The sequence below is a fragment of the Meles meles genome, chromosome 16 (genome assembly GCF_922984935.1).
Source record: "Meles meles chromosome 16, mMelMel3.1 paternal haplotype, whole genome shotgun sequence".
NCBI classification, from domain to species: domain Eukaryota; kingdom Metazoa; phylum Chordata; class Mammalia; order Carnivora; family Mustelidae; genus Meles; species Meles meles.
The window spans coordinates 80340581-81413293 of record NC_060081.1 but is presented as its reverse complement, the minus strand read 5'-3'; the positions used below and the strand labels follow the sequence as shown (position 1 = coordinate 81413293).

General features: G+C 57.4%; 7 protein-coding genes across 15 annotated transcripts; 3 read left to right on the top strand and 4 right to left on the bottom strand.

Annotated features, from left to right (window-relative positions):
• The first annotated feature begins 12227 nt into the window (after positions 1-12227).
• On the top strand, positions 12228-17150 carry HRH3 (histamine receptor H3). Of its 2 annotated transcripts, XM_045981148.1 has the most exons (4): positions 12228-12784; positions 13825-13991; positions 15080-15996; positions 16648-17150. In XM_045981148.1, exons 1-4 carry the CDS (start codon positions 12535-12537, stop codon positions 16673-16675), a joined length of 1362 nt encoding a protein of 453 aa, XP_045837104.1. In that variant the 5' UTR covers positions 12228-12534; the 3' UTR covers positions 16676-17150. The 2 variants fall into 2 exon arrangements, with proteins under 2 accessions (XP_045837104.1, XP_045837102.1); XM_045981146.1 differs by having other exon boundaries at positions 12230-12784; positions 15080-17150.
• Positions 17151-27345: 10195 nt separating this feature from the next.
• MTG2 (mitochondrial ribosome associated GTPase 2) lies at positions 27346-40090 on the bottom strand. Of its 4 annotated transcripts, none has more exons than XM_045980879.1 (7): positions 40026-40090; positions 32950-33129; positions 31302-31449; positions 30584-30699; positions 29847-30065; positions 29470-29608; positions 27346-28845 (listed from the first exon to the last, which is right to left on the bottom strand). In XM_045980879.1, the coding sequence occupies exons 2-7, from the start codon at positions 33121-33123 to the stop codon at positions 28472-28474; spliced, it is 1170 nt and encodes a 389-aa protein (XP_045836835.1). In that variant the 5' UTR covers positions 33124-33129; positions 40026-40090; the 3' UTR covers positions 27346-28471. The 4 variants fall into 4 exon arrangements, with proteins under 4 accessions (XP_045836835.1, XP_045836834.1, XP_045836833.1 ...); XM_045980878.1 differs by lacking the exon at positions 40026-40090 and adding an exon at positions 37847-38386 and having other exon boundaries at positions 32950-33419; XM_045980877.1 differs by lacking the exon at positions 40026-40090 and adding an exon at positions 33282-35541.
• Positions 40091-41166: 1076 nt separating this feature from the next.
• Positions 41167-67581, bottom strand: SS18L1 (SS18L1 subunit of BAF chromatin remodeling complex). Of its 4 annotated transcripts, none has more exons than XM_045981486.1 (11): positions 67397-67580; positions 58582-58658; positions 57872-57956; positions 56425-56569; positions 55674-55871; positions 54759-54923; positions 54325-54429; positions 53417-53509; positions 46768-46887; positions 44405-44567; positions 41167-43945 (listed from the first exon to the last, which is right to left on the bottom strand). In XM_045981486.1, exons 1-10 carry the CDS (start codon positions 67463-67465, stop codon positions 44410-44412), a joined length of 1215 nt encoding a protein of 404 aa, XP_045837442.1. In that variant the 5' UTR covers positions 67466-67580; the 3' UTR covers positions 41167-43945; positions 44405-44409. The 4 variants fall into 4 exon arrangements, 2 of the variants coding, with proteins under 2 accessions (XP_045837442.1, XP_045837443.1); XM_045981487.1 differs by having other exon boundaries at positions 44440-44567; positions 67397-67579; XR_006815348.1 differs by lacking the exon at positions 41167-43945 and adding an exon at positions 44655-44841 and having other exon boundaries at positions 44440-44567.
• A 299-nt stretch (positions 67582-67880) lies between these two features.
• PSMA7 (proteasome 20S subunit alpha 7) lies at positions 67881-73810 on the top strand. The gene is made up of 7 exons (XM_045981488.1): positions 67881-68062; positions 70024-70150; positions 70692-70816; positions 71456-71578; positions 72249-72368; positions 73205-73267; positions 73598-73810. Exons 1-7 carry the CDS (start codon positions 67967-67969, stop codon positions 73688-73690), a joined length of 747 nt encoding a protein of 248 aa, XP_045837444.1. The 5' UTR covers positions 67881-67966; the 3' UTR covers positions 73691-73810.
• Positions 73811-75411: 1601 nt separating this feature from the next.
• On the bottom strand, positions 75412-86758 carry LSM14B (LSM family member 14B). Of its 2 annotated transcripts, XM_045981483.1 has the most exons (10): positions 86491-86758; positions 84816-84979; positions 83428-83563; positions 82529-82645; positions 80419-80586; positions 80078-80155; positions 79698-79859; positions 79152-79302; positions 77277-77462; positions 75412-76617 (listed from the first exon to the last, which is right to left on the bottom strand). In XM_045981483.1, the coding sequence occupies exons 1-9, from the start codon at positions 86615-86617 to the stop codon at positions 77291-77293; spliced, it is 1275 nt and encodes a 424-aa protein (XP_045837439.1). In that variant the 5' UTR covers positions 86618-86758; the 3' UTR covers positions 75412-76617; positions 77277-77290. The 2 variants fall into 2 exon arrangements, with proteins under 2 accessions (XP_045837439.1, XP_045837440.1); XM_045981484.1 differs by lacking the exon at positions 82529-82645.
• Positions 86759-110607: 23849 nt separating this feature from the next.
• TAF4 (TATA-box binding protein associated factor 4) lies at positions 110608-175664 on the top strand. Its single transcript, XM_045981482.1, has 15 exons — positions 110608-112015; positions 147488-147654; positions 148791-148910; positions 151261-151383; positions 152098-152220; positions 154069-154158; positions 154526-154771; positions 156836-156983; positions 157292-157406; positions 159458-159627; positions 159913-160043; positions 160728-160853; positions 161318-161374; positions 161750-161869; positions 174202-175664. Exons 1-15 carry the CDS (start codon positions 110692-110694, stop codon positions 174367-174369), a joined length of 3228 nt encoding a protein of 1075 aa, XP_045837438.1. The 5' UTR covers positions 110608-110691; the 3' UTR covers positions 174370-175664.
• A 14151-nt stretch (positions 175665-189815) lies between these two features.
• Positions 189816-680644, bottom strand: CDH4 (cadherin 4). The gene is made up of 16 exons (XM_045981757.1): positions 680500-680644; positions 677919-678030; positions 317671-317897; positions 296011-296181; positions 243394-243549; positions 237339-237483; positions 227304-227476; positions 213063-213200; positions 202276-202461; positions 196272-196525; positions 195599-195741; positions 192982-193215; positions 192026-192259; positions 191804-191943; positions 191181-191345; positions 189816-190029 (listed from the first exon to the last, which is right to left on the bottom strand). The coding sequence occupies exons 1-16, from the start codon at positions 680554-680556 to the stop codon at positions 189823-189825; spliced, it is 2742 nt and encodes a 913-aa protein (XP_045837713.1). The 5' UTR covers positions 680557-680644; the 3' UTR covers positions 189816-189822.
• Between the last annotated feature and the right edge of the window lie 392069 nt (positions 680645-1072713).

The window sequence follows — 1072713 nt, the reverse complement described above, 5'->3', positions numbered from 1 at the left end:
TCAGAAGGGGAAACTGAGGCTGAGGGACCCGAGCACCGTGCCCACCGCAGAGCAAGTCTGCGGCCAGAGCTGCCCGGGAGCCCAACAGGGCTGGGTGTTCAGTGGGTGTTCAGGAGTGCCCGGCGCCCGGCATTGCTGGCCTCGCCTTTCCCCAGGGGGGCGCAGCCCGAACTCACTCCTTTTCCTGCCACCCCCAGGCCTCTGGAGAGGACGTCTTCCGCTCCCTTCTGGGGATGCCGGGGAGTCTTCCCTCCGGATGCCGCTTGGGCAGCCAGAGAGCGCTGGCCACCGAGGCCTGGCCCCGGCCCTCACGTGGCCCGAGCAGATCCCTCCCTACGCAACTCTGTCGTCTGCAACGTGACAGCACCCGGCTTCCCCATCGTCGCAGGAGAGTATTTTTAGTTTTGAACCCACCACGTGAAGAGAGACAAGTTATCAATAGCAGCGGCAAAGGGCTTTTTCTTTTTTTTCCCCATGGCTTTGGGACCTGAGCAATCTGCACCGTTGAATTCTGCCAAAAGAAAAAGAAATGCATTCCTCTTACCGACTTTTTACCCCGCGGCTTCCTCACCGCTGTGCTCTGCCAACCAGCTCTTCCCAGCTCGACCCCAGCTGATTCAGCAGCGCCCCCGGCTCTGGGGGAGGAAGGCGGCCCCAAGGTCAGTCTGCCCCAGGGAGGAATGGGCAGGAGTGAGCGGACCCCCAGAGGCCAGGATGAAGGGCAAGGCAGAGGCCAAAGCCCTAGAACAGGCAAGCACGAGGGGGCTGGGGGACCCTGACTTCCACGCTCATGGGGACGAAATGGGCCCCATTTCGAGCTTCAGGAGCAGCCCTAGCCTTTATTGAGCTCCTACTATGTACCCAACGGCAGCCTAGCATCCGTGAGTGCACCTTCCCAAACCAGGTGCTATGGAACCCCAAGGCCTTTCTGGCTGTTATTAGGTGTTTCTGGAGGAAAGGATTCCACGGTCAAGATTTGGGGAAAGCTATTAAGATAAAGCCAACAAATGTCCCCCTCCAATGCAGGGTGTCCCAAGGCCCTTCTCATGCTGGTGTACGTGGGAGCCTCCTGGAGACAGAAGGCCTAGCTGCAGATCCAGGATTCATTGGAACTAGGAAACTTTTTTCCATGGAGTGTTTTGCACGATCCTGGAGTGGCCTCCTACCTTGATGGGGGAACATTTGGACCAGCTCAGCTGCCTGTCCTTTAGGCCTAGCTGGAGCTACATATATAGGAAACTCAGAATAACACACAGAAGTGTACTTCTGTCTCACAAGACACAACCCCAGGCTCTCCAGGGCTGGCAAAGGACCATGTATCACCAAGGACCCACTTCCTGCCGTGCCACTTTTCTAGAGCTAGGTTCCATCCTCACATTCACCTCATGGCCCAAGACGGCTGCTGGCACTCCAGCCATCTCATGCATATTCGACCAAGAAGAGGGAGACAGAGAGAGAAGAAGCACAATAGTGCTGCCCCATCAGGGGAGTCAGCTCCCTTTCAGGGTCTGTCCCTGACAGCACCAGGCACTTCCGCTCACATCTCACTGGCCAGAGCTGCATCCTGTCTCATTGTTGGAGAGACAGCAGCGTTTTAAGCTGAGTGCACTGCCAGCCTGAACAAATCAGAGGACCGGGTGGAGAAGGTTATGGGTGGGTGCTGGTCAGAGGACCTGCCTGCTGGCCTCTCTGAACAGAGGTCCCTGAACTGGCCCAGGGTCCTGTGGCTCCCAGGTCTATGCCAGCTCTGGCCATGGCAGGGCCGGAGACAAGATGGGCTCTGGGAGGAGGACGCACCGGATCCAAGGGCGAGCTCTGGGCTCCAGGGCCCGAATCCCTCGTTCCACATGGCTCAGGCCCCATGCCCAGATATGCTCAGCGCTGTCCCTGAGCACTGAAGTACTCACCGGGCACCCATAGGTTCCCCCTTCCTGGCTGTGCCCTGACTTCAGGCAGAGGGGTCCTTCTGGCGGTGGAGTGCCGACTGTGCATGCCCCGGGCTGCCACCATGGCAGGCGTGGGCCCAGGAGACCACAGAGGAAACCAGGCAAGGGGAGGGGGAGGGCAGGCTCTGCTCCTTCTCTCTCCACCCTTCCTAGGGGCCCACATGGGACGGGAGGGGTGTGGGTGCCTCTGAATGTGGGAAACCGGTAGGGCAGGCCGAAGCGGGAGGAAGGACAACTTGGGCTCGTTCAATTTAACTTGCCACGGGAGCTGCCAGGCTGGGGAGTCAGAGGCGGCGCAATTTAACCAGCCTGGGGTCCAGGGAGGAGCTGGTCACCAGGGCACCCCCTGCCCCAAGCAGCCACACTCTTCCGCCAGCAAATGGGGTTGGGGGTGTTGGGTCGGAAACACTGGGGCCTTTGCAGTTCTTTTGGGGGTCGGTGTGCTCCCTCCGGGCCATCCCTAGGAGGTGAAGGCAGGGCAGGGGAGAGGCATGGACGGCAACCATGTGCCAGGCCTGCCCTAGGCCTGCCTCTGTGGCTCGGAGTGGAGGGGCAGGATGCTGCCCCAGCCAGCTGGACTGGGTCCCCTGTGGGAGGCGTCTGGCTCAAAGGCACAGAATCCGGCCAGTCCGGTGAGGCTCCGCGCCGGAGTCGCAGCTCTGCGGCCGCCGCCTTGACGTTCTTAATTTCTGGGGTGGGGACCGCATTGTCATTTTTCCTGGGCCCCACACATTCTGCCGGGGGCCCGGGCATCAGGGTGCACGGGGCGAGGCCTCACGGGTTCCTGGCTGCGGGAGCTGCGCACAGCCTGCTCTGTCCCCTCCGGGCAGGGTGCAGGCTGGGTGAGCAGGTCGGGTTTGTTCTGGGGAAGAGGCCTTAAGCTGGGAACTTTGCCAGAACTGCCCCAGCTCAGGGCAGGTGGCCTGCCTGGGAGTCACACAGCCCAGGGCACACCAGGGCCAAAGGCACCCGGGCACGTCCACCCACTCACCAGCCTCGGGAGTGACACGGCTTCCCGGGCTCCTGGCAGAGCGACACGGATTAGGTGATCTGGGAACGCCCCCAACTGCTGGCAGGAGGCGGGTGCGGGCAGTCTGGGCAGGTAGCCGGGGTGCCGGGGTGGGGCCCATGCCAGTCCGGGCCCAGCCGCTTGCGAACAGGGGGTGTCTCCAAGCCTGTTTCTCCAGGACTTGGTGGTGCCCAGAGCAGACCGAGACTTTCGGGACACCTGTGGAGTCCGGGAGGGCACAGGTGTGGGCGAGCCGAGCCGCTGACGCGCTCCCCAGCGTCCATCCCGGTGTCCAGGAGCAGCCTGGATTCTCCTGCGGGCCCTCTGCCCACACCCTGACCCCATCTTCCGTGCCAGGCAGGGCACGTGACCGGGACCCGGGATGCCGCCGCAGCGCTGGGGAAAATCAGGCAGACCAGGGGCTCTGTCACGAGGCCGTCCTCCGTGCCCCACGGAGGGTCTCACGGCTCAGCCTCGGCCGGGAACATGGGCTCCAGGGAAAGGAGTCTCGGGGCCCAACTTCCTCACACGCGGGGAGAGATCTCTGGAGCCCTTGTCTCCCCAGCGGGGGCTCCCGGGCCGGGGCCACCCTTCCGGATGGTGCATGGGTGAGTCACTCAGGGACGGGTTCCAAGGGGCTTCCAGGAGGCTTTAGCCACCGGTTCATGCGGTCTGCACCGTCGCACAGATGGGAAAAATAGAGCCCAGGGAAGGGCTCATTGCTCACGGGCTTCCAGCTCTGCATTAATCCACAGGGCAGCTTTAGAAAATGCGGGGAGCGTTATTCAGTGCCAGGAAAAGGTAGACGCAGGCTGAGTCTGACAGGGATGAGGAGGGGTTGGGGAGAGGGCAGGGGCATGGGGGAGAGGTCAGGGGCTGGGGGAGAGGGCTCCGGGAGAGGGCAAAGGGGAGAGGGGAGAGGGCAGTGGGGAGAGGGCCGGGGTAGGGGGTGTGGTGAGAGGGCAGGGGGGCTGGGGTGAGGGCAGGGGGAGGAAGAGGGCAGGGGGTTGTGGTGAGAGGGCAGGGGTGGAGGCAGGGGGCAATGAGCAGGGCTCTCCCTGTAACAAGTTCCCCCTTCCCCCAGGGCCCCGGGGAGAACGCCAGTGGGCCCGCTGCACCCCTAGAGAAGGCAAGTCTCTGGTCCGGGTCTGGGCGCTGGGACTCCACTGTCCCCTTTCTACTGGTGGCCCTGGCAGAGCCTTGTTGGAACCGGTCCCCCTCAAGGACTTGGGGGACCCCTTCCCGAGCTGGGTCCCGCAACCCCAGCCCTAAACCGTCGGCTCATTCGGCATTTTCCTGACCCGCATAGGCCCCCTGGGGAGCCACCCCGAGCCCTGGGCGACTCAGGGAGTCGGCAGAGGTGGCTGGCCGGGGCCAGGCTGTAGGCACGTGGGCTCCCCTGAATGCTGCGTCTGGAGGGGAGCAGGGCGCAGGGCTCCACGGGCTTGGGGGCATCGGGGGTGCCCATCCACTGGAGGCCAGACTGCACAGCCACCCTCTGGGCCCAGCTTCGTGCTTCCAAGAACAGCGCAGGCGAGACGGGGAAGAACTGGGCGGACCTTGAGGCTTCTGGGGTGGGGAGGGCGGCATGGGGACCCGTGGGGCGGGAACAGAAGTTTGGCCAGACTTCAGGTTCCAGGGCCAGACCTGGGCCTTGGGGGACCCTGACAAGGTCCAAGATGGGGACTGTCGGCCTCTCCGCGTCCCCCGCCCAGAGCGGAGCCGGGCAGCAGCCTGTTGGGGGAATGGCCTGCGGCAGCCAGAGCCCCAGGGCGGCCCCCAGCATGGCCCAGCCCGAAGGTGACCCTGTCCCCTGCCCCAGACAGACTCCCATAGTGGTGCAGCACATGGTGCCCGCTCCACCTGCCTGGCCTCGACCCCCAGGGCTGGGGTCTGCGGACCGACTGCGGTCACCAGACGCGCCCGCCTGGCCATCAGAGGAGAGGGCCGGTGGGGGCCAGGAGGTGGAAGGGTGGGGGCGGGCAGCCCCGGATGGCACGCCAGGGCTCTAACGGGCTGCGGTGGCGCTGCTGCCCGGTAGAGGGCACGAAACAGCAGAAACACGCTCGGGTCAGGGCAGGACCTCCAAGGACAGGCAGATGGCAGCTGGCCACAGACCAGCTGCCGGCCTGGCGTCCAGACAAAGGGAGCTCAGGGCAGGGAGGGGCCGAGGCCCCAGCAGGTAGCTCTGGGCCTGGGGTGCCGCTGCCGTCAGCCTGGGTCACGGCCGCGGAGGCCTCACCCAACACTCTTCCTGATGTGACAGAGGCTCCCAGAACGGGCCAGGCTCCGAGCCCTCCAGACCCTCCCGAGGCCCCACACCAGCCCACGCGCAGCCCGACCCCGGGAAGCAGTGGGCAGGATCTGAGCTCTCTTTCCTGCTTTCTCCCTCATGGAGTCATGTTTTGCCCATGGAGGGTACCCGCACAGATGAAACGTGTTTCATTCATTCTGCAAATCCTTAGCCAACCCCGGGGACAGGGGGCACATCCCGAGGGACAGCCCGGATCGAGGAACTTTCTGGCAGGTGCCAGTGTCTCTTTCCTCAGAGAAGGGCATTTGTTATCCCTCTGGTCCCTCAGCTGTCCGCATGTCCCTCAGACCAGACCTCTTCCGGACTGCGCCTCTTCCAGGAAGCCCTCCTGACATTACCTTTCTTTCGTGTCTGCTCTCTCCACCCAGGCACCATCCTGGGGACGAAAGAGCACAAAGGGAGGACGTTTCAGAGCCTGCTCCCGTTAGCCGTCCACACTTGCGGTGCTCTCTGCGGCTTCTGAACCCCCGCGAGGGCTCGTCTCCCTGCCCTCAGCCACTCTGCTCCCTCAGTGGAGACCAAGGCCCTGGAGGGGGTCCCCCCCGGGGAGAGTGAGGCAGGAGAGGCTGCAGCGGGGCTTGAAGGCCGCTGACGAGGCTGGACTGGGTAGCCCAGCTCTGAGCTGGCAGCCCCGGCTCCCGGCAAGCAAGAAGTAGGCCGGGCAGGGCTGCGGGCTTCCTCCCCGCAGACCAAGGGGATGCGCCTCCAGAGCAGCCTTGCCCGGGCTCTGCACAGTCTGCCGGGTCTGCTGGGGACCAGAGCCACCCCACCCCTCACGCCCTGTGCACTCTCTCACTCTGCGCCCGTGCACACAGCGGAGGCCCGCGGAGAAGGCTCTCTGCTGCCTTCAAGGACCTCTCCCCGGGGGCTTTCTCTCAGGGGCCCTCCCACTGAGCTCTCTGTGCCCAGGATGGAGCCTGGGGCTCCTTGGGCACTGCCAACAAAGGCCCTATTGGGGAAAGGGCCAGAGGCACCCCCCAGACTCCCAGGGTAGCTGCAGGAGGCGACTTTGTTTCCCTGCCCACCACCCTCCCCCCCCCCACCATTCCTCCTCTGCCCTCCACAGGGGTGGGGCTCTAATGGTGTCAGCCGAAGCTGCTGCGGGCTCAGGCAGTGGTGCCTGACTGCCTGAGCCAGGCCAGTGGGGCTCATTCTGCGTGTCTGTTGGCACCCCTCCTTCATCCTACAGAGTGGAAGAGAGCAGAGGAGGGCAGCCTGCATCTGTAGAGAGAGATCTTAGGGAAACATTGCCTGCTAAGAATAGTGAATACGGGGAAAAAACAGATGGAAAGAAGCAGGTGTTCTTCGAGTTCCTGGATACAGCTGTGTCTGAAACCCACCCCCTGGACTTTTCAGTCACACACAACAATAAACACCCCTTTCCTTTAGTGCTTTTTAGTTGTTTTTGTCATTTAAGCCAAACAATAGCAACTATATCCTTGGTTCTCCTGTCCGCTCTCTCCTTCCTGCCACCTCGGTCCTGGGTCCAGCACAGCTCTGTCCCTAAAGGCAGGGAAATCAGACTCAGCATTTATTCCAAATTGGTGGCCTCCAGAGCCATTCTGATTACACCCGGGCCCTGAACTCATCAGGACGCGCTGGGAGCTGGCTCAGACTGTCACCAGGAAAAAAAAAAGAGAGAGAGAGACAAGGAACAAAAAAAGAAAAGTCTGCATTCCCATATTCAAATGAGCTCCTGCAGAAAGAGAAAGCAAACAGCAGTGGCTTCTCTGAGGATGGTCACAGTGCCGGACCCAGCGCCCTGACAAGCTCCGGCAAATGCGCCTGGCCAGAACTAGCGGGACGATCGCCCTGCTGGCCCTTGGTGGCCTCACTCCCTCATTGTTCCTCATTAGTGGGCCATGTCCCGCGCGGCAGGGGCCCTGCTCTGCGGGAACAGCACGGGCACGCAGTCGGTTGAAGGAGAAGGGCTTTTCTAGCACAGTGAGGGTGGCTAATGGCAGAGCCCGCTGCCCCGCAACAGCACAGGACACAAGGGACGGCGTCCTGCTGGTCTGACGTGGGCAACAACAACTTTGTTCCTCCAGCTCGGAGCTCCTCTGACCCGAGACTCGAGGCTGGGAAAGAGGTGGGCGGGCTGCTGCTGGGCCAGGCTGCAGATTCCGGGGCTGGAGCTGGGTCCCGGGGGGACCTGGTGACCTCTCCTCCAGGATGGCCGGTGGGCAACTGAGTCTCAGAGCACCCCACTGTCCCCCAACCTGCTTTTCCTGCAACAGTGCGGGCTCGCGGGTGCAGCACCCTCCTCTGAGGCACCAGAACCCAAACCCTCCAGTCAGCCTTGACCTCCGTCCTTCAGTCACACACGTCATGGCTCAGCTTCAAAGACACCCAGAATCGGGCCAGGCCTGCCACCTCCACGGCCACGCCCCTGCCTGGCCGGCCTCGCCCTCAAGGGAGCACCCTGCCCCTTGGCCCCTGCCCCCCCGGCCACTCCTCGCCGAGCAGGGGTGCTGTCACCGCGTCTCCCCGAGCCGTCCTGGGGCTCCCCCTCAGCGTCCTCACTGCGGCCAGAGCCCGCACCCGCACGGGAGCTCTCCCTGCACCCTCCCCCTCCTCCATGCTGCACCCACAGACACACACTCCCGCTCCTCCCGAGCTCCCCTCTGCCCCCCCCCCGTTCCCCTCCCTCCTGTGCTCAAGGGTCCCCTTCGCAGGGGACACGCACTGACCGGCCTTTCCACGTTGGAACCTGGCCCGTGTCGGCGTCTGTCCTCCAGGGGGCGGACGCCGAGATGGGGTTCAGGGTCGTGAGATGATTGAGAGCACCTGCAGGAGATAAAGGAGCAGGGAAGATCTCCCAGCCCGCGGTGCAGGTCTGACGCCCGTGCAGGGGGAGGCGCAGGAGGGCGTGTGGGTAGGAAAGGGGGCAGACACGAGGCACCTCTGACAGTCTCAACCCGTCCCACGGGAGCCCAGAGCGCAGACCACCCTCGGTCCCCCCTGCTCCTGGCAGCCAGGGCCGTGACGCCAGCCTCCTCATTCTCTCCGAGCGAGCAGCGCCTGTCCTCGGGCTGCAGCCGGGCTCCCCTGCACGTGGGACTCCTCCGGGGTGCCCCAGCCGCTCTTCTTGGGGGAGATCGCCGACGGGGGCTCTCGGGGCTCAGCTGCTGCTTCTTCCTTCCTGCCTCTGCCGCCCAGCCCGCCTGTCCGGCCACACCCCGCCTCTGCTGTCGCCTCTGCGGGTCTTTGGGGCCTCCTGGGGGTGTGACCCCCAGCCCCACTCCTGAGGGAACGAGCCCCCAGTCACCGCGCCTCCTCAGGCTGGGCCAGCCGTGCTGTCCGCGCACGTAACGGTCACGTGGTGGGCACCGCGGTGCCGGGAGGTCCCTGAAGGCCACACGTGTCCCCCACCCCCACCCTGGGCCACCGGAAGTACCAGCAGCCCCGCCTGCTCCTGCTGGCTTGGCTGGGACCCCCGCTGTCTGCTCCTCACTGGTTCAGGATGCTCGTTCTCTTCCCGTTGGAAGCGTAGTGCCAGGTAAAACTCTCTGATTCACGACAGCGCGTCATGGGGGACGGCACCATCCTCGCGGGCACTGCCCCGCCGCTGTGCTTGGGAAGCCTGTCCAAAATGGCTGTCATGCCATTTCTGGGGATCCGAAACCCTTCACACCGGTGCCCATGGTCCCTTGTCCATCCACAGGGCTTCAGCCCAGAGCCCTTGTCTCCACTTCCAACCCTGATGGGTCAGGCCCCTGCCCGGGCCCCCCAGACTTTGGGCAGTGGCAGGGAATCTGTAGATGTTCCATCGGGGCCACATTCTGACTCACGCCGCGCGTCCCGCCAGGCGCTGGAAGCCCCACGCACTGGGGAGGCATCTGCCTCACCTCAGCTTCAACTCAGCAGCAGATCCAAACAGTCCTGCCCCTGCGCCCCACAGCGAACTCAGCCCTGTGACCTGGCATTCTCTGTCCCCTTCTTGCTTCATTTCTTATAACCAGTGGAACCATGTCTGGCTTCTTTACTGCCTGGTGTTTGCCTTCCTCCGTTGACAACTTGGTGTAGTGCCGGAGACGTAATTAAACACGTCGCACAGATGAATGAACAGATTAGTCAGTGGGTGAACCGTCTCCTCCGGGAGGCTTGTGGGGGTCTGGTTCTGCTAACCTGGCTAGAGAGTGTGTGAACGGGGCATTTGCTCAGTGGTCTCTCTGCTGGACTGGACATTTGGTGCACCGAATGCCAGCTATTTCAACAAATGGAGAAACTGGGGTCCCAGGCCACTGTCTCTGTGAGGTCTTGGTGAGCCCAGTACAGGAGGTTGTCCTTGTCCCCCAGCCCTCAGCACTCCTTTCCAGGGTCTTGGAGGGTTCTCTGCCATCCAGGTACCTGGAAACTCACGCTTGGAACAGAGGCCCCACGGCAAGATATCCTGTGCATGGTCATAGGAGGACCTGCTTCATTCACCCCAAATTTCCTTGGCCACATTGGGCACAGCCCAGAGGACATCAGGCTTCTGTCCAGCCAGGGTCAAGGTGGGCCTCAGGGACCCTGACCTTAGAGCTGGGCCAAGAGTGTGGTCATTAAGTGAGGGGCCACTGGCCTCATTTGACCTCGGGTAGGTGGCTTCCTCGCTCTACAAAGGGACCTCCAATCCTACCCACCTTTGAGAGCAAATGGGAATTAACAAGGTCATGCATGTAAATGAAGATAGGAGGCGCTCACTAGCCTTGGCCATGGTCATCCTCAAACTTGTGGGTCTCTTCCTCTCTCTCCCTCTCCTTATGGCCTCAATGTATGGAGGAAGATCCCCACATTCAGAAAAAAACACATGACTCCTTTTCATCAGGCAGCTGGTCCCCTGGTGCCTGGATCCGAAGTGAGTCCATGCCCCCTCCAGCTGCTGTGGGGCCAAAGACTGTCAGGGAAGGCTCCAGAATATTGATAGCCACAAGGATAACCATGGGCAGCTTCACTGAGATTTCAGAGGGGATGCCCTCTGCACAGACTTCCCCTTGACTTGGCCCATCCATCCTGTATGGTAAACAACATAGTCCCCCTTTCAAGATGGGGATACTGAGGCTGGAAAGGAGGCTCCCAACTAGTGAGAGAGAGCCTGAGCCCCCTTCAATCCCCTCCGAACTCCAGCTCCCAAGTCCAGGGGTGAAGGGCATCCAATCCACACAGTACTGTCTGGCCAAAGCCAGCCTTAAGTGCGTGGGGAAGACCAGAGCCACTGCGGGGGTGGCGCTCAACGGGGAGCTACAGGTTGAGCATGGGGGACAGTGAGTCCTGACCCAGGACTGAAGGTGTAGGCGAATTTGGGTGATGGGAGCGATGGGGTCCCGCAGCACCCTGCTGCTCCAGAGACTCCCCACATGGCTTGTTTTCTCACCACCAGACAGCTGCCCGGTCCCAGCACCGCCCTGCCCACCAGGCACACTGGGGTGTGGCAGAGGGAAGCTGGGGAGCCTGTAGGGGGGACAGGGCTTGCTTCTGGAGGGGAGGAGTAGACCCAGTCACTCAGAGAGGGCTTCTGGGAGGATGAGCTGGATCCCCACGCTCCCCCTCCAGCAAAGGCTGCCGCCATGAGCCAAGGAAGAGTGGGTCCGCTAGGGCAAAGGTCTGGGGTCTCCAGCTGCAACCAGCCCTGAGGAAGGGTTAGAGGGAGTCTAGTCTCCCCCACTTCCCAAAGTTTCTGAAGTACCTCTTGGGACTAGGGAAGGGGGTGGGTCCTTGCACAATCAGGAAGCTACTGTACGCATGGGGGTGCCTCGTGCACCGACAGCAGCCCCTTCCCCCAGCCTCCTGGCCCCCCCATGCAGACGCCCCCACTTCTGTCCTCCTTGAGGCTTCCACAGATGTGCGCCGCTGGAGACAGAGCCGAGTAGCTGCCTTTCTCTCCCTCGGGCGCTGTTCCCTGGCTGGCTGCTCTCTGATGTGTGTGTGTCTAACTGCCGCTGGTGGGTCCCCAGCCTGACGCTGGGTGGCTGTTTCCCTGGTCTGTGGGTGTCTGTGTGTCTGAGTGTGGGCGCATCTGTCTGTCTCACTGTGTCTCCTGCTGACTCTGTCCTTGACCCTGTCTATCTGAGCCTGTGGGGGGGAGGGGGTGCTCCCTCCGGCTGCCTCTCCTCCCCCATCCCCTCCTGCAGGCGCTAACGCAGCAGCTGCCTTGGCTGCGCCCTAAGCGCAGTGACCTCGTCTGTCCCCGCGGCGGTGACCGCCCCACTGCGCTGTCAGCCGGGGGGGGGGGGGGACCCATGGCCGGGCTCTGAACCTCCGGCCTCTCCCCCCCTCAACCTGGGTCCGCCTGAGCCCCAAGTGGGTGTGCTCCCTTCCCGGTCGGGTCCACTGGCTCCAGATCTTCCCTTATGTAACTCCACAACTGTCTGCTCCTTGCAGGTCGCCCTAGACCCTGCGTCGGGCCCTGCCCGTGGGGAGACTGAGACCCCGAGTCCCACGCATATGGGGGCTGGAGCAGACCCCTGGCCAGGGCTCCCGCTCTCAGAGACCCCTCCCATCCTTTCTCTTGGACGTTCCTTCCCCTGAAACCCGCTTGCCTGAAGCATGACAGGAGGAGGGGTCTCCCGGGACAAGTACCCCCGAGCGCAGGTGCAGGCGTACCCCCCTCATTCCAGGTCCCCACAGTCCCCCGGACCCCGACGAGGGCCGGCCAGGGTCAGCGGGGCTGAGGGCACGGGGCAGGCTCTAGCGGCGCAGGTACCGGCTCCTGGGTGCGCGGGCCGGGCTGGCAGCAGGCGCGCCCCCCGCCCCGGCGCCCGCCCGCTCGGGCCGGGCTCTCCGCCAGCCGCCGTGCGCTCCCGGCTGGGGCTCCAGCGGCCCGGCGGGCACGCGGCGCTGTCCGTGGTGCTGCCGGCGCCGGGCGGGGCGGGGGCGGGGCGGGGGCGGGGCGCGGGCGGCAGCCAATGGCGGGGGCGCTGCGCGGGGCGCGGGGGGCGGCGGGCTGGGCGCGGGGCGCACTCGGCTGCGCGCAGCACTCGGGGCGCACCGGCGCTCTGGCGGCGGCTCGGGCTCCCGCTCCGCTCCAGGTCCGCTCGGGCTGTAGCGGTGGTGCCGCTGGCCCCGTTCGGCCCGGATTCCGGCCCGGGCCCCCTCGGCGCCGCCCGCCCCGGCCCCGTCCCGGGCCTCCGCGCCCGCGGACCATGCGCCGGGCACCCCCCGGCGAAGCCGGCCGGGCCGAGAGCCCGCAAACACCAGGCTCCGGGGCCGGGGCCCCTCCCGGCCGCGCGGCCGGCGATCCGCGCCCTGCCCCGCGCCCCGGCGCCGCCTGAGCCGGCGGGGCCATGGAGCGCACGCCGTCCGACGGGCCGCTGAACGCGTCGGGGGCGCTGGCGGGCGAGGCGGCGGCTGCAGGCGGGGCGCGCGGCTTCTCCGCCGCCTGGACCGCGGTGCTGGCCGCGCTCATGGCGCTGCTTATCGTGGCCACGGTGCTCGGCAACGCGCTGGTCATGCTCGCCTTCGTGGCCGACTCGAGCCTCCGCACCCAGAACAACTTCTTTCTGCTCAACCTCGCCATCTCCGACTTCCTCGTGGGTAAAGCCCCCAGCCCCCGCCCGAGCCCAGGAGTGCCCAGCCCGGCCCGGCCAGCAGGGATCGGAGCGTGGACTAGGGTGCCTTTTTTGCTCGGGCACACACCCCGCCGGGGAGCCCTGCTTGGGGAGGGGGCGTCCGGGACCCGTGGGGCGGTGGGCGCGGACGAAGTTCCTTGCCTCCCCCACCAAGGGGCGGGGAGGGAGGCGGGCGGGATGTTCCTCGGGAAGGGGTCCCGGCGCGCCGGCGCTTGGCAAGGCGCTAGGCGCAGCAGCCCCGGGTGCAGCGCCGGCTCCTGCGCTGTAGCCAAACAAAGGCTGCTGGCGGACTCAGGACGTGCGGAGGGCGCTGGGAGAGGTTTGGGGGAGGGGACAGAGAAGGGAGTTTTTAGAGCAGTGTTGGGGGAGGGGGCCGTGGGGGAAGCGGGGTGGGGGTGGGGGAGATGCTCGGAGGAGCGCGCTCTCACGTGTCCGCGCGCTGCTGCCGGCTTGGGGGCGGGGCGCGCGGAGGGGGCCGGAGCGCCAGACACCTGTTGGGGCTGCTAGGTGCGTCTGCCAGACATTGGTGGCAGTGGGAGCGGCTGGCGCGGCGGCAGCCAAATGCCCTTTGAGCCAGGAGAACGGCTCTCTCGTTCTCTGAGCTGATGAGGAAGGGCTGGGGTCTGGAAGGCGGCGGGAAAGGGAGGAAATTCTCCCCCTCCCTCTGGGGCTTGGGAAGACTGGTCAGAAGTCCGGAAGTCCTAAACCAAGGCTCAGGGTCTCATGGTGCCCAGAGGTCCCCACCCCGGGATCTCCCCTCCTGACTGACCCCAAGTCCAAGGGACGCCAGTGGGGCTGGAGACTTGGCAAGAGTTGAAGGCCAGGGGCAGGGTAGATAGAAGTTGTGCCTGAGAGACAGGGTGGAGGGGAGGGCAAGGTAACGCTTACTGGTCCCAGGAAAGTGGCCGCCGTGCACCCCCAAGTACTGCCTGTCTCTCCACTGTGGTGGGGCTCACGCCAGACATCTGTCCAGCGGTCGCCCACCCTGGCCCTCTTCTCCCACAGGGGCCTTCTGCATCCCACTCTATGTGCCCTACGTGCTGACTGGCCGCTGGCCCTTTAGCCGGGGTCTCTGCAAACTGTGGCTGGTGGTGGACTATCTGCTCTGCACGTCCTCTGTCTTCAACATCGTGCTCATCAGCTATGACCGCTTCCTGTCGGTCACCCGCGCGGTGAGTCTGGGATGCGCTGCCTGTGTTCGGTCCCGGGAGGAGGGGTGGGCCAGAGGGGGCCACGGCAGAGCGGGGCCATTCCAGGTGGTGGGCAGTACCAGGTGAGCCCGGCCCCCGCTGGCCTCACAGCTGACATACGGGGTACTCAGGAGCCAGTTGCTGCCGGTAGGATGGGCCCTGGGCCAGGCAGGAGGCACTATCTGGACCTGGCGTCAGGGGCTCCTGAAGGAAGAGGGACAATTCAGCCTCTACCCTGGAGCAGGCCCAGCATTCTGAGAGCTGAGGGAGGTTCTGGGCCAGAGGCTCTTGGTGGTACCCTCCCCCCATTCACACACACACACACACGTGTGTGTGTGTGTGTGCATGGGTGTGCACGAGCATACCCCAGGAAGCCAGGCATCAGCTTCTGTCTCCACCAGCTTCCCTTGGTGTGAGTGGCCACCCTCAGGGACGCTGGACTGCCTGGCCTTCCTGCGTCACTACCCTGTGGGCACAGAGGAAGCCGCTGGAGCACGGGTCTCTCCTTTGCCCTCTCATCTCCTCCTTGGTGGTTGTACCAGTCACTCTGAGCGCCCTCTGCTGGGGGCCTCATGTGTCCTCATCTAGAGAGGCCATGAGACAGAGGGCACAGCATGGGTTTGGGGTCAAGGCCCAGCTCTGTCCCCTTGAGCCAATCCAACTGTGGCCTCCGCCTCCCTCCCCAAGCCACTAGGAGAGCGAGGACAGTAACGGAGATGCCAAGACATCCAAAAGGTGCTGAGCACCGAGCCTGGTGCCCAGTGCGTGCTCAGTGGACAGGGCACAATGGCAAGATAGCCTCAGGACCCTCACTGCCGGGGGGCAGGGGCATGGCAGGCAGGGGGCCTGGCCCAGGGGGAGCGCTCGTGGTTGGTCTGAGGGAGGCTCTCTGACGGTAGCGGGGCGGGCCAGGGCATCCGCCAGCCTGGGATCCATGCGGGGAGGGGAGGGAGGCCACGCACAGAGGCCCAGAGGCTGCTGGCGGGCGGTGGCGGGATGCTCCCAGCACCACAGTGGCTGCCCCCCGGGCCCGGCGCCCTCCCCTCCTGACCCAGTGTCTCCCACGGCAGGTGTCCTACCGGGCCCAGCAGGGCGACACGCGGCGGGCGGTGCAGAAGATGGTGCTGGTGTGGGTCCTGGCCTTCCTGCTGTACGGGCCTGCCATCCTGAGCTGGGAGTACCTGTCGGGGGGCAGCTCCATCCCGGAGGGCCACTGCTATGCCGAGTTCTTCTATAACTGGTACTTCCTCATCACGGCCTCCACACTCGAGTTCTTCACGCCCTTCCTCAGCGTCACCTTCTTCAACCTGAGCATCTACCTGAACATCCAGAGGCGCACCCGCGTCCGGCTGGATGGGGTGCGGGACCCCGAGCCCGCCCCTGATGCCCAGTCCTCGCCCCCAGCGGCTGCGCCCGGCTGCTGGGGCTGCTGGCACAAGGGGCGAGGGGAGGCCATGCCGCTGCACAGGTACGGGGTCGGGGTGGGCGAGGCAGCCCCTGGCACTGAGGCCGGGGAGGCGGCCCTCGGGGGCGGCAGCGGTGGGGGCGCCGCGGCCTCGCCCACCTCCAGCTCCGGCAGCTCCTCCCGGGGCACGGAGCGGCCGCGCTCGCTGAAGCGGGGCTCCAAGCCCTCGGCGTCCTCCGCGTCCCTGGAGAAGCGCATGAAGATGGTGTCCCAGAGCATCACCCAGCGCTTCCGGCTGTCGCGGGACAAGAAGGTGGCCAAGTCGCTGGCCGTCATCGTGAGCATCTTCGGGCTCTGCTGGGCCCCGTACACACTCCTGATGATTATCCGGGCCGCCTGCCACGGCCACTGCGTCCCTGACTACTGGTATGAGACATCCTTCTGGCTGCTGTGGGCCAACTCAGCCGTCAACCCTGTCCTCTACCCGCTGTGCCACTACAGTTTCCGACGAGCCTTCACCAAGCTGCTCTGCCCCCAGAAGCTCAAGGTCCAGCCTCACAGCTCCCTGGAGCGCTGCTGGAAGTGAGCGGCCTTCCTGGGCACCTGGGAGGCCGGGACAGGGCCCTCCCACTGCCACTCCCCCTCGAGGCTCTGCTTCCTCCCCCCACGCCCCCCTTGGCAGCCGGCCCCGCCATCTCCCACCTGGCTGCCCTGGCTGTCCCCCAGGTGGGAGCTACACCTTGTCTTCGACCCACCTGAAATGCCACGGCAGCCTCAGACCACCTACCCACGGCGGGGCGGCTCAGTGCGCTGGCCAGAGAGGCCCTCGCTGTCTGAAGCAGAATGTGGACGCCTGCCCTGCCCCCCAGACCCTGGCTCCACCCCAGGAGGGGCCGTCCCAGCCCTGCTGCCCACCCTCCACAGATGGTCTGATGGCCAGTGGCGCCCACCCTTTGCACAATTACTGCTTGGTGTTCTTCCCAAAGCAAGTGATTGGTGTGTGCTCCGTGCCCCGTGACGCTGCAGTCCGCCCCGCACGTGCACACACCTGCACACACACACACACCCATCAACAAGCCTGGGCCATCGGCTCTGCTGCTGTCTGTCCCCTGCTTAAGCCCAGGCGCCAGCTCCATCATTCCTCTTCCTTCCAACTCCCTCTGCCCCCAAAGTGTCAAGTGCCCCCCAGGAACCTCGCGGCCGTTCTCCGCTCTTCCATTCTGGGTGTTTCAGGAAAACGAAGAAGAAAACACGTCCGTGAACCCCATGTTCCTTGGCTGTTTAATCAAGAGAGACAAAATTGCTGCGGCGCTCAGGGCTGGATTGGCAGGTGTGGGCTCCCACGCCCTCCTTCCTCGTGCTGCTGCTTCCGGCTGAGCTGCGCCAGCTGCTTCTGCCCACCCCGCCCCCGGGCTCGGGGTGCTGGGCCCTGCCTGGCAGCTCTGAGAGCGGCCGGAGCGCTGGACGTGTGCGTGTCCAGAAGGCTGCCCCTCCCGCTCCATCTGCTCAACCAGCTGCCTGGGGCTGGCGGGCTGGGAGGGGACTGGCCATGCCCCGAGGGTCCCGAGGCTTGCAGGGGCAGCCTGGAGAGACCAGAGTCCCGGGGCATGCCCAGGGGAGGGGCCATTCGCCATGTCCCGTGCACCCGTCGGCGCTCTGCATGCCCCGCTCCCTGCGTGTCCATGCGCTATCTTGCAGACTCTGAGGTCCACAGTAAAGCGTATTTTTTTATTGGTGCTGATTCTGGAGGCCTTCTTGGTGGGGGGGGGTTGGGCTGAGCTCCTGTACCTCAGTCGGGACCCCAGGGAGATACGAGGCCGCTCGGCAGGGCATGAGGAGCAGGTGGGCAGCAAAGGCTGGCTTGGCCTGTCACATGAGGTTTGATGCTGATCAGGGACACGTGCCCCAGCAGGGCCCCGACCTACGCGCACCTGTTCAGGAAGATGGCGTGGTGCTAGGAGGGGCTCACCGCAGCCTTGAGACTATGACCCTCGCCCCCCACCCCCAGCCCGGCGCAGCCTGCCCACCACCAGGACCAGGGCTTTCATCTGTCTTGGCTGTGATCTACCTGGGGGGCTTCCAGGACGCGTGAGGACTAGAGCCGAGCTCGAGGGGTGGAGAGGAAGGGACGGGCCCCAGGAGGGGAGGCACCTGGGATAGAGGACCTGTCCTCGGCAAAGGCCTGGAGGTGGGACTGAGGGCAACAGATGGGGACAGAGAAGAGACGATGCTGCCAGTGAGCATGGGTCCGACGAAGGATGGGTCCCTGCAGCTTCCAACCAGGGCAGACGCTGGTCCCGCCCCAGGTGTTCAGCGTCCACTTGGAGAGGGGACAAGACCAGCACAACTTAAGAGAGATTCTAACGTGGGTGGGTAAGAAGCCACCTCCTCCAGGAAGCCTTTCTTCCTTTCCAGCCACGAGAGCCCTTCCTTCCTGACTTCACGTTCTCGCCCCACCACGAAGGCCCTGCTTCCGCAGGACTTCGGACAGAGCCTGTGTCTGATGCTCTCCGACAGCCGGGGGCCACTCTCCACCCTCCAGATGCGGGTCAGCAAACTCCGCTTCTCGCCGCTGCAGAGCGGAGCTGTTCCCAGCAACATTCGAAAGCCTTCTCCACCCCACAGCTGTACCTGCACCTTCATTTCCCCAAAGCCCCAGAAACTTTCCTCCGGAACCCTAACGTGGCATTACTTCCCCTGCCCCCTCGCTCTTTCCACCGCAAGGGACCCCTCTGGCCGAGGCAGGTTGCTCTTCTCTCTTGTCCCCCTCCTTAGTGGCCAGAGGGAGGGGTGAGCCTGGAGGCTCCCCTCTGGGGGCTGGGCACCATCGTGGGCAGAGGTCGGAGCGGGGGCAGCAGGAGAAGTGGTGGCAGAGACCGTGGGCGCCACCGCCTGCAGGGCCCAGAGCTCAGCACGCCCCGCGGCTCTGCCAGCGGCTGCCCTGCTGGCCCTGCAGGACCTGGCCTGGCCTCCTGGCGGGTGTCCGTCCCCGCGGCCCAGAGCTGTCTGCGGAAGGACAAAGGAGCAGTTCTCTGCGGCGGTGGGCGCCTCCGTGCCAATGGCACAGCCAGAGCCTGGGCTGCCCCTCCGCCCAGCCCTGCTAAATGGCTACAAATTGGAGGATAAAAGCTCAGGCTTTCAAGCAATTTTGTCTTCAATCTCTGGAAACTGCCGCTCCCCAGCTCCTGCACGAGGATGGAGGAGGAGAGAAGAAAGACACTGAGTCTATTGGGCCCGAGTCCTGCAGCAAACAAACATGCCCAGGGGGCCTTTCTCCTCGGATTGGATGTGCTGCGGGGAGAGACAGAGCCAGCGGGCCCAGGGCAAAAGCGGCAGCTTCTGTGGGGGCCGCCCACGCCAGCAGCTGTCGTTTATTGAGCACCTACTGTGTGCCAGGCACTGGGAGGCCGGACCACAACCGGCTGATGAGTGGGGCCATTCCCACGGGGATATCAGAGGGGCGGGGGGGTGAGGAGGGGTGGCCTGGCTCATTAGGAAGGTGCGGGGGCCTCTGTGGGGAGGTGACATTTCACTCATTCATCTCGCAAATATTCGTGGACCCCAGCGGTGGGGCGCTCCACGAGGCAGCGGGGACCAAGCCTGGGGCCCCAAGGAAGAGCTCGCAGGAGAAGCAGCGCCCTGGTCTGGGCATATGCTGGGCGAGGGTCCCCCCAGGCTGGGATGAAGACTCCACGTTTTCAGGGTGCCATGCTGGCACACCCCATCTTTCTACAAATGTTTCCTTTGGGGGGCCAGGGCCATGACAAGGGGGTGGCTGGGGCCTCTTGGGCAGGCCTCCGGGGCCCGGCCACGCGGGGCAGCCCCGGGGTTGTCTGTCCTCCTCCACCCCCATCCCAGGCTCGTGGCCAGGCTCGTGGGTGCAAAGAACCTTTCCACCAGCGCTTGCTGCAGCACCCTCTGTCCTCACAGGCAGCCCACGAGGGGCACTTACATTCCCCACTCAGCAGATGCTGGAGCTGGGGCTCCAGAGGCTGGGAGGCTCACCCGCAACCCAGCAGGCAGTAGGGGCCAGGACTCCATCCCTCCAGTCCACTGGGTTCCCCCTGGGCAGCACGGGGACAGTGCTACCTAGAAGGGGTCCTGGGACATCAGCTCACACATACAAATCATCAGCTATCTGTTCTCTGCTGGGCACGCACGAGGAGCTGGGAAAGTCACCCCTACCGAGCCAGCAATTAGGGGAGAGAAGGGAGAGGAGGCAAGGTGGGCTGTGGAATCAGAAGTCCCAATGCCCAGTTGCCCAGGTCAGGCAGAAAGTGTGTTTGGAGGGAAACTGAAACCTGGAGAAGGGAACTGCCCCAGCCTGCCCAGCGGGTCTGTGTGGAGGCTGGGACTGAGGCCAGGTATCCCATGGGAACACCTAGCCCTCTCTCCTTCCTGCCCCAGGCGTGGCTGGCCTGGTAGCCTCCAAGGCTGTCCCCTCTCAGGCTGTCCCCTGGAACTGGGCCCTTTGAGATGCCCCCTTCCGTCAGGTGGCACGGGGGCAGGCCCTTGGTGAGGCCAAGGCAGAGGGAAGCCTCATCGAAAGCTGGGAAGAGGGGCGCCTGGGTGGCTCAGTGGGTTAAAGCCCTTGTCTTCAGCTCAGGTCATGATCCCAGGGTCCTGGGATCGAGCCCCACATCAGGCTCTCTGCTCAGCGAGCAGCCTGCTTTCCTCTCTCTCTGCCTGCCTCTCTGCCTACTTGTGATCTCTCTCTGTCGAATAAACATTAAAAAAAAAAAAAAAAAAAAAAAGAAAGCTGGGAAGAAGCTGCTTCCTGGGACCCTTGTCTGAGCGCCTGGATCCAACCGTGCGTAAAGCCCAAACCTGGACCTGTTTCTTTCTTTTTTTTTTTTAAGATTTTATTTATTCATCTGACAGACAGAGATCACAGGTAGGCAGAGAGGCAGACAGAGAGAGGGGAAGGGAAACAGGCTCCCTGCCGAGCAGAGAGCCCGATGCGGGGCTCGATCCCAGGACCCTGGGATCATGACCCGAGCCGAAGGCAGAGGCTTTAACCCACTGAGCCACCCAGGCGCCCCAGGACCTTTCTGTTTCAAGTCACCAAATACCCTTTCCTTTCTACAGCTGCCACAAGATAGGGTTTTGCTGTGGGATGGAAAATGTCTTGTCCAGCAATACTTGGCCCAGACCGACATCCCTCTGTCTTGGGGGCACAAGATCATTCCTGCCCTGTGATGCCTGTGTCTCTGATTAATAAAACGTGGGGAAGGGAGTTAATTACTTAGTAACATAATAACTGCTTGTTTGTACTAGTTATGGGTAGGAAAGCAATCTTACAACAATCGGGCTCTGAGGGTAGAGAAGTCAGGAGGCTGAGGCCACCTGCCTGTGACATCCTTCCTGTCCGTGGGGTGCCATGCAGGGACCTGACCTGGCCCTCTGCTTGGCCTTATATTTATTCACCAGGGCGCTCTGGCTGGCATTCACCACCCTGTCCCCAGGGAAGCAGGCAGTTCGCTGTGAAATCTGGTGGGAATTTCTCAGAAGGGCACAAACATACAGGAGCACCCCCTTCCCTGTGGGGGGTCCCTCGCAGACCCCGTGGACCCTGGAAGCCGAGGACAGAGCCACTCCCGCGCGCACCGTGTGTTCTTTTCCGCACGCACGCACCCGCGGTCCGGTGTCAGTGACGAACGCGGCACAGCCAGGGAGCATCAGGAACCACGGACGCCACAGGACAGCTGTCACCATGTGCGGTGACCAGAGTTGTGCGAATGTGGCCTCTGGCTCTGGAAACGCCTTCTTGTCCTGTGCTCACCCCCCTGTGACCAGGGGATGAAGTGACGTGAACCACGCGGGCGGGGGACGAACGGGAGGGAGCACCTGACCTCTGACCGTGTGTCCGTGGGGCCCCGTCACTGAGAGCGCGGGGGACGGGCACAGCTGTATCCTTTGAAAGACAAGGAGAAGGGAGAAAGGAGAAGACGCTTTTGGGTGTAAGGAGAGGAGGTGGCGAATGGCACTGGGCTGAAAACGTGTCTGTGACAAAGTCACACCAGTTTCCAAATCCAAACATGACAAATTTCATGATCTTTAAATGCTTCCACTTTAAATGGTGATGATCTTTGGAGAGTCCAGGAAACACTGGCTCCTAGCTGAGGTGTAGGAGCTGGACCAGCTCAGTGGATGGGGAAGGGCCTGCCTTCTGCCCTCTGCGCTGGGCCACAGTCTGGGCTGCTTCCCCAGCTTGGCAGAACCATATATTCCTGGGAAGCCAGGAGGGTGGGCAGACGGGCCAGCTGTTTCCTCACTGGCCCCTCCCCGGTGTCCCCAGGGTCCATCAGCTTTCTTTGTCAGCTGAGGCTCTGCTCTGTCCCAGTCCCCCCAATCCATTAATTCATACTAAACTGTGATGGACTGACTCTTCCAGGGAAAAGTGGAGATCTACATTTTAACAGAGGGCGGGGTGCCTGGGTGGCTCAGTGGGTTAAGTCTCTGCCTTTGGCTCCCTTCACGATCTCAGGGTCCCAGAATCATCTAGCCCCGCATTGGGCTCTCTGCTCAGCAGGGAGCCTGCTTCCCTCTCTCTCTGCCTTGCCTCTCTGCCTACTTGTGATCTCTGTCAAATAAATAAATATACTCTTTTAAAAACTACATTTGCAATCTTTAATTAAATCCAAGTGAGTCCAATTCCAAGCCGCTATTTCAGAGACGAGCACACAAGGACTGGCTGAAGGGGTGTTGTCAGTGAACTTCCTGAGCCCCTGCTACCCGCTGGGCCTTGAACCAGACACTGAATTCACCAAGGACTCCAGATCTATCCAGCTGGGAGCCCAGAGCCCTTGGACGAAGCCCTCCCCCTCCCCCACCGGGGCAGTGGTTCTGTGAAGGCCACCAGGCTATGGGGACCTGTTGGGGTCACACGGATATTTCCTGGGATCAGAACTGGGCCCTTCGAGATGCCCCTTTCGGGCAGGTGGCCCTGCGGCAGGCCCAGGATGGCTCTTCAGAGGCACTTGGGAAGGCGTCCACTGTCTCTGGGGTCCGTCTCTGTGGGTAGCTGCTGCCGAGAGGCCACCTCACGCACACCAGGGGGCAGCTGGTCGGGAGTGGCCGGCTGGGGCTGTCCTGACATAGGTAGGGCGGGGGAGTAACTTAGAGCCTGTGGTTCTGGGGTGGTGCTTGGCCTACTGGGGGAATGTTCTGGCCACCCTCCCTACCTGGGGCCTCCCCTGGCCTTGGTCATCTGAGGACCTGTCCCTGGGGCTGCAAGGGGACTCCCTGAAGGAACTGTCCGGCAGAGGGTACAGGAGGGAGACTTCCATACCCCACAGAGACAGCAAAGTTTGAGTTTGGCTGGTCCTGGCCACCATGGGCCGTGTGGGGCCCAGCAGTGGGTGGGGGGCCATGAGGTGGGGCTCTGCTCGTGCCTCCGGCCCTAGCCGCAGACCTGCAGCCAACCTCCCTCCTGCCGGGACTGCCTCTCTATGGGCTGGAGGAAGGCAGTGCCCTGGTCAGGGAGTGGGGGAGGCTGCAGGGGTGCCCCTGCTCCCTGCAGCCCTGGGCCATCCTCTCCCTGGCCAGGCCCAGCCCAGCCCTCCAGCCCTTCCTGCAGGCCCCACCCTTGGGGCAGGAGCTGTTATCTGGATTTCAGATTCGCAACAAACGGTGCTTTCGTGGTAGTGCCCAGAGTTCTCTGTTGTGGATCTGAAATTCAAATCACATCCGGCAACCCGCCCTGTCCTTCTCACGGACACAGTGGTGGAGGGGATGCGGGGGAGGGTTCCGCTCCAGGGAGCCACCAGACTCCGTGGAAAGGACTAAGTGCTTGGGTCGGGGGTCTGGAGGGGTGTGGGCCCTTGGCCTGGACCCCTGGATGCGCTACCTGGAGTACTCTGGGTGCCGCTGAAGTGAACAAGCTTAAGGCTCCTGGGCCAGGCCAGTGGTGACCCTGCTGCCCTGGGCCTTACTGTCCCCACTGCACAGATGAGGGAACCCGGGCTGGGGGCGGGGTAGCACAATCCCCTCCCCTCCACCTCCAGCAGGGGCCATACAGCACATACCCTCAGGGCCGAGTGTCACAGGTACAGCAACAGATATCATGGTTAAGGCAAAAATCAGTAATTTCCTGGCCCTGGGGGAAATATCGGTACCCGTCAATTTTCTGCAAAGACCTTCTAAGGAACCAAATGATTGCAAGCCGGAGACTAGCCAAGCACCCCATCTGTGGCCCCAAGGCAGCCCTGGCTGTGCCCTGTGAGTCTGGGGGCCTGTGGATTGTGGGATCACGAGGTATGTGTGGGCAGGGTCACGGTGACTCCCCACAGCCTGTGTGGCCCTGCACACACTGGACCAGGGGCCTTGGGGCCCCCTGGCCTATCCAGCTTTCTCGACACAGCCCTTTCAGAAGCAGCCTTGGGTGGCCCCATCGGAGCCCACGCAGCAGTAACGAGAACATGAATGCCGTTGGCAGCCTCGGCTTGCCTCGAGGACCCCCTGCACGGACCCTTCTACCCTCACAGTGCGCGTGCGTGGTGTCCTGGATTCGGGAGGCACACTCCCTGCGGCAGCCTGACGCCCAGGCCTGTGCGGCCGCACACGGATCCGTTATGCTCTTTTAACCTTGTATGTGTCTGCTTCCGACAAGCATTTATCAGGCGTGACAGCGTGGTGGCGGTCCAGCCACACAGGGGTGGCGCAGGCCTGATCCCGTGGTCCCCCCAGAGCTTGTCTTGAGAGCAGCCACTTCTCCAGTCTTGTTTTTATGTCCCTTCTGAGGTTGGGGACTCGCACGCAACTGTAGAAGCCACCGAGACTGCACGGGGCCTCCGCCCGGTTTCCCCACAGGCACCGCGCAGAGCGGCCGGCCGGGACCACACCAGGGCGTGGGCATCGCCACGACCCACGGACTCCCGTGTCACGTGCACTCGCATGTGTGTGAGTGTGCAACGGCACGTCTGTGTTGCGGGGGGGAGGGCTGAGATCGTTCTGCTACTGTGGTCAAGTACACATAAAATGGACCCTTTGGCCCATTTCTAAGCATGCAGCTCACTGACACCAAACACGCCCTGCCGCGCTCCCGCACCGCCCTCCAGCTCCACGTCTTCATTGTCCCAAACTATAATCTGTCACCCCTGAAACATTCTCTTCAAGATCTCACCACCTGTGCAGATTCGTGTGGCCACAGTCGAGGCAGGACGGCTGTCCCCAGGGCTCCGTGCCAGCCTCAGCGCCCCGAGCACCAGCAGCCGGGCCCCACCTCCACGGGGCTTCTGGAGGACCACCAAGGTGCAACCCTGCGCGCGGCCTTGGGGGGGAGGGCACAGTGCCCGTGCGTCACGGAGCAAAGCTGTCCACTCGGTAGCCTCTGATCACTGGCCCTGACATGTCTTACCTGAACTGACGTCGCCCAGCATCTGGGCCCTCAGGCCTCTGGGCACTGGCCCGGCCGTGAGACACAGCCCGGGCCAAAGAAGCATCTGCGGTCAAGGAGGCTACGTGGGGCAGGAGTGGCCGCACGACGTCAGGCAGCCACCCTCGCGGAGACACGCTGCTCGTGCCCATAGGGGCCCCGGTAGGCAGTCTGGTTTTGGTCGGGTGGATGGGAAGGTCTCCCCGGGGTCGTGGAGGATGTTTATGGGGTATTTGGGGAGGGGCACTGGGCTCTCAGAGCAGCCCCACAACCGCCTGCATCGGGAGTGTTCGTAGTGGGGCCCGGCGGGGGAGGACGGGGGCTTTGCTCCAGGGAGGGTTTCTGATGTGCGGGGAGAGGGAGGGACCCGGGCACATTATGGAAATGTACAAAACCTCAGAATCAGAAGGGGTGCTCTCCACTCTGCCGCGCAACTGGCGCGTCCCCTCCCCCAGTCACACGCCGGAATCTCAGAGTAGGACCACAGTAGGACCGCGTTTGTAAATAGTGTCTTTTCAAATGGAATTAAAATGTCAAAATTATATCATCCTGGCTTAGTGTGTACCTTAAGTCCAATGACTGGTGTCCTTGTAAGATGGGGGGGACACAGAGAGACCCACAGTGGCGGTCCTGGGACCATGGAGGCAGACTGGAGGGATCCTGACCAGGGAACCCTGGGAGCCAGGCGGGTCCAACCCTAGGCCTCCAGAGGTGGGACAGAATGCAGTTCTGTTGTTTCAAGCCCCCAGGGTGTGGCTGTCAGGGACACACATTTGGTCAAACTCCACTTCAAAGCACAGACTCCACCCACAGCAGCCCCGCCCTTCCCGACACCGAGGGGCTGAGAGAGGAGCGGGCGTCTCGGGGTGTCTGGGGGCGGCGGCGACGGCCCTGCTCCAGGCTCAGCCGCACCTTGGCTGCCTGCCTCCGAGCCCCCGGCCGTGTCCCACGATGGGCCGACTAGGTGCTGCTCTGAGGGCTCCAGGCCCTCCAACCCCACTGCCAAGACATCAGTGTCTCGAGGCACCTGGACGGAGAAGGCCCAAGGAGGCCTCATTCCGCACCTTTACAACAAACCAGTGCGCACTCCCTCCCACAAGCCACTCCACGTTCCTGGCACGAAGCAACCAGTGTGTGGCTCAGACCCGTGGATGGGCGCCGTGGGTGGCTTGTTCTTGCCTCGGTGGTGCCTGTTGCCAAGCTGGAGCTTGGCCATAAGCAGGGCGCTGACGGGGTCGAGTGGGCCCAGTCCCCGCATTCTGCAGGTCAGCTGAGGCCGATGGCAGGGACGGACCCCACTTCTCACAGGAGAGGGTGGGCCAGGCAGCAGAGCTGGGGTCGTCTGCGGTCACACAACGGTGTCATCTGGCCTTCTGCTTGCTGCCGGATTTACACGTGCTTGCCACCTTGGGTTTCCAGCTCAGGGTGGGCAATGTGCCCGTTTTCCAGGCCTTGACCACACCGGGAAACAGGGTGTCCATCTGCTCCTAACAGGAGCCCTACTGCCACGTGAAGAAAGGCACGAGGAGGGGCTGAGCCTCCACGAAGACAAAGGGAGGCCAGCAGGGCAGGGCCTACCTCTTGGGGTGGGGCGGGGACAGGGCTGAGGGCAGGGCTGGTGATGCGCCCTCGGGAGCTGCGCAGGAGCCTAAGGCTTGTCCTCTGGAGCCAGTGGATGGGGGAGCTGGGGAAATCGGGGTGCCACGCCTTAGGGCTTAAAAACGGGGGAATGGAGGCACCTGGGTGGCTCAGTGGGTTAAAGCCTCTGCCTTCGGCTCAGGTCATGATCCCAAGGTCCTGGGATTGAGCCCCACATCGGGCTCTCTGCTCAGCAGGGAGCCTGCTTCCTCCTCTCTCTCTCTGCCTGCCTCTCTGCCTGCTTGTGATCTCTGTCTGTCAAATAAATAAATAAAATCTTAAAAAAAAAAAAAAAAACAAAAATGGGGGAATGCGGGAAATGCTGCCTCCTGCGGCTCAGGTCGCGGTCTTCACACCCGCTTCCAGAAAGGCTGCGAAGAGCCAGGTGACAGCCACCTCGACAGGCTGGAGTACAGTGAGGGAGGGGACACTGGGGGGCAGCCTGTGTGGCAGGGCAGCCTGGAGGGCACAGGGGAGGAAACGCCCACTGGAGCCGGAGAGTCTGCAAGACAGAACGGACAGGAAGGGACAGACGTCGGGGCAAAAACAGATATCCAGGTGGAAACAAAATGAGGCAAGTAGACCCAGGCTGGAGGTCAGCTCCAAGAAAAGTGAGGGCGGGAAGGGGTTCGTGCGACACGCACCACAGCGCCTGCGCCGCCGGCCCGACGTGCGGGGAACCACCGGCCGGAGCGGCAGCGCGGGAAAGTGGAGTCCCTGAGCCGAGGGCGCTGTCAACAGGCGGTGCCTCAGGCAGATACACGGAGCAACGGCTCAGGCCTCAGCGGCCCCTGCAGACACGGCTGGAAGGGGGGGGCTGGGATGGGAGGGGAGGCGGACCCGGGCCTCTGCTGCTCAGCGAATCTTCCCGCCAACCATGTGCCTTTAACTAAAAGAAACTCACCACGTACACAACATCAGACACCATCCCTTTCTTCACTCCATAAACACTGATCAGTGCCTCAGCTGGGTCAGGTCCTGAGGCTGCCGGGGGCACAGGCGAGCGCAGGACAGACGTGGGGAGGCCCCCTGTGTCGCCCTGGGTGCAGCACCGGCGGCCGGCTGGAGATGAAAGGCCACGATAATTAACACGGCTCTACGCAATCCTTTGTGGTGGCCCCAGAGAGAGCAAAGAGATTGCAAAACCCATCTCTGGTTTCCAGAACACAAGGACCTCGGAAATTAGAAGACATTAAAATAAAGCTTCAGGCAAAGGATTCTCGTTCTGGTTGCAGATTTGACGGTACATCAAAACGGAACTGCTCCTGAAAGCTGGGGCACAAGCTTCTTGCCTGAGGCAGCCCCAGCCCCCAGCACGCTCCCAGCTGGCGGCAAGGACCCCAGGGCAAATCCCCAAAGGGCCCGAGGTTCCTTCCCCTGGTTACCCCCAGTCCCCAAACACATCGTCTCTTAAGGGCCCCCAGGGACACGCCTGAAGCCGCAGGCTTTACGTGGGGACACGAGCCTGTGCCCTCAGCTAATGACTCGCACGGCCCCAGGTCGGATATTGGGTGCATTCAGTCGTGAAGCCAACGGCTCCTGCACAGCGCAGCCAAGTCTGGAACAACGCCGGAGGCATCGCCCCTACTGCATTGCTCAGACAGGGGCGTTTGAGAAGAGCCTTGAGGCTGTGAAGGCTCCCTGTCCCGGCGTCCTCATGTCCCCTCCGTCGGGCGGGCCGGCCTCTGGGACCGCAGCCAGCACTGGGGATGACAGTGTCAGGGATCCGGAGTCTGCGCCTCCCGCTCGGGGTCCCATGTGCAGGTCAGGGTTCGGCCCCACCAAGTCAGGCGGCTCAGCCGCATGGCCGCGGGCTCCTCGCCACTTAGAGGTCCTGAGGCAGGGTGGGGAGCCCGGCTCAGCTGGTCAGCACGCCCGCGGGTGCGGGAGGCCCCGGGGAGCAGGTCAGGAGGCGCACCCGGCCGAGGTCCTGGCCCACTGGCTGGAGAGGGAGCGCCAGGACAGTGCCAGGCAGAGAGCAACTTTCTCGTCTCCACCCAGAGCTGCGTTCAGGGTGGTCACCCTTGGGCGGCAGCCCGGTGGCTACCAGCGGAGCTCGGCACCCACGTGCCGGCTGTGGAGCTCCTGCAGGCGCAACAGCAGCGCCTCTAAGTTCTCCCCAGTCGCAGCCGACAGGGCGATCACACTCGGGCCCAGGCGGGCCCGCAGCTGGGGCAGAGCCGCTCGGGCCTGCGGGAGGTCGATCTTATTTGCCACGACCACATGCGGTCGCTCAGACAGGCCGGCTTCATACTTCTCCAGCTCGAACTTCAGGGCCTCCACCTGCGTCCATGGCTCCGGCTCCGACAGATCCACGATGAACAGGAGGAATCGGCAGCGCTCGATGTGCCTGAGGAAGGTGCTCCCCAGGCCCCGGTTCTGGTGCGCGCCCCGGATGATGCCCGGGATGTCGGCCACTGCAGGGCACACAGAACAGAGGGGCTGTGGGGACAGGCCTGGCTCCCGGTGGGCCCCGCGCACCGCGCCTTGAAGGGGATGCCGTCAGGCCACCCCCCGCCCCAGGCACTTGTGCTCTCAGCTCTGCAGGGGTGCGGACGGGTGTGGGTGACAGGCTGGCCAGCTTCACAAGGAACACTTAACACGGGCCAGCCTCTGGCTCTAGAAATGATTCAGAAAGGGGAAAATGCTTCCTGTAAACTTAAGAACCGGATTCCTGGTGGCGAGTCAGAGCACTCTGCCAATCTAAGGCGCCGTTCAAGCAGCCTGAGCGGCAGCTTACTATTTTTAATGGGTACATTATCTTCTGGGAAAAAGTTTTCTTGTCTCAAAATGGTACAGGGAAGCTTTTCGAGTCACATGTCGTCTCCACAACGGAGGCTGGGAGAGGGAGACCAGAGGAGGTGGGACTTCCTCCAGTTTGAAAGCGACACAGAGGGCTGGGGGTCAGTGGGCTTGCCAGAACTAGGAGTGCTGAAATGAAGAGAGACAGCGCTCCATCTTGGGTGGGCAGCTCTGAATTACATAATTCGTGCTCGGATGCCATCTCAGGCCAACCTTCAGACAGAATCCTGGAGCTCTACCTGCTATCTGCTGGTGGTCCTCACAGTGAACAATCCCAACGTGGGGCTTTAAAGTGGTGAACGGGTAGGAAGCCACAGCGGGTCTCGCGTTCGAAATGGCCCGGAGAAGGGAGGACTTCCCAGCATTGGGGAATCCAACCTGGAGCAAAGGCAAACCCACCTTGTCACCTCAGGGCGCCCGTGCCTGGCCAAGGTCGGGGAGCAGGGACACGTCAGAGTGTGGGCTCCCGAGTGCGCACACAGGGCCTCCCTGGGAGGGGCGGTGCCACCAAGTTGTCGCTCAGGTCCAGGCTGGAGGCAAGTGCCGGCACCAGGGCGGACTTTCTCTCGCTCTGCTGCGGAAATGCCGCCTCCTCCCCCCTCCAGATGGTACCCACCATTCCAGCGTGGGCCATCGTCTTGAGCTCCAGGAAGAGGATGCGTTCCTGACCGGGCTGTCCGGGGGTGCAAGTCACCGGTGCGCGGTTCTCGTTGGCCAGGAAAAAGCGGTTACCTTTTCCTCCTGCCCCGCCCAGAGCAGCAATGTACTCATCACCCGGGCATGACAGGTCAGCCACGACTTCCTTTCCCTCCTTCACTATCGTGCCCACTGGGACCTGAAAATAAAGTGCTTATAGGAGAGCAAACACGTGGGGCAGAGCGCTCCGAGCGCCTGTGTCCACGTTTGGAAGAAGGGCATGTAGCAGAGGGGCGGGGGCACCACGAGGTCCCCCCTTTGCAGAGCTCCGAAGCACCAGGAAAAGGTCCCAGCCTTCAAAGGGACTTTAGGAGGCTGTGGCGTACCCTGCAGACCGCGTAAATGGCTTTTGGAGATAGTGTTTCTCAAACATTAGGGTGGATGGGAGCATTTGAAAAACACTTGGATAATCCGGGAGGAGCCAAGTCTCCACTCCCAGAGACGCCCTGGGAGGGTAAGGATAGACTAACAGTGGGCCCCCGGGGTCCTGCCTTTAATACTATAATTTCATGATTTTTGAACAGGTCATACATGCACACGGGATAAAGTGAGCACCAAGCGTCACCCCAGGGCTTTGCTTCACGGAGGGCGGCTGCATGGCCAAGCCAGGGGGCCCTGGGAAGCAGGCAGGGGTGGGCTCTGCAGCCTCTGGCTCACCGGGACGTAGAGGAGGGCGCCGCTGCGCCCGAAGCAGTTCTTCCTGCCACCGGCCTCTCCGTGGAAACCCTGGTACCGCGACAGCACCGAGGACAGCGACTTGACTCGCCGGTCAGCTGCGAGTTAGAGCAAGGACCTTCACCTTCCTTGGGTTACAAGCACAACCACCTGTACACGACCCGTTTAAGGACACAGGGAACGCACAGGGAACCATGGCATGAAGTCACGGCTCAAGTGACCCAACTGGCAGTGTGATTTTTTTTAGAAAGCGAAAAGTACTCATTTTAAAAAAACACCACTTCTGAAAAAGTCAGACTTAGCCACGATGCCATCATCAATGTAACAACAGTCGTACTTTATCGTGTCGTGACCGCTGACTACATCTGCCGGCTCACCCGCCGCTCCTTCCCGAAGTGCTCCGTGTAATCGACAGTCGCCCAGCACGTCCGGGACCAGCGACGCGGACCCTGCCCTTTGCCTTCCGGCCCAGCGCTAGAGTCCCTGAGCGTAAATGGGCTTTGTGTTCCTGAAATTTACATCACCCGCCACTGAAATTGGTTTAAGGAAGTTTTTAAATGTGAACATCCATATGAAACGATGTCCATCCATCGATTTTTGAATTCAAATTCGCAAGAGGATGAGAAGGAGGGGGAAATGCCCCGCCCCACAGGCGAGCAGACACAGCGTTCCTCCCCCAACGGCCCCTCGCGGCACGTGCCTCTCAGGACGACGTGGCCACCGTTGCCTCCGTCGCCACCATCTGGGCCTCCGAACTCCTTCCGGGGCTCACTGTGGAAGCAGCTCACCCCGTCGCCGCCACGGCCCCCGCAGACAAGCACTCGGCGGTGGTCCACGAAATGTCTCTTCTGCAGAGAGCACAGCGAGTCCGGTCATTACCCACGCTGCAATCCTTTCAGGGACCGAGCAGCCGCGCGAAATGTACCTTTTGTATCTGTGACAGGTTTTAAAACGAGAAGTTAATGATACTAAATTGCTAATTTCGCCTACGACGCAAGTGTGAGAAAGTTCCCACAAGTCACTACCGTTTGTAGGCAAACGTCGGTCAACGCGCTGGAAGCGAAAACTGGTCAACGGGTAGGAAAGGCAGCCTGAGGAAATCAGGAGCTATGAGGAAATCTTCCTTAAATAAAGCATCTTTCCTCAAACGGTCACTGAACAAAAGCGTTACGGTAGCCCCAGGTCTTTGCTCCTGGAGAGACGCAGTAACGAAGGGGAGTCCTGGGGGGCAAGCAGGCTTCCGACTCAGGACTGACTGCGGAGGGCCGTGCTCACAGCAGCGGTGCACGAACGGCTCTCGGAGCTTTTCTCCGGGCCCCTCAGGGAGGCACACTCCAGCTACAGAACGAGGATTGACGAACTGGGTTCACATTTAAAAAACATGAGCTCATCCTACGAGAAGGTCAGCGCCTGGGTTCCAGGGGCCGGGCTGTGACCGCTAGCGAGCCCACCTGCCGGCTGCACGCGTGGGCACAGACAGCCCCTCTGCCAGGACCCGGCATGTTGGCATTTCTAACCACTACTCCATAAGCAGATTTTTTTTTTTTAAATACGCAGGTATTTTAAGATTCTCTGGCACCACCACATGGAAAAAACACGAATTACTATTTCAAAAACTCACTAATTTTGTTACATGCCAACCTCATCAACATCAACCCGATGGGAAAAAAACACAACTGGTGAGCATTTTAGGGGAGGAAAAGCTTGGATTGAATTTTTACCGTCTGGGGAGAGACGAGACCCCTAAGGAACACTGAGCCACGTGGCTGGCAAACACGGCCGTAGCGAGCAGGGAGGTGCCTACCAGGAGACGCTGTTTGCCCTGATAATGCTTAGCGGAGCCCCTCCCCCATTCAGGAGAAAGTGAAGGGTCGTAAACACTTATTTTCTTGAATTTAATCAAAGATCATTCATGTTTTCAATACAAGGTTGTGATAAACAACAAACACCAGGTAAGGCTTAAAGAACTATGAAACTAAAGGCCTAGCCCTCCCCTCCCCAGGTCTTTTAAATTAAGAAATGGCCACACATCCTTAAGAATGTACCTAGCACCCAAGTCAGACACGCAGGCGAGTGGTGAAGAAGCGTGCATGCGCCCATCCCAGCTGAAGGGACGGAACACGGCTGAAGCTTCTGGAGCCCCCGGCACCCTCCCTGGTCTTCGCAGGGTTCACGAGAACTGGGGGCTCCGGGCACACAGGCTCTCATCCCACTCCCGCACGTTCAGGAAGCTACACGTGTCCCCTCCATCATACACTCAGAATGAACAGGATGCCGAGAACTCAAAACAACGTCCTGTGCCTTCTCGGGGGGAATGTGGCAGTGTCCTGCAAGGTCAGAAGCCTCACCAGTTTTTTCTCGGAGAGCAGTTTCTTCCCGGGGGGTTCCTGGTGCTTGGCGTGGTCCACACAGCTGTCTGAGAGCAGCCTGGGAGAAGGGGGCCACAGCCGGACCTGAGTCCAGCGCCCCACGCCCCCAGGCACAGTCCGTGGTCCTAGTGAGAGAAGCCTCGAAGGCACCATGGCTTCCTAACAAAAATCAAATTGGCAAAGTCAGACACTTGGTTTAAAGGTGCGGTCAGACCCAGACTCAAGGACAGGCCCGTGCACAGCGCGGTCTCCCGTTGTGATGCTGAAACACACACGTGGACCGAGGACCAGGACTTCCTTCCGTCACTCACCACTTTCAGCTGCGCCAGCAAGGCTCGCCTGCGCCCATCAGCCTGTCACCTGGGAGCAAGACGTGTGTGAAGACAATTTAAACTGTTAAATCTCCTCTAACTCCGGATATGCACGCTCTTCTGTGGGTTTTCAAACATCTGATCAATGAAAACATTAACTAGAAAATCTGAGCCTCAAATAAAATTCTTTTTAAAAGATTTTATTTATTTATTTCAGAGACAGAGATCACAAGCAGGCAGAGGGGCAGGCAGAGAGAGAGGGGGAAGCAGGCTCCCCGCTGAGCAGAGAGCCCGATGAGGGGCTCCATCCCAGGACCCTGGGATCATGACCTGAGCCGAAAGCAGAGGCTTTAACCCACTGAGCCACCCAGACACCCCTCAAATAAAAATTTCCTAAAAATAAAACACCCAATTGCTCAAACGTTAGTGGGTTAGTTCGTACCACTTAAAACCAGCTAAACGGGAAGGTGGTGAGAATACCAAGTATGGAGTGTGGCTGTTATGCCCCCTTCGCCCCTCGTCCCCAGTGTGAGCCAGGGGCCACCCTTCCGTGTGCGGCCCTGCCCTGTGCATCTGTCAGGGGACAGGGCTGGAAGGACAGGCCAGTTAATGCCCAGCAGGCCGCCCATGTGCATGCTGAGTCAACGTGAGCCCCTTCTCCTTAACTAGGAGCTGCGCACACCGTTACCTGTTCATCCAACAGCCCATAACAGCTACACATCCTGCAGGCGCCAAGGACAGATGGGAGGCAGTCTGGGGCCTGGTTCTCCAGGGGGCGACACCCCTTTTCCCTTTGCTGTGAGTGCCTGATATCCACCCACGCTCAGGCATCCCCGCTGTGTGGGCATTTCCAGAAAAGAAAACTGGGTAGGCTTTCCTCCCGTTTCTAGGTGTTAAACACGCATGCAGGGAGGAATATAAATGTAATATTTAAAAAATCATGATAAAGCCACTACATGTTTAACAGCAGGAAAAGAACAGAATTCGCTTTTCCTCAGACGTCCCTCATGCGCCTCCTGCTCCACATCTCACGTTCTGCGTGGAACAGGAACATCCTTTGTGGGAATTTTTCTCTTAGCAAGGCACTAAAAAATGTGGTTCTCATTTGGAAACAGTCGCTGTTACGGAAAAGCTGGAGTCTGTGGGGGGAAGGGCTCTTTTCTTCCCGAAACACCTGCAGGGAAGCTGCCAACCTTCCTCCCCCCGCTCCACCCCGGAACACCCCATGGGGGCTCCCTGCGCCCACGGGCATCATCCCCTACGGAGCCGGGCGCCCTCCGCAAGCAGGCCAAGAGCCATGCTCACAGCCACGCCTCCGCCGGGGTCTTCAGCTTCTTTAGCCTGGAATGTTCTCCAGCCTTTCCTTGGCTCTCGTGCCCGTGACACCTGCACAGTCACAGGCCAGGCGTCTTTCGGCATGTGTGTGTCCCCACTGGATGGCCACTCCCCTTGTGACAAGAATGTCCCACGTGCTCTGTGGAGGACTGGGTTTCCTTGGTCCCTTTCTGCCGTGCTTCGAGCTCCAGCCCTCGGGGTCCCTGCCGGCTCCCCCGTCCTCCAAGCTTCCCGTTTATTCAGTCCCACAGGCTCGGGCTTCTTATTTTACTCAGTGAGCCCCACTCTGTGATTGATTTTTGATCTTCAAATGGTCTTCGGCTTGGCCAGAGCAGCAACCCATCAATCTCAGAGCACTTTCCTGCTTCGTGACACAAAATGTTCTGGGCTCGCTTCACACTCTCCCCAGGTGACCCGGGGGCCAGCCTTGACTCAAGAAGCCCTAGTTGCTTCGGGTGGAGGATGGGATTTGGAAGCCCCGGCATGCGGCAGGCTGCTGGGGTGTTGCTGCCTGCAGGCTCAGCGGGCTGGAGAGCAGACAAAGGTCACACACCCACACACACCCTCCCCCCCCCCCGCCCCCGTCCTGCTAGGCCCATCCCCCCAGCTGGCGTGCAGCAACTGCGGGAACCATGAGTTCACACTATGCGCCTGACTCCGCACCACAGGGCTCATGCTAGTTTTCGGTCTTGACAACCTCATTCTGACCAGAATCCTGGCTTCCAACATCTTCGACGTGTTTATTGGCTCAGTCCCCATCGTAGCCAAACCTTCCTCTGCAGGGACACCCTCCTGTTACCGTTCTGTGACTGCATTGTTTTATTTTATTTATTTTTTTTTTTTAAAGATTTTATTTATTTATTTGACAGAGAGAGATCACAAGTAGACAGAGAGGCAGGCAGAGAGAGAGAGAGGGAAGCAGGCTCGCCGCCGAGCAGAGAGCCCGATGCGGGACTCGATCCCAGGACCCTGAGATCATGACCTGAGCCGAAGGCAGCGGCTTAACCCACTGAGCCACCCAGGCGCCCGACTGCATTGTTTTAAGGCAAACTTTTACTCGGACGTTACTGTATGTGTGTGAGAGCGTGTGGAGCGTGCAGCATGCGCTTGTGTGCAGGGGTGGGGCAGAGGGAGAGAATCCCAAGCAGGTCCGATGCCCACGTGGAACCTGACGCAGGACTTGATCTCAAGACCCTGGAGATCATGACCTGAGCCAAAACCAAGAGTCGGATGCTTACCGGACTGAGCCACCCAGGCGCCCCTATCTGGTAATGATTTTAGATCCACAAAAATGTGAAAGATATTCCCATATACCTCTCAGCTGGTTTCCCCAGTATCAGCACCCTACATGACCCGGGTATGTCTGTCAAAACTAAAACACCAGCCTGGGCACTTTCATTAAACTCCAGATGGCATTTGAATTTCACCAGTTTTCCCACTAACATCTCCTTCTCTTTTCCAGAGCCAGATCCAGGACCCCATACAGCATGAAGCCATCCTGGAATGCTGTGTTTAGAGTCCTGAAAGTGCCCTGCGCCCAGCATCACACACCGGGTGACAACACCCTTGAGGAGGGGAAGTGACACACGACAGGCTCGGACGGTGGAAAAGCAGACATCACTGCCGATCTTTACAAGAAATGCTCGACAAATTCCTTCAGGTGAAGAAAAATGGCACCAGAGGGAAATCCGGATCTTTAGGAATGGAGGGCAGCAACAGAAACAGTGAACGTACAAGACTACCTGCTTTTCACTTTATTTTTTTAAAGACTTATTTTATTTAAAAGCGAGTGAGAGCACACGGGGGAAGGGGCAGAAGAAGAGAGAGACTCTCAAGCAGACTTCCCACTGGGCGCAGAGCCTGATATGGGCCCAATCCCAGGACCCTGAAATCACAACCTGAGCCGAAATCAAGAGTCAACGCTTAACTGATGGAGCCACCCAGGCGCCCCAAAAGTTAAATATTATAGCAAGAAAGACTGACTTACAGTATCACTCTGATTTATAATATCATAGGTCTTTAACGCAGGCACAGGTCCCACACGTGAAAGCGTAGGATCAGGAGGAGACTGCAGGGACTGCGTTTGAGTGCGAGCAGCCTGCATTTCCACGATGTGGCGCAGTCTCGGCGCTAAGCAGGCAAGGACAAGCGAGGACAGGCTGGGGGACAGGCGCCCTGTGAGCTCTGGAGCGGCCCCCAGCACGCAGTACAGAGCCGGCCATGGAGCCGATGAGCAGATGACCGGGGATGCTTGGAAACCACTCCAACGACTCAGAAGGACGGGGCTAACAACAAAAAGAGATGGGACAGACAACAGTACGATAGTGTGCTCTGACCTCGCCAGGGAAGGGAAGAAATCCGAGCACGACACACAGCCGCTCACCAGGAAACCGAGCAGCTACAGCTGTGCACGACGGGCACTTCCAAGTACATCAAGCAAAATCTGAGAATTAAAGGGAGAAACAGACCATCCCACAAGGACAGGAGCGAGGTCAGTGCCCTTCTCTCCGGAAGTGATAATGGAGATGAAAACCAAACCACCGAACCACCAAAAGCAGTGAAGGTGCCAACGGTCTGAACACGCGCACCCACACTGCGGGTCCGACCGCACGGAGCGGACGCCCGTCCGTGGGGAAGGCGAGCGCCCCCAGCTGTGCGGGTGGGTACAGTGTCCTCCAACCGCAACAGAACTGCGGCCGGCGAGGGCCAAGAACCCACAGAAACCCCGACGACACGGAGATCAGACAACATTGCTGTGAGTAATCCAGCAGGTAGAAGACGACCCAAGCAAGAAACGAGACACTATCCGGACCGGCACGGGAAGGAGAGCACAGGGACCATACTCTCCGGGACGCTGGGAGCTCTGGGTGCTCACACCGGCAAAGCAGGAGGACCTAAACCCAGGAGCTGGGATCAGGAAACCAGAGAAGAGCAAAGCGGAAGGAAGGACATAATGAAGAGCAAAACAAGCAGGACCGAATGGAGACGGACAAGACCTGCTGGACAGCTCCCGAGAGCAGATAAACCTCGAGTCAGACCCATCAAGAAAACAGTGAACACACATCACCAATGTCAGGAGTTTTAAATGCGTTTCAGAACAAACGTACAGATGCGAAAAGGGTAAGAGAACGCCACGGACGCATCTTCTTGGAAATGCAACTTACCAAGTAAACGTGGAAAGAAAGAGGAAATCCAAATAGCACTGTATCTACTCACAAAGTGAAACTTACGAGAGGACACTCCCAGAAGACCACGCTGGACTCCAACCGTTTCCCTCGCAGATTCCGGAGCGCATTCAGGGAAGAAACGAGCAGCCACCTTACAGACGCTTCTTCAGAAAATGGAAGTGAGGTCACCCCCCAACTCACTGTACAAGGCCCGTGGGACCCCAAACCAAAGCCGGGCACGACCGACAAAGAGACTCGACAGCCCAGCACCCCTGGTGCGCACAGACGCGGGGTCCTCCACGAACAGGTGTCCGGTTGAGCCCAGGCCATGCCAGGGCCAAGGAGGGCGGCTGTTGGAACTCAGGCTTCCCCCAGCAGGTCCGACCCCACCTCCCACTGGCAATCAACACGTGAGACAAGAGCCGACAGCCATTCACGACCGGGAAGATGAAATGCCGCAGCCACCGAGGAACAGCGGGACACCTCCAAACTGACATGGGCACCCACCAAAGGCCGACACGGCTGTCACACCGCCTGGAGACTGACCTGTCACCCCGAGATGGAGAAAGGACCGCTATGCTCCCCACTTCTATGCGGCCCGGTCTTGAATGATGATTAAATGGGATAAATGGATTAACCAAGGCTGCAGGTTGCACGGTTAATACACACAAATCACTCGCGTTCTTACACACTCCCAGCGGACGACTAGAAAATGACATTAAGAACATCTCGCGTACAGTCAGGGGCGCCGTGTACAAAAGCTACCACAAATCCGCGGAACAACCAACACTGGAGACCTCCACCTCAGTACCTGCAAAATGCTGATCTGAGTCCTTTTGGGGATTACCTCACTCGGTGCTCCGAACACCCCTGTAAGGAAGGACTCTTATCCGCCCTGCAGACGAGAAGTGAAGTGACTCAGCGCGGCCGGACCTGTCCCATGGGGGCGGCAGGGGAGGAGTGTGCGACAAGTAAAGGGAGAAGACGACTCAGCCGTCGCCTCTACCGGCGCACCCAGAGCTCAGCCCACTGCAGAGCCACTGCCCCCGCGGCTGCCACGGGCACCCGGCACAGGGCAGGTGACGTGACGCCGGAGGACACCTAGCACACAGGTCATCCGCGCAGAGCCAGCAGAGACGTGGGCTCGAGCCCCGCACAACGGGAAGTGCTTCCTCCTTCCTGCCCTTCCGCCCGTGCGCGGAAAGGCCGGCTGAAGGCAGGGCGGAGGAGCAGGGCTCTCCCCTGCCAAGCCACCAAGCTTGACTTCCATGCCCACCGCTGCCTGGTCTGTTCTCGAGACGCCCGCACTGCCTAGCGCGGCAGCCCCCAGCCGCACGCGGCCCCCGCGCCGACACTCATCCCAGCTAAAGAAGTACAGCTGCTGTCCCTCAGCTACACACGCCGCTTCAAGCGCTCGCGGCCACACGCGGCCAGCGGGTCGCACCCGCGACATGGGCACCACTGCAGGGCGTCCCGCGGGCAGTGACAGGCGAGCTCACACTCCTCCGGAGCCCGGTCCACCGGGCCAGGGGGCCGTGAAAGCCGGTCAGGGTCGGCGGGTCCCAGATTACAGGGCGGCCCGTGAACACGCGGCGAAGGGGCTGTCAGGGCGGCTCGGTGGGTTAGGGATCCGCCTCCGGCTCTCCGCGCGGGTCTGGACCTCCTGGTCGCCGCGGGCTCCGCGCCGGGGGCGGGGGGGGGGGGACCTACTCGAAAGTCGGCAGGACACGCGCGGGGAAGGCGCTCAGCGGCCGCGGCCAGGGCCCCACTTTCGCCCGAGCCTCTCGGTGCCGTGAAGAGCTAAGCTCGGCCCGCGGCACACGGAAGTCCCGTCTGCCGCCGCCGTCGGCCCGCCCATGCCAGCGGCCCGCCCCGGAGGCAGCAGCCGGGGCGCTGCGCGAGGTCCGGCCCCCGCAGCGCCCCGCCCCGACCGCAGCGCCCGCGGGCCGCCCGGACGGGGCCGCGTCCCTCCGCTCCGCGCGCGCCTCGTGGACCCGGCCGGGCGCGAGCCGCCTCCCCGCACGCCGCGGCCGCCGACTTCCGCGCACCGGAAGGCTCCTCGCGACCGGCGCCGCCAGCGCTCCCACGCCCGCGCGCGGGGCTCCACGCCGCTGCCCCGCCGCCTGCGCCCGACCCCCCCGCGGCGCTCCCGGGCCGCGCCCCCGCCTCAGCGCCAGGCCCCGAAGCCCTCCCGTACCCACCCGCGCCCCCGCGCGGCGCCCACGCCCACGCCCGCACTCACCGCTTCGGAAGGCTGCGTCACTTCCGGGACCTGGACTGGGGCCGTGAGGTCACTTCCGGGGCTAGACCCACCCCCGGCACGGCCGCGCCTGCGCAGGGCCGGCCCAGCGCGCGTGAGCGGAAGACGCGGCCAAGTCCCGCCCACGCCTTTGAGCCCCGACGGGGTCGCTTTTCCTCTACCTGGGAGGAGGCGCGGGGTGGGAGGTACCGGATCGCCTGGGTCGGGCGACCGCCTTCCCCGTCAGAAAGACCCCCGCGGCTCTCCCCAAACACCCCGCCAGCCGGCTCCCCTGTCAGACACACACCTGCCTCCCCCATCAGACACCGGCTGTCTCTGTCGGACAGCTGCCTCCCCCATCAGACAGCAGCCTTCCCCGTCAGACAGCTGCCACTACCATCAGACACATACCCACCTCCCCGTCAGACACCAGCTGCCCATGTCAGACAGACACCTGCCTCCATCAGATACCGCTGTCTGTCACGTAGACAGCCTCTGCCCCCATCAGACACCTGCTGCACCCATCAGACAGACCCCACCTCCCCCATCAGACACCTGCTGCACCCATCAGACACCTGCCGCTCCCCTCAGACAGCCATTACCATTGCACACCTGCCTCCCCCATCAGACAGACACCTGCCTCCATCAGACACTGGCTGTCCCTGTCAGACAGACAGCCTCTGCCCCCATCAGACACCTGTTGCACCCATCAGACACCCACCTCCCCCACCAGACATCAGCTGTCCCCGTCAGACACCCACCTCCCCCATCAGACACCAGCTGTCCCTGTCAGACAGACACCTGCTGCCTGTCAGCTGCCACTGTCGTTAGACACACATCCATCACCCCCATGAGACACCTGCTAACCCCATCAGACACCCATAGCCCCCATCAGACACCGGCTGTGAGACGTCGCCACCATCGTCAGACACACACCCACCTCCGCTATCAGATACCAGCCATCCCAGTCAGACAGACAAGGACATCCGCCTTCAGACACTCACCTCCGGCCAGGCAGGCATCTCCCTTCAGGCACTGGCTGCCCCCATGACACTCACCTCCCCCGTCAGACAGAAGCCCACTGCCCCCTCCATGATCAGGCACTGGTCCGCTGGTCTGAACACAAAGCACAGAAACTCCCTGGTTCGGGTAGTTTTGAAGAACGAGTTTATTCATGTTACACCAAATCATAAGCAATTTATGGGCGCCAAACTCTGACTGGAAAAAAACGAACTGATAGGATGTTTTCCAGAAAATGTACTGTGCTCACAAGTAAGACGAATCTGACCTGTTCAATTGATAGGAGTGAAGGAAGAGCTGCACAGATCTAAAGGCGGACGGCAGTAGCGGAGCCCCACTCGGAGTACCTGCTCGCACAAACACGGGCGGAACCGGGGGCCGTGAGCACTGGGGGCCTTTCAGCAGCCTGAGTCCCAGTCCACCGCGCACCGGGGCAAGGCTCTGCAGCCGCCGCGAGTGTGTCAGCCCTTCCGGACACCGTGGGCATGTCTCAAATCCACGACCTGCTGGGGGCAGGGACATCCAGGTCTCCTTTGCATGTCCCCTGGCCTTCTGTGGAAGCAGTCACAAACAACAAAGCACCATCGACCACACCGCACAAACAACTCACTTCAGCCTAAGCTTTTGCGAACATGTCACCGAAGAGAAGGTAGAACACATTTAATGGAAAGAACTGCTGGCGTCACTTTCCCCCACAACAGTACATAAAAACGGACAACACCTTAAATAAACATTCTGTTATTAATCATTAAATATATTAATACCAAAAATCATGTATAAATTAGGAAATAAATGTACAAACTATTTCACAAAGTGCTTTTTAAAATATATACACAACATTCAAGAAATTCTTAATGTAAGACATTTCAGATTGAAGTTTTGGGATAAGTTCAAGTGTCCTTTTCTTTCAAAAAGTATTAATACAGCACTTAAAAAAACCACACACACACAGAAAAGGCATATTTGCAGATTGGCAAGGAATAAAAATAAAACGACTTTCACAGTTATCTAGAATGTTTAACATTTCCAATGGGGAATTTGAGTCCCCGATTGAGTTTGCAAATTAGTTCTACGAAAACTGCCAAGAAAGATCAGAACAAAAGCGAGGGAGACACCTCCCTAAATGAAATTGCTAATGTCTGTGTCATTTAGCAATTAAGAACTCTCAGTTCACCGATTTAACATAGATGCGTATTTTTAAGCCCTTACCAGTGTCAAAAGAGTTTTTAAAACCCATATGCCTCTAAGATAAACACTCCTATCCCAGCATGTGTGATTCTGTCCCCACAGAAGAGGGGAAAATAGCCTAGACTAGGACCGGTACTCATCTGGGGCAATCTTTAGTCTGCGTCTCGGTTCTTCATCTGTAAAACAGGAACAGTAACTGCCCGCATATTTCCCAGTGTGGACTGTCAGGATTCATTCAAGTAACAAAACAAAACAGAAACAACATAAAATACCTCGTAAACTGTAAACCATCCAACAGCTCTGGATAAATAATTACTTTACACTTTTAAAACATTTCTGAAACTTACCAACTTAAAAAATCACGTTCAGTAGACCTGATATGTCAAGAATTGTTTGTTGTGTTTTTTTTAAATTTTCTTGATCGTTCTTAGAAGTATGTCAGCATTTATCCAAAGATGTTTTTGAAGTATGCATGTGGGTATTACTGTCCAGGTAAAAGTTGCCACAATGTCTGTATTACTAATTAGTGAAATACTGGGTTTTTCCTTTGACTATGCTTTCGCAAGTGAGCTGTCTTCACTGTTTGTATAGAATTTAAATGGGATAATGTCCTAGGAATGTAAAATTTACTCAAATTTCCCCATATAAAACCCTTCCTTTTCGTTAGGAAGAACACAATAAAATTTGTGGGGTTCTTTTTAAAAATAAGATCTGAATTTCAGATATCCCTAAAAGAAAAAGGACGCTTGCTTGAGATCTGAACAAGTAGGTCCTGAAAGAAATAATATAAAACAAACAACCTGCCAACTGTTTGGGAAGTTTGGTATAAATATTTTATCAGTTAGAATTGGGCATAACAAATATTCAAATCCCAGAAACGATCATCAGATAAACAAGGGCCAATGCCGGTCATTTCAGAGAACTGCCCTGTCTTTCCTTCAGGAACGACCCTCGACCCTCGTTCCTTCCCTGGGTTAGGCTAACTGTATGTTTATTTGGAATATACTCATTGATCCCTCTTCACTTTTTAGTACAAAACCAGGACATTTTGGACAAACACAACTGGCAAGAGACACAGGGAGCGTGTGAGCGTGTGAGCTCTGGGAAAGACGGTTCGCAGCCTCTCCGAACGAAGCGTTTTATCCTCTTCGCTGTGTAGCAGAAACTGACCCAAAACATAGAAGACGCCCCCCACATGGAAGCACAGGAAGAGGTGGCCATCCAGGGCTGTGGCGTGTGTCCGGCTGCGGTGTAGCCAGTGAGAGACAAGTCTACAACCCACATTACAGCAAGTGCGTGAGAGTCAGACCCGAGGCCCGTCTATGTGAACACATGGACTGTGGCGTCTTACAGCCGTGTCCCATTCCGGGGCACAGCACACTCTGATGACAAGAGGATCCCTAAAGCTAGCTAGAAACATCAAGGAGGGGGGAGACAAAAAGGAGACGACCTCTCCACTGGATGGACATACAATACTATACACAGCACCAGATAGGTCACACCACCGAAGCGCTGTCTCTCGCCCGCGGTGCACGCTCGGTATCACACCCCGCAGGAAACGCGTCACATGCAGACGCTGCGTGGGGCAGAAGGGCAACCGAGAGGTCATAGCTCATCAGAACTGCCACCGGCCCGACCATCCCCGGAGGGACATGCCACCGCAAGGCTCTAATAAGAGTGCTCGTTCCTTACTGCTGGTAATTTCCATACTGGCCCTGTAAGAGACCAAAACACGTGTTACACTTCCCTGGTCACGAGTCAAAGTGGCAGAGAGGACCTCCCCCGTCCAAACCCAGGATTAGGGACGGAAGGGGGTATGAAAATCAAGCAAGCCAACAGCTTTCTGCCTATAGCTATGGGGCAAGGCAGTTGCTGGCTCTCTGAAGGCCATCGTCCAAGCCTGTGGCTAAGGATTGAGACCAGGTCAGTAAGGTTCCTTACCAGCTGCCCCCAGAAAGCCCCCGCCACGTTGCCAGGGGCCAGCAGCAGGGCTGGACACAAACTTGGGCTGGGGCTCTGAGGCCAGAGCCCCTCAGCCAGCCACGTCTGACCCAGGCGAGTGTATATGCAAAGGTGATTTCTCAAAGCCTCACGGGCTCAGAGAGTTAACATTCTAGAAGAGAGCTGGGCAGCCAATTCGTTCACACATTATTCCGCGCGATCATGAGTGAAACCTTCGTCATGTCTCCACGGACGCGCCGGGTCTTGCCTGCTCATAGCCGTAAGGCCGCTGCTGCTGGGCGGATGGGCCCGTCTGGGATGCCCTGTAGCTTCCGTACTGCTGGCCTTGTCCTTGCTGGTAGCCGGAGTACTGCGAGGCAGCTCCCTGGGCCGGCCCTGCGGGCGCATACCAGCACCGTGAGAACAACGCAGCACGCCCCTGACCCTCGGGGGCGCCTGAAGCACCAGCCCGCTCCTCCTCACCCCACAGTCCCCCAGCACGAGTGCCCTGAGCGTGGGAGCAAGGCTGCCGCCGGGTCCCCTGCGGCCCGACCGGGCTCACAGGCTTCCTGGCCGTGGTGAGTCGGCCCCGGTGGTCGCTGCAAACCTGCCCGTTAAGTACCACAGCAGCTGCTGCTCGTGCACAATCCTGTGGAAACTCAGGTGAAGCCTTTGGGAAGAATTAATAAAGGCCAAATAATTGCTCAAAAGATGCTATTTAGTGAGTCATGGTTGCCACAGGCTGGACAAGAACGGAAACTGTGGCCCTCCTTCCTGGCAATGCGCCGCCGGCGCCGGCGAGCCCAGGAAGACACCTCCCGCGGGGGGCCCTGCCTGCCACCTCATTTTCCCAGAGCCTCCCGGGCGGTCCCGAGGTGCGGAGGCAGAGCCCCACCGCCCGCATCTCCGGAAGGAACGGGGCCCAGCTCTGCGCGGGCGGGCGCGGGGTGGTTCAGGCTCACGTCTCGCCAGGACGCTTCAGGGGGAGACGCGTGCGCGTTCTATGAGCGCTCCCGGAACTCACTCTTTTGACGAACTGATCACCTACTCTGCAGGTTGGAACAACGGCTTCTGGCGTGTATTCTGCATGTTAACCGCATGCCTGGCCACCACGCGGTGGCAGCGGGACGCAGCGGCTCTCCTGGGACGCAGCATCGAGAAGTACAGCTCCCTCCTCCTCCTGCCCGCCCCCAGCACCCCGGGTTCTGGGGGGCGCAGCCCGCGTGCATCTTGGGGGTGGGTTAGCACGGGGAGAGCCTCGCGCAGTTGGGGCTCTCAGCAGACACGACCCACAGGCTGGGGGACGGAGCAACTGTTTCAGGCGGATCTGCCTGGGGAGGACGAGGCTCACAGAGGACTGGGCAGATGCGCAGGCTACTATCCGGGCAGGATGGCCCTCAGTGAGACTGAGCCTACATTCCGCTGAGCTCCACTGGACAGGGCTCTCCCCTTGTTGCTGCTGTAGCTCGAGAAGCTCCCTCTGTCCACTTCTCTGTCCCACAGGCCTGGAGAACAGTATTTGTTGGCGGGCTCCACGGCAGAGCCCGTGAAGGCCCGCTGGCCCCTGGGCACTTTAGGGAATCCTCACAGGGTGAACAAAAGCCAGCGAGCAGGTGCGTGTTTCTAGAAGCTGCCGCCACGCTAACCCATACGTGGGCTGTCTCAGGTGACCATGTGGGAATGGCTCAGAAAATGCCCACCTGAACGCGGCCCCTGTGAGACCTGTTGCTTCTAGGGCTAGAGAGTGTCGTGGCCCCAGAGAATAAGGAGATGCTCAAAAACAAAAGGACGGGAGCACGTCAAAGGGACTGCAGGGCCCCAGCTCCCCAAAGGCGAAGCTGGACGATCTGAATCAGAGACGTCTAGGATCTAAGCCGCTTGTAAAATGAACACAAAGAATACATACTGATAAATGATTAATAACTAATCATTAATCAATTACTCTGCCTTACAGAGAAATTCCAATTCTTCCTTCCGGAGCGTGGGATGGCTTTGGCGGCTTGGTTCCAAAGATCAGGAAAGGTAGAGGACGAAGGGATAACTTGATGGCGGGGAGACCAGGGACCGGGGTCAACATCAGAGGCCAGTCATGTTGACATGGGATAAGAAGAACTTGCCCTCCGTGAGGTCTTTCCAAAGCCCACGGCCCAGTCTTATCCTGAGGAAAACCTCAGACAAGCCCGACCCGAGGATGTCCTACAAAACACCCGCCCCATCTTGCTGACGACCGCCAAGGTCCAAGAGGACAAGGATATCTCAGGTGCGGTCCCAGCCCAGGGGAGCCTAAGGAGACTGAGGAGACTCAGTGCCAAGAGGGATCCCAGATGGGTCCCGGGACGGAGGAGGACAGTCGGGCACATGAGTGAGAGCTGAATGAACTGTGCGCTCAGTCCCCGGCAGCGTGCCGGCGGGAGCGGCTGAGCTGTGGTGACGGCACTGTGGTCGGGCAAGCCGGACGGCAGGGGATCTCTCTGCACGAGCCGCACAGCTTTGCAGGAAATCCAACACTCTTCCGACGGAAGCGGACTAGGCGTCCACTGCGCGAGCGGCAGCGGGACCGTGCATGGGGCCTGCGCGGGGAGGCGCTCCCCCTTACCGTAGCCTTGCTGCTGCCCGGGGTAGGTCTGCTGGTTGGGGTACGGCTGCTGGTACCCCGCCTGCGGCTGGGCTGCGCCCTGCTGGTACCCCGCCGGCTGCTGGCTGTACTGCGAGTTTCCTGCGGGGGGAAGGAGACACAAGTGCGTTTCTGGGGACGGAGGCATTCCTCCTGCCACTCACGACGCGGAGCCCTTGGAAAAGCCCCGGACCAGCTCAACTGCTTCAAGATCTTCTCTTTTCCACGATTCGAGTGTGGAGGTACAGCCGAAGTGGCACCGTTAACACAATTTAAGGCTAACAGGAGTGCTTTGGGTTGAACTGTGTCCCCAGAAAGGTACGCTGAAGCCCACACGTCACGCACCTGTGCACGCGCTCTCACTTGGCAAAGGCTCTCCGCAGATGCGAACAGGTGAGGGCCTGCCGCACTGACCAGAATGGGTCTGCTTATCGCAAGAGGACACCCAGACACGGACCCGGGGACAAAGCCCCACGACGGCCAAAGCAGAGAGCGAAGTAACGTGCCTACGAGCTAAGGACACCAGGACTGCTGGAGCCTGTCGGAAGCTGGGAGAGGGTCTGGGGCGGACCCTCCAATTGAGCCCCCGGAAGGACTGACCCTGCTGACGCTTGGATCTCGGCCCTTGGGCCTCCAGAGCTGAGAGAGGGATTTCTGCTGCACTCAGCAGCCCCGCGTGCGGCAGCTGGCCACACAGCCCTCGGCGCCAGGATGGCCGGGCAGCAGGCCTGTAGCAGCGACTCAGAAGGAAGCACGTTTCAGCCTCCGCTCAGCTATGGTTTCGCTTGCGGAAAGAACCCGGTAATGGAACCTGCGGACAGCTAAAAACGCACCACTGAGAACAGAGCTAAAAGGCACAGTGCAGTGTGGGAGCGGAAACGGACACACCCCGAGGGTCCTGGACTAAGATGCATATGGCGCAGTGACCCCCAGTGTGTTCTCTACGTGCATCCCTCGTGGTGTTGAGTCCTGGAGGGTTATTCGTTCGAGAGGCCGGCAGGTCAGCCAGTGAGAAATACCGTCTCACCAGGAAGGAACATACGGAACGTGACTGCAGACCACCGTGGGTCCCAAGGTGACAGGTGCCCCGCGTACTTCCCTTAGCGCCGTGAGAGAAGCACAACCGCGTGCCCATCGTACAGACGGGCACTGAGGCACGCCGCCCGGCAGCGCAGAAGCCGGCACTCAGACCCGGGAGCTGGCGGTCCGGGATGGCCCAGGGCCTCCAGAAGGCAAACTCAGGGACGTTCCACTCCATGGCTGATGGACATGCTGAGGTGAGCAGCAGCTACCAGGACACTCTTTGGAGACCGCTTCCTATAAGTTCACGTGAGGCAAGTATTTACCTATATAGGTTTTAAAAGTTTATTTAAGTAATCTCTACACCCAACGTGGGGCTCAAAGTCACGGACCCCAGATCAAGAGCCACATGTTCCAGTGACTGAACCGGTCAGGTGTCCCCACAATGCTTTCTTACTTAAAAACTCTAGCCAGTCAGCACCTGCGCCCAAAGCCTCATGCGGAAGAGCGCTCAAGGTAGGAAGGAGGCGCGGCTGAGGAGAGCAGGGAGGGCACTGCCATACCATTCCCCAGAGGGCGGCGCAAACAACCGTTAAACCCCTCCTGCAAACATTCTGGACGCAGGTCTCGGGGGCTGCTGGTCCAGAGCAGCGTGGGAGTGACATTCCACTCACGGTGTTTAAGACACCTTCGCGAAAAGACCAACTAAAGTCTAGTTTCATTTTCTTTGGAACAGGCCTTTGTGCTTCAACCGTGCCAAGTGCTCTGCCTTCAATTTGTAATAAGTCCCGTCCCCAATCCGTGCAAACCCACTTCTCTAGGAGGGGCGTGGAGGGGACGAGGAGCCGTCACTTGACTGCAACACCCCACAGCCGATGACTGGCTGGCCCAGAAAGGACGCAGCAGCCCCCTTCCCTGTGGGGATCCCTCGCAGACCCCGTGGACCGAGCCACTCCCACACGCACCCACCCATGGTCAGGTGTCAGGAACCATGGACGCCACAGGACAGCCTTCACTACGTGCGGTGACCAAAGTTGTGCGAGTGTGGCTTGTGGCTCTGGAAACGCCTTCTTGTCCTGGGCTCACCCTCCGGTGTGGATGGAATGATGTGACCTGAGCAACGGGGACGGGGGACGAGCGGGAGGGAGCACCTGACCCCTCTGACCCTGCGTCGGGGGAGGGCACTACTATAATTGGCTATTTTTTTCTTTTAAATCAAATCATGTCCTGGGGCGCCTGGGTGGCTCAGTGGTTAAGCCTCTGCCTTCGGCTCAGGTCATGATCCCAGGGTCCTGGGATCGAGCCCCGCACCAGGCTCCCTGCTCCTCCCTCTGCTGCTTCCTCTACTTGTGTTCTGTCAACTAAATTAATTAATCTTTAAACAAACACACAAACCAGATCCTGGAGACGTTGTTTTTAAGCAGCAGCCTTCCTGAGAGCTGTCGCTGTAAAGGCTTGCACCCCCCATGGGGACCTGAACCGTAGCCACGAGGAACAGCAGACGCACAAGGGCTCCGACTCCAGGGCGCGTCATCCCCGCTGACCCTGCACACCCTCCGCGTTCCACAGTTGGTCCCTGCCCTGGGAGGCCCCGAGCTCCAAGGGACTCCTTCCTTCCAGCCGGTGCGGTCCCGGCGGGGCGGCGCGGGCCCTGGGATGCGGTGCGCAGCCAGCGGACCTGCACGGTCGAGTCGCAGAGCAGTTCTCTGGGGCCTTAGATGGTCGGTCGCTCTGCGTATTCTCAGCTTTACACCTGCTTTCGCTCTTTACATGGTAACCGATTCAGGAGCTGTCACGTGACCCCAGCCAGCGGCGCGGCGCACAGTAGGTGCGCAACGAACGTGGGGGGGGGGTTGCCGTGGAGAACCTCGGCTCTGCTCCCACGCACCACGGAGACCTTCCCTTTGGCGGAGCCAAACCTGGTAGCCAGGGGCCCGCTTGAGGAACGTGGGCACAAAGGAGCCCCCAGACTCAGTCGCCACCAGGAGCTACAGCACAGCGACTCACTGCTGCGCGTGATAAAACTACTTCCGGAAACAAGGCTGTGCCTCCAGGACACCACGGGCTATCCCGGAGCAGCCGCCGTCCGGCTGGTCTGGACGTTCACTCACGGGGGGAGGGCACGCCGGTCTCTGGGGCAAGACCCTGGGGACGCCCGAGGACAGCGCTGTGACCATGGGGCTCAGGGGCGTGGATGAGTCTGGATGGCCAAAAGGTCAGGCTACTTTGATTTTCAGTGACAACCGGTAACGTTTATTGTTTCTAAATTTAGCTTCTGCACAGGCAGATACGTTCACGTGACTGAGAAACGTAGACATGAACGCGGCCCCCCTTCAAGAGGTTCAGAGAAGGAGGCCACCTCCGGCCCTGCCGGCCCCTCAGCCCCATCCCCCACCCACAGCCGTGGTCTCACACAGGTGGCGGCTCCCCTCACACCCTCATCCCCGGCCCCTGGCCTGAGCCCACGGCCCAGCCCGGAGAACCTGCCGCAGCAGCCCACAGGAGTTCTGCGTCTTTTAACAGACTCGGTGCCTGGGCACGGCACAGCGGACACAGGCTCCTTCCAGACTTTGCTGCGGCAAGCCTCGCAGCCAGGAGGTACAGCAGGATGCCCGGGCTGCCGTGGGTTGCTCCGCAGGACCCCCTTGGCGAGCGGTGTCTGCCTGGCTCAGTCGGCCCCTCGGCCCCTTACTCCGCCCGGCCTGGCCTACGGCAACCTGGCCCCTTCCCGGCACCGGCCCTTGCGGGCCAGCGGCCTCTCATTCTGTGGGACCACACAAGGTCCCCGTCAGATGCCACCTCCTGCGAAGACCCCGGCACCAGCCCCCTGTGCTCCACAGGCCTCCTCATCCCGTGGTGGGACCAGAGGCGTTACAGGAAACATTTTTACTGGGGCTTTGGTCCACCCCCTCATGGCTTCCACTCGAAACCCTCCACCTCCGCGGGGTCACAGGCCGCTTGCGCACAGCCGTCTTCTCAAAGCATGACACTAGCCGCCTCGCGACAAGGCCTGGCAATGCCGCCCACCGTGGGGAGACCCGACCTCGCACCACGAGTACGTGGAGTCCCAGCCACAGGTCCAACTAACGAGATGGAACAAACGCTTCTGGATTCAGGAGGAAGCCGTGCCATCTGCCACACTTGCCTCCGAAGAGCTCACCAAGCGTTCCAGCAAACCTTCCGTCAGTTACGGAAGGCAAGAACACGGAACCCAAAAATGAAGGAATAAAAATGTGCACTTCCAAGTTCAAAAGGCTGAGTGCACGTCCGGGGCTTGTCTTTGGGGAAGTCGTTTCTGCCTCGGACCCTCACCTGGACAAAGCAGCGGTCAGCTGAGGCACCCTGCGGGCAGGGAAGGCGGCGCACAGGCATCTGGGGACGGAGGGCAGGGCTGGCAGGCGGGTGTTTGCAGGGAGATGCTCCGGGCGGCCCACCTCCTCCGGGCAGGCTGGGACCCAGAAGCGCGGACACCCGAGCGCATCCAAGCTACCTGGTCAGCCTGCGGTCCCTCGAACCTCCTGCACTCACGCCGGTGACCCCGGCCGGCCGCCACAGCCAGGCAACTGCAAAGCCGGTGGTCCAAGGTGGGGGGTGCCCACAGAATGCTCGCTGACGCCTGTCTTCCCCAGGGGCAACAGACGTGAAAAGCAGCTGAGGTTTGACTGGAGAGCAAGAGCATTTGGGGCACCTGTGTGGATGGGGAAGGGCCAAGGTGGTCCCAGGTGGGGCCTTGGTGCGGTCGTTAACAGAAGGCAAGACCAAGGGCAGCTTGGTGACTGAGAAGGCACAAGGAAAGCGTTACCTGTTCATCACAAAGGCCAACACTCAACCAGTTCCTAAAAACAATGAGGAACATCGAGTCCCTCATGAATAGTTAGACTCTGAGGCGGTTGGGAAGTTTCGGTTCTCTGGTTCTATACCCACACTACCAGGTTCCAAATCCAGCCAGGGGCGGCAGCCAGGTCATTGCAGCAGCTTTGAGAACAGGAGGGGCCGACGTGGGCTGCTGCTGGGGTCGGGGGGTGACTGCGCCGGGCATGCGCCATCTCAGGGTCTCGGAGCCAAACTCCCCGGGAAAAGGTGGCTGAGTCTGAGTCCTGTCCCTGAGCGGTACCAAATGTGTGGACGAGGGAAGCCGCTGCAGGGAAACACTCGTAACCGACCCCAGCACAGCCTTCTGGGTGACTCTCCTGCAGTCTCCAGATGCCCTATATCTCCCAGCATTGTACGTAAAGCACCAAACTGCGTGTGGAAAACCATACGGCAGTTCTTCAAACAACTAAACACAGAACCACCCTATGGCCCATGATTCTCCTCTGGATATAAACGCAAAAGAAAAGGAAGCAGGACTCGAAGAGAGCTTTGCACACCCACGTTCACAGCAGCAGGGCTCCCAACAGCCGGGAGACAGGGGCAACCTGGAAGTGTCCGTGGACAGCTGAACGGATGAGCGCACGCCGGTGCACCCCCACCACAGAAAACCACTCGGCCCGACACCTGCCGCGGCGCAGACAACCGCGGGGAGGTCCTGCTCCGCGCGCCGGGCGTCGGCATGACAAACGCTGCAGGGTCCCCCTCACGTACGGCCCCAGACTCGTCACGTGCAGACAGTGGCGTGGTGGGCGCCTGGGGTGGGAAACGGGGAGCCAAGGTCTGACGGGGCCAGAAGATCAGTCTGGGAAGAGGAGCAAGTCCCGGAGACGGATGGCGGGGACGGTGACTGCACGATGTGACTGGGCTTCCTGCCACTCAGGCACACTCAGGAACACTCCCGGCGGTAAGTGTGCTTTTAGCTTACTTCTTTTAAAAAGCCACCAAGAACATCTGGATCCACACGCGGCCCGTTTCACGTTTATTGCTTGTTTCCTTCCTCTGGGGCCCTGCTGCCAACCCTCACGCTGTCCCTACTTTGGAAGCTGGGGCCAAGCCCGCTATGTCCCGCTGCCCTGGGACTTTAAGGTTTTTTCCTCTCTTGGGGTCTCCCAAGGGCAGGGGAAGTACCTTCGCTTTTTGGGGGCCCCGCTGAGAAGCAAGTGTGCGGTTTCTTCGCAGTTGTGTGTGGTGACCTCAGGCTGGAGGCCGGACGTCGGGCGGGCAGGAGTACTCCCGGCGGGGAACCGGGCGCGTGCTAGTCACTGGCTCTCTGCTGACAAAGCCGGCTTCCCTCACCACCGCCTCACCTCACCTCACCACACCGCCACCAGAGAGCCCTCAGGGCAGCTCCACGGCGCAGTGGGGGGGCTGCCGCACGCTTTTCCAGGCCAGCAGATGTCGGAAGACGTGGCCGGGCCGGACCCAAAGAAGCCTCACGCTCCGCCGGCCCTGCCCGGCCGGCTCGGGGCTGGGCAGGGGCTGAACCTGTCCCACCGTGTCTGGAACTCCGGAGGGGGTTCGACGCAGCTCACAGGCCCCACGCGGCTCAGCCAGGCCCGACGGTGGAGTCTGGGCCCCTGCCACCCCCACGCAGCCCGTCAAGCCCCCTCCACCCCCCTGCGTCGTGAACGGGGACACACGACCTGCACGTGCAGCCTCGGCGGGCGCACGCGGCCTCCCGGAGCCCCACCGCCCGCGGCGGCCGCGCATCCCACGGTGAGCGGTGTGCGCTCCTTACCGCCCTCATAGTAGTGCTGCGTGGACTCCTCGAAGGACCGGTCGTAGCTCTGCTCTGTGTAGGACGACTGCTGGTAGGCGTAGTCGCCGTGTCCTGCGGCAGACAGAGGCCACGTGCCATCAGCGAAGGCCCGGACGGCGGGAACTGAACGGGCAGCGCTGTCGGCTCACGAGCGTCCTGTGCCGGACCTGGATCCGTTTTCTCCGCACACAGCCCAGGAAGGGGCTTCCGACCGCCACCCAGCCTCCATCTCCCCCTTTAAGACGCAAACCATCACCCTGCGTGAGGGCTGAGCGTGAGGAGTCCGAGGAGCACGGCGCATGAAGGGGAGAGCGCGTGTCGGGGCCTGCCCCGCGAGGAGCTCTGCCCGCACCGCCACTGGGCCGCGCCCTGCACCCTCAGGGGGCCTCTGTCACCGTTCCCTGGCGGGGGTGCTGCTACCCCCCACCTCCTGTGTGCTCCCTGCCTGGTGTCGTCCTCCCCAAATCCCACCCGCCCTCTCGGGCCACTCTGAAAGCCACCTCCGACCCTGGGGCTACTGAGCAACGACTGACAGGTGAGCACCGCGGGAAAGCAGCAGACACCCGGCTCGGCGGCACCCCCTCCTCAAAGCACGTCACGAGAATACTCGTGTCTCTCTTAGGAAACTGTCCCGTGCACCTGTTCGTCCCAGCCGTAACCCCTACTGCGTCTCGGGAAAGGGGATGAGGGGCCTCGAATCCGTGACTAGCTGTGGCCTGAGACCAGCCCAGCGCTCACCCTCATCCCCAAACACACTCGGGCAAGGGGCCTCTGGGGGCTCTGCCAGCAGAAGTCGGGGCGACGGGTCCAACGGGAGTGACCAGAGAGCAGCGGCCGGGAGCCGCCGCGGTGCCCGGGCTCAGGCACGGCGCGGGCGCGGGCCTCACCATCGGCATAGTACTGCTGGCTCATGGGCTCCGAGGCGGCCTGGCTGTGGCCGTACTGCTCGCCGCCGTAGTACTCCTCCTGGCCCAGGTACTGCTGGGACGACCCTGGGGGTGGACAGCACACGGGGGACATTACCTCAGGACACTCGTGTCACAGGATAACCCCCCCCCCACCCCGGCCGCCTGGGTATTCTCCCCCACGTCCAGACCCGGGTACCCGAGACTTGGAACTTACAAAGACGACCGCCCGGCCCGACTGCAGCCCCTACGGCAGCTCGCGCCAGGTCCGCCTCCGGGAGCAGCACAGGCTGTCAGCCTTCTGCGCCCCGTGAGCCCCGCACAGCTCCAAGCCCCCCGCCCCCTCGCTCGATGCTGAGGACTGTGCAGAGCCCCCCACCCCAGGTTCTCGGGGAGGAGGCGTGGCTAGGCAGTACCTTGCTGGGAGGGCCGGTAGGGCGCCATGGGCCGCTGGCCCATCATGGTGCTGCCCTGCCCGCTCTGGCCCATCATGGCGATGGAAGACTGGCCCTGGTAGTGCTGGCCGCCGCCCTGGGCCGGGCTGTAGTGGGACGAGGCCGCCTGCTGGTGCATCATGGACACTGGGCGACACGACAGACCCGAATAACCCCGAGAAGCTCCCTGGGAGGCGCCGGACCCCGCGCCCCAGACCCCAACGGCGCCCCTTCCCCTGGACCCAGACCGCAGCTCCTGGGCTGCCTCCACACACGGGAAAACCAGTCCTGCCCTCCCGCGCCCCCAAGGCTGCTCCCAGAGGAGCCAGGCCTGTGTCCGCCCGGGAGACCTGGGCCTCTAAGGCCCCCGGTGGGCAGTCTCTGCCCCCCGCCCCCGTCCGGTGGTGCGGCCCCTGCTCAGAACCTGCTGGGGCAGCCCTGAGGAGAACCATGTCAAAAAACAGAAGCCAACAGGTGAAACCTATTGTAGTAAGGTGTTTCATTTGACTCCATATACCCCAAATACTCTTATTTTCAGTACACGATTGATAATAAGAAAACTAAGGAGATACCCCACATTTTCCCTTTCCGTATTAAGCCTCTGAACTCTAGCGCCTGACGCTCCGGGACATCTGCATTCGGGCCTGACGGTGCCCGTGCTCAGTGTCTGTGGGCCTGCACCCGGCCCCTGCTGCCCCCATCCCGGCTGAGCCATCCCGCTGTGTCGCCCCTCGTGAGAGCCTTCCCCAGAACTGCCACAGGGAACAGTGGAGACCCGGACCCCAGGGTCCCCCCCACTTCCGAAGGGCCCCAGGACCCTGTCTGCACACATTTCAGAGGGCCCCAGGGACCGTCCCAGGGTTGGGGGGGGTGCCCCAGGGCTGAGCAGGGCAGTACCTGGGGTGGACTGCATGTTGATGTTGGCCCGTGACACGTAGTTGCCGATGGCACCCTGGCCCTGCAGGGGCACGCTCTGTGAGGAGGGTCCTGAGTGGCTGTAGCCAGGTCCCGAGCCGTGGCCGCTGCTGGACATGCTCATGGAGGTGGTGGGCAGCGTGCTCTGGGCTGTCTGCTGCATGGACACGTGGTTCGGACCTGCCAGGAGCACAGGGAGGGCCTCAACGCCACGGAAGCCTGGCCTTGCTGCCAGACACCCAGAGTTCCTTCACGTGTCCGTGGGGACAGAGACTAGCCCGTGGCCAACAGCGCCCGAATGAAGGGACGGTCAAGAGCTGAGCGAAGAAACAAGCAGGCACGCTGACCGAGGAGAGGACCCGCCCGTTCGCTCTTGCAGGGACGGCTCCCGACGGCTCCTGCTCCAAAGAGAACCTTTCTGTTCTTGTTTAAAAAGATCCACGTGGAACCCCACACGTTGGCCGGACTTGGCCGGGATTTGACAGTATCAAAACAGAGTAGAGGATCTGGAGCACTGGATTCCCTTCGCACGTGACCCCCCGCACTCGGGCCCCCGGGCACGGCAGCAGACCGGCAGCCAGGGCCTCAGGGAGGAGGGAGGCCCCCATGAGGCTCTGCAGGGCACGGGGCAGGGCACAGGGCACCCTACTGAGACAGCGGTCACCCAGAAGCCTGCGCGGCTTACGTGCTGCCGAGAGCCATCCCCAACCCCAAAGGGCTCAGGGCTACTCACCGTTGCCAATCTGGCCCTGCATGAGGGAGGACGGAGGCAGGCCCGTGCCAATGGCATCGCTGAGGCTGCCCTGGGAGTGCAGGCTCTGGCTGGAGGCACTCTGGGACAGCGCTCCGGGGCCCAGGTTCATGTTCTGGGTTGGCGGCTGAGGGAGACAGGAAGGTAACAGGGACGTGGTTAACCCAGAGAATAAGCTCCTGAAGCTCTCCAGGGCTCGGGCGGCTCGTGAGATCTACCTGTGTTCCACGGCCACCTGGCAAAGGGCTACAACCCCCTGTGGCTCTCGCACTTGATCAGCTGTGGATGATCAGGCCCCACCACCTCAGGCCAAGGGCACGACACGCTAAGCATTCGCGTGGGAACATTCAGAACTTAAATCAACACGTACTCAGAGATTCAAAGACGAGCCTCTTCCCTGGGGATGCAGCGAACCACCTCGTCAGCCCCCCAGGCTGCACCTCCCTCATCGCACTCCACACCCCTCGGCTGGCCAGGATTCTGGGTGCCCCTCATCCACCCCACCCCACACCCCAGTGCCTTTGCAGACTCCCCTGTGCCTTAGCTTTGCATTCCCACTGCTCCTCCTCTCTGGGTGCCCTGCCTACTGCATGCCCGACTGTGACTGGCGTGGAGGGGGCATGGGACGGAGTGACCCTCGCACCCTCACTCCCGGATCCAGACCAAACCGCAGCTCTGAAGCCTCAGACGCATGAGCTGCCTAGACCCGGCCAAGAAGACAAAGCTCCCAGCAGGGTCTGCTGCTGCGTCCAGGGTGAGAAGTCGCAATTTCATGGGCCAATCATGTTGGTTTAATTTTATCCGTAAAACGCTTCCTGGCACTTATGATGTCACTTTCCAGGAGACTTGGGGACATCGACATCGAGCCATTCCTGGTGACAGGGTTGTCCTGGAACCTCCCTACGCATCATGGCCAGCACAGGCTGGGCCCTCCGAAGGCTGCGCCGTCTTGTCCCTTGTGCGGGAGGCGGCCACCACCAGGCCTTGTCTTCGCAGCAGTAATTTGATTTGGGAAAATGGGTTTTAAAAGGTCAGGAAAAAACCGTCTACACGGACGTTTGCAGTGTCCCCGCACTGCGTGCTTCTGCAGTTTTGCTGGGAGGTCAGAGCTGTGTACGGTCCTGGGCCCCCACCGTTCCAACAGCTCATCCCCGCACCACTTCCTGTCCTCCCGAGTCCCGCCTCCCACCTGTCTAGGTTTGGAGCCTCGGGGTCACCTCCCTTGGCTAAACAGACTGATGTCACAATTCGAACGGTCCACTTCAGAGCCTGCTGGCTGGCCACTTGCCCCCTTCCCCCACGCCTGTCTGTGTGACCTGGTCACTGCCGGTGACGCGCTCAGACATCCACTCCCCCCCAGTGGCAGCCTGAAGCTGCGCCTGAGCGTGCTGGGCGAGGGCAGACCCCGGCCCCGGCTGCGGGCACTCACGGCGGGGAGCAGGGACTGCATGTTCTGGTTGGAGTCCGCGATCGTGGCCAGGTAGACCAGGTTCCGGTGTAGGATCTGCTGGTACCTGCAGGTCAGGGGTGCGCAGTGAGGCAGAGTGGCCCGCAGGCCCATTGCAGCCAAGCCCCCGGGGGACAAACCCCTGCCACTGCCCGGGGACAGAACGGGCGAGAGAGCGGACTGTGGTCTAGGATGGGGCCGTGCAGGGACCAAAGTCCAGCCTGAGTCCTGAGCAGAATCCTGTCTGATGACAACGTGTGGAAAGACCCCATGGTGGTGGCCAAGGAGGGGGGCGTCAGCAGGTCTGTTCAGAGAATGGTGGGGGAGGCGGGTAGGAGGCACAAGACAGAGACTGAGGGAGACACAGGAAGAGATGCCAGAAAACAAGGCCTCCTCCCTCAGACCCTGACACCCGGCCGACTCGATACCTCCGTGCCCCTGAAAAGGCTCTCCCGAACAGGCCAGGGGGATACGGGGAGAGCCCAGCGTGGCGGTGGCTCACACGGGTCACACCTGTGGGGGGCTGGGACGGCTGGCGCTCGCGCTCCCGCTCTGAATCCAGCCCTGGGGGTCCCCTGGTGTGCCCGCCAGCAGTCCCCTCTCCACCCACACTTGCGTCTCCCTCCAAACCTTCTGCCCTCCTTGGAGTGCCATTCTCTGAGGGGGACCGCCGCGGCCCGCTGGTCACTTACTGGGCGCACTCGGCCGTCTTGCCCTTGCTCTGGTAGTCCAGAATGCACTGGATCAGATGGTGGTTCTCATCCAGCATCTGCGGGGGAAGCACACGTGAGCACGGCCACACGCGCGTCCGCGGCGCCCGCTCGATGCGGACGACAGGCCGCCTGCGGGATGCGCTGTCAGGTGCGCGCCGGCAACGGTCACCGGCGTGCGGGTGCTCATAAGGGAGGCCTGGAACTCCCCCACACCAGCCCGGCCAGCAGGACCGAACACGTCCACTGCCCGGTCTAAGCACAGCCTCCTACGTGCCAGGGTCCACCCCCTGCAAGCCCAGGGGCAGGCTCCGGGTCTCGCGGCAGAGGAAATCCCACAGCCCACGGGACTCGTCTAGGACCCTTGACCGCAGAGCGTCCGCCCGGCTAGGCTGGGCCTAGAGTGCGCGGGAGGGACGCAGGAGCCCCGACTTCCCGCCCGCAGGGCCCTACACTGTGGCCACACGAGCAGCGCCTCCCAGCCCCGCAGAGCGTCACAAAGCCCAGTAAGTGCCAGCTCTTCGGAACGGGCCCTCGGGGGGCAGCACCCGGGGCAGCCTGGGGACACTGGGGAGAAGGCGAGGGAAGAGGCACGGAGAGGGAAGGGGGTCCGACGGGAGCAGGGGAAGCACAGGAGGGCTGCACCGGCGCGGCGGGGGTACGACCAGGCAGCCCGCCCTGCCGGCCGGGGTCTGGTGGGCACTGGGCACGGCCGGGGCAGGGGGTGGGGGCACGCCTGGCTGCGCACGGAAGGTTCGGCTCATTCCCCACTGGTGCACGGACCCGGCCTCTGCCCTCGGTGAGGAGGGGCAGGGCTGGACCCAGGGCAGATGCTGCTTTCCACAAAAAGCTCTTTATTCAGACACCTGTGCCAAAGGAAACATCTAGGCCTTTTGCCCCCGACAGACGGTGCCTGGTCACTGCGGCGCAGGTTCCTCGGGGCAGGCGCAGCTCTGCGGGCCCCCGAGCCAGAGGAGGGGCCCACCCGCTTGCCACCGGCCGGAGGGGCGCCCACCCTCCCTCCCGGGGCACCGCCCTGGGGCCTTGGAGTCCTGTCCTACAGAGCTTGGCGCCCAAGCCTGTCCACGGAGGGGCGACCGGAGGCAGAGCCCCCCCCAAAGCCAAGTCTGTCCGGAGGCCCCATGAGCGACCGCCCCCCAGCCTCTGCCACCCAGGGCTCGGTCTCTCTTGCTCTAAGAGCTCTGTCCTCCCCCGCTGCGGAGCGCGCACCCCCAGTTCCCTGACTCCCGCCGACGCCAAGGAGCCTGCGGGGGGCGGGGGGCGGAGCAGCCACGGGCAGCCCCACTGACACGCCGGAGCGGCCCAACCACTGGCCCGAGACTCTCCGTCCAGGACCTTCCCTCCAGCCCCAGCGCACCAGACGCTCGCGGCCTCCAGCAGCCGTCGTCACCGTCCCCACGCTTCCCGGGGGCATGGGGACACGCTGGCTTGGAAGGGCGAGAAAAGGAAAAAGCAAGGGACAGAGCACGACCGCCACGACATCAGAAACACGCAGGACAGAAGGGCAGGCCAAGGCGGGTGAAGGGCGGCGGACCGGAGGCCCCGAGCTCCGACCCTGGCGCCGCCGGTGCGAGAGGGACAGGCGGCAGCTGCCAGCACCGGGCGGCTGAGACAGCGGCGGCCGCGGGTTCCGGAACTGGGGGGTGGCAGCCGGGCTCCTGCGGGGAGACGGCCGCCCCCGGCGCCCAGACAAGACCCCTGCTCCCCGCAGGAGGCACGCCAGGCCCACCGAGGCCGCGGACCACGCCCAAGCGCGCCGCCCCGCCGCCAGCCGGGCCAGGGCCTCCGCAAGGGCTCCCGGGGCGCACCTGCGGGCGGAGCACAGCGGGGAGAAGCTCCGAGCACCAGTAACGTCCCCCGCAGCGAAGGAGACGGCGTCCGCCAGTGCGAGCCCCGAGCACAGCACGGACCCCACAGAACAGGGCTCTGGGCTGTTTGTGTACCGACCGGAGCAAAAAACCGCCAGTGGGGGCGCCTGGGTGGCTCCGTGGGTGAAGCCTCTGCCTTCGGCTCAGGTCATGGTCCCAGGGTCCTGGGATCGAGCCCCGCATCGGGCTCTCAGCTCAGCAGGGATCCTGCTTTCCCCTCTCTCTCTGCCTGCCTCTCTGCCTACCTGTGATCTCTGTCACATAAATAAATAAAATCTTTAAAAACAAACCAAAAAACCGCCAGTGGAAGGGTTGGAATACAAAACTGACAAAAACTCCCAGAAAGCAGATTAAAAAGATTGAAGTAGAAAAAAGATGACAAAATTAGAAAAACAATCCAAGTGGCAAGAAACTATTCTTCCCAGACTTCTGGAAAGAAAACACATGGAGAAATTTCATCCAAAAAATCGTTCAATGTGTTTCCTCAGAACTGAACGATGTGACTTTCCAGACTAGAACTTTCTCCCAGGGGCCAATTTGCCAACAACATCAAGGACAAAGAGAGATCCTAACAAAGAATGGACTGAGAAACCACAGCATTGAGTTCCTTCACACAAGTCAGAAATTGGTGAACTGTGGAGGACCAATGGCCTCATCACGAGGGGAGGCTTCCTGAGGAGACATGACCAATCTTGAGGGGAGCCTTCCTGAGGAGAAATGACTGATCCTGAGGGAAGGCTTCCTGAGGAAAGATAAATCCTGAGCTAGACTTCCCAAGGAGAAATTACCTGTCCTGAGGTGTGTTGTGTGTGGGGGGGAGGGAGGTCTTCCTGAAGAGAGATGATCCAACCTGAGTGAGAGTTTCTGAGAAGGGATGACCCAATCTCAAGGGGAGGCTTCCTGAAGAGATGGCCAATCCTGAGCAAGACTTCCTGAGGAGACATGACAGATCCCGATCAAGACTTTCTAAGGAGGGATGACCCAAACCTGAGGGGAGCCTTTCTGAGGAGAGATGACCAATGGATCACGAGCAGGACTTCCTGAGGAGAAATTACCTATCCTGAGGGGTATGTGTGTGTGGGAGGGGAGTCTTCCTGACCCATCCTGAGTGACACTTTCTGAGAAGGGATGATCTGATCTCGAGAAGGCCTCCTGAGGAGATAGAATCCTGAGCAAGACTTCCTGAGGAGAAATGACTGATCCTGTGCAAGACTTTCTCAGGAGGGATGATCTGACCCTGAGGGGAGGCTTCCTGAGGAGTCATGACTGATCCGGAGCAGGACTTTGAGGAGGGATAACCTGATCCTGAGGGAAGGCTTCCTGAGGAGAGATAACCAAACCTGAGCAAGACTTCCTGAGGAAAAATTACCTATCCTAAGATGTGTGTGGGGGTGTCTTCCTGAAGAAAGATGACGAATCCTGAGCGAGACTTTGTGAGCAGAGATGACCCGATCGCAAGGGGAGGCTTCCTGAGGAGATGGCCAATCCTGAGCAAGACTTCCTGAGGAGAAATGAACTGATCCTGAGGGGAGACTTCCTGATAAGACACGACCGATCCCGAGCAGGACTTTCTGAGGCAAGATGACCCAAGAGGTTGGCAATACCATCTGGAGGGGCCGGTGGTGAGGTCAACAGTGAGTTATGGCTGGTGAGTGGCGGTGAGATGCTTGTCTCTCTCCCATCTCTGCCCCTCTGATCTCCCCACCCAAAGCCATCAGGCTGAGACAGCCTCTGCTCCTTTGTGGACATACGCCTCCCTCAGCGTGTGTACGGGTGGAGCGGTTTCTTCCTTCTGGCTACGCTGGTCCCTTTACTCTGATGTTTTGTTGGAGATGATTCCGTATCCGCAAATAAGATACCACCTCATGGCGCCCGAAGCTCCTAAGTTTCCTAACAGTCCCACACGGGATTCACTTAGCTTCACACCTTCCGCTGCTACACAAAAGGGCCACAGTGCTTGCCGCCCACGACACCAGGTGGATGGACCCTCGGGGGACGCTCCCGGGAGCAGCCTGCGGTGTGAGCGGAGCGACCCTGGCTGAGCGGACCGACGGCTGCGGGAGCATCACAGGCGGTGAATCAGCACTTGGCACTTGGGCCGCCTCTGCCAACTCCGGTCTCAGGGCCCCTCCACCCGCAGCCGCCAGGGAGCGCACGAGAGCAAGCGGTGTCAGACTACTGAGGAAAGCCGGAGGGACCCAGCGACGTGCGTGACGTGAATTAGGGGTGCGGGTTTAAGAGACACCCGAGCGCACGGGCCAGGCGATCTCGGGAGGCGCTGGCCCCGGGTCTGACCCCCGCGGCCCGTCTCCTAAAACTGAGGACACAGCAAAACACACTTAACGTGACCGCGACAGCCAACACGCTTCTGCCTTCCTGAGGGCACGCACGAGTCGCTTCCCGTCTTCAGGTCTGCGAGCGCGCACAGATGCCGGCCCGGGCAGCGAGACCGCTCGGCGTCGTGAGGGCTGGCGCGCGCAAGGAGGCGCCTGTTCTCTCGGAGGCGCCATGTTCGCACGCGTCCTGCCCAGGGAGCAGCGGCCCCGCGTTCTTCTCCGTACGACCCTGGACTCGCCACCGTGACCTGCCATCGGGAAGGCCCCCTCACACCGTTTTCAGACGCCACTGAGAGATTCCGGTCAAGCGAGGCTGCCCGGCGCCTTCCTGTGCCAGTCGCCTGGCTTAGCCGGAAGCACGGCCTGTGAGGAACTCACGGCGTCACCCACGTTAAAGCCGAGGAAATGAGGCGCAGGGAGGCTAAGTCTGGGTGCCTACCGCTGAAGAAAACCGGAGTGGGCGAAGCTCCCCTGCAGCCCCCCCACCTCCCCGCTGACAGGAACAGGAGCCGCCGTCGGCCGTGCGCTCTGCCCGGAACCGCCCTGGCCAAGGGCAGCGGGACTGAGTTACCAGACGCCTCTTGCAGCAACATCTGGCACCTTCTCCCTGGAGCCTTCGGACTAGTCGCGTTCACGGGGCCAGGCGGCCAGTGAGGGCGCGCTCTGCGGGTCAGGCACGGAAGACCGGCCCGACCCCCTCGCAGGTCCTGCAGGACGCGGGGCCATCGGGCCGGGCCCCCGACTCCTGCCCCCGTGGGGCCGGGCATCCCGGCGCCACCGGCCTCTGACTCCCGAGCACACGGGGCAGGGGAACGGGTTGGGGCGGAGGGCCAGAGCCCCGGGAGTGCCCTCGGGGACCAGCCGTTAGTGTCACGGGGCAGACCCCGGCTGCTGCCCGTCCGCCCGCCTCGAAGCCGCACACTCGGCTGCGGCGGGGAAAAGCGGCGCGCGCCGCGGAGGCGAGCCCCGCACTTCCCTCAAATGCTTCCTCGTCCTGCAGGCGTGCGGGGCTCTGCGGGGCCCTGCGGGGCCCGGGCAGCAGGCGGGGCGCAGCCTGTCTCTGGAGGGGCGCGCGGCGGGAGGGCTCGGTGCTTCGCGGGGCTCACGCACCCCCGCACTGTGCACCCGCACCAGGGCCTCCTGTCCCTGCGGAGGGGACGACGGCTTCGGTGCTGCCCTTGACCCGGGCTCTGCTCCGGGGAGAAGGCTTTCCGTCCCAGCAGCCTCAGACCGTCGGTCAGCCAAGGAGGCACTCGGCCTCCACCGGCCATTTGCAGTCGGGGGACATGAATGCACTTTCCTTACCCAACTAGCCCTCCTTCGTTAAGCCAAATTCCAGGTCTGAGAGAGCACACGGCAACCGCCCCCAGTGTCGGTGGCCGCCCCTCCCTTCTGTGCCTCTGGAGGCCAACGGGGCCCCTGACTCAGAGCCTGGGCACGGCACCTGCCCTCACGCAGCTCACCTTCCCAGACTGGACGTGCACTGGCAACAGCCCCGGGGCCCAAACGTGTACCAGCTCCGTCCTGCTCCCACAGGGCCCGCCTCCCCACCGCATAGCCGGGCGCACGGATAGACAGACACCGTGGCCACCCTCTGGCCAAGAAAATGGATTAAGAAAACCAACACTAGCAGTAACGGACGACGCTGACGTTTACTAAACAACCACCGTGTGCCCGGCAACGAGGAGCGATCTGCACGCAGCCGAGTGCCTGCGGGCACGGCCCCCTCTGCTGTGCCCACGCCTAGCCGGGCGGCCGGTGGACATGACTGTGATCCCAGCCCTCCCGAGCGGGCGAGCAGGGATTCCGGCGGCCCCAGCCAGGGGGAGCCGTGACGGTGGATCCAGGCCTGCAGGCCACCTGGCTAGGTACGGGGAACCCTGGAGTCCGCTAGGACACACTGCTCATCTCCACCTCAGGGGCCCTGGCGAAGTCCCATTCCCTGTGGTTGGCAGAGAAGGGCAGTCCCGCCTACGTCTCCCACTGCAGAGCAGCGGTGTCCGGTCACCACGAAAGAAACCACGGCAGCACACAGGGCAGGCTCCGTCGCTCCGGCTGGCCCTCCCCGCCGTTCCCATTTTGGTCCCATGACCTGCTCCATGCAGGCCACCAGAGTGACCACCCTCGATTCCTTCAATCTTCCAAACGCTTCCACACAGGCCACGTGTAAGACCACCTGCAACTCCCTCAATGTTCTAGATCCTACCCTTGCACCTTGGTTTCCCTGGGCTGGAGTACTGCTGCCCCCGGTGCCCTCTGTCCTGGGTTACACGGTGGTCCTCAGAGCGTTGTGTTTCAGTCTTAATCACCAGTGTCCGCAAATGCGGCCTCATCTGGAGAGAACGATCCTTGCAGGTGTGATCAAGTCAAGGCGAGATCAGACTGAAAAAGTGTGGGCCCTAAGCCCTGTGACTGGTATCCTCTAGGAAGAGGGGAATCTGACACAGAGACGAACACCACGGGAAGACCAAGGCAGAGATGGGGATGATGCGTCTACACACTGAGATCAGAGAAAATTATACAGCAGGACCCCCCCCCCCCGAGAGCCCAGAAGGTCACCAACCTGCCAACACCTACATTCTGGACATCGGACCCCCAGACTGCGAGAAATTACATTTCTGCTGTTTTAAAGCACTAAGTTCACGAGGACATCATGGCAGCCCCCGAAAATGCACACATCTGGTTTCCCCGACACCTCCAGTGACGGACGGCAGTCGCCCGTGCTCCCATGTGCCCCGAGCCCCGACTGCACCTGGCACCGCGCCAAGCTAGACACAGACAAGGGATGACTCAGTGACTCGCAAAGCTCCGGGTGCTACGCTCGCCACGTTACTGCCAGGACAGGGTGAGGGAGGGGACACTTGACTGGACCTTCAAGGCTGAGGCGGAGTTTGCCTGACAAAGTCCTGCTCAAATACGCCCTAAAGAGGGGCACCTGGGTGGCTCAGTGGGTTAAATCCTCTGCCTTCGGCTCAGGTCATGATCCCAGGGTCCTGGGATCGAGCCCCGCATCGGGCTCTCTGCTGAGCGGGGAGCCTGCTTCCTCCTCTCTCTGCCTGCCTCTCTGTCTACTTGTGATCTCTCTCTGTCAAATAAATAAATAAAATCTTAAAAAAAACAAATACACCCTAAGGTCAAGCTACTTCCCATTCCGCCTGACCACGCTGGCTCCCGAGGAACCCGGCTCCTGCCAACCCTCCACCCGTGAGCGGAGGATGCGGGCCTCCAAGCCTGCGCACCGGAGCCCCAGCTGCATCCACGTGCAGCGGCCCAGAAAGGCAGGTATGGGCCAGCTCACCCCGCTGGGGCACACCAGCTGAGCGGCCAACCCGGACCCATTTCCAACGGGCGGACAGCGGGCTTCCCTCTCGGGTCTGCGTCTGGGAGCAGGGCCTGCCGCGTGCCCTTCTGCTGCAGACCTGGGGGAGCGTTGGTGGGGGCGAGGGCACAGCGCAAACAACGAAAGAACCGTTAGACCAAAGGCAGCTGCGCAAATGGTCACTGCGCCCATGACGTCTGAGCTCCAAAAAGCCGAAGTGCCAGGGGACCCCCTTGGACTTGGGGCCAAGCGCGCCTCTGAGCCTCTGCCCAGCCAAGCACCAGGCGACCGGACAGTCTCGCTGCGGCAGCGCGCGGTCGGGGGGTGTCTCCCCGCGAAGCACGAAGCTCCACTAGGTCTCGGGCTCCTCGTCTGTAAACAGGGACGACGGTCACCGCCACAAAGCATTAAGCGCGATTAAGACCTGCAAAGCCTCGCGCCGCGCCGGCGCGCGGAACAGAACCCAGCGCGCGCTTCTCCGACCGTGGGTCGGCGGCGGCCCGGCCGCACACCAGCGCGCCACAGCCGTCCCCGGCGGAAGGCGGAGGACAAGGCCCACAGATCCTGGTGGGACCTGGAGGAAGGGACCCCTCGGGGGCTGCTAGTGGGGACCGGGGCGGACGCGGTCCCAAGAACCCCGAGGGCGAAGGAGAAATCAGGGCGGCTACCCGCGCCGCCGGCAACCCTCGACGGGAACGGCTCCTTCTGGAAGCGCCCGCTGAGCAGGAGCGCGAAAATGCGGGGCGCCGGGCTGCAAGCGTCAGGCCCCGGGGCGGGAGGCCCCCGCCGTGAGCCGCGCGTCGGCACCGCCGCGAGACCCAACTTCGGACGCGGGGACGCTGTAAAGCGAGCCGGGAAAGTTTCTGTCCGGTGGGGAGGCCGCCGGGTGTCCGCTGAGAGCGCCCGACCCGCGCGTGAGGGCGGCGCAGCGCGGCCGGCAGGGCGACCCCGGGCCCCGCGCGCTCCAGGAGGGGCTCCGGGCCGCCGCCTCGGCGCCCCCCCCCACGCCCCCGCGGGGGCCTCGCAGGCCCGGGCCCCTCGGCCGAGCGGCGGGCGGACCGGGGTCGTCCCCCGCCACCCCCGAGCGCCCGGACCCCCCCGCCGCCAGCCAGGCGGATCTCCGGCCCGGTCCCCCCGCCGAGCGGGCGCGGGCGGCGGGGGGCTCGGCGGGGTCGCGGCGGTCGGCTGCGCCCCGGCTTTGTTCGCGCCCCGCGCCCGCCCCGCACGCCCCGGCCCCGCGCGCTCCGGCCCACCTTCTGGATGGTCTGCTGCGTGACCTCCCCTTTGCCTCGCGGCCGGGCGGACGCGAAGGCCACCGACATGGTCGCGCGCGGGATCGGCCCGAGATCCTCGGGGCTTCTGCTCCGGCGGCGCTCGGCGGCCCCGGGCGCTCATTCTCCGCAGTCGCTGGGGGGGCGGGGGGGCTAGGGGGCGGGGCGGGGGGCGCGGGGGGCGCCGCACCGTGGGCTCGCCCGCCCCGCCGTGCCCCCGCGCCGCCCCCGGGCCCGCCGCGCCGCCGCCCCCGCGCGCCCCCCGCGCCCGCGGCCGAGTCCCAGGCGGCGCCCCGCGGGCGGCCCCTCCGCGCCCCGCGCCCGACCCCCCGCCGCTGCGCCGCCGCCCCCCGCGCCCGGCAGCGGGTGGTTCGGCCCGGCCCCGCCCCGGCGCGCGCGCACGTCCGCCCGTCGCCGCCTGACGCCGCCGACGCCGCCTGACGCCGCCGCACGTCCGCAGCGCAGAGGGGGCGGGGTCAGAGGCGTCGGGAGCCGCGGGCCGAGCGGCCGTGAGTGTGCGCTTTTCCCGGCCGCGCCGCCGCCCGCGCCGCCATGAGCTACGACCGCGCCATCACCGTGTTCTCGCCCGACGGCCACCTCTTCCAGGTGGAGTACGCGCAGGAGGCCGTGAAGAAGGGCTCGACCGCGGTGAGCGGCGGCCGGCGGGGAGGGCCCGGGGCTCGCGGGCGGGGGGGGCCGGGACGGCCGTGCCCACGGCCCCCGTTGTCGGCTCGGGCGGCCTGCGATGGCCGCAGCGGCGGTGGTGGGACCCGGGAGCCGGCGGGGTCGCCGCAGGGAGCGGGAGGGGCACGTTGGGGAGCCGCGGGGGCCGGGGCGGCGGGCGGCGGGCCCGGGGGGGCCTGCTGGCGCCTCCCGCCGGGGCGGCCTCTCCGGAGGGCGGCTGCGGCGGACGTGTGCTGGCCGGCGGCCTCGGGGTGCGTGCGCAGCTGCGGCGGAGCCTTGTTCCCTCGCGCGGTTCGGCGTGTGTGCGCGGCCCGGGGGACGGCCATTTGGGTCACCGCCGCGCGGGCCTGGGCCCTGCCCCTCCGGCCGCAGGGAGGCTCCGGGGCTGGGCACCGAGCTGCAGGGCGGGCTCGTGGCGGGCTCAGCGGGCCCTTTGAGGATGTGAGCGACTTAGGGGACCCACACGCGGAGGTCCCCAGCTAGGGGAGGGGACCGTCCTGGCGGCCGGCGGGCTCCAGGAGCCGGGGAAGCGGGTTGTGGGTCGGCGGGGCGGCTCCCGGCGGGGTCTGCGGCTGTGCGGCGGGGAGCCCTCACCGTGCCGCTTCCATCATCGCCCGAAACAAATTCCGGACGTCTTGGAGACGCTTCTCGGCTTGGTTATGGGTCGCGCCGTCTCATAAGGGAGTGTGTTTTGTGTTTTACCGTGTGTCGTTTCAGAGGCTTGAGCCAGAGCAGGGGAAAGTACACAGAACACTGAACTCTGAAGTGTTTCTCTTTCCTGAACCTGTTCTGAAGTTAAGGCCCAAAATCCGACTTGGGGCGTGTCTTGAGCTACAGAGCACTGGGAGAGGAGCTGCTTGGGACCCCCCCATCCCCAAGCGTTCCCTCAGGCCAGCCGGGGCTGCTGGCTTGGCTGATTCCTTCAGGTCTCTGGGTCTGGTCTTCCCCCACCCCCACCCCAGGGAACCTGGAAGATCACCCAGCACCTGAGAACGCATTTCAAAATGTGAAACACAGGGGCGCCTGGGCTCAGGTCGTGATCTCAGGGTCCTGGGATCGAGCCCCGAATCAGGATCCCTGCTCCGCGGGGAGCCTGCTTCCCCCTCTGCCTGCTTGTGATCTCTGTCAAATAAAATCTTTAAAAAAAAGTGCATCAGTGCTGACCAGTATTTCTCAACTGTGGGGGCAGGGTGGATTCTGCACCCCAGGAGGCATTTGGCAGTGGGTGGAGACGCTTTTCTTTGCCTGAGCCTGAGAAGTGCTACTGGCTGACCTCTGGGGTACAGGTGGCCTGGGCAGCCCCACCTCGAAGAGTCAGCCAGCCCGGTTGCCCATTGTACCCCTGCTGAGAGATCTGCAAGCAGAGTCTTACTGGTCCTCCAAGCGTTGTCCCATTCCTCTGCTCCTGCCCTGACAGGGGGCAGTCAGCGTCCTTGGGCATTTTCGCACATTTTTCACTCGCTCTCTCCTCTGCGGTATGTGCCATACACAGAGCAGTTGACTTTCAGGAGCAACCGTAGTCGTCCTTCCACCTGACGGCGAATCAGGCCTTCCCCACAGTGTGCACATGAGTGTGTCACGGTGTAGCAGGGAGTAGGGTGAGTGTTGGTATAATTTCTCAACTACAAAAACACTGCTTTCAGAGCACCTGATTTGAATGTCTGGGTTCCAGCCTTAAAAGCCTTTGAAGTGACTCTTTGATACAGTAGTGAGTTATCATATTGTGATGGAAACTGTCTCAGTGTGTTGAAGGCACAGGACTGGGCACCCCACTCATGCACCTGGGCCAGCTCTGCCAGAATCGGGTCAGCATCCGTGATCCGCAGGATGTGGTGTCCAGCCACATTAGCGCCTGTTTACTGCCCTGTGCCTGCAGGGAGACCGTCTGGTCACTTTCATAAGTACCATGTTGATTTTTATTGAAGGTTGGTGTGCGAGGGAAGGACATCGTTGTTCTGGGCGTGGAGAAGAAGTCTGTGGCCAAACTGCAGGATGAGAGGACTGTGCGCAAGATCTGTGCGCTGGATGACAACGTCTGCATGGCATTCGCAGGTGAGTCTGGGGCCAGCGCCCCGTTTCTCAGAGGTCAGGGAAGATCAGCCCTTCGGAAGCCATCTTGGTGGGTTTGCTCTTGGAAGATGCGTAAGTTGGTAAACTAAAAATCATTTTAAGACGGTAGATTTAGGCTTGGGGGGAAGAAAAGCTTCAGCATGCTTGTTTATTAGGGCACCCTCTGGACCAAGGCCTGTGCTGTTGGCAGCATGTGACTGGATTGTAGTTACAGTCTCGAGACACTCTGGCTTTCCTACACCCGCCGTGGGGGTGTGCGGGGTGCTCTTGGTGTTCTCCGGCTTCCTGCACTCCTCCCTGCTGGCCCACTGTGGGACGATCCCAGTTGACCTGACGAAACTAGGGATTGACTCACTTTGTCTGAGCTGCTCACAGAGGCTGATCGTTCCACCGCCAGTCACCCAGATGACCTCAGAGCTGGGTGTCAGGAACGGTTTAAGCCTGGCTTCTGTCTGGTCACGTGACCCGGGCCGTCCTCGTTGGAGAGGAGGCCTGGGTCAGGCAGCATCCTCTGCCGTTGCAGGGCTCACCGCCGACGCGAGGATAGTCATCAACAGGGCCCGGGTGGAGTGCCAGAGCCACCGGCTGACTGTGGAGGACCCGGTCACCGTGGAGTATATCACCCGCTACATCGCCAGTCTGAAGCAGGTGGGCCCCAGCCTGTGGCTCAGCTCTGCTCACGCGTTCCGCCACAGCGGCTCGTGTTACCGTGTCGGTGTTTGCACGCGGCACTTCAGGGGAGTCAGAAAACTGCACTGACTTCATGCACAGTCCTGCTCTTTATCCCTACAAGCGCGACTTCCACGGCTTAGCCACTTGGCTGGCATTCTTCCGTTTAGTGGATGGGATGGGCCAAATTCATGTTTCTGGAAGGAAATGGGAGTTTTTGTCTCAAAGCCCTGCATGACTTGTTACCCAGCACCTGGGAGATGCTGAACGCCGCCCCACCCTGTGGCGAAACGCTGGTCATTTTAAAACCAACCGTGTAGCCAGAAGTTTGTGTTGTCAGGTACTTGCAGTGGCCTGGGTTGTGCTCTGTGACGCAGTTCTGGTCACAGGTCTCGCTTTCACATCCTTCCAAGTAAGAACACACAGAGGGGAGGAGGACTGCTGAGTGCTCGGGCCTCGTCCCACTCCACGTGCCTGGCCGATAAAGTGAGAGCGTCCCCATCCCGTCCCCCATCCCCTCAGGGACGGCACAGCTGCTTCGAACATTGTGTGTGTTGCTAAGGGTCGGTTCCAGGGCCTTGCACACTAAGCAGCATTAATGTGCCCTTTTCCCACCAGCGCTACACGCAGAGCAACGGGCGCAGGCCGTTTGGCATCTCTGCCCTTATTGTGGGTTTCGACTTTGATGGCACGCCCAGACTCTATCAGACTGACCCCTCAGGGACATACCACGCCTGGAAGGTGAGTCCCTGACCAGACAGAGGGTCTTCGGGGGGTCTTGCCAGTAAAGGAGGTCGCGGAGGCCTTTGGAAGGTGCAGGCCTCCTGGTGGCTCAGGGTGGCCTGTCTTCCCAGTGCGGGTGCACACATACGCTACATCTGTTTCACGGCATTTCTGCTGGTACGGGAGCAAAGGACCTAAAACTTGCTGTTTGAGGGGCGCCTGGGTGGCTCAGTGGGTTAAGCCTCTGCCTTTGGCTCAGGTCACGATCCCGGGGTTCTGGGACCGAGCCCCACATTGGGCTCTCTGCTCGGTGGGGAGCCTGCTTCTCCAGCTCTCTCTGCCTGCCTCTGCCTACTTGTGAGCTGTCAAATAAAATCTTAAAAAAAGAAAAAAAAGAAAGAAACTTGCCATTTGAGAGGAAGTTCAAGGATAGTGAGGTGTGGGGATACACGGTATAAAGTCCAATTGCCCACGTGTTCCAGTGATGAAAAGATTTCACACTCTTGGTGAGGGCATTGCAGGTCTGACACTGCGGACGGACCCCCCGCTGCCCGGTAACCAGAACCTTACTCTTGGTAAGGGACAGCACTGATTCCAAAAAGCCTTTAGAGAAAGGAAGCCAGGGCTGTGTTCTTGGGCTGGCTCTGGGTTGTTGTAACTTGTACCATCTAACACACGTTTGTTTCAGGCCAATGCCATAGGCCGGGGCGCCAAGTCAGTGCGTGAATTTCTAGAGAAGAACTACACTGATGAAGCCATTGAGACGGACGACCTGACTGTGAAGCTGGTTATCAAGGCACTCCTGGAAGTACGTCCGCACTGGAAACCTGGTGCTTGGGGTGGCAGAGCACACAGCCCAGAAGTGGGTGGCCGGTGTACCAGCAGCAGGGAGGCGCTGGGAGCCTCGGGGAATGCTGGGCCCTTGAGGGCTTGTTCTGGCCGCCCGCTGCCCCGGTGCTCTAGCGACTCCGCTCTGTGGCCGCAGCAGGCAAGGACCAAGTCTCTGAGAACTCGTCTGAGCGCGCAGCTAGGGGGAAGCCGAGGCAGGAACCACCAGATGTGGACTCTGGGACCCAGAGCCCTCCCTCAGCCTTGTTGGGCTCCTGCTGCTGCTAAGCTTGAGGAATTAGAGCTGGGAATAATGGGGGCGCCTGGGTGGCTCAGGGGGTTAAAGCCTCTGCCTTCGGCTCAGGTCATGATCCCGGGGTCCTGGGATCAAGCCCTGCATCGGGCTCTCTGCTCCGCGGGGAGCCTGCTTCCTCCTGTCTCTCTGCCTGCCTCTCTGCCTAGTTGTGATTTCTGTCAAATAAATAAAATATAAAAAAACAAACAAACTGGGAATAATGGTTAGGAGGCACGGGGCTTTTCCACACTTCAGAGGTGTTGGCCGGTAAAGCCAGAGAGGCTGGGCTGGGGGCCAGCCTTTGGGGCTCAGTGGCAGGGAGAGCGGTGAGCATAGCTGCTCTGTGGAAGGGGCTGCAGGAGGCAGGCAGGGGTTGGGATTGCCCTGCAGTTAGGACAGAAGCTTCGGGGCTGGGCTACAGGGTGTCCTGCCCTCTCCTCTTGAGCAGCGTTGGAGGCGTTTGCCAGAGCACGGTGGCCTTGAGGAGGGAGCGGTGTCTGACATTACTCTCTCCTTCCAAGGTGGTTCAGTCTGGCGGCAAAAACATTGAACTGGCTGTCATGAGGCGAGATCAACCCCTCAAGGTAATCACTACGTTTATTTGCTGTCTTTCACTCTGGAGCGTTCCCAGTGATGCAGGGGACAGGGACCCTGGCCCTGCGGCTTGAGTGCTAGGAGGGAGGTTCTCTTGGCACACTGAGAAAGTGTTGGCAGCCGGGGGGATTTGCTTCTGCTTTGCAGTCGCCTACAGGCGGGCTCTGACCGTTGTCACCTGGCTCAGGCGCACCCAGCCTGGTTTACTGTAGCAGCGGCTGCGAGGCGCAGGCTGGCCAGAGCCCCGAAAGTCCCCTCCCCGAAGGCAGCTCTGGGTCTCCTCGTGTGGCTTAGGAGTGACCATGAACTTTCTTCGGTAGATTCTAAGTCCTGAAGAAATTGAAAAATATGTTGCTGAGATTGAAAAAGAGAAAGAAGAGAATGAAAAGAAGAAACAGAAGAAAGCATCGTGATGATGAAATCTTGTAGTGATTTTTAAATTCAGATCATGGATGACTCTCGAGGATATGTAGGCATTTGCATTCCATTTGTTACTGTCCATGTGTCCTGCAATAAATTTCTGTGTTTGTTAACCTTTTTGTAAGAGCACCTGTGTCTTGGTGCAGTTACGGCCACTCTGTATAATGGAATTGTCCCCTTGCTTTGTGTCTCCGAGCACTGCCCTCAGTGGGAGCGCTCCATGCTCCATGTTCCCTGTCGCCAGATGACAAGCCACTGTGGTGGGCAGGGGGTGTCTGCCTTTCTGGCTTGAGTTCAGGCGGCTCTAGGAGGGCATGCAGACTGACGGCTTCTGTGGACAGGCGTGTGGCATTTCACACGGACACAGAAAATTCTTATTTCCCCCCGTTAGAGGTTCTAACCAGACCGACCTTGTTCCTCTTAATAGACCTTCATTCAGTTTCCTAACTCACGCAGAACATCAAGGACAAAAGCAAACAGCACTCAGTTGAAGTGCTCGAATCAGAATTCTGCAGAGCAGCAGCTGTGTTCAGAACAAGGCCCATGTTTCTGGTTTGTAGCAGATCCAGTCTTGACGTTCCTTAGCTTCCTGGTGCTGACGGCCCCTGCCCATTCTCGTCCTCAGCTCTGGTCCCCAGCTGCGTCTATACCAGAGACTCTAACCGCCTCCGTCCCCAGCTTTGCGGCTTCACAGGAGGCTCTGCTACCAGGCCTGCTGACATATCCCCATCTCCCTGCGCCCCAAGGACGTGGCATAAAGGGCTCTTCGCGTCCGTGGGCTGGTTCCCCTTCCAGCCATGTTGTTAGGACTCTAGGGCTCTGCTTCGCACCTCAGTCTACAGCGTCTCTTGCTGAGTTCTCTCTGAATGACACATCACATTCTCTCTTCCAAAAGGAATACAAAGGCCCAGGTAGGTTTCAATAAAGCTCAGCATAACATATGTAATTGTCAAAACGTGACTTTCAAGTTTTGATAGCAAAATTAGTCACAGTGGTAAACTGACTTGACTACACCTGGATTCGCTAACAAATACCGGCCACGGGCAATGCTGAGTCCCTTACTTTGTCTAGAATTTGCGCCCTGGCCACCTGCAGCCAGCACACACATGCTACGGAAGATTTTCATTTCTTGGCCAAGAATGTTCCTTGTCTGTGCCCACCCCCTTCAAAGGAAGGTTGCCCAGAATCTGTTCCGACATTGCAGACTGACTCCCCGCTGCCCGGTCCTGCTCGGGGCCCGATGGAACCCCAGGCAAGCACGGCAAGACGGGATGGACCTCGGGCCTCTGACACTGCTTTCAGAGTCAGCCAGAAACCCTGGCCAGGCACGTGGGCTGCTCTTACACACGGTGCCAGGGTCAAGGCCTGTAACAGGCCCGATGGCACCAAGGACAGGCAAGCTCTATGGAGCTGGGAGGCCACGGCAAAGCAGCAAAAGGATGGCTTCTGAAGCAGGTACATCTGTGAATTGAACTTTAAAAAACTAGTTTGTGTCCCAGGTGTCTGGGAGGCGGAGCCAAGGTGGCCCACTGTGAAGTCGGGCTGACTCACACCTTCCTCCAGACCAGCTCGCGCAGGAGCGGCAGGTGTCCCCCAAGGTCCTACCAGCCTGAGGCCTGAACAACATCTCCCACCTCAGGATGGGCATGTCACACAAGGTGTGACTCGGGCCGCAGAACCAACAGTCCTATTTGCTTTAAGAGCAGAGAGGAAAAAAGTTGTGAAGGCTTGCATGTTTATTTATAATTACAATTTACATTACTCCAACAGAGCGGCCCATTGCTATGTTCTAATTCTTAGCCATTAAGTCCTACAAAAATAAACCCAAGCTTTTACGGTAACTGAATCAATACAGAACTAAAACCTTTATAGCTATTTAAAGGGGTTTAGTTACCAAGGTGCTTATGTTCAACACAGTGCCCTCCCCGGCAGAAGGGCGCATGCTCACACTACAGTCTGACCCATTTACTCATGCAACGAATTTATGTTCCCCACCCACCCTCGACCCACTGTAAAACAAAAACGCAACTATTTACAATTGAGAAGAAATAGTGTTTTAGGTCAACTGACCTTGCAAAAAAGACTGGCTCATTTCCGAGGGGAGGAGACACTGAACAGTGGCCAGAGTCCAGTACTGACCGGCCTGGGTCTGGGGATGGCAGGGATGGGGCAGGAAGGACAGGGACCCCACAGGTCCCTGGGCTTTGGCCCCCAACCCCGATTCCTATGGAAGCCAGGTTCTGAGCAACAGTTCCTAGCTTATGTTCAGGACCCCTTCCTAAGCCTCCAGGACTCCCCCCTCTTCCCTGCACCCCTCCCCAACACACCAGCTCTCAACCTTGACATCGCCACTCTGGATGTAAGGGCTGTCTGGTTTGCTTATACAACATGATCCGTGGGACACCCCACTCTCCCTGCCCTAACGCCCACCCACCCCCACACGCTCCCATGCTGGCCCTGCCTGGCTCCTGAGACCCCCCCACCTGTGGCTGTGGGGGTGCCAGGCCAGCAGCACCAGAGGCCAGTTGGGTTATAAAGATACACACTTGGCTGCCACATTTGCCAAATGGGATTTGGTTCCATTTAAAATAAGTCAAAGCTGTCACAAAGAAAAGTCACAAAATGAGAATCAAGCTTTTGCTCTAAAACCTTTCTCCAAAATACCAGAACCTTAGAATCAGGTTGTGCATAACTAAAGAGGAAAGACAGGCCAAAATACCTCCAAGAGGTTACCCACAAATACTTCCCCCAAAACAAGTGGTTCTAACTCAGACCATGTCCAAGTTCAATTAAGTCCAAAACATAAGTAGTAGTATGGAATTTTCCAAACTCAGTAAACAAAGTGACCGTCTCCGCGGTAAGTGCAGCGTTTCCGACATCCTCAGACACAGCGTCGCTTCTGCGGTACTTCCACAGGCGCCTGTGGGAAGGGGACAGGACACCAAGTGAGTGAGCTCCGCAGGCTCCATGAGGCAGCCACCCCGCAGGAGTCAGGCACGCAGACTCCCAGGGAGGACAGGGATGCTCATCCCCCCAGCTGCACTCCAGTCAGGCCCGGGCTCCCCAGACCCTGCAATCACAACCGAGGATGGAAATCACCTTTGTGCACGTGGGGGAGCACGTGAGGGAGCACGTGGGGGAGCACGTGGGGGAGCACGTGGGGGACAGAGAGGGAGCACGTGGGGGACAGAGAGGGAGCACGTGGGGGACAGAGAGGGAGCTCCAGGTCCCAACCTGGCTGGAGCGGGTCAGCACGGGCACACCGGCAACCCCCTCACCGCCCAGACTCACGGGCACACAAGTCACTGGCAGTCCCGGAGTCCCTGCAGGCCGGGGCAGGGAGGCGGGGTAGGGACAAGGGTCCCTGCTGACCACGCTCTGACAACACGGGGGCCTGCGGTCCCTAGGAGGCCCCTGGGCGACCGGGAGGGTCGAGACCCCCATCCCGGCTCTTACTGGAAACCAGAGCCAGCTGCTCTGGGCTCCTAACCTCTTCCTGCAGAGAGAGGCTGGTTATCGGGCCCTCCCACCCCAACGCCCTCCCTGCAAAGGGCCCAGAAACTTCCTTCCCTCACTCACCGTGGGCGGCATCCTCACACCCTGCCAGTCCCGGCTCTGTGGGAAGTTGGGTTGCGCCGGGTTGTACCGTTGCCCCTGCCCCCTCGAAATCCACCCCTGAAGCTACGGCCACGAAGAAACCTTCCTGACACCCCAAAGGTCTCTGTGTTGAGCTTCCGCTCCTCAGCCCACGTAGTCCGCCTGGAACTAAAGCACAGACAGGGGCGTGAGACCAATGGCAGTGGTCCCTGCTCACCCCTTTCCGAGCGGGGCCCCAGACCCATGTAGCCCAAGAGGGAAGAAACCCTGACAGGTGGGGACCGCTGCTGGAGTCAGCAGAGGGGGTGACCCGGTCCCAGCGCCACTCCCGGCCACATCTCTAACCAGCTCGGCTTCTCACGGGCCGGGGCCGCTTCGGCATCGACTCTCTCGTCTTTACCCATGAAGACGAGCACGTGACGCGAGGCAGGGCCCGTGTGGGCTCCAGGACCCAAAGCGGATGACGGAACCCTTCAGACAAGTGAGGAGGGGGTGGGGCTAGATGGAACAGTGTCTCCGAGAACGTGATGCTCACGCTCTGGGGGCGGTGGGGACACGGCACCAGGACCGCACGCTGTCCTGCCGTCCCTCACGCCGCAGCTGCCCCGACACCCACCTCAACAGCTCAGGAGAGGAGCCCTGTGTTTCCAGGCAGCTCGCGGGCCACGCGCCCAGCACCGACTCCTGTTCTACGGTCCCCACAGGCCTCGCTCAGAAGCAGCAGCTGCGCCCTTCAGCCCCGCAGGCCAGCAACCCAGAGTCGTGCTGGTTCCCCCCACATGCTGTCTGCTCCCCCTTCCACGTGCACTCGGAAGCCGAACTCTCCCCTCACCCGCCACCGCCACCTTATTCCCAAACACTCCGACTACTGCAAAAGCCTTCGGATGGGCCGCCCAGCCGCGCCCGGCCCCCCTTCAGCATGCTCAGCCGAGAACGCCCCGGCGTCAGACGGCATCGCCCCCAGCCCCCGCCCCGACAGCTGCCCGCGGCCCTCCACACACGAGCTGCTCCTCACTGTGACCTACGACTACCAAGCCCCCCATGCGCACGTCCCCTTCATCCCACACCGACTAGCCTCGCCCCGCAGCCTGTCTACAGCAGCTTCCTTCGCTCCCCCGGCACTGGCTCCCAGACACCGCCGGCGCTGAGATCGCCACATCCGACTGACCTTTCCCCTCCCATTCCCTGAGACATTTCTATCCTAGACCTGCTCGTGCTTTTATCGGTTTTTCCCCTGCCAGGCCAGAGACGTGGGCAAGTCAGGACCCCCGGCTTGCTCTGTGCGGTGCCCTGGCCGCCCAGCAGCGTGGCTGGCGCTCCGGACTCCCACGCTGTGTCCGTCCTACAGACTCCGTTTACCGCTCCGCCCGTCACACGGCAGCATCCAAGCACAGCTCATCCCCCCGAACACGCACGACACGGCCGCAGCCCCCGCCATCAGAGGAAAGAACTCCCCCCGAAACAGAACCCTGGCTGGCTGCTGCAAGTAGCAAGGTCTCGGGCCCCCGGGGTCCACTGGAACCAGGAGCAGGCCAGGACGAGCTCAGGTGGGGAGGGTAGTCCCCACCCGTTTTAATGGACAAAGGGGCTGCAAAGCCAAGACAGAAGTCGACTCCCCAGGTGCCCGTGACTGCCGGGGGGGTTCCAAATTGCCACCTGCTGGCGCCACGAAGACTGAGGTGCCCACATGGCAAAAATGTGAGTAGGATCCTAGATTGGCCCTGAACTTAGAGCGGAGGCTGGTCTTCAAGAGAGCAGGCCCTGGTCTTGGGGGTGTGAGGCAGAATGAGGGTCTTCCCTGCCAGCCCATCCAGGCCTCATGAGGCCCAAGCCCCGAGTCCTCCCCTGGCCCCCGACCTGGTCTTGAGCTCAGAGGAGATGTTGTCAAAGAAAGACTTGGACTTGTCATAGTAGCAGTTGGGCCCCAGGTGGTCTTCCTCAGCTGGAGCCTCGTCACTCTGGGTCACCACTGCCGAGTCCTTCTCATCCCCCTTCTCGGCTTTGTCATCTGCACGGAGAAGAGCACACTGGGATGCTGGGAAGTGAACCAAGCACCCCTTCCCCCGGAGCAGACCCTCCCGGCAGCTGTCCTCAGGCCTTGGGAACGCTGCGGGAGGATGGGGGGCGGCCTTCAGTGTTAGCGGAAGCTCCTCCTCCAAAACCGATCCTGTCCACCCTGGGATCCTGTCCACCCTGGGGCGGCATGGTCCGCTCCCCCTCCCCCAGCAAGCACGGTTTGCACGGGGCCCCAAGGCTCCTCCGCTCCTTCAGGACTCCTTAAGGGGGCGCCACTTCCACACTGGCCGGCAGCCCCACTGCACCCCCCCGCCCTGCCCGTCTTTCCTTGACCTGCTTCTACAGATACCCCTGGACAGAGCGCAATTTCCAAATAACGACAAACACCTTTAAAATTCAGTTTCTTCTTAAACTCTTTGTCCAGCTCCTCTCTGTTGAACTGGGCATTGGCGCTCTCAAAATCAAAGTCGCCTTCAAACTTGATTGTGTTTTCTTTGACGTTAGTCGGGCGGTTTTGCCCTCTGGAGCGATTCCTTGTTCGTCTGTTCCCTGTGAGAAGAAAGGAAAGCCCCGGCTGGTAAGCTACCAACCTGACATCACTCCGTGAGAGAGGGACGGCAAGGAGGGAACAGAGCACACAGAAGCAGACACTGAGCCCCAGCATCCCTCAAACCGCCACCCAGAGAGGGGGGGGGGGCGGTGCGGGGGAAGCAAAGCACACCTGGACAGGGCGAGGCGGCCCGAACTCAAGGGGCAACAGCTGTTACCTGATCTCCTCCTCTGAGGCCTTCTGTTCTCGTCATTCACCGGCCCCTGACTTGGCACAGCTGCCGGCTGGGCGACATCTAAGGCGCAAAAGGGGAGAGTGAGGCGAGCGCCGACCGAAGCGGAGCCCAGCGACGAAGCAGGGTGGCGCCACCACAGGGGACATGCAGCGAGGGGAGGCCCTGCCAAAGCACATGGTGTTTAGGATGGGGACACGGGTCGGGTCGGTGCCGTCCAGTTTAAGAAAAATGAAAAACAAAGGGAGGAGAGAGGAGAGCCCCGGGAAGCAGCGCGCCGCCGGGAGAACGCGCCGCCAGCCCCGGAGGACCACGTGTGCCAGTACCGCTGCCGCTCTTGCCGCCGGGCTGCGCAGGCCGCCCGCTGAGCTGCACCCCCGCGGGGCCCTTGCCGGGGAACAGCTTTTTGGCGTTCAGGTTATCAACAGAACCAGTCTGCACAGCCTGCTCCACCATGGGGCTCTTGCCGACTGGGACGGATGGAAAACCGGCTCCTGAGATGGGAAGGGAAGGAGGCTTAAAACCAGAGAGGAGCAAACCTCACGCCCCTCCGGCCACTCCTGCGGGGTGGCATGCCAGGCAGTTGAAGGTAACCGCCTGGAGATTCTCCCCATCCCAGCCAGGCCACCCCCCCAGACCACCCACCCTGTGTCTCGCTGGGCAGCAACAAGGCCGGTTCATCCGGGAGCCCTGAGCCCCACGACCCCCAAGCTACGGACCGCTGAGGAGGGAAGAACACCCCGCCAGAAACAAACACCCCCAGGCGGTTTAGAAACAGCTTTCCAGGGCGGGGAGGGGTGCAAAAAACCAAAGGAACGAATCAAGCTTTCCAAAAACCACATAAGCTCTAACCCCAAGGGGGCTCCATGGGTTCCAAGAGGCAGGCAAATTCACCGTCTGAGAACTTATTTCATCCCACTCCACTCTGGACAAGAACCATCTCAGTTCAGGATCTTGGAGTAAACACAGTGACCACTCTTTAAGTTCCAGAACACCGTTGTTTCCACTTGAGGAATAACAACGCTGGAAAGGCGCCAGAATAAAAGCCGACCACAGAGAGGTCAGCCGTCAGGAAGAAACGAAAGCCTCCCGGCTGCCCCCGGGGGCGGGTGCTCCATGTCCATTCTTTCCTACCACGCCGCAGCCCCGAGCTCAGAGGCCAAGCCCTGGCGGGGAGGCGGGAAAGGGGGCAGGCGCGCCACCCGCACTGGCCCATCTCCTCTCCTTGCTGCAGTCTAAGGGGGGTGGGGTGGGTGCTGGGTGGAGGTCCAGAGCTTTGACACAGAAAAACTGAGTCCTAACCCCAGCAGTGACTATGACGAGAGGCAGCCTGTCACACGTGAAGACCGGCTCTCCCACCTTTCTGACTTTCCAGTAGCACAGACACCAAGTTAACACCTGTGAAAAGGTCCCTTACGACCAGCATGGAAGCTGCTCGTGGCCCACTCCACGACAGGCGCCACGCCTGAGCAGCCTCCCCAGCCTGCCACCTTGCCCAGCAGGGCCTTCCCAGAGACCCAGACCGACTGCTCCTGCCACACTCTAACTCCGGGGCGCAAGACGCTCAGGCTCCTTTGCTTTTGAGAAAAGAAACCAGTTCAACCATCTTGCCTCAGCAGCAATTTCATGCAAACCACCCGAAGAATGACGAACCGCCTGATGTCCACTTAACCGAGAAAACACATTACTGCTTCCACAACTGGGCCACGCCGCGTCCGTGCAGGAGCAGAGAGCAACACAGGCAGTCGCGTGCCACAGCGGGAGCTCCAGGAGCCACCCTGGACCGAGCCCCGGCGGCGAAGGCAGGGCTCCTGTGCTCGAACTCCAACAGGCAGGCATGTGCATCTCAGCTCTCCGTGAAATGAGAGCATCGGGAAAGGTTAAGAGGTGCCACAGCCCAGCCGAGGCAGGTGGTGCACACGAGCGTTAAGAAGCTGGTCGCTTCGCCCACGCCGTTCGCCCGGCTAGTAGCTTGAGCGAGCCTCCCAGTTCTACAGGGGCTTCCCATTACAAAGCGACCCTCAGGCCCCTACGGCTGACCAACGTGGCACACAGTGCCCAGAACAACAGGTAAGTTTCTCAGGGACCCTCCACTGCGGTGTCTCCCGGCAATCCAGAGCACATCTGGAACCAGCAGAAACCCCAGGGAAGGGCTTTCCGTGCAGAGGGAAAGTTCCCATGTTTGGTGGTCTCCGTGCAGGTCAGGACAGACCCTGGGCCCAGGGAGAGCGAACAAGTGCTTGGTCACTTCTTTCCAATCTCTTCTTTAAAACGCTGGGAGATCGTTAATAAATCATGACCACGTACTGAACCAAGTGGAAGCCGCTTAATTGACCCCGGGGGCTTGGCTACAGCTACTGCCACTCTGGGCTACTGGTTTACCCCCTTGCTCTCAGGACGGCAAGACAGCATGCAGCTCTCCCAGACTGCGGTTACCCTTGGAAGTGAGCTGGTGTGGTTCTGAGGACATGTCAAGCTCTGAGGCGGGCTGTGGAGATGGAGAAGAACTAGGGCTGGAAGCCGCGGCCGAGGCTGGAGGGCTCACCAGCTTCTCTGAAAGAACAGAGAAGAGAAGAGCAAAAGAGAAGGTACACAAGTAAGTAACGAGACACTCGTCCTGCGTCTAGCAAGCTCGGAAAGAGCCAAGCAGCCCCTCGCAGGACACGTGGCTCACATACACCTACTCTAGCAACGCGGTGAGCCAGGCGGAGAAAGGCACCCACGCCGGAGCAGCAATCAAAACAACGTGGTTAGAAAGGGACCCAGACCCAAGAGCCAGTCCACAGGGCCTGCTCGCAGCCCTGCGCCTGAGGAGCAGACTGTCGACTCCAGGGTCTGAACACATGGAAAAGCTGCGTCCAGGGCCAGGCAGACCCTCACTCTACACGTGCAGGAGAGAACCTCGTTCCAGAGTTCGTTCGCCTTCGGGGAAATAACTTTTGAGCGAAGCACGGACAACACGACGATCGTAACAGATGGGTGTTGAGCGAACTTCTGCCTTTACAAGCTTGCAAACGTGCCTATGGTTAGAACTCATCTGTAATCACGCATAACACTTGTTTCCTATTGAAGCAAATATGTCATGACTTCCACCCAGACCGACGTTTCAAATGAATTTTGATTTGAATCACCTGTTCCAAAACTCAGACTGCTAACTTTTACTCTCGGCTGGGAGGCTACGACGTGTTCAGCCAGCTCAAGTCGCACTGGGCAACGTACTACGCATGCGACACAAGCGAAGTACCCCAAGAACAGCGTCCCCACCACAGGGTCTAGGCCCTGCCTCCCGGAGGTCATCGCACGAGCAGCTCACCAGACAGAACCCGGTTACTCACCTAGACCCAGGGAAGCGGCGTACTGCTGGCTGAGCAGAGAGCTGGCGGCCAGCTGGCTGTAGGGCGGCATCCCTCTGAAGGGGCTGTAAGGCACGTGTGGCTGGAAGGAGGAGGCCGAGCCCGAGCCCAGGGAAGACTGAGCAACGAGACACACAGATGAGAGCAGCGCAAGGCCCGCCCATTGCCCGCCTGGAAAGCACTGCTCAGACGGGGAAACTTTGTCAGTTTGTCAGCCTGTACTCCTGGAGGCTGGGGAGGGGGGGGGGCGCAGGGGGCAGTCCAGGACGACCAAGGGGGGCTCAAAGCTGCCTTTCCCACATTCCATACCCAACACTCCCTGTCCAGGTAACTCGAACCTCCATTTCCCCTAACTCAAGCCCTCTAATGACGCCCGCTGTCGGCAAGTAGTCTAGCTTCCGTACGGGTGCACCATCCTCGGTCTGGCCCTGCCCCAACACACAGGAGTACAGCCACGTGGTTCCCAGGTGACCATCCTTTCTCCGGTCCTCGCGCTTTCAGGGACACTGCTCCCTGTTGCTCCCAAAAGGCCCCTTTGTCCCTCAGGGCCTGGCTCAGGTACCTGACTCTTCCGAAGCCCCTAAGAACTCTCGCTGCAAACCTTTCTTAAGTCTGGGCTGGGGCTGCTCCTCTTGTCCCCAGAACCCGCCACACCGGCTCCTGTCCTCCAGGGAGCACCTCCCGTAGTATGGACCTCAGAGCAACCAGGGAATATTTAAATCCTAAATCAAGAGAATATTAATCTAGATTCCCTAGTAATCCTAGGCAAATTATGCCTTAATGGGAGCGCCTGGACGGCTCAGTAAAGCAACTGCCTTCCCACTAGGGTCATAATCTCTGGGTCCAGGGATCCGCCCCGCATCTGGCTCCCTGCTCAGCAGGGAGTCTTCTTCTCCCTCTCCCCAGGACCCCCAACCCTACCATGCTCTTTCCCAAATAAACACATATTTTAAAAAATCAAATAAAAATTTTTAAAAAGTTATGCTTTAATGGGGCAGGCAGGTGTATGCTACAAGAATTGCAAATTCAGTGTCCCAAAGCACGGGAACTTAAAATCTGGACAGTGTCGAGAGTAAGTCCTGCTGCCCCAACCCAAATCTCGTGACAAACGATTCCCCTAACACCCCAGACGAGCCTGGACCACCACCCCTTCTCACACAAACAGAGTCTCCCTCTACAGCGCACGCTACCGCGTACTGAGCTGAGGACTTTTTGTAGGAACACCAACAGCCCACACAGAAATCACACGCTTTTCGCTAATGGCTATTCCTCGAGCGGAGCGCTGCCGCCAAACAGAGGAGACCAAGTTCCACCCGGAAACCCGCGCCTCTCGAGGCCGAGCCCACCGCAAAGCCGAGCCGCAGGCTTACTTGAACAATAGCAGGGTCCTGCGGGAGCGTGTGCTGAGCTTTCGGAGGTTCACACACAGTGATGTCTTTGATGTCGCTCCCCCGGAAGATGATGTACTCATAGATCTCCTCTCTGGGGGGGGCCGGCCTATCTGTGGGACGGTCTTCAGTGCCAAAAGACCTCACTTGGGAGTTGAGAGAAAGAAGTGTCAGCTTATCGCCCTCCGCCAGGGCGTGCCCTCCATCCTCTCCACGGGGGCTCTCGGGGGTCCCACGACGGGCCCGGCCCGCACACCATCCAGGCACGACGTCCGTGGTCCACCTTCCGGCAAGGACCCCACCCCCCAATCTCCAGCGCACAGTACCGACAAGACCCCAGCGGGCAAGACTCCGAAGGTTCTAGGTCACAAAGACAAGTTAGCGGCATCGGAGCCTGACGGCCGGGGAAGCTGAACTCAGGTGTGAACGCAGGAGGCCCGGCGCCCCCAGCACACCAGGTCGGCTTCAGAGCACCCGTGCACACCCGCCTTCCCGGATCACACAGCACGACGGCTGTTCTCCGAAGCCTCGCCCCACGTCGCCACCCCTGGGCGTCTGTTCTGCCGGGAGAGAAGCCTGAAGGTTGTTCCGCTCGCCTTCCCACAGCCTGCCGCGGGAGGAGCTCTCACGCACACCCCAGGAGCAGCGGCCCGGAGCCTGGACCCACAGCACCCGCGTGTGCGCCGAGAGCCTTCCTGGGGGCGTGGACCCTTACCAGCCGGGATTAGGGTCCCTCCAGTCTGTCCTCCTGCAGTCCGTGGGGCAGAGCTGGGCTTGAAGCAGCCTCTGCCTGACTGAGCACAACTCCTGCTAAGGGCCAGACACTCGCGGCCTCAGTCTCTCCTGAGCATCTCCCGCAAACATCCCCAGCGCCAAGAGGACCGTCAGCAGACACCCCGGTCTGTGACCCCGAAGGCTGCCCTGGAGGACGCGGCGGTCTGCCCCAGCGCCGCAGCCCGCGCCGCAGCAGACATGCCCAGAGCGGAGCGAAGGCAGCGAGCGAGCCGAGCCCTGACCCCGGAAGGCCCAACGCGGCCCGGCAGCGACCAGGGCTTCCGCAGACGCGGCCGCGCTCCGCGCTGCGCTCCAGGAGGCGAGGAAGGACACTCGCCATCTTCCCTGGGCGGCGAAGACAAAGAAACTTCGGAGCCGCCTCCCGCCTCCACGGGCCGGGAGGAGATCGCGGACGCTCCGGCGCCCGGGACCGCTCCCTCCCCGCGTCTGCGGGCGCTCGCAGGGGGCGCCGGGCTGCCCAGCGACGCCCCGTCCCGGCGGGAGGTTCCCCTAAGGCGCGCTGCTGGTCCGGGCTCGGCCCCAGCTGCCTAATCGGTTCCAGAAGCGCTGGCGGGAGTCGCGTTCCGGGGAGCCCCGGGAGCCCCGGCCCCTCGCCCCGCCCCTCCGCGGGGACCCGGCCCCGCGCGCCCGCCGGCCCCCACCTGCGGAGGTGGGCTGCGCGGGGGAGGGGGCGGCGCGAGCCGGACCCGCCCCCTCCCCCGCCGCTCCCCTCCCGGGGCGGGGCGGGCCGGCGGCGCACAATGAGCGGCGGCCGCGGCCGGGGGGACGGAGGTGGCGGCCGGGCGCCGCGGGGGGCGGGCGGGGGGCGCCGCGGGCTGTTGGCGGGCGGGGCCGGGCGGTTGGGGCGGCCGCGGGCCGCTACCTTTGGCGAGCGCCACGGTGGAGTTGTCGGTGTCGATGGTGTAGAGGATGCCCTCGTAGCGGATCTGCGCCTTGGAGATGAGGCTGATCTTGCTGCCCAGGTACGGGGTGCCCGAGGAGCCGCTCATGGCGGCGGCCGCCCGCCTGGGCCGGCCCGCTCGCCTCCGCGCGGTCGCCTCGCCGCCGCCGCCCGCTCCTCCGCCTCGGCGCCTCCTCACCGCCGCCCGACCGGCCTGCGCTGGGACCAGCGAGCGAGCGGCGGCGCGCGGCCGGGGGCTCTGAGGGGAGCGCGGGGGAGGAGGGGCCGCAGCAGCCACATCCGGGGCCTCGCGCCGCCACGCCCCGCCCCCGCACGCTCGGCGCCCATTGGCTCGCCGCGCCGGCCTCCCTTTAAATATGGCCGCGCCGCGGGGCTAGGGGCGGGCGCGCCCTCCACGCCTGCGCAGCCTGCGCCGCGGGCCCGGACGGGCTTTCCCCGGCTCTCCGCCCCCTCCTCAGTCGACTCCCGGCGGGCCCTGCGCGGGGTGGGAGCACGAGACCTGGCGGGCAGGCTCGGGGGTCTGGGCGGCGCGGTGGGGGTGGGGGGCATCGGGAGGGGCGGAGCGCGCGTGCGCGTGCCAGGAGGGCGGGACCGGAGGGGCGGGGCCGGCGAGCGGAGGGGCGGGGCTGGGGCGGAGCGAGTGGGCCCTGCGGGGTCGCGGTGCAGCGAGCCTGCGAGCGGTGGACCCGAGTCAGGCATCTGCCCTGCGAAAGAGGCCAGGAAGGACAGCTTCCCCTGCCCCGGGCTGGAAGGCCGCCCGGCCGGGGTACGCCCGCCCCTTCTCCAGCGCCCGCGCGCCGGGGTCCCTGAGCGCGACGCGGAGGCGGGGCTCGGGGTCTCTGTCCCGCGCGGTGCAGGCGGGGGTCGGGAGTCCCTGTCCCGCCGAGCGGAGGCGGGGCTCGAGGTCCCTGTCCCTCGAGGTGGACCCGGAGGGCCAGGAGGGGGTGCCGGGGCCGGGTCCCGAGCGGCGGCGGGGAGGCGGGGACCGCCCTCCGGGGGGCGCGGGGCGCCGTGGCAGCTGCGGGCGGGAGCGCTCCCGGCGCGTCGGCCGCTAAATATAAAGTGCTGAGCGCGGCGCCTCGTAATCTCCCTCCCCCACGCCTGCGGCGGCCTCGCGCCCTTAAAATAAATCGCCGCCCGCCCCCAGCGCCTCGAGGCCCCGCCTGGCCCGGCTCCCGCCCGCGGGCGTCCTGGGCGTCCGTCCGGGAGGCGGAGCGGGACCCCGCTGGTGGCGGCTCGGCGCGCGCGCGGGTCTGTCGGGCGCCGTCCTCCCCGGCCCGGCAGATGCGGGGCCGGTGTCGGGTCCCGCAGGAAGCTCGGTGGAGGCTGCCGGCATTTTGTAGAAAGGAAACGGGGTAACCTAGAAAGTACCGGAACATCCGCCGCAGGGGACCGCTTACACGTGTGACTGCTGCCCCGGGGGCTCGGCCAAGGCGTAAAGGGTGTTTCTTACCGAGAGTGTCTAGCAGAGGAGCGACCCGCTGCAGAGAGCGTGACCCGCCGCTCGGCCGGGCGGCCGACTCCCTCCTCTGGTGGGGGAGGATGGAGACCCCCACGGGGCAGGCTCCCGCCAGCACCCGGTGACATCCAGGGCCGGAGCAGTAATGGCTTTGAGAACAGGGAGCGGCGAGGAAGGAGCAGACATGGAAAAGTCTTCAGGAGGCACCTGCTAAGACTTAACTGTGCGGTTTAGAATCGGTTCTTGGCACGTGAGAAGATTGCGCTGGTGAGGAGGGTCAGAGCTGTGGAACTAGTCTAGCCCCACTAGGAGAGATCTCTGGGGGTGGGGGTGTCCTGCTCCTAGAAGTGAGATGGGACTCTCCCTTAGCACAGCCTTTCCCGGGGGTGCACCTGTCCCGAGTGGCTGCCACCCCAGGCCTCCTGATTGTTCCCCCACACAGCCGAGGCCATCCTCCCCCCCACTTTGTGGGTCTAGAATATGACTTGCCCAAGGTCACAGATTTTTGTCTCCCAGATCCTGGTTTTTGGAGCCACACGCTCTTTGGGGTGGAGATGGGGGTGCAGTCTTCACGAACGGGAGTTGGTTTGGTCTTGGGAAAAGAGAGTTAGAGCTGAAGCCTCGGGGCCCCGGGCGGGGGCGGGGGGAGTTCTGGAGACCTCTGAGAGCCTGCCAGACCCCTTGGTGTGCAAGTTGGTGGTTCCCTGAGGACATTAGCTATGGGGCAAATGCTCAGGCAAGGCAGAGGCTAAAAGTACACGGGGCAGACCGGTCCAGGACTGCTGGCCCTACTGTTCATTCCTTGGTGTCTCGTCCAGAGTGGAGGGTGCTTGCAGAAGGTTGGAGAAGGGGAGCGGTTGCGATGGGCCCTGAGCCTGACTCAGGTGCCACTGGTGCGGTCTGTGCCCCCGTTCCTTCCGTACATCCACCCTGAATGTTTTCATTCAGCCTTTACCCACCTGTTTTCACAGCCCTTACCCACCTGTAATCACCAGGCCTTCCACTCGTGCGCCAGGGGACAGAGACAGCTGAGAAGCTGGGAAACCCTGAGTGGTTGAAACTCACTCCCCCAGTTCCTCCGTTTGCCACACAGAGACTGTAGCTGTCCTGCCCATCTCACTGGTGGCTGCAAGGACCCTGGCAGGTGCCGGGAGCCCACGCTCTGGGCCCACCCAGTAAGAGAATGGGTGTGCCGAGGACCCCAGAGGCAGCTAGTGAGGTTTCCACTGCAAACGTGAGCCGCTTACTAAGCACCTACTGTGTGTACATGGTGTCTAATAAGGACAGGTGTGACAATGCGACCCCAGGACGCTGGCCTGGGTTCCCTCACAGTCTGGCAGGTTCTCCTGCAGGAGAGGCACTTCTCAGAATGTCACGGTTCCTCTAATGTCCACCTGAGCAAAATGAGCCCCACGACCGTGGGACCTGTAGGTTTTATTGCTTACTAGAAGCAGAACACAACAGGTGAGTTGACCCAAAGATAGATACGTCAGTAGTCCGTAGTAGCTGGCTCACGGAGCAGGAGTCGGGGCGGCGGCCTGAAGTGTGGGAGCATGCCAGCAGGGCAGGACCTCACCCATCCCTCCTGTCCTGCACGAGGGAGGGCAGGTGCTCACCTCTGGGAGGGCCCTGGCCCAGCGGAGGGGGAGGGAGCCGCAGGATCACAGGTGGGCTGTGTGGGGAAATCAGGGCTGGCTTTGCAGCTGTTACTTGCTAGGAGGCCTTGCAGGTGGGGGAAGGGGTGCAGAGAGGGTGTGTTCCGGGCTCACCTGTGTGGCTGGGAGGAAAGACAGGAAGGGGGTCTTGGTCGTGCATCGCCAGGAATACAGTCCCTACAGTCTAGCCCAGTCTCTGTGAATCCTGTTGGATCCATTGCCTTGGCCCAGGGCCCCACGTGGCTGTTTTCCCTGGAGGTCCCATGAGCATCAGTAGAGGAAGCGTATTGCTCCCCCTCCCCAAACCCTTTTCTGCCTGTTACCTGCCCCCCCGCCCCCAGCTGTGTGCTCTGGTGTGAGGGAGCCAGGGCTGGGGAAGAGAAGTACAAGGCAGAATCAGGATCCAGACCCCGTGAGCAGCTGTACCCACCTTTCCCGTCGCACTAGACGGAGGGCCGAGCAGACCTGATGGGAATCCCGGGGTGGAGCTGCCCCTCAGAAATGTAGAGAGAACCCTTCGAGATTCTGGAATGGGGTAGGGCACCAGAGGAGGCCGCAGGTGTTTGTCTCCTGGTGGCGGTCACCCCCGCTACTGCTGCAAGGGCTTGGAGAGTCTGGGGTGGGGGCGGGGGCACGTTCCTGGGTCTCCACCGCCCAGGCCGGTCAGCACACCTGGCTGGAGCCCTCCTGGCTGTGGTCGCTCCGAACGTCTGCGACCTCGTCTTCCCAGCGAGAGCGTGGGTCCGGAACCTACCTGAGCGGCTGAGGACGGAACGCACAGCGAGCTACTTGTGCCCCTGGGCGCCTCCTTCCCCCTGCCGGGTGCTGGGGCCCCCGACCGTGCAGCCACCACCCGAAGAGCCCTTCGCAGCGGGCGTCGCTCGGTGTCATGCCTGCCTGGAGGGGGGCTCGCCCCTGTTTGTCCAGCTCAGCTTTCAGGGGCCGGGAGCGAGCCCAGGGCAGGGAACCTGCCCGGGCTGTCTGCCGGCCCCCTGGACCTTCCCTCCGGGCAGTTCCCAGGGGGGAGGAGAGAAGGCATGACCAAGTCACCAGCGCCACGGCTGAGGTGAAGAAAGGGGATGTGGAAATGGGGAAGGGGAAATGTAGGGGCCCGTGCGCTTGGCAGTTCTTTTTATTTACCAATAAGATATAGTTCTAAGGACCCAGTGGGGTGCACGTGTCTGCTCCCCAGGGGATAGGCACCGGGACCTTTTCACAGTGAAACCGGAAACCAGGCGGCCCGCTGGCAGGAGCCTGGATCTCTGATGGCAGCATGTTCCCTGCGGCAAGATTCCCGGGCACCCAGTGTGAGCCCGCCTCGGCCCTACAGGCAGGGGGCAAGAGAGACACGGAGAACACAGGGCCCGACCCCCGGCACGTGCAGTCACAGGTGGGCTGTTAGGGTGGCTGTCCCTTGGGGCCTCATGGCCAGGAGGAGCCTGGGTTGCTTTTGGGCGCCGGCCACTGCTGCTGGTTACTACACAAGGGCATTACGTTTGTGGGCTTCCACGGGGCTGACCGCTCATGACCCGCGCGCTTTCGAGCCCCCGTCCGTTATACCTGCAAAGAGCGTGAATACCCAGAGCCTCGTTCCAGGGCCACCACCGAGCTTTTACTAAGTGCCCGCGACAGCTAGTGTGGACTGAGCTGCCCGTGCCACGACCAGTGCCTGCCGGGCCATGCATTCTGCTCCCGCAACCCCGGCCCAGTCCTGGGAGGTGTGGATCTCTCCCGCGCAGCTGAGGCAAGCAGCCTGGGAATGTGCCCGGCCGGGGCCCCACAGCCAGCAAGTAGCCGGGCTGGGACTCAGGCGTCTCAGGCTGCTGACCTGGACACTCGGCCCTGAGGGGCAGGAACCCGAAGTGACCTTTGTGCTCTCACCCTTCGAAGGCACCTCTGATACAGACCCCCTTGAGGCTGGAGCTGGGCTTTCGGGAAAGCAGTTACTTCTTCGGGGATCTGTCCTCTCTTGACCTCGTGCAAAGGATGCAGGACGCAGCTGAGGCAGTTGCCATGGTAACGCACAGGCTTACCCGGGAGCATCCTAGGATGCCAGTTCCGAGTCCACTCCAAGGCTGGGCACTGGTTTTTGTGCCGGCAGGGAAGAGCTGTGGCCCCAAGGATGAGGTCATGTAAAGAGAAGTGGTGCATGCGGTGGACAGGGTCGGGAGAGGTGGTCCAGCCTCCCACAGCCTGAATTCCCCTGACAGTGTTCCACGGGCCAACGCAAGGGTCCCTCGTACACTTGGACATTCTCACAGCCCTGGAAAAGGCTGGAGTGTGTGGGAGGAAAGCACTTTGCCGGGAATGTGGGCATTTTTACTTGTGTTGAGGCCTGAGGTGGTCACATTATAAACACTGTAAACGTTACGGACACCATAAACCGCCCCTCCTGTCGCAGCCTTAGCCGACTGCAAAGGCTGGGTTCGTGCACTGGGTCACCAGACACAAGGAGCCCATAGGTGTGCACGTGGGCCGGGCTGCGGCGAGGGCTGCGCTCCAGAAGTTGGCTTCTGGCTGCTTCCAGCCTTTCCAGCAGGGACCAGCAGCGAGACGGGGCGATGGACGCCTGCAACACATGTCCCGGGGCTCACCTTGCTCCTCCGATCGCAGACGTATGGGAATACGTGTTTGTCGAGGCCTGGGCCGCGAGTGCCTCATTTGCCTTGGGACTCTCGGTGGGTTTGGGGGCAGAGTGTTTTCACAAACGGCGCTCGGCACCCACTGCGGAAGCTCTGGGTGCGCATTCGGGAATCTGCTCTCTGCCACCAGCTGGCCTGGAATTCGTGCCCTATTCATTTGTTTGTTTAAAAATGTTACTGAGACATAACATACCGTAACGTTTGCCCACTTCAAATGTGCACTCCAGTGGCGCTTGGTAATCGCACAGAGCTGTGCGGCCGTCAGCATGTAGTTCGGGATCCTTCATCCCAACCCCAAAACCTCTGCCCACTAGTGGTCACTCCACACCGCCCTCCGCCCTGAGACCCAGGCAGCAACGGTGGGTTTGCCTGTCCTGGAAATTTCACTTCAACGAAATCCGACGCTCCGTGGTCTTACGTGACCGGCTTCCTGCGCTGGGCCTCCTTCCGAGACCTTCTCGAGGCTTATCCGCGCGGCGGCGCTTGTCACGACGCCCTCCTCACCCCCGGACGATACTCTGCCGTGCGAGCCGCGTTTGTCGACTGATGGACCTGTGGGTCGTTTCCGTTCCTACAGCCGCCGCCTGTGGACGCGGGTGCACAAGTTCTCGCGCCCACGTGTTTGTCCTCCTCCCGGCTGTATAGCCAGGGGTGGGATTGCTCCGCCAAGTGGAAATTCTGTATTTAACAGTGTGAGAAACTGCCAGGCTATTTGCCAGAGTGGCAGCACCACTCTACGTTCCCGCCGCCGCACGTGAGGTGACCCGGCCCAGACGATGTCACCCAGGGACGGGGCATTCGGGTGTCTGCTGTGCCCTGGCTCCATCCGGGACGAGCGTCGTTTCCCCGCTCGGGCGAATTCCTCGGCACCGAGCACCCGCTGTCCACCAGCAGCTGCCTCAGGGCCCGACTTCTGTGTTCAGATGCGCAGAGCACGTGGAGGCTTCTCCGACGGTGGGCGTGGGGAGCGGCCCGCGGACCCCTACGGGGAGAAGCCTCTTACGCCGTCTGGGGATGCAGGACAGGGCACGGGGCCTGCTGCCCGGAACCCCAATCTTCTGCTCCGAGTCTCCCAGCCCTTTGTCGTCAGCCCTGCCCTGACGCTTGCAGACCACACGCTCTAGTATTCGAGTGGAAAATAAGGCCTGGGTGGCAAACACCCGGAAATGGGCGCTTGAAGGGACATCACGGCAGCGGAGACTGGTCCCTGTCGAGTGTGCGCTGGGTCTGGGCGCCGGGCAGACAGGAGATGGAGACCAGGGCCGCCGAGGAGCTTGCCTACCATCCTGGCAGAGCCGGAGTGTTACGTGTGTAGCCTAAATAGTTGCCGAGCCAGTAAACAAGCCCTCCCAGTGACCTTGCCCATCATCACACAAAGTCCAAGCCACAGGGTCCCAGCCTGGCCTCTCCAGTAAGCAGGTGCCGAGACGAGGGATGGTGCGGATTATTGGGGGTGATTCCCGCGGGGGATGTCAGGCTGGCTGTGCAGCTGTGGCCAAGTCTCTGCCCCAGCAGAGTGTCCAGTGGGGAAGCCCCACACAGGGCAGAAATGGCCAGGCCCGGGTGCCCCTTTCTCCCACCGTCTCAGCTGCTCTCACCAAGTCTGAGTTAGAGCCTCGGGCCACAGGTGGTCAGCTCAGCCTCCTGCCCTCACAGTCGGGCTCTGTGGCCACAGTCCTCTCCTCGGGCTGCAGCCGGGCTCCCCTGCACGTGGGGACTCCTCTGGGGTGCCCCAGCCGCTCTTCCTGGGGGGGAGATCGCCGACAGGGGCTCTCGGGGCTCAGCTGCTGCTCCTTCCTTCCTGCCTCTGCCACCCAGCCCGCCTGTCCGGCCACACCCCGCCTCTGCTGTCGCCTCTGTGGGTCTTCGGGGCCTCCCTGGGGGTGTGACCCCCAGCCCCACTCCTGAGGGACTGAGTCCCCGGTCACCGCGCCTCCTCAGGCTGGGCCAGCCTCGCTGTCCACGCACGTAACAGTCACGTGGTGGGCACCGCGGTGCCGGGAGGCCCCTGAAGGCCACACGTGTCCCCCACCCCCACCCTGGGCCACCAGAAGTACCAGCAGCCCCGCCTGCTCCTGCTGGCTTAGCTGGGACCCCCGCTGTCTGCTTGCTCCTCGCTGGGCTCCGGGGCTCAAAATCTTGCGAGGACTTTCTCTCGCTGTTCCACTGTCTGGACACTCTTCCTCTGGGCCCCTTACGGCCCGGCCCTCCCTTCTTCCTTGTTCTGATGTCGTCCAGTCAGACAGGTCATCTGCAACCACCAGCCACCCCGTGAAAGTGACAGAGCAGCCCCCCCGCATGCCACGCACCCCTCCCTGCTTTACCTCCCCGCACTCCATCTCTAACCTGTGTGCCCTTGGCTTGGCCCCCAAGAATGCCAGCTCCGTGAGGGCAGCCTGGGTCCCGAGCACCGACAGCAGGTGTGAATGCGTCATCCAGGTGTCCTGGGCAAGCTACGGCCAGGGTGGAGAGGACAGGCAAGGGTCCCGGTCCTGCCCATCGCTGTCCTAACTCTCCAGGCCTGGGGCTTGCAAACTCACTGGTGGGGAGAGCTGTGTCCGCGGGGCGGGGTGTGGGGACAGCAGGGTGCGGACAGCACGTTTCCTGGGTGTGAGGGACAGCTGTTGCCCTGGGCTGTTCTTCGGAAATTCAAAGTTAAGTTTTTATTTTACAGATAAATGTATAGAAACTCAGGAAAATAAGTGGCTTATCAAGAACACATTGCTTTCAACGCCCTAGGCAGTGCTGGGTCCGGAGCCGCAGACCGACCGTTTCTAAGGGAAGCTAGAAATCTGACTTCGTCAGCAACTCGTGCAATTCTAAGATCTCCCTCCAAGGACACCTGCGTGGCTCAGTCCGTAAAGCATCTGCCTTTGGCTCAGGCCATAATCTCAGGATCCTGGGATCAAGGCCCGCATGGGGCTCCCTGCTCAGAGGCGAGTCTGCCTCTCCCTCTCCCTCTGCCCCTCCCCTGGCTCATGCACTCTCTCTCCCTTTCAAATAAATAAGTAAAATCTTAAAAGAAAAAAAACTCCTTCCAAAAATGCCTTTCAAACCCAAATGTCAGGGGACGATTTCCAACCCATCCTGACGGAGCGAGCACGTGCCCCGCCACCCCCTCCCAGGACCCAGGGAAGGACAGCAGTGGGACACCGGGCCATCTCCTCTGCCTCCGCTGGCAGACAGGTGGTGGGGTGGCCTTGACGGCCAGACCAGGGAAAGCCAGAGGGGCCTCAAATCCAGGAGTCCAGGTGGCTCTGAGAGCAGCCCGGGTCCCACGTGAAGAGGTCTGGTGGCCGCCCCCAAGGACGTGGTGACAGCAGCACGGCCTTGCACGGTCTGGGGACGCTCTATGCGGCGAATCTCACGAGAGGGCTGCCTAAAGCCCCCTGCAGGTGTCAAGGGTCCGAGCACCTTTCTCTGGAAGCTGCGGGGACGCGTGAAGAGCAGACAGCCAACCCAGGGAGGGACACTCCTGAGAGAGGGGTAGGGAGGCCCGGAAGACAAGCATGTGGAAACGTCACCGCCACCAGGAGAGCTGGAGGATGGGGCCCCCCCAGGCCTTGGAGCACAGGGACATGCACCACTGGGAGGTCAGCGGAGGAAATGGGGGGTAGAAGGCCCTGGGAAGGGGCAGACCCCCCACATTTGTGTGCAAGCTCAGTGAGTCAGCATTAGGAAGTCACCACAGGTGGGCCGGAGACGGGGGTCCCGTGGGGGCGGGAAGCAGCAACGGGGTGGGCTGTGCCTCCTCAAGGCCCACTTTGCTACAGAGTCTAGGTCCACTCGGAAAGAATTGGGAGGATGGCCTCCCACCGTCGCCCTGCCCCGGCGCAGGAGAGCTGAGACAGGTGTGTGAGAGTCTGAGGGAGAGCGGCGCCGACCGGGGACCCAGGGGCGGGCAGGCTGTGCTGTCCAGACACGACAGGTGGTGAGGACGGCCTGCACGAGGCTGTCACAGCCAACAGCGATGCTCAGACCACCAAGTCATCAAGTCGTTCGTGGACTGCTGATGGAGTAACCCCACAGCCCCTGAGGCACTCAGGCCACAGACGTCCGCGGAGTACCTTCTGCAAGCGAGACCCTTGCTGGGGGCTGGGGGCTGGGGGCAGAGCCAGGAGGCAAGCCGCACACCCACGGGCTGGCGGGTGTTTTGCTCGGGCTTCACCTCCGGGGGGTGGTGGGACTCGTGGGCTGAACACCGGGGTGGCACAGGCGGGAACCTAGGCCACGCCACCAGCTGTGGCCCGGCACACGCCTGGCAGTGTCCTCGCGGATGGGGTGTTCCCGCCCTCCCGACAGAGGCCCGAGGGCTCTGCTGGTCTCCCCGCCGGCCTGGGGGACCCCCAGCTCCGCACACCGAGGGGGCGTGTGCCCTGAGGCATCTTGTCCTTGGATGTGTCGCTGATGACATTTGCAGAGCCGTCCCACAAAGGCTCCTCTTCTCCGTTTGCGTGTCCCTCCTGTTCTGTGGACCCGGTTGGGCCAGCCCTCCTCCCCGAGGCCCTGGTCCTTGCATACCTTGTTAAAGGACACAGAGCCGAGAAACCCAAACCCCAGGGCCGGCCTGAGGCCATGTGGCAGAAGGGGACAGAGGAAGGACCAAAGCCATTCCGCGTGACCATTACCAGCCTGGCCTTGTGTCTGCACCACTGGCCAGTGGGACAACGAGGCAACGGGCCCAGCACAGGTGACACCCAGTTCTGAGCCACCTGTGAGGCACTCACTTTGCCTTGACTGACTAGGCCTGGTCCTATGATCCTGCCTCCAGGAAGCCCTCCTGGCTCCCTTGCCCAGGCAGCGTGTCTGTATCACCCTGCTGACTGTCCTTGTGCCACTCTGGTACTGGCTTCCTGACTCATGGCCTTCCTTATTTCCTGTCACCTTCCCCTGTCGGCACGTGTCCCCAGAGCCTAGCACAGGCCTGGCCCACAGTGGCGTCCAGGAGGCATGCGTCAAGGAATCAAGGACTGTAGTCCCCTCCCCACGTTGTGGAAGGAGATGCCCGTGTGTGGAACCCCTGCCCGGAAGTTTGTCTCTGGACCCATTTCTCTCTTCCCCCCATATCGTCCTGGGAAGCCCCTGGTGGTCCCTGTCTCCGGCCCCCAGGGGTGGACTGGCCAGCTTGGGGGGAGGGAGGGCGAGTGGAGGGGGCGCGGCTCCTGAGAGGGAGAGCCGGGGAGGGGTGTGCATGTGCACAGTTGCGGTATTCCCGAGAGAAACATGCTTCCCGTCACCACGGTGCAGCGCGGAATGTTCTGACGCTTCCTTCACGGCCCCAGCACCTAAGAGCGGATACGCAGGCGGCGCACATTGGGCCCACAGAACCCGCAGCAGCCGGCCAGGGCCCCCCGGCCTCACCCACCGCCCAGGGAAGGGGTCCCGATGCAGAGACAAGTCTGGGCCTCTGTAAGTTGGACCCAGCGTTGCTTTCCGACCCCCAAGTTCCTCTCCGAGGGGGGTGCCCGAGGGAGAGGACGCGTGTGTCCACACCAGACCACGAACGTGCCAGGCAGCACCGCTCCAAGGGCGAAACACCACGACGCCCGGCCACGGATGAAGGGCACCCGATGGCAGCCCGGGCACCCAGCCACTGTCACCGGGCTCAGGAACAGGAGACGCAGGGGCACTCGCTGCCGTGTAGAGGAGCCTCAGAACCTGACGCGGTGTGAGAGACGCCAGACACGAGGTCCCAGAGCGTATGAGCCTGTTTCGGGAAAGTCCACAGACACGGAAAGTGGCCTCATGGTGGCCAGGGACTGGGGAGACAGAGGGGTAAGGACTCACTGTGGTTCCATAGTCTCCTAGTGGAGTGATGGAATGTTCTGGAACTAGACAGAGGGACGGCGGCACAACAGTGCAGATACACTCAATGCACTGGGGGGGAAAACGGGAGAGCAGGAGAATTCTGTGGGGTTCCACCGACATGAAGTCCCAAGCTCGGCGACAGGAGTCCATGGTATTGGAAGTCAGGTGTGGTCACCCTCAGGGGAGTGACCCGGAGAGACTCAAGGGGGCCCCGAGGCTGCAGGGCCTGTTCTGCTTCTCCACCTGGGGCTGGTGGCATGGGTGTGTTCGGTTTGAGAAAACTCACTGAGCTTTGCCCCCTTCGATGTGTGTGTTTTACTTCAAGGGGAAATTAAAAGATGAAAAACCACGCAAGGTTTTCTTTTCTTGATTATCAAAGAATAACGCGTTCATTGAAGAAAAATTGGAAATTGGCAGAAAAAGCATGAAGAGAAAGGAAACCGCCATCAGTGCTGAGTCTGAGGGACGCCTGTTGCCTTTCTTGGCCTCCTGGTCTCCAGTCTTCTCCTGGAGCGCCTGGGCCCCGGGCAGCGGTCAGCACTGAGCCCTGGGGCTGGGGGAGGCCCACGCTACGTAGTCACGTACGGTCCTGGAGACCCCTGGGTTCGGAGCTTGAGGCGAGCATCTCCTCCCGGTCTCCAGGTCCTCTGTTTTCTGTCTCAAGAACGGGCTTTGGTTCTTTCTCACACAGATCAGTATCACTCCGGAGGGTCAGGGGGCGTTGGGTTTGTAACGAGAACATTTAACCTCTGTCCACTGCGGAGCTGGGCTGTCAGTCTGCTGTAAGAGCCCTAACCACTGCACGTGGGGGGCACCTGGGGGGCTCGGTCGTTAGGTCTCTGCCTTGGGCTCTGGTCACGATCTCAGGGTCCTGGGATCGAGCCCCGCATCGGGCTCTCTGCTCAGCGGGGAACCTGCTTCTCTCCCTCTCCCCCTGCTTGTGTCCCCTCTCTTGCTGTGTCTCTCTCTGTCAAAAAATACATAAAATCTCAAAAAGAAGAACCGCACGTAGGGCTCCCGGGGCAGGATGTTAATTTTGCTGTTTCCGAGTCGCGGAGCCCGCTTGCATGGAGTGGGAATGTTGTGGCGTGAACCTGGAGAAAGCTTTAATGCGTGAGAAGACAAGCTTTGCCCCCTGAGGAAGAGACTCGCCGGCTTGCCCGTGACTCCAGCGTCATGCTCTGGACACATGCTACTCACTTTGGCATCCCAAGAGAAGAGCAAACAGCTTGTTCCGGTCATTCCCCAACGTTAGGAATCCTGAGGGAGAAGACGGCAAGCGTGGGCATCTTTGTGTTAGGGCAGCGAGTCTCAGCCTCGGGGGCGGGAGACCACTGCCGTGAGCTTTGTAGGATGTAGGCAGCTGGGTCCCTCCAAACCCCGTGGACAGAAGTCCCCGAGAGGCGGGGCGCCCCTGAGTGCTCACCTGTGCAGGTCCGCGCAGCAGGTGGGTGTGCGTGTGTGTTTTACTTCTTAAATGCCAAATGTGTCCTGCGTGTGCAGGAGTGGACGTGCCTGTCTTTCAAGGAACAGTGAGGAAGTGGGGCCGCCCCTGAGGATCCAGCCTGAGGAGCGGCGCTGAACCAGCACCTGTGAGCCCCAGGAACCTCCTTTAACGCTGTCCTTACAAGGACGCTCACTCAGTCGCTTTCCACCCCCACCTGGCTTGGCGCTTGTCCCTGAGCCTGGGTGCCTTTGGCTTTAGTTCCCCAGGGTGGGGGTGGCATTGCCTGGCTGTGTGGGACAGGGATCTCAACCCAGGATCCTCCTGCACCGGACACTTTGAACCAGGGTCCAGTTTCCAGCCCCAGGCATCGTCTTAGTTTATACACCAAGGACACCGGCGACAAACTATTGCTCCCTGACTTCCAGGACCTCACGGTGCGGTTGAAGTGGTAAAACCCACGCGTAGAAAATACCCTAAGAGAGCGGATAAGACCACTTCTGGGTTTATAGTCAAGACACCTGAGAACAGGGTCTCAAAGAGACACTTGCCCGCGTCCACAGCAGCATTATTCCCCACAACCAGGAGGCGCAAATGCCCAGGCATCCACTGGCGGATGAGAGGACACATAGAATGTGGTCTGTCCAGACACTGGAGTGTGCTCAGCCTTAAAAAGAAGGACATTCTGACCCCTGCTACAACACGGGCGAACCCAGAGGACATTATGCCCAGCGACATAAGCCAGTCCTAAAAGGACATATACTGCCTGATTCCACTTCCGTGAGAGCCCTTAGAGGAGTCGAGATCAGCAGGACCGAGAGCAAAGCAGTGGCCACCGGGGACTGGGGGCAGGGAAACGGGGAGCTGTGTAATGCTGTGGGGTTTCAGTTTGAAAAGGCGGGAAAGTTCTGGAGATCTGTTGCACAACAATGCAAATAATTCTTAACAGTACTGAACCGTACACTTAAAAATGGTTAGGATGGTAAATTTTATGTTTTTTTTTTCAACCAAACCCAGAGGAAATTAAAAAAAGAAAAAAGAAAAAGAGGATGTTGATGAGAGCAGCTTGTTGTACTGGGGAGAGTCCGGGCTGGGAACTCAGGAAACCTGGGTTTGGGTCCATGCTCTCGCACTTCCTGGGTCCATGCTCTCGCACTTCCTGGTGGCGTTAGCCAAGTCACTTGCCATCTCCGGGCTCAGGTGTCCTCTTACAGGGTGAGGGGTTTGTTTCAGGCTTCCCAGCTCAGAAAGCCGAGTGCACAGATGACTCTGATGAATTCCCTCAGTGACTTTCACTCAAGTGTGACGTTTACCAAAAACTGCCCACATCGGTACATTCTCTCAAACCAAACACACCCGTAGAATGCCATTGTGTGAAGACACCGCCATTTCTTTACCCGTTTTACCGTTGTTGTTGGAACGCTGGGCTGTTTCCAGCCCAGGGGACTGGAAACAACTGTCCCCTGGTGCGCACAGGACCCGTCCTGTAGGGCACGTGTCAGGGAGAACTGCCGGGCCCGGCCTGGCCAGGCCCGCACGCAGCTCGGTAGAAACTGCGCGGCAGCTTCGTGTCAGCAGATGCCCTCCTCCTCGCCAACTAGGTGGTGTCTGCCCTTTGAGTTTGGTCTTTCTTGGCGGGGGCGTCTGCAGGCGGCTTAATCTGCCTTTCCCTGGTGCCCCGGGAGGCTGAGCACCTCTCCCACCCCAGTCTTCCTCTGTGTCTATCGGGGGTGACGCGCCTCTCCAGTCCTGTCCGTCTCCCTTATTGTTCATATCTCTTCCCATTCGGTCAGCTACTCTCCATTCTCCCAGGGGTGTCTTTTTTTTTTTTTTTTTAAGATTTTATTTATTTATTTGACAGAGAGAGATCACAAGTAGACAGAGAGGCAGGCAGAGAGAGAGAGAGGAGGAAGCAGGCTCCCAGCCAAGCAGAGAGCCCGATGCGGGGCTCGATCCCAGGACCCTGGGATCATGACCTGAGCCAAAGGCAGCGGCCTAACCCACTGAGCCACCCAGGCGCCCCCAGGGGTGTCTTTTGATAAGAACTTCGTAACGTGGTTCAGTTGATCAGTTTTTTATGTTATAGAGTTTGGGCGTTTGGCACTTATTAAAAAAAAAAACAACACAAAACCTTACTCCAAGATGACAATAAGCATGTTTCTTTCCAAAAGTTTAGTATTTTACCTTTTACGTTTAGATCTTCAGTTCACCTGGAATTGGCTTTTCTGTATGGTGTAAGGTTTGGGTCAAAATTCATTTTTTATCCTTCTGGGCAATGAATTGACCAAGTGCCAATTGCAAAAAAATTTTTTGCAAAAAAATTGCAAAAAAAAAATTGCAGTTACCAAAAAAAAAAAAGAATCTTTTCCTCGCCATGTCATTGCCCACTTTGTTGTAAGTGGGCTGACGTACGCGTGGGATTTTTTCCCCGGAATGTCTGCTCCCTTTGGTTGGTCTGCTTACCCATCGTCCCTGTACTCACTGTCTCAGTTACCGCAGTGGCCAGACAGGCGCCAGCACAAACCCTCCAGCTCTGCTTTCCTTCGGGATTACCTCGGCCATGTTTGACCTTTTGCATTTCCGTATGAATTTTAGGATTAACGCGTCAGTTTCTGACAGGAGCGTTATGAACAATGCATTGCATGGTTTGCAGCCCACGCATTTTCATATGCTGCATTTTCAGTTAAATTCAGTCCAAAATATTTTCAAATTTCCCTTGCGATTTTTTTTTTTGATCCAGGGGTTCGTGAGATATTTCCAAATGTTTGGGGTTTCCACAGCTATGTTGTTGTTACTGGTTTTAATTTGATTCCAGTGGAGAACATATTCCGTATGATTTCAGTCCTTTTAAATTTATTGCGACTAGGGGCGCACCTGGGTGGCTCAGCGGGTTAAAGCCTCTGCCGTCGGCTCAGGTCATGATCCCAGGGTCCTGGGATCGAACCCCGCATCGGGCTCTCTGCTTGGCTGGGAGCCTGCTTCCTCCTCTCTCTCTCTCTGCCTACTTGCCTACTTGTAATCTCTATCTGTCAAATAAATAAATCTTTTAAAAAAAATTTATTGCGACTTAATTTGACAGCCCAGTGTTTGGTTTATCTTGTTGAACGTACTGTGTACAATAGAAGAGAATGTGTTGGGTGTGTTTGGCAAAGACTAGGTCAAGACAGTTCACGTCAGTTGTGTCTTGACTGAGTTTTTTTGTTCATCTGTTCTGTGCAGTGCTGAGAGTCGATGTCTAACCTCCAACATCACTGTTGAATTATCTATTACTCTAATTCTGCCAGTTTTTGTTTCATGTACTCCAAAGCTGTTATGATGTACATACTGATTTACAACGTTTTAAAATAGATTTATTTACTTATTTATTTGACAGACAGAGATCGCAAGTAGGCAGAAAGGCAGAGAGAGAGAAAGCTGGCTCCCCTTGGAGCAGAGAGCCCGATGTGGGGCTTGATCCCCAGACCCCGGGATCATGACCTGAGCCAAAGGCAGAGGCTTTAACCCACTGAGCCACCCAGGTGCCCCCTGATTTATGATTTTTGTCTTTTTGATGAACTACCCATTGTTCACTGGGCAGCCCCCTTTCTCCCTGACAGCGCTCGGTGGAAGTTTGTTTCATCTGGTGCCAACGCAGCTCCCCCAGCCTTGGCAGGCTTACTGTTACCATGATATATTTTTAAAATTGCCTCCCTGGAAAATAGCATATGGCAGAGTCTTTGTTTTATATCCTTTTAATTGAGATGCTTAATGCTTAACACTCAATACGATGATTGATTTAGTGAGGTTTAGATCTATAATCTATTTGTTTATGTTTGTTCCTTTTCAAATGTCCTCTTTCACTGTCTTTTGGCTTATTTGAGTATTTTTTTTTTACCATTCTGTTTTAGTTATTTGTTGGATTTCTAGGTATACTCCTTTGTGTGTTTTTGTTTGTTTTGGTGATTACTTTAGGGATCGCAGTGCACAGTCTTCTGTGTGCTAATGTGACCCTGGACGCACACTAAATGTAGAGCCTGTTGGTGTCACAGGCCCGTTCTCTGCTATAGTCGTGTGTATCACGTCTGCATGCAATGAGAACCCCACGGTTCAATGTCAGAATCATCGCTTTACACTGACGTATAGATTTGAGAGGAATTCAGAGGAAAGCAAAGCACTCTAACATTTACTCAGGTATGGGTCATCTCTGATAGTCTTCATTCTTCACTGATGATCGAGTCTCTGGTATCATTTTGCTTCAGCCTGAAGAGTTTCCTATTCTGCATTTCCCGTAACACAGGTCTGCTGGTAGGGATTCTTTCCATCTTCTTTTATAGTAAAATACATTTCTTTGCTCTCATTCTTGGAAGCTGGTTGGATGTTCTACAGATGTGCTGACAGACTTTCCTTCTGTTCTTTCAAGACGTTGCTCCACTCTCTTCCGGCTTCCATAGTCTCTGATGAGAAGTCGTTAAAATCTGTCTTTCGGCTTCCATAGTTTCTGATGAGAAGTCGTTAAAATCAGTGTATTGTTCCTGGATGACGAGTGTCGTCTTTCTAGGCTGCTCGTAAGGTTTTTTATTTTGTATTTGGTTTCCGCACTTTGACTGCCGTGTGCCTATACCTGGTTTTCTTTGAGTTTATCATAGATGGGGATGGTGGAACTTCTGTAAGTATGGAGATTCATGTCTTTTAACAAGTACAGAAAATTCTAGAAATTATTTTTTTCACGTACTTGCCCCTGCCCTATCCTTTTACCTCTCGTTTTGTGATTTCAGTCACACACATGTGGACTTTGACATTGTTCCTCGTACCCTTGAGCTCTCTGATGTGCTTCCACTCTTTCTTTTTCAAGTTGAATAAATTCCACTGAACTATCTTCAGGTTCCCTGGTCACTCCTCTGTCATTCACTCTTCTGTTAGGACCATTCAGTTAACTCAATATTGATGTAATTTTCAGTTCTAGAATTCCCTCTTTTTTTTTAAGATTTTTATTTATTTATTTGACAGACAGAGAGAGAGAGATCACAAGTAGGCAGAGAGGCAGGCAGGGAGAGAGGAAGGGAAACGGGCTCCCTGCTGAGCAGAGAGCCCGATGCGGGGCTCCATCCCAGGACCCTGAGATCATGACCTGAGCCGAAGGCAGAGGCTTTAACCCACTGAGTCACCCAGGCGTCCCTAGAATTCCCATTTTTTAAAATATAGTTTGTAGTTATCTGTTGTGGTTTTAAAAGGTCTTGTCACTCATGAAAAGCATCTTTTCCTTGACATCAGTGATTAGTTATAATAGGCACCTGAAAATCCTTGTTTGCTGGGTGCCGGGGTGGCTAAGTTGGTTGGGCCTCTGCTTTCGGACTTGGGTCATGATCCTGGAGTCCTGGGATCAGTCCTGAGTTGGGCTCCCTGCTCGATGGGTAGTCTGCTTCTCCCTTGGGCCCTCCCCCTTTTTGCATGTGCGCTCTCTCTCTCTCACACACAAATAAATAAATAAAATTTTTAAAAAATATATAATCCTTGTTTGTTGCTTCCGTCACCTGGGTCATGTCAGGGATCAATCTCTATCACCCTTTTTTGTTTGAGGATGGCTAACGTTCTCCTTTTCTTTGTATATCGAGCAATTTTGGATTGTCTCCTGGGTGGGTCGAGTGTTATTTTCCGTGGACTTTGTTTGGACGCATACGTGCATGTCTTCTGAGCGGGTTTTGTTATTTTGTGTTCGTGCTGGTGTCCACCTAAGACTTGGCGGGGCTCCGGCTACGGGCACCGTCCCACGGACAGCCGCTCTGATCTCACATCAGCCTTCAACTTGGTTCTTTATTCTTAGCCCTGTTGCTTGGAGTCTGACCCAGGCGTGTGGTCACTGTCACCTGGAGATTCAGACCAGCTGATAACAGAACTGGGGCTCCCCTTCTCTCGCTCCTTCCCTTCTGGGATGCCCCATACTTCCCAGAGACTGTCATTGCCTAATCTGTCTCCCAGCAACTCTGGCCGGAAGGACTCATGTGTTTAATCTGCCCAGTGTGGTGTGGACCGCGGCCCGTCCTTAGGCTCGAAGTGGCCGAGCCGGCAGCTCCCTTCTCCGGCGTCCGCCCGCCCGCGCTCACTCTGGCATTTGGGATTTTGTCCGGAGGTCACGGGGCTGTGGGAAGGTCAGTTCAATAGGAGGCCACTCTCCCACATGAAATGAAAGCCCAGCTTTCATGAAAAAAACCCTGTTGGGATTTTAAACCTTGTTTTGTATCAAATCTCTAGATCACGTTGGGAAGAAATGACAGTTTTCCAAGAGTGAGGTTTCTAATTCTTGAACTTTGTGTATCCCTCCGTGTACTTACTTTCCCGGAATTTCTCTCAGTCACATTCTAGAATTTTCTTGCATTGTTCTTATGCTGCTCTGTTGGTTTTACATTGAGGTGTTTGGTTGTTTGAGGCTCTTGTAAATGGTATCATTTTTAAAGTTTTTTTTTTTTTTTTTTTTTTAACATCCTACCTGGCACTTAGTGGTCAGTGCCTAAAATCTTAGCTTTATGGATCTTGTCCAGACAATTAATGCTAACGAAATAAATGTGTCCAGTGACAAAAACCTATGGCTTGGTGCCTCTCCCAGGGCAGCTGCAATGAAGCTAAGCTTTTCGAGAAGGCAGATTTTCAAGGGTTGAGGCTTGGGCTTTATAAGCTGAGTGAGGGCCAAATTATGTTCAGAATTAACCAGAGCAATAAGCAGTTCCCCCCGAAAAACCATCTGATGGGCATGACGATGAGAAAATGGGGCTTGACAGCATCGTGCCTCTCCGGGTAAGGGGACTCAGGACGCCACCAGGCTCCTCTGACTGATAGCAAGGCTGCTTCTCGCTTGCATTTTTGAGGGGCGAGGGAGACATGACAGGAAGGCTGACCTCAGAGTTCCCACCCAAACTTTGAGACAAGCTCCTCTCTGAGCTAAACTGTTGCAGACAGCGTTCCAGGTGGACAACAAAACTAAAGGCACCCGTGAGAGCTGTAGTTAGCTGTTCGCGGGAGCCAGCCAAGAAGCTGCTGTAAATGAGTCATTCCGGAGTGTGTAGACAGCCTACATCCAGCAGATCTGGGTCAGTCTCCGAGGATGCAGGCGGGACTCTGACTCTAGCTTAGGAGCGGACATCTACTTGGTGTACGACGGGCTTGGGCAGCTTTGGCAGCCAGAAAAGAGCATCGCGGCTGTCTGTCAGCGTTCGGGTCCGAGTCTCTGGTTTCCGTCCCCACCAGGAGAGACCTTGGGCTACTGACAACCTTCCTAAGCTTCATCCCCTCCTCTGCCCCAGGGGCTTTGTCCTGCGTGCGAGCTCCGTGTGTCAGTTTGCTTATTACCGGCGGCCCCTGGGCGGATTTCACCACGCACTTTCTTTTCCAGGCAGAACAGGGAGGGGCAACCTGGACTGGTGAATTCACTCCAGTTTCATCAGGTCTTGGGCTACGGTTCTGGGGCTAAGTGGCTGATCAGACTGATGACTGCCTTCTGATTTATCTAGAAATTCTTCCCTCCATAAGTGGACAAACTGGTCATATGTCGTATTGGGTTGAACTGTCCCCCCAAAATGCACATCCACCCAGAACCTTAGCATGTGACATTATTCCGAAATGCAGACTTTGTATGCGTAGTTAAGTGTGTTGATGAAACTTTTTTTTTTTAAAGATTTTATTTATTTATTTGACAGACAGAGATCACAAGCAGGCAGAGAGGCAGGCAGAGAGAGAGGAGGAAGCAGGCTCCCTGCAGAGCAGAGAGCCCGATGTGGGGCTCGATCCCAGGACCCTGGGATCATGACCTGAGCTGAAGGCAGAGGCTTTAACCCACTGAACCACCAGGTGCCCCTTGATGAAACTTTTTGTAAGGATTTTATTTATTTGAGAGGGAGAGAGAAAGAGAGCAGGAGCACAAGAGCAGGAAGGAGAAGCAGACTCCCCGCTGAGTGGGGAGCCCTAAGTGGGGCTTGATTCCAGGACGCCAGGATCATGACCTGAGCTGAAGGTGGCCGCTTAATCGACTTGAGCCGCCCAGGGCCCCCCCCCCCCCGACCTTTTTCCTTTTTTAAAAGATTTTATTTATTTATTTGGCAGAGAGAGATCACAAGCAGGCCCAGAGGCAGGCAGAGAGAGAGGGGGAAGCAGGCTCCGTGCTGAGCAGAGAGCCCGATGCAGGACTCGATCCCAGGACCCTGAGACCATGACCCAAGCCGAAGGCAGAGGCTTAACCCACTGAGCCATTCAGACACCCCAACATGAAACCATTTTGAATTTAGGGTGGCCCGAAGTCCAGTGAGCCGTGTCCTCAAAAGATGAAAGGCGCAGACACGTGGAGAAGCCATGTGACTGGCCGCAGAGGGGCTGACTGGAGGGATGTGGCTCAAGCTCAGGATGTGTGGAGCTACCAGAAGTGGAAGAGGCAGGAAGGACCCTGCGCATACCTTGATTTTGGACTCATGGCTTCTAGAGCTGGGAGAATAAATTTTGTCGTTTCTGAAGTCGCTGTTAATGATCATGTCGATGGCCCAAAGAGAGGGATGCGCCTGCATGTACAGATCAGTTGTGTGTTCATGAGTTTGACCCTGGCGTGTGGATCTGTTCTTGATGAGGGCCATGTCCTGTGGGGTCCGCGGTGCTGAGGAGCACTGTCGGCTCCGGTGGGGAAGTCACCCGTCAAACAGGGCTCCCGCAGCCGGGCCGGGCCACCAGCTGCCAGCCACCTGCAGGTCTTTTTTGGAAGTGTTTCATCCTGTAGCATTCCAGGCAGAAAACAAAAGCATCGGCGATACGGTGGACGCTGCGTGTCCTCCGCACAGCCAGACCAGCACTGAAACTGTGGCCTTGGTTATGTTTACTTTTATATAGAAGAGACCATGTCTGAGGCTCTGTGTTTTATTGAAAAGACAATGTACCATTTAAGAGACCCAAAAGGCCCCCACGGCTGACGGCCCGGGCAGCTGCCTTTCCTTCCTCCTGCGACCCTGCCCATTCGTGGCATGGCAGGTGGCAAGGCTGTCGTTTTGGGTCCCGCCATTCTCCTGGCAAATGTCTTTCCATGTTTAAACATGGTCTTTATACTTGGACTCATTTTCATTGTCCCCTTTTATTTATGCGAGGTGGGAGGTCTCTTTCAAGCTGCGGAAGTCGTAACTCCTTGTGGCACAAGTCAAACTGTACAGATATTCCAAGAAAATGCCCACGGTCCTCAGGGGGAGCCAGGGACACAGGTTGGGAGCCTGTCCCCTCCTTCCTTTAGGAGGCAGGGAGGAGCCCCATGACTTCCTTGCCCAGTTGACTCTCAAGGTGGGCAGGGTTCTGGCCAGCACCGGAAGCAGAGTGGCCTCATCCTCCTCTCCAGCTCCCTTCTTTTCTGGGGTGGGGTGCAGCGTTAACCTTCCACACTTCCTCTTGCACTGGGGGGTGCCCTGCAGCACACTGGGGGTGACGTCAGTGCCCAGGTGGGGAGCAGGCCTGGTGCAGAGAGCAAGGAAAGGTGGTCGCATGCACCCAAGGCTGCAGGCCGAATGCGGGCGGGGGCGGGGGCGGGGCCGCCCTGGGTTGCAGGGGTCCTGGCAGGACCCCAGCAAACCAAGAAGCCGGGGCCATGTGGACAAGTCGGAACACCCTCACTTGGCACTGCCAACTTCCTTTAGGGAAGCTGTCAGGAATGCAGCTGGGGCGACCTGACAGTGGGGATCCCCCTGCCGCCCTTGCGGGTCACCGGAACCGAATCTGCCTTCCGCTTCCTACCCGCACCACGGCTTGCTTTTCTACTCCCACTCCAGGGTGAGCGCTCGGGCGGAGACGACGGGTGCACCGACGCGGATGTCGTCACACTGGGGGCGGGCGGGAGGATGGAGTCAGCCTGCCCATGCTTTTACTGGTTTCCTTCAAAATTTTCTACCTAGTTGTCAACGTTGAAAGATTCCGATCTGACACATATCCCACGTTTCTGCTATTGTTTGAAAACCAGCCCCCGCCCACGCAGGAGAGGACAGGGCGCAGGTGCCGCGGGTCCCAGCCCCCCGCCCGCTGGCGCCCTGCGCGCCCCACTGCTCCGGGCGCGGAGCTCGGGTCCAGAGTCTCGGCCCGGTGTGTGGGACCCGCGTCCGCAGGCGCTGCCCCGAGGCCGCGGCTGTCCCCGGGAAGGGGACCGGGCAGCCCCTCCGCGCGTCCCGGGGCACCGCTCTGGGTGCTGAGCAGACTCGCGGCCGCCCGCCCGGAGAGGACAGTACCTGAGCCCGTTCCGCGGCGGGGGCGCGGGCGCACAGGGCGCCAGGCCCCGCACTCGGTCAAAGGGAGGAGAGGAAACCGGAAGACGAAGCCCGTGCGCCCCGGGCCGCTCCCGACGCGGGACTAGCCGCGCCGCAGGCGCTGACTTACGGGCACGGGGGGCGGGGGCCGGGCCGTCCGACCCCCTCGGGCCGCCGCAGGGCGCGGGAACCGTGACGCGCGGGGCGCACCGACGCCGCGAGGCCGCGTCTCGGCGAGGCCCGGCCCGCCCGCAACCGTGGCGCCGACGACGGCCCCCGCCGACCCTGCCCCGGCCGCAGCCCCGAGATGATGGCGGCGGCGGCACGGACGGGCCTCGGGAGCACGGCCTCCCTCCCTCGCCCGCCCGGCGCTCCCGTCCGCTCTGGCCGCAGCCATTTTGGAGCGAGCGCAGACAAAGGGAGTCGCCGCCGCGGCCCCCAGCGTGCACGGGCCGCGGGCCTCGCCCGCCGCGCCCCTGCCGGCCTTCCGCCCGCAACCCGAGCCCGCCCGCACCCCCGCGGTCCCCCGGCCCCGAGCCGCCAGCTCCCCCGCCGCGCCCCGGCCGCCCGCCCGCGCCCCGGCCTCTGCCGCTCGCAGCCATTGGCCGCACCTTTTAAGCGCGCGCCGCGGCCAATGGCGAGGCACCGGGCGGCCGGGCGGGGGGCGACGCGGCCAATGGCGGCGCGCCGAGCGGCGGGCGGGGGCGGGCGCGCCGCCGCGCCTGCGCACCAGCCCGCCACCGCCCTCCCCCACCCCCCCCCGGCCGCCCCCCGCCCGCCCGGCCGCCGCCCCCCGCCCCGCAGGCGCGCGCCGCCCCCCGCCCGCGCCCGCCCGCCCGCTCGCCCGCCCGCCCGCCCGCCCGCGCGGAGCCTCCTCCCCGCCCAGCGCCGGCGAGCGGCGGCGGCGGCGGGCCGAGGAGGAAAGATGGCGGCGGGCTCGGATCTGCTGGACGAGGTCTTCTTCAACAGCGAGGTGGACGAGAAAGTGGTGAGCGACCTGGTGGGCTCGCTCGAGTCGCAGCTGGCGGCCAGCGCGGCCCACCACCACCACCTCGCGCCCCGCGCGCCCGAGGCGCGGGCCGCGGCCGCCGGCGCGCTCGGGAACCATGTCGGAGCCGGAGCGGCCGTGCCGGCCGAGGGCGCGCCCGCAGCGGCGCCGGAGCCGCCCCCCGCAGGTAGAGCGCGGCGCGGCCTGAGCGCGGGCGGGCGCCGGCCGGGCCCGCGTCCTCACCGCGCCGCCCCGTGTGTCCCCGCAGGGCCCGCCGCGAAGCTGAGCGCACTCGAGGCCGGCGCGGGCGCGGGGGCCGGGCCCGGGACCGGGGCCTGCGCGCCGGGGGCCGCGGCCGCGCCCGCCGCCCAGCCCGCCGCCCGCAACGGCCCGCCCGGCGGCCCCGGCGCCGCGCAAACTTTGAATGGGAGCGCCGCGCTGGGGACCTCGCTCCGCGCCGCCGCCGCACCTGCTGTCAGCCTGCTCCACAACGGGCCCGCGCCCCCCGCGCCGCCGCCCAAGCCCGCCGCCGCCGCCGCCGCCACTGTCATCCAGACGCCGCCCTTCCTCGGCGCCCCCGCCGCGCCCGCACCCCGCGCCCCCTCGCCGCCCGCGCCCCCCGCGCCCGCCGCGCCCCCCGCGCCCCCCGCCGCCGCCGCCGCCCCGCCGCCGCCGCCGCCGCCGGCCGCCGCCAGCCTGGCCCGGCCGCCCGGCCCCCCGGCCGGAGCCCCGGCGGCCACGCAGAACGGGGGCAGCGCCGCGCCCGCGCCCGCCCTCGCGCCCGCCCCGGCCCCCGCGCCCGCCCCGGCCCCGGCCCCCGCGCCCGCCCCGGCCCCCGCGCCCGCGCCCGCCCCGCCGCCCGCCGCCAACAGTCAGCCCGGGCCCGCCGCCGCCGCCGCGCCCGCGCAGGTGGCCAAGGCCGACTCGCCCAAGACGGCGGTGCAGCCGGCGCCCGCGCCGCCGCAGGCCCTGGCCGCCAGCTGCCCGGCCGGCGCGGGGGCCGGCATGATCCTCGGGCCAACTATGCAAGGGGCGCTGCCCGCCGCCGCCGCCGCTGGACTGCCGCCGCCGCCGCCGGCCCCCGGCACCCCCACCGGCCTGCCCAAGGGCTCGGCCAGCGCGGGGCCCCAGAGCCTGCCCAGGACGCCGTCGGCCACCAGCGGCGGGATCCGGGCCACGCTGACGCCCACGGTCCTCGCCCCCCGCCTGCCGCAGCCGCCTCAGAACCCGACCAACATCCAGAACTTCCAGCTGCCCCCAGGTGAGTGGCCGCGTCGGGCGGGCCTGGCCGCCCCCGCCGGGCGTCCAGGAAGTTGTGGGGCTGGCGGGGCGCTGAGGTCACGGGTCTCGCGCGGGCCCGCCGCGAGGGAGCCGGGGAGCTCCCCTGCGAGGGGGAGAGCGTGTGCGAGTGTGAGTGCGCGCGCGCCCGTGGGGTCCGTGGCCGCGGGGGCCCCTTTCTCGGGCAGCGCCGGGCTTCAGCTCGCTCTCCGCACTGCAAAGTTTCTGGGCTCCCACAGCGCAGCGGCTCCTTCCCGGGCCGTGTGTGCCCCTGCCCGCTCCTCCCCTCCCTTCTCCTCCCCTCCGCTCCTTTCTCCTCCCCTCCCCCCGCCCCCCTCCCCCCGCGGCGGAGAGCCCTGGCGGCCGGCCTCCTGGGGCACAGCTTGCTGGGTTGTATAGCCCGCGTCCACGCTTCTCTCTGTTTGGTGCTCCGCCTCCTGGTTTTTGGGGCCGGTTGTGTCATGGCCCGTGTCCTCACTGAACTTCGCTGCACGTCTGTTACCCTGGGCTGTGATGGAAGGCTAGGCACCCCTCCTCCCCCCTCCCCGCCCCACTGGTGAGGTCAGGCAGAGTCCTGACACTCCTTCTTGTGGCTGGGCAAGTCGTGGACAGCTTCCGCTTCCCTGCTTACACCAGGATGGCAGAGATCCCAGGTGAGCCCTGGAGGGATCCTGGGGCACACACCCTTCCTGGTCCCCGTCCTTGCCTCCGCACTGTGCCGCCGCTTCCTGTGGCCCCTGTGGCCCGCAATACGGCGTTCCCGTGCAAGGGTGGCTGCCCAGCTGCTTTGCTTCGTGCCCTCCAGGGAAATCAGTGGACCTCTCGGAGGTACCGGCGGGGCCTGGTGACGTGCAGCCGTGCGGTCCACAGCCCGGGCGCGCTCTCCATCTCCGTGTCAGCTGGACGGTTGGTTAGGGTTCTTCAGGTCCGACGGCCCGAGGCCCCCCACAGCATCCCAGGTCATGCTGCTGTGTTTGGGGATTCCCAAGCAGAGAGATGCTTCAGCAAGTCCAGGCGCCCCAAGTCCTCTTGCATCCTCCCCCCACCCCTCGGCCGCCTGCACTGTTAGTGCTGAGTTTTCCGAGCGCTGCTCCCTCGCCGGCTAGTGATCCAGTGATCGGGTGGCCGGAGGGAGCAGTGCTGCCCATGGCCCCAGGGATGCCCGGGGCAGAGCCGCTGGTCACCTTGACCAAATGCCAGTGTCTTCAGAGGGAGAGGTCTCCTTGTCAGAGCGCGCGAGACCCGGCCCGGTAGCAGCGCTTGCCGGGGAGGTTTTGATGGGGGTAGGGGCGGGGAAAGCCGGCGCCCAGCCTGCCTTCTGGGGGTGCTTGTGGGGGTTGCTGCGCTCTGAGGGAGAAAGGGGACGTCAGACAAGTTGCCGGCGAGGTGCTGAGATGCCCCTTAGGATGCATTTGGTTTCTTTTTTAGGTTGTCGTGGTGTTTTGTTGAAGGTTCTGCTTTGCTCCTTACGTGTGTTTTGGTTGTTCGGTGGAGAATATGGCTGATCTGTAGTAACCGTAGGGAGGGAATTCGTGGTTGTAGTGTATGATGTAAAATGTCAAAATATTCTTTCTCTATTTGCAAAAACGCCTTTAGGGTGGTCCTGCACAGTTCTGCACTTGCCTTACTCAGAGCAAAGACCATTCCCCTGCGCTGTACTTTTGTTTTGTTACTTAAAACTGGTGTGAGCGCCTCAGTAGCTGGAGAGGGGGCCTGGCTTGGCCTGACTTGGCCTGACTTTCCAGGGCCTGTGCGATGCCTGTAGGGGTGGTGGGTTGGGTTTGGCTGGATCCCTCGGTCTGAGCCTTTGTGTGGGTGAAGACCCCTTCTTATTTCTGCCAGGGGCGGGGGAGGAAACTGTGGTTGGAAAGGGGCATCTCTGCCATCTCTGTCGTGGGTGACCCTGGACTCACTTTCGTCTTCTGTTCTAATGTCGCCATTAGAGATGTCTTTGTGTGACAAGCAGACCACTCCTTGAAAAAAACTGTAAACATACCTGCTCTCTGCAAGAGTTGTCACGAGTGTTTGCGCTAAGTCCCCCGTACTTAAGAGCAGAGAGCAGCCCATGTGGACATTTGGATGACAAATGTCCTCTAGAATGGAAAAGATTTATACCTATGTCTTCATGGCCCCCCACCCCCTGATCTCCACTGACGGGGAACTCTGATCGGTTCCCTCACCTCATTTTTATAGCAGCAGAAGCAAAAAAAAAAAAAGTAAAAAGTTCGACCCTGAGACAAAGTTCTCCTTTAGGTAGTATAGTTCTGAAAACCAAAATGACAGAATGTAGATACTCTAGTTATATGCTGGGTCAGGAAATATTAGGTCTTCCTACTCGATGTTTCCTCCTCATTGAAATCTTTCATCAGAAACACGTAGAGAGAGGAGGCAAGGGCCTTACAGAAGGAACTACCCTTGGCCAATAGCTCAATCTCATTATAGCCCAGACACACAAACACTTGGGAAGGGCTTAGGGGGGAGCAGGGCGGTACAGGCTGCCCCGAGCTGTCCACTGGGCTCCCGGACTGCTGGCGGTTGGAGTGTGTGTGGAACAGGCTTGCCCCTCCGTGCCTCCCCTCCCTGCAGGCCGCGGCTCCAGGTGGGGACAGGTGGGACCCAGGTCTCGCCGGGGCCCGACTGATGTCAGCCCTGGGCCTTCCTGCTCCGCTCTCACCGCACACGATGAGCCTGTGTGGACTTTGGTTTTAGCAACTTCGTTCTTGGTATTCAGGATGGTTTTGTAAAGAAGCGTTGATGTTACGGTAATGAATTTGCTCGTTTGAAGGTACCAGAGTCTAAATTTTATCCACTGTGGTAATGGCAAGAACAGAGAAGAGATTTTTGCTGCAAAGGCAGTTGTCCCAAGAACTCTGGAAAGCACTAGTTTCACACAGCCTAGAAGTCATAACATCGAAGTAATATTATGATTACAGTTGAGCGAAGGAAAAAGTGATATGACACCAAAATGAGCATGTGCGTAAATGGTTCTCAGAGATCTTTTCAGACGGATGCGCCTTACAGACGCTCATTCCTGTGGTGCTCTCGGCCTGCGAACATCTGCAACATGCGTCCGTTTGTCCTGCTTTCGCAGAGAACGCTCTCGTGTTGCTCTGAGCTTTGGCTGGAGAGTAGGTTCTCTTTCTAGGACAGAGCACCGTTTCCTCACCGTCGATGCCTTGGCCTGGGAACGTGGGCTTGCCCCTCACTTCACAACACTCTCGGTGCTCCTCTCCCTGCTTGGAAGGACAGGTGGCCAGGGCATTGGTTACCACCCATGCCGAGGGCAGGTGTTTGTCGGTGGGGAAAGGAGGAGCCCAGTGGTGGCCGACTGTGCTGTTTGGGCCGGGCCGGGTTCCAGGAGGGCTGACCTGGAGCTGGACGGTGGAAGGTGGCGAGCCCAGCGCTGAAGGTCCGGGCCACTCTTGCCGTCCAGCGCTGTGGCACGAGGGATGTTTGAATGTTTCGATTTTGTTGCTTGACGACACTGCGGCCTTCTTTCCTTGGAGCCTCAGTGGCCCAGCTAGAAAGCAGGACTGACCGTTTCGTGAAACGTTTCGGATCTGACGGGGATGAATGGGACACGTGGCTGTCACGTCGCATTCATTACGCATGCGCTATCCCAGTTACGGGACGTGTTTCTCTGGGCTTCAAGCATCATGTTGCTGTAGATGCAGTGAAGGCTAAGGACAGCTTTACCCTCATGAGAACCGTACCAGCCTTAGACACGTTCTCCGTCACCGGCGAGTCTGGTGCCGTGGCTGACTTTGGTTCTGTGAGTGAGAAAGTTGCCGAGGTTGTCACAGGAGGGTCACAGATCCTGGGGACATGTCCCACAGCTGTGGGGGCAGCGTAGGCCAAAGGCCTTAGAGTTTTCCTTCTTACATACCTGGGTACCAGTGACATTGGTAAGGAAGACGGAAAAATGGCCGTTGGGGAGCGCGCCCAGCCGGCCCCGGGCCGCTCCGCTTGGTGTGGGGCACAGGTAGCTTCCCTGAGTGTTTGCTTCCGCCCTGCGGGCTCGGAGGACCGGCCGTTCTACCTCACCCTCTCTCTGGGCTTTGCCCAGGACCGTCCCCCTCGTCGTAAGGGTGGACGAGGCTGTCGTGGTGGCTGGGGGTGGCGTGGTGTTTCAGGCACACGTGGGTGTCTCTTGGAGCTCATCTGTCGGCGGTAACCAGGAAAGGGGTCCCTTCGACCCTCCCGGGGTCTCCGTCCTCTCTTGCTGCTGACTGTGCTCGGGCGCAGTGCGCGCTGTGTGCCCACGGCAGAATTACGGGAGTTTGAGAAGTCGAGAACTTTCCATGTTTACCGCGTGAGAGGCAGGTCCGTACGTGCTGGAGCCCCGTACGGAGGTGTTTAGGAACGTGGTGTGTTTGCTTCCCAGGTGGTGGATGATCGTGAACCCGGGGGGCAGAGGGCCCGGCCCCGGGACTGTTCCGTTGCCTCTGGGCCATGGTGGTTGAGTGCCCGGCTCTCAGCCGTGCTGTGCGAGTTGCCCTTAAGCCCCTGCTCAGAGTTGCTGACAAGTGGGCACCGGGTCCCCTCCGGGCAGCACAGGACTGACCCAGTTCAGACCCTGCCCTAGAAGGGAAGCAGCGCAGAGGGACAGAGCAGGGGCACACACGTGTCTGTTGCCTTGAAATCCAGACAAAGGTCGTTCCTCGGATGCTTCCAAAGCCCGGTCCAGCGTATAAACGTGAGCTTTCCTCCTTTTAAATGATGCGTTTGAAGAAAGCTTCGTTATAAATAGCTAGTCGTCTGTGAGTTGATCGAGACGTAATTAGCAACTGGTTTTGAAAATCCTGAAGCAGAAATTTAAAAGGGCTCTGGAGAAACTTGCCTTAGGTTTAGGGAATTTGTGAAGTTCTGAAAAGCGCTTTCCTTCTCACGTTGACAGTAAGTTTCTTTTTTTTTTTTTTTTTTTAAAGATTTTATTTATTTATTTGACAGACTGAGATCACAAGCAGGCAGAGAGGCAGGCAGAGAGAGAGAGAAAGGGAGAAGCAGGCTCCTTGCTGAGCAGAGAGCCCGATATGGGGCTCGATCCCAGGACCCTGGGATCATGACCTGAGCTGAAGGCAGAGGCTTTAACCCACTGAGCCACCCAGGCGCCCCGACAGTAAGTTTCTTGAGTGTCCTGGGAAACAGTGACCGCTGAGGGCTCTCACCCCCGAGACTTCTTACTCCATCAGGCCTGTGTAGTAAGAGAAGCGGAGAAGAGAGGGACGCTTTGCAGCAGGAGCCCCTGCCCTGGCTGTGTGCACCGCGGGGGCGGGACCGCAGTGTCCCGCTGGGCCCGAGGCTGCTGTTGGGTAGGGGGCTTGGTGAGCTGCAGACACGGGGCTTCCGTGCTGTCCGCCCACAGTCCGCACCGCGTCACGCCCCGCGTCCCCCATCGGGTCCTGTGGACTTGTGTTCGCGCACTGGGAACTCTGTGCGTCTGTGGTCTGGCCGTGGACACTTCTGATGACAACTTGTGATTCCTACGTGTCCTTCCTCTCTCTGCTAAGGGAGTAAAACCTGCAGAACACAAAGAGATACAAACATTATCCACAGCTTATGCCCCTCCTTCAATTCGAAAGGTGCGTGGACACCCATTCCTTGTCTGGCTTTCCTCTGCGGCAGCCTGCCTGGTGGCGCCCCTGCATGTGAGTGGATGGAGCCCCTCCCTGTGGGGGTGTGCGAGCCGGGTGTGGACGGGGCCTGGAGGCTCAGAGCCCCTCTGCCGCTCTGCTGGCCTTCGAAGTGGAGTTGGGCTTTCCTTCTTCTCCCCAGAAGGTGGAGTCTAGTGGGACCTCTCGGCCTTCGCTGTGCGTCCGTCAGTCCATCTGTCCGTCTGTCCCTGTGGCCCTGGGGACAGGGAAGAGGGAGGGATGTGAGCACTTCTGTGACTACTAATCTCGTGAGGAGGGTGTGACCAGGTAGCGGGGACGTCCTTCCTGACATTGGGGAACTCGCATCCTAGGGGGCATATTTCGAAATGTTTTCCAGCTCCAGAGGTTGGGGAAATCCTTAAACGGTTGAATTGCATGTCAGATTTAAGAACTGAGGAGCAAAGTGGTAGGAAGGTTCTGTAGCTCTGCGGGGACTCGTTGGGGTGGCGAGTGGTCTGAGTGTATGTTGAGTGGACAGAGCGGGACACAAGGGGCCAGGACAGCTAAGCCCTCCTCCTTGGAGCTGTGCGTGGCCTGCCAGGCCTGTGTCCTGTGGACAGAGTGGCAGGTGTTGGCCTGGACACTCCACAGAGCACAGAAAGGCCTCGTGGGGTCAGCCGATGGGACCCAGAGCTTTGGGGAAGGAGGGAGGTACTGGGGTGTGGGGTGGCCATACCGTGTGGATGGTCGTGTGTTACCATGAGGGCTGAAAGGGGAGGAAAGGCAGTTTTTCCACTCTTAACCTTTGTGCTAAGGTGCGTAGGGCCAGCACGCGAGGAGAACATTCCACGGAATCGTCACGCCTTTCACCCCGGAGCTTTGTCTGGGTGGTTTTTAATATCCGTATCCGGATTTACGTAGACAGACGCCTCGGGTTAGTGAACACAGCCTGCTTGGCTCAGAGTTTGATCCTGTAGGAGCTCCCCGCCTCGGCAGCATCCCTGCGCCCCCGTGTCCAGGGAGAGAAGAGGAAGGCGCTCTTGATGGATGTTTTAGTGGAGCTACAGAGTGTTAGAAAAGTATTAGCCACTTGAAAGTGACTTCTTTTTCCACCCTTTTCCTTCTGATTTAAAATTAGTTTTATTCATTATGGGAAGTTTGAGAAGAAAATAAAACCTCGGAGAAGGAAATAAAGTCACTCATAATCTCTCATTGCGTCCGGCCCACGTCCTCTCAGCCTGTGTTCGGTGTAGAGGGACTTCCGACTCGTGCGAACTCAGATCGTTGGGGTCCCGTCTGTGTGGCGAGTGCCCTGCCCCTGGCGGTCTTTGAAGCGCCCCCCTTCGTCCCGCTCCCCACCATCGCGGGCCGAGGCTTCCCCGCAGGCTCCTGTGCTGGGCTGCTGGGACTTGTGTCCCCTTGTCTGTTGTAAATGACCCTCAGGTGAGTGTCTTTGTGCGCAGCTCTGCGTGCGTCTGGTGGGTTGAGCATTTCAAGTCTTTGATACAAATTGCCTTCTTGAGGGCTCAACCACTGATGCTTTTTAAAACCATGGTTTTTAGAACCGAGGCCAAAATAGGACTTTTCAGAAACTGATTCGATTCTCAAGTTTCCTTGGAAGGTGGTATCTGGTTTGAAGGTGTATTTCTTGGACTAAGTGAGGTTAAACTTTCCCCCACGGCTGTTGATCGAGACTGTGGCCTGTTCGCTTTAGGACGCCGCTGAGCCAGTCAGCAAGTCGGGTGGGGTGCTGGGCTCCAGCCGGGGAGGCCCGAGGCCAACAGAGCCCCTGCTCTTGGGGTGCTTGAGTTGGGCTGGGGCAGGCAGTCAGCAAGCAAAGCGTGAGCACGTGTTGTCGTCACGGTGAGTGCGATGGAGGGATCAGCAGCACCCAGGGGCTGAGCGAGCGAGGGTGCCCGTTGGCTGCGCCGGGACGCCCTCCCGAGCCGTTGGCGCTGGCGCTGAGACCCGGACACCTGCACAGTAAGAAGGGGATGTGTGTGCCCGGCCGGCAGGCAGCAGGTGCGCAGGCCTGAGCTGGAGGGGCCCTGGGACGTGGGTGGGCCCGGTCACAGCCGCTGGACCCTGGTGTGCCGTGGCGGACTTTCTCTCAGCTGTGGTGGGGTTAGGGAGCCGCTGGGGCTTTCAGGCAGGCCGCCACCACTAGAATCTGAATTGTGTTTCGCGAGCACTTTCGTGTCTGTGGCCCATGGCACACAGGGACAGGTGGTCAGGGGCAGGGTGGGCAGCACGGTGTGGAGGTGGGGCGCTGAGAGATCCAGGGCGTCCCGGGCCGACCAAGGTGGGGTGCTGCAGTGAGGGACAGGCGGGCGGGGGGACCACGTTCCTGTCTGGAACGTGAGGTTTGTGAAGCCGTGTCTGAGCAAGTGTCAGAGGTAGCCGCGGGGGAGGGCAGAGAAGGCCGCAAGACGTCCGAATTTGGGAGTCACATGGCATATGGTGGAGGTTTTGGCCGCGCGAGTGAGGCCCCCGAGGGAGTCTCTGCCGAGCTGAGCAGTAAGGCTGCCTCTCGGGGCGACTTCTTCGGGGGGGGGGGGGGAGGGCGGCGGCAGGGAGCAGGCCACCCGCTGCCAGAGGGGGACGCGGGGCAGAGGCTCGGGAAGGAGGGGCAACCCTGAGTGCTGCCAGCCCCCCGGGGAAGTGGACACGGGGCAGTTGTGGTTTCAAGAGCTTGTCACAAAGGAGGGGCCAGCGAGTATCTCCTGGCCGCTTGCCTTTTCATGTGCGGAGGTGGCTTGGGCGGGGCGTCCTGTCGTCGGACGTGCTGCTGCGGCTGGCGGCCCGGGTGGTCTCACCGCTGCGCCTGCGGCCCCAGGCTCCCTGCTGTGCGCCGAGGGACAGACTCGTGCGTCTGAGGGTTCCAGAGCCAGGTGGTCCGATGAGGACGCCGCGACCTGTGGAGGTCAGCGGCTTTGCCAGGAACCCTCACCCTTTCCCCGAGAGACACGGGAGCCCCGGGTCACCTGTGCACTTCCCGCCGCATCTCCTGCCCTGTGCCTCCTCGAGGCCCTGCGCACAGGGGGACCGGGCCGTGTCATGAGGAAGTCCACGGGAGGGAGTGTCCCAAGCACACGGCAAGAGGCAGACTCAGCCCAGAGCTGCCGCCCCCATGCCGGAGTGCGGGGTGTCCCGCAGCTACCAGACTCTGTGGACCACCAGGGACTTGTGCTTCATGCTACCGAGCGGCTGTCACGGGCTCTCCTTTGCACGGGCTGCGGGCACTAGGGTTCAGGCAGTCCTGACGGCTGAAAGAGGTGTGAAGGGTCAGGACTGTACCCTGGTCTTCAGGGGCCCGTCCCTTTCTCCTGACCTCAGAGCTGCTGCGGCCTGTGCCTGGGCGGCTGTCTGGGCAGACAGCTGTCGGTTCTGCTCGTGGCCCCAAAGGCCCCGGTGATGCTTGGTGAGCCCCATGTCAGTTGTCTGTGCAGACTTTAGCTGGGCGCCCAGTCAGGGTCAGACTTGTGCTGGAGCTGGGCGGTTCCTGTCCTCAGGAATTACTTTCTGATAGGGTTGTTCGTGAGCTGCAAAGATCGGTTTGCAAGGGGAGGAGATGGGGCTAATTCCGTTTCTGAAATGGAATCTCGTTAGCCCCCTCCCCACTGGCCCCGCTGTGATTACTCAGAACCGGCATTCTGTCTGTTACGGTCCGTTCTGGACCCTGCAGAGTTTTCTCTGCTGCTTTGGACTGATGAGGTAGCCCGTCAGGGTTGGTGCCGTATTCAGCAGCTGAGAAACTTTTCGGAGTGTCCCCCAAAGCTCTAGAGTGACAGGTAAAGACAGCCTCTGGATGGGCCGCCAGAGCCCAAGCGAGTCCAGGCAGGTGTCCTGACCGCGCGGGCCTGGTGCTCGGGGCCAGCCCTGGCTTTCCTCTCATGCTGGGGGGTTCGGACACCACTCACTGGGCCCCTTCTGGGGTCTTGATCCTGGAACCGATGGTAGAGGCTGCCCCCCTCCAGTGTTGGGGCCTTCCCAGTCCAGACACACCTCCGTGTGCGTCGCTGACCCTCCTCAGGGACTTGGGCTTGGACTGGGAAGGCTGTTGGCAGTGTCCTGGAGCGAGAGGGGCTGCCGGCCTCAGGAAGACTGCTGCGCCCCTCAGTGGGAAGGCCGCTGGCCTGGCCTTCAGGAGGCCGCCAGTCTCAGTCCCCGGAGACGTGGTCGTGAGTGGCCGTGTGACACTGTGCTGTGGCCTGCAGAAGCCCGCTCTGGCTTGGCGTTGGCCGGCCTGGCGGCAGAGGTGTGCTGGGCCCCGAGAGCGCGTTGGGGCTGGTGTGTGTTGCAAGTCCGTGTCAGTGGCTGTGAAAGGGGGCACGCCGTTCAGATCCGTGTGTCGTGGGCACGTGTGTGTGTGTGGGGGTCGCCAGAGGATGCCCTCCGGCTCCGAGGAGGTAGCTGCTTCTGGGCTGGTGGGATCGGCCTGGGCATGGACACACTTACTTTTCTCTGTAATATTTTATTTTTCTTAAAGAGACCTGAAGCTGTTACGGTATTTTTTTTTTTTCCTTATCAACCCATTTGTTTTTATTTATTTATTTTTTAAATTTTATTTTATGTTTTCAGTGTTCCGAGATTCGTTGTTTATGCACCACACCCAGCATGATTCCTAACAGGCGCTTGTTCCGGGGGACAGAGCCCCGGAGGCTTGCTCTTGCAAGTGTGTGTGTTTTATTTAGGATTTTTCCGGTGTCTCTGGGATGTCGTCATCAGTGGACGCCCGGTGAAGCGTCAAGGGCAGGGGCCAAGTGGGCTCCAGGCGTGGGAGGGGTGGTCTCAGCCCCTCGGGTGCCCCTGTGCCTGGGCAGCTATCTGGGCAGACAGCTGTTGGTCCTGCTCGTGGCCCCGAAGGCCAGGCTGTGACACTGTGTCCCCACCGTGTCGCGCTGCCTGTGGGCGGAGTTCCCGGACGGCCCCGCGCCCTGCTGCAGGACGGCCCCGCTTGCTTGCTCCCTGAGCAGCTCCGCAGGTCACCGCCGCGCCGGACGGCTGCTCCTCCCGCCGCTGGGACGTTCTTCTCTGGGTGCTTGTGCTCCTCAGCCTGGCCCGCGCTCCCGCGCTGCCTCCAGACCCCAGCCTTTGTGACCCCCGCAGCAGAGCAAACCGCGTCCTCAGGACTGGGGTGTGGCCCGCCGAGGCCTGTCTCTGTGGGTCCTGCCGGTGGGGCAGGTGGTCGTGAGCCCGTCCAGGTGGGGCTTTCTGCGGGGTCAGCTGTCGGTCTCCAGCGTCCTCTTGCCGAGGACGCAGGAGCACCTGAGGGCGGGGAGCCCGGCTTGTGCCGCCTTCCTCTGCCAGCCCCAGCGTCGGCGTGGCGTTCGCGTGGCAGGGCTGCCTGTGGCGTGAGTCAGAGAGTCTTCTGGAGGCGTTTGTGGTCTGTCCACCTGGTAGACAGGCCATGACTCTGAAAGACCATTAATTGAGACGGACGAGTAATGGGAACAGGCTACGTTTCTGGATCTGGACGCACAGGACCGAGTCACTCGCGCTCTTTGGTCCCTGCCTGGGCTGTTTCATGTGGTCATTTGAGTAGTTCCGTAAGCACCTGCGAGCACACCCACAGAGCAGCTGGGACCTGCCAGCACCCATGTGACCGTCCAGCCCCGCCCCCTCCACGGACGCCCTTCGCGTGCCTTCCCTTCTCTGTTCCCGCCTGCCCGTGGCCTCTTCCTGAACGTTGCCGAATGTGTGTCTGATCCGACTTGAAGTTCGTGGAAAGGCGCCGTGCTTGGGTCATCTTTCGGGACGTCCGCTCTAAGCCGCTCTCCCGTCCCGTGCCGTGTGGTATTCTGGCGCGTGGACTCAGCACGTGGACTCACCCCCTCTTGCGTGGTTCATGAGCCGGGCCCTCCCGCGCTGCCCGGGGCTCCCCGCGCCGGGGCAGTGGTCCGCTCCGGAGAGGCGGCGGGCTGTTGCGCCCAGGGCACGCGCCGGAGAGATTCGGAGCACAGGCTGTGTCTGGAGACGCGGGTTCATGGTTCTGGATGTGACGCCTGCGTTGTCCACCGAATATCCAAGTGGGGTTGGGGGCATTGAGACGTGAGTCTGAAACTCAGAAGTGGGTTCAGGGCAGGGACCCGGGGGGTGGTCCCTAAAGGACTGGTGGTGTTTTAGGAGCACCCAGCTGGCTCAGTTGTTAGAGCAGTCGGGACTCTCGGTCTCCAGGCAGGGAGTTCAAGCCCCGCACAGGGTGTAGAGCTTACTTTACAAAGGAGGGGGGCCCGTGGGGGGCACAGTCGGTTAAGTGTCCAGCAGACTCTTGGTCTTGGCTCAGGGCATGATCTTGGGGTCGTGAGGTTGAGCCCCTGCCCTCTGCAGAGTCTGGTTGACCTTCTCTCTCTCCCTGTACCCTTCCCCCACCCATGTGCCCATGCACTGCACTTTCTTGCTCTCTGTTTCTTTCTAAAATAAATAAATTTTTAAGAAACAACGAAGAGAAACGAAAAAGAGTGATGTTATTTTAAACCATGAGGATAGTGTGCTCACCAGGTTTGGAGGAGGCCCGATGTAGCCGGGAGAAAAGAGGACAGGCCAGAGCCCTGTTCTGGGACCTTCTGACCCCGGAGGTGGAACGGGTGGGGAGCAGGTGAGGTAAGGCGGGCCCGGAGGGGAGCCCGCCGGCTCTCAGGCCCTGGGGGTCAGGAGTGTGTCAAGGAGCTGCCTTCCCCTGTTGTGTGCTGGCAGCCAGTCCGGGAGGTGAGGACGGAGCTGCCTTTGGGTGTGTGTGGTGACGCTTGTTTTGGGCGTGTAGAGCCATGTGAATGGAGCGTAAGGACAGTTTCTTTTGTTGTTGCTGGACTTGCTTCCTCAAGATTGGAGAACTTACCTGTGCCGTTCGGGCACGGATGTGAACGTGGTGCGGGCCGCGCGCAGATTTGAAGTTTCTAGCCCCAGGTTCAAAAGGACAGGAAGCGTGAAAGTCCAGACGAAGTCGCGTTAACATGCACTGTTAACCCTGTGCGCCACCACTTGTCCCCAGACTCGTCACCCAGAGCCACTGGCATCCCCTGCCCTGTGGCTGTGCCCGGACGTGCTTGGCGGCTGCCCGTGGCTCGTGGCTCCTCCTGGTGGACGTACAGATGAGCCAGCACCTGGCCCAGAGGCTGGGAGAGGGCAGGGAGAGTGGGGGCCGGGGCCAAGGGGCCCCCAGGGCCACAGGACTGAGCAGCCAGTAGGCTGTGGAGAAAGAGGCTGGTCCCAGGCGCTGTGGGACCCAGGGCGTCTGGTCTGGCCTCAGGGAAGGTGGCCGAGAGGACAGCACCTGGGGTGGCGGGACCCTGCATGCAGGAGGGCCGTGTCTCCAAGTTCCTGCAGCCTCTTGGGCAAGGGAGGGGAAGGGGCTGACGTGGCTCAGCCATTGCCTCCCTTGGGGGGCGAGAGAAAGAGCTGGCCCTGGTGGGGGCAGCAGGTGCCGGACTGCCACAAAGCACTTTGTCATCCCAAGGAGTCTGTGTCCCGGGATCACACCCAGAGCAGAGTTCTCTTGGAAGAGGCTCACCCTGGCCGGGAGCAGGTGACCGTGCGGAGGCGGCTGGCAGGGTGCAGGTGGCCTGCGGGGCTGGAGGAGGGTCAGGTGCAGGCTGTCCCCCGGGGTGAAGGTCACCGGCTCAGCAGGGTGGATGCTGGGGTGGTGAAGCCGTGCAGCGCTGTGATCTGCGAGTTCTGGCGACGTGGCCTCGAGGGGCCCAGGTCAGCTCTCAGAGCCCGTGTGGCCTGCTCCCGCGTGGTCCTGGGGGCTGCTGTCTGCCCGAGTGCTGTGCAGTCACTCCCGGAGGGCTGTGTGTGGCGAGCTCTTGTCCCCCTGCCCTGGAGCCCGAGACACCTGTGGCCCAGCCTCGTCTGTCCAGGAAGGAGGCACCGCAGAGCTTCTCCTCGTCAGCTCGGAGTTGCCGGCTTGGGTCCGTGTCAGAGGTCCAGGCCTCCAGGAGGAGGGCAGTGTGTGCTGTGATTCTGGTGGGAATTTCCTCCCTTCTGAATAATTTCCTGCCTCTTCTCTCTTTCAGAATTTCCATCCAGTTTGTCAGGAACACTCTCTTGTGTCTGGTGCCTTGTTTGCACGTGTCCTGCCCTGCGCTGGGTGCCCCCCTTTCCTCTTCTTCCTGGGCTGCTTCCTGGTGGGGGGGGCACCGATGCCTCGCGCCCAGGATGGGGCTGGTTGCGTGCACAGGTCTCGGTGTCGTCGAAGCCCTTAGTGGAGGGCCTGCCGGTCCTGGCTGGTGTGAGCGTGGTACAAAGGAAGGATGGAGAACCATCGTGGCACCCCGGGACCTCTCGTCTCACAGTGGTCAGGTGGCTAGACAGGGGACTTCTTTTTTTTTTTTTTTTCCCTTTTATTTATTTTTTCAGTGTAACAGTATTCATTCTTTTTTGCACAACACCCAGTGCTCCATGCAAAACGTGCCCTCCCCATTACCCACCACCTGTTCCCCCAACCTCCCACCCCTGACCCTTCAAAACCCTCAGGTTGCCCCAACCTCCCACCCCTGACCCTTCAAAACCCTCAGGTTGTTTTTCAGAGTCCATAGTCTCTTATGGTTCACCTCCCCTCCCCAATGTCCATAGCCCGCGACAGGGGACTTCTTGATGCTGGAACGTTCTCTCTTTTTTAGGAAATGATCTTGTGGGTATTAGTTCCACTGCCTGGAGCTTGGATATCCTGCCGTGAGCCCCTGGGGGTACTGCTCTTCTTTCTTGAGTCTGCTTTCCTCTTTCTGCCTCTGCTGGGGTCTTGTCTTTCTCTCTGCTCTCTCTGTCGGGGGTGTGGGGCCACGTCCCTTCCTTTACCTTGGCTTTGTGGGCTCTCGGCGGGGAGGAGTCATGGGAGGGAGACAGGAGGTAATTCTGGTCAGCGAGCTGCCCACGGGCAACTGTAAGGCGGTTTGGGGCACCGCCCTGGATCTCCAGGTACCAGCAAAAGCAGCTGTTGGTTTGTAAAGAACTTAATTTTTTTTTAGAGCACTTTAAAGTTCATGGCAAAATTAAGAGGGAAGTACAGAGATTTCCCCATACGTGCCCTGTCCCCCCCACGTGCAGCCCCCCACTGTCAGCATCTCCTAACAGAAGGTACATTTGTTATGGTCCGAGAACTGGCATGTTGCCATCTCGTCGTCACTGAGGCTCCCCAGCAGCTTTATCTCCGCTTGTACGTTCTGGCGGTTTGGGCAACTCCATAAAACATGTATGCGCCATTGCAGGTGTCAGAGTGTTCCCACTGTCCCTCAAGTCTTCTGTGCCCTACTTGTTCGTCCCTCCCCGCCTCCTGACCCACAGCAGCCGCCGATCCTTTCCGTGTCCGTGGTTGTGCCTTTTTCAGGACGTCATGCGGTTGGCGTCCCACAGTGTGTGGCCTTTAACCTAGTGACGAACGTCCGTGGCTCCGCTCTGTCTTCGTTGTTTCAGAGTTCATTCCTTTTTGTCGCTGATTAGTCACGTAACGTCTTCTGGACCTGCCACGGTGTGCTCATCCCTCCTTTACTGAAGGGCGTCTTCCAAGTTTGGGCAGTTACGAATGAAGCTGCTGTGACATCCACGTGCAGCTTTTTGTGTGGATGTAAGTTTCCAGCTCCTTCGGGTAAATAACAGGAACAGGATGGCTGGATTGATGGTGAGAGTATGTTTAGTTTTACAGCAAAACACCAAGCTGCCTTCCGAGGCGCCGGGCCACGTGGCGTTCCCGGCAGCCACGCGCGAGAGCGCCCGCTGCCCCACGTCCCGGCAGGCATGCGGTGCCGTCGGCGGGGCGGGTCTGGGCCCTTCTGACGTGTGTGCGGGCGTCTCGCTGTCGTTGGCGCCGGCGTGTCCCGGATGACCTGGACGGGGAGCATGTGTTCGGGTGCTCAACGGCGTTCGTGTGTCCTCTGCAGGGAGGGGCCTGTCCGGTCTCTAGCTGGGTTGTCTGTGTGCTTGTTGCGAGGTGCTAAGAGTCCTTTCTATATTTCGGGTGACGGTCCTTTGTCAGATGCTTCTCTGGCAAACGTTTTCTCCCAGTGTGTGGCTTGTCTTCTCGCTCTCGCGGCGGTGTCTCAGAGACCAGCCACTTCTAATTCTCACGCAGCCCAGCTCGCCAGCTTTCTCCTTCACGGATCCTGACTTGGCATTGTGTTTAAAAGGTCATGGCCATCCCCAAGGTCACCTGGATTTCCTCGTGGGTTATCACTTAGGAGTGAGTTGAAAGTTTGCACTTTACATTGATGTCTGGGACCCAGTTGAGTGAGTTTTCCTGAAGGGTGTGAGTTCATGTCTAGGTGCGTTTCCCTGCGGGCGGACGTCCGCATGTGGGCTCTGCGCCGGCTGTGGAAGAGTCTCCGCTCTGTCATGTTGCCTCTGCTGCTTCGGCACACATCAGTTGATGGCCTCCGTGGGGCCCGCTCTGGGCGCCGTCCTGCCCCATGCTCTGCCGGTCTCTTCCGCGGGACACACACGTGACGGCTGCGCTTTGTGGGAAGTCTCCACGTCGGTAGTCACCCTCCAGCTCTGTTCATCTCCTGCACTGACTGGGCTCTCTGGGTCTCTTGCCTCCTCTCCGCGCAAACTTTATTATTTATTTATTTAAAAAAGATTTTATTTACTTGAGAGAGAGAGAGAGAATGAACGTGAGCAGGGATGGGGGGCAGAGGCAGAGGGAGAAGCAGACTCCCCAGTGAGCAGGGAGCCCCATGCAGGGTTTGATCCCAGGACCCCAGGATCATGACCTTCGCCAAAGGCAGACGCTTCACTGACGGAGCCACCCAGGCGCCCTCCGTGTGAACTTTAGAGCCTCTTTGTCAATATTGATGAAGTAACGTGTGGGAGTTGACCGGGACGGCACGGCAGGGCATCCATAGATGGAGTTGGGAAGAACTGCCGGTCTGACAATTTCGAGTCTTCCTATCCATGAACATTGGGTGTCTCTCCGTTTATTTAGTTTTTCTGTGATTTAATTTATCGGGAGTTTTTTGTTGGCTTTCCATAGATCTTATATGTATTTTGTTAGGTTTTTGGGTGCTGGGGTAAGTGACAATGTATATTCGTTTCAGACTCTCTGCTCGTTGTTAGTGAGAGGGCGTGATGGGGTTTGTAAACGGACCTTGTATGTGCTGCAGCCTCACGTAGCCGCTGTTCAGATGCAGGAGCTTCTTCGGTCATTTTTTCCTTTTCTTTTTTTTACCTTGGTGATCCTGTGATCTGTGAACAAAGACAGTGTTTTGCTTTTTCCTCTCCGATCCGTACCCTTTTATTTCCTCTCCTGTGTTGCGCCGGCGAGGACTCCCGGTGCCGTGTGGAGGACCGGCAGCGGGAGGAGACCTCCTTGGTGTGTTTCCCATCTTAGAGGAAAAGCTTTGAGTTTCTCACCAGTAAGTAGGATGTGAGCTGTCGGTTCTTTGTGGATCATCTTTATCAGGTTGAGGGAGTTCCTCTTTTTTTCTTGGTTTACGGAGAGTTTTTATCACCAACGGGGTATTTTGGGAAGAGCCGTCAGTGGAGGGAGAGCCTTAGGAAGGTCCTGCCAATCCAGGTCTCTGTTTGTGTTCTCAGGAATATGCCTTGGTCTAGTCAGGGGGAACGGGGACTGTAAGAGACATTACCCGTGCGAGGGCCGGTGACGGGCCAAGGGACTGCTCACAGGAGGAGGTGGAGCGTAGGACGGACCCAGAAGAGTGCCCGCGAGTTCTCCGCCTGCTGGGGTGGGACAGCGAAGCTAGGCACTGCGCCTCTCCTGCGCTCCCCACCGCCTTCTTGCAAGCAGGAGGTGAGGCTCAGCTTGGTGAGGTGCTTCGCCTGGGGCCTCCCTGCCCGCCGGAGACCCTGGTCCACTTGCCCCTCCCTGGCCTGGAAACCAGTCGTGATGGTGGCCCAGTGGGGCCGTGTGTTCGCACTGCTGTGTCTGGAGGCAGGGCCTGTTGGATGGCACAGCTGAGACAGGTGGGGTCAGAATTGCTGTTGCTGGAGTCAGCAGGGTGAGTCTGTGCAGGGGAGTCGGGGGAGGGGCCTCTGCGAGGGCCAGAGAGCTGCCCCCGGGGGCGGGTGCTGGAGGGGACGAGCCCTGTGAGGGAGGGGAAGTCTGCTTTGACGGCCCAGGTGGTTCTGCGTGTTGCTGTCCTCCTGAGCCAAGGTCAGTGCGGGGGCCTCCGGTGAGAGCTGGGCTCCGCTGCTGCCTAGCGGTGCAGGTCCCCGTCAGTGCCCCCGAGAGCTTAGTGCAGCCGTAGACGGCCGCCGTTCTCCGCCCTGAACACAAGTTCAGTGCTTTCAGAGAAGGGTTTCTGGTACGACAACTTTCCCAGAAGCAAGCCCCCTCTCTGGTCTGGGGTCCAGGCGAACAGGCACCAGGGCGCTCCAGTACCCGGGAGGCGTTGGCTGCGTCCCGCGGGAGGGAAATGGCTCAGCCCGAGACCTGCCAGGCTGTAGGGGACTTTGAGGGGGACTTGTGGTGCTTGTGTTGCAAAGTGACCCCGCCAGCGAGGAGGCATCTCCGTGTGGGACAGAGTGGGCATGTTGGCCAAACACGGTTGGGGTGGCTGGGCTGGGGCGAGCGTTGGTAGAAGGGTAGAGGTCGGAGGAGAAAAGGTCTGGGAGCAGCCCTAGGTGTGGGGGTCCCCCGGGAACAGGATCCGGTTAATGCGTGTTCATCGGGCAGGCCCTATGCTCGAGGGCCCCAGTGAGGAGTTCTAGGCGCTGGTGTTGCTACAGGAGGCCTGCGGCTCTGGTCACCGTGTCACCTTCCGTGTGACGGAAGCTGGATAGCCTCTGTGTGTAGTCCGGCGGGCTCTCACCGTGGGGCCGGGAACCGGGGCTCGTTTTCCTCCTGGGGAAGCCCGACTTGCTCTAAGCGGAGTGAAGCGCTTTGGGCTCGGGCGGCTCGAGTGCTCCCTTTACCGCACAGGGGAAGGGCTGAGGGTTGAAGTGTCCTGGGCTGGTGTCCCTTTTGTAAGATGTTGTCCCCCACGCTATGAGTCAGTTTTGTCAGAATGACCCTTGGCGCCCACGCGCCTCTGCGTGTGGTTTCCAGACGGACGGAGTCCAGCAAAGACGTCACCCGGCGCGGCTTTCGTCAGTCTTCACTTTCCTGGGATGCACACTCGGAGTTTCCCTCTTCCGCGCGGGGCTCCTGTTTCGGGGTGGGGGGGTGTAAGGCAAGCGCGGTGGGTCTTTGCCGGGGTCTCGTGGACTCTCAGGCGAGAACCTGGGCCTGCTCGCTCACACTGTGGCGTGCCGCTGCCGAGAGGAAGGGCGTCCGCAGAAGCGGAGCGCGGGCTCTGGGACTGTCCCCTGTGGGACTGCAGTCACTGGCCGCGAGTCCCCGGAAGTGGCAGTGTGTCTCACCTGCACTGAAGTCACAGGGGCCGATCGTTGTGACCGTGGATTTCCCAGACACAGATAGCCTGGGCCGCAGTGGGAAAGGTCGGCGCACTGGACTTCAAAATGAAAACTTCCGCCGGTTGACAGACGTTAAACGAGAAGGCAGGCTCTGGAGCGGCGCGGCGTGTCTGACCGAGAACCTGCGTGCAGGGCACAGGGAGACTCTTCCCACCCAGTGGGCAGAAGACAGGCCGCTCCGTCTGTTAAGAATGGGCCGAAGGTTGGAGTAGACACAAACGAAGGGATAAATGTGACCCCAGACATGCGAAGGGAGGCCCGCGGTGTTGGCTGTCAGAGGAGCACAAACTGCAGCCCCAGGGGGAGACCCGTCGCTTCCACACCCACTGACGTGGCCAGAACCAGGAGGACGGGCTGCTCGACCTGCCGGTGGGTGTGGGGGTCGTGGAGCTCACTGGCCGCGGGGGGCTGGGGTTGGAGGAAAGAGCGTGGCCGTGTACTTGCTGTGGCCAGCAGCCCGCTGCGAGAGGGGCGGCCTATCCGTCCACGTGAGACTTGCTGGGGGCGTCTGCGGCAGCCTTACTGACAAAGAGCCCAAACTGGAAGTCATCGCCACGTCCCTCAGCTGCACAGCTCGTGGCCCATCCCTGCCCAGTGCTCAGGACTCGGTGCTCCATACTCAGGGATGCGAAGGGCCAGAGGACTGACACCTGTGGCTGTGCGGAGGGATCTGGAACCCTCTACCAGGTGCAAGGAGCCAGGCTCAGGGCACCGCCGGGTGCGCGACTCCATTTCTGCGAGACTCCAGGAGAAGCCGAGGGTAACCACGGCGGTGGCCTGCGCTGGTGTTGCCGCGGGGCGCCGGGCGGCTTTGTAAACTGGTGTAAACTGGTGGGATTTATTCAAGTCTTGGTTGCGGTAGTGACGCACAACTGTGCCTTTTTGCTCGAGCTCTCAGGTGGGCACTTAAAGTGGGCAGACTAGATTCCTCGTAAACTAGATTTCAGAGAAGGACACGGTGCCTCTTTCTCTGTCCGCCTGGGTGCTGTGCACTGTTTCAGGAGAAGGAGGGTTGTGAGCTGCCGTGGAAGTGCTCATTTGTTTGTGTAAAGTGTCGGTGTCTGCTGAGAACGGGGTACGGGGGAGCCAGACGCTGGGACTGGCATTTGGGAGGACCTTGGAAACAGCCTCACCGATGGCTGGTTGGGTCTGGTCCTGGATCTTCACTTTTCTTATGATGAGATTGAGCACAGACAAGTGTCTGTGTGCGTCAAGGAGAGGTTGCTGGGTTGCGTGGAGAAGGGCCATTGCCCCCCAGGGACCACATGAGTCCCGGCCATGGTGGCTCTGTTCAGATGGAGGCATCTGTCTCGTCTTCGGGGGAGGACGTGGAGTGTCCATCAAGGGCTGGCTGTGCGCTTGAGCCCCCGGCTGTGTGTGAGGTTCCCCTGCATGTCTGTCTGCTTCAGAGTGGCCATGGTCTGGAGCTACCAGCAAGCAGCGTCTGGTTTTTAGATAGCTGCTGTCCTTCAGGTAAATCCAGCAGCCCCCTTCCCTGTGGGGGGTCCCTCGCAGACCCCGTGGGCCCCGGAAGCCGAGGACAGAGCCACTCCCGCGCGCGCCGTGTGCTCTCTTCTGCACGCACGCACCCGCGGTCCGGTGTCAGTGACGAACGCGGCACAGCCAGGGAGCATCAGGAACCACGGACGCCACAGGACAGCTGTCACCATGTGCGGTGACCAGAGTTGTGCGAATGTGGCCTCTGGCTCTGGAAACGCCTTCTTGTCCTGTGCTCACCCCCCTGTGACCAGGGGATGAAGTGACGTGAGCCACGCGGGCGGGGGACGAGCGGGAGGGAGCACCTGACCTCTGACCGTGTGTCCGTGGGGCCCGGTCACTGAGAGCGCGGGGGAGGGGCACAGCTGTGACGCACACTCATCCTAGGAGATTTGACAAGGACAAGAGAGTCCAGGAAAGACATGAAGAGTGACCCATAGTCTTGTCACCAAAGCGATCATTGTAACTGTCTCTGATACGTTGCTTCCTTTCTAAAATTTACCAGGTCCTCAACTGTTGTGGTTAGTTAAAAACTACGTAGTTTTTGGCATCTGGGTGGCTCAGTCATTAAGCGTCTGCCTTTGGCTCGGGTCATGATCCCGGGGTCCTGGGATCGAGCCCTGCATTGGGCTCCCTGCTTGGCGGGAAGCCTGCTTCTCCCTCTGCTGCTCCCCGTGCTCGTGTTCCCTGTCTCGCTGTGTCTCTCTCTGTCAAACAAATAAAAATCTTTAAGCAAACTACGGGCTTTGTAACAGATGTGTACTTAGGCGCGCTGGCTATGTGCTGGGCCCATGACACGTGGTGCGGGTGCTGGGCGCGTGCGCGAGGCTCTGGTCTGCTCCCCAGGGGAGGCCGGCTAGGGTGTGGGCAGAAGGGTGCTGTTGAGGATGGATGGTCGGGGGGCCACCGCAAGGAGGGACAGGACGGCGAGCCCCTGGAGCACTGGCAGAACTTTCCGGACAGTGCGCTGACACAGCATTCTGGGAGTAGCCGGCGGGGCAAGTGGTCACGGGTGGAAGAGGCTGCAGGCCCGTTGGCGGGTATGAACACGCCAGGCGGCAGTGGGAACTCGGGGGAGGCTCTCACGGTGGCTTACGTGGTGGCTGGGCCGCTCCGCCATCTCTCCCGCCCACATGACTGGGCTTGGCCCCGGGATTAACTTCACGCATCGGCGGGTGGGTCAGCCGCGCAGGGCATATGGGGATGGCCCTTTCCGCATCAGGGGCAGGTGTCGGGGGACGGCCCCGCCCTGTCCCTGCTGGCAGCGAGCGTGCCCTCCCTTCAAGACCTGGGTGGTCTCGGCGCACTGCTCGGCCAGGGCACTGCTTCTGGGGTCTCGAGAGAACTGCTGTGGTGTTTGCATTCAGGTCGCTAAGAACGGCAGCTTCCCCTAAGTTCTTGGGAATGGTGTTTGTGTCTGCTCCCTTGCATGGACATCTTGGGTCTGATTAGCCTAACCCTGTTCATCCACTTGGCCTGTCCTAGCATATGTCAGTCTCAAGATTCAACCGTCCGACCCTGGTTTAAGGTGTCGTGTGGAGGTACGTGTTTCCCAGCCCCGTGACCGAGCTTTGTTCTGTGCGTTTTGTTCCCACTCGGATACAGTTTGGCGCCGTGTGTTTGGCGCTCGTGCTCTGTGCGAGAAGGCTGCCCGTGGCACGAGCACGGGGTCTTCACACGCCTTTCACCTGTCCCCTCTCTCCTGCGCATCCCTAGGGAGGGTTCAGAATGTTTATTTTCGTTGGTTTCCTGGCCGTTCGTTGTGTGTTTCTTGCACCAATCCGCACGTTCGCGCCTGCACACCTGCTCGCCGTCTTCCGTCACAGCAGAGGCGCGTGCGCTCCGGTGCGTACCTTGACTGTCGTCCTCGACGACGTCCCCTGGAGACCATCTTCGGATGGCATTTTGTTTTATTGAAAAACTAAATTTTACATCTAGTTACCGCAGAGAAGTCACTTCTCCCAGTGACACCGTCCTGCCTGTGCAAGCTCTGCGTTCCCGAACACCGCTGGAAGGCAGCCGTCCAGATGTTTGATCTCCCTGGGGCGCAGCGAGACGCCCGTGCTCGGCCCACGCCGGCCGTGCCGGGGAGTGCTGGGCTGCGGGGGTGTGTGTGTGGGCAGCTGGCGGTCCTTCCCTGCGGATGTGAGAGGGATCCCGGCGTGGCTCCCCGCCGTGGGCTGTGCTGCCTGCATGGGGTGACTCAGCTTCCTGGCGACGTGCCAGCCAAGCCCACGGGGTCTGAGCAGCAGCGGAAGAACTTTCCGTGGGGCTGGGGGGGGGCGCATGAAACAGACCACAGAACGCACCTGTTCTGAGCGTGCGATTGTCTTGAGAAGCGTGTACACCTGGCTGTCCGACGTCACGGCCCAGGTGCCGCCGTGCCCCTCAGCCCCGAGGGCCTCTCGTGCCCCCCACCCCCCGGTGACGGAACGCCTGGGCCCAGCGGACTTCCGCTTTGTGTCTCTGGAGTCGGGGCTGCCTCTCTGATCGTTCACGAGAGGAAGCTGCGTGTCATGATGGGGTCTGGCTTCTTTGCACGGGCCGAGGTCAGCGCCGTGGCCACACGCACGTGCACGTCGGTTCCCTGGGCTCCGACCGCGGGCTTTCCCAGCTGCGGCGGTCGTGAGAGCCGTGTCCTTGAGCGTCCGTGGGCCTGGCTGCGTGTGGGCACGTGTGTGCACGCCCTCTCCTGGCTGACCCGTGGCCGTGGAATTGCTGAGGCCTGGGGCAAGCCTGTGTCCAGGCTCCTCAGAAGCCCCCATGCCTCTCCTGAGTGGTGGTGGGCGCAGTCTGGCGGCCGGTGGGTGTGTGGTGAGCTCCACGGCTTGACCTTCATGGTCCCTTTCTCGGGTGTGGTCTGCGTCCCGCACCGTTGACCCTGTTGAACGGTTTTGTGAATTTTAAGGGATATGTTGTGTGACTGTCACTGCACTCAAGGTGCAGACCCCCCCCACCCTTGGTGGTGACCCCTGGCAGCCACTTGTCTGCCTGTCAGCCTGGCCCTGGGCTTTTGCCTCTGGAGTTGTGTAGACGGGCACTTGCACGGCGCTGTGTCTGGTGTGTCCGGCCTCCTTTGTGTGGCGGGAGGCTGCTGAGCCGTCGAGCGGGGCCTGGCTTCGCCCCCTCGCTGGGGAGTGCGAGTAGGGCCGCGCTCGGGCCGCGCTGTGAGCGGGCTCCGGCAGCCAGGCCAGTCCATCGGCACTCGGGTTGTGATTCCTTCGAGGCCGTGTGTGTGGCTGGGGTGCCCCTCGTTGGCGGCCGGCCTTTTCTCTCTCTCCGTCATGTGGGGCGTGGGGTTCTCAGTTCCCGCGTGGCTGCCTTGATCTTTCTTCTCTTTATGGGGAGTGCCTTTTTGGGTCATGTTTAATATGCTCTTTCTTTTAATGTTTACTATGCTGTTTTTTTTTTTTAAAGATTGTATTGATTTATTTATTTGAGAGCAAGCGAGTGAGCATGAGCCAGGGGAGAGGCAGAGGCAGCGGGAGAAGCAGACTCTGTGCCAAGCGGGAGTCCAACCCGGGCTCCATCCCAGGACTCTGGGATCCTGACCTGTGCCAAAGGCAGATGCTGAACTGACTGAGCCCCCAGGTGCCCTTAATACGCTCTTTCTAACTCCGAGGCCACAGGGATATGGCCCTGTATTTTCCTCTGCCATCTCAGTGTGTGCTTCGGCTCCTGCGTCTTCCGTCCCCGGGGGCTGGGCGTCGGGCTGAGCGTCGCGTGGCCGAGCTCGCTACTCGCTCGCTGGTCCTGCAGCCGCCCGGCCCGCTCGCTTCGAACCGACCTTCCTGACTCGTTGGCCCGCGTCCCCACGGCGGTGCGGCACGTTTTCCCTGTGGGCATCCTGTTCTGGGCTCTCCGCGGCGCTCTGTTGGTTTGTCTGTGTGTTTCCCTGTCTGCACCGCCGTGACCGTGTCATGCCTTTGTGTTCCCTCTGGGGCAGGGCCACTCGCGTGTCCCTGAGGAGCTTCTCCGCTCATCCGCGTTTTCGTCTTGCGTCCGCGTCTGCGGGTGGTGGCCGGAGGCCCGTGCGAGTCCTGCAGCGGCTCTGACGGGGACTGCACCGATGCGCGGCCGGTTTGCGGGGGGGACGTCTGTGCCGTGGTGTGTGTGTTCAGGAGTGTGGCGTCTCGCTCTGTTTGGGTCTCTCATGACATCTGTCAAGCAAGTGTGTGTGTTTTTCCATCCAGGCCTTGCACGTGTTTTGTTGGATTCAGTCCAGGAGGCTGTGAAGAGTAGTTTTTAAGAATTGTGTTTTCGGGGCGCCTGGGTGGCTCATCTGGTTGAGTGTCCGACTCTTGGTCTTGTCTCAGGTCTTGATCTCAGGATCGTGACGTCAGGCCCCACGTTGGGCTCCGCGCCGACACGCCGGGCGTGCAGCCTGCCTAAGAAAAACGGAGAGTTACATTTTCTAGTTTTTGTTGATGGTACGCTGAGTTGTAGTTGAGTTTTGGACGTTGACCAATGTCTAGCAATCTTATCAAACTTTCACTGAAACTGTGTGTGGGGGGTTTTTAGGTGTTACACACGGAGAGTCCTTTTCTGTACAATTAGTGACAGTTTTCTTTTCTTCAAATTCTTAAGCTCCCAACTCCCTGGGCTGTCCTCTGGGCGGGGGGCTTGCTGGGGTCTTGGGTCGAAGGGGTGACGGCGTCTGCGGATTACTCTCATTTCAAGGGCTGTGCTTCTGAAGACTTCACCGTTGGAGATGCTGGTTTGTAGGTTCCCTTCATCGAGGTAAGGAAGCTCCTTCCCGCCGCTGATTTTCCGAGGTTGTTTGCTTTTCTTGGCGGGGATATTTATCCTGTAGTCATGAGTGGATGTCGCGTTCATCAGAGGCTCCTCCTGCCGTCTGTGGGATTTGCCCTCATGTTACTTAAAGCTGAACGTGTCGCTTGTGAGCACCTTCTTCCGCCCACCTGCGCGCTCCTTCCTTGTCCTCTGGCCTTTCCAGCTATACCCGCTCTTCCCGGAGAGTGCCGAAGCCGTCAGCTAGGAGCCCCCCGCTTCTCCTTCCCGATGGCGCTTGAAGCCGGCCTCTCGGCCCCTCTCCCCTGCTGCCTGGGGCCCTGGGGCCTTGCTCTCCTGCATGTCGCTCTCAGCCCTCTGGGTCCCCTTTCTGTGCTCTTCCCCACTGACCCTCACCGTGTCCTCGCCCATGTTGCTGGGACGAGGTGCGTCCTCCGTCCCCTCCCGGCGGCTGGGCCTCGTGCCTTGCCTGTTGCTCTGGTGCTGCTCCCTCCTGGTCAGGCCCCGCAGACCGGGTCCGGAAGGTTCTCCAGGCTGTGTCTCTTACAGTGTCGAGCAGCTCTCCTCCGTAGCATCGACTGACCGTAGCACGGATCAGATACGGCGGGCTTCGTGGCTAGTGCCTGCCTTCCACATTGTGAGGGGGCTGCAGGAATGGGTCCCGCGTCCGCGTTTCTGGTTCTTACTGGTGCCTGCTGCAGCCTGGCCCTTCGGAGGTCCTCGGTGGGCATCTGCTGGCTGAGGGCGTGAGCGGGCGTAGTTCGGCCGCTCGGAGCCCTGGGTTTGCTTCCTCCTCTCCAAGGGGCTGAACTCCGGAGAGCCCGTTTTGCTGGGAGTCGTGTAAGGTACATAGCGTCTGCCTCCTGACCTCCGCTCCCTTGAGCCTGCGGTCTCTGAGGAGTTCACTGCTGCAGACCCGGGCCTGGGTGGGCCTCCAGCCTGGCCCCCCGAGCCTCGTTCTAGGGCGCGGACAGCTCTGGCGGGGAGAGCTGCTCCTCGCGCCTTTGTCAGATCCGGATCAGCTCCTCTTCTCCCGGCCTCGCTGGCCCCTGCTGGCTCACGAGCCGACGGGGCATGTGAGGGAGCGCAGGTGCCTGTCTCGGGTCGACGGGCCTGAGGACTTGAGGTTCCAGAAGATGAGACGGACTGTCCGAGGAAGCAGACGTTGCTGAATAGAGTGCTGTTGTGGTAACCCTGAAAGGGAGGGTTCATTTCTCTTCGTTTACTGATCTCGACGAGGATCCAGAATGTTCTTCCAAGGCATCCTGTGCGTCCCGCGCCCTGGGGTTTGTGCAGAGCCCTGTCCTGTTTGCAGAGCTGCTGAGGGACCCTGGATGGAAGGGAGAGACGTGGGTTGTCAAGGCACCTGCCTCCTTGTCGCTCTGCTGTCCTGCTTTGCTTGTTAAAGATTTTATTTATTTATTCGACACACACAGAGAGATCACGAGTGGGCAGAGAGGCAGGCAGAGAGACAGGAGGAAGCAGGCTCCCTGCTGAGCAGAGAGCCCGACGTGGGGCTCGATCTCAGGACCCCAGGATCATGACCTGTGCGAAGGCAGAGGCTTTAACCCACTGAGCCGCCCGGGCGCCCTGCTCTCCTGCTTTGTGACTGTATTCCTCAGGCTTTGCTGGAAGCATTTACTTGTTCATTCTTTGTCCGTTCACACGTCTCGCACTGGAAAGGACCTCGGGTGAATCACAGTAGTCCCCCTGCTAGGAGAAGAGAAAGTCAAGAGGAAGGGGCCGGGACATGATGGAAAGGCAGAATGGACTGGGGTGAGGGGCTGTTCTGCTGCTCTGGGCACCGCGGGGAGGGACCCAGACTGGGAGCAGAGCCCCCCACCCCCCCCCCCCCCCCGCTGCAGGGGCACCTGCGATGAGGGAGAGTGCGATGACGTGTGAGGACAAAGGCGCCTCCGTCAGTGAGGGGCCTTTAGGATTTCAGACTGAAGAGAGGCATTAAATGTGCTCAGTTTTGATCCTAGGAGTGTGGGAGGTTGGGGCAGGTCTCCCTGGGGCTCGGAGCAGGATGCGGGGAAGTCCCCGAGGCCCCTCGGATGTTGGGGTTTTGAATAAGCGGGAAGCTGGGGACGTGGTGCCGGCAGGCTGGCCGGGCCCGCGGGCGCTCACCCCCCCATTGGCTGCGCTCCGGCGGCCAGGGGCCAGGGCGTTAGGCCAAGTGTGCTGGGCAGATGCGCGCGTGCCCAGAAGGATGGGCCTGGGGGCGCCGAAGCTGCTGGGGGAGAGCCTGGCACTCGGTTAGGGAGGCTGCGCTGACCCTTCTGCCCTGTTGTCAGGGGAGCCGTGTCTTCTCTGGGGTCAGTGTTTCCCCTGCGCCTCCCAGAAGAGCAGTGCCCTGCGATGCTGCCGGAGCCGCAGGCGGGGCCGCTCAGACCCTCGGAGTCTCCAGTGTTTCGTAAGTGGGAGGTGCGAGGTCCGGGCCATCCCAGGACACAAGAGGTGGAATGGAGTGTCCAGGACTCGCGGTGGGGGTGTCTGCGGGAGAGAATGCCTTGGTCAGAGGCTCTGTGATGGGGCCAGAGGGATAGGACAGTGCGTGAGCCACGGGGTGACGCTGGAGGCCCCGCGTGGTGGACCTTGGGCCGGAGGGAGGTAGAGGTGGCCCCAGAGGGCTGTGGGGACCCCAAGCCTCCTGGCAGCCGGTCACCCAGCACTCGCGGGCACTGTTTTTCTTACCGGCGTTTTAAGTGACGGTGATTTTAATGCTGATGTGGAGAACTGGACAGTGGGAATGCTGTGCGTCTCCCGAGACAGACACACCCTGGGGCACGTGTTGGCCATGGTTTCTTCTGTGACGTACTTAGCTAGACACGCCCACGGGGCTGTCACAGAAGTCGGTCCTGTGTGTTGTTCCGCAGCTGTCTTTTCATGTTGTGCGTCAAGGACACGCATCCCTGCCGGGGCACAGTGGGAACGCGTTCCTCTAGATGGTGCGCGGTGTCTGTGTGAACATGGCCGGTCGGCTGCACTTGTCCCCCGCCGGCGAGTGTCCTGCTGCAGAGACCCACGCCTGCGGTCTCTGGGTCAGGGGACGTGCATCACAGTATTGGTGCTGTCGGAAGAGACCCTCGCCCAGCATTGTATGCCCTGCACCCACCCCGTGCCATCATGGGTGTGGGTGAGGAGAGTTACCGTGTAATCTGCCCATTTTTGCCCACTCTGTGAGGCTGGGTATTCTTGCTGTTTGGTCCTTTGTGTTGTTTTTGGGAATCACTTGGTGACTTTTTTGGCTGTTTTTTATTAAAAAATTTTTTTGAGATTTTATCTTTAAGTAACCTCTCCACTCAGGGTAGGCTTGAACTCGTGACCCTAAATCAGGAGACGCGTGCTCCAGGGACGGAGCCAGCCAGGTGCCCCTTGGCCGCTTTTCTAAAGTATGTAAGACAGTTGCGGCCATAGGTAACTTAGTCAACTTCTTGGACAAAATTTTGTTCGTAGGGGCACCTGGGTGGCTCAGTGGGTTAAGCCGCTGCCTTCGGCTCGGGTCATGATCTCGGGGTCCTGGGATCGAGTCCCGCATCGGGCTCTCTGCTCAGTGGGGAGCCTGCTTCCCCCTCTCTCTCTCTCTGTCTCTCTGTCTACTTGTGATTTCTCTCTGTCAAATAAATAAAATCTTTAAAAAAAAAATTTTGTTCGTTACAAAAGTTCAGCCTGTACGGACACGTTTGCTGAGGAAGCCCCCACCCCGTCCCCCATTCGCAGTCTCCTCCGCCAGCCCGTCCCGTGGCAGGCGGTTCTGCCGGGCTGCGGGCCCGCACGTGTGTACATCTGGGTGAGGCTTGTAAGCGCAGCATCTGGAGAGTGCCAGCCCTTGCCGTCTTCAGCTTCGGCAGGACACCTGGGAGAGGGGACCGTGCTGTGTGCGGGGGTCCTGACTGAGCCTCAGGCCATGGCTGCCTGCCCCGGGGCCGTTCTGTTGTCACGGGCGTGGGGTGGGCGCACGACATCATCATTGGTGATTCTGTCACACTGCGTGCACCCCAGGTCTGGTGTTTGGTTTTCATCAAATGTTTCAGATAGTCCTGTGACCTTTAGCGTTGGAAACCGTCGATGGCACAGAAAACCGGTTCTGGTGTGCGCGCCAGCCAGAGAGAGCACTAGCCTCGATGTTATTTTTCTTGGCTGACGGCCCTCACGCTGGCGGGCTTGTGCGCGGCTGGTCTGCGGAGTGCGGCTGGAAGCCATTCTCTCCTCCCGCCTCCTGGAGCAGACGCTGGAAGGCAGCCTGTGTGGGTCGGTCCTGCCCCCAGGGAGCTTACACGGAGGGGACACAGCCTCTGGGAGCCACAGACACTGGGGCGGAGCCTGGGAGACGGGCTCGCCTGAGGAGGTGTGGGTGGGTTCTGGGGATGTGGGCCTTGAGCTGGCTCCAGAGGCAGCGGGGAAGAAGGAACGTTCTAGAATGAGGCCCTGTGTGGTGGGCAGGGGCTCTGTGGCTGGCGTCTCTGAGCTGAGGCTGCAGAGGGAGCCTGCCGTGGGAGGGCGGCCGTACCCCGGGAACTGTGGGAAGCTACCGAAAGCCGCTGGGCAGGAGGGCTCCGAACCGTCCCTGCGCCGTGAAGGGAGGCTGAGAGCACTGCTGCGTGTCCTTGCTCATCCCTTGTTGCCCGCGCCCTCTGCGTCCCGGATGAGCCGGAGTTGCCCGTCCTCTCATCAGCTGTGTGCTTTTGGGTTGTTCCCCGTGTTTGGCTCTCATACATAAAGCTGCTGCGGATGACTGTGGGGCAGACGTCGCGAGCGTGGGGACCGCGCGGGCATGGCCCTGTGGCAGGGTGTGCGGGACGTCGCCGGGAGCTGCAGGACGCGTGCACACCAGCAGCGTCGGGCACGTGGGCGGATGTGTCCTGCCTTTGGCCGTGTGGCAGGTGTGTTGAGGGGTCACACGGGGGACCCACCGGGCGGGCTTCTTCCCGCGCGTGGGTTTGCTGTCTGTTGCCTTTGGTGAAATGTCTCTTCGCGTCTGCTGCCCGTGTTTTGGATGCCCTTCTTGGACGTGCGCCTCACGAGGACTTCCTTCCACCCTGTGGTCTCTCACACCCTTGGTGTTTCTCGAGGGCGGACGTGTTTCATCTTGATGATGTCTGCCTTACCGGTTTGTGTTCATGGCATCTGTTTTTGGGGTTGTGTCTAGATTATCTCTGCCTAATCCAAGGTCCACAAAGACTTTTTCCCTCTGTTTTCTTCTAGAGACTTAGAGTTCGAGGGCTTATTACGTTAGGCCTGTGATCCATTTTGAGTCACTCTCAGTAGACGGCATGAGGCAGGGATCCAAGTCCGTGCCTTGTGCATGTGGACTGTCCTTTTCCCGTTGAATTCCTTTGTACTTTTGCCAGAGATCATCGGTTGTCTGAGTTTGTGCGGGCCTGTTTCTGGACTCCGTTCGGCTCCGTTGGTCTGTTCCAGCGTGGTGCCCGCGCTGACCCGCCTCCATCGCTGCGGCTTTCTAGTACGTCTTAGAAACCGGCATTGTTGGCCTCAACTTCGTTCTTTCTCGTGGTGGTTTGGTGACTGTGGGTTTGTGTGCGAGTTTTAGAATCAGCCTGTCCGTTTTCACGCGGAGGGCTGCTGGGATACTGGTGGGTTGCGCTGCCTGCAGGTGAGCTGGGGAGACCTGGCTTTTTAACCGCTGGCTTCCCAGCCTGCGGGCGAGGCCGGGCGAAGCTCTTCACTCTGCGTCCCCCGCCGCGTTTCCCAGCTTCGTTTGTGGTTTTCAGCGTGTGCTCGGGTGCCCTAAGCTTGGTGACGGTGACGGCTGTTGTGCAGACAGTCGCACGTGCCAGAACATGAAGTGGGTCAGAGGCTTCATCTTCAGCCTACTACCAGAGACTCAGTAGCGTCACCGCTCCTCACCCTCGAGCAGCCGCGTTCCCTCCCGTGCTGCTCCTGCTGTGAGCCTTGACTTGCTCCCGTACACGCAAAAATGAAAACATTCTGCTTTACGACACTAAGAGGTTTTGAAAGAACGATGCCCTGTGAGCACAGATGCCCCCCGTTAAGGAAAGGGGATGAGCCTTCCAGGACAACAGAGCCCCTGATTCCGGGGGGACCTCATGACTGCGGTCACAGCGCAGCATGCTGCTGGGTCCCGCACCGTGCTGTCGGCCCTGTAGGAGCCCAGGGGCAGTTTCCCAGAAACGATGGTCGCTTGGTGCAGTGTGGGCAAGTGTGGCGAGGCTGCGACTCTGGGCCACTGCTCTTGAAGGACTGAAGCCCTGGGACCAGGGTCCAGGTCACGGCTCACGTGTGGATCCTTTGGAACCAGCACCCCAGCACCCCCCAGCAGCAGCACAGCTGGGCCCAGCCGGCGTGTGCTGTCCCCTCCACACCAGACCAGGGAGGTGCGGTGTTGGGCCAGGACACAGGAGCCCCGTCCACTTGCATGTCCGAGCCCCGCGCCTCCCCCTTCCTGGAGTCACAGTTCCCCAATGCGTTCAGGAGGCGGCGAGCCACGGGGGTAAGAGGAGCTCTCGGGCTGGGCTTTACCTCAGCTCTAACAGTGTCCGCATTGGCTGTGGTGCAGCAGTAGGGCCCAGGGCCTCAGGGACATTCCTCCTGCTTCTGTGGCCACAGCCTGGGGCCAGCAGGTCCCTGGCCCTCTGCACCCTCCCTAGGCTCTTCTCGCAGTTCTGGATTGCGGTGTGTGCATCTCTCGGAAGTGAAGCCCACCGCTGTGTTTCGGGCCGACCTTTGCCCCTTTCCTCGGCGCCTGTCCTGGTTTCGGCTTGGGGGCCAGTTTCATTTTGCACATGGTTAATTGGGGAGGGTTTTGCCTTTTGAGTCTTCGTGGACTCTGTCCTTGTCTGGCAGGTAACGGGGCATTGGAGACCCTCGTAGCGGTGAAGGTGAGGGCGGAGGTCGGTCCCCTCCGCTGGGCTACCCTTCCCTGCTCCTGTCATCACAGCCGCAGCCGTTCCCCCGACGGAGGTGGCCTCCCCGGCCTGCGTGTGAAGGGCCGTGGCCGGCCAGGCGGGGGCGGGTGGGGGGTTGCGCCCGCAGCTCCGGAGCTGGTGCGGAGACGCTCCCCTGAAGTGATGTCTTCCAGGTGGAGGTTCCCAGGCGAGTCCGAAAATGCCCGTGTAATTTGTAGCGTAGCTCTGGCTGACCTACATTTTGGTTAAAAATACAGTAAAAACTGTTGGTAGGGAAGGGATCACGGAAGCTGTAACATTTGGTAAAAACCTTGAGTTTATCTTAAACTGTGGTGCTTGAGGAAAGGACAGGGTCCGTTCTGAGGAGCCGGCCGCCCGCTCCACGCTGCGTGGCAGGAGCGGCGGTGGGGACGGCGCGTGGGCTGCCCCCGCCTCCCCCACAGCTGGGCCAGGGTCTCGTGTGGCTGAGCGCGGGAGGCCCGGGCTCTGCCCGACCGCGTGGCCCTTGGTGCTGCTGGCGGGCGCCGACGCCGTGCGCTGTGATTCTAAGATCCGAGCTTTCACAGCAGTGAAACCCAGAAAATAGCCCCGTAGCATAAGCAATGAAGACATTATGCGTTTGTCTTGGATGAAGTATCACGGAGCTCCTGGAAACTGTTTCTAAAGAGTGTTCAGTGACGGGATGACGCGCGGTACGAGGGGCCGCGGCCTGCGTTCCGTCCCCGGGCCAGGCACGTGTCTTCGCGTGCGCGATGGCTGGAGGGTGCAGGATCGCAGATCTCTGCTGCCCGGGTGCGTCTCTGAGTTTCTCCGGTTTGCTGCACAGACGTGCTGTTCCCAGCAGGGCGTTACGGTTGTGAAGAGAGAGCGCGCGAGTTCTTTCCTGTCTGCTTGATTGGGCTGGCGGCTCGCGCGCCCGGGCTGGTTTTGGCTCCTGCGTGTCCTGAGCCGTGGCTCCTGACTTGTCTGTGAACGGCCTCCTGCCTCCTGGGATTGGCCACCTTGGCCGGGCAGGCTCTGAGGGGTCTTCAGAAACGAAAGGAGTGTGGTCCGTGTCTGCGCTCCGCTGGGGAAGCGCGGTGGGCGGTCCAGCTCGGGGCTGCGAGGCCTGTGCCTGCGGAGCGGCTCGGTTGTGTTTGGGAAGGAGGGCACTGTGGTGTGTCAGGTGGTCCCTCTTGGCTCCTCCCCGGCCTCAGGGGCCCCATCTGTAAGGGGCCAGTGGGCCACACCCGCGGGAGCCCCTCCCTGAGCCCGTCTTGCACCGGCAGAGGGGTGGGCAGGGGGTGGCCTCCGGGGCTGACTTGGAGGCAGAGTTACGATTCTTGGCCTTTGCGAGAATAGATGCCGCCCAGCAGCTTGTCTGTTTGAAACGAGCGATCACAGCGGGAGTTGACAAGATCCGGGACTGAGATTGTGTCATTGAAGTGCGGCCCTGGATGAAGTTTGACACGGCCGTCAGCGCTGTGATGGTCAGGCCGTGCTCTCCGTCTGGCCGGCGTCGGCAGCGCAGTGTAGCCGGGGGCCTGGGAGGCGGCGTGTGCCCGGCACAGAGCCCGTCCTCACGAGCACGGGGCCCCGCCGTGGCTGTGCGGCCGGTCACTTCCGAGCAGTCGCCTCCCCTTCTCTGCAGTTGCGTCTGTCACTGTCCCTCGTCCGCTTACGTCCCCACTCAGACGTACTTTGCCGACCTGAGGTGACGTCACCTGCTGAGGGTCCCCGGGTGGCTTCCCTGTCCGACTTGGCTTGTCACCGCAGGCTCGCTGCATGGCGCCCGGCACGCCCCTGTGCTCCACCGCGCTGCTCCCGTGGCCGTCGTGTGACTGTTTCTGACTCAAATCTTGTGTGACGTTTCGTGGACGCGGTGCTTGGAGCAGAGCCGCGGCTGACCCCGGGGCACACGCTTCGCTGCGGTGCTGACCGGCCTGTCCCGGAGGCGCCCTCAGGGGGCCTTGCCGTCCCTCCACGTCACGTCCACAGCACCAGCCACTAGCTTCCGGAGGAGTCCGTGCGAGGAGGGAGCGGGGTCTCGGGCCAGAAGAGTGACCGACGAGGGGCGGCGGGCTCGGGAGGCGTGGCCGGGCTGTGCTCGCGGGCTCCCAAGCCGGGAGCCTTCAGCTCGGTGGGTCGCTCGCGGCCGCCGGTTTCTGTTTTGTTTTGTTCTTAGATTTCAGCGTGGTTTACCGTAAAGGGACGTTTTAGAGGGGAGGCTCACATGGCGTAAATGTGGTTCCTCTGGATCGGGAGTCTAAATGTGAGCCCAGGAGGCGGCCGTCCAGTTTCCGTGTCCCGCTGGCTGTCGAAGGAGCCAGGGCCCAGAGGGTCAGGGCTCCTCGCGGCCTCCCCGGGGTGGCTCGGGCTCCGGTTCGGTTCAGGAGGGAAAGCCCTGACGCTCTGTGGCGTGAGGCTCGCGGGAAGCTCTCGGGCAGCCCTTCCTTCTTGGAGAGAGCCGCCTCAGTCCCGTCCGCGGTGGAGATGCGTCCTTTCCCGCGGGGGCATCGCGGCCCCGGCTTCGGCAGGCCTCGCGAGAGCAGGAGCGTGCTGCTTGTTACTTACTTTGTCCTGGGAAACGGAAGCGTTTGACTCGAAAAGAGACTATTTCTAGTGGAATCGACAGCGTAATTGTTCACTGTGTCTTGAAGCTGAGACGAACGCCAGATCTGACTGGCGGGACTTGTTCTCCAGTGACTTAGCTGCAGCCCCGTGACGTGTGCCTGCCTGCCGTCTGTGTCTGTGGGGGGGTGTCCCAGGTTAGTCCCAGCCGCGTGCCACCCCCACACCCGGGAGGGAGTCCTGTTCCCAGGAGGACTGCTTGCTTCGGGCTTCGTAGGACCCTAGGCCATGGGCGTACTGTGTCTCCCAGGTCCCAGCCCAGCCCACTGGGCAGGAAAAGTGAGGGTGGAGAGGCCGAGGGACCGGTTGCTTCCCCGATGTCTGCTGCCCTAGGATCCTGGCCACAGCCGGGAGTCGTGGTGTGAGTGCGTGGCCGTCCTGGTGGGCATAGGGCCTGGCCGTGGGGCCCTGCACCTGGCTTCCGCCCCGGAGGGTGCGTGGCCCTTGCTGCAGGCCGGTGCCGGTGGCCACGGGGCAGGTGGTGAGGCCTGCTGAGGCTTTGCCGCTGGGCCGACTGCTGGAAGGAAGACTCACCTGCCACTGGAGTCCCGTGGAGAAACCGTGGGTGCTCTCCCGTCTCGGAGGCCGTCTTCACTGGCAAGTGGGTTTTGAGTTCAGAGACTCTGCCTGGCTGACGGCTTCTGCTTCCTTCTCAGAGCTGTCAGGCCGCCCGGTAACAGGGTCGGCTCCTTCACCGGCCGTGGGCAGGCGGCCCGTCTCCTGACGCCGTGTGTCCTCTGTCCCCAGGAATGGTCCTCGTGCGCAGTGAGAACGGGCAGCTGTTGATGATCCCCCAGCAGGCGTTGGCCCAGATGCAGGCGCAGGCCCACGTGCAGACCCAGCCGCAGACCGGCATGGCGGCCCGCCCGGCCACCCCCACCAGCGCCCCTCCCGTCCAGATCTCCACCGTCCAGGTGAGTGCACGCGTGCCGGGCGGCGGCGGCCCGCGGGGAGTCCGCAGGCGTCCTGCGAGGGCAGAGAGGGGCGGCCACGTGCCGCTCTCCGTTGGGAGGCTCGGGAGCTGGGGCTGCATCCGTGCCCCGTGAAACCGTGGCTTGGCGGCCTGGACTCCGTCCTGCCCCGTCCTCTGCTGTGACTCCACCTCCTGTGCCTCAGTCTCCCCTTCTCCCGCGTACGTCAGCTTTTCCTGTTGCGGAGGCACGGGAGGGTGTCAGGAGATTGTCCTCCTCTCCTCCACGTGTGGTGAGGCCTTTGGGGTTAGCTCCGGGGTCTCTCCCCGGAGACCTGGGTGGGGACACGGTCCCCCCGTGCTGACGTGTCTTGTCCACACCCCGGCTTCCGTTGCGTGCGCTGGCATGCTACCCGTGTCTCCCTGTCTCCCGGGCCCTTCCTGCCTGGGGCTGTGCGTCTCTTGTTCTGACTGGTTGGCCGTTAGTACCTGAGGTGGACACTGGCGGGGGCTTGACATTCCTCTGGTACTGGCCGTGTCCCCATGGTGGTGAAGGCCCGCACTGCAGACAGAGGCCTTGGATGGGCTGAGAGAGCCACGTGGTGCCCCGTTGTTGAACACTGGGGACAGCTGAGAGCAGTGTGCTCCAGGCTCGTGGGGTCGTGGGAAGCCAGGTGCACGCTATGGTCCGACCGCCGACGCCACCACTCGGGACGCGTGCCGTCTTTCCCCTTGGCTTGAGGTGTCAGTGGGCCACCCGGTCACTCCTTTACTCCGTCGTCTGCAGCGCTGGGGCCCCTCCCCCCCACACCCAGGGGACACGTGCTTCTTGGTTTCTTAGTGCTTGTGAATAGGAGTGCAGGAGGCCCAGGGACGGTTCCGGATCCTCACTTTCCTGACAGCCAGGGCTAGACAGGAGGCCTAGCGATAATTCTGTCACAGCACGCACGTGGTCGGTCACACGCTTTTCCTCTGCGAAGAAGCGCTCCAAGTTGGGGTGACCTTGCTGACGACTGTAGCTTGAGGCCTGACGCGTGGGCTGGGTGTCCGGGTCTGCCTGGGCGGGGAGCCCGCCATGCGGGCCGCAGGAAGTCGCCGTCCCTCGTTGCTCCTGTCAGATGACGCTCGCTTGTTTCGCAGGCACCTGGGACCTCCATTATTGCGCGGCAGGTGACCCCAACGACCATAATCAAGCAAGTGTCTCAGGCCCAGACGACGGTACCGCCCACCACGGCGCTGCAGCGCTCGCCCGGAGTGCAGGTGAGGGGGCCGTGGGCGCGGTGTGGGGCTGGCGGGGCCTCGCGGGGCGCGTGACGGCTGCTGAGCCGAGCTTCGGGAGGCCGGCGTCCTGAAGACTGTGTGTTTCCTCCCAGTGCGGACAAAGGACAGGTCAGGGTTCCTTTTCTTTGAAGCCACGTGGATTTCCCTAGCAGCACTGTGTTTAGAAGCTTCCCGCTCTGCTGGAGGTGTGATGGGAAGCGTCGCTTGTTGACGCCTGCTTGAGAGGCACCCGTGAGGCCGAGGAACCCCTGGAGCGGACAGCGTGGGCCTGGCTCCCGTCGCCCTCTCTGTGTGGGGGCGAGGATGGGGGTCCCATTGGGGAACGGGGTTCCCGTTGCTCGGGTGTGCCACGTGAGGGGTCAGGGGCTTCCAGAACTGGCCTTGGCCTGCGTGCTGGCCACGTGACTGCCCTGCCCCCCCACCCCCAGCCCATGCCCTCTGCCAGGGACGAAGCCCGGTTCCAGAGATGCTCCGTGTCGGCCTGCTGGGGTTGGTGTGCGTGTTTATTCTTAAAATGGTGTCTTCAGCTGTGGGAGGGAGGGTGCTCCAGAGGAGGCCCCGAGCCCTCTTGGCTGGTGGTTTGGCTAATGCCGACGGCTCAGCCTCTGATCTGGAAAGCCGAGAAGAGCGGTCGTGCAGCGGCGAGGCCGGCCCCTCATTGTAGCAGCGAGTGGCTGCTCTGGCCGGTGAGGTCGGAGCCGCTGGAAGCCGGGTGGTTCTGAGCGGTTCTGCTCTGAAGGTGTTCGTGCGCATCTGCCACGAATGCGGGCTTTACAGGATTACCACTTGGTGCTGGGTGTCTGCCGGGCGCTGGGACCGCGCCACCGTCGTTGCTCATTGCTGTGCGTCCCCAGCGCGGTGCTCGGGGTAGGCTCTGTTCCTGCTTCCTGAGAGTGGTGTGGGATGGGAGCCCCGGGGTGCGGGGTGCGGGGTGTCCGGGAGGCGGCGGTGGTCCGGGGCTCCCATCCCTCTGGCGGCTTCTCATCTTGTGCTGTTTGGTGTCTGTGTGGGTGATGCTGCTCTCCGAAGCAGCGGGAGGAGCCCCAGGAGCTGAGTGTGGCTGGAGGGCTCCCGGACGCTTCCTTGGTTCGATGTCTGCATGCCGGGCTCCGTCCGGTGGGCACGTCTGAGTGGCAGTTACAGCGTGAGGCCACTTTTCTGACAAGGTCCTGAAGCTCACGGTGCTTTGGCATCACATTTAGTGGAAAGTGAACTGATGGAAGCAGGCAGGCCCCGTCGCGGTGTCCCGCGTGGAAACGCGCATTTGTCGGGCCGTCGGAAGGGAGTGCAAGGGGTACGTCTTGAGGTAGAGGGAAACGCCGACAGGATGAGAGGTGCTTGGACTCTTTCTGGGCGTCCAGAAGCAGCCGCTGTCCCCACTGGCTGCCCGGAGCCGGCTGCTTGGTGTGTCCTGCCTGCTTTCTTCGTCTGAAGCGTGCGTGTGGCGGTTCTGGCTGCTGCGGAGGTGCGTGTGGTAGAGGACACGGGCTGTGAGGAGCGAGCGCGCCCTCTCCTCCTGCTCACACTCGTTGCTGGGGACCAGTGTCCGCAGCCGGGGTCCCCTGGGGCCGGGTGGACTGTGCTGATGCCGGCAGAGCCGCGGGCACTCTGGCGGAGCGGACAGGCTGCACGTGGCTGTGCTTGGGGACGCCGACGCCCTGAGCAGAGGCCGGGAGAAGGTGGAGCTGGCAAAGTCGGAGGGACGTGCACGGCTGCGTTTATGAATCAGGTGTGTCTAGTGAGGCACACCTGTAAACACTCTGGAAGGAAACCTCGGGGCTCCCCGGGGCTGCAGTTCGGGTCGCCGGAGATGTCGGTGTGCAGCGGCGCTGGCCTCCGTGAGCGTGTTCGGTCACGTGCCGCTCCCCGCTCACAGCCGCTCCCCTCCGGGCGCGCATCCGCTCTGAAAGCCCCTTTCCGTGATGTTTCTCGATGAGACCTGCTTGTGCAGAGCACAGGGGCCGGTCAGGTGGAGGCACGGCCTGCCCCCCCGCCCCTGCCCCGAGGTGACGCTGGTGGCCACCTCGTGTCCCCAGCCTTCCCTGTGTCTGGCCCCTGCACGAGCCAGGTGACACGTTTTCAGTTGTCGTTTCTCTGTTTGGCTTTTCGTTTCCGGGGGAAAGACTGATTCACGAGGGCCACTCGGAAAGCAGGCTGGGCCGTGCGCCGGGCTTCCTGGCTCGCGGTCTCCCTTGCCTCAGCGTGCGGGTCTGGGGCCCCGGGGGCTCTTGTCTGGGGCTCTGCCTGCTGTGGGGTCTGGTTTCCTTCCGGGCACGTGAGGCCTGTGTCAGCAGCGCTGGTGGTCACCTCGCATTTTGGACTCTCGTAGCCTCAGCTGGTTCTGGGTGGCGCTGCCCAGACGACTTCCCTTGGGACGGCGACGGCTGTTCAGCAGACGGGGACACCTCAGCGAACGGTCCCAGGGGCCACTACCACCTCCGCGGCTGCCACGGTGAGTCCCCCTTCGGGGTGGGGGAGAGGCGCCTCGAGGCTCTTGCTGCCCTTGTCCGCCTGCCCGCAGCCTCCCTTCCTCCTGGGCCTGGGGACCTTGGCCTCTCCGAGGTGGGGTGTGAGGGCAGCGGCCTCAGAGGAGCGGTGGGAAGGCCCTGTCCCCCTGCTAGGCTTCCAGGCTGTGCAGAAGTCCGCCGTGAGAGGAGCCCTAACAGTGGCCTTTGAGGACGTGGCCCGTGGACTGTACGGAGGCCACTGTCTGTGGTGCTGTGCTGCGTCCCCATTAGTCACAGCCGCGTCCTGCGCGTGTCCTCCGGCCCCGGGATTGGACTTTCTTGGGCTCCCCTCTCTCGTTTTGTTGCCCGGCGCTTTCCCTTGTCTTCAGTAGCTGCGTTTAATTTAATTCCTTGTACCGTGTGCTTCGAGAGGAGCTTTTCTTCACGACGCCGCAGCGCTGTGCGGAACTTCTTATGCGCCCCTCGGTCCCCGGCGCGGTGGTTCTCCCAGTAACCGTTCCGAGGGTCGAGCTGCCGGCCGAGCGAGGGGCGGACTTCGCTGTGCCCTCGACTGGCGAGCTAATCCCCCCCGGCAGCCCCGCGAGAGTCCTGCGCTTTCTGGGGAAGCAGATGCGGACGTGCATTTCCGTTAGCCTGGGGGCCGCGGCGGAGACCCGCCTCACCGCTCCTTCACTTGCACCCTTTTAACCTGAATCCAGGAAACCATGGAAAACGTGAAGAAATGTAAAAATTTCCTGTCTACGCTCATAAAGCTGGCTTCGTCTGGCAAACAGTCCACGGAGACGGCCGCGAACGTGAAAGAGCTGGTGCAGAGCCTGTTGGTAAGAGCGCGGCCCCGAGCCCGGCCTGAGCGCGTCCGTGGGACACACGGGGCGGGCGCCGAGCAGGGGACGTCCCGCCACAGGTGTGCGTGGCCCCGCCGGGCGCTAGGCCTGGGCTGGCTGTCTGGGGACCTCACACCCCGACCCTTTGCAGCCTCAGCGATTGCCAGCCTGGCCTCCTGCCCGGGGCGTCCACTTGAGAGCAGGCCCCATTGATGGCCACTGGAAGGTGTCTGGTCGGCCTCAGGAGCATTTTTAAATGCACCTGATAGAGGGTGTTTTAGAGGTTTTCTCTCAGTCTCTGCTCTAGCGTCTAAAATGGAGATTTGCAAACCCGCCACAGGTGGGAAGCAGAGTCTGTGAAGCCCCGTGTCCCATGCTCCGTGTCCCGTGCTCCATGTCCCATGTCCCGTGTCCCGTGCCCCGTGCTCTGTGTCCCGTGTCCTGTGCTCTGTGTCCCGTGTCCAGGCTTCCCCAGTGACTGAGTCACACCTGATCTCGCAGCTGCTGCCCCCTTCCCGCCACCCCTCCTCCCCAGTCCCACACTTGACGCGGCACGGAAGGGCCCTTGTGAAAGACCCCTGCCACAGGTGATCGGCGCACCAGCGTAGGGACCCCCCGGGGCCCTCGAGAGCCTGGCTGCCACGCACGGTCCTGGCTGCCTCCCCGCTGCCTGCGGCCTCTCCAGCCCAAACTCCGTCAGCCGTGGGCGCCGCGCTCAGCGCTGTCTCCTTTGGCCGGATGGTCCCTCCTTGCTCTTCTCTCTCCTTTTGGCTCCTTTGTTGACAAAACCTGGTGGTCCGATGTCTGGGCTGTGGACGGTTTTCTGTCTCTGTGCTGCCGGGGTTTCAGCTCAGGTTCTTGGCTCGCCGGGCCTTCCTTCCCTGTGCAGCCACCCGAGAGTGGGTGGCAAAGGGGAGACCCTCACCCCCGGGGTGACGGGCTGAGGGACATTCTCAGAGATGCATCTGGCTCCTCCGTGGGGTGGCCCTGTGCCCTGCTCGTGGCCCGCGCGGGTGTTGTCCGGAAGGAAAGCGGTCGTGTTCCCGCAGGAACATGAGTCTTTCAGACCGTGGACTTAAACATTTTCAGGGAACTCAGAGATTGAAAAATGATCTTACCTCCCAAGAGAAACAAGAACTCCTGGCTTTTGGTTTGTTTTAATTGTAACAATTCCACCTTCTAATGAAAATTTCTAATGAAATAAATGTCTCTCATCTCCACGGTCCCTTGTCTGTCGTCCGCACTCCCCCAACCGCTGCCCAAGGAGCTGCTGGCTCTCGCCGTCCCCCGCTTCCCAGATGGTCCGGCACTGCACCCCCGTCTCCCCTCTTATCAGGGCCAGGACCCTGTTCCGCCCTTGTCACGGGCCCTCTTGGCGCTCTGGACAGCGCTGGCGGCTCCCGCTCTGACATTAGCGTTCGTTAGCTCGGGGCTTGTGACAACTGATGCCAAGCAAGAGGGCACAGGTCAGGCAGAAGCTCCTGTTCTCCTGTGGGGCCCGGGTGCTGGCCTCACCTCAAGGATGCTTGTGATGTCCCGGCCCTGCCCATCTCTCTTTCCCTCCTGACCCTCAGGCCACCCTTGCTTTGGTTTCTACAACAGAGTCATGCCTCCCGCCATGCTCTGGGCTTCCTCCTGGAGGTGTAGTGCGGGTCTTTGGTGTAGGTCGTTGTCTCTTCCTGTGACAGTGTCCCTGACTTCTCCTGTGCTGTCCCCGCTGTTCCCACCCGAGACCTGGCAGAAAGGACACTGATTGCCACTCAGGACACCAGCGCCCGCTGAATCACGGGGTGTGCGTGTTCACTTCTGTTCACAGGAGAATGTTGTTGTGGTTTTGTTTTTAAGGATGGAAAGATCGAAGCAGAAGATTTCACTAGTAGATTATACCGCGAACTTAATTCTTCACCTCAACCTTACCTTGTGCCTTTCCTGAAGGTAATTGTGCAGGCCCCGTGCAGCCCTGCGCACGGGTAGGTGGCCGCGGGCCTGTTGGAGAGGGGAGGGGAACGTGGGTGTCCCCGCTGGGCTTGAGGGCGGAAAGTGCCCTGTGATGCTCGTGAAGGTTCTCATCAGGAGGCTCTTCTGTGCGACGGGAGACCCCTGGCCCCGCGCCTGCGGAGGTGGGGAGGCAAGTGCCCGGGTGGAGGGGGTCACCAGCGGGGAGCAGGGGCTTGGGGCATCAGGGCTCTGACACCCACGCGGTTGAGTGGCAGCTTGGTCTCAGAGCAGCAGGTTTCTGGGTCTGTGAGGAGGAGTGCCGGTGCCCGGGCCCCGCCGACCCAGCGTCTGTCTTTGCGCCCAGAGGAGCTTGCCTGCCTTGAGACAGCTGACCCCCGACTCCGCAGCCTTCATCCAGCAGAGCCAGCAGCAGCCGCCGCCGGCCTCGCAGGCCACCACAGCACTCACGGCCGTGGTGCTGAGCAGCTCGGTCCAGCGCACGGCCGGGAAGACGCCAGCCACCGTGACCAGCGCTCTCCAGCCCCCTGTCATCAGCCTCACGCAGCCCACACAGGTGGGCGCTGGCAAGCCGGGGCAGCCCACGCCGCTGGTATGAAGGCGAGAGCCTTGCCCGTCCCCCCGCTGCCCACCTCTTAAAGCCACTGGCCACGGCTCAGGGAGGCCTCCTCATGGGAGGCAGGAGAGCTCCGGCTGGGGGAGGTGTGGGTGCTGCCCGAGCTGTTCGAGCACGAGCCGGAGGCCAAGGCCCTGCGAGTCTGGGTTGGTTCTCAGGAAGACGAAGGAAGCATGTGGGCTCCGAACCCACGGGCCTGTCCCCCGTGTCGTCGAGGGTGTTCGTGCTCTAAACGGACATGGTGTGTTTGTAGGGACTCTTCAGCGGGATGTCACCTTTGATTAGGAGCAGCAGCCCCAGGTCAGGAAACAGCGTGTGCCTGGTGGCCGTGCGTCAGGCAGAGGGTGACAGCGTGTGCCTAGTGACCGTGCGTCAGGCAGAGGGTGGGGGACCTCTTGTCTCGCGGCCTCAAAGCCAGCTGTGCAGCCACGGTCTGGGCCCCGGTGAGCTAGAGCTGCAGGTTGCCGATCACTGATTCACGGCGCGGGTCCAGGGCTCTGGGCTCCGCAGCTGGAGGAGGGAGGTCTGTGCTGGGAAGAGCGTGTAACTGTGCTCGGCGGCTGGGCTCCCTGAAGGAGAAGAGGGAGTTCACTGTTTTTGTTTTTGAACTCTCAAGGGGATTTGTTCCTTGAAGTTAAAAAATCTCCACGGCACAGGCCCCCTTGTCCCTTGATAGCGGGTTGTAAAATGTATTTAATTGTAGTGCCCGCTTAACTGAGTAGGTGAGCAGCGTCCGCTGGGCTGTTTGCCCCCTGCTCAGGCGAAAGCCTCTGTCTTCCCGCTGACCGGTGGTCACGGAGACTTGGAGCTGGTGGATGAGGGCATCTCGCCTGCAGGGCGGGGAACATTGTTGCAGGGTCGGGGGGGACAGGCGAAGGTGTGCGCGAGAGTCAGGGCTCTCTTGCGTCCCTTTCAGGCCAAGGGGCAGAGATTGGTAAGCGCAGGGCTGCCCTGAGCACCGGGGCTCATCTGCGCGCAGGTGCGGTCTCGAGAGAACCGGGCCGGTCGTCGTCTTCCTTTGAAAGCTTTGGGCTTCGGTGCGTGGTTGTGAACGGGCTGGCCGGTGCTGGTGGTTTATGGCCACGGGCTGTCTCGACGACCAGGGTCGCTTCTGCATTCCACTGCCCTGGTCCTGCCGGGCTGCTGTGGCTGTCTGGGGGACCGCAGTGCGGTCGGCCCGAACCTGGCCCATTCCCTGCCTCGAAGCCTGTAGAGACGTAAACCTCAGGCTCTCCCCTGAGTTTATGGCCTGACCTGACGTGTAGCACCTCAGGGCGATAGCTGCCTTGACTCTCCCACTGGTGTGGGTCTTCATAGGGTTGTTGCAGAGAGAGTTTGGTCGCAGGGCACTGCCGTCCCCTTGGTGAGTGTCCCATAGTCTGGGGCTTACGCAGCCGGACGCCTTTGTGGCATTTAGAGACGGGCGCTTCTCTGTGAGGCTCGGAGCGCTGCTGTGTGCGGGCGTGGTGCTCCGCTGGCCACGGGGCCTTCGACGGCTCCCTGAGCAGAGGCACGGGCGGGAGCATGCCCCCGCCGACAGGGCTGCAGGCCGGGCTGTGCCACGCGGGCTTGTGATCTGGGGCAGTAGCGACGCCCCTCTGGGGGTGTCTCCCCGAGCTGAGCCTTGCCTGTGTGTGGGCAGGTCCTGACCGGGAGGCGGTCGGAGAAGTTCTTCCTCAAGTGGGGCACTCGGGGCAGGACTCGGGAAAGCCGGCCTAGCCCGGTGTCGAAGGCCGCGCGCCTCTCAGAGACCGCGGAGGCGGGAAGACGCGTCCTGCAGCCCCAGGAACTGTACCCTCTGCTGGGATTGGGGGGAAGGCGTGTGTTCCATGCCGGACTGCGGAGTCAGCCCGCCCCCTCGCTGCACCGACCACAGGACCACAGGCGCCACGGGCGGCTCTGCCCCGAGAGCTCACCTCCTTTGCAGCGCCTGATGTGGGGGTTCCGGTCCCGGCGGGGGCCCAGCTGGGGGCTGGGGTGGGTGCTAGCGGCTCTGCGGGGGGTAGGGGACGTGCTGATGGGCCCGCGGCTCTGCCCCAGGTGATCCAGCAGCCGCCCAAGCCCGGAGCGCTGATCCGGCCGCCGCAGGTGACGCTGACGCAGACGCCGATGGTGGCGCTCCGGCAGCCTCACAGCCGCATCGTGCTCACCGCGCCCCCGCAGATCCAGCTGAACCAGCTGCAGCCGGGTGAGGGCCCCTGCGGGCCGGGGCGGCCGCCTCAGCCTCGGTGGGCAGGGGGGTCCAGGGTCAGACTCCGCTAGACCTGCTGGTTCTGCCCCAGGTCTCGCCTGCCCTCGGCAGAGCCCTGCAGGCTTTAGGAGAGGAGGCGCCCAAGGCTCTGCCGTTGCCCATGGTTCCGGGTGGGGCGTCCCGCGCCGAGAGCCACTGGGTGGCGGCGGGTGAGCGGGGCTGCCCCCACCAGGCTCAGAGCCCGCGGAGGCGTGTGCAGCGCCCGCGGTGTGCCAGTGGGTATACCGTCGGCGTCTTCGTTGCAGTCCCCGTGGTGAAGCCCGCCGTGCTACCTGGAACCAAAGCTCTCTCTGCCGTCTCGGCTCAAGCAGCTGCTGCGCAGAAAAACAAACTCAAGGAGCCTGGGGGCAGCTCGTTTCGGTAAGGAGGGGGCCTCCTCACCCTGAGCACAGCAAACCTGGGTCGTACAGCGGGCAGGGGTCTGTGCCCGGGGCTGGCCTTGCCCGCAGCGAGGGCCGCTCTAACCTCGATACCGTGTTCTTTGCACGCTTCATCTTGACCTGCGTGTGCACGTTTTCCCGCAAAGTCAGCGCAGGGAGGTTTGCTGTGGACGCGCAGCGGGAAGCAGAGATGCGCCCTTTGGTGTCCGAGTTAACAGAAAAGCTGTCGCTGTGAGGTCACGTCTCAGCATTCTGAGTGCGTCACGCTATAGTGCAGAATGCCTTACTTGCCCTTCTTTTAACTTGGAAACTTCTGGAAATGCTGTCCCATGGGCGCTCGATGAGCAGCAGGGCAAGGGGCTGCAGGTCAGGGACGCACGGTACAAAGGCCGTAGGGTTAACGTGAGTGATGGTGAAGCCGCGGGGGAGGGCGCGTGTCTCGGGGTTTTCCTGGGGCTGCCCCCTCCCAGATGGCATCCCGGAAGCTGTTGGTCAGTGGAGCAGGGTTGGCGTCAGTGGGGTGTGGAGGGCCCGTGCCCGGTGGGGCGGGGAGGTCATCCCTGACGGAGGGGCGCACCGGCAGGTCAGAGAAGCAAGAGAGCAAAGGCTGCTGGGAACCCGGGTATCTTCCTGCAGGGGGAAGGGAGTTAGGACGGCCCCCATGGTCTGGGTGTGAGCTTGGGGTTCAGTGCCTGGACGCACATGGGAAGGAGGTGAGGCTTGCCGCCCTGTGTCCTGGAGACGCCCGGAGCGGAGGCGGCACGCCTGGCGCTCAGACCCTATCTTCTGGGAGTCGCTCTGCTTTTGCCACTCAGACGCCCGAGAAAGGCGGGTCCTGGGTTCTCTGCAGGGCGAGCTGGTGCATCTCATTAGGTCAGAAAGCAGTGCCGGAATTGACAGAAGTCCCTGGAAGGGCCTCCTTCCCACCGCCCACGTCTGTGGTGACAGACTCAGTCACCGGCTGAGACAGGAAAGCACGAGCCCGTGGGACTGAATAAACGGGAAGTGGAGGACGGGGGAACCGGCAGGGACCCCGAGGGCTGGAGCTCGAAGCACGGCAGAAGGGACCAAGGAAACCCAGTCCTCCACAGGGCACGTGGGACATTCTTGTCACAAGGGGAGTGGCCATCCAGTGGGGACACACATGCCGAAAGACGCCTGGCCTGTGGCCGTGCAGGTGTCGCGGGCACGAGAGCCAAGGAAAGGCTGGAGAACGTTCCAGGCTAAAGAAGCTGAAGACCCCGGCGGAGGCGTGGCTGTGAACATGGCTCTTGGCCTGCTTGCGGAGGTCGCCCGGCTCCGTAGGGGATGATGCCCGTGGGCGCAGGGAGCCCCCATGGGGTGTTCCGGGGTGGAGCGCGGGGGAGGAAGGTTGGCAGCTTCCCTGCAGGTGTTTCGGGAAGAAAAGAGCCCTTCCCCCGCAAACTCCGGCTTTTCCCTAACAGCGACTGCTTCAAGAATAAGTTAATGTTCTTTGACTTTTTTTTTTTAAAGATATTTTTTATTTATTTGACAGAGAGAGAGAGAGAGAGACAGGCAGGGAGAGATGAAGGGAAGTAGGCTCCCCGCTGAGCAGAGGGCCCGATGCAGGGCTCGATCCCGGGATCCTGGGATCGTGACCTGAGCCGAAGGCAGAGGCTTTAACCCACAGAGACACCCAGGTGCCCCTGTTCTTTGACTTTTTAAAGAAAGGTTTCACTTGGGACAAACTCCTTGAAGCTGTGAGGATAGTTTTGCTGGGTTTTGCTCCCTCAACGTAGCCCTGACTGGGGGAGTCCTCCGTGCACGTCCTCACACCAGGACTCCTGGGCGAGCTTCACCCCTGCGGGTCTTCCTTTAGGAGACCCGTGTCACCTTGAGAGAAGAGCGCTAGGCTTCCTTGTTGAGGTGACGCCGCGGTGCGGGCGGGAGCCGGCGGGACGCACGCCCGGGGTGCATCGGTGTGCTTTCTCCATGGGTCCCCCTAGGGCAGGCCCCCCGAGTGCACCTCCTGGTGCAGCCGGCGCTCAGTGGGCATTCTCTTCTCTGAAGGGATGACGATGATATCAACGACGTGGCCTCGATGGCAGGAGTGAACCTATCCGAAGAAAGCGCACGGATATTAGCCACGAACTCGGAATTAGTGGGCACCCTGACACGGTCCTGTAAGGACGAAACCTTCCTCTTACCAGCGCCTTTACAAAGAAGAATCTTAGAAATAGGTATGTGGGTGTGCTGCTGCCGTCCCAGGGCCCCGGTCTGCCCGCGTGGCCGTCCTCCTCCATGCGGCGCTGCCCTCGGCTGCTGGCTTCCCAGCGGGGCGTGTGGGTCCCAGCGAGCAGGCCTGGCGCCTTGTCCTGCCTTTTGCCCGTGTCCTGCACGGTTGGTGCCGCAGGTAGTGGCGGCGGTGTAGACCGCCCCCTCCCACTCCAGGGGGCGCCTGGGCTGCCCTCACGTTGCCCCGAGCAGCGAGTCATGGACGTCTGTAAAGTGTCGCTCCCTCCCAGGGAGAAAACACGGCATCACGGAGCTGCACCCAGATGTAGTGAGTTACGTGTCCCATGCCACACAGCAGAGGCTACAGAACCTTGTAGAAAAGATATCAGAAACGGCTCAGCAGAAGAACTTCTCTTACAAGGTACCGCGCTGTCCTCCTATGCTTTCCTGCACCAGGCGTAGGGGGCGGCAGGCGTGTCTCACGGAGCTCCACGTCGGGAAAGATGCCGCCTCTCTCGGCCCACGGTGACCTCTGGCGCTGTGTGCCCGGCCGGGGGAGGAAGCCCAGCCTCCCTGAGGGTACCCGGCAGGGGTCTAGCCTGGGTTGGGGCTGGGGTGGAGGTGGTGAGCCCAGCTTCGGAGGCCTTGGGGCCTCTGCTGGTTCCGCCCTGCGCTCCTGCAGCTGCCGGCCAGCTGAGGGGCACGTCCTAGGGCCCCGGGTTCACATGTGCTCCCGTGCATCGGGCCACTGCCCCGTTTGGTTTTGTGGAGGGTCCCCGCCTCTAAGGGGTCAGCTGTGGGGCAGGGTCCACCTTCTTTGTCCATCCCTCACGCGCTAGTACTACTTGGAGGGGCCCAACCCAGTGAGGCCGGTGCCATGGGCGGGGCAGTTAAAAAGACAAATGAAGTGACGCCAAAGTGTGTGCGGCGGAAACACCTCTGAGCCCCACGCAGACCCGTAGTCAGCATGTTAGCACCCGGGCCGTCTGGGGACCACGGTTCGGGTGCACGGAGGGTCTGTAGGACCTGCTTGCAGAGGTGGGGCGGTGTGCAGCCTGTCCAGGCTGGTCTTCAAATGTGTGACTGTATTTTTGCCTTTTTGTAGGACGACGACAGATACGAGCAGGCAAGTGACGTCCGGGCTCAGCTCAAGTTTTTTGAGCAGCTGGACCAAATTGAAAAGCAAAGGAAAGACGAGCAGGAAAGAGAAATCCTCATGCGTGCGGCCAAGGCAAGTTCCCGCAGCTCACCGGTCAGACTGCTCCCTGCCCCAGGCCCTGGGCACCCGTGCACACTCTTGGGGCTCTGGGAGGCCGGCGTGGTGCTGCGGGGCTGGCCCTGCAGAAGACGTGATGTATGTGGTGTAGGAGGGGCCCATGGGTGTGATGTGGATCAGAGGTGCAGAGCCTTGCAGGCCGTGGTGGCCGTGCTGGCCCCCACCTGTCAGGCTTCTGTGCCCAGCAGGCGTGGTGGTGACCGCCCTGTGCTCTTCTCCAGTGGGATTGACTTCAGAATAATGGTTGTTTTTTCCCGTAACGTGCAGGCTAAATTTTCATCTTCTGACTAAATAAGCGTTTAAAAAAGTAGTATACGATCTATCATATGATCAGGATATTATATTGTGAATAAGATAGAACGCTTATTAGATAATGGACATTTAGGTCATAACTTACTTTTTTTTACTTTAAAAAATAGTCTCGATCCAGACAAGAAGATCCAGAACAATTAAGGTTGAAACAGAAGGCAAAAGAGGTAAGCGCTAGTGGTCCGAGTCTTTGCTCTGTGCCTGGGAATGGATTCTTCTGTGAACTAAACGTCCAGCCGAAGGGCGGGAGGGAAGTGGTGGCGTTTCTACGACGAAGCTCTGAGGCGTTCGCAGGGTGTGGACGCGGCGTCCCACTGGACCCGTAACGGGTCCCTCGTTGCGAGCGTGTTACTCTCTGAGCTTCTCAAGACGCACGTCTGTTCTCGCTTCATGGTTTCTCGGGTTGCAGGATCAGCTGACCGTTGCAGTCAAAACAGTAAAGAAATCGTAATTTAGACAAAGATCGTTTGGTGTCTGTCGCTCTCGTGGTGAGCACAAGGCAGGTCGTGAGATGACACCCTCGTTTCTCTTTCAAAACGAAGATGCAGCAACAGGAGCTGGCGCAGATGCGGCAGCGCGACGCCAACCTCACGGCGCTCGCCGCCATCGGGCCCAGGAAGAAGAGGAAAGTGGACTCGCCGGGGCCGGGGTCGGGGACAGAGGTATGTTGTGGCGTGGCCGCCGGCTGGCAGGGGTCTCATGAGGGCTTCCTGCCTCTGCCCTGCAGGTCGCAGACACGCCTGAGGGTTGGCCTTCCTGCCTGTGCGCGAGGCTCCCCCTCGGGCGACTGGTGTCTCGGGTCTCGCTGACTCGTGGGCGCGCCGTGAGCCGGCAGCTCTGTCCGCGAGGAGGTTCGCTGGCCGGGCCTGGCTGCTGCGAGGTGGGCCACCTGTGGAGGGAGCACGGGCAGACTCTGTCGGAAGTGTGGCCTTCCGGGGACGCCTGCTCCTCTGGGGCGGCGTACGGGACGCGGCCCTGAGCTGGAAAGGGGCTCTGGCCCGTTTCTGTCCAAACTTTGTTAGTCTCCTGTGATACTTCACATGGCTACACGCCCAGCCTCGGGGTTTTATTACTTCTGCTTTGATCCTCGTGGGAAGAAAACACTCATGGCCTTTCCCATGGACAGGAGGTCACCACTGCTGGTGCCGGGGCTGGTGGTCCGGGCTGGCGCCAGCGGTGTTCCCCTCGGCCCGAAGGGCGGCGCCCGGCATGTCTTGAGGTGCGGCACGCGGATGCGGGGTTCTCTCCACTTCCGTTCCCTCGTGAGCCTAGCGCATCTACCTCCGTTTTGAACATTTTCCCTGAGTATAAACTTCTGGGTTGACAGTGTTTTTCTCATTTAAGCTTTTCTTCTACATTGTACGTGGAGTGTATCCAGCTCGACGTCATTTGATTTTCGGGAAGGACACATGTAGGACGTGTGCGCCCAGGGACCAGGCACCTGTGCTGTTCTGCACTTTTGCCCTCTTCCCGGGGCCCCTCTGCCGACGCCTCTCACAGGTCCGGGGACACTCCCACTCGAAGGCTCTGCTCTCTCCTTCCAGATCATAGGAAAGGGGGGAGGTTTCCCAGCGTGTTTCCCAAGATTGCAAAACTCCTCTCCTTTTTTTTTTTAAAGATTTTATTTATTTATTTGATGGAGAGAGACACAGCGAGAGAGGAAACATAGCAGAGGGAGTGGGAGAGGGAGAAGCAGGTTCCCCGCTGAGCAGGGAGCCAGATGCGGGGCTCGATCCCAGGACTCTGGGATCATCACCTCAGCTGAAGGCAGACGCTTAACGACTGAGCCCCCCAGGCGCCTCACAAAACTCTTATTCTTAAACCTGAGAAACAGCCGTAATGTCTGCGTGACCATCGTTCTCCTGTGAGGGGGGCTCTGTTGTCTCCCCGGCCCCACCGAGGTTACGCTTGTGGCCTGTGCTGCCGCTTCCCCCTTCTCTGGCTGCTCTGAGAGCGCCGTCTTCACTACTGCAGGTTTGTGCGTTTGTCTCTGGACTGCAGTTTCCTTCCATCTTTCTTCTCAGTCCTCACACAGGATGGTCTCTCCTGCTTTAAGTCTCTGGGTTCCCCGAGCACACGGAGCTGCTGCGTCGGTGGGGCAGCTGTGGCGCCACCCGGTGACACTCTGACCTGCAGGCGTGTTTGTGTCCCTGGAGTTTCCAGTCGGTCTTTCCCGGGGCTTCTGACTCTTGCTGGGGTTCCCTGTCTGCTCCCGGGCCGGCACAGAGAGCCTTCTCCTAGGCCCGTGGAGAGAAGCTGCTTTAGTGCATTGGCGAGGCCAGTGTCCGGGCCGCCTCAGCGTCAGTCTCTGGTCACCGCTTCTCTCCCCAGCGGCGGGTCTCGCGCTCCTGGTTCTCTGCACGGCTCCTGGTTGCTGCTCGACGCTGGGTGTCGTGGGCGACAGGGCTAGAGACTGGCTCCGTCTCCTCTGAGTGGTGCTGGCGCTCCTGGCAGCAGGCGGTTCCCCCGGACCCGTGTGCTTCGGTTTTCACTTTGCTGTCGGTGCCCCCGGGACCAGGTGGGACCCCCGCACGCCCCACCTTCCCTGCCCGGGTTTGCCCTGAGGCTTTGGCGCCACGGCCCTCGGTCTTGGGGGTAAGCTCCCCTCCCAGGGGAAGGCCCTCCGGCGTCTCGGCTGGGTGGGCTGGGTGCCGGGGTGGGAGCGGGGTCTTCCGGGCGGGCCGGGCTGCGGTGATGCCCGTTGTGGCCGCGCACGTTCCTCACTCGCCGCTGAAGGCGCGCGCGGCCGCCGTCACGCTCCACCTCTGCCCCTTTCAGCCGCCGTCGGCGGTCGCCCCCGAGGACCGGACTTACACCCTGGCGGTGTCTGGGCAGCTCTTCGGTTTTCTGAGTCTCGTTCTCTGCCACGGTCTTTGGGGTGGCTCCTGGGCCAGCATCCCCGGGTTCTCACACACGGACGGCGGTCTGTGTCCTGTGTCCCCAAAGGTCCGCTTCGATCGCCTTGAAGTCCTTGGCTCCCATATTCTTTCCTTGAGAACGTTAACCGTGTCACCCTGGGTGTTTGTTCCCGGGACAGAGTGTTGCCGTTCAGGCTGGTGATGGTCTCATATTCCTCTCGGACGTCGTGTTCTTTTTGCCCAAAGAATTCCTTTTTTTTTTTTTTTTTAAAGATTTTATTTATTTGTCAGAGAGAGTGAGCACAGGCAGGCAGAGAGGCAGGCAGAGGCAGAGGGAGAAGCAGGCTCCCCGCTGAGCAAGGAGCCCGATGTGGGACTCGATCCCAGGACCCTGGGATCATGACCTGAGCCGAAGGCAGCGGCTTAACCCACGGAGCCCCCCAGGCGTCCTTTTTTTTTAAGCGTCTTTAATGGTACTTGGAATGGGTCGGCCTGGGTCAGCATTCTGGGGCCGAGTCCTTCCAGCCGCAGCGGCAGGTTTGTTTGGATTCCAGAGCGCCTTCTCTCCTGGTGGGCTCCCCCGGCTTCCGCTCCGGGGCTCCCGGCCATGGGGCCTTGTGTCAACTTTGCCGTCATCATTCCCGCCGCCCTCGCCTGCTCCTCGCCTGCTCCTCGCCGTCCTCACGGCCCCCGGCGGCTCTGCTCCTCCGGTTTCCTTTCTCATTTGTCCGGACTCTGGCACCTCGTGTCCGAGCTTGTGGGTTCCAGCTTCTCTCTCGTGACTGCTGCTGTTTTCTTATTTTAAGTTGTCTTAAGGTAGAACATTACAGTTTCGGTCTGTTTTTTTTTTTAATTTTTTAAAACTTTTTAAAAGATTTTATTTATTTGACAGAGATCACAAGCAGGCAGAGAGGCAGGAAGAGAGAGGAGGAAGCAGGCTCCCCGCTGAGCAGAGAGCCCGATGCGGGGCTCGATCGTCGGTCTGTTGTCTTGGCACGTGTTCCTGGCGTTTGCGCCGTCGGTACAGGTGTCGTTCACCCTCCTGACCTTCTTTCTCCTCGTGCTGCCTTCTCTGCCATCGGCCTTGGTGCTTTCCCGTGCTCCTTGCATGTGAATTTGGTTTTCTTCAACTTTTAAGAGGAGGTGGAGTCTGAGGTTATCTGTGAGCCTCTTGGAGCTCCTCTGATGTCCTTGTGTGCTGACGAAACGCGTCTGCTTGTCTCCCAGGCCCCACGGCACTGCTTCCTCCCGACATGCTCCTGGACCGCCCTTGGTCCCCACTGCCCCATCACGCCCGGCTTCAGTTTCCCGCCTCACGGTCTCACCCGCGAGAGGTCCCGTGCTGATGGCAGCCCTGGGGAGGCCGTGTGGCCGCTGCTGCGTCAGCCACTGCCTCCCTTTCCGAGGGCCTCCCGGATTTGCAGGCCTGGCGGTGCACGTTTGTGTCTCTAGCTTGTCCTGCACGGTTCTCTGGTACCATTCAGGCTAGTGGCTGCCTGCGGCTTGTCTCTGCTGACTTGGGTCTAAATCCGGTCTGCTCGTTTCCGGTGTTGCCGTCTGGTTGCCGTGAGTCTTACATGGGCCTTTGGGAGGATCAAGAAACAGCTGCGCCTGTTCCTTCCTAGGATATAGTGATTTTCTTGAGAAGAGACAGATTTTTCCCACTGAGAATAGTTTCAACCTACAGGGAAGTTGTGGGAGTGGCACGCAGAACTCAGTGTAGCTTCTGGAGGTTGCATCGCCTGCAACCCTCACGGTGTCTCGTGCGTGTGCGCGCTACACGTATGTACGTACGCAGTCTCCCTGGGATGGGATGTCCCGCACCCCCAGGGGCCGGCGCTGGGAGGCACTGTGGGGTCCTGCGGGACGCCGCAGGGCACTGTCGGGCACGGGGCCACACGGCCTCCCAGGCGGGAAGGCTGCCCGTCCTCCCGCCTGCTCCCATCTCGCCCACAGCCCGGCAGCATCTCCGGCTCCACGTGGGGCACCCAACGGGCATGCCGGGCAGTTCTGTTCTGAATCTCCCTGCTCTGGACAGTGCTGAAGGGGACGGGACTGTGTGTATAGGCGACCTTCACTCTGAGTCTGGCGACTGGCAGAGATGCCTCCGTCAGGACGGGTCCTGTGTTGAGCCCATCATATCAGGTGGCCCGAGGGTGGGGACCTTCCTGCTGACCTGCGTCATGGCCCCGGCTGCAGGCTGCTCAGCCACGTTCCCCACTGTCGTCCCCTTGGTTCCGGCGCTGTGTGTCGGCACTTGGGGAAGACGTGCTCCAGGATCCCGCAGAGGCTGCCCCTGTCCTCCAGCAGCCTCAGCACCCAGTGCCGACGGCCGCCCACCCCCACGGCCACCATCACAGGGGCCAGTGGGAGGGTGTGTCTGTGGGCCCGTCTGCACCTGCTGGTTGTCTCCTGCGCATGAAGAGCTCCCCCTCCTCCTTTCATCCGTCTGCTCATTTGTTTGCTCGGCACCGTGGCAGGGACCGTGGACACCTGTTGTATTCAGTGGGTTGTAATCAATACTCTCGTTATTTCTAGATTTGGGCAGTGGAAGCTCCTTCAAGCTGGTTTCTATATCCTTTTGAAATGCCTCCCTCGTTCTCAAAGCATCATGCTCTTACCGGCATGAGTGGCGTCCCGGAGCCTCTAGTGCTTCCCCGCCCCCCAGCACGCTGCCAGGAGCCCTGGTTCCCTTCGGGGAGGGGGGCTGGTGTGTGGAGGCCGGGGTCTGAGCTGTGCGTGGGCCGGATGCTGTGGGGCTCCCGGTTTCCCGGCCCAGGGGTGTTCACGCAAGTTCAGGTGTGCGCGCGCGTGTCTGCCCTCCCTGTCTCTGACGCAGCCTCTGCGCTCCTGCCGGTGCCCTGACTCCGGTCTGCACATGGGGCTGCTTCCCAGCCTCCCCTCCCTTGCCGATGAGTCCTCTCTGTGAGAACGCAAGTTCCCACCACGCGCAGCACGTCTGGTCGTCCGCTCAGCATGACTAGCTCCCCAGCCACTTCGGCTGCTGGGGTCCCGGTGCTGGGAGGGGCGGGAGGCAGATTGGAAAGCGTATTGATTAACTTTGACTCGGGTGTCAAGATGTGTCCGCAGTGCGTGCTAAGGAGTAGGAAAAGCTTCCAGACCTGCAGGGAGAGCCGGGCGCGAGGCACAGCTGGCAGTGAAGCACGGGGACCTGAGCGGCACAGTGGAAAGAAGCAGGTCGCCAGAGGCCGTTCTGGGGAGTTCTTTCGTACGTTGTTGCTTTTGCCTGTTTTTGGACTTCAGGGGGACGCTTGTGCCTTTCTCCACCAGAGGTAGTGCTCAGTTCCTTTTCTTTCTTTTAGTTTAGGAGTATTTCCTTCTTAAAAAAATTGTTTATCTTGAGCTAATTTTAGACCCATGGAAAAGTTAGGGACGTACCGGAGTGTTTCTGTGTACCCCTCACCCAGCTTTCTCCAGCACAAGTCATCGGAGTGACAGACTGTTAACAAGACCTTCTCTGATTCTGTTTTTCAGAATTTAATTTTTTAAAATCACGTGGATTTTTATGGTTTAGAGCAGCTTTAGGTTCACAACCCAACTGGGTGAAGGTACAGAGATCCCCCGCGTGCCCGCTTCCCCACCCCCCCGCACGGCCCCCTGGAGCGGTGCAGGTCGTACAAGGATGAGCTCACACGGACACGCCGTCATCACCCCAAGTCCGAGGTCACCCTCGGGTCACTGTGGGCACCGTGCGCTCTGCGGGTCGGGACACACGCGTTGAGACCTGCTTCCGGCTTCATTGTGTCACACGGAGCGGTCCCCCTGGGTGCCACGTGCTTGTCTCCCCCGTCCTCACCCCACCTCCAGCTACCCTGCGACCCCTGGTCTCTCTATGTCTCCGTCTCCGTCCGTGTGCCTTTTCCAGAAGGTCGCAGAGCTGGAATCCCAGGGCGCGCGGCCGTCTGGGGTTTGCTTCCTTCCCTGCCATGTGTCCGGCTCCCTCCCCGGCTTCTCGCGGCTTGAGAGCGCATCTTCTGAATCCGGTCCTGCCGTCCGGATGGACCCCGGTGTGTCTCTCCATCGCCTGCTGAAGGACGCCTTGGTCGCTTCCGAGTGTTGGCGGTCATCGGCGGAGGCTTTGTGTGGATGCGAGCTTTCCGCTCTGTTAGGGAAACGCCACGGTGCGCGGTCGCTGCAGCGTGTGGCCTGGGGACACTTGGCGTGGCAGACGCGACCTTCCAAGTGGCCTTCCGAGGCGCCGGGCCACATGGCGTTCCCGGCAGCCACGCGCGACAGCGCCCGCTGCCCCGCGTCCCGGCCGGCGTGGGGTGCTGTCGGCGGGGCAGTTCTGGGCCCCTCTGACGGGTGGCGGGCGTTCTGCACTCAAGGTACTGTGCTGGGTGTTTTTCCGGCCGTCTGTCTCCGCTGGTTCCGCTGCGTCTTCACGCGGCTCAGTACGTTCAGGCGCTTCTGTTGCCATTTGGGTTCCGTGCCAGACTCCCCCGCGTCTGGTTGACTGTAGTTAGATTTCGGGGCCTTGAAGTTCTAGGGAGCAGAGCTGCGGACAGCCCTGCAGACACTGAGCGCCGTCCTCGCCGTTCCACCCCTCCCCTGCGGCCCGTGTGCACTCGGCGCACCACCTGCGTTTTCTTACGCCCCCTTTTACCGTCCTTGAAGGGCCGTGTGCAGGCCCTTCCGCACGAGCTGTTGTCACTAATGTATTCCGGAACTCGATCTCATTTCAGAAAGACCCTCCGGGCTCTGTTCTATAGCAACCCGCGTGCTGCGGCTGGTCGACCTCCGCCCTGTGCGCAGACCATGCGGGATCCGGTAGCCGCGTGCACAAGCGTGTCTGCACGGCTGGGGGGCTGTTGGGGGGACGTGAGGCACACGGGCAGCCCCTCCGGATGGTCTTGCGTGTCACTATCTGTGCAGTGGGGGCCTCCCCCATGTCACCTATACCACGTGTGGTCCTAGTGTCTGGTCTTGCCCGTCTGATGGCATCATGGGTCGTTCGTGTTTGTGACTGTGCCGTGGGTGCCTCAGAGCAGGCGTGTTCTCATGGTATGGTAGAGAGCTTCATGGGTTTCCGCGACACGTACCCTGCTGATTATGCTGACTGGTTTCCGGAATCCTGGCTTATTTTTGTCGATGCGATGTGTTTTGTCTTGGGTGCGGCAATCCAAAGCCTCTGTTATTAGTATGTTTCTGTCTTTATCTCCTGCAGCTCCTGCTTTGCAGCGAGGGGCTGGTGCGTGTTCTCTGGCGCCTGCGTGTTCCCGCGCGTCACACCTGTGAGCTGTTGCTCTCATGTTAAGAAAGTAGCCGTTTGTCCAGTGGGCTGGACTTCTGTGTCCTGCGTTGGGACCATCATGCTGCTCTCTCTGACTCTGTCCTCCTAGAAAACCTCTGTCCCCCCTTCCTGGTGGTAGGCACGTCTCCTGTCTGCAGCACACGCTCGGTCGTTTTCTGAGCTGAACTGAAAGGATTTTCTTGGAATAGATGAGTGAATTAAGCCTGTTCCCTTTTATTGATAATGACCAACATGCTTGGTCTTTTTTCTTTCATGACATTTTTAGAATTATGTTTATTTTTAATGTTTGCTGTGATTGTCTTCCTCTAAAGGGTATGTTCTTTGCTCTTGAGTTAACATTTTTTGTTTGCATTTAGGAAGGTTTAGAATTATATTTGGGTTATTTTTTTTTAAGATTTTTTTATTTATTTGACAGAGAGATCACAAGTAGGCAGAGAGGCAGGCAGAGAGAGAGGCAAAGCAGGCTTCCCGCCAAGCAGAGGGCCTGACACAGGGCTCAATTCCAGGACCCCGGGATCATGACCTGAGCCGAAGGCAGCGGCTTAACCCACTGAGCTACCCAGGCGCCCATATTTGGGTTATTTTTGCACGTAAACCTTATTAAACGTCTTCTGTCCCTTGGTTTTCACTTAACTGTTCGGCTTCTTGGATCCTGTGGGTCCTGGTCCAACCTCATGGTTGCCAGTGAGCCTGTCCCGTGTGGTCTGTTCCCTGGCTCTCCGCTTCCTGGTTACAACACATGACCTTCCCCCTGACCTCTGTGTTCCTAAGTGCTTCTCCTGTGGTGTTGCCGTGGTTCCCCCACCCACCTCTTGCGTGATTGGTGCCCATTCCACAGCAGAGTCCCCAGGAAGGCCTTGGTGCAGGGTCCCCTGACGTTTGTATGCGGAAAACGGTTCTTCTGGGGCTTTGATGGGGAGGACAGTTTGGCTGGATATAAAATCCTTGGTTCGCATTTTCTTCCAGTCGTTCTGTGACTGCTTGTCCGTGGTCGCCTCGCTATGTAAGTTGGTTTTGAACGGCTGATGCCAGACTGATTCTCTTCCCTTTGTCTCTTTTTTTCTCTTTACCTGGAGGCCTGGTCTGTCATTTTGAAAAGTAGTAGTTCCATTGAGGAAGTGTCAGAGTTGATAGGATGCAGGTTTCAGTCTCTGTTTTCCAGAATGTTCTCTCGGGTTCCGGTTTCAGTGTCTCTCTGGCTCCCGTGCCTGTTTTTCTCCTTCTGAGGCTCCGATGAGGCAGTGAGGGCCTTCCCCGGGCCTGGCGGCGTGTGCCCCCTCGCTGGTCCGCCTCGCTTCACTGTTCCCTTCTTGGTGCCTCGCCTTTAACTTCACTCATTTCTGACATGATTTTGTTTCCTTTCCTTTTTTTCTTGCATTCAGTCAACTCTTATTTCTTCCTGTTTTTAAGATTTTACTTGTTTACCTATCTTAGAGAGCGAGCGCGTGCGAGTGGGGAAGGAGGGGCGAGGGAGAAGGAGCGCGTCCGGAAAGCAGACTGCGCGGAGCCGGTGTGGGGCGCTGTCTCACGGACCCGAGATCCCAGCCTGAGCCAAGGCCGGGATCGGATGCCACACTGACCTGCTACTCAGGCCCCTGATTCTTAATCTCCTTCTGTGTCCCTGTTTCCGGTTTGGTGCGGTTTCCGGTCCTCACATGCTCTAGTACGCTTTTTGTTGTGGGCGTGCTGCCTTCGTGTCCTTGTGTTCCCAGACGGGGTTTGTCTCGGATGCGTGTGGGTTCTGTTTTCTGACTTTTGTGGTGATTCTTTATGGATTGGCTAATCTCCCTCTCGTGCATTTTCCTGGTGGTTGGGTGTCTCGTAGGACTCGCAGTCTGGTGGCGCCCCCTTCTGCCAGCGCTGGAAAGGCGGGCAGCCCAGCCGGGTTTTCGTTTGTGTTGGTCGGACCCTGCGCCAAGGCCTTCCTGGGGACTCTGCCAAGGGGTGGGGCACGTCCTCACAAGAGGTGGGTCGGGAACCACGGCAGTGAGATGAGAAGCACTTACTAATGCAGAGGTGGGGGGTGGGGGCGTGGAAGGTCATGTGTTGTAACCAAAGGATCCTGTGTCCTCTGATGTGAGGTTCTGTTTCGTGGACCCCTAAATTCCCCTTTACTTCTTTCCCTTTCCATACCTGGTTTTCAGACGGCCCTTGTCAGGGGCTCTGTCTTCCGAGGATTCTGCCCGCGCCCGTCCATGTCTGTGCTCTGGGCGCTCAGACCGGGGGGGCGGGTGGTACCCAGCAGCCATTCTGGGCTGGGTTTTGCTGGACTGTGGCCCCTTGCGGGCTTCCCCCCCGTCTGGGCTCCGCGGGGGCCGTGGGCGCTGCAGAGACGGGCCAGTTCTGTTCCCTTGGGGTGCTTTGGAGCACGGTGCTCTTGTCTTCGCGTTATGTGGATGGAGTCGTGTCGTGTAGACTTGCCCTCCTTGCTCTGGGTTGTTTCTGGGGAGAGGGAGGGCGCTGCTGGGGTGACTTGGTAGCAGCGCACTGTCCTCACCCTGTGACCGGAGTGCGTCCTCCTCGGCCGAGTACTGGAGTCTTTACCGCAGCCGCCGGTCCTCCTGTTTGCGCGGGTGTGCTCTGTGCTTTGGGCAGAAGGAGCGTAGAGATGGGTGGAAACGAGTTTGGGAACCACGCCATCGCGAGGGCAGGCGAGTGAGCCGTTGGAGCCTGTGCTGTTCGGTTCTGTCGGGCCCTCTGGCAGGTCGGCCTGGGCAGCCGGGGGTCCCGCCGGCCCTGGGGGCGCAGGAGCAGCCTTGAGCGCCGCCTCGCCCGAGAGCCACTTCTCTGTGCTTCCGGCTGCCGTGGAGTCAGCTCCTCGCCCCGAGGTGGCGGTTTCCCCGAGGCCCTTCCCGGGGGTCCAGGGCCTGGGGGTTCCTGTTCTTGGAGCCGTGGCGGCGCCGTGTCTGCACAGCGATGGGCTCTCGAGTGAGCTTGATCCTGTCAGCCAGGTGGGATTGGGATGAAGGGGGTTTTTTCTTTCCGTTTGGTTTTACATCAAGTGTTTGTTGACTGTCGGATGGATGGAGCCGTTTTGAGCGTGGCAGGGCTGCCTTCAGAAGCAATAGCTTCCCTTGGCCGTCTTGCCGGTGGCCCCGTGGCAGGGAGGCTCCATTCGCCAGGGAGGAGATGTGTTGTGGGCGTCCGCACCCTGTCCAGGGTCGTTCTGTTTGTAGCCCGGTGCCCGCAAAAGCAGGGACCCCGAACAGCCCTCGATGGCGCGGCTGCTGGCGGGCTCGGTCCTGTCCACCGCTGCCTCCCACGCCCGACCCCGGCCCCTCAGAGTGTTCTGTCGCCTGGGTCGGGGCGTGGGGTTGGCTGCCTCTGCGGCTCAGGGCCACCGCAGGGCCCGTCCCGCAGTTCGAAGTGCTCTGTCACGAAGGATATCTTGGAACGTGGGCTTTTTGTGGAACTGCACAGAACCACGAGAAGCTCCAGTTTCTCGCTGACTTTGGAGCCCGCCTGGGCTGGACACACGCCCGTGAGAACCAGAAAACTTTGCCAGCAGTTTTGATCCCTGCAGTCTGTTACAGCGAAGGCTTACATATCTCGATTTCTGACTTTAGCATCTGTTAACTTGCTCTCCGTGTGGCCGCACCTCGAGGTCGGCCGCAGCGTCGGCCAGGGAGGTGGGCAGGGAAGGCCGCCCTCGCGTGTAGCTTTCCTTCCAGAAACCGCCTCTCCCCATGGTGTGCGGCTGCCCGGCCGCCGCACGCCCCGCAGACTCCGTGTTGGTCGCAGGCGTTCGCAGCGGCGCTGCGGTCTCTTGCACCAAACGCGTTAGGGCTGTTGCGGAGACTCAGGGACTTGCCGAGAAAACCGGAATTGTTCTTTCAAACAAGGAAAAGCCGCCCGCGCAGGAGTAAGCTGGGGGGGATCTTGGTGGCGAAGGCGTCTGAAGGGGAGAGGAGGGCAGTTGAGGTGGAAGCCGTGTGTGTGCACAGGGACGGAGAGGCCGTGCCCTGCCGGGCAGACGGGGCGCAGGCGGCGGCGACCAGGTGCCGGAGCGCGGAGCGTCCCCTGCTGTGGTCCTCGCCTGCCACCTGCTGGCCGGCTCCCGTAACTGCGGCCTGGTCTGGGCAGGGCCGGAGAACTTGGTCCTCCCGTCTCTGTGAACTTGCGACGGCTGTGAACATGCCGTGGTCATGTTTGCTCCTGAAACATACATGAGCAACGTTGGCCATCAGAATGCAGTTTTCGTTCTGAGCGGAAAACGAGCGCCCCCCAGGTGTGTGGCTTGAGCCCCGGAGCATCGGATGGAGACACCGTGGCTGGGTGGCCACGACGCTTCCAGGAAAACCGGCCCGGCGACTCCGTGCCACAAGCAGGTGGCAGAGACTTGCAGAAACTCGGCCCTTCCCCCAGCGGGGCAGGCCCTGAGCCAAAGCGCTGCTTTTAGCCTGGAGACGGCGGACGGGGTCTCACTCAGACCAGCCTGGGGATCAGGGTGGCCCAGCGTGCCAGCCGGCTGACCACCAGCCTGCCCCGTCCAGGAGTTTAGACTTTATGGCGTTGGGAATGTTCCTTTGTCAGCGAAGCGGGGATGACACCGTTGGGCCCAGGTGTGGCATTGGTCCCGCCTGTCCAGCTGGAAACGTGCCCCTCTGCTCGCACCCCCTCCGCATGAGGGACTCGTAAAGCGCTCCAGCTCAAGGAGCAGGCCTGCCGGAAGGAGCCTGTCCCCAGCCTGGCTTCCTCCAGCACCAGGGTTCCTTGGGACACCTGTAGGGAAATGTGAGTGGCCCCAGGTGTGTGCAGTCCTCGGGCCAGCACCCGGCTCTGACCCGTCCTTCTGGCGCCGTGGGTGGCGCCCACCTGTGCGCACCTCTAACCCAGCTGTCTTCTCCTTTCTCGCCACCAGGGGTCGGGCCCAGGCTCCGCGGTCCCAGGTGGCTCCGGCGTTGGAACCCCCAGACAGTTCACGCGACAAAGGATCACGCGTGTCAACCTCAGGGACCTCATATTTTGTTTAGAGAATGAGCGTGAGACAAGCCATTCGCTGCTGCTCTACAAGGCACTCCTCAAGTAGCATGGGCGGGCGCGGTGCCGCGGACGGAGACGCCTGGCACGTTTTTATATATTTGCAGATGACGCCTTTTGTAACAAGCAAATGGGATATTGTTTAAAAAACAGCCACCTCTTTACAACGAAGCAGTTTTATATTCCTGTTTCTAAGTCCGCTCTTCAGTTCGGAAGAAGACACGTTTCTGTAACCGAGAACAGAGGCCGTGGGCGCTCTGAACGGACAGTTAACTCTTAACTCATCTTTGAGTGGCCTTCTTGCCAAACAAGCCATATCTAAAACGGATGGAATCGTTTAGCAAATAATTAGCTGCCTCTGTCACCTTGTAGCGGTTTCTACATTTTTTGTGCATTTCGTTTGATTCAACCCAACGTATTGCGTAGGTGTGTGTCTACAGCAATGACCTCATTTCATTTATTTTATTTTTGTATTAGTCAGTTGGCAAAGCAAACTGATTTTTTAGACTATTTATGTCCCCGTCCCCTCCCTCGCCAGCGTCCCCGAGGAGCACGGAGCTGGTCGCGCTCGCCCGAGCGTGGTCCCCTCTCTGCTCTGGGGCAGCCGCTGCGGCTCCTTCCGAATGTGCGGTCGGCATCTGTACAGACGCGTTTTATTTGCTCGAGTTTGTAAAGCTGTAAAGTTAAAAGAAATGAAAACCTTTTCAGCATAAATATATTTTACTTGCACTGTGTTTTTTAGCTAAAAGTGGAAACTTAGATGAAATAAAATCAAAGTTGAGAAGAATCATCAAAAGACTGTTTCTCAGTGTGAATCAAGTGTTGAAAAATGGTTGGTGTATTTTGTCAGTAATTGTACATAATTTTTGGCACATAACATGAAGACGGTATGTAAACTATAATTATTTTGCTAAGAGACTGTAAGCCAGCTGTGGGCCAACTCTACAGATGTTCCGAGCAAAGCCCCTTCTTTGTACCTATTTTTTTATTACAAATATACTAATTGGTTCTTTATATTTTCAGAGGTTATTGTATTAAATTGTCTATTGATAGTACTTTTATGACTGTAAATACTTTGGCTTCTCCGTGTGAGTCCTCACGCCAGACTGGACTTTGCGCGAGTGTGAACCGAACGCGGATCAGTATTTTTACACCTGCAAACTGTTACACCTTTTATTTCGTCTTTTAGGAAATCCCTGTCTTTCCATTTTTTCATGTAAATTTTGCACAGTTACTTGTTCATATGTAAATATTTTACTTTCAAAAATGAAGTTTTTAATTGCTATTGTTTTATATAGGATTGAAAGAAAATTAACTCCTTTATTAAAAACAAATTTATCTGTACCCGTTTTGGCTGTTTTTCCCGGTTTTCCAGGGTTAGATTCCACCAGAGGCTCAGCTCTGGTTCCCCTGAGGTCTTTGTTTATGAGCTGCTTGTTAGACTCTGTACCGAAACCCCGGCGACTCTAGTAGAAACGACCTCGCCTCCAAGGACAGGACATTGTGACGCAGGGTGAGGCCCGGCGTGAGCGGCCCCCGAGAGCCGGAAGCTGAGCTTGCTCCCCACATGCTCGGGCCGTCTGGGTCACCCTGCCTCGGACACAGGGACTCCGGGGCACCTGCCCACGCAGCCGGGGCACCCCGGGGAGAGGCAAGGTAAGATCCAGGGGGTCCACATACGGACATACACTCTGGCGAGCCTCGCAGGACGATTCGATGGCCCCGGCCCCGGGGGTGGACCCACGGTGATGGAGACAGATGGGGTCTCTGGGAGGCCCTGCCTCCTCTCTGGCTCCTCCCATTGCTGGCGGGCCAGCACCCTACTTCTCGAGCGCTGTAGGTCACCTGTCGTTGGCCTGGGCTTGGGGTCCAGTTTCCACACTGACTTTAACTACTTGGACGATACCCAGCAGCATGAGGGCTGCCTTGCAAGTTACACTGGCAAGCACCGCTCTCGTTCGGGAGCCCGTGCCCATGTCTTTGGGGCTCCCGGACGCACCACGGACTGGAGGGCTTCCGCAGTAGAGGCCCATGTCCCCGTTCCAGAGGCCAGAAGTCTGAGGTCGGGGCTCGGCAGGGTCAGTGCCCTCTGAGACCACGGGGGGTCTCTTCTGGGCTTCTCCCCCCGCTGCTGCTGGTGGCTGGTATCTTGGACGTTCCCTCCGTGTTTTCGTGGTGTTTTCTCTCTGTGCGTCTGTCTTTTTGTGTCTGAATTTCCCCTTGCAAACTCCAGGACACAGGTCACACGGGAGTAGGGTGCGGCGGTGACCTCATTTTAACTTGACTTCCATAATGACCCCGTCTCGAAATCAGGTCAAGTTCTGAGGTGCCAGGGGCTGGCACCACACACACATCTTGTAGGGCGATCACACGCAACTGTAGCAGGCCGACAGGCCGGAGCCTCTGTGGAAGCTGCCCACTCGCAGGTTGGAGGCTCCGCCCACGTGAAGGCCTGGGTAATTCGGTGATTGGATCCCACTCGCACTTGCTAACCAGACGACTCTGTCTTTTGCGAAGTTCTCGGCCTGAAAAAAATCAGGTCAGTGGGTAGAGGACAGTCGTACTTGGATTCCTCAGGTGTGACCGACTCGGTGTCAGCTTCTCGCATGTCCTCCTGGGTCCCGTCGCTTTGCCGAGGACATTCGCAGCCAAGGCGCAGCCTCTGACGTCGGCGGGAGGCCCTGCGTGGCAGACGCACGGGTTTGTCCTTGTTTTCCCCTCGTGGGACAGTTACCTGCTGTGCAGTTAGCTGTCCGACGTCAGCTGTGGGAGCTTGGGTGGGCTGCGAGGTCGAAGGCTGGGTGGTGTGGGCCGGGATGGCTGCTCTCCCCACTCCGTTCCCCAGAGCACTGTTCGCAGTTGGGCAGGAAGGCAGGAACAAGAAATAAGGCATGAAATTTCAGGAAGTTTGGAAAGCAAAAAGGCAAAGAAAGAAATCACAGATGACGCCATTGTACCTGGAAAGTCCGGAAGAATCCACACGCATGTTCCTGAAATGGGTCTGAATCTTGTGAAATTGCAGGGAGTGGGGCCAGTAGCCAGAATGAGCTGTGACTGCGGCAACCAGCAGCCAGAAAGTGAAAATGGGTCCTGCACGACGGGACCGGGAACGCTGGGGAACCTCGGACTACGTCAGCAGCTTCGGCTGCGGCTGGAGAAGCGAGAAGTTCTGCGTGGAGCTCGCGTCGTGTGTGCGGATTGGTTCCGGCCGGCCGGCTCGCATCCCGCAGGGCTTCCGCTGACCGTGGCGGTCCGATCCCAGGCCCGTGGGGCAGAGCACACGTGGAGCGTTCACACCCCCGATTTCGAGACGTCCTGTAAAGCCGTGTCCTCGCGTCGGCGTGGCATTGGTGTGAGGGCACATGTGACCGGTGAAGGCGGACCCGAGTCCGCTGGTGGACCCGGGTGTTACAGCCACTGGACGTCAGACAGGGACACAGAGTGGCGAAGGCAGGACAGCTATGGTGTGGCTGGGCGGCCTATGGGAGGAGAGTGAGTGTTGCCCCCGTGTTCACCCCACGGATTAGCGGGAGACGGATCAGAGGCCCGAGAGTGCAAGCCGAGAGTCCCGAGCTCGTAGCAAAAAGCGTCAGAGAAGACGTTCACGACCTTGGCCGGGGCAGGCACAACCCAGAAGGAGCAGAATGGCCAAGTGCACTCGAAGTCGGTGCTCCACGGGGGACGCCCGGGGCCTGGAGGGGAAGCCCCAGCCGGGAGGTGAACCCAGCGGAACCCGTGGGCGCGAAGAGTAAGAATCACCTCGGCAGAAGCGCGCAGGAGACCCGCAGGCTGCCAGTGAGCAGGCGCCAGGGCTGCCCGTCGTGACGGGTCAGCAGAGACGCGGGGGCGAAAGCCGTGGGGCAAGCCTGCCGCCCGCCCGCCACGGGGACCCCGAGGGACAGAGATGAGCAGGCGCCCCCACGCCGCGGGCCGTTCCGGGTGGGCTGGCCACTCCGGGGAGCTGCTGCGCTTTGAAGAAAGGGAAGCACGTGTCTCCCTGTGGCCCCGCGTCTCCCGCCCGCGCAGCTCCTTGAGACAGGCGATCGCCTTTGTCCTCCAGGGGCCAGACGGGAACGTTCGGGGTGGCGCTTGTCGCCGACGGCCCGAAGTGGGAACAGCCCACCTGTCCCTCCGGTGGCGGCTGCAGACGCACCGTAGAGTGCTCGTCAGTGGAGTATGACCGGGGATGGAAAGCAGGGAAGCTGCGGCCCGCTCGGTAACGTGGGCGGGTCTCGGAAGAGCCCGGAAAAAAGCCCCAGACACAGAGCCCGCCCCCGGCTCCAGCTGCAGGACACTCGAGACGGGACGACTCCCGGGGCGGTGGGCGTCCGTGGGGCTGCCCCCGGGAACTGGTGGGAGGGCCACCGGGACCCTTGGAGCCGACGGGAGCTTTCTGTCTCCGTCTGGGTGGTGGTCACACGGGTGTGTGAGTGTGAACGCCGACGAGTAAGGTCTGCGTGGCACCGTATGGAGGAGGTCCGCGGCGAAACCTGGGGAAACGGCTCTGGCTTCGGACGCCCCCCGGGCCGGACCTGGGCTCCCCCCGTGCAGGTCGCCTGGCCCCATGGGATCTGGGGCCACACGAGAGGAGGCGTGTGCCTGTCTTGGGGTGGGTGGTGACTCGTGGTCGTCTTGAGATTGCCCGTGGCCGCTGGTTAACTAGTTGAGTGTTAACTAGTTTTTCCTTTTATCAGACTGTGGTCTCCAAATGTAAGTTTTGTCTTAAATAAATAGATAAATAAAAAGGTCTACTTGGCCTCTTCACCCATCCCCGCATCGGGGCCGGCTTGCCCCTAGCCTGACCCTGCCTGGCGCAGACAGCCGGGTGGCAAGGCGGCGTTGGGACCCATCTGGGGCCTCCGGATCCTGGAGGAGGATGCGCTGCCACGGAGGCCGGGCACTTAGACCACAGTCCGCAGAGGGCTTTCCAGCCACCGGCCCCCAGCCTCTCCCTTCCTCTGGGCCGTTCTGGGCCACAGCCGGGCCGCGCATGCCCCGGGAAGACCAGCCCCAGCAACTTAGTCCTGCTTAAGAGACAAATCACACCTGTTTTCCAAGAACCAAACTGCCTCTTCCTCAGGCTTTGTCCTGGCTGCCAGAAAGTCTGTATTTTTGAGGAGAACGGACACGCCTGTCTTTAAAACTGTATTCAGCAGGTGTCACTGAGCACTTGCCCGTGCAGGGTGCCTTTCCAGGGCCTGGCGGGTGTGGCCGAGGCACAGTCCCCGGAGGAGGCCAGACAGGGCTGGGGCTGGGAGAAGTGTCCTGGCGGGAGGGGGCGGGCGGGAGAGCCCATGCAGGGTGCGCTCGAAAGGCGCGGGCCATCTCCTCTGGGCGCATCGGGAGAGGACGGTGGGAACAAGCTTCGTGTGCCTGTTTGGAACTCAGGAGCCACAGTAAGACGCCAGCACGCTCCGCTAGCTGGGGCGCATCCGGAGCCCCGCGGGGCTGGAGGCCGCGCAGCCCGGGCCTGTTTCTGAAGTGTGGCACGCGCCAGCCTGTCCGCCGCCTTGCCCATCCACGCACTCCCGGACGCTTGTCCGCAAGAAGTGGAAGATGCGTCCCCGCCAAGATGTGCACGGCCGTGTTCACGGCAGCTCTCTGTGGGCTGGCGAGGGGCTGGAGAAGCCCTGTAGCACCCGCGGGCAGACGAGCGGCTGCCGGGGTCCGCGCCGCACGCAGCCGGGGCACCTGCTGAGTCCCTGCGTGAGTGTGAGAAGCCGCAGATGGCGACGCCCTGACGGGGTCGGGCCGGGGGTGGGGTGCGCAGTGTCCCTGCAGCCTAGAGGCCAGCAGGGGTCGCCTGAGGCCTGGGTGTCTGCCGAGGGGCCGAGGAGACACGGGGTGACCCCGGACGGTTTCACGCGTGCGCACGAGCGTCAGGACTCAGCACAGGGGATGAGGTAATCGTGTGCCTTTGCCAAAAATCAGAAAGACCGCCAAGACGCAAGTGACTGAGACTAAAACGGAAAGCCCCTGTCGTCCTCTGGACAAAGATGACCTCCTACCCTCCGAGTCTGTTACCCCAGGTCTGACACGGGGACAGTCGCAGCATTACCCCCATGCCCCCAAACCCCATGGTGGCTTCTAGGGGAACTAGAGAGCCCTGACTGCAGCTTCTGGGGCCAAGCCCCTCCTGGGGCGATCAGAGAGGCTGATTCACTGTGGGCGTTGCACAGCCCAGGGGCCCAGGTGCAGGTCCCTGGTCTGGTGGTCTGGTGGGCTGGTGCAGGGTCTTCAGGACTCGGGGGTCAGGGGTGGGTAGGGGCGGGGGGCTGTGTGCCAGTGGGGGCACCAGGGGTGAGGGCCGGTTTGAGTATCGCTCACGTCCTTGGCCGATGGGATGCCTCACGTTCCCCCACCGTGTCTCATCCTTGCCAACCCGATCCGGTCCCCCTGCTGTGAGTGTGGGGTCAGTACACACTCCTGAAGCGTGGGACCAGGCAGGTGCCTTGGGTTTGGAGCCTAGAGCCAGCCAGTCTCCTGAGCTGGTGAGCAGTGGGGCGGCCTGTGGGCCTGGCCTGGGCAGGCAGCGGTGGGAGCGGGGGTGGGTCCCGACATCAGGGACACCGTGGACAGCAACCGGCACATTGTGGGGATGTGTGAGTACGCAGCCGTGTTGATGGATGCCGCCAGCCAGCGTCCAGGCAGAAGGCCTGAAGGAAGGACCCCGGATCCCGCAAGGCTCCCCCTGCCCTGGGGCAGGGAAGCAGGAGCCATGGTTCTCCTGTGTGGAGAGGCCGCAGCTGCCTTGGCTGAGAGAAGGGTGTCTGGCCAGTCCTCAGGCCCTGGGGACCTGTCCCTCCCTTGGGGCTGCTGGGCTCCGGGTCACCAGGGACCCTCTTGCTGCTACCAGCGGCTCACATGGCTAAGACTCAGCACCTGCTCACTTCCAGGCGAGCTTGGGCCTGCTGCGTCTGCGTCTGTGGGGACACATGGCTGCTGGGGCACAGAGACCCGTCGGCTTCCCGCGGGGTCACTGCCTCTCCCCTCATGGGTCCCGCCCTGCAGCTCCAGGCACCCCACAGCCTCGACCGCTGGCCCGGAGGCCTGCAGTTTCCCGGGGGAGCCCTGAACTCAGACTTTCTTCTCGATGGTGCTGGGGAGGTGGCAAGGGATTTAATTTCTGGGCTTTTCAGTGCTGCCCGTTGCGGTTGGCTGGAAACGGCCCCCGAAAGTGCAGGTGCCAACCCTCAGAGCCTGTCAGCGTGACCTTATTTGGAAAAAGGGTCTCTGAAGAGGTCAGCAAGGTGAGATGAGACTATCCTGGCTTACCTGGGTGGCCAGTCCAGTGACGTGTCCTTGTACGAGGGGTTTGGCAAAAGTGCAGCGATGTGGCCACGAGTCCAGGACCCGGGCCAGCAGGAGCCGGGAGGGGCGAGAAGAACCCTCCCTAGAGCCTGCGGAGGGAGCCTGGCCCTGCCCACAGCGGGGTTTCAGCGGGATGATACCAGCCTCGGACTTCTGGCCTCCAGATCCGTGAGACCGTAAGTCTGATGTTGTAAGCAACCCAGTGTGGGGCCCTTCGTTACGGCCATGGGACCCCAGGGCTGCAGTCAGCTCAGGGCTTAAGACAGAGCCCCTCCCTCGCAGTGACCTCAGCCACGCGGGCTCTCAGGCCCCCAAGGGACAGGACTGTGTGTGGCTGGTCACAGCGCAGGCTGCCAGGATGGCAGAGGGGATGGTGCCAAGAAGGATCCCTACCGGTCTGTGACTGTCCCACCGGGCCTTCCCAGAGGCTCCGCTGACCTGTGCCCTCTGCCAGAGCCTCTGCACACCCCCCCACCCCGGGCTGCTCCGGACCACCGGCCTCTTAGTTTCCATGACAACCATCCCAGAAGTCTGAACGGGAGGAGAAGGCCAGGTGGTGGCAGGCAGTCTCGCTCCGGCCCCAGGAGAAGGGAGCTCAGGCCTCCCGGCGTGGTCACCCCCTGCCAGAGCCCTTGCTTGGGGGTCCGCCCTGCCCCTCCCGCTGGACCTGTGAAGGGGTCCACCTGGACTGGCAGCCATGTGAGCGGCTCTGTGGCTGGTGCCGGAGTGGGTGGCCGGCGGGGGACACCAGGCCCCTCACTCTCTGTGGGACACAGGTCTGGCGGCCACTGTGGGTGCCTTGGTGCCGTGTGAACAGGGAGGGACGGTCTGGGGGGTGCGAGTGGAGCCAGCTGGGCTCGAAGTCAATGCCAGTCTTTGCTCTACTGAGCTGACAAATGCCATTCCTCTCCCAGCCCGTGGACGTGGCTTTCCTGAAAACGCGGGGACACATGCCCCCATGAGCCTCAGTTTCTGCCTCTGGAGAGCAGGGATGACGCCTCCTTCCCCGTGGTCTCAGCAAAGGAGACCAGCCCCTTCGTAGCTGCTGCCCATGGCCCCAGGAGTGACCTGCCCGCTGGCTGCCGGGGTGGAGGGCGGAGGGTGCGCGCTCTGCGCACACACACTTCTCGCCCGTGCACAGCTCGCTTGGGAACAGCAGCTCATGGCCTGCAGGGTTGGCCGGGCAGCTAGGTCCCCCCGCGCCCACCTGCTCCCTGGACCGTCCCCAAGTGCCCCTGGCCTCTGCCTCATCTCACTTGGTCTTCCCACCTGCTCACAGCCAGCTGGTGTTGGCCCGGAAACCTTTAGGGGACTTGGCCAAGGTCACGAACTTCAGGAGGGGCAGAGCTGAACCACACCCTGGGTCTTAACTAGCCAGGCTCCGGCCACACTCCTGCTGCCGCCCCGAGGGAGGTCAGGGGCCTGGCTACTGGGGCTTCTGGACTGGGACTGGGGCTCCTCCCAGCCGCATGCTGACAGGTGCTTGGAGCTGCACAGAGACAGCCCGGGAGCTCGCTGTCCGGCCGAGATGGGGAGACAGAGCCCGGGAAGGCTAGAGCTACAGCACGTGGACGTTAATCACTAAGTTGGTCTGAAGCAGCAAACACGGACCGTGAGGAGAGCCTGGGAAGGCTCCGGAGAAACGGGGAAGAAGTCTGAAGATTCAGGACCACACGGGCCTTCTGGGAGGCTGTGCAGGCGCAGCCCCCGGAGTCCGCCGTCTGGCTCCGCAGGGTCCCCGTGGCTGGAGCCCAGTGGGGCCGGACCTCCCCTTTCCCTGTGCTCACTGTGGGCTCTGAGGTAGGTTTTCAGGGAGACCATTCGTCCTAAACAGAACTGCCTGCGGGCATTTCCTGAAGCCCGCTAGGCAGCTGGGGGGCCACCGTGGACCGTGGACAGCGCAGCGTGGGGACAGCGCAGCGGGGGAGCCGCACTTCTCCAGGGGAGCGTGAGCGCCTGGGGCCGCGGCGGGGTACGTTGGTGGGGGTTTGGGGGCGTGTGACGGAGCGCGATGTTGGGATGGTGGAGGAGAAGCTTGTGACCCGGTCCTCTTCAGTAGCCCCAGCCACGCGGTCACAGGCCACCCCCTCTGCCCTTTGGAGGGTGTCTGGGGCCCCAGGCTCCCGTCAATCCTGAGGACTGATTTTTGGTGGGGTCTGATGCCATCCTGATGACTTAATGCTTACGTGGCCTCAGTCCCCAAAGTGCTGCCCCATTCGGATAAGACCCCTGAGGGCCTGAGTCAGGACTCGGTCACGGCCACCAGGCCCTGGAAGTCCACTGGCCAGGGCAGCAGGTGCAGGGCGTGGACTCTGGGATGGGTCCTCTGTGGGAGCCTCTGGCCTGGATCCCACCTGTGGAAGGGCAGCGCCCTGCGCCCCTGCCTGTGCACCCAGTGACCGAGGACCCTTCCCTCTCCTGTGAGGCTCCTGGGAGCCACAGACTGGAGGGCTTGAGTGACTGTTGCCTGTGCCCAAGCACCGGCCTTGGGTCTGAGGCGGCACCGGGCTGTGGGCAGAGAGGGGCCTGGATGCTGGGTGCTGAGGGGCCGGGCCCGGGTCCGCCAGCCGGCACCCCCACTCACTCACGGGGAGGGTCCTGGGAGGGCCGCTGACCGAGGCTCGGTGGCAGGGGACAGCAGGCTCCCCTTCATGCCCTCAGGGCTGTCGTGGGGCACTGCAGGGCGTGGGCTCAGGGCTCAGGGCTCAGCGTGCTCTGAATGGGAGAAAGACCAGGTGGCCTCAGAACGTCAGCCCTCATCCTGCGGGCACTTGGGGTCACAGTGCATCCTGAGCATGTCACCATGGGACGCCGTGTCAAGGCATCCCTCGTGGGGCAGATTTGCAATCAGCTGGTCCCCTCCTGCCGCCCCAGCCCCTGCAGTGTCTCTGCTGAGGTTCTGTTTCCAGGGACCCGCCTCTCCCGCCCCCGCCCCTGCCCAGCCTGGCCTTGTGCTCTCCCGTGCAGGGCGGCCCCCAGGCACGTGCAGCCTGAGCAGTATCGGGTGTGGGGGGAGAAGGGGGCCTTTTCTCAGGGCATTCAGGGTCTGGAAAGAGACGGGAGAGGAGGAGGGGACCCGCGCTCCGGGCTCCCGCGAGGCAGTGTGCGGTCTGTCCGTCTGTTCGAATCACGTCCTGAGTAGGACTCTGCGTCTCTCCTTGTGGCCCTTCCGGGACTGAGGCGAGGGTGCCCCTGCCCATCTGTCCACAGTACGGTCACTGGAAGAGGGGCCGTGGCTTGTGGCTCCGTGACCCGAAACGTGGAAGTTCCCTGCTGGGTCCTGCGTCCCATGTGCTTGTCCTTCTCCTTCGAACGCCCTCCAGGGTGTCCACTCCTAGCCATGCCCTGATTGGGCCCAAATCGGGCTCACTGGCCTCGTCTGGAGCTCTAGACTGTCTGGCTGGGGTCCCGTGGGTCTCTGTGGGGGTGTCCACAGGCATGGCCGGCAAGACGGCCAGAGCCAAGCGGAAATCTCCTCATGCCCAGGGTGAGGCTGGGACGGCCCCCAACCCCCCCCCCCCCGGAAATGTCCCCACGCCCGGGGCGGGGCTGGGACGGCCCCCCAGTCCCCCCCTCCCCCGCACGCTGCTTCATCTTCCTTCTGCTCCCGCCCTCTGTCTGTCCTCAAACCCCGGCTCTTCCTAATCTGCTCAAGGGGTCCTTCTCGGGGCTGCTGTCCTCTCCCTGGCAAGGCTGACCTTGACCTCTTGCCATGAGGGTGGGCTTTGGCTTGATGGCTGAACGGACCGTGTGGCCGTGGCATCGTGAGCTGTCCTGGGGTCTCATGGGCGGCTTCCTGTGTCCCCTGGGCCGGTCCCGGGGTGCCCTGGTCAGCAGGACCCAGCCTCCTCGGCCGTGAGGGTGGGCTCTCACCTCGGGGTGGAGTCAAGCCGCGGGGGGGTGTGCCCCTGTACCCCTGTGCCCTGACGGGTCTGAATGCCCCTCCTGGGGCTGTGGACCCACGGGGAACGCAGGGACAGCAGCCTCCATCTGGCGAAGTGACCCACGAGAAGGCCTCAGGGTCTCCAGGGAAGGCGCCTCCTGGCCTCCCTGAGGGCCCAGCTGCCCGTCGTGGTTACACTGTGCCGTGGGTGACCAGGACCTGGGGGCAGGGGGAGTCCTGCAGAGCCTCCTCTGGGGCCTGACACAGGAGTCCGCGCCCTCCCGCCCCCACTGCCGTCTCAGCCCTGAAGCAGTTGCCTAATTATGCATGTCGTTAGCTGCTCCGCACTCTCAAAATTAGCAAGTGGCTAATTGTGCCTGTAATTATCAGCAGCACCCTCGAGAGTGACTTTTTGTTATGCACGTTACTGTGGATGCAAACGAAGGCCCAGTCGTCAGTGGGGAGAGGCGCTTGGAAGACCCGGCTTCGCCAGGGCCTGGGGTGCAGGGAGCACCTGACTTGCGGCTCCCGTGGCCCTGACCGTGCCGCGTCGCAGCTGGGCGCGAAGGCAGCCGCGGACTTCTAAGGACTTTGAACCGTTTACGCCCGCGGCACGTGGGACTTCGTCGCTCGGTTCCCTGCGCCCCCCACACGCCAGAGGCTGCCCTGCTCGGGCTCACGGCTGTGCTCGCAGAGCCCAGAACGGCATCTGGGACAAAGCAGGGGCTCCAGACAGGCCGGGCGGACCGACGGGCCCCACTCTTGACATCACGCCCCCCGGGCACCCACCTGCCGTCCGTGAACCCCGGGGGCTTCGTGGGTGCACGGAGACACACACGCCGGGGCAAGGCTGACTCTTTAAAAGGGGGACTTTATTGACTCCCGGGGAGCAGTGCGCCAGGGCCCAGCTCCGCGCCGGCACACGACAACTCGGCAAAGCTGCTACTCACTTCGGAACCAAGACCGCCTGGCACGAGAAACACACGGAGGAAACATCGACGCGCTTCCCTTTTTTTTTCCTTTTTTTTTTTTTTTTGGTACAAAATGATACAAACGACAATACAAAATAGTTGTGCTGTTGACGGTTACAAAAAAAGTCGGGACGTTTGCCTAACTGCACAATGCTCAGAGTTGCAGCCTGAATGCATCATACTCCAGGACCTTTCCCCAAAACAACCACAGTCATGCGGGGGCTGTTACACAGTTTGTCCATTTTCAAAAAGAAACATGCAAAAAAAAAAAAAAATCAGTGGAAAAAGGAGAGGAAAGGAAAAGAAACGCGTTCCAATTATACACAGAGGTGGCCCCCCGGGGGGCATGTCGCCCGAGCAGGACCTGTCTTTTGTGCCCCACGCTGTGCGAGTGACTTTGCAGGGTGCTCTGGGAGGCCGTGTTTGGGGTTTTTGGTGCTATTTGTAGCCTTGACAACAGTGGAGACCCCACTCCCCGGACCTTCCCCTGGAGAGAAGAGTCGCCCCTCAAAGGACCAGGTGTGTGGGCTGGTGCTCACCCCCGGGAAACCAAGGCATGTTGAGGACCTGACGTGTGTCCGTTACCCTGACCCTTCGGTGGCGGGGGGCCCAGCCCTCGGATGTGCTGAGCACGGGAAAGACAAGGAGCGGGGTATGAGGCCCAGACCGACACAGGGGTCCGCGGCGGGGGTGCCCCCGACCCCAGCCGCGTCCGTGCTGCCCCGCCCCACGGCACGGGTCTGTGCTGGTCACAGAACGAAACTCCCTACAGAAGAAACTAAGCGGTGCCCCAGCACTTTGCCAGCGAGGTCCCCGCTGGTAGACGCACGGGGACGTGTGTCTACAAGCTACGTGAGGAGGCGTTTGACGCCGCCTGTGCCTTTAGCTAACACTGACTTCACCTCAGAACGGGGTTCCGAGGTGGGTGTGGGAGGCGTGGGGCCCCATCGTTCCCTGGCCCCCAGGGACGGCTGGGGCGAGCGAGAGGGGCAGCTGTCCAGCTGTCTGGAAGCAGGGACGGGCACGAGACGCCCCTCTTCAGTGTCCCCCCAGCCTCAGCCCATGACTGAGGCAAAATGCACCGGGGCCTGGCGGTGGTGTGGGGCAGGGTGTGGGGGTGAAGAGCCCGAGGGCGGCAGGGGAGACGGGCACTTGCATGGGGTTCTGCAGGATGGGTGGGCAGCAGGCCGGGTCCTAGGCCGGGCCTAGTACAACAGTTGCCTCAGGCCCAGTGCCCTGGGACCCGGGGGGCCTCAAGAATTCAGAGTCCACACCTGCCTCTGCTCCCAGACCGCGGTCACACTTGGAAGTTCACCAGGAAGGTGGACTTTCCAAACACGAAACCGAAGACTCCAGCTCACGCCGCACCCGCAGTCCCTGGAATGGCCCGGCCCCCAGATGCGGGGACGGCTCTCCTTGCCTGGCCCGGAGCCACCTGCGCAGCACGACTTTGGACAGGGGTCCCAGCCCCTTCCGCTCGGCGGGCCACCCGTCCCCTGATGCGCAGATGGCTGTCTACAAGGAGGGGCATCCGGCATGTGATGCGGTGACCTCTTTCGTCCCTCCGGCCTGGCAGTCGGGATGGGGTCAGGGACAGAGCCCGCTACAGGCCCGTTCTCAGGCCACAGGCCCGGCTCCGCTCTGGAAGAACCGTAGAGTCGGTGCGGAGTTTGGTCTGGGGAGGAGCCCTGACACCCAGTGGGGACACAGCCACGCCTACTACACACACACCCCTACCCTCACGTACGCCTCTTGGGCCAGAGCTGTTTTGAAAACAGGGTGACCCTAGCCACGGGGACCGGCCCTAGGGTGAGGATTGCATCAAAGACCCCCAGGCTGAGAGCATGAAGAGCGGGCTGAGCCCGGCCCTTCCCACCTCTCCAGGCTCTCGGGGCTTTCCTGGCGCAGGGCCCTGGGAGGAGCTCCAAGCCGCTTCCCCAAGGACACTCCAATGCCACGTCCTGCCCGGGCCAGAGCACCCCTCCTCCCCCTTCTTGGGGAGCCTGGGAACAGGGCAGAGTGGTCCCACACAGCAGGGTCGCCCCGGTGGGTCCCTGGGACACAGTGAGCGCTGTTGACGGTCCTGGGAACGGACTGGAGTCTGGCTTGCGCGTCAGACCCCCGTGCAAAGGGGCAGCTCCTTTCTGAGGGTCCGAGCAGCTGCTCGGTGCTGACCTGGGTCTCGAGAAGAGCAGAGAGTTTCAGGTGGGTGCGGTGCGGACGCATCCGAGGGACAGACGGCACAGCAGCGACAGGCAGCTCGGCCGCCCGGAGCAGGTCTCGGCTGTCCGCGTCTGTTCACGAGCATCAGAGACGTCGGTCCAGGGCGCAGGGCCCGGGAGAGAGGCTGCCAGTGGCCGGAGATGGCGGTGCGCGTTCCCAGCTCTCCCTGCCGTCTGCACAGTCCTCGGGGCTGCTGGGCCTTTGATGGGGGCCTCCAGGCGTCCGACCTTGAGGAGTTGGGGGGCTCACGTCAGGGTGTTTGAGGATGCTGGCTGGTTTGGGCTGTGGCTTCTTGGGACGCCGTACTCTTCTGGACCAAAGGCAACGGGACCAGTGTGGCGTCTGGGGTGACATGTGTCTCCAGGGGAGGCCTAACGGCTGACCAGGGGGACCCGGGGGACAGCCAAGGGCAGAAACGGTGAGCATCAGGAAAACCCCTGGGCACCAGCCCTCCCGCCCCAGCTACCTGCCCGTCAGGAGTCGGGGGGCAGCCAAAAACGCGGGGAAAGACACGCGCGCACTGTGCTGCCCTTGGTGGAGCGACTGGGCTTGCCCTTGGGGAGCCTCCAGCAGCCGGGCCTCTGGCCTCCCTCCAGCCTCAGGGCCGCGGGCCCAGGAGACCCTGACTGTGTACAGTGAGCTCATGGACTCAGAAGGCCTACTGGGATTTGGATCCCATTTTCTTTGTAAATTTAGTTAAGCAAATCATCCACTTTTTTTCTTAATAAAAGTCAAAAAAAAGCACATTCTCCCCGATTCCTTAATTGGTGTCTGCAGAGCTGGGGCTGGCTGGGTCTGGGGGGACATATGTGGTCTGTCTGCTCGCTTTTCGTCACTCCTGAGTTTGAGGGAATCTGATACATGTACCAAAAGGCACTTTCATTTTTTTTTTTTTTTTTTTTAAAAACAGTGCTTCTGTTCTAAGAAATTCAAGTTAAGACAGAGTGCCTCTCGCTGTCCTTCGGTGCCAGTCAGCTACTGTGGTGGGCGGCGCGCCGCGGGGCGAGAAGTGTTCATGCCAGACAGCTCACTGTTGGGGGGGCTGGGGCGGGGAGGGACCCCCTAACACACCACTAATGACACGTCCGCGGGGAGTCGGGCCGCTCCGCGGGCGTCAGTCGTCCTCGCCCCCTCCGTACATGTCCGCCAGCTTCTTGAACCTGGGCCCCCACTCATTCAGGTAATCGTAGTCTTGGTCCCCGGAGCTGGACGAGTTCAGGGAGCTGACGGAGCCCGCGGTGGAGCCGCTCCCCTCGTAGTCGAAGACCAGCAGGGAGTCGTAGGGGGGTGCCGTGGGGTCATTGTCCGCGGCTCGGAGTCCCTGGGGTCACAGAGACACAGCGTTAGGGTGGAGAACGTGCTTTCTTGGCCCGGGGCCTGACGGAATGTGGCTTGGAGGGGTGCCCAGGAGCGGAGTTGGGGAAGCAGGCGGGGAAGGTGACGTTATTGGGCCTTGCATACAGTAGGTGGTCAATAAGTGCTCCCATGTTTAACCGAGGGGCCTCTCCAAGAGCCGAGGAGGGATGGGGAGGAGGGATGGGGTTGGAAAGGGTTGCCTACTGAAGGCACACAGACGCTGGCGAGGGCAGGGGGGCGGGGCTCGGTGCAGCCCCTCCTAAGGGGACAGAGTCCCTGTCGCTGCAGCACAGAACAGGAGCCTGCGGTGGGCAGAAGCCAGACATCTCCAGCCTTCACTCTCCCCATGAACAAAACTGGGCGGCGCGGCAGGTGTTGCTGGAGGCCCCTCTCGCCCCCATCCCCCGAGTGGCCTGGCCCTCCCTCCCTCCGCGCCCCTGCTTGCTTTGCCCCAGGAGGGTCCCCGCGACCGACCTGGCGGTGCCTGCACCCTGCCCCCGCGCCTGGGGCTGCGCATTCCTGCCGCCTCTGGGCGGTCCCCGAGCGGTGCCAGCGGTGGCCCGGGTGCCCGCAGCGGTCCCTGGCAGCAGGACACGCGTCGCCGCCCAACCCCGCCCTGGGAAGGGGCGCCCTCGCCGCCCGCGGTGGGCATGGCTCGCTTTTCTCGAAGCCGTATTGAAAACCGGCCTTCGATTCGCGACCGAGTAGGCCTGCGTCCGGGCTTCCTTTCCGCCCGGCGGGGGAGCGCGGTGTCCGCCGGTGCGGCTCCGGTGTACTCGTGGAGATTTGACCTGCGGCGGGACCAGCGTCGCAGCGTCGAGGAGTCTCCCCGATCTCCGCCGGACCCGGGCCCGGGGCTCCACCCTGCTCGCGTCAGTCCCCTTCAAGTTAGCTCTGCACGTAGTGGGGGCGCGCCCCGACTCTCTTCAAGACGCACTCAGGTTAGAGAGCAGGCGGTAGGGACCCGGGTCTCGGGAGCGTGGCTGCACCGCCTCGGCCCCCAGCCCAGGCCTGGAGGGGCCTCCTCGTCGCTGCCTGGCCGTCCCGCAGCCACGGGACCTCATTCTCTGCAGGGGGGGCCTGCGCAGCCCCCCGCCCCCGCGCCGGAGCACCCACCTCGTTGATGAAGTCCCCGATGTCCCCTGGGTGAGGCACCACGGGCCTGACGGGGTACTGGGGCTCGGCGCCCACGGGCCGCTCATCCACGCGCCGCACGCCGGGCGCCTTGCTCAGCACGTGCTCCATGGCCTCCGGCTGCTGCAGTTGGCTGAGGTCATAGTCCTGGGGGGGCGGCCGGGCGAGGAGGGGAGCAGGGGTGTCCTGTTGTGATCGGGCGCCCAGCATGCCCGGCGTCCTGGCCTGTCACCTGGTCCGCCCTGCCCTGATTCGTCCCCGTCGGCCCGGCCGTGAGGCTCGTGTGGGGTCTGTGCCCTGCCGCCCTCGCCAGTCTGATGCACCCGGTGCACCCCAGCTCCCATGCCGTGCCTGTTCCTGGGAGCGCCCGCTCCTCTGTCTTCAGGGGGGACGGAGCCTTAGCAGGGTCAGGAGCTGCCCCGAGTCCCCTGACGGCCAGCGTGGACCTGGCATCCAGCCAGGCAGCCCCCTGGATTCACCCTCCCAGTGCCTTGTGCGTGGCCACCGGGTCACCCAACAGCCCCCGCTGGGGCTGGGATCCGGGGCTGGCGAGAGAGAGGTTGCTCCCGGGCCAGCTCGGCGAAAGTGGGCGCAGGGGGCCTCACCTGGTCCTCCTCACCGCCCCCTTCCTCGTCGTACTTGAGGATGTTGTCGCGGACGTCGTCCTCGGGGTCGATGAGCAGCTGCTTGGTGTGGCGTTCCTTCTCCCTGCGTTTCATCCACACCACGAACAGCAGGACCATGGCTGCGGGGGCAGGGCCACGCGGTGAGCAGGGTGCGCATGGGCCTGGGGGCGGGGTGCGTGCCCGCGGCTGGGCCGTACTCACTGAGCAGGATGACGATGCAGATGAGGATGGCCACGATGGCGCTGGTGCCCAGACCGGCCGCGGCCACTGCGCCAATGGTGGTGCAGTCCCCGTTCTCGTCGCACGGGCACACCTTGACCTTGATGATGGACGTGTTGGACAGGGGGGGGTTTCCGGAGTCGGTGACGATGATGGGGACATCATACACGCCAGCCTCCAGGTACAGGACGCGCAAGCTCAGCTGGGCATAGTCACCTGGCCCAGAGTGAAAGGACAGGCTTTGTTCAGTCTACAACTAGCACTCCGTTACAGCAAGACTTCCGAAGGGAGAGACGGAGTCTGATAGCAGACAGTCTATACCTGTTTGGTTCACACACACACGTGCATACACGCACACTCCCGTTAGAGCCCTCCACAAAGTGAACGGACATTGGCAATTCAAGGAAAGAGCAATTGCAACTTGTTGGATGACGAAATCATTTCCTTAATATATAAAGAGTTCTACCAAATCAATTAGAAAAAAAAAAAAAAAAAAACCTTCCCAAAGAAAAATAGGCAAGGTGCTCTCTTGTATTCCCAGAGAAACTGGAAATTGGCGTGACCTTTCTAGGTGCAACCTCACAGTGGTAGAAAACTTCAGGAGTTGGATGCCCTTTTATACAAAAAGGCTGATCTAGGGAAGTACCCTGAGGGAAGACATCGGTTGGGGTCCCACCAGTCAGTGGCCAGTGCTGGAAGCAGTCAGAGACAGGAGTGGCTGGGGCTGTGGGTGTTGATGGCTGTGTTCGTTCTGACAGTGGGACCAGGCTGCCTTCATAGCACCCTCCAGGGATGGACTGGCGCATGGCCAGGGCCCCGGCCTCATGGGACCCCATGGGGGGAAAGGGCCCCGTCTCCACAGCTCACTCTGCCATGGGCCCCCTTGAGGTGCGGCACCCAGACGTGTCCAGTTCTCCTGGAGTGTGAGGCAGGCTCACCGTTTAAGCGGGTGATGGTCCAGTTCTTCCTCACGGCGGCCGGGACAAAGGGCAGCTCGAAGACATAGGGGCCGATGTTGGGGTCAACGTCAGCGTCGGCCGCTGTGATGTTGATGGCGTTCAGGCTGGGCTTCTCGCAGATCTGTGCCTCCTTGGGCAGCAGCTCTGGGGCGTTGTCGTTGATGTCGATGAGATAGATCTGGAGGGTCCCGGTGCCGCTGGCCGGGGGGACCCCTGTGGGACAGACTCTGGGTGACCCTAAAGAAGTGGCTCCCCATGACCTCGGGCACATGATGATGCACGTTGGGTGCAGACCCAGCCCCAGTGCCCTGCCCAGGGACAGCCCCCAGCCCCACCAAGCAGGATACCCGCAGCTAGACGCCCTCCATCAGGGCACCGTCGGGGGGAGTGCAGGACCCCAGTAGCCTGCACCCCGTTCCGCTGTCCTCGGTGCTTTCTGCCGCTTTGGCCATGGGTTCATTTAAAATCACTCTCTAACCCAGCAGCTCCCCTCCAGCCAGGGCTGGCGCACCTCCTGGCCAGCCTTCAGGACTGGGCTTTAGCAGACCCTGTAGGTCGGGGAAGGCAGGGGGGAGGCTGGCGGGTGGTTGCCAGGCCCTGGCTTTCACTTGCTCTGGAATGAACCTTTGTGCGAGGGGCATTCTTGCTCCTGGAGCCTGAGGCGCTCCGCTGTCCTAGAACCTGCCGCAGCAGACCGCCAGAAGTCTACCTCAGGACGGCTGCACAGGCCGCACAGGCCGCTTCCTAACTCTGGGGCTCCTCCGCTTCTCCTCTTCCCCCGGCTTGTTCCTTCTGGTCCCAGGAGCAGCGTTTCACAGCCAGGAGCACAGCTACAAGCCCAGGCCTCTCCCTCCCACGCCCTGTTTTGTTTTCTTCCAGAACGTACTCCCTAAAATTATCTGGTTGACTTGTTTATCATTCATCTCACTGGGGCAAGAGACTGCTGAGTTGTCCCTCAATATCCATTTCCCCTTTTGTCCTTACTCGAAGAAGCAGAGCCCCGGATTTTATCAGGGATCACGGCCACCCAGCTGTTGGATGGACGTGTCTCAACAAGCCTTGCGGTGCGGTGCCGCTTCATGGCTAAGTTCTGGCCTTTGCGAGCTGGGGGTGGACGTTCTTAGAAGGGCAGAAACATGTCCCTGCCTTCCTTGCTCTTCTTCCTATTTGCCAGAACGTGGTCGTGATGACTGGAGCAACAGCAGCCATTTTGGGCCATGCCATAACTCATGGCCAGAGTGAGCCTGGTTTCTCAAACCTGACTCTAGCCCCCCAGGGCTGCCTGTCTCCAGTCTTCTTTTATGTGGGAGAGAATAAGCTGCAATTGTGTTGAAATTTCTATCACTGTTACACGGCTGAACCTAGTTTTAGCTGCCACACAGACCCTGGGGACGTCAGCTTTGCAAGGGAGGGACTTTTGTAGGGTCTGTCTGTTGATGGGTGGTGCCCGGCACAGAGCAGGGGCTCAGCAGTAGTGAGAGCAGGGGCAGTGTGCTGACTTGGGCCAGGCCCCACTTCCCATCCTTTTGAGGACACTGTATCACTTAATTCTCACAGCTCCGGGGAGGGGGTGGGGTTGTCCCCACTCAACAGAGAAGGAAACTGAGGCACAGAGCAGTCAGATCTCTTCCCTCCACTAAGTGGTGCTGGGACTTATCCCTGGTTCTAGAAACTTCTCCCTCACTCCCTCTCCCCTCCTGCGCAGAGTTGGCTGGGTATTTGGGGGCTATGGGCCTCCCCAGCTTCTCGGTGCCCTGGGTCCAGGCAGGGGCGGCCTCAGGGCCTGGAGTCCTCACACTCACGTGTGGAGATGCTGTCCCTGTCCCTTGGAAGGTCCAGTGCTCACGACTCTTCTTCCTGCCCCATGTGGGCCCCACCACTGCCGCCTCTGCCCAGACCTCCTCACCCCTGCTTGGTTCACTGTCACCCCTGCAGCCCCCCGCGCCTCAGGGCTCCTCATTCCGGCTCGGGGGCCTCACCGTCACCCTCTCCGAGCTCCCAGGGCTTGTGCTGCTGGTGAGTGGCTTCTCACGGAGCCTGCCCGGTCTGGGGCCCCTCATGTCCCCTCCCACCCCTGGCTCTGACAGAGGGCTGCAGGGGTCACGGGTGGTCAGAGCCACAGGGGCGGCGTCCCAAGGGCTGCTTAGGGGAAGCCCCCGCCCCAGCGCATGGTCAGCGTGACGGGGCTGCTCGGGCAACACGTGGATGTGGCCGGCTGCCCTCCATTCACCAGGTGGGGAGCTGAGAAGCGGCTCGGGTCTGGTTCAGCTGACACCAGGGGACAAACGTCACGCCCTCTGCACCCTGGCTCCCTGGCGCCCACGGGGAGCCCCGTGCATGAGCGTAGGGGCATGCCTGGCACCCGCACGTGAGCCCGGTGGTCAGGCAGCGGCTGTGCTCGGACGCCCGAGGGGAGGGGGCTGCAGGGGGCGCTGAGGGACGACGGGGCAGGGCTCTGCGCGGGGCACCTGCGTGCCGCCCGCTTCCCCCCTTCCCTCCTCTGGCTTCTCCGGCTGGGGGAGGGCCTCCCTCGGTCTCCTGGCTGGAGCCCAGGCTCGGCGCGCCCCCGGCCGCAGCCCCCGGGACCCGGGCGCACCGTTGTCGGCCGCCAGGAAGGTGGCCTCGTACACGTTGTTTCTGATGTAGAGGGACTCGCGGTCGAGGACGGCGGCCGTGGTGATCTGACCGTTGGTGGTGTTGATGTGCAGCCAGTCCGCTGGGTCCGACAGCTTGGAGTATCTGAGGAGGGAGGAGGTGAGGCGGTGAGGGGACCGTGGCCCCGAGCCCCTAGCCCCACCCGCTGTGGGGCGCCCGCCGGGACATGGGGAGGTTTCCCTGCCCACCCGACCCTCACGAGGACCGCAGGAGGCAGATGCCCTCCTCGCCCCCTCTCTGCAGACGGGGAGCCTGAGGGCCGGAAGGGTGGCCTGCAGCGTCACAGCTGGTGACCAGCCAGGTCAGAACCAGCCTGACTCGAGAGCGGCTGCAGGAGCTGGACGGTCTGCCACCTTCTTGGGCGGCGACCACGCCACGCTCGTGGCGGGCTGAGCGCCTGTGGCATCGTCTTGACTGCCTGCAGCCCGCGGGACGGGGGTTCCGGCCGTCCTCAGGACTGGGGCACCTGGGGCTCCCTGCCTGCAGGGTCAACACAGGTCGGGCACTTCCTGGGGTGCAGGTGTCACTGGGCAGGATGGGGCTCCTCCGCGTGGGAAGCGAGGGAGCCCAAGGGTGGGAGGGAGCCCCTTCCCGCGGCCCAAGGCCGGACCCACCGCACAGCCTGCTGCATGAACCGGTCAGGGTCCACCGCCGAGAACGTGGTCAGCACGGTGCCGGTGGGCACGCCTTCCTCCAGGCGGATCAGCTTGTGGTTCGAGGGGAAGTAGGGCGCCTCGTTGATGTCCATGACGGAGATGGTCACCCCTGCCGTGGACTGGAAGGACATCTGGATCCCGCTGGCCAGGGGCGCCTGGTTGGACACCATCACAGTCAGCATGAAAGCTCTGTTCAGCTCGTAGTCGACTGCCTGGAATGAGAGAGGCCCGCAGGGTTGAGCGGGCGCAGGTACCGGCGGGGTGGGCTCGGAGGGGGACGCCGTCCGCGGGTCACCGGGTCGGCACCTCCTCCTCCCGCCCGGCTTTGGGCCCGTGATGCTGGTCCCAAGGGAAGCTGTCTCCAGCCTCCCTTGTCTCTGGCTTCCCATGGGGCTTGCCAATGGGAGGAGAGCTTGGGGTAAAGGACCCAACCGTGCCTTCCCATCGTGTCCTGGTAGGGCCATAGCTGGGCACCTGGGGCTCCAGCTGCCGGGGGTGGCAGCCCTCCCCAGTGCCTGCTCTCAGGGGCTGCTCGCTCCAGGCTGGCGAGGTCAAGGCCCCATGGCTATTTGTCTAGGAGCCCCTTGCTGGGTGCAGCGGGCAGTCTCTTCTGTTGTTCAAACCGCCCCCCTCCCAGTTTTTGGGAGTTTGGCACAGCAGGCCCGGGGCTCTCCCTCACCAGCTCTGGGGGTTCTCTTCCCCCTGCACGTGGCTCCTGCAGGAACATGATTCCCGGTTACACCCTTTTGGAGCTCCGGGACGGTGACTGACACATGTTGAAGCGGCTGCGGTCTCCCGTAACTCCCAGGAAAAGAACGGCTTTAGGTGACCAGGGCATAGTGCTTGGATGGTAGGTCCTGATGCGATTTATTTTAAGGACAAGAATCAACGCAAAGGAAACTTCAGCTCACTTGGCCTTCTCCCTACGGGCAGTGACTTGGGGTTTGTTACGTTTTAAAGCTTTTTATGTATAACGTAGGGTAAAGTAAGCAAACACGTGTAAAGATGTGGTTAGGAAGTAAGACTTTCAGTGTAAGAAACACCAGTACCAAGTCATCAGAGGGAAGTAAAAACCCTCCGGAGTTAAATCTGAAGTAAATGACCCTCTGAATCGGTGGTAGGGTTGGAGACGGTCAGGATGGGCACGTGCTGGACCGTGCGGCTTCCTGGCTCTGCCCCTGAGAAGACGGGGCCCAACAAGTGAGCAGCGAGCACCTCTGGGGCCTGGATGCTGGCTTCTAAGGACCCATCCTCATTGGAGAGACAGCCTGCAAAGACATCTAGGTCCAAAGGTCTGGACTCCGTGACTGTATCGCCCTCCACGGCACAGGGACTTTGTGGACTGATGAAGCTAGGGGTCTTGCAGTGGGAGCCGGCCCGGGAATACCCAGGTGGCCCAACGTAGCATCCGAGGGTGTTTATAAGGGGGGCTGGGGTCCTTCGGCAAGGCAGCAGGCGGTGTGGGGACTGAGGCAAAGACAGCTCTGGCTCCGAGGACGGAGGACCGGTCATGGAGTCAGGACGTGGCTCGCCAACCTGGAAGAAGCCAGCAATGGAAACACCAGAGCCCCGGGGGCGGGGCACAGCCTTGCTGGCTGTCTGGTTTCAGCCGTTGCAACGGACGGATTTTGGACTCCGACTCCCGGAAGTGTGAGAGGGTCAGGTATCGTGTGAAGACACCCAGCTTGACGCGAATGGTTACAGCAGTCGCCATAAGCAGAGAGTGACCGCGGACAGCTGCTGGTCTGAATGGACCATTAAAGGCAGCCAAAGGAGCTTCTGCCTTTCTCTCGGACTCTGTATTCGTTTCCTGTTCTGATTTTGTGGCTTAGAGGGACACAAATTTGTCATCTTGCAGTTCTAGAGGTCAGAGGTAAAAAATCAGCATCCCGGGGCCGTTGGGTGTGGGCAGGGCTGGGTCCTCCTGGAGGCTCTGGGAGGCCACCGTGCTCTCGGGCCCTCCTCCCCCCGCAGAGCGGCGGCCTGGCCCCTCGGAGGCCCTCTGTGACCTGTGCTTCTTCCCGACGGCTCCCAGCACCCTGACCTCCTGCCTCCCTCTCCCAGACACGCTGTGAGCCCAGGGCCCCCCTGGATATCAAGGGGTGACCTCCTGTCTCAGAACGCTTACCGCCTCACACTTGCTAAGCGTGTGCCACACAATTCCAGCCAAGGAAGGACAGAGCCTTAAAAGCGCCATTCTGTACTCGCTAATGAAGACATTTACGTGCACAGGGGTCACCCGCAGACGACAAAACCGGATGGGGACTGGCGGCAGAGGGCATATTTGCAGGCACGGAGCAGCGTCCGCGGACCGCTGGCGGGTCATAAGGGGAGGAATCAGTGATGGGAATGACGGCAACTGGCTGTCACCACCTGAGCCCACTGGTCCTGGATGGCCAGAGTGGGACAACCGGGCACCACGGACTTCCTGATGCGACCCAGCCCCAGCCACGAGGCCCGTCCTCAAGGTCTAATCCCAGGTTACAGGAACTGCGGGAGATCGAGGAACAAGATTTACCAGGCGGAAGGCATCGGACAGTCCGGCCCATGGGGTCTCCCGTAGGCCAGCTGACCTGTGTCTGGGACAGGTCAGCACTGGGCGGAATGTTCTAGATTATGAGAGAGTCAAGAGGTGTTGCAGCCAACTGCATGATCCCTGTGCGGATCCAGATCTGAAGATCCACGGCACAGAGGCACGGTGAGGAAAGCTAAGGGACAGGGAACAGACTCGCATCCGAGGACACGAAGGGCTGCTTCCGTCGGGGTGTGACAGCTCGATCGCATGCGCACGGAGGCCGAACCCATTGCCGAGGGGGACGCATCCGACTTACACAGAGTTGCGCCGACACGAGGTCGGGGAGTGGAAAACCTCCTTCAGCAAGAAACGGAGATGAGACGGGCCAGAGCAAGCTAACAGCTCAGACTGCCGTGCGGACGGGACCCCTCCCCTCCGTCTGCCGGCGCCCGGAGGCGCTCCCGACGCACACGGCAGCGCGTTTCTGACTGGAGAGGAGCTGATCTGCGGGGTCGGGAGCCCGTGCCTGCAGCCGGCGGCGCCTCTCCCCACCAACCCGAGCCCCGGCCTCCTCGGGGTCCCCCAGCTGCTCAGCGTTTCGCTTGGGAGAGCGTTAAAGACCTACAGCCGGTGTTTCGACCCTTTGCCTTCTCAGCGCGGCTACAGACGAGGCATTAGGTACGAGAAGAAGGGCTCTTTGGTAACAGGATGGGCCCGGGGTTCACGGAAGCCCGATGCCGGCCCGACAGGAGGGTCTGGAGGCCGATGCCCCCTGGAGATCGGAGTACCAGGCTGACCCCCGTCACCCTCTCTGGGTGTGATCTCCTCGTCTGCCCGAGTAGGAGTGGCTCCTGAAGGCCCCTGGAGTCCTGCCGTGAGACGCCACGTCCTTCTGCGGTACACGCCTTGTCGTGGCAGAGGTCCTCCCCTGCCCCGACAGCCCCTTGAGGAGGGGGCTGCCTGCCCTTCTATCAGTGCGGTGCCGCCGGGGTCAGCCTGGGGGAGGACACCCCCCTTGGCCACCCCCGTTGCTCATCCCCTAGCACGAGGCCCGGTGCTGCTCAGGTGCGTGTGCGGGAGGGCCTTGTGCCCACAGATGCTGCCCAGGCTGGACCCTCAGGGGCCCAAGCGGGCAGCCCGTCTGAGGAGGCACCCAGTGTAGGGTGACCCGGCAGCCCGTGCCTAAAGGACATGGCCCGGGGCTTCAGGCCGCACACCGGGGGCCCCTCCCGCAGGTGTGGACGTGGTTCCGCCATCCTGGGCACGGATGCCCCCACATCAGCCCCTGTGCCCACGCTGTGTCCAGGTCCCCACAAAACCAAACAGCTGCCGATGCCACCAGCCCCTCCCCCCGGACCCTCAGAGAGGCGTCTGGGGGCGGGGCTCCTCCATTTCAGTGGACAGTTTCATAAAATCGTGGAGGTTTTTCCGTTGGAAGAAAGCACCCAAGGGAAGTAATCGTTCTCCCTGTTTATCGGCTCGTGTCCCCGGGGGACACGGAATAATGCTGCGTGTCATGCATGAAGATCATGTCACCGGTCCGAGTGAGAATGCCTTCCAGAAAGACTATTATGGCCAATAAACGTCCACAGGAGGGTGAAATAAAACGTATTTGTAATGGAGAATCGATAGGTAATTTGGCCCACCAGTTTCAGTTCGAGCGGCGGGATATGCTGCCCAGTCTCCGCCGGGACCGTCCCCAGACGCGGCAAGGACCCTCCGCTAAAAGGCGAGGGGCTGGTCTGCCGGGGTGGGGGGGAAGGCCATGTGGGGCAGGGCTGCGGCGGGGAGGGACTGATGCGCTCCCATGCATGGCTGCCTCGGGGCTGTTGCAGCAGGACTGCAGGGGCTGGGCTGGTGGGGGCTGCCTCTGGCCCGCCTGTTCCCTGGGTCTCCCGCCAGCCCCCCCCCCCCCCCCACCGCCTCAGTCCTGAGGCCAGAGCTTGCCCTCTGCTGCCAAAGAGGCTGCTTGCTTCGAGGCTGTGTTCTAGGCGTGCGGCAGGAGAAATGGCCTGGGGTTGGTCTGAGCCTGGAAGAGCTGGTGGTGTCCTGGCTGGAGGCCGGGGAGGCAGCAGAGGGGCTCCGAGGAGGCTGGGCACGGGGCCCACGCCCACTGGGCCGGCGGTCTGACAGCAGAGTGGGGTTGTTGATGACGGGAAGGCTGGGGCAGCGATGGGCCCCGGTGGCAGAGCGTGAACACAGCAGGTGGCCCGACTCCTCTGGGGGTCCTGGGGACCTTGGCGGGACTGAAGGGACCTTCCTCGCACCCTGGGGAGCCCGCGGGAGCACGGCCGTCCCGTATCCACGGTGGCGATGCTCACAGTGAGGACAGGAGCAGCTTCTGCCAGCTCCGCGGTCACCGTGGCCAGGCGCTGTGCCAGATCTCTAGCCAGGGCCTGCACGACATTAGCGACAGCCCCGGGCACAGGCCCCGCGTCTGGGGCACAGAGAGGGCGACGGGCCCATGCCCGGGTCAGCGAGTGAAGAGCCAGCCCGGGAACCCAAGAACACATGCCCCCGCAGCCAGCAGCGGACTCCCCCAACCGCCTCGCACCTCCCATGCCCCCTCCTGGCCCCCTGCAAGGTAATGTCTGAAAACACCGCGTCTCCGCCGGAGGGAGCGAAAAGAACCCGAAATGCTGTCTAAGATGAAGCATCTTGCCTTAAATAGACTATAAGTGCGGAGTTCAGAGAAAAGCCCCATGAGGAATAACAAGGAGAAAAGGGAACTCAGAGCCGTGTGGCCCAGCCGGTGAGTGCGGCCGGGACACGGGGTCCAGTCTCCGCGGGACAGCCAGGCCGCCCGTGCTCTCAGTGCTCAGGGTTCCAGCGCTCGTCGGGTGGGATTCCGCTGTGGCATGTGACAAGCGCATGTCTCCACTGCCACGCTGCAGAGGTGGGAGTCCCCCAGTCCCCTCCCGGCCCCTCGTCATCACACCCCCGTTCCCAGCACGCTTCTCGAGATTCGTCTATAGTCACGACACCGAGCGCGGGATAAAGGCCGTCAGGGGAAGGGGAGGTAGGGGCGTCAGCTGCTTAGGAAAGCACAGGGGGGTCTCCAGCTTCAGAGAGGCAAGACCTGCAGGCACTGTGAAGACGTGCTCCTTCCTGGCCGGGCTGGGTTTATCTCGGGAATGCAAGGATGGTCTGACGTTACGCAGGCCCTCGATGGAGTTCACGCATTAGTGGGCTGAGGTGGAAATACGACCCTCCGGGAGGGCACAGGAAAGTGATCTTTTGAGGGAGGGGGCAGGCCAGGCGGCAGAGTCCCTGGGGGTCGCGTGACCAAGCCTCGTGAAGCCTGCCTCGGGCAGGAGCAGGCGCACGCAGTCCTTTGCGCCCAGATGTCAGGGGTGGCTCGCACTGAACCCGTATCGCTTCTGTCTGTTCTGTCCCGGGCGGTGGCAGGGGACAGAACCCACGATGGCTGGCAGGAAGACTACCCACCTTCACCACGGTGACCATGCCCTCGTTGGTGACGGGGTCCGTGCGGACGCTGAAGTGTCCGGAGGGGTCCCCGCTGATGATGCGGTAGAAGGCGTTCCAGTTGGGCGAGTGGGGCTGATCGCGGTCCATCACGGTGAGGTTGGCGACCACCACTTCCACCTGGTTTTCTGGGACCTCCCCCGCGTACTGCAGAACAGAAGGAGAGACAGTGTTCTCAGCCCTTGTGGGAGCCTGGGGAGCTCAGGAGGGACTTTCTACCAGCCCCTGCGGGATGCCCTCGGTCTCCAGCTGCTTCTGGACATGGGGACCCCCACGCCCCTTCCACGGGCACAGTGGTATCTCCAGAGGGCTCCAGTTCCCCCAGCTGCGTCCATCACCCACCTCCAGACCGAGCCTCCACCTACACACACCCACACACGCCCACTGGCCTCCCCCAACCCCCCCGGATTGTCCCCTCGTGCCCTGGAGGCCTGTGCAATAGCGGCGACGCAGGAGAGACTCAACATTTGCAGGACGGGAACTGGAGAGCATTGGGGGCTTTCCCCGGGACGGTCCTGGCCAGGGTCCTGCCATCCCGGTGGTCCCACCGTTGGCTCGGGGCTTGGGGTCCGCAGCCACCGATGTGTGATACCAAACACCGAGCCCTTTCTCCTGCTGACCGCCCCCACCCCTGTCAGTGGTTGTGGTTCACGTGGCTGAGTTGGTTGTGTGGAGGGAAAGATGCTGTGTGTGTGTGTGTGTGTGAGAGTCGGGGGGCTGGTAGCAATCTGGGCACCCCCTTCTGAGTGAGAATCACTGCTGAGGGCCGGCCCCACTGACCTGAGGCCTGTGCAGCTGTGGCCCGTGGAAGGGCCTTAGTTTGGCTGGACGCTCCTCTCTCCGTGTCTTGAAAGTCCTAATAATTTGCAAACGAGGGGCCCGGTTCCTTATTTCGCACCGGGCCCTGCAGTCTGTGCGGCGGGCCTGACGCTGTGCAGTGTGGCTTCGAGCCACAAAACCTGGAGACAGTCTGGACGGAGATCTCCGTGTCTGTGGTTACGGTGGCGCAGCGGCCACCACGTGTGGGCGCCCAGACGGGCGCTGCCAGGCATTACTTCTCCCGCTGCCCTCGGCTGCCCCACCCTCATCCCCGTTTTACAGATGAAGCAAGAGTGATGAAGAGAACTTGGGGCCCACAATGGGGCGCTCAGGGTCAGCTCTAAGGATCCGGCCCCCAGTCACGGCGGCGGGATCACAGGACGGGGAGGAAGGCGTCCGCACGGGCTTGGCCGATGTCCCAGGAGGCTTGGCTCCGAGCCTCGTCCTCCCACCCGGGCCCCCGCTGCACCTGCTGTGGCACAAAGCCTCCTGGTCACAACCAGGACAGCTACTCTGCCTCGTGCCCATGTGGGGGCTGTGGCCCCAATACGCCTGTGCACGCCCTAGGACAGACATGGGGCCGCTTTAGCCAGAGACGGTCTCCCTGTGTGCTCGGGGCACCAGGACTGGGCCTTGCCTGCTCCAGAACCAGTCCCCGCCCCTGAGCGAGGGTCACGTGGGGCAGCCAGCCACGTGGCCTCTGCCACTGAGGGGCTCCTGAGGCCACAGCCACCATCCGGGGTCCCTCACACACATCCAGACCTGACCGTAGCCCAAGGGCCAGACCCCTACACACGTCTGCCCAGAGCCCTTGCAGGTGCCCTACGGTACCCTGGCTGGCTGGGCTGGCTCGCAGGGGACCCTCTCCTTGCGGGCAGACAGGGGCAGGCAGCGGGACTTCTCTCCATGTGGCGTCCAGGCTTCCTGCTCTCTCCGTCGGGAGCTTGGTACCTCCCAGAGAGACTGGGCCTCGATGGCTGTGATGATTTTCTGCCTGAACACTGACGAATTCGAGCCTCAGCTGGTGGTTGGGGAGGGGTTCTGGGGCGCAGTGCACGGAAAACTGGGTGCCGTGGCTTGCACGCGGGGGCCTGACTTCCAGGGGCGGGAGCGGCCGGCCGAGGGTCGCATCCGTGGCTGCGTGTCGGAGGCTTCGAGGCTGGTGCCTCTGTCCTTCTCTGGCCTCCACGAGGTCAGCGCCCAGCAGCTCAGCCTGTCCCGTCTGTGCTGGGTGGCGCTGAAGGACGGCCACCCGGCATGTGTGTCCGAGGGAGGGCGTCTGCCGGGCAGACCGTCCGTGGACGGAGGGGGAGGCCGAGGCCCAGCAGCTTCTGTTCCCCAAGGCGCTTGCTGGTGAGGAGGAGGGGAGGTGGTGCAGACTCACCCAAAGGACGGGTGTGGGCTTGTTGCCCCCCACTGTGAGCGAGGCATGGGGGGGGCCTGGTCCCCAGGCTTGTGGCAGGTAGAAGACACAGATGGGGCCAGCGGATGAGGGAGTCGACGCGCAGAGCAGCCACGGTCAGAGCAAGGGAGGAACCGCGAGTCCCCCACGGGGCCGGCTGCCTCCAGGGCCAGAGCACAGGACCGGACTCCCGGCCTCCATGCTCCACGGGGAACCCCACAGCCCGCCACGCAGGTGCAGACAATGGCCCCCATCTGTCTCCTGGCACGGGCAAGCCTTCCAGCCCTGATATCATCACCTTGTCAGCAGGAAAAACAGGATTTATCCCAAGTGGGATCTCGTCCAGCGGGCCCAGTGCTGGATGGGATGGCGACCCTCCAACTTGGTCCCACTCGCAGCACGAGACCCCGTCGTGGGGTTCGGGGGCACCAGTGCTCGCCGTCATCCCGAGCAGACGGCCTGCCCGTCGCCATCGCCGTTCCCGTTTCTCCAGCGGCCCAGGTGCCCCGGGGTCCTCCTGCGCCTGACCCGCCGGCGGGCGCAGCTGGGCTCCACCCCAGCCAGGCTTCTGGGAGGCACCTAGGGAGTGTGAGGGAGGGTTGGGGGCTGGGGGACAGGAGGGGGTCATCCCGGGGCGGCTCAGGGCCACTTTGGGCTGTGGGTATGTGTGTGTGTGGGGGTGACCTGGTCCCTGGGAGCTCTCGGGAGGAACACAGGTGTGGGTGATGCCCTCCAGTGGTCCTCGGGGAAGTGGGCGCCGGGCAGAGGAAGAGGCGGAGGACCTTGGGAGTGGGGGGCTTTGCAGACCTCCAGAGTTGTCCCCCGGATGGCCTGGAGGAGGCAGACGACGCTTGCGACGCGGCCCCTCTGCGTTTGTGGGAGTGAGGGGGGGCAGGGTGGCTGCAGCGGCCGGCAGGGCCACGAGGTCAGAGCCCTGCTGGGACATGCCCACCGTGGCGGCAGGCCTGGGTCACGAGCCGTCCTAGAGACCTGCCTCCTGCTGGTAGACCTTGCCCAGCCCTTCCCTGCTGTGCCCGGTCGTTCCCTCTGGAGGGGTGTCACCATGTCCCCAGAGCAGGAGGCCATCTCCACTGGGGCCGAGTGAGAATTACTGGTTTTATCGTCCATGGAATGGGCACCCCATCTCTCCGAGGGTCCGGGGATGGAGGAGACTGCACACACAGCTCCTGGCACACGTCGGGCCTTCTGTGCGGGGGTGTGCGGGACCTGGCCAGGCTCCGGGCCCCCAGGGCCCAGCTTCCTTGTTGCAGAGGGAGGGATGACCAGGCTCACCAAATTTGGGCCTGGGCCACAGCACCCGACTCTCCTGAGGGGCTTGGCGGGAATGGGGGGCTAGCGTCGGGGCTGGCAAACTTGGGGGCCAAGTTCAGGGCACCACCTACTTTGTTAATAAAGTTTTATCGGCACACGGCCCTGCTCCTTCGTTTACATAGTATCTGTAACAGAGTTGAGTAATGGTGACAGAGCATGTATGGCCCCAGACTCAAAACTAGTGACTCTATGTCCTTGACAGAAAAGACTGTGGATCCCTGCTCTAGACCCCTCAACCCCCCACTGCAGTAATTCAGAAGTGGGCATGTGGCTGACACCGGCCGATCGGGGTGTAGTTCTGGTGGCCCCCGTCTCTGGCCTGGGTGCTGTGCCCACACCGGCCTGAAGGTGTTGGGTGGGGTTGCCATCCACAGCCCGAGAATGCTGCTGGCTCAGAGGAAGCACGACTCAGCGGAGGCTCCTGGTGGCTGTGGGAGCCTGGATCCAGCTGTACCTGATGTCGGTGTTCCAGCTGAAGACGTTTCCAGCTTCTGAGACATGAGGTGTCTCCTTTATGTTTAAGCTGCCAGGGCCAGTGTAGGGACAGCTGTGAGGGTGCTTGGCTGTCTACCCCCTTTGGAGTTCCCGTCTTTATTTTCCCGTCTTTATTTTATTTGCTTTCTCAGCTTCCGCTCCAGCCATGAGCTGGTCAGGTGACCTAGGACCTGCTAGTCAGAGGCACCTGCCCGACCGGTTCCCAAGTGAGGCAGAGGCCTCTTGCTTTGGCATCTGCACATGGCAGTGGCCCGCCCAACGGGGTCACAGGCGCTCTGGTCCTTTCACCTGGTGCCGGCGACAGGAGGGGCTGCTCCTGATGGAGCCTCCATGCCGGACGCCCCTGGCCCTCAGGTCTCGTGACCGCGTGCATCCTCCGGGCACCTCTCTCTTGGACCAGACGACCGGGTGAGTCGTGGTGTGGTCACCTGAGAGCCAAGTCTCGGGTGCGCCTCTGTGGGGCAGCACGCCGGGCCTGGGCTCCACGCTGGCCCGCTCCGGAATGGGGGGCGTCCTTCCCTGGACTTCATGGCACTGGGAAGGCCTGCGTGTCCCAGAGCCCGATTCCTCGCACACTCTGGTGAAGTTTATTCCAAGAGTCTATTTTAATTCGTGGGAGTTTAATAAAGGTTCACAAAGAAGGGCCTTAAGCTGGTACATCTGGCTTAGGATTTTCTTATTAACTTTCCCCTGGCCGTAATGAGGTTTTAATTTAATTTTTTCAGATTTTCAGGCAGAGGGAAAGCCTCTCCCATGCCTCACAGGAGGCGAAGACAGATATTTGGGAAAGAAGGAATTTTAAGATCATTGGAACAGAGTGTCTCACCCAGATGGTAATCCCGAATTCAAACGTAGCCCGGCGTGAGGGACAGGGAGGATTTCGTCTAGCACAAATCCAGCTCGGAGGCCAGAATCCGCAGGGCTCCCCGGGGAAGGTCACATTAGCATAGAGGAGGATTAGTGTGAGAACAGTGAAGCCCAGTCAGGATCCAGAGAGGACCAGGAACCATAGCTTGTCCACACGCAGGACCTACGAGTGGTCCAGGCACCCACGCCACACGGGACACACCGGGACCTGAGGCTGCGCTTCTGTTTCTGTTCCGAGAGAACAGAAACTCGGGCTGGAGGACCTGACCCTCCCCTAGCCGCCCCTTGGTGAGCGGGACACCACTCTCCCCGCTGGCCCGCGGCCCCTGCGGTGGTGCGCGCCCTCCCCGACCTGGAGATCAGGGACCCATCGCTGTTACTGGCAAAGCCTTGAGAGCTGGCAGGGAGGCCTCCGTGGGCCTCGGAGCAGGGTGGGGGGGTTGCGGGGGCTGGGTGGGCGCTGGGGGAGGGGCGCCGGGGGAGGGGCGCCGGGGGTCTCTGCCAGGAGACAGCCCAGCACTGTGCCTTCAATCATCCGCGGCTTCTGTTGGAGAAGGTATGGATGCGCCTCCGTACATTGCGATGGTTTTATCAATTTTTTTTTGAAATTTACTTTTCTGTCCCGAAAACTAATGACGGTGTCTTTCGGGTTCTGAGTCCAGGATCAGAATCCGATGGGGGAGATCAGCGACTCCTAACCAGAAGCTACCACAGGCAGTCTTCCTTGACCCTGCGTGTGACAGGGAGGGCCTGAGGTCTGGGCCCAGGAGGCCATTCCCTGGCCAGACCCTCTGGGCCTCCTCCCGCCCCACGGAGCTGGCACGTGTCGGGGCAGATGACACACGGGAAAGTGCTTCTTCCGAGGACAGCTCATGGGAAAGGACCCAGCAATTGGTATCACCGTATCTCGGACCCTCCGCTCCCCGGGGAGAGTTCACAGAAGGCGTCCGCTGACCACAGACCGGGCCACAGGCACTTGCTCCTGCCCGGGGAGGAACCGCGCTAAGAGCCGAGTGCCAGGCACTCTTGCTGTCTTGATCAAGTCTCCTCCTGCTCCAGCCACGTGCTCCCGACTCACGTGCGGGTACGCACCCCCCCCCAGGCAGGCGCTGGCGCTCCCCCGTCTCGCAGGTGACAACGCAGAGACACAGAGTCTGGGGATCCAGGGGGTCAAGGAAAGTGTCATCTTTGGGAAGTGGACACCAGCCTGGCAGGAAGGGCTCGAGGGGGGATGTGACGTCAGGTGGGGCCGGGCGCTCTGGCCTCCGGCCTCCCCGGTGCTCGGAGAAGCTGTCCCGATCGGATATCTACGGCAGAGGTCCACCCAGTGCCTGAGCACAGTTAAGGGCCATGAGTCCGTTCCAACTTTGAGATGCCAGATTCTTACTCTCGGGAACTCAAGCTGGGTTGGAATTTCTCTCCTCTCCTGGGTTTGTGGACGAGTCGAAAAGCTAAGGGTACTGGAGATTCTCAGGGTTAGGGCCACAGAGGGCCTGCTTTTGAGCAGCAGGGGCCAGGCAGCCAGGGTAGGAGCCGCCTCGGGCCAGCCTAGCCAGTCCCTGGGAATGTCCCAAGGCTAGCCCGGGGTCTAACTGTTCTGCTCGGCTCCCGGTGGTGGAGGGCTGGCCGCCGTCCGTGGCATGTACAGAGCAGAGGACAGCGTCGTTCAAGGCATAAACTCTTCAGGACACCAGTGGACGCTCCTGACCTCACCTCGGGACTATGTGTCGCTTCAGGGTGGAGTGGGGACAAACATTCAGAGAGGTCCAGCTATCAGCCCACGGTCACACGCCAGGAGGGGCCGAGGCGGGGCTAATGTGGGGCTTCCAGACTCCAGGAGACCCTCCTGAGGGCGTGTGAAGGGCTGGTGGAAGGGGCCAGGACACGGGGTGTCCAGGCTTCTCCCCCAGGACCCCAGACAAGGCCAACAGGAGGCTCCTGGGGCAGAGTGTAGGTTGTGTCCTGGGGCCTGAGCCCCTAGCCCGGCAGAGCCCGGCGCTCACCCCTGAGGGCGTGTGGAGTGGGCCGGCTGCAAGGTCCGGAGGCCCCGCGGCAGGCTGCCATGTACCACCCGAGCAGCGCAGGCAAAGGGAAGTAACTTTGAATCAACATCTACGAACGGGAACTGGACCGTGCAAATCCCCTTCTTCTCGGCAGCTTGTGCTGGTCGTTCTTGGTGAAGACGGATGACAACAGCCGGGCTGCCTGCAGGCTGCGGCCAGCCCTCGGCCTCCCCACCGCCCCGGCCAGTGCCAAGCAGTGTCCCGTCCGCAGAGGCGTGTGCACATCAGGAGACGAGCTCCATCCCCACCCTCGTGGGGACGCCCGGCGGAGGGAGGCAGAAGCGCGGTCGCACCGCCCTCCCTGCCTTCCCTCCATTGCCGGCCCTCCCAGGACGGGTGTTTCCCGGGGCCTGCAGGTGTTTTCACCGTGGCCGCCGTGCAGAAGGGAAGATGGCGTTCCGACTCGAAGGCCCGGCTGTCACAGCTGGACTGGGGCTGGGACAGTGGGTGGACGCCTGTCCTCCAGGAGCATGTGTGGGGCAGCCCGGAGCTCTCGCTGGAGCGCAGAAGACGCTCCACCCCAGAAGGGGATGGGAGACTCGCTCAGGGTCTGGGAGGAGAGCCGTATGGCACGAAGGGGGTGCCCCGAGGAAGCAGGCGCCCTGGGTTTGATAGTCTCTCTGTGTGGCCTCGGGCCACCTGGAACTGGCCTTCTGGGCCTCAGTCGTCTCTGGTGGCTGTTGCTCAGACAGCCTCCACGGCCACGTCAGGGGAAACCTCTCAGGAAATACACAGAAGCTTCTGGACGTGAGGACCACGATGCACTCGACTCTCCGTCACAGTCGTGCGGCATTCTGTGGTCACAGCGGCGGAGGGGGCGGGCACCCTGGACACCGCCCCCCGTCAGCGTGGGGCTGTCCTCACTCCTGCCCCAGCAGCTCTGCCGTGAGCCTGCGTCATCTCCCAGCAAGCGCTGTGGATGTGGAAACTCCTGGACGACAGCACGTGTTGGGTGGAGCGGCCGGTGGGGGCCGGACGGGGCGGGAGGGGACGCCTTCTGCACGGTCGGTCACTTCGACATTTTGAATTCTGCACCGGCGTGTGAGTCACCTAACCGAGGACTCCCAGCGATCTTTAAAAAGGAGAAAATGAGAAAGTGAAGTCGGTGGTGCCGAGGGTTTGCTTACGGACGGCCCAGAGGTCGGCGCTGAGCAGACTCACGCGGGGGGCTCCAGAGACGCTCTGTTGGGCGGAAGAAGGCGGACTCCACAGAGTCACGTGCTCTGCGTGACGCCATCCGTGTGACGGGGCGAGGTTGGAGTGTTGGCGAGGGTCGCCTTGGCAATGGACGCTGTCGGGGGGCTGCTCTGGGGACGGGCAAGAGGTTGCTCCTGGCTCCTGCTGGGAATGTTTCCCGGAAGATGGGTGCGTCATACCACCTTCCCGTCACACAGCGAGCAAGACCCCATCCGGCAAAGCAGGGGGCCCACGGGGTCTCTCTGGGAGCTCGCGTCGTAGAGCGGATGGGGTGTGCCTACTTCGGGTCCTGGTAAATGAGACGCCAGCCAGCCATCTTGGGGGGAAGAGACGGAGTCAGCCTGCATGTTGGCAGGAGGGTGGGCAAGGGCTCCGGTCTGCCTCTCGCCAGAGCCCACTGGTTTCTGGCCCGTCACTGTAGCTGCTGGCGTCTGTGTGATTGCCTGCCCTCCCCGGTTGGTGACACCTTCTCCAGAGAGCCGAGGTGCAAGCTTGGACCAGGATCGGGAGGCAGGTGGGGGCTGTGAGCATCCTGTTCCAGTCCCTGGGGGTTTTAGCCAACGCCTTCTTCAGCGCTCCACTGGTGTGCTTTTCTCCAAATCCGGTGGGGGCCAGAGGTGACCAGCAGGGCTGGACAGAGTCCTTTACCTCCGCGGGTCACCACGTTGCCTCATGCCTGAAGGCACATCCTTCACTCCCACCAGGGACAATTGGCTTGGTTTCCTTCTGCCCTGGTTTCCATGGTGACGGTGGAGGTCCTGAAGCTGCTTCCCAGGGGGGCTGGGGGCCTGGTGGTCAAGAGGGCTGGTGCCACTGCTCTCCGGACACCCGGAATTTGCAGGTGGTACAGGACAAGAGCGTGTCCTTGGGAACAGTGTCCTCTCACCCGGGCACCAGCTGTGCGCCCTTGGAGCCCCCTGACTCAGCAGATGGTGAGCGTCTGAGGTGCCCACCCCTGCCCCACCTGCCAGGGCCTATGCGGGAGCCCGGCTCAGGACGGGCTCTAGTCCCCACCGCAGGGTTCCCTGGGGGAGGTCTCCTGCATGGGCGCTCACTGGACAGCTGCCCCCATGCGCCAGGACAGGTGTTGTGTCCTGAAGACAGCCAGGTGTTCCCGCCATCACAGACCGAGGCGCGGGGTGGACGGAAGGACAGCCGGGTCTGCACGGCCAGGCGTGGGCGAGGCCCTGCTGGGGGCTCGGAGCCTAGGCATCGTTACTCTCAGGGCCCTCGGGAGATGCCTCGACCATGTACAGAATGCCCAGGACACTGGCCCTGAGCCTTTCCTGCCACTGCCCACTGGCTCAGGACCGATGGACGCCGAAGCCGCGTCCCCCCAGCCAGGTGGGTTGGGGCCGCGCTGCTCCCCCTGCATGCGATCTGCCATGCGTCCACTAGATGGCGCTGTGCACCTGCGGGTGAGGTCGCCGCGCCAGGGCCGGGGTGCGGGAGTGGGAGCGCACGGGTGTGGGTGCGGGAGGTGGGATCTGGGGACTCCGACTTGGGGGCAGGAGACGTCAGGGTGTGGGGTGATGGAGAAGCAGGAGGAGGGGATGCTTGGACACCGGGTAGGGCTGGTCCCCAGGACTCTGGGCTGGGGGATGCCCTCCTGGCAGTGCCCGGCTCTGGGGAGCTCCGGGGGGCAGGCGGGGTCTCCTCTGTCCTCACCGCCTCCCTCCTTCCCTGCTCCCGGCTGCAGAGTCGGCACCGCCTCTGGGGTCCAATCCCAGCTGCTCCCACCGAGAGGCTAGTGGGGGGGCTTTGGGCCAGGAACTTGGCCTCTCTGAGTCTCGGCATCCCCCCGACCCTCCCCAGGTTGGGGGGCTGGAGCTCAGCAGGGGAGGCTCCCGGCGTGGCTTGTGCTGTGCCTTTTACTGTTCCTGCTCTCACCCTTGTCCCCTCGGCCCTCCAGCGGCGGCTCCCAGAGGCGATCCCGAGATCCTCGGGGCAGCCGGAACCTCCCAGCGTCCCTGCGACTCTGAATGCACAAGCCTGAATGTCCACCGAGGGCCCTGGGTCACTTAGGTCCAGAGCTGCCGGGTGTGGGGCTCAGCGGCCGCCCACCAGCCAGGCCTGCGGGGAAGAGCTCGCCGGTCCCTGCCCTCTCCGTCTCTGCGCAGCCCAGCTCCTCCTGCAGGGACTGGCCCGTGCCCAGCCGAGGCCCCACCCGGGCCTCCCCCAGCAGGTCCCACGTGCACACAGCCACACGTGTGCTCCAAACATTGCTGAGCCCCAACAGCCCTGGTCGGCTCTGGACTCAGAGTGTCCAGCCCACGCGGTCCTGGGCACTTCTCAGGGCGTCAACGGTCGCTCCGTGTCAGGCCTCCTGGGGCCGCATCACAGCACATGCCCGCCGTCCCCCCAGGAGCCCAGCTCCTTGGCAGCTCCTCCGGCCGCCCTCCTGCTGGGGACTCCTGGGGAGGCTGTGCTCCGTGTCAGCCTCCTGCTGCCCAGGGCCGTGGGCGCGTCGCTGTCGGTCAAGTTCCTGCCGGCAGACGCGGCGAGGAGAGCGGCGGCCCCGACGGCACCGGCGGCCCCGACGGCACCGGCTACCCAGGGGCGCGACTACTCACCGTGCTCGCGGTGAACTCTGGCGGGTTGTCGTTCACATCCGTCACCGTGATGATGGCCGTGGCTGTGTTCGAGAGGCCGTAGTTGAGGTTGCCCTCCATGTCCGTGGCCTGGACGATGACGGTGTATTGCTGGACTTTCTGGAAGGGGCGGGACCGGAGGGCACAGGGCATCAGTTTACAGGCTGCTGCCCCTTTCCCTCAGCACACGCGCTCCCCGAGGCCGGGCCCCTGTGGGTGGGATGGGCACACAGGACCCCTGGCAGCTCTCGGCCACTGCCCTGGTGCAAGGACGCGCTCCTTCGCTGGCTGCGGGCAACGGCGCCGCACAGAGAAGCCTGGCTGCCTTCACCTCAGGGCCCGGCTGTGGTAGGTACAGAGGGTGTTTGGTTTCAAGACAGAAAGAAGAATGGGGGTCCCTGGAGAGCACCGTGCAGCCTGGGGCTCGAAAAACCAGGGACAGACACTTGGAGAGTGGGAGGCTCCCACAGACGGGCCAGGCCCCCGTCACCTACCCTCCGACGGGTCTCTGCGGCTGTGGTCCCGCCCCAGTTCTGACCGTCTGGTCCCGTGCCGCCACTTCATCGTCCTCTCTGTCCCCCAAACTGAGCTCTGGGAGACCACCCTGCCCCCCTCACCCCGTGTTCCCAGGGCCGACGGCCACGCCCAGCACCGAGCAGGTGCTCAGAGAACGTGCGTTAAACGCTCCTACGTGACCATCGGTGACAGCGCAGAAGCTGAGGAATGGTGAGCCTGCCCGCCGAGGTCCCACGGGCCCAACGCGACCTCTGGGTATTTGTGGATGTGGGAGTCACTTTGAAGGAAATCACGTGGTCCGACGCGTGTGTATGACGGGTCAGGTCAGCTCACTGAGGCCACAGGCCACATCTACCAGCCGCTGCTTGGTTCTGGCGGCAAAGTTGTGCTGCTCCAGGACCACGTCTACTCATCTACACCCTGCGCTGGTGAGAGGCAGTGACAGAGACCACGTGGCCCGCAGAGCGGGGACATGGACCGTGGGGCTCTTTACAGAAGACGCGTGTCGTCCTGGGCCCCGACGCCAAGCAGCGTCAGCCAGGAAGCTTGGCAGGGCCACCGCACGCTTCTCGGGGAGCCCGGGCTGGGGAAAGCAGGGCGGGTTCTGGAAGAGGAGGGATGTGCTGCCCGGCGGTGACAGGGTGCTCGGGGCTGAGCCAGGCGGGCCGTCTGGCTGGACTCGGGGTGGGGGTGGGGTTCGGGGCTCACTTTCTCACCTAGACTCGTTCTCGTCTGCTCACGGGTCAAGCTCACAGTCCCACGCGACCAGGGCCGGGTGTGCGGGGGCTTGCGGGGCTCTGCTCCTGCCCCAGCCTCCCCCACGATCTGTCGTCCCTCCATCCACGCGTTGGCCCGTCCCTCCATCCCCCGCCTGTCCATCTATCCACCAACCCATCCTTCCATCCGTCCTCCCTTCCTTCTGTCCATCCTCTGGTTCCTCCACCCCCGACCATTATCTACACCCCCACCCCCACCCCCATCCATCCTGCCTCGGTCCCTCCCTCCTTGCAGCCACCTGTCATCTGCATCCGGTGAACCACCCTCTCGTGAGGCGGCCGACAACCTCTCATCTGTTCCTGGCACAAGCAGGGAGAGGTGGGGTCCTTCCCTGGGAGGTGCTCAGCGCTGGTTCTTTTTTTTTTTTTTTTTGTCTTTTAAGGTTTTATTTATTTGAGAGGGAGGGAGCGGCAGCAGGGCAGCAGAGGGAGAAGCGGGCTCCCCACTGAGCCGGGAGCTGGATGGATGCGGGACTCGGTCCCGGGACCCCGGCGGCGTGAGCCGCGGGAACGCGTGTCCGAGTGCAGCCGGCCCAGCACACAGCCCTGCCTCACGTCGCAGCTGGGACTGCTGAGTGACATGACCACCCCAGGGCCACACAGCAGCCCGGGGGGCGGGGGCGCGGCAGGGATTCCCGACGGGAGTCCCCGCTCTCAGGTCTCTGTCGCTCGCACGGTACAGACGGAGCCAGGGGAGCCCACACAGCCACGCGGGGGAGACTCTTTCTGGATGTGGGGCGCACGGAGAGCGGGACCCGGACAGCAGCTGGCGCGGGACCCCTTCACCCGCGGCCCCGCCGCCTTCAGAAACGCAGCCGGCCTGACCTCGTGCCCCCGCGAGGCGGAAAGATGATGCCCCTTCCTTCCTGGCCGTCCAAGCGGCTCCCTGTCTCACGTCGCAGCTCCGCCTCCTCTAGGGACGCTGCTGTGTCTCGGGCTGGGGACTGCGCGGTGCTAACGGGAAGATGGCACACTGGATCCGAGCCCCAGGTCGCCACAGGCCTTGGCGAGCGGTCCTGCCCCAGAAACCTCCTCCCGTCTGTGCCTGACGCGGGCGGCGGCTCCGTCCCCGCCGTGCCCTCCCCGGGGAGGAACCAAGTCTGATTTTTAGACGGGGCGGTGGGCAGCCAGCTTTGGAGGGGGTTTTCTCGTCTCCCCCCTGGGTTCTCTTGTTCAATCAGATCCTCTCCTCCCTCGTGTTGCCGACCTTATCTCTGGTGCCGAGAATCTCAGCAGAGTCCTTCCTGCACGTGGGTGTCCCCGTCTGTGTCCGCGTCCCGCTGCCAGCCCTGCCGGCGGCCGCGTGCCCCCTACTGTTGTCAGCGCCTGTTGCGTTGGCCCCGCGGGGGCCGGGACTCGGGCTCCGATGGGCTCTGTGCTGAGCCCACGGCGCGCTCGGGGTTACTGCCAGGAGGTCCCGCCTGCGCTCTCGGGGGCCCCAGCGCCCGCAGGAGCCGGTGACGTGGGAGCCACGCCCATCCCGCTCCCCGGGCCGCCCTGCAGGACAGATCCCTGGACCTCGAGCCCCGAGATCCCGCCGGGGCCACCACCGTACGGTTGTGACCTCAGGCCATGCCTGGCCGTCCTCATCCGTGGGCCCGCGGGGCCCCCCGAGTCCCAGGCCGCGCCCTGCGCGAGGCTCTGTTGTCGCACTAACCCTTGGGCCGGAGGCTCTCCTGGGCTTCAGTGCACGCAGCAGAAACGGGCGCAGTGCTGGTCCGCGGCCCTGACAGGAACCGGTCCCGAACACAAGGTCTCCCCGTGAGTAACAAGGCCCAGCCCACAAAGCGCGTCTGCGAGCCAGGAAATGTCTGGGCTGGAGGGGCCTCCCCGTCACCTCTCGTGACAAAGAGGAGAAACTGAGGCCCAGAGGCGAGCGGTATGACAGGCTGAGCGGCCGCCCGGTCCCCTGGCTGGTCCAGTTACAGCCAGCGGCTCCCCTGCTCGCCCGCGAACGGCTGGCCTGGCTCCGTTCCCCGCGGAAGCAGAGGCCGGTTCTAGAAGGGGCAGCGTCTCTGCACCCCCCACTCTCCTCCCCCACTTTGCTGCTTCCCCAGCACGTTCCCACCCCAGGGCCGCTGAGGGCCACTCCGTCGGCCCCGAACTCTGCCCCCTCCCACCCGCCAGGCCTTGCCTCCTCCTCAGTGGGAAACCGACCACGCGCACCCCCTCTGTTCCCCTCCCGGACCTGCCTCCCTACCCCACAGCTGCTCTTCCCTGAGACTCTGCTTTGCTTCTCCACATCAGCGTGGCTGGTCCGCTGCCTGCGGCCGCCCCACAAGCAGGACCGCCAGAGCCCCGTGCGTCATGTTCACCACGCTCTCTGCCATCTAGAACCTGATGTGGGGACAAGGCCACCTCCCCCAGGCATGGGTGACCGTCCATGGGCATAGCTCTGGGCCACAAGCACCTTCAACTTGTTTCCAGCTGGGCCGAGCACGGGCCTGGTTTGAGGACAGCGGTGAGGTGGGGGGTGCGGCGTGGACGGTTGCATCCCGGAGGACTGCAGGAGCTGGGCGCAGGAGGGGCTGGACACTGGGGACACCCCTGAGGCTGACCGCCCCCCCGGGCCTGGCTGCAGAGGCATCCCCAGAGCAGCCAGAGGACAAAGCACAGCAGGCAGGATGGGGGCGGGGGCTGTGTTGGCTGTGCAGGGGGGAGGGCTCCAGAGTTCCCTGCTGGGCACCCACAGAACTCAGCCCCCATGGCTATTGGCCCCCGAGTGGAAGGCTCCAACCACTCCAGGAGCCGGAGGGACAGAGCAGGCCTGCCGTCTGTGTGTGAACTCACCAGTCACGGCCACTGTCTGAGCTTTGTGCCGGGGGCTCTGCTGGGCGTCATGGGGGAGAGAGCACAGAGGGTTCGCAGCTCGCGAGCCCACCGCCCGGCCCAGGCCGCTGTGCACTGACCGGGTCGTGCCTGCGGGAGCGGGAACGGGGATCATAGGGGCCGTCCTCTGGGGAGAGTGAGCCACAGGGCGAGGGGACCCACTCCGAGTGTGGTCTCTGGCAGCATCCCCCAAACCCAAGTCCTTGGGAGCCCTGGAAGAAGGGCCTCTGCACACAGAGGGCAGGGGAGGCCGTCCTGGGGGAGGTGTTCCAGTTGGAGGTCAGGCGAGGCGGACGCAGAGAGGGGAGTGGTGGGGACACAAGCCCAGTGCCCGGGAGTGTCAGACACCCCAGAGTCTGGAGGGCACCCGCATGCTTCTGACGACCCTCCACACGGAACCAGCCCTGCTGACACCTGGACTTTGGGACAGTCACCTTCTCTCTTGTACCAAATCCCCTCTGGAGTGGTGTGCGGACGCTGAGGGAGGTGGCCGGTCGCTGGAGTCTTGGACGCAGGGACCCGTACGTGACCGTCCCATCACGGCCTAGCGGGAGGGTCCGGTGTGCTCAGAGGTTCCACGGATCGATTAAACTTGTTTCTCTGCCCAAGGCGTATTTCATTTACGTGAGGCCCAGCTGGGGGCCCGATGGAGCGCGGGACGGTGTTTGGCACCGATCCAGCGCCGTGGCGACCCCACAGACCACCTGTGCTGTGGGGCTTCTACCCCAGCGGCCCCCGGGGTGCAGGGGTGCGGCCCTCCCTGCTTTGTGGTGGATCGAACTGAGCCTTGTTGGGGGGGCACGGCTGGTGCACAGTGTGCTTGGGGCCTGGCCATCTGGAGTCCGTGAAGCCTGCTGCCCGGCTCTCCTGGGACAGAGAAGACCCCGGACCCGGCTCTGGACCCACCGCGGTCTTCTCCACGGGCTGAATTAAGCCGCGCGGGCCTCTGCCCTCCGAAACAGCCCGCAGTGGAGCTGGAAGGAGGTGGCTGTGGGGAGAGAGGGTGAGCCTGGGCCTCCAGCCTCTCCCATTGGAGGCCAGCTGGCGACCGCCGCTCACACCGCTGTGCAGCCGCCCCTCCGGCCAGCCCGCCTGCCGCCCAGGGGAACCCCGCTCTGCCTGCTCAGCAGCAGCGCCGCACCGAGTTCATTAAAGCGTGATCTGCCCATTTCAAGTTCAAGAGAAGGGGAGAAAACTGCACGTGGTGGTCCCTGGGGCTTTCGCTTCCTCCCCACAGCTCAGCATTTAAATTTTTCAGAACATCCATCAATAATGCAGCCGCTGACCTGCCCTAGAAAAGCTTCAAAGCTTCCCGCGTGGCCCTGCGGCTTGGACGCCCACGTGCTGGTGGAGCCTGGGCTGCCACCCAGTCCGAGAATGGTGTCCCCGCTCCCGGGCCCGTGTCACCTGCCCTGCTAGGAACATGTCTCCCTGCCCACGCTGGGCATGGGCAGCGGGTCCTCTGTAGCGGGCTGGTGGCCGGAAGGCGGGTGTAGACTGAGGCCGAGGGTCGGGTGTCCACAATGCGATGCACAGAACCTCCCGGCGTCCCTCCTCCCTGACCGAGGGTGGGGTTCGCCCGCTCGTTGGGTCAATGCCGGTGTCCTGAGGCTCCCGCCCTGGGCCACGCACCCCCTCCCGCTTTCCTGCCTGTCACTGCTGTCACTGCGGGAGCTGAGAAGTGAGTCAGCTCAGGGCCTCCCTCCTGCACTCGGAGCGCATGTTGCTCAGCTGGGTGTCTGATCTGACCCTGGGAGCGAGCAGGAGGGCGCCTGGGGCGGCCGCTGTGGGAGGAGGGGGGCGCGGCGCCGAGGCAAACGGGCCGTAGGTCCTGAGCACTCACTCACCGCGAGACCAGCGACCCCGTGCCTGGGCCTGGCCCGAGGGAGCGGGACAAAGTCCAGACAAATGCTTGTTCCAGGCCTTACTGCTGCACGGTCACCGCGGCCGCCTGTGCGTCCGCCCACGGTGAGTACACACTCACCCACCGTTCCCGCTAGGAGAAGGGACGAGCCCGGGCACGCACTACCCCGCGGACGGACCTCGACAGCACGGCGCTGAGGGAGCAGACATGAAGCTACAGTCTCCCGGGCCCCCCGACATGAAACGTCCATCACCGGCCTGTCCATCGAGACGGTGGAACAGTGGTCGCCCGGGGCAGGGAGCTGGGGGCCGGGAGTGCCTGCCGGTGGGGACAGTCATTTTAGGGGGATGAAACTGCCCCGGAAGCCGGTGGAGCGGTGCCTCGCTGCTCTCCGCACACTCGGGGTGCCTGAGGACGCCCGCCCTGCCCAGGGCTGGGTGACCCTGCGGTGCCCCCCGACGAGCCTCAGTGCGCCCCCGTCTCCTCGCCCCCCACCACCGGGTTTGCTTTCTGCTGCTTGAGCCAGCAGACCCGGGTGAATCAAGAGAAAACGCCAGCACGGCAGGGACGGCGTCCTCCCTCGTGGTGGGGGTGAGGCGGGAAGGGCTGTGGGTTCTGATCTACAGCACTGGATGAGCAGGGTGCTTGGTGCCCACCCTCCTGCCCTCTCTCCCCCTTCCTCTGCCAGGCACAGAGCAGAGATGAGCTCTCTGGAATGATCACCGGGGACTGGGGGGTTGGAGACTCTGGGAAGAATGAGAACGGGTGTCCTGTCCAGGGAGATGGGGCTGACTTGGTCCCTGAATCCTGGCATGTCTCCTCCTCGGGGCCCCTCCCGGCCACTCACAGACATAGCGTCTGTGCTGCCCAGGGCTGGGACAGGCATGGCCATGCACGCACACCTCACACCTGCCCAACGAGCAGCCACGTGCCCTAGTTCTGGAAGCCAAGGGTTCTGTGGGGCCGGATCATTCTCTGGGTGGGGCTGTCCTGGGCACTGTGGCATCTCCCCCAAGTTGGGGCAACCGAAACGGTCCCCAGACATCCAGCGTGTCCCTGCGGTGGGGAGGGAATCACCCTGGTTGAGAAGCACGGCTCTCGGGGAAGAGACAGCCCATAAACAAACAAAACCTGTCCCATCGGGTAGTGACAACGGCTGTGCAGGTCAGGGAGGCGGGAGGGGGCGAGGACGCTGGGGTGTGAGGGCTGCGGGTTATACAAGCCAGACAAGGCCTCTCTGCTCAGGAGATGCTTGATGAGCAAGCTGGTGCGTATCCAGGGGAGGCGTGCTTTCGGCAGAGGGACGGCCAGTGCAAAGGCCCTGGGGCAGGCACTCTCGTGTGGCAGGGAAAGTAGGCCAGTGAGCAGGGGCAGGGAGAGCCAGAGGGTGGAGAAGGAGCAGAAGCTGCTGCTGGACGTCACTCCGGGGGACACAGGAAGCCACAGGAGGGTTTGAGAAGACCGAGGGCCAGATCTGTGCGTGGACAGGATCGCCTGGCTGTTGAGTGAGGACAGATGTAGGGGCAGGAGCAGAGGTCAGGAGAGGGTCCGGCCGGTGCCAAGCACGGATAACCGGGAGGGAGGCCAGGGCAGCGCTGTGGGAGAAGGGTGTTTCCCACGTTGAGGGTGTCCGTCAGCACGGCTGGTCTGTAACGCGGGGAACGCAGCCTGGCCCTGCAGGGAGGACTAGCCTGGGCACCCCGCGGGGCGGGCTGCTGTTTTCCTCGTGCGGGTCCGTGCGCCGCTGTGACAAGAGGACGCTGTGTTCTCGTGGGAAGAGGCCGCTGTGTGGGCTCGGGCTTGGAGGGGCTCTGCCGTCCCACCTGGCGTCTGCGGATCGAGCGGGGCGCCCGCCCGGTGCGCGTGTTGGGGCCCCGCGCCCCTCCCCCTGCCGGCCGCCCCCGTGTACGACCCAGGAGCACGGAGGCCAGGCCGGGCTCGCGCCTTCGTGTCTGCTCTGCTGCCCTTTCCGGGGTGTCCGCCATCCCCAACCCCCCAACCAGGCCGGCGCTCGGAGCTCGCACGGGGCTCTGGAGCCCTGAAAGTCAGAGTGGTCTGCCCACCGCCCGCCGGCCTCCCCGGGGGTCAGGGTTTCCATGTGTCCGGCTGCCCGGGAGGGGACCGCGCGGGGCCGCCGCTGCCGGACGCTCCCCTGCAGCCGAGCATGGGGACGGCGCACACCCGGTCCATGGCCGTGGCCGCGAGGGGCGTCGCGCTGGTGCAAGCCTCCTGGGGCACCGTCCGCGAAACCTCCTCCTCCGCCCGAGGGTCTCGAGGACGGCAGGACGGTCCTGCTCTTGCTCCTAAAACCCCGTGAGGCCGGGAGACACTCGTCCCACTCGTGTCAGGACACATTTCAAGTCAAGGAAGTGGACTGGCGAGGGTCAGTGTGTGGGGACAGGGAGCCTGGGGTGGGGTCCCCAGTGACCCAGGGATCTCCGCCAGGGTAGGCGGTGGCGGGTCTGAGACACCCGTGGCACAGCCATGGGGGCGGGAGCGGAAAGCTGTCCTCCAGCGCGGGGGCGGCTCTAACCCGCTGTAATGGGGGACGTGCAGGGAGGTGCAGGGGAGCGGGTCAGCACAGGGCATCTCTGACTGGGCCCACGGGAGACACCAGAGCCTCCCTGACATTAAGGAGGCCTCCCCGTCATGTCAGTCATGTAAAAATGCTCTGTCTACACTGCTCTGCCTAATTAGACACGGTGGCAATTCCGTTTGTGGGTTTTGGCTTTGTCAAGACGGCTTGCTCTGCCACCCAGACGCTGGCTCCGAGGTCATCTGCAGCGTTTCTCCCCCAGGATGCTGCTGTGCCCCGGGGCGCGGGGATCAGTGTTCTCACAGGGGGACGAGGGGAAAGGTGCAGACTTGTGCAGGTGTCTCGTGGGGGAAAATATGACCTTTCTGCAGGGCTGGAGCCCTCGCACCTGGGCCCAGTGGCCTGAGGGTCCACCCACCGGTGGGACAGCAAGCCATCTTGTCCTGCCTCTATCAACCAGTCACACTTTAGTATAAAATTTTGGGTATGATCTTTCATGGACTGTGGCAATCTAGTATAAAAATCCCCAAAGAGTGAGGACATCTAGGTTGGAGGGCTCGGTAGCTGTGAAGCAAAAGTCAAAGCAAATATTGATCTCTTTGAGCTCAAGGTGGCAGGGGTCACAGCTCTGTTTCCCTGCCCCTGGGTCTGCCCCTCTGCCAGTCCTGCCCTTGTCATGCCCACCCCTCGGATATTTCCACACATTTCTTGAGCCACTCCAGCGCCTCAGGCGCCCAGCCGAGCACTGGGCCGTCCGTGGTGCCTGAACAGATTGGGCCTGCCCTCCAGAGCTTGTGTCGGGAGGGGAACTCGCAGTAAAGGAGCCAACGAGCTCACGTGCGGTCTCCTCTGAGGGGGAGGAAAAGAACCTGCCTGGTTCAGGAGGAGGAGGGCACCGGCCCCAAGCAGAGGGATCACGGAGGCCTCCCTGAGGGTGATGTTTGGTAAGACTGGAAGAACTGGGGCCTCAAGCACCTGGGCACAGGAGAGAGGCCCAAGGGGGCAGTGGAGGGGTGGGCCGGTCCTCAGCACTGGAGGAGAGGGAAGCTGGGTGTGGGCTGCCGGTCGCATGGGCGCCAAGGTGCTAGGGTGCCTGGTGCGTCTCCGGCACTGGCTCCCTCCTGCAGATCCCCTGTCGCTCCTTCTGTCTAGGGACCTTCGCTTCCGCGGTTGGGGTCCATGCAGGCCTGGTGCGCACACAAGGCTGTGCCGCGGGACGCCGGCGTGGCAAGGAGTGTCCACCAGCTGTCTCCGGACAATCACAACCTGTGGTCTGCGGACGTGCTCATTAGCGCAGACAGCTTGTGTCTAATTATTTCACTTGACTCGTTTAAGATTCAGAGACCATGTGCTCTGGGAGGGAGGTGGGGAGGGGCAGCTGGAGAGGGGCCCTTGGCCGCTGAGCAGACCCTGAGGCAGCTGGCCCGAAGGAGAGGCCCAGGCCCTTGGGTGGGACGGGGCTGAGAGGCAGAGGAGGCCGGCGGGGCCTGCACGCTGCCCAGGCCTGAGCGACGGGCAACTTGGTGCATTCCAGAAGTTTCTGAGAACGCAGGGCAGAGGCTGGACCGTGGAGTGCTTGCGGGCCCATCCTACGTCAGGGTCACGGGACCAGTGGCCAGGCGTGGGGAGCGAGGGTGGGGTGCAGGGGCTCAGACAGGACAGGAGGGGTCCGGGGGTGGGGGCTGTCTCGACTGAGGTGCACGGGCTCTCCCTGCTTGAGGTGGGAGGGAACCCATGTCACTTTTCTGGGGGTTCTGCACCCATCAGTCCCCCGAGGAAGTGCGTGGCCTCAGATCTCCGAAGTCTACTCTCGGGCTGAAGGCGGAGGTCAGGGGAGGACTGAGGACTTGGCTTCGTGCTGAAGGACAAGGGCTGGCGTGGCCGCGGACATGGCTGCGGGTCCCGAGAGCAGGCCACGTGTGGCTGCGCGGGACCCGTGTGCACGGAGCTGCGCGGAGCAAACCGTGAGACGGAGCAGGGCTCTGGGGCCGAGGGGAAGACTCTGGATTTTGTTGCACATGAGAAAGGAGGCTGCGGAAGCCTCATGCTGGGTGTGGAGGGGCCGGAGACTCGGGTGGCAGGAGGCCAGTCCGTGGCCTGAAGCCGCCGCTCCTTCACGAACAAACGAAAACCAGGGCAGGCCCCTACCTGCCCTCCCTGCGCAGCCGAGCGGGTCCGGAGGGAACGGAAGCCCTCCAGAGCCCGGCCTGTGCGGCTGAGAACCGGCAGCGTCTCCGAGCTTTCTGAAGGTTGGGAGGCCATGCCTCCTTCTGCAGCCGGACGGGCCCTCAGGACAGAGTCTCCGAAAACGCCTCTTACCGGCCCGGCGTCGCCAGCTGCAGCTCCGAGCCGGGCCTGCGGTGGGGGGTGTGTGTGACGTCAGACAGAGCAGGGGACAGCTGAGCGGGATGGACGCCGCCCGCCTCTCTGTCTCCGGCGCCTGAAGTCCACGCTCGTGAAATACTGAACAGAAGCCCCCTGTGGACGGTGAGTCTTCGCTGGGGCCGGAGTCGGGGGCCGGGGGCGCGGGGTCACCAGCATTGAAGCCTGGTGGAGATGGTGGGGTCCGGAGCTCTGAGGTCCACGCTGGTGAGAGCCCGACTCCCCCTCCCCCGCCCCCTGCACGGCGTCCTGCCCACCTGCCTGTCCGCCACCCGCCCAAGGCTGAGGACAGCGGTGTACCCTGGGAACCCCAAGGGGAGGACGGGGCCTCCTTCGGCCTCTTGTCACAGTTCAGGCGGGCCCATGAGCATCTGTGTCTCGGGGGCTCCGTGAGGCCGGCAGCCGCATGGGAACACGGAGCAGAGGGCCCGCAGACACAGGGCCACCGAGGGTGGGTCCCAGCGTGCTGCCCAGGCTGCGGGGCACCTGACACGTGGCCGGCAGAGGCGAGGACCAATGCTATATAACGGTAAAGCCTGAAGTTTAAATGGCTGTGCGTGGCAGGGTCTACCCAGACGCCGCTCTCGCAAGGCCGCCTCCTGATCACCCCTGAGTTCGAAGACGCCCATTACAATTAGGAACCCCAAGAAAGGCGGGTCAGGCCTGTAGTGTCTCCCCCAAATTCCTGTCCTCCGGGACCTCAGAATGTGACCTGATTTGGAAGTAGGGTCTTTGTGAGTTAAGGTGAAGTCATATTGGATTAGGATGAACCCTAAGTCCCATGACTGGTGTCCCCATAAGAAGAGGGGACACAGAGAGACGCCCAGAGAAGACGTGTGGCCCGGAGGCAGAGGTTGGAGTGAGAAGAGGGAGAGGGACAAGCAGACTCCCTGTTGAGTGCGGAGCCAGCCTGGGGCTCAATTCCAGGACCCGTGAGTCACGACCTGAGACAAAGTCAGATGCTGAACTGCCTGCGCCCCCCAGGCAGCCCGCGGTTTCTGACTGAGGGAAGGGCCCTGCGGAGCAGTGTCCGTGACGGAGCGTGTCTGTGACTGCTCGTGGCAAGTTGCATGTGTGCTGCCGCCACTCGGGAGAAGTGGGCGTGGTCATCCCTCCCAAAGGGCAACAAATACGACCAGTTCTACCAGTCCCCAAGGTTCAGAGCAAAGTCACCTCCTCTGAGAAGCCTCCCCTGATTTCTCCACTGAGAGAGCATCTCATCCACACATGACTTTGTGCAGGCAAGCCCCTGCGCCACCTGCGGCCCCTTCATTTCGGTTCTGCTCCTCACTCCCAGCCCCCGGGGCCTCGGCGGGGAGCGGCCCCTCTCCCCAGCTTCTGTCCCCTGCGCCTCACTCAGCACCTTTGTCTGAATTTGCTAAACCAGGAAGGAGAAGGCGGTGTGTTTGCTCCTGTTCGGACCTCTCTGACGGCCTCCGCGCAGCGTCACCGTCAGCCTGCCCGTCCACCACCCCAGCCGATGGCAGCAGCCTTCTGGGAGCGAGGGGACGCGGTCCCTTGTCCGGTCCCCGACTCCAGGGCCTGGTCTGGATGGAGCAGGCGCTTACCCTGGCCCCTGGGAGGTCCCCAAGTCACCCACGGAGCCCGAGTCCCTGTCCCCTCCCCTGTTGCACATCTCCACCAACGCTGGGCCAAGAAAATGCCTGACCCCGTTGGTCTAGAGCCGCCCGGCAAGCCTCCCCACCAGTCCTCACCCACCACCAGGGCCCATGCCTCCCCTCTCTGCTGAGCCCTCCAGGCTCGGATCTCTGTGCCCATTTCTCAGACAGAGGGCACTGAGGCTGGGGTTCAGGTGTCCCCCTAATGTGTTCATGACCAGGCTGCTGGCGAGGGTCCCCCTGCAGTGTGCTGAGCCACGAGGTTGCATAAATTCTCTCTCATGTGATGCCTCATGGGCCGCCCACGCCGCCCACTGCCCCCGACAACTGGGGAATGCCAAGAAGAGCACCTCCTGCCTTCACTGGGGGCGGGCTGGTGGCGGGGGGGGCACTTCCCATGCTACCCCCCGGCATTTATCTGGAAGGTGCAGGTGGGGCAGCTTTGTCAGGGGTGAGGTCTACACTCGAAGTGTTCGGTGTCCCCGTCTCCAAACCTGCCAGGATCACCGGGTGTGGGCAATCAGTCTGGGGAGTGACAGCTTGCCGCAGCGGGGCTCTGAACGCCCACCCTCAACAAGGTCCCAGCTCTGTGCCCCCGGATCAAGGTGAGGTCGCCCAGACCCAGGTGATACGTCCTGCAATGCTTCTGGGGAGGGGGAGCAGAAGGGCATCAAGATGAGTGTGGCGGAAGGCTCTGCAAACGAACCCCGAGCAGGGGAGAGGCTGGTACCGCCTCTGCAAACGAGCCCCCAGCAGGGGAGCGAGAAGCACAACTTGTTTGCTCTGAGCTCGGCCAGGGTCTCCTCCCAGTGCTGGGAGTCAAGTACTTTCAAGGGTAAACGGACTCACGTAGTCTTTAGAGCAGACTGGCCTCTGGTCACCGAGCACACGGGAGGCCATCATGGAGGCGCAGAGGCAGGACAGATGGCACCCCTCTGGGAAGCGGAGAGTGCTCAGTGCTACCAGCTGGGGACTTTCAGCCGGAGCTGCTGGTGACCCTTCCGGGGGTCCCGGAGGCAGGTGACTAGGACAGCGTCATCGACCCAGATGGGAACATGTGGCCCAGTGCCTGGCACAGCCCGCACTCGTGGGAAACGCCTCTCCGGCCGCCGCAGCAGCCAAGCCTCCTCATCCTGCCCTCTCCTGAGGGTCTGGCTCGGGTCGGGTGGACACGGGTCCACACGGATGGGGGGAGGGAAGGGGGTACAACGCAGTGCCGGTGAAGCTGGGGAGCCCTTGTCCCTGGCACCAAATGAGTCACTTTGGCTCTGACAATTCCCGGCCCGAGTGGAAAGTGCCGCCCGTCTGTGTGCCCCGTGTCATCAGGGCGGGCACACCAGCGTCAGACGCAGGACGGGTGTCCCAGGCAGGGTGGGTCCTCACGCTCTCAGACAGTCACTAACGGCCCCCAAACCTGGGACCCCGCCGTGGTCACCTCCTGAACAGCACAAGGGTCGGACCTCGGCCCCACTCACGCCAGCCGCGCCTGCTGGGAAACCGTGTGCAGGACCCGCTCCCAGATTCGCTCAAAGGGCTGTGCCGAACACTTAGGAACGGCTTTGTTGAGCTCTTTTCTCCCGGCCAGGCGCCGCAGGAGACAGGCCTCCGGGGGACCCAACCTGGGCTGGGGTCAGGGTCTCCCACACGGGCTGCAGGGGCGAGGCCACCCTCCCCCGGCTCCCACGACGCCCCCCACCTCACCTCTCGGTCCAGGCCGGCTGCCACGGTCACAATGTCCCCTGTCTCGCTGTTGATGGTGAACATGTTCTGGGACGGGCTCTGCGGGGTCTGGGTCACGATGCGGTACCGCACCATCCCGTTGGCCGTGGTGCTGTCGTCTGCGTCATTGGCCGTGACGGTCATCACATAGGTGCCTGGGACAGAGAATGCATCTCAGATGGGAGCGTCTGCTGTGTCCGCCGCCGCCTCCGCGCATACACCCGGGGCGGACCTCCCCAACCGATCCCGGTCTCTCAGGGGATGGGGTCACCGCGCACCCTTCCCACAGCCCACATTGTTGGAGGCGGGGCTACAAAGCAAGCCTGCCGCCCCCACTTCCCCAAGGGGAACCTTCCAGAGCTCAAGGTCCAGAGCATCGGCTCTGACTTCCTTCTCTCCGCGGCAGGGGTCGGGGGCCCAGAGAGGAGAGAAGGGCGCCACCAGCTGCGGGATCAGCTTTTCCAGCTCCGAACGCAGCGCCCTCTCCCCTGAGCCACACGGTTCAAGACCCAGCTCTCAGCATCCGCCGGGGCTCGCCGCGCACGTGGGGTGTGGTGTGGCAGGGACGTGGAGGCTCCTGGAGAAGGAGCAGGGTCGGGCATGGGGCGGCTCTCTGGAAGGCAGGGAGTACGTGCTTGAGGGACGCACAGAAGAGAAGCTGACAGGAGCCCCCGTAGGGGAGGCTGTGCGCACGGCGGCGGTGGGGGGTAGCATACGTGTGGGGGTGCCTGTGGGACACGTGGCTGTCTGCGTTCCAGAGCCGCCCCCAGCTAAGTGTCTGCTTCCATGCCACGCACGGGGCTGGGCTCTGTGGTAACACTTGCCCAGCCCCACCCTCTGAGGGTGGCACCTGCAGGCCCGTGGTGTCCACCCTTCCCCGCCTTGCGAGGCCCCGGTTGGGTCAGCACATCCCTTCCCGCCCCGGGCCACTGTGATCGGTTTAGCTACAGGGACCTTATCCATCACAGTCAGCAATAACCTCGTTTGCTGGGATTTCTGGGAATCCAACATGCTGTGCCTGCCACTGGGTCTGCTGGGGTCAGTGAGTGAGGTTGGGGACGATGGTCACTTTCTGGCCGCAAATGAAAGGGCTGAAGGACGGGGCCGTCTCACAGCCTCAAGAGGGGCTCAGGTGACAACTTCTCCCTAGGAAGCCCCTGGATCAAGCTGCACCTGAAGCTATTACCTAAAGATTTTTAAATAAGCAGACTTTTTTTTTTTTTTTTTTTTTAAAGAACAGTTTTAGGTTAACGGCAAAATTAGGGGGAAGGTACCCTATAGAATTTTTGTATAATCGAGCCCATGACTTCCCTTTGCACCTTATGCCATTTTAGTTTGCGTTTTTGTCAGTCGCAACCCAGAGTTCTGACTCTGCCCTGTTCCACTGGAGTCTTGGGCCTGGAGGCCCTTGTCCCGAGCAAGTGCTTTTAGTTCAGTTCCCAGCTCCAGAGCAACGTGCTGTCCGGGGCCCTGCAGGGGCGTGGGGAGTGTGGACACCTGCCTTGACGCAATCCTTTCCTGGGAGTTGCTGTCTGAAGCTTGGGCTGAACTGGGCTTGGGGCTTCAACTGTGCAGCTCGGCCTCCAGGCCTGAGAAGGGGGTGGAGGAGGGGATGGGAAGGGGGAGGGGCTCTACGCACCCAGAAACCCCTTTTCAGCTGGGCCCCAACTTCCTCGTGAGCTCCTTGACGAGGTCCCTGCTCCCAACACAGCCCCTGACTGGCAAACTGGGGAATCAGTTTCGGGGGGGGGTAGTATTCCCAAAGCTTTAGAATCTCAGGCTCGGCGTCAAATTTGGGGCCTTCTGAGAGAAAGTTCTGGGGGCTGAGTGTGTGCAGGCTGGGTGTGGCTGAGGCTCTTGGTCTCCAGAGCCCGCCCAGTCGGTCTGCGTCCCTCAGGAGGCCCTTGGGCCCCTGGGCGTGCAGGACTCGGGTCTGAATGTCCGGCAGCATGACTGGTCCTTCCGTTTTGGGCTCGTCCTCACGTCATGTCACGGGCTTGTTTGCTGCCTTCAGGACTCTGGTTTTTAAACCGAACGAGAGACTTCCAGAAATTCTTTTCTGATTGCCGAAATGAAACACTCCCACGGAGCCCGGCGCATTGTCACGGGAAACCATCAGCAGGTACAACGGCGGAAACGCCGGCGGGGATCCCGCCGCCTGACGCACCGGCTGTGGCCGCTCGGCTCAGGCTCCCGTTGGGGAGCCTGAATCTTAAAACTTTACCGCGGATACACGTCTGGCTCCTTCTCTTTGAAACGACAACAACTTTATTACTGATTCAAGAAATGAGAGGCATTTTCACGTTCCAGAAAGGCAAACACTCTCTAAAATAACAGCGCTGGAGACCGGCGGGGAAATGCGGGAAGGGGCACCCCCGCACCCCCAGCGTCCAGGCAGCTCACGGCCTCTGCTTCGGGGTGGTTCGCCGTCTAGACCCACATGCCTTGAACACGTGTCCGCCTGACAAATCCGCCTCTGGGAATCCATCCTGTGGGAAAACCTCCGATGTGCGACGGAGGATTGGTCCGCACCCCCAGCGGCCGTGCTGGCTCGGATCCTGAGAGCAAAGCCCCAAATCCTCCACAGATATTTAGTAAATACCCACCGCGGGCCAAGCACCAAGTTCAGCATCGCAGGTCCGCGCGCAAAACAGATGAACAAAGTCCCTGGTGTGCAGGCGGGTGTGACTGTTAAATCCCGGCACGAGGGCCACCCCCCTCCCCCCGGGATGGAACATTCTGTATCTGGATTTCATCAACCCCAACATCCTGGCTGGGACACGGTGCTGTGGTTCTGCCAAGACGTGACTGAGAGACGGAACACACACGGCGCGGCAGCCAGCCTGGGGCGAAGACGGAACTCCGCCCCACCGCCCACGGGAACCAGCCCGGGGGGCGCCCACAGCCCGCAGGAACCAGCGGGGGAGGCAGCAGGTCCCTGCAGGTCAGGCCTGGAGGAAGTCAGACCCTCCATGTCTAGTAACAATCCAGGAAGCCAAGCAGTCATCCCGCAACCACTGGCCCAGAACTGCGGGGACTTGATCAGTAACTGAGAGCTTCCCCAGTTTTCATCCCGGCTTCCGACTCAGGACCAGCCAGCGTGTCTCCAGCCAGTGACACGGGATGCCCACCTGCCACTTGCACAAGCCTGCAGCCCCCTCCGGGCACAGCCGAGGAGCCCCTTTCCCACCGTGACGCCCTTATCCGGCTCTGGATAAGCAGAGCTCCTGGGGGTGGGCTTTGCTCGTGTCCACGTCACTGTCAGGGGACCGAAGGGCGCGGGGCTCTGTCTTCGGCTGCACTCGGCGTGTGCGTCTACAGCGATCTCCAAAACGAAGCTCATGTGGAAACCCCCTGACCCGGGAGGCCCCCGTCCGGCGGTGTGGACAAGCCACGGGCATAATCAGTAAGTAGACGATATTAACCACAGGACAGCGGGTGTTGCTTAAATAAATTACGATGTTATTGTAACCTCACGATCACGGACTAGTGTGAAGCCATTAAAACGCTGTAGAAGGACAGTCAATGGTATTTGAAATGTTCATGACGAATGTGTGGCTCACTGGAAGAGAACGAGGCCTCTAGACGGTTCGGCGTGACCCCGGTCTCTAGAGCAACGACGCGCTTATGCAGAGGAGGGGAGGCCAGAGGGCGCGTGGTGGGTGGGGCTGTACCGCATGTGGGCGCTTGATTCCCTTTGGGATTCTCTCTGTGCCCTCCACGGTCCTTCAAAGGCTCTCACTCGATTATCAGAAAGTAAAATGTTACCAAAAAAAAAGGGAAAACAGAAACTAAGAAAACAGGCAACTGAGAAGCAGAAGACGTGGTTTCGTGTTGAGCGCCTGCAAACGACTCGCTTTCTCCCAAGAAGGAGCGGTTCTGAAAGCCCGGCTGTGCCACCACTCCATGGTCGGGGGCCAACGCGAGTCACCGGGGCTCCCTGCCGCGCGTGGGAAAGGGACCAGGTCTGTGGAACAGCAGAGACGAAACAGGAGCTTTCGGGGTCCCGGGGCAGAGCTGGGGCCAGAGGAGAGGGGAAGATGCAGGAGGAATTCCTTTCTGAGAGCCTGGAGGGCCTTCTGGGGGAGGTGGCCTCCCTTCCTGTCTGCACGTGGTCTAAACCTCACTTGTGTGTGCCCACCCAGCGGGCACAGGATGTGTGCTGACCTGGGGCCAGGTTCTAACCTGGGTTGCAACCTGCCCGGGGCCCTGAGCTGTGGGTCCCCTTGCCGCTGTCTGCCCCTGACACACGACGGTTTCCCGTTCAGACTCCTGTTCTGGCTTTGGTCACGGCGTTCTTTTCCCCAAGGCCCGGCGGTGCTCACAGCCTGCAGTCGTCTCTGCGGCCTCCTCTGCGCCCTTCTGTGCTGGGGTTTGGGTGGATGAACCCCATGCCCAGCCCCAGAGCTAGGGCCCTGACCGGCAGTGGCTGATGGCCATGACCTTGTAACCCTCCTACAAGGCTCGGGCAGGGTGGGTGGTCTTCCCTTGGGCGCAGGGCAGGTGCAAGAGGGCTGGGAAGGTGTGCCAGGCCAAGGGGACGGCTCGAAGCAGAGAACTTTACCGTCTCCCCGTTCCGGAGACCAGAAGTCTAACATCAAGGTGTCAGCCTCAGTCGGTCCTAACCTCTCCTTAAAAGCATCCCAGTCCTAGTGGATCAGAGCTCATCCTAACTAACTACGTCTGCAAAGGTCCTGTTTCTCAGTATGGCCGCATTCTGAGGTTCTGGGGGGGACCCAAATCTGGGGGGGCACATTGTATCCAGTACAGGGATTAAGCTGGAGCTGAGGTGGGTGTGGCTGACCCCCGGCTAACAAGGCTCAAGCAGAGAAACCTTTCCAACCAGATGCCTTTCTCTGGCCTCGGATGACTTCTGCGGCCAAGCTGGGCGCAGGGCGGGCCTGGGAGGGCTCCGTTCGGGTCAGACCCCGGCTGCCGTATATCACTGAGCTTCCTACGGCCTGGGATTCCTCTTCTGGAAAGTGGGCGTCCCCTGTGGGGTCCTGGGGGGAACAGAGGAACTGCCTGTGATCTGGTACCCAGGGCGTGAGCCGGGCCTGTCCCCGAGTGGCTGGACGGGTGTGGCCCTGGCCTGCAGGGTGGGCTCCCGGCCCTCCCACCTCCTCCGGCCAGCCGGGTCGCGTCCACACACAGCCCTGAGCCCCAGCAGCCCCAGTTACACGGCGTGTCCCGCGCTGTGTCTGTGCCGTCTGGCTGCGGTCCCGGGTGTGCGGGCGTGGAGGAGACCCTCACACCTGCCGCTCAGGTCCGCAGGCACGGGCACGTGAAGGTGCATCCCCGTTCCCCGGGCCCAGAGCGAAGCATCCTTCCAGGGTTTTCTCTGGGCGCTGCCTCCGGCCTCTCTCGCCAGCAGCGAGGTCTCCATTTTTCTTGGCAAATGAAACAGAAGATTGGGATCCTGTGTGCATCTAAGCGGGGATGCTGCCCGCCGTCCGAGGTGCGGGGCGTCTCTTGCCGGCTGCACCGGCAGGAACGGGGGAGAGAGCGGAGGGTCGGCTCTCCGCGGAATTCATGTTCGAGCACTGCCGTCCGCCTTAAAGGATTAATTTCACAAGCCTTAAACTGCAGTTTAATTTGAAAACTAATTCAGCCCCATAATTGGCTTTCTGCTCAAATCACTGAGGCTAAAGATTTAAATTCTTAATATTCAGATGACTTTCAAGTATCTGGCGCCATCTGAGCACCAGTCCGTGGCATTTGTCTCGGGAAGACCTCCGCCGGCACCGAAATAAAATAAATAAATGGAATAATCTGTTTGAGCAAAAACTCTGCATTATCTGGACGAAAGTTTCCCTCGCTTCATTTTCGGCATATAGATTTCTCTGCTATTTCATATTTTAAGGTGACGTTAGTTTCAAAATTTATAATATAGGCCCTCACACAGCTACAAGGGGTTAGGGAAATCAGGAATTCCAATTAAAGCCTTTTTTAGTTAAAAGACGATCCCGGTGGAATATTACCCTTTCCTTGTGAGGTTCAAGAAGCCCGCCTGGGAGGGCTGATGGCCGAGCAGCTCCGAGCTCCAGGCCTGTCCCGAGCACCGGGTAGCCTACAGAGGGTCGGGGAGGGTTGGGGGTCCACAGAGTCCCGCCCTCGTCTGGGTGACGGGAACTGACAGGATCTCTTCCCAGTGCTGCAAGCCGACCCACAAACCAAGTAACGAACACAATGAGTAATGGGGGATGGGCGGAAAGCAGGCAGGGCAGACACCTGAAGGAGTGACATGTGAGCTGAGGCAGCATCCATGGGCCTGGACCTCCAGGCTGCAGGCACAGCATGTGCAAAGGCCCTGAGGCAGGAAAGCGCTTTCCTTTTTCAAAGGCCTGGGATGTTTGCTTCTCTGCCTTTGCTGGGGTGTGCCTCTGTATCCCTTGTTGGCACATAGGTAGCATCTAGATTTCTGGGTTCCTCAATTAGACGATGGACTCCTTGAGGGTGGGGTTTATACAGAGAAAGGCCCTCTCACATACAACGTGCTTTTCTGTGGGGACACTGCCCATGCTATGTTCTGTCCTTCTCCTCTTTCCATCTCCTTCCTTCTGCCCGATAGTGGATGTGATGCTTGGAGGTGCAGCAGCCATCTTGTGACCATGGGGTGAGAAACCAGAGAAGGAGGCACGGACAGCTTCAAGCTCTCCCCCAAATCCCTACTGGTACAAGCTGGGTTTTCTGTGACTTGCGGCCAAATGCCTTCCTGACACAGACTGGAGAGAGGAAGCGGTTTGTACCATGGTTAGCACTGTGGCTTCGAGCCAGACTGCCTGGGTTTAAATCTGGCCTCCTTTCTATGCCTTTGTTCCCTTATCTTCAAAGCGGGAGAAGAAAAGTGTTTATGGTCGCTCACGGGAATGTACATCCGTGATGAGACAGCACAGAAGCACGCATGTGCACGCCTGTGTGGGCTACGGGTGAGTGAGGTCACTGTCCTGACGTGGTCACGCAGGATGGTTCCCGCCGGCGGAAACAGGTGTCTCTACTATTTCTTACGGCCGTGTATGGTGCCCACTGCTGTTTCCTCCTTCCTGGTGTCCAGCCCCGTTTGCCGGAGCAGTGATCCGGCTTTCCCTGGGGGAGCCGCGCCAGCCACAGGCTCACACCCTGTGATCGGAGGGTCTAGAACTGGACTCTGCTTGTGCCTCAAGGAGGCTCGCATTCCATGCCCTGGCCGTGGGGACCAGCCAGGCCGGATCATGGGGATCTCCCAGGACCCCTGCTGGTCTCCAGCGAGAAGCAGTCCCTCTCCCGGGGCTGTCCGCCGCACACGGTCACGTCTACAGCTGCTGAGGCGTCTTGTCCACAGCTTCCTTGAAACGGAGCCGGCAGCGGAGGGGAGAGTCGGACCGAGGTAAGCAAGGCCCTGGCCCGTCCCACTCCAGCCCCAGCACCTGAGGCTGCTGCCCGTCTCTGGAATTGGCTGTTATGTGAGCCAATGTGTTGCCTTTCTCAGGGGGCTTTTGAGGTGGGTTTTGGAGACCTGGAGATCTAACAGCTGAGATCAGAGTAGTGGACACTCTTGGCCCCAAACCTCAATGACCATGGCTGTACCAAACAGGACCTCATGCCCTCACGCCGGTCTCATCCAGCAGCGACAAAGATGCTGGGGCTGGGGAAAGAGGGTGGGCGGGATGCGGGCTCTGCCAGGGACCCAGCCCTGAGTCACCATGCTGCTGTCCCCAAATGAACTACCCTAACCTTGAAAGTTTTTTCTGGGTGAGTCAATATTGAATACATCTTTCTGTTTGTTTTCCCTTAGAATGTGCCCCTGAAACCCTTCCTCAGCCCGTCATGCCAGAGAATGATGACTAATTCCGGTGATAGGTTTTCCTCACTCCGCAAAGGCGCCGTGTGAAACCTTCTATTACGGTGACGCACTGCCCGAGGGGAGGGCCTGGCGGAGACGGGTTCTGAGCCCCGGAGGCCCTGCCTCGGGAGGCCCCGACATGCTCTGTTTGGGGCCACCTTGCCTTGACCAGGCACGCGAGGGAGCAGCATGGTGTCGCTCTGTCCCCGGCGCTAAACCAAGCCGTGGCGTCCTCGTTCCCCTCTGAGGACCGTCCCGGGATCAGAGACAGAAGCCGGGTCCCTTGAAAGTCCGCACCTCATGCAAACAGTCCACGAAGGGCTCAGCAGGGAACGGGACAAGGGGACCTGTCCCGGGATCCACGGGCCTTCCAGGCTTCAGGGCCGCGCTCGGCACCCCCGGGGGCTCCATGGAGCTGGGACGCCGGTGAGGGTGTGGTGGGGGCTGCTCCAATCTCCAGGTTTAAAGGCTTCTCAGGATTTGAGGAGACACAGCAATTTGCTGCTTTTGTTTTCCTAATGAGTACAGCCGGTTACACATTTGGGAAGACTTTCTCGGTCGATTTGTTTTAAAATAAGACATGGTAGGGTTGATATGTTGTATCTAGGCACCTTCACAGAGTGTGCTGGGTGGTGGGGACAGGGGCCCGCCGTGTCTGGGTCAACGAGAAAGCTCCCCATGGCCCGACCCGCACGTCCCACCCCGGCTGCCTAGGGACCGGCCGTGTGGAGCTAATTTGCCCGCCGGCCGCCTGTCCCTGCTCCTCAGGGACCTTGGGGAGGAGCCGCCCGAGGTGCAGGCCAAAATAATGTCACTTCAGTGACACCAGACTGGCTGGCATCTCGTGGTTCCGAGACAATCCATCGAAAACACAATTCACCTTGTTGAGAAGGCCGCCCCTGGGGACGGAGCTATATGACAACCTGTTCCGGGTGGAGAGGCGACAAGAAACGCTTGCCTGGCCGTCCCACTGTGGCCGTGGCCACTGCTCTGAGCACAGTGCTGCCCCCGGGGACGAGGGAAGCTGGCTGGGCTCCAGGCTCCGGGTGCTGGAGCCTCAGTGTGTCCAGAGCCACGGGCCTTCCCAGGGACCCGGACGCCCTCCGGGGACAGGGTTCTCACAGGCCACCCCGGCGGGGTCGCCGCAGAAGTGCAGAGGACCTGAAGGTCACGCGGTGGCGGCCGTTGCTCTGACCTGCCTGTGCCACCCGCGTCCTGCTTCCCAGTGGCTCTTCCTGGAGGCCCGGGGGGCGCTCAGATCGGCTCCACCTGTCCAGCCCCAGCAGTGGACGCCGCCCATGCCCGCAGGAGACAGCCGTGCGGGCTGCGCTGCTCGAACTGGGGCAGAACCCGCCCACACCCACGTCCCACCGACGCGCCGAGTGCGTCTAGATTTCTGCCACGTTCCCAGGGGTTGCCGCTGCCCCCAGGCCCGGGCTAGCCTCAGCTGGGGGAGCTGCCGCCCCACGTCCTGGGACCCGAGGCCCGTCTTCGCTCAGGGGCACGGGGAGGGGGCCCACTTCCGGCAGAAGGCTCAGCGGGGGCCGTGGTACACGAGCACGTGGCCAACGTCACTTACGCTAAACCGAAGTCTGGGGGAAGACCGGCCCTTGGGTCAGCTCTGAGGGGAACTGAGGCCTGCGGGTACGCGGGCTCACCTCTTGGGGCCGCAGGTTCTGGCCTCCTCGTGGGCTTCCTACGAGGCTCGAGAAAAGTGGAAGTGTGGCACCGGTGACGTTGGACGTTGGCTCTTCTCTCCGACCCGCCTCCCGCCCCAGGACCTCTGCTCACGCCTTTCCCTTCCCCGGGCCCCCTTCCAACCACTCCCCCAGACTTTCTCTCCAAGCCGCTCCTTGTCATACCCAAGCTCTCGGCCTACAGGTCACCTCACGGAGGGGCCCTCCCTGGTCTATAGGCGCCTCCGTGACTCTCGGCGCCCCTGGGACCCTTCTGAGCCTCACTGTCCGCGGCGGGGCTTTACGCAGGTGCTTTGGCTGACTTCTGTCTGCGTTCCCCTCTGCACCGCGGGGCCGGTGACGCAGGGCCCGGCTCCGGGGGGCGTGAGGCAGTAACCCGCTGAACGGGCGCCTCCGTGGGCGGGGGGAGGCTCCCGGGGCCATCTCGGCTCCCCGAGCAGGGGCCCCCTTGACGACCGGCTCCCCCTGCTCGCCGCTCCTCAGGGGCCGCGGGCTCACCTGGCTTGGAGCCCTCGTCCACGGAGCCGTTGTAGACCTGGTTGATGAATTCAGGGCGGTTGTCGTTCATGTCGATGACGTAGATGTACAGGTCGATGGGGTTCTCCACCTTGTTGCCGTTCATGTCCACCGCGTGGGCTCTGAGCTGGAAGGCAGCACAGACTCAGTCAGCCTGGGGACGGCCCGGGGCAGGCGCCCACCGGCCCACAGCTCTGGGCTGGCACTGACGTGAGGGCCTGGGCCCCTCAGGGGACCCTCTTGGCAGGGGCTGGGCCTGGGATGCGCCACGACACTCTTCTGAGCCTCGGGGCTCCCCTCTGGGGAAACAGGGAAGGGCTGTGAGAGGACCCTCGGGGTTCGGGTTTTTTTTTTTTTTGGTGAAGATTTATTTATCATTTGAGAGAGAGAGAAAGCGAGCAGGGCAGGAACAGAGGGGGAGAGAGAGGGATGAGCAGACCCTTCACAGAGTGCAGAGCCTGACGCGGGGCTCGAACCCAGGACCCCGGGGTCATGACCTGACCTGAAATCGGGAGTCGGACGCTTCACCGGCTGAGCCACCCGGGCGCCCCATTGTTTGGATTTTTCGTTCATTTACTCATTCGCCGTTCAGTCATTAATTCACTCACTCAAGCAGTCTCTGTCAAGCCTGTCTGTGTACCAGGCACCAGCTAGGCCCCTGCTCCGTGGCCCAGACACGACCAGCCCTGGGGCTTCTCATGGAGAAGGGGGAGGGACACCAAGAAGGAAGAGAGGGTACGCGGAACTGGGTGAACTGGCCGTGACTGGCTGGGGCTGGGAGGAGGCCAGGCAGGCCTCTCAGAGGAGGTGACGTTTGAGTGGTGGCCTGGTGAACGCGACAGGGACAAGAACAGGCGTGAGGTCCCACTGGGGACACGGAGCGGCTGAGGCATGAGGGCAGCAGTGGGGGCCAGAGAGTTGTGCGAGACCTGGGATTTGGGGGAGAACCGCAGGCTGGAAAGGGGCGGGGTCCGCCCGAGGTCTGTCCACGCCAGAACCATGACGGTCCCACATCTCTCTGCCGACCCCTGGTCTCCTTCGGCTGCTCACAGAGGACCTTGAGGTCTGTGCCGCAGGATAGCGCACGCCAAGGGTGCGAGTGGAATGTGCGCTTGAGGCCTGGGCTGAGGAGTGTCTCCGGGCTGGGGGTCGGCACAGGCCTCGTGTCATGGCCGCTCTGCCAGCCTCTGGGAAGGGCGAGGAGGAGGCCGCATCCCACACCCGCCCCTGGGAGGGTCTGGCCAATGGTGTCCACACCAGCCTGGCCCCGAGTGCAGGTTGACCCTTGAAGTGGAGGGTTTGAGGAGAAGCTGGAGGCCGGCTTCCTCTGGGAGGAGGCCTGTGTGGTTGCAAGGACACAGAGGAGCCCAGTTCCCGGGGGCCGCAGTCCGTGTACCAGAGGTGACCGCACACTTGGTGTCTTGGCTCCAAGCACAGAGCGGAAGGGCCGTGAAGCGCCCCTCGCTGGTTCGGCCCCCGCCCTGCCCCCATCTTCCAGCGGCGGCCAGGGGACCCTTCATCTTGTCAAACACAGCCCAGCAAACCTGCGCCTCTCCTGCAAAGGGAAGTTCCTGCCCCGGTGATGCTCTGAGCAGGACATCTGTCCCCTCTCACCACGGGAGCAAGACGGGGAATCTCCAGCGAGGGGCTTGGTGTCGTGTCCCCACGGGGACAGGAGCGGGGAGGAACCGGAGCCACCTGCCACCTCTTCGAGGCTCACGCTGCTTGGTGTCCTAACTGTGGGCCACCAGCTTCCTCCTGGGGCACGGACCGCGGAGCACTCCACGCAGGCCCTGGAAGCGCCTTTGCTGGGTGCCGGAGACTCCTGCTGTGGCCAGCACAGGCCGTGCACCAGCTCAGGGCAGGGCAAGGCCCTGGCGCCCGCGTCGGGTAACGGCCTGAGCTTCTGGGAGCACCCGCGAGACTGGTACCGTCCCGATCTCTGCTCTATGGATGGGCCAAGGGAGGCGCAGGAGGAGTCGGAAATTTGCCCAAGACAAGAGCCGTGGCAGGACTCAGTAGCAGGTCTTACTTATGGAATCCCCAAAAGAACCTTCTAGAGATCATCCTGCAGCGCAAAGGTGACCTCTCTGTTTCGTGCACTTGAACGCTGTTGTGCTGCTGGTTGTCTCAGAGCGACCCGTGTCCACAGTCCATCCGCTCGCTCTCAGGTGGGGACGGAGTCAAAGGTGCCTGAGGACGTGAGGCGTGGAGCCCAGACGTGGACGCGATGGGGGGTCGCCCCGTGATCGGGCTATGTTTCCGACGGGGGGGGGGAGCGTCCAGGTGGGACACGGTGGCCTGGCTGGCAGCCTCCCGGGAGTCAGGGGCCTGGAGGGAGTGAGGATTCAGAGCTGCTGGAGGAAGTGGAGGGGCCGCGTGCCGGGGAACGCTGGGGTGAGGGGGTGAGAGGGTCCCGGCCAGCGGCCAGCGAGGAAAGGAGGTCTGGATGAGCAGGAAGCAGACGCCTGTAGGTAGGCGTCACCTTGATTTCAGAGCCCACGGGACACACGGGCCTGGATCGGGTGCTATGCTAAGCCGCTGGTTTGTGCTCGCTTGGTAGGCAGCGGAGAGGGCTAACACCCCGGCAGGCTGGCCCAGCTGCCCCCGAAGACCCTGGGGGGCGTCCTGTGAGGGGCTCGTGCCTGTGTCTCCGGGGAGTGTGAGGACGGCCCGGAGCAGCTCCCCAGCCCTGGGGAAGACGTGACAGTTCTCGACGGTTCTCCACGGCGGGACAGAGAACGGAAAGACGGAACATGGGCTTTCACCCCAGAGTTCAGCAAGTGGATCCGGCCGCGTCTCCAGCCGGGCCGCGTGGTCTCCCTGCAGCCGGTGACCTCACAGGGCCTCGGGGTGATGCTGCTGGAGGCGGCAGCCGGGGTGGCCCGGGGAGACATCCCTCGCGTCGGAGAGGGGTCTGAGGGGGGCAGCGCCCGGAGCACGTTTCCGGTTCACAGAGCCGGCGGGGACGCTTAGCTCCTGGCCGCGTGGTGGCTTCCCATGTCCCAAGATGGAGCCCCAGGAGGCAGCGGGCGACGGAAGGGAAGGCGTGCCAGGTGTCCGGAGGTGAGCGGGTCACCCGGAGGCCCGGACACGGAGCTGAGTGTGCAGGGCCAGGTGGACGTTTCCCCCCACCTCCCCCCACCACCTGCGGCCAAGTTCTCTGCTTCCTCTCCGGTCAGCCGGAGTGAGGAGGGGCTGTGGTCTGCAGGCGTCCCTGGAGAGGACCAGGGGTCTGCCCCCCAGGCCCAGCACGCCACCCCAGATCCCAGGGGACGGCCAGCCCGTGATCCCCGCTTTCCTGAGCGGGCCTGTCACCGAGCCATCTAGCTGCGGACACCACGCGTCTCCTGGGCAGAGCCTGGTGCTGAGCGAGGCCTTGAAGTCACATGGGGCAAAAAGAACAGACAGAAACGGGGTGTGCGCGAGAGGTACGCGGGGGCCCATGTTCCTCCGCAGGGCGCCAGCTGCTGCCTCGGCGCTTGTGGGTCGACCAGCCTGCCCATGAGCAAAGGGGGCTGGCAGGCGGCACTCACTCCCCGGAGACGACATCGGTGTTCAGACGCCCCCTTGCACCCTTGTCCCCCGGGCTGAGCCGTCTCAGCGGGACGGTGGAGCTGGACCCTTGCCAGGGAGCCGGGAGTTCCAGTGCTGACTTCGGTGTGAAATGCTGCGGGGAAACAGTTAACCAGAAACACCGAAAGCAGGTCTCCTTTTGAGCTCAAGGTTTTCCAAGGAATTAAAACACCGTGAAAGGGAGAGCCTTCCCGCTGGGCGTGGGAGGGGTGGCTCTGCAGTCGGCGGGCGGGGGGCTGCGTCCTCCTCGAAGCGGGTTGTCGGACAGCCCGCCAGCGCTGCCCGTCCTCGGAGAGGGCCACAGCCTGGAACCAGGCACGCAGGGCCGGGGTCGCGGCCTGGGACCGCACAGCCTGCAGGCCCGAAGCTCGGGAGGGGCCGTGTGTGCTCCGACGGTCTGCTGTCACCGTCTTGAAATCCTTAGTGCAGGGGGGGCTGCCCGCTTCATTCGGTACCGGGCCCTGGACCCTGCAGCTGTCCCGACGTCAGGCCACGGGGTGGCCCCTTCCCCCCAGGCTCACCAGGCACGCAGAGCCGCAGGCATGGGAGGGCAGCCCGGCCCAGGGGTAACGACAAAGCCTTTCGTTCAGTCCAGAAGGTCCAGAAGAAACAGCCGGAGAAGACACCCACACTGGGGACAGCAGGGGTCGCTGGAGCCCCAAGGAAGGCAGGAGAGGCGCCCTGCGGAGAGCCCCCCCTCCCCAAACTGCAGAAGCGACGTGTGACATTCCAGCGGACCGGAGCCGCCTGGGGACCTCCGGAGGGGCAGGGGCGCCTCAGGCCCAGGAGGAGAGACTTCTCCAAGCACCTGTGATTATTAAAGACGAATCTGTCCAATCTTGAATGAGGTGAACCCCAGCGTCAGCAAGTGGCCTCTCTGTGGGGCCGTCTGGAGACAAAGCCCCCGATGTCGGAGGAGGCTCTCCAGGTCATCGGCTGATCAGGGACACGCACGGCAGCACAGAGGGACCCTGCCCAGGTGGGCGATGCAGCGAGCCAGCAGCGGCCCCTCTCCCTTCGCTGCTCCCTCGCTGGAGACATTCCCTCCTCCCCAACCACTGGCTGAACATCCCTGCAGACCCCGGGGCGCAAATGCCTGGAACAAGGCATTCTAGAAGGGGCGGGTGCCTCTGGGAAGGTAGACAGTCCGGGGGTGGGGAGAGAGAAGGGCAGGGAGGAGGGGTCGTGCGTCCCCAAGGTCTGGGGACACTGGGACACTGGTAAGTATCTGGTGTGGGAACGACCACGCCTTATTTCACCAGTGCCTCAGAGAGGGCCCCCGAGAGTGCCTTCCGGGGGGGGCACCCCTGAAATCGCCTGTCTGGAAGCCGGCGGCGAAGTGTGCCTGAGTGTCAGCGGCTGGCTGCTGCTGGGGTCTCTATGCGTGTTTTCCTCCACATTCCCTCGCCCCATGAACACGACTGTCAGTCCTCATCCCCCGTGAACACGACCGTCCGTCCACCTCCCGCCTCGGAAGGGATATGACGATTTTCCTTTAGATACTCAGGCTCCACGACAAGCTCTTTTCCCGACCAGCTAACAAGACGACCTATCTCCCTTACATCTCCTTCTCCCTGACCCTGGCCCCACTGTCCGAGGGGCAGTCAGGAGGGCAGCCACAGGCCCATTGCCAACGGCATCTCTGGGGCAGGTCGCAGAGGTGTCTCAGTACCCACACCCCCTCTTCTCACGGCCTGTGGTCTGGCTGAAGAGTTGGGGGACCCAGCCTTCTTAGGGGCTTCAGATCAAGGAACTTTGATGCCTCTTAATCCCAGTAGAGTGTAAGCTCCCCCAGAGTGAGGCCGTGTTTACTCATGCTATCATGGCAGGCCTCCTGCCAACCACAGGGACTGACACACGCCAGATCCTTGAGAAATGTTCCCTGGATGGGTGAATACTTGGATGGAATGGATGAATGGAGGGATGGATGGATGGATGGACAGAGGAATGGATGGATGGATGGATTGGTAGATGGGTGGATGAAGGGATGGATGGAGGAATGGATGGATGGGTGTGTAGATGGATAGAAGAATGGCTGGATGAAGGAAGGGATGGATGGAAAGATGGATGGAAAGATGGATGGACAGATGGACAGAAGGTTGGATGGATGGATGGATAGATGGATCAGTGGATGGGTGGATGGTTGGATGAGTAGATGGATGGATGTGAAGATGGATGAAAGAATGGGTGGATGAAGGAAGGAATCAATGGATGGATGGATGGATGGATGGATGGATGGATGGATGGACGGATGGACCAGTAGATGGGGGATGGGTGGATGGACGGATGTGTAGATGGGCGGACGAATGGGTGGATGAAAGAAGGAGTGGGTAGAGGAAAGGATGGATGGATGGATGGGTGGTTGGATGCGAGATGAAGTGGGATACATAGAGGTCCGAGTCTGAAACTATGAGCCGAGTTCTCCTTCCCAGTGTAGGAACCCAAGGCCCGAGGTACTCACGTGGTAGGAGGCGCGCTCCTCCCGGTCCATGGGCCGAGTGACATACATCCGTCCAGACATGGAGTCGATGCTGAAGACCTCCATGGGGGGCTGGTCGGCGCCCACACCCGTGATGCTGTACCGGATCGGGATGTCGTTGTCTTTGTCAGACCGGATCTGGGAGGAGGAACAGGAGGAGAGGCTCAGCCTGCCGTGGGGAGCAGGGGCTATGCTCCCTAAACGGACACTCACCCCGCCCCGGATTTCCTTGCACTTGGCCATCTCGAGGTACTTTGGGACCTAACGCTTTATCCACATTGGGAACCGGAAGGTCAGTCCGAGATCGGGGAGTTACGGAGTGCCACCGACTACATGTCCAGTGGCCCACCAGGTAGCGGAGAAAGATAAGACACAATATTCCAAGGTAAAGTCTCTGCAGGGACTGTGGGGTAGAGACTTCCAACACCGCTGAGGAAGCCTGGAAGCAATGGTGGAAAACGGCCACGACCCTGACGCAATCGCTCGTCCGTCCGCCATCAAACCGGGGGACGGACAACGGAGCGGCCGCCGTAGAGTCCAGAGGTAAGAGAGGTTGGGACCCGGCCTGTGTACGTGCCCTAGATTTTCACCCGTGTCCCACCTTTTCGCTCCTTCGATGGAGGCACCAGGGACAGGATCTGGTCCCTGAGGAGGGAGGCCCCGCGACCAGCCTGGAGACACAAACTTCGCGATGAAGCCTGTTGTCAGGATGGCCCCCGTGCTACACACACACACACAGAAGTGTTTGCACAGAGAAGCTGGATGTTGTTGAAAAAGCAACTTAATAATGTTTCTGTGGCTCCCAACTCGGGAGGACGTCAGCAGGGGCCGGAGGGGGGGACTGAGGAGCGAGACGAGCACACAGTTCCGTGTTCTCCAGGCGGGGGCAGGGACGGGAAGAGCAGTCCTTGGGACACGGGAAGGACAGCAGTAGAATGAAAAACGAGACGCACAGCGTGGTGACAGATGGGAGTGCGCTCCTCGCGGCGAGCGTTTCGTCGTGTAAATAACTGTCGAGTCGCCCCACACCAGGTGTGTGTTGCACAACTGAGATTACCGTAATACCCTATGTGAGCCACGCCTCAGTAGAGAATCTAAAAACGGGCAGGGCGTCTTCCATTTAGAGGAAGCAAAGATCTTGTCACAATAAGGGACACCTGATGGGAACGGGGTCACCAGCTGTAAGGTAACCGGCTTCGCTGAGCCAGGGGAAGGAAACCCCGGAGACTGAGACGGTGTGGAGGCCAAGGTCAGACCCACAGACGAATTCAGCGTTGAATACGGCTGACTCTCGGACACAGGTTTCTCCCGTGCCGTCCACCTGTCCACGGATGTTTTCCAGTAAATATGGTATATTTTTTCCTCCTTATGATCTCCTTAACGACACAGAATTTCCTCTAGCTGACTGTGCCGTAAGCTCACAGTCTACAACACACCTACAAACGACATTCGTGCTCATCGCCCGCTTACCTGGTCCGCAAGGCTTCTGGCCGACACACGGCTGTCAGCAGTTAGGTTTTTGGGGAGTCAGAAGTTAACATGCGGGTTTCTGGCCGTGCCCGACTGCATTGTTCACGGTCAACCACACGCCTTTACAGAATAGTTTTTCTGTTTTTGTTTTTTTGAAATCAAGCAGCGGGTTCGTAACGACATTTTATAACAAATGGACCACAGTGAAAGCCTCTGGCCCACGAGCAGAGCCGGACCAGACACTCTTGGTTCAGACGCCCCGAGCTCCTGGACACGGGACAGACGGGTGCTCGCCAGAGCTGGGGGTGCGAAATGAGAGCAGGGGACTTCGGGGCCACTTCCCGGTCTGGAGCGAGTGAGTCACAAACGAACGGACGGCACGGTGCGTGCAGCACGGCTGTGTGATCACTGCATCCTTGCCTGTCCCCAAAGTTGTCACCACAGGAAAGTCTGCTTTGTGCCCATGCAAGGTGACAGGTGCTGAGGAGACATCTTGGGTGACGGTTTGGAAATGTTCCCCCTCCCCCCCTCACAGGCCCCTCCCCCACCCTCAGCCCCTCCTCTCCAATACCCTCCCTCATTCCCATCCCCCCACCCCCTCCACAAATCATCCCCACCCCACACCACCCCCCGCGCACCCCCTCCCTCCACAGGCCCTCCCCCACCTGCATGCCTCTTCCCCACCTGAATACCCTCCCCCACCATTAACCCCTCCCCACCCCACGCCTCCCCCCAGTCTGTGGGGACCGTCTTTGTTCCTGTCTCCCCCCTCCTGGCCTCCCTTGCTCTGCCCTGAGCAGCAGCACCCAACAGGGGTTCGGGCCAGGCCCCTGAAGAAGGGCCAGGGCCGGGGACCCACGTCACTCTGTGCCGTCCCCTGGGCTGAGGAAGCGCCGGAGTCACCCCCGCCTCCTGCAGATGACACGCTGGCCTGCGCCTGCTGCCCTCTGCCTGCTCCGCGGGAACAGCGCTGGGCCCCCAGCACAGGTGTCCCTCCGTCTTCATCCCCCGTCCCTCTGCTGCAGACGCAGCAGCCGAGGCTGAGCCGCCGCGCCCTGCAGGAGGGCAGGTGCTCATCAGGCCGCCCCGCTCCAGCCCCAGGGCTCGGCTCACAGGAGGGCAGCCCCTCGTAGGAGAGCCACCTCTGCGACCCCACGGGAGGGACCCCGTGCCAAGGTGTGTTTGCTGGGGACACCGGGTGGTGGTGACGGGCTGGGTCCCAGAGAGGAAGCCCCGTTCTGCCAACCGGGCCTGCGGTCTTGCTGTGTGTGGGACTTGTCACGGCAGCTCGGGCCCCGTTGCAGAGACGGGACTGTGTGATCAACGGGAAAAACTCAAGGCCAGCGGCCTGTGAAGCACCAGTCTGCCTTCTGGGAGCAAGGAAAGTTCTAGAAAGGTCGGTGAGTTCTGTGCTCGAGTACACGGCTCGTCCCAGATAAGCGGCGGAGCTGTGCGGATCGAGGAGGCCCTTGGGTAGGAGCCGGCGGTCCTCCGGATGCCGGGCTGCCGCAGCGTCCACCCGCCCGGCACGCCTCTGCTGCGTCCTGTGGGCCGGACCGCCCATCCTTCATGCGCATGTTTAGTCACAAAACCTCTGAAAAGAACCCGCCACATCTTTAAAGAGGTTTTATTTTTTGCAAAGGAATCTCATTGCGTTTTGACCACCGGGTGCCTTCGCTGAATTCCCCGGGTGCCTCTCCGCGTGAGCGTCCGGGGCTCTGCCCCGGCTGGGGACGCTCTGAGCCTCCCACAGTTTACCACATTAAGAAGAAATACTGTACAAATGAATCCAGCCGATCAGGGGAGAGCAGTTTCCCCTTGATTTGTGTCTGGAAAATGAGAAAAACATCACAGCAGCGTGCGAGAGAGCCATGAATAAAGACACAGACAGGCTTTTCCATCCCCCATCTCGCTTTTATGACGCCACGGAGAGTCGCGCGCTTTTGCGTTTGTTATTAGAGGACAGAACAGATGGTAAGAGGTTAGTTTAAAGCGACGTCTACATTAAAGTAACTTATGGTGCGGGCGATTGTGCTCACCCGGGGACTTCTGCTCGGAAGGCCGGCTCCCGTCCTTCGGAAAGGCCGGATGAAATGAAGGATCCTGGCAGAACCTTCCCCAAGGAGGAGATATTTGCCTAATCTCAAATGAACTTGAAACTGGAGAAAAGTCACCATGTGTGGTTTTGAATTGCAAACACCTTGGAGGTTTATTCCTGAAGCATCGAAGGGGAGAGAATCACGTCCAGATTCCAGCAGAGACAGCCCCATGCCAGGAGACGGAGGCACCCCGCCAACCGGAGAGGACCCTGGGCCTCAGGCTGCGCCCCCAGCCCGGCCCCTGCCCCCTGCACCCGGGGGGCCCGAAGCACTTCATCAACCCCGTCCTGCGCTGCGGGCCAGGCCCTGCGCCGGACGGACGCTGCCCTGCCCTCCCACGGCTCGTGGGCCAGTGGAATCAGAGACACCCAACAACGTGACGCCCTCTTAGTCCACAAAAAGCAAGTGTGATGGAGAGTGTTGGAGAAGGAACAGGGTCTGAGAGGCTCCAGGGGAAGAAGTTAGAGGCCAGGTTCCCATCGGATGTTTGGTCGTGTGCACGCCTTGTACAGTACTGGACGTACACACCACACACACACACACACCCCAACACGCATGCCTGCGTGCTCATACCCACACACAGGCACACACACACACAGAGCTCGATCCCCTCTCCCCGTGTGCAGCCCGCATCCTGCAGGGTGCCGGCTCTGGGTCCCCAGGGCTTTGCCTGTCCGCTGTGGCCTCCCCGAGACTCCCGCCCTAACATTTCAAAGCTGCTTCCAAGCCCTTAGCGTCACGTTCTCCAGGAGGATGTAAGTCTTCCGTGAAGCGTTCCAGCTCCTTCTCGTTTGGGATTAAACCTGGTGACTTTCCCAGGGAAACAGACAGCGTGCCCTCGTTTTCGTAACTGAAGTCGCAGTGGTCCCCATTCTCCGACCCCCAGAAGTGCGGAACCCTGATGGCAACTGCACCCCCCGGCCGGCCCCAGGACCGTGCAGGACGCAGGCGGGAGGACGGCGCTTGGCAGGCGCTGCGGCTAGCCGCGAGACGCGATTTGCTCTTAAAACTTGATTCCCACTGGAGCCCAGAGGTCAGAGGACGACTTCACTGATGCATTTGTAGCTTCCGTGTGGCCGTCGCGGGGCCCCAGGGGCTTCGCAGTTTTCACGCTGACAGAGAAGCTTATGTGTCTGCTGTCCTGTCTGCTTTGCGTGAACGCTTGCCTGTCCTCCCTCCCTGTGTGAGCACGAAGGACGGGCCGCATCCCCTCTGGGCCCAGGAACAGACAGGGCACCTCTGTCTGCTGGGACGGCGCGTGCAGGCCTGGCACCGTGCGCGCCCCGGGAGCCCGTCACACGCTGGGTGGAGGAATGAAACCAGACCAGGACAGACGGCCTGGCCGTGGGGGGGTGGCCGGATCCAGAAGCAGATGGCCAGGGTCACTGCCGGGTGCCCCAGGGAAGCCCAAGGCCATGGTGGGTGGGCGGCAAGAAGGGCTTCTGGGAGCCCCACACGATGAGGAAGCAAGCGTGCAGCAGGACGTGGGGAGCGAGGCCTGCGGGGCGCTCGGGCGGGGCAGGGGGGCAGCACAAGGGTCCGGGGTGGGAGAGAGAAGGTCCGTCTGGGGGCCTCACGGGCCGCTGCACGAGGGGGGAAGGAAACGAGCAGAGAAATGAGACGGCGGAGGCGAGTCAGGGAGAGGAGCGAGGTCTGGTCCCTCCTCGCCTACCCCGGAGTGGAGCCTGGGGCAGAAGGTGGTTCCTGGGAAGGTCTGCTGCTGTCTACACTGCCCTTGAGGTGACCTCTGGGTGCCTGGAGGGGCTGGGGGGGAGCCAGAATAGGGGTGTGGCCTCCTCTGCCTTCTCTGGCTTCTGGAAGGACCCTGTGGAGGCTGGGGGAGGGGCCGGCCCAGAGGGTGGGGTGCGCTCCCCCCTCGCCCACCGGCATGGCAGGACGCGGCTGGCCCCCGATGGTCTGCCCTCCACCCACTCTTGCCTGAGCTCGTCTCTGCCCAAATCAGGGCTTCCTCCTCCATGTCCTAGTGCCTCAAAAGCCGTCACCGTCACGAATCTCCCCCCATCCCAGAACTCGTCACGGGATCACTAAAGAGGACGCCCAGAATGTCCAGCCCCACCAGACCACCTTATCCTGTCCATTCATGTACAGGGGCCGCCGAGGACCAGAGGGGCAAAGTGGTGGGACCGGGTTCCACAAGTCACCGGGGACCGAGAATGGAGTCACTTGCCGTGCTAAGGAGCCTCTAAACACAGCTGCAGAGTAAGGCTGGGGAGGGGACAGCCCCAGAGGTCTCCGCGAACCCCATTGTGATGCTCCTGACTGCCACTCTCCCTCGGGGTGTGGGGACCGCAGAAGCGCCGTGACTCTGAGGTCCAGGCTGAGAACTTCCCTCCAGATGCTTGGGAAAGCGAAGAAATCGTCCCCAACAACATCAAACTGTTCCATCAAATTAACGGGACAAACTCGGGCTGCACGAGGGAGGAGTCCTACCTTCCCCCACGCGCCCTCGACTCCCGGACGTCGCGGTACAAAAGGCTCGAGGATGTTTGCGTTCCTGCATTTTATCGCGCGTTCTCCGTGTGTGATAAAATCCAGCCTTCAATTATTTTCAATTAGGTTCTTGGAATGAACAGAAGAACCCAGAATGTGACAGGAAAAGGGATTCGATGTGCAACACGGACAGGGACGTTTCACGATTACTTGGAGTTTTACAAATCATGAAAAAGTCCTCAAAGCCATATGAACACTCATGAAAGCCATGAATATGTTCCTACAGAATTTGCCTGGTGGGGAAGAGTGATTAGATGCTTCTGGAAACGCCCTTCGGTTTGGCCCAAATTAGCAAAGACAGGTAGCTGCTTCATTTGTGGTTTGGGATGATAGAAGGTAGCCCTGCTGGCCCGGGAACCACGCAGTGTCCTCTCCTGCTTCTTCTGGGAACAGAGGCCTGATTTCCTCCGGGGGGTCATCGTTGCCCATCACGTGTGGTGCTGGGAAGACGGTCAACGTGGTCTGTCCTCCCCCTAGCCAACAGGCAGGCCCACAGGCCAAGGGGGTCAATCGGCTTCTCGTTCCCAAATGTGGATCTTTTTTTTTTTTTTTAAAGAATTTTAAAACATTATTTGAGAGAGAGCGAGTGAGCGAGCACAAGTGTGAGCTGGGACGAGGGGCAGAGGGAGCGGGAGGGAGAGCATCTTAAGTAGGCCCCAAGCTGAGCACGGAGCCGGAAGCAGGGCTCGATCCCATGACCCTGAGGTCACGACCCTAGCTGAAACCGAGAGTTGGATGCCTAACCGACTGAGCCGGCTGGGCGCTCCTCAAATGTGGCTCTTGAGACAAGAACGAGTCGGGAGGGACACCTGGCCGGGGCCCCTCCACTGTGACAACGCCGTCTCTCTGCCAAGACCCAGAGCCCAGGAGCCACGGTTGGGCGCCCTCCCTGCCGGGCCTCAGCAGCCCAAGATCTCCCTCCGTGTTCTCTCTGCTTTCGGGACCTGGTGGTTCCCCGTGGCCTGTGGTCGAACCCCTGCCTGCCCCCGTGCCGTCTGCAGAACCGTCACTCAGCACGGGGCGGGTAAGTGCGCAGCGGACGGGCGGTCACTGCGCTGCTCAGGTACGAGCCTGTGGTACCGGCCGCAGATGCCTGTCCTGACGTGTCCATCCTGGTGTCGCAGTGGGGTTCCGTATGGCAGAGACGGAGACGAGGATGCTTCGGTGAGTGACTGGGAAGAGGAGAAGGGCCCAGAGGGAGGAGAGAGACGTGGTGTCAGCGGGGGTCTGGCTTCAGCCTCATCGTGCGGGATCGTCTCCAACCCGCACGACCGCCCGGAGCCTGTACTGCCTCACCCGCCGCCCGCCTCCCTCCGCGGGGCCCTGACGCTGCGAGGCCCATCACCTCCTGGGGCAGCAGCGGCTCCAGAACCGCACGGCGAGCGGGTGGGCGGGTGAGTGAAGAGGTCTGCGGCCCCACTGGCCCCCAGAGACCCGGTCTGAGACCCGGAGGCAGGCCTGTCCCCGAGAGGACGTCTCAGTCCACACTTGCTGGTGTCTGTCTCTCCTCTCTGGGGGACTTGGGGTCACGGCTGGGCACCGGGCCCCACCCTGAGCTCTCCGCGTGCTCACCTCACTGACCCCTGGGACACCCCAGGACAGACAGCGCCGACTGCACTTTAGATGAAGGCCCCGAGGGTCAGGGAGGCGGAGCCGGGCCGTGAACCCAGCGCCAGCAGCGCCAACCCCTCCCCGCTTGGTCTCCCCTCGACGACGCCTGGGCTCTCTGGGCACGGGGAGGATCGGGACCAGCCGGGTTTCGGCAGTCCTGGGAGGCTTCGTGCTGGAGTCAGAGCTTCCACGGGGGTGTCTCCTGGGGTCGTGTCCGGTGAGCACGCATGGGTTCTCTGTGCTCGGCAGGAGCACCAGTGAGGAGCCCCAGGGCCCCCGGGGGGATGGCCTGAGTGTCCTCTGCCTGGAGGAACAGGAGCCGAGACTTCCCTGTGGCAGCTTCCTGCTCGGAGGGGCCCAGGAGCACTGAAGTCTCCGTCTGAGAGCAACGGGGCCCGTGTCGTACACATTCTCGGGGAGCAGGGGTCAGCACACTGGTCGCCATGGAGTTGGGGTCTCCCCGCCCCTGGGGGACACGTGCCCCCCCAGGCCCAGCTACCACTCCCTCGGGTCCCTGATTCACGTTCGGAGCCAGGGTCCATGCCTTGGGTATCTCTGAACCGCATTCCCCACCCTAACTCTGCCAACCCCAGGGTCCCGAGCGGCCTTCTTCCTGCTCTGCGTGAGCAGGAGGACGCTCCAGAGCTCAAGGACTCAGGGTTCCCACCAGCATCTTAGGGCACTTTCGGTCTGTTTGCTGAGCACACTGACCCGAGTGCTCACTGCACCCCTGCCATGGAGCCGGGGGAGCCCTGTCCCCCCCAACCCCACTCAGCTGGGGCCTGCAGAGAAAGTGGGCTCTGCCCCTGGTCCGAAAGGACCGGGTTGTGCCGGGCCCCTGAAAGGCAGAGCCATCAACCCCCTAAAACTGTGAGTGTGGCTGCTGTCACGGCAGGAGCAAGGCGCCCCCCGCTCATCCAGGAGAGTGACCTGTCCATGGTTGTCCACACTGGGGCTGCTTCCCCAGGGCTCCGGGAGCCCACGCCCACCCCAGTGGCTTGTCCCCAGGACATACTTGGTGGGGGAGCACTCACTTGCCAGCCAGCTCAACGGGGGGCCCACGGGCTACCTGGAAGCCAGGCTGGCGTTTCCTCAAAAGGGAGAGAGTTGCCACGGGAGCCCGTGGTCCCCCTGGGCACACCCCCCAGAGACAGGTGGCGGGGGATGCCGGGTACGGACGGTCGGAGCAGCGCTGCCCCCGGTGGCTGAAGGTGGACGCGGCCCCACGCATACGGAAGGATGAACTAGATGCGGCCCAGCCGCGGTACCGAGTCCTGCTGGGAGAAGCTTGGGTTTCTGCTCGAAGGCGGGAGGACGCACGGACGCGAAGCTCGGAGAGAGAAGCCAGACACAGGGACCCACGCGTCCTACCCCTCCTCCTGCAGGCCACGGCCGGACTGGGTGAATCCCTGGAGACGGAAAGTGGATTCGTGGTTGCCAGGGGCTAGGAGAGGGAGCGGGGGCTGAGTGCTTCTAGGATGAAGGAAGGTTCCGGAACTCCGCGGAAGGGATGGTTGTACGACGCTGCGAATGCACTAAATGCCATCAAGGGTAAATTTTGTGTCGTGTGTATCGTACTGCCATAAAAGGGGTCTATCCCCCCGGAGAAGCCATTATTCAGAAGGTTCTAGAACGGCCTCCTGATCTATGTACGAGTCCCCAAACCTCTGGACACAGGTGTCCCTTGAGCAGGCCGGGGGAGGCAGCCTGAAGTCCTCACACAGGCAGAATAGCTGGCAACCTGGGTGTCCCCTTTCCGCGTTGTGGAAACCTCCTGTTTGTTTACTAAGGACCAGGAGAGCAGCATGGCCCATGTCACCTGCCGCTCCGCTGGCCGTGGGGACCCGATGGGATGGTGATGAGGACCCAGATTCTGGCTCGGCATCTCTTGATGTAAGGCAGAAGCGGGTAGCTGTGCTTTATCCCTCCCGCGGCTGATGACAAAACCCACAAAGGCTCCTGGGGCGCTCGAAGGACCAGGACACAGCAGCGTTGGCACGGAGCGTTCTCTGTTGCGGGGCCGTCCTGGGCATGCAGGGCGCTGAGCAGGGCCCCTGGCTTCTGCCCACTGGATGCCGGTCGCACCCGCACCCCGAGGTGTGACAAAGGGGTCTGCAGACACAGCCAGTGTCCTCGGGGGAAAGAGTCACCCCTCACTGAGAACTCCTGATTTAGCTCTTTTGGCTTGAGGCTGTCCAACCCTGAGCTCCCCGGCTCCGCCTGGACTAGAAGAAAGAAGGGCCCAGAGCACCTCCTTTCTCCTCGTACGTGGGGCCCTGATGAGCGGGAGGTGAGGACAGGCGCTATCCCCGAGCCACGTCCAGACGCCGGTGGTCTCAGTGGCCAGGAGTCGCTGACTTGTCTCTCTTGGTGCTTCCAAAGACGAGGGAAACGAGCAGGGGGAGCCCACCCAGTCAGACCCACTGCCGCTCCCTAGAAAGCCGCGAGCGAGCCAGCTCTGCACCTCGACTCCAGCCAGCGGAAGGGAGCCCCCACCTCTCCGCTCCCCTTCCCTCTCTGCCCCGGCTCACAGGCTCTGTGCGCCGGCGCCCATCACCCCGCAACACCTCACTCAGAACCAAGTGCGCCCTCTTAGCTCCCTCCCACTCACCCATTGCATGATCACAATGCCATTTATGTAGCCAGGCAGAGAGAGCTTTTAGACACATTCTCTTCTCTCCTGTCTTTTAAAGGAGGATCTACCAGATGAGAAGGAGAGATTCAGGAAGCGCACAACAGGTTGTTCATTACAAGGAGAGGTCCTGGTGGGGAAGGGGTTGCTGCGGCTCAGAATCGGGGTCAGAGGAGGGACCCCAGAAGCTTGCGGCGACTGGCACACAGGGTTTCACTGCGAAGTCCTCTCAGGTGTCCTCCCCACTAATCTCAGTTTATTTTAAGCTCGGAAACAACATACAGTGGGTGATTAACAGAGGATTATGAGCAATAATGGCCTTGACCTGAATTGGGAGAAGGAAGCCACGTTCTAGAAAATAACCGTCCTCTCTCTGGGTGGTTTCCCATGGTTGGCTAGGACACGGACACGAGAGAGGAAGAACTGGATCCTCTGCCAGCAATCAGCCTGTGCTGTGTTTCCGGTGCACCACCACGTGGCCCGACCTCTGTAGGCAGGTGGAGAGAGGACACGCCTCCCACTGGCTGCCTCAGGCCAGCTCTGGCTCTATGGCCAGCCTTGGCCCCCGGCCCTGGGAACTTGATCCCTACTCCAGGGCTCTCAGACTATGAGAATCCAGTGCTGGCTGGCAGGAGGTGGGGAGAGATTATCAACAAAGGTCTTACCCTGAACCTGATGCCAACCTGGGTACTTTCCCTGGACGTGCCGTGTATCCTACACCAAGTAACTCTGTGGATGCCCTCCAAGGCCTTTGACCTCAGGTTTGACCATGCATCCCCTCCTTTATGCTTCCCAGACACACATCTCAGAGACGCACACTAGGTGGGAACATGCTATGGCCCGAGAAGTCCCCCAGGAGGGACATCTGCTTCACTCTGTCAACCCAGCATCTGCCAAAGAAATCTGACATCCTGCTGACCCCACCAAAACAGCCGTTATCTGACCATGCATGCTCCGGAGGACATACTTTGGGAAAAGCTCTTGTGAAATAAGCTTTCATTAAAAAAATGGCTTATTGGGGGCACCTGGGTGGCTTAGTGTGTTAAGCCTCTGCCTTCGGCTCAGGTCATAATCTCAGGGTCCTGGGATCGAGCCCTGCATCAGGTTCTCTGCTCAGCGGGGAGCCTTGCTTCCTCCTCTCTCTCTCTGCCTGCCTCTCTGCCTACTTGTGATCTCTGTCAAATAAATAAATAAAATCTTTAAAAAATGGTTTATTAAAAATCAGCACAGTGTAGTCCTAAACAAATGCAGATGTGTTTTCCCTTGTTCACGTTTTCGAGTTATCTGATTCTCTCAAGTAGCTGAGAATGGCGCTTTTCATAAGCTACTTTAAAAATCAAATTTTTGTGTTGGTAGTTGTGCATAACATGGAAAGGTAGACCGATTCCTTTTCCTTCAGACAGTAGGGAGAGCCACAAAATGGTGCCTTGTTTATCCTGTTTATTACTTACGGTGATGAAAATGATGATGGTGACGGCGATGACGGTGTTGATGGTGACGGCGATGACGGTGTCGATGGTGATGACGGTGAAGATGATGATGATGTTGGTGGTGGTGACAGTGATGATGACGTGATCATGATGCTGGAGATGATGATGACGATGGGGATGACGATGGGGATGATGATGACGATGATGTTGGTGGTGGAGATGGTGATACTGATGATCATGATGACAGTAAAAGTATGTTTGAGAACCAAGTGGGCAGCTGACAATGTCATGGAGATGCCACAGAGCTAGTTGGGTAAGAGTCAACTCTGGGTTCAGACCACTTGGGTTTAAATGCTATTTTCTACCTTCTGATCTGGGTGAGTTCCTTAACTTCTCAGTCTCAGTTTCCCCACGGGTAAAATAGAGATACATAGAGTACCTACATCCAAAGTTTGGGTGAGTTTTAAAGAGGTCTTGTATGTGAAGCATGTGCATAGTGCCTTGTCCACAGTAAGTGCTCAATAAAATTCTTCTGCGTGAGTCTGGTGTTGAGGTGAGAGTCAGAGGCTGGACCGATAATTAGTGTCATCATACAGAGAGTTTTGGGCTAAGTCATGGGGTAAAAGAATAAATGAAGGAGGAAAGGAAAGGATTCACCAAATCAGTCTGCAAATCAAGTGAGAAAAATCAGCTGTTATGCCATAAACTCAAACATTATAACTGTAATTGTTGGATAGGAAAGTGACCACGGTGTTTCAGGAGAGGGCAGATCTTGGAGAGACCCAACCTTTAAACATCCTGCTTGAAGAAGCCTCGTGGTTAAGCTGCCTACACTCAGAAGATTCCACTCCATCTCACGATTTTAGGAGGGTTAGGCCTTTTCTTATAACGTACGCGGCCCCAGTATCCTCACACAACGTAATGGTTCCTTCATGAGTGTGAGTGGGAAGAAGACTGTAGATCAAAGACACTTCAAATGAAAGGACTCTTTTCCCTTCTCAACATCCCCACAATTGGATTAGGTGTGACCTGGGCCTTTATCCGGCACTGGCTTACTATTTCTTATCAAGATTTTTTTCTCCCAAGTTTTCATGCTGGTTAATTCCAAATAAAATAATGAGGTCAGTGTTAGAAATACGAACACATGTGCACACAGGCTCTCATAACAGAGGCGGATAGTTCAGCCTAGGGAAGAGAATGATGGGACTTTTGTCTCCTTAGGGAAGACCTGTGGCTCTATAATGACATTCCCCAGGAGTCTCTCTGTTTTAACTCTGTCCTGCCTCTCCACCCTCATCAATTCACTGAACGCACGCTGTGGGGGCAGAGGGGAGGGAGACCGTCTTTTCTGTGCTCTCGTCCACCTCTGTAAGATTCGATGGCCACTACCCATTTCAAGCCGTATCAGTTACCCATGAATCCAGCTACCCGCCAGCAGGCGGCATTTAGCAGTGGACATGGCTTTGCAGAGCCGTGGTTGACGGGACCACCCTGAGGTGCAGAGGAAAGCCAGCGTGGAATAGGGCCACAGTCTTGGAGCTCCAGAGGACAATGGGATTCTCTCTCTGGGAGAGCATTTGCTCCAGACATTTGGTGGAAAATTACAATGAAAGAAAAGAAGCTGATGTGTTTAACTAAGGCAAACAGAGTAATGGTCCTTTGAGACGTGCCTTCTTCCAGCAATTTCTTCCCTACCCTACAGACATTGTCCCTTTAAATCTCAACAAAACACACTTTTTACACCTAAGAAAGCTGGCCCATTACATGGCTTTACTGCAGAGTATTTATTGATTATGCCGTGCTTGGCATAAAATTTACTTAGTGGAGAAAAGCATGCCTTATTTTTTAAAGGCTTTGCATGAGCTGGTAACATAAACGTGTTACATGTGTTTATTCTTTGATGCCAAATATTTCAGTGGCCATCAAGGGATTTAGCGGTTCAGGTGAGTACAGAACACACACATTCATGGTGAAAATACCGTACGGACAATGGTAAGCATGGGTTTGGGAGACAAATAGTTCTGGGTTCAGACCTTCACCTGGACACTTGCCAGGGCACCTCTGGGTAAGTCTGACCTTCCTAAGAGTCTCCTCATCTATAAAGAGATGGGGAAGCCGACTGCATAAACATTGTCAAGAGGATCAAAACAAAGATGCTTGTCACTTAGAAGACTCATAGAAGGTGCTCACGATATGATGGTCACAGTTTCCTCCTCCTCTACGACCTTCGTCATTGTCACCATCATTATCAAGTTCACTGCCACCATCAAGTTCACCGCCGCCATCAAGTTCACCACCATCATCCTCAAGTTCACCGCCATCATCCTCAAGTTCACCGCCATCATCCTCAAGTTCACCGCCATCAAGTTCACCGCCATCATCAAGTTCACCGCCACCATCATCAAGTTCACCGCCATCATCAAGTTCACCGCCATCATCATCAAGTTCACCGCCATCATCCTCAAGTTCACCCCCATCATCAAGTTCACCGCCACCATCAAGTTCACCGCCACCATCATCAAGTTCACCGCCACCATCATCAAGTTCACCGCCATCATTACCACCATCATCACCACCACCACCCTCACCGTCATCACTGTCACCGGCACCGTCATATTGTCACCACCAGCACCACCACCAGCATCACAGTGTGCTCACTTGCCTCAAAGCAGGGACAGCAAGAGACACAGTAAGTATGTCACCTAACCGCACTGCGAAAACCAATGAAATCCAGAAATAGACGTATCCAAGAGGACTTGTGGGGCGACTCAGAGCATCTGAACGTTTTCAGACTTCACACTTCTCCAGGACTCTAGACATTTTGTCTGCTCTCACAATGACGGATGTGCAGCCCTTCCATGATGAGTTAGAATTTTCTTTATTTCGTACCTGCAGGCCAACATGTTTGCAAACAGGAGACTGCCAGGTGGTTCAGAGGGGCCTTCCCCCACGCTCGGGCGGCGAGGTCAGCTAGTTGGACTGGATGCCCGGCGGCTCTTGCTCACTTCAACAGGGCCTCATAGAAGGGACAGCAGCCCCACAATGTGTCCTGGGATCCGGCAGGAGGCCCTATGGGCCAGAGTCCAAGGCCGAGATGCTCACCCGGTGACACCTGCCCAGCGACCCGGGCAAGTCTGCTCCCCTCACTGGCCCATCACTTCCTGGCCCGGAAAGTGAGGGTTTGGATCAAACCATCTGTAAATCACCTCTCTTACTTCTAAGTCTGCTTTTATGATGACACAAAATGTAAATTTGGGGAAAAAAGAAAGGGATACATCTCAGAGGCCAGTGCATGTTTCTGAAGCAGGAAGTTTTAAGACCTGCTTTATTTCTCCTGGCATCCAAGTGACAGTGTAATCTGGAGTGACCTTCACTGGCTTTAACTCAGACGGCCCGGCTGTAACTCCTCGCGCGTCACAGAGAGAGGCTCCGCTCCCCTTCGGAGGGGGCGGCGGGCAGTGAGACAACGGCCTTCTCAGGGGAGGCTGAGGGGCCGCGAGTCTAGCGGGAATGGCCGTGGGGCTGTGCTGGGCTCTGGGCGGCTCTGACAGCAAGTTGTGCAGACATTTCGCCGCTGAGTCAGGGCGTGTGTGAGGGGCATGGCGGTGCCCTGTCTGTCCCAACCGGTGCCCAGTCTCCCGCCTCGAGGAAGGCAGGGCTGTGAAGGTCAGAACAGACCCAGTCCCTGGAGGCCTCGGGGCACAGGCCACATTTGTCCCCGGACTCTGTGCCAGGGGCCCACGTGGGACAGGCTCTCTGTCCGGCCACCTCAGCCCAGCCATAGCCACCGCGGGGGGCACTGTGGTGGGAGCGTGAGACAGGGCACGAGGGGGACAGCTGTGGGGCCGGGAATAGCGGAGCTCTTAGGCCCGGCAAAGGTTGACGGAGTCACTCCTGTTTCCTCCCGAGAGGCAGAAGCCCGGCGGTCCCAGGGATTCAGGCTCTCCCGACAGCCTTTGTTTGTCCCATGCACTGGGGCAGACACTGCAGATTTTCGGCTGTTCCTTGAAGAACTGGGACATCTGGGCCCAGTAGGCCGATGGTAGAGTTCAGGGGGCCTGAGACGATCCCCTCTCCAGTGCGGGCACCTGCTGTCTTGCCCACGGTGATCCCCACTGTGCCCTGTTGTCTCACACCCAGACTGGCTCTGGGCACTTGACCTTGTAACAGGAAGCCTGCAGCCGCCTCCATTCCCGCGGTGCATCCCCTGAGCTCTTGCTTCTTGCGGTTTAATCCCAGATGCGTGGCAGCTTGTGTGAGGGAAGCTGGCCTTGTAGGAGCTCGCCCGAAGGGGCCTGGCCACAGACTGGGGGAGCTCAGAACCATGACAGGTCACCCACAAACACAACACCACCACTGCTCTAGCTTCCACACTCTCTCAGGTTTGGAGAAACCGTGGGACATTGTTCCCTCCAGTGCTCTCAGCTGTGACGGGTCTGAGTCTCGGACAGGGAGGCAGAAAACGTCTGCACAGAGCATCGGGGATGTTGGGCTGTGGGGGCCTTGGCAGGTGCACCTGACCTCCTAGCCCTGCGCGAGCATCCCTGGACAGCATCAGTGGCCCCGCCCGGGGTGGCCTGTGTGCCCCACTTGGTCCCTAGAGAGAGCCCTTTGCTTCTGCAGACAGCCCGACGGTCAGAGACTTGTTCTCCACTCCCTTCCTGCTGACAGCCTGTCAGAGGGTGCAGATGGCTGCTGGTGACCCCACACCCCTTCCACGTCCACCAATGACCTCTTTCGTGGCTTTGTTTTCATGCCCCCACTGCATCCTGTCCAAGCCCTTCCAAACACCAGAATTGTTTGACTTGTGCCACGGTTGTATGGAACTGGGCAGAATATGCCAGTCATGGGCTGTCAGGCCAGAATGGCACGGAATCTCACCTCCTTCATTCTGCACTTCATACCTTTATTAAGGTCATCTCTGGAGATGTTCAATTTCCTCAGCAGACTGCAGGCCTTATTGTCCAACAAAACCTCGTGCGTGTTTTACCTGGCTGCAGCCAAACCGGTCACAGTCAGTGTGATGCCGCCTTCTGGAACAGGGCAGGGATGAGTGACCTAAGACGGGCCACTGCAGCCAGTTTCCAGGAACCTGGGACTCCGATTCCCACCTGTGTGGGTTAACTTTGTGTATCAACTTGTCTGGGCCATGGGGTGTCCTGGTATTTGGTCCAACATTCTTCTGGGTGTTTCTGAGTGCGATTCCTGTTTAAATCAGGGGACTCTGGGAAAAGTGAATGGTCGTCCCTAAAGCTGGGAGCCTCCCCAAGCCGGCTGAAATCTGACTCGAACAAAAAGATGGGTCTCCCCCAAGCCAGGGGGGCTTTCCCCGCAGATGGCCTGCAGGCTGTCCGCCTCCCTGTGCTCCCAAGTCCCCAGCCTGCAGCTCCTTCTAACCCTCCTGGGTCTGTTTCTCTGGAGAAGCCTGCGGAGCGCCCGTGCTCTCTTCCCACCCCCGCGGGCACGTCGATGGCACGGTGGTGCCGGCTGCCGGGGGTTTAGGCACGATGTCCAGCGGCTGCTCTGGCAACGTGACGTTCAAAGATCACAGAGGGACGGAGCCGTCTGCCGTGTCCTGGGTCTAACCGCGGGCAGGCGGCCCTCAGCCGGGCGGGACAAGGACAAGGACGAGGCGGGGCAGCTGGCCAACTCGACCAACCTGGTACCCGGACCACCTCCCAGTGACAACCTCTGTGGGGGACGCGGGAGTTTCGGGGGGACACGCCCTTTAGTGCTTCCTCAGAGAGGTTTCCATTGACCAGCTCTGTCCTTGGGCTGTGCACAGGGGAGGTGCCCCTGTATACCGCGGCGAGGGATGGCTGGTCAGCCCTCTGTGTCACGGACACCACAAACCACAGGTGTATCAGCACACAGCCCCCCTTACCGGCTTTCATTTTAGTCTCAACACGGCAATGACTTTTTCCATGAAAATGACTGTCTCCTCACGTTACTGCGGTCACCAGAGGCTCCATAACACTCAACACAACACGAGATGGTTATTGTATTAACATGAAAAAATGACAAAGGTTTTTATTACAAGAGTGGTTTTTCTAGGCATCAAGATGCTTTTTATGCTGTACTCGGGTAATGAACACATAATTCACCAACACATTAGAGCACCGACCTTACAGCTAAAGGCACAGTCACTGCAAATAACTAAATTATTAATGAGATATCTAAAAATAGAATCACAAACCCCACCTTCCTCCCTAAAGAAGGAAAAACATCTAGTCACTATTGAAGCCCAAGGAGCCAGGAAGGGACCCACCGAGAAGCTTCCCTGCATGGCATGGTGGATGGTCAGCCGAGATCCCGTCTCTTCCCTGCCTCCCAGCAAGGAATCCAGAATCATACCTCCCTTGTAGCTCGGGGAGGTCTGAGAACAATCTCTGAATTGGCATAAGGGAAAGTCTGCAGCAGGGAAGGGATCCTGGTGTATTTTTACTTTCCTGTTGCTATTTGAGGTGGACAAGATGGCAGGAGCCCTGGCAGCCTTCTTGCAATCATGAGGACATAAAGCCAACAGCTAAGGGTGGTAGAGTCAGGAAATAAAGGTTTTGAGTCCTTGAGTATTGCCGAGCCCGTGACCCATCACCCACTCTCTCTTCATGTCTCAGAATATGAAATAAAGAGCCCAGCACTCAGGCTGGGTGCTCTGTTCCCTTACAAGGAAAGTGGCCTCAAGGATACAGAGGAGCAGGGTGTTCTTTCCCTGAGGCAGGGGCCTCTCCAAGGGAAAGCAGGGGCTGGCTGGCCAGTCCCAGGCCCTGCTTCCAAGGCAGATGTGGCTCCCTGTGTGTGGAGTCCCCTACGGGTCCCGTCAGCATGGAAGAAGAGGACTGACTGAACAGGAGAGGGGAAGGGAAACGTCGGTGTCTGTCTTGGGTACTGAAGGCAGATGCCTTCGTGCTGTGGGTCCCTGGTGCTGGGATCCGGAGGCACTGATCCCTAGTGCCTGTGGGGGCTGGGAACTCAGCTGGGTTATACCTGCAGCCTCTGGCCACCCCAAAAGGACTTTTGCTGGGCCTTCTCCCTGGGCCCCCCAAGTGTGCTTAGCGTGGGAGAGGCGAGGGGCTGCAGAGGCAGAGCCTACGGGCCCCACTTCCCATCCCCACCTCGTGGCACACGGCTGTGCGCAGCCCCGTCAGCTAATTCTTCTGTGACGGAAATCAGAAATGGTTACGAGCAGGTGGATGGAGGGGGGGCTCTATTTTCTGTTTGTACTACTTACAGAAAAGCAAAGATATTCTAAGTGTGTTCAGGTGCTCTACCTAAAACAAAAGGTCAGCGATGGTGAGTGAGGGTAGAAACCATTTTCCTCTTCTTATTTCATTTTCTGTACTTAAACCCCGCCATGAAACACTATATACTTTTAGAAGAACAACCCCTTTGCCGGGAACCTTGCCAGCAGGTTGTGTCCCTGACGGGGGGACGCCGAGCGGCTGGGACGCTTCTCCCTCACCCGCCGGCAGGTCAGGAGCCCGTGCCTTCAGGCAGGCACTCGGGGGGTCCAGTGCGGTGGCTGACTCAGACCCTCGAGTCAGGTTCAGGCAAATCTGACGGGCTCGGAAGTCAGGATGTGTGGGCTCTGTTTGCAGCCACGTTACTCAGCAAGGCTCAGAGGCGGTCCAGAGGCGGGGGCTCCGTCTGCCCCCGGACACCTGGATCTCGGCTGTGCCTGCCCGGTCCCTTTGTCACCGGCCGTCCGTGCTGCGCAGGGGAGCCCGACAGCGTACGCTCTGTGCGGACGCGTGAGGAGTGAGGGACAATTACCACGCATAAACGGCTGTGGGTGCCTGGCTGCCGACGAGCCCCAGGCCATGTCCGTCTGGCCGGATTTTGCATGTGAGCACCGGGAGGCGACAGGGGAGTCTCGGACACTGCGCCGCAGCTCATGCCACCTTCTTTCCGTCGGCGGCTTGGCCCGAGGACACTGGACTGTGGCGGGGGTGGCAGAGGCCTAACAGTGCCCGGTGTCGCCATTCCAGGGGCCACCAAGGGGCTGGTGGCAGCAGGAGGGAGGCCAGAGACGGCCCCCGGCGAGAAACGGCGGGTCCCGAGTGAGAAAGGGGAAGTGACCCTAGATCCCAGGACTCTGTGCCTGAGGAGTTTGGCCCAAGGCCTTTGAAAGCAACCTCGCTCGAGGTCACAGGGTGAAGTCAGTCACGCGGACCCTCCGCCCGTCCCCCCGCTGTCTGTCCTGGCTCGTCCGGTTCCCTGGAACCCGGCGTGCCGCGCGCAGACAGCTCGATGACCGAGTGCACCCCGCAGCGAGTTTGCATTTCAGCGGCGCAGCCGGAGGAGCTCCTTCAGAGTTGTCTCTCGTCCTCGCAGCGCGGAGAGCCGGAGGTAAGGGCTGGTAATTATGTGTGTGTCCCAAGTGGTCCCAGCCCGACGGGGGGCTTGGAGCCTTCTGATAAACTATCGCAGTCAGCAGCTGAGGGGAAACCCACAAGGTACCAGAAGTGATGCTTTCTCCTGACCGACGCACCCAAGTACCAGGTCGGGCCCAGCCTGGTCAGGCGTGGGTGGGGCCCCAGCTCGGCCGCCTCCCTAACTGAGCTGGTCATCTCGGTGATGCGTCCGGAGGAGCCGCAACAAGTCACCGAGTTAAGGGGTCTGCGTCTGGAATTCTCCTCAGGAGAACTGACTGATGCGTTGAAACGAATCTGAAAACAATTTGTGGGTGCAGGGAGCGACAGGCTCCTGCTCGGTCTCCGGTCCCCCTTTCGGAAACACGGCCCACGTTGCCCCCCACGGACGCCTTGGACGTTCCTGTGCGTCTGCTTATCTTCGCCCCTTCTGGGAGGGCAGGCCTCCCTGGGGAGGGAGAAGCGGCTTTGCGGGGCCCAAATCCCTAGGCCTCGGGGGTGGGGCCGAGAACAGAGGCGAGGACCCGGCCGCCACCTCGGCAGGGCCCCCTTTCTGATAAGGAGCCCCGGCCTGGGCTGCCTGCAGCGATGCCGTTCTCGGGAGGACGCAGCGGGCCCCCAGACGGCCTGTGCTGCTCACAAGCAGCCCCGCGGGCCAGGGCCGGAGTGACCAGGAGACACTTACTAAACTGTGTCATTAACGAGGTGACATGCAAGGTGTCTGCTTATGGGGGACACGGATGTGCGGAGAAGCTGCCCAGAGAGCCCGGAGTGGGGCTGGTCACCTGCAGGGCCTGGGTCCCCAGGCTCCCCTCTGGGAGAGGCCCCCAGGTCCACATGGGACCCAAAGGCAACTTCCCAGAGCTGGTAATTCGGACTTGGGGCCCTGGAGGGCGGTCCTCACAGACCAAAGCCTGGGGACGGGGGGGCTGGGGAAGACAGGGACCCTGGCCTTAGGGAGGGGCCTGGAGGGTTCTGGCCCCGGCCCAGAGTTAGGCCGTCCTCCGTACCGTCCAGGAAGGTTGGAAGGTATTTGTGGAAGATAGAAAAAGAAGAAAGTATGTGTGTGCGGGGTGGCGTCTGTTGCTTTAAGCCTGTGGGCTAAAACCTGCGGGTTGCTGAAGGTCCTCTGTCCTGGCCGGGAGCTCTCACAACCTCCTCGGCAGCTCACGAGCCCTTGCTGGCTCCCCATGGCCCGGCGGGAGGACGTCCAGGCATCCGCACCGTCTCTCAACCACTTTCCAACCCAACTTGTAGTTCAAACCCCTGCTCGAGGTGGCCTGGCCTGTTTTCTGCAATTGCGAATGGACTGTCCAGCCAGACAGCCCCCGCCCGTGGCCGTAGGCTGGGGCCCGATGATCGCTGTGGGTTCAGCTGTGGTCTCTGAGCTCACGGCCCAGCGCAGGAGACAGTGAAAGAGGGCGCATCAGCTGGGAACTCGGCGCTGGCTGCAGGCAGCCCGGGGACGAGGGATGTGCCCAGAGGAACCTGCCGGGGCAGGCGGGGGCTGAGGAAGCGAGCAGCGTGCGTGAGCAACACGGTCTGGTGAGCAGAGTGGAGAGGGCATCACAGGCAGAGGCAGGCGCCCTGGACCTGCTGGGAGGTGCCGCTGGGAGCCTGGCTGCGGGAAGGCGGGCCTGTGGGGCTGGCCTCGGGACAGCTGGTTGCGTCTGCGGAGGAGTGAGGCCTGGTCCTGCGCAAGGTGGGCCGGCACAGCTCTGCCCGGTACGGCAGCTTCTGCGGAGGACGGGCTGTCTCGTGGGGGCTCATTAAAGGCCCTGGTATCTGCTTTGCCCACATTTTCCTAAATTCCCTGGCAGAGGCTTTCCTGCTGACATGTGGGGGACACTCAGCGGCTCTGGGGTCCCGGTCTTGCTCCCCCAAGAACTCACATGCATGAGAAATTCGGGGCTCAGACACAAGAGTCGGGTTGCCTGGTCCCCCGCCACCTCCTTCATGCCTTCTGTAGGCCGACCTCCGACCTCCGACCTCCCCGGAAGGCTGGGAGAACGAGCTGCAGCGGGCATGGCTGAGGAGGCACACCGTGCGGGACCAGAGCGAGGGCTGTTCACTCCTCCGGTGCTTGTTTTCATACTGCCTCCGAAGCCCTCCTCCTCCAGGAAGCCCACCCTGCTTGACTAAGCTCTCCCCTTCCTAAGAATGCAGGCTGCTGCCCAGTCCTCTCCGCCTCGCTTGCACTGAACCTCCAGCTCCCAGGGGCACGGAGAATCCTCTCCCTGTTTTCAGAGTCTCCCAGGGCCTGGCAGGGGAGGAGGCCCCGGGGAACAAGCGGCCACACATTCCACAGGAGCCCCGAGGTGGGCCGGGGAGACAAAGGTCAGAGGAAGAGCGGAGCCATCAGTGTGGCTCACCCAGACAGCGAGCATCACGTCTGAACTTGAACAGATGCTCTTCGGACACAGGCCAGGCTGTCCCCGGAAACCGGCCTGCTGTGTGGCCCTCCCTGGCCCCGTTCTGGGACGAGCTGCGGCTATGACGCTGAAGTCAGTATGGAAACAATGTGGGCGGCAGAAACGGGGCCAGGAACAAGCACACGGCCCCCGAGGGCCCAGTCCCTGTGTGGAAACAGAGCGGGCGGGGGAGCCGGAGCGTCCCAGGGCCACAGGGCACGTGCCGGGAGCCCACGGGGTCCGTTAGGAGAACCTCTGTCCTGTTGGCAAACGGAGACGACCACGGTCATGCCTGGATTCCAGCCTGATTGCCACCCGCCTGGGGACCGGTTCTGGGCTTCCACCGATGGCCTGCCGACCGCAGGAAGCCGGGAGGCCGTATTTGGGTTCACGCAGTCATTTGAGTCTAGAACGGCCACTTTGCCCAGCCGGTCTGTCTCCGGCTGGCAACACCACGGCCTCTGTTTTTGCAAAAATTAACATCTCATAAGATAACAGAAAATAAATTTGGTGTTTAAAGAAGCGTAAAATAGAATTTTCCATAAGAATCTCGGCTGAACTCAGCCATCAGAATTGTTACTTCTGTGTTTAGAGAATCAGGGAGCAATGGAGAGAGCTGTTCAATGGTGCGTGCACTTTACCCCGTGACATTAGGAAAATACGTCGTTTGGCAGATAATGGTGAAATCAAACAACTACGTTAAGTGCGGTTTTGGGCAGGGAGAGATGGACCCCCCCACGTGCCCCCCCCTTTCTCTGACCTCCCGGGCCTGGTGCAGGACAAGCTTCCCGCTCACAGCTCAGGACCCTGACGGCCCTTTCCTCAGACGTTGGCTCCAGAGCGCGACCAGCCACGTGAGCATCTTGGGAGACGCGCAAGCGAGCCACCCTGCAAAGGCCCCAATGTGCTCCAGGGATCCGAGAACCTGCGTCCCCCCAGGTTTTAGGGGGCTTTAAGCTCCTCTGTGCCAAGGCCAAGTGAACTTCTTCCTTAATTAAGCCTTCTTTCGCGAGCGGAGAGAATCGGAGGGGTTCGTAAACGCATGCGGCCTGCAGAAGCAGCCGGGACCGCGGGGGACAGAGAGCCCAGCTCCTGGCCCCAAACCTCAGCCGTCTGGAGTGTCTCATTTCCGGCTCTGGGGTATTTTGCATTCGATAATCTAGGATTAACAGCTCCAAAGATTTTAAAATCAGAAAGGCAGTGTTCCTTGGGTTTATTTCCATTCTAGCTGGCAATGCCCCAGGCTGTGGCCTCTGGCCCCTGAGGACACCATCCCTAAGCCTTTATGAGCCCCCACTCCCCACCCAGCCGGAAAGATGGACTGTAGTGAAGTAAGCTTCCACTTTTGGGGGTGCGGCATCCACCAGGGGTCTCCTGGGCTCCTGAGGGACAAGGAGTGTAATTTCAGACCATTTAACCCCACTGAGGTCGGAGTTCAAGGCAAAGGGCCGCCCTCCTAGCTCACGAGTGCAGCAGTTGCTGGAATTACGGGGCCTGGACAAGCACCTGATGGTCACAAACACGGCGAGCATGACCGCGGCCCTATTGCCTCTGGGACCGTGACCCCGAGTGTCACAGCGCCGCGGCCTCTCTGGGGTAGGCGTGGCAGGCCTGGGCTCGCGGCGTCTGGGTTAGGACTTCGAGGGTCCCAGGGCACAGCCCTCAGCCTCTCCCAGGCCCCGGTGCCCCCAGGCACACGCCTCGTGCCTTAACAATCAGAAGGAACTCAGGTGCGCTGGGCTGCAGACATTCCCCGCACCTTCTCCGGAACCTTCTTGGAGATCTCGGGCTGCTGCGACACCAGGCAGGGAACCCTCAGTTCACGGACCAGAAGAGACTGAACTCAAGCCGCCTCCCAGGGTCCCGCCCGTGCTCGAAAGCCTTGTGCGCTGAAGAGCAAGGAGTCCCCGCACCGCGGGGCTGGAGGCGGACAGGCCCGGGAACCCAGGACGGCGGCGCCTACAGCACCTTCTGTGTGTGCTGAGTGCACACAGCGCTCTGTCTGCTGAGGGCGCTTCCTGTCACTGCGAAGCGGGGTGTCATCGTACGCGGCAAAAGTTCTCTTCCGACCCGCGCACCGTGCGTCCTTTCTCGCACGGTGAGTCCTGGCGTGCTGTTTCGGGAGCCTCCGGGGTGAGAGGTCAGGCACGCCCCGGCTCCCCGGCCGCAAGGACGTGGCTTCCAGGGCGGACCAGCCACCCCCAGGGGTGGGTTCCCGGGGCTGTTCAGATAGCCTGAGATCCTGTCCGGCCCCTACATCTGGGCTGTGTGACCTCAGGCAAGTGACTTACAGTCTCTGTGCCTCACTCTGCCTGGCGGAAATGAGGGCACCAGTGTGAAAGTGAGGTGAGCTCACTCCTGGGGTGTTCTCGGGAGGGTCGGGCTTCACACCATCTGTGAGGCGGGCTTTGTCACCCTCCAGTGATGGATGACACGGGGGGCCCAGGAAGGGCCAGCGGGTGGCCACAGTCACACAGCTTGGAGACACTGAGCCTTCCTCACTCTGCGGCCCCAACGGTGGCTTCTTGTCGGCCATGTGGCCCTGGCCCTGGCACCGGGGTGTGAGGTCTGCAGCTGCTCCTGGCCTCCGTCGGGTCGGGTCTGAGCCGACTCCAGGCTCTTCCTCCCGAGCCCAATTCCCACACCGGCTCCTGTTGAGCCTGGAGCTGTGGCCTGTGTCCTGGGAGTGTGGCCACGCCCTGAGCCCCTGCTACATACTGGCTTGGGGCCTGGGGCTACAGAGAGGACCCATAGGCGCTGCCCCTGTGCGGGGTGCGGTGGGGCCGGTGACGGGAGTCAGTGGTAACCGTCGTCTCCGTGCTGGAGAGGACGGTCAGCGACGTGGTGGGGGCTGTGCCCAGGAGCTCCCTGGGGCAGTGGGAGTCCCACCGTCGTCTGGGTGGAGGGAACCAAGCATGCAAAGGCCGGCGGCAGGTGACAGACTCTCCCACCTTGTCCTTCAAGAGTCTGGCCCCTGCGCCGCCGGCTGGGGTGAGGGCACCAGGGCTCCCCACGCAGGGTTCACTCTAGGGCTGTGGAAGCAGACAGGCCTGGGTTTGAGGCTGCTGCCTTCCAGCTGTGTGACCGCGGGCGAGTGACTTGGCCTCTCTGAGCTCCAGTTTCCTGATCTGTGAAAGAGGAGGATCTCGGAGTCGAGAGGCCGACCCCCGCCCCCCCAAGGCTGGGGAGATGGGGACAGGCTGGAGGTACAGGTGAGCCTTGTCATCACCGACACAGTCGCCTGGTCCCTGACCGAGGAGCGTGGATTCCCGAGGGCGCAGGCTTGGGGGATGGGTAGGAATCCTGGCTCATTAGCAGATGGAGGGAAGGAGGCTTCGGGCCTCTGAAGCGCTGGGGGGACTGGGAACATGGTGTCAGCATCCCCCTGCCGTGCTGTTTACACTGTTAACGCTCAGCACTGAAGGGGTTTGCAAGGACGTTAGAAATTCTGTTTGAAATCGGCAGCAATAATTCAAGACTTCACTCTGGTTGCGAGGGGAGGCAGGGCCAGTGGTTCTTAGCGGGTCTCTGCGCCGCGACTTCCCGCCCTCAGACCGGGAACTGGCCGGCGGGTCTGGGCCTCCAGAGCCATCCTGCTGGGCAGACACTCGGTTCTGTTTGTGTAATTTTTCCTGACCTATTTCTAGGAGCACAGCTGACCTGCTCCAAGGGACTCCTCTGTGTTGTCGCAGGCTGGGCGCAAAGCAGTGGCTCAGCTAGGGATCACTCCTCCCAGGTACGTGGCGATTGGGTGGTCGGGGCAGGAGGAGGCTGTAGGACTTCCACGCGCGTGTAAGACCTGGACGGTGTGCACGCCCCAGTCCGAAGTGCCCTGCCTCTCCCAAAGGGCCTGGGTCAGGAAGGAGCTATTTTCTCCACAAACACAGGTAGCGTCTGCGGGCTGCTGACCAAGAGTGGGCACGACATTTCAAGGCTATGTTTGGGACGGTTTGACTTGAAACCTTGGCCACGTGGAGCAGGGCAAATTCTGTCCCGGTCAGGGGACAAACGAGAAGCCGCCTCCGTGCAGTCGGCACCGGCCCAGACCTGCTTCCCTGGGCAGGGCAGCCCACCTCCAGCGGCTTGGAGCCGCCCCCTTCTTTGGGGAGCTGCCCTTGGTCATCAGGACCCCCGCCACATGGGAAGTTAGGTGCTCCCCACAGCCAGTGGCCGTTGGGGCACGAACGCAGGGCCAGGGTCAAGGTGACGGCATGTCAGCCCCCTGCTGCAGAGACAGCTGAGAGCACATCCTTCTCTTTCCTGCCCCCGACACTCCTGCCCCCAATCCCAGGATGTGGAGACGGCCACCCTGGAGAGCGGATGAACTGTGGGCCCGAGCCAGGGGTCCCCCCAAAATGCAAAGCTGGGGTGGACGGCAAGCCTAGGTGGACGGACAGTCCTCAGGCCGGACGGCCGGGCTGCAGGGAGCGCTCCTGGCGGGCAGCAGGCAAGAGGTGTGCGCCGGCAACGCGGGGGAGCTGGGGCACCCGAGAGCCCAGGACCGCCTGGACGGGGCAGCGTCCGTTCCTCCACGTGTTTTTCCTTATCCGCTCGCGGCTCCCTCTGTCTTGCTCACGGCGCGCAGCGAGCTGCCCTTTCGCACAGCAAAGACGCAGAGCCGCAGACAGATCGCTCCTCGCTTCCGGTCGCCCGATCTTGACCTTTACTACAGGCGAGCAGCGATCCTCGCTCTCCTTCGGGGCATCGTGGGGGCCGCGCACTCGGCCCACAGCCTTGTTCACAGCCACCCTGGGAGGCGGGCGACGGGATCCCGACTCGTTTCTCCAGCCCGGCTCCGCCTGATCTGCCCCGGCAGCTTCCCGCCGCCCCCGGGTCCCACCCACGGCGGAAAAGGCAGTGGTCTGTTTTTTCCTCTCCAAGAGTTTGGGGATGTTTGTGTTTTTTGTGATTTCTGTTGTGTTCTTCCAGAACCGCACGTCTGACAGGCTGGGACGAAGCTGACGAAGCAGCTGTCTGCACATCCCACTGCTCTGCAGGGGTGAGGTGCTGAGCTCCCGCCGCTCCTGCAGGGGTGAGGCGCTGAGCTCCCGTGACTGCCTTCCCTCCAGCTCCCGCTCCCCGTGTGGCCTGATGGAAAGAGCAGGGTGGCGTCGGGAGCGCCGGCAGGCCCACGCAGCCCAGAACCTGCAAGGGCCAGTGGGGCTGGGCTCCGGCCCGGATTAGCACTGGGGAGGGGTGATGGCTCCCGTGAGACCCCAGGGGGCGGGGGAGCGGGACGTTCTGGAGGATGTGGCCCCCACTTGGTTCCGCCTGACTGTGGAGACCGATGATGTCAGATACACTTTTAGTGTCTGGTGTTGTTCTTGGCTCGATGGGGGTGGGGAGGGGGTTGGAGGAATGGGATGAGGGGTGGGGGCAGGGAGCTGGGATGGGGGCGCCCAGACTCTGACCTCTAGCGGGTGTGGCCCACTTTCTACGATCCCTGATAAACCCCACACAGAGTGAGCAACAGCTCCAAACCTGGGTCTGAGAAGTGAAGCCAGGAACACGCCCCGGGTCAGGTTTTTTGGGGGAACATGACAAAAAATTACTTATTACATGTCTATTTGATTTCAACCTCAATCAGTAGGGTTGCAGAGCGCCCCTTTATTGCGTTCGTGTAAGAAACAGGTTTCGGTCTAAATTCTAACTCACTGTAATTCAGAGTTACTGTGAATTATGCTTTCGATAAACTTGCAAGTTATAAGCTTCATGTCTGGTTCAGTATTTCCTATTTAAAAGACAAATTCCTTTTTTTTTTTTTTTTTAAATAAAGGGTTTTAGATTTTATTTTGAGCCTAGCTAGCTTTGCATAGCGGTTCTTTTTTATTGTGCTAAAAAACACACAGTGTTAAATTTACCATCTTAACCATTTTTATGAGTACAGTTCAGCGGAGAGTGCATTTCCATTTTGGGCAGTAGAGCTCTAGAATTTTTCCATCTTGTAAAACCGGGATGCTGCACCCCGAGCACGCACGATGCCCTCTGCCCTCCCCCCTTGGCCAGGGTCCGTCTGCGGAAACCACTAGCAGGCCACTCCGAGCACGCACGATGCCCTCTGCCCTCCACCGTTCTGGAAGAACACAACAGAAACACGGGGGCGGGCAAGGCCAGGGTCCGTCTGCGGAAACCACTAGCAGGCCAGCGGCGATGCCAGTTACAACAGCCCGTGCCCCTCCGCTCCGCGACGATGGTTAGATCCCAAGGACACCCAAGTCCTGCCCCCAATCCCTGTGTCCATGCCTCTCCCCCTTCCTTGGGGCGGTCACTGCCTTGCCTGGCCTAGGGGGCACCTGGCCTTGCCCGCCCCCGTGAGTCTCTTCCTCTGTCTAGAGAACAAGCCTGGCTCCTGCTGGAGAACGTGAGGCCCTCCCCTGAGGCCAACCCCGCCCGCATCCCCCCACCCCCCTCCCCTGCCTAGGGGCAGAACAAGAAAGCCCAGCATCACACAGGTGCCTGGCCTCCAGGACTACCGTAGCAATGGATACAGTGACCTTTCCAAGGGAGACCCGGATCCTGTCCCAGCTCAGAGGGAGCCTCCAGCAGCCCCGTGACACTCAGAACAGCATCCCCACGCCGCACTGTGGCCCTGCCGGAAGCTCCCCTCCCCCTGCTGCCTGCCCCCGCCCCACAGACACCGGCCCCGTCTTCGGTGTCCGCTGGTTGTAACGCTGCTGTGTGCGCCGGGCTCTGCCGACGCCAGCCAGCGAGCAGAGACGAGCAGCGCCCCTGGGGATAGCAAGCCCTAGTCCCGGCTTTGGTCTCCTCATCCATCATCTCCAGCGGGACGCCGTGACTGCACACGCCCTCCTCGACGTGCGAACGCCCATTAGTTCTGGTGTCACGTCTGTATGGATAGAATCACACTTAATCACCGGCTTGCTAGGGCTTCGATTTTTAACGAGCTGTCACTTGATTTCAGGTTCCTCCGAATGCGGGATTGGTTTTCGTGAAGGGCACTGAAACGATGGCAGGTAAGCCCGTCTTCCTGGGTGTCACTGAAAATTTGCTCCAACAGTTGAGACCACAGTCAGTTTGATCTTGGAGTCGCCCTGAGATGTCAGGGGCATTTAGCCCGCCAGCCTCCCCAGAAACACCAGCGGGTTCACGCGGCTCGTCGCTCCCAGAAGTGCTTCTGCGCCTTGTCTGTCGGTGGAACGGGCAAGGGGCACATCTGTTCCCAGCTAAAGGCTCAAGCCCGCAGGGCCTCCCACCACGTGGACCGTTACGGACCCCGGCGTTTTCCAGCCTGCGACAGGTGCCTCCTCGCTGCAGTCTGCGGTGGTTTTCGGTGGTGGACAGAAGCAGACTGAGTTTATGCAATAATGTCCTTTTGCTGTTATTTTGGGGAGTGCCGTTCTCTTTAGGCCTAGTGATGGGGGTTTTTCGTTAAACAATGGTTATGTGAAATGTGCTTTAGCATAAACTCATTTAGTTTAAACCGTGAGCTGATTTAAATAACACCATCAGGGAGATAATAATGTACGTGGTGTTGAGCCAAAGGCATGTAGTACGACGGTGGGGTGGCCAAGGACGCACCCGGCTGGCCTGCCCCCTCCGTGTACCGACCACAGACAGGGCAGTGTGCCTGCGGACGGCTCCCGCTTTCGGGAGGCTAACAGGAGGCTCTAAAACATCAGGAGCGAGACGTGGCTGCAGAAGCCGCTTGGAGGTGCCGGATGGCTCTTCTGTTTCAAATCACGTCAGGAATGAATTTTGCATACATTCCGCGTAACGCTCCGAGACGCAGTGAGATCGAGGAGGGGCCGAGTTGGGAATGGAGAAAACCCTACACATCATTAAGATCTAGAGTTGGTCCTTAATGTGTCCAGAGTTTCAAAATGAGGTCTAAATGGAGGCTTTTCCCCTGACTATAGGGTAGAGTGGTTATAAATGTGTCTGCACAGAGCCCGGGCTATATATTTTTATGCAGCTGGCGTCGCTGCGTCTGAAACGAGTCCAGAAAAGCAGATGATGTGTCCAGGAGTTCCAAATCGAAGTCCGGACTCTGGACAGGCACATGCTTTGGTGACAGGCAGAGGCAGTGTTCTCGAGGTGAGAGCTCCGCGGGGGAGGGACCCCGGGGAACCGCGTCTCCCCAGGCTCCCACACCTGTCCCCTCGCTCGGGCACGGTTTCTGGACACTGCGGCTCACGACCGACAGGCCGACCCGACGTTCAGCTCGACGAGAGCTGTGCGTCTCCAACAGGGCAGGAGCGCGCCGCACGGTACCCGCCAGGCTCGAGCTCGCTTCGGTTTGGGGTTGGGGTGTTCTCCATCATGGTGGGCTCGCCCCAGGCAGCGCCCGGCCCAGCCTGCCCGGCGAGTTTCCGGACCAGCGGTGCCTCTGCCCTGCCTGTGCCCGCACGGCCCCTGCGGGGTGGGTGGTATTTAACATCAGGGCAGATGGCAATACTGGCCGCGAGCTCTCGGGCTTTGCGGAACAGCTCGAGATGTCCTGAGGGCTGGTACAGTGCTTGGCACAGACCACGGTCCCCGTCACCTCCCTCCCGCATCTCACGGTTCCCACCTCCTGACGCAAGATGCCTCCCCAGCTGGTTTGCTCCATCGTGTCGTCGGAGCCTGAAGGGCCGGCAGGAGCTTCTCTGCGTGTCCTCTGACATCTGTCTATGTCCCCAACTGTTGTTTGGTCATTACTGTGTAGCTGCCTCGCACAAACGATCACAGCCGGCAAGACTTCCGCGGCCGCCTTCCCTCCCAGATGTCTGCACAGCAACCGCCGAACCTCACCGGGGCCCAGAGACTGGGCTCCCGACTACCCGGGGTCAGGGACGGTGGGGGGTGTGATGTCCTGAGGGCAGGGGTGGGGATTGGAGGGCAGTGAGGGGTGCCGACTCCCGAGTGCAGGGACGGGGGGCGCCGACTCCCCGGGGTCAGGGACAGGGACGGGGACGACTCCCCGACGGGAGGACGGGGACCAGACTTAGCTCTCACAGCCTCGAACGCAGACACTGTAGGTGCCCAGACGCCGGTCAGCAGGAGCAGGAGTTTGCTCTACAGCCCAGACTCTTCTGAGTCTGCCTGAGGACTCCGGCAGCTGCCCCCCCCCACCCCCGTGACTGTGACCGTGACCGTGGCTTTGGCCACAGCCTCTCTCTCATCCACATGCCCAGGGCAGTCTCCTCCACAAGGTACTCCTTGGCCTGGCGGCCGATCCCACCAGACCCTCCCGGAACCACTCCTGGGGCCTCCCCAGCGGCGCTCCGGCGGGGGGCGGGGGGGTGCGGGCGCCTAGTTTCCGCGGCCCTGGGAACTCTTACACCAGGGACGAGCGAGACGTTTTCAAAATCATCTACTGTGGCGGTTTCTTAGCAACCCATTATTAGAGGGCCTCTCGGTAGTTAAAAAAAGATCTCCCTCTCTTGAAAGTGGGGCTGTGGTTTAGAGAAACCCAGATCGTCTCTGTGCCGGGCGTCAGGTGTCACCTGGGCAGGGATGGCATTTAACCTCGTCCTCGGGGCCAGCGCGGCTGTGGCCTGCCCCCAGGGACAGGAGCAGGTGTCAGAGGGCTCTGCTCTGCCCACCCAGCCTGGCCTGGGGGTCCACGGACTCGAGAGTCCGCACACGCTTGGGATGGCACACGCGTGTCGTGGCTGACGGGCTCCCCTCCCCGCCGCCTCTGCTGGACTGAAGGTTTCCACCGGCATCGCCACACCTCCCGCCCCAGAAATGAAACGGCCTCCAAGTGAAAAGTGAAGGAATGTTTCCCCCGCAGCCCCCAAGCGGATTTGCGCTGACACGCTGCCCCCGGCCCTGGGGCGCCGAGGCTGTGACGGGGCCAGGCGCGTGTGCGTGCTCTGGAGAGGGGCTCCGGAACTTTCTTCCGATGCTCGCCTCCCCCTGCCCCCTCTTACCACCCACCCTGCGCTGCCCTCCTTCCGGGCAACACCCTCCGTCTGCTGCTCTAAATCTCTGGGAGGCAGCGGGGCCTGGCCTGTCAGTCCTGGGCCGGAGCTGGGGGCGCGTCTCCTTAGCGGCAGAAGCCCTCATCCCTGCAGGGGGAGTAGGGATGCACCCCTCCTGGGCTCTTTGAAGAAGAGAGAGGGCCACCCCTGCAGAGGGGCCACGCGAGTCCCGGGTGGCGCTCAGGCCGCCGCGCACGCCCGTCCCTTCGTGGGAACCACAGGTCGAGCACGGCCGAGACATGCGCACGGAGCAGAGACCGGGCAGAAGCTCCCCGTATTACTGACCAGGTTGGCACCGCGCCCATGTGGCTGCGTCCTAGAAAGACACCGCCAGAGACACCCAGGCTTTCTTTTCCGGGACGAGCGACAGAACACGACAGGGCTCTGGGCCCACGCGGGCGCCTCTGCTGGCTTCCCGTACGGGTGTCATCTCGTCCCACGCGGGGTGCGTCGGGCACATCTGATGGCCCAGCCGCAGGCCTTGCCACAGCCGCCTGGACAGCAGGGTGCGAACCCCGACGGCCTCATGACCACCGGCGGTCAGGACGGGTGGGGACTTGCCCTGGTTCCTATGCCTTATGCCAGGGACAACGCGGGATCGGCAGGCACCGGGGGACGCTGTGCCGCAGGCCGGCGGTTCCCAACCTCGGCTGTGTGCTGCTTCGAGAACTTGCCGCGGCTCGGGCTGCCCCCAGACCCATGAGGACAGCGCATGGTGGGCCCCGAGCCCCCCTGAGGGCTTACAGTCCTCAAGCCTGCATCCTTCCTGATGCTTCCAGGATCAACCTGCAGCTCCTTGAAGCGGCCAGAGCTGCGGGGTCCCCGGCCCCTGGGCCCTGCCCCCTTCGCCTACGGGATGGTGCCCCTCCCCAGCACCCCGCTGGTCCCTCCCCAGGAGGGGTCCCTCGCGTCCTTCCGCCTCCTCCCCTGGTGGGTGCTCCTCCTCCTAACGAGGCTGCCCCCGCGCCCGACCGTCTGCCTGTTTCTCTTCACAGATGTTGGGGGGGAAGACTTTAAAGACACGAGCAAGTACGAGACTCATATAAGAAGCCCCCAGGTTCCTGTCTCCTAGAAGCGATTATCCTGTAGCCTGGCCACGTCCTGCGGTACCTTCTTGGTCTCCGGACACGAAGGGCGCAGGACCGCTGTGCAGATAGGGTCCCCAGTGGCCCCGTTTCCTTCTGTCCTCGTGGCCACGCTGTGTGGCTGGGACTGCCGGCCCGGCCAGACCCTCGTGATGCCACCGGTGGGAGAGGCAAGGCTCTGAGGTCCGGGAAGGCTGGAGGGCCCGCTCCGCTCTGGCGGTTAGAGCTCCTTCTCCTGAGGGCCACCAAAGTGCTGTCCAGGAGCCGTGCCAACAGTGTCGCTGAGGGCTGGGTGGTCTCCCTCCGGGCCCTGGCCAGCACGGGGCGGTGGCCCTGCGGGACAACGGCTCCCGGTGTGCCTTTCCGGTCGACCACTGAGATCGTGCCACTCTCGGTACACCTGCGTGTACTCCCAGCCCTGCCCGCGGAGTTTAAACACGCCACGGCCAGCTGCTGAGGGGCCCCGGGCACGGTGGCGTCCCCCGTGGTTCTGCGCCAGAGCCCGTCCACGCCCACGGGGCTGGGTTCTGTGTTTCTCACCGCACGGCAAGTGTCTGAGGGCCGGGCAGCTGTCCCGGTCTGGACCCTGCAATGACCGTGCCTTGGGGGATGCTCGAGCATGGCTCCAGTTATGGCCGTGGTCCTTGCTCACCCTCCCCCAGCTTGCTTCGCCCAGAGGACACGGCCCCCTGCAGCCGCCCCATCACACACTGCTTATCCCGGTCCCTCCGGATGGACGTCCGTCTGTGTGGCTGGTGCACGGCCCGCTTCCCTCCGTCGGGGACGGCGTCTGATCTGTGCTTCCACGCCCGCGAATTCTCCAGCTCTCCGGACGCCAAGCGGGTGGGCTACAATCCAGTTCAACTCCGACCCCGACCCCGACCCCCGGGTGAAGGGGGCCTCGGCGTTGCCAGCGGGGCGGCTCTCACGATGCCTCGGGCAGGCTGGACGGTGTACAAGCTGCGGCTTTCACCGCCTGAACAAGCCCCCCCCTTTTTGTTTTTCTATCGTCCCCACGGCCCCCACAGAAAACAAACCTGCTTGGAGAGCATACGCTTCTATTTCGGCAAGATGATTCACGGGCTGGGCCCTTGCCCCGACGAGGGACTTGTGTTAAAAACAAAAGCTTTCAGTCCCTGTGAATCCTCGAACTAGTCCGCCTTTGGGACGCCTCCTGGAGACGTGGGGAGCACGGACCCCGTGACCATTCCTTCCGGACACTTCTCACCACAGGAGGCCCGTCTTCAGGGTTTTTCGCTTCGAGCACCCTCTGAGCTGTTAGACCGCTGGAGATGGAAGCTTCTCTTAGAACAGATTTTCATCCTGACAGTTTAATCACGGAGGGCCCGGGGAGAGGCTGCGGAATTCCAGATGGAGCTTCCTTGGAGGCAGAACAAGGAGCCGGTAGGTCCCCCCATTGGACCACGGCTGACACAGCTGTGAAGCCACGTCGTGGCCTGAGGGTGTCACCCAGTGGGACTCTGCGGAGCCAGAGCAGAGGACCACGGGCGGCGAGCGGATTCCCGATCTGGCTGGACTCTCGAGTCCGGGGACATGCTCAGAGCCCGAGATGGCAGGGCTACCCCAGCCAAGTCACCCGGACATGTCATCGAGGGACTGCTTCATGTTTCCAAGGGCATCTGGACGGTCAGAGGAGAAGCTCTCATTTGGGAACCAAACTGAAATGAAACACCGCCTGCCTCCAGAAGTTGGGGGTCTGAAACCAGCAGCCCGGGGAAATTGGTTTGGACGGACTCTGGCCACATGGGTCTCCGGCGCCGCTAACAGCTGGCTTGGAAGGACTGGTGTGCGCATGCCCAGGACCCGGCCAGCTCCTCCCTCACTGGTCCAGAAGCATCGGGATGGAGGCTGGAGCCTGTGCAGGGTGACCGGGGGGACCCCGAAGCCCTCCACGGGCACCGGCTGAGGCCTTGCCCGAGAGACGCGGGACGCCTGTTGCACCGGCCGCCGCTCAGCGGATGGGTGTGGGTGGACGGCACGGGAAGTGGAGGTGGGACGAGGGTCTTTGCCATCCAGAGAGTTGGGTTCTGGCCATGACCACCCCCTTCCCTGAGTGCTGCCGCACACGAAGACACTGGACCAGACGGGGTGGTGGAGAAAGCCCTCTGTGCGGGTTTTGCTCCGGGAGCCGGAGACCCGCTCCGCAACATCCTCCCCTGGGGGATTGGGGGTGGTAGAGGGCGCTCAGTGGCCCCCAGCCACGCCCCAGAGCTGGGCCCTGAGGGCCAGAGGAGGGCAGGCCTGGATGGTGGTGGTGGCCTGGCCCTTGGTGCCACCTCGGGTCCCCGCGCCCTCCATGCCTAGCCGGCGGCTCTGGTGGCTGCCCCCCCAACCCCCCGGCTGCCCAGCATCTCCGCAGGTGCAGTTCGTGTTCTCTCGTGTCTGCGTGCGGCCATCGGGCTTCCGGTGGCGAGTGGCGAACCCAAGCAAGCGCCCCAGTTCTATTCCTTCCAGCAGAGACGCTGTTTTCTTCCCCCGTCCGTTCTCCCTCAAAGCAGTCTCCTGCACAAGAAATCCATCTCTTTAAAACTAACTAAGAGATGGTGGGAACAGGGAGGAGGGGGCCGTACCCATGAATTTGGGGGGCTGGTCCCCCGCGGCGTTTGCCAGGCATGAGTGACCTGTGAGGTCCCGGTCACGCACAGCGGGTGGCTGGAGGCTCTTCAAGCGACCGTGTGTGTGCAAAGCCCAGGCCTGTGTGATCTGGAGGGAGAAGCTTGGCCTCTTTGAGCCTGGTCATCCCCGCGGGGCCCAGAGGCTGATCTGCAGGGGTGTTGAATAGAGCCAGGGACATGCCTGCAGGGGTCTGGCCCCTCCGAGGGCTGATACTTGTTAGCTGTTTGCTGTTGCTAGCGTCCTTCTTCTAGGAGAGCAGGGCAAGGACGTTATCGGTGGGAACCGGGCCGAGGCAGAACCGCCATCTGGCTCCTCTCACAGGAGCGCTGGGACCCATGGGTGTCACCTCACAAGGCAGAGACCGGCTCAGGCTCAGCAAGATCTGGTTTAGGACTTGAGACGGGAGACGGTGCTGGGTTACCGGGAGGCCCCGGTGCAGCCGCAGGTCCTGTGACACAGGGAGGTCTGGCTCCGGCTGCGGGGAGACGAGGAGCGTCTGCAGAGCGACTGGAGGACGGCCTTGACCGTGTGGGGGGCCATGCGTCGGGGCTCGCAGAAGCCTCCAGAAGCTGGAGAAGCTGGGAAATGTTTCCGAGGGCCCGCAGGGACACCACCGCGCTGCCCACACCCTGGTTTTGTCCCACAGAAACAGCTCGGACCTCTGGCCTCCAGAGCTGGCAGAGAGTGAACGTGGGCTGTCGTTTTAAATTCATTTTTTAATTTTTTATTAGTTTCAGAGGTAGAATTTAGTGCCCTCCTTCGTGCCCATCCCCCGGCCGCCCCCCCGCTCCCGGCAGCCCCCCCCCCTCCCGGCAGCCCTCGGCTGGTTCCCTAGAGTAAGAGCCTTTTATGGTTTGTCTCCTTCTCCGATTTCCTCTTATTTTATTTTTCCTTCTCTTCCCCTCTGTTCGTCTGTTGGGTTTCTTAAATTCCACATGTGAGTGGAGTCACAGGAACGGAGGGAACATACCTCAATGTCGTAAGAGCCATCTGCGAAAGACCCACCAAATACCATTCTCGATGGGGAGAAACCGAGAGCTTTTCCCCAAGGTCAGGAACGACAGGGATGTCCGTTCTCAGCACTGCCGTTCTACGGAACACTGCAAGTCCTCGCCCCAGCAACCGGACACCAGAACGAAATAAGGCATCCGAATCGGCAAAGAAGTCCCAACTCTCACTGTAGCAGACAGCAGGATCCTCTACGTAGAAAACACGAGAGACTCCACCAGAAAGCGGCAGGATATAAAGTCTGTGTCCAGAACTCGGCCGCGTTTCTGTTTGCAGACCAGGGGCGCTGTTTAAGCCGCTGATATCGCGGTGGTTTCTTACAGTCACCAGAGCAGCCCGGGAGGTCGGGGCGGCTCTTCTGTGTTTCAGAGAGACAGAGCGGGACGGGGTCTGGTTGTCAGGCTCCGAGGGCAGTGGCTCTGACCGCACCTGCCACGGCTTCTCGCAGACGCCCCATCCTCGAGTAGGGGAGGCTCGGCTGGGCCCAGGGGCTGCCCCGCCGCCCACTCCCCCAGTCTCCAGGTATTGGGGTTGCTCTCCGCTCTCTGTTGAGCTCCCAGGCCGCGGCGTCCACTGTATGAGCAAGGCCCAAGGCGGCCACCACCTTCACTGGGGCAGGGGCTGCGGGCCCGAACTCACCTCACAATTTGGGGGTTCCCAGCCCCCAGGGTCGACGAAGCCTGGAACCACCAGGCCCAGAGCGCCCGAGTGAGAAGAGGCGGTCAGGACCCCCTCCCCCAGCTGCCTGGGGAACGGTGCATGGAGGCCAGAGCAGGGCCTGCAGCTGTACCCAGACGTGTGGGCCCTGAAAACGCCACAGAGAGGACACGGGTCCTTCTCACCTGGAAGCAGCGAGGCCCCGCGTGCCAGAGTGAGGCCGGGTCCTTCATGGGCTCACGGATCCGGCAAGATGATGTAGGAAATTCCAGCAGATCTGTGTTTCGACGTTCCCTGAAACACTCTGTACCCTCAGCCCACCAAGCTCCTGCCTTTAAGCTCAAGGCTCTTTGAGAAACTTCCGAGCTCCCTGCCCCCAGGCTCCACTTACCCCACAGCCCCAGACGTTTCCCAGGGGACCGGGGCCGGCTGCCTGCCCTCCCGAAACCACCAAGGGCCACCCACACCTGCTGGAGACGCTGGCCAGGGGGCTGCTGGGCGCGGGATGGGACACGTCAAGCTCCAGAGAATTCGGACTCAGGCGCGCTGGGGCTTGCTCAAATTCTCCTGATATTCATGGGAATATTTAAAACAATCCCTTTCCATGCGGAGACAGATTTAACCCCCCCCCCCCCTCCGTGTAACGGCTCGCTGTCAGCCAGATCCACACTCAGACCAGCCTGGTGCGCAGACCTTCCCGGGACGCTCCCAGTTCGTAGCAATTTAAGTGTAATTTCTGGATAAAAGCAATAAGGCAGTTAGGTAGTTTATTTAAGCTATTCAAATATTAACTGATTGCTTAGAAACGTTTATGGGGCTAATTATAAGTAACAGTAGATCAGAAATGCAGCAACTATAACATTAATCCTCAATACCGCGGCTCTGACAAGAAGCTGGTACGCAGTTCGCGTATGCGGAAAGCTGAAAAAATTTGCATCCAGAGATCCTAGAGCCTGGAGCGGTCTCGGGGAGGGTCCTGGAGCCTGGAGCGGTCTCAGGAGACCCTTGATCGGGATGGAGCGGTTATCAGCCCTTGGCCTCTGGTTCCAAATGAGACAGGGTCAGCTGGCGTAACTGTCACTGGCTGCGGGCTTTGCAAGGAAGCACTGGCCACAGAGCCAATGACGAGAAGACCTGGGCCGGAGGTGGGTCCCGGGGCTGTGCAGTGCTCCGACTCCGTGCAGTGCTCCGACTCCGGGACATGGCCACGGCGCTGGGAGACCACCGGGGGTGGCAGGAGCCTGGACCTCCCTGTCTGGCCCAGGCCCCTCCTCTGCATGGGAGAGGAAGCAGGTGGTTCAGGGCCCCTGGTGTCCCTGCTGGCCTCCTGGCCTGCCCATGTCCCCGAACGCCCTCCCCCTGGAGCAAGGAGACTGAATGAAGTGCTTTGGTGTGTGTGGTGCTGTCCAGTCCGATTTCCAGAAGTTTCCCCTTGGCACCTCTGCACCAGCATCTTCTGATGACTCGTTGTCTTCCTGGGGATCCCACAGCCTCCAGAGGGACTCACTGCTGTGGATATGGGGATCCTGGAGCTCGGCGCCCTGTGGCCGTGGACCGTTCCCATCCCAATTCCTCGTTGGCTATGGTGCGAGGTGCTGGGACCTCCAGGGGACACTCCCCACCGCCGGCAGCAGAATGCGAGTGCGAGGCAGAACCACAACCCACCGCCCTCGCCTGGTCCTTGCTCACCCCCCAGGTGAAGATCCAGGTCGGGTGGGGTGAGGGGGAGGCCGCGGCAGATGTGCCACTGCAGGGCCCAGACTCTCCGTGGCCTGGTACCCACGGCTCGGCGGGTCCCAGCTCCTGGCTTGAGAGCTGCACTGTCTGAGCTGGAATCCCACAGGGGGCACTTGTGAACCGTGTGTCCTGGGCTGTGCCGAGCCGGAAAGGGGTGCTTTGCCAGCAGCCCTGAGAACTCTGGCCCGGGGGCGGCTGGGGACCAGCTGCTGGGGAGAATGGGCAGACACAGTCACTGTGGACATCCCAAGGGCTTCGCTCCTGGCTGGACGGCCTCCTCCAGCAGATGAAGCCAGAGAGAGCCCGAGGGTCCCCAGAGTTCCTCACCACATCCTAAGGCAACCCCCTCGTGCAAGCATGAGGGGTCTGCATCCTGGTGCACACCCACCGGAGGCTTGTGGCGACCCGCTCGACCCTCCCGATTGGAACCCAGGGCTCTGCGAGGCCACATCACTCTGTCCAGCCTGAGGTGTTTCGTTTTCAATGTGCTCCCAGCCCCTCGTAAGCCAGAGCTTAACTCCACGGGGCCGAGGAGAAGGACCACCGACGTGCACCTGTTGGCTGCGAAGCTCGGGCCTCTTTCCTGGCCACTCCCGGCTCGGGGTGCAGCCCCACACCGCAGGAAGGACCCACGGTGATGTGCGCTCTTCTCACCGGCGCGGACACCACGTCCTTCCTGCACATAGACGAGGGACCCGCGTGGCTGTCCACTTCTGGCCCACGATACCCCCATGTGGCAGGGCCCCTTGGGTTAGCTCCGCAGAGGACATACCGGCCGCCCCTCCAGGCTCTTGGCTGGGGCCCCTGTTTTCCCTGCAGCCAGAAGGGAGGGAGGTCCTCTTGTTGGGGACATCGCGTCGACTTGCTAAAGTTGGTACCATATGGCGCTCTTGCGGCAAGCCGGAACAGGCGTGCGGCTTGTCGCGGTGGGGAAAGCGGTGTGAAACTCAATTTCTCGGTGAGGAGGAGCACTTTCCACTTTAGCACAAGCCCCTGCAAATGGCTTCTGCTCGGCGGTGCTATTTTTTCCTCCTCTTGAGCTCTCTGTCTCGGTGTTCTGTGGTGGATGGGCTGCTGGAGCCCCTGTGAAGCCCCCAGCCCCAGCCCCTAACCTCAGCGGTGCTCTCTGGCTGCCCCCAGCCTGGCCTGGCCACCTGAGGAACCCTGGGGTGCTCCCACTCCTCCCATAGCCCTCCCTCCCCCAAGCAGGGTGTCTGCGGGGCCAGGCCTTGGAGAGTCACTTGACTTCTCTGAGCCTCAGTCCCCACCCGTGGTGGGAGAAGGGTATGCTCCGTACTCACAGGCTGTCATAAACAGCGTCTGGGGGCAAAGCGGAAATCCAGGTTGTGTGTGTGTGTGCGCGCACACACGTGTGCACCAGGGCTTTGGTGGACTTGGGGAGGCCTGTGCTTGGGGCCAGGTGTGGCCGGCAGGAGCCCGGCTCAGCAGAGCTGCTGGTGTCCCATCTTGGGGGCAGCCACCATTCCCGCCAGCTGGCCGGGTCCACCTAGGGACGGAGGGGAGGGGGAGGCCTGGATGTCAAGTCGCATCAGGCCACTGGCTGCTGGGGCACCAGGTCATGCCCAGGGACAGCTGTGTCCCTCCTCAGGAGCAGGAGGAAACCGATTAAAACCAGGCCACTGCCAGCGGCTCCGTGCCCCAGGGCCCCAGTGTGGACCGAGTGACAATGTGGCGAGGGAATCCGTCACCCACTTAGGCATCCTGGGGGGCACGGCTGCCCACTCAGAGTGGGTCCTCGTGGGCACAGGTGGGGCTGGAGGCCCGGAAGCCAGCCCAGCGTGGCTGGGAGTGCAGAGGCCTCAGGGACTCCCACTTGTCCCAGCACAGTGAGGACAGCAGGGCCCAGGAACCCGCAGTTAACACAGCGTCTCTGGGCTCCCTGGCGCTCCGCTCCTCCCCAGGCCCCTCTTCTGTCTTGCCCAGCCCATGCCACTGCTCCCCTGGGGCTGGCTCCCTCTGCCTGGGACTCTGGTGCAGCTCTGGTCCTTAGCCTTCCAACCGCCCCCCACCAACGGCAGCCCAAAGCACCTCACAGACATGCCACATGTTTAAAGCCTCCTCAGCATGGAGGAGGGACAAGAGCTCTCCTGCTTGGTCTGGACATCCCAGGGCCTGGGCTCTTGCCCTCCTCCTGGCCTGCCCGCCCATCTTTCCTTGCTCACCACTTTCTGGCTGCAAAGACTTCTCCATTCCTTGGGTGTGTCAGGATCATTCTCACCCCAGGATCTTTGCATTTGCTGTTTTCTCTGCCTGGTCTTGGTACAGATGGTTTCTAATCCTGCGGGAGCTCAACAGTGGTTTCTCAGAGAAACTTTCACTGACACGCCTTACTGAAAGCACCTGCTGCCTCCCCAACCTGCCTGTCCCAGCTGGTCTCATCCCTGTGTTTGATTTCTCTGTGGTTCCTTCTGAATTCAGACTCTTCTTCCGTCGTCTGTCTGTCCCGTCGGCTGTTAGCGCTAAAGGACAGGATGGGGCCAGGACTTTGTAGCCGCTCTGTACCTCAGTACTGACCAGAGTCCACTCCAGGTGAACACTCCCGCTCTGTCCTGGTGACGTGTTATGGGAAGAGATGGGCGGCAGGCGAGGGCGCGGCCTGCCTGGCCTGCAGGGCTCTGGGCTCTTCAGAGATGACGCTTAGTTGTCCGCTTCATTTTGCTTTTAACAGACACGAAGGACCCAGAGCTCTGGGACACAAGCCAAATGCTCCCAGGCCCCAGCTGGACTGTCTGTGAGCCATGCGGGCAGAAAGGGAGACGCCAGCGGTTGGTGGCGATCGGGGCCCCCTGCAGCGCGTGGCGGCCGGCCAAAGCTTGCACCCAGGACAGGCCAGGCCCCCACACAGGCCAGGCCTGGGCACCCTCTGCTGCTCTTGGTCCTCAGGGAGGGATGGGCACGGGGATGACCTCTTTCCCTTCAGGGCCCAGGGCCTCTCCCCGGGCTCTGAGAGGGGAAGAACCCAAGGGTCTTGCAAGTCCCAGAGTAGCAGCAGATCCTAAATCCAGAATTTCACTGAGAAGGAAACTGAACAAAGACAAAAGGAACGCCCTTGACGCTCACCACGGCGGGAGCCTGCGCACCAGGCGGTCTCCTCCCCCTGCCGCTGCTTCTGCTCCGTCTGGTCTCTGAGTGGCAGCCGGAGGGGTCTTGGGAGTCTAAGCCTCGTCACCTCAGCTCGTGGACTTCCGAGGAAAACAAGTCCTCCCCGTGGCCACATGCCCCCTCATGACCAAGCCCTGCCGCCCTCCACACTGGCTCACCACCGGCCCCTCTCTCTGGCCGTCTCAATGCAGCCACTGTGACCTCCGGCTCTTCCTCTAAGACTGTGCGGCGCCCCCTGCCCATTGCTCTTCCCGTCTGCACACCACGGTTCCTCTGCTATGGCACGCGCTCTCACCCCGGAGTGATTCCCAAGCCACCTCATGGGATAGGGAACCTCGCTGCACCCCACACCCTCTGGCCCCTGGTGGGTTCTTCTGGGTTGACTTATCCATCTCCCCGACCCTAACCCTGACTCCAGGATGCTGGGACTCTGCCTCGCCTGTCCTCGGTGCTTCTTCTTCCCCCGGGACAGCAGAGAGCCGGCGTTCAGATTGTCAAGGCTCAAGGAAATGCGATGAATGAACAGAAAACCTTCACTACGACCTCCTGTTACCATCGTTGCATACAAGAAAGGAGGCCACATTGCAGAAAGAAGGACACCCTTTTCCAGGAAGGGCCCCTGGCAACCTTGCCCCAATACACCCTGACGACTCTACATCCTCTTGGAACACGTCCAAAGGCCAGCCCCACCCTACAGAAGCCCCAGGGGAATCCGAGGGGACAGGAAGTTGGTTTACCTGGTAACACCCAAATTACCCCTGTGGTGAGTTAGGACTAGAAGAACAGTAAGCTCACAGCCACCTCCTCCCACGACTGGGGGGCCGTGCTCTTCAAGTTCCAGGATATTCTGAGTCTTTGTGAGTCTGACCTCCTCCCTGGTCCCCACAGTGAGGCCCGGTGGAACCCCCAGACTGTGCCCACACTTGCAGACGATGTGTGGTCTGCAGACCCGAGGCCCTGTGGCCACGGCAGAAATCGGGCAGGGGGAAGCTGTGACGAGCGCCGCTGCGAGCTGGCCCTTCACGGCAGGTGCTCGGAGCCCCTGTCCTAACCACCCCCCAACCCCGGGTGCTTCAGCGATTCAATGACTACATTAAATCTCTGAATATTAAATTAACGATGGAAATCTAAAATATTAATATATTCTAATTGAATATTCTCCGATAAATTATCTGAGCATTTGCAGCAATCCGATTCAACTTTCATTTCTTAAGGAACTCTCAGCTGCATAAATACAGCCATTAAAGCAATTCAAGAAAGGGAACATTTTCTGCTCTGATGAGGGAACGGGAAACACAAAGGATCTGCACATCTCTCTCACATGACTGACGAAATCACAGGACCCAAGGCGGCTGAATCTGCAAATGACTGCTTTCTTCATGGCCCTCTGGCTTCAGCACGGGCGGGGTGAACCACCCCCAGGTCTCAGCACGATGTCTAATTACAGGGCGGCTCTACAGATGCTGTGGAAGATCTTGAATGATGTGCTTATGTTGGGGCCGTACTTTCAGGACCCATGCTGGGGTGGGCGGGGCCTGACCCCACCCCCACAGGGAGCTGGGGAAGAGGCACACCCCACCTTGTAGGTAGAGGGCAAGTGGGAGTACCTCCCTGACTCACTGCGGAATCACTAGATAAATAAGGACATCCCTAAGGAGGCATATTTCCATTGAGCTGAGGACACTCGGAACGTCTTCATCAATGAACCTGGAGGGGTTCCTTCCGTTCCGAGGACGGTCAGAGCAGCAGACTGCACAGTGAAGACAGGGGAGACATCTCCACGATCTCGTTAGATCTTACGAATTATAAACCCTGCAATACAGTGTGACGCCTTCGCTTTAAACAGTCCACTGTCTTTGCAGTAAGTTAAGAGAAAATACAGTATTTTATCTTAATCCACAAATTTACCTTTTCCTGTGCTCATCATCCCTTCCTGTAAATCTAAATTTTCAACCTGAATCCTTTCTTTCCAGCCTGAGGAGAGTGCTTATCAGAAATGTCTTTGTTGTCTTTGTTTCAGCTTCAGATTTGAAGGACACTTTTTTCTGGATATAGAATTCTTGATTGATAGGTTTCTTTCTTTTTTTTTTCCTCTTTCATTCAGCAGTTGAAGATGGCATCCCATCACCGGTGGCGTCCTAAAGAGGAGCCGGCCCTCACCACTGCTGTCCTGTGATGGACTGCTTCTTTTTGTCTCTAGTTCACCATTTTGACAATAATCAAGGTTTGGCATTCTTTGTATTTATCCTACTCGTGGTTCACGAAATGTCTTGGATCTGTAAGCTCGTTTCTCTTGCCCAGCTGGAATTTTGTGTTTCGGTTCTGCTCTGCCATTCTCCAGATGAGATGACTGGCACTGGCCTGTCTTCAAGTGCAGGGGCTCTTCTGCTTCTACCGCCTACTTGGAAGCCAGCCTAGTGAGATCTCGACTAGAGACGTGGGACGCTTCCTCTTCACCACTTCAATGGGCTCCATTATTAGCTTCCCTTTTCTGCTGTGATTCCACGTGTACTCACTCATTCTGACCTTCTTTTCCTGTGAGCTCCTGAACGTATTCCTAAGGGATATTTCAAAGGTCTTGCTGGTCATTTTAACATCTACGTCATCTCAGAGTTAGATTCTGTGGGTGATTTTTCCCTCTTAACTGTGGGTCACATTTTGTTTTCATTCCATTTTCTGGGGCGTGTCTAGTAATTTTTGCGTGTGTACTGATCATTGTGAGTGATACATGGTAGAGAGGGGTCCTGTTATCTTCCTCTGAAGGGTGTGGATTTTTGTGAAGGCAGGAGTTAATTGGCTGGACCCAAATCTGAGTCTTTTTCTCTTGCAGTACACGGTAGTTGAGACCTCTGCTCAGTTCTCTCAATCTTCTTGCTGTTGCTTTTCCCTGGGTTCTCTGGAGTCTCCTTCATCTGGTCACAGCTCCCTGACCGGGCAGAGCTTGTAAGCTGATGTGGGAGTCTCCATCCGGGACTCCATATTTTACAGGATTTACCTCCTCACATTCCACATCCCTCCTCACATCTCACATCACATGTCAGTTCTAGAGTCCGTCTTGCAACTCCTCTGACCAGAGAAACTACAGTTCGCCACGGAGCTCTAGCTAGCTGTTGCCGGGAGGGAGAGTGTGCTCGGATGGAAAGCCATATAAACAAGATCTCACCCAGTGCTGTTTCCTTCTTTCAAAGGACAGGAAGTCCACAGCAGTTCCTGTCCACTCCTGGCCACTCTCCAGCAACTTCAAATAGTTGGAGAAATTTTCTAGCAAGTTTTATAGTTGTTGTTTCTGAAGTGTTAGTCTGAGACCAATATTCCACTGTTAACCGGCAGCAGAATTCCAGTGTGATTACTTTCAAGTGTTGTGTAATTGACCTAACAGTCATCAGAATGATCACGAGAGGCTAACCTGTGGAGACGGGCACAAGGGTTATATCACTTCTTCATCTGAACACCTACTTTGTCCCCAGTGTCTGACAGTGGGCTGTCTCTCAGGGACCTTCATGTTTAGTGGGAAGACAGAACAATAATCACCGACAAAACACTGTCAAAAACTCTGCACAGCGGCAGGTCACGGGGGGGTCATGCTCCCCACAGGAGGGCCTCTGCCCGTCCATTCTCGGAGGTGGGAAGTGGCCAGGCCGGGGGTGTCAGGGGCCAAGAGAGAACAGTCCCGGCTGAGGGAAGAGCGTGTACACAGGCCTCCGGGCAACCGAGGGTGTGACCCATCGGCAAGAGGTCAGCGGCCCAGCATGGCTCGGGTTTGGTGCGTTGAGGGACAGCGTCAGATCACGAGGACCTGTGTGACTTGCTGAGGAGTGAGACCCTGTCCTGAAGACGGCGAGGAAACAAAGAAAGGGGAAAACCTTACGCATATCACATTTCAAAAGGTCACCTGACTTCCATGAGATGGTGACTAATGGCCTCTTGGTCATTCCCGAATGAATGGATGCCTTCACAGAGTCAGACACTAGGTTCCTAGGTGGCTGCCACGTTGCTCGGACCGTGAGGTCATCCAGCAAACATTTTGGAGGATAACAGTGAGTTAGAACCCAGCTGGCTCCATCAAACGTACGCAGACATCCGATCAGCGTCTATGGAGAGTCCATCCTGGGCCAGCTACGGGGTGACTCACTGTGTCTCTGTCACACATGTCTCAGAGCAAAGCCTGACCCGGGGCGCATCTCATGGCTCCTCAAGCTCCAGAGCCCGTGTCCCAAAGACCCAGCCCATCCAGGTCCACACAGGAGCTCGGCAGATACTTGTGCCTGGACATGAAGGAACATGGCCTAGGGGCACAAAATCGCAGCCAAGCTTCCCAAGGACATATGAAACAAGCCGTAGACGTCAGTCGTTTCCAGCTCGCTGGGGTGGTCTGGTGGGAATCTGATTCTTGCAATCCTTCCCAGCCCCGTGCAGCTGTGCTCTCACGAGCTCCCTGCTCTAGGCACGGCCTCCTGCTCAGCGTGGCCACGTGGCCACCCTGGACGCTAAGCGATTACGTAACCATCTCCTTCCAGAATCTGACATTCAGAGCTCCTTCTCCAGGCCTCGCTCCAAGGACAGGTTTGCATGCATTCCTGTGTGTTAAAATACCAACTTCCAGAATTAAAGGGCTTGTCTCCCGAGCGGCACAACGTCCTCGCGCATCATCTTGAGCCAGCTCCCGCAGTTGCCCTGGACAGCCTCTCAAGTTAACAAATTCTGAATTTTTATGAGACTTTTTAAAAAGTTTGATTTTACCCTCACTCTGAATCTTGCCAGAAGTCAAACCAAACACACATGCTAGAAAAGCAAGTGGCTTTCAAAACCCTCCGCTAACGTACGTGTGACCTTGGTAGCCAAGGGACCCAATTCTGAACGCCAAGCAGCAAGCCGCCAGCCTAGCATCCCCTGAGCCGTGAAAGGACGCCAGTCCTCTCCTGTCTCCATCTCCGGGGCCTGCGTGGTGCTTGGCACCCTCCCGCGGCCCCATGGGACTCCTTCCAGAACTCAGAGCTGAATGTTCAGAGCCGGGAAGGTCCCCTCCTGCCACTTCTCATAACAAAGGACCTCCTTCCTGTTTCCCAGGGGATCAGCCAGCCTGTGAATGTGTCCCCCTCTGTTCTGAAGAAGGGACAGCCTTGGTGAGTGGCTCCATCTCCCGGATCCCCACTTAATTTAGACTCTGGTCTAATTCCAGTGGACACACCCAGAGGACGCTCTCCGCTCCTGCAGCCCGCCAGCGCAGCCCGCCTTCCCCGCTCAGGATTCTCCCCCACACAAGCAGGCTTCCCGCTCTCCCCGCACCGCAGAGCTAACTAGTGCTTATGGAGGGACGTGATATTCCTTCCAAGGAAAAAGCCTGTAATTAACAGAGGTTTTTTGGGAAGAACATTCTGCCTGCTTCTCTCCCACCCATTTTTTCATTTAACATATTTTATCAGAATGAAATGCTTTAATGAGCACAGAATTGCAGCTGATCCCAGCTGAGCCTCCGAGGGCTCCACGCACGGCTTCCCAGCCCATCGAGCTGTGTTCACGCTCGCTGGGATTCGGGCTTCTTTCAGGAGCGGCCCCTCCCCCAAAACACTCACCCACTTCCCGCAGGCAGAGACACACCCCAGTCTGTGTTGGGTGGAAGGGCAAGGAGGCGGGAGGGAGCACAGGAGAACGCGGGTGAGTGTCTATATGAAGTGGGACGGGGCGTGGTACGTGTGCACACGTGTGTGCCTCTGTATTTCTGTGCTGAGTTCTTGTACAATCACTTGGAGGCCATTTGGAAAAGCCCAATCCGAAGATCGATCTCCCCTAAGAATCCAGCTCGGGAGGAAGACCAGGCTTGGAGGAGGGCTAGCCCGCGGTGGGGTCCCTGGCACAGCCGGGCCCTCGGGGGGGAAAGGATGTGCCTGTTCTCAAACCTGCTGGGGCACAGACCAGCCCCTCTTCTCACACATGCCCTTCCCTCCAGGCACAGCTGGACTGCGTTTCTTGGTGTCCCTGGCCATCAGGCATGGCCATGTCGGAGCCCTGTCCCTCCTGCAATCCTCCTTCCGGGGCCCTGCATGGCCGTGTAGGGAGCCATCCCTCCCACGGATGACCTTCACAGGAGCAAGAAATAACCTCCATTGCATTCAGTTCTGAAATTTCGGGAATGCCCTTTCCCGCAGTCAGCTAACAATAACCCACACGCTGCCCCTCTGCTCACAGCCCGTCTGGGAGCCGGCGAGCCCGGCTTGGAGGCGCCGTCCCCCGGGGGGCTGCTGGACACGGTAGGGGGTCTGAGGAGCTGAGGACACACGTGCTCCCAACACAGCCACGGGGCAGACCCCGAGGAGAGGCTGCCCCTCGGCAGGGCTGAGCGGCTGCTTCCCGGCTTTTCTCTCCTGACACCTGAGGCCGCGTGCCCATTTCCCACGTGCCCATTCCCCGAGTTCCCGGTCAGACAGGCCAGCGGCGGGGGCGGGGAGGGGGTGTGTCTTCGGGACCCCGTGTCTGCAGGGGGCTCCAGAGCGCCTCCAGCTGCTGCTCTCCAAGCCAGGTTGGGCGAGGTTGGTGCTAACTGGGGAGGGGGCAAGTTGCCCTGCTCTGCAGCTGTTCGGAAGGAAATGCAGGACGGCGCCCACCGAGCACGCAGATGTCTGTGCGACGTGTTCCTCGACACGTCCGTGGGGCCGTGTGGGAGCCGAGGCCCCGGCTGGCCGGGAGGACTTCGCTCTCGTGTTGTCCTTGCCTCCAGCTCCGACCAGTCAGCCCCAGACCACGGTAGCCCCGGGGGCGGAAAGTACAGATGTGTCCTTTCCTCCGTCATCCAGCAGGAGACAGACTCATGGCTCCGCCTGCTCCCGCTTTCCCTCCTGGTACCTCTTACAGCCCGAGTGCAGATGCGCGCAGGAGAGGGAAGCTTCCTGCGACTCTGCTGGGGTCACTGACCCGAGAAATCCGGGAAGCAACAGCACAATACTCCAGCAGGGCTGGGTGCCGGCCCAAGGTCCTGTGTGTACCCGCGGGCTGTGAGCCAAAGAGAGCCCTGGGCGTTCAAGCTCACCCCCTCACTGTGATGTTCCTGCCGGTGAGGCTGGCAGGGGCACACCTTCCCAGAGGTTGGGAAATGAGCTGGATCTGCACTTGCCAAACGAGGTCCCTCGGGCCACACCTGGCCCACTGCCCGTTCTTGTCAATAAAGTTTTATTGGAACATGGACACAGCAACAGCATATGTATTGTCTAGGGCAGCTTTGCACTACAAAGAGCTGAGTATTTGCAACTGAGGCTGGTTGTCAGCAGAGCCTAAAATATGGAGGATCTGGCCCTTTCTGGAGTCTGCAGCCCCCCCCCCCCCCGCCCCCGCCGAGCTACAGCAACAGTTTTCTACTGAGCTGATTTCTGACTAGCACACGCACATCCCTTTGAATGAGACTGACTCACACAATGGAACGCCTGCTGCCTTTCCAGTTTGCTTTTGATCCTGATGACATTCAGGAGGAAGCCTCTGGTCCCCGCGCATCTTGAGAACTTTCTGGTACTTGCTCACGGCTCCTCTTGTAAACACTTCCCCGGCAGCCCTCAGGCTCCGAAGGGACACGGCACAGCCAGACGGCAACTCTGTTTTCCTCACCGCGTGCTGTCTGACGGTCGCGGCCATCACCAACAACACCAGCTTTCCAACTGTGAGCTCATGTAAGGTCACCTCTTAAAATAAACGTATTTATATTAAGAATGACGCACTAATGGGAAGCGTTAGGTAAATGACAAGTGCTGGTCAGATGTGACCAGGGCCCTGAGGGCGGTGAGTGCGCAGAGGGCCATCCTGTCTGTGGCTTGGGGTTGGCGGACGGACCTCGGACACTGGGAATCTACTTAGGTTGGGGTTCGTGCCTTGAGTGCTTTGCTCAAGTCTGTGCTTCATCTCATCACAGGGGACCTCTGGCCAGGGCGGTCAGGGCGGGGCGGTGCTCTGGGAAGCTCCCATCTGGGGTGGGGGGGGACTGCGGTCCAAGGTCAGAGGTCAGACTCTCAGAGGCTTCAGCCACCTGAGGTGGGGGTTTCCCCAGCAAACAATTCTGTGACACCTGCCGGTGCCTGCCTTGAACTGGATTCGGGCACCAGCTGCTGGAGCGTGCGTGCACCCCTGGGGAAGCGCTCCGTCCCTCAAGGCAGCTCCCACTCAGATGCCCATGAAAAGTCCAGGGTGTCCCCGTGCTCCTGGCCGATGGGCTGTAAATGGGAGGGTTCCATGACCCCTCTTGCAGAGCCCACGTTTGCTCCGTAGATAATCAGTTTTTTGTAACGAGTAGAGCCCCCGAAGAGCCAGATGGGAAAGACGCACGGGACAAGCAGGGCGAAGGGACACAGAACTTCCAAGCCCCCTGCCCCCCCGCCACCCCGTGGGGCAGGGCAGCAGCCTCCCTGCGCCTCCCCAGGTCAGCCAACCTAAAGCTCCTCAAACTTCGGTCCTTGGGGTTTTATGGATGTTCCCTCCCTCAGACAGGACTGATTAAATCATTGGCCATTGGCCACTGGCAACTGACTCAACCTCCATCTCCTCCCTCAACCCAGAATTTGGGGGTGGGGGTGACCCTGGGCGCCTCTAATCCCTGGGCTGATTCCCCAGGCAACCGGCCCCCAGCCCACCGCCCCCAGCCCCCTTCCTCCTCGGGGGACTTGCCAAAAGTCATGCCATTAACATAACAAAAGACCTCTTCAGGGCTCTCAACTCTTCTGGAAATCCCAGATGGTTTCAGGGGCTTGGGTCTGAGGAACACAGGCTACCAGGTGCCCATCGCCACGTCCTGCGCACTGTGCAGGTTGGGGGCTGGTCACTGTGGGTGTGGTGTGTGTGGCTGGGTGTCTGACGCGGGTCTCCCCCTTCGTTCTGCTCTGTCTCTGCATTTTATTTCATTTTATTGTTATTATTATTTTTACAGGTTTTATTTATTTATTTGAGAGAGAGAGAATCCACGGGGGAGCAGCAGACAGAGGGAGAGGGAGAAGCAGGCTCTCCGAAGAGCAGGGAGATGACGCGGGACTTGACCCCAGGGCCCTGGGATCAAGAGCAGACAGAAGGCAAAGGCCTAACCCACTGAGCCCCCCAGGCGCCCCCTCCCCAACTCTGCATTTTAAACTCACACCCCAGCTTTCCGTGTGGAGCAGAACAGGAAACAAAACAGGCTAACCGGTCGGAGGAAGGAAAGCAAGCCCTTGAGGAACCCCGACCCTCATCTCCACGAGTGGGGCGAGGTGGTCCACAGTGCATGGGCGACTCCTTCATCGGTCCTCACCCTCATTTTATCAGATTATTGACCAGACCGGGTTGTAATTTTCTTCAAAGGGAAGGGCACGCTACTTGATGGCCTGGGTTACTGAAATACAAATCTGTAAACCGAATCCTTCCCTTCTCCCTGGGAAAGCCCCTTGTGGTGAGGGCTGGGAGCAGGTGCACCGAAGGAGCCCCCGCAGGGCTGCCAGAACGCTGGGTCTGGGGTCACAGGCTCAGTCCCAAGACCTCCGGCTTCTTGCCAGTATCCCCATCACCGTCACAGACACACTGTCCTTCCGCCCTCCAGGGTTTCCATCACAGTTGGAAAACAGTGAGCAAGGAAAGGCATCAGAGTTCAAAGTCCAGGCCCCAAGTGGCCACCCTGCCCCCTCCCATCAGCACAGGCGAGATGACCCCCGTCTAGTAGGACCAGCCTCCCTGGAGGGTACGACTGCCCTTCCGGTCGGTCTCTGGCTTGTGTCATCTCGTTACTGAAAAGGTTTGTATGCCGCCAAATGCAGACCATCCCTCGCTCGCTCCGACCCGGCAAGCCCGGCCCTTCCCCAACAAGCCCACCGACTGACTTGACAGTTCCCGGAGGAGAAGGCGCACTGAGCCGAGACCCTCCCCAGCCAGCGGGAGGGGTCTCCACTTACCCGCACGAGCTGCTGTGGGAAGGGCCCGCGGGAATTTTCTGGCACGTTGATGGGTGGGATGACCCAGTCGCGTTTCTGTCTCCGCAGCCCGTTGGTGTTCTGGTGCTGGGGCCACGGCAACAGCATGTCGTTCGGCTGAGAGGCGTCTGGAGCAGCGCTCTGCTTTCCTTTCTGCAGCCGTAGCCGGGAGAGGGGAGAGAAGAGCCAAAGAAGTCTGGATAAGTTTCACGCAGAGGAAAAGGCATCTGTTCCGAGAATCTGTTCTGTTCTCCATCAACAGAGAAAGACCGGATGATGCTCGGGGAAGTGACTATGTGTTAGGGGAAAAAATCAAGCTACACACGTGTGTTGCAAAATGGACTGCAGAGTTATGCGGTGGGGGAAAGAAACCGTAAAAACAGAAGAACACGTCGTAGGGTAAACCAGAGCTTTTAGGGGCACCTGGGTGGCTCAGTGGGTTAAGCCTCTGCCTTGGGCTCGTGTCATGATCCCAGGGTCCTGGGACTGAGCCCCACATAGGGCTCTCTGCTCAGCGGGGAGCCTGCTTCACCCTCTCTCTCTGCCTGCCTCTCTGCCTACTTGTGATCTCTGTCAAATAAATAAATAAAATCTTAAAAAAAAAAACCAGGGGCGCCTGGGTGGCTCAGTGGATTAAGCCGCTGCCTTCGGCTCAGGTCATGATCTCAGGGTCCTGGGATCGAGCCCCGCATCGGGCTCTCTGCTCCGCAGGGAGCCTGCTTCCTCCTCTCTCTCTGCCTGTCTCTCTGCCTACTTGTGATCTCTCTCTCTCCGTCAAATAAATGAATAAAATCTTGAAAAAAAAAACAACAACAACAACAACAAAAAAACCAAACCAGAGCTTTTAATTCCCGGGAAAAAGTCACAAAGGAAGAAGCATTTGGTTTAAAATGCTGGTTTATGAAAACATACCCTAAAAGCAGTTGATGAATTTGGCAAATGTGATTTGCAGCAAACGTGATTTGCAGATCTTTAAACTCCGTCAAAGACTGACAGTCCCACTATGTAAAGAGTTCTTGCAAATCAATAAAAAAATTAAATGTTTTTGACAACAGGGAAAGGGTCTGAATAGAAATTAACAGCAAAATAAAAATCAGTAGACTTATTAAAAACATACACATCTCCTTGTAATCCAATAATGCAAACTGAAGTAATAAATCCTTGTCGCCTATCAAACTGACAAGACTAACGGAACGGATCCTCAGGCCTGTGGAGTGCGTCATGTTGTCAGGGGGAGGGGTGGTGGAGGGGGTGGCACCCGGCGTTCGGCAAGTGTTTACGTGCGTCTGAAGGTTCACGGACTCCGGGCACAGTGCTTCATCTCTCTGAACTCCCACTGCTTCTTCTATAAAACGGGGCTGGTAATAAGAGCACTAGACTCACAGGGTTGCTATGGCAATTACATTGATGAGAGCCCTGCCTGCCGGGGCAGCCGCCGGGACTGGAGGCTGATGGGGCTCACCACTGCTGGGGGCTGACCACAGCCCTCCGCCCGCTGTGCACCGGCGACCAGCCAGAGCCTGAAAATTGTCCTCGACGTCAACCATACATCAATGAAAAAAAAAGGAAGGTCCTGGTTTTTGACCCAGTAACTCCACAACTGTCCCAAAGAAACTCTCTGTAAATGAAAATCTCCCTACAAAAATGTTCATTGCCGATGTTTTTACAATAATATTATGTATATATAAAATAATAAACATATCAGGAAAAAACCTCCGGAGATCTGAGAGCAGGAAATACTAGTTAAATGCATTACGCTGTGTTCATATCTTGGGAAATTTACACAGTCACTGAAAGCTACTCTTTGAAGAGGAGGATGTGGAGAAATACCGTAAGACAACGTAAGTGGAGAATGACACTGTCGTGGACATGTAACCAAATCCCATTTTTTTTTTTAAAGGACAGAGAAAAGATTGGAAGGAAACACATCAGTATGTTAACTGTGGTTTTCTCTGACGACCAGGGAGCTTTACGCTATCTTATTTTACTTTATTCCTTTCACCTTTGTATACCTCTGAATGTTACAATGTATACGACTTTCTACAGTTAGAGGAGCCAGCGGACCCCCCCACCGACACGCACGGCCGCGCCCACGGACACGCACGGCGCCCGCACAGGCCCCCACGGACGCGCTACACATCAGAACTCCCATGGCGAAGAGAGACCTGGACGGGGACAGCCCACGGCACTTGGCTATGGTGTACCTGACTCCAACCATGGCGGGTCCCACTCTCTGCCTGAGCTCCAGGTCCAGCCAGCAAGATTGTCCTTTGTGGACAGAGAACCTCACCCACGCCTTTTTGCAGAAGAGCTGCGTAGGAGTAAGCTAAATACACACCGACAAAACGGCCTACCTGATGAGAAAATGAAATCTCGTATCCGCTCCAAATGCCGAGTCAACGGGAAAACCCAGCTGGACAAGCCGCCCTGGACGGAGCGCCCCACTGGGACTTTCCCCACCAGGTTCCCAGCTGTCTCAGGGCCTCGAGCTCCTGCAGTCAAGCGTTTGAAAACCAAAAGCCTTTCGTAGCCCCCCACCCAATATCAGAGGGGAGCCGCACAGCCGTGTGCACCCCCGTGGCAAATCCCCAGGGCCTTGATGCTACGCCATGTGACGTGACACCAGCTTCTGTCGAAGTCGAGCTGACAGGCGCTGTGACTCATCTGCTCTCACGAGGACACGGCGATAGGGTCACGTCTCTCTAGCTTGCTGGAGGAGCGTCACTGAACAGCATTTAGGACAGTCCTGGCTCCACACTGTCCCCACACAGCCAGGGCATAGACAACCGCCTTCCCTGCCTCTGGGACCTGCTGATGCCTTGGGCACTGAGCAACCCACGCGGTCTCCACCTAGACCCCCTCTCCCTGATTCAGTAGGAAGTGCCCTCAATCCCACTTTCCTAGGGAGCCATGGGGAGCTCACAGAGGCTGAGTAACTCCTGGAGGTCACACAGCTCCGTGGGCAGAGACAGGATTTGAATGCCAGGAGTCAGATCTCCAGGCCAGAGCACCTCGCTGAGTGCCCACGGCGGGGTCTCTTTGCCTGTGAGGTCACATCCCTTTACCTGTCCTCACGTTAGGTGTGTGGTGGGCTGGGCACAAATCTTGATTCCCATAGAAGACATGAGAACTCCGGTAGTTTGTGCCGCCGAGCCTCGAGGTGGCAGGTGTGTTACTCTCCTGTCTGGGGGCTCCCCACCCACAGGTAACCAGCTCCCTGGCCCCCAGATACCTGCCCCAGGAGAAGGGGCTGGGTTGCGGTCTGCCTGAGGGCAGCCAGCTGGACTGGGGAGACTTGCATGGGTAGACAGGGAGCCCCAGCCACGAGCACAGCCTCGGGGAGCAGGTGCTGTCGTCCCTGGCTTCCCCCATGCCTCTCCCAGCGACAGATCCCCCTGCCCCCGGGAAATGCTTGAGCACCAGCAGCTGCACAGCGGGGCTCCCTGCGTTTCGGGCTCAGGACTGCACACGTTTTCGTGCTCTGGTTTTGAGCTGCTTTATCTTCGTTTGCTGAGGATGAGCTCGCGTGGCATTAATTTCCCTAGTGTTGTTTAAATAAATTGCACACATTTGCCACTATTCTAAAGCTGTGAGACACACGTAATAACAAAACCAGGTGAAAATCCATGCCAGACCCGTGCAGCCTCGGCCTGGAAGAAACACCCGCTTCTCCGGGGAGAGACGTCCGCGCGGGTTATCGGTAACCCCAGGGGGACCCGCAGCAGTCCCGGCCCACTCAGAACGTGGTGCACGATTATGCTAGTCCTAAACCATGTTTCCGGTGTTTACAAATACTCCCTCTCTGCTAACGGATGGCACCTGCCACGCTCCCAGGGCCTTCCCGAATTCTGAGTCGCTGAGCGAATGCTGGCTAAGTGCGGGAGAACGAAACGAACGTGACCTCTGTGCCCCTCTAGCAGTTGTGTGCACGGGTGTGCACACACGGGTGCATACAGACGTGTGCGCACACACAGATGTACACGCACACACGCACGAATGTGTGACGCGCACACCCACGTGTACGTACGCACGTGCGTGCACGTGTACACACACCTGTACACGCACACGTGTTTGCACATCCGTGTGCATGTTTATAACACGTCACAATGTGCTCAAAACCCAAAGCCTGGCATCATGATGGGCTAGCCAAACCCCATCACCGGGTCATCGCAGACAGCTCAGCCAAGCCAGAGGTCTCATTACTGGGGGGTGCAGGGAGGGTCCTGGCTGCTGAACTGGCCTCTGGATCCCACCAGGCTCACTGCTGCAGAACGACAGGACAGAGAGCCCCGAGGACGTCACCTGGTCGTGCTGCCCTCTTACTGGGTATCCAAGAAGATGTGGTTAAGGGTTAAGATCCCGGAGCTGAAGGCGGCTTGCAGACCCTTCTGAGAATGCTCCAGAGCCTCCAGCCTCAGCACGGCCAGATCTGGGCTCTGCTCGTCTTGCGTTTTGGGGCCAAAGGCCTGGCCACGCTGTCCACACAGAGGCCAGGCTGCACCGTTGGCTATGCCCCCGTTCCTAACCCCCACGGGAAGTTTGTCCCCACATCCACTCTTCCTCCTGGTGCCCTTCTCGCCGGCGTGGGCTCAGATCTCACGTCCCACCTTCCGGAAGCCTCCCCAGCGGTCTCCCCGGGGCATCCCTGTGCACACAGCAAAGCTTCGAGTCTGCCTGTGCCCTCAATTCCCAGAACAGGTCAGCTCAGGCCCAGAGGCCGCTGACCTCTATGTCTTCCTGTCTCTGTCCGGGCAGGACATCTCCCACCCTGCCCTGGGGGCCAGGACACTGCCCCGTCTAGGAGGGTGTAGGACTTCACGGCCCACCCACCCGGCATGGAGCAAACGCTGTGGACAGACTTAAACGTGGAGTTTCACACGGTTCCCGAGCGCCAAAACACAAGTGACCCTCAGCCGCCGCCCTCTGGCACTCGCATGGAGCGGCCGGGAGACCTGACGAAGTGATGGCTGCCACAGGTCATGGGGAGCCACGGGCCCCGGTTCTCTCCGATCCAGTCCTCAGACGGCCGCTCTCCTTGGGGCAGGGATCCGCACGGAGCCAGGACGAGCAGGGTTCGAACTGGCACCCGGCTACGTGGAATCCAATCCATCTGGGGAGGGCAGAAAGGTGTCGTGGGGGATATCGTACCCGGGCAGGGTACTGAGTGGGGAATGGGAGTTTGTTGTTGGGGGACTGAGCCTGGCAGGGCATGGCCAAGGGGCAGGCCAGAGGCAGGCCACCACAGGCGCCACGTACCAATGACACTGTCATTGAGTTAAAGGCTGTCTGGGGCCTAGAGAAGTGGGATGGATGGGGGCAGCGTCCAGGGTTGGGAGAGCCGCTCTCATGCAGGCCGCCCTCCACCGGCCCCATCGCTATTTGTTGCTCCCAAGCTTTGGTTCCTCTTCTGTGAACCGCGGAGGCTCTTACTGGCTTAGTGTGGGCAACGAGGTGATGTCCAGGGCATTGGGCAGGTGGCTGGGGGTTTCGGTCCCACTGTCAGGCTCACGGTGCGGAGAAGAACCGAGAAGAGTCCCGGTGGGTGGGGTTCTGCAGGCGGGACTGGACTCCCACGGGCGCAGAGAGGAGAGGGTACTAGAGGCTTTAGCTTGGACACCTGGGGTGGGGGCCTGGCCTGGAATGAGCCCCGAGAGTTCAGAGGGGCAGGGCTGAGGGCAGGTGGGCTCAGGGGTATCCTATAACCTTATAGCCCAGGGAAGGAAACTGAGGCACAAGGAGCAGAAGGAATTTGTCCAAACTGCCTGGCTAGTGGGGGAGGGGCTGAGGCAGGGGTGGGGGAGGTGTGGGACAGCCCAGTGAAGGCAGGAGCAAGCACAGGTGGGTGTCCTGACCCAGCCCAGGGAGGAGACACGGCCCCTTTCTGGAAGTTTGCGGCAGGGTTCAGTGTCCTCTCTGGCTGTGGGCAGGAATGAGAGTCCACCCTGGCAGTCAAACTTGGCATCCCCCGGCCATGGGGGCCTCCCCAAGAAGGGCAGGGCACAACCTCGGCTCAGGAGGGAAGGGGTCCCTGCCCCGGTTCGGGGTACGGTGGGGTGGGGGGCCCCCTCACTCCCTCGGGCTTCTTGTCTCCCCGGCCACGCGGGTGCAGCCCCGCCTCCCTGCCCCACTCCCGCCCTCCCCTCTGCACATCCCAGCCATGCCCTGGCTCGGGCTGCACGTGAGCCCATCCCTCCCTGGATACATTCCGGGTCGCCGGGTGCCCCAGACAGCCCGCCCTGCCCAGCACACTGACGGGTCGTCTCCCCAAAGAGGCAGATGAAGGGTGTGGAGCCCGGCCTCTCTGGGGTGCAGAGGGTACAGAGGCCAGACTCTCATGTGGAGCCCCAGTCCCGGGCCTGGACGAGCTCTGTGCCTTGGGGCCTCCTGGACAGCTGTGGTGTGGGGCACTGGGCTGAGGCACCGGCCCCGAGCACCTGCTTCGCTGCACTCGGGGAAGGGTGACCCTGCCGCTGGCGGGAGTCCGGACGCCGACTCGGCAACGGCAGAGCGGCACCCCGCGCTTGCGCACGCTGTCCGGTGGGCCCTTTGCAGACCGCCTATGGCACCTGGGAGCCTGGGGGACGCAGGACGGGTGGCCTTAAGGTCCTCCTAGACGTCTGGCCTGGCCCTGGCAGGTGTCTCCTGGCAGGATCTCTGGGATAATGTGGGGAAGGCCTCGCACTCAGCACACGGCTGTTCTTTTAGGGAAAGAGGTGGGAGGTGAGGGACCCGAGAACAGGACAAAACCCCGACGACGACAGCCTCCCGCCTCACCGAGATCGAGGCCCCCGATCCGTCCGTGTCCAAGCTGCATGCCGAACGCAGCCATCATGACCGCCTGGCCCCGCCCGTCCAACCTGCGCCCCAACAGCCACTTGCTGGCGCAGTCCGCACTCGGCACATGATTTCCTGTGCTCCCCGCAGCTCTGGGCTGCCCGGTCCTGCTCTCCCTGCATGGGAGGGTGGTTCTCTGTGTCTGATTATGAGTGTAATGGAGCTCGACTCCCAGGTGAGGTCTTCAGGGACTCCGCGCGGTGCGCGAGAAGCTGGGTCATTTCCCTCCATCATCAGTTCACCAGCGAAAGATGAATAATGCAAAACTGACCCGAGGCAGGATTTAAATTACTGCCTTCTCTTTCTTTCTTTTTTTTGAACAAAAAAAAAAAAAAAAAGAAAGAAAGAAAAAGAAAGAAACATAGTGTCAGGGGAAGGCTATCATCATGCACACCTCCTCCCATCTACATGCAAAAAGTTGTAATTCATCCCATTTTCTATTATCTAACTGTTTGCCTATTAGGGACACAGAATTAGAAAGAGCCAAGCGTGGGCACGGCTGTTGAGTAACTGGGCTGACGCACAAACATCGAGGGGAGGTGAACAAGGGAACATAAATAATCAGGGTCTGTCTTCGGTGCGGGAGCTCTGGTGTCTTCCCCGCCGTTGTGGTTGGAGGTGGGCCTCCGTCGGTTGGGGTGGGTATGTCCCTATGTCCTTGTGATAGGGATGCAGATGGCAGGTCCCGCCGCACCCTTTCCTGCCCCAACCTACCCGGCTCTGCAAGGGGGGGCCCAGCGGTCTGCGTGGTGCACCTGCTCCCGGGGGCGTGGGCGGTCCAGCCCCAGCTCCGCAGTGCGGCAGACGAGATAGAAAGGCCTCGCAGGGGCACAGGGACACTAGAGAACGGGCATGCGTGGACAAGGCCAAGCGAAGAGGGTCGTGACCCACCAGGCCACGGTGGGAGCAGGGGGCGGGGGCCGGGACCACTTTCCCGCGTGTCCCGGTCGTTGGACATGGGATAGCTTCTGCCAAGTGTGGTGGGTAGGCGGAGCCTCAGCTGTTTCCCCCGAGAGGACGCTCCGGTCACTCCTCAGAGGCAGAACTAATGTGGAAACGGCTTCAAAATCCCCCCATGCCAGATGCCAAGAGCACATTTCTAAGACCCCGAAGATGGGGTCACAGAGGACAGCCAGCCTGCCGCCCACACAGGCACCCCACGCCGTCCCCAGGTCCTGGGCTGACCCGCTGGGCGCTTCCTTACCACCCCAAATTCCCTCCGCGTTCGGGGAAATGGCATGGGCACAAACCCATCTGATTTGATAAAAGAATTTACGGACAAAATTCAAGTTCGTTTCCTGTGGGCCATGCCACGTGGGCGCTGTTCTGCTCATGTGCGAGGCTTCTTAACCAAGGGGCTCCGGGGGTGTGGGGGGTCACGATGCCTGCCCGGGCCTGCCCGTCGGTGTCTGTCACCTGGGCCGGTGCTGTCTATTTCTCTGACTGGCCTGCAGACCCCTGGTGCCCAGACGTGGCTTCTTCAGGGGCGGGAGCCTGCGGCTGTGATTAGCTCCGCAGACGACGAGGAAGGGATGGGTTCTAACTTCCCTGGTTGTACCCGCTCTCCTGCCCCCCGGCTGGGCCATTCTCTGCGTGGTCACTGCGGGGCTGAGGGTCAGGCACCCCAGCCTCCGGGGAGAGGGAGACCTGCACCCTGAGGGTGGAGGGCTCTGGGGGCCCTGGTGAGGACAGAAGCTTCTTTTTTCCCACTGGCATGAAGAAAGCAACCCTTCCCTCTCACAACACTGAGCAGACGCGGGCAAGGCAGCCGGGCCCTCTTTCCCTTTAGGCAGCCTGCCTGGGCTGGGGTCCATGCGGGCTCTAGCGGCCCCCGTGACTTCCACCCACAGTGTGACCGCAGACCCACTGGCACCGTCTCACCTGCCCATCCTTGCACGGCCCTCACGTTTGGGGAGGTAAGTGGCCAATCTGAGGCATAAATACACGACGGAGGGAGGCCTGATGTTCTGAGATCACGGACTGTACTGGGGTCTGTGGTCAGGGGTCCTGCAGGAGATGAAGCGCCATCCTACGCCCGTGATTGGACAGGGGTGGTGAGGGCTTATTCCCTGAACTGAGCGTCACCTGTTTCCCTCCTCTGTCCCTTCCTGCTCTCACTACGTCCTTATTTCTTTGGGCTACAGGTGCTCCCGGAAAGGAAACAATGTGCCCCTCCCCCAATGTCAAACCTGCCACTGATTTCCGTGGAGCATAATCCGATCCCTAAAAACAAAAGTGGCCCTAAAGTCTGTCCTGATAGTTCATTCCTCTACCTGCTACTTCCCTTTCCATATACACAAAATACAAAATGTACAAAATAGTACATTTTGTTTGCCTGCAAGTGTGTATATTTGAATGCTTAACTAGGCTGTTATCTGCAGCCTTCTGGCTGGTTTCCATGGCAGCTGAGGACGGACAGAGTAAAATGGTATTTAACACACACGAAATAAAACAACGGAGAAACATCTCCGTTCTTCAGCAAATAGAACACACGAGCCGTTCTAAACAAACATTTGCATGAGTTTGGATCTGAGAGGTGCTGAGTGGATTCTCCTGCGTCCACAATGCCGCTGAGCGGACGCAGGTGCGTCCCCCTGCACCCCGCCCCCGCACTACGGTAATTCCGACTTCCGATCTCTTCTAGGAAGGGGAGGTTTTGCAAATTCCCATGGAAATCGTACAAAGGAAGGTTTCCTGAATGGTACGGCATGGTTACTCCCTCACGTATGTATTCAGGAGGAAAGTCCTAGTTGCTCCCTCAAGCCTAGGGTGCTTGGGAGGGGGTGGCGGCTGGTCCTCGCTCACACCTGGGCAGGGGGAGGCCCTGGCAGGTGCAGTGGCTGGCCCAGGTCTTGTGGCTGCAGCTGTGGGGCTGGGGCCTGAACTCACTTGCCCCTCTCTGCTCTGTGGCTGGTCACGGTGACACAGAGCCTGGTCCCAACACCCCCTCCCACCGGGGGCCAAGCGGGCAGACGAGTCCGGAAGCCGTGAGTAGCCCTGGGGAAGGAGTTCTGTCATGGCTGCTCAGGAACCCTTACCAGTCAGGCTCATGTAGTTGGGAAGGGGTCATGCTGTTCCTACTGGCATCAAAACCACAGTTCTCTTGATGAGGGCCCCAGAGCTCCCCACTTGTCCTCCTTAGCCTTGCCCCCTCTAACGAGAAGACGCGGGACGGCACAGCACCCGGGCACAGGAGGGACGGGGTGTGCCCCGCAGGGCAGCTGTGTGTGCAGAGAGCACACTCGCGGGTCAGCTCCCACGCACAGAAGGGCAGGATGGGGGACCCCACGACGTCCAGACAGGCGTCAGCGTGCGTGCATGCGGCCAGCCAGGCAGCTCGGCCGTCCCTGCCTCCCTAGCTCGCTGAACACCTGTCCCCAGACCACAGCCTCAGCACCTGCCGACATCTGGAAAGAGACCATCCTCAGGGGTGTGGCCTCCTGTGCATCTGTAGGGCGTCCCCGACCCCCACCCACTTGAAGCCAGACTCCCCCCGAACCCCAACCCCCGGTTGTGACAACCCAGTGAATCTAGGCTTCTCCACACACCCGGGTGGAGAGCTTGCTGGAGAGAACCGAGAAAATTGTGTTTGGTTGGAAACATTTTTAAAGGAAATTACTCTTCATCTTATAGAAAAAAAAATACAATTGCAGTTAAAAAAAAATTAAATTAAATTAGCGAGTTAGGCCAAACCATGTTACTTTTTCCCGGAGTTGTTAGCAGTGAACGAACCTTTCACATTGGCGTCAATTAGTGAGAAAAATGGTCAGTCTCGTTGGCGTTGATGGCTCTGGAAGGCTTCGAAGAGGACGTGATCAGGGTCTGCCTGAGAATTTTAACTCAGCCAGACCTCAATCATGTTTCCTTCTGGAAGGCGGCCTCACGGCCCACTCCTGCTGTCCACGGAGCACGTGGGGCCCCCAGGACGAGCTCTGAGCCACGCCGGCGTCCCTGAGCTTGCTGGGCATTCTTCTCAAGGCAGGACATGCCCGTGACCACCCCACTGTGGTTTCCACAAACATCTTCAGGAATAAGAAGGATTTCATACCTAACCAAATACCATGGGAGCCAGGGCCTTGCACAGAACCACAAATCTGTGTTGTCTGGAAACCAGTTTGATTTTCACTCAAACACCTACAGGAGGGCAGCCGGGACGCCCCGTGCCTCCCACTTCCTGAAGGCGGTCTCCACGAGGCCCCACATGCTGGCTCACCCAGCCGGGCTCACAGCTCACGTGTAGGCACGCCTGTGCCGTCTCAGCTCACTGGACCCCAGGAGAAGTGTCCCCCAGGATTGGCCACCCTGCACCCGCGGCCCAGACTCAGATGGGCTGAGACAGGATTTCGCCCGAGGATAGGAGAAGCTGCAGCCGGACGAGGCCTCTGTCTGGAACGTGGGCTCCTTCTCGGATTTTAGGCGTCGGTCCAGAGGTCGCCTTCCTGACCCCTGGACACGGCAGCAGCCTCTGCCCCCTGCTCAGGACCCCTCCCTAATTCCCAGTGGTGCCCCCGCATCATGAAACAGAGCCAGGTGTCCGGCGGGGACACAGCAGCCCTCAGTGGTCACTCCCCCGGGGAACCAGGAGAGTGACTTGGGGTCTGTCGGACTGATGGGACCCCAGGTTTCTCAGAAGGTGCCCTGCCCGTCGTGTCCACACTCGAGATCACGTTCCTGGAGACCAAACAGAACCCGTGCAGCCGGTCTCTCCACTAAGAGGCCCAGAAGCTTCCTTGCCCGGCGGTGATGCACACGACTTCCGTCTCCGCGCAGCCGTGTCAATCACCAGCAAGCCCCCCAGGGTTCTCCTTCGGCTCTGCGCCGTCCGCAGGCCGGGGGCACATCCCCCGGGACAGGCCAGGCAGGGTCAGGCGGCTTCTCCCTGGGGCTCTGCAGGCGACCCTTCACCTTTGCTCTGCCGAAGGAAGGGCTGACCCAGGCTCCCGAGGGTCAGGGCCGGCTGCAGCCTGAAACAGTGTCTGAGTTTGACCTTCGCGCCGGGACCCTCCTTCCCACCCCAGCCCGGAGAGGCCGAGTCGGGTGGACACGTCACCCCGGTCAGGCCCCGCGTTGGGGCGCAGAGACCCGTGAGCACTGGGGCGTTAGGGCTTGTTAAAGTGGCCGCTGGCCCCCGACGGTGGACAGGAGCACGATGCGTCCACCCTGTCCTTTGTTTTGCGAGGCTGCTTCTCAGTGGCACTCCGGCCGTCTGTGTCCTGGAGAGAGGTAAAAGAATATCTTGCTTTCTGAAGTCTCCATCCCTCCGGCAGCACCTAACCACCTTCTGGGCGCTGCACCTAAGGCGACGCCTCGCGTGGAAAGGCCCCTGTGGCCACCTTCAGTGAAAACCTCCGTGCGTCAGGGTTCGGGCTGGCACACGAGCCTCCTGTGTTCACGCGGGGCCTTCCCTGCCTCGCTGGCCTCCCCCGCAGGCCTCAGCTTTCAGGGGGACAGGTGGATGGCAGGAGCTTGTCCTCAGCAGGCCCTCTCCAGTCCACTCTCTGGTGACCAGTCTGGGAGTCCTCGCTGACAGTAGTGACGACTCCTGCCCACTCTCAGGATGGAGGGGGACAGACCGTGGGGACGGGGGCCAGGCCGTGAGAGGGAGGGGGCATGGACCGTGGGGACGGGGGTCAGGCTATGAGAAGAAGGGGGGATGGACCGTGGGGACGGGGCCCAGGCCGTGACAGGGAGGGCAGGCAGACATGGGGGCAGGGGACAGCTGTGAGAGGGAGGGGGACAGGAACACGGGGAGGGAGGCTGACGGACTGCAGCCCTGAAGCTAGGGGCCTTGGGCCGACTTGTCCTCACTGCGCTGGGGACACAAGCAGCTGTAAGACGGGGACCCGAGGGCATCTGGAGCCCTGGGTTGGGGGGGATGACACGGGTTCCATCCGACTCCCTCAGCAGGCAGGCGAGGCTACAGCCCTGGTCAGAGCATGTCCTGGGGCCACTGAGCCAAAGCCCCACAGCCTGGGCGGCGTCGCCAGCAGACATTTCTTATCCCTGTCCTGGAGGCCAGAAGTCCGAGGTCATGGTGTGGGCAGGGTCCGTTCCCGCCGAGGACCGTGGGGGAGAGTCCGCCCCAGGCCCCTCTCCGCGACTCCGGGGGCTCGCCGGCCATCCCCGCCTCCCCGGCTCTCTGCCTTCCCCTGCGCGGTGCTGTGTCCACGCGCGTCTGTGCGAGATTCGTCCGCGTCCACGCGCACGCCTGCTCGAGGGACCGCACCTTAACCAATGGGTCCGCCGAGGCCTCGTGACGAGCTCAGTCCCGCTCCGAGGGACGTCAGGTCAGAGCCCAACATGGGCTTCTCCAGGGGACGCCCTCAGCCCATCAGATCTCGGAGCCCGAACCGCGCGGGGAGCCTGGGGCGGCCACCGGGCACAAGGTGTTTCTCATACATGCTGACACGTTACCAGCTGGGATTCGTCCCCGGAACAACAGTCTCCGCACCCACAGGGCCCACTGCCACTTCCCCGTGCGAGCGCAGCCGGTCGGCCTGCAGCGTTTGGGGCGAGGCCGGAGTACTGCTCCGAGCCCCCGGGGGCGACCCGGCACTCCGGAGGGAAGTATGGGACCTCATTTGCATTTTCTAATTGAATTGCTATCAGCTTTCCTGCAAGACTGCACAAAGAAAGTTATTCCACATTTCAGCGCGGCTGGCATTACCCGCAGAAAGGCCGCCTTTGAATCGTTGCTAAGAGAGGAAACGGAAAGGGGAAAACGTGCCAGATTTTTATGGTTCATCTCACTGGGGAGCCGTCAGGTTTGTCCAGCCCCACCAGTCGCCGAAAGCCCGGGCGGGGAGGCTGCACTTGGAGGAACCCGGGTGCGAGAGAAACGGGACTCACGGAACCGGGAAATTAGGGGTCCCCGCGCTGGTCCTTGGGGATTTGCTTCAAAGCTCCTTTTGGCAAAGAGCTTCCTGGGACGTTCCAGGACTCGGCTCCCTTGGAGAAGGGGCTTTGTGTGTCTAGGACCTTCTGCCAGCGGCACCCCGGCTTGCTGTGTCCCCGTCTGAACTCCCCACACTCCCCAAACTCAGCCAGGAAGCCCTCGACATGCATTAAAAAAAGTTCCACCTAGAACTAAACTAAACCTAGTTTGGGCGGGAGCGGGGATGGGCTGGGGTCACTTCCCCTTTTTTCTTGAAGGACACCCCACCCTTCCCGCATCATGGACTGCAAAGACAGTCGTTTCGCCGTTGTCCTGGGTGGGGTCTGCAAACGTTTTGTTAAGGGGTCAGATGGTTGAGGAGTTTAGGCATCGCAGGCCGAGACGTGATGGCGACACTGTTACTATTGAGCTTCCACGACCCCTTCAGAGTACGGAGACCGTTCTAGCTCGCAGCCGTCGGAAGGCAGGAGGCAGGTCCGATCCGGCTGCGGGCTCTACCGCGCTGCCTCTGGCTCCAGAGTGCTGGCCGTACACGCACGAATCAAGTGTCCGCAACATGTTTATGGGAAGTGGGTGAATTCTGCTGTGTAAAAAATCATACCTCTGTAAAGATGATTTCAAAAAAATTTTTTAAAAGATTTTATTTATTTATTTGACAGAGAGAGAGATCACAAGTAGGCAGAGAGGCAGGCAGAGAGAGAGGAGAAGCAGGCTTCCTGCTGAGCAGAGAGCCCGATGGGGGGCTCGATCCCAGGACCCTGAGATCATGACCTGAACCGAAGGCAGAGGCTTTAACCCACTGAGCCACCCAGGCGCTCCTGTAAAGATGATTTTTAAAAGAATGTTAAGTACTTTTTTGTGCTTGCCATTCTGCTTCATTTGTCTGATAAGTTTGCTCCTAAAGCATCCCATTTAAAAAAATAAGTTTTATTTACATATTTGACACGGAGAGAGAGCCCAAGCAGGGGAGAGGGAGAAGCCGACTCTTGGCTGAGCAGGAAGCCGGATGTGGGACTCGATCCCAGGATCCTGGGATCAGGACCTGAGATGAAGGCAGACGCTTAATGACTGAGTTACCCAGGCACCCAAATCACCCCATTTTAATTACTGTAGTTCAATGGATCTCAAATGGGGGCAGTTTTGTACCCGGGAGCATTTTGCAAAGACTGGAGAGAGCTTTGGTGGCAGTGAGGGTGGGGGGCTTGGGGCCGGGGATGCGGCGGCACCTCCTATGGACGCAGGACAGCGTACCCCACCACGGAGAATGATCTGGACTGAACTCCAGCAGGGCGGAGAGGTCAAGAAATGGCTTTGGTTTGCACAGACACCTCACCACATCCCAAATACAACTCCCCCCGTCTTCGTGCTGTTCTGGCTATTCTGGCCCTCTGCATTTTCATTTAAAAATTTAAAGTCATCTAGGGACGCCCGCTGGGTGACTCAGTCGGGGAAGCCTCTGCCCAGGTCAGGATCCCAGGGTCCTGGGATTGAGGCCCGCGTGGGGCCCCTGCTCAGTGCCAAGTGTGCCCAAGAATCTCCCTTTCCCTCGGCCCCATCCCCCTGCTCTCTCTCTCATGTAAATAAATAAATCTTGAAAAAAATGTGAAGTCCTCTGTCTGCCCTTCTATCAACCAGCAAGCACACAAGACACGCCGTGATTTTTGTTGGTTTTGTGTTGTTGAGTCCACGGGGCCTCTTGGGGAGCAGATGTCACGGGCTCCAAGCCTCTGAGTTACGAGCAGGCGCGCTCGGGTCTTCAAGGGCTTTGGTTGTTCTCAGCGACAGGGAAGGGTCCCGCGAAGGTTTCCTTAGGTTCATTCCTGGTCATGGGATCACCTTCAACGCTGCTGCCATCGGCACCCGGCTCAGATGTCGTTTTGTAACTACTCACTCCGGGTGCGCGGAGCTGTGACTGCTTTCACACCCAGCCTTCTCGCCGACGAACCTGGCTCAGCCAGCCCAGCTTCTCTGCGGGTCGTTTCAGATTTTCTACACCCGTAATCCTGCAGGCAACACCAATGCCGGCCCCGTTTCTTCGGCTCTCCTCAGCTTGCCTGACCTCGTGGGCTCGAAGCTCTGCATGGGACGCGAGGACGTCCTCGTGCTATTTTGGACGTCGGAGGCCTCCTATTCCCCGGGCTGCTGGCTGTGTGCCCTGGACGAGGTTAGGGACGGCCCCTTCTCTTCCCAACTTGCCGGGTATTTCTTCCAGAATGGAAGCTACCTTTAACAACGGACGTTCAGATGGCCGTGGGATATCTGTCCTTTATTCTGTGCTGAATTACACTTACCCATTTTCCAGTGTTGAAGCCGTCTTTGGCTCCGGGAACAGACCACGGCAGCCGTGCCTTGTCCCTTGCAAACACGGGTGCACTTGAGCTCGTTACTGTTTTGCTCACATGTTGTTTTCATCTATTTACGAGCGGCCTGGTGGGCAGCCACCCGCTGTCCTCCTGCCCCTTCAGGGTTTTTGCTGTTTTGACAAGGCACATGTTCGGGGTCTCTGGCTGAGTCTGGGCACACCTTCGGGCCCCCGCATGTGGGCGTGGCCTTGGGACACGGGTTTGAATTTAAATTTGTCTGTAATAACAACTAGTTCAGATTTTCTTCTCCCGCTAGATTTGGCAAGTTGATGACATTCCCAGAATGTTATCTTTCCAAGGACATTCCCCTGTACGTCGGCGTAAGTGGTACGTGACACACGGAGCCCTGTGTGAGACAGGTCACAACGCCCCGTTTCCACGGCGGATGAGGATTCCTGGCGGCTTCCCTTCTTGGTCCAGTCCGCTCGGGCGTTACAGAGTCAGCTCTGGTCTGTGAATTCTACCGTTTTGATTCCATTACCTTCTCCTCTCGGTTTTCCTGTTTCCTTCTTTCTCTTTGGTCCACTTATTTCTTTCCCTAATTTCTTGGACGAACGTGCAGGCGGCTGGTTTCCACCTTCCTTCCATTCTTAGGCATCCGGAAGGCTGCACAGTCCCGCCAGCCCAGACCTCGGCTCCTCCCACCGGTGTCAGCGCTCAGTCCGGATTACTCTGGAACCTGCACGTGACTCCTTCCTACCTGAGGGCCCCTCGGAAGGCTCTTCACTCGGCAACCAAATCTACGGGGACTTTTTGGTCACCTTCCCCGTGACCGATTCCCAGCTTCGTCGCTTGGATTCTAACCCTGTGGTTGGAGGTTCAGCCTCCGGTCGGGCACGCTTCACGCAGGCTCTGAGCGTCCTTGAAAATGACGTGGACGCAGCCTTGGTGGGGTCTGGGTTTCACACGGAAGGCCCAGACTTACTGAATCTGTGGGTCTAGGTGTCATTTCCTGTTGCTACTCTGCCTGCTTTCATGTACTCAGAGGTGCACGCCGAGTTTTACAATCGAGTATTTGTTTCTTTCTCCTTTCAGTTCCACCAACTTTGCCTTAATATCTGAAGCACACGAATTCAGGACTCAGATAGCAACCGAGCGCCCAGCTCCCTTCTGGTGAGAGGTGCGTGGTATCTCCCCTGCATCTTCCTACTTTCACTTTTTCTCCATCCTTGCCCTTTTTAGATCTGTCTTCTGTGACCTGTGCAGAGTTGGGGTTTTTCTTTGATCTGTCAACTTGTTTCCTTTTAATTACAAAAGCTCATCTTTTCCATTTATTGTAATTGATATATACTTGCAAATCCAACAGCTTTCTCCAGCGGAAACATGGAGCTCCTCTGTCCTCTCCTTCCATTTTTTTTTGGATTGCTAAGTTTTAGTGCTCTGCTTTCCCATCTCTTACGTGAGAACTTAAACAATCTATGATTTTTTTTTTTTAAGAAGGTCTACTTTTTTGGGCTCCCTACTCAATGGGGAGCCTGCTTCTCCCTTACCCTGTACCCTCCCCATTCATGCTCTCTCTCTTGCTCACTCTATCTCAAATAAATCAATAAGGTCTTAAAAGAAAAAGACAACATGCTTGAAAATTCACATTGTTAACAGAGGAAAAGAACTAATTATATTATTTAAGGCACTTTTAAAAAATATTGCCTAAATTTGGAGACTTGAAGGGGTGAAAACCTTTGTGCAGCAAGTGCCCCCAGGAGGCGGGAGGGTTCGGCTCTCCTTTCTCTGATCTGGGTGTTATTAAGTGACCCGGCGAGGGCAGAACACGTCCTGTGCAATCATGTTAGAGTCCTGTGAGAATCCCACGGGAAGATAACACCTGTTGTCATGACAGGTTTTTATCACTTGCGTGCCAGGTCAGACACTACGGACACTTTAGGTCCCTCCTCAAGTTCAGATTTACTTCCGACCTGCAGGGCTGCCTCCCTTGGCCGGGACTCTACGTTCATGTTTAAGTGATGCGTCCACCACTGTGACCTTGTAGTGGTTCTCCGAGACCTCAGAACAGGGGTCTTTGTCTTACCCGAGTTGCGTATTAATTTGATTTCCATCATCTTCCAGGACGATGTGAGCGGCCTGGGCCCTCTGACTCCATGCCTGCTTTCCTGCCCGTGAAGCGTGTCACCTGCGGTGCTCACGGCTATCTACATCTACTTAATCTTTTCATGGCTTTTCCTTCTGGACTTTCATCGCCAGGCGCCCTGTTTCCGCCTGACGAACACACCTGTGGCAGAGCCTCTCGGGTGCTTCCTGAAGGAGACTTCTACTGGGTAACAGAATCCTGCGTCTGTCACCACCCGCCGCCTTCTGGCACCCATCGTCCCCACGAGAAGCCAGCTCCCATGTCACCCTGGTCCGTTCCCTGGAGCTGGCTTCTGTTTGCTTTCAGGGACTTCGGTTTTCAGACATTTTACCATAAAATGCCTGTCATGGATTGAATGTGTGTGTTGCCGAATTCCTACGCTCCAAGCTGATCCTCAGGGTGATGGTGTCAGGAGGTGTGGCCTTGGGGGTGAGTAGAATCAGAGGAGGTCATGTGGGTGGAGCTCCTGAAATGGGACTGGTTCCATCAGTGACTTTCTTCTGTCCCCTTGCTGTCAGGGGAGGATACAAGACAGCCAAGACAGCAGTCAGCAGGAGACCCACCTGGGGACCTGACCACGCTGCCATTCTGGTCACAGAGCTCCAGCCTCCAGAACCGTGAGGAACACGTGTCTGTTGTCCACAAGCCGCCCAGCCTACGGTGTGTCCTTCCAGCAGCCTGAATGGACAAAGGCCGTGCCCGAGTGCTGTTTTCTTCCTATTAGCTTGCGTAGAGTTTGTGGGGTGTGTTGGAGAGATGCCTGGATGTCTGTGCCATTATCTTTTCAAATGTCACTTCTGCCCCATTTTCTCCCCCCTCCGCCCCATATTCCAAACACACATGTGCTGGGACTCCTCGCAACTTCTCCGGCCCCTTTACTTTTCCTCCCGTGTCTTCCTTCTCTTTAACTCCTTGTGATTTAGCCTGAATGTTTCCTCTGACAATTTTTGCTTTGCTAAATCTCTCTTCAACTGCGTCTAATCTGTAGTTGTGTCTATCCAGTGAGCTTTTTCTTTTGTTTGTCATATTTTTCCATCCTAAATTGCCCAATTCTTTTTTATTCTTCTAATTCTCTCTCAAAATCTTGTTTTAGATGTGCTTAAACACTGTAAGCACAGATCTTATAATATCTATGTCTGATAACTTTGTCACCTGGAGTCACTGCGGGTCTTGTCCCTTCCCCACCGAGTGCCCAGTCATTTTCAGCTGAGTGCTAGACATTGTGTATAGAGAAGATGGGTATAACCCGAGGCCCAGTAAGATGCCTTCCACCAGAGCAGCTTACATTTGATTCTGATAGGTGGTTAGGGATATCAGCAATATGGCATCACCTTACTCTATTTATAGACAGTGACGTTATTCAAAGTTTGGCATTGGTCTCTATAAGGACATGTCGACTAAGTGACTCAGCGTCTCACACAGACCCTCCTTCCTGCCCCCAGGAACCACCCTGGGGAGGGCCCAGTGGCTATGATAGGCACAGGACTGAGTGTTGGGACCATGTTGATGACAGCAGTAGGAGCTGCGTCCTTGTGGCAGGGCTCTTGCGAGTCTGCAATGTGTAGGACACATCATCTCATACCATACTTGTGACAACTACTGTTATTCCATTTCCAGATCAGTAAATCTGAGTGGTCATGTGACTTGTCCCAGAGCATCAACCTGTAGATTGGAGGATACTTGGCTACAAAGTGCAACCAGTCTCCTTTACAAAGCTGGGCTCAGTCATACCTAGAAAGCCAGTCTCGCTCCTTTCTAGAACAACAATTCTCCCTTGCAGCAAAGGGGCTGCGGTCACATGGCTCAGCGTCCCCATCTGTAACGTGGGGACAGTGACAGGAGCCACTTGAGGGTCAGAGGAGTAGATGCCTCTTAGGAGGGGCCCAGGTATCATCCTAAAACGTTAGGACAAAGAAATTTGGGTTTGAAAGTAAGAAGAAACAAGGACCCATCAGGTGACCTTAGACAGAACAGGGCTGGTTGGGTGGGCTGTAGAGAGGCTGCCCACCTCTCATACACACAGGGGTGCGGCCCCACAGCACCAGGCCGCTGGACTCACAGGATGGCCTGAGCCTGGGACATGGACTCGCTGTGACCCCTTTCGACCCTTGGGTGCAGATGGGCCAGCCTGGTGTGGGCTGGAGGGCCCTTGACTGAGGACCGTCTAACTGCAATCACCTTCCAAGAGGGTCAGGGGAGAAACCGAGTCAGAAACCGCATCATTAACACGCCTGACGGAAGGTGTCATGATGCTTTAATTAGTGTCTTTTATCTGAGGCCTCCACGGGCTTTCAGGACCTCTGTCCTCTGCTCACAGGCCCCTGGCTTCTGCATCGCAGTCAGGGACATGAGCCTTGACACAGCCGGCATTGGCCATCGGCCCCTGGCCCTGCGCCTGGAGGGCCCCCCACCACGGGCCGCATCCCGGGGCCACCCCCGGGCCCGCCTTGACCGCTGCCTTCTCACAGGCACGGGGCTGGTCATCACCCCTCAGGAAGGAATGGAAACCACGACCGTCTGTCTTAAGGTCTTCAGCTTCCACACGGGGCGGCCTGTAACTTGGTTTCAAGGCGAGGCCCGGATCAGCATACATGAGGGCACTTGATGTCCTTCCCCGGCGGATCAGCTCGTCACCAGCGGGCAAAGCTACGCACCAGAGTCACGGCTTTCTCTCAGCTAAGGTAAACCGTCTCTACTTTGTTTACAAACAAGATGAAACAAACCACAGGCCGCTGTTTTCCCAAAGTGGGTTCCTTGGCACACCTGCCTTAGAAGATGTTCCGTGAAGAGGGTTCCCTGACCAGCAGGCTTGGGAAGCTTGCAGTCTGCTCCCCCCCCGCCCCCCTCCCCGCCCCCCTCCCCGCCCCTGCAGCTCCCCAGGCACGTTAATGATGTGAGGCTCCGGGTAAATCCACACAAAGGAAACTGATCGACTTGCTTTAACCCTTTGCTTCCCAGGGCTCTTTTCCGAGGGGATGCCCGGGGATGCCGCGGAGGACGTGGCTTCGAGAGGCGTGTTCTCGGTTGCTGACGCACGGCACATGCATCACGGTAATTCTGATGGCCCCGGGGCCCCCTGGTGCCCGAGAGGGTTTCAGCACTTGGGCTGACCCCCAGGCACTGAGCAGCTGGGACCTGTCATAAGGGCTACCCCGGCTGCTGCTTCCCTGTACACCTGCCAGCCCCAGGCCCGAGGCCCAAGCTGCAGGCAGGAGAGGCCCCAGAATCTCAGGCGCCCAGTGAGGGACGGGAGGGGACAAGTAAGACCGTCCGGAGGGCGAGCGCCGTGCATTCTCGCGGGCATGGGGCCCCTGCGCCCGACCTCGAGGCAGATGTCCCTCAGGAAGGGGGCAGGTCAGAGGGTCCCCTGGGGCTGGCACAGCCCGCTGAGATGTCCCACCGCCGGGGAGCCTCTGCGGAGGGAGGGAGGACGCTCCCCAAGCTCGCGTGAGGTCACGTCTTACCTTGTGCGCGGAGTGGGCAGACGAGGGCTGGGCCACCAGCAGGCGCACCACGGCGTCCCATCGCTCGGCCGTCTGGCGGTCCCATGCGGTCACGGTGAACGCCACCTGCTCAGAGGGGATCCACAGCTCCCGGGTGGCAAAGACCGTCCCGTCTGCCTCGACTTGGAAGTCTGTGCTGTTGGTCTCGTACCGTGTCCCTCTGGTCCCCAAACAGCGGATGAATGCGACTGCAAGTGGGAAGGGAGACAGGGTCAGGACCGGGCCGGCGAGCGGAGCGGACACGGGCGCTCCCGTGCTTGCCGTTCGGCCACAGGTTCTCGGTCTCCCAAGGAGCGATGCGGGGAAAATGAGCAACTGATTTTTTGACCTTCAGGTATTGGGTTTCATCTCTCCCGCTCGGGGAATTAGCTGTCGGCCGTCGCAGGACGTAAACCCGCAAAGGGTGCGCCGTTCTCCATTCTAGCTGGCAGCCAGCTGCGCTCCGTCCCCGCACACCCCCTCTCCGCCCGTATCCCCGAGTCCGTGAGTGGCCCGGTGGGTCTGCCTGCCTGAGAAGGGCCCACCCGGCCGCCCCCCCCAGCCCCTGCAAACCCGGAGCCGCCAGCTTGCTCGCCTGCCCGCCACGGATGAGTGTTTCCACCCTGGGAAGGAGCCGGGAGGGCGGTGTTCTGACAGGCTCCAATCTGCTGTGTTCTCTGGTGCTCCTTATCACCCAACAACCCAACCTGACTCCCGCAGACTGGGTCGGGGCAGGTGGGGCAGGACCTGGGGGCGGCCGGGGGCTTTAGGACCTGGACGCGGGGCAATGAGGGCCACGGGTTTCCCGACACCCCGGCGCACAGCTTTGCTCCCCACGCAGGCATTAGGCACCGCATCGATGGGCCCTGCTGAGGACTCTGCTGAACTGAGATGCCGGGAAGGACCCCTGGGAAGCCGCGCGTTGACCGGGACCACATCAGTGCGTTTCCCGCCCAAGTGCGTCTGCAGCTGTCGCCAACGCCGTGCTAAAGGGGGCCCCGGCAGCTGGTGTCACATCCCCTGAGAGAAACGGCGGATGAAGTCACCTGCTATCTATAGAAGGGCGGGTCTCTCGGCAGTTACGGGGGGGGGGGATTGCTTTTTAAAGCAATGTCACCATCACAGCTTCCGTGATTTAATTACTATTTATTCCAGAAACTAAGAAAAGCACGTCGATGTTACATCTGATCAAGTGTTTTTCCCTGGTGTTCACCTTTTGTTGTCTGAAATAATAAATGAGGCGTATGGGCCTGGATCTCACCTACTTCACGCACACGTCTCCCACTGCTGGCGCCTCCCACTCCTGGGCTGGCTGCAAAAATGTTTCCAAGCGTGAGGACGCCAGGCGCCTCTGCCCCGTCTGGCCCGAGAGGGCAGGCGCACGGACCCCTGGGCTCACAGTCCTGGCCCTCGGACGCTGAGGGCACCCGGGGCTTGGGCGGGTCGTGGCTCCAGGATCCCCCCCCCCATGAGGGAATAACTACGTTTCCTTTCAAGTGACTAGAAAACCCCACACCACTCTCCACCGCCACGCGCCCTGACAGCAAGCAAATTAAATCAGCAGCGAACTGAGCAGATCAGTCATTCCCGACACCCAACCATCACGGACAGAGATAAACACGACGGTTCCGTGAACGTTGGGAGATGAGCCCCACGTACATAAACAAACTCCTTGTTGTCTACGTGTGAATTTCTAGGAGCGTGAATGACCTCGGGCAGCGGCGGGAGGATTTAGACATCGACTTGGTTGTATTTAAACCAAAGTCACAGAGTTCGGGTGACGTCTAGGGAAGCAAAGACGTGGCCCCAGCGGGAAATCGGGAGCCCTGCCCACCGGGACCCTTAGACGACGCATGTCCCCGGAGGTGGGGGAGACCCTCAAGGACGCGGAGATGGCGCCATCGAAAGCGCTGGGACGTGCACCCCCGCAGCAGTCAGGCCCGTGGGATAAAACCGGTGCTTCCCCACACGCGTGTTCACAAGACCTTCGTGGGCTTTAAAGGTTGACGTCTTTCCAGCCCGTCTGTCAGGGACCGGCCCGTCTTGCCAGAGCAGGGCTGTGGGTCGGGGGGAGGCCGCCTCTTTCCCGGAGGCCCTGTTGGGCACATGGAAGAGCCTGGCCGTAGCCGCTGGTCACCTGGCTTGCTCCCTCGGACGGGCCGCCCGGATAACACGGTGCTCGCGTGGGAACGAGTGCAGACAGGCACTGGGCCCTGCCGCCTGGACCCCTGCCACCCCACCACGCAGGCCCGGGCACCGCATGGGCCTTCTGCCTGCCGATCTCAGAGTTCTGGAAAGCCAGCTCCATGTGGCCCAGAGCACCGACTTGTCCTGTCCACCCTTAGAGTCAAGGTGCGGCCGCCGGGTACCGCGTGCCTTCCAGCTCCTGTGCAGGCCAGGCCAGCCCACAGCTCGGAGCGTGGCCGCCACCCTGCGTGGGTTTCTAGACTGGTTCGGGACAGGACTCGGGGGACCCAAGCTTTGGAACCACGGTCTGCGTGACGGTGGGTGTGGTCGGGACTCTGGGGGTTTCTCGCAGGGTCGGCCCTGCTCACTGGGAAGCAGCTGGACCCCGGGGCTGCAGCAGCCCCGCTCTCTGGCCGCCGCAGGGCCCCACTGCAGTCTGTCTGGAATTCTCTCTTTCTGCGTCTTGCCCGTGTCCACTTGGATGCCAAGTGTGCGAGGACAGGGCTGCTGTCCCGGCCTCCCGCCGTGTCCCTGGGGCCGAGAAGACACATCTGGTCCAGCTGGAAATAAGGGGTCCCCGCGGGAAAGAGCCCCCCACGCTGCCGCTGCGCCAGCACCCGGGCCGCGAGGGTGAGCTCCCGACGTCAATAATTCCCTCGATGTCTTTGTTTGTGATCTCATTTCTCCCTTAGTTTTCAGAAAAAAATGAAAGTCCCATGAGGTTCCTGAAGAACGGTTTCCCTCAGTGTTTCCGAGCAAACCGGCAAAGCCCCAGCTCTGTCTGAAGTCAGTCGTGCGTCCACCGGCTTCCGCCGCAGGCTCTCTGGGAACAGGCACCGGCGCTCTGCTGGGCACAGCTGGCCGGTGGCGTCCCCATTCTGCGGATGAGGAAACTGAGTCCCAGAGACACTCTGCACCTTCTTGAAGCTGGCAAGAGTCAGAGGCTTCCTGAAACCACGCTGAGCTGACAGGGGGACCCTCCTTTTTTTCCTAAGATTTTATTTATTTATTTGAGAGATGGAGAGAGAGAGGGAAACACGAGTGGGAGAGGCAGAGGGAGAGGAAGACGATCCCAAGCAGACTCCGTGCAGAGGGGGGAGCCTGAGGTGGGAGCTCGATCCCAGCACCCTGAGATCATGAGCTGAGCTGAAACCAGGAGTCAGATGCTCAGCCAAGTGTGCCCCTAGGGGCCCCCTGGGAGACTCCCATGTCCGCCTGTGTGCACCTCGGTTCTCCAGAGGACACTTTGTGCCTTGTTTGGAGAAACCGGCCCTGGGCGGTACCCGCGCCTGGTCACCAACCCCGCAGTGCCCCGGCCCTCCTGGACGGGGGCCCCAGCCCCACCCGTGGGGAAAGCCCCCCCCACCTGAGGCTCCCCCGAAGGAGACCTGCCTGGGAGCTCCTCTGTGTCCTGGGCCGTGACGTGGGATAGCAGCGCTCCTGCTGCCCGCGGCTCTCCGTGGATTGCTAATTACTTCCATTAGTTTTAAACAAACTTGACAAGAGACAGGAGTCCTGAGAGACATGAAATCCAATCATTTAAGTACACACCGCCATGGCCTCACTGCCTCCGGTCCCTCGGCGGTGGTATGGGGAGGCCGGGGAGGAGGCCCGTGGGCAGCTGCCGTCTGCCCGCTCGAGGATCGGCCCCGGGAGTGTGGGGAGGCCAGCACCTGGCCGGGCCTGGTGCTGCAAACGCTGGGGACAGCCGATGTCACCACACGGTCCTGGCCACGGGCGCCATGGGCAGGTGTGTGCTGCAGCCAGGCCCACAGCGGCCCAGGCCCCTTTGGGGCACGGCTGGAACCCAGGTCTGTGCTTGACAAGCAGGGGCCTCTCCGAGCTTGTCTCCCTGTCCTTGCTGTGGCCAGGATGAGCCTTGCCCGGCGTGGGACAGATGGGTAAGTGCCTGCTTGTCGGACACTGGACGGGACGCACATGATCCTGTTGACTGAGGAGATAGGCCTAGGGGAGCAAAGGCTCTTGGCCAGGATCATACAGGGTCAAGCATTCTGCAAACATCTGGGGTCCTCCTGGTGCCTGGCCCTGGGGTCTCCTGGGAATAACAGACTGGAGGCTCATCTGGGAGGTGAATGGAGAGAGACAACGAGGTGGCTTGAACCATAGATGCTTCCATGGGGTCAACAAGGAACTGGGCCCAGACCCGGCTGGAGGTCCCCAGGATGGTAGCCCGGCAGGATGAGTGGGGTCAGCCGGCACTCGGGATTCTGACCCTGTGGGATCCTGTCTCCGCCCCCTGGGGGCCCCATCCCCCCTCCCCAGCCCCGAGCGTAGGAGCAGCAGCCCTGGGAGTCTGGCTGTGGACCCTGGGCAGGCCCTGGACAGCACGGATTTGATTTTCAAGCCCATGTTCTGTTCCAGGAAGATGCCCAGAGAAGAAGGTAGGCCACCCTGCCCACTGCCCGCCAATGTCCACCCTGTTCCTGAAGCGTGTGGACATGGTGGCGTCCGCCTCAGCGGCTGCAAAGGCCCATCAGGATGCACCAGCGGAACACGAGTGCTGGGAGCCCTGGCTGGACCCGGGGAGGCGGAGCTACGCAGCGTGCAAGGATTTCAGCATTGCACTTCCGCGGCCGGGCCCCGCCTCCCCCGCCCCTCGCCAGGAGGTCCGTCAAGCCAGTGGAGCCTGGTGGGCATTCCTGGCGGGTCGTGCTCCGGCTGGGACGCGCTGGTGCAGTAAGCGTCAGGGGTGCCCCCGGCCACCACCTGTCATGCATGCAGGTCTCCTCTGCGCTGGATGCACGTTGGCCTCTGCCATCCCGGCATATCGGCCAAGGCCGAATTGGGGGCCTATTTGGTTGGAATTTCCCAGGGGGACCCCCTGTGTGCTCCACCTCCCAGAGCCCATGTGGATCCTGCTCCCTGACCAGGGGGCCCTGCCTGTGGTGGAGATGACCCCGCACACCAGAGCTCAGGTGGGCCCCCCTCACCCCCATTTACAGACAGGATTCGCGCACGGATACAACAGTCAGCAGAAGCCAAAGACAGTCACTGCCAGGGAGAGGTCGGAGTGTGGGGCGGGTCAGAAATTAAAAATGTAAGGCTCCCAAGGGGGCCACACCAGTGGAGAAGGAGCCAGGTTCTGTGAGAGCCGAACCTGGACTTGGTGGGGCAGGGAGTGCTTCCCTTAAGAACCGAGGGATGAGAGAGCTCCCGCGAGGCTTGGGCAGGCCACATGGACAGCACGTGCAAAGGTCCCGTGGCAGAGATATTTCAGGGTCTCAAGGACCCAAGAACTAGTGTGACTGCAGCAGGGTCTGCTGCAGGTGACCAGAGGGTAAGCAAGACTGGCCCCACGCTCTAAGGGATAGGCCGATGGAGGGGTGTCAGAGTTGCTGACCTAGGACACCCACCTCTGGTGGTCCTGGTAATCCATGCCTGAGTGGAGCACTCCCCCGGGCCGTCGGGCATGCAGCAGCCTCTGGAATGAGGGAGGATCCTGAGTGGACGTGACGCCCCTTTTTGGGGCCAATATTAAGAGAGGGTTACAACCTCTGACCACAGGAACAGCCCAGTGAGTGGAGCTGGGAGCCAGGCGCTGTGACTTCAGAGGCGCGTCCTCAAAACCCGGTGACACAGTGGACTGCAGGACCCTGAGCAGAAGGCTCCAGTACCTGCCACAGACCCGTCCGCGGGGACACAGAACTTCAAGAACCAGGAACAGAAGGCGCGAAGGAAGAGGAACAGGGCAAGGCATGTGGGCGAGGGTCCCCCCAGCAGGGACGCATGGTCCCGGGACCCGGGCAGGGAGGCATCCAGGGCGATGGGAGCTGAGGTCGTCCCTAGGGACCTTAGGACTCACCCGCCCTTGTCCTGGCACCCCCGAGAGGACCTCGCATGGGTCACGCGTCCGGCTTGGCTGCAGCCCCTGATGACATCTCCCTAAATGTCCTGCCGTGAGGCCACCTGGTGACCGTCCCCACTGCCCACGCACACGGGGAGCTGGTGCCAGCACAGCTGGAAGGCAGATGGATGGTGGCTGGGGGAGGAGGAAAGAGTGGCCGCTGATGGGAACGGGGTCTGCTGCAGCTGGGAAGATGTTTGGAACTACACGGCAGTGACCACTCCAGATCGCAAACACACTGACCGCCACCGAACTATTCACTTTGAAATGTGGAAATCTACAGCGAGTGGGTCCTATGTCCCTAAAAACAGTTTCTGGGGCTCCCTGAGTCCCCAGTTCTTGCCCGCAGGACTGACGGGGAAGGATCTCCCTGGAAGGGCCTGTTCCTCCGTCCCGGCGACCTTAGGACCAGCCCGAGGCGTGTGGTCCTCTCCCTCCCTGGCCCCATCTCTCACCTTCTCTGTCCCCTGCACGGACCAGAGTGCTCACGGCGGGAGGGGGACAGATGCGCTGACATCGCTGTGAAAGGTGCATGACGTTCCGCCCGTGTACAAGGTGCAGAAACCCCGCGGTCCTAAGTGAGGGGCAGGGAGGGCATGTGGGTGTTAAGGGACGTTCCATGAAGGAGGCCACGTCTGAGATCAAATTCCAGAAGCTACTTGCATGATTGCCTAAGATCTGAGCTCTGAGTTTCCAGAATTTCCCAGGAGTGCCCCAAACACACAGAATGCCAGGAAAGTGAACGGCCCCAGCCCGCCGCTGTAGTGCAGTCTGACCGAACTCCCTGGAAGACAATTAATTATGGTCTGGAATGCATCCATTTATTTGAGTAACTCCACGAGCCCTTACTGACCCCCCGTGACACACCATCCTTCTCCCTGTGGGCCCCGGCACTTTGAATGCTTCCTGAATCGGTGCCCCAAATGCAAAGCACGCAGCAGCCCGACGCTATCACGCTTTTCTTAGGATTTAGTGCATTCATGCAACTTGCAGCTGGTGCGCGTCTCGCATCCTTTCCAAGTGCTGGGATCTGCGGCTCAGGGTCCGGGCTCCGGCCAGTTCTGAAACTGAAGATCATGACGATCGGAGCTCACTGTGTGTAGCTTCTTTTGTTTTTCCAGGATGGAGGAGAATTCTTGCTTCAAAACTCATCCCTCCCTGGCCTGGCCCCGCTGCTCCTTGTGGGCTCTCTCTCTGCCGATGTGTGCAGCCAGGCTCGTGGGCTGCATACGTGGGAGACGGAGATGGAGACGGGAAGCAGGGCAGCCCTCGCGCTGACGGGCTCGACGTTTAACCCTTTACCCTCATCGCTTCTAATCGCCCGCGGGGTGGGAAGAGCGAGGTGGGTGCTGGTGCGCGGGGAACGGGAACCAGGGCCGCACGGACCCCTTCCTCGCCGGCGGGGGCCTGCCTGACATTTACAGGGGCGGGAGGCTGTTTCCTACTGGAAATTGCGTTGTGGTTATGAAACATGCCTTTTTATTATTTTTCTTGTTAGGTGAGCGGAGAAAGATCGAATGAGCCAGAGGTGAGCGTGTAGCCGGGGCTGTGCTAGGGAAGTTCACCCAACGGAGTCTGTCTTCCTTCTGTCCTCCTCCCTCCCTCCCTCTCTCCCTCCCTCTCTCCCTCCCATCCATCCCTTCTTTCCTCCCCCAGACAGCCTTCCCTCCCTCCATCTGACACTCACCGCACCTCCACGGTCCAGGCACCATCCAGGTGCTGGGGAGCCAGAGAGGGTCAGGGCAGCCCTGGGCAGCGGGAACTTGGAGTGAAGATCAAGGTTGAAAGGGGGTCAGGGCCCACCAGGAGCCCCGGCGGGGACTACTCTGTGCCAAGTACCCCCAGGGTGACCCTTCTCCTGCTGACTCTCCAGAGGAAGGCCCCAGTGCAGGGACCTGTGCCTCAGGGATGGGAACCGGAGGGTGTAGCTAACGTCCTGGCAAGGACGGCCAAGTGGCCACCAGGGGCCCCACTGACGGCTTTCAGTACTTCCTCCGGTTTAAACCGATGTGTGTTCAAACCAAAGGCGACCCTTCCTCCCCAGCCTGAAGACGTCCCTGACCCTTGGGCCCTCTGAGTTCCCAGCCCCCACCCAGGTCCCGGGTGACCCCTAACCTGTTGTCCCCATTGGAACCACTCCCTGCCGGGCTGTTTGTAAGGTTCGACAAGAACCAGAGCCTCCCCTGCAAACCTCGGACCACAGATACGTGCCCCTCCACCCTCCTCCTGCCCCTGGTCTCCACGCCAGCCGTGGTGGGGACACACAGCGGAGCTAATTCATTCCAAATTGGTTCAGTCCTTCCTGTCTGAGCACAAATACTGACACCCAGGTTTGTTCCGTGCACGGAGTGTGCCCGTGCATCGGCCTCCCGGCAGCGCCTAACCGTCTCCAGGACCCCAGGAGAGCGTGGGGTGCCCACCCTCAGGGGTCCGTGTGGCGTAGGCATCTCCACCGTCAGCCGCGCTGGCTACCCGGCTTGTCCCTCCTCCTCGCGGTCCATGGCTCAGCCCCCCCGGGCCTGTCTGCCCCACAGCGTACGGCACTAGCTTGCCGCCACGCTGTGGACGGGGATGCTCTCTCCTGCCCGGCACCGGCCACCCGTCCAGCTCCTGTCCCCGCAGCTTGTGGACCGTGGTCCCATTTGTCCCCAAGGTTGCTTCATCACGGATCCAGCCGCGGAAGCCAGTCTGCAAGCTCAGGCTCCCTGGCCTACTGCCTCCAGCACCGACCCCCAGGGTCCCCAGCACCCGGTGGGCGCTTGAGGATGTGGCTGGAAGAGATGCACACGTCCCGCTTCCCTCAGCTTCGAACATGAATGTGCAGTGAACTGAGCAGCCCTGCGAGGACACGGGGGAACCCAGATGCCATCACCGTGGACGAAGGCCATCGAACAGGCCACACGTCGCGGGACCCCAACGCTGCAGCGTTCCGGAAAAAGCACAGCCCCGGAGACAGCGACCAGTGCTCGCCCGGGGCCGGGGAGGAACCGGTGGGGCGGCGGGACGGTCTGTGTGACGCTCCAACGGCTCATGTCACGTGTTTGTCCAAACCCACGGCAAATGCACCATCAGGAGTGACTCTAATACAAACCACGGCTTCAGATCATAACCACCCATCGACACGGCCTCGTCGGCGGTGACATCCCCCACCAACACAAGTGCGCGTGGCGGGGGAACCGCGCGTGCGGGGGGAGGGGGCTCCCTGCACTCTCTGCTCTATCTTCCCGTAACCCTACGATCGCCTTAAAAAAGGTCCATTAAAAAATGGATATTCTCTATCCGCTAGACATTCCTTCTCCAGAGAAAACACACAGGCTCTGAAATGTTAAAAATCCCATTTGAAAGCAAAACACTGAAACCTCTCTCGTGCCATTTCATTTACGGCAGGAGCATAAAACCCGCTTCTCCCTCAGGCTTTCTTCCTCATGAACCGAGCGCCACGCTCCAGCCATCACCGACTTCATTCCTCTGAGGACGTTCTTCCCGTCCAAGAAACATCAGGCGAGGCGGCGACAGACGTGTGCCCTCGTCTGAGTGGCCCGTGTCTTCCAGCACATCCCCAAGCCCCACGACTGCCCCGGAGGCTCTCGGCGACCGTTGTTAAGATCTACGGTGCGGCGCGGAACCCGGGGGCACCGCGGGGAGCAGCAGAGTCCCCGTGACTGCAGCAGCGCGTGCGCGGCCCCCGCGGGGGGACCAGGGGCGTGAGACGAGTCTGGGACCGGTTCTGGGACCGGACGCGTTCTCTAGGTTCTGGTACTATTTAACTGTCCTTTGTTGGAGGGAAGCAAAGGCGCAGGGCACCGCAGATGCAGAGGTGGGGTTGCGGGGAAAGATTCGGGCCCCAAGGAGGGCTGTTTGTGGCGCTGAACCCTCCCGCAGAAGCAGTCAAGACCGCCGTCAGGGCTCCTCGTAGTCAACCACACAGACGCCCATCAGAACAGGGCACGGAGACTCTGAGCTGGGCGAGGTCTCCAAAGACCCGCCCTCCCACACCCGCAGGGCGGCGAGCAGGGCCTGACCGAGGCACATGCAGCCAGGCTGGGGGGGGCGGCAGGCAGCCCCCGAGGACGCCATCCTTCATGGCCTTGATTGCTGGTCATTCCCGCTCTAGAAAGGAGGGCCGGGGGGCTGTGCTTCCCAGCGAGGGCCAGGAGGCAGGGCACGGGCTCTGCCCAGGGTCACCGGAGGGAGGGAGGGCCATTGGGTGCAAACCTCCCTGTGCGGGGATGTGGGAGTCATCCTGATGGCCGCAGAGGTTGGCCTCTGCTCCAGGATATGGGCTCCCAGATTCCCTGAGTCTGGACCCCTGCCTCTCACCCAAGGTTCTGGGAGTCCATCCGATTCTCTGGAGAAATAGGTGATTTTTTGACTATCAAGAAGAGAAGCGTATGTTTTTATTGAGTATCTGAAACTAACATTTCGTGAACCATCACGAACGAATATTTTTTGAATTTTCTTTCTTCCACTCGTTCAATCTCGACCCGCTTGTCCACTCGGGTGTCCTGCCAGCACCGGGAGTCCAGTCCCTGGCTGAATCCTCGCGAACCCCGTGACCCTCATTTCCAGAACAGGCTGAAGAAACAGGTTCACCGACCCCCGCGGTTCCCGGCCACCAAGTGGCAGAGGCGGTGTGGACGGGGCTCGACGGGGCTCCTGGCTCTGCTGCTCCCCGACCCCCGGCCTGTGCGGCCAGGAGCACCCCCTTCCCTCTATTCCAGAGGCGACTGTGGTCATCCCTGAGTGACAGAACTGGGCGGAGGAAGGGCCGGCTGGTTTCCCAGGGTTAGGATAGTCTATCCTTCTCCCACTGTCTCACTACGACGAGCTTCGCGCGTGAAAACCACACACAGGCGTCCGTTCACAAAGATGACGGACGGCCTGCCCCGCCACCGGCAGTGGATGGCTTGTCCCCGACGACGGACTGCTCAGCACAGGCGTGACGGACGGCTTGTCCCCGACGACGGACTGCTCAGCACAGGCGTGACGGACGGCTTGTCCCCGACGACGGACTGCTCAGCACACGCGTGACGGACTGCTTGCCTCCGATGATGGACGGCCCGCCCCCTGCGACCCTCCGCAATGGATGGTCGCCCCCCACGTTGGCCAGCTTACCCCAACAATGGACGGCTTGCACCCCCCGTGATGGACACCCTCCACACGATGGACGGCTTGCCCCGATGACGGGCAGCTCGGCTTGTGCCCGCCCCCCACAATGCGTGGTTTGCCTCCCGAGGACGGACAGCTCATCTCCCCCCATGATGGATGCCTCACCCCCCAAGGCTGGACGGCTCGCTCCGACGCTGGGAGTGGGCGGCCGGGCCCACGCACGCCTGTGGCTGAGGGAACGAGGCGGGTCTCTGGTCATGTGGCGAACGCCGCGCCCGGGAGCGGTGCTGCAGGGAGGCGCTGGAGCTGGCAGCCGGGGCGCAGGGGGGCGGGGTCTGGGGTGCCCTTCACAGCCCAGGAAATAGGACCGGCTATTTTTAGAACCTCCAGGCTCGCTCTCATCAGCGTGTTCTCATCAGGACGCAGCTAATGAAATCATTTGTAATTACGGCCCAGGTAGCGACGGCTCTTTCCTGTCCCTGGAGGCCACCTCCCTGCTCCTCCTCCCCCCGCGTTTCTGTGCAGGGTTGGGGGAGCTGCTCCCGCGGGTCTCCAGACCCACTTAGGAGTTTACTCCGTTTCACCAAAAGGACACTTTGGGGCCACTCTTTGGAAGCTTCCCTGCTCTGGCTGCCTCACCCATTCTCAGTTTTCTCACGGGTCCCACCGCGCTGTCCAGATACCGGGGAGGACGTGGTATTTGGGGCCCTGGGAAGGCTTGGGACGGTGCCCCCACTGAGCCACCAACAGGGGCTGGAGCACCGAGGGAGCCCTGGCTCTGAGTGCCGGACCGGCCTCCTGCTGTGCTCCTCCCCGCCATGGACCCTGGGGAGGTCTGCGGCCACCGTGGCCCCTGTGGGCTCAGCGTCCGGCAGATGAAGGAGCAGATCCATGGAAGGCATCCGTCCGTCTACTGTGTCTGTCTGTCTGCTGTGTCCGTCCATGTACTGCCTGGCCTAGCTTGCCCTCCCATGTTGCCACCTTGGGGGACCTCTGTTCTCCAAAACGGGAGACAAGGTGAGCCAAGCCTACGCCCTGTTGTCATGGTGCGGCCGTTCTAGTTGGGGGGGGCAGAAAAAGGGGATGTCACGGGATAGCTTCGGGGCTTTCAGAGCTCTGGAGACGCATAAGGCAGACAGGGAGGAGAAGGGCAGGGACAGTCAGGAAGGCAGACTCTTGGCTCTGAGCAAAGGGAACGGGGCAGGGAACACACGCACGCACGTGCACAGGGGAGTGTGTTGGGATGTGCAGGGGCAGATGGTGCGGACGGGAACATAGCTCCCCTCACTGACTCACCCACACTCCGGAGGTGCTGGACAACATCTTCTGGGCATAACCGTGTCAGTTACAAACACGCACATGAACAAAACACACTTTACGAGGGGGGACAGTTAGAGGTTCGAGTCTCAAAGTGGAACCCTCCAGGTCCAAGCCCCCAGGAGGACAACGTGGACCGCACACAGCCCCCGCGGTGTGGGGTGAGCCCACCCGCTGCTGCGATGGGACAACGCCGGACGTCTGGGCCGGGGCTGACTGCGGGCTGCAGGGGGACAGGCCCCGCCGGATTTTGTGGGAGGGCGTGGGCACCCCGGGACCCAGATGCCTGAGGACTTCTTCCCAAGGCTCTGAGCTCACAAACGCCGACGTCTTTGGGGTTCTGGGAGGAGACTTGACCAGGGTCTGGGCAGGACGCGAGGGTCTGAGCTCTGTGGCTGCAAGGGTGGTGGTCTCCAGCCAGCGGTGGGGCGGCTACGGTGCACACCTGGACGGCCAGTGCCCACACGCGCGGGTGCACACACTTCCCGCGCTGCGATGGGGATGCTCTCCACAGGTGTGGGGACGGCTCGACACAGCGCGGCATCGGGACCGTCAGACCTCCGCGCCCGCCCTCGTCGGGATGGTCAGGCCTCCGCGCCCGCCCTCATGGGGACGGTCAGGCCTCCGTGCCCGCACTCCCAGCACCGGGGGCCCCACGCGCCCAGCACACCCCCAGCTTCGGTTTGCTGGGGTGGGACGTAAACACGACCCTGAACTTGACCACCCTACTCCCTCTAGAAATACGCCCAGGCCAGCTGCTGGCCATTTTGCTAAAGTAAATAAAAAGGACTAGGGAAAGGCAAACACACGTCTCCCTTCTCTCAATCACGCCAACATCCTGGGCCTCCACCCCTGGGTCTCACAAAATCAGACCTGGGGCTCACACTGGCTTTGAGATATCCAGGGACACCCCCCCTCCCCCCGCACCTTGAGATGAGCAGACCCTCGGCAGGGGAGGAGGGAGGAGGGCGTAAACCAAGGGTGGAAGCCTCTGGTGTCTGCCCTCAAGGCCGCTGCTCTCCACGGGGCGAGCCGGCCTTTGGCAAAGTGCAGACGCGCGGCAAGGGGGTGAGCCGAGGAGGTTCAGCGGACGCACAGACGCATCGAAAAGAGCAGCCTGTCGGGGACTTGGTGGCGCAAGGTCCTAGGAGTGTCCCAGGAGGGGCCTGAAGAGGGATCCCTGTGGAGCAGGAGCCTGGATGGAGGGCAGGGCCAGTCCAACCTCACTAGGATGCCCTTGGACGAGGAGGACAGTCCCCTAGAGGCCCAGGGTCCACCGTGCCCTGGGCCCATCTGGGGCTCCGCAAGGCCATGGGGGTGTCATGGGGGGTCATGAAGAGGCTCTTCAGAAAAAATGGGGCTGCGGATGGTGCCCTGTGAGCTCCTTCCCGGATGGACCTCTGACGACACGGCGGGCTCTGTGAGCGATGGGACTTGGGGACACGTTTGCTGGACTCATGACTGGACGTGCTTCCGTGAGGGGTAAAGGAAAGAAAACACATGATTCCTCTTTTTAATGGTCTTTGGGCAACATTCTCTTCCCCTCTTCCTCAGTCAAAGGCCACCCCAGGGAAGCAAAGGCCTCGAGCATCTGTTGGGTGGGTCCTGAAGGACGTGGTCACATTCTTTTTTTTTTTTTTTAATTTTCTTTAATGTGACCTCTGCCCTCCTTGTGGGGCTGGAACTCACGACCCTGAGATCAGGAGTCACGTGTTCTACTGACTGAGCCTGCCAGGCGCCCCGGCCACATATTATGCGTCACATCATTGCTGAAGGAACGTCCAACAAATACGGGTCCAAACTGGGGGGCAGGGCAAGGACACAGTTTCCTGTCTGTGTCCCTCTGGGGCACTGTGTCCCTCTGTGTCCCTCTGGAACAGTGAGAGCAGTGGAGGGCCTGGGAAGTCCTGCAAGGCCTGGGAGACCCGCACAGCTTACTCGGAGTGTTGGTAATTCCGGGGTATCAGTCAGCGTGAGGCTCGGCTACGCAGAAGTAACAAACAGCTCCCAAGCCACGTGGCATGTGGCCGTGGGCCAGCTGGGAGGCTCTGCCTCGGGAATCCTCACTGGCTCTTTGTCCCCTCCTGGGAGGGACGAACCTGCCTCGGCTCCCATCGCACCGGCCAAAGCAAATCCCGTGGTCAGCCTCACGCCAGAGTCGTGAGGAAGAGAGACCCCGCCCTGTGTCCCGAGGACGGAAGAGGGACCCCATGTCACTAACAGTCCCCGTGTCAATAACAGTTAACGTGCACACAGCAAGGTTCCCAGCGGCTGCTCGTGTGACCATCAGCGCCACTGGGCATTCCCACCACAAGGTGTAGAGACATGGTTACTCCCCCGAACGACAGCGTCTTCCCCACAGTAAATACGACGGATCTGAGAGTCGCGCCCAGAGCAAGTCCTGCATCCGAAGCAACGTTTCAGCGGCTGCCCGCGAGACCGCCCGCCGCTTCTCCCCAGCCGGTGTGCACGCCTGCACGGGGCCTTGCAAGGCTCTCTGGGCGTGTTCTGGTGTGTTCCTCGCCCCACACTCAGTGTAGGGTTCCCGAAGGCACGGGCTGTGGTGTGTCAGCTTTCTATCCTCGAGCAGAAGAGGGACCCACACTGTCACACGCCCCGTTTCTCTGCCGTGAATCCCCACCCCCGGGGCACAGAGCCTCGCGTGAGCCTCGCGTGGGGCGGGGGCCGCAGAATTGTGTCTCCGCAGGTTCCTGCCCGTCTCCGCTGCGCTCTGGTGATTCTGCTCAGGCAGGGAAAAGAGCAAGTAAATGAAGCCGTTTTGGAGGCAATGGATTCTGGCCTCACAGGGTCCCTGACCCGATCCCCAGACCTCGCCGGCGTCCCCCTACAGAGAAACGCAGCAACGGCAGACCTGCCCCCAAAGGGTGCCCCGTGGGGAGCGTCACGCCAATGAAGTGTTCATCCCGAGGCAGTGACCCCTGCACGAGTCCGACATGAAATCTTGATAAAGTGTTGTTCTAACGCAGCCGTGAAGAAGCTCCGCCAGATGCAGAGAAATTATATGACATTTTACTCCTGAGTGTAAATTAAAATTTGCAGAAAGGTCAATGAAGCAGGAGTGATTTTTTTCAGACGATTTAGACATGAGCGCCCAGGAGGCTGGAGACAGGGGGAGTACCCAGGCATCACTCACGGCCGCTCGAGCTTTCGCGCCGGGGCGGGCTGCCTGGCCTGCCTGCCTGGCCGACCTCACCGGCCCTGCCTCGGTCTGTGGCCAGGGAGCCTGTTCCCGCTGAGTGCGCATTCGAAGACGGTGAAGGAAGGTGCTGGGGCTTCCCTGGAAAGAAGACACACCTGGCAGAGAAGGCAGCCTTCGGACCCGACTCTCTGGCTGCTGAGAGAAGAGATTTGGGCAGGAGGCCCCAGTCCGCCTTGCTGGGTCCCTACTATGTGATCAGCGCCTACTGTGTGCACCGAGGTACAAAGCGTGTAGTCTGCCGCCTTGCCCAGAGCTAAGGCCCGGGAGCCAGCGGGGAAGCTGTGTGGCCCTGGCGAGCCTGCAAACGTCTCTGAGCATCTTATCTGACCCAGGACAATCATCCCCAACCACACGGCCTGAGCCCACGGCCCAGAGTCCGATTTCTGGACCCGCTGCCCAGAGGGAGTCGCCGAGCTACTGGTCGTTCTCTCAGACCCGGCTCTGGCTTGAAGGCTGTTTGCCAGAATGACGAGATGCGGCGGGAGAAGCCCCGCACAGAGCCGGCATTCGGAGGCCACGGGAAGTGGGAGGAATGGGGCCTCTTCCCGCCCCCGGAGGCGCCCCGGCTGCAGGGAGAGCCGCACACCGAGGTCCACAATAACGAGACACCGCGGGGCCATGGGGGCGTCTGAACTCTGCGAGTGAGGGCGAGCCAGGTCTTAGCACCTGCCCTCCTCGTAACAGAAGCAAGGGGCTTCCCCACCAGCCACGTCTTTATCTCAACCTTCGGGGCTGCAAAGTGTAACTTAATTTAAAAAACAATAATGAGTGAAACACCAGCTCACGGAAACTATCGTTCTTCGGAAGGAAAGAACAAAGGCGGCCCCGGAAAGCCACGCCCCTCTGGTCTGACAGTGTTCGCGCCGCGTTCACACGCACTTCGGGGACAAGGACGCCGCTCCTCGCACCTGCCGGCATCCGGGTTCCGCGGGACGGGAGCGGGCGGCTCTCAACGCGGCTCCCTGCGCGCTCTGCATTCGTAACTTGTGGGGCTTTGTGATTTAAAGCAGCAATTACACAGAGAAACAAGATAAAGACAGGGAGAAATGATCGCTTTGGGTTGGGAGCGAAGGCAGCCAGGGAAGGTTAATGCTTTGGTGAAATATTTCCAGTTATGTCGCGCAACCGTTTCGCAACATCCCTAATGTTTCTGCACATTACATGCTCTTCCCGGGGAAAAGCAGCTTGTGTTGTCGAGAGCAGGGAATAAAACCCGCCAGGCCTCCGCGGCGAGCGTGTATTGGAGGACCCTGCCGCCGGGCCCTGGCGTGGAGCGCTCCTGACCCTACACAGCCGGCTGTGTTTTTCCCTGTGCTCGTAAGGATCAAAAACTGCCAAGACTTAAAAAAAACCCTCTGATTAGAACCCCTCGAAGCCGATGATCGTGTACTACTTTCAAACGCAAAGCCATCGGGCTGCAGGGAACGTTAAGAAGTTGGACACGGTTTGGTCACCTGCTTCTGCCAGTAACCCCGTCAGCCCCCGCGCGGCGGCGAGGACCCTCGCCACACCAGGTTCCACGGACTTAAGGCCACTCGTGGCTGCTAAGTGCCGTGTTTTTTTTTTTTTGTTTTGTTTTTTTTTTTAATTTAATTGACAGAGAGAGACAGAGAGCCCAAGTAGGCAGAGGGAGAGGGAGAAGCAGGCTCACTGCCAAGCAGGAAGCTCGAGGTGGGGTTCGATCTCAGGATCCTGGGATCGTGACCTGAGCCGAAGGCAGATGTTTCACTGACTAAGCCCCCCCCGGCGCCCCCCCAAGTGCCGTGCTTACATGGTTCAGGGCGTCCAGGGGCCCTGAGAGTCCCCCGGGTGCTGTCATTTTCCTACTAACCACAGTGCTGGGAATGGTGGCGTCAAAGCGAGGAGACAGACTCTGTCTCCGACCTAACCCAGTGAATCATGACGTCTGAGAGCCAGCTGCTTCTAGAATCCCCAGTGTTCCCAAGGCAATGATTTCTGAGACCAAAGCACAGGTCGGCGAGCAGGGGCAGTGGGAGGCGGCGGGCGGGTGGACGGGCTTCACCAGGACCATCCGGTGACCCGGGCAGCTGAGGGCATGGTGCTTGGCACCTCCACTTTCTTCACGAATGCGAATGTTCTTCTAGGGTCCCTGGGCATCTGGCTGTGCCCAGGGCTGGCAGCATGGTGCCGTTTCTGCTGTGAGTGCCTGGGGCCGGGTGTCCCACTCCACAGACCAGGATCTGGAGTGAGGCAGCCTGGGCACCGCTCCCAGATGGGGGTCTGGGGGGACGGACATCCTCCTCTTGCTACATCTGGGTGTGACCCGAAATGTGTCCCCTAGCACCCCGAGGGGCCCTGTTTCTGTGGCCCCACCTTGAACAAGGACAAGAATGTGGCTTGGCCTCAGGGACGGCGATGCACGAAGGATCTGGGGCAGGGGCAGGTTGGTGCCTCCCCAGGAGCCTGGCAGCATCAGCCCTTCTTCCTTGCGCCCGCAGAGAGGGCAGCGGGACCCAGTGATTCTGCACCAGCCCTCTGCTCCGGGCCAGACCACGTTCCTGCTCTGTGGCCCGTCCGTGGCCCCAGCTCAGCAAACCCCACAAACGTCCGGGGCAGGGAGGCAGGCCTCTGCTGAGCACATTCAAAAGCCTCATTTTTGTGCGTGTGCGTACTTTGTGCATTTGGCCAGAGAGCGTAAAGACTGGGCTCTTCTGAAATGTCAGGGTGAGAAAAGGGGTCCAGGGCAGGCTTTGAGGTAAACAACTCTGTTCAACCGACCCTAGCGGCACGGAAGCTTCTAGAGCCTCTCTTGGCCTTAATTGCTCAGTCTCAAAGCCCGGGGCGTCCCTGGTGAGCCGAGGACGGCTCAGCTTTTTGTTTCCATTAGTTCATTAACATTAAAAAAATATGACTTCTTGCCCATTCAAGACCTCTGGCTGCGCCGAGAGGCTCACTCTGCTGGAGGCTGGGGGACAGGTGTCTGGGGCCCAGCGTCCAGCATGGGCGGGACACGAGGAGCTGTGACGGGGCCGCCGCCTCCTCCATGCTGGGCCTCATCCTCCCCACCGCCTGCGGCCCCTCCCCCGCCCAGACCCTGCGTTGGGCTTAGGGGCCGTCGCTGGGAGGGGACTGTCCCTGGGAGGGGACCCTCCAGCAGGGCCAGACATGCGCTAGGAGGACTGGTTTCTGCACAAGCAGGTCCTGACACGGGATTGAGTGAGAAGGGGTGCAGGGTCGGGGTAGGGTCGCCCCCCAGTGTAGGACGAGGCCAGGCGCCCCACACACCGCCTGGTCCCCCCCCGTAGCTTGGCTTTAGCCTCATTTTGGACCTCTGACCTCAGAACCGTAAGGTCATACATTTCCTTTCTTTTAAGCCACGAGGCGTGTGTCTGCGTTACAGCAGGCCCAGGACGCCTCCCCTGGCAAGCACGCTCCGAGAGGGTGGGCCTGTCCTTGGGCCCCCCAAGCCCCAGAGCCCAGCCCAGCAAGTAGGTGGCTCACGGTGTGTGTTTGTTGAGCGAGTGAAGGAGCGTGCACCCGGCGGCTCACCGCGTCGGCCACGCTGAGCACACGTCTGTCGGATGCACGAGGCTCTCCGCCTGCCCTGGCTCCCCCCGGCCCCCACCCGGCCTCACCGGCGCCCGCCAGCCCCTCCGCAGGCTGCCACCTTAGCAGCTGGGGAGCCCCAGAGGCCGGGGCTGTGCAGCTCACTTGGCGACGTCCCTGCTCATGGACTAGCTTTAACTGCGCCGTGTGAAAATACCACTTGAAGCTTGCCGGAGGGGGTTCCGCCCCAGGAGAGCGGACTCAGGCACAGCGTGAGGACGCAGGGCCTGTCCTGGCTGCGGATTTACCGTGCTTCGGCTCACCCTCCAGAACCTTCCATTGTGGCTAAATGCCCTGTAGGACCGGGCGCCCCAGGAGCTCACCCGCTGCAGCTTCTCCAGAATGCTGGGGCTCAGAGCAGTGGACTGACTTGTCTGAGGACGCACCGCCAGCTGGCCGTAGAGATTTCTGGCTACCAATTTTTCTGGAAAGTTCTCCGTCTTGGTTACCATTTAATCTGGGCTGCGGGAACCCGCAGAGGGGAGGGGAGCCGGCTGAGCAGCTCTGAGGGCCCCTGGAGGCCCAGCCAGCCCTGCCTTCTGGACTCGGCGCCCCCCGGCCCTCCCAGGCAGCCTGCAGACAGGTAAGACGCCCCCTCGGCTACCGTCTCAAAGTTCTAAACTCGCGGCTGGTGGCAAACTTGCCACGAAATACACAGATGGTCCTGCCCGATCCTGTTAATGAAAATCTCTCACGCGGCTACAAAAACAGACGCGATCATCTGTTTTCCAACAGTTTGAAAAAAATCTACAGAGGTGTAAGGTGCTACACAAATGAGAATGATTAGCTTGGCCATCTGCGAAGGAGGGGAAGGGGAAGCACCCTCCCTGCCTGCCGCACGCGCTGCTCCTGGCTCTGGGGACATGGAGAGCTGCCCAGGCCTCGCGGTCTGGAGGAGCGCGGCCAAGGACGTCGCGGTCGGTGACGCTCTTGTGCTCTCCTCTACCCAAGAAAGACACAGCAGCTCTGCACCTTCTAGAAGAGGCCCTGCAGGCTGGCTGCTGTCACACAGGTGCTCACACCCTCCTGGAGGGAGGGGCAGCTGCGCTCCGGGCGCGTGGCTTGGGCAGCTGGCCCTTGGTCTGGTGCAAGGGTGGCGGAGGTGGGGACCAGGGACCCTGGGATTCTCTATGAGCTCCACTCACTCTCTGTGCCCCAACCACTGGGCAGGTACGGTCCTGGGAGGGGTGCTGGCCTAGGCCTGCCTGCCCCGTGCGTGGAGCCCGTGTTCAGAGAGGGAGGGAAGGCGCTGAGGCAGGGACCCGTCCAGCTGTCCAGTCCATCTGCAGAAAGACCAACAATCTGCTTTCAATCAAATCTCCATCATGCACTGATGCTTTTGTAAAATACAACAAAAATGAGTTACCAGGCAACGACAGCAGGCAAGACATTGCTGCAAGTTTCCAAAAGCTCACGCTCCATTTCTGTGCGTGCCTGGCCCTGACTGGTACCAAGCAGCCCAGTCCAGGATCCGACTCTGCAAAGTGCCCACAGCAAAGGCGGCATGCCCCATGTGAGGGCTGGGAGAACAGAGCCATGCAGCCAGGGGCAAGAACAAGGGGCCCTTGGCCAGGAGATCGTGGGGGGCTTCCTGAAGGAGGCAAGATTTCAACAAGACCTGAAGGATGGGAAGGGGCAGGTTGCAAACACCCAGGGCATTAGCTCCAGGCAGAGGAGCGTCTTCGAAGGCTGCGCAAAGCCAGAGTGGGAGCTAGGACCAGGGTACCCAGGCAAGGAGCCGGGGGGCTGTGGGTGCCCAGGGTGTCAGGTAGGGACAGACAGGCCCCCTGATTGCAGAAGGGCTCTGGGCACTGCTGTCAACCTGGTGGGGGATGATGGTGGCTTCAGCTCAGGTTGGGGTGCAGGAAACAAGGCAGTGTCATTCCAACCTGCTGAGGAGGCCAGTGGACTGAGCGTCTGCTGGACTGGGAGTGGGGGCTGGGTGGGGAGGGGACATCTGGGTCAGCTGGCTGTTTGGCACGTCTGATTTGGAGTAAAAAATCAGCACTCCTGAGCACGGATGCAAAAATCTTCAACAAAATATTAGTAAATAAAATCCAGCAATGTATAAAAAAATGTACGCCACAATTACTGAGTGGGATTAGCCCAGGGGTGCACGGCTGGTGCAACATCGGAGAATCGATGACGTAACCCACTGCATCAACAGACTGAAAAGGAAAACCACAGGGTCACCGTCAACACACGCAGAAAGAGCATTTGCCAAAATCCAGCACCTGTTCATGATAAAAACTCCCCATAGACTGGGAATAAGGGTCACATTCTCAACTGATCAAGACAGTCCACAGAAACCCTACAGCTAGCATCACACTTCATGGTGAGAAACTGGAAACTTCCTAACAAGATAAGGAATGAGGCAGGGAGGTCCCCTCCCACCAATGCTTCTCAACGACACACGTCAAGTCTTGCTAATGCACTACGGCAAGAAACCGAAGCACAAGGTGTACTGTTTGGGAAGGAAGGAGTGAGACTGTCTTTGCAAACCTGGGACAAGGGATTACAGCGAAGTTACAGGACACACGCTCCATACACGAGAGCTCATTGCTTTCCTGTACACCAGCAAGGGACGAGAAGAACGTGCAGTTAAGAACGATACCATTCACTTTAGCACCCTCCAAAATGAAACACTTTAAGCACAGATCTAACAAAACGTACATGAAATCTGTATGAGGAAAACTCCAAACCGGTGATGAATTAAACCACAGAAGAACAGAATAGATGGACGGATAGTCCATGTTCATGGATAGAAGGACTCGTTATTGTCAAGATGTCAGCTCTTTCCAACGAGACTCACCACAGTCCCAGTAAAAGCCCCAGGAAGCTCTTCTGTGGATACGCACAACCTGATATAACGTTTACATGGAGGGGCGCCTGGGTGGCTCCGTGGGTTAAAGCCTCTGCCTTCGGCTCAGTTTATGATCCCAGGGTCCTGGGATCGAGCCCTGCATCGGGCTCTCTGCTCAGTGGGGAGCCTGCTTCCCCCTCTCTCTCTGCCTGCCTCTCTGCCTGCTTGTGATCTCTGTCTGTCAAATAAGTAAATAAAATCTTTAAAGAAAAAAGTTTACGTGGAGAGGAGGCCGGACAGCTAGCGCAGCCACCACGGTCACAGAGAAGAACCAAGTTGGAGGCCTGACACTTCCTGACTTCAAACTTGCTAGAAAGCTACAGTGATCCAGACGGAGCGGACAGACTCCCTGGGCAGTGTCCAGCGCAAACTCCACTGTCCACTCCCCAGTTCAGGCCGCTCATCCGGAGCCGGGTCCCTTCACAAAGCCAGCTTCTGGATTGGAACCCTGCCCGGGCATCCTCCTGCACAATGTCAGGGGTCACCACAGTGGGACTAAACACAGCAAACGTCCCGGAGCCGAGCTCAGGGTGCGCACAGGGCCTTCTGACATGGGGCCGAGGTGCTGGGGGGGCCCCGAGGGGCACGGGTAGGACGCCCAGAGGAGGCAGGACAGCAGAAGAGCATCTGCTCCTGAGCAGCCCCAGACTGTGCTGGCGGCAGATCCTCAGTTGTTCCGTCCCGACTCCGCCGACCCGCCATGGATGGGACTCACCCCAGGACGATGGCCAGTCCTTGTGGACGCTCCACCCACACTGAATAGGGCTGCTCTGTGTAGCCACTAGGCACATGGCAGGAACGAACACACGTGACTTCCAAGGCTGGGCCATGGGCATGCTGGGGTGTGCACCTTGCCCTCTCTCCTGGGGTCGGTCTGGGGAACAGCCACCACGCTGTGGGGACACCGAAGCAGCCCCAAAGACAGTCCACCCAGCAGGAAACCGGGGTCTCATGCCAACGGCCAGCCATGTTGGAAGTGGATCGCTGAGCTGTGTCAAGCCCTTGGGACCAGCTGGGCTCCACCCCGACAGGGGACCCTGAGCCAGCACCCAAGTAAGCTGCTCTCATGAGCCGTGGAACTGTGTGGGGCCAGTGCTCTGTTGGAAGCCGCTAGATCTGGGGGTGATGTGTTACGTGGGTTATATGGCCGCACAGCACTATCCCCAGGGGCACACGCCATGAGATGGGGGAGTCGCTGGCGGCGAAAGGGTCTCGGGCTCCGAGTGGGAGAGGGTAAGAGCCCACCACTCCACCTCCCGGCCAACGAAGCTTCCATTCTCCTCTGAGATGAGGCAAACACTCCCCTCCAGGACTTCCTCTCTTCTACCCCGGCTGCGTGCCTCCTGCCTCTGGTCTCCCTATCCCTGCGGGCTGTGCTGTGGGGCCGGCATGCGGCAGGTGGTTCCACAGAGCAGTGTGATGAGGTGGTTGGATAAGACCAGGGTCTCGTCCGAGAGAGGCAGCCCCACCAGTAGCAATCTAGGGCACAACCAGCCCGACATCATCCCTGACAGTCCCAGAGCCGCAGCCTCAAGAAAGCACAGCGCCTTCCGGGCTTCTCCCTTGAAAGCACCTCTGCTTAAATAGTTTTCTTTCACATTTAGGGGAAAGTTGGCAGAGCCGGTGGTGGGGGGCTGGGGGCCTCTCGGCGAGAGCTGGCGGCCCTGGTCATGGCTCTAGCCATTTGGACGCTCAGAGGAAGAAGGGGAGTGTCCCCAAAGACAAGCAGGCAGAGAAGTCCATCCATGCAGGCAAGCTCAACCCGTTCCCCGACCTCCCCACCATGGACCCAGGACCACCATGGAGGCCAGTCCCTGGACGGACACTAGGGTCTCCTGGAGCCTGGCCCCATTCCCAACTCCCACCACGCACCTTCACAGACCACCTCCTGCAGGCAGGCCACTGGGCACTCAACCACGTCCCCGGTGTTCGGACACCAGTGTAGCCACGGCCAAAACTAACTTCTCGGGAAGCCCACAGGGGAGGCAGACGCTGACGTACGGTGATACTGTTTCAGGAGTAACAGTGTGTCCTGGAGGACACATGCCTCCTATCAACCACTAACATCCTAGTGAGAGTTAGTTTGGCAGACAAATGAAATCATCACTGTGATGCGGCTGTACGGCGTACAAACGCAGCGTCCCGGACAAGGTTAGGACCTTCTATTGGACACAACTCAAATTCACTGTTTTGCCTTCTTTCCAGCTTCCTGTGGACTCAGAATTCCAAGTTTAACTTCAAACTCTCCTGTAGAAAAGGGCTAGGGAGGGAAGGGACCACCCCTGCTCACCTCTCCCGAGGAGTGCCCAGCCATCGGGAGCACCGGTGTGGACGCGGCGGAACCAGGGAGCAATGGAGGGGTGCGCCGGGCGCTGCCGATTTATTCACTGCTGTGATTTCCTCGGGGCGGCTGCGCTGAAGATAGAGAGGACGTTTGGAAAAGAGCCGAGACACCGGGGGAGAAGCGTGGCCAGGTGCTCAGAGCAGTGGAGGGGAGTGGTGCGCATGGGACGAGGCTGGGGGCCACTGGGGCTCGGGTCTGGAGGTGGGTGCTGCAGAGGACAGCCCAGATGGCGTCCGGGAGCCCAGCGGTGCCGGACCCACAGGAGTTTCAGACACAGCCGCCCCCGTCACTGGGCAGGGAGCCAGCCCCTGCCCCAGCCCGTGTCCTGCGATTCCTCCAGCTCTCGGGAACTGGGGGCCCTGGGCAGTGACTGCCCGTCCCCCCAGGCCCTCCAGCGTGCCCACAGAGTGGCAGCAGCAGGTGCCATCGGGGAAGGCCTCAGCTTCTCCAAGGGAGCTGCTGGAGAGGGGAAAGGTCTTTCCATTCTTAGTAGGAGTCAGGGAGGTGGGAGGAGGCCTGGATGGGGGCCACGGGGGTCCAGGAGCTGGAAGGCCCCAAGGGTTCCGGAGTCCAGCCTGGGGGTCTCTGGGAGTCGGGGGCCCTGACCAGCTGGCGCTGCCTTCTCCCCAGCCTTATCTGTGATCCAAGCTCACAGGTTTCAAAGCAGAGGCAGGTGACGTCCGGCGTCCCTTTCCCAGGGCCTGGCTGAGCGTCCGCAGGGCAGAGAGTCACACTTGCACAGACCGGGTCTGTGGTCCGCTGTTCACGGCCGCAGAGCTGGACACCCAGGACGCGGGTTCGGCCTGGGCTCTGTCCCCCTCCGAGAGGGGGGGACAAGCCGCCCGGGCTGATGTCACTGTCAGAGCGAGGCGAGCCTGTGGGCGGCGTGGGTGTGAAGCAGGCTCCACAGAAGCTGACGGGGACCGGCGCTGTGTCTGGATCCGGTCGCTGCCTCCGGGGGTGGGGGAGCGCACACAGCCTGGCTCCCTCTCCACGGGCAGGCGCTTCCCAGGGAAGGCGGACTCTCTGCCTGGACCTGGGGCCGCCGGGTTCTCGGAGCCATGCTGCCCACCACCCTTCCAGGCGGTCGCCCAGGGAGGGGGACCGCCTCCTGCAGAGTCCCCAGCCCAGCAGGCCCTGCCGCTGGACCACCATCCCCTCTGTTTGGAGGGTCCTGACCCCTCCCAGCGCTGCGCTTCGAGAACCCCCGAGGATGTCACTGACCCTTGCCTTGGGTCCCCCCTTCTACAGGGCTATCTTTTCACGACCTATCAGCACAGGATGCTGTGAGTGACAGGGTTGGGGACACCAGTCTGTCCTCCTCTGATTTGTTTTCATCTCCCTCTACGCGGTGCCCGGGCGCAGGCCTGCGAGAGCCGTGCGCGGCCTGCATCTGGGTCAGGATGTCCTTTCTCTCTGTCAAAGGCCCGGGTTCCCGCGACCACCGGCGTGTGGCTCCAGGATTAGTCAGAGGCCGAGGGCAGAGGTCTCTGTCCGACGCTGAGCCTCACCGCTCACACGCCGTCCGCCGGAAGCCTGTTTGCTGACGCTGAGCGCTCCAGCCCCGCGGCGAGCAGAGGGTGTGGAGAAGCCACGCGTTTCCAAATGTCAGGGCAAGGGGCGGTCTGGGGGAGATGATCTGTCCGGCAGCTTCAACAACCAGGTCTTTGTCTTCGCAAACCCCTTCAGGCAGGGCCTGTCTTTCTGTCCGTCCTTCCTCTCTTGGAGTCTGCTGGTGGCTGCGCTTTGACCCTGAGGAACCGTCCCCTTTGTCCGAGCTACAGAAACGGCGTTCATGTGTGGTGCTGTTGGGAGAAGTGGATCTCTGCACCTTTTGCCAACTGTCGGGGTTCCCGGCGTGGAGCCCTGGTGGCTGGGCCGGGTCTTTGGGCCTCTCATGGTGCCCCTGGGCTGGGTGGAGCCCCTTCAGGGCACTCAGAGTCCCACGGCAGCTGGCCCGCCTGCCTCCTTCAAGAGCAGTCTGGCCAGCCCCCTGAGATGGGTGTCCGGGCCCCCACGAGAACTGGGAGGTGGAGGTGGGCCTCCCTCCTTCCCTGTCACCCCAGGTGTGGGCCGGTGTGGGCTGGTGTGGGCCCTGCGCTCTCTGCCCCACGGGGAGAGGGCGTCCCAAAGCTCAGTGGCCGACCAACGTGGGGGGCAGGGGGTGGAGAGGGTATTGGGCGCCTGGGCCTTGAAGGGGAGGAAGCGGCAGGGTTTACGAGGAGCTCTGGGCTCTGCACGTCCCATCGGGGGAACCTGACACGATGGGGGAATTTGATTTGGCCATCAGCGATGCAATTTTTCACTGTTGACACGTGCATGTGCAGACAAACCCAGCAAGTCCCTCGCGAGCGGAGCCTTCGGGCCACTCTGTAGGCTTCTGCCTAATTCAGAGCCTCATCGAGGCATCTGCCGTCAGACAAGAGCGGAGGCGGGCGCGGGAGCTGCTGGGGTGGACGGCCTGGCACGCAGCCGTCCCTCTGCCCCTCACGGCTCCGGCAGACTTGACCTCACTGCCCTGAACCCGAGGCTGCTGGATGCCTCCTTCCCCCAACTGGGTGTTCAGGTGGCTGTGCCTGGGAGCAGGCTACGGTCCTCGCGTGAGGACGCATGAGCTGGGCATCCAAGAAAGTTGGCGGTGCCCTGGAAATAAAGCAGACAGGCATCCCACGCTGCTGGCAGACACCGGGTCCCTTCATGCCCCGTGGAGATTCCCGTTGGAAAAAAGACGGGGACCCCATGAGGTTAATACCCCTCCTGGCGCCCGTTGAGACCGGCCACACAGGGAGAACCAGAGGCTCCAGGACACACTTAAAATACTTCTGACCCCATGGAAATTAATTTCAGCCACTGACTCCTGATCCCAGCTGGTTAATTTTCTTGCCTCCGATGGGATGAGCCAAGAGGATTCACAGCCTCGTTTTGCAAGAGACCTGGAGGACTGGCCCCGGACCCCCGCCTGACCAACCAAGGGGTGTCTTTTCTCCCCACCTGTGCCTGAGACCAGGCTCCCTGGAGCTCACAAGGGTGGCTGCCTGCCCGGCTGCTGGCAGGGGACTCCGTCCTGCTGTCCCCACCACACACGTCCGCCCTACCCCGCTCTGCTCCTGCCTTTCAACCCTTTCCCTTTATTGGAAAGTTTAATTGGGAGTTCTGAAAGGTCACAATTAATATTTCCAAATGAAAAATACAAAGTAAAGAGCTCTGAATAAATACTGTTGAAGTCCAGAGCCCGTCCAGGGTGCTTTAGACTAAAACAAAAAGACAAGATCGGGGGAGGGCGGCTAACCAGGCCCTGGGCTGGTGGGAGTGGAGAGAGTCCCCCCCCCCACTCCGGCACCCAGAGGAGCCCTACGTAGGGTCCAGAGGGGACACACCTGCCCTCTCTAGGGGGACCAGATGGCTGCATGCATGAGCCTGCTGGGCTCTTGGCTGGTTCCCAGAGGCACCGGGAAGGGGTGGCGTGGGGAAGGGACCCACGGAGAGGACGCAGGGGCTTTGATTCCCCTGCCCTAGCCTGGCTCCTTCCCCACCAATTCCTGGGTGTGGACAGATGACACCTTTTCAGGACGAGCTGGTGTTTTGCAAGGCTGGTGCCCTTCCGCTGCCCCCAGCCCCCTTACGGAACTCCCCACCCCCGGCGCATCCCCCGGTGCTCAGACAGCAACTGCCTCCCCGCCCGTGGCGATCGCCCTCCAACACTGCCGCAGCCTCCCCGGGGGCCGACGCATGAGTGTTTGCGGACTCCTCCACCCACGAAGGCAGCGCCCCGACGGGTTCCCGCGCCGAGAGCGGCACCTGCGTGCCAGAGGGGCTCACGCCTGCGCAGCGAAGGCGGAGACGATGGCCAAGGGCTGATGTGCCAGCTCGGTCGGGGGCCAGCTTCTGACTGTCGGCGTGGCCTCTGAGGCCTTCACGACCGCGAGCTCGGCACCCCCCACGTGCCCCTCCGGACTCCCCCCGCGCTCCCCGACTGTAAATTCCACGGAGGAGGGGTGGCCTCCAGCGTGTTCATGCTCCGCCCCGGACACGGCACTGTCTGTGGGAAGAGGAACCTGACTGACACGGGTCAGCTGAGAAGACTCTGGACATCGTCGGCGTGCAACACGCACACACGCTTTCCCGCCCCGCACACGCCCATGGGCCCCCCTCACGCAGCGAGCACGTTGTCAGGCACAGCAGACCCGGTTTGCTTGGTAGGCAGGCGACAGGCGTCGGTCAAGAAATCTAAATTTCATCGAACGGACAGCAGGTCAGTCGCAAAGTCCTGCCAACTGCTTTGCAAAACCCCTGCTAAACCAGACCCATACCCTAAGTCCCTCCCGCGGGCGGCACTGCGCGGCGCAGGTTCCCAGAGCCCTCGGAACCGCAGCTCCGGCTCCAGGTCACTGTGACTTCAAGACGCACGATCAGAGACATAGCAGGAGTGTTTTCATAGCAGCCGTCCTGCCCGCTTTAGCTCCGGCCCTGAATCCGGGTCACGGTCGGTCTGTGGGCAGCAGGGCAATTAGCTGCCTCCCCGAGGTGCCCACAAGCATTTGCAACAACACAGAATGCAGAAACCCTCTCACAGAATGAGCTACCTCGGCCGCGCAGGGGAGTTGGGCCTTGCCTTCCTTCTACAAAGCAAGCTCCTGCGGGATTTTGTCTAGAACACTCCTGGAGGGCAAGCCGTGTGCTTCGTTCCTGCCCGGCTGGACCCCGCACCCGCCTCCGAACCGCTCCCTCTCTGCGCTGTGGCTCCCACAAGGGGGGGGGACTGGCCGTCACAAGCCATCTTTGCGTGCTTCTCGGTAACACCTGGGTTTCCAGGAAGGGTTCCACGAGGCGGCCTGGGGTTTCATGGGAGGTAGCAGAGCTTCCCTACAAGCTCTTGGGCGAACTCTCAGATTGGTGATGGCTGGACAGAGCTGCGAGGACAGCGGAAATGACAATGACAAGGAGCCTGGTTAATGCCTTGATGCAGCCTGGCACATAGACCTCTCCAAGGCTTCCTGCCTGCTCCCCACCCCGGCCCGCCTTCTGGAAGCTTCTCTTCCCAGTTGATCATCAGCTCTGCTCATTTTTACACCCAACGATGCAGGGACCTCCGCAAAGCAATTGTGCAGGGGCTGGCGAGGTCGAGCTGGGCTGGGCTCTGTCAGGCCTGTGGAAGGAACGCGGCTAGGGGCGTGGGGGACGTCTGCGCTGCTGAAAACAATGCTTCTGTGAGTTGGCAAAGGCTCATAGCACCACGCAAGGCGTCATGTTGCCCTAATTCCCTGCTCGGGGCTCCCAAGCGTTGCCCCTGGACTCCCAGCTGTGCGTGGCCCCGGGCGCCATGGGCCTCCACAGTCCCTTGGGGCCGGCCGCGCTGCCCCATGGCCCGGGGACGCTGGTGTTGTCTGGCGTGGTGGGACTCTGCCCCAAACGTGGATCGTCCCCAGCAGGCACTGAGAGCCAGGATGACCTTGACGCAAGAATGACCCAAGCAGCCAATTAGCTGGGAAGGGCAGAGAAGGCCTACTGCAGGCCTCTGCGTAGCTCACACGGAGGCTCTAACAGGTCACGCCCGTGGCCCAGGCTGTCATGAGGCTGGACCGCCCTCTTTCTCCACGCCAGGACCACGTGACACGTCCCACAGTGGGACACGGCGGCCACTCCTGTGTCATGGGAAGTGGGCTCTAAACCACAAAGACACATCCCGGTGAGAGTTCTCAGTCGCCGGCGGAACAACCGCTCACCTTACGCTCGGCCCCGCGCAGACCGACGTCACGGATCAGAAGGCTCCACGCGTGGGGGCTCGGCCCCCTTCCTCCAGGGGTCCGTCCCCAGCTCGGAGTCTGGACCAGTCTGGTCACAGTTGGGGGCAGATCTGGTGGCATTGAGGAGGGCCCCCCAGGGGTGGGGCCGAACCAGCCCAGCCCCTGCGAAGCCCCCACGACCCAGAGTCACTCGGCCCACACGTCAGTGGCAGCGAGGCTGAGAAACGTGCTCCGTGTATTCCCGTAACACGACAGTGAGAACCCCACGGTTCGGTCTCCGCGCCAGCGTCCCGGCGGTCAAGGGACTGGCGGTCGGGTCTCAGCAGCCCTCCCTCCTTCCGAGCTCGCGGGCTCACCAACTCAGGCCGTTCCCGCTACTGAGAGACGCTGCGAGCGACGCAATGCAACACTCCTCCTGTGGGCTGGGATTCCGTGGAGGTTCTCCAAGACGCCAGAAAGGCCACAGGAAAACATTTTTGGATAAGCTGAACCACGTGAGAGTACAGAGTTGAAGTCTCAGTCCACGTCGTTGGTGGTACCCACAAGGCCTGGGACAGAAGCTGGCCCGGCCGGGGCACCCGTGGGGGCTCCCTCGGCCCTGTGCCTGGCCTGCAGGGAGGGCCCCGAGGAACCTGCCAGGAACTGTGTGCGACGATAGGGACGCACTGACCTGCACCATCTGACGTGGCAGCCACGGGCCCCTGGCCTCACCCCGTGCAGGGCATACAAGCTATCCTTCTGCGTCTGCACCTGTCTTATTTTGGGGATGGGCGCCTGCTTTTCCTCCGTCTCTGTCGAGCAGCTCAGCAGCTGAAGCGCGGTGGAAGCCTTGTCTCAGGCCGAGCCGCCTTCCTCCTGAAACCTGTCCTTGCTCGGAGCCCAGGGCCGGGCTTGCTGACTGGCAGAGACGAGTGCCAGGCAGGCCAGCCTGAGGCCAGGGTGCAGGCAGAGCTGGCGAGGTTGGAACAAGGAGGAAAAGCCCACATGGACGGTGGTCGGGGATGGCCACCTCCCTCTGTGGAACTGCGGACGAGGTCAGTGCACGGTGGCGGGGAGGCGAGCTTCCCCAGGGCCTGAACAGGGGTGCTCTGCTTTCTGCTCTGCTCTCTGGGCTCTCCCAGCCACAGCTGGGGCTCCTGCTTCCCCGCACTTCCTCCGTGGCCAGAGCCGGAACGCGTGACCCCACCCCGCGTCACAGTGCTCTCCGACCCCGGGGTCCTGAGGGGCCGTGCGGGAGGGCGGGGCAGGAACCTACAACCCACGTCTCCCAGACTGCGGAAGCCCTGGGCAAGGCCAGCAGCCTAGGCCCGAGCGCCCTGGCGGGAGTGCCCTAACAATGACCGCAGGGAAAACCCACGGTCACGGTGCCTCCCGGGAGGGCGGCTATCCGGGCTGGGGCGTGCTGCGCCTCCCCCTGCTCGTGGCCCGCGCCCGCAGCATCCCGGGCTAATTACTGTACGTCGGTGTTGGTTCTGCATCAGCATCACCCATCTGGAAGCTTCGAGCGGTCGCGTTCTGCTCTCCGCAAACACGGCTGTTTTGATCTTCCTGCGTGGCCAAGCAGGAGAAACGCGGTGCATATTTTCTGCACCTTTCCAAAGAAATCTGTCTCTCACACCCTGCTTCATGCCATATGCTGGGAGCGGAAAGAATGACGGATTTAGCTGTCAGTCTCGGAAGCACGACAGGCTGCTCTCCGGTCCTCCGCCGCGGCGGGTCCGAGAGGACGACCTGTCACTTTGGCTTCTGTCGGCACTCTCGCGGCGTGTGGCCGTGCACGGCGGGGACTTCTGACTCGGGCTCCCGCGCAGAGGAGGAAACCGTGGGCTAATCTCTTCACGGGGTCTGGGGGCGGCGTTGGTTCGTGGTCGGCAAAGATGGAGGCGGCCGGGCCCTTCCGGGGGCGTATCTGTGGGGCTCCCAGCAGCGCCCCCCCATGAGCGGCCACCCGCGCCCCCGTGTCCCCGCCGAGTCCCCGCCCCCGAGCTCACAATCCCGGGGCCCTCTGCGCACCCCTCCAGGAGCACACCCTTCAGAGAACATCTGTCTCCCCTGGGAAGGACTCTCTGAACGTGTGCGCTTACTCCCCCACAGGCAAACGCCTGTGTTTCCACCTGCCCCGGAGGAGAAGTGAATCCCCCGTTCGGGTCCGGGAGGCGGACAGGCCGCTAGGACCGACACAGAACGAACACGTGTGGCTCCGTTTGCGGGAGCCCAGAGCACAGCGCAGCACGTCGGCCCCACAGAACCCACAGCAGGTGGGGCAGCCCTCCCCCTCTGCCAGCCCCGCGGGGCTTCCCGAGGGTTCGCAGGTTTCCAGAGGAGCACCCCGATGCACGTCCGAGACCGTTCCCAGGTGGAGGGTGACGTCGAGCGGCTACTGGGGACGGTATTAGTAAGTCACCGATGGCACAGAGCCCTGCTGTCCACGTGCAGCCAGGAAGCTCGTCCCTGACCCTACCTGTGACCGGGGGCACCTGCGGCTCGCCGGTTCGGCTCTAGCTGTGGGGGTACCCACACTCCGGAGCATTCTGGTCGGGAGGCCGGACATCCCCAGTGAGCGAGCGAACGCACAGAGCTCAGAGAGCCACGGGCCGGGAGAGGACGCCGGTGAGTGCACAGACCTGGCAGGTGGCTGGGTGGGCAGCCATGGGGCAGGTACCCCGACGGGCAGAGAAGGAACGTGCCAGACCCTTTCACGCGCAGGCGGCCTGGTGAGTGTGCGCGTGGCCACCCGACCTCCAGCACGGCTGCCCCAGCCGAGGGCTAAGCCGTTCCATCGGGAAAAGCTTCCCTGCGTGTGACGAGTCACCTCTTCTGGCCGCCCCCCCTTCCACTCACTCCCTAGGCCTCCGGGTGAGTTTCCAACACGGCGTCCAACATGCGGCAGGAAATCCACGAAATGTGGGAACAAAAGGGTGACCAGGTGACAGGCCCTGCTGGGCCCATCTGACCCGCCTTTCCTGCAGGAAACATCCCAGGACCCTCGGCTGTGCCAGTGCGTGGCCCGTCCACCGGGGGGTCAGCAGGTAAGTTGTGGCCGGTCGATCTGGTGAGGAGTTAATCGAGCTCTTCTGGATCCCAAACTCGCCTTTCCAAACCCCAAAGGCCATTTCTCCTAGTCTCCATCCTGGGGCTGGCTGTCCTCGTGGATCATTTTAATTGGGGAACTGGAAAAGGAAATCTTCTTCCATATCCTCCCAACACTATCAGCGTAACGGCTTTCAGGAATGTGTGCTACCTTTTGCCCAATATCCTCACGGGCATTTCTGAGGCCCTAGCTGGTGTTTGTAAAATAAAATAAAAAAAATAAATACATCAAGCCGCTACCTTGCTGGTAGAAAACAGCGCATTAAAATAGAACCTAAATCAATTTTTCTGATCAATTGCGGCAGAAATGTGTATAAGTGGCCGCAAATTGAGTCCTGCGGAGCACAGATGGGTTTTCGCGAGGGTGCAAAGTTGTTATCAATCTGCCCCCTGACCCATCACACTCCCGTGCTCGGGGATCTGCTGGGGAGGGTGCACGTCTGAGAAGTTTCCTGGTTCAATCAATAAATGTTTATTAGGGATTGCGGCATAAAACACGGCCCCGCTAAGCAACGCGTGTGATGTGACACAGATGCTGAGTCTTTTCTTATTTTTCTCTATTAAGCCTAACGGGAGATTAGCGTGAGGTCAGTCTATCTATTTAAAACAGATCCTTTCAGGGATACACGGGCCAGAAGGAAAATAAGATGCCTTTGATGCTTCTGGAAAGAAATAAATATTCCTCTGATGAATTCCGTGATTAGACTTGGGGCCGCTGGCGGCGAGAACCTGGAAGTCACACACACGTGTGCACACGCACGCACGCCTTCACCCCCCGCCATCCACCTCACTTTCTGTCACGCGCAGAAATTTCTTCGCACCAAGACAAGGAGAAGAGTTTTCCTTGGCAGGAACAAAGGGGCTCATTTCTTTGCAGATTCTCATACTACTTAGAAATGCTAGGAAGGCTGTAATGGTTCAAGACTTTGTGTGTTTATACACACACACTTGTTCTTTGCTCTCCCTGACCTGGACTGGTGGTGGGGCACACACTCGTGAGGTCGTAGGGCAGAGGGCAGAGGTGAGGAGGGAGAGCAAGCCTGCGGGTCAGCGACTGTTGCCGGTGGAGTCGCTCTCGGGAGAAGGGTCCCCAGCCTCCGTGTCACTTGGGAAGTCCACGTCTGGGAGGGAGGGCCGGGCCCGCCGTGCTCTGCGGAGCCTGTGTGTAAGGCCCCGGGACCCTGTCCACTCCCAGAATCTGGGCAGACGCTGCCCCGGGGCGCCGGCCGGTCCCGAAAACCTCACAGACCCTGGGAGACCTGCAGCCGCTTCACCGGGCTCTTCCGCTAGGAGGGAACCGCTGAGAGCAAACCCCAGGGCTTGAGCCGTCGCCGTCCATGGCGGGAGCGGGGCCCCAGGGACGGGCACTCAGTGCTGGTGGCTCGGCCCTTCTCTCTGGCACCAGGAACCCCGGCCGGCTCTGGTCCCGCGGCCTGCAGCAGGTAGAGGGCACCGCACAAGACGCGCGTGACGACGCAGGGCAGCGAGCTGCGCAGAACGACGGCTCCGGCCAGTGAGCACGAGCGGCTTCGCGGCAGCCACGGTCCCTCCTCCGCCCTCCGCTCTGCTCCCCTCCGTCCGCCGGCCAGGAACCGGTCACAAGCGCACCACGGCCTGGCCAGCCTGATCAGGTGACGCGGCGCCACCTCCAGGAAGCCTCCTAGGAATCTGTCGCGGCTGTCGCCTGGGCCCGGCACGGACCCATCTGCGCTCACGCCGCTCACCCAGCCCCCAGCCCCCATCCTCGTCGGGCGGAGGGAGTGCGATGCCCCGGGGCCCTGGCCGGGCTGTGCGAGCCGGTCACGGCCACCCGCACGCGGGTCCCCGCACCAGGGCGACTCGGCAAACACGGAGCGTGGGTGTCTGCCCCAGATGGTCTGGGCGCGGGAGGCAGCGTGTGGCCGGGGACGTCCGGTGGGATTTTAATTTCGAAAGAACGAAAGCATCACAGTTAGGGATGGTTTCTCTCCACGCGAGGTAAGGTCCCCGAGGAGCACCACTTAGCTCGCGGTGGCCGTCCTCAGTGCTAAGGTTACGGGAGCCCTTCCCCACGGACGCCACCCGCGCCCAGGCCTGAACTCCTGTGCACCAGGAAACCAAGTCCAGGGAGACCTGAGTGAAAGCGCTGACTCCTCCCGAACCCCGGGTCCTGCGGATGCCAGTGCAGGGCTCACCCGGGAACTCCCCGTGGAGGTCCTCGGAAGGCATTCTGGGGTGACGCGGAGCCGTGCAGTCACTGGGACGCAGGCCTGAAGCCATGCAGTGTGGCGGGGCGGGAGGGGGGCAACGCAGGGGAGGGGGTCAGGGAGGAATGGAGAGAAAAGAGGAGGCCCCCAAGTCGGTTTAACTTGATTTGGTGACTCTTTGCACAACAAAACTTCCTCTGGTGCGGTGGAGAGACAGTCCCTGAGAATAAGACCCTCCAGGTCATGCCAACAGGTTAAAGCAACAGTCCCGCTTAGGACAGGGTGACACAGCTCTCCGGGGGCTGCAGGGTGGGTAGAGGGAGGGTGCAGGGCAGTGGAGGGCGGGTGCAGGGAGAGTGGAGGGCGGGTGCAGGGAGGAGGGTGTAGAGCAGGGGCAGGGAGAGTGGAGGGCGGCCCAGGAAGATGGTGAACTTCAACATCATCTCAGCGAGGCAGTAACGGTATCGGAACGAAGTGGTGGCCCCACGAGCAGCTTCGCTAACGGGACTGATTTCCGTGTAAGACGGGACTGAGCCCCCACCCCCCGCCCGCCGTGGCCACGAGGCGCCGCGTTCTCTCACTAGAAGACACTTCATGCTCTGGGCTCCCGGGGACCACGGGCCACATTCCCATTTCTGAAGACCTGCGGGCGTCACCAGGGGCTCCCGGGACAAACACGCCTGCCCAGACCTCCCTCGGCTCAGGCTCGGAGGGAGCGAGCATTTCCAGATCACGGCCTGGGGAGCCCAAGAAGCCTTAAGTGGGTTTGTTTGCCCTGGAGAAGTCCCCGCCCGCTCCACTGTTGAAACTATTTTTAGGGCGAGTCCTTCTTGTGCTTAAAACTGTTCCTAGAAATGGCTCCAGGCTTGTTTTGTAGAACCGGGAACCAACTCCCTGACCACAGGACGGGGGGTGCCGTGGGATGCTCCTGGGCGCCTGGAGGCCACACCCACGTTTCTCGTGGCACCCCGCCACGTCCGCATGGGGACGGTCACCCACAGGGGCCCTATTTTTAGCGCATCACCTCCACAGGGGACAAGACACTGACCAGTCCCGCCCAGCGGGTCCTGTCTGGTGTCAGCGGAAGCGCAGGCAGAGGAGCCTGGCGGAGAGAGGGGCTCTCGGGAAAGGAGTGCCTCCCTTCGGCTTCGCATGCTGCAGAGGACAGGGCTGGCTGAGGCGGCAGGGGTGACCCTGTTCATCCACGCCTGCAGTGGACCCCCTGAGCTCTGGGGGTGCTAGTGTGGTAGGACTAAGGGACCCCTTGTCTGGGAGGGGTTTGGTGGGCTTCCAGGGAGGCTGGTGTCTGGTGGGGCGTCTGGTGGGCTTTGAGGGAGGCTGTGGGCGGACTCGAGGGGGAGGTAAGGAGTCAGTCACCCCCATGGTGCCCACACCCGCTCACGCGCACGCGCACGCGGCTGCTGCGTCTCCCGGGACCGCTGGAGCTTGCCCTTTCCTTGCTCTGTTCCGGCTGCTGCGAGCCATGTCTCGGGCCGGCGGGTTGTTGCCCCCAGCTCAGGAGGCTGAAGTCTGACATCAAGACCGGGGTCTGGTGACACGGCTTCTTCCTGCTGAGCCCTCACAGGGCAGAGAGGGTGCGGGAGCTCGCTGAGGTCTCTTTCCATGGGGGCCCCATTCCACGGACCCCCGCACCTCCCAGGGGCCCCCCTCCTCACACCATCACCCTGGGGGTTAGGACGCAGCATCGTCTTTTCTGGGACGTTTGTCTGGAGCGAGCCCACAGGTCTCGTTCGCCAAGCAGATGTGGGGCGGGCGAGCCCTGAGCTGGGGACGCCGCTCGGCAGCCAACCGCCTGCCATCCAATTCGCGAACAGTTTGTGCTGCTCCAGGACTTTCACGGAAATTCGGATTCTTTTAGGAAAAGCTGGCAAGACCCCATTCCCTTGGCAGAGAAATATGTAAAATGATTGTGCAGATGCCACTGGTCTATTTTCACTGGGAAAAGTCCCGCCGCCTCGGCTAGTGCGAGAACGAATCTTATTTTTGTCGTCTGTATTTACTGGAATATTCAAGAATTGCAAAATGTCCTCTGATAAAGGAGGGGATCAGGGAGGAGAGGATTTTCCACCCAAATGTCAAGGCCTGTGGGCGCCACCGGGGAGGGTCTGTGGGCTGCACGTCCCACCTGCGGTAACACGTAGGTTCACGCACCGGGCACTTTCCAGGCTTCTGAAGGCGGCTGGGGTGGATGTGGGACGAGGGTATGGGACCCTTCGAGGGCTGGGACCTTGGTGCTCTGAGAGGTGCCCCTCTTCGGGACAGTGGACGGGGGTCCAGAGGACGGCTGGCCTCACGCCGTCCAAGGCTGGAGAGCCCCCGCTGGAAAGGGAAACGGATGATGGGAAGCACAGGGGCAGGGCTCAGGTGTCTGGCCCGACCGAAGAGGCCCCTTTGCCAGGAGAGCTCCGGGGTCCTGCGCGCTGTCACGAGGCAGTCCAGCGAGGGGAGCGGTGTACAGATGTCCTGTTCAGTCCCCATACTGGCCCTTCCCACACCTGGACAGCTGAAGGTCCAACAGATCAGTGGGCAGACACGGGGTGCCGGGACCTCTACGACTCAAGAAATGACATGGACTGAAAAATACATGAAAACTCGCCGTGCCGAGCACAAGAAGCCCGTGTGGCAGCCGTGCGGGCAGGATGCATTCCCGTGAGCTGTGGGGAGCCGGCGAGCCCACAGGGACAGAAGGACGGGGAGTGTATTAGCGCGGGTCTGACCCCCTCTTGGGTGAGAAAACGGCTTGTAAAAAACGTGTTTGACCAGTTAGAATGGCCAAAATTAGCAAGACAGGAAACAACGTGTGTTGGAGAGGATGTGGAGAAAGGGGAACCCTCTTCCACTGTTGGTGGGAATGCAAGTTGGTGCAGCCACTTTGGAGAACAGTGTGGAGATTCCTCAAGAAATTAAGAATAGAGCTTCCCTATGACCCTGCAATTGCACTGCTGGGTATTTACCCCAAAGATACAGATGTAGTGAAAAGAAGGGCCATCTGTACCCCAATGTTTATAGCAGCAATGGCTACGGTCGCCAAACTGCGGAAAGAACCAAGATGCCCTTCAACAGATGAATGGATAAGGAAGATGTGGTCCATATACACAATGGAGTATTATGCCTCCATCAGAAAGGATGAATACCCAACTTTTGTAGCAGCAGGGACAGGACTGGAAGAAATTATGCTGAGCGAAATAAGTCAAGCAGAGAGAGTCAAGCATCATATGGTCTCACTTATTTGTGGAGCATAACAAAGAACACGGAGGACATGGGGAGATGGAGAGGAGAGGGAGTTGAGGGAAAGTGGAAGGGGAGATGAACCATGAGAGACTATGGACTCTGAAAAACAACCAGAGGGTTTTGAAGGGGCGGGGGTGGGGTGGGAGGTTGAGGAACCAGGTGGTGGGTAATAGGGAGGGCACGTACTGCATGGAGCACTGGGTGTGGTGCCAAAACAATGAACACCGTTATGCTGAAAATAAACAAATAAAAATAAATAAATAATAAAAAACAAACAAACAAACAAAAAACCGTGTTTTGCCAGAGGGTCTGGGAGGCCCCTTCCCTACCAGCTACACCCCTGGCCCACGCGCGTCCGATCCGACCTACTTGGTCTGAATGAGCACGACGGGGTGCTCAGGGCCACAGACCGCAGGCTCGCTCTTCCCCTGACGAGAAAGTTCCACCAGGCGGAGCCCCACGGCCAACTCTGGGGGTGTCCCTGGTGTCCCACTCCCTCCCAGCAGTCCCCACCCACACCAGCAGCATTCCTGACGGTTTGCTTTTTTCCAAAATTATACATTCATTCGTTTGGTGGTTTCTGGAATGTTCTGAGGCTTCAGGGCAGGGCCTCCTCTGGAAGGACTCTACATCTCTGCCTACGGTGGGTGTCACTCCCGCTTGTTAACAAACCCACGACCAGGACACGAACTGCACGCGTGCCCCTCTCTGGCCAACGTCCCCAGACGCTCGCCGGGAAGCGCCGTCTCCCGGCTGTGTCTCTCCACCGCCGATGGAACCCGGCGGGCGCTGTGGGCAGGGGCCCTGCTGAATCGAGACAGGGTTCTCCTGACAACGGGACTTTAAGTCAGGGTCGTTTATCAGCACAGGGCCTGGTTCAGAGCAAGCGGCCCGTGGCTGGGGCTGGTCCCACGTGCTCAGTCTCCCACAGATTCACTGTGGGCAAGCAAACACATTTAAATATTTGATCTGAAGATTAAATTTTATTACAGAAAGTATGTGTTTCGCGACACGGTGAAGGGAGAAGCTGCACAGAAGGCTCAGAAGGGCTGGCCCTCCCGCAGAGAAAACGCTCTCGAAGCTCTCTGTGCGGCTGCTCCTCCCACTGCGGGCGGGCAGGCGTCCGTCCCTCCAGCGGCCACACGCCTCAGGACACCTGCCCGCTGGCCTCCAGGGTCGCCAGGGTGGGGCACCAGCGGGTGCGTGGGGACAGCTCCAAGAAGCCAGCCCAGGCAGCTCACAGAGGGACAGGAGAGAAGATTTGGCCAGATACGTCTTCCGCGTGGCAGGAACGGTCCGGGAACGGGGCACTTTCTCTTGGACGGCTGCTCCCCTCTGCCGTCCTAATGCGACTGCTCTCTACTTGCAGCGATCAGGATTTTGTAAGACAAACATGGATCTCAGGACTTATCCCACGCCCGGCCCCACACAGACTCGGGAATGCAGCTGCGTGGGCTCTTCCCGTCCTGCACTCAGACTCAGCACATAAATTCACAAAACACGCGCCGGGGAGGAAACAGGGTCTTAAAATCACGGACGTCCCGCTGCCAACCCTGAACGGCATGATGACTTCACACTTATTCTAATAGACTTGGTCCGTCGTTTCCGTCTTTCTACAGAGATGCTCAATTTTTGGAAAACCAGCCCAGAGAGAACATTCACAATCGGTTCGTTTGTTCCTTTGCATCTTTTTGCTCAATGCATTTTGCTACAGAAAGAGTCACGTCACAGGCTGGACAAGGGAGCCGCGAACACCTCCTTCCGGTATGTTTGTGTACGGGCACACGGACCCACAAGAGAAGAACGTTCCCATAACAAATGCCATAAACGTACACACTTGAGAGGGATACGGTGCCGCACAGGGTAGCGTCGTCTGGAAACGTGCAAGGTTCCCCTTCACCACGCCAGAAACATCAGGCGTCCCTCCGGGGCTAAAGCCCACACTTCTCTCAGCTGTTGTTTCATTCTTAGTGACACTTTAATGCCTGGTTCTCCCCTTCTTCTCCTTCCGTCTCTCCACCCATCCACTGGCCCACCCATTTGTCCGTCCATCCACCCATCCACCCATCCACCAGTCTGTCCGCCCATCTGTCCATCCATCCACCATCCACCTGTCTGTCCATCCATCTGTCCCTCCATCCACCCATCTGTCTGTCCGTCCATCCATCCACCCACCCATCCATCCATCCGTCCCTCCATCCATCCACCTGTCTGTTCGTCCATCCATCCATCCACCCATCCACCTTCTTACTCCCACTGAAGGTAAGTGTCGTCAAGGCAGGGAACCGCCAGAGGTCAGCATGGAGGCAGACGGCCAGCCGCTGTCTGCTGACGGGAGCTATTAACCCCCCAGCCCTCCACCAGCCGCTGAAACCCACTGGTGCATCTCCTGCCTCTCTGTGCCGATGCACCTTTCACGCTCTGCCTCCTCATTTCTTCGGGTCTCCAGGAGTCAGCAGCGAAGCTGGGCAGACGGGGTGTTTGCTGAGTTGAACTGCCACTGGGCCCTTCAAGTGACAAAAGCCCAGGAGGGTTGGGTTGGCTGGGGACTTGCTCAAACTGGGAAGGGCAGTGCGTGTGCTACAGGAGCACGGGGTTGCGGACGCGATGGACACTTTCCCATTCCACACGCCTTGCCCTGCCTGCGTCTTGCTGGGGCTCAGGCATCGGGCTTTGCTGCCACATGGGGGCTTGGGGCTCAGACAGCGTTGCTGGGGCTGTCCTCGTAATCGGGCGGTGCCATGCCGCAGCTGTCAGATAAACACGCCAGAGCCCAGAGGCTCACCGAGATGGTCTTGATGCGCCAGACCAGGACACACGGCCGTACGCCTCAAGGCCGCACATTCTGTGTCCGAAGCGAATGCAGGTAGCCCCGGAGAGGACGGGCACGCAGGGAGAGGCAGCTGCGGAGTTCCTGCTTCAGATAAGGGTTGGACTTGCTTTTGTGGGAACCGCACTGGCCATGGGGGAGAGGCAGGGACTCGTCTGGGTGTCCCATTTGCATGGTGACCTGACCAGTGAACGGGACGGATGGCCAGAAGCAAAACCGCATCACATTGTCTGGGGGGTACCCAGCGACCCCAGGGCTCAGCGTGCTCCCAGACCAGCAGCAGCAGCAGCAATGGGTGTGGGGGCAGAATCCAGAGGCCCTAAAGAATGTCAGTGTTCTGACCCCCAACCCCGAAAGCAGATCCCTGCCCACGGCCGAGGGGACTTTGGGGAGGTGACCGGTTAAGGGTCTTGAGAGGGCAGGATGATCCTGAATTATCAGGCGGCCCAATGTCATCGCAGGGTTCTTCCAAGTGGAAGGAGGTCGTGAGGGTCAGAGAGATGCCAAGGTCCTGGGCTAGGCAGTGGAGGCAGGGCCAGGAACCACAGACTGTGGTCGCCTCTAGCGCTGGAAGAGGCTGAGAACGGTTCTGCCCGGAGCCTCCAGAAGGAGCACGTTGATCAGCCCCGGGAGACCCGCTGTGGACGCCTGACTCCAGCACTGTGAGACGACAGGGTCCTCAGTCCCTGCGCTTGCTGCGGCAGCCCTGATGGCCGACACGCTCGGAACCGCTTATGGGGACAACTCCCAGGCTGTAGCTGAACCAGAAAGCAGGGACGGCTCTCAAATCCGCGGTCCAACAAGCCCAGGGGAGATGATGGATGCCCAGGGAGGGGCCACGGTCCTAACTCCTCTAACACAAGGTGACCTTCATGTCCTTTCTCTGTCCCACAGCCCCACTGAGGCGCGGCTGGCTCGATGGTTTAGGCAGGAACGCTGGCCCTCTCTCTTGCTTACCTAAGGTCTGGCCCCTTGGGGGTGGGTGTGCGTGGGGATTTGCAGGCCTGGTCCGTAGCCCCTCCGTGCGGGTCACAGCACATGCCCACGCCCAGCAGATCCTGGGACGTGCAGCCTCTTGTAGCGGGACACAAATGGACGCCTGACACCCTGGGGTCGCTGGTGGTGTGTGCAGAGTCGCGGCCCCAAGCTTAAGCAGCACATGGTCTCTTACTGAGTCCGGCTGCCCCGACGCACCCGGCATTCACCCTCCAAAGACACACGGAGCCGCCCTCTGCCCGCCCCCTAACCAGGAAACGGAAGGCGAATGCAGACACAGAGCTTCCTGCAGCAGGAGCTCCAAATGCACCCCATCCCCGGCTGCAGAGGGCACCCCGACTTTCCTAATGCCCTGGAAGCTCTTTTGGGGGTCTGTGAACCACAGTCCGGCACCTGGTCTGAGCGTGTCCTGGGCTCTCTCTGGGAGGACTCGCATTTTCCTCCTGACCCCTGCGGGGATTGTGGGCAGTTACCCCGTTATCTCACCGCTCTCTGGGAACAAGGCCGGGGGAACAACAGATTCCCCCAAGGGTATACGCAGTTATAAAGTCCCGAGAATGGTCTAACGCATTTTTGTCACCTTTTGGGTGACTTAAGCCTTATTTTTATGCATGGCAGAGAACCTTAACAATTCACAAAGTGTATTTTGTATGATTTGGACAAAAGAGAAAATTCATACCGAACCCTGCGAAAAGCTGCTTATTCGTGAAGTGCTGTATACAATTTGTAGATAATTCTCATCAAATTATGTCTCACACTCGCCTGTGTGTGGCGGAGAGAGGGAAGAAAGGAGTGTGGGAGTGTGGGCGGGGATCTCCCCGTCGCTGCCAAGTCCTGGATATCAGAGGACCCGCGTCCCCTCCCTCCAGTCGCGCCGTCCGTCGCCGGCTCGCAGAGGCACAGGCTGAGTGGGAATCAGGGAGGCTCCTTCACAGTGAACACACTGTTCTTTCTGGAAAGTGACCCACATGTCCTCCCAAAGCAGTGGGGTCAGACACAGGGAGCAGGAGAGGGAACGCTGTCCCCCCACTCCTCACTTTCCAGGGGACAGAGCCCGTGCTGAGTCTCCCTGGCAGGGAGGTGACGCCCCTCCCGCCGGCACTTAGAGGATCCGGGACGAGAAGGAGCCATCAGAGGACTCCGACGCGGGGCAGGGGCGCGAGCGCCTTGTGGGGGCCGTGCACCGTGCTGTGCGTCACGGGAGGACGACGTCAGCTGAGCCACTACGTCCTGCGGTCCCCAGCAGGGATGCATCCAGACTGAGCTCACGGGCGCTTTCAGAGTCTGGGTTCGACCAGCACGTCAGAAACGGCACATTAACACGACTTCTGGTGCCCTGACTCTTACCGGCAGGAGCAGACGCGGTGTGGACGCTGCCTGTCTGTGCTCCACCCTCTCGGCTGTGGGCCTGTCCTCCCTCTCTGCCTCCTTCCTCCTGGTTTCATGGCCTCTGCCTTCAGGGAGGGCTTGCCCCGGGCTGGTCTGTTACTAGTCCCCACACCTGGGAGAGGTCTCCTGGCGGCGTTTCCCTCCCAACCGTCCTCTCCGTCACAGGAGGCCCTGACTCAGCTCTGCGCAGGACCGGGCACCGGCCTTGACGTGCCAGGACCCCGTCACCTGCAGAGGGAGGCCTCCAGACCCTGTTTGGCACCAACGTCCCTCAGCCAGGCCCACATATGCCCCCTGACATCCTGTGTGCCCAGGAGGGGCCGTGACCGGGCCGGGATGGGGAGGCCCCTTCTCCAGCCTCAGGCAAGGTGGGGTGGCGGGGACCCCAGGGAGGTGGCGCTGAGCTCCCTGGGGCCACAGCTCGGTGTGGCGCTACAGGTGGGCACCTGCTCACTCGTGCGCAGCCCTCGAGGGCAGGGGTCCTGCCTTCTGTCTCCTTCCTCCCTCCGGCTCTCAGGTGGCCGCCACACTCCCATCGGGCGTGGCCGGGAAGTCCCGGACTCCTGGCCGGCCACTGGCTTTGCTCTTCCTGAATGGGTTCATCGGCAAGTGTTTTCTAGCTTTTCTTGGATAAACGTTCTTGACGGTTCCCCCCTTCGGGTAATAGTTCCTTGTTGTGCAGAGAACCAGCCCTTCCCTCTCCTGGTCCACTTCCTCACCCACAGCTCCGAGGGGCAGAGGATCCTGCCCTGACCCCATTGCCCAGGTGGTCGTGACCCAGCTCAGGGACGGACGCAGCACGGAGGCCGAGTCAGGGACGGGCGCTCCCGCTGTTCTCCTGGATTACAGAGGAAAGGAAAAAGTCTGTCTCTATGCTGAAAGCGTCCATCCGGAACTGATGGAAGCCAGGAGGGTGGGAAGCAGGCTGGATGGGGGCTGCGTGGGGACGGAGGTTATAGGGAGGGAAGCCGCGAGCTTCTGGAGGCGCCATCTGGACACGGGCCAGCCATTCCTGCCGCCGGATTTCCCCGACGCCGCTGGGGAGTCTCGGGGGTAGTTTCTGTGAGCTGCTTCGCTGTCTGTGGTAGAGAAGCCCTCCTTCCTGCCAGTGCCGCGCTCTGCAGCCTGCGCCCCTCACGACCGTGCGGTCAGTTCCTCCTAGAAGGGGCTCCGATGCTGTGTGGGGTGGGCAGGGTCTCCCTGAGCCCCCCAGCGGAGCGGCGCTGGCCTCTCCAGGCGACCGGCTTGAGCCCCTCTGCCAAGATGCGCCCGTGCCCTCGTCGGAGTGGGGACCGGTGCCCCTCTTCTGTGGCTCGAGCCGTGTCCTGCCTGGATTTGAACATTTTATTTACACTAAAACGTCACATCCGTCCTGCAGCAGGCGCTTATAGACGCAGCTGCTGGCAGTTATTTTCATTAAAGCCTTTTGTGGCTGAGGGGGGAGGAGAGAGAGGGAGGATCCTCTTGGCCATGCAAAAGGAAGGGCATTTAATGGGAAAATGATCACTTTGGCTGGCAGTAGATTCGAATTCCGGGAACATGATGCAGAGGGTAACTTTCTGGGCGGGGTGGGGGGATCTGGGCATGTGTTCTGGGCTTTCTCGTGCTCGTCAATTCCTCGGGCTGGAGGAGCACAGGACATTCTAGTTCAGTAGAATCTACGCCCCATCCTCCTGCTAGAACCCTCAGCGGCTCCCAGCGTCTTCAAGCAAACCCACAGTTCGCACCCTGGCCTCCGAGGCCTGCTGCGTCCTGTGGCTCAAGTGTGATTCGTGCTGAACCTCTCGTGTCACCGCCCAGACCTCTCAGCACGGGGACACGCCAGGCCTCGTCCTGCACCGGGCCTTTGCACTCGCTGTGCCTTCTGCGTGAGTCGCCAGCTGGGCCGTGAGCCACACGACCGGCTCACTCTCTGCTCTCCGGCCACACGTCCCTGGGAGGCCCGTCCCAGTGTGGTCCGGAGGCGTCTCCGTGCTCACTCTGTTGCCCGAGAACGTGAACTCCACGAGGCAAGGCCTGCGGCAGGTGAGTAATCGCTCCCCGAGAGTGACGGAATGGCCCCCCAAACCTGCTGCTGGCTCTGGGGAGCACGGGGCCGCCCGGGGTCTTGCAGGACAGGGGTCCCCCTGGAACGCCTCCATGGCTTCCCAGCATGGCCCCGGGAGCAGGCTGGGGAGAGGGGCTGGCGAGCAGCACTGATGAGTCCACGAGGGGCTGCAGCAGGAAGGTCCCAGGTGGGCCGCCCTGTCCGTAGGTGCATGTAATCAGGATTAGGTTCTCCCTGAGTCCTTTACTTTCTCTCTGGGAGGGGTCTCGTGAGGGCCGAGTCGGCCTGGAGACCAGCCTCCTTCCAGGACTGCTGGAGGCGGCGGCGGCAGCGTCTTCGAAGCCCCCGGTTCTAATCGTGGCAGTGACACCTGCTTGACCGGGCCTCTGGGACCTCCAGCTCTTCTTCCCCCCACGGGGTGGAGAGATCGCACACGGCTTTGTGGGAGCGTCCCCTGAATAGGGCGGCCCCAGGAGGCCCTCACATGATTGCACGCTGCAGGACATGCGTGTGCCGGGCTAGAGCCTGGCCTCCTGACAACCTTGGGGGGGGGGCACACCCCACTCAGTGCTTCTACTTCCAGAACCCAAAGGTTCACCCTACTTCCCACGGCCCTTTTCAGAAGACCACGTACTTTTCTTTCCAGGCTAGTGCATCGTCGGAGATCCCCATGCTGGCACACGCGTGTGTGTGGGGCTAGCTGTCCACACTGGAACACACGTGCATCGATAGTGTGCGGCCATTTGCACACTCACGCTGACCGAGGCTCTTTCCACACGTGCACAGCCGCCCCAGCACAGACGCTGGCTTCCCTGGGACGACATCCACCCGACGAGCTGGAGAAGATGGGGCCGCTCGTGTCTCAGCGCCGCAGAATGCAGAGCTGAGGCCCCAGGAAGGCGGCTGGGCTCAGCGTGAAGCCGATGAGTGGGCTGGCAGGTGACGGAGGGGCCGGGGGCAGGCTCCTGCCAGCACACTGGGCAGGCAGCAGCCCCGCCGGGCCGTCCCTCCCAGTCCCGCTCCCCCACTCCGGCCCGAGGTCTCCCTGCGGAGATGTGCGCTCTCCTCCCACACCCCTCCCACACTCCTGCTCTGCTCACATGCTCTTTGGGGCACCCGCTCGGCCAGCAAACCTGTCCAGGGCCAGGGGCGTGAGGCCAGCTGGGAGCAGGGGTGCGGGGACCTGGGGTCAGCCCCGCGTCTCCTACGACCCCCCGACCGTGCCCCCAGCCGCCGTGGCGGCCAACTCGTGCTCCGTCCCCTTTCAAGTGCTCACTGGAGCCGATGGGCCTTTGGAGGGACGTCGCAGTACACACGTGATCGCCTGTGGCTCCGAGGGCAGACTCGAGTTTCTTGGGGCCCGTGGGGTGAGGCGCCGGGGTGCACTGGTGAAGGCTGCCGCTGCTCAGGTACCGCCTCCTTGGGATGGGTGTCGCGTCGTCCGTGAAGCAGCCCCCAGCTCCCAGCCCGTGGTCCTCACTGGGGCAGCCACGTCTGGGGACAACCTGCCATGGAGACTACCCACTTTCTGGCAGAGGGGACCTAGGAGGACGGGAGCAGTCACCCTGCCCGGAGGCTGGCCAGCCACGCAAAGTGAGGATAGGGCTTCTGGCTCCCGTCTGCCGGGTTCGGGAGAACACGCATGGTACCTGGACTCCAGCAACCGGCCTTCCAGCATGGACCTCAAGATGCGGCCACTGGGGTCCCTTCCCTTCCACCACAGGCAGGGTCTGTGCTCCCCGTCGTCCGCTGAGACCAAGCAGACGCCGAGACCCTCCAGGGGAGCCAGGGGCTGCGTCCGCATCAAAGGGCTGGGTGAGCCACGTGGAGCCGTCTCCAGCCCGCACAGCAGACACTCAGAGGTCAGAGCTAAGTCTGATGTTAGGGGACCCGGGTGCACCATGACAGCTCAGCCGCCCTCAGCTCCATCCCTCCCCCCAGTCAAAGACGAATAAACCGGAGTCTGCCTGGACCCGCCCGCTCCCCGGTCCCCCGAAGTGCTGCTGCAGGACTTTCCCAGTCCCCCAGCCCTGGGAACGCACACTGAGGGGGGCGTTTATCACTCCGTATGTGGGGCCAACAGGGGTTCTGCGTCTTGGAGGAGGCAGAGGCGAAAGCAGGGGTAGGGACCCGCTGTCTGGACGCGCACAAGAGGACCCCATGGGGAAACCATCCTGGCCCACGTGCAAACCCACAGCAGGAAATCCAGGCTGGTTTTTGTTTTCTTCTTTGGTATCTTTCGCAGGTCGCAGATCGAATAGCTGTGTGCGCTGCTTCGGGGAGACATTATGGTTCCGGCCAGGCTAGCAAGGGGCAGGGCCGGCTGGCCGCGGGGCACTGCTTCGTGGGCAAGCCACGGCCACCACAAACCTGCCGGGATGGCTCTCGCCATCTCCTTCAGGACGTGCGACCGAGACGGTTCTACCAGCTCAACAGAGCGCGTGCCCTCCACATGAGCACTCCACATCTCCGTCCTGCCTCATGCCACGTCTGGTGCACCCTGCGGTCTGTGCGCTCGCAGGCTTGGTTCACAGAGAGGGTTGGGGGGCCGGGGCTTCCTGGTCAGCTGTCACTCTGCAGAGCCTGGCCCTGGCTGGCGAGTTGGGGGAGCCCCATGGAGAAGGGAGGGCTGTCGTGGGTACCAGATCGCTGAATGGAGGCTCTGGGAGAGTGGGGGCTGGCCTCTCAGGGCCTCCCTGGCATCAGTGACCCCACTGTCCTGAGATGGTGTCCCTCTGGTATGGCGTGCCCTGCACGGGGGCCTGGGAGGAGGCGGCATGGACGCGGCTGGGCACAGACCGGCGGGCACAGGACAGGGACAGCGCGCGGGCAGCAGTGTGGCCGGAGGACCCAGGGCGGTAGTGATCTGTCTGCTCCTGTGTTCGGCAGCACACGGGGCGCCCGGACGCTCAGCCAGCACATGGGGAGCAGGGGGAGGAGCCCCTGCCTGTCCCGACCCTGCCTCTGAGCGGCTGGCGGCTCCGGACGTGCCTCCAGCCTCCCCATCTCTAGAGACAGCAGCCTCGACCAAGCCGCCGTCAGCTCCCGGCTGGAGGACGGCCAGTCTCCCCGCCGGCCTCCCGGGTCGCCGGGACAGCGCGCTACAGACAGAGCCCGGGTCAGGCGGCGCCGGCGGCGTCCCCACACACTTCCAGTAGCAGTCAGCCCCCGCCCCGCTGCCGCTGAGCCCCGTCGGCCTCTGCCAGCCGCGCTCCCCGCTCGTGGCTGTCGCTCCTCCAGCCAGCCTGGCACTCCGCCTCTGTTTGCATTTCCACGCGCTCCCCCGTTAGCTTTCCTCGCACTGTCCCCTCCCGGGAGAGGCTGCCCCAACCCCCCACCCCGCACACCCTGTGCGTGGAAATTCATTTCCTCCCCGCGTGAGCTCGTCGTGGGTGCTGTCGTGCAGACGCTCGCTCCCCGGAGATGGAACCCACCACTCAACACCACCCTGTGCATCGGGGGCGGGGGTGGCATGCGTGCCCGTCTCCGAGCAGGCCTCTTAGTGGGGAAGCCGCTGTCCATCGATGCTGCCTGTGCGGGCACGTGGCCCTCGCGGGCATGTGGGGTGAGTCGGGGACAGGGCTCCCCTGCAGGCTGGATGGCGGCAGGCTTCCTGGAGGAGGAGGACAGTAGGGCCCTGAAGGACGGGCTGAATCCTGAGATAGAGGTGTTCCCACCTGAACGTGGACTGTGGAGAGGAGACCCGAGGGGCTGCCTGAGCGTGTGACCCCAAGCCTCTCCCCGGGGTCCAGAGGTGCTCCGGGATGGCCCCTGGAGGCTGCGGCCACGCCTTCATCATGACACGGTCCCCTCCCTCTGCAGAGTTAACCTAGCGGCTGCACAGACGTTCTGCACGGGAGAGGTAGCCTGTCCCCTCCTCATGCCCTGCTTGGCCAGCCCCGGGACTGCCTGTGCGCCCTTCCCTCTGGACCCTGCCCCGGGCCCCTCTGTGTGCGCTGCCCTGCACCCTGCTGGCTTCTCTCCCGGGGCCTCCGGGCAGCCCCACGGCCGCCTGTACTCGGAGAGGCGGAGCTGCACGCGAGCCTGGGAATGTTGACAACAGATTGTTTCGTAATTAATTGAACAGCACAGCCTGGACATTTTCAGTCACCTGCTGACGGGAGTGGCTTCGTGCAGCTCTCGGACGCCAGCGGCTCTGAAGGGTTCCCAGTGCCCCAACCACCAGTCCTTTCCACGCGATCGGAACATGCAATTTGCATCAGGTCTGATTTGGAAGAACTCTTGTTTTCACGACTTCCCGAAAGACGGGTGGTGAGAAATTCTTGGGCAGCCGGGTCAGTGCGCATCTTGGAGCCTGTGGGACCTCCTCTCGCGGACGGCATGCGGCACGGTGGCCTGGGGCTGGGGTCCGCGTTGTGCCCGTCGGCCTGCGGGGCCACCACCCGGGGCTAGAGGGACTCACTCGGAGGCGGTGCCCCTGACCCAGCGGAAGCCTCACCTCTGTACTGTCCCAAGGACCCGTGGGAGCACAGGTGGCCGTGGGAATTCCTCGAAAGGTTTCCTGACCCCTCCGACGGCTCAGTATTTTTTCCTACCACCTCAGCTCTTTCCCGAGTAAAACACCCATGACCACCTGCTTGCTGTTTTTCTTTAAATTGACTCACTTTGTTACTGTCTACCCAAGTCCCCCAACAAATGTGCACACACGTGTGTCGACACGTCTGCATGCTTACAGGCGTGTGTGCACGTACAGACATTGCAGGCGTTGAGGCTGTTCTGCCGTGCTGGGCGGAGAGCGCTCGGAGAAGGATGCGTTCACATCGGAGCTCTGGGGACAGACCCCGGCTGGAATCCACGCCGGACTTTTTCTGCTGTGTGACGTTGGTGAAGTTACTTAACCTCTCTGTGCCTCCGTGTCATTGTGATGTGGAGGTAAGAAACCCTGGGTCACGGAGTCATGGGAATTCGCGGGTTTGTCCCCGAGGGGCTCAGAACAGCGCGTGGCAGAGAGGAAGGACACGGCAGTGCTGTGGTTATCCGTACCGCGGCCGTCACTCTCCGTGGGCAGGAGATCCGCGCCGGAGGCCCCGTCTTGCTGCACGCGAACGAGCAAGGAGAGGCTCCACGGACACTTTTGCTGAAAACGGACGTTTTCTCCTTGAGGTTGTCAGAGCAGATGGAAGAGGCTTAAACAGCAGCGATTTCTTCCCAGTGTGATTCAACTTTTTAACGCACTGTCCTTGTGTCGCTGCGCCCCGCCCCCCGGGGTCCTTGTCTCTGCTAGGAAAGCGAGGGGCGTCTGCCTGGAGGCGGAAGGCAGGGTGGTGCGTCCAAACTTCTGGATCCTTGAGCTCCTCACAATGGACGCTCCCGGGACAGTCCGCAAACACCTGTTCCGGGACGGAGGCGGGGAGAGGCTGGGACCCCCGTGCATGGTGCGCCTGTGGCCCCAACCTCTCTGCTGCGTGGGGCTCGCGTTCTAAGCCCTCGTGGCAGATCTGGGAGCCGGCGGGTGGGGATTTTGCCTCCAGATGATAATTCTCGGAGTGGCCGGAGGCTCCGGACTCAGGCGCCCCTGCCTGGGGCACATACAGCCAAGTCCCGGACAGGACAGCCGCGGCAGGCGGGAGACGCCAGCACCTCGCTGTCATCAGAGTCTGGCTTCCAGAGGGCCTGGGTGCTCGGGGTGGGGGGGGCGCTCCACACCCTGGGTCCAGAGGACCACAGCCTCTCCCAAGCCTTGGGAGGGAAGGCTGCCTGGCCGGGAAACAGACGGCTCAAGACTCCAGGTTTTTAAGTTCTCTAATGGCTGCTTTTCAGGCCCGTGTTCAGGGGACCTGCAGCCAAGCATGCGGAAGGAAACAAATTAAAACGGCCCCGCACTGAGCAGGCGCCTCCTGCATGAAACATCAAAGCAGCCCTGGGTGGGAGGCGGGTGCTGATTTACCTACGTGAGGTCCTCTTGCAGGCTCGGAGAACAGGCGCAGGCCGTGGGTGTCCCCCGCCTGTGCCCCCGCTTGGCCCTGCACGGGGTCCTCTGCCCTTCCCATGCCGGTGGAGGCTCCTCTCCCGGGACCTGCTCAGCCCCGTGGACAGGCCGTCACAGGAGGGGCAGCGGGGGAGGAAGAGGTGTGACGGGCATGTCTGGCACCTCTGCTAAGTACTCAGGCACCGAAAGCATGAGTCACTGAAGCCACAGGCCACGAGACCCGCTGGGCCTGCCCTTCCCCCGCTGCCCCCGGGCTGCAGAAGTCAACCCCGCTGTAAACGCTGCCGCGCGTTAAAAAACAACTCTGCCAGGCGAGCTACTGACATTCCGAACAAAGTTTTCTATGAAACCAATCAAGACTGAGAAAATAGAAGGTCGCATTTTCGCTTCGTTCGCTCCTTGTCTGATCTGAGTCTCTGCCCTACAGGCCGTTTCCTTCATCGTGAAGAACCCGCACGGCAGGTCTACGGAAACAGGTTCTCCCAGTTCCGTGTGTCTGAGAACGTCTTTATTTTCCTTCACTTCTGGAGGATACTTTTGCTGGATACAGAAACCCAGGGGGTGGGTTTCTTCTCTCGACCCTCCACTGCCGGCCTGGCCCCCGCCCCTCTCGTCCCCCGCCTCTGTCCCGAAGATGCGGATTTTCTCTTCGCGGCTCCTCTGTGGCCTGTTTCCTCTCCCGGGTTCCCTGTCGCCTGCACCCCCGCCTGCGCTGGGAGGTCCTCGCTCGTGGAACCGGCTCTCAGCGTGAGAGGCGCCCCTTGCTTTTAAAGATGCGTGGCACAGGGTCTCCCTCGATGCCGGTGGGACTGCGTCCTCTCAGCTGCGAGCGGAGCCCTGTGCTGGGAGCTTCCTCGCGAATCACGTCTCTAACTTTTCACAGCCGCAGACGGTTCCTGCTTCTCAAGAGGGTGGTTCTCAAAGCCACGGGTTGAGACCAGCAACGGCCCCGGGAGCTTGTCACGTGTCCGTTTCTGGTCCCTGCCGACTCCGAGGCTCGTGGGCCACCAGGCGTCTCTCCCCTTGACCTGCCGCAGTGCGCCCCGCGGCCGCCCACGAGCTCGTCAGCACGGCTGTTAGATGCGGCTCGGATTTGCCACTATTGGTTTTTGGTCTGCCTCCCATCCCACGCCGTGCCCGGGTTCGCTGGCGGCGAGCGCTGTGTGTGTTATCAAGCATCCTGCAAGCATCTTCATCTCGAGACCCTCTGGTCACTGTTCCTTCAGCAAAACACAGAAGGCCGAGGGACCGAGCCAGAAGCAAGACAAGGACGTCATTCTCTGGTTCCTGCTCGAGAGCGGCTTCTGTCTTCCGTCGCCCGTGACCTCTGCCCTACATTTTCCTAAAATCCGGGAAACTGGAAATCGTCTTATTTGCCTCATCAGAGGTGCTAGAGAAGGGCTTTTTGGTAAGCAGGAAACCGGTCCTAAAACCGATGGAGGAAGACGGCTGCTCGGGGGCTGCTCGAAAACCGTCTTGTGGACTTATCGTAAGACCGTAAGCCCCAGAAATCGCTCAGAAACACATGCACAGAAAGCGCACCGGTGGAGGCTGGTGGACCCTGTTGAAGCGGCCTGTGTGGGGAGCAGAGCTTCTCGATAAGCCAGAGCCGGGTGCTCACCGGCCCCGTGTCGCCAGGAGTGAGGAATTCCGCCCAAACACCTTCACGGGGTCGGAGAGAAAACCCCCAGCCCTCAGGGCACAGACGCTCCCCCGACACGGCCTGGGCATGGAGGGTCCCCACAGGAAACCTGGAACGGGAGCCGCCGGCCCCGTCAGATCCTCTGACGCAGACCTCAGAGGCCGCAGACCTCTGTCAGGCCCTGCTCTGGCCTGAGAACGTTCTAGGTGTGGGGCTGTCTCCACGGTGGCCTTAGCCATGTGCTTGGGGGTGGGGCGCTACAGGGTCCCCGGAGCCCTCAGAGGTTGAGGCGGGAGAAATGTGCCGGCACAGAGACCCGGCCCGGTCAGAGGAATCTGCTCCCCATGCCCGCCAGACACCCTTTGCCTGGCCTGATGCCATTCCTGAAGCCACGGCTGCCCCAGCCCCCAGCCCGCTGTGGAGCCTTCTCATGGGAGCAGGTCAGAGGGTGCGCGGGTCCGACCCCAGCAAGTCCCTCCTTTGACCCTGTGCCCCCCGCCCCCAACGTGTGTTCTCCCGCGACGGGCGAGAGCTCCGAGCGCACACTCCGCCGGGCAACCTGCCTTCGGGGCGGCGTTCCCGTCTCCCATGACCGTCCACGAGGGTGACGCTCCGTCCTCGTCTCTCCGTGCACCCACGGGGGGCGCACCGCGAAGCTGCGTTTTGCCGTCCTCGGGGCCTGGGGGTTCTTCCTCAGCCGACTGCGTTCACCTGGGCCGTGCCACGCGCCCAGTGCGCACCAGGGACCGAGCTGGGTGCCCAGGCCCCGGGGATCTGTGTCGCTGTTCGTCGAGGTGCTCTGGTGTCCAGGACGGAGGCTGGCGCCTGACGGAGCGAGTCAGCGAGAGAGCGAGTGAGCAGACGGGCTCCTCCTTCACAGCGGACGTGCTAATGGACAGACCGGGCGCCTGAGGACAAGGGCCACGATCTGCTCGGCCGGGGTGTTCCCTCATGTGGATGCTGGGCCAGCGGGATGTGGCCTGTCCTCCCGCGTCAGGGGACGCTCCACTGCTTAAGGAGGCCAGACGGTGCTGGGGCAGCCGTCGTGTCTCTGAATCGGGACCCATCGGCCATCGACTCTCCAAAAGGCCCGCACGAGGGTCATGTGGGCACGTACTTTTCAAACTGGCCGAGCACACACACCTCCTGCTACAGAAGGAACGTGTGTACCGAGCACGGAAGGGCACAGCCAGCTGGGAAGCAGACCGACGCCGGCTGGCTTCCCCGTGGGCTTCCCGCCCTCTCTCTGTGCCAGCGTGCACGCGCCTCCACACCTGGACACGCACGGGGCCGCACGCGACCTCAGGCGTAATAGTCTTGCCCAGGAAACAAGCAAAACTGCAGTACGGGAATCAGAATGACAGTCCCTCCCGGCATCCCGGTTCCCTGCAGGCCCCGCACCAGCCACCTTTCCCACGGGTGGCAGGGGCACGTCTCTCCGCGGACCACACTGGGTCGGCCCCGCCAAGGTGGGCGCTGCCTGCGCAACCTCCCCGTGCGGACATCCCGACGCCCGTCCTCCTGCTGCCTGGCTGCTCCCCTCCAGGCTCACCAGACGCTGAGATCCCATCCCCCAATTTCGTGGACCGCTTTCATGGCGTGGCCAAATTTTATACTGTTTTATGCCATTGCACTTTTGTAAACATTCCTGGTGTTATCGATGCCAAACGAATCTCAGAAATGAAGACACACCCAACGAATAAAACTAAGTCAGTCATAAAAATCAAAATGAAAAGATCAAATAGTCTTGCATAGGACTGTTTTTAAAAAAAAAAAGTACACGGCTTCCCATACAATGTAAATAAATACACAACTAATTCACAAAGTTTCCTTAAAATTCTTGAACTTTCTTTGGCATAATTATAGGAAGTGGAAATTTTTTTCCCCAAATGAAAAATCACCCCATGAACCAATGTCCTAAGCGTTACCCTGGGGAAATAAACAGGTAAAACTGAATTCAAGATTCCACGGATTTGAGGGGATTTTTCTCCAGTGCTAGGATGGGGCCACAGACAATCCATTTCCCTCTGAAGGAGGACGTGGCAGTATTTAACGAAGGCCGTACGGGTGACCACACACCACCACTAGGTAATTCTATCTTTTTTTATTTACAGTATATCCTAAGGAAGTAATAGTTGAATGCAAAAGTAATTAAGAGGGTTGTTTTGACAATGTTGAGAATCCGCAGTGACCCAAGTACCAGTCACGAAACACCGGTGAGATTAGGGTTCCCCATAATTGTGCATTTAGTGACTTCGCAGGGCGTGATTTATAGTGTGGACAAAGACACGTGGTTTTCTAAGGCACCAAGCGCCTTCGACGGGCAGCGCAGTCCCACAGCAGTGAGCCAGTCCACTCACCCGCGTGCGCACAGATGTGCAGGAACACGGCAAGGGGGGGCTACGGGAAGTGGTAATAATTCTGTGCGGAGACCGGGGTTGTGGGTGACTTTGCTTCTTTTCCACACGTTCTACCTCTTTCTGCCGTGAATGTTTATTAGCTCCTTAGAAAAGGCTGAAAAGAGGCTGACATTGACTTGAACCCCATCCGACCCAGCCCGCTCTCCCTCCCTCCCGTGACGACGGCTGTGGTCCCTCCTAGCCAGCGACACGAAGAACGCACCAGACCAGCTGTGTGTGCCCCCCGTGCCCACCGCTCTCCTTACGGGGGCCTCTCTGCACAGATCATCATCTTCGCAGCGCAACAGTAACGGGCCTGCCTTCACCCCTGGAGCCGAGGTCTGTGCCCTGGGCACGCGACGCTCTGGACGTGCACCACCGGCAACCTTGAAGCTGAAGGACTCAAAGGAAAAACTCACATTTTCTACAACTGTGTTAAAGACTAACGAAACAGAGAGAACCCTGGAAACGGTACTCAGATGACTAAATCATTGGAAAATAAATGAGCACAGATTAAAAACAAAATGGAGCCTGCTTTCATGTAGAGAAGAGAAGGTTGGTGGTTTTCCCCCCAGCAGGGTTGACAAGATGGCCTTTGGCTCACCTGCGAGGTGGGGCGCCTGGCCAAGGTCACGGGGCTCTTCAGCAAGAAGGCCAGAGACCTGGCACAGAGGTGGATCTGAGCCCACACACCCGTGGGGTGCCACGGCCCCGTGAGGGGCTGACTGTACACAGGCTCCCGACAAGGAAGTTGCTGGTCATCAGGGACGTGGTGGTGGGGGGCCCACGAGGGAATGTTGGGGACTGGACACCCTCCTCTGTTCTTGGGATGTCCTGCATCCTCCACGCAGCCTGGGACACTTGCCTTTGGGGGACCCACGCGAGACGCAAACCTCTATTAGGGAAAGGCCCGCTGACTGTCCCCAGAGGCCGAGACCCTACAGTCAGAGTGACTGTCACAGCACACCGTAACTCTAAGTCTCTCACAAGGGGAGAACCAGGCGTCGCCTGTGGTTCGTGTGACTGGTCTTCAAACCTCCCTCGTGAAGGCACCATGGCAGCTGTGGGTAGAAACAAACGTGAGGACCACTGGAAGGTAATCACGCAGACGACCTACGTGTGCACGTGTTGATGAAACCCTTGCCACGGTCTAAATGAAATGCATTTCACACCAGTGAGAGAGGCTGAGCTAATTGGTAGCTCTTGGAAAAACTAACAAAGTACTACTTATTTCCGAATTAGCAGCGCCAGAGACCTGTAATTATTATTACCTTTGAGTATGGAAATAAATCACTTAAAATACAGTGTAAGTACAGCATATAGGGGCTTGTGCGTCGAGACGAGAGCGTCTTATTCCAGACTGTGGCCCGTGGCTTAGTACGGAGACTGCCATATAGGAGGTGCTCAGTATTTCTGGGGGAGAAAAAGCCAACGTTTAATCACAGAAACACAGCATTCATTCAGCAAGTATACGCCGCATTTCCTGGTCGCTGACTATGCGACGGCATTCTGGTCTGCTTTAGGAATTCAGCTGGAAGGCAAACAGAGTCCCTGTGCTCTGGTGGCCACAGGCTCCTGGGGAAATGCATCTTGAAGGACACACGCGAAATGACAGAATGGGGATTCCGCCCAGGGGAATCAGAAAAGGGCTCCTGAGGCCCAAACACACGGTCCAGGCGGAGACGCAGCCCTGGGCACAGCAGTCAGGGCCGACAGAGGGCCTGGGGGTCGCACGGGAGCACCAGACTTCACCCTACACGTGGCAACGCCATGATCCAATGATACGGCCGTGCTGGGCAGCTGCAGGAGCAGAACCTCCTGGAAGGAGTCAGACAAGGTGGCGTATGAGGCTGGGGTGTCGGGAAGGGGCCAGCCGCCCGGGACAGTGTTGGGATCTGAGGTAGGGGCCCTGAGGACCCGGGATCACTACTGCCGCGGAGCCCAGGGAGGCACTTGGACATTCTGCTGTGGCTGCGCGGGCAAGAGGAGACGGTCCTCCGCCACGAGTTAGACGGTCAGACCTGGGATGCAAGGCCGGGAGCTTCCCCGGGACACCGTGTGGCCTCCCTCCATGCCCTCGCTCCGCACGCTGGGGCTGAGGCCAAGGTGCTCGGTCCTTCCTCCCCTGGGTGTCAAGGACATAACTGACCAGCAGGTTCGGGGCCAAGGGGAGTCCTGGGAGCGCCAGATCACAGCGGCTGCGTGCGGTCCCCCCCACTCCGTTTCCTTGTAGGCGAATCACAAACCCAGAGGCTTCCTTCAAAAGTGACCCTACATTCTCCAAACACCCCGTCTCCCCTACAACGAGCCCCCTGTTCAGCGGCCCTGGCGGGAGCCGAAGCCCCACCATTCCTGGCAGGTGCCAAGCCCGCACGTCTCTCCTGGCAGGAGGTGGCGCGTCGTCGGTAACGCGGAGCGCCTTGGTTCCTCGCTCCATGGCAGGAGAGAGTGTCGTCTCGTCGCTTCGGAAGCGACGTCCAGGACAGCCTCTGCCCTGAGACCGGGATGCGCGACGTCCAGACTCTCAAAAACGGGTTCAATGAAGTCGCACACAGGAGGGAGATTTTTAAACAAAACGTCGGAAAAGAGGCTGAAGGACACGGGAGGCCTGTGGGGCAGCCGGCCTCGCCTGCTGGGCCCGCACATCCCACCCCTCCACCCTCCCCACCTTCCCCTCCCTGGGGCCCTCCGGAGGTTGGTGAGGGGCGGAGGAGGAATGCGGAAGGTGAGCGCACCTGTTCGCTGGCCAAGATCTGGCGGGGGCAGGAGGGCTGCAGGTCCCAACCGCAAACAGGCGCGCGTGAACGGGGGCGGCGGGGGTGGACCGTCAAGGCTACGACTCTGGTTATGATCGGGTCCCGGAGATGGACGGTCCACACTCTAGGGTGAGCTCCTTCCCGAAGGCCTTTCATGGAAACCCCGATCCCAACCACGTCACGGATTAACTCGCCTGCTCTGCCGGACCACCCTGGGGGAGGGCACTCTTCCGACCCTCTTGGACACGGGGAGCAGCTAAGTTAACGCAGGCGGGTGGTCTGACCTGGAGTCCAGGGAGCTTGGTCCTAGGTACTCTCCTGCAGGTGCTACGTGCCCCGCCCCTCGCTCCGCCCCTTGTCCCCGCCCCTCATCCCGCCCCTCGTCCCCGCCCCTCGCCCCGCCCCTCGCCCCGCCCCTCGTCCCCAGTTGTAAAGGGAACATAAGATAGTCCCCCAAATGGAGACTAAGAATGGGAAACATGAGTTTCTAGCATTTGCTCCCTCCAGCATCCCGCCTGGGGGGGACACCCCCTCCCCTGCTTTGCAGACCAGCGGTGCTGGGATTCAAGTGCAGCTCAGCCGTCCCCAGGCCCAAGCCCTAAGGTTAGCGCTGAGTCGTGTTTGCCCAGACAGGGTCCCATGTCCCAGCGCCCCCAGAGCGGGCTGTGACCGGGCACAGCAGAGTGCAGCCCGCCGGCCCTGCTCCTTCCCAGTGCCCACGGGGGGACATCGCCTGCTTCCTCCAGCCCACTCCGCTCCCACATGGTCAGGAAAACGCTCACATTGAGTGAGCATGTGGAAAGGTCATTGCCCTTCTGGGTTAGTGAGCTGCTCGGGGAAGTGCTGGCGTGCAGGTGGCCGCGTGGCCTACCCTTGCACGCTCGAAAGGGATCTCGGTGGCAGCTGGAGCCCACAGAGCCCGCCGGGTGAACGCAGGCTAACTGGGTGCTTGTCTTCTGTACCCGGTGGCCACCACCAGGCTTCCTGCCGGCCCAGCAGAGCCCCACCAGCCTGCTCAGCAGGTGGCAGGCCCAGCACCCTCTGCGGGGGAGCGCAGGGAAGCCCAGTGAGCGGTGTGGCCGAGGCCACGGTGGGGACGGGTCTGGTGTCCCATTTAACTGTGCCCCAGGGCACCGTCCGCCGTTCTGGCCAGACGGCGAGGTGTCCTGAGCAAGCCCTTTGCAGGAGTGACAGGTGAGGGAGGAACTGGAGGCCGATTGCCTGTGACGCCCCAAGCAACACACAGCGCCGACTGTGTCCGTGTGAGCGTGCATGCCTGTACGTGTGCATGTGTGGACACGGGTGTGCACGGGTGTGCTGCACGGGGCTGCACGCCCTGCTCCCGTCACACGCCTTCGCTCTGCCACGCTGAGGTGGAAACACAGAGCAGGCCCTCCCGGCCTTGGGCAGTTTTCAGTTCACTTTGCAAATTGGCCCTTTGACTCGACGTCTCAGTTCTGTGGGGGTCGTGTTTTCAGAACCCTTGCTCGGCGGACACAGTGGATTTGGAATAAATCATTCGCCCCAGAGAAGGGATGCTATGTTACGGCTCAGCCTAAGGACGTGTGTCCGGGCGGATGGCCAAGGAGCCTCGAAGCCCAGGGCATCAGCAGGGGACCCTGGTGGCTCAGGATTTTATCACATGTGGAGACAAACCCGGGCCCTGCACCCCAGGCTGAGCCAGACCAGCAGGGAGTTCATCGGGGGCCCCTGCTTCCAGGGAGACACCTGCTCTGGGACGTGTCCCAGGAGATGCTGGCCTCGGATGAGGTCCCTCTCCTGCGCCAAATCCCAGGGGACAGCAGGGACAGGCTGGGCGGCCACGGAAGGCCATGCCACCCACTCCCCTCCGCACCCTTCTGCGCTCAGTTTTGCATCCTTGCCAAGAACAACAGGAGGCGGCTGGGGCTCGCCGAGGGCAGCCTTCACTCCCAGCAACAGACGCCTCTGTGACCACACCTGTGGTTTTGAGCCGACGTGCGTTAATAGGTGTCCCAGCAATCCCGAGCCGGAGAACGTTCCAGCACGTTTCAGGCTGGAGACGGCTCCACACCTGCAGAAAGGCTTTTCTCCCTTCGTGTAACTCACGGCCCTTGGCTGAAATGCTGTCGCCGATTTTTATTGCACTGTGGGCCTTAATGCACTGGTGGTGACCTGCCGAGGGACGGGCGGTGGCTGCTTCTCCAGCCTTGGAGGGAGGCACAGGGATGGGACAGGGACAGCCCTTGTCCATCTGCTGGCCGTGAGTGGCCAGGCTCAGACGCGTGAGCTCAGGGCGAGCCCTTGTCTCTGGAGCTCGGACGGAACGGGCGACCCTGCGTGTGGGCAGAGCCAGGTGAACCCGGGGGGTCTGAGCCCGGCGCCCACGCCACCGTCGCCACTCCCCGGTCCTCCTATAGCGAGCGGCCTCACAGGACGGCTCTGACGCATGAGGATGGCCGACGCGGGCCGCAGACGCGACGCTGAGTCCCCGCGGTTGAAGGAACACACGTGCCCTGCGCGTGAGCGGCCAAGAGACCCCAGTACCTGGGGAGTTAAATCCCATGGGGACAGCAGGGTGGGGATGGCCTGCGTTGGGTGACAGCTTCCTGGCGGCTGACTGCTCAGGGCAAACCCCACCAAGTGCGCTCAGCGCTCTGCCGTCCCGAAAGGGAGGACTGGCTGCCGGTCCTCCGGGGGAGATACAGCTGTGGGAAGAGGCCTACAGTGGGGAAGGGCTGCGGGTGAACAGCTTCCTTCTCCCTCAGCCGAGGGCTTTCCCAGCACTGCCCCGACAGCCAACCGGGCGTGCTTGAAAGAGAGAAAAGGCCGCTGCTGCCGTCGGAAACAACCAGAAGACAGTCACAACGTGGGAAGAAGCCAGTAATGTCCCCCCAAACCACTGGGGGCAGGCCCTGCCCCCTCAAGCTGCCCCTCCTTCTCAGGCATCCCTTTTGAGCCTCCAGAACCGCCGGGACCCCACCCAGGGCCTCGGAGATGGAGAAGAGCCCCGCCTCCTGCCACGGCCACTGCTGGGGCCTGTCTCCGGCCCAGACGGCACGCACGGGGCCAGAGGAGCGGGACATGGGCACAGAGCAGGGACAGCACAGCACCAGACATCCCACAGCTCCGACCCAGGCCCGAGGTACCGCCTGCGAGCCCTGGGCAGCAGAGCAAACACAAGGCCACCCAGCAGGCTTCCTGTGGACACAGACACAGGCCGGCACGCCCCGGGCCGCTCGGCTCAGCCCCCGACCCGGACGGCCACTCGCCTCCCTGGAGTCAGAGCCGAAACTTGCAGTACGAAGGGGCTGTTGGTAGAATGGGACCGAGCGTCGTCCAGAGACAGACCAACAGCGTAGCCCACACGCCCACTTCTCTCCAAACATTAATCAGTGCCTCACGTTTAGTTAATCTCTGCTGCGCGGGCCCAGTGATGAAAGCAGAACTTCCCATCAGTAGGAAAAACACGTATAATTCAAAGCTCTTCTCTAGCTTTCTGTTAGCGAATTCCTGTGCTCCTGGAGAGATCCGTCTCCAATCCCCCCACTCGTGACGCCTCTCCTGCCTCCTCCCATGGGGCGTGAGCGGGACTCACATATAGAGACCGATTGTCATCACTTGTAGGGGCAGCAGCCCCCCATGATGCTGCCTGCTACACTCACCTGGACCCACGGACAGTCCTGCGGACGGTGGCGGCTCCGGGCTGGACGCGGGCCCACCCTTGGTAAGCACCTGGCTCACGGCACGCGTGTCTTCTGAGTTGTATCCGCGCCTGCACAGGGCACGCTCCCACGCGCCCCCGAGACAGGACCCCGCACACCCTGGACGGGGGTGGGGCCGGCTGAGTCGCGGCGAGCTCGGCCACAGAGACGCGCGTGAACTCGTTACCGGCATCCTCGACGAGCTGGTGCACGCTGCTCCACGCAGGGAGGCTGACTTGTCTGTGCTGCTCGGATGTCACAGAAACCCAGGAAAGTAAATGATTTTGAGCACGCGCCTTCCTACAGCGAGAGACAGATTCCACTATTTTCTCCAGGATTTTCTATCCAAATCCACCACGAAACATCAAAGCAGCGAGTTGCACGGGAAGCGCGATCTCTGGCCTTCTTTCTCCCATCGGCGCTCCCGAGTGGATTATCCGCGGAGATAACACAACAAAAGCTTCTGTAAGAAAGTAATTACTTCAAAACCCAACAGAAGGCAATTTGTGACCAGAACAGAAGTGCGTTTGGGTTCAGCATCGGACAAAGCTGCTCTGAGATGACAAAGATGGGCATTTCCACCGCCAGGCAACCAGACCGTTCTCTCTGCACGACGGTGCTCTTAATAGGAAAAAGGATATAAAATAATTGCCCAGCTGACCTGAAGTCCACCAAGAAATAAAGATGCTGCTCACGGCTCAGAGAGCTCCCGAGAAGCTCACGCCTTCGGCTCTGTGTTCAGAATATAAATTGCCGGAGGAGACAGAGATGGATCTTTCCGGAAAACAACCCTTCCCTTTAGAACTTTGCGGGGGCGTGGCCCATTCGTGGACAAGCACAACCTTGATTTATCCTTGACTCTCAACCGCCACGGGAACATCCAATGTTAATCAAGATGACCGGTCCCCCAACGCCTTTACCATGTCTTTGAGGTCATGTGTTTACATTGGTGCTGTGCGTGGTTTAATGTCAGGCTGGGAATGTCGAGCACCGGATGGTGAGCGAGCATACAGCGGAACCACAGCCCGATACTGTCGGAGAAAGAGATCCTCGCCATGCTGAACCGCCATGCTTGGCAAGGGAGCCCGACGCTTGCCCGCCTCCAGAGGAGGACGGCAGAGGGAAGGCTCTGGAAGGCTGGTACGAGCCCTGGGCACTTAGCGGCACGGACTGTAATGGCACAAATGAGCACAGTTGAAGCGGGTCAGACACATGATAAATTCATGCTCCTCCCGTACGTTCCATCCACTGCCTAACATGAGCTCCGGAGCAGTGGCCAAATACCGCAGCACCTCCGCCACCCCGGGCGGAGTCCTGCTCCCGGGGATGTGCGTCTCCCTTCGCACGGTCAGCCGCAGACACCTGCGCTCATTCCACCGGGAGAACTGTGTGGCTGGCTCCAGGGCACATGGGTCCGTGTCATGAGCCGTGAAGTATGTGAGGAGTTTCCTTCCGCCCCCACCACCGTGCCGGGGAGAGTACTGTTTCATGAGCGCGAGGCCTGTCCGTGCTGCTGCGGCTCTGTCTGCCGACACCGCCGGGGCTCTCCAGAGCCACTCTCCCTGCGTGGCTCCCTCAGCTGGCATCACCCCTGATGCCCCTCCCCGGCTCTCCTGGATCCTGTCTCCCCGTCACTGCCTCCCTCCCAAATGCCCCCAGAGTTCAGAATGCTTCCCACTCCTGCCGGCCCAGTGGTTGCCCTCTGCTTCTGACCCCAGGCCTGCTTGCCGTGTGCAGAACCCCCCCACCCCCCATGCCCCACAGAGCACAAGGCTTCCTGCGCACGTGGACACAGGCTCCTTAGAAAGCCGCATCACCGCCCTCCTTTCCCGTGCGGCTCATGCACTCAACGTCTCTTCCAGAGAGGGGTGGGGAGGAAGCGCCTGGCCCGGTGCTGGGCGGCACGAGGCAGGAGCAGGGTCTAGGGGGATGGCAGGAGGTCTGTGGACCAACATCTCAGAGAGGGGGCTTGCCCGCCATTCAGCCCTGAGGGACGCTGTTTCTCCTCCTGTCTCTGGCTGTCTTGCAACCAGCCTCCAGCGGGACCCCTCACCTCCTCCTTCCCACCTGTACATCCACCCATCCGTCCTCCCTTCCATCCAGCCCTGTGTGCACAGTCCTTCTCCAGCCTCCACAGAAGGCTCTTCGAAGTCGTCGGTGATGAGGCCTCATGACACCTCCGTGGGCTCCTCTCTCTAACCGTGCCCTCCGGAAGGCTCTGGGTTACCACGCACCCCTGCCCTGTCACTGGACTTCCAGTCCACTTTCCCGGAAGCCACACACATCCCACCCCCAGGTGGGACGCTGAGCTCTCTTCTAGAAGCTTCTGGAACCCTGGCGCTGTACACTAGTCTGAGCTCAGGCCTCCAAGTGCCGCCTTCCTGTTCGCGACTAAGACAGCCATGTAGGGAGATGAGGAGGTCGGGGGAAAGCCAAGCTCTACTGGCCTTGACAGGGGAAGGAAGGGGCAGGCTGGCGGCTGCGGAGGGAGCGAGGGCTGCTGGTGGACACGTTCCAGGACCCTGTCTTCGTAAGCCCTGCACTCGGCAAGCCGTGTGGCTCCGTTACTCGGGCAACAGGAGCCGCCTGTTCACGCAGCCAGCCAAGGCTGTGGCAACCGTGCTTTCCTCGGCGCTGAGCTGGCCTGGGACTGGGGCACCGGGCTGGGAGAGCAGAGGAGGGCATGAGCCGAGCCGCAGGAGCCGGGCGTCCACCGCACGGGCCCTGAGAGCTCACACACCCCGGGGTACCGGGACTCACAGAGGACACGCTGGAGAGCGCGTTGTACAGAGTTTCCCCAACCGTGCAGAGCAGCTTGACTCAGAACACGCTTCGAGGGGGGCCTCAGAGGAAGCCCACACACGGACGGAGCGAGCCAGGAATGACAAACGGGGGGCAGAGAGCAAGGCAAGGGCTCGGGCAGAGCCCGGATTGTCAGGAGGGCCCCGAGCTCAGGGATGGGAAGGGCGAGCCACCCAGACTCCCAGAAACAGCTGTAAGTGGAAAAGCAAACACACAACCAGACAACACTATCCCCAATTCCAACAGGGAATGGCCCGGCCCAACGGAGGGAGTGTCCACCACCACCCAGCCGAAGCCGTCCTTCTGCGTTGGGCTGTGCACACACTTCAGGGGGTCGGGGCTGCAAGGGACAGTGTGGGGGACTCAGGGTCCAGGAACCAGCCACGGGGACCATGAACTGCTGGTGTCACGGTCTGTACCGTGGTGTGGCCGCCCCTGCAGCGCCCATCCGGTGCCTCCACGCACGGGGCAGCCAAGGGCCACTACAGCACTAACCCAGCCACGGTGCTAACCCAGCCACGGCGCTCGTCCCCCTTACGTCACTTTCTTACTGTGCCATGGAAGACTTCTGCCGAAGGAGCACGGAGCTCGTGTTTTATGAGGTTTCGCTGAGCTCAGATACAAGACAAGTAAGTGGAGGGAACAGAAAGGGGACAGGGAGACCAGACAAGTCAGCAGGGAGCTGTGGTGGGACAGCTTCTGAGTTACCGCAAGCCACTCGTCATCAGGGCAGGGGGACGGGAGCTCCTGGGAGAGCACAGGACGCAGAGACAGGGGATCCAGGCATGACCTAGCGGCCTCCCTGCTCGCCGGCGTGGCCCACGTCAGCCTCGGGACAGAGGGCGGTGGCTCTCGGGAGCAGTGAGGGCTGGGTGGTGGTGGCCTTGCCACGGCTCTGTGACTCGACCGTGGTGGCGGCTGCCGGCAGCAGGGAACTGGGCCAACCTCCCGGCTGTGACTCCACACACAGATCTCAGGACGTAAGCACCGGGAGGGCCTGGGGCGCACAGGACCCCTCCCTACTAGCCTTGCGACTTCCCCACGAACTTATAACTATTTTGAAATACGACGTTAAAAAAAGAAGAGGAAAAACAAACACACGGCCACGATGCCCGACACGTTTGGAGAACCCGGGGCACACATCACAGACGTGAGGTGTGGCTGTAGCCAGTGGGCGCCTGGTGGGGCTGGAGAAAGTTCTGGGCAGGGAATGCGGCCAGGGTTCCCCAGGTCTGGGGCAAATTCGCCTTCAGAGCTCAGCTCTGCGGGACATCCCGGGGATGGGGCTGCCGCCTCCTGGGGCTCTGTGGGTGCCAGGAGCCTCTTACCCTCCTCGGAGCCCCTGCCCCAGAGGTCTTCGTGTCCCCGATTCCATGCTGGGGAAACCACAGGGGGCCATGACCCTGCCTCTGTCTGCCCCACAAGAGGAGCAGTGTCCCGTCCAAAGACCTGAGAGCATCTCCCGGAGAAGCTTGGGGGCCCATTTGGCTCTGATGAGGAAGGAGACTCAGCGACACGGCACCGTCCCTGGGCAGGACTCGGGTGGACAGCGTGTGCATCCGGGCCAGGCCGCCCCCCCACCCCCGGCATCTGTGGCCACCTCCCGTGATCATTATGAACAGGACTCCCTGTAATTGGAAGATAAACCTTCCAAGTCCATAGCTGTCTCAAATTCATCTTTAACTTAAAAAGAAACGTCAATAATTAAAGCCAGCCACATGTGCCCCGGCAGCGCGTGTCGGGGACAGATAAGGCCTGCCATGCCTTTGATTCCGGCTCATTCTGCCTCCGGGGGTTTACGCCCTAGACCTTGGAGTCCAAGCTCTGAACTATTTGTTTTAATTTTCTGTCTGACATCGGGGAGTGCCCAGAGCCTCCTGTCTCCTACACCCCCGGCGGCTGTTCGGCGGGACTCCGGCCAGAGGTCAGAGCCTCGGTCAGGCTGGGGGACCAGCAGCCATGGAACCCCTCACCTCCCGCTTCCCACACGGAGCGAGCATCCCTCCCGCCCCGTGCTCCTGGGTACTGTGTAGCTGTGAAGGAGCCCCGTGCCCCAGGCCCTGCAGAGAGGCCTGTGGGCCCCCCCAGGGACTCTGCCTCCAGGTCAGGAGCAGAGGCGCCCCAGACACAGCCTGGACTTGCTGTGAGATGCCACAGTGGAGAAGCCCGCGCAGGTGCATACTCATTAAGCATTTATCAAGCTCCCCTGTATGCAGTGCACCCGCCCAAGACAACGCTGGAGAGATGGGAGACGTCCCCAAGCCACCCTGCCCTACGGGACCGTGAGAGAGGAGCGGGGCCTGCCATCCGCTCCTGACTGCACCGCACGCCTTTCCATGGGTGCCACGACGGGGCCAGCACCATGAGGGTTGGGGAGGCCTCTCCCCAGCGGGCTCACTTGTCTCAGCTCTGTCTCTGCTTCTCGAGCATGAGTGTGCTCAGTGTGGAAGCCCGTGCCAGCCCTGCAGAGAAGCTGGTGGGGGGCAGGGGGGACAGTCCGGGCTCACGGGCACGGGGCTGGGGCTCTGCTGCCCCACGGACGGCATCGTTCTTATCTGAGGACCAGCTCGGCGCCTGGCAGGAGTGCTCGCTGGAGCTCTCTGCCCACGGGGGAGCCAGAATGCAGCTGAGCAACTCCCCAGAGCTCCTGGGCAGTGGTGTCCAATTTGGTGAGTGCCGGGGACAGGGTGCTGGTGTGCGAAGGGTGACACAGGGCCCAGACCTATGGGCGTTTTCAATCCGACATGGTGGTCAGGGGTCCCCGGCAGAGGGCACAGCGCAGGACAGAGAGGGACGCAGGGCAGCTGTGTGCAGGGCCGAGGCTGGGAGGCCTTGGTGTACCCCGAGGCCAGCGCACCTGCTGACACCACGGACGTCTCCAGGACCAGAGTGGGGCCAGCGGCAGGTGCACAGGACACAGGAGCGACCCCACACCTTGGGCTCGGGGACGTGGTACGGAGGAGACAACGTCAGCCTCGTGAGAGGCGACCACCACGGCCACATCCCTGTCTGGAGGCTGCCAGCTGTCCCCGTCGGGAGGCCCCCAGTGTGAGTCCTGACGGAGGCAGACTCCCCAGGCCACAGAAGCAGCTGCTCCTCAGCTCGGTGGCCCGGCCTGGCCAGCGGTGGGTGGGGGGGGACCCGTCCCGGTGCCTTCCCTGCTGCCGGCTCTGCTGGCCGAGGCTTGCTCCTCACCCACGTCTGAGGCTGCACTCGCCTCCAAGTGGTCGCGCCGCCCCCAAACCCTGCCCTTCTCACGTGGTCAGGGGCCGTGTCAGCCTTGGCCTTCACGGTGGCTCCTTCGTCCACTCAGGCCTCAGTGCCCTTCCGGAATGTTCACCACCCTTGGTGTACTCTCCCGTCACCAGGCGCATCTGAAGGACGGTCAGGGTCTGCCTAGCTCCCCAAGGACCACTCAAGCTCCTGGCAAACCCCTGGGTCAGGAGCCCTCCATCATCCCCTCGATCGCGAGCGGAGTCTGCGGGGAGGGTCGGGGGAAGGGAGGCCCCAGACCAGGTGCACGGCCTCACCTGCACGCACCTGGGCTGGCCCACGGCACAAGGCAGGGGGTGTCTCAGCATCAGGGGTGGTCGGACCGCTGACGGCCCGGGAACCCCGACACTAGGGAAACAAGAGGGGCAGAGCAGGGAACCCTATTGGGACGGGGAAACGTCCCTGTCACCAGCCAGACGCGGGGCTCCCAGGGCCCAGACACGGTCACAAACCATGCGTGAGGGAAGGAGGGAGGAGGGACCAAGGGCTGATAGCTCACAAGTGAACATCTGGGACCCCAAGCAGGAACCCAGGGCCCCACGTATCTGGACACAGTCAAAACAGGACGTTCAAGTACCGAGACGGTTACCCTCGACCCAGGCCTGGCTCGGAGGCCAGCTCCCGCAGACAGAGACGGTGACACCCGGCGGGGCCTGGGGTCACGTGGGACCCCTGTGGATCTCCGCTGTCCGTGTGCACTGAATTTCATGACCTTACAGGGAAGCCTGGATCTCTTTAAAAATCCCTCCAGCAGGCGACACAGGTTTTAGCGAGGGGACTGGCAAGACGCGGCTGGCACGGGAGCTGTCGCGCCGGAGCGGGGGGCCGGGGCCGCCGCCGGTTTTCCAGCCCTGGCGCTCTGAGCTCTGCGCCCCCCGAATGGTCCGCTCCCTGAGAGGCACAGCCCTGTCACGGGCACTTGATCGGCATCTCGGCCCGGCCGCCCGCCCTGCCCCCGTCCCACGCCGACGCAGGGTCAGGTTTTCTGAGGACCGCGGACCCTCTTCCCCAAGCAGGCAAGGGCGCGACCTGGAGCAGGAAGAGCCTCTCTTCCGACAGAGTCGTGAGGAGGCTTCGGACCCGACTCGCTCACCCGTCGGGAACAGAAGTTTGCAAACAGCGTGTTTTTCAGCAACACTCATTTCCTGCCCTGAATTCAATTTTTCTGAAAATTTTTAATTTTTCTTTAGGTGCGATTAAAAAATTCAGGACTCTCTAAAAATATCAGCCTTCCTCTAGTTCCGTACCCAGGAGAAGGGCAGCAGGTTCCACATCCTTCCTGTCTCTCAGGAAGAGCGCCCGGACTGTGGCTAGTGGACACCCCCCACCCCCGGGGTGCGCGAGCTTCCAGTCCCCTTTGTCCTGACCCCAGCGGTGAGACGCAGATGCGCTAAGAGCCGGCCGGCAGGAGGCTCAGCCAATCAGAACGGACTGGCGTGTCCAGACACCTGATGAGTGTCCGTCCTGCGTGTCCACCACCCAGCGAGCGCGAGTTTCCCTGTTCTGTCGCTGTGGTCAAGGGACGTGCCCCCTCCTTAGAGCCTCTGCGTCCCTTCGCTCTCCCCTCTCCCACTTACGAACTCCGGGAACACGAGGGTTTCTCCTTTCCATCGCTGGAACTCACACACACGCGTGCACACACCTGCGCGCACGCTCCGCCCGCGAGCCCACATCGAACGTCAGAAACGCTCTCATGTCAACGCAAAACAAAGACACATAAAAAGTCAATCACACACAGAGAACTGGCATCTTCAATCCTGGGGGGCCCCCGAAGGGAGCAGGAGCTCCCATCACACTGTTTCCTCTGCTCCGACACGCCAGTCACGGTCGAGCCCCTCCCGGCTCACCCTCCTGTTCCCCACAGCCCCAGTCCCCGGGCCCCCTGAGGCTTGCCCATTGCGTCCAGCTCTCCTACTGCCACCTCGGCAACGGCCGCTTCCACTGTCTCTTCTGGGTCCTGCCCCATCCCCTGCACCTGGAACCCTGGGTGCCACCACGGGAGGGCTGCAAACCGTGCGGGGGCTGCAGACTGCCCGGTCCCCAGAGAGCACACCACTGTCCACCGACCCACACGTAGCAGGTGCACGAACACTTGCACGATGCTTTCTGACCAAGTGCTTTCCACACTCACGACCCCCACTTCCCTCCAAGGTGGGAACAGATGTCAGGAACCGTGACTTGGTATCAGAAGACTCGGGGCCAAGCCACAGCTCAGCCCCAGGACGCCGTAAGTCACAGATCTCGAGCCCTGACTTCCCTATCTGAGATGTGGGGGTGATGATCCTAACACCCCCTGCTCCAGCATGAGCCGGGGCCGGGAGGGAAATGGCACGTGACCGCCCGCCACACTGTTCTGGGTACGAAGGTCTTGAACGCCCCAACGGTGTCTGGCCATGCAGCCAAGTCTAAAAAAACAAACAAACAAAATCCTTGTTTTTTCCCCTCTTTTAAGTGATGTTGTTTTCGCTGCTTTCAGATTTGTTTTCCTTGATCTGCTGATACTTGGTTCTCACAATGAGCAGCTGATCATTATTTCTGACCCGAATATAGCCTTGTTTCTCATGCTTCCTCCTCCCACGCCGTCTTTTTGGAACAGACTCTCGCACGGGCTGCTCCAAACGGTGGATGCCTCACACACAAATCCTTAATAAAGATGCCAAGTTGGTTCAGCAAATGTCAGAGATTTCTGATGTCACGGGGGAGGAAAAGTTCTCATTAAATATTTGAATGTGCAATGAATTAAACACTCAGAGAGACACAAACATGTTCCAAAAGGCACTTCCATCGCCAGCATGGGTGAACAGAATGTGACCACCCCCGGCTTAGATGCCCCCGGGCCCCCGGCACCATCGGGAGAAGCCCACAGAGGCTCCCGGCGCCCCTCTGGGGAGGCACGTCCCCGGCCCCGCGCTCGCGGGTCTCCTTAGCGGTTCCGTATACTTCCCTCCAGTGATGTGTCACCTCGGGACAAGGCCAGGGGCCCAGCAAGGTCTGTGCGACTCAAAGGAAAGCTCCCCCCACTCGGGTTCTGTCTCGCAGCTAACCTGCAACGCTGGGTGGTCAGACTCCACCCATCTGCCTGTGCGCCCTGGGGCTGCCGCCACCTGGTCGACCCTCCCGGCCCCAGCCTGGGTGGGCTCTGCAGACGTGCGGCCACGGCCGGTGCTGGGAGGGGAACACTCGTCTTGCTTTGTGGGCGCCCGGCCCGCCGAAGGGGCTTTCCCCGAGATGACGTCACCACAGCGAGCGTGGCTCCCCGTCCCCCTGCCGAGCAGGCTGGCTTCGCAGAACATTTGCCGGGTGCTCGGGGTGCCGGTTTCACCCACCGACAGCCTCCGAGGGAGGAACTTTGCTCGTTCTCATTTCACAGACGAGGAGATGCAGCCCCAGGAAGAGGAAGCTGCTTGTCCTCGGACGCAGAATGAGGGGTGTGTGGTTCCCGCTTGAACTCTGGCCATCCGTGCTGCGCTGGGGATGGACCCCCAGGGCTGGTCCCTGGGCTTGGGTTTCTCCCGAGAGGGTGTCTTCAGGTCTCTCTCTGCTTAAATCCCGAGGGAACTTGATTTTCTGCTGGCAAAGACACTCTGCGCGCCAACGCCACAAAGCCTGGGGACACTGTAGCATGAGCCGGAATTTCACGTCTTCTCAAGGCGAATATTCCACATCCGTCTCATCTCACCTGTTGTCTGGCTACAGTGAGTAGAACTGCTTTGTGCAAGTATCAGAAAAATACTCTGTGCTCAGTGACTTGCTAGAACGGGATTTGCTGTTGACGGCTGGTCCCCAGGTGGCCCGGTGACACGTCAGAGACTCTCTAAAGGTCGGTGAGGAAGGACTTTCAGCACATGACCCTGACGTGCGGGAGACACAGTCTGGCCATTGGGTGTGCTCCCTCAGGCTTTAACGGGCAGTTACGTTGTTTTAGGTGTTCAGTTCTAGAAATTGCTTCCACTGTGATGGTATTTCTAAGAGCTCTCGGGAAGGTGTAGTTTGTATGAAGAAGATGAAAATGAACCAGGCTCCTTCGCTATCTGCCCTGCGAGGGGAGGAGGAGGGGCTCCATGTGGGACGGAGAGACGCGACAGGAGCAGGAAGTCGCCAGGCTTCTCCCTGGAGGCGGCCACGGAACAGAGTTGCTGCGTACTGATGACGGGACATCCCAAACACAGCCGCTGCGGACCGGCTGCGTGCCCGAGAGACAGGCTCCCACCGATGCCCACACCTCCACTCCAGGGGGAGACACTTTTTGCTCTATTTTGCAGATGGAGAAACTGAGTCTCAGAAAGCCACTGGATAACCTCCCCACGGCCACCCAGCAGGTGCGCCGCAGGGTCAGAACCAGAACCCAGGCCTCCTGCATCCCAAGTGCAAGCTCTGACCGTCCACTTCTGGATCATCACCAGCCTGCGAGACGATCTGCGCCAAAGGCTCCCGGCCCCAGTCTGTTGAACGGATTTACTAGGTAATGCGCTGGGGTCCACATTCATCATGCAGGTTCTGCTCCGTGCGCCAAGCGGCGTCTTGGTGGTGGCTCCAGGCTGCCTGGGCTGAGAGGCGCCGGCCACGATGAACCCCACCCCGCTGTTCGGCTCCCCGGTTCTGCAGCTCACTTCTCGGACTTCTGGCCTCCGGTACCGTGGCATCTGTGGGAGCAGCCAAGCCGACCGAGAGGGATGAGGTTGCAGTGTCTCCCCAGCCCTCCAGACACAGAGCACGGCAATCAAGTTGTCCTCTTCCTGCCCGACGCTTGGGACAATCCTGGCTTTCACCGTGTGGCGACCGTGTGAGCACTGACTGGGACACAGGAGCCGGAGCCACGCGTGGCACAGATGGGCGCAAATTAACGGCTGGCCGACAGCCGGCAGAGCACGCTTGCCTTCGTGGCTGGCAAGAGCTTTGACGGGAAGCCTATTTCAAGAATTACGGTTCAAACTCTTAAGCTATTTTTGTTTTTAAGTTAAACACCTCTGTGGGTTAGGGACCCTTAGAAGCACACACCTTTCGTTTCAAGGTGGGTTTTCATCTGTGGCAGATTAAGTAAAATATAAAATTAACAAAGGTAAACAGTATCTACGATCCGAATTAAATTTCAGAGGCATCGTGTGTCCCGAGGACTACGTATTACTTCCAAAAAGGCCGTGGACTATCACTGGCCTTACCAGGGCAGCGCCCAGCTGCTGGGTGTTTGATGTGGAATACCGTTTCCGCGCACACGGCTGCCGCGCTGGCTTTCCGTATTTCCGCCGCCCGTGCGAGGTCGGGGACAGCCGTGATGGAGCCCCATCTGACAGACGCAGGCATCAACGACTTTGTTACTCTGACTGACTGCATGGTATTTTAGGCAAATTAACCTGTCCAAAAAAATTTCTTTATTACTGTGCTCAGGCACAGATGGAAATACCGACTTGACAATTCGGGGCACCAGCTTTGCAATCAACCGAACTGTTTCAACAGACTAATGAACTTTCACTCGCGGCGTGTTCCCTGTCAGCAGGGGAGACAGGCTGTTGTGCGAGGAGGCGCTACGGAAGGCCGAGCAGACCCCGCAGCCACGTTCCGTGCAGCGAGGAAGCAGGGCAGGGCCCGAGGACCCGAGGCGGGCGGGGTTCCTGGATGGCCTGGGATCCAAGCGCCCCAGCCTGGGATGTGGGCCTCTCCAGAGTTCCTTTCTGACCCTCAAACAGCACCCGATGGTGGGCTTTCTTCGGAAACTCGGGTTTGCAATACTGACCTTTGACTGGAGATGTCGGTGGTGCCATTTTAAGAAACTCCCAAGAGCAAATATCAACAGTGTGGTTGGAAAACAGACGCAGATGCTTAGGCCTCCCTGAACTCTTGCTAACAATGACATTTACAGCGCAGTCTCCACAAACCCACGGATGGGACGGAGTGACCACACCCAGCTGGGATGAACCCAGAGACATGGGGAAGCTGAGCCCCTCTGTGCGAGAAGGGTCACCCTGCACGACAGAACTGGGGAAACAGGCTTGAAATTCCCGTCTGATAAACCAGGACGGCATGCCCAGGAAGATGCTCTGATTTTGTATCCGATCCTTATGAAGCAGGAAGCGCGGCGGCCGGGGAGGTCCGGGGTGGACGTGGGCGGGGAGGGACGGGAACTACGGGATGGGGGCTCAGTTCCTGTCCCGAGTGTGTCTGGTAAACTGGTCAGCATCCTGTTCCGCAACATCATGAGGGCACAGAGGTCCGTGTACCAGAGAGCGTGATGGTGGTGACGTCTCACACGCGCGGGGCCAGACCTGCCGGCGTAAGCCCATCATAGCCTGAGGGGCCACTGTGGGCATCGCCGCTCAGAAAGAAGGGGGCGTGTGATCTGAGGCCCCAGCCCAACCTACACCTTCCTGTGCAGAGCTGCCCGCCACTCCCCCACCTCAGCGGAGAGTGTGCGTCCCGAGCCGCTGCACATTCCTGGACCAGACCTCATGGATGGAGGAAGGCCGGGGCGCTCCTCAGGTCCCCTGGTGTCCGTCCCCTCCGTGCAGTTCACCGTGTGCGGAGAAGTCTCCGTCCTCAGGAGAGAAAGGATGATGAGCTCCCGGTGCCCGGCATCGCTGGTCTCCTAAGCTGAGACAGCAGTATCCTTCCTCCCCGTGCACCGGCGGGGTTCCCAGAGGTCCTGTCGGGCCCTGTGCGCCAGCCAAGGCCCCGGGACACTCCTTTCCTCCCACCGCAAAGCCCCATCCGCGCCAAGCGGGTGCTTCAGTGCATGACCCGTGATGCACGCGTCCCAGACAGACCATGGCGGGTGCCGACGTGCAGAGACCCCCCGCCCCGGAGGACTAAGGTGGACACTGTGCATGGGGACAGAGAAGTCCACCCCTAGTCACAGAATCAGGACAACCCCATCTCCACTGGGGAGGTGACAGGGCAGGACGACATCACCAAAGTGATCGCAGCTCCGGGTGGGGTTTATCCAGCCCACAGACGCGGGGCAGGCTCAGACGCACACGTGTGCCTCCTACCGAAATGCCTTCTTCACCTCGTGTCTCCTCCCCCCTCAGTCACCGGACGCGATCTCTTCCCCGCCCTCCAGCAGCTGCTCAAACCCGGCTGCTCCAGGAGGACCAGCGGGCGAGCCAAGGATGCAAAGCCGCAGCCCCTACTCGCCCCGTACGCCTGGCTCAGGCTGCCACAGAGGCGAATCTCAGGCCTGGGTCTTTGTGCAGACGCTACTGAAAGGAAGGTCAGCCTCTCAACTAGCTCACTCTGGGGGCCAGGCAGGGCCGCAGGGTTAGTGCCGTTGTGGGGCGCCGACTTCCCATGGGAGAACAGCAGAGCGGAAGGAGCCTCCCGTGGGAGCCCTCCTGGTCTCGAGCCGTCTGACGGAAACCCTCATTGAGAGTTTGGTTCTCCGGAACACCCAGCTGTGTTCTCCCTCCTCTCTGCTCAGACACCACCGTCTGCTCCGACTCCCTCTGTAACAGGGACATTCCTACCGTGGAACCCGCCAGTGTCTCGGTGTTTTCTCTTACGCTGGAGAAGAGAAGAGTTAAATTTACCAGATACTATCCGGCCACAGGTCACTGGACGGGGAGGCCCTCCCCAAACCCCGCAAGGTGGGTTTCTTCTTTCGGGGAGATCTGAGAATAGAAAATGCTCTCCTGGTACCTTGTCTTTCCTCCACCTTGGTTCATACTGGACAGATGTCCCCGATCCTGAGACATGGAGGGACTGTAGATGGGGGTTCAGAGATGAAGCCCTACCCCCACCCCCGGCTGGCCCCACAAAGGCAGGCTGCTTCCCAGCGCTCCCTGAGGAAAGGCCGCTGGTGACCAGCTCTCATCCCGGGGAGGGCTGCAGCCGGCGGGGCCCTGCGCTCCCATCAGAGAGGATAGCACTGGCCTGCGGCGGCCAGCGAGGACATCCCTGGACTCCGCGGCCCCTCTTGCTGCAGCTTCTCTAGTTTGAGGTACGGCCTCACGGGCTTAACGCCTCGGATTCCTCTCTGTGCGGCGGGCGTGCCACGAGTCCCCACCCCGAAGGCCTGGCAGGGCAACGCTCGTGGGCCCGTAGCCAAGGGGGCGACGCAAGGTGTGCTCCCCTCGTCCTGGTGGTGGGGGCGGGCCAGAGACCAGCGCTGCACCCCTGGGTCCTCGCGGAGGAGATGGGCCACCGCTCAGCGGGCCGAGAGGGTGGTGGGGAGGACATGGCGTTGGCAGCAGGACGTCCCCGCCACTGAACTGCGCCCGCCCGCACTCGCCCTCACCATCTACCCAGACCGAGACATGCAGAGTCCGTCTGCCTCGTTTCGTGGGCGCTGGTTCATGCCCACACTCCTGCCGCTCTCCAGTCCCAACATTCAGAACTGCGAGGCCCGTGGGGAAACAGAGCTGGGCCAGAGACACACGTTTTCCTTCAGACGCTCCGGAGAGACAAGATGCCGAACGATGACTCATCCGAGAGCCAACAGGCAGCGTATTTAACACGAAGTTTCCAACCACCCGCCACCCGTTAATTTATTTTTCCCTACGTGTCATTAATGCCAGACTTAAAAGTTCGTAAATAACCCACACACAATCACTCTGAGGTTTAACTGAATATAAATGTTTTTCATCAGGGGAAATGGAAGTTGCTCACTCAGAAAAACCCAGGAGCATCGTGCGTCTCCGTTTCAAGGGTATATATTCCAGCGGAGCTAGAAACGCGGTCTTGCGGGCAGGTGAGTCCAACTTCCGCACCCTCTGGGCGGGCGGACGCACCCCCCGCCCTGTCCCTGGCCAGCAGCGGGTGCAGCAGCTTCCGCGGTAACGGGGTGCTGGGGCAGGACGGCGCCACGAGCTCCCTCACCGACACGCGAGGAACCAGCGTTTAGCTCTGGTCACCCACAGGCACAAGAGTCCATTTTCCCGTTGCTTTTTGCTCACATCCTCCAAGGTGCCTTCTCTGACACCCGCCGGTTCTCCCAACCTCGGACACTGGGACCGAGTGCGCAGCAGCTCAGCTCGAGCAACGCGGACAACCGGAGCTCACCAGGCCCCACGGGGGAAGGGCTCGGTCCCACGAGACGGCGCCCACTTCCGACACCCGTCACCGGTCCCAGGGTGTCCCCCGGACTTCTCACCTGGCTACAGATCAGGGGTTCCCACGCCCCCTTCTCCAGTTCCATAATTTGCCAGAACGGCTCGCGGAACTCAGAACAGTCACATAGGTTTGTGGTTCATGACAACGGATGAAAATGGGGAGCAGCCAGGGGAGAGGCGGGCGGGGCAGAGCCTCTTCACCCTCCCTGTGTGCGTCCTCCCAGCTCCGCCTCTGCTCACAGCCCAGCTCCCGAGTCTCCCTGTGGGGAGTCTGCCCGGCGTTTGCTCTCCAGCCCCGTCCTCTCCGCTCCCTGCAGGCCGGTGGGACCACAAGTTCCCACCCTCGGGTCCCTGCGTCTTTCCGGCGACCGGCCCCATCCTGAGGCTGTGAGGGACCCCATAGGCCACTGCCCAGCTCAGGGTGACGGGAAAGGCTCAGGATGTGTCACACACACACTCCGGCCCCACAGGCTGCCCCGGCAGCCGCAGAGGCCTGTGCCGGGAACCGGGGACAAAGACCAAACACATTTCTTCTTGTACCACCGTCCCCTTCGGCTGCCTCCGCCCGCCTCCCGTCTCACCACCCCTACCTCCCACGGGATGCGGAGCTGCCCGGGGGGCTGGGTCACCTCAGCCGTCACAGGGACCCCAAAACGGGCCCATGTGGAAGCCACAGCCCGTCTGGAAAGGCCCCGCGGCTGCCTCGGGGAAACACACGGGCTCCGGAAGGCCTCATCAGCTTCGCGGATGCTGGAAACAAACCCGTTGTGCAAAGAGCACGGCCACGGAGTCCACTGCTCCCAGGAGCCCGCTGACCGCCGGCCTGGAGGTGAAGCCCGGGGTGTGCGGCGAGGACGGGACGGAGGCAGACCTGGCTGAGGCGGCCCTCGTGCGAGCCGTCCTCCCCTCCGTTTAATCCCTTGGAACTAATCATTTCTGGTGGCTTAGGTGTCCAGTTCACTAGATTTATTTTCTTTTCAAGCCCTTTCCTTCCGATTTTTTTCCTTTTGGCATCACATCCTGGATTCTGCTCAGAGAAGGAGAGTTTATAAACGACTATTCCTCACGGCAGTGTGGAGGCGAGGAAAAGAAATGTGTGTTCCACGCGGAGGCAAGCGTGTTCCTGGGGAAATAGTAAGGCGTGAGAACACGGCTTCTCCCCGGACCGATACATGCCAGCAGCTGTCTGGTCGGATCTGTCAGGAGGGGAGAAGGTCCCCCTGACTCTCGATGAGCTGCTCTTGTCCTCGGAGAGTCGCCTCCGGCTTGCTGGGCCGGGAGGGCAGCCCCATGTCTCTAAGCCGGCTCCCCGCACAGGCGTGGACGCCTTCTGAAGCAGGGGGCAAGACCGGGCAGACAGAGCGTGGTGGGGGGAGACAGAGAGAAGGAAAAGCCCGTTTTCTTATCAAGGAAGCGCTGGATGAAAGGCTCTCTCTGGGCTGCACCTTTTCTTGCCCTCCTTGAGGCGAGTGGGCTGTTTCCAGGTCACTTTCTGCTCTGCACACGACAGGGGTAGTGGGGACAGGTCCTTGAGAATGGGGTTCTCTGTGGTGGAAACGAGGCAGAAGAGCTTGGTGAAGGGCCAGAGACCCATGGGGGGAAGGGAGTCTCCAGAAGCAGACCCAGGGGGTGGCCGTCCCTACCTCAACCACAGGCAAAAGCAGAGCCCCACAGGTGGTTGACCTCAGGCCGCCTGTGACAGCACAGCGCTGACGGAAAACGGAGGGGCCGTTAGTGACTCGGCGGCAGCGGGAGGCTCGTTAAATAAGACCCGAGGGTCTGAACCACGGCATGGACGCGAGGGTCTCTATTCTGTAAAGTCCTTAATTGGCAAAGTCCACGGGCGAGTGCGGTGCGGGCAGTCTGCCGTGTAAAATCAGCAACGTGGACGATATCACAGAAACCACGATGAACAAACAACAACAACACACCTTTGCAAAACCACGAGAAAAAGGCAAGAAGATAATTTTTTTTTTTTTTAAAGACTGCGAAGGACATGAGTGACGAGCATTCACAGGTGACTCGGGTGTCAGTCACGGGATGAGAGGAGAAGTGGCTTCAGGAAAAGTCACGAAGCAAAAGGAGGCCGACGTGGGCCGGCGGGACCGGGAGCACCAGAGGGACCACGCCCGCCGCCGGCTTGCTTCTCTCGTGTCCCATTTTAACAGCGAAGATGAAGGAAGACAGAGCGCCGGCCCTCCTGGTAAAGGCCAGACGGGAGTCATGGTGAGCCGCTCTCTGCATGGCTTACCCTGAAGCCGGGGAGGGGAGCTGGCCGGGGACACCGACAGGGATGCGAGGAGCTGGGCACGGCTCAGCGCTGCTCTGAGACGGGAGGCTGCACAGCGGGGCCCCGTGGGCGCATGCGTCTGCTCCCTGAACCAGAGGGTCATGCCTGCACCCTGTCTGGCTGGGTATGTGATGCCTTCATTGGCTGCTACCCCAGGTGCTCTCTGTAGTCCTGGGACCTGCTGACCACGGGCAGCAGCCACAGAGCGGTGACTGAGGGCAGGTGTTGGACCCGCGACTGGGAGAGTGGCCGTCCCGCACTCAGGTCTGCAAGGTCAGTTCTCAGATAAAATCGGAAGTGAGGAAACCTTCAAGGGGCCATGTTTGTGGCTGTGTCCAACGTATCCAACGTTTCATGCAAAAGCGTGAGAAGACGGGGTCCGCAGTGAGGTTGCCGCTCCCGGCAGGGGGGCTCTGCCCATGGTGCTGCCGGCTCCAGGCTCCAGCAGTAGGCACTGGTGGCCGCCCGCTGGGGTTCACGGCAGCCCCATCTGGATGGCCAGGGGCCCGTGCGTGGCCAGGGATGGTGCTGCATGGCTGTGTCCACTGGCAGGCTTCTCTTTGTTCTCAAAAAGGCAGCAGCACCTTCCTGTTTGACCGAACCCCCCGGGGAAATTTGCTGTTCGCACTTTCCAGACCTGATCAAGACGATACCCTGTCAACCTGTGTGGCTTAAAAACACACTTGCCCCCCCCCCATTATGCTCACTGGTTGGTCCGAGCATCCAGGGTTCTAGCAAGCCGCACGCATCCGGGCCTGGATCACCGGCCCGGGACCTGCCCGGAACACGGCACACTCCAGGGGTGGGACTGGGTAAGGGGACAGGGATGGAGAGACACAGGAGGTGAAGGCTTGTTTTTAGGAAACTCAGCTTCAAGGTGAGACTCAAAAGCTTGCAGGGAAGGAGAGTTCCCTGAATGAGGAGTGTGGGAGGGAAAGAGGAAGAAGCAGGTGTTGATCTGGGGCTGGGGAGAGAGAACCCGTGCGTCAGAGCTGGGACAGAACCAGCCAGTCCTGAGTCCCCACACTGGCCACAAGAGGAACACATCACACCAGCCACCTGCCAAAGACAACCCTTTCTTCCTCCTAACGAAAATCTCCCTACACCGACCTGTCCATGGCCAGAATGAAAACTCGGGCAGGAGCTGCCCGGCTTGAGGGCCTCCTGCCCAGGTGGGGAGAACTCTGGCCCCAGAGAAGGTAGTCCTGTGCCTCAGGCCGCACAGAGGCTGACCTGAAGCCACCTGCTGGGAAAAAAAAGTCACGATCTCTGCCTCACCTTACAGCACCTGCATTGACCCCGGGCTGCCGACCACGTGGTGTGTTTCCCGTTTTCGCTCTGCTGTTAGGTTTTACGTCTGTTTTTTAAAAAGTCTGGGAGAAAAATAATTTATGAGGAAATCGTAAATAATGGGTGTAGGCCATCCAACGTGTTTTCAAAACAGCGCTTTTTCTTCTTAACTGGAATCAGAAAGCCTTTCGGATTTTTAAAAAACCTTTGCATCCCAGAAGGTCACGGAGTCACTTAGAGCTTTTAGGAAAGAAGAAAAGGCAAACGAACACGGGAGAGGAGCGGTGTCCGTTAGCGCATCCCGGGCCCAGAGAAAATCCCACCGTTAACTCCGGACGTAGTAAAACCCGTTTGGCCCTCAGCGGAGGGTGTGTTTGTTTTCCGTCGTGCTCGTGTACTGAGCCGAGCATCTGGGGTGCAGGCCGCGTGGCGAAGGTAGATGAAAACTGCCAACGGTGCTCAGACAAGACCGTGAAGGTTAACAGACCAGGAAACGGGCCCATCACCGTCTCCGTCCGCCCCAGTCCTGCTCTCGCTGCTCAGGAGGCCTCTGGCCCAGCTTCCTGCAGGCCGGTTAGAGAATAACTTCTGGATGCCGCGGGCCCCACACGATCACAGCTGGGGACCCTCCAGCCACTTCGGAGGTGATGGCATCCGGGTCACCTCCCCCACACAGTCCCCGGGGGTCACTCAACCGTGGTCAGTTAAACACACGTTTCTCTCCATTCACGACACACGGGTCACGACGGCTATGACATTGGACACGTGTGCGTGCGGCACGGGCGAGGAGGAGCGTGGCCGGGCTATCCCCCGGGGAAGTGGTCCCCGGAGACAGCAGGTCTGCCCACCCCCTGGTGCGTCACGGCTCTTCCTCAACGATCACATGAAGACACACGGGGGCCTCGAGGCAGCAGAGACCCCTCAGATGGGCGGACCCAGGATGGACCCTTGTGGGCTCCACTCTGTGGGGCTTTGCAAGAGGAGGCAAGCTCCGTGGAGAGGCTTGGGTCCTGCCGCAGACTTTTGCCACCGTGTGACCCTGGGGGAGTTGCTCCATGTCTCTGCGCCGCAGGCGTCTGGCCTGTCCGTGCGGAGGCAGCGCACAGCCCGAGTAGCCACTCCCCGCTCCCCTTGTCTGCATCGGCCCTGTGGCTGCGTCTCCTGGGCTGCTCTCCTCACTTGCCAAGTGTCCGTGCAGGACCCCTGCGGGCTCACCGGGAAAAGGGGTGGCACGTGATACGCCAAGTGGCCGGGCTCTGAGCCACAGAGGGCCACGCAAAACTTGGGCCCTGCCCTGGAAGTGAGGTTGGCCCAAGCCACCGGGGTCTCACCTTCAGCTGGGGACCTGCGGCCGTTCCCACGTTGCACACGGCAGCACTGGCCTCAGTGGGCTCCAAATGGCCCTCCTGTCCCGGCGCAACTAGCGCTGCCATGGCCAGACCCCACCCCCGGCCCCCCCAACAAGAGGTGGGCTCAGTCCCAGGGCCCAGAGTCCCAGGGCCTCAGGGCCTTTTCATCCTGGACGGCAGGTCATGCCCAAGTCCTGGGCGTCGCCAACTCCCTCCCTCCACCCCAGCTGCTGCATTATGACCACCGTGCTGACCCTGCGGGGCATCCGCTTCCACTCAGGCTGATTCCCTCTGCACAGGGATCCAGATGCTGCCACAATGCTCTGTTTGTGTGCAGAACCCGCATCCCGTGTGCAGAACCCGCCAGGTCATAGGTTCTAGCAGGGAGTAGGGAAAGGACGGGTGGAGAGAAGTGTGAGTGCACGTGTGCACACGTGGGTGTGTGCACGAGTGCATGGGCGTGTGCATACACGGATGCACGCACATACACTGTGTGTGTGTGTGAGAGAGACAGGGAGGGAGAGGCACAGAGGGAGGAGGGGAGGGAGGAGGATGGAGGGGACAGTGACGGAGAGTTGATGACACCTCGCGCCATCGAGGGGCGGCAGAGTGTTGTGCTTGCCTTCCTGCCAGGGCCGTGGTTGCCTGCGCCCCAGGGGCCTCCATCCAAAGCCGACTTTGCTCCGTGGCAAGCGCCTCGCTGCCTACCCGTGCCCAGTGGCGGGCAGGACTCATTACTTCCAATAACGGTAACTCGAGCTCATCACCTGACCCGAAGGCTGACATCTTCCCAACCGTATGGAATTGCATTTCAGGGAGAAGCGAAAAAAGGCAGCAGGCGCGCGGCCGCTTCTGCACGGCTCACGCCGGAATTTCCAGCACAAGGCACTCTGGAACTTCACCGGGAACCCGCGAGCCTGCAGCCGGCGGTGACAGGACCCCCCTTCCGGGACCGGAGCTCTCACTCCCACTGCCCATCTCCCCCAAATCACTGGAGGCCCCCTTGTTTACTTCCATTTCTCCCCAGGTGATGCCCATAGCAACGCTCGGCAGGAGCTTGGTAATTAGACCATTACCGCAAGCTGCCGGGCTGAGGAGCCGCACGTTTGTGAAATGCCTCATCCAAAAAATGGTAATAAAAACACACACGTGTGTGTTGGGGGGGTGCGTGGGCACGTGTGCTCTCAAGTACGCGCAGGACGCAGGACGGGGGTGTGGACACCTGGCCGAGACTCCTCCAGCCTGGGCTCCTACCCCTGCCCCCTGCCCCCAGCCCAGGGCCGGTGGCACTGTTCCCAGGGGACCCAAAGCTGGAAATGCTCCACGAGACCCCTTGTCGCTCTCCGCTGGCCTTCTGCTGCGGGATGTGACCACAGGAGAGGCCAGAAAAGCGCTTCTTCAGCTGCCGATCCTTCCCCATCTCGGTCGGGCGGCCCCACAATTACGGAGGCTGCAGCACAGTGTCTAACTCCCGGAGACCAGCGGCCGCAGAGAGGGTCCCCACCGTCCCTGCAGACGCCCCACTACCTCCGCTTGTCCTCCTCTGCACAGGGGCTGCCCTCCTGGGCCAGCATCTCTCAGGATGCCTCCCCGGCTGAAACACACCGAGTTCTCGGCTTCAGACACGGAGGTCGTTGGGAAGAAGGAAAGACCTCAGCGCCGGCTGGGAGCCCACAGTCTCCGCCAGCAGGTGGGGGAGCGGGGAGCGCGTCCAGTGGGCACGGGGGGGGGGGGGGGCCGCGGTCGATTCTCCCTGGTTTTTGGGAAGAACCTGACACCCGTGTGAGTGCACGTCCGTGTGCGTGTGGATGCCCGCGCCCATGTGCACTCATGCACGCGCCCGGCACAATCACGCGTATCTATGAACACGCCTGGGGCTTAGGGGTACCCTGTGCTCTCCTGTGTCGCTGTCGTCTGGAGCCTCCACGTGGGTCCGGGACCTGAGCTTTTTACCTCTCCCGCTAGAGAACTCCTCCGGCCCGCGCAGACACCCCCTCTCCCGGGGAGTCCCCCAGCGGCCTCTGCACCCTGCCCTCAGAGCTCCGCCCTGGGGACACAAGGACACAGGGGGTTGGTTCTAGGGATGGACCTCCTGAGGGGCGGGGCTGGGGGCAGAGCTCCTGGGGTGGGACTGGGCGGTGGGACCTCCTGAGGGGTGTGGCTGGGGCGGGACCTCCTGGGGGTGGGACTGGGGCAGGAACTGGCAGGTGCTAGGTGGGCTCTTGTGTCCAACATTGAAGACTGAGCTTTCTACAAAACTGTTTCCAGCTGTACGCACGACTTCACCTTCCCAGCCGCGAAGATCGGGTTCTGTGGCCGCTGTGGGCCTAGCAGGCCCGGGACCACGCAGCCCAACTCGGGCATCCAAGCACGGCCACCAAAAGGCGATGCGTCAACTTTCTCCTGCACCAGCTCAGTGGCGGCGAGCAGAACACAGGCCACAGCGGGGCGAAAATCCAGGGAAGTGAGCGAAGGAGGCCGATCTCAGCCTTCACCCTGCCCCCCACCTGGCTGGGTCGGCTGTAGGACAGGCGGCGAGGTGCTGCCTGGGGAGAACCGGAGGCGGGCAGCAGCGGGGGGGCCTCTGAATGGGTCACAGCATGACCGTGCCCTTTCCCCGTCTGCACGTCAGCACCAGCTGTGTGCTCGGCTTTGGGCCCCAGAGGTGTCTCAGGGCGCAAGACAAGACATCGGGGCCATGTCAGGGGCGTGCGGGCATGTGGGGCAGGAGAGCAGCGGGAGTAGGGGACAGCCCCGAGGGACAAACGCAAGGTATGAAACGGTGAGGCGCGCGTCACTAGGGACCAAGCAGGGTCAAAAAAAGAAGTCCGGGGGTTAGATTGGCTAACAGCTGTGGTGGCCGCCCACCTTCTCCAAGCAAGGCACCACGCCCCAAGCCTTACGGCGTTTCTGCATCTGGGGGTCACAGCCGCCCGGCGGCATGGCAGCACAGTGGTTCCCACGGCGGCGACGGGGAAACGGAGGCTCAGCCCAGGGCCCTGCAGTTGCGGGTGGAGGGACTGCCTGGCACCGAAGTCCCCTCCGGGCGTGTGTGCCGCAGGAAGCCGGGTGCAGAAACGCAGCCCGGTCCTTCCTGGCCCGAGACACCCTGAGCTCTCGCAGCTGGACGGCTGGAATCCAGGATCCGACAGACCTGTCACCTTCCTTCACCACAACATCCCTTCCAAAAATTAAAGGACATAAGGCCCGTGGACACAAGCCCTCCACCGCGCTGGTCGGCCGGTGGCCCCAGGCCGGGCTGAATCCACAGCTTGTCGGATCGTGTCCCTCACGGCGTCCTGGCAGCCGCGCTGAGAAGCGTCTCCGCGGAGTCAGTCTGCTCGCATGGAACGGTTCTTAGATCATAATAAACCCTTCACGCTTTCCCTGTCATTAAGACGGTGTACCTGTCACTTCGACTCAGGGGCCGGGAGCCTCTCTCGGGAAAGGCTGCTCCTCTATCCGGTGGCCAAGACGGCTTCCTTTCTCTATTGTTTAAGCAGCCAGCACAGCCCTGCCAGACGGCTACGGTGTTACGCCTGGTGAACCGAGGCAGGTTTCAGCTTCAGCCAGGATCGGGGAGAGGAAATGTCATCAAGAGAAAAGGAGGAGACGGTGGGGGTGGGTGAGAGAGAGAGAGAGAGCGAGCACCTTTAGGAGGAAGGGAGGCCCAGAGCAGATTCTAGATGCTTCTCCGGGTGTTTGTCATGGGGCTTGTGTTCACAGGAATCTCTTGTCTTGGACACCGGGTCCGCGGTGGTGCCTGGTGTGCCCCGTGGCGCCCTAGTGAGGGTTTCTGAGAGCAGCTCCCGCCACCAAGCTGCATGTCTGCCCTTCCCCCTGCGGGGAGGAAAGGGGGGCTGCTGGCTCTGGCCGAGTTTCCGTTTGACACACTGCTGCTCTCCACAGAATCAGGAGGGGAGGCCTTTAAAAAGCACTAATCATACACCTGCTGGGTGCACAGGGTGGGATGCTGATGAATTAACTCAAACAGCGGCTTGCACAGCGCCAGCGTGAACCGTAGGGCCCAGGGCCCAGTGTCCCTGCCCACACACCGGCCCGCCCAGCAGACGTACCTGCCACTGCCCCCTCTGCAGCCTGTGGACCCCCAAGAGCAAGGGAACCCAGAGCCCCACACGGGTACGTACCCCAGTTTCCCCAGCCACTGCCACTGAGCTCAAGCTGCAACGCTCTCTTGCCCTCTTGCTAGACCTGGGAGATGTCCAAATCCCTAGGTCCTAGGACTGTGGCTACTGCTGGGCACGAATCTGGTATAAATAATTGCACCACCACCCCCCCACCCCGAAAAGCCTTTTCCAACAGGAGGTGGGCGGGAAGCCCGTCCTCATGCGGCAATTCTGCAGGTGTCCAGGGGCGGGTCACCCTGGCCTGGAGGGGCAGAGTAGAAGCAAAAGAAAAAAGGGGCTTCCAGGTCCTGCAGGGTAAGAGGTCAGCACAGCCAGGTCCGCTGAAATGGACACTGGGCACTCACGCCTCTCTAAACTCGTCCCTGTCCCCAGCAGCCTGCAAATATGTACTCAGGGGGGCCCCAAGACACTTTCTCGCCTTTACTGATGGCATTAGATGCCTGGTGGCAGTTCCTGGTACCACAGGTGTGGGACCCCCACCTACGGCCAGCGCCAGGGGCAGTGGTTAGCAGGTAGTCCCACAACCCACGCCCCCGGCCAGGAGGACGCTGGCCGTGGATGACATGCTTGGGCCGTCTCGCATCAGAGGTCAGTGCCCAAGCCATGACACTCAGAAAACCATGTCTCCGCTCCAGCGCTCAGCACAGCTGGCTCTTGGGGCAAGTGGAGAAGTGGGGGAACACGCCCAGACGCCTGAGCTGTCCAGCCACTGGCTCGGGGCTGCTCTACACAAGCGTAGAGCGGGAACAGACCACGTGTGCCAGGAGGGAGGTGCCGTCCTCCCCAAGGTTCTGTGGGACGGTCCTGCTGGCCTCACTATCCAGTGGCTACAAGGCCCTCCCACCCCTCATGGCCACTCGGCCCACGTCTGCCCCTCTGAGGGGGTCCGGGTCAGCAGGAGGAAGATACGGAGGCTTCAGACAGGAGGCAGCCCCAGGATGGGGAGGTCCTGGGCTGGAGAGTTCTGGGGGTGCGTGACCTCCAGAGGGGCTCCTGAGGTGACGGGAGGGCACCTGTCATGAGGGTGTAGGGGGAACACAGGCCCGGCCTGCGATCCCTCACTCCACACCGTGGTGGGGGAGAGTCTGAAAGACCCCCGAGGCAGTGCCCCAGGCACTCAATGTTCAGACCACACGGGATCTTGGCACAAAGCACATCCATGAAAATACACTCTACGTCACTGATTTTTTTAAATGTTTTGATAACCACAGTCCGACACGATTGTGGGCCTCTATGACCTGATGCACCTAATGTTACGTATTTGAAGGCGCTGCTTGAAAGGGGGTTGCCGGCGGCACCGGGTGTCCCACAGGGGCAGGGGCACAAAACTGCCCCAGGACCAGAGGCGCAGAGGCTGAGGTGGGAGAGCGCGAGGACGCCGGGAGCCCGGTGGGGGCGGGGGTCAGGGAGTCACCATCCCCATCGACAGGGTGATTCCGTATCATCGTTACTAAGTGTGGGAGCTCCCGGCACCTTGCCCATGGAGCTCACGACTGTGTCCCCGGGCCCAGACCCGAGCCGGTGCTCAAGACCCAAGAAATGTTTATGACTTTAATGTTCTCAAGTTAAATGTTAAATGACTTTAATTAAAAGTTAGCCACTGGTTTTATTGCAGCCGACACAATTATGTCCTCTCTCTCTCCAACAGCCCCCCCTTCCTGACACGCGGGTGCAGACACGATCCATCAGGCTAGCTCCCCTGAAGGAGACCCTGTGCAGCTCAGAGACGGGTCCCTGCCACCTGCACACGAGCCTTTAACCTCCCGCACACCCAGCTGCCAGGAGTGCAGGGCCTCAGCCTTGGGGGTGTCTTAGCGAAGGCCCCTCCTGGGCCCCACGAGCGCAGCATGCACCCTGGGCAAGCACAGAGTGGCTCGGCCCCGCTCCTGGGACATGTCCTCGCGCGTCCGCACACCCTCCCTCTCTTCCTTTGCTTGTGGTCGTGGGAAGTAAGTAGTCCGGGGGGACACACAGCACATTTTAGGGGCTGAGGTCAAAACTACTTTGTCCCGGGGCTTAAAGCCGTTCTGTTTCCCAGAGAATAGCCGGGCCCGGTCAGACTTTGCCCTGCTCGCTACAGGACGCGTGGGCTCTGGGGCTGTCCTTCATAATGGAGCGAAGGCGCGTTCCCCAAGGACTGCTCCCCGCAAGCTCACATGGTCAGGCTGGGAACGCGTGGCCTCTCCTTGCCCTGGGCCAATGGAGATTGGATTTTTATGTGCAGACGTTATATGGGGGAGGGTTTTATGGGAAGCTGTTATGGGGACATTCATAACAAATAAGCCCACGGTTGGCTTCTCAAGTCAGAGGCTGAGCTGGGCCCCCGAACGCTCGGCCTTTCCCACCAGCGCGCTCCTCAAATGCAGCGCACAGAATTCATCCACATGGCACCGCTCTGCTGTGTACGATACACTGTGCAGGTCCGACGGACGCGGACGTCCTTGGCGTCCAAATGAGCCCCTGCTTCTTCCTCTCCACACGTGTCTCGTCCAACGCGCTTTCAAGCGCCACAGAAGAACCGATAAGCGCTTCCCTAAGAAAGAAGGGCCAACTCGCGCAGTTCTCGCTGTTGCTCTGTGGGGCACACAGAGGACGATCGGGATTCCCACTGCTCAGCAGGGTCCCTTCCTCCCTCCTGTGGGCTTCTCTGTGGGGAAGGGCATCTGGGATGAAGGCAGGCGGCTCAAGGAGCCTCGGGCAAGGCAGCCCGGTGCGCACGGAGGGCCAGTGAGCCTGCTCGGGCAACTTCCCGTGGCTTTTGGGAGAGTCCACACTGGGGTCTGGGCTGAGACTGCCTGTGAAGGCTGCCCAGAGTCTCATCCATCCGCACAGTGTGGCAGGCATGGCTAGGTAGGGGCACACCGGACGCGTAGGGGTCAGAGAATGCGGGAATGCATTAAGGCTGACCATGGCTTTGGGTCCCTGAAGGTGAATCCCGAGTGTCTGCTGTGAGCGGGGGACACGTTAGCAACAACACAGGCCTTTGAGGTGCTTCTGCTCAGACCCGAGACCTGCGATAAACCACATGCCAGTTACGCACCTTCACACCGGTGCTCGGCGGGGCCACTGACCCTGGGGGTCCCAAGACCCCTCAGGGGCTCTGCTCTGCCCAACAACTTCACAAACGTAGGAAGACGTTGCGCTGAGGGACGTGTGGGACAGAGGCTTGAGAGGCTCCACGGATCCCCTCCCAGCGAGATAAACACAGCTGGTAAGGGTTATTTAAAAAACAACCCTTTAACATCTCTGGGAATTGTCCCAAGAGCACAGAACAAGCGGAGAAACACTCATTCAGGAAAATGTGCTGAATCTCAGTAGGAACAGGGCGAGTCTGGGCATTTTGGCTGCAACCAGCTCCATCCACCGTGACCCCCAGGTCAGTGTGAGGAAAAGTCTGCTCCCGCTGTGACCAGGGAGGTGGGGCTCCCTCACGCCAACTCCCCGTTTCGGGTGGCAGGTGGGAGGGGCCCCAGCATTTCTTACCCCCCACGCTGTCCCAGGCCGGCGTGGCTGGAGGCCTGGGCGTCCTCCTCGCCACCACGCAGGGCACAGGCCTGCCGCGCCCGGGGAGAAGGTGTCTACAAGTGGCGCACCCGATAAGGGACTCGTGTCTACAATGTATCGAGTTCTCACAGTCCCGTGACAAAAGATACAGAACCCAATTAAAAAAGGGCCAAGAACTTGGATAGACATTTCTGCAAAGAGCAGATCTCAACGGCCCATGAGGACATGAAGAGATGCTCGTTGTCCTTAGTTGTCGCAGACTAATCAAAACCAAGGCAAATCAAAGCCACGACACGCTGCTTCACACCTGTGAGGAAAGGATGAATAACATCTACTACCACTAATAAAGATAGACTCAGACGATGACGAGTGTTGGTGACCATCTAGATGAATTTGAACCCTAATATATTTCTCGTGGCTTGTAAAATGATGCAGCTGCTTCGAAGGATAATTTGGCAGTTCTTCAAAATGTCAAACATGGAGTTACCATATGACCCAGCAATTTTGCTCCGAGGTGTCTACTGCAGAGAACTGAAAACCTATGTCTGCACAAACACGTTGTGCGTTCCTAACAGCACTAGTCATCACGGCCCCAAACTGGAAGCAACCTAAATGTCCATCCACCGATGGATACGCGAGACGTGATACACGGACACGCAGCAGTTCTGTCTGGCTGTTGCAACAAGGGACCACAAACCGCGTCTCGTTCTGTCGGTCAGAAGTCTGAAATAGGTCAGCAGGGTTGGTTCCTTTGGAAGCTCCAGGGGAAGATCCGTCTTTCCCTTTCCAGCTTCTACAGGTCACCTGCATCCATTAGCTCACATCCCCTTGACCTCAGCGTCCACTGTCCTGTCTCTCTCTCTGACTCTGACCTTCAGCCTCCTTCTTACGTGAGGACCCTTGTGGTTACACTGGACCCACCTGGATAATCCAGGGTAATCGCCCCATCTCAGGGTCCCCAACAGAATCACACCTGCCAAGTCCCTTTCCCCATGTGAGGGGACATACACACGGCTCCAGGAGTGAGGTGCAGGCCTCCTTGGGGGGCTGTTAGTCTGCTTCGACCCCATATTGTGAATTAGTATTCATCAGCCGAAAGGAAGGACGCAGGGATACACGCCTCCACCCGCACGAACCTTGCAAACGGGATGCTAGCTGAAAGAAGCCACTCGTAGAAGACCACATACCTTACGACTCGATTTATATAAAACATCCAGAACAGGCTAATACACTTCGACAAAAAATATACTGGTGGTTGTGTAGGGTGCCTGTGTGTATGTGTGTGCGTGTGTGGTGGGGGGTGGTGAAAGGGGAGTGGGGAGCGGCTGCCAGTGGGAACGGGGTTTATTTGGGGCAATAAAAAGTTCTGAAGTGGATGACGATGACCGTCGCACAACTCTGCCAACACTAAAAACTACGAATTTTACATTTTGAAAGTACACATTTTCTGGTATGTGAATTTTATCAGAGTAAGCTGATAAAAAAGATGTTATTTGTTTTTTCCTCCCTGATGCCTCTGCGGAATGGTGGGCACCACTGCAAACCCAGGCCAGGGGCCCCAAACAGCAATTAGCCCTCGGTGCTTCTTCATCACCAAGTCTTTACTGCGGAGGAAAAGCATTCCACTAAAGCATGTCGTTGATGAAACGGAGCCAGCAGAAATTAATTTTATTAAGTCTTGACTCAAACACATTCCTTTTCATCATTTGGCGTGAGGAAAGGGGAAGCAGAGAAAAAGCGCGTATCAAAGCGAGGTGGGTCCAGGTACAAAACACTTGCGTGACTGTGAGTTGCAAGCTGAACTAACCACTTTTTCCATGGAAAATTATTTTGACTTATAAGAACAACTGACAGACAAACCATAGTTCGTCACATTTGAACGTTTGGCAGACATTTGCTTGAAAATTAACAAAGTCAGTCTGTCGCTTCAAGGAAAACAACTGACAATATTTATTGCCAATGACAAAATTAGAGCTTTCAAGCAAAAATTAGAGTTTTGGAAACTTGCGTCTGCCATTGTGAGCTTGACAGCTTCCCAACAATTAAATATTTTCCTCATGAGATGGTGGTGATATTTAACAAGTGGAATTTTAAAAATATTATAAAGTGGAAGATATATTTAACTCATAAAACCAATGATTTCAGAAAACTAATCCATGATGTTACAAAATATGTGTGTCTTAAAGAGCCATCCAAAGCACAAGATAAACCAATGGGTTTTAATTTAACAACATGTAAAAGTATAATGAAGTGTTTTAGCTTCCACATTGTAACTGACCTTTAGGAAACCAATGCCTGTTAACTTTTGGTGTAATATCAAAGGAAAGAATTCATCATTATCAGATCAGGCATTAAAATACCGCTCTTTGGGCACCTGGGTGGCTCAGTGGGTTAAAGCCTCTGCCTTCGGCTCGGGTCATGATCCTGGGGTCCTGGGATCGAGCCCCACATCGGGCTCTCTGCTCTGCGGGGAGCCTGCCTCCTCCTCTCTCTCTGCCTACCTCTCTGCCTAGTTGTGATTTCTCTCTGTCAAATAAATAAAATAAAATAAAAAATTAAAAAAAATACTGCTCTTTTTCCACTTACGCATCTGAGTGATGCCGATTACTTTTTCCATATTTTTCAACCCAAAAAACATATCACAATAGAGTGGATGCAGAAGCCAGACATTAAAGAGACTTGCAAAATTGTGAAATACTGCTACTGTTCTCACTAACATGGTTTTGTTTTTCAAAAAATGTGTTTAGGTTTCATAAAATACGTTATGTATCTTAGCATGTAAATGGTTTATTATTCCTGTTTTTAAATGAAGTACTTAATAACTATTTCTCAGATGTCTTAGTTTTAATGTCTACTATGGTAAATACCAAGAAATTCCACCCATATACACAAAAGCTTTTTGGGTCTTCTATAATTTTTAGGAATATGAAGGATCCCAGAGAACAGGATGTTGTGCAAGTGTTGGTACGTCCTGTGGGATTTCAGTAGAGATGGTGCTAAGTGGGCAAGAGCAGAATGAGAGCATCCAGAGCATGGGGTGAGGAGACGGGCTGTCTACTAGACGGGTAGTCAGTATGGCCTCAGAGGGAGCACTGTGGGCCGAACCGTGTTCCCTCAGGTCCGTATGCCAAAGCCCTGACCTCCAGCACCACAGCATGTGACTGTGTTTGGAAATGGAGCCTCTACAGAGATGATTAAGATTAAATAAAGTCATATGGGTCAGCCCCAATTCAAATGACTGGTGTCCTTATAAGAAGTGGAGACTAGGACATGGGTATACAGAGAGGGTCAACCAAAGGAGGACACAGGGAGAAGATGGCCATCTACATGCTAAAGAGGAACAAACCTGCCTACACCTTGATCTCAGGCCTCTAGCCTCCTGACGGTCAGAGAACTCATCTCTGTCATTTAAGCCCCTGGTCTGTTAAGGGGACCTGAGCAGAGTAATATGGGGAGAGACACAGAGTGTTCAAAGGGAATGAAGAATTTAAGCAGGGAGATATGAGGAGGAGAGGTACTTCAGGCAGTGATTACAGTGACGGCAAAGATCCCAATGTGGGAACAGCCATGTGACTGAGCCACAGCTCCAGACAGGTGGACGGGACAGAGTGAGGGCAAGAGCAGGAGGCAGGATATGAGGTGAGGATATCAGGATACGAGGAGGCTTCTACGAAGACCACACTCTGCTTCGAGTGAAAATTGGACACTCTGCAGTACTGAGGATGACCAGTGATGCAACCTGGCTTGGGCTTTGGTGGAATCCCTCAATCTCCCCTGTGGGGCAAGGACCAGGGTCAGCAAACGTCAGCCAGCCGACCGTCATCTGACTTTGTAAAGAAAGTCTTACTGGAACACAGCCACCCCCGTCCATTTACATGTTGTCTGTGGGTGCGTCACACTGAGATGGCAGACTTGAGCTGCAACAGAGTGGTACGGGTACCAAAGCTGAACGTATTTATTATCTGGCCTTTGGCAAGACGGGTCTGCTGCCTGCTACTATTGACCCAGGGGATGCATGTGCAGGCTGGGAGGTCAGTCAGAAGATGATTTTATCTCTCATGCATAGTGTGTTCAAAACTCTGCTTTGTGGAAGTGACCCCTGCAAGGTGGTGAAATGGGAAGCCCCAGAGACTTCTTTCCCTGTGGTGACAATGACTTTACAACAGTACATCGATAAACTGCTTTTGAGAAAAATCCAGAAACCAGTTAAGGTAAGAGGTTCCTGCATCCCAGATAATCCAAGAAGAACCATAGTAGAAGTGGCAGGAAAATCCATGACATTTACTCTCCATAGTCCCTCCCCTAGCACAGAGCAATGTGATGGGAAGAAATTGGCCAAATCTTGGTTCTCCCTTGGAGGGAAAAAGAAGAATGGAACACAGTCCAGTGTTCTGACTTTAGGACTGTGTGTGAGACTGAGAGACTGGTTTCTGTCTCACCTGAATCTAAATGCTGACAAGTATAGGAGTCAGGCTGGAAGCCACTGAGAAGAAAAGAGATCTCACGGCAGTCTAGCACCAGAAAGGTTCAAATGCCACAGACAGAAAGTCAGGGGAGATCCTGAGTAGAAACAGGCAAAGCTCAATGAGGAAATTATGTGTACATGCCCAGAGAAGATGCCCTTCCAGAATAAGTTTGAGAGGGGTCCATAATCTCTCTACCTACCCACACTGATGAAGGTCTTCCATTTAATTAGCCAGACTCTAAAGACTGGGATATGTGGTTTTTTTCACAAGTGCTAAAGTCCCAACAAATGATAACAAAATAGAGAGAGAGAGAGAGAAATATGGCTCAATAAAAGGAACAAATTAAATATCTGGAAATTACCCTTAAAGAATTTGAAATAAATGATCAGACAAAGAATGCAAAATAACCATCGTCATCAAGGATAGCCAATGAACTAGAAGACAACACAAAAGGAAGCAGATGCATAAGCAAAACGAGATATCAACAAAGGGACAGAACCACTAAAGAAGAAACAAATAAAAATTCTGGAGCTGAAGAATAGAATAACTGGACTGAAAAATTCAGTGAAGCAGTTCACCATCAAACTTGAGAATGGCGAAGAAAGAAGTCATGAACTTAAAGACAGGATATTTAAAATTATCAACCAGGAGAATGGAAATAAAATAAAACACAGAAAAGTGAAAAAGCCCAAGGGACTTGCAGGACACCATCACGTGGAACAAGAGATGTGTCATGGGAACCCCAGAGGGAGAAGTGAGAGGGAAAGGGGCAGAAAGCTGATCTGAGGAGACAATGGCTGAAAACTTCCCAAATCTGAGGGGAAAAATGGACAGGCACATTCAAGAAGCTGAAAGAACTCCAACGAGGATGAATTCTGAAGAGCCCAACACTGAGGCCACTCAAAGCCACAAAGAATCTTGGAAGTCCCAAGAGAAAAGTGATTTTCTGCCCATAAGGGAACTCCCATAAGACTATCAGTGATTTCTCAGTAGAAACCTTACAGACTGGAAGGGAGGGGTGGGATATACTCAAAATGATAATGAAAAAACTTGCCTGTTTGGGCAAGAAAACTGTAATCTGGTGAAACTGCCCTTCAAAAATGAAAGAAAAACTTAGACTTGATCAAATACACAGATGCTGAGGGAATTCCTCCCCACCAGACCTGCCTGGCTCGAAACACTGAAGGGAGTCCTTCACATTGAAATAAAAAGTTCAACAGGAATACAAAACCACATGAAAATACAGCACTAGGGGCGCCTGGGTGGCTCAGTGGGTTAAAGCCTCTGCCTTTGGCTCAGGTCATGATCCCAGGGTCCTGGGATTGAGCCCCGCATTGGGGTCTCTGCTCAGTGGGGAGCCTGCTTCCTCCTCTCTCTCTCTGCCTGCCTCTCTGCCTGCTTGTGATCTCTGTCTGTCAAATAAATAAATAAAGTCTTTAAAAAAATAAACAGAAAATACAGCGCTACTGGGAGAGGTGCGCATATAGACAAATGAAGAAACCCGCCAGCGGGTGAAGTAGGAGCACGAACCCTTTTCAATTCCAGTATATTATTTAAAAAAAAAAAAAAAAAAAAAGCATACAAGGCGACCTCGCATCTATGTTAAAAAGAGGTAATTCGTGCCACGGTCACACAAAGTGGGGGACAGAGAAGTAAAGGAGTTTTTCATGGGACTGAAGTTAAGTTCTTAGAGTTTCAAGCGGATTGTCGTAACTTTGTGATGTTTCATGCCACACAGAAAGTATCTCCAGAGCAACCAGGGAAACGAGGCGATCTAAATAGGTCGCTACAAAAGGACAGGCCTACGGGTGTCTGGCGTGACGGGAGTCTCCTAGAGGCGGCACGCAGCTGGATTCTGGTGTTTCCTTCGGTTTTACTCTCTCAGCGGATCCCTGTCTTCTCACGAGGGAGTCTGATCCCTTCACACCTGAGGTGACTACTGATGGGACAGGACAGACCAGCGCCATTTTGTTAACCATTTTCTGAAGGCCTTGGAGCTTTTTGTCTCTCCTTTCCTCTCCTGCTGCCTTCCTTTGTGTTTTCCTGATTTTTCTGTAGTGACACACCTGAGCGGGGCCAAATATGAAAGAGAAAAGATGCTCACGGCTGAGTCAGGAGAGGGAGGGGCGTGAGCACCAGCGTCGTGGGCCGGGAAGGCAGAGGGAGAGCACCAGCAAGGGCGCCGGAGATGGCCTGGAGCAAACCGGCGTGTTCCCAGAGAGCCGGCCTCCCGCCGCTGCACCATGAAACGCTTCAAATGCCCCGAGCGGACCTACACCGAGTAAGTAGAAAGGATGCTCGGGCGCGAAGGCTCCCACGCCGACCGTGGAGCCATGGCTCTGACAGGTCCCCCAGAGAAGGGCTGCACTTGGTCCGAGAGCGCCCTGCGCGGCCGGCTTCCTCCGGGAGCCTGCTGTTGCCCTGTAGCTCTGGGCTGCCTGGACACACGCAAAGCCTGGAGGGGTCCAGCTCATGTGCTCCTCTCAGGACTTCGTCTCTGGCCAGAACCACCCTTCCAGAACACTCCCTGATCCTGTCACTTTCCTGCTCTGGTACGACCAGGACCACCTGCTGCCAAGAGAAGGATGCTGATAGCTGCCCTCCCGCCTCTGCCCCGATCCTGAGTTCTGGCCAGCTCGGGGCACTTGCTGCTCCCTCCTGGTCTGCTCGGGACACTGGGACTCAGGGGCCCTGCATCATGAGGGTGTCTCAGACTCAGTTCCCCCTGGAGCTCCAGCGAGTCTAAAGTGCGTGGTTCTGGGCTCCTGCCTCCTCCTCTGGCCCTGCCCTTTCCTGGTCCTTTCCCCTCCCCCATCCCTTCCCCTTTCCCTTGCCCCATCCCACTTCCCTGCTCCTTTCCCCTCCCTCTCCCCCAGGCCCCGCAGCCCTGCCCCCGGACTCCCACCTCCTGCCCTAGAGAGGGTTCCCACATCTTGGGTTTCCAGCCAGCTCCCTACTGGGACCCAAGGGTTCTCCCAAATCTTTCTGGTTCTTTCTGCTCTTGGAACATGCCCTCTGCCCATCTCAGTCCTCCCTACAGGCTGTTTTCCTTGACATGGAACACGCTTTGCTTTGCCAAAGTTTCCCATCCCTTCTGATCTCTAATTGTTGCTTCCTACGAGCACTTCCCCAGGTCAGACAACCCTTTCGGCCCTCGGTAGCGGCCTCTGTGCACTAATTTCCCTGCGGTTTGCGTCACGAACTGCAGGCTCCTGGAAGACAGGGAACAAGGGGACACTACGGTGACATGCCCCCCTCCCCCCCCGGCAGCACCAGCGCAGAGAGCGGGGAAACCTCCTGTGGCCACACGCTCTGACAGGTTCTCGGTGAGCAAGCGCTGTGTGCCGGGCACGCCCCTGGGGCTGTGAGTACATGAGGCTCAGCACACGCTCCTGCAGAAGGAGGGGTGGACGGCAGACAAATGGGGGACATTTATTTGTTCAGAGGGTGACGAGCAACAGGAGAGAAACCAGGCTGGGGGCAGTAAGCGGTCAGCGGGCCAGTGGGGGTGCCGGCTGGACAGAGCCTGAGGCCTGGGAGGGCTGCACCTTTTGCTCTCAGTGGAGAAACAGGGAAACCAGATCAGAGCAGGGGCGGGGCCTGAGCCTGGCTTTACCAGCGGCCTCCCTGCGAGGGCTGCTTGGAGCCGCACCCATGAGAGCGGAGGGCAGGTGGGAGCACGGGCACGGGCACGGAGGGGAGGGGAGGGAGAGGGACGCGGGATCCCGGAGGGGCAGCAGGCGGGGTCGGCTGAGTGTGCGGGTGTGCACGGGTCTGGGAGGGACAGGAGTTCTCTGTGCCACGGGCCCTCCCCCAGGACGAAAGAGCATGTCCCTGGGACTCTGGAGGATGCTGTCCTGGACCACTTCAGTGCTCAGCATGGGCAGGGCCGACCGTGAATGGCGCGTCACGGGGCCAGCTTTGCTCCTCAGACAGGGGCTGGAGACCCTGAGACCCCCCCTCCCAGCCCCGTCATAAGGGCTCGGACAGGGCTCAGAACACATGGATTTATTTTAAAATGTCACATTTTATGCATATATTTATTTATTTATTTATTTGTCACAGAAAAAGAGAGAGAGAGAGAGAGAGACAGCGAGAGAGGGAACACAAGCAGGGGGAGCGGGAGAGGGAGAAGCAGGTTTCCTGGAGAGCACGGAGCCCGATGCAGGGCTCGATCCTAGGATCTTGGATCATGACCTGAGCCAAAGGCAGATGCTTAACCACCGAGCCACCCAGGGGGCCCCCAAAACGGTGCTTTTTAAACGACCAAGTATTTGCATCGTGTCCCAACACCTTTGCCTGACGGCTTCAGGACGGCGGACGGCGTGCCAGCCAGGGCTTCTGCCCCCAACTCCGGCCCACTGAGCGGAACGTGGAACACACTTCCCGCCCCAAACAATGACGGGCACGAGCCGCTCGGGTAGAGGGTGGGGGGCTGCCCTGAGCCCTCATGGGTCTGAGCGACCATGGATGACGCGATTGAGGAGTGTGAGTGGACGCCCCCGCACCTCCCGCCCGCGGGCGACAATGCTCCCAGGATCACACCAAGTAGATGCAAACCAGCCTGCGGGCACGCAGTCAGAGCCCCTTCCTGCTTCCATCTCCAGCCACACGCCTGCGAATCTCCATGCATGGGGCTGGCCTCCCGCACCCGCCAGTCTCTCCACACCACCCTCCGGTCGCAGCCGATGGACCACAGTCACCCACGGCATCAACTCACCGGAGCAGGCACGCTCTTGGCCTGAAGCCGCTGGTGCTCAGTGGCCGGGGCCTGGGCCGGACTGAGCAGCCACGGAGCTCCCGCCCACCACACGCCACCCGCCTCTCCCCTGTCCGAGGCCCACTTTCCTGGCTCGCATGGCCAGTGCTCCTAGCTGTGGGAATGTCTGGCCTCCCCTCCAGGGAGCCCCCTCCCCGCCACGGCCGTCTCAGCCTCCGGACAGCCCTGAGGGCCGCGGGCCACAGTTTCCATGCACGGAGCTGGTTGGCCCGTGTGCCATCCTCTCCCCGGGAGGCTTGGAGCCCCTGCAGCTGGAAACCCCGTCTCCCCTGAACTTGCGCCGTCCGGTAAACCCCGTCTCCCCTGAACTTGCGCCGTCCGGCACCTTACTTGGCATCGTGCGGACAGCTTTGAGAGAATGAAGTAAGTTCTGGATCGTTTCGGTGGGCTCACCTCCATTTCTGTGTGTTATACTGAATTACCCACACCACCGCGTGTTATAGTCACCAAGACAACCTTCCCAGCGGGGAAAAGGATCTGAGCGTTTACACGTTAGAAACGGAGTTAAGTGAACGCGGCAAAGCAAGACCCGCTAGAGCACCTTCGCAAACACTGGAGACTCAGATGAAGTCACTGCTGAGTGACTCGAATGTGTCTTAAATCCAGCTTGAACCCTTTTGCTGTAACACTGCTTACGGCTAGGGCGGAAGGAAGGCTTGTGTCTTTGCGACATGCTCCGAGTCTTGTTTATGTCTCCTCGCGAGCACAGATAACTCCGGGAAGCCTGCGCGGCAAAAGTTAATCGGAAATCGGAGATTACATTTTTCTTTATATTATGCACACGTTTGAAGTTAAGAAGAAGAATTCCAAGCGAATAAATCATGTTTTAGAAATTACTAATACCCAAGGAACAGATTAAGACGAGCAATGAAATTACGTTCGAGTCTCAGATGCGCAGGTGCACGCACCTCTGATCCATGTCAGACGCTCTAAATAAAACAATTATAGATGTTTGCGAATATTTATCTCCTTGTGTGGTTTTAGAGCCGAGGGCTGCGAGTATGCTCCGAGCCGCACAAAAGATGAAACGGGCCGAGGGCTCAGCCCTCGGGGCACACGATCAAAGGGAGAGAGATAAAACAGTTCAGACACCAGACGCAGCAGCTGCAAGGCCTGTTCAACTGTATGAGGTTGTGTTGGCTTTTCCCGGGAAAGGCAGCCGCACAAGGGGGCCAAGTGGCTGAACGCCGCCCCGGACCGGGGGATGCCGGGACAGCTGAGTGAGCACAGCCCCTGGAGCTGTGTGCAGGGTGGGAGGCCCTCCCCCGCCCCGCCCCGCCTCTGGTCAAAGGGGATGACTCAGTTTCCCGGGCAGGGAACGTGCACTGCAAGCCACTCGCGGCTGGAACCGGCCGCTCCCTCCTGAACTCACACTCTCTGCTGCTGGTGTCCCCTACACAGGGCCGGGAGCTGCCCCGCTCCTCTGCGTGGGTGCCGAGGGCCGGGGAAAGAGCCCCCGATGCCTGGGGCCCCTCTGCCCTCACTCTCCGCCCAGACCTGCTTCTGGAACTGCTGACTGCAGGGCGGGAGGCCAAGGCCTAGGAGAGCTCCGTCCGCCCTTCTCCCCGCGAGTCCACGTGAACTAGGTCAGACCACCTCGGAGGCCGGTCTGAAACCTGGACTTCTCCCAGTTTCCTGGCTCAGCTTCTCCCCAGACTGCGGCTGCAACTAAAGGAATAAAGCGCACGGCCCGCACACGGCCCCCGAGCTCTCCGTCCTCCTCCAGCCGTGACTCCGTCCAGCCATGCGGGGCTCCGTCCTTCTCCAGGTCCGCGTTGTGGCAGGACGCCCAGAGCGAACCGCCAAAGGAGAAAGCAAGCTTTGCACCCGGGCGCTGCTGCACCACGTAGGTTTCTAAAACAAAAACCAAATCTGCACGGCCCTACGTGTGTTTTTTTTTTTTTTTAATTTGACAGAGAGAAATCACAACTAGGCAGAGAGCAGGCAGAGAGAGAGATGGAAGCAGGTTCCCCGCGGAGCAGAGAGCCCGATGTGGGGCTTGATCCCAGGACCCTGGGATCATGACCTGAGCCGAAGGCAGAGGCTTTAACCCACTGAGCCACCCAGGCGTCCCCCTATGTGTGTTTTTAACTGCAGAGGAAGGCAGGGGCAGAGCGGCAAAGGCTGGCGGGCTCGGGGGAGAATGATCGCGGACTGGGTGGGCGGCGGGGCTCGCGGGCCGAATGGCGCAGCTCGACTGCTCAGCGATGGGAACTCACTCATGTGTTACTTGTGCAATTAAAAATGAATTTAAAACAATAAATGTCAATGAAAGCAGCTGCTTTCTGCTGCTTAATTGTCCTTCAGAAACGTGCAAAGTGCTGGGGGGCTGGGAGGCCGTCCGCCTTTGGGGCCCCCACGGCCGGGTCCCCTGCACCAGGCACCAGGCTGGCCCTGACGGCCGGAGTGGGCTCGGCTGGGGGAAGGGACAGGAGATGGAACAGAAGCAGAACCCCTTGCTCGCTGGCCTGGGCCTCCCTTACTCTCTGCCAGAGCTCACTTCTGATCAGATGATGGGATGCTCTTCCCAGACCTCAGAGTCAATGTTATCTTGGTTAAACCGATTTGGAAATCAATAGAAACATCCAGCAGAGGAGACACTGTGCCCAGTGGGGCAGGCGTCCCTGGGCCTCTGCAGATGAGGACGTGACCAGAAATAAAAGGGGCAGAGTTAGTGGCACCAGCCTGGGTCGAGCCTAGTCGTTGGGCACCCCCCCCTTAGGCTGCCTGGCCGCCCTCACCTTCCCTGGGGATTTCTCACTCCACCGTCCCAGGAGCCCTGGGTCACCTCCCCCCCCTCCTCCCCCTCCACTCTCTCGGATTATCAGTCTTCCTCCAGCAATCAGATGAAGACCCTTGATGCCCGGAAGCTGTGTCTGCTTTCTCCAGTCCCTGCGGTGTGCTCCCCACACTTCCTTCCTTGGTCATGGGGTGACGGGGACGCAGGGAGAACGGACTCTCCCTCTGCTCAAGTTCCACGGAGGATGCCTGCTTTGTCCACTTACCCTCAGGGTCATCAGCACACTAGGCACTCTGAGCTTTGCTCAACAAGTTAGTTGAGCAGCACAGCAGGTGATTTTAGAATTCTCATTGAACTGCTTCGTGTGTGTCTTCTCTCCCGTAACCCGGTGGGTTACGCCACGGCGGGGGTGACGGAGGTACAGAGCCTGACCTGCGCTCCCAGGAAGCCTGGGTTCAGATTCCAGAGCGACCACGCCGTGTCTGGGCAACTCTGGGAAAGTCACTCCAATTTCCATGCCTCTGGTTCCCTGACTCAGAAGGAGGATGCTGCATGAGACTGTAGTGAGCCTCCGATGGATTAATGTGCGCGGCGGGCTTCAGCCTGGGCCAAGGAATCCATCAGCGCTGAAGAGTGTTGGCTGCGGTCTTCGTCCTCATCACGGCCATCAGCTCCGCCACTGCCGTCATCACCACCAGCACATCGCGTCACCGTCATCACCGTCACCGCCGTCATCATCATCATCACCGTCTTCATCACCATCATCATCGTCATCATCATCACCATCATCATCGTCATCATCACTGTCATTGTCACCACCATCTCTAATGTTCCACCAATTTCCAGGAGGATCTCATAGTTGATCTTTAAGAAAGTCCCATTGAACTGAATTTGGCCAAATAATCAGAAAGATAGAAGATCCTCTGAATGCGCGGACTGACAACCAAGGGGGAAACGATAAGCGAAATGACACACATTTGGAAAACATCCGCACCTCACCGAAACAGGAAGGCCGCACCAACACCAGCGCCTGAACACCAGAAGTGCTTTTGCTGGTGGGTTCCCAGCTGACAGGACAGAAAGACAGAAGGGGAGGCACAGGCGGGCAGGGAAGACCGGGGGCAAGGGCCATTTCCGGAAGGTCAGAGGGGAGCTGCTGAAGGGACTCAGACCCCCGCGATGTGGGCCTTGCTGCTCTGCACAGCGCTGGCCCAGGCAGATGGTGCTTTCCAGCAGAATCGTTTCGCTGGAATGTTTCAGAGCAGACCTGTGGCTGGGTTCCAGGTCCGCCGCTTACCACGCTGGCCACCCTGAGCCAAGATTCCGGAACTCTGGGCCATTTTCCTTATCTGTGCTGTGCAGGCGGAGGAGGGGAGGGAGGCCGGTGCCGGCACGCGGCGAGCTCGGTGCTGGGATGGCCGCCCGCAGGTGAGTGGGGGGGGACAGAGGGAGCTCAGAGGCCACCTCCCAGGGAAACGCCGTTGCTCCTAATGGGCCAGCTCCATTCCAGCTCTCCACTCTTCTCATCAAATCTCAATGCGACCCAGTGGCAGGCAAGCGCGAGAGCCCGAGGCCCTGGGCAGAACACCCTGCGGCCATTTGCCTCAGGATGTTGGCTCACGGGGAGGGACCATCTGGGGTGGTGGCCTGTGCTGGCTCCGGGTCACTGTTTCCGTGCTCTTGGGCTTGTGTTCCCACACGCTCTCCTGCAGCCTCCTGAAGGCCCCACATCTACACACATTCCCGAAGGCATCTCTTCGGCTTGGTCCACACTTCACTACTGTCTTAGTGAAAACCCATTAGCGCATCTGGTCGAAGGCAATGTGTTACCACCTTCCCACTGCGGGCGCCAGGCTGTGCTATCCCTGGGGACAGGACCACGGGTGAGACAGGCCCTGTCGCTCCCCTGAGTGTATTCTGAGTAGGAGAAACAGACTCTAAATCCGTCCGCTAACAGACCAGACACCATCTGGGCGATCTCCTTTCCCGAGCACCAAGCTCACCATCGGTGAGTCCCCTGCCGGGCCCGGGAAAGCGGCTGCGGCGGGCCACACGCGTGCCCTTTGGGCAAGCAAGGTCTGGGGCGCACGGACAGGTTGAGTATTAATGAAAACGCAGGCAAGTTCGGTTCCTTTTCTTTTTTTCTTTTTAGATGGAGTTTGCCTTGACTTCCCGCAGACCCCTTTTTCCTTTTCATACGCCGAGAGTCTATCAATCAAGGCCTCTACCCTGGGCCGCCTGACGATAGGAAAGGCTGAGCTTGCGCGGATGAGCCGTCTCCTCGCTGATGGAGACGCCGCGTGTACGGAAGGCGCTGCCTGAGCCGCAAGGGCACGTGTGTTTATTTTACAGTTTTCTTGATACTCAAAGTGTATGCAATTTAATTAGCCATTTTATTTTACCAAAAAAAGTATGTTTGGCTCTGAGAGCGTCTGAACCACTCCTAATGTGGAGGGCCATTTGCAATCGTCACGAGCTGCCCAGCCCTGTAGCCCAGTGTCTCTTCAGTTCCTGTAGGAAGGCAAATGTCGCTCGCTCGGCCTGGAGGCCCGGGCTCAGCCCAGCTCTCGTGCACACTTACCGCAGCCTCCCCTGTGCCCTGCCTCGGGGCCCAGTGGGCCTGGGTGAGGCGGGGGCAGGGAGGGGGTCCTGTAAGCCCGAGTCTGAGAAGTTGCAGAAGGAGTGTGTGTTGTCGATCTGTGGCCTCGCACCCCCTCTGGAAGCCGGCACCCCCATTCTCAGGGTGCGTTTCTGAGGGGGCACCCCCAGGGCTGCAGGAAGCCCGCACCCCCATTCTCAGGGCACGTTTCTGAGGGGGCACCCCCAGGGCTGCAGGGGGGCCTCACAGGGGAGCTCCGCCCGTCCTGCAGCCCCCGACTGGCTCAGGGACTGGGCTCCAGCCTGGTCCAGAGACTCGGGGACAGAGACGTGCCTGCTGCAGGTGTATCCCGTCTCCCCGTGGCCGGGCGGCACGACCACCATCTCCCTGCAGACACCTGCCTAGAGACATGTATGTGGGACCCCAAACGGAGGACTGGAGATGCATGATAAGGAGAAGAAGGAAAGAAACAACACTTTGGGGATATTATTGTGAACGGACTTCAAGTTTGGCTCGGGTCCCTCACACCCCAGCCTTCCAGCCGCACAGCGAGGTAAGCCCGGAGCGCGGCGAGGGGTGGCGGCCTGCCACGGCAAGGCTCCTGGCAGGCCACCCTGAGCCACGTGCCCAAGGGGCCCTCGGGACTGGGAGCGTGCCGCCTCCTGAGGTCGGGGTAGGGTTCTGAGCCGCGGAAATCTCCCCTCGATGAGCTATGAAAGGCTTTCTGTACTGCTGCCTGCCTGCTCCTAGTTCAAGCAGTGGGGAGCAGGAACCTCCCCGGCTCTTTTGCATTAATTTGGAAAGGAAGTTCGCGGCCACGGCCAGGGAAGTCACACAGGCTGTAGCACAGGGAACTTCTGACAGAGTCGAACATTCCATCGTTTCGGAAAACCCAGATCTGCTCATCCGGGCACAGCAGGCCGGGTTCTTTCCTGCGTCCGGACTTGCCCTGCCTGGCCCGGTGCCCAAGACACCATAGGACGGTGTCTGTTTGGCTGGGGATGGGGCCTCTATCCTCCCCTGCTCAGGATGTCCGTCGTGCAGGGTGCCCCCGCGGGTGACACGACAGAGGGGGCGGGGACGGCGTCTTGGTTTGAGCAGAGCTGTGGGGCGGGAGGGGGAGGGAGGGACAGGGCAGGCCCAACCGGGCAGGATGCCCTATAGTCCAGCTGTGCCGGCGCAGGGGGAGGCTGTGCGAGCACAGAAGCCGGCAGGGATAGAAGCGGAGGGAGGAGAGGAAATTATAAGGGATGAGACGAGAGAGGAATGAGGCCCTGCTTTGCCTTCTTGTAACTTCACCTCAGGCTATCCGGCTGCGAGACGCGGCCGGGAGGGAAGACGGTGATCAGAAACGTTAATTATGTCAAGACATAGGCCTCCTCTTGAGCATCTTCTGGTCCTGGGGCCGCCCAGGGCCACCACCAGGAAGGGCTTCCGGAATGCGCTAGGACAAGAGGCTGCTTTCCGAATGGGCAGCCGGCCGGCTCCGCCCGCTCTCCCCAGGACGCAGACCCCAGACCCACGGCCTTGTCCAAGGAGGCGAGAGTGCCCGCTCAGCTCCCACAGACGGTGACGGAAGTACGTGCGAGGCACAGGCCGTCCCGGGCAGGACATCGGTGCCCGTGGCGCAGGCAGTCGTGTTGCCCGGCCTCTCGCAACGTGTGCGGAGTCGACTGTGATGAGTTCTATTTTCCTACCTCACTTGATGGTTCTTGCAATGACATCCTTGTCTGGCATTAAAAATAAATGCATCTCCTAAGACCCTAGAGTCCGCTGGCTTCATGAAGCTCACTGTGGATTTGTGTTTTCAATCCTCCAAACGCAGCGCCTGGGGGTTGTAAGCTGCTGCCGTGAAGTTAGAATCCAGCCCACCAGCCCACCCGCCGCCTCCGTCCCTTCAGCTCCCCTCGCACCGGTGCTGGGGTGGCCCGCGGGGACGGACGGCTGAGGCCGGCCTCAGGTGCGGGGAGGGGAGACGCTGTGCTGATGCCCCGCTGTGCCCCCATGCTGGCGAGGCAGCCAAGCAGCTTGGCTGGTCAAACAGGAAGTAGCGAGGCCAAGAACACAGGTTAGGGTTTGGTTAACCCGTTCTGGGCTCAGCTTTCTCAGCACCAAGGGACTCTCCATTCTCTCCTGGCCCTGACCCACCAGTTAGGAACACCATCGGCCGGAAGAAGGACTGAGGCGAGCCAGGTTAACACCACCAGCCTAGGACCCAGTGAGGACGAGTCTGGGAAGCTTTGTTTCCCATTCATACGCACTGACGAGTGAAACCCACACCGAGAGGCCCGGCTCCTGGAGGCTGTTTCAGTCCCTCCGGCAGCGCGATTCAGAGCCCACAGCCACAGGCTTCAGACCCAGAGACACAAACCCTGTGTCTGTCCTTCATCTTCCCCTTCCTCCCCCTCCTTCCACTCCTGACTGCTCTCCTGAGAGGGGTGCCAAGTCTCCGTGCCAAACCCCTCACTGGGAGGGTGGGTCCCCCAAGGGGGTGCCCCTGCCTGCCTTCCCAGCCCACCCGCCCCTGCCCCACTTCGCCTCGGGCTAAGTCTCCTTCATTCCCGAGGGCTCAGGGCAGGAGCCCCAGGGGAGCACAGACCAACCCCCCATCGTCGCGGGCCATGCTTTTATCACATGCTTTGCGGGAATCAGCAAACGCTTTTTTCTGCAAGGGCCAGAGAGTAACTTTGTACGGTCACTCCCGTGATCGCTGCTGTCGTGGAAAGCAGTGCAGACAGGATGCAAATGGACGGCGTGTCTGTGTTCCAATGAGACTTGCACAAAACTGGCAGAGGACCATGGTGCGCAGACCTGTGCTCCATAAAATCACGTTTCTCTCTTCTCACTGCCCTTCCCGCATGCCACAATTTTATGAATGTCCATCTCTCACTAACAAATTGGAGCTCCAGGAATACAAATTTGTGTCTTCCTCCGACCGTGGTGGCCCCTCCAATAGATGCTTGTGTCATGTGGCCCTGAGCCTGGCAACACAGAAGTGTGCATCCTGCTTACCACCGCCAGGAAATACCTTTCTCCTTCGTCCTCCACTTAAACTTGGGAACATTGAGGCTTGAATTGACCCTTGCCAGCTTGCTTCCATGAGGGGAGAGCCTGACCGAAAGGAGCCAACCTGGAGGTGGTGGACAGAATACGGCAACTGCTCCAACCCCTGGATCAAGCCATCCCTGAAGCTGTCCCTTGGATTTCTCTGTCACTCAGTGTTTTAAGTTTAGCCATTTGAGGCCATCGTGGCCACTTACAATGAAAAGAGTCCTAAGTTAAGAACCCGATTAACAAAACACAGAGCTCTGACCCCATTCCAGTGCTTTTCCAGTGCCTCATTTTATAACGTGCAGGACTCCCCGAGTTCATTATTAAGCCTACAAGCTGCTAAGGTTTCCCCTACCCTGTCCCAAGAAGATCTTTCCCCAGCAGAGGCCCCGCCACCTTAGTGTCTCTCTCACTGGAACACAGCCCAGAGCATCGGCCATCGGCACATCTCTGAGAAGCCTGAGTGTGGTCCAAACCTTTATGGGCGAGGCCAGAGCCCACAGAGAAGAGCACAGTCTCATTCTCAGAGACGTGACTCTACCTCTCAGTGAAGACTCGAGACTTCATTCCGCAATCTATTGCCCTGTGACCCAGGACTGTCGGGACGCTTTCCTTGGGCCCGAGCTTACTGCTGCTCTTGCTTGGTTCAATGGCCCAAACTTGGAAATATATATATTTGTTTTTGCTTAAACTGAAAATTAGTTTTTCTTTATAATTAAGTAGGACGTACGGATTTCAATGGTATTCACAGCTGGGAAGAAAGGCAGGAGAAGGGAAGGGAGGGGGCAGCGGGCCAGGCTGAACCCGAGGATATGAAATGTGGATAAAATTTTTCTCCCGGCGGTGACTTACAGGCTGAGGCTGCCCCTCCCGACGTGCTCTGTGGTGTCTCCCCATTACACTAAAATGCCTGCCTGCCTTTTCCTTCCGTGGGCTGCGCGGGGCTCACGGGCCCTCCTCCAGAACAGCCTGCTTGGAGAAGCACGCAGGCATCTGCGGGCTCAGACGGTGACGGCACGAGATCCCCAGTGACAATATTGACCTTGGCATGGGGACAAGGGAGGAGATGCTCTTTTGAATCTAACGTACAGGCTGGGCTCCCACCACGAGAGGCGGGGAAAGCACCTTTGCAGCCGCTGCCAGGCGAGCGCAGAGCCCACGGGCGGCCGGCAAGGGTAGGTACCAGGCCACAGGAGCCAGCAGGGCCGGCTGGTGAGAAGTGGCTCCTGGAGCACGGCCCGGCTGGGTGGTCCTAATGAGCAGGGCGGCCAGCTGCAGCCCACCGGCTCCCGGGGCCCCAGTGTGTCCTGACCCATCAGGGGCTGCAGCAATTAAAGCCATGCCTGCTGCTTCTCCAGGGCGAGGGCAAGGCGGGGAGGCGGGCTGAGCAGCCGCGGGAGGGGTGGGGCTCCTGGCAGCACGCGGGATGTGTTGGGCACACGGCGCACACGGCGCACTCAGCCTTCCCTCCCATCTGTGCCGGAGCCGAGCGCACCGAGACTGTCTGTGTGCCGCGGAGGCAGCCGCGCCGTGAGGGGCTCCTGCCACATGAGAACGCACAGGCTGCCGCTTCCTCTTTGCTCTCCCCCGGAGGACCGCAGTGCCGGCGGTGAACGGATGTGGGGCTCGTGGTGGGCTGGCTCCCGGCTCCTGGCTCCCGGGGGTCCCCCTGAACGGCGCGCGCTCACGGCTCCCTGCCTGGTCCCGGAGATGCTCACGTGGCTCCCAGGACCTGGGGGTCTCGCCCTCCTGGCTCCCCTCCTGTGACATGGAGGACCACACACCGTGTAGCCCACGGGGTTGGGGTCACATCTGGGGACCCCTCGAGTGTGCCGACACGCTCTCCAGACCTGAGCCCCAGCTCTCGTCGTGGTGTTGGGCCCCAAAGGTGCCACACCAGGTGGCATGTCCCCAACGTGTCTAGAGGCTCAGCTCTTGTTTCTGAAATGAGCAGATCTTGAGCAGATGCCGAAATGAGTCAGGAGCACTGGCGGGGTCACAGGCGCTGCAGCGACGGGGACGCTCGCCTCCTCCTGGCAGTTAGCGGGCTGGTGTTCCGTGGGCTCCCCGTGGGTGGCTACTCGCTTCCTGGGCCCAGAGCTCTGCTGAAATGGGAAACCCTCCCCGGGACCAGCTCACTGTCCCTGATTTTGTGCAAAGCTGGGACCTGCAAAGGGCATTCCCTCCACGCCACCTGCCCCACGTGCCAACCACCTGCCAAGGACAGGGCTTTTTAAAAGTGGTAGAGCACACATTGTGGGCTCACTGCCCTGGCCACGTCTACACGCTGTGGGGTTCATCATCCTGACCGTGTCTACCTGCTGTGGGGTTCTTCTCTCCGCGGAGAAGCTCGTGGAGGTCGTAGCCAACACAACGCACTCGGGAGACAACGCGAGCCCCGCGGCCCCAGAGGCAGCAGAGACGGTGAAGGGCCTCGTTACCGTAGCCGCTCGACCAGCCGCAGCTCGAGACCGTGTTCCCGCGCGGCTTCCGCTCCAGCGACGCACTCCCGTTTCATCCTACCTTGCTTCCCTCCGGAGCTCGAGTTCCAGATCCAGCACCCGCCATTGTCGTCAGAAGCAAACTCGTCCGTCCCGTGACCGCCGTGCGGGACCAGGCATCCGTGCTCGCGAGACCCGACGGCCAGACCCTCTCCGCCGCCTCTCATCGTCTACGTGCTCATCCCGTCCCTGAGACCACCCAGGAGACCCGGGCTTCTGGAGAAAAGAACCAGGTCAAGCCTGAAGTGCCTGCTAGGGCCACGGAACCACTTCGCCGCGGGGCCCGTGTGAGCGCCGTGGGGGTCGTGTCTCCCGCTGTCCCAGGAAGCAGCCTGACCGGGCACCGCCCATCGGCTCACTAGGGATCCTGGCACCTGCAGACTCGCTTCCTGAATTTCAAGTGAGATTCTTGCACACCGTGGGCACGAGCGTCCTCTCCGGCTGCACCGGGGATGGTACGGAGCCCAGCTGGTTCCAGCAGAATGCCGGGCCCACACAGTGTCCCGGAGCCTTCTGCGAGGGCCCCCAGGGGCAGGCCCCAGACCCTCCGCTGTGTCTCACTGCACTTGTCTGAGGTTAGTGCCTTACTCGTCCAGCAACTCCCCACACGCACCGGCCCCGCAGTAATGAGAACAACGGCACGCGCACACGCACGGAGCGAACGCAGACGCGGGCGCCCACGGACTCCTACGTCACCGGAAAAACTGACCTTCCCTTCTGCCGTGCGGAGACCCCCGAGTCTGCGCTGCTGCTGCTGCTGCTGAGAACAGCACCGGCTGCGGCAGGTGACATCAGACGAGCCCAAACCGAAGGGGGCCTGCAGGACGGCCAGCCTGCGCTGCTGAAAAGTCCCATCGGGAGAGGCAGCGCAGGCCCAGGAGCCGCGCCAGCCTCAGTGGGCCGAAGACCACATGCAGGAGCGACGCGGGCTGCGTCCCCACCGTGGCGAGGTCAGGTGCTATAGGCAACACCATTGGGACGGTTGGCTGAACGGGAGCGTGCGGTGTAGACGGGCCTTCGGTACCGCCGGCAAGTCTCTGTGTCCGTAACTGGGATGGGGTCAGCGAAGACAACAGCCCCTCTCCCGGCCAGCACACACCCAAGTATTTAGGGGTAGAAGGTGCAGCGTCTGCAACTGGTTTTCAAACGGTTCAGGATGGATGAAACCATACAGGGATGAGGGACAGATGGACAGACAGATCGATGTATAGGTGAGAGATGACAGGTAGAGGGACAGCAGATGGACGAGTGACAGACGACAGATGATACATAACACATTAGCGACAGGCCGATGCACGGAAGAGAGGCGGCAGGCAGACAGGTGCTTGACAGGTACGGAGCAGGCGAGCAACAGGCGGAGATCGGTAGGTAGGCGGGCAGCAGTGCCCACACGGCTGTGAAGACCGAGTGTGGAAACGGGACCGGGAGAGAGTTTTGTGTACTTGTCTCCCAACTCCCACGTCCGACACGGTTTCCTCAGGCGGGCTCCCAACGACGACCTTCCGCCGGCCGCACACTACAGGCTGCGTGCTGTTCTGAAACTCACATCTCTTGCCGCATCGGGTCACCACGGCCGCCTGCAGGCAAGGGGCCCCTTCTGCGGACGAGGAAACCGTGGCACCCACCCCCCCCCAGCCACACCAATGGCGGAGCCGGCGTCTGAAGGCTTTGAGGCTCCGGGGCTCCGGGGCTCATGACTGCCCTGCTCCCTGCGAACTGGGTCATTTCAGGGCTACTCATGTGTCTCATGTGTCTTCAGCAAGGACCTGCCACGTGCCAGCCCCGTCGGGGCGCTGGTGATGCCCCAAACGGAGAGACCGCCAGCCTCTCCCGTGCCAGTGAGGGAGAAAGCAACGGACAGAACACACAGGGCAGTACAGAGCACGTGGGCTGCACCTGCGCTGGAGAGAAACTGAGCAGACAAAGGAGACCTCAGTCCAGGGTACAGTGGGGTTCAAGGCCAAGTAACGGGGTCAGGGAGGCCCCATTAGGAAGGGGACATCTGGACTGAGACCTGAAGGAAGTGTGGGAGCAAACCATGTGGAGAAGAGCAGTCCTGGCAGCCAGAATAGCAAGTGCAAAGGCCCTGAGGCAGGGGCTTGGTGAGAATGTGTGAAAACCAGAGAAGACACAAGTTGGTCCCCGTTCCCTCCAGAAGACATTAGAAGGAGGATGACCCTTGTGTCTGGTCATAACCACAACACTATATTCCAGCAAGAAAGGCTCATTTCATTTCAAAGGGGACTCTGTTGGCCACTTCAGGATTTTTTAAAAATTCCTCGATTTGCATCAACAAGTATTTATTTATAAGTAATCATTAATTGTGCTATTTCATTTGTCCCATGACTTATGTGCAAAATACAGATTTGTACAGAGTCTCATTGGCCTGTAGCCCACTTTCCCTTCTTCCTGGGGGAGGCCCCTGGCACGGCTCATGGATGTCAGCTGGTGACCTCCCCCCAGAAAGGAGCTTACGGGGGCTGCTGGGCTTCCTTGATGCCATGCCCACCCTGCGTGCGCTGGCTTCTGTGCTTTTCTGCGTGTCTGAAACATGCCACTTCCGGCTGGACTCATGGGACTTGGTGGGTTCTGACTCTGAAGGGCCCGGGTTCAGAGCAGACATTCTCTGCGTGTTCACCCGCTCCCCAAGCAGGCCGAGTCTGCAAGCACGGCAGCTGTCCTTGGTCCTAGAAACCCCCTTCTCTGAGCAGACACGGACTTTCTCAGTCATTCCCTGGGTTTCCGTCCCTTGGCCTCTCCCACGATGACTGGAAAATTACAAAGTGATTTAGGGAGGTCTGGGTAGATATGCGCCCCTGCTCCGGTTTTATGGGCGCCCTCTGGACACTGGCAGGTCCTTGGGGCCACGTGCTCGGGCACCGCAGCCCTCATCCCGGAGAGACAGAGCTTGCCCTCCCCCACCCTTCCGCACAGTGCCCGTCCGTCTCCGTGAAGGGCAGCACGGAAGGCCACGCGGTTAAAAATAACACGGAGGCACGCGCTGGCGATTGCCGGGGTCTGCCCGCTCTCTGTAAGCAGGAGGACATGGACTCTGCTGGTTTATAGCCCATTTTTAATCCCATTCTTCTCCGTCGGTACAGAAGCTACAAAATAAGGCTATTTTTCAACTTCTTTCAAGCTCTTCGGAAGACACAAAACTCACCAGAAGGTGAAATGGTGAATTCTGCTGGGGGACGTTCTGGGTCAAATACGGTGGCAGCGATGGGGCAGCGTCTGTGGTGACTGTGCCCCCCTCTTGGCTGTGGGTCACAGGCAGGCCCTGCCGAGAGGGGGCTCCGGGGCTGGTGGCGTGGGCGGGTCGGACGGGCGCCCTGCGGCCTCGAGACTCACCCACCTGCGGCAGCACCGAGCAGGGGACTGAGTACCCTGCGGCCCCCTCAGGGCTGAGTTACCGCGCGGTGCGAGGGCCCACGGCGGCACCAACACGGGAACGACGGGAATGGACACAGTGGCCGCAGGGGCGAGCCCAGTAACGTGGCGAGACCCACTGCGTGCCAGTCCCTGCTCCCAGGTGTACCCCAACCGTGAGCCAAGTGCCCGCTCCCAGGTGTCCACTCCCAGGAGCGTCTCCCCGTGAGCCAGGCGCCCATCCCCAGGTGCCTGTTCTCAGGTCCCTGCTCTTTTGTGCCCAGGACAGCCCATGCTAACACACGCCCACAACCGAGAGGCTCAGTGTGGCTCCACGTGGAGGAAACGCACAGATCTACAACTTCCCACCATCCTCTTTACCCCCAGGAACTTGACTGCCTGGGTGCCTGCCGCTTAGTTCCAGAGGGACACCGTGTCTGCCCCGGACCTGCCCTTGCTGCCTTCCCGAAGGCTTCACACCGCAGCTCCGAGGCTCTCGCAGGTCAGTGTGCTCGTGGGTGCCGTGCACCGAAGGGCACGCACCGTACTACACGGCGTGAGGGGCAAAGACCAGACTGGGAGCGCAGCTGTCTGGGGTAAGGGTCTTCACGGGGGGCCGGACAGACTGAAGGGTCTCAGGGAGAGGCCGCTCAGGTCAGAGGGGCCCTGCACCCAGTGTCAGGGAAGGGAGATCACGAGATGGACGCAGGTGCCTCCTCAGGCACAGGGACAAGTGGCCACACAAGGAGGGGCGGAGGACAGAAGGAACGTCGCATCGGGCAGGTAGGGCGGCTGTGGAGGTTGTGGGAGCTCCGTCTGCGGTGGCCCGGGCTGCCTGCAGGCCTCGGACAGGTGCTGAACCTGCTGGGCCTCGGTTTCCCGTCGGGCTATGCTGTGGAGCAAAGCGCTTCAGGCGCAGGTCGTGAGAGGGCTGGCGCACGGCCGAGCGTCGGTGCGGGTGGGGGAGGAGCACAGCCAAGGCTCCCCGAATGCAGGGGTCTCTGGAGGCTCTGCGTGCGCACATAGGTCAGCGCAGCCTCACCGGGCTGCCAGGGCAGGGAGCCGCGGGGAGACGGCTGTGGGCGATGCGTGGCGGCTCCCCCACGGCCCCGGAGCAGACACTCAGCCTGCAGCCGTCCACCCGAGAGGCAGAGGAGAGAACAACCGGGGCCAACGTCTGGTAAAGGCCAACAGCACGATCTGGGGCGTGCCCAGGAGAGGCAGCAGGAAGCTGCTGGAGCCTGCCTGGGGCCGAGGTGTCCCCGCCGTGGCCTTCTGCATCTGCGGGGACCCTCTTCCTCGGGCGCGCCAAGGAGCAGGATGGGTAGACAACGTGCCTTGATGAGCTTCGCTGCTTGGGGAACAGCTCTCTCTCTCTCTCGGATGCTCTCCCGGGGCAGCGAGAGGGTGTTGGGTGAGAAGAGTCGGCGGGGACGATGCCAGGCTCTGGGCCCCACCCGTTCACCCCCAGATGTCACGGGTCCATCATGGCTTTGCCTCGGGCAAGCAGGAAGCCACTGCCATCGAGGCCGACTGGGCCCGGCCGCCCCGGGGAAGGCGTCCCTTCCCAGAGCTGAGATCCCCGTAACACACGGAGCTGCCGCCTCGGGCCCTTGGGACGCAGGACGGGGGGCCCGCAGGACGGTGTCTTGTCAGATGGGAGCCCTCATGGGCTCCAGGGAGAGCGCTGGCTCAGCTACCATTTATGTATAAAGACGGCTTGTTTAACTTTTTAAACGAAAGCTTAAAAGCCCTTAATTAAAATAATAAATCAGAGAACTATTGCCTGACAAGGTGGGAGCAGCTGGGTGGGCTCTGGGTCCCTCTGTCGACCACAGGCGGTCTGAGCCCCAGCCGGCCGCGCACACTCCCTGCTCCTCACACCGCGCCCCGGGCCATTCTGGGCTCAGATCGCGCCGCACGCGGCAGCCACGCAGTTGCACAAGACTGGTTCCCACTGGACAGCCACTGCCCTGGGAGGCAGGGGAGCCCCGGACCACAGCCCGCACCCAGTCCACACACTGTCTCCTCCCCGACAGCTGGCGGGCCGGGCTGGAGCACAGGGCATCGCCGCTTCCCAAGAGGGGCTCCAGCCACTGGGTACGGGGACGGTGGGTTCTGGAGGGCGGGGCGGGGTACTTGTGCTCGGGGGGCTTTGCTTGTCCCTCTGTCCTGACCCACGCTGTTAGAGCAGGGTCTGCAGACGTTCTCTGTAAAGGGCCAGAGAGCGTGGAAGCCACAGCCGGTCATCTGGGCGCCGAGAGCTCTGGGACCATTTTATTTATAAAATCAGCAGCAGGGCAGGCTTGGCTCCTGGGCCGCAGTCAGTGGTCAGAGCCCACCACCTGCCCACCCTCCCTGTTCCGTGGGACGGTCCGAGGCCTGGACACCCTTCTGAAATCCTATTGCACACACGATACGCCGACATGGGGGCTGGGACCCGCGGGCCGTGTGCGCCTGAGGCACCCGTGGGCCAGGCCTGTGCCGTAGCGTCTCATCTGGAAAATGGGCATAACACGTGCCTCCTGGCAGGGCTGCAGAGGGGGCCCCAGGGGGCTAAGACCGGGAGAGCCTCGCATGGTTCCGGCTCAATTCCCAGCATCCGGGTGCGGGCCATGTGTGCTCGCCACGCTCCCAGGGTGGGAAGAGGACACCGGGTCCCCGCCTTTCCGTGATGGCGGAGAGAAGGACTCTGCAGGCGCCCAGTGTCGCGGGGTGGAGGGCAGCGGGTCCAGACGCAAAGGGTCGTTTTAGTCTCTGAATGCTCGGGTGCTTCCGGCAACCTCTCTGGGTGGCGGTCTGGGCAGAGACAGGTGCCCACGAGTCCTCCCGTCCCCCAGGGGCTGGCCTTGCCGTCCTCATCTTCCAAACGAGAAAGCTGCTGCACGGAGGGGCTGTGCCTGCTAGTCGGGGCGGGCGGCAGCGTGGACCCAGGCGGGGGGGGGCGGCGGCCACTCCTAACCACGGGGACACAGGACATCTAGAAACGTCTACAGAACAGCTTCGATCACGACCGCTACGTGCACTTGTCAACTTCTAAAGGTGCCTGCGTCAGGTAAGAGCGGCTCCAAAACACCGTGTTTTTTAAGAAGGCAGCTGCCCTTCAAACGCGTTGTCTGGGACTTGGTGAAAGCAACCAGCCCTGATGGGAGAAGGGACGTGTCCGCGGAGCTGATGCCCGTGGCTCCTGGCGCTGCAGACACACGGTCTCTCCGTACCCGGGTGACGGGGTCACTGGGGTGAGGGCGGAGTGCGGCGAGGGCGCCTCTTCCAGGAGGCTTGGGGCTTGGCTACTCCTCAGTGCTAAGCAGGGACAGTAGCCCGGGGAGTGAGACGCTCTCTGGGAAGCGAGTGAGTTGATGCCCCGGGATGACACGGGCCGTGGGTCAGATGTGCGGCGTTCGCGGGTCACGGCTCGGCCGGGGACGGCCAGCATCTGCCCACCAGCACCGGTCTGGCGAGAGAGAGGACCCCGGGAAGCCAGCTACGTGGCTTTACCAAGGGTGGTCTACGATGGCCAGCGGGACCGTGGACCCCACCGCCCCCATGCGTGCTGGCTCTTGCTGGTGACGCGAAGGGTCCTCCGTCCTCTCAGAGCAGACTGCCAGCAGCCCGATGAGCAACTGTGTTTTGTTCCCTGTTGTGCTCACAGGGAGAAAAGGATTTAATCTTTAAAACCACTTAGCACGGCCGGCGGCTCATCAGCAGGGGACCGTGAGGTCGGGCCAGCGGGCAGCGGTACGTCCACCCGGCTGCAGCCGCCCTCTCCACGGGGACCCCGCCCTCCCCCGCCCTGTCCACGGGGACCCTGCCATCAGGCAAGCCTGCGGTGAGGGGGACGCTGCCGTGGTTGGGAAGGGAACCTGCTGGGGGCAGGTCCGAGTGGGCTGCTTGAGCGCCTTTGCACCAACGCTGACGCTGGCTTCTTCATTCTGGTTTGTCCTCGTTGTGTCTCCGCTGGGTCACGTGGAAAGGGGCCGGTAAGAGCATCCGCCCCACCGGGTCGGGCGAGGAGCGAGGAATTCCCGCCACCTGTGCAACCGCGGAGGACACCGGGCTGGCACAGACTTCCATCCCGACGCGCGCTGACATCTGGTGAGGCGGGCGGGCGGGGGGAGCGCGACTCTGGTTCTGCCGCCACGGCCCGCTCAGGGCTTCCCAGCACACGAGCACTGCGGGACCTTCCTCCACGGTGCACGGACGGTAGGTACCGGGGCTGCAGCCTGTGAGGGGTCAGGGGACGGCCATACGGCCCCGGAGTGTGATGTGCCTGTTCCTACCCCGTTATCCTTGGAGGAAGAGAGGATCCAGGAGGGTCTGCCCTTAGCTTCTCTGCATGCATTGAAAACGGGCCGGGGAACAGAAACAGGGCTTTGGGACCAAGGTGCTGCTGGCGTGACCGTCTCCAGAAAAGGGTCCTGTCTTCGGGACAACTCTTTCCAGGGACAGGCCTCCTGGTGGGAATTGCTGAGCATTCCCCCTTATCCTGGACACAGAGGAGAACGGGGTAATCTTACCCCAAAGTGCACCACCTGCCCGACGGAGGGAGAGAGATGCCGTTTCCTTATTAACCGACAGTCACTGTTGGTCTCAGAATGCCATCACCACCTTGGTAAAATTTTGATCCGAATCCGACGAAATGCGTAAGTAAAATCAGTCCCCCCGAATTCCAGCGTGAAGACCTAACGGCTCTCGTCTAACCGGCAGCTTCTGTGCAAACCCCGACCTACTACAAGAGCCCTTTTATTGTCGCGGCTTGAAATTTGTTTTGAATTACCTTGATAGTCATACAGCCGCTCACTCAGCACCGGCACGGCAGGCAGCTGATGCATCTCGGAGGCCTAATTTCTGAAATCCAGCGCCGCACGGTTATCGTAGAACTGGAATTAGTGCTGCTCCGCCAGAACGGAAGGGCCCGAGTCAGTCTTTGCGCGATTAGGGCTCAGGCAGGAGCACATTCGTGTTGTTAACAAGACCTCGTGGCTTCCGGCCGCGCCGTCCATCCGGGAAGCGCCAGCCACCAGAGCCCAGTGGCTCCTGCCACCTGGAAATCCACGAGCATCTGAGTGTGTGGGGATTTCGTGGAAGCAGAGACTCATTCTGGCCACGGCTTTCCACGAGCTCCCTCTGTGCTCGTTCCTCTGAGCTGGGACGTCGGGGAGCTCAGCCGCCTAACGGAGTCTACCGCAAGCGGACCGCGGGGACCGGGCACGTGAACTTTGCTCCTGCTCGCGGACAGCCTTGACACTGCTCCTGCTTTGTGCGACCCAGGGCTGTGCTGCTGACACCACGCAGGACTGAGGGTCTTTCTGACCGGAGGCCCCACGCTACGGCCCTCGAGCTGCATCAGACCTCCTGCCCGGGCCTGCCGGTGGCTCCGGGGAAGGGGGCCGTGCCCATCGGTGTGCTGACTGTGCACCGCTGCTTCTGGGCTACGAGGCTGATGGTGATGCTGCCTTTTACAGAAAACCTTTCTCTGCCTCTGTCTGAGACCACGGAGTGAGCTGCCCAGCGAGGACGGGGCCAGGACGGAAGCACGAATGTGCCTGCGCCTGCCCACCCGCCCGCCTGTCCTGGGCCTTCGCGGGGCAACTCTGACCTTCATGGATATCCGCTTACAGCTCGTAGGGCACCTGCTCACCCATGAATGCAACACCCAGAGACACACGACAGGAAGGTTAAAACTTAATAAAATTCTAGCTCATCAAAGGTTGACCTTAGACTGGGAAAGACCCAGAAATAAATTTCTCTTTTGATTAAATGGAAAATCAATTTCCAGTGACATTTCTATTCATCAGGTCCCAAATGGAGACAGAGAGCATGAGCGGGATGTCACTGCCGAGACAGGCCGGCCACGGCTTCCCGGCGCCCCGCGGCTCTACATCTGTGACCCCGGCGAGCAGAGCAGGGCCCACAGCCACCCGTCCCAGCACAGGCCCCCACGGCGTATGTGGCCGTGGAGGCTCAGCAAGGCTGGGGCCTCTGTGCACAGCGGCTGGGAACGGCGGCGCTCTGATGGGCGAGCAGCCGGCGGCACGTTCGTGAGGGATGCTCCCCAGATGGGCACCTCAGGTCACGGCGGGGCTGCGTGCTGGACAACAGTTCCCTGGGGCCCACTTGCCCTCCACTGGGGCTCAGTTAAGAAAACATCCAAGGTCATGTCTGGACTCTGGCCATTTCACCCTAAGGGTCCTCCCCGTCTTCTGTCAGTGGGAGGAGCGCCCAGGGGTCTGCTGGTGTTTATGACAGTCCCTGCACAGGGGACCAGGTGCCCCCTGCCCACCCAGAGCCCCTCCCTCCACGAGTCCTTTCTCGTCCATCCTAAGAACGTTTGAGTGACTCTCTACCGCTTTCTGGATCCTGGTGGCGCACACTCTGGGATCCTCCAAGAGAACAGAGCCGGCGTCTGCCCCGATCATTCTGGACATGTTTAGAAAAGAGATCCAAAGTTTTTAGACGCTGTGATACCCAGACACACATTCCTGTCACCAGAGCTCAAGCCCTCCCCCACGGACTAAGGGGTCACGTGCGTTCCTCCCCAGAGGTGGGAGAACGTGTGTTTCCCTCGGGGCTGGGGAGCGAGGGTGAACCCGCGGCGGGGAGGCCATCTGAGCGAGGGGGCGTGGGCCACACTCAGAGCCACAGGCAGGAGATACGGGCTGTGTCGCTCTCTAATAGCATCTGTAACGTCTAATCAATCTTTATGGGTTGTCCCTCGAGGGAAGGCGCCTCGGAATCAAGTTTCGTACAATTGCAGACCGCGCCCCCTTAGAAATGGGATCGCATCGTGTTCCCTGGAGCAATACGGATGACTCCTCGAGGGGGGTGGAAATTGTCTCGAAAAACGAACATTCTGTGTGATTTAAATAAACCTAATATGATAAAGGAATGTGCTGTTGCATGCTAACGAGCCCATAACTCACCGCAACGACCCAATCCGTCCCCAGCAGAACTGCCATTTATGCGGCGTTTTTGAATAAAGGGTGTGATTTTGTGATTCATCACATCCAATCCGCTTTCCTCTCTGCACAGACGGCTCCAGAGGTGAATATGATCAGAAAGAGCGCACTGGGCTGCTTCCCCTCCAGATGGGGGCCGGCGGGGGGGGGCAAGCCGCCAGGTCCGCTGGCTCCTGCGGCACGAGGTCTGTGGGCCGCGGTGCGCCCAGCCACCTGCCCCAGGACCCGCGAGGAGCCGGGCCGGGCTGGCGTCCACCTGTCCCACGGCTCCGGCTCCTACACAAGTTGACGGGGACTCGACCCCGGGTTCCTCACCCCGGAAGATAAACACAGCTTCGTGCGCTGACCTGCACACACACTCACGGGGGCCGCTTGCCCCAGACTGCCTGGGGCTCGGACGGAGCAAACGAAGGAGCCGCTTAGGACGTGTCCTGTGAGAGCGCCTGCCCCATGCGGGTGCCCTGTGCACACACACGTGCGTGAACACACACACACACACGGCTCCTCCCGAGGGCACCCCCATGCACACACACACAACCTGTACCGAGAACATGCACACACTCAGCACACCCGTGTGCACGCTCATCCACCCGCACACACCCACCGCCATGTGCTCGCACACACAGAGGCCGCAGGAAAAGCGGCCCGCCTGCACTGTCACGCGCACACACGGACACACACGTGTGCACACACAAACACACACATGAACACGTGTGTGAACAAAGACAAACACGTGCGTCCACGGCGGTTCCTCAGCTTCCCTGGGTGCCGGCAGAGACCTGCAGCAGCTTCCAAGGCCCCCACGCTCCAGCCGGCCACCCAGAAGCCGGGTTGATCGTGTGACCCACCTGGGCTGGGTTTCTACAAAACACCCTGTTTTTTGGCCAGGCCTTCCTCAGGCCGCTGAGCTCTGCACAGACAGGCTCCTTCTGGGTTCTCCTGTCCTGAGCGCACACACTTGACGTTTGAAAAATTAACTTTACGGGAAAACAAGCTCTGGGCTGTGGGAGCCGAGCCGGCGGGGGCGGTGGGCGCTGACGGGCGGCTGTGGGGCTCCGTGCTCCCTGCCGGGCCAGTCACGGAGCAGATCACCCACCGGAGCAGGTGTCCAGCGAAGGTGTGTGCTGGAGGAGACGCGGGGCAGGGCTCTGGCCTGGGCAAGCCACTGAGGACGCCGGCGAGGAGCGGGCATGGTTCGCGGACAGAACCGGCCTCTCCCGAGGAGCAACCCCGTACAGAGCATTCCCGGGACAGGAGCGGAGATCCGCCAGTTGCTCTGAGCGATGGTTGGGGAGAAGCTGCCCTGCTTGGGGGAGAGGACCCGCGGCTTGGGGGCATGCAGGCCGGCACATCAAGGACATGAAGCCACCGAGTGCCCCTCAGAGCCCCACTGGATCCCCCAGGGATGGACGCCTCCCTCCAAAGCTGTGGATCACCAGCCCCATCCCCATGTCAGCTCTAACTCCATCGCTCTGGGACTCACCCCGCAGAGACGCATCTCAGGGTCCCCGTGGTCCCTGCTGGCCGGCTATCTCGTGGAGCATGGCATGGCCAGGTAGCCCAGCACTGGGAGCCACGGTGCAGAGGGGGAGTGAGAACTTGAAGAAGCCAGTGTCCACCTCAAAGTTCACCATGAAACGGGAGAAAACCACAAGCGTTAGACCACGGAGCAAGCAAGACGACAACGTGCCCAGAACATTCTCTCCGGAACCTGAGTGCACACACTTAGCAGCAAGGGGCTCTTGTGACAGACGAGGGGCCGGGGCCCAGAGAGGCGGAGCCCCCAGCCCAGGATCACACAGCACACAAGCAGCAAAGCTGTGATATGAACCCAGGTCAGCCTGTTGCCAAAGTCGCCAAAGGTTACATCCGAGGTCTTGCCTCGTGTGGAAGATGGTGTCCACGGGCTCGGCGAGTCGTGAGGGGCTGGCCCATGCCCGCACATCCTCGCAGCGTCGTCCAAGTGTTTGGGATGGCGATGACGTCCTTGTGGTGGGAAGGACAAGGTGGGGGGACTCAGTAGGGCTGCACAGCCTTAAAATACGTGATGAAAGATCTGAGTTTGTACGTCTGTCCAGAAAGAAGGCAAACTGTCGCCGGGCGTCTCCCTGAGAGCCTGCCCCGCCTCCCGTCAAAGCAGGGTCACACCTTTTACAAAGAATTGCCCATGTGCCCGTTTCCAGGGGTTTTCGGAGAACGTTCCTTGAGCTTGGAGGTCGTTCTTGGACAGAAGACAGGAAGGAGGCCGTGGGTTCCAAGAGCCTTCCCGACGCTCCTGTCGGACCGACCCAGGGCTTGAAATTGCTGGCCTCGGGCGGTGGGGGAGGGCATCGAGTGGGTGGAGGGACCGCAGCGCCCCACGCGTCGCCCACCGTCCAGCCCGCGGAACCCCTGCTGCTCACACCCGCGGTTGTAACCGTGTATTTGACATCGGCTGCTCCCGGCTCGCCCTTGGGGTCCGAAGCAGCGTTTACCGACAGGAGGAGAGGACGTCCCGTCCGGGCTCTGGACGCGGGGGAGGAGGTCGCTGTTCACCCTGACCTGACGAGGCTCTGCAGAGGCGTCTGACGGATGCCGCCTCGGGCCCAGGTCCTTCTCACCCCCGAATGTCCATCCCACCTCCCCCAGGAGCCGAGGCCACTTGTGACATCGCCTGACGTGACACGCGGCGTGCTCCCGAGGCCACAGCTCTGTAGCCCTCAGAACGCGCCCTCTCGTCCCACTCGGGCAAGGCCGATAGTGCAGTCCCCCGCTCCTTCCAGCCCCCACCCGACAGCTCCCTGCAGCGCCGCGTCGAGGGGTAAGACCTGTAGGGTTGGGCTGTGCGATAAGAAGACGCTGATTTCTAACTTTTCTCTTTGGAATGCTTGAAAACGGGCACTTTTAGAGGCAATTTATTTGCTGTGTCCTAAGAATTGAAATTTCTATAGCCATTTTAGTATTTTTAATAGACATTTCAAGCTACTAAAATGCAACCAGTCTGAGTAAAAGATGCCTCAAGACCTTGGCCTAAATGTTGAAAAAAACTGCATTTTAAACTATTCTAGAGCTGGCGACAGGGAGGAATTAACGTCGGCACCTTTGTGAGCAGTCGCCCCTCTCCCGGGCTCCCGGTGGTTTAACCCCTTCTCCTCCTCGGTTCTGGGGCCCAGCACGTGCCCCTCCTGGGACCCTCCACGCCCGGTTCTGAGCTCTGGAAGCCATGAAACCCACTGTCCACCCAGTACACATCCACCGAACACCGTTCTCGTACCGTTTTCTGACTTTCAAAGGCCACCGGGGACCAGACCCGGCTTTCTCAGAAAGTACGACTTCATACATTGTTCAAGTGGCCCATGATCCCAGGCTAGACCCGATCTGGTCTGATCCCCGCGGCCCCGGGGGAGAGCAGCCCATCAGACCTCAGCCGGCTACCAGACGCCAACCCAGGTGGGAGCCCATCGGCCTGACCATCGCTTCCTCGCCAGTAAGCCGGAAAGACAAGAGGAGGGAAACCCTCAGGTTGGAAGACACTCAGCCCGTCAGCTGCTTGCAGAATGTGGCCCCATCTGGATCCGAACTCAAAGAGACACCTTTTTTTGTTTTTTTAAATATTATGTATTTATTTATTTATTTGACAGACAGAGATCACGAGTAAGCAGAGAGGCAGGCAAAGAGAGAGAGGGGGAAGCAGGCTCCCTGCTGAGCAGAGAGCCCGATGCGGGGCTCGATCCCAGGACCCTGGGATCATGACCTGAGCCGAAGGCAGCGGCTTAACCCACTGAGCCACCCAGGCGCCCCTCAAACAGAAGCTTTTTAAAGACGCTGACACCCGAGACCCTGGGGGCATCTGGACGCAGCCTGCACAATTCGACATGCGGGGACAGCGGCGGGTCCTTTAGTTGATGGAGCAGTCGGTCTGCCAGACGGAGGGGGCGGAGAACACTAGGCTGGCCTGTGGAGTGGGCAGCTCGTGTCTCCGTGGCCCTCTCTCTCCTCTTGCACATGGTTGCTGCTTTCCACAATAAAAGCCGGCAGAGGCCAGGCCGGGCACCCGGCAGGGGCGGCCCGGCTCTGCCCCTCCTGACTCACTGCCCTGCAGTCACCGAGGTCACTGTCGGGAGGGCAGGCATTGTGGCTTACAACGCCCAGCCAAGGGCTTCCTGGCTCACCGAGGGGACAGACCTCGCATCCACGGCCGGGAGTGCAGGCTGCCCGCCGGACGGGTCAGCGAGCCTGCACCGGCTCAGTGCGCGGGAGCCTGCAGGGACACCAGCGGGGATCTGACCCGGACGAAGGACGTGGGGCAGAAGCTGAGGGAGGCAGGGGCAATGAAGACCCCCCTCCCCACCCGGTGCAGAGCAGCACGGAAGGTTTAAGACGGGCGTGTGCAGGAAGGAGGCCAGCGCCGGGCTCCGGGGGAAGAGCGCGGGGCACCCGCGTTGTGGGGAGGGTGTCGGCCCGACTCGGAGAGGAGAGGCCGTTAGGAATGTGCAGAGCCGGTTAATCCCGGGAAAACATCAGAAAGTGCCCGAGCATTCAGGAGCTGAGCCTCACGGGATGGGGATGAGTAGGACAAGAAGTGGCTGTTTTGTGATATTAATTTCTTATAAAGCGCCACTAAATGTTTAAAGTTACGTCCAGCCCTTCCTCGGCTTAAAGACAGAAGACCAGACAAAGCTCTGCTTGCCTGACCTTCACCTGCGGGCGCTGGCCGGCGCTGGGAGGGGGCGGCGGGCACCTTCAGCGCCTGACGCCCCGCTGAGCTGTGTCAGGAGGGGGCGTCCCTGTCATGCCGACTTTGGGAAAGAAAGGGAGCGGTTAGCCTGCGCTTGCGGTGAGTTCTCGTGCGCAGGCAGGGAAAACAGAGACCAGCCAAGTGCTCCGGCCTCGCCTGGCCAAGGGGATGATGGTAAACTCCAGGGACACAGGGCACGGCTGCACAGGTGCACACCCACACACCTGCACACCCACCCGAACACCCACCTGCACACCCACACACCTGCACACCCGCACCACAGGAGGGCTAAGCCAAATCAAACTCCCGACTCCCCCGCTCTTCCCTCCCACCCCAGCCTGGAGCAGCTTCTGACCGTTCCCCCGTGAGGCGGGCTTCCCTGGGCTGCCAGCAGCAAGCACACAGGAGGGTGGCCCTTGGAGAGGGAGCAGGCCCGGACGCCAGTGCTCAGAGGACCAGCTTACCGGGGTCTCCACCAATAACCTGTGCTACAAGGAGCGCACGCCATGCAGCTGGAAGGGGGGCCGTGCCCCCAGCTCTCGGAGGCCCGTGCTGGGTGCAGGGCTGCTCTGCAAGCTTTGCGCAAAGGCTGCTGGGAGGCGGCTGTCACTGTCACTCCAGGCTGCCATCCCGCCTCCAGACACCCTGGCAGCTGCATGTCTCTTCGGGGCACAGGAGCCACCAAGGGAACCCTCGCCGAGGAGGACAGCCCGCCTAGCTTCTGCTCTCTGGGCCCTTCCATGCCCCCCAGCCACCCCTTCTCAGAGTCTCTTCTCTGCCGCCCCCTTGAGATAGTCCCCGCGGGTCTACTCGCCAGCCATGTGCCCCCGTGCCCGTGCAGAGCCCAGCCTGTCCGGCCACACGGCCCCCACGCGGCGGAACCGGGCCTCGTCTTGAAGGCTCTGCTCCTCCTCACAAGGGATCCCCAGTGGCCCTCCGTGCAGGGGACGCTGGAGTGGAGCCCCGCAGCCCGCCCAGGAGCTGCCCCACGTGACCCTTGTGACCCCCAGCAGGTGCTGTTCGCGGCTTGCTCTCCCCACAAACTGCTGGATTGGCCACCTGGGCTGGCCATGGTGACATGGTATCCTGGAGCTGGCCGTGACCCTGGCCAGAACACACATTCAGGGAGGGGACCCGGCCTCTTCAGACGACCTACGCCAGAGGCTCAGCCAGGCAGGGACCTGAACTCGCAGACTCCGGCCCCGTTCCTGACACCGTAGCACACGCTGGCGGAGCCTGAGTCACCCGGAAAGCAGGACGTGCTTCTGGGACCCAGCAAGTAGCATGCTCTTAACCACGGTGCCCGCTCCAAAAATCGGATTTCCCACGTGACTCCACCACATCTGCCTGCTGGGAGCAGGGAGCGGCGTGGGAGTGAGCACCGGCACGGCCTCCGGCTGAGGCCCCAGCCACTGGGCACAGGGAAGGACTCAGTGTTTGATGATGCTGTGGCCCGTCCGAACTCTAGGGTTTATCTCCCAGAACACGAACTGGACGAGTGATCTCCAGCCTCCGCTCGGTCCTCTACCATAGGGTCCACGGAAATCTGGGTCCGGCCATCCGAAGTGGCAGCGTCTGCGTAATCCCACTCAGAGCACGCAGCGGCATGTTTCGGGGCGGGAGGGCCCCCGCCAGCTCTACCCTTTCGCGCCCGTCTGTTGCTGGTGCTGCCAGCAAAATAGAACCCTGGCCTGTGGGCCCCGCGGCTGCTGGGCAGGGGTCTGAGCCGAGGACACCCCACGAACACAGGCCCCCGCCCCGGGGCCTGCTGGAGCCCAGGCTGCCCGCAGCTGGCCGGCTGCTCGGCGGCTGTCGGCCGTCTGCTGCGAACCGGCCCGCTGGTTACCCGGTGGGTCGGCTCCACCTGCCCACGGAAATGACCAGAAGCAGACGGATGTGGAGCAGGTGCGTGTGGAGAGACCACCCTGGTTCCGACAGCCTGGCGGGGCTCGTGGGGTCACCCTCCGCACAGTCCGCTCCCCGGCCCCAGTCAGACGGGGAGGGCACCCCCTGGCACGGACGACCCAGCCGGTAAGGCCTCCCTGCTCCTGAACACAAACAGTACACTGCATTTTATTTTCTGTTTACTTTACAAATTGTGTTTATACAAAGCTTACTGTGCGTCAGGACACTGTTTGGAAAGCTTTTAAACTAGGAACCCGCTTAATCCGTGTGCCAGCCCTGGGGGCCATCCTGTAGGTTCCAAGCAGAGGCCTCTCTGCCGGCTCCAAGGGCCAGCGGACTGCTGCAGCCCTGCCCTGGGGGACCCTGCCCCAGGGACCTCTGTCCTGGGGGACCCCTGTCCTGGGATCCTGGGATTTTATCACTGCAGCCTCTCTCCCCACACCTGACCGGGTGGCCGAGCCCAGAGCAGCCCCATCGGAGTAGACCAAGCAAGCTAGGGGCGGGCTTACACTGGCGTCCCCAGAGCCCTGGCGCTCCACCTAACGCGGGGTCCCAGCTTGGCAGCACCCTACGGAGCCCTCCTCACGGTCACGCACCTGTGTGCCCTCGTCAGCACAAGTATGAGGTACGAGAACGTCTGTGTAAGTGTGCGCACGCGCGTGCGTCCCTGTGCCGCACAAACGTACTCACACATACATGCTACGGTACGCACACGAGTTCTAACACACGTCTGCACGTGAGTGTGCACATGTGTGTGCAGGTGCGTCGCTGTGCACACACGTAAGGGCACGAGCAACAACGTCCGTGTACAGGCACACGCGCAGACACATGCGTGTGCACGCCCAACCCAGCCCTTCATTCTGTGCGTTCACGTACAGGTATGTGTGCCTGTGCACGTGTGTACACACTCACACCTGGGAGGACACGGAGCTTAGATGTGTGCACACATACACACACGCGCACGGTCCTTGAACAACCGCATGCGGGTCCATGTATGAGGGGGTGACTCAGCCCCAGGACCGTGAGGACGTCCCAAAGCCGCCTCCGGGAGTGGCTGGACCAGGGCCCAGACGCAGCCAGCCTCTTCCCCATGGTCCTGCGCTGGCTCTCAGGGCCTCCTGGGACTCAGGCTCGTCCTCTGTGAAGTGGGCTGGCAGTGGACAAGCGAGGACCCTGGACGTGGGGGTTTGTTCTCCGCCCTCTTCGATGGCGCACGGGCCAGCACTGGAAATGTGGACACGTGGTTTTCACCCCTTTGCTGGAAGAACAGCCTTGTGGCTAATGCTGGATCCCCACAGCGGGGCCTGGTCCAGCCCCTGACGCATGAACCACCAACCCCCTGGCAGCTGCATCACCACCCCAACAGCTCAGGAGCCATGGCGGGCAGAAGAGGGAGCGCCCTCCCTGCAGATGCCCCGTCAAGGAGAAGATGTCCCTGACCTGTGGGCCTGCGGGAGGGGATGTGGAGATGGGCGCCCGCGTGGCAGGACCCCAAGCTCACACCCCAGCTTCAGAGGGACTGTCCTCTTGGCCCGGCCGCAGCTGAGCTGCCCAAAAGTGCCTGTGAGGGCTGGGACAGGAGAGACGCCAACTAAATGCTCCTCTGTCCCCGCCAAGCCCTCTCTTGGCTCGTCCCGTCTGGCCAGGATGGCTGGGAAGCCCTGTTCCCCTGCCCCTCGTGCTGGGCTCCCTGGGTCTGGAATCCCACCGTTTGGTGTCTGCGACAACATTCACCCCGAGAAAGCGGAGCGCGATCTTCGAGGGCCCGTGGGTTTTGGATGCCGGAGCCAGGCTGGGGGCAAAGGAGGCGGCCTTCTGTGCCTCCCCGCACCTGCAGTCCCGCCGTCTGACCGCAGGCCGGTCCCTCGCTGGTCTCTCTAGCAGGTGTACTCTACCCACACAGCTGCGCTCGTAGCCTTCGCCCTGCACCCGGTACTGTCCCCGGAGCGGTCCGGAGTCACCAGTCCGTGCGCTGACACCCCGCACCAGCGACCCTCTATGGCTTCCCTCCACGGCCACTGCCAGCAGCCCGAGAAAAGGTTCCAGCTGCTCACGTGAAACCTGAGGGCAACGTGGGGCCATCCACAGACTTGGCGACAGGCTGGCTGTCCTTGCTGTCTGCGGGCGCATGAGCCGGGGAGCCCCTCACATCTCCAACGGTCCTTTGCATCTGAGATGGCAGCCCCGGACGCGGACACGGAGGGCCGGTCCGCCCCCAGGTCGCATGGCTGATACACCCGGCCACACCCTCTGGGGCACGTCCAGTGGGCACGTCCCAGTGCTGGGCCATCCCTCCCCCAGCCCGGCAGGGTCAGGAGCGGCTGCCCAGGGTGGTGAGCGTGTCTGCCCTGCCATGGCCATGGTCGGGAGCCTTGGAGCTGCCCCCACCTGGGGCAATAAATGCACGGATGAGCACATGATGACTCCTGCCAACCTAGGATGGGTGTGCACGTGGGGTGGGGCAGAACGGCGGGTTTCCCAACAGGCGCCGGGCTGCCGTTCCCGAGCCCCATACCACCTGCTCCAAGCCTTCGAATGTGAGCCCTGAGCCGGGACCAGGAAATGCCCGACCCCAAGCTTCTGGGTGCATCTTCGGCCCCTGTGGGCTCCCGGGCAGATGCCCGGCCAGCATGCTCCAGCCACACCTCCTGCAGGGGTGCAGCGTCCGGCAAGGAGAAGCGCCCCAGGTCATGCGGGTGGCCTTGCCTTCTGTCTTTCGATCCTCTAGGCAGGCCGGCTTGTCCTGCTCAGGATGGGTCTCCAGGCAGCGAGCAAATCAGGCCACCAGTGTGGCTTTCGCACATCTCGTGTCTTCCTCGGGACCGGAGCAGAGGGGGGGCACACTCACCCCTGCCTGCCTAGACCTGCGGGGAAAAGTCACCCGAGAGGACCGGGGCCTGGAGCCTGTTCGTCAGTCGCGGACCAAGCACGGGGGGAGACGATGAAACTCGGGGCAGACAGCGTGGTTCCCATGTGGGGCTGGTGCTGGGGGCCCCTGGCACGCAGACACCCAGAGTGCACGCCCCCTTGGTCCACAGCAAATGCACATGTCCTGTGTGCAACACACACACGTGCACGCACACCAACCACACACGGGCGTGCACACACGCCCCACACCCATGGGCGCCTACACCACACTGCACACATGAGCACACACACGGGCACACTAGTCTCTAGGTCCAAGCCTCTCACAGGCTCTGCCGGGGGCTCCAACAGCTGGCCAGTGGGGACGATGAGAAATAATTTGTCCCACGATGGTGCAAAGCAGACCCGTGTCGCCGGCTGGGTTTTATGAGGAAGCGGACGCCGGGGCGTGGAGCCGGCGTGCAGGCCCAGGAAGCCCACGTGGGAAGCCCACGTGTACGTGCCCGCGACAGACCAACACCTGTCACCCTGAAACACGAGAACACTTGGCGGTGACCGGCCAGCATGGCGCTCGGCTGCTGCCGGCAGCATTTGGGACTGTTAGTTGGTCTCCCACGGAATTTACCGCCACATCCCAGATGGATACTTGCCGGACACGGCTGCAGCTTGAGTGTTTTGAGGGTAACTTTGAGTGCAGAAAGCTGCTTGGCTGTTTAGAAGAGCTGCGTGGGCTCGCGGAGGGGGGGTGGGCGCCGTGCTGTCCCCGAGGGCGTCCGATCAAGCTGCTGTTCTCAGGAGCGGGCTCTCCCACCCAGCTGCACTCCGTAGGCTCCGAAGGGGGGCCTCTGGCACCGCCCGCCGGGCAGCTCTTCTGGAAGACAGCCCGAGCGCAGGGGCGCGGGCGGCGTGTCCCCGGAGCCCACCAGGGGCTGCCCTCGGATCCTCGCCTACGGGCCCGACTGACTCCTCTGCACAAATGTTTAGTTCACAGAAACTGGACTTTAGCACCCGCTGCATTCGCCAGATTCCAAGCTCCCAGCAGTACGTCCCTTCCCTAAATGTAAAACTCAAGTTTTATCATCCATAAACCCTCCTTCCTCAGGAGCAGAGAGGCTGACAGATTCTTAGAAGCGAGCCGTCGGGCAGCCAGCGCCGTCCGTGCGGGTCGCACTCCACGGTCCTCCCAAACGTCCCCAAGCTGCCTTCCTGCCCCGTGGGGAAAGGTCAGAGTTCGACCAGGTATTGGAGTCGGGGCCAGAGGCCGGCCTGTCCCCGCTGAGTCCCATCAGTGACGTGGGTCACATCACCATCAACACAGAGTCGCCGGGACGTGTCTTGTCTGGATGGACGCGCCTCCTACACGCATTCCTTCAGAGATCCCCGGCCCCGTTCCCAGCACGTCGCAGAACATTCTCGGAGCCGGTGGGAGAAGGCACATACGTACCCGCTGTCTGGGCAAGCTGGACCAAAGCAGTTGTTTTCTACTGGGTGCTGGTGACGCCGGGGGCTCGGTCATTCTCTGCTGGGGGCTGTCCTGTGCTCCCACCTGCCAGTAGCCCCCAAATGTCACCCCTGTTCCCTGAGGGGACATCTCCCCTTCTGCAGAGACACAGGCCATCTGGGGTCTTAGAGGAAGAAGCTGCCTTCCCCAAGGCCAGGTATCTCGAGGCCCTGGCACCTCCCTATTCTTTTCAGCTCTATGGAAAGGGCTCCCGGCCGACACCAGAGAGAACCCAGGTCAGGGTCTCAGCAGCTTCTAGAACCCGGAGGGGGTGAGGTTCCGGGAAGGCAGTTCTGTTAGTAACTCCAGCCCAGGTAAAGGATTTCTTTTTTTTTTTTTTTTTTAATTTTTTTTAATTTTTATTTGTTTATTTACAGCATAACAGTGTTCATTGTTTTGGCATCACACCCAGTGCTCCATGCAGTACGTGCCCTCCCTATTACCCACCACCTGGTTCCTCATCCTCCCAGCCCCCCCCCCACCCCCCTGCCGCCCCTTCATAACCCTCTGATTGTTTTTCAGAGTCCATAGTCTCTCATGGTTCATCTCCCCTTCCAGTTTCCCTCAACTCCCTCTCCTCTCCATCTCCCCATGTCCAGGTAAAGGATTTCTGTTTTCCACCCCCTGGGCAGTGTTAGGGCACGGAAGGTACAGACTCTGTCAAATAAACATTACAAAAGGCCATTTACACTTGCAAAACTGTGTGTAATCACAGGCGGTTCAGGAGAGCGGCTCCCAGCAGCTGTCTGTGGGCTGGGAGACTCCGGCCTCGCCCCGCACCCACCCGGCCCAGAAGTGCCATCGGCTTCTGGCTTTTTACAAATTTTTATAACCAGAGTTAGAAGGAAAAGAAATTGCTCAGTTTGCAATGTCGTAAGTGACAAACGAAACCTATTACGGTGCGAAATTAGCAGAGGTAAGTGACGTTCGTTCGCGTGTTTAGCAACTTTTTCATTGCTCAGCCAAACGCTGCCGTCCAAACTCTCAGTAACAAGAGGAACGGGAACCTGCGGGAGGTTTACAGAATCGGGCCAAACGCTTCCGAGGGCCCAAGGCCGCTTTCCGATGGTCGTCTGGCCGCCCCCCGCACACACCCTTCCTAACGCCAGAGCTGGGTTTTAACGTGAACGGAAAAACCCTTTGAAGATGTTGTGCTTAGAAAACGTCCCCGTGTGTTTCCAAAAGTCTACTCAGTCGGCGAGGGCCTTTTTCTCTCTCTCTTATGCCAACATGGAAAATTCCTCCATATTGCAGAAAATATGAATTTTTCATTAAAAGGGTTGTTACTTTCATTATCGGGGAACAGAAAACTTTAGAGCCTCATAACTGACACAGCATTTGTAAAGAGAGCGCGTACTGCAGGTTAAAGCGTGGAAATAATTAACTTCACGCTCCTCCATCTGGCAAATGTGCAAGGAAGGTCTGGAAAGTGCTGGGGGCAGGAGGGAGGGACTCTCACCACGGGGGTGGGGGGCCGCCAGCCGGAAGGGCCATCCTGTGGACAGAGGGGGTCACAGCAGGGACGTTAAATACCCCACCGCCCTCCGACCCAGCAGATCCTGGTACCCGAGCGTTGCTGCTCCAGAGGACACAAAACCAGAACCGGCCTCTGTTAGTCAGGGCGGGCTGTGTTCTGCTGCGCTAACAGCCGGTCCCCAAACCTAGTCATTTAACCCAGGGCAATGCTATTTCCAGCGTAGGCCGCCCTCCAGACCGGCTGGCCCCAGGTGCTGGCTGGGACTTCCAAAGTGCTTTGATTTCCTGGGTTTCCATACGAGAAGGAGGTCCCGAGTCGTCTCCTGTGGGTAGCTCCCCGTTCTGACATTTGCTGGCACACACTGTTCCGATTTCTGTTCCACTGCCCAAAGCCAGCAGCACGGCCACCCCTCGTCTACGGAGTGGCCCTCCCAGGTGCCCTGCAGGGAGGGGGTGGGGCGCTGGGGAGAAGCCGTGACAGCCTCACATCCCCATCGTCAGGAGAACAGGGACTGTCTCGTGGCACGTTCATTGGGGGGCAGCTGCAACAAGGCAGGAGATTACTCCGGGCCAGCGAAGAGAGAGCTCAAAACGAGATTAAGTAACACAAACCCAGCTCCAGCACCTCACGGTGCCGTCCCAGAGACACACGTATTAGATAAGTCCGGGCAAAATTTAGCAGAATTTCGGTACCACACCACAGACAGTGCAGGAAACCTACCAAAACACGGATGGAGAGAGGCCACGCTCACAAGCGTTCCTGCTGGGTAAGGAAGGGGACGTCGCCTTTTACATAAGGACCTTATTTCTGTACAAGTCTGTTAACGTCTGCTAATTCTGCATGGTGGACACACCCGCGTTTCCTAGATCATTGGCACTTCTCAGGACTTTATAGATTTTTTTTTTTAAAGATACGAAACTAAGCGGTCTGTGTCCTGGAAACAGAGATGCGTCCCGTAGGGGGACCCACAAGAGCAGCAGAGAGTGATGTGGCCGGGCTCCTCTGACGCCGGCGAGTTCCAGAGAGCCTTGTCGCTGGTGTGAGCGGCGACTGCCCCCGTCTTGTTCCAGCGTTCTGCTCGCACACGAGCAGGACACGTTGATTCCCCGCGTGACGTACCGACGCCACGGGTAAGAGAGCAGATGATCGAGAATTCCCGTTTTTATTTTTTTTTAATTTTTTAAAATTTATTTATTTTTTTAAGCACTTTTTTTTAAATTTTTTTATTTACAGCATAACAGTGTTCATTGTTTTTGCACCACACCCAGTGCTCCATGCAGTACGTGCCCTCCCTATTACCCACCACCTGGTTCCTCAACCTCCCACCTCTGCCCCTTCAAAACCCTCAGGTTGTTTTTCAGAGTCCATAGTCTCTCATGGTTCATCTCCCCTTCCAGTTTCCCTCAACTCCCTTCTCCTCTCCATCTCCCCGTGTCCTCCATGTTATTTGTTATGCTCCACAAATAAGTGAGACCATATGATGCTTGACTCTCTCTGCTTGGCTTATTTCGCTCAGCGTAATCTCTTCCAGTCCCATCCATGTTGCTACCGAAGTTTCCCGTTTTTATTACTCACGGGAGCGAACACACGCAGAACTGATGCCGACGGCAGCACTTGACTGTTTTCTGGAGAGGGCAGGAAAGACGCGAAGCTTCCCTGAGACTCCTTCCGGGCACGCGGGAGAAATGGCTGCAAAGACGCTGTTTCAGGCAGCAACGAGGCCTTGTCAGATCCGTCCTCCCCCCGCCCCCCGCCCTCCTGCTCCTGACAGTCCGTGATGAGCACCTCCAGGGAGAAATTCCAGGATGTGCCGAGAGTTTCAGCGGCTGCGGAGGGCAGGGCGGGGGCTTCCCACCGGGAACCCTGCCGCGGAGCGAGCGCCTTAGTGGAACGGTCCGGGTCAGCTGCGCCGCTGGAACCCACCAACTTCGCACTCACCGGGTGCTGCCACAGGAATGAAGATTGCTTGCACTGCCTCTGGCCCTCGAGTCACCCAAATAAGGCAGCACAGAGCTGTACTACGTGACTTCCATCACAGTTCTGGAAAACTTCATCCCGAGTCAGAGGCCAGCTGTACTACGTGACTTCCGTCGAAGTTCTGGAAAACTTCATCCCGAGTCAGAGGTCGGAAAAGGGAAGACCTACTGAGAACCCCTTTGATCTGTTGTCTCCCCTCACCGGTGGCTTGTAAGGCCTTCCCTCCCAGCCTCCCTGCTGGGGTGTCCTGCCCATCATCTCCCAGCACCTAGCATTTAGCAGGGGCACTGAACATCCCTGATGGGCGGTTATGAGGACCGAACCCCTAAGACCAGAAACTGAAATCGTGTGTCAGGAAGCACATTTGCTGTCCTCGCCATCGGTGTGGGGGACTGTCCTGAGTCAGATGCCAAAATCTGGGGGGATTTGCTCCCCTGTATTCTGTTTCAAACGTGGCCCTCGGTGATTTCGCGAATATTTCTCGATGCTTCCCAATTTCCAGAGCACAAGCACCCAATTGACGGGTGCATTTTTGGCTGGTTTTACGCCTCTTTTCATGTAACTCTTTGCCTTATTAGTAAAGTCAGTTTCTCAAGCTACCACACGCAAGGGCTTTCTAGCTGCAGTTTCCGAAACTGGACACACGGTAGGTCTGTGTTCACGCGTGTCCCGCCCACTTCCTGCGCACCTGCCCCGTGAGGCCGTGTGTGAGGCGGCCTGCACGGCGGGGCCACCGGACCACACAGCGCCTGTCAGCCGGGCCTCTGAGGTCCTGCTCAGTCTGTTACCTGCCCTTCCTCTGTCCTCATGTCCGCGTCTGCCCACAACCCCATCGGTGTCCCCCTTGGGCTGCTGGGGACCTTGGGGCAGCAGGGGAGGAGGGGGAGGAGACAAAAGGACAGCTTTGTGCTGTTCCCCTCGGTCTCCAAGCACAGACCAAGCACAGACGATCCCCCATCCCGGGCCCTGGAATGAGGTGTGACCTGGGCGGAGCTCCCGTCAGTAAGATGTGTGCAGAGAGGACTGTTCAGAGCAGGATGAGAAGGGGTGCGGGGCCGTGGGATGGAAGCCAGGAGCCACCTCGACACCAGCAGCCATGGCCTGGGACCATCCCTCACAGATAGGGGCTGAATTGGGTCCCTCTTTATTCACATGTTGAAGTCCTAACCCCCCTGTCCTTCGGAACATGACCGTATTTGGAGATGGAATCTTCAAAGGAGTGGCTATGTTAAACGGGTTGTAGGACGGCCCTGAGCCCACAGGACTTCTCGCAAGAAGAGGAGGTGAGGACACGGCCTCACACAGACGGATGACCGTGTGGGGACACGGGAGAGGACGGTTTCTACACGCGCGGGACGGAGGCCTCAGGAGGAAGAAACCTGCAACACCTATCTCGGACGCCGAGCCTCCTGACCGTGAGGGACGGAAGTCTGGGCACGGGACCTGGTTCTTGCAGCCGCCGCGGCCCATGCGGGCAGTGAGCTGCGACGGGGCGAAGCCTGGACCCGGCGAGAAAGGTGAGCTAAAGACACGGGGACGGGGACGGCGGGGGGCACTGCAGGACTCGGGCTGCAGGGCCACGCTGACCGGGAGCCCGGACTGCATCCCGCCGGAGACCACAACCCTTCTCTGGTCCTCCTTCCCCCAACAGCCTGTGGACAAGAGCGGATTTCATGACGGCGACCGCCAAGTCCCCGTCCCCAGCAGGAAGCGACAGCATTGCAGTGCCCGCCTTCACGCCCAGCGGGCAAATTCACGGTCTCCTGGGGCCAGACTCTATGTGTTAGCCAAGCCCAGAGCAGCAGCTCTGCGAATAGGCACTGGATGACTGAGAAGTGGGGTCAGATCGCGGTTCGACCCGCCTGCTGAGCCATCTCCACCGGAGTGCGGGGCACAGGCGTCCCTGTCTGGGTTGAGGCACAGTCGGGGACAGTCTTTGGTTTCTGCGCCCAGAATAGCCGGGGGTCTCTGTCACTCTCCCAGCGATGGGCTGGTGCCCCAGGGAGGCCCCAGAAGTCCCAGCCGGTCTGGCGGCGCCAGGCTCAGTAGTCATGCCCCCTCCCCGCTCAGAGAGCGATCTCCTGGGCTCCCGGAGGCCAAGGCAGCTGAGAAGCAAGAGGACAGGAGGAAGAAGGGAGGCTGCGAACCAGGTGGGCTGCGTGTGGCCTCCAGGCTGGGGCGGGGACGCTGTTCATTCCAGCCTCTCCAGCCGGTGCCGGAGGGAGCTCTGTCTGCGGAAACGCCTTTAGCCCCACTGCCCGCTGGCCTCCCTCGGGGCATTCTGCTTGCAGACTCGCAGGTGTGGCTGAGGTCAGCAGGGGTGAAGGAAACTTGGCTAAAGCCGCCTGCGGGGGGAAAATGTGGCTTGAGCTGGAAGGGATTCGAAGGGGAACGTGCAGAAAAGCACGGAGCCCACCCGACGGCTCGGACCAATTCCTGGCTCTCCGGCAGAGGACGTCACTCTGACCCAGACCTCTTGGCCCTCAGCCGGGCACGGGGACACCTCTCTGTGCTGACCACGGTCTGTGGGGGGAGGCGCTTGGCATGGCTTGGGCAGGGCGCAGAGCTCGGTCTTCAGAGCAAGGCAGTGACGTGTGCGACCCAAGAAGACCCAGGGGCAGTGACCCGCACGGACGCTGGCTCGGAAGGACTGGGAGGGCTGGGCAGGATGGGCCTGACCAGCACGGCCCCTTTCACAGTGCGGGGCTGTCTCTGCCACTCAGGGGGGACGTTCTCTCTGAATCTAAGTCCAGAGCTGCCCCTGCTCCCTCCCCACAAGTGAGGTTCTTTTTCATTCTGTGCTTTGAAAGGCCAGGCTTATTGCTCCCCACGGGGCTCTGGCTTTCAAGCTTCTGCACAGAGGAGGGGGCCCGTAGACACATCTGTGCAGATACATAGAGAAAGCTTCAAGGTTTGGGGGGTGGGGAGGGGAAAGGAGGGGAGGGAGGGCGCGTAGCTATGCGAAGCCCATCAGCCTCTGCCCCATCCAGTTCTGGCAAATTCTCTGTTGTACGAGCCTCCCCTCTGTAGACATGCAGGCTCTGCCTGGCAGCATCCTGACGCCTGCCCACTGGGTGCCGGGGAACCCTCCCAGGTGTGACGAGTGTCCCTTCGTGTGTGTGCGTGTGCATAGGTACACACACGTGTCTGTACACACTCCTGTAATAATGCACATCTATACTGCTGAGTTTGTGGTTAGATATTTTAATTGAACTATTACTTACTTCTTAAAGGAGCTCACCACGGAGCTTTGCTGTTTCCCTACAGAACAGAGGTATAGGCCTCAGGCACGGAGGAGGAGAGGGTGTTTGAGGGGCGAGGTTTTTGGGGACCATCTGGGCACGGAGCCCGTCCTCGCTGCCAACCTCCCCACCTCAAAGGCTGTGGGAGCCACCCCCTCGTGGAAGCTGTGTCCCGACCTCGGCCCAGCGTCAGCACGGCCGCTCCCGCCCTGGAGGAGGGCCCTGTGCTGCAGAAGGGGGCTGTACTGTGGCTGTGGGGGTCCCCCCAAGAGAGGCTACATCCCTTGAATGAATGCATGAGGACTGGCCCCCCTCTGGGTCGAGTTCTGGCTCTGGCCAGTCTGCAGGTCTGCACCATGAGGAGCCCAGGCCACTGGGAAGCCACTGTGATTTTCCAGGTTTGTGTGGGCTGGAGGGTTTGCCTTACCTTCTCTTGATGAAATAAAGAGAAAATGGAAGCGTTTGGGGTGGTGTGGGGGTGTCCTTCGAGGTGGAAATACCCTGATCCTTCAGGGTATGGCTTAAACTCCCAGCAGGGACCAGCCTTCTTCCCAGTATTGAACCCTCAGGGGCATCGGACAGTGGAAGGTGGAAGGAAACTTCAAATGGCCAAGCTCTGGGCTTCCAGAAGCTCTTTCTCAAATGCCCCGAGCACTTGACCTGGACCTGCTCAGCGGCAGCCTCGGTCCCTACTCAGAAGGGCCCTGGGACGCACGCACGGCTCTATGTCTCTGTCCTGAACAAGGGCCCTGCGTTTTCATTCTGCACTGGGCCCTACGAATTGTTGCAGGTTCTAGACTTCCCCCATATGTAATTTATTTCTGAAACACTTTCCTTAAAACGTGTTTTTGGACAACTCTGTATGGTTTTTTTCCTGCCTGCGATTACGACCATTAGTTGAAATCCGGTTCTGTCTTCTCGGTGTTGGCAGAGGTCAGCAAATGCACCTGTTTCATGGGCCCGTGGATGGCATCTGGACACATGGGGGTTGAGCCCTGTGGGGCCCTCCAGGGGCGTCCCCACAGCCAGAGACCCTGTCTGACTCCACTCACCCCTCTGTGGGCTGCCGGAGATCTGGGTGAGCCTACTGGGCCATTTCTTGTCTAGCTGCCGCTAACTTGCCACTGAAGTCGGTAAATCATTAGGTCATGCTTCTGAACCTCAGCCTCCTCATCTGTGAAATGGGAATAAGGATGACGGCCCAGCCTGGGTCACAAGCCTTCTGGGAGACCAACTGCGGTGTGGGCTGACGCGGTGTGAGCCACGGACGCTCGGGCAGAAGCTCTGTATGCATTCAGCGGTGGCTGTTTGCATTAAGTGGGTGGCTGGGATTCACGTCTGACTTTTGGATGAATCTGGGATGAACACTCCCTTCCTGCCACCGCCGTGCCAGAGGCTGCCCCGCGCTTTCTCTGCGGGAGATCGGGCAGCGAGGCCCCGGCACACGAGGGAAAGCACGTGTTTAGGCAAAGATCTCGGCAGCAGCAGCAGTGATCACTGTGGACGCAGAAGAGCTGCTTCGGCTGCTCCAGCCCCAGAGCCCACGCGAACAGCAGCCTCGGGGGCTCCCCTCGCTCGCCCACGGATGGCAGGCCTGGAGCTTGGCGGGTGCCTGGCCTTGGGTTCAGTCTGGGAACCTGCTGTTTGCTATTCACCAGCTTAAACAACGGTGCTAACATAGGATACGTACACCGAGGCGCGCACACAGTCACGGAAACGAAGCAAACAAACCCAGTTCCCCGCCCCCCCCCGTCTCTCCCATAGGCCACAGTCCAGTCTGATGTGGTTCCTTCCGCTCCTCTCCCCTCCCAGCGCCACAGGGAGGTCCCTCAATGCCCTCCCACACAAGTGGGAGATGAGAAAAAATGGAACAATCGTAATAATATTTTAAGCCACAAAGTAATATTTCCATAGCAGAGTGCAAATAGAATTTTACATAATGCACAGAAGAAATGCCTCTGAAAATCAATATTTCCAGCTGATGTACAAATTAAATGATGATATTCAAGTGCAAGATTAAAACAATGATTTAAGATAGAAATTGAGTTATATTATCTCATGCCTGCCTACCGCTGAATATGTTAATAGAACAAATTTGTTTGCATTCAGTCAATTTATCTCCCTAAACAGGAGGAGGTGGGGATTCCTGTCAGAAAAGCGAAAGGACGGTGAGAAACACCTCCCAGAATACATTCTGGAAGAAATATTGCCCAGCCAGAGGCTTCTGTGGGGGTGGGGAGGCTGGATGGGACTTGTCCTTCCCTGTCAGGGAGACTCGGGGTTAATTTTCCAGAAGCATCCTTGGTTCCATCCCTTCAGGTCCAAATGCCTCCACGCCGAGGGTAATTAGCCCGGCACGTCCGAGGTCTACAGAGCCCACACGCCCCACAGTTAACGCCCACAGTCACGTCCTCACCCTCTTTATTCCCTCTGAAGTGCAGGCACCAGCTCCGGCCCCTCGGGACGCTCAATAATGCAGCAGGGGCTGCTGTGCAAACGGTCTGTGCACAAGAGGCATCTCTAAGTGCAGAGAAAGGCGGCAGGGACAAGGGAGCGGCAGGGACGAGGGAGCGGCAGGGACGAGGGAGCGGCCGGGGCCCCCCCAGCGCCTGGAGCTGGCCCTCTCAGGTCACTGGGTCTTCCCAAATGCCTGGGGGACAACAGGGCACTTAGGACACAGCCTTCGAAGCCGTCCACGCCGCAGGGTCCTGGCACTTGGGTGACGGTGTTTCTCACCACCGCTGGAAGCAGCGGGAGCATCCGCTCAGCCCAGTGCCCCTGGGATGGGCGGCCCCCGTGGGTGCTCCCGCACCCCGCAGCAGGCTCTTGCCGGCCGCAGACCTGCCTGCGTTCCCCTTGCCCCGTGTTCTTCAGCCGCTTTGCACAGTTTGCTTAAACTCGCTTCCCTCGAGCTCAGGGACAGAGTGCCCTGCTCTCTTGGCCTCTCTTCAGGAGCCCAGTTCCCACAGTCTCCAGGGTCCTCACTCTGGGACTGTGTCCCCTCACCCCCCTTCCCAGGTGGCCTTCCCTGTGGAAGACGCTACGTGGAGAGCAAGAGAAGGAAATGATTCTGCTGCACCCGGCGAGCCTGGGAGAGGCCCTAGGTGAGAACAGGGCGCTGCCCCCGCTGACACGTGGCTAACCCGACAGACAACACGGGAGCCAACCGTGCTGGCATTCCCACAAGCACCACGCTGCACAACCCCTACTTCCCCAGAGCCTCGACCTCAAACTTCCAGATAGATTCTGCTGATCAGATGAACAGGTGTGGCCCTTCGGTTTGTTTCAAACTGACTCCGAGCAAGTGGAATTTTTCTTTATGTTTGTTTTTATCACTTTCTTTGGTCTTTTCCCACTTAGTCTTTGCCCACTTTCCCATTTCACGTCTGTTGAGTGGTCTTTTCCTTTCCAATCTGTACCCGAAGCAGGTCCTTCTAAAGGTGAGTGGCATTTACCACAAGGTTAGGGGAGCCCTGAGGTCTGGGGGTCCACTGTAGTTCCTGGCCCAGAACAAGTGCGCCACGTTTGGTGTTCACCCCTGTGTTTGTTGTGGTGCCAGAGCGCCCAAGAGCGTATGGAACGTCCCTAATGAGTTACGTCCTGGAAGGAACAGAGAAATCGCACATGGTTTAGTGTGGGCACCGTCCTGCCTGCAGGTCGGGGACAGAGAGAGAGAAGTTTGTAGAATCAGGTCGCTTCTTGTGTGGAAGCTTCGGTGGGGTCCATGCTCTGGGGACGATCTGTGATGCTACGGAGGGAATTCTGCCATCAAGGAAGCGGAGCGATGGGCTTCGGCCACGCACGTTTCTATCGGCATCTCCTCCTCGGATGGCTGAAAGCCTCAGGACCAGCAGCAGGTGGTACTTCTTTGAGACCGTCTCGGGCTTTTACAGCGGAGTTCCCCGGCCAGGGGCCAGAACCCCCTTGAGTCCCCACACTTGAGCAGAGCTGAAGATAAGACCAAACTTTTAAATCCTGGATAATCCTCACTTTACTAATAAGCAGTTTTATCTAAATCCTGCTTTTAAAATTGTGCTTCTCCAACTGATGCTGGTAAAATCGAGTTTCCACAACCAATTTCCAGTCTGCATTCGGAGTGTTAACCCCTGGGCTCTGCACCCAGGCCGGAAGGCTCGCTGCCCCACCTCCTCCCAGGTCCTTGGTCGCCACCAGCTGGGACTCAGCGAGCGCTGCCTCCACTGCCCACACCCAGCACACCTGAAAGAACCAGGAGGTCCCTCGGTTTCTGGTGGGTGGGACGTGCTCCCTGCCCCTCATGACCCCATCCTCAAGGGCAGCTTATGAATCCCATTTTAAAAATATCTATTTAATTCAGTAACCATTTTTATAATACACATCACTGTGTACTAGATTTGCTATGACTTTACTCTGGAGTCTCTCATCCCTGCACCAACAACAAGACAGATTCTTTGCTATGTCCACTGTACAGACGGGGAAGCTGAGACTAGAGGAAGGAGACCACGCAGCCGGTCAGTTTTGGAGTTGGAACTCCAGCATAGCAGTCCGGGCCAGGGTCTTCCTAGGCAGCAGCTATGGGTAGCAAATTCCAATGACGTTACGGTAGGTTTGTCCTATTTCTTCCTTGACCCATGCAGGTGGGATTCTAGAAATGAACCCTTAAGATCACGCACCCCACGTTTAGAGAAGCGCAGAGCACGCCATCTTTCAAACACATGTTCAGCACCACCCCCGGGGACAGCACCACACCAGCTCCTACGCATACAAGAGGGACAAGTAGCAAGACGCTTCCAACATTCATCTCTATGGGTTACATCAAGCTGAAAGCGGGACTCCCTTCACTGGTTCTTAGACCAGGCACATATGCTCCTGGGCCCTGCCTTCCGCGTCTGGTGGAACAGATCTGACTATTCCACAACATGAAACACTCCCAGCGTCGTCTCTTCCCAGCCAAAGCGTTCTTGCTGCCAGTCTGCTTTCGGCGAGGCTCCATGCCTTTCCCTTGATCATTCTTGCTGTCTTGTGTTGGCTCCTGTCCAGCCTTCAAAGATCTTTCTGGAGATGCCAGGACAAGGGGCTGCTTTGCCAGTTCCCAGCTGTGCGGGTTCCAGTCAGTAAATGGCTGTACCCTCCACCACACGGATGGCGTGTGCTTGACTCTGCCGGCCATGTGCAGCTTTAATCAGCACGAGAGGACCCCAGATGCTGTCGGAATGAGACTCTAAGAAGAGGGCCACTCGGGGGCAACTTCCACAGCCACTCAAGATGAAAAATAATGCTGTGAATATATTCCACCCAGCAAACATTCCTTCTAATGAAAGAATCTAGAGTAAGAACAGGAAGTTCTGAAAGTAAGCTACAGATGATCAAGGCATCATGCTACAGATTTCCTGTAGATGGATTCCATGTCATGTTACAGTACATTTGTATGAGGTTATAAAAACCAATATTCACCCCGGGATTGTGCAATAAATAGAATTTATTAAAGTACTTGTGAAATGCCTCCAGTGAGAAATTCATCTTTGATCCAGATTTTAATAAGGATTATATAATCATGAGAGTGTAATAAAACAGCATTACCTGAATAATCCATTTTATTACCAGTTTTATTATGAATTCTCATTTATTACAATTCATTAGATATTTAAAGCATATGTAAATGATGCAATATAAAATATATGAGGAACAAGAATTATGGTATATGTCTCTGTAAATTTATCTTCCTGATATATAAGATCTCCAGATTTCCAAAGATTAAACAATCAGGAAAGATATTAATAAAAGGTTAAAAATATGGCTTTGGGTGTCGGGAATCGGATATGAATGTCTCACCATGGAAATGGCTGTTCCATCCTATGGATATGAGATCGGAAGTCTGGAGGATTAAATCTTTATTAGGAATAGAATAGCTAACTGAAGCTGAAAATATCACCATAAAACTCTTTTTACTTTGGCCTCTGGTGGAAGTCTTTCTAAAACATCGAATTCTCTGCTTTACTAAGTGTGATATGTGGACATACGTCAAGTTAATAACCAAGGATTGAGATCATGCATTTGTAAAAAGAAAACAAAACAGATAAAAAGCAGAAGGCCAACTCCAGCACCCTTTCTGCAAACAAGTAGACAAGTGTAGACCACATTACCCATATCACTTGTCCTGACAGCATCGGGCTTTGTGTCAGACGACTTCTACATTGTTTAGATGACCTGCCTTCTATCCCTGGATTTCCTGGCTCTGGCCTTCTCTTCTCTCCCGCATGTGGGACTTAGTACCTCTTGCCCTCCCCACTCCTTATTTTTGGGCAATGCCCTGTTCCCAGCTAATCAATACAACCTTAGGAGAGGGACACCTCCAGCCCCCACTATCTCCAACTCCCGGAATAATGCCCTGGGGACGGTCCAGCATGCCTGATGACACGAAGGGCTGCCATCACTCTCCCCAACATCCAAAGTGTTACAAAACAAAAGCTTGTTGCGGCAAGGAGCGCGTCTGCTGAGCCGGTTCTGGATATTAGCTGATGCTGCTCCTCTGCCTAGCTCCACACCCGTCATAAAACGTCCTGTCCTCCTGACGTGGCACTCGAGTGTCCAGGACATAAAACAAAAGGCCTTCCATGAGGGTAGGGGCTGGAAACCACGACAACATCTCGTCCAAGCTCTCACTCACTGCAGACAACGGGGTCAGGGGTCTCTCCCTGTCCTTCCGTAGAACCAGAGCAGCCTGTGGGATTCTCAAACACGAGGGACGCTGGGACAGGAGAGGAGATTCGCAGACGTCACTGTGCCTACCCCCTCACTGCGCAGAACCACCTGTCCTCCGGGAACAGAAGCGCAGACCCCTGCTTGAAGAGCTCAAGGACTGAAGGACATCAAGGACACGGAAGCAGCCACAACGCACGTGGTCGTGAGGGGCTGGGGGAGGGGACGGGGATGTTCAACGGGCGCACGGTTCCGGTGCATTTCCGAGCTCTGCCCGCAACCTGGCACCCACGGTGAACAGTAAGGTCTCAAGCACTTTAAAAATCTTTGTGAGGTAGAGTTGACGTTAGTGTTCTTACCACAAACACACAAACACACCCCCTACACACAAAACAACAACAAAGGGACAGAGGGAAGCTTTTGGAGGTGCCGGGTATGTTTACTCCCTGGGGTATGGTGATGGAGACACGCGTGTGCACACATGTCCAACCCGAGCGAACCGCACGCGTTAATCACGGGCTGTTTTCTGTGCACCGATCGTACCGTAAGGCTCCAGGAGCGGAGAGCCCAGACCCTCGCTTTTAAAAACAGCAGTGATTTATGAAAATTGTGGGACACGGTGGCTTGGCAGGGGCGCTGGGGGCATCCGGAGTGCCGGCTGCGTGGCTATGACTCTCTTGGGGAAATGCAGAGACACGCATACACTCCGCTTGCTTTTCTGTGTGTATGTGTAGTTCACGGCACACGTGAGGAGGGGAGCCAACGACCCCAAAGCTTCGGAAACTCCGTGGAGGGCAAACCCCTCCGCGCGTCTGGGGGCCCCACGCAGGGTCGCTGCTGCCCCGGGGGCAGAGCCTTCGACAATCCCACGGCAGTCGACTTTCAAAGAGCTTTCCGGAAGAACATAATTAGATTAGGACGTTACATTTGTTAATTTTTCAGTTGCTCATTAAAACTGACATGTCATTTGATTTTGACAGAAACCTTTTTATCTTGATGTAAGGCTGTAGGCATTTTTTAAAAAAATAAAGCTATATTTAGGTAGTTCTGAAGCATGACAACTGCAATAACGAGATTGAAAGCCCTCTCCCTCGTTCACATCCGAGAATCACAAAACAAACCTTCTCTCTCCATAACACCGAGTAAGGAACACCGCAGGGGAATGCGGCCTTTCTCGAAACTTTGGCAAAGATGCGGAGTGGAGGAGGCCGGGGAATTCAGACGACAGACACAGGTTCTAGAACGATCTTTGCTTCCTACGTCATGACATAGCCCTTCTAGCCCTCCCTGACACGGAAGCTTCGAGAAGAAAAAGATTTTCCCGCTTCTGCCTGTGTCATGTTCGGTGGGGGCTCCTGAAAAGTCAGAATAGAACCACCAGGGGGGCGCCTGCCAGAAAGCGGGGGCTGGTGGTGGGAGGCACGGAGACCTTGGGAGTGGCGGGCCTGAGTCCCGTCCCCCGTGCCACAGGGGAGCCACGTGCTCGTGAGCAGCTGAGCTCAGTTCCTGAAGCTTCTGGTCCCTCGTCTACAAAATGGGAGCAGTGCGAGCACTAGCCTTGTGGCCGAGCATGGACGCTAACCACCCAACACCCGTGGCTTTCCCCGGGAACAGGTGACTGTCAGCAGCACGGGGGTCGGGGTCGGCACGGGGGACCTCCCTGCTGCGAGTGTGAGGCAGACACGTGTCTTTCGTCTCTCGCAAGCCCACTGCTGGGTGGACGGGGCTCTGAGGACTCAGAGAAACTGGAGACCTAATGTGGACAGCTCTTTGCCCCCAAATGAGGCTGGGTGGGAGCACGCAGTGGTCTGTGACCAGAGCAAGGAAGGGACGTGTGGAGACCCTGGGCACCGTGGAGACCGCCAGGCAGAGAAGGCGAGATGCAGGCCTGGCCATCCCGCAGCACCAAGCTCCGAGCAGAGACAGGGCACCACTCAATGCTTGTTTCCCTCCCTCCTTCGTCCTCCCAAGCGAGTCGCTAGTGCCCGGAGGGGCTTCTGCTGGAGTGGATCTTGGATGCAGAGGACATTCCTCCTGTGGTCACGGCCATCTCAGCCGCCTGCAGACACCTCACAGTGCTCCCGCGGCGTCGCCCCGAGGGGCCTGCCGGGGGTGGCAGGTGTGTGGGCCCTGAGCCATGGGAACCATCCGAGGAGGCACCGGGCAAGCCCCGGGTGGGGTGCAGGAAGCGAGCCTTCTCTCCTCACTGCCATGAAACTCACTCCATCTCCCAGGAAAGCTCAGCCCAATGTAGCTGCGGCTTCTCACCCTCACCTGCCCCCCCGCCAAGTCTGCTCCTCTAGCTTGGTCTCCCGTCACGGGAACTTCCAACTGCGTTAAATTACATGGGGATGGCTGAGCAAATGGGCACAGGGCTAGACCATGGACTCCCGCCCACCCCTCCGCGGGCTCTGTCCAAGGTACCATTCAAGCTTCCTAACGACAGTTATCGTTCAGAGACTGACCGCCCGGGCCGCTTCTCACCTGGGAACAAAATGCTGGCACGGAACCGAGCCTTGTGATTTCAACACACAGTTCAGTGTTCCCATTAGAAGAAGGACTTTTTTTTTTTTTTTTTTAATGCAGGATGTTGGGGGTGGAGAGATGAGGAGAGGCAAAGAGAAGCCAGTTTGTGTGCAAGAGTCTGGTTTCTTTTAGTGAAAGCACGGATTTTGGAGTTTGTTTATTGTTCAACCCAAGAAATCTGTTAACGGAGATATCCTCTGAAGGCTGAGAACTGGACGCTATGGATATGGTGGTTTTTTTTTTTTTAATTTTAATTTTGAAATAGTTTACGACTCACAGCAGTTGAAAATTAGTGCAGAATCCTGGGGATTCCTCCCCCAGGCTCCCTGATGACAGTGCCTTACATAACCCAAGTCCATGCTCCAGAGTGGGAACAGGACGTCGGCACGATGCTGGAAGCTCAGGCACAGACTTCGTACAAACAACACTGTTTCCCACATCCTCGTTTTAGACTCTAGTGTGAACGGATTCCCCCACGGGCAGGCGTGCGAGAGGAAACGTGGCTCTTTCCTAGCAACAGTCTAACTCCGCAGCCCAAACAGGAAGTAGCCCATCGATTAAAATGAGCTCTTGGAATGTGGCTTGCTTCTCCCCAGCTTTAATAAATGGCCCTAAGGACAGTGGGGACGAGTATCTAGATATGGACTGATGCACGTTTGCTGGGCTTTGTGAGGAGTCTCATGTTGGTCATTGGAGAGCATATAACCCTCCACGCTGTCACTGAGGAGGGACAGACTGCCCCGGGGAACTCCCCTCACACGGCGGATCCACACAGCCCCGAGCACTAGCCCACCCCAGGAAGCAGCCCCCAGGCAGGGCCTAGGTGACCCTCGGGGAAGGAAGCGGACGGCACCAGCACCCAGAGCTGCACCGACCCCAGTCCCACTGTCTGCACACCGGCTTCTCCGAGCTTTGCCCTTTGGAGGCGAGGAGCTACCGTCTGGTAACGCTGCCTATTTCAAGCAGAGAAAAGCTCTCCCAAAACTTCGGTACTAGTTCTGGAAAACAGGTAGAACCACGTAACTCACAGTGGTGACAAGGGGTCCCTTTGCACGTGCTTTCCCATGCCCAGTGGTTTCTGCTTCCTCCTCTCTGGGGTCTCCCTGGGCTCTCGGTAAAGCAAAGACCCCTCCCTGAGCGCCTCTGGTCCTTTAGCCTCATAGTACCTGCCATTGTCTGAAATGAGATGATCCCATACCTTGCAGGGTCTGCCAAAAAGTCAATGTGAAAAAAGTTAATGTGAAAAAAAAGTGAGGGTGTGTCCACGTGTGTGGTGTGCGTGTACGTATGGTGTGTGCGTACGTGCGTATGTGTGTGGTGTGTGTGCATGTGTGGTGTGTGCGTACGTGTGTGGTGTGCGCGCACGTGTGGTGTGCGTGCAAGTGTGTGCACACATGTATGGTGTGTGCACGTGTGTGGTGTGTGTACGTATGTGCTGTGCGCACGTGTGTGGTGTGTGCACGTGTGGTGTGTGCACGTGTGTGTGCACACCATAAGCAAATGTGTGTGTGTTCGCACACTTGCTTGTATGTGTTCTAGCGTGTGTGCACACGCATGCATTCCCACAGGAGGGATTGTGCATGTGTGTGTGCCTGTGTGTCTCCATAACCCTTCATGCCGGAGGGGACGCTCTCAGCGGACTTGCCCCACAGGGTGGAGTCCTTGGTACCGGCAGAAGTGAGGACTCTCCCCACTCTTGTCCAGGGCCCTAAGGTGGGAATTCTTGGTGCCTCTGCTGTTGCTCAACGTGCGGAACAGAAGGAGAGTCTCCAGCAGCCGCACTTCTGCTCCGAGCGCGGTGTTCCCGGGCTCCGCTGGTAGATACCGCGGGGGCCCCCCTGAGACCGTGTGTGGGCAACACTGCCCTGCTCTGGGCTACGGCCGGGAGCGAGGGCTCCTTCTGCCCCTGGCCTCCACCTGAAAGCAGTGCCCTGGTCTCAGCATCCCTGGGGCAGACTGCCAGCCTCTCAGGAGTCGTCTCTTGAAAAGGATCAAAGCCACCCTCTCCTGCCAGACACACGCAGCAGACAAGGAGGCTGAGCATGGCTGGCTCATCGGCCTGACAGCTCCTTGTCTGGGGGCATCTTCAGTAAAGGAGGGGTGGGCGGGGGAGGTCTGGCCGACAAAGGTCACAGTGCAAGCTGAGACGCAATTTCTGGACGTGCCCTCCCTTGTCGCGCCCCGAAACTCTGGTTTTCTCTCTCAGAGGCTGTGAGCTTTTGGAGAACCGCGGTATGCCTGAACCGAGGCATCGTCCCTGCCCGTGGGAGCACCAGCTGCACTACCCCCGCTAAGAACGGGGTGGCCACCCATGGTCACGTGGGGCAGGGGGCGGGAGCTGATGTGAAGGCCCAGGGGACTGCCCATCGCTCTGACCCAAGGTCGGACCGGTCCTGCCGCGTCTGCCCGATTCCCAGGCGGGTCCCGAGTGCGAGGTTTTCCTGCAGGTGGGATGGACGCTTCACAGTGGTGTGGCTTCTTCGTGAGCCCTTCTCTAGCCCGCCGCCACCCCGGGACACTGGGCAGTCCACGTCCGGTGCCATCGTGGGTGTCCCCAGCGCAGGTGCCGCTCCTGGCGGTGAGTGGGCGGGCTGGGTCCACCGGCGACCAAGACGCTCCAGCCGACTGTCGCCGGTACCCGCGGGCAGACATCCTGACTTCGCCTTATGTCTCTGCCTCTCCTACCCAATGATTTCCTCCCATCATAGCTTCTTACCAAAAATTCCCATTATAAAACGTTCAGAAATGTGTATTTACGGAGCCATGGTGGTGGGAGGGCGGGAAAACAGGATGATGAACGAGTTTCTCACCTCAAACATTTCACGTTTGACACGAATCTGGTTTCTGTCCTGTTTTTTTTTCCCATTTCTGAGGCAGGGAGGGGTGGAGATTAGGCTTTTCTCCCTTATTTTTTCCCAGTTTTTAATAAGCTCCAGAAGCCAACTGTGACGCAGCTGTGTTCCTCGCCCCTCCTGCTCCCATAAAAGGGCGGGATTTAATTAACTTATCAACGTGCTTCTTTGTTCCGGTTCGAGGTCTGTCGGTTGGATGAAAGGGCATAACGGGTATGACCCAGCCTGGAGACGAGTTGGAAGCACGTGGTTTCATCATGGAAACCACGGAAAGCAGTTTGTCCTGACTAACCACGCAGTGTTTGCACGGATAAGTAACGGTCCGTAGAACGCCCGAGGGTTTACAAACCACTTGCATGCGCGCAGGGAGAGCAGCCACGAGCAGCCCGCAGACCCCACCCCTACCGAGGCAGCGAGTCGCGAGCGAAAGCCAACGGTAGCTTCTCTGTCCTTCTGCAGGTGGATCTAGTCCATCCCCCCATGAGAAAGTCCCGGCAAGGTGTTTGCTTCTGTCCGGGCGCCTCCATAGCACTCAGCTGCCCTCCCAAGTACCTTCGCCAATGCTCCCCGTTTCCCTTTCACTTCGCCAGCAAAGCCAACTTGGCACTAAGGTTCCAGGTGGGGAAAGGGTGTGGTTCTTCTTCCGCAGGGAAGGAGCCCACGGCTTACAGGTGACGAGAGCCACGTGGATGCTGGCGACCCGGAGGCACATGGAGGCCGTCTCCTCCCCAGATGGATGCCCACCCGCCCCCCCAGGCCCCGCCTTGTCCTAAAGGAAAGCGGCCTGAAGGCGCCTGGCACCCACTGCCAGCTGCCTGCCCCACGGGACGCCTGCAACACGCCACGGCGTTTCTAGAGGGAATTCTGGTGCCAAGGACAGCTCTCGACCCGGAGGCGGTGGCAGGGAGAGCGCTTCCTCTGCGCGGGGCGCTCTGCGTGAGGAGGGGGAGGGGCACGGGAATGGGCTCCACTCGGACCTTGCAGCCGACCCCCACCCTGTGCATCAACCTGCCCAGAAATTCACCTGGAGAGGCACCAGACTGCGACCCAACAGTGGCTCCAAATGAGGACACTGAGGCACGGTCGGAGGCCGGTCAGACAGGCTCCTCACGCGGTGTCTCTGTGGGACGCCAGCAGCTGGCGACGCCGGCTGGCCTGACCCAGGCCACATTCTGACGTCAGCGCAGCTTTCAGATGTGCCCGCGACTCAGCAGGTGTGCTTGAAGCAGACGGCCGGCAAGGGCTCCGGCCCCTCAGCAGGACGAATCGGACGAACCCCCTGGCCTGGTGTGGACAGCAGGTGCCTGGGCCGTCGTGAGCACGTCCCCGGAAGACAAGCACCCACGGCCAGGAGGGGGAGCAGCTCCACGTGCGTCCCCACCCAGGGTCCCCACGGCCTGCCTGACTGGAGGGGGAGGATGAATCAATTAATAAAAGCAAATTACCTTTTACCAAGTTAAATAAAAGCGAATAGAAATGAAGCCGTGTGTACGGCAGATTTATACTCGCTATAACCATTCCATTCCGGGCTGGAAACGTCTTAATGCGATATTAAAAAAGATCAAATTAAACTTTAATGCACGGCACATTTGGTGTCCGAGGCGGGAGGCCCCTCACGGTCGCACCGGGTTCCCAGACAGGTTCCACCTGCGTCAACCTTCCGGCGGCGGGGAGGGGGCTCCCGTGGGGGGGGGGGGGTCCGGCCCTGCAGCCCGGCTCACCTGGCTCCTCCCTCCCAGCCGGAGACCCCGGCCCAGGTCTGCCCTCGCCCCCTCGTCACGATGGTAGGAAGACCCCACTCCCCGCGCGAGGGCTCAGTGGGGCTGGGAGGTGGCGGCCCGACCGCATGGGGCAGCTCGCCCCCCCTTGTCGAGGACTGCGTGGGACGGAGAAGGAGGGGCGGGGAGCACACGCTGAGCAGCAGGACGGCCTCTGCCGCGAGGACACCCTGGCTGGGCAGGAAAGGCCCGAACCCCTCACGTCCCTCTGTGGCTCCTGGAACTCGGGTCAGATTTGCCCACAGGCCCGAGAAGCCCCACACGCAGCAGGAACACAGGACTTCGCTCTCGGGAAAAGGGTAAAAGCGAACCGACCGGCCTTAAACCAGTTACACCAAGATCTCTGCTCCCCTTTCCCAGGAAGGTCAACTCCCAGGATGCTCTGGGGGCCAGGGCTCTGCTGTCCTCCCCCTTGACAGGGTCTGGGCCCGGGGCTGCTGTGCTACTCGGCGTCGCTCTGTGGGAGCAGAGTGGGGTCAACCCCGAAAAGCCGAGTCGTCGGTAAAGGTGTGGTTAGGGGCAGGGCTGAGGGACTAGGCACCCCTGGCTCACGTCCTGGCTCCTCCAAGACCCGGCGAGTTTGCTTTTTGGTGCCTCAGTTTCCCCCTTGTGACACGGGATGGTGCTCATTGTCAGATGTCCACCGGAGACCAGTGAGCGAGTTCATTCAGTGTGAACCTGCTGGACACTCAGCTTGGCGCATCTCGACGGGACCAGAGTGGGGCTGAAGCCTCCCGCACCTTGTGACTGTCCCTTTGCCTGTCTCTTGCTCCCCACAAGAGTTTCCCCAAGATGCGTCTGATCTAGTCATGCTGCCGTCGAGTGACCTCATTTTGGAGGTCGTTTTGTGTCTCCACTCTACAAGGTCCATGAGGACGCACTGATGGGCCATGCTGTCCTGGTCCCACAGAACCCGGCGTCCAGCGGGGTGAGCAGACACACGCGGGCCACGCACAGTGCAAGCACTGTGGGCGCCGCAGAGCGAGAGGGACACGCCCGGCCTCAGTGGGATGGAGGTCCTTCCTCACGCCCACGACTGCGAAGGCACCATCTCATGGAACTATCAAGAGCCACGTTTAGTTCCTGACGAGGGCACAGGCCCTTCTCCGGCCTGAAAGAGCCTCCCGCGTTCCCAGCACCGTTCTGTTCCACGCTCCCCGCAAGGCCCAGGGGAAGCCGTCCTCGGATCCTTGCTAACCCTGAACACAGGTGAGTGTCCGCTGCCCATCTGAACACTTAATTATCCTCTTCATTTTCTTGGCACAGTTTGGGCGATTATAATCCTATTTTCCCAGTGAGGCTGAAAGCTCCTTCAAGTTAATGACTTCTCACACGCAGGACGGAGGAGTCATTAAGACTTCGGGATCCGGGGCTGGGAGGCCGGGGCGCGCACTCCGCTTCACAGCTCCGCTGCTGAGCTGGGGGAGGAGGCAAAGACTGGCGTCCCCTTCCCTGGTCTGACGGGACAAACGTAGGCAAAGACTGGCGTCCCCTTCCCTGGTCTGATGGGACAAACGTAGGCCAAACACAGGAGGGCCCAACCACCCGGTCAACCCCACGAGGCATGGTGGGGGCGGGCCGTGGTTTGTCCCGAGTGCTTGGTGGTGACAAGTCTACGAGGAAGGAACCGTTATTTCCTCCACTTCAGAGCTGAGGACACAGAGCACGGAGAGCTGGAACAACCTCCTGAGGCCACACGGATGTCGTGGGAGGGACGCGGACTCTGGAGCTGGGTTCCTGATCCTCAATGGGGCTGATCCCATCCCACTGCCTGGGGAGTCAGGCACCATCTCCTCCCCTTCTACAGACCGGAAGAGTGAGTTCAGGGGTCATGACCGCATCCCCACTGAGTGGCCGTTTTCACTCGCCGGCACCCAGCAGGGAAACTGGAGGAGACGCCCGGCAGCAGCAGGTGGACGGCTTTGGGGACATGAACGCCCGCCGCGACACTCGATATACAGAGCCTGAGCCATGTGGCCTCTGTGTGGTCAGGATCTCACGGGAGCTCATAAATGGACCTGGGTCTCGCAGGAAGGGGTGGCGAGCGGGGGGGGGGGGGCAGCTGCATGTCGTGTCCTCTGAAGTGGGAACCCGAAGCCCTTTGGAGACGCCCTCGAAAAGACCTGCCCTGGGAGCGTGAGAGAGCCATGACCCCACGCGCCAGCTCCTTGGGCAAAAAGGCTCCGTCCTCCCTGCTGCTGTCTGCACGTCTCCCAGCACCAGCCACCAGACTGTCACCCCGGGGAATGGAATCAAATTCCCAGAGGCCAGAAACGGGGGGGAGGGGAGTGCTGAGAGATGCCCGCTCTGCGTCCACAATGGGGGCAACACATTTCCCAAAAAGTCACTGAGTATTAATAAGAGTGGGCTGAAGTCAGCTTTCAAAGACACAGGAGCGAGCCAGCCTATACTAGCGACGGCCGTCACCAAACATGAAGCTCTTTCCACGAAGGATGTGAAAGGGAGTCGAGGACCCCGAATCCTGCAGGGGAAGCCCCAGGGCAGCAGGACCCTTTCACTGGTCAGGTCACACGAGGGATGATGCTAGCACTCAGCCGCTTCTAGGAAGTCAGCAGGACGCGGCCTGTGATGGGGCTGCAGGGGCCATGTCCCATGCGTGGGTGGATGGAGGGATGGCCCCATTACAAGGAACGAATGAACGTTGGATGGATGCGTGGATGGTAAGTAGACCGGGGAACGGACGGCCCCATCATCACTGAAAATCCAGGTCTGTCCAGATTCCACTCTGTCCTTCAAGGGTACGTTTTGTCTCGGGGGAGCACAGTGAGCCTTGGGGGTGGCTGGGGACCCTCCCCTGCACGGTACGTTGTTCTGCTTTATGATGGGAATAAGGACGCCAGGCCTGCGGGTTGGCCGTGCAGGGCCCGTGCTTGCCGGTTTCGGGAACTAGGGAGAGCCGGTAGAGGGAAGACGGTGGTGTGAGCACTGCCCCGAACCCGGGATGCATGACTGAGGAAGGAGGGCTAGACCCTCGCAGTGACAATCGTCACTTCCTGAAAGTTCCTTTGGAACCTGAAGGCCACATCTGCTGCGTAAAATGACGCGGTCCCTGAGAGTGACCAGGTGACAGGCCACACCCTGCTTGTGATGGGGAGGTGCCTCAGGCCCCCGTCACCAGGGACCCGGCCCAGGAAGTCCCCGCGAAGCTGCCGTGGCCGCACCTGTGCTGTGAGGGGAAGAGACCAGAACGGTGTGCAGGCTCTGGACCCCGTGCGCAGACCCGGACTGAGCTGCTGCAACGGGAGCACCTCGTAGGCCCCGAGCGCGGACCCCGGGCTGGCGGCGAGCGGGTGCTCGGGACGAAACACGGAGGGGTGGGGGAGTAACAGGGAACACGCTTCCAGCAGTCCTGTTCTCAACACTCTGCTTTCATTACCCGTCCGTTCGATTCCTCCACAATCCCGGGAGGGTGGCTCGGCCATTATCCTCGCTGCATTGTCCAGGGGGCCGAGTTGCCTGCCCAGCTCCAAGGTCGGGAGAGGCCGGGGAGGAGCTCACCCTGGAGGCTCCTCGGCGGCCCGTGGGCTGTAAACGGGCACCATCGGAGGAGTGTTGGCAGGCCTCTGTGGAGGCCGGGCACACACCTCTCAGCAGGTGTACGGCCAGAGAAACGCGTGTTGTTCATTGACACACGAGCTCTGACATGCCCCAGGGCCATCCGCAGCCGACGGGCACACAATCCTGGTCTCTGTCTGCTGGGGAAAAGCAAACGCACAATGGACCAGCTACGCTTCTCACAATGCCCCAGACGGACTCCCAAGCCCCATGTCTGGCCACAGAAGATTGTGCGCACCCCAGCTTCAAAGTCAGGCACACCAGTCTAGAGGGTTGAGTTCGGGCATGGGATGGTGGGCCCTGAGATTTTGAGCGTGGGCAGTACCTGGGATTGGACTGGGTGCTGGTCACACCGGAGTCTCGTTCGCGAAAAGTCATCTGGCTGTGTGCTTACCACTCGCACGTTTTCTAGGGTGGCGTGGCCCAGTAAATTGAAGAAGTCCTGATTATGGAAATAGGACTCCTCGTAGGTGTTGAAAGGAGACCTGCCTCATGCCCCGACCAGGACGAGGCACTCCGGACCGAAGGCAGTTTTCTAACCAGGAGCTGGGCGTGAGCACGCAACTCTCTCTCGACAGCCTGGGAACAGTGCCCAGTTATTTTTAGTGACCTCTCGGGGCCAGACCATGGTTTGACATTTCACCAGCAACGGGCTCTGCGCTTTTACAACCAGGCTCGCCACTATTCTGATATTTTGTTTTAAAACAGCTCAGCTGCCGAGCTGTCTGCTTAGTGACCTTGTAAACTCTTCCCCGCGATGCCACGACTCGGGGACATGCTGGGGACAGAGGCTATTCCCAGGGTGGCGAGCACAGAGATCCTGCCTGCCAAGTGTGACGCAGCCCAGCCACGGGGCCTCAGTTTCCCCAGCCACAAGACGGAAGCAGTTTTGTATCTGCTGCAAGGCCACAGTTACGAGGAGTCCAAGAGGCGAGGGACGGGACGCTGACGTATGTCTGATGGGGGCTCCGTAAAGGAGGCTGTTGTCTTGGGGAGGAACAAGACAAGGGAGGGAAGGAGCCCAAGCGGGGGCAGAGCCCTGGACGGGCCGCTCCGCGGGAACGGGATGTGTGACTCCGCGGGCCTCTCCCTGTGTACTGAGGCCCCAGGGCTGTGGGAAGAGGAGGCCTGCGTCCACTCTCCAGCCGGTGGCCCAGCAGGCGGCAGGAAGAGCGGGGTCTGCCCGTCCCTCCTGACATGGGCACTTGGTACCCTGAGGAGGAGGGAGTATCTGAGCAGGGGGTTGGCTAACGGAGGTGGCACCAGGGGCCTGGCTGACAGCAAAGGGGCCCCGTGCCTTGCCCGGGGGCAGGAGGCAGGTGCACGGGGTGGCAGCCAGTGTGAGAGCTGGACAAGCCAGCCGCGGGGGAAGGGAGGGAGCCCATCAGATCAGCTTTCCGAGAACACAACAAAGTCTGATGCAATGATTTTGTCTTTGTGATTGTGCTCAACACTCGCTGCTCCTGGTTGCGGTTAAGAGAGAGCAGTGCCCTACAAGGGGCGGACTGCAGTGTGTCCTGGCACCCGGGGTCTGCTAGAATTTCTGTGCGGAGTGACATTCCGTGGGCCAGAACCCACAGCTCAATCACGTGCTCAGGAAGGACACTTGGGCCAGAGCAGGGATGCCCGATCCCCGCCTGCCAGCGTTTATGGCTCAAAAGGGAGGGGGTCCCCTTCCTTCCACCACAGAGGCACAAGGTACCCTACCTGGCTGGCTTTGCGGGTGTGGCCGGTGGGGCTCTGTGGGCCTTCGTGGACCACCGAGTCCTTCCGAGCCGACCCAGGCCCTGCAGGAGGGGAGCCCCTCCAACCCCAGACCCAGAGTGCGTGTGGAGGAGGAGGACGGCAGGCCGGACGGCAGGATGCTGGGCCGGCTGAGATTCTAAGCCTTCCTGCTGGTTCCAAACGTGAAAGGAAGAAAATGCCGCACTGAACACTCACTTTTCTCCCATCTCAACACATGCTTCTGAGCCTTGGGCTGTGCCTGATACTTCGAGGGCAGCGTGGGGACAACGGCACCTGGTTTCCAGGGTGTGAACCAGCCCCTTGCCCCAAGGCTCAAGGCTGTGTGGCGGCCAAGGCAAACGGTCCCGCCGGCTCCGTGAGACCCGGCCCTTCGCGCCAGCCCACAGCGGCCGCCCGTGCACCTCTCACCGCCACGTCCAGAAAACGTCACATTTACGACCGTCTAAATCCTCTGGACCACAATTCCAGAGCTGCTCTCGAGATGATAAATATTTGGGCCAAAATTCCATCCACATTTTCTGAGGCAAAATAAATCCACGGCTTTTAACTCTGCTCACCTGCTGAGGCTCAGGTCAGTGTCTCACCGGCCAACTGCGGGCCCCAGATATATGTGGCTTCAGTAAAAATCTGGCCACTCAGTTAATGCCCTTGCCCCTGCTCGGACGGAAGCAGGTGGACCCTGGGGGGAAGAGGGGTGAGCAGGATGGGGACAGCCATGCTCATAAAGAGGACAGTGGCTGTCGGTGGCAGGGGCCTCATCCCAGCCGTGTAGACGTCCCCCGGTGCTGCTCTCAGAGTCTGCGTGTGGACTTGCTCCCAGGCTCTCCCCCAGCCTGGAGGAAGCTCACAACTAAGGAAGATTCATGCCGGAGGCCTGGAGAGCACCTGCTGTGACTCAAAGGACACATGAAAGAGACACAGAGATCTGATCCGAGATTTGGCTCTACGTGCGTGGGAGGTGGGGGGGAAGGGAGCTGTAATCAAGTAAGGCTTCTTGGAGGAGGTGATGCTTGACGTTGGCTTTGAAGGGCGAGATGAGTGACAGGCGTCGGGGCCAGGAAGGCAGGTGGTGGGACGGGAGCGTGCCGGAGGCACTGCGGAGAGGGAGGAGGGGGTGTCGGGATGGGGAAGGGCTGAGCCCCGGCCCCCGCGGCCTCCCATGTCACACTGCAGAGGTAAGGACATCCCATCGCCATGCCCAGATGCTGACAGACAGCAAGTTCTCCACGCACAGCTGGCGTTCCAGGATGTTGCGGAACGAGCATCGTATTTGAGGGGTACGAAAGGAGGGGGCGAGAGGGGCGGGGGGATTTTTTCCATATGGTGAAGGTTCTCATTAAAATCAATTGTAAACGTTGCTAATGGCTGGGTTAACATCGTTTGGAAATCATTGTAAATATCAGCTGTGTCTATATTCAGCGTTTGAAATTTCCTTATTGAAGGCATGTATAGCTCCGAGTGTGTTTTCCAGTGGAGCGTTATTCATTTAAAGTTGTTTGAAAATCGGTTCAGAAAGATCGTCAACCCAGAAATTTAGTGATTTGAAATGTGCTTCTCCCCCGCGTGCTCCTTTTGAGGGACGCTTCGCAAAAGGACTGCTCCAGGAGGGGCATCGCTGGCGTGAGGGCGGGGTTCCTGGACCGGCCCCAGCCCTGCACTCTCGTCTGTCCTGGGGTCTGTGATTGCAGCACGAGGCCCTGGGGGCGTGGAGGGGGGCGCTGGTTCAGAGCTAGCAGGAAACCGAGTTTCACCTTCGCCCCGGGGCAGGGTTGCACACTTATCACCCGAATGCCCTCGTCTGCCCGGTCGGCTGGTGATGTCCTCCAGGAGAGAGCAAGAGGGCGTCCCGTATCCATTCCAGTGCGGCCTGATGTGGGTGCGCGGTCTGGGGGGTCAGGGGTCGGGGGTAGCCGGCCCCCCATCATGGCTCCCCATCACGGCCGTGTGATTGGACATCCGCCGCTGGGCTGTGTGGGGGGTTACGGACGACGGCGTCAGTTTCCGCGTCTGGGACGGTCACCGAGCGGGGCTGTGGCTGGCAGGCGTGGGAGCACGGGAATCGCCGTGGCACAGAGGCCCCGGGCGCCCGGTGACATCACCGGCTGCAGTTCTCCGAGGTAAACCCACATGCGGGGACCCCGGCCTAGATGACACCTCACATCTTCTTTCCGTCCCCCCCGCCACGCCTTTACTGTGGTTCCCCTCCAACATGCGACACCTGAAACTCGGCCACGTTTTTCTCTCATGGATAGACTATAAATATCTGGAAACTCCCTCCATTCCTGACCAGACGCCTACAGCAAATGCGTTCTCTGTATCTGCTCTTGAGAACAGCCCGGAGGGCCGCTGGGAAGCTGAAAGTTCACGAGCACACCCTCCGCCTGCACGGGCACACTCCGGTTCCCACCTGCCCAGACCCTGTCTTCAGGCCCCGCTGTATCTGTCGACCCGGCCCTGGGCGAAGCGCAGCCAGGCTGTGCCCCACGGCCCGGTGGCTGGCCGTCCTCCGTCCGGCCGTCCGTGGGGGCTGGGCGTCCGCGGCCCCCCCCAACAGAGGCGATCGCGCGTGTGAATCTGTGTCCCCGGTCACCCATCCCGTGCGTTTCCTCAGTGGCCGCTGCGCTGGGCGTGCCCGTGTGCGTGTTTGAGCTCGGAAGACCCTGCGGGTTTTACCGCCAGGCTGCCAGAGAGACCGTCACACACAGGGAGAAACGAGCCCCGATGGCTTCGCTTTGACCACGCTCTGCTCGGCGCTGCTGCCTCTTTGCCGTGCGATTAAGCTTCCTGTCGTCTCGGCCCGGCGGAGCGGCAGGTTAAGTGGCCGAGTCCACGGAAACACATCACCCCGCCCGCCTCCTCGCGTGACCCATTTCGCAGGTGCCGGCAACGGGGGCCAGAAGTGGGTCGTCAGAAGGGGATGAGGAGGGTGAGGAGGAACGCACGTCCCGAGCGATCACTGTGGAAGTGCTCCAGCGCGGGCCGTGGAGGACGAACCAAGCACCGGAGCCATGTTTTCAAGACGCATCGGCTCCTTGAGGAGCGGAAATGACCAGGGGCCGCCCATCCCACGCCCTCACATTCGTGGCGCCGGGACCTGGGCCAGCTTGGCCTGCAGCGGCCCCCGGTCCACACGGTGCTTCGGCCTCCCCTGAGCGGGACACCTGCTCCTTGTCTGCCAGCGCGTGGGGACGCAGGGACACAGGCAGGAGGACCAGCCTCCAATAGCTGGAGATGCTTTCTGCTCCTCGGAGCGCGGGACCCAACACCGAGGGGCCCTTGGCCACGTGGGGCGGGAGGCCTCTGCTGCACAGAATCCACGTCTGAATTCCCTTCCGGCTCGAGGACGGTGCTGTTTGTGGAGGGAGCATTTGCTTACATGTTGATGGCCCCGTTGACGGCCGGATCGCCCCCACCACCTTTAGTGACACCGGGACGGTGCTGTGTCCCCACAACAAGAAGGGGAAACAGCACAATATGAACACGCACCCCCGTGTGGTTTCCCTCCGCGAACCGCTAGCACAGAGACGACAGCACGGTCCAGAATTCCGCACGGCTGCGGTTCTCCTCCAGCGGTCGAAGACCCGGTGCGCTCGTTTACCTCGTTTCTGTTTCCAAAACAGCCTTTTCGTTTTAGAGTGGTTTTGAGTTGACAGAAAGGCTGCAAACACAGCCTGCGCCTGCCTTCCCTCCTGCCGACGTCTCTCATGCGGTCCTTACAGTCGGCAAATGGATCCCGACCCGCGGTGAGAAACTGGACCCGTTCTTCATTCAGACGTCCTCGGGACCCCACCTGGGACCCCACAGGACCGCCTGTCTGCGCGTCCCCTCAGGCTCCGCTGGGCTGTGACGGTTCCTCAGACTTCCCTTGTTGGTGGTGACCTTGGTGGTTGGAGAACCGCGGTCACACATTTACGAGATGCGACATTTAGGCTCAAGTGTACCGCCGTCCGCTTTCCTTGGGGCGGACGCTTATCTCCGCGGCACGGGGAGCCCTGCTGTACCTGTGCTGCACACGCCCGCCCCAGCCTGCCGAAGAGCCGCGTGCCCGGGCCTCGGGCCCCTTCCCCTTGGTCGCACACCATCGTCGAAACCCTTCCTCTCCATTTGGATTCCTGGCTTCAAATAAGAACTAAAAATAAACGAAATCTACTTACGAAGTCGATGTTGAGCGAGCGAATCTGACGCCGCATTATCTGCAGACGGTCATTATAATCAAGAAGGCTCCGCGTTGTTCTGCACTTGCCTAATTAGATGTGGCACAAAAGCTGTTCTGGCTTTTAGAAAAATTACCTTTGGAGAAAGTGTCTGTATTTATAAATGCCTGTGTGTGTGTGTGTTTATTTTTGGTTGTTGCATCTGACTTAAGAAACTATTTTCTTCTGAAAAACTCACACAACGTGCTGCAAACTCACTCAGGCAAACAAGAAAACCCAACGCCCTGCACAGGGCTGCGTGTTCCCAGAGCCGCACGGCAGGGAAGTCCGGTGGTGGCGGCCCCGCGTTGAAGAGCGGCCTCGTGTCTGCGGTGGGGGGCGGGGCGCCCCCTGCGTGTCCTGAAGGCCCGGGCTGCACAGCCGCCCCGCACCGCTGCCCGCCGGTCCCCCCGAGGAGGAGCGGCCCCCGATCCACGGATGGGGCAACGGGCGGACGGCCCTCGCCCCGCGACCCCCTCAGGGCCATGCGCGGACCGCCAGCATCACTGCACACAAGTCTGCTGCTGGTCCACGCTTCTCTCACCGCCAGCCACACAGTCACCGAACTCGCTCCTCGTGCACTTGGGCCGACTCACAGAGCAGGAACATGGCGGGGGAGGAGTGACACGGACGCACGCCTCACTTCAGTGGCTCCCCCCCGCCCCCCGTCGACCAAGTAAGCCCCACACGGCAGCCGCCAGCGAGAACCAGGTCGGCAGCGGGAACGGCCCCGCAGGCACACTGAACCTTCCCCGGTTCCAGAAGAGTCCGCGTCGCGGGCCGAGCTGTGTCGGACGCATCCTGCAGGGACAAAGCATGGCCTGGGGCTCTACCTCTCGTTGTCTCCACACATGAGAAGGGGCACGGGGGCTCGTCCGTGAGTGTGCGGGGCTCCTCCCACGTAATTCGGGGAGAGGCTCCCCTAGGACAGGGGCCCACACTCCCTGCTCGCTCCCCTGCGCCCCCACGTGCACAGGTAGCCCGACGAGAAGTCCCATTGTCTTTGCTCTTACCGGCATTGGGGACCTGATGGGGGACCGGGGACAGCCTGGGGGGCTGCTCCCCGCACCTGCCCCGTCCTTCTGCGTGATCACCGTCTCTGGACATGAGCGCATCAGGTTCTCCCCGACCTGCCACATGTCATAGGACGTCCCCACTCCCGCCCCGGCAAGGTCTGACGGAGAGTGGAGGGCACAGACAGGAAAGTCTGCGTGCAGCTGCGGCGCGAGCCACGAGTCACCCCCTGAGCATGGGGGCAGGGGTGCCCGGCTCCCCAGCCACCCGCAGAACCCCCCTCCCGCCAGCGACGATGCCCTCACGAGCTTCTTCTGTCTTTGCTTTTCCCACCGACAATGATGTCGTGCCTGTCCTGTGCCGGGCCGGATGCCAGGCGTCACGACACACGACAGCCCAATCGCGGTCCTCGGCCCAGTGACACGTGTCGTCTGGCGTGTTGGGCATGACGCGCGAGGGCAGCACATGCTCCGTGGCTCACGGGCTCCCATGGCCCGTCAGAGTCCAACGCCCAGACCCCAGGTTGGGGCCGGGCTCCCCCACCCACGGGGCTTCCTGGTCTCTGCAGGGTCACGGAGCAAAGGCCAAGAGGAAGTCACTCGCTCCGCGGGCGGTGGACTGGGTTCCAGAGCTGCTACCCCGTGTGCGGGCACAGCGCGCTCCCGGCGAGCCAGGGACGCGGGTCCATCTCCTGAGCGTTTAGGGGTGACTTTGAGCCTCCCCCCGCCGATAGCCCCGTACCAGTGACGCGGCGACCCAACCCCCCCCCATTGGCGCTCCCCTCCTAGCCCCTGCCTGCGGCGGCCACTGGCACACCCCGCACACCTCACATCACAGACCTTCTTTCCGAGACGGGAATGAAGGCAGATGTGAATTTAAAAATAATTTCTGCAAGAAAAATAGCCCCGAGCCCTACATCTTCAGCAAAACGTTAAACAGGGAAAGCAGGAATGCTGAGCTGTGTCTCGGAAGAGGACACCTTCCCCACACCCCGCGCCGCCTTGTTGCTTTATCTCTCCCCCCATTAAATCAGACGCTCCTTCTAAATCAGGCCCTCGGGGCGGAACCGGGAAAGTGATGAGCAGGCAGCGCGTGGGGACCAGGGGGGCGTGCGTTCCCTTCCCGCAGACTCCGGCCGAGATCAAGAGAATGTTGCCGCGGAGCCACGTGGAGCCACGGGGAAAGAACTGATGCAATTGTGTTTCTGGTACCAATTAGGTCATTAGTCAGATTGGCACGTGGCAGGGACACCGGCTACGGCGTGTGGACGGGGCCAGCACGTGGGTGAGGCCCGGGACCACGTGGGGCACGGGGAGGGTTTGCCTGGAAAGGACCCCCCCCCCCCCCCCAGTGGCCCGGCCCCTGCTTGGGTGAGCAGCGCAGCGGGTCCCAGAACATTGTGTGGTCCTGCTTGGCTGCCGAGCTCCTCTGGGCCTCAGTTTCCCCATCTGCAAGGAGAGGGTCAGAACCACACTTCCTCGCGGCTGAGGATGACATGAGCTCCTGAACTTGGCACAACGCCCGTTTCAGCCATTGGTATCAATATTCCTTAACTCATCGTTCACGCGGTGTTCGTGTTCATTCCTCTCAAGCTCCCGTCATTGGTGAACTCGGGGTCTCTCAGCCCGGGCCCCGGCGACGTCTGGGTAGCCTGTGTCTCCCTTGTGGGAGGCTCTGTGCAACGCGGGATGTTTAGAAGCATCCCGGACTATGCGTTCTGGATGCCGGCGGACGGACGCTTCCCTGGGGAGCTCCAGGCATTGCCGCAAACTCCTGGGTGCAGGCCACCCCGGCTGGGAGCCCCTGCCTTACAGGTGCCGCCACACAGAGCCCGGTGAGGGGTCCTCCCAGGATAATGTGTGAGGACGTTCCGGAGCCTCGTTGCAGCAGCACATGGGTCTCTGGCCGTGGAGGTGGAAACACAAGGTCTCAACAGGAATCCGATAGGATGCCTTTGCCTTCTGAACTCCAGACCAAGCCGGTCTCGGGCCAGATGAAGACATAAGTGTCCCTGGGCAGTCACGTGCCCCGGCCCCAGGAGTGTCCAGCCACGGAATGGCCCCACAGAGTCGGGAGGGCTCTGCAGCGCCACGGGAGCTGAGCCCCGGGGACCTCAGTGCCCCTCCAGATACCCGTGACTAGTGAGATCCCCGTTCCAAGGACAGCAGGGCCCTGAGGCAAGCTGAGGCACAAGTGTGGGGCCCCTCAGTGCAGATGCAATGGTCTGGAAGGAGCTGCCGGGAGCTCGGGCGGGGAGCAAGGAAGGGGGTTTCCAGAGAAAACCAGCCCGCCACCGAGGGCGTTCTCGGTTCACCTGCAGCATCCCTCCCTGTGGGCTGAGCCGAAGACACACAGAGCTTCACCGTGACACTAAGTGGTGATCCTCAAAGGGAACCAGAAAAATCGTCCGTTTTTTCCACAGACTCACCCATTGGGCTGAAGGACACGAGGCCGAGGACAGGGAAGGTGACCCAGCTCACTCAGAACGTGGTGACAGACACCGCTGCCTCGATCGCGCGCGGCCAGACGCCACAGCTGGACGCAAGGACCTCACGTGACCTGTGACCTATGTCCTGCCACAGACGCAGGGAGGCAGGCAAGGGCCCCCCCGCCCCTAACACGGAACCTGCAGGACACAACCCAGCGTCCACGCTCCCACTATCCTGAAAATCCAAGCTGCGTTTTCAAAAGAGCTTAGACTCATTTTTATTAAAATCATTCTCTATTTTATGAGCTTTTCCCATGTTTTTGTTTCTCCTCATCTTAAAGAAAGTACCGCACATTTGCAGTTAGGTCTCACCCTGGGCCCGCTAGCCCCCGAGCCCCATAAAAGCTGGAGCAATGTCCTCCCCCTCAGCCTGCACGTCTTTGCCCCAGAGGGCCTCAGCCGACGGTGCGTCCTGTCTCGTAAGCAGTTTCTCCACTCACGCCCGGCACCCAGGACCCTGGCTTCCCAGTCTCTCGTGACACGACCGTCCAGCCCTTCCCCGTGCTTCCCAGGGCAAGTCCAACCCATGGCGTTCCCTGGTTCTCCCCGGCATCCGAGCAGGCCACCGAGGGAATGTTCATGGGAGCAGGTCATCTTGGGTTCCAGAAAGTCAGTGAGTTTTGTTTTAATGTTATCCCCAGTGTTTTATTAGGTGAAATGGCCAAAGAGCCCCGTAGAACCCTCCCGGTGTTTGTCTTAAAGTTTGGAGCCGGGGAGGCCGGCTGGCCCCCGACTCCCCCGACCGGGCTGAGCCCTGACTGTGAATGCGGAGTATTTCCGGTCTTCTGGCCGGAGCACCTGCCACCAGGGAGGACACAGAAGGAGGAATGGCTCTCTGTCACAAGGTCACAGTTCCCGCTACTCCCTGGACACTGGGAAGCTCACGGCCACGGTGAGGCTCCCTGTGGCGCACAGGAAGGCCCCCCAGCAGGTGGGACCAGGCGAGCTCAGACGGTGACAACCGTCACCTCTAGCATGTTTCTACTTTGCACTTGGCCGTCCATCTTCCCCGATCCCCGGAGCTCTTCCCCGTGCTGACCCCTATGCGACACCAGTGAGTACGTGGGAACACGCGTCACCGCCCGCATGGGAGGGTGATGGCTGGGCTTGGCTGTTTTCTTTTTAGGACAGCAGGACGAGTAGATCTGCATACAGGCTTCGAGAGCGAGAAACGCCCCACGGAGACCCGGGTGAGCCTTCCCCGCACAGCTCAGGGGCCAAGAGCGCGTCTCCTGCCACACCAGCCTCACGCTGCCCCCAGCGCTGTCCCCCAGGGAGCAGGACACACTTGTAGCTACTTACAGCTTTTGTTTTCAAATGAAAACACCTCCGAACTAGTGGCCACAAACCAAACGAACCATGTTAGCCTGGAAGGAGCCCGCCCCAGGACACCCCGGGGAAGTAGAAAACAGACGCCCAGCAGGTGTCCAAGCCACCAGGTCACCCTCAGCAGAGCAGATGGACCCTCTGCCGGGGGGTGGGGGAGAGAGCCAGGCAGGCTCTCCCTTGAGGTGTGAGCGGGTCCGGAGCTCACGTTGAAATCCCGAGCTCTGGGTCATCTGGGCCTCACGGATCGCCTCCCGGTGGAGTCTACCCACTTTCATTCCTTTTTCTAAAGATTTATTTACGTACTTGAGAGAGGGAGCACCGAGGGGAGCGGAGGAAGAGGGAGAGAGGGTCCCCAGCAGACGCCCCGTGAGTGCAGAGCCTGACGCGGGGCTCGATCTCATGACCCCGTCACGACCCGAGCCAAAACCACGAGTCAGACGCTGAGCCGACCGAGCCCCCCAGGTGCCCCAAGTCTAACCACCCTCTATGCTGGTTTCTCCGGCCAGAGAGCCCCTGGCTCCTGCTAGGTCCGCTGCTTGGCCACCTCACTCCCACCCCTCCCTCACGCGCACACGTTAGCGACATCACAGACTCAGAGACGGGAGCAGCATAGCTCGCGCACGGCCGGGGGGCAGAGGCGCTCACCAGTCCTCCCAGTTCACACGGGACCGTCGCTCGGCACCCACGAGGGAGCCAGGGCCGCCGAGACACGTTCTCGCAGGAGAGGCGGGTGTGTGAAGGGCACGCGCGTCCGGCTGAGCCGTGGGTCACTTACCTAGGAAGGAGAGAACAGAGAAGCTTCGTTAGTGGGGTCTGACCGTGCTCCCCTCTGGTTCCCTAATGATGGGGGTGACCCCGACAGCTGAAGTCTGGTTATCGCAAGCATCCCAGAACCCTAGGTAATCCGTATGGCATGGTATGCTTTCTAGACCGCACTCCTCGCCCGCCGTGGAGCCCGTCCTGAGTCGCACAACCAGAGGACTGTCTCCCCGTGGTGGAGGCAGCAGGCTGAAGGAGGCTCCTGACCTCTGGGCCACGATTCTTCCAGCTGCATCACTAAAACCACCCAAGTTATTCTGAGTTGCAATGATGCCGGGTAAACAGCAGTGAGCTGGGCATTTCCTAGGAGTCTGACTCCGTCTGTCTCGGGTTCCCTGCGTCCATCTGTAACGGCTCCGCCGCACAGAAGCCGGACAGAATAACGCATTATCTACGTTGTCCTCAGCTGCACGCTGGAAGGGGTCATCGACACTGAACCTGTGAGGCTTTAACCTCAGCCACGGAGAAGCCGCTTGAATGAGGATGGTAGCTGCGTGGCGCCCCCCACCCGGGCTTTGCCCCTGCTCCAAGCATAAGCAGGTATGAGCGGTCTAGGGCTCTACAAAAAAACGAGATCGTCCACTACCAAGAAGAGAAGAAAGTTCTTTCTCCCCTGACCGCATTGGTCTCCTGGAGAGCCAGGCCCGGTGCAGTATCACTGAGCCAAGTGCTCAGGTCTTCAAGCACAGTGAGCTGGCATTTCCCGTCTCCAAGGCAAGAGGGTTCACGTGGTCACCTGCCTGTGCCCATGTGGGGCCCGAGATGCCCAGTGTACCTCCTGCATCCAGGCTCTCTCGGGATCCCAGGCCACGGGGCTGGAGGACAGGTGCTCGACTGGCCAATGGTCTTGACACGACTTGCAGACGGACTAGGAACATTTATGGGAAATGCCCCCACTCTGCCCACCTGCCAGAGAGGCAAAGTCTCTAACTCTAACTCCTTCCCATGGCATGCGGGCACAGGGGCTCCCCGCTGGCCTCACATCTACATGTCTCCAGGGGCAAGAACAGAACCACAACGCGCACCCACGTCCCTCGTCCTGTGTCCCTCCCTTCTTCGCAAGTGCACACAGACCGTGTGTCCCCGGGAGGCGAGCTCTGTCGTGGTCCGAGGTGGGCCCTGATGTCCAGGCAAGGCAGACGCCAACCCCAACCCTGCTGGGCATCACGCGTGCATGTCCCTCGGCTGGGACAGCACGTGGTTTCCGTGAGCGCGGCCCGTGTGTGAGCTCGCCCCCAGGCCAGCGTTTTAACCCACTTCGTGGCTCCAGAGGCAAGGGTGAGTAATGGCTTTGTAATCTGTGGCCGCCACGCTGGGGCCGCCTGTGCCCTCCTTCCTCCGTTACCCGCGGAGACGCTATTAAAAATTTCATTTCCACTTCCCAGCGCAGCCCGTGCTGTCTTCGTTATCTGACAAACAACAGTAATAGAGACGGATTTCCGACCGCTCCCCCATGCTGAAGCCAAAGGAGGTCCCGCACAGCCGGGCGACCCCATGTCTGAGGGGGAGACCCCGGTGGCTCCTGACGGGAAAGTAAGGGTTCTCACACCGAGGGCCACTGTCACGGCAACAAGAGCCATCATGAATAACAGAATGGCCCAGTGACAGCTCAGTGACGCTTGAGATGGGCTGGTGCCCTTCTGAGAGCTTTGGATGGATGACCCCACTGAGCCTCCCAGACACAGAACTGCCCCCACGATCTGGGGATGAGCACATGAGGCTCGGAGGAGTGGGAGAGCCGGGATCAATCAGAGGCATGTGGCCCACTCAAGGCCTGGGTCACTGACGCACCCCTGCCCCGGGGGTCTCACTGCAAACCACTGTCCCCACAAGGTCCGTACACACACAGGTCTGTGGGACGGCCGGCCACGCTGAGCGAGCCGAGCAACCATCCTCGCACAGCCTGACACTTGGCTCGCTCACCCACACGCCCGACCCCACTGTTCAGGTTCATGGCTCACGAGCTTCTGTCCGCACTCCGGGAGGCGAGAGCCTCAGGGCCTTTGCTCAGCTCTGCTCCCTTTCACAGAGGAGACTGAGCCTGGAGGACAGAGTTTCCACAGATCCTGGGTTCGGGTTAGGGTCCTGTGTATCTGCGACTCAGCTGCCGAGTGGGGCAGGTGACGAGACTCAGCACCGTGGTTCTGTTCTTGGGAGTCTATCTTAACAGCCAAAGCGTTTTATATTGAGGGGATTTGAGAATTCAGCAGTTATTCAATGGAATTATTTTCAAAGAGGTAATAAACCTGGAGCCGGGCTATCCCCCGAGCCTGCTTACATCCGTTGTTAAAGCATTGATGCTTCAGGGTAAGGACAGTCTGAGTGTAGGTTTGTGGTCACCCAAGACGGGCACCCAATAGCGTCTCCGGGGGTAACGTCCTCTCCCACTGTACCACGGACAGGCTGGGCCGCGACCCCTCTCCCTCACCGGTGTCCGCCGCCCATCCTCCCTTGGCTCTGCCTCAGTTTCCCCCAAATGAAGCTTTGAGTAGACAGTGGTGTACACCGTAATCCCTAGCGCCACCCTAAACCTACGTAAAGGGCAGAAGTAAGACTCGAATACATAACAAAATTCCAGAAGAAAGCATAAAGCGTCAGTTAACATAAAAAGGAAGACAAGGGAAAAAGAGGATTCGCCAAGCGAGGCAGACAGAAACCCAAAGATGAAGGGAGAGCTCCGACTCCAACAGCATCAGCGAGGTAGCTCGTGGCGCCTGCTCGTGGCCCTGCACTACGGTCTGGAACCCAGACCAGGACGGAGACGTGGGCATGCGTGGGCCGGCGACCACACAGCCACACGCTCGGGCAGAATGTCCACGGGGCGGGGTGTCCTGGAGCTCTTGGATCGGCGCCTCCCGAAGTCTGAAGGGCTTCACGATAAAGACGAGGGGAAATCCTGCCGTGGATCCCCCCAGCCCCCCGCAGCAGGTGGGAATGTCCAGAATGTTCTCTTCCTCCTGCTCCCTGCGGCCGACTCCCTCTCGTTCCTCTCGCCTCCCGTACTGTCCGTGTGTAACGCAGCAGGTGCACGCTGCGTGGCCTCCACACCCGGCTCCTGGGTTCGAGGCTCTGTCTGCTGGCCCTGACGTTCAGGGGGGCCTCCCTGAGGACAGGCCTCTGGCTGCCTCAGCCTCCCCAGGGCAGACAGGGCACCCGGCAGACGGCGCATACACGAAGACAGGATTCAGTGAACGCGTGCGGGCCGCCCTGTGTGTGGCTTGTCATGTTAGAGGTGCCCAGAAAGCCACACGCTCGCACGGTCCACGGCTGCAGCGCGCTCCCTTCTGGAAGGAAAGGGTAGCCCGGGAGCAGGTGGAGCTTTTTCCCAAGGAGGGAATGACGCCAGTGTTCAACGCGTTCCTTTCTCTCTCGGGCCTGGTTACCCAAGATTGATGCCTTCGACGAGATGTCTCTTAGAAAAACTCTACACTGCTACGTAACAAAATCCATTAGAGAATAATCCAAGTCCCCACGTATAGATTTTTGCAGAGACAGAATGTTTTAGGAGAGTTATTCCCTCGCACATGTTTTATTAAAAGGCCTGGCGCTAAACATCGCTCTTCTTAAAACAAAATTACTACCTGCAAGGAAATAGCTGTTTTGGAAAGAAAGGAAGGGGAAAAAAGCCCTTCCCAACGTGCCCTTCTGTATTTCGTTACGAGCTGTTTATTAAGTATTGAAGGGATAATGAATAACAATGCATTTGTTAAATGACAAAACTTCAGATACAAAGACTCATTTATGCGTTTCTTTCAGAGCAGCGTATGATTTTCTAAATTTATTCAAGGTTTATAGATTTTAGTGATTTGCACACAGCATGTGAGGGCAGAGACGGAGATTTCGTTAGCAAGTTTAGAAAAAATAAGGGAGACGAAGGCAGCATTTTATGCAAATCTCTTAACTTTCAGGATGAACAGAAGCAATAAATTTTAAGACAATCGGGAGCCGGGATGGAAGCTCTGGGGTTCCCGGGGCCTCACGCAGTGTCCGTGGAGACCGTCTCAGCGCGGTGGGTTCCAGGGGACACGGCCGCCGCCACCAGGCTCCTCTGTGCAGCAGTGGGGGACGAGCTGAGCCAAATGTCCAGTCCCTCCCCCCACTGTCCTGCCTCGGGTAACGTAGCGACTAGACTCTCCCGCAACGGAAACTGGCATCTCAGTCGGTTTTAGGTCTTGCTTCAGGGGGCGACCCTACAGGTCAGAGGACCACAGAGCAGGGACGAGGGCCGCCTCTGGCTCCACAGCCCACCTGACCGGGCTCACCGGCTCCCCCGGCACGGAGGAACATGCGCTGGGTCTGCTCTCTTCTGGGGGGCCTGACCTCACGGGGCAGGGGTGGGGCGGGAGGGGCCGTGACGCTGGCCTGCAAGCCCGGGCAAGGCACGGAGGACCGATGAACCCCGCCGGCCCACGAGTCTCTGCCGCACAGCTCCGTGGACTGCACCGTGGTCCCGCCGGCGGACCACTGCTCCCGGGAAGACACGGAGGCGCTCCGTGTCCCGACCCATGCCAGCACCGCCGCTGCCGTCGGGGGCGAGAACGGATGGCATGGCCTGCGGGGCTGAGGTCACTGAGGCTTTTCCCATTTCGGCTCGGTGCCCCTCCACACGCGGCCCGTTTTTCCAGGACGTGTTTCTACGGGCAACAGAGGCAACGACCCTCAGAAGGGAAGCTTGCTCTGCGAGAAGCAAACCCGCAGGACCACCAGGTTGCTCCTGCGTGTCATCCGGGAGCGGGGGAAGCAGATCTACAGACCGAGCCATGTACATGCAGCCCGTCGTGTGGACCGTGGGCTCTGGGAGGGTCCACGCTGAGTGTGTGCGGCTGGCCTGCACGGGCTTCCTCCAGAAAGAGGTTGGAGAGGGAGGGAGCCACTTGGCTGCATTGGGTGGGTCTGATGGTTCCCTCGAGTCCCGGGGTCAGTGTCCAGACTTCACGCAGCCCCGCGGGGCTCCCCACACAGGGCTGAATGACCTCCTGGCGGACCACCGTGGCTGCTCGACGCCGGACATGATGCTCTATGCCCACCCGTCAGCCCCGGCGCCTTCCTGGCCCCGCGCTCGTGGAGGACACGTCCAGAGGCAGCCTCCAGCCGCTCCACTCATCTCGGCCTCTGAACACCGCCCTGCCGCTCAGGCTGAAGGCGCCCAGCTCTCTGCCAGCGACCGCGCTGAACGTTCATTTGTGCTCACAGCCCTTCTTGCTTTCTGACGCCGTCACGCGTGCTGACTGGGGCGTCGGGGCCCTGTGCTGCGCAGGCTGAGTGAGCTGCCTGGGGACAGGCGTCGCGTGTAACCTCTTTGCCACGGCATCTCCAGTCTCATGACGCTTGGCCCACGGTAGGCGGCCGCCTCTCTACCGAGCCTTCCCCCGGAAAAGCAGGAATCCGCCACACAGCCCCCCAACACCCACACAAACCACACCGACGCCGGCACCGGCAGCATCAACGCCACCATCGCGGAGTCAGCACCGCCAACGACGCAGCACCTGCGTGCGCCACGGTCACCGGCACCACCGTGGGCCGCGCCACCAGCAGAGCCGGGGAGGCATGCGCACGGGGTCAGAACAACGGGAAGCGAGGTGCACTTGTCTTACAACCGCCCCCGAAGGAAGTTCCTCCCCTGATCTCTAAGACCAAACCACAGTCTCGTGGACCTTCACTATCCCATCCGCCACCCAAACTCCAGTCACACAGTCACTCTGAGTCGTCCCCCTTTTCTGCCTCGTCTGCTTTTCATCCGCGTTCAGTGGAGCAGTTCACCGGCATCAGGAGAGTCGCACAGGCCACTCAGATCACCCGTCCCATGAGAGCTCTGGGGGCAGGAGCTGTAGACGGTCCACCTGGGGGTGCGCGGTGGACACCAGCACCGAGTTTACGGCGCCACAGGGACCCGCTCAGGACTGGGCGTGCTGGTATGAGGCGGCCTGGTCCACCCAGTCATGCACTCCCAAAAACCGACGAGCTGCCTCCGGGCTTATTCACCGGACGGGCAGGCCCGCGGCTGGGGGACCGCGTGCACAAGTGCTGGGAGGCGACAGGGTTCTGTCACGTGCCGTGTGTCGGACGGCGAAGGACTCGGCGGTCAGAGCAGGTTGCTCTCCTACAAGGCACTTCGTTCCCGAGGAGCCAAGACAGAGGCGTCGGGGAAGCAGACCCCAGCGCCGGGCGGGTTCCCGGCGAAGCCTAACGTACCCGAGGGTGATCACGCGGACCTCACCGACTGTCCCCGCCCGCACAGTTGCCGTCAACCAGCCTGCTGGACCCCGAACGTCACTTCCTCTTTCTTTAACAATCAGGCGTATATTAAGATCCTCACATCGGATGTCACAGGATAGTCCCGTGCGCTTGGCGTGAGGAGGGCTGGACAGAAACGCCCGAGAGCGTGATCTCAGCAGCGCGTGAACAACTGCAGATTCCTGTAACGGGCGCAGAAACATTCCACAAACTTTGGAGGCAAATACACCGGGATTTTCATCGTGCTCCTCCGTGGGTGACGGTGACGCCCCGCCCGAAGGGCTCCTTCTACACCGGACAGCTTCAGTCACCGACAGCCCTGCGTCCTCATGCTGAGAAGCAAAGAACTTTCTTCTCAAGACCCGTCTCCCAGACCATAATGCCCCGGTGTCGCCGAGCGGCTCTCCCCAAGTGCCATCATAAGTGAAATGACATCAGACACCCCATGCTCGGAGGGGACACGGCAAGTCCGGTGCTCCGTGTAAGCCTCAGGCACACGTGAGTCACCGAACCCAGGTCCCGGGGGCATTGGTGACGGCCCACCTGGCTGCAGGTGTGCGGTGCAAACGTGGGCATCACGGTGCCACCAAGAAGCACAGGGGAGCCCGTTACCAGGTACTTCCCACGTCACAGTGGCCCACCAAAATAAAACCACAGTTACCCCGTTTTTTGCTAAAATTGCTATGATCGCAGGATGGCAGCCGTTCCCCACACAGCAGCAGCACGTGGGAACGGGATGGACCCCACGTGCACCCCCGAGGGTCGTTGTCTGGAGCCGGTGAGCCGGAGCCCTGTGCCGATGACGTGGCCCCACTCCCGCCAACTTTTCTTGGTGCCGCTCGACTGTTGTACTTGCGTCTCGGACACACACACCAGTGAAGCCCGCGTTACCGCCCGCCTTCGGGGAACTGTCTGTGAGGAGGTCCCTCCACCCTGGGAACGGGCCGTTTTGGAGGTTCTCCTGTTGCAAGGGCTGGTGCCGAGGGGCTCCCCCAGCGGGAGGGCTCAGCTGGAGGAAGAGAGGGCCGTTCAGCGGGCTGCGTCGCCGAGGCCAAGCTCCTGCACTGAGCCAGCTAGAGGTCGTGGTCCTAAGTCTCCCCCGGCCTCGCATCTCTCTGGTACCCGCCACTCGGAGCAATTTGCAGCTTCCTGCCTGCACCCAAGTCTAGCCTCCAAGGGGAAGGCAGTGGCCCTGGATTCCAGTCCAGCCTTGGGGGTGATGAGGGGGTCACCCCGATCGCCACGGGGCCCTGTGTCTCAGCCCTGGCCGGCAGCTCCGGAGGGTGACCTGGCTCGCGAGCATCCGTCAGACGTGGTCACCATGCATCTCAGGGCAGCTGCACGGAGGGGAGCCCCTTCCTCCCGCATCACGGGACAGCGTGACGGCCCCCAAGTCAGAGCCTGAATCTGTTTTACCACATCCCTCTGTCCCTCTGGGGCACACCAAAAGTAAGCTCCGGACCCGAGAACAAGTCCCCCACACGTCCTCACGCGTGTCATGAGCAAGAGCTCGATATTCTCTTACGCGTCTGTCCTTTCGACGCGGGACGTGAGTGGAGTAAAACGCAAAGATCTTCGTCGTGACACAGACATGCCTCACAGGAAGGCCTTCGTCGGGGCTGTGGCCCTGAGCCCCGAAGCTCCACGCTGACCCCGACCCCCACCGCTGCCAGAAGCAACGTTGGGACAGTGTTTTCGAACGATCGGTTAGTTCGGCTTCTAGAATGTCATGGAAATGGGGCTGTGTGTGAAGTACTCCACGTGGGGTCTTTGTTCACGCACACGCTTCCCGCAGTCGCCCCTGCTGCCGCAGGTGTTCGCCGTGGCCCCTTCCCGCTGCTGAACAGAGCCCCAGCGCACGACACACTGCTGCCGTCGGTCACCTGGGCCGCCTTCGGTTCCGGCCTGCTGTGAACGAGGCTGCCCAAACGCTCGGTACGAGTCATTCCCCTCCGACGACACGGGGGAGGACAAGCTGAGCCGTACCGTAGAGGGTGGGTATGAGTTCGATTTCCCTCCTTCCTCTCTCGTTCTCTCACATTTTCCCTTCCTTCCTTCCTTTCTGAAGATTTTATTTATTTGAGAGAGAGAGAAAGAGCGAGAGCGAGCCTGGACGGGAGGGAAGGGCAGAGGGACAGGGAGAAGCAGGTCCCCTCTGAGCAGGGAGGCTGATCCCAGGACCCCGAGATCATGACCCGAGCTGAAGATAGATGCTTCACCACTGAGCCACCCGGGTGCCCCTTGATTTTCTTTCTTGAAGACGAACGATGTGACTGTTGCCAACAAGGAATCTGTGAGCTAAAACACAGGTCCCCAAACCTGGTCCCTCGTCACAATGTGACGAGTTAAAGCTGTTAAATGCACAGTCCTGGGCCTTTGGAATCTCCCAGACGGACTGGACTCTCCCTGAGGGGGCCCAGGAGCTGCATTTTTCAGGAGTTTCCCCAAATAATCTGCTGAGGGCCTGTGGTTGGAGACCGCTGGGTTTTGTCTCCGAGACCGGGAGCATCAGGTTCCAGAAGCTGCCCAGTCACCCCGCACGGTGTGTCAACTCTAAATGGACGTCGTGGCAGCAACTGTGTCCCCAGGTGGCTGAGAAGACAGGAGAGCTTCATGTGTGCACGACCCTTAGTGTCTGAGCCACGAGCGCTGGACCCGAGTTAGCCACTGGGATCAGGACCAGCTGACCCGTCGCACAGAGGCAGGTGAAGAGTTCAGCTCCCCCTCGGCGGGGACTGGGAGACGAGCTCAGCCCCAGGGCAGTGAAGCTTCAAGTTCAACGCTGCTGTGTCACGACATCAACTATGGACCAACCGTCCATCTGCAGAGCCCGGGGCTTGCCCTGGGTCCACGAGATCCCCCGCGTGCTGGCAGAGGGCTGTCAAGCCCCGGAGACACACAGAGGGCGTATCTACACGTTCCTCGAACTCTCGACGTGGGATGATCCGCGTTAGTGAGGCTGAGCGAGGAGGACAGGACACGGGTGCCCAGAAGAAGCCTGCCAGCAGGAGCGGGGAAGCCCCGATCCCACGTGGTAGAGATGTCGAGGGACAATCGCGAGGAACGCGTCAAAGTAGGATGCTTTGAGGAAAGGCTGTTTTTCCACACTGAAGGGTGAATTAAAAATATAAACGTGACCGGCACGGAACCAGCTAGACACACCGATTCCCCATCTCTCATCTTTAAGCACAAGAGACATTTCTAGGTCACACGGGTCCGAGGACACGCCGTGGAGGCGAGGGCCACGGTCGTGGTTCTGCGTGCACGTGCGAGTGCTCACAGTCTCAGAGAACCCACGAGGAACAACGCACAGCCAGCGGGGAATGGCCGCTGATTTCTAATGCTGTTCGACAAAACACTTCCTGCCCTGAGACCCGGGAGAACGAGGACCAGGGTCATCACTCATCGACAGAGCCTGAACCCGATGCTCGCCTCTCGCCCTCCGCTCTCTGGCTGCCCGTCAGGCCCCGTGACACTCTTCACAGAGTCTCCTCGTGCTTTAGAACTTAGCCTACAATTTAGAATAAATCGGCCCCGTACAAATTCCGCCGCAGGTGTAATTCACTCCAATGGAAACAATCACGGAGCAATCACCACCGCGGGACGTTTTCCAGCCGACGCCACGAGAAGGCGCGTTCCACGGAGCCCGCGTGGACTCCAGGCGTTTGTTTCGGGGGCTCTCCGTGGACACGTGAATCCGGAATGTTCTCTTAAGACATTAAAGAGGGCTGTGCTCCATTGCGGAGGCACGAGGCGCCGTGACAGCCGCTGGTGGCGTGGGCCTCGCTCCACGTGGGTCGCCGTGGGGAGCTATGGAGTGAGCATCCATCTGTGTCCCCGAGAGGCCGGATCATTCTCACCAAGGCCAGTGGCTCAGTGCAGTTACAGTGCCCTTCCCTCCCCACAGGGCCACCGACCGGCCACAGGGAACAGTGTGGGGACGCGGTCAGGGCGGGAAGCCGGACGGATCTGCAGAGGAACACTGGGCCGCCGTGTTGCAGCACGTCGTGGCCGCCGATGGGGCTGTGCGGATCTGCGCCGGCTCCAGTGACAAAGCGGGCTGCCGTGGTGACAGGCTCCCAGGGGTGCACTTGGCAGCCGAAGCCCAGCTGTCGGGCTCTGACAGATGCCGTGTGAGGAGCCGCTTCTGGCGAGATTTCGGCTGGAAAACCGAGGGGCTTGTACAGATTAACCCCCGCAGGGCTGCCTCGGCCGTGGGCTTACGGCTCCCAGCTCGTGCTGGGCGGGACGGGAAGGAGGAGCGAGTCGGGGAACTGCCCAGTGCCCACGCTCCGCACACCCGTGGAGACGCCACGTGGGAGCCGACCGACCCCTGAACGCTGCAGCCACGTCTCAGAGGCCCGAGGCAGGCAGGGTGCGTGGGAGGGGTGGCAGCCCGAGGGCGGAGGCCAAGTACACCGCGTGGGAGGTACACTGCGCCCCGAGGGTTCATTCGCAGCCACACGGCAGGGGGCACCAGGGCCATCCCCACCCCGAGCCCCGGCTGCGTCCAGGCCGGGAGTGATGCCGGCCCCCTCCTGATGCCACCACACCCGGTGCCCAGCAGGTGCGGCCCACGCCCTCGGCGCCCGAGCCCTCTCCCAGCTCCAGGACGACGGCTGGCCCCTCTCTCTCAGGCCTCCGGGGACCCGCAGGTGCCTCCACGTCCCCGGGCGCAGCCACACCCTCTCCACGGGTCCTGCCCCGACTCCTGCCCCGGCCCCTGCACACCCCAGCCGGCCCATACCTCCTCCCAGGACCCACGACAGGATGGGGCGACTGTCTCCAATCGTGCCGGAAGCCCTCCCACGGTCAGTCCGACCCTGCCCGTACCACGACGATCTACATGGACTCCGCGGAGCCAGAAGGCCACCACCTGAGATGAAAGCCCCAGTCCGTGGCCGGGCTCTCGAATCCCCACAGGACCGGCCCCTGGCTACCCTTTCCACCAGCCTTTCCCCTGACCCGAATGGGCCAAGCCCCTGCCCCAGGGCCTTCACACACGCTCCGGCCGCTTGAGAAGGTCTGTTTCCTGTGCTTGGAACAAATACCCGGCTCACCCTCATGGGGCTTCCTGGAGGAGGCCCCTCCCCCAGAGAGGGATTCCCGACCCCATTCCTCCATGAGATGAGCCCCGACCCCGCTGCCCCTTCGGCAGAAGCGGCTCTTCCCCTGCTGGGCATTCCCGCGGTCTCCCTGGGCACCTACTCACGGACTGTTTGCGTCCGTCCTCCTCTGGGCTGCCATCCCAGGAGGGGAGGGAGCATTTCTTTCGATCGCTGCCCATGCGTTCTCAGTGCCTGGCCTCCAGTGGGTTAGATAAATGCACGCCCGAGCAGACACGCGCCTGAACCCAGCCCGTGCCACATGCCCTCCGTGGGCCGGGCCCAAGAGTCAGACGCGGTCCTTCCCTGCAAGCGCCTGCAGAGCTCCGTGAAGTAAACTCGCACCGCCGAAAGCCGATTCCCTCCCAGGAGGAGCGTACTAGGAGCACCGATTTCCAGCAACAGCTGAAGCCGCAGGGTGGCCCGTGACAAGCTGTCCTTACCCAAGGGTGACATCAGAGCCCATGCCCTAGTCGGCAGCTCCCCCTTGGGCAGCAGCACCAACACGTGCTTTCCTCGCCGTGGCCCCGGGACTTGTCTGGGGACGGGATGGTGACATCCACGTGAGTGCCAGTTCCACGGGGCTCCTGCCCGGCGCTGGGCACTGACCCATCAGCCCCTCAGTGCTCACAGGCCTGACCGTGGGCCGGGGGCTGCAGGGAGGGCCCGAGCCCCTGCTCAGACCACGGCCCTGTTTCTGGAGGGTGCGAGGTTCCCGGCAGGCTGGGGGTGCCCAGTTGGGACACCACGCGGCGGAATTAGACATTCTGCCTTTAGCTGAGTTTCTTTAATGTGTTTATGGATTTTTCCAGTTCATAGTATCCCAGACGTGAGGGAGAAAGGGAAGCATCGCTCCCCCGTGGAGGCAAACACTGCCCATCCCCATCCTTCCTTGTCAGACGGCACAGCCTGGCTTTCTGGAGCTCCAAGTCCGTGGGAATAATTAGTTACACGTGTGAGTGACGCAGGCACTGGTTTGTTGGTCTCGACTCAGAGAGGGCACGGAGAGGAAATGCTGATGGCCTGTGTCGATTCCCCGCGATCGAGGGAGAACCGGGGGGAGTGCGGGGCCCAGGACCCGAGTGAGGTAACTGAGCGTCTGTCCGAGGGGCCCGGCTGGCAGGAGGCTGGACGTGGGCTGAAGCCCGCTCTGGGCACCGAGGCATGGATAGCTGTGTGGCCGCCAGCTGCCAGGGGTCCGAAGCCAGTGCTCTCATTCCGGGTGCTCTGACCTTCGCAAGGGAGCATCTCTGCTCACTGCCACAAGGACACTTCACCGAGGCCACAGAGAGGGCCACGAGCCCTCCCGCTGGCACCTTGCCTGTCCCCAGGTGCCCCCTTGGACCAGTCTGGCAGCCTGTCATGGAACTCTCCCCCAATGCAGCCCCTCTGCAAGGCCCTCGGTCACCTCCTGCAGCTGCACGGCCCCGCACCTGACACTGTCCCTGGCCCGGTGTGCGGGCTCCGTGCACATCTGCCGATTGGATCCCTGAGCCCCGAGAGACAACCGGCGGCCCCCTTTCAGCACTTGCAGCAGGCAGGGAGGGCGGTGCTGGGACCCACCAGAGACGCCCGAAACCCAGCCAGGGAGGGAAGAGTCAGAGAGCGGAGGGAGGGACAGAAGCTGGGCACGCATCCCTGCCACCCTGTAATTATATGAAGTCCACCGTCTACAGTCCTCCTTCAGGGAGATCCGGAGCTGCCCCTGGCTGCCAGCCACCTCCCACGGCGGAACGGGGGGTACCGACTTCGATTCCGAAGAACCCAGCTCCTTTGCCAAATCATCCCAATGAAGCACCGCGGACCACTTCATTTTGAGGACTGAGTCTGCCGGCCGGGGGCAGAAGGGGTGCCCTCCCCTCCGCTCAGCAGGGATCTGCTGCGTCATGCCGTCGTGCTCGTGTGATCAAGGCCGCCCCGGGGAAGGCACGGGCAGCTTTATGCTCTGACAGTAGAGGGTAAAACCACGCACGAGGAGGCAGGTCGGGGAGCACATTGGATCTGAACCCACCCATGTACAACACGGTTCAAACCCTGCGGGGCTGTGTGGCAAGTCCCCTCGCATCTCTGGGCTTCAGGTGAAGGGGATCAGAGCAGCTCCTCCCGCACGGGTGAGCCTTAGGGGCCGGGCGGGAATGGTCGCGCCCTCGCCTGGGATGCCCGCTGCCCGGGGTGGGGGGGGCTCCACAGGTGCTGTCTCCCAAACCCATCATGACGGTGACCACAGACCGACGACCGGCGAAGCTGCTCTGGCTCTTAGGCTGCCTGTCACCTGGTTGTGGCGGAAAAGACACGGGGCAGAGGCTGTGACGTGTCTAACATGGCAAAGGAGGGGGCCCCGTGGTCGGGATGCAGAGGTGAGCAGGAAGGAGAGATGAGGACGCGCTCCCGGCCAGCGCGCACTCCGGAGGTGAGCGGGGCTTGGCAGGCGCAGCGCCGCCCCGGCCACGCTCTTTGAAGGCCTCGCGGTGAAGCTGGTGAGGAAGCAGGTCTTCGAGCGTTGGTGGAATCCCAGGAAAGACAAAAGTGCACAATTTCGAGGAGTGTCATGACGAAAGAGAAAATCGTGGGCACGTTCGTGGCATGGCGGCACTTTTTTACTCTGGGGGAGGACGCCGATGGGAGCCCGGAGTGGGGCCAGTCTGAGAGGCTGGGCACGGGGGCGAGTTGGGACCTCGGGTGTGGTCAGGCCTGTGGCCCCGTGTCCCGGAGGCCAGGAGGACCTACAGGGAAGGGCAAGGTGAAGGTCGTGTTTTAGGAAAATGTGTCTGTGGCAGAAAAGGTTGGGGGGGCATCCAGGAGCAGGTCTGGGCCGAGGAAGAGGCCAGGGAGGGGAAGTACCCGTGTATGGCCAGCCCGTGAGGTGACCGGGCATCGGAAAGACTGGAAAGGCCAAGAAGTGGGCCTCTCAGGGTCTCCCCGCCCTTCTGCTAGCAAGATGTGATGGACAAAAGAAGGATTCAGATGCTTGGATCTGCTCGATTTGCAAGTCTCACCTGGATCAGCAGAAAAGCGGCCATGCCCCTCCCTGTTTGCAGGGCGGCTTGTACCCCTCAGGTGGGCTGCCCTGGTTCTCCATCACAGGGCCTCTGCGCAGCTCGGGCTCCACATCCTGACCTGAGGTCCCAACCCTACTCAAAGACACCTAGCTCCCGGGCGCGAGCCACCCCTCTGCTCACAGCATCTGCACTGATGTCCCATTCGCTGAAGCAGGTTGCCTGGCTGAGGACACCCCCTGGAGGGAGCAGCATCCCTGTCACGCTCAAGAGTGCATGGGAGGCGGGGGAGGGTGCAGAATTCTTGTAACCACCTCTATAAGCAACTGGCAAGACGGGGGCAAAGGTAACAACAGGCACGGACAATGCCACGGTCTTGATCTTGTGTGATTAGATTAGAACAGTTTGGTGGAAAAGTCACAAATGCAGTTTGGCTTCAGCTAGTGTCATGTCTGGGAGTATCCTTCAGGTACAGCTGGATCTAGGCACCAATCAAAGCTCAAGCTCTCGCTCTTCCTCTCTCAGCTCTGCCTCCCTCTGCCGGAGCTTCGCTCTCTGTTCCCTTGCTACCCAGCTGGGCCCCAGCAATGGGCTCAGCAGATCCAGGGGAAAGAAGGCTTCTCGCTCCCAGCATCTGTGGTGGCAGGAAGGGGTGCTTCGGACCAGCTCGGTGTCGGGGCTGACTGGTGGGTTTCAGATCCTGTGGCTCCACCATTCCTTAGCCGTTGGAGCTCTGTGTCTCAGTTTCTTCGTCTGTAAAATGGGGATGGTGATGGCATGACCTGTCTCGTGGGTGTACATGGGGACAGGGTTGGCCCGGATACGTGGTTGCTACTGCTGTTGGAGTTCCCACATCACCACGTGGGGAATGCTCAGCCCGTCCCTGCGTGGACGGGTCTCAGGGCAATGCACATATCGACAGGCTGCTGGCTGGGAGTCACAGGACGTCCCACCACAGGGCAGGGAGTCCACTGAGTGATGTCTAGGCCGTGCAAGCAGAAGGGCGGGGAGACCCTGAGAGGCTCACTGTGAGCAGAGCTTGGGTCTGGCAGAGAAATCTGCCAGGACCCCCTCCCGCCACCAGAATGCAGTGAAGGAGCTCTGGCTGCGATCTGGGCTGTGGAAATGGGCCGAGGGTTTCATCGGCATCTCCTGATGAAGCACAGAAATGCAAACGGGGCCAGAGACACACACACATTTGGACAAGGCTGGCACGAGTGTGTGTTGGCGTCCTCCTGTTGCCCGATCTCTGGTAACCCCTGGCACTTGCAGGACCCGGCAGAACCCTTGCTCGGCCGATCTGCGTTTTGCAGAGAATGTGCGCCACAGGAGCGAGCAGGACCGCTGGGGCCCGAGGAGAATTCTCGCAGGAGAGCGGAATCCTGGTCGGCGGCTCTCGAAGCTACAGGCCCGTTCTCCTGATGATGAAGCCGCAGGCCTTGTGCTCAGGGCCGGCCTCGCTGACGCTTGAGAGGGACTGCAGGAAAAAATACACCAGACGGGACGTCTCCTCAGCAAACACTGAGAACAATTTTACTGTATTTGAAAGCCATTTGGTGGGGCTGTTTGGTCCCGGGAAAAGCACCGGCCACATTCTGATGCTTCCATCACAGAGAAGCACAGAGAGCAGGACTGAGAGGCGGAGGGTGACTCTTCTGGAGCTGTTCCTGCGTTTGTAACCCTAAACCAGAGCTGCACGCGGGCCTGGACTCAGGCCTCCGGAAGGACACGCGCCTCCGGGCCGGCGTGACTGTTGGCTCCCCAAGCCCTGCGCGCTCCCTGAAGAATTCACCTCCGTGAGGGCACAGATGACAGCGGGGTTTAAGAGACACATTCTCCTTAGACATGCGGGACAAAGGCAGAGACGTGAGGACAAGCACGTGCCTGTGTCCTCCAGGGATTTCAGACCCGCACACAGGACAGCGCAGACCCGGGTCCTATGCGGCCGCTTAGCAGCCTCCCTGACCTCCATCCGCCGGGATCTGGTAGCGTCCTCTCCGAGCTGTGACGGTGACTGTCTCCTGACCTTGCCCCAGCGCTCCCAGGCGGCAGCATTTCCGTGCAGGACGCCCAATGCAGGGCAAAGGGGACTCAGGTTACCATCGAGAGACTTGAGCGCTCAACTGAGGACGGTCACGGCCCTGGTGTGCGGCCGATGGCCATGGAGCTCAAGCTGGGGGCTTCACTTTGTCCATCCGTAGGACAGACAGAGCCCCTGGCGCCCTGCCTCTCACCGAAGTCCTCTGACAGTCAGGTAGAAAAATCAGTGTGAACATGCTTAAAATGGACAGCCGTGTCTGGGTTGGCTTAGCTTTGGGACTCCGCGTGGACAGAGCATGTGGGATTAGCCCCAGTGTACAGGCCGGCCAACCGAGTTCAGCAGAGGGACGAGGGCACCTTACATTCCACAAGCTGGTGTCGGCAGTACACGACTGAGCTCAAATCCTCCCTCTCTGACCTCTGGGTGGGGCAGGGATGGAGCGCCAGGTGGGCCCGCTGGATGTCCTTATGGGTCCCCAGCACAGTCCAGTATTACACAGAACACTCCCAGGGACCTGGCCAGGTGACAGCTCCCGCCTGCCCCCACAGGCTCTGGCTTCCCCGTGCCACCAGCCCACCTCCTGCCCCTTCCCCACCTTGACACCTGGGCAGCCACCAAACTTGGACCTCTACATGGACTTCCTGCTCTTGCTCTCAGAGAGATGCCCCCGAGGGCCCAGCAGATCGGCACCTGCTCTAAACTTGCTTCGATCCAAGCGTGCTGTTTGCCAGGCACAGTGATAGGACCTGGAGAAAAGTGGTGAAACAAACTTCCCACCGAGATGGGCCTACAGGGCCCAGACTGACCAGCCACCCAGCTGGGATCAAAAAGTCTAAACAAAACGTACGAACCATGGTGTTTAGATGCCGCACACCAGGGAGCACAGGACAGTGATCCTTGCAGAGGGGAAATACAGGGCAAGCCCAGCACAGCCCCGGTTCACTGCCTGGAGAGTTTCTAGGCTGGGGCCCAGGAGTGAGCGTTGGGAGCAGAAGGGCTTGAGAGTAGTAAGGCAGAATACGTGCATGAGAGAGAGCTTCAGAAGCGCACGGATGGCTTCCTTCAGGCTTGGGCTGAACAGGATCAGAGAACACATGTGAGAAACCACCCACGTCTAAAAGAACCACCTGAAAGCATGGGGGGTGGGGGTTGCTCCTACGGCTGGAAATGGTTTGTGTCCCCGTCAGCGGGGACAGGTTTCATAATTCCCAGCACGCTGAGCAGATACCTCAAACGAACAGTGCATCTACAGTGGGGCACACGCAGCCCTGGGCTGGACACTGCTCTGGCGCCTCCTTCACAAACCTAAAAAGCAAGAACCAAATGGATCAGACTGTTTCCAAGTGACTCACCTGTGTCCTCGAACGAAGACCGAGAACATGAATGGAAGCACAAAAATGCCTACACACGCGGCAGCAGAATTCACAGTATCTGGCATCTCACAGAAAATACCAGGCACACGAAGAAGCAGAAAAATATGACCCATGATGAGAAAACATGATCAATAAAAAAGATCAGAGGGAGAGAATTAGCGGGAAAGGACATCAGAAAGTTATTATCGCTCTATCCCACAGACTCCTGAAGGTGGGGTCGCAGGAGCGTGTCCTGCATCAGACTTCCACAGGTGGAAGCTACAGAACCTGAGACGGGGCGTGCGCTGGGATCAGTCGCAGACCACACACGGCGGGAGAACACAACCATCGGCAGACACACCGACAGGAAGCGTCCAAATGAAAGACACAGGAAAAACAATTTACGAGAACAAAGAGTCAGCGAGTTGCTGAGTGCCTCGAAGCAGCTTGTTAAAGGCATAATTAGAATTTCCACAGGAGATGGGAGCAGGGGAGCAAAAGTATCTGAAGAAATAATGACTGAAATTTTCTAAATTTGATGAAAACTACACATTCAAAGACTCGAGAAGCTCAATCAAAGAACCCCAAACCACAGAAACATGAAGGAAACCAGGCCACCACAGTTTATGATCAAACTGCTTAAAACCGGAGATTAAAAGGAAACCTTAAAAGCAGCCATAGCTGGGGGTGGGGGTTCCCACTATGTGCAGGTGAACAAAGATGAGAGGCACAGCAGATTCCACTGCAGAAATGAGAGAAGCCCGAGAAAACTTGAACTGTGTTTTTAAAATAACTGGAAGACAAAATGAACAAACAACAAACCCTCCAAACCCCCAAACCAAGAATTCTATACCCAGCAAAACTATCTCTTAAAAATGGCAACATAAAGTCTTTCTCAGCACGCAGAAACTGGAAGAATTCGTCACCAGCAGACCTGCCCTATAAGGCATCGTCAGGTCTTCTGAGCAGGACAATGCCACCACGGTGAAGCTGGTTCTGCACAAGCTCCGGAAATGGCCGACGGAAGAGAGCGCTCCTCTTACGCCATCTCTGTAATGTGGAAGGAAACGCAGGTCATCTCCGTTATGTGTGCACCACGTCACCATGGCTGTTTGCTTCCCGTTCTGCTGCACTCTGGGCCTTGACCCCTTGACAGAGGAAAGGAACACGTATTCACTTTGTATCTTCAGGACACGAGCATGCAGCAGGCACTGCATAAATGTGCTGTGGGCCGCGTGGACATCCTGGCGGACGACAGAAAGTTGTGTCGCACCTGGGTCGTCTGCTGGATGACAACCAGGTGCAGCCCTGGGCGCTCGTGGATCATATTGTTATGGACCAAAGTTTCGTGTCCCCCAGAACACACATGCTGGAGCCTAACTCCTGTGTGACGGACTTTAAAGGGGAGCCTAGGGATTGATGCGGTCAGGCGGGTGGATGAGGTTAGTGTCCTCATTAGAACGGGAAGGGACAGCAGAGCTGCTGGTCTGCCACACGAGGACGTGGCCAGACTGTGGCCGCCTGCCAGCCGGGAGGACAGATGTCAGCCGGAAGAACGGCCCGAGCCTTGCCGTTGGGCTTCCCAGCCTCCAGAACTGTGAGGAGCGTCTGTTCTCTGAGCCCCAGGCTGTTCCAGCAGCCGAAACACACGCTGACACGCACAGTGAAATCTGCTGTTGTGAATACAGATCAGATCACACTCAAACACAGCAGCGTCCCCAGTGCTCCAGCATGTCCACCGCTGTCCCCAAAGCAGGGGCCACTTGGTAATGTGTTTTGATATGGTATCAAAACATGACATGGTAACGTCCCATCCCGGCACAGGTGACAGCTGCCGGCACCTTTCTGCTCCCGTGCGTGCCTCTGGGCACCCGCACGCTCCTGGCCCAGCAGGGCGGGCGGCCTCTGGGACCCAGGCTCTCTGGGCAAGCCTCCCTGTTGTCTGGGGCACCAGCAACAGCTCCCGATTTAGAGGCATATTTTTATACTCAGAACAGCCACGATCCCTGCCAATCGGCGGAAGGAAATGTCACCGCTCGCACAATTACAGACAGCTCCGGCGCCTCTTCTTACAGAAGTTCTATTTACATCCCATCCACTGTGTTGGTGTTTTATTTTAAACAACGAAAGCTCTATGTCTGTGTATAAGGTGGGAGAAAGCATCATTTCCCAGCCCAGGAAACTCTCCAGAGTGGAAAGGTTCCGCTTGAGAAGACGATCTTTTTTTGAAAGCATTCGCCCAGCACCAGGGTCTTCGAGGGCTCCAGGAGGCGGTCGCCCTTCCTCGGGGTGGGCAGGGGGAGACACACAGTGTTCTTGGGGAGCAGCGGCCTGGAGGGAGGGAGCACTGCTCCTGGCAGGTGGTCCTGCTGGAGGGCCAAGCTCTCCTCCGGGCCGCTCAGGTCTGTGGTTCGTGGTGTATCAAACACAGGGTAACAGAAGCCGCGGGGAAGCCGGGGGTAGTTCAAAGGTAGGGGCGGCGCGTGAGCGTACCCGTGCCTGCAGGTCCCCTCCCAGTTCACCCTGAAAGCGGCAAACTGACTATAGAAGGCTACGTGAGGGTCAGCTTGGAGAAGGGTTAAACTTGACGTCCTTTGTTTTTCACTAGTTCTAGGTTCACGGCAAAGCCGCGGGGAAGGCCCAGAGATTTCCCGGGTGCCTGCTGCCCCCACACACGCAGCCCACCCGAGCTGGGCATTTGCCACGATCCACGGACCTGCACGGACACGTCCCCACTGCCCCAACCCACGGTTTACCTGAGGCTCACTCCCAGTGCCGTACGTTCAGCGGGGCTGGACACGCGTACGATGACGTGATCCGCCACACAACACGGCACCACACCGAGGTGGTTTCTCGGCCCTAAAAATCCGCCCCTCCCCCACCTGCCCCTCCCCCACCCCCTGGCAAGCGCTGATCTTCAACCGTCTCTGTAGTTTTGCTTTTTCCAGAAAGTCATATGGTTGGAATCACACAGGGTGTAGCCTTTCCAGACTGGCTTCTTTCACTTAGCGGCTGAATTTAAGTTTCCCCTATGCCTTTTTATGGCTCGACAGCTCATTTCCCGCTGGAGCTGCACGACGCTCTACCGCCTGGACGGGCCGGTTCACTGACATCACCTGCTGAGGGAGGCCTCGGCTGCCTCCAGTTCTGACCGTCCTGGATAAAGCTGGTGTAAACATCTGCGTGCAGGTTTTTGTGTGGACATTGGCTTTCAACCTCCTTTCGGTAAATACCAAGAAATCTGACGGCCAGAAGTCCTGTTTTTATAGTAGAAACTTTCTGCGCACTGAAGAGCATTGAATGTAACGATCGTCCAAAGACGTCTGCCTGGCGTCCCCCTCCTGAGGCAGCAAGAAGGGAAAGGGACATCTGAGTGTTGTCCCGTCCAACAGAACCTCCTGCAGGGACAGGAGCTTTCTGTACCGGCCCCGCCCAGTGGGGGAGCCCCGGCCACGTGTGGACATGAAGCATTTGAAACGTGACCAAGGATCTGACCATTTCCTTGCATCTGGCTTTAGTTCACTTAAATTTAAATGTCTACACGTGCCTAGTGCTTTTGTCTAGAGACACAGGTGAGCTCAGGCGTGCTCAGGGTCTACCAGACATCGGGTGTGGCTCCGGTCACCCAGGGGGTTCCTGCATCCCGAGCCCCTCGGGCATCGTGTGGGCCTCCTTCTGCTCTCCAGTGGCCTCAGGACAGGGCAGGTCTTCCCCAGTCTCTGAGGTGCACTCCTCACCCCTCCGCCCTCCATCCCTGACCCAGGCTCTGCCCTGACCCAGGCTCTGAGCTTGGCTCATGACCTCAGTCCAGTGGCCCTGAGCACGGTCACCTCCCCTCCCTCACCGCCGGCCTCTGCACTGACCTGACCCTGTCCCCAGCTGTGTCTCCTCAACCGCATCCTGAAATTCTGTTTTGTTTGGGAAAAGCTTCCAAATATCAGAATAGCTGAAATTCCTGGGTTGGTCTCAGCCAGCCTCGTACCTCCCTGCAGAGCCCTGGCCGCACGGAGCCCCCGTAGGGTGGAGTCTGGGCAAGGCTGGTGCCCCGTGGGTGGTGTGAGACTGGCCGCCACGGCCGGGTCCTGCTGGCCGAGTGCACTGCCCCGAGCCTCAGTTTCCTGAGCTGTGAGATGGGGAGAGGACAGGACCCGCCCTGCGGCCTTGCTGTGAGGACGAGATCCATCGTGTATGCACAGGTGTGCGGTGTGTGTCTGTGCTCGGGCGCCCGCAGGCACCTGCGTGGTTAGGATCCGTGTTCGGGGTGCGTGTGCGCGCCGGCTCAGTTGGACACACGGACACGGTCTCCTTGTTTCGATGTCGACTCCCATCCCCCCCCGACCAGGGCCAGCGCTCAGAGCTGCCTGCTCTCCTGGGACTCTGCTGCTTCGGGGACTCAACACAGGACCGAAACCAGCAAAACATTCATACAGTAAGAACCTAAAGGAACCCCCAAACATGGCAACCTTGAGGCAGATGAGATGTGACGTAAAAACGGTGTGTCTGGTCTTCCCCTCCGATGAACAGCTCAGCAAAGAGCCATCAGGTTTCCCCATTCAGCAGAATGAAGCCCACGCCTGTCAAGGTTTTCAAATTACTACTGGGAGTCCTGGCTCGGACCACGCAGAGACGCTAACATCGTCAGGGTCATCGTTCCAGCGCCCACAACACAAAGACCCTTCCTGCCCCCGGGGGACGGCGTTCGGCGCCTGTGCCTATTCTCTCGTTGCCTGGAATCCTGTCTTCCCTGCCACACTCACAGGCAAATGCAAAACCCTGCCGGCCGGCCGAAGGAAGGAAGGAAGGAAGGAAGATTTCTTGCCAAGTCACTAAACCAACACTTGGCAATGTTATCTCACGGTGGTGCTCATTTGTGGTCACGGAACCATGGCAAGTGCCCTAAGGGTTCTAGACTGCCCAAAATCAGAGGGAGGTTTACTGTGAGGCAGGAAGCTTCAGGGGAGAGACAGGAAGTGGGTGGAGGGGGGAAGAGGAGGCAGAGGGAGGGAGGGAGAGGGAAGGAGATGGACAGGGAAGAAGGGAAAGAGGGGGAGGGAGGAAGGGAGAAGGAAGGAGATGGACAGGAAAGAAGGGAGAGAGGGGGAGGGAGGAAGGGAGAGGGAAGGGAGAGAGAGGGACGGAAGGAAGTGGATGGGGAAGAGAGCCAGGGAGGGAGGGGAAAGGAAGGACGGAGAGGGATGGCAGGACAGGGACAGGAGGGAGGCGGAGGCAGGAGTCCTACAGCAAAGAAGAGGAAAGCAAGCGGGGCTGGGGCAGGGCCTTGAGGGCCCTGATTGGAACTCGGTGTTTCTGGGCAGAGTCATTTTGGTGGACCGGGGCTTCAGATTTCCGATCTGGGCGTCCGAGGGCATGAGGGTCTGGGGGAGGCTGGGACACATCTAATTCCGCACCATGGGACAGTGACTTTCTCGGCAGAGCGGAAATCTGCAGATGCCCCACGTCCTCACGGTGCTTGTTTGCACGGCGCTTGCAGTCGTCGGGGGAGAAAGTGGCTGTGCGGCGGCCGACTTCACACACACACACACACACACACACACACACACACCCTCGTTCCGTGACCCTCCCAGCTTGGTCCCGCACCGCAGGCTGTGCACATCAGCCCCGCGTCGGTGGCGTGGACCAGTGCTCAGAAAGCATCCCCGCCGGAAGGGTGAACGGAAGCGTCCGCTCGGGCAGCGGGGGCCCTGGGAGTTTGATGTTTTCAGAGATTCCAGCAACAAATCCTACTAGGAACCAGGTCTCTAAAATGGCAACAAAAGCCCCTAAGTTGACAACCGAACCCCGCAGCTGGCACTCTTGATCGAGTGCTCCGAGATGCTCGGTAAAACCTCGTCAAATGCAGGGACAACCCAGGGCTCTGTGGTACTTCCTGGGAGCATCGGACGCAGCAGGAATTTTCCTAACAGAACACATGAAAATGCCCCAGGCAGCATCCAAAAAAAGCAGAAAGAAAAAAGAGGATATTTCCAGAAAAAAGAACGTTGAAAGCGATCATAATTATGTCTTAAAGAAGGGGTTTGTTTGCTTCAGCCCCGTCACCCAGGGCACAGAGATCATAAAACTCATCTCTTCCCATGGCAGGTGCGAGGAGCCTCCTTGATCATGTGGAAAACACCGCAGCGTGGCTCCCAGCCTGGGGGAGTCGATGAGATCCACAGTCCCCGGGGCACTGTGTTTCTTTTGTATCAAGGAACACCAATCATCACGTGCCACTCCATTATAGAGGAACACCTCGCGGGGTAGATGTTTTCCAAAGATCCAGAAGATGGAGGAAGCTAAGGCTGCGTCCTCGGTGACCCTCCACTAAGCAACCTGCATCTTTACGGGCACCCTGAGTGGCCCGCTATTCTCTGGTGCTTTTCCCAACAGAATCCAGAAGGCGCACCGAGAACACGCGACCCGCCCCAGACGGGACACAGACGCGTGAGCAGGACGCCGGCTGCAGCCACGTGCTCACGGCTGGTCCCCAGAGACAGTGTCCCTCCTCCCAGACACGGACGTGTGCGCACACGAGCGCCCTCTGCGCTCAACGCCTTATTAATGTCGCTTTAAGAAAACCGCACTGACACGATGGACTTTTAAACCCCTGACGCATTTTATTACAAGTGCACAGAACCGAGAACTATGACAATTTGCTACGTGAACCAGAAATTCAACTTCCTGCTTATAAATTAAGTTATGGGGCCTGCTGGTTAACACGTGAGCTCCTGAAGCCGGTTCCTTATGGAAATAAAGACCTTGGAATGGAGAGAACAACATGCAGGCAGAGACGAGACAGGGAGACACGTGAGACGCCCCGCACAGGAGGGGCGGGCAGGCCCCCGCTCACAGCCCTCCGCCGCAGCCACGGACTCCTATCGACTTGACAGAGCCCACTGTTAAGTATGCAGAACACCGGTCAGCCTGCTGCTAAACACGGCTGCTGTTAAAAACCAAACAGTAGAAACTCACAGGTGATACATTATGTTAAAACCCCGAGCAATAAAGATTCAAAATTCCTCGCTTCCTAATTATTTCACTACCCCCTACTGATGGGAACGCCGCGGGATATTTAGGTCTCTTGGATCCAAAGCACAAATGTCGTATGATGAGATGCAGGGTTCCTGTCTTCCAGCTCCCGTTCCAGGCTTGAGACAGGTCATGGGGTACACCCCTGCCATCTCGCCTCCGTCCCACGACATTGAGGCTGGGTGTCAAGTGCACTGCGGGGGACGGCTCGCCGACTTCTTATCATATCCCACCTCTGAACTGGAAGAACATCAAGGGGAAGTTTTCCCACGTGACCGGATGTTGTGGGGACCCACCAAGCCTCTTGTCCCGCAAAAGGGGACTAGGGGGTCCCCGTGTGAACAGGAAGCACACGTGTATTCAAGTCGGCTTCCTGGAAACATGCACACCGGCGCCAGCAGTCACGTCTGCCGAAAGGACGCATCAGTGGATTCCGTGGCCTTCACAGACCGACCCCCACGAGCTCATTGAGAGCAGCAGCTTCCCGGGAAGGGGCCAGACCATGGAAGTCCCGAAGTCGGTTCTGGAAACCGAGCCGTGCAGTCAGAAGGTCAGCCTTCCCAGAGAGAGGCCTGGCACTGGCCCTCGGCTCCAGGGGGACGTCCTGCCCGACGGGAGCGACTTTCTCTCTGGGGCCTGAGGCCGGCGAGGGACTCTGACGTGGGGTGGGGGCGTCGGGCCATGCGGTCAGTCGACCACCAGAGGGCTGGCGAAGAGGGCAGCGGGCGGTGGTGCCTCGGGGTTGGAGCCCACACTGAGATTCCAGACCCTCAAGGGAGGGCCCCTGGCTGGCGGCACTCTGTGTGTACGGTCACACCCGGGTGCCCAGCAGGGACAGGACAGTGGATGCCACTCCCTGGACAGATTCTAATCCGTGTTCGTTGCTAAGAAGCCTTCGCCATCACTCTGCTCGGTTTCAGTGAGTTCTGTGAGTCCGAGGGAGGGATCAATCCCTGCGGGCCCCGAGCTCTGCAGCGGTGTCCGAGGGAGGGGGGTCTCGAGGCCCGTCCTCTGCCTTGGGGCCGCGAGTGCACGAACAATGGGTGTGCGGCGCAAGGCCGGCGGAGCTCTTGTCGCGGCCGCGGCAGGTGCACCGGAACAGGGAGGGCAAGCGGCCACCGAGCCATTCCAGACGGCGTCCCGGAGAGGGGGCCCCAGGGTCCCCACGAGAAAGTGTGAGACCCAGGAGCTCCTAAGTGCGAAGCTTTCAAAACAGCCTGCTGACATGGGAGGCCAGTCTTCGGGTCGAACGTGAGCTCGGTGAGTTCACGCGCGTGAGGTGTTCTTTACGGGTCTCCGTGGTTTGGGCTGGGCCCCGGGTAACAGGGGGAGTGGGGGGTGGCTCTGAGACTCTGTAAAGGAGAGAGTGCGGCCTCGGGCACAGGGCACCTCCCGGCCGCTGGGTGTGCGAAGCTGCTTCAGTAACTTGCGGAGGCGCCTGGCACGTTGTAGGCGCTCACAGAACCGCAGGCGTTACTCACATCCCTGAGCGTCACTGCTTAGGGGGAGAAAAGAAGGACGGAGGAGAATTCCAATCTTGCATGATTTCAGCAACTTCTGAGGAAGGACAGGGTGACTCGTGAGCCACCCGGGGCCCGGCCACCTGGGCTGGGACTAACCCTCAGGTCCTCGCCCTGTGGCTGGTGCCCTGCGTCGTCCTATTTGTGGAGCCAGCACGTCGGTCCCCACGGTGATCCTGGGGCCATTCCGAGTCCTCCTTCCTGCACGGCCTCCCCCGGGCCCATGGCACGCTTGCTCTCCGCTCCCTTCCTACAACCCAGCCTTCTCCTTCTCAGCCATATTTTAAAACAAAAGAAGACAAAACAAAAAGATGGAGAGGAAACGCTATCTAATAGGACTGCACCCAAACCGGCTATTTTGGTAAAGATAATGCAGCTGTGTTCACATATTGTCAGACATCTGGAGAGAAGCTTAAAAAAACACTTGAGTCAAGCCATGTGATGTTGGGGCCTCTACGTGTATCGACTTCCTCTTCTGAGCAAACGTCTAAATCTTTCCACTTCAGGAGGATGGCCACGGACAGAAAGAAATGCAAGTTTGGGTCTCCTTCCTTCGGTGGGCGCGACGTACCGCCTGAGGCCTGCACACTGACCTGGGACTGACGGGCCCTCGGGATTAAAGCCTGCCCCAAAGCGAGCTTGGGTCTTCTCTCCCTGCGGTCCCCCCAAACGCGGTCTTCATCAGTGAGCTCACACGGGCCAAGCAATTTGGCAAGTAGTCTGTGGGCAACACGGGAAAATCAGTGTTTGTCCAACAAATAAACCAAGGCCTGATTTCAAACCCCTATACACCGATACACCAGATTTGGGAATCCGTTTCTCCAGTTTATAGTTTTTAATAATTCCCAAGGGTCAAGACTGAAAGTCGTCTTTGCAAACACACGTGAAAGTGAAGATCAAACACCGCAAGGACTGATGAAAACAAAAGCCAGAAGACAAATATTCAAAATCAGCGTACGGCCATTTAACGTCCTCACAAGCAACAGTCCAAGAAAACCTCCCCCAAGACGCAACTTGCTTCAACACGCCCAGCTGTCCACGCAGACTCAAAGCACGTGCACGGTCCAGAGAGAGGGGCCACAGGTCCTCCCGTGGCCCCAGGTCGGGCAGAGCCTCACCACGCCAAGAACGGTCATTTTTTAAGATGACAAACGTGTAAGTCCATTATCACGAGTAAGTGCGTTTTGCTAGAAATACTTAGCATGCAGGTACAGAGAGGGAATGAGGAGGGTTCTAGGAAAAAACCCTGTTTGATACCCATCCGTCCTTCCCATTATCGTATCTCGCTGGCAAGTTCTTTTCTAGTGTGTGATTCCCACAGAAACCCCATTCTTCCCGGATGCTCTGACAAAAATGGGAAAGCAGCAGTTAGCTCTTCTCCCGTCATCAAAATGCAGACTCTCCAGCACATTCTGTGACGAACCCCTTCCTCATGCCCAGAGGGACAGAAAAACACACACAGTGCTGCCCGGTCCGGCTTTCTGCATGCCGGGTCCACGTCCCCGCTGACGGTCACCGGGGACGTTCAAACACGTCTTTTAAATTTGTCGGGACGTAAAACTCACACACACAGACACAGGGACTGAAGGCCTGTGCGTACTCAAGGGCTCCCCTTAATAAAGGGTCCGAATTCGACACTTTCCGACTTTCGGCGTATTGACAGGGAAAGCGTGGGGCACGTGATGTGGACGAAAGACCCCTCGTTCGCGCTGAGCCCCTGGTTTTGAAGCACCTTCTTTGTTCCAGTGAAAATGAGTTTGGTGACAGCTCTGCGTCCAGGGCGAGTGGCGGGTGCGCCCCCTCCCCCGGTGGTGGGGACAGGCACGAGCATCCGCTTGTGCGGAAGGGGGTCTGGGCTCCGCGCGTGAAGACTGATTTGCTCCTCACCCCAAGGACAGCAGAGACGTCCAAGTTCGTTATCGGACTGTTAATAAAGCCCATCCAAGAGACCTCTTGGTCCAGCTGGCTGCTCCAACCTCCGCTCCAACATCCAGGGAAGCCATTTGTGTCCAAATTTGCCCAAATCAATTAACCTTCTCTGGTATTATTCACCGCTTGGGGACAAAATTCTGTGTGCGGAAGCAAAATGAGGTCTTGGCCCATCATCAGGCCGGGCCCCCGAGGTAAGAACAAACGAGGATATTCTGGTCAACAGCCCAGTATTGCACGGTCGCTCCTCAACCAGAGCACGGGGACGGCATTAACCTCTCGTCCCCTGCAGCCGGAACAGCCCGGAACGTCCTCCACATGCTCCCTCCACACCTCCGCTCTCGATGCCCAGCGGAGGTGCGGACGACCCCATCTGCACCCGCCATCCCTGATAACAAGCCTCCTGGGACTGTTAGCCTCGTGTGATATTCTAACAGTAACGCACACCGCTCTTCTGTATCCGACCCTGTCCTTCCGGCGCTTTCTTTCCAACCAAGGCCCCAGGCTTCCCAAAAGGCGGAATATCCGGAACCAGCAAGTTTTAGAAGCAGCAGCACGAATCCCACCAATTCCTGTTGCCTGAGCCACAAGCCCACGGACAACGGGGGCTCAAGCAGCGGAGACCCATGCTAAGCCGAGGGCCACCTGTCACGGCTTCCCGCCGGCAGCTCACGTCCCAACCCTGCTTCGCCGCTTCCCTGCCGACCAAGACAGCAGTCACGCTCCCCACGGCCCCCTAAAATCTGGGCAGGACCTTTCCTGACCACTGGCCTGACCTCCCATTTCTTAGAGCACTTGCTTTAGAAAGTTGTGACTGTAAATCCTTTTTCTACCCCTGAGATGCAGGTGTCCCACGGACCTGTAATGACTTTGTGAAGGTCCTGGGAGTTTTGTCTTTGAAATGCATCACTAAGGAGATGCACTAAGGGCCCTGCCTCCCTGTCTCTGTGAGCGGGAGGAACCTGCGTTCGATGAGTGACCACTGGCTGACTCAGGAGCCCTACTCATACCGTCCTCGTGTTCTTGCCGTGCTCGACCCCTGCATTCCGTTTCGGCGAGGTCATTGCCAGCTGTGGTGTTTCTTTCACGGTTCTGGTCCCGTGCCTCAGACAGGACTCATCGCTGGGCCCTCGGACTTGTCACCTAGGACCCCAGGTGTGCACCTTGAGGCCTCTTTGCCCTGACTGACCAACGGGATCCCCTGGGGAGCCCGACCCCAGCCCAGGGCTCTGGAGGACAGCTGGTCGGAGTTGCTCAGGACACTCGGGCCCTCGGGGTGCTGAGCGCAGTCTCAGGGCGGGGTCAGAGCTCCGCTGGCGGCTTGAGGCGCGGCGGGTAAGGGCCCAGGGATCCTCCCCGGCCTCTGCTTCGGCTGGACTGCGGTTCTCTGGTGCGTACGGCGCTCTCCTGCGGAACACCTGTCGCGCTGACTTTGTTGTCTCTCACTGGAGAGTCTCCCTTTCCTGACTCCTCCGTGCAGGCTCTCGCTCCCTCACTGTGACGCCAGCCGTCCATGGCCCTCCCCAGCGCGTGCCTTTCCGAAGGAAAACCTGCAGCTTTGACGGAGCGACCCAGTACATAGCAAGGAAGAGGCCCCACAACCAGCCGAATGTTGCGGGTCTCACCTGCCGCCTTTGCAGTTCGGGGCTAACCGTGGGATTTGTTCACGAGTCCAGCTCACCCCTCGTCCTCAACAACTTCCCGGTCAGAGACCTTACTGGTGTGTAATGACCTCACGTGCGGCAGGGGCCACTCTGGGGCCGGAGCTGGGGTGGCCGAATACGACGATCCTTTGCCAAACTCAATTTTTAACGGGCGTCTTAATTTTTCATGGATCTGCCACCGGGTTTCACTCTGACCCCCTTGGCCCTGGGAACGCGCACGGCCTTCCAGGACTTTGGGCAGCGGGAGCCGCCCAACACCTCTGAAGCACGTGTGGTCAAGTGTGAAGACTCGGTTTGTTCAATGAGACTTTTCTGCAAACAGCACGCATCCCCGGAGGGGACGGTTCCAGGTCGGCGCACATCTCACAAATGCAGACACGACACGGGACGACCAGACGCCGATTCCAGGGAGCAGCAGTTCAGGAACAAGCAGTCGAGCCCCTGCCCCGACGGCGGGCGCCCTTGCCTCCCGCCTGGGTGCCTCTGCGTTTCCCGCGGCTGCGCTGGCCTCAGCGGTGAGCGCCATCCTGCCCCGGGGTCGCTGCCCCCAGGAGGCGCTTGGAAAGGAAGCCCCCTCGCCCGGCATCCAGCCACCCTGTCCTTCCTGAGGAAGGACCGTCACTTGCGATTTCTCCAAAGACATTCTATGAAGGCTCCTTCCCACGGCTGACGCGTCAGGTTCTGACAGTCGGTGTACGTCATTTTTCGGTGAATTAATGTAGTTCATTAACCCTGCGCAACTGACAATTAAGACAGGGCGCCTGAGAAGCCGTGCGCTCCCTTACTGCCCTTTCTGACTGCAGGAGGAGGAAGGGGCTGACGCTCCAGCTTAGGGTTTTGCATTTCTTCATAAAATTTGCCCATATTCCTTTCGCAATATAGCATAAAGCTGGGGGAAAGAGGGGTTATTACAACCTTCAATTTTTAAAAAAGATTTATTTATTTTAGAGGGAGCGTGTGTGCTGGCGCGGGAGGGAGGGGCAGAGGAACGGAGCGAGAAGCTCAAGCCGACTCAACCCTGAGCTCGGAGCCCGACGAGGGGCTGCATCCTGGACCCTGAGAGCACGGCCTGAGCCAAAGCCAAGAGTCGGCCGCTTCACCGACGGCGCCACCCGGCTTTCGCTCTTAAAAGCTCAGGGTCTCGAAACACGGCCCAGTTCTGCATTAGGAGCCCGGACCTCCGTGGCTTCGCACCAGCAATGTCTCTGGAAAAAGTGCAAACAGGCTGGTACAGGACACCGCTGTCGGGCACACTCGGGTGCAGGGGCCCCCAGGGCGGGGCGGGGACAGCGGAGACTGAGGGCCCGGCTGCCAGGCAGGCCAGCATAGTGTCCATAGGAATCATCCAAAGTGACCACTGCCATTTACTGAGCCGGGTAATAGGCCTCTGAGGACCTCCGCGGTTCCCCCCACGCCCCGGGAGTTGTACCGTCACCTTGAAGCCAAGTTCAGCACCTTTCAAGGGCCCCAGACACACCCACTCACCATGTTCCCCTCCTGTCCAGGCACTTCTCCGTCTGATCCCAGGAACACCTCCCTTCACAGCAGGATGGCGGTGGCCGGGGGGCTGCCGTCCCAATCCGTATGTGCGGACCCCTGTAAAACCTGGTCCCCCCACGGCAGGGGAGTCCAGGCTCTGGGCCCTCCTCCAGCAGCCTTTCAGAGCAAAGCTGGGACCCAAGCCTCCCAGCCACGCTTCTAAGGCCAGACGTGGGAAGAACGGGCAAGCTGGCTCCTGGCCCCAAGGGGGAGAAGCAGGTCTCCCCTCCCCTCCCCCAGGCACGTCTCGCTCCTTGAAGGAGAAGAGCGCCCGTTCCCGGCTCCAGAACCAGGAAGGCAGGCGTCCCTGCCTTGGCAACAGGGTTGGGGCGCTAACGAGCAGCGACAGCACTCGGAGTGGGGGGCACGTGGGGGCTCGGGGCTGATCACGTGCCAGTGCGGCTGACAGGCTCCTGACGCCTCTTCTCCTGGAGTTTTTTCCTGTGCACGTTCATTTAGCAAACACTGACTGACTTCCTCCTAACGGAGAGTGTCGACTGGCTGGCAAAGCGTGGTCTCAGGCCCTGGTGCCAGCCACCTGCTTGAATTCCCGGTCTCCCCTTGCCCCACGTTTCCAGCCTGGGCAGTTGGTTGCAGGCCTGGAGACGCGTCTGGGGAGAGGTCCCTGTGGGCCCCGGGGTCAGCATGGGCTGGCCCCGGGCTGAAACCCTCGGCAGGCCACGAGGTCCTGTGTGTCCCCTTCTGCACCGGGCTGTGGTGTGATTTCTGACAAGTGTGCACCACGGTCTCTGAACACACACACGCAGAAGTCAGGGAAGTTCTGCCTCAAAGACAGAAACGAGAAGGGAGCATGTGGACTCCGGGTTCTTCGGCAAAGCAGCAGCAGGACAACCAGGAGCATCAAACGCAGGGCTCCCACGTGACCCAGAAAGGAATCGCTGCTGAAGCAAGACAGGGACTTGCAGGGCAGGAGGCTATTGGTTCACGATGCCCACGCCTGGCTGGGGACCTAACAGCCCCCCGAACCCTGACCCCATCCCACAAGTGCCCAGAAAGCCCTGCCTCAGGGATTCTCAACGGGGACTTGTTGAAGCCCCACCGGCTGGGGCCTGGGTCCAGTGATGCCCAGTGCCAGCAACTGCTCTCATGGGACCGGCCTTCTAGAGAAGGTGATGGCTGAACAGGCCACAGAGAGGCTAAACCTGTCCCTCAGACGACAGCAGCCCGGGAGGACACAGAGATGGAGAGGGGACCCTGGGGAGGGGCCTCTCTAGGGGACGGTTTGAGCTGCACACTGATTGACAAAAAGGCGGTAGCCAGAGGGAGGTCTGGGTGAAAGACTTCTAGAGAGAATGGAAAATGGAAAGCCCCAGGTGCTGGGCCACACTTGCTGGGCCAGGCTTGCTGGACCCCCATGACAGACAGACTATGGGAATGGCCAGAGTTCGGAGGCGGGAGGTGTAGGGGAGAAGCAGCAGGAGCTGAGGTCAGGAGGTGTGTGCAGATCACTGATGGGGCAAGCGGGGCCCGAGGCCAGGTCCGCTAACCCCGCCAGGGCTTCCTCAACACTATTACCACCGTACATCTTTGTTACAGGCATTGCCACCATCACCATCATCATCGTCGTCATCACAACCATATCATCTCCATCATCTCTACCGTGACCGTCACTACCGTCACGATCACCATCATCACCATCTCCATCATCACCATCTTCATCATCATCACCATCTCCATCATCACCATCAAATCATATCATCACCATCATCATCATCATCTCTACCGTCACCATCACCATCATCACATCACCATCATCATCATCACCATCATCATCACCATCATCATCACTATCACTGCCACTTTCATCATCAGGTGACAGTCACCAACACCGTCACCTCAATGCCGTCACCAAATTTTGGCTGCTTGACTGGTCGGCTTTCCCAGAAAAGCTCTATATCCTTCTGTCTGTCTCTCTACTGTCGCTGCACTTAACAGCGTTACTTGAAGGAGGATAAAGCAAGTCCATCCTCCACTCCAGAGACGGCACCGGGAGATGTGAAGCTCCAGTGAACATGGAAACTAACAGGAGATTTTGCCAGCCTCCAAGGTTCGTGGAGCGGGCCGCCGCAGTCACGGTGGCAGACGTCGGCAACAACTACTTGTTTCCAGAACGGCCTGTGTGGTTTCTGCAACACGGCGGCTGGTCCGTGAACCCCGTATACGTCCTCATTGTTTTCAAATGACTCTGTTCAGCAGAGACGGTAAACAGAAGTTTGTCTTCTTTTAAGGGAAACTCACACTCTGAAGAAAGAACTCTGGTACAAAGCACCTCTTGCCAGTCAGTAATTTTCTGACAAATTAAAACACCGATTTTTCTTTGTGCGGCAAGTTTCCATTTATTATCCCATGGTGAATCCAGGCTTCTTGTTCTCCGTCTGTTAACTTGCTCACTCCCAGGAGAAGTTTCCTTATTACTCTCAGAAGCATCACTGCATTTATAGAGAACTGTGTCTTCACGCAAGTATATATAACCACACTAATGACGCATCCAACGCAGGGGGCACTGTCTGCTCTGAAGACACCAGGAGGAAAGCTTGCAGAACTCATCGCTGGAGCCGCCTCCCCCACATCGCTCGTCCTCCACAGGTGCAACAGCTCTTTGTGCCTCCACTGGGTTCAAGGCCCTCTGTAGTGCTCCAAAGCGGCATCCGTTCACCTGCGCTGGCTTAAGTAGGAAAGCCGAGCACCTGCGGCAGAGCGGCTCCAGCCCGGCACTTGTCGCAATCTGGCTGAATGCGTCTTTGTTACAGGGCTGTCCTGCTCGTGGAGGGGCCTTCCTGCTCGAGGAGGATGTTAGGAGCATCCCTGGCCTTGACCTCCTAAATGCCAGCGTACTCGCTAAAGTTCTGACAACCAGAAATGTTCCCAGGTGTTGCTAAATGAAAAATCAAAACCAGCTCTTGAGAACCACTGACCTATAGTCAAACCTCACATAATTACACAGCTCAGTGTTCTTGTAACACGCAGATATGATTCTCACTCACCAAGTCACCGACAAATTCTACTTATGAGTAGAGGCCCATTCATGTTAAAGGACACAGATAGTACACTTAGTAAATATGCTGGACAGCAGGCTCCTGAGGGTTTTTTAAGCACAGTGATATTTAAGAACCATCCACCTACCCATCTTTCCATCCACCCATCCATCCATCCATCCATCCATCTTTCTATACATCTACCCGTCCATCTTTCTATCCACCCATCCATCCACCTACCCATCTTTCCATCCACCCATCCATCCATCCATCCATCCATCCATCCATCCATCCATCCATCTTTCTATACATCTACCCGTCCATCTTTCTATCCACCCATCCATCCATCCATCCATCATCCTCCATCCATCCTTCCATCCATCCTTCTATCCATCTACCCATCCATCTTTCTATCCATTCATCCATCATCCTCCATCTATCCTTCTATCCATCTACCCATCCATCTTTCTATCCATCCATCCATCCATCCATCCATCCATTCATCATCCTCCATCCATCCTTCCCCATCCATCCATCCATCCATCCATCTTTCTATACATCTACCCATCCATCTTTCTATCCACCCATCCATCCATCCATCCATCCATCCATCCATCCATCATCCTTCATCCATCCATCCATCCTTCTATCCATCCACCCAGCCATCTTTCTATCCATCCATCCATCCATCCATCCATCCATCATCCTCCATCCATCCTTCCATCCATCCTTTTATCCATCCACCCAGCCATCTTTCTCTCCATCCCCCCACCCATCCTCCATCCCTCCATACCTCCATCCATCATCCTCCATCCATCCTTCCATCCATCCTTCTATCCATCCACCCAGCCATCTTTCTCTCCATCCCCCCACCCATCTCCCCATCCCTCCATCCCTCCATCCATCCATGTCATGTGGCTACTTCATAACTGCCACGCTACAGATGACACGAAAGGATAAGCAATAGGTCCGTGAGGAACTCATAGTCAGTCACAGTGACTTCTGGGGGTGGTAGCAGCCCAAGGAGCAGTTTTGAAAATCAGGGGGTACATTTTTATGATCATAATGCCTGACTACCGTTAGCATCTTGTGGGCAAGGCGAGGAATGCCAAGTCACCCCAAAAAGCCTTCGAAGTTCCATGTGTGTATAGCTGATACGGCCCACTGGCTCATCCTGTGAGTGCAGAGCTGTTAGAGCCCAGACCTTGAGTGGGTTTGTTGTCTGTGTGTTTGTTTGTTTACATCCCATTCGGTCAGCCACTGCGCAGTACGTTAGAGTTTTTGATGTACTGTCAGTGATTGTTAGTTACGTGTAACACCCGGCGGTAGAAACACCACCCGACTGCAGGACCTTCATCCACAGTGAATTTTTGCAGACGTGAAATGATCCCATAGGGGAAGGAGTGCTGTCCTTCGTGCTGCTCAGCACTTTCCAAGAGCCCTTCAGCATCCTAGAGAATCACATCCCCGCTGCGACGCTGGCCGAAGGCACCCAAGTCAACAACCCAGCCTGTGCCCAGCCCTGCAGCTCCCGCCGTCCCAGACGCCCCCCGGCCAGCCCCAGGCCCCCGGCCAGGTCTTCCACAGAGTCCTGCCCGCGTGAGAAAATCCTAGGCTTTGTGCGTGCTCTCTCCTCGCCTTCCTTGATCTAACGGTGACAGCACGTAGAGATATTTTAAGTACAAGCGTACCAAGGCGGAACAATCTGGAACCTCGGTTGTGGTGGTAAAACGCATCGACGTGAGATAAAATTACGAAGAATTTTGTTGGGTGGTGCTGACGCTTGTGTACGTCTCAGTAAACTAAACACTACTGAACCGCGTTGGAGGAGTGAGTTGGACAGTAAGTGAATCCTATCGCGATAAAGCCGTTCCCTGTGTAGATGGATCCCACTCCGGAAGTCCCGGCTTCCTGCCTGGTGCTGGTGGCGCAGTGGTGAGCATGGCTGCCTTCCAGCTCCCTGCCCGGCTCATAGGCTTCCTGAGGTCTCCTCAGCCACTGCCCCCACTCACACTGGGGAGCCCCACCAGCCCTGTTCAGGTTCATGACTGCACCACAGACCTCTGACCTCTGGGCAGCCTGAATGCCCCTCCCTCCACCCGTGCCAGGGAGCCCCTGCTCTGCCCCGAGGGGTCTCCGCCAACATCCACCCATGTTCGTTGGACCCACACGTGGACGGCGCGCTCCTTCCTGGCGTCCACCCTTTGCTCTAACCGCCCGTTTCCCCAGCCAACTCCTGCTTTAGGCCGTAAACTCCAGGGGAACAGGAACTGACTCCTCCTTGGTCACCTTTATGTGCCCAGCAGCCAGCACAGAGGCTGGAGAAACGGCAGTGCTCAGGGACCACCGCGGAGCCAGCGGCGGGATGCGCATAATTCTGATGGCAGCCCAGCCTCCCTGCTGGCTGGTGGCGAGCTTCCAGGAATTAAGTGAGGAGCACACAGATTAAGTGTGCGCCGGACCGGTGCCTTGTTGCTGGCGGTGACGCTCCCCCACGACGTCACCGCTGGAGGAAGTGGAGGGGGTGGGCAGATCCTCTCTGTTCACTGTTTCTTGCACCTTCCTGGGGATCTGTGACAACTGCCAGGTCAGGGGTCAAGCAAGCATCTGTCCAGGCAGTCACACCCTTGCGGGCTCCACCGCAGGACGGCCATGGGCGGTGGGTTACAAACGTTTCATGTAAAGAGGGGCGCGCGTTCTCCTTGACTGCGGGTAACGTGGAGAACAAAGGCAAGAAGGACATGTAGATAAAATGAAATTTCTTTAAAACCTGTAGCCCGTGGACAAATACTAGAGAAAGGCAGAGTCTGACTTTCCTCCAGAAACTCCCAATTGTCTTCATTGTAAAGCTTTCCTGGAGGGAAACGCAACCTTAGCTTGACCATAGCCAGGCCTCCAGGATCCTGTCTTCTGTAGAACCTGAAAGTCCTTTTGGAAACTTCTTTTTGTCATTACTTCCCCAGCACCAGAGTATACAACCCGTCACTCCTTATGAGCCCAGAGCAGCTCCTTCTGTCCATGGGTTCTGTCCCTGTGCTTTAAATAAAATACCTTTTTGCACCAAAAACAGCTCAAGGAATCTCTCTTGGCCATCGGCTCTGAACCTACTACTCCAGACCACATCGGAGCTGCAGTGAGATCTCAGCCGCCTCCCTCCTCTCTGTACTGACAAAAGTCTTCTGAGATCGTCCCATGGGTGTGCCCTGTTCCCAACGGGGCTCACCATCTGGACGTGTAGAAAGCATCACACAGATCAGTAACCAACAAGCATGTCCTTGTGGACAGAGACCCCATCTAAGGGGCTCGGTGGGTCCCACGGCCCCCGCGGCTCCCACGCTCGGGTTCCTTCACGCACTCATCACGCCAGAAGGCGACATTTCCCCCCAGACTGTGAGCTCCCAGGACAGCGGCGGTCTGTCTCCTCTGTGTCCCAAGCAGCCGGCACCTGTTCTCATTCGATAGATGGTTTCAGACGCGCGTTTGAGCGAGGGATGCGTGTTCTCCACAGCCACGGGCAATGCAGACAGAACATTGGAGAAGGTCATGCAACCTGAGGCCCCACGATTTGGCAACTGCAGACGAAGATGGCAACAAGGGCATCACGGGGACCACTCGAGGGCCCGGCAGTGTGCTGTGGGGACACCAGGGCACCACGCAGACCACTCGAGGGCCCGGCAGAGTGCTGTGGGGACACTGGGGCATCACGTGGACCACTCGAAGGCCCGGCAGTGTGCTGTGCGGACACCGGGGGCAGGTCAGGGGCTGCACGCAGGCCCAGCCGTTTTCCGCAAAAGGTCTCCCCACCATCTGCAGGGTCTCCTTGGGGGAGGGACGGGAAAGTCTGCAATGTGTATTCTGAGCACATCCCCGATCCGCCCTCTCCAGCCACGTACCTGCTTGTCCCTAAGTATGATCAGACTTGAAAGAGCAGCGGCCTCTAGAGCCCGGCTCAGAAGAAATGGAATCTGTAATTCCATTAAGGAAGACATGCAGGAGGTTTGGGTTTTAAATAAAATAAAAACAAATCTGCCAGCCATCCAACCTTTTGTCTGTGGTGCTGAGTGGCTCCCGAGCCCTGGCCCACAGACGTGGAGCACGAGCACATGGTCCTGATGACCTGGGTGTCCGCGCTACCAGCAGTCTCCAGGAAGCAGGGACAGCACAGCGATCTGGGCAAGGAGAGGTCCAGCCACTTGTCCAGGGCCCCGTGGTGGCCAGGAGGGCATGTGTGTGGACCCAGAGACCACGGGCGACCCCATGGCTGGGCGTGCTCCCCTCCACACCTGCATTTCCAGAGTGAAATCCGAGCTCCTTCCTAGAGCGCCTGGAAAGGAAGCCTCATCGGAACCACCGTCCCGCCGCGGGAGACAGACGCATCCACGTGGCCGTCGGGTGAAGCATCAGGTGTTCATGACCCCAGGTACCGAGTGACAATATCGAGATGACTTCATTTAGTAGCCTCAGTGTGCTCCCCATTGGCTTCCTCATTCTCCTTTCCTGTCAAAGTTTTTACGGCTTATTCAAAACTGGTATAATTGGTTCCCAGAAGTTCAGCTTTCCTGTCTTCATTCGCTTCTTATGAAAGCCTTTTACTATACAGCGAGCGTGGGACGAGACACGCCCTTGGTCCAACTTCCAAGAAGGGGCAAGACGAAATGACATGCCGGCAGCCCTGTCCAGCGTGTGCGCGGAGCAGGGGCACCGGGAAGCGCCCAGGTCGGCGCGTGGGCGGGGAGAAAGCCCGGGGACAGAATCGCCGTCTCCCCTACCCCCACTGCACACCCGCCTTGGCTGCCACGGGCTCCCTCCCCCCGGACTCGTGCATGACGGGCCCTTTGCTTGTACCAAACAACGCAGCCAGAGAATTAGCTGAAAAATATCAAATGACATATCTCTTGCTTCCCCTGCCTTGCTACTTACAAAATGCTGGAAAACTCTTCAACAATCACGGAAACTTAAAAACTGAATAAATCACGACTCTCCAACAGCAAGCCCACCTGATAAGACGCTTCAACAGCCATCTCCACCTCTGAAAGTCATTAACGAAGACGACTGGCGGCGCCTGCCCATTCGCGTCATTCACAGGAGAAGAACGGCACTTGACAAACAGAGGCTCTAACTGTGCCGCGGGTTTGAATGCTTTTACACAAATTCCCGCCGGGATTGGCAATCTTTGCAGAAATCACACGGCGGGGCTACAGCGGCTTCCCGTCGGCTCTGGCTCCCCATCAGGCAGGGTGAGCTCCTTGAAGCGAAGCTCTAAGATCCATTACCGGCCGGCGCAATCAGGCATTATCGCCAGTCGTCTCCTGACACAGCAGAGCAGCTCCGAAGTTGCCAGGCGCTCCAGCTGTAAATCCGCTGCCCGTCTGCAGACAAAACGCAATGACTGGAGGACAGCCGGGCACACGGCAGCCTCAGAGCCCACGATCAACACTCCGGGGACGCGGAGGCTCCAGAGGCCGGTGCTGGGGCCGGGGCCACGTTTCCGAGGACGCGAGGGAGCGGGGCTGGCCGTCAAGCTGACATTGTATAAAGTGAGCCTAAGTGGTAGGCCATTATCTGGGTAATTACGTTTCAAATGGTTTCTGCCTAAGTCGTGGGCAGGCCCACGGGGCTGGCGAAGCTGGGGGAGGGGTCTGACTTCCCTGTGAATCTGGGCTGAGCAGGTCTCGGGAAGCAGACTGGTGTGGGATCATTCACTGCAGGTGAGCCTAGCTGCGCACACACATGGCCTAGAAGCTTTTCACACTCACAAGGGTGCACGTCTATCTTTTGGGCCAGACCAGCGCTGGTGGCTTGGGTCGGCGGGGTCCGGGTCGGGGGTGCTCACGGTCACGGCCGAGCACCGATGGGAAGACACGCTCTCGAGGGGAAGGGCAGCCCTGGGTCAGATCTTGTTTGCGTAGTGTTCTTGCTTTGCTGGGGGTCTCGGGCAGGGGTCCCGTCTATCTCTCAGACCCTCCGGTTACCAGCTTGTGATACGAGTGGGAACCCCGCCCAGGCCCAGCCCAGGGACCGGGGTGCAGGGGGAGCGCTCACTCGGGTTCTCGTTAGCTTCACTGATGGGCCAGAGCAAACTCGGGGAGAGGGCTGCCTCCCCTCACGGCAGGCCCAGGGGCAAGGGGCGCAGGGACACTCACTCCTGAGAGCCCCCCACCACGTCCCCTGGGTCACCCCATCCCGACTCCTTGCCCACCTCACACCGGCCTCTATACCCCAGGTCTGGACAGGAGCCTGGAGGACACAGATGGGGGGGGCCACGAGGGTGCGTGTCTCAGAATCCCACGGAGGCCGGCCTCCGGCTAGGGGGCATCCGGGGGGCAGTGAGAACCCAGTGGCCGCTGTAGCCCTCCGTGGGGCCCTCACTGCTCTGCTATGCCAGGGCCTGCCCTCCCCAGCTTCCGAGGAGTGGGGGGCACCCAGACTCTGACGTGAAGTCTCAGATGGTTGGGGGGTGGCACACTGTGTCTACACAGACGCTGCGAGAGCCACGAAGACCAGCCCGCCGGCAGCTGCTGGTTCCTCCCCCATCCCCCAGCCTCACGCCCTTCGCCTCCATCTGTCACCTCCCTGGCCAGGGGCACAAGTCCAGGTACATGACGCGTAACTGTCCCCCAGGTCCAGGCCGGGTGCCACCACGTCCAGGGCCACCGAGGCCTTGAGCCTCCTGCCACGACCTCTTGCGAGGGGACAGTGGTGGGGGCAGACCCCAGCCTCACTCCTCGTGGGGACGGGGACCTGGGTGAACCCTGTGACTCTGTGAGTGAGGAAGCAACGTTGTTTCTGTGCCGCTTTGTAACCAACAAGGAAGAGCAGCGATGACAACAGCCAGGAGCTGGCTGACGTGCCCTGCGCCCTGTCCCCACCTCGCTGTCCTCCGACCGCTGTTATCTCAGCGCCGCATCCGAGGAGCCGGGCGTCCTATCAAGCTCCCAGGAGCTGGGCTCAGGGGCCCAGAGCCCTGATGACAGTCCCTGCCGAGGGACAGCAGGGTGGGCAGGCCTCGCTGTCTGGACACCATCTGCCAGCCCCTTCTCCCCTTGGTAGTGCCTCACCCATCCCACTGTCTGGATCCTTCCTCGAGGAAGCCCCCTCAGCCTCTCAGACTCTCCCAGATGCCCTGGGGCCCCAGCTCCCCGCTCCCAGCGAGCAGAAGTCCCCTGGGAGGGCAGGGGAGAGAAGTACCTGCTCACTGTCCGCTCCCTCGCGTCCCAGATCTACGAGCCTTTCGTGCAGATCAGGAAACCGGGGCCTCGCAGGGACTGTGTGGTTTGGCTCCGACTAAGTGGTCCCACTGCGATCTTCACCATATCCTGGGGCACGGACAGTTGAGACGTTCTGCTGTGGCTCGCAGGTGCCCTCTCCTTGGCGCTGACCCCGAATCCGTGGCCTCCGAAGCAGGGGCCACCTACCATTCCTGCCCAGAGCAGAGCACACGGTCCCTCCACATCGCATGGCTGAGAACGCAGGAAAAGACGGGCGGGGTGGGAGGAGAGAGGAAGGGAGGAAGGGAGGACGTGCCGACTCTCTCGTCACCCCTGCTGTCCCCTCTCTGCGCAGGCTTGTGACCCTGATGTGTGGCATCTCTCCTTAGCTGCTGTGTGGGCCGTCCAGCACGTTCCTGGGGCGGCGCCCACAGGACTCCTTCGCAGTGTCTAGAGGGCAGCGAGGACGCGGGGGTGACGGCAGGGAGCCCCACTGCAGGCCCTGCGGCCGGGGAGGAGCCAGTGACACCCGCAGTCCTCCAGAGGGAGGGAGGGAGGGAAGGAGGCTTTCCCGCCGCCTGAGGCCCTGCTCAGGACAACGGTGCCTGACGACTTCCCAGCGGTGGCTGGTGGCTCGGAGGCCACTGTGGTTTGGGACAATGGCAAAGGCGCTGAGCTGTGAACGGCCACAGATGTAGCTGTGCTCCCAGGCACACTCTCTCGTTCGCAGCCGTATTTCGGTACAAAAGCAGAGCTTGTGTCTGAGGCTCTCCGGCACGTCCTGTGAAGAACAGGCCCAGGACTGTGGACGTGAATCGGGTTTGCAGAGGTGAAGGGTCCATGCAGCCCACATGGGGGCTGCTCCTGCTCCGGGGAAAACTGACACAAACGAGCATCGAGGGCAGTTTGGGAGCAGACCCGGCCCTCGACCTTGCTGGGGTGTCCAGCGTCCATCGGCCTCACATGTGCACGGCCTCCTGCCTCCAGGTCGTCAGTCCCTGGGGAATCATCCGTCTGCACCCCAGCGGGTCCAGAAACCTGCAGCCTGGGGTCCCTCCAAGGCCCTGTCCTGGGGGATGTCCCCAGGAAGGGGGCTCATCCAGGGACAGCCCCACCCCACAGACGGGGGTTGACATCCACAGACAGGACCCCCCAGAGCATTGTCTGGGAAGACTTTTAAGAATCCCCCAAGACGGTTTTCGCTGTCACTCAATCACTGTCAACACTAGAAATTAACGCACCGTCGTTTTCCGTTCTGAGTGAGGGTCCGGATCGGCGACAGGTGCAGACTCCCGCCCCATTACAAACCGCCCCGTCCCTGCAACGAGTGGGGAATTGGAACCAAGTGCGCTCTGAATGCTACGGAATCACCCTCGGAGCACAGCGGAGCAGGAACAACACCAGAAACGGCACGGAAAACTGTGTATCACAGGGAAAGTAGCCACAACAGATGGGTAAGGGTGGGGGCAAACTGAAATTATTCAGCACATTTTCACTTTCGTAAGCGTAACAAAAAAGGGTAGAAAGGATATTCATAACCCACTGAGCCACCCAGGTGCCCCAGGAAGGATATTCATAAATCAAAACACTAATGGCGGTAACTTTATGTTCTTAATTTTTATCCATTACCATGAAAATCTTCCACCATCAATAAACACATTACAACAATTTTTAGGAAACTATATGAGTTGTTGAAAAAACCTTTCCTCTGCGCCTATCTGGGGACAGTGCAGAGTGATGGCGCCAGACAGAGGGAATCTAGCGTCAGCGAGACGAGGCCCCCAGAGCATGGGAGGACACTGCAGGCGGGGAATTTGGGAAGAACGGCTTGAATGTCCCCCACATCAGCTGCCCAGCGGACCCCTGCTGTGACCTCACGGCCCCTTCGCGGGACGTGACGCGCTGCACATAATCAGGGCACTGCGCTGTCTCCTGATGGAAATTTAAATATTTCCGGGCCTTATGATTTTGTTTTCTGTGCTAATGCTCCTGCTATTCCTCCATCGCTGAACTGGAAGCCTGGCTTAGGAGAAAAGACAGGATAACTGTCTCAGAGTAGCAGAAAGAAACCCTCGCGCGTGCGGACGCCCATCTGCAGACACATGACGCAGAGCGGCACGTCCATGCATGCGGCTCACCGCGACGCGGTTCCACACGACCGCGGTTTCTGAGGCGGGGCCTACTGAAGTCACCTCCTACAGCAGAACGTGGTCACGCAGGACCCGAGCCCCTCCCGCGCCGATCGCAGCCCAGAGCCCACGGAATCAGGGCTGTCTTTGTCCGTTGAAAGGGACCCATTATCTCTCCAGAGGACACAATGTGTGTTTATTTTACAAAACCCCGATACGAGCGGAAAGGAAAACCACGTTACAGAGGAGACCAGAGGAACCTACAATGTGAAGTGTGATTAACCACACTCCGTCCGGTGCGGGCAGCAATCAATGCAAAACAATCCCAACTTCTCGTATTTTTTTCTCCATTAATTTCTACATTCTGCTCATAAAATGTTCATATAATACCTTTCCGGTCAGGCAGATGTGCTTAATACAAACTTCTCACGGAAACTGTAAAAGCATCTTGTCACAGTGAGCAGAAGGTAAGACGAATCGCTCAGCACCCGTGATGCAGGGACACGAAGGGTCACGTGCAACTTGCCTGGACGTTGGCTCCTGGCGGCCCAGCCAGCACACCCCCTTCAGCCCACTTACAAGATCCTTCCTGTCTGTCCCTAAACTGCTTAGGGAGGGGAGTGAGGGCCCCGGTGCAAGGCGGGGAGGGTCATGGCAGAGCTGACCAGGAACCTGGGGTCACCGGTGTGGTCACTCTGCCCAAGCCAGCAAAGCGAGGGAGGAGGGAGCAGGAAGGAGGCGGCGGATCAGAGAAACAGGTGAGAGTGAGGAGAGTGGGGCAGAAAGTGGGCCACAGAGAAAGGCGGGAATCACGGGAAAATAACCAAATGCCCTGGGGGAAACAGACAGACATTGCAACAAAACATCGCCAATGCCTCGAGTTGGAAAACACCGGGGATGTAACACCAAAGGCCGGAGAAAAATGGGGGGACAGGTTGGCCGACAGCGTGGCGCCCCCGGAAGTTGGTAAACGGCACGCAAGGCATTCTTACCCATCGACGAGAAAACATAAGGATTTCGGCGGGAAAAAAGGAAGCAAACAAGCAAGTAAACCCCCGAAGATAACACATTTACAAGGAAAAGCAAATGGTCAACAAATTCGGGGCAGTAAGAGCTCAGCGTCGCTGACGTGACTCGCACAGGAGCAAACACGGAGCCACAGACCTTCCGCTAACAAACCGGCCTCGCCGGCGCTGGTGCACAGACGTCAGCAGCCCACCCGCTGCCCTGCCCCCGGCGGGAACAGACAGCCCGGGCGGGGTGGGGTGGCGGGTCCTGAGGGCAGCTCAGCAGCGCACCCAAAAGCCGAGAAATGTTCTAGATCTCCGATTCTGACTCGCGCTGAAGGCAAGGATCAGACGCTCAGGAGGGACCCACGCACACGAGCCTCACATCAGTGCCATCTTCGGACCGAGGACGTTTCGACATGAGGCGTCCCGGTGAAACGCGGATCATCCCCCGAGGGAATCCGGCGTTGCCCTCACTGTCCGGTGGCTGGGACGCCTGTGCGCGCCGCACGTGGCTGGGACGCGTTTAGAAGCGTGGCCGCCGACTTGGCGTAAAACAATTTCCCCCAAGAGAGGCTGTGATTGGAGCGCGGCATCTTTTGTACGGAAGGTAACTTCCCGACGCCTCAAACATGTACTTGCGTAACATTAAAGCTGAGGCTCCTACTTCCTTCTGAATATATAATTGACTCCAAGGTAAACTTACGGAAACAAGGTTCGTGGAAAACTCGCAGTTGGCCGCTGGGTCTGAGAAGTGGATCTGAAATGACCATCTCTGGCCGGTGGTGCCTGGAGTGTGGCCGTCCCTCTCCTCCCCATTACGTTGCCGGAGTCTGGGTTTCAAGATAATCTCAGGAAACGCGCCCTTCCCAAGGATTGCCCGCTCCCTTTTGGGGTCTTCCGGGGCGTGATTACTCTCACAACCTTCCGCGTTCTGAGAGTCAGTGTCCAATTAATTGCTTTGCCTGTGAAAATTACTTTCCGGATCTGGAAGACGTTACGTAGCAAACCTCTCTACACTGCGCAGGTCTGAGAGTTCGTCAGCCTTCATTTCGTCACTGGTCCCTCCTTCTTGGACTCCAGACCGCAACGCCAGACCATATTCTCTGTCCTTGTTGCGTGGCCCCGTTTGTATTTTATTTAGACACATGGATGTCGCTGGTTTTATTATTTCTGTTACCTTTGATTTACAAAGATTTGAGAAGCAGCTGGGAGCAGCTGACAGATGTGTTTGCGTGCGTTTGGGGAGTCGGCAGTCTGTCTGAGAACGGACCTGGGACCCGGTGCGTCTGAATTTGTCGCCCGACGATCCCTCCGGGTTCTGTCTTACTGCCCGTCTGTGGCACCATGACAGTCAACGACACCGGCAGGACCCAACGGGAACCAGATGCATGGGCTCAGGGTTCCTCTGGACGAGAAAGATGCCAGCATTTGTCCGGACGCCCCACAAGGGTGACGGGGCATGGCCAGTCACCCCACCCCCACTCCAAATCGGGAACATGTGGCTTTAACACAGGACTCACAAGGGAAGGAAACGTCCTGCGTTTTGCAAGTTTGGTCTCTGCGCTGTCTCCCCACCCTTTGTGACGGGGAGCCCATGAACCAGAACCACGTGGATGTAAGGTTGGTGAGAAAACCCCATGTCTAGTGTGGAAGGAACATTGCCACGGTCCCGGAGCCCAGGGACTTGCAGGGGGAGGAGGAGGGAAGGGAGGGCGGTCATTCTCTGATCCCCTGAATTCTGTCCTTCCTGTGGCTGGCACTCGGTCTGCCTTTTCGGGATCCCTCATGACGTTGTCTTGGTCCAGGTACTGGTGTGGCCCACGTTGAAGGACCCAACCTGGGGGCTACCAGGCAGGCTCAGCTCGGGCCGACAGGGCCCTTCCTCCAGAGACGGTCTTGCACTCAGATGCCGGTCCCCGTGTGGGCGGGTCGGGGACACAACGTGAGGTTCCCTACAGACCCCCTCACTTCCCAACCGGCGATCTAAGCGTCCATCCACACGGGGCTCCCTGATGGTCTCTGCATACCTCCCTGCTTGCTGGGGACGGCTGGAGATGGGCTCGGTTGTTGCCAGCAGGAGCAGCGAAGGTATGGCAGGACGAGGGTGCGGAGAAGCGTTCCAGCGCCGATGCCTTCCACACCCACACACACACACACGGCCCAGTCCTGCCGCCCGCCCATAACATAAATGAAATGAGTTGTAGCCTTCAGATACGTTCATTTTAATAACTTCGCCAGCAGTCTTCTCTCGGAATTAATATCTGCTCCAGTGGCTTCCAGCTTTCCTTAGAAAAATCATGGCAGTTAATAGGGACAGGCTGTCATGAGCCCTGACTCCAGGTATGGCTGGCGTGACAGCTGTGTGATCAGGAGAAAGGTGTGCTAAGACAAAAGGAGTAATTAAAATGAGCCACCAGAACCAGCCCTGCATCTCAGTGTTTAAATGTTTTAATTTGGAAGAACAATGGTGCCTTGCAGTCTCTTCACGTCGGGTACTGACAGCCTGCCATTTATTAATCAGAGTTAAATAACAGCGACTCTGGGTTTGACACCAAACAGCACGGGATGTGTGACGATCCCTAAAATAGCAGCCATGCGCCAAAGCCGGCTTCCAGATGACTCCGGCGGAACAGGAAGACTCTGGGATAGTTACTGTTCCGATCAGACAGCATCACCGGCTCCTGCGGCAAGGAAGAGCCCCGGGCGCCGATGCCTGGGTGTGCAGAGCCCTCCGGGAGAATCGAGGTGCCTGGTGCACGGGTGCCCTTGGACGTGGCTCACCACATAAAGCTCATTTTGTTAAGAAAGCATGACTAGGGCAGTGGCTCCCAATCAGGGGCCGTCGGGGCTTCAGGAGACATTTGGCGAGGTTTGGGGGCGCTTCTGATCGTCCCAACTGGGGAGCGGAGGGGGGGGAAGGACGGTGCCAGTGGCTCTAGTGGGTGTGGTCACGGCTGCTGCTGGACACCCCAGTGCTCAGGACGCCCCCACCACGGAGAACCCTTAGGCCCCGCCCGATGTCAACAGGGCAGAGGCTTAGAAACCCTGCAGTGTTTCTGGGGCAGACCGTGAATGTACGTTTTTCCCCTCAGCAAAGAAAGGGTTAAAAATCATCTTTGTTACTGTTTGAATCTAAGTGTTCCCTCTCAGATTCCTGGAGCCTTTCCAACGCCCTGACCTCTGTCTGGACCTCGGCACAAAGCTGGGGCTCAGCGACTGCGGGTCAACGTCTAACATTTTCTGTCCCATCGCTCAGAAGGGGAGCCCCTGCCCTCGACTGCAGGCACCTGGAGCGGAGCGGAGCGGAGACCCCCAACGCAGAGCCCGAACACAGCCCCGTGGGCCAATTCGAAATGCCACTTTTACTTAAAATGCTGGGTAGTTCCGCAGTAATTTTACCAGCGTCCCCCAAATCTGTTATTATCATCCTTTTTGCCATCAACGTCTCGCAGCGGGATGACGAGGAGAAACGACGGAGACGTCTCATCGACCTGACAACAGTGACGTCTGTGTGAAACTATGTTCTGAAGGTGATGTGCCCGAGGGTCTCGTCGGGCACGTGGACACGGGGCTGCCTGGGCTTCCCGGCGGCCCTCGCCGTGGGTCAGATTCACGCCTGCTCTCGTCGCGCGGAAGGACACAAGGACTCTCATGCAGGGTGCTCGAAATCCGGCGGCAACGTCTGCCTCAGACGGCTTGAGCTTCGTCAGTCGAGGACGAGGGGACTTGAACGAACGCACGCCGCGAAGCAAACGTCTCCTTGTGGACCATACGTGGGGACCGGCAGAGATGAGGCCTTTCTTCCAGCTCAAGTGGGGACGCCTGAGGCCGTGGACTGGGGTCACAGCCCCGGGACCTCACTGCCTGCGCCGGGCTTGCTGCGTGGCCTGGCCTGCTCTGCCCTCACGCCCGCCCTAGAGTCACGAGGCTGGCGTGGGGGTCCCTTGGTCTTCCTCTCCTTCTAGAACCTATTCCTTCTAAACCTTCTAAAATCTCCTTTTACTTGTCCCAGGGATGGGGACCTCCAGCCCCTGCAGTGGGCAGGACGATGGCAGGCCAAAGCTCCGTCGCGGCCCACGAGCCTGAGAGCGGGCGAGAGCATGAAGGATGGGCTTGCAAATCAAAGAAGTCACCTCCGATTCAGAAATGCGTGCGGAACTGTATCTTCGTCACTGTAAGAATGGAGCTAGAGGAGGGGCCGTCTGAAGTTCTCTTCGGAACTCCACGGAAACTTCTCTCTCCGAGCCAGGTCTCTGCGCTCATGGCCCCCCACCCCCACACGGGCAGCCGCCTGCACACCGGCTCCCCCGGGCCCTTCTGGATAACTGCACCCTCGTTAGCGGCGGCGCTCAGCCTGCCGCCACGGAGGCCAGACGTCTCCCGCTCCTCGCCCCACTTCGGCATCGCACCATGGCGAGCGGGGACACTCGGGCACCTGCCGGAGGGGGCCACAACGGCCACGTGCCCCAGAGCTTGCCGGAGCAGAAAGCCGGAATCCTAACCGCAATCACGGATTTAAACCTCAGGAGACCCTTGTCGCTGGAGACCGTCCAAACTCAGAGACACGAGGTAAATCCGCTGAAAACCGAGTTAGAGTTTTCCGGTGAGTAACGCAAATCAGATATTCGATCACCACGTACGTCAGAAAGCAGAACTAAAACTGGCTGAACATGCGTTGATTGTATTTACTATTCACCAGAGCAACAGTCCTGACCCAAGGGCACGCCCGGGTCCAGAGCGAGGGGCCGGCCTGGGCCGTGCACTCCGCAGCTCAGGTCGCTGACACCGTACATGGGGCATCTTCTAGGATGTTCCGTTCACAGACAACCCTGACAGCCGTTTTGCACACAGTGATTTTTATTAAAAAAATCAAAAAGTCTAGAATTCCGTTAATTCCCAGAAGCTGTTCCCTTAATTATTTCATGTTTCAGTAGTTCTCTCAGATGAACGCGTGTTATCACCGGAGAAAAGCCGATGTCCGCCTCTCCGCGCGTTGTCTGCCTGAGCTGCACCTCCTTGCGGCTCGAGAACCGTGCGTGGGTTCCCGCGGTTTTCCAGCGAGATGCTCCTCGCCCCCACGAAATCCTGGGCTTCTGTATTATCCGCACTTCCCGTCTGCCCTCTTTTATGTCGCTTTCGGGGTTTACCGTGGGCCACTGGCAACGCCAGACGATCAGCGAAGGGCGTCGACAAAGCCGTGGGTGTTCCACAGAAATGGCCCACGCGATGAGCCGGGAGCCGGGCTTCCCTGGGAAGTCGCTGCCTGCGTGGTCCGTGCACAGCCACGGAGTGGGGGGACGCGGACAGCCACAGCCGGAAGAACCGCCCGCTCGGTATGCGGTCTCCAACGATGGCCTCATGGATCCCCTCCTTCTCCCTACGTATCGGCTCCTCTTCCCACTAGAGGAGAGGCCAGTCCCCTCCCCTTGAACAAGGACTGGCTAGTGATCACGTTGGCCCATCGACCCCAGTGGGACGGATGTTCTGGGACTCCCGCTGGCGGGTGAGCAGCCCCCCGGCTTCTACCTGGGTCCTTGCAATGCTCTCTTCTGGGGCACATGCCTCGGCACCTGGTCTCCAAGCGCTGAGAAGCCGGAACCAGGCCCCGCCTGCAGTCCCAGCCAACCTCCGGGCTGAAGGCCAGCATCCGCGGCCAGCCATGGGGTGCGCCAGCCCGGACATCCAGACTTCCCGTGGCATGGGATGACCCCAACCCCAACTCCTACCTGGCCACGGGTGCCTGGGAAACCCCAAGACCAGACAGCCAGCTGAGCCCGTCCGTGTGTCCGCAGAACCGAGGAGACGGCAAGGACTGGTGTCACGCGCCTGAGCAGTCGCCCACAACAGAAACACGTACGGCGACACGCGCCCCGGGGGCTGGCGTTTAGAAGACAGGCCCGCGTCTTCCAATAACACGACTTCAAACACCGAGACTGTTTTGACCATTTTGACAAAAAGTCAAACTATTTTTCAGGGAAGAGACAAGCCTTTTAAAAGTTAAAAATACATTCAGTCAGAACAGTCAACACAGAAGACATGCGCGTCACTGAGAGGAAAATGAAAGGAAGCGTTGACACGCGGCGCCCAGTGTTTTCACGGCGAACGCAACAACGGAAATTTGGTTTTTTGGAGGTTTTTTAAAGTAAGTTAAACCTTTTATTACTAACTTTTATTAGTTGGGACGCTGAAAATGAACTGAGCGTCTTCTCAAGGACTTCTGGGTTACCGATTTCATAAAACGGCGAGATGTGGTTTTGCCAAGGACGTACTTCAGGACACGGTGGGTGGAGTCCTACCAGCAAAGGGCTGCAAAGTTTTGCCAGGAGTTTTTTGAAGCACAGAATCTTCTTTTTCATATACGACGTCTTCGGGAAGCTTTTCCCCACCGTATCCACTTAAGTAAGGCTCTGACATTCAAATAAATTTTGCATAAGCAGAGATATACGACGCCCACTCTTAAGGACTATGGCCAAGCAATTATACCCATGTGTCATCCTGCACTTTTACAAAACCCTGATAAAAGAGAAAATCTCAGAGAAAGTACTTGACACATAAAATATTCCTTTTATAGCAAAATGTGTCCAATTGATTTACGAGGTCCTCTCAAGGACAACAAAACACACACGATAAAAACGCTCACAGAAATGATTCTCGGCTTCTCTAAAAAATCCCCACTCGGACGGTACGGGGTGCGCGTTTTCATATTTCCTAATGTGAATTCTTCACGGACGCCGCATTTTCCGACCGGTGGGTATGTTATTTTTATGACAGTATAAATTTTTAAAAACTCAAGTGCTGGGCCTTTCATTCAAGCCACAATTGGTCGAGTCTGATCCACGGATTAGGGAAAAGTGGGGGACGTCCTGCCTGGCTTGGCATCCGAGTCAGAGCTGTGGGAGGGGATGGGCGCAGGGGTGACGCACGACCCGCCCCCAGGCCAGGGGTGCTCCCCGACGTGTGGGAAAAGGAGCCGTGGTTGGGGTCCCGACCGCCCACCACGGTGGCTCTCCCTCTCTGGCCGCAGAGGAGCAGGTGTGGTGAGGGCCGTGGGGCACTCCACAGAGCACGCGGTGACACGGGACTGGCTGAAAGTGGCCGGTCCCTTTGGGATTGTCGGTGTGGCTTTGTGGGGGCGAGGGCGGGTCACCTGACGGCCACTCTGGCATGAAGAGCGTTCAGAGCTGAAGGCAGTTGACACCCTGCGGGCTCAAGAGAGACTCTGCCCCTCCCCCAACGCCACAGAAGGAGCTAAATCAGGCCTTTCCCAGAGTGAGGGTTATTAGCGGAGATCAACTTTATCTGAACGACCCATCTGTGGGGCAGGAGAGACGTCTAGTGACCAGACACCTGCTCTTCTTAGCGCCCTGTCGTCGTCTCAAGTGCCGGACCCCTGTCCCCTTCCCCCGCACTCAGGATGCCCCATTTGCCTCACCGTCTGGAATTTCTGTCTGTGTGGATTCCTGGTACGTGCGCCATTAAATCTGATTTTCTCCTGTTACTCTGCCTCAGGTCGACTGGACTCTTAGCTCCAGGGGAAGGACCCTTGCAGGCGCCCGAGTTCTTTCTCCCCGATCGCCTCCGCTGTGTAAGGGACGTGCGGCGGCCTCGCAGGCTCTGCTACCAGACTCGTGGGACGTGTCGACACCACAGATCGGCGACAGGACAGCGGCTGTCGGAGGACCCCAGAGACTTAATGCGTCTACACAGAGCACGGAGGACCTGAATCCCCAGGGAGACGCCCCCCCGCAGCGGCGCTCAGGTCGCAAAGCTCCCACCTCCTTGTTCCCTGAACGCTTGTGACGGTCGGCCCCGCCACGTGGTCGCCCCAGCAGAGGCTCTGAGGGCAGCCGCTCTGGGGCACGGGGAGTGGAACCCGGTCCCGACCTGCCGCCCCGCGAGCAGGGAGCGCCCCCTGCCTCCCGCGCCTCGCAGCCCTGAGCCCGCGGCCGTTTCTGCAGCTACGAGCTGGGGTCCTCCGCGCTCTGCCGACACGGGCTGTGAGCAGAAGGATGACACCCACGAGCAGGTAAAGGAAAAACACATCGAGGTAAATAAACAGATTCCTCCCCAGCCCTCAGACGGCCAGGTGAGCCGCTGCTCCCAAAAGCAGGTGAGACGGAGGCGGGGAGGGTGGGGAGGGGAGAGGCGCCGCCGGTCCCTGGGCTCCGGCCTCACGCCGCAGGCACGGGCTGTCCTGGGGCTGTCCTGCTGCCTCCTTCCAAGCCCCCTCCCTCAGACGTACTCCCTCCTTCAAACGCTACTGTCTTGGGAGCCCTCGCCCCGGTGCGAGGCCAGGTGCTTCGCGGAAACACAACAGGGACCCGCACAGGCGGGTCCTGCCTAGAGACTCGGGCACTGAGCCAGCCTGACCCCCAGGGGCCAGGGACGGGCAGGGGTCATCACACAACCAATGCCACAACCAACCGTGCCTTGCGACGAACGCTCAAGAGGACAGCGGTGCCCCAGGTCAGTGGCACATGGATGTGCCTGGAGGGTCCCGGGCGGACGCCCCGAGGGAACCAAGCTCCACCCTGCCCCGACCTCTACGGTACAACTGCACCCAGAAGCGCGGCCTTTCTGAGTGCTGCGGGTCTTTCTCCCAAAACACCGGATCTGAGGCCGGGCACGGAAATCCAGAATCTGTAACCTGCTGGTCAGAAGTATGGTGGCCTGAGGTCCCCATGAGACTTGTGGCTGGTGTCTGGGGTTGGGGGGGGGTTTGCCCTCAACCCGTGGGGTCTGAGCTAACGCTGGGTAGCCAGTGTTGGAGCTGAATCGCGGAAGCCCTGGCTGGTGTCGCACGGGGTTGGGTTGAAGTGCCATCCACGCTGACCTGTGTGAGCCGTGCAGTGACTATGACCGTAAGAGCAGAATGGGGTGGTCAAAGGCGAGACTAGGAGGGCTTGATTCGGCCAGGGAGGTTGGGGGGCTAATGAGGCCAAGAAAGGGCACAGAAGGCTGAGGAACAGCATGTGCAAAGGCCCTGTGGTGAGGCTGAGTGAGGCAAAGAGCAGAGAGCATGGAGATGCCTTCTCATGGTGGCCTTGAGGACATGGAGGAGCTGTGGCCCCAAGCGCTGGGAGCTGCCTTCCCTGTACCATAGCCCAAAAGGCCTCTCTCAACACCCAAATGATGGCTGGAGCTCTCACCCCCACTGTTAAAACCTGCAGAGCCCTTGGGATTCATCAGAAAGCAGAGGGCTCTGCCGTCCCCTCCTGTGGCCCCACAGCTGCGGCTGTGGAGGGCTGTGAACTCATCTCTTGGGCGGAAGCCTCTAGAAAGAGTGACGCATCCAGTTAAACGAATGGGCACAGCAGCCAGGCCCTGCCCAGGGCGAGAAAGCCATCCGTCACCAGGATAATGGAATGGGTCAGTTCGGAGCAAGACAGGGAGACCAGGGGAGGCCTCTGGGCAACGGAGACCCTGCGTCCGATGCACTGACCTGCAGGAAGTCACCTGGGGTGGTCAGGCCTCACACCTGATGACCGGACGGAAGAGTAGCCCAGGCCTCCTGGAGGCGAGAGCGCACAGAGGGGAGACACGGCCGCGGCGTGGCGCAGTGTCCGTGGCAGGCAACTCCTGGCAACCCCCCACCCCGCCCCCGGGCGCCCAGGGCCCATCTCCCCTCTCCCCCGTCTTCAAAACTCACTTTCCGGCCTGCACCTGTTCGCCCCTCGGCGCACCCAGGTGGGAGGCTAGAGGAGGCCGCGTCTCCCAGGAGAGCCAGCGGTCCCGGCGACAGCCTCACAGAAGAGTTGCCTGGACAGCTCAGGCGGGAGACAACCCTCCTCCCTCCCGCTCTGGGGCCTGTCGTGGGGCAGGTCATGGGGCAGCTCACGCGGCCCCTCCGAGCCTCCGCCTCCTGTAAATGGGCACAAGATGGACTCCAAGCCCCGAGGAGCTCTGAGCCTCACAGAGCACAGACTCAGCGAGCCACAGTTCTAGCCCAACCGCTGGACGTGAATTCCGGAGCTTGCGGTCTCAGAAGAAACACCACGTCCGCCTACGTCTGGCCTGAGCCAAGGACCAGTTGGTTCAGCACCATCAGGGTGGGCGGTGTGAGGCCGCAGGAGATCGCGCACATGGAAGAGAGGAGAAGGAAGGACTAGGGCCTTTATCGGCTTTGTGCCGCGGCGGGGATGAAGCCCCAGAGTCACGAACAGTCGGGCATTAGGGAGAAAGGGGTGGGAGGGAGCGGAAAATGGGACCCCAGGCCAAAATGGGCGATGGGCCGCTGGGGGGAGGACCACCACGCGGGGCACAGGATGTCCACAAGCTGCCGCGGGCCCGGCACCACCCTCCAGCCGGCCAGGCCCGGGCTGCCTCTGCGAGACAGCTCTGGAGGCCGGGCAGGGCCTAGAAATTAAGCCTTCTGGGAAGCACTTCCTTCCTCACGAAGTTCCCCAATGTGCTTAGAAGCGCAAAGAAGCAGGTCCTGGCTCCCAGGACCACTGCAAGCGATTTCTGCTGTGGTTCATCACGCTCAGCACTCAGTAGAGCTCGCCTTCTCTCCCCGGAGGAGAGCCCGACTAGGTAGGGCAGAGCCTGACGCCTCTAATGCAACCAGACCTGGCCTCGCTGTGTGCAGCGAACGTGCGATCTGTGTCACCAATGCATCGCGGTGCTCCAGCAGTCACCCACGTTCCTCCCCCGAGACGTCTTTAACTCGGGGCTCAGAGTTACAAATGATTCTCCCACGGATCTATTATTCTCTCAAATAGCAGCGAGCGAGGGGACGGGTTTGCACAGCGCTTTCTCAGAGCTGGGCTGAATTAGATCATGCAAACCCTAACGAGGGTCCGCCCGAAAGAAGATGGAGCCGGGTGGCGATGAACTCCCAGCCCGCTCTTAACCGGGCATTGATCCAGGGATCAGATGTCCCTGGTGTGTCAGTCCCACGAGCTACCGGCTGACCCGACCCCTGGTCCTCGGACGCGGGAATCACCGATGAGTAGGTGTGTAGCCTGGGCTCCTACGCAGAAGTTGCCGGAGTGGAACGTTCCAGAAGGGCCAACCACTCCCCAGGAGACAGCACACCTCCCAAGGGTCATAGCCGTGATGCCAGGACACAAGGAAGCTGCTGCCGGAAACACCGACCCGGACAGGCGGGCGGTGTCGGAAGGGCGGGCTGGAGACAGAAACCCACAGCACGGACGCTCGTGCGGCAGCCGCCACGCTCACTCCGTCCTCTCACCCAGAAGCAGCTCTTGTACACGTATCCGAGTCCACAAGGACCACCACCCAGGCGTGCTGCGTGACCTGCAGGAACGCCACGGAGCCCCCGCCCTCCACTGCTCGCTCCTTGGGGAGGACGGGGGTCCGCACGTGGGGGCCGCGGCCGCCTTCTCCCTGGCCCCCGTGGCCGAGGCACTTCTGCTGCGCAAGAACCACACGCGCCGAGGGTCACCCACCGAGCGCTTGCGTGCTCCACAGAGGGTCCGTTTAAGCGGCTTTCGAGAATGGTTTGACGATCCCGATCAAAATTCCAGCAGGATTTTTTAAACACTTGTATGAAAATGCAATGTCTCTGAAGAGGTGAGGTCATCCTAAAAGGAGTAAGTGGGATGACCTACGTGGCCAGAGCCTGAGATTTCCGAGGACGGGACAGGACGGACGCTTCTGTGGCTGGTGGACAAATGCCTTTGGAGCAGGGCACGGCAGGGAAAACGAACCACGCGCGGGCGATCCGCCGGCATCTGACGGAGCTGCCAGGGCAGTCTAACAGGGAGCGGGAACTCTTCCCAGCACATGCGCGGGAGGCGACTGGACATCGCACGGAAAACAGACACGGACCTCACTTCTCTCCAGACCCAGAGAGCGACTCAGAACAGGTCCCAGATCCCAGTGCCGAAGCGAAAACTCTACAACGTGTCAGAGACACACGGGAAGACCCCAGTGTGGGTCTGGACTGAGAACAGATTTCTCAGAGAGAAATAAAAGGCGTGACCACAACAGGAAGATTTGACAAACAGGGGTCCATCCAAATTAGAACTTTCGCTCCGCGAAAAGACACTCCCAAGCCACCGGCTGGCAGAGAACACTTCCGGTACATCTACCTGACAAAAAATGACGTGGAGGACATATAACGATCACGTACAACTCAGTAATAAGGACAAACAAGACCATCTAAGAACGAATAGAATATCAAACAGACGCATCGCAGAAGAACACGCAGACGAGTGATGGGAATGAAAAGCCACCCAACGCCATCAGTCTGCAGGAACAAGTGGATTGGGCCACAGTGGGGTCCCGCGACACACCCCAGTGACCGTTATCCCAGCGCTGGACGTACCACCCGCAGGAAAGGACGTGAATTCTCACAGAGCTGGTTCGGAACACCACCAGGCCACGTCTTGGGAAGTTAACTCCCCACCTCCCGCCATTCCTCTCCCACCGCTCACCGCAGGCAGCTGAGACACGGAGGTCGGGGGCACAAACCTTTACCGCAGCTTTATCACAGCAACACAAACCTAGGAACGGGCCGAAATGCCCACGAGCAAGTGAGCGAGACACAAAACGCTGTCTGGCCCGGTGGAATGCCACACAGCAACAAAGTAGCAACAGATACAGACGATGGCGTGGCCGGGTCGCAGGGTCATTCGGCGCGGCAAAGACGCCAGCCACGAAAGACTAGGGACCCCACGATCCCATTTCCGAAGAGCCGTAGAAAATGCCCGGTCATCCACAGGGACGGGACGCTCATCTACGTGACCGTTGCTGGGGTGGGTGGGGGGGAGCATCGGCTGCGAAGAGGCAGAGACTTTTGGGGGGACACGGGGTGCTGCGAACCTTGCTATGGTTCTGAGGGTTTTCTGTCAAAACTCAGGTCAACTACACTTTAAAGGGGGTACGCTTGATTATATGTAAATTTTATCTTGATAAAACTTGATTAAAAAAAAAACCAGGGATTTTGACCAAGCAAGATTTTCTCCTACGTGGGAATGTCAGAAGCCAAGGTTTGTCAAACAGACCTTCCCCCATAGAATTTTTATGGTTTGAAATGGGAGGTGAGGGGGCTTTCAGCGACCAATTTCAGTGACCTTTTAAAGCCGAAATCCACTGCCCCTCGTACCGACGAGCTCCAGCTGGAACAGGGGTGCCCGGCACAGGTCTGACACGGTCTCAGGACACAGGAGAGCGCACTCCAGCCAGGCGGGGGAACACAGGTCCAGAGCACCCTCCACTCACGCTGACGGCAGCCCCTTTCGGAAGGATGCGTCTTGGGCACGTGGAGCGTGGCGACCCTCACCCGCGAGCTGCCAACGCGGCTTAAAACCCCCGTTCAGCACGGAAGCCAGGGCCGGTGTGTGTGTGTGTGTGTGTTGGGGTGGAGGGTGCCGTGAGCACAAATGAATACTCCGGCTTTTCTCTGTCCCTTGGCCAGTAGGAAATAAAGAACACACTCGCGGCTAAATGAGGACTGAAGTGTATTGGAAGAATGCTACAAATGATATGCAGGCCACCAAATAAAATTCAATTTCCAGGTAATGTGAAGGTGTAATGTGTCTGGAGAAGCTGCTTTGCATATCGCACCAGACAGCAGGTAATAAGGAGGAGGCGGGCCGCGACGGAGCTGTCACCGGGCCGCGGCGGCGCTTCCCTTCCCGTCCTCCTCTAATCACACCACTGCAGTGTTGATTCGGAACACGGCGGCCCATGAAAAATGTCACCGTTCTGTCGATGGTGCGGATCTGCTGGCAATTCCGCAAGCAGCCGCCGCACATAAAGGGTGATAAGGCACCTTATATCCTGCCATGCTCAGCGGGTTCCCCATTTCCTCCTGCAATTACACATCAAACTGTTTTAGCTTCACAAGCTTCGGCACTATAAATGGCCTCGAGGCAGAGGGCGGCCCGGCACACGGATGAGGGCTTCAAAGCTGAGTGCAGACGCACGCTCGTGGGACGCTGTGGAAAGCCCCGTCACCCCTATTCCCGCGCGCACACACCCACTCTGCAGAGCCCTGAAGACATGCCCTAGAAATCATTCTCTCATTATCTCTGCTTAGTCCAATTAACAGAGGCTGAAGGAAACAATTACTGGTGTCGTTGCAAGAGACGCGGCGCTGACGCCACTGGAGAGCACTTGGCGCCCGGCCCCGCCCGTGTGGTCCACGGTCCTGCAGGGCAGCACGTGCGGAAGCCGGCCAGAAACTCAGGGTCCCAACACCCATCGGAAACTGCTGACTCCTAATCTCTGCTGGTGGGGCCACGAGTCTATTAATGGGGTGCCTCCACGTACGAAGCCCAGCTCCAAGCCACAATCTGGCCACTCAAGCACGCTCGTGATTTTGGTGCTTTGCTCAGGAACCCTTACCTGTAGACCAGACACCAGACAGCCTCGGGGGAGTCTTCTGAGGGCATACTTTCTGAAAATCCCATTCATCTCCCCTCCCAGCCTCACACCCACACATCCATCCATCCGTCCATGAACCTACCCACACATCCGTCCACATCCGTCCATCCACCCATCCACCCATCCATCCATCCATCCACCCACCCATCCACCCATCCACCCATCCACCCATCCATCCAACCATCCATCCATCCATCCATCCATCCATCCACCCATCCACCCATCCACCCACCCATCCATCCACCCACCCACCCATCCACCCATCCACCCATCCACCCATCCATCCACCCACCCACCCATCCACCCACCCACCCATCCACCCATCCACCCATCCACCCATCCACCCATCCACCCATCCACCCATCCACCCATCCACCCATTCATCCACCCACCCACCCACCCACCCATCCACCCATCCACCCATCCAACCATCCATCCATCCATCCATCCATCCATCCATCCATCCCACCAGCCATCCATCCATCCATCCATCCATCCATCCATCCATCCCACCAGCAGACAGATACTGGGCACTGCTTCATATCGGAAACACAGGGATGAGAAGCTGTACTGGGTGCTGAGCTCTGTATCTAGCACATAGTCGACCTTAAACAAACGGACACCTTCATCATGAGGAGAAGCAAGAGAGCCTGACAGCTGGAGGACGTGTGGGTGTGGGAGTCTGGGAACTCTGTTTCTGCCACAGACGAAAACCGAATGGGCTCCCCAGGGCTCAATGTTTTGGGATCTGTGCGACAGAGATAGCAACAGTTTCTACCTTGAGGGCCGTTTGTAAAGATTAAGTGAGTTAATAAATGGAGACCAGTACCTGGAAAGAGTGAGCGGTCAGAAATAAGAGGTCATTATCACCATCATTTTATTGTCGCCCCGAAAACCAGAAATCCACAGTCTGGAAAATGCAAACAAGCACAGCAGATAATTCTTTAGAAGGGGTAGAAGTATATAAACAGACCGAGAACATGGGAGAAACCGATCGGTCTGTTTAAGAGTGTCCCCAGAACACAGTGAGTGATCATTCTCATTCATTCATTCTCCCCACCCCCAAGTCTGCCCAGCCAGCCATCACTCACCTACGTAGTGAAGATTTATATTAAAGTAAACATATAATTTGGACGCTGGGCGCCTGGTGGCTCGGTCAGCTGAGTGTCTGAGTTTTAGTTTCAGCTCAGGTCATGAGACCGAGCCCCACTTTGGGCACGGGGCTCCGTGGGGAGTCTGCTTGAGAGTCCCTCTCCCTGCCCCTCTGCCTCCACTTGCGTGCACACACTCTCTCTCTAATAAATAAATCTTAAAAACATAGAGTATACCTATGACAAAACGTACTAATTGTAAGTGTATATCTTGTTGGATTTTCAAAGTGAGCCCCCGCCATGTGACCAGTATCCAGATTGAGACGAGAACATCACTTGGACCAGAGAAACCTCCCTCATGCCCCAACCCCGTGTCCACCTCCAAAGGTGGTTGTCACTCTGACTTCCGCCGACACTCTATCTGTGATGGCCATCCTTGCTGGGAAGGCAGCCCTGCGTTCCTTTGAAGGCTGCATAATATTCCATTGCATGGCTAACCCACGATCACTTATCCAACCTGCTGTTGACGGATAGTTGGGCAGATCCGGGTTCAGAGGACATAACCCATGATGTCGCTGACGTACTCCTGCGTTTATCTCCTGGTGCCCATCTGTATGTGTCTCTGTAGGCTCAGCTCAGGGTGGAATTCCTGGGACGTGGACATGCACACATTCAGCTTGGGCGACAGCTGCTAACCGTTTTGCTAATGGTTGGCCAGTTGGCACGCCCATCAGCAGCGTGTCAGGGGCCCAGGGCCGCTCGTCTCTGCCAGTGACAGCAGCTTCAGAGCTTCCCCTCTGGACAGACTTTACAGAGCCGGTCTTCCCGGAGTTGGGACTCAATGGGCCACAGGCCTTCCCACTCCACCACACTTCTCAGCCCCAGAGTAGGTGCTTTCTGCCCGGTGTCTGGTGTTGCCCGAGGACACGCAGCCCAGTCAGCCCCCACTCCAGTGACCATGCCATATGGGACACTGGCCTCTGTTCTCTGTAAGTCTCTTTTCTCTGGGGTTTTGGCCCCTTGAGTCCTACCTGCCGTGGTTGTTTTCAGATGCTTTCAAGTCTTTCCTTCCTTCTTTCCCTCTTCTCTCTTTCCCTTGTCCCTCCTCCCTCCCTCCCCTCCGAGGCAGACTTTGACTGCTGGAGAGTCAGTCTGCTGCATGGGAACCAGAGGGCCCGGTCGGCGTGTGTGGACTGACAGCCCGGTGTGGGGGTGCGTGGGGGGAGCTGCCAGCAGAGACGTGTAATGACTGTCGTGACCACTGGGGGTCTGGAGGGGGCATTCCGGGCAGAAGACAGAGCAGGGGCTACACACCCCAGGGCCCCAAGTACGTGATCTGCTCTGAAAAGCAGAAGGAGCTGCTTTGAACAGCTCTGATGTAGGTGGGGAGGCCTGGAAGTCAGGAATCAGAGAAGACGGCATTCCACTGTGACGCAACAGACCTTAAAACTCTTGTGGGAAAGCTGCTCGTGCCTTTGGCCTCGGATCTGTTTGTGCTGGAAGAAAAACCCATCCTCCATCCCGGCCCACCGAGAAATGGCCGCCAAGCTCCACTGGCACCAAACAAGGATGCTCCGCAGAGCAGGACGGGCGGCCGACGCGCAGAACCCGCAGTGCCTTCATGCTCAGAACCAGAGGTGTCTGCGACGCCGGCGACCCGGAGCCACAAAGAGCTCAGCAAACAAGCACGTTCCGGCCTCGGTATTAAGCAGGTGGCAGGAAGCCATGCGCTCGGCTTCGAGGCTGCTCTAACTGCTTGTTTCGGAGAAGCCAGCCATGCATCACTTTCTGACGCTTCTCCTCCCTAATTAGACCCAAAGCTGTTGTACTTCGCTGCTCACTTCACGTGTGAGTGATACAAACATCGTGAAGAGAACACCGCCTCTCGGGAACACGGTCACTGATACCAGAAAAATTACTAACAATTAGCCCAGCCTCTACACTGGTTTTACATAAAAGGTCACAAGCAAGGTCTTTGTCTAGGAGAGTCTCTTTATGGTGCATCCTGACCTTCCAAACAGAGCCCTGCGCACGCACTGTGACCCTGAGACGATCTGGAAAGACGACAAGGATGGAAACACGACTTTGGCCTCACTCCTCTCTGGGAATCGTCCTCCGCCACGTGTGTGGGCACCTGTGACCCAGCGAGGCCCTGCCACAGTCTTGGGGGGTGTGTAGGCCCCATCAGCCACGGGGGGCTCCGAGTCACACAGAGACCAGAGACACAGGGGACGGGGACGGGGACAGGGTTGGCCGACAGGCCAACAGCTCCTGCAGCCTCTGGTGCTCAGAACCAAGGAGGACACGGGGTCTGCCGTCCTCCACTGAGAACCGCAGATGCCATGCCGCCTGCAGTCCCGCCAGCGCCGTGTAGACGTGTCCACGCCCAACTTCCGTCAGCACGGCCGCGCACGTGCGTCACGGATAACGTGTTGCAGGACGCCCCCCGTTCTGATTTTCCTGTATTTCTCATCTTTAGTACATTAAGCTGGAGGATTTCCTGGGCAAAACCACGATCACAGTCAACTTGACGAAAACACCCGCTCTGTCAAAAAATGCGATTATTCCTCCAAATGTCAGATTAAAAAAAAAAAAACTGAAATGAGCAAACTCCAGTAAATGTAACATGCATTCCGTTGTCCTATTTACTTTATTGCTTCCTTCTCCGTAAAGCGAACACCTCTTCACCACTTTTTCAGCGGTGAAGAGTGTGGCTTAAAATGGCCTGGTTCCTCTCCGGAGGGACACGGTGCTAATTACCTGCGGCGTGATTTTCTGGCGGTGGCAGACAGAGGATGTGCACTTGCTTTGGTTTCAGGGATGGCCCACGGCCACGACGGCTCTCGTCTTGCCCTGGGCGGGGCCCCTGTGCTAATGGCCCTGGCTGAGACCCGGAGGCCCCAGGCTCCCCTGCTGCTGTGGCTCCCTGGGCTGCGGGTGGGGGGTCAGCTCTCAGCTTGGCCCGGGTGGACTGGACTGCAGGTGTCTATGCACACCCGTAAGGCCACGTAGTGTGCCCAGCGAGGGCAGACTCGGGGCGCTCCCTGGGTGGGGACACCGGGCAGCGAGCACTCGCAGCACACGGATGTCTGGGGCCTGCGTCAGGACGTGGCCAGGCCTGTGCCCCGGGCAGCAGGAGTGGGGAGGATGGGAGAGGTGGCCGCCACTGGAACGCAGGACAAGGGGAGGGGAGCCGAACAGACGCATGGACCGAGGGCCTCCCTGGACTGGGAGCAGCTGCGGGGAGGCCCCCATGTGGGAACACGGCCGTGCCCCAGCTGAGAGCCTCAGGCTGATCTGGGCGGACACACGTAGGTGCATGCGAGTGGCTGACGTGTGTGCGTGTACGAAGCCACGTGTTTGCATTGCTCACCTGCACGCACGCACATGAACACACGTGATGTGTGCCCAGGAACGCACATGCGTGTTCATTTGGTTCATGTGGGGGTGAGCCCGTACGTCCATCCGTGCGTGCGTGTGTGCAGGGAGGGAGGAGGCCGAGGGAGCAGGCAGAGGCCGGGGGCAGACGGCGTCAGAACAGACGGACGAGGCCTGTCCCCAGTTAGGCCAGGCCCGGGCGCGGACGGCTGCTTGGACGCCGAGAGAGGGAAGGACGTATTGCTTCAGGACCAAGTAAAGCACCGTTAATGATGACGGCATCGGAGGGTTTAAGGGTGTTTATCTCGAAATGGAAAAAAAAATGCAGATGGCAAATGTGCCTGCAAGTAAGAGAAGGGACGCCGCCATGCTGTGAGCAGACAAAATCCCAAGCAAGTCTTCAAAGCGGCTCGCACGAGAGAGGGGGCTAAGGCCACGGAGTCCTGTTGACCAGAGAAAAAGAGCGGCTCTCGGCACAGCCCGTGTGCTCGCACCCCGGAGGCTTGGCGGTGGCCGGTTCAGGGCAGAGGGAGGAACCCCGTCAGGTCCGGGTCAGGGTCTGGGCTGGTGGCAGCAGGAGGGGCGTGCACGGGGCATGGGGGTACACGGGACAGTGGCCGCTGCGTCTTCCATGGGTGGACACCCCCACAGGCTCCCCGGCCGAGCTGCGGTCCTAACTCAGCACGTGCGGCCGTACTCGGGAAGCGCTCCCTGCGGCAGGAGGACTGTGCAGCCCGCGTCCTTACTGCAGACATGCATGTGTTTGCGACCATCCCCCTGCCCTTGGGGGAGGCTGGGAGGCGCGGCAGGCGTGCGCAGCAAGCACTTTCCTCTCCTAGGGCTGGATTTACATCCCAGACGTCCTCCCGTCACTCAGGGTGCTGGTTTGACTCCTCTCGGAGGTCACAACATCATCATTTTGCTTGTTCGGGCTTTCTGACCTCTGACTTGGGTTGGCAGAAGGCCGGCCGGGCCCACGCACAGGAGGGGTCAGCTCTGCAGTGTTCTCGTTCACTTGACGCTCATGGCCTGCCTGGGGCTTGCCCGCTGGAATATTTAAAGCCACGGGTCTGTCTTGGGAAGGCAAGCGTAATTATAGTCAGTTAATAACTCATGGTCCACGTAACCTCATGCCGCCCAAATGGGTCCAGTCTCTCCCTGCCACGGGCTCTCACTCCCCTGGAACCGGGTGCAGTGAGATGGGCTTCCTCAGTCCCCTCCGTAAACACCAATCACGTCCAACATCTTCTTTCCGGCTCCTTCTCCAGAGGACGTCTGGGCATCACGCTTGTGCGGCCTCGCTCATGTGGCCAGCACCCCAAGGCCCCTGCTTGATTCCCTTTCGTCATGAAACCCCTCCGCCCAGAGGAACCACTACCTTGGCTCCTCACGGTGTAGACGAGTTCCACCTCACTCAGTATTTCACGTCGGTGGAAGCATCCAGAACGCTCCTTCAGGCATCTGGCTGCGTGGATCAGAAGAACATCCAAGTGCTTCATCGACGTCCCTTTTGGGTCCCTCTTGGTTCCCTTTTTATCTAGGATGGTGGGAGTCTTTCCTGTTACTGCATCAAAGGCAGTATTCCTGGTAATTTCCTCCACAATCTTCTGAAATCGAATGGCACGCACTCGGAAAAAGATCTGTACGACGCGTTTCCTCAAACACAACCCACGTAGCCACCAGCCAGACCAGGGGGATGTTTTCGGGCTCCCCAGGAGCCCCCATGTCCCCTCCCCGTCAGCCATTCCCTAAAGTCCAGGGCAGGGACCCCCCTCATAGCACACTTAGGTTTTGTCCCTTTCTGAGCCCTGATGACGGGATGACGGGAGGAAGAGGATGGACGGATGACGGGAACACGAGGACAGACTCCTGCAGCCGGCGGCTTTCGGGAGCACCGTGTCTGACGTCCGTCCGTGTCCCGGGCTGGGCCAGCGCCTTCTTCCCTGCTGTGTGTGCACCTCACTGGGAACACATCCCGATTCATTTACCCATCCCACTATCGATGGACATCCGGGTCATTCCCAACTTTGGACTGCCAAGAACCTTCTAGAACACGGCTTTTGATGCATGTTGTGCATTTCTGTTGAGCCTGATCTTATGAGGGGAGCAGCTAGGCCACAGGGAATGCCTGAAGTCCAGCTTAAAACGACCTGCTACACAGTCTTCCAGAACGATTTGGGCCCTTTATTTCCCCTCCAGTGGCAAAAAAATCAATCAATCAATCAATCAATCAATCAATCATCATAAATAGAAGCAACAGTGAGCTCTTCCTAGCCTCTTCGCATCCCATGTGGGGACACCTGCCCTACCCTCTGGTGCCACCAGGACAGAGATGACATCTCTCCCTGCTGAGACATCTCACTCCACGGTGCTTGGTGACGTCACGCCTCCAGCATGAGGGGCGCCTGCAAACGGTCTGTCTCTCCTCTGGCTGTCACCCAGCAGGCCTGGTCCTGACCCTGCGCTTCCACCACGGGCCCTTGGGTCCCCGAGGACCCAGAGGGAAGCTTCTTCTGAGAGACAAGGATTCCCACGGCCGTCTGCACCCGTGACCCGCGCTACCAAGGCTGGTGCTCCAGGATTCGGCATCAGACACTCCTGGGTTAGCGCCCGATACCTTCCCTGGCCATGGCTCCGGACAATGCTTCACCCATCCACACTCTTTGGTAAAATGGGGCTCGCCGACACCCACTCGGAGAGTTATGGTTAGAATTCAAGCACACACCACACAGGCTTTGCAAACAGCGGCTTCGGCACATGCCTCCTGCTCTGGGGGTGCTTGTCCTGAGGCCGTGGACCATGATGCCTCCGCTCTGGGGGGTGCTTGTCCTGAGGCCGTGGACCATGATGCCTCCTGCTCTGGGGGGTGCTTGTCCTGAGGCCGTGGACCATGATGCCTCCTGCTCTGGGGGGTGCTTGTCCTGAGGCCGTGGACCATGATGCCCTTGCCACGGGGTTGGTGTGGTTCAGAGCTTGATGAAGCGCCATTCACGGCGCACACACAGTAGGGCACTTACAGGAACAGTGGGCGGACCTCCACAAGCTAATGCTTCCATGGGAATTGGCCGGACAAAGGGACAGAAGGAATAGCATGGCCACGGCCCCCAGGGAGAGAGCCTTGGCCTAGGAGGGGAGAGACAGCCAGGATCGCCCAAGCGAAGTGGAAGTAATGACAGCAGGGGAGGGGGGCGAGGGGTCGACGGGCCACAAGGGTGGGGCTGGAAAGGGTCTGCATCCCTGGGCTGAGCGTGCCCCTCCCTCAGCGCTGCGCTGGGCCGGGGGCAGCCATCGGAGGACGGGCAGTCTGAGATTTCTCCTTGATGTCCACGTGCCTCTCAGAACCAACCGCCAGGAGCCGGAGTCTTCACGGCCCCCAGGGTTTGGCTCTAAGACATCACCGAGCAGTCTAGGTTGTACGGGTTACCACGCAGGAGACCCGAAGGGCCCGGCAATGACTGCCAGGGAGGCGTCATCAGCAGGCACAGCAGACATCAGGAATGAACAGGAGGAGGGGAGGGGAGGGGGTGTCTACAGACCCAGAGAGAAGGCCACGTGGTGGCTGAGCAGATGGGAGTCCCGCACCCACAAGCCAGGGGACTCCCAGGGCGTCGGCAGAGCACAGGGAAGCACGGTCCCGGTCACCATCTCCCTCACCGCCTGCAGAAGGACCCAGCCCCAGAGCCTGCTTCCACCCTCCAGGCCTGTTCTAAGCCCTGCCCCAGGGCACCCTGCTCACAGCAGCCTGGGTGGGGGGAGGACCAACCCATCTAGGTGTGACTTCACTGGGTAACTCAAGTGCTAGTCTTGACCCACTCGAGGGCCAGCAACAACCCTGGGGGGGCAGGTGCGTCCAGACAGAAACCTGATGGGCGACGGGGCTGCTTTCTCAGCCGTGCCTGGCTGTCCCCCGCTCACTGCCAGACTGCTGGCTGCGGCCACCCCAGCACCGCGGCTTTCTCAGTCTGCCCTGTGTCTGCCCTGCAGGACCCGCCCCGTCGGGCCAGGGCACCGCTGCTGCTGCCGGAAGCATCTGGCTGTCGCCCTCCCGGGGCTGCTCCAGCAGGAACACCAACAGCTCGAGTGTGCGCAGCGACACTCCGAGACGCACAGGCTACGGGATCCTCCCAGACCTCCGTGCCAACCCGCAGCGCCCTTAGCCATCGGCACGGCACACCAGAGCCGGTGGCGGGCCAGGCTGTGCTGATGGTTGGTCCGTTTTTGTTTTTTTTTAAGATTCATTTATTTATTTGCCAGAGAGTGCGAGAGAAAGAGAGCGAGAGAGCGAGGGCACAAGCGGGGGGAGCAGCAGGCAGAGGGGGGAAGCAGGCTCCCCCGGAGCAGGGAGTCCGGTGCGGGACTCGATCTCAGGACCCTGAGATCATGACCTGAGCCGAAGGCAGAGGCTTTAACCCACTGAGCCACCCTGGTGTCGGGATAGTTGTTCAGAATAACCAACTCAGAGGGGAAATGTTCTGATGGCCGACTCCTGCCCCGGAGGGGTTCTTGCACACTGCTGGTGTTCTTAGAGAGAGCACCTGGCTCTCGGTGTGTGTCCCACACCCCACGGCTGGCTCGAGGGGGAAGAGCGACCTCAGCAGGTCTGCAGGTACAGAGAGAGGGAGGGAGGGACAGAGAGAGGGGAGATGGAAGGAGGACAGGAGTGGGAGGGAGGGAGGAAGACGGAGGGGGAGGGGAAGAAATGGGGGAGGGGAGAAAGGGGGAGAGGGAAGGAAAGAAGGAGGAGGGGTGGGGCAGAGATGGGGTGGACAGAGGGGGACGGGAGGGAGTGGGGGGGGAGGGGAAGAGATCAGGGAGGGGTGAGGGAGGAGAGCACATGAGACTAGGACACAGAGGGAAAGTCTCTGGAGATCTGGACACTGTGGGCCCCAACAGAGGCCTTTTCCTAAGAAGCAAACAGGCCACAGAATCAGGTCTCACCCAAAAGGCTCCTGGTCGGCCTCGTGGACCGTGTTATTCTACTGAGAACCCAGGCCAGTCCTCCTGCCTCCTGAGTGTTTCCGAACACCTCCTAGGGCTGCCCCTCCTTGGGCCTAACGTCCTGTCAATCTGACGACGGGGCCAATCCCCAAGACAGGCACGCGGTGTCTGTGTACAGATGTCTGCTGCGCCCCAAGGACAGAGAATCAGGAAAAAATTGTCCAGACAGTTCACCCCCCCCCCCAGGAAAACTGCCTTGTATTAAAATGCCCAAGCCCAGTCTCCAAAATCTCACTCGGTAAACTTTGTGCCTAACGCCTGCTCGCGATAAGAATTCCCGACCAGCTGGGCAGAGAGGACGCTCCTGATCACAACAGAGGCCACAGGGGCCATCGCGCTCCATGCTGGGAGACGGAGCGCTTTCCCCTAAGAGCAAGACAAGACAAGATGCCTACTGTCCCCACTCCTCCTCCACACGGCGCTCCACAGCCCAGCCAGAGCAAGGAGGCAAGAAAAGAAAGGCATCTGAATTGGGAAGGAAGGTGTAAAACTCTGTTCACAGGTGACATGAAATTACACATAAAAAACCCTAAAGGCTCCATGAGAAACTTAGAATAAACGAACCCAGTAAAGTTGCAGGAAACAAAACCAATACCCCAAAATACCTGTTTAGTTTCTATGCATCAGTAAACCCTCAGAAAGACGGATGAAGACAATAACCCCATCTAAACTGTGTCAAAATGAATAAAATGCCCAGTCATATGTTTAATCGAGGAGGAGGAGACCTGCTTACTGGCGATCAAGAGGCATCAGTGAAAGAAACTGAAAAAGACACAGAAATGGAAGACACTCCATGCCCAGGGCCTGCAAGAGTGAATATCGTTAAGACCTCCGGACCGCCCAGAGCGATCTACAGATCAGAGCAATCCCTATCGACGGCATTTTTCACGGAACTCGAAAAAGCAATCCAAAAATTCGTAGGAAAGCAGAAAGGACCCCAAAGAGCAAAAGCAAACTTGAGAAAGAAGAAAGAGCTGAGGGCAGGCCAGGTCTGATCGGAAACTACATTACAAAGCTACAGCAACCACAGCCTTGTGGTCCTGGCGTAAAGACAGGCCCGCAGAACAGGGGACTGGAACAGAGAGCCCAGAAATAAACCCACACACATACGGGCGATTAGTGTGTGACGAAGGAGCCGCGTATATCCAACAAGGAAAGCGTTAGGCACGTTAGGGCATTAGGACGGTGTTGACAGATCTGGCTCCATCATGCAAAAGAATGAAACTGGTCCCCCATCTTACACTACCCAGAGAAATCATCTCAAAGGGATGTGACCCGCAAACATTAGACCTGAAAACACAACACGCCTAGACAGAAACATAGCTGGGAAGCTCCTTGACGTCAGCCTTGACGACGAACTTTTGATTTGTCAATGAAAAGAAAAAAAAAAAAGACCACATCAAACTTTTAAAAAAGTTTCTGCATAGCAAAGGAAACCATCCACAAACTGAAAAGAACCTGCAAAGTAAGAGAAAATATTTGCAAACCCTCTATCTGAAAGGGGTGATATCCAAAATATATAAAGAACTCATACAACTCGAAAGCAAAAACCCCTCATGATCCAATTAAAAAAGGGCAGAGGATCTGAATCGTCTCTCTAAGGGCGACATGCAGCTGGCCGACAGGTCAGGGAAACGCATGTCCAAACCACAGTGAGATGCCACCTCGCGCCAGGCGGAACGGCCACCATCAAGAAGAGAAGCCATAGCAAACGCCGGAGGGGATTTGGAGAGAAGGGAATGCGGTGCCCTGCGAGTGGGGAGGCACCCTGGTGCAGCCGCTATGGAAAGCAGTACGGAGGGTTCGCAAAAGATTAAAAATAGAACCGCCCTGTGATCCGGTAATCCTACGTCTCGGCATCTGTCCACAAGAATGAAAACAGGAACTCAGACGTGTGTACTCTCGTGTTCGCTGCAGCCAAGACACGGAAAGAACCCGGGTGTCCCTCGTCCCATGAATGGGTAAAGGAGACGCGGTCCAACCATGGGATAGACTCTGACTCAGCCTCAATGAAGGAAGGACATTCGGACACCTGCTACCACACGTACAAGGCTTGACCTTCACCGACGGGGCAGGGGGTCCAGCCGGCTGCTCGTCCTGATTGACCCGACTTCAGCGGGAGGACAGCAACCGGCTTTTTTTCTTTCTTTTCTTTTTTTTAAAGATTGTACCTATTTATTTGTCAGAGAGAGAGAGCGCAAGCAGGGGGAGCAGCAGGCAGAGCAGGCAGAGGGAGAAGCAGGCTCCTGGCTGAGCAGGGAGCCCAACGCGGGACTTGATCCCAAGACCCTGAGATCGTGACCTGAGCAAAGGCTTCACCAACTGAGCCACCCAGGGTCCCAGCAAGTGGCTTCTTGACAGGCTTCAGATTCGCCTCCCACCAGGGCACGACCCGACAAAGGCTGCAATCGGAATTCCAATTCTGAGAGCCGACGGCACCTTCCACTGCTTACTGCCGGGCTGGCAGGAGACGGTGGTGATGGGCACTGCAAGCACAGCAGTCCAGGTGCAGGGGATGGCACAAGGCTCTTTCCCCGAGAGCCTGCTGACCAGCAGCAGCACGGGCCTCTGCCAAACCCCAGGCTACCCAGGGGCCCACAGGTCCCCCACCCCGGCTGAGACGGCCCTGCTGAAGCAGCCAGCACCAAGAGCTGACCAAGGGCGGGGGGAACGCATGGGCCCCGTCCCAGGTTGCCCACCGCAGCGGCACAGGCCTTCACCCCTAGGTGACGGGTCTGCATCCAGCAGGCTGCTGGGCAGTATTACGGGCTGAACTGTGTCTCCCCAATTTCCTGTGATAGACGTCTCCCCCCCCACAGGATCTCAGAATGCGACCGTGTTTGGAGAGACGGAATTAAGTTAAAACAAGGTCACGAGTGTGGGCCTCATCTCCAGTCTGACAGGTGTCTTTAGGAGACAGAGGCAGAGACACACAGAGGGACCAGCACGTGAGGACACGGGGAGGAGAAGACGCCCTCTACAAGCCAAGGAGGGAAGGCTCAGGGGAACCAGCCTGTCCGCACCATGACCTCGGACCTCCAGCCTCCAGACCACAGACATACGTGTGCGTTGCTGATGCTGCCCCGTCCGTGCCCCGTGTCACCCTGGCCCGAGCCCATGCACACAGGATCTGCTGGGAATGTGGAGATGTGGGACCAGGAGACACCTGTCACGATGAGCGGGCTCGGTGAGAACCCGTGGCGGACAGTCGCTGGGGCGGGGAGGCAGTTCATCGTGACCACCTCGCTGCCTACCGTGTGCCAGGCCGCGATCTCTCGCAAGTCCCGTCATCGCGGCAGTGACGGGCGTGACCTGGGCTCCGCCACCGTGCAGGGCTGTCAGGCTCCATGCGATCCCCACCGTGGCGCTGGGATCCGCACCTGCCTACGGGTGAGGACACGGACCCAGGCCGCTGGCCAGGAGAGCGAGGAGCGGCCATCTCCCTCCCAGCCCAGGTTCCGCCTTGGAGCACAGAGAGCAGGCGTCGTGCTCCCTCTCCCGCTCACGCCCTCGCCCGGGACGACGGCCCAGACTGGCAGCGGGCGGGGGGGGGGGGGGGGGCAGTACCATGACCTGCAGCTGCTTCTGTCCAGCAGAAGGTGGGGGGGGGTGTGAAGGGAGGATGTGGAGGGGGATGCAGGGGGAGGAGGCAGAGGGCTCAGAGGCAAAGGAAGGATGGGGAAGGCGCTTGAGAACGGTGGTTTAAAGCTATGGCCAGCACAGACGGGCGTCCCGCAGGACGTCACATAGAGACAAGCAGCAGGAGCACAGAAAGGAGAACGGATGAGAAAGACACAGTGGGGAGAAACGCGGTCGACCCGGGGTCTGGCCCGCCCTGCACGCACGCCCCTTCCTCTAGTCAGGCCCCAGCCTCCCTCTGCCCTGGCCCCGGAGACTTGGTGGGGTTGCCTCTGCCCCCTCTCAGGACCCAGGCCTGGCCAACCAGAACATTCCATCCGGATCGATTGGTTCAAGGGGAAAGGCCATGAGATGCAGCCCCACAGCTCTGGCTAGAGCTCCGAGCGAAGACAAGCCATTTCCCCGGGTTTGCTCATGCTGCGGGCAATGTCGGAGCGGACAAGGCCGGGGGACGGAGCCAGCCGAGTCCGAGGACACAGTCGGAGTGCCTGGGCGCATCCCTACCATGACCTACCACGGGGGCTCCAGGTATGGGAGCCAGTCAATCCCCTCCCTAGCCCTCTTCTCTTTCTTCTCCTTCAGTCAACTTGAGCTGAGTTAGGAAAGCAGGAGGGGCCTCGAATGCCGTGCTAAGGAATCTAGACTTTCGGAGTCCAAGCCGGGGGGCGCTGGCAAACGTCAGAAACCAGCTCTCCGGGAAGGAGGCTCATTCTCAGCACTTGCCAATTTCTGTGGTTACTCTCACGCCCCCACGTGCCACTAGAATGTGTGTTGTGCCCATTCCTGACCACACCACTGGGGACAGACTGCGCAGTTGTCTCTGGGGAGCAGTCAGGGGCCAGCCCTGGCCATCCTGGGTCAGGCCCGGGGGACCCAGATTTTCCTATCAGCATTCACTGAGACTCCCCTCACTTTGTCTCAGTGTAGACTAGAGTGAAGACAGAGACATTCACCTACCTAGCAGCATTACGCAATGAACCAGACATGGGGCCGCCCCACGACAGAAGGGGCCGCTGCCTGCAGGCAAGGGCGGATTAGATCAGTGGCCAAAAGGCATCCTTCAACGGCTCTGCTGGGTGGAGTGAAAGGAGAGACCCAGCAAGGCTCGGCCACAGGCAGGCTCCTGTGCTCCGAGGGCGGGGAGACTGCGCCCCCTCTTTCTAGATGAGGCGGGAGGCTCAGAGAGGTGAAGACACGGACCCACGGTCCCGTACTGAGATGCGGCCCTGTGCCTTATCCCCCTGCGGGACCGTGCCAAGGAGGGAGCGTGCTGAGGGCCGCATCCTGTGGGCGCTGAGGCTTCTCTCCAGCCCATGCACCCCCGCGGGCTGCCTGCTGTGGTCCGCCCATGGCGCTGACGCATCCGTCCCCACACATCCCCCAACGTGCACAGACTCCCTCCCTTCTGGCACTCAGGGCTCATTTTTATTTTTATTTGTTTGAACTCCAAGCTTGCTCTGCGTCAGAGCTCAATGGAATGGGCTGTTCAGTGTGGCCGCAGAGCATGCGACGGGCCACGTCTGAGACATGGCTGCGGTGGTATCTCTGAAGCAGGTGACACAGTGCAGCCCAGCCGGCGGCCAGACTCCGGGTGCAGCTGGGCCGTCTGGCCCGTCTAAAATCAGAGTAAAGAAGGCGGGAGGCTGTGCCGGCAGTTCTCCAGGCATGGTCTCCGCTGAGGTCTTCACATCTACAAACGCTGCTTTTCCTTGCACGAGGGCGTGACTAATGCAGCTCGAAAATCAGACTCACTACATGAGCCCAAAGGTGGGGATGCGGGGGTCTTCATGAGGACATGACATGGGTCTCCGTTTTGAAGACAGTGCAGGATGGTGAAGAAGAACATCAGGTCCATGAAAGCAGGGACCTCATCGGCTCCAGTGGTCGCGGAATCCCCAATAACTAAGAAGGATGGATGGTAAATGGACAGATGGACAGATGGATGAGTGGGTGAATGAAGAGATAATGTATGAATGCGTGGATGGATGGGTGGATGGGAGAATGGGGGGATGAGCAGATAGATGGACAGATGGTGGATGGATGGATGGATGAATGGACAAATGGATGAGTAGATGGATGGATGGATAAAAGGATGGGTGAGTGGATAGATGGATGGGTGGATGGCTGGGTGGGCGGGTGGATGGATGGATGGGTGGATGGACAAATGGATGGATGGATGGATGGATGGATAAAAAGATGGATGAGTGGATGGATGGGTGGATGGATGGATGGATGGGTGGATGGACAAATGGATGGACAAAAGGATGAATGGATAAAAGGATGGGTGAGTGGATAGACAGATGGGTGGATGGACGATCATAAGATATTCTTCTTTTCCCTAGTAACTTACAGGAAAGGCATTACAGTGTCACTGGGCTTGCCTACAACTCTAGCTCATCCGTCGCAGTATAAACTATTTTTTTTAAGATTTTATTTATTTATTTGACAGACAGAGATCACAAGTAGACAGAGAGGCAGGCAGAGAGAGAGAGAGGGAAGCAGGCTCCCCGCTGAGCAGAGAGCCCGATGAGGGACTCGATCCCAGGATCCTGGGATTATAACCTGAGCCGAAGGCAGTGGCTTAACCACTGAGCCACCCAGGCACCCCTCATCCGTCGCAGTATAGAGCCAGCTCTGCTGAGATACAGCTGGCTGTTCCCAGGACTTGGAGGGTTTAGATTCCCCCTGAGCCCTGAGCTGTGTGCCTTTGAGCAAGTCGCTCCCCCTCGCTGAGCTCCCCGGTTCTCAGCTGGGAAAGGAGGTGGGGTCACACTCACCGTTGGGTCTGATCGAGGATGGTGTGCGGTGCCGTGAGCCCGTGAACAGCGTTTTCCGAAACGCTGAGTATCCTTAGCCAACTGCATGTTTTATCTCCGGGAGCGGTGACTGATCCCCTTTCAGAGTTTCCAAACTGGGAGTACTAACAACTAACAACTAAATGACATTTTACGGCCGCAGTGAAGCAGCAGTGGGAAGACCAGTGCTGGTCTCTCTAGAAGGATCCTGGGGACTCGCTTCGCTCCTACACGGCAGCTTCTACCTGCTCAAGGGACGCCCGAGAGCTCTTCTTCTTAACCCGCTTCCTCTTTAAAATAATCCTAGAACACACGACGTGAGACAACACTACAACGTCAGATGCACCGCGGGCCCGTAGGTCCCGTGGGCCGATTTCCCGCGTGTCCCAGCTCTGAAGAGCACCCGGGCTGCTCCTGGTGGCCCCAGCGAACCCGTGGGTTTTGATGCTTAATTTTCAATTTGCATCTTTAAGAGGTAACATTTGCTCCAGATGAGCTGGTCTGGTCTGAAATATTTATCTGTGAAGAACACATTTTAGTTCCTTCTGGAGAGAGAGGAAACCCCTTTCAACGTTGTAGTTATTTAAAGTGTGTTATGGGGGCGTAGCGTGTCTCTGAGTCCCAGCTGTTTCGAGGTTCATTTGCTGGTTCTGATTCTGGTTCTGAATGAGGGAGAAGCTCAAGGTTAGGGACCCCGACTGTAGCCCTCGTCATTGCTGCAGGGGCGGCTGCTCGGTCCGAGCCACGGGATGGAGCTGACGCCCTCCACGTCTGTGCCAGCCTACGCTGGGCCTTGGACGCCCAAAGCTTTCCTTTTAGCAGAATTGCTGGCAGTTTTCTGAACTGCTCAGTTTCCAGCGCCTTCAAGTGGAGAAGCCTATGGGAGTCAGCATCTCCAAAAGAACACGGTCCTGTGTGTGGAACCCTGGTCCCATGGGTCCGTCCACCCCCTGGTGGCTGCTGGCTGGGCTCCGTGAAGACCAGCGAGGGCTGGGGCACTGATGATCGCAATGACCTTCGGCTCCAGACCACACAGAAGGCTTGCTGTGTAGACCATCAGGGGCCCCGTTAACGCAGTAAGTTACCTTCCTCTCCCAGAACATGGTCTTTCTGTGCACACTGCACGGGGACTGAAATGGATCCTGAGGGGCCATTCTGCACCGTCTTGCCACCTTCCCTGTGCCCCGACCTCACACTCCCGCAGGGGCTGAGACGTCGCGATGCTGTGAACGAACACCAGCACGGGGGTATTTCCCGGTTCGCTGGGCCAAGCACAGGGATGAGAGCGCCCCACAGAAGGCCCAGCACCTGTAGGAAGGCTGACGTAACTTGGTCTTCCCTCTGGAGTTGGTACAGAGCTGGAACACACACAGATGGGCCCCGGCTCTCCGTGTGGCCTGAGCCATTCTTACACACACGCACGCCCGTGGGAACAGCCCTGACATTCTGATGGACACAGGGGCCGGGACCCGGGCGCAGTTCCCACGTCCAGTCACAGGCTGTACCACCCCCCGGAGCCCACCATTCTGCTGTCGTCCGTGAGTGCGGTCGGCAGAATAACGACCCCCACAACGTCCACGTCCCAATCCTCAGATCCTGTACAAACGTGGCTTCCGGACCCAGGGGCCTGGTAGGGGCTGTGAGAGCGTGGATGGGGAAAGTGGCCCGGGATCTGGGTGGGCCCCGTATCATCACAGAGCCCTTGTAAAAGGGAGGCAGGAGGGTCAGCGTCAGAGGAGGACACGTGCTGATGGCGGCAGAGGACAGGGTGACGTGGGGCCACGGCCAGGAGCGCGGGCATCCCCGGAAGCTGGGAATGGCCCCCAGACCCCCAGAGGGCCACGATCCTGCTGGCCCGTGCAGACACCTCACCTCCAGAACTGCAGGAGAACACGGACATGTTGTTTTAGCTGCTACGTGTGCGACAATCTGTTACAGCAGCTGTAAGAAACCAGGACAACCAGCCTGGCCTAGTCCTAAGCGCCCCGGAAGTGGAATGACACGGCGAGCACACTTGGGGTCCGGCCTCTGTCTCAGCACAGTCTCCATTGTGATGGTGCCTTCCCACCGCCACGGTGCCGCGTGGCCCCGCGGGAATACGCTGTGGCCCCTTGACCCATTTTCCTACGTGCGTGCCCTTGGACGGCTTCCGATCTGCAGCCAGGAAGCCTAAGGCTTCTAGGAACTTTCCTGCACATTTAAAGAAATTTTTATTGTGACCTGTGCACTCCTCTCTCTTGGGACTGTATCTGGGGGTAGGGTTTCTGGAGAGACATCGTAAAGAAGTTTATGTGCCGCTTTCTGAAAAGAGCAAACCGCTGTCAAAGTGGTTGAGCCCCGTCTCCCCGCCAGTCGTGAGCCATGAGGAAGGGCTCAGCGGTGCCACAGCTCCTCCGTGCCCAGCCAGGGCAGCCGGGGCCCTGCTCTGTGGGTCGCTGGCAGCCAGGTGCAGGACACGGCTGCACAGCGAGGTGGGCACGTGGCGGGGCGCATGGGGGCGAGGTGTATTCATACCTGGTGGACACACAGGGATCCCCTCGAGGGGGCTGGCTTTCCAGTGGTGCCGACATGGTGAGCCAGAACAGCCCTGCGAGGAACTGGAGGAAGAACCTTCTGGAAGGAGGGAGATGGCGCTGACGGCAAGCACCTTGTGCTCTGGGTGTCTTCACCGGCTCTCGCAGACGCCTGGAGGGATGCCCCCTTGTGAGTGAGCGCGTGGGCCGTGTCTGTCTCACGTGCATCCAGGCAGGGGGGTGGGGTCCCGGAGTCAACAGGGCATTATTGGCAAACCAGGCGGGGGTTCGAGCCGGGCGGCTGAGGGCTGAATGCTCGTGTTCCCCACACTTGCCCTGGTGAAGCCCCGGCAATGGGAGGTAATTTGGTGCGACGAGGTCGCGGGGATGGGGCTCCGTGGTGGGATGAGTGCCCTTAAAAACAGAGGAAGACATCATCCCCCCCCCCCCCCCCATGCTAGGACACGGCCCCGGTGGGTGGCTACGGGCCAGAGCTGGTCCTCACCAGGAAATACACTGGCTGGCACACTGGCCTGGGACTTCCAGGCTCCCTCCACGCCGGTGTTTGAGCCACCCGCTCTCCAGTGTCTTGCAGCTGTGGGAGCTGACGCTGAGCTGTCAGCGCTCCTTCCCATCCCTCTGCTGGAATGTTCCTTCGCTGGCTCCTGCGGGCTGGCTCCTGGACAGCGCCCGGTCTCCGCGCAGATCCCCTCTGATCAGACATGCTGGTCACGGGCCCCCACACAGTAACACCCCGTCTGTGTCAATGTTCTCCCCTCCCAACGCATGACGTTCGTCTTCTGACAGTGAACAAAGGGTGTGAGTCCCCCAGGACGCCAGCCCACCAGGACAGTCCCCCACTTCAGCCACGGCACGGGGGTTCCCCGGATCAGCCCCCGCACGAATCCAGGAACCAGTCCGCCTCCTGGGCACTCCCTCCTGCCAAGGGAACTGCGTCTCAGGGTCTGGGAACACCTGAAATCCTTCCCGGGAGCTTGAAGCCCTGGAGGCAAAGTGCAAGGTCTGGTCTCCAGATGGAGACCTGGGAGATCTGCCGCAGACCCAGGGTGGGACTTAAGTACAAGGGACAAGAGGTCAACAGTGTGCCCCTTTGTTTTTGCCGGGCCTCGTCTCGATCCTTATCGTGGAAAAGACCTGTTGCAGGGACCCTAGGATTAAATTCCTATCTCAGCCATGGCTTTGTTTCCCCTCTGCTGCGGACGTGAGGACACCCGCCAGCTGAACGGCGTGAACGTGGGCGCCAGGGCTGTGGCTGGGCCGCGTGTGGTCCTCCCACAGCGACTCCGTGAGCGGTTCCCTTGTTCTTGATCTTTACAACAGCAAGGGCTGCCCTGTCCCCCACATCCCAAGTGGGCACCGGGCCCATCTCCTAGCCCAGGAGCCATCGTCACGCTGTGAAGCAGCCGTGCCTGGGCACATGTGGTTTCTGGAGTGTGTCCCAGGCACGCGCGTTGTGGGAGCGCAGGGCAGCTCACGGCACAGGGAGGGGGAGGCGCTGGTGGGTGGGGGACAAAGGGGCTGGCCGTGGCCACTGAGAGGCAGGAGGGCAGGGCCAGAAGCCAGCAGGGCTGAGAGATTTCAGCGTGATCTCAAGCCCCGCCTCCCAAAACCAGCCTGGAAAGGTGCGGAGATGAGAGTATTAACAACATCAGTAACAACAATGGGTGCTTTTCTCAACAACGTTCATCCTTGAAAGAACACAACAGCCACCCATCTCCAAACCCCAGAAACCCCCAGGCGTTCGGCATTTCCCCAAAGAAACAGCTCTGAGGTCGGGGAAATCTGACTGAAGAACACAGTGCCATTTCCACGCATACCCCCGTCGCCGTGTGGTCACTGTCCCTTGGTCTGGGCCACGTCAAGAACGCCCCGCGGTCACAATCCCAATTACGTCCCGGAGCCCCGGGGCTGAGCCAGGTGCGCGGCCGCTCCGAGCGCCACGGGCTATTTCAGAAAAGGCAGGAAGCATGAAATTTCTCTGACGCCCTGATGGAAGGCACTCGACCACGTGGAACAGAGTGAAAGGTGTAAAATTAAACAGATTAACCCACCTTCCTGGAGAAGCACCAGGTTCGGAGCGGGAATAGCTGTCCTCACTGCTTCCAGAAAGTAAAACAAAGAGAAGAGAAGCGGAAGGACGGGCGGAGGGTGCAGGAGTCTCTTTTCCTCGGCGGGGGGCGGGGGCACCAGGTGCAAACAGGTGGCGGGCGGTGGGGGGGCATGGCCCTGGGCCCCGCCTGCAGGTTTCGCTGGCCCGCGTGCCCCCTGCGACCCGCGCGGCGCCAGCCCAGGCACGTGCAGCCCCACCATCCGATTGCCGGTGTGTGACCGGACACGGTCTTCTTGTTGCCACTTAACTGGGGCTGTCAGTCACCTAATTGCTTCAGTGAAATATAATTAATTAAGAATAACGTGTGGAGACATGTACATGAGCTGGAAATCGCACACGGCAGTTTCTAGATTTTTCCTGATCCTTCATGTCCTGCCAGACTAATGTGTTCGTATTTAGACAAAGGGGGAAGCTTTCCAAAGTCGGTGACGGTGCTTTCCTGTTCCCTTTGGGTTTAGGAATAAAGGCAACTTGGGGTGTGCATGTGTAGAGAAACAGGGTCCCGTGAGCCCTCGGGAGCCTGAGCATGAGCTCAAGGAAGACGTACACGTGGGAGCGTGTGCTGTGAACACAGCCCACGGCCGCCGGGAGAATGACTCAGAGAAGGTCACACATGAGGTAGGGACATGAGTAAGCGAGGTATAAGGGAACCCCTTGCCCTTCTCTGAGTCCAGCTTACACGTGTCCCACGTGCGTGGAGGCACAGCACCCACGTGGAGGTGGGGGAACAAGGTGGCCCCTTTCCAGAGTGTCTTGACTTCTGGAGAGGTGGCCACTCAGCTCTGAGAATGAACGTCAGCAACCGGAAGCCAGTCCACCCCCATCCCAACCACACGTCACATCTAAAAGACCAGAAGTCACGCAGGGTGACAACCTTCATGAGGCTGAGGGTCAGCGGTTCACACAGACACTCCCTCAGACTCACAGGGACATTTGCTCACGTAACGCAGCCCAGGTTGGCAGTCTGGAAGGATTACAGTGGTCTGCGGGGTCGTGCTGACTCAGCCCGCTTCCACATCTCTGGTCTATGTACCTGTGGCTTCTACCTTCAAGGTTACCTCCTGGTCCAAGGGAGCTGCTGGAGCTCCGGCCATCACTTCTATGCTCCACACAGGAAAAAGGAGGAGGGAGAAGGTTGAGGGAGAGGCAGAAGGGAGAGTTTGCCCAAAAATTTTTCCCAGAAGCTCCCCCCATAATCCCATGTACATGCACTGGGTCAGAAGTTAGTCGTGCGCTGACAGCCAGCCGCAAGGGAGCCTGGGAAATGAGCCTTTTGTTGGGCCGACTACTTGTCCTGAGTAAGTCCGTGGCTCTGTAAATAAGGAAGAAAGGGGGAAAAGGGATTTCCCGCAACAGATTCCACTGTGGTGAGCAGAGGGAACACTGCCGAACCCTCTTGCTTTTTCATTTGTAAAGTGGCCTTCAGGTGAGACAGACGCGAGCTTTCAGACTGAAGCAGCCGCAAATATTCATCAGGACAAAAATCCGTTCTGCACTAAAGAGCTAAGGCATGAGGACAGGTTTCCAGCCTCCCAGGGCAGAGGACCCCAGCAAACCTCCACATCTGGAAGGCAGCCGTCCACGGAAGCCCCCAGAGGAGCCGTCACGGACAACCGCTGGGCTCGGGGGGCGCTCTGTGTGCCGGCAGCCCTGCACCCTGAACGGCAGGGGTCACCCCTGGGCCCGGCCCTGGGCCCCTGCCTGGAAGGCCACCTCCTTGTCCACGCGTCCTGGGGCGGATGCAGTCTTTCCGACACCCCACACGTGCAAGCAGGTCCGTAACGGAAGAGCAATCGAGAATCCCGCTTACAAGGCGGGGATGTTCAGTGCTTCGCGTCGGGGGGAGCGAGGGGGACGCTGCCCCCCCAGTTCCCATGGCGATGCCCCTTCCTCCTAGGAAGGAAGACAGGCTGTTGGGAGGACAGATGCGCAAGAACCCACGCTGGCGGAGAGAAGGCAAGAGACGGGTCTGGGGGTGGGGGACGCGGCTCCTCTACTTGTGAGTGTGTTTGGAATTTTCTGTTAATTTTTTTTTAAAAAGTCAAGAATTTCTTCTCAGTAATTGAAGATCCTGTTTTAAGAGTCTGGTCTTTGAAGAAGTTAATATGAATAAATATTTGGGGTCCGTACACAACACACGTTAGGCAGTCAGGCCCAGTGTGACGTCCCCATGACCGAGGCCATGCAGGATCAAAATACTGGGACGGAAGAGCACGCTGGCCCACGGGAGGCCGCCAGGCTGGGCCCTGCCCCGCTGCGGTGTCAGGCAGAGCTCTGTTCTGGGGTCCCCCGGTGCGTGCTCCACTCCGGGCACACCGCTGACAACTGTGGGCATGACTGGAGGGACACCCAATGGTCAGCGCCAGTAAAATTACTTTCTCAGAAAGGAGGACGTCCTGGACTAGAAGGAAGGTTTCTCTCTGCATGCACAAGGTTACACGACAAGACAAGAAGGTGGCCCCTCTCCCCTGTTTAGAAAAAGGCCAGCAGGGGGAGGGAAGGGGAAGGGACTGGGGCTCCAAGTCCAACAGTTCAGGGGCACAGTGGCGGAGCTGAGACGGTCTGGTTAGGATGCAGAGCGAGCGAGACACCGTCTTGGACGTCCTCGCCCTGTGACTCAGAGGAGTCGGCCTCACCAACCTGACCCAACCTGCTCAGGGGCCGTGGCCACGGCTCCAAGGCTCACTTGCAAACAGAAGTACGTGCAACAAGTTCAGGACAAGAAAACCAAACCAGAAAATGGACAGTTTCCAAACCTGTCCGAGAGCAGGACATCAGCTGGCAGGAATGGGAATCAGGAATGCGTCCAAATCCACTGTTTTCCTGGAACTTGTGTCTGAGTATATCAGGACAGAAAGTACGACGCCCAAGAAATATGTCAAAATAAATCCCCAGTCAGCTGTGTCCTGCTGGCCCAAGGCATGGGTGTCCAGCACGGCTGGGGGCATGTCTCCCTGCATACAGTGACGCCCGCCGGGGTCACCGCGTGGGGGCATGGCGGCTGTCCTCGGTGCCTGTCCTCCCTAAGTGCCTCGGTCCCAAGAGGAGGCTGGGCTGGAGGAGGAAGGACGTCTGCACACCTCACTCTCCACGGGGAAACTACAGCGCAGACAGTAACGGGTGGAAAGTGCAACCGTCTCCCGACCAGGGGGTGAGGTCATCCTACCACGTCGAGCTGCAGGGGCTCACGGACGACATTGCTGCCTGCTTCTTTCAAATGGTTCCCCAGTGGCACCCGCAATGCAGCCGTGAGAGGACACCGGGTCTGTGAAGGTTAATGTCAACTCATGTAGCACAAGGGCCCCCAGATACTCGGTTAAACACCAGTCGACAGGAGGCTGGAGGTACTTTGGGGATGAAGTTAAGATTTAAGTCCGTAGACTCTGAACAAAGGAGATTGCCCTCCATAATGTGGGTGGGCCGCATCTCATCACTTGAAGTCTTCCCAGAGAAAAGACTGAGGGGCCCTGAGGAAGAGCATTCTGTCAGCAGACCGCCTTCCAACCCCTCCCCGGGTCTCCAGCCTGCCTCGTGCTCTGCCCATTTCAGCCCTGCCAGCCCCACAAACACGTGAGCTGTTTCCTTAAAGCCCATCTCTCCACCCCACGGGACCTGTCGGTTCTGCTTCTCCAGCAACCACGACTAACGCGAGGGCCATCCTGCTCCCGTTACCCTTACAGGAGGTGGGTCGCAAACCGCATTATCCTGTCTTGCTCTTCCTCGTCTTCTGCGTGTGCAAACATCACTCTTAAGAACGTCATCGTTTCTCTCCTACGCTGTAAAAATCTGGAATGCAAATCTATCCTCATGCAAAATCGGGTCTTCGTAAATGTGGGAAGCTCAACATCTTTCAAGGGACATCATCAGTCCAAGGGAGGGGACAGTCACACTCCAGTGCTCACCCGGTGCCACTGTGGGAACGTAAGTCTTTCAGTGAGGGCAGCCAGCGAGTCCTGGGGAGACACCGGAAACTCGCGCGCCCGCGACCCGTCTTGAGCTTTGCATAGGCGACGAGCACAACTCGCCACGTGGCTCCCATGCTCCCCGCTCAGCCCCGGCTTCTCCAGCGCACGCATGAGCTCCGGTCACTCGGGGCTCCTTCCCCTTCCAGGGCACGGGCAGGTGCTTTGCTAGGTGCGGACCACACAGATGCCAGGAAGACATGGGGTCCCCACCCAGGGGGAAATTGTTTATTTTTCGAACAAAAACTCTAACGTCACTTAAATGCCTCTCTCTCCTACACCAACACCTTAAACAAACAAAATACCAGTATTACACAGTGTGGCCACGTCATTCTCAAGAAAGTGGCAGGATTGACGAGTCCAAGTTCGCAGCACAAGGGCTTCACCCAGGAACGGGGACACAGGTTCGAAGCTCCATGTCGACAGTCAGCCCTCCAAGGTGACTCTGGGTCACCCTGGGCCTGCCCTCAAAAGCCAGTCCTTAAAAATCTATGTGGTTAGGAAAACACGTAATCCATGCAGGAGAGCTCGGAAGTTACAAGTGTACAGTTGGAAGGGTTTTCACAGTGGGCCCCCCTCCGAGACCCCCACCTTGACGGAGAGAAGGATCCCGGCAGCCTCCTAGGGCCACCCCTCCTTCGCCTCCCGCCTCCCAAACGAATCACCCCCGGAAGAGGTCTCCGTTTTATAGACGTCCTATGTATTCCTTAAAGAAACATTTTCATCGGAATAATTTTCCCGTAAGGATTTAAAAAGTGCATCACAAGAACCACCAGACGCCTGCCCCTTCAGAGCTGTAGGGGCACCGAGTCCCGTCCCGAGGCTGACACGGGGTTGCAGGGCCTCAGGGCTCCAGGCCTGCAACACTCGGATGGGCTGTGGCTGCGGAGGGGCAGCAAGTGGTCAGAGGTCAGGTTGGTCCAAGTCTGCATGTGGTGTGGACACGTGCCCCCCACCCCCGCCTGTTCGAGGCTCAGACCCAGAACAGATTCTGCAGCATGTCGGTGAGGGGGGGATGTGCATCTCCTGGGACGACCCCGGGTGAGCGGGACTGCTCCTGCGCAGATGATCTGAGAACTGGGGTACCTGGAGGAACACTGGCCAGGTGCGCTTGAGAAACGGTCTCTCAGCCCTCGGCCTCACAGGTTCGAGAGCTCACTGGTCATTATTACTGGGGGAGGGGGGATGTCATCGAGAGACCAGAGTATTTTCTAGATTCTTCCTAAGCCCTCGCTTGCCCATCACAATGACCCGAGGAGCTCATTAACACACAGACTCTCGGTCCCTTCCGGCCAGATCTCCAAAGGAGGACTTGGGCCCTGGATCTGGATCTTCACCAAAGGCCCCTGCAGTTCTGGGATGGGGCATCCTGCGTTTGGGAAACACTACTTTTTCTGGGAAGGTCCAGCTAGTCAATATCTTGGGCTTTGAGGGCCCTGTGGTTTCTGTCTCAACTCCTCAACTCTGCTTGTATGTGAAAGCAGCCACCAAGAATACCTAATGATGAGGTGAGGCTGTGTACCAATAAAACTTTATTTACAAAAACAAGCAGAGGGCCAGATATGGAGGCCCTACTTCCAGTCCTAATCCAACCTGTCAGACACATTACGAGGTGAGAGACCACAGGGGACGTAAGTTGAGCTGAGGACATGAACCCAAACATTTGAAATTAGTAAGACTGCGTGAAACATGGCTCTGTCTGCGCTCTCATTAGTGGTGAGGCTCATTCTAAGTGATGACTGTGCCTTGAGATCATCACATGGTGTTAGCAAAGTTAGCAAGATCATCACAATTCAGTGTTTAGAATTAGTACCATTATTAATAACACCATCGATGTATGAATAATGCCATGTATGTGGGCACGGATGTTCTCGTGCTGCTAATCAATTAAGTAAAAGTTGATTTTCTCTCATCCATTAGCACACCCATTGTGTGTTTTTACTAAGTAACAGTAAAACGGCAGCTCGCATATACAATTTGTAGGATAACAAACGTCCATCTTTTGGGGTTAAGTGGTCAAACCTTTGTCTCTGGGGCTCAGAACCACTGACCCAGTGCTGGTTCCCCAGAAACTATTGCAAAGCCTGGAGATTTCTCCAGGAAGCCTGGAGATTTCTGGCCTCAGAAGGGGCGGGGGCCTGAGGAGTGGAAGCAGGACGCCCAGGGCTCCCCAAAGGCCCAGCTGCCCCAGAGGAGAGGCCAGCATCGGATCTGGAGGCCGCAGCGCCTCGCTCTCCGGACAGCCTGCCCTCTGGGCTTGGGGTTCTAGAACACGGTGGGCGTGCAGGACGGCCCGAGGTGGGGGTGTGGGCGCTCACAGTCCGGGGTTGCGGGGATGTCCAAACCAGGCGAGGCTCTGATTCGGCCTCTGAGGCAGCCAGGGGCCTTCTTTGTATTCTAATACGAAGCTTCCGACTTTAGAAATGGAAAGATTTCACATAAAATTCCGAGTGTGCCTCTCTTTGAGAAGCTGGCAGGCATGGGAGGTCGGGCTGAGCAACCTGCTGTGGGGGAGGGGGGCAGGGCATGACCGCTGAGATGGGGGGGCACACCCTTCACTTGGATGAAATCCTCACCTCTCCCCACTACCCCCCTCTGGCAGGGGCTGCCGGGCACCCGGCTCCTTCTTATGGTGGTGTGCAGAGGAGAGGGCCGTCCTGTCCTCCGCATCTCGTGTCTCTCTCAAGGCGCAGGCATAGAAGACGTTGAGAAGGTCATGTCTGTCTAGGACTTGGGGCAAAGTCTTCCCTTATAGACGTGAAGCCGGTCCCAGAAGTGGGCAGCGTCCCTCCCTCTCCCGAGAGAGCAGAGGGGGCGGGAGAACCTCGGGCAGCGAGTCAACGCTAGAGCTGAGTCTCATCACAGAGGAGGAGGCCGTCGGGGGAGGAAGGCCACCTCTGAAGACGGAAGGGGATCGAGGTCAAAGGCAAAGGTGGGTGGGGTCCCAGAGGAGGGAACATCCCCTGGGAAGCACCAGAAGCATCGGAGACGCAAGCCCACGTGACCTTGGAGTTCCTCCTGGCGAGGGGCCCCCACGTGTGTCCAATGCCCAGCCCTGTTCTCGGCTATCCAGCGGGACGGTGCAGGAGCTCGCGTCAGTGTTGCTTAACACGCATGTGCCGTGCACACAGGCCCAAAGTCAGCAGGTTATACCAACACAGGAAGCGCTCGTGCCCGATGGTGGCCAGGTCTCTGCCGGGTGCATGACAGACCACTGAGCTCCGTGAAGTTGGAGACCACGCCAGTCTTGGGGGTGGTGCTGGTGGTCAGCCGCACCCTCCCCAGGTGTAGACAGGCTAGTTTGGAATCCAGCTTGGCTGCCTCTTAGCTGTGTGACCTTGGGCCACTTACTTAACCTCTCTGGGCCCAACATTCTCCTATCGTGTACAGGACACGAGTATCCACCATACTCTGAAGATCTATGTGCGGATGCCAGAGAAGTGTTGCTTGGATCCGTGCCCAGGACATGCAAGGATTTAATAAGTATCGGCATTTGCCGTTGGTGGTGTTGGTCCTTATTATTAATTACTGAGTACGTACCGCGGGCGCGAGGCCAGGCTCAGCCATGCATTATCTTATTTAATCCCCAGAAGAACCTGACAAGCTACACACTCTTCTCCCCCTGACACAACGGAGGGAGTCTGGGGTCGGGAGCCCCTCTGCGATCCGCGGGCTCGGCTGGGCTCGGGTCTTCGCCGCTCACGGGCGGCGGCACCTAACAGGGCGCATCTGCTGAGTGACGGATGTGTTCCAGAGAGACCGGCGGTAATTCAGAATTCCTTCCATGAGACCATCTTGTTTCAGGAAGTTCCTACCTACTGCCAGTGAAAGTTTCCAGACTTAATGTGCCAATGCCCGGGGGCCCTCCCATCAGACGGCTGGTGGCTGATTGTCTGGGCATCAAACACGCAGTAAGGAAGACCACCCACGGGCACCCCCACTGGTGGGAGACCAGAGGCTTGTCCTGCTTTTCCCTCCGAGAACATGGGGCCCTCCTCAGACTTCTTCACGGGGAAGGGACAGGGTTCCACCCCCCAGTCCACAGGGGGACCCATGAAACGGTATAGTCCGTGTCACCAAGACTTCCCTGCAGAATCCAGCAAAAAAAGGCCCTCAGTCAAATAAGGTAATAAAAAGGACACTCCTACCGAGACTCAGCGGGAAAGGACTCAGAAGGACTTCAGAAGTGAAATAAATAGCACTAATCACCGAGCGGGCCCGATGGGTGGCGAATGGGCCACCGTCATCCCCGTGCTTCCTGCCCTGTCAGTCGTGGGGCAGGTGGCAAGGGCCTGCTGGCCAGTCCCCCCTTCCAACAGGGCTCCTGGGGAGCACGGGGCCCACCTGCACCTTCCTCCTGCCCTGGGGGGCCTCTGTGTTGGTCAGCGGGTTACTACTGTAATCCGGTGACACAGGAAAACAGCGTGGGAAGAAGCCAGGGCTAATGCGTTTGACATTTCTAGAGAACCGTGGGGGGCAAGTGTTCGTCCCCCGTGAAACAAATGTGCCGTGGTGGGTTTCTGGCGAGTGCCGTGAACAACAGTCCTGGGTCCTTTGAAAATGTCAGATTTAACAGCACGGGAAAATGCCTTTTGAGTCCGAAGATGAGAAGTCAGGGGAGCTGAATTAACACCAGAGCAAACATTTTACCAAGTAATAGGGCCGTAGCTACCGGACGGGGCACCGTGCAGGGCAGCCTCTAATCTCTGGTGGTTAATGAACTTTGCAAACTGCTCAATAAATCCTCCAGGCCGTGACAGGCGCTGCCGTAGATAAATCCAAGCCAGCTTCAACGGACTGCATCATTTTTGTTATCCAAGAAGGTTAATTTTCATATCCAAGGAACTCTGTTCCCTGGAAAGGAGCATCTGTTGGAGAGGCATGTCCCGTGTCAGCGGCCCCCGGGCCACGGCGTGGCTAGAGAGCACCTGCCGGCACCTGGGGTGGACCCGGGGCCACAACCCCACCGCAGAAGCGCCCGCTCGCACCGCCCACAGGAGCACCCTGGGCCCAGCTGCTGGGCGTCAGGCTCCACGCCAAACAAGGGGAAGAGGCCATTGGGAACACAGGGCGGTTTTTAGACGGCAGTCCCACTGTCCACCGCCCAGAGTACACGGGCAGTTTTCAGAAGCCCGCCACACAGTTCGGAGCCGTGCTCGGCCCTGACCTCCCATCCGGGCTGTAGCGCCCGAGAGGAGCTCTGCCAGCAGCCTCCGCACCTCCCAGGTCTGGGAGCGGTGACCCCGCCAGAGTTCCCCAATTCCTGTCCACGGTGGCTGCCCCTGCACTGGTCTCCAAGAGCCGTCTCCCTCCAGCTGCTCATCGTTACCTCGGCTCGGGGAGTGGGAAAGGCGTCCAGCAGAAAGAAATTCCCCGAAGGCAGCTGCTTCCCCGGCTGCTGGAGCCGTGCACCCAAGGGCTTGCCTTAGGAAAGCGGCCCAGCCAGGGCGAACTGCGAGTGGGACCGGTAGTTAGGGACAGTCCGCGACCGCAGAGGACAGTGTGCCAATGCAGAAATATGGCTTCCCGTTAGTATTATCATTTTTTTTAACCTAAGGATCATTCTGCAGATAGCACCTAAGGGAGAGAGTCTTACTACCCAATCACAAACACGCCAGAACCGGGAGCACCCCAGGAAGTGACCCGGTTGGGTATGAGCCTGTTTGCAGTCCAAGAGCCTCTACTCAGGCAATCCCGGACCCCGCGCACTGAGTGGGGGTCCCCCGAAAGGCTGCAGGAACGGCGTTCCCAGGGACGGGGTGCACCTGCCGCCCGGACCATGCCCCTTCGCCAATACAGCCCAGCAGTGCAGTGCGTGACGGGGCTCTGGTGAGAACCGGCTGTCCCAGACCTCGTCCCCTGCCAGCGTCACGTCGGCGTGTTCTGCTCACACGCCAGGCCCGGCCAGTCCAGCCGACGTCTTCCAGGCCTCATGGCGCAATATAGCGGCTCAGCGCCTTGGCCGTACATGAAGCTGAGTCTGTCCATTTGGGTAAATTTCTGCTTTCTTGGCCTCACTCACCTGGCAGATCACAGAGTGGGCGTATCTCAAGGGTGTTTTCTAGAACATTCTCTGAGCTTTCGAGGACCCTGAGGCCTGAAGGCGTGGGTGTTCAGACTGGCCCCAGAAACGTCCCCAGGGACCCAAACCAGGCAGGTGAGGAGAGAGAACTACAAACAGGCCGTTCTCAAGAACCCCTGCGTCTTCGTTCCCAGTGTGTCCTCATTAAAAAATCCCTCCTTAGTAAGTAATTTTTAATTACAAAATTATGTCTGAGAACATGGGGAACTGAAACAACGAAAAGGAAGAAAAAGGAGCTGAGATCTCACGATCCTGACCGCGGCTTCTCACCTCGGCGCGCCCAACATTTTGGGGCCGGCCCCCGTCTGCGGGGGGGCCAGTCTGTCCTGCAGGGTGTTAAACAGCACCCCAGGCCCCATGGATTCCCACGGCAACCCCACCCCCAACTGCAGGGACGACAATGTCTCCAGACGCCGCTCCGGGCGCCCTGGGCCCCGTGAGAAGTCCTGACCCACACACCCAGAGACATTCTGCCGACATGACTCAGATACGCTCCTCCGATCACGCCAGATATCCGTTCCACAAACACTGGTGAACATCTACTATGCGCTGGGCATTGGAATTTGGTAGGACAGCGGCTGAGATGGATAAGGAAGACAAACTCACCTTCTCCGGGGCAAACAGCAGTTTACAAGCCCCACGCAGCCCTGAGTGTTCACTGGGACACAGACGGGGCCCTGTAGCGACGAGGGTCTGGGACAGGCCACCCCGACAACTGAGTGGAGAACCAGGCGCCGCGCACCGAGAACGAGGCAGAGGGCAGAGGGGCTCGCCACCTCCACTGTCCCCGTGGACGCCACCCTTGTGCGCGGCGGCGAGCGCACGGGGCGGCGGGATGTCCGCTGGTGCCCTCCGCAGGCCTGATCTCTGGCCGTTTTCCTTCTCAGGAAACAAAACACATGTGGGGGGAGCGGGCGGCACGCTTTCTCCTCACGTTCTTTCTTCTCTTCAAAACTAAAAATTCTCGCTAAGTGGATGTTTTCGTTTATCGTAAACTGCTGGGTTGAGTGCGATGGGCTAATTATTTCCGCACAGTCTAAAAGAGGCCCAGAATAATTGTCTACAATTTGCTGCATTTACTTTCTCCCAAAGCACGTATTTTTCTTCCTTAAATTTCAAAGCCCGCGTTCCTGATTGGGCCCTGGTGACCTCATCTGTGAAACAAGCAGCCGCGAGAACCAAACGTCAATCACAAGTGTCCCAGGGATCTTCTGGGCCCAAGGCTGCCAGCCTCTCGGACGGACAGTCGGGGAGGGTGCCGGCACCCCAGACCTCATCCGGTCCTCCTCTTCCTCTCCAGACTGGAGATGCCGCACGCCAAGCCCCACCTAACCTTCCCCTCGCAGAGTGCCGTTCTGAATCCCCATCTGCCGCTTCAGATGGTGACTCCGACACCCGGAGCTGTTGCACTTTTCAAGTATTTGCTCGATCGTTAAGGATGACCTGCTGCTGTTGTCACCGCCGGTGCACGTGCGCCTTCAGGCTCCTCCTCGGGAAGGCTGGTCGGGCAGGTGCAGGGAGACGGCTGGGATGCGAGGGAGCCCAGGTGCCGCACGTCTCCGCAGAACCCCAAACTTCCTCTCTGCCAAGGCTGCAATCGGCCGCACGTCCCCTCTCCTCACCGCTCCAAGTCCCCGAGCTGTACCAACCATGCGGGCCGCCCATATTGAGCCAGTTCACACTTCATATGGTCTTGAAAATGCATTATTGTGTGACATCCGCGGGTCTGGGTTTGTGAATGACAGCTTTTCATTAGAACTGCCTTCCATCCTCAGGAAAGATATTATCTCCCTGTCTTTGCAACTTGCCAACAGCATCTTGAAGGATCCGGGGCGGGGCGCGGGCGGGAGGGAGGCAGCCTGGGAGGCTGAGCTGGTGGAGAAGCAGGGGGAGGGGCTGGGCAAGCTGGGGGGGAGGGGCCGGGGCAAGCGGGGGAGGGGCCGGGCAAGCGGGTTCATCCTCCCCGAATGCAGGGAAGGTGGGGTGACCGCGGGTCTATGGAGAAGCCACGGGCCGGGAAGGGAAGGAAGACAGGCGTGGTGCCTCCACACGTGGTGTCCGTTCCCGGACACCAGTACAGGCCTTGACTCAGCGGCAAGCGTCCACATGTGCCCGGGAAGATGGATTTTGTCAACGGTTGGGCGTGGCGCAACCTTCCTGCGGTACGGGAAAACCATTCATTACGGCGAATAAATAGCTTAATGAGACGAAGCGTCGAGCGTCTCCCCGTGAACGTGTGCTGACGGGAGCAGGTGAGAGCTGTCCCCGAGCATGAATTATCGCCCCCCGGTGCGGCGTTGCTTCTGCTGAATATTCAAAGGGACGGCTTCCCAGGACAGTGTCAATTAGTCTGCGCCACTGAAAAGAAAGTCCGCAACAAAGTGATCTACGCGATCCTCACCTCACAACGCTGCGCTGGAGATAGAGGCCGATCGCCATCTGACCTTTGCCGATCTGTCCCGGCTCCAGCAACGCTCCCCGCCGTGCGCGACTCCTCTTTTTGTCCCCCGTGCCTGAGGTGGACAGGTCACCTCTCCAGCTTGCGAGGGGGCGTACACAGAGAGCACGAGCACAGAGGCGGCCAGCAGAGTTGGTTAAACACCGGGAGCAGGAGGGGATGTTACCAGGATTTTCCGTTGCTCCTCGAAGGGTTCCTAATCTAATCAGTGCGTTTAAACGACGCATTCTAAGAGCCCCACCGATTTAGTGTGGGTGTGAGTAGGGACATCCCTCCGCCCATTCTGGGTCACAAAAAGGGAGAGCATCCTGGGAAGTGGGAGCAGCGGCTCCAGGACTTAAGTCCCCCCGCCGTCACTGCTGCCTTCTCAGTCAGGAAGACGAGGCTCCGCATTTCCTTAATGACTCGTGCAAGGTTTCCCTACTCAGGTTCAAACGCGGATTAACTTCCCAAGTATAAACACCGGGGCTCTGGCTCTCCCATCCGCTTGGAATTTACAGCAAGAATCACAGGGTTACCTGGTACGGCCGACCGCCTGCGAAGGCCGCTCGAGGCTGCGGGCTCACCCCTTGGCACCAGTGGGCACGGAGCTCTGTCCGGGCCCCACGGAGACCCTGCCGCGACGCACACTCCCAACCCCGTGCGTGTTCTGAGTCTGATCTCCAGACCCCTCCGGGGCACAGACCTGGAAGTGTGTCCCACGTCCAAGCCCCAGTTTAATCTATTAAAAGGAGCAGAGCTCACCCCGTGGGCGGAACCTCCACAGCACGCGGTCGGCGTGAACAACCCATTTCCACGACTGCCACGTCGGCGGCTCTCTGGTGCCCCTCTCCGTGCTGGGAGGCAGAACCCTGGGCTCGGGACGGTGAGAAGCTTTGCCTGGAGTCACGCGGCTATGAGGGGGGCCTACGGCATACACACACATCTCCCCAATGGGAAATTAGACCCTCAAAAGAAAATTACGCCTAAAATCTACACATCAGTGTGAGTTTGCAGGTGGGACATGTACTGGAGGGACACCAGGAGGAGACGTGGAGGGGACCTTCCTATACGGTCTCTGCAGCCTCCCTGGAAAACTACGTGTCAGACCTAGAAGTTTACAAATTATGCGAAGCCACACAGAACTAGACTAAGGTTGAATGGCGACCCCCCGAAAAGATGTCACCCCCCAAAAGATAAGTCCGAGCCAAATCCCTAGAGCCTGTGTGCGCCAGCCTTTCCAGAGGACGAGTAATCTGCAGAAGCGATTAGGAGTCTTGAGATACAGAGATCGCCCTGGACCATCCGCCGGGGCCCTCCGTCCAAGGACCTGTGTCCTCAGAAGAAAAGGAGAGAGCACGGGGAGAAGAGAAGGTGATGTGAAGGCCGGGGCTGGGGTGGGCGGGGACCGGAGGGACACGGCCTCCAGCCAAGGGGCACACACAGTGGCCCAGAGCTGCAGGAGGTGGGAAGGCTCCTGGCTAGACCCTCCAGAGGGAGCATGGCCCCGCCCACGGCCTTGATTTCAGACCAGTGTGGTGAGTGGCCACAAGATCCCAATACGCTGTACTTCTGGACTTTTGAAGGAACCAAGACTATATCAGGGAAACCTTCGGAACCTCTTTTCCTGAATATGTTTACTTAGACCAAGCAAAAGCAACACAGGGTTAAGAAATCTAAAAGACCAGGTGGCCACGTTATTCCTTCTAAGTGGGGGCCAGTGAAGGGCGTTGGAAGTGCTCGTCCACGCATCTCAAGGGCCATGGCCCTCTGCTGCTCACCCAGTCATGGAAGTGACCCTGCCAGGCCCAGAAGCCCTGCAGAGTCAGACCCGGGCAGCGGGAGAGCACGTTCTCATAGCGCCAAAGGGCTCTTTGCACGAGGTAGCAGCCTGCGCCACTCTGGGCTCCGAAAGGGACCTGACCTGAGCCTGACGCCCACGTTCTTCCTGGGCATCCAGTCCACGCCCCTCGGGCCACACTAAAGATGCGGAGGTTCCTTCTGAGCCCCCGCGACTGGTGGGGAGCAAAAAGCCGGCCTGCGGTGGTTTGGCTTCTCGTTGAGTTGAGCGGCAAAAGACCAGCTTCTCTTCGTTCCAGACAGAAATGGTCAACTGCTCTCAGACTCTGCATGATGCCAGATCTTCTGAAACCCTCACGGGGCCTTGGGGCCCTCGGACGAGCATGAAGTCAGTCTCCACATGTGCCGGAGACAAAGGAACGAGGTCTCGGTGCAGGTAACCGAGCGCCTTGCCTGCAGGGTGGGCGGGCTGGGGCAGAGCGGGGAGGGGTCCCTGGGCCGAGTACCAGCAGAGGGTCCCCAAACTCTCTAGTCCTCGGCAACATTCCTCATTTGGGCCACATGGGGAAGTCTTGGCGGTGGAGGGCTTTGCCCTTGGACCAGGGACAGAAGTGGGAGAGAAGATGGAAGGTGGAGATAAGAGGGGAAGCCTGGCGGACACCCGCAGCCCCACAATCCCACAACAACTCGCCATCCGCCGCTGTTCAGACAAGGCCGAGGACCCTCTGGATTTGTCAGAGGCCAGGAGCCCCCAGAGCAGCATTTTCCATGGGACCAGAGCCCCTCACCCATTACACCACCAAAGATGGCCACGACCCCTGGAGCCTCCTGACTCTCCCAACCTCCACCATGCTCCACGGAGCCACAGTCCTCAGTAACTGCAGAGTATGGCTTGTGAAATGTGTCACTGGGCCGTCCCTTCCAAATCCCCTGTTACCTTGGCAACGCAGACCTGAGAGACAGCCTCCCATCACGGATCCGTAGCGGGAGTGCACGCACACTTTGACTGTCCTACAACTCCAAGCCTGCCTTGCTTGTGCTCACTGCCTGGGACGAGATAGGTGTCCCCAAAGGCCTGCAGGGTGGACTTTTGCCCCAGGAGGTACGCCCTTCGTGTCGGAGCCACAGGCAGACCGCGGACAGGGTGTTTGCCCAGCGAACTGCCAGCGGGGAGAGGTGGTGTGAGCCAGGCTGCGCGCTGCATGGGATCTGGCTTTGGGGCCTTCGCCCGGGTGGCCGAGGGGTCCTGCCACATCCCCGAGCTCATGTCCTGCATCTGTGAAATGGAATATGAGCTCGCCTTTCCGGGGCATTCCTGGGGGTCTGGGCTGAGACCCACGGTGAGAACGGCAGCAGCCCTGGGAGGAATCAGGGCGAGGTGGTCCTGCCAACCACATGCCATGGAGAAGAACGAGGAGAAGCGGCAGGTTCTGAGGCTGGCCTTTCCCCCGGGCTCATCTAAACTCTGCTCCGGGCAGGACCTTCCAGGACCGCAATGTTCCGCGGGCGAGCATCTGCTCCAACCCCGGGCTCTCGCTCCCCGGGCTCAGCCCCAGGCTTCCCCTGCCTCCACAGCTGTGCTGCTGCCGCTTCTCCACCTGGGGAAGCCGGGACAAGCCTGGCTTCCTCCAACAGGATCCCAGCACCCTGGCTCCCTCTCCTGCGCTCTCTTTCGGCAGCAATCACGTCCCACAGCACAGCATTCCAGGGTGATTCACTGTGTGGCCACTTTCTCGCGTCACGCAGCCCATGCTCGTCTTGCCAACACCAAGGCACACGAATGACAGACATCACCACCGTCTATACTGTCCGTGCTGCAGGGTCACTATGATGCTGCCAGGACCACTGTCTTTGCTGCTGCCTTTTCCACCGTCACCACCACCAGCATCACCGTGGCCAGCATCACCACGTCAAGTAGCACCATCACTATCATCGCCGCTACCATCTGTCCCAACTTTATCACCAGCATCACCATCTCCGTCACCACGACGACCACCATCATCATCACCATCATCATCTCAACCACCATCATCTCCATCACCACCATCACCACCACCATCAACAACACCATCACCATCTCAACAAGCATCATCGCCTTCATCTCCATCACCATCATCATCACCATCATCATCTTCTCAACCACCATCAGCACCATCAACATCACTATCATCCTTACCACCACACCTCCAAGATCATCAAACCACCATCATCATCATCACCACCATAACCACCACCATCATCACCATCATCATCTCAACCACCGCCACCACCATCATCTCCATCACCACTCAGCATCTCAGCCAGCATCATGACCATCATCTCCACTGCCACCATCATCATCACCATCATCACCCCAACCACCATCGTCACCATCGTCACCATCATGTCCATTACAACCAACACCATCATCACCACTACCCCACCTCCCTCACCTCCATCATCATCACCACATCCACCACCACCATGACCACCACGAGACCCATCTCCACCACCACAGCTACCAATGCCATGACCACCGCCATCTCACAACCAAGTACCGTCACCAGCATCACCACCGCCATCACCGCCACTATCACCATCGAACTCTTGAGCACTTAGTAGGTACCTAATATTCGTCTAAGCACCAACCTTATAAAGCCCCTCTGAAGTAGGTACCTTTGTTACCCCACCTTACAGCTGAGCAAACCAAGCCCAGACAACTGAAGTCATTTGCCCAAGGCCATAGGGGAAGTACATAGAGGAGCCGGGAGCTAAGCCCAGGCAGTGTGAGTCGAGTCAACTCTCTTAACCACACCCCAGGCTGCCCCCCGCACCCTTCCCAGGACTCCCTGGGAACTCACTAGGCACGCCATGCACACGCACCGTGCACACACGAAGGGATGCCCCCGTCAACCTCCTGTCTCACCCCTCCCTACCCTGGCCATCGCCTCCCCAGTGCAGCCTTCCTGGACTCCGTGCAGGAGGGATTGAACATCTCCGTGTCACAGGCATGTGCTCGTGCTCCTACATCCTCCTCCCCCGAGACAGCGAGCCCCTCAGGAGCCACCATGTTTAACTGCCGTCACACCACCCCACCAGCTCCGTGCCTGATCCCTGATGGCTGTTTGACAAATGTTTAAAAAGTCAGAGTGGCTGATCTGTCAAAGCTTGTTGACTCACTGCCGTCAAGGAGCTCCATGCTCTCTGCCGCTGTAAACTCTCCCCAGGCCGCACGTGCACCCCGGCCCACCCACACCTGCGCCCACGCCCGGGGAACCCTCCTGCTTCCTGCGCAGCAGCTTCCGTGCTCTCCCCACCATTTCTGAGCAGGACGGCGTGTCCCAGACATTGAATGTGAGCAAGCCCAGAGTCCACATGGCCACGCACAACTTTCTGGTTCTTCAAGTCACTTAGCATTTGCGTGACCCTCGATGTTTTCGGGTCACCTTGCAGCGCATTCAACAACTAATCCAACAGTGTCCAGAAGTGAAGACTCATTGCTGTGATTTCACAGCTGACAAAACTGCCCCGGGGGCCCCACACAGCTGGCCCAGGGTCACGCGACAGTTCTGGTGTAAGTCTGGACTGAGAACTCATGGTCCCGGCTCCTGCTCCCGGTTTTTGAGGAGGTCAGTGACAGTGAGACCTCCCTCCAGTCTGATCGGGCAGATGGCTGCTTTCCCGCCATCGAGCCGCAGCGGTCCTCGGGGGCCCAGGATGGCGCTCGTTACAAGACACGTAGCAGGAGAAGCTCCACCACGCTCTCGGCAATGAACAGAGGGTGTCATCGCTGTTTTCAGGATGGTGAAAGGAGTCTCGGGTGCGTCACCAGCAGCTCAAGGCGAGCAGTTGGCAGGCACAGCCCATTTCACTCACACTGTGGGACGGCCACTCCTGCCTCCCGCGCGTGGACCCGTGCATCTGTGGGCTGGGAGCTGGCGTCCAGGGGTGTCCACGGGGCTGGTGTTGGTGGTCATGTGCAGGAAGGCACACGGCTTCACCTTGGGCTCCCGGGGCAGACAGGAGACACGGTGCAGGGGCGACGGTGGGGATGGCGGAGGCACAGTGAAGGTGCTGGCCGGAAGGGGTCCCGGGCAGACAAAACCTTCTGTTTGTTAGGAAACACGGCAGAAATCACAGTATTTACGAGAAGTACGATGAGGCACGGACATCTCAGTGTAGGTCTGATCTGACCTGCGGCTCGCTTAGGACCGTGCCTGTGCCTACAGGACCACCAGCGAGCCACATTCCCAGCATCACCGCCGCACACTTTGGCCTCCCCGTAGCTGTGCATAAAACATGGCGCAGGTGAACGTGTTCTAGGCTGTCCAGTTGGCCGTCCTTCTACCCGGGTGAGCGTGAGCCCGGCACACGCAGCTGTTCCTGCTCACCTGGGACAAAACCGACAGCTGCTGGCTTGTGGGGGGGGGGGCCCAGCGGGGTTCCCAGGAGTCCTCTCTGCAACTCCCACTGCCACCCCATGCGTGAGGGGACCAGTGGGTGTCCCCACGGTGCCAGCAGGCCAGTCGTGTTTGGGGGAGGCTCCTTTTGTGGACAAGGATGTTGCTCCTAGTGGGGCCATGATGGTGCGTCCACAAAAGAGATGTCGCGATCTACAGGACACAGCCCGGCGCCCCGCAGCCCCGCAGGGACGTGCCAAGTGCGCACCGCGGCCGAGGTGCGTGTGCGGAGACGTGGGCCTTGGTAGTTTTCTCAGGACGTAATGTGGGGCCGGAAGGGCTGGGGACCGGGTGCTTTCATAGCCGACCCTGTGTCTGCACGGGGCTCAGGCCACGGCACCACGTGTGGCCAAGTCACGCGAGGGCCAGGCCAGGGAAGGATGCGGCGTTTGGCCCCCCGCGGCCAGCCGGCATCCCCCACGGTGGGGTGCTTGCTCCGGGGCAAAGTGCTCACCCAGCAAGAGGGGGCATGAAGGAGAGACAGGGTCACTGACGTGGAGCACGTGTTGTGACCAACTCGAGGGCACACCCGCTCTCCGCAGCCGTAAACGCCCTTCAACAGGATGTCTCGAACCTGAAACAGGCAGAGTTTGCCAGCGCGAGCTGCCCGCCTGTCGCACGACCCAACACCGCTTGTGAGTCACCTTCACGAGCCTGGACTGGTACAAGCTCCCCAAATGACAGCACGTGCGGCCGGAGTGCGGGGCAGAGGGTATGAGCCGGCTGGTTCTGTCGGCACTGAAGGAGCCGATTGCAGGTTCCAGCCTCGCCGCCGGGGTGGGCCCAGCATGGCAGGCGGCTCTGTGTCCTGCTGTCCCAGCTCTTCAGCTGGGCCCAGCTCTGGGGTGCTCTGGGGAGGACTCGGCTCTCCTGCGGGCTCAGCGGACCCCTCAGCAGCCCTCCAGGGCCGAGTCCAGTGACAAAGCTGGCGGCCAAGGATGACAAAGGCCTGCCTGGCCTCTGGTGGCGGCGGCGGTGGGCACTGTTGTTTGAACACAGAACGAGACGGGCGCTGGGAACCACGGAAAGAGCCGTGTGATCTGGAGAACAAGCAGGTGGTCTGCCCACACGGCTGTCTACTCGACAGCCTTTCCCGCTGGGCACAGAGCCGGCAGGAGGAACAGACCTCCGTGTCTCCCGGGTGCTCAGTGGAAGGGAGGCAGGCTTCACCAAGCACCTGCGGGGTACCAAGGGCCGTCCCGGGAGAGTCCCCATCTCGTCACCTTCCCCCAGGACCGCAGGGCCCCGAGGTGGTCCTCCTGGAAGACGCTGCAGGACGACAAATGGCTCCCATGACCTTGAACCCGCGGCGGTGGCCTGCTGGTGCGGGGGCACCCGCCTCCTCCCCCACTTTCCCACAACTCCGGCCCCATCGCTGCCAAGCATGGTGCTGCCCGGGGCCAAACCAATCAGGGCTGCTCCAGAGGCTTCCACGGGGCTCAGAGCACAGGCTGCAATCAGATTACACGCTCTGGCGCCCAGCCCTGCTCGCTCCAAACAGACTAGAGCCCTTCATTAACACCAAGGCCAATTAAAACATAGGCAGGCCCCAGATTAAAAAAATCCCCGAGCTGTGCGTTCCCATCCATCCCCGAGAAGCCCTCTGAGTGACCACTGCCCACGCAGCCTGCACCCGTGGACACAGGACAGGGAGAAGGGACCCATCTTCCGGGTGCTCCTGGCTGCCCACGCCGACAGGAGGGTCGTCCCCCTGGGGCGCTGGCACCCTCCACATTCACACAGCACCGCGCACACGGCGGCCTGCTCGGACCGAGTTTTATGGAGTCATTTTGTGCACTTCCATGAGAGAGCTTCATATCCAAGTGACGGAAAGAGACGACCTTCTCATTATCGTCTCTGTAAAAACAACAGTAAAACTTTCCCCTGGAGTTATTCACGAAAGCCCGGGACGGGATCGGTACTGGAAAGCTCACTGGGACGATCTGCCTCTCACTGACAGTGCCGAGCCCTGGCCGGCTGCATCTGCCCGAATCCTTTCCAGGACTCCGGACCAAATGACGGGCCATCCTTCGAGGGGGAGATTCTGGTCGTGGAGGACGCCGTGACCCACGGGAGGCCAGAGGCCGGGCAGTCAGAGGGAGGAGACAGCGATGGGGGGTGTGAAGACAGCCGGACGCTCCAGCATCGGCGAAGGCCCCGGACCGTGGCCCCTGTGCCAACATCTGTATTTATCTCAGGGCCCTGAGCTCCCTGAAGGCCCAGAGAGGCGTCCAGCTCAGTCCCCTACCCACCGGGAAGTCACGGCACCGGGTGCTCAAGACGGAGAAACGGGGTCCCTTGGAGCTTCCCCCTGCACTGCCTCCGCACCGTACCTGACCGTCTCCCCCCTCCACGTCTGCACCCCCGCTGCGGGCTTCCCTCAGGGACGGCAGCTCTGCCTGACGGCGACTCCCAGCCCCCGGTCCCATCAGTCCTCCAATCAGCACCAGAGAGATGACGCGCTGACAAAAGGGGACAGGAACCACTTAGGAATCTTCCCACAGGCCCCCGGCACCTACAGTGACGTCCACTCCCTATTGTGGCCCACAAGGCCCCCGCGCTCTCGTTCCTGCCCCCTCCTCACTGTTCCCCACAACCCTGAACGCTCCCTGCGGTGGGCCCCGGCCCTTCTGCTCCTGCCCTTCTCGGCGCGGACAGGGATTCTCTTCCTCAGGGGTCTTCTCTGACCCCTGCAGCGAAACACGGTGCTCCCTGGACCGTCGTCTCCCCTGCCCGTGCCCTGCTCACCTGTTTCGTTGCTCCTATTTTACTCCAATCTCAGACTCACACAGAAGTTCCGAGAACGAGACAACTCACGCCTGCTTCCCTCCATGTGGGTTCCCTGAACCCCACTGGCTTGATTGCTAATAAACACCCTCATACGGATTATCTGAAGCCAGGGACGTCCTCCACCGTGCCCCCGTTCAACATGAGGATCAGGACGGTATCGCCGACGCGAGGCCACCATGAACCCTGCAGGCCTTACTGGATTTTGCTAACGATCCCGGGAATGTCTCTTAGCGAAGAAGGTCCCAGGTCAGGCCCAGAAGTCTGCTGTCTCCGCGCGTGGTGCCTTTAGTTGTTCCCGTGTTTTGTGACTCGGGCATTGCTGGGGTCCAGGCTAGTGACCGTAGATGGTCCCTGGGCTTGGGTGTGTCTGATGTGTCCCCGTAAACAGAGCCAGGACACGAGGGGATCCAACAGGACGCCATGTCGTCTCGGGGCTGTGCGTCCGCAGGCTCGCAGCATCCCACACCATTACCGGCTTCGGCTTCCCCACGGGTCAACCCGCCTTTACTGCCCCCTCGGTAATAATTAAGAATCTTTAGGAAGATCCTTTGAGCCCGTCTGTCTGTCCATCTATTCTACTCCTCCTTAACTTCTACCGACAGTTTTGGGCCCTGCTCAGCGCGGCTCGTCACGTGGTGCGTCTCCGTCCTGTCGCTCATGCCTCCCGTGTTGGCCGCCCTGCCGCTGTAAGGGGCTCCCCTCCCCCTCCCCCAGGCTTACTTTATTCCACAGGCTACGGTCCACTACGGTGGCATTTATTTCTGATTCTCAGAGGTCCCTAGATTGAGCCGGGAGGGACCGTCAGGCTGGGTCCTGTGTCCCCCTGCCATGTCCCCTTCACAGCTGGGCGCCCCGTCTACTCTGCTGTACTTCCCCGATCGGCTTCACTCACTTGGTTGAACTCTGAGGCTGGCCCGTGGCTCTGTGTCCTTACTACTGAACGGTGTCCCACCATCGGCTTCTTACGCCACGGCTTCTGCTCCAGGAGGGTCTGGCGCGGAGCTAGCATCCAGCCAGAGACGGCCACAGCCGTCAGGACGTGGTGGGCTCGAGGGAGCAGGTGTTCCCAGGAACCGTCACAGCCCTGCCCACAGCTCTGGGGCCCGGGTGTGGCTGGCGACTTTGACGGGCAGTTCCCATGTCCACAGCTCTTCCTGGCCACGTACACGGTATGGCCAACCCCAGCCAGTGATGGGAGAACACCCGCCTCCTCCTTCGCAGTGGCTTCTACATGGTCCCACGGGGGCCCCTAAGGGGCTGAGTGGCAGTTGCCCAAGGCCTTCACCCCGTAACATGCCCCCTTTTTTTGGTTTTCTTCCTGACGCTGCTGCCTCTCCTCAGGTCTCCTGGCATCGTCCCCTAAATAAGCTCCTTGTACCCCATTCTGGCAGGATCTACTTTCAGGGCTCTCTGAGCCAAGACAGGCACCTGGTCTTAGGACGAACCCCCTCCCCGCCGCTGCAGAGAGCAGCTAGAAGCCAGCTAAATGCAGGAGCTCAGTAACATCTCTTTGGAGGTTCAGCCTTCAAACGGGGAAGACGGCAAAGCGCTGAGACAAGCATTTCGCAGCGAAGCATTCCGACGATCTCGCCGCACGGGAGCGAATGTGCCCCTCCACGCTGCAGTGTCGGGGCGGCCGGGGACGATGGGAAGCCCTCTCACCGGTCTCTGACACCGGGCTCGTGCCCACCTGAGTTCTGCCTGAGCGCAGCTTGCTGGCGTTGGTCTTACCGCCCTCATGCCCTCATGGTCACTAGAAAACAGTCTCCCAATCCCTCCAGCCTCCATAAAATTCCTGTCTTGCTTACTTACTTGCAGTCTTGAATCTGTTAAATAAGCTATTCTAAATAAGCTATTGCCTCGTCCAAGACGGCAAGAAAGATTTTACTGAAGGGGGACCACCACAGCAGGGGTTCGCGGTGGCGCGAGAAGGGGCTGACATCTCCCCAAATGTCAGGACAAGTGGGGGGGGGCTTGCAGCCAGGGGCAGGGACAGGCTGCCTGGACCTGGAAGGCTGAGTTCTGACCTGAGGGCTCTGAAAAGCCACGTGCAGGAGCCCGACCAGTCTCCTCCCCAAAGTGGGTGCGGCACGCCCTCAACGCACAACAGACAAGGAGGCTTGGGGTCCCTGATGCTCTAACATCACTGTCTCCGGCGGACTCATCTTCACAGACACGGGCCCTCGAGGGGTCCAGACGCTGCTTCCATCCCAGCCACGCCCCTTCGTGCCCCCCCATCTCCAGCCTGCCAGCCAGGAAGCCCGTCCAGTCATCTGGGTCAAGGGGTGCTGTCCTCTGCAACCCTTCGTCCCCTCTGCTCCTCTGCATCATGGGACTCATCACCATCTGCCTCTTGTCCAGTGGGAGTGACCTGTGGGCAGGGACTGTCCACCTCCCGGCTGGCCCCACCACCTCCCCGGGCTCTGGGGCTTCCTAACAGATGTGCGCAGGCGCAGAGAGATGCCGGGCCCCGCGGAGGACCCAGACGAGATGAGGATTATTCAAGACAATCCACAGAAAAACTGTCAATCCTGCCCAAAGGACAGAGATGAAGACACTGTGCCTAGGCTGAAGGACGCTGCCGTGCTGAGGGGCCAGCGTGTGTGAGGACAGAGGCACCGCCCCCAACAAAACAGGGATGACTGCTGTCCCCACGTTCCCTGGAGTGCTCCAAACACTCCTGAGTGAGGACGCCCTGGTTCTCACGGATCCCTTCACCCGAGGGGGGTGGGGATGATATTAAGCCTTCCCCCCGCAGACATGTGACCACGTCAGGACTTACGTCCCAGTACTCTGTTCCCTTTCAGGACACCAGGGGACCCAGCTGGACTCGCGGGAAGGAAAGGGACTTGCCGGCTGGAGGGGTGGGAAAGGGCGTCTAGCGGGAGAGCCACAGGTCAGAAGGCACAGCCTCACAAGCCATGTCCAGGGCTGGTGGGGACATCACGCTTCTGGGTCTGCTGGCAGATCTGACGGGGGATGCTCTGCAGCTGAGACGTTCCTTGGTCATTCCAAAGCATTCACTGAGCACCTACTGTATGCCAGAACCGGCGAGGGATGCCAGGGTGAGCAAGGCCAGTGACTCAGTCACGTTACTGCAGAGCTACACTCCAATGGGAATGACAAAGGAACAAAAACCTCATTGACTGACAGTGTTCAGATGGAAATAAGAAAAACACAGAAGAAGAGACCCTACTGGGGCAGGGGACCAACCGTGAGCAGGTAGTCAGTGCAGGTCTGTCCGAAGAAGTGGCATTTTACCATAGCTGAGGGATGAGAAGGCACTGGTATGCAAACAGAGGACAATGTCCTGGACAGCCAAAAGTGTATGTACAAAGGTCCTGGGGCAGGAAAGTGGCCCATGGATTTAAAAGTTTAAAAGATTGTGAAGCTGAGATTTAATGTGCCGAGCAGAGGCCATGACCCCTCCAGCCCAGGTTTCAGAGGAAAGTCTTCGAGCTATCATGACCTGGTTCACATTTTTTCACATCTCTCAGGCTGGTTAGAAATCAAGGAGAACCTTTGGGGTAAATACCCAGTAGTATAACTGCTGCGTTGTACTGTAGCTCTATTTTTAACTTTTTGAGGAATCTTCACATCGTTTTCCAAAGTGGCTGTACCAACCTGCATTCCCATCAATAGTGTGGGAGGGTTCCCCTTTCTCCACAGCTTCTCCAACACTTGCTGTTTCCTGTCCTATTGATTCTGGTCATTTTAACTGATGTAAGGTGATATCTCAATGTGGTTTTGATGTGAATTTCCCTGATGACTAATGATGATGAACATTTTTCCATGTGTCTGTTAGCCATTTGTATGTTTTCTTTGGAGAAGTGTCTGTTCATGTTTTCTGCCCATTTCTTGACTTGGTTATTTGTTTTTTGGGTGTTGAGTTTGAGGAGTTCTTTACAGATCTTGCATACCAGCCCTTTTCTGCAGCGTCATCTGTGAATATCTTCTCCCATTCCATGGGTTGCCTCTTTGTTTTGTTGACTCTTTTGCTGTGCAGAAGGTTTTATCCTGATGAAATCCCAAAATTTCATTTTTGCTTTTGTTTCCCTTATCTTTGGAGACGTGCCTCGAAAGAAGAAGCTGTAGCCAATGCTGAAGAGGTTACTCCCTATGTTCTCTAGGAGTTTGATGGATTCTTGTCTCATGTTGAGGTCTTTCATCCATTTAGAGTTTATCGTTGTGTACGGTGTAAGAGAATTGCCAAGTTTCATTCTTCTACACATAGCTGTCCAATTTCCCCAGCACCATTTATTGAAGACACTGTCTTTTTCCATTGGATATTTTTTCCTGCCTTGTTGAAGATTAATTGACCACAGAGTTGAGGGTCCATAGCTGGGCTCTCCACTCTGTTCCACTGGTCTACGTGTCTGCTTTTGTGCCAGCACCATGCTGCCGTGGTGATCACCACTCTGTAAAGTAACTTGAGGTCAGGAAACCTGATGCCCCCAGCTTTTTCTTTTTCAACATTTCCTTGGCGATTCAACATCTCCTTGGCAATTCGGGGTCTTTTCTGGTTCCATACAAATTTTAGGATTGCTTGTTCCAGCACTTTGAAAAGTGTCATTGGTATTTTGATCGGGATGGCATTGAAAGAGTATAGATTGCTCTGGGCAGCACAGACATCCTGACAGTGTTTGTTCTTCCGATCCATGAGCATGGGATGCTTTTCCATCTTTTTGTGCCTTCTTCAATTTCTTTCAGGAGTGTTCTGTAGTTCCTCAAGTACAGACCCTTTACCTCTTTGGTTAGGTTTATTCCCACGTATCTTATGGTTTTTTGGTGCCATTGTAAATGGAATCAATTCCCTAATTTTTCTTTCTATAGTTGCATCGTTAATATATAGGAAAGATATGGATGTAGTGAAAAGAAGGGCCACACACACCCCAGTGTTCATATCAATAATGTCCACAATAGCCAAACTGTGGAAGGAGCTGAGATGCCCGTCAGCAGATGAATGGATAAAGAAGATGTGGTTCATATATACAATGGAGTGTTATGTGTCTATCAGAAAGGATAAATACCCACCATTTACATCAACATGGATGGAACTTGAGGGGATCACGCTAAGTGAAATAAGTCAAGCAGAGAAAGACAGTTACCATATGGTTTCACTTATTTGTGAAGCATAAGGAATAGCAAGGAGGATAGTAAGAGAAGGCAGGGAAAACTAAAGGGGGGGATCAGAGGGGGAGAAGAACCATGAGAGACTATGGACTCAGGAAACAAACAGGGTTTTGGAGGGGAGGGGGCTGAGAGGATGGGTGAGTCTGGTGGTGGGTATTAAGGGGGGCATGGATTGCATGGAGCACTGGGTGTGGTGTGCAAACAATGAATCATGGAACACTGCATCAAGAAGTGATGACATAGGGGTGCCTGGGTGGCTCAGTCGGTTAAGCCACTGTCTTCGGCTCAGGTCATGATCCCGGGGTTCTGGGATCAAGTCCCACATCAGGCTCCTGGCTCAGCCGGGAGCCTGCTTCTCTCTCCGCCTCTGCCTGCTTGTGCGTGCTCTCTCTCTGACAAATAAATAAATAAATAAAATCTAAAAAAAAAAAGAATTGATGATATAGTGTAGAGTGACTAACATAATAAAAAATTAAATAAAATTAAAGGAACATTAAAACAAAAGATATGTAGAAATGTGAGCGACCCAGGAAGAATTATTTCCCAACAATATCTATTCTTTGTTTCTACACCATCTTGGCTTCTAGAGATTTCGCTCTGCGGGCCACTGTGATTCCTCTGAACGGAGATTAGAACTAAACCCATTCACTTCGCCTCATACAGACGTGTACTTACCAATAGCCCCCCCTAAGCAGCAGTTGAGGCGAACTCAGCACTACTGACCTCAACCGTGACCCTCATGTTTCCAGCGGCACAACTCTCACGAGCTCATCAGGTCCACCTTAGAAACTAGACGGCTTTCCTGGCCGTGACAGAAATGCAAATCACAACCACAGTGAGCTCTCGCCTCGTACCCGTCAGGACGGCTACGGTCGCTGCACCAGGAACGGACAGCGGGGTCATGAGGACATGGAGAAACTGGAAGCCCTGTGCGTCGTTGGTCGGAGTGTAAAATGGTGCGAGCATAAGGGAAAATGGTATGGCGGTCCCTTGAAAAGTTAAAATAAATGACTCTGTGACCCCACAATTCTACCACGTGTGTGCCCCAGAGAACTGAAAGCAGGACTTGGATGAGATATCTGCACACCCACATTTAGAACAGTGTGACTCCCGCGAGCCAAAAGGGAGAGACAACCCAAACGTGCCTCCAGGATGGAGGAATGGGTCAACAAAATGGGGCGGAGATACACCATGGAACATTATTCCACTTTAGACAAGGAAGGCGATCCCGTCGCACGTACAACACGGACGGACCGCGAGAACTGTTACGTGAAGTAAGCCCGTCACAAAAGGCAAATATTACATAAGTCCCCTCATACGAGGCGTCGGAGTAGTCAAATTTATAGACGCAGAACATAGAAATGGTGGTTTCCAGGGGCTGGGGGCGGGGAGGGAGCAGCAGGGGTGCGGCGTGGTAGAGCTCCGTTCGCAGCGTGAAATCGTTCCGGAGGCCGAGTGCACAACAGTGCATACACCCAGCGCTTGTGAACAGTACACTTCAACGTCGTTAAAAGGATGTGTGTGTGTTTTACTGTTATTAAAGAAAGCCTCAAACTGAAAGAGAGAGAGAGAGAGGGAGAGAGAAATAAGGAGAATTAGGGGAGAGTTAAGCGCTGACTGCAGTTCCCAGGGTCTAACTGCTCAGTATCTGGGGCTCAGCACCGTGGGTTTACCTGAGTTGCTGGAAAGAAAGTAACACTTTAGGAGACTTTAGCTCAAATAAGGTACATGAGAATATCTTCTTGGATCATTACAGGGTTTAACAGTCTTGAAAATGGCCAAAAAAAAAAAAAAATTGAAATACACTTGCTCACAGCTCGTAAGTGAGTTGCAGGTCCTAGCGGACCAGCGGCAAAAACTCCTGCCCATCCCTGAAGACCGAGCCCCAGGTAGCTCCTGAGTCAGAACCCCTCACCTTACCACATACACATCCTAGGTGGTGTGAATGCCTCACGAGTATAGACCGTTTCTACACTGGGCCGGGAGCTGCCGTCACCGGGTGGAAGGACATTACTCAGGTGCTGAAATCACACCCCGAGAAGTGGGATGTCCAGGGAAAGAAATCGAAGCTTACCCTGTGATATGGATGATTGTAAGAAAAGCACAGATAGCTCTTTAAAAAAGTACATAAATTGCCAAAATCAACTTGATAATAAGTACGACACCCTGCTGGGTCCCTAATCACCTAAGAGAACAACAGAGTCATCAATAACATTCATACATACATGTACACGCACGTACGTGCACACACACACACACGCACACACATGGTCTGGGAGGCATACAGGTAAACGCCACCAAGCAGTCAAGAGAAGAATTTAATTCTGTGACTTTCTCCCAGAGACTGGAAAAGGAAGGACCACTCTCCCACGTAGTTTTAGGAAGCGAATGTAAACTTACTACCAGGATCGAGCCAGAAAAGTAGAAGGAAAAATCACAGGTGATCTTTCCTCTGAAGATATAAAAGTTACTAATTATAAAAACTGGTAAAATAAATCCAGCAAGGCCTAAAAAGATCGTCTCTCGTGACCCAGCAAAACGTACTCAGGAATGCAAGTCTGTTTACTCATGCAACTTCCAACGTGAACAAACTGGAGAGAAATGTTATAAGATTGTCCTAGCGGAAGAATGCAATACAAAGTCAGCAAACGTAGAATGACAGAGAACTTCCTAAACTCATAAAAGATATCTTTTAAATCTACAGGAAACATTGTACTTAGTGACAAATCATTAGAGCCACTGCCTTTTAAATCAGGACCGAGACAGTTATCTGCTGTTAACATCTCTACTTAACACTGATTAAAAGAAAGAAGAATCCCAGCTACAAAGAAACAATTTAAAATGACGTTGCTCGCAGATGACATGATTATCTACATGTACGAATCCCAAAGAATCTCGATTTCTTAGAAAGTAGCAACTGAACAGATGGCTAGATACAAGATAAATTTACAAGTGTCCACTGCATTTCAACACTCTGGAATGGATGGAACATGCAGTCTCATAAGCGATGATATTTCTGATCACACAAGAGATTTCTACGTGAAGAACGAGCGTTGGAAATCAGGAGACGGTGTTATACTCACCCAGCCCTCCGAAGGATGCCATTCATTTCTACGTAGAATAAATGCAGTGAAATTATATTTCTATCCCACATCCTTTAGGAAATCAGTTCCCGAAGGCTGAAGGGCTTGACCGTGAACTTTCAGAAGAATTTTAGAAGCAAATCTGGCAGAGGACATACGCGACCTTTGGTTAAGGAAGCGTTTCTTAGGTGAGACACATAAAAAATCAGTACACGTGGAAAACGACGGCTAACCTCCCAGCACTCAGTTAGGAACCTGTGTTCGCCAAAGACAGTACGAAGGAGGCCGGGCAAGAGGCCAGCTGGGAGAAAGATCTGCCACATGTAAATGTAGGAAAGAATCAGTATCAGGAGCTCATAAGTACCTTCTACAGCTCAATGAGAGAACGACAACATAACAGGAAAATGGTAAAAGACTGAACTAAACTTGAACAACAGAAATCAAAGAAGAACGGCAAGCAAACGTACGAAAGATGTTCAACCTCATTAAGAATGTTGGAAATGGAAATAAAATCAAAATGGCAAGGCAAAAGCCTTTTTAAAAACCTGCCTCAAACCTCTGAAAACTATTTGAGGCCACAGGAATTCTCGTACATCGCTGGTGGGAATGTCCACGTCCCCAATCCCCTCAAAGGAGCACGGTGTGATGTTTTCCACGAACGGCGAAGCGAGCGGTCCTACGCTACACGCCAGCAACTTCACGTGGCTCCAGAAACGTGGGAAGCTCTAAGCGCTTTACACCTCGGCACCAGGAACACAGGATGAGCATGCTCACAGAGGTGCCATTCCTAAAAGGAAAAAACTGGAAACAAATCAGGGTCCACCCACAGCAGGTGCACAAATGTGCCACATTCACAGATCAGAAGCCCCTGCACCGGGAACCCGGCGGACGCCGCAGCTCCGAGCAGACCGTGAACGTGTCCCATGACCTCTGCAAAGAGCCACGCCACGCCACGGCTAGCTGCGCGTTACTGTGCCCACGCTTTGGAAACGCATCAGGAAAGCACGATTCACAGGCGAGGAAGCTCAGGCCCGCAGGGTTTAGCAGACTCACTCCAGACCCCAGCGGCAGGGCTGGGTCTGGAACCCAACGTCTGGCTCCGGAGTTGACATGGTTAGCTGGAGTCTGGGCGGGTTCTCGGCACCCGGGGGAGAAAGCCAGTTCAGAGGGCACGGTGCATGATTTTCCATTTCTCTAAAGCTCCATCAACAAGTGAAACAAGACCCTATATTACAGGAAATGAAAAACTCTGCCTCCGAGGGGCAGGTGGGTCTGCTGGGGCGGGACCCCCAGGGGCTTCCACTGGGCGGGGAAGGTTCTAGCTTGTCGCTGGGAGCTCATTTTCCTATTTCATAAAACATGTGTTTGTATTAGTATTTCATATATTGTCCAGAGACTATCTCAGAAAAAAAAACAAAAACAAAATAAAAATACAGAATACAAGAAATCAAAGGAGAGAGGCTGCCAGCCTGTCCCCTGATCTGCGTGGGCCGCCGCTCCGGAGGGCACGTGACCCAGCACCCTGGCGGAGGGCGAGGAGGAGGCAGGTCTGGTACGAGGTCATGGTCCATCACGGGCAGCGGCTCCTCACCCTTTGTGGGCATCAGAATCCTCCGAGGGGCTTGTTGAAACCCCCACCCCATGCATGCCTGACTCAGCAGGTCCATCCAAGAGTCCGAGTTTCTAACAGGCGGTGCTGAGGACGGTAGTCTCGGGCCACACCTCGAGAACCACTGGGGGTCACAGGACCTCCCCTGCTCCTCATTATCTCTTACGGAAACAGCCTCCCTGCGCCCTGGGATTGAAGCAGAGACGCTTCCCTCCTTCAGCGTTCTCACAGGCCAGGTCTCCATCCTGGGATTTTCAATGAGCAACACTTCTTCTGTCTGTGCCCATGTTCATGGCTAGCGCACGCCCCACACAGATGCCACCCGGGCCGGGAAGCGGGGACAGGGATGACCACTCGAGCCAGGAAGCAGGGACAGGAATGACCATGTGAGCCGGGAAGCAGGGACAGGGATGACCATGTGAGCCGGGAAGCGGGGACAGGGATGACCATGTGAGCCGGGAAGCCAGGATAGGGATGACCACATGAGCCAGGAAATGGGGACAGGGCGGGCCCCAAGCCCTGTCCCCATTTCAACTGCAGAACAGAGTTGTATATCAGGGCAGCTTGCCCTGACGTGGACGCCACCACACGAGCCTCCCGGATACCAGGCCACGAAGCACCTGGAGCTCCAGGGGCGCCACCGTCACCACGGGCCTCAAGGAAGGGGGGAAGTGTCCTCAGGGAGGCCACTCGGGAGCATCAGCAGAGTTGGCGGGAACAGCCCCGGGGACCCTGCCGCCACGCCCCGCTGCCACAGGCTGGGTCTGCGGGAGCTTCCGCGTGGCTTCCTGGGACACGGCACTTCGTGGGGGAGGGTCCTGGTCAGAAGCAGGCAGAGGGAAGACAGTCCGAACCCTTCCCTTCCCAGGCCCTGCTCGCGATGGGATCTGGTCTGCGGAGTCGCTCGTGGTGGAAGACACGGGGAAGTGCCTGCCACGGCGACTCAGAAGTCAGTGTGCAGGTCTGCCCTGATCCACTCCCCGCAGACACTGTCACGTGGGGGCCTCCGCTCGCTCTGCCGCGCCCTGAGCCCCAGACACACCGTCCTCCAGCTCCGACACCGAGCTCCTCTGCCCTTGGGCCCCGCTGCCCTTCATCCCTGGCTCTCCGGGCCTCAGGAGGCCCTCTGTGGCCACCCCGGCCGGGCCAGAAAGCCCTGATCAGCCGCCTGTGGGCCCAGGACCCAGGACCTCCTCACAGCATTTGTCAGAATCTTATCTCCGCATCCGTGTGTGCAGGTGTGCGAGGGGGGATCTCCGACACTTCTCCGAGACCGGAACCCCACGGGGGAGGGGCCCATCTGTCACACTGGCCGGTGCAGGCCCATCGCCCAGTTCAGCACTTGGCAAACGCCAGACTCTCGGCGAGCTCTGTCTGATGAATGGATGAGCCGCTGGGGGGGTGTGGAAATGGTCAGTTCAAGGATGCAGGTCGGACCCACTCGAGCAGTGGCTGCCTGGGACCCCAGGAAAGACTTGAGGCACAGGTGTTTCACCCTGGGAGGGGCAGAGTATTGAGGCTGGAAGGAACTGGGGGCCCCACACCCCCCATGAGACCACCAGAGCCCCCAGCCCTGCCCCCATGAGACCACCAGAGCCCCCAGCGACAAACCCACTCACCCGGGCCACGGATCTACTGTGCCCAAAGGGACATGAGTTACGAGAGGTAAGCACAGCACCCCGCTCACAGTTTGAAAGGTGAGCGAGGCCGTCGGGGGCCGCCTGGGCTAGCGGTGTGTGCTCTCTGGGGCTTCTTCCTGTGCGGCTGCTGATTGTGTCTGTGGCCGACACGACCTCCCGATCCCAGCATTGTCCCGGGACCCCGCCAACCTCAGCCCCTGCGTTCCTCTGCCCAGACCCAGACCGGACCCCCCCACCTCTGTGGCCCCATCCCAGCCAGGGTCTCCTTCCCTGCTTGTAGCGTTCCTCATGCTGTTCCCAAGCCTTCCCATGGCACACGTGCCTGGCACCCCAGACGCGGGACGTCCCCATCAGGCCCTCCGTGGTCTGTGCCCTGGACCAGGCCGCCCTTCTCCCTGCCTGGCTCGTTCTTGCCACTCAGGACTCAGCCCAGATGGCTCATCTTAGGAAGGACCCCGCGGACCCTGCTGGCTGAAGGACGCCCAGCAGCCCTCTGACTTGCTTCGCTAACATCTGCCTACCGGGCTCGGAGCCGCCCCTGCTGGTGAGACACTGACACCTGGTCTCCTCTCTGTGCCCTGCAGACGGTGGCCTCTGGGGGAGCAGGGCTCAGCTCCCAGGCCGTGCAGGAATCCTCCATGCCTCGCATGGTGCCTGGGCTGGGTGGGGCAGCCAGAAGCCAGGCTGACCTTCCTGAGGGCAGACATCACCGGGGACACGTCATGGTGTCCCCTCTGTACGCCCTAAGTTGTTGGCCCAGAGCACTGGGTGCTGGGTACCTCGGTCCATAGAAGAAGGACGGAGGGAAGTCCTTGTGCCCTGACCTCGCACCTGCACCGTTTCCCCGTCTTGGACGCTGGCTCGTGTCCCTGTGCTGTGCTGGCTCTGTCTCCTGCTGCTTAACAGGTGTCCGTTCGTGGGAGGAACTGGCGCTGGCCTCCTGCACACACTGTCACCGAAACTGAACCGTGACGGGAGCGCTCTCCTCCTCGGAATGACAGACAGAAGGACAAGGGCCAAGCAGTGTGTCTGACTCACGTGCTGTGATCACTGGGGCCACGCGCACCTGCCCCCGGAGGGCCCCACCTCGCCACGATGTGCACACTGTCACCAAAGAGCCAGCTGCGTCTCCCATCCGCCCGTCCCCCGGGCTCGCAGCTCTCTTTCCGACACACGTTGTCACAGGAGCTAAGGGATGATTTCTTCCTCTCCTCCCCCGCCCCAGCCCACTCATAAGGTCACGTGAGCACACGTCTTGGCAAAGGGAGGCATTCACACGTGTGGTGGAAACAACCAAGAAGGTCTAGAAGGGTCTCCAGAGCACAGGTGAGCCCCACACTGCACTAGGATGGAGATCCAAGTGCTCAGTGGTCTCCTGTCTCTCATTTATCAGCAGGATAAGCGACCCCCGCCCCGGCTCCCAGACAGAGCTTCCCGTCCCAATGCTGCTGCCTGCTGAACTGTCCCAAACCCTCAGACACCGGCTGACGCTGCCAGTGTTCTTGGAGCCTCTAGCCTGAGCCATTCGCGCGGAGCCTCTGTCCCCGGGATCTGAGATCTCCCGTGACTTCCCCCCAACTCCTCCTCTGCCGAGACGGGAGCAGCCGGCCTACGTTCCTCCTGGACAGCGGGCTGGGAGCATCGGTTCACGTGCACACGGCCTGGACTGATCGGAGCCATCTTCCCAAGGTGGGCTGATACGCCTTTGATCATTCTGGCTGTTTGTCAACAGATAAGTGCGTGTTCAGTGTAGAAACTCTCATGATCCACACTCATATCTGGTCCACAACCGGGCCCTAAGGAACATCTTTGGCCCTGACTTCCCTCCTCCCGGAAATCTTCCCCAGGTGACCTCTTTCTGCCCCCGTGATTCCTGCCTCGACCTCCCTCACCACGTTCACCAATGCCCTGTTTTGCATCTCAGTGCCCTCGACTATGCACTCCTGGGTACGGCCCCCTGCCTGGCTCACGGAATAGGAATAAATGGTAATCATGGGGAACAAGTGGCCAACGGAAGGAGGGAGAAGCAGCCGGAGGCCCTGGCCACCGCTCTCTCCAGCCTCTCCCTGCAGCCCCACGCCGGCCCCGCCAGAGCTTCTCCTGCCGCCTGCCCGGCACCTTCTCCAAAAGCCCGTCAAGAGTGAGGAACTGCTCTGTCCCCCAGCGCCCAGCTCTGGGGGTGCCCAGCACAGGCCTCTGCACACTCGGGGTGCACGTGAGCCTCCCCCACTCTTCCTGACAAACCAGGCCCTACGTCTGGCCGCCGTCGCCATGCACAGGGCCGGCCTCACGAGCAGCCGGGGTTGGGCTTCAGCGACTCGGCTCAGGCTCGGGCTCAACGAGAAGAGTCTGTGTGCGGCACAGACTTCCATCGAGAGCCGAGATCTTGCCAAGAGCCCCAGATTTCAGCTTTGGGATGTTATTTGTTATTCCTTCCAGAAAGTCATCGTCTGTGCTCACTTTCCTTCCGACGATGTGTTTGATCTGTTGTCTTATCTGAGCTTATTATGGCTAATTACTCAATAAAGAACTTCCTTCCTAGGCCTTTGCCTTTCAAGTGTCATCTCGTGGGGGCGGCGCCGCTGTCCGCCTCTTCTGATTTGGCTGCATCAGAGCCCGGCTTGCGTGGAGACGCGCTGCGGACTCTGACGGGAACCGTTAGTGCAAAACGGAGCCTTTGGAATCTTTCTTCTCATCTTTCTCTCCAGAGCCCGAGGATGAAGCGTGTGGGAAAGGACGCGGGTTCTACGTTCCCCGCCCCCCACAGAGACCCCCGCGGGTCCGCTCTGCCAGGGACGCGGGCTGCACGCCTCATTTACCTCTTTGTGGGACAGAACAAAGCCCCCGGTCCAGGCCCCAGAGCCCTTCACACCCGGCCCTGGGGCAGCGAGAACAAACTGGGTCATCCGTGCACTGGGGACTGGGGTTTGGGGCGAATGTCTCTGGCATGAACCTGGCATTGGGCCTGCGTGCGTTTGATGCAGGTGTTCCCAGGAAGGGGAGGGCGTGCACACGGACCCTCAGACGCACACAGACACACGGACGGACACACACGCAGTCCTGGGGTCCCGTGCAGGAGAGCCCCTCCCGACGAGCCTCCCTCACCCCACAGGGAGGTGACTGCACATACAGAGGGAGGGACTCCCCAGGCTTACGAGGCCCCTTCCCATGGTTGCGATGTGTGAGTTCATTGTTTCTTTACGAAAAGAAAGCCAAGATGAGAAGTCACTGACCCAGAAACTTCCCTTGGAATTAATGAACTCAGGCTGCCAGCAAGTAAAATACGGGCATGTTTCCTCGCCGGCTGATCGCGGGGCACCCCCGTCTCGCCGCCTACCCGTCCTGGCTTCCCCTCCTGACCTTGACAGGTTTAAGGATGTCAACGTGGAGAACACCCTCATTAGAAACGCCCCCTGCCCACCGTCCTAACGAGGGGTGTCCTGCTGTCCAGAGCTGGGTGCACCCGGAGGAAGCCGTGTCCCTCCCACCAACCCCAAGCTCAGATTTATGGAGAGCATTTGGCAGGATGGCTCCCTGCCGGGCAAACGGTTTTATATGGTTTTATGCGTCTTCCTCTCCTTCGGCTCCTCCATTAATGGGATTGTTCCCTTTGGTAAGAATTACTGTCTCCGGCCCCCCCCCCCAGGCTCACGGCTGCCTCTAGCCCTGGCCCTCCAAAGCCGCACTAAACGTGTCCTCAAGACAAAGTCTGTGCAAGCAAGGACGGCAAGGAGAAAGGAGGGAAGGGCCTGACCGGCTCTGAGAGAAACACAGGGGCATCTGTCCACAAGGGGCTGGACTTGACGTTGTGCTGATTAACAGCATCATGCCGCTGATGAAAAATGCCCTCGCTGAGGAGGCATGGAGTTTGGAAGGGGGCTGCTGAGAAAACCACAGTCCACTCTGCCTTCATTCACCCGCCATGTGCAGTGTTTGTGCTGCCAGACCCTTCGGGAGGCGCTGGGACAGAGCAGTCGCGGGGCTCAGCCCGTCCCCCCCGGGAGCCCACAGCGAACGGGAAACAGGGCTGCGGGGACAGACTGCCAGGTGCCCCCGAGGGCCAGGTGCAGGATTGGTGCTCCGGGGAGGGAGAGGGCAGCAGCATCAGGACCCTCCTGAGCCCGGCTCAGTGGGCTGTGCGCATGGCGGCAGGCAGAACTGGTCCTCCAGGCCGGCGGAGCAAGGAGAGCCTGCCAGCCGCCGTTCTGAGGCCTCCGCGGGGGCAACACTCCTCCTTGCGGGAAACACTCCTCCTCGCGTGGCTCACGGCTCCTTCCACCCACGCGGAAGACAAGGAGGACAATTTACATTGACATTTATGGACACGAACACACAAGCAATTCAAGCTCACACACTTGGGGCAAACCAAGCACTGGGTTAAAATCATTCCAGATTTTGAAACTAACAACACCAAATACACCTTTTTTCCAAAAAAATTGTTTAGAAACAACTGCCAAGTGGTTAGTTACACGGCTGTTGTAGAGGGACCAGAGAGGGGAAAAAGAAACAAGAAGCCATGGTGCCTGCCCTTGGGGATTATAAGGCCAAGGTCAGAAATGACCAACGGGACTGCAGTTGGCGGGAGAGCTGGGCTGTGCGGCCTGTAGCGTGTCGAGAACACAGCTGAATTAGCTGTCCATGTTTGAAAATGGGAGAAGGCTCATTTCATGCCAGATCTGTGGCTTCTTCCGGAAAACATGACGGTCCGGCAGCGCCGGGCCTACCTCCTGAGCCCCCGTGAGCACGTGCCGGGTCAGGAGCGGCCGGTTTGTGAGCTCCCCGGGGGGACTGGCCGCTGCAGGAATGGGAGCGTGGGACCGGGACTAGTGGGTAAGAAGAACACGAAGAAGTCATTCCCAGCAGAGTGGATGACATCTCCTCACGCGTGAGGCCCAGCGGAGGGGACGGACGGCCGCAGGGACCGGAGGAGCCCAGGGGGTTCCTACCAGCTCAGTGTGGCAGCAACGTGCAGGCTGGAGCCTCAGGTCTCAGCCAGCCTCCTCCTGTCTTCCGCGCCTGCTCAAGCTCTCAGAGCCGAGAGAGACGCTCCACGTCCAAGGAGAGAAAGACGCGGGCGGGTAGGTCACCCCTTCACACCGGGAGCGTCTCTAACAGAGAGGCCCAAGATGGCGGCCTTGGCCATGGCGCCGGCCACTGGGGGTGCCCGCGGCGGCGCCAGCCCTTTGGGGAACGTAAGGGTCATATGCTACGAGGCACCCCAGCATCTCCTGGGCAGGGGGCACCTCACCTGCACGGCCGATCGCAAGCGGAGACGGCTCCAGGAGCCTGGGCTGCCAGCAATCACCTTCCTGCCTGAGAAGCGCGTGGTCCTCGTCAGAACCCTCCCTCCCTTCCTGGCAGCTGCCGAGGGGAAGAGGCAAATCGTGAACAACCTTTTTGAACTAAATTTCACATTTTTCAAATGTGTGCAGTTAATCCCAGCCGAGATCCAATCTGCTGACTTTAAAGAAGTATCCCAAACTGGCTGATTTTCAGTTGGTTTGGCTCGTTTTGTTTTTTTATTTTTTTAAGGGATATTTTCTAATAGATGAAAAAAAAATTCTTTTCATGCTTCACTAATGCAAAAACAGCTGAACCAATTTAGCTCAAACTTTCTCAATAGCTTGTTACAATCCTAATTAAAATATTCACATACGGCACAAGCTTTGGGGAACATAAGACTGCACTGTCAGTCAGATTCTGGCTGAATATTTACAACCAGCTACACAGAAAAGCAACCGCATGGATTTTACTCTTTGTACCTCTTGAAGAAAATGCAGCCAGACAATTAATGGTGAGGGGATTAAAGCAAGTAGGGGGCACGGTGATTCTCTGCTTGGCTGAACTCGTAAACAGTTGGGTGTAAAGGCTCTCGGGGCTCTTGGCTGAGCTGGGGCGGGGTTGGTGCCAAGGACCTCATTTCCCCAGGTCTCCTGGGCAACAGTGGCTCTCAGCTCAGGGAATGGCTGTGCCCGCAGGTGGGAGGGTGCAGGTGCCCTAACAAAACAAGATGCATTGTTCCCAGACATGTAGAGCTGCAGAGCCCTGGGCAAAGTGCTAGACCCTATACATGGATGGGTCCCCAGCAGGTCAGGGGGACAGTGACGGCCCCAGTGTGAGAACGCATGCAGAAGTCCTCACTCGCCACCGGGCACACAGCGGATGCTCTATGGATACCATTGCTTTTTTTTTTTTTTTTTTTACCATTTCATCTTTTTTTTTTTTTTTTTTTTTTACCATTTCATCAACACCCCTCAGCAGTGTGTCTAGGCAAACAAAGACAAATTCTTCAAGTACAAATATTTGAGGAAAAAAAAATTTATACCCATTTTGGAAACAAACTTGTAGCAAGTGCATCATAAGCTTCTTTCCTTCTAAAACACGAGGATGCTCTCCTGACAGCCCAATCATTTCCAGAACAACCCATCGGCATCTTGTTCCATAGATGCCAACGTCCTTAGGGGCTATGAAGAACAGAGGGGATTTCCTAAATTTCCTTTTCAGTTCTTATGACTGCTGTGTGTGTGTGTGTGCGTGTGTGTGTGTCTGTGTATACTGACACATTCATGGATGGATGGTTGGATGGACAGATGTGTAGATGGATGGTTGGATGGTTGGATGGATGGATGGATGGATGGTTGGATGGATGGATGGATGGTTGGATGGATGGATGGTTGGATGGATGGATGGATGGATGGATGGTTGGATGGACGGATGCACAGATGGATGGTTGGATGCATGGATGGATGGTTGGATGGATGGATGGTTGGATGGATAGACAGAGGTGGAGGACAGACAGATGTATACATACACCTATGCCCAGATAAATACATCGATAGAGAACACATGTGCAGATCATGCGTGTGCTCACACGCACACGTATGCGTCTACGTGCTTCTCCCTCGTCTCAGCTATCGGCATTCCTCAGTGTTCTCCGTGGGCATGTCTCCATCAGTCTCCACACTTCTGCTCTTGAACCAGACCGGGGGGCTGGAGTGTGAACAACGGCGCAGTGTCGGTAAAACCCATGCATGAGCTCAGGGTGGGACCTGTCCCCATTCTGCATGCATGTTTCCTTCTTCTTCATTTTTTGATCCATTCATTTAGATCCAGAAGTCTCTGTAAGAGGACGACCAAGGTGCACCCCACCACAGCCTCCGTGGTCCTGCTGAGGTCCCTCCTGAGCCCCGAGGGCAAGGACAGCCCCCGGGATGGCTGACCACGGCATGCTTCTGTCCACACGCACACACTTCTCACGTTGGCAAAGGCAGAACCGAGTGTCGTCCCCGCTGCAGCCTTTCCAAACCTCTGCTTTCCCGGGGATCTGCTGACTCAGAGCTCAGCTCAGGGTCTGCAGGCCTCCAGGGAAGAAGGTCAATGTTTATTGCCTGGACATTAAAGGATTTGAGGGTCTTTGCTCAAAGAACTAAAAGGTAGCGTTTTCTTTGCTACTCCGTGATACGGCCAGTGATTGGAGGATTTTGATTCCCAGGGTGGCTGCATCAGTGTGCTGAATGCGAAGCCAAAACCCCAAAGCCAGCAAGAATTACATCGGCTTTGCTTTTCCCTTATGAGAAAATGGCCTATAAAATGTTATCGCGCAGCTCCCAGTGTGGCCAACGATGCCTAATTAACAGGAACCTCTTAGGTATGGGAGCCAGGGGTGGGCAGCCAGCAAGGGGGCTGGGGCCTGCCACCGCCCCCAACACCCGTCTGCACCTACGTCCAGAGCACCTGCGGCCGGTTTCACTGAGGCAAGGAGTGCGGTGGGCAAACTGGGGCAATGGGTTGAGAGAGGACAGGAAAGCCCAGTGCCGGTGTGGAACGAGGTCGTGGTGGCGAGCTGGCCTGGGCCGGCAGTGCCGGTGGTCCCCACTTGCAGCCAGGCCAGAAAGGAAGGTCCAGGCCAGGGCCGATGACAGGTCACACGGGGGGCCTGGGGCCAGGAGTGTCAGAAAGCCCCCATTTCTCCTCTGAGAGGGCGGATTCCGAAGGAGGACGGTGCTAGGAAGAGGGGAAGCTGGGAACCTGAAGGACAGCTATGTGACCCCTGCCCCCAGTCCCACGGGGCGTCCTCTCGAAAAGCATGCTCTCCCGCACCCAGCACCGCCTGGAGAGCAGCCCAGGTCCTGCCGACACTGGGCCCTCATCTGGGGACCGTGCCGGGCCCCGAAGATGCTCACCATCCCCCTGGCCTCTGCAGGCTCGCTGCCAGCGACATCCTGTCCAGCCACGACCACCCAGACTATCCCAAATGCCCCTTGAGGGCACAATGACCCTCAGGAGAGACCCAGCGTCACACCCTCTTCCGAGTGACTGCTCTCGCCGAGAACGGTTCACTCCCCACACGGTGAAGCGGGAAAACCACGTCTTCCAGAGTGAAAATAAGCCTCTCGACACCAGGGGTCTGAGGGCATGAGACAATCACTCTTCCCAGTGGCGCTCAAAGGCTCGTCACACCAGCCGAGCTCAAACACACTTTTCTTTCTCAGAGGTTCCTAATGTGGCCTGTCCCGGGGTCCCGTGCACGGGGCCACTGTCCACAGGAAGGAACTGGGACAAATCGTCCCCATTTGCAGGCAAATCACAGAGAAAACAAGGCGAAGAAAGGAGAGAAAATACGGAGAAATGAGCCTGAGCAGGAGGAGAGGCTGATTCAAACGGCGTCCATGCTCGCCGCTTGGGAATAAAACCCGGCTTCCTATGAAGGCCCTTCTGTGGGGCTCTCGTACATGAAGGTCAGTTCACGGCGGACAAAGGAACGTACGGGCCAGGGCTGCAGGCTTCATGCAACCTGCGATGACGTGGCTCGCTGCCAGAGTGGCCCGAATTAGTTGTAAGGCAGGAGGAGGCGACGGCAGCTTCGGAGAGACCCAGCAGCCCCGTGGTCTGGGCCTGGGTGCCTTCACACCCCCGACGCCACATCCACAACCGGGAGACCCTCCCAGCTGACCGAGCTTTGCCTCCAGGGCTGGAGGAAGCAAGTCTGACATCACCTGCTGCAGAAACCATGAGGTATCAGGACAAAGTCCGGACCTGCACCACGGTGGGCAAGATGCACTCGGGCAGGTCAAGAAGCAGGGGGGCCAAGAGAGTCAGCATTGGGCGAGGAAAGGCAGTGCTCCATCCCTGAAGTGGTGGGAAGCAAGAAAATGTAGCCGGGGCCCCCGGGGGTCTGCTTCCAGCCTGAGGCCCCGGCAGCCCAGCAGGAGAGTCAGAACAAGGTCATCTCCCTGACATGTTGTGCTTGGAAGTTGGCGAAAGTTTCCAGGGTCTTCTGACCCGCGTGCCTGAGTGGAAAACAGGCCCCATTTCTTGCCCTCAGCATTTCACACACTCATAAGGTGTGAGGTTACTGGCTGAGCTGTTCCAAAGAACTCAGAAGAGCAGAAAAAAGCCTCGGGCTACAGACTGCCAGGAAGAGAATGTAGCATGTGCAGAAAATAAGGAATTAATGTCCAGCATATATAAAGAGCTCCTAGGAATCAATAAAAAAAGCCAAACCACCCCCCAAAATACATTCATCTATGCAGAGGTACAAATAGCCCACATAAAACACGACACGTTCAATATTATTAGTTATCAGGGAAGTAAAGATTTTAAAAATATGCTCTAATTACCAGATGGTCAAAAATTCAAAGGGCTGAAAAAAGCAAGTACTGCAAAGGCTGCCCAGAATGAGCACAGTCTCGGGGGCGGGGCATATAAATGAGGGACGTTTGTTTTCCAAGGCAATTTAAGAGTTCAGCACGGTGTGGAAAGGCATCGGTTGTAGCGAGGAACGACAAAGGCAACAACCTACGCGTCACCGATACGAGTTAAACAAACTAGCCCAATACCCAGTCTGGGGGACCCTACGTGGTTTTTCTCAAGTGAGCGAACCTGTACGTTCTGATAACGCATGTGTTCCAAGGCACTGGAGGTTTAAAAAGTAAGTTGCAAAAATATATGTATAATCAATCCCATCTGTGCTAAAATACTGACCTCAGTTCACGTATCCACGCAAACCCATGGAGAGGGGCCAAGGGGAGCGGGGGTCGATGGGACCCTCACGATGTGCTTGACCAGACTTCTGACGGTGACTTACAGGGTGGGAGAGAGAGGGGGGATCATGGAATGTGCCGTATGTCTTACTCCGTGGGGGGGCCGCGTGCTGTCATTCGGGGTCGGGAGACGCTGAAAGGACACGTCCTGGGCCCTGAGGCCAGCCAGGGAGGTGTCGCTGGACTCAGGCCACAAAGCGCTGATCTACACTCTCCTCAGGTCTCGTTTAAACTGTGGGTTGTTTCTTTTTAAAGGAATTTCAGTCACGCGTTTGATGAGATGGCGATGTCATGTCTAAGAATGTCCGGAATCTCCTGACAGCCCCGCTCGGCGTCTGTCTGCTTCTCCGGAGTCTGAAGCGCCTGCATGCGGATCCACAGCACAGACACGCGGCCCCGCGCTCTGGGGGACGACCAGAGGCTGAGGCCGCGCCCTGTGGCTGGACAGGGCATGGCGACAGCGGCGATGGGCAGACAGGACGCCCGGAGCTCGGACCCCACCCGTGTTGGAAACACATGTGCCTGCCGTCCCGCCGGAGGCTGCCCTAAGGACAGAGGGAGTGGACACGCTTACCTGCGTGGGCGCTCGGATCCCCTCCCCCAGCAGAGGCGCCACCACAGTGGCCACGGCGGCCACCCGGCAGGCACAGCCCCGTCCAGGCACAGTGTCTCCTGTGGGAGCACGGCCTGTGCCAGGCCCACCTCGGCCCGGAGCGTGTTTTCTGTCCTCCTGACTCGCTCCCCAGTCTCTACACTGTTTTCGTCCATAGTTACTTCCAGAAAGTAAAGGACAGCAATAGGCAGGTCCCCAGTTTCACATGTCTTATGAGGACCACGGGTTTCATGGCTGGAGACCGAGCCTGTCTGGAGGCCACATGAAGGGACCACCTCAGCAGAGGCCAAGGCCAGTGGTCTGGCCTGGGGCAGGGCTCTGCTGACCGGGGACAGGGAGAGGACAGGGTATGGCTGTCTCACGTCAGAGGTCTCCTCCCAGCGCGGCCGGCTCCCCCCTCTCTTAGGTCATGGTCCCCAAATGGGGCTGGACGGTGGTCAGGGCAGCTCCCAGCACTGGGAACGTCCCCCGGGACCCGGCGAGGGCCCTGTCGGCTCTGTGCGTGCTGCGTCCCCCGCAAGTGCCCTGAGGAGTGGACCCCTCTTTAGCACGTGCTCCAACCCGGAGGGGCTCACAGCCCAGTCCAACCGGCACTGCTTTCCCCACGGAGCTGTTATGAAGGTCACTGTGTGCTTCCCCCAAACAGGGCTCCCTATTCACTGTGGGACAAGAGGCCGCCCTGGAACGGGGCTCTGGAGAGCACAGTTCCTTACGCACGAGCCCTCAGTGGAGGTGTCTGCACCCTGCTCTGGGCCGGCCCCCAGCCCAGCCCCCAGCCAACGCCGCGGGTCCTGGCACGGCCAGCAGAGAGCTGCGACAGTGCGGGAAACCGCTCCACTCAACCTCCACGTGGCCTGGAGGGATTCCTCCTCACCTACTGTGTAAATGAACTGGCTCACACCTCAAGTGGGTGTTTCTTCCCTGTGATTCAGTTCACAGCAAGCAATAGCCAGCGCTCAGGATGAGAACTGCCATGGTAGACTGGTCCAGCCCACCCGCGGCGGGAGCCGGCCGCAGCCCTGCCCCGAGAACAGGCGGGATGCGTGTGGCTTCCGTCCCTCGTCCCTGGAAGCACCAACCCCGCCTCTTACCAAACAGCCCCTGGTCAGGAGGCAGGCGGGGCGCTGTCCGTGGGAGCAGCAGGCTCCCTGGTACCCATCCATGATGACAACAGCTTGTCCCTCCAGGACCCAGGCCAGTTCTGGACATTTGGTCCATGTGGAGCGTGGAGGGGCACTCCGTCAGAGTGGGACTTTCCGTGCACACAATCCTGGATGCCGGGCCCACACAGCACAAAACAAACCCCCGACGGGGACGGGAAGACAGATAAGGTGTGGCCCTCCCTCCTCCCCGCCTCCTGATTCACGGAGGCCTGGGCAGCCAAGAAAGGACTGAGGCCAAGTCGTCCCAGGGAGGCCGAAGCAGGTGGGGCATCTCTATGCCCTTTCCCCCAAAATGCAGTTTGAAAACATACAAGAAAAAGCCAAAAACAGGAGTTTTTAAGATCCTATGTCAATTACATTAAAAAGTCCAACTGGTTCTGTCTTTCATACCAGAGACGAGAAGTAGTTACTCTCTGTCACGCAATCGTTTATTTTAAACCCCGGGGAGTCACCTCCGAAATGACAGGTCCTCTGTGCCTGCTGAAGCCTCTTCCCACGCTCCTCCACGCCGCTCACGGAGCCAGTCTCCAAGCCATTTGGAGAGACTGAGCCAGAGGACACCACGAAGTGCAAATGGATTCTGGATGATTTAAACACAGGAAGTGAAAGAGAACAAAAATGATGTTCTCCCTGGAAGTTCGGTTTTAAAGCTGAAGAGCGTCTGGGCAGAATTCAATCTTCCTACATTTTGCAAAAGAGAATTATTGGCAATAACTCCTTTGTGGAGAGAACAACGGGTTTTCTGCTCTCTCCTGAGTCACTCGCTTCAAATGCAGAAATATTTACCACGACGGTGGGAAAACGGCCCAAAGGGAAGTCATCATACAAACACGGACCAGCGGTACCTGGAGGAGAGTTTTCCGTAACACACGCATGGGTTTCCAGACGTCTCTTTGGTCATATGGTGGGTTATCTCAAATTACGGGACAGCTACAGGGGAGCCCGGCCATTCTACAATGTGAACGCCCTCGTCGGCACACCCCAGACATCAAGGTCCTAACTTCTGCTCGGCCAAATCAGCTGCCGCCGAAGAGACCAACGGCCTGTTCGAAACCAAGAAAACGCAGCCTGTGTTTGCACAACACACACGACTGTGCTGAGCAAAGCGAGGTGGGCTGACGTTTCCCCCAACACCCAACCCGGATTCAGTTTGCCCTGGAAGCACCCGTGACCCCCAGCGGAGCTGAGCGGTGGACCTCCAGGTCTGTGAGCGGTGAGAGCAACCTCCCGTGTCTCTCTCAGAGCTCAGTATTGCAGGGAAGGGGGAAGCTCTAATTCATTTCCGATATCAGTGACAGCTGCCAGTAAGGATCCCTTCTGTGATCTGTCGTATTTGTGCTGAGTCACCACAGGAAAAATCGTGGGAGTCCATATCCTGCTACATTTTTTCCTCTTTGGTGAAGTATGAAAAGGGAAGATTGTGTTGATAGTTTGGTGTTGTTTTTTTTTTCTTTAAGCAAAATCCAAGTAAGAACATTTAGAACCATGTGAAAGAGAGGCTGCTCACCTGATCACACCTGTTCTGCTAGAAACAGGCAAGCCATCAGCCCCAAACTACGTCGGCACCCAGGAGGGCTACTCATGGAGGGTGCTTCTGGCTCAAGAGTGGGGCGTCCAAGGGAGGGGATCAGTGCCGTGCAGGGGATGAAGTTTTGGGGCTGGCTTGGCTCTAATAGCCAGAGTTGGGGTGCTCTGGGCTCCTACTGTGAGGTCAGGACCTAAATGGGGTCCAGGAGATGAAACATAAGGAAAACATGGCTCCTGATCTGGAAACAAAAGTATGAGCCAATGTGGTACAGGGTTTATTGGTTGCCTGTGCCAATCTCTTGATCTCTTGGGGAACAAGAAAAGCTGGTGAGTGACACCGTCTGGGCTGTGTGATGGAGACGAGGGGGACAGACTGGCCAGCCACCCGGCTATGGAAGGAACGGGACTTACCTCCTCTCCTGATGCAGTTCCCCACGGCCTCCAACCTGGGCAAGATGCAGTGGGGAGCCTGGCTCCCTGCTCCACTCCTATTCCTATAACCCATTCTCTGCGGGCAGCACAGGGGTTCTCAGAAATCCCAATCGATGGTGTGCTCCTGCTTAAGACCTTCCAAAGCTTTCCCAGTAAGAATGGAACCTAGATTCCTTGTGGACCTCTCTATGTGCAAACAGCCTCCTTCCTCTGATTCACCGTGCCCAGCCACAAGGACTGCTTGTCCGTCGAGGACTTCTGGTGCATCCTCGTTTCAGTCCCTCTGCCTGTGCTGTTCTCTCTGCCAGAAATGCTCAGACTCAGGGCCTGACTCCAACCTCCCCAACCCCCAGGACCTGTCCTGAGCTCACAGTCAAAGCAGCAAACTGTCCCCATCACACCACCCTGCTTTCCTCTCTGGATTGCACTCCCCTGTATGCAATCATCTTGCCCCTGTATTTACTTGCGGGTTTTGCCTCTCCTCCTAGAATGTGACTCCATGAGAAGAGGAGAATATGAGCAGAAATGCCCAGGAAAGCACTTGGTCCAGGCAGGGGCTCTGTAAACATTTGCTGGACGGAAGAGCAAAGCGTGCTTAAGGGTGACCCCAAGGAAACAGGTACCTCGGACAGCTCCCCGTTTGGGTCCCAGGTCTTTCCCGCCAGCATGGCGCCCGCCTTTGCTACACACAGAAGTTACTGTGAAGGGCAGGACCCCCTTCTCAAGGAGACACCAATGGCGGACTCCCCCAACCGCCGTCTTTCTTGCTCCCCACTTGACCCCCAAGTGTAGGGATGACTCCAACTCTTCTCGTAATTGTAGTTAAAGGTGAAAGTCAACCTGGCAGAGTGGGCTCTCGGTCAGAGGAGACGCACAAATCAGCAGCAGCGTCCCAGTGAGGATGCCCGACGCTGTTCCAGACCCAGCGCCCAGGTCCTCCCACGGGTAGGGCTTCTGCCTCGACACCGGCTTCTCTCGGCTCCCACTACACTCCACTGCGTAGAAACGGTTCAGTGAAACACTCTATTCCCCGTGAAACACGACTCGCGAATCACGGGCTAACAATGCACGTAAGCACTGGAGGGTTTGGGTTTCGGCAGGGTAATACGTGGTACGTGGTGTCAGGAGGCTTCAAAGCTACTCTGGGTAAGGGAAGAAAGAAGAGAATGGCACGCCGTCCGTTGTCCGCTTCCCCGGGGGAGAACCATCCCGCGGACGAGGCAGGCGTCCTCTGACAGGTCAGCAAGAAGGGAGACAAGGAAGGCTGGCACACGCACGTACACATCTACTCAAGTTTCTCATCGGGAGAGTGTTAAGTCTTAGGAGAATTTGAACATTCACCAAAGCAGAGCCCAGACTCAAGACGACAGAGAGAGCGTCTCTGCACCCAGCGTCACGGTACGTGAGGGGCTCTACCCCAGGCTCCTCGGACAGCCTCCCTTGCCACCCAGCAGGACTTGTGCGGGTCCCCAGCTCTACTGGCAAACTAGCCTGCTTTGGGGCAGTGTGCCCCCACCTCGAGATTCAGTGACTCACCGTCCCGTAGTGCTGCTGACTTTGGCCCTGACCTCATATCACCAATTCTCGATGCAGGAAAGCCTTACCCTGCATATGTGTCTACGAATTTGTGTTAGCAGCACAGAGATCACCAAGAAATAAAAATATTAACGCCAAATACAGGACACCAGGAAACAAGGATTCAGCCCAAAGTGGCAAAATGAAAACTTAATATAAGAAATGTCAGAATGTATAGAACTTCATAAATTAACAAGCAACAGGGAAAAGCACCACTTCCTTCTTCATGAGTTGGCTGTTTGGCCCCTGGCTACCTTGTCACCGGGAAAAAATGGCAAAGCTAAACCCAAGAATACTGGAGGACATTCACAAGAAAGGAACAGACCCGAAATGCCCCCAAGCTGCCGCTCTCTTTCCATTTTAACAAACTTAATGTACATCCATGTTTTACTCTAAATTACCTCGAATCTTTTTGGGATGTAGACAGAAGAAAGACAAACAAATATGGAAAACCCGAAAGACTAGCTAAGCCATTCCCAAAGCTGAAGCACTTCCAGGGCAAATGTGTGAACCCGGGGTATAACCAACGGGATTGTCCCTCACTGCAATCCCCGAGGGAGGGAAGCCTTGGAGTGAGGACCTTCACGGAGAGTGTGGACCACGGAAATACACAGAGCGAGCAAGGCCTGTCCTAGCGCTGCTGGGAGGCCAGCGTGAGCTCCTCTCCCTCCGCTGGGCGCTCCCTCTGCCGGCACCGCCGCTCTGGGAGAACTTGCAGGGAGTCCCGGCACCGCTGGGGTCACACCACCACAGCTCTGTCCGGAAGCCCGCGGCGTGCCCTCTTCACCCTCACACGGGGACAATCCTTCCCATCTAAGTCTGGATTTCAGGGAGCCTCTCACAGCTGTGCCCCTACAGAGGTCAGCCTCCTGTTCCTCCCGCCGATGGGACTGACTGTCGTCGCGGCGACCGGCACTCTGCCATGTGAGACACACGCAACGGCCCGTGCCCTCTCGGAACAGAAAGCCCAGGAAGGACACATCCAAATTCACTCCTTTGACAGCACGCCTGGGCGGCTGAGTCCGCTGGGGATCTGACTCTTGGTCTCGGCTCAGGTCATGATCTCGGGGCCGTGAGGACGGGCCCCGTGTCGGGCTCTGTGCTCAGCAAGGAGTCGCTAGAGAGTGTCTCTGCCCCTCCCCCTGCTCGCACGTGTGTACACACACACTCTCTCAAACAAACAAATCTTAAAAAAAGGATCTTTGAAAGGCACAGCCACCAGAAGAGCGACTGCAGTTTGAGCCAAGACGCCCGGACAGAGAAGCATGGAGGCTGCCGCGGCACGTCTGTGACCAGACGCCCCCTTGTCACGAGCACGGAGGGTCTGGGGTCACCTGCTCCTACAACCGTGACCTACTGATGCTGACCGATGGCAGACGGTGGAAGGTTTTTACGCAGGGATGGGGGCGCAGGAGGCAGGGACACGGGAGTAATTACACAAACTCCTGCTGCAGGATCTCACACACACACATGCACACACATGCACAGACACACATGCACAGACACACGCACGTGCACACACACAGACACACACACACATACACATGCACAGACACACACGCGCACGCACACACACACATGCACAGACACGCACGCACACACATGCACAGACACGCACGCACGCACGCGCACACACGCCTGCACTCGTATTTTCCCGCGTAACTGTTTCAGAGTTCTAGTTAAATATTGCTCTTTTTATGTTCTTGGCTCCCAGACAACCTCTTGATATCATCAGAATGAAAATTATTTTTTGGCAACGACGACAAACCTGGAGTTTCTTTGACCTTAACTCACGGCCTTCAGTGTCTCGTGTTCTGGCCTAGAACAGGCATCACCGACCCTTCCGCGTGACACCTGCCGAGCGAAAACAGTCCTTGGGAACACAGTGCATCCCAGACAAACAAACCAATGCTCGCTCTGCAGGGGCAGCGGCTGCGAGGGCGCCCGCCTCTGAGGCGATCCCACAAACCGGCTCCCGGTGGGCTCCTCAGAGAGCGGAGGCTGACTCCTCACGGTCCATCTTCGTAGTGACTAACGTGGTCACGTGTGAAGGTCAGAGAGAACGCAGGCTGGACAGCATCAGGGCAGGGCTGCCTGATTTCAAAAAGGACTCAAATAGGACTCGAATCTTTGACTTCTTAAAAATAAATAAATAAAGGCTCACTGTACAACTGGGTAAATTTCACTTAAGATGCCTTCTCTGGGGGCGCCTGGGTGGCTCAGTGGGTTAAAGCCTCTGCCTTCAGCTCAGGTCATGATCCCAGGGTTCCGGGATCCAGCCCCGCATCAGGCTCTCTGCTCAGCAGGGAGCCTGCTTCCTCCTCTCTCTCTGCCTGTCTCTCTGCCTACTTGTGATCTCTGTCAAATAAATAAATAATCTTTAAAAAAAAAAAAGATGCCTCATCTGTGTCTGGCCTGCATTGCCAGGCAGAACTGTAGAACAGGGACTCTTCACCCCTGAATCCATCTGCCCTCCCTCACCGGGTGCCCCCAGGCCCGGGGGTTTGGGGGAAGCACTGTCAAGTCCAGAGATGACCAGATGGGTGGCCGTGCGGGGTCATCACCTTCTCCGTCTGGCTTCCCACCACAGCAGAGCAAACGGTTTGATTCCTAACGTCTGATCGTTAACAACCCGCGCTCTCGTGGGAAGCTGGAGCTCACCGGCCTTCAGACCTGAGGCACGGAGCTGGCCGTCATCCATAATCTGGCCACGATATCAGCTCAGCCGGCAGGCCTCACGCACGGCAGCCTGTGTATTTTAAATAATTTTACGAGCCCTAGGCCCTTGGATTAAACAATCAGGCTTCAGCACACACCCCGCCATCCCCTAGAGCCCAGGGCCAGAAGAGGCACCCCTACTCCTTGGGAAACACTTATCCCGCAGCCTGCTCAGGGGAGGTGGGCCGGCCTGAGCCCTGCACACCCAGTCTGGGCACCACACAAGCTTCCACCGCGCGCCTCGAAGATGTCCTGCACCAAACATGGTCATGAGAACGTAGCCAGCAGACGGGTCCACGAGACCTCCGCAAGTCCCTTCCCATTACTCAGCGTCTATTAATAGTACACGGCAATTAACCCACAACGGCGCTCTCCATCGTGGGGGGCGAGCTTCGCGAGGGTGATGTACTTGCCAGTGTGCTTGTCTGCCAGTTCCCGAGGCTGCCGGGACTCACGATCCGAGCTCCTTCCTCAGCCCGAGTTCGTGTTAAGTAAATACGTGCACACGGAAGGGCGGGAAGCCTTCTCCTGGCTGTTCAGCAAACAACGGTAATGCTGGCTCTTTCCCAGCTCCCCGACTGGGTCACTGTTAAGCCGTAAGACTGTTTTCTTTGTCACTGGAGTCATCTCCTTCTGCCCTGAGTTGACTCAGCTGAAGTGAAAATTCAATAAAACAACAACTGACATCCACGGGACCCAGCAATGGGCTCTGTTTGGTGCCAAGCACCGTCCGGCCTCTCTATGCATCACCGCCAAGGGCAACACCACCGCCGGCGACGCTTCCTCCACAAAATGTGGGAAGATTCCCGGAGGCACCGGTGACACCAGTCGCTGGACGGAGTGCACGTGCCCGGGGCTTCCCCTTCGTCACCCGGAGCAGGAAGGGCACTAACGTGCAGGGGGGGGGGCCCTGCCTCTCGGAAGGAGGGGCGGACGGACCTGGGGTTTTCTCATACGCCTCTTCTCGGGACCTCACGGGGCTACGGCCACTTGCTGCTTCCGCGCTGTGGGAAACCGTCTGTGCCATGGAAGACACAAGGAAACACCTCAGAGTTCGCAGTCTACACTTGATCATGGTGCTCTGGCCGGCGTGGACCTCACTGGGTCCAGCACGAGACAGGATGATTTAGACTCAGTGTGCACGGCTCTACAAGGAAGGGGCAGCAAACGTAAACAAAACGGGCCACAACCATGCTTCGTTTTAGGGCGTACTCTCAAGGCTTGGTCCGGCGATGATTTTATGATGAGTGCATTTTTAAAAATATTTTATTTATTTGACAGAGAGAAATCACAAGTAGGCAGAGAGGCAGGCAGAGAGAGAGGAGGAAGCAGGCTCCCTGAGGAGCAGAGAGCCCGATGCGGGGCTCGATCCCAGGACCCTGGGATCACGACCTGAGCCGAAGGCAGCGGCTTTAACCACTGAGCCACCCAGGCGCCCCTGATGAGTGCATTTTAATACCAGTTGTCACGGGACCAGATCTGGGAAATTCAAAACGCCATGGCACGGACAGACCCCTTTGGCAATATCCCAACGGACGGCACCTTCCCTTGCTTTAGTCCCCCAGATGGCAGCTTCCTTATGTGGTCAACCGGGGCACTGGCCGCTGGCCCGCGCTGGGAGGCTCTGGGGTGAGGGACTCGTCTGTGAACGTCTCCTGGATGGCAGCCGCCGGTTTCCCGAGATCTCTGGGCCGGAGCGAGTCTCCTCCTCTAACCACCTGTCGTGCCCCAGATGTCTGGCCCCCACAGCCCCCACAGCCCGCTCCCTCTCCTCCCGCACCTCTGGACCCCCTTGCTGGGATCACTTACATTGCGTTGTTGCACAGTATTTTCCAGCCGCCCATTCAATTTCAGGTTTTAATGATGGATTACACTCACCTGGGATTTTAAATTACGGCAAAGAGGCTTTCTGGGAATTACGATTTCTTAATTAACTCATCTTCTTAAACTCAGTAATACTCGTTATACTCATAAAATGAGCCCGGAAACAATGAGATGGCATTTAAAATCTGCAAGCAAGTAACTCTTTAAAGGTTGTGACTGATTCTGAGGGCTTTTCCCTTCCAACACCCTAAACCGGCTGCTGTCGATGGGGGGCTGAATTCACCGCTCTGAGCCGGCGGGGGGAGGGGTCCCTTCTCAAGCACTCCATCGGACGATGAATCACCCCACGCGTACGATGCCCAGCTATGCCCGGGAGGGAGGGGGTCTGGCTTGAGGAGACACCAGGATGCCCACGTCATAGGTCTTGGGCAAAGCAAGAAGACAGAGCACACGATCTGACCTGTCCTGGAATCCTTTATGAAATCCCGCAAGCTCTCTTGCAGAGTTTAGCACTACCTGGTTGTTGTCTAAACCCTAAAATTCCACGTCTTCTGAGAAGACCTCTAGTTTAAAAATAATTATGTAAAATCCCTTCATCAAGTCCATATCATTTAACTAAGAAATACTTCAAAGCCTACAAAGACGTGCAAGAAATAATCACACACACACACACACACACACACACACACACACACACACACCACCATTCGGGTCTGTGTCAGACCTGCAGGAACCACCACACAGCACAGGGGAAGCTCCGGGGCCACCCTCCCCCACACTCCCCCACCCTGGCTTCTTCCCGCACAGAAACCACTGCTTGGAAACGGGTTTGTGTGTCTTCTCTCTTCATTGTCCCGCTTACATTCCACATGGACACGTAAACAAAATACAGGATTCGAGAGCATTTTAAAACATCATCTAAAGGGTACCATTTAGTAAATACCCTCTTTGTGAGAGTCACAAATACTCACTCTTTGTAGACACCTAAGTCTTATGTTAGATGCTTGTCCACGGGGATATGGATATACGGTTTATCACAGGATCACGCTGTTGGGATATACCACGATTTACATACTTGTTCTCTTATCATGGGACGTTTTGGTTTTCTTTCATTTGCTTATGATTTTCCCCCCTTTTGAACAATACAGCAGTAAATATCCTGTGTGTTTTCCTCAGGGACATGTTCAAGAATGTCTCCAGGGGATTCACCTAGAAACAGCAAATTCACTTCAGGACTTCCCTGCACACAAAACAGAGGATGAGACTTCCTCTGTGATTCTCAGTCTCCCGGTGATGTGATCTTGGCTCTCAGAACGGTGTGACGGCGAAAAAGTAAATTCTTCCTGGAAAACCGTTGGTATAATTAAAAAGTGTCCCTTCAATTCCTGCACTGAGTAAGTCTTGAAGATATCACTAAATATCACTAAATAAAAAAATAAAGTTATCAGCAACAGTCAGTGAGGGAGCAGCAGAGCGTCAAGGGTCAGGGATGACTGCAGAGAAGAGAGCGGAGAAACCCGGGTCCGGGGGGCAGCGGCGAACGGAGCAGCAAGAGACCCCCTGGCGCCCGCGGCGGCCTGGCCGATCTTCTGGTTCCCATTCTCCTGGAGAACAAGTCTTCACGGACGGAACACACACCTTCCTCATCCCCCCACTTCCCTTCTCGCTCACGTCTTCTTCACAACCACTCAATCTGCCAAATGGAACGCCCTCCTCTGAGGTCCTAGGTGCAGGAAGAGGCTTTTTCTCTCATTCTAAACCTCTGGTTTTCTCCTCAACTGCATCCCAATGTCCCTTAAAGTACCTTTTAAAGAGTTTTGAAGCCAAGTGTGTAGAGAAGCAAGGGTTGAACAACTGCTCTACAACATGGCTGCTGTTTCTCTCCTTGGTCCAACCGAAAAGGCAAACCTCGCCCTGTGGCTTTGCTGCGGAGCTAGAGGTGACTCCAGACTTCAAATCTCTCCTTGTCCCCGGCTTCTCTGCGAGCCCCATCGCTCTCCCGCCCGGTCCTGTGACTGAAACCTTGCAAAAGACCCCAGTGAGGAGTTGGAGTCCTTGGATATCTGCCCAGTTAATAAGAAAACAGCAAAGGCCATTGTGAAATAACCAAACTAATTAGCCCCCTGCAGTTTGAGAAAACTAAAAACTCTGGGGCAGAAGCTCACACGTTTCAAAATTACCAGAGGAAGGAAGGAGGGAAGGGGCGCCATTTCTGTCTTCACAGCAGTGCAAGTCATCGGTGCAGCATGGGTTCAGAGAGTAGGAAAAAGCACACAGTAAGGGAAAAATCGCAGCTCAAAGACATAAAAATATCAAAGATGACAGAGCTCACAGAATGGGATGTCAAACTTCCCGAATAAGGAGCACAAGGCAACATGGTGTGAAAGAGTAGGGGGAACGCCCTTAGAGGACAGACACATGACACACTCTTGAAACATGGGAGAAAATTCAGGATTAGACCCCGGGGTATCACCACCACCATTACCATCTTCATCACCATCATCTTCATCACCATCTTTGCCATCAGCACCATCAGCAGCATCACCACCATCAGACTATCATCATCTCCACCATCACTACCAACACCATTATCACCACGATCATCATCTCCACCACCACCACCATCATCACCATCATGACCATCATCACCATCACCATCACCACCATCACCACCATCAGACTATCATCATCACCACCATCAGACTATCATCATCTCCACCATCACTACCAACACCATTATCACCACGATCATCATCTCCACCACCACCACCATCATCACCATCATGACCATCACCACCATCATCATCACCACCATCACCACCATCAGACTATCATCATCTCCACCATCAGACTATCATCATCTCCACCATCAGACTATCATCATCTCCACCATCATTACCAACACCATTATCATCACGATCATCATCTCCACCACCACCACCATCATCACCATCATGACCATCATCACCATCACCATCACCACCATCACCACCATCAGACTATCATCATCACCACCATCAGACTATCATCATCTCCACCATCACTACCAACACCATTATCACCACGATCATCATCTGCACCATCACCACCATCATGACCATCATGACCATCATCACCATCACCACCATCAGACTATCATCATCACCACCATTAGACTATCATCATCACCACCATCAGACTATCATCATCATCACCATCACCAACACCGCCACCATCATCACCCGACAAAGCACTCCACCAGTCACACTCAAGGAAACAGCTCGTCAGGCTCTCAGGCGTCCCGGGAGGTATTTGCCCGCACTGGCCTGCCTCACTGGGAAACCCCAGCCGCTCAGAGAACAGCAGTGGCTCCCCCAGGGCAAGAAGAGCTGAGCCAGGGTCCCCCCCCCCACTTCCTCAGGCCTCACAGAGAGAGGGAGCATGGCTATTTCCTATCCTAACTGAGGCTAAAGTCCCAGTGCCGCTCAGACTGCCCGTCCTCACCACTCCACGCGTGAGTGGCTTCACCTCTAAGGGTTTTGTTGCCATGGAAGACAAGAGAGACAGAAAGGCAGGAGAGACCCTTACCTATAAGGTCTCACAGCAAACACAGAGCAAACAGGCGCCAGGACCGCAGAGTCAGCTGAGAGTCAGTGACGTGGGCCCACGTGCCCTCTGCAGGAAGGACTGGCGATTCCACACCGACAACCTCTCCTGGTGTGGGTTAAAAAGAAGCTGGTATCTGCACATACAGAATCCTGGAAGGCACTGGTCTCCTCCCCACAAATGCTAGTGAGGCCCTACTGTGTGCACAGGATTGGCAGTAACCAAGGGAGGGGATCCTTCCTGGAAGGGGACGAAGGGATCGAAGAAAGACCAGGTGCCGCGCTGGGGAACAGGTGCCAGGAGGCAACAGGCCCCTGAGGAGAACTGGATTTCAGACCATCAGCGCTGACGGTGGAGGAGGAAGCACGTCTACTGTGTGCTGGGCACGGGGCCACGCTTGAGGCACATGTCGTCACAGTGCGTCCTCAGGCTAACCCGTGGGGGAGGCGGGTGCCGCGTTGACCCCTGCTGGGTAGATAAGAAAGACGACTGGTCTTCTGGACCTCACAGCCAGGAAGGATGGTCATTTTGGGTCTCATGGGATTTAGACAGGCCTAGATGGAGAAGGCCCCTCAAAAAGGAGATGCCCCCGGCAGGGGAGATCAACGGAGCCACGCCTTCCTCCAGGACACCCAGGCCAGGTGAGGAGCAAAAGGCAGGCGAGCCGCTTCGAGGCAACAGTGGCGGGGGCGGGGGTTCTGCTTTCATCAGGAGACGGGAGACAGGCTAAGTCAGGGCTGATTGTCCACAGACACGCACATCTAGCTCCAGGACTCTAATCGGATTAGAGACGGAGTCCCCAGCAGGTGCAGACAGCAGCGGGGGACCGGCTCCTACCAAAGTCACCCTGGAAATGCCCACCCACCCGAGACAGGAGGCACGAGCCCTCTACGCCTTGCTCCCAAATCCCGCCAGGAGTACACTGTGGCCTCCGGCTCCTGGGCCCAGACGACGCGCAGGTGCGACCCCTGCGTGCTCCGGACATCACAGAAGCACAGGAGGGCTGCGAGTCAGATTTCCAAATATGAGACCGACCTGCCGGGGTCGTGCAGGGCTCTGCCTGCGTCTTACTGCTACGTTTCCCAACAAGTGAATGTGACTCCCTTCCATCTCTCTTGGGCCGGATCACGGCAACCCTGGCTGTTAGGCGGACCACAGACGGAACTGGGGACTCGGCCCTGCCCGTCCTCCCAAACTGGTTGGGCCGCCGGAGGGGAGAATCGATAGAAACACACCGACAGCCGTCCACAGCCACACAGCCTCTGCTCGCGCCTTCGCGCAGGGGCTGGTGCTAAGCCCAGACCCCCCACGGGACAGGGAATTGCCAGATACGCTTCATCTCGTTAGCGGCCCGGAGCTGAGCTATCGCTGCCGCCGCGCTTCTTAACAAGACGCGGGATGCCTCTGGCATCTACCGGGGGTCTCTGAGACTCCGTGGTGACGGGAGGCTCCGGGGCTCCTGCACCTGCTTGGGGGGGGCGGTCTGGGGGTCCATCCTCGTTGTCCTTCCGGGCGTGTTTCCTGGGCAGGGTGTGGTCTTCCGCTCTGCCCCTGGAAGGCACGTCTCCTTTCCACACCACAAGGCAAGTGCCCTGCGGGGGGGGGGGGAGCAACCCCCTCACGGTCACTTCGAGCTCCCGAGTGCCCGGACAAGAGGAGGCGGGGCAAGCCCAGGGAGTCGTGGTATCGCTCCACGCCTCTCCGCCCAGCGGGGTGGCTGCCTCCTGCGTGCCGGGCGCCGAGCAGAAAGCAACCAGCAAGCAGACGCATCTCTGGCACAGCGCGTCCCTTTGCGAGGAGGACAGCAGACAACAAACAAACCTAGCGACAAGGGGGTGGTCTCAGGGTCTGACGAGTGCCCTGCAGCCTCAGGAAGACCACGGGAGCAGGGAGTGGCACGGGCGGCAGGGCTCAGGGTGACCGCCAGACACGCCACACCCAGCAAGGGGGCGTCTGAGCCGAGACCCGAGAGGACATCAGCGTGGGGAGTCAGGGGCAGGGCACCGGGGTCCGAGCAGAGTCACTGGGCAGGACGACTCCCGCAGGGGCGAGGGGAGGGGAGCCGGGGGGAGACTGGCGGGGTCGTGCATTTGAAGGGGCCTGCGGGTCCCATTCCGGGCCGTGGCAGCCGGGGTCCTGGACACCAGGCGTTACTCCAGCAGCTTCACAGAAATGTACCTCGGCTGCCATCAGGTTCACGCTCTGAAAGCCACCGTCTGACTCTTGGTTTCAGCTCAGGGCAGGATCTCCGGGTCATGAGTTCAACCCCGTGTCGGGCTGCTAGCTGAGCACGGAGTCTGCTAAAGATCCTCTCTCCCTCTCCGCCCCCACCTTGAAAAGGAAAGTACGTGGTACAGCGGTTTTCAGTTCATTAGAGAGACGTGGCACCATCACCACTAATTCCAGAACATTCCACCAGGCCATCACCGTGGCTCCCAGCTCCCCACAGCCCGGTGCTGGCGAGCACGGACCCACCTTCTGTCTCTAGAGACTCGCCTGTTCTGGACCCTTCACAGGAACGGGGCCGCCCTGCAGGGTCTGCCGCAGGGCCGGACCCCATTGAGCAGAACACCTTCACGCCTCACCCTTGCTCCAGCGCGTCGGGATTCGCTCCTTGTTATGAGCAAACGATGCTCGCCTGTATGCGTTTACCGCGTTTTGTGGATCCAGTCCCCCGCTGACGGCATTTGGGTGGTTTCCTCTTGTGCTGCTATAAGCACCGTGTCCCAGTCTGTGCGGACACAGACTTCCTCCTCTTGGGTGCGTCCAAGGGTCACGGGGAGCCTCTGGGTTCACCCTTAGGAAGCCTTGAGGGCTCGGGCTGCTGGGCGGAGACCAGCTCCGGGCAGCGCATGGGGGCTAACCGCTGGCTCAGAGGCCTACCTTTCAGTCTGGAATGACGAGGGGCCCAGGGCGCGGCTCTCAGACGCATTTGGGAAAGTGAGGCAGTTTGCCGTGGGGGAGGCAAGTGAGGGCACCTGGGTTCTTACATGTGAGCCAGTGTGACCCGGAGGCCGTCCTGCCACAGGCTCTCCAGCCCAGGTCGGCCATTCTAGGGGACACTCGGGGCATGTGAGTATGTGTGTACGTACAGACACATGCAAACATACGGACACACGTGTGCACACACACAGCTCACACGTGCACGCACACATGCTCAAATGCATATGTATGTAACACACACGGACACACAATTCACACACGTACATGCGTGCACACAAACCGGCGCGTGCTGCACGCACAGACACACCCACAGGCATGCACACACACGCCTAGATACACACGTGCCTACAGACACATAGACACAAACATGCACGCACACACAGGTGCGCACAGTACACACCCATGTACACACACAAGTACACTTGGATCCTTCCCTGACGAGCTCTGACCCAGAAGCTCTGCGAGGGTCCTGGGGGCCGTCACTGGCTTGTCCGGCACAGCCAGGCATGGAGCACCAGCCATCCTTCGGGTGAGGAAACTAACAGCCTGGGGCCAGCGCACACCCCAGACGGGCTCCTGCCGGGTGAGGGCCGGGCACCGAGCTTGTGGTCAGCCCCGCCTTGCCGTCAATAGCCCACAGCACCCGGGACGTGACGGCGAGGCTCGGCGGCACAGGGAGGCGGGGGAGCACACAGGCGTCACCAGGCGTGGCGGCAGGGCACCCAGGGAGAGAAGGGGGAAACTGAGCGAGACAGAAGTAAACAGGGGCGCCCATGGGTTCATTTTCCCCGGAACTCTCACGGAGAGGATCACAGCGCAACCGCCTGAGGCCAGTCTCCTGCCACGGGACACACGGTCCCAGCTGTGAGCGGAGCCACCGGGGGCCCAGCTCTGGCCCGTCAGGTGCAAACAGCAAAGACAGCACCCGGAGTGTGTGCGTAATCCTAAATGCTTTAGCGACAAGTTAAGAAAGAGTCAAACGAAAGAGGGGGTGTGTTTTACTCGTGTGTTTTATTTAGCCCAATGCAGCCAACCTAGTATCATTGATGCAAGCACCCTACAGAGATGCAGCGAGAGGTGCCGTTCCCTCTGTCCTCATGCAGAGCTGGGCAGCTGCGCCAGCCTCCTCCACCCACCGTGCCGTGCTCCTCGTGCTGGCCGGCCCGTACGGGATGGCGCCGAGCTCATGCCCCGGGAGCATCGCTGGGGGCTGGTGCCCTGGTTTTGAGGTCGGGGGCAGGAAAACTCCAGCTCTAAAGGGACTGGGGGTGGGGGAGGGGCGCTTCTCAGCAAATCCGAGCTCCTCAGTCCCGGGGCCTCCCTGGAGCTGGCGGGCAGAGGCTGAGGTTATGGGAGCGAATGTCCGTGGTCGCTACGGGCCGTGCCGTGTTTCATCTGGGTACAGGGAGGAGCACAGACTCGGGCCCACGGCCACTCCACCGTCTGCCACTGTGAGGCTCCGGGTGGGATTTGACCTCTGTGAGCCTGAAGGTCGCCAGGAGGAATGACGGCTGTGCCCGTCCCTCAGCTTGGCAAGACTTCCCTAAGGTTACGTGCAACACAGACGGGGCCATCTGATGAGCTTTCGTAACGAACAGGGCACGGTTTCAGGAAGGGGCAGCAGCAGGAGAGGCTGGGCTGGGTCGGGCCGGAAAAGGATCTGATGGGCCCCTGGACGGCACAGCCCGGAGCACGTCTTGGGTTCAGGCCCACTGTGGGGGGGGTCCCCTGGAACTCGTCCACTTCCCCTGCCCCTACCCTCCCTCTAGAGCCTGTCTGCGCCCTGAACCATGGCCGCAGTCCTATCCCCAAGCTGGGCCACTCCTACCCCTGCCCAAGCTGGGCACGTGTGTTGTCCAGAAGGGGAAGGTCTGTCCACCCTCGGCCCGGGGCAGTGAGGACCTGGCCACCATCCCACCCACTCACTACCGAACACCAACCCCACAGCTTCTAGGCCGTGGGAGACCCTGCAGAGCACAGCAGGCAGGTGCCCGCCCCCGGCACTGACCCTCTAGGGCAGGAGGACCCCAGAGAGGAAATCGTAGCCATAGCAACTGCTCGGGGCCGAGGACAGAGGCCCTGGCTGCGGGGGCAAGGGTGTGGGGATGAGGAGGGGCCGGCTGGAGAGCAGGAGAGCAGGTGGCGGTGGGTGACCTTCCAGAGGGAAGGAACAGAGGAACAGGGCACGTGTGACAAGAGCAGAGACAAGAACATTCTACCTATGACGGAAGGGTAGGAGGTCGGCCTCCATGTAACCCCCGCACTCCAACGGTGACCAAGCCACCCAAGCACCTAGCAGGGCATCCCCCTGCCTCCCGAGCTGGGCCTAGTGAACGCAAGCCCCCTCTGGTGGGGCAGCAGGAGGGCTGGGTTCCCCTTCTGGTTTGGAGAGGTCAGGCTCACACGTCACGCCTGCTGTCCTCCCCAAGCTGGATGTCCCCTGCCCCCCGGCTGCCTCATGCTGCACCCTGGTCCACCGCTGAGCGTCCCCAGGCCCCAGTGCTGGAGCGGGCCGCGCACGCAGCACAGACGTTAATTCCGACCGCTCCGACACGGGGCAGTCGACTCGGCATCATCACACGCTTCGCCTCAAGTGCCGACCTGGGGCTTTGGCGGACGGGCCGGGCGTCTGCAGTCACGGAAGGCGGCTCTGCGGCCCGCGGCCCGTGCTCCTGTCCTGCCACCAGCCCCGGGTCGCCGTCACCCGCACACGGGCCGCGTTTCAGGCTGGGCCGCCTTGGCCTCCTGCCTTAACCAGCCGGATGTGGCCCTGCCTGCTCCTTCCGCCACCTGAGTAGTAAATAAGCCCCATTGCTGGGGGCTCATTTGGCCAGCCCCACGGACACTTCATACAGCTGCACCCCTGCAACGCCTCCCACCCCCGAGGGATAACAGCTTAGACTCGGCCAAGCGTTCCGTGTGCACACGCGTGTGTGTGTGACTGTGTGCGGGGTCGCACCTGCCCTGGTTTCTTCTCTTTATCCGAGACGCTGAGATGCTCCTAAAAATGATCCCTGCTCTCGAAATCCCTGCCAGCGGTCTCCACCCAGGCAGGCCTCACAGGACAGCGCTGCCCTCTCCACACACAAGTCTGGCCTGGTCCAAAAATACAGACTCCCTGGCGTGCGGAGGAGAGGCTGAGGCTTTGTTTCCGGAGACGCTGGGCGGGACGGCGGGGGAAGGGAAGGAGCCTCGGGTCCGCGTGGCGATGAGCACTGAGGTCACAGGCTTGTCCCGGAGTAGCGGGTGTCTGAGACCACAGGGTGGGGCCCAGGAGGGCTGGGGCAGCGGCAGGGAGAGAGAGCGACACCCCTAGCTGACCTCTTGCCATGAGATGCTCGAGTGAAGAGCCTGGAGCATCAGAGGGAGGGGCAGCCCGCCAGACTCCCTGAGTTAGTCACGGACGGAGCCCATGTGCAGGCTGAGCCCAGGGCCATCCCCATGGCAGAGGGAAGCCAGTCTGAGGGCGCACAGCCCAGCAGATGACACTGAGACCCGTGACGGCTGCTGGCCCCGGGGACACATCAAGAACCGCCCCCGCCCCCCCCCGTTGCAGTCAGAGAGGAAGGAGACCGCAGAGGTACCCACCTCTTGGCTCGGGGGGTCCCATGGGATGGCTGCGATGGGGACCCTGACCCTGTGCAGGTCGTCTCAGTGCTCTGCACCCGTCCCCCCGCATCGGGACCCCCGCCTGGTGGGCCGGCATCACGGGAGGCCTTGGGTTCTCTACAGACACAGCTGGCCCTAGTGGCTCTGAGCCCACAGCCACGGGCAGCTCAGTGCCTGGAAATGTGGGGTTTTCCTCCGCTACTTTGTTGACTTGGCTCTGCGCTCCCGACCTCTCCCCAGGGAGGCCCTAAGACACGCCTACGTTCCAGCAGGCTCTGCGGCACTCAGAAGTGATGGCGGCAGGTGGGAAGGTCTTGTCCCCGTTCAGCACGGATGGCAGAGCTTCTGGGTGTGTCTGTGTTACCACCGAGGACCGGCCTCTGCCCATCAGGGAAGAGCTTCTCGGGGCCGACTGGTGCCCGGCCCCAGACCTGGCTCTGCAGATACACGGCGGGAAAGCAGACTGACGCCAGCGCGGTCCCACGTGGGGCCTACAGTCTCGGCTCTCTTGGCAGAGTTTATGCCTGCCCTCGACAAATGCCGACCAAGGCCCCTCTAGCCAGACACTGCTCAGTGCCAAGGATGACAGCCAGGCCTCGCGGTCCGGGGCGGGAGAGAAATAGTGAAGCCAGACGGTTTCAGGCGTAGATTCGTACCAGGAGATACGAAAACAGCAAGAAGGCTGACACCGGGCCTCACCCCGGGGGTTGGCGTGGGCCGAGATATGGACAACAAGAGGCAGCCGTGGCCAGAGTCGGGGAGAACATTCCAGCTCCTGGGGACAAGCTGGACAAGTGTGAGGAACAGACAGGACCAGGTGGCAGGCACACAGAGACTGCGGAAATGTGCTGGGGCCAGACCGGACGGTGAGGGTGTGCCTGGGTTTGCGGAGCACAGTGGGGCTGGGCTGGACAGGAACACCAGGCGATTCATGATTTTTAAACCACCTCTGGGACTGCTGTGGGCAATGGACTCGGGCAGGGGTGGGGGCGGGAGAAGGGGTGTGCTGAGGGGCGTGAGGTCATCCCAGCAGAGGGGAAGACAGGAGGAGGAGGAGGAGGAGGAGGACTCTGGGGATGGTGTAGAAGCGGTCACGGCAGGGTGCACCCAGACCAAGCATGGGGGGACAGGGGCACCGAGCCCTCCCCACCGCCCAGCCGGCAGAGATCTCTCCTGCAGCGAGGGTTGGGAGCGGATGTTTTTGATGGCCACTGACCACATCCACCAGGATGGAAAAGGCACACAGCCTCGGACCCAGCCATCCTGACTCTGGGAACGGAGTCTGCGGATACGCTCCTGGACGCCCCGGGTCATCCCCACCAGGAAACTCCCACTCCCAGCGCCCTCTCTGGCGGCAGCTTCTGCAGCCAAGTCCTGAGACCCACAGGGCAGGACACTGGCAGCTCCTAAAGGCAACAAGGCGTTACTCTATGAGCGGCCGCGGAACTTCGATCAATAACTAATCTTAAGCGAAAAAAAGCAAATTCACAAGGCGTTGCACGTGGTGACCGTGATCATGGGGACCGGGACGTCCTGCCGGGGCGTGTGTGTGCCGCACCCACACGGGTTTGTCCAGGCAGCGCCGTGGGGCCACAGCACAGACGCGGGACCTGGCCTGTGTGGCAAGTGACAATGCCCTGGGGCATTGGGGTGGGGCTGCGGGATGAGCCGCTCTTCCTGAAGGGACCAGTCACGCAGCCAAAGCTCGGGCTGCTCCGGTGACACACAGTCCAAAGCGACCGTCGGGGGCCCGTGGATGTGAGTGATGCTCTCCCGGAGGCGAACGCACCTGCACCTCTGATGCCTTCAGGGACTAGCACGGGGGAGAGACGGCGGACGTGGGGTGGGGGACTCCGGTCTCATCGCACCCGAGCGCGAGGGGCGGACTGCCTCACGGCCACCTCCACTCGTGGTCCAAGGGACACGGCAGCTGTGCACGCCCGGGGGGGGGGGTGGCGGGAAGCACGTCGCCCGTCCCTCAAGCTCTAGGCCACCGAGCACGTCATGACCCACGCAGGCGTGAATCGGGACACGTGAGGCCTGTGACTATTTCCACTACTTACAGAGTACAACGGGACTTCGGGCCACTGCCAGCACCGCCTGGAAAAGGCTCACTTCCTCCTTCAGCAAACTGCTGTTTAAATTAGCAATTTCATTAAAAACCAATTCAGAGCCACGTAAACTGTCCACGGTAGGCAGTGAACACCCCCTTCTCGCCCCGCTCCCCACCCCCGCTCCACAGAGGCACGTCAGCTTCTCTTATGGCCTCTGGAAATGCTCCGCGGACACAGACAAGCACAGACACCAGCCAACAGAGTCCCCAACAAATACACATCTCACGTGACACAAACAGTTAGTCAAAATCCCACAGCGGCTCATAGGATCCCACCCCCCCACCCCCCACCCCCCACCCCCCCACCGTGAAGGCCGCCCGGCTTCCTGCTCCGTGCGGGCTGAGACCATTCTCGGCGGATGAACACTGGTCTCGTCTCCAGTTCCCGTGATCAAGAACCCACCAGTGAAGGCAGTTGCCCGGGAGCACCTGCGGGGTGGGTTTCTGGAGGTGCTGCGGGACCACGGGCTGTGTCCACAGCACCATAGCGGATGCCATCAAATGACCTCCGGAATTTTGACACCCCCACACCTCCGCACCCAGGCACCCCCTGTCCTCCCTGCCTATGCAGATACAGAAAGGGTGCGTCAGTTTTCTTCAGCGTCGCGGTGCACGTGAGCAGCTCTGGAAGTCGGCTCAAGCAGTTAAAACCCTCCCCCGTGAACCGCGGGTGCCTGAAGCCATTGCTTCTTCAACTCCCTCACCCGCCCTCTGCACCAATATGAGCCCCTGGTCTCCTCTCATTGATTCTACAAAGCTCTTTACTTATTAAAAGCATTCTCCAATACAGTAAAGACATTTTCCCCAAGTGCCTATTTTTTTCTGGAAAACTTGAGCGGTACGCGTTCGACAGTCGGGAACTTTAACTGTCACACGGTCAAACGTCACAGTCTTTCCTCACGTGGCTTCTGCGCACACGGATTTCTCAGATAAACGAGGAGACTTCCAGCGGACGGGGCCAGGCAGCACCCCCAGGGCCTGAGGGCCACCTCCCCTCCCCCTCTGCCGCGGGACCCCTCGGGGAGAGAAGGAGCAGGACGGCCACTCTCGCCTGGTCGTGGCGAGTCCCAAGCCCTCCAGCCAGTAAAGCCGCAGTGGACAAACCAGTTGTCTGGAAATGACACACGGGAAGGCGGCAGCATGAACGGCCAGGTCGTCACCGCCGGCCATCTCTCGGTCCTTCAGATGCCGGCAGATTACCGGGATGACAAGTCATAAGAAGCAACATGCCTTGTGTCTGGCGACGTCTTCTCGCCACTGAAAACCAAATAAATTTTTCTTGCAAGGAAGGGAAAAGCCACTCGTTTTTTGGTGACCGATTCATGTGACCTAATACGGAAAAGGCTCTCACCCCAGAACGCTCCGGGAAGAAGTCCGCTCACCCCGTACGCAGCAACGCTGAGCCCACACCCTGCTCCCTGGGCGGCCACGGCACCTTCCAGGATTCTTAGAAGCCTTCTGGGTGGAGGAGACATATTTTATAGTCAGTGTAATTTTAATGCTGATTACGCTTCCTTTCCCGGAATCGTAGGAAGGTGGTCATTTACTCCATATTTTGTGACACGCTCGGGCGTCCACCCACCCCCTCCAACTGGCCCGGACACCAAACAGGCTTGCATTTCCACGGCGCTCGGAAGCCACATGGCACACTGGAGAGAGAATCGTGTATTTCATGAGAATAACCCTTTTTTTTCTCATCTAGCGTCCTGTTATGCATGCAGTTTTACACGAATGAGCCAACATAGTTCAAAACACGTCACTCACTCATTGATGCTTCTGATACGTATTCACGGAAACCGTCCGCACGCTCAACGCTGGGCGAAGCCCTTCCTAAAACAAGTCACTCACGGGAGGGGTCTGGAAGGGACCCCTCATGACCACCTACACGAAGACTCCACGAGAGGAATGGAAAGGGGTGACCTCGTCCCCTTCACTGTATCTGTCCCCTCAAGCTGGTGTCTAGAAACAGAAGGGGACGGCATCGTTACAGCAAGTCCCCCCTGCTCGGTGTCCCTCCAGGGTCTGTCTGGATCTTCAGAAAAGCAGCCACTGGATGTCTGATGGGCCGGCAACGGCGCCATCACCATGGGGCGGTGGGGACGCGGGGTCATGTGGACCAGGACACCGCGGTGGAAAAGAAGGTTCAAGCTGTCCGATGAAGCAGCTGTGACAGCAGCAAAGGCCTTGTCGAGGTTTTCTGGTAATTTCCCGACCAACGGTTGACACTCACGGAGGCAGCCCTACAGAGCTCACGGCTGCGGCTGCTTCAGGGAAAGAGCCGCGTGGAGCAGAGAAGACCAGCAGCCGCGTCTCTTCATACACCCGGGACGCGCTGTGGACAGAGCACGGCACCCGCCTTCCTGTGCGCGCCTCTCCCCAACCTGAGCCAGCGCTCCCGGGCCTTTGCACTTACCGCGAGACACAAACTCTATCCCCCCACACTGGCTCCTTCTGTCCCAGCCGCACTGACGCCATAGGCCGCGGCCAGCCCGAACTTCCTGTCCCTCCTGAAAACACACACGACCCCGCACCGACGCTGCACGGCCTTACTCCTTGTTCACCTTTTGTCAGAAAAGAGAAATTCCGAGGCGCCATGGTCGGCAGGTAAGGGAACGTTCACGGGATTTAGAAGAGCAGCTTCACACATGACGGAAAGTGCGTCTGTGGGTTCTCCTCATGCGGACGTGAGGTGGACCCTGGGAACGTCGGGGTCCCCTGATCAGCTTCAAGAGACTCCATGTGAAGGAGCACGAAAGCCGAGGCTGCTCTTTTCAGCAACCCCTTATTTGTGACCCATACACGACAGTGAGGAGTGATGTCAGGAGGCCCCCGAACCCCCAAGCTCACTGTCCTCTTTTCTGCCGGCTGACTCTGCCCAGAACCGGGCACAGCCCCTGCCTCCTGTCTCCTTGGGGAGCACAGAGCTCCTGCGGCTGATCTGAGGCCCGGGCAGACTCTGGCCCTGCCCGCGCCCCGTGAGCCCAGTGTCCGAAGGCAGGACTCACCGAGCTGCTTTCTCTACGTTGAAGAGAAAAGCTCACCGGTGATCCCGCATCTCCCTATTTGATGGCCTTCCGGAGAGATCCACGGCCCAGAGCTCGCAGAGAACGAACGGACACACCCTCTCTGGGTGCCGGCCAGCTCCCTCTGCCCCCTTTCACACGCATGGAGGGGCAGGACGCTGCGTTAACAACATCCCCCAGATTCATGTCCGTCTGGGAGCTCAGGACGTCCGTCCTCTGAAAATGTGGTCCTTGCGGATGTGACCGAAAGAAGAGGAGGCCGCGCCAGGTTAGGGTGGGCCGCGCCAGGTTAGGGTGGGCCGCGCCAGGTTAGGGTGGGCCCCGATCCAGTGGGCGCGTCCCCGTGAGAAGAGGGAATCTGGAGGTAGTGTCCTCTCAGACGCGGGGATGAGGTCACATGCCGAGGGAGGTGGGGGCCTGAGGGAGGATCACCAGGCTGAGGGGTCGCCAGGGTCTCTGCTGTCCCTGAAGCTGGAGAGGCAGGAAGGACACTCCCGGTGGCTTCCAGGGGGAGCGCGGCCCCGCCCACACCTTGACTTCCCAGTCTGGCCTCTGGAGTCGTGGGACAGACCACGTCTGTCGTCGAAGCCACCCAACGCACCATGATGTGTTACCTGGGGACACCCACGCAGTCAGTCCCAATTTGGCAGCTCCTCCAGGAAGGCCTCCCGGGCCTACTGCACAGACAGAGCCTCCGTCACGGGCCCCCCAAGCTCAGGGCACCATGGTCCCTCCAAACCCGTCCCCGGGGACTGGCACCCACAGGCCCGGCCACATCGGGCTATCCTGAAGCCTGTCCAGGGCCTCGCACGCCCCCCAGGGAACTGGCAGCGGGCGAGGACAAACGGGTTTTCCCGCAGAGGTAAGTGGAACACGTGCCGGGTTGGGTTCCAGCTGTAAATGCCTCTGTGGTCTCCCTCCCAGTGCTGACAGCGCAGCGACCGTCGTCCCGTGACCTCGGAAAACAGGCCTTGTCTAGGGGTGGGGCACACCGTGAGCTCCTCTCTCTCCCTCAACGTCTCGAGTTCTCTATTTCCCCAACAGGGAGGAATTAATTGCAGTGAGCCTCTTTGAAATGCCCCAAAGATCTACGGCAGACGTAGTCTGCATGTACCAAAGGTCACGAGGCTCGGTTACTGATGTGGCAGGCAGGCCACTCATCTGCCCCAAAGCCCCACTGGGGACAGGACCCAGGACAGCCACAGCCCACGTGACCCACGGTCCCCGTTCAGGAATCCAGAATGAGCTCAGATGGCCTGGTGGAGCTGGCGGCTCGACCACGTGCACACCGGCTGGTCCGGCGAGTCACCGCCACTGGGCACAGGGGCTGTCGGGCCCGGGACACGCGACGGCGTCAACGGGACCCAAACATCAGATTCAGCGTGTTGCCGTATTCTGTGTTCTACGCACGGCCGTTCCGGTGCTCAGACTCACCCCACTGCACAGGTCTCTCCCCACACGTCTGCAAGCGTGGAGGGCATGGGCACTCGAGGCCGTCCCTGCACGAGGAGCCTCCAAATCTCCATCACATCAGGCTGACACGGGAACGCTGGAGAGTTCCAGCAGAGGCCAAGCCAAGGGGGGGACTGACCCTGCCATCCCCCCAGTGCCCCAGACTCATGCCAGGGATCATGCCCAAGGAGGAGAGCAGGACACCTGGGCAATTCCGGTCCGTTCCCAGACAGCCCAACGTCGCGGGGAACCCTGCCCACTCCTGGCACCCACCTGCCTCCACCAACTGTTATTAACACTCGGATGCGGGGAGGCAAGGGGCATGCTGGGCAGCAGGTGTGGGCGGACACGTGGGGCTCCCCAGGTGGGCTTGAACCCACCTCCCACCCTCATGGGACAACCCCACACGCACTGGGGCCCAGTGTCTGTATCTGAGGAATGCACCTAGGTGACCCGACCTCCCGACAGCCTGGCCAGCGCATCAAGGGGACGACACTGACTCATGTTGCGTCCTGCCCTGCACACGGAGCTCACCGGATATGCGCTCAGGAAGAGCACGTTCCGCGGCGATGACCCTCCACGTCTCGCCTCCCCAGCCTCCCTCCAGCCTCCAGCCTCCTCCCTGCACTTGAAACACAGCTGGGCCGCGTCCTCCTCGTGCTGTCCCGTCTCGCTCTGTGGGTGAGTGCTCTGTCCCGGAACCCTACCCTGAGGAGAGGCAGGGGGGAAGGCACCGCACTGCGTGGCTGGCACGCGCCCCCGTCCGGAAGGGGTGTGGGACTCTGGGAACAAAGCTACTCAGTGCACAGCTGCGTCTTGCCTCAGCCCACACCAGGGCCTCACCTACTGCGGGGACACACAGGAGGGGGCCCAAGTATGGAAGAGGGGGCCTGGCATGCACCCCAGGACTCATCCCGAGGGGCACACCATGTCACCATGTGACATTTCACGTGGACCAGCCTTTGTCAAGGGACACCAGTGTGCGGCTGTACCATCCAGTCGTGGCAATAGCCAGACGCAACAGAGCCAGGAGCCCTGTGTTCTCCGCACGGTCTGCGTGGGGGTGTCTGCGAGCAGCACGGTCCACAGCCAGGAAGTCGCACAGCGTCTCCCACGTCAACGCGCTCTGGGTAGAAATCCCCACGTTCATACACACATGCACATGCGCACACACAACACGCAAATGCGCACACACATCCACATGTATGCACACACGCACGCACGCCTGCTCACATGCACACACACAACGTGCCCACACGCACCTACATGCGCACACATACACGTGCACGCGAATGTGTGCACACACTCGCACGGTGCAGACGTGTACACACCCACGCACGTGCACGCAGATGTGTACGCACCCACGCACGTGCACGCAGATGTGCAAGTATGCAAACACCCACGCAGATGCGCACACAGGATGCACACGTGCGTGTACACACAGCCACATGCACGCAGGCAACCACACGCACACCGACACACACACGTGCCCGCACACACATGCACATACGTGCATGCGCACACACGTGCAACTGTTCCGATTTCTAAATCTGCTGAGAGAGTCTCAGCACCGTCAGCATTTCAAAGCCCACATTTGAGAAGACCTGGAAGAAGAAAAAACCAAATGGCCGCGATGACTGTGGCGTTTGGTGAAAAGGCGATCACCTCCAGAATTCGCGGTACCAGCCGTGCTTCCGCTCTGTGCTCCCCGGGGAAGCTGCAGTTCCCTGGGTCGCCGAGCAGACTAGATTCGTTTCCCAGGACACTAATGGGTCTAATCTGCAGAGTTAAATAAACGTCGGAGCTCTCCGACCTCAATCAACCCCCGTTGAGACCACGGAGCCCCCACCCCTCTCTCTCTGGAAATATGCAGCGAGGCCGGTTGTAGTTTGTGACCAGCCAGGTCACACTGCCTCATGGAGGACGCTGGTGTCTGAGACCTTGGAGGAACCGGTGCATACGAAGCTGGGGCATACAAGGCAAGCATGCCGGCCAGACCAGAGGCCACTCCCCAAAGCCAGGCAGGGACATGTCTCCCGTCCATGTCCCTTTCTCAAAGCACGGCGCCCACCCCTCCAGCCACCTGGCCATTTTTCCATTTCCTGTTCAGCCATGTTCTCCCCAACCACAGGACCTTTGCACAGGAAACTTGCTTCCCTCTTCGCGCACTTGGCTCCCGTTCATCTTTCGGAACTCAGCTAAAACCGGGCTTTCTGCACCTCCGCACAAGGAACACGTTGCACTGGATAATTTTGTGTGAGGGACATCCTGGTACTATAGGACGCTGGCCAGCACCCCTGGCCTCCACCCACAGGATGCACACAGGACCCCACCCCCAGTGTGACTCGAGGTGTTACCAAGTGTCCCCCCGCCCCCCCCCCCCCCAGTCCCTGGAAGAGGCCACAGCCTCCAGGTGGACCCTGTCTCCTGTCTGTCCCAGCCCTGTGGTCTTCACGGTCCCCTCACCAAGCTCAAGTTCTCCCTTCATGGGCGGTGGCTCCTCTGGCCCTGGGCTGTGAGCTCCCAGGACAGGAAGCACCACAGGAGTCCCCGTGAGAGCGCCGTCTGCTGCGAAGAAGCTCGAAAATGCTGTATGACTGTCTGAGTGTCCATGGAGCCCACACCAGCACCAAACAAGGAGCCAGGAGGACACACACGCATAGCCCCCGAGAGGCTCGGGAGCCCACTCACAGCCCCTCCTGGGAACCCTCGGGTGCGGTTGAATCAGCCACGCAGAGCCCGAATCCATCCAGGCCTTCACCTTGCCCCACCCCGAGGCACTGCAAAAACCGCATTTTTTAATTGCGGGAAGAATGCACAGCAGGAGACCTATTCTCCCACCAAGTTCCCCGTGCACAGCCAGGATGACTGCAGTGCCTGGAGGCAAGCCCTGGAACGCTGTTGTCCTGCACTGCTACAGCTCTGCTCCCTCCGCGGGTGCCTCCCCGCTCCCCCCCACCCCCGCCGGCCGCCACCACTGACCGCAGCATCCAGCAAACCCGCTTCCGGTACTTCTCCAAGAGAACGAACTCGGGATCCCAAGAGATCCACACTCCCACGTCCACCACGGCGCTGTTCACCACAGCCAGGACCCGGGAGCAACCCAGCGTCCGCCGACGGGTGAACGGCAGCTGCGATGTCAGTCGGCCCGGGTGACACACTCTGACGACGTGAGAAATCGGCAACAGCCCAACCGTCCGACTGGGAAGCCTGAGAATGTCTGTGCGTCCTGTTGCCCCGAACTCGTGTCCGTACCCGTCGGCAGGACCTGCAGTGAGGCCATGACTACAGCCAACAACAGGGCTTCTGCTCAGCCCCCAGCCCCCACCCACGCCCAGGGGCAGGCACGGGACGAGCAGACGTTGCTGCATGAGTACATGAGTTCAGGACACATGGCACGCAGTAAACTCGACGTGGTTCAGTGAACATCCGGGGCCTGCGTCCCCATCCCGAACGCACACTAGTAACTGATGACCTAAAGGAAAACAGGCTGGGCTCGTTTCTGGGCTGTACGGAGCTCACCATCTCCTCGCTGGGTGCTGGGCACGGAGCAGGTGTCCCAAGTCAATCATCACGGACCCCCATCCTCCCGGGCTGCAGGCACGTAGCTGGCCCTGCCGGGTCCCATACACGGCACATTCCCACCTGCCCACCAGCGCCCAGCGGCCCACTCGCCCCCCAGGAATAAAGCTCCTGGGGGGACAGGCTTCCTTGGGACACAGGCAACATGAGTTCCAAGAGATAAGCCGAGGTACAAAGGCGAAGGGAAAGCAAGTAATTTCCACACACTTAGGTTTTTAAATCATCCACAGCATGTCTGGGCAGATCCCAACAAGGGACAAGGCTGCTTCCCCTGCGGGGACCACAGTTATCTCGGCGCTGGTCCCGGAGCTTCACCCTGATGGAGAGGGACACACACGCAGGCAGACGATGGAACCGGCGCCGGTATTCTTACTGTCCTCAGGGTGTCCAGGGCTGGTTTTTGAAGACATTGCGCAGACACAGAGGGCCAAGTGGACGCGCCTCGCCCCTCATGCGAGGTCCAGATAAAACCATCTGCAGCCCAGACGGCGGGACTCTGGCAGGGCAGCCCCCGGGCCCTCAGGCTCGCTGGGAACCAACCCGCCAGCAAAGTGCTCCCAACGCCTCCCCTTGCGGGCACAGCTGGGACATTCTCTATTTTCCCCCAAACGCTGTGGGGCATTCCACTTTTATGCCACTTTCGGACCCCTCCCCTCACAGAAAGCCAGCGGACCGCCCCCTGCCTGGCTGGACAGACAACCAGGAGGAGACTCGAACGTGCTCCTCCCTGGTTGGCTGTCGCGAGGGGGTCCCCTAGAGGCATCGCCCACTGGCTGACCCCTACGCCCACCCAGGAAAAGGAGGCCCCTCACCCCTCCCCTGGGCTCCCACCCTGGGAGCGTTCCAAGGACTCAGCCTGAACAGGGCATGTGGCTCTGAGGCGACGTGGGCCGAGCAGTGGCCAATTTCCGTGGAGGCCTCCCTGCAAACTCGAGGTTCCGCAGGCAGGGCAGGCCCTCCTCGTCTCCCGGCCGCCCACGCCGGGCCTCACCAGGCACCCCCCCCCCCCCCCCGCCGGCTTCTTTACCCCTCACCGACTCACGCTTTCCTTGCTTTTCGTGGACGGGGCCAGTTTCCGAACCAACCCTGTATGTAGAGCTGCGGTTCTTGGCCAGAGAAATTCCTGCCCCCGCAGGACCCCGGGCCACGTCTGGAGGCGTGTTTGGTTGTCACAACTGGGGAAGGGGCTGCCACCGGCACGGAGCGAGCAGAGACGGAGGACGATGCTGGGCATCCTGCAGACACACCCTAAACCAGAACTGTCCAGTGCCCACAGGCTGAGAAACCCGGTCTTGAGCCAAGACGGGGCCTCTGGCCGTGTGGGCCAGCAGAAGGCCCCGCGGCTGCAGCCCCCCTCCGACTGGGCGGGAGGTCCGGCCTCGCGCACCCACATGCCAGGTGACCAGCGCAGGGGCCCGGGGACCCAGCTGCCTGGCACCCAGTTCTGGAAATAATGGGACCTCCAGGGACGTCCAGCTGTTCTCTGCAGGCGGCCGGGAACGTGCAGGTGAGATGCCGTGCTCACCTGAGGGGGCCCCGAGGACACGCATCCAGACCCCGGGGGGGCTGCTGGGACCCGCGTCCAGGAGGAGCTCACAGAGCCCTGCCCCACGGAGCAGAGCGAGGGCGCGCGGTGCCGGCGTCTTTCATCTCCTCCTCGGGTCAACGTGCGCCCAGCATCGATTAGCCCGTCTGTCGGATCCCGCCACACTCCCCGCAGTCGGCGACACCGCGGCCTCCTACTCAGTTAATTGCACTGAGAAGCGTCCACTTTTCCTTTAACAGACGACGCGATGCCAGCTCAGAAGACGCGGCCTCCGGTGCACGGGCGTGGGTGAGAGGCGGAGACCTGGTGAGGCCGCGGACCGCTCGTTCTCCCTTCCCGCCGAAGCTTCCCTCCGTGCGGCTGGGACAACACATTTGTTTTGCTCCTGAGCCTGGTTTAGGGGGACAAGCGGACTTTCTCATACTCCGCACAGCCTTCGGATTATCGACTTCACGATGCACGGTCCCCATCTGCGAGGAGCGGGGTGTTTTCCACCCCCAATGTTCCAGAAAACCAGATTTCTCTTTTTGTAACCTCTCCTGATGGAACGGATTTTGAAAAAATGCAGATGCGTCAGAAACCTTACCTGGAAACACCCTTCCACTTGGAAGCCGAGCTTCTGCTTCTCGCCTCGTGGCCTCCCTGCCACGCGCCCGTGCTCGCCCTCACAGACCGGCTGGTACCGGGAGGGAGTGGAGCAACACGCTTGCCCTCCGCCTGCGAGAACCCCTCGCCGCCGAGGCCTCTGGAGGAGCCGCTTTCCGCGGAAATGCTCAGCCTTCCCCGGGGACTGACCACGACGTCCTAGATAACGGGCCCAGCCCGGGGCTCCTTCACCGGCCTCCCCCTGCCTGGCCCCAGGCAGGTGCTGGGCTCCTTCACTGCTCACGCCCTGCACCTGTTTCTGCAGCACGAGATGGGAAACCGGACCCCGGCCTGCTTCCGCCGACTCGGTGTGCTTCTGAGGACCGGGAGCTGGGCCAGCTTCTACCTGCTGTGGCCCCTGTCCCCAGGAACAGTTTTCCCTCTCAGCTCTGAGCTCTGTGCTCCCCAAAGCATCACTTCCAGGGGCCAGACAGGAGGAGCTTCTAGAAGCTGAAGCCCCTCACGGCCCGGTCCGATCACAGGCCTGCCCCCATACCATGTCCGTGTCCCAGATAGACAGGCGCCGCTGGACCAGCAGCGTCCCATCAGCCACATGGGCACCTGAGCTTTGGGGACCCTCCACAGGGAACGTGGGCTGTGAGGGGCCACTCTCAGACGCAAGTCAAAGTTCTGGGACCAAAGATTGGCAAATGAGCAGGGAATGAATGAACCCCCAGTTCCTAAGGAGCGGCTCAAATTCCTCGGAGCCCAAGGGGTACCTCCACTGCTCCCCCAGGGACACGGCCACCATGCCCCGGGCATCGACACCTCTTGGTTCCCTCCCTCTGTGGTCTTTCTGGTCAGCCAAAGAAAGCCAGAGCCTATTACATTTGCAAGAGAGTTCTCTGGGGCTCCCAGCGCAAAGGCCCTCCTCCCACACGCAGGTAGTCAGCTGCCACTCATCACTTTCTGTGTCTGAAGAAAAAGGCTCATCTATTTAAAAAAAGAAAACAGACGAAACCACTTCCCGGATAGCCCACAGGCCTGGCAGTAGATCGCCCTGGCCTGTCTCATGTGGCCGCAAGCAGCTCTCCCTTAATTTGTACACGAAATTAACAGCTCCCTCTGTCTGGTCCTAAAAACATGATCACGCAGGTTTATGCACCATGAGGAGTGACTGGGAGCTTCCCAGCAGGGTCTGTCTACACTGGAAACGCTGTGCCGAGGGCAATCGGGGGCAAGCGAACACATCAGAGGGAAGGATGCCCCTGGATGAGGGCATTCACGCGGCTGCCCGGGCAGGGCTCCTGGCAGCCACATGGGGCTCCCCTTTACACCCACTCCCCAGCCCGGCCCCCAGGCTCCTGGCCCTGCGGGCAGCAGGAGAGTCGCTGCCAAGCATCAGGCACGATGATCGCTTAGCAGGTCCCTCATCTGACACTCGGGCTGAGCCAGGCAATACCCGGGGTTAAGAAGGACGAAATAAAGACTTTCAACACAGCTGGGCCTCGGTAAGTCGGAACATGAAAGTCACCCCGAGCAGGGACAGCCTGTGAGATGGCTTTTCCTCCGCACCCGGTGAGTCGTGTCCGCCGTGCACGGGCTACGCTTCAGCCCTGCACTCAGTGTGGGCCGAGTGAGGACGGGAGCACTCGGGTGGGAAAGACCAGCAGGTGCAGGCCCGGCCCAGCTGGGGCGCAGGAGAGGCCGGGCCCACACCCTCCCCACTGCGCGACCCGCATGACCCCGTCCACATTCCCATTTCTCCGTTCACGGAGGGCTGGACCTGGGATTCCTGAGTGAAAGCACAGGATCGTTGTTCGGCGCTTGACGGATTTCGTCAGCTTCCTTTGTGTCTCCTCGTAGCACATCTCCAGACCACGTAAAAATGCCAGCTCGCCAGGTGCTGGGCCAGTGGTCAGTACGGTCGCTTACAAGGGGAAGAAAACCATTTGTTTCACTGGTTCGACAAAAGTGGAAAATTACCATTTTCAGGTCATTCCCCTGGTTGCCTGTAAAACTGCACGTTTTCCCCGTTAGTTAATATCTGCTGTTTGTTAAGTTTCCTTTCTCGCTCTGGCCCCTCTTCTCACCCACCGACATCACCTCCCGGTGACGTCCCCGCATTTAAAGGTGAGAAATTCTCCGTTGTGTTTATCACGGTTCTTTTTCCCAATCTGTTTGCCTTTCAGTGGAAAAACATTTCTTTAATCAAAAGGTTTTTTAATCTTTATTTTTTCCTGATCCAAACATCTATTCCTTTCTGATTTCACTCCAGGCTTTTCTGTTCAGCAAACACTTCCTACCCCTACTCGGAATCCAGACAAACACACATCCCTCCTGCTTTCTGGTGTTTGTTTTTTTTAACGGGCTACCTCTATGTGTCTGGTGACCCATTTACAATTCAACTAAATATTAGTCCGACCCAGAACATCTGGCCTTGAACCACCATGGGGTCGTTCCGCTGGGAGTCCGATGGACACAGGAGGATGGATAGGAACACGCCCAGGCCCGGCTGTGAGGTAGGGAGGCTCCGTCCCATCCCTGGTGAGTGGCCGGAGAAGCACTGTGGGCTTCTCAGATGCTGCCTGTTCCCTGCCATACTTGGGGCCTGGCACTTGGCACACATTGGGGAAATATTTGTGGGATGCGTGAGCAGAAAAATCCACAAATTAATCTTTCTGCTCCTGCAGCTGCCAGATAGTGTCAGTAAGGTCATGGGTTCCCTTCCAGCTCGTAGTGTGAGAGGTATGACCGTTTGGGGAAATGGTTCTGAATGTTTTGTAGGGTCTGCAAATCATTCCCCTTCCTTTCCTGGCTGTTACATTTGTTTCACTTTGCCTCCAAAGTGCTGCCATGTTCATGACAGCCCACCCACCCCTCCCTAAAGCCTCTCCAACAAAGGTCCAGAGGAGAGCGACGTGGGGTCCACCCTCAGGGCCACTGGAGAGGGGAGAGGAGAGCCCTGCCCTGTGTGGCCAGTGCTGGGAGCCCCACACCCGTGTCTCATGGTTCAGGAGAAGCGTTGGCAGATGCTCATGCCTGAGCTCCCTGGCACCCCCGCCCCAGCCAGAAGATCCAAGGAGAGCCAAGGGTCTCCTGGGCTCTGGCCGGCCCTCACATGGCCGGGCTCAAGACTGTGCACTGAGCTCGGTTCAAGGCTCTGCCATCTTGAAACTCCCAAATGTATCACCAGGCCCTCCGGTTTGCAGCCAATCCTGCTCCAGCCAAGAGCTGTCCGATGGGAGCAGTCCGGGCACCTGCTCCGCTGTGGGAACCCAGATCCAGTAGGGATCAACTCTCCCGCCAGCTGCGGGCCACCAGCCTGCTCGCGTGGCCCAGCCTCTGAGCAGTTCTGAGAGGCTTCTGATGTGCGCGGGGGCTATTTCGGGCACAGGGACGGGTTTCTGGCAGCGAAGCCTGACCTCCAGAAGCCAGAGCACCAGTCGCTGCTCCACCAGCCATCAGCAAATGCACTTTTACGGCAAGACCTTGGGGAGCTGCCCGAACGGGTTCCCATTATGCTACGCAAGCCAGGCCCCCGGTCACAGGATGCGCTGCCCATTTTATCTGGCTCGTGCCAAACGGTGAGCCCTGGCTCTCCCCAACGCCACCCAGCCCCTGGCGCGGGTGATTATTCCAATGAACAAAAGCGGCAGAAAATTCTCAGATGCTGCCGGCGTGTCTGACTTTTGCCAGGATTTGCAGGTGGACAAAGATTAATTGTGCAGCCTTCCCGAATAATGGGGCAGGAAGGAGGGTGTCTCGGAGGCCACCGCTCTCCGCCTGCCCCTCCCCACAGAGGACAGTGGATCCCACTAATTCAGTCTCCGCAAAACCATTCCCACCCCCGGACCTTGCGGCTCAGGGCGGTTTCGTGACCGCTTTGGTTAAGTGTGTGTATGCACACAGTATTTAATATTAAAGGCAGCCTCTGCACAGTCCTAGGAAACCACACGCGCCTGGCATGGTCCAGACGTGTGGGAAAATACGCCACGTGCGCTTAAAAGCAAGAGGCTGACGAGGCAGCCCGCAGAAGAGGCAGGAGCTGCGTCCTCCCCGACCCTGAAGCTCAACGCTGACACAGCCCACGGTGGCCGCTGCGACGTGCACTCTGCTTCCCGAGTCCCGGCCACTCCGCTGACGCAGGGAATGTGTTCCCAAGGGCCACTGCCGAGGCGTGGCACAAGGCTGGGCCGTGGGCCCCACGTGCCACCACCTGCCACGGCACCGCCCATGCCGACGGGGCAGAAGGGCGCGCGCCTCTGCAGGAAGGCGGGCGCCACAGGAGGGGACCCGGAACACGCAGAAGCCGCCGTCTCGGTGATCCCGAGGGACCAGAGAAGCCAGATGCAGGAGAGTCGAGGCCACGGGCCTCCAGTGACCTGAAGTTCAAAATCAGGCCACACGCAGGCGGCGCAGACCCTCCAGGAGGGAAGACTCTGGAGAAGGACCTGGAGGGTGGGTCCCACTCTGCACCTTGATACGTCGGTGCTGGTTCCACGGCGCGCCCAGGTGGCGAGGTTTTGTCGTCTGGACACTCGGGACTTGCCCACCCCCTCTTCTGTCTTCCATATAGCGATACATCAGTCCAAAGTTTTAAAAACTCAGTGACATCACGGCCACATGGCCAATCAACCACTTGCTGTAACTGGAAGTTTGCAAGGAACCCGGGATGTTTTGCCAACCATGTTCTAAGGCTACTTGTTGAGTCCAGATTCATGATCATCGCCCTTCCAGCATCCTCTGAAAGGCTCTTAGATTCAACGGGCGGAATGAAACCCAAGCAATGAAAAGACCACAAGCTCTCAAACTTCGGACGAGTGACAGCGAGGGACAGAGCAGACGCACAGCCTCCTCCTGCTTGGACCTGGAGGCGTAGCAGGGTGGCCGGCCGCGTCCTTAAACCATGAACCGACCAGAGAACGGCAGGACGGCGCCGTTGCAGGACCCACGGGGCTCAGGAGGAACGGCAGGCCCAGCTACTTACGGCCCCGTGGGATCAGTCTGCGGCCGTTCCCACACTTGAATGCAGCCACACACGAGCTCGGAGCGCCCACGCGTCTCCCTGCATGTCCCTGCTGAAGTGTGTGCCGGGCCCTGGGGACGCGGACACATCCTTCATTCCGTCTTTGTCCTCTTCTTGACAAGTGGAAATGACGATGCCAAATCTCGACGGCTCGTTCTCATCTTGGTGTAACACCAGCCATGCCGTTGGTTCTGAGCGATCAGGCCGTCCTCCGAAGAGGGTGCAGCACCCTCAGTCAGACCAAGGGGGCGAGAGAAACTGAAGGCCAGAGAGCCGGAAGGAGCCGAAGGTGGTTCCAGTCTTGCGGGAATTGGCGCAGGGACTTGGAACGATGCCAGGAGGTTCACACGTGCGGGTGGCACCTTCCAGATCCCTGCGGCCTAAAAGGGGATCCCACCCAGCAGCAGCGGGTGGTACGGACCCTCGGGCCCCAGCCCAGACCCTTGGAGTCAGAATCAGCGTCTTAACTGGATTCAGATGGGATCTGCAGACATTTAACGTTAGAAATTAAGATTGTGGCAACCGATCCAAAGACCCACCTCAGCCCTGCAACACTCGCTCCAGATACAAAGTTTCTTTCTCCCGGAGAGGAAGGGAAACATCACAGATGCAAAGAAAGATGTAAAGCACAGAGTATGTACTCAGGGGTTGTCTGGCTCAACCTCAGAGGTGGCTGGAAAATACAGACACGGAAACACACACATACCCGCACACGCACACCTGCACACACACCCGCACACACACCCGCACACGCCTGCGCGCACACACACGCCTCCTGTCCTCCAGCAGCTCGAGGTTGCAGGAGAAGACGGGGAAGCATAAGGTGTAAATCTAAGATAATAAAACGTCACAGAAAACCAGTTTCAGAATGAATGAAAGTGACAAATACTGAACAGGTCAGTTGTGACGTAGAAATGGTCACACGAGCACCCCTCTGAAGGGACGGGGCTGTTTACTCCAGTCCACCCGAAACACCCGCTTCCAGGAGATGCGGCCGGAGGGCTCCTGGGGAAGGAAGTGAAACACGAGCTGTAGAGCAAGTATGGGGGGCGGGGGGGTCAGATCGTTTCTGCACCTGCCGTCGGGAAAGCGAGCGCCTTGGCTTCAATTTCTCACAGGACATGGGTTCCGAGCGGCCGACACCGAGGGGCACAGCGCAGGCTCAAAAACACAGAGCAGAGCCCCGGCAGAAGCCCCTCTGGGACGCAGCCGCTCTGTAGCGGGGAGCCGGCCTTCCCGCAAATTCAGGAAGTGCACCGAGGCAGCTCATCCGAGTGCGACCTCTACCCCCAACCGGCAGAGTCGGCGGCGGCCCACGTTGAACCAGAAACAGCAGCGTGTGCACCTGAGCTCGTGAGTCAGGACTCCCTCTGAAGCTCTCCTCCGGGTGGCCCCTCTGGACACTGGTCACTTCCCTCCTGGGGCCTCCGTGTCCCGGGTGTGCTCTGGTGTGCACAGTGCTGCTCCCGGGGACCTCCGTACCCCTGGATGCTCAGCGCCCCTCAGGGAGCAGCACTGCAGTGAGGAGGGCAGCAGGGGCAGAGGGGACAGAGGGGACAGAGGGGACACTGGCAAGGAAAAGCAAAGGACACTAGGTAGCCAGCACCTGGCAGAGTTGGCTTGGCCATCCCCGCAACTGCCAGGGTGCCAGGAAAGAGGGGACTGACCCCAAATCATGGGACAGCTAGCTGGGGCTCTTTCCCTGCCCCCGACTCCAGGCATCCCCGGGGATGCAGGGACAGGCAGCGGGGTGAGGGGACAGGCAGAGGGGAGGAAAAGGGGCAGAGGCGCTGAGAGATGTGAGCCTGCAGGGGAGACACCTCCTACTGCCTCACGGGGAAGGGCCCCCCCGCCGACCCTCTTCCCCCACACCCGTCTCACAGGCAACGACAAGGGTCTCAGCAAGGCACAGCAGCTCGCTCGCGGTCACACAGCTTCTCGGGGCAGGACACACTGCCCTGTCCCTCTGGCGGCTCCGAGGAGAAGCTGTTCCTCACCTCTCCCAGCTTCTGGAGGTGCCCGCCCCCCTGGCGGGGGAGACACCTCCTGCCTCGGACTCTGACCTCGGACCCTTCTCCGGCAGTGTCCCAGCTCTGTGTCCGTGGCTGAGTCCCTCTGCCCCGTGAAGTGACCTCATTCCAGGCTCTGGGGATCAGGACGTGGACACCTTCAGGCCTGTCACGCCTCCCACACACAGTGTCCGACTTGAGTGCAGACGCAGGCATGTCGCATGTGGACCCCGAGTCTGAAGCTCTCCCTCGGGGTGCACGAGGTGTGACGCGGGAGCCCACGGCCTCCTCCCCCGCTCAGTCAGTGTCCCCAGGATCCTCCCACTCTGGGGAGAGTATAGCAGGCGACACCAGGTCCTGGCACCCGGGCAGGGGGAAGATGTGCCCACGAGGCTTCCTTCCATGTCCTGCGCGAAGCTAGGTCGTCGCGGGGGCTGGCTTAATCTTGCACAGACCTGCTTGCAAACCGGGAAGACGCATCGAGAACTGACAGACAGCGGACACATCCGACTCAGTGATCCGGCGGGACCTGGGTGGGCACTCCCAGGTCGCCTGAGCGAGTCCCGCTCCTGAAACGCAAGCCTGTCCTGTGGCCGGGGTCCCGGCGGGGGGTGGGGACAGACTTGCCAGTGGCCTTCCAGGGCTGCCCTGTGGCTGGGGGTCCCGGTTCTGGGGGGCTTTGGGGGGGCGGCCCCGCCAGCAGCCATCCAGAGCGGCAGCGCCCTGTGCCGAACTGGGGGTCCACTTTCGTCAGTCGGATGGGACTGAAAACCCTAAACTAATCTTCTTTTACGTCTGCATCATCCCGCAAGTACGAAAGTTTTAATTATACCTAAATCTACCTGAAGACCTTTCGGGAGACTTCCAGTTCTGGGCGTCGGCTACGGGATCTGGCGGAAAAGCGCATGTAATTTCCAAACCCCTGGTTGTTAATGAAATCCCAAACATTCTGATTTTAATTGAACTAGATAAAGATTAAGCAGCTTAGCAGCAGCCGGCATTACGAGTTAGTTCTCAGCAGAGTTTTATGTTGTAGCTAAATCACTGCTTTTGTAATCGTCCTAAATTGTCCTTTATCTTGCTAATACAGATATGACTCTCAGGGAGAGTCAGGGTTCCCGGGTCCCCACCGCCTGAAATATTTTGATGTGTAAAGTCTTAATAGCAATTTTCATAATATTGTGATCTATATGTGTGATGTATATTCAATAAATTCTCACACTAATTAGAAAAATGCTCAAGCCTTTTATGTGACCTATTTTTAGAGATGAGGTTTATTGTCTGTGCATAATCCCAGGGAAGCACGGACGGGGCAGTGGCACCCCCGGGGCTCAGACGCCCAAGGTGAGGGGCGGCCAGGTCTGGCCCAGCGTGTGGGCGGCGGGCGCACACCGGGACCCAGAGCACCGGCAGCCCCACTGGAATCACACAGACGTGAGCTTCCAGACCTCGCTGCTGCTCTCCCGCGTGGGGCGGACAGTGTATTCCAAGTGCGTGGACGCTGCTGTCCTTGAACATGGGTAAAGGCAATGCTTTCTCCCCAGTTCCCGCAGGACAGACGGTGGCCCACCGGCATCTGCAGGATCACCGGCACAGACAGGCAGGCTCCGCTCTGTGCCTTCCCATTCTGGGCTCCCCCACCTGTATGGCGGGCTGGCAGCGGCGGGCTTGGGACCCTTCAGGAAAACAAGGCAATGCAGCCCTTGGCACAGACCATGCCACAAGGAGCCATGGGTGTGCTGGTCTTCCTCCGCACCGTGGAAACCTTCCAGGAAGGCTAACTGGGCTAAGAGGAAGCCTGCAGTTTCTCGATGGCTTCCGTGCGCAGGGGAGAGGCCCTGCCATTGGTCAGCCAGGAAACGTTTGAGGATAAGGACACCAAGACGGAGTTTGTTTCCCTGGGGTACCTGCCGGGGAACTAGGGCTTTTCCATCTAAAGGAGATGGTGTCTGGGCCCTGGAAGACAGGCTGCCTCGCCTGCTGCTGGGATCCACGGGTTGTGGGGGAGGAAGGGAGCCCCGGACCAGGAATTCTCCCCACCCAGGTAGGCATCGCTGTAGAGACAACTCACAGGGCCTTGAACCCAGCTGCAGCCCACTCAGTCCCCAGACCCCTGGCTCTCGGGAGCACACCGAGGGCTCCAACTACAGATGGGAGGAGAGCTGGGTTTGGACAGAGGAGGCCATGTGTTCAGCCGCCCCCGCCCACAAAGATCCGTGGTAGGAGGCTCTGCCTGGCCCCAGCCCTCAGGGCTTCCTTCTGTTCCCAGAACAGCCTGTCTCGGGCTTGCCTCAGGGCCCTTGCACTTGCTGTTCTCTCTGCCCAGGACACTCTTTCTCTAGGAGCCGCATGGTTGGCTCCTCTCCTTGTCATTCAGGTGTCCCCTTCACGTTGCTTCCCCCGACAGGAGCCCCTCCCCTCCAGCCTCCCCAGTATCTGGCTTCCGAGCATCAGACCCTTTCCCTGGACCTTGTTTTTGTCTTTTTTCCACATTGAGATCTTATTGCCAGGGCAAGTGTGTGCATGTTTTGTAACTTATCACACTTGCAAGGACGATGTGGGTCTCTCCGATTCACGTGACCACGGCCCCCCTTCCCCAGCCGACGTCAGCTTCAGGTGGCAGGAACAGGTGTCCCCATCTGGGCCCCAGCTGTCCGCACCTGCCACAGGCCGTGCTGGTTCGCTGAGCCAACACACACATGCCTCCTTAGACAAAATCAATTTTAATATTGTCGCTTTGTAAGAACCAGTCCCAAACCCGTCATCCTTCTAAGCTGTCCTGTTGAATATCCACGAGGGCCAGACACCAGCCCCAGATGTCGCCACAAGTCAAGGCCCAAAGGGACGACACTGGCCGATATCACGCTGACTTCAAAGGGCCACCGACACTTCCCGCAGGCCGCTGTTTGGGGCTTTAGTCTCTGCTCACGGGATATGCTGTGATGAACCTCCTGCCAGGCACGGCGTGGAGGAACCAAACCAAGGAGATGAGGGTGGGGTGCTGTGAGTGTCCGGGGGGCTCTGGGGAATGACGTGCCTCTTGTGGGGCCACCAGGAAACCCACAGAGATTCCAGACACGAGGCCCGCTGCCTGGGTGGGGCAGCTGGTCCGTCTCAGAGCGAGCGGGGACAGAACACACCCCCCCGGGCAGACGGTCCCTTCTCACTGAGACGGGACGTCAGCAGCACACAGGAGGACCAACACCTTCGTGCTTGGCTTTCCAGCGCACCTGTGACCGAAACACCACTATGGACACGGCGGCTTAAAGCAGAACGTACCCTCCCCCAGCTCCGGAGGCCAGAAGCCGAGTCGGCCCCCTTCCCTCTGACACCTGCAGCTGGGGTCCCGCCCACCCCTTCGAGGGAACCCCCCCGCTCCCCGGTTTGCAGACGCCTCACTCCGGTCTCGGCGTCCACTGTGACCCGCCAGGCCCCTGGGGGTCACATCCTTTCTCGTAGGGACGCCGCTCACGGATGCAGAGCCCGTCCTAAATCAGGAGGACCTCATGTTAACTTAAATAAATTTGCAAAGACTCTTCTCTCCCCAAATAAAGCTACACCCCAGGCGGAGAAGACGGCCGCACCTCTGTCTGGGAGACTCCGATCGGCCCGTTATACTCCGTGACGTTCTCATCGCAATCTCTGCCGCCGGAGCTACGAGTGCGCACTTGTCAGAACCCGCTCCGCCCGTCCTGAGCCTATTTCAGCCGCAGACTCAGGAGCACTGTCCTGTTCATGCACACTCACACACACACTCACACACACCGGCACACTGTCCTGTTCATGCACACTCACACACACACTCACACACACACCGGCACACTGTCCTGTTCATGCACACTCACACACACACTCACACACACACACACCGGCACACTGTCCTGTTCATGCACACTCACACACACACTCACACACACACCGGCACACTGTCCTGTTCATGCACACTCACACACACACTCACACACACACCGGCACACTGTCCTGTTCATGCACACTCACACACACACTGGCACCTGCACCTCCTCGCCCGTGACCGCACACACAGGAGACTCCCACCAGCTCTGTCTTCTGACTCCTCTGAGCTTCTCTTGTTAACGATTTCCTTTAGTGCCCACACTCTTAAATGTATTTTTAATTAATTGGAGTTTTTTTTTTTGCAAGAGAAAGGGGTGGCGATGACTGAAGGATCCCAGTGCCGCGGGGTTGCCAAAGGCTCGCGGTATCTGCCATAAGTGGAAGCTATTCTTCAGCGGAGAAGCCGTAAACCCAGGGCCCGGATCTCGGCCACACACAGGGCGCGGCGTCGTGCCAGATTTGTGAGGCCGGCGGATGAGAACGCTCCAGGAAGAAGTGCAGGCAGGAAGGGAGAGGGAGGGCAGCGGGGAAGGGGCAAGAGAGGCAGGAGAGCCAGGCCTCGGGCTGGGCTGTGGCTCCATGGTTCTCCCGAGGGAGTGCGGACTGTCTAGGGCAGCTGATCGATGAGGCCGTGGGCTTCGATCTCACCCTTGTAACGCACATGCGGGCCACTCCATCGATCTCCCAGCCCAATCCGACCTGCCAGTGGGACGCTTCTGTGAGGCGCCCAGCCCTGCCCGGGAGCTGGGCTCTGGGACAGACCACCCTGCTGCCAGGCCTCCTCCTGCCACTTCTCCCGGCAGCAGCGGAGGGCGCTCCAGGGAGGACCAGCGTCGCCTGGCAAGAGCCAAAGCCGGGCTGGGACTCCTGCGCAGGCATCCCTGAGGGGGACTGACACCCCGAAACCCAGCAGGGGCTGGGCTCTCTGCCACTGGGAAGCTTCTCCACAGCCACAAGAAGCCCCTCCTGATTGTCATTCAAACCACAGCTCGGCAACACGTTCTCCAGTCTCCCCGCAGACTCGGGGACGTTCAGCCCAGGGCGCGTACGTACTAGATAAAAGGAACACGCTAAGACAACGGGAAAGCCCTGGAAACGGCCTGACGCGCACTCATGTCTCCATCACACACAAGAACGAACGGAAGGTGCGTTCTTCCGCTCAGGGGCTCAGGGGTCCACCTTGCACCAGGCTGTGGCCTTGGCACCAGCAATGCTGCTGACCAAGTCAGACCAACCCCTGCCCGCAGGGGGCCGGTCCGGCGGGGGACTCACACGCATCCGCGCAACGCCCCAAACTGATCACCGAAAATGACCTCGGACGTGGCGCTTCACGGTGAGCAAGTCCTCCCTCTGTCCACGGCGCTACTTTACACACAACACAGGACGTTCTGCACAACACAAGGCCGGTGCTTTTCTGGGTTTTTAAAGAGAAAGACCTGCATTAGAAGCCCCACAGCACACCGTGTGCGAAGAGACGGAAAGATGCCCCAGCAGAAGCTCAGGTGGGCTTTCCGGTCCGGCTCACTTAACCCAGTACCTCACGCGTCGCACCCAGCAGCTCCAGAGAAATCGCCGAGTAACAATTGGGATGAAGAGACTCAAATTAATCCATCCTGCCCTCCTTCACTCTACCTATCCCTCCAGCTCCTCCGCCAGCCTTTCCCAATCTCTCCACCCACCCACCCACCCACCCATCATCCATCCATCCCCTACCCCCATCCATCCATCCGTCCATCCATCCATCCCTTCATCCGTCCGTCCATCCATCCGTCCATCCATCCCCCTACCCCCATCCATCCATCCATCCGTCCGTCCAACCATCCGTCCGTCCATCTATCCATCCATCCATCCATTCATCATCCATCCCCTCATCCATCCATCCATCCGTCCATCCATCCATCTGTCCATCCATCCCCCTACCCCCATCCATCCATCCATCCATCCCCTCATCCATCCATCCGTCCATCCATCTACCTGCCGTCCACTCATTTCATCCACTCATCCTTCCACCTGATCGTGGGCAGCTTCTACAGCCTCTCCAGACCACTTCACCCACTTGCAGAAGGGCCACAGGACGCAGCTAGCGGGAGTAAAGGCAGTGAATCTCTATGGAGCATGTAGAAAGGTGGGCCAAGCAGACCATGGGGGGTCCTGCTGGCTCCAAGGACATGCAGCATCACTTCCTGCTTCACAGGACATCACCCGCTGGCCTCAGCTGTTGAAGGCAAAGGCAGGGAGCACACGGGTTCCTCTCCAGGCACCTTCAGCCCCTGGTGCCCCCCAGCGCCGCTAGCTCTGGCGACACTCCTTTCCCCGGTGCTGTGGGAGTGCAAGGGCAGAAAAGCAGGCCAAGAGGCTTGGAACCAGCCTGTCCTGGAGGGAACAGAGCGCTCAGCAGAGTCACCCCCGGAGCCAAGTCCTCAGCCCCAGCACCCGAGCTGTGCGGAGACAAGGAGAAGGCGGCCCTTGGCATGCTCACAGCTCAGCTGTCGGCCACCACAAGGACCGGCCGCTGCTAGGACTGGACTCGCCAAGTCGCCCACCAGAACTCCTGCCCGCCCCGTCACCCCGACGCCGTGTACTGGAGCATCTGTGACTTCTCCATCTGGCCCGGGAGCAAACATGCCGCCACCCTTTCCAAAGGAGCGTGTTGCGTAAACCACCTTCCCGTTGTGCCCGCGGGGGAGAGAGCACAAGTTCCTGGCTTTTTAAATGGTTTTTGTCTTCTGCTAGTAGGATCTGGATAAGCCATTTTCCTTTTAAGCCCAGTTTACTTGCAAGGAGCCCACGTCTGACTCTTGCCACAGAACACAATGACTTTATTACCACCCGAAGACGACGAATGCCCTTGAGCCCCCGGCACAGATAACCGCCGAAGCTGCTCTCGCGGGTGCTGCTGGGCGGCCGTGCTTCCACGGAGGCAGCCTGGGACCGTTGGCACCGACCGGCGTGATCGAGGCCCCAGCACCTTCATCTGCCGCCACGCCGCTGCATCGGAGGCTTCCGACCACCCGTGACACCTCTCCCTGCCGCCCAGGCCCATGGCAACCACAGCTCTGCCTGCCAGCCCGGCCGTGGGCAGCAGAGGCCTGCTGGACAAGCAGGATCATTAATTAGCAGCCACTCTGCACCCACCCCGTTGGCCGGGGCTCACCGCCGCCACCCCCGCTCTGGGTCCAGGATGTGATTAGCAAGCCAGCCCCCACCAGCCAACCTCCTCCAGCCCCAGGCCGTGGCGAGCCCTGCCTAACTGCCCGCCGGTCAGCCAGTGACCCCGCAGCACACGGCCACAGCCTCGGACGCTGGGGGGCAAGAAAATTAGGCTGTCAGTCAAGAGGGACAAATGTGATTTCTTCCACTAAAACACATTACACAGTTCAACTGCGGGGGCCTGAACCAAAGATCAGAAAATCCCATTTTTATGGATCAGCCGGGCACTCCGGCCATTCTGTGCAAGGGGGTTTTTCCAGGAGTATGTCGCCAGAGGACTCCACGGAGGAATGCATTCTATTTGGGAAAAACAAAATCATGAGAATGAAAATGCGCCTGAAGCTTCTTTCAACAAATGGGTTTGGATAAATAGATTCTTTCTTAAAGGCAGGTCATTGTCCTCCCAAATCCTACTGGCCGCGGTTTTCTTTCATCCCGTGAAACTCAATTTCACGGAAAACCTGCAGTGCCCAAATAACGTTTCACCGTGGCCGGAGGAGCAGAGCCGCATGCGTTTCCCAACAGACGGAGCTCAGCGCCAGGTCACCTGTCCACCCAGGCAGTCGGGCCTCGGTGTCTCCGTTTCTGGACCTTCCGTGTAAGCAGCCTCAGAAACCAGAACCTGCTTCATGGTCAAGCTTCCCTTGTGGACAGCTATGGCGGGGTTCACCCAATAAGTCTCGCCCACCAGGGAGTCGGCCGCTGGCCACAAGGACACAGACCCGCAGCCCAGAGGCACGCCAGTCACCTGACGCACGGTTCCAGCAGCCGCCGCGTGAGCACAGGGAGGACGTGCAGGCAGCAACTTCTCCAGCAGCCTAGGAACCAAGTCCGTGATGTCCACTGGACTCCCAGCTCGGACATGCGCCAGATGTCCAGAAAGGGAGCATGGGTGCCCTGGGCGTCCCTGTGATGTCACGCCACAGTGGAAAGGGACAGGGCTCAGGGCTCACAGTCCCGTCAGTGCCCGTGAAGGTCTTCATTTTCAAGACGAGCTCCTGCGGCCTGAGTGAGGACCGCCTGTCCCGGGTGTGTGGCAAGGTCACGGGCATGCGCCCACACGCACACACACGGACACATGTCCTCGTGCACACACACGTGCCTTTGACTTCTGGACACCGAGACCACTGCGACCCCTGAGAAGGCCGACTCATGGAGGGAACCCGGCACCAGGGCCATGCAGCGGGGACCCCACGTCTGCATCCCACCTGGAACGACTGTTTTACGACAAGCCTGATGTTTCCAGCAGCACGGTCAAGGACTGTGACGTCAGCCGTGTGCAAAATGACGTGGGCCGGCCGTTCCGACGTCAGCGCTGCCGTCCTTCCACCTGGACCCCCGACCGCGACTCCTGGGCCGGTATCATCCCACCGCGCCCCAGAAGGTGGGCCCAGAGGACGGCTGCGTGTTCCCGGAGAAGGGACAGATGCAGCTCTGAAATCTGCCCATAAACCGGCGAAAACGAACCCGTCAGCAATTCGAGGGTTCTTCCCTGCAAGCTGGCACACACATCCCTCCTCATTGTTTTATTTTCGGTTCGCAGTGTCTTGTGAACCAGACCCACATGCAGGGCTGTTGAGAAGCGTTTTCGCCGTCATATGTTTGTTTTCACGGAGTTGCCGAGCAGAAGTGTTTGCTCATAATTTCTCTCCTTGAGTAAAAGCATTAGCTACCAAACACTCTCGGCTTCTGAACTGCCACCAGCAGCCCCCGCCCCCCGCCCCCCGTCTCAAGTCCTGTGAGAAGAACACGCCAGCTTCAGTCACTTGATCTGGAAGGTTCTCTCCAGTCCTATGCAGAATGGCTAAAAAACCTGGACTCCTAAAGTCCTGTTGTGGGATGAGTGTGGTGCCGGAAAGGGGGGGGGGGGTGCAGTGCCCCGCCCCCACACCCTTGCAGCGCAGCTGGGGGCCTGGCTTTGGCGGAGGGTGCCCGCTCCGAGCTGCCTATGGAATGGAGCCCAGGCGGCTTCCCCCCTCAGCTCTCTGCGCAAGGGTGTTGGGAAGGAGACGACCCAGCCGCACGCAATTTGGTCAACGCGCCATCAACCCGAACGCTTGTCCCCTCGTCTCTCAGTGCCCTGCCAGGATGGTGGGAACGAGCAGCGCCAACACCCACCGCACAGGTCTAGAGGTGCCCCCCCGCCCCCCGCTGCCGGCCCACGCCACCCCGCTGGCTGGGAGGGAAGGGATGCACGGCCGCGGGAAGGAGGAGCGGCGGGAAGGGGCGAGGGCCCTGCAGAGGATCTGACTCCCAGCGCCGGGGGACAATCTCCCCGCGAAGGCCCCCGTGCCCCCACGAGCAGCCCCCACCCCAAGCAGGTGAGCTGCACGATGTCACCCCCACGGTGCAGGCTTTCAGGGGAGTCACACCCGTGTCTCTAACGAGGCAGAACATCGACATTTGGATCCACGTCCGTGGAGTAATCCTTTCGTTTCCTTATCGGGGATGAACAGAGCAAAAGGACGTGAGAAATTGGTTCATTCTTAACCCTAGATTTGCCGTTGCAGATCATTAAATTGGAAACCAAATACACTATCCATCAGTGGGTAATAACGTTCCATTTCTTTTCTCTCACTGTTCTGGCCCCGTTAGGGGCATCGTTATCATCTGCCCAGCACAAAGCACCTTGGTGGGGCTGGAGGGGCCTGGCCGGGCTCGGGGCAGCTCCGTGTCCTCGTGTCCTCCACGGTCCCTCCAGCTGGCTCGGGCCTCAGGGGGCACAGACCATGGCCTCTGGCCCCTGACCGGAGCCCGCTCTGAGCCACACTTTCCACGGGCAGCCATGGGTTCCTCATGACCTTGGCCACGTCCTCCCAGATTGCTGGTCTCAGCTTCCTCATCTGTCGAATGGGACTGAGAACACCGAGCTTCAGGTGGTGGCTAGGAGGACAGAAGAATGAGGCCTTTGGGGCATGAGGTCCCGGCCAGAGGCCCTTCTCTCCACGTGTCCAGGAGAAAGGAAAGTGAAACAGGAGGGTCTGGCAGAAAAGCAGGATGTGGGGACTCTGTGTCACGTTGCGTCCGGCCCCCAGCCTGGAGACGTGGGTAATGTCTCCCTGGCACAGAGCCACCTTTCCTTACCACCTGTCCACGGCTGGTTTTGTGCCACAAGAGCAGTCGTGTGGGCCCGCCAGCATCCGGACAGCAGAGCCTGAAAGTATGACCATCAGGCCCTCTCCAGAGCACTCGGGCCACCGGGTCCCGTGGCTGGTTAAACCCTCAGCTCCGGGCCTTAGGGAGCGGTGTTGCCTTTCACAGAACCCGTGGAGGGGCTCCAGCCGGTCCGGATGGGTTTTGCTTACTTATTAATACAATCAAATGGTCTGGATGAAAGAGATCCATCAACCACCCGCCTCCAGCACCTTCGAGCCGAGTGCACACGACGCCCACGTGGGCACACACTAAGCAACCAGGGCAGACGATGAATGCACTGAGAGTAGCCGAGTAAGAGACCCCAGGACCCCCGGAGGGATGCCAGTGCAACGGGGCTCGCAGAAATGCAAGCGTGTTTGCAGGCTAAAGACAGAGGTCGAGTTTCCCCAAATAAATCCCTACATCCGTGTCGGCCATGCCCATCACCCCACAGTCACCCGCAGTGGAATAGGAACAAACGTGGACGTGCCATTTTGAAAAAGAAAGAGGAGGGAAAAACAGACTTTCTGAATGGCCAGCCTCTCCGCTGACTAAGCAAACGCAGGGCAGATGATGCCACCCCCGTCACTCTGGTCACATCGGTCACACCGGGACACACTTTTAAATGAGTGGTCCCACGAGGGCCTCTGGGCCACAAGGCGCAGGGACACACACGTCCCCAGCGTCCTCCCTGGGAACACAGATCAGCACCAAGTCTCGTCTTTTAACCAAGTGGGTCTGGGACGGTGTCACGAACACAAGCTCTGACCAGAAACTCTGAATTCTCTTCCTAATGACCCGTCGCGAAGAAACGAGGGCCGCGCCATAAGAGGAGTTTGCAAAGATCTTCGCCGCAGCGTCAAGTCTGGCCGCAAAGACCTGGGAACATCCCGTCCCACCACACGCGGGCCGCACGTGCACGTGGCAAGCCACGCGTGTGCACACCCAGCCACGCCACGCGTACACGTGCTTGTGCGCACACAGCACCCACGTCTTCGCACACACGCTAACACGTCCGAGCCCACGAACACACCACACAGGCACTCCCGTGCACAAAGCACGCGTGTGTCTGTGCACACACGTGGAAACAGGAACACGCCGGTTACACGCACACGTGCGCCGATGACACACCCCCGCGCACGTCTGTGCACACACACACACGCATGCACACAGACGACGCGCCACATGAGGAAGTGCTTTCTTCAGGGGAGGGAGGTAAAGCTACGCTGTATTTTCTTTGCATGTTTCTCTTTTTCAAGTTTCCAAAAAAATTTTTTTGGCATTTTAAAAATACAAACTGTTAAATTAATACGAGAGGGAGAGATGAAATGCACTTTCTAAACGACACCGCCTTCTCCGAAGCGTGTCAGGTTCATTGTTGCCTCACTTCATCCTCCGTCCCACTCCTGCCGGGCGCCCACTCCATGCCCCTCCCCCGCCCTGGAGCCGCGGGGGTTTTCAAAGAACCGTTCGAATAGCTGGGAAGTGCGGACAGAACCTGCGGGGTCTGCAGAGGCCGAGCGTTCTCCTGTGTTTATCACGTGGGCGGTCGGGCTGGGAGAGTCGACGGGGGCCCCGTGATGAACGCACACGTCTGGGGTCTGTCCCCTGACATGGTTACAAGCACGTGTCCCCTCCGGCTTTGGGGTCGGCTGCGTGGACAACCCTGCCATGGTTTGTGGTGCTGTCATGGAGGGGGTGACCCATGCACACGGGGCCACATGCCACTGCCCAGAACCCGGCGTGCAAGGGGGAGCCCTGCCCACCACAAACTCTGGGTCAGGGCAGGTGGACGGCTCGGAACCACGTGTCCGGGAGGAGAGCAGCGTGTGCCCTGGATCCCAGCCGAGGGGCAGACCCTCGAACCATCATCGCTCCTATTCTCTTTAGCACTCGTGACTTGCACGGGGAACATCTCATCCCCATGGGAAATCAGCCGGGGGGGCTCACCACCAAAAGCACGGAGACGGGACAGCGCTGGGAGGCTGCCGCCTGCTCACCCGTACAAGGTCAGACCCCTGGGAAGGTCATCCGGGGCCCCAGCCCCACCAGGGCGGCAAGTACGCACTTCACACACGGACACCATGCCCGGCGGTCCCCGACGTCCCCTCTCGAGTCCGACCCTGCTTCTCTTCTCTGGGACCGCTCAGCGTACGGAAGTACGTGCGTTCCCTCTCCGTGAGAAATTAGGTTTGCAGGAAACAGGATGTGCGGACGCCGTCCTCGACGCGGGGAGAGAAGACGGGGTCTCCGTCACTGGAGACGGCGCTGTGGGCGCCGTGGGCACTATGACAGTCCCCCAGCTGTTCCACAGGCCTCACACGCAGGCCGGATGCTTGGGGGCCTTCAGGCACCAACAGCCTGGGTTTGAACAAGTGTAGTTCAAACCCACTTTTCCACCTTCGTGGTAATTTCACACCGAAGTAAGTTCCTTCTCTTGCTACCTACCTGCATGCCTGCCCCTGCTTTCCCTGCACCAGGCTTCTCCCCTCACCTCCTTCTCAGGCGCAGCCCCAGGGAACAGCTACCCCAGCCCAGCCAGCCCCAGCAGCGAAGGCTCACGGCTAGTGGGGGGGGGGGTGGTCTCCAGAACGCCTCACGGGCCCAGGGCACGGCGGGTGGCCACGATCAGTGTGGATGTCTATTCGATGACCCCAGGCCTGGCCTCTACCCCCTGGAGGAGGGTTTCTGCCTTGCAACCACGGCCCTAAGATGTCCCCTTCTCTCCAGTTAGCCGTCTTCAAGACCAGAGAGAGTCAGAGCCTCCCATCGGCGCTGGCCTCCACACAGCCACCCTGTTACTGGAAACAGAGCTGGACCCACAATCACACGCAGAGGCCTGGAACTCAGCCCAGCGACCTGCTGGGGACTTGATTCCCAGAACATCACAGGCTAGAGATGTTCACATCAGGGTTCGCTCTGCTCACGATCCCTGGGCATTGGGAGCTCAGACCGCATCTGTGTTCCCACAGGGCCCGGCGAGGGCACCATCTCGGAGGGGACACTCCCATTCCCAGACCTCCCCTGCTGTCCCCCTCCAGCCGTGGGTGACCGGCCCTGCAGGGGCTCGACGGCGGGGGTGGAGAAAGGGAGCACGGGCCATGGACCTCCCCAGGCTGTGCCCCAAGGAAGCCCCATCACGGCAGAGGAGCCCTCTCCACGGGCATGGGGAGGGGGTCCTGGCCGCCGGTGGGGGCCGTGGCTCTGGAGCAGACTTGCCACCAGAGACGAGGCGAGGTGGGAACTCCCCGGGGAAGAGCAGAGAAAAGGAACGAAGGGCCAAGAGGGCGTGCGGGGGTCAGGGAAGCTGGGATGCACATAGACCCGCCGGGAGCACAGGCCCCATCACCAGCTCAGCCATCAGCCCTGACTGGCCGTCCCCGTGGGTACAGCCGGAAGTGGGTGTGTGTCTCTGGGAGCCCATGTTGTGGTGCAGGGAGGGTGACGGGCGACGGCTGGGAACAGCAGCCATGCGGCAGGGGCGGTGGGGCGGGGGGGAGGAGCACAGCTCTGAGCAGAGGCACAGGGTGCCGGGCTGGGCCATGGCCCCAGCAGAGGCCCTGCACAATATGAAGCCGGAACCAGGAAAGCACCAGGAGCTCGGTGTCGCAGAGAGCCCGACGGAGCAGGGAGAGGGCACGTGGGGCCTGCGGCAGCTGCAGGACCCGGGAACCCACTCCAGCTTGGCCTCCGAAGCCTCTTCTGGCTGAACCTGACAGTGAGAGCCAACAGGCGGCAAGATGCTGTGAGGACACCACGAGCTGACAGGACATGTCCGCCTGTGCCGGCCCGGCCCACCTTCTAGAATGTTCCTGGCTGCAGTCTCTGCTTTAGAGGGATGGCTCTTGGGAATGGCAGTCATGGCTTCTCAACCTAGAAGTAAAGGAATGCAGGGCGGCCCTGGGAGGGAGGAGGGGGCCAGCACAGAGACCTCCACCCCAGGCCTCAGCCCTCGGCCCTTGCAAGTCTTGGTATTTCTGCTGCAGCAGAGGCTCTGACCATCTGTCTCCAACGTCCACCAGTAAGGAATGATCCCTCTGCTGGGACACGAAGCCAGCCCCCACTTGGGAAGTGAATGCATCATATCAGCATCGATCAGCGACTATGAGCGCCCGGGGCGCCATCCTTCTTTGGAGGCCTCTGGGACCACACAGGCCATCATCAGAGACCCAGCAGAACCTGGACTCCGTGCTTCCACGGGAAAGAGAACGGGCTTGCTGGCACTCCCACTCCCCTCCACATTGCCTGTCTCTCGTGCATTATGAATTTGTCTCCTGGGAGCAGTAAGTGAGCCCTGGGCAGATGTGTTCCTGTGGGCTGAGCACTGCGGGGGACACTGCCCCAGCCCAGTGGCCGCCACTCAAGGTAACTGCAGACAGTACACAAACACATCCTTGAAGCATGAGGAGCGCGTTTCAGTATCTAGAATGAGAGCACGCATAGCGCTGAAACACCACGTCATTGCCTCATCTGGGGAGGCCTCCGGCTCGGCAAGCCCAGGAGAGGGGACGGATCGATGAAATGGGGTCAGCCAAGCAGCTTGACTCCTGCACGTGCAGACACACTGGTGTCTCCAGATCTCCCCTCCCTGAGACCGACATCGCCTGGCAGAACTACCGCATCCTCCAGAGAAGTGCTACCAGCAGACAGGGCCGTGCTGCCAGGCAGGACAGAGTCAGGTCACTAAAAACCTAAGGCGGAGACCAACGGGTGGGCCTCCTTGGTGCCCTGACCCTCAGATGTGGAACTGCCTGCTTTGCCGACGTCCAGACTAGCCAAGTAACCCAGCAGGAAAAGTTTACCAAACGGCAGCCGGGTGCTTTTTAGCCGGGTCACAGCGCAGGCCCTGAGTGGAGAAAGGCACCAGGGCCTGAAATGTGAAGACTCCGTTAGGCTTGGCTGGCACCTACCCTGTGGTTCTAAGTCGGAACCAGAGCTGGAAAAGTCAGCCTCGTGCACTGCGTTGTGTGGATAAAGGGTGGGGCTGTGTGGTCTGAAGGCCAGGTAAGAAGCACTGCTGTCATCCAGTTATGCTTGGGACACCTGCAGCTGACACAGCCCACAGAGGGGCAAGTTCATTAGACAAAGACCCACTGGTCTTACTTGGCTTTGATAATGGCTTAATAAATACACTGAACGAGCCCTAACACAGAGGTGCAAAATGAAAAACACTTTTGACTTTTCCACTCGATGCCCACCCTTCTCTAATGATCATGCTCTCACATTTCCTTGCTTATTAGTTCCAGCCTCTGCCCCTCCAAGAGGTGCGAGAAAGCTCGTCTCCTTTTCCTGCAAAGAATCCTTCCTGGGAGGGAGGCTTCGTAGGTGATCTGGGGAACTGGCACCGCTCTCCAGCTCCCTAGCACACCTCCTCCCGCACATCTGTAGCTCTAACGCCACACACATACATGTGCACACACGCTCACATTCACAGCATGACCACAATTCTGTCAGACGTGGAGGAGAACCCAAGAAACTCCACATCATCACATACTTTAATAAAGCTATGAGACAACGGAGGTGAAAGTGATTAATCTCACTTAGCTCAGGCAGAGGGACGGGAGAAGGCAGCAGAATGGGGCTCCAAGGAGAAATGGGATTGGAGGCAGCAACCCTGGAAGGTTCCCACAGATCAAAGGGCAGCTGGGGCAGCCAAAACAAAGGAGCAAAGGAAGGGATGGCAAGTTTCAGCTGCTCCAGCAGGTGGCTCCATGCCGGCCCCGGAGGAGGTGGGCGTGGTATGGGGAAAAAGGGAAAGGGGCCCTGGGACCATGGCCTGGAGAGCCTAAGACCCTCTGGGACCTCTAACTAATGGGCCAAAGAGTGATGCAGCCGCTCTGGTATCTGTGGATCCAAAGATCCACATGCATTTCTGAAGCTAGACGTCAACACCAACGGCAAAATAAACAATGCGGAATATTAAGGAGGTGTGGCGTCTTGGGACACCCACGCCTTTCTCTGTCCAACGGCCCTTGACCCCATGGCCTTCTAGAATAACAGGCCCAGTCTCCATTATCCAGCATCGTTTAACCACCACCTGGGGCCTCCACGGATACCCATCCCACTCAACACCAGACGTGGCCACAAGGGAAACAGTAGTGTGAGTGAGCCTGTGTGAACACCGGCCCCATCATTGTCCTGTGAGGAAGAAGGGGATGGCGGGAATATGGGATCACACTGATCCACTGCACAAATGTGGCCTCTAATCCTCTCTCCCCCAATCCCCTGGTAAGACACCAAGATTCACACCTGGATCAGGAACATCCCCCACAGATCAAGCTACTTAGCGGAGTCTAACCAAGTACATCTAATCTCAGCCCTGGAGATCATTTACAAGCAAAGGCATCAGCTCATGATTGGTGTAGAGTCCTGGAAACACGTTCAGGTCGACACTGCAGATATGCACTTCTGGCCCCACGTTCTAGCTGAAGAGTTCAAGTAGGAATGAGGCTTTAATTTATGCTCAGGAAAATAAAAATAGATTAATAGGATCCAAGTCAAGCTGCTAGAAGAGGTTTTTCTGTGCCAAAAGACAGGCACTGTGAGTTTCCCTAAACAGGTTATCATTTTAGCATTGTAAAGCACTAGACTTATTTTTTAAATAGCAAAACTACAATTATCTCTGCACGCCCGTATCGCCGCTCCACAGTGCTCCCGCGTAGCGAACCGACTCAGCGATACAGGCAGGACGAGCATGTCTGTGCCACACTAGATGGCCAGCCTTATCAAAATCCAGCAGCATTAATCCCTCCCTTACATCAAAAATCAAATAACTTTCTGGAGAGAGGCTCCAATCTCACGAAGAGCAGTTCCCCTGGGAGACGGTGAGTGGAGATTAACGGCACAATATGTTTGGAAATAAATAGATAAGCGTTTGCCTCCACAGCTCCTCCCTGGCTCTTGGAACTCGGGACTCTTTGCAGGAAGACACAGACGAGCATCTGGAGACCCAGGCGCCCTCCCCATCACATCTGCCCTCCTCGAGAGTGAGCGGGGACTCTGGCAAGAAACAAGGCCATCATCTGGAGTGCCATTTCCAACAACAAAAGTTGGAACCTGTATGGCATTTAAGCAAGAGGGAAACAATATTATTTCAGAACTGATAAGAGAGAGAATGCAGTGAGACAATTCCTAGATAACTGCCGGGAGGGGATGGCTTCCTGATGAAATAACCACCTTCCAGAGGGAGGAAACAATGCGATTTTCTGCCTGCGTGGAGAGTGGGCAGACAGAGGGCGGGCTGTGGCCTCCTGGTCTTTGGAGAGCCCCGGCTCCCCCCATAGTTGCTGGACATGATTAATTAGTGCCTCCTTGAAGCGGCAACCGAAGGAAGCCACTGGGGGACTTTTGTGGGCACGTCACAGAATGATATCCTTCCAGAATCCTCCTTCAAGAGGCCAACAATGAGGCATGTCTCCAGCAGTCCCAAGCCCTGTGCCAGTGTTCCCGAGAGGACAGAGGCCTGGCTTAGAAAGAACTCTCTTCTCGCTGCCTCTTTAATAAAGGGAGGAAACACCACACAGGACAGAATCCAAGAGAAAGGAGGCAACTGAGTACGGGCCTGACGTCCCGTTCCCAAGTCCCCCTGCTCTCAGGACTCTGTCCTTCAGCCCCCTTCCCCCCGCACCCTGCCCCCAGTCAGCCCAAGCAAACCCAAGTGGGTTGGTCCCAAGAGCCCCAACCTGTCCGGACCCAAACCTTGGCATGTTGGTGAGGCTCCAGCTGCCCTGTTTTAATGTTTCCCCTGGGAAAAGGCAAGAGTAAGATTCTCTTATGTCGGGACAGACCCATCTGGGGAGTGGCGCCTCCTCTCCCGTCCCCGGGGGGAGGTACGACCTCTCCAGGCTCACCCTGCTGGAACATCAAGTTCCTTTCCTGGGTTCCCAAGGCCTCATGCATCATGTGACAAGGACGGTGAGAGGCACCAGCGCCACGTCAGCGAGGCCGAGAGAACTTCAGAACCGAACTGCAGACACGGGAGCCTCTCCGCTGCAGCGTCAGGACAAGCTGGAGCCCAGCCCACGGCCCTGCACCTGCCCAGAGGGAATGTAAGGAATCGGGAAGGCAGCCCACAGGCCCCTCTGCTGCACTGAGTCAGCCAGGCTGGACGCAAGGGCTGTTGTCCATCGCTCCAGGAAAAGGGGCTCCCATGTCGAGAGCCTTGATTAAATCCAGCAGAAGACGCAGGACCCGGGACAGTAACACCCGACGAGCACTTCTTCCCCCTGCTGGTTTTCTCTAGGTGCCCAGGCATGGGCTCTGCCCACTCAAACTTGCATCCAAGGAAAGCAAACAAGACGGGGGATGTGTAGAGGCTAAGATGAGGAGACCCTGAGTCTCCAGTCCCCCAGGTTCTCCCCGGGAGACTCCAGAAAGTTCCAGAATCTCTGTGTGCTGGAATCCCTACCCAAAGAGCGGAGACAAGCCCATTCTAATTTTAGGGGCCGTCACAAAAGGCTGCCGCCGTCATCGTGTTTAAAAAACCAGAGGTTCTTCTTGGAACACTGAAGAAATAAAATAATATTTAAAAGAAAAATAAAAAAGAAACCAGAGGTTTTTAGGGACTACTGTGCTTACAGTGTTTCGAATGCAAATCCCCGACGCAGGGCCATCTCAAAGACCCACCAGCGCAGGGCACCTGTGCAGCGGTGGACAGGGCTGCCGGAGCAAAGACTCCAGGCCTAGGAATGCAGAGCGCCTGTTCTGTGTTTCCACCAAAAATCCCCGGAAAAAGACCCCGCCCCTTCGGAGACGCTCTGCCTTCCCGCAAAGGTGCCATCACTCCACCAGGAAGGAAGAGACCGGAAGCTCTCACCCTTCCCCCCCAGTCCTTTTCAAAGGATCCAAGACTTCAAATGGATTTCAAAGGCCCCTGTAATTTTGGCAGCATGACATTTTCTGTCTTATAAGGTATTTTTATTAGCCAGGATTGTAGAAAATTGACGTTTACCAGCCATTAACCTTTTAAGCGTGTATTTTTTTCCCCACATGGAAGCGTATCTCACACTTCTCTGCAGATCAATCCTTAAGCCGTCCAGCTCCTTTAATGGGAAAAAAACCAGTCATCGTGGAGCCTCCCTGTTTTCCAGAAAACACAGGTTCTATCGTTTTTTTTTTTTACAGATTTTGATCACAATCTTATCACCCACAGCCCTTCCTGTAATCTGTTTTTATCTTAAGATGTTAAGACGAGATGAGGTAAGTGGCTCGATCCCTTCTCTGCGGGAGGGAAGGTCTGAAAGCACCAGGTGGTTTAAGAAACAAGTGCCCAGCTTTACAGGGCCAACCCTGTGCAACGACACCTGGCTCGGTCAGCTTCCCACCCCGCTGGTGCTTCCCCACCCCAGCACCAAAAACGCCCTGACGATCCAATCACACCAGAGCCCTGTGAACAAGTAACCACAGTGAACACCTCAGGCTCGCGTGGCCCTCCATGAGCCGACAGAGCTTTCAAGAAGCCGTCATTTATTTATTCAATTTTAAAAAACATGCCTTTTGCCAAAGGTCTCTGGCTGCACATAAAACAGGAAAGGCCAAGAAGGAAAAAGTTCCCCAACACACCCACAAGGACCCATCGAACAGAGTTGTGTCTAACAGGAAACTGACGGCATCGAAGGCTGGGTTCCCGCATCTCGGGGCTCGACCTCAAGACGAGCGTCTGAGCTCATCCACCCACAACTGGGGCCGCGCCGAAAAGAGAAGCGCCCACGGCCGCAGAGGTCTGTGCCCCGCATCAGGAATGCGGTGTTGGCTCAGAGGGTCTGCTCCTGGCTGGGCCCGCGTGTGGGCTCCCAGAGGCTCCTGGAAGCAGAGCTTCTGCCGGCCGGGCTTTACTCGGCTGAGCGGCGGCAGCAGTGTGACCCAGTGTTCATGCTCCCGAGGCTGGGCACGCCCACCTGCATTACCCCACCGGCCCTCCTGACCCGCCCCTGCCATCGGAACCGCATGTCCTCCTACGGTGGGCGCTCTGGAAGGTTCCCCGGGACGTGCACCTGCAGCCACACAGTGGGTGGGGGTCCGGGCCCCTGGAAGCTGCTTGGACCTGGACCTCAGGGTGCCCCGTGTCCACCGGGAACATCCGAGGCCGCGGTGCCCACGGCAGGGGTGGCCTCAGGCGACAGGCTGCCCTCCTCCACCCGGGCTCCTCGACACCAGCGCAGGAGCGTGACCGAGGGGCCCCAAAGCGGCACACGTCGGCGTCCCCAAGCAGGGGAACGTCCTCACAGGGTGGTTGTGCGGATGGGTCTAGCGGGCCCCAGGGAGGCACGAGCGCGGTCCCCGGCAGAGAGAAACCTCAACCTGCGGGACGAGTGGCAGTCCTACGACACCGGGACGAGGGCCAGGCGCTGGGACCAGCACGGGGCTTCCCGCGCGCACCCAAGGTGGCCACACGTGAGGCTCATCCTACGCACGCGTTCAAACGCCCGTAGGTGTCCCGTCTGACGAGCCAGCTGCGGCTTCCCTCTGCCAGCGTCTCACTGAAGAAAAACAAGAAAGGGAAAAAGGGCATGTTTCTTCTTGAAATCCCCCCAGACTGCGAACCGGCCTGAGCCTGGGACGGAGCAAGGAAGCAGCTCCTGGCGGTCCCAGTGAGGGCCCGTCCCCCTCGGCTCCAGCGACCAGAGGCCCTCGTGGGGAACAGGAGACGCGGCCCCAGGGCCCAGTGCACACGGAGCTTGGGGACCCGAGACATCGTGAGTCCAGCTGCCACAGTTCTACTCGGGGAGGGATGGGCCAGGCCCACCCCAGACCCCACAAGAGTCAGGGCAGCCAGGCTGCGGGACGCAGCGGCCGCTGACTCCCGGAGGGGGCCCCGAGCTCCCCTGGCACCCACACACCCGCGGACGGGGAAGCGACGGTGCCCAAGGATATGCAGGGCCGTCCCCATGCAGGGGTAGGAAGGGGTGGTGGCAGGGACGCTCCTCCGGCACCCCAGGTCCCCAAGGATATGCAGGGCCGTCCCCGTGCAGCGGTAGGAAGGGGCGGTGGCAGGGACGCCGGAGCAAGCGTGCGAAGCTCTGCTTTTGGAGAAGCCGAGCAGCCAGGCAGCAAAAATGCGGCTGCTCGAAGCACAGGGAACTCGACTCGCGGAGCCAGAAATAAGGCCTTTTTGCATTTGCTCGGCAAAGCAGTTTTGGGGAGAGAAGAGGCACGTTCTCTAAATGCTTTCCTGCCTGGGTGCCCGCGCCTTCCCACCGGCCTTGGCGTCTGGGCAGCAGGGGGAGCGAGCCCTCCTCCGCGGAGCCCGGGGTTCCGCCGGCCATGCCCACGGACAGACCAACAAAACGCTGATGACGTCACCACGCGATCTGCTCCCAGCTCTGACCCTCGTGCCGATGGCATCTGACCGGGGATGCTAATGGGACGAGAGCAACTGTTCCATGGACATTTCAGTCCGGACAGCGTTGTTCCGGGTCACACTTTTGAAGACAGGAGAGGGGTCTCTGCCATGAAGGGCCTTGTGCACCGGCCCTGTGGGGTGGACGCTCCCAGCATGGTGCCCGCCGTCCACCCGAGCTGCGTGCTCAGACACCGCCTACCACCCAGCAGATGCCCTTGGGAGTAACATGGTTTCTGCCGACCCTGGGATTCCGAGGCTAAAATTCCTCCTGACCTGAGGTCCTCGGCTTGAAGCAGCACTGACTTCCCTGGGGGACAGATCAATCCGGCAGCTCCCAGGGCCCAGCCCTAGATTTCTGATGCACTGGGTGTCTGTGCTCAGACCACAAGCTCAGAGGGTTAAAATAACAGGAACTTATTCTCTTGATGTTCCAGAAGCTGGCTTGTGAGGTTCAAGCTGCGGGAAGGGCTGTGCTGCCCCTGGGAGGCTCCAGGGCAGGGTCCCTCCTGCCTCTTCCAGCTCCCGGCCCCTCCAGCCGTCCTGAGGTCGTGGTGGCATCTCTCTCCCTCTGCCTCCCTTCCTGTGGCTTCTCCTGTGTCTGTGTCTCTAATAAGGAGACAGGACCTTGGATTGAGGCCCCCGGACCATCCGGGACAATCTTCATCTCAGGAACCTCACTTACTTATGTCTGCCAAGACCTCTTCTCCAAACAAAATGCAGGCAGATGACTCTCGGGCGTCCACCATCGACCCACTACGGTAGGTCTGGGAGGGGATGCAGGGGCCTGCGGGTGTCCCCAGTGTCCCCCAGGCAGGCAGCTCCCCAACCACACTTGGACGTGCTAGGCCTCTGCTCTTCAGATAAGGAAACTGAGGCCCACAGAGAGGAGGGCAGCCAGCCAGACCCCTGTCCCAAGAATGCCCGTGACTCCCCTCTGCAAAGCCGGGCCCTGTCCCAGGAATGCCCGTGACTTCCCCCCCTTCTCCCTCAGCCTTGCAGGCAGCAGAAGCCTGGGACCGCGCACTTAGCAAACACGGACACCGAGGGCCCCCTCAGCTGTCCAGGCAGATCAGCGTCAACAGTGTTCAAAGTTACATTTGGCAGCAAAACCAATGCGAGATAAAGATCGGCATTTCTCCATGTCGGGTGGGCAAACAGGTGCACAGCCCCGCGGGAGGACTGGGGGGCGGGGGGGTGCCGCCCTTCGTCCTGCTCAGAGAGAGAAAAGGATCCTTCCTGGACAGACACGGGTTTGCACCCCCCACCCAGGGGCTGGAACGTAACGAAACTGGATTCCAAATGGAAAACGCACCCATGGCAGGCCAGGAAGGCCTCCCTCTGTCCCTGTGGCTTCTCCTGGGGCCTCGGCCGGGGCAGGGAAGCTCCTGTCCTCCACCACGAGGACCGTCCTCCCCTCCTCCTGTCGGTGAGGCAGGCGGAGGGACTCTTGTGCGGGTGGATATTTATCTGGATATTTATCTGTCGCTGAAGGCTTACCTTAATCCTTCCTAAATCCCCACACGCTGCGGGCAGGAAAACAGTGAAGCCAAACAAGGGGCTGTTGGAAGCCGCGAGCTGCTGTGGGCTCTGCAGCCTGCTCCCCCGGCGGCTCCCAGTGGCACTAGGGACACAGAGCATGGCGGGGAGCGGGGTGGGAGCCCCAGGAACGAGGCGGGACTGGATGAGCGGCACGGGGCGTCCGAGCACTGGCATGTCCTGACCGCAGACTCTGCCCCGGGCCATCAGGAGGAATGAGCCCGGCCCACGCCTTCCCAGCGGCCTGGAGACCGGCCCTGCTGGATTTACGTGTCCAGAGCAGCAACTAACTATGCGGCTAACTACGGGACGACCGGATCCGCCACCCGAGCGAACTCCTGCCTGCGAAGGTGGGCGGGGGGTGCACGGTCACGGGATGCTCTGCGCAGACCCAGCGGGGCTAGGGCAGGACCTGCTAACGCCCCAAGCCCCCAGGTGTCTTGGAGGCGTCAAGGGAGCAGGTGTGTTAGTGCCCGGGAAGACCTCACACGCACCAGCTTGCCCGATGGAGGTCGGGAAGGGGAGTGGGCTTTGGGAGAAAGTATACACCGGCCAAAGATAACTACCTGGCTTTGCTGTTTTGTTCTCTTTCGTTGAAGCATGGAAGTCGGGGAGCCAGCCTGAAACACCAGGAGAGGGCAGCCGAGAGCTGGGGCAAAAAGTCACCCAAATTCTGAACCTTCTGACAAAAACAGACCAGCGGGCAACTTTGCACGTTCCCCTCTGGGAACTAAAAGCAGGGAGCCTGTCCCATGAGGCTTCGTAAGAACACGTGGGGAGGGGAGCTCTACTGCCCTTGGTGCACAGGAACCCACATGCAGTACGGTGTTTCGTCATGATGGGATTCATGTGAAGCCAAACTTGCTCCTTCAAACAGAATAACCAGCACATTCTTTGGAAGGACGAACCCTTGCTTGTTCCCTTGTTCTCAGCTGGTGATTAGTTCTGGCATCTGCTTAAGCATGTTTCAAAGATGCAGAGACAGAGGGACTGGGGCAGGGAGCAAGGGGTAGGCCTGGAGACCTGCCATCGGGGGCCCTGGAGACCCCCAGGCAGCCAGACCTGGGGCAGATGAGTGGCACACACATCGCTCACGCTCGTCCTGCCACGAGAGGGTTCCAGGAGCCTCCTTCAGGCAGAGTCGCTGGGTCCCCTCGAGGTCCGCGATCGGAGGCCTCCTTCCTGTCCCTGGTGCTCCGATCACCCATGTCCCGGCTTCCAGACCGCAGGCCTCCTCACCAGGGACTCTCTCGGGGTCCCCCAGCGCTGGCCGAGCCTGAGAGCTGAGAGCAAACGCTCTGGATCGTGGGCTTCACGCCCAGAACTGAAAACGCCCATTGGCCTCACAGAATCCTGGTTCTTGTGACCCCAGGGCCAGTTCTGCAAACCCGAGGTGCCCACGGAGGCCGGACCCACCTCCGATGAGGCCTTATCGTCTCCGATGGCGACTGAGCACCTCTTGACACGCTGGGCCTCTGCGTGTTGCAAACGTCCAAGACGGGAAACAATTAGCACGTCCGAGTCCCTGATAATTGCTAATTTTATGACGATGCCATGAACATCTGGGGTAGCCTGTGGGCACGTGATCTCAGAGCTCAGAAACCATCTTTGCTCACAGTATGTGGGAAGGACAAACGAGCTACAAGCGTGGGTCTGGACAAACAGGGAACATAGAGCAAATGCACGCGTCTGGGCCGGCCTCTAGCCTCCCTTACCGATCACTCAGCCTCTGACCCACAAAGCAGGACCCGTTTTACCTTGTCGGCAAAGCTTTCCAGAGGCTCCCACAGCAGGGTCGGTGGAGGGCTGGCGTGTGGTGTAGCCAGAACCCAGGGGTCCTATAGGACAATCACATGTGACCTCGCATTCCCGCATCCTGAGACGCCATCAAGACATGCGGTTCTGAAATGCAGAAGTCTTCACCTTGAAGCCGGGACGTCCATGCACCTGTCATCCCCGAGTCTAAATGGTGCGTGAGCTTTCTGCAGCGCGGGGCTCTGGCTGGTGACAGTGACTACACACACAGTGGCCCGAAGTTAGGAGATGCTGGGTGGGGGGCTCCTGACACACTGCTTAGTGACCCAGATGCCACCAGCACCCCCTCGGGCCACATGGCCCATGTGGCTGCGGAGTGCGAGCCCACGGCGGTTTGCCTCCTACTGGCCACAGGAACCCCCTTTGCACCTGTGCTCTGGCTCGGGTGCGACCCTGGTGGCCAGGCCTTCCCAGGCTGACCCTGCCTCTGACCAAGGCCACTGTCTGTGGGAATAAACTTCCCTTTCTCCACCTATCTCTGCCCCCAGACAAAATCAGGGGGAAAGCTGCTGAGAGCCCAGTGACCCCGAAATGGCAAGGTTGGCCCCAAAGACAGCCAGAAGGGCATCACCGTCCCCCGCGAGCGCTCCACAGCAGGCTCTGGGGGCTCCCTCTCGGGGACTCCGGAGGCGGATGCCAACAGAGGCCGAGCAGGTCTCGGTGCTCCAAAAGGAGCGTTCTTCTGGCTTCCAGAGCAAGAGACGTGCTGGCGTGAGGCCAGTGGAGCCGCCAGTCAGGGCGCAGTCCTGCGTGGCCGCCCTCCCCTCCACCCCTCGTGCAGCCGAGGTCCCCCGGAGCTAGCCAGCACTGCAGAGACCCCAGAGACCCCAGGCCTGCTCCCCTGGCTTCCTGGAGGAGGGCGGCTAAGAGAGCCAGGGGAGACTGCACATTCCCCGGTGGGTGGGGCAGACAGGCAGCCTGGCTTCCTTCGTTGAATGATTCATCCACATCCTGGCCCGGACACGAACGTGGTTGACTGTTCACTTCATCCGCTCGGCAAACATGTACCGCGCACCGCGGCGTGCGCTCTGTGATCCTGGGTGCTGGACATGGATTCTCGTCCACAAGGAGCAGAGCCGCTACAGAAAGAGTAAGACCGAGGCCCAAGGAACGAAGGATGGGTAGCAGGGGCCTCCAAACCTGGGCTCAAGTCAGAGGATGAAACGTGTTCCAGGCTTCCAGAGGGAAGGACAGCTACTTGCTGCCGGGCACCGCGCTCTCTTCCCTCACCCGGGATCGCCTTCGCTACAAAGGACAAAAAACCCAACTGCGGTATTTCAGCCTTGGTTTTCTCACCTCTCAGGGGGACAATGAGCCCAGAGGTTATCTGGATGTGGTCCAATCACGCCACCTAGGATCTAGTTCCCACGCCACCATCCTCACAGTCACAAAATGGCTGCTCTGTCTCAGACAGCACGTCTGTCTTTCAGGCAGGAGAAAGAGATAAGGGAAAAAGGCAGAGGGCATGGCCAGCTGAATAGGTTCCTCTCTACCAGGAGGAAAGAAGGAAAAAAGAAAAACCCTTTCCCAGAAGCCTTGTCAAACAGAGTAACCTAACCAGATGGTCCTAGCCGTAGTAGGGCCGTATTGCCACCGCGGCATAACAGAGTCCACCTGTCGTGTGCGCATCGTAGACAGGACTCTGCGTACACCGAACGGGTCGGTACAGAGCAGGAGTCTGAGGAAGACGTGAGAGTGGACGCGGGACAGGCAGCCCATGTGTGTGGTTTCTCATTAGCACCACCAGCTGGGTGGCCCGGCAGCTCCCGCTCCCCGGCAGGTGAACCGAGGGGGCCCAGCTGCGTTACAGTGCCCGCGTTCTCAGGCTCATTCATGACTTCATTTGAGACCGTCACTGCACAGCCACCACCGCACGGGTCAGGTCCGAAGCCAGGTGTGGCGCCCCAGCAGACCAGCTAAGCCTCTTGTCCTGAGTCTCCTAAGGCCATCTTCCCCAGTAAGAGCTACCGGTCTCACAGCGGTGGGTCAAGCCCAACTGCCAGGAGAAGAGGCTAGTGTGTCCCTACAGAAGTGTCCCTACACTTTTCAAGATAAGATAGTGGTACTCGGGCCCTGCCCATGACGCTGTGCACAATTCTTAGGTGCTGATGCCAAACACCTGCATGTGGGCTCTTCCCATCCCCCCCATCCCTCCCTCCCCCTCCCTCCCCCTCCCATCCCCCCCTCCCTCCCCCTCCCATCCCCCCCTCCCTCCCCCTCCCATCCCTCTCTGGGCCTTAGTATGCAAATGAGTCATTCATTCCAGGGTGCATTTAGGGAGGGTGCTGGAAGCCACAGCCTTAAAGGGCAGACACCCATGCTTATCTCCTGGGTATCCACTCCTCCCTCCTTCCTTCCTAAAACAGAATCTTACTTGCTCCAAGGAGATGGATCTACCAGGTGGTGGATCATAATAGCTCTAACCCAAATACGAGGACTCAATTCTCCGCTTCCCGGCAATTCTCTGCATCCCAGTCTCCCCACCCCTCTCAGCTGGGAGGGGCATGTGACCTAGTTCTAGCCAAGGAGAACAGCAAGCATCTCGAGAAAGTGCCTGATCTCCTTCTGCAGGGAAGGGATGCAAATGGTGCCCCTCCTCCCTCCTTTATCCTGCTCCAAACTCAAATGCAATGGCCGGAGCCACAGCAGCTAGTTTACAACTAGGAGGTAGCAAACCGAGCTGATAAGCCATGGGTGGCAGAATAAAGATCAGGTAGTGATAATGGTGCTCACAAGCTGCTCCAGCCCCCCAACCATCTCTCTTCACCATCACGTGAGAAAAATTAAGCCCCCTTCATTTAAGGTTCTGGTAATGGGGTTTTATCCTGTTGGCTGAGCACACTCTGAGATGATCTAAAACAGCACAGCAGAGTGCCGGAGCTGCTGTCCTTGTGAACTGTCCTGTTTCAGCAAGAGAGATGCTGGCCCAGAGAGCAGAAGTTCTCTGAGGAGGAAGCAGAGTGTGGCTGGGCTGCCCAGGACGGCCCTGAGCTAAGGCAGAGTGGGAGCACAAAGGCTTCCGGAATCAGTCCTCAGAAACAGCGCTCCCCTCTTCTCTGTATTGTGAGGTTACCATCCAGACTCCACGCCCTCCTACCCCCAGCAGACATGGCTACTCACACGCCTCCTCCTGTCAAGGACCCAGGGAGGATAGGACCCACACGTCCTGGGCTCCCACTATACAGCCTATCACTCTCCCATCTTGGGGGGGGTTTGCCACGAAGCTGGTCTGGGTTTTCCAGGACTCTGCTTGCCTGGAGAGAGCAATGCAGGTCACTGCCTCAGCTGCGGGCGGGCTGTTAATTATTAACAAAGCCGAGAAAAAGACACCAGCTCAGCAAATGCCCCACACTGAACTACGGCGCACGGAACGTCCCATTTTGGCCAAAGGAGAACGGCTTAACCGTCCTCCTTTAGATATGACCACGCACCGGTGATCACGGCCGTAAGTGAACGATCCTGAGAACAACACTGCCACTAACGGTGCGGGGCAACACTTGCGAGCTGGCCAGAGAAAGCAGGCCCAGGAAACCCAGCTCGGAGGGGGTCCGGGAACACTACAAATCAGCCCAGGGGACGCCCCACACGCCTGTACTTAGAGGCTCTGCTGCTGACAAGGTTCACAATACCGTAGTGCTCGCTACCCTATTGGGGAAAACTATTTTAAGCCTAATTAGCATGAAATTTTTAGAATGCAAATGCTTTTCATTTAGACATAAAACAAAATGCCACGACATTTCTTCCATCCATTTATCATAAATAAGTTAATTACTGTGTAACAAATCGCTCCTTCTGGAATCCGGATGTTCGGGGCTGCTGGTAAGCTGACTCAGGCAGAGAGAAGGAGCCACCCAGCAGCCGTTCATGGCTTTCAGGACACTTAGAAGAAAACGGTGACTCTGGGAAGCTCCGCTTGTCAAATTAAGGTTAAGCTCTCTCTGTTGGAATAACTCAATTATAAGCAGTCATTATCTATTTAACTTGATTCCTACCAGAATAACAGAAATACCGTGGCTTTATTTTATTTTGGATGCACACATCTTCCCTGTGGTCTTGTGGTTTGCAGAGAGCGTCCGTAAAAAGAGAAATTTTTATCTGCCCTGATTTGAGTGTGTGTCTGCGTCAGCTTTTGCCTCCCTATGTGTAAAATTATTTCTAAGATATAAAACATCTTGGTCCCGGACAACAGTGGGGGGAAGGGGATACACACAGGTGCAGGAGAAGCAACGGGGCTCTAGCCTGTCCCACAGAGGGTGAGAGCAGGTCCCGATGCCTGGGAGACACCTGCACCTCCCCCCTCCACCTGGGTGGGGCTGGGCCTCGTCTAAGGGATAAATACATGCCCCCACATGAGTGGTGCATCCTCAAGGGATGAAGGCTGGTCCAGGTTCACCTTCTCCATTGCACACTGAGTGAAGCCTGTCCGGGCTCAGGGGGCTGGCCAAGGTCCAGCCAGTGGCCAAGATTTCCCCACGACACCGGCCAAGAGCAGAAGCCAGTTCAGCCTGGAACAACAAAGCAGCCAGGATGGAGACCATATGCCAGTTAGAAATCCCACATTTCATCATAGAAGGTATGAGAATCTGCCATTCGCTTCCACGGTAGGTATTTACTTGGCTTTACCAAGAGGCACTTTTCCTCACGTTCCTGAATAAAACTGATACCCACGATCTTATCAGGAGTGGCTCCATCCCCAGAGAGGCCCAGGATGCCAGCTTCTGGACAAGGAAACGGGGGTACCGTGTGTCCCTTGCCACGTGTGACACTACAACACTGAGTGTGAGAGCATCTTCCGGGCCTTCCCCGAGCGCACACCCTGGGACACTCAGTAGGCTAACACACCCCGAAAGGTGGCCCACCCTCCTAAAATTCACAGAGCAGCGCCTAAAACTCTTACCAATATAAGCCTCCTTGTGCAACACACCCATTCTGCTTCTGGTCAACGGCTGGGAATTTCATTTTTATTTTTATTTTTGGGGGGGAATCAACGAAAGAGTCAACAGCGTCATACCCTTAGCAGCCAACGCAGACCCCGAGCACATAAGAAGAGCTGCACTTGGTACCGGTCACAATCCCGATGCGTACAACCAGGCGCGAATGAGGGAAGCCCACCAGCCCCACCTCCACGGAAGAGGACCTGGAAATTCGCCTCCCGCTGTGTGCGTGTTCCCACCCTCTCCCCACCCAGAGGAGTCGCTGTCAGCTCTTAAGGGAAAATCCCAGATTCCCTAAAACACAAAACTGGGGAGAAAGTCAGATGCGTGAGGATTATTTAGTCGTGAGCGCCGAAATTTAGCTCTCAAGCTTTATCCAAAGTTCGCTCCCTCCATCCCTCTGAAATCAGCTAAAAGCTGCTACTTCTGGGAAGGCGCACAGCCGCGGTGTTCGTGGTAGGATTTGGAATCCTCAGAAGGAAGAACGGATTTATTTTCCCTCCCATGCAAATGGAAAGTTTAATTAGTTTGTCTCGAAAGGGAAACAGATCAACATGCAGAATGATCTCCTGTCACTTGACTTCTGAAGCTGCCTCTGACGTTCCCATCACAAATGTGGATTTAATCCTACAATTACGAGAAAGCTAATTGGTAGTTCCCTCCTGCATGTGTGTTTTCGTGTTGTCAGTGGGGCAGTAATGAAAATGAATGCCACATTTGTGAACAGAACGTCTGTGGGCTTATTTACCGCATCTCCAACAACATCGTCTGCTTTATCATGCATTTCAAAGCAGGGATAATTTAAGAATCCAGAATTTCATACATAAAAATACTTAGCAAGAAAGTCTCTCCCTGCACATTATTTGGGTGACGTTACATCCGAATTCCAGTTTGTTGCCCAGGAAATGATTCACCTCACGCAAAAATGACAGGCATTCTGAATCATTCACCTGAGATGCAAAATGCCTTTGAGGTCCGGACTCCCCACCTCACTGACCACGGAGCCATCATCTTGCAAAGAGCCCGGCTCAAAGGCAGCCCCAACTTGCCTATTCCTGGAAAGGTCTCCCCCATCCAAAGCACAACGCACAATTTCTTCTCACCCCCCCGCCCCGCCAAGCCCCCTACCTTTGAGTAGCCTCTCTCCTTCCAGAATGTTCTCCGAGATTAATGCGGTGTAGTCTTCTTCAGAGAATCCAGTCTTGCAGGTCTCCCTGGCTGTAAGATCCCCATTATGGGCCTGAGAACGGAAAGAAAAGAGGTTGGAACAAATGTGAAGCGGACAGAAACTCAATCCAAAGCCTACGTTTACCAGGGGTTGCTACAGGCTGGGTCTCGCCTCCGGCTAGGACAGAAACGCACAAGCCACAGCCTCCGTCCAAACCCAGCGCTATTCTGCTTCCCTGCTCTCCTGCTCTCGGGGCCTCCCCTGGGTCAGCAGCCCCCAGACCTCCTAGACCCTGGAAGCCAAGGGCAGAGCGACAGCCTTGACAGCCACGGGCACCGTGCGCTCCCCTCCGCAGGCATGGCCAAGCCGCGGTCAGGTGTCAGTGACGAATGCGGCACAGCGAGGGAGTGTCAGGAACCACAGACGCCACAGGACAGCTGTCACCATGTGTGGTGACCAAAGTTGTGCGAATGTGGTCTCTGGCTCTGGGAACGCCTTCTTGTCCTGTGCTCACACCCAGGTGTGGGCAGGATGAACTGGCCTGAGCGCTGGGCGGGGACCAGAGGGACGCAGCTCTGGACTTCAGACCCCTCGGACCCTGCGTCGGGGGGAGGAGCCTCTGCTCCCGCGGGGGGGGGGGGGGGCAGGCTGGAGCCCAGCTTGGACAAGGGGGCCCTGCAGGCTTGGCCTGGGGTCGGGGTGCTGGGTGGGGAGGAGGGCCGGCTGACAGCAGGAGGGCTGCCTGGGAGGACCTCTCCCGCCCCACAGAGGGCAGCGTGCGAGGAGCACGGAAACCGCAGAGAGCAGGGAGCGGCGGCCAGCGGCAGCCTGAGGACCACGCTGGGCTCTAGGTGCCGAGGGCCTGTAGGCTCCCGTCTTCTCCGTGGGTCACCAGGACAGGAGGCGGCGGCAGAGCAAGAAAGGAGGTCCTCCCAGGGGCGGCTCAGTTCTGGGCAAGGAGGGAGGCTTCCCAAAGACGGGGCTCCACCCTCCAGGCCTCCCACCTCCGCTCGGCTGAACACTGGTCCGCCCTCGGAGCCCCCAACTCTAGCGCGACCAGGCGAGACAGCGCCTCGAACTGACCCGAAAGGGTGGGTGTCCGCCTGTCCTGGAGCGCCCCGGGACCCTGCCCAGCGGAAGGCGCCGGACGCGGCAAGGCGCCCCGGCCGGGCTGCGGGGAGTGGCGGCTCCAGGCCGGCCAGGCGGGGTGCGGAGCCGTCGAAGAGACCGCGCGGCGCTGCAGGGACGCGGGGCCGGGACGACGGAGCGCCGCGGCCCCCTTCCCCCGCCAGCGCGCACGGGCACCAGGGGCGCAGCCCGCAGTCCTGCCTCTGCGGGGCCGCCGCCCTCACCGCCTCGACTCCACACTCCGCCGCCGGCCGAGGCGCGGGCGCCCTCCCCCAAAAGCGCCATGGGGAGGGCGAGGAGCGCGGGTTCCTTCCTCGGGAACGCTCCAAACCGCGGCTCCACTCCTCGGGAACGGAGCTGCACGGAGGGCCGGAGCCCCGGAGGCGAACTCGCCCGGGAAAGTTTCGCCCGCCCGGGCGAGTGGCGAGCGCAGCCGGAGCGCCCCGCAGCCTCGGAGCGGGCCCGGGGGCGCCGCACTTGTTCCTCTCGAGGTTACAGCTGCGCCGCCGGAGGAGCAGCGAGGCCGATCGGCCACGAGAGGGGGTTCCTGCAACTCCCGCCGCCCCGCCGCCTCTCCGGGGGCGCCACTCGGCGCAGCCCCGCACGCCGCCCCCGGGGCCTGCACCCGCCGCGCACAGCCGGTCTGGGGACCGGGCTCGCGGGCTCGGCGGGAAGGGGGCGGCCGCCCGGACCGCGCTCCCGGGCTCCCTCAGCCTGCGCCCGCCCGGCGCCTGGCTCCCCGGCCCCGTTCCCGGCAGCGAGGACCCCGCCGGACACGGGCTCGGGCCGCACGTCGCGGACTCGGCGGCGAAGGTGCCCCGCGGTCCACATCCTCCGCCCGGCCTCCGCCAAGGTCCCTGTCGGCACCCGGAGGACGAGCGCGGAGGCGGCGCCGCGCCGCGAGACCCCGGCCCCGGGCAGCGCGGCCAGACCGGGTGTCCCCAGCGCCGCGGGTTCCCTGCCTGCTGTCGCCAGCTCCCCCGCCCGCAGTCCTGGCCCGGGCTGGGGCTCGCCAACTCCGGAGGCTCGCGCTCCCGGGCGGTGGAGGGCGCGCCGGCTCCGCCAGCGGGCAGCCTGCCCAGGCGCGGGAGAGCCGAGCTCCGAGCCGCGGCCGCGGACCCGGGGCGGCCGAGGGATGCTTGGCGGGTCCCGCTTCGGGCAGAGCTCTCGGGGCCCTCCACCCGCCCACACCCCAGCCCGCTCCGCACCACGGCTCGCCGCGGCTCCGGCACCTCCCGGTTCCTGCCGACCGCGGGCGGCTACGCGGGGCGCGGGAGCCTCCGGATGCAGCGGTGCTCGCGGCGGGGGCGCCCGGGAGAGCCCCTCCGGGCGAGTGCGCGCCCCGCCGGCTCCGGGGGCGGCCCCGCGGCGCCCGGGGCTTCCGAGCGGCCGGGACGCCAGGCGGCAACTTACCCGGAGCGCGCCGGAGAGCGAGAGCAGCACGAGGAGCACGCCGGAGCCCGCGGTCATCTTCCCGCCGCGCCGCGCCCCGGCGCCCGCCCGGAGCCCGCTCCCGGCCGCCGCCGCCGCCGCCCGGATCGCGCAGCTCCGATGGCCGCCGCCGCCGCCGCTCGATCGGGCCCCGCGCCTCCAGCCCGGCCGCGCCGCCGCGATCGCCGCCCGGCTCCGGGAGCCAGGCCAAGTCGGCCGGCGGCGCGCTCCCCCAGGCCGGTGCGTCTGCCGGCCTCGCAGCCGCCCGCGCCTCTGTTCCGCGCGCTGCGAACTGCAGGTGAAGCCGCGCGGCCGCCCCGCCGAGGCCCCGCCCCGAGCCCGGCCCCTGCGCTCGCTCGGCCTGACGCGGGCCTTAAAGGCGCCGCGCCCCCCGCGCCGCGCCCGCGCCCGCGCCCGCGCCCGCCGCGCTGCGCCCCGCGCCTCCTCCTTGCGTCCCCGCCCGCGCCCCCGCCCCGCGCGGCCGGACGTCGGAGCGGGTGTGAGCTGGGGGGCTCCGACCCTCCTCGTACGGGGGGAGAGGGAGGGGCCCTGAGGACAGGAGGCGGCTCGGGAGCCCCCCCACCCCAGACCCTGGGCGCGCCCTCTGGATGGGGAGCCCCTGCTGCTCAGGCCAACTTCCTGCCCGGCCCACGGTGGGAGGGCGCTCCCCTTGGGTGGGAGGGCGCTCCCCTTGTGTTCCCTACGTTTAGTGTCTTCGCGCTGACTCCCGCAGCCCAGGCCCACCTCAAGGGAGGCTTTGCGCCCGCGCTGGGCGACCAGGACTCAGCCCCGAGAGACCAGCCCATCAGCAAAGCGCAGAGCGGAGCGAGGCGGGATCCGCAGGCGTGCAGACCCCCCAGCGCAGGGCAGAGCTCCGAGTCGGAGCCCTGGCTGCCTTGCGGCCCTAAGGACGGGGGACGGGACTAATTCCTGTTTGCATCAAAACGCAGTGTTAGGCCTGAGAAGCCAAAAAGAAATTAGAGGCCCCGGGAAAGGAAAGGAAGAAATTTTCCGACAGGAGAGCTGTGAGGAATGTCAGCGCGGGCTGGCGGCGGCTCCGCTGGGCTCCGCTGGGCTCCGCTGGGCTCTGCTGGGGGATTTCCGAACCGGGGACACTTCTTTAAGGGATTTATGTACAGCTTGGAAAGTGAGTACATGTTTCTTGCACGTTTCCTTCTGGCTTAGAGATGGAAGAAACGTGATTTTTGTTTACTCAACTTTCTTTGTTTTGCTTTGGAGGAGTTGTGTCCAGATTACCTTAGTTCTGGTTTGAGAAACGCTCGGCAGAGGAGTGGGGAGAGGATTGAGGACCAGTGTTGAGCTCCAAGGTCAGAGGCAACTTGGGCAGGAGAGCAGAAGAGCTGCAAAAGGGCCTTTCCTCTCCCCCAGGACCCTCCCACCTGGGCAGGGTGTGCGGCTGGTTAGCTCTCTTGTTGTAGACTTCCTGTAATCAGACGAGCCAGGAGGGGCCTGGTAAGATCTACACGCAAACCCGTGAGGTTTTGCGCAGTTTCTCATGCCGTAAGCAAGCCTGTGGAACTAACACACGGAACAGCACGTCGGTCCCGGCCGCCGCATCTGCCTTGCAGCTCAGAACACTCCCAACTCGGTAGGGGAGCAGGGAGGTTCACAGCTCTACAAGGTCGCATGTGCCGGCCTCATCACGGTCCGCCTGCAGAGGTCCTGTGCAGACAGCTTCATGGACAAGTCCACCCGAAACCCCCGCTGGGGGAAACTGCATTCCTCAGCCATGAGCTCACATCTCCGAAAGACCCCTGCTGCTTCCCCCTACCCCGTCTTACTCGGTGTACTTCATCATGGCCTAGAGAGCTCACACAGGGGGTCCTGTAATGTCCATCGCCGGGACCTGCCTTTGTCTTCAGAAGGCAACAAGTCCTCGGGTGTGCGTTCCAGAAGTCAGCGTGGGCTCTGCTGCGTTCTGTCACCTGTGGAAGGGCCGACAGACCAGCAACTCAACAGCAAAAATGATGGCATTCGGTGGCAGTCCTGAGGCCCAAACACTGGGTCACACGGCTCCCTGTCTTGGACCACTTGACGCCGTGGAAGGACACCGTGACTTCCAAACAGAGCGTGTGTGATCCGAGAGCGTGCAGCCTTGAGTCGGGCAGAGATGCAAGAGCTTGGGTAAATGAACAGAGTTGTCCTCACTCAGTAAGTGGGCTCCGTTCGCATCCCTCTAGCACAGCAGGGCAGAGGCAGGTAGGGACATGGGCGGGCAGCCTCTCACCCAGGCCCTGAGACCCCAGCAGGGAGCACTTCCCAAACTCACTTGCCGGAGGAAGTGCTTTGTACACGGAAACGTGCATTTTCGGGAAGATGCTTTCAGAGTACTGCAGTAACCGAGGAGAGTCCAGTAGAGAGCATTGGTTTATCACGCTTGCTGTGAATGAGGCGGTGAGGACGCCTTTAGAGAGGAAGCGGAAATAGGGTCTGAAATGCCTGGCCGTGGAGGACAAAAGATGGTTTGCAGCTAGGCCACTTGACGTGGGACGCCCACCCCAGACCAGCAGCAGCAACACTCCTTGGGAGTGTGTTCAAAATGCAAAACCTCGGGCCACGCCCCAGACCTACAGTAGAGGAATCTGCCTGGGACCCGACTTGTCCTCCATGTTCCTCTGTCCTCAGATCATCTGCTTCAGAAGCCCAGAGAGGCTCCCCGGAAATTCAGATTCCTGGGCTCCACCGGAAGCCTTCCGATGTGGGGCTTCGGGGTGTGGGGTCCCGGAGCTGGCCTCTTAACCTCTTGGGTAGATACCAGCTTTGGAGAAACACTGGCCTATACCACGGGTAATAAGCAGGTCCTGGGAGTCTCAAAATGCTCTTTCCTGGGCCCTGCTTTGGATCTGCTGAATCTGGCCCTTTGGGAGCAGAGCCTGGGAATCGGCATGACATTGGAGGACCTCTGATACAGGCAGGGGCCTTGGGGGAGGACCCCAGGCCAACCCTGCTCTGCTGAGCCTCCAAGGGCTCCATCCCCCCTGGAGGAGGGCCTATGATCTCCGCCTGCTTCGTAAAGAGCCCTAGAGAAAAGTGTGCTTTGTTTCTAAGAGATTAGGAAAATTCTTTTGGGAGGGTAGCAGGTGAGTGACGGGTCCCTCTCCACACCTGTAAACTGTTGAATGTAATTGGTCTGCAGATGTTTGCGGAGCGTGGTGGATAGACATCCTTCCCCCACTTGTGGAGGTGAGCCTGGGAAGGGGTTCATCTCCAGAAGCAAATCACATGGCTGTATCAGGGCTATATTTTCGTGCCTTTTCATCTGATGTTAATTTGCTTTCCCCACTCATCATTCTGGTTTAGACACTTCAATGGTCGATGAAAGCTGTTTTGTAAAGAGAGCCGGGAGGTGGTGGTCAAAGGTGTGTTCCTGGAGTATTACAGAATCTTTGTGGGCAGTTCAGGGTCATCAGGGCCCAGCAGAAGCGAGTGAAATCATCCAGACCCCCAGCTCAGGAAAGCCTCCCCGCGTGGAAAAGAGAACAGTCTTGAAGGAAAAGGCAAGACAGAGAGAGAGAGAGACAGGCCTGCACAAGCCCTCTGTGCTGTTATTTCCGAGGACGTGTGGGCCACGACACTAAGTGACTGCTTTGGTTTCCAACAACACCATCGTCCCCTTGACCGCGTACTGGTATTTACTGCGCACCAGGCCCTGCCTGAAAGGTCTTTGACTCATTATCCGGCATCATTCTCATGTAGGAAGAAGGTGGCGTTTCCCGCGGACAGAAGCCGGGCCTGGCGATGCTGAGGGGCCTGCGTGCTGGGCAGCGTGCCTGAGGACCGAGGGGACCACCTCCAGGCTCTGGTGCAGAGACCCGGGGTCAGGCCAGCCCTCTACCCCACACCCAGCCCCGGGTGCAAGGCATCCCTCCCACTGCCCTCTGCCAGGACACCTGCCTTTTTGCATGGGAGGAGGCTTCTCTGCCACTTACCCCTCCCTTTCTCAGGGGCCGCTGCTCCTCTGGCATGGGGATGGGGGCAGAAGAGCAGCTCAGAAGGCTCAGGATGGCTCAGTCCCACGAGCGACTTCCCACGGGCCGGGACCTGCTGCAGAGGGAAGACGCATCCTGGCAACAGAAGGAGGAGAGCGGCCACCTCGGGGTCCCAGTGCGTGTTGGTTCTGTGTCCCTGTTTTCTCGTTTGTTTCCTGTCTGCTTTACAAAAGCGGGGGAGCTGCGGTGTCGGCCGCCGGGACACGTGTCACAACGACGCCAGTAACAGAGAGCTCACTCACGGCCGTGCGCGGTGTCCAACTCGTCGTGGGCTGGTTCTTAGAAGCTGCTGACAGGAGGAGGAAGGAGGTCAGGCTGACCTTGCTGATGCGGGTGGCCTAGGACGTGTCGTGTCAACAGAAGAGCCCCAGTGCACCCTATTAGCGAGCCCCTGTGGCGGCGCCAAACCCCAGTCCCCGGGAGCAAGGCACTGTCCCGCTGCCCTGCTCCCCGGGACCCCCGCACCTGGGGCAGAGCTGCGTCAGTCTGTATCTTGGGTGTCCTGCATCCCCATAGCATTGGGATGGAAGCGGAGAAATGATGTTTTTATCCCTTTACTTTCTTTTTCTTTTTCTGACGGTTCTTCTCCCAAAGCATCCTGCATAGGCATCTCCTTCCCTCCCCCTAGGGACTGAGACCCATCATCTCTCACCTGGACCCTCCAGCCACCTCCTCCCCTCCGCTCTCCCTGGAAACCAGGCCCGTCGATGATGTCTCCACGGTCCACAAGGACCTATGCCATCTGGTTCCCACTGTGATGGGGACCCCCTCCCCCATGGGCCTCACTCCTCAGAGCTGCTTCTTGCATCCCAGTTCCTGTACGTGCTGTTTGGAACATTCTGTCCCCAGGTCTTTGCCTGGCCGATGGCCGCCCAGCATGCAGCCTCCCCTGAGAGAGGCCCGGCCAGCCCCCTGCAAGGCTGCTCACGCGCCTGCCACTGAGCCAGGACCCTTCGCACCTGTCACCGCACCTCTCGGCTCCGCTCGTGTTTGCAGCGGGGCAAGGGGCAGCTCTGCCCGACCATGGTTCTGTCCCTCCCAGCACCAGGCCCAGCATCAAACATGAACAGGAAAGTGGAGAGGGGACAAGGCGGGTCTCCCAAAACTCAGTCTTAGAGGAGGGAGGACATCCTTCAAGCCAGAGGATGTCCTTCTTCTCTTTGCTGGCGCACTCCAGGGCAGGAGCAGGACAACTGGGGCCAGAGGAGGCTGCTTCAAGGGGAACAAGCCGAAGATAGGACGTTCAGAAGGGGGGCAGGGGGCTACAAGGAAGGCGGTGAAAACCGTGTCCGTGCAGAGGAGAGCAATTAACCAGCGAAACAGGTGTTAGATTTAGGGGCGTGAGAGCAGGGAAGGGGGGACTTTGGAAGCACAAGCAGAGCAAGGGCAGCCATGAAGCACACAGAGACCAGGAAAACAGCAGGTGAAGCTCTAGGAGTCACGGCTGTCCACAGCTGGGGACTCTGTGTGGGGCTTCGACGCCAGGGGGCCCCAGGGAGAAGGCTCCCCCCTGCTGAAGGGCTGCCGGACACTTTCAGGTTACATTTAGCTGGTGTTGTCATCGAGCTTTTGGGGATCAGTGCAGATCCCCTTCTCCAGGACACCGGCCCCGGGGCGCTGGGAGGTGGCTGGGCTCCTCGGGGAGGGGCCGGGGTTTCCAGTCCCGCGTGGGCGGCTCGGGCAGGGGCGCATGTGCAGTAGAGGCCGACGCGCGGGCTTCCGCGGAGGGCGAGGCCGGAGACTCGGCCTGTCCTCAAGGAGCAAAGCCTCCTTCTGCTTCCCGGGCCTGCGGTGGAAGCTCTGATGGGGAATCAGCCTCAGAGGCAGATGGATGAAGTCACTTGCCTAAACACATGACCACCTCCTGACCCCGCTAGCGAGTCCCTTCTTCAGGTCAGCAGGGATTCCCGAACTTGTGCGACAGGACCAACCACCTCGCCAGCATCGTCGGGATGCGATGCCTGGACCCCAGCCCGCCGCACAGATTCGTGTTCCACTAATACTGGCCGAGCATCCGCGTGCTCAGCATCCCCCAGGGGACTCCGAGTGCACACGCAGGCCAAGGCGTCACATCGCTTCCCAACGCTGCCATTGTGGATGTCCCACTGTGACTTAATTTTTACTGTCCCTCCATGGGCAGGGCAAGTAAAGGCCTGGTTTGAGGGAGGGACTGGGGCAGGTGGTCAGAGCGGCAGTCATCTCCCCATCTGGACAGGCAGCGTCAGAGTGGGGTCTGGGGACAGCCGGCAGGGGCCTCAAGGCTGCCGGGTGCTGCGTGTGGGCAGGAGAGCCCTGACGGAAGAAGGCGGGGAGGACGCGTGGCTCTCCGCAGCGCTCACCGGGCAACCCAGCTGTCAAGCTCAGACTTGTAGAACGCTTCCTCGGGGCAAGAATCCCACCGAAGCAAATGGCCTCTAAATGGGTCTCCGGATGCAGAAGACAGGAGTCCTGGGTGCAGAGTGGAGGCAGGTACGGGGGCATCCAGGAGGTGTGGGAGGGCACAGAATGACCTGGGGGGTGCAAGAGCCCACCTGCCTCAGAAGCCGCAAGGAGGAGGGTCCCCAAGTCCCCAGGGAAGGTCCCAGCAGAAGGCTGAGTGTCGAGACCAGCCTGCAGCTGACGGCTGGGTGAATCGTGGGGACGTGTGGGCAGTCTCGGTACCGCCACACCCACCTGCTGCAGCCCTGTTTCCCTGAGGCTTGGAGAGGGCCATGGTTTGCTCTGAGTGGAGCGGCTCATTCAGAGCAGACCAGGGAGATGCGCATACGTCCGGCAACAGCCCTGGGTCCTCCCAGGGGAGCATCTGAGCGCCACAGTTAAAAGCTCCACAGAAAGCTGCCTTTTGCAGCATTCGCGAACTGAGGAAGAAGAGAGAAAACCGGAGGCCCAATCTGGAGCACAACCATTGCCCAGAGACTGTAAGGGTGCTCGCCCTGGACCACAGCGAGCCCTCTCCTGAACCAAAGGTGAGGAAGGCCCGTTGGATCTAGCAGCCGGCGTCTCTGCTCAGCGAGTCTGGGCTCCCCTGCTGGGATTCATGGATCCATTCCGGGTTCTTGCTCTGAACAAGGGCCGTGCTGTGTTCCAGGGGACACACCCCTGTCCCCATGGTCCTCAGTGTCCAGTGCAGAGCTCGAACACCAGTACCAGGCCGGGGATGGGAGGCTCCGGGAAGGCGGGCGCCGCAGCCACCTCTCATGCATGTGTGCCTGGGGCTTCAGCTCGTCCTTGTCGCCTCCCTGCTCCAGAAGTGGGACAGGCAGCATCAGCCGCAATTTACCGGTGAGAAAAAGCAGACGCGTCCAGCTCTGGGGTTAGAGGACAGGTGCCATTCTCCGCCCAGAGACCCGGCGTTCAGGGTTCTGGGGGCTGTTGGTCCAGGGTGGGGCCAACCGTGTGTCCGCGATCATACTGTCCTACGGATGCTCGCCCCGCCCGAAAATTCCCGGGTACTCTGCTGCCGTGCTCGCTTCCCCTGGGCCCCCACGACCACTGGTCTTTTACTGTCCCTGTGGTTCTGCCTTTTCCAGAAGGCCGTGCGGTGGGAACCAAACAGTGTGTAACTTTCTCCGATTGGCTTCTCTCACGTAGCGATGCTCGCTGATGGTTCCCCACGTCTGTTCAGCCCCAGAGAATGGTCCATCGTCTGGACGTACCACAGTTTATTTATCCCGTCAGCTGCTTAAGGACCTCCTGTTGGTTTCCCAATATCCCTGGGTTTTCAACCAGTGACGACTACAGGCTCTTCCCCTAGACAAAGTTCACGTAAGTCTGTGGCTTCTCTCCTGGCTTCTGGGCTCCTTGGGGCCCACGATCCCAGCCTCGGACCCTGCAGCCCGGCCCCGTCAGGAGGATTGGGAGACGGCCCCCGGCTTCTGGCTGTGCACTGGGGTGGGCTTAGGGCTGTTGCTCGGTGGCCCTGGTGCCTGCTGGCGGCACTCCCATCTCCTCCGAGGCCTAGCAAGCACCTTTTGCAATTAACAAAGTGGCCCTCACTCTCTCCCACTTAGGGACTTAGGATTCGGGAACCGGCGAGGATGAAGTGGTCAGCATGTATAAACAGTCTCCTTCTTTTTGGGATTTCAATGACTCTGATGACTGTTTTCTCTTTCATTTATAAATCATTGCTGGGAAGGCGCATTCTCAACAAATACTCATTGCTCTTAAGAGAGAATGATCTCCGGCCCCCTGCAGGAGCCTGTTTACTGCTCTGGAGATGCGCGTTGGGAGGAATGTGGTAGAAGGCCGGGGAGAGAGTGCGCGGGTGGACCGAGGCCTGGCATCGCTGGTGGCAGGCTCTAGTGCGCGTGGTCGGGAGGCTTCCGTGCAGGTGGAACCAAGGAAGGAACAGCCACCTTCCCCATGGACCTATGCAAGGCCAAAGACAGTGAGCTTCCGTGCACCATCCTGCCGTATCCTCTCGCCCCTTTTCCGAAGCAGAGCTCACTGCTGTCGTCATTCACTCGGGAAGAACCGAGACCCGTGCAGAAAGCAGCAGCTTGGCCTGGGGTAGACTCCGAACGGCGGCAGTCTTTGCCGCTCTCCCCACTGAGAGGTGAAGCTCGTTGCCTCCCCTGACTCTGGGGACTTGGTTGGCCAAATGTGATAGAGCTGAGGTTGGATCCTTTGAGACTAGCCCCCTGGGGACCTCTTGCTGCACACTCCCTGGGCCCCTGAGCTGCCCTGTGCACAGTCTGGCCCGCGGAGACACCCTGGAGTGGCCACGTGCACAGGGCCTGGCCCCGTCATTGCCGTCCTGTGAGTGAAGCTCTCCGGGACTCTCCAGACCAGCCCGTCCTCCACTGGGTACCACTGAGTCACCTTCTGTGACGTTGGGGAAGAACCAGCCAAGGTCTGTCCAAGTTCCTGACCCATAAAACTGTGAGACATAATTAGAAGTTGAGGTTTTATGATGCCAAGTTACGGGACGATTTGTTACATGGCAATAGATAAGTAACTGTAACCTTGCCCAGCGTAAAAGGTAGTGGGGAGCCAGACCCGTGCAACTGTTTCCAAACCTGCTCACTTAGCCTGTCATGGTTCCAACGCAGGAAGGAAACCCGTTCTCATGCCCCTGGTGCCTCTGATGCTCGGGAGCTGTCCCGGGCAGCCCTTGTTCTTGTTGGGGTGGGGGAAGGCCTGTGTTCCTCTAGGTGTCCTCGGGGAACAGGCAATCCAAGTCGGCTGATGTGACCCCACATCTAGTTGATTTCAGCCTTACAGAAATGGAGCAGAAAATCCCAACCATCCTAGTCGGTCTGCTTCTCTCTCGCAGCTGGAAGGAAGTCGCAGCCCCAGGAGGCCCGGCTCAGCATGCGAACCCTCCACGCCCTCCCTGCACACACGGCATGCGTTATTCTGCTCACTCTGCAGTTTGCAGGGGGCAAGGCAAGACAAGAACTGTGCATCTCGACTCATGTTTTCTCCGACAGCAGAAGCAGGCAGGGGAAGCAAAAAGACAAAACAAAACAAAAAGACTGAAACCATGCACTTCCAGAAACCGAACACGGGTGACACGCCCTTCGTCAGGCTGAGCAACATGGGCTGCGGCTGGAGGGCTCCTATCAGATGGGGGCAGCTGCATGGCCATGAGCCCCTCGGGGATCACACAACGGGCCCTGGGGGACATTTGTTGCCTGTGCCGCACTGTGCACGGACAGAGTCCCCCGGAGGGAGAGGTGGGGGAGATATACATAAACGGCCTCGTAGACGGTAAATGGGGGATGTGCTTCTGTGATTCTACAACTCCCTGGTCCCACCGACGTCAGAGGCCAGACATGATGGCTCTGGCCCTGGGGTTCTGAGGAGTGATGCTGCATGGGAGGAGTGGCCTCTGCAATGGAAGCCCCCTGAGCAAGGGGGAGGGAGGGATCATGCGCAGCCGAGGACAGAAGAGGCCTTCCAAGTGGACTTGGTGGAGGTTGTGGTCCCCAGGCAGCAGGTGGGAGGTTCTTCCCAGCCTGGCCCTGCTCCACGAGCCCGTCTTGTAAACGATACTTGGGATGTGCAGTTTGCTCAGTGCAGCCCCAGAGCCTGGAGTGGCAGAGACACCCCTACATCCCGGCCAGGGTGAGCAGGGTGAGCTGGTGGCCCCAGGGCAGGCTCTGCACTGAAGCTGGGGCCCCGGCTTGGTCAGATCCCTAATAGGCACTGAGCACCCCGGCAGCTGCCTACCTCAAGCCCTGGAGGTCGCTCATTCTGCCTCTCAGACACCCCTCCACAGGCTGAACCCAAGGGGTGTGTGTGTGCGTGTGCATGTGTGTGTGTGTGTGCATGCAGGGAGGTGAGGCATGCAGACAATCCCTGGGGTCAGCCTAGAGCCCGGGGTGGGTGGGTGTTGATGGACGAGGACCTCAGCTCCTATGCTTGGTAAAGTCAATCTGTCAGGTTGTCAGAGTGCAAAGTGATCCAAATGTGTGGCAGAAACGGATCATTGAGAAGCAACTTTCTGAGCAGAGCTCCAGGTGTTTCTGGTCAGTAAGCCGCCAATGAGGCACCCTCTCCCCTCCCTATCTCCCTACTGCTTAGAGCATCTTTATTTTTTCTTGAGTGAAAATACGTTCAGTCGTTTGTTCTTTTACTGTGACAAGAACAATTACCATGAGCTGTACCCTCTTTACAAACTCATAGGTAGACAGAATGATACTGTTACCCATGGGCTTAAGTTGTATAGTTCATCTCTAGAACTTACTCAAACTTTGCACACACTGAAGGACAGCTCCCCACTCCCCAGTCCCTGGAAACCCCCAATCTACTCTCTGTTTCTATAAGTCTGACGATTTTAGCAACTTCACATAACTGGAATTACCCAGTTTTTGTTCTTCTGTGTCTGGCTTATTCACTCAGCATCATGTCCTCTGGGTTCATCCATGTCGTTGTAAATGGCAGTTTTTTCTTCTTCTTAAATCTGAGCAATGTTCTGTTGTCTGCATACACCACACTTTCTTTCTCTGTCCACTCGCGGATGGACCCTGAGGTTTTCCTCCACCTCTTGGCTACCGTGGGTGATGGATTCTGTGATGAAGACGGGAGTGTGTATACATGTTTCTCAAGCACGATGCTGTGATGAAGACGGGAGTGTGTATACATGTTTCTCAAGCACACGTGGAGTATTCCTTAAGACAGATCACATACTAGGTCACAAAACTAGTCTAACAAATTTAGGATGACTGAGATCATAACAAGTATCTTTTCTAATCACAATGGAATGAAACTACAAATAAAATAGCAGAAGAAATATGAGAAAATTCACAAATACATACTCTTGGACAACCAACAGATCAAAAAAGAAAGCAAAAGGGATTTTAGAAAATGTCTTGAGAAAACGAAAGGAAAACACAACATAAAATATATAGGATGCAGCAAAAGTGGTACCAAAAGAGAAGTTCATAGTGATAAATTCTCAGTGGAGAACAGAAGCAAGAGCTCAGATAAACAAGCTGACGTGACACCTCCAGGAACTAAAGGAAGAACAAACTAAGCCTAAAGTTAGTAGAGGGAAGGAAAGAGTAAAGATTAGAGTGGAAATAAATGAAATAGAGAAATTTTAAAAAATAGAAAAAAATCAACAAAACTTAGGTGTTTTTCTGAAATATATAAAAAAAATGGACAAAACTCTAGCCGGACTAAAAACAATCTAAGAAAAAAGGACTCAAGATTAGAAAGAGGAGACATTACAACAGATCCCACAGGAAACCAAAGATCATTAGAGACTATGAATAATTTTAAGCTAACAAATAGGACAACCTAGAAGAAATGGATAGATTCCTAGGAACATACAACCCACTGAGACTGAATCAGGAAGAAAGAGAAAATCTGAACAGATCAATGACGACTAAGGAAACTGATCAATAAAAATCTCCCAACAAAGAAAAACCTGGAACCAGACGTCTTTACTGGTGAATTCTACCAAACATTTAAAAGAAAATCAGGGGCGCCTGGGTGGCTCAGTGGGTTAAAGCCTCTCTGCCTTCAGCACAGGTCATGATCCCAGGGTCCTGGGATCGAGCCCTGAATTGTACTCTCTGCTCAGCAGGGAGCCTGCTTCCTCCTTTCTCTCTCTCTCTGCCTCTCTGCCTACTTGTGATCTCTGTCTGTCAAATAAATAAATAAATAAATAATCTTTAAAAGAAAAAAAAAATTTAAAAGAAAATCTGCTCCAATCCTTCTCAAATTGCTCCAAAAAATTAAAGAGATCGGAATACTTCCAAAATCATTTTATGAGGCCAGCGTTACCCTGACATCAAAACCAGAAAGAGACACAAGAAAGTTTTTTCATCAGGCAATATCCCTGACAAATATGGATTAGCAAACTGAATACCACAGCACACTGAAAAGATGGGACAGGACACCAAGTGGGTTTTGTCTGATGCCAGCATGGCTTAGCCTCCAAACATCAAGTAACGTGACCCACCACATTAACACAACAGAGGGGAGAAATCATATGATCATCTCAGTAAATTTGGAAAACGCATTTGACAAAATTCAAGTCCCTTCATCAGAGAAAACTCTCAGCAGACTAGAAATAGAAAGAAATGTCCCTCAACACAACCAGGGCCCCATATGCCAAACCCACAGCTCACACCACACTCGGGGGCAAACTGAGAGCTTTTCCCTTCAGATCCGGAACAAGGCAAGGATGCTCGCTCCTACTGTTGCTACTCAACATAGCACTGGGAGTCCAAGCCAGAGCAATCTGGCAAAAGAAAGAGATGAAGTCATCTAAACTGGAAGAGAAAAGCGAAGTTACCTGTTTGCAGATGACACGATCTTATACGGAGAAAACTTTAGAGACCACCCCACCCCCATGCGCAAAGTAAAAGTTATAATATAAAATATCCACATGCAGAAATCAGCTGAGATATCCTTAAGCAAACTGTGTGCAAGCCAGGCTCCGTCTCAGGCTCTGCTTTCAGTCAATCCACCTGAGGCCAGAGGACCTAGTGGCTTTTCAGACGGGACCTCCTCCCAGAAGCACCCCTGCTAGCCCCAGGGTCAGGAGAGACTAGCCCCAGGTCTTGCACAATCACACCAACAGACTCGGGAAAACCCCGTGCGCTGTCTTCCCTGAAGCTCATGGGAAGCACACATTTGGGCAGAAGGCAGGCAGAGGGTTTTAACCATGTCGACATAAAATCATAACGAAGCCCTCATTTCCAACCCTGCAGCTGACACTGGGCTTTTTCCCTTCCAGCATCATCAGAATCAGGGAGAGCTCCCACACAAAAGGGAGACACAGGGTCTCCAACCCAGACTGTGTTTTCTGTTGTAATCAGAAACCCAAGCACTGTCTGAGCTTTGGCTGTTTCCCTGGGGTCTAGAAGGAAGTCAGGATCGGGCCTCCCATGCGACAGGATTCAGTGGCAGCCCAGCCACATCCGGGGGCACGTGTCGGCACAGCTTTCTACATAATTGTGTGTGTTCATTTACATAGATTTTCCTGTTGTGTGCAAAATGCCATTGACTCCAGCTATGTAAAGTAAAGTAAAATTAGTAGTTCAACCTAAGTCAAGTGTATTGGCACATATTATTCATGGCTGCTGGGAGAGGGCAGCCAGTGGCAGGCGGCTGGGCAAAGGGCTCAGCCACCTGCCCCGGCTCTGAATCCAAAGGCCGGCGTCGACTCAGCCGGGAAGAAAGGCTGCTGGATGCTGGGGAATATCTAGTTGCCTCTAAAGCAGTAACACGTGGGGGGAGGCACTGAAAATGCTGGAAGAGATGACATACAGTTTCAAAGAAAAGACCTTAGAGAAAACCCGCCTTTCCGTTTTCATTTTAAAATGATACATTTCCTCCATACAATCGGATCACTTCGCACTCTGACAACCCGAGAGATTGCTTTTACAAAGGAGAGCACTTGAAGGAATTCAAAGACTACCATTAACTCCGAAGCAGACTCTTGTGGCTGTAGGAGAGCCACACCATTGTGGGAAGGGGTGGGGAGACTGTGGCTCTAGGTATCCGGGGTCTCAGTTGTATTATCAAGATATCACCCTCCACTTAGAAGAGAGTAAATTTTGCCTCATACTGGCTTATGCTAAAAAAAACCCAGAATATAATCTATTGACTCAGGTACCTCAAAAGCCAAGACATTCTTTGTCTTCAGGCATGGCTGGATCCAGGTGCTAAATAGGTTTCTTTTGACCTCTGGCCTTTGTTTGGTTCTATGCTGCACATATTAGCTTCATTTTGAATTAGCTTTCTCCTTCTATTAGCAAGATGGCCACTGGCAGCCCTTTTGTACCCTCGTCAATAGCCCAGCAACAGAAGACCTGACCTGCCCAGTCGTCGGAATACGAGACCTTAAAGGACCAACCTGGTCTTTGTAGCTCTCCGAACTAGACACTGTGCAGGATGAGTCAGTGCTGATTGGCTGTGTCTGGGTCACATGACTACACAGAGGGTGGGGACACTCCACCTGCCCCTTGCTGATGAGGAGTGGAATCCCTGGGTGCACACGGAGGGTCTGTGGCCAGCAGAAGGGGTGGGGTGGGTGCTGGGAAGGCAGAAACCACAGAGCTCCCCGAAAGGAGGGCAGCTGAGTCCAGCTCTCCAACCTGGGCCTGGCTCCTGCCTGCAGAGCCCAGGACGTGTCTTCCCTTGAATGTGTGTTATCTGTGCATGCGTATGCCCGTGGCCCCGGAGGATACATTTTGGGAAATGAGGCTGTTGTCAAAAGGTCCATATATCTGTACTGTTCTTATATTCCGTCTCACTTTCCTTCGATGCAGCCTTAAAGAGAAGCAGGTTTGCTGTCTCCAAGCAGCTTGCCTCTTTAACGATTCACACGACCTGCTCTGGGGTCCCCATCAGTGGCTCCAGACAGCCTTGGGGGGCAGCGTGCGAAGGGATTCTGCCCTCTCCTGGGGCAGCGCTGCCTCTGTGTACTCACCCGGTGTAGGGTGAGGTGGGTCCTGCTCCGGTCACCGAGCGGGACCCTGCAGGAGCCCAGGGGCTGACGGGCAGCGCCTCTAAATCACGAGGACGGTGACCCAGTGACATGTCACCTTCAGAGGGTGCAGCGCCCACAGAGCTGGCTTTGAGCAGTGAAGGTGAAACGAAATGGAATTTCAGGGGTGACAGCGGCAGGGGCTGGTGGTGGCGAGGCTGTCTGGGTGGCGTACACTGGGAGGTATTATAAAAAATACTGCCCGCCTCTAAAGAACTTGGCGCGGGTCCAGGAGACGGGCAGACACCAGATTCGTGTTTACCCAGCATGCTTCGGCAAACTTTCAGTCTGTTTACAGGTGTGCATGACAAACTGCCTTGAATGTAGGAGTTATTGGTTCTGCTATAAATGAAATTAATAATATGAGGTGGGGGGGTAGAGGGATAACACGTCACCCAAGCCCACTGAGCTCGGAGACCGGAGACCAGCCTTCAAGCGAGGGAGGTTTCCCCACCAACTGCGGTGCCTTCCCGTGGGTCATCGAAATAGGAAGAAAAGGCACAGTGTTGCAGGTGAGCAGCTGGCAGAGACATCGGGGAGGACGGGGGAGGTGGTAACCCAGAAACCCGTCCCTCCCTTCCAGGGCTCTAGATGGTTCTCCACGTCCAGGCTTCTTGCCACCGAGGCGTGCACGAAACCAGGAAACGCCCCTTATTACAGGCAGATGCGGTGACATTGTCACACGCGTCTCCCGGTTTATTAGAGGTGACCTTGGGGCAGCCTGGGGTCCTGGGCCCCACATGGAAATCACCATGCAGCCCGCCCGGGTGTGGCCGGCAAGGGACTCACGGAGGTGGTCTTGGTGGAACAGAGCCGGGCCCCGCTTCAGGGGGCTCGGGGCCTCTCGGGGTTCCGTGTTTGACTGCAGACTGTCTGCCAGGCCACGTGCCCTTGCCCCTGATGGCATGAATGGCGCACCGTGGTCTGCCCCGTCCGTGACAGCCCTGCACTCTACAATCTGCGTATTCCTGTGACTGTCAAGGACACAGACAACACAAGCGTCCCCCCGGGGGCTGGAGGGGACAGGGCTTCCCCCCGCCCCGCGCTCGGCCCCCAGGCCCAGAGGATGCGCAGGGAAGTCTTTATAGGATGGACACTGGGGCTTTGGCAAAGGGCATGTTTGTATTCCTGAAACACACACACACACAGTTCCGTGTTCTCCACAGGCATTTTTCACCCATTCATCAAAATATGAAACCTGAATAATTCACCCCAAACTCATATCCAATAACGTTAAACCCCTCCGAGACTGACGGGGGTGGCGAGTAACAAGCCTGCCGGCCTCGGGATCTCCCATCGCTCTGGGCAAACACGAATGAGGAAGGACAGAACCTGCAGGAGAGGGCGAGGCCCGGCTCGGACACCCTTCCCTTTCCTGGCTCTGCTGGGACGCGGGAGGGCTTGCCGTTGCCTGTCAGAGCCGGGAAGCTTTATTGTCATGGAACAAAGCGGTAGTTTGAAAGCGATGGCAGGCAGCCGGGAGCCCTAAGCTCGCCACCACGGGCCGTCATACAGCCCGGCTTCGGCTGCGCCCCGGGCAGCGCCTGGATGGCGGTGTCTGTCGGGCCTTTTGGGAGGCCGTGTTTAACTGGGAGAGCTGTGCCTTCTGCGAGCATTTGCAGGAGAGAACTGGGCCGAACCTTCAGCTTCCTCTATGCTTGGACCTCAGCAATCTGTTTCCCTGATGGCAGAGAACACTGAGCTGGATGTGGTCTGGGCGTGGCCTGAGTGTGATCTGGGTATGGCCTGGGTGTGGCTTGAGTGTGGCCTGGGTGTTGACCAAGTGTGAGCTGAGTGTGGCTTGAGTGTGGTCTGGATGTGGCCTGAGTGTGATCTGGGTGTGACTTGAGTGTGATCTGGGCATGGCTTGAGTGTGGTCTGGGCGTGGCCTGAGTGTGATCTGGGTGTGGCTTGAGGTGGCCTGGGTGTGGCCTGGGTGTGATCTGAGTGTGGTTTGAGTGTGGTCTGGGTGTGGCCTGGGTGTGATCTGGGTGTGGCCTGAGTGTGATCTGGGTGTGGCCTGAGTGTGATCTGGGTGTGGCGTGGGTGTGGCTTGAGTGTGGCCTGGGTGTTGCCCAAGTGTGATCTGAGTGTGGTTGAGTGTGGTCTGGATGTGGCCTGAGTGTGATCTGGGTGTGGTGTGGGTGTGGCTTGAGTGTGACCTGAGTGTCCCCCGAGTGTGGTCTGGTTGGGCTGGTTGTGAGCTGGGTGTGGCCTGGGTGTGGCTCGAGTGTGGCCGGGCGTGGCTCGAGTCTGACTGCTCACCAGGGCTGGCCTCCCTTGACAGAGTCTTGGAGGATGAGCCTTACCTGTGGTAGGGTTACCGCGGCTCCACACGCGTCTCTGAACACACTGGAGAAGCTTTTGGGGTGCGTGTGGGAGACGTGGAGGGGTCCAGCAGGGCCGCTAGGATAAATATGAACCAAAGGGCCATAAGGGCAAGACTAAGAGCCAGGACCAGGACCTGTCAGGGCACAGGAGGTGCTGGCAGGGGACGAAACCGGGGGGGGGGCACAGGAGGCACCCGGGGCGGGGCAACTACGGGGTCAGCCCCGAGAGCATCCTCAGGCGCCCGGCCTCCCACACCCGAGGCCCAGACCTGCTGACATCGTCTCAGAACGAATGAGGAACAACAAGCCCATTTGTGCTGCTTCCCTCCCCTCCACAAGGTGGGAAGGAGGGTCTCAGGGGGCGGGGCCAGGCTCTAATCCTGCTCACCAGACACCCCTGTGCTCCCGGGCTGCTTGCTGATCTGGGCACACAGCGCCGCAGCTGCTCTCAGCATCGAGGTGACTTTCCGCTGACTCTGGTACCCTCCGGCTGGGTGTGGGTCATCCCAGTTCCTATGGCTGAGACACCGAGGGCCTCAATGGCGGTGTTTTCCCCAGGGGTGGAGGCAGTAGATGCCCCTCTGGAGACTTCCAGGAAGGCTGCAGCATGAGTTCAGGTTTCTGCTCCTTGGCTCACTGGCTGTGTGACCTCAAGCAAGTGTGTTAACTTCTCTGAGCTCAGCTTGCTTTTCTGTAAAGAAATGATGGTGGCTCCCTTGCAGGTGATGGCAAGGAGTGGAGAATCTCATACATACAAGGCAGTGGTGAGTTTGCCCCAGGGGGCATTTGGTAATGTCTGGGGCTATTTCTGATGTCAGACCTGGGGTGAGGGTGGGGATGGGTAGGGGAGAGGCTTGTGAACATCGTCGAGTCCGCGGATGGCCCCACTAGAGAGACTCACGGGGCTGCGGATGCCCAAGTGGGGAGTCTGGGAAACGCTGGTGAACAGCACACATCTGGTGTCACCTGCGATGGCCAGAAGTGATTGTGACTTCCTGCCCTCCAGCGAAGAGCCCAGGGTGATGGGATGTGCTCAGCCCGCAGGGAAGTGGTCCTTCCCACCTGTCCCTCCAGGCATCTGGCAGAGAGGACCACACTTTCCAAGAGCTCTCTTTTCCTGAGTTTGACTGACCTCCCTGGTGCCTACACGGTGCCCAGCACCTAGGGTAACAGCAGACGAGCCCCGGGTGGGCTCCCACGGAGCTTCCTTTCCAGGGGATGGTGCAGATCCGGGACACGCACGCCTGATGGGTTCCAGGGGACATGCACACTGGGAGCAGGGAGGACAGGACTCCGCTTGGGGATCCTTACCAGGGGAGAGGGGGAGCAGACTCAGAGCATCTCGGGGACAAGGAGAGCCCAGGGCCAAGGCCTGCACTGGCCCGGTGAGGAGATGGGGGCCAACTCTCCTGTCAAGTGACCTGCAGGGACATTCTCATTGGCCAGAAGCAGGCGTCACGATCTCCCATAGGGTCTAGAAGAGACCAGAGTCAGTGGCCAGCGGCTGGGAAACCAGCAGGACACATGGTGGGCATGGGGCGGTCATTCTGCCATGTCTGGGCCAGGGGTGGCCAGGAAGGAAGCAGAGGGGGCAGGATGAGAGAGGATGAGAGAGGACATGGATGAGAGAGGAGAGGAGCAGGGCTGTTGGTCAGCTCCAGCGCTGAAGTCAAGACAGCGGTCCAGCCCCTTGTTAGAGGGCCGATGGCCGCGGTCAGCCCCACACTCACGACTGACTGCTTCCAGGCCTGTCGGGCCACCACTTATGTGGACAGCTGGCTCGGAAGCGGCTCAGTCCCTGTCCCCACAGCAAAGGGATGCTCCCTGTCCCCGTCCCCTCCAGTGCCTCGGCGTGTCCTCAGACATTGAGGCTTTCAGCACACACGTGGCAAAAGCGTCCTAAGTGGAGAAATTCGCGTAACGAGGCTCTCAGTACCGTCTCCACGGTGGGATTCTGTGTCCGGTGTGTTCTCTTTACGTTCAGGGGAGTGTGGTTCTTAAGTACATAGTCCATATTTCCATGAAGCGTGTGCATGTGTGAGTACAGGCAGAGGGAGACGGACACGAGAGACGCTGGGTAGGTGGATAGGAGATAGATGGTTAGACGGGTCTCACGTTGGTCCCCAGGCCTCCATACACAAATACTAGCTTTAACGCCGGATCATCTCACCACGTCACATGGTCCCGTTGGATCCGTCGGTACACACGTACGCAGTCTTTGGTTCCCTCTCACTCATAGTTGGCCACTGTCTGCAAATTCCGGCACAGCTCTCAGACCCGCAGAGAGCTCTCGGGACCCAGCGGAATGATGGCTTTTGTAAAACCCCGGTTTTGCGGTCACCCAAGTGGTTGCAGCCTCCCCACTAGGTGGCGCTGTGTGCAGCCCGGCTTCCCGCGGCAGGTGGGGCTCGCAGGTGTGGTGGTGCCTGGCGGGGGGGGGGGGTGGGGGGCGGTGTGGGGGGTGGGGATGAGGGTGGGGGGCTGGGGGCTGGGAGGTTCAGGCTCTTGAGTGGGACCCGCAGTGAGACCTGGTCCTTCTGGGGATGCTCCCCAGAGGGGGAAAGATGCCCCAGGCAGCGGGCTGCCGGGGATCTGGAGAGGCAGGAATTCTCTTGCAGGAGCAGCAAAGGGCAAGTAACGTGCTGAGATCGTGCGGCACGAATCAAAGAAGCCTTTGGTTTTCTCTCTGGGAAAGAAGAAGAAAATAGAACAGTTCACCTTTCAGAAAGCTCTGGCATGTGGGAATGAAGCATCCTTCCCGCCGGCGTCACGGAACGATGCTGCCGTTTCCAGCATCCTCAGGAGACCGCGAGGGCTAAGCGGGATCAGAGGCCGAAGACTGTTTTCTCATTTGGCTCCTCTTTGTACGTGGTGTGCCCTGCATCGGCCGAGCCCCAGCCAGTGACCCGCGCGCAGCCCAGTGAGGCGTGTCTCCCCAGGTTCAGCCCGGGTGCGGCAGCCGGGAGCTCACGAGGCTCACAGGGCGGCAGGTGCAGGAGTGAGAGAGGCCCCTGGAAATCACCCCATCCACTTCCAAGCAGAATGACTCTCTGTAATGGCTAGAAATATTCTGCAACAAGCCTACTCTCTACATGATCATGAATTGTACCCTGTGCCGTCCTCGTGAATGCTACATTTTGCGTTTTGTGGTACATAGCCCCTTCCTTTTTGATTCCAACTATGGCTTATGCACTTGAGGACTGGCAAGGGACAAGCTCCTCTCCGTGCGGGACCGTATTAAACCCTTACACCCACGTGTGGAGTGGACGTGCTGAGGCTCCACTTTGCAGGAGTAGCCTGGGGCTCAGGGAGGACATGTGGGCAGGCAGCCTGAGCTCCCTGGGGCTGCTGTAGCAAATTGGCACGACTTAGTGGCTTAAACAATACAAGTATCACCTCACAGTTCTGGAGGTCCCAAGTCTGCACTGAGTCTCGCTGGGCTCCCCAGGCTGTGTTCTCTTTGGAGACTCCGGGGGAGTCGTGCCTTTTCCAGTGCCTGGAGGTGCCCACGCTGCTCTGTTCATGCCCCTTCCCCCGTCCTCGAAGCCAACAACAGCGGGTCAAGCCTTCTCCGGTCCATGTCTTTGACAAGCCCCATCTTTGTGCGCCTCTCTCTGACCATAGCTGGGAAAGGCTCTCTGCTTTTGAGGACTCACCGGATTAAACTGACCTAACCCAGATAACCCAGGAACACCTCCCCTCTCCCGCTCTCAAGGTTCATCAGCACAATCAGAGCAGCGGAGTCCTTTTTTGCCACGAAAGTTGGCATGTTCTGGGGTTTGGAGCACTAGGAAGTAGCTGCACCGGGGACATTATCCTGCCGGCCGCGAGAGCCCGCGCATGGCTGTCCTGTTGTCAGAACATGCCTTACACTGTTGTTCCCGACAACAATTTCACTTCCTTTCCACGTTGCCCAACGTGCCCCTCACCCCCTCCCGCTGGCTTTTAAGTGTCTTCCAATTTCTAGTTACAAGACTAGGTGCCTCCATGTCAAATGCTCCCCAACACTGTATATATTTACACTCTCTGCTGAGCAGACAGTATCCCAAACCCATCCATGCTCCCGTCCGAGGTCTCTTGCTGTCCTCGCCTTGTTTCGGTGAGCCGCCAACCTCCACCACAAATTGAAGTGCAGAGCTGGAAGCTGAGTGGGACTTCCCAGGGTCATCCGCTCCCAAAAGGCCCCCCGGGGCCACCGGCTCGCTCACTGATGTGACCCAGACGGCAGGTCACGTGTGGTGGAGCCGGTCCGCGTGGCTACTTGGAGCAGGAAGCTAGTCACAATGTTAACTCCCTTTAAGGCAATTTCGGCGCAGTCTGATGTAATTTGTGCTGAGTTTGTGTGAGATAGATTTTTATAAACAGAAACCGCTGCGTGTTCTGAGCAGTGAACAGCACAGCCCGTGAGTGGTGGGCAGGAGCCCACGACGACGTGAAAATGAACCCACTCCGGCCGAGACCCGGTAAGACCCTCGGAAGCTGGACAGTCGAATGCAGACGGCAGGCAGTCCCTGCAGAAGGTCCCTGCTCTGAATCCTTCGCTAGAGATGCAGATTCCAGGTCCTCTCCCACGGGGGCGTGGCGTCCGGCGGGCCAGCACCCGGGCAGTTCGGTAGAACGGGGAGGCCCACCAGGCGGCCTTCACCTCCACGTTGGGTCCACGCACAGCACCTTCAGCCCGCCTGCAGTGATGCTGAATTCCACACGCGGCTGCCCTGTGCCCGGCCCCGCTGGGAGCACACTGGGCTCCGGGAGCAGGAAGGGCTGAGCCTGCAGAGAGAGAGAGAGAGAGAGAGAGGCAGAGGAGATGCAGAGAAGGACCGTCTCTCTTTCATACTCTCACATGCGCATAGTAACGAGTCCTCTCTCCCCTGCGCACTCGTGTGCTCGTGCTCGCACTCGTGTGCAGAAACAAGCAGACACACAGACAAGACACATTGACACATTGTCCTTAACGAGTTGTTTTAGCTCTAATAGTGTAACATTTTGCAGGAAATAAAGGGCAAAAGGTATACCTTGCAAGAATGGAAGCGATTCAGCTGACTGTTTCGCGTATTTGCTTAGCTCTTCTTCAGCCGCTAGACCTTGTGTCAGGATGCGGGGCTTGTCGGTAACCAGAACGGACACCTCCTGCCACCTTGCCAGTTCATTAACTTAGTTAACCTCTGCAGCCAGCCTGTGATGGGGGAATGCAGTCTGTCTGCGCTCAGACAGCAGGTTGTGAAGAAGACTAGAACCCAGGTCAGCCAGACCCGTTTCTTGTCTTCCCCAAAGCTCATCACCAGGCATAGGAAGGGCTCCACATCCTACCCTGACCTTCGCTGTACCCCAATCAGAGGCCATGACTTCCCCAGGTAAACGAGGTCACTCAACAACGTTAAGGGACGAAGGAGCCTGGGTAGGAATGGCCACAGCCCTGGGAGTTCGGATGGATGCTCTGGGATGTGTCCGTCCTCCGGGGATCGGCTCTCCCGGGGTCCGGCATGGGGCTCGGCTCTGGCTCACATTCTGTAAATAATGATCGAGTGAACCAGATTTGTGGTTTACTGGTGATGGAGAGGTTCAAACTGGGACTCTGGGAAGGGACACTCTGCCGCTTTGGTTTCTCCCCGCCTCTCACGCCCACCTCTTCCGCGCCTGGAAGGGAGGATAGTGTAACAGGAGCAGCGGCCGCAGCTGCTGGTCCCCGGGCTCGGTGTCTGCAGACGTGGACCATCCCGTCCCACCACAGTCCCGGTAAGTATTATCATCCCATTTAGAGGGGAGGAAAATGAGGCCTCGAGGAATTAAGTGACCTGTCCCAGGTCGCACAGCTTTAAGTGGTAAAGCCGGGCTGACCCCGAGGCCGAGAGCCAATCCCACCTCTCACCTACATGCCGCTGTGCTCACGTTGTATGCATAATCCGCTTGTTAGACCAGCGCCGTCCCATTGAGACGTAGTGAAAGCCACGAGTGAGATTTTTTTAAAAAGATTTTATTTATTTATTTGAGAGAGAGCAATGTGAGAGACGACGAGTCGAGAGGGAGGGGCAGAGGGAGAGGGAGAAGCAGACCCGCTGCCAGGCAGGGAGCCCGTTGCGGGGCTCAGTCCCAGGGCCCCGGGATTGAGACCTGAGCTGAAGGCAGACGTGTTGCTGACTGAGCCCGCAGCCCTCCCCACATCCCGCTGAGCCCTGTGAGATCCATACTTTCTGAGCAGACACATTGAAGACACGACAGGTGAAATCAAGGTTGCTTACACATACACGGTCTTATCATCGCAGCACGTAATCTACACAAATACCTCCAAGTAGGCATTTCCTGGGCCTTTTCTCCTGTCAAGGCTTTGACCTGGCGCGTCCTGCACCCTCCCAGCCCAGCTGGGTTCTGCCCAGCCACGTTCCCGGAGCTCGCCAGCTCCCCGCGCCCCGAGTCCCTGCGCAGGACGGGCTGACGTACCTTCCTGATGTGCAGAGGCGCGGAAGCCGGCTGCTCTTTCCCCATAAGGCTCCATCGAGGCCAAGGAGGCGCTCTGAAGGGCATCTGGCACCCGTGGTGTAGGAAGCAAGGGCTTTGTTACTGTTCGGTTCCCGAAATATCAGGCCGCCAGCCGCAGACAAAAGTCCATAGTCTCCAAGCCCCGAGTGGAAGGACTTGTAACTCCAGAGCGTCTCCGCCTGTGTCTGACCCGCACCTGCGGCTTTTCCTCCTGGCACCACACAGGGGCTCCTTGGGAAACTAGCCCTCGCTCGCTCCCACATGTTGTGGGGCCGAGGACCCCCGACCCCAGGCCAGCCGGCTGACCGCCAGGGCACTGTCCGCGACAGTCTCGGGGCTTCTGGGACAAGGGAGCACGGGCCCTGCCTCTGCAGAGTCGTGGGCAGTGTGCCTCGTCGCCTCTCCGGGCCCTAGCTTAGGAATTCTGAGTGTGTCACCCACATAACTCCGGCAAGATGCTCCTTTTAAGAAAATATGGGTGAGTGAGAGTCCACCGTATGGACGGGGCACGCTTGTGTATCCTCGAGGGCCGGGGCAGGGTCGCCGGCGACATGGGGCCCGCACCGTGAAAACAGGACGCTGCGGCAGAACAGCCGGACTCAAAGGCCAGGCGCCGTGGCTTCCCTTGCTAGGAGACGGGCAGGACGGGCCTGTCCACAGAGATGCAAGCCCTGGTCGTGGCCACGGTCTGGGCGCTGCGGGCTGGGGACGGGCAGCGACCACTTACGGGGTGTGGGGATTTCCCTCTGGTGACCAGTACCTTGGGATTAGACGGAGGTAGTGTTGCAAACCAGCCCGATGTACTGAATGGACTTATAAAAGAATGATTAAACCAGTAAATTAAAAAAATAAAATAGAAGATGCGGCTTTATGGTGAACAAAAATACTTAGGAAAATTGAAACCTGTTTTCTTCTGCATTCGAGAAAGTTGCATTCTTTCTCACCTTTCTAACCCATTATTTCCACCCCGTAGCACGCCCCAGAGAAGCCAGCGGTTGGGGCCATCCTGGGTCGTTCCTCTGGCTTCCTTCTGCGGAGCTGGCCTTCCCTCGTGAGGAACAGAGGCGAGAACTGGGACCAGCACCTGCCCCTTCAGGGAGCGGGGCGGAGGAGGGCAGCTGCCTCCTTTCTCCACCCTGAGCAGAGCTGCTGGAGGGCTGAGCTGCCCCCCAGAACAGTCAACCCGCTCTCTAGGAATGCTGACCTTCATGCCTGTGGCTCGAGGGCAGGGGACACCATGGTGTCTCTTCAGCCCTGCGGAGGGGAACTGTACCCATGGCCTCCTTGTCTGAGCTCCTCCTCCAGCCACGTCTGACTGGGAACTTTCGAGACCCCCAGACAGTGGTGTCCAATTTTGCTTCATGTTAAAGGCCCCTGGGGAGGTTAAAAAAAAAGCCAGATTCCCACAACCCCACACCCCAAAAGTATTATTTAAATGAATCGTGTGATCTGGGCATTGGAATTTTCAACAGAATTTCCAAGGTGATTCTAATACGTAGTCAGGGTTGAAATTGTGCCCCCCGCCCCCATTTTTTCTTTAATGTAGTTGGAATCATCGTCTCTTGACGCGTGAACGAAGAACCCTAGGGTTATAGCAGTGTGCCCAGGAACACACATTGGGAACCAGTGTCTTGGTAACTGTAAGGGAGAATTCACTTTGTTTCTTTGTTCTCCCTTGAGAGTGATGAGTGTTGACTTACTCATGCTCGTGAGTCACAGGGAGTGGCCTCTTGCCCTTGTGCAGGGCCCCCTGCTTGCCTTTCGAGGTCTCTGGGAGCCCATGGGACAGGCCGCGGTGTTTACCCGGTGCCCTTTACCTGACTTTAAGAGCAGAGGCGGCCTTAGCCGAACAAGTATGTCAGAGCGGCCAACGCCGCGTGTGTAGGGACTGGCCAGAGAGCTCACGTCTCCACGGGCTCCAGTCCCCAGTGATCACCGGCATAACTTCATGGCGAGCGTGTGGACTGGGCTCTGGGCTCTCGGGGAGAACAGGCAGGCCTGTCCTGTGAGCTGGACCGCATGAGCCTGGCTGACGCCGGTGATCCTGTCGCTGGGGCGGGGAACCGAGACTCGTTTCCTGGGGAAGCCCGATCAGCCAGCATCCTAAACAACTCTTGTCAAGGGGACAGTTCTTAGTACGAGGATCAAAACGCTGAAACCGGCAAGTCAATCTATCAATCGTGTTTTCCTCATTTAACAATGCCACTCAGTCTGGATTACCGTCTGGGAGTTCTGAGCCATCAGGAGAGGTCTGTGAGTGCTGAAGGGAAGTCGGAAAATGTGAGTCTCCAATGGTCTTTCTCAGGTCCAAACGGCTAGGCGGTGAGGCTCCTTCTACACCGGGTTCTGAGAGTGAGCTGTGAGAACCGGCGCTCCCACGAGGAGTCTGGCCGGCACACCCGGGACGTCCTTCCTCAGCACAACATCTGTCTAGGTGTGGTTTTGTTAACTCCAGAAAGTTCAAGGGTATTTTCCATTATGAGCTCCATTTTTAATTGATGGCTATCATTAGTCCCTTATCAATTCTGCATGTGTAATAAAAAAGCACCAAGAATGGGCCACCCCGGAGCATACATTTCTGCTGAGGGATGATGTCTGATGTAAATTGGCAGGTACAGTAACCGAAGAGATAGATACGAGACACGCAGACTAAAGGTCTTTTTAAAATCTGGCAGGATGATGGACGAGTGAGCATGGCTTTTCATGGAAGGATTATATTTCTAGATCCTCGAGGCTGGGAGGTCCTGTCCACACGGCTGACCCTTCCAAGGCCGATGGCTACTGGGGTGTCATGGGCACGCTCACAAATGTGCCTGCAACTCCACACCATCCAAGACGGGGACCACCAACGAGACGTGGGTGTTGACTCTGAACTTATTGAAACGAACGACACTGAAATACTGGGTTGGCCGTTGCGTGAGCCACATTAACAGTGCCCAGTGGCCTCACCGGAGGATGCGGCATTGGACAGAGCAGGTACAGAACACTGCCAGCAGCCCAGAAACCCGTACCGGACAGTGACGGCTAACCCCCCAGTCACGCCCTTTCCCCTCTCTTTGAATCTTTGCACGCTTGTCTTGCACAGGTGAGAGAAAGTGGGTAACTGTCGGTGCCGGATTTCCCCTACGTAAATACCGCGGTTGCCTTCGTTATGGAATGCGCACGGGTAGGTCCATACTCCAGACCTGGCCGAGGACTCCCAGTAAGTTTCACGCTGTGGGTCCCTGGGTAATTAGGGGTTTGCGTACTGCCTGGGAACTGAGGGTGCCCCTCAGCTTTCCATCATGAGTAACCCTTCCCAACCATGAGCCTGGCAACGTGACAGTGACCTCGTGATTGTTTTTCTGTCCCTAGAGATTGATTTTTTTGTATAAATTCAAGGTCTCTTTGGTAAGACCCATTAACAGGGATAATGCAAGAAGCAAACTACAAGTCGAGAGAGATGCTTCCCGTACAGAAGACTGATCTTCTGGTCATCTCCAAGGGATCCCGGCGTACCGCAGTCGGGGACTCTAGGTGCTGTGGGACAGTGGGCAGGACGTGGCTCTGGGTTCACATCCTGCTCTTCAGGGTTCTCCATAAGAAGGGCTCTGAGCCTGCATTGAACTGGCTAAGGACCCGTTTCCTCAGCTCTAAAGTCAAGCAGAATCTTCCTCAAAATCAAGCCCGGGGGAGGAGAGAGAGCTGGTCTGTGGGAGGGTCCAGGAATGTACTCTGCACCCAGAGTATTGGCCCCTCTGCTCCCCACTATCTTTCTCTGACTCCAACCTCCCCTCTGCCTCCTCCTTCCACTTCCAAGATCATTGTGAGGACACTAGGGTCACCCAGAAAATCCAGGGCAAGCGCAAGCTCCTTACCCTAGGGTCCGCAGATTTGCCAGCTCTGTTCCATCTGTAATCTTAATTTTCCAGGGCTGTGCAGTCTCCCATGTTCACGGGCTCGGGCATGAGGACGTGGGTCACTTCTGCAGAGCACCACCGAGAACAGCACAGCAAAGACACACAAAGATCTCAATATTTCCCTCTATAGGATGGCGGCTTTCATCGTTAAATGGAGAGTCTTGACATAGAAAGGCAGAAACGTTAAGGTCCTTCCTGGTGGTCTTCTATGGCGGGCCAACGGGTAAACCTCCAGAGTCTCATTTCTTTCATCTTCTTTCCCCAACAGGGCACCAACGTAATGCCTCTCACTGAGTTCACGTTCCTCCTGCAGGCTCAAAGGAGAAAGACCCAAGGACAGCCGCCACGGATTTCTCCTCTTTCTACTTTACTTGGGTTATGAATTCTCTCTCTGAAGGAATCTTCCAGACCCGTTCCCTTTTGACCTTGTGCCCCTTTTGTGGCACTCTATATGTGGATCTTCATTTATTAATTAATCCTTTGCACAGAACCTCCTGCAACAATTACATCATGGCCGATGACGAACCACATGTGTTTAATGATCCTCGTTTTCCAGTATGATAGTTAAGGAGATGATTTAATGAGGCTGAAGTCAATGTTACTTAACATTGCATTACTTACCATAACATTACAGCATTATTTAATAAAACAAATTTTAAAACGATGCTGGGGAATTAGGTGCATAACTCTCATTATTGTTAATGGTTGTTGCATACCTAATTCCCTGTGCGGTGTGCTAAAATCTGGGCATCAGCTCCTCCTCCTATGGAAATGAGCCGATGAGCATCTGCACAGAACACGTCGGCCCCAGGTATAAATAACCACAGTGATGTTTCTTGGTGTGTGCAGAAATTAACTCTGACCCCAATAGAGGTAGAGCCTGCATATAGATTCAGTTCAACAATCAGTGCCGTGTAAGGGTCATTACCAAGGAAATGAGGTAAACACCTAATTAATTTTTATTGACTTTCACACTCAGAATGTAAATCTTGGGAATAGGTAGGAGTCATTGGCTTCTGGGGTCTCAGTACTGGCATTTATGCGTTTTAACAAGATGGTTTATCGTCGAGTGGGCAGCTGGAGGACGGGCAGACCCAAGGCTGGTGCTGGAGGGTGGCAGGAACGCTGGCAGGAGCGCTCACAGGAGCGCAGGGGAAACATGGCAGGATTCCCTTTGACCGACCACGTGGCCGTGTGCCCTGCTCTCAGAGGGGAGAACTGAGAACCCCGAGGGCTCGGCTCTTCGGGAATCTGACATTTGGAAGGAGCGCGTCTGAGCAACATGGGATGCCCATGGCAGGTTGGGGGTTTGACCACTAAAGTCAGCTTCGTGAGAGCAGGGGTGCGCGCTTACTTTGTCCCCGAGTGGTCTTTGTGCTTGTCATAGTGCCAGAATATAGCAAGTGCTCAAGAAATAACTGTCAGATTTCTGTCCAGGACAGGTTTCAAAAGACTAAAATTTAAATGTGAAGGTAGGTGTTCGAGACCTTTGTTGGCAAGCAGCAGAGATCCAACTAAACCTGGTTTCAATGAAAAACAAAATGCATTGACTCGTACGCAGCTATGAAGTCCAGGGCCGTTAGACTCTGGGCACGGCAATCCAGGTGCGCAAATTATTTTTCAGGATTCACTTTCTCTCTCTCTCTTTTTCTTTTATTCATGATGGCTTACCAAGTTGGAGTCCACCCAGAAGAGAGCCCTCTTCCGTAGTAATTAATTTCCAGCCAAAATCCTGTGATCGTGTTTCATGGGTCTGTCCGAGGTATGTGCAAGGAGCTAATACGGCAAAGGGATGGGCTCTGTAGATTCTCCCTGCCTGGGTTTGGGATCAGTCTTACCCAAGCACGTGGACTCCAGATTGGACAGGTGCCTTGATGATAAGCTAAGGAAAGCAGGGTGAGTCCCCTTTTTCTGTGGGAAGGACTCCCTATTCTACCCGTAAAGCCATGATGGGCAAAAAAGAAGTCAGAAAGTAAGATTTGGTTCAAGTTTCACCACCTGGTATTGTGATTTTTGTTAAACATCCCACCTTCAGTGCTGCTCATGACATTTGCACTGCCTAACTCAGTGGACTCTTACGAGTAGCAAGTAGGATATGGGGGTCCAAGACAGCATTTTTCACTGCAGAGCAAATTTAGGCAAAATGCACTGTGTTCTCACATTGCCCTGTAAACACAAAGCACTCAATTAACTTTGGATTTCAGATAAACAATGAATGATTTTCTAATATGTTTCCTATAATATTTGTGACATAATAATACTAAAGAATTATTTATTACATAAGACATACATATACCGAAAAATCATTTGATCATCTGACATTCAAAATAATTAGGCTTCTTTTTACTTTTTCCTTCTTTCCTCCCTCCCTCTCTCCTTCCCGCCTTTCTTCCTTTCTAAACCTGACAGCTTTCCTACAATCACTGTGCTACGCCAACACATTTTACTCTTACACACATTGATCTTTGTCTTCTCTCCTTTCTAGTGTCCAGGCGGGGGTCGTCACTACACGTAGAAGCTGTCTGCAGGGCTGACCCGCCTGGGCCAGGGAATCCACGAAGTGTTACTCCGAAATGGAGCAGAGAGAGGGCGTGCTACAGAATATAGGCCCAAAGGATGAGTCGTTTTCCAAATGGAAAGGTCAAGGGACATGAATTAAATGTATTCAGTCATGAAAGGAATGAAAGGGAAGGAGAAAAAAAGAGTTTGTTTTCAAAATCCCAATCCCCAAATTCAGGAGGTGTTTTTGTGCCATCTCAGAAAATGGTCTTAGACTAAATAAGGGAAGAATGAGGGTCTGCATTTGGAGTGAGGCACGTGGAAGTCCTTTCTCAAGGGCCCCAGACACACAGATGTTCTTGAAGAATTCCAATTCGCGACCGTGTTCACGAACACTCACTGAGTGCCGCCCGGTGTCCCTGCGTGGCTGCACCTGGGCATGCAGGGGCTCACCGGCCTCCCGGGGACGCTCGTAAGTTCCAGGTAAGTAAGGAAGGTGAAAAACAGCAGGGATGTGAACCAAGTGCTGATTCTGCCCGAGATGGTTGGGGACTGTGATTCCATCGACGTCTATTTCCATGCCTGTCTGCCTCGACACCCATACACACACCTGCACCTGCACCTGCAGCCGTAACCGCACCTGCAGCCGTAACCGCACCTGCAGCCGTAACCGCACCTGCAGCCGTAACCGCACCTGCACCTGCACCTGCATGTCCGCCAGCTCCTCCACCTGCAGCCGTACCCGCGCCGGCACCTGCACGTGCACCTGCACCTGCCAACTATACCTGCACCCGCACCCGCACCTGCACACCACTGGCACCTGCACGTACACCTCTGCCTGCACACACACCTGCACCCGCACCGGCACCCGCACCTGCATGTGCACCTGTATGTGCCCCTGAACCTACCCCGCATGTACACCTGCACCGACACCCGCACCTGCACCCGCGTGGACACCTGCACCGACACCGGCACCCGCATGCACACTTGCTCCTGCACCTGCACGTGCCCGCACGCCTGCACATACGCCTGCACGTACACTCGCACCTGCCGCACACCTGCTTGCACCTAATCTACACGGACACCCACACCCACAGAAACCTAGTCCATGTCTACAGCTACAACCGCTTCCGCTTCTATACTTAACCCTACACCCACACCTCCACCGGCACCGGCACGTCCTCCTTCACCCGCATCTCCATCATCTAGGTGCCCGTAAAAGGAGTCCAAGCATAGAGACCCTACAGAGCTGATTTTTTCCGATGAGCACATGCTCGCCCCTGCGTCCGTATCCAGATGCCCGATGCGGGCAGTGCCACATCGAAGCCTGGTGAACACCGGCCGCTGAAGGAGAATAGGAAGGGGTGTGTAGGTGGAGGAAGAAAGGAACCTTAGGGCAGTTATGGAACTTGATGAAGACCTTTGCGGCTAATTCCGAGGGCGGCTGGAGGCTAATTCCCGGGTGCTGTGCTTCCCGCTGGGCCGTAGTGGTCCCTCCCCGACCCGGAAGCGGCGATTCAGAACAAGATCAAGGGTGGTGTCTCCCAGTAGAAGCTTGGGGGGAGGACTCCAGGGTAGGGTAGGAGATAGTTCCACAGGGTCATCTGGGTGCTGGCTCCCAGCTCTCTGCCCGTCACCCCGGGGTCAGGCTCCAGGATGGTGCCGGAGCCGCAGCCCTCGGACTGAGCTGGAGACTGGAGGAGAAGGAAGGCGCTCGGGGTGCGGCTTTCATCAGAGCCCCACGTCACACTTTGCTGGACTCGGTGGAGAGAACGCAGCCCGGTGCCTGGGGGCTCTGAGTGCTGGTAAGGATGGGGTTTTTCCTAGGAAGGAGGAGGGACGTGCTGCAGAACGCATGTCACACAGGCCACCTCTCCGCTTTGGGGAGTCATTCTGGCGTAGGAAGTCAGGCAAGTGGGAAGAGCTGCAGGAGCAGGACCGTCAGCCCAGCGAGAGTTGAAGTGGACACAGCAGTGGGGGCGGCGGGGAGCATGCAGCGTGCCGTCTGGCGGGATGTGGTGGCTGGAGAAACTGGGTGACTGAGAAAGCAGGCGGCAGGCTTGAGTCTGGGAGGCGCGTGGTGCTGCCATCTTTAAGGGGAGTGCAGTGAGTGGGTTTGAAATGCCCACAGAGCACTGGGGGGGCCGCAGCGTCTGTGACTGTGCATGGCGGACCGGAGCGCGGGGGACAGGCTAGCATGGGGGGCGGTGGCGCAGAACTGACCGAGGACGAGTGATCGCCGGAGCCCGGGGAGTGAGCGAAGTCATCCCCGCAGACTCTGGAAGAGAATCGTGTTGGCATCACGGCAAGGACCAACACCAGAGAGATGCATTCAAGGTAAGCTCAGAGGCAGGAGCAGAGCCAGGGGGAACGTGGCCGGACGTCAAGGGAGCAGAGGGTTTCGGAGAGTGTGGGCAGCCTGTTGGCTTCCAGAGCACGTCCCGCCAAACAGAACCAGCCTCGTGGGACCCTGTGGACCGGAGGGCTGGGCCAGAAGGAGGAGACGGGAACATCCTCTTGTGCCCACGCTAAGCATCATTGCTGGGGATGGAGCAAAAGAGACCCCGTGGTGTGAGGGCTCCCATCGGCCAGGCCCAGGGAAACCTCAGCATCAAGATAGGAATGTCAGGAATGGGCTTCAGCACATCCAATAAGAGAAAAAATAAGAACGTATGAATCCACGCTCATATAAATGAAGGAGTGAATGGGTGTTTTCCCAGTTAGGGACATGAGAAAGCCCTTCTTTACAGAGAAATGTCACTAACTACATGTGGAGGCATGAAATCTGGAATCATCCCTTTATAGTCACTGTGAGCATGACTGATTCAGGAGAGAATCATCGCCAGCTGCTGAAAGCACGGGACAGAGGGCTGTGGGTGAAGCGTCCGCCTTGTCTCCAAGTCTAGGACCCCAAAGTGCTTATTTATTTCTGGTTATTTATCCCTCCCCCAGGAGGGAAACTGACAGACACATCTTAACCAAATCTCAACCTCGATACGGTGAATGATGGGAAGAGGTGTCTCCATGCGCCCCTGGTGTGGTGTACTAGGAAGGCAACGTTTCTTGGGAGCCACTCTGACCAGAGGTGACCAGAGGAATGATCAGATACATACATTCGAGGATGTTCTCTGCTGAATGACTGCCCTGGACTCATCAAAAATATCAGTTCCATGAAAGACAAGAATAAAAATAAAGTCAGGGGAACCGTTCCAGATGAAAAAGGGATAAAGGGGACTTTGCGACAAAAGGCAATCTGGGTCCTTAATTGATTCTGGATGAAAAAAGAAAATAATTGTAAATGTGTTATTGGGGCAACTGGAGAAATATGAAGATAAACAGTATTTTATACAAGAAGACTAGAGCAATGTTGCTCTTCCCGTGGACGAGAACAATACTGCAGTTATGCAGCAGGATGTTGCTGTTTTCGGAAACACATGTGGATACATTTAGTAACGCAGTGTCCTGATGGCTGTTTGATTCAAGCATTTCAATAAAACAGCATATACTGAAAATATATGGATCACCCGCCCGAGCTCACTGTACTGGTTTTGCAACTATTTATTTTTCAAAATAAAAAGTCGGGGAAAAAAGAAGGGGCAAGTGTGCCCACTATGAGACAATGCCAGGAGGTTTCTGAGTCTGCCCATCTCTGTATCTATAAACACACACACACACACACACACACACACACACACACACGAACATAGCCATTCTGATACTTTGACCCCATCCTGCAGAGATGAGAGAACACTCATAAAATTGCATGCTTAAAGAGTTTTTGCATCAGAAACAACAAAAAATTCAGAACCTGACTCTCCGCCCATTAATGATTAAAAAGTAGGACATTTATAATATGGAATTTTATGCAACTATTAAAAAGAATGCCTTCTGGCAGAGCGGTGGGATAGATAGGACAAACACCCCCACTGACACAAACCAAAAATGCTGGATTTAAAAAAAAAAACACCTTTAAAATGTATGATGTGCTGGCAAGAGAGTAAATTATACTTGGAGGCCAGCAATTGATTATTACTGGGAAGCCAGAGAGGTGATAAGAGCAGGGAAGCTGGCTCTCCCTTGAGGGCATCTGACAGCCAAGTGTCTGAGCTCAGTCTTCAGAGCCTGCAGGTGCAGGGAGACGAAGCGAAGCTCATGATCTGCCCAAGGTGCCAAGTCGGCCAGGGGTTCCTCCCCCTTAAAGCAGACCCCCCAAGGGGCTACTCCCCAATACTAGGGGAAGTCGAAGCAAATTCAGTCTCCAGGGCTGCACGGACACTGTCCTCTCAGACCTTGATGCAGATTTGAGGAGAAGATCTACACTGAAATTGATAACCCGAGAATTCAGTGTGGTGGCCTGAATTTGCATAATGACCTAGTCCGCAAAACCTGAACCAGAGTTTAAAGCAGTCCTTGTGCATAATGTTCCTGGAAACCAGCAGCAGCAACGGGGACCAGTCTCCCCACCAGCAGAGCTCACAGGGAGTTCCCACAGATGAAGCTCCAAGTAAGGAGGGTTTCATTCAAAAGTTGTAAACGCACAGGGACACATGTGTACTAAGGCTGGAATTTTCCAGAACTGATGAAAGAACTCTAGTTTGCAGATTTGGGAAGTGCAATTGATCTTAAGCAGAATAAAAATAAATGAACAAATACACAGATAAATAACCTGCCTACCCTAAACAAACCCACACATCTCGACACGTCTTGGTGAAACTGCGGAAGCTGAAAATGAGACACAGGCTTCACACAGCCCGAAGGAGAAGAGGGGTAGCTCACCGGCTATGACAATTAGGCAGTTAATTGGCTTATCCACAGTGACGGCACCTAGTCTCCTCCACAATTTCCTACAATCTACAAAAGGCGGGGCCTCTCACATTTATCTCTTTAAAAAGATTTATTTATATTAGAGAGAGAGAGAGCATGGGGGAGGAGCAGAGGGAGAGAGAAGGAGAGAATCTCAAGCAGACTCCCCACTGAGCGCGGAGCCCGACACAGGGCTCATTCTCAAAACCCTGAGATCACGACCTGAATGGACACCAGGAGCTGGACACTCACCCAGCTGAGCCACCCCGGTGCCCCTCATGTCTATTTCCCTAATCTACATCGAATGGGTCGTTGCACAGGGTAGGAATTACATGTGTAATTTCTTCTTTCTCGCAGGAACACCCAGCTGTTCATCACCATTGATTGAGAACTGCATCTCCCTCCCTCTTCCGCTCCGCCACGCTAGCGTGGTCACAGAGGATGTCTCCGTGGACATCTGGCTCTGGGCCTCTCCCGTTCCACACGTTTACTGGGTGATTCTTGGAACCCTTAATTATTGTAGGAAACGCTCTCCCGCCTCACTTCTTCCCCAGGCATCGGTTCTTGCTCTTTTTTAGGACTGCTTAGATGGTAAAGGCTCTTGTCATGTTATACACACACTTTTGCTATATTGAGGTACCGATTGGAATTGCTACAATTGGCCTGAATCTATCCGTTGGTCTGGAGAGAATTGATGTGTTTTAAAACAGTGACTCTTCAGACGCAATAATATCCTATGTCTTCTTATTTACTTGGGTTTTCTTTGTGCATCAGTAAAATTTAATAATTTTATCTCACCTAGGTGTTATAGAGCCCTTGTTACATTATTCCCGGTTTTAGCATTTGGGTGTCTTTTTAATTAATGTGCTTTCGATTTTCATTTCTGTTTGCTGCTGGTATAGTGATATGAAATTAATTTTGTAGAGGTACATTTTTTCCTGGATCTCTTAATAAACTGTCTTATTATTTCAAATAATTTATCTGGAAATTCTATTCACAATTATTGATAGTTTTGTTTGTTTTCAAACCTTCCATATATATAATCTCTTCTCATGCTAATTCTTTCTGCTATATGATAGTTTCCTATTTTATTTATTTCATCAATTTCTACTCTTATATGTGTTCTTTCTTCCTTCCTGTGGCTGAATTTTGCTTGAATCTGTAATCTTTTGATGAAGTGCATGATAGTTCATTTATTTTCAACCCGCCTTCTCTTCTAGCGTGACAATTTAAGGCTACAGATTTTCTCTAAATGTTGTTGTGTTGCATCTCACCGGTTTTGACATGTAGGATTCTTGTCACCGTTCACTTTGAAAATGCTTTTTAATTTTTAGCATGATTTACTCTTCCTCCCATCAGTGAATTATATGTTTTTAAAAATATGTAAGCATAAGAAATTTTTAGATCTTTTGAAAATTACTGATTTTCATTTTCATTACAGATCATTCTATCTGTATAGTACCCGTCCTTCAAAATACATTGACGATATGCCCTCAGCCTATTTCAAGGTGAAGTGTGTCAGCTGAGTTTATGACTCAGTATGTGGTCACGTCGTCTAAATGTTCAGTGTCCTGGAAAAGACTATGTGTCCATGACCATTGAATGTGGTGTGCCCAGGGAGACACACGGGTGCCTGGGTGATGCGGTTTCCCCCATGGGCTGGGACGTGGAAGGTGTTGGGCAACCCAATCATAACTAAACCCCTCACACCAGCCTCAACGTGGGAGACGGTATTTGCAACACATCAAACTGAAGGCTTAAAAATTTAAAATATGCAAAAAACTCCCACAACAGGGTTTTCAATAAAATAAAGGCAATCTAATAAAAAGCGGACACCGTAGCTTGAAAAGACGTTACGAGAGAGGAATTCTGAGTGGCCAGTATATACAAGGCAAGTGTCGGGGCTGTGAGCTACAACCCATCAGAGGAAAACTCCCATGAGGACAAAGCTCTGACAGTGAGCAGGGACGTGAGGACGTGGAAGGACGGCAATCGGAGGGAGCAGAAACTAGCGGTCAAGCTCGGGGAAGGTAGTTGGTATCATTCAGCAATTTGGGGGACGCATATCTCCTTTGACCCCAGAAGACCCCTCGCAGGTGTTTGTCCCAGAGAAGCTCTCCACCCACAGCAGTGGGAGGTATAGACAAGCACGTTCAGAGGTGTCGTGTGTACTGTGGGGGGAAAAGGTGAAAAGCACCCCAATCCACCAAGAGTGGAATGGAGAATCAGCTGCGGTGCGCTCCTCCAATGGAGTATCCCAGGCATTGAAAAGGAAGACTTACAGCTGCAGGCAACCAATAGATACAATAGTATCAAATAGATAAATATAGATACAATGTTCAGTGAAGTCACTGCTATAGGAAAATACGTAGCCAGTCTCTGGTTTCTATAATGTTTGAAATGTGGAAAACTGAAAACAGGAGAGCGATGAGAATATTGCTCAGGGATAGGAAGACAGATGGAAGTCAGCAGGAGCACAAGTTAGGGGTTCCTTCTGAAGGGAAGGAGCTGGGGGAGAGGGTGCTGGTAGGGGGACCTGGGAGAAAGGAGGGGGTTAGGGTGGATTTCTTCCCCCTGAAACTGTGGCTGGGTTGTGGCACGCTTGCTGTTTTGTGGGTCTTTACACAATATGCTCACACTATAAATATCATTCTGTAGATGCTTATAGACCGTCCTTCCCAAACCCATTCTCTAATGGCATCTGGAAACTTCCTGTCAAAATGAAGATCTGATCAGAACACCACTGTGAAGGTTGATTTCTGCCCAGATATTTGCTCAAACATTTTTTCTGGGTGTTTCTGTGAGGATGATTTTGGAAGAGGCTAACATTTTAATTGGTAGAGTAAAGGCGATTGCTCCCCATAAGGTGGGTGGGGCTCACCCGATCAGCGGAAGGTCCACAAAGAACAAAGAGTGACCCTCTCTCAAGTAAGAGAAAAATTCTCCAGCAGGTGGCCTCATCTGCCCCACTGCCTCTCCTGGGTCTCAGCCCACCTGCTCTTGTAATAAGTCTCTTTCTTTGTGTATATACACTCTATTGATTCTGTTTCTCTGGCAAATCCTAAAACAAGCCCTTTTAATAAAATCTTCCTTTAGCACCGCTCTATCTCTGCAGAAACAGCAGTCCTTGACCTGTCGCGTGGGGGCTCATCCCGCCTCTTGCTGGGACCCGCCCTCTATGCTGCATTCCAACCTTGGCAATTCCTAACACAGTTCACTTTCTGATCTTTCTGCTTAAAAAATATGTCCCCTGTCCCCAAGGTTCTATCATCAAGATTCCCCTCCAGTACGCCTCCTCTGTGAAACCTTCCGTACTTCTCCAGGCCATACAATGCAGCTCGCATTCCCTGTGAGTTACGCCATTAGATCATTTTGCTTTTTACTGCTGTAAAGACAGGCGTATGATAATGTCTTTGGAGCCAGACAGATCGAGGCTTGAGTCTTAGACTTGCCTCTTCCAACTTAATGAGTCAGAGAGCCACTAGGAGCCTGAGCGAGCCAGGAAAGCGCGGAGAAGACATCACTGTCCTCCCAGGCTTGAGCTGGGTTGCGCACCTCGAAGGAGCACACTTCGAGTAAGTCGAGTAAGTCGAGTAAGTAAGGGGCAACCAATAGATACAATAGTATCAAATAGATAAATATAGATACAATGTTCAGTGAAGAACATTCAGTGAAGAAACACCCAGAAAAAATGTTTGAGCAAATATCTGGGCAGAAATCAACCTTCACAGTGGTGTTCTGATCAGATCTTCATTTTGACAGGAAGTTTCCGGATGCCATTAGAGAATGGGTTTGGGAAGGACGGTCTATAAGCATCTACAGAATGATATTTATAGTGTGAGCATATTGTGTAAAGACCCACAAAACAGCAAGCGTGCCACAACCCAGCCACAGTTTCAGGGGGAACACTTTCGGTAAGTCGAAAGATTTACCGATACCGAATGCAGCTTTCTCCCGAGTAGCCGAAGGGTTGAGTGAAATCCTTTGTTATTTAGGGGCACTTCGGTGGCTCCGTCGGTTAAGCATCCAAGTCTTGGTTTCAGCCCGGTCTTGATCTCTGGGTCGTGAGGTCGAGCCCTGTGTCGGGCTCCCGCTCACCGCGGAGTCTGCTGGACTTTCTCTTCCTTTCCCTCTCCTAGCCTTCCCTCCCCTGCCTCAAGTAAATAAATTAAAAAAAAAGAAATCCATTGTTATGTAATATTCCCACACCTCTAATGTCAAAATTAGCCCCTGGGCTGCCTTCAGCTGCTTGCCCAAACCTCTTGGAGTATTTCTAAAAACAAACCTGTGCCTTGAGTCCATTTCCAGGCATCCGACTTCACAGGGGTGGGGGGCATCGGAGCACTGGGGTGTTTGCAGACTTCCACGCTGGAGAGACCCTCCAAGTCCCCGTCAGTGCCTGTAATTCTGTGTACGCACATGATCGTGATTGAAACTAGGTCTGTTTACAAGAGAGCTTGCCACGCATTACCCATTTTACATCCATCCGGCAAGTGTTTCTTAAGTGTCTGTTGGAAATGGCTCCAAGTCCCACCAGGTGCCCAGCAGGGTGGGGGAATGAGCGCTCTCCAGCAAGAAATGAAGAGAGACGGCTCTTGTGGATGTTTTGAAACCTGGAACACTCTCTCAGGTTGTACGGAAATGACTCCGTGTTCACGCATCGCAGAAACCGACCACAGTCACTGCGCCTTTCTCCAGAACCTGGGATTTGTTATTTGCTTCATTTGGCCATGGCTGGGGACTGTCATTTTGTGAACTCTTCTTATCACGCGTCTGGGCCCTGTGTGGGAGGACTCACATAGGCCATGCGTCCCCCTTTCTCCTTTGGAGGGATCGTGGCTAATGAATGCGTGGCGGAAAATGTGCTACAGCTTCCTGGGGGGAAACGAGAGGTTTCGCGAAGCTGGGAGTCTTTTGAGCGTGCTAGGGTTTTGTGCGAACGGTGCTTCTCAACTCTACTCCCCGGAGTAGCATTCAGAAATTTCCTTGTATGTGGGCCCGTTCCTGGAGATTCTGATTTAGTTCTCCGGGGTGGTATTCTCAAAAGCTCCCAGGTCACTTTCAAATTGTCTACATCTCTACATAGTGTTTTGAACACATGAAATATAGTTAAATCACCAGAATAAAGTCTTTTTGTGCTAATTAATTAATTGCTTCTTATGTGTCTTCTTGTCGTTGAACTGAACCACGAGCTCAGTGAACCAGCCAACAGACACGAACTGATTCTTTCATCCTTCTCCAAACCATGATACTGCCTTGAAATCAACAGGTACCTGTGAAGGTTGTCTGTGGTTCTTGACCAAAAGGAAAAAAAAAATGACATCAGAGCGTACAGAAACATGGAGTCTCTTCCTAGCTTTTGAATTTCAAAATTCTAGGCACACAAACGACTTGGGAATAGTTGGTAAATTTGGGTGGAAACCAAGGACGGACTCTGCTGTCCTCAGACGAGACTGGCATCCTTGGGTGGGGAGGTGAATTGTTGGGGGGGGGGATGGTCACTAGAGGGCACCCCGGATGGACCCTGCTTCAACCGTGGATGAGCCCAGCACCAGGAAAGGAAGCCAAGCCCGGAGAAGCTTGTTGGGTCCCAGGATAGAGTGAAACAATGTCTTTCTTCTGGGATAGCGTAGGAAGCACACAGGTGTTCTGGGAGCGAGGACAGGTCCAAGGGGACCCTGCAGAGCCCTAGCCTCTGACTGGAACGAAAGGGCAGCCCATGGGAGGCGTGGTCGTTTGAGGGCCGTCACATCTCTAGGTGGTCTCAGAGGCTGTGATGAGGCTGTCGTCCTGGCGTCCCCAAGCCTGGGGACCCTTGTCTTCTCTCTGTCCTCTGACCGTGCCAACTTGTAGAATGTAGCGACCTCCACAGGGGAAAGAAGGTGCTCCCAGTTAGACAGGCTGAGGCTGACTTTCTCCCCGCTCAGTGTGGTGGAGCTTGGGGTATGAGGCTGAGTTTTAAATAAATGAAGAAAATTTCATGTTAACTGTATGTATCAGCCAGCTGAGTTTCATACTTGCCACACTCATTCTGCTACATGAAGAAATGCCCTAGGAGGTTGTATCCGCAGGGCTTGCTACATTAAACCACAGAATCTGAGCTGCGTGTAACATGAGCATTTGTTTCCCAGGTGTCTGTGCGTGGGCTGTGCGGGTTTGTGGGTCACCTGTGGGCTTGGCTCGGCAGATTTAAACGACTGTCCCAGGCAGGACATGGCCCCCAACCCAGTGTCTGGAACAGACAACCTGCCCACCTGTGCAGCCTCCCTAACTCCCTGTGTTAGGAAGAGGCCCTGAAAAGCCATACGACAAGGACATGGGTGTGGGAGAGTTGGGGAGGAAGGACAATCGATCCGCCTGCCGTGAAGTTCTGCGGGGGGAGGGGGGTCAGTGCAGATGTGCATCTGGAAAGAAAGTCACGGAGACGAGCAAGACTGGACACTGAGGAAGGACAGAGGCTGCCCAGGAATGGCTTCCCGTGTGCGGGCCTGGCGGGGATGGAGCGTCAGCGCGGGACCCGACAAAGCCGAGGGCGAGCCTCGGTGGCTCTGGCTGTGCTGTGGTTATTCCCGCAAATCACTGACCGAACCCGATCTTTGCAGACCCAGTTGCCACTCACGTGTCCCCGTCAGGACAGATGAAAATGGCTGCTTGATCTTTAAGTGAACGTAATTTTCAAGAGCCCGTAAGGTGTTACTGGTTAAACAGAATGAAGGCGTAGTAAATTTCCCAGCAGGAGACAGTGCTGTTGTTCTCTGCTACGGAAAGTAAACACCAATTCTGAGCCGTATTTTTGGACACATGCACGGAGCAGCTCAGTCAGCGGGTCCTCCCCTCCACCATGCCTCACGCGGGTGACGGACAAGCGCCGAACGGCGCTGCACAACGGGTAATTTTGCCTTCCACAGCTTCACTCTGCTGGTTCAGCATTAGGAAAGCTCCACACTTCTGCAAATGGCTTAAAATATTTGACATGCATGTCTCTGTCCCTTCATTACTGTGGAGGTTGTGGAAAGAAATCTTAGTTAAAACTGAGCTTTTGAGGAACGCCAAGTGAGGAGCTCTAGTACAAGACGGAGAGGTGCACCAAGTGACCAGAGCAGAGAACACTGGGGCCAGCCTGCCCATCGGGTCTCAGTCAATCCATCATCGCATACCAGGATACAGGTTTGGAGATGAATGAAATAATCTCCTCACTCCCGCTTAGCAGATACAATTTGTCATCATTGAGATATGGGATGGCATGATTTCCACCAGCGGTTGCAATGGAAGTCCAGTGGAATTCATCGCCCATGTTCCCAAGATGATGACAAATGCCACTTGTCCTGTAAATCGCTCCATCTCAAATGACGCATGACTGGGCCACCCATTTTAAGGTTTGAGAAGTGAAGGGACTCCCTGCAGTCAAGGGGAGGTGGAGAAGGATGGACTGAGAATTTAGAAGCTGAGATCCCAGACCCATCCCTGAGGAATTTCAAAGAATGGAAATCATGCCTGGAAGACAGCCAAGACAACAGGAAGTCCCGATGGCCAACACGTCCCTTCCTGGGCGATGCTTCCCGGACGATGCTTCCTGGACCAAAATGGTGGCACCAACTGGTTTCCTACCTTTGTGGGTAAAGCCAACGGGAGAAGTAACTCCACGTTTGCGGCAGGCACAGACCATCCAGCTCTCTTAGGCAGACTGAGACACAGTCCTAGGAGGTGGAGGTTCTCAGAGTTTCCTCACTGACCAGGAAGACGGGAGGTTGAGACTTCTCCGAGTCCCCGGTTATGTTCTTGGTTCTTTCGTTTCTTGCTGCTTCTTGTCTGATTCACACTAAAAATCAACTCCAATTGGGTTAAACAAGAAAGGGAATATACTGGTTCATAACTGAGGAGTCTGAGCAGAGGCTGATTTCTGGGAGCAGGTAGTGATGCCGTGTACTTCACAGGACGTTGGTGACGACAGGTTTTGTCATTGCGTTTCGATGGGACTCGTTAGGGCCTCCCAGTGTGTAATTATGGTTTTCTCCTGCTCACCAGCCAGTGGCCTGTGGGCTGTGGTCTGTGGCCAGCGCACCTTCAACGCCTCGTCAGCCTTTCCCAGAGGGCTTTGAACACTTCATGCCAACTCTCCCCATTTTGAGTGTCATTATGGGCCAGAGGTTTTTTGTTGAACTGACAAGTTCTTATCACCTATAATTATCACTTTCTTGGTGATGGGGACAGTGTCTCAGTGTCCATTGGGAGCCATTTTAGTTTTTTCCCCCTTTGATACCATTCCCAAACATTTTAGAAAGGATTCTTACTTTCTGGCAATAAGATGTTCCAAGATCATCTCGACTTTGCTCTTCCCTGAACATCAAATCAATTCCTCTCTGAGGAGCTCTGAGTCCTCTTATGGGAGACTAGTTTTCAAGATCAAAACCTAGATGTGTCAGGGTGCCCCGCATGAAGCCGGATGGCGCCTTGGTGACAGCATGGGGAAAGGACCTATTGTTTGAAACATGAGTTCACAATTTAGTCATCGCATCACTAGTTTTAATCATATGTCTGGAAGACGTTATATTCTAGTGTTATGAGTGTGTTTTTTTTCTTTTTTTGCCTTTACTGTGTTTGCTTACATGTTCCCTAGAACTGTAGTGATAATTCTTACATGGGCCCTGGGTCACTGGGCTGTGGTCACCTCGTTGACCTGGTCTACTCCTTTCTCGACCCAAAGCTCACTCGTTGTTTCTTCTGGAAGCCCCTTGTTCCAGGCATGGAGCTGTGTCTTGGGAACAAATGCAGAACAAGACAGACACAGCTGGACTTTGTAGAGTTTACGATTCAGAGGAGGACGCATAAAATGTGCTGACCGGAACAGCGCGAGGTACCTAGTGGCACAAGGCTGGATCCGGTTCCCACGACCGTCCCTCCATCGCCCTAAGACTCACTCCCACCCACACAGGGACTGTTTTCGGAACCCCTGGTCCCATCACCCAGGGCGAGCTTGAGGTCCAGCATTTTGTGGGGGACACTTCAGGGCCGAATGGGGACAGCTCCTCTCAGATGGGACTGTGGGGGAGGGGCTGACGACTTGGCGTCCTCTGAAAGACCCCGCGAGAGACGAGGTGGTCTGCCGCTACGGGCTTCGGGATGGTCGCCAGTGCTTTTCCCTCTGGCCCCCGCCCCATTCATGCCTCAGCCAGATGGAGGCCCCGCAGTTCTGTGGAGCTGCACGTGGGGGACCCTTCCCTTCAGGGGTGCTGTTCCCCCACAAGGATGTTCAGAAGTCAGGGGGTCCAGAGGGGAGCCCTCATGACTCGAGTCAGAGGATAGAAATTCTGTCCCTAGACGTCTTCAGCAGGACGACAGCTGCCTCCTAGAGGTTTTAGCGATGGACGGAATATGAATGTGAGCTTGAAACAAAGTCCCCGGATTCCGTGGAACTGACTGGCACACGGTCCACGTCTTTACAGGTGATTTTTAAATATTCGAGACTGATGAGCTTCTCTTCGAAACATAGATTTTCATCAGTTAATGGACTCACATCAACTTTTTGGGATGTTTTGTTGAGATGTTTCATTTTAAAATAGTTTAAAAGCCAGGGCCCCTGGGTGGCTCAATCAGTTAAGTGTCCGACCCTTGACGTTGGCTCGGATCATGATCTCAGGGTCATGAGTTCAAGCCCCGCATCAGGGTCCATGCTGGGAGTGGAGCCTAGTTAAAAAAAAAAAAAATACGGGTGCCTGGGTGGCTCAGTGGGTTAAAGCCTCTGCCTTCAGCTCAGGTCATAGTCTCAGGGTCCTGGGATCGAGCCCTGCATCGGGCTTTCTGCTTGGTAGGGAACCTGATTTCTCCCTTTCTCTCTGCCTGCCTCTCTGCCTACTTGTGATCTTTGTCTGTCAAATGAATAAATAAAATCTTAAAAAAAAATAAAAGCAAAAAAGTTAAAAACAAAAATTTCTTATACTATTTGTTAAGAATATAATAGAGCGAAAAAAAATGCAACCTCCCCCCCCAAAACTAAGAGACCAAACAACAAACAGCACAGAACCACAATGAAAGGAGAGAAAAAGTCAGGCCATGAATCCGCCCGTCAGTAGATGGTTTTCTGGCACTTAAAGAACCACAGCTGCAGAGAGAAAGAGACAAGATGTTTGTCGGGAACAATTACCCTTCAAGCAACTTGATTCTGGAGGATTTGCTCAGAAGAGAGTCAATCAGAAACAAAACAGCTGCTTTTAATGGGGGAGGGCGTGGTGGCCTCCTGGAACGCGCTGGTGCAGCGGGAGAGGCCCGGAAAAGAGCAGAGGGAGCTAGCGGCTCAGCGAGGCGACCCAGACATGGGGACCTGCTCCTGGGGAGGACTCGGAGCTGCTGGGCTGCTGAGCCCCCCTCCATCCCTGTGATGAAACGACTGGCTCAGGAGAGTTAACTTTCCTGAGGGTTTGACGTCCAAGCGTGAGTCCTGACAGTATTCCCGTGAGAACCCTCGAGTTTCCTTCAGACGCTCCTGCTGGGAACCGGACCCCAGAAATTCGAACTGCCGGGGCATTTCTTTTTTCTTTTTTGACAGATCACAAGTAGGCAGAGAGGCAGGCAGAGAGAGAGGAAGGGAAACAGGCTCCCTGCTGCGCAGAGAGCCCGATGCGGGGCTCGATCCCAGGACCCTCGGATCATGACCTGAGCGGAAGGCAGAGGCTTTAACCCACTGAGCCACCCCGGCGCCTCTGCCGGGGCGTTTCTTAATGAGACGGAGGAACGCTGACTCCCCTGAATGCAGGTGATTCTGACTGAGGGTGAACTGTTAATTCCACTTCTGCTTGGCTCCAGAAGGGCCTGAAAGCTTGATGGGGTCCGAGCACGTAGGCATCACGTGTCCCTGCGGACACACTCAGAGCTGGTTTTCACTGGATGCCCACCCATGTGGTGAGCATTTCATCTTCAGCCCCAAGAAGGAAGGAATCCGTGTTACAGGGGTGAGGAGAGCAGCACTCAGGAAAGTTGCAAAACTCGCTGGGACTCAGCAAGTCAGCAGCAAGGAGGGGAGGAGTGGGAGGGTCTGATTCGGAGTCATCTCCCTACCCCTGGCTCCCTGGCCATCTGCACCCCTCCCCGGAGGTGTGCAGAGCTGGTGAGTGCCGGCCCACCCAGGCCAACATCTCCAAATTTTGCGCCGCTGCCTGCATGTCCGTGTGTCTGTCCACTCGCTCAGCGCTTCTCCAGATGAAGACAGTCGGTGCGGCTGCTCCGCAGAACTGAACTTCCTTTTCTCTGGGTGCTGCGTCTACGCCTGCTTCCTGGAGCTCACACATTCCCTGTGGGACCCGCGGATGGGGGTGCCCTGTGGGGACCATACCCGAGGTGCTCCGGTCCGCCGCGCGATTCCGTTTGTGCCCAGAAGACGTGGCGTGCCGGGCTGCCTGAGGGGGCGTCCCTGAAACCTCCTTCTATCAAGCACCTGATAAATTACATGTTTCTTCAGGTCGTGCACTTGCCAAATTTCGATATTAATTGTGCTCAGGTTCCTTTCAGGCCACGGGTAATTCTATCTATTTAGAATTTGTCACCATTGTTCCAACACGCATTATCATCGTCTCCTGTTAAGAGTTTTGCCTCAAGCATAAAGAAGCTAAACAATGAATTTCAAAATGTTGGCAAGAAACACGCATCTAAGAGCGTATGATCCGGAAAACAGCACGTCTGTCCGCAGCGCTGTGCGGGGCTGCGCCTTCCCTCCTCCAGGGTTTGGGAGGGAGGCGTCTGTCGCTTCCGAAGCCGGGCCAGCCCTGATGGGAGTTTAGAAACTGTCCTGTCCCATCTCTCTGCCTGGGTCCTTCCAGGCTCTCAGTAGATCTGAGTCCACTGACGAGCTCTCGGGGCGGGGAGGGGGGGTCGCGGGACCAGAGCACCCTCCCCGAGCTGGAGGAGTGTGGACGGCACCTGTCGACGGGAGAGTGAGCTCCTCCAGGTTATAAGGCAACAAATGTCCCTTCCTGCAACTTGAACAAGCAGCTAATTTTTCAAAACAAGAGGCTCTGGGCGGGAAGGACCCCCTGGCGGGGCCGAATGCTGGAGGATGCTGGCCTATCTTGGATCCCTTCCCAGGAGTTAATTACCAGAAGGTCACCATGGAAACACATTCCTAACTCATGAGCAGAAGCCATGTTGGCTAGTTACGGAGGCAGTGACTTGTGGGGGGTCAGGGGTGTGTTCTGTCTCGGGAAGCAAAGCCGGAGAGTGTGGCTTAGCCAGCTGGCCCGGGGGAGCCGCAGCCCAGCACCTGGGAGAAGAGAGCCACAGATCTGGGTCAGAGGACAGCAGCCGGGTCCCCTCCTTCCGCCCCTCCTCCCTCTTCCTGTCCTTCTGTCCTCCAAGCTCCCCTATTCAAACACAGGTGTTTCCGGGGTCCCCGCGCCATGCTAGGCACCGTGCTGGGCGCTGGGAACAGGATATGAGTGTGTGAGCAGTGTGTGTCTGTGCGTGCCTGAGTGTGGATGTGTGAGTTCACGTGTGAGCAGGAACAGGTGTGAGTTCACATGCGAGCACGTGTCCGGGGACCCTGGCTGTTTGTGCCTGGCCTTTGTGAGGGAAAGCAGGAGACCACGTGAAGCGGGGAGCCGTGGCCCAGGTGCGGGACCCTGCCACAGTCCCATAGTTCTGGAATCTTTCCTGTGGATGGTCGGGATCTTCCAAGTAAACAATCCTGCCGCCAGCAGATAGTCTCATTTGTTCCTTTGTAAATTGCGCACGTCTCCACTTCCGACTTTTAGACACCCCCGATGTCACCAGCAGGGCTTCCAGCATGGGGCTGCCCAGGAGTGGTGGCTGGGGCGTCCTTGCCCTGTTTGCAATGTTAGGGGAAGGCACCAGGTCTCTCGCTATTCGGGTCGCGGCCCGTCCCGCTTTCTTGCAGGCGCTCTTTATCCAGGCAGAGACACTCGCTTCTGTTTCCTGCTCTGCCAGGACCTCACCATGGTTTGTGCGACATTTTGTCGGATTAATTTTTCTATATCTATTAAAATGTCCTTAGTTTTCCCTCATTTATGTTATTAACATGGCAACTTATTTTCCTTAGTTGAAGCAGACTTGCATTCCTTCGATAAACCCTGTTAATCATTATGGATTATCTCCTTCACACATTGCTGGGTTCAGATTGCTGTATTTGTTGAGAATTTTTGCATTTACGTTTATAAGGAATAGTGGTCCTCCCTCCCTCCCTTCTTTCCTTCCTTCTGTAATGTCACTGTTTGGCGTTGATATTACAATAAATCTGGCCTCATTACATAAACTGAAACTGTTCTCTTTTCCAGATTTTCTAGAAGATATTGTGCAGATTTTCTATTATTTCTTTCTTACATGTTTCATAAAATTTGCCAGGGAAGTTACCTGGTTTCTCTTCTGGAAGGTTTTAACTAATCTAATCTCTTTAGTACCTGGGAGGCCACTCAGGCCATGCACTCCTGAGGACGTTTCTGGAGCTCATGTCTTCCACGTTGGTGCTTCTCATCTGAGCTGCTGGGTTTATCAGCAGGCCGTTGTGTGCAGAATTCCGTCACTGCCCTCAGTATCTGGGGGCCAGGGGTGAGGACCCTGTCATTGCTGATGCTGATAAATTCTGATTCACTCTCTTTCCTGGGCCTTCCTGGCTAAGGTTTATGAATTTCATTGATCTTGTGTGAGAACCAGTGTTTGGTTTCTGGTTTTGCCTATTGTTTTTCTTCTTTCAATTTTATTGATTTCCACCCTCAATTTTATTATTCCCTTCCTTCTCCTTGTCTTGGGGTTAACTGGCATTCCTGCTCGAGTTCCTCAAAGTGGAAGCTTGGGTTGTTGATTCTAAACCTGTTCATTATTGTTTATTATTATTATTATTATTAGCATGACATATTGCAAATTGTTCTCTAACCTCTGCTTTACCCGCACCCCACACATTTTGAGATGCTGTATTCTTATTGTCATTCAGCTCACAACCGCTTTAATTCCCTCACAGAATTCCTTGCCCCCCATGTCTTATTGAGAAGTACATTATTTAATTTCCACATATGTAGAGATTTTCCAGATAATTTATCATTGATTTTCCAGTTTAATTCTCTTTGTCTAACAAAATTTTCTGTGATTTCTGTTCTTTGGAATTTGTGAAGGTTTGTTTTATGGTCGAGAGCATAGTCTCTGCTGATGAAAATATAGCTTAGAAGAAAATACGTATCTCGCCTTAGTTGGGTGGGGTGTTCCGTAAATGTCAATCAGGTCAAGCCGTTGACGGTGGTGTTTAGGTTGTCTGTATCGTAACTGATTTCTGCCAACTTGTGACTGAGAGGGAAGTGCTGAAGTTTCTAGCTGTAATTACACATTTTTCTGTCTTCTTTCGGATCAGTCAGTTTTTCTGCTCCAAGTATTTTGAAGCTGTGGTGCTGCTGCTTGCATATTTATGAGCTATACCTCTTCTTGGAAAGTTGATGCATTTATTATTATGCAATATCCCTATTAATCTCTGATAATATTCCTTGTTCCAAACTCTGTTCTGTATAAAGTTGAGATACTTCTTCCGGATTTCTGTGTTTGCCTGTGTTTGCATGGTATAGCATTCACCATCCTTTCACTTTCAATGCATGTATGTCTTATATTTAAAATTGATTTCTCCTAGAGCACGTACAGCTGCGCCGTCCTCTTTCTGAATCCAACCTGACAATCTCTGTCTTTTAACTGTTGTATGGAGGCCATTCACATTTAAGGTGATTATTGACGTAACTGGATTAAAATCCATCATTTTGTTAGTTGTTTTCTATTTATTTTTCTAAAAATTCCCCTCTTTCTGTTCTGTCTTCTCTAGGTATAAATGACCATTTCATGATTCTACTTTATTTCTTCTATTAATTATTTATACCTCTTAATTTTTTAAGGGTTTTCCTTAGCATTTACAACACACACTTGGGAAAAAAAAATCTAAGTTCTCCTTCTGACAATATCATACCACCTCCTATGTGGTGTGAGGGGCTGACAAATGCATTCCTAACTCCCGTCCCCTCCTTCGTGCTGTGCCGGACACATATTCCACCGGCACACCTGTTATCCACACGCAACAACTGGTGTGTTCGGAGAGGATGCAACTCCCTACCTGGATGCTAGTCCCCATGCACTTGACCCTCCTGCTTGGCCTCACGTGGCCTTTATCAGCTAGTTAACACTTTACAGATGAAAGTTCCTACCAGTGCATGTGTGGTCAGCCAACATCTGCCCCATGGAAGCAAATGCTTGGTCTTCTTTTTCCCTGCAAGCATCTGTTTCTCCCCAGGTGTGGGTTGGTTTTGTTTTTTTGTTTTTGGTTGTTTTTTTTTTTTTTTCATTTGTTCTGCAGCCGTGGCTCTTTGGTGGGTTCAAGAAAAGTCAGTGGTTTGCAGTTTGTCTAGTTCTAGTTGCAAAGGTGGAAGCAATAATCTCCCTAGGACTCTCCATCACGGAGGTAAAATCTGAAGTCTTTGACTCCGCTTTGCTTCAATTGTATTTCATTCTCTCTCCGTGTACAAAAGTTCCATTATAGAAACTTGATCTTATCTGGCTGCTGCATCTTCTAAGAAACTACCTGAGTGCCGGCCCAGGCTTGTGAACACCTGCCAGTTGTATCTCACACTGGACATCTGCAAGGTGTTATCTCACGTTTTCATTATGCTCAAAATTTCTCTTTTAATCTCCAGAGAAGAATTCTCAGGAATCTTGCAAGGTGCCCTTAGAATGGCAAAAGCTCCTGGAACCAGGCAGATCTGGGTTCAAATTCTTATGTTACCCCTTCTGCTTGGATCACAAGTCAACGTTCTCAATCTCTGTGGGTCTTCTTGATCAGGGGTGATCCTGATGTGTAATTGCGCATCACTCCTTCCAGACACAGGACAAGCCATGCAGCCACCATTTTGCTTTATCTTGTCCAGTTACTCCTATTAAATAATCAGTATTTGAAAGCTCAATAAAAGCTCAAGGCCATTTGTTTCTTAGGAAGGATTCTTCCGTGGGCATCCACTAAATACCAAATCCCTTCCCATCCCAGAATGGCCACATCTTCATCACCCGTTCCCGCAGGACATAACTCCTCCTTGTCCATGTCCCACAGAACGAACTGAGACTCCATCACCCGCCCGGATGTTGAAGCTCAGAATCTAGGAACTCTTCCTGGGGCTTCTCTCCCTTCACCCTCAAATTTAGTTCATCTCTAAAACTTACCTACCTCACTGTCTCCTGAGTTACTACCCATCCTTCCAAACTACCACCGTCCTTTTTTTTTTTTTTTAGATTTTATTTATTGGACAGAGAGAGATCACAAGCAGGCAGAGAGGCAGGCAGAGAGAGAGGAGGAAGCGGGCTCCCTGCCGAGCAGAGAGCCCGATGCGGGGCTTGATCCCAGGACCCTGAGACCATGACCCGAGCCGAAGGCAGAGGCTTAACCCACGGAGACACCCAGGCGCCCTCCCACTATCCCTGGGGGGGTCCCTTGGTGTATGTTCCAAGGTGTCTGCACCCCCACATCACACCTCTGTCTGGTCCCTGACTCAAGTCCATTCTCCTCAGCACAGCTGGCTGAGGTGCCACCAGATGAGAGTGGGCACATGGTAAATACTGGCCATACAAATGAATGAATGGGGTTTCATATTGTGAAAACGCAGATCAGACTTGAAAGAGAAATTATAGTAGTCAGCGCTGCCATGTGCCGGGCATCGTTTCTGGCTGAGTGACTTCACACGTGCCAAGCCTCTAGGAGTAATGAGGTCTAGAGATACTCACAGAGCATGTCCCCAAACTGACAGACCACTCTAGTTAAGTGTTGACGTTCTTCCTCATTTCCCACTGTTACTCATCCTGATTACCCACATATGTGTGTCTTTTTCATGTATGCTATTATTTTTACAGACAGATCTAGAAATGAAATGGGGTCAATGGTTATGCGCATTTAATTTTTAAAGGATACTGTCCAAATGCCCCCAAAATTTAAACAAAAATCAAACTAAATGAACAAAAAAACAGCATCATGACGTTCCACAGATCCAGCCTCCCATCAGCAGGCAGTGACAAGCGCTCCTTTCCCCACACCCCGGCAGCACCGCAATTAGACCGTAGGGCTCACCCTGCTACTTCTCACCCATCCACTTAAGAGCGGCGTTTGGGGCAAACTGCCATATGGACACGTCCCAAGGGATCCATGCAGAGAAGGGGAGGGTGGCAATATTGTGCATTGAGGGGGTATAGCTCAGGGGTAGAGCATTTGACTGCAATATTGTGCATTGAAAAGTAGCTTAATTCATAAAGGGGCAAGTAAGAATGACCACCGTCACGGAGAGTCTAGTTTCTGGACCACAGCACACGTGGCCGGGCAGGGGCCCCGCACCTGCTCCAGCACAACTCACGTGGGTCCCAGGGTGCCGAGGGTCAGAGGGGATGGTGCACGGAGATGCTCGGCTGTGCGGGGTCTGGGTAAGGGAGCTGCTCTGTTCTTGTTGTGCATGATTCTGCTGGCTGTACTTGACCTCTGACTCCAACTTCTCGGATGGAGATTTGCAGGACCAGCTGCTACGAGCTCTGCTGCTGCCCACATTCAGATTGTAACTCCTCAGACAAAGACTGATGTTCCTCCCACCCACACCGGGCTGTCTCTCTCCCTCTCTCGTCCCTTCTGTTCTCTCTCCGTCTCTCTCCTGTCTGACATGCACACATCCCCATAACAAAACACAGGATCCTCTCCCTTCCCCCATTAACCAAGCCTTCTCGTTCTGTTTTTCAAGGCAAAACCCAAGGCAAGTGGCAGAGCCGGCTCCCTGTGCTGAAAGGTAGAGGACTGAGGCTTTGCAAGGCCCCAAGGCGAACAGCAGCAAACACCCGAGATTTGGCGTTTCTTTTTTTTATTTTTTAATTTTTTTTTGTTTATTTACAGCATAACAGTGTTCATTGTTTTGGCATCACACCCAGTGCTCCATGCAGTATGTGCCCTCCCTATTACCCACCACCTGGTTCCTGAACCTCCCACCCCCGCCCCTTCAAAACCCTCTGGTTGTTTTTCAGAGTCCATAGTCTCTCATGGTTCATCTCCCCTTCCAGTTTCCCTCAACTCCCTCTCCTCTCCATCTCCCCATGTCCTCCATGTTCTTTGTGATGCTCCACAAATAAGTGAGACCATATGATACTTGACTCTCTCTGCTTGACTTATTTCGCTCAGCATAATCTCTTCCAGTCCCGTCCATGTTGCTACAAAAGTTGGGTATTCATCCTTTCTGATGGAGGCATAGTACTCCATCGTGTATATGGACCACATCTTCCTTATCCATTCATCCGTTGAAGGGCATCTTGGTTCTTTCCACAGTTTGGCGACCATAGCCATTACTGCTATAAACATTGGGGTACAGATGGCCCTTCTTTTCACTACATCTGTATCTTTGGGGTAAATACCCAGCAGTGCAATTTCTTATGCGTTTATAACCCTTTTCCCCATTCGTGCACTTTACCATTATTCTATTTTAGGAAATTATTTTCATGCAGACATTCTGGAATGTTGCTTATATTTTGAATTGAGATTTTGGAAGCTGCAGGGACGTGTTCTGTAGAGTACGTGCAGTAGGGTGTGGGCTTTTAAAGTCCATTCAGCGGGCAGCTGGGTGGGCTTTTCCAAGCACCAGCAGAGACCTCTGGGAAGAACGTAGCTTGTGAGCTCTTGGGGAAGAGGCTGACTCTTGTCCCTCTCGCAGGGACTCGGGGCCGTCTGTCACGGAAGGGGAAACGAATACAGGACGGTTGAGCCAACACACAGTGTCGGGCAGCCGGCCCAGTCCCCTTCAAGCTCGCCTCGCTCCAGCATCATCGTTGTAGTCACGCTGGTGACCTGCACGGGTCCCAGGGAGAGTGTTTACACCAGGGAAATTGGCAGGTCCCTGTCAGGACCCTCCCAGCCCTTTCCCCTGAAGGCGGGCTGCTCACCAGTTACCAGCCCGCCGCTGACTCTCTCTGTCCCTGAAGTCTCCACCAGGTGCAGGAGAGCTGCTGGCAGAAGGCATAGTCTGGTCTTCTAATTTAGACGGGGGTGGGGGGATGGGGGATGGGGGGTTGTCCCTCTACGTGCCCACTGGTGCTCAGGCAGGTGGGGGCCAACTATGGCCAATTCTCAGAGAGCACAGGCAGGGGCATGCAGGGGAGGAATGAGATGCACCTGCAGAGAGAGACCCGTCTGGGCTCGGTCTCAGGCTGGCCCTGCCTGGGCTGCACAGAACTTGAGAGGGAGAACAGCTGCCCTGCTTTCAAAGCAGCCCCAGGAAAGAAACAGAGACCCAGACAATGAAGGGGCATTGGTCCAAGTACTGGGGGAGTGGGGTCCAACGTCTCCTGGGTACACAGCGATGGGGCAGCCCATTTGGAAATTTTAAGGGATGGAATAAAAGGAGATCAGAGGAAAGAATACGGAAATTAACGACCATGAAATAACTCAGAATATAGGAAGTTTTGGATTAGGGGAGTCATCGAGAGATAGCTTGACTACACTGCTTGTTTATTTTTAGGCTCCACAGAATTTGCAAAGTAAGACATCAATCGACAGATTCACTCCTCTGTTCAGTCAGAAACGTTATGGAGAGTGTATTGTGTGCTCAGCAAAATGCGTTTGGGTTATGATATTGAACAAATTAGATAAGGCTGCTAATTTACTGCTCATCTGGAGACACACATTAATCCAGTGATGACTTGATAATTACAAATTATGGTGTGTGTGAATGTGAGGTTTACAGAGCACAGCATGGGCAAAGGTCCTGGGGTGTGAGGAGGCAGTGAGTAGGGAGGGCCGGAAATGGAAGGGAGCCTAGGATGTGGCTGTGCAGAGCCCCACAGGCCCAGGAGGACTGTGGCTGCTGGTCTTGCTGGTAGAGCTGAAGGTGTAAAGCCAGGCAGGTGTGTGACCGGACGCGACGTTTTATTTATTTAGTTTTTACGTATCACTCTCTTTATTTTGTATTAATTTTTCATTTTTTTCAATATAATAAAATGGTTTTTATTATATTTATGTGGAATGACTGGAAATTGGAGCATTAACACGACGTTTTAGCGACCACTCAGCAGAACGCTGCATGGGGGACGCTGGCTGGTGGCGGGTCCGCTCAGGAAAACGGAAGCCAGGCAGATGGCGCGAAGCTTCTCCTCTGCTCTCACTCTCTGATTCTGTAGGTCCCTGTTTTCCATGGCTTCAGGAAGTAGCAAACTGGCACCTGTTTCCCGTGCTTACTTTTTGATTTTCCTAAATGCAAATTAAAATACTTATCTGCTCTGTAAAGACTTGACATGTTTAAATAACCATTATCCCCTCAATGTATTCCAGGCCTGTCGGGGTCATTATTCTCAGGATAGAACAGGCATGAAACCCACAGGGGAGTCATTAAAAGATGGCTCTTCCTCTCCGTTTGACCGAAGTGGCGGTTGTAATGTATTTATTCAGGATTTAGAAAATGGAATTCAATTAGAACTGAAACCGTGTTAAATTATTTGTCTGACAGACGGGGTGGGCTGACCTGGGAGGGAAGGGGCCCCTCCCCCGGCCGGACTCACTCCCCAGGCTGACGGGGTGTCACTAACGGGGCGGGTCCTGCTTAACCCCTTCAGCGCTCCTTGACTCAGAACGGGGCGGGTCTGGAGAGGCCGTGACCCCTTCCCAGGAATAACGGTCGCTCTTCAAAGTGTCTGCGAGGGGCTTGACGGGAGCCGTGTTTCGCTGTCAGGGACCAGTCATGTGGCTTGATCACGTTCCTTTAAGTAAGAAGGTGTAATGGGAGGGTGAAACCGATGGAAATGGATATGCCAGTTCCTTCTTATTTGCCCTTTTTTACGGCGATGGGGTTTGAGATTTCAGTGACAAGGCACTGCACGCTCTCCGGGAAGCAGATATTTCAGCGCCTGCCCGGTCGCGGTGGGGGTCTCCGTCACTTCCACCATCGAGGGAGGATTTAAGGCAATGATTTTGGACTCGAGGACAGACTTTTCTAGCCAGTGGAGAAGCAAAATGGAAACGAATAGTGATTTTAAAAACACCCAAATGCTAAAAGAGAGAGAGAGAGAGAGAAACAACAAACAAGCCACGGATTTTAGGTTTAGCGATCCGACTGAGGGGCTCTCTGCCGCCGGCCGTGGAGCGACGGGCGCATTCGGGTACTGCCGTGGGACAGACGGCCAGAGGAGAGCCTGCACCAGCTTCGTGACAACTGCGTGTCTGGATACATTTTTCCGAAGACATTAGCAGCACCTGAATAGCAGGCTGCCCTCTACCCCTCCGAGTGTTAGCCGGGAGGGCTACAGTCCCGTTCCCTCGGCAAAAACGATGGCCCTTGCCCTAAGTCACACGACCCTTGCACAGACCGAGACCCCGATGCAGGGACACCTTCTCCAGTCTCAGAAAATAAATGGTGGACCGTGTCGTTTTGAGAAGAAAGGGAAGAAGGACGCAGGGCTTAAAGCGGCAGGGACTGCAGGTTTCCGAGCTGGCTGTTGGAATTCAAGCATGAATTGAGACAAATCAGAGGAAACTCTTAGTCTCTTGACAAATAGCCACTTCAATGAATTTTTCATACGCGCAGAATGAGGAAGGTGGACTTGTCAGCTTTCCGAGGATTCCTGCGCTCACAGAAGCCGCGGACGGATGATAAACACCCCGTAAGACGTGAGCTGTCCCTTCGGACTGTCTGGAGGCAGATGGCGCGTCTTCGCAAAAGTAAGGAAAAGTCACGAAAGAGCTGGGTGGGGGTGGGGCGGCCTCGGAGCGTTCAGCTCAGTGGGACGCCGTTCTCCAGAAGCCGGACGCCAACTCTCTGCTGATCGGGGGAACAATCCTGCACTTGGGATGAAAGTTTGTTTCTCAAACATACTAACTCGTGACCTGAACTTTTGTCACTTGAACATACAGGTTCTCACTTTCCACTTGAAGCAACTTCCAGAAAAGCTCAAAGCCGTCCGCGTTCACTCTGGAAGAATGAAGTCACCAGCTGGAAAATCGGATCAAAACCTCATCGCACAGACAACCAGTGGCGTCCTCAACACGGCTGATGAGACCGAGAGCTGCGAGGGCAGGATGCTCTCTGCCGAGCGTGCCGAGCTCGCGTGGCCCGCTGTTTGCTTGGATATGTGCGTGGCGGGCCCCGCAGGCTTGCTGCTCTATGAAATGAAGCCTTGCTTCTCGCCGTGTTTGATGTATTTAGAATATACAACTGGGGCGCTCAGAGGATGTGGATGTCATTTAATAAGAGACGGATCTCAGCGTCCCTCCGGATGCTGTGTGCCTTGAATCCCAAACAGAAAGTCACAGCTCATTCCCCTCTCCAGAGCTAGCCATGAGCCCCCATGCATGGCCCTCCTCAGTTCAGGGTCCCCGGAGCTCCCCCTCACGTTCTGATTATTCAGTGCACCTGACATTCTTGCTAACGACCTCTAGTTCATTGTCAAGGAAACCCCAACAGCGTTGGCTGTGGTTGCAATTCGTCGCCGGCCAGCCTAAGATGGCATGCAAGTTCACGACAAGGCTGGCAGTGAGGCAGGATGACTCCGGGATATGGATCTTGATGGGAAACACCAAGAACATGCAAGCCTTCCTTGGATCCTCGGGACTGACGGAGTCCTGCCTCCCTACCGGGAGCATCTTCCGTATTCTGCCCTGGTCTGTACCCAGACAGCAGGCTTGTTACTTCACTGTCCTTATTAACGTAGTTAAATCCCCATTTCCTTCCTCAAGAGTGGGAATGATCAGAAGAAAATGAACGTTCACGATACTGCATGAATCACGGAACACTTCACCCACCAGCTGCGAAGCGCACGTGATCTAAGAATGTGCAATAAGTCGTTGGTCTCCTGAGGTCATGGGGGGTACTCCCGGGGGTAAGGACTGGGCTTTGCACTCCTCTTGTGGGCACCCAGACGGGTGATGCTGTGGGCAGGCAAGAGACACTACTTTGCATGCCGCTCATTTCCGCAGACGCTGTTTGAGAAATGTCGTTCTCAGACACTGGTACAAGTTCCAGTAGCCGTCCAATTCATTGGCCACGTCCAATCAGCTCCTGAAACGTGGGTCCTAGGAAAAGCATAGCTCATATACAGTCATAATTAAGGATACATTTGCTCGTCTTGTGCTCCATTGCTCACATCACCTTGTGGAGTTCTTATGGAGGAAGTGTGATTAGTTATGATTCTAATTTTATAAGTGAGGATTAGCAATCAAATAACTTTCCTAACAACAAATGGGGGCCCCAGGATGTGGGCTCCTCAGCCCTTAATCGTTAACTGATACCCCAGCCTCTCCGCACCGAGAGCCAGCGCCCATCCTTCCTTCGCTCTGTGCTGAAAACTGTCTGAAGAACATTTTGTGTGTTGCCCGCACACCCGAATGCTTGGGATGACGTGGGTGTGTCATATCCAGGGCACATCAACCTAGCACGGTCAGGGGGTTTCTGGTCAGGGGTTTCTGAAACCTGTTTGCTCCCAGATGTGGATGAGTCCTCGGAGGGCGTCTCACGGCAGCAGAGAGAGGCTCCAGGCCCCCTGGCAAGGCCGTCCTCAGCTCCAGATATAAGGAGCTTGTGCCTTCCTCCCAGGAGCATCTTCTGTATTCTGCCCGTCTATATCCAAGGGACAGAAGGCTTGTTGTTGTGACCTTGGCAAGCCCAAGGCCACTCATTTGCTTCTCAGTTGCTTCACTTGCCCTATGATGAGACAATCAGGCTAAGGAGCAGAGACGCCGAGTCGGGCTATACTTCCCAAGGAAAATAAATGGTAAAAAAACAAAACCAAACCAAACCCGTATCTTCCCAGCTGTAAGGCTTCAATCTTTCACCGGTGATTTAAATTTTGAAATGTTTCTATTATAAAGCCCGAAGCACAGTTTCTGCAGGGTTCATCCTGACGTCGCCCCATAACAACTCCGGCCCTGGAAAGAAATCAGTCGAACCTCGATAACAATAGGAGGGTTGAAAATAGAACGATAAAGTCTTTTTCTGACACCTTTCTCCCTCCATTCATGTTAGATGACAATTCTGTTTACTTGGTTCAGGTAAAATTCCAGTCGCATTGTGAGCTTTTAGGAGGAATGAGAAATTGATTTTCTTCCTGTATAGCGTGGAACACATGAACTCATAATCTTTATATGATCTCTACAGTGATCTATGAAGAAGGCCACAGTTGCATAAACTCACGGAGGCCAGAGAAGTCTGTGTTCTCCAACTCCTGAACCAAACGGTACTGGACATTCTGCTTGGCCTGTTAGGGAAGGAAAAAACGGCGTGTAGCTCATACTTGCGTGTGACAAGATCACACGTGGCCAGGGCCAGGCAGGACGCGTGCATCAGTAAGGCGTATTGGCTTGCAGACGGGGGAGGGGCACACTGCCTTCTTCTCCTGCGGCTGGAGCAAATTCCCATCACATGCAGAAGTGGCCACGGGGCCGTCAAGTGTTGATCTTTCAAGAAACGCCAGGAGTCAGGCTTTTTATGTGAGATTTCCCAAGTCTTAAATAATGGCAGTTCATTCCAAAGGCAAAATCAAAGGCAATGCAAAAGCCAAGTGAAAGGAAAGGGCAGCCTGCGCTGGCGAATGGCCCTCCGCTCTAAGGTCAGGTTGGGTCTATGCACTGCCTTAGCTGCATCCTTGATGGGTTAATTATCACGGCTTTTACATTCCCATGTTTTCCCTGTGTTTTTATTAACACATCTAGTTACCCAGTTTACAGCTTTGCCTTGTGGTCTGTGGTCGCCCCCACGTTGCTGTCAGGAGCCTGATGGAACAGGCTATCTCAGCTCGTAGCTCACATTATTATTCTACTCAGTTTTTTTTTTCCTGTTTTTCTCTGCTTTACCCATACACGGAGACATACCAGGAACTTCAAATGCATTCAGCACCAAGCAATTTATTTAATAGAGCGATTGCTTAGTGCCCTTTGCAACAATTGCATTTAAAATGGATCGTTCTTTTATTTACTCGTCTGGTCTGCACTCTCTGCTTGACGCTAACATTACTTGACTTATCACTCAATCAATAATGCCAGAGAATAATTGGTTTCCCTGAGCTTTCTCAAAAATGCCCTTAATTACCTTGCTGTAATTCCCAGAGTCATGAGTATTAACTCCCAAGCCAGTGAGGTTGCAACCTTACGGCTTCTGTCGGTGGTTGAGTGGGACCCGTTCGAAATGCTAGAGATGATCTAAGGTTGGGCTTTTCAGGAGGTCCGTAGCCTCTCCTCTTCCTGCCTTTTATTTGTAATCTTTTAGTACAAGTTATCTAATTTATGCACCTAAAGTAGCCTCATATTAAATTCATATGGGTTGCCATTTAAAAAAATAACCAAGCCACATATGTATATAAATGGATGGTAAACACCCGTGCCATATAGGATATGGAGAAATTTAGAAACTATTTCCTATAAATTTTCCATGAAGATACGTGCTGGAGCTAGAAACATGGGATGCCAGTGGCAATTGCTTTTTCTAGCAATTTGCTTTTACAAATAAAAGATGTGCTCTTGAAATTGGATATTAACAGTGGTACACTAGAAATTGACGTGAGCAATGTTTCTGCCGTGTTGTTGGGTGTCTCAGAGCCAGTGGAAAGTTGGCTCAGGGAAAATCGATGATTTTATTAATATGCACAGGACCCAGACCCTCATCCTGCTCAGAGGCTTTTTAATGAGGTCGATTCTGCAAAAATGGGGTTTTGAAAAAAGTTGAAAAAATGGCATGTCAGTTCTGTTAAACCATGTCTGGTTATGTATTTTCTCCTTTTTCTTTTCACATGGAGCAGGCTGAATAACCATGCTCATGGACACTGTGCGGTCTTGTTAAAATGGGCTACTTGTTCCCGAATTAAGTCGCAGATCTGGGGCCGAGACAGAGCTGTATTCTGAAGCCACATGAATGTCCCGATCCCAAAGTGCCTGCAAAGACCCTTGTCTCCATCGGTCCCAAGATCGCAGAGCTCAGGAGTGTCTCAATCGGTGTGATATTAATTTTCAGAGCTACTGAAGATCTAATTAAATGGAATGAGTGATTTTTAAACACTTCAGGCTGTGGTTGACGCTCCCTTGGCAGCACGTATCAAGCTTCCCATGCACGGATCTGGTGCCTTACGGGTTGGAAGGAAGAAAGCGCAACCCCGTCCGTGAGAGTTCGAGGGACGCTGCCCTACGGGTTGGAGCACGTTGTGTTGTCGTCAAGGGTGAACTGCGCACCATTCCGTGGGCAGTGCTGTTTAGTCGCCGAGGCTTATTGGAATATTTTTTTCCTTAAAGAGAGGAGGGGGACTTGTCTTGCTTTTGGGAAATCCAGCTCCGATCGCCCCCCTCTCTGTTTCGAGGCAGATATTTCAAAGGCAAGACATGTCACCCTGGTTCACAAATGCGGCGAGATGGGAAGTGACGTGATTTAGTGTCTTCCTTAGAAGAGCAGCTGCACCTGAGGAGAGGAACTCTGTCTCGGGCAGGGAGGCGGCCACGTGCGGGGCTCGGGCTCGGCTGGGAATTCGTGACCCTCGCTGCGCACTGGTTATTAAGATTTCGTAAGTGTTACAGAACGTTGTCACGACATTATGTCACCTCCTCCCGGAGTGTGGGGAGATGATGGCAACGTGTGGCTTGTCCAACAGTTATCCCCTGAGGCCGATGACTGGCGAGAGCCTGTGGGAACATCACCGGGACCGCAGGCCCTGGGAGGAGCTATGCGCCGGGCGTCCCGCGCCCACGCCTTTGGGAGAACTTAGTGTACAGTGACGAGCGCACTGTGTCTCCCCCACGGTCAGAGCTTTCGAGGTTCATCCGTATCCTTCCAGTCTGTCCGCATGTCCAGGGACTAGGTTCGTTCTGCAGAAACGGCGGCGCGAGTGCACAATGTTGTAAATAAGAGAAGGTTCCCTGCGGCGTCGCCGGCACCAGGAAATCCCTGGGAGGCGCCATCTCCACCCACGTACCAAGGGCGCTGAGAAGAATGTGGTCATTCCGTCGCCCTGACATGGGAAGGGCCCGGGGCGTCTCACGCGTGGAACACAAATTGTAGGATGATTTGATCGTAGAACCTGAATTTTGTTAAGAAAACAACAATATGATAACCTAATTTCCCATGTGTGTGTGAGGGTGTGTGCCTCAATGTGTGTAGATGTGTGTTTGTGTACATTTGTTCCTCTGTGTGTATACATGTGCACACGTTTGTGCCTCTGCGCGTATGTGTGTGCATGTAAGAATGTGCATATGTGTGTGCGTACGACCCCGCAGTCATGCACACACGTGCACACACGTCTATCTGCATGTGTGTGTGCAGGCGCGACCGTGTGCATGTGTGTCTCTTTGTGCACGTTTCATGTGTGATTCTGCGTGCATTCATGTGTGCAGGTGTGTGTGTCTGTGCATATGTGTGCGCTGCACGATTCTGTGTACACTCATGTGTATACGTGTCTGTGTGCGCACGTATGATTCTGCACACGTTCATGTGTGCACACGTGCATGTGTATCTGTGATTCTGTGTGCTCTCCTCTGTGCACGTGTGTCTGTGCATATGCGTGTGCATGCATGATTCTGTGTGCTCTCCTCTGTGCACGTGTGTGTGCACGCACCGCAATATGTCCAGGTGCGTCACACACATGCATCAATTTTCCGCTAGTATGTCTGCAATGGGACTTCCTGTAGGGGGGTTTACTTTACGTTCTCTATATTACCTGCATTTGGTACAGCTGACGTGGGTTACTTTGTAAAAACGCAAACAGCCTATAACACCAGGAAAAAGGAAGCGCTTGGTCGTTCTGGAGCACAGGCAAACTCTACGACGCACCCCATGAGGGAAAGCACGTAACTTGACAGTAACTGTTAAATCCAGTCCTGTTGTGAGGTCCCTGGCCGAGCTCCCCCGAGGACCACTGTGGGCCCTTCTGGAAGGAAGTGGAGTGTTTTGCCAGACTGCCTCGGGCAGTGACATTCCCACACGTGTGGTGATCTGTGGGCTTAGAAACCGACTCAGAAATCAGGCTGGGCATGACTCCTGGATGCCCTTTAGTTTGCAAAAAGGTGACAGTAATTTAGACTCTGTGATAATAATTGTAATAATAACAACAGTCCTGGGTCTTTCAGAAGTACTCACCAAAGTATTATCTCATTAAATCTTCAAAACGGCAGTTTGAGGGAGGTGGCGTTATTGGGATTTACGAGTGAAAACATGGAGCTCCGTACAGACTTGTTGATGAAAATTGTCCATTTGTGGGTAATTCTGGAGGTGGGGTCAGCTGCAGGGGTCTCTCTACCGTGAGTAAGAGGGAGCTCGGCGGAAGGAAAAGCTGACCACGGGCTCTGCTCTGTCTCTCCGTGGCTTCGGTCCAGGAACACAAATGCGCAGCCTTCGTGTCCGACTCTGTTGAGTGGGGACAGTGGCACTTGTCTCAGGCTGCTGGGCGTCTTGAGGGGTGGAGCGTCGGGTAGGAAGATGCTGGATGCTATGAAAGGTCATGGCCCTGATGGCTGGCGATTACCTCCCGAGTCTGCTGGTGACGGGCACAGAACCCCTTCGCGGATGTGGCTCAGAACTGGGATCTGGGCCCTCGAGTCACTGGCTCTCCAGGCTCGCCATCCTGTCCCATATGCATCCCAGCTCTCTGTGGAGAATTTCCAGGGCACAGGTGTGCGCTGGGGATGGGATGAGTTAAAGACCTGGAGGCCAGGAGTCCAGACAGAGATGTCCTCCCTGAAGGTGAGGGGCCCAGGCTGGGGTCAGACCAGAAAGGGACCGTTCATCCCTCCCTCCCAGGACGAATGGCTGACTTCGCCTGTCCTTCTTCATCAGGGAAGCTGGAGACTGCTCACTCAGAGGAGCTCCGACCCGAGAAAGGGTTTGTAGGAGGAGTGCCCTCGTGCTGGGAAGCACGGTGTGAAACCCATCTGTCCTTCTGACCCTGTGTCCAACTGGCTGTGAGACTGTCTGCCTAATACCCTGGCCCAGGTCAGGAGGTGAGGGCAAGCCACTCATCAGTGGCTCCCTCTGCCCTGGGGGAGGGACATCCTACAGCACCGAGTCTTGGCAGCCCCCACGGGCGTCCCGACACACAGGCAATGCCCCGTGTTGTCCCCACACATCTTCATTTTATTTCCACGAGAAGGAAGTGGAGGCCCTGCAGGAATTTCTTCAGGTCTTAGAACCATCGAGGCCATCACTGCCTTCGGCTCTGGGCGCCACTTTTCCCTTCACGGAGGAAAGATTTGTCCGGGAGAGCATTGGCACCTGTGGCGTATTCAGAGACTTACGGAGTTTCTGGAGCACAGAGGATGATTACAATGTGATTTTGGGGTGCGGGAAACACCTCAGTCCCATCTTTGGTGTTATTTTGAAAATTGTTTTTGAATTCCAGAAGCAACTATAGACTTACTAAAATATTTTTGAAACTAAAGGTCACACAAAGTTCCCTTGGCCTTCACCCACACTCTGTTCGGAGTTCAGTCCTGTGCATGGCTTTCATCGCTCCGGACTTCTGTGTTCTCACAAGCAGAGCTGGGCATCCAGGAACACATGGTTTCGTTTTAACCTAAAGACAATCATATCACACTCGCCGGTTGTTTTTACTGTAATGTATTTTGAAGTCTCTCAGTTAATTAATAAAAGTATTTACATGAATGTACTGACTTCTTTGTAACCGATGTAGTCTTTTGTAGTGTAGACCAGGGGTTCGGCCAACGGCAGCCCAAAGGCCAGACTTGGCCCATGGCCTGCTCTTGCACAGCCTGAGAGCTGAAAATGGTGTTTCCATTTTCAATGGTTGTAAAAAAACAAATGCAAAGAAGAATATGGGGCCAAAACCAAATGGCCCATGACATCTAACCTGTTTATTATATTTGGTCCTTTACAGAAGGCATGTGCAGACTCCCGGCCTAGACATGCTAGAACTTCTAGACATTCTAGAACACATTCCCTCCTGGCAGACATTCTGGGCTGTTTTGACCTCATCTCATTTACTGTGGTAAAACCTATCCTGCAAGCTTGTCCTTTTCCCCACGGTGAGGGCACCAGGTGTGACGCGCGCACACAGTGTGGGGTGACCAGCACACTATTTCCAGAACTTGCTCATCACAGTTGTACACCCTGTGCCCATCAATGACAAGCCCCACTCGGCACCCCACCCAGCTCCTGGCAGCCTCTCCTTTACTTCGCCTCTGAAATTCCTCATGCAGGTACTTCCGGTGAGGGCAGTCCTATGGGGTTCGCCCCTCTGAGTTTCTGTCCCTCAGCACGTCCTCGAGGCTCACCAGGAGGAGGTGGGGGACAGGATCCTGGGGCTGTCAGTGGCCGCGTCACAGCGCAGCGTGTGGCCAGACCCCACGACTCTCCGCTCACCGGCCAACGGACCTTTGGTTGTTTCCGGGGTTGGGCTGATGTGAAGGACGCTGCACGAACATTTGTGTGCAAGTGTCTGGGTTCCTGTTTTCAGTTCTTCTGGGGATAGATATCGGCGTAGAATTTGACTTTAATTTTAACACTGCGGCTCATTCCACATCTCCCGCTGGGAACACGCCATCGAGCACTGCCCTGTGCACCTGCCCGCCTGTATCTCCTAGAAATGGGGCCAGAAGCGCAGAACCGTTCTATGGAGGGGGAGGCGTCTTTCAGCGCTTAATGGGGACACTTTCTCTTTGGTGAACCCCAAGAGGTGATACCACCGGTGTGGTTGTAAATGTGGCGGGTGTCGCTGGGCCTGCTGTGCAGACGGGCACCGGGGTAACAGGCCCACACAGCATCTGGCTCCCCTGTGGCTCCCGCAGCGGCCACGGCCACCTCTTATGTTGCCCGGACGTACACCCCGGCCCTCTGCACCGCGCAGTCTGTGACGTAAACACGAGCGCACCACCACCTTCATTTTTTCCGACGTGCCTCGCGCTCCCCTGGCTGCACCCCATGCGGCTGCCGACGGCCTGACCCTGTGCTCCCCGGTGATGGGTCCTGCAACAGGGGCTTCTCCCTGGGGTTCTGGTGAGCGATGGCGCCCCGCACGGTTCACAAGGCACGGGTACATGCAAAGGATCCAGAAGCTTCAACCGGCCATCACGGGTCCCAACCCTTCCGGAGGGTGGGGTGCAGGACACTGCAGGTCGAGTCAGTGGACAGTTTGGACTGTGCGATCAGCTGACCTTTCCAAAGGAGTCGTAAATCTGGAGGCCTCCCCAGGGCGTCCCAGAGAGCGCGGGCATGCGAGCGCACCCCTTCCTAGAGTGACCGCCTGCCTCCTGGGCCGGTCTCTGAGTCTGAAGATGCTCCTGCAACAGGAAGGCGGGGCCTATGTGATCGCAGACAGCATCCCGTGGTCCTCAGCCCAGCGGCCAGGGAGCAGGGGGCTGCACAGCCGGCCTCGCTGGCTGTTTCCAGCCTACACACACCCAGGCCCAGATGTCACCACCCCCAGACACCTCCCCACGGCTTCTCTTCGTTCTGTACAGTCAACACACTCGTCAGAGACGCGGTCTTGTCCTCAGGGGCCACAGCTGCCAGATGGGCTCTGCTGACTCCTGGGACGGTCTGCAGGGCTGGGCTCAGCTTGCAGAAGCCTGGATCCTCCGTCAGCACCCCTGGGGGCACCGGGATTGTTGCGGGGGCTGCATCTGCCTGGCCTGCCTTGGAGAGAACACACTCTCCTGGGGATTTCTGGGGGGGGGGGGGGTCTCTCCTCTCCTGGAAACCCAGTGTACCTCTGCTCCTGCCCGTACTGCTTACAAGGAGGCCGGCCCACCAGGGAGCAGCCGGCCAACCAGGGAGCAGCCGTCCCAGCTCTCTACTTAGAAGAGTGCACACAGTGCCTGGCCTGCCGACCCCGAGTTGGGGGGATAGCAGGGACGTTGATGCGCCGTGACCCTGCCTCTCCTGGCCATGCTGACTGGTCCAGCATGAGTCCCTGTGACTCTGGAGCCTCTGATCCTTGGCTGAGTCAGACGTGAACCTTGTGTGGTCTCGCTTAAACAGAACCAGAGGCGTCTGCTCATGAGCAGAGCACGGAGCTGCCAGGGCAGGTGCTGTGGGAAGAGCCAGGGGCCAGCAGCTGAGCCGTTTCCGGGGCCGCCCGTGGGGATGAGCCGTCCAGAGTCACGGCTGACCTCCTGACGGCTCCCGAGAGCACCGGCCCCTCAGCCTCGGCACCTCCGTCTCCTCAGGATTCCCCGTCTGTCTTTCCATGCAATTTCCCAGTGAAGACCCCCCGCCCTGCTGGGCTTGGGCGGGGTCTCCGCTGCTTGCCCCCAAAGAACTAAACTAGCACAGGACGTGTCCGCGAGTCTCATCGTGATAAGGAGACGGTACCGAGCTCTTGCAGGTGCTGAGCACCGCCCTGAGACCTGGAGCCGCCTGGTCTCTGAGACCGTATTTGGGCGCCGAGTGTTCCGTCCGTGACAGGGGACAGATGGACAGAGGGTCCGGGGTGAGGCGGGAGCTGTAGGGAGGGTCACTTCTGCCATGGCCTCAACGCCAAGGAGGAGCAACAGGCTGAAGGCCGGGGGACGTCTCAGACATAGGCGGTGGTGATACCATAGAGCGCCGCTGAATCGTGGGCTTCAGAAACCACCAAAATGGTCAGTTTTGGGCCATCTACATGTGCCAATGGAGTGACTCTTTAGTCTATCATCCACGCTGACATGTAATACTATTTTGCGTGTACGCAGGTGTGCAGAGTCCCCGCAGATGCGCGGAGAGCCCACGGGACACAGGTAGCACATGGCACACGAACGTACACACGAGCACGGGCACGAAAGTTCTTTGCAACCCGGAGGTGGACAAGCACTTTCACCGCTGCCCTCGGCTCCTCTAAAGCAAAGCCAGAACAGAAAATGGAGAAAGATCGAGGGGCTTTCGGCAAAGTCATTCTGGTGGGTCAAAATTTTGGTTCCTCCTGATGTCCCAGCCCACGTCCACATCCCCGGAACCCGTGGCTGTGACCTTATTGGGACAAGGGTCTCATCAGGAGAAGGACCCGGGGCAGGGGTGCGGGGCTGAGTCTAACAGCAAGTCGTCATGGGAGGGAAGCGGGGAGGTCAGACGGAGGGAGGAGGAGTCCGTGTGACCTTGGGGGCCGAGATGACGTCTCCAGAAGCCCTCAGAGCGGCACGGGAAGACCAGCGAGGGGCGGAACCTTCCAGAGCTTCTGGACGGAGTGTGGCCGGCCAACATTTGGTTCAGATTTCTAGCATTTAGACTGTGAGAGAATAAATGTCCTGTTGTTTTAAGGCAAAGACAGGGAGAAAGGGGAACGCAGTTTCCCCAAGGAGGACCAGACGCTGCCGTCCCAAGAGGGAGCCACGTAGTACAGCCAATGCCTGCGGAGAGCGGCCGCACGGCCTGGGTGTTTCAGCTCTGCACCTTCCTGGATGGACCTACACTGGGCTCCCAGAGGCACACACTGTCCAGGAACTTGAGACCCCGGAGCGAGTTTCGTCTGCCACTCCCGGGGGTAGTGGCCTCACCAGACACCTGCACCGGGAGTTGGGGCACCCGCCCCCGCCCCCTGCTGGACGGCAGCACGCGGACATCTCTGTCATGAGACGCTGGGTATTTTAAGACACTCTGGACGTTGGTCTGGCCAAAGTGCACGCTTTAATTAGGATCCCTTTTCGTTAATCATGGTCATCATCGTCCCTGGGGTGATTTATTGGCTATTCGCGGCCTCGTCTCAGCGTGGCGCTCAGACCTCCCCCGGCAGCTTGGCCTGATGGGCAGCCGGGCCACTTCTTCTTTTTAATTATGGAGGAGACAGTGTTTGTGAAGGAGATGGCTTCATTTCCTCCCTCCTCGCAGATGCAGAGGTTCCGTGCTCAGACCAAGAGCGTCCCGTGCAGCGGCCAGGAAACGGTGTCCGCTGGAGCAGAGTGAAGCAGCTTTCGTGTGTCCAGTTAAAGGTTCGATCTGTCCACACTCTGCGCTGTGACCCGTGCTTTCCCCCAACGGGGACACTGCGTATCGCCAGCCCCTGAGCCTGGCCCCTGGCCCCGGGCTTGTCTGATGGGCGGCCTGGAAAGAAGTGTGTATGGAGGGGGGCCTGGTTCCCTTGGACGGTGTCCTGCCCCAAAACTGGACCCTGCATGGCTTTGCCTGTGAACCGAGCTGGCTTTTAACAGAATAGCCGTTAACACAGGCATTTTCTTCAACAGACGGGGGCATTGGAAGCGCCGCCAGGCACGTGGCAACGGAGGGCGACAGCAGGTGCTCCGGCTCAGGGCAGGTCTGGTGGTCCCCGAGCTCAGGACTTCCTGGGGAGGGCGTGGCTGTGAGGGTCGTTAGGACACCCACGGGCTCTGCAGTGGAGCCTTCGCCTCCCAAAATGGACCCTGTGCACATGCTGGGGATCCCTAGTTCCCGAAAGGACTCGAGGGGCCTGACCTGAGGCCGGTCTCCTGCAGGGACGGAAAAGCCTCCAGACGGAAGCGGTGGGAGGCGGGAAGACGAGAACCCACGGCCACTCTGCCACAGGGCATCGGGCAGATTCAGGGCAGAGGGGCCGCCGGTCAGGGTCTGATAGGACCAAACACTCTGGTAGCATGTGTGGATCCTGGACAGTCCATGCTGTGGGAGCCCGGAGGCCCCGCGGGGTTCGGCATCTGTCACCGGTGCTGGAACAGGACCCTTGGCCCCAGATCAGAGCAGGGGTGGGGGGGGGGACCCACATTCTGCAGAGGCACTCGCAGCACCGTTCCCTCTGCCCGGACTTCTGACTGTGGACCACGGCCCTGGCTCTGGAAGGTGTTCCAGTCAGAGGGCCTTGTGCAGAGCCCGTTGCTCCTACCCCCACGTGCGTCCTATGAGCACACACCAGGCCCTGGGTGTCTATGTATTGGGGAGGGGGACCCCGATGTTGCAGGAACAGGGACCAGACTCTGACTCTGGACTTGGGGGAGCTCCGGCTGGATCGAGGGGCACATGGGGCCGCCATCATTAGCTCCCAGGGACAAAGACATTTTGTTCAACTTTCCCAGTGCCAGGCATATCTAGGAGCACGTCTATTAACGGATGATCACTGAATGAGCAAGCGATGTAATGAGTGGGTGTGTGGACACGATTGCACGTGGCTCCCTGGGCCCCTCCTTCCTGGATCTGCGCTTGAGACCTGCAGAGAGGGTCTGAACATGAAAGAGAAGCCTCTGGCCGTCCATCAGGCCGGCTCAGTGTCCTGCTGATGGTGGTCGTCAATAGACAGGGATCTAGAACGCTGGCAGCCAGCTCCGACTCATTCCACAAGCAGCCCTGGGTTATGGTTATGATTCTTACAAAGAGCAAATGATTTATCGTCAGAATGGTATCTGGTTGTGGGCTAAACCCCCCCGCAGCCTCCCAGGCGTGGTGATGCGCACAGCTGTTTCTGGTACTGTGATCTTCTCCTACAGTGAAGCAGATCCCGGGCAGTGGACTGTGGGAAGGACAGGCTGGAGGGGAGGGGACAGGTGTATGCAGGAGGAAGGCGTGGTACACTTGTCACCTTTGGTGATGTGTGAGGAAGCTGGGCATGTCCCTGCATGCCTACTCGTTTCTGCGAAAGCCTCCTCCTCCTCCACAAATGAAGGCAGGTGAAATACAGCATACCCTTTACTGACACACAGGAAAATTATTTGTGAGCTCTGTGCTGGTTAATTTTATGTGTCCACTTGATGGACCATAGAACTCCCAGACACTGGGCGTGTCTGTGGGTGGGTGTGTCTGTGGGGATGTTTCTGTGTGAGATGACGATTGAAATTGGCAGACTGAGGAAAGCACATTAACGCCTCAGTGGGGGTGGGCCTCGTTCAAGCAGTTGAAGGCCAGCATGAAAAGAAATGCTGAGTTGAAGGCATGCCTCCTGTGTGACTTTGGAGCTGGGACCTTGGTTTTCCTGCTTCCGGACTTGAACTGCAGTGTCCTCAGCTCTTCTGGGTCCCAGCTTGCCAACTGTAGATCTTGGGATGACTTTCACCCTCCCTTATCATGCGAGTCAATTTCCTATAATCTCTCTCTCTCTCTCCTCTTGGTTTGGTTTCTCTGGAGAACCATGAGGAACACAAGGCCCGCAGTGGGAAATTCAGTGGTGCCATTACAGAGGCTCTACCTACATGCCAAGTCACTGATAAGGTGTGTGTTGGGGGGGGTTTGCAGGGTCCAACCTGGGAGTGCATCCTTGCTGACACTGGGATCCCCACTCTCTGGGTCTCAGCCTCCCAGGAGCAGGACTGTAGCCTGACCCCTGGGAGGGCAGGACCCAGACCCCCCCTCCCCCGATGACTCAGGAATTTGCCGGTGTCCGTCCTTCCTGCTGCGGGGCTCCCCCGTCTCCCGTTCCCCACTTCAAAGGTATCTCCTTCTTCTCATTCCCTCAGGGTTCCTCAGCGACCCAGGCTCTCCTCACTCCTGGCTTCAGGTGCTCCCCAGGCTGCCTCCTCCACTTGGCCCTGCCTTCTGGGCAAGGGGCTCACAGGCTTTCTCAGGAGGTGGAAGAAAACGCGGAGCGCGGCCTCCTGCATCCTGCGGGATTCCCGTGACAGGGCCCGCTTGCGGGAGGGCTCCAGCAAGGAGCTCGGTCAGGGGACGACCAGCCTCCCATCCCCCCGAAGTTCTGAATCAGGGAACACCTGCCTTAAGACAGCTGTGTTACTTCCAAGTTGACCTCAGTTCGAGCTCAGGTGGGCGCAACGTGAAGCCGCGTTCACCGTCTCAGAAACACAGTGAAAGAACGGTCCCGGGTTTATGTTACATACTTTGGACCTGGTTTCCGATTCTAAGAAGCCTTATCACTTCATAACAGAGACTAAACACAGGTCAATATGGCTTATAATTAGCGTCTAATAGGAATTCATAAGGAAACGCATGTCCCAAACCTGCTTACAAGTCTTATGTGCTCCTTGGGGGTGGGGGGGGGATAGGCCCGTCCCTAGTAATTGTATTTGTACTAAGGCTTGTGCACTAAATTGAACTTCTCTCATAAAGATTATAAAGGCATTTTTAAAGCCCAAACCTTCCTGCATCACAGATCCTAAAGTAACAGAGTCCAAATTGATGACAATTTCCTTCAGTTACCGCACCACCGACGGGTCCGTATTCGCCGGCCGGCTCGGCTGTGTGCCGCAGACTCAGAGGAGGCACGGACGGGGGGACGTGCATTTTGCCGAATAAACAGGTAAAATGCTTCAAGAGCACAAACATTTATTTTCCCTTAGGCTTATAATATCCTGTTCTGTGTCTACGCAGAAGGGAAAAACCCCGCATTTGTGTCTTTTGATTCATAATTCATATGCTTGGATGCTAGGTCTACTTATGACCTCAATTGTGAATGTTTTCTCTTTGAAAGACAGGGTTTGAGCAAAGTCAATATTTTCATGTTGACACGTAATGCTTGCTTGACGTTATTTGTATACCACTTTCTTTAGAAACCGAGACGTAAGGAACGCGCCCCTCTCGAAATAAAGGTTTGGGGCATGGAGGTAACTGCCACATTCAGCATTCAGAACCCGTTTATCTAACGATTTTTAAAGAAATATTAGCAATATTCGCAGCGGCATGGTATCACTAGAGCAGTCTACAAGATAAATTAGAAACGGTGGTATCTTGCTTTTGATTTATTACACAGAAAATGTAAATGTGTTCCCATGAATATTACTCAACGAGAGAAAAATGCCAAGGGTAGTTTATGGTGATCGTCCGACGCTGAAATCCCGCCTGGTTGCTCTACCCAGAGACCCGGTTCCAGGGGCTCGAATCTGGACGACATCCTTCCCGTGCGGATGCCGGACGCCTCATTCCTTGCCCCTGCCAGAGGGGAGGGGAGGGGAGGGCGGTGCCCGGCGGACGCGGTCCCCAAGGGGAGGCTGCGACTTCTCAGCTGAATGGTCAGGGTGGAGAACACTTGCTAAGGTGGCTCGCGCGGGGCCCCTCACCAAAGCTCCGTCACAGCCCAGGCGGCTCACGGGTGCGGTGACTTGCGTGATGCGACTGTGGTCGGCCGCATGTGGGTCCCCCCGCCTCGGGCGCCGTGGGCTTTGTCTGACGTGAGGTGGGGGCTCCGGGAAGTCCCTGGAGCCGCAGTAGCTACTCGGTCAGCAAAGCTCAGGAACTTGGTGAGAAGAGCCTGCTGGAGCCGGGGCACTCCGCTCAAGGATGAGGACAGCGGACGGAAGCTGCCACGACCACCGTGTCCTGTTTCAGCCGGGGTCGCGGCGGCGGGGGGCCGAGGACTCACGATGGGGCGCTGCAGGGGAGGGCGCACCCGAGCCCTGCTCCTCGGTGCTCCTGGAAGCGGCGGGCGGCAAGAGCCGGGAAAGCGGTCTCGAGGCTCGGCCCCCGTGGTCTGGTGCCGCAGCTCCGACGTCGGGGCCGGAACTGAGGCCGAGTGGAGCAGCAGCCGCGCAGCGGACCCCGGAGCGTGCGGGGCAGCTGTGAACGCACGTTAAAGCCGCGGGTCCCGGGTCCCTCTTCTGAGACGCACTTGCGGTCACCACGAGCCACAATTTCTCACGTGGAATCTGAGACGGGCTCATCTCGCCCATGGTGACAAAGCGGCTGTGGGGGGCGCCCACTCTGGTCCCAAGCCTGGGGGGTCGGCGTCTTCCGCCGTGTCATGGCGGGAAACACAGCGTGGGTCTCTCCATCCCGGCTGTCAGCACAGACCCTCCGCGTTCCTTCTCAAGATCATTGGTGTTTCTGCCCCTTTCTCGTGTTCTCAGGCCCCGAGCGCCCGCCAGGTCCACGCTAGTGACTCCGGAGAGCTTCCCCTGCGCGCACGTGGCCCACAGTCGGCTGTGCCACAAGCCCATGACCCCGACTGTCATCTCCCGCCAGCCTGGGCCCCTTGGCTTTTCCTTCTCAGCCGCCTTAGGAGTCCTCCGTGAACTACGGGGAAGCAGCGAAACTGTGAAAACGGCGTCCGGTCCGACAGCACGGAGACGGCAGCCTTTGAAAACAAACCAAGACAGATAAATAAGGATACAAATCTCCTAAAACAATAAAGAAAACTTTGACATTTTAGAGCCAATACAGTATCCAAAATAGATTTTTTATCTCTATTTTTCACGTACCCTTTGGTTTATAGATCACAATCCGGGAAAGCAAATACAAGGACTGATGTTCCTGCCTCTGTCTTACCCACGATGGAGACGTCACGGTAGGACCTTCTCTTACATGCCGGTAAATAAAAGAACGTCGTTGCAAAAGGTAATGAAAGAAATAAATACAATCGCCATCAAGGAAACAGACGCTCCTCCGGGTGTTCTCTCGGGAAGGATGGACGCCGGCGCAGGCTGAATTTATCCTCTTCCTCCCTGCTTTGTTATGTCTCTCGCTGACATCGATAGAAACCCCGCGCTTCTGCGTCCAGGGGACCGAGGGCAGCACAAATGACAGAGCGGAGCATGCTTCCCGCTCACCGTCACACAGCAAAAATGCTGACTCCTGGCACTCTCAGGCCGAACTCCGGCTCGGGCTCTCAGAGCACCCGGGGACCGGTGATGACCGGCGCAGGGGGAGAGCGTCCGTGCTAGGACGTGCGGAGGGAGAGCGGGTGGGAGCTGGTGGGGGGATGAAGGTGGACGTGCTGGGTGGCCCACTTAGTGAAATGAATCCACACAGCGTGGACACCAGCCCGCAGCACCCAACTTCCACCCCAGGTGGCCCCATGGGTCTCTAGAGCACCCCTCAGACGTTACTCCTGGCCTCCTCCCTGCACGCGATGGGCTAGCTACCTCAGCGGGCAGCTCTTCTCTTCTCTTACAACCCACAGCTGCTCCCCACTTTACCCCTCGTCCCAAATTAATCTCCCGGGTGCGGCCCAAAGGGGTACGTCACCATCTTATGTGGATTCCCCTTTGGGGCCAGAATTCTTAGGGACTCAGGACTCGTTTAGCTCTAGCCTTATGTGGAAAGGGGCTGAGGTACCAGGCGTGAAGCTACCTGGTGTCTTTTTCTAAACGTACAGTTGGTTTCTCCTTGGAGGTTGGAATCCAGCCTCGGGCAAAATGGAATTCAGAATGGCAGGACAGAGACACCGTGGTTTGGTGGCAAGAGGAGGCCAACAAAGGAGAGCAGAGGGTCAAGGAGACACCCCTCAGAGAGGGCTTGCTTCTGGCCCCACGCCGGAGCCTCGTTTAAGGTCAAGCTCCCGGGACGCCCCCCGCCCCCCACCCCACGGCTCCGGCCTCCGCTGCCGTGACGGTCTGGACACCGGCTTCTCTGGTGGGTGGGTGACTGCGTGGTTTTACTGCAGCGTCCCCCCAGCTCGGTGTGTTGTGCAGAAGTAAAGGACGGCATAATTTATCACAGCTGAACATGTGCTTTGTTCAATGACAGGGTAATTAGACATTCTTTCAGCAGACACATTAAATATATACTTATGCATTAAAGCTCTGTGCCTCAGATCAGCTCTGTTGATCTATTCTTTATGCTTGGATCTTTGCCTGTTGATAGCCATATAAAACTAAACGTCCATGCCAAGAAACAGAAGCGGCAGGAAAGGAGAAATGGCTTCCATATGCTCACCGAGTCCAGTTGGGGATGGGGGTTGTTTGGGGAGGTGGGGAAACACACACAGGTGCACCCGCACACGCACCCAAGCGTATATACGCACACACTTGGCGCTCCCTGCCCGGCGGGGCTCCATGGTCCTCCACCGCAGTAAACATTAATTAATTATGCAGCAGGTCACAATAACTCTACATGCATAATGCTGACCTCTTTCACTAGAGGGCAACACAGCCCCAGCGTAAGGAAACCCCACCTCCCGCTTCCAGTGACAAGAAGCGTTAATAAGATGCCGTGTGGGTTTTATAATGAACACCCTATTAATTTTACATAAGAGTAACGTTACTTTGGAAAATCCAGCGGCACTCCTCAATACACAGGACTTGGCCTTCCCAACAGGTGGCACGGGGATGTCTCCTGCTTCCTGTCACTGCCGCCCAGGGCGCCGCCGTGTTTTCACTTGGGGGGCATTTTCGTAAAAGGGGAGGTTCTCCACGCAGGTGCACGTGAAGTCCCACTGTGCCCGCCCACTCGAGAACGGAGCGCCCCTTCGGTGGGCCCAAATCTGCAGACTGACCTGCAGATCCCAGCAGCTTCTGCCCCTCAGTCGCGGCGTGGGACCGGCCAGCATCTCCCGGTCCCCGGACAAGACTTGCTTGCCGAGCTCGCGTCTGGCTTTCTGCTGCCTGCGCTCCCCTCCTGCCTTAGGAGGGACGCTGGGGTGGGGACCGCAGGTCCGGAGGGACAGTTGTCCTTCCTGCGAGTCTTGCTCTGCGTCTCTTCCAGAAGCCTGGAAGCCCGAGCTGTGAGGCATGGAGTTGATTTTCATCTCTGCCCCGAAATGTTGGATGTAAGTCGTTCATGACCAGAGCTTGTATGGGCTCTGCTAATCTAATTGTTTTTAGGTCCCCTGCTCTGACGAATGGCGTTCCCGGATCCTCCTTCCAACCTGGAAGGAAGAAGTAGCCGTTGGCAGCCACGCTTTGCTGAGGAGGAAGAAGCTTCCGGCGCCCGGAGAAATTGCTGACACAGATTGAGCCAATTGAAAACTAATCACATAAATCTGCCTTTTGTTCCTAAATATGTTAAAAATATCAGGAGTCATTAGGGAAATGAAATGGAGCTTCAAGTTTCAAGAGTCTCTGTAGCAATTATCACACACGCGAGGAGCCACCGAGTTTCTCCTGTGAGAAGCGCTTCAGGCCAACATGAATAATGAGGGACCCGGTTCCCTCCGGAGGAGAAGCACGACACTCTACAAACACCCTTACTCAGCATTGATGCTTTTGCTTCCAAAAATAACCGTGGCCTTTCTCTGAGATGAGTGCTCAGCTCGACAGAGTGGCTGTTTTTTTGTAGGAGGATGGATGTGTGTGTTCTGGGAGAGGGGGACAAGAGGGGGTAAAAACACCCAAATCTATTTTTCACAGCCCTTTGGGAAGTGGGGGAGGGGAGCACGCAGGTGGGACCCATGCAGAGCGTCCGGGAGGTTCCACCGTGAACTTGCGTCCGCACGTCCTGAGTCCTCAGTTCCCTAATCCTGGGTGACGTGGGGGCGGAGAGACCCTGCAGAAGGTTCCTGGTGCCTCTCACCTTCTCCTGTCTTCTTGGGCAGCACCGCTGTGGTCCCGCCAAGCCTGGGGCTACCACGGATGTGGTCTGGCGTGGCGCCTCGCTCTCCCATCCACCCCGCACCACCATGGCTTGGCCGAGTCGGAGGGTTCCACAGTTGCCTTTGAAATATAGCTCGTTATACAAAAGCAGAACTAAATAAAAAATACTCCAGAGAGGGAACAGATTGTTAGCTATAGATTAGAAGAGCAGCCTAATCCTTCACAAGCATTAAATATTTAACATAATCGCACCGCAGGTGCCAAGAAGATGTCGGCGTTGTTTAATTAGACTTAATTAAACATAAGGAAAAATCTAATACTAATTCAGGTCGAGTTTTTTAATCGATTACAAAACCTCCCCCTTTGAGGTCCCCATGTATTAGCTGTATCGCTCCTTACCCTCTTATTAACTAGGAAACTCGCCTGGGTAAGAGTTGAAAAGTCAGGCAGAAAGGAAGGAGATGCGATCTGCGAGTAGCCGACTGTCCGGACAGACTGACAGAGGGAAAGATCTGGTCTGCAGCGAAGACGCTGCATGAACGCTTGACTGCTTCTGACATCCATGAGGTGGGCACAGAACTTCCGTCCATCCCAGGTAGCATTTTTTAAAAAGATGTTATTTATTTATTTAACAGACAGAGATGACAAGTGGGCAGAGAGGCAGGCAGAGAGAAAAGAGGAACAAGGCTCCCCGCTGAGCAGAGAGCCCGATGAGGGGCTCGATCCCAGGATCCTGAGATCATGACCTGAGCCGAAGGCAGAGGCTTTAACCCACTGAGCCACCCAGGTGCTCCCCAGATAGCAGTTTTGACGTGAAACGTTTTAATTGGGACTGTGCACGCTTGAAACTTTAGTCTGTTCCTATAAATGTCTGCGCATCACGGACAGCAGTCAGACTGTACCGGACCACCACGGAAGGCAAACAAAAAATGTGACATCTTCTGCCTTGACCACGTGCTTCCAACACCTACTCTAAGACCCATTAGAGAACAGGCAGATACATTTTCGACACATAACAAATGCTTGAACATTGAGTATTTACCGTTGGGATAATAACCTTTCTTGATACCAACGCTGGAGTGTGAAATCGCTATTTCAATTTTCTGTACTCTGTGTCTCTAAAATAAAGACAGAACACAGAGCCACACGTGCCATCGTGTAGCCAGGAGAAACACTACGTTTAATAAATCAAGGGTTTTCTTTTAACTTTTGCTGCTGAGCGTAAAACGGTTAAGTGCACACTTTTCCTAGGGATGTGTCTTGGCTACAAGAACGCTGGGTGCTGTCTGCAGGTCAACCATGCGGACTTTGGAGCACAGAAGAAAAAAGCCTTCGGGTTTTTGCAACGCTGTGGGTCCAGATATCTAATTGGGAGAGTTTTATCTGAAAGAAGCAATCGCAGATGTGCCCAAAGATTTAACAAGACAGATGTTCATTGTAGCGTTGACTAAAATAACAGAGAAAGTGGAAACAATGTCAGTGTTTCATCTGCACCGAGGAACTTACGAAAAGTTACATTGTAGGAAAGTCCTTCATGATACGGGGAGGCTGGGAAGTGAACGGCTATGTTGACTTGTAAGAATGGGGAGGACCTTCCTCCTTTGGAAACCAGAGCAGGTGGCCGGCAGGGGTCCCAGCCATGCAGAGAGGCCAAAGAGTCCTTCTGTGGCTTGGCTGAAGCTGAGCCCGGGGCTGCAGGAAAGCCCGTAAGATGCTTCTGCCCAAGGTGTGGACTTTGGCAGGGACCACGATCGCACAGGGTCAGTCAGAGGTTAGCTGGGCCGGCTGCTGAGAGGTTGGAAGTCCAGATTCAATGGACTGTTGCCAGGTGTTGGGGGGCCAGAGACTCCCGCAGTAAGGGTCCTGGGATGGCAGTTTTGGAGACGCAGTCATGGGCAGTGGTCTGGATATACTTTGCTTTCCTTCTTCATGCAAAGCCTGGTTCTCCAACATTCCAGCTGACCTTGGAGCCCCTTCAGCAAGATTTCTGCATTAGTTTCCTTTCCTTCTGCAACAGATTGTCACAACTCAGTGCCTTAACACGACATAAACACGTCATCTTATAGTTCTGGAGGTTAGTCCAAAACGGGTTTTACGTGCTCAAGTCAAGGTTTTGGCAAGGCTGGTTCCTTCTGGAGGCCCTACAAGGAGTCCGTCTCCTGGCCTTTCCACCTCGCAGAGCCACCTGCGTTCACTGGTCCCAACCTCTGACTCTGTCCTCAACTTCCCTTCTCGAACTCTCACCTCCTCCTGCCTCATTCCTACAGGGACTTTGTGACTACCCAGGATGATCTCCCACCTGAAAATCCCCAAGGTAATCCCATCTGTCGACCATGTAAAATGACACAATCCTAAGTTATGGGCATTGGAACAGGAACATCTTCAGGGAGTTAGGATTCTGTCCACTACAACGCCTTTCCTGCTCAAGTGAACTGAGGACTGGAGGAAGCTCTTTGCTTTGTTCTTCTCTTTTTGTATTTTTAAGGGTGAGAGAGCAGGGGAAGGGGCAGGGACGGGGAGAGAGGAGAATCTCAGCAGACCCCACACTCAGCATGGAGCCCAACTCAGGGCTCGATTCCAGGATCCTGAGATCATGACTTGAGCCAGAATCAAGGATCAGACACCCCCCAACCAACTGAGCCACCCAGGTGCCCCAGGTCTTTGCTCTTGGCAACCGAGCATCTTGATGATCCGGCTGGTTATGGAGCTTGGAATGGTCCCCTTTGTGGGTGTGGGGACATGAATGCTCCATGAGTGTGTGTGTGTGTGTGTGTGTGTGTGGTGTGGTGTGCACGTAAGTCAAGTGTAACCGCGGGGACGTGAACGTGGTTCATGTTGGCTGAGAGTACCAGTGACTTAATATTCTCCCCACTACTTCCCACACTGCCTACTTTTGTGTTACTTTTGCACTTTGTATTACTTCTCTTGCAAATTTTGAAAAGCTATCAACCACAACAGCAAGTACAAGAATAGGGCCAACCTAGCCTCATTTTCATGCGAAACCAACAACGTGGAAGTGAAGATAACATTCATCTTTGGCAGCACGGTCTAGAACTTTCAACTTAAGAAATTACCAAAAGTTGAAAGCTTACCTACCCACAGTCTCATTAGATGCTTTTTCCTATACCGGCTGTGTCGGTAAGTGCAGAACTGCGGAAACTGTGATTTTCTCTCAAAGCTAAGAAGGCTATTTTTTTTTCTTGAAAATTGAGCCTTTTCTGACGGCTTCTAGACCCTGTTGAACATCAGAATCTCAGGTCCGATGTCCGTTGGAAGTCCCATTTCCTCCTGCCCCGGTCAGCCTCTCAGGGACAGAGTCCTGGATATCACGTTTAAAGAATTTTCCCAAGGTGGTGGCAGTGCGGACACATTGGTTTTTGTCTTTGGACTGTTGTTTGGAAGCCCCGTCTGTGGAGACAATGCTTCTCTGTGTGACCTGCCCAGCGGAACCACCTCTGCCCAGGGAATCGGCGTCTGCGGGCACAGCGTGCTGTGGGGAAGACTGACAAGAGTGCTTTTCCCTGGACAGGCTGCCCAGTGCTTACGGCCCCTGGCTATCCCCGCTCCCACGCAGTGGCCTCAGGGGAGCATTACACCGCAGAAGTGTCGGGAACAAGGAAGAGGTCAAAACTCTTGAACGGCTGAGTTTCAGAGCCAATCTCGGAAAGCCACAGAGCTCAGGGGCTGGCGGAAAAGCCATCTTGAATCCAAGAACAGGTGCTCTGGCTTGACCAAGGGGCACAGAGGAATGCACGACCAGTTGTTAAAGCTAGTTTTCCCCACTTGCCCAGACTAGAAGAACCGCCTCTACGCTGGGAGGTGGGAGACCGTCTGAGAGGAAAGCACTATGACGCCAGAAGGGCTCTCCCAAGAGAGGTCCTACCCTCTGCCCTGTGTGCAGCCTCGGTGGAATGTTCCAGCTGTTTGGGGTTGGAGAGTGAAGGGCGGGGTCCTGCTTCCCACCCAGAGCTTTGGGGAGCAGCAGGGTCCCCTCCAGCTGCCGTTGGCCGGCGGCATGCGTTACGGGAGGCAGTCTCGTCTTTCAGGTGTCACTCTTAAATCTGATGTTAGGGGGTCTCTCCCCAACTTCCTAGGGTTCCACCAACCACAAAGATTGTCAGTGGTGACGCAGGTTCTTGAAGGTAAGTCCCCTTCCTCGATGCGTGGCTGGGGGGTGGTGTGTGTCCCCTCAACGATGCTGTCCGTTTCCTGGACACTCTGCACAGAGAAGGCTCTGACGTCTCGCAGTCTGTGCTCCTACCTGTTCCTGGTGCTCGCCCGCTTCCAGGGTCTCCGTGTTGTTGGTGGGGAAACTGAGGCCACTCAGCCAGTGAGCGGTGAATTCAGGAAGCCACTGGTCGGGGCCAGGTCTGCCCTTGAGCCTGTCTGTCTTCCCACAGCATGCTCACCCCACTGCCTTCGGGAGCCCGGCCTGCACATCTCCCCGAGCAGCTCCCACCCCAAAAAGTTTTCTGCAGCCAAATTAAGTTGAAACTCAGGAAAAGTCTTTCGGATTATTTAAGGATCTCCCCAAGGCGTTAATGGAAAATGTTGAAGAAATGCTCTTTCAGGCAAATTCCTTAGGCTTGACTCAAAGATCCACATTTTTCTTTTTTATGTTTTCCTGAAATTGGGCTGTGTCATAAAAGGAAAAATGTAGAATAAATGCGGTGCCCCTCCCCCGGAGGTTGTTTTGAACTTACAGCATCTTGTTTACAGTGTTTGGTGGCGAAGAGCTGAGGGGGAGGGAGGACTGACTGTGTCCTCAGTGTCCAGCACAGCAGCGGGAAAGCGACCTCACTGTGATGCGGGCCAGCCTGGGGGATGGGACGGGGCGGTACCTGCAGCGGCCCCACTGAGAGCTTATTGGGGAAGCTGGGGTCTCATTGTTGCTGGACAGGCCAGGAGCGCCTGTTACCCCACCCTGCAAGAGCAGGGCAGGTGGAGGGCTGCAGGGTAGAGTATGGTTGCAAAGGTTGGGGGCCCCATGCCCCGGCCCATGGGACCTGTCAGAACCCCAGACGTAGGGACCTCCGCTGGCCATCTCGTTTCTGCTTTCCTTGTGGTGCATTCAAGGGTCTGGTTTCATCTCCCCAGTAAACTGCTTTGGCTTTTCTGGAAATACAGGTGTTAGCCTAACGGCAAGAACAAGGGGCTGTCGGGAGGGATGCCGTCTGGGGGGCTCACTTCTCCCGCCGCAGGCGCTCTCGCCCTTGGAGGAGGCACGGGGTGTGGCCGCCGCCAGCAGGACCACTGGCCGCTGAGGACCAAAACCTTTCAGCGGCACCTGGGGGGTTTGAAGAACCTCGTGGGACTGGGGATGTCGTCGGCGACGATGCCGTAAGAGTCACCTGTGTCTCACCTTTGGGTGTGTACAAGCTTGGTACAGCTCTCCCGGGCTCGGAGAAGTCCCGGATTTCTGAGTCCCAACCCCTCCTCCGTGAGACACGAAGGGACCCGCTCATGCTCCCAAGTTGCCGTCCGCACGTGTCTTAGGACGTGAGGAGTTTAAGAGGGTTCGGAACCCCGCTCTGTCCTAACAGTGGGATGATCGCAGGCAAATGTTCCAACTCTGATACTTAATATTGTCATCCGTGAAAGGCAGGCAACCACATCTATCTTGCAGGTTGTTTTGAAGATTAAATTAAATGAGATTTTGTAGATGAAGCCTTTGGCACGATGCCTACACAAGCTGTGAATGATAGATATTACGATAGTTATTTTATATGCTCCCCAAGACCCAAATGAGTTATTTTTAACATCATTTTAAAGATGAAGAAACTGATTTGACACATTCATTTTTATAGAAGCCTTGAGAAACCTGCCAGCTCACCCCGCCCCCCGCAGCCTAGAGGGTGAAGTTTCTAAGCGTTAAGTCACATCATGTCAAGTGTCTTCTATAGTCCGGTCATGGGTCCCCGCCGCCCAGGGAATAGAGTCCAAGAGCTTTAGCCTGGGGCACACGTGGACCCAGGACCCAACCCTCCATTCCACCAGCCACACAAGGTGCGGATGGACATCTCCCGGTGTCCTCCCCGGCCGCGTCCCTGAGCCCCGCCGGGTGCAGACGTCCTCGCTCGGTGTGATGGGGTCACCGCCATGCCCCCGCGTCGTTGTCCGTCTGGACGGCCGCAGCAGCCCCTGTGGGTCTGCACACACCAGCCCTTCCCCGTCCGCTCGCACAGTCATTCGTTCAAAGGTGTAGGTGACCTGATGGCCTCCATCACCGTCCTCCGCATCTCCAGGTTCTCGGGATGCAGCCAGACAACCCGGCCTCGGGTGAGTGCCCGGGACCCTTGTCCCCTGTGTACTCAACGTTGCCACCGCGGCCCAGCCAAGCCCAGTTCTGGCATGTGCTTGGGACTGTGCTGAGAGGCTCCCTGTGGGATGGGCATGGGGTATGAGCCCTAGGAACCTTTCCCAGTCTGGAGGTCAGAGGGAGGTTGCGCCCCTCTGAAAATGGGCTGAGAATTAAGAATGCAGCAGGGAGTAGGGTCTTCAAGGGCCCCAGGGCACCGTCCATGGAGCGGAGCCTGGGATCCAGCTGATGGGTCTGTGGGCTCCTGGCAACCCCGTGTTCCCTCACCAGGAGAGAAGGCCAAGGCCTGGGATTTCCAGAAACCTTCTGAGAAAAGGCAGCTGGGAAGACTAGTTCCTCGTGGGAACACTTCATTCTGGCAGTGGAAGACGAGTCTAAAAACGTAGACTAACGCACACTCACAGACACACAGACACGCCTCACAATAAGGGAGAACCAGAATCCAGGTCTTTCTCGTAGACCAGACGCCCAGGACCGGGAGGTGGATCTTAGAACCGTTTTTTATATGATTCCCTAGGATCAGCCCTTCACGGCGATTTCACTTGCAGAACAGAGGGCCTGCGGGCCGGCACCCATTCCTGCTGGAGGGACACAGCCCCGGGTACCTGCCTGGTGCTCCCTTTGTAGACAACACGCTCACAGGCGAAGCCAGTGCGGCTGAACCCCTGAGGACCGGACCAGCCCCAGCATCCTGGATTCTGGGCCCTGCTGCCCGACGCCTACCCTTGACCACTGGAGATGCTGGCCACAGGGACTCCCGGGGGACCTGGCAGAGCCCCCGCCTCTGTCTGGCTGGAGGCAGGGGTCCGATGGGGAGGGGACACATTTTGACATGCTTAGAACAAGAGGCCCTTGATGTGGGAGATGTGAGCCCGTGTGGACACTGGTGCCTCCCGTTCTGGGAGAGCAGCTTTCCCCAAGGAGCACTGCGGCCATGAGATCGGCTTGACATCATCAAACAGGCCACGTCGGGAAATGGGCTTGCCTCCGGTCACTCATGTCCTCTGGAGGTGACGTTATCAAAGACATTTTCCTTGTGTGCCGACACGTAAATGTTTCCCTGGACCTTTCGTGAGGACAGTGGAGGCCTGGCAAGCAAGGCCTGGTGGCTGGCCACCCGGCATGCTGTGGGTCCCTGCCACGGTGGGAGCCTGGGTCCCCATGTGCGCAGCACCATCTCCGTCTGCTCTCCCACTGACGCGCTTGAGTTAAAAAAAAAAAAAAAAGTTTTCTTAATAGAGAAGGTACGTTCTGTCCTGGCATCTCGAGCAGAATGCTCAGGCTCGTGGCTCCCAGAGCAGACAGACCACACCGAGCCAGGGACGCAGGGATCCGGACACCCTGCTGTCCACACCCCCTTCCCCGTCCATGCAGAGTTCTCCCTCCCAGCCCTGTCGTGTTCTGTAGGTTTCTGCTTCCTTTCCGGGAACGGTCCCCACTGTTCAACTGAGCCCCTCCAAGAGGCTGGGCTATGCTGACTGATCACAACCGTGCTTTTGGGAATGGAAACCGCGTCGTAATGTCTTTACTTTGTTTTTTTACAGCGTCGGTTTTACACACAATGCATCCTGGTGCTGTCGGGCCGTTCACCCGTCAAAGTCTCGTCCTGTTACGAAACGCTCTCCGAAACCGTGCTCGTTAAGTGGCTGGATGTTGTTCTGTCCTCTCAAAGCGCCACACTTTTCTCAACCCAATTTTAATATTTAAATTATATAAGGTGTTCTGCAATGACAGGTAATGCTGTGATGGATTCCTAGGAAACAAATCTTTGTGTGACTTTTCCTGATCGTTTCTTGTGAGTAAATTCTCAAAAGAGCTTCAGAAGTTTTAACTATATTTGAGTATTGACGTCCACGTCGACAGATTCCTTCTAGAACTCTCTACCCGGTCCACTCTTTAGATCAGTGTCAGAAACTGTCCATGTCTCTTGCTTCTTCCTAAACAGATACGATCAGTTATTGGGGATTTGACATGCGGAGAGGCAAGGAAACACAAAGGGTCCCCTTTTCATCTAAATCTGATTGATTATTGGTGGTGGTCAACACCTATCAACTTTTCACTTTGAGTATCCATTGGATCGTGGCTCTCCTTTGTTTAGAAAAATTTATTTATTTGTTTGTTTATTTGTTTTTATGTATTTTATTCATATATTGGAGAGAGAGAGAGAGACTGGGGGAGAGAGCACGAGCGGGAGAAGCAGAACGCGGAGCCCACGTGGGCCTGGACGCTGGGACTCCAGGATCATAACCTGAACCAAAGGCGCCACTCAGGCGCCCCTGAGCTCTTGTGTTTATGTCTTTGATCCATCTGGGGTGAGTTTCTGACTACGTTGTGAGGTAGGGGTCAGCTCCCGTCTCCGGCTCGCAAGCGTCCGGTCTTCCCAGCGCCGCTGGTTGAAGCCGTACGATGTGTCTTTGCAACTTACTTTCACTACAGGGACCGACACACAGTGAAATGACCAGGCCTGGTTTCCAGGGGCCTTCGTGTCGTCAGAGACACCATCAGGGTGTGGACGGCTTCCTGTCCACGCGTCTCGTCGGGGTCAGCAGTCCGGGTGCGCACTGCGCTGTCACGAACTGTGACCTCACACCCAGCTTTCTCCTTTGGACACACGTCCTTCAGCTAAAGGCAAGGGTTTCACTGTGGTCAGGTTTTCCATGGCAGCGGTGTCGTGGGTGACACAGAGCAGGAAGACATGTTTTAGATGGCTGTGGTGTGTGTTTTCTAAGGCGAGTCTGAGAAACGCACCCGGGCGGATCACCGTGTTCTGTCCCATGGGCGTTTCAGAAAGGAGCTTCAAACCTCCGCTCACCCACTCACGCTTCTTTACTAAGCACCGCCCGACCAGGCGCACACACCAGTGAACCACAGGGTGACCCCACGCAACCCTGATAACGCTTCCTCGGGTTCACGCACATCTCCATTCCCTTAAGTCCCACCGGTCTGAGCACTGTCACTGGGGAAGTGGCCGTGGCCGTGGTGGGCTGCTTTATTGTGATCAGGTCCAGGCCCTCTCATGGCAGCTATGAAGTCCAGCTCCAAGCTCTGGGGCCCTCACCGCCAAGCCTGGCCGGCAAGGGACAGAGTTTCACTTTCGCATTTCTTTCAGTTCTGTGACCTCTCCCAGCCTCGGTGAGGCATCTGTCGCTCCTCCCTCCCGGGGCCACTGAGAGGCCTGGGGTCGGGAGGTCGTTGGGTCCCGGGAAGCGCTGTCCACGGTCCTGTCCTCAGTAGGAGCTCCGCGAAGGAGCCCAAGCTCTCCCTTCTCAGTTGCTGTGCCGGAAACTGGATGCCGCGGGGAGCGAGAGCGGGTTTCAGGGCAAGTGCTCTTACTGAGTCTGAAAGATGTCCGTCTGTCTGACACCTCGTGCCACTCAGAACTGGGGGAGAGTTGAGCGCGGGGTCCACGTCCTTGCCAGTGTCACCAGACGCAAGGACAGGATGTCTGAGCGTCACTTTGTGGGAGGTGTTGTGCCTTCCTGAGTTTGAAATAAAAGAGAAGCGGAAATAAGTGGAAAGAAATCCGTCACACACAGCAAGAAATAACCGAAGAGAAGGTACAGGAGAATCTCGGGCAACGTCTCCAGGAAGACAGAGGTGCACGTGACGGGCGGTGAGTCAGAACCCACAACGCTGATGGTGTCCGCCAAAAACTGAGGGCGTCGAGGGGGCACTTTGTGGTGTACGTGGGGCCCGGGACAGCATCTGGTACGTGCACAATCCCTCCTAGATACTCTCTTACGTTGGGGTTGCCAAATAAAATATGGAAAGGCCAGTGAAATTTGAATTTCTGCAAGAGAACAAATAACTTTAGCAGAACAATGTCCCAAATATTTCAAAGGACACACGAAGCTAAGAACCTATTTACTGTTTGTGTGAGATTCCAATTTGACTGGGTGCCTGGTATTTCCCCACGCGCGGCTGGACAGCCCTGGCTCAAAGAAGCGAGCTGATGACTGTTGAGGGACAAGAACCATGAGTGCTCGCGTCATACCCACCGGCATGCGGGTAAGGAGGGAGCAACATTCTGTCTCCTGAGGCTGAGCGAAGGAGTACGAGGCGTGGTGTTAAAATCTGTTAAATGCAGGGGGACCTGGGTGGCTCAGTCCGTTAAGCCTCCAACTCTTGGTTTTGCTCAGGTCCAGATCTCGTGGGTCCTGGGATCGAGTCCCGTGTCAGGCTCCGTGATCAGCGGGAAGTCTGCGGAGCTTCTCTCTCCCTCTGCCTCGCCCCCAACTTGTGCTCTTTCTCTCTTAAATAAATTAATAGATCTGAAAATACCTGTTAAGTTAACCTATGAAGAAGCCCATAATTGCGAGCCCCGCTGGGTACGCCATGTGCTAGGACCCCAAGTGGCTGAGGACACCATAAGCAGGTGTAGTTCCTTGTCAAAATAGTTTTCTTCTCTATAAAAATCACTGCAAAAATATCAACAACCTTAGGTACCGTAAATTTAGCTCCCAGGAATCTCCCCCAAAGAAGCAGCTGTATGACTAACAAAAATTAGGAGCTGCCCCATCGTCTGTCGTCTACACAGCGGCCACAAGACTGGGTCACGACCGACCTCCGTAGAGCCTGTGCGGCTCCCCACGGAGAGGCAGGAAAGGGAGCAGACAGGATGGGAACAAAACATGGGGTCCTCCCTGAGCCGGCAACGTGCCCGAGTGTAATGATGAGTCCTTACAAACTAGGGTGGAAAGGGAACCAAAGGGGAGAGTCGTCGTGCAACTGCCAGCCACCAGAAAGGAGAAGAACAGGTTAACACCGTCCTTATTCTGTGTGCTGTGTCGCTTGAAACGTGAGGAAGGACAAGGAAATCAGCCCCCGGGCACCTGAGCACCAGCAGCAGGACGAGCGTCGGAGGGAGCCCAGCCGAGGGAGCCTGGGCTGTGGGTCGTCGTGACCTAGAGCAGCCGGTGCTGGAGTCCTGGACCAGATTGCCTTCGTCCCAGCTGCCTCCTCTCCTCTCCATTGCCAGGCTGGGCCGTGGGTCGGGCAGGCCCTCAGCCGGGCGTGGGTTTCCTCCCGCCCCAGCCTCACTCCAGCAGCCGTCGCGAGCAATGACTCTTCTAAGTGTCTCTGCCGGGCTGCTTTGAGCTAAAAGGTGTCCCGTGAAGGCAAGATCGCCTTCTTCCCGTTTTATGAAATGTCTTCTGATTCCTCATCACTCCGCTTTGAAGGGAGCACAATGAGCACATTCAAGCCCTCTCCACGTGGGCTCCCGCGTCAATACATTGTAAATGGCGCGCTTTGTTCGGGGAGTTGACAGCTATCTCGTGGCGAACGTACCCGGGACATATTCCTGCGGACTGAATATCCCGTAAGTCAGGTTTCGAGAGGCAGACCCTTTCAAAGGCAGACAAGCGTCGGATCCTTTTGTGAAAAGCGCTGGTCTAATCGCTGCCGTACTTATTACGGGCATTTAACTGTCGCATTGAAGAATTATGCACCGCTTGGTTTTCCCTTGAATTCCTTTGACTGTGGAAGAAGAGGACCGGGATGGGGAGGAACCAGCCACCCAGTCTCCGATTCGACTTACGCTTCCCGTAGCAAACACTCATCAGCCTCATACAACCCCCTCCAGCACCACAATAAAGACAGGAATTGCAAAGAGCCAGAATTCGGAGACTAATAAAAACCGACCCGCCTGGTAACCTGAGTTCTGAGCAGTCTTTAGACACATGAGGACAGTGCATTAATTTGTCGTCCCCGAGAACAAGCTTGGAATCAAGTTCTGATTCTTTTTATAAGCGGATTCAAAGAAGTCGGCGAGCAAACGCACATTTGAAACCCCCTTTCATCCCAGCCAGCGCTGAATTACACCTTTGACGGCCCGGCACAGCCGTGTTCATCACAGGGCTCGGCGTGAGCATCAGCCCCCCCGCGGGCGGCGCAGGGCCCTATTATGGGGTGTGAATGTGCGACCACTCACAAAAGCGGCCACGGGCGCTTTCTCCCAAGGCGGGTAATGAAGCATGCAGGGGGCCTCACGGGGCTCTCGGGCAAGGTGAAGATCTCAGAGGGGAAGGGACCGTACACGGCCTCCTGGTGACAAGCCGGAAGCCACCTGCCCAGTGGGACCCGGCTCCCCCTGCATGGATAGTCTTGCGGCACCAGCAATATGGGAAGCCACACCTAGCTTCTCTCCCCTCGGCCAGGGCAGTTTCCAGGACAAACAGCCACGATTCAGAACTGCTCTGACCGCGTCCCTCCTGGACGAGCGGCTTCAGGTGTCCGCGTGTGAGCCGTGAGCTTGGCTTGTCCGGTCGTGACGCGCAGGCTGGTGGTGCTCTCGGTCCGCACCCGCAGTGCTCCGACCGCGTGCACACACCCGCTCCGGTTAAGTTAGGGGGAGGGAGGAAGGGCACGGGGCGAGAGAACGGGCCCCAGGAACCGAAATGAAGCAAGTCGAAGTCGTTCGGATCGTTTCCACGATGGTGGGCAGCCACGCGGAGGGGCCCGCAGGCCGGCACAGAGCCCCGAGGCCAGGCCGCCACCTCCAAGCTCGGGGGTACAGCCTGGGAGCACCCTGTCCAGCACGAGGGGGAGCGGAGGGCAGTCTCCCTTAATGGGCTGGCGCGGTTCCTTATGCTCTAGAAAAGCACGTCTCTGGAAACAAGAGCCTTCGCGTCGGTGCCCGGGTCCCGACCGCGAGAAATGCCGGATCCTGTCACGTAGCCCCTGAGGGCTCCGGGCGGTGACTGGCGTTGGCGGCCACGCGGGGTGCCCTGGGGACACAGGGATGACTGCGAGAGGGGGTGGCCGACCTGGGGCCCCAGCAGGTGCTTGCGAGACAAAGCCGACACGCGTGGGACAGGTTCCTGGGACTCACAGGAGGGTTTCTGGCGACGGCTCAGCGTGCGCCTGAGGGAAGATACCCTCCCTTAGGAGAACTCGCGACAAGAGGTGAAGGGACGCCCCTGTCCTGGAAATGTGTGTGAGGCGACTTCCAGGTCACACAGGGAGCGAGAAACGGCCAATTCAGGGATGGGAGTCGGCGGGACTGACGGAGGCCCCTGGGCTGGTCCGCTGGCCGGTGTCTCCCCCACGGGCTCCCCTCCTGACGTGAGATCGCTGCCACAGCATGGCCACGGTCCCGGCCCAGCCCAGAGAACGTCCGGCTCACGGGCTGGTCCAGTCGGAACCATGGGACCTTCCTGGGTTAATGAATAATTGAGTCCCTCCCATCCCAATGCCTCGAGGTCATGAGCCCCACGCTGACCAGGCATGGTGCAGGCACGTGGCCTGAGGCTGGTGGGTTCAGGCCACTTGAAACTGGAGAGGGCGGGCCCCATGCTTCCCAGGTCACGAGGTACGGAGAGTCCCCATGCTGGGAGGCCGGAGGGAGAGAGAGCGAGGATGTCGTTGCCGCATGAGCCCCAGGGAAGGCAGCATGAGGCCGTCTTCACCCTCTGTCCTAGCGGTGAGCCGGGATCCCTGCTCTGAGACCTGGGCCCGTCGGAGGTTTGTCTCAGCGATCACGGAGGATGATTCTAGAAATCGTGACCAGGTTCCCTGCTGCTGTCCTCTTAGTCACTGCATGGGTTCTTAAAATCGTCCTTTAACACCTTTTAGAACACAAAAAGCTAAGAGTGCGGTACCTGCGTAGATCCCCAAAACCCCCCAAAACACTTAGATTATCGAACGATTCTAGCATACACACAGGCAGAGAGGATGGGGATGTGAGCGCTCCCACACACGTCCCCTGGATTCCAGCATCGCGGACACAGGGCCGTCTCCTGGCGCCCCTCCCCCACCATCCCTCGCTCCCTCCCTCTGGGAAAGCAGATGTCGGACACTGGATCTTGCCTGGGAAGATACAAGGAAACACAAATATTAACGTTTTAGGCTCTGAGATATTGTTCCCTTTCTGGCCCGTGAGCTTTTGAATTCGACACGCTCACACCATAGTTTAAAACTTACGCGGAAGCTGATTAACAGGTAAGGGCTTACTTTCCCTCTGCGAGGCCTGTTTGGTCGCTCTGTGGGAGTAAAAGGCTGGTGAGTGGAAGCAGATTCTGCCCGACGTTAGCACGTCGAGGTCGAGTCTCCGAGGACCAGCCCGCCCGTCCCTTCTCCCCACGGGGCTGCTCTCCACGCAGTGATGCCTATGTGCCCACGCACGTCTCCCATCCTCCGACACGGGCGCGGGGTCAGGCAGGGGTCGGGCAGGGGTCCACCGTGTCTCCAGTGACAGGTGCGGCGGGTGGACACGGTGGCCTCTCTGTCCCTGCGTGGTGAGCCACAGGCACGAAGACCCCACCTGCTCCAGACCCCGAGGGAAAGGGGCGGTCGGTGGGCTTGGTCCAGCCGCAGCAAGGGGCAGCTCTTGGGAGGTCTTGGAGTGTAGGTTTCCAGTGGCGGCCGCGTGTGTTCAGAGCATCTCGCCGCTGTTCCTGAGTGACGAGAGCGTCCGCCACGGAATCACTCGTCGGCCGTTCCTGCCAAGTCCTGCAGCAGCACGGAGGGGAGCACTGACCTCCGACCTGGGTCCCAGACGACATGGTGGGCCTGGGCCCCGTGTGACAGCCTGGCCAGCCTCTCTCACTTTGAGCGTGCGGGACTCCCCACCCCAACAGCCCCGTTTTCCTGCCCAAGTCTTCTTGTTTGGACCTGGGAGGGCTTGTCCCAGTGACTGTGTGTCCTCCTGGGTGAATGTTTTCCTCGTGGTCCCTGTGTGGGGGCAGCCGCAGCAGCCTCAAGGAACAGAGCGGGTATTGGAAGGGGGAAATGTGGCTCCTGGAGAGAAGCAGCCGCGGAGAAAGAATGTGGGCTCGGGTTCCGGCTCTGCGCAGCTCTGCCTCCGCGTCCCCTCGAACGCTCTCCCTGCACGGAGGAAGCCCACGGAAGGCAAACTATCGGGTCTTTGTGCTGCACCGAATCCTTCCCAACCTCCTATTTGTCGCCATGGAAATTTGGCAAAGAGCGCTGGGAGTTTGTCCCAGGTAAGCCGGCAGAGAGACAGAGTTCCTTTTGCTCGATTTCCCTTTACCCGCGGTGGGAGCGGCTTCTCTCCGGTTCTGGGGGATGTGAGTGAGCAGACCCGCACGCTCGCTCACACGGGGACCTCCCTCGCCACTCAGAGGACGGCCTCACCCACTAACTCCTCATCTTGCAGAAGGAGCGGGCGCTCTGCACTCCCACATTGTGGAACAGGAAACAACCTAAGCAGGGCAGGGCGAGCCCTCAAGGTCACAGGGCGAACCTGTGCATCTGCGGGGTTCGGTCCCACACGCCTCTCGCTGCCCTGTTTCTGCTCCAGCCTGGTCTCGGGGCCACAATCCTGGGGTTCACACCTGGGGGAGGCTGGTTGACACGATTTTCGGGTTCCTTCCCTCCTGCCATACACAGCCGGCGACCTTGTGGCCCCGACCCTCGTTCAGGAGGATTTGGTGTCAGGGTCATGATCATTCCAAAGCCTTCTCAAAAGCAGCCATTTATTAAAGTGCCAACAGCAGCGACTGATTCCTGAGGCTCGTGGGGCATCTGTCCACCGCCCGATGAGGCCGCACCCTCCCTGAGCCATCAGACGCTTGGTTTTCTTCCAGGAAGACCTGCCTATAAGTCCAAAGTCCAGTACTGTTCATGCCATTTGGCACCTTCACAGACAACTGGCACATCTTTAAAAAGAAAAAAAAAAGCCAGAAATCTGCGGGCTAACAGTTTGCGTCTGAATCTCTCAAGAGCACATCTGTTAGCTAGAATCCCGAAAGCGGTGACTGATGCACGGCGCCCTAAGTCACATCTGTATGGGCACGGAGGGTGGAGGGACGGTGAACTCTGGCGGTGAACTCAGCCGTCGGGAGCCAAACCCGGATCCGCGTTTGCACAGTGTGGGATGAAACCGGCGTCAGTCGGTGGATCTTGGGTCCTACGGGGAGGGGGAGGGCAGGCCAGTGCCTTTCCCATCTCATCAGGAAGGAGGGACACGCTGGCTCCTTGACCCCATCTTTGTAGACCCGGGAGTGCTGGAAACGCTCAGCAGTCACTCACGAGGGCAGCCCCTGGACTGCGAAGGTCAAGGCAACGATGCGAGGTTCCGAAGAGAACTTGGCGTGTCGGCGGGCAGCAGAAAGTGAGCTCCTCGCGGGAGAACATATGTTCAAGGGGGTCTGCGGCGCAGCGGGGAGAAGAGGTTTGGACCTAAAATGTCGGTTGGCAGGACTGACTCGCGGTCAGTTGATTCGCTGAGTTAACAGCTTTGCTGAGGATCCAGCACAATTCAGTTCCCTGGAATCAAGTGGCGAACGTGTCAGTCGGGTGAACTACTTCTGTGCTAAACAGGTGTTTCTATCAACTGCCCATCAAATGTGTAGCCATTCCGGTTGCTACTGGTTTCAGTAGCCTTCGAGGATTTTCTAATGATGGGGGAAGAGAACAGTATCCCGAGTGTCTGAGTTCCAGGCGTGGTTCAGGTCACGAACACACACGTTGGGTGGATTCCCCCTCCCAGTGCATTTTTCACTGGAATTTCCAGCTCCTCTTATTCAAGGATGTGATTCTTAGAAGGGAAGAAAGAGGGTTGACTTGCAGCCCTGAGAGTTGAGCCTGGGAAAACGTTGCACCGTGGGAAGGCCATGCACCATGCATCGGATTACCCCGGAATGCAGGGGGACCCTGTGCCAGAGGGCCCGGCACACTGTGCATCGGATTACCCCGGAATGCAGGGGGACCCTGTGCCAGAGGGCCCGGCACACAGTGAGAGCCGGTCCAACTTGGTGCATTCCTGCCTCCAGCGGGAGACTCAGAAACACCATCCAGGTCTTCTGGCTTCACTACCAGGATCGTTACGAGTTTTCCACACTGTGCGTTTGGCCTTCATGGGGCATTCCAAACCTGCTGTTCATCACTTGGGGGAAGCAGGTCACCCTCTCTTTAAAATAGTGATGATCACAGGAAGCGTCCTGGGCTGGTGTATAGACCAGAGAACAGAGCAGCCTTTGGCCAGCTAAGCCTTGGTCTCTGGGCCAGCATATGCTTAGGGGGGCCTGGGTCCTGCAGTCTACTCTGAGCAATGGATCAACCTTGGCTGATGCTGGGCCACGGGAGCCAGGGCCAGGGCTCTCCCTGGCAGGGGCCCAGTCCCCGAGGATGCCCCCTTTCTCCTGTATCAGGTTCCCAAGGTGTCAGCACAGTCTTGGCTTATCCGGTGCTTATCTGGTGCCTGCTAAGGGGGCTGTCCATGTGCGGGGCGCTGTTCTGTCCCCACTGGAAGGGGGCTTCACGGTCCTCACTGTGTGGACCTCACATCACGGTGTCGGCGAGGGGTCTAGACGGACGATGCCCACGGCAGCCAGCGAAGGAGGCTCAGAGCGGTTCTGTGGACAAAACCGAGCCGAAGAAACAAAATGAAGACCAGTCTGGTGCCCACGGCTCTGAGAGTCAGGTGACCCCAGGGACGCGGCTGCCGCGGCGAGGCGCTCTGGGAGACATCTCTGGGGATGCTGACCTTGGGCTCCCTCTGCAGCTGGCAGGAGCCCAGCCGTGCCAAACCGCGGAGTGACCGGAAGGAAGAGGAAACCGAGGAGGGTCCAAGACCAGACAAGGCAGACTCTGCAGGGCCTTTGAGACAAGTGTTTACGTCGGACCTTAAGGCGAGGCTTGTCTGTGGGCACAGGGGGAGACGCCCCAAAGCCTCTCCCTCCCCAGCCTGCAGTAGCTTCTCGGGGCCACTTCCCGTCAGCCAGTGTGCCTCCAGCAGAGCCCGAGACTGGGACCAAGACCACGTGCCTATGGAGGAGGGGTGGCACCCCATGGCACCCAGGTGCACGGGGGATCCTGCTCATGGGGTGGGAGGCCCAGCAAACCTTCCCCCCGGGGCCAACCTCAAGGACCCTCCTTTTCCGGGGGGAGGGGGATGGCTGTGAGCCACGGTGATGGCTTTGCCAAGTCCTGCGAGCCGGTTTCCCGACCGACTCTGCGTTTTCTTTGGACTCGGCGTTGTCTCCTGCGGAGTGTGCCATGTGGCGTCCACGTGCAAACCCACGGAGGCAGCAAACAGAGCTGGAGGACGTGTCTTTGTTTAAGGCAAGTCTCCCTCCAGCACCTGGCTGTCTTCACGGTTGCACATGTTTTGGTTCAATAGCTTTTTGAAGATAAAACGAGCACATGGCAGATTTTATACCAGTCCTCCGCACGTTTACGGGGCAGCTCGAAGCTTCTAGGAGTTTACCAGGTAGCCGGGTGGTTAGAATACGGACTCTGCTACTGAACGTTCCAGGCTCCATCTGGGGCGGTGACTGGGCGGTCACTGAGTACGGACTGTGGTGGGGCGCTTCCTCGGGGGCACTCCGGGGTCTGCATTTTCGGAGCCATTCCTGTAACTTCACTGCAGACAGAGGAGATGGTGTCGCTTACAGGTGTCCATGGGTGGTTTTTACTGCTTTGTTAGGGGAGCGTCTTGTGACGCCGTCGGAAGGGGACGCCGGCAGAGCTGAGACATGCAGACGCGTTCCCTTCCTGCCAGATTTTCCATTTGGAAACTGGGCTTCCACACAAGCTTCCAAGACCATTAGGCCACTGCTTCGGGATCCGCGGGCGCTGTCGTCCGTGAGGCCATGTTGGTCCCGCAGGGCTGGACCTCGGGGTGCCGGGGCTGTGGCTTGGGAGGCAGGAGGGCGGGGGTGAGCACATGCGCGAGGCCGATTTCCTCTTGCACATTGTGGGACCTCTGCTGCCGGCTTCCGCTGATCGCCGCAGGTCACGGAAAGGTTGTCCTTCTGGGTTGTGCTCTTGGTTGTGGCTAAAACGTGGCTTCATTTTCACATATGTGGTTCTCAGACCTCAGGGCTCATCACTGACCGCAGTATTTGAATTTCTCAGGTCCCTGACGTTGTCAGGGTCTGAAGGAAGGGCGGAGCCGAGGTGGCTTCCTGCCTGTGGCCTGGGATTGTGCTCCATGCTGGCTCTGCTCGGTGCCGTGGGCTACGCTCACGTGCGCCTTCCAGCCCCTGGGCCCCTGCTGTCCACCCACACACCTGTGGGAGGTCACCTGACGAGACACTCACGTGTGGTGGAACAGATTCATGCATGTCCCTCTTCGGTCCTCCAGCACTCGGGGCAGCTTGCGGTCTGTCCACATCAGGAGCTCCATCCAGAAGGGTCCTCGGGGGCCTGAGTCTGACCTGCTGTGCTCACGACACGTACCCAGAGCCTGGCCCAATGTGGCACCCCGGACGTAGCTCCGAGGGGTTCTGAATAACTGAATGAACAGAGAACGAAGGAGCGTATGGGTTGTGCAGGGAACCACACAAGCAGAGGGCCACCTTCTACTTCGGACCTGGACAGTGGCGTCTGTCCTGAGGCTGAAGGACGACTGGGCGTTGGCCCTGGGACCGCCTCCCCGGCCTGTTGCAACAGAACCTGGACTCGGCCAACGGTGACTTCTCCGCCACATGCTCTTTCCGTTCTGGACAGAAGTCTGAAGCCCGGGGTGGGGGAGGGACGGCGCTCTCCTCCGTCCAGCGGCTCCAGGGGAGGGTTTCCCTGCCTCTCCCGGCTTCTGGGGGCTCCACGCATCCATGGGCTTGGGGTCGCGCTCCCCACCCCCGCCTCCGTCTTCACACGGCCTCTCCCGACCTCAGTGTCTCTCTGTGACTCCTGTTCTCATTCGTGATTAGGGTGGCCCTAGTCCAGGATGATCTCATGTTAACACCCTTGCTTTGATCACATCTGCAAAGACCCTATTTTCAAGTAAATTCGCATTCACAGTTTCTGCCGTTAAGACTTGGACCTGTTTTGTGGGGAGGCACTCTCGGTCCCTACACTGGGGGGGGCTGCGTGCTCAGTGCGCAAGTGCCTAGACCTGCCGCGGATGAGCCTGGAGGTGGGCCCGGGGCACCGGGCACGGGGGGCGGGCTGGGGGCCAGAATGCAGGCACCAACCCTGCCTGCCCGAGCCCCTCTTCCTCCTCCGGGAGCTCCGCCCGCCTGCCCTGTGTGGGGAGCAGCAGCCTGCCCTGTGTGCCTCTCTCTTGCCTTTTTTTTTTTTAACTTTTTATTTATTTATGAAAGAGCGGGAGAGCACGAGCAGGGGGAGGGGCAGAGGGAGAGGGAGAAGCAGGCTCCCTGCTGAGCACGGAGCTCCACGTGGGGCCTGAATCCAGGACCCTGGGATCATGACCTGAGCTGAAGGCAGATGCTTAACGACTGAGCCCCCTGGGCGCCCCACCCCTCTCTCATGAAGCCAAGAATTGCTAATTTCCTCAGTCTGTTCAGCTGTTCACTCGTCAGGTGGGTGTGGCGACTTCCAAGCTCCTTCCACGTGGAAACAGAACACAGCAAGTCCTTTGGTTTAACAAAAAAAAAAAAAAAAATTTTTTTTCCGCAATAAATGCCGTGAAGCTGCACGTTCCACCCTGGGCGCCCCAGGACACATGCCCGCGTCCTGAGGGGCCGTGTTCCCGTTGTCGGTTACTGGGCATTGAGTTACCGTCCTTCTCGGTCTCTGAGCCTCCAGGCCGCCCCCGTCTTCCCAGGTTCCAGAGCAGCACCCGGAGCCTCAGAGAAGCTTCTGGACTCTTCCGGGTCACCTGGAGCTGCAACCAGGCCCTGCACGGATTGTCGGCCTGAGCAGAAGACCCCTGACGGACCCCTCCCTGCGGTGGCCACGTGGAGCCACGTGGGGGACGCACCCCTGCCAGGGGTCAGCACAGCAGCCCTGGGACAGGGACTTATGACCCCAATTGGGGGGAAGCTCGTGAAATGATCGAGGTCCTCCTAATGTGAAGGGCTGCGTGCGCGAGTTTCCAGAGTAACAATTTAGATATCTTGTTGGGAATTAATATCCTGCAGCTCTTAGAGCCCTGGAAAAATTGAATATTAGTCAGGTATTTAGTTGCTAAGAAACCAGTACGGAGGCAGGCGGCCCCATCTAGAGCCGACCGCGGAAATGCCACACGCGCTGGATTTGCGATGCTTGATTTGTGGAGAGCAGAGCTCCTCTCCCCGCACCCAGCTTTGTGCTCAAACAAAGGCGATGTCTGCAGTTTCTTATCACGGCCCCCTTGTTTCTGAAGCCAGCCTGTGACAAAAAAGAAAACCCAGCCTGGACTTCGTTGCATTGGCCGAAGGGGAGGAAGGCTTGAGAGGGCAGGGGTGGGGTCTGTTCTTTGCACACGGCCCTCTTCACCCACCCTTCCTTGCACCCTGGCTGCACCCGGCCGCCCAGTCTGCACCTCACGACCTCACACCTGGGCCCAGCGGGACGCGCCATGATACAACGGACCCTAGCCCTGAGCTGGGCCATCGGAATTGTGTCTTGGGAATTTGGACCCGGAGATTCTTTTTTTTTTTTTTTTTTTAAAGATTTTATTTATTTATTTGACAGACAGAGATCACAAGTAGACAGAGAGACAGGCAGAGAGAGAGGAGGAAGCAGGCTCCCCGCCGAGCAGAGAGCCCGATGTGGGACTCGATCCCAGGACCCTGAGATCATGACCTGAGCTGAAGGCAGAGGTTTAACCCACTGAGCCACCCAGGCGCCCCTGGACCCGGAGATTCTTGTGTTTCTCTCTAGTGCAACGAGGTGTCAGCTGTGCCCAGGGTGACCGCGTGCACTGCTGTTGGGGTGGGTGGCAGGGAGCGTGCAGGGGACAAAGCGTGGTGCACCCAAGCCCAGAGCGGCCGGGCACGAAGCTCGGTCCTGCTCACCCTCTCTGGGTCTGCCCACACCTCTGACCTGGGCCCCAGCAGACACAGCGTCCTCGTGACGAGTCCTCCCTCTTCTGACTCACGCTAGATCAGCTTCCTCTGCATTTCTTGCAACCCCCCTCCCAAAATCATAATTTTCTTGCAACCCCCCCCCCCATCGTAATTATCCCCCTCCCGTTCCTGGAGCGCCTACGGACACACGCTGACATCTCGTGCGTGCTCCCTGAAGACTTCGGTATTTGGAGTCTCTGTTTTCAACCGTTTCCTGAGTCCTAAATCCTGGCCGTGCAGCCTTGCCGCCGCTGAGCCCCAGGGCTCTGGGACACCCCGGGCAGGTGGTGACATTTCCAGTCACCTGGCATTCCTCTCTCGGCGGAGCCCCCCGCACGGCCCCCACATGCGGTGTTCACTGCTCCGTTCACCACGGACGCGGCGGCACGCGGCTCCTCTCCGGGGACGCAGGCTGGTGGCGACCCTGTGCTCTCGTGTTAAGGGGAACCGAGTGAGTGTTTGGGAACATGGGGGCTTCCAGCTGGCAGGGGCTGAGTCCGGGTTCCACGGTCAACAAGGCACGTGACTGGGCAAATTATTTCGTCTTTTGAAGCCTCATTTAACATTTGTATATTGGCGAAAATGATACCATCTGGTTTTGAGGATTCAGTAAGATTTTGTCTGTCATTGTTATGAGTTGAATTGTGCCCCCATTCCCCCCGCTCCATTCCATTCCTTGGAGTCCTGGCCCCGAGCACCAAGAACGTGACCTTATTTGGAGGTGGGGTCTTTACAGAGCTGATCCAGTTAAACTGGAGTCACAAGGGGGTCCTAACCCAGCACGTCCATGTGGAGAGGGGGGGATCTGGACCCAGACAGGCGCACGCGGAGAGCCCCGTGCAGTGGAGAGCAGGACACACGGATTCGAGTCACAGCGATGCCGCCCCCAGAATCCAGCGGGAGAGGCTGGGGTGGATCTGCCCCTGGGGCATCAGGAGGCACCTGCCCGGCTGGGGGCCTCGATCTCCGACTTCCAGCCTCTGCACCGGGAGAGAATCCGTGTCTGTGGTCCCGGCAGAGTAGCCTGAGCCGAGTCAGCCTCGGGTGTGACAGGCGCTCCGGGGGCCACGGAGCCGAGGTCCACTGCATCTTGTGGCTGTTATTTCCTGGCGTCACCTTCCCAGTCAGAACCCTGTGGCCTCCTGGCTCAAGTGCATCTTGGCCTGAGTCTCCTAGCTGACCAGCACGAGACACAAAGCTCAGCTTTGTGGGTCCTGCAGCCTTTGTCTGCCCCTGGGGCTAGGGAGGGTCAGCCTAGTTCCTCCACATGGCCTGGACCTGTCATCTCCGCCCTCGGGGGCTCCCAAGGTCTCTGCCTCACCAGGCACATTCCAGACAGGCTCTGTCTGCGTCCCCTGAAGACAGATGCCTGCTATGGCCCGTGACGGCCCCTCTGATGAGGGCGCTGGTCGGAGACTGTCCCTTGGTGGCCCACATGGCCTCTATGGGTTTTTCTTTTCTAAAACTTGTCTCTTGAGACACCAGGGCTGTAGTGACCCATAAGGGGCTGATGGGCACACTGGGGGCCTCTCTGCATCACTCATTCCCCTTCCCAGCCAACTCCTCAAGACTCTGTTTCTGCCAGAGACCGCGGTTCCCCTCGCCTGCCCCTGCCTCCCTTTTCTCTCTCCCTGCCGCTCAGCAGCTGATGTTTTTCCCTCACAGCAGCACATCAAGTTGTGAACAGGTTAATGAAGCTTTTGTGGAAACGTCCCGCGTTCCCGAGAGTTCGAGCTGCCCTTGTGCAGGCGGTTCCCATGGAGACGGCGTCAACACGGTGGGCTTTCCTAGTGATCACTCTTGATCAATAATGATACACGGAGAGCGAATGCGCATCCGTCCTCCCCCCGACCCGTGCAGGTGGCCTTGTCGAAGCAATCTGTCTCAGAAACCTTGCTGGAGAGAAGGCTCTGGAAAGTTCGAAACCAGAAGGATTCACCAACTTCGAAAAGCCCAAAAGCTAAGTGCAAGCCCTGTAAGGTGTCCTTCTCCCTGTTGTGAAAACAAGAAAATCCTAAGCCGTGGCATTTTTTTTTAACTTTTTAGCAAGGCGAACAACAAACTCGGTGAATAATGCGTTTCTTCCTGCCACAGGGGGAGCGGAAATGTGTACACATCATGATATTTCCAGATGTGAAGTCAGTCAGCCAGAGAGAGGCTGCTCTCCTGCGTGTGGTCGGCTGAGTCATGGCGGAAGGCGTCCACGTCCCAGTCCCTTGACCCGGGCCTCTGCCACCTCCCAAAGGGGTGTTGCAGACGGGATGTGGTGAGGGAGAGCCCTCGAGGGAGGAGACGTTCCAGGACCCCGGGTGGACCTGACGCTGTCATCGAGGCCCACGAGAGGCAGGCAGGAGGGGCAGTCACAGGGAGCTGGGAAGGCCCTCTGTGCGGCTCTGGACGTGGGGCGCCTGTAAGCCAAGGCGCGCGGTAGCCCCTGGAAGCTGGAAGAGGCAGAGAAAGCGACTGTTCCCCGGAGCCTCCGAGAACACGCAGCCCTGCCGACACCCCGGTTTGCGCTTCGGCCCCAGAGCTGGGGAGCGTGTTTGTGTGGTTCCAAGGCCCCCGCCTGTGGTCGTTCCTCGCAGCAGCCCCGGGGACGGATGTGGTCAGTGGAGAGCCCGTGGTGTACGCACCGTCTGTTCTCTCCAGCCCAGCTCTCCTACCTCCCCTCCATGGCACCCCGGGGCTGCCTGCGCACTCCTGGCGAGGAGGCAGAGCTGTGGCGAGCGGCCGTCCTGCCCGACAGCGTCCTTCTCTGTCCCCACCGGCCTTACTGTTCCTGGCTGGACGCGGGGCCACATGGCAGGCTCGGCCTTTGTGCTGGGCTTTCCAGAAACGTGGACGCTCGGTGAGAGCAGAGCCTGGGTCCAGAGTGACCCCTCCCAGCCCACCCCTGCACACCGGCTGAGCACAGAGCAATCGCTCCGTAATATTCGCTGGTGGAGAGCCAGCGTTCTCCAAGTCTCCAAGGAGAGCCAGACTCGTGGCCTATCGGGTCAGGAATGTCGCTCGCATCTCGATCAAAGAGAAATAAAATGAACGGAGTAACAAGCCCCTGTGCCCTCTCCCCCACCTCCTGACCTGAGAAGCCGGGCTCCTGCGCACCCCTCTCCGCCACCTTTTCCTCCCGCAGCCCAGCCCAGCCCAGCAGGATGCGCTGCCGTACGGGTGCACAGGCCGAACCCAACAACATAAACACCGTCGCTCCGCTACCTGTTACCACGCCTGGGAGCAATGCTGGGTTTCCCCGGCGTGCGTGGCCGTGGTCAGCTCGCAGGATCTCCGTGGCCCTGCGCACAGTTCTACCCATTCCAGGCACTTGGAGAGGACTGGGCCTTTCAGAGTCCCCAGGACTGCTCCTCAGGATGTGCGGCGGGCCTGAGCGGGGACGTGAGACCACAACCTGTCCCCGGGGGTGGTGGCCATGCTCCACGGAAGGGGCTTATAGACACTCCCTGGCCACAGTGTGGATTGTGGCTGTGGCTGTTCTGAGTTCCCACGGCAACGGCCTGGGTCTAGTTATAAAAGATTAGGGAAATGGTGAGAAGGTGTGTTAATGTTCATTTTTGAGGACCATTTAGTGCTTCGTGCTCAAACATAGCAAAATTGTCTGTTCTTTCCTCAGATTCTGGTTCTTCCTGGGTAATGCCCATCTCTGATGCTCACCCGGTCATGGGTCTAACTGGCTCCACTTGTTTCAAGAACAGGCCCTGAGAAGCGCACTCCATCCCCAAGGACACAAGAGGAGTTAGAAAATGTGCTTGCCGGAACGTGAGGTCCGCAGAGGGGAGATGTGAGTGGGCTGTGGTCATTCTGTTGCCAGATGTGAGCACCACCCGGATGATATGGTCGGCACACAGGTCGACATGGAGCTGGGGGATGCAGGAAATAGAGGCAGAGCCCTGGCGTGTTGTTTGTGTCCTGGATCAAACCAGACCTGAAACTAGACCCACCCCTGTAAGTGAGGGCCTTGCCTTTGTTTCACTTAATATAAGTCTCTAAACTGTGTGCTTAGAACAACAAAACTTCTCCACTTTACAGGGAGGGGATGGAAACTGAGGGAGGTCAAATGTGTTTTCCAAAGTCCAGCTAAGTGGACACAAGTTCGTCCCCACGGGCTGCTGCCTCAAGGTTCCCACCCCAGCTGTACCTCTTCCTCCTACATGTCACCACAGAATCATAGTTGTCAACTTGACACAAAGAAGAGCTTGGTGCCGTTGGGGCAACATGCTCTGTTAGGGAGTGAGCTCCAGGTCTGTGGAGGCATTCAAGAAGAGGGAGAAAGAAACGTCTTTATCAGCAAGCAGGTGCCCTTCATCTTGGAGCTGTTGTTTTGGTTTGGGGCCGTCTGAGTCAACGGCATGATCTTGAAAAGCAGAGGCGTGTCTTATGGAAAAACTCTGGTGTGGACTGAGTTCGCTTCTGGGGTCTTCTAGCCACTTTCCTGCTTCTCTCGATCTCTCTACCTGCGCGCAGTGCCTCAGACGCCATTAAACACTGCGGCGTTCACTGGCTCCTGGATGCCTGCGGCAGCTCCGTGGGGTCGCAGACGGGAAGCCGCTTCTTCCCATCTGGCTGCAGGGTGGACCCTGCGGCTGGGAAGTGCCCTGGGGCTGCATGGACGGCATGTGGTGACGTGGCGACCTGAATGGAGCTGTCCGCGAGAGACGACGGCTTCCCTGCGTGGTCCTGCTCATGTTTTAGGATCGCACACCCGGCTAAGCACGAGGCCCGGGGCGCAGAGGGCCTTGTGCCTGGCAGGTTTTCTCTGCCCCATGGACAGGAAGGTGCTATTCTGTGAGCACCCAGTAAAGGGGGCTTGGACAAGCCCACCGCAGCCCTGGGGCAGCCCAGTCCCCTCCATCCTTCAGAACCAGGCCAAGGAAGGGGGGCCTTTCAGAAGCATCTGAAAGAGGGTGCAGGGGAGGCTGGGGAGGGCTCTGCTCTCGGACGTGGGTCCCCGGAAATGCTCCTGGTGAGCTCAGGGTCCTCGATGGTCATCTGGCAGGGCAGGTCCTGCACCCCGAGTGACCCACGGTCCTCTAGGTCAGTGCCAGCTGGAGGCCTCGGGGTGGGAAGAAGACACTGCGATTGTGTTAGGCAGGTGCATTTTGATTTGAGGAGGGGCTGGGTTTTGTGGAGGGAATGTGGATGGCTTGGCTGTCTGTCCTTGTGCCCGAGCCCTCTGGGTCTGAGCTGGGGTGCGGGGCCGTCCTAGGGAAGCAGAAGGGTTGGGCCTGGCTCCAAGGCAGCTCTGACCTGGGCGATGGTCTTGGGGCCGCATGGGCTCTGCCCTGGCAGGAACGGGCTGGCCCTTTCCACTGAAAGCTCTTTGGGGACTGCCTGGCGGCAGGGTCGGCACTCGCCCCTGAGCCCCCGTGCTAGGCCCCGGTCTCTGTGCCCAGATTTCAGCTCTCATTGCTGGGCCTGTGTCCTCGGGTGGAGGAGCAGCCCTTCGCATCTCACCCACCAGAACAACGCAATCACCACAGACCAAAATTTTTTCCAAAGTGCTCTTTCTTTTGGTTATCAACCTGGAGCTGGGAGAGGGCCCTGGAGGGATTCATGGGGATGGCTGTCCCTCCCTCCAAAGCGTTCTTCAGTAGCCATGGGTCTGAGCTGTCGGGCTCAGAGCCAGACCCGCTGGAGCTGCTCTCCGACCCTGGGATCCCTCAGGGCACTGAGCAGCCCACACGATGGCTCGCAGAGCAGTGCCGGGGCTGGCCATGGTGGCTCTGGCCACAGTGACCCTGCCTGGGGTGGCCCGGGGCCTGAGAGGGCCGGCAGAGTCGGAGAGGCAGGAAACCCAAGGTCAGCACCGCCGACTGTGGGGAACAGAGCAACGTTACATTCCTTCTGGAAAGTCATTTCTTGGTTTGGGCAGAATCCGCGGAGCAGAACAACCTGCTTTAGCAGCAGGTGATGGTGAGAGCGCGCATTCCTTCATGAAGCAGGAGTTTATGGAGCGCGGCTCCAGGCGAGGGACCGTGACACCCTGTGCACAGCCAGCGAAATTCACGCACCTTCACAGGACGCGGGACGGCGAACTGAGCCACAGTAAAATACAGATGACATCAGGAGCCCCACTCACAGCGCTGCTCCTGCGGAAAGGCCAAAGCAACCGTGGCACCGCTCAGCGGACCCTTTGTGCAGCCCCTGCTGGGCCTCCGCTCCCTTGTGTACAGACGCGGGGGGGAGGGGTGCGGTAACAGCGTTGGGGACTGCGGCGGGGGCCTGCGGGGTGGCGCACGCGGGGCCGGTACCTGGCACAGAGCCGACACTCAGACTCCGACCCACCTGCTTATCACCCGCCTGCATGTCGTCCCCACACCTCCGTGACCCGCGCACGGACGGTGCATTCCACCCCGACGGTGGTGACATAATGAAGCATGGTGTGTTCTCAGCAGCAGGGATGCGTGTCCCACTACACCAGCTTCTGCGTCTTGCGTCTGTGGGTAGCATCTGGCCTGCCGCCCTAAATACATCCCACCTGTCGACCTTGACGGCAGAGGAGGGACGCCGGGTCCTTCCAAAGCTCAGGGTGGGGGAGAGCTGTCGCGGGCTCCTGTGATGCGGACGGGGAGTTTCTGCCCAGCGTTCTGAAGACGCCGACCCACGTCCAGCACGGCTCATGGCCCTGAGGACGGGGAGAACTGGGAACGGTTTCTTTTGAAAATGGGGCGTCAGACAGAGTTGTTTTATAATTATCCAAGTAGTGTTTCCCCATCCCCAGCAAAGTGTGTATGTAACTCCAAAACTAAGGCAGGGCTGTAAAACAGGGAAAGACATTATTTTGCTCCCTAAGCACCCTCTGCCATATGCACGTTTGCCAGAACTCTGCTTCACGGAGCCTTCCTGGCAACCCACCATTTCTCGGATCCTGTGGGTTCCCCAGAGGAGCCCTTGGGGGTCGCTGTTTAAATGAGGAGAAAATTGGTTATAAATCAACTTAATTTTCAAAGATATTAATCCAAGGAGAATCCAATTTCGTGTGAGACGGTGGCTCCATTAAGGAGTACCAGAACGCGTAAGAAAAAAGAAATAAATGTGTCTCTTAAGCTGGAGTCAGAGAAGCATTTTAAATCGTGGCAATATTACATTTTAAAAAATGTTTTCTCCAAACCCACTCCCTTCCTGGTTTTCATTTACTGCATCGGTTCGGCGTAACGAGGAATGCCTGCGCGCTGAAGGAAATGGCAGAAGCGGCCTCAGTGTGGTGTCCGAAGCTTGGAGTATCTCTAGCCCTCTGCCCCTTCTGCCCATCAGGGAGGACCCTGTCCCCAGGGTGGGGTCTCTAGCAGGGCACGCGATGGGTCACGGCCGCGGTGAGCTGTCGTCCCCCGCAGTGTGTCGGAGGCACTCTTACCCTTCGCCTCCCCCGGGTGTGGGGACCCTGAGGCCCCAGGCTCCTCCTCTGGGGACCTGCAGTGTGGACACCCGGAGCCCACCCTCCTGCTGGACGAGCCCCACGCAGGGGGACAGGGAGCCACGCGCAGCAGGAATGTGAGATGCGTGTTTGGGGAATGGCCACTGATCAGGGTCTCGTCGAGTTTAAAAGTCGTTAGCTGTGCCGGTGGGTTTCCAAGAGGTGATGTCGGTGCCAGGGCAAAGGTCTGACCAGAGCTCCTCCTGGTAACCCCAGGGCACGTCCCCATCCCCTGACAGCATGGCCTTCCGTGCTGGATTCCCTACTTTTTCTTTACTTATAAAAATACGACTCTTTTTTTCCAATTCCACTAGAAATACACACGTGTCTACGTGTTTTGGAAAATACAGGGAATTCTTCAGAAGAAAATTAAAGACTCCGGCGATCCCAGCCTTCCCGCAGGCCTCGTTCCACACCTCCCACCGGTGTGAGGGTCACTCACGCGTGTCCGTGCGTGTGAGGTCGTCCTTGACTCACAGATCGCGTGTCCATGCGTGTGAGGTCGTCCTTGACTCAGAGATTTCCGTCTGTCTCTTCTCTGTGCATTCATACAGCACAAGGATTTCCCATGTTCTCAAAATATCTGTTGAGAACGAATTTGTTCGTCCCTCCATATCCCGTCGTGCAGCTGCTGCGTGAATTTCTCTACAACTGGTCTCTGACGACAGAGCATTTTGGCTGTATGGAGTATCCCGCTGTAATTAACCATGCTGTAAAGCACATCCTTGTACATACGTCTCTGGCCACGTCCTCTGGGGGAGACATTGACGTTTGGGATGGAGGGACACTGGCTGTGCCTCTGGGCTCAGGGACCAGCTCTGGGGGACGCTGCCTGAACTCCCCGTTTTGGCAGATCCTGCCCCCCCCCAGTGGGGTCTCACTTCTGGCTGTAGGTGGGCACCGTGGCTTAGCCCACAGATGGCGTGGGGTGCAGAGGAGGGATTTCTGAACGGTTCGAGGCTGCCTTTGGTTTCAGACAACCCCAAGAAGATGAGTACAATGTTAGCTTCCGTAGAAGTGTTTTCAGAGAGAGAAAACTACACAGGACAGGTTAGGAATGGCACCATCCATTTCTAATTGAAAGGAAAGGAAATGACCCAAAGTAATACCTATAATATTCAAAATGCTAGTTTTCTCCTCCGGCTTCGTATGTCCTACTGATTGGACTGAGAGAGATTTCAGGACAGAGGGTGGGGAAAGCCTCAACAAAGTCACTTAAAATCCATCACCAGATAGAAGGTCCCCAGCACGGCTAAGCCACAAGCCCCGTGCGGCCACCTGGCTCAGCGGTGTGGGCGCCAGGGCGTCCCAGGCCCGCCAGACCTGCTGGAGGAGCGCCAGCTGTTCAGGTCAGACTGTCAGGCGGAACGTGACCCCAAAGCCCAGGGCAGAGCATCTTGGCTAGAAGCTGTGTTTCCTGGCACTGAACTTTGAGGACACGCTTCCCCAGGGCTGATGGCTGATGTCACAAGGACCGTCTCTCAGGTTGGGGTCTGTTGTTGCCAGCGGCGCAGGAAAGAAGGTGAATTCATGATAAGATTCCGGAAGACACGATGGAGCCCGAGGATAGGCAGTCCAGAGTCCCATGGGGGCGCAGCCTGCGAGAGGGGTTTGTGGGGACCCAGGCTTGTCCGTCTCCTCCCATCTCTCTGCTGCTTGGCTTCTCCCAAGGTGCCAGCTTGGCTTCCTCGAAGCTCTTCTTACCTGCTGTCGCACGGAGCTGCTGGCAGGGAAGGTCTCTCTCCTCTGTCTCAGCGACGAGTTCTGCAGAGGGACACGCCGCTGGGCTCAGCTTGGAAGGGCGACCCCCTGTGATTCCGTGTCCACGCCAGAACCACAGACAGGACCCTCCTGCTCCGCCGCATCCCTGGACACCCACCCACCCCGCAGGTCTCATCGGCTCAGCGCATGACAGTGACTGAGAAGCTGGCCTTGGTCTATGCTCCGGGCTTGCTTTCCCACTCCCCGGAGCCCCACGGCAAGAGCGGAAAGGGAGGCTCACAAACGACTCCGGTGTCCAAGCCCGCGGAACACCATGGAGCAGGCCCGAGGCATCCGCGGCGACGGTCACCTGGCTTCTCTGCTATGGCGGCCGCCGCCAGATGTTGTTGCTTCTCTTCAAACCTTGACTAAAGACGCCCCCCCGTCAGCCCTCCCCACCTTTGTCCCTCCGCCTGTAATGGCCCACTTGAACACACCGGCCTGGCAGGCATGAGGGAGAGGAGGAGGCTGTTGGTTGCACAAAAGGTATCATTAAGCGTGACTGAAAATCAAACCGCTATTTCATTAATGGGCCATTATCACGGAGCCCGGTCGTGTTGAGCTCCTGCACGCTGGTGCCGAACGACCCCTTCCCTTCCTTGCACTTCCAAACAAAGGGTCAGCTTAACGCTCTCCGGGCTTTGTGCGCCCGCGAGTGTTCTTTGATAGACGTAATTATCCCGGCTATGCTGGATGATCTCTATTTGAATTCTTTGAATTGATGAAAAATGCCATAAATGCAGATTGTAGAGGGGGAGAAAAAGAACAGTGTAATTCATACCCTACCTGCGTCATTCGTCCTTAAAAAAGTTAAAATCCGCTGCACTATCCGTCCCCTACTCACAGAGGTCGCACATCGCCATCTGGAATGAACCCCACGGAGATGCTACACTCGGCTTCCCTGGAGCGTACCGGCGGGCACGACAGCCTGAGATGGGTGCCTGGAGCCGGAGGGTGACCAGGAGGGCGCGGGCACAGACAGGCCAAGTGCATGACGGGGACCCGGAGGCCCCAGACGGGAAGCTGAGGCTACGGCCGGACTAATGTGGATACGCGGGGAATGAATTACTTCCTCATGTTCTCTCTCGCCGCGTCTGCGGAAAACAGCCCAGTCCGGCCCAGAAGGGGTCACTAAGGCAGTTATCCACAAAGCCTGTCCCCAGAGTTCCTCATCTGACTGATTTGTGCAGAGCGTGGGCCCCTGTTCCCTCACCCTGGGCAAGAGGACGGGGAGGAGTGTCCTGCTTTCTCTGGGCTTTGAAGTCAAAGGTGGACATCCACGAAGGGGCCAGTTCCTTGGCTCAGGTCTGGCCCACGGGCAGCAGGAGGTTCTAATGGGAGGCGAGGAGGACTGTCCTCAAGCCAGCCAGGACGGCAGCCCCCAGGAGTGACCTCCGGATGGGTCGCACTGATGGGTGGCTTGCTGCCCCTCCACTCCCTTGTGCCCGCAGAGAGCACAGGGACCACGGGGCATGCCTTGAACTCGTGCTGAATGTGTCTGACACCCCAAAGTTTCACATGAATTACGAGGAGATCTGCAGCCGGCCGATGTGTGGGGCTCCCCGAGAAGTGAATGTGTTTTGCTTCTGATGGACTGGGATCCTGAGTCAGGGGCTGCGGTGCCCAGACTCTAGCCTGTTAAACTGGGGGGAAGCCGCACAGAACTTGTAAACTGCCCTCCAGGGACGGTGTCGTAGGGAGCCAATGGGAGGGACCCCGGCAAACGTGGATGTTATTGCCCACAAATGCCGAGACCACCAGTAGGACTCCCGAAGTCGCAGGAACCTGCTGAAACATGACCTTCTGCAGGGGTGTGTTGCGGGGGCTGAACCCACTCACAGGGTCTGGTGTTCAGCTTCTCTTCGGCTCTGGGTACGGCCAGGGCTCCAGAGCTACAAATCACAGCTTACCCCCTGCCCCCCCCAGAAATCTCGCTGTTGAACACTTGCCAACACAGAACACATTTTAGGGATGTAATGACGTGTGACCCTAATACTCACGGTGCCTCCTCCAAGCTACCCTGCTTGCTTCTCACAGAGTGTTGACTTTAACCCCAACAACGGCTGCAGGCTGGGAGGCAGATACTACGTTTTGACTTTCCAGATGGGGAAACTGAGGCCCAGACGAAGTTGGCGAGCTGCTTGGGCTGCTGCCTGGGGATCCAGGGTTAGAAGGAAGGCCTGGCTGGCAGAGCTGGGCACCCCCTCACAGAGCCTGGGCAGGCCTCTGGAGGACCGCCTGCTCCAGCCTGAGGACACTCTCCAGCCGTGCCTTCGACTCCTCCCTTCCTCCCTGCCTCCCCACGACCATGCCTGGACGTCACACCTTCTGGAAGGTCAAATTCTGTGGCTTCGTCTACTCTGGGTGTCCTTTGTCTCCTGATGTCCGCCGATGGCAGGCTTGGCTCAGAAGGGGCCAGATAGCCCATCTGTTCCGTTAGGAGACCCGTAGGCCTGGGTCACAGCAGTCCCTACCCCATCCTGGTGTGGAACTGGGTCACAGCGGTCCCTACCCCATCCTGCTGTGGAACTGGGTCACGGCGGTCCCTACCCCATCCTGGCGCGGGACTGGGTCACGGCGGTCCCTACCCCATCCTGGCGCGGGACTGGGTCATGGCGGTCCCTACCCCATCCTGGTGTGGAAGCAGGCTTTGCTGTCATCAAACACGTCAACAAAAACTTACAATTTGCAAAGACACAGGACAGCCGAATTTCGCCAGTGAGCCAGGAATCACTAAATCCTTCTTTTGACACAAACGTAGGTAACCCGGACTCGAAAGCGTACGTCGCATCAGTGGAGTTCAATAAAGTTTCTATTTTGTTTTTCATTTTGAATGAAAACAAGGGACTCCTAATAATTTTTCTTGAAATGTCCTCTCCCCCTTCCACCAAACACCAAAATCAGTGATGCTGAAAGTCACGTCGACCGGGGTTTTTTCAGTCATTCATTCAGTGAATCTGGCCCGGGGCCCGTGCTGTGCTGGGCTCCGTGCTGGGCTCCGAGGACGAGAGGGCACGCAGGACGCCGAGCAGAGGCTGGCAAGGGGCGGAGATGCCGTCCGGAGACCCCAGAAGAAGCCGTGTAGGGTAATTCTCTCTGCAGGGGACACACCGAGTCTCCCCGCACATGCGACGCAGAAACACAGGGCCGTCCCCTGGTTCCTGCTCTGGGTCCCAGCTCTGCCCGGCGTTCTGTCCTGGGACCCGGCTGGGGGCTCTTCTCTTCTCGCTCTCCGAGTCTGCACAGAACCTCCCCATACTCTCCGTCCTTCTTTCCGTGTGTTCGGACGACAGCTGGTGGCTTTCACGGCTGTGGCTTGCGTGGCGCCCAGAGAGCCCCACTTGGAACAGAGGACCCCGTCGGAGATCCTTCACTCGAGCTGTGCTAGCACAGAAGAATTGCTCACCCGATTCTTCCGCAGTGATACATAGGCGTGATCCGGAGGGGGGAATCTTAGAAGTGACTTAACAACCCACAGCTCCCCAACTGTTGTGTCTTCCTGTAGAACCCAAACACCACGGGGTGACTTCCGTGCTAGACAGGCTGGTGGTGTCGCCGGGTCGGCCGAGCATGAGGGGCCCTGCTGCTTCCTACTGGCCAGTGTGGGGGCTCCGTTCGTGCACGGTGTAAGCTCCGCGCTCGTTTCCAGCCCGAGCGCTCTGCGGGAGCTCGCTGGGCTCTTTCTCAGAGCTGCGTGGACAGGAGCGGAGACCCCTAGTCGGGCTTGTCTTGCAGAAGGACTGGCGGTTGGACTTCTGGGAGGAAGAAGGGGAAGGAGCAACATGATGTTCCGAACCAAGGAGAACCGGATCCTTCTCCAACTGTCGTTTTAGAAATAAAACTGGTGTCTGGGAGGTGCGTTTGGCTGAGGCCACGCTGGCAGCTGCCTGGGAGAGTCAGAGAAATGCCGGGAGACGGATTAGCAGCTAAGCCTCGGCGTCAGATGGCTGTGCCCGAAGGAAGGCGTGAAAGCGGAGTGTTTCTGTCTCATTGTGGTGTCAGCTCCGCTCCCTCTTACAGAAGACCCGGGGCTTGCAGAAGCCAGGCGCCCACCGCCACGGCCAAACCTTCACCTTGGTTGGCCGGCCTCACCCTTCAGCTTCCCCAGACGCCCTGAGATTCCGTCTTTTCAGACTCAGCTAATGCCTCCAGCTCGGAAGATGACATGGACAGTGACGCTCCCGATGACGGACCTTCTCTGCGGACCCACTGCGTCCCCGTGGCCCCGCGGCCACGGCCGGGCTCTCACTGAGGCTGCCTCTGCCTCAGCTTGCACCCGGCCTCCTCGACTGCAGGCGGCCTTTGTGCCACATACAGAGGGTCTTTCTTTTTCTTCATTTAAAAAAAAAATTAAAATCAATAAATAACATATACTCTATTATTGGTTTCCGATGTAGAGTTCGGGAATTCACCAGTTGCACGGAACACCCAGTGCTCATGACCTCACGTGTCCTGCATGCCGTCCCCCAGCGGCCCCTCGCCCAGCCTGCCTCCCTGCCAGTGGCCCTCAGTGCGTTTCCTATCATTGAGTCTCTTATGGTTTGTCTCCCTCTGATTTCATCTTGTTTTATTTTTCCCTCTCTTCCCCGATGATCATCTGTTTCTTGAATTCCACATATGTGTGGAGATCATATGATAATTGTCTTCCTCTGATTGACTTATTTCGCTTAGCATAATACCCTCTAGTTCTATCTGCGTCATTGTAAATGGCAAGATTGCATTTTTTTGATGGTTGAGCAGTATTCCATTGTGTGTGTGTGTGTGTGTGTACACAAACCTCACATATACCATGTGGGGTATATATATACATATATACATACATACACACCCCCCCCAATGGAATACATACAATGGCATTGTATTTATACAGACGTGATACAATTCCATTGTGTATATGTAGATGTATACGTACATACGAACATATGTACATATACATTATACACATACATACAGTACACATATGTATGTGTGTATATGTATGCACGTGTATATAGACATGTATGTAGACGTGTGTGTATGGACACATGTGTGTCTATACATACATACCACATCTTTATCCATTCATCTGTCCATGGACATCTGGGCTCTTTCCAGAGTCTGGCCATTGTGGACATTGCTGCTGTGAACATCGGGGTGCAGGGGCCCCTGAGAATCACTACCTTTCCATCTTTGGGGTAAATACCCAGTAGTGTAATTGCTGGGTCATAGGGTAGCTCTATTTTTAACTTTTTGAGGAACCTTCACACTGTTTTCCAGAGTGGCTGCACCAGCTTGCATTCCCTCCCATAGTGTAAGAGGTTTCCCCTTCCTCCGCATTCTCACCAACACCTGTGGTTTCCTGACTTGCTAATTTTAGCCGTTCGGACCTGTGTGAGGGGGTAACTTACTATGGTTTGGATCTGTATTTCCCTGATGCCGAGTGATGTGGAGCACTTTTTCATGTGTCTGTTGGTCAAAGGTTCTTTCAAAGCATCTTAAAATTCCTCTCTAGAGCCCCGTTGGTCACAGGACTCTCCTGCACTGGGATCTGGGTGCAGCTCTCTGCATCATCTCCAGCCTCCGTCCCTTTCCACCTTGGTCCTGGTGAGACCACACTCCTGTGGGCTCCTGCAGTCACCCTCCTGGGCCCATGCAAACACAGCCCTCCTCCCTGGAGAAGGCCCACCTGCCTTTCCAGGATTGGCTTAGACATCCCTTCCCTTCATTGGGAAACCTTCCCTACTCTGTCCCCATGGTGCCCCAACTTCCAGTCCCCTTTGGAGACTGGACTGGAGACTGTTGAACTGAGTCCACCCTCCTCCTTGCCGGCAGCCTGATCTCCCTACACCAGTCCCTGCATCCCTCTGTCCAGAGCCTCCTCGGGCTTCACAGCCCCCGACTGCACCTGGCAGGCCCGCAGAACCAGAGAGTTAGGGCTGCCCAGGAGCAGCCCTCAGTCGATCCGTCTTGGGAGACCATTCAGAAATATTCCCTCAGGCGGTATGGCTCCAAGGTACACACTGTCTATTGGCTCTTGGTGGGGGGGGTGGAGGTCCCCTGTGGAGTTAGCTCCTTGGTCCCCAGGGCAGCTGGCTTCATGACTCTTCTTTATAGTCTTCCTCCCTGCCTGTCTCAGGTTCCCACTCCCCTGTTGGACTTTCTTGGGCTTCCTTCCTAGGGAAAGTTCTTAACACTTGAATCCTTGCTTCAGGCTCTGCTTCTGGGGAAACGAAACGAAAGCAGAGTCCCTTGTCATGCCGTTGCGGTTCCCACCACGCTAATCCTCACTGGGTGGGTGGGCTCCACCAGGGCTCTGCCTACCACGTGAGGGACAGCATCCTTCTTCTAGAGCATGCTACGTGCGTGGTACACTGCAAAGCTTCAGTAAACACACAGGGACGGAAGGCAGGTGGGCTCACTCACATCATTGCCCGGCCAACCAGAGAATGGGAAGATGTTGGTTGTCCTCTGGGTTCCACTGGCTTCGGGGCCCAAATGCGCCTGATTGTTTGACTCTCAGAGAAATAGCAGACGGTCTCTTGCCTCACGATGTTCTGTGATGTGCTGAGCCTTTCACAGGTCCTACAAACTGTTAGAAATGGATGGGGGTCAAGGTGCACACTTGTCTTTAAAATGCACTGGTGACCTTTCCCCTTCTTTTGCTGGAGAAATTCACAAGCTCCTTGGCATTTGGGGCTGCTGCTAGAAATATATCCTTGTACTCCTTGTGACTTTAAGTAAATTGAGAACATCTCACCTATAAGATAAGACAAAAAAAATAAAAAGAGGGACGGACAGACGAAGAGAGAGAGACAGACTATTAGACGTCCTTTACTTGTTTCTTTCTGCTTTAGATCTCTATTGTGAGCCCTTTAAAAAAATAAAGCTATTTATTGATTGAAATCCATAGCACAACTTTCTCCCTTTATTAATAATTACTTTTATTGCTATAGAAACGGTGTTCAAGCAAACAGAAATTACCCACAATTTTCTGTTGTCAAAGTTCACTCATAAGATTGGGCGGTTGAAGTGAATCCCCAGGAATACTTGAAACGTTGTATAATTATCTACAAAGCGTACTAATGGCGCTAAAGCAAATGGCTTTTCATTTCTCTTGCCATCCTTGACCTCTTCACACAAATACTTCCAGAGAGGAAGGCTGCAGCCACTTTCTCGCTAATGGGTGGGAGGAATGCTGTGAGGTCTAAGGCTATTTCTGGCAAGTCCAGATAATTAATTCTCTGCGACAGGAAAGCACCGGGCCATGTGGAAGGATGGGTGGACAGATCAACGGCAACAGAGAGACAGAGTTTGCCAGCCACGTCCAGCTTAGGGACAACGTTCCTCGGGACAGGTGGGTGGGCCCCAGACGCTGGTGTCTCCCTCTTTTCTGTTCCTGCGGAAGCCGACGCAGCAACTGACAGGTGTCGGGGCTGGTCCTGGGAGGGGACATCTGCGTGGCAGGCTGCATGACCGCGTGGGACCCAGGAAGCGCTAGCATGATTCTGGAGGAGGAACGAGGTTGGCGGAACATAACAGGGGAAGTCACACACACGGAAGAAAGACCGGGGGAAAGACAGCCCTTCTTTCATGGAGAAACCTGCACTTAAGAACACCCTCCTGCTCTCGGCGGCATCTGCGACTCACGCTGAGTTGAGTAATTTCCCCGGTCAGCTGCGTGACCACCATGGTCCAGAAACTGGAAGTTAACGAGCATTATTTCAGGTTGTTCATAATGATGATGAGGATAGTAACCACCCCCGTTGACATGGGGCCATCCAGTCTGCGAGGCCCCCCGTGCCCTGTGCATCGTTAGGGACAGCACAGTTGGGGAAGGAGCTCATCCTAGAGGCGAGGGATGGACCGTGTGTGAAGGTAATTCGGTCTTTAATCTATGGCCATCAATCAAGACTTGATAGTCTATTATTAATAGCTAGGAAGCCTCTCTTCAGAGCACAAAATGTTCTTATTAATGTCATACACCAATTTTGGATCATTTTCAAATTGGGGATGTGTCTCATTAAGTTTATTTCATATATGCGCCGTAGGACTTGGAAGAACTTTCCAGAGTCTGGCGTCCAGCTCCTCCACGTCGTCCCCAGGCTTCTGCTCTCTGGTGCCAGGTTGGCTGTTTACATCACAATATCACTTCTGGGTTTGCCCTATGGTGTCCACACGTTGGAGGAGTGGGCAGAACTATTTCTGAAAGACACCCTCTGCCTGGAGTGGCTGGTGCTGATTTAACCAGAAGGAAGGGACCATCTACCACCACCAGTCAACCACCTCACTGCTGCAAATTCTACAGAACTGTCCGAGTGTACGGACGAGTTGCTGGGGCTCCTCGCGGGGCCTGGAAGTGGCCCACGCGTGTGAGGGTCCTCAGAGTTTCAGCACCACAGGTACGTGGGCCCCCACTTCTCCAGGGATGGTGATGGTACCAGAAAGGAAAGGGGGAGGCGGGCCTGGCCTTCCACCAAGCTGGCTGTATTGTCCCTTCTTGAATGCGGGTAGGTCGATTCGAAGAAAAGCAAACCGTTATTGCCCCTTGTCTAAGAAAGGGCAGCAGTTCCTGGCTGGGCATAAAAACCCAGACTCAGTGTGTGTGGGAGGTGTGATTTCCCCATGGCAGGAATCCGAGGGGCTGCGTGGGTCTGTTACGGGACTGCGGAGTGATTGCCAAAGGGCTCTTCCCGGGGGGCTGGAACTGCTCTCAAGTTGGGCTGGGACGACGGTTGCGCGACTCTGCATGTGTGATGACAGTCGGGGGTCACCCGCTCAAGAGGAGCGAATCACATGGGAATTAGACCTCGATTAAAAATAATTTGAGGGAAAGTGATGCCAGACATTTCAACCCCACTCGGCATTCCTCCCAGTTTGCAGGACTCACCGGGGTTTTCCTTCTGACTCCGTTTCCCATACCCTCCCGGCCTCGCTGAGCAGATGCCCAGGGGTGGAGCCATGGCTCCCCAGTGCCGGGGACAAGGCGGGTCTGCCCCAGCCTTGGATGAACCGCTCTGCTCCTGTGGGCCAGCCCAGGAGGCTGCCAGCTCGCAGCCGATGCTGAGTGCGGCCCCCACGTCGTCGCAGCTCGGTCACCCTGCCGCCTCTGCAGCTCCGGGCCGGCAGAAGCCCCTTCTGAGGGCGGCCTGTGCTTGGACCATTCTGGGAGCACCTCCATGAGCTTTGGGCCTTTGGTGTCCCTTGATACAGACCGAGGACGACCCCGGGTGCCTGCCCCTTTCAAGTTCTCGAAGGCACTGCTCATAACTGGATCTCAAATCCAGGAACCATATTTTAACAAGTATTGCCAATTTCCTGGGAGAAACATGTTCCTTTTAAAGGAAGGAGCAGGGAGGAGGGGAGAGCGCCCAAGGGAGAGTTTCAGGGTACCGCCCGAGAGCCTCAGGTGCATTCTGGTGGGCAGAGTAGTTCACAGGCGATAGCTGGGACAAATCCACGAGGAGGAACACTCATGCTGTTGCTGGAGTGTTGCCTTGGATCGGGATTCCTTTTCTCTCAGCCCACTGAGACACGGGAGGGAGCCAAAGCGGGAGGCCTCTGTCAGGACCCCGCAAATGGGCTCCACCGTGTGGAGAGGGATGGAGGAGTCTGTTTGGTTGGGCCCCTTTTGGCCACGCACCCCACAGCTGCCCGCTGCCATGTGGCAGATGGTTCTGTTTTGTCTTCCATTTCTCTGCTGGCTGGAAATTCTGGGTACTCAGTGGGTAAGTGAGATTTCGAGGGGCGTTAGGCACAAGTGGGCTGAGTTGGGATGCGGGGAGGCTGGAGCTGTCTCTCCCTGGGAGCAGCACGAGTCTCCGCCTGGGATCTCATGCATCTGCTGGTCTCTGGGCCGAGGGGGCAGTGGGGCGGCCGTGGTGCTGGCCGGAGCATGCATCAGGTCCCCCGGCCTCCCTCAGTAGCCAGGGTGGTCCCTCGGTGCTCTGCTCCTGCCTTCAGAGAGCCCAGGACTAGAATTTCACCTGTGGGTGTCAGCTGCAGGGTGGCCCTAGGCGACTTACCTCCTCCCTTCTGCCCTTCTCCCTTCTGGAGCAGCCGCCCAGGGGCTTTTTGAGGCTGAATCAGAAGACAGGCTCAACTTGCTGGGTTTGGTTTTGGCCCAAAGGCGGTGCGAGGCCCCAGGTTTGAGTCCTTGCTATTATGTGTGCTACTATCACTGTGACTGTTACTGGAACATTCTAGTTCTTACAGGCAGTGGCCTCCGCCACTGTTGAATGTTTCTGCTCTTAGGAAGCATCATTTCCCCGCGTCTCAAACACACGTCTCCACTCTTGCCCGTACCTGGGTTCAAATGCTTCTCAGTCTCCTCTGGGGTTCTCAAAGTGTGGTTTAGCATTGCCAGGGAATTTCCCAGAAAATGCGGATTTTCAGACCCCACACCACCCCTCCCACATCAGACACTCGGGGGTGGGCCCACTTGCACCTGTGTTTCTAGAAACTCTCCTGGTGATTCGGGTGCTGGCTGAGGTTGGGACCCTGTGCTCTGTGTCCCTCTCCACCTGGGCCCTCAGGAAACTGCCGCCTGGAGATGGTGGGCAGGTGATGACCCAGGAGGGAGGGCCAGAGGAGGAAGACGGCCTTCACCTCACAGGTGAGCTTCAGTTATGTAAGGAAGAGGTAGGCTCTACGGCAGACGGAGGGAGTGAAAACAGAAGGAGAAAGGCCCCTGCCCAGTGTTCGACGACTTGCGAATCAATGGTCTGTCTGTGCTGCTTTGCCGGGCGGCGGCCGTGGCGCCGTGGGAGGTGACCCGGGGAAGCCGAGTGTCGGGCACCACTGGGAGAGACTGATTTACTTCTTGCCTTTTGTTCTCCTTTCTTTTGTTCATTTTTTCTTTCTTTATTCCTTAAAAACAACAGCAAAACCAACTCTGATGGCTCGTTACTTTTCTTTTGGCTTCGTGAAAACAGGGAACCCAAGCGTCGCGAGTGTCCGGCAGTGACAGGTTTCTTTGCTGCTCAGTCTCATCGCGTCTTTGCGAATTAACCCGGCACCGGTCACAAAATCGACATGCGCGGTGTATGTCGGGGACGACTGCTTCATCCTCTTCAAGGACCGCGTTGGGGGAACCAAACCAAAGTGGGTGCTGGACACCCTTGCCCCAGGGTCAAGTGCAGGTTTGGAGGGCTTGGGGCTGGGAGGGGCAGCAGACCTCCGCAGGGGGATGCCATCAGGACTCGGAGGTCAGTGAACAAACGGGACAGTCCACTCCAGTAGAACTCAGGGAAATACCATGTAAGCAGAAACGGAACACTGTCTCATACCAATCATACTTGAAAAAAGCAAAAAAACAAAAAAAGAAAAAACAAGTCTGGGTCCGGGTGAAGGCAAAGATGTGGGGAGGCCAGGAAGTCCCGCAGCGGGCAGGGCGCTCAGTCCTTGGAAGGGTTTGCGACTGGAGGTCACCTAGGAACATAGGAGAATCAGGGATCTGCACCCAGCATGTCCACACCGGACCCCTGCCCTCCAGAGGCATCTGTGCCTGCCCACCCGGAGAGTGGCTGAGGCTGTCCGTCTGTCCACGGAGGCTCTGTCAGTGGGGAGAGAGATCATGGGGGAAACGAAGTATTCATCCCCAGGGAGGGAGCACGGTCTGGACTAGCGACCGCGGCTGACGTGGGCCAAACAGTGTGGGTAGCTCTGCAGGTGTCCCCTGACGAACTCAAGACACAGACTCCTGCCGGACAGACACTTCGTGTGGATCACAGCACACACACACACACAGACACACGCACACACATGCACAGTCACACAACCTGCAACACACTCGCACACACGCACGCATCAGCACGCACCCGCACGTTCGCACACACGTGCACACGCGCTCGCACACCCAAATAGACACTCACACGTACACACGCTCACACATGCGCATACACTCCATTCACACACGTGCACATTCACACGCGTGCAGACACACTCACACTCGCATGTGCACCCACGCACACCCACGCACACGCGGAGGCATGGCCGCAGCAGCACCGGTGGCCACACTGCAGGCAGCGTGAACAGGCAAATGCGGGTGGAAATGGGCGGGGCTCGCTCTTAAACCAGGCAGGCGTGCCCACACCTCCCTGCGAGCTTGACTGTCCCCAAGACATCCCGTTGGACGGGTTGAAACAAACGGAAGCTCTGACCCACCTCTGTGGTCCGGGCCAGCTGGCCATGAAAGAGGGAGCATTTATGGAGGATGGTTTATGGGACCGGACTTCACAGGGCTTCATGGCGCTGTAATTCGCCCCATGATTGTTGCCCTTAACGAGTCACGGTTCGCCCAGCATGTTCACGCTTGGCCGCGGCCCATCGGCAGGTCAGTGGTACTGTTGTAGCTATGAGCGGAAGGGAAGGGGCTGGGCGGGGACTTGGGAGGGGACAGGTCTGCGGTGGTCCCTGGGCAGGGGCCGTGACCTGTGTGTGGGACGGCGGCTTCCGCTCCCACGTGCTCTGAAACCAAGAGTAAGTCCGAAAACCCTGCTGGACGGGACCCGCTCCCTTCGGTGACGGCCCCTCCTGTGGGATGCTCGGAAGCGCGGGGTGTGCAGCCAGCCTGACGCAGCTCTGCGTCCAGTGGAGTGCGAGGTGCACTTAAACAACAATCAAACTCCTAACTGAATGGGAGGCCGGTGTGTGCGGTGGCTTCTGCAACGAAAGCAGCGGTCCGGCTTCCCTGTAATCGCGGTCAGGCGTTAAGCAATCTTCTGCTCAGAGCTCTCCTTCTAACGCAGCCGTGAAAATTGTTACCAAGCAACCAAGCGGTCCCGAGCGTGGAGGGTCCGGGAGCGGCTGGCGCAGAGGCCTCGCAGCCGAGCGGCGGCCTGCCTCCCGAACGCACCACGTGATGTCCCCTGCCCCGCTGGCCAGGAGCAGGTGGTGTGACTAAGGGCACGGACGGGGCTGGGCAGCACTGTGGGACGTTTCTGTGACAGAGTGACGGCACGGGGGTGCGCTGGGGTCCCCACCAGGAGAGTTGGGTGTGTGCCTGCCTTGGGACTCCCCGGAGGCCTTTTACCTGCCGGACCTAAGACCCCCATCCCAGCACAGCAGAGAACGCACCCCAGGCCGCTGGCCCAGCTAAACCTCCCCTAACCGCCCCGCAAAGTCAGCCCGTCGGTAAGCTCTCCCCGCCCAGCGTGTCCCCTCAGCGCCGTGGTTCTGGTGGAACATCTCTGCACCCGAAGGCCCAGGAGGTGGGGCCGACTGTCCGTTTGGCGCTGGCATCCGTTCTGGGGAGACCAGGGACGACACTCCTTTATTTCTCAGTCATGGTTCCTTCTTTTTATTGTTTTTAGAGATGATATTTATTACTGTATTTATCTGAGAGAGAGACAGAGAAATGGAGAGAGCGTGCAAGCAGGGCGGGGCGGGGAGCAGAGGGAGAGGACAGGAAGCAGACGCCGGCTGAGCTCGGAGCCTGACGCAGGACTAGCTCTCGCGACCCTGAGGCCATGACCTGAGCTGAAATCAAGAGTCGCACCTTCAGCCCACACGCAGGTGCCCCGGTCGCTCTTTCTTTATGCCCCTGGCTTTGTCTTAACGCCATCACAGCACATACGTACGTGTACAGATGCCAAATTCTAACGACTGAGCTCTTACGTACTATATCAAATGTATCATATACAAAAATATTTTAGTGACTGTTAGTTACATAAGTGCCATGGATTAGGGCGTGTATCTATATATGTAAAATATTAATGAGCATTTTTGGATAGGTAGGTAGATGATAGACCATGGAAGGAAGGAAGGATAGATGGATGGAGATGAGTGGAGGGATGGGTGGATGGATGGATGGATGGATAGACAGACAGACAGATGGATGGATGAATGGATGGATAGACAGACAGACAGACAGACAGATAGATAGATGGAGTGGAAGGATGGCCCCTAAAAGCACGCACGACTGAGTAGAGCCTGCGAAGGTCTTCCTGCATTCCCGGCTGAGGTGGGTGTGGCCAGGGTGATGGGGCCTGGGCCCAGGAAGTGCCAGTGGGAGGGGAGAAAGGCTTGGGTTCTCCGTGTGTTCCCAGGGAGCGCTGACCAGATGGGCTGCTAAGCTGGGGGTGAGCGTGGAGAAAGAGGGTTGTCGGTGCTGACTTGGGCAGCTTCACTGCGCACCAGGGACCCATTTCCTTTCATCCAGCATCATGTGCCTCAGTCTCTGAACCCTGCTGAATGCAGCTCTCTCCAGGCAGGGTGAGGTCTCCTGGAGATCAGAACCAAGCAGAGGCGGGCAGGCGAGTGAGAGGCAGGGAGGCCGGCTCACGTTTCTAAGGGGAGCTGTCCCAATTCAAGGCACCCCTTGGGGATACGACCATGACCCCTGTTAGCTGCTGGCGTGCAGACGTGGCCCTTTGGACACCAGTTCTCGGTGGCATCTGCAGGGAGGAGGCGAGGGGGGGTGTCTTTCCTGGGGTCAGATTCTCGGGAACGTTGACACCAGGCGCTCCTCGCCGAGCGCCTTGATTGAGATCAAAGCGGGTGTGTGCATCGTGTCATCCAGGCCTGTTTTCCTCTACCACTTTGAACGAGATTCTGAGCTGTTCCGGGCACCTTCAGAGGAAGCAGCCCTCTCACTCTCGCTGCCTTGTTTGGAGCAGCTCAAAGAGAAGTTACTTAAAAAGACTTCTTGCCTGTGCACAGCTTCTGGAGAGCATCTTGCCTTCCTGGGCTCCGACCCATAACTCGGGTACGTCTCCTTCCCAAGCCCTTTGCGGAGAGTTCCGTCAGCCGGCTTGGATGGGAGCAATTTACTTCGGCAGGTAATTAGCCTTGTTTGCTTGCACTAGGCTTGGGCTCTGGGGCACAATTGGTTTTTATTTTAAGTCCTTTGCCGACCTCCCAGTCAGAGGCAGATGAGATGGTGAGGTATTTAGAAGACCCAGTGATGTTCTCCCGGCTTCCGGAATGTTTATGGTTTGCTCCTATGTGGCTTATGGCTGTTGACTTTAACAATGAGTCTCTTTTCCATTTTTGCTATTCACATTTGTCTGGTTGCAAGAAAAAGACACCTCTGGGCCTGCCTGTCTCCCAGGACAGACCAGCTGGGCCTGCCTGTCTCCCAGGACAGACCGGCTGGAAGGTGACGTCGTTGGCCTAGGAGCTCGGCTCTAGCACATCGCAGTGCACGCTTCCACAGTGGAATGGAGGAAGGGAGGAAGATCATTCCAGAAAATCTGTCCCATCAGTGGCCCCGGGGATGGCACTGCAAGGCGTCCTAGGGGTCACGAAAGGGGCTTAGAAGGTCCCACGACATCAGGGCTAAGATTCTGCTTCTCAGAGAGGTCCCAACTGCTCCCTATGGAAATGTCAGGTGGTCCAGGTCAATAGGGTCCCTATGAATTTTAGAGAAGGGACTTTGCAGAGGACTTGATAGAGCCCCAGATCTGTCTCGCAGACAGTTCCCCTCACTGCTCCTAACGCTGGTCTCTACAACACTCGGGATATGAATAAACTCCTGACCAGAGCTGGTGTTGGAGTTTGTTACCTTCATTTGACCTTGACTTTCCATGACCTTGGGAAGCCTTCTTGTTGCCAGTCACATATCGCTAGGGCCTCCAAAAGATCCTGTTCATACCTGTATCCCCAGCTTGGACAGGGCTGTTGCTGGTGGGTGCAGTAGCCTTGGTTACCAAGTAGAGAAAAGCATCCGTCTGGATGAACGGGGACAGGGGCTTCTTCTGGGCGAGCACAGACCCAAGAGGATGAGGTGGAGCTGGCGGATGACATTTTTGTGCCAAGAAAGGAGGAAAGCAAGAGAGTGCGGCTATCTTTCAGTTCCCGTTCTCCGCCCTGGTCAGGGTCTTGGGCTGTCCCTGGACTTGTCCGTACTTGGCGCTCACGTTTTGGAAATGAGCACATGGCTGAGTCAGTTTTCACATCAGTATTTTCCTCGCTGGGCAAGCAGGCAAGCTCCGTGGGGATGGACTTGAGGGATAATCTAATGGACACGTTCACCTGGCAGTCGGGTTTGCAGAAACTGGAGGCTTTCCGTGTGACCTAATTCAGCAAGCCACAAGGACAATCAATCCCGGGAAATGCTGTCATTCGGAGGGAAGGACTAACACCGGTGCCGAGTCTGGATGGAGGCCCTGCCTGGCCACTTCTGACTCCGGCTCCCCACACGCTGCCTCCGAGCGCTGGTTTCCTCGTCTCTAACAGGGGGCAGGGCAGGGGAGGGGGCATCCTCCACCTCAGGGAGCTGTTGTGAGGTAGGAAGAAAGTTATTTCTCTAGCTCAGCTCAGTAAACACCAAGGCTCTGTATGTACTCAAGGCAGGATTATGTCGTCTAATTCATGTCTGGCCAAGACTCAAACTGTCTAGCATTCGCATGGAGGAAAAGCATCCGGGCGAGCGGTGGGCGGAGGGCTCCCTTCCGTTTGCAGGAAACAATCCAGATGCCAGGCGGATCTGTCAGGGCTCCGTGCGGGACACAGAGATGCCGTAGGTGGTGGAAGGAGGAGTGACCTCGGACGGGACTCGGGTCTTGTGAGAGCTCCGGGCAAGTGGGCGAAGTGAGCGCTAGAGATTCACAGAGCAGCCAGCGGGCACGAACAGCAGAGCCTGTTCTGTAGAAATGAGCTGCCAGGCAGCTCTCCCGTCCTCTACCAGCAAGGAGGTGGGAATTCAGGAGACCAGCACGGAACTATCGATCCCAACAACACAACGGAAGGGATCTCTTGGTTGGGCATCGAGGCTCAGGAATCTGCTGAATTTGTCTTAATCAGGAGGCCGCTGGGCTGTGTCCTGACCACCAGCATCGCCGCATGGCAAGCCAGCGACCTGGCAAGGGCACCGGCTGAAGCTGGGTGGAGGAAGCCAGAAGAGGCCCTCCCTCCGTCTTCCACGTCTGGATGAGAGTGACCAATCAGCAGAACAGCGTCTTACGTGCAGCTCTGGATGTGAGGGGGTCATTCTCTGTTGCTGCTTGACAAAGCACCGCTCTATTCCCGTGGGTCAGGGCTGCATCCGGGTGGGCTTGGCTTAGTTTCTGGCCTGGACCTAGGTCTCATCTGCAAGCTCACGTGGGGAAGGACCTGCTTGCAAGCTTCCTTCATGGCCGGTGGATTTCACTCCTCTGCCGTTGTGCCCACAAGGGATCCCTGAAAGCTCCCTTCACTACAGATTCTGAGAAACGCAGCTGTCAGCCTGTCAGCCTTGGTGGGACCGGCGGTGCTCAGGGGGAAGGAGCAAATAGACGGTAAGTGCCAACTGACCACGAGCAGCCGGCAAGGGGAACACGCAGGGGAACAAGGAAGATCCTGGATATCAGGAAGCAACGGCAGTCCCTGTATGCATGTCTGGTGGCAGGCAGCCCTTGATAGGCTGTGCGCTTCCCACAAGGGCCACCGAAGAGGGACCATCCACAGGGAGCAGGTTGTAAAGGGACAGACTGTCAACGGCAGCGTCCCAGCAAGCTGCGGCTGGAAGGAGGCTGGATGGGTGAGTCATGGATGACCCCTTTGGGCCTGGAGTCTCCTCTCGTTTGTTACATGGTTCGTTTCTCTGCCCCTGGTGTCCTCATCTGATGAATGGGGCAATGGCCGTCCCCACCTGCTAGCGGAGTGATGTGTGGAGAATTGCTTCTATCCATGAAATGTTTTGTGAATAACCAAGCACTTGGCACATTTCACCAATCTTGGTGAATACTCAGGGATGTAGGTCGTTTCGGCCTGATGCCCTCTTTCCCCAGATGAGGAACGGGGTCAGATGTCTACGGGACATGGATTTTCAGGACCAAATGTCCCAGATGAAGTTCATGGCAAAAGTGGACCTAGAAGCTGGGTCCCTTGGCACCCAACCGAGGAAGGTATTTCCATAAAACAGACAATCCTTTCCCCTGTTTAGAAATTGCTGTTTTAGTCATTCAACGTAGCTTCTTGTTGGCTGGGTCACATGATGAGGGAGACAAGCAGCAGTTGCCCAGATACAGGTGGGGTCGGCCGCCCAGCGTCTGTGGATGTCTCCAGTCTCTGGGTCGGGGACACAGCCACACGTCCCCCTCAGACTGGATGTGAGTGGCCCTGAGGCTCTGGCCACATGTCCACTAATGTCCTCTTATGAGTCTGCACTAGAGAAAGCCTCCAGTTCTCGTTTCCTGATTTACATGACGTTCACGCTTCAAAGCAGGGTCTGGCTTGGCCTGTCTGCCCTGCTTGCTGGTGTTTATCTGACAGATGAAAGCTGGCGTGACGCTGATGCTTCATTAACTGGGCTGAAAGGGACAATGCTACAGTCTACGTGCTGTCAGGGGCGGCTCATCCCGCCGGCTGGGGCCCTGCTTGGTCCTGCGGGCTCACTGAGGCCAGCTGGGCACGGAGGGCAGCCCGCTGCTGGGAGTCCACGAGCCAGCACCTCGAGGTGCGCTTCAGGGCTCGCGAGGAGGGCGCCGATGTGTGACCCGCTGAGAGGTGGGTCAGGAAGTCCTGGTCTCACACCAGCTCACCTGTCAGCCGAGACTTCTTACCTCTGTGAACAAGAGTTCCCTCGGCGGTCGGCCGGTGTGGAGGGGCTTCATTTCCACTCACGGGACATTTTGCTGGACCCTCGCATGGAGACACCATAGAAGATCTCCCTGGGGAGATGACGTCCCCTTGCAGGTGTCATCACAGCGCTGGCTAATGCTCCCTGCCTGAACGGAAATCATGGGAGGGGGTGGGGCGCCAGCACTACGCGTTCAGTCCACCCGGACGCCCCCCGAGCCTCTGCTCCATCAGCCCAGCAGGGAGCCTGGTCATCCGTACGTTTCCGAACACCCCAGGGGATTCTAACATGCGGCCAGACTGGAAAGCCCTGATAAACGCAGATTGGCGTGCGCTTGGAGAGTTCCCCGTACATACATGATTTTATTCATTCTTCAAGAGATAGTCACTTACCGTATTTACTACCACACCCGAAGGGTGCCGGAGAAGAATGCCCAGCCCCTGGCCTCGGCAAGGCTTCACCCCCGTCGGGAAACAGGGCGGAAGTAGCCGTCTTCCTGCTCGGCGCCGGGGTCACCTCTGCCTGGCAAGGCACTTAGAGCAAAAGGAACTGGACGAGTCTGATCCATCGCAGGCAAATTCTGTGCATGTCAAACGGCGAGGGATTTCCGCTTGGAGACTTACACCAGAGGGTGCCAGCCACTTCCCCACCGTCGGGATCCTGGAATCCTGAAGGAGGAGTGGGGGACTCTATGTCTGATGCGTGGGGTTGTTTGGAGAGACCCCATACACGGTATAACGGGAGGATGGGCCACGATAAGCCTGGGCAGGCGGCTCCGAAAAGCCGAGCCTGCACGTCCACCGGCACGTCCACTTTTAGACACTCCAGGTGCATTTGGTTCATACCGCATTTCCAGGGAGCGTTTCCGGGGCGTGACGTCACAGTGCTTCTGAGGCATGGTTCGGAGCCTGTGGGCTTGAGTGGCTGGAGACTGGCCAGCCCGTTTATGTTTAGAGGGAGCGTCTGGCTGTGTGGAGGCTGGTGGCTTGCGGGGAGAGACTTTGGGGACAGGCTGCTCTGGGTTCGAACCCATCTTCTCCTGCTCACGAGCTCTACTTAGGTAAGGCAGACAGCTCTCATCTACGAAAATCAGAATAATAGCGCCTGCATCTTGGCGTCACTGGGCAGACCAGAGCCAAGCTGGTGAAGAAACAGGCACCGCGGCTGACACACGGCAGGTGCCTGGTGACTGGTCAACGTGTGACGTTTGTATCAGCCACCTGCCACCTTGACACCGCGTAACAATCCAGCCCTCAGGGAGCTGATGTGCCTTATGAGTGTGTGGATGTCAGACTGTGGCGCTAGCCTGAGGCAGGCTCAGCTGCCTCAACTGGGGGGCTCCTGTCTGCAGGCAGCCATGGCGGACCTGGGGCAGCTGGCGGGGACGAGGGTCAGACGGCCAGCCTCCATGCTCCCTAGGCGTCTCTCCCATTTGGTGTGTAACTTTGAGTATCTGCCCCAGGTGGTGGCAAGGGTCCAAGAACGACACTTTTCAAGTTTTGGTTGAGTCCCAGCTGCTAACACCTCACTGGCCAAAGCAAGTCACCAAGCCCCGAGTGGGTTGGTAGGAACAGCACGTTGTGGGGCGGAGGGTGGGAAGGGACACACGGAGTCCACCGTGCTGGCTGCTAAGGCAACAGCCTTGCTGTGTATTCTTGGGAAAAAGGACTCCAAATAGGAAGCTATCGTGCCAGTTCCACTTGTCAAGTCTCCTCGTCATCATCTGAGACGCTTTGTACCTAATTTGGGGACAGTGATGGCAAGACATCGAAACAATTAGTGTGGAACTATCGCCCGGATCAGATGTCCAGGACCTACGGGGGGACGGGGGCATCTGCAGGACAGAGACCGAAATCTACCATCGCACCCCGCATGTGGCTGTGGTTAACAAATGAAATGTCAGGACGTGCCTTCGAAATGGTGGAAAAGCCTCTTTTTTTTTTTTTAATATTTTATTTATTTGACAGAGAGAAATCACAACTAGGCAGAGAGGCAGGCAGAGAGAGAGGAGGAAGCAGGCTCCCCGCGGAGCAGAGAGCCTGATGTGGGGCTTGATCCCAGGACCCGGGATCATGACCTGAGCCGAAGGCAGAGGCTTTAACCCACTGAGCCACCCAGGCGCCCCCGGAAAAGCCTCATTTTTATAAGACTTTTCAGAGTGTGTCTGCGGAATGTACATTTCCTTTTGCAGTTTTCGCAACAGTAAACATTGAAATAATTGAATGTTTTCCGTTCAAGATGCCCTTTGTGTGAACTAATAAATGGCTTTCAGTCTTGCATTTGGGGGAGAAGTTAAATAAAAATGGTCACGCATGGTTGAGTCTGCCCATGGCCGAGATGTTAATTGCTTCACTTTCCCTCATTTCAAGGTCTGAACAATGGGTCTTCGTGGGCAGCCGGGGACGAGGGAAGGCGGCTCAGGGACTGACGCTTGGAGGTGGAAGTTAGGAGGAAGGGGATCCGCAGAGGGGGCTCTCCCTGCATCTGTCCCCGCCCCTCCCCACAACCAGGCATCTCTAACCTGCAGGCCACTTTGGGGAGAGCAGTGTGTTCGCCTCGGTCCGTAAATCAGCCCTACACATCACTTCGGGAATCGTTAGGCTTTATTGTGACGCGTTGCCACCTTTGAGGGAATAATTGCCTGGTTTGGCCAACATGGGACCTGCTTCCTTCATCTTAATTTCCTCTCTGGGGATAACCTAATTAGTATTTACTTTCACTTAAAAGAGAGACATTTCTTCTGGTGAAATCAACAGTTCCCTCTGTGTGCCAAGCTTGTTTTATGATATTAAGCATTTAAATAAAAAATTACGAACGTGCCATGAAATGCTGATGGGGTGATTAATTTATTTTTATTTTGCATGTTGTAAGGCTGTGGGGATTACTGTTCTGGAGCAGACCCAGTCATCGTCCTTGAATTCAGCGCAGGGGGAGTTAGTTTCCCACAGGGGCCGTGAGTGGCAGTGCAGGGCCTCCCGCACGGGCTGCCACAGTCTCAGCCACGGGGGATCCTAGGACAGGAAAGAGGGACGCTGGGGGCAGAAGGGGATCTTCAGGGCAACTGGGGGGGATGAGCTGAAAGCAATCGTTTTCTTGGTTCCCTTCTTCTCCAGCCAGTGAGCCTTCCAGGATAGGCCACACCCTGCCCCCCCGGCCAGGTGCACCGTCTGTCAAGGTCAGCTGATGTCCTGGCCAAGGTGCAGGGCCCAGGGCCAGAGTCGGGAGTCCTGGGTCTGAGCCCTTACCCTGCTACTTCTAGCTGAGTGACCTGGAGCTTCGTGGAAACTCCTTAAGCCTCAGTTTTGGCATCTGTGAAATGGGTATTTGCTCTGTCTACCCTACTGGGGATCCTGGAAGGCCCAGATAGGGACCCTGAGAGCACAAGGATGTCTGAGGACTTCATGAGCTCTCATGTCCATCGGTGTTGGCCCACACCAACTTCCCTGCCTGGGGCTCCCGTTGCTGGCCTCCTGCATAATGTTCAATCTTTCCTTTTCTGGCCAAAGCTGCGGCTCTAGGCAGGTTAATAACTTATCCAAGGTCAACAGCAGAATTGGAGACCCAGCTGGTTAAAGGCCAGCGCTGGGTTCTCATGCAGACTTTGATCTCACACAGCGGTTCACCGAGCCCGGCCGGGCAATGCTGTTTCCCTTATCCCAGGGGCAGGCCAGTTGGTCCGTTAGCTCTTTCCAGCTTTGGACAGATCACCAAGCCCGCCTACCAGTCACCTGAGAAATGTTCACCTGTGTTTCAAAATACCGCTCCTTGTGTGTGGTGAGATGGGCAGAATACCACAGCATCAGGGCACTCAACAAAACCCAAAAGCAGTCCATTTTGTGCGTGTCCGGGTGCAGGAGGGCACAGAGAAACACCAGGGTCAGATTTCACCGAGATGTTTTCCGTCTCCTGGTCCTCAGACCCGGAGCCCGTCACGCAGCCCTCGAGCACCTCTCGGATGCTGTGCCGCCGGCCGACAGAGGCAGCGGGTCCCGAGCAGTGGGTCGGAATGCAGTCCGGGTCCCGGAGGTCGTCCTCCCGTCTGTCACGTTGTCTGCGGATGTCGTGTGATGACCGCGTTGTCAGCGGATGACCGCTTCCTGTGAAGAACGGACCCGGAGACCAGCCCATCCCTGGAGAAGCAGAAGACGTTGTTCATAAACAATCGTTCTGCAAGGTTAAAGCAAAACAGAAGTAACACATGACACGATAAACGTGAGACTCGCGAGTTCTTTTGTTCCAAATAACAAGGTTTTCAGGCTTTTAAGTTCAAAGCCTGTGTTAAGGGAAGGGGGGGCAAAAAGTCAGCCATTGTAACAAAAGCACAAAAGGGGAAATTTAACGAGAAACATGACAGAAGAGAAGGGAGGGTACAAACCTTGAAACATAGCGGGATAACAGAGCAGGAAAACATTAACTTGCTTTTAACGAACGGATTACCCTGGGAAAACGTGGCTGGAAGAGGGAGACTTTCTTAATGATTGTGTCATGAGGAGAAAGCGGGTTAGCTGTTGCCCCTCAACAAAATCCATCCACTCAATCAACAGGATTTGGAAAGAAAGTTTTCCATGCAGACGGCCCGGGACAGAGACGCCGTGCGCGCGAGCCGATCTGCGGGAGACTCGAGTGTCCCTCGTTGACCGTGTCCGGTTACGCCGCGGACGCTCTAACCTCAGTTAAGATTCGGCATCAACGAAAGCCTTTTTAAAAGTGGCGAGAAGTCAAGCGGCAGGGAACTCGCGTTCGCTCCGGCGTCATGTGCCATCCAGAACACGGTTCCACGGCCGGGGCGACCTCAGCTTCCAGCTTCTCTGTGAACAGGGAGCGGCTGCGAGGGCTGGGGTGGGTGTGGGCCTCCCTCTGCCCGGGGCTCCCCGTCGGACTCTTTCTGGAGCAGGCAGGGTCCCGTTCGCCCAGTTCTTGAGGCGGATCCATGCTCGTTGGCCTTGCTCATCGAGACCCGCGTCAGTCGGCGGCTGCCGTAGCGATGAGGCCAACAAACCGCCCCAGGCCCAGAGGCTCGCAGAAAGAGCCGCATCTTTCTCGCTGGAGTCAACAGGCAGGAAGCGGGGCTCCTGGGCGGGGTGAGACTGGCCTCGTCGGTGGCCGCTGGAGTCAGGTTCCAGGCTGCAGCTCGGTTGAGTTCCGCTTTCTGGCCCCTTGCCATCCTTCAGCTGTCATCAGGGCACCAGGCCACGGGGAGGAGCCAGATGCCTCCAAAGCCTGGATGTCATGTTCCTCTGCTTTTGTCCCGTCAGCTTAAACAAGCCACATGCCCGAGCCCTACTTCAGCGGGACCAGGCACGGTGCTGGTCCTGAGGGAAAGGGGGGAAAGTTTGCAGAACTGCAACCCGCCATTTGCTGTCGTCTGACCCCACGGTGACTCCAGTGGCTCCGAACCCCTCAGGAGGCAAAGGGGCCTGGACAGGACGGACGGGACTTAAGCTCTGTGTCTGCCGCAGCCTCCCTCCCTTTATGTCCAGAAGCCGTGGGCTGCTTGGGAGCACGTCCTGGGGAGCCGCCCAGACTGGGGCCGGGAATGCTCATTCCTCGTCGCACACGTGCATTACTTGTTCAGACAAAAACAGCAGAAAGAGCCCCGTTAAAAGACATCTGGGAGAACGCTCCTCCCCCGTTTTGTCAGCAAGTTTCCCTGCGAGAAGGAAGGGGCCAGGTTGAAAGTGGCCTTCGGGTGTCCTTGGGCCTGGCAACGCGTCTTCATGTAAAATCCCGTTTCGTTCTGACCAGCGCAGGCCGAGAGATGGCTGTTCTCACGGTGGTGCTCCTGGTGCCGGAACGGAGGCCCCAAGAGGCTCCGCACCTTGGCAGAGCTTACAAGGTTAGAAGGCGTCCCTGGGAGAGGATCCCGGGCTTTCCAGGCAGGTCTTGGGAGCTCAGGCCCGTACCCGTACAGTGTGAGGCTCCGGACCCCCGTGGGTAGTGGCAGGGTCGTGAGGGGCCTCACTTGGAGAAACCTAAGCCGGTACCTTGCTGGACAGCCACTTTGTCAACTCAGCAGCCTGGCCACTGCCACAGGTGTCCCTCGAGAGCAGAAGTGAAAGAAAGGATGTGATTGCTCGGTGCCCGCCTGCTCCTGGTCGTGGCTCACCCGTGGCTCACCCATGGCTCACCTATGGTCCCAGAGTCTTCAGGAGGAAAGTTGCAGGTACAAAGCCCTCTTTATAGGGTGCCTGCTCTGTCCCAGCATCCCTTGGCCACGGCATCACACCCAGAATGGCCAGATGTCAACAGGCCTTGCCCTTCAAGCCACAGAATGTCACTGTGTTCTCTTCGCGAGGCTCCCTTGGAGGCAGGCTCGCATCCTGGAGCCGAGTTGCTGAGGACTCCACAATTTCAAAGGGATATTGTGAAAGTAGATTCATCAGTCCCTCTGGGCTTCCACTGTGAGGTCCTGCAGAAGGGGGCGGGGGGTTATAGCCAACAGACATTTATTTCTCACACTCCGGGGGCTGGAGTCCAAGATCAGGGTCTCTGTCCAGCAGACACTTCCAAATGCCTCCTGGGCTTCCGGGCTCTGGCGGACGTATGTGACCCCATTGGGGACGGTCCCATGGTCTGTGGTCCGAGGTCTGCTGACCAACTCACCTTGGCCAAGGCCCAGCACGGAGTCCAGCGTGTGGCCCATCACTGCCACCACAGGGGACAGGCTGGTTTTCCAGGGAAGTGAGGACAGCGTGAACAGAGGGCCGCGCCCCACCGTCAGCGGGGACGAGGGGGCGACGTCATGGTGAGCAGGCTCAGAGCGGGGGCTTCACTGCCCTTCCAATGTCACAGTGACCTCAGCGGCCACATTCATGAAGATGTGACTATGGTGTGGGGACAGGGACTGGTGTGCGAGCCGTTTGACACAGACCCTTCTGCACTGTGGGTGCTGGTCCCGTTGCTGTGTTTCCAGAGGAGCCCAGCAAAGGGGAAGGCTGCTGATCTGCTGACCTTGAGAGGGAGAGGGCGTCCTGGATTTCCCCGGGTGGGCCCGATGGCATCCTGAGTGCCCCAGAAGGGAGGAGGGAGGCAGGAGGGTCAGCTGAGAGGAAGTAGGGAGACGTGTCCATGGAGAAAGGCACCATGAGACCAACCAATGCGGGGGCTCTAATGGGGAAGATGGCATCTGAACTGAGAAGGGAGCAGACCCCCAGCCCCAGGCTAGAGCCTCCAGAAGGACAGTCCTGCCCACATCTGACTTCCGTCTGGGGGCCATGTCAGACCCTGACCCCCGGCACTGTGGAATGATGAACCTGGCGGCTGGAGCCTCCTGCTTGGGCTGATTTGTGACGGCAGCCCCAGGGGACAGATCTGGTCCCTGACTCTGCCCCCGGCGGGCTCACGTCCTGCAGGCGAGGGAGATAGGTGAGCTTGGGGAGGCTGGGGCGATCGCTCAGCCTTCGCTCGAGGTGCCCGCCTGGCAGCAGGACACACTCAGACGCAGACCTGGTGTACCTCTCTGAACCTGCGGACCCCTCCCTGCGGGGCCCCTGCCGTGTCTGCAGGTCTTGCTTCCACCCAGCAGCCTGTGGTCACAGAGGGGCCACGCGTCAGTGTGTGTCATGCCCCCGCCCCCGCCCCCCAAGGCTGTGAAAGCACGGGCTGTGAGCCCGCCGTCCTGAAGCGGGGCCGGGAGTCTGCATTTCTAGCTGCTCTGGGCTGCTGCCACTCGGAAGCCCCGTCCTCTCTGGCTAACCTCGGCAGCCAGCACTGATGGAACACCTACTGTGCGCAAGGTGCCGTGCTGGGCTTTCCACGTGCGAGGTGATCTCACGGAGCACAGAATGGCTCTGTCCCACCTTCCAGATGAGCAAACTGAGGCTGGACGGCCCTGCCCAGATACAAGGACCGTGGGTGCCCTCCAGACTGTTTCGTGGCCACTGCCCTGTCAGTGGAACACGTGCCCCAAGTCCTTCCCCACCCCCAGCCCCCGTGGCCCTCCCACAGCTCTGTGCGTACGGCAGGTGCCTAGTAAATGTTTACTGAAGGGATCAATCCTAGTGAGGTTTCAGTGGATTTCCCCATTTTGGTAGGGCATGCGATGGAGCCCCACGGAGACATGACCCAGGATACACAGTTGGACAGCAATGATGTGGGAAAATCTGGTCCCTCCTCCGGGGCCTGGAAAACCCCATCCTGCACACAGGCAGCCGCTCCAAGAGCCTTTCTGTCCTAAGGCTGAGCAGGCTCGGGATGTCCTGTCCAGAAACCGGAGTCCAACAGCGCCGCGAGTGAGCGCTCCCTCCGCGGGTCTGATTCCCGGAGGAAAGGTGGACAGCGGCTCCTCGTTCCTCTTCCGGACCCCGAGGTCCCTGCAGCAGAAGCGGAGGCGTGCAGCCTAACCTGCTGTGATTTTGCATGGAAACAGCCCCCTCCAAGGGGAGATCGACTCAGCTACACTGGGAAAGTCATTCTGTTCATCGTCTGATCGACTGTAATTAATTGCGGACAGAAAACGGGCCCCGAGAAAGCAGAAACACAAGGGACACGGAGATAGATTGTTAAACTGGGCGCCGCAGGAGGCCACGGAGGCCTCCTTGTTCCCTTTTCTAAGACCCTCGGTTAGCGAGCAATGACCCATCATAGCATCAGCAGCGTTTTTGACTCCTTGGCTTATTGACACTGGCTGGTTTCGTGTCGATGGGCTGACGTGTTCCCAATACAGCCTGGAAAGGGGACGGCGGTTGTTCATCTCTGAATGCCTAGGACTATGACGGCAGATCAATGGGTCAACGCACCCACCTCCTCTGTGACACCACCCTCGGGTGACAGTAACCGAGCTGCGGGAGCTGGTCTGGCTGCGCCCAGTGCTCTCCTGCCGTAGACACCGTCCTCACGAACCAAACAGATTCTGCTTTTAATATTCATGCGTCAGCCATACTCGCAGAACACCGCATTGCTATGTGCATGCAAAATGAGCCCTTCGCCGGGATCCAAGGACCGTGCTGCTCCGGATCCAGCACTGGACCGGGAAGGACTATCTTGGTACAGACAGGACGGCAGGCGTGAGGGACCCCTGCGCGTCTGGAGCCGCAGCCCTGGGATGGACAGCGGGGCTGGGATGCCTGGAGGATACGCCCGGGGGCTGGACAGCTGCTCCTGGTTGTGGTCCCGACCCTGCCCTCTCCTGTGACGGCGGCCGCTCTTCCGAGATGCAGGAAGGCTGCTGTCCATGTGAGGACACCGTGGGGACACGGGAGAGGCACGGCCCTGCTGTTCCACTCACACCTGCTTGGTCTGCTCAGAGCATCTCCATCGTGATGAGAGATGGGGCCGAGGGGGCGCCCTGGGATCTCTCCTCCCTCTGCCGCCTTCCTCTTCTGGAACAGAGCTCCTCAGAGGGGGGATGCCACAGCTCCGAGGAGCGAGCCGGTGACCCGGACACCGTGACCTGTTAGGTGATTAGGTGACCTCACCCAAGCCAGCCGCACAGAGATGCCGAGATGCTCGGAGCCCAGAACGAGTGGCACGTCTCCTGTGTTTTGGTTGTTTTCACAGGTGGATTTACCTGGGGCGAGCGGGCCACCAGGTGTGCCCGAGGAGGAAGCCCACCTATGCGGAGGGGGGATGGCAGGGCCCCCGGCATCTCTGCGCTGAGACCAGCTGCCCGTAGCCGAGCTGGCACGCAGTCCCTCAGAACCGCTCCATGATTGGAGCCAACGGTCCCCACCTGCCCTCGCATTGTTAATGTGAGCCAGCTGGTGTGAGTCTTCTTGTCACCGGCCATGGGATCGTGCCCAACGCCACCAAGTCTGCCAAGCTCAGAGCCCAGCTGGAGAGACTTGGAGACTGTGCCGGCCAGGAGATCTGGATGTTCACGTGTGATGAGCGAGAGTCAGTCGACCCCGATGTTTCAGACGAGGCCCGTGGGGTTTGGGCCCCGTGGAACCTGGTGTTGGGCTGTGTGCGTGGGCAGCCTGAGGAACTGGACCCTCACGGTCCCGGGGGGCGTCTGCGACCCACGATCTTGGGGGTCTCACTGGATCGGTGAAATACATCACTGCTTTCTGGGCTGCAGGATTTGGGGTCTGGGGTAGAGATTTTGTCCAGCCAGCACTGTCACTCCTTAGGACCACCCCCCGTGCTTCCTGCCATTTTCCGAGACGTTCGTGCCGTGAGGCGTGACGTCCCGCGTCACTGTGATGCTGTCGCCCCTGCCACCACCGCCCCTCACTCTTCGGGGGCCTTGGTCGACCCAGAGGCACATTCTGAGGCCGGAGTGCCGAGTGTCTGCTCAGAAAGGTCTCAGGTCCTTGCAGAGTGTGACAGAAACCCCCTCCCAGGGCTGGGGCGGGGCCGCTGTGCCGGCAATGAAGGGAGCTGTACCCGGGGCCCAGGAGCCTGGATGCCGAACAGGCAGGACCAGGGCAGGCGTGACCAGCGCCAGACTCAGAGTGGCAGGTTGTCCTCCCCTGCTCACGTGTGAGCAACCGCAGGCTTGCTGGGCTCTGAGAGGTCCACTCTGCACGGGCCTGGGACACACGAGATCTGGGGGTAACCAGGAGGGCTCCCTGATGTCCGATTCGTGTCAGATCTCTGGGACCATTGCACGACCAGGCTGCGGGTGCAGAAAGCCTGGCAAACCACCTTCTGTGCCTGGCGTCCTGCTTCTGGGGGAAGCAGGGTCCAGACGTCCTGCCCGCCTGTGGAGCTCACCGCCTCTCCAGCACCCGCAGACGGGACAATGGGCTCCCATCCATCCTGCGTACCCGAACACTAGGAAGGACGTTTACTGCTCACGGTCACCGGGAGCCTCGGGCAGAGTCTTTGCAGCCTGGCGTTGTCCTTGTGAATGCCGGACAGTGGCTCTGAGGCTGTATGTCTCCAAGGGCCCCAGTCCCGGCCCCGAGCACCAGATCAACCATGTGGTGCGTGACGGGGTCCCTTACAAACACGTCCGCTTTCTGAAAACTAGAACGTGGGGGGCAGCCCTCTTGGGAGATTTCAACTTGCACTCTTATCTTCGGTTTTTAGGAACGTGTACCCTTTATGTGAGAACTGCCTGGTCACCTAATCGAGACTGATTTCCAAAGCTGCAGTTGGAAAAATTAGAGATTATTTCTGGGGGAATAGCACAAATTCCGATGCGTGAGCATTTCACTTTAAAGAGATGCTTCTTTCCCGTATGACTGCCTCGAAAGTGCACCCGCAGTGTGTCCGGATTTCCAACCGTGCCCTCACCAGTTCTGTTCCTCCGGCGATGCACGCGGACAGCGAGCTGGCGCGCACCACGAATCACGCGGGGTCTGCCAGGCTGCGCACGGCTACGGGCAGACGCGTCCTTTGCCCTTTGCAGATGGAAGTGTGGCGCTGGTTTGTGGCCGAGCGTGTGCCGAAGTGCGTGTGTGCACGCGTGTGTGTATGTGCAGACGAGCGTGACTTCACGTGTGTGCAGACGAGCGTGCCTTCATGTGTGTGTAGACATGTGTGCCTTCACGTATACATGCGCTCAGGCCCCCTCCCTGCTCCCCGCTCTGCCCCCTCCCTGCCCCCTCCCTGCCCCTCCCTGCCTCCTACCTGCCCCCTGCCTGCACCACGGAGAGCCCTTACCCAGGCTGGCTGGTGGTCATGCTTCTGCCCTTGGTTCAGGCCCAGACCCCATTCCCACCTGCACTCCTGCCCTGAGCCCCCATCACCACCACTCTTCTACCCAAGCTTGGGCACAAGCGCTTCACATCCGTTCCTGAAACTTCAGAAAGACCCCCGGGTCCATGCAGCCAGCCTGGAAGCCTGTAGCCCAGCACGGCACATGGACCCAGCCTGCTGCGGTCCTGCCGCTGCGCTCCAGGGGCCTCGATGCCAGCCCAGGGTGCTTCCACCCGCCTCTCCACCCAGCCTCCTCTGCCCATCCAGACCTTCCTCCCACCTTCACTTTCTCTTGGGTTCACATGGTCCTTGTCAGTAGCCAAGAGGTCCCGACCCTGGGCAGCCTGTTAGGGACAGCAAGACGCCCCTGTCTCAGCCTCTCCATTGACAGCGTCCTGGGCTGTTTCTTTTCAGAGTTAAAAGGTCCATTTACGACATCTCCTAAATTAAAAATAGCTACAGTACAGATTAATTCATCCACTTCTGAAAATGAATAAGCAGATGCAATCAGTTTTATTATTTTTTTTAAATTGCATTTTTCCCCATCGTGCAGGGAATAAGCTTTCCTCAAGCCAAAGTGTTTTGGCAAAAGCCTGCAAAGGTTGAAATGAAAGAGAGAAAAAACAACAAAACTTCTCCCACCGCAGCCTTTCCACCATGGCCTCTCAGGGCAGGTCTTCCCGTTGCTATGACGACCTCAATCGCAAAGCCCTGACCAGCGGTGGTTGCGTCATCAGGAGGGCGAGGCTGCCTGTGAAATCTTTCCCCCAGACTCGGGGATGTTCACCTGCCCGTGTGCGGCATCATTGTGACCTTGTCCTCTCCTGGGTTCTCCTGCGATTTCCCGTTTACAGCACCGAACACAGCAATGCAGAAATTTCCAGAGGTCTTTCCGGCTGAACCAGAGTTTGTCATTAAGATCAACCTGTGTCAAAAAAAAAAAAAAAAAATCAACCTGTGTCATCTCTGGCACCCAACGATTGATCAGATGATTGGAAATTTTGCGGAATTTCCCCACGAGTGTTTGGAAAACCTAAGGCTCAACTCTGGCGCTGAGAGACTTCAGATCTCCAGCAGGGACGACAGATCCAGGCGGGGTTACCAGGGTGTTTGAGGATGGCAAGAGGGTCGAGTTTCTGCAGGCCATTTGAACAGACGCGTCCGCAGAGATCTACGGATCGTGAAAGCATCGGACAAGACTCTCGGCATCGTGAGCCAGGAGGGGAAAGCACATCAAAGCCGTGATAGGGCACCGTTAAAAGCATCGGTTACAATGGACAAAATGGAAACTACTGACCATAGCAAGTGTTGGCAAGGATGTGAAGCACCAGGAACGCTCATCTCTTGCTGGCGGGAGCGCAGGATGGGGCATCCACTCTGGAAAGCAGTTTGGTGGTTTCATATAAAAGTGACCCAGATGATGACGAGATCGTTGTCCAGGACTCCTACTTCTTGGAATTGCCGTAGACAAATAACACTCGTGTAAAACCTGCACACGGAGGTTTATAGCAGTAGTCTTCGCGGTCGCTCCACAGCAGAAACCTAGAAACAGCCCAGATACCCTTCAGCGAGCACCGGCCGGATGAACCCACGGTGTCCATCCACACAAGACAGCGCTACTCAGCGGTAGGAAGGCTGGAGCTCCTGATGCACACGTCCCGGCAGGGGTGAATGTCAGCTGTGTTACGGTGAGTGAAGGAAGCCAGACACAAGGCTCCCTACATACAATACCACTTACATGGCCTTCTTAGTAAGGCAAAACCGTAAAGGCATGAAATGTCGATCCGTGGTTGCCGTAGATTGAAGCCCACGGGCGTGGAGAGGGCTGGGACTGGCTTGTGATCAGACTGGGGGGACGCTGTCGGAGCCACACATGTGGAGAAGCCATGGAATTGTATGCCTAAAATGTGAATTTTCCTGTATGTAAATTAAAAAAATTAAACTAGAGGACAATGGGGAGAGAACTATTTCTTGTGGTTTGTTAGATTTCCAACCCCTTGTGTTTAAGCAGAGTGACCAGTATAGACGTCCATGCCCAGTATGAGCCTCCCTGTGTCTGCCTGTAACCATCCCGCCAGGCTGTCTAGTGGACCCTGGGATGGTTCAGATGCTGACGCCTAGTATGGGGTTACCCCTCACGATGGAAGCAGAGATCCCGGCGGACACATGTGCTCACCAGGGGGTAGATGTGCGGTTCTACAACCGACCTTCTGGCACGGAGGCTCTCGGGAGGAGGAAAACAGGCCGAGACAGGTGCCCAAGGCAGTGTGTGTGGGCGCCTCCGGGTTAGAAGCCAGGGTTGCAAAATCCACCTATAAAATGAAAAAAAAAAAAATAAAATGAAATTGTGATTGACCAGAGCCAGGCCATTTAGAATATCTATGAACCAGACTGTGTTTTTCTCTTTGTTTTCTGCTGCCCTTTATTGGGAGACTGGAAAGTGATAAGAGTTTTACCTATCAGCGAGGATTTCAGCCCTAAGTCACAGAAAGACTGCGTAACCTGAAGCAAGAGGGAACATTCTGGAGATTTCAGGAGGGCGGATTTAGGGATCAGTGGGGTACTTCCGGACAAGACTCTCCTGCATCTTTCTTCTCCACCACCCTGTCAGCTTCGGTTCTCAGATCTGACATCTCATTCTTCGACATCACCCCAGGGCGGAAAGAGGGAACAGTGTTGTGCCTCCTTTTAAGAGGTAGGAAACCGTGTCCAGGAGGCCCTCCGCTGACTGCCCTTCAGGCCTCAATCCCGATCGGTGTGGTCGCATGCCGATTGTTTTAGGAGCACCTACCCCGACACTGCCAAGAGGACCGGCTCAGCTGATCCACACTTACTGTCCTCCTGGCGCTGGAGACGGCCCCGCTCTTCTAAGTCCTGTGGTCACTTGGTGCATGAACAAAATGGGTAGAGGAAGAGAAGCGGGCATGCTTGCGTCCACACGACTGGCCAGCTTCCTTGGCGGTCTTTACAAAGTAAACGTCATAGACTCTTTTTGGTCCTTAATTCGACAGATTCTCATGGAGCTTCAGATTAAAGTGGGGAAGGGACTGTTGACTTCGTTTCGGATGAGAAGTGCCCGACACCCATACAGTCTCGAAGAGAAGGCGTTTGCAGGGAGGTGGGCCCCGGCGACAAGGGGTGGGGACGCGGGCCCGCCCGGAGAGCCACCTGTCAGCAGAAACAAAGATCACAGGACGATCTCGAACCAACGCAGGGAGGTTCAGCTCCGCTCGTTCTGTGGCCGTTCCTGAGACACATGGGGGCTTCTATATTTAGAAATGTGCTCAACAATGGGGATTTTCCTAGCAACCAGAAAAGTGTCTGCCGGTTACTTTTCAGTTAACTCTTGTCACTCGCTCATTTACTTAACTGGAGCATCTTGCCCAAGCCCAGCCGTTAATTGAGACTTTCCGTTGTGGTTCTTGCAAATCGAGAGGAGAAAACGAGAGACGGGGCGACCGCACAGCCCGAGGGACTCCCGGTGAAGGGATGCCGTGGTGGTGGGGCCCGGGCCGGCAGGGACAGGCACTAGAAGGTGCCGACTCATCCTTTCAACAAGCGGTTTTGACTTTCTCTTGCACCGAAGCTGGGCACTGGGTCCTTCTGGGCGAGAGAAAGCTGAGCACCAGCCCCTGGTGAACGATGTCATCGAGCAGGAGGGTAATGCAAGCACACACGATATTTTAGTCTTGGGTGTTCGTGACGGGTGGCTGAGATCCTGAGAAACTGCGGCTGAGGGTTCAAAAGACCGAGAGAGCATCCCTGCTGGGCGGGGGCTCCGGGGGCACCGTCTCCTGACTAACGCCCCGGGGCTGGTGCGTGTGGGTTTCTGGACGTTTCCGGATGGATGGAAAGGAGAATCAGACTGACTACAAGAGGGAGTAAGTCAACCGTGCGTGACCTTTTGTAACTCAGGCTGCCTTCGATTGTGAATAGGCCATTCGCAAATTTGCTTGCCGGCCGGCTACAGAGGCTGCCCATGGGAAGCATCCGCCCCCCACAGTGCACGCACGTCTCGCTCACCTGGGCTGGCCGTGCCCCAGGGAACGCAGGTGTCATCACGGACTGTGGTCAGGACGTCCGTGGGCTTTGCCTTCAAAACGAGGAAAGACCTCTGAGGGGTAGCCTGAAGGCCGGGGGTGTCACCCAGAAGAAGAACCTTAAGCTTTTCTGGAAAATTCTTGAGGTATTAGGACATCCCATACTGAAATGTCTCTTGGCCACACCCCTGGCCGGGAACGAGCCAGTCCGGACCCCCCAGAAGCAGCTGGCAGGGGAGCTTCCTCACCGTGTCCTGTCTTACGGGCTCCTCATTGCTCCTGACTAGCGGGCCATTCACTTTGGATTTAATTAAAAACACCAAGGTCATTCACTGACTATTCCAGCTAGTTCTGAGGTCTGTTCAATTTTTATGGAATCCCATTAAAGTTCACTGCGGATATGCTAAAAATGTTAACTGTGCTACAGAAAGTTTTCAACCACCTCATATGACTTTTTCCTGCGGATCAAGGGCATCGGGACCTTCCCGTGTGGCTCAGACTGAAACGAGAGCGGAGAGAGTCTGGTGGTGGGATCCCACCCACATCCAGGAGGTCGGCGACTCCCCGGGAGACCCCAGATCCCGGGCCCCCGCTGCCCCAGCTCCACGCTCAGCCTGTGCACCCTACAGACCGGCAGGCAGGATCTTGGGCGCTGGGGCCACCTGCGCTGCTCCGCGCACCTGCTCACAGGTGACCGCAGGACCCTTGAGGTGTGGCTCGTGCGGGCGCAGAGGAGCTCTGGGTGTAAAGCCTACTCCGGACTTTGAAGACTTCATGCGCGCAAACTAGCTCGTTAGCATTTCGGTGTTGCTTGCGCGCTGAAGGGGTAGCCTTCCGGCCCTATTGGCTTAGATGCAATACATGTTAACATTGATATTGTCTGTTCCTTTTACTGTTTTCCTGTGGCCAGAAGGAAATTAATCTCCTGGCATTGCAGCTGTGGGGGGGAGCCGGCCCACGGCTTGTCCCACGTTCCCGGCTTCCCCTCCCCCTCCAGCCCGAGATGGTCCCGGTCTGAGCGGGCAGGTCTGCTGTCCCCAAGGATGCTTCTCTGGGATTCCTCTGCGTCTCTACGTGGGGCTTCCGGGAAAGAACAAGACAGAAGTCCTCCCCACCCACGGCCCAGCCCGTGTCTTTCCTTCTCCCCACCGACAGTGCCCTTGGCCTCTCGTAGCCGGGAGTGGACCTGGCCCTTCCAGGAACGGAAGGGGTCAGCTCCGACCCGCACACTGTTCGGTCGGCGTCACTAATTCCATCGTCCAGGTGAGACCCCGAGCCCGAGCTCTAGGAGCCTGACCCCGGCCCCATCTCTTGATTTTTAGGAGGATGACAGTTGAGGCTGCCTCGCTGACGAGACCTCGTTTACTTGCTTCTCCTTGCCTTCCCGCTAACTCCCAGCCCCCCGCGGCGGGTCCCGTGCTGGTCACTCCCTCCCAAGGCCGTGCCTCCTGGGCCGACGGCAAGAGCCGCTTGTGAGGGTCCTGCCCCGGCCTCCACCACTTCTTCCTTTGTCGTCTTTTCCAAGCTGGCGAGCGAGGGCTGCCCCAGCAGCGGCCCCCAGTTCTCTCGGGGTTCACGTCTCCCAGGCCCTCTCAAGCCCTCTTCGGGCTCTGCCCTGCTTCTGAGAGCAGGCTCGGGGCAGCCGTGCTCAGAGCCGGGGGCCCCGCTCCCTCCGAGGAGTACCCGCTGGGCCAGCAGCGCCACGCAGGGCCTCCCACGCGCGTTTTCCGTGGAGCTGCCAGGCCGGCTCCCCGCGGGCCACTCCTCACGGGCCGGGAGCGGTGACCCCTTCCAGCAGGTGGAGGAGGGGGCTGGCACCAGAGGTAAGCAGGGACAGTCAGGTGAGGGACCGATGACAGAGTTGTCGTTTGGGGACTCAGATCCCCACCTGGTGTCTGGCTCCCTGGGCCCTGCGCTAGCCGTGGGCAGCGAGGACGGCTCCGTAACTCGGGGTCCCATGTGGCCCTTGGCCGGTCCAGCAACCCTCCCCCACCCCACCCTCCAGCCGCCACCAACACACTCCGGGGGTTTCCGAGTTTCTTCTTCTGCGGAGTCAAGGCTTGTGTTGTCACTAATTGTCCTGCGGCTGAAGCTGCTGTGCCTGGAGAAACCCGCCCACTGGGACCCTGAGCAGTGACCCTGGCTGGGACCCCTGAGAGCAGGCCTGCCAGGCCCTCCTCCCATTCCAGCGAGGGGCATCGGGCAGACCCGCCAGTGTCTGGAGTGCAAGTGTCTCCCCCCGGCTCTGCGGGGCCCGGGGTCCGTCCTGCAGGCTGGCTGCGCCCCCGGTGCGAGCTCGGCCGGAGCGGAGTCCTGCTGTGGGCTCAGCGCCCGGCCCCGCTGCCTGGGCCCCAGCTCTACAACTGCTCTGCTGTGCTGTCCTTGCGGCACAGCACGCGGACGGTGGCGCGCCCCTGTAACGGCGATACTCGGGCGCTTCCCGAGAGCAGTTAACCACATGCTTGATCGCCTCCTGTGCTCCCCAAACTGTCCCCATTGTACTGTGGACGCCACATCAGAACCCTTGCTGGGCTCGGTAAACTGAGGGGTTGAGTCTGCGGGGAGCTCCACTCTCCCAGCCCCATCTGGCTGCCCCCCGGGGCCCAGGAGCTCCGCGTGTCAGCCACAGGCCTCACAGGTCACAGGTCTGGGTCCCCACCGTGCTCTCTGCTCACGGTCCCACCTTGGAGCACGGGACACAGGGCTGTCCCGTCTGTGCGCGGGGCAGGACGCGTAGCAGCATTCCTGGCCTCTGGTGAGCTGTGGCAGCCAGAGAGGTCTTTGGGTGATGCTACGTGTCACCTGGGAGTGAGTCCCCTGGGAGTAAAACCTGCCCCCCACGCCCCAAGAAGCTCCAGTCTGGCTGGTTTGAAGGCATCACCCTTTCTCCCTCCTGCAACAAGCGACCGCAGTGCTGGGGGCCCCACCGCCTCTACTTTACCAGCCGGGTCAAGCGAGGCCGCCGAGCTGTGGTCTCACTCAGCCCCGGGCCTCCATCCCCGGTGAACCTGGAGGTGTTGGGACAGACTTCTGGCCCCTCTTCTGCCCCAGGTCGCTGTCCTGGATCCCGCTGCAGGAGACCAAGCTCATCGTCTCAGGAGAAGGGACCCGTGCTCGTCGTGATCGATGTGACCGAGGGCCAGTCCAGACTGCCCCGAGTCAGGAGCAGCTGGGGTCGGGGGTCCTGGGAGCCAGCAGGCGCGGAGGGAGCGGCCGCCAGCTCCACGCACAGCCTGTGTCTCCAGCGCTCGTCCCATCTGCAGTTGCTTTCAATCCCATCTCAGTCTGGGGCCAAAGTAAAACATTTTTTTCCCTAAAAATAACGAAAGCGTGGTCGCACTGAAAAGAGCCATTTGCGTGTTTACTGTGGAGACCACATGGAAATTAAAGTTCTGTCAATTAGAACACAGAAACCCTCCTTCAGTGTAAACACCCACATGCAATTTACTCTGTCTGGGAATGTGTACACACACGACACCAAACAGAATTAAACGATCATTAGCGACAGACCGCCGAGGCCTCTTCCGGCTGAAGACGCAGCCCAGCGTCAGAGTACCTGCCGGGGCTCGCTCTACCCGCCCGGTCGCGCGCCGGTCCCACACCCACATGGTAGCGCCGGGGTCCCCGCCGGCTGCGAACTGGAGTCAGGTGCCGGCCGGGGGCCCCCTCCCCAGCCCCGGCCAAAGAGGGGGCAACCCCAGGGGCTCAGCTCTGCAGAGGGGACTCGAAGCTCCTGCCTCACCCCTGCAATGCCGGCCTCCGGCCCCCAGCCTCCCCTGCTGCCTCTCCAAACCCCCTCGGCTTGCGGGGCCCCCGCCAGGCCAGCGCTCTCCTGTGTCGGACCCCGTGCTCTCCAGCAGACCGCGACACGCCCCTCCGTCATGTACACGACACTTACAGGCTCACATGTTTTCCTCCAGCCACGTCCCCAGCACGAGGTCTGACGCCGCGGCGCGCGTGCGGTCTCGCTCCCTTTCATTCACCCGTCGGACGAGGCCATTGATACATTGTTACTGTTCCGCCGGCTTCCTTCTCTCCACACTGACCGGATGGGCTGGTCGCTTCCTTCTCTCCACAGTGACCGGATGGGCTGGCAACCAGGCGCAGGGGCGACAGGTATATTCGTGGACAGCTCCCCGAAGTGGAAGGAAGGGTCCTGGTGCAGGTGATGGCTAAGGGGTGGGGCTGGGCTGCTTCACCAGGGCGGTCAGCACAGTGGCCTCGGCCGGGCTGCAGGGGTCTGGGGGGGTGTTGCTCGGGGACCGTGAGAGCTGGAAGGGCGCCCGGGACTGCTCAGCAGGGGCCAAGGCCCTGCGGAGTCTGACCCCGAAGTCCCGCACCTGCCTCCTGCATCCCAGGGAGCAGCCGCCGGCCTCCTGCAGACCGGGGAGTGACCGGGAAGCGGGGCTGGGGGAGGTGAGCCGTTGATTCTGCCGTCCACGCTCGGGGCGGCCGTCGGGCTCAGCCCCGGTTTCTTCCTCAAAACTGCCCAGTCCCTCACTGTCCTGTGTGAACAGACGGTGTCCTCTCTGGCCCTCACAGCGAGGGGGCAGGAAGTTTTCCTGGGGGACGTGTGGTCTCCGAGTTCTTAGGTCCAGTGGGTGTCGTGCCATCACCCAGGGGATTTTTGCAAAGATCTGGTGGAATGTGGCTGAGGTGAAGCCCCCGGAAACGGAGCTGAGGAAGGACCCAGGCTGGGCGCTTAGGAAAGAGCATGTCTTTCTGGGTTTTGGAAGCTGGGGAGGGTGCAGGGTCCCGAGTTTCAGCAGAGGGACAGGCTGATGCCCCCACGCAGGTGCACCGCCACCCCCCAACCATCCCCGGTGGCCGGCACCGCGTGGAACAGGGACAGCCCCCCCGCTCCTGTGTTCTCCCTGCAGCCTGGCCGGGCGGGCGGGGGCTATTTTTTATTTTTTTTTAATTTGAGGGCGCCGTTGCCCACTTCCTGACCTGCCTTCCGGGGGGTCGTCATTCTTTTTTTGAGCATTATTTTGATAAACAAACGAAAACCATCAGAAAGGCCTTTCCAGACAAGCAATTCCCCTGTTTATTGATTTGTCCTATCAGGTTCTTTTATGCAGACATACATTTTATGGTAAAACTTCGATCTTGCCTTTTATGACAATAAATTGTGCTTTTCGGTGTCCCTGCGTCCACGTGAGGTCGGCTCCGGCTCCTGGATTCGTGTCTCCCGGCGGGCCGCCCCTTCACGTCACCTGCTCCCTGTTTTCGGGAGATGGGAAAGACGGCCGGGAGACGGCCAGCTGGAAACCGCCCTCTCTAATTGCCAATTAAGTTCCACGTGTGCCTTCCGTACCATGTCCTCTCTGGCCTGCGCGGCAGAGCGGCACCACCTTGACCAGAAGGTCACACCCACTTTGCAGCCCAGGACCCCCTTCTGCCCATCCCCATGTCCCCCGAGCCGGGGGCTCTGGAGGCTCCAAGGGCAGGTCGTGCCCCCCGAGTTTCCTGGAGAAACACATTATGACAGAGCAGGAGACAGACACGAGCACAGCACACCCCGTCCGGGTCCCCGTGCCCTGGAACGGGTCTGCTCTTCCCGCTGAGCAGAGCAGGACCCTCTCCGCAGAGCCCGGGTTCCTGCTTCCTGAGGCCCTGCGATTCTCCCACTGCTGAGGTGTGGGGACGCGACGCACGGACCCCTCGTGAAGGACCAAGTCAGGGCTCCCGAGGTCTGGGGAGGGGCTCGCTGGGAGCTGGCCCTGCCCGACGTCAGACGCAGGATCCGCGAGACTGCGGGGTGTCAAGGGTACCTGGAAAACTGGATGGGCCACGGCCTCCCTCTGGAGCTCATTCACATCAGCCAGGAGGGATAACAAAGCCCAAACCCATCCGGGTCCGCGGACCAAGCTTACGGAGGACTCCCTGGAGCAGGCAGCCAACCACCCTCAGGCCAGGGAAGACATGGTCAAGGTTGACCTCCCTGAGGACCAGGCTCAGGGCCAGGGTCACCGCTGTGCCTGTGGTTGACTGATCCCCTGAGAACGCTCTGGGCCAGAAGCACATTCTTCGTCACCCGTCGCGGAATGAGTGGCTCCCCGGACGGACGGGTCGCTCGCCGTGGTAGTAAAATGAACAACTCGTCGTCAATTATTTGAAGGCAAATTACTTGAAGTGTAAGAAATAAAAAGACAAATTGGCAATTGGACTTTGTGTGAGAACTTAAGTGGGTAATTTGCATTGGCGAGGGCAGCAGGAAGACCGCGTCCTGGGGGAGAAAATGATGAAGCAGGGTCGGGCGCACTCGCTGTCCTTTCAGGGCCTCTAAGCTGAGCTCCAGAAGAGGATCCCGGGCTAGGGGTCCGGGCTCCTTCTTTGCAAAGCTCCTTTGCCGAGCGGTTTCCTGGAGAGAATAACAGGTTTCCTACCTGGGCTAGCCTGGGACCTGAAGAGCATTGTCCACAGTGTAATGATTTTTATGCTGCAATTTTTAATGGGACAAATATTGATCTTGTCCAGAATAAGTCGTTCTTGGACGGTATCCAGTTCCCCAGAGTTCTCTCGATGGAGACCGTGGCTCTATTAGTTCCAATTTTGCAAGGTGAGCCCAAGAAGCAATTGCCTCTTCAAATTGCCAAGCTCTCCTGGGAGTGAACGCGCCCGCCAGGGCTCTGTTGAAAAACATTCACAGAGAGCCAGCCGCGTCCGTGGCTGAGGACTCTCCCGCAGGATGTTCTGCGGGTGGGAAAGAGGTTCTGGAAACCTCGGACAGAATTCCCACCGATCTCTGTGATGAGAAGCATCACTAGAACGATGTCATGCCGCCTTTCAAGACCCGGGACAGCGATGCCCCTCCTGCCCTCTATGCTCTCCATTCTTTCTTAAACAATATATTTTTTTTAATTTTATGCTCAGCTTGGGGCTGGAGGGTTTGCTGAGCTTGCCAGCCTTCTGTGGCTCATGGTTGAGCAGAGAGATGGACTTTCTGGACGTACGTATCGGGAGGAGGGCTGAGATGTCCCCTTCGCGGCAACAGGCCCTGGGCATGGGGGCGGCGCTGGACGGGATGATGGCATCCTGCTGGTCACCCCCCAGCCCCAGCACCATGCTTGGTCACTGCCAACACCGTGTTCTGGAAGAATACCGCAGTCACCGGTGCTTTCAGACAGAAGGAGAGTTTCCATCTTTTTAAAGAAGGTGTTTTGATCAGGACGCCTGGGTGGCTCAGTCTGTTAAACATCCGACTCTTGGTTTTTGGCTCAGGTCAAGATTTCCAGGGCTGTAGAATCAAGCCCCAGGTCAGGGTCCATGCCCAGTGTGGAGTGTGGAGTCTGCTTGTCCCTCTCCCTCTGCTCGTCTCTCTGCTTCCCCCCTCTCCCACGCTGCTCACGTTCTCTCTCCCCCTCACTCTCAAATAAAAAAACAAATAAATAAAATCTTTTAAGAAAAAGTGTTTTGCTCAGACGTATTTGGGAGTGTAACCTGAGGAAGGTAGGTGTGCTGATTGCAGGACTTCCCAGAGCCTTTCTCGAGCTTCCAGGGAGGGCACAGGAGGTGGCGTTTCCCAAGGGAGGTCATTCACCAAGAAGCCTGTTTGGCTGTGACGGTCAGTCTAGGGGACCAACATCCCTCTTCTGGTCATGCCTGGCAGCCCCGCCCCCCAGCTCTGGGTGGACGCCTCCAGTGACAGGATGCCTCGCCTGCCAACATCACCCTGGGCCAAATTCGTGCTAATGTTCCTTTTCCTGCATCGACTTAAATGTTGCTTCCTTGAAGCATCCTGCACCAGCCCCCTTCTGCGTCCTAAAGACTTGTCCTACTTTTTCCCCCCGAGACTTTCTTGCGGAGTACATCCCCTTTCTCCTCCGGCTCTTTATAACATGACCTAAGCCCCCTCGCTACCCAGGTCGTGCCACATAGGGCATTGACCAGTTTGTGGCACCACGAGGACCGACTTGTATGGACCTCTGTGGCGCGTTCTTGGGAAATTTAGCAAGCACTTCATCCCACCGGCCTATCACCTCCAGCTTTTCCAAGCTTAGGCTTCTTTTAATGCAGCCCAACACCCATTAAATCGTTTCCTGGCAGCTGCATCACACTGGAGACTTGGATAAAGCTCTGAAGATGCTTCAAGACTGATTGTCAGCCACAAATTCTTTTTTCACTCTTGGCTGGTGGGGATTTTTCAGGCTTAGACTCATTTCTGCTCTTCCCAGGCTGGCCCCACCCCTGCCCCCAACAGAGTCCAGCTTTGGGGCCGTGGCTCCCTCCCTCCGCCTTCCCGCCCCCTCCCCCTGAAGCCCGGTGGCTCTGGGCTCTCGGTGCACTCACCTGTGGAGCCTTTCCCAGAAGCACGTGCAGATGCCCCCCCTGGTGTGTCTGCAGGACTCTGTCCCCAGCACTTCATCGCACGTGCTCTAGAAAAGGCATCCCACCCATCAATTGTCGCAGAGTGTCACGGGTTGCACGGTGGCACCTGCGTCCCCAGGGGACATCTGGAAACGTCTGGAGACATTTATAGTTGTCACAGTGGAGGGGGTGGTGCTGGGATCTCATTGAGGCCAGGGACACTCCTAAACACCGTGTAGCGTCCAGGATAGCCCAGCACAAAGAGTTACCTTCCCTTAAATGCCGGCAGTGGTGAGTGAAGGAAGCCGGCTGCAGTGGGCTGTGGGTCTTACGGCCACACTGCCCTGGGAGGCCACAGGGAGCTCGGTGTGCCTGCACCGCAGGGGGCCGGGCCGTGTGGCAGGGGAAGGGGCTGCAGGGGACCAGGGCCAGGGCAGCACCTGGCGGCGGGGCATGGCCCATCCACAGATGAGGCTCGGGGCAGGAGGTGAAGGCACAAAAACCTTGGCCAGTGCTAACTCCTGGGTGAGGGGGTGGGACGGTCCAGGGAGGCTGGGCTGCTGGAGGGGCCCTGGGGCTTGGACGGCGGGTTTGCCTTCCGTTACATACGGGCAAGCTGTCTTCCCGTCTGCCCAGCAGCAGCCAGTGGGCGAGGGGCTGTGTGTGCACGTGCCTTCCACCTGCCAGGAGCGCCGCCCAGCAGCTCGGGCTGCCTTCCACGTCCCCGAGACGCCCGCGAATCCAGGGCTGAGCCGTGGAGCCCCTCAGGCCAGCGAGGGCCTTTCTAATCATGCGATGGGATTTGAACGCGCAGAGAAGCGGTCTTCAGGGCGCAGGGCAGCAGCTATGAGGCTGGGGCCGCCGCTGCCTGCAAGCAGGTGGGGGCTGCGCCCGCCTCCTCCGGCTCGTTTCGCTTCCTGTAGGCGCTGCAGGTTTGGACGGCTCTGGGCTCCTCGCTGCGCTCCTGGCTCCCGCCTCGCTGCCCGCGGCTTCACAGGCCTTTCAGCAGCAGGTTTTTGTTGGATCTGCACAAGCTTCCCATGGAAGCAAGGAGAGCCCCACTGGGCCCCCAGAGCTTGGCGTTGGTGACGGGGACCGAGCGGGCGGTCTGCTTTTGGTGCAATCTCTGGGATCGGCAGCTGGGAGAATGACTCTGTGTCTCCATCGGTCTCGGGCGACCCTGCTGCGGGAGCGCCAGGAGGACGTGGAATGCCATGTCCTGGGCACCGCGTGGCGATGGGAGGGGCTGTCAGGCGTGTGGTCTCCCCGGCAAACACCCACAGGGCCTCTGGTGCACAACCAGCTTCTTATCTCCACGTTCAAACCTGCCAGTGACCTCCGTCCCTGGGGCCCGGGAGGGCGCTTGCTTTCTCTGGGTGCCATTTCCTGATCCCCAGCGTCATATGGGGCCCCTCCTGCTGAGTCCCCCAGCACAGCCCTTGTGGTGCCTGTTGTGACCTCCTCCGTCCTCCGTCGGCACTGAGCCCCAGGAAGGTGGCGATCCGGGGTCTGTCCCGATGATGCAGCATTTCGTCCTTCGAGTCTGGCCTGATGGAGGAACCCGATCCACACGAGACAAGTGAATTCATACAACCAGCACGCACGCACCGTGCCGGCGGCCGAGGCCTCCCCCGTGCAACACCCAGGAAGGCCTGGAGTTGTGGTCGCTGGGTACGATGGGCGCCCAGCTCCGTCCTGGACGCAGTCCCTCAGCTGCGGGTGCGACTCCCGCAGAAGTCACATGCCCCGTCAGCTCACACAAGGCCTGGAATGGATGACAACTTGGGCTGACACCCGGAGAGAGGAGACAGGACAGAGCAGAAGGAGGGAGGCCGTGTGGCTGCAGGCCGGCCCTGGAGCTGAGCAGAGGAGCACGGGGACCCCACGCGCCGAGCTTCTGGCAGTTGCAGTGCCCGGTTTCCGTTGCTAGACAAGAGAAAACATTCATGGAGACCAAGCATTCCCAGGACTCAACTCCAATAAGAGGGGTCCCTCCTGTGCGTGGGAGTAGGGGCTTGGGAGAAAGCCAGTGCCCTGGCAGGTGGGCGTTTGGCTGTAGAGGGTGTCAGAAATAACCCTTTCAGCCCCACGTGGCTGCACAGAGTGCGGGCCACTGGGTTTGTCCCTTCTGGGGGCTGTCTGCTAGTTTGCAATCGGCAGCAGGTGTCCGGGGCCTGGAGCTCACTCGGTGCTTTCTAGGTGCTCAGGAAATACGTCCCAAATGAGGGAAATGAAGGCATTCATCACAGCAGAGCCCCGGTCCTGACCCGGAGAACGACCATGTGACTTTGTCCACGAGGACCTTCAGTACCTATGGAAGGACACTGCAGCCGTGGCTGGTGACCGTGGGGACCGGTGGGGATCCTTCCAGTAAAGGCTGCGTCCCCAGCCAGCCCTGTGGCTATCCTGCACCAGGCACGGTAGCTGGTCGCCTCGGGGTGCTGTGACATGGGCATGATGAGGCAGCTTCCGTAACAGACACGCATCTCTCACGGCCTGGAGGCTGGAGGTCCTCGGTCAAGGCGTCGGCCGGGTTGTTTCTTCTTGGCACGTAGACCGCCGTCTGCCCTCCGTCCTCTGCGATCGTCCCTCTGTGTGTGTCTGTGTCCTGATCTCTTCTGGCAAGGACACTAGTCACGCTGCTTTAGGGCCCACACAGGGACCTCGTCGAACTCTATCACCTCCTCATGCGTCCTGTCTCCACACCCGGCAGATTCTGGTGGGGCCGGGGGCGAGCTTTTCCATGCGTGGATTTGGTGGGTCCTGATTAGCTCACAGCTGTGCTCGAGGTGAGTCGTTTTCAGTCCTGCGACGACACTCTGCACAAGTGCCGCTGTGGCTGATGGGACTCTTGTGTTGGGCAGCTGGGGCGGGTCGTCTCAGCGTCAGAGTGAGGCTCCGACTCCCATGCATGGGCTGTTTGCACTAGACGGGGTGTGAATGTGCGCTCAGAGGCCCCGCCACTTGCCAGCAATAGGACCCCTCTCCCCTCCTCCTACTTGGTGTCCCTGCATCCTGACCTCCAGGACAGGGGGTGTGCTGAGCCAGCGGCGGGCTGTGCCCCTGGGGAGGGTATCTCCCCTCCTCAGATGCCAAACCGACTGGGCGGGCTGCCAAATTGTAGGTCTGGGCTCCTTGCTCTCTCCTCCGGGAGAGCCTGGCCGGGTGAGCGTGAAGACAGGATTCCTTTCAGCATGCATGAAGCTTGTGTGCCTACCAGCCCCGTGATGGACTTTGAAGGATGTTGGGATGCCGAGACCCGGGGCCAGCTCCTGCTGCCCGCGGGGGGTGGGCCGGACCGAGCCGAGCAGAAGCAGATGTCATCCCTGTATTCGCTTCCGTGTAGACATTTTGTTCTTCTCAGACTCCGGTGTGCTTTATTGACCTGAATAGATGCATGTAAACACCCGGGCTCGACGCCATCTCTTCTCGTTGAGGAATAAATCAGCTCTGATTTGGCCTTTTGCCCGACCAGGTTTAAACAAACGACCTTGCGGTTCAACCCGTGTGTTTTCAACAGGTGACGCCGAGCGGCGGCTGGGGGGGTGGTGGGCGCCGGCTTACCGTGCCTCATGTCGTCCCGAAGAGCCCAGGACCCCGCCGGAGAGGGACACACAGGAGCGGGCTTGTCCTGTCACCGCTGGGCAGGGTGGCGGGCCCACGGCGCCCGGGGAGGTGGAGCTGCTTCTCTCCAGGCTGCGTGGGCTGAGCGCCGTCAGGTGCAGGACGAGGAGGGGATTGGAAAGCAGGCAGCGAGGCTTCCGTCTTCAGAAATGAGACAAGAAGGGCAAGTTCAGCTGAGAGCAGACGGGAGGAGGCAGACAGTGAGCACTGGGGCCCTCCTCAGATATTAGTAAGATTTAAAACGGAAAACCAATAGAGAAAATCCGCACAATGCAACGTTTCTTCAGAACGGTGACTAAAACAGAGAAATCTCTAGCCCGGCTACCATGGAGGGTCACAAGTGACAAAAGTCAGAAAGAGGGGAGGGGCCGCCACCACGGAGCCCACCATCAGTCAGAGGGTGACACGAACAAGTCTGAATCCACAAATTTGATACATCAGATGAAACTGGCCACTTGTTTGCGACACGACTACCAGGACCTACGCAAGGATGGAGAGATAACATGGATCTTATATTCACAAAGAAATTGCATCAATAATTAACTTTACAAGAAAGTAAGCCCCGGGCCACGATGGGTTCATTAGTGAACACTACCAAATACTTTAGGAAGAAATGGTACCAATTCTCCACAATCTCTTGTAGACGCAGAGGGAACGTCTCCTAACTCCTTGCACGGGGCCAGCACGATCCCATACCAAAACGAGATCAAGACGTTGCAAGCAAGGAAAACCATCAGCTGGCACCTCTCATGATCACGGACACAACAAGTCAACAAAGTGTCAGCAAATTCAATCCCACAACAGATAAAAAGAATTATACGCCGTGGCCAAGTGGGATTTATCTCCGGTGTGCAATGGTTCACCATTCAAAACAAATTAATGGTTTTGAAGAAAAATGCAGGAAGACCATTTGACAACATCCCGCAGCCGTTTGTGCAAACAAAGTCTGGCCTAGAGTACTAGGCCGATTGTCCTTTAAGGTTGTGATTTTAAGTGGCATGTCTATGGCCTTCTATTTTAGAATTCCACCAGGAATCTACCCGGTTCATATTCCCGTGGGTTTAAAATTCTGCTGGGTGACGAGAGCACCGCCTTTCACTGTTTCTACAAGGATGGGTCTCGGGCACATTTGAGTTTTAATTGTTCCGTAGATAAAGAAACAGTGTAACACCATAGGTAGGTATATTGTCCCAAATCCTGAAATCTTTGCTACCAAGTGTCATTCGGATCCTTCCTCTCCCTGAACAAGCCCTGAATGCCGGCGGTGCCCACGGTGCCCACGGTGAGCAGGGATGAGATGCAGGTGCCAACCTGGGCGGACTAAATTGTTACCATAGTAACTCTGTATCATCACACGGATTGCAACAGTTACCACTCGCCATCACCGTGGTGGAAATATGACAGGACACGGATCTAATTAGATAGACAGGCACAGGCGTATCGTGGTTTGGAACAGCCCCGAGCACATTTGACCTTGTTTCCTCCTGAGTTAGAAGCGGTGGCCTGGGTCTGAGGCTTCTGGAGGCCCCCGTGCTCGCCTTGCCTACACCTGTCTCTGCGCTCGGTCCTGGCCTGCCCGGAGGCGCTGCAGGCACATGGTTGATTCTGATTACAGCCCTCCCGTGGCTTCCGGGAGCAGCTCACCGATCAGAAGTCGGAGGAAACTTCCGCCCGGACGCACCACTAGTTGCGTCGTTGGCCAAAATGATTCTCTCTGTCCCTTTCTCCCTGCCTTTCCTCCCCCAATCTTCTTTCTTCCTTGCCCTCCCCCTCCTCCTATATGGGTCCATAGATCCATATTTTCTCTCTCTGTCTGTCTTTCTCAGCCCTTACCGCCATTTTCAACACAAAAGTCCAGAAAGAGAGAGTCAGGCAGAGGTGGCCGGCACGGGTCCCTGGCTCTCGGCGGGCCTTCCTCCCCACGGTCTCTGCTGCAGGACGACATGGCCCCGGGTCCCTGATGTCGAGCCCGAAGGTGATGATGGTCGTGTGGGAGCCGGGGTTCTGCCTGGGCTCCCGCTCACCCTGTGGGACTGAGGGCCTGTCGGAGGCCGCGGGGCACAGGCGGACCCGGGACTCCCCGTGCTCAGGCTCCCCGGAGCCTTGACCTTTACAGCCAAGGGCTACTTTGTTTTCTTGCTTTTGAACATTCCGCTGCATGGAAACAAGAACGGGGCTTCCAGGGACAGTCCCCGTCTTCGATATACAAAGGGGTTAGTGGAGCAGCCGCGCAGGACGTCTCACTGAGCTGTTAACGTGCTTTTCCGGTTTTGCGGTTTTCCGTTCTTGCATCAGAAAAGGGAACCAGCAGCTGCCAGGGTCCTGGCACTGAGCTGATCTCGGTGTTATGACGAACTGGCGTGGTCCTTCCAGCGAGGCTGGAGTGCGCTCCGGCTGACATGAGCGTGAACAAACTGGGGCCGGTCTCCACCCCCGCGGCAAACCCGCAACCAGCCCAGCAGCCGCCCCTGCAGCGGGTGGAGCTTCATCCTCATCCTGACCTTCCCACCCCAGGCAGAACGGCTGCTGCTGTCCCCAGCCAGAGATCACCCCCCTTTCCGAACACACCCATCCTGAGGGAGACCCCTTCCCTACGCTCCCCTCAAAACCCAGCCACATAGCAGCTCTTCCCACCACCCTCAAGATCCTCAGGACCACTGTGTCCCTCGGAAGATGCTCCCAGTAGCTGTGCCTGGGTCCTTGGCTGGTAGGACCCTGACGTCACACAGACATCGCATGGACAAGGACAAGGGCAGGGTCAGGGCCATGTATCTCCTCCAGGGACACCTGCAGAGCAGCACACAAAACTCGTCTGAGGATGTTTTTGTTTCTGATTCTGCATGAAAGTCGGAGCAGCTTCTCAGGTTCTGTGGTGTTGGCCCTGAGAGGTGGCAGGAAGATAATTTGAGGGGACGAAAGAGGGAAAGGAAGTCAGAAAGAAGGGAGGCAAGGGCAAGGAGGAGGGAGAGAGAGATACAGAGGGAGGGACGAAGGGCCACTGGCCTGGGGGTCCTGGGCCATAGCTCGGGGACAGTAGACGCAGCTGAGCCTTGGGCGATGTGGGAGGTCCTGGCTTGGTGGCTCCCATCCTGGGCCAGTGCACCTGTGCATCCATGGCACAGGGGTGATGGCGCCCAGGATCTCATTCACTCGCTTAGATGGAGAGCACGTCTGCCATGGCTAGCAAGACTGAAGACCAAGGAGGAGGTCTCTCCAATTTCTTTGCTCTACCTAAAATCCCTGTGTTCTTTGCAGGACCTGGGGGTTGGAGAGAGGCCTGGAAGCACCTGAGCTTCAATTCGGCTAGACTCCTACACATCTGAGTTTGCAAGTTCACGTTCAGCGGGAGGCGGACCCCGTCATGACAGCTGCCATCTTGCAGAACAGAAACCCGGGCTTTCTTCCGCAGCACGAGGACGCTTGGGCTCTTCCTAACTTGTTGAAGCTGTTTTGACTCAATCATTAAATCTCACACTTCCTCCATCTTCTGAGCAAACATTTTGTACCAGATGCAAATGTCTGTGTGTGGCTGGGAGCAAGAATCCTGCGTCTGTGGCGCGGTTAGCCGTGCTGCTGTTGGTGCGGAAGGAAAACAGTCCATCACGGGCTGCTCAACGAGCCTTCCCTGTCAACGAGAGACTCGCCTTGTTAAAAAGAGGCCCACAGCTGTCTCTCATACCCCCAGACCCTCCGAAAGCTGCAAGTTCATAAATAGAGCCCAAAATAGAATTTGAGCATGAACCGCCTTAACCAAGGTGTGAAACGCTTTAGCACTAAACAAATCCTCTCTCGTAACTGTTGCGTAAACAATGGGAGGAAGGGTAAGGCGGGATACAGGAAGCCTTGGGAGACGGTGCACGGAGGAGCTCGGGTTCGTTAACATGAAGCTCTTTTACCGTTTCTGCTCAGCGACCCGTCCACACACAATCACCTTCACAGTTCGAGTGTGCGTTTCCTCCTCTCTGCTTGAACTCAGAGAGCAGAGATGGCAAACATATCTTGGTGCGTGGATTTAGTTGGATCTAAGCTAGGCTCGCTTTGTCTTTGGCGCGAGCGCGGAAAAGGGCAGCAAAATCCCAGCACGGCGTTGGAGAGATGCCCCCTGAGCTGCCCGTGACCTACAGAGGCTGCCCATGGCCCTCAGGGCTCTATCACAGACACTGTGTAACACCAGCAAAACAAACCAACAAAAGATGTTGTAAATCATTCCGTGATTCAGTTTCACGTAGAATTAAATCCCATGCCTGAAAGGCACATGCATGTTTATCATTGGGGGGGGGGGTGTGCAGGGAGAGGGAGGGAGGGTGGGAGAGAGAGAGAGAGACAGACAGTGTCAGTGGAGACCCAAATGCCTCAGTTAGATTAGAATTTCCTTATGTCATCATAAATAACTTCTATATGCAACTTAAATTTTTTTTTTTAATAGCAGAGGAATAAATTTACACTTGGGCTTTTTGGTTCTCTCTGAAAATTCATCTCCATAAAAAGAGTAAGCATGCGTATAATATTAAACATGCCACTAAAAGGTATTTAGAACTGCCGTTTTGATTCCAAAGCCTTGCCAGAACATCTTGCCCGCCCTTACCCTCGCCCATAGCCGAGAAATGCGCTTCCCTGCCTCTGAGCCGTCCCTCCCGCGGCTGCACGCCAGGCCCATTGAGGGTTTTATCACTTGCCAAGTTAGAAAGCACAATTTGCTAACATTCAGTTCTTTTGTGTTGTATCCAACTTTGCACCTCAGAAAGCATTATTGGGTTTATGTGTCTGGAAGTATTTTTCATTATTCATATTTAAATCATGTTCCTTTGAGAAGGAGATAAAGGCTGGAAATTTTTATCAAGAGACAAATGATGTAGGTAGTGAAAAATCTCAGGCTTTTATTATTGACAGTACAAAGCACTTTGGCAGTAACCAAAATACTTAAATAACTTCACGTCTGAGCAGAACACAGTTAATGACAGAAGTAATTGGAGGGTGAGAGAGACTAAGCCCGCTCTTTTACAACTTTCTTACTTAATCAGGCTGACCAGAGGGCCGGCTCTGAGTCTAAAGACGTTTGGGCCCATTTCGCTCCAGGCCTTGTGGAGAAACCCTCAGGCGTGTCTCTCTCAGGGTCAGGGTGGGCTTCACCTGCCGGAAGGTCACCCAAGCCCAGAGCACACATGTCAGGGAGAGTGTGATTTTCCTCACAGAAAGGATTTCCTCCGGGGAAGGGAAGCTCGCGCCAGACAATGCCTCCATCCCCGAAAGAGGTACCTTCAACTCAGAAAGAATTTGATAACAAGGAAAAGCAAATAAATACGTCTTTTGAGTCCTTATAAACGTGGTAACTCAGAAGGAGTTCTTCTTTGAGAGAATTTTAAAAGTAGTTGAATTTGTTCCCACAAAAATAAAGGGGAGAAGAATCTGTTCTGGTAGCTTCGTTTTGGGGATGGTGGCGATGTTCATTTGCTTTTGTTACGTGGGGAATCTCCAGGACGCCTAGAATCCTTTCCGGAACGGTCACGGGACAGAAGCCGCTGCTTTGAGTCCCCGCACGTCGGGCTGCACAGGAGCCGCGTGGTGTCTTTTTAGGACGGAGGCTCTGACCGGACGCGTCTGGGGCTGGGTCAAGGGCCGTCTTCCCGACAAGCTCCAGGTGATGTGGAACCTTCTTGTCCTCCAACCTCACTTTGGAGAACGAAGTTCTAGAGCTTCGCAAGCAAGATCTCTTAGAGATTCTGGTAGACTCCACGAGGACAGCACCATTATCGCTTCTGCTTTTAAACCACAGAAGCTGAGGGTCCGAGAGGCGAGGCAGCTCTCTGTCTGGGTGGACGGGGCCCCTCCCCCCGAAGATATTAGCAGATGTAGATCTCAAGAGGAGATCATTGGGATTAACCAGGTAGATTCTAACAGATGTGATTACATTGAAGATCTCAAGAGGAGATCATTGGGATTAACCAGGTAGATTCTAAATCTAAGAGCTAGTGTCCTTTTAAAAATATGTAATTGATTGAAGTTTTATTTTTTATTTTTTATTTTATTATTGTTATTTTTTTATTAACACACAATGTATTATCTGTTTCAGGGGTGCAGGTCTGTGATTCACCAGTGCACTCCACACAGTGTTCACTGCAACACATGCCCTCCCCAGTGTCCGTCCCCAGCCGTCTCTCCTCCCCACACCCCTCCCCTCCAGCAACCCTCAGCTTGTTTCCTGAGATTAAGGGTCTCTTATGGTTTGTCTCTTTCTCTGGTTTTGTCTTGTTTCATTTTATCCTCTCTTCCACACGTGACAGAGACATATGATAATTGTCTTTCTCTGACGGACTTATTTTGCTTAGCATAAACCCTCTAGTTCCATCCACGTCGTCATAAATGGCAAGATTTCATTTCTTTTGATGGTTGCATAGTATTCCATTATATATGTATACTGCATCTTCCTTATCCATTCATCCGTCGATGGACATTGGGCTCTTTCCGGAGTTTGGCTACTGTAGACATTGCTGCTATGAACATTCGGGTGCACATGCCCCTTCGGATCACTACGTTTCTATCTTTAGGATAAATACCCAGTAGTGCAATTGCTGGGTCATAGGGTAGTTCTATTTTCAACTTTTTGAGGGACCTCCATGCTGTTTTCCAGAGTGGCTGCACCAGCTTGCATTCCCACCAACAGTGGAGGAAGGTTCCCCTTTCTCCGCATCCTCGCCAGCATCTGTCGTTTCCTGACTGGTTAATTTTAGCCATGCTGACCGGTGTGAGGTGGGCTCTCACTGTGGTTCTGATTCGTGTTTCCCTGATGCCGAGTGACGTGGAGCACTTCTTCACGTGTCTGTTGGCCATCTGGATGTCTTCTTGCAGGGATGTCTGTCCATGTCCTCTGCCCATTTCTTGCGGGGATTATTTGTTCTTTCGGTGTTGAGCCCTTTAGAGATTTTGGATTCCAGCGCTTCCCCTGATGTGCCGTTTTGAGAGACAGAAGAGGAGCGACGCTTGGGGGCATGGGGGGGAGCCCCACGGAGACAGAGGGGGGAGCCTCACGGAGACAGGCAGTGGTGGGAGGTGATGAACCCCAAGCCAAGGAACGTCTACCACCACCAGAAGCTGGAAGACGTGGGAAGGACCCTCCCCCGGAGCCGCTGGAGGGAAACGGCTCTGTGACGCTCTGACCTCAGACTTCTGCTCTCCAGACTGAATCTGTTTCTCTTCCTGTAAGCCACCCCCTTCGTGGTACTGTGGTTTGGCGGCTCTTGGAGACTAACATCCCCTGGAGATGCCGGTTTAGCCCGGGATGTCCCAGGTCCCGCCCTCCTTCCTGTGTCAGTGGGGATCACCCGGTCACGTTGGGTCCAGCCAGGGCCCTTCCCTGTGCTGCAGAGACACCCACGTCGTCACCGTCCCACCCCGGGGCCTCGTGGACATGAGGGCTGCCAGCCCCTCCCGACTTTGTGCCCGTGTGTCTGGAGAACCTGCCGCTGGGCGGGAGGGGGAAGGGGAGGTCACCTCCGCACTCACAGCGAGAGTTTTGGCTCCTCGGACAGTGGAGATCTTGCTGTCTTCATCCTAAAGGGCGACGCTCCTTGGGTTTGAGTCGCTGGGAGATCTGATGGCGGAAATGGGGGAAAGTTCAAAAGCGGTGTTTTGCCCACTCCAGTCCCAGTCCCAGCTGAGGCTGAGGCAGCGGCAGGGGGTGGGGGCCGAGGAGGCTCAGCGTGCGTCCCTTCTCAGAAGCATGTGCCGCTGGGCGAAAGCCTCCTCAGCCAGCCGGGGTTTCCGGCCTGGGGCCCGCAGAGGCGCCCAGAATTTCAGAACCTTCTCCAGAGTGTGCTCTGCCCAGTGAGCAGCTTTGTTCGTGCGTGGACACCACTGCGGAGCGTAATGCATCCCGGGGGTCGCCGGACTCCAGGGGTCCAAACCTCCTCATTTTCCGGTCCCGTCTGTGCTGCGAAGCTGCGGAAACAGCTCCTGGCCAAGGCCGACAGCCGCGCGGGTCAAACACCCCGGGATTCCCGCCTCCGGCCCGGCCCGTCCCAGCAGCCCCGTGAGGCAGGTGCTGTCCTCTTGCCCACGTCACAGACTCAGAGACGGAGGCCCAGGCAGGTGAACTCACCCCTCCGAGTATTGTGCAGCTGGGAAGTGGAGGCCTCACGATACAAACCTCCCGGCCACGGAGGCCGTGGTCCGACCCCACACACGGAGGCCTCCCAGATTCGTGTCGGTGTGCGTGAGGGTCGTCTGTGTGGGGCCCACGTGACTCTCCGGGGCTTGATTCCATGCAGGTAGTCAGGGGTCATTTCCTGGTGATCGTCCAGCAATGGCAGGTGAAGAAAGAACTTGGGACAGTGCTGTGGGACAGACGTGTGCCCGTCAGAGGGGTGACCCAGAGCGGCTCAAGGGGGTTCACTGACGCTCTAACCACCTGCTTCAGCTCCACCAGACACCTCGAGCAGCTCGCAGCACTCCTTCGGGCCCCACCCCAGACCTGCCGGAGCCACGCACCCCAATGGGGACGGGACCCGGGAGCTGCCATGTGCCGAGGTCCCGGGACACTAAGACTATGGTCTCATCTTCTTCATCACCTGCAGGTAGGGCCGGCCCTGCTTGGCGCTGGGAAGGAAATTACATCCTGTGCGTTCCGAAGTTGGAGGACAGAAGGTACCAGAAGCCCAGAAGATGAATAATCTCTCTGGGGATAAAATGCAAAACCAACATTTTTATGAAATAGCATTTAGCTGCAGCATGAAAGATAAAGAAAATGCAAATCGCTTGGGGGTGAGGGGGTGGTGCAGACGGTTCCAGGTCCGCCGCCTTGGACGGTCTCCTCTCGAGCAGCCCGCGGTCGCGGATAAACAAGCCTCCAAGGTAACAGATCAGAAGCACTTAAGTGCAGATAAAAGGACGAAATACAGCAGCGATTCTCTGTTACGGGATTTTGCAGGGAGACTAAGAGCACAAGGTTAAATTCTTTTAAAAAATGGAAAAGGAGAGAAAAAGAAATAGATGGTGGATTGTTCTCCAATAAATACAGCCCCAGCCTCCGAGAAAAGGCGTTGTCATGAGATGAGCTGTTTTCCTGGTTTTTAAAACAAAGCGAGGGACAGCCTCCAGGGTCAGCACACGGGGATCCAACTTCTCCATCAGCTAAGGATGCAGAATGTCACGGGCTTCCTCTCAAAGTTCCGCACTTGAGAGCAGGTGCCGTCAGAGAGCCATGTCCAGGAAGGCCCGCACGTGAGGGGCGTCAGGGCGGGTGCACGTGTGTCCAGCGACAGAGGCCAGGTGGGAATGGAACCTCTCCTCGTCAGCAGATGGTAACTTCCCCTTGGTGTCTGTCCCCCACCAGCCACGTGGCCAACGTCCACCGCGGGAGCCGTGAGACGACGGCTTGCAAGCTCTGCGTTTGAGCCCGGCTCCCGTGGGCCTGGGGGCTGGTTCTGCTGTAGGTTTACGCACACCCAGGATCCTGGCTGGGTCCCGGATGGCATCTTGGCTGGTCTCGGAGAATCACGCCAGGTGGGACGGTCCTGTCAGCTTAGGCCCTGGCTCCTGCAAATTTGGCCTGCCACAAGAACAGGGGAGTTCTCATTCAACTAGTTTTCGGTTAAATCCAGGGCTCCTCCTCTCTGCAGGGGAAGCACCTGTTTTTGTTGCTGTAAGTCCTCTCCTTTATGTCCCACGGGCCGAGCTGATTCCACGGGGTACGTACAATCCAGCAAAGCTGTCCCCAAGAAGGTCGGTGACCCGGCTGCCCGCTCTCCTGCAGGGGAGCTGTTGGACTCATCAGTAATCTTTCCTCTGAGTCATTTTTCTGTTTCTGTCTGTAAATGGGGACAGTGATGGGAACTTAGAGCCCGGTCGTGAGAATTAAATGACACCACGTCAAGGTTAAAGCGTGAGGTACAGGTCCAGCGTGTCTGACGATGGAGGACATTTTTCTGTGTGCGCCTGTGTTTCCAACCATCTCGACCTAGACGCCTTGTTTGTAACGCCCCAGACAGATCGTAGAACTAGGCAGGCAGTTACTTGCAAAAACGTCCTGTTTTAATTTTAGTTTCATTAAAAAATCAGTTTGCTCTAGTAAAGCCTGGAACAAAGATTGTGTGAATGAGCAAAGGGGGTTTTAAATTATTAAACATTTTGTATTTTCTATGGGAACCATCATAAGACAACTTAGAAGTTCCACAGGGGTCATGTCCCTTTGTCCTTCTGACCCTTCCCAATTTCCCTTCCCTTCCAGCCTAGCCCTTGGTCACTTGATGCTCAGAGGGCACAGGGAAAGACACCCGGCCTCTGGGTGACCATCTCCCTTCAGCCAGCCCATCTCTGTGCTCCCGGAACAGAGCGAGAAAGGGCATTAAACGGTTTCCCTGTTCCCTGGGCCTGGAGGTACAGTCAAGTGCTCCATCATTTTGTTCGTTAAGAACAAGTTTTGTGCTCATTCTGTGTTTTGTTCTCTCCTGTGTCTACCTCTCCAGAGCCTCCAAATGGATATCGGAAATTGGACAAACATGGCGCCCACTTGAGGCCCATCCATCAGAGCGGTCACCGACCAATGAGCGTGTGCGTGAAACTGTCTCGGTGCGTGTTTGTGACACCGAAGTAACTAAAAAGCATTTGTCTCCCATCGGAAAGGAAGCAGCCCAGACATCCCACCAAGCAGCCCATCCTCAAACCTCTGCCGGTGTGTCCCGGGCTTTCTTTTAAATTTTACTTCTTTAGAGCGCAGCACTGCCTGACAAGCACAGGCCAGGAGGGAACCAGGGCTTCATCGGAAGGGAGGCACCGTGGCTGTGCTGGCCGGTGGGCCCATGGGGGGATCTATCCAGCGCCATGTGTGACGGAGACACCAGCAAGCCGTGCGGATAGGGTAAAGGAAGGGTTCTCTGCCTCCGTGATTCCAAAATAGTGTATGCGATGTTTCGTCTCTTTTTTTTTAAACAATATTCCTCCTTCTCTCTGAGAGAGGGCAAGGAAGCAGGCAAGAGGCTAACAACGATGATTTTCTGGGCGATAGCTCGTGTTTTCATTGAAGTTAATTTGGAAGGAATTACAGATCCAGAGGCAGCTGTAGGAAAGCCCGTGTGCCCCTCCCCCAGTTTCCCCGATGGGAACATCTCGCAAGATGAGGTCATGCCCAGACCCTGGCGTTGATAGATCCGCGCTCAGATCTCAGCGGTCCCGCACGTCGCGACGTGGTCGAGTGCAAGTGCGTGCTCACCGTTCTGCCGCTCTGACACACGTGCCTCCGTCTGGCCACGGTCCAGACACGGACGAGTCCATCTCGGCGATCCCAGGTGCCCCATTTCTGTAGTCCCCCCCACCTTCTTCCAGAATCTCCAGGAACCACTTATCTGTTCTCCATCCCTGTAATTTCATCATCTCGAGAAAGCTTTATAGAAAGAATCAGACAGTAGGTAACCTTTCGGGACTGACACTTTTCCACTTAGCGGCAATCCCTCAAGGCCCATCCAAGCTGTTGACTGCGTCCATATCCCACCCCTTCCTGTTGCCGACCGGATCCCACGGATCCACGGACCCTCCAGCAGCTCGGCCACTCACCCGCGAAGGACCTTGGGGTTGTTCCATCTTGGGGAAATTCTGTCTAAAACTCCAGTAAAAATCGATGTGTGGATTTTGGGGTGAGTTTCAAAGTTCATTTCTCTGGAATAAACGCCCGAGCGTGCCAGTTGTTGGGACGCACGGTAGAGCATGTGGTTAGTTCCGTAAAGAACAAAAACCGGAGAACCCGCAGTTTCCCAGAGAGGCTGTGCTGTGTCCCATTTCCACCGGCAGCAGACGGGCGTCCAGCCTCTCCGCATCTTCACTGGCATTTGGGATTAGTGTCGTAAGTTTTTAAAATGAGCCCTTCTGACAGATGCGCAGGCAGATCTCACCGTGGCTGTGAGCGGCGTCTCCGTGACGGCCGCGATGCCGGCTGCCGGTCCATGTGCCCCCCCACCCCCACCCCAGCCTCCCCCTCGCTGACAGCTCCTCTGTGTCTTCTGTCCATTTCCTAGTGGGCGTGTCTGTGTGTTACTCTTGACTTCCGAGTTACTGGTACCTTCTGGATAGAAGCCCTCTTCCAGCCGACAGCCCGGCACTCTGTCCTCTTTACGAGGACCTCCCTAGAGCAAATTTTAATTTTGTTGAGATCCGATTTGTCAATTCATGCCTTTGTGGAATTTGCTTTTGGTGTCAAGTCTAAAGACACTTCACCCAACGGTGGGTGCTCAAGTTTCCCACCCACCTGGTTATTTTCTTCTAAACTTCCTTCTTGGGTGTTCCTCACTGACGTCCACGATGCACTGATGTGGATCCGGGCACAAGGTGTGGGCTCAGGTCGAGCCTCGTGACTGCCCGGGGCATCCCGTCGCTGTGGCTCCATTTGCTGGAAAGGTCAACCTTCCTCCCCCGAGCTGTGTTTGTTACCTTATTCAACACCCCATTTGGGGATATTTCTGTGGGTCTACGATGGGGTTCCCTGTTCTGTTCCGTTGATCTGTGTGTCTCTGCTCAGTCGCCAAAACCCAGGGTCTGGGTCACTGCGGCTTTGTGGCGGGACTTAATAGTGCGCAGTGATTCCTCCCACTTCAGGCTTCTCGTGCGAGATGGTTTTTAGCTCCTCTGGATTCTGCATTTCATGTTTTTTAAATGATGGAAAGCTTTTGCTAGCATGAAAAAAGGTGTTATGAAAAAAAATCAAAAGAAAGTATTCTATACCCAAAAAAACCTCTTCAGTGCGCCGCGGTGTTAGTGGGGGAGTTAGGGAAATCCATGGTTGCTGGAAAACACAACAACAAAGTCATCCTGAGAGGCCAGTGGGCCCCGAGCCGGGGTTCCTCTCGGACTACACCTGCCCCTGCAGCCCAGAGCCCTGATGGGGGAGGGGCGACAAAGGAAACACGCACCCATCTTGCACCCTCTGGGTGGACAAGTCAGCTGGGGACTCAGCCTAAAGCCAGCCTCTGGAAGACAACGTCCTCACAGAAATCAGATGAGACCCCCCTTGTCCAGGGAGATGCCTGTCCCAGCCTCGGCTCCGCGCAGAGGGAATGCGAGGGAAAGACCATCCCTAGGCCCTTTGGGGCTCAGGCACATCAACGTGGGGTCACCGCATGACTTTCTTATGATCTTTTCAACTTACGTTGTACTTCTAACTCTGTCCCCTATTTAATTAACTTATGTTAATACTGCTAACGATCTCATCGTGGTCCTTTTTTCCTCATCAATCTTGCTGCTTTTCAGAGAGCAAATTTTTTTTAGCTTTTCGAAATTTTAAAAATTGGGAAAATGCCTAGAAAAAGACCTATTCCTAAAAAATAGATCAGAAAGAAATGCCAAGTAAGACTATAGTGAAATCTAATTTCACACCCTGTTCTGCGACTGCCGGTGAGAGTGGCGGGTCAGTTTGGCTCTCTGTGTGATCACCGGCGTCCTCATGTCTGACTGGTGGGAATGTAAGCAGGGACGACCCCTTTTGAAACGGCTTTGCACGACCTGGGGAAGTCGAAGCACCCACCTGTGACTGCGAATTTCCACTCCTCGGGGAACTCGCGGAGAAACGCTAGCTCACATGGAGCAGCAGAGGCACGGCCCTCTGGTAAGCACGTTGCTGGTAAGAGCAGGAATCCTCGGACAACCCAAACGTCCGCCCCCATCGCCGTGGGGCTTCCAGGGCACCTGAGGGACCTACGGCTGTCCCAGCAGCACAGCTGACCTCCGCAAAGGCACTGTTGCGGGCAACGAGTTACAGAAGAAATGACAACATGTGTTCTCAACAGGACGTTCAATGACACGCCAGACAGAGTTGACATGGACAGATCCGCGCTGATGCAGTAAAGTCAAAAACTGGAAGAGGAAAATGAAAAACACAGAGATTAGACTGGCGGCTTCTTCTTGGTGGAGGGGCTGAGAGCGGAGGTAAGCGGGGGTGCCCATGGTGTTTTATGGGTATTATTACCTTTTCCCCCGCACACACCCTTAGACAATAGGAAGAAGGAAAGCCTTCCCCGTCTTGGGCGGCAGCACGGGAGGGGGCGAGGCAGGGTGGCTCTCAGGGAGGCCCTGAATTCGCACGGGGATCCCTGGCCTCGGCTCTGGTAGGGCCGTGGCTGGAGCACGCTGCCCTGAACAGTCTGTGTTTCCACCCGAAGCTCGGGCTTAGCCGGGGTCTTGTACTTTAACGCACTCCTCTGGGGGCTTGGCTCGCAGGGGCTCTAAAGGTGCCCTCAACAAGCAGCTGTCAGGGTGGGGAGACACCTTTACTGCTTTCTCCAGAAGACGGACCTGCCCCCCCCCCTCGATTCCCTCGGAGGGCGGGAGACGGCCCGCGAGGGGGAGGCGGCGACAGTAAACGGGTTCGAACCTCCGAGAAGCCGGGGCTGACGTGGCACGGTCGGGGCCGGCTTGGCCGCTGCTGGGGCCGATACCAATCTCCCTGACTGAGTTCTCTGTCACAACGAATCTTCTAATTCTAGGGGCAGCACCCGCCCGCGAACCAGGGACATGGGGCCGGCAGAAAGGTCTGCGGGGATCCGACAGGCTGGCTCTGCGGACGGTGAAGTATTTAAAAGGCAGATGTGGTTCAAGGTTATCTCTCTGATAAGGAACACGTGGTTCAAGGTTATCTCTCTGATAAGGAACACGTGGTTCAAGGTTATCTCTCTGATAAGGAACACGTGGTTCAAGGTTATCTCTCTGATAAGGAACACGTGGTTCAAGGTTATCTCTCTGATAAGGAACACTTGGTTCAAGGTTATCTCTCTGATAAGGAACACGTGGTTCAAGGTTATCTCTCTGATAAGGAACACAGCTCAAGGAAGACACAAATCACTAAACCCTCCTAAAAATGCGTCCGCCAGCGGGCATCTCTGCGTTCCCACCTAGCTGCCCCGGGGAGGCACGGAGTGGGCGTCCTGGAGGCAGCCCGGGGAGCAGGGCTGGAGCGCGCAGAGCCGGGAGGCGCTCGCTGGGGCTGTAGGGAGCTCTTGGCCGGTTACCAAGGGGCAGACATCCAAGGCAGGTACCAGGTGGCTTTCCCGAGGATGCCCCTTCTCGGAACACTGATCCTGCTTCCCTCCCGAAGGTGCTCATGGCAGGGAGCTCCCGGGGTCTCTGCGGCAGCTTCAAAGGCTGTACCAGCTCCTGGGCAAACACCCCCACACGGGAGACCTTGGGGTTAAGCACGTCCCCCGGCTGTGTTGGCAGGACCGTCCTCCTCACTGCCAGCCCCACGTTGTCACCTGAGTCTGCACGGATGAACATCTGGCGGCCAGGTGACCTGAACTGGCATTTCCATCGTCTTCCAAGGCTGCCGGGACGCCTGTGAGACCGAGTGTCCTTCCCAGGGAGCGCAGCTGGAGCCCAAGCGCACTTCAGGGACAAGCGAGGGGACGCGTCACATGACTCGAAAGCTGGCGGATCATATTTCCAGAGCATATGTAGAATAATTAGTCAGTTATCACCTTAAGAGACAAAAGACAAGACTGAGAAGAAATGGCATAGAAAAGATGAGGCGTATCTGTCACAAAGAAAACCACGTTTGCCTTCAGCAGGAGCACCCTGGGGCGGCGTTCGCTCACAGGGGTCAGGGGCTGCCTGTGAGCATCTTCGAAGTGGCTTGGGCAGGTGCATCCTGTGACAGGGCGGACAGAGGCTGGGAATTCTGCACTGTGCCCGAGGGAGAACTACCCCACCCGGACGCCCACTGCGGAGCTCAGAGGGCAGAGCGGAGACCCACACACACTCTGATGCTCTGCTGACCAGCCATCAGTCCAGCAAGTCGCAAAGCAAACGCTGTAGGCCTGACCCCAGGCAGCCGGTCAGCTGAAATCTGTTTGTGTTTCTGATGTATATTTTCCACTCATTGATCCCGTATTTCTCCACTGGGAGGCAGGCTTTCTGGAGAGGGCAGGAAACTTCATGCAAATAGTAATAAGAAAGGAACCCCCAGTGTAAAGAGGAAGGACATTTGCTAAGGAGACTTGGACTTCCCACGTCCAGAACTTGGCAGAATCCAAGTTCTGGACTTGGGGACAATTCCCTCGTTCTTAGCCCAGCAGATTTGAACAACTTCTCCCCCAGTGAATCAGGTGGGCCACCCGGACTGTGGATCATAAACACTACTCAGGGGAAGTCAGGTAAGGAACGCAGAGCACCAGGAATAACTCCAAGGGGGTCGTAGACATGAGGAGGAGTAATAGTGCAGACCACCCACCTCTCCTAATCAGAGAGATTTTGGAAGGAGAAAGAAAAAACATAATCCTAGTAGGGTCGTCAGTCTCTACCTGGTAATCATTCACAATAATAATGACAATATGAGCACAAACTACCCTTTATCCAGTGCCTTCTATGGGTACAGTGACATAGCGTTTTTATTTTATTTTTGTTTTTAAAGAAGGCAACATCATTTAACCCCTACAAAAATCCACTTGAGTCAGAATGATTTTCCTCATTTTAAGATAGATCAGCGGAGGCTCAGAGAGGTCCATGCACGTGCACAAGGTCACGAGCTACAATAGGGATCCAAGCTCAGAACCTCGGGAAGGTTCATGCACCCACACTCTTCCCTGCCATCCTCTGGATGAGCTTCAGGGAGAGGGAGCCCAGGCCCAGAGCCCAACACTGCCAGGGTCAGAGTGCCCGTGCCCACTTTATAGGAATCTCAGGGTCTACAGCCTGGCTGATCATTTTCATAGTGCCAGCCATTAATGCATCCAAAAAAAGAGTGATCAGAAGAAAGTACAGTACTCCATCATCCATCAAAAGCTCATTTGGTTTGGCTTCTGGGCTGGAGGGAACCTGGTGTGAGCTGTGCTTCCAGCTGGTGAATGCGGAAGGCTCATTTCCTGTAATGCCTACCTATGAAGACGAGCGTCTGTCTCCACTTGGTGGCAGGCATAAAGACATTTATCTTCACAGTAGAAGAAACTCCACTGTGGTGGGTGTTTAGACATAGTAGAAATGGGATGTACCATTTATTCTCCTCAGCAGGAGGTCCTAGAATGGGAAAAAGTCATAGATGTCTCCTTTCAGGTGGAAAAAACACAAAACATTCGGGGTATGTGCAATGTTTCTTTTTTATTTTTGTGCTACGGACACACAAGCCACCAAAGCTCCTTGTTTATAGAAAACAAACATGAAAACCTCTGAGGGTATTAATTGAGAGTTAAATAATGTGACTAGCATTTAATGTTAAACCAAGATACCACTCAGGTCATTTACTCAGCACATATATTTGGAGTGTTTACTGTGGCTAGACTTTGATCTAGGCTCTGGAGATTCAAAGAGGAGACCCAAATTGGCCTGGTTCTTATAGTTCTGAGGGTTTCAGCCTAGTGGAATTGGTTATTAGATAGCCACCCAGATGAACATTGAATACTTTCCCTCCATGATCAGAACAATGCTATGATGTGTCCCCCTCAGCATTTTTATTGAATACTCTCCTGGAAGTGCTAGCCAGTGTAATAAGGCAAGAAAAAAAAATACAAGACCCAGAGAAGGAACATGAAGAAGTGAAACTATTGCTATTTGCAGTCAGCATGATTGTGTACATCTAAAACAGTACAACATCTGCAGAGATAGCTATGGAAGCTAATGCATGGATTAATGCAGCCCAGGGTACAAGGTCAGTGTGGGGAGTTGCTTTTGTTTGGAGATGTGGCCACTACCAATGTCTTTCGTCTCCAGTTTGCCCTGCTGGGAGGTAAAGTTTTGTTACTCTCCATCCTTGAATCTAGCTTGGCCTTAGTGGTTTGCTTGGCCAATAAAATAAAGTGGAAGTGATATCCTGGGGCTAGGTCATAAGAAGAGCGCTCTCTCTGCCGGTGCGTGGGGGGACAGGGCGTGTCCAACCACCATAGAAAGGCCAGGTATTCTGAGACCACCATGTTGTGAAAACCATACCATAGACAAAAGGCATCAGAGAATGCCATGCTATGGGAGAAGGGAGAGAAAGGGAGAGAAAGGGAGAAGGAATGAGAGGGATCCCACAAATGTCATACAATTGGGAAACCCAAGCTGGCATCATGTAAATTAGAGATGAATCACCTGGTCAAGCCCTTCTTGAATTTGTAGTGTACAAAACCAGGAGTGAAATGTAATGGTTGTATTAAGGCTCTAATTTTGGGACACTAAACCTGAACAGTCATATGTAGCTAGTGCCCGTCATGTTGGATGGCACAGTTCTAGAGAAAACACAGAAGAAACTCTCCAGGACGTGACTAGGCAAAGATTCTTTAAACAGGTCACCAAAAAGCATTGACCGTAAAAGAAAAACTTGATTTTTAAAAATTTCAGCAAAGTGAAAGAAAACGCCCACCAAAAGATACTGTTAATACAATAAATAGGCAGATCGCACACAAAGAAAAACACTTGTAATATGCGCACAAAGAACCACTATTCAAAGGACTAGTAGAACTTCTATAAATCAACAACCACAAGAAAAACAACCCAACACAAATGGGCAAAACGGTTTAAGAGCAACATCCTGGAAAGAGCTGCCCAGACGGCTAAGAAGCACAGAAAAGGCGCTCACTGCCCTTCGTTATCAGGAACCTGCAGATTAAGACCACAACGAGAGGCAATGCCGCATTTGACAGAATGCTTACAGTTAAAGAAACAACAATGGTCGCTGAGGATGTGGGCCCATGGGGAGGCTCATAGGCTGCCGGTGGGAGTGCCAACACAGCCCCTTGGAGAACAGTCTAGCAGTTTCCGGTCATGTGGAACGTATGCCCACCCTGTGACCCAGCAACTTCACTTCTAGCTATTTGCCCAAGAGGAACGACATCGTGTGTCCACTAAATGACTCGTGCAGCACTTTCCAGAGCGGTGTTGCTCCTGGTAGCCAGGAGCACGGAAGAAGGTGATCCCGCAGTCACAGAGTGGAGCGCGGGTCCCGTTGCGTCCCTGTGTCCCACTCATGCATGCACGCATCTGTACCTGTCACAGCACAGGGACGGGCAGGCACATCAGGCCGCGGGCTGCGTGGCTCCTCCAACACAGAATTCAGCAATAGATAGACAGATCTGTGGTGATTGGAATCAGGACAGTAGCTGCTGTTGGGCTGGAGCCTGTCTGGAAGGAGGAAACTTTCTGGAGTATAAAATCATCCGAGGGCTCGTCTGGGGCCGTCCCTTTATGGGTGCGTGCAATGATCAGAACTTAGCAAGAGAAACACATTTTAATGTGTCCAATGTATACCTTGATTGAAAAGAGAGTCCCGTAAATGAATGCACACGGGCGGCATTTGGAAGGAAAGGGAGGTGTCCCTGGAGGTCTGCAGTGGGGACTCCGGCCTCTGTTCCCTGAGCAGCAGCTTCAACTCATGCAGGTGCCCGGAGAGGGGCAGCCGGTCTGAAGTCCTGCACTGGGGAGTTTGGTCTGTTTGCTGCAGAGAACAGATGCCGGCAGGGTGACTTTGACCATCCAGGGCTTGGGGACGATTCTCTACTTGCCACCGATGAATCGCTAAACTCTACTTCTGAAACGAACAATACACTCTATGTGCATTAATTGTATTCAAAATATATAAATAAACAAATAACATGGGAACACGTGCTTCTGGCACAGAGGGGCTATGACCAGATTTATTTATTTATTATCTATTTATTTATTTAATATTTTTAAAAAGATTGTATTTTATTTATTTGACAGAGAGAGACACAGTGAGAGGGAACACAAGCAGGGGGAGTGGGCTTCCCAGGACCCTGGGATCATGACCTGAGCCGAAGGCACATGTTTAATGGCTGAGGCACACAGGTGCCCCAAGATTTCTATTTTTAAAAAAGATTATCCTGGCTGCTGATAGCAGACCGGGCTTGGGGAGGACCAAGTGGAAGCAGGAGACCTGTCCAGGGGAGGGGTGGTTCCTGCAACGGGCGGGAGAGGAGAGGGGTTGTGAAGGACTGATTCGGGATTTGGAGTGAGGACCGAGTGAGGGAGGGAGGGGGATGACATTGGGTTTCTGGCTTGTCGGAAGAGGACTGTGCCTTCCGGGAAGAGGAACTCAGCACAGAGGATGAGGTTTGGAGGAGAGAGAACGAGAACTGAATCCATACAGTGGAGGCTGGCAGGAGGATGAAGGAGGATTTTTGGAATGTGTGGCCCTCTCAGTTAGTTAGTTTGAGGGAAACATGTCTGTGATTCTCCCTGGTTTTTAGAGTAGGTACTAGTTTTATTTTACCAAAGAATTGATATTTTGCTAAAAGAATGTGCACTGCTTTGTATTTTTTTAATGTATCATATGCAGGGGAAGAAGTAACACCAAGGGATTCCTTATGCCCTTCCCCCATGGTGCATTTGCACAATCACAGCAGCAAGATATCAGTGTGGACATGATCAGCCCCACTTTCCACATTCCCCGCGGCTTACTTGTCTCACACGCGTGTGTGTGTATGTATTTAATCTATACAATTGTATTCCTTACATTTTTAAATGTTCTATCTCTACTTGAATTTTACCTTTTCCTAACAATTTTACAAATTAAAGGAGAGGGATTGACAAAGAAATCTCAAGCTCATATAAACCTTCCCATTAAGTTTACAATAGACTGCCCCTCGGTCTGTTGTGCAACTTGAAATTTCTTAATTGAAATGAGGACTGGGGGAAAAATATGAAAATCTGCCATAAAAGCTAATGGTACGCACGGGTTTCTAGTGTCCGAATTCCTTACAGCTGTAGCTAAATCAACTCTGGAGTGATGGACTTTTGGTCCTGAATAGAGCCGCCATGAAAACGGGTTCCGCTCCCAGTGAGCATCGGGGCCCGGATCTGTTGTTTCAGCAAAGCCACGATGTCAGCAGTGTCTCGGGGTGGGGGTGAGGGCGCAGGGGACATTCACTCCCTGGTAGTTCATGAACAGTATTTTTTTCCTCTGGAGACATAATCCTAAATGCAGGTGTTTTCTCAGGAGAAAAAATTCAACCGTGAAGGGGTGAGGACAGTTGTCCATCTCTCCCTTTTGGGGGCACCCTCTGTGCCCTGGGGGCATTCGTAAGGAATCTCCTATCACGTCCAAACAGCCTCATGATGAAGGAAACGGGGCCAGCGGGTTGGAAGAGGCCATGTCACATTTTAAAGCCAAGTCCCGGAACACTTGGGTCCTAGTTCTTGACTAACCCAGGATTTGCCTCCAGCCTGCTCATGTGACTAGTCCAGGGTTAGCTCGGGAAACCAGTCCACGGGCTAGCTCGACAGTCTGGCCACGTGGCTAACTGATGTTAAACTAATGCCCTAGCCCTGACGGTGGGTAAGTTCCCTGGCCTGAACACAATTTCCATGGAGAAACGGAGACCTAGGGGTGTCCTTTCTCTCACACTGATGTTTTAATCCTTACATACATCGTGATGAGTACGAGCAGGCTACGTTCTCCACCTGCCCCGCTGTGGGGACCCAGGTGGGTCTCGAGCGTCCACACTTGTCCCCGTGGTCCGTTGTCTGCTGCTGCCAGAAGGAGGCTCCCCTAGGTTCTCTGGAGCCTCTGGTGGGCTCACCCTGTTCAGAGTCAGACCTGGAGTCCAGGCCAGCGCATACAAGGCCCTGGAGGGTCTGGTCCCTGCTCCCCCCGCCACGTCCCTGCACCCCTGGCCTCGGAGTTGCTCCCCACGCCGGCAGGCATGGAGTGAGTCTACCCTTCCCTCCCCTGAGCAGTCTTTCCCAACCTCCCTCAGGGCTCCCCCTCTCCCCTGCTCTGGGTTTCTCCTTCGTATCACTCCCTCCGGACCCTGGAGATTCCCTCGAGGACCCCAACACCGATGCCTTCCCAGCCAGCCAGGCACCGTGGCTCCCTGCTGATTCTGGAGAGGATTCCAGACCCATTTTCTTTCCACCCGATGGCACTGCCTGGCGGCTTGCACGAGTCAGGTTCGGCGAGGCCAGCTCGGTTGTCCGGGGTGGTGTGGGCGCCCGTGTTGCCCTCAGCGGCAGGGTGTGCGGGCGTCACCCGGACCCCACAGACAGGCTTGGAGAAGCAGGTGAGCAGGCTGGGTCATGCCATCAGCATGGTCAGGCCCTCGTCTGAGGCCGAGGAAGTCCACGCAGAGAGGGCGGTGGTGGTTAGCAGCGCGGGACCCGCCGGGGCTGGGAGCAGCGGCTTACGGGGCATGCTGGTAGGACAGTTTTGGCAGTGGGCTTCCTCCCACTGTGACTTTTCAGCAAAATTCAGGAAAATGTAGCCCAACCTGATTCAACCTCTTATGCTCCCAAATCCTTGGTCATCGGCTCCCGCCCTCCCACGGGGTCCACGTGGGTATTCCTGTGCAGAGTCACCTGCCTGCCCCTGTGTGTGGGGTCTGCTGTCCCGTCCACGACCAGCTCACCCCTCTCCACCCTCTCAATGTCTGCTGACTGCTGATCGGCCAGAGACTGTGTTCCCGGGTGCGTGTGCGTGTGTGCTGGTGTGGCTAGGGTTAAAGCTCTTCCAACGTCCCTAATTCTCTCTCTCTCTCTCGCTCTCTCTTTTCTGAGAAAGAGAGTGAGCATGAGTGGAGGGTTGGGCGGGCAGATAGATAGAGAGAGAAAATCCCACACAGATTCCCCTGCTGAGCACGGAGCCTGATGCGGGGCTGGAGCCCATGACCCTGAGCCCACGACCTGAGCTGGAATCAAGAGTCAGGTGTCCAACTGATGGTCACCCAGGTGTCCCTCCACATCCCTAACTCTTACCCGTCCACTGAATTGCTCGAGTCTCTTAGGTCAGTTCTGCCTCCTTTCCATCCTGCATAAAACCATCTCCCAGGAAACCACCGCCATGGTTTCCCCCAAATCCCAAGACGACTGTGTCCATGTTTAAAACCGTCTGACGCTCCATGTAGCACAGAGCTCTGGTTCCAACAGCTCCTTCCTGGGACCCACGTACGTGCTTAGGAATTACCGGAGATGCAAAGGGGCTTTGTTTAAATGGGTTATACCTTTCTCTCAGTTTATGCAGAATATATATTTGGATATTTATCGTATTATCAGTTAAAGCAGTGGCATTTAAAAGTATTTATTTAAAAATAAAATGAAAAAATCCAGTACATTTTAACATGATGTTTGTTTATTTGTTTTTCATGAAGAAACAAGCCTGATTTCATCCTCAAGGGCTCAGGTTTAATAAGAGTCATATTTTTTTCTGCTGCCACCAGGATATTGAAAAGTGGGGTTGGCATTTCTTCCTCAGCGGCGCGGGTGTGTGTTTCCAGAGCCGCTAGCGAGCCGGCAGCCTTCCTCTCCACGGTGTCCACACCCTCCGTGCAAATACCACTGAGATCTGGAAGGCAAATAAATAATGTTGGAACGGCAAACAGTCCTGACTTTGGGGTCCAGGCTTCACATCGTGGTCATTGTAGCTGGGGACTGCTGACCCGAATGATAACGTCTAAGCTCCTCAGCAGCACTCACGGGATTTCGGGCGGGCGGCTACACTCCCGGCAGATCCTGGACCCCCAGTCCTGGTGGGGTGACGTGGTCCTGCGGTCTTAGCACTTGCTGCCAGCGTGTCTTTGTGCGCAGGGCGGTTCCTACCCCAGCAGCCTCCCAACCACGTCCCCGCGCCTGATGACCACGGCCCATTGTTCCAGGGTTTGGTCCAGTGTCTGCCAGTTACCCATTGCCGTGCCATGAACTTCCCGATCCCAGGGGCTTTAGATGGTGCCAAACATTTATTCTGTTCACGACCTTTCTCTTGGGGAAGGACTTGGAGGGGAGAGCTCCTTCCTGCTGCACATCTCCGCTACATCCACAGAAGTGGCCGAACCAGGGCTGCGGGACTCATTCTAAGAGGCTCATCATGCCCCAGGGGAGCCGGGCTGGCTGCTGCCTCCCACCCCTGGGTCTCCGCAGGGTGACTTGGGGCCCCTCCCAGCATGGATTCCCAGGCAGGTGGATGGAACCTCGCTTTCTGTGGCTCAGTCTCGAGAGCCACACTGATCTGCCCGGCTTCAGAGGGAGGAACCGTAGACTCTCCTACTCTCTGGAAGGAGTCTCCAAGTCACCTTGTAGGAGAGTGTGGAGCGATCGCACTGCAGCCGGTTTGGGAAAGCACCATCTGCCTCACTCCCCCACGAACCTCACCCACACCCACGGCCAGGTGCCGGCGTTTTCGTGGGGCTCCCGGGAGACCCAGCACCATCTCTGTAGGACACCCCCCACGTGCCACTGAAAGCCTCCCTGTAGGCAGCTCCCCCGGCCTGTCCTGCACCCCCTGCAAGCTGCTTCCTGGTTGCACCGGTAACACCACGTTTTTGATCAGTGCGTGCGTACTTGACAAAATGACGAAAAACGTCTTCTTTGTCTCTTTTCCTAATCACCCGACTTTGAGCAGGTTCTGATGCCTCTGATCGGCCGTTTCCTCATCTGTGCGAGGGCGATGAAAGTGTCCGCATCCCAGGTTTGGCGAAGTGCCAACACCACGACCTATGGAAAGTGTGGTCTGGACTGGACGAGACAGTGACAGGTGAAGGGAGAGGTTCCAAGTGCTAGAGGAGCATGGGAGGACCCCGTAGGGCTCCCTGGGAGACACCCGGCCTTGCACCTCAGCCAGAAGAAAGGACAGAAACTCTTCAGACAAGAATCACTTAGAAAGAGCAGGAGCGACTTTATTCGAGATCTGAACACGCTTCCCATAATTAGTTCTCCGCGTAGCTCAATAAATTCCCCTGTAAGCCTATAATTCATTATAAATAAATATTACCATGGAGATGCAATGATTATAATAATTTTAGAGTGTTTACTCTATATGAATGCTTTGTAACCATATGTACTTATCATCGTGTGGTAGAGCCCTAAGCCTTCCAGTGAGCAAATCTTCTAGTATTCTGATGATTGTGCTCGTAAGCAAACCCGCACAGACTGAGCTGGAGAGCAGCGTGGGCTCCTAGGGACATCTGTGATGATGGGCTAGGTCACAGGTGCTCAGGATGGGGGAGGACAAACTTACTTTCATAGCAGCACCAAAGGTCATCTGCCCGTCTCTCGCTTTTTTGAGTGGACAGCGGAGTTTTCTGGGGCCTCGTCAGCTCAGAGGTCATGGTCATTCTGATGGTTAAGGACATGAGTGCTTGCGTTTTTTCGAATTTTAAGTGTTCCTCAGCTTTAGCGTCTAATACAGTAAATACTGATAGACGCGAGAAGAAGCTCTTTGGAGTTTTCACTAATTTTAAGAGTGGAAACCGACTCTAGGACTATAAGGTTTGCAAAGTCACACGGCAAAGAGGGTCCTTCCAGCCCCGCCTTTGGAACGTCCACCCCCAGGGTTCACTCTGAGCCGTGTCACACGGCCCCTCTGTCACCCACTCAGCTCTCAACCCGGCCTCCTCCCAAGAGAGGCAGACTGGCCAGCCTCCTCACAGATGGCCGTTTCCTACGCAGAACGATTGTTTAGGCAAACACCAGACTTCGTCTCCAGAACATGAACTCTATGCTGCCGGCTTAAGTGGTCCTCTTTGTTAAGAAGCAGATGTTTGAAATTATAACCTATTTTTCTCAGAATCAAGGACAATTCAGGTTTCTTGGATTGCTCTCTGGAACGTGCATTGTGTGGGCAGAATTCGAACGTGGCCCGTCGTCGTGCTCCCGTGGGTTCCGACTCACAGCAGGCGGCAGGGGGTCCGCAGACCCGCAGCGGGTAAGTCTGACGGGCGTTGGCCAGTCCGATGGTTTCCACACGCGCATGCACTTGTCGAAGAGGTTAGGGGACATAAACCCTTTGAGAAGGAGGACGGGTCCTTTCTCCACGACCCAGTAGGTGTTCGAAGGTAATGTCCGTGTAGCGGGCAGCATTTGTCCGACCGTTGATGACACAACCCAGCGTTCCCGGTGAGCCTGGAGAAGGAGAATACAGAATCCAGAGGAAAGAAAAGAAAAGGATTTAATTGTCATTATTTCTGTGTATTCTTTTCCGAAATTGGAATGTTTGAGCTGAAGATAAATGCTAGCGCCTGTGAAGCTACCGTATCGTTAGCTCTCACCAAACCACTTCCTCCAGTTCCAGGGTTTCTGGGAGTGTAACCCGCAGAGCTGTTCTGTGCACCCAGTCCGCTCCGATAAGCGTCCAAACTGCCAGTGACAGCCACCTGGATACCGGCTGCTGGAGTACCAGTAGGAGAGCCCACGAAGATAGCCTGCAAACAAACCACTTCTCAAATTCCCCCCGGGATGTTAGTGCACAGAAATTACGAGCCGGTTCAAGAAGAGCGTTCCAGAAGGCTCTCTCGGACTCGTGAGTTATGCCGCGGTTAGGACTGATTAGCTGCGTCAAGCTGTAAGTGGAATGAAATATGTCTTTGCGTTGTCAGGAACCATCCGTTTGACTCACCCCGGTCCGATCCGTGGCTGTGGTGGGAGAATCTGTCACATCAGCACGGAATCCAGCAGGGGCTTGCTTCCCACCGTCCGACTTGTAATCAACAACCCGCTCTTGGAGATTTTTGGCTGCCTCACCCTGTTATGCCAATAAATCTGAGTGAATGGCTGCTTGATTTGTTATTGATTTCCCCACGGGCAGATCTGAGGCTGCATTTTCGGCGATAGGTCTTCAGACCGGGATGCAGTGCAAAGAAACCACTTTGCCAATTTTGGGAGGCCCGCAGGGTCACGCTCTGTGAGGGGAGCTCACTATCGGGGCTGACCGATTGCTGTTGCGGCAACTGGTTGGCGCTAAGTGGAGGGACAGCGTGGGGCTGGGTGGGCAAAAGCGAGGTCACGCTTGACCATGACATTGGGAGTCTCCGAGCACCAGTGAAGGAAAGATGGCATCCGTAAAGCGTTTGCTGTGTTGTTCACAATTATTACTGCTTTTGCTCAGAATTACCCACAGCATACCAAAGACCCGTTCGTGAAACATCCCAGCATGTAAACACTCCACACCATGTGCGTCGGGTGTGGGGAAAATGGGAAAAGCCCCAAGGGATCTAAAGGGTCGATTCAGCTTTTCTGGGATCTGGTCCTGAGAAATGCTCCGGTCGGAATTCTTGGTGTTCGGATCCTGTTTGGAAATGGGTTTTGTTGTAAAGTTGGAGGAGAGCGAAACAGGTGTGCCATGCTGACGCACTCGCCGTCCCGCTAGCAGGTGCGCGGGTAAAACACGGGACCCTCCCACCCCCTCTACGGGGGAGAACCGACCTGCAACTCCAACCGGCTTTGCTCTGCCAACCCTTCCACTCCCAGTCCTTGGTGTTTCTTGGGCTTGCATTGGCTTCCAACACATCTTTCTGTCTCCCGCGTTTTTATTAAACAGATTCTCATGTCATCTTCTCTTTTCCACTTGTAAAAGCCAACGTTCGTTGGGAGAATTTTGAAAATGTGAACTAAGGACTGAAGCATTGTTTTCTAAACAATCCTTCGAGCAAGAAGATTTGGGGATTTTGTGCCTGGTTTCTGAGGTCGCCTTAGTCTCCACGTTGGCGGGGTCCACATGGCTTGCTTCTGATTTCTGAGGTTCCTAAGAACGTGTGTGCTCCTCCGTGGTACCCAGGCCTTCGGTTCTGCTTCGTCTGCCCAGAGGTCCTTCTGGAAGGCCCCCTTGATGGGTGATCTCGCCGAGGGCACTCTCAGAGCCTGTGAGATCTCAAAAGAAACATTTGGATGTCTGGAGTTTTTCCCATCTACTATTAAATACCCACAGGATATTCTGGGAACATAGATTTTTTAAAATGCATCCATCAGGCATTGGTGTTTCAGACGCGAACTTCTGAGTCCCGACAATGTGGAAGAAATGGAATTTTCTCAGTCTCACTCTTGGTGCATTGAGACAAAGGGGGCCTGTAAACCTTTCTCAGAGCTACGGAGCTCTTCTCAGCCAGTGCGGGCTTCTGGAGGAACTGTCCTACAAATGGCCCTCTGCAGAGCAACATCGCCTGGAAGAAATTGCAGGAAGGAAGAGCCCTTGTAAACCTTTATTCACCTGGTACGATTTCCCTGATTTCCCCTTATTCTCCAACACCTGCCCTTTGAAGGAGCAAAAGGGGAGAGAAGAGGGAACACGCATTTGCTTATCAAAGGAACCCCAGGGAGCAAGGTCATTTCTGCAAAACCCATATTAGGTGTTCTATTTGTAACAGTGAAGCTGGTCCTGTCTTTGATTTTCTTCGTTCCAGGAGTCTGAGAACACCTATACTTTTGAAGATAAAACCTTGAGTTTTATTTACTCGTCTACTACATAGTTTCTGCCAGGCACAGAAAATACCACTCTCCCTACCCTTTGGGGTAGGATCCTCATGGTTCCCTTTGCCAGTCCTCTTTCCTTCCCAGAAATAACCAAGCTCCCTTAAACCATGTTGAAAGTCAATATTAAAGTCACTTTTATAATGTAAAGAAAAAGTTTTTGGATCTTCTCCTCCCTTGACACGGACACAGTGGCAGAAGGAGCGTGGTTTTGAGATGAAGAGAAATCTCATGTTTAAAGCCAATGACTGACCCTCAGCAGGTGCTCCGAGCCCTTTGAGCAGCTGGAGACATGGTTTGCTCCTCGGTGGGGGCTCTCTCGTTGCCGAGGGCTGTCCTTACGGTAGGACTGTCATTACGGTAGGGCCACCGCACAGATCACACTGAGACCTGTCCTCCCAGCTGGTGACACAGATAAAAGGGCGTGGCTTCTCTCCAGTAGAAGACGCCCAAGTGACATGCCAGCCGGCCGTGGCTCGTGACGCACGTCGTCTGAGTGTCGAGTTGAACAGACTAAAGATGGGACGGTCTGGGGGGGGCCTCAGGGAAATGTGGGTGTGCTTTGGATGAGATGAAGGAAGGGTGCTTATTTTGGTAGGTCTCCTAATGGTATTGGGGTTTATAAGCAAATGTCTGCATCTTTAAGGGCTGTGCACAGAAGGATGAAAGTAGAGATGAAATGCCGTACTGTCTGTAATTCATTTTTAAGACGCTTAAGCAGAAAGCAGTTGCGCAAATACAGCTCAACAGTAACAATCATTAAACAGAAGAGACCTGCAGAGGTTCATCACGGCATCCTCTCCTCCTTAGTGTTTGCTAACAGTTTCACGGTGAATGCTTACCGGGGCTCCATCCCAAACGCCCAGCATGGGCCTAAAACATTGCAGGTGCGGTGCCCCGGGCACGGTGCCCACCTGTCCTCCTGCTGATCGGCAGGTGCTTCTTGCTCTCTTCTCCTTACTGAAGAAAGGAAAATGCGCAGGACGGGCACAGTCTGCACCCTCCAGGACTTAGCCGTTGCATGGAAGGCAAAAAGGAACAAAAGGAAGGAGGAGCACGTTCCCATGGCTAAATTCTCTTCGGTTTTCCAAAACCAGAAGCATATGTGGGTCTAATCACGCAAAACTTAGAGTTGAAGCCAATACAGATTTTACCAAGCGCCCTCTGCGGACCAGGCTGGAGGACAGGGCGGCCCCCAAGCCCTGGTCCCTGCGTGACCTCACTCCTCACCTTGGGCGGGTCACTGAGCAGGGCTCGGCCCAGACTCAGATCCCGGGACTCGCCCGCCAGAGAGTGAGCCCGATGCCCGCCGAAGCCAGGAAGTGTGTGGAGGTTGGGGTGGGTTTGCTGAGGCGTGAGGGACCTGCTGGGGGGGGCCCGCTGCGCATGGAGGTGCGTGGTCCAGGCGGATGCTGGCCCCTGGGATTCTGGGCAGGTCGCTGAGCGCAGGTCTCAGGTCCTGGGAAGCTGTGAGCTTCGTCTCTCCTACGAGCAGCACAACTGTCTTCATCACACGCACTCGACTAAGGTACGAAAGGTAAAGAAACTCACAATCAAACAGAAAGATGAGATGTTGCAGGTCAGCGGGGTCTTTGGGGACCCTCCACGGGGGCTTTCCCGCTTTGGGCCGGGTGGTTTGGAGGTGCTGATTGCTGCTGGTCGGCAGCTCTGCTTTCCCTCCGGGAGCCTGGGCGAGGGGCCGTCAATCCCACTGGAGCACAGGACTGGTTTGGGTGACCTTCAAGGGTAGTTTTGTCTGCTCACGTGTTTGGTCTCCCTTGCAACGGCCGTAAGTAAGAGTCCACCTTCCCGGCACACGCGTGGGGGAGGGGAGGCTGAGTCCCTTCTGAGGCGAACGTGTCCAGCAGGAAACGGCCAGGGCACGGTGTCCCCTCCAGGCAGCACTGCTGTGGCCTCGGGTTCTGGCTGCGCTGGTCGACGCATGCGTAGGTACCTCCTTCCTGAAAGCGAAGGCCTCGCTCCGCAGGCACCGGCTGCGCTCCCAGGAGACGGCGTTCTCCCGGTTCGTGCACACAGTTTGGCGCACAAGTCCTCGTGGGGGGCTTGCGGAAGTGGCCACTTTGGGGTGGAAATGTGTTGTGGGGCTGTTCCAGCATCTCCTGTCTTACCCTTTTGGCCACAGCACCTGACCCCATTCTGTATGTCTGTAGGAAGGGGCACAGCCGAGTCCTCACCCCAGGGCTGTCACAGCACGAGGACGGGTATGGCATGAGGACATGAGTCTCGTTGGCCTGACTAAAACCCAGAAAGCCTCTTCCTGGCCTTTAGGGGGACGCTGAGCTGCTAAGTCTCCTCTCCCAGTGGCCGCCGCCCCCAGCCCGGCCCTCAGGGGCGAAAATGAAGCCAGCTGGTGGGCATGCAGAGGGAGGACAGCGCTTAGGGTCCCGGCCCCTGCCGCACACCCTGCCTCTCAGAGGCCCAGGACAACGGTCTCTGTGCAGCTGGGAGGTCTGAGTATGTCCCTGTCACCGACTGCTTGACTCACCCTGAGGTTTTCCTCCTCCGGGAGTTTCCGCACCCCGAGAGGCCGGCAGGAGGTACCCAGACCGAGACGGCACGCTGCGTCCCTCCGCTAACGGCACGCGGCAGACGAGGCGCTCCCCTTGGCATCCCTGCATCTGAGTTCTGACTTCTCCTGGGTGGGGCGGAGCCTCGTTTGTCTCGTCCCTGCGGACGGTGGAGCTCGAGGCCCGCTGAGCAGGGCCAGAGGCTGAACCTCCTGTGTGGTCTGGGCAAATCCACACGCTCTAGGCCTTAGTTTCTGTCTGTGTGATTTATGCCTTCACCTGCCCCCTGTTTGCTGAGGGATGACACGTCCCAGGCCTACCCAGGTGAGGCCCCGAGAAGCTCTCAGTCTCCGGAGAAAGGAGAAGGAAGTCAGCTCATGCATGAAACAGAGGAGCAGGAGCAGTGGGGGATGGGGTTGGAGCATGCTGGGGCTACTGCTTCCTGAAGGGCCTGGAAGAGCCTGCAGAGGAGGTCACCTGAGCAGGGAGGAGTCCCCCCGCGTGTGGTGCACTCGGGGCAGCGGGCCCGGGTGTGGCCAGGGCAACGGGCTTCTGACAGAGGCTCAGGCCCTCGTGGGGTGCAGGGCAGGAACCAGGAACCAGGGTGGCGGGAAGGCTATGAGCAGGTGGGGTGCATGTCCACCGGAGGGCAGGAGGCGGGGGGAGCCCGACCCAGTAGGGCCTCCCAGGGGAGGGATGGGGTTTTGCTGAGTGCAAAAACAGAAAGCCTCTGGAGGCTGGTAAGGAATGAAGTGTGGGTATGCACATGTGGGAGTGCATGCATGTGTGTGTGCATTCTGTAAGTGTGTGCACAGTGTGCGTGTGTGCCTGTCTGCAAACGTGTGCACAAGTGTGAGTGCGAGTGTGTGCGCCTGTGTGCTCGCACCTGATGCTCCCGGGTGTAAAATTCTGTGCATCCTGTGAATGCATTCACTACATCCCTGAGCTCTGGGGCCCTTGGATTTGTGCAAAGGAAACCGCATCACCCACAGGGAAGTCTGAGACCGCCTTGGTACTTGCGGATCTGTGTGTGTGTGTCTGTGTGTACGAATATGCAGAAATAATGATCACATTTACCCAATGCTACTCACATGCCAGGGAAATACCTTACATGGCTTTTCTCATTCAATCCCCTAAAAGTATTCCTAAAATTATCCCCCCTCCTCCATTTGACAAATGAGGAGACTGAGATTCAGACACACAAAGGAGCCTCTTCCAGGCTGCAGAGACAGTCAGCGGGGGGCCGGGGTGGATCTGGGCTGTTGGCAGTCACTCGTCTGCTCACTGTGCTCCCCAACCCAGGCCTTAGATCTTTAGGTATTAGAGGATTTAAATCCGCCGGATTCAGAACTGTGCTTCCTTCCACTCCTGGAGGGACTCCCTTGTCGCGTGTAGAGCAGCCCTCGAGTCAGCAGGAGACACGAGGAGACCTGTCACCTGCTGCTGTCTCGATCCTGGGGGGGAGGTGCCGTCCGCACTCCCAGTGATGGGGACGCCTCATGCCAAGGACTCACCAGGCTGCCGGTGTAGGTGGGAGGAAGGGCTCCTACATGCTGTGTGATGGTGAAATTTCACTGCCCATGTCCCTTAGGAGAAGTCACTTTCCTCCTTTCAAATCCTCCCTGGGAGGACGGGAACCACAGCTTATAGAATGAGAAGGAGGAAAAGACCCTCCGAATCCCCAGCTGCAAAATCGCGGGGGCCCAAGGCTGGGCCGCACCGGCTCATCTGAATACGAGGCTGACCAGTGCAGTGACGCTCCCCGGTGTGTCCCTGGGAAGATGGAGGAGGAGAAACAAGTCCCCCATGGCTGCTCGAGATTGCAGAAGTAGGACGTCCTAGAGACGGAATTGTCTCTGCATATAAAAGGGGTGAACACTGATGTTTAAACACTCAGAGTTTGTGCCTGGAGTTGAAGATGGGAAGAGCCGGGGGTTCTCCAATCTTGAGCTTCTAACAGCATTATTATTACAAACCATTCCAAACAGACGAGTGGAGAAAATGGTGTCGTGAACTGCCACAGATGGGCCGGCAAACGACCACCCAATGTCTCGCGCTCCCCTCCCCTCACCCCTGCACGATAGGAAGGTGCCCCAAGGACACCAGGATCTTTACTCTCTAAATGCTTCAAAAACGCAGGACACTTTCTACAGTAAGTGTAACACTGTAACTCTACAGACGGACAGTAACATCTCTCCAGGTGTCCTCATGAGGACGGCCGGTCATTGACAAAAATGCTGTTTCCAGGACTCCGGGCTGACCCCATTGAATGGGAAATTCTGGAATATGCATTCAGCAAGTGCCCCCGGAGTCTGGTGCACCCTGTAGCTCAAGATCCCAGGAGCCCTGGCCCTCAACACCCCCAGGAGGAGCCCCTGCCTGTCCGCACGGCCAGCAGAGGGGTGTGGCTCTAAGCCGTGTGTCCCTTTTGAGCCTGAGGACTGAAGTCCCAGCCACGAGGGGGACATGAGGTACAGTCTGTCCTCGAGAGCCCTCCCAGGATGGAACCCTTCCTGTCGTTAACAAGTTTCCAAGCATTTCCTGGGCCTGGGCTGCTCTCCTGGGAGTGACGACCACAGCGAGCATCTCCTGTGGCCCAGGGCTCCACGGGTGCTGTTGAAGGGAAGCTGGACCAAGCTGTGGGGCGAGGGGGGATTGGAAAGGAGCAGCCAGGGGGCACCCGGGAGGCGGACTTCCCTCTGTGTGCCCCCCTGGCCCCCCGTAGCGGCCGAGCACCTGGGTGGAATGGCACTGTGAGGGGACGAGCGAGACGAGAACCACGTCGCAGCGGCCACGGGGAGCCACGGACTTCAGATTCAGGCTTGTACCGTCCTCGCTGGCCAACTGGTAGCACGAATGGGGGCAGAGGCCGGCGTGAGGCGAGCACTAGTTAACGTTTACTCCGCCCTCGCTGAGTGCCGGGCACACAGCTCAGATCTTTGCACGCATTCCATCACTTAATCCTCCCTACGGCCCGGCGGGGTAGAACATGGTGATTCCCGATTTCCGGCAGAAGATGTGGAGGTTCAGAAAGCTTCAATAACCGCCCAGGATCGCCCAGCCTGGGACTACGAGGGGGCGGGGAATGGCACCAGGACTCTGTCCCGAACCATTAGTGTGGAACATCCCCAACGGGGCCGAGAGCGATGATTTCTAGCCCAAGATGATTTTTCTTTTCTAAAAATTGTACATCACGGGCATGGCAGAGCCCCTGACTTCAGAAAGCACGGTGTTTGCTTCTGCGGCACGAGGTAAAAAATTTAAATGAGATTAGGCAGTACTGTGGCTTTGGTACCGGGAAAGTACACTTCCATGCAAAGCAATTTAAGAGATGTGAAAACGTGTATCTTCTAACCGGAACACTTTATTTTCAAGATAAAATCCTCCAGCGGGCTGATAGACAGGACTCTCCTATCAGAGACCTGGGCCTCGCCCCCTGTCTCTGCCCGCCTCCTGCCAGGGAAGGGCTGGGGTCCGTGGGAAGACACTCCCGGGTCAGCTCTGTCCACTTCCCAGCAGAGTGAAACCCCGTGCCTGTCCGCACTGTGGGCTTAGACCGGTGTCAGTCCAGCTCTCGGGGCGCAGAGAACACACCGTTCAACCATGGAAGCTTGGCCACCCCCTGCTGCCCTTTTTCACCTGCACACTTGCTCTGGGCCCCGTGAGGAGGAGCATCACCTCTCCGTCTCCTGCTGTACCCCGTGCTCGGGCATGGGGCCTGGCAGATCACTTGGGCCACCCCGTCTGGGACGGGAGCCTTCCTGTGTGCCCAGAGCCGGCCACGTTCCGTCTGTGAAAACTTGAATGGGACCCTGAGCCTCAGTTCCCTCGTCTCTAGAACAAACCCAGTAAATAATCTGCCCCTCCCCCAGTTTAGTTGAGGTGTAATTGACATATAACCGTGTAACAGTTTCAGGTGCACAACCCGGGTCGGATGCATGTATCTCTCTCAGAATGATGGTCCTGATACATGTAGTTAAGATGGGTCCCCCCACGTGGTAATTGTATACATACATAAACACACACGGCAAAAATCACACAAGGCTAGGCAAGGGCATAACCACAGGCGTATATGTACTTACAGGAGCATCTTGCCTTTTATAGAAATATTAAAGTACTTTTAAAATCTTAGATGATAACACCTTAAGGACGGTACTTTAATCTCATGATACTAATAAAAGAATAAAAGAATGAAAAAATCTATCACTTCACATACATAGTTACATCCTTTATTTTTAAAGGTCTATTTATTTTAGAAAGACTGAGAAAGAGAGTGGGGGGCAGAGGCAGAGGGAGAGAGAATGACAAGCAGACTCCCCGCTGAGTGCAGAGCCCGGCGCAGGGCTGGGTCCCACCATCCCGAGATCATAATCTGAGTGGAAACCGAGCATCAGACGTCCGGCCGACAGCACCCACGGGAACCCCACAGGGTTACATCCTTTCTCTCGGGATGAGCAGTTCTGGGATCCGATCTCTAAGCAACTTTCAAACACGCAACCCTGCATCGGGAACTTTGTCACCTCGCGGTGCGTTAACCCACTTCAAGATGGTTGGAAGACAGTCAACGCCAGCCTGGGCTCCTGGCGGGAAGGGCTCGCTGAAGGTCAGAGGTCACAGTTTCAGTGCCCCGAGTTTAGGGTTTGAGGAATAAAGGCAGACATGCCTCCCCTCTGCCTCCAGGTCTTCCTCGCTCCACCCCATCTCTCTGGCTCTGTGGTTAACCTATAACACGCCAGGCACAAGCCCGCATATCACCAGCTGAGTCCTCTGTCTGGAACCTCCCTCCCCAGATGCCCACGGGCCCATCTCCCTCCCCTCCAGAACTCTGTTCAGCTACTGTCTTTGGAAAGAGGCCTCTTTGCCCAGGCCACCACCCACCCGGGACCCTCCCCGCATCTCACCCCGCTCCTCATCCACCACGTGCCTCTCCTCGCGTCCCAGGGAGGCTTCTGACCATGTCTGTGGCTTCCTGCCTGTCTGCCTGCCCTGGAGCAGAGCTGTGAGACTCAGCGGACTTTGCTTCGACGACGGATGGACCTTAACTACCCAGAACAAAGCAGACGAGAAGTATTCAAATGAATGAACATTAAGCATTTTTCGTAAACTGCCTTGTCCCACCGACTGAATACAAATCTTGCTGGAAATTGTTGTCTGTGGGCAAGAAATCCCGCTGAACACATGCTCACTTTCCCGGTGAGGCCCTCCCTCTGCACCCAAGGCTGCCTGCTCGTGCTCCCCCTCGGTTTTCCTGCCATCCTGTACCATGCATTCGACTTACCCACTGGGCTTCTTGTCGGTGCCTTTCCTGGAATCATGAGTCCCAAGAGCATAGGACATTTTATTAGGTCTGTTGACTTCTGTATGCTTGGTGCCTAGAACAGGGCCTTACACATAATAGGAGCACAAGAAATGTTTGCTGAAGGCATGAGTATCTGAGGGATGGGATGGGTCAGCCTGGGACCTGGTTTGCCAGGCGGTCTGACCACAGTGATCCATGGAGACTGAAGCCGGAGCTGGTTCGTGTAACTTGGAGAGGATACTCTGTCTCACTTAAGGCTCCAGAAGCCATGTGAAAGTCCACGTTCAAGGTCAAGGTACTCACTGTGTCCCCAGGTTCACACGTGTCAAGGACACACTCAGCTCCATGTGTGCTTGTGGGGGACACCTCTCTTTTCTGGAATAATATATTCTGTACACGCCATTGCAGGACCAGAGCAAGAATGAGGTGGGGGAATTTGGAGGGATGGCCTAGGTGAATAGGAGAGAATTAAAGGAGAAACATTGTGTATAGTGTCTAGGTCACTAGACCATTACTCCAGAAGGAGGGTCCCCTTATAGCCATAACCTCAAGTCCCTCCTTTATTCCTGCCTGAGGGCCTTTGTATAAGTGTTCCCTCAGGGAATGCTCCTTCTTGTCTTCACCTGTTCAGGCCTATTGATTCTTCAAATCTCAAATCAAATGCCACTTCCTCCATGAAGCCTTCCCTGACTTCCCTGACTAGGTGTCTGCAGGGCTTCACGTCCCTCTCCTTGGTGGCTCTAGTCATAGTCATTGTGACTTTTGCTGGTTAGACTCATGTTTTTCTTCCCCATTTAGATTGTCTGATCTGTGAGGGTTGAATTTGAGTCTGATATTTTATTTGCATCTCTTTCCAAAGTTGAGCACGTAGCAGGCATTCATGACTATTGGATGGATGGATGGATAGAAGGATGGTTGGATGGATGGATAATGGGTGGGTGGATGGATGATGGGTGGTTGGGTGGATGGTTGGATGGATAGATAGATGATACAAATGGATGGATGGATGGATGGATGGGGGAAGGATGGGTGGACAGATGGATGATAGATGTTAGATAGATGGATAGATAGATAGAAGATACGGATGGATGATTGGATGGTTGGGTGGATGGTTGGTTGGATGGTTGGATGGATGGGTAGATGGTTGGATGGTTGGATGGATGGATGGATGGATGGTTGGATGGATGGTTGGATGGATGGATAGTTGATACAAATGGATGGATGGATGGGGGAAGGATGGGTGGACAGATGGATGATAGATGATAGACGGATAGATAGATGATACAGATGGATGGTTGGATGGTTGGATGGATGGATGGATGGATGGATGGATGGATGGATGGTTGGATAGATGGTTGGATGGTTGGATGGATGGATGGATGGTTGGATGGATGGTTGGATGAGTGGATGTATGGATGGACGGGTGGGTGGATGGATGGATTGTTGAATGGATGGTGGATGGATGGGTGGGTAGATAAATAGAGGGAAAGCTGAATGTCAGGTGAGGACTGTTTCAGTCATGGTTCTCAATATAAACAGAGACAATAGGATCAAATAATGAATCATCTATCTATCTATTCTCTATCTCTCTTTCTCTCTCTATCTCTCTATCTATCATCTAAGAGATTTATGATGGGGAGTTGGTTCACATTATTGTGGAGGCTGAGAAATCCCACAGGCTGCTCTCTGCAATCTGAAGCCTCAGAAGAGCGTGGGTCTTGTTCAGCTGGGGGGCAGCTCAGGGTCAGGCAGAGGGAGTGGATTTTCCCCTCACCACTTCCTGTCCTACTCAGACCCTCAGCTGAGTGGATGGGGCCTAGTCATCCTGGGGAGGGCCACCTACTCTCCTGAGTCCCCCAGTTCCCGTGCTAATCTCTCTGGGAGACACCCTCACTGACGCCCATTACAATGTGCGGTCTGGGCCCTGCCTGGCCTGTCAGCTGACACATGACATCAACCACCCAAGCAATGTACTGGGAAGTGCTCTGCTGTGTGTGAGGTCACGAGCATGAACAGTACCTGCCGTGTCCGTGTGGACCCGAGCTCTGACAGCCAACATGGAGTACGTGTTAACTGGGGGTGCACACCTCCCGGGGAGGCAGGGGCTGGCAGCCTCTGTGGAGATGTCGGAAAACCCTGTCAGCCATTTCTGCTCACCTGCTGCCCTTCATGTGCCTTGGGGGGCACCAAGCAGACTGGCCCTCTGACCACAAGCTCCAGGGGCTCCTGGGGGAGGCCAGCTTCATCCGGGCTCCCGGGGGGGGGGCAACACCTGTTGTGGCTGGTGGACAGACTCAGGTGGGACCTGCCCTGGGCTTTTCCCTGGGCTCTGGCTGTCCCCGTGGGAAACGTCACAGTCCTGTTGCAGGAGACAACAGTAAAGTGGGGCTGCTTTCCCTCCGTAAGTTAGGGGTCACTAATGCTGCTCCAGTCCGTGTGAGGGCGAGACACCAGGAACGGGGCCACAGGGGGTCCAGATGGCTCCCCTCCAACGGGAAAGCTGCCCGTTCGCTGTTTCCGTGGCTCGGGACCCTGGCTCTGGGTCCAACGGCCCCTCTCAGGGATTGTGTTCCATCGAGGCCCCTGCCGCGGGGGCTGTCCCTCTCACAAAGTCAAACACCTCTGAAAGGGTCAGCCCTGCATGTGCTCCACGCTGGGGACAGGAGGCCAAGCAACAACTGGAAGGAACGTCTGTGAGCACCTGCTCTGTGCCGAGCTGCTGGTCGGTGGTTCCCTTTTAATTTTTATCACAGCAATTCAGAGGGGTGGTTTCTACTGCTTTTTCATTTTATAGATAAGGAAATGGAGTTTCAGAGGGGGGCTGCTCCTAGCCCAAGGTCACCCATCGCAGACATGGGACTGTGGCATCCCTAGGGCTCCCTGACAGATACTATCAGTCATGATGGGTTTTCGGGAGAATAAAACGTTACCACCTGGTGGGCACTGCCAGCAGACATAAGCTGGCCTTTGAGCGCGGGAGGAACGTGGAGGACAAAAGCGGAAGGTGATGCGGGACGCAGCCCAGCTTCTCCGCGGCGGGGTGGGAGGTGGGAGGTGGGAGGTGACGGAGTCTGGCCAGGTCAGACTTGCCTGTCCTGTCCCTGCCAGGGCAGGCCCCTTCTGTCTCAGTTCCCGTCACTGGGAAACGGGGCATTGGTTTGTGTGCTGATGAGTGGGGACTGTCTGCATGGGCTTGTCACTGTGCCCAGCACCTGCAGAACGTGAGGCCATACAGTGTCTATGTCTGGGGGATGGAGGGACGGACGGCGGGCAGCAAGGGTGTGGGCAGTGTGGGGGGATCTGGAGCTACGTGAGGAGTGTGTACTTCGAGGGACAGTGCGGAGGCGTCCCAGGACTCTGGGCCGGGCTGTGACGTGGACGGGGTTTGGAAGAGCAGCTGGGAATCCAAGATGGCCCAGATTCAAGGTCAGTGTAAGTGGAGGTGGAGTGGGGAGTTGTTGTTGGTTTCTGGCAAGTCTCCAAATCTTTCCAGCCCATTTCACCTCACTCCACCCCTTTACCCAAACCCCAGTTCCTCCCAATCTGTTTCCAGCTCGCCCAGGATTGTGCCCTTCCTCCCTCCCCCAGACCAGCCAGTCACCTAACACCCTCAGCCGCCTGGCCTTCCCCTGCGCAGACATCAGCGGGGCGCCCACCCTCTGCCTGCTCCATGCAGAGCCCACGAGATCCTGGATGGTGTCGGCTGTCCACGCCGTGCCCTAGCAACACGGCAGCCCTTGTGGGAAGTGAAGAAAGAGGTGCTGAATGAGCAGATGTTGGTGAACGAGGTGCCCCCCCCACCCCCGTGCAGGGGCTCGGCTGTGAAACGGGGTGACCGCGAGCCTTGCCCCTGATCCAAAGTTCCTCGTGCAAACTGAGCTCTGCACACATCAAGAGGGGCCAGTTTTCTCTTTATAAAAGGGATTCGGATAGCAGCATTGACGTCAGGGGCTGACCCGAGGAATAACGCAGCTCTGTCACTAAGAACCTTCCGGAAACATCAGTTTTGCAGATGGATGATCGGGACCAGTGGTGGGAAGTGGTGTGTGGTTCCCCCCCCAGCTGGAGTTCCTGGTTCTGCTTTAATTTCTGAAATTAATTTCAGCGTGAAATTAGTTTCTGATTGAATACACATGGATTGTGTAGTGATGGTGGGTCTGTCCAACACGGTGTTTATTTTACGCGTGTGCTTTTAATCAAGACTAGAAAACAATCTAAGTGAAAAACTTTAACATAGATGACTTTCTGGCAAAAGCTAACATTTCCTGTCTGGCGGGAGTGAGAATACCAGCCCGTGGGTCTGTGGAGTTTGCAGGATTCCAGTCGATGCAAAGGTCCGCAGGCGTCTGTGTTCACAGACCTTGGGGGCAGGAGCGCAAGGTGTGAGGCCTGTGGGTCATGGGCCAGGGCGGCTGGACCGGGAAGCTCTGTAGCTTTGGGCAGATTCTTTATCCTCTGTGGCCTTGGTGTCCTCATCTGCACAATGGGCGTGCGGGCAGCGCCGGCCCACACTGTAGGCTGAGTGTGTCTGTGCTTAGAACAGCGTGTGACACCCAAGCTTTTTTCTCGTGATTGCTGGGAAAGAGAAGAGGCTTCTGATTTATTTGGGACCAAAAACACATTCTTGGGCATCTCAGGATTCAGGCATTAGGGTCCACGAAAGCTTCTCAATTCAATGTTCCTATTCAAGGGCTTTTAGCTTCTCCGGTCTGTAGGTCGGCTCCATCAAGTGGATATGGAATGTTAACGTTTCGGATCTAAGTGTACTGTTTTTTTTTTATGAAGTATTGTTTTTGACATGAGGTAGAGGTTGAAATTCAGTTCCTTGGAATTTAAAACATCAAACGAAGAGAAAGCCAGGCATTCTTTGGCAGAAAACAGAACACAGGAGAAGCGGCTGCAAACACAAGCAGGTTTCTTTTTCACGTGTCACAGGGAACACAGGGTGGGGATTAGCAAAGGGAGGAAACCATGCAAAGTGACAAGGGACAGTGGACAAGGGACTTGCGCTGGCAGAAGCAAGGGTGAACCCGGAGCCCGAGCGCCGCAGGTCGAGTGAGGCGCGAGGGGTGGCTTGGGGTGAGCACGGGCAGGGCCCCCGCAACACATGTGTTTGGGAGAGCGAGGAACCCCTGCTCCATGACAGGCAACGTGAGCTCTCCCTCGGAGGGTGAAGCCAAACCCAGACTGGACACCTGCCTCTCCTGACCCAGGGGGCAGCTTGCTTGCACGTGCGGCTGTGGGTTTGGTGCAACTTCAGGGAAGGTTCTGAAAGGTAGAGACGGAGGGCAGACACCGTCCCCTGCCCTCCTTTCCTCTCCTCCCTGGTGCAGTGGGTCATTGTGATGGGCTCCGTGCCTTGGCTGCTTGTTATGGGATCAGGCACCCATGTTCTTTGCACCTGGAACCCAAGTCAGGGCCCTGGGATCACTCCATCTCGCAGCTGAGGATGCCGAGCTTCAGAGGGTGTAGAGGACTTGTTTGAGCCGAGACCTGCTCAGAAGTGGCCCAGGCAGGACTCAGACTGAGAACTTGTGCTCAGAACTGTGCATACCACACGGGCTTCTCGAAGGAAGGTACCGTCCCCCTATTTGCGTGACCCACTCAGCGCCCCACTCCTTGGCTTCTGCGCGAGACAAAGAGGAGCATGTCTGCCTGGAGACTTGCTTACAAACGTAGAGTCGCCCCACACGGGAAACAACTCACTCAGCTCTGGCAGAGCCAGGAAAGCGAAGGTGGTTCTCTCATAAAGGGAACGAAGTTCTGATGCGTGAATGGACTTTGAAACAATCACGGAAAGTGGAAGGAGCCAGACACCGGGACCAGAGAGGGTGTGATTCCGTGTTCATGAAATGTCCAGAGAAGGCGCATCTATGGAGACACGAAGCGGGTTGGTGGCTGTGGGGGTAGGGGTGAGGTTGACCACGAAGCGGCACGGAGGGTCTTCTGGGGGACGGGGATGTCGGAAATGCATTGACGGTGACGGCCCCGCCACTTGCGAAAGTCACTAAGAATCATGGAAACGCTGACCTTCGATGGGTTCGTGTTGGGCTACGTAAGCAAGAGCTGCATGTCCTCGTGTGAAGAGAATAAGAACGGCCCTGTCGGTGGCATTGCATGGTTCTCTCTCCTCGTTCCAAAAGTGAGGGGTGGTGGCTGTGGGCAGGTCCCTGAAGACTCCGAGAATATTCCAGAAAATGAACAAAACACAGAGTTTCTTTCATCTGGCGTTCTCTTACTACATCTCCCGGGAGGAAAAGTGCCAGGGACCCACACGGTGCGACAGCCTGCAGAAGGAAGGCTGGCCGGGGTGCCGAAGGGCCTGCTGACCCCCGTCCTGCCAGGGTCCACTTCTCCAGCTGCGGAAGCAGCCCAGGGTGGGAAGGTGGGGGGCTCTGGACCTCCCGTGGGTCGTCGGCCCCGTCTGGGGTACTGCTGTTGTCGACCTGATCCCATCCCTTGTCGGCAGCGTCTGGACCGTGTAAGCCACGTCCTCTCTTCTCCCAGGCAGACGACTGGCCAGTCACTACGGTGACACCATTTAACCCAGACCTGCGGGACAGCCGGGCCTGAGGAAGGCCGTGCGCCTGACCACTGGACCAGACAGGATCCTTCCAGCTGGGAGTGACAGCTGTGTCCAGGGGAGCCATGGGGACTTGTAGGCTCGTATAATCAAATATGCAAACGGAGAAGCTTGGCCACATAGTGCCGGGGCTCTAGATGGCCCACTGCCAGTCTGTGTCCCACACGTGGACTTCATCCGCAGTCACGCTCTCCCCGGGGCGACAGGTGATGGAATCCGCAGTGGGACGGCGCAGAAAGGTGGGGAGTCTTCTCTCTGAATCCAGGGGGCTGCCGTGGTCCCGAGGGCCAGGCCCAGAAGAGGGGGACAGGGTGCTCGACTCCGCCTGAATCAACAGAGGCTGTGAGAAGCGTGGGTCCTGCTGGAACCTTCAGGAAGGAAAGTGGGAAGGATTTGGGTGGTGAAATGCCACCAAGCCCACGTGGCGCCGTCCTCCGTGGATAGGCAGGAGCGTCGCACAGGGCCTGGGCGCGGAGAAGCCCAGCCTATTGCTGTCTTCCCAGAAAGGTGGGGTTCCCTGGCCTGGCGCCGTGTGCCGTGTATTGGCAGGACCCCCTTCAGCCGAGGGTGGGTCCCCGGCCGTCCTGGGAAGTTGCTGCGGCCCGAGCGGGGCTCAGAACCTCTGCTTGTCCGGGAGCAGCTGATGGTGGAAAGGTCCGGTCCTCCTGCAAGCGGGGCACCTGGGTGAGGCCAGCGGTACTGGACCTGCTGTCACAGGGAGTCAAGCCGCCAGTCGGCTCTCCTGACCCAGAGAGCACACAGCAGAGGCTGTGGCTCCCTCCCTGTCCCCGCGTCCCCACCCCAAACCACCCGTCCCTGGATCTAAATGCCTTCATTCTGTGCCCAAGCCCACAGCCCACCCTGCTGCCCTCACGCCCTTGGGACCCACAGCCACCCAATCCACAGCCAAACGCCCAGTTTTGGGCTGTTCTAAGTCCTCACAGGTGTTCAGTGTGACCTGTCTTCCACCCCATCCTGGGCACGAGCCCACGTGGGCCCTTGCCCCACTGTCCACGACCCGCAGCTGACGGCCGGTCTCCCCAGGATGCCCTTTCCGTGTAAGGGATGGTCCCGCCCAAATGACAGACCCACAGCACGTGCTTCAGTCACGAGGCAGGAGCTGAATCGAGACTGGGGCTGACCTGACGTGGGGTGCGGAGTGGGAGCCCCTCCCGTCCCAGTCAGTCTGAGCCCCATTCCTGACCTTGAGAAGGTCGGGGCATGCATTTCAGGGTGTTTGTTTCGACAAGAAACCAATGCTGAGACGCGCCTTCGGCAGCTGGCTTAGTGTGTGTGTGTGGGCGGGGGGGGGGGGGTTGTTTTTGGTTTTGTTTCGCTTTGTTTTTTCCTTTAAAAGACCTGGGAATGCCACGACACGACTCCAGCTGTGACAGAGAAGACAGCGGGCATTCGGAAGCCCCTTTCTGCTTCTGCCCGTCCTTCCAGCCCCACCGCGGACAACACTTCATGGAGCCTGGGCTACAGACTGGAGGCTGGGCATCCAGAGATGAAGCGGGATGTGGCCACTGTGTCCCAAAGCTCGTGGTTTTTTTTTTTTTTTTTTTTTGTTGTTGTTTGTTTTCTTTTCTTTTTTTTAAATTAATTAATTTATTTTTATTTGCTTATTTACAGCATAACAGTGTTCATTGTTTTGGCATCACACCCAGTGCTCCATGCAGTACGTGCCCTCCCTATTACCCACCACCTGGTTCCTCAACCTCCCACCCCACCCCACCCCCTCCCGCCGCCCCTTCATAACCCTCTGGTTGTTTTTCAGAGTCCATAGTCTCTCATGGTTCATCTCCCCTTCCAGTTTCCCTCAACTCCCTCTCCTCTCCATCTCCCCATGTCCTCCATGTTATTTGTTATGCTCCACAGATAAGTGAGACCATATGATACTTGACTCTCTCTGCTTGACTTATTTCGCTCAGCATAATTTCTTCCAGTCCTGTCCATGTTGCTACAAAAGTTGGGTATTCATCCTTTCTGATCGAGGCATAATACTCCATTGTGTATATGGACCACATCTTCCTTATCCATTCATCCGTTGAAGGGCATCTTGGTTCTTTCCACAGTTTGGCGACCGTAGCCATTGCTGCAATAAACATTGGGGTACAAATGGCCCTTCTTTTCACTGCATCTGTATCTTTGGGGTAAATACCCAGCAGTGCAATTGCAGGGTCATAGGGAAGCTCTATTCTTAATTTCTTCAGGAATCTCCACACTGTTCTCCAAAGTGGCTGCACTAACTTGCATTCCCACCAACAGTGTAAGAGGGTTCCCCTTTCTCCACATCCTCTCCAGCACACGTTGTTTCCTGTCTTGCTAATTTTGGCCATTCTAACTGGTGTTAGGTGGTATCTCAATGTTGTTTTAATTTGAATCTCCCTGATGGCTAGTGATGATGAACATTTTTTCATGTGTCTGATAGCCATTTGTATGTCTTCGTTGGAGAAGTGTCTATTCATATCTTCTGCCCATTTTTTGATATGATTATCTGTTTTGTGTGTGTTGAGTTTGAGAAGTTCTTTATAGATCCTGGATATCAACCTTTTGTCTGTACTGTCATTTACAAATATCTTCTCCCATTCCGTGGGTTGCCTCTTTGTTTTGTTGACTGTTTCCTTTGCTGTGCAGAAGCTTTTGATCTTGATGAAGTCCCAAAAGTTCATTTTTGCTTTTGTTTCCTTGGCCTTTGGAGACTTATCTTGAAAGAAGTTGCTGTGGCTGATATCGAAGAGGTTACTGCCTATGTTCTCCTCTAGGATTCTGATAGATTCCTGTCTCACGTTGAGGTCTTTTATCCATTTCGAGTTTATCTCGTGGTTTTGAGTGGAGAACAGGTCCGTGCATGTGGGTCAGAAAAGCAAAGTCAGAGTCGCTGAGACAGGCAAGCTCTGCTCTCTCAGTTCTGGGGTCTACTCGACTCCTCGAGGGCTAGGTCCTTGACGCCTGAGGCTCAGGTCCGTCTGCATGCAGTGGGCTCCCACTGGGTGCTCCAGGATCACCGGGCGGCATCACAAGGCCATGCCCAAGTGCTGCGGGAGGGAGCCGTGCCTACCCATTTGCACAGTGTCTGAATGAAGCCGCTTTCAGAGAGAGCAGCCATGACACAGACCCCGTGGCCCACGCACATGAAGTACTGACCTCCTGCCTCCTTAGAGGAAAAGGTTGCCAACTTCCATTCCAAATGAACCTGCCCTCACCCCTTCCCCGGCCTCACACCACGTTGCTCTGGAGCTTATCGCAGAGATCAGTCAGGTGCATGCGGACGCCGGCATCTCAGAAGAAGGGGTGCCAGTCTCTGGGTGAGGGTGTTTAATCCGGAACGAGCCCTTCTGGATGCCGTGATTGCTCCGTGCTCCTCACCCATGGGAGGGAACACCTCTGCCAAACAAAGGCACAGCCACACTTAGGCCGTACAAATTCCAGGGAGTTTTCCGTCTATGGTCTGGGTGATAATTGGATTTAGCTCACTTCATCCCTGCGCGTGGTGATGACCATTAATGTGAAAAATCAAGTCCCGAGAGAGTCCGTGATCTTTGCAGCGGAAGCATTGGGCAGTAACAGACACGTTGGGGAGAAGACACGGTGTCCAGAGTAGAAAACCCACGCTCACTGTCCTTGCTCCCCCTCCGTCTGCCCAGCGTCTCCCACGGAAAGCCCGTCCTCATCGCCACCCAGATGCTGTGTCATGGAGCTGCGTGGGGGAGGGGCTGCTCCTTCCCAGCGCTGCCAAGCTGTGGGTCCCGGAACTCAGGCAGGAGGCGGTCCACGCATCACCCTGCCTCTCTCTGTCAAGGAGCGAGCAGCTGGAGCTCGCGGAGTGGTTTGGGGGAGTCCATGAGCAGACAGCTGGGTGCTTTCCCCCCAGTGATCCGATAACAACTCCTTAAATGTACCTTAGAAAAAGCGTTAATTGACAAATCAAACCCTTAATGTGATTCACAGGATGACTTAGGATGAGGCTAGAGAAATTCAGGTTTAAAAGAACATGTGGATTGGCGGGGGCAGCAAATAAGACGGGATGTGTTGTAAGGACAAGGCAAGGGTGGAGAAAGCGGCCCATGAAGGCTGCAGTTTGGTCTCATCTGGAAGATGGGGGGACAGAGGCACGTAGCTTTCCTAAGTCCGCCCAAAGGGCTGTCAGCAGGATTGAGGCTAGACTCCAATCACACGGCCCCAAGTTCATTGTGTTTGCTTTGAATTCCACTGATGTGTTATGAGCCCAACAGTCTTTGAGAGGCCAGCATTGAGTGGGCCCTGAGAACACAGCATGAGCTTGGTCCCCGCTGAACGGGCCTTAGTGAGGCAACACTCTGGGTCTTGCAAGCAACGCGCCCCAAAGTGGGCATTACCATCCCGCCCACTTTCCAGATGAGCAGACGGGCAGAGAGACGTCGCGCAGCTTCTCTGCAGTGGTCAAGCTGATGAACAGGGAAGCCAGGGCAACAACCCCAGCTCCAGAGGGGACAGCTTTAACTTCTAGAAAATTCCACGTCTTACTTGCGATTAACGGTAATTAATTAACCTTAACATGTTTATACTTTAATCAACTTGATCGAGGTGTCCTTTACGTTCAGTAGAAGACACAGATTTTAAGAGAGCTGTTGTGTGAGTTTGGGCAAACATATACACCCCAAACCAGACCCAGCACGTGTCCATCCGTCCGGATCACGCCGAGAGCAGTCCGCACCCCAGACACACGAGAATCCGGGTCTGGTTCCCGGAGTCCAGGCTGGTTCTCCTCGTTCTGGAACTCCGTGCACGTGGGACCCCACAGCAGGCACCTCTGCCCTGACATCTTCCACGCAGCTCGTTGCCCATGACTTTCCTCTGCCCCAAGTCCCGGAGCGTGGGTCTCTGCCGTGGATGTGGTGGGTTCCACATGTGGTACATTCACCTGCTGACATTTGGATTTTTTCCAGGTTTTAGCCACAAATAGAACAAGTCCTTTTGTGGGCATCGAAGTTCAGTTCTGTCAGGTAAAAACGAGGAGCTCGTGCTGGGATAGTCACTTCCAACTTGCAGGAACCTGCCCAGCTGTGTGCAGGGGGTCTTGCCATTTTGTCTTTCCCTTGGTGGTGCTGCACACATTGCTGAGGGAAGGAGCTGGTCCTGTTGCTGGGAACTGGCATTTGTGTGGGCGTGCCGTACGCGTCCTTCCCTGATCGCTGGCCCCCCCAAGCACCATGTCCTGTAGCTACCGGACCTTTGTAAAACACTTCTTCACAGACGTATTTACAAACCCTTTTGTAAAATGTCTGTTCGAGTCTTTGCCTATTTTTCAAGTTGAGCTCTTTTTCCCTTCATTGTTGGTTTAGAGAAGTTTCTTTTTTTTAACCTGTACAGGCTTTTCCTCAGATGCGTGTGCTGTGGGTGTTTCCGGACCGGTCTTGGGTTCACTTTCTCGCTTTCTCGCTGATTCAAAGAGCAGAAGTTCCTCATCATGAGCAAGTTCACTTCATTCATTACCATAACACTTTCCAGAGTTGCGGAGGAAATCGGCGGCGCATCTCCCTGGCTCACACAGCTACTCCCTGCTGCTCTGCTCCGGGACTTTCCCAGTTTCGGCGTGCGTGATTACGCGTGATCATCTCATGGGTGCTTTTGTGCCCAGTGTGAGGCCAGGGTTGATGTGATGGCGGCCCTGGTGGTGGTGATGATGGTGATGATGGTGATGATGATGGCGGCCATGATGGTGATGATGATGGTGATGATGGTGATGATGATGATGGTGGTGATGACGGTGGTGATGATGATGATGATGATGATGGTGGTGGTGATGGTGATGATGGTGATGATGGTGGTGATGATGGCGGCCATGATGGTGATGATGATGGTGGTGATGATGATGATGGTGATGATGGTGATGATGATGATGGTGGTGATGATGGTGGTGATGATGATGATGATGATGATGGTGGTGATGGTGATGATGGTGATGATGGTGGTGATGATGGCGGCCATGATGGTGATGATGATGGTGGTGATGATGATGGTGATGATGATGATGATGATGGTGATGATGATGGTGATGGTGATGGTGATGATGATAGTGATGGTGATGATGGTGGTGATGGTGATGATGGTGATGATGGTGATGACGGTGATGATGATGATGATGGTGATGATGATGGTGATGATGACGATGGTGGTGATGATGGTGATGATAGTGATGGTGATGATGGTGGTGATGGTGAGTGTCTACCTAGTTATTCCTGTACAGGCACCAGCAAAGAATTTTCCCCAGGGAATTATCTTGGCGCTTCTGTCAAAAAATAATCCATTCTCTCCACATGGGTGGGGCTGCTTCCGGTCTCTATCTTCTTCCGTTACTCAGTTTGCCCTGTAGGCACATGCCACACGGTCTTGGTTACTACAGGACAGTAAACCGTGAGGGGGATCGATTAAGACCTCTGGCATTTTTTTTCTTCTTCAATTTCTTTGGCCTTTCCAGGTCCTTTGCTTTTCCATTTACACTCTAGAATCAGCATCTCAGGTTCTACAAAACGGCAGGCTGGGGATTTTATACAGATTGCGTGGGCTGTGGCCAGTCCGGAGAGACTCCAGCTGTGGAGCCTTCCTGTGCACGCGCCGCATTTCCCCACGTACTCGGGTCTGCTGTCACCGGTCCGCAACGTTTTCCAGTTTGTGGGGTAGAGTTCTCGCACCTTAATTGAATCGTGCCTTAGCATTTTATGTTTTCTGAAGCTATTATAAATGGTATTTTTACAATATTTTGTCATGTATGGTTTGTTGCTCCGGTAGAAAAATGCCTTGGATTTCTGCATGTCGGCAGCAGCCAGTGTGGAGTTTCGCCACCTCGGTCTTCCCCTGCGAGAACGGAGCACTAATTCCCTGGGTGCCGCCAGCGTCTGTGGCGGCAGCTCTCGGCTGGGTCTCTTGCCAGCAGCCCCTCCTCCCTCCTGCCCCCGGTGACCCAGCGCAGGAGGACATTCGCTTGCACTTGCGAGGGTCACGAGAGACGGCTTTGCAGAGTTGGCTGAGGTCCTGGGGTGATGCAGCCCAGCTCAGCTTCTCCCCCGTCTACCCTGCCTCCCTGCTCTCCCACGGCTGTGAGTTCTGAAACCACTTCTCGAGACATCCCCTGCCTGTCTCCCATCTCAGGACACTTACCTGTGACAGCAGATGCCAAGAACGACCCCGGCAGAAAGACTCGAAAGGAAGGTCGTAAGCTTGGTCATGGCTGTCTGGCTGGCTCAGAGAGTCACAGCACTGATGGCAGATGGGGCATTGGTGGCCCTGGGGCATGTTCCACTGCCATGGCCATGTCTCCACCTGTGGCGGGGAGACCACAGCGGGTGGAGGGGGCCGGGGGTGAGAGCCCCGCCTGGGCTTTCCTTGGGGGAAACTTTCTGAATGACAGATTCAGTTTCTTTGTTTTTATTTTTTTGAAGATTTTATTTATTCATTTATTTGACAGGAAGCAGTGGTGGGGGGAGAGAGAAGGGGGGGGAGAGAGAGAGAGAGAGAGCGCACAAGCAGGAGAGCAGGAGAGGGAGAAGCAGGCTCCCCGCTGAGCAGGAAGCCTGACGCGGGACTTGATCCCAAAACTCCGGGACGATGACCCAAATGCAGACACTTAACTGACGAAGCCACCAGCACCCAGATTCGGTTTCTCGAAAAGACAGGGGATTTTTGAGTTTTTTATTTCTGTCCAAGTCCATTTCCAGGTCTCTTCTTGGACAGGTTTTGATGAGTTTCATGCCTTAAGGCTTCGTTTCATCTGTGTTTGCAATTTATTGACGCTAATTCCTTTGTGACATTCCTTTCTCATTTCACGGCAGCAGAGTCCTGGTGAGGACCTGACCCTTCTGTCACCACAGGTCATTCTAAATTTCTTTGTTTCTGTCATCTAGACAGTATTCATGAACATTTTAAACAATCATTTGCCTTTTTGGATTTTTTCCTGTGGTTTGTATTCTATTTCATTGATTTCTACTCTCATTTCTGTTATTTCCCTTCTCTGATTGCATTGGGTTTAAATCTTGCTTTCCTAGCTTTTCAGGGCAGAAATGAGGGTTATGGGCTCCGTCCCACGTTGGAGTCAACTTTCGGCCACTGGAGGGTTCTGAGCGGCTGCATGGGGCAGCCGGGCTCACGTTTCAGAAGACGGTGGGAGGCTCAGTGCCAGGAACTCGGCAGGCGAGCGCTGGATGCGTCCGCGAAGATGTCAGAGGCTCCCTGGTGTGTGCCTGGGGTTTGGGCCACAGTCCTTTCCGGAGTAGACTCGGGACAGTGAAGTGAGCCGCCTTGTGCTGGGGAGACCTCCGGATGGCAAGTGACGGGGAGTGAGCAACGGAGAGGGCCACCGGGCAGCTGGGAAAGGTGCGCCCTCCTGAGCCCGGTGGCCGGTGCTCTGGCCCCGTGTGTCTCCCCACTCCCTGGCCGTGTCACCTGGGCACAGCGTTCGGCCCCCGTTGTGTGCTCAGCTGGAGAAGGGGGTGCAGGACCCAACGCTCATGCGGGTCGTGCGAGGATTAAACTGTCTCAAGAAATCCATGAGCCAAGTGCTGGCAAACTGTGAGTCCCCAGTGGGCAGCGTCGTTAACGGTCAGGGTCTCCTGGATAAGAAGGCTCCACACCTGACCCTGAGGAATTAATTTGAGGGCGCGGAGGAAGTGGAGGGAGAGCTGAGTCCGGATGCCTCGGTGCCCCAGGCCCGACAGCCGCAGGCCCCTCATGAGGAACTCCCAGCCACATCTCCGGAAAGATCTTTCTTCATGCTGTGTGCACGGCTCGGAGGAAGCCTCTGTTCTTGGTCAGAAGGTCCCATAGCACGTGCTGGGAACGTCTCGCTCGAGAAGGGACAGAAGGAGCGCCTTTCCCATGCCTTCCCCGTGCCTCGGAGCCAGGTCTGTTTCTGAATCCCTGCTTAACTCTTTTGAACGTAAAGGTCCTTTAAAGCTGTTTTCGAATCTAATTCTATATTAATTAATTAATTACGCTAATTGATTAAATTAATTAAACCGTGCTATAATCGTGCATCTTAAATCTGTCACATCGAGGGTGTCATCAGATCCTACTCGGGCCGCCGTTAGGGGAGTTTAAAGGGCTGCGTCTTCGTGCTCGGAGAGCTGACCTTGTCAAACAGTCTGTCCCTCACTCTTCACCTGGCACGCAGGGGTGTGGGGTTGCGTGCCGTCTCACACACGCAGGGAGGGGCAGCCCGCTTGCCCACACCCCAGTGAAGATGCCTGGGGTGACGGTGTGAGCGTGGGTGTCCATGCAGAGGGAGCTCGGGAGTGTCTGGGCAGAGTCTCCGTGGCATATCCGCTTGTCCCTAACCACGCGTATGGCCCGTTGCCCCGTTTGCTCACACAGAAGCCAGCGCTGTGTGGTCTGTCCTTCCGCCTCGTTAGCACCTGGTCTCCCCTCGGCAAGGAGGAATTCGTCTCCCAGGGGACACATGTCAGAGTCTGGGGGACATTTTTGCTTGTTACAGCTGGGGGAGGGGTGCCTGGCACTGGAAGGGGGGCCAGGGATGCCGCCAAGGGCCCCACAGATCACATGATGGCTTCCACGACCCTTCCATGTTGGCCGTGAAGCATCAGCTGGGCCACGGGGTTGGAGCGCTGACTTTTGGAAAGCCGCGGATTCTAATGCATCAGTTGTGACTCTGCGGGGGACACCTGACAGGCAGAATCAGTCTTCAGTTGCTTTACCGAGGAAATGCTTCCTGGACCTCTCCATACAGAGCACGAAACCCCGGAAACTCTTGAGCCGAGCCTGGTCGGAGAACCATGTTGCTCAGCGACACAGCAGTGCACAACCGTGGTCTTGCTGTCCAGTTGCACAGACTTCTACAAAGACAAGCTTTTCTCCCCCGTCCGTTCAGCCTGTGACTTTGATTTTTCATGTCAGGATGGTGAAACATCTGTGTCCACTTGGCTGGGTCACAGGATGTCCAGATCATTGTCAATCATGTCTCTGGTGTGTCTGCGATGGGGTTTCAGATACAGTCAACCTCCCGAAGTAGTAGAAACAGAGTGAGGCAGATCAGAGTGAAGCTGACGGCACTCCCCCGCTGTGGGTGGGCCTCGTCCAATCAGTTGAAGGACAGGATGAGCAGAACCGTGTACATGTCCCTAGAAGAGGGAGCGCCTCTTGCCCGACTGCCTTCACACTAGGACATCATTCTTCTGGCCTTTGGCCTCAAACAGGCGTATGTGTTCTTCGTGGCTGTCAAGCCAGGGGGCTCTCACCAGAACCACGCGCACTGCTCTCCTGGGCCTCCAGCTTGCCGACTGCAGTCCTCCGACCTCCGGCCTCCATTACTATGGGAGCCAACTCCTTGTAATAAATCTCTTTCTTTATACATTCACCTACTCTGTAGGTTCTGCTTCTCTGGAGAACTCTGACTAATACACGTATTGATTTTTTAAATCCACATTTATATCTGTATATGCTTCTCTTTTTTTTTATTGCATTTCATCTGACCGTGTGTAGTAAATGCGGTGTCCTTTCTTCTTTATTGTTGTTTTTGCCAGGCAGGGTTCCTTCTGTGGGGGAGCCGGGCACCTTCCTCTCGCCCTGGTTTGGGGGGCTCGCTCCCGTCCCACCCACACCCCATCGGCGTCGTGCCATGGCAATTCGTCAAGGATACGTTACCCCCAAAGTGAAATAACAGAACCTACCTGCATGCGTAATTTAACAAGAAATCAATTTTATGCCCTGACTGTGCTATAAAGGTCAACAGAGAGGAAAGCTACTTACAATAAAATATGTTAAAATGTAAAGCTTCAAGATCAGCCACCTCGGAAGGTATGGTGAGCACTCAGGGCTCTTCCCAGGGTGGACTGCAGCCCCTAAAAAGACAGAGCAGATACCCACTCGTTTCTGGCAACTCAACCCCACCCCTGCCTCCAGCAAGATTATGCTCCTGGAAAATTCTAGTGTCTGCATGTACCAGAAATGTTTTGTGTTATCTGAAAACCAGCATGAGGACACCAGGCTCAGACTATTATTCGCAAGCTTTTCCCTACACACCTGTCTGGCTGGATGTTCAACGAGGCGATGGACGCAGACCTCTACTGCACAGGGTGCCCTCTGCATCATGTCCAGAGCAGGGCATCAGGGATCACTGAGTCCCCAACTGCCCTTGCCAATGCCAGAAGCACCCTTCAATTATTGTGATGCAAAATGCCTCTGAGGGCCTTGCCACTCTGCTGAAGACCACGGGCTGGGCACCTCCCCTTCACTGGAAGTGGAGGCTGTACTTCCTGCCGGGGCTGGGAAGGGGAATGTTGGCGGGCGTGGGCTCAGTTGTTTATTTTGATCCCCACGTAGGAAGCCTGAGAGTCTGCAGGGGGATTGACAGGAAGCTGAGACTTGAGCTGAGAGATGCAGAGGGGACAGCATGCCAAGATTGCAGCCCCTGGATCCAGCTGTACCTGAAGGTGGATTTGTCCCTACACCTAGAGCTTTCTGAGCCAATGATTCTTTCTGTTTCTGTCACTGCAACCGAAGGAGTTAACCAGTAGCAGCGTAACCCAAAATAAAGAATATTAAGATGTACAGATTTAGACCTTTGAACAAAAGCTTCCTTCTCTGAACTCCCCATTGCACATACCTCCCCCCTGACACACACACACACATTTCACATACAGCTACCTGGCCACTCCGGAAACTCCCGACTGGCTGTCATGCTTTCCTTGGGGCTTACTTTCACCCCCGCTATCAATTAGTCTCAATAGTGATTGTCACAAAAGCTTAACAAATGAATCAGGCAGTGGGTATGGTCTAGGATTGGTCTGTTATTTCTGGAGTCCCAAGAAATACCCACTTCCTTCCAGAATCTATATTTCACCAACCATTCCTTCGGAGAATGTGCATTAATATTTAAGTACAGAGCGAAGACACAGGTCTGTGGTCTCTGCCTTGGAGGGGAAGCCTGGTCGCCACCCTGAGGTGGGCTCTGGGCCCACAACAGCTGCTTGCCAGCAGCAGAAAAGCGGGGCAGCGACGCGGTGGGCTGGAAAGCGCAAATGTCCCCATGTCTTGTTGGTACAGCCGTCGTGTTTGTTTCTCAAGAAGCTTATCCCAAATCCCCCATATTCAGCCGCATCTCTGTGTCAGGAAAAGGCAAAGTCCTCTTTAAAGAAAACCAGCATTATCGTTTTAACCTGCTAACGTGATGTGTGTGCGGAAACTCCCTGGGGGCCCCCCAGAGAAGGCCGTGGTTGGCCCCGCAACAAGGTAATGAGAGGTCGAGCCAGAGGGGGCCTGGAGGCTGTGGGAGAGAATGCTCCGTTTTCTAATCCTTCCACGAGAACCAGAGAAAAGGGGAGGAGGATTTTCTCGAGGTTTTGCCTCTGCTGGTGTTTTACCACTGGGCAGAAAACTTGTGCGAGCCAAGTGAGCGTTTGTAATTTTCCTTTAACGGGAAAGGCAGCTATCAGGACTGCTCATAGGAGATGGGAGAGGCTGATATCTACACATCATTTTGGACATAAAATCAAATCATGAAAGAAGAACACAACTACACTGCTGTTGTGTGTGTGTGTGTGAGTGAAACTGGATTGAGAAGCGCAACCTTTTCTCATGAAATTTTCTAACATTTAGAAAGATCATAACAGCAAACCTCCTACGTAATAGTCGGCCCGTAACGTCCCCGGAGACCACGCAGCCTGTTTCTAGCATCGTAAATAGCGTTTGAGAATCTGCGTGCATCGCTTTGCAAGAAAAACACAGCGGACGTATCTGAATTCTGTAAGAAACGTCTTCATCAGAGAAGATATCTCGATGGAGAAAATCATCTCTCTCTTCTGAGGACCAGAATCCCAACGTATCCCCAGAACTAGGTAGAAAATTTTCACACGCTCCATACATCTGCAGGGGAAGCAGGCTGATAAAATGCATCCTAGTGCGTCCCAGAGGAGCTGGAAACACAAGCATTCGAATCAGCTGCTTCGTCACCTTCCAGTGGGAATTTTGGATGTGCCCCTCACCAAGCTGAATTCGGTGTTTTCCCTGATGTTTTCAGACTGGTGTGCTCACAGCAGACCTCCTGTTTTCAGGGTGTTTTCCTTGGGGTTTATCATGACACGATCGCTTTCCTCAACACTCCCACTTTCTGGCACGGCGTGGTGTCTAAAAATATCGGAAGCTCCTTATTCTATCTGTCTTGGATGTGTCTTTTTTTATTCTGAGTCACTGGATGCATTGCAGGCTTGGGAGAGCCTAGGAAAAACTTTTTTTCTTGTTACTGCCTATTAGAAAATGATTGTATCGGGGCGCCTGGGTGGCTCAGTGGTTTAAGCCGCTGCCTTCAGCTCAGGTCATGACCTCAGGGTCCTGGGATCGAGTCCCGCATCGGGCTCTCTGCTCAGCAGGGAGCCTGCTTCCCTCTCACTCTCTCTGCCTACTTGTGATCTCTCTCTGTCAAATAAAAATTAAAAAAAAAAAAAAATGATTGTATCTGTGGAGAATCTGTGACCAAGAGAGGAAAAGTCTCCTCTAGCCTTAAATTAAATCCTTTATCTTAACAAGTTACCCAGAATTTGCTGATGCTTCAGTTTGGGGTCCTGTGGCTGGCCCCGAGCTGCTGTGGCATTAATTGGCTTCGGTCCTTGCGTTGCGAACGAGTTCCTCTCCCCGACCTCACCTCTGCCCTGCTCCGGGGAGCCTCGTCCAACCCGCTCCCGACAGCCTCCTTACTGCGAGAACCACCGCCTGAGTTACGGGGCCGTTGTTCACCTCCTGAGATGGATGAGGGCAGGGACATGATTGATTCGTGGGGAAAAGTTGATTTTCAGGGCTGCTGACCCGTTCACCCGGCTGCTCCTGGACGGGGCCCCGGCACCCCGGGCCAGACCCCATGGGAACCCTGTGAGGATTCTATACTTGGTGCCAGAAGGCAGAGCGCCCCTGCTTCTAGGAGGAAGCCGGCAAGCGGACCACGGTCCTTGGCGTCTGGCAAGAAAAACGTTCACGGAGGCCCCCGACACAGCGCAGGTTGGCCAACGAGGAAAGACGCTCACCTCTAAAACTCATGGAGTGAGGATTGGGAACCTGGCTGCTGGCTTTGTGCTACGGCGTCCGTTCAGATGATAAGAGGGCCACACCAGGGCCTGGGGAAGCCCCCTTCTCCCTGCACTCGCCCTGTAATTCCAGAGGAACTGACCAGAGCTGGCCTGAGCCCCTGCTTACAACCACAAGCTGGAGAGCCCCAGCACGGCTCCTGAACTGCCCAGTCCTCAGTTTCCTCATCTGAGGAGCTTGGCTGACAAATGCCATTAGCCGCAGAGAACTGGCCTGTTGTTCCCGTTTGTTTCTTTTCTCTCATTGCCAAATACTCCCGTGCTTCCCTCTGACATATCACCGTCCCTCCAGTCTCTGTGTACGTGGGTCCCGGTGAGCGCTCATCCTTACCCTAGCCAGTCAATGAAGGAACAGCTCCGAACACCTGGATCCCGTTGAGCCTGAAGCCAGACCTCCGCATTTTTCTATGACTCAAACTGGTGAACTCCCTACTGTGTGCCTAAGTGGATCGGGGCTTGGTTCTCATCCCCGCCCCTGTAAAGAGTGGTTCTCGCACGGAAGCATGCCTTGGGGGCCCCAGGAGGGTTTGGTTAAACACAGACTGCAGGCCCCACACCCCGTGGTTCTGATTCAGTGGGCCCGGTGTGGGGACCGCAGCTCCGAGAACCACTGTATCGATCCAGCCTATCCTGTGCAGCGGCGGGGGGCCTCAGGGACAGTGTCCGTTAGCCACCACACTCGGTGGAGGGCCTGACACACTGAGACCACCTTCCGATCCTGCGTGTTGCAGGGGGCACGTGCCCTTGGTCAGCCGGTGACACCAGCCAGGGAGTGATGGGTTCCCCCAGCGGTGGTGATGTTGGTGAAATCCTTCTGAGGCGTTGCTGTCGAGGAAGCGGAGGCCGGCACAGGCAGCAGGGAAAGCCTGTGGGGGACCCACATCCTCGTGGGCACCACTGAGGAGGGGAGCGGGGGGTGTCCTTGCGGCGGCAGCAGGTTCTCCAGAAACAGAACCCGCGCGATATGTATGTACACGTATATGTTATGTTTTTACATATGGGATTTATATACAAGATATGTGTGTGTACACACGCACACACACACGAGATTTACACAGATTTATCACACACACACATTTATCATAAGGACCTAGCTCACATGGTGACGGGGGCTAAGAACTTTCACGCTGTCCGTCTGCGCTGGGGACCCGGGAGCACGGGGCCGGACTCCATCAGAGCCTGAAGGCCGGAGGACGGCGGGAGCTGACGGTGTAAGTCTCAGTCGGAGGGCAGGAGGTGACCAGAATTCCCGCCCAAAGCAGGCAGAAGTGAATTCCTCCTTCCTCTACCCTTTCCTTCTACTGGGGCCGTCAGTGGGTTGGGCGAGGCCCCCCGCACCTTGGGGAGGGTCATCTTCTTTACTCAGCCACACTTTCAAATGCTAACCTCGTTCAAAACCAACCCACCCCCCAGACAGTCCCGGAAATAATGTTTAACCAGAGACCTGGGCGCCTGGCAGCCCTGTCACGTGAACTTGGCGGTCGCGCAGCATTCAAGGACCTGGCTGCTTGGGACGGGGAGCGGGGACCACACCGCCTGCAGGAGTCAGGGTGCGAGTGCAGGGGCGAGGGGACAGGGCAGCAGCAGAAACCCAGCACGGGGGCTCAGGGTGGGGCGTGAGGACCCTGTTCTCAGGGAAGCAACCCAAAGGCCCGTGTTTCCGATCATTCCTCACTTGAGGCAAGCGTGAATGCCCCGTAATAGAAACGCACGAGGCAGGAAAATAAAATTCACCTGCTCCTCTGCTCCTCTTTCTCTCCTTCCATCTCTGTGCAAGCAAGACCCCAGAAATGATTAATCATGAATCCAGACAGGAACGTTCACAGTCTCCTGAGTGTTTCTGCCGTCGCGGGACCTAACACACCTGATTTCACCTTCTTTCTTTCTGCTCTTCTCAGGCAGCGGTTTGCTATAAAGCTTGGAGCTCGTTACTTCTCCCCCAGCAGAGCCAGAGACTAAATGCTGGTCTCCAGGCAGCGGCCCCTGGGGGTGGGGGAGGGGCACATTGGGTTGGCGAACGCGCACAGCCGTGGCCCCAGGGTTCGGGGCCGTGTCTTCCCCTGGCGGCTCTCCCAGCAAGGTGTTGCAGATCAGAACACTCACTCACATTCGGTCTCCGTCTTCCTGGCCTTTCAAACTGGGTTGCAGGCTACTGGAAGTGACCTAGAACCTTCTTAATGAGCTGACCTAAGGAGACCCCTCCCGGGGAGCTGGCACCGGGCCTGGGAGGAGCGCTGCTTCTGGCAGTTTCCCCGAAGCTGTGATTTTCCGCCCGGATTATGCTCTTCAAGCCCGCGAGCTCCTGCTCGCACCGTCTGCGGCCACACACCGGTGGAGAGAGCCGGTGAGAACAGTGAACAGATGCATTGTATTTTGGGGTCATGGAGGGTGGTTAAAGTCATCAAATTTGGGGGATGAGACAGACCCATTTAGGGACCGCCAGCCTACTCTCTCGTCCTGTCATTTTCTCCATTGTCAGAAGAAAAGGAGGGGCTAAGGGGATGTTGGCTCCAGGAGGATCGGGTTTGAACCTCGCTGGTGATGGCAGAACGTCCCTTAGCTTGTGGGGATCTCCCTCACCCATTGGGTGGCGTGGTGAGCAGTCCCTCCCTGGGATCCTGATGCTGCCAGAGAAGCGGCCTCCTTGACTAACAGAGCCTTATGCTGCTGGTTGCCTTCCCGTGGTCCTCGTTCCTCCCCTTCCCGAGCAGAGAACCCCACTTCTGTTCCAGCAGCGGCGTGTCCGGCAAGGTGAGCCTTTGACTAGTCAGGAATCCCAATCTTGGTCTCATCATTTCCCTTTGCCACGGGCTGGTTCGGCGAGGGGCATAGAATGGCTTGCAGCCAATCTTGTACAAAGAGGAGAGAGACCCCGGCGCAGTCTAAAAGGGGTCTGCCCCCTGGATGACAGAGAATAAGGAGCTGCTCCCTTCTTCCTGCCTAACCACAGCCGCGGGGGGACGGCTGCAGGCAGCCATGAAAACGCAGGGCAGCCAACCCGGGACCCGCTGCCAACCTGCTGAAGACGGCAGAGAAGGAGGAGAGGAAGGGGCTGGTCCTTGGTGGACCACTGCACCACACCTGGGATTCTCCTTCCAAACTCCTTGTTCTAGGAAATGACTGCTTGTCTCTTGTGCGTGGTCTCCTCTTAGGGGGCCATTCTGTTTCCTGCAAATGAACGTATCCTAATGGGCAGAATCACACAACCAAACCTCACATCTCCAGCCAGGCAGCCTTTTCTCCTTTCTGTCTTCTCTCTGCCAGTAACTCCTGTGCTCACAGCTGGAGAGAGGCATGACTGAGACTCCTCCAGAGCGGTCGCCTCTCCATCCGCAGCGACAGGGTCCAGGAGCATGAAAGGGCAGGTCGAGGTTGGGAGCGGGACTAAGAAAAGCTCAGCTTCTCCAGCTCCCGCGGCAAGCCCTTCTCCCTGGTGAGCTCCCTGCGTTCTTTTGATTTTTGCCTTGGTTCTTAATGAAGTACTTACTTGGGCAAACTGCCTAGAAACTTCAGTTGGAAACTTGACCCTAAAAAATTCCTTAATTAGAAAAAATGTGATTAATGACTAGGCTTATGTTTGCTCATAAATAAACTCTGGCTTCAGATAAAACTTTTGAGACTCGGGGGAAAGGGTTAATTTTTTTTTTTTTTTTCCTTTTGGCTTGGCTGGGAAGGCTGGATGCCTCCCCTCTGTGTTAAGAAGAGGGTTTCCCCAGGTAAGTTGCCCAGGGGCTGGCTCCCTAGGGTGCATAATCAATGTTTCACGGATTAGTAAGTGACGAGCAAATTCTCAAAATATGGAAGCCATGAGTACAAAAGCAGCGGGAGAAGGGCGGAGGGATGTCCTGACTTGGGAACTGGAAGCAGAAACTGGCTCATCCCCTGCGGACCCGGGGCCCAGGACAGGAAGGCATCAGACGAGGGGAGCTGCTGGGCTGGAGTTGGGCAGCGAGGGTCAGTAGGAATGCGGAGTAACCTCAGGCCAGCTGTTGGGGTGACCTGGTCAGGAGGATGCTGCCCATTGACCTTGCAGCAACGGCTCTCCACGTGCACCCCATGGGCCTCTCATGGACCCCTCGTCTCTTTTGAGAGGTCCTCGAAGTCAAAACTCCTCTCATAATCCTATTAGTACATGATTGGTCCTTCTCACGGGGCTGACTTTCATGCTGACAGTCAGCAGCGAGGGCGCTAACGCTGCGGACCTTTAGCGGGGAGCAGGTCGGGGGTGCTGCGTGGGGCTGGCGGCTGCCGTAGTCTCCACGTTCATGCACTTCAGTGGAACCAAAGCATGCAAGGGCATTGAAGAATTTCCCTGCCGACCTGGTAATGTGTGTTCACTTTATTAAACCTTGACCTTTGAGTGCTTGTCAACAAATATTTTGTGTCATGTCCCGGGAAACTCCTCCCTACCAAGGTAGGAGGGTGGTCTCAAGGAGAAGCTCAGGGGGTTGTAGGAGCTTCGGGCTGAATTGTCGTCCGTTTCTAAACAACGGTTTTAAGAGAAAGGGTGCCTGATGGGTGAACTATAGTTATTTGGATCTGGGGATTTTGCAGCGATCTTCCCCAAGATGAACGAAGTCGAAGTCCTATGCAGAAGAATTCTAAGCAACGAAGGCAGATCCTTCAGCCTCAAGGAGGCAGAGCGTACGCCCCACTGAGTGTGGACTGTGGGGAGGCAGTTCCTCCCCAGGGGCACCGTATGGCCGGGGGCAGAAAGCAGCTGAGCGTGCAGTGGAGGGAGCGGACAGACTTCCTGCAGTCAAGAGATCAAAGTCAGCATCCACAGGTGCCACCGTGTACCCAGGATGTGACGTGATGGAGATGCTGCTTTACCTCTGCGGTCTCCCTTCCAAAACCATAATCCCAGTCTAATCACGAGAAAACAATAGTGGACAAATCCCGGTGGAAGGACATTGTACATAACACCTGACCAGTGCTCCTCAACACTGTCAAGGTCGTCCAAAACCAGGCAAGTCTGAGAATCTGGCAGACCGTACTAAATGCTGGCCGGAGTGTGGCCAGGGACTTGTATTCGATGCCCGTGAAATGAGGGGGGCCCCGCCACAGTGGACAACAGCGGGGAGTTTCCTGTAAGTTTCTGGTAAGCCTAAGGAGACAAGACAACTAAACGCAATATGGTATTCTGGGACCGAAAAAGGGCGTTAGGTGAAAATTAACGCATTCAAGGATGGGGACGTCAGTTAATAACAATGTATCAGTACTTGTCCATCAGCTGTAACAAATGGACACACTAATGTAACCATTAACAGGGAAACTGGGTGTGGCGTATGTGGGGACTCTGAACTCTCTCTGCAATTTTTCTGTAAATCTAAAACTCTCATAAAATAAGAAAAAGTTTATTTGAATATATGAACTAGTGATCCTGTCACTTCAAGGAAAATCACGGCTGTATTTGTTGCCAGCGATTGAACTGAGATTCCAAGTTCAAATTAGAATTTTAGAACCCTTGTATTGACACTCCTGAGCTTGGCGGCCTCCCAGGAAGTGAACTTCTGACCAAAGCTGGTGATCTTCACAAATGCGATTTTAAAAAAATGGCTTACAGTGAAAACTCTGCCTAACATTTGGAGCCGTTCATTGTTTCCCAAATGAGCAATGAGATGTTCCCAGATCATGGCTGGGCGAGAGAGTCACCTGCAGTTCAAGGCGGACAGGGGCTCGTTCTAGAGGATGAGACGCTCACTGACGTCCCTTCAGATGTGCGCAGGCTCGAACCTGCAGGAAGAATGCTATTTGTTGGCTTGTGGTGAGTGTCAAAAAAGAAGGCCGGGGCGCCTGGGTGGCTCAGTGGATTAAGCCGCTGCCTTCGGCTCAGGTCATGATCTCAGGGTCCTGGGATCGAGCCCCGCATCGGGCTCTCTGCTCCGCGGGGAGCCTGCTTCCTCCTCTCTCTCTGCCTGCCTCTCTGCCTACTTGTGATCTCTCTCTCTGTCAAATAAATAAATAAAATCTTTAAAAAAAAAAAAAAGAAGGCCCACAATTTTCTGAAAAATCCAGTAAAATAGAGCTCCCTTAATGGATATGTCTGTGAGACTACATGTTCCCCATGTATTTCCCACAAAGTCACATCTTGCAACAAACTGAATGCGGAAGCTATGCGAGGTCCCGTGTTTTCTGTCTCATGAAGCCGTGTTCTGCTCTCCAGGGCCCTGGAGTTGGGCCAGTCTGGCTACAGCTCATCTCCTTCCAGTGAGAGCTCTTTAAGAACCAGGAGCAGCCCTGGAGGCTTCCTGAGACGTGACCCTTTGTACAAAGTCAGCTCCAGTTTAATTGTTTCTGGGAGATACTATCAGATCTCCAGAGTGTCAAGTAGACCGAACCAGTCTGGCCCGGTCCTTTCACACCTGCGATTGCAACATTCACACGGTTCCAGCCGCGGTGACTCAGACGAGCCTGAGTCTGGGAGCCATTCGGTTACAAAGTAGCCTTTCAGGATGGACTTAGGGCCTGTGCACATCTTCATAGCAATGTTCCTTCCACTGGAATTGCTAATTTATGTGCCTGTCTTCAGTGTGGGGAGGGGATCAGATTTCTGGCTCTGAAATACCACAGCGACTGTTCGATTTTGAGACATTCAGTTATGTGCCGGGGTTGCCGTTCACGATCCTTTACACGGCCTCTCTGGGCCTCGGGCTCCTCATCTGTAAAAGGGGCGGAGGTGGACTGACCATGCAGTCCTGTTCCGCGGTTTCTGTGCCACAAAGTCTGCAAATGTCATAAGAATTTCTCTCTACATAAAGAATACGTGCACGTGTAAATGTGCAAATATCTATGCGTGTCACGTGTATCTGTGCGTCCGTGCGCATACCCACGTATGTTGATTACGTGTGCACACGACACCGTTTATACCACTGCCGTTATCACTTCCTCAAGGTTTTGGAAGGTGGAGCCACCTCGCAGATGTCTGGCCCAGGGTCTGGCCCAAAGCGGGTCCCCAGGAACCGTGCACGAACTGGAATTGTAGGTCGGAGAGGAGTTTCAGGACGGACACTGAAAAGTCCTCAGAATGACCCCCCTCTCTGCTTCCTACAGGGGCAGCCGGTCCTGCCACTGCCCTTACTGTGGCCACGGTGTGCTGGTGGGCTGGTGGTGGCGTGGGGGCCGGGGGCTGGGGCAGCAGCACTCGTGGGGAAGGGGTGGGACTCACTGGCACGGAGAGGCGCAGGGACGGCAGGCTCCGCAGGACCCGGCGATTTCGTGCGTGGCGGAGCGCATCAGTGGCTGCGGCCTCTGATTCACGTTCATTTTCATCTGTTGGCCCTGCTCCAGCAGGGTGTGAGGAAAGCAAAACTCAGTCTTCCTCAGATGGAGCGGGAGAGGGAGATAAGTGTACGTTCTCACGCACGTGTGCATACGTGTAACGCTGCATGTCCGTGGGGCTCAGCAGGTGTGCCCGGGACTCCCCCGTGATTGCCCTGGAGGCAGGGATTTCTGCAAGGTCACAACAGTGGGGGTCCGGCCTGGCCGGCCCCCACCACCTAGGACTCTGTGGACTCGGGGAAATCAATCACTTCATCTCCCTGGGACTGAACTTACTGACCACCAAATAAAGGGGTCAGAACTCTGATTTCTGAAAACCTCTGATCACCCTCGTGGCTCAGAGTGGCCAAGGGCCACGCTTTCTCCCTTGTGTTTATTTCCTCTGCTAAAGAAAAATAGATCTGGACTTGGGTTAGGAGAGATTTTGTTTGAAAAGACCATGGCAGTGTGGGGTGGGGGGCGGCTGCTGTCACAGACCGGCTGGGCTAGTGTTTTACGAGGCCGAGAACGGGAATTTGGTGGGTCCGTGTCTGGCCGGGTCTAGGCATGGAAGGGGCACCGGTGAGCCTTAACGACGCTGTATCGCAATGAGCAGGTTCCTGGAACGTGAAAGCTGGGCGTTTCTTTTACTGCTGCTCTTTTCCGGGAGCATAGGGCTCAGGTAAAAGGGAACATTTTCTCCTCGGAGCTGAGTCTGCTCTGGCCTCGGTCATGTGGGGTGACGTTCTCTCCCCCCCTCCCCAGCTGCCCCAAGCACAGAAGTTTCCTGGAAGAATTGGAGGCTGGTGCTGATTTACAGGGTGAAGACGGTTGATTGTTGCCATACTTTCTGTTCTGGAGGCCAAATCAGGAGCTTGCCTTTAGGACCGCATGCAAGGCTCAGTGATGGAAAGTGCTGCTACTGTGTCTTTATCAAGCGAAGGGTTGTTTTCTCAAGTCGTAGAAGGCCAAGGCCGGAAGGTCCTGGGCTGGTGGCATGGGGCTGGTGACAGACAGGACCAAGGGCCCTTCTGTCTTCCTTCTTCTCTTTCCTGGGATGTGATCTTCATCTTTGTGGTGGAAAGACGGCGGGTGCCCTTGTGGGCATCATTCTGCATTCCGGGCAGGACATGGCTTTGGCGTTTTATTCAAGAATGACATCCTTTTCATGGACCTTTGGGCAAAGCTCCCTGACAAGAGTCATGTCATAGGGTTGTGCCGAGCTCCGTGGATTTGTGGCAAACTACAGACAGCATGAAAGCGACCCGCCTCACTGTGGAATTCCTTGACTAGGAAAGCTTAATCTTCAGGTGTTAGTGAACTGACTCTACGAGCCTGCATTTGTCTTAACACAAAAATAATCATGTAAGTACTTACCAGTTAAACATGCTTTTCCCTCCTCCTTCCACCACTGGACTAAAATCGAGGACAGGCCTTACACATTTGGTGACCTTGAGCCCAGCAGGGCACAGGCCAAACCCCTGGGAGAAGGGCTTATTGGGCCCGCCCTGGACGGCCAGATAATTATCGCTTTATCAACTCGTGCTTAATTAGACTTTATAGGGTTGTAAACATGGAACCTGGGAGGTTGGAATTTAGAAACACTATGGATTTTCAGTCCAGAGAAAAGCGTGTTTAGAGAATATGGGTTAAGATATAGTCATGGCTGAAACTGCCCTAAAGAGAGATATTGATTATTGTTTGATGCATCAAATAATAACAAAATTGCCAGAAATCTCAGGATTTTCAAGAACAAAAACCATGATTGAAATGAACAGCGCCGGGCTTCCGAATCCCCACGGGCTGGAGAACAGACTGAAGCCTGGATGTGTGGTGGAGAGTCTGCGGTCTCCTTTGTGAGAGAGACATGTGCCTTTGGAAGGCCCTTCGATTTCTAGACCATGAGAGAGAATTCTCGGACCTCACAGAGTGTCTTGTCTCTTTCCAGTTCATGCATTCACTGATCATGTAATGGCCGAGCCCCTCTGTGCATCAGGCCTTCTCCTGTGACCTGGCTATGGGTGACAGAGGAGAGATACAGCAGAAGTTACTTTCAGAGAGGAACGAGCACCAAATTTAAGTAAAATGCAGTGGTTATGACATCAAAGAGTGATTCTGGGGGTCAACTTCAGCCAGCACACTCAGGGAAGACGTCCCCAGGTCAACCACATTTAAACCAGACCCAACCCAAGTGAGGGAAAGGGCACGTCTAAGCAGGCTGCGGTGACTTTGGATTTTATCTTGGACCTTGTGTCTGTCCCTCTGTGACAGTTTCCTCAGTCAGTCCGAGTTCTATGCTCCGATGTCCGCAGAACTGTTCTCTCTCAACTTACGGCCTTTCAAGTCAATGAACACCTGTTCCTGTCAAGTGAGTTTCTTCACTTCCCTTCCAATACTTCCTACCCATGTTTTGAGCTTCTCCTACCCTAACGGCTCCCTTCCAGCTGGGGACGCTGCCCTGGGGGCTGATGCCATAGCCGTGGTCACAAGGCGACCAGAGCTGCGTGGACATGCTCAGTCTTCTGGTGCCCTTCTGGTCGCTGGCCAGCCCATGGCCCCTTCCACTCACGCACACACCCTGAATTCTTCCGGGATGTTCTCTGGTGGCCTGTGAGGCTGCACCTATGAAGAGAGACTCTGAGAAGGCCTCAGGCTCTCTTCATGCTGAACATTAAGAATTTCAGTATTTTCATCCTTTGTAATTCAGCTCAACTCAAAAAGGAACAAAACACATAAAAATCATTGTAATAAAAAAGGAAAGGAGGAAAACAATATGTCTATGCCAGGCCATAGAGAGCTCAGGTTTAGTGAGATTTCCGTCTGGAAAGGTTCAGGTAAGATCCCATTTTATCCAAACTAGGTCAATCTTTGCTTTTCTCTTTCTTGCTTAACCGGCCGCTTGCTCGCTCCCGGTTTCTCCTGGTGCCTGTAATGAGAAATGTGTCCCAGTGTAATTACAAAGATAAAAACTCAGTGAGCACAGGCAGGGAGAGCAGACAGGCAGGGAGAGCAGGCATTGGAAATAACCACACTGCTCGAGGGGCTGCTCCCTCTGCTCCGCTCCGAGGGCCTGATGGAACGGAAGGTGGGGAGAGTTCTTGGGCAGCCTGTCTTGAGCATCTTTGCGAGTGAAGCCAAGGATGGCCTTTTTTCCCCATGAAGATGAAGCCCTGTACAGGAAATAAAATGAATTTGCATTTTTTGTGATGACTGACAGCATGACAACTTTGAGGCATTTTCACAGGAAGATAAAAGCTTTAGGTGAGCAGAATCTGCCTCCTTCTGACTAAGTTATCGGTGCAACCATTAGTTTGTCCTTCAACCTATGCACCCATTTGTCTATTAATCCATTCACCTTCCCATTCAGTCATCCATCCACCCACCCATGCAACCATTCATCCATCATCCACCCATCCATCATCCATCCATCCAACCATCCATCCATCCATCCCTCTACCCACCTTTCCATTGTCCATCCATCCACCTTCCATCCATCCATCCATGGTCCATCCACCCATCCTCCATCCATATATCCATCCATCCTTCCATCATCCACCCATCCAACCATCCATCCATCCTTCTACCCACCTATCAATTGTCCATCTGTCCATCATCTATCTGTCCTTCATTCACCCATCCATCATCCTTCCTTCCACCCATCCACCATCCATCCACCATCCATCCATCCATCCATCCATCCACCATCCATCCATCCATCCATCCATCATCCATCCATCCATCCATCCACCATCCATGCATCCATCCACCTATGCATACCCACCAGCCTTCCTTTGTCCATGTTGTCTACTTGCCACCTTCCTAAAGTGCCTTTTCCAGGGTCCCTGCCCCCACTCGTCTAGGTATCCAAGGGGCTCTGTTTGTTGGGGAAGGCAGGAGAAGTGTGCAGCCCACCTCAGCCAGGGGGGAGCAGTGGTTCAGATGACCCCAGTGGGCACTGATGCGTTATCATCATAAGTCTTTTTGACTGCATTGAGCACTGTACTCACACCGTGTGGAATCATTTCCACACAGTTAAGGGGTAAGGACTAAAATCCACCCTTTACCGAGATGAGCTTAAAGGAGTTAAGTGCTTGCCCAGCGTCCCACAGCCAAGAATGGGGGAGTCTGGAGTCAGATCTGTGCCCCTGGGGCCTGGGGTCGCAGGATCCCCTCCCACTCTGCTCTCTTCCCTCTAGGAATGGGTGAGGTCTCAGCTCACAGTGTTTCCGAGACCACCCCACCCCAACATCGCCCCTGAGTCGGTCGAAAGCTCTCCGACTGGCAAGCTCTTAGGAACCAGCCACAAGCCACGGCTCCTCATCTGGCCGGCAGAGTTTGAGGTGCTGGGGTCTTTGCACACTGTTGCCATGGATACCGCCCGGCTCCCAGGTAGGAATATTTCTGTGCACTGCCTGGAAAACAGACACTCAGTGAGACCAGCTGATGACTTTAAAGACAAAGCCGCCCTGTGCTAGAGAGAAAAGAAAAAGGAAAGGAAAAAAAAATTCTGAGGTACCATATTCTCTTGGATTTATGTTCTGCACTTAAGATCCATTTTTATTTGAGGGCGGAGCTCTCCTGGAGGAAGTTCTGACTTCCAGACAGTGTGCAGTGCCGGGGTGACATTTGGGAAATGCTGCCCTCCCTCCAGTGAGGGGTCACGCCCTCCTGGACAAGAAGCGGGACAAGCTCATGCATGTCCCTCCCTTCAGGCTGAGATCTTGTCCCGCAGAGCCCCCGGCCCCGGCTGGGGAGTTGGCTGTTCGACGTAGTCGGGAAATGGTTTTGCTGCTGAAAGTCACAGCGCTTGTGAGCAGGTTTTCAGAGGTTCTGTGCAGTCCACCTGCTGCGAGCGTCCTGGAGATGCCCGGGAGTGGGGCACAAGGAGGACCCGGGTGAGCGTCCCGGCTTGTGGACTTCAAGCCGTGTCTGAGGGATCTGAGCTCCCCTGGGGGCGGCTCAAGCCCATCTGGCACAGCTCAGGGATGCCTAGGAGGGACGCATGCCAAACCCAACTGAGATCAGAACTCCTGGCTTAATTTTTTTTAAAGATACAATTTAGATACAAAAAAATTCTACCTTTTTTAGTACGCAGATCTGTGAGTTTCAGTAAAGGCAGGCAGTCATGTAACCACAGCCACAATCAAGTGATAGAACGTCCCCCTGCCCCCCAGCTCTTGGCCACCACTGATCTATTTTCTGTCCTTAGAGTTTTGCCTTTTTGGAATGTCCTATAAATTGAATCATTCAATATGTAGGGTTTTGAGGCTGACTTCTTTCAAGGAGCTTGACATATTGGTGATTCAGCTGTATTGTTTAGTGTATCAGGACTTCCTTCCTTCCTTCCTTTTGCTGATCTCTTGTCCATCAGCTTGTCTGTCCATTCTCCAGTTAAGGGACTGTGTGTGTGTGTGTGTGTGTGTGTGTGTGTTTAAGATTTTATTTATTTGAGACAGAGAGAGAGGGATAGCATGAACTGGGGAGCAGCAGAGGGAGAGGGAGAAGCAGGCTCCCTGCTGAGCAGGGATTCCCTATGGGACGTGGGACCTGTCCCAGGACTCGAGATCATAACTTGAGCTGAAGGCAGATGCTTAACCCACTGGGCCACCCAGGTGCCCCTTAATTATTTTTTTTTAGAAGATTTTATTTACTTGCAGTAAAGGCAGAGAGGTCAAGCTGGGGGAGCAGCAGAAGGAATGGAGAGGGACGAACAGTCTCCGCCAACAAGGGAGCCCGATACAGAGCCTGGTCCCAGGACTCCAAGACCATGACCTGAGCTGAAGTCAGATGCTTAACCCACTGAGCCGCCCAGGCGCCCAGGTTTCTTTGTTTTGTTTTGTTTTGTGACTTTTAAAATAAAGCTGCCATGAATATTTGAGTCCAGTCGTTGTGTGACAGAGAATGAAGCTCCTGGGTCCGGGACTGCAGGTTGTTAGATGACTTTAAATTGAGAGGAAACCGCCGACTGTGGTCCGCCTGCACCACTGTTCCCTTCACGGTCGCGAGTGCGAGTCCCCGTGTGCCCCACTCCCGCCGGCACTGAGTGCTGTCGGCCGGTCAGCTTGGAGGGCGACCATCCCCGCAGGATGCCGAGGGTCTCCTCGTGGTCTTCGTTTGCAGTCCCCTAGTGACGGCAGACGCAAGCTCCTTTCACGGGCTCGTGTCCCATCCGTGCATCTTTGCGGGTGGGACACCTTCGTTTTGTTGATCTAATTTGTCTTTTGTACTGACGTGGAGAGAAAGAAGGGTGCAGGGGGAATGACGAGCCTGACAACAAGAGTTGGGAGCACAAGCAGAAAGGGGGTCTCCCAAAGCTGCAGTGAGCACTTTTCCCCAAATTCCAGAGCAAGATCTGCATCCGGTCTATTTTAGGACAACAGCAATATTACGGCCGGTGCCTCCCCACCCGAAAATCCTGATGGTGCCCCTTCGACTCCGTCCTCCCTGTATGTTTAAGGTAAGTAATTCGTGTCTGATCGCTGCTGTTGGTGCCCAGGACGGGTGATAGAGCTTTACTCATACCAGTAGATTTCATGTTATTTACATGACCAGGTAATGAGCAGCTCCTGTTGGTTGCTTATTAGCACTTGATGAATCTTGTAAAATCCCATCCCTGCCCAGCGGTCCTGTATTTCGTCTGAAGAGCCGACACCAGTGTATTCAGAGAGGGAATTAAAGACGTGATTCGTTGAAAATGAGCACCAAGAAGCAGGAGGCGTAGTTTTATGGAGTTAGGAGGGTCTGCAGAGTAGATGGGGAGAGAGAATCCACCTGGGAAGGGCAGGTATGAGCAAGGCATGATGGGTGATGGGGAGATGGGGGTGGGGGATGGGAAGGATGTGTCTATGGGGGGTGGAGGATGGGGCAGTGGATAGATGGGGTGGGGATATGGGAGGGATGGGGCGATGGGGATGGGGTGATGGGGTGGCAGATGGGATGATGGGCGATGGAGAGATGGGAGACAGGGGAGTGGGTGATGGGCGATGGGGCGATGGGAGGCAGGGGTTAGGGAAGGGGACTGGGGGCTGGGCAACAGGGGGGCTGGGGGCTGGGATCTGGGTGACGGAGCCGTGGGGCAATGATCCCCACCTTGTGGCCGTCCTGGTTTGACGAGAACCTGCAGTCTCCCAGCCCTCCCCCCATTTCAGCCGCAGACTGGCTGTGGTCACAGAAGTCAGCGGCAAACACACCTGCTGAACGAAACGCTGACCCACTAGCAGGAGACATCGCTCCCACAGGAAACCTCCAACACCTCATCGCATCAATCAGCTGCAACCAAGAACGGGTGACGCCGGGCAAGAACAGAAGAGGCGTCATCAGCTCCACCAGCGAGGAGGCCCGGCACGGAACTCCCATTCATCGACACAGTTGTCGGACGGTTTTTCCTTAATCGCCTGCTTCGAGAGCTGCATCCCGTGGGTTGCAGGGAAGTCATTTTTGCTTTAGAGCTTTGGCCACTTCTTAGCTCCTTAAGTGCCTCCTACTTGGTTTCTTTCATGGAACAAGGGATTCATGTGAGCACTGACCAAACTGCAACAGAAACGGGGCTTCTTTGAGCTGGTCAGGGGAACAAAGTCTACCGGTCAAGACTAAGTCCACGGTCCAGATAATGACCAGGTCTCCCAGGAGCACCCCTGTGTGGGATGGCGCGGACGAGTCCGTGGCTGGATGTTTATCCCTCCAGGGCAGAAATGAGGCTAAGCCGTGGCTCCAAGCTCTGCTGGTAAATGGCTGAAACCTGTCTCCCCTTCCTGTGGGCCATGCAGTCCCCCAGGGATCTCACCCTGCACTCGCAGGAATATTTGCCTTCTGACGCGGTGGCTGCTGTGAGCCCCCTCGGCTCCCGGCCTCGGTGCAGCTGTTCTCACGTCCTCATGAAAGCTTTGCTTGCTGAGATCCGTGGTGGTATAAGGGAGAGACAGACCTCATGGCTTGGGGGATGCTGGCTCACAAGGACAGTCCTACGGTGAAGTAATCACCTTATGTTCTAGAAAATATAAATAACAGCCACATGGGAGGCTCCCAGGCCACCAGTACTGCCGGTGGCCCGCCTGAAGCTCCGGACACTCCCCGCCCCGGGGACACAGACACTCACCCTTCCGCGGGACTGTCCCGCTGACGGACGTGTCCCCACCCTCCGTGCTCCTCTGGATACTGGTGGTGGTGTCTTCTGAGGCATCTGGCCGTCCCCAGGTGCAGCCCTTACAAGGTGGGCTTTGTCCCCAGACTGGCCTGAGAAGTGACTCCTTTAATGAGGCCACTGATCCCCTGACATTGCCTTTGGGGTGTTGTGTTTTTTCCAATTTGACTCCCTAACCCCCCAGTGAATGTGGTCAGTGTTTCGGAGACCCTCTTCCACCCAACGCCCCCTTAGGCCAGGGCTTTGCGGGTGATGCTCCGCCGACCAGTGTACCCGACGCCAGTTTTATGAGCAAAGCCTCACTGCCACGCAGCCGTGCCCACTCGTGCGCGTGTTACCTGCGGTGCAGCGGCAGAGACGAGTGCTTCCGGCAGAGACGTCCGGCCAGGAGGACCTCAGACACAGACTGCCGGGCCCCTAGCAGAAATAGCCCGCGGACCTGGTTTCGATAGCAGCGAGCACATCGCGATGAGAGGGGTTCTCAGCAGCTCTGCCCTCAGGAACGTCTTTCGTGCTCGGTGGATGCCTGTGCTGAGGAGGGGCGAGGCAGGGGAGCACTTTGCAGGGGCTCCGAGGATCGAGCAGTGTCTTGCTCTCATCTCCGAGATGCCTCTGGACGCTGGATCACTGGCTCCTACAAGCGTTTCTCCTGCTGCGCACGTTCGCCCCGTGGAGGTGATGGCTGGGGGCCCTTGGCATGTTTCCTGGGGTTTGCAGGAGCTTAGGAAGAACCGGAGACCTCCCGGCGCTCCGATGCCCTCCCCCACAGCTCATCCCCCGGCTCCTGGCTTCTCTTTATTTGCATCCTTGTGAGATTCATAATTGTGTGAAATTACGTGAAATGTGCAGTGCATTTGATTAGCTTCCCCGCCGCTGCCGGGAGGTGCAGTGTATGTATATACAGTGATTTCGGATTTAATGATTTTCGCAGTTAAGCCGGCGAGAGCTGGAGGGGATATACAGTCGCCAAGGTGAAGGTGGCAATTTGCTGGGCAGCTTGCTGCTGCTCTTCTCATTCTGGGCCTGGTGATCCAGCAGCCTGCACGTGGTGTGGCTTAATTGGCAAAGAAAGAGAAGGTTTTGAGCGACTCATTTCTATTCCAAAAGCCGTCCTCATTTTCCTTCACTCTGACTACTTCCCGTCCTCTGTCCCATCGAGGTAAGTGATGGAGATCCCGATTGGGAAGGTGTGGACCACCCTGATCCCGGGCAGTTTCGCGGTACGAACCCCTTCCCCCCGGCGGTTTGGAGCTAGGAAGGGCTGGGCCGTGTCCCCCAGACTGGCCTTATTTGGAGGCTCGTCTGAGATGCAGGTGAAACACACGTACCACGGGCCCTCTCTGGCGATTCCGAGTCCGTGGGGCTGGGCTGGGGGCTAGAGCCTGCATTTTTCTTTGCATTTCTGGGAATCCTTGGCAAGTCTGGGGAACATCAAATTTGTCCACAAGCTGGGGATAACAGCAGCTGACGTCTTTCCCGCACTTCCTTCATTTGTCTGCCCCCTTCTCCGAGTGGGTGGCGGTACCCCCATTTCAGAGAGGAGACGTGTGGGTCCCCAGAGTCTCAGTGGGGCTCACAGGAGGCACGGCAGGGGCCGTGGGTTTCTGTGGGTCCCCAGAGAACCCGGGTGCCGAGAAGCCCCATGGAAGGCGCCCTGGGCGGTGTAAATGGGGCATCAGTGAACCTTCTCTTCCTGAGGGATTCGCCTTTCTTTGCTCATCCCTGGATGCATCTTTTCTGTTAAAGTTTTTTTTCCCCCCGTCATTTTCCTTTTGCAAGGGCCTCCACTCTGCCATCGGCACTGAGATCTTCGAAAAAATTATCTTGACCCTCAAGGTAAATGTACAAATGGGTTTATATTGAACTGCTGGTCACGGTTGAACTGAGAATCGTTGGGGGATGAGAGCTTCACAAAGTGACAAGGCGAGCATCTTGGCTTTAAAACTCAGCCGCGGGCTCTCCCGTGTCCACCGCGGATGTGCCGTGGGCCAGGCCACGGGCACATTCTCCCCACGTCATGGGTGGATTGCAGCAGTTGTAAAATTAGCGTCTGGGTGGCTCTGGAGACCAAGGTAGGATGTAGGCTCGTTGACCTTGTGGGTATCTGAGCTGACGGTGGGTCACCTGCGCCACAGGAGTGATAGGATCACAAGGCAGGGAGATGGGAGTGACCCTTCGGGGCCCTCAGTGGAAATGTGGTCGTGCAGGGGGAGTGGGGGGGAGGTGACAGGGAGGGGTGTGACCTCGTGGCCTGTCGCTCATGCACGGAGTTAGAACCAGACCTGACAGACACAGCGAGGCGGGCAGCCTCTCCGAGCGCTGGGGAGGAGCGTCTACAAGGGACAGAGGAGTCCTCACTGTCTCTTCCTCGGCCTCCTTTACAAGCTGGAGGTGGCCGTGCCAGAGGGTACCCCTTGGCTTCCGGGATAATTACCCAAATTTGGGTCTCTTTGCTTTAAGGTTTTTGTTTTTTTTTTTTTTCCCCAGGGAGCTCAGGAGAGAAGCAAGTGCCATAGACATTCCTGTCGTTGGAAAGCTGCTTGTTTGCATGATTTTTGGCGCTCCTCCGCGAGAGCACACGGGGGGTGATTTCTTGGGGTGGGGGCAGGCACCTTGTGGGAGGGAGAGCCAGGCATGCAGCCCGGCTTCCGGTCCTCTTTCCCCCCACAGGTTTCTTGGAGGCATTGTCCCAGTTTGCGTTTTTGCCTCTGCCCTTGTTAGTATGTGTTCTGAATACGATGTCGACGCCCCGATAGTCGTAGTTCTTCATGCATCACGGGGCCCCGGGACACTCCGGGTCACCCTGCGGGTTGGGCTGGGAGCCTGCAGTCTGGGCTGAGAGCCCTGACTCTGCCGATGACCGGCCTGCACTTACGTGGCCTCTCGGTGTTTGCGGCCTGGACCCCGACTGCTCACCCCTCGGGGCTGTTGTCACCCTCAGGGAGCCAAGTGTTGTACAGATAGTCTGGTGATCACGAGCCCTGAGATGCTGGAAGCAGGCCCAGACTCCAGGCCTGTTTGTCTTGGAGCCTGTTCTCCGGATGGGAGAGGAAGGCGTGGGGAAGCCGGCGGGGCAGGAGGGAGCGCCGAGCGGGGACGTGGGGGGACCGTTCCGTGCGGCCGCCTCACGCGGGGACGCTCTGGCCATGAAGTCTGACCCCGCTGGCCCCGTCGCAAGTGTCTTCAGGGTCTGCATCTGCCCGTTTCTCCGAATGCTGCTCGCTTCCCTCCGAACACCCCACCAGCACCGTACGCCCACGTGGGTACTCCAGACCCCTGAATGTTTATCACCTTCGTCCTGACTCTGCCTTTGCAGGAGCGACCTGTGCCCAAACCCAGCGCGGCGTCCCCACCTGTCTTACTCCTCCCCAGGCTGGAGGCTGTCGCTCGGTCCCGTGTGCTACTGGTCTCACGATGGGGTCTCCAGACTCTCCTTTCGGGCCCCATCGTAAGCACCTGGGGGCCGTCCCCTCCTCGGTAGCCACTGCTGTGCTAAGTCTGGGATCTGCTTCGTTCCTGTCTGTCTCTTCAGATGCCGACCCTATGGCCGGCACATGAGGTCTGGGGGCCTCGAAGAGGGTACTGGGAAGCAGCGAGCTCTGAGGCTTGCTGACCCCTTCCTGCACAGTCATTCTCCACAACGCCTCTGTGCATGGCCCTGGCATCCGCCCCGAGGTGAGAGGCTCCTCTCTCTGCCTCACAGACCAGTGGGCTGAGCCTCGGGGAGGTCCGTGGGCTTCCCCGTGGCTGTGCAACGGGGACGCGGTGCAGCGGGGACGCGGTGCAGCGGGGGGGTGGGGGGGCAGTCTGGGCTCTGCTCCTTGGGCTCACTTGGGGCCGCCATGCTTCACGGCCAGCAGGGAGTGAGAAAATCCCCCAAGGGATGGGAGGCCTGCCCCAGGAGGCGATCAGGATGGGACCCCGCGCTCGAGGCCAGGAGGGGGTCATGGGCACGTGACATTTCCAAAATCCTTGTGTGGTGGCACCTGGGTGTCTCAGCGGGTTGACCTCCGACTCTTGGTTTCGGTCCAGGGTCGTGGGATTGAGCGCCGCGTCCGGCTCCGTGCTCTGCGGGGAGTCTGCGTGGGGTTGTGTCCCTCACTCGCTCCTCCCACCCCTCCTTCTGCTCATGCTCTCTCTCTCTTTCTTAAAAAAAAAAAAAAAAATGAAGTCCTGTGTGCAACAGGGCAAACGGAAGGAAGTGGTCAGTGTCAGGGACGGAGGACACCACCTCCGTCTCCCGCCCTCCAGCTGGAGCGGAGCACGGTGCCTGGGCCCCAGGAAGTCACCCGGAGCGCGTGAAGTGGGTCTTGGCCTGACGGCTCTTCCAGACGCCGGCTCTGCTCCTTTCCATGCCACCAATTTGACGGTTTCACGAGCAGCACTTGAAGGCGTCACGTCCCCTTCGGTCGTGTCTATACCGTTCCAGCAAGGAACGCGTCCCTCCCACGCGCCCCTCACTCCGCACTCCTTGCGAGAGTCAAGCATCACAGTGACGGGGGCAGAGCTCAGACTCTGCGGCAGCCCTACTGAGTCAGCACCTCCGAGGGCGGCTGGGGGCAGGAGCTGGGAACCGCTATGGGTCAGCCACGCGTGGAAACGTTTCCTAGGTTACGTGGTGAGAACTGGACACTCAGGGTTCCAGGATGAACGAAACGATTATTCCTGTGAGTTGCTTGTGGAAGGCGAACGGGCCTCGGGAAGGGCTATGGGCGTGAGCTCCGTGGAACAGGGGAAGCTACCAACAGCTGAGAACATCCTCCTAGCATCTCCCGCTTCTCCCTTTGACTGCTCTGTCTCGTTTTCCAGAACTCCTTCATTCTCTGCTTTCCTGCTTCGTACGAACGCTGAGCCTGGTCCTTCTCACCAGAAAGCTCATGGTTCCCCGTCCTTTCAAGAACATGGGCCAGAAATACAGTCTGATGAGAGAGAAAACCAAAGCGACATCTTGTTGGAACAGTTGGTTTACAGGTGGCCCCAAATACGTGCAGATACGTGGAGAAGACCAGCCCCAGCGCAGCGTCCCACGTCCTTGCCTATCTTACGTCTTGACTAATTAACGAGTCCAACAAGGAAAGAAAGAGGGTGTGGGGAGAAGCAAAAGGTCAAACTACGATTTGCTTGATGGCACTTGCATCTGATCTGTTTCCGTGTCCTCCGTTGGAACTGGCGCCAGGTGGCAGGACCTTGACCTCGCTCCCGATGCCCCAGACATCATCTCTGTGGGTGTGTCTCCTGGGGCTGGCAGGGGTGTCTCAGCTGGTTGGTCCCAAGGCAGCAGGTGGGGATGACAGATGCCCTCATGGCCCCATATCTCAGTGGGTGACCCAAGGGACCTCAGAACCGTCTCCTCGCTTGCGTGAAAACACTGACTGCAGACCCAGATTGTAGCGTAGGTCAGGCATAATTTTAAGTTGCATTTAAGTTCAATCTCGGGACTCTCCTAAAACCTTTGTGAAGTGGGAGTCACCGTGACCCCCAAACTGTCTGGATGGGGAAACCGAGGCTTGAGTCCCTCCCCCCTGACATCGCCGCTGGTAACCGGCAAAGCTGAGTTTGGGCCGCCATTGGCCCCAGAGGCCGAGCCTGCCATCTTCACGCTGCGCTTAGCTGGGAACAGAAAGAGAGGGTTCCTAGAACGGCGCCGCTTCCCTAAAGGGAACAAAACAGGAACCAGACCAAAAGCAAACAAAAACAAGTGGCGTTTTCAGGCTCCTGGAAGGGGGCCTGCTGCTCATCTGCCTCCAATCCTGTATTTAGCGTCCTGAGCCTGGCAAGTCCCTTCTGCTCTTGGAGGGAACAGCAGCAGAGAGGCAGGCAGCGGAGACGGGTAAGACGAGCAGATGGAGGAGGGACCCAAGGCTATGTGGGCTTAGGAGGCGGACCACCGGGTGCAGACAGACCCAGAGGAGGGAGGCCTGTGACTCAGCCTCCCCCAGCCCTTCTGCCCTGTGCTCTGTTCCTGTGCTCCTTTTCCTGCTGCACCACAGGGGCCTTGCCCGGCCTCTCCCGCCGTCCTCAGGTTGGCCACAGAGCTGCGGGGGCCCTCCCCGGGAGCCCTTGCACCCTCTAGGCAGGGCCCTGGCCAGACTAGCTGCTCTCCCTCAGGGCTGCCCCATGCCTGGTCCATCTCTTGCGGACTCTCTTACTGGCCCTGTGCCCGCTCTCCCTTTGGGGTCTGGCTGAGTTTACTTGGACCCGGTGCCTCGTTGTAGTTCCATTTCTGGGAACACTCATCAAAGGTACTGTTACTCATTTGATTCTGGTTCCCCGCAGCCTTGTCGGCAGCAAGAGTGCAGGGCTGCGCCGTTCCCTGAAATCTACGGGCTGTGTCCTAGAGCCTGCATGCAGTTGGTGCTCGATAAATGCTGTAGACTTTGCATGAGAGGATGAGTGGGGGGAGGGCCGGGGACAGACGTCAGCCGGAACCGCGTATTTTCTCCTTGTCCTGGAGACCCGGGGAGCAGAGGTTCTCCCGTGCAGTCCCCATCGCAGGCCCCAAGCAGGCAGAGGCTCCCTGTGGCTGGTCCAGCCGTTCCCGTTTGTGCGTGACGCTCCAGCCGGCCCCGTTTGTGCGCGATGCTCTTTTGCCTCCTTCTCATCCCCGCGGCTCCTCGGCCTTGACATGGGCCTGGTTCTCCCTTGCTTCTTTGGTTCTCCCGACTTCCTAGGATCCCGACTCAGCTGGTCTGTGGTGGAGTCACGAAGGTATCTCTACGTCCCCAGGCTGGGAACACCTGCCGGGTGCTGCGAGCAGAGCGGGACGCGGATGTCGGACTTTGCCACCTCCCCCCCTTCTCCTTGCCTTCGTGCCCACTCCCACAGGCCCTGCAGAAGAGGACGGGCTTGTCCTTCTCTGTCTTCTTTGGTCCCCTTAGCCGTTCCGCAAGACATATCTGGGGCCGGGTCCTCTGAGCACCGAGCATGCAGGGGTGAAGGAGCCGGCCCCCCCTGGTGGCCTGGGAATGTCCCTGCTCTCCCAGAAGGTTACTAAAGATCTGACCAAGGGGCCAGTCCGCAACCCCCGGCAGCTTCTGCCACGTTGTCCAAGTGGCTAAGAATGTCTCCTTGCTCAGAAAACCTTGGCCGGGGAAACCCCGTGGCTTCCAATGTTTTATTATTTTCTTAATATGAGGACAATTTCAAGTGAACATTGGCAGTGAATTCCCTGATGGACGGAACCCTCCAACCGTGCCTCGGTCTCGCACCCACCTGGGAACATGATGGACGGATCCACTACAGGGAAATCTGAAAGGAACCGAATTCAGTTGCCACACCGTTCATTACTGAAGGTGAGGGCCTCGGAGAGGCGAGAGGAAAGGGCTAGCTTCTCCCTTCTCTGATGCTGTTCGCGGGAGGAACGTGCCCTTGACAAGAACTTACGCTTTCACCACCAAGAAGATGTTCAAGGTTAGGTCAAACCCAGATGGTGACCTTGAAAAATGTCTCCAGTTTCCACATGTGAACCCAGAGTCAGGATGGAATTACAAGGCAGCCCAGGCGAAGGGAAGAAGAAAGGGCAAGAGAAGGACCTAAGCTATGGGGCATCCAGGGTGGGCGGGTTAGTGTCCACACAGGCGGGGTGAGACAGCGGGATGGTGGGTCAGCGTCCACACAGGCAGGGTGAGACAGCGGGATGGCGGGTCAGCGTCCACACGGTGAGACAGTGGGACGGCGGGTCAGCGTCCACACAGGCAGGGTGAGACAGTGGGACGGCGGGTCAGCGTCCACACAGGCGGGGTGAGACAGTGGGATGGCGGGTCAGCGTCCACACAGGCAGGGTGAGACAGTGGGACGGCGGGTCAGCGTCCACACAGGCGGGGTGAGACAGTGGGACGGCGGGTCAGCGTCCACACAGGCGGGGTGAGACAGTGGGATGGCGGGTCAGCGTCCACACAGGCAGGGTGAGACAGCGGGATGGCGGGTTCAGTGTCCACACGGTGAGACAGCGGGATAGCGGGTCAGCGTCCACACAGGCGAGGTGAGACAGCGGGACGGCGGGTCAGCGTCCACACAGGCGGGGTGAGACAGTGGGATGGCGGGTCAGCGTCCACACAGGCAGGGTGAGACAGCGGGATGGCGGGTTCAGTGTCCACACGGTGAGACAGCGGGATAGCGGGTCAGCGTCCACACAGGCGAGGTGAGACAGCGGGACGGCGGGTCAGCGTCCACACAGGCGGGGTGAGACAGCGGGATAGCGGGTCAGCATCCACACAGGCGGGGTGAGACAGCGGGATAGCGGGTCAGCGTCCACACAGGCGGGGTGAGACAGTGGGATGGCGGGTCAGCGTCCACACAGGCGAGGTGAGACAGCGGGACGGCGGGTCAGCGTCCACACAGGCGGGGTGAGACAGCGGGACGGCGGGTCAGCGTCCACACAGGCGAGGTGAGACAGCGGGACGGCGGGTCAGCGTCCACACAGGCGGGGTGAGCAGCGGGACGGCGGGTCAGCGTCCACACAGGCGGGGTGAGCAGCGGAAGGATGTGGCTCCCCCGTGCTACTCGTGCTGCGGGCTAGAAGCCGTCTGGAAAGGACATTGAATGACAGGCAGTGGATTGAGCAAAGCCGTCCCCTAAGTTTGGGTTAAATCATATATTGGTTTTGATGTTTAATACATCATCATGAATCACATTTTCACAAACCACAAGAGAAGTTTGGTCAGGCTTTAAGAATGCGTTTGGATCACTATTATTTTTTCACTGAAACCTTCCTTTACAGAAAGCATGTGATCAGTTGCATTTCATTCTACTGGATAGAAAAATCGAATGTCATTGACCACTGACGTTGCTGGATTGAGTCCGGTGCCCAAGGACGCCTGCGTTCCTGTATTACCAGCAGAGCTCAAATCATGTCCTTAAAGCACCAAGTACCCTGGCTCATTCCCTCTTGATTTATTCTGAGATTTTAAAGAAAACTGGCCAGGAGGTTGACGATACAATGTGATGCGGCACAAGGGGAAGGCTTACGGACCAGAGCGTGCAAAGGCCGGGATAGAAATCGGCTTAACGACCCGGGCGTCAGGTCACCCCGGTCGCCGTCCGTGAGCTTCCAGCCAGCACGCCAGCTCGTCGCACGGGTACAGGGTGTTGGTCCCTGAGCTCCCGAAATACCTATGAATCATAATCCAGTTTTAAGTTCAGATCAGCGAATCTACCTTCGAATGCGTGACTCAGGGAGATGCGGACGAGGAAAACAATGTGTAGGACAGAACGAGCGAACTGAGGGGCTCGTGATTTCCTGAGCGAGTCAGAACGATGTGTCATATGGGTGACGGGAGCAGAGATGCCGGTCATGCCTGCCCCGGAGCCGACGCTCACCCACCAGCGCAGCCTCGAGCGGAGGCCGGAAGCCCACAGGCAAGCTCAGAATTCTCTGCGCACTCACCGCGCCCGTTCGGCATCACGTTCGTGAATGTGAGCTCCAAGTGCCAAGGCTTTGGGTGCCGAGTTGGTTTGGTAGAAGTTTGGACAAGAGCGGCCGCAGGGAGGAGCGCTGGTTCGGGAAGGCTGCCGCTGAGCCTGGAGGGCTGGCAAGTGCGTCTGGGGGGCTGAGCGGGCGGGACTTTCCGAGGGTCAGTAAGGTGCACTGCCGCCGAGGGTAGAAGGAGAAAGGGCACGTGGGAGCGCGCACAGAGATGTCCGGCTGTGTCACGCATTGTGCAGTCCACGGAGACCGTCCTGGAAGTTGGATCTGATGAGGGACAACCTGGGAACCCAGTGAAGAGTCCAGACACCCGAGGACGTCCGGAGCCGCCGCCGGTGTGGGGCTGCTGCCGGTGGCGTTTTGGAGGACTCGTGTCCAAGGGAAGAGAGCGTGTCACTGAAGGACATGGCATTGCACCTGAAGAATAACAAGCGACAGCCGAGGAGCCTGGAACCAAAGGAACCTGGTCACCCTCCGGAGGCCCTGCCCCACCCAGCTCCAAAGGCAGAGAAGGCTGAACGGCCAGGTCAGAAACAGGCTCCAGACAGAGGACTCCAGCTCATCTCCAAGAATGGGAGGCGGCCTAGAAATTACCGCGAGCCTGCAGACCCACTGTCTTAAGACAGGCGCGAGGTCAGCCAGGCTGGGACCACCGTGCGCGTTCTCGGAGTGGGATCTGTACCCACGGGGATGGCAGATGGTGACGGCAGGTTGCTCACGGTTGGGGGATCACAGATAGGCAAGGGGAGGAGGCAGGGATGGTCCGCGTGGTGGTGGATGACAGCAGAGACGCCCGTGTGAGCCCACGTGGAGTTCAGATGGGGGCAGACGCTTGCGCGGAGAAACGCAGACGCGTGAATATGCGCAGACTCGTGTCCACGGGAAAACCTCCAGGCGTCATCAGTCGAGGGCCCGAGACCTCAGCAAGGGGGGCACCTCGGCCACCTGCTAGTGGTCTCTGCTGACACCACCACGCAGAAGGAGCCGGGCGGGTCTCCCCAGGAGAAAAGTTTGGCTCCCAGACCCGGACAGGGAATGTTCAAGATGAGCCCGGAGCAGCTTGCGGAGCCAGAAAGTGAGAAAACGCCCCAAACCAGACCCCTCTCCCCCACCGCCATGCTGACAGGGATGAATCAAAAGTACATGGCGACCCCCAGTTTGTTTTGTGAGATTAAGAGTCTGGGGGTTGCTGGGGGGAGGGGGATTGGGAGAGGGGGAGCGGGCTATGGACATTGGGGAGGGGAGGCGAACCATAAGAGACTATGTACTCTGAAAAACAACCTGAGGGTTTTGAAGGGTCAGGGGTGGGAGGTTGGGGGAACAGGTGGTGGGTAATGGGGAGGGCACGTTTTGCATGGAGCACTGGGTGTTGTGCAAAAAGAATGAATACTGTTACACTGAAAAAATAAATAAAATGAAAGTCAGAATAAAAAAAAAAAAAAAAGTACATGGCGCCAGGTGAAAGCGCTGCCTCTAGCCGAAATCGGAATAATTTGAGCAAGAAAACATGATGGCGAGACAAATTTGGTGGCTGAGGGAGGGGTTGGGAGAGCAAAGATTTGAGACCTTGGAGCGCGAATTAGGAGTGAACTGGAGAAGGCAGTAAGGTCAGAAGGATGAGAGGCAGGTCAGGAGGAGTCTGGGGCAGTGGCTTCGGGTGGTCGGAGAACCAGGCTTGTGGATCATTTCCCTTCCACACACGGACCAAGTAGGACTTGAGACAGAAAGACTCACCTCCCTGAAGACTATGACGTTTCCAACCTCTCATTTTTCTGAAAATTAAGATTTGCTTCCATTTTCCTTTTAAAACAGTCAGTTGGCATTTTCCCGGGAACAAGGCTGTTCTTCCCCCCGGAACGATGCTCCCTGAAGAGCGGGGGGGCGGGGGGGGGGGCACGGCCGTGCTGCGATTTGCTCCAAAGCAAGCCCGTCGCTGGTGCCCGTGTACGACATCAGCGGGAACGACACGACACCTGTTCTCCACACTGTAACGCGCCTGCAGGGGACCAGATGGTTCTTAGTGTGGGGCGTCCTGCTGCCCCTCCTGCATGACCCCTAGACACGGCAGGTGGCCCCATGGCCCAGAGCCCTGCTCTCCAGGGCGGTGCTCATGTGCAGGGTGGCTCCCCCTCCCCAGTCCCCAGCTGGGTGGGGGGGCTGGTTGTCTGCTCAGGGGGCACCAGCGTCGTTTCAGACACCTGGGAGGAAGTTGAACAGTGTGGGTTTGAAATTGTCACGACAAGAGAGTTTCTACAAGGTGCAGACTGAGCTGGAGTTTGGGTCCCTAGATGTACTGCTTACAAAGAAACACGAACATTGTCTTCTGAAAATTCTTCCCGGTGGAGATTTCAGAAATCGCAGGGCTGCTCCGTAAGTGGGGAAGGAAGGAGGTGACCGCGGGGAAGCCAGGGCCCCTCTGGGCGGGCGAGAGCTGAGATGCTGAGCCCCAGCCACGTGCGGGGCACTCGGGCACTCGGGAAGCAGCCTTCTCTCTCAGCCCTCAGCCGCAGGTGCCGGGCAGCCCCCAGCCACGGACACTTGGGCGGGCAGATAAATGTCCCAGCTTCGCAGCCCCACGGGGATGTCATCCCCAGACGTGCTCCCAGCTGTCTCCTGGAGCTTGCCGAGGGACTGGGTCCCACAGCTCACACCTGAAAGACTCTTCACCTGGTGACAGCATTCTATTTACAGAAGAGGGACGGAGAAGGTAGGACGTTCCGGCGTATCCCACACGCACCTCACACCTTGTGTGACTAGGTTACCTTTGTCACAACCAATGGGCCGATATTGATGCATTAGTATTAACTACAGTCCCCCTTTCATTCAGATCTTGTCCTTTTTTTTGTTTTAAAACAATGTTCTTCCTTCTGCCTCGCCGATCCCATCCAGGATGATGCCTTGCATTCAGTCATCATGTGTCCTCAGACTCCAGGACGGACAATCTCTCAGACCGCCCCGGGTTCTGACTGACCGGACAGCCCGAAAGTTCTGCTCGGGCGTCTCATAGGACGTCCTTCGACACGGGTCTGTCTGCTCTTCTGTTTTCACAGGTTTACACGGGGGTTATGACGTTTGGAAGGAAGAGCGCGGAGGGAAATTGCTTTCCCTCACACCACATCAAGGGTACACGCTACCGACCTGACCGATCGCTGTCTGTGTTGACCTTGGTCACCTGGCTGAGAAGGCGTTTGTCAGGTTTCTGTAAATTGCTTTTCCTCCCGGTGTTCGTGTCTCTGGAAGAGAGTCGCTACGCACAGTTTAGACCTGAGCAGTGGGGAATGACGCTGTACTCGCCTGGCAGTGGAATGTCAACACAAGTATATATATATATATATATTTGTGGTTTAGGTTTTATTTCATCATAAACCGAACTCTGAGATCTAGCTAGGCCTGCGGGTAAGGAACCGTGGAACCCGCAGAACTGCAGCGAGTGGAGATTCTGGGGTGGTTCGAGGAGGCAGGGATGGAGGGGCTCTCTCCCGAGCTACAGAAGGAATGGTCTGGTAGTTAAGATAAAACACCCCAGTGCTCCATGCAACACATGCCCTCCCCAACACCCACCTCCCAGCTCCCCCAACTTCCCACCCCCACCCCTTCAAAACCCTCAGATTGTCTCTCAGAGTCCACAGTCTCTCATGGTTCACCTCCCCTTCCAATTTCCCTCAACTCCCATCTCCTCTCCATCTCCCTATGTCCTCCATGTTCTTTGTTATGCCCCACAAATAAGTGAAACCATATGATACTTGACTTTCTCTGCTTGACTTATTTCGCTCAGCATAATCTCCTCCAGTCCCATCCATGTTGCTACAAAAGTTGGGTATTCATCCTTTCTGATGGAGGCATAATACTCCATAGTGTATATGGACCACATCTGCCTTATCCATTCGTCCGTTGAAGGGCATCTTGATTCTTTCCACAGTTTGGTGACTGTGGCCATTGCTACAATAAACATTGGGGTACAAATGGCCTTTCTTTTCACTACATCTGTATCTTTGGGGTAAATACCCAGTAGTGCAATTGCAGGGTCATAAGGAAGTTCTATTTTTAGTTTCTTGAGGGATCTCCACACTGTTTTCCAAAGTGGCTGCACCAACTTGCATTCCCACCAACAGTGTAAGAGGGTTCCCCTTTCTCCACATCCTCTCCAACACATTTTCTTTCCTGTCTTGCTAATTTTGGCCATTCTAACTGGTGTCAGGTGGTATCTCAATGTGGTTTTAATTTGAATCTCCCTGATGGCTAGTGATGATGAACATTTTTTCATCTGTCTGATAGCCATTTGTATGTCTTCGTTGGAGAAGTGTCTGTTCATATCTTCTGCCCATTTTTTTGATATGATTATCTGTTTTGTGTGTGTTGAGTTTGAGAAGTTCTTTATAGATCCTGGATATCAACCTTTTGTCTGTACTGTCAGTTGCAAATATCTTCTCCCATTCCGTGGGTTGCCTCTTTGTTTTGTTGACTGTTTCCTTTGCTGTTCAGAAGCTTTTGATCTTGATGGAGTCCCAAAAGTTCATTTTCGCTTTTGTTTCCTTTGCCTTTAGAGACATATCTTGAAAGAAGTTGCTGTGGCTGATATGGAAGATGTTACTGCCTATGTTCTCCTCTAGGATTCTGATGGATTCCTATCTCGCATTGAGGTCTTTTATCCATTTCGAGTTTATCTTTGTGTACGGTGTAAGAGAATGGTCGAGTTTCATTCTTCTACATATAGCTGTCCAATTTTCCCAGCACCATTTATTGAAGAGACTGTCTTTTTTCCACTGTATATTTTTCCTGCTTTGTCGAAGATTATTTGACCATAGAGTTGAGGGTCCCTATCTGGGCTCTCTACTCTGTTCCACTGGTCCATGTGTCTGTTTTTATGCCAGTACCATGCTGTCTTGGTGATCACAGCTTTGTAGTAAAGCTTGAAATCAGGTAACGTGATGCCGCCAGTTTTATTTTTGTTTTTCAACATTTCCTTAGTGATTTGGGTCTCTTCTGATTCCATACAAATTTTAGGATTATTTGCTCCAGCTCTTTGAAAAATACCAGTGGAATTTTAATTGGAATGTCATTAAAAGTATAGATTTCTCTAAGCAGTATAGACATTTTAACAATGTTTATTCTTCCGATCCAAGAGCATGGAATGGTCTTCCATCTTTTTGTGTCTTCTTCAATTTCTTTCATGAGTGTTCTATCTATGAAAGACCCACAGCAAATATCATCCTCAGTGGGAAAAAGCTCACAGGCTTCCTGTTGAGATCAGGAACACAACAAGGATGCCCACTCTCACCACTCTTGTTCAACATAGTATTAGAAGTCCTAGCAACGGCAATCAGACAACAAAGAAATAAAAGGTTCCAAATTGGCAATGAAGAAGTCAAACTCTCTCTCTTCGCAGATGACATGATTCTTTATATGGAAAACCCAAAAGACTCCACCTCTAAACTATTAGAACTCATACAGCAATTCAGTAACATGGCAGGATACAAAGTTAATGTACAGAAATCAGTGGCTTTCTTATACACTAACAATGAAAATACAGAAAGGGAAATTAGAGAATTGATTCCATTTACTATAGCACCAAGAACCATAAGATACCTGGGAATAAATCTAACTGACGAGATAAAGGATCTGTACTCAAGGATCAACACACATATTTTAAAAATTCTTCCACTCAGGGCATTTACCCTTCCTTTCTTTCTTCCTTCCAATCCCCCCCAAATAGAAATGAGCATCCTTAGTACCAGTGTCCAGTACCCAGCCCTGTTGTCCTTGGGAGAACGGCTGCTTTGGGGAATGTGCCTGGAGGGTCTCGTGGTGTTGAAAAGAAAGGAAGCATTCAAGCCAACAAACGAAGCGATAGCTTGATGAAGTACGTCCAGGAGCCAAATGCACAGCTCCCGATGGCCAAAGCTGTGATAATATGAGCGACAAAATGCATAGGGGAAAATAAATACCCATTAGTCCACATTGGTATAAGTTAATGATTAAATAAATAATGGAGGAAACAAAAGAGAAGAGCAAATGTCCTGTGTGGAATTCCAAGCACTTCCTGTAGTTCTGCTGCGTGAGTAAGAGCATAGGTCGCCCCGAGTGGGTGTTCACTGTCACAGGACCCCATCCAAACAGCACGGTACAGGAAGGGGAGAAGGAGTAACTCTTCAGCAGAGAACTCCGGCAGACATGGCGTCAGCCCGGTGGTCAAGGTCAAGGCCAGGAGGGGTGAGTCATGTTGGTGCTGTCGACCCTTCATGGGATCCGATAGGAGTAGCACTTAAACTCTGCCATCTTCCCAACACCCAGCACCCCAGTAAAACTGGGAGGAAAACATCACCCAAATCCCAAGCAGGGTCATCCTACAATACTCCTGACCAACACTCCTCAAAACGCTAAGGTCCTCGAAAACAAGGGGCATTAGAGACAAGGTCACAGCCAAGCAGAGCCTAAGGAGATAGGATGACTAAATTCCATGTGGTTTCCTAGATGGGACCCTGGAGTCAGGGAAAAAAGCGATATTATGTGGAAACTAAGGAGATACAAATAAAGCATAGGCTTTAGTTAATGATGTATCAACGTTGGTTCATTAGTTGGGACAAATGTACGTCATAATCTCAGAGGGTTCATGAGAAAGAAAATGGGGTAGCGCACATGGGAGCTCTGTACTGCCTTCTCAATTTCTCCATCAATCTGAAACTACTCTAAAAAATAAAGTCTACTATGTAAAAAAAAAAAAAAATAGCGTTGTCTATTTGAAATAGTCAAGATAGACACTGCTCAGTGCCAGGTAGGTTTGCCCGATAAGTGTAAATTTTGATTATTTCTCCAGCTCTAAGAACGGAGCAGAGAACGAGACAAGGTTCTCATGACCCTCGCGGCGTCTCCCCTGTGACTGCGCTGCAGCGTTGTGCGGGGCTCCGGTTGCTCTCCCAAGTGTTCACCTGTACGATGTATTTGCCTTACCCTCTTCTACTAATGCACTACCCATTTTGGGGACCTCAGTTAGCTCTACTCAGCTCCAAAGTCCCAACGTCCAGTGAAGAGCCCGACAGAGAACATGTAAAGAATAAATTCCCCTATTCGTTTCTCAGATGTTTGATACACATCTGTTCTGTGCTGGGCACTCTCCCAGGTCAAGACTTTGGCTCAGAAGGCATTGAAGACAGCACGCAGCTCCTCCCCATAGGACATCACACATATACGCAAACACCCCACAGACTGATAACCACCGAGGTGTGGCTTTGTGCCAGATGCATCTGGAAATGATACGCTTGCAGGTAGTTTCCACGCAGGGAGAATTAGGCATTCAAGCCATGCTCTGCCCCAAACGTAGTGAATTGTTTGGATAAAGACTTTGTCATATATAACTTGCACTAATAAGAGTGAGATGGCATTGAATTATTGAAGATGGTCAGGGAGGCAGGAAGGAGAGGCGAAATCCCACAAATTAACCTTTTTTTTTTTTTTCCTGTTCCTCCTGGTCAAGGAAGGGCCCTTTGTGAGTGGGACGAAGTGTGGGATCAGGGACGTTTGATTCCGTATGATCCTCCTTCCCCATTTTCTCTATTGATCAGCCCATGTGCCTTAATTTTGTGATTGGCTGTTTTTTCAGAAATCATTTAGGCTTCAACATATGTTCACATAATTCCGTCTCTTCACCTCCTCACTTGGTAACCACCAAGGCGGGCTGTGAGGGAAATGTCCTTGTGTTCATGGAGACTTCAGTCTACTGAGAAAGACAGAAAGATGAACCAATAAGCAAATAAATGAATATTTTTAATAACAATATTAGACATCTTCCTGTGACCACCAACATAGCACCTTGGATGAAGTGATGGTTCCTTCTCTTTCCCTGTACAGTCCCCTCCCTGGGAGGCCATGTGATGTCCCTGGCTCTCTGTCACCTTCATCCCATCCACTCCCCCTGCTCACAGAGGCTCACCCCACCGTCTCTCTCTTCTACCTGATGAGCCATGCTACCCCTCCCCCACCACACTGTCTTCAGTGCTGGGGTTCATGCAATGTTGTTGAAGTCGCCTTCACCACCCCAGCTCCTTCGGACCCTTTTGGTATTGGGTTCGATGTTGTCTTTTTGGTGAAGACTTCTCTGTTGATCTCCATGTAGGCATTGACTCCTCCTTGCTCTGGAGGTGAGAAAACTGGGCGTCAGCCATGAGTTGGGTACACTCGTGGGTATGGCTGTGAGCCATTTCCAGCTGTATTAGAACTCTTCTACGAATTAATTGTCTGTACCAGCTTCTGTGAGATTTGCATTTTCTTTGGCAAAGAAGCCTGAATGTGGGTCTGAAAAATGGTGGATGGAGAGCAGGTCTCTGCCGGCACGAGAGCAGGGAGAGATGGCTGGACCCAGACAGGAGTTCATGCAGTCAGCCAGGATCAGGCAGACCAGAGGTGGGGGCAGGCGGTTGAACTTGTGCAGGGGAAGCCAGAAGGGCAAGGTTCAGAACAAGCAGAAGTCCCACGGAACACCTAATGGCAGCATCCTCTTAGCGTCCTGGGAAGCTCCTGGGGGCCCAAAGCCTGGACAGATGGGGAAAGACCACTCTTTCCACTTCCTAAGGGGTAACATCCTCTCATGCGGTAACAGGCAGGTTCAGCAAGTCAGAGAGTAACACGGTGCAGCCCACACTGAGCTCTCTGCTTCCATGGAGGTAACAACCACTCACTTCGCTATAGACTGTTAGAGAGTCAACTAACGGGCTAGGGACTGTCTGGCGTGACACTGGGAGCCATAGGACGCTGCGTGGGGTGTGGGTAGTCTGCATGTTTGGTGCAGGTGGATTCCCCTGCCTGAGCTACCGCTTCATTATGGAAGAAGCTTCTGGAGCCATGGAGACATGGCCTCATCTCCCAGCTCTGTCACCCACATGCTGCATGGCTTTGAGACAAAAATAAAGTGATAGTTAATAAAAGCTCAGTTTAAAATGACTCTTCCGGTTTCAAGTTCAACCTCCATCTAGGGTGCTGGGTCGTGGGAAGGACGAGCAATAATGCTCATGCGGACGCGGCTAAGCACATGGCACCTGGATGGCACCCAGTCGGCATGCTTGATGAAAGCTCGGGCGGGGGTGGTCCGCTTCCCAAACCCTCCAGCCCCTCTTGCCGAACCTCAACAAGTGTCCCCTTTATGTGCATGGCCCAGAGGGGGAATGTTGGTTTGATTTTATTGCCTGGGTAACAACCACAGAATGTGTCTGACTCCAGACACAGAAGCAAGACCCCACTGTTTCCAAACCCACTACCTTGAACTCCGCACAGCTCCGATGCCGGAAGAGGCAGGTGCAGTTGGCCGGCCTTATCAACACCATGTAATTAATACTCAAAGCCTTTCTCACAGAATTGCCTTCCCAGGGCTTTGTCCATCTTTGCGAAAGCAAAGTTGGCAGCTTCCCTGTGTGAGCCCCTTGGAGGTGTTCACCGTGATGGTCGGTCCACCTCTCACTCTCCGTGGTGACTGCAAGGGCAGAGCCCACCGCTCTGTTCCCTGTCATTTTCCCATCAATGTTGAGTGTGCGTGAGGGCTATGGCGAAGAGCTCTAATTGTTTCCAGCAACAGGGGAGGTCGCCTTAGAAAGCTCAAAGCCCCACCAGACTCCCACTGAAAACACTTGTGTGCATTCTCCTTAAAATATGTAAATATGTCACAGCCTCTGCGTTGAATGCACAGAGGAGAGCTCCAGGCTGGTTGCTCAGATTTGAGGATTTTCTGACAGTTTGAGCACTGGAAGCAATGTGAGAGAGAGAGAGAGAGAGAGAGAGAGAGAGAAGGAGAGGGAGGGAAGAACAGGAGAGCGAGAGAGAAAAAGAGAGAGAGCGGTGGTGGGGGCCAGATAGCACAGAGCATCGCATTTCTCTTCCTTAAAAGAGACACCAACGTTGACAGGACCATCCTTTTATTTTCGTATGAGGATCTCCAGAGCATTCTTATTTAGGTAGCAATCTTTTAGAAAAGATACTGTTTTCAGCAAAACATATAAACACCTAATTCACTTGGTGATATTTGCCATGGCGATTCTGTAGATGAAGAGCTATTTTGTAGTGTTTTGTGAACAAGCTATTTTTAATAGTTGTAGGCTAATTCTTTCTCGGTGGAAACAATCCCATGGCTTCTGGCAGATTCCTGGGCCTCTGTCTCCACTTCCTGTAGAACACTGGGACCCAGGACTCATCCCTTAACATCCAAACAGGGACGTCTTAGGGCATGGTGGTCAAATCTCTCTGGACATCTGACTTTCCCAAACCAGGTAACCTGGCTGAAAGGTCACGGGCATGGAAAGTCATGTCTTGGGGGGACCCAGGTAAGGTGTATATATACACAAGAAGATAATAATAGTTATCAACAATTTCTCACTTAAGAACAGACCAGGAAAATTTCTGTAATTTTGTAAGAAAAGGCTTACAGAATTGAAGGGAGAAGGAGATCTAGAATAATAATTGGAGATATGAGTGCTCCCCTCTCAGGAATGGATGGGACCACCAGACAGGAAACATGAAGGGAGAGTGTAGAAACTGAGAGATTGAACAGACCAGCTGGAACAGACACGCACAGAACATGCCACCCAACAGTATCAGTGTACACGCATGCTTCCCCAGTCATAGGACATTCTGTACCACAGATGACAGATTAGGCCACAAGTTAAGTTTCAATATATTTTAAAAGATAAATCTCATACAAAGTCTCTCCTCTGACCACAACAGAATGAAGTCAGAAATCGACAGCAGAAGAAAAAGCTGGAAAAGTGACGAATTTGTGGAAATAAAACAACAGACTCTGAAGCAGCCAATCAACCAAGGTAGAAGTGCAGCAGAAAGCAGAAAGTGCCTGGAAACAAATGAAAATGAAAACACAGTGTGCTGAAACTCAGAGACGCAGTGAATATTGGCCAGAGGGAAATGTATAGCTATAAATGCTTACATTATAATTAGCATGGATCTCACATCAACAGCTTGACCAAGAATGAGAAGAGCACTAACCCCAGAGCCAGCAGAAGGGAGGAAATCATGAAGATTAGGCTAGAGATCAATGAAATTGGGAAGAGAAAAACACAGGAGAAGATCAATATGACTGAAGATTGGTTCTTTGAAAAGATCAACAACATTGGCAATCCTTTCCTTGGATGGACTAGACAAAAAGGGAAAAGATTCAAATTACGGCCACCAGTGATAGAAATGCAGACATTGCTAATGAGTCTACAGAAATTAAAACTTTTATGAGACCGTGGTGAACAATGGTGGGCCAACCATTTGGATACCATAGGTGAAATGAGCAATTCCCCAGAAACGTAAGACACTTCAAGACAAAATCATGAAGAAATAGAAAATCTGAACAGACCTAGAACTCATTAGGAGATTGAACCAATAATCAAAAATCTCCCAAGAAGGAATCTAGGAAATAAATGAACAAATGAAAGAGATGAATGAAAAGCAGGCTCTTAACACAGAGAACACACTGTGGGTCACCGGAGGGAAGGCAGGTGGGAGGTGGGGAAATAGGGCACACGGATGAAGGGCGCCCTTGTCGGGATGAGCACTGAGTCAGGTAGACAGTTGTCGAATCCGTGCATTGTACACCTGAAACTCATATAACACTGTGTTCATTATACTTCACTAAAAAAAGGAAGACAAAAGATTTTCACAAGGTACCTTCACTGGTGAATTCTACCAAACGTTTAAAGAATTACTACCCATACTTCTCAAGGTTTTCCAAAACCTTGAAGAGGAGGAAATATTTTCTAAGTCATTGTATGAGGTCAGCAAACAGAAAAAGAAAAAGAATAGCAACTGCAGACCAATGTCCCTTATGGGCATTGATGCAGAAACACTGCCACACCTAATTCGGCAGCACCTTAAAAGCATTATACACCATGACTAGATGGAATTTATTCCTTAGAACACAAGAATGTTGCAACATATGAAAATCAATGAGAGTCGTACCCCACCTTACAAGAACGAATGAAAAAAACCCCACATGATCATCAAAAATGAGCACTGGCTTATTTCGCTCAGCATAATTTCTTCCAGTCCCGTCCATGTTGCTACAAAAGTTGGGTATTCATCTTTTCTGATGGAGGCATAATACTCCATTGTGTATATGTACCACATCTTCCTTATCCATTCATCCGTTGAAGGGCATCTTGGTTCTTTCCACAGTTTGGCGACCGTAGCCATTGCTACAATAAACATTGGGGTACAGATGGCCCAGATGGCCCTTCTTTTTTTTTTTTTTTTTAATTTATTTATTTTTATTTGTTTATTTACAGCATAACAGTGTTCATTGTTTTGGCATCACACCCAGTGCTCCATGCAGTACGTGCCCTCCCCATTACCCACCACCTGGTCCCTCAACCTCCCAACCCCCCCACCCCCCCGCCGCCCCTTCATAACCCTCTAGTTGTTTTTCAGAGTCCATAGTCTCTCATGGTTCATCTCCCCTTCCAGTTTCCCTCAACTCCCTCTCCTCTCCATCTCCCCATGTCCTCCATGTTATTTGTTATGCTCCACAAATAAGTGAGACCATATGATACTTGACTCTCTCTGCTTGAGTTATTTCGCTCATCATAATTTCTTCCAGTCCCGTCCATGTTGCTACAAAAGTTGGGTATTCGTCCTTTCTGATGGAGGCATAATACTCCATTGTGTATATGGACCACATCTTCCTTATCCATTCATCCGTTGAAGGGCATCTTGGTTCTTTCCACAGTTTGGCGACCGTAGCCATTGCTGCAATAAACATTGGGGTACAAATGGCCCTTCTTTTCACTGCATCTGTATCTTTGGGGTAAATACCCAGCAGTGCAATTGCAGGGTCATAGGGAAGCTCTATTTTTAATTTCTTCAGGAATCTCCACACTGTTCTCCAAAGTGGCTGCACTAACTTGCATTCCCACCAACAGTGTAAGAGGGTTCCTCTTTCTCCACATCCTCTCCAACACACGTTGTTTCCTGTCTTGCTAATTTTGGCCATTCTAACTGGTGTCAGGTGGTATCTCAATGTGGTTTTAATTTGAATCTCCCTGATGGCTAGTGATGATGAACATTTTTTCATGTGTCTGATAGCCATTTGTATGTCTTCATTGGAGAAGTGTCTGTTCATATCTTCTGCCCATTTTTTGATATGATTATCTGTTTTGTGTGTGTTGAGTTTGAGAAGCAACATGGACGGGACTGGAAGAAATTATGCTGAGCGAAATAAGTCAAGCAGAGAGAGTCAAGTATCATATGGTCTCACTTATTTGTGGAGCATAACAAATAACATGGAGGACATGGGGAGATGGAGAGGAGAGGGAGTTGAGGGAAACTGGAAGGGGAGATGAACCATGAGAGACTATGGACTCTGAAAAACAACCAGAAGGTTTTGAAGGGGGGGGGGTAGGAGGTTGAGGAACCAGGTGGTGGGTAATAGGGAGGGCATGTATTGCATGGAGCACTGGGTGTGATGCCAAAACAATGAACACTGTTATGCTGTAAATAAACAAATAAACAAATAATAAAAAAAAAAGAATGAGCCAGACAACCACATACCAACTCCCAGGAACCAGGAAGGCCCTAAAGAATAAAATAGAATAACTAGAAAGAAAAAAAAAAATGAGCACTGGGTGTGGTGCATAAACAACGATTCTGGAACACTGAAAAGAAATCAAAATTAAAAAAAGATGGAGAAAAAGTATTTGACAAAAAGTCAACAAACTTTCATGATAACAACAACAACAAGAAAAACCTCATGATACTAGGGGGAGAAAGAAATTGCCTCGGCATAATAGAAGCCAGATGTGAAAATCCACAGTGAGCATCACATTCAATGTCAAGGACTGAACGCTTTCCCTCTAAGATCTCTGATCTAATTTAAAGGACAAGTGAAAATGAAAAGCAACAGTTATGAAACTATGTTGATGGGGATGAGGTATAAAAGCGTAGTTTGTATGACAACAATGGCACAAAGAGGGGAAAGAGAATAAAGCTGGCTCAGGGAAAAATTTTTAGGTACCACAGAAAGTAACTCAGCATTAATCCAAATAGCCTATTTTAAATGAAGATGCTAATTATAATCCCCAGGGAAACCACTAAGAAAATAATTTAAAAATATAGTTGAAGAAATAATAGGTGAGTTAAAATATTATGTTAGGAAATATATATTTAGCTCTAAAGAAGTCAATTAAAGACAGAACAGAGGAATAAAAAGACATAAGGCATATAGGAAAATAGCAAAATGGCAGATGTAAATTATACCTTATCAGTAATCAGATTAAATGTAAACGGATTAAACAATCCAAATCAAAAGGCAGAGGAGACAAAATGGACCCAGTATATGCCATCTGCAAGACACAACTGACCCAGAGACACTTAAGACTCCAAGGCATAGACAGAATGAAAGTAACGAGACTACAAACTACTAACATGCCAACAGTCATCACAGCAGACCTGGGTGGTTATATTAATATCAGACAAGTTTCACCATAATGCAAAGAACACATTGTTACTAGAGACCAAAGACGTAGATCTTACAATGGCGAAAGGGTCAATCCCCCAGAAGGCATACAGATTAGACACATACACCTGCTTAATGATCGATTCTCAAAATCCACGCCGGACAACAGACGCCCCAGTGATCCTTGCACACTTTTGGTTACAGATAGCCCAAATGGGCAGAAGACGTGTGAGGAAACAAGACTTCTCAGCACTATAAGCCAGCCTGACTTCCCATGTATCTGCAGATCTCATTCAAGAGAGAGAAGAATACTCCATCTTGAAACCCACATGGAACCTTCTCCAGTGTTGGCCATGTAATGAGACAGGAAGCAGGATTTACTAACTTTAAAAGGACTGAACTCATTCAAAGCAGGCTCTCTGACCACAGTGGAGATGACAAAAACTAATAACAAAGGAAATTTGGGAAACTCACCAGTGTATGGACATTAAAGCACACACTTCTTATAACCAACCGGTCAGAAAACACATTTCAAGTGGGATTAGAAAAATACTTTGAGGTGCATGAAGGCAGAACACAACATGTCAAAGCTAAGAGATACAGCTAACAGAGTTCTTAGAAGCTTTTAGTGAAAAGGATCTTCGATCAACAACCCCACCTTCCACCCTAAGAAGCTAAGAGAAAACAGAGCAGAGCAAGCCCAGAGCCAGCAGAGAGATGGACGTAATCAAGATTAGAGTGGAAATGAGTGGAATGGAGAGCAGAGAAGCAGCAACAAAGATCACCTGAAATGCCTACAGGAATGGTGTGCTGTGTAATTTAGGTGTGTTTCATGGAAATCAGTCCTTGAGAATGTGCTGGGCAAAGGTACAGAGGGAAGCTCTCAGGGATTCAAAGGAAATCACTGCAGAAAGAAGCACAAAAGGGGTTCTTTCTGTGTCTTCTTGTGCACCGTGGGTTTACGGAGACAAGCACATGCAGGGAAAGGAGTTTTCTCTTGGCAAGAAGACTTCGGGGACTTTAGAACCTTCGGATCAAAATGCCCTATGTTCTTCCGGATTGAGTCCATTAGTTACTTTTAATCGCCACATATTTTTGTCCCTATCATGGCCAAGCACAGTGAAATTATTCAAATAAAGGTGTGTTTTTAAATGCCAATAACATTTTACAAAACCACATTCAAGGAACGTTGCTGGCTTGTTCATTGTTAATTTTTCCAATCTGTAAGTGAAAGGGTTTCCTCACTTTGTTGGAAGTTACATTGGCTTGATTAATTCTGATTAATGGATTAAATGTACTTCCCCTTCTCTGAAAAAAATGCTTGAGATCATTGCCCACTTTTCCTTTGGACAACATCTGCCAAGGATATTACAAACCTAAGGATATTGACCTGCCGTCATACACGAGGCAAGCGAGTCCCAAATTTGTCATTTGACTTGAGACATTTTTATGTGTATGTGCATGAAACGATGCTTTGATTTTGTCCATTCTACAGTATTTTGTATTTGAGATTTCTAATGTAATCTGTAGAAGAAGGTCTTCTTCTAGCAAGCCCGCATACCATACAACTAAATTTTCTTCTACACGTTGGTAATTCTTTTTTATATTAAAGTTTTATGTATTTGGATTCACTTGATGTAAGGAAGGAGACTTTGAAGTAATTTTATTTATTTTCCAAAATCTTGGGTTCATCCCATCATCACGTACGTGACGATGTCTCCTCTACTAGCATGATTGCTAAAGCCAGACACTAGATCCTTCCAACATGCAAGAAGGAGATCTTGATCCATTGTTCTATGTATTTTGTTTTGTTTTGTTTGCCACAGTTTTGTTTGCATTGTGGCAAAATATATGTAACAGTTGCCATCTTAACTAGTTTATGCTTTTTAAAGATTGATTTATTTATTTCAGAGAGAGAGACAGAGAGAGAGCAGGGGAAAGAGCAGAGGGAGAGAGAGAGAGAGAGATTCTCAAGCCAACTTTGAGCTCAGCATGGAGCTGAGGCTTGATCTCAGGACCTTGAGATCATGGCCTGAGCTGAAATCAAGAGTCGGTCACTTAACAGACTGACCCACCCAGGTGCCCCCACACTGATCATTTTAAAATGTACAGTTGGGTGACATTTAGTAGGTCACGATGTAAGGCAATGATTACCACCAGGCATCTCCAGACTCTTTATCTGCAAGTGTCCCATGCTTTTTTGTTCAAATAGATGTGGTAAGACACTTGCATTATTTTTCTCTTTTAGCATTTCCATTCCTGATGTTTATGCTTCCCCATGAAATCTGAAAATATTTTGTTAGATTTCTTCCCTCAAGAAAACTGATCTTAGGAATTTGTCTGGAAATGGATTATTGAGTAGAGTTTGCATTTCTAAAACAGCTGGTGTTCTCATTTCAAGATACGGTATCCTAAGGTTTTCAGTACCAGGTCACCGACAACATGGCATTGTGTCTCCTTCTTTCTTTTCTCCTCTTGCTACAAGGTCCCAGAGATGCTGAATGTACTCATGTTCTTTTTGCATTTCTAGCACTTGATTCTGGCTGGCCTAAGAACTCAGTAGATTCCCCAGTGTGTTGTTGAATGATAGATGACACATTTTTCTGTGTGATTTGTGCTGGTTGTTTTGTTTAATGAATATTTGGTACAAGTTACTGGTGTTACTGGAGTGAATGAAGCATGATTTCCTGGAGATTATTTTCCACTGGACTTCTCAGTGTTCTGAAAGACCACCTGTCACAGATGTCTTCCTGAAATTCATATGTTGGAATCCTAGCCTCTAGTGTCTTGGAATGGGACATTATTTGGGAATGTCACTGCAGATGTAATGAGTTAGGATGAGGCCACATTGGACCGAAATGGGCCCCAATCCAGTATGACTGGTGTCTTTACGAAGCAGGGAAATTTGAACACAGACACGCATGCAGCGAGAAAGCCACGTGATGGTGGACGCAGGGGTCCAGGAGGTGCATCCCCAAGTCAAGGAACACCCAGGACCTCCAGAAAGCTGGGGATGGTCATGGATAGACTCTTCATCAAGACTTTAGAAAGAGCCCTCCCTGCCTACACCTCGATCTTGACCTCTAACCTCCAGAGCAGTGAAGTGTTGTAGCCATTCTGCATGGTATCTGGTTGGGAAGCTTTGTCACACAGGTTGAGGTTTGACTTCTCCTGAGCCGTGTCCCGTTGCTCTGCAGATGGCCACCTCCCTGCTGCCTGTCCCATGTCCTTTCTCTGCACATGCATCCCTGCTGTCTCGTTCTCTTTCCTGATAAGGACATCAGTCCCACTGGGTTAGGGGCTCACTTTCATGCCCTCATTTAACCTTCATATCTCTTTAAAGACCCGTCTCCAAATATAGTCATATTGGGGGTTTGGGCTTTGAAATATGAATTCGGGGGCCTGGGGACACAATCAATCCAGTTCCTAGCATATACCGCCCATCACAACCCAAGCGCGCATCTGAAAGGATCCCGGATTAGGCGATGATACTCAAACGAGTGCTTTCACCTACAAGGCACTGAGAGAATCGAAAATTGGAAAAGTTCCTTTCGAATGGCTATGAGGTGACCACAGAGCTGGGAGGGGAAGTCAGACACGGTGGGCTCCGCTTGGGGTCGAAGGTGTTAAGAGACGTGTTTCCGTCTTCTCTGTTTCACTCGAGGCCGGCTTGCGGCCCTTATCCAGAGGAGTCTGGTTTCTCACCTCCATGTGCCTGGTCCTCTCACAGAGCACCCAGGTGTCTAAGCCACGTCATGCACTTGAAACGGCAAGATGCCTCCTCGCTGCCTCTGAGGAGGAATAAGGTGACGGAAGAGGATAATTTCCTAACATATTTCTTTCGGCTACAGTTTGGTACTTAAAAAATTAATTATACAAGTAAGAAGATGCATACATCCTCTTGCAAAGAGTGAGAGAGAGAAATTTCCAAATAAAACTAAAGTCTCTGTATTTTTTAAGCTTTAAAAATACTTTTAAATACATATATATAGAAATTATATCGTATTCATGTAGAAAAATACATAGTCGTACATAATCGATCTGAATCAATCTGAAAATCCCCCTTACGCTCTGGGGTGCCTAGAGACCATCTATGTTAAAGGACAGATACCGTCTTTTTACTTTGAATTGCACGTACTCTTCCACTGGAAAAAAAATAGACCAGTTTTAATTTAGTTATTTTCCTGTTGACAAAGTTTCTCCCACTTTTTCCTCCCTCCAGTCAATGAAGGGTAGGTTTTGAGCAATATCTGCTGTAACCCCTAGGTGAGAGTCTTGTTTTGTTTCAGTGCTTGGGTCTTGCAGTCATTTTTGTGTGATTTCTTTAATTTTCATTTCTATAAAAGAAATGCGTTTCATTTTTAGTCTGAAAGTGTACTTGGTTGGAAGGAAAATGAGCCGAGTTCCCAAACAGCCCGACCCGTGTCACTTAACGCCTGCGTTCCTAGGAAGATTATCTCTTTCTTCTCTCAGGGTCCGGTGTGTCAGGGAAGCCTGAGTGTCCCACCTGGCTTAGAAGGAAGGGTTGGTGTCAGGTGATTTCTGTGACAAAGGAGAACGAATAACCTTCAATAAAAACTCCGTGAAGGATACACGAAGAGCCAAACCAAGAAATCAAGTTCAGGGGCTCCGGAGGGAAGTCTCGGGAGGAGCCCTTCTTCCTTGGCGGCTCGGGCAGCAGCTCCTCTCCACGGCGGCTGCGGCAAGGACACCGGAAAGAGACCCGGCTGGATGGAATCTCAACCTTTGTCGTGTCCGATCAGGGAACCAAGGGCACAGGCGTCTGCATCCTCAGTAATGACCAGCTCCCGCCACACCACCCAAGCATGGAATTGGTGCAAAACCCTAAGTGTGCAGACTGTTCACTTTGCCTTGGGGGATTCCTTTATTCCCATCTTTGCCTGGGGTGCTCTGCCTTCCCTTTCCTGGCAAGGCCATCTAGTGCCTCTTTGATGGAGGTGATGAAATCGTTCACTTCGCTCTGGTTACAACCACTTCCAACCGCTAGATAGGACATCAGCACCATCATCATCACCACCGTCAACCTCACCGCCGTCGTAACCGCGCACGTCATCACCACGGGCACCATCACACCGCTGTCATCGCCGTCACCCTTCTCGTCAGCAGCCGTCCTATCAGCTGGCGCTCACTGTGAACTTGCCCGGAGCGATGCCCTACTCAGAGCTGACACGCGCGACGTAGTTACGGCACCAGGTAAATGTTATCATCGCCTCCATTTTATGGATAAAGACACTGAGGCGCAGAATGTTGAAGTAACTTGCTCAAGGTTATATGAGGATCTCAGCCTCTTGGTTCCATTGGATAAGGGCAGAATGGGTTTCCTTTATGACTGAGTTTGAAGATCTCATCTGTTTTGGACTGAGTTTTCAAAGAAAGGTCAACTGCGATCCTACGTTCCAGGTTTGTGGCTCTTCAAGTGTAGTCCCTGAACGACGGTAGCAGCATAATCTAAGACCTTCGTGTAGATGCTGACTCTCAGGCCCCTCCCTAGACCTACAGAATCAGCATCTGGGTCTTAACGGGGGACACAGGTGATTCGAGAGCCCACTGAAGCTTGAGAGGCAGCGCCCAAGTACAGGCTTCTTTGTCCTTGTGCATGTGAGGATCTGAAACAGGCCCGTGGCTTGGTCCTGCAGAGGGCTGAGATGCCTGTAAGACTCATCTTCCCTTGTCCCAATCTCATAGGAAATATTCAGGATGCACTGAGGTGTGTGTGTTCCCAACTATCTGCATTTGCAAAGCAAAGGGGCGTGGGATCAGTGTCTCCAGGGCAGCGGGGAGGGCTGGAGGGTGAAGATTCTCCTTGGGATTGGAGTTAGGGATGAGATGGTCACTAGACCTAACCACTTTCTCATCCCAATGGAACAGTCATTTACAGCCGGCTCCCTGCAGGGACATAAACTTGCTGACCCAACTCACGCTCTGTGCAATTGCGTCCGCGTGGATGTGTTGAATCTTTTACCTACATCAAAGGAAATTCATTACTGGTACCATTTGTCAGAGTCTCCGGGGCCTTGGGTTCTTCCCGCGTGAGTTGGGATAATAGACCAGAATGTGTCTTCATGACGGGATCGTGGCAGAGACCACACAGCAGTCAGAGACCCCGTAACCACTGGGGACAACTGGATGGAATAAAGTCTGTACCGTGGTTAATGGCACACGCTGGTGCCAGATTTTGGTTTGATGTTGTGTGACAATTGTACAAGAGGCCACCACTGGCGGAAGAGCTCAGGGGACCCCTGCACCCTGTTTGTAACTGCCTGCGAGCCTGGAGTCCCCCACAGGCAGCGGTATGACGCAGGGGCCTTTGCTTGTCAACAGCATGGGTTCAGTCAAGCCAGGAAGGAGATCTTTGGGAAGATGTGGAGAGCTTGTGAGAGCAAGAGGAAATTCAGAACCAACAGGGGAAGGATGGCGACCTTCTTCTCCAGCGGGACCTGCTGGGAGACGCTGCAGGTACGCACATACCCCATCCTTTCCTGCCTCTTCCGTCCTCTGCTTGGAGCCCAGATGCTAGGCGGGGAGCGCACAGCTGGCCTGACTCTTGCCTCCTGACCTGTGGCCACAGAGAGTCTGGGGCCTGGTCCTACCTCGCTGAATTCAGGAGGTTTTCAAAAGGATTTGGAGGTATTGTCACCAGAATTTTCTGGGTAGCCACGTAAGCACCCAGAACGTTCTGTGCCTCTGGAATGGCCACCAACGCACAGACGAGCTTCCGTGAAGGGCAGTGCCTTGCATGCGTCCACTCTCCGGGGCAGCAGGACGTCCTGAGTGGGCGTGGAGGGGATTTCCCTGCACGCATGTGCCCACAGACATCTGTTAGTGCGCACGTGTGTTTTGATGCCTGTCATGAGTTTCAGCAGCAAGGGTTGATTCTTTTAGAGGACTGGACCATCCCACCTCGAAGCCCTCACTGCTCACAGTGACCTGGCTGGGCACATGTCCTCCTAGCTCCTTTTTAGTCACCGAACGACGTTTTCTCAAACATTTAAAGCAGATACCAGGCGTTAGAGCCTGGAAGCGCCTTCTCCGTCGATCACGTTATTTTGATTGTCAAATTCCTGATGGAAGCGACGTTGCTGTAATTTTCCGGCCCAGCGTCTCCAGGGTGGACATGGAAAGACCCTTCTGTCACTTTACACCTGCACAGTGACAGCTTTCAGAAAACTCAGATGCTTGTCTCATAAATAAAACCTAATAATTGTGTGACACGCGCTCTCCTATTGTCGGGAGTGACTGGGGCATCTCATCTCTGAAGAGTGTCAGGAAAACAAAATCTTTTAAAAACATCCAGAGTCTCACCCCTTGCCCCTGCCGACATGTGATCCCTATTACAGATGACAGCGGGGCCAGCAGGGGACGGGGTGACATGCAGGGTGACGAGACTCCGTTATGCGGGTCACGACAGCTAAGCAAACCGTCCGGGGGCAAGGTCACCAGGGCCTCAGCTTGGGCTGGGAGTCCCCCCACCCCCACTCAGTTCCAGAGTCCAGCTGTGGAGTCCTGGGAAGAAGTCATGCACCTGCTCAAGGCATTCCATTCTCGGGAGGCTTGTACTCCATTCTCCAAATAGCGGCCCCTCGTAGGTGACTTTCTGGAAACAGCACCTGGGTCACAGCCACTGCTCCTCCCCAGCCCCCAGGCCCTTGTCTCTGGGAGGACAAAGCCAGCTACGTGTCACTCAGGAGGGTGTGACCTTCACCCCCGCTGCCTCCTGCCAGAGAGGCGTGGCTGGGAGCCAGACTGCGTGTGTCTGGGTCCTGCCGAGCCTAGGCTCCCGTCGGCAGATTGGCCACCTTGTGGGGTTGTCGTGGGGACTCAGGGAGCTGGTGCAGGCTAAGCAGGCCCAGGTGCTCAACGGAATGAACCGCCGTGGCTGTGGGGCTTCCGTTAGCCCTCGGGAGAATGCGGAGGGGCTTGTCTTCTGGCCGCGGGAACATCTGTCATGCGTGTGCGTCTGTGTGCAGCCAGGGGCTCTACAGATTCCGCCCGGCTCACCCTCTGCCTCCCATCACCTCCTGCCTCCCCAGGCTCACTCTCTCCACATGCCCTGGCCTTCCCCTCACGCCTCCTTCATCCTCGTCTTCTAATGGCTCATTCTTACCCCTGAGGTCTCAGCCCCAACATTGCCCCTGCCCTGCCCTTCCCGGGGACCTCCTGCCCACCCAGCGATTCCTATCCCGGTCGTGTATTTTCTACTTTACAGCATCCTACTGCCATCTGAGAGCATCTTGGTCCCCCGTTTCCATGCGGATAGAGTTCTCCTCCAAGTACACCATATGCCCCACGGGGCCGGTGTTTCTGATTTTTGGGTTGTTCTTTGTGTCTCTAGCACTTGGGATAGTCAGGGGTCAAGGTGTATCTGTTCAACGAATGCATGAATATTTCTGAGCCTTTCTCCTCAGCCGCAACGTGGGATGAATAATAGCACTTGTGACGTGGAGTTTTCGTGAGAACAGATTGGGCGAGACATGAAGACAGACAGAGAAGCTCATCCTGAAGGTTCAACCCCCAGACTGAGTCCTTCATCAGATGAGCGAGAGAAGTGTACGGTTAACTGTGATGTGTAGCCCGAATGAGGAAAGTGACAAAGAAGGACACAGTACAATCGGGGCTCAAGGAGAGGGGAGGCCAAGAGGGCAGGAAAGCGAGGGAACGGGATGGAAAGACACGGCAGGAATGGGGAGGAGGGGAGGCAGGAAGACCTCCCAGGCGAGGTGCCCATGGACCTGCTGCAAGACAGAGGGAAAAACAGTGGAGATGCTGATGGGCCTATGCAGAGTGTCTGTGTTTTAGAGGTTCCCTTTGGGAATGACCAGGAAAGCAGATGCAGAAGGAGGACTACATCGGGGTGTGAGCATCAGAGAAGTCTGGTCACCCAGCACAACTGCGCGCTCTGGACTCAGACGTTCAAAACAACCACCGGGAAACAAACGCACCCCCACCCCCACTTCTGTCGTGAAGGAGAAAAGGCCGTAGCAGTGACCCAGAGACGGGCGTGGAATTTCTCTGCATTGAAAGTTCTCCCCGAGGAAGGAAACACAGCGACGTGTGGGGAACATCGTGGTTGAGCTGCTCGTGCGCTCTCTCTGGGAGCGGCTCCCGGCTCTGGCAGCAGCCACCGGCTGACTCGGAGCTGTGTGACTCCGAGGGCTGTCTCTGGACTCGGGTGCGCACCTGCCGATTCCGCATGCGGGCCAAGCTGCAGGTGCACGGATGTAATCGCACGTCAGAGGATGATGCCTTGTCGGCAATCCACCTTCCTTCCGGTGACGATGCCGCATCCCGTAACACACAGCGAGGGCTGCGCCCCTCCTCCCACGCACACCTCCTTCCCACCTTCCTTCCGAATAACGCAGGTGCGCATCGGAAGCCCACCTTCGGGACAACGGGGACTTGCTGATGCACTTCCAGTGTGAAATCCTGGCAGGGATCCCCAGTGAGGTTGGGTAAAAAAGACCACTGACTTCGGGAAAGCCAGAGATGGATGGCGTTGAGGCTGCTGAGGAGCACGGAGATGGCAGAAAGGCTTGGGTGCCATCAGCCCCGCAAGTTCCCACCTTCCTGGTTCCAGCTGAACAGAGCTGAGGCTGCCTGGAGTGCAGACGCTGTCTCATAAAACAGCTTGGATTGCAGACGCTCTCTCATAAAACAGCTTGGATTGCAACCGCCTTGGCCGGGTCCAACTCTCGACCCTGCTGTTAAAACACAGCAGTTCCCATATCATCCATCTTTCTGCAAGTTATGGAGCTGGGGGAGCAGCCGTTCGCAGAGGCCCGGGCACGCGGTTCCCTGGGACTCACTCTGCTGAAACCACCACACATGGAACGTTTTGGAAATTCTCGGTAACATTACTATGAACTTGCCGTAAATCAGAAGCATTTTAATGACCTCAGTGTGAGCACAGTTTCCAAGGGCGGAGAAATGTGCCAGCTGGGTCTGCTGTCCCACCCATGCCTGCACCCCGAGGAGGGGACACCTGTGCTTCTGGCCCACGTCCACCTTCCTTGTCTCCCGCTCCCTGGCTTTGTCTGGGACACGAAAGTGAAGTGTGCTTTCTCTCCCCCGTTCAGGAAACATGACCAGCTGCAGAAATCCCAGCTCCCTGGACTGATGACAGAACGGGCTCTTCCCCACAGAGCATCATTTTCCAGTGGGGAAAGGAAAATGGAAGTTGCAGTGTAAAATTTTGAGTAACTTGTGAAGAAACAGGGAACAGAAACTCATGTTCATGTGCTCTAAGATGCGGTTTGAAACTCGACGTGTGTGTGTTTTAAGGTAGGGTTGTCCACTGGGGCACTTACATTCTTATAGCTAAGTTTATCTGGATTGTGTTTTGGTTAACTTTTTACTATGGAAAAATTTAAATATACATAAAAGTAGAGAGAAAAGTTTAATGACCCCATGTGTCCACCCTCCCACCTCCGTGATGGTACTTGGATCATTTATTTTTTAAGGAAATACTAACTTTTTTAAGATTTACATTTATTTGTTTGGCAGAGAGACACAGTGAGAGAGGGGACACAAGCAGGGGGAGTGGGAGAGGGAGAAGCAGGCTTCCTGCCGAGCAGAGAGCCCGATGCGGGGCTCGATCCCAGGACCCTGGGATCATGACCTGAGCTGAAGGCAGAGGCTTAACCCACTGAGCCACCCAGGAGCCCCACTTGGATCATTTGTAAAGGACTTAATTTTAAAGTTCTCAGGCTTCCTTCTAAAATCAGGTCAAACCACACTGTCTACTGTTCTGTTTGGGGCCTTTATGTTTTCCCTAAATACCAGCTCAATCCATGGTCTAAAGCCGGAGCCAACAGCCGTTCTTCTCCCATTTGTCTCTAAAACTGAAAACCAAAGGGGAAATTGCATCTCAGAGCGCTCCATGGCATCTCCTTAGAGAATGGCCAGCGTGTTGGAGGGATGGAGGCCGGACCAGAAGAGGAGAGACCTGGGTGCTGTAGGCTCCTGGTGGCAGCCAGAGATCACCCGTTCTCCTTCCCGGGGAGCTCAGGAGTCACACCTTGGCAGGCGTTTGGGGACTGAGTAACAAGCCCGCACAGCCTGGATTGCAGGTGTACTTGCTAAAGGTGGGACCTTAGCGAGGCACGTGACGGTCTGCCCGCAGACTGGCGGCCCCGTTTGAGTCACAGAGCTGGGGAGGGTGGGCTCGTGCATTGGCCTGTGACATTTCTCCTGAAACCTGCGCCCAAGACTGAGTGGGAGGAGGAGGGTTCAGGGGTAAGCCAACAGCACAGGAGGTAAACTGAGGAAGAACAGGAACCCCTCCCCACCTTACCGCACCTTGAATCAGAGGGATGTGCTGAAGACCTAGGCAAGCCAAGCAGGATGGAGGCTAACCAGCTTGGCATTTTCCCCGTATTGTGCAGAAGCAGCGAGCCTGCGCCCAGCAGTGGGGCTGGAAGGGCGAGCCTACCCGGCTCTGATGGGTGTTTCCAACAAGGACGGGATGGGGCAAGGTTTCCAAGTGTGCACGTCAAATGGCTCATCAGAGCTTTCCTTACAAAAACAAGACAAAACAAAACAAAACAAAACAAAAACTCAGAACATCTGAAGTGTCTCAAATAAACAAATGATCATATGAATCAGACTTTGTTCATCTAATGCGACGTCTGGCCACCATTGAGAAACGATACGGAAGTCTATACTTAGTGGTAGAAACTATTTTCATGAACTATTGTGCAGATAAAAAGTAACTTGCTAAGAAGTACAAGATCTAATATTTAATATATGTGTGTCCCTGTCTAGGTATTAATTTGTATACAGAAAAACAGGAGAAGGGGCATAAACAATGAAAAGTTCACAGGGACACAGATGTGTTTCAGGGTTTGGGGCTCTACCTACTTTCTTTTTTATAACTTTCTGTATTCAGTAAACACCTTGATTTATACAGAATAACATGTCTTAAATGAAAATAAATCTCCAACTACGAGTGGGAAGAGAGGGGACAATGGGACCCACTGATGGGCATTTTAGCAGAAAACAGAGCACGTGGACATGCTGGGAAGCCCATTCCGGGCTCCACCATGTCTGCCTTCTCAAATACGGAAGCTGTTTGTTGTAAAGCTGTTTATCAGATCGAGGTATGTTTTCCATGAGCACGTCTGCCGTCTTTCAGCACCTGTCAACTCTGATAGAAGTATCAAACCAACCTTTTCTGGTCTTATGCACATCTCATTATCTCTGTGTTTACTGCTGACTCATCCAAGAATGACATCCCCCCTTTGCCTGCGGATTTGGTGGTAACAGAAGCCTGGGAGAGTGGATGGTAGAGCGTTCTTGGCCCAAATTCCTCTTTCCCAGAGAATGGTGAGGGATTTCTGCCTAACACCTCCCTCTCTCATTTAGAATGTGGATCCGAAGCCATCACAGGTGGCTGGTGTTAACTCCTTGCATCTGTCTCATTTCACGAAAAGTCAGCTCAGACACCAGGAACATTTTTTAGGAACAAGTAATATCTGTTTCAGGGAGAGCCCATGTCTTTCCATGGCGTGGGAAGAAGTTCAAATCATGAAGGAGCAGATGCTGAAGCCGAGGAAACTATTACCTAAATTAAGCCCTTTTAGGCCATTTTTAATGGTGATAAATTGGGAAAGTTACTAAATTAGACTGAGACCATCACTCATGTTGGATGGTATGAAGAAGAATTTAATTTAGCTTTATCTTCTTAGAAAAATCCCAGAAAAAAACCACAAACTGAAAATAGTAGTTCTTTGAGAGAATGAGTTTCGGAATCGGAGCATTAGCTGCCTGAGACAATAGTGAGCACTTAAACTCTCCCCCAAATCACAGCAATAAATCACTTAAAGGCAAGGCAAAATTTTCTCCAGTGGGTCTACTTAATGGCCAGCAAACTTAAAAGACCATATCGTGGTCTGTGCAGGAAGCTTGAAGATTTTTTTTCTTTTTTTTTGGTTAGGGAGGATTGAACTAGATTAATTCTGCTCAAATTTATGTAATATTGAATCTTTATACTTTTTTTTATCAGTTTACTTCCCAACCCCTCCAGATCAAATATAATCCTCACTTACTGGACTAGAGGATTAGATATGCTTAAAGCTGTTTTAAAAACATGTCTGGTTTTGGAAGACCTGTATATGGACCCCATGAAGTGTTATCAATGACTTGCCTATAGACCACCTGCCCAGGAGTCTGACCATAAGAAGACCCCCTAAGTGGCTCTTGTGTATACTAAGTTGAGGAAAACTAGGCTGGTGACTATACAGAGTCTAATCTTCCTTCCTCTATAGTAAGAGTTGTCTTACGTCTTTCGCAAAGAGTCAAATCATAAATATTTTAGGCTTTGCAGGTCATACTGTCTCTAATGTAACTATTCTGCTGTTGTAGCATGAAGGCAGAGAAAATCATGTATAAAAATGGTCATGGTTGTGTGTTAATAAAACTTTATTTGCAAAACCAGGAAGTGAGCCCGATTTGGCCAATGGGCCATAGTTTGCTAACACCTACTCTACAGGCACCCTCACATGACTTTAGCTGCATATCGTCACATCGTCATCACCATCATCACCAACACAACCACCACCACCATCATCATCATCATATTATCATCGTCATTAGCATCACTGCCATCATCACTATTATCACCACTCTCAAAAGAAGCAGCAGCTTCATGAGCACCATCATCATCACCATCATCACCCTCACCGTCACCATCGCCTTCATCATCGCCCTCACCACCATCATCATCATCATCAACATCGTCATCATCATCACCACCAACACCATCACCACCACCACCATCACCGTCATCATCACCACTACGATGGCCGTCACTGTCATCAGCATCACCATCATTGTCACCATCATCAGCACCACCATCATCTACAACTGTCACCTGTGTTCAGCAATGGCCGCTAGAGCAAGTGGAGACAGCGTGTTCTTAGAGCTCAGTGCTACTGCTCTTGCTTGGAATACTCTTCTAGGTCTTTTCAAATATTGTTATCTTCTTTTTTGTGACATGTAAATTGTTTGCCATCCATGGCAAATTGTAGTCAGTGATGCTGAATAGATGAGAAGATCCTCCTCAAGGCCACAAGATTTAATCTGGAAAACATAGATTGGTCTGACCCCAAATCTTAAGGAAATTTTGTTCACGTCATTATGGGGGGAATGTTCTGAGCCTACATGTCGAATTCTTTCTGATTGGTTTGTTTGGAGGAATGCCCTGAGTATGATCATCTTGTCTCTCATTTATGGTCCCCTAGCCTCAGCCCCCATCCCATTCCAGGTGTTAGTCTGTCTGTCTTTTTTTTTTTTTTTTTTAATGAATAGACATTTAATTCAAGCAGCACGTTGGCCATTTCTTGGTGGATCAGCCATTCCATCCTGATCACAGACAGCACATCTGAGTACTTTCGTGTCTCCTGCTGGCACATGGCCCGAGAAAATGCTCCCTCAGCTCAGATGAGACAAAAGCGGGGCTAAAGGTTTTCAAAGAGTTTCCCCTCAGGAATAACTTCTGAGGGCTGGAAGCTTTTGGCATCTTCAGCGGAAGAAACTGAAATCTGAAAACTTGACTCAAGTAGTCAACAACCATGAAGTGGGGTCTTCACCGTGATACAACAATGCCTCCCGTGGTCTACACCAGCACTGAGCATTGGACTGAAAACTCTTTGGTATTATGGCTGTTCTAACCGAATTATCAAGTTCCCTGACTGTGCTCTCTCATATACTCATCAGGCAGTTTTCTACATTCCATCTTTCTGTGGTGCCTGCTTGATGGTTCTCTTGTGATTGATTACATCTTGCTCACGGCAATTTGAGCATCACCATATGTGTGTGACCTGACCCTTTAGCTCAGTATTGTTCACTGGATATTGCTCTAAAAAGGTGCGTCTGGTTAATTTTACACACTCACCAAAGTTTGCTTGTGCATTTGTGGAGAGGACCATGGTACTCTCAGTTGCCATGACAACTGGAGGAGAATCAGCGATCTGGGGATTATTGGACTCTGTTCCCAAGAGGTTTTCCCCATCACCAATGCAGAATTTCAGGAATCAGAGCTAGTCACTTTTAAATGAATATGGATCCCTTAAAATTCAATAAAAAATGTAAATGACATTAATTAGATTCTCTGGGAGCCTGGACGAGAAAGAAACTTAGGCTTCTTAACCACCCACTGTGCCTGGAGTTGTGTGGAATATTTCCACAGTTTTCCTCACGAGATACGCACTGTCGTTTGGTGTACGTGACGCTATTATTGTTCCCATTTTGTTGAAGCTGATGGGGGTTCACCCAGCCAAGTAGTGGGATGCAGTGGGGACCCTCACCCAGAGCCCATGTGTTCCCTCTGTGATGCCCATGTTCCTTTCCCGGGACTCCAGCTCACAGGCAGGGATTGGAACACTGAACACTAAAACCCCCTGGAATTTTTACCCTGACACTATCCCCAGACACCCACAGTACCAGTGAAACAATTGCTGAGTCTTTTTCTCTAATGTGACTCTTGACCAGGCAAGAAAAAAATCCAGACAGAAGACAGTTGATAAAAAGAAGAGGGAGGAAAAGTTGATTGCTATAGACCATCTCTACCATCCTCGTCTTTCCTGTCCACAGAAGACGTTTATAGACTGTTCTTGTCTCTTTCGGCTCCACAGTAGCACTTTGAACCAGGTAGGGTGCCCACTGGAGGTGAATGGGCCAGCAAGAGGGATTCCTGGATCCAGCCCCAGCCGGGGCACTGGTTCTCCAAGCCCCATCCCGGAGCCCCACTGCTCAGAGCCTCACATGGGGTTTTGGAGAGAGATCAGCTCTGAGGTGAATACTGGTTCTGCCGGGTGACCTCAAGCTACTCCTCCCCCTTTCTGAATTCTGTTCCGGGGCTGTGGAATGGGGGTGCCAGCCTGGGAACGCTGGGGGTAGACTGGGAAGGGCGACATGCAGTCAGGAAGCTCTCAGCATGGAGCAAGTCCCACTGGGATCTATGTCAGCAATGGCTTTGTGGGTTGAATGACTCTAATTTTCTGTGTTTTGGTGGGTGGGAGGGAGTCCATTCCTCTGGGGGCTGCTGTAAGTGTAAGCACAAAAGGGGGTGGTTTAAAACAACCGGTAGCTTTCCTCTCACGGTGTGGAGGCCGGAAGTCTAAGATCAAGGTGTCGGGAGGGCCGTGCTTCCTCTGAGGGTGCCGGAGGAGGACCTTTCCTGCCGCTTCCGACTTCCGGTGGCCATGGGCGCTCACTGGTTTGGGGTGGCATCACCTCGGGTCTCCGCCTCTGTCTTCATGCTGTCTTCTCCTCTGTGAGTCTCCCATGTAAGGATACGTATGATTGCCTTTGGGGCCCATGCACAGGATCCCCGCTATAGGTGGTCCGGGAAAACAGACGGGAAAGAAGCCATAGCTGTGCGCTTTGCAAAAGACACAAAACAGCTTTCAATAAGGAGCTGCAGGTCTTTGGAGCACGTGTGCTGGGTCTCCCTCCGCACCTGTGTGGGTTTTGCAAATTCATAGGAAAACAAGTGATCCCCAAAGTCCTAGGCTCAGAGGCCATGTGGAACCATGTCCCTGAAAGCAACACACAGGAATCGTTTCCTGCAAGCGCTCGTGTTGTGCTCTTTTACTCGGCTTCTCTTCTCCTCCCTGAGCCCCTCTGGGCCCCGCATTGGAGTGGGTGTAAATTGCACAGTCTCTTCCGAGAGTTGAGCTGGAGAATGAGGGAAATGATAGATCTCCCGCGCTGGTCGATTCTGCTGATGGAAGCGCATTTCCTACCTGAGGCATAGTGGGGGTCCCCCGAGAGCTATCAGTTACTTCTCCAGCCAGGAGATGTATTTACGGCTGGTGGAAATGGTCCCACATCATCAGAGGATCTTCCCTGCTGACTCCCTGGGTGCTCATTAGCTTGGTGTTTCAGAAACTCCCCCACCCTTTGCAGAAGCGAACAGTTCAGCAGAAAACAAACTCATTTAATTCAAATTTAATTAAAGTTGGAGCAATGGTTTTTATTCTTCAGTCCTAATTATAATGATGTTACTGTGCACGGCCACACGACAAGCACGGGGGTTTCAGAGGAGGGAGCGCGCGGGATGGTCCTGCCTGGTGCAGGAAGAATGCAGAAGGAGGAGGTTCACTTTCTTACTCTCAAAAAGTTCTGGTAATCAAGGGTTTTGTAATAAGGCAGCTCTTTGAGCAAACAACTGGTCCCAAGGAATGAAGTTAATAAAAGCGTGTGAGTGAAGGAAAATAAAAAGCTATAAACAGTACAATGGGGCTTCAAAGGGTGAACAGTCCTAGTTAAGGTCCACTGTGTTCCATGGGTCATCTCAGTGTCTTTACCCCAAGAAAGCTATTTCTGTCCCTGCAGGTGTTGGAAAGGTGGCATATTCCACAGGATAAGTCAGGACTCCGGGACTCTGTCAGGAGGACACCTGTTGCAGAGGCCAGGTTGGGCCATTGAGGCCTGAGAACTGCGTCCCACCCACAGCGGGTTCACACATGCCACGTTGTACAGGAACTAGTCACGCACGTCCGGGTGTGTCCAGGTGTGCCCAGGTACGCCCAGGTGCACCAGGTGAGCCCAGGTGTGCTTGTCTATGGTGGTTTTCATGCAACATCAGCAATGGCGAGCAGCTACAATAGAGACGCAAGTGTGTGCAAAGCCTAAACTGCTGACCGTTACTACCGTTAAACTTGACTGTTGGCTGTTGTATTACAATTTCTTGGTCCCTTGCAGAAAAACAAAATAAAACCCCTGGTCTGGGGCCTCAGAGTCCTCAGTGGGAAGGAGGAGTGTCAGTGGGGCTGTGAAGGGTTGTGCGTGGGAGCCGGACACTAATTCTGTCTGCACGCCACTCCCAGACTCTGGGGACAGTGGGACTGAGCGGGGGAGGAGCAAAGGCACGGTGGATCACGCGCATGGAGAGGGAACAACCCTCCTCCTGACAACACACGGTCTGTGTCAGGAGGAAGACGATGGGTTTGGCCCTCAAGGATGTGCCCCGTTTGCCCCAAGGGCCCAGGGACCCAGCGTGCCTTGGTGTTAACCTCACACAGAACATCGACTTCAGCACCAGGAGCCAAGTTCCAACTAGTTGATGACGGATGCTGAGAAGCAAGTTCCAGGGCATTCTCCCCCCACCCAGCTGACCCTGGCTGCTTCCCGGCCTCCCCACCCTGACAGCCAGGCTCTCTCCTCACGCTGAGACAACAGGACGCTTTCTGGTACATGGTGTAGGAGTCAAGTACATGGCCTTAGGCATCAGGAAAACCTGGCTTCATGTCCAGAGTCCAGCCCCTACTAGCCAGTGACTTTGGGCCAATGACTTGCCTTTTCGGGCTTTTGTTCCTCTTCGACAGATTGGTGATACTGAGGATCGAAAACAAAACAGTGTTTGAGGTACAGTGCGGAGCACACAGGAACTGCCCCACAGTGAGAACAATTTTTTTTATTCTCAGCAAAATGTGCTGGGGGCTGCTCAGGCAGGGAGGTCAGGGGACTCATGATGCGACACCTCAGCCACTTTGGCCTTCTCGTTTCTTGACCATGACAAGTTGGTTTCCCCTCAGGGCCTTTGCACTTGCTGTTCACCACTCTGCCTGAATCCACTTTCTCCTCTGTTTTTGTAAGTGTGGATTCTTATCATCTGTGAGGCTCTAGTTTAAATAATTCTCGCTGACAGAGGCCGTGCCTGAGCACCTGCCCAAAATGTCTTCACTCACTCTCGCTTCTTCTCTCCCAGCTGTCATTGTGAGTCACACAGCGTTCTGCACTGTCATATAGCATCGTCGCTAAGGATGCATATCTCGTTCGCGGGTTTGTTTGGTTCTTCTTGGCGTCTCCCCCCTCCAGGAGGCAAGCACGAGAGCGGAGCCCTAGAAAGTGGTTTTACTCAGAGCTGGGTCCCCGTAGCTGGGAGGTGACCAAACACAGAGCAGAAACCCAGTAAGCCGTTGCTGACAGGCCTGGCGTGTCATCACCGAGTTGGCCGGACCAGGTTGGGACCGTCAGAGCGGGGCAGGAGTTTAGGGAAGAGCACGAATGAAGACCACAGGGTATGGGGCGTGAGTTTGTGCCTTCCCCACTCTCGGCCGGAGAAGAGAGTGACTGTGCGTGGCCCAGGGCTCGCCGGATCCCAGCCCTTTCTTCTCTAAACTGATGCGGTTCCTGCTCTCCTGAGTTCCCTCCTCAGCCACGCTCAGCTGTTTGGAGCAGAAACGTTCCCATTCCCTGTCAGAGCTGCACGGGGAGTGAATCATCGGGCAATCCCAGGGAGGACATTTAGGAAGAAGACATCAAATTTAAGAGGTTGCAGTGAATGCTCAGAGGTCAGAAGAACTGGGAAATGACTTCATGATCTTCCTTCTACAAAGGCAACACAAATAATAAAATAACAAACGTGTGAGGCCCAAGCGCCTTTTCTGCTCTGTGAGCTTTATGCCGCCTGAAAACATGTCTTTAGAGCTTTCTTTGAGGGACTTGCAAACCAGGCGGGAGGCAGCGAATGGACCTGGTCTGTCCCAAGAACGGTGCCGTTTATTTCCTGGGTGTGTGCGCAGGGAAGGCGAGCATGTGCTTCCTGCCCAGTGCCGGGGGCAGAGCGTTTGGCCTCCAGCGAAAGCCCACATAATTTCTGTGCATGATGAATCCTCGCAATAACGAGGCCAGCAAAGTCAGGATCAAACCACAGTCATTCGCTCCCAGTGCCCTTCAAACGGAGGCCACAGAGCCCACGGCGAGCACCCGGACGTGAGAGCGGGAGCGCCTTACAATTCGCCGTGGCATTTATGATTCCCTTTGTTCTCGGAAACACAATAGGTTGGGTCGAAACTTCAAATGTGATTGTTCAGAAAGGCAGACAAATGTCGGCTGAGCAGAACTCATCACCCAGAGCCGGCGGGGCGTCAGGACACCCGCCTCCCCACACGAGCATGCGGGTCTTCGGAGCCAGAGGCGAGGAAAGAGGCAACGCATTCGTCTCAAGTATTGACCCCCTCCCCTGATCCCAAGACACGCAGGACTGGATTGGGCACAGTCCTCGGCGTGTGACACGGAGCTGCCCCCATGGAAGGACCAGCCTCTACCTCCAGCTCTGTATCTTCTGCCCTCGTCCCCGATTCCTTCCCAAGAGGCTCCTCTGCTTGCGTGTTTCCATACCACTCAACGTGCTCCATCGAGCGTCTCCTTCTGCTTCCCCCGCTTCCACGGGTGCGTCTCTGAGACGCCCCACGTCGATCCGCGCTCCACGCCGGTCCCGCATCCTGGTGCAGAGCCTCCGACTGCTGGTCTATTCCACACTTAGCTCATCCCTCTTCTTCTAACGGTCACCGAGAAGGCTTCTTCTTCTTCTTCTTTTTTTTTTAAGATTTTATTTATTCATTTGACAGACAGAGATCACAAGCAGGCAGAGAGGTAGGCAGAGAGAGAGAAGGAAGCAGGCTCCCTGCTGAGCAGGGAGCCCAATGTGGGGCTCGATCCCAGGACCCTGAGATCATGACCTGAGCTGAAGGCAGAGGCTTTAACCACTGAGACACCCAGGTATCCCCCGAGAAGGCTTCTGATTGTCACCAGACTCTCCGCGAGGGACATCCTCTATGGTGTGCTATTTCCATCTCTGTGAAAGCAGGCATTGGGGTGCCAGTCTGGGTCTGAGGGAAGGGACATTCCCAGTGTCACAGGTTGTCTCTGTTCCTCAGTTGGTGTCTGTAAAAGGGACAAATGCCTTCCCCCCATGCAGCTGGTAGAGCCCCTCCAGAGTCCTCATCGACTGACCTCTCGTCCCTGGGGGTCGGGTGGATGTGGGACCTCACGCTGCATCACTGCTTCTTCAGTCCTGTGCGTCCCAGCCCTCCGAGCCCGGTCAGCTGGGCTGGTTCTTCATCCGGGTCCTCTCCTAACAGGTGTCTGCTTCTCTGCTGGTCTTCTCTCCTGTTTCTGGCTCATTTGCTACAGTTGCCTCTGGAGTCCGGATGCCGATACTTTGTCTGTTATTTACACTGTAAACTCCAGGGTCGAATATTTACTCATCGACAGATAAGATAAGAAGAGCTTAGAGGCAAGGCCCAAAGTTCAGATCACCGGTATTCCGTCCTCTGAGTGTGGGACGCAGAGCAAACCCTCCTCACAGCTTTCCTTCAGTGAGCTAACTGGACGAAGAGAGTAAATGGAGAAGCAGAATGGGCTCCTGGGGGAAGCTGGGTTTGGGAGTGAAATGGACCTTTTTAAAGTAGATCAGCTGTGCCTTGGCCACTGCCTTGCCAAGTGACCTGCGGCAGAGTCCTCCCTTACGCTGACCTCAGATTTCATATCTGCCTTCCGGGGGGGTGTGGGTTGGGGATACCCGTCGAGCAAAGAGCTAATATGCCACGCACGTAGGGGCTTCTATATAGAACACATTTGTCTTCTTTTACCTCTAGCATGAGGTGGAAGAGAATTGATGTTTAAAATAAAAACACTGGAGCCTGAAGAGATTTAAATCTATGATAGATGATGGAGGAGGGATGGATGGATGGATAGATGGATGGATGGATAGATGGGTAGATAGATGATACGGATGGGTAGCTGGAGGAATAGATGGATGGACAGACAGATAAATGGATGGATGGGTAGATAGAGGGATAGATGATATGGATGGATGGATGGATGGATGGATGGATGGATGGATGGATGGGTAGATAGATAGATAGATGGATAGGTGATGGATAGATAGATTGATACTGCATGAAAGAGCAAATGAACCAGTCCTTAATTCCTCATTCATTTTTGTCTTCCCCTGGTAGAAATGGAAGCAAACTTAGCCATTAAACAAAAATCAACATTTAATGGCATTTTAATAGGATGAAGATAGTGTATGACTTATGGCTTCATTTTGCCCATATAGCATATACACAACATGGTAAAGCCCATGTCTATGTCTGTGGCTGTGTTTGTGTGTGTCTGTGTGTTAGCCCCCCTTCCACCCATACTGAATGAAACATGCGGAAACAGTAATAGTATGTATTTTTAAGTGTTGAGATTATAATTCAATTGTATTTTTTCCTTTTGTTAAACGTTTTCCTATTTTCTCTAGAGTTAATATGCAATTATGTGCATAATAATGGAAAGATAGACTGTACTAAAATAATATTTATGGAACATATAACATCTTAGAAAATACTTGCAATGTGTTAATGAAAGGAACCTAGTGCAAAGTTGTGTATCCATGCTGGTTAAGACTGCTGTTAAACCAAACCAAACAAAATACAGATGGGAGGGCAGTGTACCCAAATGTCCGGGACACTTAACTGCGCTGCTGGCTTCACATTTCTCTTTTCACTGTTTTTCTTTCACTTTCGTCCCTAATCTTCTGCATTCCCATCTTCTTCCCTTTTTTGTCCTCCTGAAATGTGTTTATTAACCATAGTTTACTCTGTTTAAAACACCATAAAAGCCTGGAAAACTTCCATTATTATGATAACCATTATTTTAAAGGGAATTCTTTAACCAACAAATTCCATATCCTATCCTTCAAGCTCCAGGTTAACCCGAATGCAATTTTTTTTTTCTGACCTTTTGCACCACTGGAGACCACATGAAAACTCTGGGCAGCGCCCACGTGGGCAGCTGCATGCGTATGCCAGGGCGTGTGGTACGCATACATCGCATGCACACACATGCACACATGTGCACACACACCAGCATTTCCTCTTCTTCCAGCCACAAGAGCAGCAAGGTGCCACCTGGAGAATTGTCCCAGCAGGTGCCCAGGTATGTTCTGTCCACCTCGGTCCACGCCGTGATGGGGCAGGTTGGCTGTGGTTGCCATGGGCGCCCTCCACTTTCTTCCCCATTCCTCCCTCTGGCTTCACCTGCCGCACCACTCTTGGGCTGTGCTGCTCGTCCCCTGGACTGGAGCCCGGGCTCCATCATGTCCACAGGGGCGGGCATCTGGAACCCCAGAAGTGCATGGAGCAAACGGCCCCCAGCCTGAGTCCTCCAGGCTGCCTGCTCTCTCTGATGTCACAGAGCCCATGTGGTCACTGCCTCACCCAAAAGCAGAGCATGCACTGCGTTTTACCCCCAAAACCCCCTGTGAAGGAGCAGTGAGAACTATTTCCTTTCTGCTTACCAGCTCCTCCCTGTCCTTCTGCATCTGGCCTCCAGGGTTCTTTGAGGCAAACATCACAGGCTTCAGCTTCTCCTGGGGGATCCTTACCCCCAGCTATGTGCTCTGTGAGTCTGGACCCTCCCTGAGTCATTCGGAAAAGTTCCCCTCAGGACCAGCCATTGTTTCATCCCTGTACATTTTATCAGGAATTTTTTTTTTTTTTTTACATTGAGATATAACTGACATATAACATTGTGTGAGTTTCAGGTGTATAATGTATTGATTGGATGCTTTCCTATAATTGCAATCTAATTACCACCATCGTGGGAGTTAACATCTCTATCACATCCCATAATTATCGTTCCTTTTTTGTGGTGAGAACAATCGCAATTAAGATCTAGTCTCTTGGCAACTTTGAAGTTTATAATACAGTATTGTTGACAATAATAATTACTCTGTGCATTGGATGTCTGGGTCCATCTTCTCGTTCCAGGTTTTAACCCTTAAACAACGTCTCCCCAGTTCCCCCGCCTACTAGTCCTTGGTAACCGCTGCTCTACAATCTGTTTCTACCAGTTCAGCTTTCAAAGATTTCACATCTACATTACACAGTTTTTGTCTTTCTCTTTCTGACTCATCTCACTTAGCACAACTTCTTCAAGTTCCAACCATGTTGTCACTAATAGCAGGATTTCCTTTTCTTGCGGCAGAGCGCTATCCATTGTACATACACAGCACATGGTCTGCACCCGTTCACCCGTGAGGGACACTTGCGCTGCTCCCACGTCTTGGCTGCTGTGAATAATGCTGCTGTGAACATGGGAGTGCAGATGTCTCTTCATGTCCTATAGTCATTTCTTCTGGATGTAGAAACGGAATTGCCAGATCACATGGTCATTCTATTTTTAAGATTTTGTGGAACCTCCATACTGTTTTCTGTGCTTTCTGAACCAATTTATACTCTCACCAACATGGCACCGGCGTTCTCGTCACTCCCCATCCTCTCCAAGATGACACTTGTTATCTTCTGTCTCCTTGACGATAGCCAGCCGGACAGTTGTGACGTGGTGTCTCGTGTTTCCCTGATGGTGAGTGATGTTGAGCACCCTTCCATGTACTCCATAGCCATTTGGATGTTTTCTTTACAAAAATGTCTATTAAGGGCCTCTGCCCATTTAAAAAAAAATGGATCATAGGGGTTTTTGCTATTGGCTTGAGTTCTTTCTGTATTGTATTGTATTGAGAAAGTGTTCTTTCTGTATTTGGGATAATAAGCCCTTATCCGAAACATGGTTTGCCAATACTTTCTCCCATTCTCTGGGTTGGCTTCCCCGTTTTGTTGATTGTTTCTTTTGTTGTGCAGAAGTTTTGTTGTCCCACGTATTGTTCTCTTTTTTCCTGTTGTGCCTCTGCTTTCCGTGGCCTTTCCAAAAAAAAAATTATTGCCAAGACCAACATAAAACAGCTTCTTCCCTTGTCTTTTTAAAATTTTTTTTAAAGCAGGGCGTTTTAAGCTTATTTTTTCCTATCACTTGTCAGTTTATATTCAAATTACGAGATGGAAAGCAGCACAACATTGGAACAAAGTGTTGGAGCCAGACGGCGTGGGAGCCAGATGGCGTCGGAGCCAGACAGACGGCGTCGGAGCCAGACAGACGGCGTTGGAGCCAGCCAGACGGCGTGGGAGCCAGACGGCGTTGGAGCCAGACAGACGGCGTCGGAGCCAGACAGACGGCGTCGGAGCCAGACAGACGGCATCGGAGCCAGACGGCATTGGAGCCAGCCAGACGGCGTTGGAGCCAGACAGACGGCGTGGGAGCCAGACAGACGGCGTGGGAGCCAGCCAGACGGCGTCGGAGCCAGACGGCCCCGTCACTAACCAGCTGTGTGAACTTCGCAAGGTTTCAATGCTCTCTGCCTCAGTTTCTTCATCTCTAATTGGGCACAAAAATAGGTCACTATGAGGACTGAATGAGTTATCATTTTTAAAATGCTTAGCATGGTGCTCAATACAAAATAAGCGCTTAATAGATGTCAGCTAACCATGGTTGTGTGATTAAGCGTCTGGTCTAAATTTCAGGTTCCCTACACAATAGTTGTGAGATCTTAGGCAAGTTTCCCCTCAGTTTCTCCATAAAACAGCATATAACGCCTTCCTGACGGGGGTTGTTATGGTGATTAAATTAATGACCCTTATGTGCTGGTCATAGCACCAGATACATGGCAAGTGCTTCGTAAGTAATACATGGGGTAATGTATAATGTAGATCATTATATTAATAACATTAATGTCATCACGCATAATCTGTATTAACAAGTGTATACATGCATATGTACGATATGTATTTTAATTGAGTTTATATATATTTATAATATTTGTATAGTATGCATATACTATATAGTATTTTATTATTATATTATATTATATATTATTATATTATATAGTATTATAGTATTTTATTATTGATACAAAGTTATTTGGTAACTATGTCAATATATTCTACATTATTAGTTATATTAATATTATATATCACAAACTCAAGAAGAAATATGTCTCTCACATACATACACACGTACATGTATACATCTATACACACGTGTCTGTGTGTGTCCTAACCGGCCTTTCCTGTCATGCTTTAACACTGTAAAGCCTGATAATTATAAGCTGGTTCTGCTGTTACTACTGGGAAGACATTCTGAAACCCCGGGCCCCTTTTCCTTCCTCATGGGCTCCCCTCTGGCGTGGTGAGCAGCAGGCGGGCGAGCCCGTGGTGCTGCCCACGGGGGAATGCAGGCTTCGTGGCTGTGGAGGACCAGCCTCTGGCCGAGGAGATTCAGCCACATCGGTAAGTGCAGGACCAGGACGCTGAGGCTTGTAGGCGCTGTCGCTCCCTCTCTGCACGAGCAAGGCCCTCTGTCCCTCTCCTGGCATTCGTTCCTGCTACCTGGACCCACGGCATAGGCTTTGCCATTCTGTCACGAGTAATTTACGCTTCATTGTTTCTCTGCTAAGAATTTTGGGGGCCTCTTGGAAGCACAAAGGACCCCACTTTTTTCTTTTTTTTTTTTTGAATACTGGTTATTCTTTTCTTCTGTGGTGTCGCATCTGCAAGTCCCTTAACCACTTTGGGCAACAGATTCCTCTGGAGAGCAGGGGCGTAGGGGTGGACGAGCTGGGCATCCCTGGTACCCGCTCGTCCATGCGCGTGTTTACTGTTTATAGGTCAGCTGCTGTGTGCGGGTCAGTGTCCCGTGTGGAGTAAGGACCCGCGGTGGAGAGGACTCCTGTCTGGAGGAAGCTCGTTGTCAGGCCAGATGTCACGTGAGTGGTCCTGTAACCAGTGAGCACGAGGCAGCTCCTGTATCCCGAGGGCACAGAGGAGGTCTAAGCCAGGTATGGTCACTAGAGATGCATGAAACACAGAGAACAGGTCACGAGGGAAAAGGGCCACGGAGTGATGAACATGGAGAAATAGAAGTAGACCCTTGCTGCTGGCCCGTAAATTGTGATGCAGTCATTAACTCATCTGACTAGTGCCCCTCCCGACGCCTGCTGTGTGTGGGATCCAGGGAGCAGAGGCGTTGCAGAGAGGTAGGCATGCGGCTGGGGACTGGGTGCTTGAGGGGGGTCTCCTCCTAGGGGTCTCCTGCCCTAGCCTGTCATTCTCTGCACAGTTCCTCAAAAGGCAAGGCTACGAGATCTCCTGATTACCTGAGGCGGATAAGAAAAAAATCAGATTTCCAGACACCCTCCCTGGAGATTCTGCTTCACTAGGTCAATGTCAGGGTCAGAGCATCCAAAGGGTTAATGAGCACCCTGGGGGATTTTAAGGACCTGGAAAGTCTGGAAGCATTTTCAGCTGGCAGTGCCGGAAGGGATGTATTTTTCACTAATGGGACGCATGGCCTCGGGGGCAGGATGAGGGGTAAGGGAGTGCCCAAGAAGCAGAATATGGTGCGGGGACACAGGAGGGAGCGCGGATCCAGGGAGGGGGAGCGTGGCACAGCTGTTGGGAGAGGCGGGGAGCAGGTTCTGGCTTCTCTGACTGTGAGGGTCAGCGTGGTACCACCTGCTGAGAGAGAAATTGGGAGGAGAAGGTTACGCAGGGTCTGAGCAAGCCGCACTGTTGACCGTTTGGATTTTCAGCTGTGTTTGGGAACCCACTCAAAACCAGGGATGGCCCTGCTCTGTCGGGTAGACCGCTCTCCGGTTATTTATAACACAACATAAAAATTTCAGGGCGTGGAGAATTGAAGGTCCATAAAGACGTCAGACTCTACCCGACTCGCTTCTAAATGGACATCTGGTAATGCTTAGCTCCGTGCACACCGTCCCAGACCTCTGTCCGAAGCTGGACTCTGACCGTGTGAGTGGTCCTGGCCTGGGCAGCTGTGACTCACCCGTGTGAGGGGTCATCCACAGACGAGGCGAGGTCCCCCCTCTCCAGCCGCCCGCATGCTCAGCCCTTCATCTCTGCCATCATTTCCGAGGGCAGCGCTGGGGACAAAATTAACTCACAATTTTGCCCGCCTTCCCTTCTATTAGGACAATGGCCCTCAGCCCTGCCTAGCCCTTGCTCACCTGAAAATCTCTGAAGCACACAGACGCCCATACCTTGGCTGCAGAGACGCTAACTTAGTCATTCTGGAATGTGTCCTTGGCATATGCCAGCCAAACCCGTTGCCCCGTTTCAATGTGCAGCCAGACCTGAGAGACGCTCCATTAGACCTTCCCTTGTCCATATCTTTCCGGAGGCAAATCCTATTAGCCTGAGACCCAGAGACAGTCCTCTCCTTAAATAAATATGAGCTCCAGGCTGAATTGGAAAGATGCCCCAACAAATGCGTTTTCCTGCATGCAAATACAGCTTCTCTTTGAAAGGGTGCGGTGACCTCGGGCATGCTTTCCTTAGGAACAAAAGCCGGATGTGCACCTTGCCTATTTCTTACCATTTATAGCCTAATCATTAGTACTTAATTCTTAGTTTCTATTCAGCAAAGATCGGTCCATCTTCTGCCCCTCACGGGTTTTTATTTTTGTTCAATCTAGAGAAAGATTTCCTAATGCTCAAGCTGTTTAACAGGGGTGGGGCTGCCGTGAAGGGGGTTAAGGACAGAAGGAGATCCTGGTGTACGTGTGCCATCCACCCAGCAGGTCACCATTAGGCACCTGCCTGCGCCCGACTGTCACAGATCGCTCCCCCTATTTCCTTCTGGGTTGGGTCCTCTCACTGAGGGAAGCTGGAGCCAGACTCCCGCACCCTGGAGCCCCTGCTCCAAACCCACGCAGCCCCACGAAGACACGCCCCTGGTGCGTGAATGTGTTCTTCACCGGAGGAAGTGTATGGACTCCTCAGGACGCATGTGCAGGGGTCTGTCCTCCCAGCAGCTCTTCTCACTAGCTGTGTGCACACGGGACGGAAGGCGTGCCCTCCGGGAGGCCACCGGAGCTGGTCAGAGCGGGGCTGTTGGGCCCTGGAGTTACGGGCCCCCTTGTTCATGTGCAACCTGTCAAGGTAACAGGGTCAGTGCTCTCTAACCCTAAAAGCTTTGAAGATCCACGTCAGGAATATTGGCCAAGAAGAAGGAGGAATCAGCCCAAATTGTTCCCTGTGGTCAAAGATGCCAACTGGGTCAAAGCCGGCCCAGTATTGACGCAAGGTTTTTTATTACCCAGTAGATGGTGCGTCGCCCTGTGCCTGTTCATTCTCGGACAGAAGGTCCAGGGGACTGGTGGGGCTCTCTGTGACACGCGTGGGTGGCCGACTGTGCGGTTGGTTGTATGTCAGTCTATGGAACTCAGGTGAACGCTCTCCCTGACCGTGGATCACGGACATCAGGAAAACATCACAACAGTGTTGGCAAGTCCGGCCCCAAACAGGTCTCCAGTCCCAGGATACTTGTTACCTTTTCTCCTTCTCAGTAGCTCAACTTCCCATTTCTGCTCCTCAGGCTAAGGCTTTGTGCACTTTGTCTATAAACCAGAGATCCAAATGGGTTAAGGAGAAGGGGGCGATGGAGACCTTGGCCAGGTCTTCCCAGTTCTTGTCACAGAGCCGCTGCACAGCTGTTCCTGGGGGAGACCCGCAGCTGTCTCCTCCCAGTCCGATTTGGAGTGATTCTCTCCATACTTGAACCAAGAAGCTTCAACACCACAGACTTAGAAGCACACAATTTAAGATCATAAATTTTTACTGAAAATACTTGCATCTCAGCCCATCCTGTGGTTCTTAGGAGCTTCCCTGAGTTCCTCCTTGAGTTGTGGGTAAGAAGATGCCTTTGATTAGGGCGGCCGGCCGATGTCTTCCTCCAAGTGGGTTGTTTTCCGGTGGACGGGCTGCCATGCTGGAACGCACTTTGAGGGGAAAATGGTCTGTGCACATCATTTATCTTCATGGTTCCAGGGCCCATCGCCACTGTGTGAGCTGCCAGAAAGACCGTCCTCTGCTCTCCTGCGTCCACAAAGCCGGTTCCGGACGGGAGACCAGGGCCTCTCAAACCCAGGCAGAAGGCCAGGCGGGCGGTGAAAGTAAGCTCTTTATCTCGGGCTCTGAACTTGTGCTCTGAGGCTCCGATTTAACTCAGAATCTCACAGGCTGGGGAATCAATCATTTGAAGAGAGCATTTGTCAGCATCGACGTGACTCCTAGGAAAAGCAGATCCGGCCCCTTCGACACTCTCAGAGCAGGGGTCCGCACCTGCTTCACCAGAGACCCGGTCTCAAAGAAGAATCGCTTTGATTCTTATCGCGAAATGTGTTGGCTCCCGGGGGACATTGCTCGCTTCTCTGTAAACCCTTGAATTTTCAAATACCTCAGGCCAGAGGCTTTGAAAATATGCCTCTAGGTGTGTTCTGAATACGAATTTTGCTCGGAGTCAAAAACTTTATAGAACGTGGGTGTGCAAAAGTGTAACTTTCTTACGTTTTCCATAACTCAATTTGAATCTATCATAAGCCCACATTTTCCTAATAACAGAAAATGAATGGAGTCACTTGTAAGTGGGTTCTATCCAGAAATGTAATGTGGTGGTTAATTCCGGTTTAAAACCGGTCACGTTTGAAGTTCCTGCCGCCGCCTCAGGTTCCCTCTTCCCCACCTCAGGGTTAATCTCTTCTCCCTGGGGACTACGGAATGTTCCCCTCGTGGATTCCTGTGGCTTCTCGGGCTTGATCTGTGTTTGTCCTGCACCCCCCACCCCCCACACATCAGGAGGAGCTCCCATCTGGCTCTCCATGACCCCGTGGCCCGCTGCACGTGGCTCTCCTACTGGGCTGCCCTGTCCCTTCACATGCAAACTGCCACCCCTTTGGCTCATTTGGCCTCTCCAGACAATCCATGACCTTCTTCTGGGCACTGGAAAGCTTGTCTCTTCTCTCAAGTCCTTCTGTCTTCCTACCCAGACTGGCGGTGACTTCTGGAGATGGAAATACAAATATTTGCTTGAGCCGCTGAGACACCGACAAGGCTCTGAGCTGACGTCAGCTGCACGAATATGTCCTTAAGGTAAGAGGCTCTGCTATGTCACTTTCTGCAGAGATGTCGGACCCCGGGGGCCAGGATGGGGGGCCCACTGTGAGAGAACAAAGGCCTGCGCGTACCACGGACCAGACCATACGGGGTGTATGGCTGCTCCCCAGGCCGTGGCTGGAAGGAAGATGCGTGTGCTGAGCATCTAGCCGGAGCAGGGAGTCTGCAGCAGGCGCAGGTGAGGGACCCACGGAGGCCCTTCCTGATAGGGGTGGGGCAAGGGATCGAGGGTCCAAAGCCGCGTCCCGTGGAGGCGTCCCTCTGCTCCCAGGATGGAGGTCCTTGCTCTGGGCCAGTCCCCACCACGTTACTCAGTTTCATTGTTTCATTGTTGAAATATTGAAACCAGCTTTTCAAATGTATTCCCGGCATTTGGAGACCGGCTTTCAGAAAGAGTGAAAATGTGCGTGAGATCAAAGTGGAGAACAGTGTCTGCGAAAAGGAACTGTGCGGACTGGAGCCGCCCATCTTTTTGTGCACAGACCCGCTGCTGGAAGTTGGCTGGCTGGAGTCCCACAGCACAGATGTCCCTGCGGACACATCAGTGACAGCGGCACCTGCGCCGTGACGCTCCCACAGCCGCGGTGCCCGCACCGGAGCCCCAGCCCCCGACGTCCGGGACCGCTGAAGTTCAAACTGGACCAGCTGGACGCTAATTGCATATCAGAATTCCTATTGTTAAAGCATTATTTTAAATGCCTATTTTAATAAAATTACACAGATAATAGTGGTTGATTGGAATTCATATTACATTTGCAAAATCTTTAGCAGGGTTTCACTGAGGGACTTAGAGAAATCTGAGACCCAGTAAGATGTTTTCCTGAAGGGAGTGAGACCTTCCTCTCGTCTTCCATTGTCTTGGAATTAAACATTTGAATTTCTATGGCCCTAAAGGGCTTGGAGATGTTGACAAGCTCCATTTTGATGATTCAAATTCGAGTTTTCTAACAACATAAAAGATGGTCTTTATTGAATCCCTGTGAAACTGTAACGACGTATTTTTACAAAGAAAAAAAATTTTTGAAAAAGAACAAGGGCGAGAAATCATTTTATTACGGTTTGCCTAAGTCTACAGTGATCTAAACAATCATCTAACTATGAACATTTAAGAATGTGCTTAAGTATAAGAGATGAAACGCCCAAAACAATTATAGGAAATGAACACAAAAGAAGCTCCTTAAATCACAGTAAGTGTCCTAGAAATATTAAAAGAAGAGATGCTCAGGGAGATCGGGAGGGGACTGTTGCACGTGCCCGAGGAGCAGAGACTGTCGTGGAAACTTATTTCCGCTGTAGAAGTTACTCCATGTTTGTTGAGTGAATAAGCGGTGGCTGGCTGGAGCGTACGCTGTTGTACAAAGCCCTTTCCCCAAGCAGCGCAAAGGCTATGCCTGGAGTGTGGGTCCTCAGAAAGCAAAGAATTTCAAAGAATTGCGTCACTACATCAGCAGTCAAAGGGAGCAGAGGGTCTCTGGGACGCAGCCATCGGCCTCCTGGATAAAGTTGGGGAAGCTCTTGGGGGCTGGCCGTGACCCGAGCTGATTTGTCAGGACGCAGCCTCGATGTCATCAGTGAACAGGGGGCGCCCATGCCAATGCCTTCCTTCCCCTCCTCCTCTCCCTCCTTCTGCTTCCCTCCTTTCGTCTCTCTGGACCAATTCTGTGTCCTATCCTTGTTAGTTCCTGCTAAATGTCAGGACTGTTTTCAGGATGGTTTTCACAGTCCCTAGTGGCCGGGCTCTCTTCTCCAAATGGCCCCCCAGGGACAGGAGCCCGTGGCACTTGTCTCAGAACCGAGGAGGCGCTCTGGCCTCAGACAGTGCGTTCCCAACACGGATGGACCATGTCGAATTGCGTGTATCTCATATATATGTACACACATTTATGTATATATTTAACTTATAATGTAGCGTTTGTTTCAGGGGTACAGGTCTGTGATTCGTCAGGCTTACACACTTCACAGCACTCACCATAGCACACACCCTCCCCAGTGTCCATCACCCCACCACCCCATTCCTCCCACCCCCCTCCTTTCCAGCAACCCTCAGTTTGTTTCCTGAGACCAAAAGTCTCTTAAGGTTTATCTCCCTCTCTGGTTTGTCTTGTTTCATTTTCCCCCTCCCTTCCCCTATGATCCTCTGTCTTGTTTCTCAAATTCCTCAAATCAGTGAGGTCATAGAATAATTGTCCCTCTCTGATTGACTTATTTCACATAACATAATACCCTCGAGTTCTATCCACATTGTTGCAAATGGTAAGATTTGGGGGGGGGGAGTTTGATGGCTGCATAGTATTCCATTGTGTGTGTGTGTGTATGTGTGTGTGTGTGTGTGTGTGTGTGTGTACCACATCGTCTTTATCCATTCATCTGTTGATGGACATTGGGCTCTTTCCATACTTTGGCTACTGTGGACATTGCTGCTATGAACATTGGGGTGCAGGTGCCCCTTCGGATCACTACATTTGAATCTTTTGGGTAACTATCACAATTTGGCTTTTTGCATGCATCTTAAAGCAGGTGTTGGGAAGGTTCTCCCCCTCCAGTTTACCCAGTTTATCCAGTTTACAATAGCGGAGTCCTAGGTCAGACTAATTGGAAACTTAAGTCTGCGGTTGTGGACTCCACACCCGACTCATAGCTTACGTCATCTATTGATCTCTCGGGTCTTCGCTACGGAGAGGAATCAGCATCGAACTAATAGGAAGTGGGCCAGGATCTCCCAAATAGTTGGCTCAAAGTTATGATTCAGGACGTAAGAATTTTTCTTAATGTCCACCACCAGGTCAGCCAAATCCAAGATTATATCAATTCTAATAAATAATCATAAGGTAAAGAATGTCATCGCTGCCTCAGTATCACACACAACTGTTCAATACTCAGGGGTAGAAGGATGATGCCTCCCAAGGATACCCACACCCTCATCCCCAGACCCTTTGAGTATCTTATCCTACATGGGCAATGGGAACTCTGCAGGTGGGATTAAGTTTAAGACCTTGAGGTAGGAGATTATTCTGGATCATCCAGGTGGGTCTGACATCCCATGAGGGTCTTTATAAGAGGGAGACAGAGGAAGAAGTCAAAGTGATGCAGTGTGGGAAGGGGTCGACCCACCCAGGCTTTGAACCTGGAGAAGGGGCCGCGAACCAGGGACCTGGAGGGCATATCTAGGAGCCACAAAAGCGAGGACACCACATTGATCCCGAGAGCTTCTAGGAACACACGGCCCTGCCGACACCTTGATTTGGGCCCAGAGATACCCATTTCCGACTTCTGAGCTCCAGAACCATATGACGATAAACTCACATTGTTTAAGTGACCCTGTTTGTGGTAGTCAGTTTTAGCAGCCACTGGAAATTAGCACTCCCCAAGAAAGAAGGTCGCCAAATACTGGGAGACGCTTTCCCCTCAGTGGGGCTCATAGGTTCAGAATAGCCCTTGGGTAAAAGCCCAGATTTGTTTCCTTACGAAGAGCAGGCTCCAGAGACAAACGTGAATGAGAAGTGACAGGCTTTGGCGGGAACCCTACCTCACTGAGGGCTGCATTATCTCCCAAGGGCACTCCAGTGACTTTTGAGTACCTGGCTTTGTCACTCTCCCGAAGAGGTTTAACTGATCTTATTAACCAACAGGGCATTAAGCTGGGACCCTCCCGTGAGACATTTGTAAGACTTTAAGACCAGAACGTCTTGAGGCTCAGAAGAAAGACGCTCTCACAACGGAGTGGCGGGCACATAGGCTAACATTTCCAAGAAGGAATCTCTGAGACTTTAAATTCCACAGAGCCCTGCTCGTCTCTGCTGTCAGCACTGAGCTTCTTGGATTAGGGAATGGCCCGTCTAAGGCACAGTTTTATGTTGACCGTATTTTTCAGACCAAACATTAGAACACTGGTTCAAGGATGGCAGGAACTTGGGGCTGCAGCCTGAGCCTGTAACTCACAGTTACTTTGAATCAACTCGAGATTGATACAAAATGTATCTAAAATGCTCCCCACTGGGTAGGCTCTGGAGCTTTCAGGAGCACGCTGCCGGCAACCCTGGGCTTCGGCGACCGGAGCCCTGGGCTCAGACTCCTTGGCGATGGCAGTGGCCAAGGTCCACAGTCTCCCTAAGCCTCAGTTTCCTTGTCCAGACAGTGCAGATGGTAACAGGACTGGCACACGCACGTGTATGAACAGGGACGTTAGTGAAAACCAAGCCTCAGCCCCGTGCTGGACACGTCGGGAGCAGACCCTCACGGCCATTCGCCACACTGGCTTTCCAGAGGGTTCTCTTCCACAGAGCATCCAGTGATTTCGAGATGCTGGCGCCCAGCCTGGCTGCCCTCTGTCTAGGACACACCTGTCCTCTACCACTGCTCCTGACACGCTCACTGTCCTGGAAGAGCCCCGTTTTCCGTTAATGTGGCAATGAACTAGGGGACATCTGCTTCTCATCTGGAGCCAGCGGTCAGGGTGGTGATGCTATGTGGGAACCCTAGGTCCTCTGAGAGACTGAAGGGGACCGTTAGGCAGGTGGAGCCACCTGGAGGCCTTGTCACCCTCTCCATCAGCCTTCTCGTGCACCTTTGTCCCTGGGAATTATTCTGCTTAAGGAAACAAATCTGGGCTTTTGCCCAAGGGCTATTCTGAACATGCGAGAGCCCCGTTGAGGGGGAAAAAAAATTAAGTGACTCTCCATGCTGTGAAAATCCTTCTGAGTTACTTTTTCCTGAGGTTTCCATAGCGACCCCTCTAGAGAAAATGAGCCTCTGACCGTGGGCTGGAGTGGGCGAAACGGAAAGCAGGATTGGCGGTGAGGCGCTGCAGGTCAGCCGCGAGGACCTTTGTGTTTTCTACGGAGGTGAGAGGAGGGGAAGCAAGGCTCGGGAGCAGCCGCCGACCAGCCGAGCTCCTCACGCGCCGCCGGCCTTCCTGGAGCGGGTCACTGCGCAGCCGCCGAGGCAGCCCCCGGAGGCAGGGGCTGCATTTCCTCCTGCCTGTCGTGCACCTGCCAGAGGAAGGTGGGGCCAGAGGACCTGACGGCCTCATTCCAGGGACGGAGTCTGTGTCCCCTACTGTCAACTCGGTGTTTTTTACATAAGAGACTCACCAAAGGGAGGACCTCGGCAGCAATTTCAAAACTGTAACTAGGACAGATTTGCACCCCTATGCTTGAGACAAGGACATCTGCGGCTCCCGGGAAGCCTCCGGGTCGGTGACAGAGGACTGTGCATCCAAGGCTTCAGTGGAGCGAGCACTGAAGTCATCAGGAAACAGGGGGCGGCCTGCACTGGGTGCCGCTGCTCTTGGGGAAGGTGCTGGCTTCGTGGGCCCGACTTCTGCTCCAGGGCTGAGCTGCCTGCCCGCCCTGCCCGAGACGCGGGGCGAGAGGGACGCAGAAGCTGGCACAGGGCGAGGCTTAGCAGGGGATGCGGAAAGGCTCAGGGTGGTCGGGCTGGGTTGCAGACCGTCTAGTCAAGAGCCTCTGAGCCCGCCATGCCCTCTCTGCCTTCGGCGAGCAGAGCGGCTCTGAGCTCTGTCACGCCCCGAGTGCGGCAACGCGGCCTTGCAGGGTGGACGCCCAGCTCGCCGCTTCTCTCTCCACCCCTCCCTGGTCGCCATCTGCGCTGCCCTGCAGGGACCCGGGAGCCATCCTGCGCTGCAGGTCTCTTTCCTGGAAGGCCTGGGGGTGGGGGGGCCGAGGGTGGAGCCTGCTCTGCTGTGTGCGGGGGGCGCAGGGAAGAGGAGAGGCAGGGCAGGCCCGTGGACTGGTCTTCAACTCCTTCCAAGGCTGTTTGTGGGCATCCCAGGGAAACAGGGGTTCTCTTACTTCTAGCTGGACCCTAACGTCGTCAGCAGGAGCTTGCGCTCTGCATCGGCCATGAAAGAACTTGGGGGGGTGAGGTCAGGAGCGCCCGGAGAAAACAGCACACGGAGGAGGTGGGGGAGGATGGACCGAGGGTCTCTTAAGAACAGCTACGGCTAATATTCCAAATAATCTGTTTGTATTTACTTTTCTGGTGGTAATCTGCATTTCCCGACCTCTCGCTGGCCATGGGATGTCGTCACAAATGCCATGCGCGTGCTGAGGAGGTCAAGGAAGGCCGTCCCCTGCAGGGCTGCGAACGGACGGATGAGGCCAGAATGCCAAAGTCACTCCGTCCCGTGATCCTTCCTGCCCCAGGGATCCGAATCCACCCACAGCGGGGCACTGGGGTCAGTCGGTGTGGATGTGGGGTATGAGCCACTCTTAACCAGATTTTAAGGGCACAGAAGACCCCTGCTGATGCTGGCACACAGGCACAGACACAACCTTCATATTCTCATTCCCTCCTCCCCATCACCCCACAGGTCCCCACAAATGAAGGACAGGATGGCTCCCTAAGGAAAGGGTTCTTACCTCAGTCCCTGGGTCGTTGCTGATGTCCTCTTACCTCCTTTCCCCTGTCCCAGCCCCTTGCTTGGGGACCATCCCAGATCTCTGTCCACCCAGGGGGATGGGATGCACCCTCTGGGTGACAAGTTTCTCCGGGTGTGTCCTGCCGTTCTCCGTGGAGGAGGCCCCTATGGAGAGGGTCTATATCCCCTTGCCCCTTGAACCAGGACAAAATCCCCTCATCATGGTTAACATGGCATCTGCCTCTTGGGAGAATTGGATGCTCTCATTTTAGGCGACACTCACAGGGGTCCTGAGCCCACACTTACTGACTCCTTAGCAAACATCCCAGAGAAAGGTACAGCCTTTCCTTTTGTCCTGGCCACCCTTCCTGCTCCATGGGATCGGGGGCGGTTTCACTGGCCCGCTGGGCAGGGGTCACCTGGCCTGACGCTTGGAGGAGGCTCCGAACACATTAGCTGCAGAGGAATCAAAGTTTGCTTGTCGACCCCGGGCTCGGTGCGCCCACGCCTGCCGATCAGGCCTCAGTGAGACGGTTGTCAGTCAGCCTGAGGTGACAGCCTCGGGCGAGTGATTGGGACAAATGCAGTGAGCTCTCCCGCAGCACAGAATCCCGCTCAGCGGCCAAGAGAAGAAACTGAATAATTTACCTCCAATTTGGTCACTTTCTGTTCTGCATTACCAAACGGGAGAAGTCCCGGGAACGTGGCATGCGGCAGGCTTCCTTCTCGATGCACGCTGAGGGCCGGGGGTGCTGGCATGGGGCTTAGAGTCACGGAGACAACCCATTCTGGTGTCTTCTCTTGCCCTGCCATGTGGGGTGACAGTCACAGGTGACTCGAGACGCGGGCACACCTGTGGGTTAGGGGGCCGGAATCACAGAAGAGGACATGGTCAAAGAGAGGGTTTAGGCCCCGCTGGAGGAGGGCAGTGGGAGTCAGCTCGTCCTGGGGGAGACACTCAAGAAGGGGCACCCAGGGAGGCCAAGTCTCTCGGGACACCTCCACTGGGGAAGGAGCGGCCATCCCCACGACTGGGACCAGACTGAGCCTCTAAGAAACACTGCCTGCAAAGAGCGCACGCGCCTGCCCCTGCTGCGGGCTTCCTCGCCCCTGTCCTTGGGTCTCAAACGTGCCCTGCCAATCAGAGTCGTTCTCCTGGAAGCCCCACCATAGCGCTCGTGCAGGAGAACATGTTCAACTGTCCTTCCCCCAAACCTAGGGGACTGTGGTCAAGCCTGGCTTCGTGGCTCCGTGGCACATGTCCAGTATGGTAGTGGGTGCTGACTGTCTTCTCCACACTGTCCTCAATGACTCCTCAATGCCCACGGCCCATCTTCTCTGACTGGACTCTGCCGTCCACATAGGAGCAGCCGTCCCTACTGCCCAGGCACACACCCCTACCTACGCATCACTGCCACATACTGGGATTTTGAAGCTCTTTCTGTCTATGCCACGAGACCGGTAAGGATGCCCACCGCAGTACGGCATTGCGCCTGGCATACTTGAGCCAATGAATCAATGAAATCGAGCGTCTACATCTGTTTATTTACTGGACTGGGTCCACGTCCATACTGTCAGTTGGTCTGCTGCTCTGTGGCTTTAATCCTACTAGCTTCCTCTGCCCGGTGCTCTACCCCAGACCCCCAGTCCCCACCGCTCCAGGCAGAAGACCATTACTCTTGAATTCTGGCTCTGGACCCTCATTTTCCAATAATAAAGGAAAATAATTCATCCTTCAGGAGCCCCTGACAGGTGTAGAACACGGGTCTGGGGTCCAATAGTCCTAAAATGGGGGTGATTATATCCAGTCCCCAGCCCAATGCAGCTAGAAATACGGGAATTCGCCAGCCATAAAACACATGTGTCAGACTTACACGCAAGCCGGCAAGTGAATGCAGCACTTCAAAGACGGCTTCGTGGGTTCAGGTAAATGGCTCGAGCCTGTTATTTGTTCTCTAAGACCTGTTCTCTTCTCAGTTGCAGCGTGCATTAGAGTAGGAGTTTTGTTTTTATTTATGTGATTATCTGATGGTGTTTATATTCCCCACTAGTCTGTAAGACCCTCGAGGGCATGACTATGGGCTTTTATTCAACCCCGACACCTGCTGCCTGTGAGTGACAGGCACAGCATAGGGGCTAGTGTGCTTACTGAAAGAATGTCTGTTATAAAAATCTTTATCATCAAAACTGTCTCATTCACCCTACACATCTATACTGATAGTTTCTGGATCCACGTTTGTCCAATCGTGGGATAGCGATGATAAGCGAGGCTCTATACACAAGGCTGTTTGAAATTTGTTTTTTTTAAATTCATTTCTCTAAAAAGAAGTTGGGATGGCTGCATTTTTCTTTCAGGGTATGAAACAGTATTTTCCCAAGGCAAAGCCTATAAATCATAATAATAGTTTTTAAAGTTTGCCTTAATCTAGTCTCCTTACAAATATTTTTCTTTTTTCCAGACTATCGATGGCATATTATTATAAAAATTAGGAAAAAAAGGAACATAGGAGAGCTTAAAAGAGGAAAAAGAAAGAGAGATTACCTGTGATGCGCTCACTTGGAGATAACCACAGCTGATATTGTGGTATTTTCCGAAGTAGGAATTCTCCTACATGGTCAAACCTTCTTCGTAACATTGCTTCTAACACAGGGTAATATTCCATCATATGCACACACACCTGCTTCTTTAATAATACTCAAGCTTGCGGACATCTAAGTGACTCCCTGTTTTTCTGTGTTATTTGATGTGGAAATAATTACCTGTTTACCAAAACCTGGTGAGCCCCTTCCACTGGGTCTCTGTAGCGGTCGCCTAGAAACAGAACATGGGGGATGGGTCTCTTACTTTGTACTTTCTTTCGTCTCTTCTATGCTTATGAAGCCTCTTCTTAATATACAAATGAACAAATGTTTACCTGCAATTTCTGCAGTGAACCTTCCAACTGAAGTTAAATATACGTGCACGGAAATGCACAACCTTTGTTTTTAGCGTCTGATGAATCTGTACAATCGGGTACACCTGTGTAACCACCGCTCGCATCTGAGAGTAAGATATTGCTGTCACCTTAGGGGCTGTCTTGTGCCCCCGCTGACCGATTGCCCCTCCAAGTATCCCCTCCTCCTACTCCCACCATAGATTTGTGTTGCCTGTTTTGAACGTCACATAATGGAGTCATACACATAATCGCTTGCACCTGGCATCTCTCACCAAAGACCATGTCTGTGAAATTTACCCAGAATGTACCTGACTGTGCTGTTTCTTATTATTCTGCAGCAGGGTTTGGCAAATTATGGCCCAGGTGCCAATCTACCTCCTACTTTTTTCTGTATGACCCAAAGACTAAGAATGGTTTTATATTATGAAGTGATTAATTTAGTAGCTATGTGATGCTTGGTTTTGGTTACCGGCTCACAAAACCTAAAATCTGGCCACTTATAGGAGAAACGTATTGGCTCTTTTCTGTACTGTTCTACCATATGAATAAACGGCACAGTAGGAACTTCTCCACTGATAACATTTTTTTGGATGGTTCTCAGTTTTTTACTATAAAGAATAGTACGGACTCCAACATTCCTGTGCAAACACATGGGTGTATTTGTTGGGACCCCAGACCACTATGCCCGTGTTTAGGGTTAGTAGATACTCTCAGGTTTCAAAGCGGTTGTACCAGTTTCTGCTCTCACTTTATCCCACCAAGGGTAACCTCAGTGCGGTGGGAATAATAATCACATTAATGAGTATTGTTACCTTGTTCCTGATTTTGGTATTTTACCACCAAATGTAAGTGTAACGTAGTTTTTCCAAAAAGATAATTTTTATCAGATTAAGGAGGTTTGCCTCTTTCTAGTTTACAAGAATAGTCATAATGAGTGGATGGTGATAGTTTGTGAATACTTTTTTTGACATCTATGAGATAACATAGTTTTCCCCTCCCCCAAATTTTGTTGCTACTAATTGATTTTTGTGAGAAACCAATCTTTTTAATTTCTGAGCTAAATCCTGGATTCCATTAACTAATGACTTACTTAGAATATTGCCTTTAAGTTCATGAAATTAACTTGTCTGTGATTTTCTTTTGTTGCAATGCCCTTTTCAAGTTTTGTACAAAGTTTGTGCCAACCCATAGTGAATTATCAAGAATTTATTATGACTTACGTGAGAGAATAAACTGGTGAAGACATTTGGGTCTGGAGTTTTCTTTTACAGAAGATTTTAAATTATGGATTGTATTTATTTAAGATGTGAAGGATTATTCAGATTTTCTATTTCTTCTTGTGTCAGTTTTAGTTAAGTTGTGGCCTCTACGGTTTTTTTCACGTACATTTTCACATTCATTATCAAGAAGTTGTTCAAATAATCTTGCCATCTTCATTAGTGTCTATAGATGCTCTGATGAGGCCCCTTTTTTCAGTTCTGAGTACCTTATTTTTTCTTAAACTGTCTGAATAAGGATATATCAGTTTTATTAATGATAGTTTTATTAATCTTTTTAATTAATCAAATTTTGGCTTTATCAAGGTTTTCTCTAACTTTTGTTTCCTATCTCATTGGTAACAACTCTTATTTTTGCTTTTTCTTTCTCTATCATATGTCCAGTTGGGTTTTTTCCCCTAGCTTCTTCAGATAGAAACTTAAATTCTTAATTTTCAGACTTTCTTCTTTTCCAATACATATATCTAATACTGTAGGTTTTCCTCTATGCATGGCCTTAGTTGCATTTCAGATCTGGTATGCATATTTCCATCACTATTCAGCTCAAAATATTTTATAATTTTTTATTATGATATCTCTGGGAACAAATGACTTATCGACAGTATTTTTAACTTTTAATGGCCAAATATTTGGCCATTTTCTAGTTACCTCCTTATTATTGATTTATAGCTCCATCTTCACAACACGGGGTTATCCCTCACTCTAACTGGGATCTTCTGAATCCTCGCCTCTTGCTGGCATCCAGATTCATGTGAGGGATGGAGACCACAGGGAGTGGTACCATTGGCTTATCTGCCTTTCGTCATCTACATAAATAATACGTAGTCTGAAACTATAAGTGGGTCATTGGATTTTCCCCAGGCAGGGATCTGTGACTTTGGTCTCTGTCTATGTGTGTGTGTACACTATGCACACATCGTACATAGCCATGCAGACATATCACATAGATGCCTTCATATGTGCTTGGCACAGTTTAGCAGCATCTCTAAACCGTGGTGGGCCCTGCATTTTCCACCTTTTCTTCCCAGAGCTCTGGGATACTCAGAAACTCTGATGCTGGAAGTTTCCCAGAATGGTGGGATACTCAGAAACTGGCTTGTTAGCCTCTGAGCTGCTGCTTTCCCACTGGCTTCTAGCTGTGCCTGCTCCCACTTCCAGACGGAATTGATAAACAACTTGAAGGAAACTTGCATGCAGAGTTTCTCCCGTCTCAGTCTCTGTGGTTCCCTGTCCCGCAGGGTCTGCCGCTGGCAAAGACTCCAGGAAGCTGCGGAGGCCGACGTGGGGCTCCCCACAGTGCACGTCCAGCTGTCCTAGTGTTTTAAGCTCTGGTTGTTTTCTCCTGCTGTCAAAGTTTCCTTTCCTCACCTCCCCTTCCTCCCCTCCCTTCCTGCCTCCTTACTTGTGTTTAAAGACTTCTAAGCAGCATTTATAGTTGGTCCCGGTGACAAGGTTGGGCTGCCTGGCCCAAACAGATGTGCGCACCTCCTAATTTCTAGAGCCGTGTCACGGTTTTCCGCCTTCACTTTCAACTCCACCTGGGACAGCTTTGGTGAAAACGAGCATGTTGCATTGTGTCCCTTTCAATTAGTCTTTTGTTCCAGACTACCCTTTTCTGTGCAGATTAGCAGTTCCTACTATCCAGTAAGATATTTTATGTATACTAGGATTTGCTCCTAAGTGATTTATTTTTTGCATTATTCTCCTTATGCCAGTACCAGCTCTGGCAATCAGCCATGTTTTTATAACGTGGGATCTAATCATAAATACGTTCATCTGTTTATTTATCACGTGCCCGTCGAATGCCAGGCATTCTGCTCTTGCTTTTCATGGATTCTATTTTCAGTCTTTCACATCAGGTTGATATTATCGTTTTTACTTCTTAACTAGAAAACTGAGACCGGGAAAGGTCTCAATGCTTGTTGAGGTCCCCTGACCGGTAAGTCACAGAGATGGCATCCACAGGTAGCCAAGGTTGACTCCAGAGCCAGGTCCGTGGTCCAGCTGGAGGTGGAAAGAGGGGGACCCAGGGTGTGGACTCGGTTCTCAGACTCAAATGCCCCCAGTGATCACGCAAAAGCTTCCAACAAGGAGCAGTCCTGAGCACCTTTCCAGAGATCAGGTTCAGGAGGTCAGACTCGCTCCCAGCAATCTGCATTTTAAAACCACCACCCCAGGTGATTCCTACTTACGAAGGCGTGAGGTCTCCCTTCTCAGCAACCTTATTTCTCAGGTCTGTTCAGCTGGGACGTGGAGCTCTGAAATCTAGGTGAGACCCCTTGAACACTGGTTTGAAGGCAGGTGAACGGGGTGTACTATTTTGGCGGGGATGCCACATCAAAATACCACAGTCTGGGATCTTCAATGATAGAAATTTACTTCTGATGGTCCTGGGGGCTGAACGTCTCAGATCGGGGTGTTGGCAGGTGTAGTTTCTTTTGGAGTCTCTCTCCTTGGCTCTTTACTGCCTTCCCATAGTGTCCTGCCCAGCTTTCCCCCATGGGGTCCGTGTCCTACGCTCCTCTTCTTGTGAGGATATAGCAGAGTCTGAGACGCTTAAGGCCCATAGCATTTTAACGCTATCACCTCTTTAACGACCTTGTCTCAAATATAGTCACATTCTGAGGACCGAGGGTCAGGGCTTCAGTATATAATTTGGGGGAACACAATAGAAAAGGCTCAGTCTGAGGCAAAAAACGGCCACAGAGCAACTAGTCATTTGATCTGTTTCTGCCCCCGAAGCTGCCTGGGTGCAGTGGAACCCAGAGCGACTGGGCCTCCTGTGCCAACTGTGTAGTCGGAGGCTTGGTTCAGGAACCAGACAAACGCCAGATGCATGGTGGCCAGCAGCGGCCGGCCCCGAGCACAGGGTGCAGCGACTTTGGGTTCTTTGGGTTCCTGCATGGGTGGAGCAGATGGTCCATGGAGATGCAGCAGTGACTGCCCTCTGTGCCGATGACTCCACTGTCCCTCTCGGACAGAGCCCCACCTGGATGCCCGCGGCCTGCTGTCCACACTCCAACCATCCCGGTGCTTCTGCTTCCTCGGGCGAACGTGTCTGCCTCGCAAGCTCACTGGAGTGTGCTCCCAAATCAACTTATGCGATTGTACCTCTTATCACAATTATGCGATTTGACTAAATACCGTGCGAGCCAATGACATGAGAATGCAAGAGAGGGTTGTTTTTATGAAAACCGAGTTAAATGTTTTGGAAAGTGAGTTGCCAAAGAGAAAGTGCTGTCAAATCAGGCACGGAAGGAAAAGCTGTCAAAGATCGGGGGGACGCGCCTTTAAAGAGAAGGATGCACACTCTTGTCGGTTTGCATGTGATTTTCAGTTCTCACTCTGCCAGAAAGAAACCGCATCGTACAACAGGAACCGTGCATCACGATGGTGGTTGGAGGTTTATGGAAGAGAAGCCCTCGAGTGGGATCAGGGTATGGTGCTTAAAGAAAAGAGCGTGGTCTTAGTTTCAAAAGATTGGCTGAATCAATGTGGATGTGCATGTTTCAAGTTAAAATAAATATTTTTACCCGGTGTTATTTTTACTGAGTTCTCTTTTTACTGATATTTCCCATTAACCCATTCACAGCTGTTCCTCACGGAGTCGGCTAAGAGGCTGAGCACCAGTAGGACCCCCTCCCCGAGCTCCCGGGGGGTTAAATAAGGTGATGCGGGGGTACACTTAGCTCAGCGCCCGATAGAAGAGCCCTTCAGGAGACGGCTCCCCGCGGCCTCTGCGTGTTCCCTGCGACCCCCTTCAACACCTTTCTGAAAAGCCGGGGCTTCCTCGGAGCTTAGCTCCAGGCGCAAATTCTTGCCTCCTTAATAAGTAAGGTCATCATCTGCGGATTGACTTTCTTCCTAACGGGGTTCAGGAGGGCTTCACGCACATTCTGCTTACAATGAAAATCATGCGTGCAGTAATGCCGAAAGCTTAACACCGAATGAAAGCTGGAGTAAGTAGGAGAAGAGGAGAAGAGGCCAACGCTGAGCGGATTTAAGCGACAAATTCCGCGGCAGGCACTGAGACTTTTCAGAGGGGAGGCTGGATTTTCGTTCCCCAAGAAATTTTGTTTCCGTGGACTTTCTTCCTAGAAGCGAAGCAGCAGCTGCCGCATGCTTCCACTCTGAGCATCCTCCGGGGTAGACGGGGAGCACATGGGGGCACAGGGAGCACCTTGGCTGTGCCACGTAAACTCACCCAAAGGCTTCTGCCCCACTTTCCAAGGCTGGCTCCGTGTCAGTTTTCTGGATGCTAGAATTCGGTTTGAAAGGAAGCAGGTTAGCCTTCTTGTTTCCATGGAACCGAGCTGAGGTTTCGGGTTCTGGCTTCGCAGGAGAATAAGGTGATGTTCTGCAAACCTTGATCCGTCACCTGCAGACAGCTGGGACTCTGCATTTCGGGAAATGCTCCCTCTCGTGCCCTCCCAGCCTCTTCTTGAGAGTGACCACGGCCTCCAGCTTTGACTCTGCCCATGAAAATGTCCGTCTCTGTACAGCACCGAGAGCTGCTGCTATGGTTAAAAAAAAAATCATAACGCTCTTTGCAATATTTCACTTTTAAGCTTTACCAGGATAAATTTGAAAACACACACACACACCCAATCTCTCATAACAATATTGCAGAAAACCCAAAGTGTTTCATTTCATGGTTAATTTATTTTGTAATTATAGATCTGTTGGTAAACAGTACAATAATATTTTTTTCATTTTGCATATTTATGCCGTTTATGCTCTAAATGTTTCCACTATGGTGTGATAGCTGTTTGTGAAGGAAGCTTCCTAACACATTAATTCAAATAAAATTATCTGCACCTCACATGTGCGCACATACACTGTTTATGCATAATCTGAACTCCTAGAAAGGCTATTTTTTTAATAGGGAAAGACAATGCATATGATCCATTTTTTACTTTTAATTAAAAATACAAGTTAAAAAGCAATAGTAAACCCGCTTTCCCAATTTAAAAAAAATTATATTAGCACAAATATTTTCATTTCCAATCTTGGGATTTACATACACGCCTATTTTAAAAGATAAATAGCTATCAAAATGTTCTCACTGCAGGTTTTAAAAAATATTTTTATAATCATGGGCTTGATTCAGAGATAATTAAACACAGAAAAAAAACACACAGAGGGGAAAAAAGAGAGGTACCCGACATGTTAACCAGCCTTGTCTTTGGGGGGTAGGCATGTTCTTCTCTGTGTATGTGCGTTTTTCTTGCAATATGGGTGTACATGCTATTTTATGGCCTGTTTCCGTTCATTAAAGGCACATACTAAACCTGTTCTGCAGCCGACATTGTTCTCCCATTCTTGCAGGTTGCCTGGCGGCTGGTCCAACCGGTGGAACGTAATTCATCATTCATCCTGGAGTCTCTGCTCTTGGACACTTTGTTTTCAATCCTGGCTCTATGGCAGTTGGCGAGCACGTGCTCTTTGGAGCTGAAGTCAGTACAGGGATGCCGTCTTGCATTACTGCTTTTTTATAGTTTTTATAATGGTCATGTTGATGGACAGAGTACATTCTCTCATTTTGAAATGGGTATAGCTTCTGAAGGTTTTCCCCTAAAAATTCCAGTTATGTATAATTTTTACCCTTAAAGGCGTTGCTGTAGCTAATAATTTTGTGTAAATACATTTTTTGTTCTGTTGAATTATTTATTGTGTGTAATTTTTGAGAAGGCAAATTTCTGCATCAGAGGTTTGATAATCCTGAGAGCTGATGGTCCAGAGAACCCATTTCTTTCCAAAGGGCTTATTCTGTGTTTGCCATGAAGGAGTAAACTCATTTCATTGCAGTCTTACTAGCACTGGGGAGTTACCATTCTATTTTTTTAACATAAGCTATTTTTATACAGTGCCCTCTACATTCAGTTCTTTATAATTAAAACGACTTCAACACAGAGGTTGGGATTAAATGCTTTCCCTGCACGGTGAGCTGCATGGACCCATGCCGGGGTCAGGTCTCTCAAATGTGAAATGAAGACTTCTTTGGCTCTGTTTTTCCATAGTCTGAAGATTCTATCTGCAAATGTTATTTTAAAAATAACAGGAGGACAGGAGCTGCTCTAAGGCTAACAGGGGAGAGTGGGGGCCAGCTGGGTTCAGACGGTCCTGCAGGCAAAGACACAGGCAAGGTGTTTCTCCTCTGGCAGACGATGCCCGACGCGGCGCTCTGGACCTGGGGCTCCTGACCCAGCACAGACCGCAGCCGGCAAGGCACGCTCGGGTTCAGCGGTGTCTGGGAAAGCCAGCTGGGGTCGGGGACCGGGAGCCAGCCGGGCTCTGGGAGCGGGAGGCACCTGGGAGAGGAGGATCAACGGGAAAAGTGAGTAACAACTCCGCGCCCGTCCGATGCCTCCGAACCCCAGCAGCAAACAGTCACCTCCAGAAGCGGTAAAACCGCAAGGTGAAGTTTTATTTGTGCTGCTACAATGTAAACATCCACACGAAACACCACGATGAACTCTGGCCTCCTGCTGTCTCCCTGTATCTGGGGTACGAATTGTCAGCCATCCATCTTTTTTTGTTTTTCATTTACTTTATTTATTTATTTATTTGAGAGGGGAAGAGGTAGCATGTGAGAAAACAACTTGTTTAATGAAGAGTTAGGCTCAATTATAATGTGTGTTAGAGAAAAATTTTTACCTATTATTGCCAAATTCACGATTTTATGTACATCGTTTATCAAAAAAGGCTATTTTTATTTTTATTTATTTTTAAAAATATTTTATATTTATTAGAGAGAGAAAGGAAAGAGATAGGAGTGGGGGCAGACAGAGAGGGGGAACCAGGCTCCCCATTGAGTAGGAAGTTTGATGCAGGGTTCGATCCCAGGACCCCAGGATCATACCGTGAGCCCAAGACTGATGCTTCTCCGACTGAGCCACCCAGGCGTCCCAAGACAAAGCCATTTTTAAAAACATTTTTAAATAGGACGTATTTTAAAAATAGCCAGTGTAAGGTTGATTGAAGGGATTGTCTCCGTAAATGAGACTTTGCTGGGCAGGGGTGGTGGGGGAGAACGTGAGGGGCGGAGACTGCAGACCGGCCTCTGATGCCGTCTCGGCGGGGGGTGGCCCCATACGCATCCCCCAGAGCCTGTCCTCTGCCAGTCCAGGTCAGCGTTTGGTGAGGAGAGCGGGATCCCGCATGGGTCTTCATAAGCCGGCCCGCTGTGAGGAGCCACGGTGAAATGCTGAGTCTCCTCTGACCTTCGTGTCTTTGACTCTGAATCTATCCCGGACCAAGTATCGTAATTTGTACTTCTTCGATGCCTTTTTTTGGCCACGTCCGGTGCTCATACCTGTGGCCAGCCGGCCCGGCAAGAAAGTCCCCTTTCTCTCCGTCTGCGGAGTCTCCCTGAGTCACAGTTCCCGTCTCCCATCCCTGCCGCCCCTCTGTGTGTCTGTCTCCTCTCCTCTGAGTCCGTGAGCCCCGCCCCCTGGTCTGAGGGTGAGTTTGAAGCTGGTTCAGCAGGCGAGCCACAGGCCCCCACTGTGGTCATACCAGGGACGAGTCCCCTTCCTACTGCCAGAAGAGGGCCGACCCTCCATCCCGCCTCTCCCTCTCCGGCAGGACTGGAGTGAAACCGGTGTTCGCTGGTGAGCAGAGTGAGTGCTGGGGACACTGCGTTCCTCTCAAGCCTACGGAGGATGGGCGCTGAGGATGCCAAGATCCACAAGGCTTCTCCCGCTCAGAAGAGCTCACTCTGAACTCTTGGGGTGGCTCAGAGCTCGTGGCGGGTCCAAAGCCCTGTTCCTGCCTCACTCCCGGGGTCACTACTCAGCCTCATCTTCTCCCAGCTACGTTCCCTGCCACGCAGACCGTCCTTGTCCTCTCTACAAGTTGGGTCATTTCTTCCCCCTTGTTTTTCTGGTCTAGGCACTCACCTCACCAGCCTCCCTGCCCCTCAGCCCTGGAGAAACAGCCTGGACTCCTCATTGGGTATGTATTCATATCCTCTTTGTGCCATTTTGACATTTTTGTTATAATCATTTGTCTCTTTCCAAAAAAGAAAAATCATTTGCATATTTCCTGAAGTTAGAGTTCATGTCGTAAATATCTGCGATTCCCACGCCTGCTCTGGAGCCCGGCGCCTGTAACGAGCCAAGTAGCGTCTGCGGGAAGGAAAGCAGCACCCCAGGAACGGCGACGCGCTGCATCGGGGCCACCATCCGCGTTTTCCCGGGAGGCTCTCACCGAATCCGGATGATCTTCCAGGACATCGTGGATGCAAACGAAGGCTTTAATGGAATTTCTCCTTTTGCCCTTGGGTGAAATTTCTGATCTTTACTGGCAATATAAGCAGGACCCCTAGAGTTGCTGCACCTGCCGGAGTCGGCCCGCGAGCATGGCGCATCCCGCAGTGCTTCGTCCTGCGGGGGTGTGCTGGCTGAGCCCAGGGCCGCTACACGCTGGGGGACCCCCAGAAGACAGGTGCCCTCCCACCCAGGCCCCTCTTCTGGGCTGGGGCAAGTCAGAGGGAAGAGTGCCATCTGCTGGGCCTCTGATTGAAGTTTGCCCTTTCGCTTGGGAATGTTCTGGAAAGCCCATACAGGGGACAGAACCCACTGCCAGGTGACAAGTGAAGGAGGTGTCCCAAGGGAAGGACGGGCAGTAGCCAAGGACAGGGCCCCTCCCAGAGGAGCCATCATGAACCTCCCTACCTCGGCGGACCGATTCTCGACCACTAGTCCGGGAACGGGACGGCACGTGCTTTCCAGCTGTGTGCCCCTCCCCCGCCAGAGGTCCCTCTTTGTAAAGAAAGGAAGGAGATGGGAGATCCTTCCCGGGTGCTGGTTAAGGTGAAAGCGGGAGTCCGCCTCTAGCTCACGACAAACAAACTCTGTTCTTTATGAGCGATTCATTTGGTCCATGTTTTATTAATGGTTGTGCACTTGGAGTTTACGCAAGCGAGATAAAATGACGTGGCCTACTGAGATGTGTACTTAGTCCCTCTATTAAAATACCAAGCAGCCTTTCCCCGGCTTGCATCTCTCGCACTACCCAAGGAAAATGGCACCAAAAAAAAAAAAAAAAAAAAAAAAAAGAAAGAAGGAAAAGAAAAGAAAAACACATGTTGTAATTACTAACTTGGGAGCTTCTCAGCAGGTAATTTGACTTCTTACTCTTAATATGATGAATCGTCATGAAGGAAAAAGACTGGGCTTTCTGACCCACACGTGGCCTCTCACCGTCTTCTCCCATCCAGGAGGAAAGAAAGAAGAGCTAAAACTCTCTTCCACCCCGTCTGGCCCGGAGGCCAAGCTAGCTGAGCCCAGAGGACGTGCTACCTGCGGAGCAAGCAGAGTCAGCCGTTTCTGCCTCAAGAGTGCTCGACGCCTGACCACAGCGTTCCCGCCCGTAGGCACGCAGGAGCTCCGCGGGAGGAATCAGGTCGCTTCTATTCTGCCTGCGTCCTGTGGCTAGAGATCACGTCTGCCCTGGTCATTATGGAAACCCCAGCTGGGTTTGGTGCCACAGATAGAAAAAAATGGCACATTTGTGCCTTTGAGTAACCAGCCATCCTGTCCCAGGGCATGGGGTTTTTTTCTCTGTTTTGTTTTCACCAGCGTCTTTCCCAGCCCTGGAATGTCCCTCGTCTATGAAGGCTCTAATGTCCACCGTCATGACCACCTGCTCGAGATTCTTCTTTCTCAATTACTGTAGACGCTCAGCGAGTCTACCCCGTGCGGGCTGGTCTCCATGGTCACCGTGGCTCACCTCCTTTTCTGGACATTGGGACAGGGGTGAGACCGTAAGAATGGGATGGTGGCCTCACTTCTCACCTCTCACTTCCTACATTTGGAAAGACTGGGCTCCAGGAAAGGATTATTCCGTCCTGACTTCTCCTGCCAGTATTAGGAAATGATGAATTTCTGTCCTGACCCTCCCTTGTCAATGAAATCACTGCATTTTACTAAGCTTGTCTTTAACATCCTTGACTGTGGCAACGGTGAAGACCATCAGTTATCGGACCCTCCTGTATGCTAGCCGCTGTGTTCAGCAAGGTCTTTGTAAACCTCTCAGCAACCCTATAAAACCATTATTTTAGTTAAGGCAACGGGGTATTACCTTGTGTGGTGTGAGTTGTTGGATCCTACTTTCCTTGGGCTAAGTCCCTGACGCAGCGTGGGCGCTGAGAGAAGGGGTTTCAGGCCGAAGAGACTCAGACTCAGTGTTGGCTCCAGTCCAACCTGGAGCCTTGATTTCCCCATCTGTGTACTGGGGTCATGAGTACTTCACGCCAATCCGTGTAACTTCACGTGGAGCGTCCTGGGGGACTGTTCTCCACAGATGGTAGTGTTCCAGATGATTTTGCTTCCATGTCACAGATAAAAACATGTCGATGTCTTAGAGAAGGGAAGGTAACATCTGGAATGTCACATGACAGAATTAGAAGGAGGGCTGGGGTCTGAGTCGGGGGTGGTTTGTCTCCTACTTCCTGCACATCTGAGGCCACCGCGTCATCTCCTACAGTGCCACACGGCTCCGCGCCAGGACCCAGGACCCATCCCCGGTGCCCCTGGCTCGTCATGTCCCCATCGACTACTTTCATGGGTTCAACCCCCCTCCATATGCCAATGACTCTGAAATCTTTACTAGGATGTTCACGTGTTGACAAGGCTCAACGTGGCTCACACGTCGTGTTCCCCAGCCAAGCCCACAGCCCCAGTTTCTCCCTCCCCGCACAGTCCCAGCACTGCCAGGCACCTATGGGGAAGCCGGAAATCTGGAAATCACCTCAAAGCAAGTAGCGCCCGGTGCTGAGTGAGGGCTCCGGAAGTCCTAGCCCTGGCTGACAGTGGCGATGACCTTGATGGCGGTGACGATTTTACTCTCCCTGTCGTCTGAGCTCGGGCCATCTCTGGACTGTGCCGTTTCCCTACACTCCATCACCGCACCACTTCTGTCCAGCATCCTCACACCCTAATATCTTTAAAACTTTGTGTTTAAAGATTTTTAATTTATTGACTTGATACACAGAGAGCGGGGAAACAGGCAGGGGGAGTGGGAGAGGGAGAAGCAGACACCCCTCTGAGCGGGGAGCCCGATGAGAGACTTGATCCCGGGACCCTGGGGTCGCGACCGGAGCTGAAGGCAGAGGCTTAACCCACTGAACCCCCTAGACACCCCTTTTAAATTTTTTAAAAGATTTTTTATGTATTCATTTTAGAGAGAGAGAACAAGAGAGAGAGCAGTGAGACGAACACCCTAACATTTTATGATGGAACACAAGGACTACCACGCTGGTTTTCATGCGTTTATCCTTATTTCTCAAAGTCCTTTCTGCATATTTTGACCACGATCATCTTTTTTTTTTCTTCTTAGGAGGCTTCAGGCCCAGCATGGAGCCTAACGCATGGCTTGAACTTACGACCGTGAGACGGAGACCTGAGTCAAGTTAAGGGTTGGACGCTTAATGACTGAGCCCCCCAGGCGCCCCAACCGTAATCATCTTCTTGAAATACCAGACGATCGTAGTGTTACTCCTCATGCCCCCCAACATCAGGATAAAACCGACGGGGTTTCCATGGCCCCAAGGCCCGTGGGGCTGCGGTCCTCATCGGCCTCTCAGGCGGCATGTCCCAGTGGAATGTCCCTGGTGTCCCCCCGAAGTGTGTTCTGTTCCTCTGAGTCTTCACTCCCTCACACGTCAGACCACTCGCCTGGACAAGTCCCCGTTGGCTCCTAGCTTTGACCCCGCAGCATCGGGTGGTGAGGCGAGCGATCACACGGGAACAAAGATGACAGACTGTCCTGCTCCGGCTAACAAAACAGAAAGCCCCCGGGTAAGCAGGGAGCTGTCAAATCCCGAGTCAAAATCCTCACTCCTGTGTGAAGGAGGAGCTGGGGAGCATTTTCAGGCCGAAGACGTGACAGGTTTCAGTAGGTTGAATGAAAAATGCTCTGAACGGTTTTGCAGGACGACTTGGGAGGGACCAGCGCGTCACGGCCGAGGGCAGACAGGAGGGGTCGCAGCGGCAGTTCAGCTGCCCCTGGGCGCATCCTATTTGCAAATTAGCACATTTCTGTCGGCTCTCGGGTGAGAAAACATCTTTTACTCCTCTCTTACGATGTGCCCCATCTTTCTTCCGTTGATGACTTGTTTATACAGCTCTTCGGAGAAAAATCATTCTTGGTGGATTTTAGATTATTTTGAACGTGCATTTGGGCCAAAACTGAATTTTAACAGATGTCTATACGGTATTTATGCTCATTTAGATTCTTCGGAGGACCGAACAGGCAGAGGTCATTGTAAAGTCTCTATGTTTATCGCTTGGCTGCCGTGGCCTGAGCACACACTGGGCTCAGCACTGGGTCGGGCATAGCTCAAGTGTGAGCGGGCCGGCGCTGTGTCCGCGCACGGGGCTGTCGGTGCACGGGGAGACGCGACACCGACCAGGGGTGTGGAAATGCCGTAGAGCATAGGGCAGGGCACGCTGAGTGCCCTGGAGGAGGCCTGTCTCACTTCCCCAGGAGGTGCAGGTGATGTGGGGGTCCCGGGGAGGAGCAGGCGCAATGGGAGCCTCGGGGGAACAGGTGTGGTGGGAGGGACGCCCTCATGGCTTATCGGCAAAATGGGAAGAAGCGTCCCATGAGCCCAGACAGACAGGCGGACGGGGGGCCGTGTGCCACGAGGAGGACTTTCAACTTTGGAGTCATCGAGGGGAGTGACAGGCCAGACCTGCATCCGACATGGCTCCAGCGTGGAGATCTGGGAGGCCGTGGCGCCGGGGGTGCCGGCCCAGAAGCAGCAGCTGGAGGCAGAGGAGGAAGGAAAGTGCGAGAGAGCACAAGTCACATGGTTGAGGGGACAATACCATGGAGGGAGCCCTGGAGCGGCGCCCGAGGAGCGAGGGGCGGCGTGGCTGGGGAGAGGGGAGGGCCGGGGGGCAGAGATGGCGGTGCCTGGGCTGGGGCTTCGGTCCCTTCCCCGGGGGCCACTCCCACGTGAGCTGAAGGCCCGGAGTGTCCTCGGACGAGGCTCAGGGTTCTCTCGAGTGGGAAACAACCAAGTCCGGGCACCCGTGCACGTTGCATTCTGGTAGTGTCCACCGTCTGAAGGTGCGTTTTCTTTGGTTTGAACTAAAAGAAAAACCTTCCGAATTTGGGTCTCGGAAGAAGCTCCAGGAAATGAGATCCACACCAACAGGTGCGCCGTCTGCCTAGGAAGGGATGCTGGCCGGACTTGCGCCAGGCGGGGCTCGCCGCAGTCCCGCGCCCGCCGAGGCCGGGCCGCGCTCCACCATCTACCTCAAAGGTAAATGGTGAGAGCGCCCAACCTCCTTATATCTCTGCTTTTAAAAAACAAAAAATTGCTACAAATGCACATTATTTCTGATCGGTAATCCTAGAAGACTCAAACACGGGTTCTAATCTCCAGTACCCAAACACATGTATACATTATTGGGGCAGAGTTTATTAAAGATGATGAATTTAAAGCTATATCCTTCCCCCTCTAAACTTTGATGAATAAGACTTTGGACTGGATAGGTAAACACACCGGGGTCCAGGACATGAGCCTACAATCTATAATTCATTATTGGTGCCACCAAACCCCAGTGCTGAGAGAAAACAAACGATGGGCCCCTCCTGCCGGAGCCATGAGAAGATGATCAATATTTCATTGTGTGGTGCTCTTCAGACATTTGAATAGCTCATCTGTCCTATTTATGCCAGTTAAAATGAATTCAACCTATCAGGGCCAAATGCATTTTTAATGTGTCTCGTTACCTTGCAGGGAAGTGGCAGCAAAAAGCCCATCTCCCTCTTGGCCTCATCTCTCATTCCATTATTCGCTCTACATAAACTGTTTATGTGCTAGTGACCTTTCCTTTATTGGAAACAAAACGCGTGTATGTGAAGGCATAAAGGCATGAAAGGGCCTGCGACGGTCACTTGGGTGAGCGTGACAAGAGTGTATCTCGTTTTGAGGACTTGCTTTGGAACGGAAGTCAGTGTTTCCTGGGGAGATGAACCCTTCCGAATCCGGATGGGCTCGGGCACAGAGAGGAGTGGTAAGGGGGGGCGGTTACCCTGGGTGTGACCGCTGTGCCAGGACCTGGTGAGGGTATGTCTTTGTGCCCTCAACCCCAAGGTGATCCTCTACGTGAATACTGTTGTGAATTTTCCCACAAGGTTCCATACTGCCCTAGTTTCCCGACTAGGCACCTCAGAGAGATAGAAGAGAGACAATGTTCTGATGGCCGGGGGCTCCCTGATTGGCCATGAGTCTCTTTGAATGATGATTATTTGCAGAGAGCTTGCAATCCCTGATTAATTCCTCTGGGGGGAATGTCAGGTCCTGGGGGACAAGCTTTCTCAGAGAGGATTTTGTCTTAATCGGAGTGATCCAGAGGAAGAGGGAAAGATGGAGATTAGTGGCCAGAGGCTCCTTGGAGGTCCTGCTTTCATCTTAGCTCCGGGCCAGGTGAAGCAGAGCAACAGCCTTCTCCAGGTGCTCCCACTCCCCCGGACGCCCACTCCCACCGCCGCACACACCCCTGTCTGCCGTGCCTCTTCCGTCTGATAGCACGATGTCATTCCATTACTCTTCAGGCTCACATTTCTCTGATAGCGTGCGCTCTAAGTGAATTCTTTTTTTTTTTTTTTTTTTTTTAGGAGCAGAAGGAGAGAATCTTTTTTTTTTTTTTAATTTTATTTATTTATTTGACAGACAGATATCACAAGTAGGCAGAGAGGCAGACAGAGAGAGAGGAGGAAGCAGGCTCCCTGCCAAGCAGAGAGCCCGATGCGGGGCTCGATCCCAGGATCCTGGGATCATGACCTGAGCTGAAGGCAGAGGCTTTAACCCACTGAGCCACCCAGGCGCCCCTCTAAGTGAATTCTGAAGACTTTAGGACTTTGTGTACAGCTCGCCAAAATGTATTTATTAATGTTTTTTCTTCCCCATTAATGGAAAAGGGACTCGCAAATGCAGGTGGGAAATGAGCAGGGTGGTCATCTCGCACGGCAAGTTCCTCTGTGTTCCTCTGAGCTAAGTACGTAGGTTTAATGGTCCTGCTGTTTCCCTTTTCACATCGAAGCGAGACTCCATTCCCCACTAGCTGTGGAAATTAAGACTTTGCATCTCACCTCATTGTCCAGGTGTGTGCCCTTATTTATTTCGAAGGCTGATTACAGTCCGTCGATAGGCAGAGACGACGTGGCACGCAACTTTGAATTACTGCATATCACGCTCAAAATAGATCTCCGATTCTTCACCTTCTCAGCAACATCTGAAAGGCAGTTATTCTGAAAACCAAGGAGTAGCAAAATATTTCTTTAGCCTGTGCATACAAGGGTGATAGCAAATGTGTGGCCGCTAATAGAGCATTTGTGGAAACGTGAAGCACGCTGCCCCCATCCGACAAGAGTGCTCGTTACCATGCGGCACGACTTTTGGGTAGAGATGGTGCAGACTCTGACTGTGAGAGCCACGGGGTGTTGGAGACCGGCATGCGGCCACCAGTGAGGTCACCGGTGACTCTGTTTTAGGGCAGGGCTATGGAAGGGGCATCTAGAGAAGGAACAGACCTCCCAGCTCTGGGTTTCACCCAGTACTAAACATCACTGGGTGGAAATCCGTGGGGCCCTTAGAAATATTTGGGTCTCTTAGGACCCTCCACAGTTAAGCACAATAGCGTTCTGGGCTGGGCCGTATGTTGGCTCTTTTGCGATGCTGATGAAAGGGAAGTTCAGAGACAAAGACCAGTCAGAGAAAATGGTGGTCCTTCTCTTGGTTTCCATGCTCAACCTGCACTCAGCATCGCCCCAGCGACTAGCTGGCTGTCCACCAAAGTATGCTTCGGAGCCTGGGTGGCTTTTGTTCTGGGACAGATCACAGGGCCTTCAGCTCACCCATGGCAGGACCCCATAGGCAATGCCCAGAGACAGCCACGAGGGAAGCTGTGGCCAGGAACACTGTCCTTGCTTTCTAAGTATAAGGACGGGAGCCCCTAGTGACCTATCAGGATTTCTGATTTGCTGGACATGAGCAGAGTTCAGCCTAGACCGTGTGAGCCCTGAAGGTGCTCAGGGATCTGGTCACAATAAACAGTCCTTGACTTAGGATGGTTTGACTCACAAGCTTTTGACTTTACGATGGTGCAGAAGCATTAGTCCTTCAGTAGACACTGTACTTTGAATTTTGAATTTGGACCTCTTCCCAGGTTGGTGACGTCTGGTCTGATCCTCTCTCGTGATGCTGGGCAGTGGTCCTCCCTGCCCGCCACACCACCACGAGGGAGACAACGGGTACTCGGACGGTCACCCTGCACCCGCACAGCCATTGTGTCTCTCACTTTCAGAACAGTGATCAGTAATTACACGGGACACTGAGGCGGTCACTATTGTGTCAGCAAACAGGCTTTGTGCAACATGACTGTGGGCTTCGGGCTAACGACCATGTCCCCAGCGCGACCACGGCAGGCCGGGCTGGGCTCTGATGTGTGGTCGGCTGGGTGGACTAGTGATTTTCGACTCACGATATTTCTAACTTTGGATGGGTTTATCGGGATGTAACCCCACCCTATGTGCAGGAAGGTCTGTGTTTGTTTTTTGTGTTTCTGAGAAAAGGGCGGCTACCGGCTGAGAGGTCAGAAAGCCGTCACCGTTCACAAATCCCGGCTCTTCTTCACGAGAAAGTAAAACAGATGGTGAGAAAGTGAATCTCAAGGGACCTGCGAGCCCGTGAATGGGGCTGGATGAAGGGTCACAGACGGGTGACCTGGGAGTGAAGGCCCGCAGGTATGGAAATGTCCGCTTTCCACGTCTCAGGTGGACACTCAGCAGCAACCCAGAGTAACACATTCCTCCCGACCGTTCTCTCTCTCTTCCACCTTCCGATGCGCCCCCGGGCTCAGAGTCCATGAGCTTGCTGCTCCGCCAAGTGGAAACGGCCAGAAGAGGAGCGATTCAGGCCCACCGCCCGCCTGCTGAGCTCTGTCTAACTGCGCAAAGCCCCACGCGGGCACACGCACTCTCTTTGATACTTAAAAATGCCATTTCCACACTTACGTGTTTCTCTCCTGCCCCTTCAATCCGGGTCGGTCTGGGATCATCGGCAAATGCCTCCCGTTCCATCTCTGCCCAGGAAACAGAGTCCTTCCAGTCGGTCCTGAGCTGGATTAAAGCATAAATCAATAGTCTGGAAGCTGACACTCGTATTTACGGAATGTGAGAGACGGCGGAGGTGGTGACGGCGGGTCACAGGGAAGGGGGTCGCCATGCAGGTGGTCGGGGCAGCTGTGGGGCGCGGGGGCAGAGGCTGAGTCCCAGCTCCTGGCCTCGCGTCCCTCGCAAAAATCAGCTTCAGGTGGGCTGAAGACCTAACTCTGGGGAAGAAGCCCTGAGTATTGGAGGAAAACAGAGTGACGCATCCTTGTGACCTATGGGGTATGGAAGTATTTCTTAGTATGAAAACAATCCGATTCTATAGCTAAAAGAGGGACGAATTAAAACATAAAATTTGTGCGCCAAAAAAGCACAATAATAATAACAGGCTAAATAGGAGGCCAGCCAAATCTGAAAGAAGGTCATTTCAACGAACATACTAAAGAAAGGTTAATACCCAGAATATATGAAACATCTTAACATGAAGTAGATCAAAGCTATAAATTCCTGAAATGGCCAATAGAAGGTTAAAAAGATGTTCAAACGCCCTGGCAATCAATTTAATTGTTTATTTAAAATAACAAATAGATCACATTTCCTATCCTCCAGATCGATAGGGGAAGTCCTTGGGTGTGATGAGGCCAGATACTGATGAGACCGACAAGCCAGGAAACCTCTGCGCTCACCGTCCGCAGCCTGGGCGGCTGGTCGCACGTCCACCGAAGGCAAGCTCCCACACCCCTGTCCCGCGGCGGCCCCGCTCCTGGACTCCCGCCCCGCAGGAGCCGTCCACACCCCTGGGGCAGACAGTATGGAGCGTTAATATGAACTACTGGGAAGGGGATGGAGCCTGAATTGCAGGGCGTGCGCGTACCATGAAATACTAAGGAGAAATTAAAACGAAGAGAGACTCAGTCCACAGACAGCAGCCCAGATCGCCGTGAGCAATGGACACAAACAGCAGCAGGGCACGTGGTGCGGTCACCTAGACGCGACCGAGAGGGCTGCCGATCGACCCTCGAATCCACAGAGACGCAGGTCTGCACAGTGGGAATATGAAGCCCGAGTCCGGAGGAAGACAGCTTCCGGTCAACGCGGGAGCGGGGCTCCTGGCCACTTGCCCTCTTCTGGAAGGCGGGAGCTGCAGACACGTCCCTAGAGGCCGTGGAGTGGGTGGCGGGTCGGCGTGCCAGGCAGAGGAGGCAGCAGATGGACGGAACTGGTGGGTGTTTCAAGGAGGGATGCTTTTCTCTGCTCAGGCCAGCATTAGCAGTGACCAGGGCAAAGGTCAGAACTGCTTTTCTGTGTCTGGTGCCCACAGGTGTACCTGCTAGTGTGCAGACCCTCCCAGCTGGAGTCGCAGGTGCCGTCGCCTGCCCCTTGGCCACACTTGGGAACCTCTTCTCTACCACAGTCAAGATTTTAATAGTTCCCCTCTCCCCCTGGTTCTTTAATTCTGCAGAGTACCAACCCCCCTCTCCTCTTCCGGCTTCTCATTTCCCAGGTAACCTCTTTTCCTCGCACAATGTAGCTCCAATGAAAAAGCAAGACCAAGAATACCCAGGGGGGCACCTCATTCAGTGCTGAGAGTCTCTCCTGCATTTTCCACTGAATTTCACCGAGGCCTCACCTTATTAGGGGGAGTCTCTTGATTGCAAAGGATGGAGTCATTCACAAACTCAAAGTGGAACCAGAGCGTCGACAACGAGAACGGAAACAAACGCAAGCAGAGAAGGACTGTTTCTGGTCGCTGGGGCAAGCCCATCACCTGAGCCGTGTCTCCCACGGTCCCCGCCTCAGCCCACCCGCGTTTGCCGACTTCCTTCTGCGAAAGGTCCATGCTCACTCTGTCCCGTCTGCTCTGATTCCAGAGAAGGAGACGGGACGTCTCTTTCCAGATCCCAGTGCACGGTCGGGGCGGGGGATGACGTACGTAACTGCCTGCCCTGAATCCGAGTGCCGGTCCCACCACCAGCCTGGAACGCGTGTTTGGCCTTGAGCCTGGAGGCGGCGGTTCAGAAGCTTGATCCTTAGCCGAGTACGGCCATGTGGGATTGGGGCAGTAGTCCCCTAGCCAGAAGCACGTGTCCTTGTCAGAGGAAGCGGGGCAGGACCCACGGTGCACTAAAATCAACATTACGTTATTTAACAGAAGGGGGAATGGGTTTATAGAAGGCGCCGTACCCGTATTTACATACATTCATGTTAGGAGGCAGAACTCAGGCCTGGGTGTATCGGAGCCCAATGACCTCATCACAAAACTGACAGTATACTTTTTAAAAAAAATTGTGGTAAAAAATGTATAGTATTAAATGAACTGTCTTTTTTTTTCTTTCTTTAGTTTCAGAGGTAGAATGGAGCGATTCATCACTTGCACACAACACCCAGTGTGCCTCCCTCGTGCCCATCCCCCGACGACCCCCGCCCCACGCACCTCCCCTCCAGCGACCCTCAGTTTGTTCCCTACAGTTAAGAGTCCCTTATGGTTTGTCTCCATCTCTGGTTTTGTCTTATTTAGTTTTTCCTTCCCTTCCCCTCTGTTCATCTCTTTTGTTTCTTGAATCCCACATAGAGGTGAAATCATACGGTGTGGTCTTGACTTATTTCGCTCAGCACAATATCCTCTAGTTCCATCCACGTCACTGCAAATGTCAAGATTCCCTCCTTTCTGACGGCTGCGCAAACCTGCCCTCTTAACTGCCTTCACGTACACAGCTCAGGGACGCTAAGTACTTCCCGCTATTGTGCGAGAGAGACGGAGACTTTTCCCTCCTGCAATACTGAAACTCTGTCTCCGTTGAACACTGACTCGCCACCGCGTCCCCAGCCCTTGGCACACACCGTTCTTCTTTCTGTCCCTATGGTTTTTCAGATACTTCACATAAATAGAATCAGACAGTGTTTGTCTTTTCGTGTCGGGCTTATTTTACCGAGTATCTCAGTAAAATAGGTACTCAAGCCACAGCCGTGATCTAGTGTGTATCACGATTTCCTTCCTCTGAGGTTGCATAATATTCCATTGTAGGGAAAGACCACCTTTTCTGTATCCATTCATCTGTGCATGGGCGTTTGGGTTGCTTCAACTCATGGGCTGATACAATAATGTTTCTGTGAACATGAGTGTGCCGGTATCTCTTTGAAAGCCTGTTTTCTCTCTTTTCAGTTATATACCTAGAGGTGGGATCACTGGATCGTAGCGTAGCCCTATTTTCAGTTTGGGGGGCCTCCTTCCTGTTTTCCAAAATGGCGGCACCAGTTTGCATTCCCACCAACAGCACACAAAGGTTCTAATTTCTCTGCATCCTCATTAAAACTTGCTTTCTATTTTTGGGAAGTGGCCATCCGTAGTGGGTGTGAGGTGTGTGGTGGGTTTCTTGAGGGAATTTGTGTTTGTTTTATCTGGCTGTGACACAGATAAGGCTGGGGTGTGGAGACGTAGCTATTCCCAGCACAGCCAGAGAACCCACAGAAACGGGAGCATCTAAGCTTGTGTGCGGTGTCCTGGAGCGGGGGCTCACATAAAGGCTTTGCTTTCAGATCAAAGGTCCCTGTGCGGATCCCAGCCCTTCAGAACACGGGGGACTGAGGCTCCTCACCAGGCCTGTCGAGGAGTGGGCTTACTCCCTGGCACGTCGGGCTCCATCAGTTGGGGGTGTCAGTCTTCCTTCCGGCTTGGGAACATTCCCATAGGTTTTCTTTTCTCTTGGCTAAATATCCTACTTTTTTCCTTTTTGGCCACAGAAAATAACTGCCACAGTGCCCTTGTCATCTCTCTTTAATGCTCTGATGACCCAGCAATCGTCAGAGTGGAGAGGGAGGAGGCAGAGAGGTTGCCAAGCCCCAAGGAGGAGGGAAGGCATTTCTGGAGATGCCAGATAAAGGGGTCTCCAGGTCACAAACACAGGAGCGGGAAGAACGTTCCCGACGTGACTGCCAGTCAGGACATGAGGAGCGCCAAACTGAGGTCCGTCACGGGACGGGTTCCTTCTCATAAACCTGTACAATGAAGGGAGGGCCTGGGCCATCTCATGTTCACTCACAAGTTTAGAAACACACACAGAGGGGCGCCTGGGAGGCTCAGTGGGTTAAAACCTCTGCCTTCGGCTCAGGTCATGGTCCCAGGGTCTTGGGATCGATTCCCGCATCAGGCTCTCTGCTCTGCAAGGAGCCTGCTTCCTCCTCTCTCTCTCTCTGCTTGCCTCTCTGCCTACTTGTGATGTCTGTCAAGTAAATAAAAATCTTAAAAAAAAAAAAAAAGAAAAAGAAACACACACAGAGGCAACCGGGAAAACGAAGTCAGGACATGGGCCATGGAAGGGTGATCTTTGGGGTGTGTTCCCTCTTGTTCCTCCTAGATTTTCTCTCCAGTTCAAACATCTTCTTCATTCTCTTCTTTGCTCCTTTTAGAACCTCGAGCCCTGTAAGGGTCACTGTAGATGGCAGCCATGGGCCAGACTGACTCAGGGAATTCCCCTTCCTAACCACACTCTGTGCTGATTGATGTTCTCTGAATATTAACTTTCCGTCTCATGAATAATGAATTGACAATTTCATCTGCAGCTCAAACTTCCAAATGGTTCAAGTCCAATGTGGCTTAATCGGGCGAGCTGAATTTGCAGACCAGAGGAGGCCCTCTAGACACCTGATTCCACAAAGCTCAAGGACATCAAAGGAACCTGGCCCTGAGCCCCCCACCGTGGGTGGGAACGATCGTTTGCTGGTGCATTTGGTCTAACAAACTCCTTGGAGGCGATGCCCGGGGAATAACGGGAAGGAAAAATTCTGGGGGGCAATTCCTGGCTTTAAGCACTGAATTATTAAGTTACAAGACCTGTCTCCAACACACGCTCTTGCTTTCATGTTTTATTTTCCAATTTTGTAGTCAGGGTCTTCAGGTCCCTTATGAAGAAAGAAAGCTGCTTTAGCACCAGAGAGCTGGTCTACGTGCCCCGGTCGTCCACGTCCCTCTTCGCACAGGTGGCTGGTTTCAAGCCGGGCAAGAAAGTGCAAGCTCGCTTGTGTCGCGTTTCCCCTCAGCCACCGCCGTCCAGGTTCCCGGGAATACAAGTCGTCGGCCTGGCTCCGGGAGTCTCTGAGAGCCAGCCACACGGAGGCTGCTGTTCCCATCTGTGAGCCTCACACACCTCTGCACACAGAGAAGGAAGGAATGCTTCCTCTCCACTGGGGGGTTTCAGCCTTCTTCTCTGGACAAAGAGCGGGAACGCCTCCCTCCCAGAGCCCCCAAGCCCTGTGCTGTGAGCCTCCGTGCTCCGGGGTTGGGCAGGGGGCACGGTGCTCTGCCAGGACGCCCTGCCGGCGAGCACTGTCTGCCTCCTTGATTGTTTTCCCATCTCGGTTGTCAAGGTGAGCCAGACTGAGGGGGGACCCACCTGCGTTCTATGAGGTTCGCGAATGACGTGAACCCCGGGACTATGTTGTTTTCAGGGATGCTCCTGCTGGCCCGGGGGGCAGCTACTTGTGCAAACTGACTCCCTTCACGTACATATCCGAGCCACAAATGAATGTGGGGCGAGCCTAAAGGTCACTCATGAGCTTCCGCAGTGGCAGAGGAATCTGGACTGATTGCCGAACAGAACCACGTTAGGCAGCGGGTAGGAAGCACAGTGAATACAAATGTGTCCTTGAGTCAAAGGAATGGGGAATCCAGGGGGAGGCCACGAGAGACAGTCTGCAGGGCGGGGCGAGAGGAGGCTTTCCCACACCTGCCCCATTGATGTACCCAGGACTTTGCCCTCCTTTCTCCGAGTTGGAGTCTTTTTTTTTTTTTTAAGTTCTTATTTATTTATTTGAGAGGAAGTGAGTGAATGAGAGAGGGCACAAGCCAGGGAGGACTGGCAGAAGGAGAGGGCGAAGCAGGTTCCCTGCTGAGCAAAGAGCCCAGAGCGGGCAGGACTCGATCCCAGGACCCTGAGATCAGTACCCGAGACGAAGGCAGACACTTCACCGACTGACCCACCCAGGCGCCCTCCAAGTCTGAGTCTTGACGTGAATCTCTTCTGCCTCTTCTCCTGGCTGTTTGCCTTGGCCTCTGCCTTTGCTCTTCTCTCTCCCCGTGGCCAGAGACAAAGGTGCCCTGGCCTGTGGCTCTCTGCTCTGTGTGAGGACTGAGGCTGCACAAAGCCCCAGGAGCTGCCATCCTGCTCCTCTCCAGAGTCTCTTCCAAAATCGAGACCAGTGCTTCCCAGCTGTCAGTGTGCACGTGAACACCCCAAGGGGCCTGTCGAAAGGCAGAGCCCCAGGCAGCAAGTCTGGGGTGCCTCCCCCAATGCCAAGTTTCTGCACTCCTGCTGTCCTTCAAAAATCCATTTTATTTCTCTACAGAATACAGAACACAGTGCAAACAACACACATGTGGATGTCAAAATAAAAGTTCCATAGTATTTGCACCTGCTAAAACACACAGGTAGAAACGCAGCAACGCACGTATAAGACACGTCTGCTTAGAAATATAGACACTGCAGAGGTAACGCAAAGATCTAATGAAAAGGAGAGACATACCATGTTCATGGACAGAAAGATTCAGCTTGGGACAAGGTCCCTTCTTCCCTAACTGATAGGCTGGTCTAACGTATTTCCCATTAAAATCATAGTGCGAGACTTTTGTAGATACTGACCAGATGACTCCAAAATGCATATGGAGAGGCAAGAGGAATAGAATAACTAAAACAATTTTGAAAAAAAAGTGGGAGGCATCATATTGTACATCTTGTATGTACATATTGTACATCTTGTACAGTTAAAGATCAACAGAATGGAGAACTCAGAAATACAGTGTCACAAATTTGCCCAACTGATTCTTGACATGGATACAAAAGTGATTTAAAGACAGCTAGACTTCCTCCAAACAAAGAACAAAAAACAAACAAACAAAAAAACCTTTCGGTCTGAAAAGGCCCTTTCAAGAGCATGAAAAGTTCAGAGTGGGGAGTCCATTTTCAGACCGCCTCTCTGATGAAGGAAGAGTACCCAGAAAGAACTGTCCACATCCAACTGCAAAACACACAAACGACCCCATTAGAAAGTGAACGGCATGCTGGGACATCCAAGCCAAGAGAACACACGGTGCGGGACAAAGTTCTTCCCGTCACAGGCCATTAGGAAAATGCACCTCGAAGCCACCGTTGAGATCGGCACAAGGAGGCATCACTCCACACCTATCGGAGTCGCTGAGCTCCGAGCAGTGAGGACAGGAGTGCAGGGACAGTGGATCCCTGGACATCGCTGCAGGGGAGCTAAGCTAGGACAGTTGCTCTCGGAAGAGTTTGGCACATTTTGTGTTTTTTGTTTTGTTTTGTTTTTGTTTGTTTGTAATAAAATGAAGCCTGCAGTTACTGTATGACCTGGCAGTGCCTCTCTTGGGCACTTACCCCAGAGAGACAGAACGCTGTGTTCACACAAATAGTGTGGACGGATGAGCACGGCAGCTTGATTCGTAAGAGCTGAAAATGGAGGGAAAACACCCACGTGCGCTCCCGTGGGTGAGGGTCAAACAAACTTTGGTTCATCCAGACTGTGGAAAAACAAGCCAACTGAGCACGTTTGAAGATCTAATGGGTTCATTAAGCGACTCGAGGACCAGGCAGCGTCCCGCCTCGCAAGTGAAAGGGGCTCCGTGGAGCAGGAAAATGGAAGCATTTCACAGGCAGCAACAGGATGGGGCAGGATGGGACAGGGTGGGACAGGATGGGACAGCTGGCAAAGGGGAAGAAAGCCTTGCTTCAGGAAAAGTCATCCTCGCTCGGGGAGAAGAGTGGGGGGTCTTACCGTGTGGGTGACCTCATTTGCTTTTGGGGGGAAGGAGAGGCGCCTGGGGCAGGTGAGCTCACCGACATGGGCCAGGAAATTTCTGACCGGCTGGCAAGCCCGCATCTCGCGGGGAGGTTGGAGCTGCAGTGGGCATAGCTGCTAAGAGCCCACCACGCATGGGGGCGGCTCCAGGACGGGATTGACCCAGCCCCCCAAAGTCACTAGTGCCAGGACGGAGACACCGTGTCACAGTAGAAGAAACAGCCTCTGGGAAGTCATGGTCTCTGCCAGAGGGGAGCTGTGAGTGTGCAGCAGAGCACGGATTCGAACGCAGGTCTGTCCCGCAGGTCTGTCCCGCAGCTCTCCCGCTGCGTTCTGCCATGGGGGACTCGCCATCAGCTACCTCTATGGCCCCGCATGGAAAGCTTAACCATCGGCCCCCTGCCCAGCACCCAGGGTGCCGAGCAGCGTGTCCTGCGTTCCCGCTGTGCACAGAATCCAAGGGCTTCAAGGCAGAGCTTGTGCAGGATCCCCTACCGTTCACATTTTTCCAGACTTTTCCACCCCCCTGACCTGGACTTCTGCCGGCCACCAGCTGCTCACCGTGATCTGGCTTCTGCTCTCTGGGACACCCCGAGGGACAGCAGCGAGGCCGATGTCATTCTGGTCCCCGGAACGGAGGGGCTTGCCCACAAGCTGCAGAACCTCCCTCCCCTCTCAAGCTTGCGTGTATTTATTCCCAGAGTCTGTGCTGAAAGACGGGACGGAGAGAACAGACTTAAAGCTAATCTAATCGCGGAAAACAGAGGTCATCACCACCTCCCTTCAGAGCAAACAGCGCTTTATTACTTTGGTGTGTGTCTGCCATCGAACCTTAAATTAGTTCAAAGGAAACAGAGGGTGCTTTCCGTTTCTTTCTCTCTTGCTTAAACAAACAGTAGCGTGGTCAGAAGAGGACTTGCACTGTAGTGAATTACATTATTTTCAATAAATTCAAACAGTGCTGCTATAGTAACTGTTAACCGTGATTAATGTAGGAAACATTAGGAAAGCGTGTTATTATTATTCTAAATTAGGTTTTGCTTGAATTAATTTTTATGCATGGTTACTAAGATGTAAAGGAGTTTCTGAATTGCTAATTGTTTGGAGATAAGATGAGATTGGGAACACAAGGGCACCCCTGCTGAAGGATAAAAATCCTAACTAAATCAAACTAAAAGTTTGAATATTTGCCCAGGGGCCAGCGGATTATTTAGTCAGTTGCCCTGCTAAGGAGCTGTAGCCTAACACCCATGTGCCTTTGGTTCAAGATTTGCTCTTAGCGTCGCCCACCTGAATCTGCTTGGTGGAAAATTCACAGTGGTTGTTAATAGCGTATCATTTCCACGGTGTGTGGTGGGGAGGGAGGAAGGGAGGCAGCCCCCCCTACAGAGCCAAAGGTACCCCCTCCATTCCCTTTTCAGATCTCCGGCTCACCAGTGATGATATAAAAGTAACAACATTGTTGCTTTTTAAAAAGGATATAAAAGCAACAACATTGAGAAGCATCGGTTGAGCACCTGCCGCATGCCGGGTACACCTGTGTTTTCCATTCACTCACTCATTTCACAGAGACACACTCCTGTCCACCTGTGCCGGGCATGGCTGGTGCCACTGAGGTTTTAGAGCCTCTTGACATCTGTACCCAGGGGCTTACGTCACAGGGAGACAGACAACAGGTGTGGGCAGGCCCTCCTGCGAGCTTGGAGGTGAGTCAGAGACAGGTGGCTATGTGGTCAGACATCAGGGCCTGGGGTTTTTCCAAGGCTTTGGAAGGGACCATAATGAAGTTTCACCCATTTTTGTGAAATTTCCAAAAGGGAGATGTTTTAACCATAATTCGTGAAGACTCTACTTTCTTCCCATTCTGACTTTGCTCGGTCACACTTCCATCTTTTCGGTGATCTCTGAGCTGTGTCATGGGCCATCCAGGGATCTAGCTTCAGGGAGGTTGACTTGGGAACACGTTCATAGAGCCAAATGGGACAGAGTTCTAGGATAGAGCCACTTGCAGGTGGGCTGAAGTCATTGCTGAGCTCCAGCGGGGGAGGGAGCGACTTCTACAAACATGTGTCTTCCACCAAGCCCACTCCCATGGCGACCGTCCAAGGGACAAGACCAAAGGCCATGCATCATGTCCTGTGGTGCCCAGCACCAAAGGTGGTGTCTCAGCAGCCGTCGAACATCTGGAAAGGGAAGCTGCACAGAATGTATTTTTAATATTCAGAAGCCGGCGCAGAGCTCAGAGATGGGCCCGCGTGTGCTCGGAAACTTACTAGCAGTGAAGACGACAGCAGGAATCAGTGGGGAATGCTTTATTTAGTAGACGCTGTTGGGAAAAGTAGCTCACATTACGGAGAACACTAAGGAAAAAAAAAGATCCCTATCTCACATCACATTAAAAGGTTGATGCCAGATGGAGTAAAGCCCAAAGTGTGAAAAATAAACTATAAAGTTATAGAAAGAATGTTGGTTAATATCTTTGTGACTTTAGGGGGAGAAAAGCACTTTTTAAACCAGATTAAAAACTGCCATCTGTAAGACAAAGAGATGAGGTTTATGGCATAGAAGAAAAGAAAAAGAGGCTCGTACGTGCACAAGAGAAAAATGGACAAAGGTTTGGAGACCAGGACTCACCAAAGAGGAGTCCTGGTCCTCCAAGCACTTAGCGATCCGGGGAATGAGACAGGAAGTCAGGTAGCTCTGTATCGGGGGGAAGTGGGCGACCAGCTCCTCCTGGCCACCCTCCCAGCAAGGATGCGGGGAGCACACTGGGAGGTCGTCAGAACCTCTGACCTAAAGACCCGATGAGCGGACGACCATGACACCGTCAAGGTGACGGCGTGGGTAGGCTCATAGCCGGCGAGAGCCCACTCATGGCCACGGGCGCCGCTGATGTCCTTGCGTGGCTCATGGAGAGACACGGGGATGGCAGGTGCACACTGTGGAGGACTAGACCTCATCCAAGACGCGAGGCACAGCTTGCTCCACGGACGGACCTGCAGACGCAGTGTATGAGAGGGTGACGGCCAGGGAGAAGGGACAGAGTCACCGGGCAGAGAACACGGCCTGGGGGCTGGAGTGAGAGGCGGGGGGAGGTCTGAGCAGCCGTGCACGCACGCTGTCTGGACCGAGCCTCTTCGCACAGGCATGCTCAGAAGCTTTCTCTTACGTTTAGGATCCTGTGTGGCTAAGGATCCTACTGGAAACTTGAAAGGAGAATGTGAACGCCCTAACGGTGGGACCACGGCTGAGGACCGCTGTGGTGGAGAATCCGCAGGCATGCCTGGAAAATAGCACAGGAGAATTTTGAAAACATTAATTAGCATCAATGAATGAAAAAAGAGAGTGTTTTGCTTTTGGGTGTGTTCTTCAAGTCCCCACCCGGTCCTCCGAGCATTTCTAGCCTTTGGCCCTGCTCTGTGCGCGCACGTGGGCTGGCTTCCCCCATGAGCCGTGACCTGCACTTGGAATGTTCGCTCCAGCCCTCGAGCTGGATCGTGTCCACACCGCCACCAGTCCCGGGAGGCTCTCACTTCTTCAGGGAGGACCTCCCTGACCTACGAAATCTGAACTAGGTTAATCCAGTCTTCTTTTCCCATGATCCTTTGTTGGTCACCTCTCATTGCTATAGTTACGTGAGCACTGCCTAATTATTGTTTAATACCTGTCGCTCCTGTTAGCCCACATACTCTCTCTGACGTGACGGGGTCCCTGTGCCAGACACCTAGTGTGCAATTTATAAACTTTATTGCTGAAATTATGAGCTGTTTGAATAAAGAAAAAATGAGAATTGGATCATTTTTCTTCTTTTGAGCAATGTAAGTAAAAGCCTTTAAAAGGTCAGAGAGTTGAAACCGTAGAGCCTGCGTGACTCTCCGTGGATTTCGATTCATAGGTCAGTCTTTGACCCTCGTTAGCACCTTCAAGGGCGAGCTCATGAGTGGACCCCTGAGCTAGCCCAGAAAAGCACGTTTCTCCCCCAAAGTTCTCCAACATCTAAATGAGGCAAGCAGGCAAGTCTCCCTTTTAGATATTAGAGTCTGTTTCCTTAAAACCCATCCTTGCTCGCGCGTCTTATTTAAAATAAAACAATTTGAGAAATGCAAGTTTAAGATCTTGGGAAGAGGAAAATGAGGCATTTGTTTCTTGTTCATGGGCAGCTTATTTTTAATGTCTGCTGTTCAGGAATGATTTAAACCATGTGCGGGGTGTGAGTGTGTGTGAGCGTGAGTGTGTGTGTGTGTGTGTGTGTGTGTGATGTTTGTACTGTCCTAACGTCCCAGGAAGGCATTAAATTCATCCATCATTTGGCCTCCAAAGCACAGCCACGTCCTCGGCTCTCCAGGGACAGACGCTCAGGTCTTCTGGTTCTAAGTGTTTGTTTTCCAGCCCCTCTTCCCAGCCTCAGCTCTGAGACAAGGGCCACAAGGCATGTTCCTTTATTCAGGGGCTTATCTGCCTCTGTCAGTTCATTGCTTTTATTATCTGTTGATGGAATGATTATGTGCACAATCTGCGAAATTCTTTTATTTATTTTTTTAAGATTTTATTTATTTATTTGACAGACAGAGATCACAAGTAGGCAGAGAGGCAGGCAGAGAGAGAGGAGGAAGCAGACTCCCGCTGAGCAGAGAGCCCGATGCGGAGCTCGATCCCAGGACCCTGAGATCATGACCTGAGCTGAAGGCAAAGGCTTAACCCACTGAGCCACCCAGGCGCCCCTTGATATTTTATTTTAAAATGTTTTGTACTGAATAGGTTTTTGGCGGGCTTGTGTGTGTGTGTGTGTGTGTGTGTGTGTGTGTGTGCGCGTGCGCAGCTCTATCTACCAGTAACTAATCTGTTGCCAAAAATTAAGCAACATAAATTTGGGGATTGGGAGCATCTTTTTTTTTTTTTTTTTTTTGGTCCAGGACCCAACGACCTTCTTTATCCTTCCAGATTTATTATGTTTTCTTATCCATTTCTATCAGCTTGTACATGTCCTCAGGGCAATTTTGTCACTTTGAAAACATATTTTAAATCGAGTGTTATTCTGGCAACATACAAGCGATGTCGTCCGTCTTAAATATGTATCCGCTCTTTACTACGTGTTATGCTGCGAGCTGGTGGGGATGACTAGTGACCCAAGATCCCCTGAAGACGAACGTAAGGATGGGTGTTTTCCTCTGCTTTCCTACGTGGACGCGACCTGGGTGTTAGCCGTCGTCAGGGAAGAGTGACCTAGTTCACGGCCCTTCTGCACTGCTTGTAATCAAAAAACAACCCCCCCCCCAAACACAGCTCTCGATCAAGAGCATTTATTAAATATTCTTCATGACTTTTAACCCTGGAAGCCGATCCCTGGGCTATTGATGGTGTTGATCGTTGGGGGTGTTAAGAGAGCTCTGTGCTGTATTTTAAAAGACCTAAGTTAGGAAGGAAAGCGTTTCACAGAGTGAACCCAATGCAGCCCCTGTCTCCCTCTGCCTTCATTTAAAACTATGGAAAAATCATAAATTCTGGAAAGGAGCCAATAGTAAGACCGGGAGAGGAGAGTTGAGGCTGAATGACATTCTGTCGTAGGACCACGGCGTTGTCTTTTCCGTTCCCTGCTGGTGGGCCCTGAGGTTGCCTCGCCCACTGGTCACTGTGAACAAGCCCGGGACGGACATGGGAGCACGGGTGTCGCTTTGAGATCCCGACCTCGGCTCTCGGGTAGATACGCAGCACTGCCATTGCGGGGTGGGAGGGTAGCTCTGCCTTTAATGTTTGAGGAGCCCCGTGCTGTTCTCCAGGGCAGCTGCGCCATCTGCGTTCCCCCGACAGTGCACGAGGGCTCCCCTTCCTCTGCCTCCTCGCCAACACGCATTGCTTTTATTTTCATTTTCTTGACAGTAGCCGCCCCAACAGGGGTGCGGGTACCTCACGGCGGTTTTGATGGGCGTGTCGCTGATGATGTGTGACATTGAGTGACCTTCATCACCAGGTTTCCCTTTGGATGTCTTCTTTGGAAAAACCTCTATTCAAAACTGTGGTCGATTTATCATTATTATTATTGGCGGCAGTAGTAGTAGCAGTTTTGCGGTTGTGTTGTAGAAGCCCCTTACACAGTGTGGAAACGAAGCCCTTTCCTGGGACACGGTCGGCAAATGCGGTCCCGCTTTCGGCAGGTGCGTCTTCCTCCGCTGGTGGCTTCCTTTCCCCTGCAGAAGCTTCTGAGCTCGGTGCAGTCGTACTGAACATTTTGCTTTGTGACCTATGGGCAATTACGACTGGTATCGTAGCCATGAAATTGTTGCCAAGGCCAATGTCCTGACAAAGCGTCTCCCTTCGCTTTCAAAGATCCCAGGCGTCCAGAGGATGCAGCAAACTGCACGATGTGGGGGCGGGGGCTCCGGCTACAGCGACAAGCTCTCGAGGGAGGAGTGGGGAAGGCCAGGCAGCCGGTGGAAACCAGGGGCGCTCTGAGCCCCGCCGTCACTGGCTCTTGAAGTCTCGGTGAAAGGAAGTCGGCGCACCGGCAGAGTTCCGTCTGCTTCGTCTGGAGTGGAGGCCGGCCCGGGCCGGGGCAGGAGCTGGGGACCGCGCGCGCAGTACCTGTCTGCCTGGGACAGACTCGGAGACCATCAGCAGAGATAAATGCTGGAAGGCGGCCTGATTCGCAACCCTCCCAAGCGATCCATGAATTTAAAAAATGAAAATCTTGCCATCACAAGCCATCAGAAGTGAATTCACTCACTTTTATCATACCGAGGGGAGAGATCAAATTTGGTGATGTCCTTGGCATGTGGTGCTTTTAAAAACAGACCTCTAATAGCAAGCACGATTGAGGGGGCGTTTCATCTCCCATCTCCCGCGGCAGGCCAGGGAGCCGGGCAAGATCCAGAGTGGACAGCACTGTCCTCTCTGGGGAAAGCCGGAGCACGGGACACCTGCTCTGCTCAGACGCCACTCGGCACAAGAGCTGGACGTTCTGCGCTGAGAAGGACCTTTCTCCATCAGTGGCAGAAAGGTCCGGGCAGCCTCAGAAGGAGCAAGCGTGTTTTTACCAAATGGAAAAGCCGGTGGAAGAAACAGGAAAGGCAACGAAATCCTTGGGGCGAGATTTCTGTTCAAAGTGCTGGGTTGTTTTTAGCTTGGTTTCCCCAAATTACCTGGTGCATGTTAGTAAAGGCCGCTTCAAAGGAAGCCTTCCTGGAACAAAGTGCCCTGTCTCTCAAGCTGGCCTAGCTGTTACCCTCTCCCGAAAGTGACTTTTATCTGGAAGAAGCAAATGGAAAGGCAAGTACTTGTAACGCGCGGCGGGGAAGGGATCTGCCAGCAGCCGGCATAGGCCGATCGAAGCTCACGGGGGCCTGCAGGCCGAACCTCAACGTGGCCAATATCTGTAACACCTGCAATTGCTGCTCCCAGTTCAGGGTGTCATTTCGCTGAGGTGCCTAAAATAGTCTTCCTGGGGCTGTTGGATGCCGTTTGACAGGAGTAACGGTGCAAGGGGCAACGATCCAGCTGAAATCTTGTCCAGGCATTTTGATAAGTGAACTTGCCTGGCAAAGCCTCCTTAATTGCTCCCCCATTCTTCAATTGTTCCAGTTAGCAGGGTCCTTTAAAAGGTCACTAATCAATCATTAGAGATACGAGGGTTTTACATTTTGCTTGCTTAACAAAACACAGCCCTAACGCCGTGTCTCCCACTTAATTTCGGATGAGCCCGTACCAGGGTGCTCTACTAATAGGCCGTCAATTTCTCTAATTGTGCACTGGTGAATGGATCTGTTTAGCTCTGGGTCGATGGACAGGGACCCTCAGATTAAGGGCAGGGAAGGAGGCAGGACTTTGGTAGGATACGGGAGGAATCGGAAGGTAAGTGTCTTGACTTTAGAACGTGAGGGTATAACCAGCTTATTTGCTCATCTGATCTTATGATGGATGAGGAAGAAATCTTATGCAAGCCTGGAAAGACCAATGTGATTTACGGCACAGTTATATCTGCAACTCGATTCTGTCGTGCTGTGGCCGTACCCAATGACCTCCATCCAAAACTCAGCCAAGAACGAGGTCCCTAGCTGGTCGGTGTAGGTCTACGGCTGTCTTCAACCTTAGCGCTATTGACATTGGACTGGGTGATTCTGTCGTGTGGGGGCAGCTCAGGGCATTGTAGGATGTTTGACCACACGCCTGACTCTCCCTCAACCCGTCTCGGCAACCAAAAATGTCAGACATTGGCCAATATCTCCTGGAGTCAGAGTCGACCCTATAGATTGGAAGCCATGGGTCCGGACCACAGAACTAGCCTTTACCACCTGTTCCTGGAAACGGTTAATTTCTCAAGCTAAAAATACAAAGTGTAACTCAGTATTTCCTGTGTCTCCTGCACTCTCGTGAACGCAGCATTGAGACGCCTTTGGGGTCTTCTGCCCTTTGGAGCCATCACGTCACAGGCATGTGGATGTGTTGTTGCCCATTTACACACACGGACCCAAGCCAACCTGTCTCTTGGGGTGGGGGGAGGGGGAGAGAACAGAGTAAACCCCTGTGGGCAACAGAGATTCCTCCCGACGAAGCAGAGTTCGAGGGAAGAGGGGTCCGGAGGAGCACCTGGGCTCTCACACGTAGCAGACCAGGTTTCGAGAACTGGCTCCCACCTGGCGTTTGGGTGGCTCCGGGAAAGACCTTCGAGCCACCTGCCCTTGGTGCTCTCTCCTCTATGAGGGCAGACACGGTCCTGTCTCTAGGGTTGTTGTGGGTCCCCGGTGGGCTGGCACGGGTAAGGCTCTCGGGGCCCGGGCACGGTGTGGAAGAGGTGCTCAGGCACACGCTTCTTGTCACGGCCATTGTCACGGCTGCAGCCCCAAGGCTCCCTGCTTCAGTCTGTTTACTCCTCTGCCTTCCGTATCACCTGTGAGTCTCGGGAGTGAGGGTCTCTGTGTTTCCTGCCCTTGTCTATCCTGTGCCTCGCTCAGTGCCTGGCACGGGAGGCACTCGGTGGCATAAAAGGTGAACAAACAGAATGAAGAGACAAAAGAGGGTTGAAGTCAAAGTCATGGTTTGGACAAGACAGGGTTGGGGGGTGGAGACAAGAGGCTTCCCTATTTATCTGACCATAGGATCCCTGGTGACACCATTCTAAACCTCGTTTAGATTCTAACCTCATTTAGGTTCTAAACGAGGGACGTCTCAGGTCACTCGGCAGAGCTACAGCCCCCCCCCGAACCCCCCTCTTGCCAGTCACGTGCCTCCTGGGTCAGAACAGCCTGGGAAGGACATGATCAGCCCCCTGGAGTGACCACCTGCTTCTACCGCGCGTTTTCCCTTGGGGACCAACAATGCCTGGAAACATATGGGAAACTTTCACGACTTGCTCTAAAAATAATAAATGGTAGGTTGATACTCCAGGGGACATGAGAACACTGAAGTCCCTTCAGATTAACAAGCAGATAGGGAGCACAGTAAATATTTTTTCTGTGAACGTATTTTCTTTTAAAAGGCGGAGATAGGCTCAAGAGTGATTTTGCAGTATGTTTATTTTTGTTCCTCTCACAAGTGGAAATTACAGTTATGGCGATGTTGCATGCATTCCTTTGTATCTTACGAAATTGTGAAGAACCCGGGGAAAGCCAGTGAGGTACTACAGGTCTGGCTCTGTTCTCCTGGAATCAAACACAAAACAGAATTTTCAATGTTAAAGCTCTGCTGGGAGGGAGGCAGGAGGCAGGAGAGGAGGGATGTGTTGCCTGAAGTGAAAGGAGGAAAATGAAGCTCCTTTGTACCACTGATGCGCACGGGGAGCACTAATCACGGAGCCCCGTCCCCCGGAGGCTGCCGATAGCTTTCCTCTCCTGCAGCGGGATGGAAGGTGGGGGCCTCCTAGGGTTTTCACGTCCTGAGGTTATGGCTAACAATATAAACATTCTAGCGAGATCGCGCGCCTTCCTTTCTCCCGCTTTCATTTCGGCTCTGCCGCGGCGAGTGAACGCCCAGTGGTGTGCATCGCGGGTTCCTGCAATTCTTGGAAACAAGCAGTTGTCTGGGAGAGAGGCTCCCTTACCTGATGTTTGATCATGAACAAATGAGAAGTCTCAAAATCACAGAGGGGTGAGACGGTGGTTTCTGCCTGGAGAATGGGAGCGGGTCTGAACCCTGCATCTGCTCTTTGTGCGTGTGCACGTGTGTGTGTGCGTGCCTGCGCGCACGTGTGTGTGCGTGTCTGTGTGCACGTGTGTGTGCGTGCCTGCGCGCGTGCATGGTGTGCACGTGTGTGTTCGTGTCTGTGTGCATGTGTGTGCCTTGCACGGCATGGTGTGCACGTGTTTGTTTCACATGTATGTGTGCACCCACCTGTATGTGCGTGTGTTTGCACGCGTGTGTGCATGTCGTGAAGACTGCACGTTAATAATGCTTCCGCTCTATGCTTTCCATTTCAGATCCATTATTATCCAGAATCGGGTTCCGAATTTAAGTGGAGATAAACTGAAGCTGACGAGCCCTGTGGACAGACAGCAAGACTGCTTCCAAAACTGAACAAGGAAAGGGGCAGTCCACTCGCACCACTCGCACACGGATGTGTACCTGATAAACCAGGGCCAGACGAGATGACAATGGGAGGGGCTCCGAGACCAGCAGGACCCTGGGCACGGGCACAGGTGGCCTCCAGGTGACACTGAGCCCCCAAGTCCATTTTCAGGAATAGATATTAGAAATCCTCTGTGCCGTTAGCTTGACATGGACTAGAGGTTAACCGTTGGGGGTCCAGAGAATGGTACTGATTTTCTTATTAATATTTTTATTATGAACGTGGCCAATCTGAGAATGCAATAAATCCATCAACATATTTTCATTCTAAGTGAAACAGTATCCAATCTCTTTCGGTCCATATATTGAATACTGTTCTGTACTTAACAAAATCTCAGAACAAAGAAGAGACTCACATCAGGCCGAACAGTCAGCCATTCAGAGAGACCCAGGCCCAGGACTCAGGTCTCCGGAGACGCTGCCTAATTATTTTTCTCCTGATCAAGAGGAGAAGCTTATATCCACGAAGACACAAGGAGCGTGGACATGATGCTGCCGTTTTGTTTGTGTTTTCGGTTTTCCAACCCCCCTCCCTGTAGCGAAGTTTCCCATACAAAGAAAGACCGCACACATCAAAACAACACTCAGACACATACGTGGTTAAAGTAAAATTATCGTTTCTTTTTAAAACGTGCCCATGTTCTCAATGGCTGCCGTGGGTTTCTTTGTTTCCAGGGGATGCTCTTGCACTCGGGCCGCTCTCTGGTGCTGAAGGAGCTGATGGAACAGAACATTTTAATACAGCCGGAGCGCACAGGATCTGATAATTTGATCATCGGGGGCCGCCGTGCTTCTTCCCCGCAAACTTTAAGGAAAAATGACATGAATAAGCCAGAATTTGATTTTCTTAATCATGCCCTGAAGGATGAACCTGGCTGCCTCGGTACTTGATTGCACGCCCTGAGGTGGATTAAAAATGAGTTTATCTTTCTCTTGTTGGAGCCCCGATACATGGACAGAAATCCACCCGGCCTCTCACTGCACACTCTGATGCTTCCCTTGTACCAGGAACAGCCGCCGTCTGGGGCAGCCACACGCTCTGCCTGTGAGGAGACGGAGCCGCTCGGTGTCGGAGGATCCCAGTAAACACTGGAGGGTTTGGGCTGCCACCTGGAAATCGGACTGGGCAGCCCAGGACATCGCGAGACACTGAGTAGAGCCCACATCAGGGTTACTGTGGGAGCCAGCACCGATCTGCTTGAACCTGGCTGTTTCCCTCTTCTCTTCTGCCCCAGAAAGATTGGAGAGATCCCCAGCGCTGGTGTCTCCCCCCTGGCCAGGTCTATATACACTCACTGTGCGCCCCCGCTGACGAACCTGTACTCAGTTACACATTTATTTGGTGTCTAAACTGGCGTCGGCTCTGAGCCTGGTGTGGGCCACACGTGGAACGGGCTGGGAGGCAGGGGAGGCTGCCGGTGGGTAGTAATCAGGCTGGAGACGCTGGAGCTCTGCGGTGGAGTGTGGTTGGACAGCCCCTGGGACTCGGGGCAGGAGCAGCCCTGCGGTCGTCTGCCACCAGGTTACGGCGGTTTTGGTGGCGGGAGGCTGGGAGCCGTCACGTGTGGGTTCACCTGCCCGCAGGTCCTCCGTCTGCGCTCCTGGGAGCAGACAAGGTGCAAGCTGGGGTCTTCCACCGGCTCTGGCATCAAGGGAGACTCTAAGACCATCACTCTACGTCCTTGTTTTTATTTCTACGGTTACCTTGTCACTACGAACAATTGTGCCTTTAATTCAGAGTAGGTGTATGCAGTGTTAAAACAGGTGTTACCAGTGATTGGATTAGAAAGAGTTAAGTATTAGATAACAACATGGTTTGTGGGGGTGAAGAGCACATTCGGGGCGTGGGGGCCCTCAACCCCTTGTCTCCGTGTTCCAGGGAGGCCCCCCAGGGCCCCGGGGGGCCAGGCCGAGATGCCGACTTGGCGCTGTCTCCTGCCCGAGCACAGAGACGTGGGAGGAACACAGGGGCGAGGGGAGGCCGTGGTGTTCCCTGGTGAGAATGTCCACCCGGGGCCGCGTGTCCAGGGGTAGGGGGCCGTGTACCGCTTCGTGGCAGTCTCTACACTAAAAAGCCATCCGGAATGCCTCATTAGTAAAATAAATATCAGCTCACATTTCTTTTAGTTTGAATGATAAATATCATAATGTCAAACAGTGTGTTGTTTTCTAAATTCAAAATTTACACAGCGTTCTCTCAGGGGGTAAAAAGGAAGGGAGGGAGAGAGGGAGCATGAGGTCCCAGGGAGAGGCAGGGGCCAGAAAGCAGGAGAAACACGTGGGGACGGATGGGGGCGTGGGAGAGGCTCGGGGCTGGGGACAGACTCTGATGCCCAGACTGCTGGTCCCTGAGCACGAGGCTCAGGACGTCTCACACGCACGGTCCTCCAAGCTAGCCAGCCGCCTCCCGCACATGGCTGGGGTGTGCGGGTTTTTGCGGGTTTGTGCTCAGGGTCCAGGGAGGATTGGGGCCTTATAAACCTGCAGTTTTTCAAACATTCCAGCCATTAGACACGGCATTTCCCTTTCTAGCAATATTTCCCCCAGAAAATAGTCAAGCAGGTACGTAAAGGGAAACGCAAGAAGGCATTCATCCCTCCACGGTGTTCAGAACAGAAATCCTGGGAAGTACTTGGGAGTCCTGATGGGGAGGTGGTTGCAGGTCATGTTCCTGTATTTTAACCTTTGGTCATCTGTGGCGCTCTTTCGTTTCAGTCATGTTTGTGGAATCTGAAAGCCTCCCAAGTTAGTTATTAGGATTTTTTTCCTTAAATCTTTTTATTTTAACTTAAATAGTGCTTAGATCTAATCCTTAAAGATTCTAAGAAATTATTGGCTTGATATGCTATTTCTATAATTTCTCAAGTCAAATTAAAATATGTAATGATTAAAATAAAGACAAATTTATCCATGTACTATCAAGATTCCTTGGGAAATTACCATTTGGGGAGATACTGAATTAGGCTCCATCCTGTGTCCCTTTGCAGTCACCGGCACAATGCTGTTGTTAGTTGATCGGGACAGGCTTATCCCACGGATATTATGGAGGGATTGCTACATCCTGGGCTGTTTTGTCCTGGAAACATGAGGACAAGTTTCCGAAAAGTTCCTGAAGGAATAAAAACAGATTATAAAATGATGTGCAACTTACTATTTTATTGTTGTAAAAAAAATGCTCTCTCTCTTTCTACACACACACGTGCGCACACACGGATGTGCACACACATGTGACCAGACACAGACGTGTGTGCATGCATGCACGGGAGCACACTCACGCACTCACACACGCTATGCACATGCTTGCAACATGCAACCGGACACAGATACACACGGGAATGCACACATAGGCGCAGACTTGTGCACACACAGATGCACACACGTTTGCACACGTGCCATGCATGCATACACAGATGCACACATGTGTGACGCACACAGACACACATGCGTGCACGCATAGCCGTGCACACGTTCACTTACACACAGATGCACACACGTGGACACACATGCATGATGGATGCACATGGACACACAATATGCATGTGCGTGGGTGCACACACACGGATGTGACACTTGTACACACGGAGGGCACACCCCTGCATGCCGAAACACAGCAAAGGACTTGAAGGGAGAGACTCCAAGTGTTAAGTGTGGTTTCGTGTGCACATTACAAGCGCAGGTGACTTCCTTTTCATGTCTGGAAGCACTTCCCTTATCTACAGATGGATAAGGAGCCCTCCTAAAATGTGGAGCGTTAAACATCGCAACAGAGACTGCCACCTCTCTTCTCCAAGGCTTCAAGGGAAGCACTCCACTTCCGAGAGTCTACCTTCCGGCGATGGCGTAGATGAGACCCGCCACGGTGAGAGTGGTTTCTGCCACTGATTCCAGCACTAAGTGTCTACAGTCCCCAATTACCAGAAGCTTCCTGCCTGTGTGGCACGTGGGAGAATCACTTTAAATGGGGTTGAGTTCCCTTTAAATTGTCGGTTGAGTTCCGGGTGGCCACGATCTTCAGTGTCCACGCTGCCCGACTCTGTTGGTGAGGACAGAGGTCTGGGCTCCGAAGCCTCCAAGTTCTCACCGAAGCTGGATGGTCAGTAGCTTCTCCATTTCACTGCCTGCAGCCACACAAACCCACCCACGGTACCCTGACTTCGCTTCCTTTGCTTACTAGCACAAAGGGGTGAAAACAGAAGCCCAGTAAAGGCTCCTTCTAGACTTTGACTAGAACATCGGGAAATTGTCAAGGGCTTCTACTCTATGTTCAGCGTTCAAACACGAATGACAACAATACAAAGGGATTTCTAGGACTCAGAGAACCTTGAAATAACAAGACCACAAATTTTCCTCTTGGTCCTAAAGAGCCCTCCACACCTCCCCAAGTGCCCTTCAGCCCTTTAGCAAGGGGGGATTTCTCGAGGAAGGAAACAGGGTTATGATGAAGGCCCCGTTGGCCGAGCCAGTGCTCAATCCCAGCGGTCCTGGGCTTTAGGCAATGGCTGTCCTGCTGGCATCTCCTTTCAGGAAATGAATATTTATGCTTTTAGCAATAATCTCGCACGCTGGTGCTGTTTAGGCTGCTGTGGTAGGGGAATTATAAGAGGACTCCGAGGATCCCACCCCGGTGCATGTGCCCTGGAAATCCCCCACTGCAGAGCAGGGGCGGGACCTGTTAAATGGGATGGGATGTCACTCTCGCAATGAAGTTACGCACCTGGCAAAGGTGAAGGAATTGTGCACGTGATGCAATCAAGGGACCATCAATCCCAACGGAGTGAGTCTGAGTTAATAAAAAGACGCTTATCCTGGTGGGTCTGATAAAAGTAGATGAACTTTTTAAAAATAGGGTCCGGAAGTCAGAGATGGAAGTAATCAAAGAGATTTGAGGCGCCAGAGACACTCTCCCCCTGCCCTCAGAGAAGCCGGCCATGGGGACATCTATGGCAGAGGAGAGTGACTTCCACCAGCCATCAATGGAATGTAGAAGTGATCCTGAGCCTTGGGTGAGAACCCAGCCCCCAAACATCTTGACCTTGGCCAGACAAGACGCTGAACAGGAGATCCAGCGAAGCAGGGCTGTGGGAACAGCATGAATGAGTGAGCGCTGGGTTGAGTGTTGCTGGCCTCTGCCATGCTCCATGGGGGGCTCACGCAGGGTGCTCCCTCTCTCTCTGGGACCGCGGTGTGGCCAACAAAGGGGTTTTGATCCCAGCAGGAGAGAAACTTATTGCTACCTCAACCGGCTCAGGGCTTGAGTCTCCTGGTGGGAAACCTGGAGTCCCAGTGGCGGCACAAAGGTCTGGGCTCTGGGATTAGGGTAGGGAGCCTGTGAGCCCTCTGCGGGGAACTCCACAAGGCAGGAACCATGCATGAGAAGAATGGGGTGTTCAGATGCCGGTACAGGACCTGCCTGCATGGGCTTGTTCTGTTTGCCAACGGTCAATTCCACCTGCTTTGCCCTTAGACAGATTCCTAAGTAGAAGCTCATTTTTTACCATGTGTCCAAGGTTTGCCTGTTTCTGTGTTGGTCTTCCGACTCCTGAGGGGCCTCGCTAAGTCAATCATGCAGAATGGTTTTCTGTGCTTTGTCTCCTTCTTCATTTTGGTTACATCGTCTTTCTCTTTGTCTTGCTAGTGTCCTCTCTCAATTCTAAACTTCTGTTCAAAAATGAACAGCAACAGCCCAACAATGGTGAGCTATGCTTTGTTGTCTTAGAAATCACAAATAGTGGGGCGCCTGGGTGGCTCAGTCAGTTAGACATCTGCCTTCGGCTCAGGTGGGATTGAGCCCTGCATTGGGCACTCTGCCCAGTCGGGAGTCTGCTTCTCCCCCTCCCTCTGCCTGCTGCTCCCCCTACTCATGCTCTCTCTGTCTGTCAAATAAATAAAGTCTTTTTAAAAATTTTTATTTTTTAATTTCTTTTCAGTGTTCCAGAATTCATTTTGTATGCACCACACGTAGTGCTCCATGCAATACATGCCCTCCTTAATACCCACCACCAGGTTCACCCAACCCCCACCCCTCTCCTCTCCAAAACCCTCTGTTTCTCAGAGTCTACAGTCTCTCATAGTTCATCTCCCCCTCTGATATCCCCCAACTCACTTCTCCTCTCTATCTCTCAATGTTCTCCGTGTTATTCCTTATGCTCCACAAGTAAGGGAAACCATATGATAATTGACTTTCTCTGCTTGACTTATTTCACTCAGCATAATTTCTTCCAGTCCTGTCCATGTTGATGCAAAAGTTGGGTATTCGTCCTTTCTGATGGAGGCATAATAACTCCATAGGGTATATGGACCACATCTTCCTTATCCATTCATCTGTTGAAGGGCATCTTGGTTCTTTCCACAGTTTGGCAGCTGTGGCCATTGCTGCTATGAACATTGGGGTACAGATGGCCCTTCTTTTCACTACATCTGTATCTTTGGGGTAAATAACCAGTAGTACAATTGCAGGGTCATAGGGAAGCTCTACTTTTAATTTCTTAAGGAATCTCCACACTGTTTTCCAGAGTGGCTGCACGAACTTGCATTCCCACCAACCGTGTAAGAGAGTTCTGTTTTCTCCACATCCTCTCCAATATTTGCTATTTCTTGTATTGTTAATTTTGGCCCTTCTAAATGGTGTAAGGTGATATCTCAACGTGGTTTTGATTTGAATCTCCCTGATGACTTGTGATGGTGAACATTTTTCATGCGTCTGATAGCCATTTGTATATCTTCTTTGGAGAAGTGTCTGTTCATGTCTTCTGCCCATTTTTTGATATGATTATCTGTTTTATGTGTGTTGAGTTTGAGGAGTTCTTTATAAATCTTGAATATCAGCCCTTTGTCTGTAGTGTCATTTGCAAATATCTTCTCCCATTCAGTGGGTTGCCTCTTTGTTTTGTTGACTGTTTCCTTTGCTGTGCAGAAGCTTTGGATCTTGATGAAGTCTCAAAAGTTCATTTTCACTTTTGTTTCCTTTGCCTTTAGAGACATATCTTGAAAGAAGTTGCTGTGGCCGATGTCAAGAGATTACTGCCTATGTTCTCCTCTAGAATTCTGATGGATTCCTGCCTCACATTGAGGTCTTTTACCCATTTCGAGTTTATCTTTGTGTATGGTGTAAGAGAATGGTCGAGTTTCATTCTCCTACACATAGCTGTCCAATTTTCCAAGCACCATTTATTGAAGAGACTGTCTTTTTTCTATTGTATATTTTTCCCTGCTTTGTCGAAGATCATTTGACCCATAGAGTTTAGGGTCCATTTCTAGAGTCTTTTTATTCCATTGATCTATGTGTCTGTTTTTGTGCCAGTACCATGCTGTCTTAGTGATCACAGCTTTGTAGTAAAGCTTGAAATCAGGCAATGTGATGCCCCCAGTTTTGTTTTTCAACATTTCCTTAGCAATTCAGGGTCTTTTCTGGTTCCATACAAATTTTAGGATTGTTTGTTCCAACTCTTTGAAAAATGCCTGTGGAATTTTGATCAGAATGGCATTGAAAGTACAGATTGCTCTAGGCAGTACAGACATTTTAACAATGTTTATTCTTTCAATCCAAGAGCATGGAATCATCTTCCATCTTTCTGTGTTTTCTTCGATTTCTTTCATGAGTGTTCTGTAGTTCCTCGAGTACAGATCCTTTACCTCTTTAGTTAGTTTATTCCCAGGTATCTTATGGTTCTTGGTGCTATAGTAAATGGAATCGATTCTTTAATTTCCCTTTCTGTATTTTTATTGTTAGTGTATAAGAAAGCATCTGATTTCTGTACATTAATTTTGTATCCTGCCACATTACTGAATTGCTGAATGAGTTCTAGCAGTTTTGGGGTGGAGTCTTTTGGGTTTTCCATATAAAGTATCGTGTCATCTATGAAGAGAGACAGTTTGACTTCGTCATTGCCAATTTGAATACCTTTTATTCTCTTTGTTGTCTGATTGCCATAACCATTAAATAAAGTCTTTAAAAAAAATCTCAAATAATGTCCGTATCGTGGGATAGCGAATGGTACCACGAAGTATCCTACAGTTTGCTCTTCATGTCTCTGGGCCACACTGGGGGCTCCCTTTCCCCTTATTTCCACAGAAACAGAGGCGAGAGGAAGAGCTCCATTTGGTGATAAAGTAGATATTCCAAAGCACATTGTAGCTCTTTTCCCTGCAGCACATTATTTGGAAGCTTCTCTCTCAGGCTTTCGTTAACTCTGTGTGGTGGGGGTATTTGCCTGGTCCCCCATGAGGTCTGTTTACGGCAGAGCACCCATACTCAGTAGTTCTGAGCCAGCCATAGACTGTGAGCCCCAGGCCCGAAATCTTGCCTCGGTGGACGATGTAATTCCGCGCTTCCAGGGAAGGAGTCAGGGAACATGGGAGACCAAATGTAACTATCAGGGCTTCTGGAATTATTTTTAAACTCTGTATTTTGTTTTTTTAAGTTGAAACAACGTCTTCAGTATAAAGGTGTTGTTAGGATGTCTTGAAACTGAAAGGCTAAGACCTGTATCTTACCTCAGGAGTAAATGGACTTATTTTTAAACCACCGCATCTCACCTTTCTCTTGAATCACACCTCAGAGTTTGGAGCTAACGGTGTTTGGGGATGTGAGTTAAATGTTCCTTTAGGACTTCATTTAGGGCTAATGGAAATGACTCTAATCCAACCTCCCCAGGGTGTAAGGCGCCAACGCCTGTGATTATCTGAATTAATGTAACCGAACACACGGGAAAAGGTGTAAGTCCACGTGAAGTCTGCACATAGCCACTCCCCCAGGCGCTGTGAGGGTCGACAAGGGCGTGCAGGTTGACAGACTGGGCCCTTTCCAATGTGGAAGCCCTTTGCTTCAGCACATGCCCTCACGGGGCATGCCGAATGGGGAAGGCATTGCACGCTGTGTGGGTTCCCAGTGACGAGGCCACCTTTGTGACAGGGGTGAACTACAACCTCAGGCAGCACCAATGGCCATGTGGACTCTAGACACTCGCCCAAACGTCCGCATCCCAGGGGGGCTGCTTTAGCAGTTACAGAGCGGAGCACGGCAGAGAGGACTTGAGTCATCGCGGGGTGGGGGTGGGTGAGGCCGTGGGGGCCGGGGCTCCCGCTTGCCATAAACCTGTTCCCTGCTCCTGCCTCCACCGGCTCTCAGCTGGACCCTGCGGCGGGTTCCATCTGGGTCTGCCTGACGAAAGTGCCCGCCTCCTCCAGAGACTTGGAGTGGGAATTAACCAAAATGTTGTGTGAGCTGAAGGTTGGAAGCGAAAGTTTCCCCGGAGAGAAAGCACAGCTTGGATTTGATCACCGCGCTCATGATTTCCACCGCCGTTCTCCGGGGCTCCTTGGAGAGAAGTGGCAGAGTCGGGGATGGGCACAGAAATACCCACGATGAGCCTGCAGCTTCTTGTAAGGCTAGAAAGTGAGAATGTACTAAAAAAAATAAATAAATAAATCAGGGGCGCCTGGGTGGCTCAGTGGGTTAAAGCCTCTGCCTTCAGCTCAGGTCATGATCCCAGGGTCCTGGGATCAAGCCCCACATCCGGCTCTCTGCTCAGCAGGGAGCCTGCTTCCTCCTCTCTCTCTCTCTCTGCCTGCCTCCCTCCCTACTTGTGATCTCTATCTGTCAAAATAAATAAATAAAATCTTTAAAAAAAAATAAATCAATCAACCAAACAGAAAATAAGTCTTCAGTGGTGGGGTACGTCAGAGATGCCCAGGAGCCAACGGAAAGATCCCCCGTTGGCCAACGCTAGAATGGTTGAGCAACAAAATGAAGTGGTATGGGGGCATGGGGAGCGTGGGTGTGGGGATGTGGCAGCCCGGGCCAGTGTGAGCCCGGAGTATCGTATATAGTAAATACCACGTGTCCATGCTGGTGTGTGTCCATGTTGAGTACATACGTGGGAGAGTGTGGACACATTCCTGTGCGAAAGAATTCTAAACCATTCGTTCTGAAGATCCCTTCAAGGAAAGGGGGCACACCTCCCAGTCAAGGTGTAGGGAAGTGCAGTGTGGAAGGGGACACGAGTGGCTGCCCTGGACAAGCCAGCAAGTGTGACCCTCGGCCAACTTATTGAGTCAGCATCCATGGTAGTAAGTCATGTGGACGCATGACCCCCACCTGCACGATGTGGGCTTCCTTCCCTCTGTGTGCTTCCTTTCCAACACCAACTGCCTCAGCCTAACCATGACAGAGACATCAGACAGACCCCATTTGAGGGACATTCCAGGCACTCCACAAAACTCTCACCGGTGCTCCTCCACACCATGAAGGTCATCAAAAACAGGGAGGACGGTCACAGCCAAGAGACACCAAAGGAGACAGGACGCTACACGCAATGTGGTGTTCTGGACCCAATCCTGGAGCAGAAGGAAGACATCAGGTAAACACGAGGACAACCTGAGTCCGGGAGGGGGTTTCGGTGCTAACGACAGGTCGGCAGGTAGATGCTGGTCGAGGGCCCTGCACTGTTGGGACATGAGGTGTCAGTGACAGAGGGAATTCGGCCTGTGGTGTATGGGAATCCTACATACTAGCTTCAGTGTGTCCACAAACCTAAAGCTATTCTAAAATAAAAAGCTTCTTTAAAGAATCACGATGTGAGCCGAACTATGATATTGTATGCCTGAAATATATATAAAGCTGTATGTTAATTATACTTTAATTTAAAAAGAGAATCAACGAAATTTGTTGTAAAAATTTCAATTCATTCCACACTTAACATATGGATGTTTTTTCTATAAAATTCAGATTCATAAACTAATTTGAAGAATAAACAGCCATGATTCTTTAAGGCACATCTCCAGTAAAAACAAAAACACAAAAACAAAACAACTCACAATGTGAACGGTTTGGGACGACGCCCTTGGATTATCTTAATAGAAATACATGTGAATGTAACAACTGCCTTTTCTTTTGAGATCTTGCCCCTGCTTCCACAGGCAGAGCTGGGAGGACCGCGTTGGTGGGCCGTCCAGGGTCATTCTTGGCAGCCTCCCTTCCTGAAAGTTTTCATGGTGGTGATCTCCGCGTGACAGGGGACAAGACAGGGGCTTGCAAAGGTCCAGCGCCAAGTCCAAGGCCATCCTCATGCCCTGAGGAAATGGGCCAATTCTGCTTACACTGTTATCAACGTGATCATTTGGATGAAAATAATTACGTCTTTAATGAAGATGCTGAAGAAGGAATTATTTAAGGGGAAATGAAAGTGCTTCCTTCTCTTCCAAGGAGTTCTCGCCGCTGCAGTGAAGCGGGATCTCTCGCGCCTCCCCTCCGCCACGGCAGGTAAGACTGGAAACTTGCTCCAGGCTGCCTGGCGGCAAACCCGTGACCAAGCCCGCCGAAACCCCCTGCAGGGCTGTGTGGACTCGAACATGGTTCTCTCCGTCCTGTCTTCACTGAGCTAATGAAATCTAGATTAAATACCTGGGCGGGAGAGTCTGGGACTGTTACAGAATTGCTGTACGTGAGGTCATCACATGCGTCCCTGGGAGACGCCTGCTTGAAGCCACGCGCCCCAGCCGGTCGCCGTGCTTCCTAAGAGGTGACGCTCTTCACCGTCACTGATGCTGGTGGCTGTGGGGTGGCGGGCGAGAGCACCCCCGCCACTTCTCCAGCCAACACCAGCATGGAACCCCCGGCCCGTCCCGCTGCTTTCTCAGCCCAGAGACATCTTGCGGCGCCTGTGCCTTTGTCCACTGAGGAAGGAGCCGCAGACTCGATATTATCCGACTTTCTGTGCAGCCCATTTGCCACTCCGAGCGCTGCCGGGAATTTTAACGTCCAGTGATCTATGGCGGGTGATTCAACCTGGGATAAGTTTTGGAATGTTAACTTGGGTTCCCCCCAGAGATGGTTTATTAATACATACTCCAGTCTATGGGATCAAGATTATAAATCAGACTCTGTTTAACTCGGTTGAAATGGTGCTCCTGTGTCTGATCCTATCTTTGTACAGTTTCTAAATCTGCCGAGAAACTTCTTGAAAAATATGTAGAAAATGAAGTTTCTATGGCAATGTAATTTGTTTTATGCCTAGAAATCTACAAAGAAAGAGCCCATCCTGACCAGCCTGTCTGCATGCGTCCGCCTCCCGCACGGAGCTTGGACTCGGCTCGGAACGCACCCGTGTGAGGTGTGGGCAGCTCAGCCAGCCGGGGTGGAGTCAGGCGGTGGCTGGTGCTTATTTTCCAAAATACATGAGAGCTCGCCCCAGAGTTACACGGAGCTACAAACCCCCATTATTTATATCTCACTAATTCCCTGGCACCCCCGCCCATGAAACCATGTTACCCGAAGTCGGAGAAGTAGCAAAGACAGGTTTAGCCGATTAAAATTAGGTAATTCTAAGGCTTTAGGCTTGACCCTGACCTTCTATTTCACCCTTCAAGACCACGATCCCAAAAGGAGACTGTGGCCAAATCCATGTGAACCCATTTCCCAAGCTGACAATCCAGTACGGTCCTCGGAATGAAGTGAAAATGCCAAAGGGAAGGAGACGGTGCCATTTTTTTTTTTTTTAATTAAATCTGTTGACATTCGAGATGTCGGGGGGAGTTTTGCGTTATGACAATGGGACCCAGACTTCTGAGAACGAAACAAAGCTTCAGGTCCGAGGGTACGAAGCGATGCATCCCACCAGGCAGTGCTGTCTGCTGCATTCGCGCTCAGCGGAAGGAGAGACGGAGCTTAGACTTTCACCTTCTGCTGCCTGCTTCTGCTCCAGGTATCACATAAATCAGCCGCTGGAACGTGCTCCTGTGCCCGGGAACCGTTGGTCTTCCGCCGTTTGTCCTGACCTGGGTGGGGTGAGTGTCTTTCTGCATGAGGACCCCAGACCTGGCTGCAGAGTCACAGCTGAAGCTCAGGGGCGAGCGGAGCTCGGAAGTCCCACGGCATCCCCGGCTGCTGGCCCCAGGCCCTCCGCTGATGGGGAAACCCGGCTTTGGGCAAAATGACCTTTCTTCCTTCCTGGCCCAGAGGATGGGCCCTCGGAAGCTGGAGAGGTTTGGATATGTGGAGAAAGCTAACCTCACTCTGGAGAACCACATTCCTGCCCTTCATGAGTCTGGAAGGTGGAGGGTGAGATGAGCCTGGAGGGACGTGATGATGTAGGAGCAGGAAGCAAGTCCAGGAAAAGCAAGAAGCTGCTGTGCAGAGACGCAGGGATGGGGAACTTCCTCCTGGTGCTGGCCTTGGCTTTCCAGAGGCCTCGTTCTCTGTCTGCAGGCACCTGGGACTCACGAGGCCTTCCCAGTCCTCACAGCTGGTCCCTCGTTATGCTCCTGCAAACTGGCCCTGTTCTCCCAGGGCTCCATACTCTGCCTTGAAAGAAACCATCTCTACTTCGAGGCTTGGAGTCAGCAAACAGCAAGCCCACACCTCAAGAGTCAGGGGCCATCTCCCAAAGCAGGTTCATTGACCGACGCCCTAAGAAGAGGCACGGATGAAGGTAGCACGAGCCCACAGGGGGCCGGCAGGGGCTGAGAGATGGCGGGGTTCCCAGTGGGTCGTCCAGCCAGCCAACTGTCTGCCTGGTCTTGGTTCAGGGTCTTGGAAGGAGGCGGGCTGCCAGGAAGCTGTGGGCAGAGCACGCTTCAAACAGGCAGAAATGTGACCCTGGAGTGGCATGTCCCCTGCTTCTGTGCCCTCCCTCCCTGCCACCACGTCCACCGCCTCCATGGCCACACCACGTGCTCTGCAGGGCCCACTCCCTCCTTCCAGCATATTTCCCAGCCAGTAGTTATGAGTGCCCACTAGGATCAACGCCCAGTGTCCTCATTCACGCATCAGTGACATGGACATCCGCTCAGCCGAGGGTTCTGGGCCCTTCTAGCTGTTAGCCACTATTCTGAGTCTTCACAAGAACTAACACGTTCCACCATGGAGAGCGCTCTGTGGTGGTCGGGCTTGCTGTCCGAGCTGCCTCTCACAGGTGAGGAAACCAAGGACCAGAGACGCTCAGTGAGCGGCCGGCGCCTGACGGCGAAAATCACAGCGAGACTGAGCATCAGGAAAGCCCAGGGAAACGTGCACGGCAAGGGCCCGATCGTGGTGTGGGTTTGCAATCGCCAGCCAGGCCACGCCACACTCCAGCATCGCTGACGGACTCCCAGGCCCCACACAGAATAATCAGCCTCACAGAGACGTTCGACTTCGGCATGAGCTACGGATCCGCGACTGCGTCCTCATCCACGCTGGCCAGAGTGCATTGCCTTCCCCTGGTGGCCTGAGCTAAGTCTGCCAGTGACGATTCAACAACTTCAGTTCTCAAAAAAAGGGAGAAGGAAGTGGAGAACGTCCTCTTGCTCTGTACGGTTGTCCTGGTGCGGGACCGCCGACAGAGGCGGAGGGGCGGGAGGCTGTTTCCAATCCTGGATCTTATGGGACCGACTAATACCACCCATCTGTCGCTTTCCTGTACTCGCCCCTCCCTCCACTGGGCGTTTACCCGGGTTCTGTGGCGCAGGAAGCAGGAGTCCAGGTTTTCTGAGGATGAATGATTCAAGATTACGTTGAAATCCTGTTCTTGGGAAGGTCGCTATTGAGTAGGGAGGAGAAACGTCTCTTCCTGGACACACAGGCATGAGGGGCGGTGGGGTGTGTCCTCAGATGTGGGGAGAAGCACTGAAGGGCGCAGTGTGCGTGGACGATGGGCGCTCCGCGGGGACAGACGGCGGCGGCGGCTCTGAACACAGGAGCCGCAGGAACAATGGCTAATGGGTAGCAAAGACGAGGCTGTGTTTGTGTAAATGAGGGGCATTCTCATTTCTGCAGGATCAAACCAAGAGAAAGCAGGTTTGATTAGTCCCTACAAACCTTATCAGGCTAAGGAGGTTATATTCCATTCAGTAGCTTTAAAAGTTTTCTGATATTGTGTGTGTGGGTGTGACAAGAACTTGAGTGTTTCTTTAGATTAATTTTTTGTGTAATTATTCAGTAACTTCATACAGTAAAATGGACTAGGAGAACCCTGGCCAGCCAGAAGTCCTCTCTATAGACTAGGAGGGCTGGCCCATGTGTTTGTTTCATTGCAGTTGCTTAAGCAAAGGAGGTTCATGGATTGATCAATTTGATTGGGAATGCTAAAACCAGGGTCTGCTTCAGGCATGGCTGGATCCAGAAGTTCTATACTGTCAGGCATTGGTCTCGCCCTGTCTTGGTAGCTTCCCTCTTGGTAGACAGTTTTGGGATGGAAGCAAAGATGGGCCCCGGCTGCTCTGGGTTTCTATGTCGCTTAGCGCTGACGGTGCTGAAGTGGTGACATCCCCTTCCCAGGATCCAGATGAGTCTCCCAACTAGACCTGAGCTGTTTACACAGGATCGACGCTGGTCACTCTGTGTCCCTCCCTGGGCCAGCCACTGTGCAGCAGGGGAGGGTGCTCTAACTGGCTGGCGTGGGGCTGTGCTGATCCTCACGGTGGAAGAGGCAGGGCCTTGGGGAAATTCCATGAAGCCAGCAAGAGACATTCCCTTGGCACAGCAATTAGAGGTTTCCTGGTCTTCGAGGCTAATCGCTCCCTTTTCCACATTCCTGCAGCACTTTGTGAAATCCCAGCTTTGCCGCGTATCGGGTTTATGACGGTTAATTGTGTGCTGTGTGTTTGCCCAGCCAGACCACGACGTCCTTGAGGGCAGCACGTTTCCTTGCTGATCTGAGGTCTCTAATGAGCAGAGTCTGCGCCATATTAGATAAAATGCATACTTTTATTGAAATTTAGGAATAAAGGATAAAGGAAGGATACACTGGAAATAGATTGTGTGTTCTCGAAAATTCTGGCCTGAGATTCTAACATTTGAGGAGGTCCCTCAAGGTATAAAGAACGACTCTTGTAGAGAGATGAAGGCAGTGTTAAGAAGGCGAGAACTAGAAACCTTAACAAGAAGCTGCAGAGTACCAAAACATCTGTTTCCGACCGGCGCCCACTCGGAGACGAGGAAGCCCCCAGGGATTTCTGGCAAATGTTGCATCAGCTCTCTGCATGTCCTGGGGGAACGGGCCCAGACAAAGCTTTCCCTGGGGGTAGGTCCTGTGAGTCCCGCTGCCGATGCTCCTGGACATCCGGAGATGAGGGCTTTCAAACCGCTGGCTCCATCTCATTAGAGAAGAGCGCGCGTCTGCATGGCCCAGCACGGAAGGACTCACCCCAGTGGGGTCGTCTCGGGTTTATTCTAGCTCCGTCGAAACTCCCGGGCAGAATACGACTTCTCTAAGTCTTTAATCCTATCTCAGGCAACAGATCTATGTGTTAATGAACATTTTAATCTTAGGGCACTTCTTAATTTATAGACAAATTTTGACGGCCGTGCGGAGAGTTCCCGGACACCTGAAGCAGCCTCCCGCATCACGAACGCCTTGTAGGATATACGGTCCCAACCAATAATCAACCACCACTCTCACAACCAATAATCCATACTGAGAGAAGATTATTAGCTGAAGTCCACGCTTTCTCAGATTTACCTAGTTCTTACTTAATGTTCTGTTTCCTCGCCCAGGACACGTTACTTTTTGAGTTATATTTATCAGCCTGAGCTGTTGTAACAACCCACTGGCCGGGCTCTTGACAAACAGACATTCATGCTCACGGTTCTGGAGCTGCAGGTCCAGAGTCGGGGTCCAGCTGCCTCGTTTCTGGTGAAGGATCTCCTCCTGGTTGGCAGATGGCAGCCTTCTCGCTGTATCCTCCCACGTCAGAGAGAGAGAGAGCAAGATCTCTGGGGCCAGGGCCCCCCACTCCGATCTCATTTAAACCTAATTACCTCCATCAAAGCCTCGTCTCCAAAGCAGGCGCCCTGGACGCTGGGCTCCAATGTCCGGCATCGCAGCAGGTGTCCTGTCTCCCGAGGCTCTTCGTGGCTATGGGAATGCCTCCGTCTTTCGTTGGTTTTGGTGACCCTGACAGTTTTGGGGCTCACGGATACAGTTATTTGTAGGGTGTCCCTCGGTTGGGATTTATCTGACGTTTTTGTCATGATGCGGCTGGGGTCATGGGTTTGGGAGGATGATCGCGCCGTGGAATGCAATTGCGTGACGTCTTGTGTTAGTCCGTCACGGTGTGCTGCCAAAACGACTTGTTGGTGATGACCTTGAGCACTGACTGAGGTCCTGTGTGTTAGGTTTCTGTGTTGTAAGGCTATGCGTTTCCCTCTGTATATTCTGCACTCTCTGGAAGGAAGAAATATTTTTATTATTTTTTAAGATTTTGTTTATTTATTTAAGAGAGAGAGGGAGAAAAAGGCTCCCCGCAGAGCAGGGAGCTGGAGATGGGGCTTGATCCCAGGACCCTGAGATCATGGTCTGAGCTGAAGGCAGATGCTTAACCCGCTGAGCCACCCAGGTGCCCCCATTCCATCTTTTTATCAGAGAACAGTATTAGAAACACGATCTAGTACCAGCCCGGCTCACTGCTGGTATCGGTGCTTCTGGAACTTCTCAGTGGCCGGCAAGTGTGTGTCTTTATCCTGTACACACACTTATCTGCAACTACTTTTGTATGGGACCACTTTTTAGAAAAGATTTTATTTGTTTATTTTAGAGAGAGAGAGAGAGAGAGCGAGCAAGCAAGAGCAGAGGGAGGAGGAAGGGTAGAAGGAGAAGGAAAGAACCTCGAGCAGACTCCACCCTGACCATGGAAACCAACACAGGGCTCGATCTCACCACCCTGAGATCATGACCTGAGCCGAAATCAAGAGTCAGATGCTTGACAGACTGAGCCACCCAGGCTCCCCCATATGGAACCATCTTTATTCATATTATCCTAAACGTGGGTTTATACTGTTATCTCCAACTCGAGTCTGTCCCCATGTGGATCATTCTGGACACCTCCCCTTGCTTTTCTGAAACCTTGAGCCCCCAGCATGAGGAGCTTCACTCCCACCACCCGCCATCCATTTACTTAATGATTCACCACCAGTAACCATGTAGGGCTGCGTCAGAATCATGATTTTGAGGGGACAAAATTCAACCCTTAACAGGTAGCTTCGTTGGCAGCCACTGGTGAGGGAGACCTTTAGATATGGGTCTGGAAAGGACAAGCTACATAATTGATGGAGCTGCAAGATGAAAATGGGAGCCCTTGTCTAAAACTCATCAAGAATTTCAAGAAAATGACAACAGGGAACTCAAACCCAGAGCGCAGTGGGACCATCCAGGCTTCACACCTGTGATCCAGCCAGGTCTAGAGAGGCGGGGAGATACGCTCGATAAAGAAAAGCGCTGTGGAAGGAGGGAGGGTTGAGGACAAATTCCAAATTTACCATGTACTCAACATGACCTCACTTCTTAGCATTATTGCAAACACAGCAACAGTGGGTTCTGCAAGCGCCCTGTGCGCAGCTGTAAGTGCGAGCGGGTGCGGACGGAGAGGTGTGGGCTGTGTCCCCCTTCACGCTTTGCCGCGTCTTCAGCGCTCGGTGATGTGTTCACAATGACGTCTTACTCTGTGCAGCTCTCACTCCATTTCTCGTGCTCTGTCTCTCTGGGCGACGACCACGCCCTGGTGAAGCCCCTCGCCATGGACACACATGCCGTCCCTGCCCCATGGGCTCTCCATTTCCTTGGCCTTGGGAGTCTCCCACTTGGAAGTGCAGGTGGGTCTTGCCTCTCCTTCACCGCAGCTGTGTGCTTCCTCAGATAACCGTGGCATAAACAGACGCCGTTCACCTCTTTCTCTGAACATAGATGGTCCCACCCAGGGGACTCCCTTCCCCCAGGGCTTGGCGGGGGCACTTGTGGCTCGATTGTTTGGTGGGGGCGACTGTCAGCACTCAGGCCAATCACTCCTTCCCTTGAGAACTTGGGTAACACAGAAAGAGATGGTCGTTCTTGGAGCTGAACCCAACGCCGAGAACACAGCAAAGCTCGTTCCGAGAACCTGACCCCGTGGAGTGTGTTCTGTGGTGTCCGTTCCCAAGATGCAGGACACCCTCTTCCTCACCGCCAGCTGCTCGTTAGCGTCGAGCCCCCAGCAACTGTCAGTATGTGGTAATGAGGAAAATTGGAGCAGCGTTTGGGCTATGGATGGTGTTTAAATTAATTCCATCACACATCAATGCAGGCAAGCGGCCTCTCTTCTCTAATTGATAATTGTACACCAATTAACTTACTTCTGAGGGTCATTCTCGAATTCTAACCATGTTCCTGTCATATCCCTGGAGGTGGAAATTCATTGCGGATTTGCTAAATCATTCTCTCCTCGCTCCTGGGAGCCTCACGCCGTTGTTCCACAAGGAGCTTTGGGCACAAGTGAAATGCCGGTGACCCAGACACGTGTCCCTATTGCCCAGGGTCCCATGGGCACATGTGGTCATTCTTGGGCTTCCTGTAGCCATTCCCGTGGCATCTCTTGCTCGCCGTGCCCAGACCTAAACGTATCGTCTTCCCAAGCGCATGCATCCTGCTCTCTCCAGACCAGTGGATGGCCAACCCTCCACGAACTAACCAGTCGGAAACACCCTTGCTCCATCCCTCCAAGCTGGGCCTCCTCAGTCACCGTGTCTTTGGGAATTCTGGCTCCTCCTCGGTCTTCCACTGGCCGCTCTGACCTCTACCGTCCTTCCCTTTGCCACATCCTCACCATTTCTCCTTGACGGCCCATTGCAATCTCCCCACAGCCTCATCTGCCCTGCGTGCTCTCCCCAGCAACACTGTCCATGCATCGTGCATGGACCGAAACGCCATGTCATGCCTCCGCGCAGGATGTTTCTGGCTGGTTAGACCTCATGACGGTAAACCCGCATCTCCCCCATCATCAAGGCATTCCGCTCCTGGGTCCGCGCCCCACAGAAATGAAAAAGACTTGTACACGCAGGTGCCTAGCAGCCTTCGTCACTGTAGCCCCCAAATAGGAGAAATCCATCTGTCCACAAATGAGAGAGTGGATGAAAAGCCGTGGCATGAGCTCACGTGTATCCCGCTCAGCCATGGAAAGAAAGAAACGGGCACCATGATAGGAGGCGTCTGACTTACCGCGTTGAGGGAAAGCAGCTTGCTGCAGAAGCTTGTGTAAATTCCACGCGTGAACTTCTAGACAAAATGAATCTGATCTGTGGAGACAGAAGCGGATCTGTGGCTGCCCGGATGGGGAAAAGGCTGAGATCAGAGGGATGGGACCCAAGGGAACTTCTGGGGTCAACAGAAATGTCTCGTGTGCTGGTTGTGGGGGTGCCTACAGGGGTGTATCCATGTGTCAGAACTTAGTGAAAGGCACGATTAAAATGGGGGATTTTATCATATGTGAGTAGAAGCCTTCTCAGGCTCCCCACTCCTCTTAGACCAGAACCAGATTCTTTAACATGTTCCTACATGACACCACGACCTTGTCCCTGCCCTGAAATCTGGGTGCTTCCCTTGCGTCTTTTCCCTGCACGGGCAGAGGGTACCAGACACGCATGCCAGCTTTCCATCTTGGTCTTTGCGCAGACTTTTCCTCCGCCTGGAGGGTCTGCTCTGTGCCCTCTCTCTGGCTGTCTCCTGTTGTTCTCAGGCCTCTGCTCACACGTCACCTCCTCCAGGAAGCCGCCCCTCACGGGAGCCCCGGGCTGAGCCAGGAGCTTCTACAGCACCAATCCCGCCTTCACTCCGGGCACGTGGAGCCTTGACAGCACAGCCGTGTCCTTCTGTGGTGGTGTCCCCAGAGCCTGGCGCAGAGCACACCGCCTGAAGTCCCGGCCAGAGCTTGCTTGTCCAGTGAACGTGTTGGTTCAGAGAATGCGGCGTCCAGGAGTCTGTTAGCCCTGGGATGAGCTGCGCTTCAACCCTGGGTCTTCAGCCCTGCCCCAGGCTCCCCGCTGCCGTCCAGGCCTGATGAGTGCTATTCTGAAGGCTTGAGCTGGGCTTCCTCACCTGGGGTACCCTGGGATGCTCCCCAGTCTCCAAGAGCGCATCTCAAATACTGTCTGCGAAAACCCTGTTGGTTTGTTGTCAGCGTGGCCTCCTCATGTGGAACCAACAGGTTGACTGGCCGTGGGATGTCACAGGCCACCAGCTCCCAGGGGAGGGTCCCCAGCAAGACTCTGTCCATCTGCTGGAGGGAGTTTCTGCCAGCTTGGCTACTGAGGGGCAGTGACACCACATGCCCACAGAGTCTTTCTGGGAGGGAGACCAGAAATGGCTCCGTCTGGGAGTGTCGTGCAGGGAGCAGGCAGGACAGCCCACGCACACCTGCCCACAGCGCCGGGGAGGGCCGGGGCTGACGGTCACACCTGTGGGCAGGATGCCACCCAGGGGGAAGGGAGCCGGGCGTCCTTCTCATGAGCCAATGATGTCTGGGTCCTCAAGACAGGACGGCACAGTTCTTTTATCTGGATTTCTTTAATGTGACCCCTAGTACAAAGTGTTTAAATTTTTCATGAGGAAAAACATAAAAAATTTAAATTTCGACTATTTGGAGTGACCTTCTGGTAAACAAACACCCGCACCTGGCAGCCCCCACACAGGGGGCCTCAGCCCGCGGTCCCGGGGTCAGGCGGCCGGAAGCAGCCTCGGCTCCAGTTAGGGCCGGAGTGGCTTTTGGGGGCGGACTCAGGACGCCGCCGGTTTGTGTTGAGAGGCAGGTGTCAGGGCTTGTCGGCGCCCTGAATGCTCGGTTTGGGTTGTATTAACTTGAACTTTTTATGTTTGCCCTCATGAAAAATTAAACCAGAACGTTCCTACCCTTTAGCAATGGTCTTTATCATCAGGATTGATAAAGAGAGTGAGTTCCAAGGAGGCAAGAAGCACTTACAACGTGCTCGCGATGTGTGAGACGCTGAAGGCAAGAGGAAGCTGCTCGCTTGTGCGCTCCTGCCAGGGAACAGAGGACCGTGTCGGCGCCCGGGCTGGCGGCGTGGCCGTCCCGGGCTGGACAGGAGCCATGGGAGTGGCTCAGCCTTCAACTCTCAGCACTCTTTGAACGACACGGCAAGGAAGGTCAGGGTTCTCTCCCAACAGGGGGCTTCCTTTGACACACACTCATGGCGTCTGCGCGGTGACGCCGTCAGCATGGGGTGTCTCCTATCCCAGCACCATCATGGGGCGGCGAGTTGCCTTTCGGCGGGCAAAGGACTCCACTGCGGTAGACGGAGGAATGACCCCCTAAAGATGTCCACATCCTAATCCCCAGGACCTGTGCGTACATCTCTTCACACGGACCAGGGGATTTGCAGGTGTGATTAAGTGAAACATTTGGAGATGGGGGGTCATCCCGGGGTATCCCCACAGGTCTTCGAAAGGGAGACATGAGGGTCAGAGCAGAGTGACGCAGCATGAGAGCAACTGGCGGGTCGTTGCCGGCTTTGAGAGGGAAGGGGGCCATGATCCAAGGATGTGGGCAGCCTGAGAAGCTGGCAGAGACAAGACATGGGTCTTCCTAGAGCCTCCTTGTGCTAGTCAGGGGTCCCCCGAGAAACAGAGCAGCAGGAGACATGGAGATGTCAATATATGTAACTACGTGTACATTACACACGCAATACGCGTAATAAACAGATACTGTGTGTGTGTGTGTGTGTGTGTGTGTGTCTCCGACGGATAGATGTGGGACTTATTAGAGGGATGGCATGTGATGATGGAGCCTGGGAAGTGTGCACGATGGAGACCCAGCAAAGCCAGTGGTAGAAAAACCTGAGTGCAGAGGCCCTGAGAATCCAGAGGCTGAGGCTTGAGCCCCGAGGTGAGGCCAAAAGCCTAAGAACCAGGAGTTTGGAAGTCTGAGGGCAGGAGGACGGCCCAGCAACGGAAGAGAGAGCAGAACCCACCTTCCTCCACACCTCCCATCCCTCCAGGCCCCCAGAGGACTGCTCCTAGGCCTCTGCAGGGTGAGGGCCTCTCCTCGGCCGAGTCACATCCTAGTCTCTCCCAGAGACACCTTCTCAGGCCCAACCAGAGCTGAGGTTTCGCCAGCTCCCCGGTTCCCTGGGTCCCGGCAAGATGATTCAGGATTGGGGACCGCACTCCCGAAGGAAGGCCACCCGGACAACACTTCCATTTTCAGTGCTGTGGGACGCAGTTCAGACTTCTGAACCATAGGGTCATGGATTTGTGTGGTTTAAAGCCACTGAGTCTGGGGCAATCTGTGACAGCAGCCATAGGACGCGGACACGCGGAACGTGAGGAGCATTCCTCACACGTGGGGTTCGAGTGCTCAGCAGGCAGGGCAGGGGCTCGGCCGAGGTCTCCCCGTTGAGGGGTCTGGAGTGCTGGGCACATCAACTCCTTTCATCAAAAATGCAGATGAGCGTGGCCCTGAGGCTCTCCGTGGGGTAATGTGTTGGAGACCATTTGGCAAAATTAATCTCAATAACTATTTACTGGATGCAGGTGCGAATTCCAGGAAATGCTTACACTTACCGAATCTGTGTCCTATAACCGCTCTAAAGGACAAAGTCCCCCGACGCATGCGTAATAACAGAAGCTCGGGGTGTTAGATGAGCTGCTTGGGTTAACCGAGCGGCTAAGAGAGGCTGTGGGCCATGTCTGTGCCAAACAACAGTCTTTCCACCGTGAAAACTGTGTCCTACGACCTTTGCTTATGGACGATCCAAAACATCCACTTTATTACTGCCTCCACATTGTCAGTCCCTAATCTGTAAAATGGGCATAGTTATGGTGCCTCCCTCCCGGGATCCGCAAGGCGCTGCTGCTGAGACGGCGTATGGAAGACACTCAGACTCGTCTCCTGCAGGGGAAGCGCCCACTGCATCTCAACGCTCCTCTCCGTTGGTTCACAACACACTGGCTTCTTTATTTCCCCCTGATCCAGACTGGTACACAGCAGGCCTCCATACGCATTAAAAAAACACCATTATAATGAATTCCAGTGTCTATCCTCCCGTTAGAACTGATACAGAAGAGACAAGGACAGAGCAGGAGAATGGAGGCGGCCCGGAGAGCGAAGGTCAAGGAAGTCCGGAAACCTTCCCAGAGAATATGAGCTCCTCCCTGGAGAAGCTACCTGCAGAGGGATACCTGCCCGCAGGGAGCGGTGGGCTTCTCCCCGAGGCATCTGGGTGATACTGGGAAGATGAGGTGTTTGAACATGAGCGGACCGTGTGATGCCGGATCTGATGGCGTCAACCTGAGGCATCGAAGCGTGTCGTCACTAACACGGCTGAGGGTGGAACGGGGTCTGTGCTTTACCCAGACGGACGGGGTCTCTGGGGCTTTAAGATGACGGGAAGGTGAGGCCATCCCCAGCAGGGTACTCTTACTGTTTAATGTGCAGGAAAGAAGGAGCTGAGAGTAAGAGAAACACAAACAAAGGAGAGTCAGCAGAAGCTCGTTAATCCAGAGCTGGAAGCCGAAATTTGTGAGCATGAAGATGTGGGTCAGAAGGAAGTTTCCTTTTCCCTTGTTAAAAATTGATCAGCAGATGAATCGTGAACAGGGATGGCTGTGGAAGGTGTATGTTGACATCGGCAGGAGAACAAATTGCTTTCGAGGTTATTGTGGTCACCAACAGACCGATCACGAGAACAGAAAGGAATTCTATTTTGAGTTCCTCTCTTTAGCTCCTAGTTTCCTGACATATTTCCTCAAAAAAATGTAAAATAACACACATGTACCAGCATTTTCAGATCTGCAGAGCTCTCTAATTAACACTGATCTTCTAATGGACGGAGCTCATACTGCATGCATGGGTTTCCTCAGGGGATCCTGAAGGTTTGTGTAGACGTGGCCCACAGTGAGAGTCTGGGGCCCGTGATGGCAACATGAGCCGATGGACACCGAGGGAATGTCTGCTTCTCCACAGTGTCAGGGAGGAGGACCAGGAGGACCACGAGAAGGGAGAAGCACATGAGGATTGCCAACACGGTCTCGGGGGTCAGGCGGAGTGGATGGGGGTCTTGGCCACATTACACAGAATCCAAGTGTGACCTGGTCATGCGTCCTAACCATGGTTGTGGATTAAATTCTGGAGAAGAGGACGCTAAGATGGAGTTTGGTGTGCATTGGGATGATTACAGAGTGTGTCCTATGGATCTATCCTGTGCAGGGCTGGGGGCAGGGAGTGGAGAGGAGGAAGAGGGGGAGGACATGGGAAGGTGGGAGGAGAGGAGGGGGAGGGGAGGAGGGGGGAGGATGAGGTTGGGGGAGGGGAGGAGGGAAAGGAGGACATAGAGAGGATGGAGTAGGAGGGAGGAGGAGGGAGGGGAGGAGGGGAAGGAGGAAGGAGGAAGGACCCCTCATGAGGCTAGATGGACAGGCCTTTACACCTCGAAGTCCATCAGTCATGAGACTGCTGTCAGGAGTGGGTCAGACCTCGGGCAATGAAGCCCCCTGCCTCTGAGGTGGTCCCGGAGGGGCTCCTGGCCAAACAGCCCTGCCCAGCAACCCAGCCTCCGTCAGAGAGAGTGGTCTGGAGAGCTCGCCCCATGCCCCCAGCCCAACCTAGCTCTCATTTCTCACCTGATACTATTTCTGCCTCTCAGGGGTCCTGTGGGGTCGAATGGGAGACCAGACCACGCACATGGTGCAGCAAATGTCTTGTCCCCTGTGTTGAAATGGAACCTCCATGGGACAGCATCTGGACGTGGAGCCTTCAGGAGGTCGTGAAGGTGGGGCCCCCACAAACGGGACCAGTGCCCTTGTAGGAAGAGGGAGCTCAGTCTTTGTTTGAAGATAAAAGGAGAACTCAGCTCCCTGTACCTGCCCCCCACCCCCGCCGGGGCCCTGAGCTCAGACCTCCAGCCTCCACAACTGTGAGAATTAAATGTCTGCTGTTTATTTATTTATTTTTGAACCTGTTATTTACTTATTGAGAGTGAGAGTGAGAGAGACTGCATGAGTGGGGGGAGGGGTACAGGGAGAAGCAGGCTCCCCGCTGAGCAGGGAGCTCGATGCAGGACTCGACGCCAGGACCCTGAGGTCCTGACCCGAGCCGAAGGCAGACGCTTAACCGGCTGAGCCACCCGGGTGCCCCGTAAAGATCTGTTGTTTAAAAGCCTCCAGGTTCATATATTTCCATAGAGCAGCCTGAGCTGATGAAGACACTGCCGTGTGATGTTGAAGAATGTGACCGATAACGATTTGTCTGCATTACCGTTAACAGTTACAAGCAGGATGCTGCTGTGGTTGCCACCATGACTCAGCACGCTTCTCCGCTGCCCAGGCAAAGGCGATCTGAGGAGGCATCATGGCTCAGCAGATCTCCTGTGAAGCCCACCGTCCGGGCAGGAGTCAAGGCTCATGTAGGCTGAGCACACAGCAACACCTGGGGTGACCCCCAGAAGCCAAGAGTTAGGCTCACAGGGCTGTCTTGAGATTTTTGTGATGGTTCTGTCTTGTAGGCATTGAAATGGTTTTGAACAGCTTCCTGTCGCACCGATTTTTCTGGTCCTGCGGGAATGGTGAGCACATGTCTGATGCCCGGGCAGGTGCTGTGACCTGCCCTGATGTTGCTTCTAATAGACTGGGAACCAAGACCCATCCTTCCCCGGGGGTCACACTCAGGTCGTGAGCAACCCCAGTGCCCCGAAGGACCAGCCCCACCAGCTGGAGCGCGGCGTACACTGCCTGCCTGTGCGGGCAGCACGGCTGTCTGTGATGATCTAGAAATTCAGTTGTTTCCCACTGCAACACAGGAGGAAAGGCGTTCTGGCTTTGGTGGGTGCGTTTTATCCCCGCTGCACCAGCATTAGAAGTACATACATAATTTAAAAACTACATATTTTCAATTATTGTGAGTTTCCCAAACAAGAGACGTTTTTTGTGAGAATGTTAAGTGCAACCAGGTGGTCATTAAAATCTTGCTTGTGTTGACATTTCCTTCAGCTCTGAAACGGAGTTAAATTTTCTTAGTAAATGAGACCTCTTGGGGAATAGGCTTAAAAAAAAAAAAAAAAAAAGATTCAAGCAGTTTTCCGGCAAAGGAGAAAGAAAGAAAGAAGGGGGTGGGGGGGGGAGAAGTCAGTTTCAATTTTACCACTTGTTTTGGAATCAAAGTCATAGCCAATATCCCGCTGAGATGAAAATTGTTCCAGGCTGGAAGAGCAGGGCTGAGAACGTGTGTTTCTATGAAATGTATTGACACAACGTTCTCACTCACGTGCGCTAATATCCGGCCAGCTCTGACTGCACAACCAAAGCATGGGCAGCGTTATCTAAAACATCAGATATATATTCTGATATGATCTCATTATTACGAAATTAATTCAGATCCTTGTAGGATGTTTTGAAGTGCCTTCCAGAAATAACAAAACTGACAGGCTGATAAATCACATCTCGGTGGCACCTTAGTGAGGAGTCAGAAGAAATCAGTTTGATCTCCTTAGACGCAGAGACGAAGGCTCAGACCCTCCCGGCTCTCTGATCCACGGCGGTAAAAACACCACAGGGCAATCAGGGAGACTGAGGCGTGTCAGGCCTTACATACCCTGGATTAGAATAATTGATTTCTCATTAAACTCCTATGCATACAGGTTTGATTTCTTTTGAGTCGAATTTCAACCCCCGCACCCGACTTTCTCAAACTGCTCAAAAATTCTGTAGAGCTGGGCAGGTTTCGTTCATTTCCGGCGTAGAACACTGAGAACCACCTTCTGCATGAAGACCCATTCCCCCGGGGTCCTTGCTCATGGCTCCTGATAGGTCAGAGTGGTGGCCTGGTGCACTGGGACTTAGGGCTGTTTCTGGGTTCAGGTGAGGAAAGGGGTTGTCAGGAGCCTCCCCTGCCGGGGGCTCTGCTCTTTGGAACCTGATGGCCAGACACACCTGCACGCATGCAGTGCTGTGACCAACATCCACGCTGGCCCAGATGGCAGTTCCTTCTCATCCAGGTGTTTTGGCAGTTAAAGAAGAAAAGCTCCCCAGGTTTGGGAGGCAGGTGGGGTCGTGGAAGCTTCCAGTCCCTTCCTTTCCTCCCTGTAACAGGCAGTCATCAACAGAATGGACCTCATGGGTTTTTAATCAAAATTACAGGAACTGCCAGCTCCATGTGTTTCAGAGCAGTGCGCAGGGCACGGCCGTCCCCAGGGTGTGACCACTATTTACGACTGTTGCCATCAGGGGGCTGCACAGCTTTCATTTGTGGTTTAGTTGATTCCTTCGAAGATTCTACAACTCACTCCAGGTTGGCGGTCCAGAGACATGAGAAACATTTTTCAACTCACCCTCTATGAAATGATGATATTTTATCCCATTTTCGGCTCTTTGTCCCAAGAATCACACCTGACTGTGTTTTAATCTTCAGGCTTGATACAAAGTTCCGTATCTGTACGGAGGGAGATCATTCTAGCAATAAATGCTCCTTCCTTTCCAATTACACGGAGGGCATCAGGCACCAGTTTAAGGGTTGAAAAAAGAGGCATCAGGATGAGCGGGAGCTTTGAAATTACGATTTGGATCTGAGTTAAGCGTTGGGCTTTTGCATGTAGAGCTGCGTGGATCCCTAATAACGTCTTCAAGAAGCTTCGAATTTGCTCTTGTGTGTTCCTCAATTTTCCCAGCACCGTGCTGAGCGGAATTGGTACATTCATAAACGTGTCTCCTCTCTTTGTGGGTCCTGTCAGTGCTGGTGGGCCTCCCCCACGGGCCACATGTCCCCGGATGTGCCAGAACACAAAGCAGGACAGAGGGAGGGTGGAGAGACACTGCTCGGCCAGAGACGGGGCAGGCCACAGAGGCCCACCGCGGGGGAGGCCAGATGGGGAGAAGAGGTGGTTAGGAGACACTGTGGGCAGATGCATGAAATCAGTGATGGAGTGGGGAGCTCTGGCTGCAGATCTGGGGAGTGGGGCCCCCGGGGGAGGCGGACACAGGTTGGGGGAGCCGGTGTGCTTGTGCACCGTGTGTGTGTGTGTGTGTGTGTGTGTGTGTGTGTGTAAGATCATGGCAGATGGAGAGCTGGACCCGTTCCCCGCCCTCCCTCTCCACCTGTCCCACAGGTAAGGCCAGGTCAGCTCTGTGGCCTGTGAGGTCTTGGCTCAGGGCCCACCCCCCACTCCGGCCTCCTGGCACCACCCCGGCCCCTCGGGGCCCCAGGACACAGATGCTCACACACACTAACTCGGCACGTGCCCAGCTTCCCAAATTCTTACTTCATGATTATATTCAAGTTGATTTTCAGGACGCCTGGGTGGCTCAGTCCATTAAGCATCTGTCATGATCCTGGGCTTCTGGGATCGAGCCCCCCGTCGGGTTCCCTGCTCAGTGGGGTGTCTGCTTCTGCCTCTCCCTTTGTTCCACCCCACTCGTACTCTCTCTCTCAAATAAAGAAATAAAATCTTAAAAAAAAATAAAGTTGGTTTTCTAATGAAGTAAACTTATCTACATTTCTGCAGTATTTATACATCTGACAGGTTTCTCTTTTACGGCACCAACGAAAACATCACGGGATATAGGAGATACTGTAATGTTGACTCGAGAGCCCTGTGCTTTCCTGGCATGATGGCTGGGACGCTGTCTCACAGGTAGGCATCATTCCAGACGATGTTTTGAGAGAGTGCTCGCAGGCACATTAAAGAAGTTCACTTTGATTGCTGTTGTGGGGATGGATGTCTTCTGCCGTCGTAGCCATCCGGCCCTTGTTGCACCATCACAGCTCTGCCCCTCTGGCTATTAACCCGACTGACATCCTCTGGTTCTGGTAGATACCTTGTTGCTATGATTTCACTTCTGGAATGAAGTCTTCAGGTCCGTGTGTATTTTAGACACTGTAATACTTAATGGAACCAACAGATAACTTACGGATGCATTTTGTGTCTTCATTCATTAAATAAGAACTCAATTTTCCTTTTATTGCTCTATCTTCCTCTTGTTTTGGTTTCACGGTTCGTCTGACCTTGTAAAATTAAAAATCCTGGAGGATTTGCATCTGTTTTAGACTCTCCAGAACAAAGAGATCATCTGCTTCTGGAAGGTTTGTTAGTACTTGCTTGGGGTTCCAGTCGGGCTTGGCGAAAGGTTTAGGAATTGGGAATAGCACAACACTGGGATTTTGTGGCACTATGGGATACCTGTGGATTCGGGAATGTATTTGCTTTGTTTGCAGATGGTGTCTGGTTCTGTCCTTCATGGGGAACGTGGTCCTGGATGCATCCCAGCGGAGTGTGACTTCCCTCCTGCCTCTGCCCCCTGTGCTATAATAAAGAGCCAAGGGGTGAGTACTTGTACGGTACTCATGGCTGGAAGTCTGAGATCAAGGTCCCAGTGGCTTCAGTCCTGGATCAGAGCCTGCTTCCTGGCTCACTGTCAGCCTGCCACGGAGTCCTCCTATGGCCCAGCGAGGACACTCTGGTGTCTCTAGCTCTTCTTACAAGGACACTAATCCCATCATGGAGCCTCCACCTGACCTCATCCGCCCTAATCACCTCCCAAAGACTCCACCTCCTGATCCCATCCCACCTGCCTTAGAGCTTTAACATGTCAACCTGGGGGACCAGGGCACGTGGTCCATGAGGTCACCCACCGCGATACATCATTGGAGGCACAGTGACCACTCAGACCCAGGTCAGCCTTCGAGAAGCCATTGGTCTGTTGGGAAATTAACTTGCCAGGGAGGGAAAGCACGCGTGCCTGGGCAGGAAACCCGCCATCCCCTCGTTTGGGGCCATGGGACTGGTTTTGGGGGCAGCCCTGTGCCCTGAGAAGAGAACCGGGCCGGGAGGCAGTGGTTCCCTTTGCAACGCTGATTCTTGGTGTTCTGGGCCGAGCGTGCGTGTCCTGTTGTTTCTGTTCACTCCCGTCCCTCCAGCAGAACCCGATGACCCAGCCCTGTGTGGTCTGCAGGTGCCAATGCCTCCGAGGGTGGGAAGAGCCTTTCCCAAATCACATGGACACTCCGGCTTCGGCTGGGGGACTGGTTGCTGTGGACTTGATTTACTCAATATCGGGCTGCGGAAAGGTCCCTGGGGGGCCTGGACTCACAGTCTCTGCATCTGGATATGGCAGGCGGGAGACACAGAGGCCTCACCAGGGCGGAGCCAGCCGGAGGCAGAGCTGGGCCTGGAACCCTGCCCAGGGTCCGAAGCTCCACTCTCTCTGCCGGGAATGTCCGGGGGATGAGTTAAATAACTCTTTTCTTTTGCTTGTTTCCATTTTGTTGTGTTCTGCACTGAAGGACTTTGTAACCTGAGAAGTTGCACAAACCCATTAGGAACACAACAGAGTATCCTCTTGCCCATTATTTTCCCAGTGTCCGTGTTCACCGATGCTGTTACTTCCTGACCTCCCGGCTGGTTCTCCTGCACCGGACGATAATGGGGTGTTTTGCCTCCAGCAGAAGCTCTTTTCTCCCTTGCTCTCGGGGCTCACACAGACGCCCCCCTGTGTTCCCCGTTCTCGCCTCCATCCCCCCATAACGGCCGTCTCGGACAGGAAGAGGCAACGAATAAGCCCGTAAGAAGAGCTCACATTCAAATTTTTGTAGCCACACAATTAACACACGCAGGCCTTCTCATGACGAAACGTCACACCCTGCAAGGGGGGCCGAGGGAAGTGTTAAAACCTCTTGGACCATGAGGGGCTCCTCGGGTGATTGTTAACCCGAAGGGCCAGGCCAGGGTGTCGTCAGGGAGTGTGGCTACGAGACAGGCCCGGAGACATAGACTTGTCTTCTCATGTGTGTTAGGAACTAAGATAACATCTTTGTGGCCTCTGTTAACAACACTTGGTACTCTAAGGGTCAGCGATTCTCATCCCGGGAGTACTTTCCTTCCACCGCCCACAACCGGGTGCGTTTGGGGGTGTCCGGGGCCATTTTCGGCCGCGCGGTGCTGGGGCAATTCTGCTGGCATGTTGGAGGTCGGGGGTGCTGCTAACCCGCCCCCAGGGCCCAGGACGGTCCCCAAACAGAGCGTCACTCGGCCCCAGCGGCCAGTGCTGACCTGAGAAGCCCCAGGGGGGCCCCGGGTGTGGACACCCATTAGCCAGGCTCCAGCGGATGTCCTAGTGGCTCCTAAATGTTCCCCGAGAAGCCCTGCTGTGGGGGAGGGGGACATCCAGGAACACCTTTCCTGGAGATGTGCAGGGGAGGCTAAGTTTGGAGGCCTGATCGGCTCCTTCCTCCGCGGCTGGCCCGCTCCCCCGTCCTGTGCTGCACGCCGCACCTTCTGTCCCTTGGAACTTCTTCCCGCTTCTTGTTGATCTAGAACATTCCTACTCTTCCTCAAGCCTCTCTTCCTTCCAGAACCTGCTCTCACAGGCCCTCCTGAGACCTGGGCACAGCCCCGTTCTCTCTCTGTGCAGTGCGTCAGGCGATCCTGTGGCTCCGTGAGGCAAGGGCCGGGGTCAGGCTGCCTGTGGTGTCGCGTCCCCCCACACCCCCAGCGGCAGCAGAGAGCCCACCACGGCGCGGGGTGCTCCCAGAATGTCGGGCGGGTGAACGTGCCTCAGCATCTAGCAGGAGGAGTACGGTTGTTTGACTCTGTCCCCGTCCCCGTCTGTAGACCGTGGCTTCATTAAGAACGGGGACTGTGTCCACACCCCAGCCCGCATGTCTGGCCCAGCACTTGACCCGCAGCGGCACGAACAGAGGACGAGGGTGGCCGCCAGCGATGGACGAAGAAGGCGACGACCTGTCTGATCTTCGCTCCCGCAAGACCCGCGGCCTCGTCTCCAGCCCCGCCCCTTGCTTCCACCATGGCCTGGGATCGCTGGGGCGCTCGGCGCTCCTTCCCTCTGGGTTCTAACCCCGGGGCCGGGACCACACACATTCACGCCACCTCCCGGTCTTTGTGTTTGCAGGATCGCTGCCCCATCCCCCTGCATGCTCCCGGTTTAAGCCTCAGCCCCCGTGCCCTCCTCTGCTGGACCATCCCTGATGGGCCTGCGGGAGACGCCGTCCACGTGTCCCGGGCGTCCGCTCCTCTCCAAAGCTTAACCAACTTAGCGGACATGAGCCTCCATTGGTGCTTGTCGGTCCTCCCGGAGTCCCAAAGGGCAGAGGCTCCCCGGTCGTTTTTGTAGCTCCTCACCTCTGGGAACTCACCTGGCACCCACCGGCGGCTCATAAACATTTATGGGCTGAATCCAGCCTGTCTTCCTGCTGGGCTATGAGTTTCGCGTGTCTAGGCCATCTGACTGACACACCTGTCTCTGGGCTACCTGGGGGGCCTGCTGAAGCCTCTGCGTCAGGAGGCCCTCGGTCAGCAGTCGCTGTGGGCATGAATGGCGAGGATGGATGGGTCTGCTCAGGACGGGCTGAGTGACTGTAGCTGCTCAGTGCAGACGCCGTAAGGTCTGGGCAAAACGGCAGGACGCTGATCTTTCAGGGTCTCCCCAAACTCCACCGCGCATCGGTCTCTCTCGTGGTTTTCCATATCTGCATACCGCGAGCGCTATCATTCCTGCAACGTAGTGTTTAAAATAACTCAATTTTAAATCTAAATCAATTTGGGTGTTTAGTAATAAAACTTTTATTATTATGGTAAATGGAAAGCCACTTTCATTTGTTATAAATAGAACGCAGCCCTTCAAAGGAAGTGTAATAAAATACAATGCTTCACGGATCTCAGCTGCGTAACGAAGGCTCTGAGGGCCCCGGTGCCCCTCTCTGCTGTAGAAGGCCGTCGGGCTGTGGAACCCCGGGCTCGCACGAGGCTGCCATGGGGCGAAGCCAGGTGAGGTGGGCGGGAGGACTCTATCATTTCTCACCGCTGCCCGTGAATCTCTAGCTCCCCTATGTGCAAGGCTAAATTTACAGGAGATCACCGAAGGTTAGGAAGATGTTCTCCAGCAGACAGCCTCACGTGCACAGACTTTGCAAAGGACCGAAGGGAAGCCCTTCCTCCTCAGCCTGCTCCATGGCCTTCCTGCGACCCAAGCAAGTGCATTTCGGCAAACGGCAGGAGTGCGTGGCCCACAGCTCGGGAAGCGAGCGGCCCGGAGGACCCGCAGGTGTCCAGGGAGGGCGGTACGTGTCAAGTCTCTGTGGGGGCTCAGACCCTGACCCTCTGCTATCCTGTCTCACAGCCCCCTGTCCCACACTGGGCACGGCGCATAGGCACCCAGACTCTGGCCAGCCCACGGGTCCCTGAACCCCTCAGTGCTGCTGGTGGGGGTCGGAGGCCCTACACCTGCTTGGGAAGCCTGGTTTGCACTTTCTTACATGAAACATGTCTTATTCTTGGTCTCAGTGTTTCTGTTCCTAGATGTCCCCTCAAGAAGCATGAAAATACATTCCCAAAGACTGGCACGCCAGTATTTATAGTTTTAACTGTGATAGTCAAAACTATGAGAAAGGGGGTCTCACAACAGGTGTTCGGTGGTCCATTCATCTGCTGGGGGTCTCCTTAGGGCTGAGATAAGGAACCACTGATCCCTCAGGAACGTGCATGGAGACCGGAAACACCAGCTTAGCGGAGGAAGCCGGATTCGTAAAAGCATGTTCTGTCTGATTCCAGTCCTATAAAGTTCCCAAAGAGGGATCGCGAATCCAGGTGGTGAGAGCAGGTCAGTGCTCGCCTAGGTTGTGTGGGGCAGCTGTCCGCTGCAGGGGGTGGGGGACGAGGGAATATTCCGGAGGGACGGACTCTCTTTACCCTGACCGGAGGCTGATCCCTCTGGTGCACGCACTTGTCGGAGTCATTAAACTGCTCTCACCGTCCATGCGTTGTACGTCATGCACAGGTACTTCAATAATGCTGTTTGGAGGAATTCAACCAGGCCATGTTCTCGTCTCAAACTCTGTGACAGCTTCTCTTCACACTCAACATGCAGTCCCCCAGGCCCCCTGGGCCCCAGGATCAGCCCCCCAGGGTCTGTGTCTCCACCCCGTGCCCTCCCAATGTACCCATCCTCATCAGGCCTCCTCAACGCAGAGCCCTCTTCAGCAGAAGGTCCTTCCCTCGACACCCAGACTTCACCGTCCTTTGCCTGACTCGAATGCTCTACATGGAACCCACAACCATCTGGGGTTCCGCTGTCTTTGGACGTTGTGTCTGTGGCTCTTCGTCTGCCTCCCCCCGTAGCCTCTGTGTCCCCAACACCGGCACATCTACGTGCCCTTCCAGACGTAATTGTTGAGTCAACCAGTGACATGACTCAGGATATAGTCTCAGCCAGAACTAGGCTTTCCTGCCTCCACATAATGGAGAGGCTCCATCTGGGATCAGGAGGAGAAAGACGGACAGGGAGTTGGAGTCAAACAGGATAGACGGGGGTTGCTCCGGGGTGGGAAGCTCTGGGAGCTGACCCTGGGCTGAGGATGACAGAAATCCAGAGTCATTTTAGGAAGAAAATGCAGAGGACACTGTACCAACTCTAGGTGGGACCTATGAAGTTGGTATGGCCCCGGAGGATGCCCCGTCGACCTGGGTGGCCCCAACATGGCCCCAGACACTGTCAAGGCCAGTGTCTTTAGCTTTAGGCAGCCCCTTGGATGCTAGACCATTTCCCTGGGCTTCTGAGGTCTCCACACACCATGATGTCCAGGCAGGGAAGGAAGCAGAGCCTCGGAGCCCAGTGGTCGGGTCCTCATGAGATGCAGACCGGACACAGGTCGGGGAGGATGGGGACCCTGAGCCAACCGACATTTGCTCTCTGCCTCCTGCAAAAATGGGAGACTGACCCAGAAATTTACTTAGTTTAAAGGTAAGTCAAGGCTTTTCTTGCGCACCTGAATTTTGTGGGCTGGAATTCAACTTGAATCTTGCTTATTTGATTAAATCTGATGAGAAGAAGAAAGACCAAGGACCCCACCTGGGGAAGCTCCCGAATCATGAAGGGGAGGGCCAGTTGCTCTCCCCCTTTAATTCACGGGGTCATTCTCATTCATCCGTCAGACGTTCACTGTGTACCCAGCATTCTCAAGACCTGCAATCCCTTCTGGGATCCCACAGATGAACAAAAACCAGGCAAGGTTGGGGTCCCAGGAAAACCCTACACGCCAGCAGGCACCGTCTTCTGACTGAATGCCAGGCACTATCAGTCACCCCTTTCTTCCAGAAGCTGCAAAATCCACGATTGGTAAAAACACAGTTCTTCCCCAAACAGCTCCTCAAATGAGTTCGCTCAGTTTAAATTGTTCTCTCAGATACAGGTGTTTCTGAGAGCGTTGCTATGCTTCGGAGGGGCTGCTTGTCAAAGAGAAGCCTGTGTGGAGAGCAGAGAGCAGCTCAGGCCGTTGGGGGCAGGAGGTGAGGCGGGGAGAGTGCGGCCGCCCCAGCCAGGCCTCCTTTGCTTTGCTCCGCAGCCCCAGGCGTCTAGTGCCGAACCCTGGGCCAGGCGCCGTGAAGGGCTCCGGGATGCAGGAGGCACGACCCCGTGTGCAAGCAGCTCACTCAACAGGCAGCAGTGTGGCCAACCGTGGTACATGGGCGACCCAGCGAGCGGATGACCTCCAGTCCCGTGGACGGAAGATGGCGCGGTCATGGTCATGGTCCATGTGCCGTGTTGGGTCACTCACATCACAGGTGCACAGAGGGGCCTGGGCGGCCCAGGTCAGCCCAGCCCCCACATGGCGGGTCATCCCCCGATGGCGCTGGCCTGGCCGCATGGCATGGGGCTGCGTTCCCTGGTTTCCTTGAAAATGCTCCATCCGACCTCGGCTCCTATGATGAGTTCCTTTCTATGTAAACCAGCTCCGCTGGATTCTTGGCCTACAGCTAAGAACTCTGTCTGATGGCATGGCCTAAACCAGAGATTTGGCTGCTCTTGAAAACCTTTGGCAATCTGGAAGAGCAGCGACCCCCTGAGCCCCGTGAAGGTCACCTCCCTGAGAGGACCCAAGGGCTAACCCATCGGTCCTGATACTGCCCGACCCAGTCCATTCACTTCCTTCCTCATCTGGTTTCCATCAGATGGGCTCGCACCACGTGTCCCACCGCTCTGACACACGGGACCGTCCTTGCAGCGGTCACCAGACCGGCCACACACCTCACCCCCCGTCTCTCTGCCTTGTTCATCCCTCCCCAGCACTCTCCGTGGGATATGATAAAGCATATAAAAAAAAATCAAATCAAGTTTTCCTTATGTTTCAAATACATAAAAGCAAACGAGAAAACCAAATGGGGTAAAAGAAAGTTGGATTAGACATTTCGAACTAGAGAGAAATAGATCTTTGCTCCGGACGGGAAGTGCCATCTCGGGTTGTGGGCCGTCAACACGCCATCCGTACGCTAGACAACATCGTGTCGGCAGAAGTGAATCTATCAGGTTTCTACGCGGTGACCAACGTCGTCAACCTCCCGGCCGCCGAGGACCTGACGCCGCGGAGCCCAGCAGACGGCCGTGCGGACGGACAGATCCGCCGTGGGTCTTCAGGCGCCGAGTAGATTAACCTCAGTATTGATTAGCTGACTTGTAAATTAGCGAGTCCTCCCCATTAATTATGTGTGTGTCTTCATAAACGTCCTCGTTGGATTTTCTGGCGATAAAGCAACTAAGGGAGCCACATGCCAACAGCGTCGCCGAGGCGGAACCCTGGGATCCCTGCTGGGGTTTCTCCGCGTGGCACACTCTCTCTTCTGTCTGTCCCCGCACCCACAGGGCGGCGGCGGCCTCGGGAGTGACCGTTTCCCCTGAAGTCTCATCCCACCTCCAGCTGCACTTCCTCTGACCCTAAGTCTCGTAAACACCTGCACCGCCCGACATCTTTGCTTCGAGGCCCTGCGAGAGAACCCCCGTCCCCGAGACCTTGGAAATGCGGGTGGTTCCCGAGGGCACCCATCATGGCCCTGATCTCGTGGCATTGAAATTCCTCGTGGTTTTTCCATCTCAGGAGCCAGGCTGAAAGCTTTTTGGGAGAGGAGACTGGGCTGCTTATTCCCCGCCTCCTTGGTGCCCCAACAAGGTGGGTGTGGCGGGACCTCGCTGTCAGCTGAGCTGATGCACCATGACTACCAGCCCAAGTTCTTCACACAGACCAGCCATGGGACCGGCCTTGATGAGCGCACCCCTCCGGCCAGGAAGACCGTGGCAGCGGGAGCGCCTGCTCTCGGGAATGTGCTCCTCTGTCTATAGGCTGCTGGGTAGAGGCAGGTCCCTGGGACCCCTGCAGGCTAAGAGATTCTTACCTGTCTGCTCCTCAGGCCCTGCCTCCAGTCCCGGGGCCTCCTGCCGCTGCGGAGCTTCCTGGAGCTCCCGGTCCCTCCGCTGTTCCCATCTCTTCCAGTCCTCCCAGGCATGCCCTGCTCGTCCCCTGGTTCATGCAGGTGACACAGCCCCTCTTGCCTTCTGCCTCACGTGAGCTCCCCGACCTTGCAAGTAAGCAGATCACACCTTTCTCTGATGTAAATATTTCCCGACTCTTGGAGGACACTTTGAATATTGTCACAGAAATCTGGGAAATGAAGGACAATGCAAGTGGGTGACGAGTGTTCCGTGACGGAGCGGGAATCTCGGCCGGTCCGTGTTTTGTACGTTGAACTGCACTGGGTCAGGCCTGGAGAACGAGAAATGCCGATGGCTTCATCCGCACGCGCACACCTTCTCTCTGCGTGTGAGCTCAGCTGTCTTGGCTGAACTGATAAAGCTTACGTTTGCCTTTTCGCCACACTCAGTTGGCCCAGATGGTGGGTGGGAATGGCATGAGTCGTCTCTGCCGTCCTGCCCGGATCCTGCCCGGGGGACTTGGCTGATAGTGGGGGAGGGGAGAAAAGGCAGGCTCCCTGCTCTGGGCACAGCTCTCCCCTTCCTGGAGCATCAGCTGCTTTTTCCTCCAGAGCAGGAGAGTGTAGACACCACCACCAATGGGGGCCTGCCAGCTATGAAATTCTATAATTCTGTAATTCTCTGGGGCTCAAAGGAGGGGGCAGTGGGTGTGGATTTCTCGCCGTTCTCTGGAATATGCAAGGGCAAAGGCAGGCTGTGGCTGTCCTCCGGAAATGTCGGATTTCGGCAGGGCCATCGCTGAGAGTAGCGTGTGTACGTGATGGTCGGCTGCGTATCAGATCAGCCTCTTCTCTGCGCCCGGGGGCGGCTGCTGATGGGGCCGTTTATCTTCTATCGTGCTTCTGTGGAGACGTGGGGAGATCCAGAAAAGACAGCATCATCGGCCACATCGAACTCAGGAGGCGTCGCCCAGACGGGGGAGAGGGCTCCTGACTTTTATTTATTTATTTATTTATTTATTTATTTTTACTCTGTGCGTATTTTTTAAAATTCTGTTTGGACTTGAAATTGACCTAGTTGTGTTGTTCTGCCACGGATATGGCGGCATCAGGGAGGCAGAGTCCGACATTAATAACTCAGTGATCGTAGGCGAGGCACATTATCTGAAAATAAGATCAGGGAGCAGATCCCAACACACAGGGGAGCTCAGTGACGGGTCCGTGCGCAGGAGAGCAGACAGATGCCCGGACACGCTAGGGTCCTCTGACATCCGGGAGTGCTGGGCTTGCAGCTGCTTGATCCAACAAGCCCGTGACGAGCTCGCCCGTGCGGTCAGCTGGCCCAGCTCTGACGTCACCTGCTACGCTCGTGAGACGTACGGAAGCACAGTCCTCCCCTGCAAGTGCTGTCTGAGTGATCCGGGATGGGGCCTGAGATGCTGGAAGTCACTGGTTCTCTGTCTGGGCCACACACCGCTATCACCCGGAAAGTTCTGGAAACCACTGACACGCAGCCCCTGATACCGGGCTGCAGAGTCAGAAACCCCACGGACGGGGTCCTGCGTATCGTCTCTAACGAGCCTGCGGGCAATCAGGAAGCGTGCTGGAGTCCCCGCTCCACCGCTTCCGCGTGGGCAGGGCCGGCGGCTCTCAGCCCTGAGCCTGGGACCTCCCTGCAGGGCGAGGGCCTGAGAAACAGCCGGCGGGTGCCACCGGAGAGGAAAGCAGGTGCAGGGTTCGGAGGAAGACGGAAGCTCTCCCCAGACGAATGCACAGACTCAGAGTAATCCCAGACAGAACCTCCAAGTTAGCACAGCTCGACATGGGTTCTCAGAGCCCGGTAACAGAGCGCGGGACCAAAGACAGAAGAGGCAACCAGCAGCACTGACCGCACGGAAATCACAGGGGCCCTGAGACAGGTCCCGGTGATCGGAGCATCGCCCCGAGTGGACGGGAGGAGACGGGCTGAAGGGGCTGGTGTGCGGACAATCGGAGAGACATATGGAAAAAGATATATTTAGATCCGTATTTAACACCATATACGAAAATATATTCCAGATGGATTAAAGGCCTAAATGTGAAAAAAATGAATGTTTTGAAAGGAAATATAGAATAATATCTTTATCTCACTGGGAGAGTGAAAAAAAGATCTTGAGTGAAAAGATCGATAAATTTGACTACAACAAAGTTTAAAATATTTGAGTGATGAAAGCCAACTTCACAAATTGGGAGAAAGTATTTGCAACATGTGCCCGAGCAAAGCGTGAGCCCCGGAATATTCAGAGTAAGGAAATACTACATTTTTTTTTTTAAATGAGAGGGGGGGGAAAAGAAGGCTTGGCCAAATATTTTAACAAGAAATCCATGGAAGAGGAAACCTGAGTGTCCAATAAAGACAAGAACGTGTGGCCCCTTGAGCAAGGAGAGGGCACAAAAGGACACGTCAGCGCAGCATTTCCCACCAGCCTGGCAGAAAGGACCCGTGCCGTCACCACGCGGTGACAGAGTACCGTGCATTTGGGAGCTGCGAACAGCACCCGGTTGGGGTCTGAATGTCCAGGTCAGAGGCGGGAGGCTGCCCGGCTCACTCTGAAGGCCGGGAGGGCTGGCCCTTCCCCCAGGCTCCCCGCGGTTCTGGTCCTGCCTTTCCAGCCCCTGGAACCGCATTCCTGGCATCGCGGGCTCCTGGCCCTGCCTCCACGTCAGACCGGCAGAGCAGCGTCTTAAATCTCTCTGCTTCCTTCCTAGGACCCTCTGTCTCTCGGATCTCCTACTCCTGCCTCGTAAGGATCCCTGTGATTCCATCAGACAAGTCTGGATCATCCCGGATAATCTCCCCACACAAGGTCCTTCGTGGAATCACACCCACAAAGTTCCTTCTGCCACGGAAGGTCACATGCACACCTAAGATCCCGGGGAGGGTGTAGGGGTCCTGCCCACCCAGCCTCCCTCCTGTGCCCTCCCTGTGTAGGACCCTTCTGTGGCACGTGTGATCCCCCAACCCCGCACCATGCCTTAGGGCAGTCCTGCCCCTGCTCCATGCACGCTGGCAGGAGCCCCGGCAGGTGTGGCCCGACCATCCTCTCCTGGTCCCCGCCCTGCGCTGTTTCTACACCTACCGTGTTCTGCTTCCTGCTCTGGGGTTTCTTAACCATGTGGGACGCCGGTGGAGACCTGGCCACCGGTCCACGTGTGGTGCAGGTGCGCAGGAGTCCACATCTTGGGCCCAGCCCGGACCGAGGGGGCCGCATGACTCAGAGGTTCTCCCCATGCGGACTCCTGAGCAAGCGGCCGGGAGATGCTTTGAGTTAAGCCCCGCAGACGGGAGGGAGCCCTGGTCCAGCAGCGGCCGACTGGTGCCCATGTCCCCACTCCCATCCCTGTCCCGTAGCCCTACACCCTGCGTCTGTGTCTCTGGCTCTGGGGGTCCCTGGGTCACAACATTCACTTGTTTTCTTTACTTTTACTGTGGACGCTCCGGAGCAGACACGGCGGGAGGCTCCAGAGACCCTCCTGCCCCCGCGGCTCAGAGACAACACTACACATGGCTTGTGTGGTGTCCCCTGCGGCCGCCTCCCCTCCGTCCTCCCTCCGCCTCCACCGGTGTGTCCCAAACGAGCCCCGTGCATCATCGTGCTTCCCTTGAGATCCTCCGTAGCCCCCAACGCAGACTCTTGCGACAGGTGAGTTAATGCTGAGTCCAGCTGGAATGAAGACTGGCTTCCCGGTACATCCGGTAGGTGAGGAGCAGCGGTTTTCCGGGACTGCCGTGAGTACACGCTTGCATCTCGTTCCTCCCATCAGTGTCCGGGAAGGGCGCCCTGCACTGGGCTCTACCACGTCTGCCTTTGTCTCTGCGGCGTCCCAGAGCCCGCCCTGAGCCCTGATTTGCATACACGGAAGAAACGGAGCCTTTCGTCCTACACAATCCCTGCATTCTCTCCTTTGTCCTCCTGGTGCCACTTAACACGTTTCTCTGTCCCCCATATTCCTGCAAACTGGCAAACTGCAAGTCAGGTCTGGAAGCTTGGGTGCATTCTGTGTGTGTGTGTATGTGTGTGTGCGTGTGCATGTGATGTGTGTGCGTGTGTGTGCGTGTACATGTGATGTGCGTGCACGAGGAACACTTCCTCCCCAGAGCTGTGTTCACCTGCCGCGTGCCCCGCAGTGTTTCTGGGGAAAATTGCCCCCACCCAGACCAGCCTCCAGGGAAGGGGCAGAGCAGGCGTCACCCTGAAGCTGAGCCGTGGCAGGGTCGGGGTCTCACTCCCTTGGACCTGAGGGGTTGGCCTGGCCTGCGGCCTCCAGCTGGGGAGGGCAGTGGTCAGGTCCCACCGCAGTGTCTCTGTGGGGACCCTGGAAGCCAGGGCTAAGCTCCAGGTCTTCCATCAGAGGGAGGATGGGAGGGAAGGATGGAGAGGACAGCAGGCCCGTGTCGCCCGCTCTCCGCTCAGCCCGGGCAGAGCAGCAGTAACGGGGTTCCTCAGGCAGAGACTCCCCATCACACCCCTCACAATGGCCTCAAGGCCACCGTCCATCTGAACAGCTTCCCTTGCAGGTTTCAGCCGCGGCCTTGTGAGGCGCCGTGCCCGTACCGCTCCAGGTGTGGTTTGCTTCCGAACACACTGGCGGCCCGCACACGTCCCCAGAAATAGACTTCCCGTTAACTGCAGCTTGTAGCTTGCTTGTTGTGAATAAACTGGCTTCCAGCGTCACGTCACGTTTTGGCCGGGAGTCTGGAACAGCGGGGAAGGCTCTGCTGCACGGTACAAAATTCATCCATCAGAACTCATCTTTAATGGGATCTTGGCAGGGTCCACGTCACAAGTCGGGTTATAAATAAACATGGGCTTCGGGGAGCAGAGGCTGGGCCTCCTGAGCCTCTGGCAGCTGCTGAGACCCTGGAGGAGCCTGGGGACCTTCCCCAGGGCAGGCAGGACCCACAGACCCCCTCCCCGCTCGGAACCACAAGGTCCAAGGGTATGGCTTCGGAGGGCCTGGGGACCGGGTGTGATTCCGGCCAGCCCCACCAGTGTGAGGGGGCCCTGTCCTGCGGGGACACCAGAGAGAAACAGGCCACGACACAGGGGCTGTCCCAGCTTACTGCCCACAGGACAGGCGGACAGGGAGCAGGCCCTAGAGAACCAGGGCAGCCTGGTTCTCTCTCTCCCTCGCTGATGCTCGGAGGCTGTTGGGTGGGCGACCCAGGTGCCTGGAGCCCAGGCTTTCAGCTGCCTCTGGGCAGGGCGGCCAGGAGGGAGCTCTCACCGGGAACAGGTGCCACGAGCTCTCACCCCTCCCCGGCCAGCACCAACTTCCGTTCCAGACTCTGGCCTGCCGTCGGGCCGCTGGAAACTGTTCTACTTCCTTTGACCCCTGCGTGTTGTCCCCGTGGCCACGAGATCCTGGATGACTGACCCACCGTTTCTCAAGTCTCCAACTTGGCCTGTTCTGAGAAAATCTAACACGACTCGACAATTCAAGTTTGCCTCCCCTGCAACCCGCCCCTGGTTCTCCTCCATAGACCTCACCATGGCCGACAGCCGGCTCGGCTCTCCTTACAGATGGCTGATGTCAACAGGGACCTTGTGTCCTGCTGCTGCGGAGACCGCAGGCCACTGATACTTGTCAGGTGGATGATGGCGTGTGTGCGTGAATGACTGGGTGGCATTATTGTGCCTCATGGTTCCAGTATAAAACATTTGCAAAAAACAGCAAAAGAGACAATGTGGATTAACTCATACATCGGCTAGTCTGGTTGAAGATGTTCATCGGCTGATACAGTCGTCCCCTCCAAACCCTTTCTCCCTTGACGCCAGAAACACTTGAAAAGTAAATATTTATTTTCTCATCCTGCCACAGCAACGGCTGGCCAGTAGACAAAGTTCTGGCAAGTAAGAAGCAAGCAGAAGTTAGGAGGTTTCCAGGAGGTTCTCTACTTTTTTGTAAAAGGTGCAAGTGCATTTTTGGTGCTGCCCTCTTTCCCACCGAACCTGAGCTGATGGGTGGAGTGATGGCAGCCATCTCGTGACAGTGTGTCCACCTGCCTCATGACAGATGTGGCCAAAATCCTTCCATGAGGGGGGGTGGCAGGTCACTAAGACAGAATAACTCCGGGTATGTGACGGGTCTCACAAGTGAGCTAAAACTAACAGCCAGCTACCTCTTGACAATTTGCAATATGAGGAAATGAACTCTTTCCTGTTTTAGCCACTTTTCACCAGGATTTCTGTTAGTCACAGCTAAACATATTCTACTTGATACTTACTATTATAGGTTAAATCTGTGCTCAGGTACTGAGCAGAAACGGATCACCGTGAAGACGCGGGGAAGGACTGAGGCGTGGTCATCCTTGACGGACCAAGCGCAGGCAGAACTGCGTCCCCCTGACCTCCCCGGGAAGGGAACGGACGCCACGGTAATTGCTGTAATGGGTGACTTGTCCCCTGGTTCTGCTGTCGCTCCCCTTAATAGCCCTCCTTGGGAAGGACGGCAGCTTTCATCAGGCTCCAGAAAACCACGAGGACCTTGAGGATGCTCTCCAGGCTCCGTGCACATCTGTGCCTGGGGGGCAGCCCCACAGGGAGAGGACCACCCCCCTGGCCATTAATGAGTTTTTGTGACAAGAGCTCATTCTGTTCCATGAGTGCTCACACCCATGGGCTCTCCCTGCCTCCCATGCAAAGGTCCCGCACTCCACGTTCCGTACGACACCTGCTCTTGGCGAACAACCACAGACGGGATGAACCACACTCACCCTAGAGCCGCACATTCATCACACACGCAGACTCCGGGCCATGCTCCCCCTCGTGCGGCCACAAAGTAGGTTTTGTTTGAAAACACGTCCCATAATCCCCGAGTCTGCTCCCACGGAAGTCCCCAGAACAGACAGCTTGGTTTATTAATTCCTACCGTCAGCAGGAACGTGTCGAGTGTGTGCAGTGGGGTGAGGCACGTCTCACAGGGGCAGGAGGAGCACCGCAGTGCCTGGCCCGCGGAGCCGGCTGGGGAGAGACTCCAGTCACACACCCTCAAGCACAGACGCAGAATGACGGCTGCAACCCGCACCCTGAGCTGGGCATCTGGAGAGTTTCGACGGAGCACCCGTGCTCAGAACAGTGGGAGACAGCTTCGGGGAGGAAGGGACATTGGACTGAGTCTAAACCCAGGTTTTGTCACTTCAGCACTCCTGGCATGGTGCTAGGACTCTTCGAGGTCATGTAGGGTTTCCTGCAGCATCACTAAGCTCTACCCCACGGATGCCAGGAGCGTCCACTGCCTGGTTGTGACGACCCAAAGCCTCTCCAGACAGCGCCAGAGGTCTCCTGAGCGCACCCTCCCGCTTGGTTGAGAACGGCTAGCCGTCTTCTTCCCTGGCTGTTCCCCGGGCGAAGAGGGATGATGTCCCGACAAAGGAAGGCAGATCCTGGGGCTGGGGACCAAGGCCCCGAGAGCAGGTCAGGGATCTGGCACTCAGGTGCGGGCAGGAGTGTGAGGCATGCTTGTGAGGTGGGCAGAAGGTCCCTGGGGTCTAACAAGCCACATGGTGGGTTTGGGTTTTCATCCTGAAAGCAGTGAGGACACCCTGATGGGTGGAAGCAGCCGACCACCTGGGCCTCCAGCGTCACCTCCATGAACCCTCGGTCGCTTTCTTTGACCGGTAGGTGAGCACATCCCCTCAGGGTTCCAGACCTTCCCAGGCCAGGGCTCAGACCTCCAGGGTCACTGTGTCCAAACACATGGTCCATCTACATCGCTCTGTCCGCCGCACTCCCTGCAGGACCAGCCGCAGACCCCAGACCAGGGTGCTCAGTGTGGAAGCTCCACAGACAGCTGAGGCCAAGCCCTTTCCCACACTCTGGGGCCCCTTGGCCTTCCCAGACTACCATGCTCGGCTGTGGGCTCTGGGCCTCTTGCATCTGCAAACACGGGGACGAAAGCTGAAGACAGCACGGCGGGAAGCCATGGCTCTCAGTCAGGCCCAGCTCAACGATGCGCACAGCCATGAGCAGTTTGTAAGAGGGTCAGGGTTTTCCACAAACATGACCACAGAGCGGCCACGACGTGGACAACATGACACGGACGTGGCCTGGGGAACTGTTGCCATACGCAGTGAGAGGAAGGTCGCCCCGGCCTCCATGGAGTCTGGAGTCCTAATCCCATCCTGATTTTTGTATCTCAGAAGGGCTCAGTGGGTTTTCTGTGCCGTGTCCTCTGGCACAGAGGACTTACCTGCCTCTCTCAGTTACGCTGAGGGCCGCAGGACTGGTGCGTCCGTGCTTGGGCCACGTGGCCTGGAGTGGGCCCGGAGGCAGAGGCGCAGCCCCCGCCCAGAACGAATAAATACATAAGTGTGTGCGTACATTATACACACATGCACACGGGAAGCCAAGGAACTGCCACGTGGTTAACAGACCACATGTTGCCCTGTGTGTATCGGATCTATGTGGTCAGACAAACATGTAATTTACGTGTGTTCACCTTGTGTTTCAGAAACATGGTGAGTTGTATCATCTGAGTCTTCAAAACTTGCTTCTTTCACTCCCCACGATGTCCGGAGATGTTTCTCAACGTAGATCGGTCACTATTTTAGCAGCCCCGTGTCATTTCCTCAGGAGTGAACTGTAACTCATGCACAGGTGCCCTTATTAACAGACACTATTATCCTCCTGATTTTGTGTCTCCAGAGAGCTCCGCTGACCACCCTGGGGTGGGAGTCCTCGCACGTGCGTCTGGTTTTCCACGGTGAGTGCGCGCTGTCTCGCCGGCAGCAGGTAGACGGCTCGGCATGCATCCAAGTTGGTCCACATGGGCGGCCTGCACAGACACCACGGGCTGGGGGCTTGTAGAGAACAGAAATGTCTGGCCCACCGTTGTGCTGGAAAGCCATCAATGGGGGGTCTGCACAGGCGGGTGGTTGCCCTTCTCAGTGTCCACTTGGGGTGCAAGGGACACGGGAGCCCTCGAGTATCCTGGAAGGGTGCCAGCCCCTTCGTGAGGCTCCACTCCTGGGACCTACTCACCTTCCACAGGCCCTACTGCTCACACCACTGCCTGGGAGGGGCCGGATCCGGGCATGAACTCTGGGGCGTGCCAACTCGCAGACCATGGCGATACCCACAAGTGGCTTTGAAACCATGGACACATTCTTGTGGCACAGTGCCCGGCAGGCCATGGGAACAGCAGGTCAAGCCTGGAAATTCCATAGGGCCAGCCCTGTGGTGTTCCCAATCTCTAGAAGCCAGTTTGTCCACAACTTGCAGAATTACCAAAAACATAATAAAACCAATCAAAGCCAAATTGATGAAAGAGAAGAAGAAAAACCAGTGGGTACGTTTTCCAGAAGCAGGAAAACTGGACATCCCGCCAGGTGGATCCAAGGTCCACCCACCTCCTCGAAGGCTGGGTTCTCTCCGGGTTTCCTCACACCGTCTTCTCCCTCCCTCTCATGCACCCTGCGCCACGTAGAACATTCCAGGATAAAAACAATAATAAGATAAGAGGCGTCTGGGACGGAGTTTGGTGATCAGAGTCCTGCAGTTACACAACACAATTCATTTCCTTAATTACACCGAAAATCGTTTGCGCTGCATGTTAACACGTTTCTGAATGGTGGGGGGCACAGGAAGCCTGTGGAGCTTAATGAATTATGCAGCATGCATTTTTTTTAAACCAGGATTAGTGTTTATTGACTAGTTTCTTAAAGAAAAAAAGAAGAACAAAAAGTTATTTTTAGATTCTGGGCGTGGCGGGGAGGAAATAATCCGGCAACACCGTCCTTGTCTTTGAGGATGACTTCTTTATTCATTTATCCTTCATCAAGATGCCGAAACGTGATTTGGGGATGATGAACTTCTTTTAGCAAATATCTTTTTAACTTGCCCTCTCCCAGATGTGGATGTTCCAGCGAGCTCGCTGCAGGGATCTGATGGCCCTGAAATGGAGCCAAGGACAGAGAACCGTGCAAAGTCCCAGCCCCTGGGGCCACTTGGGCAGGGAAAGCCAACTAGGGGAGAATTCAGGACAGAAGGCACCTGCAGGGGAGGCTGGGAAGCTGCCAGCCACACGGTCCGGAGAAGACGATCAGTGGGGAAAGTCCACACGTATGGCGCAGACTGCCCGTCTAGTAGGAAACCATGACGTGCATTTTATGACGTGAAGAAAGAGTGCAGAAGCTGTGCACAGCTTAATCCTTCCTCAAATCCACGCACAAGTCAAAACTCTTTCTCTAATAAAGATTTGTTTTTGCAGTCTTTTTAAAGAGCATAATTGTTAGGCTCTGGGGCAAGCAGCAATTCAGGTTGGGATTAAGATGTGGGATCTCGTCCTCACAGGGCCCTCTCTGTGGGGAGATCCCAGAAGAGTCCCAGAGCGCTGGTCCTTCCAGCCCCACACCAGGGGCTTTCACGCAGGACACGGCTCTCTGACCCCAGCCCTCTGGCCCCGGGCAGGTTGGGGGATATTTCTTCTGCGGTACTCAGAATCCTGAAGTGAGTGGACGGACGGCTGGCTGGTCCGGGTTCCCACAACATCCTCTCCTGCATTAAAGTGTCCATTGATCGTTCATTCATTCTCGGGGCATCTACCCCGTACACTGCAGGAATCCCTACCCCAGGGCTGAGCAGACACGATGTGCTAATAAAGAGACTTTCTGAGAAAGCCAGAATGTGCTAGAAACGGAGGTGGCGGTAGTCTGAGAGCCCAGGTGGGCAGGTGAGTGATGCAGGCGTGTCCTGGGGAGAATGGAACCCAGGGAGCTGTAGAGAAATGGGCAGGACTTCATGGGTTCGAGCTGCTGGACCAGATGGCAGAGAGGGGGCAAAGGGCGTCGGGGTACACAGGGACACAGGTCCTTGGAGGTCAGTCACAGAGGGTCTGCATGGAGCCTGGTCATGGGAAGCGCGGGAGCAGGTGGAAGCCGTCTCATACCGAGAGCGTCTCTCCTCCTGCCGCGCTCACTAAGACAGAAGCAAGAGGAGGGGCTTCTCGCAGCCAACCGAGGCTGCGGTAGGACAGGCCCGCCCCTGCTGGAGCGGAGCAGCCCGGCCACAGCCTTTCCCAAAGGCCACATACCGTGTGGGGATTTAGGAAGTTGCCAGTCCCTGCTCATTGGCTGCTCGTGTCCACACCACAAGACAAGACAGACGAGACAGGAGCGGGGCCCCACGAAACGCCACGTGCCGCTGAGACCACGCTGCAGGGTGATGTCAGTGAGGACGATGAAGCTCCGTTTCCTGGCGGTCACCGTGGCCATCGTGAGGTCAAGCCCGTTACTAACTCCACGTGACGCCGTCACATGGCAACTATCTGCGTCTCCTGCGGCTGCTGGAACAGATTACCACGCACAGTGGCACACAGAGCACAGTATCCTTTTACAGAAGGGAAGTCCGAAATGGGTCTCACAGGCCGACACCCAGGTGTCTGCAGGGCTGCGCTCCTTCTGAAGGCTCAAGGGGAGAACCCATGTCCTTGCTCCTCCCTGCGGTCCAGACCACCTGCGTCCCTCCCCCCGTCTCCGAAGGGCCGGCCCTCCTCACGACACTCCGGCCCTCCTGTGTCTGTCCCTTCCACTCTTCAGAGCCTGTGATGACGCTGGGGCTGCCTGGAAAATGCAGGATGACCTCCACGTGTTCAGGTCTGCGGACTAGCAACCTCCTTCCCACCTGCTACGGTGATCCGCCTGCGCCGAGAAAGCCAACAGAGTCACAGTTGCCGGGATTCACGCGTGTCTTTCGGAGGCCACAGCTCTACGGATCCCGGCAACTCTGGAGAAACATCAAGCTGGGCCTGGACCCCCGACTCCACCGGGCACAAAACTGGGGTGCACACGAGTCACGCACTGAGCTTCCTAAAAACAAAGTTTCCAGATCGGCTCAACGGCACAGCATCCCCACGTGGGCATGTCGAGAACAAGTCGATGGTGCCCAGTAATTCCGGCACAGATGAAACCCAACAGCAGAGCTGGGCCCTGGAGAAACTCGCACACGGACGTCGGGAGGCCTGTTCTGGAATGTTCCCGGCAGCACTGTTTGTCGTGGGGGAACAAAGGAAACAGGGTAAGACTGGATAGATTCCATGACAGAGGGAGACAGCGGAGATGCACACAACACGGAAAACGAGTGAGATGGGAGCCGAGGACGTGGGCACGGACGGCACTGAGGCTGTGGGGCGAGAAAGAAGCCGTCCTCTTTTGTACAGTATGAAGTTCATGTGGGGTCCAGAGTGTGCAGAATGAAGCCGTTTCCCTCAGGAACGCAGGCGTCCGCGAGTCCTCAGCGTGTGGACTGTGAGCGTCCTGTGCTGAGAACGGATTGGAGGGAATCGAGGCTTCGAAGGGAGCAGGTGTGGCTGGAGGCTCTTTCCCTCAGGATCGACGTGTCTGTGGGCGTCTGCTCAACTGCTCCTTGTACCTTTTATGTGTGTTTTTAAGGTTTCATAGTGTTTTCTAATAAGAATTACAGACTTGATACGATGGGCCTGTACTTTGGATTGTGACTGAGACGGCGGAGTTTCTCAGAGGGGAACCCTCGAGCCTTGCTCTCATCGACGGAATGAAACTGGAGAAGAGGGGTCCATGTCCTGCTTAGGAGTCTGTTTCCAGTAAGAGAGACGGCTCCTTCCACCGTCGCACGTGCGGCCTCCACCAGGGAGGGCCCTCCGCCCAGGAACCGGGCAGATCTGTCCGAGGACAGCCACCGCCCTCCTCCTCAGCCTTCTGCCCCCGTAACCTTCCTCTGTCCTCACTAGGAGGGCACTGAGCCCCTGCCCTCCCCCGGCCTCCCAGAGCCGTCAGTGGAAAGGAGCCCGTGCCGGTGGCGAGTGGGGCCCGCGCGTGGCTGAACGTGGCAGGCCCGGCTTCCTTTGCTGGCTCCCGCCTGCTGCCAAGACACCCAGTGGCTTCTGGCACCAAAATCCTCTCCATTGGAGCCAAGATTCTCATCGTCAAGACACGGCTTTCTGGGTCCAAAGCCAAAGCCCGGGATGTGTGGGCCCCGAAACATAGCCATGTCCCTGCAGAGGGGATGGAGGCGATCCAAGTTGGAAAGGCCACTTCCTCGGCCCACATGGACCTCGATGGCCAGGAACACCTGTCCCGGAGTTGCTGGGAGGGGACACCCAGACCCACACGAACCACTGCCCCCTGAGCTGGGGTGTAACAGAAACACAAGTCACTGGTCAGAGGCTTCCTTTAGCTGTGGTCTGTATCCCGGGGATCTCAACTCAGGAGTGTCCCTGAGACCCCCAGCAGATCTGGGGCCTTTCCATGGAGGCGGAAACCCAGCCACGGCCACAACCCACACCATCCGTGGGGAAAGACGCAGGACAGCCCGAGGCCCTGGATGGACTTCCTCCTTGCGTGGCGGGCTGGCCCCTGCCCGGGGGCGCCCCATTCTCCCGATGAACCATCCTCCTGGCACTCAGTCTGCCTCCACGGCAGAGCATTGCTGGGCAGATGGGAGGAAAGAGACGGGGACGGGGAGGGGGCAGAGCAGGTGCGAGAGGAACAGCGACCCCCCCCCCCCCCCCACCGCTCCACCTCCAGCGGGGCAGCAGAGCTCTGGCCCGGCTCACACTCACAGAGCCACACCGGCCACACCAGCCCCAGCGGCCGGCCCTGCGGTGCTGAGCTGCGGCCACGGCCACGGCCACGGAGCTCCTGGGTTTCCGAGTTGACGAGCGGTCGTCGCGGTCCCGGAGAGGCACCGGGAAAGCGTGCGTCCTCACTTCCTCCCCGGCGCTCCGTCAGCCTCTCCTTCGGAGACGCCGGAGTCTGCACAATCCCATTAACACGACGATCTGACACTGAGCTTCACACTTGACAAACTGCAGGTTTTCATCTTCAGTATTGTTGGGTTGCCGGGGTCCAGAGCGATCGCGGTTCGGGCCGCTGTGACTTTGAATAATGTCGGCGCGAAGGCGTCAAATTGCTCCTTCTTCCTCATTACGAGAGAAGATGCACTGGCGGGGCTTCCTCGGGGAGCTTCCTGAGTAAAGCCTCAGCCCCAGGCGCATGGAGCTCGGCGGGGAGGTGCAGCCAGCCGCGCGCCCCTAAATCCAGGCTTGCTCGGCGGCCTGTCTGATGGTGGATGCCACGTCCCTGCTTCCTGAGAGGGGCAGCCTAGAGCCCGGACCCTTGGGGATGAGCCGCTGCTCCGAAGGAACCCTCCTCTCGGAAGTGCACACTGGCCGTTTGCACCTGGGGGTGTCCGGGTTAAGAAATCTGGGCCGCACAGCAGTGGGCGAGCTGTGGGACCCCCACAGAGGACACACGAGTGCTCTGTGCTTCGGGCCTGACGGGAAGGGCTTGGGGGCTGCTGAAGACCCTCCCAGCAATAAATGCCCTGATTCGGGTCCATTCCCACTGGTCTCCGAGGCAGAAGGGGCAGGTGTGGGAGGGCCACCGGCCGGCAGGAAATGTCAGGTCTATGGCCCCAGAGAAACGGCGTCTCTCCTCTGGAGGAGAAAGTTCTAGTCTGGGGTCTGCGTGGCTTCAACACGCCGCTCGCATCAGGGACCGCAACCTGGAGGCCCCAGGGACAAGGACATGGCCCAGAGCTCAGACTGTGTCCTGCAAACAGCATTGCACAGGCCGGCCTCCTGCTCCGAGAAGGGGGCCGTTTTGCGCCTGTGCTCGTGACATTAAGCCCTTCCTGACACCGTTGTTTTTAGACGCATGGAGTTGATTTGTCTAAAGAAGACAGCATTAGCGAAGGGGCAGAATGTGGGGAAATGCGGTGTGGGGCTGTTTTTACTTTTCCTTCTGTTTCGAAAAATTTGAACAGAAAAAAAATGTCAGGAAGGTCCTATCTCTTTATCATGGAAACAATTGCTTTGAAAATTCACCTTTTCCTCCTGGAGGCCAGAGAGACAAAGAACTCAAGACACACGGGGAGAGGCTCTGAGCAGGGAAGGGGTGTCTGGGCTGACTGCCGCACGTCCCTGTATTTAAGAGACGAATGATCTCTGCCGTCAGGAATGTAGCAGCTGCAGAAATAGAATGAAAGCCCAAAGGCGGGAGAAAAGCCCGAAGTGGGAAAACGCCCCACAAGCAGAACTACAAAGCGTCTAGAACTAAAAGGCCCGGGTGGGAGGCCCGTGCGTGAGGAAGGCGGGGAGGCGGGGGGCGGGGGCAAGGACTTTCCAGGACGTCCTCTCGGTTCTCCTATCCCACGCTCCTGGCGAAACCTCGGGGCGGCCTTCGAGCTCAGTGATAGGATGGGGCCTGCGATGTGAGGCTCCTCCCTTCTGTGAAATACTACGTTGAAACGATTTTGTCCCACACGTTGACTAGCCATCTGCTGCCGCAGGTGACCTCTAACCCCGAGAAGCAACGAGAGTCCCCGCCCGCAGCCGAGCGGCGCAGTGTGCGACTGGGAGACATGTCCGGGCCCATGTGGGGGCTCGTGGAACACTCTTTGGGGTCTGGGGATGCCGTGGTCCGAGCTCGGCAAAGTCACAGCGCTGACCTCTGGCAGCGCTTGCCTGTCCCTTGTCTTCGTCCACGGGCCTGGGAGCAGGAGCGAGCGCGTCCGCGGGCCTGGGAGCAGGAGAAAGCAGTGTCTGAGAGTTTGTGGATGTCCGGGATGGTCATGCTTCTGCCACAGTTGAATCTTTCTCTTTGGGGACATCTCCTCGGGTGCGGGCGCTGGGTGACATACCCAAGCCACACGCCCAAGACCAGCCCAGAGCTTCACGCCTCCATGCCGGTCACACCGCAGCCTGCAAGACTAGTCCAGGAGGGGCCTTTCCCTGGAGCCTCCTTCCCGCCCACAGCCTCGCCTCCACAAGGAAGACTTCCGCGTCCACACAGGCGGCTGCCTGGAAACCACGCTGGCAACCACGGGCCTCCCACTGGCCACTGCTGACTGGGAGGGGACGAGTCTGGAGCAAGGCTGGTGGGGTGTGTTCTGGACCCGAGAAGTCCACCAGCTCTGGGAAGACAAGTGGGGACCCAGACATGGAAGAAGTGAATAGAACCTTCTAGATTGGAACCCGCTGACTGGAACAGGGCAGGGCGCGGACCCTCATGCCTGCCGTCAGGTTGCAATTACTCAGCGCAGAGGGCTCAGCCTGGAAGGGGGTTCGGGTGTCGGGCCTGAGGTCTTGGCCACGTGGAGGGACAACCCAGCAGAGAACATTGGGGATGAAGAGGAGGACAGGACCCGAGACAGAGACCGGAGAGGGAGATGCAGTGGAGATAGGGAAGCCACAGAGGCCACACTCCCAGCCACACGCGCACCGCAGGGACGGACACAGGACACGGGAGAGAGAAGTGCGCACGGGTGCTCGCAGGCAGGCAGAGCTGGAGAGGCGAGCGGGCTCAGGCTCGGGACTGGAGAAGTCTGTTTCGGGGCGGGAACGGTCCTGCCAGCTCCTGCCTGCTACTCGCTGTCCGCACGTCCAGCCTCGGCTCCGGTGAGGTCACCCTGTGGTCCCTGTGGCTACGCTGAGGTCCTCCTTTACTTTGGTCTGAAATACCTTCGCTTCTGTCAACAGACCCATGGACGGGGGCTGCTGACAGCCTCTGACGGAAGCCCAGAGTCCTCCCTATGGCTTTCTAGAGGGTTCTAGATTCATTTCTTCCATATCTGAGTCCCCACCTGTCTTCCCAGAGCTGGTGGACTTCTCAGGTCCAGAACACACCCTGGAGGCCTTTCTCTGGACACGTTCCCTCCCAGAGCAGGGGCCGGACGGACACCAGCTGCCACAATCACTTCCTGACACCGACCGGGGAGCATGCGGGTCCCCCTACTTAGCAGGGACAGAGCCGGCATGAGTCCAGAAAAGGGGCCCCCGGAGGTCTGCGCTCTGCCAGTAGCAAGCCGGGTCACTATGCCCCCTTGTTAAAAGGTCACAAACCAGGGTCACACCCAGAGCTCCCGACACGCGGCATCTGCTTTTTAAAAGCACTCAGCCAGCCTCGTTCCTCTTCCCAGTGGCGTGTCTCGGGCTGTGGCTCCCGGGTGATGTCCTGTGAGCCCGTGGAGTCTGTGGCACCCTCCCTGCTAGACCGGTCACCTTACAGGGTCACCCAGAACCTCCCCTCCCCGGGACCAGGCACACCCACCCCTGTCCCCTGGGATGGGCGTGGCCCCTGCCGCTCCCACACTGCCCGAATCTCCCCTGCTGGGGCACCCTGGGCGCTCTATCCCCGGATGTCCTCACACAACTACTGTGGGGTCACCTTCCTGGTCCCCGTGGGCATGCTCTGTCTCCAGGGCGGCTCTGACAGCTTCCTGACGGCTCTCCTTCTTTCCACTTGCTCTACGACCCCATCCCTACTCTGTTCCCAGAGAGACCCCCTAAAACACCCCTGCTAGAAACCCTCGCAGGGCTCCATGGAGCTCCGGGAGCGAATCCCAGCGTCCTCGGTGTGGCCCGCCCACCACACCTGCAGGACTGAGCACCGGTGCCCCCCGTCCTGCCAACCCCCTTCTGGCCACCACAGGTCTTCTTTCAGACACACTAAACATGTCCCGACTGAGGTTTCTGGACTCTCCCTGCCACCTGCTTCTGATTCTGTGCCTCCTGCTCACACAGGCTCTGGCCAAATATCACCTCCTCCAGGAAGCCCTCCTTGTCCATTCCCACGAAAGGAGCTCCCAGCTCACTCCGCCATCCTCTCTAACACCCTGACGTACTGCCCTTAAAGCACATGATCGACTGACATGGTCTCCCTAAGAGGTTTATTTGAATTTTCTGTGCCTCCCTTCATGCAGCCCCGAGAAGCGAGGGCCCGCTCTCCTGGCTCAGCGGGCCTCCTGACGCCCAGCCCAGGGGACCTGCTCCACACACAGCTTCTGAATCAACAGTGACCCATGCCCTTGTCCCTCGTCCCTCTCTTTTGCTTAGTTAGCCTAACTGGAGCCTTTTCCATTTTATTGAGCTTCTCGAAGAACAGCTTTGGGTTCCATCGGTTTTCTCTGCTGATTTCCCGTTTTCAGTCTCACTGATCTCCGCAGCAGTCCTTGGTTTTCCTCCTCTTCTACTCACTCTGGATTTCATCTGTTCTTCTTTGTTCAGTTTCCCAAGGTGGAAACTTAAATTATTCATTTCAGTTCTTTCTTCTTTGCTAATCGATGCCCTTCGGGCCTTAAATTTCCCTCTAAGCTCTTCTTTCCCTGCATTCCCCGGACTTTTGATAACTTGTGTTTGAATTTTCACTTCATTCGAAGTAGTTTTATATTTCCCTTGGGATTTTTTCCTTTGTCCTATGTGGTTGTTTTTTACAGTTCTGTTGTTTTTTTTCTCAACATATTTTAGGATTTTAAAATCTTATTTTTCTTATTGATTTCCAGTTTTAATTGCATTGTGGTCTGAGAGCAGACGGTGTTTGTTTTCTTGTCTTTTAAATTTGTGAGGGTGTGTGTTATGGCCCGGAATGTGGCGTATCTTGGTGAATGTTCATGTGACCTTGAGAACAATGAGTGTTCTGCTCTTGCTGGATGAACTAGTCTGCGGGTGTCCGTTAAGCCCAGTTGGTTGGCGCGGGTGTGGGGTTCAACCAAGTCCTGGCTGATTTTCCATTCCTGGGTCTGCCCGCTTCTGAGAGAGGGCTGTTGAGTCTTAACTGCAATACTGTGCTCATCTGCTCCTCCTTGGAGTTCTGTGTTTGTCACACAGTTCGACGTGCTGTCGTTAGACGCAAACTTGTTAGGAACTGTTACACGTTCTTTGAGAACCGGCTCCTTTATCCTATGGAATGCCCGACAGCCTTCCTTGCTTTGAAATCAGCTCTTCTAAAATGAATGTAGGTCCTCCTGTTTTCTTCAGACTCGTGTTATCACGGTCTATGCTCTCTGTCCGTTCACTCTGCATCTCCATGTGTCTTTGTATCTGAAGTAGTTTCTTTAGACAACATAGAGTCGAGTCTTGGTTTTTGATCCACTCTGACCACCTCTGACTTTTAATGGCTACACTGAGGCCACTGACACTCACAGGGGTTTGTAATCTTGTTGGATGACTACCGACTTGTTACTGTTTTCTGTTTGTTGCCCTGGTTGTTTCATTACTGCCTTCTACTCTCTTTTTCACCATTTGTCGTCCTCACTGAACATTGAATGTGATTTCTCCTTTAAATCACTCAACCTCATCACAGGAGTACTGTTGAGTACCTTAGAAGGACAAAATAATCCTGATTCCTTCCTCTTTTCTTGTATCATTGCTGTCACCCATTTCACTGACAGGTAAGTACACACACACACACACACACACACACGCTGTCCAGACGACAACGAAAGCCCTATTTACCCCACACATGGGTGTGGCTGGGAAAATGTCTCATCATGAAGATGCTATATGGCCCTGGGGTGTTGACAAGCCCCATAGCGAGGATGTAGGGTCTCATCCACATTCTGAGGGAAAACACACAATTCGTGGTTATAAAGACAGTTTTGATATTTCCCTATCCATCTGTCTTATTTTCTTTGTCCTCAGAGGATGTTGCTTATTATTATTTTTATAAATACATTCCCAGTGAAGATAAAATTAAATATTCATGTGTTTTAAAATTAAGTATGCATAGCAGACTTCTAAAAAATGCTTTAATGGGCTCAGTCAGCCAATATTGCATGAATATTGTAATTCTGGGGTGGCCCAGTTCAGGTAACTTCTGTCATTATGCTTGTGTTCTTTTTTTTTTTTTTTTTTTTAAAGATTTTATTTATTTGACAGACAGAGATCACAAGCAGGCAGAGAGGCAGACAGAGAGAGAGGAGGAAGCAGGCTCCCTGCCAAGCAGAGAGCCCGATGCAGGGCTCGAACCCAGGATCCTCCTGGGATCATGACCTGAGCTGAAGGCCAAGGCTTTAACCCACTGAGCCACCCAGGCGCCCCTATGCTTGTGTTCTTAATTAAAAAGCAGATAAGGGCTGGGATGGAGACTGAGATTGTTCTGTGTGTGTCTACACACGTTCCGGTGATCTCCAGATGCCACGCATATCCATGTGTGATGAAAACCACGGGATCGTAAGTGACCTTGGAACATTTGAGGGTTTTAGAAAACTTAGCTTCCTCTTTTCGAACTCCCCCGAATTAACGTCCTCCTGAAACCAGCTGTGGCCAGGGGTTCTCCGTTCTGGCATATGTTAGAATCAGTCAGGGAAATTTTAAAAACATGCCAATGTCTGACCCTCACTCCCAGAGATTCTGTGTTGCTCTTGGGTAGAGCCTGGACATCTGTGTTTTACAAAACATTGTGAGTTGTCACGATTGAGAATGCGTACACGTGCACGGGAATCCAGCAGCGGACATCCCAGGAGAGAAGATCTTGGTGTGCTCCAGGGCCACGCGCGTGAAGCCTCTTGATAAAAGAGTAGCTTCTTACCCCACGACGCAGCAATTGCACTAATGGGTATTTACCCCAAAGATACAAATGTAGTGACAGGAAGGGGCACCTGCACCCCAGTGTTCATAGCACCGATGTCCACAGTAGCCAAACTATGGAAAGAGCCAAGGTGTCCATGAACCGAAGAACGGATAAAGAAAATGTGGTGCGCGGGTGCGCACACACACACACACACACACACACACACACACACACACAGGAATATTACACAGCCATCAAAAAGGATAAATACCCACCATTTACATCGACATGAATGGAACTAGAGGGGATTACACTGAGCGAAATAGGTCAGAGAAAGATAATTATCATATGGTTTCACTCGTATTCAGATCATAAGAAACAACATAGAGGATTTTAGGGGAAGGAAGGGGAAACAGTGGAAAGAAAACAGAGAGGGGGACAAACCAGGAGAAACTCTTAATTATACAAAACAAACGGAGGGTTGCTGGATGGGAGGAGGGTGAGGGGGATGGGGTAGCCAGGGGGTGGGCACTAAGGAGCACATGGGATGTGGAGGCACTGGGTGTTACAAGCACCTGATGAAGTATTGAACTCTACCTCTGAAACTAACGATCTAGTATAGGTTGGCTAATTGAATTTAAATAAAAAAAGAATACAGAAAGAAAAAAAGAATAATGAAAGGAAAAAAAAGAAAGGAAGAAAGAAAAAAAAAAAGAGTAGCTTCATCAACACATTCCTCCCCATGATACCACCTTAGAAAAAGTGACAATTTGGGATCCACAAACGTGTTGTGTATTGATGTGGTCGTGTCCAAACCTGACTTCCCACGAGCGTCAAACTGCTCCCCTGAGGGGCCCCAAGCTTGTTCTTGTGACGCCCACAGCAGCACGCGTCTCCATCCTTACCGTTCCAGGAAATCGCCTGGCGACCTCAGTACGATGTGGACTCTGAGTCAGCAGCTTGGGACCTTGCATTTCCGACCAGCTAGCCGGCGACGGTGGTGCTGCTGGTCCAGACCACACTCTGAATCGTCCGCAGATCATGTCGAGGCAGCTCTCTGGGATTCCGGACAAAGCTCCGCAGCACTCAGTGTGATAACTACCCGGCTCCAAACCATCACCTTGCAAGAGCCTCTCCTGGTTGGAGTAGAACTCAGGTGCCAGAATCACAGAGCAGTGAAAACGGGAGCCCTCCGAGGTCATGTTCCCAGCCGAGGCAGAACAAGGGAGACCCTCCCAGAGATGGTCAGAGAATGGAGATGGGAGGGGGCAGATGACTGGGGCCAGAAACTCCAGCTGGGGGAAGTGGTCAGGGTTCAGATCCCGATGCCGGTACCGTTAGCGGGGGGTCTGGGGCTCAGGCATGTCACTTAATTCTTCCAAACTTCATCTTCTCGTTTATAAAATAAAGAAAACAAGGTGTACCAGGGGACTTGTTTTTAATAATTAAGATGATCAAATATACATATAACGTATAAAATATATTTTCTATAGACAGAATATTCTCTCCATACATAACCCCTTAGTAACAAGGGCTCCGTGTTGGCCAGCCGGTGCTGGGGTGGGGAGTGGGGGGGACACTACAGAGCTGCCACCGTGGATAGGGAGCCTTGGTTACACAGCCCTCTGCTCTTCTTGTAGCGGGTTCCCCCGAGTCGTCGACTCTCATGCCACAACGTGCTTCACAAGCAAGAAACCATCCAAGTGCAACGTGCCGAGCACATTCTGAAAAATACATCTGTCTCCTTCTTAAAGATTCATAGCCCACGTTAACACAGGAAAGGCTCTGAGAAGTCATGCAGGGACATCCACTTACCTTTGTTTAATTGGGTGTTGTTCAAATACATGCGAATACTTAATTGGTTTTCTTCAAGGAAGCTCCGTGATGATCCCAAGGAAACTGCACTTATGCTAATGACTGAGGGGCACGCTGGGGAGTTGCCGTGACTTCACCCGTGAAACAACAGAAATCAGGAATTTCCCAGGATTGTGGTTGTTTAAGTAGAGGCGGGACGACTCCTTGCTGGGGTATCTTGTAGAGCACTCGGGCATCAGGCCTGAGGGGGTCCCAGGGAGACCACGGGATGCTGTTTGATATGGAGGCGAAGAGGACGGGACGTGTGGCACAGTTCTTGTCTCGGATCCCAGCTCTGTCTTTTCATTTTTTAAAGATTTTATTTTTATTTATTTATTTGAAAGAGAGAGAGAGAGAGAGAGAGAGAACACGAGAAGGGGGAGGGTCAGAGGGAGAAGTAGACTCCCCACTGAGCAGAGACACCCCCTGCCCCCAATGCGGGACTCGATCCCGGGACTCCAGGATCATGACTTGAGCCGAAGGCAGTCCCTTAACCAACTGAGCCGCCCAGGTGCCCCCTGTCTCTTTCTAACCGAGAGGGCCGAGGTGAATTATGGAACCTGGCAGGCTTCAGTTCGCTCATCTTCCGACTGAGGATAATCACGAAACCCACCTTGTCAGGCTACAAGGAAGACTGTCAGAGGCAGAGCGTCGAGCGCGGTGACTGGCACTGGCGCGGCGGGGGGCGGGGGATGGGGCTTGGCAGGTTTTACTTAGATGTGGTCTTTGTGCTCTGCAGCCTGGGATTCTCGCAGCCCTTTGTACCCAGAAAAAGTCTGAGTTGTCGATGGGGATGATTCCTTCACCAAGGGTGAAGAAAATCACTCGGGATTTATGGAAGTTGCAGTCTCGGGGCCTGGAGAACTGAGACCAGCCAGCTCTTGCTGCTTCCCTGGGTCGGGGAGGGGATGGGGAAGGGAGGGGAAGGGATGGGGAAGGGACTTCTGTGCAGGTGTGCCTTCTAAGGCTCCTTGTGTTTTCAAGGTGCAGCAAAATGACAAACGCCTGAAGCTGAAGAGATGCCCCAGAGCCGGCAGAATGCGGGAGACCCCAGCCCCATGGACGTGGGTTTAGACACCCCCTGAGCAACAGAGTAAGAACGCGTGGTCCTTCTTGACGGGTAGTTTGGGGACACGTGACCCAAGTGGGAACAGAGCCGCCAACAAAAACGGATAAAGGGATTAACAGATCTATCCACCCCAGGCTCGGGCACCAGCCGTGCGACGGGGATGAGATGGGACGGAGACCGCAGTTAGGGATTTATGGTACCATCGTCCTCCAGGAAGCAAATGAGTCTTCCAGCCTCACTGTCTGGAACCAACTCCTGCCTGGCTCAGCCATCGGCATGGATGATGTTCCGGGGGGAGACAAAGCCCCACTAACTGGCAACGCACTGTCACGAGCTGAGCTGTGTGTCCTCTGTCCGCTGCGCTGGGAGGCACAGCCAGACACAGAGCAAACACCAGAGACCCGCCGTTGAGACCTCTGCCCACGCTCTGTGTCGTGTCCCACTCCTGGGACCGAGTCCCGTCCTGCAGAGAGATGTCTCTCGTGCTGTTTCCCAGGCTCTTCTCCAAGCAGACAGAAAACTTCGGAGGACAAGCCTTGGATTTAAGTCTCCACATCCCTTAAAGTAGCAGGGATCATATTCCAGAAGTCAGCATTAGAAAATCAGCTCCTGGATGTATGAAGTTACAGAAATGGGCAATGAGAGTGAATGTTTGAAATGAGAACAGTTTCCGAAAATCCCAAGAGCTAAAGAGGTCCATATGTAATAAATATTTATTCAATGGCCTTAAAAATTGTATGAATTCATCCTTCAAATCACATCTGGTTGGGCATGTTTTTCTCTTCCAGTTAATATGCCTTTTCAATTCCTGCTTCCAATTTAGGACAGGAAGAGAAAGAGGCTTGTTTTCAGCTCTGTTTAGGGACCAATTCCAACCCAGCAGAAAGCTCATAATCCCACGGATCTAATTTAGAAGAGGCAAGAGCGGCGTCTAGGGTTTCCAGGCATGCACCCTTATTCTGTCAAGCACTTTTGTATGCAGTATGACCATTCATCAGCCTACTTCCACGGAGGGCCCAAAAGTACGCTAAGACTTTGCTATCTTCTAGCAGTGGGAAAGGCATTTCGGAAGACTGACCCATCTAGGGCAACGGAATGAAATCCCAGGGGCCTAAGGACAGCACAGATGTGGACTTCTCAAGAACTCCAGCCAGGAAACCATTCTCTGCCCAACTTCCACTCTTCTGTGTGCACAAAAGGGCTAATACTGGTCTCGGAGGCAGGAGGGTAAGTCGTGGGTCCTTCTCCGGCAGCCACATGGAGCCAGCCTCCCTTCCCCACCTGCAAGGTGAGAGAGTCGAACTAAGGACCCTTGTCCATGTGACATTCTGAACAGCCAATCCAGCCTTTTAAGAACAAGAGTTTCTCCTCCCACTCTTCTTTCAATCTCCAGACAAAGCAAATTTGATCTCCGTTCATTACTCAAATTCCTGCCTAGAGGAAGTGTGGGTGGTCCAACATTTATAAATCCAGATCTTCTGCCTAAATACACTCAACCAGGAGCAGAACACCACAGTGGGCCGGCAGAGCAAACATACTCTTTGCCCAGTAGAACGTCTTGTCTTAGCCATCTCTCAGGACACTCTTGGTAGAGAACAAGGAGGAACACTGCTCTTGATGTAAGTAAAAGGTCCCAAGACTACTGCGGGGAGCCAGAGTCTCAAGGAGAGGTACAGCTGGACTGCAGCTAACGGGACTGCTGGCCTTTCCACCAGCTGTCCTCCCGAACAGGCTTTCTTCTACGGGGGAATAGGTGACCCATAAAATTAACCATCACACCAGCCATCCAGAATATTCTAGGCAACATTCTAGAGATGCATGGAGATTGGGTCTCAACAAGGCCACAGAAAGCCACGGTCCTAACAGATTACTGTGGCCTTATTGAGACCCAATCTCCATGCATCTCTAGAATGTTGCCTAGAATATCCTGGATAGCTGGTGTGGTGTGATGGTTAAATTAATGGGTCCCTTTGACTGGGCTAAGGGATACCCGCATGGCTGGTGAAACATAATTTCTGTGTGTGTGAGTATGTATGTTTTTGGAAGAGATTAGCATGGAGGTCAGCTAGCTGGGTAAACAAGGTCTCCTCGGGGTGCCTGGGTGGCTCAGTGGGTTAAGACTCTGCCTTCGGCTCAGGTCATGATCTCAGGATCCTGGGATTGAGTCCCACATCGGGGTCTCTGCTAGGCGGGGAGCCTGCTTCCTCCTCTCTCTCTGCCTGCCTCTCTGCCTATTTGTGATCTCTGTCAAATAAATAAATAAATAAATAAATAAACAAATAAATAAATAAATCTTAAAAAAAAAAAAAAAAGAAGGTGTCCTCATCAGGGCGGGTGGACACCATCTAATCCACCGACAGTTTGAATAGAACAAAAAGGCGGAGGAAGGATGAATTGTTTCTCGCCACTTGAGCTGGAACATCCATCGTCTCTTGTTCTTGAGTGTGGGTGCTCCTGGTTTTGAGGCATTCAGACCCGGACAAAGACTTATATCATTGTGGGGCCTCACCCCAAATCTTAGGCTCTTCGATTTGGACCGAATTACACCATTGGCTTTCCTGGGTCTCCAGCCTACAGATGGCAAATTATGAGATATCTCAGCCTCCATAATTGTGTAAACCAATTCCAATAATAAATCTGTGCATGTCCGTCTGTCTCTCTGTCTGCCTATCTATCTATCACCTCTCTCCCTATCTATCTCTCTTCTATTGTTTCTCTAGGGAATCCTGACTAATATAGGGAGTCAACTGGAATTTCTCAAAATATTGCCCATAACTTCATCATGCATCCAGCCAATGCTCAGAGAGCTCTACTGTAAACCTAAAACAAGTAATAAGGAATGAACAGGAGTCTTAGGGCAACCTACACATTTGCACACTTCTTCACGTTAGCATTTACATGGAACAAATGCACTCATTTCCCAAAGGGACCATTCAGAAATTTGATGGCAATTTTTGAATGAGCCTGTGCCTCTCTGTACAGAGAAAAATAAGCTATTTTTTCTAATCTCTTTTCTCCGTGGGCTGATCAGATTGCCTCTTGTAATTGGAACAACAGGGGATCCCGTAGCCATTTGGCTTAATCCCAAAGTTGGTTGGGCTGATATGTTTCACTCAATTATGTTTTGCATAAAAATAAGAGCCTCTGTTTGGATAGACCTTCCTGAGGCCAGAGTCCTCATAAAGAGCTTTCCTTCCCAGGAGTGGACTATCCCTGCGTGATCCCTGGTCCGATAGAGCCGACGGCCCGGACAAGCGCTGGCCTCCAGGGTTAGCAGACCCAGACGTGGATGGGTTTTCATTGACAGAGCACATTAACAGTAAATGTCCGTGTCAGTGAGATTCAGGGGGGATCATCAGCACGTGCTGAGGAACAAGCATGATACGAGAGACAGAAATGCAAGAAACCAACTGACACCTCATGATCTACTCACTCTAAACTCTAACTAACCTCAGTAATGCCTACTTCTTCACTGCCAATGGCTTGAGTGATGCACGCAGGCAATGCCGTTGAAAGGCCAAGTGAGGTAACGCACACCAACTACATCACACAGAGCCTGCGCCATAGTAAGAACTCAATAGACTGAATTCCTGTTTGTAGACGGTGACTTGTGTTTGAGTGCCTCTTCAGTTGGTTGACTCCATGTCGTGTGTTCTTGCAAAGGGTGAAAAGCAGAAAGGATTTGCTAATTTTTTTTCTAAAGATTTTATTTATTTGACAGACAGAGATCACAAGTAGGCAGAGAGGCAGGCAGAGAGAGGAGGAAGCAGGATCTCCGCTGAGCAAAGAGCCCGATGCAGGGCTCGATCCCAGGACCCTGGGACCACGACCCGAGCCGAAGGCAGAGGCTTTAACCCACTGAGCCACCCAGGCACCCCATGGATTTGCTAATTTAATGATAGTTAATGCATGTTTCATTGATACTGTTGTCCTTAACATATGGAGCATCTGGGAAGTGCTCGTTTCTGGGAACGTAGCAGGGAGTAAAGCCAAGTTTATCTTCCCATGGAACTCACATTTCACAAGGGTGGAAATTACAAATATACACTTTACTTTCTGGGAGCCTGTATGAGCATATATTAGTGTAAGGGAGAATGCATCAGGGATAGTGTGTTAAGATGTGGAGTTTCTATTTAAAAAAGACTCTCTGCAGAGAGGACATTTGAGAAAAGAGGAAATGGGTCTTGCAAATGGGGTGGGGAGTTGCTCCAGACAGAAGGAGCAACAGG

Bases quoted from the DNA above. Each gene is read 5' to 3' on its own strand.
- LSM14B (XM_045981483.1), bottom strand. From the start codon at position 86,617: ATGAGCGGCTCCTCGGGCACCCCGTACCTGGGCAGCAAGATCAGCCTC. The intron at 83,564-84,815 runs GTAAGCCTGCGG...CTCGTTGCTCAG, and splicing joins AGGACCCTGCTATTGTTCAA to TCTTCCCTGGGCTCGGGCTC. The intron at 77,463-79,151 runs GTCGGGGGCCAG...TCTGTGCTTTAG, and splicing joins TCCTCTGAGCTCAAGACCAG to TTCCAGGCGGACTACGTGGG.
- PSMA7 (XM_045981488.1), top strand. From the start codon at position 67,967: ATGAGCTACGACCGCGCCATCACCGTGTTCTCGCCCGACGGCCACCTC. The intron at 70,817-71,455 runs GTGGGCCCCAGC...TTTTCCCACCAG, and splicing joins ACATCGCCAGTCTGAAGCAG to CGCTACACGCAGAGCAACGG. The intron at 73,268-73,597 runs GTAATCACTACG...TTTCTTCGGTAG, and splicing joins GGCGAGATCAACCCCTCAAG to ATTCTAAGTCCTGAAGAAAT.
- CDH4 (XM_045981757.1), bottom strand. From the start codon at position 680,556: ATGACCGCGGGCTCCGGCGTGCTCCTCGTGCTGCTCTCGCTCTCCGGC. The intron at 317,898-677,918 runs GTAGGGGGCTTG...TCCCACTTGCAG, and splicing joins AGGAGAGAGGCTACTCAAAG to TCGCATTCATCCGCTGTTTG. The intron at 193,216-195,598 runs GTGCGCCCGGGT...TCTGTCCCACAG, and splicing joins CTTCCTGGCGGCCGACAACG to GGGTCCCCCCGGCCAGCGGC.
- TAF4 (XM_045981482.1), top strand. From the start codon at position 110,692: ATGGCGGCGGGCTCGGATCTGCTGGACGAGGTCTTCTTCAACAGCGAG. The intron at 152,221-154,068 runs GTAAGAGCGCGG...TTTGTTTTTAAG, and splicing joins AGCTGGTGCAGAGCCTGTTG to GATGGAAAGATCGAAGCAGA. The intron at 157,407-159,457 runs GTAAGGAGGGGG...TCTTCTCTGAAG, and splicing joins CCTGGGGGCAGCTCGTTTCG to GGATGACGATGATATCAACG.
- SS18L1 (XM_045981486.1), bottom strand. From the start codon at position 67,465: ATGTCGGTGGCCTTCGCGTCCGCCCGGCCGCGAGGCAAAGGGGAGGTC. The intron at 58,659-67,396 runs GTGGGCCGGAGC...CTTCCCCCGCAG, and splicing joins CGCAGCAGACCATCCAGAAG to ATGCTGGATGAGAACCACCA. The intron at 54,430-54,758 runs GTACTGCCTAGC...GTCCACCCCCAG, and splicing joins CTACCGGCCCTCCCAGCAAG to GGTCGTCCCAGCAGTACCTG.
- MTG2 (XM_045980880.1), bottom strand. From the start codon at position 33,123: ATGGTGCCTTCGAGGCTTCTCTCACTAGGACCACGGACTGTGCCTGGG. The intron at 31,445-32,890 runs GTTTTGAGTTCT...TCTGCAGAAGAG, and splicing joins CCGAGAAGGCACAGGACGTT to ACATTTCGTGGACCACCGCC. The intron at 30,700-31,301 runs GCACGTGCCGCG...TCTAACTCGCAG, and splicing joins TGGCCACGTCGTCCTGAGAG to CTGACCGGCGAGTCAAGTCG.
- HRH3 (XM_045981148.1), top strand. From the start codon at position 12,535: ATGGAGCGCACGCCGTCCGACGGGCCGCTGAACGCGTCGGGGGCGCTG. The intron at 13,992-15,079 runs GTGAGTCTGGGA...CTCCCACGGCAG, and splicing joins TCCTGTCGGTCACCCGCGCG to GTGTCCTACCGGGCCCAGCA. The intron at 15,997-16,647 runs GTGAGCGGCCTT...TGGGTGTTTCAG, and splicing joins TCCCTGGAGCGCTGCTGGAA to GAAAACGAAGAAGAAAACAC.